This window comes from Carettochelys insculpta, chromosome 2 (assembly GCF_033958435.1).
Source record: "Carettochelys insculpta isolate YL-2023 chromosome 2, ASM3395843v1, whole genome shotgun sequence".
Classification (NCBI taxonomy): Eukaryota; Metazoa; Chordata; order Testudines; family Carettochelyidae; genus Carettochelys; species Carettochelys insculpta.
In genome coordinates, this window is record NC_134138.1 from 73,273 (window position 1) to 1,195,647 (window position 1,122,375).

Sequence of the window (1,122,375 nt, forward strand, 5' to 3'; positions counted from 1 at the left end):
AACTGCTTCCGGGAGCTTCTTAAAGAATTAAGTGCAGCTGGGAACCTGAAGCACTGAGCCCTCCTGCCCCACACTTAATTCCCTCTCCTGATCTCTGAACTCTTTGGTCCCAGCCTAGTGCATCTGCACCACCTGTCCCACCCCAGGTCCCAAACTCTCCAGACATAGCCCTCACCCCTTGGCACTGCAACCTCCTGTCCCAGACTGGCCCCTGCTCCTGCCTTCAGGACCCTCTGATACTAGCCCAGAGCCGCCTCCTCTATCTCAAACCCCTCCGCCCCAGACCCACACCACAGCTTGCATTACCAGCTGGAGCCCTTACACTCAAAGACCCCTCTCCAACCCCCAGCACCCCCTCCCACATCCTGAACTCCTGATTTCTGGTCCTAGCCTAGAGCCCTCACCCGCTCCCCTACCCCCAATTTTGTGAGAATTCACTGCCCTCCGTACAGTTTCCACGCCCTGCTGTGCCCACTCCGCACTAGACAATTGGCAATCATAGGATCTGTGCACTTCGCTGCGGAGTCCCACGCTCCCCCGGAAGCTAGCGAGAAACTCACGTTCGTATTTGAGCGTTTAAGCAATCGCTGAATTGGTAAAACCCCCACCCCGCAGCCCCTCCACCCAGGCGAGGGGCAAGGTCGCGCGCTGCACAAGGCGGATCCAAGGCAGGCTCAAGGGAACGCGAAGAGCAGCTCATGAAGCAGAGGTCGCCTCCTGCATGGGGTTCAGCGATCCGAGAACCCGCTGTACTTCCAGAGCTGGGGCGGGGGGCAGAGTGTGAAGCTCTGCGCATGCGCGCATGACACCCTCCCCGCTGTTTCCGTAGCAACAGTACAACAGCGGCCGTCCTCCACACAAATGCACGCCCCGGTTTGGGGTCCGCTGTGCTCCCTGCCGATTCCTCCCGCTCTTTCAACCGAGTAGTCCGCGGGTGCAGCCGGGGAGCTGGCGAGTGCCTCAGGCTTCGGCATCGGCCGCACCTGCGCTCCAGGACCTTGGCCGTGAGCGACGCGCGGCGGGAGGAGAGGGGCCCTCGCTGGCTAGGGCGGAAGCAGCATGAGCGTGCCGGAGGTGGAGGAGCTGGTGTCCCAGAAATACGAGATCAAGAAGCGCCTGGGCAAGGGGGTGAGCGCAGCAGATGCTCCGGGAGTCGGACCTACGGCGGCTCCTGAGTGCTAGCGGCTGGCCGCCGCCCTGAGCCTCGGGAAGCCGGGGGGTGGGAGTGAGACGTATGTTAGAGCTGCCCCGTCACTCGGCACCGATGGCAGTCCCTTTGCTGCCAAGTGCAGTGCCCTAGCTAGCTCATATTGTGCCTGAGGCGTGAATATGAAATTGCGCCCCCCATATATTCATAGTAGTTATTTCTCAGAAAAACGGAAAATACATTATTAATAATAATAATAGTATATTTGGTATACTTAAGAGACTTGTGTAACCAATCAGTTTATATATATATATATATATATATATATATATATATATATATAACATATCATACATGCAGATAACCTGTATATTCATACATATACTTATAAAATATCACTGTGTCAGGTACTATTAGGTATTTGTTTATAATTGTACTTTGCATTCTTTTAATGAGGCAAACTCATCAATAATCGCATTGAAATTGATATTATTTGCTACCTCATATTCTCTTGATAAGATGGACGTATTTGATAATCTGTTCTGACCCATGAATGCTTGAAGGTAGTTCTTAATTAATTTTAGTTTACTAAAACTTCTTTCTCAAGAAGCCATAGTCACTGGTAAGCAGAGAAATATTCAGAGGGTGATTTCCAAAGTTGGATAAGATTTGGTCAGATTATTTTCATGAATTAATTGTAGAAGGTTCATACTAGTTGCAGATGAAATGTTTGACAACAGCACTAACACCTGAGGTTTAAAACTGTGAACCTCTGATGAAATTTCTGAAGTATTCAAATTGCTGTCATATGTAAAATGTAAATCTACTGCTGCTTTTTGAAGATTAGCAGTACAGTAATCCCTCGAGCTATGTGATGGTTGTTCCACGCAACCCTGGCAAACCTTGAATTTTGTGTAAGTCAGGGAGGGCTTGGAGGGATGGGTTGGGGCCCTGGGAGGAGGCAGGTGGGGTTAAGCCTGGGTTGGGTTAGGGCTGCAGGTGGGATGGGAGGGAGCAGTTGAGCCAGGTCATGCAGGGGGTTGGAGCCGGCAGCAGGGGGTTGGGCTGGGGGATGAGCCCGGCCAGGGGTTGGAGCTGGGATCTCAGGAGTGGTGGGAAGGGGGCTTGGAGCTGGAGTCCCATATGCATGCGTGCCAGGGGTTGGGAGCCTGGGGCTCAGGTTGAAGCCACAGCGTACCAAGGGGTGTGAGCTGGGGGTGGGTTGAACAGGGTGAATCGGTGGGGGGTTGGCTAGCGGAGTAGAGCCTCATGCACCTGCAGCAGCTGACAGCTGGAGCCTCCCTGCGCACTGGTGGCTGACAGCCCAGTGCGCGCAAGGGGGGTGAGCTGGGCATGGGGGGGTTGAGCTGGGAGGAGGGGGGATTAAATGGGGGTGAACTGGCATGGGGGTGGGTTGAGCTGGCAGGGGGGGTTAGAGCCCTACATGTGGAGGGGTAAGCTGGGGCCACAGGGGGAAGGGGTTGAGCCAGGCGGGGGGGGTGTTAATGGGTGCACCGGGGTGGGGTGGTTGAGTTGGGGGATGGTTGGAGCCCCATGCAGCATGCCAGGGGCTGGGAGTCAGAGCCCTGCACGTGGGTTGACACCGGAGCCCCACGCTTTGGGGGGTGAGCTGAGGCTGCCGGTGAGAAAGGGGTTGAGCCGGGTTGGGGAGGGGTTGAATGCGGGTGCACTGGAGTGGGGTGCTTGACTGTGGGGGGGGGGTTGGGGCATGGGGGTTTGAGCCAGGTCCACAGGGTTTGGCCCGGAGCCCCAGGCATGTGGCTGGAGCCCCCTGCTGCAGGAGGTGACCTGGGGCACTCAGGGGGGTGAGATGGGGCTATGAGAGTGGGGGAGTTGAGGGGTGTTGAGCTGGCAGGGGGTTTAACGGGTGTGAACTGGCATGGCTGTCAATCAGTGCATCTGGGAAGCAGGGTAAAGAGGGTTTTAGCCTGCCTGGCTGCCCGCGGGGGCAGGCAGCTAGGTGGGCTGAAAATCTTTCCCCTACCTTCTCAGAACGGTGCCTTTTGTTGCCTTGGGAAGGCAGGCTTAGAGCCCAGGAACTTCAATTTGTGCAAAACTCATGTTAAAGCGAGTTTTGCGCAATATGAAGCCACGTAAAGCAAGGGGTTACTGTATGAATTGGGGTCAGCTGTGTAAGAGCGGGGTCCCATACTCTGGATTTGTGTACTCTGAGACCTTACTATATCCATTTTAACAAAAGAATTGACTGAAAGAAAATTGAAATCTGAAGGTATCTCATTTAGCATTCCATATCTCCAGTTTAATTCAAATATAACTTTTGACATCTTTTATTTCTCTCATGGTGAATGTCTTAATAGCACCTATTTCAAAATAGCTATTTTGCAATAGGCATTATTCCTCCAGCAAAGAGGTTTACGAAATTCAAAATAATGGATCCGCTATTTCGAATTTATTTCAAATTTATTTCAAAATAGCAGGTGTGTAGTGTATATAGATGCTTGCAAAGTTATTTAGAAATATTGTCTGTTTTGTCGAAATAACTTCACTGTGTGGCCATATTCTTACAGCCCTAAGATTGCCACTAAAATCATTAAACAGTGGCATTATGGAGCGAAATCCTGACCTCATTGAAATCAGTGGCAAAATGCCCATTAACGTTAGTGGAGCCAATGTTCCACCCTTGCTAACCAGGAGTAGAGGTAGACCAGGAGGAGTCCAGATGCAAGCCCCATTACAACCAGCTAGACTAAATGAAAGTATTGAACATGAGAACACCTTTCAATATTGATAGATCTGCACTGTTGTGCAGGTGGATGAAAATTTAGAAAGGCACTTGAGCAATTTTTTTTATTCCTTAAATTATACATGTCTGCTCCAGATTGTATATTCTGTATGTACTGCCTATCCTATTTTTCCTACCTAGAAGCCTGCCTAGCATCTGTCCGGTCTGCCTAGCATTTGTCCAGTCACGCACAGACAGGACTAGTGAGGCCCAATCAGGAGGAAGACCAGAGCTGATGAGGTCAGTTCAGTCAGGGAGGATGTAGGCAACTATGGCCTTCCTTCTGATTGGGACTCCTTCCTTTTCATGAGCCTGTATAATTAGACCTCCCTATGGTATTTCCATTATGTGCATTTTTCAAAGCGGGTCTTTGCCCACCAAAGTTAATGTTCCAAAATATCTGTTAGTCGAAAAGGTGCTGTATGACTTCTCATTGTTTTTGCAGACACAGACTAACATGGCTACCTCTTTGATACTTTTCAAACCATGCTCTTTGTAGCCCCTATTTTGAGAACAGTACACACAAATTGATTTGTAATGCAATACATGATTACTGCAGGACGTTCACAAACTTTTTACATATTCTATTTCCTCACACTTCACATGTGTTAGTACCACTATCTTCCTGACTTTCGCCCCTGAACCTTCTCTCTCTCTGTAACAGTCTAGGTTCTGAACAATTTCATTTTTATTTTTGAAATCACACTACAGTTGCTCTGATACTTTGATAAAGCATTCTTTTATATATTTACGTTCCATTAATGGCTTTCCTCATTTCATGATCTCTGGAGTTGCCACAAAACTAACCACAGTTATGCTACTTGGTGATTTCACCCATTTAGTGAATGTGTTCTAACTCTGCCTTGAGTAGCAGCTCCTCCATGGCCTTTTTTCTGGCATCTGCAGCTAGATACACTTTAGCAAAAGTGGAGCGTTTTTTAAGAAAATGCCTCTCAAGGTTGCATTTTTTGTTGTTGGTAAATTTCTCATCGCAAATGAGACATAAAGGGAGCCCAGCCAAACTCAATATAAATGTGAAGGATTGGATCCATTTAGTTTGAAATTCTCAGTTTTCATCTTTGATTTTCCCCTTTTTGAATTCATTCCAACACCACTTTAATTGTGCCAATTTTACTTCAAGTTTAATTTAATTTTTCTTTCTTAAAATTTGTGTTGCCGTTCACAGATGCCACAAGCTTTCTTTTCCTTTTCAAAATGAAGACTTTATTAGGAACCGGATCAGAGCACAGACAGGCTACGTCTACACGTGAAGCCAACATCGAAATAGGCTATTTCGATGAATAACGTCTACACGTCCTCCAGGGCCAGCAACGTCGATGTTCAACTTCGACGTTGCGCGGCACCACATCGAAATAGGCGCTGCGAGGGTACGTCTACACGCCAAAGTAGCACACATCGAAATAAGGGTGCCAGGCACAGCTGCAGACAGGGTCACAGGGCGGACTCAACAGCAAGCCGCTCCCTTAAAGGGCCCCTCCCAGACACAGTTGCACTAAACAACACAAGATCCACAGAGCCGACAACTGGTTGCAGACCCTGTGCCTGCAGCATGGATCCCCAGCTGCCGCAGCAGCAGCCAGAAGCCCTGGGCTAAGGGCTGCTGCCCACGGTGACCATAGAGCCCCGCAGGGGCTGGAGAGAGAGCATCTCTCAACCCCCCAGCTGATGGCCGCCATGGAGGACCCAGCAATTTCGACGTTGCAGGACGCGGATCGTCTACACGGTCCCTACTTCGACGTTGAATGTCGAAGTAGGGCGCTATTCCGATCCCCTCATGAGGTTAGCGACTTCGACGTCTCGCCGCCTAACGTCGAAGTTAACTTCGAAATAGCGCCCGACGCGTGTAGCCACAACGGGCGCTATTTCGAAGTTAGTGCCGCTACTTCGAAGTAGCGTGCACGTGTAGACACAGCTATACAGTGTCATATCCCACAATGCACTGCACATATTAAAAGCACTAAATTTGGGAATAAAAATGTCAGTCACAGCTTTTTTTCTATATTCATATATAAACCCTGAAATTTGTCAAAGATTTATTTGCAAAGACTCTGTAGTAAGGGTACAAACTAATGAAATATTTAAAGCAAATTTTAAACTAAAGCCCTGTAGACGTTGTAATGCACAACTGGTTTTGTCAGTAGATCAGGGTTGATACATAAATGCCTGTTAAATAGCTTTATTACCCAGTTAATGGTTCTCTCACAGGTTCTGTGCCAAGACAAAGCTCCTTGTATACTGCACAGTGGTTACTACATTGCTACTGTGTGCATATGAAACCTGGACAAAATACAAGAGGCATTTGAAGGCACTTAAACTACATCATCAAGACTGCCTCAAGAGAATCCTAAATATCTCTTGGGAGGATAGGCGCACAAACACTAGTATCCTGGAAGAGTCAAAGATGATCAGGAATAAAACCATTACATTCACCAACAGCTTCTTTGGACAGATTATGTGGTTCGGATGTCTGATCAGTGCCTTCCCAAACATATTCTATTTTCTGAGTTGAAGGAAGGACGGAGGAGCATTTGGGGGCCAGAAGAAGCGATATAGGGATATGCTGAAGACACACATGAAAAAGTGCAGTGTCAGTGTTGACAGCTGGGAGGACCTTGCCAAGGACAGCCCCCAGTAGAGAGCAGAAATCCATGAGGGCCTGGCACAATTTGAGAGGTCCCGTGGCAGTGCAGAAGAAGAGAAGCAGAGAAGAAGAAGAGAGTGTCAAAAACTGCCCCCACGTGAAGATGAACTCCGAGCTGTTAGGAACATTATCCCTGATTAGACCAAGGCGGAAATGGTGGCGGAGCTTTGTGCCTTTGTCCTCACCTGCAACTATTTCAGATTTGAGGACAATTTATACCTTCAAATCAGTGGCACTGCTATGGGCAGCCGCATGGCCCCACAGTATGCCAACATTTTTATGGCTGTCCTGGAACAACGCTTCCTCAGTTCTCATCCCCGAGTGCCCCTCCTCTGCCTCGCTACACTGATGACATCTTCATGACATCTCGCTACACTGATGACATCTTCAAAGACCGCCTTGGCTTAACAAGGAGATCCTGCATGATCTCAAACTTAAAAAGGAATCCTATAAAAAATGGAAACTGGGACAAATTACAAAGAATGAACACAGGCAAATAACACAGGAATGCAGGAGTAAAATTAGAAGGGCTAAGGCACAAAATGAGCTCCAACTAGCTACAGGCATAAAGGGTAACAAGAAGGTCTTTTACAAATATATTAGAAACAAGAGGAAGACCAAGGACAGGGTAGGGCCATTGCTCAGTGAGGAGGGAGAAACAGTAATGGGGAACTTGGAAATGGCAGAGATGCTTAATGACTTCTTTGTTTCGGTCTTCACAGAGAAGTCTGAAGGAATGCCTGACATAGAGAATGCTGGTGGAAAAGGGGTAGAGTTAGTTTTTGAAATAAAAAAAGAACAAGTTAAAAACCATTTGGAAAACTTAGATGTCTGCAAGTCACCAGGACCTGATGAAATGCATCCTAGAATCCTCAAGGAGCTGATAGAAGAGGTAGCTGAGCCGTTAGCTCTCATTTTTGGAAAGTCATGGGAGACAGGAGAGATTCCAGAAGACTGGAAGAGGGCAAATATAGTGCCCATCTATAAAAAGGGAATAAGAACAACCCAGGAAATTACAGGCCAGTAAGCTTAACTTCTGTGCCAGGAAAGATAATGGAGCAGGTAGTTAAGGAAGTCATCTGCAAGCACTTGGAAGGTAGTAAAGTGATAGGGAACAGCCTGCATGGTTTTGTAAAAAAACAAATCATGTCAAACCAACCTGATAGCTTTTTTTGACATGATAACGAGACTCGTAGATAAGGGAGAAGCAGTGGATGTGGTATACCTAGACTTTAGTAAAGCATTTGATACGGTCTCGCATAATATTCTTATCCACAAACTAGGCAAGTCCAACTTAAATCGCGGTGCAATAAGGTGGGTGCATAACTGGCTGGCTAATCGCACACAGAGAGTAGTTGTTAATGGTGCTCAATCCAGGTGGAAAAGCATAACAAGTGGGGTTCCGCAGGGGTCTGTTTTGGGACCAGTTCTGTTCAATATCTTCATTAATGATTTGGATATTGGCATAGAAAGTACGCTTATTAAGTTTGCAGATGATACCAAGCTGGGAGGGGTTGCAACTACCTTGGAGGATAGGGTTATAATTCAGAATGATCTAGATAAATTAGAGAAATGGTCTGAAGTAAACAGGATGAAGTTTAATAAAGATAAATGTAAGGTGCTGCACTTAGGAAGGAATAATCTGTTTCACACATACAGAATGGGAAAAGACTGTCTAGGAAGGAGTACAGCAGAAAGGGATCTAGGGGTTCTAGTAGATCACATGTTAAATATGAGTCAACAGTGTGATGCTGTTCCAAAAAAAGCAAACATGATTCTGGGATGCATTAGCAGGTGTGTTGTGAACAAGACATGAGAAATCATTCTACCGCTCTACTCTGCGCTGATTAGACCTTAGCTGGAATATTGTGTCCAGTTCTGGGCACCCCAGTTCAAGAAAGATGTGGAGAAATTAGAGAAGGTCCAGAGAAGAGCAACTAGAATGATAAAAGGTCTGGAGAACATGACTTATGAAGAAAGGCTGAAAGAATTGGGCTTGTTTAGCTTGGAAAAAAGAAGATTGAGGCGGGACATGATAGCGGTTTTCAGATATCTTAAAGGGTGTCATAAGGAGGAGGGAGAAAACTTGTTCTTCTTGGCCTCTGAGGATAGAACAAGAGGCAATGGACTTAAACTGCAGCAAGGGAAGTTTAGGTTGGACATTAGGAAAAAGTTCTTAACTGTCAGGGTGGTCAAGTACTGGAATAAGTTGCCAAGGGAGGTTGTGGAATCTCCCTCGCTGGAGATATTTAAGAACAGATTAGATAGATGTCTATCAGGGATGGTGTAGATAGTGGTCGGTCCTGCTGTTGGGGCAGGGGACTGGACTCGATGGCCTCTTGAGGCCCCTTCCGGTCCTAGTGTTCTATGATTCTATGATTCTATGATCATCTGGACCCATGGGAAGGGGGCTCTTGAAGAGTTCCACCATGATTTCAACAGTTTCCACCCCACCCTCAACTTTAGCCTGGACCAGTCCACACATGAGATCCACTTCCTGAACACTACTATGCAGATAAACAATGGTGAAATAAATACCACCCTACACCAAAAACCCACAGATTGCAATGCTTATCTACACACCTCCAGCTTCCATCCAGGGCACACTGCACAAACCATTATATACAGCCAGGCACTAAGGCACAACCATATTTGCCCCAATCCATCAGACAGAGACAAACATCTACAGGACCTTTACCAAACCTTCCTCAAACTACTATACCCACCTAAGGAAATGAAGAAACAGATTGACAGAGCCAGATGGGTATCCAGAAGCCACCTGCTACAAGACAGGCCTCGCAAGGAAAACAAGAGAACACCACTGGCCATCACATACAGCCCCCAGCTAAGGCCTCTCCAACGCATCATGAATGATCTGCAACCCATCCTAGACAATGATCCTTCACTTTCACAGACCTTGGGAGGCAGGCCTGTCCTCGCCTTACAGAGAGCCTGCCAATCTTAAACAAATTCTCACCTGAAACTATAGATCACAACAGTAGTAGTAGTAGGCATCCTTAAGTCTGCATAGACTATGGATCACACCCTTTATACTTTCAATTGAGGACTTCATTTACAGCGTCTACTGTGACTATGAAGACCCACATGAGAGTGACAGTCCTTGCTGCATCTCTTGCAGATGTGGTGTGTGTCTGGCAAGTCCTTAGTGTGCTTTCTGTGCACTCGCTTCTCCTCTGCTAGCTGTCTGATCCTCATCTCACCCTTCTGAAGGCCCTTGTGTAACCCCTGCCTACATCTGCTGCGGTCGTCTGCTAGGTCTTCCCAGTTGCCCAGCTCAATGTCTACCTCTCTGAGGTCTCTCTTGCAGACATGTTTGTAGTGCAACTGGGGGCGTCCGGGAGGTCTTTTGCCAGAGGCTAGCTCACCATACAGGATGTCTTTTGGAATCCTTCCATCATTCATCCTGTGGACGTGGCCAAGCCAGCGAAGCTGACGCTGTCTGAAGAGGGTGAGCATGCTTGGGATTCCAGCTTGCTTGAGGACGGCGGTGTTGATCACTCTTTCCTTCCATGATATTCCAAGGATGCACCTGAGGCAGCGCAAGTGGAAGACGTTCAGCCTCTTTTCCTAGCAGGCATACAGGGTCCAAGTCTCACTGCCATAAAGGAGGGTGTGGAGGATGCAGGCTCTGTAGACTTGCATTTTGGTGTGAATGTACAGCTTGTTGTTATTCCACACTCTCTTGCTGTGTCCGGACAGAGTTGTGGCCGCTTTGCCGATCCTCCTATTTAGCTCAGTGTCCAACGACATGGTGTCAGCGATGGTGGACCCGAGGTAAACGAACTCGTGGATGACCTCTAACGTATAGTTGTCAATGCTGATTGATGGGGATTCAGCAACATCCTGACCAAGTACGTTTGTCTTCTTTAGGCTGATGGTAAACCTAAAGTCCTTGCATGCTTTGGAGAACTGATCCAGCAATTTTTGAAGCTGGTCTTCTGTGTGAGACACTACAGCAGCATCGTCTGCGAACAGCATGTCTCTGATGAGGACTTCCCACACCTTAGACTTAGCTTTCAGCCTTGCAAGATTAAACAGTTTCCCATCAGATCTTGTGTGCAGCAAGATGCCCTCTGTTGAAGATCCAAAGGCATGCTTCAGAAGGAGTGCAAAGAAGATCCCGAACAATGTCGGAGCAAGCACACATCCTTGTTTGACGCCACTCCTGATTCTGAAAGCATCCGATAATGCGTCGTCATATTGGATGGTTCCTCTCATGTCTTCGTGGAACGACTGGATCATCTTGAGTAACCGTGGAGGACAGCCTATCTTGTGGAGCAGTTTGAACAGACCATCCCTGCTGACCAAGTCAAAGGCCTTGGTCAGGTTGATGAAGGCTATGTAGAGTGGCTTCCTCTGCTCCCTGCACTTCTCCTGCAGCTGCCTTAGAGAGAAGACCATGTCAACGGTAGACCTCTCTGCGCGGAATCCGCACTGCAATTTGGGGTACACCCTCTCAGCAATCTTCTGGAGTCTGCCAAGGATGACGCGAGTGAACAGTTTACCAGTGACGCTGAGGAGGGAGATTCCACGGTAGTTGTTGCAGTCGGTTCTGTCTCCTTTGTTCTTATACAACGTTACAATGTTAGCGTCGCGCATATCCTGTGGAACCTCACCCTTTTTCCAGCACAGGCACAGTAGCTCATGTAGGGGTTCCAGGAGTATGTCCACGGCACACTTGATTACCTCTGGTGGTATACCATCCTGGCCAGGGGCCTTTCCTGCTGCAATGCGGTTGATGGCTCTCTTCAGTTCATCCACAGTCGGTTCCTGATCCCGTTCATCCATTACTGGTAGGAGCTCAACGGCATCGAGGGCTGCGTCAACCACAACGTTCTCGCTTGAGTACAGCTCGGAGTCGTGCTCAACCCAGCGCTCCATCTGTTTGGTTTTGTCAGCGATGACTTCACCAGATTTAGATTTCAGAGGTGCCATCTTGTTCTGGGTGGGTCCTAATGCCTTCTTCATACCCTCGTACATTCCTCTGAGATTACTAAAGTCAGCACAGGTCTGGATGTGGATCTCTAAAGGAAAAGGACTACACCTTTTTCTGGCAGGGTAAAGCCCCAGAAGAACCCAGAGAGCATAGTGTTGGCTTTGCTGTCAGAAACACCCTTCTACAAATGGTGGAATTAGTCATGGGCGGATCAGAAAGACTTCTTCAGATCACACTTCAAACTTGCGCTGGTCCCGTCCACCTGATCAGCGCTTATGCTCCAACCCTGTACTCCACACCAGAAGTAAAAGAAAAGTTCTATGACGTGCTTAGTGCTGCTGTAGCGCAAATATCTACTCATGAACAACTGTACATCTTGGGTGACTTCAATGCAAGAGTTGGAGCTGATTGGGCCTCATGGCCTTCCTGCTTAGGACACTTCGGTGTGGGAAAAATGAATGACAATGGACAGCGTCTCCTTGAACTGTGCACGTACCACAATCTGTGCATCACAAACACATTCTTCCAAACGAAGCCACAGCACAGAGTGTCGTGGAGACACCCATGCTCGAAGCACTGGCATCAACTAGACGTGGTCATCACTAGGCGTAATAACCTCAAAAACGTCCTTCTGACACGCAGCTATCATAGTGCTGATTGTGATGCAGATCACTCGCTAGTTTGCTCCAGGCTCAAGCTGAGATCCAAGAAGCTGTACCGCTCTAAACCTGCTGGAAGGCTCCGCATTGACGCCAGAAAGACGGCAAACTCGGAGAAAGCTGAAAAGTTCAGAGACACCCTCCAGGAAAATCTGCGCAGCGGCCCTGGGAGCGCCGATGCGACATCCAAATGGCAACATCTGAGGGATACAGTTTACAACATGGCCTTGTCGGTGTTTGGAAGAAGAGCTAGAAACACGAACAACTGGTTCGAAGATAACTCCGATGAGATGATTCCAGTCATTGAAAAGAAGCGCGCTGCACTCCTGGAGTACAAACGCTCACCGAGCCAGAGTACCCAGCAAGCACTTAGAGCGGCCAGAAGAACAGTACAGCAGACAGCCAGGTGCTGTGCCAACAACCACTGGCTCCAGCTATGGATCACAACACAGTAACACTAAACCCGAAACTAATCCCTGCAATAAACCTCGCTGCCAACTCTGCTCACATATCTACACCAGTGATATCATCACAGGACTTAACATCAACTATACTATCAGGGGCTCCTTTATCTGCACATCTACCAATATAATAAGAACATAAGAACATAAGAATGGCCATACTGGGTCAGACCAAAAGTCCATCCAGCCCAGTATCCCGTCTGCCGACAGTGGCCAATGCCAGGTGCCCCAGAGAAGGAGAACAGAAGACAATGATCAAGTGATTTATCTCCTGCCATCCATCTCCTGCCCTTGTACTGAAGGCTAGGGCACCATACTTTACCCCTGGCGAATAGCCATTTATGGACCTAACGTGCAAAAATTTATCGAGCTCTTTTTTAAACCCTAATAGAGTCCTGGCCTTCACGGCCTCCTCCGGCAAGGAGTTCCACAGGTTGACTGTGCGCTGTGTGAAGAAAAATTTCCTTTTATTAGTTTTGAACCTACTACCCATCAATTTCATTTGGTGTCCCCTAGTTCTTGTATTATGGGAAAAGGTAAATAATTTTTCTATATTCACTTTCTCCACACCATTCATGATTTTATATACCTCTATCATATCGCCCCTCAATCGCCTCTTTTCCAGACTGAAAAGCCCCAGTCTCTCTAGCCTCTCCCCATATGGGACCCATTCCAAACCCCTAATCATCTTAGTCGCCCTTTTCTGAACCTTTTATAATGCCAATATATCTTTTTTGAGGTGAGGAAACCACATCTGCACGCAGTACTCAAGATGTGGGCGTACCATAATTTTATATAGGGGAAGTATGATATCTTTTGTCTTATTATCAATCCCTTTTTTAATAATTCCTAACATCCTATTTGCTTTACCAACTGCCGCTGCACACTGCGTGGATGTCTTCAGAGAACTATCCACTATAACTCCAAGATCCCTTTCCTGATCTGTCGTAGCTAAATTTGACCCCATCATGTTGTACGTGTAATTTGGTTTATTTTTTCCAATGTGCATTACCTTACACTTACCCACATTAAATTTCATTTGCCATTTTGCTGCCCAATCACTCAGTTTGCTGAGATCTTTTTGTAGTTCTTCACAATCCCTTTTGGTTTTGACTGTCCTGAACAACTTGGTGTCATCTGCAAACTTTGCCACCTCACTGCTTACCTCATTTTCTAGATCATTGATGAACAAGTTGAACAGGATCGGTCCCAGGACTGACCCCTGGGGAACTCCACTAGTTACCCCCTTCCATTGTGAAAATTTGCCATTTATTCCAACCCTTTGTTTTCTGTCTTTTAACCAATTCCCGATCCATGAAAGGATCTTTCCTCCTATCCCATGACCGCCTAATTTACATAAAAGCCTTTGGTGTGGGACCGTGTCAAAGGCTTTCTGGAAATCTAGGTATATTATGTCCATTGGGTGCCCCTTGTCCGCATGTTTATTAACCCCTTCAAAGAATTCTAATAGATTAGTTAGACGCGACTTCCCTGTGCAGAAACCATGCTGACTTTTGCCCAACAATTCGTGCTCTTCTACGTGCCTTGCAATTTTATTCTTTACTGTTGTTTCTACTAATTTGCCTGGTACTGATGTTAGACTTATCGGTCCATAATTGCCAGGGTCTCCTCTAGAGCCTTTTTTAAATATTGGCGTTATATTGGCCATCTTCCAGTCATTGGGTACCGAAGCGGATTTAAAGGATAGGTTACAAACCACTGTTAATAACTCCGCAATTTCACATTTGAGTTCTTTCAGAACCCTTGGGTGAATACCGTCTGGTCCTGGAGACTTGTTACTATTCAGCTTATCAATTAACTCCAAAACCTCCTCTAATGTCACTTCAATCTGGGAGAGTTCCTCAGATTTGTCACCATCATGCCATCATGTGCCAGCAATGCCCCACTGCAATTTACATTGGCCAAACTGGATAGTATCTACATAAAAGAATACATGAACATAAATCATACGTCAGGAATGGTAATGTACAAAATCCTGTGGGAGAACACTTCAATCTCCCTGGACACTCAGTAAGAGATTTAAAAGTAGCAATCCTCAAACAAAGAAATTTCAAAAATCAAATGGAGAGAGAAATCTCTGAGCTGAAATTTATTTGCAAATTTGACTCCATCAACCAAGGATTAAACAGAGACTGGGAGTGTCTGGCCCCTTACAAAAGCAGCTTCTCTGCTTTGGGTGTGAACACCTCCACATTAGATTCTGGGAATAGGCCACATCCCCCCAACTTATCTGACTTGTTTTTTTCTCTTTTGATACATACTACTGATAATGGGCCATTTCCACCTTGACTGAATAGACCTTGTCCGCTCTGGTCCTCCCTTTTTACTGAGACCCCCCCCTTTAAATACTCCTCTGAACCCACCCCCCCACTCATGCATCTGAACAAGTGGGTCTTTGTCCACGAAAGCTTATGCTCCAAAATATCTGTTAGTCTACAAGGTGCCACAGGACTTCTTGTTGTTCTCAAAAACTGCCACGCCTTCCATCAGTTGCTAACACCTGCCCCTTCTGTGATCAGACCTGCAGCACTCCAGAATTGGGCTGATCAGCCATCAGTGGACTCACAAATAGGAGAGTAACATGAAGACCTTCTACTTGTTTTTAAGTGACCACCCAGAAGAAGAATAGGTCTGACAAACTGGAAGCCTCTTCACTTTTAAGTTCATAAATCCACTTTGGGAGAAGAGTCATGAGCATGCAAAAGCCTGCTGTGGGAACCTTCAGAAACTGTCAAAATAATGATAGGAAGAAGTGGGGAGGTGGAGCACTATGACTCAGGGAAGGCCTGTGCCTCTTATAGGCCGTGTCTACACTAGCCAAAAACTTTGAAATGGCCATGCAAATGGTCATTTCGAAGTTTACTAATGAAGCACTGAAATACATATTCAGCGCTTCATTAGCATGCGGGCAGCCGCGGCACTTCAAAATTGATGCGGCTCACCGCCGTGCAGCTCATCCAGACGGGGCTCCTTTTCGAAAGGACTCCGGCTACTTCGAAGTCCCCTTATTCCTATCTGCTCATGGGAATAAGGGGACTTCGAAGTAGCTGGGGTCCTTTCGAAAAGGAGCCCTGTGTGGACGAGCCGCACAGCGGCAAGCTGCGTCAATTTCAAAGTGCCGTGGCTGCCCACATGCTAATGAAGCACTGAATATGTATTTCAGTGCTTCATTAGTAAACTTCGAAATGGCCATTTGCATGGCTATTTCGAAGTTTTTGGCTACTATAGACGTAGCCATATTTACCACCCATGCTCTATATTTTCTGTTAAAATTAGATTGGGAGCTTGTTTTTTCAGTATAAAGCCAGTTGAAAATACTCCTGAAAGGGCAACTAAATTTATTCAGAGGCATGTGGTTTGACAAGGCCAAAGACCCTAAAAAATTAAGCAACATACCTCTCAAAACTTGTGCAAAAGCCTGTATGCATCTAAACTCATTTGATGTCTTTTTTAGGGTGTAGTTTACCTATTAACTTACATTTCTGCCTATGCACATGCTCACTGCTGTCTCATTCTAGGCATCTATGTCCCACTTAAGTCCTATAGCACTTTGCATGTCAGGGGAAGATAGGTATTCATGCACATGCAGATTGGTTGATATGCTTAGAGGCACCTGTTGGATTGGGTTCCATTCAGAAGAGGAGGAGCTACTGTCAACCTTGTAACTTGTAGCCCATTTGTCAAATAACTTACTTGGGATATGGGAGATCCAGATACAAATCCGCCATTTGCTAAAGGTGGGATTGAGATTTGGGCAAGAGTCTTTCATTTCTGCTCTAAACGCTGTGTTTTGGGATATTCTGATTTAGAACTCCCTCAGTCTGTCCTATTGGCACTACAATACATCTGTGGATAGATACTAAAATAGTCACGGGGTGAGAGAATGTGGGACACTAACACAATTATTAAGAATTTTAGGAGTTGGGATATGCTGATGTGGGTTTCTCTAGTCTCCTGTTCAAGTTGTCTCATTGTGGTTTATTCTTCAGTATTGATCCACAATGAGACAACAGGAAATTAGGGAAATCCACATCAGAATATCTCATAGTTCAGTGATTTGTGAATGCTCTTCGAATTTCAACAAATCTCTTCTCCCCCTTTCTCCAGCCCCACCCCCCTGCAGCCCCAACAGCCAGGAGGAGTTAAACCTGAATCTTCTACATTCCTAGTAATTGCTGTACCTAATGGCCTACAAGTTAAAGCACAGATAGCATTACCTCCTCTGGCAATTTTGTGTGGCAGGAAGCAGACACCTAATTCAGTCCCAGAAAAAAAAAATCTTTTTAGGCACCTAGGCCAGGTAGAAGGTGCCTCTTCATGGATTGCTAAACAGAGTTAGGTACCTCCCTGAAGCCCAAACTTAGTTTCCTCTCTCCAAAAGACAGAAGGGGCTTAGTTACCCCAACACAGGTTAGTATTTCCCATTGGCTAGCTTAGACAACTCCATAACTTCTGAGGATTGTGTCTAAGAATTTGTCTGCAATGCAATAAAACACATACCTCGGGCCCAAGTCAGCCTAGGGCTGGGGATCAGGCAATGGGGCTGAGACCATCAAATTCAGTCCCCAGCACTTGCTGCAGGACCAAGCATTAACTAGATGATCATTGATAGATATTTGTTTAAAATGCTCAGAAAAATTTCCAGTGATGGAGATTCCACAAACTCCCTAGGCTAAATTTATTCTAGTACTTAACTACCCTGACAGCTAGGAATCAGCTAAACTACCCTGTCCAGTCTTAACCTCTCTCACTGCAATTTAAGCCCATTGCTTCTCGACCTCTTCTCAGAGGTTAAGAAGAATAAGAACATAACTTAAGAATGGCCATACTGGGTCATACCAAAGGTCCATCTAGCCCAGTATCCTGTCTTCTGACAGTGGCCCATGCCAGATGCCTCAGAGGGAGTGAACAGAACAGGTAGTCATCAAAGTGATCCCTCTCCTGTCATCCGTTTTCAGTTTTTGACAAACTGAGGCTAGGGACACTATTCCTGTTCATCCTGGCTAATAGCCATTGATGGACCTAACCTCCGTGAATTTATCTAGTTCTTTTTTGAACCCTATAAAAGTCCTGGTCTTCACAACATCCTCTGGCAGGAAGTTCTACAGGCCTACTAGATGGGTTCCCAGAAGCCATCTGCTACAAGACAGGCCTCACAAGGAAAACAAGAGAGCACCACTGGCCATCACATACAACCCCCAGCTAAAGCCTCTCCAATGCATCATCAGTGATCTGCAACCCATCCTGGACAATGATCCTTCACTCTCACAGACCTTGGGAGGCAGGTCTGTCCTTGCCTACAGACAGCCTGCCAACCTTAAACAAATTCTCACCAGCAACTATAGACCACATCACAGTAATTCTAAACCTGGAACCAATCCCTGCAACCAACCTCGCTGCCAACTCTGCACACATATATACACCAGTGATATCATCACAGGATCTAACATCAGCCATACCATCAGGGGCTTCTTTACCAGCACATCTACCAATATAACATATGCCATCATGTGCCGGCAATGCCCCACTGCCATGTACATTGGCCAAACTGGACAGTATCTACATAAAAGAATAAGTGGACATAAATCAGACACCAGGAACGGTAATGTACAGAAGCCTGTGGGAGAACACTTCAATCTCCCTGGACACACAGTAACAGAGCTAAAAGTAGCAGTCCTACAACAAAAAAATTTCAAAAATCAAATGGAGAGAGAAATCTCTGAGCTGCAATTCTTTTGCAAATTTGACTCTATCAACCAAGGATTAAACAGAGACTGGGAGTGGTTAGCAGTTTCCGTGCTCTGGAAGTTCACACCTCTGCATTAGAATCTGACAATGTGCTACATCCCTCTGACTGATCTGACTTGTTTTATCTCCTCTTTTGATTTATACTACCAATAATGGACCATTTCCACCCTGACTGAATAGACTTTGTCAGCTCTGGTCCTCCCTTTTAGTGGGACCCTCCTCTTTGAATACTCCTCCGACACGCCCCCCCCCCGCCTCACTCATACATCTGCCGAAGTGGGTCCTTGCCCATGAAAGCTTATGCTCCAAAATCTTAGTCTGTAAGGTGCCACAGTACTTCTTGTTCTCAAAGATACAAACTAACATGACTACCTCTCTGATACTACAGGCCTACTGTTCACTGTGTGAACAAACACTTCCTTTTGTTGCTTTTAAACCTGCTACCCATTAATTTAATTTAGTGGCCCCTAGTTCTTATGTCATAGGAAAATTAAATAACTTTTCCTTATTCACTTTTTCCACATCAATCATGGTTTTATGTGCCCCTACAATATTTCCCCTTAATCTCTGCTTTTCTAAAATGGAAAATCGCAATCTTTATTATCTTTCTTGATATGAAACCCATTTCAAACCCCTAATAATTTTTGTTATCCTTTTATGAACCTTATCGAATGTCATTTTTTTTTTGAGATGAGGCAACTACATCTCTCTTGGTGGTCATTCAGTAACAAGTAGGATATCTTCATGTCACCCTCCTTTTTGTGCGTCCGTTGATGGCTGATCAATTCTGGAGCTGCAGATCTTATCACAAAAGAAGTAGATGTTGGTAGCTGTTGGATGGGCCTGGGGCAGTTTTTCACTCTCTTTTCCTCTTCTCCGCCTCTCCTCATCTGCACTGCAGCAGGACTTCTCAAATTTTGCCACCCCCTCATGGATTACCATTCTTCAGTGGGGATGGTCTTGGGCAAAGTCCTTCCAGGTGTTGACACTAATGCTGTATTTTTTCATGTGTGCCTTCAGCACGTCCTTATATCGCTTCCACTGGCTCCCAAAGCTCCTTTTGTTCTTCCTCCAATTCAGAAAACAGAATCTGTTTTGGGAGGCACTGATTAGACATCCAAACCACGTGGTCAGTCCAATGAAGTTGTTCATGAATGATAATGACTTCAAACCTGGTTATGTTTGACCCTTCTAGGATGCTAGTGTTCGTGCACCTATCCTCCCAAGAGAGATTCTTCTGAGGCAGCATTTATGATGTTCTTCGGGTGCCTTCAAATGACGTTTGTATGTTGTCCAGGTTTAACATGCATACAGTAGTGTTGGAACAACCACAGCACAGTATAGAAGGGGCTTTGTCTTGGTATAGATGTCCCATTTCTCTAAGACCCTTTGTCTCGGGGGTGGGGGGTGAAAGCAAAGCTTGCACAACTTAGACAATGCTGGATTTCCGCATCAATGTCAACTCTAGCAAAAAGATGACTTCCAAGATATGGGAAGTGCTCCACATTTTCCAGTAGTTCTCCATTGACTTCAATAGAAGGTGCATGAGATTATCCCATTAGTAAAGGTTGGTGGGACACCTTGGTCTTTTTGATGTTCAGTGTGAGGCCAAGATTCTCATAGGCTTCAGTGAAGGCACTTACAATGGTCTGAAGGACTGTGGGAGAAAGAGCAAAAACCATATTGTCTTCCTCGTACTAGAGCTCCATGATTGAGATTGTGGAAGTCTTGCTTTTAGCCTTCAGTCTCCTGAGATTGAAAAGCTTCCCATTCATTCTATAGACAATCTTCACACCATCTGGAAGCTTGTCATCAATGAGGTGAGGGATCATGGCAACAGAGATACAGAATAGTGCTGGGGCAGTGGTGCAGCCTTGTTTGACTCCTGTATTGACCTCAAAAGGGTTGCTTTGGAATCTGTTGTTGCTCAATACTGTGGCAGTCATGTTGTTGTGAAGCAACCTTAAAATGCTAATGGATTTTTGGGGGCAGCCAATCTTTGAACAACTGCCAACTTTCTTCAGTTGTTTTCCTCTTACTTAGCCTTACTTACCCTTACCATGGGACCTTACCTACCAGCTCGGAGGCTACCAAAATTTGCTTTCCTGAAATCCATTGTCTCTATTTTGCTTTTCTCCCTTTTACCATTTGTTAGAATCATGAACTCTATGATTTTGTGGTCACTTTCTCCCAAGTTGCCCTCCACTTTCAAATTTTCAACCAGTTTCTCTCTATTTGTTAAAATCAAATAAGACCATAAGAACGGCCATACTGGGTCAGACCAAAGGTCCATCTAGCCCAGTATCCTGTCTGCCAACAGTAGCCAATGTCATGTGCCCCAGAGGAGGTGAACCAAAGACAACGATCAAGTGATTTGTCTCCTGCCTTCCATCTCCCGCCTTCAACAAAAGGCTAGTCACCATATCTTACCCCTTGCTAATAGCCATCTATGGACCTAACCTCCAAATATTTATCGAGCTCTTTTTTAAACTCTGTTAGAGTCCTGGCCTTCACAGCGTCCTCTGGTAAGGAGTGCCACAGGTTGACTGTGCGCTGTGTGAAGAAAAACTTTCTTTTATTAGTTTTGAACCTGCTACCTATTAATTTCATTTGGTGTCCTCTAGTTCTTATATTATGGGAACAAGTAAATAACTTTTCTGTATTCACTTTCTCCACACCATTCATGATTTTATATACCTCTATCATATCTCCCCTCAGTCTCCTCTTTTCTAGACTGGAAAGTCCAAGTCTCTCTAGCCTCTCCTCATATGGGACTCATTCCAAACCCTTAATCATTTTAGTTGCCCTCTTCTGAACCTGTTCTAATGCCAATTTATATTTTTTGAGTAGTAACAGAGAGTAAGCCGTGCTAGTCCATACACTATCAAAACAAAAAGCAGTCAAGTAGCACTTTAAAGACTAGCAAAATAGTTTATTAGGTGAGCTTTCGTGGGACAGACCCACTTCTTCAGACCATATCCAGACCAGAACACACTCAATATTTAAGACACAGAGAACCAAAAACAGTAAGCAAGGAGGACAAATCAGAAAAAGATAATCAAGGTGAGCAAATCAGAGAGTGGAGGGGTGGGGGGGAAGATCAAGAATTAGACTGAGTCAAGTATGCAGTCAAGTATACCTCTTTTTTGAGGTGAGGAGACCACATCTGCACTCAGTACTCAGGATGTGGGCATACCATAGTTTTATATAGGGGAGCAAGATATTCTTCCTCTTATTTTCTGTCTCTTTTTTAATTATTCCTAACATCCTATTTCCTTCACTGACTGCTGCTGCACACTGCATGGATGTCTTCAGAGAACTATCCACTATAACTCCAAGATCCCTTTCCTGATCTGTCGTAGCTAAATTTGACCCCATCATATTGTATGTATAATTGGGGTTATTTTTCCCAATGTGCAGTACCTTACACTTACCCACATTAAATTTCATTTGCCATTTTGCTGCCCAATCACTCAGTTTGCTGAGATCTTTTTGTAGTTCTTCACAATCCCTTTTGGTTTTGACTGTCCTGAACAACTTGGTGTCATCTGCAAACTTTGCCACCTCACTGCTTACCTCATTTTCTAGATCATTGATGAACAAGTTGAACAGGATCGGTCCCAGGACTGAGCCCTGGGGAACACCACTAGTTACCCCCCTCCATTGTGAAAATTTACCATTTATTCCAACCCTTTGTTTTCTGTCTTTTAACCAATTCCCGATCCATGAAAGGACCTTTCCTCCTATCCCATGACCACCTAATTTACATAAAAGCCTTTGGTGTGGGACCGTGTCAAAGGCTTTCTGGAAATCTAGGTATATTATGTCCACTGGGTGCCCCTTGTCCGCATGTTTATTAACCCCTTCAAAGAATTCTAATAGATTAGACAGACACGACTTCCCTCTGCAGAAACCATGCTGACTTTTGCCCAACAATTCGTGCTCTTCTATGTGCCTTGCAATTTTACTCTTTACTAGTGTTTCTACTAATTTGCCTGGTACTGATGTTAAACTTATCGGTCTATAATTGCCAGGATCTCCTCTAGAGCCTTTTTTAAATATTGGTGTTATATTGGCCGTCTTCCAGTCATTTGGTACCAAAGTGGATTTAAAGGATAGGTTACAAACCACTGTTAATAACTCCGCAATTTCACATTTGAGTTCTTTCAGAACCCTTGGGTGAATGCCGTCTGGTCCTGGAGACTTGTTACTATTCAGCTTATCAATTAATTCCAAAACCTCCTCTAATGTCACTTCAATCTGAGTGAGTTCCTCAGATTTGTTGCCTAAAAAGGCTGGCTCAGATTTAGGAACCTCTGTAACATCTTCAGCCGTGAAGACTGAAGCAAAGAAATCATTTAATCGCTCCGCAATGGCACTGTCTTCCTTGATCGCTCCTTTTATATCTTTATCGTCCAAGGGCCCCAGTGCTTTTTTAGCAGGCTTCCTGCTTCTAATGTATTTAAAAAACATTTTACTATCATTTTTTGAATTTTTGGCTAGCTGTTCCTCAAAATCTTTTTTGGCTTTTCTTACTACATTATGACACTTAATTTGGGAGTGTTTATGTTCCTTTCTATTTTCCTCACTAGGATCTGACTTCCACTTTTTAAACGCTGCCCTTTTCCCTCTCACTGCCTTTTTAACATGGCTGTTTAGCCATGGTGGTTCTTTGTTAGGTCTCTTACTGTGTTTTTTTATTTGGGGTATACATTTAAGTTGGGCCTCTAGTATGGTGTTTTTAAACAGTTTCCATGCAGCTTCCAGGGATTTTAGTTTAATTACTCTACCTTTTAGTTTCTGTTTAACTAGCTTCCTCATTTTAGTGTAATTCCCCTTTTTGAAATTAAATGCCAGAGTGTTTGACCGCTGCGGTATTCTTCCCAACACAGGAATATTAAAAGTTATTATATTGTGGTCACTGTTTCCAAGCGGTCCAGTAACAGTTACCTCTTGGACCAGATCCTGCATTCCAGTCAAGACTAGATCGAGAATCGACTCTCCCCTTGTGGGTTCCCGTACTAGCTGCTCCAAGAAGCAGTCATTTAAGGCATCAAGAAATTTAATCTCTGACTCCCGTCCTGAGGTGACATGCACCCAATCAATATGGGGATAATTGAAATCTCCTATTATTACTGTGTTTTTTATTTTGATAGCCTCTCTAATCTCCCTCATCATTTCAGCATCACTATCACTGTCCTGGTTAGGTGGTCGGTAATATATTCCTAATGCCATATTCATATTAGAGGAATGAATTGTTATCCATAATGATTCTATGGAACATTTTGATTCCTTTAGGATTTTTACTTCATTTGATTCTATATTATCCTTCACATATAGTACCACTCCGCCACCCGCACGACCTGTTCTGTCTTTCCGATATAATTTATATCCTGGTATGATAGTGGAGCCTGTGACTGTGGGGCCTATTTCCGCTCCGCTCACGAATCAGGGCAGAGTTCCTTTGGGCGGCATCCACTGGCTCTGTCGACACCTTTGAGGGGCAGTGGGCGCTGTCCAGGGTTCTCTGCTCAGTGTCACCTTCCGGTTCCCTCGTTTTAAACCTTTGACCTCCACTCCCGTCCCTGTTTTTATTTCAGTTGTCCACTGCACTCTGTTGGGGCCATGGTTTTTTTTAATGGGATCCCTCTTCTATTAAGAGGGGCCTTTTAGTCGTGGGTGGGCTATGCCCGCCCACTCCGTGGTCTCCAAATAGACCCAGTATACTGTCCTTCTAGAAGGCTCCGGAAGCTTCCAGGTAAGGGTCTACCACCGGGTTTACCACAATTATTACACCCACAAAGTGAGTTGGTGTGGCACCAAGTTCAAATTTAAAAGATTGGATTAATGCTCACATGGAAAAGGCAGTTATTTAAATCTACTTTATTGGCCTCCAGAGGTGTCCCATATGTATTCCATAATGCCCCACAGTTGTCTACTGTGGCCACTTCCATCTCTGCTGCTCTGCATGTATGCAGAAAGTAGGTTACAGGAAGTCTGTAAATTTGAATTCATCACCAGGAAGCCAGGGAAATTTAAGTGGCACTCAGAAGCCTGAATTTCTTTCTGGCCATCACATCAGTAGCCATCACACTGCATCGGTAGCCATCTCTTGCTGTCATGAGTAGTTGGGTTTCTGATCCAAGTTTTCAGGGTTGCAAGAGAGCTCCAGCATGGTGGTCCCAAACAAGATCACAGATCTTCTTGCTGTCTGTGGAGACGAGTCAGTGGTGGGTGGACTTAGATTCTGCAAGCAAAATGCAGACATTCATGAAAAGATTTCTCATGGGATGATCAACAGAGATTATTCTTGGGACACTCACCAATGCTGGGTGAAGGTGAAAGAACTCTGGCAGCCTTATCATAAAGTAGAGGAAGTCACTGGGCAATCCAGGTCATCTCCCAAAATGTGCCAGTATTATGAACATCTGGATGCCATTTTTGGGAGGCATCGAGCTATGTTGCCCAATCTTAAATGGGACACTTGAGGAGGCCATTCTGCAGAGTCCAGGGGGAGCTGAGAGGAAGAGGCCAACTGCGAGGAGGACAGGGGCAACCAGCAGGGGCCTGAGGAAGCCAATCCCAATACCCTGGACCTCAGGGTGGTCCCTTCTCTGCTGACATCAGAACCATGGGGCCCAGCTGTTCTGGTGAGTATTTTTTTCTAGAATGCTATAAGTGGGTTGTGTCTGGGTTTAAGTATAGGGTTTCAATGCATCTGTGCCCCCCAGAGCAGTGTTACTATTTCTGGAGATGGCATGCTTATTCTTTTTGGAGATCACCAGGAAGGTCTAATCCAAGTATTCTTTTATTTTTTCCACAAGGTTTTTAGGCAGGCTTGACTTATTGCGGCTTCCATGATAGCACACCTTGCCATGCTAGGCAACCAGATATTGATCTGGTATCATGCCGGCTGTGATGGAGTTGGGGGTGCATGTGAGACACTCAGGCTGGATGTGTGTGTGTGACAGGCAGAGCAGCTCACAGTGACTAAGGATGACCCCCTGGGGCTGTAACCTAAGCTGGAAGTTACCACCTCTGTCCTGAACAAAGCAGGGAGGAGCCGAGTGGTGTTTGAATTGGAGGTGGCAGTTAGAAGCTGGCGGGAGAGAGTTGGAAGGCAGCCAGCCTGGCTGAGGGGGAAGCTACACCCCAGATGGGGCACCCCTTGGGTTCCCCTCCCCAGGATGAGTTGGAATGACTGTCTCTGCCTGCTGTACTGACATCTCAGTGCTGAGCTGTGCCTCTGTTGACTAATAAACTTCTTGTTCTACCTGCTGTATGAGAGTCACTCCTGCCTGCAGATGGGGTGCAGTGCTTGGGGACCCCGGAACCCCATCACACGGGTATCAGAAGTGGGATGCACTGCACCTGTGGATAAGCTCCCAGCAGCAACTCACTGAGCACAGTAGAAGGAAGGAGCCTCACAAGAGCCAGGTGCTGGAGGTGGAACAGAGCAATTTTTGCGAAACATGCAGTGCTGCAGCTTCTGCTGGTGAGTTGATACTCCGGGAGACGGCAGGGAGATAGATTATGCCTGACTCCTGAAGGCAGCCCTTGCAGTGCTGTGCAGAGAGAGGGGCCTGGCCATGGGGAAGGCAACCAAGGCCCAGCTGATTGACCGATCCAGGGGGCCAGATCCTGTCCTGGCCAGAAGTGGCCGGTCACACCTGGGAGTGTTTCAGATTCTCAGGCAGGAGCGGGGGCTTGACGGCGTCAGACAGACACGGTGCCCACCAGGTCGCGCTCAGCTAGTAGTAGTCCATCACGGGCAGACTCCCCCACGGCAGAGCTGCGATGGCTGGAGCTCGAGGTGTGATTAAAGGAACTGGAAGCCTAGGAACGGGAGAGAGAGCACGAGCGCCAGGAATGGGAGAGAGCGTGAGCATGAGCACTAGCAAAAAGAGAGACAGCGGGAGGAGAGAAAGCGAGAGCGGGAGCACGAGTGGACCATGGCGGAGACGAGACACAAAGGGACCCCAGCTGCGGTGAGTGGGGAGAAGTCCAGGAGTCCCGGTATGGCCAGTCACTTGGAGATGCACGTGGTGGCCCAGTGTCAGGACGAAGGGGACATGGACGGGTTCCTTACCTCCTCTGAGTGAGCCTGCGAGTTGCACGAGGTTCCCCCAGTCAAATGGGTCTCACAGCTCGCTCCCTTGTTGGATCAGAAGGCCATAGCAGTGGTCAGCCAGCTGGAGGGGCTGCAGCCTGGGGACTATGAATGGGTCAAACAGGCCCTGCTGCATGCGTTCAGGCTGACTGCTGAGATATACAGGAAGGAGTTCCAGGAGGCACAGAAGAGGCCGGAGGAAACCTATGTAGATGCAACCTCCCGCCTGATGCAATGCTACCAAAAGTGGGTGTTTGGTTAGGGAGCCCAATCCGTAAAGGACCTGGTCAAGCTGATGGTCCTGGAATGATTCTGTGAGATGTGCTTACCTGACCTGAGGATGTGGCTCAAAGACCGGAAGCCAGAAAACTCACACAGCGCAGGGAAGCTGGCGGATGAGTTCACAAACAGCTGAGCCAGGTTAGAAAGGGAGTCCCAGAGGAACAGGGAGTGCCAGAGAGACCAGTTCCTGGCTGTGCGACAGAGGGAATCACCTATTGGGCGAGCTCAGGAAAGAGGGGCCAGCTGTCCATGCCCCAGAGGGCCAGCCAGGGCCTGGACAAAGCATCCAGCCTGAGAGACACAGCAAGACCCGGGCTGTTATCGCTGTGGGCGGAAGGGGCATAGATCAGCCCAGTGCCCCAAGTTCCCAGACAGGTTGATCAGGCCAGGGGCTCATGGAGTCAACTGGGTGGAATCCCAGAGGCCAGAGGGGCTGGCGGCCAAGGCAGGTGGTGTTGACAGTGTGTTCTCAGCTTGGGCCGAGCTGGCTCCACAGACCAGCTCCTCAGGGGGCCCAAATGCACAGGGCTCAGTTTACAGAGTTGGGGCGGGACTGTCTCTGTGGAGTGAGTGCCTCATACCCCTTGAGGTGGATGGGAGAAAGGCTGCAGGGTTCTGGGACACAAGCACAGATGTGATGCTGGCCCAGCCCGGGGTGGTGACACCGGATCAGATGATGCTGAATTCCCACCTGACTGTAATGGGAATCGATGGGACCCCTTTCAAGGTGCCCATGGCAAGGGTGCACCTGAAATGTGGGGGTAAGGAAGGCCCCAAGGAGGTGGGCGTGCACAGCCATTTGCCTGCTGATATACAAATGGGCGATCTGGAGCACTGGCCAGGTGAACACCCTCGTGCCCACAGGGGCCAACCTTGGGAGAAAGGGGCCCCCCCAAAAACCAGGTTGCACAGGCCAGTGGTCCTGGAGCCAGGCAGGGAAGGGGAAGTGACTTCCGCCCCTACCCCGGCCAAAGAGTTCCAGGCAGAGCAGCAGAGAGACCCCTCCTTGCAGAAGATGAGAGAACTGGCCAGTCTTAGCCCAGCTCCACGGCTGGAGGTGGGGTGCAGGGAGAGATTCCTGTGGGAGAAGGGATTCCTGTACCGGGAATGGGTTCCCAGATGCAAAGCAGAGCCGTGGGAGGTCCAGAGGCAACTGGTGGTTCCCTAAAAGTACCAGCGTAAGCTGCTGTACCTAGTCCATGATGTCCCCCTCGCAGGATACTAGGGGATCCACCACACCAGGAGAAGGTTGCTACAGAACTTTTTCTCTCCGGGGGTCTTTGCAGTGGCCAGTCCTGCGATCCCTGCCATAGAGCAGGGAAGACCTGGGAAAAGGGGAAAGCCACCCTGAGGCCACTGCCCATCATAGAGGAGCCTTTCCAGAAAGTGGCTATGGACACAGTAGGACCCGTCCGTAAGGCGATGCTTTCTGGGAAGAAATATATCTTGGTGGTTGTAGATTTCGCCACACAATACCCAGAAGCAGTGGCCCTGGCCTCTATTGAAGCTGACACTGTGGCAGATGCACTGCTGTCCATTTTCAGCAGAATGGGATTCCCTAAGGAAATCCTTACGGATCAGGGGTCCAACTTCATGTCTGTCCTACTGCAAAGCTTGTGGGACACGTGGGGTTCAGCACACCTGGACCACAGCCTACCACCTACAGACTAATGGGCTGGTCGAAAGTTTCAATGTGATTCTGAAGTGGATGCTGAGAACCTTCATGAATCAGCACCCCCAAGACTGGGACAAATACTTACCCCACCTCCTCTTTGCATACAGGGAGGTTCCCCAGGAATCCATGGGGTTCTCCCCATTTAAGCTGCTGTGTGGAAGGAAGGTATGGGGAACCCTGGACTTACTAAGAGAAGAGTGGGAGGGGATGGCCTCTCTTGAAGGGGAGTCAGTGGTACAGTATGTACTGACCTTCAGGGAAAAACTTCCTGAGCTCATGGGCCTGGCCAGAGAGAACCTGTCCAGGGCCCGCATGAAGCAAAAGGTCTGGTATGTCTGTAACGCCCGGGCCCGACCTGATGTTACTGAGGACCAAGTGATGGTTCTGGTACCCGTGTGGTGGAACAAGCTGCAAGCTGCCTGGGATGGCCCCTTCAAGGTCATCAAACAGATAAATGAGGTGAACTATGTGGTGGAACTGTCGAACCGGGCTCACAGCCACTGGGTCTGTCATATGAACATGATGAAACCGTACTGGGACAAGGAGAACTTGGTGCTGACAGTGTGCAGGCACTGGGAGAGGCAGGGGGATGATCCCTTGGAGGATTTGCTCAAAGGGACTGGAGCTGACTCCTTGCTGGAATCTGTTCCCCTCTCTGGCCAGCTGACCCCTGCACAGCAAACAGAGATCAGGGAGGTGCTGTGTTCACACCAACGCCTGCTGTACTGACATCTCTGTGCTGAGCTGTACCTCTGTCGACTAATAAACTTCCTGTTCTACCTACTGAGTGAGAGTCACTCCTGCCTGCGGATGGAGTGCAGTGCTTGGGGACCCCGGAACCCCATCACAACGCCACACAGCATTTTGGCAAAATTTCCAGGCTTGTGCTCACACAGGATAAGCATCTCTTTCCCCCCCCCCCCCCCCACTATGTGTTATTCTTAGGGGGGTTATGTCTTCTTTGGCAACCTAAAGAAGCACATGAATTTGGATTAGTTTTTTCCATGATGCTCCCTGCCCATTTAAATTTCTTGTCACTGCATTGGCACACCATGTGGCTGGCGGGTGCTCCATCTCAATCCCTCTGCATGGCTGGCAGGCTCTCCTGACCTTCTTCCCTCCCACCATGCTACTGGCTTGACTGTGAGCTGCTGAAAAACCCTTTTCCAATGCCTTGCACCTGGAGAACGTTTTCCTTGCCCCTCTTTACAGGGATCCCTCTCTCTCCAGCCAGCCATGTGGCTAGAAACAAACCCTTCTCCCTTACCACATAGCTGCCAGGCTCTGTGGACACTGCTGCCAGACACTGGCATGTCCAGCATGGATTTTCCCTGCTCTAAGTGGCTTTTCCCCACAGAGGATTGCTCTGGGGACTGCCGAGAAAACTTTCTCCTGCTCCCAGATACCAGCCAGCTTCCCGTGCTTTCAAACATCCCCCTCCCTTGCCTTGTTAAGTGTGCAATACCTTATCATGTCCACAATGAAATGGTCTGGATAAGTGATAGCTTGTGTAATGCAGAGTTTGATTCATTGTTAAAAAAATTAAAAGTATATGGAGATATGCATTTCATAGAACTGGAAGGGACCTTGTGAAGTCATGGAGGCCACTCCCCTGCCCTCTTGGCAGGAACAAGCACCATTGCAGACATTTTTTTTTTAAATCTATTTGCCTGGACCTTTAAATGGCCTCCTCAAGGATGGAGCTCACAATTCTGGGTTTAGCAGGCAAATTCTCAAACCACTGAGCTATCCCTCCCCCGCTTGTCATCTTTAAGGAGCCAAAAGTGGCCTTGGAAAAAGGAAGTTTTACTGATTGTAAAGACAGAGACCCATTCCTCCTATGGGTAAGCGATTTGTGTGAATTGTATCTCAGTTTTGACCTTCATTTTTCAGCAGGCATCCTCAGTGTGGGAGACAGGACAAGGAAGAACAAAAGGTCCAAGCAGGATCTTATACTGCAGCAACTGGAGTAGGCTGACAGAACAGCCCCTGCCAGCCAGAGGGCCACAGAAGAATGGCAGCAGAAGGTTCTGGACTTCAGGAGGGAGAACTTGGCACAGCTGAGAGAGGACATGCCACAGCTCCTGATGGCTGTGAAAGAGCAAACTGAGGTCCTGCATTCCATGCAGAAGCTGCAGAGGGACTCCCTACACAGCACTGTTTGCAAACTCCACTTCCTGCTGCTCGGGCTCCCCTCGATATAGGTCATCCACCCACCTTGTTGCGGTTCCCAAACATGGCAAGGGAAGGCAAGGACAGTCTGCCACTCCACCCCCAAGTCCTCTCCCCAGTGCAAAAGGTTATTCCACATCCTGGACATCCCTTCTTTTCACTGCCACTCAACCCTCCCCCCGCCAATAAAAGTATTCTTTTTATGACAACCACAGTCTGATTTATGGGTTCACATGTGTCGTGGGGTGCACAAATCATTGCAGGGAATGTGGCACAGGGGCGAGGTTAGAGAGGGATAACAGCACAGTTGCTGCTATGCAAAGGTCCATGGAGGACTCGCAGCAGAGGTACGTGGACAGGGGTGGAGAGAACTGATAGCACAGCTGCCACTATGCAAAGGTCCATAGAAGACTCACAGTAGAGGACCCAGGTAGGAGTAGAGAGGGCTGATAGCACAGCTGCCACTACACAAAGGTCCACAGAGAGCTCTCGGCAGAGGGACCCAGGTGGGTGTGGGGGATGCTAAAGCTGATGGGGATGATGAGACCATGGAGTCATTGCCTAGAGTCCAGGATCAGGGGCTGGTGGGTCATTAGGGGGTCCTGCCCCTGGGCACAGGGATGTCAGGTGCCAAATGCATGTGGGAACCTCTGGTTAAAAAAAAACCTTAGCCTCCCCCCGAACCTCAAATACAAACATTCTTTTTGTAAAAATAACCCTTCCTTTACATCCATCCCTTTTCCTGCACCTTAACCCTCTCCCACTCCCAATAAAAGTATTCATTTCATGAAAGCCATGGTCTAATTTATTGGTTCACATGTGGTGGGGTGCACAAATCATTGCGGGGAGTGAGGATGGTATCACAACAGTGAAATACAGCAGAATCATGTGGCTGCCCAATCATTAATAAAGCCATTTTTCAAAGCCTCCCTAATTGCTGCTGCCTCTGCATTCACATTTTGTGGGCAGCTGCACATAAGCCCTGCTCAAGGCATCAGCCTCTGCACTTCAGGCTGTCACAAAATTCTCCTGCCTGGATTCACAAAGATTATGCAAAACAGAGCACACTGCAACTGCAGTGGGGCCGTTACTTTTGGAAAGATCCAAATAAGTCAAAAGGCACCTGACCGTTGCTTTCAAACAGCCAAAGGCACATTCCACCACAATTCTGGAGTTGCTGAGTCTGTAGTTAAAGCACTCCTTGCTGCAGTCCAGGAGGCCTATGTATAAGAAAATAAGAATATAAGAACAGCCATACTGGGTCAGACTAAAGTTTCATTCAGCCCAGTAGTGTGACTGCCAACAGTGGCCAGTGCCAGGTGCCCCAGAGAGGGTGGACTGAAGACAATGATCAAGCGATTTGTCTCCTGCCGTCCATCTCTAGCCTCTGACAATGAGGCCAGGGACACCAATCCTACCCTTGGCTAACAGCCTTTTATGGACCTAACCTCCATTAATTTATCTAGCTCTTTCTTAAATTCTGTTATAGTCCTAGCCTTCACAGTCTCCTCTGGCAAGGAGTTCCACAGGTTAACTATGCACGGATTGAAGAACAACTTTTTTTTATTAGTTTTAAACCTGCTACCCATTAATTTCATTTGGTGTCCTCTAGTTCTTGTATTATGGGCACAAGTAAATAACTTCTCCCTATTCACCATCTCCATACCTGTCATAATTTTATATATCTTGATCGTGTCCCCCCCCTCAGTCTCCTCATTTCTAAACTGAAAAGTCCCAGTCTTTTTAGCGTCGCCTCATACGGGACCTGTTCCAAGCCCCTAATCATTTTAGTTGCCCTTTTCTGAACCTTTCCAGTGCCATGTTATCTTTCTTTAGGTGAGGAGATCACATCTGTACACAGTATTCAAGACGTGAGCGTACCATAGATTTATATAGGGGCAGTAAGATACTCCTTGTCTTATTTTCTATCCCTTTATTAATAATACCTAACATCCTATTTGCCTTTTTGAGAGCCTCTGCACACTGTGTGGATGTTTTCAAGGAACTATCCACAATAACTCCAAGATCTCGTTTCTGATTAGTTATAGCTAAATTAGCCCCCATCACATTGTATGTATAGTTGGAGTTATTTTTTCCAATGTGCATTACCTTACACTTATCCACGTTAAATTTCATTTGTCATTTTGTTGCCCAATCACTCAGTTTGATGAGATCTTTTTGAAGTTCTTCACAGTCTGCCTTTGTCTTGACTATCTTGAGCAGTATAGTGTCATGTGCAAACTTTGCCACCTCACTGCTCACCCCCTTCTCCAGATCATTTACAAAGCAATTGAACAGGATTGGTCACAGAATCATAGGGCTGGAAGGGACATCAGGAGGTCATCTAGTCCAGCCCCCTACTTCAAGCAGAATCAGCACCCACTAAGTCATCCCAGCCAGGATCTTGTCAGGCCAGGACTTAAAAACCTCGAGGGATGGAGAATCCACCACTTCTCTAGGCAAAGCATTCCAATGCTTCACGACGCTCCTGGTGAAGTAGTTTTTCCTAATATCTAACCTACATCTCTCCCTCTTCAACTTCAGACCATTACTCCTTGTTCTGCCATCTGACTCCACTGAGAATAGTTTCTCAACCTCCTCTTTAGAGCTCCCCTTCAGGAAGTTGAAGACTGCTATTAAATCAGCCCACGTCTTCTGTTCTGTAAACTAAACAAGCCCAAATCCCTCAGCCTATGCTCATAGGTCTTGTGCTCCAGCCCCTTAATCATTTTTGTTGCCCTCCACTGAACCTGCTCAAGCACATCCACATCCTTTTTATACTGGGGGGGCCCAAAACTGGACACAATATTCCAGATGCGGTCTCATCAGTGCCGAATAGAGGGAAATAACTACTTTTCTAGATCTGTTTGAAATGCTCCTCCTGATGTACCCAAGTATGCCATTAGCCTCCTTGGCTACAAGGGCACACTGTTTACTCATATCCAGCCTTTCATCCACCATAACCCCTAGGTCCCTTTCCATTGTACTGCTGCTGAGCCAGTTGGTCCCCAGCCTATAACAATGCTTGGCATTCTTCCACCCCAGGTGCAGGACTCTACGCTTCTCCTTACTGAACCGCATCAGATTTCTTTTGGCGCAGTCCTCCAATTTATCCAGGTCAATCTGGATTCTCTCTCTACCCTCCAACGTATCAACTTCTCTCCCTAGTTTTGTGTCATCTGCAAACTTGCTGAGGGTGCAATCCAGTCCCTCATCCAAGTCATTAAAAAGATGTTGAACAACACCGGTCCCAGAACCGAGTTTTGCAGCACTCCGCTTGAAACCAAACGCCATCCAGATATTGAGCCATTGACCACTACGTTTTGGGCCTGACCTTCAAGCCAGCTTTCTAGCCATTTTATAGTCCAAGGCTCCAATCAATATTTCCTCAACTTATGGACCAGAATATTGTGGGAGACCATATCAAAAGCTTTGCTGAAGTCAAGGTATATCATATCCACTGACTTCCCCATGCCCACAGAGCCTGTTACCTCGTCGTGGAAGCTAATCAGATTGCCAAGGCAGGACTTGCCCTTGGTGAATCCACTTTAGTGACTTTTGATAACTTTCCCCTCTTCCAAGTGCTTCAAAATCATAGAATCATAGAATCAAAGAACAATAGAGCTGGAAGAGACCTAAAAAACCCATTGAGTCCAGCCTCCTGCTCGAAGCAGGACGAAACCCATCAGATCAGCCCAGCCAGGGCTTTGTGGAGGTGAGACTTAAACACCTCCAGGGATGGAGACTCCACTATTTCCCTGGGTAGACCATTCCAATGCTTCACCACCCTCCTAGTGAAAAAGATTTTCCTAATGTTTAACCTGGACCTTCCCAACCACAACTTGAGACCATTGTTCCATGTTTTGTCATCCATGACCACTGTGAAGAGCCTCTCTCCAGCCTCTTTGCAACCTCCCTTCAGTAAGTTGAAGGCTGTTATCAAGTCCCCACTCAGTCTTCTCTTCTGCAGACTAAACAGTCCCAATTCCCTCAACCTTTTTTCATAAGTCATATGCTCCAGCCCCCTAATTATTTTGGTTGCCCTCCGCTGGACCCTCTCCAGTGTATCCACATCCTTCCTATAATTGGGGTCCCAGAACTGGACACAGTACTCCAGATACGGCCTCACCAAAGCCAAATAAAGAGGAATAATCACTTCTCTGGATCTACTGGCAATGGTCCTCTTGGTGCAACCTAATATGCCATTGTAGCTTTTTTGGCTACAATGGCACACTGTTGACTCATGTCCAGCTTCTCGTCCACTACAACTCCCAGGTCCTTTTCTGCAGAACTACTACTGAGCCAGTTGGACCCCAGTTGGATTCCTTGAGGATCCCCTGAATTATTTTCACAGGTATTGAGTTAAGGCTGACCTGGATTGTCCTTCTTTCCTTTTTTAAAGATGGGCACTACATTTGCCTGTTTCCAGTCATCCAGGATCTCCCCCGATCTCCAAGAGTCTTCAAAGATAATGGCCAAAGGTTCAGCAATGACCTCTGCCAATTCCCTCAGTATCCTCGGGTACATTAAATCCAGACCCATGGATTTGTGTACATCTAGTTTTTCTAGATAGCTCAGAACTTGTTCCTTCCCCACAAATGGCTGCCCTCCACCTTCCCATACTGCATTGTCTAGGACCATTGCGTAAGAGTTGACTTTGTCTGTGAAGACTGAGGCAAAAAAAGGATTGAGTACTTCAGCTTTTCCTCCATCATCTGTCACTAGGTTACCTTCCTCATCCAGTAATGGCCTCACACCTTCTCTGATAACCCATTTATTGTTAACATGCCTGTAGAAACCCTTCCTATTACTCTTCACATCCCTTGCCAGCTGCAGTTCCTCCTTAGTCAACTGTCCATGTTTCCATTTCTTGTATGCATCCTTTGTGAGCTTAAGCTAAGGATTTCCCTGTTAAGCCAAGGTGGTTGCCTTCCCTGTTTGCATTTTTTACTATGCAGGGGGATGGTTTGTTCCTGTGCCTTCACTAAGACTTCTTTAAAATACTGCCAGTTCTCTTGAACTCTTTTCCCCTTCATCTTCGTTTCCCAAGGGATCATGCTCGTCAGTTCTCTCAGGGAGTCAAAGTCTGCTCTTTTGAAATCAAGGGACTGTATGTTACTGCTCACTTTTCTTCCTTTTGTCCAGGTCCTGAAATCTATGATCTCATGGTCACTGCAGCACAGGATTCCACCCACTTCTGTTTCTTCTGCTAGTTCTTCCCTGTTTGTGAGCAGCAGGTCAAGTTTTGCGCACAGCCCTTGGTCGGTTCCTTCAGCATTTATATCAAGAAGTTATCCCCAACATTGTCCAAAAACTTCCTGGATTGTCTGTGTGCTGCTGTACTGGTCTCCCAACAAATGTTCAGATGATTAAAGTCTCCCATGAGAACCAGGGCCTGTCATTTGGAAGCTTCACTGAGCTGTCTGAAGAAATCCTCATCTACCTCGTCTCCCTGATCTGGTGGTCTGTAGCAGACACCAACTACAACATCACCTCTGTTACTTCTGCCTCAAAGCTTAACCCAAAGACACTCAACTGGATTTTCTCCCTCCTTATACTGGAGCTCTGAGCAGTAATACTGCTCCCTCACACAGAGCACAACTTCTCCTCCTTTTCTCCCCATCTGTCCTTCCTAAACAGTTTATAACCTCCCATGACCATGCTCCAGTTACACAAGAGCTACGTCTACACGTGAAGCCTACATCGAAGTAGCTTATTTCGATGTAGCGACATCGAAATAGGCTATTTCGATGAATAACGTCTACACGTCCTCCAGGGCTGGCAACGTCGACGTTCAACATCGACGTTGTGCAGCACCACATCGAAATAGGCACTGCGAGGGAACGTCTACACGCCAAAGTAGCACACATCGAAATAAGGGTGCCAGGCACAGCTGCAGACAGGGTCATAGGGCGGACTCAACAGCAAGCCGCTCCCTTAAAGGGCCCCTCCCAGACACAGTTGCACTAAACAACACAAGATCCACAGAGCCGACAACTGGTTGCAGACCCTATGCATGCAGCATGGATCCCCAGCTGCAGCAGCAGCAGCCAGAAGCCCTGGGCTAAGGGCTGCTGCCCACGGTGACCATAGAGCCCCGCAGGGGCTGGAGAGAGCATCTCTCAACCCCTCAGCTGATGGCCACCATGGCGGACCCCGCTATTTCGACGTTGCGGGACGCGGATCGTCTACACGTGCCCTACTTTGACATTCAACTTCGAAGGAGGGCGCTATTCCCATCCCCTCATGGGGTTAGCGGCTTTGACGTCTCACCGCTTAACGTCGATGTTAACATCGAAATAGCGCCCAACACGTGTAGCCGTGACGGGCGCTATTTCGAAGTTAGTGCTGCTACTTCGAAGTAGCGTGCACGTGTAGACACGGCTAAGATCTCCTGGTTAAGCCAAGGCGGTCTTTTGCCATATTTTCTATCTTTCCTACGCAGTGGGATAGCTTGCTTGTGGGCCCTTAATAATGTCCCTTTGAAAAACTGCCAACTCTCCTCAGCTGTTTTTCCCCTCAGTTTTGCTTCCCATGGGACCTTACCTACCAGTTCTCTGAGTTTACCAAAATCTGCCCTCCTGAAATCCATTATCTCTATTTTACTGTTTTCCCTTCTTCCCTTCCTTAGAATTGTGAACTCTGTGATTTCATGATCACTTTCACCTAAGCTGCCTTCCAATTTCAAGTTCTCTACCAATTTCTCACTATTTGTTAAAATCATATCTAGAACAGTTTCCCCCCGGTAGCTTTTTCAACCTTTTGGAATAAAAAATTGTCTCCAATGCTATCCAAGAACTTACTGGATATTCTGTGTACTGCTGTATTAGTTTCCTAACATATATCTGGGTAACTGAAGTCTCCCATCACCACTAAATCCGGCGTCCTGCATCACTTTGTTAGTTGTTTACAAAAAGCCTCATCCACCTTTTCCACCTGGGTAGGCGGCCTGTAGTAGACTCCTAGCAGGACATCACCCTCGTTTTTTTACCCCTCTTTGTCTAACCCAGAGACTCCCAACACGTCCATCTCCTATGTCCATCTCCACCTCAGTGATTTGGAAGCTTCACTTACTTGTCTGAAGAAGTCCTCATCTACCTCATTTTCCTGATGTGGTGGTCTATAGCAGACACTGATTGCAACACCTCTGTTGTTTCCCCCTCTAAGCTTAACCCAAAGACAGTCAACTGGTTTTTCTCCCTCCTTATGCTGGAGCTCTGAGCCATCACACTGCTCCCTCTCATAGAGCACAACTCCTCCTCTTTTTCTCCCGTCTGTCCTTCCTAAACAGTTTATACCCTTCCATGACCATATTCTAGTTATGCGAATCATCCCACCAAGTCTCTGTTATTCCAACCACCTCATACTTCTTTGACTGTGCCAAGGCCTCTAATTCTTCCTGTTTGTTCCCTAGGCTTCTGGCATTAGTGTACAAGCATGTTAGAGAAGTGGCTGATTGGCCCACTTTCTCCTCTTCACCCAAGAAACGCACTTGATTGTTCCCTCCTCCTTCCCCACTTACCTCAGGGCTTGTGTCACCTTCCCCCAATGAACCTAGTTTAAAGCCCTCTTCACTAGGTTTGCAAGCCTGCCCATAAAGATGGTCTTTTCTGTCTTTCTCCTCCTCATTAACTATCCCTGGTCTGGCAAGATCCCTCGTGTGGGACCCCTGAGGTCCTAAGTGTGCCAGATCAGCAGAATGGAACCTATATTTCATTTCTTATAACTGTTGTGTTGTACATATATATTATAAGCTCTTTGAGGCTGAGACTGTCAGATAGTATGTAGGCACTCAGGTCCAGATCCACAGATAATTAGGCTTCTTGGGATACTATATACTTTTGCAGATTTGGGCTGTTCATAGACTATAATATCAATTGCATCCCATTTTCGGTTGGTGTCACTAGGTGCTAATATAGGAAAAATAATAAGTATATGGGTAATGAGAAATCCCATTCAATGTAAGTCTGGGCAAACTTTTTTTTCAATAAGAGGTATAAAGTGCTTCAATGTCTAAGCTAATCATTGACCAGGGCTAGGAAGAAAGGTTTTTATGCATATGATTTTCTTTAACAATCTATTGTGGGTTCTTTTGTGCCTCCTTCTTAGGCATCTGATGCTGGCCACTTTCAAAGGCAGGGTACGGTAAAAAAGGATCCCATTAGTTTGATGCAGTATGACAGGTCTTATCCGACAAAAGTACTGCTTTAAAAAATAGCAAGATTTATTCCTTATAGTCCTCCACCTTTATAGTGCTTCTTATTGATCCTGATTTTAGATGATTAGTGATTTTTTTTCCTGTTAATAATGCCTACTAAGAGCATTCTTCCCCCCCCACCCCCACCTGAGCCTAACTGAACCTAGGGAATTAAAAGGAAATTGCTATGGGTGGTGTAACTGGTGGATCCATCTATCCTTTTTCCCTAGGCCTATGGAATCGTGTGGAAAGCTATTGATCGCAAGACAGGAGAAATAGTTGCTGTCAAGAAGATCTTTGATGCTTTCAGAAATAGAACAGATGCTCAGGTGAGGAACAGTTTTACCAATGTGTTCTGAAAGACATACCTGGTAAGTACCGGGGTACTTTAGGGTTTATCAGTAACAGAGAGATAGCCTTGCTAGTCTATGTACTATCAAAACAAAAAAGCAGTCCAGTAGCGCTTTAAAGACTAACACAATAATTTATTAGGTGTTGAGCTTTCATGGGATAGACCCACTTCTTCAGATCATAGCCATACCAGAACAGACTCAATATTTAAGGCACAGAGAAGCAAAAATAGTAATCAAGGTTGACAAATCAGAAAATTTATTATCAAGGTGAGCAAATCAGAGAGCAGAGGGGCAGAAGTTGGGGGTGGCGGGGAGTCATGAATTAGATAAAGCAAAGTATGTAAAAGAGTCCTTATAATGACACAGATAATTGCCATCCCGGTTCAAACCACATGTTAATGTGTTGAATTTGAATATAAAAGAGAGTTCAACAGCTTCTCTTCCTAAACGGCTGTTAAAGTTCCTTTTCAGTAAAACATAGACTTTCAGGTCATTAACAGAATGGCCCACTCCATTAAAGTGCTGGTTGACAGGTTTGTGAATCAAGAGTGTTTTTATGTCTGTTTTATTTCCATTAATTCTTTGTCTAAGTGAGTTTGAAGTCTGTCCAATATACAAAGCATCTGGGCATTGTTGGCACATGATGGCATATGTGATGTTAGTTGAGGAACATGAGAATGTGCCCGTGATTCTGTGGATAACCTTGTTAGAAGTAAACAAAGTTGGCAGCAGGGCTTGTTGCAAGGAAAAGTTCCAGGATTGGTATTCCTGTGGTATAGTCTGTGGTTGTTGGTGAGAATCCTCATAAGGTTGGGAGGTTGTCTGTAGGAGAGAACAGTCCTGTCACGTAGGGCCTTCTGGAGTGTGGCATCCTGATTAAGGATAGGTTGTAGGTCTTCAATGATGTGTTGCAGTGGTTTGAGTTGGGGGCTGTAGGTTATGACCATGGTGTTCTGTTCTTGGCTTTTTTGGTCCTATCTTGTAGTAGTTGGCCTCTGGGTATTTGTCTGACCCTGTCAATTTGATTTTTTATTTCTCCTGGTGGGTAGTTCAGGTTTGTGAATATTTGGTAGAGATCTTGTAGTCATGGTGCCAAATCATAAAGATGTCATCAGTGTATTGTAAGTAAAGGAGGGGTAATAGGGGACAAGAGCTGAGGAATTGTTGTTCAAGGTCAGTCATAAATATATTAGCATATTGTGGGGCCATGCAGGTGCCCATAGCAGTTCTACTAATCTGGAGGTATAGATTGGCCCCAAATCGGACATAATTGTGGGTGACAAGAAAGTTACAGAGGTCAGACACCAGATTGACTATGGTGACATCAGGGATGGTATTCCTGATCGCTTGTAATCCATCTTCATGTGGAATATTAATGTACAGAGCCTCTACATCCATGGTGGCAAGGATGGTGTTGTCAGGAACTTTTCCGATGTTTTGTAATTTCCTCAGGAGGTCAGTGGTATCTCGGAGATAGCTGGGAGTGTTGGTGTCATAGGGTTTGAAGAGGGAGTCCACATAATTGATCTAGATGGGTAGATCTCTGGAATTTATTGCCACAAAAAATTATGTATAAGTAATCTCTTAGTAAGTGATTTGATATTTATATGGTCAAGAAGAAATTAATCTCTTCAGCTTACACTAGTTAGAATAAAAATGTATAAGAGGTAACCAAACCTAATATGTCATGTTGTAACTAGCCACTGATTTACTGATGTTAAGAAGCAGCTTCCTCCATAGATACGTAAATATGTTCATGTTGCCAAGCAATTAGGTATTCTTCCCTAATTTAACCTCCACACGTGGCACACCACTCCTTAATAAATGGGGTTTAACCATCACACTGGACAGTTACTTCCTCTTCTTTCTTTTGTTTTACTGCTACAACAATAAATGTTTTTGTTTATATCTAGAGAACGTTCCGGGAAATTATGTTCCTGCAGGTAAGTAACACTTTTCTTCGAGCTCTCCTTGTATTTTTTCCAGCCAACATCTGCTTCTTTCTTTCTTCCTTTCTTTCTTTCCCTCCCTCCCTCCCTCATAATACAGTGGCTACTGCCATCACTTCTTGTCATGTCTCATTCTTGTCTGTGTTAGCAGTAGCAAGCAGTCTTTCCATGACTAGTTAAAAAAAAATCTAGTGCCTGAACTACTTTGTCTGTGGTGTCACTATCCTTTTATCTTCTTTAGCTTTGTGCCTGTTGTTGTTTCTCATCTGTAATCAGTCTCTCTCCTTTAATGTCATTCTTCCCTCTTCCAAATGATATATCCTGCACATGCCCAGTTCTTGGTTTTAGCTCTTCTGGGAGGTCATGCTGTCATGATTGGAAGTCCTTGTCAGGGGAATGGGAGCATGTGTGCTCAAGACCAGAGGCCCTGGTGTGGTAGGAAAAAAGTTGAAACATATTCCTTACCTCACTGGTGATGGAGGAAGCTTGATCACTTGAAATAACCAAAATGTGACGAATCCTGTAACTTTTACAGAACAATTCTATACATAGACTCAAAGGCCAGAAGGGACCATTGTGATCATCTATTGTCACCTCCTTTGTAATACAGGACACAAAAATGCCTCAAAATAATTCCCAGAACATATGTTTTAGAAAAAATCTATCTTGATTTTAAAATTGTCAGTGATCAATCATATGCTACAATTTGTGGTGAATTATTCGAATGGTTAACTACCCTCACTGTCAAAAATTTACACCTTATTTCCTGTCCAAATTTGTCTAGTTTCAACCTCCAGTCACTGGATCATGTTATGCCATGTTATATCAGCTAGATTAAATAACCCATTTTTAAATATTTTTCCCGTGGTAGGTGCTTACAGACTATAATCAAAACACCCCCTAACATCCTTTTTGTTAGACTCGAGGGCTGGGTCTCCTCTACAGAGAGAAAGAAAATCTTCTGGAAGATCTCTTCCAGAAAATCTTTGAGAGAGATCATGTCCACACACAAAAAGTGCATTGAAAGATTGATCCACCCTTTCGACAGAGCATGGCCCCACATCACAGCTGCTTTTTCAAAAGAACAGCCCAGGAAATGTCACAGATGGGGTTGCATGGCCAGCAAGCCCTTCTCAGAGTGCTAGCCATGCACTCATTTAAAGGCTGCTTCTACACATGCCACCTCCTGTCGGTGGGTCCTGCAGCCCCACTCTGTCCCCTCCATGGCCCCTCCCACCTATCCACCCCTTCTCCACTCCCCCCCCCCAGTAGCAAGGGACACAAGGGTGCTGATAAACTATGTTTTCAAATGAAACAGAACTTTTCCTAGCAGATAAATACTCTCAGCACTATGTACAGGGGGAACTATATACAGTGGGCAGGCCTTGAACAGGTGGTGAGGGCACCAGAACTTGGAGGAGTCCTGGAAGAGGGGGTGGAGGGCCTCACTCTTCTGAGGGGCTGGAAGGCCATGAGCCCCAGTGGCCATGGAAACCCCTACCACCCAGGAGCGGGGTCCACTTCAGGGCTGGGATGGGGCAGGGATAATGGGGAGGTAGGGACGCTGGTGGGGGCAGCAGCCTCAGGCTCAGCAGGGGCAATGGGGACCTGCTCTGGCCATGAGCCACAGCAAGGCCCCACATAGCAGCAGGGAGATTGACCATGAGTAGGGCAGTGGGTGGGGGGGGAAGAGGCAGCGGTTTGGGGGGAGGGTAGCAGGCCTGACAGCTCTTTGAGGCCCCTGCAAATGGTCCCGAGCATTTCTGCCACCTCGCCGCAGGCTTCCCGTTGCCAGGCCAAGTCAGCAAGGTCCAGTGCCAGCCACTCCTTGAGCAGCTGGTTCTACTCCCAGAGGGCAGCAGTGTCGGTAGTGGCCTCATCATCCTGGCCACAGCGATGGTCCCTCCAGCTGCGAGCCTGCCCAGGCGCTGGGGGTGGGGTGGCCTGGCCCTCTTGGCTGCTGACGGTGGGCTTCCTGGTTCCAGGAGTTGGACAGGACTCTCCCAGCCCTGGGACAGTGCAGCTGTAAGGCTGGAAGGGGAGAGAACGACAGTACATCAGTCCCAGAGCCCAGCCCCACATGCTGTGTGCCCCCCCACTCCCTATGGGCAGCAGCCCCCACCCCCGGGCTGAGGGATGGGGATGTCCTGGGAGTAGTGGCTTGTGTGCCCTGCATGCCAGGTCCTATCTCACATGGCCTCAGCTGTGCCTTGGGATGGGGCTGACCTTTGGGGACTCTCTGCCCCCACCCAGGGAACAGACTAGTGGTCAATGTGGGTATGTGGCGTCAGTGGGGCCCTGTATGAGTGGTGAGTGAGCTGAGTGCAACCTGGCCTTTCCTGGCCCCTGCACACATGTGCGGCCTGCAGCGCTGTCTACGGGAGTGGGTGCTGAGTGTTGCCTGCAGGCGTGCCCATGTGCCAGGGGTGTACTTCCCAATGGGGTGTCTAGGGTTGGCTGTCTCCTGTGTGGCTGGCCTGCCTTGGGCCATGGCAGGGCAGTCACCTTCCTCCCCATTCTGGGGTGTGCAACACACCAGGCAATTACCAGAGGGTTCCAGGGGGCTGTCCAGAGATGCCCAGCTGGAGGGCACTTGGCTGCACATGTCAGAGGGGATGGCGATGATGAGGGTCTTGCTGTCTTACAATGGGCCCTCCATCTCTGACCACAGCTGGATGGGGTCTGTTGAGGGTCCTGGTGGCCCTGGCTCCTCCTCGGATGCCACCACCGGGGGCTCCTTGGCCACCTTGTTAAGGATGGTGGGGGGGGACTGTTCTTGCCCCTGAGGAGCCTGTGTAGGTCCCTGTAAAAGGGGCAAGTGGCTGGCCCTGGCCCCGCATGCCTGGCAGTGTCCCAGGCCCAGGCATATCCCTGCCAGAGTTTCTTCACCTTGGAGCAAACTTGCTCTAAGGTGCCTGCAGGGTGGCCTTGGGCAAAGGTCCCTCCTCTTCCCTGTTGTGGTGCAGAGGACATCCTCCTCCTACCAGAGCCACAGCAGGTCTTTGAGCTCTGTCTCAGTCCAAAAGGGCACCTGTCACTTGGTGGCCAGGATGGGCTTCTGGGACCCCTCTGAGGTCTCTGTGTGGGGGCCCTAGAGGTTGCAAGGAGGCTGGCTGGTGGCCATGGCTGGAGTCTCAGCTGCTTGGGGTGGCTATGAGGGTGTGCTGTTGGGGGCTCGTCTCCTTGCTGCCAGCATGCTGTCAGCTTCCTGCCATGGGCTCTGGGCCTACAGAGGGGGTTCAGGGGCAAAAGGGGGTGCTCCGGCTCCACAATGGAGGCTCAGATGAGGGCTCTGGCCCCAGCCCTGCATCATGGTAGGGCTCCAGTTCCGACCCCATCCTACTGCTCCCTCCCATGCTGCAGGGGGAAGGAGCTGCATGCCACTCTAAATTATTGAGTGTGCTGAGAATGGCATGCATTTCAGGGGTTGTCAATCCCTGGTCTATAGTCTGTGTTATACAGGCCCTAGGAAGCTATGGGTGGGGCCAGGCAGGAAGCTGCAGCCTGGAGAAACTGGAAAGGATGGCTGGGGCTGGAAGCCTGTGCGGGGAGAGAGCTGGTCAGAAAGCTGTGGGTGACAGCAGGGAGGGGAGCCCAGGAGCAGAGGCTGAGTTCAGCAGCAGGGCAGAACTGACCTCCACGGTCCAGCAAAATCCCTGCTCTGGGACCACTCTGGTCCCAAAGGTCCTAGACCAGGAAGGTTGAACCTGTAGTATCAACATTGTTGTGCGTTCATTTCCACCTTCTTGGGCTATGTCGACACTAGAGAGTTTTGTCGACGAAACTGTTAGAGCGTCCACATTCCCAAGGTGTTCTGTTGACAGTAAATCAACAGAATGCTGCATTTCTGTCGACAGCATTCCTCTGCTCCCCCATGAGGCAGAATGCCTCTGTTGACAGATTCTATTGACAGAAAGCCTGTTTGGATGTCCTGGGGGGGCCCTCTATTGGCAGACAGGGCTTCCAGGACATGGAGCCGCCCTGTCTGCTGTGCTTCTGGTTGACTGTTCTGTCAAGAGAGTAACTGGGCAGTCCAGCCACTCTATGTTGACACACAGCATCACTCTTGAGATCCACTTGGCAGTCCGGCCTCGAGCTGTCAACAGAAGTTTTGTGAGATAATATCTTCTGACAGAAACTTCTGTTGACAGATTGCTCTAATGTAGACATAGCCATGCCATTTGCAATTCATGCTTCTTAACTTCTTACTTCCATGCATATAAGATTTTGGGTGGATGGGTTGAGTCCTGCAGCAAACTTAACTGTCACTAAACATAGTTTTGAGTGCTAACAATGATGGTAATGTTTAACATTTCTGTGTGTAGCACCATTATGGCCATAGTTCTAAAATCATAACAGATCTTTGCGTAAATTCTAAGTTTGTGGATTAATGTGGATATTCAGGTTTTGCATTTATTTGGTACACGATGCTTTACAGTTCTAACGTGTAAGTAGAAGTAACCTGATGGGCAAAAGGGTTGTGTAGCTTAAACAGCAGCTCATACTACAGAGTAAGCTAGGCTTATTATTTATTCACTAAAAGCACGTCTATATTTTATTAGAGGCACAGTGAAGGGAATAACCTCTTGCTCTCTATCTTGTAGCGTAATCTTACATATAGTATGTTATTATCTTCCATCACCAGATTCATAAGTGAAGTCACTTGACTCTGACAAGTGGGTCTTATTTCCCTGCAGGAATTTGGAGAACATCCAAATATCATCAAGCTGCTTAATGTCATCCGAGCTCAGAATGACAGGGATATTTACCTGGTTTTCGAATCTATGGGTGAGACCCACCACTGCTTCAGCTATTTACATTTTTTCTTTCTAAAGAGTGAATTTCATTCATTGCCTTGAAAACGGCAAAATATGAAGATTAGTGTAACAAGAGAAACGTGAATGTTGGTGTAGATAGATGGAAGAGTGAGCCAGTGAATATGGTGACGTTAGGAGGGAAGTAATTGCATAGGAATTGATTTGGAAAGGGACAATGGAAGGCAGATTGGGAGGAATGAAGTGATATGGAAAGGAAGTGAATGGGTGTCTGGATGCAATTTTGGGATAATGAGGTGATAGTGAGACAGTAAAATGCCTTAAGAGAGCAAATGAATGAATGACTATATATCAAAGGAGGAAATGTTGAATGGGTGCATATAATGTAGGCTGTGAGGAGAACAATAAGTCCCATTGTAGTTTTAAGGGTATGTGTATGTAGTACCCTGAGGTACTGAGCTGTTACAACTGGTGCATTGGCTGGGAACAACTGCTGGAAGTTCTCAGAGGCTCAGGATGCACTTCCTTAGCCCAGGGAAGCATGTAGTACCCAGAGGTACTGAGACCTCATCTGGGGTGAGTGAAGTCTCTGCTCTACAGCCTCAGCTGAGCGGCACCCAGCCTTTAGCTCATATGGTAGAATACAGGACTTTAGTCCCTATGCTTGAAGGTTCTATCCCTGGTGCTGGCAACCTGGGTCTGTTGTTACATATACAATGCCAAGTATTTGTGCTACAGGTTATACCAACTTTTATTAAAGCACTGATATTAAAAATTGTTACCTGCCTATATTGTGCTCCTTGTGACAATGAAGTACATCCATATCAGCAGCTCTTGCAATAACAAAGAGTGCAGTGCATTGTGAGAGCTATTCCATGGTGGAACTGGCTGTAGGGTATTTTGGGAAGTGTCACACGATGCATATTTCCTAATTCCATTATTCCATGGGTATCCAGCTAGACTGCCAGCTGCTTTTCAACTAAAGTGGGGAAGAACCAGTATGACAAGAAGTGTATGTGTGTGTGGAGTGGCCAGAGAAACAGTTTGGTTTTGGGGACAATGAACATGTCAGCATGCTGTCTTGTAAGTAAGAAAGCAGCCAGTCCTGAATCCAGGGAAGGAGGACAGTCTGGGTGCATAGCAATCTCTCTCACACGCACATGTTTTCCTCAGCGTTCAACAGCATGTGCCTTATCCATTAATGATTTGCTTTATGTCCTGGAGAAGATCAGCACAACATGCAATGGCTGTCAGAACAGAGCTTTGAAAGGGGAGAGGTGCATGCTTCCAAGGCAGACAGACAAATCCAAAATAATGAGCAGATTGGTCACTTCAGGCATTATGGGACACCTCCAGAGGCCAGTTACAGTGCTGAAAGCAATCAAGGTGTTTACACTGCCAATACAGCTTATGGTCAGGTGTCAAGTATCAAAGGGGCAGCCGTGTTAGTCTGGATCTGCAAAAGCAACGAGGGGTCCTGTGGCACCTTATAGACTAACAGAAATGTATGAGCATAAGCTTTTATGGGCAAAGACTGCTTCTGACGAAGTGGGTCTTTGCCCCCGAAAGCTTATGCTCATACATTTCTGTTAGTCTATAAGGTGCCACAGGACCCCTCATTGCTCGTCCAGGTGTGGTTTTGCCGTACTGTAACTGAAGAGTTTCAGATAAAAAAGTAGCTTCATTAGCTACTTCGGGTCCCTTTCACTCCCAAACAGTAACTCTCTAATGTTCTCTGTTACAGAGACAGATTTACATGCTGTGATCAAGAAGGGGAATTTGCTGAAAGACATTCACAAGTGTTACATCATTTATCAGCTCCTGAAGGCTACCAAATTCATCCACTCAGGGAATGTCATTCACAGGGACCAGAAGGTACTCCCTATTCCTTACCTAAATGGGAAATTTTGTCAACTGTTCAAAACTGCAGGTAAGCGATAAATGCAGAGGTGATGAAGGGAGTGAAGAGAAAGATAATGATCATAGTGGCTGCGTCTACACATGCACGCTACTTCGAAGTAGCGGCAGTAACTTCGAAATAGCGCCCGTCACGTCTACACGTGTTGGGCGCTATTTCGAAGTTGAAATCGACGTTAGGCGGCGAGACGTCGAAGTCGCTAACCCCATGAGCGGATGGGAATAGCGCCCTACTTCGACGTTCAACATCGAAGTAGGGACGTGTAGACGATCCGCGTCCCGCAACATCGAAATAGCGGGGTCCTCCATGGCGGCCATCAGCTGGGGGGTTGAGAGATACTCTCTCTCCAGCCCTTGCGGGGCTCTGTGGTCACCGTGGGCAGCAGCCCTTAGCCCAGGGCTTCTGGCTGCTGCTGCTGCAGCTGGGGGTCCGTGCTGCATATACAGGGTCTGCAACTAGTTGTTGGCTCTGTGTATCTTGCACTGTTTAATGAAAGTGTGTCTGGGAGGGGCCCTTTAAGGGAGCGACTTGCTGTTGAGTCCGCCCCGTGACCCTGTCTGCAGCTGTGCCTGGCTCCCTTATTTCGATGTGTGCTACTTTGGCGTGTAGACGTTCCCTCGCTGTGCCTATTTCGATGTTGGGCTGAGCAACGTCGAAGTTGAACATCGACGTTGCCAGCCCTGGAGGACGTGTAGACGTTATTCATCGAAATAGCCTATTTCGATGTCGCAACATCGAAATAAGCTATTTCGAAGTTGGGTGCACGTGTAGACGCAGCCAGTATCACATAAACTCTAGTGAGTCATGTATAATTTTGTGTCACTTTCCTCCTAATATCCTAAAAACACTCTATCACTGGCATGGGGAAGTCCAGCCAGACAAAGGTTTTTTTATTTCCTCCCTCTCTGCCCTATCTAGAGAATAAAGAAAGTCTAATAAATATGTTTATTTTTAACTACAGCCCTCAAATATCCTGCTGGATGCAGATTGCTTTGTTAAACTTTGTGATTTTGGACTGGCTCGCTCCCTGAGTCAGATCCATGAGGACCAAGGCAGTCCTGCACTGACAGAGTACGTGGCAACACGCTGGTACCGAGCCCCTGAGATCTTGCTTTCATCTCATAGGTAATTGAATTACTGGGAAATAATCTACATGTTGCCTCTGAAGTGGGCTGTTCTGAGATGGTTTGGGAACCCAGTTTTGGTGTTATTACACCATTGAAACACTGTCAAGAAAACTTAAAAGTTGAGGTACATATTTTATAGTCCACCCTGACCACAAACAACAGTATATGCAATCTTCTGCTCTCAGTTCATCTTCACATACACACCTGAACTCTCTCTACACTGGTCTCTTGCGCACTGGATGGACCTGCATTCACTTGCTACTCAGTTCCCACCATTCACTTGACATTCACCCAGTGCTTCCTCACATATACCAAATTAATGCTTTTTCTTTGTACCTTTACAAAATTTTGGAAGCTGCCTCAGACCTTATTTTCAAGTCTGGCCTTAAGTGTTCCCCAGTGGCAAGCTTTTCTCCTTATTGCCTTGATGCTCCACTTGAAAAACAGTATCATATCCCTGTTGAGAGGCTCTGGGGGCTTTACTCTGTGGAGTCTTGTCTTCAGGGAGAAGCCACTGTGGATGATAAGGTTTTTTTTTTTTTAATGCTATTCAGGGTATCATTCATTCCCTTCACTAGGCCTAGGAATAAGGTTGCTGGAGTTGGGTGGAAGCTTCTTTTCATCCATAGACAGTATGGCTGCATCTATACTACAGCCCCCTTTCGAAAGGACGGCTTTCAAAATGGAACGTTGAAAGTTATCCTTTCAAAAGGGAATGCCCACACAGGCGAACGGGGATGGAAGGGTCAACCTGCTCTTTCAAAAGGCCTCACGCACACTTTCAAAAGAGAGCATCCACACTATGCAGGGCACTCTTTTGAAAGTACAGGGGCAGGAAGCATAGCAGGCAGGGTCACATGGCGGACGAGATCTTCCGTGAGCGCCGCCCACCGTCGCTTTAAAGGGTCCCCCAACCCAAGCCTAGGCCTGCACACACTGAGGGCCAGCTACCTGTCCCCAGGCTTGCAGAATGAGGCAAGTAGCAGAAGCACCCTGGGCCCCCATGGAAACCAAGCAGCTCCCCTCCCCCTTGAGGCTGTGGCCAGCACACTGGCTGTGGTCCTGACTGCTGTGCACCAGCAGCTACAGGCAGCCAGCCTACTAGCTACCCTCCTGGAAGCCATCCTGAGGGCGCAACATCCCCACCCAGTCCCCTGGATCACCCGCTGCCAGTGGAGCTTCCCCACCAGCAGCGACAGGTGGGACCGGCTGGAGCTGGAGTACTGAGGTGACGGCTGGTGGCTACAGAACTTCCAGATGACCAAGGGGACATTCCTGGAGCTATGCCACTGGCTCAGCCCAGCCCTCCAGCACCATGACACCCGCATGAGGCTGGCACTCCCACTCCAAAAGAGGGTTGCCATCGCCCTGTGGAAGCTGGCCACCCCGAACAGTCACCAATCTGTCGGCCACCAGTTCGGGGTGGGCAGGATCACCGTCGGGGCCATCCTCAATGCGGTAAGCCACGCCCACGTCACACCCCCACCACATGCAGGGGCAGGGGAGAGGGGGCACCCTGGTATGGGGCACCATCAAGGACCATGGGGCAGCCCCCACCGGGGATGGGACAGGGATGGGGACAGGAGCCCCCAGGAGTCCAGCCCTGCAGGGGACAGGGACGCGCAGGCACACTACACCCCACCCCATGCTCATGAGCGCATCTTCCTCCCACTCCCTGCAGGTCATCCAGGCCACCAACTGGGTCCTGCTGCGGCAGCTGGTCCGTATCAGGGACCTGGATGATGCCATCTGGGGCTTCGAGGAGTTGGGCTTCCCAAACTGCTTCAGGGCCCTGGACAGCACGCACATCGTCATCCGGGCCCCAGAGCACAGTGGCAGGGCCTACATAAACCGCAAGGGCTACCTTTTTTTGGTCCTGCAGACACTCGTCAATGCCAATGGTAGGTTCCTGGACCTCTGTTTGGGCTGGTCCATCCATGCCCACGACACCAAGGTGTTCCGGAACTTGGGGCTGGGCCACTGCATGGCCAAGGGGACCTTCATCCCCTGGCAGCAGCTCCCCACTGGGGACACCACAATGCCGCCCTGCATCGTGGCAGACGTGGCCTACCCCCTGCAGGCCTGGGTCATGAGGCTGTATGCCAGACACACACAGCCTAGCCAGTACGTTTTTAATGAGCGGCTGAACCGAGCCCACAACACGGTGGAGTGGGCATTTGGCCACTTGAAAGGGCATTTCAGATGCCTTCTCACCAGGCTTGGAGGTGGGCCTCCCCAGCATTCTGGCTGTGGTCGGGGCCTGGTGCGCCCTGCACAACCTCATGGAGGTGAAGAATGAGCCATTCGTGCAGGGGTGGGCTGTTGAGGCAGGGCATAGATGCGAGCTAGCCCCCTGCCACCCCAGGCCTCCAGGCCCAGCAGAACGGGGTGCAGGTATAGGAAGCCCTGTGCCAGGTCTTTGAGCAGGGACCACGGTAACCATCACCCCACCGCACCCCCTTCACCCCTCATTGCCCCCTCTGTGCACATACACCCCAACCCCACCCATCCACAGGGGACTCAGATGGAACCACAAAATAAACATTTTACTGAACATTGCAACAACTGGTCTGTGCCTACCTACAGGAGGGAATTACTAACAGGACAGCTGCGGGGAACTATATACAGGGGGAATTCCTAACGGGGAGGGCTGGGGGGAACTATATACAGGGGTGTTGCGGCCCCAGGCGGTCGCCCTCTGCGCCCTGGGAGGGCCGAGGGTAAGGATGGGAGGCCCTATTCATGTACAGGGGTCAAGGGCTGGGATCTCCGTTGCCCACACCTGCTCCTTCGCCCCCATGTCTGGGTGCTCCATTGCAGCTGGGCTGGGGCGGGCGGCACGGGGAGTTAGGGGAGCAGCTGGGGTGGGACCACTGCAGGCTCCCTGGGGTCATCACAGGGGGACTGCGGGGGGGTGGGGGACAGCCTCCTCCTGGCCAGCCCTGGCCAACAACATATAGGACAGCTGTATGAGGCTGGCTAGGGGCAGGTCAGCTGGGACCAGGGCTGAGAGTTTGCGCTTGTGGGGGGGTGGTTTGCTGCAGGGGGTGGGGTGGGAGAGGAGGCTGGGGAGGCACGGGAAGTTGGAGGAGGGGAGGCTGACTCAGGTACCGGGGAGGTCAGAGGAGGGGAGTCTGACCAGGGGACCAGGGAGGCAGGGGAGGTTGGAGGAGGGGGGCAGGAGGGTGGCTGCATGACCTGGGGGATGGTGGGATGGGGGTGGGCGGGTGGGTGCGGGAGTGGCTTGCAATGGGGCAGTGGCCAGGCCCAGGCAGCCCACCACGGCGCAGGTCAGGGCTTCCATGTTCGCTGTGACCCAGTGTGATGGAGTGGGGGGAGTGCAAATGCGAGACTCAAGCTGGATGTGAGAGAGAAGCAGAATAGCTCCCAGTTGGCTAAGGATGACCCTGGGGCTACAACTGGCAGGTAACACCTCTACCCTGAACAAAGAGGAGGGAGGAGCCGAGCTGGGTTTTTTGAATTGGGGGATGGCAGTTAGAGGCTAGGGGAAGAGAGAGCTGGAAGGCAGCCAGCCTGAGGAGGGGGAAAGCTACACCCCAGAGGGGCACCCCTCAGGGTCTTCTCCCCAGGATGGGTTGGAAGGACTGTCTCTGACTGCTGTACTGACGCTTCTGTAAGAAACTGGGCATCTGTTGCCTAATAAACCTCCTGTTGTACCTGCTGAGTGAGAGTCACTCCTGCCAGCGGACGGGGTACAGTGCAGGGGGACCCCTGAACCCCATCACACCCAGTCCCATGCCTGCTGCTCCATGGCAAGCCACTCCCGCAGCATGCTGGTAAGGTCCTGCAGTGCTGCAGTGTGTGCAGCATCCCCCACCTCCTCCTCTCTGCCCTGATGGCACCAGAGGATGGCCTGGCAGCTGCTCTGTGCTTGGGATCCAGTCCGCTCCCTCTTGCCCTTGGTCACAGGGCTGGTCTGGCTGCTGGCTGCAGGAGCTGTGGAGACAGAAGGGGAGGGGGGCATGAACCATTAGTCCCAGGTGTGGGTCCCTGTGTCCCCGCCTACCCCCCCGGGGTCCCTGCAATGCCCATGTCCTTGGGTGCCCTGCATGGGTGCCAAGGGCACCGGCTCCCCCCCACTGCCCCACCAGTCCTTCCACAGCAGGCTGGCCCATGGTGCTGTCCCATCTGTATGGTGTTGAGTGCTGCGCATTGTCCCCCCAGGCCTGGGGAGCATAGCCGTTCAGAATCCACATGCACCAGGGCTGGTGGCTGTATGGGATGCCTGCAGCCACCCCAGGCAGGTCCCAACACTCCCTCCCTGGGCACCGGGCGGGGGGGGCTGGTGTGTATGCCACCTACCTATGGGTCCCTCTGGGAGGTCAGGGAAGGCACACATGGAAAGGACTTGGCTGCACAGCCTGAATGGGATGTCGATGACAAGGGCCCCCTTGATTGAGCCCTCATCACCACTGGTGGGGTCGGGTCACTGTACTGTCCTCAGGTGCCTCGTGCTGGATGATGGTCCCAGGTGCTCTTCGCCTCTGTCACCGTCTCTGGTTCAGTGTCTGCCACAGCCGTGTCATGCACAGCAATGGGGAGTCCAGCCTCCTTTGGCCCCAGGAGGCAGTGGAGCTCCTTGTAATAGGGGCAGCTTGTGGGCACTGCCCCCGACCGCCCGGCTACATCCCAGGCCCAGCAATACCCCCTGCCGCAGTTCTTTCACTTTTGACCGGACTTGGTCCGGGGTGCGGGTGGGGTGGCCTCAGCCAATCGTCCCCTTCGCCAGCTTCTCGAAGGCCACGGTGTTGCGGTGACAAACCCCCGTTTGTTAGAGGACCTCCTCATCCTCCCATTGGGAGCAGAGTTCCTAGAAGTTGGCCTCTGTCCAGGAATGGGGCCTGGTGCTTCGGGGCCTGTCTCACTTCCTGGAACGACTCTCCGCTGTCCTTGGAGGGCCCCTGGGGTGAGCAGGGGTCCAGGTGGCTGGCCATGGGTCCAGGACGTGCTTGGGACTGGCTGGCCGTGGCAGGGGTTGGTGAGCTGGAGAGCAGCGTGGGCTCCCTGCTGCCTGCACACTCTCCCTGCTTCCTGCCTGAGGCTTTGTGGGAGCCTGCATCTTTAAGCACGGCTGGAGGCTGGAGCCATAGAGCTCTGTCTGTGCTGTGCACGGTGCACTGCCTGCCAGCTGATCGTGGCCTTGGAGGACTCCCTCTTTCAAAATAGCGGGCTGTAGAGCATCTACACTTGCTCTCTTTTGAAAATATCTTTCAAATGAGGGCACTCTTCCCATCCTGGGAATGGAGGGCCGACTTCGAAAGAGCAGGGGAGTTCTTTCAAAGTTAATTTTGAAAGAGCACTGTGTGTGTGTAGATGCTCCGTGGATTCTTTCAAAATAACTTGGTCTTCTGACCTGGATTTCAAATGTACTTGCTAGTGTAGATGCAGCCTATATGTGTGGCAGGAGACCTTTGAACCTAGCCTCCACAAATTTTAAGCAAAGAGGAAACAAGCCTATCCCAAGGAGTTGAGGCCTAGAGGAGGTGGTGATCTTCACTCCCATTCATGAGCTGTAACAAGTTAATGAAGACTGTTATATTTACTCTTCCACTTGCTTTACTGCTGAACTGAGGCACAATAATTGGCATTCCTATTTGATAATGCAATGTCTTTGAATACACAGCCCAACATTACAGCAGCCTTTCTTTGCAGACTTGTGTCTAATAAGGTGCCCACTTCAGACCATATAGTGATGGACTCCATGCAAAGACTTAGATAGATGAGATTTCACTCTTCTTTCTCTTGATTAGCCATGTTTGCTTCCAGAGTTTCTCCTTTCCACTAAGGTTCCTTGTTTAGTGTTATTTCTCACAATGTATATTTGGCTGTATTTGATCTATATTAAATTTCATTTTGCTATTTTCTGCACGTTTCTTTCCACTGGTATTTATTGCTACTCCTATTTTAGCATGCTCTATGAATTTTAATAACCTGTTGTAAACATTCTCTTATGTGGGATTAATTCATAGAGTCATGGATTGAATGGCCAGAAAGAATTATGTAGATCTTGTAGTCTGATTTCTAGTATAATACAGACAAACAAACTTCTCAAAATAACTCCTGTTTCTTCTTCGAGTGTCCCCGTGGGTGCTCCACATTAGGTGTCGGGCTCGCCCGGCGCCGCAGATCGGATCTTCCAAGCAGTTTCTGCCGGACCGCGCATGCGCCGGTGCGCGCCACTCCCCTGCGCGCTCCCGGCCACGTGCGCGATCCGGTCCCCGCCAGTTCCTCTTAACCGCCGTCGGCTGCAGACGGAATCCGAACTAGGCTAAGGCCAAGTAGCGTATTCAATGACTTTAACTGTTTTTCTTTAAAGTTTTTCAAGTACTTAGGCTACTGCAAGTTAGCCGGTTGTTATTTTTCAAAAAAAAAAAAACAACAAACAAACTACAAGCGGGATAGCTTCAATCCAGTCCCAGTAACAAGCGCCGGAGGTCAGGAGCCCTGCTGAGGCAGGCCATTGGACGGGGAAAACAGCACAGGGAAGGTGCTAAGTACCCGCTTAACAACTGAAAGACTCACCAACAATGTCCTCTTCAGGTTTTAAAAAATGTGAGTCCTGCCGAGAGGCGATTAAGGAGAGGCAGGGAGATGCGGCTTAAAATGCTGCTTTTGATAAGGCCCTCCAGCCAGACGTGCCGGAGCGGCCGCAGCAGGAGGGACCCTCCGGGGCCCATAAAAGGAAAGCTGCCTCCCTCACTCCATCAGCGCAAAAACGGAGGAAAGTCTCCCCAACCCGATCCCTGCCGGCAGCAACAGCGAGCGGGATGGGAGGAGCAGCAGCCCCCAGCTGCAGCAACAGCTGATCGGCGGCGGCACGGAGAGCCACGTGGAAGCGGCTCAGCCTCCGATAATCAGCCAGCCGCCCCGCACCGCAGGCAGGGCGGCGGCTTAAAACTGCTTTTCATCAGGCCCTCCAGCCAGACGTGCCGGAGCGGCCGCGGCAGGAGGGACCCTCCGGGGCCCATAAAAGGAAAGCTGCCTCCCTCACCCCATCAGCGCAAAAACGGAGGAAAGTCTCCCCAGCCCAATCCCTGCCGGCAACAATAGCGAGCGGGACGGGACGAGCGAGCAGCCCCCAGCCGCAGCAACAGCTGATCGGCGGCGGCATGGAGAGCCACGTGTAAGCGGCTCAGCCTCCGATAATCAGCCAGCCGCCCCGCACCGCAGGCAGGGCGGCGGCTAAACAAGCGCCAGTACCGGCGGCACCGCAAGCAGCGGCACCGACCCCCGGGGAACCGGCGGTGCAGAGCGCGCAGGCACGCAGGCTGCAGGCACCGGAGGACACCGCACCTGCGGCACCGCCCTCGAGCGTGCCGAGCTCGGTGCGGACGGGGCCGGGATCCCCTGTACGTCAGGGGGCGGAGTTACCTCCTCCAGGGAGGGGGAAGGCTGCACACAAGAGGAGGCATTGCAGCCCCTCTCCGCACAGGGCTGTGGAGTTGCTTTCTCACAGCCCTCCGCTTATGTTGCAGACTCCAACCAGAAGGCAGGGGTCCCCCCTAGCCTACCCGGAGCCCCCTTCTCCATTTTTTTGCAACCAGCCTCACCCTGGCTGGGACCACCTTCACCCTTCCTGGGGTTTGAACCGCTGGACTATTATGCAAAATCGCTCTCTCCAGCCCTCCCCCAGACGCAGAGGGTATGCACCAAGGGAGTGGTCTAGGTCACCTTCCCAAGAACAGTGCCTATACTGCCATGGTCGCCCCTGCCACGCGGGGCATAGACACCATCGGCTATCTACTAGGGAAAGATCCCCACAAACGATCTCGTACCCCCGAGGGCAATTGCGACCGGGGACAGAGACTCAAGCATCTCAGGGGGGACTGGTTATGGAACCCCGAGATTTTCCCTCGCAAACCTCTAGTGAGAGGGTGTACCATCACCAGCAGGAACCGGAAGGGTCCAGAGAGACGTACCCCAGCGGTTCCTCGCTCTCCTCCCCGGATGAGGCTACGGCCCCGGGGGACGTCCATCCTCCGGACGATCTCAAACAGTTCCAAGACCTGTTTTACGAGGGTGGCCTTCACGCAAGGCATCCAGACAGCTAAGGTGCAAGAGAAACACCATAAGCTCCTCAAAAATCTGAGACCTCCGGCCTCCTCCAAAATAGCAATACCGCTTGATGACGCAATCTTGGAGTCTGCCACTATGATATGGCAGACTCCTGCGACTATTCCGCCTGTCCACAAGAGAGCGGAGAAAAAAAAAAAAAAAAAAAAAAATTCGTGCCAACAAAGGGCACGGAGTTCCTGTTCAGCCACCCACAACCAAATTCCTTGGTGGTGGAGTTGTCGCAATTTGGGGGAACAGACAAACATGCCAAAAAGCTAGAGCTGTTGGGCAGAAAGGTCTACTCCTCCTCCACTCTACTGTTGCGAATGGCAAATTACGCAGCGCATCTAGTGAACCATAATTTCGATAACCACATTAGGTTAACCTCCCTCATGGACTCGCTTCCAGAGGGCAAGAAACCAGTGCTCAAGGCCATCATGCAAGAAGGCTACGCGGCCTCGAGGACGGGAGTTCAGATCGCCCTGGATGTTGCGAACTCAGCAACAGCGTCCCCAGTACCACAGGGGTTACGAGCAAGGGCGACATCAACAGCACCAGCAGTACAGAACTCCCAGGCATCGTTCCCAACACAGCCGTGCGTCCTCGGGGCAGGGCCAAAGGCCACAAGTTTGACACACAGATCCAGGGCTGCGCCATCACTACCATCGGAAGGTCATCCGAAGCGGTTATTCCACCATCGCCTCCGACCATTCTATAACCAGTGGCAAAGGATCACCACAGACAAATGGGTGCTGGAGATCATAGCCACGGGGTACGCCATCCCCTTCCAGTCGCTCCCACCGCCATGACCTCCACCCAGGCCCCACCTCCAGGAGGCCTCCCACGTAGCGAGGCTCAAGCAGGAGGTAGACCATCTCATGCTCATAGGGGCAGTGGAAAGAGTGCCGGAGCAACTGCAAGGGAGAGGGTTCTCCTCGAGGTACTTCCTCACGGGGAAAAAGACAGGAGGCGGGAGGTCCATCTTAGATTTTCGAGGCCTCAACCGGTACCTGCGCAAGCAACGCTTCCGGATGATCACAATCGCCTCCATCCTTACGGCACTAGACGATGGAGATTGGTTCGCAGCCCTCGACTTATAAGACGCGTATTTTCACATAACTATTCATCCAGCTCACCTACGATTCCTCTGGTTTTTCATGGTAGGCAAAGAACATTTTCAATACAAGGTCCTACTGTTTGGCCTCTCCTCGGCCCCCAGAGTCTTCACCAAGCCCTTGGCAGTGGTGTCAGCCTACCTGCACAGACAGGGGGTATTTATATTCCAGTATCCGGATGACTGCCTACTCAAAGGGGCCTCGAAGGAGGGGGTACTATGCATAATATGCGTCACAGCAGGCACGTTCTCTTCGCTCGGCCTGGTTATCAATCTGACAAAATCAAAGATAGACCCCACGCAGGACATAGAGTTCGCAGGGGCACGCATAAATTCTATTACAGCGAGGGCGTATCTGCCAGAGACTCACTTTCGGGCCGTCGGCTCCCTCGTGCAAGTCTTCACCTTCAGCCCTACGGTGCTGGTTCTGACGTGCTTACAGCTGCTGGGCCACATGGCAGCAGCGACGTTCGTAGAACAGAACGCCAGGTTACACATGTGCAGCATGCAGCACTGGCTGGCGAGCGTATACAACCCGGCAGCACACACTGTTCACAGGGTGGCGTCGCCCGCAACAGAGGTGCGCAAATCCCTGCAATGGTGGGTAAACCCCGAGAACCTGCTAACAGGGGTACCCTTCCACCAACCACACATATTGGTTTTTCTTACTACAGATGCCTCCCTCATAGGGTGGGGAGCACACATGGGCAAAGAGGTGACGCAAGGGCTGTGGTCCTCCACGGAGCAGTCACTGCACACAAATATACTGGAGCTCAGAGCAGTGTTCAACGCCTGCAGACACTTTCGAGACCATATAAAAGGCAAAGTAGTCGGGATCAGTATAGACAATACCTCCACCATGTTTTATATAAATCGGCAAGGAGGAGCTCGGTCCCGTGCCTTATGTGCAGAAGCAGTCCGGTCGTGAAACTGCTGCATCGCCAACAATATAACCCTGAAAGCCTCGTACTTCCCAGGCGCTCACAATGTGAAGGCAGACCAGCTGAGCAGGCGTTTCGCACTCACGCACGAGTGGCAGATCCGTCCCGATCTGCTGCAACCGATTTTTCATGCATGGGGTTTTTCCCCAGATAGACCTGTTTACTACTCAGCACAACAAGAAGTGCCCACGATTCTGCTCCAGGGCAGGACTGGGACGGGGGTCCCTGAGGGACGCCTTCGCGATCTCATGGAGGGGCCCCCTGCTTTACGCTTTCCCTCCCACAGTGCTCATCCACAAGGTGTTGCAGAAAGCCAGGAGGGAAGGAGCCTGAATGATCCCGATAGTCCCAACGTGGGATCGACAGCAATGGTTCCCCCTACTCCTGCGCATGTCGGACCGGCCACCGATGCCCCTTCCGGTGGCGCTGGATCTGCTCACGCAAGCCCAGGGGTCCATAGTGCATCCGCACCCCCAAGGCCTGTGACTACAAACGTGGTTAATCCATGGCTCAGCTCCCTAGAGAGCACATGTACGGAGGAAGTGCAGCAAGTCCTAGAAAGTAGCAGGAGGACTTCCACCAGGAAGACCTACAAGCAGAAATGGACTCGCTTTACGGCATGGTGTTCAACCAAACAGCTAGCCCCCCTTTCGGTGCCTATGGCTGTGATATTAGAGTATTTACTGGACCTCAAGAGAGGAGGACTCTCGCTATCCTCGTTTAAGGTCCACCTTGCCGCCTTTTTGGCATTCAGACACGGAGAGACAGGGCACACGCTGTTCGCCCATCCCATGGTTACCAGGTTCCTTAAAGGGCTGGTAAACCTATACCCCCCCTCGGAAACCACTTCCACCTTCGTGAAACTTGGACCTGGTGCTTAATGCGAAAAGGGGACCACCGTTCGAGCCTTTGGCCACGGTTTCCCTCTGCCTCCTTATGATAAAGACGACCTCTCTTCTCGCAATCACGTCAGCTCGCAGGGTGAGCGAGCTTGCGGCAGTTATGGCACCGCCACCCTGCGCTGTTTTTTCCAAGGAGGCGGTAACCATACGGCTGCATCCAGCCTTTGTTCCTAAAGTTTCTTTCTGAGTTTCATACTAACGAACCTATTGTTTACCCTCGTTTTATCCAAAGCCTCATAACTCTGACAAAGAGGCGCGCCTACACCTCCTGGACGTGAGGAGGTGCTAGCTTTCTATATAGACAGGACCAAGTCCTTCCAGAGAATGGATAGACTCCTAGTCTCTATCGCTCCCAAATCAAAAGGAGAATGTCTCTCTTCGCAGAGAATCTCGAAGCACATCGTATCTTGCATAAAAATGTGCTACAAACTCAAAAAGACTCCTTTCCTGGCCATGCCCAGGGCTCATTCCACTAGGGCGGTGGCAGCATCAACAGCCCTTTTTTCAAGGGCATTGCGCTAAAGACATTTGCAGAGGGGCGACCTGGTCATCCTGTGACACCTTCGCCAAACATTACGCCCTTCACAGGGTATTCCAAGAGGATACCCGTCTCTCGACAGCGGTCCTCTTGGGGACAAGCTGCACATACTCCGATTACCCACCTCCTATCTTGGGTTACTGCTGGGTAGTCACCTAATGTGGAGCACCCACGGGGACACTCGAAGAAGAAAGAAAGGTTACTCACCGTAGTAACGGTGGTTCTTCGAGATGTGTCCCCGTGGGTGCTCCACTACCCGCCCATCCTCCCCACTCCGGATCTCTGTTTAGTGTTTTGCAGGAGCATCCGAGGTGGTTGGTCAAGGAACTGGAGGGGACCCGATCGCGCACGTGGCCGGGAGCGCGCGGGGGAGTGGCGCGCACCGGCGCATGTGCGGTCCGGTAGAAACTGCTTGGAAGATCCGATCTGCGGCGCCGGGCGAGCCCGACACCTAATGTGGAGCACCCATGGGGACACATCTCGAAGAACCACCGTTACTACGGTGAGTAACCTTTCTTTGTATTCTCCCACATTAGTGCTTTTCACATCATTATTGAATTTCTTTAAATATAATTATGCTTAATTTGGTAATTGTTGATTATCATCACTGTTATAAATTAATACCCTATTTTCAGTCTGAATTAGTTTAGCGTCAACTTCCAACCATTGGCTCTTGTTACACCTTTGTTTCCAGACTGAATAGCACATTCTCAAATATTTGTTCACTGTGTAGGTGCTTACAGGCTCTGACTATCAAATAGATTGAATTCCTTGAGTCTGTTTCTATAAATCCTGTTTTCCAAACCTTTAACTATTATTGTGACTCACCTTTGAACCTCTCCAAATTATCATTCTGCTTGTATTTTGGACACCAGAACTTGGTCCACTATTCTAGCAGGAATTGCACTACTGCCAAATACACAGGAGAAATAACCTCATGACTCCTGCTCAAGAGTCCCCTGTTTACATATCCAAGGATTGTACAGTAAACTCTTGTTTAACCAGTATGAGTAACTGGCACACTCAAATAACCAGCAGAATTCACAGGAGAGTAGCCCTGATCAGGGGGCATGAGGTGGGAGCACAGAGAGAGCAGAGAAGCCTGCTGGCTGCACTCACACACAGCTCACAGGGATGCAGGGCAGCACTGAGTTGGTTGGCACCCCCGAGGAGCGGGTTGGGTGTTGCTCTCGCACTCTGTACACAAACTGCATCCCTAGTGTTGCTTCTCCATGCTCCCATCCGGTGTCTGCTGAGCAGAGGAGAAGCAGTGTCAGGGCTGGGGTTTGTGTATAGAGCGTGAGAGCAACCGTTCAGTGCTGCCCTGTGTCCTTCTCTGCTGCATGTGAGTGCAGCCAGCAGGGTCCTCTGCTCTCCCACCCAGTGTGCTTTACTCTCTGTTATTCAGAATATTTAATTATCCAGCAACCTCCTGGGCCCATGGATGCCAGATATGAAAGCATTTACTGTATATGCCCTTTGGGTCATTCTGTCATACTGGAGGCTTGTGTTCAGTTGATTATATACCTTGATCCCCAAACTCGTTTGAGAGTCTGCTTTCCATTATTAGGGTGACCTTATCTCCCATGGCCACATATGGGATGGGGGGGATGCTCCCCCGCTTCCCTGAGCATCAGGGAAGCAGCCTTGAAGGAGCAGCTGGGGCACTCCCCCACTCTTCCCCAAGCCTTGGAGAAGCAGCAGGGAGGGAGCAGCAGGGGGTGCTCTGCCCCCCCCCACTTCTCCAAGCATTGGAGAAGTGGCTGGGACAGAGCAGCTGCAGTGCTCCCCATCCCCTTCCCTGAGGCTGGGGGAAGTGGCAGGGACAGGGCAGCCACAGCGCTCCCCCTCCCGCAGCTAACCTGCTGGCTTCCTCTCTTGGAGAGCACGTACTGATGCACAGGACGTGCTCTCCATCAGGCAGGTATGTCTGTGCAGCAGATATGGGACAATTAGGCTATGTCTACATGTGCACGCTACATCGAAATAGCTTATTTCGATGTAGCGACATCGAAATAGTCTATTTCGATGAATAATGTCTACACATCCTCCAGGGCTGGCAACGTCGACATTCAACTTCGACGTTGGGCAGCACCACATTGAAATAGGCGCTGCGAGGGAACGTCTACACGCCAAAGTAGCACACATTGAAATAAGGGTGCCAGGAACAGCTGCAGACAGGGTCACAGGGCGGACTCAACAGCAAGCCACTCCCTTAAAGGGCCCCTCCCAGACACAGTTGCACTAAACAACACAAGATCCACAGAGCCGACAACTGGTTGCATACCCTATGCATGCAGCATGGATTCCCAGCTGCTGCAGCAGCAGCCAGAAGCCCTGGGCTAGGGGCTGCTGCACACGGTGACCATAGAGCCCCGCAGGGGCTGGAGAGAGAGCATCTCTCAACCCCTCAGCTGATGGCCGCCATGGCAGACCCCGCTATTTCGATGTTGCGGGACGCGGATCGTCTACATGTGCCCTACTTCGACGTTCAACCTCGAAGTAGGGCACTATTCCCATCCCCTCATGGGGTTAGTGACTTCGACGTCTCACCGCCTAACGTTGATGTTAGCATCGAAATAGCGCCCAACACGTGTAGCCATGACGGGCGCTATTTCGAAGTTGGCGCCGCTACTTCGAAATAGCGTGCACATGTAGACGCGGCCTTAGTCCCTTTTTTAAAATAAGTTGGGACATCTTTTTGGTGTCCTAAATACGGGACCATCCCAATGCAAACGGGACAGATGGTCACCTTATCCATGATAGACTCACTCATCTTGTGCATACTTGTTCCTATATGTGCACATTTTCACGTGGTCATATTAAAATACAAATGATTTGTTTGCACTGTGCTTACAAAGTGATCTGGATCATTTGGTTTCAGTGACCTATGTATGTAATTTAAAAATACACTAGATTTAACACCAATCCATGTGAATCCCAAAAACTTGATATGATGTCATACCTAAAACACTTCTGCTTAGATGCTGTAAGCTAATTTTTAGTCTGTGTGGAAGCATGATATTTCTGCCAATTTGAATTAATTATTGCATTTATATTTCATGAGACATAGTATCAAATGCTGTACTGAAATATATAAGTCCCATTTCAACTGCATTCCATTTATCAACTATTTTTTAAATTATAGCAACAACCTAAAAAGGGTATTGCATTTTTCTGGAGAAGTGTGTTTTTCTAAGTTGTCCTGTGCTATCTTCAGGTGGTTCTTATTTTTAATATTTGATTTATTTTTTATTAAAGACAGAAGTTAAATGCCAGACTTGCTCTTTTTCAGTCTTCACTATGCAAAAACTAGTAGCTTAAATAATTAAACATAACTATTAAAGAGTGTGAATGTCAACAAACTCATTTATGTCATATTCTCCATTGTTTCTCTCACTCTGTTTAAGTAATTGTAACAGATTTTTGGATATTTGTGGTCCAAGAGGTTTTGTCGTCAGCCACATCACATCAGTGTGTGTCTCTTGATTTTTAGTCATATGCGTATCCCATGTTTTTATTATCTAATTACCATTTTCACGTTTAATTGGGTAATGAACTCTGTCTGACAATTTATTTCGGATAGACCTTGAGAAGATATTTTTTCACTTGGTTGGCACTTCCATATTTTCTTTTTCTAATTTCCCCTATAGAAACAACCCATGAACATAGTATCTCCTCAGGGTCATTTAGACATGCTTATTTTCCTTAAAGGATAGACAGACATAGAAGGAGTATCTCAGGTTACAGAAGCATATTGTTAGTGTTGCAAAAGCATATCAGCTTGTCCTGATAGTTCTGTTCATGCTTGCAGCTACACAAAGGGTGTGGACATGTGGAGCATTGGCTGTATTCTGGGAGAGATGCTGCTTGGAAAACCTCTTTTCCCCGGGACATCCACAGTGAATCAGATAGAGCAGATTTTAAGTGTCATTCCTGCTCCATCCCAGGAAGGTGAGAATTTTCCATTAAAGGAAGTATTAACAGCCCAATTGCATCAGAGAAGAGAGTGCCAATCATTAGTCATTCTTGCTGTCTCCCAGGAGCTCAGAATACTGAATGGTGGAATTTTGGATACACCATGAAAAATAATATTGTAGGGGATTAGATGACATAAATAACATGCTGCTTCTAGCATGCATGAAGATGGTTGATGATGGAGTTACATATATTAAGGTGATTGGTGTAACACATTCGGGATCCCTGGCCTGGTCTGGTCACCTGAATCCAGAACTGGGGAGCCTAAAATTCATAGATTTTAAGGCCAGAATGGATTATGCTGATCATTTACGCCAGTGGTTCTCAACCTATTACAACCTCAACCTATGTGGGCTGCATATGCAACTCTCTGGCTATATCTACACTTACCCCTCCTTCAAAGAGGCCTGGTAATCAGCTGATGGGAGATTACTAATGAAGTGCTACAATGAACATGCAGCACTTCGTTAGGCTAATTCTCCCCTGCAGAAACTTTGAAGTGTCAAATATCAAAGTGCCCACATGCTGTGAAGCTGCGGGCACTTTGAAGTGCCTTTACTCTCCAAAATTCAAAGTGCCTGCACTACTTAGCAGTGCCCATGGCTACAGGGCATGCTGACACTTCGAAGTTGCCACAGGAGAGAATTATCCTAATTACTACTTCATTAGGGGTCCCATCAGCCTGATTACCATGCCCCCTTTGAAGATGAGGGCAAGTGTAGATGTAGCCTCTGTGTGTCATATTGCTTGTATGGCCCTGAAGATGTCACATGGACCACAAGCTGATTGGGCCTCAAGCAGGCTGCAGTTTGAGAACCACTAATCTAGGCTGACTGCCTGCATAACATGCACTGTAGAATCTCACTCAAAAATTCTTGCATTGAGTCCCTTTTAAGTTCCAGCTTGACAAGGTCCTGGCTGGGATGATTTAGTTGGGCTTCATGCTGCTTGAATAGGGGGCTGGTCTTGATCTCTAGCCCTATGATTCTATGATCATAGTTGAGCTAGAGCATGGTTTTCTAGAGAGAGATCCAGTTTTGATTTAAGACTTTCAAGTGATGCAGACCTGACCATATCTTATGGCAGGTTGTTCCAGAAGTTAATTACACTCACTGGGGCTTGTCTATATGAACAGTTAATAAATTTACAGCACAGTAGTGTGCCATGCATTAACTGGTTGTGTTGGTCCTGCTACCATACAGCATGTTATTTCTAGTGTGAATTCATGATCTAGCTCCAATTTGCAATGGTATTATGTCTTTAATCTAGCAGAGAAACAGGTTTGTACTATCAGAAATATTCTCTTTCATGCAGAATTGCCAGGATTATATGCATTGCTCTTCCACTCACTATCTTTAGAGCACCTGCTGCAGTATATAAGAATCTCTGTTTCTCAAATTTCCATTTCATAGAATCATTCAGAATCTTACGGCTGGAAGGGACCTCAGGAGGTCACTGAATCCAGCTGCCTGCCTAAAGCAGGATCAACCCTAACTAAATCATCCCATCCAGGACTTTGTCAAGCCAGGACTTAAAAGCCTCTAGGGATGGAAATTCTACCACCTCTCTCGGTAATGCATTTCAGTGCTTCATCACTCTTCTGGTAAAATAGTTTTTCCTAATACCCAACATACACCTCCCGCTCTGGAACTTTAGACCATTACTCCTTGTTCTGCTACTGAGAACAACCTCTCTCCATCCTATTTAGAGCCTCCCTTCAGGAACCTGAAGGCTGCTATCAAATCTCCCCTCACTCTTCTCTCCTGCAGACTAAAGCTGTGTCTACACGTGCATGCTACTTCGAAGTAGCGGCACTAACTTCGAAATAGCGCCCGTCGTGGCTACATGCGTCGGGCGCTATTTCGAAGTTAACTTCGACGTTAGGCGGCGAGACGTCGAAGTCGCTAACCTCATGAGGGGATCGGAATAGCGCCCTACTTCGACGTTGAACGTCGAAGTAGGGACCGTGTAGACGATCCGCGTCCTGCAACGTCGAAATTGTGGGGTCCTCCATGGCAGCCATCAGCTGGGGGGTTGAGAGACGCTGTCTCTCCAGCCCCTGCGGGGCTCTATGGTCACCGTGTGCAGCAGCCCTTAGCCCAGGGCTTCTGGCTGCTGCTGCTGCAGCAGGGGATTCATGCTGCATGCACAGGGTCTGCAACTCGTTGTCGGCTCTGTGGATCTTGTGGTGTTTAGTGCAAGTGTGTCTGGGAGGGGCCCTTTAAGGGAGTAGTTGGCTGTTGAGTCCACCGTGTGACCCTGTCTGCAGCTGTGCCTGGCACCCTTATTTCGATGTGTGCTACTGTGGCGTGTAGACGTTCCCTCGCTGCGCCTATTTCGATGTGGTGCTGCGCAACGTCGATGTTGAACATCGACGTTGCCAGCCCTGGAGGACGTGTAGACGTTATTCATCGAAATAGCCTATTTTGATGTCGCCACATCGAAATAGGCTACTTCGATGTAGGCTTCACGTGTAGACGTAGCCTAAATGAGCCCAGATCCCTCAGCCTCTCCTCACAGGTCATGTGCTCCAGCCCCCTAATAATTTTCGTTACCCACCACTGGACCTGCTCTGATGCATTCACATCCTTTCTATGTTGGGGGCAGGGGACAGAACTAGATGCAATACTCCAGATGAGGCCACACCAGAGCTGAACAGAGGGGAATAATAACTTCTCTAGATCTGCTGGAAATACTCCTCCTACTGCACCCCAATGTGCCATTAGCCTGCTTGGTTACAAGGGCATACTGTTGACTCATATCCAGCCTCTCATCCACTGTAATCCCCTGGTCCTTTTCTGTTGTACTGCTACTTAACCAGTCAGTCCTCAGCCTGTAACAAAGCTTGGGATTCTTCCACCCCAAGTGCAGGACTCTGCACTTGTCCTTGTTGAAATTCATCAGATTACTTTTGGCCTAATCCTCTAATTTACCTAGGTCACTCTGGACCCTATCCCTACCTTCCAGTGTATCTATCTGTCCCCCTAACATAGTGTCATCTGCAAATTTGCTGAGGGTGCAATCCATCCCCTCATCCAAGTCATTAATAAAGACGTTGAACAATACTGGCCCCCGAACTGATCCCAGGGGCGCTCCACTTGAAACTGACCACCAACCAAACATTTAACCATTGATCATTACCTGTTGAGCTTGACCATCTGGCCAGCTTTATATCCACCTTATAAGCCATTTATCCAATCCATACTTCCTTAACTTATGGGCAAGAATATTGTGGGAAACTGAATCTAAAGCTTTGCTAAAGTCAGGGTATATCACATCCATTGACTTCTCCACGTCCACAGAGCTAGTTACCTCATCATAAAAATAACAGAGAGATGGTCATGCTAGGCTATATACTATCAAAACAAAAAAGCAGTCCACTGGTACTTTAAAGTCTTCCAAGTGCTACTGGACTGCTTTTTTGTTCTCATCATAAAAGCTAATCAGATTCGTCCAGCATGACTTGCTTGTAGTGAATCCATGTTGACCACTCTTGATCACTTTCCCCTCTTCCAAGTGCTTCTAAATAGATTCTTTGAGGAGCCCCTCCATGATTTTTCTGGGGATTGAGGTAAGACTAACTGGTCTATAGTTCCCTGTATTGTTCTTTTTCCCTTTTTAAAAATGGGCACGACATGTGCCTTTTTCTAATCATCCGGGACCTCTCCTGATCTCAACAAGTTTTCAAAGATAATAGCCAAAGACTCTGCAATGACATTTGCCAGTTCCCTTGGATGCATTAAATCCAGACTCATGGATTTATATACGTCTAGCTTTTCTAAATAACCCTTAACCTGTTCTTTCCCCACTGAGGGCTGCCAAGATCCTTCCCATATTGCATTGCCTACATGCAGTAGTCTGGGAGCTGACCTTGTCCATGAAGCCAGAAGAATAAAAGCATTGAGTACTTCAGCTTTTCTCACCTCATCTGTCACCAGGTTACCTCCCTTGTCCAGTAATGGCCCCACAGCCTCCCTGATCAGCCTCTTATTATTAACATATCTGGAAAAACCCTTCTCATTACCCTTTATTCCCTTGCTAGCTACAATTCCAATTGTGCTTTTGCCTTCCTGATTACTTCCCTGCATTCTCCAACAATATGTTTATACTCCTTAGTCATCTGTCCAAGTTTCCACTTCTTATATGCATTCTTTTTGAGTTTAAGTTAAGTTTAAGCTAAGTTTAAGTTTCCCTAGTAAGCCAAACTGGTTGCCTACCATGTTTGCATCTCTTACTGTGCATCGTGATGGTTTGTTCCTCTGCCTTCAATAAGACTTCTTTAAAATACTGCCAGTTGTGCTGAACTTCTTTCCCCTTCATATTAGCTTCCCAGGGGATCCTGCCCATCAGTTTTCTGAGTTAGTCAAAGTCTGCTCTTCTGAAATCAAGGGTCTGTATTTTACTGCTCACCTTCCTTCCTTCTATCAGGATCCTGAAATTCACCATCCATCATTTGCTTAATGGGGCCTCTACTTATAACACCTCCATATGGTGCTATATTACTATGTTCATTATTGTATGTAAAGCAATTGAGATGGTCTCTTGACAAGCATTAGAGATGAGTAAAATATTACTGAATCTTCACTACCAAAATTAAAAGTTCAAGATTTCTAGTCGCCAACTAGAGAATCCTGCTGATGGTGTTCATGAAATTTGTTTTCTGTTGCAGATATTTTAGCTATCCATTCGGACTACAGAGCTTCTGTTATTAACCACATAACCTCCAGGTGAGCCTTTTACATTGTATCACTAGCAGAAAATGACAGACATTAATATAATGTGGAAAAGAGCTCAGCAACCAGCTGGCAGAGGTCATAGAATAACAAGAGTGAAAGGGGTCTCAAAAGGTCATCTAGACCACTCCCCTGCATTCATAGCAGGACTAAGCATTACCTGAATCATCTCTGGCAAGTGTCAGTCTAACCTGCTCTTAAAAAGTTCCAATAATGGAAATTCTGTAGTCTCCCTATGCTAAATTTATACAAGTGTTTAACCACGCTGACAGGAAGTTTTTCATAATGTCCAACTTAAACCCTCCTTGCTGCAAATAAAGCCCATTGTGTTTTGTCCTGTCCTCAGAGGTAAAGGAGAACAATTTTTCTCCCTCTTTTTTGTAACAACTGTTACTTGAAAACAGTTGTCATGTCCCCTCTTGGTTTTCAGTTTTCCAAACTAAACAAACCCAGTTTTTAAAGTCTTCCTTCAGAGGATGTTTTCTAGACTTTTAGTCATTTTTGTTGCTCTTCTCTGGACTTTCTCCAATTTGTCCACATTTTTCCTGAAATATTGGGTCCAGATCTCGACACAATATTCCAGCTGAGGCCTGATGAGTGCAGAGTAAAGCTGAAGGATTACTTCTTGTATATTGCTTACAACACTGCTGTTAATTCATCCCAGAATGATGCTTACTTTCCTTGCGACAGTGTTACACTGTTGACTTATCTTTAGCTTGTGGTCCACTTTGACCCCCAAATTCCTTTCTGCAGTACTCGTTCCTAGGTAGTCATTTCCCATTTTGTGTATGCACAACTTAGTTTTCCTTCCTAAGTGGAGCACTTTGCATTGAATGTAATCCTATTTATTTGAAGCCATTTCTCCAGTTTGTCCAGATCATTTTGAATTTTAATCCTCTCCTCCAAAGTGCTTGCACTTGGAGGAGATCTTGTTTTCTCTCTCCCACCTGCCCAACTCACTTTTTCAGTCTCAAGACAGGTATATTAGATCAAAAAAATAACTAAAACAAAAACCAGTGAGTAATCATCTTTGAATACTAATACTGAAGTAGACCTGATAAGCTTTTTACTTGCCATGGCCCAAATTCCATGAGTTTGTGGTATGATTTTTGTCAAAAGTAGAACATTTTGACTACGTCTATGCTGCCCCCTTCTTTTTGAAAGGGCGATGGTAATGACCAAGGTCGGAAGACGCTAATGAGGCACTCCCATGAATATGCAGCACCTCATTACCATAATGGAGGCTGCAGCAATTCGAAAGTGCCGCTTTTGAATCATGGGCTGCCCATGTAGATGGGGGCCTTTCAAAAGGACCCCCCAGTCTTCAAAATCCCGTTATTTCTAAAGCCAAATAGGAATAAGGGGCTATTGAACATAGGGAGTCCTTTCAGAAGGCCCCCGTCCACATGGGTAGCGCGCAATTTGAAAGCAGCACTTTCAAATTGCTGTGGCGCCTATTATGCTAATGAGGTGCTGCATATTCATCACATCATCTCATTAGCATCTTCCAGCCTCCCTCATTACCATGCCCCTTTCGAAAAGAAGGGGCTAATGTAGATGTAGCCTTTTGTATTCTTTGTGCTAGTGATGCTCTTGAGATTATGAAGTTGAGGCTAGCTGGCTCTCTCTAATTTTTTATTTAAAATTGATAAAAAGTTTCTTTTTATATTTTTATTAGAAATCTGCTTTTTCTTAGAGAAAAAGCCCACATTAAAAAGAATTATATAGAACTTAAGAGAGAAGATTCAGGACTCCACCCCTGTAATAAACCTAAATCCCACTTTCATTACTGCTTATTAAAAACAAGCAGTATGAAAGCAGGTCACATTACAACACTCTAAAGTACTTCCTTACTTCACATATTGCACTGTAAAACCAACCAAAGTGCACATTATGGAATGTTTTACCTTACATTCTGTTAAACACATTATTTTAGTTATAGAAATGGGTTTAACTTAGGCAAAAGTTTATTGTATTATTTATAAAAAGATGTTTAAAATGTAAGTTACTTACTAGAAATTCATTTATTTGAACTGCTGGTGTTTTCAGATGATAACTTTGTACACGTTACATGATTTTTAGCTGTATTTAAGATGAACCAGCTGAGATTTTGTTATGTTCAGATATTTAGTACTGGTGCAGAATAATACTTAATTTCTGCCTCAGTGTAGATCCATGTATATTGGTCAATACCCATGGAGATGTAAGATGTGATCAGATCTCCCGTGGACTAGTTCTGAGTGCTAGATACATGGCTGGTCTCCTTTGGATTCGTTTCTCTGCAAGCACTGGTGCTCTTTATGGTTGATTATTTTTGCTTTTTTGGGGGGGCTTTGTGAGAGGGGTGAATATGGCTTCATCTTATTTCAGGACATTTTGGTTATTGTATTTTTATAGGATGGGTTGATGCTTTTTGTTTTGTTAAAATTAAATAAAGTGTCACATTAATTTTATCTGACAATGCTAAAATTGTATTTTTAACTTTTGTTTTAACACTTTTTTCCTCAACACTATGTTTTTGTAGCAACAACTCATTGTATATTATTAATCTCTTGTTTTAGATTAAGTATCACCTCTTTGGTCTTTAGGCTTTTCCACTTCTGTTTGCAGCTCTTTGTGACACGTTAATGGGAGCGGACACCTCTGTAATTGCCCTTCCTGACTGAGTCTTTGGGTGGAGGTTGAAGCTTCAGAAACTCCTTAACACAACAAGTGCTGATGGATAAGAAGGGAGTATGATGGGTTGTCACCCCTAGGGTGCAGGTCAGGAGCTGTGGGAATGGACTCAGTTGGTATGGCCCTGCTCATATTGCTTAGGAACAGAGGCTGCCTAACCCAGGACCTGTTAAAACAACATGGAGTCCTGTGGTACCTTAAAGACTAGCAGATTTATTTGCACATAGGCTTGTGTGGGCAAAGAACCACTGTTGCCTACAGAAGCTTATGTCCAAATAAATCTGCTAGTCTTTAAGGTGCCCTAGGACTCATTTTTGCAGATACAGCCTAACGGGGCTACTCCTGATACCAGGCCCTGTTATCACCCAACATAACAGCAGATGGTGCTACACACTCAAACTGAGCTACCTGTAAGAGCAGTTTCATCCAAGCCACTCAAATACATGCAGCAGACAGTTTCCTAGATTTCCATACTCTCAATTCCCATTGGAGTATAACCCCCAAGTTTAATGTGGGTAAGTGTAAAGTAATGCACATCGGGAAAAATAACTCCAATTATACATACAATATGATGGAAAATTTAGCTACAACAGATCAGGAAAGAGATCTTGGAATTATAATGGCTAGTTCTCTGAAAACATCCACACAGTGTGTAGCGGCAGTCAGTAAAGCAAATAGGATGTTAGGAATAATTAAAAAAGGGATAGAAAATAAGAGGAAGAATATCTTGCTTCCCCTATATAAAACTTTGGTATGCCCACATCTTGAGTACTGCGTGCAGATGTGGTCTCCTCACCTCAAAAAGGATATGTTGGCATTAGAAAAGGTTCAGAAAAGGGCAACTAAAATGATTAAGGGTTTGGAACGGGTCCCATATGAGGAGAGGCTAGAGAGACTGGGACTTTTCAGTCTAGAAAAGAGGAGACTGAGGGGCGATATGATAGAGGTATATAAAATCGTGAATGGTGTGGAGAAAGTGAATACAGAAAAGTTATTTACTTGTTCCCATAATATAAGAACTAGAGGACACCAAATGAATTAATGGGTAGCAGGTTCAAAACTAATAAAAGAAAGTTTTTCTTCACACAGCGCACAGTCAACCTGTGGAACTCCTTACCAGAGGACACTGTGAAGGCCAGGACTCCAATAGAGTTTAAAAAAGAGCTCGATAAATATTTGGAGGTTAGGTCCATAGATGGCTATTAGCAAGGGGTAAGGTATGGTGACTAGCCTTTTGTTGAAGGCAGGACATGGATGGCAGGAGACAAATCACTTGATCATTGTCTTCAGTTCACCTCCTCTGGGGTACCTGGCATTGGCTACTGTCGGCAGACAGGATACTGGGCTAGATGGACTTTTGGTCTGACCCAGTATGGCCATTCTTATGTTCTTATGTAGCACAAAGAAATGCATAGCTTATGCTCATAATTTGCCCCCTCCCTGAATGCGGAGAGGAATATGCTAAGATTCCCATACTGAGCTAAGATTCCCATATGCTTCTCTCCAGCTCACTGGTTTTGATAAAGCACAAACAAGTTTATTAACTAAAAAAGACAGATTTTAAGTCCTTATGGCTGCGTCTACACGTGCACGCTACTTCGAAGTAGCGGCAGTAACTTCGAAATAGCGCCCGTCACGTCTACACGTGTTGGGCGCTATTTCGAAGTTGAAATCGACGTTAGGCGACGAGACGTCGAAGTCGCTAACCCCATGAGCGGATGGGAATAGCGCCCTACTTCGACGTTCAACATCGAAGTAGGGACGTGTAGACGATCCGCGTCCCGCAACATCGAAATAGCGGGGTCCTCCATGGCGGCCATCAGCTGGGGGGTTGAGAGATACTCTCTCTCCAGCCCTTGCGGGGCTCTGTGGTCACCGTGGGCAGCAGCCCTTAGCCCAGGGCTTCTGGCTGCTGCTGCTGCAGCTGGGGGTCCGTGCTGCATATACAGGGTCTGCAACTAGTTGTTGGCTCTGTGTATCTTGCACTGTTTAATGAAAGTGTGTCTGGGAGGGGCCCTTTAAGGGAGCGGCTTGCTGTTGAGTCCGCCCCGTGACCCTGTCTGCAGCTGTGCCTGGCTCCCTTATTTCGATGTGTGCTACTTTGCCGTGTAGACGTTCCCTCGCTGTGCCTATTTCGATGTTGGGCTGAGCAACGTCGAAGTTGAACATCGACGTTGCCAGCCCTGGAGGACGTGTAGACGTTATTCATCGAAATAGCCTATTTCGATGTTGCTACATCGAAATAAGCTATTTCGAAGTTGGGTGCACGTGTAGACGTAGCCTATAAGAGATAGCAATCCGATCAAAGCAGACAACATGGCAAATAAAAAATGTAAACTTAATATACTAAATAGATTATTTATGATAGCAGATTCTTGGCCTAAGAAATAATAAATGCAGGCTTCAGATTCTTACATGGTAAGCTGTGTTTGCTTTGCAGCTGGGAATCCCATTCACAAGCTAGAAATCCCTTTGGCCTGGGTCCAGTGCTTCTCCCAGATCAACTTTTGTTCCTCAGGTGTTTCCAAGGCTACGTCTACACGTGCAGCCAACATCGAAATAGCTTATTTCGATGTTGCGACATCGAAATAGGCTATTTCGATGAATAACGTCTACACGTCCTCCAGGGCCGGCAACGTCGATGTTCAACTTCGACGTTGCTCAGCCCAACATCGAAATAGGCGCAGCGAGGGAACGTCTACACGTCAAAGTAGCACACATCGAAATAGGGATGCCAGGCACAGCTGCAGACAGGGTCACAGGGCGGACTCAACAGCCAGCCGCTCCCTTAAAGGGCCCCTCCCAGACACAGTTGCACTAAACAACACAAGATACACAGAGCTGACAACTGGTTGCAGACCCTGTGCCTGCAGCATAGATCCCCAGCTGCCGCAGAAGCAGCCAGAAGCCCTGGGCTAAGGGCTCCTGCCCACGGTGACCATAGAGCCCCGCAGGGGCTGGAGAGAGAGCATCTCTCAACCCCCCAGCTGATGGCCGCCATGGAGGACCCAGCAATTTCGACGTTGCGGGACGCGGATCGTCTACACGGTCCCTACTTCGACGTTGAACGTCGAAGTAGGGCGCTATTCCTATCTCCTCATGAGGTTAGCGACTTCGACGTCTCGCCGCCTAACATCGAAGTTAACTTCGAAATAGCGCCCGACGCGTGTAGACGCAACGGGCGCTATTTCGAAATTGGTGCCGCTACTTCGAAGTAGCGTGCACGTGTAGACTCAGCTCAAGTGTCCTCTTGTGTGGGGATTGAAGAATACCAGCTGATGTCACTTCCTGTTTTATATAACTTTTACACATGGTGGGAACCCTTTGTTTCAGAACTTCCCACACCAGTATGTGGAAGAACACTGACATCGAAAGATGGAGCCCAGCATCATCTGGCCTAATCATATGTCCTTGTTGAGTCATAGCAGCCATTGCTCACAGGCTGTTTGGAGTATTCTGAGGAAGTTTCGTCACCAAATGGGAGATAAGCTTCTCCTATGACCTGTATTGTTTTTTATTTTTTTCATAATGGCCCATTGTCCTGAATAAGTCTCCTTCCCCACCCACTGTCTATACTGAAAGCACCTCATATAGTGAGAGTTATACAGGTGTAACTGTATTTGAAATATAGAGATATAGTCAATATTCATAACTTCAGCTACAAATATTATGATTGTCCTATTTGTATGAATATATTAAGCAAATCACAACTTTTCCAATGACACCTGTGGCAGACCACAGCCTATACGCTGCAAGGACCTGGAAGAAGGCAAGTATGCAGACGAGCCCCTATAGTGACTCAGAAAGTTCCCATCACGATTTAAACCATGTGTTAATGTGCCGAATTTGAATCTGCATACTTGGCTCAATCTAATTCTTGACCTTCCCCCCACCCCTCCACTCTCTGATTTGCTCACCTTGATTGTCTTTTTCTGATTTGTCCTCCTTGCTTACTGTTTTTGGTTCTCTGTGCCTTAAATATTGAGTCTGTTCTGGTCTGACTATGGTCTGAAGAAGTGGGTCTGTCCCACGAAAGCTCACCTAATAAACTATTTTGCTAGTCTTTAAACTGCTACTTGACTGCTTTTTGTTTTGATAGTGTATAGACTAGCACAGCTTCCTCTCTGTTACCATTTTATTGCATGATAGATTGGGGTGTTCTTTGTCTCTCCTGCTGGAATGTGTGTACATGTTCCTTGTGTTTTAGCAATGTTAGCAATACTGATGCTGAGTTCATGTCCTTGGCACCAATTTACAGGCAAACATCTTTTTTTGACAGGGCCTGCCTGTTACAAATAGCATAACTATTGTTGACTTTGGTTCAGATCTTATACCAGGCCCATGCTTCAGGCTCTTTCTTTCTACTCCAGTCTTAACTATCCCTTTTGGGGGAAAAAGAGCTATATAGGTAAGATGGTTCTTAGTTAGTTGTTGAAATACAATTATATTTTCTTTAAGACAAAGCAAGACAACTTGCTGAGGGTCTCTAACACTTTCTTTTTCTTGCAGTCCAGGTGCAAGAAATGACAGGGCCGGCACATGGTCTTATGAACTCCTCAAAGACCTGGCAAACTTTGCCAGCATTGGGCTATGTAGGATGTTACTTTTAGCTGCCCCCCCTGGTTACAGCAATATTGCAAAAGGTGAAGGAAAGAGGAGAAGAAGAGTGGGAAAGCAAGATGACATTCCAGGGTGGAAATGACAGCTGGAACCCAAGGGGCAGATTCTAGCCAGTGTTCAAGACTTAGTTGAAGCTGCTGAAGGGGTCACATTCTCTGTCTTGGTCTGGTCAGGACATCTTTCAAGATCAGGAAGACAAAGTCTCAGTCATATCCTGGTGGATCCCAGGAACCTGAGACTGGTAGCAGTCATGATGGTGAAACTTCCTCCTCCTAATTCACCCATCATTGTAATGTCCTGTTATTTGTCACACTAGCTGCGTCTACACGTGCACGCTACTTCAAAGTAGCGGCACCAACTTCGACGTTAGGCGGCGAGACGTCGAAGTCGCTAACCTCATGAGGAGATAGGAATAGCGCCCTACTTCGACGTTCAACGTCGAAGTAGGGACCGTGTAGACGATCCGCGTCCCGCAACGTCGAAATTGCTGGGTCCTCCATGGCGGCCATCAGCTGGGGGGTTGAGAGATGCTCTCTCTCCAGCCCCTGCGGGGCTCTATGGTCACCGTGGGCAGGAGCCCTTAGCCCAGGGCTTCTGGCTGCTTCTGCGGCAGCTGGGGATCTATGCTGCAGGCACAGGGTCTGCAACCAGTTGTCAGCTCTGTGTATCTTGTGTTGTTTAGTGAAAGTGTGTCTGGGAGGGGCCCTTTAAGGGAGCGGCTTGCTGTTGAGTCCGCCCTGTGACCCTGTCTGCAGCTGTGCCTGGCATCCCTATTTCGAAGTGTGCTACTTTGACGTGTAGACGTTCCCTCGCTGCGCCTATTTCGATGTTGGGCTGAGCAACGTCGAAGTTGAACATCGACGTTGCTGGCCCTGGAGGACGTGTAGACGTTATTCATCGAAATAGACTATTTCGATGTTGGCTGCACGTGTAGACGTAGCCACTGGCTCCAATATAAATGATGTCCAAAGAGGGGTGGCAATCACATTCTGCTGAAATTAACCAATTTAAACAAACTTAAAATATTTCAACTATAAATATTTTCTTCCATTTTTTAAAATGTTTATCTAATTGTCATGTGAATCCATGACACTTCCAGGAACTTGAGGACCTCTTGTTCTACCTTTTTTAACTTAAAACACTCCAGTGTGTCTCCAAATTGTGCTTGCCTTCATAAAGTGTTATATAATTCACTGAAGTAGCTTCAGTTCCTCTTCTTACTAAGTGGATACTGCTAACCACTTGGGATCATCACCTTGTCATGGTGAGTGGGCTTGCGTATTCCAATGAACCCAAGAGGGATGCCATAGGGAGTCTCATATTTCCGGCAGGATCACCCATGCATGGTAAAGTCAAGGGGGAGGGTCCAGATAAAGAACAGTTCTAAAAGTCTTCAATAGCTGAACAGGCTGAGGATAGCAATGGAAATGCTATAATGTCTGTGAAGGTGGATGAGAGCTGCAGCAGACAGGAGTCTCCTGATCATCATGGATCCAATGCTGTTGGACCTGGACCTTTTATCCATCAAGGATCATGTGGTGGCTGCAGACCATTAACAGATACATTAACAGACGTCTATGTATAGGCATGACTCTCCTAAGCTTAAGCGCTACGGCAACTGGCAAATGGCAATGACAGCAGGATTGTGATATCTGGAAGCTTTTAGTCATGGACAAGCTCATAGGTGGGGATGTATGTATCACTCATTCCATTTTGAGGACTGAGGTGGTAGAAGAGTCCACAGCTGCATGCACAACTGAGCAGCTCTATGTAGGATCTACTTTGCTACCTCTCATGAGGAGGGGACTAGAAAAGGTGCCCTAATCATAGTCCAACTCAATCCTCCCTCACTGTCCGACTGGATAACTGCATCCAGTGGGTTCATCTCTATATGGTAAAAATTGAAGGGTAAACTTTGGAACATGGACTATTTGGACTTTAATGGACAGCTCAGCCAGTGGATGATCCAAAAAAATCAGCAATTGTCACTTGTGAGCTGCGATGATTCGGCATCGATACAGCTGCCCTGGCAGAAACACAGACCAGAAGAAGGACAGCTAGCAGAAGAAGATGGAGGGTGCACCTTGTTCTGGAAAGGAACCCCGAAGGAAGATAAATGAATTCATGAGGTAGGATTTGCCATCAAGAATTAACTGACAAAGATCCTATCTGAAATCCTATTGGCATTAATCAGCATCTCATGACTCTCCACTTGAAGCTTGCAAAAACCAACAGACAACTATTGTGAGTGCTTATCCACAAACTATAGACACTGAAGATGATGTGACAGACAAGTTCTACACCCAATTGGACACAGTCCCAAAGGAGACAAGATTATTCTCTTGGGGGATTTCAGTGTCAAGGTTGAAAGAGGCACAGACCTCGGGTAGACTACCATTGGGAAAGAAGGAGTTGGCAACAGTAACTCCAATGGAGTTCTCCCCCTTATGAAATGTGTGAAACACAAGCTTGTCATCATGAGCACCTTCTTCTGCCAGAAAAACAAATTTAAGACATCCTTGACTGAAGCTCCAGCACCTCATAGATTATGTCATCATCTGTGTTCAGAATGGGCATGATGTCCTTCTCATATGTGCAATGACTAGTGCTGATGACTGCTGGACCAATCAAAGTGTGATTTGATCCACGATGAGGATTGGGATTGTCACCAAAGGAGAAGTCAGAGGAAACTCTTCCAAAAGATCAATGTACAAGCTTGAAAGGACCCCATCAGATGAAGTGGCTTCCAGATAGTGCTCCAAAGGAAGCTGCCAACTGTACACCCTGAAGCTGTGGGAAAAGGCTAGTATCAACTGAAAAATGTCATCATTGGAGCTTATGGAGAAACCAAGTGCTACCAGTTCAGGAAGCATCAGGACTGGTTTGATGAGAACGATGTGGAAATTGAACAACTGATTGAGACAAAAAGTAAGGACTGTAGGTCCTGGCAATATGACATCAGCTGCACAACAAAGGACTCTGAAAAACCAATGGTGGACTGAGAAGGCACGAAAACTCCAGCATCTTGCAGACGTAACTGATACAAGAGGTTTTGTCAATGCCACCAAAGCTGTTTATTGACCAAGAATCCATGGAATCAACCCCCTGAGATCAAAGAATGGTACCCAATTCTTGAAAGACAATGAAGCCATTGCTTCTTGCTGAAGAGAGCATTTTTATGAGCTCCTGAGCTGCCCCTCCACCATCATCCTGGAATCTCTTGACCAAATTCCTCAGCAACTGCCTATGGAAAATTTTGCAACACTTCCTACACTGAGTGAGATCAAAGCTGCCATCAAAGCGATGAAGAGAAACAAGGCAACTGGACTAGATGGAATCCCCACCGGTGTCTTCAGAGAAGGTGGGCCAGCGCTCCACAGACAAATCCACATTCTTATTCTCAAGATCTGAGGTAGGGAGCAGATGTTGCAAGAGTTCAGAGACACACTGATCATCAGTCTCTTCAAGAAGGGCAACAAATCAGACTGTAGAAACTATCATGGTATCTCCCTCTGGCAATGGCAGGGAAAATCTTAGCTCAAATCCTTGCAAACTGACTCCTGCTGCTTTCAGAAGAAATTCTCCCAGAATACCAGTGTGGCTTCCGATCATTCTGAGGATCAGTGGACATAATCTTCGCCGCCCAGCAACTGCAAGAAAACTATTATGAACAAAATCAAGCTTTATACATTAGTTTCATTGATCTGACCAAAACGTTCACCTCAATCAATCATAGTGCCCTGTGGATCAACCTCTCAAAGATTGGTTGCCCCAAAAAAGTTCCTTAGCATCTTGAGGCTGCATCACAACAACATGACTGCCACAGTATTGACCAACATTGGATCACAAAGTGACCCCTTTGACGTCAAAACAGGAGTCAAACAAGGCTGCATCATTGCCCCAGCACTATTCTGTATCTCCATTGCCATGACCCCTCGCCTCATTGATGGCAAGCATCTTTGGTCTATAGAATGAATGGGAAGCTTTTCATTCTCAGGAGACTGAAGGCTAAAAGCAAGACTTTCACTACCTTGATCATGGGGATCCTGTATGTGGATGACAGCATGGTTGCTGCTCTTTCTCCCATAGCTCTTCAGACCATCTTCAGCGCCTTCACCAAAGCATATGAGAATGTCAGCCTCACAATGAATATCAAAAAGGCCAAGGTGCTCCACCAACCCTCACCAATGAGACAGTCACTGTACCCTCTATTGAAGTCAATAGAGAGCTGCAAAAAATGTGGAGATTTTCCCATTCCTCAGAAGTCATCTTTTCACTAAAGCTGATACTGACATGGAGATCCAGCATCTTTTGAGCTGTGCTTGTTCTGCTTTTGCCTGCCTGAGACAAAGGGTCTTCAAGAACTAGGACATCTGTGCCAAGAAAAAGCCCTTTGTGTACTGTACAGTGGTTGTTGCAATGCTACTGTATACATGTGAAACCTGGACAACATACAAGTGTCATTTGAAGGCTCTTGAACAATATCATCAAATTTGCCTCAGGAGAATCCTAAATATCCCTTGGAAGAATAGGTGCACTAGCATCCTGGAAGAGTCAAACATGACCAGCATTGAAGTCATTATCATTCACCAGAAACTTTGTTGGACTGATGATGTGGTTTGGATGTCTGATCAGCACCTCCCAAAACAGATTCTGTTTTCCAAGTTGAAGGAAGGACAGAGGAGCATTGGAGGCTTGCAAAAGCTATATAAGGACATACTAAAGGTACACATTAAAAAGTGCAGCATCAGTGTTGACATTTGGGAGAACCTTGCCTAGCACTGTCCCGAATGGAAAGTGGCAGTCTGTGAGGGGATGGTACACTTTGAGAGACCCTCCCCCTGCATTGCAGACAAAGAGAGGTGGAAAAGGAGAAAAGAGCAGCAAAAACAGGCCTGAACCCTGCTAATAGTTACCAACACAAGCCATGTCTATGGTAAGACCTGTGGCTTCAGAATTGGGATAATCAGCCATCAACAAACTCACCAATAGAAGGGTGACATGAAGACATCCTACTCATTGAGTGACCACCCAGAAGAAGAAGAAGAAGAAGAACTTGTATGTGTGGATCCCACTCAAGGACTCAAAGAGGAAGGATCAGTTTCTTTCTTTATAGTAATTGTAGTTCTGAGAGATATTTTGTTCATGTGACTCCAAGATTTATTCTCTATCCCTGTTTCTAAGCCCTATCCCAATAGGGTTTCTGGATTAGGGAACTGAAAGTCAGTTGGAGATGCACAAATATATGCAGGATGCAGGCACTCCCCCACATAAACTGGTGGTCAGAAATTCTGATCTCATTCATGAAATGATGTGTACCTTCAGAGGGATCCATACAGATAAAACGTCTCAAATTGTTGTTGTTGTTGTAAGGTAAGTAGTTATTATTATTATATTATTATAAAAGTAGTTCTTTTCAGGTTCAACTTTCATAGACTCATAGGGCTGGAAGGGACCTCAGGAGGTCATCTAGTCCAGCCCCCTGCTTCAAGCAAGATCAACCCCAACTAAAGCATCCCAGCCAGGACCTTGTCAAACCAGGACTTAGAAACCTCAAGGGTTGGAAAATCCACCACTTTTCTAGGCAACACATTCCAGTGCTTCACCACCCTCCTGGTGAAGTAGTTTTTCCTAATATCCAACCTATACCTCTCCTTCTGTAACTTTTACTTTGACCACTGTATGTGTGTGGGACTTCAGGGGCTGAAAAGCAGCGGCTAGGGCATAAGAGCTGGCTAAGGTACTGTGAGGAGCTGCAGACCCTCCATCTGCCTTGGGCAATGGGCTCTGTGGGGGAACATGGATCGGGAGCTGCTCTTGGGCCCCACTACCCTGGGCTCATGAAAATTCTGCACCTTCCCACAGTTGCCTGGGCTTCCCAGGCCACTATCACCCAGGCCAGGCATCAACTTTCAGGTTGGGCCAGTTTTGGGGCCATGGAGTGAAGAGCAAGGGCCTGGGCTGGGCCTGTGGTGAGAAGTGGACAAGCCAAACATCCACTTTCAAAAGTGGGAGGACTATGGCCCATTCACTTCCACTATTCCAATACTTCTGATTCAGTCACCCAAAAGGTCATTACCAAGACATTGGAACAAGACTTAAAATGGTGATTTTAGTTTGTAATGATTTTTTAAATTGAACTGACTTTTAAAAATTTAAATCTGTGTATATATAAAGTCTGTATATTCCTAGCAGTTCACTTATATCATAAATTACAAACAGTGATATTTTGCTTTTGTTTCTTTCCTTAGTTTTCTAACTGTTAGTCACACAGAAAAAATGTGTCCATATCATTAACTAAGTAGGTTGGAGTCCCCACAATAATCTAGCTATTTGAGCATGGCATCATATTTCTGGGGCATGACCTACTCTTTGGGAATAAAATCTGGGGTTAGGAGTTACCTCCATGAGATTCCCAGATTGAGATGCAGGGTTTTGCAGTGAAACAGGGCAGTGGAAGCTACAGAATTGACTCTTGCCTTTCAGAGGGGTAGCTGTGTTAGTCTGTATTCTAACAAAACAAAACAAAAAGTGCTTCTTGCCTTTCAGACGACAAATGACAATTGAGGAAATTTTGCCCTCTTCCACACCCCCTGATGCCTTGGATCTTCTAAAGAGGCTCTTAGTATTTAACCCTGATAAACGTCTGACAGCAGAGGAGGCCCTGCAACATCCTTATGTAAAAAGGTGAGGGGAATGCCAGTGTGCAATCTGTATCCTTCTCCTCTTCTCCACAAATATCTTGCATGGCTGCTACCAACATATTTCCCTTCTGCCATGTGAAATGTTGAGGGTAATGATAGTTTTCAATCCCCTTTCTCTTCTTAATGTGAAAAGGTGATGGCCCCTCTGGTATGTGATATTTTCCACGTTTAGTTTCATGTATGGAAAGGTGAGACTATATAGGTATCTGTAATGTGGTTCTCTATTTGGTTAGATCAGTCTGTTTCTTTCTGTTGCAGCTCTCAGTGGATTCTGATTTGCATCACTTTTTCATGTTTAATGGAGAAAAAACACAGTCATCCTGGCTTTTGGGAAAATAGGTCTTGTCAAATAAAACAGATCTAATTTTTTGATGAGATTACAGGTTTGGTTGAGAAGGATAGTTGATCGCATGAAAGATACTTAAGTCTGAATGCACAAAAAGGAATTCAGTGCCTAAATCCTGGTTTCAGCAGCAATATAGTGTATCCTTGACCCCCACCAAATTCACTCAACCTCTACATTTTGAGTAAAAGTTCATATGTTTCTGCCTCCATGCATGTGCACTTCTGCCTCCCTTCAGACATCTAGATGCCTCTTAGCTAAGCCGCAGGGCAAGCTACAGACCAGGGAAAGACAGGAGTTTGTCCATTTAAGTTCTTCTCTAGGACCTGTTTGGATAGGTATGATCAAAAGCTGTCTACTATTTTAAGCCTCTTAAGTGAGTTCAATCAAACTATTTTGGGGGAGAAGATGAGGAAAATTTCCCTTATAACTTCTAGGCCAGTGGTTAGGATATTGAGGTAGGAGAGTTTAGGTTCAAGTCCCTCCTCCAGCTATAGGGGAGAAGAGATTTGAAATAGGATCAATGACGGTCAATGCCTTTGGGTCCTCAACAGAGGGCATCTTTTTGCACACAAGATCTGACGGGAAACTGTTTAATCTTGCAAGGCTGAAGGCTAAGTCTAAGGTGCAGGAAGTGCTCATTAGAGACATGCTGTTCACAGACAACGCTGCTATAGTGACACACATAGAAGGCCAGCTTCAAAAACTGCTGGATCAGTTCTCCACAGCATGCAAGGACTTCGGGCCTACCATCAGCCTAGAGAAGACAAATGTACTTGGTCAAGACGTTGCTGAACCTCCATCAATCAGCCATGACAACTACATGCTAGAGGTTGTCCACGAGTTTACTTACCTCGGGTCCACCATCACTGACACCCTGTCGTTGGAGACCGAGCTAAACAGGAGGATTGGAAAAGCAGCCATAACTCTGTTCAGACTTAGCAAGAGAGTGTGGAACAACAACAAGTTGTATACTCACACCAAAATGCAAGTCTACAGAGCCTGCATTCTCAGCACCCTCCTCTACAGCAGCGAGTCTTAGACCTTGTGGCTACGTCTACACGTGAAGCCTACATCGAAGTAGCCTATTTCGATGTGGCTACATCGAAATAGGCTATTTCGATGAATAACGTCTACACGTCCTCCAGGGCTGGCAACGTCGATGTTCAACATCGACGTTGCGCAGCACCACATCGAAATAGGCGCAGCGAGGGAACGTCTACACGCCACAGTAGCACACATCGAAATAAGGGTGCCAGGCACAGCTGCAGACAGGGTCACAGGGCGGACTCAACAGCCAGCCGCTCCCTTAAAGGGCCCCTCCCAGACACACTTGCACTAAACAGCACAAGATACACAGAGCTGACAACGAGTTGCAGACCCTGTGCATGCAGCATGAATCCCCCGCTGCAGCAGCAGCAGCCAGAAGCCCTGGGCTAAGGGCTGCTGCACACGGTGACCATAGAGCCCTGCACGGGCTGGAGAGACAGCGTCTCTCAACCCCCCAGCTGATGGCTGCCATGGAGGACCCCACAATTTCAACGTTGCGGGACGCGGATCGTCTACACGGTCCCTACTTCAACGTTGAACGTCGAAGTAGGGCGCTATTCCGATCCCCTCATGAGGTTAGCGACTTCGACGTCTCGCCGCCTAATGTCGAAGTTAACTTCGAAATAGCGCACGACGCGTGTAGCTGCAACGGGTGCTATTTTGAAGTTAGTGCCGCTACTTCGAAGTAGCGTGCACGTGTAGACACAGCTTGTATGTCCACCAGGAAAAGAGGCTGAATGTCTTCCACTTGCGCTACCTCAGGCTCATTCTTGGGATATCATGGAAGGACACAGTGCCCAACAATGCCGTCCTTGAGCAAGCTGGAATTCCAGCCGTGCATACCCTCCTCAGGCAGCGGCAGGTCCACTGGCTTGGCCACGTCCACAGGATGAATGATGGAAGGATCCCAAAAGACATCCTGTATGGTGAGCTAGCCTCTGGCAAAAAACCTCCCAGACGCCCCCAATTGCGCTACAAAGACATCTGTAAGAGGGACCTTAAGGAGGTAGACATCGACCCAGATAGTTGGGAAGAGCTGGCAGACGACCGCAGCAGCTGGAAGCAGGAACTACACAAGGGCCTTCAGAAGTGCAACACGAAGATCGGACAGCTGGCAGAGGAGAAGCAAGCCCGTAGAAAGGACAGCAAGGACCTGCCAGACACCCACTACATATGCAGCAGATGTAGCAAGGACTGTCACTCTCATGTGGGCCTCCACAGTTACAGTCAATGCTGTAAATGACAATCTTAAATGGAGTTACAAAGGGCACGATCCATCGTCTACACAGACTGAAGGATGCCTAGTAGTATTGCTAGTTGTCAAATTTGTGACCATTCATCATTTGGAGCAGAGACTGTCCAAATTGTCTAATGTTCTTGGTAGAGGAGCACTGCTGGCACATGATGGCATGTATCACATTAATGGCTGTACAGGTGTAAAAGTCCTGATGATAGCCCTCAGCTTAAACCACTCCAGCGCAGGAATAATTAACAATCTATACTGGAACATGATCCCACGTTCTCACAGGCCTTGGGAAACTGGCCACTCTTCTCCTACAGACAGCTGCCCAGCCTCAAGAGAAACTCACCAGCAGCCACACTCCTTACCACAGAAACACTAGCCTAGGGACCTATCCCTGCAGCAAACCCCATTGCCATCTCTGTCCGTGTATCTATACTAGTGGACTTGCAGGTGTATGATCCCCTAATGGTGCAGCTGATGAGGACAGGGCAGATAGAGCTTTCCAATCTGTGTCCTTTCAAATAAAATGTTTTAATAAAGCCAGATTGAAGGTTATATGTCCAGAAACAAAGAATGCAGGCCATACTTACAGAATGCAGGACTGTATCCTGGACAGCAATGCTTATGAAAAGCATTTAGGAACCATAGCGAACAACCAACTTAACCTAAGTTTCTAGCAAAAGGGTGTGGCAAAAAGGACTAATGCGAGATCATTGGATGCATAAATTGGAGCAGTAATCATAGAATCATAGAACAATAGATCTGGAAGAGACCTAAAAAAGCCATCAAGTCCAGCCCCCTGCCCTAGGCAGGACCAAACCCATCAGATCAGCCCAGCCGGGACTTTGTTGAGGTGAGATTTAAACACCTCCAGGGATGGAGACTCCACTACTTCCCTGGGTAGACCATTCCAATGCTTCACCACCTTCCTAGTGAGAAAGTTTTTCCTAATGTTCAACCTGGACCTTCCCAACCGCAACTTGAGACCATTGTTCCATGTCCTGCCATCCGTGACCACTGTGAACAGCCTCTCTTTAGCCTCTTTGCAACATCCCTTCAGTAAGTTGAAGGCTGTTATTAAGTCCACACTCAGTCTTCTCTTCTGCAGACTAAACAGTCCCAATTCTCTCAGCCTTTCTTCATAGGTCATATGCTCCAGCCCCCTAATTATTTTGGTCACCCTCCACTGGACCCTCTCCAGTGTATCCACATCCTTCCTATAATTGGGGTCCCAGAACTGGACACAGCACTCCAGATGCAGCCTCACCAGAGCCGAATAAAGAGGAATAATCACTTCTCTGGATCTACTGGCAACACTCCTCTTGATGCAACCTAATATGCCATTAGCCTTCTTGGCTACAATGGCACACTGTTGATTCACGTCCAGCTTCTCGTCCACTACAACTCCCAGGTCCTTTTCTGCAGAACTACTACCAAGCCAGTGGGACCCCAGCCTGTAACAATGCTTGGGAGTCTTCTGGCCCAAGTGCAGGACTCTGCACTTGTCCTTATTTAAACTCATCAGATTTCTTGCAGCCCAGTCTTCCAATTGTCTAAGTCACTCTGGACCCTATCCCTACCCTCCAGCGTGCCTACCTCTCCCCCTACCTTAGCATCATCTGCAATCTTCCTGAGTGTGCAATCCAACCCCTCATCCAGGTCATTGATAAATATGTTGAACAGAACAGGACCCAGAACCGAACCTTGGGGCACTCCACTAGAAACCAACTGCCATCCCGACATCAAGCCGTTGATCACCACCCACTGGGCACGACCAGCTAGCTAGCTTTCTATCCATTTTACCATCCATTTATCCAATCCACATTCCTTTAACTTGCTGACAAGAATATTGTGGGAAATTATATCAAAAGCTTTGCTAAAGTCAAGATAAATTACATCCATTGATTTTCCCCTGTCCACAGAGCCAGTTATCTCATCATAGAAACTAATCAGATTGGTGAGGCATGACTTGCCCTTCATGAATCCATGATGACTATTCCTGATCACTTTCCCCTCCTCCAAGTGCCTCAAAATGACTTCCTTGAGGAGCCCCTCCATGATTTTTCCAGGGACTGATGTAAGACTGACCGGCCTATAGTTCCCTGGATCATCATCCTTCTCTTTTTTAAAATGGGCATTCCATTTGCCTTCTTACAATCATCTGGGATCTCTCCCGATCTCCACGACTTTTCAAAGATAGTGGCCAAGGGCTCATCAACAACATACGCCAACTCCCTCAGAACCCTCAGATGAATTAGGTCCGGGCCCTTGGATTTATGTACGTTTAGCTTTTTTAGATAGCTCCTAACCTGTTTTTTCCCCACCAAAGGCTGTCCACCTTCATCCCACAATGCATTACTTTTCACATTAGTCTGGGATCTGTCCTTGTCCATGAAGACAGAGGCAAAGAAAGCATTAAGTACTTCAGCTTTCCCTACCTCATCTATCACTGGGTTACCTCCCTCATCCAGTAGTGGCCCCACGCCCTCTCTGATCACCTTCTTCTTGCTAACATGCCTGTAGAAACTTTTCTTGTTATCCTTCTTGTTCCTCACAAATTGCAATTGCAGTTACGCTTTCACCTTCCTGATAACTTCCCTACATTCTCGAGCTATACATTTATATCCCTCCCTAGACATCTGTCCAAGTTTTCACTTTTTGTAAGCTCCCTTTTTGTGCCTAAGTTTTCCAAAGATTTCCCAAGTAAGCCAGTCTGGTCTCCTACCATATTTACTTCTCTTGCTGTGCATTGGGATGGTTTCTTTCTGTGCCTTCAATAGGGCTTCCTTAAAATACTGCCAGTTTTCCTGGACTCCTTTTCCCTTCATGGTAGCATCCCAGGAGATTCTGCCCATCAGGTTCCTGAAGGAATCAAAGTCTGCTTTTCTGAAGTCCAAGGTGTATAATTTGCTGCTCTCTTTCCTGCCTTTGGTCAGGATCCTGAAGTCTATCATCTCATGATCACCACTTCCCAGGTTGTCACCCACCTCATCCTTCCCTATTAGGTTCTCCCTGTTTGTAAGCAGCAGGTCGAGCCGCGCACGACCTCTGGTCGAGTCCTTCAGCACTTATACCAAGAAGTGATCCCCAACATTCTCCAGAAACTTCCTGTACTGCTTGTGTACCGCCATAGTGGTCTCCCAACAGATGTCAGGGTAATTAAAGTCCCCCATGATAACGAGAGCCTGCGATCCAGAAACTTCTCTCAGTTGTCCAAAAAAAGCCTCATCTACCTCATCATTCTGATTTAGCGGCCTGTGGAGGTGATAGGGAGGTGATTTTCCTTTGTACACAGCACTGTTAACATTGATGCTGGAAATGTCTACTTCTCAAGTTCTCTTTTAAAAAGTGATGCCGAAAAGTTGGAGATGGTGCAGAGAGAGTAAAAATTTATTTGACAGGTGGAAACATGTTTTTCGGTGAGAGATTTATGGAGCTCAATCCATTTAATTTATTGAAAGTATTAAGAATTCACTTGATTGTTAATTGTGTTGTGAGCAAGACACAAGAAGTCATTCTTCCACTCTACTCTTCACTAATTAAACCTTAATTGGAGTACCGTGTTCAGTTTTGGAGAAACCAGAAAGATTTCAAGAAAGATGTGGAGAAACTGGGAAGGTCCAGAGAACAGCAACAAGAATGATTAAAGGTCTACAGAACATGAGCTATGAGGAAAGACTGAAAGAATTGGGCTTGTTTAGTTTAGAAAAGAGAGGACTTAGAGGGGACATGATAGCAGTTTACAAGTACCTAAAAGAGTGTTAAAAGGAGAAGAGAGAAAAATTGTTTTCCTTGGCCTCTGTGGATAGGACAAGAGACAATGGGCTTAGTATCAGGGGGGTGGCCGTGTTAGTCTGTATCCACAAAAATAATGAGAAATCCTGTGGCACCTTATAGAGTAGCAGAATTTTTGGAACATATGCATCTGACAAAGTGGGTCTTTGCCCATGAAAGCTTATGCTCCAGAAATTCTGTTAGTCTGTAAGGTGCCAATGGACTTAGGTTGGACATTAGGAAAAACTTCCTAATTGTCAGGGTGGTTAAACATTGGAATAAATTGCCTAGGGAGGTTGTGGAATCTCCATCACTGGAGATATTTAAGATCAGGTTAGATAAACATCTATCAGAGATGGTCTAGATGGTACTTCATCTTGCCTTGAGGGCAGAGTACTGGACTCGATGACCTTATCAAGGTCCCTTCAAGTTCTAGTGTTCTATGATTCTATAATTATGGTGCATACATACTTTTTAGCGGAGAAATTATTGATTCTAAAGATTTCTTTAATATAACAAAGGCCTAACAAAAAACAGTGGCTGAAAGCTGAAGCCAGACAGATTCAAATTAAAAGTTACACATAGATTTATAATGGTGAGTGTCATTAACTCCCAGCAATGAAGGGTCCTGTGGCACCTTGTAGACTAACAGAAAAGTTTTGAGCATGGGCTTTCGTGAGCGAAAACTCACTTCATCAGATGCTGGTCATGGAAATCTGCAGACCCAGATATAAATAAGCCAGAGTAAGGCTGGGGATAACACAGTTAGCTCAGTCAGGAAGGATGAGGCCTACTACCAACAGTTGATCTGGAGGTGTGAACACCAAGGGAGGGGAAGCTGCTTTTTTATTTAGCCAGCCATTCACAGTCTTTGTTTAATCCTGAGCTGAGGGTGTTGAATTTGCAGATGAATTGTAGCTCAGCAATTTCTCTTTGGAGTCTGGTCTTGAAATTTCTTTGCTGTAGGATAACTACTTTTAAGTCTGCTACTGTGTGGCCCAGGAGATTGAAGTGCTCTCCTACGGGTTTTTGTATGTTGCGATTTCTGATATCTGATTTGTGTGCGTTTATTCTTTTACGTAGAGACTGTCCAGTTTGTCCGATGTATATAGCAGAGGGGTATTGCTGGCACATGATGGCATAAATTATATTGGTAGATGTGCAGCTGAATGAACCCATGATGGTGTGGCTGATCTGGTTAGGTCCTGTAATGGTGTTGCTGGTGTAGATATGTGGGCAGAGCTGGCAACAAGGTTTGTTGCATGGATGGGTCTCTGAGTTAGAGTGACTGTGGTGCGGTGTATAGTTGCTGGTTAGGATTTGCTTCAGGTTGGCAGGTTGTCTGTGGGCAAGGACTGGTCTGCCTCCCAAAGCCTGTGAAAGTGGGGGATCATTGTCCAGGATGGGTTGTAAATCCCTGATGATGCGCTGTAGAGGTTTTAGCTGAGGACTGTAGGTGATGGCTAGTGGTGTTCTGTTGGTTTCTCTCTTGGGCTTGTCCTGTAGTAAGAGGCTTCGTGGCACATGTCTGGCTCTGTTGATCTGTTTTTTCACTTCCTCAGGTGGGTATTGCAGTTTCAAGAATGCTTGGTAGAGATCCTGTAGGTGTTTGTCTCTGTCAGAGGGGCTGGACAAATACAGTTATATTTTAGTGCTTGGCTGTAGACAATGGACCGTGTGGTGTGTCTGGGATGGAAGCTGGAGGCATGAAGGTAGGCGTAGCGGTCAGTGGGTTTACGGTACAGGGTGGTATTGATGTGGCCACAATGCACGTGATATGAGATAGTCCTTAATAAATAACATCATACCATACTTTTTGTAAACCCTGTTTTAAGAACAGTACACACACATATCCCACTGAACATATTAAAGGGGGAGTTATCCAATATTTCGAGATCACATATTATTTGCTGTTTAGACACGAGTTGTTCATTGTTGGGTTTTTTAAATGTTCACTGACACATTTAAAATAATCAGAAGGGGTTTTTTTTTTTTACTTTGCATTTATCATGTCAGGAGCCACAAATAAGTCCTGAAAAAAAATGCATGTGGCCCTGGAGCCCCAGGTTGCAGACACCTGGGCCAGATGATCTGATGCTTCATTCAAGGCTTAACATCTATTAACATTTAGTGGCTCTGCTGTTGGATTGTGTGCATGTATGTGTGCATTGTTCATTCTCAGGTTTTATTACATTATTTGATATCTTCTTGGTAGGTTCCACTGCCCTTCCAAAGAGCCTTTTCTGGACTATGATGTGATTCTTCCTTTAGATGATGATATCCAGCTCTCTGTTGCAGAATATCGGAATAAACTGTATGAGGTATCTCCTCTTATTCTACTTCCCATGCCATTACTCCTCCAGATTGCCAGCTACCCTTTCCACAGACATTCAATCTGTTTATCTTCTCCTTTCATTCATCTTCCATCTACCCCTAGTCCTGTAATTTTACCTGACCTTGCTTATTACACTGTCCCATGCTGCTATATCTTTGGGGATGCGGGGCGATGGAAATAACTTGAGGGGAATGAGGTAGAAATAACTGGAAACTGACATTGTAACTTGGAGGGATATATATGTAGAGAAGGAATGCCTGAGAGACTGAGGTTTGATGGTGGAAAGTAAATTAAACTTCATATGGCAATTCATTAGGATAGTAACAATGACAGTGAAATTCTTGGCTCTTCATACAAAGAAATATGCCAAAAAGTAGTGAGGGGGGAGGAAGGATCAGCAGAGGAATTCAAAGAGGGGCTGATAAGATCAAAACAGTGGTTAAAGAAGATGATCTTACCAGAATTATTTTGTAAAAGTAAAGTGGATTTTTGGAAGAGTAGAGAGAAGGATGACACCATAATCAAGACAAGAATGTAAAAATTGCCCTACTGAGTCAGACCAAGGTGCATCTAGCCCAGAATCTTGTTTTGCAATGGTGTTCAATGCCAGGTGCTTCAGAGGGAATAAACAGAACAGAGCAATCAGCAAGTGATCCATTCCCAACTTCTGGCAAACAAAGGCCAGAGACATATCACAGGATGCTGAGAGAAATGGATTTCAGCTGCCTGACTCTCAGAAGGCACCCCACAGCAGAGCCATAACAAGGGTGAGGTGACTGAGGCATTCACTTCAGGCACCACAGGTCAGGGGGCGCAGTTCAGATGCCAGCAATGCCATTTTTAAAAGCTCCACCCTAGCCACCTATAGCTCTTTAAGAGCCATTTGCAGCTCATTATGCTACCACCTCCAGCTGATTCCTCCTTCACTCCCTCCCTACCTGCCTTGCCTTGCCATGTTGATGGAACTCAATTTAGTTGGTTTAACAGCTTGGCATTAAACCAATTCAATTGAATTCCATTAGTAGTGCAGCAATCCAAGCAGGGATTCCCCGCACTGTAGGTGGGGGTAGGAGGAGCCATGCAGAGGAGGCAGTAGTGACAGCAGTCTGGCAAGGAACAACGGGGGCAGCAGGGTAAGGCACCACTCAGCTGTTTGTGTGAAGTAGGGTGCGGGATGAGGGGGAAGGAGTGGGGTTTAAGCCAGGGGGCGGTGGAGCAGTTTAAGTGGGAGGGGGAAGGAAGAGGGGATGGAATTTAAGACCCCACATCTTAAAAACAAACCTGTCCCTGTCCTGGCACCTCACCTACCGTCCTTTGCAGAGGTGGGGCAGTGGTTAGGGGAGGAGGTGGCCTGTGTCCAGCAGCAGCCAGGCCTGGGAGAGGCAGCCCCACTGGTGGCCAAGGGAGTAGGTGCTCCCCCAGGATAGGCTGGGTGCATGCTTGGGTGGGGGAAGCATTGCAATGTGCAGCTGCAGGGAGTGGGGAGTCTCCACCTCTTATGGCAGCTTCAACCTACAGCTGCCCAGTTCATTACAGCAATCAGCAGTGCTGGGCAGGGGTTGGGGCACTCCTGCAGAGACCTGGCAGAGCTGCAGCTGACCAGGACACAAAGGGGTTTAGGAGCCACAGCCCTGCTGTTGCACCCAGCAGGCCTCCCCAAGAAACAAATCCTGCTCAGCCACCTGGCCCTGCATTGCTCTGCCACTCCCCTGCATCAGGGGCCAGGTGCATGGCACCTCTGAGCCCACCGACTGCCCCACATGCTAGACACCCCCATACAAACCTCTGTGTGTGACATCCCTCCCACAGTCCCTGTGTGTGACCTCACCCCTCAGCCTGTCTGTGAGCCCCCCACTACTATGAATATTGTGTCAGGACCAGGGTGGAGGGCCCCCTCAGAGGGAGCCCAAACAAGCAGAAGGGCCCGCGGAGCACCAGCAGGGCAATCACAGGCAGCTGGGCAGGAGATGGCTCAGTCTAATCAGGGCCAGCTGACTCCAAGGTGGGCCTAATAAGAAGAGGCCTTTAAAAGCCCTTCACAGTGGGAAGGGCAGGGAGAAAGTATGAGAGGCGAATGGAGAGAGGCGAGGAGACCAGAAGTAGTGAGAGAAAGCAGATTGGAAAGGAGCAGAAGAAAGGAACAGGAACACCAGAAACCACAGAGGGAGGGTGAGGAGCTGCAGCAGATTGAGAGGGGAATTAGTTACAGCTGCAGCCTGGAAAAGGTACCACAGGGAATTGTCTGGGGAAGTGGCCCCAGGAGAAGAGCTGCCGCACCCAGGGCTAAGGGAATCAGCCCTTCCCACTAGCAGTCGCATAGGGTACCTGCGCCAGAACCCAGCATGAGTGGGCGGGGGCCAGGTTCCCCCCAGACCACCCCACATCCCAATGAGGACAACTGGGCCCTTAAGTGGGTCCAGTGGAGTGAATGGAGGCCAGAGGCACTGAAATAAGACTTGACTTCTTCACACATGGTGTTAGCAGTGGGATGTTAGTCCTGTGAGGTTTCACAGCAACCCCAAAGCCAACTATCTGGACCCCTCTTAAAGAAGAAATACCCATAGAGGACGTGATAAAGGCAGTCCTGCAGGCCACAGTGGCCCAGCAGGAGGCTACCTGAGTCCAGCAGGAGAGAAACCGGCTGCTAGTGAGTCAGGCTGCCCAGGACCACACTAGCCTGCAGGAGGTCGTGAAGCAGGTGAAGGCCCTGGCTCTACAGATGCCAAATCAGGACAGGACCTCGTCAGTACATGCTAGCTGTTACCTACAGAAGATGACTGGGGATGATGACGTGGAGGCCTACCTGTTGGCCTTTGAGAGAACTGCTGTATGGTAGGCCTGGCCCCAGGCATAGTGGGCCAATATTTTAGCCCTGTTTTTGAGTGACGAAGCCCAGGTGTATTTTGACCTGGCAGAAGAAGTGGCTTCCAACTATCTCCAGCTGAAGGCAGAAATCCTAGCACAGGCGGGTGTCATGGCAGCAGTGAGGGCCCAAAGATTCCATGAGTGGAAATACTGGGAGGACAAAACCCCCAGAACCCAGTTGTTTGACCTAATCCACCTGGCCTGGAACTGGTTGCAGCCGGAGGTCCACAGTGGGGAGAAGATCATTGAGGGCAGATATATCAGAGGACTGCCACCCCACCTACAGGAGTGGGTTGGACAGAATGACTTTGCTGCCTTTGATGAGCTGGTGGCCCTCGTGGAGAGACGCTTGATGGCCAGGGAACTGTTTTGACCCCCCAGGGAAAGGGTACATTGAACAAGGAGTGCGGCCTTATTCCCAGGACACAGGTTCCTGAAGCCCCAGAACAGGCGCGGGTGGAGAAGAAGGGGACAGGAGAACAGCTTGAGGGTATGAGGAAGCTTGGGGGTGAAGGTAGGGAGGGCCAGAGGGCCACGCCCAGCAGCCCAAAGAAAAGGCGGATGCCCCACACAGGTTGTAAGTGTTATGCCTGTGGGGAACTGCGGCACATAGCCGCACAGTGCCCCAATCAGGAAGAACCCATGCAGTGTGGCATGGGGTACCTGCAAGATCCCTGTGCCTTGATTCACCTTGCTGGCTTTCAGCAGCCTCCCTTCAGTACACCCATCTGGTGAAGATGAATGGGATAGAAACAACCACCTTGGTAGACTCTGGGAGCGCAGTTACTTTGGTATCGGGGATGTTAGTGGGAGAGGACCAACTGACCTGGGCCAAGCGCTCAGGGAACTCTTGTGTTCACAGGGATGTTTATTACCCGGCTATCCCATTAAAAACAGAGGTCCAAGGTAGTGTCACAAACATAACTGCAGGGGTGGTCCCCAGGCTCCTCTATCCTGTGGTCATAGGACGGGACTTCACTGGGTTCAATGAACTACTACAGTATGATGGGGCCAAAGGGGATAGCTCGGTCCCAATCTTTTGCAAATTTTCCTGGGACCTATTCTTGGTGCCAGGGAAGACCTAAAAGACTAGGTGGGAGAGGAGGGCCACCAAGAGGCTGGGAACCAGGATATCGGGCCACAATCTGAAACAGGTGCTGGTAGGGGGACAAGCCCATCCAACTACTAGGGAAGAAACTAGGAAAGTAGGTGAACCAGAGGTGGGGCCTCACTTGTCAGGGGAGGGCGACAAGGTGGGCCCCCCTAACCCTGAACATGTGGGCCCCTCCCGGGAAATGTTAGAGCAAGATCAGGTGAATGACCCGGTGTTCCGAAATGTCCATAAGGAGGTGCTTGAGGTTAATGGGACCCCTGTGGAGGGAAGGAGCAAAGGTACGGGCCCTTATTATGTAATCAAGGGGGACTTGTTATACAGAGTAGCCCGGATATAGGACCAAGAAGTAGAACAACATTTGGTACTGTAAAAGCACCGGAGGGTGGTCATGGAGCTGGCCCACAGCCACTTGTTTGGGGTACAGCTGGGGGTGGACAAGACCCTAGACACATTTTGAGGAGATTCTTTTGGCCAGGGATCTATATGGAAGTCTGGAAATATTGTATTTCCTCTCCTGAATGCCAGTTACATGGGCCCTGACCACACCTGAGAGCCCTGTTGATGCCCCTCCCAATCACTGAGGTCCCATTTGAGCAGATTGCCATGGACACAGTTAGGCCACTAGAGAAGTCTGCACGGGGTCACCAGAGCATCCTAGTTGTTGTGGACTGTGCCACCAGGTACCCGGAGGCTGTGCCCCTGCTCAATACCCTGTCCCAAACAATAGAAAAGGAGCTCATCCAGATTTTCTTGAGGGTGGGGATACCCCAGGAAATCCTAACTGATCAGGGTATCCACTTCATGTCCGAGCTCATGAAGGACTTATGTACCCTGCTCCAGATACGCACCCTGAGGACATCAGTCTCTCACCCCCAGACCAACGGCCTCATCAAGTGATTTAATAGAACTTTGAAAAACATGATAAGGACAGTTGTGAGCTGGGATGGCAAGGACTGGGATATGCTGCTGCCATTTCTCATGTTTGCCGTAAGGAACGTCCCTCAAGCTTCTCCTGGATTTTCCCCATTTGAGCTCTTGTACAGATGTAATCCCCGGGGAATTCTGGACCTCACCAAAGAGGCATGGGAGGACCACCCTATCCTGGGGAGGAACATTGTTGACCACATGCTCCAGATGAGAGACCGAATTGCCAGAGTCACCCCAATAGTGCGGGAGCATTTAGAGAAGGTGCAGAAAGCTCAGCAAGCCAGCTACAATCGTCAAGCGGCATCCCAGAAATTCCAGGTGGGAGACTGAGTGATGGTGTTGGTGCCAATGGCCAAGAGTAAACTCCTCACCAGGTGGCAGGGGTCATACGAGGTGATAGAGGCTGTTGGCAAGGTGGATTACAAGGTTCGCCAGCCTAACCGGTAGAAGCCAGAGCAGATATATCACGTCAAACTGCTAAAACCATGGTGGGACAGAGAAGTGCAGCTGGTTGTTCTGGGAGCACCAGCCCCAGAGGGGAGCCCCCAGCAGTAGGTGGAGATATCTCCTGAGTTGACCCTGCATCAATGCATGGAAGTAACTGACATAATAGAGAGGAACCGTGATGTGTTTTTTGGCTAAACCCGGAAGAACAACATCGTCACGGATCCAGGAGTTAAAATGAATGTCAAGCCCTATAGGATATCCAAGGTGAAGAGACAGGAGATCCAAATGGAGGTTAAGAAAATGCTGGACCTTGGAGTTATCAAAGAATCATACAATCAGAGGTCTAGTCCTATCGTACTGGTACCTAAATCTGATGGAAGGCTACGATTCTGCAGTGACTTCCAAAGGCTGAATGAGGTGTCCAGGTTTGACGCCTACCCCATGCCACGGGTAGATGAACTGATTGACCAACTGAGAAAGGCCCGATTCCTGTCTACCCTCAATTTGACCAAGGGCTACTGGCAGATCCCCTCTGGCCCTGGGGACGAAAGAGAAGACGGCCTTCCTGACTCCAGATGGACTCTTCCAGTACATTGTCCTTCCCTTTGGCCTGCATGGCGTGCCTGCAACATTTCAAAGGCTTATGGACAAGCTATTACATCCACACACCAAATATGCAGCTGCCTACTTAGACGACATTGTTGTCCACGGCCCAGATTGGGACACTCACCTTGAGAAGGTGGAAGCTGTGTTGGAGACCCTGAGGAAAGCTGGCATTACAGCAAATCCCACTAAGCGTGCGATTGGGCTAGCTGAATCCAAGTAGCTCGGCTATGTTGTAGGAAGGGCATGGTAAGGCCTCAACTTAATAAAGTAGAGACAATACAAAATTGACCTCGTCCATCCAGAAACAAGAAGGTCAGAGCCTTCTTAGGGCTGGTTGGATATTACCACCGGTTCATTCACTGCTTCACTTCCAGGGCATACCTGTTGACTGACCTGACCAGAGCCTGTGGCCCTGACATCATAAAATGGACCCCAGCAGCCAAGAAAGCTTTTATAGACCTGAAAACTGCCCTCTGCAGTGACCCCATCCTCATCGGCCCTGATTTTAAGAAGGAATTTATCCTACAAACTGATGCCTCAGAAGTTGGGCTAGGGGTGGTATTGTTGCAGATGGTTGGGGAGGAAGAGCATCCAGTTCTATACCTGAAATGGGCCATGGAGGGCCTACACTATTACCTCCTGAGGCAGAAGTTCACGTTGGTCACTGATCATGCACCCCTACAATGGATGCACCGCAACAAAGACAAAAATGCAAGGGTCACCAGATGGTTCCTGTCACTGCAGCCCTTCAATTTCAAGGTGCAACATAAATCTGCGAGCCAAAATGGAAATGCAGACGGCTTGTCAAGAGTGCTCTGTTGCCCGATCCAAGTAGCCCAACCCCAGGGTGTTGAGCAGGAGCAGGGCATGTGTGGCAGGACCAGGGTGGAGGGCCCTCTCAGAGGGAGCCCAAACAAGCAGAAAGGCCTGCGGAGCACCAACAGGGCAGTCACAGGCAGCTGGGCAGGAGATGGCTCAGTCTAATCAGGGCCAGCTGACTCCAAGGCGGGCCTAATAAGAGGCCTTCAGAATCCCTTCAGAGGGGGAAGGGCAGGGAGAGAGTGTGAGAGGCGAGTGGAGAAAGGCGAGGAGACCAGAAGTAGTGAGAGAAAGCAGGTTGGAAAGGAGCAGAAGAAAGGAATAGGAACACCAGAAGCCACAGAGGAAGAGTGAGGAGCTGCAGCAGATTGAGAGGGGAACTCGTTACAGCTGCAGCCTGGAAAAGGTACCATAGGGAATTGTCTGGGAAAGTGGCCCCAGGGAAGAGCTGCCGCACCAAGGGCTAAGGGAGTCAGCCCTTCCCACTAGCAGTCGCATAGGATCCCTGAGACGGAAACCGTCATGAGTGGGCGGGGGCCGGGTTCCCTCCCAGACCACCCTTCACCCCAGTGAGGACAACTGGGCCCGTAAGTGGATCCAGTGGATTGAATAGAGGCCAGAGGTCCAGGAATAAGACTGACTTTGGCACAGTATATAAACATGAGGGGGCACAATTTTATATTCTTTCCTCGGGTTCAAAATTAGCTAGTTACGGCACTGCCCACAGTACCCTCACTGACACTGGTGCTGACCTCAGGCTCACAGCAGCCTATTCAAACAGCAGGAGTGGCACTTCCCTTTGATCCTGCCATTCTCCTTCAGCTTTTGATGTTGCTGACTCAGCCTGCTTACTCAGCACTGCAGCAACAAACAGCTCTGACTCACATGGCACCAACACTCTCCTCAGCTTCCACAGTTCTGTCACCAATTCACCTTAGCATAGCATTGCAATCTCATCTGCACCAAAACAGATACTGCAATTTGGCTCTGTTCACCACCAGTTCCAAAATGCAGCTGATCTCATGGTCTTCGCCTCTCTAGAGTCTCTTCTCCTGGATGGGTATTTTTCACAAAAGCCACAAACACAATATTGCTCGCCCTCCATGATCCCTCCTCTTTCCAGTGGGGAGGAAGATGACTTGGAGAACAAAGACCTTTTTTTACCCTGCTAACCACCTAAGCATGGGGACCCACACAGACAAAATATACCTGGTGCACAATATCAATGGTATGACCATCTTTGGATGACACCACCTATACCATTTCCTGGTCATTGGGCACTTAGGAACACTACAGAGTATGAAATACTAACTGTCCCGCTACACAGAGGCAAGTTTACAAACCTCCCCCTGCCAGCCTTTCAAGTGGAGGTAGACTCTAATACTGAACCTATGCTGGACATACAAACAGAAATCCCAAGGGATGATTCACCGATTGCCATGGAGCCACTCTCTTCACCCCAATAAGCCAAACTGCCCACCACATCCACATCTATGGATGAACTCTTCCGCTTTCAGGATCCCCTTAAGAGAGTGGTGGACAAACTCAGTATTGCTTCCTGTAATATTGCAAGCCACTGCCACCTCCAAAATAGCACTCCCCATTAATGCAGCCATCCTGTAGCCTAAACAAATTATACGGCAGACACCTGCCTCCATTACACCCACAAGCAAGCACATGGACTGGAAATACTTCATTCACTGTAAGGACACTGAATTCTTCTTCACTCACTCTGCTCCAACCTGGTTAGTAGGGAAAGCAGCTAACCAGAAGAACAAGAAACAGCAACAATTCAAGACCACCCCATCCAGCAAAGATAATAAAGGGATGGAGGCATTTGGACATAAAACATACTCCTCCTCCTTGCAATTCAGGGTGGCCAGTTATGTGGCACTATTAGCAAAATACAACCAAAGAAACTACTCCAAAGGACAAGCTTTTATTGATGGCATGCTTCAAGACAAGGAACGGTGATTTCCGGCACTATTCTCTGAAGGTCAGTTAAGATCCTGCGCAGAGCTCCAAACTACACTATATGTTGTAGACATAGCCACCAGATCCACGGCCATAGTAGTCATCATTCTGTATTCTGGCTCATCTTCCTCCTTACCAAGAGAAATCCACACTACAGTAAAGGATCTTCCATTTGATGGACAAAGATGCTTCACTGCCAACACCAATGAGGTCATCTATTCTATGGAGCACTCTTGAGCAACTCTGAGATCCTTGGGCATACAAATACCTATGCCAAAGAAGAAACAATACAAATATCAGCCATACCATTAACAGTGATACCTCTTTTATTCACTCCAAGCACAGCATTGACAATATGATAGTCACTACAGGCCGAACCTCTCTAATCTGGAACCCTCTTGTCCAGCAGCATCTGTAATCCATCATGATTTTACTGACACAGATGACCACTTATCTTGGGTGTAGCCAAGTTTCCTGTAGCCCAATAAAGTTTGTTTACAGCAACCAGTCCTGGCTCTCAGTGTTCTGTGCTGTAATTTAGCTGTAATTTAGCCATAAATGTCTTTTAAGAATCTAGTAAGCAGTGAAAGGGTTGGTGATACACTAGAAAATATAGACATCCCATGGTCCAGCATATTCTCTCGTCCAGCACTGGTCATGCCTTATAGGTGCCAGATGAGAGAGGTTCAACTTCTACCAACAATGCCAGAGACCTAGAGCCCAGAGATGTTGCCCTCCATATTCTGGGGCAACCCAGCCCTCAGCCTCCAATCAGCTAAGTTGTTTTCAATGCTCTTGACTAATGCCTCAAATGACTCTCCCCTATATATCAGCCCTCACCTTCTGTTTACGACCATTCTTCTTCAACTGGGAAGCTATCACTTCATACCGTTGGGTCCTGGAGATCATTCAATCAGGATATGCCATCCCATTTACACCCCAAGCACCCCCCATCCCTCCTGAAGAGCCCCTTTCATGTGTTATTACTCCGTTCAGAGGCACAATGCCTTATCCACCTCAGAACCATACAACCAATACCTAGCCAGCATAGCGGGAAGGGGGTTTATTCACATTTCTTGACAGAAAAGGAAAATGGGGGATTGTGACCCATCTGACCTCCAGGGTTTGAAAAAATATGTACCAAAATAAAAATTCAGGTTGGTCACTCTTCCCACAGTAATCCCAGCACTGGTAAAGAGAAATTGGTTTTTGGCTCTCAACCTCCAAGATGCATATTTTCACTTTATTAGCCACCCGATATACAAATTTACACTTGAGAATGGCACTCTGTGGTTCTCTTTAGTCTCCCCACAGCACCATGAATTTTTACAAAGCTATTGGCAGTGATGACAGCATATTTAAAGGAGCAGGACCTGATAATCTTAACATACTAGACAATTGTCTGCTGAAGTCTCCATTCTCACACTCTAGCTGCGTCTACACGTGCACGCTACTTCGAAGTAGCGGCACCAACTTCGAAATGGCCCCCGTCGCGTCTACACGCGTCGGGCGCTATTTCGAAGTTAACTTCGACGTTAGGCGGCGAGACGTCGAAGTCGCTAACCTCATGAGGAGATAGGAATAGCGCCCTACTTCGACGTTCAATGTCGAAGTAGGGACCGTGTAGACGATCCGCGTCCCTCAACATCAAAATTGCTGGGTCCTCCATGGCGGCCATCAGCTGGGGGGTTGAGAGATGCTCTCTCTCCAGCCCCTGCGGGGCTCTATGGTCACCGTGGGCAGCAGCCCTTAGCCCAGGGCTTCTGGCTGCTTCTGCGGCAGCTGGGGATCTATGCTGCAGGCACAGGGTCTGCAACCAGTTGTCAGCTCTGTGTATCTTGTGTTGTTTAGTGCAACTGTGTCTGGGAGGGGCCCTTTAAGGGAGCGGCTTGCTGTTGAGTCCGCCCTGTGACCCTGTCTGCAGCTGTGCCTGGCATCCCTATTTCGATGTGTGCTACTTTGACGTGTAGACGTTCCCTCGCTGCACCTATTTCGATGTTGGGCTGAGCAACGTCGAAGTTGAACATCAACGTTGCCAGCCCTGGAGGACGTGTAGACGTTATTCATCGAAATAGACTATTTCGATGTTGGCTGCACTTGTAGACGTAGCCTCTATGTGCAATATCAATGATGATGCAGCACTCCCCAAAGCTGGGCCTACAAATAAGCAAAGACAAGTCAACATCAACACCTACCCAACAGATCCACTTCCTAGGTGCCTTTCTTGACTCCACTACTTGTCAAACCTCACTGCTGAAGGAGATTCAGAGCACCCTGCAGTCTCATACATGCCATCCACATCAGTCCACAGGTCATTGTTCACAACTGCCTCAGATGACTGGGACACATGGCAGCTTCCACTTTATTGACCTCAGTGCCCACCTGTACATGACGCCTTCAAACCTGGCTAGCTTCAGTATACAAACCAAAATGGCACAAACTCCTCAAGTACCTCACAGCGCCTTCTACAGTCAAAGACTCACTACTATGGTGAACCATCCCATTACACATAATGTAAAAGGATTCCAGTTCTTCAAGAACCCCCCACAATTATCCTCACAACAGATACATACCTCACGGATGGGGAGCATACATAGGACAAACCATAATGCAGGCAGTACTGTCCACTTCCGAAACCACTCTCTAGGGTTGGTTGTGGGCTGGAGTGGGAGATGGTTGTGGTGACTGATCAACATTCCTGGCAGGAAGGGATATCACAGTTGCCTGGTATCAACATCCTCAAGCTCAGAGCTGTACACTATGCCTGCTTTCACTTCCTCCTTATCATCAGAGGCCACAATATAAGGATGATAAGAGACAACATAGCATGCATGTTCTGTGTGAACAGGCAGGTAGAGCTCATTCCCAAACTCTCTGCATGGAGTCCATCAAACTCTGGAATTTGTGCTTGAAACACAACGTTACCATATCCGCCACATACCTACCTGGTATCCAAAACATCACCATGAGTAAACTTGGTTGTTGCTGCCCCATATAACAAGAGAGTTAAATGATTCCGTCCGACACACCATTTTCCAATGGTGGGATTTCCCCAACTTGATTCATTCACAACAGCCCAAAACAAAAAATTCCCAGAATTCTGTTCCAGGGCAGGCCTAACATCCCATTCCAGGGGGATGCCTTTGTGTTCCCAGGGACAGACATGCTTCTTTATGCCTTTCCACCTGTTCCCATACTAAACAGGGTAATAGAAAAGATCAGAACAGACAATTCACAAGTTATCTTAATAGCACTGGAATGGCCCAGGCAACCATGGTATCCCTTCCTGTTAGAAATATTGATCAATCACCACAACCATCTCCCACTCCAGCCCAATCTCCTATCTCAATACAATGGCCAGATTCTTCACCCCAACGTAGACAATCTCCACCTCAAAGCCTGGCTACTCAGTGGTTGTCTCATGAAGAGCTAATGTGCTCAGAACCAGTACACACCATCGTCCTGCATGGAAACTCTGGAATTGAAGGAGTTGGTGAAGATATGGCCAAATGAAGGCTCAATTTTGTGAGTGAGACAGCTGGTTTCTTGTTAAAAATGAAATGAGAGGAGGAAGAGGAAGAGTTTGGGTAAAGCATCAGCATGGAAAAAGACTGGGACTGTTCATCTTAGAAAGGAGATGATGCAGGTGGTGTATGATAGAGCTGTAAGAAATCATGAATGATGTGGAGAAAGTGGAGAAGAAAGTATTATTTAGCCCTTCAAGTAAAACATGAACCAGGAGTCACCAAATGAAACTAATAGGCAGTATATTTAAAACAAATATGACCGTGTCTACACCAGCCCCAAACTTCAAAATGGCCACACAAATGGCCATTTCGAAGTTTACTAATGAAGTGCTGAAATGCATATTCAGCACCTCATTAGCATGCAGGCGGCTGCGGCGCTTCAAAATTGACGCGGCTCGCCGCCACGCAGCTCGTCCCAACGGGGCTCCTTTTCGAAATGACCCCGCCTACTTTGAAGTCCCCTTATACCCATGAGCAGATGGGAATAAGGGGACTTCAAAGTAGGCGGGATCCTTTTGAAAAGGAGCCCCGTCTGGACGAGCTGCGCGGCGGCGAGCCACATCCATTTTGAAGTGCCGCGGCCGCCCGCGTGCTAATGAGGCAGTGAATATGCATTTCAGCACTTCATTAGTAAACTTCAAAATGGCCATTTGCATGGCCATTTCGAAGTTTGGGGCTAGTGTAGACGTAGCCTATAAGTAATACTGTTTCATACAATGCCCAGTCAACCTGAGGAACTCTTTGCCAGATGATGGTGTGAAGGCCAAGACTACAATAGGGTTCAAAAAAGAACTAGATAGTGGCGTCTACATTAGCCAACTATTTTGAAGTAGTGGGCCCAACTTCAAAGTAGCGTGTGTTGCGTCTACAGATGCCATGTGCTACTTCGAAGTCAAAATCAAAGTTAGGCGATCAATGTCAAAATTGCTATCTCTGTCGGAAGATGGGAATAGAGCCCTACTTCAACATTCAGCATCAAAGAGGGTGTGTGTAGAATCATAGAAGAGTAGGACTGGAAGGGACCTTGAGAGGCCATCGAGTCCAGCCCCCTGCCCTCATGGCAGGACCAAGCACTTTCTAGACCATCCCTGAAAGCCATCTATCTAACCTCTTCTTAAATATCTCTAGTGATGGAGATTCTACCACCTCCCTTGGCAATTCGTTCCAGTGTTTGATCACCCTGACAGTTAGGAACTTTTTCCTAATGTCCAACCTGAACCTCCCCTGCTGCAATTTAAGTCCATTGCCTCTTGTTCTATCCTCAGAGGCAAGGAAGGACAAGTTCCCTCCCTCTGCCTTTGGCACCCTTTTAGGTACCTGAAAACTGCTATCATGTCCCCCCTCAATCTTCTCTTTTCCAAACTAAACAAGCGCAATTCTTTCAGCCTTTCTTCATAGGTCATGTTCTCTAGACCTTTGATCATTCTCGTTGCTCTCCTCTGGACCCTGTCCAATTTCTCCACATCCTTCCTGAACTGCGGTGCCCAGAACTGGACACAATACTCCAGCTGAGGCCTAACCAGCGCAGAGTAGAGTGGGAGAATGACTTCTCGTGTTTTGTTCACAACACACCTGTTAATGCATCCTAGAATCATGTTTGCTTTTTTTGCAACAGCATCACTCTGTTGACTCATATTTAGCTTGTGGCCCACTATAACCCCTAGATCCCTTTCTGCTGTACTCATTCCCAGGCAGTCCTTTCCCATTCTGTATATGCGACACTGATTGTTCCTTCCTAAGTGGAGCACTTTGCATTTGTCCTTATTAAACTTCATCCTGTTTACCTCAGCCCATTTCTCCAGTTTATCCAGATCCTTTTGAATTGTGACCCTATCCTCCAAAGAAGTTGCAACCCCTCCCAGCTTGGTATCATCTGCAAACTTAATAAGTGTACTTTCTATGTCAATACCTAAATTGTTAATGAAAATATTGAACAGAACCGGTCCTAAAACAGACCCCTGTGGAACCCCACTAGTTATACTTTTCCAGCAGGATTGAAAACCATTAAGAACTACTCTCTGGGTATGGTTATCCAGCCAGTTGTTCACCCACCTTATAGTAGCCCCATCTAAGTTGTATTTGAGTAGTTTATTGATAAGTATATTATGTGAGACCGTGTCAAATGCTTTACTGAAGTCTAGGTGTATCACATCCACCACTTCTCCCTTATCCACAAGGCTCGTTATTCTATCAAAGAAAGCTATTACATTGGTTTGACATGATCTGTTTTTAACAAAACCATGCTGGCTGTTCCCTATCACCTTACCACCTTCCAATTGCTTGCAGATGATTTCTTTAATGACCTGCTCCATTATCTTTCCTGGCACAGAAGTTAAGCGGACTGGCCTGTAGTTTCCCAGGTTATTCTTGTTCCCCTTTTTATAAATGGGTACTATATTTGCCCTTTTCCAGTCTTCTGGAATCTCTCCCGTCTCCCATGATTTTCCAAATATGATTGCTAAAGGCTCAGATACCTCTTCTATCAGCTCCTTGAGGATTCTAGGATGCATTTCATCAGGCCCTGGTGATTTGCAGACATCTAATTTTTCTAAGTAAATTTTAATTTGTTCTTTTCGTATTTCAACTTCTAAACCTACCCCTTTTTCACTAGCATTCTCTGTGTCAGGCATTCCTTCAGATTTCTCAGTGAAGACCGAAACAAAGAAATCATTAAACATCTCTGCCATTTCCAAATTCCCTGTTACTTTTTCTCCCTCGTCACTGACCAATGGCCCTACCCTCTCCTTGGTCTTCCTCTTGTTACCAATGTATTTGTAAAAAGCCTTCTTGTTTCCCTTTATGCTTGTAGCTAGCTTGAGCTCATTTTGTGCATTAGCCTTTCTAATCTTGCTCCTGCATGCTCGTGTTGTTTGCCTATATTCATCCTTTGTAATTTGTCCTAGTTTCCATTTCTTATACGATTCCTTTTTAAGTTTGAGATCATGCAAAATCTCCTGGTTAAGCCAAGGCAGTCTTTTGCCATGTTTTCTATCTTTCCTACGCAGCAGGATAGCTTGCTTTTGGGCCCTTAATAATGTCCCTTTGAAAAACTGCCAACTCTCCTCAGCCATTTTTCCCCTCAGTTTATCTTCCCATGGGACCTTACCTACCAGCTGTCTGAGTTTACCAAAATCTGCCTTCCTGAAATCCGTTATCTCTATTGTACTGTTTTCCCTTCTACCCTTCCTTAGAATTGTGAGCTCTATGATTTCACGATCACTTTCACCCAAGCATCCTTCCACTTTCAAGTTCTCTACCAATTCCTCCCTATTTGTTAAAATTAAATCTAGAACAGCTTCCCCCCTGGTAGCTTTTTCAACCTTTTGGAATAAAAAGTTGTCTGCAATGCAATCCAAGAATTTATTGGGCAGTCTGTCCCCTGCTGTATTAGTTTCCCAACATATACCCGGAGAGTTGAAGTCACCCATCACCACCAAATTCTGGGCCCTGGATGATTTTGTTAGCTGTTTAAAGAAAGCCTCATCCACCTCGCTAGGGGGCCTGTAGTAGACGCCTAGTAGAACCTCATCCTTGTTTTTTACTCCTCTGAGTCTAACCCAGAGACTTTCAACCTGTCCATCTCCTATGTCCATCTCAACCTCTGTCCAAGTGTGTACATTTTTAATATACAAGGCAACACCTCCTCCCTTCTTTCCCTGTCTGTCCTTCCTAAGCAGGCTGTACCCTTCAATACCAACATTCCAATCATGAGTATTATCCCACCAAGTTTCTGTGATGCCAACGATATCATAGTTGTATTCATTTATTAGTACTTCCAATTCTTCTTGTTTATTTCCCATACTTCTTGCATTTATATATAGGCGTCTCAGACGTTGATTTGGTCTTGCCTCCCAGTTTTGCCCTGGCCCTCTTTTTACTCTCTCAGTGTAGCCCATACTCCCCCTCATTTCAAGTTCATCTCCCAGGTATCCATGCTCTCCACTTACCTGCAGGCTTTGCTCCACTGCCCCCGTCTAACCTAGTTTAAAGCCCTCCTCACTAGGTTAGCCAGCCTGTGTCCGAATATGGTCTTCCCCCTCCTCGAAAGGTGAACACCATCTCTGCCTAGCAGTCCTTCCCGGAAAAGGATTCCGTGGTCAAAGAAACCAAAGCCTTCCTGGTGACACCATCTATGCAACCAAGCATTCACCTCCAGGATACACCTGTCTCTGCCTGGGCCCCTACCTCTGACAGCCAGGATTGAAGAGAATGCCACCTGCACCCCAAACTTCCTCACCCGTGCCCCCAGAGCCCTGAAGTCACTCTTGACCTGCTCAGCGTCACACCTCACAGTATCATTAGTGCCCACATGGATGAAAAGCATGGGATAGTAGTCAGAGGGCCGGATAATCTTCGACAATGCCTGCGTAACGTCTCGGATATGGGCCCCTGGCAGGCAGCACACCTCCCGAGAGGAAATGTCAGGGCGACAGATGGGCGCCTCCGTCCCCCTCAGAAGAGAGTCTCCAACCACCACTACTCTACGTTTCCTTCTTGCAGGGGTGGCAGTAGACTTCCCAGCCTTGAGGGTACGAGGCTTCTCCTCTTCTGTACAGGGTAATCCTTGGTCTCCTGTATCAAGTACGGCATAACGGTTTTCCAGTACCACGGTGGGAGGGTTCTGAGCAGGGGTGGGACACTGCCTGCTGCGAGAAGTAACCAGCTGCCAGTGTCCACCCTGGTCTACCTCCTCCAGTGGTTTATCAGCCATCCTGTGCCACTGGGGCAGTTACCTCTGCAGTCTCCACCTGAATACTATCCAGGAACTGCTCATGGACTCGGATACTCCTCAACCTGGCCAACTCCTCCTGTAGCTCCCCCACCTGCCGCCTGAGAGATTCCACCAGCAGGCACCTTCCACACTGAATATTCCCCTCAGCCTGGGTATCAGTAAGTGGGAATGGCAAGCCACAGTCCTTGCAGAACCACACCAGGATCTGGGTAGAAACATCCATGGTCAGGCAGTCTGTCTGGCTACAGGCACAAGTGGAGGAGACAGCAGTAGCGCTGGCACAGGTGTTGTGGGTCTTCCTAACCATTATAGTCCTCTCTGTCACACTCCCTCTGTCAAACTCCCTCTTAAACTCCCCTGTCTGCAGCTCCCTGTCTGCTTTGCTCCCCTGGTCGCTCCTGCCTCTGGCTTTTAAGCCTGCTGGCCTCTCTCAGGCCCTCCCCCTATGAGTCACACAGGGGAAGGCTGATCAAGGGAGCAAAAGGTCAGGCAGGCAGTCCCAGCTGCCACTGAAACTGAAACTCCCCCCACCTGGAATCAAAATGGCATGTAGATGATCTACATCCCACTACTTCGAAATAGCGGGGTCTTCCATGACGGCAATTAGCTGTGGGGTTGAGACATGCTGTCCAGATCCTGTGGGGCTCTATGATCACCGCGTGCAGTAGCCCTTAAAGCACCATGGGCCTGGACCCCCAGTGGCAGGAAGCTGAGAGCGTGCGAGGCAGCAGCAGCCACACGTGCTCACCCTTCACACCCTCCGTGAGACCCCGAGCTGCCCTCCCAGCACCCACGGCAGCCAGCCAGGCCCCTGAGCACCCCAGGGCCCCCGCGAGGGGACCCAGGGCTCCCAGACATCTAGGGAGTGGGGGGTAAGAGGTGGTGAAGCCCCTCCTGGAAGGACGCTGAGCTCTGCTGGGGCTCTGGGGTGAGGAGGAGTTGCTCAACATAATGGGGAGCAAGTGGCAAAACACAGACGCATTCGCTTGGCTGGCCAAAGGCCTGGCTGCCCAGGGTCACCCTGCTCGCACTCCGGATCACGTCCAAAGCAAAGTGAAGGAGTAGTGGCAGGGTTACACTCAGGCCTGGGACTTGGCCAGACAGTCTGAGGTTGCCTCTGCCACTTGCCCCTATTACAGGGAGCTCAAGGCTATGGTGGATCCCCAATACACATCCTCCCCCCCGGCCATCCTTGACATGGCAGTTGAGGAGCCCCAGCAGGCCTCGTACCAGAAGTCTGGCCTGGAGACCAGCCCCAAACACCAGGGACTACCAGAGGAGCCAGTCCACAGGACCACTGAGGAGAGGTCCAGCAACAGGGAGTTCCACATAGACTTCCCCTACCAGAGCTTCAGCCGGGCATCTGCCCAACAGGTGTCCCCTGACTGCGGGAGTGGACCATCAGGTATGCACCCCACGGAGCGCACACCCCTGGGTAATGGGGCAGGGACACCACACATGACCGGGGGCACCCCACACTCCCAGCAGACCCTGGCCGTCCCACGGCCCAGCCAGACCACGGCCCTGGGACAGTGGCATGGCCACCAGGGCCCGTCAGCACCCACTGCTGCAGACAGTGCCACACCCTGTCCTCAGTGGTGAGGAGTAAGGGGGCTGAACACCTGAAGGGGGCCACCCACAGGGACACTGCACCGATAGCTAGGGGATGGGGACCTGGCACCCACAGGGGGGGCAGGTCTGTGGCCCATGGGCCAGGGCCCAGTACTAATGACTGTCCTCTCTCTCCCCCACCATCCTCAACCACACCATCTGAGGGCCACAACAGCACTGTGGTCTCCGTCGTGCTGGACAGCCCACCAGAGGCATTGCAGCGTGGCAGCCAGCCGGGCCAGGGACCACTGCCAGAGCCAGCTGCAAGCAGCCACCGACCCCCAGGTCCTCGCCACCCTCCAGCGCCAGGTGGAGGTGACGGAGCACCGCCTCCCGTTGGGGGAGCTGGTGTTGGCCTGGTGCCAGGAGGCCTGGGGTTCTTTCATGCAGACTTTTGACCGCATCACAGTTACCCTGGAGCTCATAGCAGACCAGCTGCCACCCCTCACCACTGCACCTGCTGCCTCTCCTGGCAGCCCCCCTGCACCAGAACTGCTGGGGAGGACCATGGGGCGCCTCGACATGGACCCCAGATGGTGGGGGGCTGGCAACCCAGACCCGGTGGGGGTCACACCCCTCCATGCCGGATGTGGGGCAGTGAGGGGCCAAGGACTGGGCCATCCAGGCCCCCCCTCCTCTGTATATAGTTCCCCCCGCCTCTGTTGTAAATAGTTATTTCCCCCACATTTAGGTAGCGACCCCCCCATGTATGTAGTTTCTCAAAAGAGATTGTTTGCATTAAAGAATTCATTGTCACATTTTGTTTGGAAATAATATATTCCCAGTTTTACTGTTCAACAACCCCTGTGTGGCGTCTGCTCATTGGGGGGGGGCAGTGTGCAGGTGTTCATGGCAGTGTGCACATGGTGGGGTAAGTGTGTGGGAGACCTGCCAGGGATGGCCAGGGCGGCACTCACTCTGCCCCCTGGAAGCCTGTGGGGCTTCTCGGACCTGAACTTCCTCATAGTGGGTCTGGCACCTAGGGGCAGTAGCTGGCTGGGGGTTGGCCATGCCAGCCTCCACAGCCCACCACTACACAAACGCCTCCCCCTTGCTCTCCACCAGGTTGTGGAGCATGCTGCACGTGACCCCAACCTGGGGGATGTTCGGGAGGCCCACATTGAGGCATGCCAGGAGGTAGTGCCAGCAGCCCTTGAGGCAGCCAAAAGCCCTCTCAACCACTTGGCAGGTGTGGTTCAGGTGGCCACTGAAGCTCTCCTGGCTGGCATTGAGGGGGCCTGTGTAGGGACGCATAAGCCAGGGCTGGAGGGTGTAGGCTGCATCTGCCACGAGGCAGAGGGGCATGGTGGTGTCCCCCAGAAGGATCTCCCTCTGGGGGATGTAGGTCCATGCGTGTATCTGGAAGCACAGGCCTGAGTTCTGGAACACGTGGGTGTCATGGATACAGCCAAACCAGCCAACATAGATGTTCTGAAAGCAGCTCCAGCTGTCCACCATGGCCTGGAGGACCACCGAGTGGTAGCCCTTCCTGTTTATAAACTGTCCCCCACAGTGGTCTGAGGTGCGGATGGGAATGTGGGTCCCATCCAGGGCCCCGAAGCAGATGGGGAGCCCCATGCCGGTGAACCCCGCAGTGGCCTCGTCCAGGTCCCCAGTCTGCATGAACCTGTGGAGCAGCAGGGTGTTCAGCGCACAGACCAACTGTGCAGAGGGAACATAGGCACCTGTGAGGGTGTGCAGGGTGCAGCTGCCTTCCCCCTCCCTGGACACTCCCCCTCCCCAGGCATCCCCCCTCCTGGAGCCTCCCTCCTGGGCCCCTCCCTGGACCCCTTCCCTGACTTTCCACCCCACAATAGGTCCCTGCCTGGACCTCCTTACGTCCATGACAACGGCTCCAATTGTGGCCTTGCCCACACTAAATTGGTGTCTGACAGATTGATAGCTGTCTGGAGTGGCCAGCTTCCAGCCAGTGATGGAGACACTTTTCTCCACAGTGAGGGCACGTTGCATGCAGGTGTTGTGGTGCCTTGGGGCAGGAGTGAGCCACTGGCACAGCTCCAGGAATATCTGCCAGCGCATCCTGAAATTCCGGAGCCAGTGGTCATTGTCTCACTCCCCCCATGACCAGGCGCTCTCACCACTCTGAGGTTGTGGGGTCACTCCAGAGCTGGTGGAGCATGTGGCATGGGGGGAGGGGACCAGGAGGGCCCCATAGTCTGGGGCATCTCCTTAATCTCCCGAGGATGGCTTCCCTTCCAGAAGCTGCTGAGCGACCTCCTGCAGAGCGCCGAGCAGGGCGGCTGCTGCCTCAGCGACAGCCTGGAGGGCTTCTGGCTGCTGCTGCTGGGGGTCCATGGCTGCATGCACTGGGTCTGCAAGTCTGGTGTCAGCTCTGCAGGCTTCACGATGTGCAAGTTGCATGTGTTTGGGAGGGGCCCTTTAAAAGAGCAGCTTGCTGTTGCCCAGGAAGGGCTAGTCCACCCTGTGACCCCATCCGCAGACTTTCCTGGCCCCTTATTTTGAGGGGGGCTGCTTTTGTGTGTAGATGTTCTCTGGGGAGGGGCCCTTTCAATGTTTCACGTTGCTACATCAATGTTGAACATGAACGACACAGGCCCTGGAGGATGTGTAGACACTACATGTGTAGTCTCTACATCGAAATACGCTACTTTGACATAGCGTTCTAGTGTAGACCTAGCAGCTATGTTCATGGAGGACAGATTCATCAGTTGCTCTCTGCCACAGTGGTGTTACCCAGGGGTCAGTCCTGGGACCGATCCTGTTCAACTTGTTCATCAATGATCTAGAAAATGAGGTAAGCAGTGAGGTGGCAAAGTTTGCAGATGACACCAAGTTGTTCAGGACAGTCAAAAGCAAAAGGGATTGGGAAGAACTACAAAAAGATCTCAGCAAACTGAGTGATTGGGCAGCAAAATGGCAAATGAAATTTAATGTGGGTAAGTGTAAGGTAATGCATGTTGGAAAAAATAACCCAAATTACACGTACTACATGATGGGTTCAAATTTAGCTACTACAGATCAGGAAAGGGATCTTGGAGTTATAGTGGATAGTTCTCTGAAGACATCCACGCAGTGTGCAGCGGCAGTTAGTAAGGCAAATAGGATGTTAGGAATTATTAAAAAAGGGATCGATAATAAGACAAAAGATATTATACTTCCCCTATATAAAACTGTGGTACGCCCACATCTTGAGTACTGCGTGCAGATGTGGTCTCCTCACCTCAAAAAAGATATATTGGCATTAGAAAAGGTTCAGAAAAGGGCGACTAAGATGATTAGGGGCTTGGAACGGGTCCCATATGGGGAGAGGCTAGAGAGACTGGGACTTTTCAGTTTGGAAAAGAGGCGATTGAGGGCTGATATGATAGAGGTATATAAAATCATGAATGGTATGGAGAAAGTGAATATAGAAAAATTATTTACCTTTTCCCATAATACAAGAACTAGGGGACACCAAATGAAATTGATGGGTAGTAGGTTCAAAACTAATAAAAGGAAATTTTTCTTCACACAGCGCACAGTCAACCTGTGGAACTCCTTGCTGGAGGAGACTGTGAAGGCCAGGACTCTATGGCTACGTCTACACGTGAAGCCAACATCGAAATAGGCTATTTCGATGAATAACGTCTACACATCCTCCAGGGCTGGCAACGTCGATGTTCAACTTCGACGTTGCGCAGCACCACATCGAAATAGGCGCTGCGAGGGAACGTCTACATGCCAAAGTAGCACACATCGAAATAAGGGTGCCAGGCACAGCTGCAGACAGGGTCACAGGGCGGACTCAACAGCAAGCCGCTCCCTTAAAGGGCCCCTCCCAGACACAGTTGCACTAAACAACACAAGATACACAGAGCTGACAACTGGTTGCAGACCCTGTGCCTGCAGCATAGATCCCCAGCTGCCGCAGAAGCAGCCAGAAGCCCTGGGCTAAGGGCTGCTGCCCACGGTGACCATAGAGCCCCGCAGGGGCTGGAGAGAGAGCATCTCTCAACCCCTCAGCTGATGGCCGCCATGGAGGACCCAGCAATTTCGACGTTGCGGGACGCGGATCGTCTACACAGTCCCTACTTCGACATTGAACGTCGAAGTAGGGCACTATTCCGATCCCCTCATGAGGTTAGCGACTTCGACGTCTCGCTGCCTAACATCGAAGTTAACTTCGAAATAGCGCCCGACGCGTGTAGCCGCGACGGGCGCTATTTCGAAGTTTGTGCTGCTACTTCGAAGTAGCGTGCACGTGTAGACACAGCTTATTAGGGTTTAAAAAAGAGCTTGATAAATTTTTGCAGGTTAGGTCCATAAATGGCTATTAGCCAGGGATAAAGTATGGTGCCCTAGCCTTCAGAACAAGGGCAGGAGATGGATGGCAGGAGATAAATCACTTGATCATTGTCTTCTGTTCTCCTTCTCTGGGGCACCTGGCATTGGCCACCGTCGGCAGATGGGATGCTGGGCTGGATGGACCTTTGGTCTGACCCAGTATGGCCATTCTTATGTTCTTACAATGATCAGGAAAGGAACTTCCCCTGTTCTAGGTGTCTTTAAACCTCTGACTTCCAGATGCAGGAACTGCATGACAGGTGATGTATTACTTGATAAATTGACATGTTCTATTTATTCCCTCTGAAAAATGTGGCACTGGCTATTTTGGAAGACCAGCTACTGGAGTAGATGCACCATTGGTTTGATCTAATGTGGCCATATCTATGTTCTGAGTCATGTTAGTTGATTTTAAACTTAGCCAACTTCTTGTTCCTGCAGATGATTCTGGAACGGAAGGCAAATAATCATCAACAGAAACAAATCCAGAGAGACAACCTTCAACGAAGTCAATCTCACTTCAGACCATCTCTTCCAAACACCGGCTCTGTGCCTTTATGTACCATCAGGGATCAGAGAGAGCCAAGACTCACACTTACAAAAAGCTCACATGTACCTGCAGGGTCTACAGTGCATTGTGAAGTTTCCAGTCAGAGAGAGGTTTTAACAGGAACTCTCTGCCAGAGACCTAAAATCAACTTTCTTTACAACCCCATAACACACACCACTGTTCAGAGTAAGTACCAGTCTCCTGAGTTAGAATGTGTTGCACATAATAGCTAAGGACAGAGGGAGAAAAGCAGGAAGGGGATTAAGGATGGTGATAGAAACAAATGAAATTTACAGGGGCAACATGAGAAAGTGAGTGTAAAAGGGGAAGGAAAGTTGCATCAAGAAGACAGAGCATAGTGAGTATCAAGACAAATTAATATACAATCAGGTATTGTGGAGAGGTGCTGGGTGTTGAAATTCCATGCTCAAATATTTGGAACACCAAATATTCATTCAAGTATCATGAACTCACAAGTAAAAACTCAGGTGATGATCCTCTTGGCTGTTAAACAATTTGTTTCCTCCCCAAAGTCCTTTCTACAGAGGGGTGGGGAAACCGTGGCCCACAGTCTGGATCCAGATCTGGATCCTGAGACTCAGGTCCCACCTTCATGGCATCTGGCCATGGCAGGACAGAGGATTTGGAGCCCCAAACCTTGCAGGCTGGATTGGGCAAGTTGGGGCCGAATCCAGACCACGAACTCTGTGAGGGCCAGGGGGCAGGAAGTGGCTGTGGGCTCCCCTGCCTCTCACTGCTGTTTCCCCATCCAGCGGAATGGAAGAGGGAGCATCAGTGGCTTCAGCAGCGTTGCTTGGAATTCCAGCCAATCAGAGCAGCAGAGGGTGGTACCTGCTAGTAGAGGGTGGGGATGCCGAGGCATGGGCATCCAGGGGTGTGCATGTAAGAGCACCCCCTTTGCCTAGGCACCACACCCCTCAACTGCTCCTGCACCTCCTCCCACCCTGTTTCTGCACCCTCCCTCCTATCTTGACTCCCCACCCACATCCTGCTCCTGCTCCCTCCCTCCCAGACCCCTCACACTCACCTTGATTTCTCCCTTCCAGACCCCACTTCCCCAAACCCTCCATCCCCTCCCACCCAGACCTTCACCTCTCTTCTGCCCTCTCCCAGCCAGACTCCCCACCTGCACCCTGCTTCTGCCCCGCTCCCAGATACCTCTTCCCCACCATGACTCCTTCCTTCCAGACCCCACACCACAAACCCTCCTGTACCCTTCCTCCCACCTAGACCCACACCTCCACTCCTCTCCTGTACCACCCTCCTGCCCAAACGCCCCATTCTCACTGTGCTCCTGCCCCCTCCATCCCTCCCAAACCTGTCATGCCTACCCTGACCCTTTCCTTCCAGACCCCACACCTCAAACCTTCCTTCACTCTTCCTCACACCTACACCCACACGCTCAGCCCACTCCTGCACCCCACTCTGGCCCAGATCATCCATCCCCCAGACCATTTCTGAACCCCATTCCTGCACTGATCACCTGTCCCCACCCGTTACTGCACCCTCCTCCCACCCAGACCCCATAGTCTTTTTATTTTTTTGCTTTCCACTTGTGTGGCCCCCAACTGATTTGTCTACAGGCCAGGGGCCCGTGACAAAGAAAAAGGTTTCCTACCCCTGTTCTAATATTTCCATTCTCAAATTACATACCAGTAGAATGAGCCACCCGATTACCCTGAGACCTACATAAGAGACTGCCTCGCTCCCTGTGACCTACTGCCACAACTGCAGTCAAAGCCAGTATAACAAAAGGAACAACTAGGAAGGCATTCTTTTTATGGTTCCTGGGTGTTTAGAACTCCTTCCTTTGGGCTGTAACAGATCATATTTGTTAGCTTTCAAGCTGTGTTGCAAGACCTGCCGTTTTGCTATTGTTTATAAGAAGCTGGGTTTTGGTAGGCCTTTATAGTGGTGATAGAGGACTCTGGTGAGGACTGTGAACAAACCAATTACTTATTTATTTTCGAGGGATAGCCGTGTTAATCTGTTTCACCAAAAGTAACGAAGAGCCCTGTGGCACCTTAAATACTAAAATTTATTTGAACGTATGCTTTTGTGGGATTCAGCCCACTTCAACAGATGCATTTTGTTACTTATGTTGTCACAGGGTTATTTGATTTGATCTAGGATAACTAATGTCTGTAAGTATATTTTTAAAAGACTGTCAATGGCACCTGGAACTTAGAATGAGCATTCTTTTATTACAGTTTAGTAAAAGGTTAATTACATTATTCATTTATGATCCCTTCTAATTACAGAATTTTTATTAAGGATACACAGAATTTTTCAGTATAAATTATCTTCTTTCAGAAGTATTAAAAGAGAGCGTGACAAAGCTAAAGGTGTAGGTTGGATACTAGGAAAAACTACTTCACCAGGAGGGTGGTGAAGCACTGGAATGCGTTGCATAGAGATGTGGTGGATTCTCCATCCCTAGAGGTTTTTTAAGTCCTGGCTTGACAAGGTCCTGGCTAGTATGACTTGGCCGAGGTTGATCCTGAGGTCCCTTCCAGCCCTATGCATCCTTGTTTGACGCTGCTTCTGATGCTGAAAGCATCTGATAATGTGCCATCGTATTGGACGGTTCCTCTCATGTCTTCATGGAAAGACTGGATCATCTTGAGTAACCATGGAGGACATCCTATCTTGTGGAGCAGTTTGAACAGTCCATCCCTGCTGACCAAGTTGAAGGCCTTGGTTAGGTAGATGAAGGCAATATAGAGTGGCTTCCTCTGCTCCCTGTATTTCTCCTGCAGCTGCCTCAGAGAGAAGACCATGTAGACGGTAGATCTCTCTGCGCGGAATCCGCACTTTGATTCAGGATACACCCTCTCAGCAATCTTTGGGAGTCTGCCGAGGCTGACGCGAGAGAACAGTTTACCAGTGATGCTTAGGGAGGGAGATTCCACAGTAATTGTTGCAGTCACTTCTGTCTCCTTTGTTCTTATACAAGGTTATGATGTTAGCGTCGCGCATGTCCTGTGGAACCTCACCCTCTCTCCAGCACAGGCACAGTAGCTCATATAGGGGTTCCAGGAGAGTGTCTGTGGCACACTTGATTACCTCTGGTGGTATACCATCCTGCCTATGAGCCCTTCCTCCTGCAATGTTGTTGATGGCTTTCTCCAGTTCATCCACAGTTGGTTCCTGGTCCACTTCGTCCATTACTGGTAGGAGTTCCACGGCATCGAGGGTTGAGTCGACCACAATGTTCTCGCGTGAGTACAGCTTGGCGTAGTACTCGACCCAGCGGTCCATCTGTTTGGCTTTATCAGTGATGACTTCACCAGATTTGGATTTCAGAGGTGCCATCTTATTCTGGGTGGGTCCTAATGCCTTCTTGATGCTCTCGTACATTCCCCTGAGGTTACCAAAGTCAGCACTGGTCTGGATGCTGCTGCTTAACTCGAGCCAGTAGTTGTTGGCACAGCGCCTGGCCGTCTGCTGTACTGTTTTTCTGGCAGCTCTGAGCACTTGCAGGGTATTCTGGCTTGGCAAACATTTGTACTTCAGGAGCGCAGTGTGCTTTTTTTTGATGGCTGGAATCATCTCATCAGAGTTAGCTTTGAACCAGTCATTTGTGTTTCTAGCTCTTCTTCCAAACACCGAGAAGGCCATGTTGTACATTGTATCCCTCAGATGCTGCCATCTGGATGTCACTTCGGCACCCCCAGGGTTGCTGCACAGATTCTCCTCGAGGGTCGCTCTGAACTTTTCAGCTCTCTCTGAGTTAGCCGTCTTTCTGGCATCGATGCGGGGCCTTCTAGTTGGTTTAGAGCGGTGCAGCTTCTTGGGAATCACCTTGAGTTTGGAGCAAACTAACGAGTGATCTGTATCGCAGTCAGCACTATGATAGCTGCGTGTCAGAAGGACGTTTTTCAGGTTATCACGTCTAGCAATGACCACGTCTAGTTGATGCCAGTGTTTTGAGCATGGGTGTCTCCATGACACTCTGTGCTGTGGCTTGGTTTGGAAAAATGTGTTTGTGATGCACAGATTGTGGTACATGCAAAGTTCGAGAAGACGCTGACCATTTTCATTCATTTTTCCCACACCAAAGTGGCCTAAGCAGGAAGGCCATGAGTCATGATCAGCTCCAACACTCGCACTGAAGTAACCCAGAATGTACAGTTGTTTGCAAGCAGGTATTTGCGCTGTGGCAGCACTAAGCATATCATAAAACTTGTCTTTTACTTCCGGTACAGCGTACAGGGTTGGGGCATAAGCGCTGATCAGGTGGACAGGACCAGCGCGAGTTTGAAGTATGACCTGAACGAGTCTTTCTGATCCACCCATGACTAATTCCACCATTTGTAGAAGGGTGTTTCTGATGGCGAAGCCAACACCATGCTCCTTGGGTTCTTCACGGGCTTTACCCTGCTAGGAAAAGGTGTAGTCCTCTTCCTTTAGAGATCCTGAATCTGCGAGATGTGTCTGTTGCAGAGCAGCGATGTCAACTTGGAGCCTCTTCAGTTCCTCGTTGATGACAGCAGTCTTTCGGGTGTCGCTGATGTCCTGAAGAGCTTCAGTCAGACCTGTCAGCATGGTCCGCACATTCCAGCAAGCAAGCTTAAAACTTTGATGGTTTCCTTTTCTTGTTGATTTTCTTATTGGTTTGCCTGGTGCGCAGCTTTCAGGTCACTTGTCAGGTTTGGGACCCTTAAGCCTCATGCACCAAGTAAGGCAGGTGAACTGTGGCGGGACAGTACCCTATTGGCTGGGGACTGCCCAGCTTGAGGCGGGCGGTGACTGTCCAGTGAGATGCAAGGATCTCTCCCACCATCGGAGGCAACCCCTGGTGCTCGTTCTCTACACCAATCGAGAAAGAGCTTATAACTGGTATCTGTTACCTCCTGTGTTGGTTCAACGCTGTTAGTGATGCTGGAGTACCTCTCCAGGCGTGAACATGGGCGATTATTGGTACCCTGGGCTGCCCAGATGCCAGTGTTCCCCTCTTGGCTTTACTGATATAGTCCAAAGGAGAGGATAACCTCTATGTCTGGTACCAGCTCAGCTGCAGGAGTTGCCGGGTCAATGCCAGAGGTTGGCACAGAACCGCCTTAGGACTCCCCTCTGGATTTTCTGTCAGGGTTTACTCCCTTAGCCTTGCTCCTTTCCAGGATAACCCACAAGGCAGTGGGGCATGGAGAACGTGGATACGGTCCCACTACCTCTTGCACCTCCCTGTCGCCACATGTCCCCAAAGCTCCCCGTGATGACCACCTCGCCTCCCCAGGACCCTCCTCCCCACCCCTCTGCCTCTCATCGGCTACCATCACCCCCCAGATCCTCCCTCCCTGTCCCCTTTTCCCCCATCCACTCCCACGTCTCCCGACTGCACCACACTGCCCCCATCAGTTCTCGTTGCCCCCAGGTCCCCCTTCCCCTGGCCTCTCCGCACCTGGCCACACGCTGGTGCAGCCGTACGTCCTCCAGGAAGGCGCCGATCTTGCAGCCCAGCTGCACCCTGGGTCCCAGCCAAAGCTACCAGATCAGTTAGCTGTTAAACAGCATGATCCCTTATTATTAATTTCATTGCACAAGGTCAACACTGGCCACAAGTTTGATTTTAGTAATGTGAAGGCAATAGGACAGGCTAGATCTAGGCACGGAAGAGAATTCTTGGAAGCATGGTTCTCTGGAAAGGAGGCAATTAAATATCTGGTTACTGATTTGAACTTAGACAATCAAAAGACTGCTAATGAGGGTGTGTTTAGGCATAATTGGTCATAAATAGAAGACACAGTAACTAATTCAGAACCAATTACTGATAAGATCTATGAGAAAGGACTTTATAAACAACAGTTTGAAGATCTCTTACTAGGCACTGATGATGCTACTCTGTTCAGTTACAAAAAGTCTGCAATCAAAGCTTTTAAACCCGGCGAACTCTTTCTAAATTTTAAATGGAACCTCCTGGGTTACCTGTTTTTATTTTTATTTTAAAAGAGATGGTCAATTTCCAGGGCTGTTCAATATTTCAGTTGTAGAAGTGCCTTCTCATTGTCACATTCATCCGAATCACCATCATCATTACCCTCATGAACCTTACTATTCCAGGTCCTGATCTCATTGATTGCCCGACAACTACAACTATACAAGAAGTCACACATAAGTACCTTCTGCTGTATGTGTGCACCAACCATCTACTACTTTGTCAATTTCTACACACAGTGTAAAATAAATGGAATTGCATGATTCTTACCTGCTGGACCATACTGACTCATGACTTTCTCCAGACTTGCCGCTTTCCATGAACAAGCTGGCCATAGATAATGTTCGGTATCCATGTATCATTTATCCTCATAACAGGACCAATCCAGTGAAACTGTCTGTACATAAGCATTGCTTTCAAGCCCATGACACAACAAAGATTAAGAACCTCTGTGTTTGGAATCTTCTCCAAACCAATTCATAGAATCATGGAATCATAGCACTGGAAGGGACCTCAGGAGGTCATCAAGTCTAGCCCCCTGCTTCAAGCAGGATCAACCCCAACTGTGTCATCCCAGCCAAGACTTTATCAAGCTGAGATTTAAAAACCGCTAGGGGATGGAGAATCCACCACCTCTCTAGGCAATGCATTCCAGTGCTTCACCATCTTCCTGGTGAAGTAGTTTTTCCTAATTACCAACCTACTCCTCTCCTTCTGTAACTTCAGACCATTGCTCCTTGTTCTGCCATCTGTCATCAATGACAACAGTTTCTCTCCATCCTCTTTAGAGCACCCCTTCAGGAAGTTGAAGGCTGCTATTAAATCACCCCTAAGTCTTCTCTTCTGCAAACTAAATAAGCCCAAATCCCTCAGCCTCTCCTCATAGGTCATGTGCTCCAGCCCTTTAATCATTTTCATTGCCCTCTGCTGAACCTGCTCCAGCACATCCACATCTTTCCTATACTGCGGGGCCCAAAACCAGAAACAATACTCCAGATGTGGCCTCACCAGTGCCAAATAGAGGGGAACAACAACTTCTCTAGATCTGCTTGAAATTCTCCTCCTAATGCACCCCAATACACTGTTAGCCTTCTTGGCTACAAGGGCATACTGTTGACTCATATCCAGCCTTTCATCCACCATAATCTCTAGGGCTACGTCTACATGTGCAGCCAACATCGAAATAGCTTATTTCGATGTTGTGACATCGAAATAGTCTATTTCGATGAATAACGTCTACACGTCCTCCAGGGCCAGCAACGTCGATGTTCAACTTCGACATTGCTCAGCCCAACATCGAAATAGGCGCAGCGAGGGAACGTCTACACGTCAAAGTAGCACACATCGAAATAGGGATGCCAGGCACAGCTGCAGACAGGGTCACAGGGCGGACTCAACAGCAAGCCGCTCCCTTAAAGGGCCCCTCCCAGACACAGTTGCACTAAACAACACAAGATCCACAGAGCTGACAACTGGTTGCAGACCCTGTGCCTGCAGCATAGATCCCCAGCTGCCGCAGAAGCAGCCAGAAGCCCTGGGCTAAGGGCTGCTGCCCACGGTGACCATAGAGCCCCGCAGGGGCTGGAGAGAGAGCATCTCTCAACCCCCCAGCTGATGGCCGCCATGGAGGACCCAGCAATTTCAACGTTGCGGGACGCGGATCGTCTACACGGTCCCTACTTCGACGTTGAACGTCGAAGTAGGGCGCTATTCCTATCTCCTCATGAGGTTAGCGACTTCGACGTCTCGCTGCCTAACGTCGAAGTTAACTTCAAAATAGCGCTCGACGCGTGTAGACGCAACGGGCGCTATTTCGAAGTTGGTGCCGCTACTTCGAAGTAGCGTGCACGTGTAGACGCAGCTTAGGTCCCTTTCCACTGTACTTCTGCTTAGCCAGTCAATCCCCAGACTATAACAATGCTTGGGATTCTTCCCTCCCAGTACAGGACTCTACACTTCTCCTTGTTGAACCGTATCAGCTTTCTTTTGGCCCATCCTCCAATTTATCTAGGTCACTCTGGATCCTAACTCTACCCTCCTACGTACCTACCTCTCCCTCAGCTTAGTGTCATCTGCAAACTTGCTGAGGGTGCAATCCTGTCCCTCAGCCAGGTTACTAATAAAGATGTTGAACAAAACCGTCCCTAGAACCGAACCTTGGGGCACTCTGGTTGAAACCACCATCCAGATACTGAGCCGTTGACCACTATCAGTTGGGCCTGAACATCAAGTCAGCTTTCTGTCCATCTTATAGTCCATGTATCCAATCCATACTTCCTTAACTTATGGGCAAGAATGTTGTGGGAGACTGTATCAAAAGCTGTGCTGAAGTCAAGATATATCATATCCACTGACTTCCTATGTCCACATGGCCTTCTGCCTCATCATAGAAGCTAATCAGATTGGTCAGGCATGACTTGCCCTTGGCAAATCCATGTTGACTACTTTCCACTCTTGATCTTGATCACTTTTCCCTCTTCCAAGTGCTTCTAAATGGATTCCTTGAGGTTCCCCTCCAAGATTTTCCCAGGGAATGAGGTAAGGCTGGCTGATCTATAGTTCCCTGGATTGTCCTTCTTTCCTTTTTTAAAGATTAGCACTACATGTGCCTTTTTCCAATCATCCGGGATCTCTCCCAGTCTCCAGGACTCTTCAAAGATAATGGCCAAAGGCTTGGCAGTGACATCTGCCAGTTCTCTCAACATCACCTCTATTGCTTCCACCTCTAAGCTTAACCCAAATACACTCAACTGGCTTTTCTCCTTCCTTATACCGGAGCTCTGAGAAATCGTACTGCTCTTTCACACAGAGTGCAACTCCCACTCCTTTTCTCTCTTGCTTGTCCTTCCTAAACAGTTTATACCGTTCCATGGCTGTGCTCCAATTATGTGAATCATCCCACCAATACTCTGTTATTCCAACCACCTCATAATTCCTTGATTGTGCCAGGGCCTCTAATTTTTCCTGTTTATTTCCCAAGCTTCTTGCATTTGTATACAAGAACCTTAAAGAAGTGGCTGATTGGCCCACTTTCTCCTCTTCACCCAGAAATCCTACTTCGTTTTCCCTACTCCTTCTCCACTTACCTCAGGGCTTGTGTCACCATCCCCTGATGAACCTAGTTGAAAGCCCCCCTCACTAGGTTTGCAAACCTGCCTGCAAAGATGCTCTTTCCTTTCTTCGTTAGGTGGATCCCATCTCTTCCTAGCAATCTTTGTTCACAAAACAGAATCCCATGGTCACAGAAACAAAGCCTTCTCTGCAGCACCACCTATGCAACCACGCATTTACCTCAGTGATTCAACAATCCCTACCTGGATCCCTTCCTTCCACAGGGAGGATGGACAAGAACACCACTTGTGCTCCATATTCCTCGATCTTTCTTCCTAGGGTTACATAATCCTCAGTGATCTCATCAAGATTGCTCTTGGCTGTATCATAAGTTCCAACATGGAGCAGTAGGAAGGGGTAGTAGTCTGCCGATTTGATGATTTTTGGAAGATACTCTGTAACATCCTGGATTCTAGCTCCTGGTAAGCTGCAGACTTGTCAGGATTCTAGGTCTGTACGGCTCCATCCTTCTTAAGAGTGAGTCCCCGACCACTACCACCACCTGTCTTCTTCTCTTAGGAGTGGCGGTTGTAGAACTCATATCCCCAGGACTGCACATTCCATGCCTAACAATCCATGGGAGATCTTCCTCAGACAGCACACATGGAACTGACTGAGTTTCAAAATATGGTGGCGATATATTGTCCATGACTCCGAGCCATAGGGCAGGATATTCAGGACAACTGCCTGATAAATTGCTGTCTTGGTATGGAGTTTAATACCAGGGTTACTCCTTAGGCGTTTGGTCAATTTTCCAGCAGTGATCACAGGAGCCTCTTTCAAAACAGGCTGAGAGTTATCTTCTTTCTTTTTGAGGCTCACTGTGGCTACGTCTAAGCCTACATCGAAATAGCTTATTTCGATGTAGCAACATCGAAATAGGCTATTTCGATGAATAACGTCTACACGTCCTCCAGGGCTGGCAACGTCGATGTTCAACTTCGACGTTGCGCAGCACCACATCGAAATAGGCGCTGCGAGGGAACGTCTACATGCCAAAGTAGCACACATCGAAATAAGGGTGCCAGGCACAGCTGCAGACAAGGTCACAGGGCGGACTCAACAGCAAGCCGCTCCCTTAAAGGGCCCCTCCCAGACACAGTTGCACTAAACAACACAAGATCCACAGAGCCGACAACTGGTTGCAGACCCTGTGCCTGCAGCATGGATCCCCAGCTGCCGCAGCAGCAGCCAGAAGCCCTGGGCTAAGGGCTGCTGCCCACGGTGACCATAGAGCCCCGCAGGGGCTCGAGAGAGAGCGTCTCTCAACCCCTCAGCTGATGGCCGCCATGGCGGACCCCACTATTTCGAAGTTGCAGGACACGCAATGACTACATGGTCCCTACTTTGACGTTGAACGTCGAAGTAGGGTGCTATCCCCATCTCCTGATGAGGATAGCGACTTCGACGTCTCGCTGCCTAACGTCGAAGTTAACTTCGAAATAGCGCCCGACGCGTGTAGCTGTGACGGGCGCTATTTCGAAGTTAGTGCCGCTACTTCGAAGTAGCGTGCACGTGTAGACACGGCTTGTGAGTCCAAAGTGGTGAGCAGAAGTAACAAAGTGAGCAGAAAGCTCCCGTACGTCCTTCACTGAATGAGCCAACAGTGCACAGTCATCAGCAAACAGAAGGTCATGGATAGCTGTAGTAGCCACTTTAGTGTGAGCCTGAAGTTTCCAGAGATTGAAAATACGGACATCTGTTCAGAACTGAATAGGTGTGCCCAATGTTTTTTTTTCAATGAAATATGTAATATATCTAAGCTATCATCACTAAACTAAAGCACAGTAATGATAGCCAAGGAGTCCTGTGAAGCTGATTTGTCTGTTAGGGTTTATCTACACTAATGCCATAAGTTGATCTAAGTTATGCTAGTTCAGTTGCATAAGTTATGTAACCAAAGTCAAAACAATTTATGTTGGCTGACAGTAGGATGACCATATTTCCTTTTGCTGAGTATGGAACATCTGGTACACATTGCTTATGTTCAAGTGAGTTCAATGGCAATCAATCAGAACTATGCACTACAAACATTCAAACTTACATCAAGTTGACTTAGCCACTCTTAAAAAAATACTTGGTAGTTGGAGTATTTTATTTTCCTTCTTATCTTTAAGGGTTGCCTGGGGAGTGGTGACAAACACACTCCCAAGCACCTCTCTCATTTGAGGATGGGAATGGACTCTGACCTGATCTTCCTGCCCGGTGCTCTCCACCCTCCATGCCTAGCTGGGCCCCCTGGCTGGACTTGCTTCTCCTAGTGCTGTGTCTTCAGGAGGCAGCATGTGGGGGGTACTCAGGGTCACAGGACCCCAATCCCACCTAACATTTCTGTGAAAGCTCTCCACCAGAATATGGCCAGCAGCAACCTTTCAATATTGTGTAAGAGGAAGAGGACAGGAGGTGCTTTCAGCCAGCGTCAGGTGGGGTGGCGGGTAGGGATGACTTGGCCCGTGTCTTTGTCCCTTCCTGCCCATAGAAAGTTACTACTTCCAACCTATTTGTGTCCCAGCTGTGTCGGCTTTGCAGCACCCCCTCCACTCTACCCGTAGCCCTGAGCAGGGGCTTAGCACCCTCTTCACAAGCTGCCCCAGTTTTCTGTCCCCTAGGCACCATCCTCTGCTGAGCTAGCTCTCTAACCTGATTGGCTGAAGCCACTGCAGCCAGGTCCCCTGTGTCCCAGTGCACAAGGCATCCTTAGGGATTAACCCCTTCCTGCGCATGCTGTAGCCAGGGGGAAGAAGCGGCTGGGTTATGTCAGTGGTGAGCAGCAGCTTGGAGGTAATATTTGTCTTCCCCACAACTCCAAAGCTTAGTTAAGTGGCAAAGAAGTTTCCCTCTGCTGTGCTATGTTGAGGCTTTGGCACTAGTGTTCCCTGTAAGCTGAGCGCTTGGTCATCCACCCAGGAGAGATTCAGGTGCACCCAGGTGATTAGCAGAGTGCCCACAGCCACTGGCAGTAGGCAGTATGTATTTCTATTGGTGGTGCACATCCACACATGCCTTGGTGCACATAACAAAATTTATTGTGCCCATGGATAGAAAAAAATAGAGAGAACACTATTTGGCACATTCAGTGCTTGGCTCATTTTGGCTAGAGCCCCAAGCCAAAAGGTCTTGAGCTTTCCATGGCTGCCAGTCTAGCCAGAGGCAGTGTGGGGAGAAAGGGGACTGCCAGCTAAGTTGTTGGTGAGCAGAATGATCCAACCAGTGGGAGCAGGCTTCACCTTGCTGTGAGGGACACAGAAGAGCAGCAGGGGTGAGAAGGTGAAGGGGCACAGCAGGGAGAGGAGAGTGAGGTGGAAAACATGTGAAGGGTGAATGGGTGGGCAGCAGAGGTGACATGTAATCCACCTCTTCCTGCCTAGCCACAGCAAGGACTGCAGTGATGGACCAGCAGAGGAAGTGATTGGCCCCACACACTGAAGCTATACCCAACCACGAGCCTTGCCCACCCATCCCGTCATCTGGGCACCAAAAGCTTATTGCTTGTGAATGGCAAGCAAAGATCCAGCCAGCAGTAGGACCCACTAGTACTGAGGGAAGAGAAGAAACAGAAAATATGGGATAGTTTACCCATTTTAGAGAAAAAGTGGGGGTACCTTCAGGAGGGATTAAATTTGGTACTGTTCCTTTAAAAAACAGGACCGCTGATTACTCTACTGACAGCAGTGTCTGTGCCACACTATGTCAACAGGAAATGCTCTCATTGATAGCTTTTGCCTGTCAGGAAGGTGGAATACGGTCATGTACAGTAGAGTGCTCTGCCATAGACTTATGTCTTCATCAGATCTGCTAAATCAACACTTCTGCATTGATCACGGCAGTGCCAGTTTAGCCAGTAGTGTACACATGGCCTTAAACCCAACCTGCCAAAGCCTGTTACAGAAGAACAAATTATGTGAAGCCCAGCATGGAGTCCATAAACAAAGAGAATCCCAGCCTTCTTTGAGGAGTAATTCATTTTAAGTGAGTCTGTGCCCCTGCATTTATGATTGGAGAGTTTTAGTAGCAGTCCCTGGTTGGATCACACGTGTACTGTTTGCGCTGCCTCTCATGATTAATAGTGCTGTGCAACCAACTTTCTCTCCATTTCTTCTCTGACAGAGACAGATCACTTAATGTCTCCTCTTTCTTTCTTTCTTTCTCTTTCTTTCCAGAATTTAAATTTCAGTTATTAGGAGTATCCTCCCTCATGGAAAAAGCCCTATTTAGAGGGGTATGACCACCTTTCTGGGTTTAAATATTGCCTTGTTTCCTGCTCCTCAAACCAGTATCTGATGGGAATTTACAGTGTGTCCACTGCCCAAGCGAGACACATATACCTCAGAAGTGCTCCTACCTAGCACAGCTCCCTCTCTGTTACTATTTTGAAGGTACATGCCAGAAGGATGAGAGACATGCAGCTGAAACATCTAATGATGGAGAAGTACTTGTGACCCATGTTCTGCAAAGGATCACAGTCCCCTCCTGGACAGCAATCTCCCATGGCAGAATCTGACAGAGGTTTTCTGCCACCCTCACTTTGCCTTGTGCCAAAAAGAGGCAACAAAGAAGTGAACACTAATCTTCCATGGGAATCCATTAAAAAGACAGTGTTCTCTGATTTGTCAAACCTCATCAATACCGACCACACCAGGACAATACAACTCTGAAGCAGTGGGACCATCCAAAACTGTGAGTACCATGCAGGCCAAAGACCATATGCACCTGAGAAATTAGAGGACACTTTGGATCAGGAAGTTGCATCAACTGCCAATTTTTCATCCTCTTTCTGAAATGAAACTCTCATGCCTCTACAACCCTATGGAGAATGACTTTAAATAGTTCCAGCAGCTGTTTAAGAGAATTGCAGATTCCCTGGATATGCCACAGGAAGAAGGGGCAGTCCCAGCATAACTTACTGGACATCCTCCAGACTTCAACCTTCTCCAAAATTGTGCTGCAAATAAATGAGGCTCTCATAACCTGCTTAAGACCATCTGACAAACCCCAGTAACAGTTCTGGCACACTGCAAAAAAAGTAGATAAAAAGATTATTCCTTCAAAAGGATGGAATTCCTATTTTTGTACCCCACACTAAAATCTGTTGTGGTAAAGGCTGTGAACAAATGGTGTAGACAACAACATTCCAGATTCACCCCATATGATACAGGCTGGAAACATGGACAGTCGACTAAGGAGGAATATAAACATATGGCTGGAGCGTACCGGGGAATAATCAGGAAAGCAAAAGCACAATTGGAACTGCAGCTGGCAAGGGGTGTGAAGAGGAACAACAAGAGTTTCTGCAGGCATATTAACAATAAGTGGGTTATCAAAGAAGGTGTGAGGCTGTTAGTGGATGAGAGAGGTAACCTAGTGGCAGATAATGTAAGAAAAGCTGAAGTACTCAATGCTTTTTTCGCCTCCATCTTTACGGACAAAGACAGCTCCCACATTACAGTGCTAAACAATGCTGTATGGGGAGGTGGAGGGCAGCCATCTGTGGGGAAGGAATGAGTTCTGAGCTATCTAGAAAAACTAGATGTATACAAATCCATGGGTCTAGATTTAATGCACCCAGGGGTACTGAGGGAATTGGCATATGTCATTTGCTGAGCCTTTGGCTATTATCTTTGAAGACTCTTGGAAATCAGGAGAGATCCCAGATGACTGGAAAAAGGCAAACATAGTGCCCATCTTAAAAACAGGAAAGAAAGACAATGCAGAAAACTATAGACCGGTCAGCTTTACCTCAACCGCTGGGAAAATAATGGAGGGGATCCTCAAAGAGTCCATTTTGGAGCACTTGGAAGAGGGGAAAGTGATCAAAAGTCACTAACATGGATTCACCAAGGGCAAGTCCTGGCTGAGCAATCTGATTAGCTTCTATGACGAGGTAACAGGCCTTGTGGGTTATCCTGGGAAGGAGCAAGGCTAAGAGAGTAAACCCTGACACAAAATCGGGAATGGAGTCCGAAGGCGGTTCGGTGTCAACTTCTGGCACTGTCCCGGCAACTCCTGCAGCTGAGCTGGTACTAGACGTGGAGGTTATCCTCTCCTTTGGACTATATCAGTAAAGCCGTGAGGAGGACACTGGTGTCTGGGCAGCCCAGAGCCTCCATAATAAGTGCCCAGGCTCACGCCTGGAGAAGTACTCCGGCATCGCTGAACAGCATTGCATCAACATGGGAGGCAACAGATGCTGGTTATAAGCTCTTGCTCGATTGGCGTAGAGAACGAGTGCCAGGGGTTGCCTTTGACGGTGGGAGAGATCCTCGCATCTCACTGGACAGTCACCGCCCGCCTCAAACTGGGCAGCCCCCAGCCAATAGGGTACTGTCCCACCACAGTTCACCTGCCTCACTGGGTGCGTGAGGCTTAAGGTTCCTGAACCTGACAAGTATCGGAGGGGTAGCCGTGTTAGCCTGGATCTGTAACAGCAATGAAGGGTCCTGTGGTACCTTATAGACTAACAGAAAAGTTTTGAGCATGAGCTTTCGTGAGCACAGACTCACTTCATCAGATGCTGGTCTTGGAAATCTGCAGGGCCGGGTATGAATAAGCCAGAGCAAGGGTGGGGATAACAAGGTTAGCCCAGTCAGCAAGGGTGAGGCTTACTACCAGCAGTTGATCTGGAGGTGTGAACACCCAGGGAGGGGAAGCTGGTTCTGTATTTAGCCAGCCATTCGCAGTCTTTGTTTAAGCCAGAGCTGAGGGCATCGAATTTGCAGATGAATTGTAGCTCAGAAATTTCTCTTTGGAGTCTGGTCCTGAAATTTCTTTGCTGTAGGATAGCTATTTTTAAGTCTGCTACTGTGTGGCCTGGGAGATTGAAGTGCTGTCCTACGGGTTTTTGTATATTGCCATTTCTGATATCTGATTTGTGTGCGTTTATTCTTTTACGTAGAGACTGTCCAGTTTGTCCGATGTATATAGCAGAGGGGCATTGCTGGCACATGATGGCATAAATTATATTGGTATCTACCAGCAATGGCCCTCTGCTATATACATCGGTAAAACTGGACAGTCTCTACGTAAAAGAATAAACGCACACAAATCAGATATCAGAAATGGCAATATATGAATATCAGAAATGGCAATATACAAAAACCTGATGGTGCATTATCGGATGCTTTCAGAATCAGGAGCAGCGTCAAACAAGGATGCGTGCTTGTTCCGACATTGTTTGGGATCTTCTTTGCACTCCTCCTGAAGCATGCCTTTGGATCTTCAACAGAGGGCATCTTGCTGCACACAAGACCTGGTGGGAAACTGTTTAATCTTGCAAGGCTGAAAGCTAAGTCTAAGGTGTGGGAAGTCCTCATCAGAGACATGCTGTTTGCAGACAATGCTGCTGTAGTGTCTCACACAGAAGACCAGCTTCAAAAACTGCTGGATCAGTTCTCCAAAGCGTGCAAGGACTTTGAGCTTACCATCAGCCTAAAGAAGACAAACCTGCTCAGTCAGGATGTTCCTGAATCCCCATCAATCAGCATTGACAACTATACGTTAGAGGTCGTCCGCGAGTTCGTTTACCTCAGGTCCACCATCACTGACACCCTGTCGTTGGTCACTGAGCTAAACAGGAGGATCGGCAAAGCAGCCACAATTCTGTCCAGACTCAGCAAGAGAGTATGGAATAACAACAACCTGTACACTCATACCAAAATGCAAGTCTACAGAGCCTGCATCCTCAGCACCCTCCTTTATGGCAACGAGACTTGGACCCTGTACACCCACCAGGAAAAGAGGCTGAACGTCTTCCACTTGCGCTGCCTCAGGCGCATCCTTGGAATATCATGGAAGGACAGAGTGACCAACACCGCTGTCCTCGAGCAAGCTGGAATCCCAACCATGCACACCCTCCTCAGGCAGTCTCGGCTCCACTGGCTTGGCCACGTCCACAGGATGAATGATGGAAGGATTCCAAAAGACATCCTGTATGGTGAGCTAGCCTCTGGCAAAAGACCTCCCGGACGCCCCCAGTTGCGCTACAAAGATGTCTGCAAGAGAGACCTCAGAGAGGTAGACATCGAGCTGGACAACTAGGAAGACGACTGCAGCAGATGGAGGCAGGGGTTACACAAGGGCCTTCAGAAGGGCGAGATGAGGATCAGACAGCTAGCAGAGGAGAAGCGAGCGCACAGAAAGCACAATAAGGACTTGCCAGACACCCACCACATCTGCAAGAGATGCAGCAAGGACTGTCACTCTCGTGTGGGTCTTCATAGTCACAGTAGACGCTGTAAATAAAGTTCTCAATTGAAACTATAAAGGGCATGATCCATAGTCTATGCAGACTGAAGGGTGCCTACTGCTAAGATGAATAGTAAGTTGGCTTGACGGTCGGGCCCAACGGGTAGTGGTCAATGGCTCAATATATGGATGATGGTTGGTGTCAAGTAGAGTGCCACAAGGCTTGGTTCTAGGGCCAGTGTTGTTCATCATCTTTATTAGTGACCTGGATGAGGGACTGGATTGCACCCTCAGCAAGTTTGCAGACGACACAAAGCAAGGAGGAGAGGTAGATACGTAGGAGGGTAGAGATAGAATCCAGAGTGACCTAGATAAATTGGAGGATTGAGCCAAAAGAAATCTGATGTGGTTCAACAAGGAGAAGTGTTAAGTCTTGCAGCTGGGGCGGAAGAATCCCAAGCATTGTTGTAGGCTGGGGACCGACTAGCTAAGCAGCAGTACAGTGGAAAGGGACCTAGGGGTTATGGTAGATGTAAGGCTGCATATGAGTCAACAGTGTGCCCTTGTAGCCAAGAAGGCTAACAGCATATTAGAGTGCATTAGGAGGACCATTTTGAGCAGATCTACAGAAGTTGTTGTTCCCTTCTATTCAGCACTGGTGAGGCCACATCTGGAATATTGTGTCCAATTTTGGGGCCCCCAGTATAAAAAGGATGTGGATGTGCTGGAGCAGGTTCAGCAGAGGACAACAAAAATGATTAAGGGGCTGGAGCATATGACCTATGAGGAGGGGCTGAGGGATTTTGTCTTGTTTCGTTTGCAGAAGAGAAGACTTAGGGGTGATTTAATAGCAGCCTTCAACTTCCTGAAGGGGAGCTCTAAAAGGGAGGGTGAGAAACTGTTCTCAGTGATGTCAGATAGCAGAACAAGGATCAGTGGTCTGAAGTTACAGAGGGAGAGGCGTAGGTTGGATATTAGGGAAAAGTACTTCACCAGGAGGTTGGTGAAGCACTGGAATGTGTTGCCTAGAGAGGTGGTGGATTGTCCATCCCTAGAGGTTTTTAAGTCCCTGCTTGAGAAGATCCTGGCTGGGATGACTTAGATGGGGTTGATCCTGCATGAAGCAGGGGGCTGGACTAGGTGACCTCCTGAGGTCCCCTCCAGCCCTATGGTTCTATGATTCTACTCTTCAATGATCCTACAGTTTAAGCTGGCAACTATAAAGCAGTAGTGGACAAATACAACCAGTCAAATTACTCAAAGCTGTATTAGACTTTATTGAGCGTATGCCTGAGGGTAAAAAAAAGAACATTTGAACGCTTTTATTCCTGAGGATGATCTCCTAGCTTGCATGGTTTTACAAACATCACTGGACACTGTAGACACAGTGACACATTTCATCACCATGGCCATATCGATGCAATGAGCTTCCTGGCTCTACTTCTCTGGTTTTTCCAAAGAGATAAAATCAACTGTTGAGGATTTCCTGTTTGAAAACCCCAAGCTAGTTTCAGTCAAAACAGGTAAGTCTCTTCACATTTTGAAGGACGCTAGAGCAAACTCCAAGATTCTCGAACAAACACACACCTACACACAAGAAAAATCAAGGTGATTACTATTTGATGGAAAGATCTAGATCTGTGACTTATTCACAATCTTAGTAGCAATGTCACCTGCAGTGGCAGAGGGCTGCAAAACAGAAATTTCAATTCAACGGTCGGAAAATACGTGGCTCTCTGCAGACTACTGTTGGAAAAGAAAGAGTCGGCTAAGGCAACTCCAGTGGAGTGCTCTGCCTCACAAAATGTGGGGAACAAAAGGTCATCATCACAAACACCCTCTTTGCCAGAAAAACAAATTTAAGACCCCATGGCAACATCCTTGATCGAAGCACTGGCACCTCATAGACTAGGTCATTGTCTGAGCCTGGGATCGGTGTAGTGTCCTTCTCACACATGCAATGACAAGTGCTGATGCCTGCTGGACTGATCACTGCCTTATTTGATCCACTATGGTGATTAGGATTGTTACCAAACAGAGAAGTCAGAGGAAACAGATCCAGTGAAAGATCAATGTACAAGGCTTGAAGGACCTCATCAGACAAAGTGACTTCCAGATAGTGCTCAAAAGGCATCTGCCAACAGTGCACCCTGAAGATGTGGAAGAACACCGGTGTCAGTTGAAAAATACCATCATTGGAGCATGTGGAGAAACTGCCAGCTACCAGACCAGGAAGCATCAGGACTGGTTTGATGAGAATGATATGGAAATTGAACATTTGATTGAGGCAAAAAGGAAAACCTTTAGGGCCTGGCAAAGCAACATCAGTTGCACAACAGAGAGGTGACATTGACCAAATCCCTCACCAATTTCCTAGAGATGATCTTGCAACACTTCCTACCACGAGTGAGATCAAATCTGCAATCAAAGCCATGAAGTGCAACAAGGCAACCGGACTAGACAGAATCCCCACCCAAGTCTTCAAAGAAGGTGAGCCAGAGCTCCACAACAGCTCCACCTTCTGATTCTCAGGATCTGATATAGGGAGCAGATGCCACAAGATTTCAGAGAGACACTGACCATCAGTCTTTTCAAGAAGGGCAACAAGTCAGACTGTGGAAACTATTGTGGCATCTCCCTCCTTGGAATGGCGGGGAAACTCTTAGCTCAAATCCTTGCAAACTGACTCCTATCACTCTCAGAAGAAATTCTCCCAGAATCCGAGTGTGGCTTCTGACCATTCCGAGGAACAGCAGACAGCCTATAACAATGCTTGGGATTCTTCCACCCCAGATGCAGGACTCTACACTTCTCCTTGTCAAACCACATCAGATTTCTTTTGGCCCAATCCTCCAATTTATCCAGGTCACTCTGGATCCTATCTCCACTTTCCAACATATCTACCTCTCCTCCTAGCTTGGTGTCATCCGCAAACTTGCTGAGGATGCAATCCAGATGTCCTACTTGTTATCGAGTGACCGCCAAGAAGAAAAAACCCTCCCTTCTCAGCCTTCAACATTCCAACAACCCCCTTTTAAACAATTCTGAGGATTTGGTCAAGGTCTCAAAATACCTCCCACACTTAAAAGTGCTGGAAGCATCCACAACAGTTCATCCATTCAGAGACCATCTGGCCCCATTCCACCCAGCATGGCAGACCATCATATCAAACAAATGGGTGTTAGAGATTATCAAGACTGGCTAGTCCACCCGATTTACCTCCATTCTTTCAGCCCATTTTCTTTCCTTTCCCTTTTCAGGGACCCCTTTTGTGAACATCTAATTCTAGGAAAAATCATTTCATACACTGAGGCACAGTAAAAACAATACCAATGCAACACAGAGAGAACTGTTTTTATTCCCACTATTTTTAACCAAGAAAAAATACTAGAAGATGGAGGCTAATTTTCAATTTATGATGATTCAAAAAATTCAGGAAAACAATGTGATTCAGGATGACTATGTTGGCAACAATAATCCCAGTACTAAAAAGAAGAGAGTGGCTTCCAGCTCTCAACCACCAGGATGCATACTTTCATATAATGATACATCCCTCACACAAAAGTTGTCTCTGATTTGTTCTGGGAAAAGCTTCCAGTTCAAAAAATTCCAGTACAAAGTACTCCCCATTGGATTATCCACTGCTCCATGGTTATTCTCTAAGGCGTTTGTGGTGGCAGTAACCTATCTCAGCAGACAAGGGTGTGATCTGGTGCAGTCACAGAAGACCTCTTGTTCCCTGGTGTGCTGATCAGGCCACTGATACCTGCCTTCTTGCTCTCTGGGGCTCCTTATCGCCAAGTTCTGCTGAGCTAGATTCCCCCATCTACAGCACAGGGTTTGGGTTACCGCCCTCCCTTGGCAGAGTCATGCAGACATGGATTAACCACAGCTCTGGGCAGGTGCAGTTCTAAGACATAGCACCTAGGAAATCAATCCCCAGAAGGGATTGAAACCCCAAATAAACCTGTCTCTGTGCAAAAGATTTGCACAAGAAGGGCTCATTAGGTAAGCCCCCTTTATCAAGAAAAGGGAGATATGCATAGCGGTAGGCCTCCCCATGTAATATTGATTTACACTGAGCTTGATTTTAAACAAAAGAGTATTTTTTATTAAACATAACAGTCATAAGCAAGCTCAGGACCAACAACTCCAGAGTCATCTTGATAAGCCCCATGTGGCCTAGACAGACATGGTTTCCTAACCACAAAAGGATGGCTATATGTGCACCATGCACTCTTCACCTACTACCACATTTCATATCACAGGACGAAGGCCAGGTCCACCATCTGAATCTAGCAAGACTCCAGCTGAAGGCATGGCTACTCCTTGGTTACAAGACAATGAAATGGCCTTTTCTGAGACAGGCAAGAGACATTCTTTTAAACAGCAGAAGATCTTCTATCTGATGTACCTACTTGCACAAATGGAAGAGGTTCCAAACAGGGTGCCAGAATAGACAAATTATGACTATTTCATGGAAGAGTGGTTCCCAATGTTTTCAGTAACACAGCACACTTCACTGAGACAAATTATTCCATGGCACACCCAATATTTTCAGCTGAATTGATTGCTCATAAACATCACATTTACTTACTGGAGAGGTTTGCAACATAGTAGTGCATACAACAAGCTAAACAAGGATTTAAAGCATTAATATTTCAAATCCAACACAGAATACACAGTCTTAGACAGTGAGCACAGACTCATTTTCAAAATCTGCTCAACAGCATGCTAGGGATGTTGAGTTAAATGAGTAACCACTGAAAGCAGGCTTCCCTCCTGCCAGCCTGTTGGAGCCAGGACACGGCATCTAAACTGCATCCCAGCTCCAACAGGTTCCTACCCTCCATCTTCCCCCCTTGCCACAGCAGGGAATGGGGGTGGGCTCCCCCCACCAGCTCATGCAGGCCAGAAGCAGAATTTCAGCTGTCTCCCAGTGCAAACGGGGTCCTGTGAGGTCAGCAAAGAGCCGGTGCTGGGGGGAGGGATTGACGAGCCCTGTGCAAACTGGGACTCAGGAAACCTTGCTGTTTGTGCTCCAGCTGGCATGGGGTATTCAGTTTCCCCAGGAAATTCATGAAGTTTCATGGCACTTTTCAACAGTTCGCACGACACACCAGTGTGACACAGCATACTAGTTAAAAACTAGTGTCATAGACTCATAGGCTATGTCTACAGTAGCACCCCTCTTTCGAAAGTGGGATGCTAATGAGACGCTTTGGCATAAGCTAATGGGGTGCTGCAATGAATATGCAGCGCCTCATTAGTATAGTGGTGGCCACAGCACTTCAAAAGTGCTGCTTTCCATTGCGTGAAGCTCGTCTACGCGGGGTCCTTTTTGAAAGGACCCCGCACATTTCGAAATCCCCTTATTCCTATTTGGTTATAGGAATAAGGGGATTTCGAAATGTGCGGGGTCCTTTCAAAAAGGACCCCGTGTAGATTAGCTGCGTGCGATCAAATGCAGCACTTTTGAAGTGCTGTGGCCACCATTATACTAATGAGGCGCTGCATATTCATTGCAGTGCCTCATTAGCATATGCTGAAGTGTCTCATTAGCATCCTCCTTTTGAAAGGTTGGTGCTAGTGTAGACCCAGCCATGGAGTCCTACAGCTGTAAGAGACATCAGAAAGTCATCGAGTCCAGTCCCCTGCCCAAAGCAGGAGAAAACACACAGAGGGAAAACAGCCACACACTGTCTCTCTCTCTGTTGGTGTACCAGGAGAGAGAGAAAGCCACAAAGTCTTTCCTTCACCAATAGTACTGCACTATATACCGGAACTTCACAAATTGGGTCTCTCAGCCAGAACATATACTGCGTCAATCATGGCTTTCCACCACAAAATGTAAGAATTCTCAGTCTTCACCCAAACAAGCACTAAACACTTTCTGAGGGGTTTTTGTAAACTTCACCCTGAAATATGAGCCACTACTCCATCATGGGACCCCAATCTGAAGCTGGAAGACCTTACGGGACCCCTTTTGAATGGTTAGTGAAGTGTTCTGTTCTCTATCTTTTAAGGAAGGTGGCCTGTCTCATCACTACCACGTCTGCCCAACTATTTGGAGAACTGGGAGCCCTCGTGTCATGCCTTCTGTACACAAAATTTTTGAAAAGCAAAGTTACCCAAAGGCCACATCCACAATTATTTACCTAAAGTAGCTTCCTCATTCCATTTGAGTTAGCCCATTCCTCTCCCATTCTTCTTCCTTAAACCTCACAACAAGAAACAAAATTCCAAACCTATTTTGTCGGGAGAGCACTAGGATTTTACAGTGACAGGATAAAGACTGTCACAAAATCATCAAAGTTACTTCTTTCCATTATGGATTGACATAAGGGAATTGCTATAGCTAAACAGAAGCTGTCAAAATTGTTATGGTCATCAAGAGGTTTACTCCCAGGGACCTCTCACACTTACCGGAAGACTCTACATCATTATTCTTCCTCAACAAATCTGCTTATTATGGACAGCTGTAAATCAGTAATCTGGATGTCTGCCCATATGTTCATACAGTGTAATGTCATAGAGCAACACTCATCATCAGACATTCTATTTGGACTTTAGGTTTTATCATCCACCATGACTGCAATGCCAAAACCCCTCACTTCCACTTATTGGTGCTGCTCTAAAGTTACCTTAAATAGAGCATGCACAGGGACATGCCTCAGAGAAGAAGTGTCTACTCAACCTGTGCAGTAAATGGGGTTCTTTTGAGATGGTTGTCTCTGTGGGCGCTTGACTACCTTTCTTCCTTCCCTCTACTCAGTAAGCTGGAGACTGTGGTAAAGAAGGAACTGGGGAGATATTGGTTGCACAGTGCTCTGTAACCACCAGAAGTTGCAAGAGATGGGGGCAGTGTGTGTGCAACACGACTAGGCCCTGCTATTAAAAAACTCCATTACAAGCATAGGAATGCAGGCTCATCTAAAATGGAGCACCCAAAAGAACATCTATCTCAAAGGATTTTAGTGAATAATCTTTCTATTTCCTGTTCAACCCCCTTTGAAATTCCTTGTTTTTTTTCTCTCTCAATATTCAAGACCCACTTTGTCTCTGTTTGCTTCTGCACAATTCTCATTCTGTCTCTCTGTCTCTTTCTCTTCTCTGCCCGCTGTTTCTTCCACCTTTGCTCGTTTCCTCCCTGTTGGGAAGATGGTATTAGATATACCTTATCCTTCCCCACCTTCCTATCTTTTCTTTTTTTCTCTACAAGCTTCTTTCTTTGTTGTCTCTTTCAAAATCTCTCTGATCTGGCTCTGACTTTACCATCTGTGGTTTATCCTTCATTCTCTTCACTCTAATTTATCCTCTTTTCTCTGTCTTGTGTTTTTTCTTCCTGCAGCTAATCTGAGTTCTGTTATAATGGCCAGGAACCATTCAGCACCACTTCTTCAGCAGCAGAGAACATCCTCCATCAATAGGACACTTGGAAGACAGATCACATGGGTGAACACGAGTACTCAGCCACCTGCAACAAGCATACAAAATCCATGCAATGTAAGTAGTCGTCACACAGGACCAGTTTGCAGGGATCTAAGTTGCTATGGGGGGAAAACGAGTTTTCATTTTCCTTCAATTAGAGTTCTACTGTTAAGGGTAAGTCAGGTTGGTCTATGATTTGCTCAGTTAGAAGAGCATAAAACAGCCAATGGGCTTCTTGTGACTAAGGTAAATACTACAATTCCATTGGACATACGGAGGGTCTGTCATCTGACATTTCCCGCAGTCTACAAAAGCATGAATAATGATCCCACTGTGTCCACATAGAAGACTGATATGTTTCCCTTCCCAGGGACTTCAAATAGAAGGCTTCAAAGAGAGGAGAACAATTTGCCCTTGTAGTCGAGAAGGCTAATGGCATATTAAGGTCCATTAGGAGAAGCATTTCCAGCAGATCCAGAGAAGTTATTATTCCCCTCTAGTAGGCACTGGTGAGGCCACATCTGGAGTATTGTGTCCAGTTCTGAGCCCCCCAGTATAGAAAAGATGTGGCTGCATTGGACCAGGTTTACTGGAGGGCAACAAAAATGATTACAGGGCTGAAGCACATGACCTATGAGGAGACGCTGAGAGATCTGGGCTTATTTAGTTTGCGGAAGAGAAGACTGAGGAGTGATTTGATAGCAGCCTTCAACTGCCTGAAAGGGGGTTCTAAAGAGGATGGACAGAGACTGTTATCAGTGGTGATGGATGGCAGAACAAGGAACCATGGTCTGAAGTTACAGAGGGAGAGGTATAGGTTGGACTTTAGGAAACACTATTTCACAAGGAGGGAGGTGAAGCATGAGAAAGCAATACTAAGACAGGTAGTAAAATCTCCATCCCTAGAGGTTTTTAAGGCCCGTCTTGACATAGTCATGGCTAGGATGATTTAGTTGGGTTTAATCCTGTTTTAGGCAGGGGGCTGTACGAGATGACCTCCTGAGGTCCCTTCTAGACTTACAATTCTATGATTCTAGGCATAGAGCTTTTCTATATGAACTGGATGACAAAGAATTTTCCATCCTGGAGATCCAGGGTTCTTAACCAAATTTTGAAACAGTAGTTTAGAGTAACTTCACAAGGATTACAAGACATAATAGCAATTCTTCTAGTGTCCATGAATGTATTTCTCTTGAAGAAGAGGAGAATGATCATTGTTTTGTACCCTCAGGAGGCAGTATTATGACTTTGAGTTCCATTGTGCATGTAGTCCATCTGGTGATTAAAGTGGTCTGCCACAAGTTAGGCAGATATGAGCTGTGTCTACACGTGCACGCTACTTCGAAGTAGCGGCACTAACTTCGAAATAGCGCCCGTCGCGGCTACACGCGTCGGGCGCTATTTCGAAGTTAACTTCGACATTAGACGGCGAGATGTCAAAGTCGCTAACCTCATGAGGGGATCGGAATAGCGCCCTACTTCGACGTTCAACGTTGAAGTAGGGACCGTGTAGACGATCTGCGTCCCGCAACGTCGAAATTGCCGGGTCCTCCATGGCGGCCATCAGCTGGGGGGGTTGAGAGATGCTCTCTCTCCAGCCCCTGCGGGGCTCTATGGTCACCGTGGGCAGCAGCCCTTAGCCCAGGGCTTCTGGCTGCTGCTGTGGCAGCTGGGGATCCATGCTGCAGGCACAGGGTCTGCAACCAGTTGTCGGCTCTGTGGATCTTGTGTTGTTTAGTGCAACTGTGTCTGGGAGGGGCCCTTTAAGGGAGCGGCTTGCTGTTGAGTCCACCCTGTGACCCTGTCTGCAGCTGTGCCTGGCACCCTTATTTCGATGTGTGCTACTTTGGCATGTAGACGTACCCTCGCAGCGCCTATTTCGATGTGGTGCCGCGCAACGTCGAAGTTGAACATCGACGTTGCCAGCCCTGGAGGACGTGTAGACGTTATTCGTTGCTACATCGAAATAAGCTATTTTGATGTTGGCTTCACGTGTAGACGTAGCCATGATGTTGCTGCTGGTGAATTAGTTATCAAGTGCTAGTTAACAGGCCGTGTGTTTGGAGCATGTATATGCCAACCACTGCGCATGTGCTCATTGTCAAATCTAGGAGAGAAGTTGAATAGAAGAAGCAAAGTTTTTGAAGAGTTAATGCTTGCTTGTTCCCGTGCACTGCTACAGAAAGGGTTAGCCACCCAGAAAAAGGAATATAAATGGAAGCAATCACCCCAGATGTGAAAACTACAACTGTACTCTCCTAGTAAATCCTGTTCTTCAAGAATTCCACTTATTTCATGATGATAACAAGAGAAGAGCTTTTTTATTTTTTACAAAATACTGAAAATCTCCTAACTGCAGGAGCTGCCAGACATTGCAGCCCCACTGCTCAGCCCTGTCACTAATACATTTCTCCTCTAGACTCAGCAAGTGCCAAAAGGTCATGACTTTCAGGGTCCATCTGTATCAAACCATAGATCATTTTCACTACCCAGCCAGGCACAGGAAGCTGCTATCAACAACCGCCTGACCAGGAAGGACTCTCCCATAAAGGCTGGGGTAACAGCAGCTGGTACCAGAATAGTGAGTATGAGCATTTGTCTTTCAGTATTTCAGATGGCTGATTGTAGCCGCACAATGTACCTGCAGGTGTACATCTTTTCTTTCAAACTCAGGCTCAAGACAAACTCTGATTTATATGGTGGGATCATAGCCTATGCCATATCTTGTCTGACCCCCTACTGCATTTTTCCCTGTTGTGGACTCAGCCTATCATCTTTCTCCTTTGCAGCTTCCTCTCCTTTACCTTCTTGACAGTCCTGCCCTTTGCCGCTTTTCCTTCCCAAAATCCTGAGCTTTGCCCTACCCCTCTTTAGAGCCAGAGTCTGTGCCACTCCTGAAACCATTCCATTTCCACGCTCCCTTGTTTCCGTATGGCTACATCTACAAGAGAATCCTCTGTTGACAGAAGTCACTGTAGGAAGGGATTTCCCAACAAAACTTGTATCAACGAATTGCCTCTACACAAAAAAGCAGACCAAAAGAGCAATCCGGTCTGGTGACAGAGAAAAGCCAGACTGCCCAGCACTCTCTTGACAGAATGGCTGACTGGAAGCTCATCAAACAGGGCTGCCTGGCAAACCAGAAGCTCTGTCTTTTGGCAAAAAGGGCCCTGGAGCATCTACACCGCTGTTTTGCCAACAGAGTCTGTTCTGGTATGGCTATGATCTGAAGAAGTTGGTCTGTCCCACAAAAACTCATCACCTAATAAATTATTTGTTAGTCTTTAAAGTGCTACTGGACTGCTCTTTTGTTTTGATAGTATATAGACTAGCATGGCTATCTCTCTGTTACTGTCAAGAGAGGTGTTATACCTGAACGGGGAGCGGTATAATACTGCCAGCGGATATGCCTGGTTTTATTGACAAACTCTCAACAAAGCTCGTTTTGTGTGTAGATGCTCCACGATTTTCCCCAACAAAAGCCCAGTTTTGCCAGGGAAAGCCTCTTGTGTAGACATAGCCTATGAGGAGCTGATTTAGAATGCCTAAGGTGGCTTGGATTTTCTTTCTCACACAGAATCCAAGGAACTCACAAGTTCATTGCAAAGATGCTCACCTTCTTCTGAAGTCCAGTAAAAAGATGTTCCAGGTCACAGCAAATATGGGAGCTACTGGAGATCCCAAAGCATCGATGGGCAGTTACTCTCAATCCTATGGGACCATATGTAAATCTGCACTCCAGAATCTACCAATATCAAATTCCTCCCAGCTGGCAGCAGCATTGAGTACACACCAGCACTGAGTACAAGAGGAGTACAGTCACCTTTCCACAGACTCTGTAGAGAACAAACAGCTGATGTACAACTCCACTTTTAGGCATTTGGCAGGACCCCAGATGCTAGAGATGTACTCCCTGCAGTCACCATAAGGGGCACAGTTGACTCTCTGAGCAAGAGAGCAGGAGTGTTCTGATCCATTTAACTTCTCAAGCCTGTGCAGTGACATAAGGTAGGCAGGGGGCTCATCATTTCCGTATGATGTTGTAGGCCTATCTTTACATACTATTCTTCATATCCAGTATCACTGATGGCTACAAAAAGATGCTTAATTCTGATGCTGGCTTGTGTTGTTAGTTATATCCAGGTTGATTTGTCCATCTCTATTGGCATCAATTTGTGTTCATTGAATCCAAATTTTGGAGAGGAGCGAGTATCTAAGAATAAGCCTTTCTCTAAAACCACAACTAATTTTACCATGGATATCTTCAATTGCCTTCACTTTAGTTCCTGTTAGTTCCCATGTCCTTTTGGGTTACAAAAATAAGTTTTCTCTTACTCCAATATTCAATAAAGTAGGAATTTACTTTATTTATGTATTTTACTCCAATGGATTTAATACTATAACATTCATGTGTGGATATACTCTTGTATGTATTGTAATAATAAACAACATATTTCACTGAGGGAAGTACCTTCCTTTCACAGTCTGTTGTCTGCTGTGTAGGATAGTGAATGAAAGAAAAATCACTAGGGGAATGCTTCTTTGTCTAATATCTTGATACTCATTATACAGTTACTTTTCTCTCCCAGAAAGCAGCACTTCATAAGATTCCTTTCCTGTGCCATCATAAAGTTGTTATGGAGCAACAGTAGCCCCATCATAGTTAAGGCTAAAGATAGCTTCCCACTTTAATAATGGTCTTTCAAATAATTTCTCCTGTCACCTTTCCCCTAAAGCAGCCATTGTCCATGAAGTTTCACAAGCCTCATCTCATTGTTAAGTAATATGTTTCAATCAGAAACAAAAATGTTAAAGCTAGTGTGTTTTAAATAGTTTCCTGTCACCCCCTCTGAAAAATTTTTGAACTCTTGTTTGCCCATCATATCTCCAGTTTTCCCTATAAATTCAAAATATAGTTTATTTAGCTAGCTTTTCTCAGAAGTGACTTTTATTGTTTCTGAGAGAATTACAATAATACACAGTGTAAGGAGCTGGTGATGGATATACATATCCCATCATCATTCATCATTACCTTCATTGGGCTGGTCACATGGTTCAGATGTTTGATCAGCACATCCCAACACAGATTCTGTTTTCTGAGTTGGAGGAAGGACAGAGGAGCATTGGGGACCAACAGAAGCAATTTAAGAACATTCTGAAGGCACACATGATAAAGCACAGCTTTGACGTCAACACGTGGGAGAACCTTGCCCAGGACTGTCCCCAGTGGAAAGTGGTAATCCTTGAGGGGGTGGTGCAATTTGAGAGGTCCCACCACAGTGTAGATGAGGAGAGGCAGAGAAGAAGGAAAGAGCATCAAAAACTACCCTGCAGCCCTCCAACAGCTACCAATACCTGCCCTGTCTGTGATAAGATCTGTGCCTCCAGAATTGGGCTGATCAGCCATCCATTAACTCACAAATAGGAGGGTGACATGAAAATGTCCTACTTGTTATTGAATGGCTGCCGTTCATACATGTCACACACTAGAGTAGGAAAGGAATGGATTAATCAAGGAGTTCTTAGTCTCAGAGAGGTAGCTGTGTTAGTCTGTATCTTCACAAAATCTCAAAGCATTTTAAAAACTCACAATATTATTTATTAAATGACGAGCTTTTGTGGGACAGACCCTCTTCTTCATATCTTCAGTTTGTTTAAAATACATGGCAGAGTGGCATTGTTGACACATGATGGCATACAGTAAACTCTCAAAATACGTAGCTTCAAGTTGTGCGTAACTTGCTTTAATGCGAGTTACGCACAACTTGAAGCTGCTCTGTGGCTGTCAGCCTGTGGACAGCTAGGCAAGCTAAGACCCCTTCTCCCAGCCTTCCCCCAGCCACATGGCTGTCAGCCTGACAGCTGCACCACTGGGGGAAGGCAGGGAGAAGCAGCCAACAAACTGACCAGCCCTGGTGCGCTGTTCAGTTTCCCAGGTCCTGCAAGCAGAGGGGAGCCGGGAGTCAGGCTGTCCCTGCTTCCCAGCTCCCCTCCACTGTCAGGAGCCAGGAAACTGACTAAGGCTGCTGCTTGGTTCCCATCTCCCTGCTGTCTGCAGGACCGGGAAACTGGCAACCCTGGTTCCTGGCTCCCCACCACTCTGGGAGCCATGAAACTGACCAGCCCTAGTGGGCTGGTCAGTTTCCCAGCTCCTACAAGCCCAACTGCAACCTGGTTCACATCTCCCCCGCAAATTGTGTGAAAATTTAAGTTACATGTGGTTTGCAGGAATGCAACCCCCACATAACTAGAGGGTTTACCATATAGCACATTAGAAAGGAGAAGTAAAGAAACAGATTAACAGGGCCAGACAAATACCCAGAAACCAGCTATTTCTAGATATACCCAAGAAGCTTAGTAACAGAACACTGCTTGTTGTCACCTATAGCCCCCAGATCAAAATCCTCCAGTGGATTATTGACAATCTACAATGTATACTGGAATATGATGCTGCACTCTCACAGGTCGTAGGTGACAGATCTGTTCTTTCCTACAGATAGCCGCCCAACCTCAGGAGAATTCTCACTGGCAACCACATAGAATCACAGAACACTAGAACTGGAAGGGACCTCAAGAGGTCATCGAGTCCAGTTCCCTGCCCTCTTGGCAGGACCAAACATTACGAGATCATCCCCAATAGATGCCTATCTAACCTGCTCTTAAATATCTCCAGCAATGGAGATTCCATAACCTCTCTAGATAACTTATTCCAGTGTTTAACCACCCTGACTGTCGGAAGTTTTTCCTAATGTCAAACCTCCCTTGCTGCAGTTTATGGCCATTGCTCCTTGTCTGATCCTCAAAGGCCAAGGAGAAAAATTTTTCTCCCTCCTTCTAACCCTCTTTGACGTACTTGAAAACCGCTATCATGTCCCCACTAAATCTACTCCTTTGTAAAGCCCAGTTCTTTCAGTCTTCCTTCATAGCTCATGTTATCTAGACCTTTAATCATTCTTGCCGCTCTTCTCTGGACCTTTTCTAATTTCTCCACATCTTTCTTAAAATGTGGTGCCCAGAACTGGACACGATACTCTAATTGAAGCCTAATGAGAGCTGAATAAAGCGAAAGAATGATTTCTCATGTCTTGCTCACACCAGTAGTAGTATCAGAGGGGTAGCCGTGTTAGTCTGGATCTGTAGAGCAACGAAGGGTCCTGTGGCACCTTATAGACTAACAGAAAAGTTTAGAGCATGAGCTTTCGTGAGTTAACTCACTTCTTCAGATGCATCTGAAGAAGTGAGTTAACTCACGAAAGCTCATGCTCTAAACTTTTCTGTTAGTCTATAAGGTGCCACAGGACCCACCAGTAGTAGTAGGCATCCTTCGATCCCGAGGCATCATGGGTTTGCACCCCAGTTGGACTGATTCAAGCAGCGTCTCCTGTGGCTGTGCAATCCAATCCGGGAGTGGCAGTCCTTTCTGCACTGTGAGCAGCAGTAGGCAGATGTCGCTCTGGTGTCACGGGCACGGATCTTCCTGAGGGCTCTCCTGTCTTCCTCTTCCTTCACCAAGGTAGTTTCATACATAACAAGAGCTTCCCTCACTCCCTGTTTCCAGGCATGCCTGTCTGAGGAGAGCAAATGCCAGGTGTTCACACTGATAGAGAGAGCGCTAAGTTCACGCTTGCACATGTCCTTGTAGCGCAGTTTAGGTCGCCCTTTTGGCCTCTTTCCAGACGCCAGTTCACCAAAGAGGAGGTCCTTTGGTATTCAGCCATCCGTCATGCATAGTAGTAGCATCCTTCAGTCTACGTAGACTATGGAACGCGCCCTTCGTAGTTCCGTTTGGCATCCTCATTTGCAGCATCGGCTGTGACTGTGAAGACCCACATGAGAGTGAATGTCCTTGCTGCATCTGTTGCATATGTAATGGGTGTCTGGCAGGTCCTTGCTGTGCTTTCTGTGGGCTCACTTCTCCTTTGCTAGCTGTCTGATCCTCAACTCACCCTTCTGAAGGCCTTTGTATAGTTCCTGCCTCCATCTGCTGCGATTGTCTGCCAGCTCCTCCCAGCTGTCTGGCTTGATGTCTACTTCCCTGAGGTCTCTCTTGCAAACATCTTTGTAGCGCAACTGGGGGCATCCGGGAGATCTTTTGCCAGAGGCTAGCTCGCCATACAGGATGTCTTTTGGGATCCTTCCATCATTCATCCTGTGGATGTGGCCAAGCCAGCGGAGCCGCCGCTGCCTGAGGAGGGCGTGCATAGTTGGGATTCCAGCTTGCTCCAGGATGGTAGTGTTGGACACTCTGTCCTTCCATGATATTCCAAGGATGCGCCTGAGGCAGCGCAAGTGGAAGACGTTCAGCCTCTTTTCCTGGCGGGCGTACAGGGTCCAAGTCTCGCTGCCGTAAAGGAGGGTGCTGAGGATGCAGGCTCTGTAGACTTGCATTTTGGTGTGAGTGTACAGCTTGTAGTTATTCCGCATTCTCTCGCTGAGTCTGGACAGAGTTGTGGCTGCTTTACCGATCCTCCTATTTAGCTCACTGTCCAACGACAGGGTGTCAGTGATGGTAGACCCGAGATAAATGAACTCGTGGACGACCTCTAATGTATAGTTGTCAATGCTGATTGATGGAGAAACAGCAATGTCCTGAGAAAGTACATTTGTCTTCTTTAGGCTGATGGAGAGCCCAAAGTCCTTACATGCTTTGGAGAACCGATCCAGCAGCTTCTGAAGCTGGTCTTCTGTGTGTGGCACAACAGCAGCGTCATCTGCGAACAGCATATCTCTGATGAGGACTTCCCGCACCTTAGATTTAGCTTTCAGCCTTGCAAGATTAAACAGTTTCCCATCAGCTCTTGTGTGCAAAACGATGCCCTCTGTTGAAGATCCAAAGCCGTGTTTAAGGAGCAGTGCGAAAAAGATCCCGAACAATTTCGGAGCAAGGACGCATCCTTGTTTGACGCCGCTCCTGATGCTCAAAGCATCCGATAATGTGCCATCGTATTGGACTGTTCCTCTCATGTCTTCGTGGAAAGACTGGATCATCTTGAGTAACCGTGGCGGACATCCTATCTTGTGGAGCAGTTTGAACAGTCCATCCCTGCTGACCAAGTTGAAGGCCTTGGTTAGGTAGATGAAGGCAATATAGAGTGGCTTCCTCTGCACCCTGCATTTCTCCTGCAGCTGTCTCAGAGAGAAGACCATGTCGACGGTAGATCTCTCTGCGTGGAATCCGCACTTTGATTCAGGATACACCCTCTCAGCAATCTTCGGGAGTCTGAAGAGGATGACGCGAGAGAACAGTTTACCAGTGATGCTTAGGAGGGAGATTCCACGGTAATTGTTGCAGTCGCTTCTGTCTCCTTTGTTCTTATACAAGGTTATGATGTTAGCGTCGCGCATGTCCTGTGGAACCTCACCCTCTCTCCAGCACAGGCACAGTAGCTCATATAGGGGTTCCAGGAGAGTGTCTGTGGCACACTTGATTACCTCTGGTGGTATACCATCCTGGCCCGGGGCCTTTCCTACTGCAACATTGTCGATGGCTTTCTTCAGTTCATCCATAGTTGGTTCCTGGTCCACTTCGTCCATTACTGGTAGGAGCTGGACGGCATTGAGGGCTGAGTCAACCACAGTGTTCTCTCATGAGTACAGCTTGGAGTAGTACTCGAGCCAGTGCTCCATCCATTTGGCTTTATCAGTGATGACTTCACCAGATTTGGATTTCAGAGGTGCCATCTTGTTCTGGGTGGGTCCTAATGCCTTCTTGATGCTCTTGTACGTTCCCCTGAGGTTACCAAAGTCAGCACTGGTCTGGATGCTGCTGCATAGCTCAAGCCAGTAGTTGTTGGCACAGCGCCTGGCTGTGTGCTGTACTGTTTTTCTGGCTGCTCTGAGCGCTTGCAGGGTATTCTGGCTTGGCGAACGTTTGTACTCCAGGAGTGCAGCGCGCTTTTTTTGATGGCTGGAATCATCTCATCGGAGTTAGCGTCGAACCAGTCATTTGTGTTTCTAGCTCTTCTTCCAAACAACGACAAGGCCATGTTGTACATTGTATCCCTCAGATGCTGCCATCTGGATGTCACATCAGCAACCCCAGAGTTGCTGTGCAGATTCTCCTCGAGGGTCGCTCTGAACTTTTCAGCTGTCTCTGAGTTAACCGTCTTTCTGGCATCGATGTGGGGCCTTCCAGTTGGTTTAGAGCGGTGCAGCTTCTTGGGAATCACCTTGAGTTTGGAGCAAACTAACGAGTGATCTGTATCGCAGTCGGCACTATGATAGCTGCGTGTCAGAAGGACGTTTTTGAGGTTATCATGTCTAGCGATGACCACGTCTAGTTGATGCCAGTGTTTTGAGTGTGTGTCTCCATGATACGCTGTGCTGTGACTTGGTTTGGAAAAATGTGTTTGTGATGCACAGATTGTGGTACGTGCAAAATTCGAGAAGACGCTGACCAGTTTCATTCATTTTTCCCACACCAAAGTGGCCTAAGCAGGAAGGGCACGAGTCACGATCGGCTCCAACTCTCGCACTGACGTCACCCAGAATGTACAGTTGTTCACGAGCAGGTATTTGCGCTGTGGCAGCACTAAGCACGTCATAAAACTTGTCTTTTACTTCCGGTGCAGCGTACAGGGTTGGGGTGTAAGTGCTGATCAGGTGGACAGGACCAGCACGAGTTTGAAGTATGACCTGAAGGAGTCTTTCTGATCCACCCATGACTAATTTCACCATTTGTAGAAGGGTGTTTCTGACAGCAAAGCCAACACCATGCTCCCTGGGGTTTTCATGGGCTTTACCTTGTCAGAAAAAGGTGTAGTCCTTTTCCTTTAGAGATCCTGAATCTGCGAGACGTGTCTCTTGCAGAGCAGCAATGTCAACTTGGAGCCTCTTCAGTTCCTCATTGATGACAGCGGTCTTTCGGTTGTCGCTGATGTCCTGAAGATCTTCAGTCAGACCTGTCAGCATGGTCCGCACATTCCAGCAAGCAAGCTTAAAACTTTGATGGCTTCCTTTTCTTGTTGATTTTCTTATTGGTTTGCCTGGTGCTCAGCTTTCAGGTCACTTGTCAGGTTTGGGACCCTTAAGCCTCATGCACCCAGTGAGGCAGGTGAACTGTGGCGGGACAGTACCCTATTGGCTGGGGGCTGCCCAGCTTTGAGGCGGGCGGTGACTGTCCGGTGAGATGCGACGATCTCTCCCACCGTTGGAGGCAACCCCTGGCGCTCGTTCTCTACGCCAATCGAGCAAGAGCGTATAACTGGTATCTGTTACCTCCCGTGTTGGTTCAACACTGTTAGCCTCTCCAGGCGCGAACTTGGGCGATTATTGGGACCCTGGGCTGCCCAGACGCCAGTGTTCCCCTCTCGGCTTTACTGATATAGTCCAAAGGAGACGATAACCTCTATGTCTGGTACCAGCTCAGCTGCAGGAGTTGCCGGGTCAATGCCAGAAGTTGGCACAGAACCGCCTTAGGACTCCCCTCCGGATTTTCTTTCAGGGTTTACTCCCTTAGCCTTGCTCCTTTCCAGGATAACCCACAAGGCAGTGGGGCATGGAGAATGTGGGTACTGTCCCACTACCTCTTGCACCTCCCTGGCGCCACATGTCCCCAGAGCTCCCTGTGACGACCACCTCGCCTCCCCAGGACCCTCCTCCCCACCCCTCTGCCTCTCATCGGCTACCATCACCCCCCAGATCCTCCCTCCCTGTCCCCTTTTCACCCATCCACTCCCATGTCTCCCGACTGCACCACGCTGCCCCCTATCAGTTCTCGTTGCCCCCAGGCCTCCCCTCCCCTGACCTCTCCGCACCTGGCCACATGCTGCTGGAGCCCCACATCCTCCAGGAAGGTGCCGATCTCGCAGCCCAGCTGCACCCTGGGTCCCAGCCAAAGCTACCAGCTCTTCACCTGGCTACGGCTGTCCCTGGAGCCCCACAGATCTGGTGCGGCATGTGCATGCAGGGAGCACAGGACTGGGCCTGGAAGCCATGTAATCTGGGCCAGCACGCCGCAAGCAGCCTCCGTGGGTGCTGCCATCCTCACAGCCATACCAGACGCCCCCCAAACCACTTGCCCACCACTGACATCCCTTGATCTCACCCCCGTGCTCCTCATGCTGCAGCAGGTCCCTCAGCTCCAGCCAGCAGTTGGGGATGATGCTGCCTCTTACACCTGAAGTATTAACTAGCTCCCTCTAAGCTCCCCCTCAAAACTCCCCTCTCAAAACTCCCTCCTGTTAGCAACCACCCTGTTCACATGCTCCCTGGTCACTTGCCAGCAGGGCTTTAGAGCTCTGGCCTACCTGAGGGAGCCCCTTCCTCTGACTACCGCTCAGCCAATCGGCATGCAGCCTGAGCACATGGCCTTTCAAACAAACAGACAGCTCAGCACTCCAAACACCAAATAAACAGACAAACCCAGGCCCAGAGCCCCCAAAGCCAGGCACCCACACACTCCAGAGAGCCACTTACCCAAAGGTGCTGTAGTTTGCCCCCTCCTTCCCCAGGACAGCCCCTCTCAAAACTCCCTCCTGTTAGCAACCACCCTGTTCGCATGCACCCAGTCTCATGCTCCCTGGTCGCTTGCCAGCAGGGCTTTACAGCTCTGGCCTACCTGAGAGAGCCCCACCCTCTGACTACCACTCAGCCAATCAGCACGCAGCCTGAGCACATGGCCAGCCTGAGCACATGGCCTTTCAAACAAACAAACAGCCAGCTCAGCACTCCAAACACCAAATAAACAGACAAACCCAGGCCCAGAACCCCCAAACCCAGGCACCCACACACTCCGTCATGCATAAAACATGGCCCAGCCAGCGCATATGCCTCTGTTTGAGAAGGGTGAACATGGAGGCGGTGCCTGCCCTCTCAAGCACTGTGCTATTGGGGACCTTGTCCTGCCATGAGATGCCGCATATGCGCCTAAGGCAGCACATGTGGAAGTGTTGAGCCCCTGCTCTTGTATTGAGCACAAAGTCCATGTTTCACTGGCATACAGCAGTGTGCTCAAAACACAGGCTGTGTAGACCTGCACCTTGGTGTGTACAGTGAGCTTATCGTTAGCCCATATTCTCTTCGTCAGCCTGGAGAACGTTGTGGCGGCTTTTCCAATGCGCTTGTTGATCTCGCTATCAAGTGACAAGTTGTCCGAGATCGTCGAGTCTAGGTGCACGAACTCATGGACGACTTCCAGTTCGTAGTCTAGCACGTTGATAGATGGCTTGTTACCCATGTTTTGGCCCATCACCTGGGTCTTCTTTAAGCTGATTGTGAGGCCAAATTCCATACATGCATCCGCAAAGCGAGTTATGAGTGACTGCAGTTCCTGCTGAGTGTGAGCAGCAATAGCTGCATCGTCAGCAAAAAGGAACTCCCTTAGACGCTTCGTAAGCACCCTGGTGTTCAATGTAAGCCTTGTCAGTTTGAAGAGGTTGCCGTCTGTTCTCGTGTGGAGAGAGATGCCCTCTGTAGCAGTTCCGAAGGAGTATTTGAGCAAAACTGCAAAGAAGATGCTGAACAGTGTTGGAGCCAGCACACACCCCTGCTTCACTCTGTTGAGAATCTCAAAGGGTTCAGATGTGGATCCATTGTATACGACGGTCCCCTTCATGCCTTCATGGAAGGCCCTAATAATGCTGAACAGAGTTGGGGGACAGGCGATCTTAGCCAGAATCGCGAACAGACCTTTTCTGCTGACGAGGTCAAATGCCTTGGTCAGGTCGACGAAGGCAATATACAGAGGTTTGTTCTGCTCCCTGCACTTTTCTTGTAGTTGCCTAACAGAGAAAACCATGTCTATGGTGCACCATTCAGCTCTGAACCCACACTGAGACTCAGGGTAGACTGTCTCTGCAAGAACATTGAGCCTCTTCAGAGCAACATGTGCAAATAGCTTCCCCACAGTACTGAGAAGGGAGATGCCACAATAGTTGTTACAATCGCTTTTGTCACCCTTGTTCTTGTAGACAGTAATGATGTTACCATCCCTCATATCTTGTGGTACGCGGCCTTCTCTCCAGGATTGGCAAAGTATTCCATGCAGCTCTGAAACTAGGGTACCATTGGCGCATTTGAAGATTTCTGAGGAAATACCATCTTTCCCTGGGGCTTTTCCAGAAGGGAGTGCTTTTACCACATCGCTGAGTTCCTCCAAGGTGGGCTCAGCATGGAGTTCAGTCATGGTGGGCAGAGGCTCGATGGCATTCAGGGCTCTCTCTGTAACTACGGTCTCTCTGGCGTACAACTGTGAGTAGTGTTCCACCCAGCTTTCCATCTGCTTGGTTCTGTCCTTCAAGACCTCGCCTGTGGCCGACTTAAGTGGGGCAGTCTTTCTTTGTGATGGACCGATGGCTTGCTTGATCCCATCATGCATTCCTCGCATGTTACCAGTGTCTGCAGCCTGCTGAATCTTGGAGCAGAGTTGAAGCCAGTAATCGTTGGCACACCACCGAGCAACCTGCTGTGCTTGACTCCGAGCAGACCGGAGCACGTGCAGGTTCACCTCACTCGGAGAGGACCTGTATGCAGCCAGTGCCTGTCTCTTCTTCTCAATCGGGGTGTCAGCACTTCAGTGTGGGCTTCAAACCAATCAGCAGACTTGACTGTCTTCTTCCCAAAGGTAGATATCGCAGTATTATAGATAGCATCTCATAGTTGTTCCCATCTCTTGCTGATATCAGTGTCATCCAGGTGGGGCAAAGCCTCTTCAAGTGGTTGGACAAACTCGCATACTTTTAAGGGGTCATGAGTCTTGCCAGTGTCAATGCGCGGCCTCCCTTCCTTTTTGGAGCGAAAGAATCTTCGTGGCTGGATATGCACCTTACTAAACATGAGCAAATGGTCAGTGTCACAGTCTGCACTGTGGTAGTTACGTGTCACCCTGACATTACCTAAATGGCTGTGTTTGGTGAGGATGAGGTCAAGCTGGTGCCAATGTTTTGATCTTGGGTGTCGCCATGAAACTTTGTGCTGGGGTTTGACGTTGAAGAAGGTATTGGTTATGCAGTGGTCATGTGGGGAGCAGAGTTCAAGGAGGCGCTGTCCGTTTTCATTCATCTTCCCTGTTCCAAACTGTCCCAGACAGGATGGCCAGCTGTGGTGGTCGCTGCCAACTCTGGTGTTGAAGTCGCCAAGGATGAATAGCGGCTCATGGGAAGGTACCTCACTGATGGCAATGCTAAGTTCATGATAGAACTTGTCCTTAACTTCCTGGGCAGAAGTTAAAGTAGGCGCATAGACACTGAAGATGTTGACCATGCCCACTGGTGTTTGAAGCTGGATTTTCAGCATTCTCTTAGTTCCCACATTTGGTGGTATGACTAAGCCAACTAGGCTGTTTCTGATTGCGAAGCCAACACCGTGTTCCCTGGTCTCTTCTGGAGGCTTCCCATGCCAGAAAAAGGGAAAGTCCTTCTCCCTGCAACATCCAGAGGATGATAGCCTTGTTTCCTGGAGAGCCACGACGTCCATCTGCACTCTTCTCAGCTCATTGTTAATGACTGCTGTCTTCCCGGGGTTACTAATGCCCTGTAGGTCTTCTGTAAGGCCCAGAGTCATGGTCCTTACTTTCCATGTACTCAGGCTGAAGGCTGGATTATTTTGTTGCTTGTTTGTTTTGCCTGGTGTAAGGTTAACGATCCACCTGTTGGTGATTCCCTAAGCCCCATGCACCCAGTGGAGCAAGTGGACCGTGGCGAGGCAGCACCTACTTGGCTGGGGGCTGCCCAGCTTGAGGCGGGTGGTAGCTGCCCAATGAGATCTGAAGACCTCTGTCACCGCCGGAAGCAACCCCTGGCACCTCACTCTACGCCAATCAAGTGCAGTGGCTTAATATTGGTAACTGCTGCTTCCCGTGTTGTGTCATCGCTCAGAAAGTGATGCCAGAGTGTCCTCTCCAGGACGCAGGCCTGGGCAAGTAAGTTTGAAGAACCAGCTGATGCCCAGCAGCAGGTGCCCCCTCTCCACGCCACTGATGTAATCCAAGGGAAAAGCAAAAGCCAGTACAGCTTGGCACCAGTGTCATCGCAGGAGCTGCCAGAGTGAGATTGAGCACAACCTCAAACCGCCTTAGGGGCTCCATCTCCGGATTTCTCCTCGGGGTTTACTCCCGAAGCCTTTCCCGTGATGAGGTATCGCTGCAAGACAGCGGAGGTTTTAAATCAGAGTTTCCTTCTCCTAGGTGGGCGGCCTTCCCAGGCTGACGAGCCCCATCTGCCCAAAGCAGCTGGTTTTAAGGCGACAGTCACCCGCCTTCGCCCCTTCTCCTGTCAGTGCAAACACTTTCACCGGGCTTAGAAACTAAGCCACACGTGAAGGCCAGGAGCTGGACTTGGGTTGTCAGAGGCTATTGGAGACGCACACCATGGGGGCATTTTATAGATAGTGGGAGCTTATCCCCACTACCACCTTTGGCTATGACAACCCTTGAAACCAAACCACACCTGTTAATACATCCCAGAATCATATTTGCTTTTTTGGCAACAGCATCACACTGTTGACTTATATTTAGCTTTTTGTCCACTGTGACCCGTAAGTCACTTTCTGCAGTACTCCATCCTAGATAGTCACTTCCCATTCTATATGTATGAAACTGATTGTTTCTTCCTAAGTGGAGTACTTTGCATTTGTCCTTATTAAACTTCATCCTGTTTACCTTAGACCATTTCTCCAGTTTGTCCAGATCATTCTGAATTATGAGCCTATCCTTCAAAGCAGTTGCAATCCCTCCCAGCTTGGTGTCATCTGCAACCTTAATTAGCATACTCACTATGCCAATATCTAAATCATGGGTTTCCAAACTGGGGGGGGCATGCCCCCGCGGGGTGTGTGTGAAGAAATTCTAGGGGCGGGGCACGAGGTGACTCAGCCTCTCCCTTCTTCCCTCCCCACCCCAAAAAAGAGCCCGTTCTCAACCACAGACTCAATTGGTTAACTATCAGTTGAGTCCTCCTTCCTTCAGCACACAGGGGCCGTGTCTACACGTGCCCCAAACTTCAAAATGGCCATGCAAATGGCCATTTTGAAGTTTACTAATGAAGCGCTGAAATGCATATTCAGCGCTTCATTAGCATGCGGGCGGCAGCGGCGCTTCGAAATTGACGCGCCTTGCCGCCGCGCGGCGCGTCCAGATGGGGCTCCTTTTCGAAAGGACGCCACCTACTTCGAAGTCCCCTTATTCCCGTGAGCTCATGGGAATAAGGGAACTTCGAAGTAGGCGGGGCCCTTTTGAAAAGGAGCCCCGTCTGGACGCGCTGCGCGGCGGCAAGGCGCATCAATTTCGAAGCGCCGCTGCCGCCCGCATGCTAATGAAGCGCTGAATATGCATTTCAGCGCTTCATTAGTAAACTTCAAAATGGCCATTTGCATGGCCATTTCGAAGTTTGGGGCACGTGTAGACACGGCCAAAAAAAGCTATCAGATTGATCTGGCGTGATTTGTTCTTTACAAATCCGTGCTGGCTGTTATCTATCACCTTAGTTTCATTCAGATGTTTGCAGGTGAATTCCTTAATTATGTGCTCCAGTATCTTTCCTGGCACAGAAGTTAAACTGACTGGTCTGTAGTTTCCTGGGTTGTTCTTTTTTCCCTTTTTATAGATGGGTACTATGTTTGCCCTTTTCCAGTCTTCTGGAAACTCTTCCAACTTCCAGGACTTTTCAAGGATGATAGCTAAAGGCTCAGAAGCCTCCTCTACCAGCTCCTTAGGTATTCTAGGATGCATTTCATCAGGCCATGGTGACTTGAAGACATCTAATTATTCTAAGTAATTTTTAACTTGTTTTTATGAATTTTATCCTCTTACCCCTTTCCCACTACCATGCACCATGTGAGGCATTTCTGCATTGTCCTTCTTGCTGAAGACCAAAACAAAGAAGTCATTAAGCACCTCTGCCATTTCCAAGTTTCCTAATATTGTTTCTCACTCCTCACTGAGTAGTGGGCCTATCCTGTCCTTGATCTTCCTCTTGCTTCTAATACCTTTATAGAATGACTTCTTGTTACCCTTTATGTCTCTAGCTAATTTGAGTTATTCTGTGCCTTGGCCTTTCTAATCTTGCCCCTGCATACACACATTGTTTGCTTATATACATCTTTTGTAATTTCTCCTACTTTCCGTTTTTTATCCTACTCCTTTTTGATTTTGAGATCATGCAAGATCTCCTGGCTAAACCAAGGTGGTCTTTTACCATACTTTCTGGCTTTCCTATGCAGTGGTATTGTTTGCTTTTGGGCCCTTAATAATGTTTTGTGAAAAGCTGCCAACTCTCCTCAGTTGTTTTTTTCTCTTAATCTTGCTTCCCATGGGACCTTACCTACCAGCTCTCTGAGTTTACCAAAATTTGCTTTTCTGAAAACCATTGTCTCTATTTTGCTGTTCTCCCTTTCACTATTGCTTAGATTCATGAACTCCATGATGTCATGGTCACTTTCTCCCAAGCTATGCTCCACTTTCAATTCTCAACAACTTTCTCCCTATTTGTTAAAATCAAATCTAGAACTGCTTCCCCCGAGGAGATTTTTCCATCTTCTGAAATAAAAAATTGTCATCCATGCAGTCCAAAAACTTTCTGGATATTCTGTGCCTCGCTGTGTTAGTTTCCCAGCATATGTCTGGATAGTTGAAGCCCCCCATCACCCCCAGGTCCTGTGTTTTGGCTAATTTTGTTAATTGTTTAGAGAAAGTCTCATCCACTTCTCCTACCTGGCTAGGTGGTCTGTAGTAGACCCCTATCATGACATCACCCTTGGTTTTTTACCCCTTTTAACTTAACCCAGACACTCTCAATATGTCTGTCTCCCCTCATCTGTCTCCACCTCAGTCCAGGTGTGCACATTTTTGATATATAAGGCAACACCTCCTCCCTGTTTACCATGCCTATCCTTCCTGGGCAAGTTGTACCCTTCTATGCCAGTATTCCAATCATGTGTATTATTCCACCAAGTTTCCATGATACCAATTATATCATAGTTGTGTTCATTTATTAGGATTTTAAGTTCTTCCTGCTTATCACCCATGCTCTTGCACTTGTATATAGGCATCTAAGGTACTGATTTGCTTTTGCCTCCCAGTTCTGACTATTCCCTCTTTTTTCTCTATTATTAGAGCCCATGATCCCTCCCATTTCCAACCAAACTCCCAGATCTCCAGGTTTTTTGTACTTACCTGAAGGCTTTGGTCACCTGTCCCCATCAAACCTAGTTTAAAGCCCTCCTCACTAGGTTAGCCAGTCTTGATCCTATACATCCTTCCCATTTCTTGAAAGGTGAATTCCATCCCTGCTTAGTAGTCCTTGATGGAGCAGCGTCCCGTGATCCAGGAAGCCAAAGCACTCCTGGCAACACCATCCTCACAGCCAGGCATTCACCTCCAGAATGCATCTGTCTCTGCCTGGGCCCCTACTCTGGACAGGAAGGATTGAGGAGAACACCACCTTCACTCCCAACTCCTTCAATTGTACTCCCAGCGCCCTGTAGTCATGCTTGATCTTCTCAAGGTTACACCTTGCAGTATTATTCATGCCCCCATGGATGAGCAGCATGGGGTAGTAGTTAGTAGGCTGAATAATCCTCGTCAACGCCTCTGTAACATCTCAGATACAGACTTCTGCCAGGCAGCGTACTTCCCGGGATGACATGTCAGGGCAACAGATGGGTGCTTCTTTCCCCCTCAGAAGAGAGTCTACTAAGACCCCCCACTCTATGTTTCTTTCTCATAGTGGTAGCAGCAGTCCTCCCAGCCTTGGGAGTACAAGGCTTCTCTGATTCTGCTGTAGGGCTTGATGCCTCATCTCCTGTATCTCCCATATCCAGAACAGCATAACACTTTCCCGATACCACAATGGGAGGATTGGGAGCAGGAGTACAGAACTGCCTGCTGCCAGAAGTGACCAGCTGCCAGTGTCCCCTCGAGACACTTCCACCTCCACTGATGGTGTGTCAGCACTCTTTTGTGTTTATCTTAACCTCAGCTGTCTCCACATGAATATTGTCCAGGAATTGCTTGTGGAGTCTAATACTCCTAAGCCTAGCTACCTTCTCCTGTAGCTCCACCACCTGCTTCCTGAGAGCTTTTATCAGAAGACACCTTCCACACTGGATGGTTTCCCCAGCCTGGACTTCAGTAGGTGGGAATTGCAAGTCACAGGCCCTGCAAAACCACACCAGGGGCTGGGTAGAGGCATCCCTCGTCAGGTGGTCTGTCTGACTTCAGGCGCCAGTGGAGGAGACAGAAGCAGTGCTGGTACGTGTTGCAGGTCTTCCTAACTATAGTGGGACCCTCCGTCAAACTTCCTCTTAAAGCTGACCTGTCTGTAGCCCCCTGGCTGCTTCACTCCCCTGATCACTCTGGCTTTTAAAGCCTGCAAACCTCAGTCAGGCCTCTCCCTTGCTAGTCACACAGGGGAAGGCTGATCCTGAGGCTGATCAACGTCAATCAAGGGAACAAGGGATCAAAAAGATTCCAACCCTCCCAGGCACAAAATCCCAACTACCACAGTAACTGAAACTGAAATCACCTGCACTCAGAAATCAAAATGTAAATACTCAGGCAAACTCGATGTGGTAGTTTGGGATATAGTTTTTTTTGTACAAAAGTTCTAGACAATGCAAAAATGGAACTAGCTCCTCTCTAAACACCCTTCTCAAAACTCCTTCCTGTTTGCAATCACCTGTTTGCAAGCTCCCCTGGTCACTTACTAGCCGGTTTTATAGACTCTGGCCTTCCTGATTGGTAAGCCCTACCCCTGGCTACAGCTTGACCACTGAGCAGAGAGTTCTAGATTTCAAACTCTAACTGGCAGCCTTAGCACACGCTCTTTCAAACAAACGAGCAGCTCAGCACATGGCTGTCCACACACACACACACACACACACACACACACACACACAAGCCCAGTACACAGTCACAAGGTAACCCCCAAGCACAAACACACACGCTCCAGACAGCCACTTACCCCAAGGTCCTGTGGGCTACTCCTCCTTCACCTGGATAGCACCCTTCTCAAAACTCCCTCTTATTTGCAATCACCTGGTCGCAACCACACACCACACCACAGCAATACTAATCTTGGAACCTTTCCTTGCAACAAACCCCACTGGCAGCTCTGGTCATGTGTGTCAACTGGAGACACCATCACTGTACCTAACCATGTCAGTCACATGAACAGGGGCTCATATTCCTTCACTTCCACTAATGTGATATATGTCGTGATGTGCCACCAATGCCTCTCTGCCATGTATATTGGACAAACTGGAAAAATCACTTCACCAAAGAATGAATAGATGCAAATCAAACATTAGGAATGTGAATACACATAAACAGTTAAGTGAGCACTTCAATTTGGCAGGACACAGCACTGAACACTTAAAGGTGTGTGTTTAGGTTAGGTTTATGAAGAGAAGATAAAGGATAGCTTAGGTGGTCCTCAAGAGGAAAAGAAAAGGCTGACTTGTACAGAACACCAGGGAAACAATGACAGGACCTCCTGCATCCCAGCCAAGACCAGGCAACAAGGAGGAATTGGGAAAGTAATCATCTTGTGTAGGAGACTTTTGAATGCACATTGGTTTGGATTTTCCAAAAGAAGTTTTACTGAAGGCACAGGAACAAACCATCCTGCTGCATAGTAAGAAATGCAAACATGGTAGGCAACCAGCTTGGCTTAACAGGAAAATCTTTAGTCAGCTTAAACTCGAAAAGGATGCGTACAAGAAATGGAAATGTGGACAGTTGACTGAGGAGGAGTTTAAACATACGGCTGGAGAATGCCGGAGAGTAATCAGGAAAACAAAAGCATAATTGGAACTGCAGCTGGCAAGGGACGTGAAGGGTAACAAGACGGGTTTCTACAGGCATGTTAACAATAAACAAGTTATTACAGAAGGTGTGGAGCCATTACTGGATGAGAGAGGTAGCCTAGTGACAGACGATGTAGGAAAAGCTCAACCACTCAATGCTTTTTTTGCCTCAGTCTTCACGAACAAAGTAAACTCCCACATGATGGTCCTAGACAATGCAGTATGGGAAGGTGGATGGCAGCCATCTGTGGGGAAGAAACAAGTTCTGAGCTGTCTAGAAAAACTAGATGTACACAAATCCTTGGGTATGGATTTAATACACCCAAGGGTACTGAGGGAATTGGCAGACATTATTGCTGAACCTTTGGCCGTTAGCTTTGAAGACTCTTAGAGATCGGGGGAGATCCCAGATGACTGGAAAAAGGCAAACACAGTGCCCATCTTTAAAAAAGGAAAGAAGGACAATCCAGGGAATTATAGCCTGGACAGCCTTACCTCAATCCCTGGAAAAATAATGGAGGGGATCCTCAAGGAATTGATTTTGGAGCACTTGGAAGAAGGGAAAGTGATCAAAAGTAGCCAACATGGATTCACCAAAGGCAAGTCCTTCCTGACCAATCTGATTATGATGAGGTAACAGGCTCTGTGGACTTGGGGAAGTCAGTGGATGCGATATACCTTGATGTCAGCAAAGCTTTTGATAGAGTCTACAACAACATCCTTAGCCATAAGTTAAAAAAATATGGATTGGATCCTTGGACTATAAGATGGATAGAAAGCTGACTTGACAGTAGGGCCCAACAGGTAGTGGTTAATGGCTTAATATCTGGATGGCAGTCGATTTCAAGTGGAGTGCTGCAAGCCTCGGTTCTGGGACCAGTGTTGTTCAACATCTTTATTAGTGACCTGGATGAGGGACTGGATTGCACCCTCAGCAAGTTTGCGGATGACACAAAACTAGGGGAAGAGGTAGATACATTGGAGTGCAGAGAGAGAATCCAGAGTGACCTGGATAAATTAGAGGGAGGACTTCGCCAAAAGAAATCTGATGCAGTTCAACAAGGAGAAGTGTAGAGTCCTGCACCTGGGGTGGACGAATCCCAAGCATTGTTATAGGCTGGGAACTGACTGGCTCAGAAGCAGTACGGTGGAAAGGGACCTAGGGGTTATGGTGGATGAAAGGCTGGATATGAGTCAACAGTGTGCCCTTGTAGCCAAGAACGCTAACGGCAAACTAGGGTGCATTGGGGGAGCATTTCAAGCAGAACTAGAGAAGTTGTAGTTCCCCTCTATTCGGCACCGGTGAGGCCACATCTGGAATATTGTGTCCAGTTTTGGGCCCCCCAGTATGAAATGGATGTGGATGTAATGGAGCAGGTTCAGTGGAGGGCAACAAAAATTATTAAGGGGCTAGAGCACAAGACCTATGAGGATAGGCTACGGGATTTGGGCTTGTTTAGTTTACAGTAGAGAAAACTTGGGGGTGATTTAATAGCAGCCTTCAACTTCCTGAAGGGGAGCTCTAAAGAGGAGGTTGAGAACCTGTTCTCAGTGGTGGCAGATGGCAGAACAAGGAGTAGTGGTCTAAAGCTGAAAAGGGAGAGGTGTAGGTTAGATATTAGAAAAAAACTACTTCACTAGGAGGGTGGTGAAGCACTGGAATGCGTTGCCTAAAGAGTTGGTGGATTCTCCATCCCTTGTGGTTTTTAAGTCCTGGCTTGAAAAGGTTCTGGCTGGGATGACTTAATGGGGGTTGATCCTGCTTGAATCAGGGGGCTGGACTGGATGACCTGCTGAAGTCCCTTCCAGCCCTATGATTCTATGATTACCCAGCTGAAGTAATCCATCTTCCTGACTCTTTGGCGACTGGGCTAGAGTAGGGCTCAGCACGTAGGTGTGGGTGAGAGAAGTCCAAACACTTCCTGCAGGAACGTGCCACCATCCCTGCTGTCTCTGGCAATGCCAGTGTTCTTTTTTTGCTCTCTAACTCTTTTTCACACTCACCTTCTCTGGGCCTCTTATGCTCTCCTCCTTTTCTCCCAGCTGGGGAGGTTTTTTAAACAGTCCTGTGGCAGCCTCAATTGTGCCTCAAGTGAGCTCACTGGCCCTAACAGATTTATAGCAGCTCCTCCTTGCCTGCATCCCCAGGTCAGCTGGTCTTGTTGCCCTTAAGTATTCCTCTGTTAATTTAGCCAGGTCACCCCCTTCCCTTCTCAGCAAGCCCTCAGGCCCAACCCTGTCACAATATGTAAATTTAGAATAATCAGGAGATAATACAGAAAAATAATCCCAATCCCAACCTTAGAGATATGAGGTCTTGAACAAACCTTGAGTTATCTCAATCCCAACCTTGAGATATGAGGTCTGAGGTATCAGAAACACAAGTTTATACTTTGTGTACTATCTTTAGTAGAGATAAGTAAACATCTTCTTAAGAATCTGCTTACTTTTTCTAACAGACACAGTCAATGTTAGTAGGCACTCGATATTTAAGGCATTGGTTCTAGGGGTGATATTGTTCAACAGCTTTATTAATGACCTGGATGTGGGGATGGATTGCAACCTCAGTAAATTGCAGATGACACTAAGCTAGGGGGCCAGGTAGATACATTGGAGGGTACGGGATATGGTCCAGAGTGACCTAGACAGATTGGAGGATTAGGCCAAAAGAAATCTGATGAGGTTCACCAAGGACAAGTACAGAGTCCTGCACCTGGAATGGAAGAATCCCAAGCATTGTTACTGGCTCAGGACTGACTGACTAAGTTGCGGTGCATCAAAAAAGGACTTGAGGATTATGGTGGATGACAGGCTGGATATGGGTCAACAGTATGCCCTGGTATCCAAGAAGACAAACAGCATACTGGGATGCATTAGGAGAAGCATTTCCAGCAGATCTAGAGAAGTTATTATTCCCCTCTACTTGGCACTGGTGAGGCCACATCTGGAGTAGTGCATCCAGTTCTTGGTCCCCCAGTAGAGAAAGGATGTGGATGCGCTAGAGAGGATTCAGTGAGGACAGCAAAAATGTCTAAGGGACTGGAGCACATGACCTACGAGAAGAGGCTGAGAGATTTGGTCTTATTTAGTTTGCAGAATAGAATACTGAGGTGCAATTTGATAGCAGCCTTCAACTTCCTGAAAGTGGTTTCTAAAGAGGATGGAGGGAGGCTCTTCTCAATGGTAACAGATGGCAGAACAAGGAAAAATTGTTTGAAATTACAGAGGCAGAGCTGTAGGCTGGATATTAGGAAACACTATTTCAGCAGCAGGATGGTGAAGCACTGGAATGCTTTGCCTAGAGAGGTAGTAGAATCTATGTCCCCAGAGGTTTTTAAGTCCCGTGTTGACATAGTCCTGGCTGGGATGATTTAGATGGGTTGATCCTGCTTTGGGTGGGTGGGGTGGGGCTGAACTAGATAGCCTCCTGAGGTGCCTTCCAGCCCTTAGAATTCAATGATTTTATGATTCCAGCCCTTAGAATTCAATGATTTTATGATTCTATGATTGTGTGACTTGGCCTTCGTAGCATCCACTGGCAAAAAGTTCCACAAGTTGCCCGTATATTGTGTGAGGAAATACTTCCTTTAGTTTTTGTTTTGTTTTTTTTAAAATCTTTCTGCTTATTAATTTCTTTTCATGTACCCTAATTCTTGTGTTATGAAAGGGAGTAAATAACACTTTCATATTTACTTTCTCTATACAAGTCATGGTTTTGTAGACCTCTATCGCTCTCAGTTGTCACATTTCCAAGATGAAGAGTCCCATTTTTCTTTATCTGTTCTCTAAGGATGCTGTTCATCTAGTTTATAATTTGTTGCCCTTTGTTGCTGGGACCTTTTCCAATTCCAATTCCAATATATCTTTTCTGCGGTGGGGCAATCTGATCTACATGCAGCATTCAAGATGTGAGGATAAAATGGATTTATCTAGAGGCAATATGATATTAGCTGCCTTATTATCTATCCATTTCATAATAGTTCCAACATTCTGTTCTCTATTTTGACTTCCACTGTATGAGTGGATGTTTTCAAAGAGCAGCCCATAATGACTCCCAAGATTATGTAGCCTGCCCTCCATTATGTTATACGTATAGTTGGGATTATATTTTCCAGTCTGTGCCTGATTTTTGAGATCTCTTTGTAACTCTTCAGTCTGTTGTAACTCTTCACAGTCTGCTTTGGACTTAATATCTTGACTACTCTTGTATCATCCCTGGATTAACCAGGAAGTCTCCAATGTTCTATAAATCAAAAAGGAGTCCTACAAAAAGTGGAAACTAGGTTATATTACATAGCATGAAGGGCCAAAATTAGAAATGCCAAGACACAAAACATGTTTAAATTATCTAGAGACACAAAGGGTAAAAAGTAAACAGTCAACAAATACATTAGAAGCAAGAAGACAACCAGGGACAAATTAGGCCCATTATTCAATGAAGACAAAAAAACAATAACAGAAAGTATGGAAATAGCAGAGATGCTTAATGACTACTTTACTGTGTTTTTTTACCAAGGTAGTTGGTGGAGATTGCGCACCTAACATTATGAATAGCATTGAAAGTAGATTAGATTCAGCAGTTAAAGAAAGAAAAGAGCAAGTTATAAATGTATGTGACAAGTTATATGTGTCATCTAAACAAATCCTAGAATACTCAAGGAGCTGAAAGAACAGCTATCTGTGCCATTACTTGTCATGGAAGACAGGAGAAATTCCACAAACTGAAAAAAGGCAAATATAGTGCCACTCTATAAAAAGAGAAATAAGGACCACCCAGAAGACTACAGACCTTCAGCTTAACTTCTGTACCCAGAAAGATAATGGATAATAATTAAAGAATCCATTTGCAAACGTCCGGAAGATAAAAGAGTGATAAGTAACAGTATGGATTTGTAAAGAGCAAATCATGTCAAATTAACCTGATAGCTTTCTTTGATAGGATAACAAGCCTTGTGGATAAGGAGGAAGTGGTAAATGTGGTATATCTAGATTTTTAGTAAATGATTTGATACAGTCTTGCGTGATTTCATTTTAACAAACTAGGAAAATACAACTTTGATGGAGATACGATAAAGTCGGTGTAGGACTGATTTGATCACAGTTTCCAGAGAGTCATAATCAATGCTTCACAGTCATACTGGAAGGGCATGAAGACTAGAGTTCCACTGAGACCAGCTGACGGGTGCCCTGGTGGACCCGTATTTCGAAAAAGTGGTATCCGGGTTTGGATTGCAAAGTCTGTGCCCTGTTCTTTCAATTTTCTTTCAAAAGACGGGTTTACAAGTGTGGACACTCCTCCTGCTCTTTCGAAAAAGGGCCACTTATTTTGATTTTTTGTGCACGTGTAGTCACAGCTTATATGTTTAAGCTCCCAGGCCTTTCTTTTCAAGGTGTTGTGAAGGTTTTCTTTGAAGACAAGAACTGAGCATTCAGCTATGGGATGATTATTTTGTGAAAAGTCTTTATTGATAGGTGATATGGTCTTTTTGCCTTTTAACATTTGAGCACCTAGTAGTACACTACTATACAGTGTGGTGTCCATGTGGGCTCTGTGGCCACACCATAAATGGTCCCTGATGTATTTTGACCTTCTCCACTTTGAAATGAAAATTCAAAGTCCTTTAGTGACTTCTTGAGGCACAGCAGCAAAGTCCACACATCTGTGTGATTTGTTAGTCTTCTGCAGCTGTATCGCGCCCCCCCCCCCGCCACCCCCTTGGTGCTACTGTTCATCCAGACAAGCCCCTATAAATACATAAAATCAGTAGTAGACCTTTAACTCTATATTTTGATTGCAGAACAAGGAAGGATCAATTATGGTTGGTAGTTGTATAGCATGATAAAGGGTAGCATGAACATGGCAATGAGCAAGTGGCTGGGTCACTTTACTATTCAGTTTTAAACTTTCAAATAATTTGGTTTAATTCATACAGTACTGCTGTTTGGAACAGATACATTACCCAACTGCAAACATAAAATTGTGGATTTGAGTCAACGAGTGTGGTACTGTTGAAGTCAATGGAAGGGCACAGATTTTCGACCACCTGAGGATCTGGCCATGTACATTTTTCAGTAGATTTTTTTAACCCCCACACCTTCATCTGGCTTGATAATGACTGGGGCTTCTGGGTATTAATGATTTCATACAGTAACAGAGAGGTAGCCATGTTAGTCTGTATCCTAACAAAACAAAAAAGCAGTCATGTAGCACTTTAAAGACTAACAAAAATTTCTTAGGTGATGAGCTTTCGTGGGGCAGACCCACTTTTTCAGATCTATCACCAGATCTGAAAAAAAATGGGTCTGTTCCACAAAAGCTCATCACCTGAGAAATTATGTTGTTAGGCTTTAAAGTGCCTCATGACTGTTTTTGTTTTGATTTCATACATAATGTTATTAGAGATATAGAACTTAGTGTAGAATGTGTCATACTGCTTTTTTTCTTCTTTGTGATATTAGCCACACTTCACTGAGGCTCTTTTCTTTTTAACAGTCATTTTATTTGGGAGAAAAAAAGTAAATACTTACAGATCAGGTAATCTGTAACCCTCCAGCTCACTGCCTGCCTGGCCTTGGCAACCTGGCCTCCCTCATCCCACCTACCAATTTAAACTCACCATCAGCAATGAATTCTCTATTTTAAATCTGACTCCAGCACAGTCTTGTAGTAAATTAAATTGCTTATTGCACCACAATATACAAAACTGCTTGGCTGGAATCCTTTTAATGTATAACAGTAGCAAGAAACTGAGTAAGAGAAAAGATACAGTTCTGTACAGGACTAAGATTGATCTGTTCCAGGCTATGAACTCTTGTGCCATCTTCCATCTGGAGTTATTTGCAACATGGAGTAAATTTAAAACTATCTATTTGGCTCCTTATTGGGTTTTTGCCCAGCTGTTCCCCACCTCTCTGCTCCTATTCTTTTTTCTACTATATTTATGTCTGATTGACCTGTTCATCTTAGAAATAAATCCAGCCACACAGTACTGCATTTGACCATGCTTCCAGCACCCAACAGAACAAACAGCTTTTGTCTCTGTAAATGTAATTAATTTATTTAGGGATGGTATCATGACAGGCACTTTGAAATTTTTAATTCTTTAAGACACAAATAAAGATACATCCACACATCTGGTGCTTGCAGCTCCAAGTAACTCCAAGTAGTTATTCATTAAGGCAGCGGCTTTATTTCATTTTTTTTAATTAAAAAGTTTAAAAATCCCAGCATTTTTATTAAAAATATGTGCCATTCGCCTTGCATCACTAAGTGTGCACCAACCACCTGCAGCAGCATACTCCATCCCAGCAGTGCCACCCTAAACCTGAATGAGTGCAGGAGAGATGCTGGAGAGAGCTATTGTGGAGCAGGCCAACCCCACACTCACCTGGCAACTGGTTCCTTTGCCCACAGGAGTGACTCTGGCATCCTGTGCTTATTCTGCAGCAGCAGCAGCTCCTGTGTCCTGCAGTGCTGTGCCAGGTGCCCTACACTCATCCCCCCACCCCCACCCCAGTAGTAGCTCCTGAAGCTCCTGTGTCACATGACACTGGGCCCAGTACCCTGCTGCTATCATTGCAACTGGGCACACTGGTTCGCAGCACTGCTCAGATTTGGCCTGATTCCTCTGCCATGACAATGCGTCAAGCAGGCCAAATCTGAGAGAGTGTGGCCCAGTCCAAAAGGGCAAAATGCCATTTACTGATGTTTGCTCCCACCCAGTCATGCTGGAAGGACTGGTAGCTCAAACTTGAGCCACTTTGCAACCTAGAGCATGTAGAGCAGGGAACCAAGCCCAAATTCATGGGACAGTAATCACATGACCTGCTGCTGCATCATTATGACCACTCAGGACAACCAAAATGTTGACAAATGGGGCAAGCACACTCTCCATGAGTTTTTTTCCAGCTGTGCTCATGGGAGGGGTATCAGCTATTTCTCAGTCTCACTGGGATTGGCAGGAAAATTCAGAAGGATAGTTCAAAATAAGGGCACTTACTTCCTACCCACAACATCTGCACCAGATAAAGCAAAAGCTTGGCTAGAAAGTTGTATTCTTCAGACAAAGCTAGAAAGACTCCTCAGTGTATGAGAAGAGGCCAGGAAGAGATGGTCTGCCCAGGTCGTTAAGATCATTTGATCACTGTCTTCTAGATACAGCTCTAATCGGATTCTGAAAGGCAGTTCTCTGCAACATTCCTTTTTTGTTTTTGTTTGCCTTTCTGTCTTGCTTTTTGTTGGGGGAAGCAAGGAACAGCTGACATGCATGAATTAGGTCTGACCCCTTGTATGTTTCACACAGTCCAAAGGAGTAAAGCAGCCACTTGTAAAAAAATAAAGTCAGGGGCTCTTTCTGCAGTTACAGTTGTCACACAATGGCTTAGACTGCAGGTAAGCTCCCAACCTCTGAGGCTGGAAGGGGAGCCACAACTGCAATAGGAAACAGCTTTTTTGCAAATCAGGGAAGGAGGCCAGAGCAGATTCTCCAAAGTCTTGTTGCTCATTTTCAACGAAATTGTGTGCCCCTTCCCACAGCCCAGGTACTGCAAGATATTTTCCTGTGATGCCTTGCCAGCAGAGGACTAGAGCTTCCTGTGATTTTTATGCATTTATTTTTTAATTTACCAGATTATTCATTTGTATCTCTAGAAACACAGATAAAAAATATAAGGTCAGATATAATTTCCAGCACTGAGATGCATTGCCAGTGATTCTGTTGCCTAAAAGTCCCAGGCTGAAGAATAACAGACTCAAGACAGCAATTCGTACGTACATCCTTCTTCTTTCTTTGATACCCACCTTCTACCCCTGCCCTACCAGATAATCCAGTACCACAGCATGAACAATACTGGCTGGTCTGGGCCAGGCCTGGTACCAAATGCTTTGACAGAAACCTGTGTGAGAAGAAAAAACAAACATAGCTTGGCTTTTCTAAAGACCCTTTCCTCCCTCTCCTGTCATCACAAAGACGGAACCTGCTAACACTTGAAATGGCATACCCTTTGCTACAAATCTCTCCCTAAGTGAAAACTCTTTTTGGCAATACACCCTTAAAGAAAATTTTGTTTGGCGAAGGCTGCTTTGTACAGGCATTATTCTATTATCTACTAGCTGAGCTAATCTGAACTAGAGACACTGTTTGTCCCAGCATGGAATGTAAATTCCTTATTCTGCTTCCTTCCAGTTGCCTGCTCATGGATCCCCCTCTAAAGCAGTATTTCCAACTGTTTTTAAAAACACCCATGAGGTTATAGAATACTAAGTATAACAGCTGGATATGTACCGATGGGCAGGGTCATAACTGTAGGTAAGGGCAAAGAATTTACTGCAAGATTTTGCTCCTGGAAACTGTTAAAGAGCCTTCTGGCACTACCTATGAAGAAGAAATGGACTGCAACCTGAGAACTATCCAAAAACCAGCATTCTTCTCCTAAATGAGAAGCATAGTATTCTCTGGCTCAGGGCAGAGCTTTGCATTATAGTTTTTATATTCCCCTCCCCAAATAATAGCAAGCGTGTTATGTCTGCTGTGGAGCTTTCCTGTGCAGATGATGAACAGATTCAATTTTTTGTTTTTTGTTTTTATTTTAAACAATCTGTTGATTTAATTTTTTTATGCTGTGGGTCCTATTGCAGTAAAATTGCCTTTCATCATGTAACTGTACAAGGAAATCATGTTGTAGGAGGCCAATGTTGTACTATTGCCCACTCAACAACATGAAGGCATATTCATTATGTTACTACTGTCCATCACTGAAGCATAATTTCTCCTTTCTTCATTGACAGACTAATTACAGCACCTGGAGTTGTGTTTAGGCAGCATTTCTAAGGTCACTTTTTGGTTTTGAAGGTCCCCAAGAGTTTAGGCATAAATTTCCCCATTTTCTTGTCTCTGGCATCTGTGTCATGTTCCTCATCAATCTGAATTGGTTGTTCATCCTTCTTGCAGAAGACTTCAAACCTACTATACACTCGCTTCTCCCTCCGCATACTTTCCATCTTTTTTAGAAGTGTTTCTCTGTCCTCTGATGGTTGCCTCTGAAAATTCCTCCTGTGGCTCCCAAAACTCTCTGACCTGCTAATGTTGCAGCTATTCTCCATTTCGCCTTTACTTTCCAAGCTGGTGGTTGACTTGGAAAGATCAGGATTACTTGTGGATGGTAATTGCTTGGCCAACTCAGCTCTGTTCTTCTGACAGTTAGCAGAAATTTGCTCCAGAATCACCTTTGTGTCATCACGGAGGTTGCTGCTGTATAGGATGTTTGCGGTAGAAGAAGCAAACCTGGTCTGAGATGGCTGGTTGCTTTTGAGGGCAGGTGCTGTCATGGTCTTTTGAGATGTCTCTTCGTCCCTCACTTCCTGACATTCCCCCTTGGAAGATCGTTTAAGACTCATGGTCTGCTTGTCAAAATATCCACTCTCGAGTATGGTTTCCTCATCTGATTTCTTTTCACTTTTCGGATTTAGTAACTGTTTCAACCTTAGCGATCCTTTTCTAAAAAATTCCAATGGACTCTGTTCCTGTTTGGCACCCTCTTCCTCAGATTTATTGAGGGAGCTGTCAGACCCTTGATTCTGGTATGATATTTCAGGAATTGATGTGGTGCTTATCCTAGCCTGTGGTTTCTTGCATTCTGTTTCATATTGTTCCCGTGTGTCTCCTTTGACTGCCAGCTTATCCCTCTTGTCTGGCAAAGCAAGCTCCTGAGTATCTCCTTCAAATATCAGGCTCTCCTTTGTCAAAGGAGCAGGTTTATTGTCTGTGGGATGGAACCGAGAAGATAGTTTTTCCATTTTGCTGCTAATATTTGTTATAGGATCCTTACTCAATGTGTCAAGGAGCTGGGTGGCTGAGGCAGATATACCAAGCTGTTTCTCAGATTCAGTGTGCATCTTACAACTACTGAAGGAGTGTTTTGAGTCCAGCACCCTACTCTCCAGGATCTTGTATTGCATGGATTTGGTACATTTTTTCTCTGCATTCTGGGACTCTTCCTGGAGAAAACTGGAAATAGCTTTAGTACGACTAACTGTAGTGCTTTCTGTGTCTTTGCCCGCAGTTTTATACTTCTCTAAAAGCTCTGCTACCTTAGAAGAGGTGGCTGCCTTTATCGTTTCATTGTCTTTTATAATTTCACTGGATATTTGCTCCTTTTGGATCATCTGAACCTTCTCCGTGGTCATGTTCTGTTGCTCTAATTTGGCAGCATTAAAAATCAAAGAAGACCTGAGCCTAGAGCTCCTCTGGATCAAAGGATTTATCCTGGGCCTAAATGGATCCTGCTTTACAAGGGAAGTCTCCTCACCTGGTCTCTCTGTACCCATTGACTCTGTGGCACTTTCAATTCCCAATGATTTATTATTAAATGTCATGGGAGACTTGAATGATGGGATCAGGTCACTGGGATATTTTGTGAGGGGCTCCCCAAGGCTCAAAACATCATTATATGAGTCTGATTCTATGGGCATTGGGATGCCTTCATCTCCTGGTTCAGACTGGTATGCACTCAGGTATGAAGAAATCCTCCAGTTACGTAAACCTACTCTGTTTTCCTGGGTCTTCTTGTCCTGATCTGGATCCTGATCTTGTAGAAACAGTCGTTGTTCCAGGTTCTGCTTCTGTGTGGGGGATGTCTGGCACATGAATTTCTGCCCTATGTTTTGCCTCCTTAGTGACATCTGTCCTAGTGGCCCATTCCCTGCAGGGTTCACCTGGTCAGAGCCATGCCTCACTTCCCTGGAAGAATCTGAGGGCTCATAATCTAGCCTTAAGGGAAAACTCTCCTGTGGGAAGTGGGATTCAAGTTCAGGGTATCTGGGGCCCTGTGTATAATCCTCAAGTTCATTGAATCCTGGTCTACCACTTCGAATTCGTTCAAAGAACCCCTGAGGCTTGCTGGAAGCATGGGGATGTTCAAATTGGTACTGGTAGAACTGGTCCTTTTGAAAGTGACTGGACTGCATTTTAAACTCATCCAGATTGTTCATAAACATCTGCCTAGAATACTGCTTTGAAGAAGAAAAATTTTCACAGGTTCCTTCAGCAAAGCTGTGCCTTTTAAATGAATCCAGCTCTAGTTGCTTGGAGCGGAGAAAACCTCTGACAGGCTCAATCTGAGAATTCTCCATTTCTACCTTCTTAGAATACATGCGCATTGCTGACCCCTCCATAGTATGGCGCATCAGATCATCCCGTCTAAAAGCTGACAAGAAATACCTATCTGGATCAACTCTGTCCATGAAGGGGGGAAAGATGTTGTCATCCCGCTGGAATAGCAGGTGTGGTTTCTTTGGAAAGAAGGGCATATTGTTGCCAAAAGGGGCCATGGTAAATGGGGTTTCTGCCTTCACCAAGACGTTGGCTGGTGGAATGAGAGGGTCTGACTGTGCAAAAAGAATTCGGAATTCTTCATCGAAGCTGGACACCAGCTCCCCTTGGAAGATATGAGCAATGCTTCGATGAATCTTCTCAAAGGACCACATAAAACTGCACCAAGATAGAGAAACAATTGTGTGATTAGCATCTGAGCTGTCAAATCAACAGCACCAATTCACATTCATCATTCACTGGAATTGGGCCTTCAACTAGCATGCTAACACTACGTACTACTCTAGCAGCTTTCTGCTGCCCACAATCCAAGCCCTTATAGGCTTACGTTCTAAACTGAGTGATCTAATATAGCAAGTAGTAACCACAAAGAGGAGGAGACGTGGAAAGGAGGATGAGGGTTATGGTAAAATATGCTAATAAGACTGTTCTGTGCTGATTTTTTAAAAATTAAAATATTTTAAAGTTACATTAATACATTATTTTAATTTGTAAATAAATACCCTTGTGAGACATGAGCTCCTTTGCAGGGAAGAACTCTCCATTCCTCAAGTGCTATCTCACTTTCTCCACCAAGATCCATACAGCATTCTCCCTGCCTCAGTGAGGTAATTATTTTTCTTATCTTGGTTTTTAATGTGTGGCCAATCACTTACGTAGCAAAAGCACTTAGGTCAATCTGGTAAAAACAGCATATTATTTAAACTCAGCATAACACATAGAAGAAGTGTTGATGCTGCAGTAAAACAAAAAATTTAAAAACCAGACTATATTTGCTCCAGACACAGTCCCTGACATGACTCAGTCCAGGCTGATTATGTTGCGACTTCAGCCTTTTGGTATTTGGACTTGGTGTCCTTAGCAATGCTGGTGTCTGCAATGATTTTAAATTATTTGTGACAATTACTAACTTTTGTATGTATATTTTTATGTCCTGGATATGAATTATGTTTGGCTTTAGATTTTAGTACAGTAGACCCCCTTCCCAGAGCAGAGTTGCATAGTCTGGGTTCGCGTACTCTGAGACCTTATAGTAGTTTCTTTAGCTAACGACATATTATGGGTTTAATGGATACAACTTTTTTTAATGGATACAACTTTGCCGCTGATGTTTAGCTGGCATGGTAAGTGTGCCCCCTCCAATCAGCATCTCTTCCTAGTAAGATTCTGCAGTCCCTTCCTGTGCACCCTCACCTGTAGCTGCCACTTAGCACCACCATGCAGTCCACCAACAGGAACTTTTCTTTCACATGCCCTTTGAAGGACATCCCAGTGCGGCAGTAATAGGTGGGACCAGAAACTGTCCGAACCCTCAGGAACTGCAAACCACAGAGAGATGAGGCAGTGATGTCCAATGCAGCAGATTGTCCCCGCCTTCCCACCCTTTAGCTCACTTCTTCATAGCTGTCTCTCTCGTAATGTCAGCACTATCGTCTCTATTTGTCTTTCTGCCCAGCTACAGTGTCTCATCATGACATGACCTAGGCTACCTCCAGACTTTTATCTCCCCCCTCATTACTGCACTAACTCCTTTCTCCCCAAGCCCTTACACATAGCTGCAGTTTATCCCTTCCACCCCCCACCCAACCCTCAGGACCAGCCCATAAGTTCATAGTGATGAACACGCCCAACTGAGGCCCTCTCATGTTGTCACCTCCACATAGTTAAGGTTGATTTTGCATTTAGCAGCTGTGTCCAGGAAGAGTTGAGAGTTCATTTCATCCAGGAGGATGTACACAGGGACCCTGCGGGCAGCAGCATCTAGCACTTCACTCAGCAGATCCACATCTGTGAAAACATCCATGACTATAGCTACCACCTGTGGAAGAAAGAGTGAGATAAGGACAGTCCAATTTTAGGCCTGCCTATATTATCCCTGTATATGAACATTCACTTGCACCTGCTAACAACACAGTCTCTCCCATCTCAGCATCTACCACCGTTGTATCTACTGCATTCCTTCTCCCTTCCCCTGATTGCACCTGTCTTGCTGAACCTGTTCTGTGCCCCACTCTAGCACCTCCCCTTCTGAACTAATTTCATGTTCCTGGAGAAAAAAGTCTTACACTTTAAGGCCAGAAGGCATGATCAGATCAGAAGTTCTCAAACTGTTGCTCAGGATCCCAAAATGAGTCGTGACCCCTATTTTGATGAGGTCACGAAGTATGCCTTAGACTTGCTGGGGCGCAGGGCTGACACTGAATCCAGAACCCCAGTGCTGAAACAAAAGCATGAGGGCTTCAGCCATGAGTGGCAGGGCTCATGTTACAGGAACAACTGCCTGGGACTGAAGCCCTTTGGTTTGTCTCCCCTATTTTCCCCCAACCAGTATGGTGGGGCTTGGCAGTTGATACTTTGCTCCCATAATTGGTGGGGATTGGAAGGGCTCAGGCTTATGCCCCCCTTCCTGAGGTCAAGTGGTAATTTTTTTTATCAGAAGTGCATTGTGCAACAATGAAGTTTGTTAATCTCTGCATTAGATCATCTAGGCCTAGGCTACTCGTAAACTTAGGTCCAGCTAGGTATTGCACTCAGGGCTATGACGAAATATGTGCCCTGTATTGGTAGCAAGGTTGATCTAACCCCACTGTAGTTAGGGGCAATTAAAGAAATCATCCATTTCCCCAGTTCCTCCTTTCTGAGGGTGTGTGGATGGGTTTACTATTGCAATGGAAGATCCCCTTATATCACTGCAGCAAGTATCTATGCTACAGCACCACAGCTTGTAGTATTTGAAGCATAGACATAACCCTAGCCTGATTTCCTGCATAACGCAGACTTACCCTTATTGCCCATGATAATATGAATTTGAATAGACATATCTTTAAGCAAAGCTTTGTGTCTTGATTTGAAAGCAGCATGAGATGAAGACCCCCAACACTTCCCTTGGTAACTTTTGCCAATGGCTAACCAACATCACTATTAAAAATGTGTTCTTCCTTTCTTATTGCAATTTGTCTTCATTTTGCAGCCTATATGCTAAACTAAAGAGCCTTTAATAGCTGTTTTCCCCATTAAGATATTTTTGCATCATAATTACATCACCCCTTAAACCTCTTTTTGATAAGCTGAAGAAATTGAGTCCTGTGTCTCACCATGAAGCATTTTTTTTTGTTTGTTTGTTTTTTCCAGCCTTGGAATCATTTTTGTGGCTCTTCTTTATATTTTCTCCACTTTTTCAGCATCCTTTCAAAAGTGTCAGCACTGAATCTGGCTGCTGTATTGCAGTATTAGACTCACCAATGCAAAAAATCATTTCCCTGCTTCTGTTTGGTCTCCCTACTTTATACACCTACAGTGTCTCAGTGGGAGCTCATGTTCAATAATCAGGCCTTTTTTTCTGGCAAAACGCGGTGGAACGGCTTTTTCCCCAGCATTGCCATTTTGAAAGCTGGCTGGGCAGGGTGGCTATGAGCTGCAAGTGGCTCATTAAAGAGCCATTTGCAGCTCCCACCCTGCCTGCCAGCTGAAAGACTAGCATTCAATGTAATTGGTTTAACAGGCTGTTAAACCAATTAAATTGAGGTCTATTGATCCAGCACAGCAGGCTGCTGGGAACAGTCTCTGCTGTGCTATAGCTGGCAGGTAGCCCTGCAGAAGAGAAGACAGCCGCCTTCAGCGTTCCTGTGCAAGGCAAGTGGGGTTTGGGGCCTTGAGAAGGCTAAGCCTGGGGGTGGTTTGGGGCAGAGCCAGGGCCAGGAGCTGGCAGGGTGCAAAGCTCTGCCAGTGGTCCTGTCCCTGACCCTGGCCATGACCCTGGATGGGGAACCCCAGCTGCACCAGGGGCCGGGAGCTAGTGGGGTGGGAAGCTCTGCCAGCGGCCCTGGCCCTGGCCAGGAACCCCAGCAGCACCGGGGCCAAGAGCCAGTGAGGTGTGACACTGCACTAGCAGCCCAGGCCCCAGCTGGAGAACCCCAGCAAAGCCATCTGCGGAAACCCAGCAGTGCGGGGGCTGGGAGCTGTGGCGGGGGCATCTCAGATGCGGGGTGCATTAAGCCTGATTGTTGTGAAGGAGAGTTCCGATACCTTTTTTATTAGACAAAAGCATTGTCAATAAGCTGGTGCATTGTGACCCCTGAAATCCTTTTCAGGACTTTCAGTTCTAGTACTGGATTATTCTATGATTTACAGCTTTCCAAGATACAGCTCCCCACTTCTGTTAAGTACTGTCTATGTTCTTTAAAGCTGGCAGTGGGGGAGGTGCCTCTAAGCCATTTTTGGTCTCCTCATGTTCTCAGACCATGAAGAATGCTATGTAACCTCTGGTGTAGCATAGCCTTAGGGCTGCTCTAATTTATGCAGTTTTCTATGGGTTCTTGGCAGAAGTGAATACCAAGAGAATGCTGGACGTAGACTTAACACTTTTTCCTCCCCATGCCAGGCATTGGGAGGAATGCCAGTGCAGAGCCTTTACACCAGCTCACACAAACTAGGGAATCCCTTTTGAGGGGATTCCCAGACAGCTATTTCCATCCTGTTATAGCCCCTTTCAATTGTCAGAGAGGCCTGTGTGGGCCTGAATGTAATTTTGCACATGGAACAGCAGAGGAAATCACTGCAGTACTGCTCCATCGTGCATCATCCCCTTCAGATCTTTTGGTTCATCATCTTTGTTCCTTCTCACCTGTTGTGCAGCTCGGATCATCCTACGGGCTTCTTCCTTGATGCTGGGATTATCTGGGGGCGGGGGTTGCACCAGAGTTGTTACCTCAGTACCCTTGAATCCAAAGACCATTGGCCAGCCCAGATCAAGCTCAGGGACAGCAAGGTCAGAATTCATAGGCCAGTAAGTCCCAGAGGATCCGTCCATGTCATTGTCGTGCACAGCATCCACGCAGCTACCCTCCTGGTTGGCATACTGGGGCTTCTGTAGATGCTGAGTGATGTGCTCTACCTCTGTGCTGCAGAGAAAGTCAGGGGCTCCTTCTTCATCCAAGAAACGATGATAACTCTCCTGCCCCTCCTCAGCTAACACATCAAGGGCCAGTCGGTAATACTCCTTGTAATGGGGTGGTAAGTAGTTAGGGTCCAAGGGGTTGGCCCCCTGTGAGGAGCTCTGGGACCGGCGAGCCATGAGGGGTGGGAGTGCTGCAGGAAAGGAAAAAAGAGCAGGGATCTAATAGACAATATTAACCATTACCCTCGTCCCACTGGCACCATCCTCTTACCTAACCAATATGGGTGGGCAATCATGCATGGTAAAACAGTGTAAGACAGTGAACAGAGGCCAAGTGCACTGGATAGTAATTAACATATATTCAGCCTTTTTTTTTTTTTTTTTTTGCCATGTGAGGCAACAGATATCAGTGGTATAGTAGCTTGGAAACTGATCTTTTGACTAAAAAATGGGATGTATGGTTATCTACTAATGTGTTATTTTGACCTCTTATCAGAGGGGTAGCCGAGTTAGTCTTCTTGTTGTTTTTGACATCATAGTGTGTATTCGAAGTTATGGTTGAGAGGATGGTGTAAACTGGGGAGGTGACATGAGATTATAAATCAGGATTCCTTAGGTGTTCAGTTTTCAGGGTTTTTTTTTTTTAAACAGATTTTTTATTACAGTCTAGACTTTTTATTAAAGCAAGTATAATTTGCCTGGGTGTTAGCTGGATGTCAGTGAAACAAATCAGCCTCTCTCACACTTGTTCTTGTGTGTGATGGGGCGGGGGAGAGAGAGAGAGAGAAACAGTGTACTGGATGATAGGGCACATACATACATCCCTGATACACCTGTTCAAGCCCTTGAGCCCTTTAAACTGGAATTTATAGTACGCATGACACATGATTAACAAACTACAGGAAAGCAGAAACATGGCATTCTGCCTGTGAAGGTAGGGGTAGCTGAAAAGAAGGACTTGGGTGTGTCCTAGTTAGAGATACTAAAGAGAAAGGTGTACTTTCTTGTCTACCAGCTGATAAGAACTGGGAAGATTCAGGCTAGTACCCAGCCTTCACTTTATTTATTCTTGTTCTGAAACTCTTATTTGAGACTAATGCCAGTCCTGAGGGAAGGCTCTTGGATTATCAAAGTTAGAAGCTTTTTCCTCCTACCTTTCTAACTTGTTAGTTGTCCACTAACTTAGATTCAGTTTAGGACTAGTCCCTGTTACATTTTTCCCCCTTGTACTCCTGAAATTGAAATCAGGTTTTCTTGCTGTGAAGGTCTGCTTTGCCTTTGCTGCTGGAGTCTAGGGAGGTAGTGGCTTATTGATGTTCTAAGGCTGCTTCTGCACCCGCCCTCTCCTGTTGGAGGAGGCATGGTAATGAGGCAATTCAAAGCTGGCTAATGAGGCACTAATGTGCATATTCAGCACCTCATTAGCATAATAGCAACAGTGTGAATTTCAAAGTGCCGACTTCAAATTACAGATTGACAGTGTAGATGCGGACACCTTTGAAATAAGTGCCCCACTTCAACATTCCCTTACTCCAATCTAGTTTTGTGGGAGTAAAGGAATGTCAAAGTGGGATGCTTATTTCAAAGCTGCCCCCATCTACACTGTCAATCTGCAATTCGAAGTCTGCACTTTGAAATGCACGTGGTCACTGTTATGCTAATGAGGCACTGAATATGCACATCTGCACCTCATTAGCCTGCTTTGAATTGCCTCATTACCATACCACTTCCAATGGGGTGAGTGTAGAAGCAGCCTAAGTTACACTAGCATTGACATGCATCTGATAAAGTGGTGCATTGCTCACAAAAGCTTATGCACCACTAAATCTGTTAGTCTATAAGGTGCCACAGGACCGCTCCTTATTTATGTGGATACAAACCAACACAGCTACCCCTCTGATACTTATTAGCATTGATGTTGAAGTCTGTGTAATTGACACACCCTTGAGTCTGGGTCACAATTTTTGATGATGGTTAGAGGTGGAGAGGATGGAGAGAAACTGTTCTCAGTGGTGTCAGATAGCAAAACAAGGAGTAATGGTCTGAAGTTACAGAGGGAGAGGTGTAGGTTGGATATTAGGAAAAACTACTTCCCCAGGAAGGTGGTGAAGCACTGGAATGCATTGCCTAGAGAGGTGGTGGATTCTCCCTCCCTAGAGGTTTTTAAGTCCTGGCTTGACAAGGTCCTGGCTGGGATGACTTGGGGTTGATCCTGCTTGAAGTAGGGGGCTGGTCTAGATGACCTCCTATGGTCCCTTCCAGCCCTAAGATTCTGTGATTGAATGAATTTTCTTCCCTTGTTTATCTTAACGGTATGGAGCAACTACATTATTCATAGTATAGATTAGCTTAGTGTATACTGGTGGGTGTGCGCATTGTGTCCTTAGTGTGTGTGTGAAATATTGTCTTGCTGTCTGTTATGTATATGGTGTATCTATATCTAGTAGTAAGTTAATTTGTCACATGCCTCCATGCACTGCAGAGCATCTGGAACCAGACTCTGAGAGGATGAACTATCACAAGTCTCACTGGAGCAGTAATTCCCAGCCCCACTGTTCCATGGGTCCCATCAACACCCAGCAGCAAACTCTCTGTAATAAGCGAAGAGTAAAGAAGGCCTGGGCCACGCACACAATCAGAGACATTCGTGTATCTGAGGTATGCACCGTGGGAGTTTTGATTGCTCTCCCTTTCTCCTGAGAGGGATCACATGCTGATCATAAAAAGAGTAGGGGCAGGGGGTCAAAGGGAGGCTTTCAGATCTGCTCCTGGAGACACAGGAAATGGGATATCAGAATATGGCTCTTGCCAATCTGGGAAAGGTGAGGAGGCCCTTATGGAGTGTGAGTCTGTATTGCTGCAGCGATGAAGCCACAGTCAACTCTGTCATGGTGTTTTCTAGGCCTCACAGATGCCTAATCCAGTGCTGAGTGTCTCTTATGCATCATGTGTGCTGAAGATGCCCTTTTATTGTCAGCTGTGCAGCTATCAATGGTTGGATGTTATATGTCCTTGATAGAATTTATTTATTTATTTACTTATTGCAGGGATGGGGTGTGTGTGCTTGGGACAGAAGATGTCATGTAAGATGAACTTCAGCTTCACACAGGCCAGAAATCTTTGCTTTAGGACTTCTGTTTCAAGACAAATAACTTTGGCACAGCAACAGCAGCTTTTCTAGAAAAATCCAGTCTTGATTTACAGATGCCAGCGGATGGAAAATTCCCAGCAGCCTTTAGTAAATTGTTCTTGTTAAAATGTGCATCTTATTTTTAGTCAGAATCTATCTGGCTTCAGTTGCCAACTACTGGATTTATTTCTGCCTTTTTCAGATAAATTAAAGAGCCGTCTACTATCAGAAGTTTCTTCCCCGTAAAGCAGCAGTTCTTAAATATTTGGCCCCACCCAGCCCCTCCCCCTTACCCCTGCGCAACACAAACCTTTCCACAACCAACCAACCACTCATGACAAAAGTCCTTTGCTTATTTCTAAACACCTTAACTATGATATAATTCATATTAGATTACTGGAGGTGTAACATAAGGGGGCATATATAACTGGTAAGAGAGGCAATATTATTAATCAAAATAATTAAAATTGATTAAGTACTTTAACTTTATCATGTTAGTTCACCAAACTTCATTTTAAATAAATATTAATTTATATCCAAAACAAAAGGCAAATGGCAAAAACAAATGGCAAAAGTAAGGAACATTATTTGTGTTGTGGGGGCACAGCTCCACAAAAAAAATCAATTGGGAGCCACGCAAGTGAAAGGCAATCCCCCACATAAAGAAAAAAAACCAAAACAAACAAAAAAACCCAAACAAACAAAAAAAAACAAAACAAGCCTCACTGATATGGCCTCCATCTGAGATACCTTACTCTGCTGGCACTCCAGCTTCATGGGAGGCTGACTGTGAGGGCATGGGGACACAGAGGATCAAAGTTCAAGACTTCCCACAATCCAGATTAACTATTTTGGAGCCCCGGGATTAGTAGATTTTGTGAGCTTCCCCCCGCCACCAGGCTTCGGGGTAAGCCAAAATTAGAGGTTCATTGTGCAGGAAGGGGCTGCCAGGGAATGGGATAAGGATGGGGATGAGGGTGAGGGTCTGGGTGGGAGGTAGGTTTGGTGGGAAGGTGCAGAAGCAGGTTGGGGGTGGGCTGTCAGGTCAGGGGGGAGGGTGCAGGAGAGGGTTGAGGGTGTGGGGGGGGAAGGTGTCTGTCTAGATGGGGCGGTACAGGAGCAGACTGAGGGTAGGGTCTCTGGCTGGGGGCGGGGCTGCAGGTGCAAGGGAGGGTGCAGTGTCGGGCCAGGGGGCGGGGGCGTGGCGCAGAAGCGGGCTCGTAGTAGAGTCTAGCTGTGGGGGATTGGGGGGGCAGGTTGTGTAGCAGGGTCTCAGGGAGAGCGTGATGAGGTGGAAGTATGGGGGTCTGGGAATGAGGGGGGCACGTACCTGGCTTCACGCCCCACCCTGCTGCTCCCAGGCACCATGTCTCAGGCACGGCCTCCCACTGCACCAAATCACCATGGGTCCAGAATTGTGGCCAATGGGAGCAGTGGGGAAAACCTCCAAGCAGCACATCCATACACAGCTGTTCACCCAGCCAGGGGTGAGAGCGCAGCCATAGCAATGCACAGAGCCACTTGCTCCCTCCACCTCCATGCGGGAAGCTAACACTGGTGCATCAACCTCACAGGACATGAAGCTGAAGCACCAGCATGGGCTCCCCACTCGTGTGTGTGTGTGTGTGTGTGTGTATGTGTGTGCGCGCGCAGGGAGGGGGTGCTGGAGGGAGCAGGCTGAGCTCAAACTGTGGCCCACTTGAAAGGCAGCTGCAGGCCACTGTTGGTCCAGGACCTGCAAGTTGTGAACCACTGCCTGAGAGACACTTGTTAGAGCATAATCAGATCAACTCTTAATCGTCTTGTTGCCTAATAGAGAGCTTCTGCAGTGTCTCCCTCTGTATGTCTTCTCATCCTCCTCATATCATTCTTGTGCCTCCTTTCTGAACTCTCTCAGTTTTTCAACATCTCTTTTGAAGTGTTGCCACCAGAACAGAACACAGTATTCCAGAAATTTTCTCATCAATAGCTGCTTATGCCTTCAAGGCTCATTGCTGCCTCTTAGCTACAGTATTGCACTGGACACTCATGTTCACGTTGTTATCTGCTATGACCCCCCTAAGTCCTCTTTTTGTGTTCTAGCCCTGTCTTGTGGGAGCTACATTTTTTTGTTCCTAGACTGTGCATTTGGCTGTATTAGATGCATGCTCAAATGAGTCAAACTTACCAACTGATCCAGGTAGATCTGTGCAGCTGACCCACACCCATCCAAATTTACCAGTTCTCTAATTTTTTTCATCTGTAAATTTTTCCAGCAATGTTTTATATGCTTTCTAGATGATTGATACAGAATACCTCTGAGCCATGAACTGATTCCTGTGCAACTCCCACCCCAGCTCCCTATAAACAAATCCTCATTGCATGTCAAAGCCTCATTTGCAGTTGTTTTCAGTGTATCAGTTTATGCCTTTTTTAATCAATTTATATCATCCAGCTGTCATTCTTCACTTTGTCACAAGTGGGTTTGGTATGCATGTTGTCTTGTGGGTGTCTGGAGTGTTTTAGTCTCTGGTTGTTTAAGAGAGACAGGTATTTTCTTGATCTGTGTTTCTTCCAGTCCGACTCAGAGCAGCAAATAATGTGGCATTTGTCTGGAGGTCTGTTGTCAGCGATTGGGCATTGTTTTTCAAGGGGACATAAAATTAACTCTCTACTTATTCCATGCTACATAAGAACATAGACCATAAGACCAGCTATACTGGGTCAGACCAAAGGTCCATCCAGCCCAGCATCCTGCCCTCTGACAGCAACCGACGCCAAATGCTCCCAGTGAGTGAACAGGACAGGTAATCAAGTGCTCCCTCCCCTGTCACCCATTTCCTGCATCTGACAAACAAAAGGCTAGGGACACCATTACTACCCGTCCTGGGTAATAAGCGTAGGCCAAGAACCGGTGCATTCCAGCAACAGCCATGGGAACTACTAGTTGTGGATGACAAACTGTGGCATGCTGGGAGAACTTCCTAGTTCCTGCCAGGCTGTGCTCTCTGCCCCAAGCAGGGGCTCAGCAGAGACTGAGCTGGAAGCAGCGTGCAGGCTGCAGGCAGAGAAGAGGGGCTGCTGAACTGTGACCCAGTTGTATGTTTTATATTTTATGTTTTACACAAACAGACAAACCACCAGGAACAGACTCTATTCTATATATACATAGATAGTAGCAGGCATCCTTCAGTCTGCATAGACTATGGATCGCGCCCTTTAAAATTTCAATTGAGGACTTCATTACAGCATCTATTGTGACTATGAAGACCCAAACGAGAGTGACAGTCCTTGCTGCATCTCTTGCAGATGTAGTGGGTGTCTGGCAAGTCCTTAGTGTGCTTTCTGTGCTCTCGCTTCTCCTCTGCTAGCTGTCTGATCTTCATCTCGCCCTTCTGAAGGCCCTTGTGTAACCCCTGCCTCCATCTGCTGCGGTCATCTGCTAGTTCTTCCCAGTTGTCCAGCTCAATGTCTACCTCTCTGAGGTCTCTCTTGCAGACATCTTTATAGCGCAACTGGGGGCGTCCGGGAGGTCTTTTGCCAGAGGCTAGCTCACCATACAGGATGTCTTTTGCAATCCTTCCATCATTCATCCTGTGGAAGTGGCCAAGCCAGCGGAGTCAACGCTGCCTGAGGAGGGTGTGCATGGTTGGGATTCCAGCTTGCTCGAGGACGGCAGTGTTGGTCACTCTGTCCTTCCATGATATTCCAAGGATGCGCGTGAGGCAGCGCAAGTGGAAGACGTTCAGCCTCTTTTCCTGGCGGGCATACAGGGTCCAAGTCTCGCTGCCATAAAGGAGGGTGCTGAGGATGCAGGCTCTGTAGACTTGCATTTTGGTGTGAGTGTACAGCTTGTTGTTATTCCACACTCTCTTGCCGAGTCTGGACAGAGTTGTGGCCGCTTTGCCGATCATCCTATTTAGCTCAGTGTCCAACGACAGGGTGTCAGTGATGGTGGACCCGAGGTAAACGAACTCATGGACGACCTCTAACGTATAGTTGTCAATGCTGATTGATGGGGATTCAGCAACATCCTAACCGAATACATTTGACTGAAAGCTAAGTCTAAGGTGCGAGAAGTCCTCATCAGAGACATGCTGTTCGCAGACGATGCTGCTGTAGTGTCTCACACAGAAGACCAGCTTCAAAAACTGCTGGATCAGTTCTCCAAAGCGTGCAAGGACTTTGGGCTTACCATCAGCCAAAAAAAATACATAGATATAGAATAGTGTCTGTTCCTGGTGGTTTGTCTGAGGGGGTCTGGTCTGAGGTACACACACATTAATACACAATGCAGAGCACACCAACGAGCCTCAGGCCTAGTCCCCCCGGTTGTGAAAGAAATCCCAAGGCTTCCCCTATACTGAATAACCTCACAATGGGCTAGTGAACAGGAAGAGCTACATAAGTGCAACGCCAACAGACCCAGGTTGCCAGCACCAGGGATTGAACCTGCAATCATAGGGGCTAAAGCCCTGTGCTCTGTAAATAGTCTGTGGTGTCCAACAATGATGTCTTGAGCTTGCACAGGCTCATCAGTTGTGGACTCGCATGTGACTGAGGAGTCCAGGCTTTGAGTGGCATGGGCGTTCACAGTCGGGGCAAGGGAATTGTCCTGGCTCTGTTGGTGTGGCTGCTGCTGTTGCTTTCTTCCTCTCACGAGCATCAATGAGGTGTACGTGGCGCTGCTCTTCAAAGTTGTCATACGCTTGTCGTACGAGAGTATGCCAGCCTGTTCGGTCTTCTGCATGCTGCTCTAGCTGATCTGGTTTTAAATCAACATGAGCAATACTGGCCTTCATGCAGTCTTTATATCTCTTGCGAGGCCTACCTTGATTCCTTTTGCCCTGGGAGAGTTCACCATAGAGAAGTTGCTTAGGGATTCTTGACTCTTCCATTCATATGACATGCCCTGTCCAGCAAAGCTGGGCTTTCAGAATCATGGCTTCGATGCTCATGGTTCCTGCTCTGTCCAGGACTTCCAGGTTCGTAACTGTGTCCTGCCATCGAATGTGCAGTATTGACCTCAGGCTGCATGTGTGGATGCGCTCCAGCAGTTTTATGTGCTTTCTGTACAAGGTCCAGGTTTCAGAGCCATACAGGAGATTGGTCAGGACTACAGCCTTGTACACTTTCAGTTTAGTGGACTGTCGGATATTGGACTGATTCAACACTCGCGTTCTCAGGCATCGTAGTGCCCAGCTGGCCTGGCAGATTCTGGCATTGATTTCTTTGTCAAGGGAGCCATCATTGGCTATCACACTGCCAAGGTACTTGAACTCCTCTACTGTTCCTTCAATAAAGATTGAAGCAGGGAGAACAGCAGATCCTGGAGCAGGTTGAAATAGTACCTCAGTCTTTCCTAGGCTGATGGTCAAACCAAAGAGGCGAGTGGCATCAGCAAATTTGTTGACGATGAGCTGGAGATCAGATTCCTTGTGTGCCATAAATGCACAGTCGTCAGCAAAAAGGGCTTCAAGGATGAGCCTCTCATGCGTCTTGGTTTTAGCATTCAGACAACAAAGGTCGAAAAGTGACCCATCAAGTCTGTATTTTATGTAGATTCCATGGTCCAGGTCCCTAATTGCGTGGCCGAGGATGCATGTGAAAGAGAGGTTGAATAACACTGGGGCCAGCATGCACTCTGGCTTCACGCCATTGGATATCTCAAACGGATCTGAGTCCTGTGCTCTACCACATGAGCTAAAGGCCAGCTGGCTCTCAGCCAAGGCTGTAGAACAGAGACTTCACTCAGGATGGATGAGATCTCAGTGCCTCTGGGTACTACACACTTCCTTGGGGCTGAAGAAGCCCATCGCAAGCTTCTGAGACCTTCCAGCAGTTCTTCCCAGCCAATGCACCCACTGTAACACAGATAGGCCCAGGTCACCAGCACCAGGGATTGAACCTGCAATCATAGGGCTAAAACCCTGTGCTCAACCGCATAAGGTAAAGACCACCTGCCTCTCAGCCAATGCTGCAGAGCAGAGACTTTGCTCACCCTAGTATGGGATCTCAGTGCCTCTGGGTACTACATAAGTATTGATGGCCCTGTCTTCCATGCATTTAGCTAATTCTTTTTTGAACCCTGTTCAAGTCCTGATCTTTATAACATTGTCTGGGAAGGAATTCCACAGGCTGATGACACGCTACATGAAGAAATACTTCCTTTTGTTTGTTTTAAACCTGCTATCTATTAATTTAATTTGGTGACCCCCTAGTTCTTGTGGGAACAAGTAAATAACTTTTCTTTATTCATTTTCACCATACCAGTCATGATTGCATAGACTTCTAGCAAATCCTCCCCCACCCCAAGTCTCCTCTTTCTCAGCTGAAAAGTCTCAGTCTTTTCAATGTCTCCTCTTATGGGCAGCCATTCCAAACCCCCTTTTCTGAACCTTTTCCAGTGCCAAGGTAAATGTTGTATAAATGTTGCCTGGCTCTTCCTTCTGGTTTGTTTCTCTCCCTTTTGTGGATAGGGCAGGGGATAGCCTTTACTGTGTGCAACACACAGCATAATGGGGCCTTAACTGGGACCTATGGAGCACAAATAAACTGTGAGAGCAAACTGTCCCTCCGTGAGTAAACTGCTGGCCCCTTAGCCATAATTAACGCAGGAGACTGCTCTTTCTGGTGAGTTTGGGAGAGGCAGGGTGCAGTGCTGGAGAGCCTGGGGGAAGCTGCAAGCAGGAATGTAGCCCTGAGGCTGACGGGAAGCCGGGGTGTGTTGTGTGCCAGGGAGTCAGTGCTAGTGCTGCAATGACTGTCAGTTAAGTAGCTGTTCTGTTCTCCATGTTGACAAGCTGAGCCTGTCTGCGTCCTATCTTGGGCCTCATGGCTGGGAACACAACAGGCCAGCTCCAGCACTAGTAGGAACCCTCAGCGAAGCCTGGAAAAGACTTATGAGTTGTTGGAAGGGAGTGGCAAGAGGATCTTTATTTCCTGGTGACATGTGAAAACAGCTCTGGAAGGCAGCACCAAATACCTGGGCTGGATTTCACAAAGAAAGGAGCTCAGCAATCTTTGTCACTACGAAGGCCAGAAAAATTAGCTTCAACCACTTTTACTGTCTCTCAAGGCAACACCAAGACAGGTGAAAGGTCTCATTTCAAACAAGATTTGCTTCACAGAACTCAAGAAGTTAGAAGTGGAAAAGCATAATCAGAGTCCACCTGCCCTGTGTCTAGGGCCTAGCACATTGTTTTCTGCCAGAGGTGACACATGGGGAAGAATGAGGGGGTCATGTGTCCCCCAGACAATGTGGGCAGGAGGGGGCTGACCAACAGCCAGTGGACTAGCAGGAGGGGGCCTGGCACTCGCAGCAAGGGTTTGCCTCCTCACCCCCACCCCCACCCCGACCCCCAGCTGCAGCACCGGATAGCACAGCAAGGCAGTCCTAGCTGATTTGCTCTCCTGGCATGCTTCTCCGGGGGCTGGGGGGACAGGTACCTGCAAAACAAAAGAGCAGTCATGGAGCACTTTAAAGACTAACAAAATAATTTATTAGGTGATGAGCTTTCATGGGACAGACCCACTTCTTCAGCTCTAGCTCTAGGTCTGAAGAAGTGGGTCTGTTCCACGAAAGCTCATCACCTAATAAATTATTTGTTAGTCTTTAAAGTGCTCCACGACTGCTCTTTTGTTTTGTTACAATACAGACTAACACGGCTACCTCTCTGTTACTGTACCCCTGCAGAAAGAGGAGCACTGCAGCCAGGGGAGTAACATGGGAGTAAAACAAACTGGTGGGTGTCATCTTGCTCTGCTTTCCCCACCACTGCCCCCACTAGTTCCCCTAGGACACCTTGGTTAGGGGGAGAGGAGGGGCATAACAAAGGCAGGGCTTAGGCTGGAGAGGGGGTTGTTCAGGACCCCCTCTGGGCTAGGGCAGATCACATGGTTGATGGCCCACTGCATCTCCCATCATCAGTCACCTCTGCTCCCTGCAGTCTTTTTGCCAGGGTAAGTCTCCAGTCCAGTGAGAGAGTGTCTGAAATCCCTGGGGGAAAGAAACCTGCCCCGTGTTGCTCTAAATCGGGTGGGTGGTAATTTTTGATGGTTACCACTCTAAGAATTTGGTAAGTGGTCAAGGGATGCTCTCTTACATGATAGTAAAGATGGCAGTGCAGTATTTGGGATGGAGGTTGGATGCAGAAGGGAGCTTGGGGTAAGGGATTGGGGAGTGCTGGAGGTGCTGGATCTGGAGGGAGTTTGGGTGGAGGGGATTGTGACCTGGGGCATTAGAGGGGGCATATAGAAGGGGATGCAGGTGTAACCCACCCATCTATGGGTGTGGTTCACTGTCCCATGTAGTAGCACTTAGGCCACTTTCACAGAGGAAGAGTGAGTCTCCTCTACAGCCTTAGCTGAAAGCCAGCTGGCTCTTAGCTCAAACTGTAGAGGTACCTGCACTAAGCTTCAGAGGTCTCAGGTTTGCATTTGCCTGTGGGAAGATACAGAGTCTGGGAGGAGGCTGTGATCTCAAGTAGGAGATGGTTGTGGTATGGGGCAGGTAGTTGGGGTGTAGGGAAAGGCTGAGAACTGTAAAATTGTGCTAGGGATGGGGACAGCCCACAAAATCATTCCCTGCACTTGGGCTCTGAGCAGTCACAGAAGCTGGCTGCTCTGAGTAGCGTGGGGGTGAGGAGGTCAGGAGAGCCAGGCCAGACAGGGAGCCTGGCTGAGGTTCCCACTGAGCCACAGGTTGGATCTGGCAGCTTGCGGGCCATATTTTGTCCATCCTGTTCTAAATTCTTCCAGGCTCAAGGCGGACATAATCACTGAGAATCAAGGACCCATAACCACATCCATGACAGCCCCCAGTGCAGTAGATGATTGATTATCCAGCATCCCTGGGCAACAGACTTACTGGATAATTAAATTTTCTCTTTAGCTGAGCAGGACCATGGGCAGGGCAGGGAGCAGCCTTTCTCCCAAGGGCTGGGAGGTGCCCCACTGCCTCCAACTCTGGCAGTGCAGCTGGCCCCTCTCTGACACCCTGACTGAGAGGTTGGCCCAGCACTAGCTAGTCCCAGCTGGAAAGCCAGCCCTACAGTTGCTGGCCCCAGCCCTGAAGCTGGATCCACAGGAGCTGGATGTGGCTGGGAAGCTAGCTCTGCAGCCGCTGGCTCCATCTGGGAAGCTGGCACCCGAAGTTGCATGAGTGAGGTGAATGTTTATTTTTGACACTTATCAGCTGGGGACCATGTCCGTGAGGTGTTTGGTTGTTTTTTGTTTCTCATTTGCATGTGGCCCCTTACTGATTTTTCTGTGGGTCAGTGGCCCATGACTCAAAAAACGTCCCGACTCTACTTTATAGTATGCTGCCATCAGGGATCACAATCTCATATAACAGCAAGGCAGCTTGTTGTGACACCACTGTTGCTTGTATTCAGTGCTTTCAATTGTAGACACACAGCAGCATTTTCATGTAGAGGTGGCAGCCCTAGGTCCCCAAATAAAGTTACTGTTTGCATCATATTTCTTTACACATTTAAAAGTCCCCTAGGACTCTGACACCTGTTTCTAACAGTGCAAGTAGCCTTGCTTTATTTTTTTCTATTGAACAAAATGTCGCATGGTGACAACTCATGGTTCATTGATGCCATTCCATAATTTAACAGTGCTAAATATGGATCAGCATCTGATTCCACCTTTTTTCTATAGATAACTCTCTCTTACTTGTTGGAGTGGGAGTAATGGGAACTAGAACATATCTCTTCTATGTAAACTTAAGTAGTGTAAACTGCTTAAATTCACACCCACTAATCTGTGGTCCATTGTCAGACATTACTGTCAGGTTTACTATGTCTAGTTAAAAAAAATTAGTCAGTCACAATTACCAGTATTATCTTGCAGTAAGGGTATTTCAGGGAAGTGAGAAAATAGTCTAAGACAAGTAGATTTTTTGGCTAGCCAATGTAAACAAATCAATGCTGACTTCATCCAGGGAGCCAATCTCTCCTGTGTCACCAATAAGGGTTCTTAACTTTACTTGGCCTATAATTTTGGAATATGTAACAAGCCTTAACAGCTTTCTCAGTATGACTATTCATTTCAGCTAAGTATAAAATGTCTCATGCTTTTCTCTTTGCTTTTTTCAGTCCCCAAATTGAGTATCTCAGATCCTTTTTTACACAGTGTTTTGTACCTTGGAATAACTAACCATCCTGGTGCCTATAAGCAAAAGTCCCCCCAGTACTGTGAGTGCCCCCTTGAAGTGCTAATAGGGGCTGAGAATGGGCTGCCCTGGTACCCTCTGAAAATAGCCTTAATTACTTGCTACAGGCCTCATCCTGATGAGTAGCTCTGGCCATTACATGCCATATTTCATCTGAGCCTTGATAGATTTATTTAATCAAAATGATGGACGAAAGCTGGACTTTGTTCTATTGCACTTTTGTCAAATGCTCTAGAAAATGTGTTACCAAATTTCTACCCGGTTTGTATTAAATTTACAACTCATATATTTGTAACTAAAAATAATCAGTGTATTCTGGGGCAGGAAGAGATGGGGGTTGCCACACCCCTTTTGGCACTGGCAACAAAGGTTGATGGCTTATTTCACATAACACAGACCTCCAGTAACTAAACAGATTAAACATTTTACATTATTTGGGCTTTATTAATACCCCATCCCAGATATATTATTTCTGTTGCACAGAATTTACATTTTTGTTTACCCCAGCAGCTCCAAGCAAAGATGTATGGAATCTCTGGTCATGCTCTTCAAGTGTTTCGGAGTCCCCATTCAAGCCAACTAACCCTAATCAAAATACCATCTATATATACCTTAGTACCTGCCCTAGGGTCAAAAAATTATATTTTTGGTGAAATATGTTGAGTGTTGACCATGATCATGACTGCAGAACGGTGTCTTCCAAAGTAGCTATTGAATGTGCACAGACGTGCTTTGTTTTTCCAGTAGGGCTTGTCAGAACTCTACTGATTCAAAATGGTCTCTGTTTCAGTAAGTTCAATTATTCTGGGTCTATACAGAAGTGAATGACTGTCTTTTTTAATTTTTTTTATCTTGCTCCAATGTCCAATTAATTTACACATTCTGTTGGTTCATCTACTTGCTCTGTATTTCCAACAGTCAGGAGTCCTATCTAATTCATATTCTGGGTTCTGCAAATCAGGGAAAGGGGACTTTTCTAGGGGCATTAATTGTGGGATGGTTGGGCTCTTCTTTTTACTCTACTCTGAGATCTTCCCTATCCCCTCAAAAACATCTTCAAACTCTAACTCAATTGTTTTGGTTCCCTGATCCTCCAGGAGTGTCTCTTCTTGCAGAGGCCAATGACATGACATACTTTTAAACCAGTAATAGGCAGACTTTCCCCTAGGATGAGATATTATCTTTTATTGGACCAACTTCTGTTGTGGGAGAGACAAGTCCAATTAAAAAGATATTACCTCAGTAACTTTGTCTCTAAACCCTAGCATCAACCTGGCTACAACTATACTTCATACAAAATTGGAAAGATACAGTTTGTTGTTTGCCTATACATATAGTTCATATACACATTTAGTAGGCATGAATACACCACTGTAAGCCCTGAGGTCTTCTTGCTACTAGCTTTATCTTTCAGTGAGTGTTCACTCTTTTTTCCACCTATGTTCAGAGTAAATTTTATTATGTGCACCAACACATGAAGAGGTGCAACACCAACAGAAACACATGCTGCTGGCTGTGGGCGCTATGAAAGCTTTGCTAATCAGCAGGTGACATTTGAATCTCTCCTAGGTGGCCACCCAAAGACTCATTTTGCAGGAACAGGGTTTCCCGTTACTAAGTGTGTTTCCAGCAATACGTTGGCTTGTCTATCAGTAGCCAACTTAAAAGTAATAAATGTCCCATTTGCTTCCAGATAGCTAGTCCAATCTGCTGTTGCAGTGGTGCCCATTGTGCCTGTGAAGAATCTTCTGAGCTAATCATAGAATCATAGAAGAGTAGGACTGGAAGGGACCTCGAGAGGCCATCGAGTCCAGTCCCCTGCCCTCATGGCAGGACCAAGCACTTTCTAGACCATCCCTGAAAGCCATCTATCTAACCTCTTCTTAAATATCTCCAGTGATGGAGATTCTACCACATCCCTTGGCAATTCGTTCCAGTGTTTGATCACCCTGACAGTTAGGAACTTTTTCCTAATGTCCAACCTGAACCTCCCCTGCTGCAATTTAAGTCCATTGCCTCTTGTTCTATCCTCAGAGGCAAGGAAGAACAAGTTCCCTCCCTCTGCCTTATGACACCCTTTTAGATACCTGAAAACTGCTATCATGCCCCCCCTCAATCTTCTCTTTTCCAAACTAAACAAGCCCAATTCTTTCAGCCTTTCTTCATAGGTCATGTTCTCTAGACCTTTGATCGTTCTCGTTGCTCTCCTCTGGACCCTCTCTCTAACGGTGCTCTTACTCTCTTTGCTCATGCTGTGCACTCTCTGCTAGTGCTCGCAAACTCTTGCAACGTGATGTAAACCATTTCTTGTCTTTGTTCCCACATTCCGGGCACAGTCTTAACTTGTACTTATTGCCACAGGGTATGCAGCTACATGTGCTGTTTTTGCTGGATTCAGATTTAAGGTTTTGTGTGGTTTTGTGCCTCGTCTCTCTCGCTTTCTCTTTTCTCTGACCTCATACCCCCGAACATGGTATTTTTGATCCTCAATCATGTCTGCCATGTCAGAGCACTGTCCAGCTTCCATAAGCTTCATGCCAGACTGGGCAATTTCTGTTGGTTGGCAAATTCTAAATACTCTGTCTAGGGTTAATTGTGGATTATCACAGACTAAAAGCACTGAATCACAAAGCCCAGATCAGCTGACTTGGGCTGGCAGAGGTATAAAACTACAAAATAGACATTTGGGTTTGGATTGGTCCCTCAGCTCTGAGATCCTCTATCCTCATGGGAGGCCAAGTGCCAGCCCAAACTTGAATACCTATGCTTCTCCCACAACCCAAGCCATAGCAGCCCGAGTCCACGCACCCAGGGTTGTGGCAGGTTGGGACCACGGGGTAGGGGAAGGGGGTAAAGCAGCAGGTGAGAGGCGTGGGGCACCCCAGGGACTGCTGGCTGTAACAGGAGCTGGGGAGCGACTCACCCAGGGGCAGAAGGAAGGACACAGCAGTCCCTCAGGAAGGCTGGTGACTGCCATCCATGCCCTATGCCTGCGGAGCACCTGTGCCTAGCAGGTGGAGAGGGTGTGGCTGTGCCCCCTTCACACCCTACAATGCCCAGACCCTCCCCTGCCTTGCCAGCCTCTGGCCACAGCTCCCTACCTGGCCCCAGTGCTGCCTGTTTCCAGACCTCCTGTCTGGTGCCCTGCACCCTGTTCTCCCTGCCAACAGCCGGGCCTTCCCCTTGCTTGGTGCCCTATGCCTACTTCTCCCTGTCACAGCCCACTCTGTCCCCTACCTACTCCAGCCCCTCCACCCACTTTCCTGCTCCCACCCCTTCCCTTTGGTGCCTACAGCCCGCCCTGCCCCCTGCCCAACACCCTGTTCTCGCTGGTCACAGCCCACCCTGTCCCCACCATCCCTACCCCCAGCCTGTCCACCTGCTCCCCTGCCCCAGCCCCCCCATTTAGTGCCCACTGCCCACCCTGTCCCCTGTCCTACCCCCTTTCCCTCTGACCCATGCCCACAACCTGCTTTGCCCTGTTCGCTCCATGCCAACCCATCTCTCCCATGCCTGGTGCACCTGTCCTCTGGCTGCTGCTCCTGAGGCTCGCCTCCCTGTTCCTGGGAGCAGGTCCCTGTCCAGGCAGCCACCCTTCTGCAGCAAGCCCAGCTGCTGCAGGGAGTCACTGTCTGGGCACCCCACAGGGCTGGAGGCAGTGGAGACCTGGTGCAGTGTTGCAGGTAGTGTAGGGCAGGGATGCTGGTGTGGGGCTGTGAGCTTGTGTGTTTGTATTCCAGGCTGTACTTGGGGCTGAGCTGTGTGCAGTTACGTTGCAGGAGTGTGTGTTTTCTGTAAAGCTTGTGGGTATTTTGTGTATTGGAAGTGTGTGTGTTGTGTCAGGCATTATGGACATTGTGTATGTTTTGTGTCAGGCATTATCACTATTTTGAAAGTTGGGGTTTTGCCTGCGTGTGTTTTGGGTTGAGTTGTGCTCTCTCTGTGTACGTAGCCTGCCCGCAGTTGGGATCAGAGGGGGGGCTTGAGTTCTGGCACCTTTTCCCTAGAAAAAAAGCACTGCATGTATTTATACTCCTCCTTAGTCATCTGTCCAAGTTTCCAACTCTTATATGCATCCCTTTTGAGTTTAAGCTCATCAAGGGTTTCCCTGGTAAGCAGAGCAGATTGCCTACCATATTAAGCCATTATTATTCAACAGCGTGCACCTGTAAGTCAGTATCTCATCAGTGGCCCTATGATGGTCAAAGAAATGCCAGGTAGCCTAGTAACAGACATTTGATAAAAGATGTCAAATATGTCCATATCTTCTTCCATACTGCTTGTGTAACCCCAGAGGCACTACGATCAAATACTAAACAGAGTGAAGTCTCTGCTTTACAGCCCTAGCTGAGAACCAGCTAGCCTTCAGTTTACATGGTAGAGCACATGGCTTCAGCTCTGCTGGTCACAGGTTCAATCCTTTCTACCTGGGTCAGCTAGTGTTACACTTGTATTGTTACAGGTTGTTGAACCTCTGTTAATTACTCTATTGATGCACTTTATGGATTGTCTCACATTTTCTTCCCAGGACTCTGCTCCATACAAGAGAACATTCCCGCAGAACTGGACTGGACCTTCACAGGTCATCGAGTCCAGTCCCCTGCCCTCTCGGCGGGACCAAACACCATCCCTGACAGTGTTTTTCCTAAAGTCTACTTGCCCTGGACCTTTAAATGGCCTGCTCACAAACCTGGGTTTCGCATGCCAATGCTCAAACCACTGAGCTATCCCTCCCCTGCATTTAGAACTTTGCATATTAAAAGTTTTTATGGTTTCATATCACCTTGGACTTCCATACTGTATGACATTTTTAAAATACAAAACACTCATTTTGCACATTCTGGACTCTACAACAAACATACAATCATCAGTACAGTTAATTCCCCACTTAACAACTCTCTACTTAGCATGTCCCTGCTCCATGAGAGAACATCTCACTTAAAATTATTCCGTTCTGTCTACTGCTTGCTGGATTCTCCAGAACACCAGTGACTTTATAATATATGGAGATACACATCTCATGGACCTGGAAGGGACGTCGGGAGGTCATTGAATCCAGTCCCCTGCCTCTTAGCAGGACCAAGCACCATCCCCTTAAAAAAAATCTATTTGCCCCAGATCCCTAAATGGCCCCCTCAAGGATTGAACTCACAACTCTGGGTTTAGCCTGCCAATGCTCAAACAACTGGTTGAAGTGGGGGACAGGTGTGACTAGCAGACCACTCATCAGCTCCCACACTCCTCTAGTGCCTCTCAAATGCTAGCAAACCCCACAGATGAGCACCTCCCTCTTTCCCCCTCCCCCAGCCTCCTTCTGAAGCAATCAGCTGTTAGACAGTGTTTGGGGGGAAGAGGGAGGAGGGAAGATGCAAAGTGCTCTGGGGAGAAGGTGGAGCATGAGGGAAGAGGCAGGCCTAGGGTGGAGCACAGATAGGGACTGAACATTCCCAGGCAAATTCAGCAGCGAAACCTATACTTGTGAGGCGATATGGTCACTGCTGCTGCAGCTCAAAACACTTCCTTGCCTGCCTCATTGTCTGCAGTGGACTGTGTCTTGGTGGGGTAAGATAGGGGCACCTCTTAGCATGTTTGTGAGCACACCACAACACTCAGCCAACCACAGTGCTTCACAGTTGCTTTGTGGCCCAGCCTGCACCCTCCTCCCCACTCTGAAAAAGGGCACTACATCAAGTACAAGCAGGGCCACTAGCCTCCTGTAAATCAGTTTTGGGGGGTGCACAGCAGTAGCCCTACCTTGCTGTCTTGTAGCAGAAACAGCGATTCCCAACCTTTTCCAGTAATACAGCACATTTCAATGAGACGATTCCACAGCACACCCACTTTATTCAGATGATTTGATTGCTCATAAACATCACATTTATTGCATTTACTATGGTTACAACTCTGCCATGAAGCCTCTAGGGGTTCCATGCTAGTCCCAAGCCTAGATGGAGGAGGAGTGTTGGTCAGGTGAGTGTCGATGCTCTGATTGTAAAACAACAATATGAGTTAAATCTGATGCCAGTACAACTAATTGATAAAAGATGCTGGCTTGGACGTCGCCTGGATAAACAAGGTCTGTGGCACAAATCGAGTGATCGGGGTTGGGTTGATAAGTTGCATACCAAAAGAAAATTACAACTAGTACATATACTATCAATTGGCATGAGGAACGTCTGAAAGTTGTGGGCAAGTGGAAAGTTAGAGCTGCTTCAAAATGAACGAGAGAGATACTGATGTGATATACTTGGACTGCTGGAGATGCATTGGCTGGCATCAGGAGAGACGTGCAGTAGAGAAGTAATTTGGTCAGGGAATAAAATGAAGTGTGAGGTAGGAGTTGGATTCTTTCTTAGCAAAAGAGCTAGAGGAATATTGCTAGGATACAAAAAACAGTGAGTACAAGAATGATGGTAGCGAGATTCTAAGTGAAACTGTTCAACATCTCAAGCATTCAGATGTATGCACCCACATTGGACAGCACTGAGGAAGAGATTGAACTGTTCTATAAAGAACTGACAAAGATGCTGAAGGAGATAATGAAGAGAGATGTTTTGATCATTGAAGATTGGAATGCGAAGCTCGGAACAGATAACAAAGATTGGGAGAGAGTCATGGGAAGGTTTGGATATGGAGAAAGAAACGAACGAGGAGAGAAACTACTAGAGTTTGCTGTGGAGCACAAGATGGTGATCTGCAATGTGAGATTCCAACAAAAGGACTGTAGAAAGTGCATATGGTCCCCTCCAACAAAAGCACTGTAGGAAGTGGATATGGTGAAGTCCAAGAACATAATAGACATGATTTTGATAAGAAGATGGGTAACATCAGTACAGCACTGCCAAACTTTCCAAGGCATGGATATGGACTCGAACCATGGTCTAGTGATTACAAAACTCAAGATGAAACTCAAGAGAAAGTATAAGATGCAGTTCAAGAAACAAAGAGACATGACAAGGCTAGGAGAGGAAGAAACAGGGAATGCGTACAGTGCAGCGCTCAAAGAGAAGAGCAGGAATACGGGCACAAAGAAAGACCTAGATAAGAGAGTCACAGGGATAGGCACAGCGATAGAAGAGGCAATTGAGCATAGGGTTCCGGAAGAGAGACGATCAATAAGAAGTGGACTATGCAGAAGTTGTTCAAGTTAGTCCAAGAGAAGAGAGCACTGAAGATGAGAAGGGATGTTTCAGAGAGGGTAGAACAGCAATATAGGGTGAAATGCAACAAGGTAAGGAAAGTGGCCAGAATGGAAAAGACGAGATGATTAGAGGAGCGGTGTGAAAATATAGAGAGGTATTACAGTGTGTTTAAGACCAGGGTGATGTATAAGATGATCAGGAATATTAACAGGAAGTGGCAGCAAAAGGAGATGGCAATCAAAGACGAGAACAACAAGGTGCTCATGAGGAAGAAGTTTGTGCAGTGATGGATGAGGTATTGCACCGACTTGTATAAAGCACAGTTGGACCCAAGTGTCTCAGGGAGACTGATCAAAGAACTGAAAGAGATATCACTGCTGAGCATTGAAAGCGAGATTGATATTTTGAACATGAAAGTAAAAAGAGCAGTGAAACAACTAAAGAACAAGAGCCCTGGAATGATAAGATTATGGGAAAGATGATAAAATACAATGGAGAAAGTATGATTCAGGAAATACATTGACTACGTATCATAGTGTGGAAAGAAGGGAAGGCACCTAAGGAATGGAGAAGATTCACGCTAGTTATGATACACAACAAAAGGAAGTGCATTGGAGTTCAACTACAGAACAATTGCCCTGACAAGTCATCTAGGCAAGGTGCTGAAGATGATACTGATGGAGAGACTGAGATCGCAGGTAGAAGAACATCTAATGCATGAACAAGCGGGATTCAGGAAAGATAGAGGTACTATACAGCAGATACTGGCACTAAGATTGATAGTGGAGAAAGCTCAATGAAAGAACAAGAACATTTACAATTGCTTCATCAGTTTTCAGAAGGCATTTGACAGTATAGATCAGAAAGAGACTTGGTCAGTGTTGGAGTCATACAGAGTGAAAAGCAGACTGATACAGTTGTTGAAGGATATCGACAATAATGAGGAGGCAGAGGTGGGAATGTGCACGGAGTTGGGAAGCTGGTTTAGAACAAGTAGAGATACGAGACAAGGAGATCGGATATCGTCGAGTACTTTCATCACACACCTAGAGAGAGAGTGATGGACAAAATCAAGGAAGAGATAGAAGGGATGTCGATGCACGGGATGAGAATTAACAACTTCAGGTTCACGGATGATATAGTTATCATTGAGGAACATGAAAAGAAGTGAGCGAGAATGGTGCAGATGCTAAGTGAGGAAGGGAAGTGGTACAAACTGATTATGAACATTGGTAAATTGAACACAATGGTATGTGGAGATAAGGAAATAGGAAGGAAGATCAGTGTAGATGGAATCAAACTAGAGAACATAGCAAAGTTCACATATCTGGGGAGTTACATGATATATGCTCTAGATTTTAATAAGGAAATAGCAAATAGAGTAACAAAAGCAAGAGCAAGTTTGAAGGCAATGGATAAGCTCTGGAAAAGCAAAGCAAATAGCTTAGGAATGAAGCTGAGCATCTTGAAAACATGTTATACAAGGGAAGCTACAGCTATTTGGGCAGAATGAATGACGGGCAAAAAATCAAGACCCTGATATTCGGCATAATGGACTGTTCAAATAGGAGAGGCAGACCCCACAAAGAATGGGTAGATGATATACTAGTTTGATATGGAGCTAGTCTACAGAAACTAAGCCACTCCGCACTGGACAGGGACAGATGGAAGGAAATAGTGAGGGAGGCATCAGAGACCAATGGGTGCTGAGCCCATGGAGGTTATTGATGATGATGATGATGATCTTTCCTGGCACAGGAGTAAAGATGACTGGCCTGCAGTTTCCTGGGTTGTTCTTATTTCCATTTTTACATATTTACATTTTAACTACATTTTTTTACAGGTTTGCATTTTTACTGCATTTGCCCTTTTCCATTCTTCTGTAATCTCTTCCATGGCCCATGACTTTTCAAAGACAATAGATAATGGCTCAGCTACCAAATCAATCAGCCCCTTCAATAGTCTAAGATGCATTTCATCAGGCCCTGGTGACTTGAAAACATCTATCTTTTCTAAGTACTTTTTAACTTGCTCTTTTCCTATTTTACCTTCTGAACCTACAGCCTTTTCTCCAGCTTTCCCTAATGTAGGCATCCAATCACCATCAATCTTCTATTAGAAATTTCTGAAAGGGTCAACAAGCATGTGGACAAGGGGGATCCTGTGGATATAGTGTACTTAGATTTTCAGAAAGCCTTTGACAAGGTCCCTCACAAAGGCTCTTAAGCAAAGTTAACTATCATGGGACAAGAGGGAAGGTCCTCTCTTGGATTGGTAACTTGTTAAAAGATTGGAAACAAAGGGTAGGAATAAATGGTCAGTTTTCAGAATGGAGAGAGGTAAATACTGGCGTCCCCCGGGGGTCTGTACTGGGACCAGTCCTATTCAACGTATTTATAAATGAACTCGAAAAAGAGATTAACAGTAAGGTGGCAAAATTTGCAGATGACACAAAACTGCTTCAGATAGTTAGGTCCCAATCAGACTGTGAAGAGCTGCAAAGGATCTTAATAAATTAGGTGATTAGATGAAATTCAATGCTGATAAATGCAAAGTAATGCACTCTGGAAAATGTAATCCCAACTGTACATATAAAATTATGGCATCTGACTTAGCTGTTACCACTCAAGAAAGAGATCTTGGACTCATTGTGGCTAGTTCTCTGAAAACATCCACTCAATGTGCAGCAGCAGTCAAAAAATCTAACAAAATGTTGTGAATAATTAAGAAAGGAATAAATAATAAAACAAAAAATGTCATATTACCTTCTATAAATCCATGGTACATCCACATCTGGAATACTGTGTACAGATGTGGTCACCCCCCCCTCTCAAAAAAGGTATATTGGAACTGGAAAAGGTTCAGAAAAGGGCAACAAAAATGATTAAGGATATGGAATGTCTGCCATATGAGGAGAGATTAATAAGACTGGGACTCTTTAGCTTGGAAAAAAGATGATTAAGGTGGGATATGATAGAGGTATATAAAATCATGTCTGGTGTGGAGAAAATAAATAAGGAATTGTCATTTACTCCTTCTCACAACACAAGAACTAGGGATCACCAAATAAAATTAATAGGCAGCAGGTTTAAAACAAATAATAGGAAATATTTTTTCCACACAATGCACAGTTAACCTGTGGAACTCCTTGCCAGAGAATGTTGTGAAGACCAAGAGTATCGTAGAGTTTAAAAAAGAACCAGATAAATTAATGGGGGATAGGTCCATCAATGACTATTAGCCAGGATGGGCATGGACGGTGTCCCTACACTCTGTTTGCAAGAAGCTAGAAAGGGGCAACAGGGAATTGATCACTTGATGATTACCTGTTCTGTTCATTCCCTCTGGGGCACCTCGCATTGGCCATTGCTGGAAGACAGGATACTGGGCTTGATGGACCTATGGTCTGCCTCAGTATGGCTGTTCTTATGTTCTTGGTGAAAACTGAAACAAAAATTGTTTAAGCACTTCTGCCATTTCCATAGTTTCTGTTATTGTTTTTTTCCTCTTCACTGAGCAATTGGCCCAACCTGTTCTGGTCTTCCTTAGACAGTAGTCCCACCGACATGTGTATTCAGAATGTGCATATCTCCCATTTACTTGAGAGGGATGTGTTGGGTGGCACTATCAAGGCAGCAGGGAGACCCCGCAGCTCTGCACTGGAAGCTGTCTGGGCAGTGCCCAGCTGGCAGACAGAATCCCTGGCCTGGGGCTAGGGAGACCCAGAGCCCTGCGGCTTGAGCCTTCTCCCTCCCTTCTGACAGCCGTACGATGGGGAAGGGAGGGAGAAGGCTATTAGCCTGGTTCCCAACTCCCCTGCACTGATGGGATTGGGAAACTGACCAACCATGAGCTGGTCAGTTTCCCAGGTCCTGCAAGCCAATGGGAGACTGGAATTAGGCTACCTTCTGGTTCCCAGCTCCCCTGCACTTCGGTGGGCTGGTCAGTTTCCCAGCTCCCCTCAACTTGCGTGAAAATTCGAGTTATGCGGGGGTTGTAAGAATGTAACCCCCACACGATGAGGGTTTACTGTATTTGTAGAATGTTTTCTTGTTATCCTTTATGTCTGTAGCTAGATTGAACTCATTTTGTGCTTGCACCTTTCTAGTTTTGCTCCTACATACTTGTGTTATTTGTTTATATTCATCCTTTGACCTAGTTTCCACTTTTTATAGGATTCCTTTTTGACTTTTAGCTCATTCAAAATCTGGCCAAGCCAGAGTGGTCTCTTGTCATACTTCCTCTCTTTTCTATTCTGTGAAATAGTGTGCTCTTGTGGCTTTGACAATATCCCTTTGAAAAACTGTCACTATCTTCCATGCTTTTCCCATGAGACCTGTCATGAATGAATGCCTGTAAACGGTTAAACCCAGAGGGTGAGGGGTGGCAGACAGCTAAGCCAGTGGGCAAAAAGAGGGATTTTTTAATTAAAACACTGGCCTGCTGAGAGTCTTTGTTCTGGGCTGGAGATGAGAGACACAGACAAGATACTTTAAATCCAGTAAATATTTTGGATTTGGTGTTGGACTTCTCAGACTAAAATATAACCTGATTGCAAGGTTTAAGTCAAGGCACATGGGACTTCTCAGGGTAGTTGATGATTTTTCCCCTGTACTCTGTAACGTCTAAGCTGGATCCCAGGGAAGGAATTCTCTGTGCTCCAACTGCAATGTTTTGAGTTGTTTTATTATATTGAAACACCAAGTAAGCTTTTTTACTTTCTTTGTAATTTTACATCTTTTGTTTTGTGAATAATTTTTTACAGTGATGATTTTATTCCTGTGTTATAAAGGAGTGTCTGTGTATATGCCTAATACAAAAAAGTCAGTTATTGTATTACAGCTCTTTGTTTCCAAGCTAGCTCCTAAGGAAAGGGTGAAGCTTGAGGGTTACCCAACAGCGAGATAACCAAGTGTGTCTTCCTGGATTTTAAGTGGGGGGAGAGGGGCTTTTTCCCTTGGTGATAGTGGCAATTACCCCCAGGGTCAAGGACTCCGTGGCCCTGGGGAGCTTTTTTAAGCAGACCCTATAGAGGCAAGGTGTTTTTAAGGTTTTTGCAGGCCTGCACTTTCTACACTCAGAGTGTCAGAGGGGGGATGCAACCCTGACAGACCTTTTCTACCAGCTCCTTACATTTGATAAAGTCTGCCTTGAAATCCATTGTCTTTATTTTGTTGTTCTCCCTTCTACCATTCCTTAGAAAATGGATGGGGTCCCCCCCCCCAATCTATGGCACAGATCCAGCTGATGGCTTGCCTAAGATCCAGCCCCCCCCCCACAAGGCTCTCTTCCCCAGCTTCTGACCCATGGCAGGATGTGGTATATGGAGCCCCAAGCCTCATGGCCTAGAGTCAGCAAGCCAAGGTGAGGTCTGCCCCACAGACTCTGACTGCAGGGGAGAAGAAGCGGCTTCATGCGCTGCCACTCTTTCTCCCTCCACCTTGCCCCTGCTGGGGGAACACCAGCACTACATGAATTGCAGACAATCAGAGCAGCGGGGGTGGTGCCTGGGAGCAGCAGAGGAGCTGTGGTAGGTAAGTACCCTCATTGCCCAGACTCTGTGCCCTGAAACCTCTTCTGCACCTCGCTCACCGTGACCACCACTACCCTTCTCCTGCATCTCCCCCCTGCCAAGAACCTCAACCCCTGCCCACTCCCAGTCAGACCCCCCCACCCCAGTCCACTCCTGTACCCCCTCCCATCCAGACCCCCACACCCCAAGCCCACTTTCTGCTAGCCGCCTTTCACACTGAACCCCTCATTTTTGGGCTCCCCTCAGAGTCTAGGAAGGCCCACAAAATCTTCAAGCCCTGCCCCCCTCCCTCCACCAGGCTCTGGGGCTGGTGTGCAAGCAGAATGAGGAGAGCGTCTTTTTTGTTTGTTTGATTTTTGCTTCTCAGTTGTGTGGCTGATTTTTCAGTTGGTCAGGGGCCCCGAGCTTAAAGAAGAGTTTCCCCACCCCTGCCTTAGAGTCATGAATGCTATCATTCCATAATCACTTTCACTCAAGCTACCTTCCATTTTCAAATTCTCAACCAGTTTCTCCCTATTGTTACAATCAAATCTTGAACAGCCTCCTCCTTACTAGCTTTCTCCACTTTTTGAAATAAAAAATTGTATTCAATACATTCCAAGAACTCACTGGACAATCTATGCCCTTACATTAATTCTTAGTGGAAAAAAGATTAAATCCAATTTTCCCCTTAGAGTCATATTTCTCAGGAACATAATTACAATGTTAAGTGAGGAGTTACTGTATTGTGATTGATGATTCCTATAAGCAAAGTGATTAACAGGTCTTTAAGGCATTACCCTCTTCCAAGTAGATGAAAATACTGATTTAACATCCAGCAGTAGGAATACAGCCATTAAACCAATTAAACTGAGTTCCATTTCAACACAGCAGGGCAAGGAACTGCTTGGGTAGCAGGCAGAGGGAGGGAGGAAGAGAACTGGGGGAGTGGCACAGAGGAGGCAGTGGCAGCCCAGCAAAGGAGCAGCAGTGGCAGTGCACGGAGCTTGTGAGAGGTAGGTGTGGGGTGGTTTGGGGCTGAGAGAGGTTTAAGTCTATGGGAGGCGGGCATTTGGGAGCTTAGAGGGGTTTAAGCTGTGGGGATGGGGGTGTGCAGTTTTCCTAGGGAAAGAAACCCATCCCCCTTTTGAATTGCCTTAGGTCAAAAAGTCTTACTGAATTGTGAAAATGGGTTGCCATTTCAAAAATGTTGGGAATGGCTGCCTTAGAGTATATCTTCACTATGCGAAAGATCAATTCACTCAGGGTCAATCTTCCAGGGTTCAGCTTCACACACCTAGTAGGGATGTGCGAAATCAGACTGTCTGGGGTCAACAGTCTACCCTGTTCTCTTCAGTATCATGAGGAATAAGGAAGATCAATGGGAGACCTCCTCCCATTGACCTCCCTCTGAGAGGACAGCCTTGTAAGTCGATTGTGGATAAATCAATTCTAGCTATGCCATTGCCATAGCTAGAATTGCATAATTGATTTTTATATTTGCATCCCAAGATAGAAACCGAGCGGCCAAACAACGTGCTCGAAATAGCAGGGCTATTTCAAGCACAGTGTTTCATTGCTGGTAATCCTCGTATGACAAGGGTTACTGGGAAGCTTGAAATAGCCCTTAGTTTGAACCCAGTACAGTGTAGTTTGCACTGGGTTCAAAATAAAGTAGCTTGAAATAAGGTATGCAATTTGCACAACACAAATTGGGTAACTGATTTCGAGAAAGGACTACAATGTAGCCCTTGTCCAAAACTTTTGGATAGGGAATATTTGCCTTCTGTATAGGTTGGCCATATTTCCCTATGCTGAACAGGGGGACACCTGGTAAAATTCAAGCAAGTTCAATGACAATCAATCAGAACAATTCAGGACAAACATTCAAATTAACATTAAGCTGGCTGAGCCCTTGTTAAAAAGAAGTATATGGTTGGAGTTTTTATTTATCTTCTTATCTTTAAAGATTTAGGGCTCCCATAGTGAGAGGTGACACACATTCCCCTCTTTCAAATAAAGGGGATGACCAATTAACCCAACTGTCCCACCACAGTGCTTTCTGCCCTCCATGTCAGGTGGGACCCTGGGGCAGACCGGCCTCTCCTGGTACATACCTGGCTTCACATTTTCCTGAGACATCATGTACGGGAGCATGCAGAGCTGCTTCCAACCACAGAGGACTGGAGCAAGAAATGACCTAGGCCATGCCTTTGCAGAGCTCATCTCTGCCCTTCTCCCCAACCCCCCATCAGGTGGCCAAGAGAAATACAGCAATCTGTGAGCAGATGTCGTGTGAGATGATGACCAGAGGTTACTCCCAGGACTCTATACAATGCCAGGTGAAGATGAAAGAACTCTGGCAGGCCTATGAAAAGTCTGGGAAGCCAACCAGTGGTCAGGGGCAGCTTCACAAACCTGCCACTATTATGAACAGTGGCATATGTTTATGGGAGTGACCCTGCCATGGAGCCCAGTCTCAATTATGACACTTGTGGAGGCCCTGGTCTGGAGTTTGGGGTGAGCAGAGAGGAGCTGGAAAAGGATGAAGGCGCAGCTACCCACGGATATGCCAATGTCTGAAGATGATGCGTGGCACAGGAATCCAGGTGGGTTGGGAGAGCTGAAGTCACAGCTGCCCACCAATATGCCCAGGTCTGGAGTAGATGTGTGGCTGACAAGACCAGGCGGGTTGTGGGAGGGTTAAAGGCACAGCTGCCTGCCACATGCATTCTACTTACTGCAACTTAACCTCCTCCCACCAAGTAAAAACATTCATTCATTATGACACAGTGTGATTTATTGGCATTATGACAGAGAAATACATCGGAAATGTGTGGTGACAGATCAGTCATGAATCTATGTTTTAAAGCATCCCTTCTTGCTGCTGCCTCAGTGTGGTTATTGGGAGATGGCTGTGAGTAAGCACTGCCTATGATCTCAGCTTCAGAATTCCAGATGGATGGGAAAGTCTCCTGCCTGGATTCAAAAATATTGTGCAAATTAGCGCATGCTGTAATCATAGTGGGGACATTAGTTTCAGAAAAGTTCAAACGGGTCAATAAGCATCTGAACCTTGCTTTTAAATGGCCAAAGGTGCATTCAATCACCATTCTGCACTTTCTGAGTCTCTGAAGTTTTCCTTGCTGGGATCCAGGGCTCCTGTGTAGGGCTTCATAAGGCAAGGGAGCAGAGGGTGAGCGGGGTCACCCAATATTACAATAGGCATCTCCCTGTCGCCAATCATGATCTTCTGGTCTGGGAAAAAAGTCCCATCCACGAGCTTTCTGTACTGCCCAGAATTTCAGAAGATGAACTGTTAAAGCGGGCCTCATTTTTGTGTTGCTGCACTTCAGGGCGGGGACCAGCACATCAGAAAGTTCCATAAAAGTGGACTTGCACATGCAAATGTTCTGCAGCCACTGCTGGTCATCCCAGGACTACAAAATGATCCACTCCCACCAATGTATGCTGGTCTCACGAGTCCAAAACTGCCACTCCACTGTCACCAGTACATCCGGGGCAGCCAGCAGCTGTGAGTTCATGCACTGCAGTTGTGAGATTTAAGCTTCAAAACCAACATCAGCATCAGTATCATTATGATACTGAACCATCACTGAACTTTGTAGGTGAAGGCAAAATTGTGCAACAGACAGTGTGGTTGCTGAAGTGATGTGTGCTATGAGTTGAAGCATTTGGGGATCTGTGCTTGCACTGGCGGAGAAAATGCTGTAGGAAATAGCACAATATCCAGTTTGTTTTTGTGTGGTTACTGGGTGCTCTGAATTCTGGGACATTGCTTTGCATTCTGGGATTCAAACATGAAACACCCACAAGCAACCAGGGCTAAGGCACTGTGAGATAGATAGCCACAATGCATTGCTCACACTGTTGAGCTTGCATAGGGCAATTGGGACATGGAAACTTGACACAGAAAAATGGTGGGTTGAATTTCAAGAAGCTTTGTGGACACTTAAATTTGAATTCATAAGAACAAGGTTAAAATTTGAATTTATTTAAAATCGAATTTATCTCATAGTGCAGATGTAGCCTAAGCTGCATTCCCCACCTCTGCCTCGATCTAAGATACACAGCAAAACCCTCTAAGCAGGTATTACAGCATGGGGGAAAGAGGAAAAAGGGAATCCAGCCATGGCCATCCCTTCCCACTAACAACCCTTGGACTCAGAGGGGGATGATCCCTAAACAATTTGAGAGGTACTCAGACGCAATTGTTATCTCAGCACCTTCCCCCCCACCCCCACCATCCCCACCATGCCTCAAACATGCAGCATGTGGGCTTCGGAGAAGAAAAAGTCCAGGAGGAACCAGCTCCAAGAGCCAGCTCACTTTGTAACACACCTGTTCCCAACAACAAGCCCCCCTCCATGAATTTGTGCATCATACATTTTATCAGCACTGCACTTATATTTTCTCTAACAATTACGATGCTCCTTTTCCAAATGCTTTGAGACCTATCAGTTAACTAGTTTTTAACCCATTTAATGCGTGCTTCATTGATATTTGTACAGTTCTATTTTTTAAAAACATTTTCATGTAGGCCTAAATTAAATCTCTTTCAGAAGCCTGTGTATCGTGTGTCAACGAACAGAAGCAAAGTTGAGGTAGAGTAGGCTATGAGTTAAAGATTATTTGTTTTGCAGCTGTAGTGATAAGGTACATTTACTGATTGCAGTCACAAGAATTCTAAACAGTATCAGGGGATAGCCATGTTACTCTGTGTCCACAAAAACAAGAAGTCCTGGGGCACCTTATAGACTAACAGATATTTTGGAGGATACGCTTTCATGGACAAAGACCTACTTCATCTGATGCAATGTATCTTATGAAGCAGGTCTTTGCCTACAAAAGCTTATGCTCCAAAATATCTGTTAGTATCTAAGGTGCCACAGCACTTTTCATTTTTATTTTAAATAGGTGTATCACCAGTGGAAAATTGTGACCACATACTTTTTGCACATCAGTCATTAAAAAAAAATATGAAGACTTTGGTTAGCTTTTAGAAAAATTATTCCAGATCTACAGTAAACTCTTTCATATCCACCAGCCCTGCGACCAGAAGGCTGCCAGATATGCAAATATTCTGGATAATAGAGAGGTATACCTAGCAATGCATAACACTAAAGAAAAACAAGATTAGATAATAAGAAACAAGCAAAAATGTATACAGCATAATTTATTTACCAACAGTAGTATTATATACTGTAAGCTTATACTGTATTTGCTGTATTTATTTGTAGTCACATTCACTGTACTATGCTTATGGACAACATAACTAAAATGTACTTATGGTTGAAACAGATGGTTGGAAAAAGGCAAATGTAGTACCCATGTTTAAAAAAAGGAAAGGAGGACAATCCAGGGAACTATAAACCAGTCAGCCTTACCTCAGTCCCTGGAAAATTCATGGAGGGGATCCTCATGGAATCCATTTTGGAGTACTTGGATGAGGGGAAGTGATCAAGAGTAGTCACATGGATTCATCAAGGGTAGGTTGTGCCTAACCAATCTGATTAGCTTCTATGATGAGGTAACTGGCTCTGTGGACATGGGGAAGTCAATGGATGTGACATACCTTGACTTTAGCAAAGCTTTTGAGACAGTCTCCCACAACACTCTTGTCCATAAGTTAAGGAAGTATGGATTGGATACATGGACTGTAAGATGGATAGAAAGCTGGCTTGATGGATGGGCCCAATGGTAGTGGTCAACGGCTCAATGTCTGGTTGGATGTCGGTTTCAAGTGGAGGACCCCAAAGATCAGTTCTAGGGCCAGTACTGTTCAAATTCTTTATTAATGACCTGCATGAGGGGATGGATTGCATCCTCTGCAAATTTGCAGATCACACTAAGCTAGAGATGGGGTCCAGAGTGACCTAGACAAATTGGAGGATTGGTCCAAAAGAAATCTGATGCGGTTCAATAAGGAGAAGAGTAGAGTCCTGCACCTGGAGCGGAAGAATCCCAAGCATTGTTACAGGCTGGGGACCGACAGGCTTAGCAGCAGTATGATGGAAAGGGACCTAGGGATTATTGTGGATGAAAGGCTGGATATGAGTAAACAGCATGCCCTTGTAGCCAAGAAGGCTAATGGCATACTAGGGTGCATTAAGAGGAGCATTTCGAGCACACCTAGAGAAGTAGATATTCCTCTATATTCTGCACTGGGGAGGCCACATCTGGAATATTGTGTCCAGTTTTTGGTCTCCCAGTATAAAAAGGATGTGGATTTCCTGGAGCAGCTTCAGCGAAGGGCAACAAAAATGATTAAGGTTCTGGAGCACAAGACCTATGAGGATAGGCTGAGGGATTTGGGCTTGTTTAGTTTACAGAAAAGAAGACTTAGAGGTGATTTAATAGCAGCCTTCAACTTCCTGAAGAGGAGCTCTAAAAAGGAGGGTGAGAAACTGTTCTCAGTGGTGTCAGATGGCAGAACAAGGAGTAATGGTCTGAAGTTGAAGAGGGAGAGGTGTAGGTTAGATATTAGGAAAAACTACTTCACCAGGCGGGTGGTGATGCATTGGAATGCGTTGCCTAGAGAGGTGGTGGATTCTCCATGCTTTGAGGTTTTTAAGTCCCGGCTGGACAAGGTCCTGGCTGGGATGATTTAGTGGGGGTTGATCCTGCTTGACGCAGGAGGCTGGACTAGATGACCTCCTGAGGTCCCTTCCAGCCCTGTGATTCTGTGATTACAGTGGGATGTAGAGAAACTGTTCTAAGTGGTGACAGATGGCAGAACGAGGAGCAATTGTCTGAAGTTATTTTGGGAGAGGTGTAGGTTGGATATTAAGAAAAACTATTTCACCAGGAAGGTGGTGAAGTACTGGAATGTGTTACCGAGAGAGGTGGTAAAATCTCCATCCCTAGGAGGTGTTTAAGTGCTGGCTTGACATAATCATGGCTGGGATGATTTAGTTGGGGTCAATCCTGGTTTACGCGAGGAGCTGGATTAGATGACCTCCTAAGGTCCCTTCCAGTCCTTGAATTCTATGATTCCATGCTCAGTTGACAGGAAAGTTAGCATAGTCAAATGATGTTGATGTGAGGTTGACCGTAATTTGTTCTTGACCAGTCCAAATTTTGAAAAAATGTTCTCCAGTACAGTTCGATTCCATGAGTAAAGGATATGAATGTAAAATTATATCAACATTTTAAAACATGTCTTTAAATCATAAGAATGACGCTAGCTGTTTATTTGCATTTCAAATCCCTTATCATTCACTTGATCCTTTCTAAACTTATGGTCAAAACAGCTGACAGCTGACACAATCTGGCAGTTACAGATTTTTAAATATCTGAAAAGTAATGTTTTGGAAGATTTTGAGCAGCACTTGAGATTTCTTCCCTTGCCATTGTTTTCATTCTGCTACCCTTCACTGGTCTGCTCAAAAAAATTGCCGACTAGTTTTATACACTCAGCGCTTCTTACTGAATTAATTTCTTATAAAATTATGCTACCATAAAGATCAACAATATATGTAGAATATGATAATATAACCAGATAAAGGTGCACCATGCAAAATGTTGTTGAAAATAATGTATCAGTGGGAAACCAACCCCCGTTGGCACCCATGAAAACAGCTGAACTCAGTCTATCGTCAACTCAGCCCTTTCAAGTAAGTTAGAACCAATAACCTGTAAGCTAGCCGGTGCCATTTCAAATATGAGAATGTCATTATTTGTGCTGTAAAATATATTCATTTTTATTATTACTCATGATACATAATAAAATTACACTTAAATTTATTTTAAAATATGAATGACATGACACAGTTCTTTTACTCCATTAAAGCAAATCTTTTAAATAAAATGGAGTTATGGAGCCTTCGGGCCCTGGGACAACTGCCCCTTTGGCCCTTATGTTAATCTGCCAGTAAGTTGGCACCTGAGCTCCAAAACCCAATGAGGCAGTGTCTCTGAGCCCAGTCTCCAGCCTGAATCCAAACATTTGCACTGCTATTTTTAACCATCAAGCACAAGCCCAAATCCAGTCGATCTGTTTCTCCCCACCCCCAACCCAAGACAAACCATTGGGCCAAGTTTGGCAACTTAAAGTTAAGCCTCTTAAAAAGGGGCCTGATTGTCACAAGTGCTAACTGACCAGTTGTCCCATTGACTTCACTAAGAGTTATGGGTATTCAGCACCTCTGTAAACCAGCCCCCACACTTAGCTGCCTAGCTGCTATAAGCATCCTCATTTGTAAATGTTAGTCAAAATCTTGTGCGTCAATTTCTCCCAATGTTCAATGGGGATAATTCTGTCTTTCCTGCTTCAAACAGGGTTTGAGAGGGTAGTTGGAGTTTAGAACTGGGAGTGCAGCAACTGCACTGCTTGGCCACTGTATTCCCCAAGGCTGGACGGGGCACAATTATTGTGCTGCTCACCTTCCAGAGCTCCGGGGCTGGAGCATGGGGAAAATGTGGCCATGCTGCCCACTGTGAGTGTTGGCCTGGGCCCACTGGGGCCTTGCTCCCCTGCTCCTGTATGTCTAACACTGGGGTCTTGTCCCCCCACCCTGGCCATCCACCATTAGGGCCAGGAGACATAGGACAGGTGGCTCCTTTGGGAGAGGATGGGCAAAAGTGGAGGGGTGGGCCACCCATGCCCAAAACCAGTACAGGTTTTTGTCTGTTACCATTCCTGAGGTCTGATTTATGTCCATTTATTCTTTTACATAGAGACTGTCCAGTTTGGCCAATGTAAATTGCAGTGGGGTATAGCTGGTACATGATGGCATATATTATATTAGTAGATGTGCAGGAGAAAGAGTCCCTGATGTTATGGTTGATCTTAGGTCCTGTGATGATATCACTGGTGTAGATATGTGAGCAGAGTTAGCAGTGAGGTTTGTTGCAGGGATTGGTTCCAGGTTTAGAGTTACTGTGGTGTGGTCTATAGTTGCGGGTGAGAATTTGTTTAAGGTGAGGACAGGCCTGGCTCCCCAGTCTGAGAGAGTGAAGGATCATTGTCCAGGATGGGTTAACCATCACTGATGATACGTTGGAGAGGCTTTAGCTGGGGGATGTATGTGATGGCCAGTGTTGTTCTCTTGTTTTCCTCGTTGGGCCTGTGTTGTAGCAGGTGGCTTCTGGGTACATATCTGGCTCTATCAACCTTTTACTTCCTTTGGTTGGTATTGTAGTTTGAGGAAAGCTTGGTAAAGGTCTTGTCAGTGTTTATTGGAGCAAATGCAATTGTACCTTAGTGCCTGGCTGTATACAATGGATTGTGTAGTGTGCCCTGGATGGAAGCTGGAGGCATGTAGATAAGCATAGCAGTCAGTGGGTTTTCGGTATAGGGTGGTATTTATGTGACCATCACTTATTTGCACAGTAGTGTCCAGGAAGTGGACCTCTTGTGTGGACTGTTCCAGGCTAAGGTTGATGATGGGGTGGAAACTGTTGAAATCATGGTACAACTCTTCAAGAGACTCTTTCCCATGGGTCCAGATGATGAAGATGTTATCAATACAGGGAAAGTAGAGGAGGGGTGCTAGGGGACGAGACCTGAGGATGATGATGATGCTGATCATCCAGTGGCCCCACTAACTTTTTGGTGGGCTTCCTTCTAGGGTACGTAAAATATTTTACTGTTTCCTTTTGTGGCTTTAGTTAGTTGTTCTTCAGATTCTTTTTGCCCTGCCAAAGTTTATGCTCCTTACTATCTTCCCTCACTAGTATTTGACACCAGTTTTTAAAAAATTCCTTTTTGCCTCTAGACACCTCTTTTACTTTGCAGTTTAGCCAGATCCACAGGGATACTAAATTTAACTAGCAGTATGATAACTATTACTGAGTCGTCCAGGTACAGGACCAGATCCTATGCTCCACTTAGAACTAAATTAAGAATTGCCTCTCTCCTTCTAGGTTCCAGGACTAGCTGTTCCAAGAATCCATCATTTAATGTGCCTACATATTTTATTTCTGCATCCTTTCCTAAGGTTACATATACACAGTCAATATGAGGATAGTTGCAATCCCCTGTTATTAGTGTTTTCGTGTTTGTAGCCTCTCGAACCATCATGAGCATTTCACAGTAACCATCACCATCCTGGCCAGATAATATATTCATATGCAGTAGACCCTTGATTTTATGGACCCTGATTTAGTGGACTTCAGGAAAAATGGACATCCCCCTGTTGCTCCTGAAGTCCATTAGGGTCCGTAAAATCATTTTCCCCTACCGTGCCCTCCCTCCCAAAAAAAAAAAGTTAAGAGACTTACAAGTGCTGCAGCTTGGAGGAGCTGCCATCTCCTCCACCAGAGCCACCATGTGCGCCTCCCACCGGGGGTAGGATGCACACACGGGCAGACTGGCACTCACATATGCACCCCACCCCTGGTTGGAGGAGTGCGTGGCAGGTCCGACATTGGTCCCTTCAGCCATGTGCGGTGCCTTGAACCATGTGCAGTGAGGCGTCTCCAGCTGTGGTGGAGGGGTCCCAGCCACATAGTGGAGTCCAGCGGCTCTTCCAATGGCGTTGGCTTTAGGGAGTGGCGGGTGGTTTTTGGAGGGTTTTAGGCAGGGAGGTAGGGGACTGGGGGAGCCTGGCGGGGGTAGCGCTACAGTTTGACTAATTTAAAATGTTTACTTTGTTTGATTATATGTTTTATTTTACATATAGTGCCACTCCAATTGCAGCATAATCTATCTTGTCTTTCATACCTATTTGTGCCCTAGTAGAAAACCCTGTCCTCATAAGTTTTTACCAAACCTCCTATCTTTATCAGCCAAAATTTTATCAGCAGGGGTTTTCTATTTATTTTAAGAGCATTCATAAAATATTGAATGCAACCGGGACTAGTAGTGATGCTTGCAGACCCTCACTGAGTGATCCATCCTCTGTCATCTGCTCTCAGCTTTAAGTAAGCAAAGATGTAGGGGCATCTAGACAGAGCATGGAGTTGCTAGTATGGGTGTAGGGGCAGCATGCAAAGCTGTTCCCAAGCTGCGCCTCATGCAGCGAACACATGGCCCCTGCAGTCGGCCACTTTGAGAAGCATGCAGGACATGGCAGGCAGGGAGCCTGCCTGCAGCTTGCCCTGGGCCACAGGATGGTGGCAGATCAGTTTGGCGTGGCAGATCAGTCTGTCAGTTTGGTGCGTCAGATCTGGTCCAAGTGCTATATTTTGCCCACCCCTGTTCTAAGGAATGGTAGAAGGGAGAATAGCAAAACAGAGAAAATGGATTTCAAGAAAACAGACTTTAGCAAAAACTCATGGTGTTTGTAGGTAAGGTTCCACAGAAAGCAAGAGGAAAAACAACCGAACATTAGCAGTTTTTAAAGACCGTAACTAAGGGCTTAAGGGCAAACTATTCTACTGCATAGGAAATCATAGAATCATAGGGCTGGAAAGGATGTCAGAAGGTTATCAAGTCCAGCCCCTTGCTTCAGGCAGGATCAACGCAAAGTAAATCATCCCAGCCAGGACTTGTCAAGCTGGGACTTAAGAACTTCTAGGGATAGAGATTCTACCACCCCTTTAGGCAATGCATTCCAGTGTTTCACCACCCTCCTGGAGAAGTAGTTTTCCCTAATATCCAACCTGCACCTCTCCCTCTGTAACTTCAGACCATTGCTCCTTGTTCTGCTGTCCGTCACCATGGAGAACAGTTTCTCTCCATCCATAGGAAATATGGGAAAAGGTTGCTCTGGCTCTGCCAGGAAATCTTCAATTATTTAAAAATCAAAAAAGAGTCCTACAAAAATTGGAAACTAGGGCACAATTAGTAAGGCAAAGACACAAAACAGTCTCAAACTAACCAGACACAGGCTACATTTACACGAGAAGCCTCTGTCGATATATGTCACTGTCAGAAGGGATTTCCCAGCAAAATGTCTGTCAACAGATTGTGTCTACGCATAAAAGCCGATCAAAAGAGCAATTGGCTCTGCTGACGCAGAGCAGCTAGACTACCCAGCCCTCTCTCGACAGAATGGGTGACCAGAAGCTATGCAAAGAGGGCTGCTTGGTGAACCAGAAACCTTGTCTGTCAACAAAAGGGCTCCGGAACATGTACACAGCTGTTCTGCCAACAGAACACTGTTGAGAGAGGTATAATACTGCCAGCAGATGTGCTGGGCTTTGTCGACAAACTGTCAACAAAGTGCACTTTGCATATCGCTGCACCGCGGTTTTTCCTGACAAAAGCCCCATTCGCCGGGATAAGTCTTTTGTGTAGACATAGCCATAAAGGGTAAATAGAAAACATTCTACAAATATATTGCAAGCAAAAGGAAGACCAACAACAGGGTAGACCCATTATTCCCCATTACTCGATAAAGAAAAATAAAAAAACAATAAACAGAAAAAGTGGAAATAGCAGAAGTACTAAATGACTTGGTTTCATCAAGAAGATTGGTGGTAATAGGATACCTAACAGACTGAATCCTGGTGAAAATGAGATATATTCAGAAGTCAAAGTAAGAAAAGAACAAGTTAAAATTATTTGGACAATTTGGATGTCTTCAAGTCACTGAGGCTTGATGAAATACATCCTGCAATACTCAAGGAGCTGAGTGAAAAGGCCATAACTTATCATCTTTGAAAAGTCATGGAAGATGGGACAGAAGACTGGAAAAGGAGGGTGGTGAAGGACTGGAATGTGTTACCAAGAGAGGTGGTGGAATCTCCATCCCTAGAGGTTTTTAAGTCCTAGCTTATCACAGTCATGGCTGGAATGATTTAGTTGGGGTTGGTCCTGCTTTGGGCAGGGGGCTGGACTAGATGATCTCCTGAGGTCCCTTCCAGCCCTAGAATTCTATGATTCTATGAATATCTTCATAACCAATTTAGATAATGGCATAAAGAGTATACTTATAAAATTTGTGGATATACCAAGCTAGGAAGTGTTGTAAGTGCTGTAAGGGTCATAGTGGACCACAAGCTAAATATGAGTCAACAGTGCAATACTATTGCAAAATAAGCAAACAACATTCTCAGTGTACTATCATGAGAAGTAATTCCTCTGCTCTACTTTGCCCCAGTTAGGCCTCAACTGGAGTACTGCGTCCAGCCCTGGGTGCCACATTTCAAGAAAGATTCTTTTCAGGAATGGTCTAGATGTGTGTTGTCCAATACGCTCTCCATGTGACGAACGGGAGAGCAGGGTGTGGTGAACTGCAGATCAGTGGCGCCAGAGAGCTGCACATGTTGGGCACCCTTCTGTCTGCTCCATGCATGTGCCAGTGGGACAAGCACATGGCGGCAGTGGTGGAGTCGGCCCCTGCTGTAGTTTCTCTGGTGCAGCACCAGCTGGGAGCTGTGCAGCTCCTTCAGCCCCAGTACTAGTGGTGCAGTGCAGCGTCACCTTGGGGAACGGCATGGTGCTTACGACCTTGGAAGCCTTGGATCCAGTGGTGGAGACTCCAGTGAGTGGGTAGAATATATGGGGGTGGGTGTGCCTGGCTCTGGGGGAGAGAGGAAGGCATTTATTTAGCATGGTGGGGAAGTATGGGCTGGGGGAGCATGGCTCTGGGGAAAAGGGGACTGTGGTGAATGTGCAAGGATGACAACCATGAGTGTGGCAACCCTTGCTTTAGTATTGGACTGATCTAGATGGTGCTTGGTCCTGCCATAAGTGCAGGAGAGTGGACTTACCTCTCAAGGTTCCTTACAGTTCTATGATTACTGCACAGAGTTGCCGAGAAGCACCAACCAGTCCAGCTTTTTTGGACAAGGCTATGGTGAAGGGTGGGAAAGAGAGACCTCTAGAGCTAGCTGGAGAAGAAAGGAAGACCTTTAGACCGGATTTTGTTGCTCTTCATAAGAATGATCATACTGTGTTCAATCAATGTTCTGTCTAGACCAGTATCATTTCTTCCAAAAGTGGCCAAAGCCAGACGTCCCAGAGGGAATTAGCAGAACAGGCAATCATCAAGTGACCCTATCCTCTGTCATCCACTCCAGATTCTAGCAAATATGATTTTGAATCCCTGCCCACCTAGCTTTTGATGGACCTATCCTCCATGAAATTATCTAGTTCTCTTTTGAATCTTGTTAAAGTCTGGCTTCACAACATCCTCTGGAAAAGAGTTCCACAGGTTGACTGCATTATGTGAAGAAATATTTCCTCCTTTTTTGTTTTAAATCTGCTGCTTATTAATTTCATTTGGTGACTCCTTAGTTCCTGTGTTATGTGAAGGAGTAAACAACATGTATTTATTTACTTTCTTTACACCTGTCAAGATTTTATAGACCACTGTCTTATTCCCCCTTAGTCAGCTCTTTTCTCTGCTGAAATGTTCCTGTCTTATTAATCACTTTTCATATGGAAGCTGTTTTATACCCCAAATCATTTCTGTTGCCCTTCTCTGTATCTTTTCCGATTGCTCTATATCTTCTTTGAGATGGGCTATTCAGAAATGCACACCATATTCAACATATGGGCGTACTATGGAGGTATACAGTGGCTTTTTGATATTTTCTTTCTTGTTATATATCCCTTGCCTAATGGTTCCTAATGCTCTGTTTGCTTTTTTGACTGGCACTCCTCACTGAGTGGATATTTCCAGAGAACTTTCCACAATGCCTCCAACATCACTTTTTTGAAAGGTAAAAGTTAAACTAAACCATTTCACTTTTTGTACACAGTTAGGATTATGTTTTCCCAGTGTACGTTACTTGATGTTTATTCACACTGAATTTCATTTGCCATTTTGTTGCCCTGTTACCAAATGTATTGAAGTCCCTTAGTAACTCTTCACAGTCAGCTTTCGACTTATCTGAAGTACTCAACTAGGAACTTACATTAATTGCTTGCACGGAACCTAGCACAGTGAGACCCTGGATCCTTGATTACATTCCCTAACAGTCACTGTAATGCAAGCCATAACAGCAACACTGCTGTCTTTGAATAGTTAAATTAGAAGTTAGGAAAATTAATGTGTCAGTGGGCATCAGGACTCAAAGTGGCAAACAAAATGTTAGGAATACTACACTGCAAGTGCTAGGACTTTTAATATAAGTCAACAGGACTTTCTTATCTGGGATACAGTGTTCAGTTCTGGTCACCCTGTTTCAGAAAAAGTACAGGGAAAAGAGAGAGTTCAGCAGCAGTTGAGGAGAATGATTAGAGGACTGGAGAGACATCTATCTGCAAAGAGATTGAAAAGATGAGGTGTTACAGGAACCAGGAGTTAGAGAGTTAACTGATAAGGCTAAATAACAGGTTCAAGAGATTATTCAAGACAAAGATACAACCTTGAGAATATGGAAGGTTAACCCTACCGAAGCCAATAGGCAATATGTAAGAAGGAAATTGGGAGGGCTGAGATGGATTTTAATGGGCATGTAACTAAAAGCTGGATTTTTAAACCTTGCCTCATAAGTCAGTAGGAAGGGCTAGCTCAGTGGTTTGAGCCTTGTGAGCTCAATCCTTGAGGAGACGATTTATGGGTCTGGGGCAAATAGACTGAAAAAAAATAATAAAATCTGTCAGGGATGGTGCTTGGTCCTGCCAGAAGGGCTGGGACTGGTCTCAATGACCTCCCAAGGTCCCTTCCAGTTCTATGAAATGTATGTATAAATCTTACTGTCCTCCATATTCTCTCCAGTTTATCTTAATCTTTCCTAAAGTGTGGTACCCAGAACTGGACACTACACTCTAGCTGAGGGCTTACCAGTGCCAAGTATATTGGCGTAATTATTTCTCATGTTGCACATACAACACTACTGTTAAATATACCTCAGAATTATGTTAACCTTTTTCACAACTACATAACATTCTTTTGTAGCCCCCAGATTTTTTTTCCAACAGTAGTACCACCTAGCTAAGGGTTGTGGAACACCCAGCCTGCAGTCCAAATCCAGACTGTGGCTTCCCTGGATCCAGCCCACAAGGCTCAGGGTTCCCCTCCCCAACATCTGGCCTTCAGTAAATGTGTGTGTAAGGGGTAGAGTCCTGAGCTTCACAGGCCAGAGTCAGGCAAGCCAGGGACAGAGCCAGCCCACAGGCTCTGCCAGGAGTGGGCAAGAAGCAGCTCCAGTGCCACTGCTCCTTCATCCAGAAGACCCCGGGAGCATCTATACACAACAGCCGTTCTTCCAGAAGAAGAGTCCGTACTGCTCTCCTGTCTCAGGAAGAATCCTCTGGAAGAAAGCATGTGTAGACATGCCACAAGCCCCTCTTCCAACAGAGCAGCCTGCCATGGGGCCGGCCGCAGGGAGTGCAGAGATGTTCTACACAGTACCAGCGGAACTCTATGGTCCCATGCTCCAGCCGCCCTTAAAATGGCAGAGAGTCCCACAGACCCTGTCGTACGAGCACAGACATGAGTCAGGCACCAACACAGCCCTACACCCACTCTCTGCGGTAGGCATCTGCACCCCGGCCCAGCCCTTCCCCCACGCACAGCACACAGCAGTCTCACGACAACCAGGGGCCATGTAGGGAGACTGTCATGGCCTCACGGCTCCTGTTCCATGACCACCCAACACATGGTACCTTCTGCATCACGTGACCCTCACCACCCTTGACCTACCATAGCATCAGCAAAGCTACCCACCACCACGAGAGATTCACCAGGTAGTGCCTGGTGTGTTCCACACCCCACAGAGGGATGGGAGGGGCCAGGCCAGGATGTAGTGGGGTGGTGCAAACCTCTGTCCCCTTCCCCAGCATTCTGGCCACTCAGCCACGCCCCAACCCAGGGGACCCACCCAGCACACGGGCCCACCCGTACGTGACCTCTAGCACCTACATCCTCAGACATGCGCTGTGAGTCACTCATCTGCAGGGAGCATCTCAGGAATGGACCAGCCCTGCACGGTCCCAACACCCCCCCATGCAAGGGCCCCCCATGTCCGGGCAAACCCCCCACCCACCAACCCATTTCCGGGGAGACTGGGGAGCATGGACATCCATGCCTGGCTGCCTGACCGATGCGCCGTCTCTCCCTACCCAGCAATTCATATAGCTGCACCACCCAAGGGCTGGGGTGCCCATCCACCACACCAGTGGAGGTAGCGCTGCCCTCCCAACCCCCCTCGGAGCCCAGGGTGCACCCTGTGCGGGACCCCTCCCACCACAGACGCACTTCCCCAACCCTGCCCCACACACCCCAAGGTAGACAGGGCATCCCATGCACAGATGGGAGTGAATGGCACAGCCTGACCATGGTGCGCCTGCTTCAGCAACATTGTTTATTTCATATGAAGAACTAACTAAGTCGGCTACATTACTCAGTGCGCCAAAAGGGCTATCACAGCAATATATGTAAACTCTGCTCCAGGAGCCAGCACTCTCATGCCCCTCGTGCCTGGGGGGCGGGTAGGCCGAGGGGAGGATGGGCAGGAGGGATGTGGCAGGGCTGAGGTACTGCAGCATCCAGTGGCCATGAGGAGCCAGACCCAGGTGCCTGCGGACTGCTAACGGTGCCTCATGTACAAACTCCAGCTGACAGACATCCCAAATGCGGAGTGCAGTGAGGTCACCTTTGGGCCCAGGGGCCACCTCAGGCCAACATAACCCATGGGACGTCCTCCACCTCTACGTTCAAGGATGTCTGTAGGCTCCAAAATCATGTCCACAAGAAGGGGAAGGCACACTCCGTGAAGGTGAGCTCACAGGCCAGGCAGCCATTGAAGAGCCCCCGGGAGAGCTTGGGGTGCCCATCATAGGGCCGCATCAGCCACGGCAGCAGGGGGCAGCCTGGGTCACCCACCACAGACAGGGACATGCTCATGTCCCCAACCACATGCTCATGCTGCAGGATGAAGGTCCCAGCCTCAAGGTCCAGAACATGTGCACCTCATGGGCTGGGCCAAGGCTGCCCCGGCAAATGTCCATAAAGCAGCCCCAATGGTCCACCAGCATCTGTAGCACAATGGAGTGATACCACTGGTGGCTCCCATAGTAATCAGGGCCTCGGTCTGGGGCATGGATGGCGATGCGCATCACATGGAGTACACTGATGAAATGGGGGAAGCCGAGGCCCATGAATCCCATGACCACCTTTTCCAGGTCCCTGATGGGCACCAGCCTCTGGTGAAGCACCCGGTTGATGGCTCAGATGACCTGGAAGGAACAGAGAGCAGACAGGCTCATTGGTGTGCCCCTGCTCCCTCTAGGGACCCTCCCCCTGCCTTGTCTCCAAGAGCCCTCTAGGCACACAAACCCCTGCGGGGCAGCCTGTGTGCGGGTGGGGCATCCCAGTTCCCCTGGGGCTCTCCCTCTCCCCCATCCCACCCCTTCACATTCCCGGTCCCTGAGGGTCCCTCTTGCCTAGCAGCCCCCTTCCTCCTCCCCACGCCATGCCGGGGCACAGGTCTTGCCTTACCTAGAGGACGATGACTCCAAGAGTTGCCTTGCCCACCCTGCATTGCTGTGCAATGGAGCAGTAGCTGTCCAGGGTGGCAAATTTCTACAAGGTGATGGCCACACACTTCTCCATGGAGAGGTCTGGCCGCATGCGGGTGTCCTGGCATCGGAGGACAGGAGCGAGTCAGGTGCAGAGCTCTATGAAGGTGTTCCTCCTCGTCCTGAAGTTCTGCGGCTACTGCACATCGTCCCACTCGGTCAGAACCACTCAGTCCCCACAGTCAGTGCTGACAGAGTGGGTCCAGACCTGCCAGATGGGCCTGGGAGGCCTTGGCAGGGGCAGTGTTGGGTTGGAGCCCCAGGGCAAGGTCTCCAGCCCCACAGGAGGCAGAGGAGGACTGCCAGGATGTAAGCCAGTAGGTGTAGCTGGGTGATCCTGGGGGTCTGTGGCTGCTGTGGGTCCATGTCTTTTGTAAGCGAGAGTCAGAACTGGGTACAGGCTCAGCTTCACTGTGAACAGCTCAGCAGGCCTCAGCAGCATGTGCAGAGAGTGGGTGTTTGGGTGGGGCCCTTTAAGGCCCCGCATGGTTGACACTCCTGGAAGGGACAGGTAGCTCTTTCGGTCTGCGTTTTAGGTGTAGATGTGATTTTCCAGAATATGATCCCCCAGAAGACTGTCTTCTGGAAGACGGCTTCCGGAAGATCACTGTAGTGGAAATGCAGCCATCAAGTCCAGACCCCTGCCTAAAGCAGGATCAACGCTAACTAAATGTCTAAAATCAACAGAATGAAATTCAGTAATTTGCCAAGTCCATTTTGAATTCTAATCTCTAGTCCTTTATACTTCTTGCCACTCCTCCCAGCTTGGTGTCATCTATGAATGACTGTACCAGGGACAATACTCATGGCACAGGCAGCATATGGAGGGGCCATCCCACAAAGTGTGTGTAGATTATACATGGTGCCTGCAGCTGGCCTCTTTGAGCTGTGTGAGGGAGTATGGTAGGCAAGGAACCTGCCTAAGGGTCTCATAAGAACATAAGAATGTCCTTATTGTGTCAAAGTAAAGATCAATCCAGCCCAGTATCCTATCTGCTGACAGTGGCCAATGCTGGGTGCCCTACAGGGAGTGACTGAACAGGTAGTGATCAAGTGACGTCTCTCCTGCCATTCACCTCCAGCCTCTAACAAACAGAGGTGAGTGACCCCATTCCTTACCCATCTTGGCTTATAATCATTAATGGACCTAGCCTCCATGAATTTACCTAGCTCTTTTATACTCCTAGTCTTGACGGCCTCCTGTGGCAAGGAGTTCCACAGGTTGACCATGCACTGTGTGAAGAACTTCCTTTTATTTGTGTAACAGCCGACAGACCCAGGTTGCTGGCCCCAGGGATAGAACCTGCAAGCATAGGGTCTAAAGCCCTGCACTCTACCACACGAGCTAAAGGCCAGCTGGCTCTCTGCCAGGGATGTACAGCAGAGACTTCACTAACCCCAGATGAGGTCTCAGCACCTCTGGGTACTACATTTGCTTTAAACCTGCTGGCCATTAATTTCATTTGGTGTCCCCTAGTTCTGATATTAGGGGAACAAGTAAATAATTTTTCCTCCTGTACTCCAGGTTCCCTACCCCAAGCTCTCTTTTACACCCAACTTTTCCATCCCAGACTGTGGAAGAGTGCAGCCCTTGACAATTTACCAAATTACCCACCCCTGCCTTAGAATCATTAACTCTACCATTTCATCTCTTTCACCCAAACTGCCTTCCACTTTCAAATTGTCAACCAGATCCGCTCTATTTGTCAATATGAAATCCAGAATAGCCTCACCACATTAGCTTTCTCCTCCTTCTGATATAAAAAAAGAAAAAGTCTCCAATACATTCCAAGAGCTTACTGGATAATTCGGGCCCTATTGTGTTATTTTCCCAACAGATGTCTGAGAAGCAGTATCCTCTCTACATAGCCAAAGGAGGCTAGCAGAGGAAGGCAAAGAGGAGAAGATGAAGTGTGAACCCACTGTTACCATCTGTTAGCTGGGGAAGCACTTGGGATCTTGAACTATTTGCTTTGAAGGAGGACAGTTCATAAATGTCCCCATACCTTGGGAAGCCTTTCAGTCTAAGAAATTTATGGGAAGTTTCCCTCTGGGCTGGGCTGGGACCCAGTTCTACTGCAACACAGAGGGCGTGACTCCATCAAGACCAACTCTTTTAATTCAGCTCCGTACGAACTACAAGACTGGTAAATCTGGAAAACATACCTTAGACTGAGCTTCATTTCTAATCTGAGCAGCCAATGGCAGAACTCTGTAGGAAAGAAAGCTGAAGCTAGATACATTCAGATGAGAAATAAAATGCATTTTTAAATAGGGGGGGTACAAAATCATTGGAACAGTTTATCAGGACACAGTAGATTCTATGTCATTTGAAAATCTTTAAAGCAAGACTTCATGCCTTTCTAGAAGAAATATTCTAGTTCAACTAGGAGTAATAGGTTCTGCACAGGAACTACTAAATGAAATGTTCTGGCTTGCGTTTACAGGAGGTCTCACTATATAATAATACTAATAATGAAACCAATTGGCCTTAATCAGGAGCAACTCCACGAGACTCAATTTTTCTCCTCCCTCATCGGACCCAGGAATGATGCCTCTAAAACCAGGGCCATGTGATAGGCCACTATAAATCTGCTTTAAGTAAAAGGAGAAGTGGGTCAGAAACATTTCTTTCTCACTTCCATTCTACTGCCTGATAGCAGTTCCCCCTGAAGTCTCAGTGCTCTTGACTCACTCTGCGGCTTGCCTGCCTAGTGCTGTGTCTCTGGTGCTTGTTGTTACGTGTTTCACTTGAATAGCCAGTTCCCAGACTGCCTCTCTCTCACCTGAGCCCTTCCCTGACTAGACCTGCTTGTCTGCTTCAGACACTCCCAAACATTGAGATCTTCTTCATGTTGCATGCACCAGCAGAAAAAAACTGGCTGTGAGGCAAAAGTGCACAGGATAATCACCCTGGAAAAGGGATTGTTCCACGTGATATCTGCCTGTTCCTAGCATCAGCCCTGCATGCACATACATACAGACAGACAACTTCCTGGGATAAGGCACGCTACCTTTCTCAGCGCCCCAGCCTTTCAGCGCATGAGACAAAGAGCATATGGAGAGGAACCGACTTGCCTCCTTGACATGTTAGAACTTTGAGGTACCAATGAAATACCCAGATCCTATTCAGTCAGTGAGAACTTGGCATTCCAAATGAGGAGAGAGATGATTTGATAGGACCTAGAGGGTTAGAAACCTGGGCAAAGAGGCATAGGGTGGTACAGCCTAGACACATACAGCTAACATAATTCTGAGATCTGAATTTGCAATGACTGTGGCAGCAAACAGACCAATGTGAGTTTGAAGTTGAGTATTGAGAGGTTTAAGGGGGAGTCTCTTGATATTTTAGCCATAGCACATAGCATATGACAGAAAATAACAAAATGAAGGGAGCTCAGAAGATCTGCAGAAAGAAGCAAGAGGCCAGAAGAGCTGAATTATGGGGTCAGATTTAAATAATTGAAACTGCCCGGTTTGCATAAGCTCTTTGCTGTGACAATTTAAAATGAGACCAAAGAACTTTAGACAACATTATGTTCTGCCTGCCTGTCTTCTCCCCCTTTTGCCCCTGGAAAAAGGTGGGTGTGATTAGTTGGTAGGACTTCTACAGCTCAGGGCTGTTAGCGCTTTCTAGTTCTTCTGCTGCAGAAAGAGTAGAATCACTAACCGTGTCAATCTGCAGAGCTGTGCATATGGTCAGCCCTCCCAAGGCCTGGCTGTAGATGCAATGACGACTTTTACTAAAAATTTATCTTCTAAAACCAAAGGTGCCTGCCAGCCCAGGCCTCATTCTGTTATTTCTTCTAGAAAGGGAAACATTTCCCAGAATCCTTTGAATTGGCCAAGGAGGCTTTGCAATAGCCTTGTAAAGGATTCTGGAACACATCAGAGACCAACGCTACCTGCCCCTACACAAGTGAGAAGAAACAAGATCAGTTTTCCAGGAGATGGGGATGGACACATGCAAAGGAAGGAAGAGTTTGGGATTGGCTTGTTGACAGGGGATAGTGATCAGGGGCCACATGAGGACTTGCACAGACCCACTAGTTGCCTCCACCATGCCCTGAGAGCAATGAATTAGTCATTCACCTTTTAATATTTTTTCATTGGTTTTTTGCTCTCTCTGGTTTAGCTTGCCTGCAAGATATAGATGAGGGTTAACAATCTTCGCTGAGCTAGATGGGCGACTCTTTCAGGGACTATATGACTTCTCAAAGTCTCCTGTGATTCTATTGAGGCAGATCAACTTGGCATGTGCAGTCTTGTGATAGCATTATGTTATAGAATCATAGAATACTAGAAATGGAAGTTTGAAACATGAAGATACATACATATCTCATAGAGCTTGTAGGCACCTTGAGAGTAATTAAATATACAGTCCCCTGATGTCACTGCAGGACCTATCACCATCCCTGACAGATTTTTTTTCCTTTTTAAAAATCTCATCTGTGCCAGGCCCTGGAAAGTCCCCCTCAGGGATTGAGCCCACAACCCTGGGTTTACAAAGCCAATGCTATACCCATTGAGCTACTCACTCAAGGGTGCTTGAGAAGCCATTGAGTCCAGTCTCCCGCTTTCCTGGCAGTACCAAGCACCGTCATCTAGATCAGGGGTCAGCAGCTTTTCAAAGACAGAGTGCCTAAGTTTGACCTTTTGAACTCTGTGTACAGTCCCAGCACCAATGATACTTTTTAAAGTTACTACTAGTCCCATTTACACCAGCTTCATTAATAAAGATACAGAGCTTGACTGTTTTGGTCTTTAAATCTTCATCCAGTCAGGTTTTTCAGATAGCTAAAAATGTCTGATATTTTAATACAGGTTGAGCCCCTCTTACCCTGGATTCTCTGGATATCTGTGCTCTGGCAGAACCAGGGATGTTACTGAGCCAGGGAGCCCCAGGCACTGAGGTTGCTAAGGGCTCATGGCTCATCTGGTCTAGCAGGCAGCCCCACTGGATGGGAGTGGAGGACGTCCTGGTGGCCTGGGGTGCAGAGCCACTGGTGGTCCCAGGCAGGGAGCCCTAGTGGCCAGGGCCTCCACACGGCTGCTGACCCTGGGAAGGGAGTCCTGGCATCTAGCAGTGCTGAGTTGCCATTGGCCCTGGGCAGGAAGCTACTGCTGGCCTAAGCCATGGAGCCCCAGCAGCCCGGGGCACACAGCCACCACTGGCACTGGCTGGGGAGCCTTTCCAGGGAGCTCTATGCTGGGGTGAGGGAAAGGGTTGAGCTCCCGCCTGTGTTCCAGGGAAAATTGGCTCACATGCCACTCTTGGCACACATGCTGGGGGTTACAGAATCACAGGGCTGGAAGGGACCTCAGGAGATCATCTAGTCCAGCCCCCTGCTTCAAGCAGGATCAACCCCCACTAAGTCATCCCAGCCACGACCTTGTCAAGCCAGGACTTAAAAACTTCAAGGGATGGAGAATCCACCACCTCTCTAGGCAACACATTCCAATACTTCACCACCGCCTGGTGAAGTAGTTTTTCCTAACATCTAACCTACACCTCTCCCTCTTCAACTTCAGACCATTACTCCTTGTTCCACCATCTGACACCACTGAGAACAGTTTTTCACCCTCCTTTTCAGAGCTCCCCTTCAGGAAGTTGAAGGCTGCTATTCAATCACCCGTAAGTCTTTTCTTCTGTAAAAAAGCCCAAATCCCTCAGCCTATCCTCATAGGTCTTGTGCTCCAGACCCTTAATCATTTTTGTTGCCCTCCGCTGAACCTACTCCAGCAAATCCACATCCTTTTTATACCGGGAGGCCCAAAACTGGACACAATATTCCAGATGTGGCCTCACCAGTGTCGAATAGAGGGGAATAACTACTTCTGTAGATCTGGTCAAAATGCTCCTCCTAATGCACCCTAGTATACCGTCAGCCTTCTTGGCTACAAGGGCACACTGTTTACTCATATCCAGCCTTTCATCCACCATAACCCTTAGGTCCCTTTCCATCATACTGCTGTTGAGCCAGTCTGTCCCCAGCCTGTAACAATGCTTGGGATTCTTCTGCGCCAGGCGCAGGACTCTACACTTCTCCTTATTGAGCCGCATCAGATTTCTTTTGGTCCAGTCCTCCAATTTATCCAGGTCACTCTGGATTCTCTCTCTACCCTCCAACGAATCTACCTCTCCCCTTAGTTTTGTCTCATTCGCAAACCTGCTGAGGGTGCAATCCAGTCCCTCATCCAGGTCATTAATAAAGATGTTGAATAACACCGGCCCCAGAACTGAGCTTTGCGGCAGTCCGCTTGAAACAAACCGCCATCCAGATACTGAGCCATTGACCACTACCCGCTGGGCTCAACCATCAAGCCAGCCTTCTATCCATCTTATAGTCCAAGGATCCAACCCATATTTCCTTAACTTATGGACAAGAATGTTGTGGGAGACCATATCAAAAGCCTTGCTGAAGTCAAGGTATATCACATCCACTGACTTCCCCATGTCCACAGAGCTTGTTACCTCATCATAGAAGCTAATCAGATTGGTCAGGCAGGACTTGCCCCTGGTTGTTGACCCCTGATCTAGATCATCCCTAACAGATATTTATCTAACCTGCTTTTAAAGATCTTCAATGAGAGAGACTAAATAACCTCCCTAGACATTTTTTAAATGCTTAACCTCCCCAACTGGAAGTTTTTCCTAATGTCCAACCTAAGCTTCCCATGCTGCAATTTAAGCCTATTGGTGATTTTGCCCTATCATCAGAAGTTAAGGAGAATATTTTTTCCTCCCTTGTCTTTGTGACACCTTTTCAGATACTTGAAAGCTGTTACATTCATCCCGCACTATACGAGCACAAATTGGTTCCCAAATTTCGGCTCGTAGGTGAAAACTTGTAAGAGGGACACTAAATTCCCATTAAAATACATGTAAAAGTCTCTGATTCGTTCCAAGTGCTCATAACTCAGTGAAGGAGTGGCAGCATGTGGCACTGCTTTTGAAAGGTAAGTGAACATTGGGTTTGGTGGTGGTTGGGGAGGGTTAAAGGCCAGAGGCAGTTTGGGACCATTAGCAGGAGGGAGGGTTACAACCTGGTGGCAGGTTGGATCCATGGGGCAGACAGGGGGAGTTCAGGCTGAGGCAGGTTGGGTCTGTGGAGTGGGGGATTCAGGCTGCTGCGGCTTGAGGCCATGGGGAGGGTGGGGGAGAGTTCAGGCTGTTGCGGGTTGGGGCTGTGGGGAGGATGGGGGCGTTCAGCCTGAGGATGTTTGGGGCTGCGGAGCCAGAATGGGGGTTCAGGCTGCAGCAGGTTGGGTCTGCGGGGAGTGGGGTAAGGCTCGTATTAGTGTGTGGAGGGGTTCACTCATCTAGTGAATAAAGGTAGGTATGTGTGTCCCTCGTTTTAGTTAGTACTCATAAGTAAAGTACTCGTTTAACAAGCAATGAGTGTATGTCCTCTCTCAATCTTCTCTTTTCCAAACTAAACATACCCATTTCCTTGAATCTTCCCTCATATGTCTTGTTTTCAAGACCTTTAATAATTTTTTAGATCTTCTCTGTACCTTCTCCCATTTTCCCACATCTTTCCTGAAATGTGGTGCCCAGAATTGGACATGATACTGCAACTGAGGCCTAAGCAGAGCAGAGTACAGCGAAAGAATTACTTCTTGTGTCTTGCTTAGAACATTTCTCTTAATGCATCCCAAAATCACATTTGCTTGTTTTGCAAATGTTACACTCTTGACTCTTATTTATCTGTGGTGCACTATGACCCCTAGATTCTTTTGTGCAATACTCCTTCCTACATAGTCACTTACCATTTGGTATGCGTGAAACTGGTTATTCCTCCCCCTAAGTGGAGCACTTTGCATTTTTCCTTCTTAAACTTCATCCTATTTATCTCAGACAATTTCTCCATTTTGTTCAGAGAATTTTGAATTTTAATTCTATCCACCAAAGCACTTGCAACCCCTCCCATATTAGTATCAACTGCAAACTTTATGAGCATACTCTGTATGCCAGTGATTCCCAAACTTTTCAGGAATATGGCTCACTTCAACGAAACAAACAGTTCCACGGCACAGGCACTTTTTTCAGCTGAATCAATTGCTCATGAACATCACATTTATGTATATTTACTATGGTTGTAGTCTTACCAGAGACGTTTGCAACATAGTAGTACATATAACAAGCTAAACAAGGATCAAATGCATTAATGTTTCAATCCACCACAGAATACACCATCTTAGAAAGCAGGCACAGACACGTTGTCTAAACCTGCTCAGTGCCCTGCTAGGGCTGTTGAGTACACAGCTAATCACTGAAAAATTCAGCAGCTACTTAACTACTCACGGGTAGGGGGAGATGGCTTCAGAATGCAGGCTCCCCTCACCTCCAGCTCATTTGGGCTGGGAAGCAACATTTCAGCTGCCTCCTGGCACAAAACGAGGTCAGCAATTTCCCTCACAGTGGCTCTGCGGCAGCCCATGGTGTGTGTGGGAGGGCAGGGATTGATCAATTGATGAACCCAATGCTAGCTGGGACTCAGGCAGCATTGCTGCTCATGCACCAGCTGGCACAGGGTTAATTCTGCCCACCTCCCTCCCCACAAAAAAAACATACAGTGGCTCTGCAAAGCGCCACAGTGAGGGGAAATTAATGAAATTTCACAGCATACCTGCACAGTTCTCATGGCACACTGGTTGAAAACCAGTGCTCTGTGCTGTTATCTAAATCATTAATGAAGACAAGAACATAAGAATGGCCATTATGGAGTCGGACCAAAGGTCCATCTAGCCCAGCATACCATCTGCTGACAGTGGCCAGTGCCAGGTGCCCCAGAGGGGGTGGACTGAAGACAATTATCAAGCGACTTGTCTCCTGCCCTCCATCTCCAGCCTCTGAATATTGAACAGAACCAGTCACAAAACTCATCCCTGTGGAACCCCACTTGCTATGCCCTTCCAGCATGACTATGAACCATAATTATTCTCTGAGAATGGTTATCCAACCAGTTATGCACTCATCTTATAGTAGCCCCATGTACACTGTATTTTTCTCGATTATTGATAAGGCCATGTGAGACTGTATCCAGTGCTTTACTAAAGTCCAAGTATACCATGTCTATCGATTCCCCTTTATCCACAAGGCTTATCATCATATAAAAGAAAGCTTTCAGGCTAGCTTGACATGATTTGTTATTTACAAATCCATGCTGTTACTTAACACCTTATTTTAATCTTCCAGTTGTTTGAAGATGAATTCCTTAATTATTTGCTGCATTGTCTTTCCTGGAATAAAGGTTAAGATGATTGGTCTGTAGTTTTCTGGGTTGTCCTTATTTCCCTTTTTATAGCTTGGCACTGTATATGCACTTTTCTAGTCTTCTGTAATCTTTCTCATCTTCCAAGACTTGCCAAAGATGATAGCTAATGGCTCAGATAGCTCCTTAACCAGCTCCTTGACTATTCTAGAATGGATTTCTTCAGGCCCTATGACTTGAAGAAGTCTAAGTTTATTTGCTTCTTCAACTGTTCTTACTAGCAACAGGTTATAAACCACCCTTTTTATGTATTTTTCTACTCCATTTTTCATCTGAAGTGGGTCTTACCCACAAAAGCTCAAGATCTAATAAATTTGTTACTCCCTAAGGTGCTATAAGACTGCTTGTTAACTTTTCTAAATAATTTTATCTTGTTCTTTTCCTATTTTCACTTCTGAAACTACCTTATTTTCTCCATCATTAACCATTTTAGGCATCCAATCACCACCGGCCTTCTCGGTGAAAAGTGAAGCAAAGAAGTCAATAAGCACCTCTGCCACTTCAATATTTTCTGTTATTGTTTTTCCCTCTACATTGAGCAGTGAACTTACCTTGTCCTTGGTCCTCCTTTTGGTTCTAATATAGATTGAACCTCTCTAGTCTGACCTAACTGGTGCCACATGAGAGAATTTGCTGGACCATGGGAGGTCCCTATTGTCTAGCATTACCAACACTTCCACTGTTCAGTGAGCTCTTAGAAGACAGTTAAGGGTAAATTAAAGCTAAATAACAGCACAGAACACTGAGAGCCAGGACTGGTGACTGTAAACAAATGTTATGGGTCCACAGGAAACTTAGCCACATCCATTGTAAGTGGTCATCTGGCTAATTAAAATCATGCTGGAATACAGATGTTGCCAGGCAAGAGTGTGCCTGACTACCGAGGTTCAACCTGTATATATGTAGAATGTTTTCTTTCTACCCTTTATGTCAGTAGATAGCTTGAGCTCCCTTTGTGCCTTCACCTTTCTAATTTTGCCCCTACATACTTGTGCTACTTGTCCATATTCATCCTTTGTACTTTGACCTAGTTTCTACTTTTTTGTAGGACTCTTTTTGATTTTTAGATCATTCAAGATCTCCTGGTTAACCCAGGGCGGTCTCTTGCTATACTTCTTATCCTTTCTGTGTTATTGGCTGTTACTCCAGACCTCTTCTCTCGGCATCTGAGCAGCCTGTATTGGGTACTCTAGGTTAATCAATGTGACTGGAGTAGAGTCCCGTTACTGGCACAAAGTGGTTTCACACAAGACATTTACTATCTGTGCCACATTATGAATGGAAGAAATGAGCAACACCTGCCTGCTACACTGCAGAGGAAATTTCACTTTCACTCAGGTAATGGCTAGTGGATGAGTAACTCAGTTTCCTGTACTAATTCAAATATCTCTCAGTTTGAATCAACTCACTGCATCATAAGAACAGCCATACTGGGTCAGGTCAAAGGTCCATCTAGCCCAGTATCCTGTCTTGCAACAGTGGCCAATGCCAGGTGCTCCAGAGTGACGAAACAGAACATGTAATCATCCAATGAACCCTTCCTTGTCACTCATTTCTACCCTCTGACAAATGGAGGCTAGGGACACCATTCACAGAATCACAGGGCTGGAAGGGACCTCAGGAGGGTTATCGAGTCCAGACCCCTGCTTCAAGCAGGATCAACCCCCACTAAGTCATCCCAGCCACGACTTAAAACCCTCAAGGGATGGAGAATCCACCACCTCTCTAGGCAACTCATTCCAATGTTTCACCACCCTCTTGGTGAAGAAGTTTTTCCTAATATCTAACCTACACCTCTCCCTCTTCAACTTCAGACCATTACTCCTTGTTCCTCCATCTGACACCCCTGAGAACAGTTTCTCACCCTCCTCTTTAGAGCTCCCCTTCAGGAAGTTGAAGGCTGCTATTAAATCACCCGTAAGTCTTTTCTTCTGTAAAAAAGCCCAAATCCCTCAGCCTATCCTCATAGGTCTTGTGCTCCAGACCCTTAATCATTTTTGTTGCCCTCCGCTGAACCTACTCCAGCAAATCCACATCCTTTTTATACTGGGAGGCCCAAAACTGGACACAATATTCCAGATGTGGCCTCACCAGTGTCAAATAGAGGGGAATAACTACTTCTGTAGATCTAATCAAAATGCTCCTCCTAATGCACCCTAGTATACCGTTAGCCTTCTTGGCTACAAGGGCACACTGTTTACTCATACCCGGCCTTTTATCCACCATAACCCCTAGGTCCCTTTCCATCGTACTGCTGCTGAGCCAGACGGTCCCCAGCCTATAACAATGCTTGGGATTCTTCCGCCCCAGGTGAAGGACTCTATATTTCTCCTTGTTGAACCGCATCAGATTTCTTTTGGTCCAGTCCTCCAATTTATCCAGGTCACTCTAGATTCTCTTCCTACCCTCCAATGTATCTACCTCTGCCCTAGTTTTGTGTCATCCGCAAACAAGCTGAGGGTGCAATCCAGTCCCTCATCCAGGTCATTAATAAAGATGTTGAATAACACCGGCCCCAGAACCAAGCCTTGCAGCACTCTGCTTGCAAGCAGCTGCCATCCAGATATTGAACCACTGACCACTATCCATTGGGCCTGACCATCAAGCCAGCTTTCTATCCATCTTATAGTCCAAGGATCCAATCCATATTTCCTTAACTTATGGACAAGAATGTTGTGGGAGACTGTATCAAAAGCATTGCTGAAGTCAAGGTATATCACATCCACTGACTTCCCCATATCTACAGAGCTTGTTACCTCATCATAGAAGCTAATCAGATTGGTGAGGCAGGACTTGCCCCTAGTGAATCCATGTTGGCTAGTTTTGATCACTTTCCCCTCTTCCAAGTGCTCCAGAATGGATTCCTTGAGGATTCCCTCCATTATTTTCACTGGGATTGAGGTAAGGCTGACGGGTCTATAGTTCCCTGGATTGTCCTTCTTTCCTTTTTTACAGATGGGCACTACGTTTGCCTTTTTCCAGTCATCCAGTATCTCCCCTGATCTCCAACAGTCTTCAAAGATGATGGCCAAATGTTCAGCAATGACCTCTGCCAATTTCCTCAGTACCATTAAATCCAAACCCATGGATTTGTGTACATCTAGTTTTTTCTAGACATCTCAGAACTTGTTCCTTCTCCACAGATGGCTGCACTCCACCTTCCCATAAAAAAAGTCATTAAGTCCAGGCCCCTGCACTCACATCAGGGCTTATCACCATTTTTTTTTAAACTAACCTGTCCCAGCCCCTTGGAAGGCCCCCTCAGAGGCTGAACGCACAATCCTGGGTTTACAAGCTCAATATTCTAACTGCTGAGCTATTCTACCCACAAGGATTACTACTCAACCTGGCTAGTAAGTATTGATCAACCTATCCTCCATAAATTTATATAGGTCATTGTTGAACCTGTTAAAGTCCTGGTCTTTACAACATTGTCTGGCAAAGTGTTCCACAAGTTGACTGTGTGCTGTATGAAGAAACACTTCCTTTTGTTTGTTTTAAACCTGCCACCCATTAATTTTATTTGGTGACCTCTAGTTCTTATGTTTTGGGTACAAGTAAATAACTTTTCCTTATCCCCTACCTACAAACCTGTCATGATTTTATAGACCTCTATCATATCCTCCACTTACTGTCTTCTTTTCTAAGATGAAAAGTCCCAGTCCTTTTAATCTCTTTTCATATGGCACCTCTTCCAAATCCCTAATCATTTTATTGCCCTTTTCTGAACCTTTTCCAATGCCAAGATATCTGTATGCAGTATTCAAGATGTGTGCATACGATGCATTTATACAGAGATAGACTATCTTTTTCTCTATCCATTTTTAGTAATTCCTAACATTGTTTGCTTTTTAGACTGCTTCTGCACATTGAGTGGGTGTTTTCAGAGAACTGCTCACAATGACTCCAAGATCTCCCGGGAGTGGTAATAACTCAATTACTCCCCATCATTTTCTATGTATAATTGAAATGTTTTTCCAATGTGCATTACTTTGTGTTTATCAACATTAAAATTCATTTGCCATTTTGTTGTCCTGTCACCTAGTTTTGCGAGATCCTTTTAAAGTTTCTCAGTCTGCTTTGTTTTTAACTATTTTGAACAGTTTTGTATCATCTGCAAATTTTACCACCTCACTGTTTACCCCTTCCTCCAAAACATTTATAAATATGTTGATATAAATAAATATGTCATCCCTAGTATGTGTGTGAACATGAATTAGGCTAACAAACTCCAATACCCATGTTAGTCATAAACTACTAGAACAGGAAGGGACCTCAAGAGGTCATCATACTGACTCCTCTGCACTCACGGCGCGACTAAGCACCATTTTTTCTAGACTATCCCCAAAGGTATTTGTTTACCTTGCTCTTAAAAATCTCCATGGGTGGAGATTCCACAGCTTACATAGGCAATTTATTCTAGCGCTAAACACCCTAATAGTTAGGAAGTTTTTTGTAATATCCAGCCTAAACCTCTCATGCTGCAATTTAAGCCCATTGCTTGTTCATCAGGAATCAAGCAAAATATTTTTTCTCCCTCATCTTTGTACTTTGAAAGCCATTATCCTTTTCCTTCTCAGTGTTCTCTTTTCCAGACAAAAATCAAACTCTTTCAGCCTTCCCTCATAAGTCTTCCCTCTTGACTTTTAACTATTTTTGATGTTCTTCTCTGGACTATCTCCAGTTTCTCCACATCTTTCCTAAAATGTGGTACCCAGAACTTGACACAATACTGCAGTTGAGGCCTAATCAGCACAGAGTAGAGCAGAAGAATTACTTCTTGAGTCTTGTTTACAACACTGCTGCAAATGCATCCCAGAATGTTGTTTGCTTTTTCAATAACAGCATCACATACTTGACTCATATTTAGCTTGTGGTCCATTATCTATGTATTGGTACATTTGGACCCAAGATACCCTCTAGAAGGGCAGTGGTGTGGGACAGTGCTCAACATATGAGTGACCCTGTTGGACCTCCTTCAAGTTTGCTTTCCTGTTCTGTTCATGAGGGACCCATGGCATGTTCCCTTCTTGGGGGTGGAAGGCAAGCCAGATAATTGGAACATCTAGGTGATTATGAGACCAGAGCAAGGCAAGGAGAAAAGCAGCAAAGAATTCACATGTTCTGAGGTTCCCTTAGAAGTAGTTACCAGGACAAAGGGTCAGACCTGCCTATCTCACATACTATAAAAGGCTTCTATGACACCAGGGTAAGGAATGAATAAACCCAGCCTGCACAATGTCAACTGGCCAAAGACTAATATTTGGAACTGGTTGTTTTCTGCACATTAAAACAGACCAGAAAAATGAAAGGAGATTGAGCGTCGGAAAGGTTTGTACAGAAGGTTATAAAGCAGAGGTGAGGAACCCCTGGTCCATGGTCTGCAGCTTGTCTGGATCCAGACACTGAGGCTTGAGGCTTGCCTACATGGCATCTGGCCTTCAGGGGTGTGGAGGGTTTGGAGCCTCTAGCCTCTTAGGCTGGATCAGGCATGCCACATACAGGGTCCAGACAGCAGGCTCTGCCAGGGGCTGGGTGGCAAGAAGTGGCTCCAGGTTCTACTGATGGTGGCTGCTGTTTCCACAACTGAGAGAAGGGAGAGGTACCAGCAGCAGTCTCTGCACCCTGCCCAGAGGCTTCCTACTGCTGCTCTGATTGGCCAGAATTCTGGCCAATCAGAGCAACAGAGGGCAGTGACTTGGAGAAGTGGGGGAGGGAGCCCAGAGCAATGTGCATCCCAGGGTGCTGCAAAGGTAAACTGCACTCCTGCTGCCCAGACCACATGCCCCAAGACAGCTTGTGTGGCGCCCCAAGACAGCTTGTGTGCCCCCCCATCCAGACACCCATCTCACTCCCCTCATGCACCCTCTCTTCCACCCCAACTCCCCACCTGCACCTTGTTCCTTCCCCCTCTCTCCCACACCATCCTGCACTCTTCCTCTCACTTAGAGATGCAGAAGCAAGCTGGGGGTATGGGTCCTTCTGCCCAAACCACCATCCTAGCCCATTCCTGCAGTCTCCTTCCTGCCCAAGCCCCACAGCCTATAGTCAGGGACCAGATCAGTGAGGTGTGTTTAGTTTTTTCTTTTTTTGAGGAGGGCATTGCTTCTCATTTCTGTAGCCCCCATTTGATTTATCTATGGGTCAGTGACGCCCAACTTGAAAAAGTGCCACCCCTGCCATTGTACGGGGCGATGGCAGCCCAAAATGGTCTGAAGTGTCAAAGTCAGTCGCTTACATTGGATTTATACATAACAGGGAACCACTGTAGAAATGTCTGTAACAGAGAGGGTGGGAAAGCAACAAGATAAGGTACAATTTGGAGGGGGGAGAATTTCTGGCAAATCAGGAAAATTGATTACAATATGCTCTCTGTGGGGTGTCCTGGGCCTGTGTTTTCATTACAAGCTGGGTTGGATCATAGAGGTTTACTAGTAAACCTCCCCATCCTTAGGGGGACTATGCAAAACTTGCCAACTGGAACTTTTAGTAAAGTTCAAAATATCTTATTTGGGCTGGAAATGCAACTGCTGGATATTTTTGGTTTAGAATGTTTTGAGCACATGGAAATAGAGGCTTAGAATGCAGGTATCTTCTGAGCCAGCACCATCCCCTGGTGCAGCCGTACCAAACTATGCAGAATGATACTATCAACTACCTTCTTTGAGATACTAACCACCTACATCCACACAATAAGGACGCTGTTGCCTCTCATAATGCCATCACAGTATTCTACCAGCCCCTCCAGAGTCACCAGCCAGAAGAAGATATGTTATCTAGGGCCCATAGCTGTATGGGTGAAGGTGTGCTATATCCCTCCCCTCATAAACTCAGTTAAAGCACACTATAGGTTTTCTGTCCAGTAGGCTCTTTGCCTTTTATCACATCCTATCCATACATAGAATTATAGAACCATATGGCTCGAAAGCAGCTCAAGAGGGTCTTGTCTTGTGTAGTCTAACCCCCTGCCAAGATGCAGGACTTGCACATATGAGCATCTAAGATGGTTGGCTAATGAGACTCCTTTTGAAAACCTCCAAGGTAAAAGCTTCCACAACCTCGGATTTGTCTGTTCTCTTGTCCTACTGTTTGTATTCCATCTGAAACTGAGTGCAAATCTTGCCTGAGCACCAACCACTTTTTCATTATAAAATAAGCACTGAGCCTCACGCTCTCTCTACACACGTGGCCAAGTTTGTCATAGGAAAGACAAGCACTTCCATCAGCAGAGGAAAACTACTGAGAGCGCATTTCTCTCTGCATGTATAAGATGCCTGGGTGTGTGCACACATGGAGGGAAGCCAAGGCAGGCAAAGGAGCAGAGGGTGGCAGCAACTATACCTTTGTCCCTACCCACCTTGCCTCTGCTTGTTTCCAGTCCTGAATCCTAGTTAGTCTTTTCCATCTTAATGGGCTGACCAGGAGCACCCAGTGCAGCATCTCCCATCAAATTACACAGATATGCCACAGGCCCTAGGTGCTCCTCTGAAGAGAGAAGCATATGTACGCAGCTTCTGTAAGGCTGTGGATCCTCTCCCAGGTGGGATCAGAAAAGTTACTGTCCTTATGGCATTCAGAAGAAGACTGGACAGACATGGCAAAGAGCTGTAAGAAAGAATCCTGCCGCAGGTGATTGGGCTAGATGAGAACAGCTTCACATTGCCCCCCACCCCCGTCTCCTTCCCCGCCCTCCTTCCCCCAAGCCTGTCAGCAGGGGAAAATCCTAGCAGAGAGGAGCTGCAGGGCTGGAGCTCCGTCAGATGGCTCTTTACCACATACTAGTGTTTCATAAACTACGGAAGAATCCCTGTTTCAGCCACTGCAGCAACAGCCCGAGCTACCCAACCCCCATGCGATCCAGGAGAGTCCTTGGTTCCCAAACTCCCCCTCACCTGCAGCCTTTGGTTTACTTTCTCCTGGGCCAGAACTCCCGTGAGTCTCCTGAGACCTTCACAATACGTAATTTAAGAAGCCGAAACTTTTCTTACCTTCCAAGGTGAGCCAGTACAGGTGGTGGGTCTCGCTCTGGGCTCTGCCTCTCCCCCTGACGTGCCTGAAGCCTGATTCACTGGCACTTCAGACAGAGAAGCTCCACCCAGGACAGAGGGTGAATGAGTAAGCGAGCAAGGCACAAACTCTGGAGAGTTATTCCCGAGGATTGCAGGAGCGTGAGAGATAAGGGCAGTGCATTCCTGAGCCACAGGCCCTCTGCCTGTCCCTTCCCATTTTCTCTGCAGGCTATTGCACCAACTGGGAGCTCGGGACTCCTCTTGCCGGAGGGGAAAAAGCAACTCAGTGGCTCCCAGGGATTCTGAAATTCAGCATTTCACAAACTGAAAAGAAAGTGATTTAGACTCATGCCCTGACCGAGCCTTTCACAGCTCCATTCAGGAAAGTTCATAGCTTTCCCCTAGCAGATAATCAAGGGGATTTATGACCAGGCTCAGCAGCCCCTAGAGTTAGTCAAAATCATTTGTATTTAGCAACTGCTGGCCACTCATTACTTCTACAGCTGATTTCTAGCAGACCCCCTTTTTGGCCTTCACTAGCATAGGCACAAACTGGCAAAGCTGGGACAAAAACATTCAAGCCCTGAGGAGCCTGTGGGTGCTTTGATACCTCCTAACCCTAAGGATGGCCAAACCATAGGTGAGTAGAATAAGACAGAATAAAAATGACATCAACTCCAAGCACTAAGAGGCATAAAACCCACCTACTTTCCACTTGAACTAAAAAGCTGCCCTTATCTGCATCCAGCACAACTGCCAGGACTTAGTCCAGCCTTCATTGGGAACTGGCATCCCACACCCTTCCCTTGCAATGGAGAGACTTAAAAATTAACTACACTGAGAAACTGCAAGTACCTAGAGATCATTGTGAGTCTGTGCTCATGCTCAAAACTTTTCTGTTAGTCTATAAGGTGCCACAGGACCCTTCGTTGCTGTCTTAAAATTAGCACTCAGTGTGAACTGTTTGTCAGTGAGCAGTATGCAGCACAGCTGGAGTGGTTGGTGCCTTCAGCATGCAGTAGTGCTGCTAATAATCATTTCCACAGGAATTACTGCACACACAAACCATATGTAAGCATATCCATAACACCAGTCAGAGCCAGGGAAGGACAAAACAGCTGAAAATAAAAATTCAGCTCACTCCAGGTTACAGCATCTACAGTGAGGGAGGTGGCTCATGCCTAGGTTGAAAGGAAGTGGCAGGGCCAGAGCCCAGCCTAGTCCACAAAGGGTTAATTAGGCTTTTCCTCAAGTCAGGGTGAGGCAGCTGTCTGTTATTTTCTTTCATGTTCTACCTTCTTAAACTTGGCAGCAGCTGTGAGTGGTTGTGCAAAGGGTGGTGCCCAGGACTGTAGCAGAGGGAGCGGTCCAGGGAGGCAGCTCCAATAAGGGAAGCTGTGCACTGACTCACACCTTTGTAACCCAATTCCTGCCAGCACAGGTAGGGGAGTAGGTTTGCAGTGCATTGTTTGCTCTGACAAATGGACAAAAGAGATCATATTACACACACATATTCCACATCCTATCCCCTCATGCATGGAGACACCTGAGGGTTTTATGCCTTTATGAGGGCATAGAACTGTGGATAAAATCTCATTTGAACTGGACTAAAAATTGCTCAGACACAGGACAAGATCCCAGCAATAGAAAGGGGAGGCTGGGGAGTCTCATGCTTAGAGTGGGCTTCACAAGGACACTTAGCTCCCTGCCATTCAATGGAGTTTACAGTCCCAAGTCAGGTGTCTTATACAATGCTCAAGGAAGATAGGAAGCTATTATTGTAGTGCCAAGGAGCCCCCGTAATGGATTTAGGTCCCATTGGACTAAACGTACAAACAAAAAAACCCACAGTCTCTGTCCCAGAAAGCTTGCAACATAAACACAAGGAGCAACAATAGACATGGGTGGGGAAGTACAAGGATACAATATTGGTCAGCGTGATAGGTGGTGGCCTAAGAATGGGATTCCCAAGAGCCGATATGCTAAGCAGGGAACTTCCTCAGCTACCCACTAGGAAATGCAAAGGAGAATGGTGTGGCCTAAGGGGTGCAGGTACCTTGAGTCAGGTGAAAGGGAGGTGCCCCTCTTAGCTTGGATTCAGAGTCATGGACCCACTCCTGGAGTTAGGTATCTAAGGTAGTCTAGGGTGCTTCTGTGAAAAATAGGTCTTCTCACCACCCACTATGACTTTTCATCCACTGCTAGAGCTCACCTCAAGATGTAGGACACCTCACGTTCAAATCTATAGCATTCTGCCTCATACGAATCAGTCTTGAGTTTCCTACCTCTCAGAAAAGTGTCCTATCACATAGTTTAGCGGAAATCTCTCCTATTGAAGCTCATGCAAGAGTGTATAAATAGTTAAGTGGCACATTGGGACTGGAACCTAGATCTACTACTGCCCACATAAATGCCTTAAATACTGGGCTATACAGTCAATTTTGCACCTCAGCTTAAAGAATATGTAAATATTTAGGTTGAGTGTCCAAGAAAGGAGGTACAATTAGTAGCAAGTGCAACTGGCCCACCAGGGATGTAATAGACCATCTGGTTGCAAATGCTTATCACACTTTAAAGACTAACAAAATAATTTATTAGGTGATGAGCTTTCATGGGCTCTCTGGATGTGAGGAAGTGGGTCTACCCCAGGAAAGCTTATCACTTAATAAATCATGTTGTTAGTCTTTACAGTGCTACATGACTGCTTTTTGTTTTGTAACGATTCAGACTAACACAGCTACCTCTCTGTGACTATTGAAATGCTTATCTGTTAGCGCTACCAGTTACTCACCGCTCTCACTCTCGCTCTCGCTCTCGCTCTCGCTCTCGCCCTCGCCCTCGCCCTCCCAAAGTAAACAAGGAGTGGCTAGCTCAGCCTCTATCCCTGCTTGCCCTGATCTGCATTTAAAAGGCTGAGTGCCCACCTCTCAAAGAAGAGCCCAATCCCTATGCGGGGGACTGAAGCTGAGCCAGCCTGTTTAAAGGCTCAGCCTTTTAAATGCAGACAGCAGGGTGTGTGGGTGTGACTGTGTAGGGGGCAGTTAGCCAAGTAAATTTTGGCAGTTACTTGATTACCAGATTACTTTCTCTTTAACAACCTTATTGCCCACCACTGCCCGCAGGATTTCTGGGAAAAGACAGGGACAGAATCCAGTTTTCTGAGATTTCATTCAGTTGCATTAGCCACACAACCCTCTTCTCTTCCAGCAGACTCCTGCCTTGTACACTGCCGGAGTTTGCCAGACAAGAAGAGGATTGCATGGCAATTTGTGCAGCAAATGAGCCCAGACTCCACTGGACAACACTCTCCTTCACTACACAACTCCAATACACTCCCTGACCACCATCCATCTTTCGGAGGGGTTATCCCTTCACCCTTTCACTTTACTAGTTCTTCTTGTATGTGCAGAGAACAGCAAACCCAAAGTCCAGAGAGGCAAACAATTCAATGTTCATTGGGGTTAGGTTCCAGCCAGCTTGAATCTGTTTTCCTTTTCTCTGTTTCCATCCTATTTCCCATTTGCCCACAATTTATATCATAATATACCTTAACCGATCATTTTACTGAAATTTAACTAACTGGTGCTAGCCTACTGTGCATGATTATCAAACCAGTTATATCCCACCACGTTAACTAGTTTATACGCAGTAAAATTATCTGTACAGCAAACAGAAACAAAGAACCAGACATATAACCATAGAAAAGAGGGGAGCATAATATCAAAACAATAAAGAAATGAGGATTTAACAACCCCCTAAGTGGGTCTTTGCCAGACAGAAGGCTATCAATTTAACTTTTCCTTCTAGGCTCTTCCTTTTATCTGGCGTCAATAGACTGAATCGACTAACAGCCCAAAATTGTCTTATTTCAATATGACTGATTTGGGATGTGTTAGGCTGTTCCTGCTGCTTAGCCAAAGGCCTTAGAGAAGACCCATATACAGGCAGACTGATTTTGATTCATTATGTTTATACCCCGTAATAAGGTAAATGGTAAGAATGCACCTATATTCTTAAAGTATAGGCCTTTACAGGAAGGGCTGAATATCTATATCTTAATACTCTATTCCATTTTTCTTTTTGGAGCATCCTCCACAGATATTCCTGGAAAAGCATAGGACATATGAGCTATGTCTACACGTCAACGCTACATCGAAGTAGCTTATTTCAATGTAGCGACATCGAAATAGGCTATTTCGATGAATAACGTCTACACGTCCTCCAGGGCTGGCAACGTCGACGTTCAACATCGACGTTGCGCAGCACCACATTGAAACAGGCGCTGCGAGGGAACGTCTACACGCCAAAGTAGCACACATCGACATAAGGGTGCCAGGAACAGCTGCAGACAGGGTCACAGGGCGGACTAGCGCTTCCGGGGCAACAGATAGCCGCTCCCTTAAAGGGCCCCTCCCAGACACACTCAGCCTGCACAGCATGCAGTCTACAGAGCCATAGGCATGGACACCTTGGGCGACGCAGTCATGATGGACCCCCAGCAGCAGCAGCAGCAGCAGCAGCAGCAGCAGCAGCAGCAGCAGCCGCCAGAGGTCCACCCAGCCGCCCCTGCAGAAGCAGTGCTCGCCCTGCTCCATGCCATGCAGGAGGCAGCTGAGCACCTCCTTGCCACAGAGGAGGAGCTGCCCGCAGGGGAGGAGGACACAACCTCCAACCCTGCAGCACTCTGACCCCCCCGCTGCCTCATACGCCACCGGCTGTGGACCTACCCCACCAGCACCGACTGGTGGGAGCGGCTGGTGCTTGGAGAGTGGGACGACGACCACTGGCTCAGGAACTTTCGCATGAGCCGGCAGACATTTCTGGAGCTATGCCAGTGGCTCACCCCCGCACTCAGGCACCAGGACACCGCCATGTGGCATGCCCTCCCTGTGGAGAAACGGGTCGGCATCGCTGTCTGGAAGCTGGCCACTCCAGACAGCTACCGATCCATGGGACAGCAGTTTGGCGTTGGCAAGGCCACCGTCGGGGCTGTCCTCATGGAGGTAAGAGGACCCACGGGGGGAGAGGAGAAGGCAGCCCTGGCAGAGGAGGGCCACACACACCCTGCTCACCCCTCATTGGTGCTCTCCCATGTGCTTCCCCTGCAGGTTGTCCGCGCCATCAACGCCCTGTTCCTCCACAGGCTCATGAGGCTTGGGGACCCAGATGCCACCATCGCAGGCTTTGCCACCCTGGGCTTCCCCAATTGCTTCGGGGCTCTGGATGGGACTCACATCCCCATCCGCGCCCCGGAGCACAGTGGAGGACGTTACATCAACCGGAAGGGCTACCACTCAGTGGTCCTCCAGGCCTTGGTGGACAGCCAGGGCCGTTTCCAGGACATTTATGTGGGCTGGCCTGGCAGCACCCACGACGCCCGGATATTTCGCAACTCGGGCCTGTGCCGCCGGCTGGAGGCGGGGACCTACATCCCCCAGTGGGAGATCCCTGTGGGGGACACCACCATGCCCCTCTGCATCATTGCAGATGCGGCATACCCCCTCCGGCCCTGGCTCATGCACCCTTACACGGGCCATCTGTCTGCCAGCCAGGAGCGCTTCAACCAGCGCCTGAACCACGCGCGCCAGGTGGTGGAGCGCTCATTTGGCCGCCTCAAAGGGCGTTGGAGGTGTCTCCTCACCCGCCTGGATGCGAGCCCCACCAACATCCCCCAGATTGTGGGTGCATGCAGCGCCCTACACAATCTGGTGGAGAGCAAGGGGGAGGCCTTCTTTCAGGGCTGGGCTGTGGAGGCCAGCAGGGCCGCTGTGCAGCCACCCACTGCCCCCAGTCGCCAGGTGGACCCTGAAGGGACCCGGGTCCGGGAGGCCCTGCAGGCCCACCTCGATGAGGCCGCAGGGTGAACTCTGGCAGGCCCCCCACTGCCCCCCCATCCTCCACAACACTCCCTGCCCCTACGCACACACCACAGAGCACCCAACAGCACACCCCCCCACACTTTTCTTGTACAAATAAAAGCAGACACTTGTTTGTCAAATCAAACATGTTTACTTGAACTCTTCTTAATAATAGCTATAGAAATTCTAACTAACTTATATATATGTATGTATATTAATATAAAAACAGGGATAACAAGGAAGGGGAGGACTATTTACATGGGGGGGAAGGATCAGACATTGAAAACGGGGGTCACAAATAAATAAATACAAACTATGTACAGGCCAAAAAAACAAAAAAGTGGGGAGAATATATACAAAAGGGGGGGGCCACATCCTGGGCCCCACGCCCCTACAGTCCAGCACTCGGGGTGGGCGGCCAGGATCCCCGCCTCAGCCGCAGCCCTGGCCGGGTCTGGCTGGGGGCCAGGTGGACCGGAAGATACGGCCGGCGAGTGTCAGCTGGCCCCAGGTCCCCCTCGGCGGAATGGCCCTCGGTGGCGGGTGGCGGGGTGATGGTGGATGGCGCGGCGACTGAAGCAGCGGGTGGAGCTCGCCGAGCGGGCGCAGCGGCGGCCGGCGCGGCATGGGGGGCCAGGTAGTCTGCTATGCGGTTGAATGTCTGCATGTAGGCCCCCCATGCCTCTTGGCGCCAGGCCAGCGCCCGCTCCTGCAGGTGGAGGCGGCGTTGCTCCACCCACAGCCACTGCTCGGCAACCTCCACCTGCTGGCGGTGGAGGGCCAGCAGCTGGGGGTCCGTCGCCGGCGGCTGCTGCTGCTGGGTCCGCCGTCTTGCTTGCCGTGGGGCCGGTCGGTCCTCCGCCGAGGGACTGGCCTGGAGCGATGGCCCCAGAGGGCTTTCCGGGACCACTGACACCTTGCCGTTGCTCTCCGGTCCTTCCGATGGTGCAGCTGCGGAACACAGTGGTGGGGGGGAAGAAGAGTGGACTCAGCCGTTAGTGTGGGCCCCAAGCCGTGGCCCTTGTCCCCCCACCCCCGTGCTGCAGGTTCCCCATCCCCGTCCCCGGGAGATGCTGCTGTGATGGGGTTCAAGGGTCCCCCTGCACTGCACCCCGTCCGCTGGCGGGAGTGACTCTCACTTCACTCAGCAGGTATGACAGGAGAGGTTTCTTAGACAACAGATGCCCAGTTTCTCCCAGAAGTGACAGTACAGCAGTCAGAGACAGTCCTTCCAACCCGTCCTGGGGAGAAGACCCTGAGGGGTGCCCCTCTGGGGTGTAGCTTTCCCCCTCCTCAGGCAGGCAGCCTTCTAGCTCTCCCTTCCCCTAGGCTCTAACTGTGGCCCCCGATTCAAACCCAGCTCAGCTCCTCCCTCCTCTTTGTTCAGGGCAGAGGTGTAACCTGCCACTTGTAGCCCCAGGATCATCCTTAGCCACTGGGAGCTATTCAGCTTGTTTCTCATGTGTAGCCTGAGTCTCGCATTTGCACTCCCCCCACTCCATCACATGCTGCTGCTGCTGCTGGGTGTCCCACCCGCTCCCCCCAGGGGACCCTAGAGGTTCTGCTCCCCCCTGCCCCGGGGATGGAGCATGGCACTGTCGTGCTGGGTGGGGGCAGGGGCTGATGCACTCCTGTAAGGGACATGCCACTGCTGTCCTTGGGGCTGTGGTCATCTGGGCATGTGGAGGGCCCTGGCCATATCTATTACCCCCGCCCCTCAACCCCGGGGGTGTGCACCAGGCAGGGTACATACCTGATGGTCCACTCCCACGGTCAGGGGACACCCGGGGGGGGCAGACGCCCGGCTGCTGCTCCGGGACGGCAGGAGGATCTGGAGGCCGGTGTCAGTGGAGGAGGAGTCCCCCTCCTCCTCCTCCTCCTCCTCCTCCTGATCCGGTGCCCCCGGGGGTGGGCTCCTGGGGGGGCCCCCGGGGTGTGGTGCTTGCCTCCGGGGTGGACTCTGCCTCCGGGGCCTGCTGGGGCTCCTCAGCCGAGGTGTCAAGCATGGACGGAGGGGAGGAAGTGTGCCGGGGGCCCAGGATGGCCCTGAGCTCCCTGTAAAAAGGGCAAGTGACGGGGGCAGCCCCAGATCGGCCGGCTGCATCCCGGGCCCGGGCGTAACCCTGCCACAGCTCCTTCACTTTACTCTGGACATGGTCCGGAGTGTGGGCAGGGTGACCCCGGGCGGCCAGGCCCTCGGCCAGCCAAGCGAACGCATCCGTGTTCCGCCTCTTGCTCCCCATTACCTGGAGCACCTTCTCCTCACTCCAGAGCCCCAGCAGGTCCCGAAGCTCGGCCTCCGTCCAGGAGGGGCCCCGCTGCCACTTCCCGGCCTGGCTCCTGCCCTGGGAGCCCTGTCTCCCCTTGGGGGGGGGTTCCCTGAGGGCGCTGGGGGGGCTGCCAGGCGGCCATCAGGTCGGTTGGGGGTGTGGGTGGCTGCAGAAGAGCGTGCAGGCTAGCCGCGTGTTACTGCTGCTGCCTGCATGCTCTCTCAGCTTCCTGCACAGGAAGGGAGGGGGTGGGGACCTTTATGGGGCTGCTCCTCGCGGCCACCATTGAGCTGAGGGGCTGGACAGAGCGTCTCTCAACCCCTAAGCTGATGGCCGCCATGGAGGACCCCACAATTTCGAAGTTGCGGGACGAGCAACGCCTACACGTTCCCTACTTCGACATTGAACGTCGAAGTAGGGCGCTATTCCCATCCCCTCATGGGGTTAGCGGCTTCGACGTCTCGCCGCCTAACGTTGATGTTAACATCGAAATAGCGCCCAACACGTGTAGCCATGACGGGCGCTATTCCGAAGTTAGTGCCACTACTTCAAAGTAGCGTGCACGTGTAGACACGGCTATGGTGATATACTTTCTGATAGGGCTAGGCATCAAGTTGGAAGGTGTCATTCCTCCATCGGCTCCACAGCCCCTGGTGCAGTACAGTGTCCTGCACCTTCTTTAGTATGGGCATACTACAGCTATTCTAATTAATGTCCCATATTTCCCAGTATAGTGGGCCCAAGAAGTTGGGTCCAGGTTGTCTGGTTCACTGTATGGGAGGGTTTCCTACGTTACTTATAATTAATGGTCGTTCTTTAGAGGAATGCAACCCAACACACCAGCTGCTATAATAATCCTCAGCAATATCCTGAGACATGATTTCTGCAGTATGGTCCAACATCCTGGCAACCTCCAAAACCACCATTTGTCCTTTGACAATGGTAAGATCTTAACATGTCCAGTAATTGGCAGTTGCATTGAGCTGCCCCTATAGGGTTCATGGGCTCTTGTCCCTAAGTCCATTGAATGTCCACAGAGAAATGGGGTACAGCAGACCCCTGACTTATGCAGAGGTTGTGTTCTTGATGTACTCCTCCATGGACATCAGGCAGGGCCACAATCAATCTTCTGTGGATAAACAACTATTTAATTGAATTATTGCCAAATTTACGCCATTCTGACCCCATTCCCAATCCATTTATGCCCCAGTTATTCTCAGCAAGGTCTCACCTGCTCACTATTCCCAAATGGTTTGTGGGACCACCTTAATTGCGGTTCCATTTCAAGTTACCACAGTAAAAGTGCTAGACCCCGGTTGAGCATGTTCTACTCCGCTACACATCCTCCCAGATTCATCTTTTGAAGCCACTCCACACTCAGATCATGCAGTTCTCTGTTCACTGAAACAACAATACTAGCAACAGAAGACAAATGTAAAACACTGTCTTCGTCACAACAATATATCCAGGATATTCTGTGTTGCTCTTCAGCTGGTACCAGCTTATCCTGATTTTCTGAAAGACAAAAAGAATTACATATGCACATTACATATGCACACCTTTGTATTTTTGTGCAAATGATCTCTGCAGGACACATTCCCCTACTCCTTCATCAGTATTGAGCTCCTGCTGGCACATTCCTTACATCTTTCCCCCCAGCCGAGAATTTGTCATCCTGGCAAATCACACTTCTGATTACACCATCCATGTGAATTCCCTTCTAAGGGTCTGAGAAAACCCACTATGTCATCCAGAAGTCTGTGCACCAGGTGTATTACATCCTCCCCAGCCACTCCAGGTGCCTTGTAAGTTAGTCTATTTATGGGCTTTATAACTATCTCACCTATTGAGCATGAGCATAACAGAGGCTGTGGGAGCCTCTACTGAGGACAGGAGCAAGGGGGGACCCTCCTGAGGATTCCCTTTGTACTGGCATAGGCCCTTGTATCCCACACAGGGATGTCCTGGGCATCAGCGACACCTTCGACTTGCATATCATCTCCGTCCGCTAATTGAGGTGTATCTACACATGCTTTGTTCTCCTCCAGGCTCTCTGTAAATGGGACAAATTCTTCACCTGAGTTTAGTCTTGTTGTGGCAGGAGGGTTTCCAGCCACAGGCCTAAACACCTGTGCCCTGGGATTTAGCGCTGAAGATGTTGAACTTTCCCCATGCTCACTTGCTAGGATCCAGCGGGATCTGGTTCCCATTCTAAGATGGTCCATGGGAGCCTCATCCTCTTCAGATTCACTCTGGAAGGTGCTGGGTAAGGGTAAATTAGCCCCACAGTGCCCACTGCCTATGTCGGGTAGTGGATGTGGCCTTGCACTTTCTTCTCACCCCAGTCCCGTGTCATAGTCCCCCCTCAGAAGGGGCACCAATCAGTTCTTCCATGGGCAGTAGGAGATTTCTATGTACTGTCTTCATTGGCCCTGATCCACTCTCACGTTTAATCCTGTAAACTGGTGGGTCCCTAAGTTTCTTCACCACCACATAGTGTGTTGCCTTCCATCTATCAGCAATCTTGTGTTTGCCAGCAACACCTAGATTTTGTAGCAGAACTCTATCCCCAGGCTGGGGCTCCTGCAGGCGCACTCTTGCATCATACCGGTGTTTGTTACAATCTGTGTTCTTGCTGGCAGCTGCCGTAGCCAAACGGCAGGCATCCTGCAGTTTTTCCCTTAGTCGGGAAATATACTGCAGATGCACCTCAGAGCATCCCGCATACTATGACACCCCAAAGCATAGGTCTATGTGTAGTCTGGGCTCTCGTCCGAACATCAGCAAATACTGGGTGGCTCCGGTAGCATCATTCTTGGTGGCATTGTAGGCATGCACCAAAAATGCAACATGTTAGCTGTGTCTACACGTGCACGCTACTTCGAAGTAGCGGCACTAACTTCGAAATAGCGCCTGTCGCGGTTACACGCGTCGGGCGCTATTTCGAAGTTAACTTCGACGTTAGGCGGCGAGACGTCGAAGTCGCTAACCTCATGAGGGGATCGGAATAGCGCCCTACTTCGACGTTGAACGTCGAAGTAGGGACCGTGTAGACGATCCGCGTCCCGCAACGTCGAAATTGCCGGGTCCTCCATGGCGGCCATCAGCTGGGGGGTTGAGAGATGCTCTCTCTCCAGCCCCTGCGGGGCTCTATGGTCACCATGGGCAGCAGCCCTTAGCCCAGGGCTTCTGGCTGCTGCTGCGGCAGCTGGGGATCCATGCTGCAGGCACAGGGTCTGCAACCAGTTGTCGGCTCTGTGGATCTTGTGTTGTTTAGTGCAACTGTGTCTGGGAGGGGCCCTTTAAGGGAGCGGCTTGCTGTTGAGTCCGCCCTGTGACCCTGTCTGCAGCTGTGCCTGGCACCCTTATTTCGATGTGTGCTACTTTGGCGTGTAGACGTACCCTCGCAGCGCCTATTTCGATGTGGTGCCGCGCAACGTCGAAGTTGAACATCGACGTTGCCAACCCTGGAGGACGTGTAGACGTTATTCATCGAGTTGCTACATCGAAATAAGCTATTTCAATGTTGGCTTCACGTGTAGACGTAGCCATTGACTCCATGATGCCTTCTGCTCAGGGCGCAATGTCCCCAGCATATCCAATAGAGTTCATTTAAATCGTTCTGGCTGAGGGTCACCTTGTGGGTAGTAAGGGGTTGTCCAGGACTTTTTTATTCCTGCCACCTTCAGCACCTCCTTCAGGAGGTGACTCTCAAAGTCTTGCCCTTGTATCCGAGTGTATCCACACTGGGAGTCCAAACACTGAAAAGTACTTTTCCCACAATACTCGTGCTACGGTGGTGGCTTTCTGGTCACGCATGGGGTAGGCCTCAGTGTACTGGGTATAGTGGTCGGTCACCACTAAGATGTTTCCAATATTCTTCCTATCCAGTTCTGGAGACAAGAAATCAATGCATAGCAGCTCCAAGGGCTTGCTGGTCATGATGTTCTGCAGATAGGCTGCTCTAGTGAGCAGAGTTTTCCACTGAACACATTGAGCACACATCTCACATTTCCTGCATACATCCTCGGCCATCTGGGGCCAATAGAACCTATTGCGGATAAGCTCAAGGGTTCTTTCCATACCCAAATGCCCAAAATCATCATGCAGAGCCCTCATGGCCAGGGCTCTGTACTCTGTTGCTAGCACCAGTTGTGTTCACCGATTTTGCAATGGATGTACTGTGACCCGGTGCAACATGCCTTGTACCAGTCTCAGTTTGTTCTACTCCCTCAATAGTAGTTTACTTCCTGGAGTGGAGGGAACAATGGTCTTAGGGTTTTGCCCCTCTCTTTTTGCAGGTAGGGCATCATGGATGCCATCATCTTGCAATTGGGCTTTTTGCCAGTCCACGGCATTGAGCATGAGCAATGGAGATTGGTCCAACACAATATAGTTCACAGAGGCTGATGGCACACTCCTGGGTGGCAAACCCAGAGTTTCAGCAAAACAACTCTCAGGGGCCTTGGACTTGTGATAACTTCCGTTGCAAATGGCTCTCACTCCATCTAAAGGAATCTCAGCAATTTCTGATGTCTGTGGGCACCGTGACAAGGCATCTGCATTGATGTTGCTTCTCCCCAATCGGTACTGTGTGCTGAACTCATAGCTAGCCAAGGCAGCCACCCATCTCTGCCCAGTAGTATCTAGTTTAGCCCTGGTCCAGACATATGTCAATGGATTGTTGTCTGTCCATACTTGGAACTTAGCACCATACAGGTAGACATGAAGCTTCTCAGTAATAGCCGACTTCAAGGCCAAGAACTCCAGCTTGTGGATGGGGTAACAAGTCTCACTGTCAGTCAATCCTCGGCTGGCAAAGCCACAGGTCTACATTTGCCGGCCACTTCTTGGTATAAAACTGCTCCTAAACCTTCCAAACTGGCATCAGTATGTAAGATAAATGTTTTGTTGGAGTCAGCAAACATTAGGAGTGGAGTATGAGTTAGGCAGTTAATGATCTCTCAAAAAGCTCTCTCACACCTCTCATCCCATTGTGATCCAAAAGGCTCTAGAGGACCACGGTGCTTCTGCTCTGGAAGCTTTGAGGGCCTCCACTTACCCCTGCTCTTAGTCTTGCTCTTGCTGTGTGGGTATCCATGGGTGAGATCGTTCAGAGGCTTGACCATGGTAGCATAATTCTTCACAAATCTATGGTACTACCCACTAAATCCTAGAAAGGTTTTAAGCTCTCTGTAATTGTTGGCATGTGGCCATGTGACAACTGCTTCTATTTTATCTGGGTCAGTACTCACACCTTCGTGGGACACAATGTGACCCACATACTTCACTGATGTTCTACAGAACTGGCACTTGTCGATAGAAAGCTTCAACCCATAGGCCTCCAACCAGTCGAGGACCTTAAGAAGTCTTTCTTCATGCTCCTCCAATGTTCTTCCGAATACGATCAGTTCATCCAAATAAACCAAGACTTGCACTAAGTTTATGTCTCCCACAACTTTCTCCATAAGACACTGGAATGTGCCTGGTGCCCCAGAAATCCTTTGAGGCATGTGTTCAAACTGGTAGAACCCTAATGGGGAGATGAAGGCTGTCTTCTCCTTATCTTCTGCTCCCAGAGGAATCTGATAATACCCACTTTGAAGGTCTAAAACTGAAAACCACTGGCTTCCCAGCAGGCAATCTAAGGCATCTTGAATCTGATGTGTAGTGTACTGGTTGATCACAGTACAGCTGTTTAGGATGCGGTAGTCAATACACATCTGAATTTTCCCATTCTTTTCATGTACCACCACAATGGGTGAAGCATATGGACTGTGCGATTCTGTAACGATGTCATTGTCAGCCAGCTCTTGAAGATGCTATTGCACATCTTCCATCTCAGATTGAGTGATCTTTCTAGATCTCTCCTGGAAAGGTTGAGAATCATGCAATCTGGTGCTATGCGCGACCCCTTTTGCACATCCCACATCCCATTCATGCAGTGAGAATACCTTCAATCTCTCGCAAAGCTTCTTCCTTAGCTGCATCTTCCACTCCACAGACAGTGGTGAATCTCTGAAGTCAAATCTCGCTGGCTCTATCATTGAGGCCTGAGTGCCACACTGAGGCCTTACCACCGATTCAGGCTCAAAAAGTTCTGCTATCTTTTGCTCTCGCTCCACAACATCATGACTCATTTCATTAGCAATCAGCTTAGTGACCTTTTCCTGGGCTTCAGTGGGTAAGACTATGACTCTGCTGGGAACCAACATTCCCTCAGGGCGTCCTCCTTCAACTGGCTGCTCTACCATACCTAAAGCTCCTTCACTGCTCTTTAGCCAGGTACTCCTCCACCTGGGTGGGATGGTGGCTGCAGATGCTGATGCCTCCATCACCACAGCCTGAGGCTCCTCATCCCTGCAAATCCTAGCTTGGTCAATGAGGCTTTGCAACTCAGCCATCTGTCCTGTCAGGACCTGAATTTGTTGAGCAAGGTTTTCTCTGGTGTTCACCTTCAGTACACTGGCTATTTGTTGGGGTGCTGTGCTTGCTGGCTTAGGCATCTGAGCTTCCCAAAACTCACTGGCAGCCTCCCTCGCTTCCTCCTCTCTGACCTCTTTAATCAGCTGGGAGTAGCTTGGTGGGTGTTCCTGTCATTCTCTGAACCGGAGATGAAGTACAATCAGGCTGTAATACTGAGTTCTTCTTACACTTTGAGCCGGTCTGGCCTGGTCCATCTGCTCCACAGTAACTGCTCCCCTAATGACAGCTCTCTATAGCAGTCTCTCCAGCCTGTGTGTATAGGGTGAAACCTTCTCTCCCCTGTGCTGCTTAGCATTAAGAAAGTTACAATAACTGTCTTCAGGGCTCTCTACACTCCCAAACGCATGAGTGAGGGCCTCTAAGCAATCCTTTACACTGATCTCAGGCTTAGTGAGCTTCAGGGTGCGAATCACATCTAACGCTGGGCCCCTGAGACTCTATTAAACATCTTCGCTTCTCTCTGTCTGGTACAGCCCACTGCTCTAGTATTTCAGAGGTGTGTTCTAGCCAGGGTTCAAACTCCTCTTCCCCAGGAAATAATCTTAGCTTACCGTAGAAGTTTGCCATAGCATGGGGTAGCACACACTTTTCCAATGTCTGTCCCAGGGCTTTTGCCCAGGCATCAGCTGAGGCTGCCACCCTGGAGCCCACCAAGGAGAACCATGGGGCTCAGGAGCCAGCCCCATCATATTTGCCAGTCCTCCCAGCCCCAACCCAGCCTCAACGGGGCCTATGGTCCAGGTGTGGGTCATGTGTCCCCCCCCCCAACACCCGACAAGGGACAGTAGGGGCAAGGACTGGGCCACTCAGGCCCCCCTCGTATTGTACAGAATTCCTCCCACCTCACTGTAAATAGTTGAGTTCCACCACCCACTTTAGTAGCTGTCCCCCCCAATGCACATAGTTCTCCATTCCCCAACTCCTTCATAAGTATTGAGCTCCTGCTGGCACATTCCTTACATCTGCATTTAGGGCTCCAAGGGAGGGAAAGATATTTGGGGGCTTGCTGCCACTGGGAGGAAGCTGCCCTGTCGGCTAAGATATTTGGGGGCTTGCTGCTGCCGTGGGAAAGTTTCCCCCAGCAGCTAAGATACTTGGGGAGGACCGCCTCAACTGTCCCCCCAGTGAGGCCTCCCCACACATAGCATGGGACCACTGGGGCTTGCTGCCACCAGGGGGGAGTCTCCCTCAGTGGCTAAGATACACAGGAGCTTGCTGCTGCTGGGGTGAAATCTCCCCTAGTGGCTAAGATACTCGGGGAGGACCACTTCAACTGCCTCCCCACATAACCACCCCATGCCCTTAGTGTGGGACTACTGGGGCTTGCTGCCACCCGGGAGAAGTCTCCCCTGGTGGCTCAGACAGGTAGGGGGACTACTTCAGCAGAAGCAGACCACAGCACCCCCCCCCAAATATTTTGGGAACTTGCTGTCCATTGCAGACCCTTCTGGTTTTTTATTTGTTATAAAATCTTTTTGCTAATATCTGCTACCTGTCTTCATTCTTTGACTGCCTCAGAAATATGGGGAGAGGGGCTAGTTGAGTTTCCTGTTTGCGTTATAAGTTCAGTGTATGGTATTTCACTGCCATCACTCTTGTTGGCAATAACTGTGTAGTGAAGGGGAAAGTCAAAAATTCTTTTTTCCTAGACTTTTTTATACTCTTTCTTCTAACTTTAGAATACAGTCCAGGCCCCTGTATTATTTTCAGGGATCACATGAAATGATGGGAGGTGGGACACTCAGTGGATGGCCAGCTGAGAACAAAGTGGCTGCATCCGTGTTGGCAATGTCTGTATAATGTAGGGGGAAGCCAAAAATTCTTTTTTCCTAGACTTTTCTATACTCTCTCTTCTAACTTTAGAATACAGTCTGGGCCCCCGTATTGTTTTCAGGGATCACATGCAATGATGGGAGGTGGGACACTCAGTGGATGGCCAGTTGAGAATGCAGTCATTGCACAGAAGCCTTATAGTGCACTGGAAAGCCGAAGACTCTTCCCATCAGCAACTCTCTTTTCTGGAAAATTTTCCTATCTTCTCTTTCTTCATGCTTTTCAGGATCCCTGTATTATTGTCAATAAAGTAAAAAAAAAACTTTTTCCTAGCATTTTCCATCCTCTTTCTTCTATCTTTGAGAATACAGTCATGGTCCCTGTATTATTTTCAGGGATTGGCATATTTTCCAGGGATTGGATGCAATCATGGGAGGGTGGACAATCAGTGCTCGGCAGTTGGGAATTCAGCTACAGAAGAGAGACACTTCTGTACACTTGTTTGCCATCTGTGTGGATGCCCTATGCTTCCTTCCTTTCAATGGGAAAAATGGATGTTTGCTTAGCACAGGAGGGGAATGAGGAAAATGCAATATGGGAACATGATATCAAAGACCAGTGAGCATACCCAGAATGCTACGGGGATGCTGGAACTGTGGGATAGGTTCCCAAAGTGCACTACTGCAACAGTTGATGTTTGCCAATTTGAGTGTGGAAGAAATGAGTTGACTTTGTGAGGAGCATGTGGGAAGTGAGGATGGTCAAATTCAAACTTATAAATTCCAGAATTACAAAATCAATGTTAATAAATTTGAACTTATCTTGTAGTATAGATGTAGCCTAGTTGTGGCCATTATCTGCAGTTCCTTTGTGCTGCCATTTATGGGCAGTTCTTTCCTCCCCAGTCAGCTAGGTGATTTGCATTCCCAGATCTCCAGATCTGAAGAAGTGGGTCTGCTCCATGAAAGCTCATCACCTCAGGAGGTCATCAAGTCCAGCCCCTACTTCATGCAAGATCATCCCCAACTAAGTCATCCCAGCAAGGACTTTGTCAAGCAGGGACTTAAAAACCTCTATGGTTGGAGATTCCACCACCTCTCTAGGCAATGCATTCCAGTGCTTCACCATCCTCCTAATATTTTCCCTAATTTTTATTTTAACTAATATCCAACCTACTCCTCTCCTTCTGTACCCTCAGACCATTGCTCCTTGTTCTGCCATCTGTCACCACCCAGAACAGCTTCTCTCAATCCTCTTTAGAGCTCCTCTTCAGGAAGTTGAAGGCTGCTATTAAATCACCCTTCTGTCTTCTCTTCTGCAAGCTAAATTAGCCCAGGTCCCTCAGCCTCTCTTCACAGGTTATGTGCTCCAGCCTCTTAATCATTTTCTTTCCCCTCCACTGCACCTGCTCCAGAACACCTATATCCTTTCTAAATTGGGAGGGCCCAAAATTGAACACACTACTCCTGACGTGGCCTCATCAGGGCCGAACAGAGAGGAACAACTTCTCTAGATCCACTCAAAATCCTCCTCCTAATGTACCTCAATATGCCATTCGCCCTCTTGGCTACAAGTGCACACTGTTGACTCACATCCAGCCGTTCATCCAGGATAATCCCTGAGTCCCTTTCTGCTGTACTGCTGTTGAAACAGTCGGTCCCTATCCTATAACAATGCTTTGGGATTCTTCCGTCCCAACTGAAGGATTCTGCACTTCTCCTTGTTGAACTGCATCAGATTTCTTTTGGCCCAATCCTCCAATTTATCCAGGTCACTCTGGATCCTATCTCTACCCTCCAATTTATCTAGCTCTCCCCCTAGCTTGGTGTTATCTGCAAACTTGCTGAGGGTACAATATAGTCTCTCATCCAGGTCATCAATAAAGATGTTGAACAATACTGGCCCCAGAACTGAGCCTTGGGGCACTCCACCTGAAACTGACCATCACCCAAATACTGAGCCACTGATCACTACCTGTTGGGCTCAACCATCAAGCCAGCTTTCTATCCAACTTATAGAAAAACAAGAAGTCTTGTGGCACTTTATAGACTAACAGATACGTTGGAGCATAAGCTTTCATGGGAAAAGACCGACTCCATCAGATGCAGGAGTGGGGGGATGGTTTCAGAGGGGTATTTAAAAGGGAGGGTATTTAAAAGGGGTCCCAGAAAAAAGGGAGGGCCAGAGCTGACAAGGTCTATTCAGCTAGGTGGAAATGGCCTATTATCAATAGTAGGTATCGAAAGAGGAAAAAGCAAGTCAGATCAGACAGGGGGATATGAGCCATTGTCAGAGTCTAATGGGGAGATCTTAACACCCCCGGAAGAGAAGCTGCCTTTGTAAGCTGCGAGCCACTCCCAGTCTCTGTTTAACCCTTGGTTAATGGAGTCAAATTTGCAAATAAATTGCAGCTCAGAAACTCCTCTCTCCATTTAATTTCTGAAATTTCTTTGTTTCAGGACTGCCACCCTTAAATTTGCTATTGAGTGCCCAGGGAGATTGAATATCAGAGGTAGCTGTGTTAGTCTGTAGCTTTGGGAACAACAAGAAGTCTTGTGGCACCTTGTAGACTAACAGATATTTTGGAGCATAAGCTTTTGTGGGCAAAGACCTACTTCATCAGATGCATGAGTGCGGGGGTGGGGGTTTCAGAGGGGTGTTTGAAGAGTGGGGTCCCAGTAAAGGGAGGGCCAGAGCTGACAAGGTCTATTCAGCAAGGTGGAAATGGCCCAGTATCAATATAAGTGCTATTGATACTGGGCCATTTCCACCTTGCTGAATAGACCTTGTCAGCTCTGGCCCTCCCTTTTACTGTGACCCCATTCTTTAAATATTCCTCTGAAACCACCCCCCCCCAACTCATGCATCTGATGAAGCGGGTCTTTGCCGACAAAAGCTTATGCTCCAAAATATCTGTTAGTCTACAAGGTGCCACAAGAGTTCTTGTTGTTCTCGAAGCTACAGACTATCATGGCTACCTCTCTGATACTTGTCAACATGCAAGGCACTACATTTAGCCATAATGAGTGGAAATCCATCAACCTCATGAAAAAACTTGCACAGATATAAACAGATATCATCTTCCTCTCTAAATGGAAACAGAAGGACATCATACCAAAAGGACTGAAGGTGAAAAACACACTGAAATCAACATACTACACAGATTACAGTGAGAGATTGTGCCACACACTCTCTAAGAAACTGAGGAACCACATAATCAGCATCCTGTACAGCAAACTGAGCAACATCAAAAGAGAGCTCTCTAATCTGGAGACTCTCATAAATGAGCAATCTTCCACGCAAACCTCCACATGGCTGGACTTTACTAGAACAAGACAGGAGATTTACAACACACATTTCTCTTCTCTAAGGAAAGGACTGTAAACTATTTAAACTCCTACTTTTCACATGGGGCTAAAATAGTGATACCCTTAACTCATCCAGCAATACTGTCAATCTATCCAACTACACACTGAGCCTGGCAGAAGAATCTGCCCTTTCCTGAGGACTCTCTTTCTGTCCCACCACCCCCACAAACTTGATACAGTTCTGTGGTGATCTGGAAGCCTTCTTTTGCCGTCTACGACGCAAGGAATATTTCCAACATGACACGGAACAGCGCACTGATCCACAGGTAACCTCCCACCTGTGGTACAAGAAAAATTCCTCATGGACTCCCCTGATGGTCGAAATGACAAACTGGACCTATACATAGAATGCTTCCGCCAGCGTGCAGAGGCAGAAATTGTGGAAAAGCAGCATTGCTTACCCCATAACCTCAGCCGTGCAGAATGCAACACCATCAACAGCCTTAGAAACAATTCTGACATTGTCATCGAAGACGCCAACAAGGGAGGCGCTGTTGTCATCCTGAATAGGACAGACCACCAAAAGTAGGATATGAGGCAACTCTCCTATACCACATTCTACAAGCCTCTGTCCAAGGATCCCACTGAGGAATATACAAAGAAACTACAGCATCTGCTCAAGACCATCCCTATACAAACACAGGAACAGATTTACACAGACTCACCCCTTGAACCCAAACCAGGTTTCTTCTACCTGCTACCCAAGATCCAAAAACCTGGGATTCCTGGATGCCCCATTATCTCAGGCATTGGCACCCTCACCACAGGATTGTCTGGATATGTGGACTCTCTACTTAGACCCTATGCTACCAGCACCCCCAGCTTTCTTCGAGATACCACTGACTTCCTCAGGAAACTACAGTCCATTGGTGACCTTCCTGAAAATGCCATCCTGGCCACCATGGATGTAGAGGCCCTTTACACCAATATCCCACATGAAGATGGACTCCAAGCTGTTAGGAGCATTATCCCTGATGAGACCGAGGCACAAATGGTGGCGGAGCTTTGTGACTTTGTCCTCACCCACAACTATTTCAGATTTGAGGACAAATTATACCTTCAAATCAGTGGCACTGCTATGGGCACACACATGGCCCCACAGTATGCCAATATTTTTATGGCTGACCTGGAACAACGTTTTCTCAGTTCTTGTCCCCTAGCACCCCTCCTTTACCTGCACTACACTGATGACATCTTCATCATCTGGACCCATGGGAAGGAGGCCCTTGAAGAGTTCCATTGTGATTTCAAGTTTCCACCCCACCATCAACCTTAGCCTGGATCAGTCCACACAAGAGATTCACTTCCTGGACACTACTGTGCAGATAAGAGATGGTCACATAAATATCACCCTGTACCGAAAACCCACGGACTGCTATACTTATCTACATGCCTCCAGCTTCCATCCAGGGCACGCTACACAATCCATTGTTTACAGCCAGTCACTGAGGTACAACTGTATTTGCTGTGATCCATCAGATAGAGAAAAACATCTACAAGACCTTTACCAGGCTTTCCTCAAATTACAAGACCCACCTAAGGAAGTGAGGAAACAGATTGACAGAGCCAGACAGGTACCCAGAAGCCACCTGCTACAAGGCAGGCCTAGCAAGGAAAACAAGAGAACACCACTGACCATCACATACAGCCTCCACCTAAGGCCTCTCCAGAGCATCATCAGTGATCTGCAACCCATCCTGAACAATGATCTTTCACACTCACAGACCTTGGAAGGCAGGGCTGTCCTCGCCTACAGACAGCCTGCCAACCTTAAACAAATCCTCACCAGCTACTACAAATCACAAACCAGTGTCTCTAGGCCTGGAACCAGCCCCTGCAACAGCCCTCGCTGCCAACTCTGCTCACATATCTACACCAGTGACATCATCACAGGACCTAACATAACCATACCATCAAGGGCTCCTTTACCTGCACATCTGCTAATATAATATATGCCATCATGTGCCAGCAATGCCCCACTGCAATTTACATTGGCCAAACTGGACAGTCTCTACGTGAAAGAATGGATGGACATAAATCACACATCAGGAACGGTAATGTACAGAAGCCTTTGAGGGAACACTTCAATCTCCCTGGACACTCAGTAGCAGGTTTAAGGGTGGCAGTCCTGAAACAAAGAAATTTCAGAAATCAAATGGAGAGAGAAATCCCTGAGCTGCAATTTATTTGCAAATTTAACTCCATTAACCAAGGATTAAACAGAGACTGGGAGTGACTTGCAGCTCACAAAGGCAGCTTCTCTGCACTGAGTGTTAAGATCTCCCCATTAGACTCTGACAATGCTCATATCCCCGTCTGATCTGACTTGCTTTTTCCTCTTTTGATACCTACTATTGATAATGAGCCATTTCCACCTTGCTGAATAGACCTTGTCAGCTCTGGCCCTCCCTTTTTCTGGGATCCCTTTTAAATACCCCTCTGAAACCATCCCCCCATTCCTGCATCTGATGAAGCAGGTCTTTGCCCACGAAAGCTTATGCTCCAAAATAGCTGTTAGTCTATAAGGAGCCACAAGACTTCTTGTTGTTCTCGAAGCTACAAACTAATATGGCTACCTCTCTGATACTTATCCAACTTATAGTCCATGTATCCAATCCCTACTTTCTGAACTTATGGGAAGAATATTGTGGGAGACTGTATCAAAAGCTTTGCTGAAGTCAAGGTATATCACATCCTCTGACTTCCCCATGTCCACAGAGACTGTTAGCTCATCATAGAAGCTAATCAAATTGGCCAGACAGGGCTTGTCCTTGGTGAATCCATGTTGACTACTCTTGATCACGCTCCCTCTTCCAAGTGCTCCAAAATGGATTCCATTAGGATCCCCTCCATTATTTTCCCAGGGACTGACGTAATGCTGACCAGCCTATAGTTCCCTGCATTGTCCTTGTTCCTTTTTTAATGATGGGTACTACATTTGCCTTTTCCCAGACATCTGAGATCTCTCCTGATCTCTAAGGCTGCGTCTACACGTGTATGCTACATTGAAATAGCTTATTTCGATGTAGCGACATCGAAATAGGCTATTTCGATGAATAACGTCTACACATCCTCCAGGGCTGGTGCCGTCGACGTTGGGCAGCACCACATCTAAGTAGGCGCTGCAAGGGAATGTCTACACGCCAAAGTAGCACACATCGAAATAAGGGTGCCAGGAACAGCTGCAGACAGGGTCAAAGGGTGGACTAGCACTTCCGGGGCAACAGCTAGCCGCTCCCTTAAAGGGCCCCTCCCAGACACACTCAGCCTGCACAGCACGCAGTCTGCAGAGCCATAGGCACGCACACCTCGAGCGACGCAGTCATGGACCCCCAGCAGCAGCAGCAGCAGCAGCAGCAGCAGCCAGAGGTCCACACAGCCACCCCGCAGGAGCAGTGCTCGCCCTGCTCAATGCCATGCAAGAGGCAGCTGATCACATCCTAGCCACAGAGGAGGAGCTGCCTGCAGGGGAGGAGGAAGCAACCCCCAACCCTGCAGCACCTCCCCCCCCGCCAGCTGTGGAGCTACCCCACGAGCACCGATTGGTGGGAGCGGCTGGTGCTCGGAGAGTGGGACGACGACCGCTGGCTCAGGAACTTTCGCATGAGCCGGCAGCCATTTCTGGAGCTATGCCAGTGGCTCACCCCCGCACTGAGGCACCAGGACACCTTCATGCGGCATGCCCTCAGTGTGGAGAAATGGGTCGGCATCGCTGTCTGGAAGCTGGCCACTCCAGACAGCTACCGATCCGTGGGACAGCAGTTTGGCGTCGGCAAGGCCACCGTCGGGGCTGTCCTCATGGAGGTAAGAGGACCCATGGGGGGAGGGAGAGGCAGCCCTGGCAGGGGAGGGGAGGGGGGCCCTGGCAGGGGAGGGCCACACACACCCTGCACACCCCTCACTGGTGCTCTCCCATGTGCTTCACCTGCAGGTCGTCTGCACCATCAACGCCCTGCTCCTCCACAGGCTCGTGAGGCTTGGGGACCCAGATGCCACCATCAGGGGCTTTGCCACCCTGGGCTTCCCCAATTGCTTTGGGGCTCTGGATGTGACCCACATCCCCATCTGCGCCCCAGAGTACAATGGAGGACACTACCTAAACAGGAAGGGCTACCACACAGTAGTCCTCCAGGCCTTGGTGGACAGCCAGGGCCGCTTCCTGGACACATATGTGGGCTGGCCTGGCAGCACCCACGATGCCTGGGTATTCCGGAACTCGGGCCTGTGCCACCGGCTGGAGGCGGGGACCTACATCCCCCAGTGGGAGATCCCTGTGGGGAACACCACCATGCCCCTCTGCATCATTGCAGACGCGGCATACACCCTCCGGCCCTGGCTCATGCACCCTTACACGGGCCACCTGTCAGCCAGCCAGGAGAGGTTCAACATGCGCCTGAACCACACGTGCCAGGTGGTGGAACGCACATTTGGCCGCCTCAAGGGGCGCTGGAGGTGTCTCCTCACCCGCCTTGATGCGGGCCCCACCAACATCCCGCAGATTGTGGGTGTGTGCAGCGCCCTCCACAACCTCGTCGAGAGCAAGGGGGAGGCCTTCTTTCAGGGCTGGGCTGTGGAGGCCAGCAGGGCCAATGTGCAGCCACCTGCTGCCCCCAGTCGCCAGGTGGACCCCGAAGGGACCCGGGTCCGGGAGGCCCTGTGGGCCCAGTTCGACGAGGCTGCAGGGTGAACGCTGGCATGCCCCCCACTGTACCCCCCCCATCCTCCACAACACTCCCTGCCCCTACGCCTACAGCACAGAGCACCCAAGAGCACACCCCCCCTCTTTTCTTGTAAATAAAAACAGACATGTTTTTCGTCAAACCAGAATATATATCTTGAACTCTTCTTCTTATAACTATGTACAGCCAAAATAAATATTATATATATACGTATTATAAGATGAAAGGAAAAAAAAGGGGAAGACAAGGAAGGGGAGAACTATTTACATGGGGGGGCAGGTATCATCATAACATAACAGAACAGGGGTCTAATACAAACTATTTACAAAACATAGGTGGGGGGATATATAAAAAGGGGGGGAGCACGTCCTGGGCCCCACACCCCCTAATGTCCAGCGCTGGGGGTGGGCGGCTGCGACCCATGCCTCAGCCGCAGCCCACGCCGGGGCTGGCTGGGGGCCGGGCAGACCGGGAGATAAGGTCGGCGGGTGTCAGCTGGCCCCAAGTCCCCCTGGGCGGATGGACCCTCGGTGGCGGATGGCAGTGCGACGGTGGGTGGAGCGGCAGGTGGAGCGGGCAGGGTGGTGGCCGGCGTGGCATGCGGGGCCAGGTAGTCCGCTATGCGCTCAAAAGTGTGCATAAAGGCCCCCCATGCCTCCTGGCGCCAGGCCAGCGCCCGCTCCTGGAGCTGGAGGCGCCGCTCCTCCACCCACAGACGCTGCTCGGAGACCTCCAGTTGTCGACGAAGGATGGCCAGCAGCTGGGGGTCCGTCACTGTCCAGGGGTGGTGCTGGCTTCTCCATCGTCCCCGCCCTGGGGCTGGTCGGTGCTCTGCCGAGGGGCTGGCCTGGAGTGATGGCCGCGGTGGGCTCTCCAGGACCACTGACACCTCGCCAGCACTCTCCAGTCCTTCTGATGGTGCAGCTGCGGAACACAGGGGGGGAAGAAGAGTGGAGACAGCCGTTAGTGTGGGCCCCGAGCCGTGGCCCTTGTCCCCCCACCCCTCTGCTGCTGGTTCCCCATCCCCATCCCCGGGAGATGCTGCTGCTGCTGATGATGATGGGTGTCCCGCCCCCTCACCCCGGGGGACCCTAGGTTCCGCTCCCCCCATCCCCAGGGATGGGGCATGGCACTGTCATGCTGGGGGGCAGGGGCTGATGCACTCTTCTGAGGGACATGCCACTGCTGTCCTTGGGGCCATGGTCACCTGGGCATGGGGAGGGCCCTGGTCATATCTGTTACCCCCGCCCCTCAACCCCAGGGGTGTGCACTGGGGGGGTACATACCTGATGGTCCACTCCCATGGTCGGGGGATACCCGGTGGGCAGACGCCCTGCTGGAGCTCCGTGATGGCAGGATCATTTGGAGCCCCCCCATCGCTGGAGGAGGACTCCCCCTCCTCCTCCTCCTCTGGTGCCCTGGGGTGGGCTCCTGGGGGGGCCCCTGGGGTGCGGGGCTTACCTCCGGGGCGGACTCCGCCTCCGGGGCCTGCTGGGGCTCCTCAGCCGAGGTATCAAGAGTGGTCGGAGGGGAGGAGGTGTGCCGGGGGCCCAGGATGGCCCTGAGCTCCATGTAAAAGGGGCAAGTGATGGGGGCGGCCCCAGATCGGCCAGCCGCATCCCGGGCCCGGGTGTAACCCTGCCGCAGCTCCTTGACCTTACTCCTGATGTGGTCAGGAGTGCGGGCAGGGTGACCCCGGGCAGCCAGGCCCTCGGCCAGCCAAGCAAACGCATCCACGTTCCGCCTCTTGCTCCCCATTACCTGGAGCACCTCCTCCTCACTCCAGAGCCCCAGCAGGTCCCGAAGCTCGGCCTCCGTCCAGGAGGGGCCCCGCTGCCGCTTCCCAGCCTGGCTGCCGGTCTGGGAGCCCTGGCTCCCCTTGGCGGGGGTGCCCTGGGGGCGCTTAGGGGCTGGGGGGTGGCCATTGCAGCGCTGGGGGGTTCTTGTGGCTGCAGAGGAGCGTGCAGGCTGGCCGCGTGGCTGTGCTGCCGCCTGCATGCTCTCTCAGCTTTCTGCACAGGAAAGCGGGGGCGGAGAGCTTTAAGGGGCCACTGCACATGGCGACCATCGAGCTCAGGGGCTGGAGAGAGCATCTCTCAACCCCTCAGCTCATGGCCACCATGGCGGACCCCGCTATTTCAATGTTGCGGGACGCGCAACGGCTACACGTTCCCTACTTCGACGTTGAATGTCGAAGTAGGCCGCTATTCCCATCTCCTGATGGGGATAGCGACTTCGACGTCTCGCTGCCTTACGTCGATGTCAACTTCGAAATAGCGCCCGCCACATGTAGCCATGACGGGTGCTATTTCGAAGTTGGCACAGCTACTTCGAAGTAGCCTGCACATGTAGACGCAGCCTAAGAGTCTTCAAAGATAATGCCCAAAGGCTTGGCAATAACGTCTGCCAATTCCCTCAGTACCTTGGGTGCATTAAGTCCAGACCCACAGATTTTATACATCTAGTTTTTCTAAGTAGCTCTCAAATCGTTCCTTCCCAGTGAGGGCTGCCCTTCATCCTCCCCTACTGCGCTGTCTAGCTCCATAGTGTACGAGCTATCCTTGTCTGTGAAGACTGAGGCAAAAAAAGGTTTGAATACTTTAGTTTTTGTTACATTTTTTGTCACTAGGTTACCTCTCTCATTCAGTAACAGCCCCACACCTTCCTTTATAACCCTCTTATTGTTAACATGCCTGTAGAAACCCTTCTTGTTACCCTTCACATCCCTTGACAGCTGCATTTCCAATTGTGCTTTCACTTTCCTGAATCAATGACAAGGCTAAATGAACTGATGACTATAACGGAGAGTATGCATGATCAAGAACCATATATTACAGATGGTGAAAATGTTTTCAGTAAGCAACCAGGAAGAATCCAAAGAGTAGCAAAAGGTTTGGGTGTTTCCACCAGAGATGTTCAAGAGCTTTTGACACATACATATTTACACTCCTCCTTAGTCATCTGTCCATATTTCCACTTCTTATATGCCTCCTTTTTGAGTTTAAGCTGATCAAGGATCTCCCTGTTAAGCCAAACTGGTTGCCTACCATATTTGCATTTCTGACTATGCAGCAGGATGGTTTGTTCCTGTGCCTTCAGAAAACCTTGTTTTAAAATACTGCCATTTCTCCTGAACTCTTTTCCCCTTCATCTTCCTTTCCTAAGCGATACTGCCCATCAGTTCTCTCAGGGAGTCCAAGTCTGTGCTTTGGGAATCAATGGTCTGTATTTTTCTGCTCACCTTTCTTCCTTTTGTCAGGATCCTGAAAGCTACCATTATTTTGTTAGTCTTTAAAGTGCTACATGACTGCTTTTTTGTTTTGCATAAACAGAGACACTGGGGCTTGCTTTTGGATCCAAAGCTATTAGCTGCTCCGATACTCTCTTCTAAAATGGACACATTCAAAGCCCAAAGTTCTGATTAATTTCCACTTAGATGCGAAAAAGAAAAACAACCTATCCTCTCTACTTTTGGAGCCCTAATAGGATTTTAATTAAGTAATATATTTTGTTTGCATTTCTCCTATTAGTAGGCATCCTTCGATCCCGAAGGATCATGGGTTTGCACCCCAGTTGGACTGATTCGAGCAGCGTCTCCTGTGGCTGTGCAATCCAATCCGGGAGTGGCAGTCCTTTCTGCACTGTGAGCAGCAGTAGGCAGATGTCGCTCTGGTATCACAGGCACGGATCTTCCTGAGGGCTCTCCTGTCTTCCGCTTCCTTCACCAAGGTAGTTTCATACATAACAATAGAGCTTCCTTCACTCCCTGTTTCCAGGCATGCCTGTCTGAGGCGAGCGAATGCCAGGTGTTCACACTGATAGAGAGCACGCTGAGGTCACACTTGCACGTGTCCTTGTAGGAAAATTTAGGTTGCCCTTTCGGCCTCTTTCCAGACACCAGTTCGCCAAAGAGGAGGTCCTTCAGTATTCGGCCATCCATCATGCGTGACACATGGCCCAGCCAGCGCATACGCCTCTGTTTGAGAAGGGTGAACATGGAGGCGGTGCCTGCCCTCTCAAGCACTGCGCTATTGGGGACCTTGTCCTGCCATGAGATGCCGCATATGCGCCTAACGCAGCACATGTGGAATGTGTTGAGCCCCTGCTCTTGTTTTGAGTGCAAAGTCCATGTTTCACTGGCATACAGCAGTGTGCTCAAAACACAGGCTGTGTAGACCTGCACCTTGGTGTGTACAGTGAGCTTATTGTTAGCCCATATTCTCTTCGTCAGCCTGGAGAACGTTGTGGCGGCTTTTCCAATGCGCTTGTTGATCTCGCTATCAAGTGACAAGTTGTCCAAGATCATCGAGTCTAGGTACACGAACTCATGGACGACTTCCAGTTCGTAGTCTAGCACGTTGATAGACGGCTTGTTACCCACGTTTTGGCCCATCACCTGGGTCTTCTTTAAGCTGATTGTGAGGCCAAATTCCATACATCCATACGCAAAGCAAGTTATGAGTGACTGCAGTTCCTGCTGAGTGTGAGCAGCAATAGCTGCATCGTCAGCAAAAAGGAACTCCCTTAGACACTTCATAAGCACCCTGGTCTTCGCTCTAAGCCTCGACAGTTTGAAGAGGTTGCTGTACGTTCTCGTGCGGAGAGAGATGCCCTCTGTAGCAGTTCTGAAGGCATATTTGAGCAAAACTGCAAAGATGCCAAACAGTGTTGGAGCCAGCACACACCCCTGCTTCACTCCACTCAGAATCTCAAAGGGTTCAGATGTGGATCCGTCATATATGACGGTCCCCTTCATGCCTTCATGGAAGGCCCTAATAATGCTGAGCAGAGTTGGGGGACAGCCAATCTTAGCCAGAATCACGAACAGACCGTTTCTGCTGACAAGGTCAAATGCCTTGGTCAGGTCGATGAAGGCAATATACAGAGGTTTGTTCTGCTCCCTGCACTTTTCTTGTAGTTGCCTAACAGAGAAAACCATGTCTATGGTGGACCGTTCAGCTTTGAACCCACACTGAGACTCAGGATTGACTCTCTCTGCAAGAACTCTGAGCCTCTTCAGAGCAGCACATGCAAATAGCTTCCCCACAGTACTGAGAAGGGAGATGCCACGATAGTTGTTACAATCGCTTTTGTCACGCTTGTTCTTGTAGACAGTAACGATGTTAGCATCCCTCATATCTTGCGGTACGCTGCCTTCTCTCCAGCATTGGCAAAGTATTCCATGCAGCTCTGAAACTAGGGTACTGTTGGCGCATTTGAGGATTTCTGAGGGTATACCATCTTTCCCTGGGGCTTTTCCAGAAGAGAGTGCTTTTAGCGCATTGCTGAGTTCCTCCAAGTTGGGCTCAGCATGGAGTTCAGTCATGGTGGGCAGAGGCTCGATGGCATTCAGGGCTCTCTCTGTAACTACGGTCTCTTTGGCGTACAACCAGGAGTAGTGTTCCACCCAGCATTCCATCTGCTTGGTTCTGTCCTTCAAGACCTCGCCTGTGGCCGACATAAGTGGGGCAGTCTTTCTTTGTGATGGACTGATGGCCTGCTTGATCCCATCGTACATTCCTCGCATGTTACCAGTGTCCGCAGCCTGCTGAATCTTGGAACAGAGTTGGAGCCAGTAATCGTTGGCACACCGCTGAGCAACCTGCTGCACTTGATTCCGAGCAGACCGGAGCGCCTGCAGGTTCACCTGACTGGGAGAGGACCTGTATGCAGCCAGTGCCTGTCTGTTCTTCTCAATCAGGGGCATCAGTACTTCAGTGTAGGCTTCAAACCAATTAGCAGACTTGACTGTCTTCTTCCTAAAGGTAGATATCGCAGTATTATAGATAGTGTCCCATAGTTGTTCCCATCTCTTGCTGATATCAGTGTCGTCCAGGCGGGGCAAGGCCTCTTCAAGGGTTTGGACAAACTCTCATACTTTTGAAGGGTCACGAGTCTTGCCAGTGTCAATGCGTGGGAGTGAAAGAATCTTCGTGGCTGGATGTGCACCTTAGTACACATAAGCAAATGGTCAGTGTCACAGTCTGCGCTGTGGTAGCTATGTGTCACCCTGACATTACCTAAACGGCTGCGTTTGGTGAGGATGAGGTCCAGCTGGTGCCAATGTTTCGATCTTGGGTGTTGCCACAAAACTTTGTGCTGGGGTTTGATGTTGAAGAAGGTATTGGTTATGCAGAGGTCATGTTGGGAGCAGAGTTCAAGGAAGTGCTGTCCGTTTTCATTCATCTTCCCTGTTCCAAACTGTCCCAGACAGGATGGCCAGCTGTGGTGGTCGCTGCCAACTCTGGTGTTGAAGTCGCCAAGGATGAATAGCGGCTCATGGGAAGGTACCTCACTGATGGCAATGCTAAGTTCATGATAGAACTTGTCCTTAACTTCCTGGGCAGAAGTTAAAGTAGGTGCATAGATGCTAAAGAAGATGTTGACCATGCCCACTGGTGTTTGAAGGTGGATTTTCAGCATTCTCTCAGTTCCCACATTTGGTGGTATGACTGAGCCAGCTAGGCTGTTTCTGATTGCGAAGCCAACACCGTGTTCCCTGGTCTCTTCTGGAGGCTTCCCATGCCAGAAAAAGGAAAAGTCCTTCTCCCTGCGACATCCAGAGGATGACAGCCTTGTTTCCTGGAGGGCCATGATGTGCATCTGCAGTCTTCTCATCTCGTTGTTAATGATTGCTGTCTTCTGGGGGTTACTAATGCTCTGTAGGTCTTCTGTAAGGCCCGGAGTCATGGTCCTTACATTCCATGTGCCCAGCCTGAAGGCTGGATTATTTTGTTGCTTGTTTGTTTTGCCTGGTGTAAGGTTAACGATTCACCTGTTGGTGATTCCCTAAGCCCCACACACCCAGTGGAGCAAGTGGACCGTGGCAAGGCAGCACCTACTTGGCTGGGGGCTGCCCAGCTTGAGGCGGGTGGTAGCTGCCCAATGAGATCCGAAGACCTCTCCCACCGTCAGAAGCAACCCCTGGTGCCTCACTCTACTCCAATCGAGTGCAGTGGCTTAATATACGTAACTGCTGCTTCCCGTGTTGTGTCATCGCTCAGAAAGCGATGCTGGAGTGTCCTCTCCAGGGCGCAGGCCTGGGCAAGTAAGTTTGAAGAACCAGCTGATGCCCAGCAGCAGGTTCCCCCTCTCCATGCCACTGATGTAAGCCAAGGGAAAGGCGAAAGCCAGTACAGCTTGGCACCAATGTCATCGCAGGAGCCGCCAGAGTGAGATTGAGCACAATGTCAAACTGCCTTAGGGGCTCCATCTCTGGATTTTTCTTCAGGGTTTACTCCTGAAGCCTTTCCCATGACTAGGTACTGCCGCAAGGCAGCGGAGGTTTTAAATCAGAGTTTCCTTCTCCTGGGTGGGCTGCCTTCCCAGGCTGATGAGCCCCATCTGCCCGAAGCAGCTGGTTTGAAGGAGCCAGTCACCCACCTTCACCCCTTCTCCTGTCAGTGCAAACACTTTCACCGGGCTTAGGAACTAAGCCACACGTGAAGGCCAGGAGCTGGACTTGGGTTGTCAGAGGCTATTGGAGACGCACGCCATGGGAGCATTTTATGGATAGTGGGAGCTTATCCCCGCTACCACCCCCAGTTATGACAACCCTTGAAATTGTATTTCTCCTACCCTTTCACAATATACATCTTGGGAAAATGCACACTCCTTTCTTAGTTTAACTTCCATTATATTAGCCATATCAGACCAGAAGTGGATCTGTCTCATGAAAGTACATTGCTAATATATTATTTTGTTAGTTTTTAAAGTGCTCCAGTACTGCTTTTCTATTGTTTCTGTTCTTTGGATGAAAAGAAGTAATTAACAAGCCAAATGGGAAGCAGACATTGAAATGGCTGTAAATCCTCAACTCCATTGGCAGCATTCTCATCCTATTATGTATGCTTTTCATCCACTCCTGTTCCCCCTCCCATTACTCTGTTCTTTTGTGATAGAGTTTAAATATCTTGTCTACATCTCTAGCAAAAAAAAAAAGGCTAGCCCATCTCTTTTAAAAAGGACCATTGCTATCAGCCTTTACTATCAGAATGTGTGGGACAGTGGAGTGGGACTAGCTGCGGAGAATTAAGATATTTCCCAGGGGAACAGAAGAGGCTAGGAGGAAAGTAAGATATGTTGTTCTCTTGCTTTGGGTTGACTGGGGGAGACATGCTGTTGTTTTCTGAAACTCTGGCGGAGATCTTTCTGTACAATATGTAAAAAGGGTAGGAATTGATTTTTTTCCCCATGTATTGTGCATTCTCCTTGCAAATGTCTGCACTTCCACCCTGGCTGCAGTTCCCATTCTGCATATCTCATTGTTTTATTGACTTCCCACAACCTGCTTTTCATTTCTGTGTATGTATAAAAGTCATCTATATCTATCTCTTTGGATCCACACAATTTAGTATGTGAGCCTCAAAATCACTCTCAGGCTGCATCTACACTAGCCCCCTTCTTTGAAGGGGGCATGGTAATCAGCACGAGCAGAGAATAGTAATAAGGTGCTGCAATGAATATGCAGCGCCTCATTAGGCTAATTCTTACCGCAGGAACTTCGAAGTTGCTGCGGCAAGAATTAGCCTGAGGTGCTACATATTCATCGCAGCACCTCATTGCTATTCTGCACTCGCACTGGTTACCATGCTCCCATTGAAGAAGGGGGCTAGTGTAGACACAACCTCGTAGGTTAATCTGCCTGGTGATCTGGTCACTTTTCTGTATGGTTTTATTATTTATCTGGCATTGCTTGAATCATAACTCCGTTGACATTTGTCATTTAAGTCATTTAGGAGGAGTTTTTGGACAAACTGACTGACTTGCTCACTCACAGATGCTGCATCTGCCCTATAGTGATCTTTCAAAAGATGATCTTCCAGAAGATCTTCTTTTGAAAGAGCACATCCACATAAAAAGAAGCAGATCAAAAGATCGATCCACTCTTTCGATAGACGGCATCAATACAACCTCCGCTCTTTTGAAAGAACAGGCCAGGGATCAAAAAATCCGGTGCCATGAGGATTGCTCTTTCAAAAAAAGGGGCCACAGAGCATCTACTCATGCTCTTTTTTTGAAAGAAGCTTTTGAAAGGAGGTGCTCTGCCTGTTCCAGGAGCGGAAGAGGGCTCTTGGAAGAAGAGCCATATTCTTTTGATTTCAGAACATGTATTCTTTCAAAAAAGGGCCAGATTTTCCAAAGAACTTGTTAGTGTAGACATGGCCAGACAAACTCTTTCAAATACACAGTAGCTACTTTTCAGCCTGGAATATCACTTTCACTAGAAACAACCTTCTAAAAATCATCAAACCCGCAGATTATTACCCCTTCCTACTTCTCCATGTAGGGACTAACGATACAGAAAAGAACGACCTTGAGCAGTTCAGTTTCTCTGCTCTTGATGTTCACACCTCCACATTAACCTATGAAGAAAGGCTGAAAGAATTGGGCTTGTTTAGTTTGGAAAAAAGAAGATTAACGGGAGACATGACAGCAGTTTTCAAGTATCTAAAATGGTATCATAAGGAGGAGGGAGAAAACTTGTTCTTCTTGGCCTCTGAGGATAGAACAAGAAGCAATGGGCTTAAACTGCAGCAAGGGAGGTTTAGGTTGGACATTAGGAAAAAGTTCCTAACTGTCAGGGTGGTCAAACACTGGAATAAATTGCCTAGGGAGGTTGTAGAATCTCCATCTCTGGAGATATTTAATAGGTTAGACAAATGTCTATCAGGATGGTCTAGACAGTACTTGGTCCTGCCATGAGGGCAGGGGGCTGGACTCGATGACCTCTTAAGTGTTGAAAAATCCTCGTCCTGAGGTGATCAATATGTCCCTGGCCATGGGCTGCAGTGTCTGAGGGCTCTCCCCGCATCTTAACCAAATAGCCTTAGGAACTGAGCATTTAAAATAAAAATCTACACTGTTACCAGTGGTGACTTTATTCCCTATCAAACCCCACTAAAATTAAATAGGATTTATAAAAATGTACTTCAAAAACCTTGTTTTTAAAACAGTGTATAGGGATAGGTAATACAAAGTATATAGGTGTGACGGTTTGAAAGGTCAGTTGATATGAATATTTATGAGAGACATTAATATTAATGAGTTCAGGTTTAAAATTCTATAAGCTGATTGGCAGACTTAGGATGCTTCATTAATATACATAAGGGAACGTTACCTGGTTGCCGGGGCAACCAGGATGCGGACCTGACAGGTTGAGGTTTTCAAACAGGTCCGGCCTAGCTCTATAAATTTGAGAGCAGACGCCAGGGTCAGTTCAGTTGCGCTGGAGCAGCGGACTGGAGTGGACTAAGAAGAAGAGCTGAAATCACTGAAGATAGAAGACAGAAGAAAGAAGGTGACAAGCGTCGTGTCAGTCATCGCTCCCCAGCCGTCGTGGGGTGCTGAAGAACAAAAGAGGACACGCGGAAGAGCTCCTGTTTGTCACCAGCCTTGAAGGCTCCAGTGCTTTTTACTGGAGGGTTTGTCCTGGCAGGTGATGCCGCCTCACAAGCGCGTGCCCTGCATAGGGACAAATCGCAGCAGCGGTCCTGCCCTTCCCCTCATTGACCATAGCCAGTGACCGGTGAGGGGAACAATAGGCCGTTTTGCCACAGGAGGTTTTTTTGTGTACCACGTCGGCCTTTTTTCCTCCTGTCTCTCTTATTTTTCTCCTCTTTCTGTCAGGCCTTGTGTGGTGCCATAAAAGCGCGCCTGTGCTGGCCATCCTTTCCTAGCTGCTGTGCCAAGAGACCTGCAGGCCCAGCACCCGGACACAGAGCGGCACAGAGGAGGTATCATAGACATACAGACTGAAGCCGTAGTAATTGAATTATTGTAACATATAGTTATGAGTAATTTAATGTGTATATTCTACTTCTGTTGTTGTATATTCGCATGCTGCTACATGTGTTAAGTATTTAAAGAGAGAGCAGCGCATTAGAGAATAGAGGGCTGGGACTGCCCCAGGCCTTATTTATTGCGGCTTATATTGTGTAATCCTAAACACTCTAGTTTTATTGTAAAGCACAGGGGGCTGTGTTTAAAAACCAGCCAGAAAGTCTAAACATCCAACATATTAGAATAGTGACTTGAATTGTTAGCCCTTTAAGGGAATAGAGCTTATAGAAATTTAAACAGAGCTTATAGTATTTATTAAGACCTGCTCCCCCCTTTTTTTCGACAGGGAGGTTGAGCGACCGGAGAAAACCCAAAGAGGAAACTCCGGAACATTATTTAATTTTAAGATTTAACCCTTTAAGGGTATATAAGGTGCTGCAATAAAAGGCAGCTCCAAAAATAGGAGAAAACCCCCAGAGGGAAAACTCCGTTGAAATAGAAACAGGGCTCTGCCATAAAAGGTAATCCCAAGAATTAATAAGGTTCTGCAGTAAAAGGCTATTCCTAAAAAGAGTGGTCAAAATAGGCAGTTCCTAAATAGGAGTCACCCTCAGAGAGACTCTAAATTAAGATCTGCTCCCCCCTTTTCGAGAGGGAGGTTGAGCGACTGGAGAAAACCCCCAGAGGGCAAACTCCAGAGATTAGGGTTGAGAGCCAAGAGCTTTCCCCAAACCTGCTTGTAGGGGGTAACACTCCACAGCAGGACATATTGGCTACGTCTACACGTGAAGCCAACATCGAAATAGCTTATTTCGATGTAGCAACATCGAAACGATGAGTAACGTCTACACGTCCTCCAGGGCTGGCAATGTCGATGTTCAACTTTGACGTTGCGCGGCACCACATCGAAATAGGCGCTGCGAGGGTACGTCTACATGCCAAAGTAGCACACATCGAAATAAGGGTGCCAGGCACAGCTGCAGACAGGGTCACAGGGCGGACTCAACAGCAAGCCGCTCCCTTAAAGGGCCCCTCCCAGACACAGTTGCACTAAACAACACAAGATACACAGAGCCGACAACTGGTTGCAGACCCTGTGCCTGCAGCATGGATCCCCAGCTGCCGCAGCAGCAGCCAGAAGCCCTGGGCTAAGGGCTGCTGCCCACGGTGACCATAGAGCCCCGCAGGGGCTGGAGAGAGAGAATCTCTCAACCCCTCAGCTGATGGCCGCCATAGCGGACCCCGCTATTTCGAAGTTGCGGGACGCGCAACGACTACACGGTCCCTACTTCGACGTTGAACGTCGAAGTAGGGCGCTATTCCTATCCCCTCATGGGGTTAGCGACTTCGACGTCTCGCCGCCTAACATCGAAGTTAACTTCAAAATAGCGCCCGGCGCGTGTAGCCGTGACGGGCGCTATTTCGAAGTTAGTGCCGCTACTTCGAAGTAGCGTGCACGTGTAGACACGGCTATTATAATGTTATTATAAAGCTCTGTATTTTAATGATTTTCCCTTCACAGCATTCAAGGAAGATACCATGAGAATCCGGGAATTCTCCGTAAGCAGAAGAGTTTAGTCTAAGTTACTGCCTGTCGCAGTGTTGCTGCTCGTTGCAGCTTTCCAAGCTTAAAGGCTCTAGTTTTTAAATAAAAAAACCTTGTGCTAAAGCTAGAAGTGTGAAGGAAATATCTTAGTCTGTAATAATTTAGAACAACCAGCTTGTTAGCTCTTTGACTGCCTAGTGCAACTTCAATAAATTTTTTATGGTTCATCTTTAAAAAGCCTGGGTCTTTTCTTTCAGGGGAGACCTCTGCTATGCAGCACCAGATCACACACCTGTAAACCCCATTGCGATTGGCCACCGTAGACACCGGCCAGAGTCGTGGGGTAAAACTCTGGGGGCACTCACTTAACGCCTTCCTTGGCCTTAACAGGGTGCTCTGAAGCAGTACCATTCAAAAAATTTTCATTTTTACAAAATTTTTTGTCGTGCCTCAGGTTCCCCAATTGCGCAACACATCACCGCTTCGACTGATATTAAGGTCCCTTCCAGTCCTAACATTCGATGATTCTATGATTAGCTACTGATAATAGCTACTGGGCCACATCCTCCCTGACTGAACTGACCTGATTTCTCCTCTCTTGATGTTCACAACTCCACATTAACTGCTGATAATGGGCCACATCCTCCATGACTGAACAGACCTTGTCAGCTCTGGCCCTCCCCTCGCCTGAGATTCCCTCTTTAAACCCTCCTCTGGAACCCTCCACTCATGCATCTGACGAAGCGAGTCTTTGCTTATGAAAGCTTATACTCCTACATATCTGTTAGTCTATAAGGTGCTACAGGACTTCTTGTTATTGCAGATTATGTAACTCTGGGAAGGAAGATCAAAGAATACAGAGCACAAGTTGTGTTCTTGTCCATCCTCCAGGTAGAGATCATTGACTCATGGAAGTAAATGTGTGGTTGCGCAGGTGGTATCTGCAGGAGGGATTTGGTTTCTTCAACCATAGGATTCTGTTTTGGGCACAAGGATTGCTAGGAAGTGACAGGATCCACCTAATGAAGAGAGGAAGAGCATCTTTGCAGGCAGGCTTGCAAACCTAGTGAGGAAGGCTTTAAACTAGGTTAATCTGGGGATGGCGACACAGCCCTGAGGTAAGTGGGGAAGGAAGAAGGAACAAAGGAGGACCCCTGGTTTGAAAGGAGAAGGCAGGCCAATCAGCTAATTATCTAAAGTGTTTGTATACAAATGCAAGAAGCCTGGAATACAAGTAGGAAGAATTAGAGGCCCTAGCATAGTCAAAGTATGAGGTGTAGTGGGGCAGAATGGCCACCCCCTAGCTGGAAGGGGAGGACTCCTTCTGGCAGCCATTTTGTATAGAGCCTGGCCCCTCCCAGTCACCTGACCAGTAGTCAGGAGGTGGGGCCAGGACTAGAAAAAATTCCTAGCCTGAGGGCTCAGTTGAGGTGGGACCTCCCAGGAAGCCAGAGGATGGCTCTAGGCTCCCTGTCTTAGGGGTTGAGGGCCAGTTAAGTGAGGCCAAGGCCTGGATTGGGCTGCCTCAGCCCCTGTGGATCCTAACTCCCTGTGGACCCCAGCAGGACCTGCATGACAGAGCAGACCAGTTGGACCTGGAGAACCAAGCAGAGTATCCACCTTGGCCTGTGCCCCACGCCATCCTGAGGTGGTGGGAGAACTGGCCACAGCCTGAGCCCTGAGACAGCGGAATCAATAGGCCACCTGGACCCCAGCCAGACCTGACACCCTGTGAGCCCTGAGACATTGGGTATCTGCTGTAGGGGAGAGTGGGAGTGGCTTAGGGGGTAAGAAGACTGTTAAAGGTCCAAGGGTCGGTGTGTTGCTGTCTGGATTCCCCACTGACCAGTGCAGCAGACTGTGCTGCTGTGACCAGGACCCCTGAGCTGGAATGTGGTGGAGTGGGTGGGCCTGTGTCCCCCCTGCCATGCACTTGCCTGGTGGCCCTCTCCCCTCTCTCTGCCAGCATGGGCTGAGTGGTGTTTGTTTGCTGCCCTGCCCTGAGCTAGGGTCTGGGCCAGCCCTGCCTTGCTCAGGGCTTGGGTGCCTTTTGATGTGTACCACCCTGCCCTGAGTGAGGGCTGGGGGCCCCTAAAGACCATGTGTGTTTGCCACCCCTGCCAAGGACCGTGTGCTTGCTGCCCTACCCTGAGCTGGGGCCCGCCAAGGACTGTGTGCTTGCTGCCCTGCCCTGAGCTGGGGCCCGCCAAGGACCGTGTGCTTGCTGCCCTGCCCTGAGCCAGGGCTGGGGGCTGCCAAGGACCATGTGCTTGCTGCCCTGCCCTGAGCTGGGGCCCGCCAAGGACCGTGTGCTTGCTGCTCTGCCCTGACTTAGGGCTAGAGCCTGACTGGAGTTAACTTCCCCCAGCACCTGCCTGAAGTAAGGCAGGAGGCTTTGAACTATTGTCTCTTGCCCACCTGAGATGAGGTGGGAACCCTCTGAACAAGTGACTTGGGGGTTGTTGATTTGTGGCAGTGGGGTGGGACAGCTGCCCACTGACCCAGAAGGGGAGGAGCCCTTCTGCAAGCCTGAACCGGCTGCAGAGGTGACTGGAATAACAGAGACTTGGTAGGATTTGCGACCGGATCCTTGCGAACAGGAGGGAGTTTGGAGAGGCTCTCCTGGAGGAGGAGAAGGAAGGAGCAAACTAAAGCACCTTGGGGTAAGTGGCTGCTTGTGTTTGGGGGTTCTGGGCTTGTGTTTGTTTGTTTGTTTGGAGTTTGGAGTGCTGAGCTGAGTGTTTGTTTGAAAGGCCGTGTGCTCAGGCAGGCAGTTGGAAGTTGATTAAGTTTGAATTGAAACACTGTGTGCTGATTGGCTGAGCTGTAGGCAGAGGGAGGAGCTATCGGGAAGGCTGAGCACTTAAACCCCGCTAGTAAGCGACCAGGGAGCTTTGCGACCGGCTGCTTGCGAACAGGGTGAGTGCTAACAGGAGGGAGTTTTGAGAGGGGAGCTTAGAGGGGGAGCTTGGAGGGAGCCAGTGACTTCTATTGCCCTTAAACTTAAATTCTTTATAACAACCTCTATCTGAAACATTTAATTAGCCCCTCATATATAATTAGAATAGGAAATGGAGGCAGAAGCCCAGCAGCAGAGTGGAGGCTATCCTGTTTATTGTGTCGAGTGCAATATGTATGACTACCTACCCTGTGGGCGGGTGGCGTATGTGTGCGCTCGATGCAAGGAGCTCCTGGCCCTCAGAGACTGAGTGAGTGCTTTGGAGGCCAGGGTGGCTGAACTGGAGGAGCTAAGGAAGGCAGAGGTGTTTGTTGATGAGACTTTCCGGGACTTAGTAGGGCTGTCCCACCTCCAATCTGACAGTCCTGATGCTGTTACGGAGGATGAAAGGCTCAGGGAAGGAGAGCAGTCAATGGGAGCAGAGGGAAACCATCCCATAGTTGGGACCCTCCTTCCAGAGGGTGCTATGGTATCCTCTCGTGCCGAGGATACTTCTCCGGGGGAAGGAGCACCAGCTGTTAGGAAGAAGCAGGTTTTAGTAGTGGGAGATTCGATCATTAGAAATACAGATAGTTGGGTTTGTGATGACCGGGAGAACCGTATGGTGACTTGCCTGCCTGGTGCGAAGGTTGCGGATCTCTCGAGGCATCTAGACAGACTTATGGGCAGTGCTGGGGAGGAGCCGGTGGTCGTGGTACATGTTGCTACCAATTACATAGGGAAGGGTAGAAGAGATGTTCTGGAGGCCAAATTTAGGTTACTAGGAAAGAGACTGAAATCCAGAACATCTATGGTGGCATTCTCTGAAATGCTTCCAGTTCCACGCGCAGGGCCAGATAGACAGGCAGAACTTCAGAGTCTCAATGCGTGGATGAGATGATGGTGTAGGGAAGAGGGGTTTAGATTTATTAGGAACTGGGGACACTTTTGGGGTAGGGGGAGCCTATACAGGAATGATGGGCTCCACCTAAATCAAGGTGGATCCAGACTGCTGGCATTGAACATTAGAAAGGTCGTAGAGCAGTTTTTAAACTAAGAGGTGGGGGAAAGCCGATTGGTGCAGGGGAGCACCTGGATCGGATGGAGACTTCTCTTACATGAGGCTCCATAGATAGGGATTCCCTAGAAGTTAGTCAGATAGGGAACATGGGAAATAATATATGGGCAAGATCAGATGTGAAACAATCGCATAAAAAAAAAAAATCCACGGCGTCTGTGAAAGGCGGACATATAAATAGTGGTAGTTTTTTAAAGTGCTTTTACGCAAATGCTAGGAGTCTGTCTAATAAGATGGGTGAACTGGAGTACCTCATATCAAAGGAGGAAGTTGACATAATAGGTATCACAAAAACATGGTGGAATGAGGACAATCAATGGGACACTATCATACCGGGATATAAATTATATTGGAAAGACAGAACAGGTCGTGTGGGTGGCGGAGTGGTACTATACGTGAAGGATAATATAGAATCAAATGAAACAAAAATCCTAAAGGAATCAAAATGTTCCGTAGAATCATTATGGATAACAATTCATTCCTCTAATATGAATATGGCATTAGGAATATATTACCAACCACCTAACCAGGACAGTGATAGTGATGCTGAAATGTTAAGGGAGATTAAAGAGGCTATCACAATAAAAAACACAGTAATAATAGGAGATTTCAATTATCCCCATATTGATTGGGTACATGTCACCTCAGGATGGGATTCAGAGATTAAATTTTTGATGCCTTAAATGACTGCTTCTTGGAGCAGCTAGTACAGGAACCCACAAGGGGAGAGTCAATTCTCGATCTAGTCCTGACTGGAATGCAGGATCTGGTCCAAGAGGTAACTGTTACTGGACCGCTTGGAAATAGTGACCACAATATAATAATTTTTAATATTCCTGTGTTGGGAAGAACACCGCAGCGGTCAAACACTCTGGCATTTAATTTCAAAAAGGGGAATTACACTAAAATGAGGAAGCTAGTTATACAGAAACTAAAAAGTAGAGTAACGAAACTAAAATCCCTGGAAGCTGCATGGAAACTGTTTAAAGACACCATACTAGAGGCCCAACTTAAATGTATACCCCAAATAAAAAAAACACAGTAAGAGAGCTAACAAAGAACCACCATGGCTTAACAGCCATGTTAAAAAGGCAGTGAGAGAGAAAAGGGCAGCGTTTAAAAAGTGGAAGTCAGATCCTAGTGAGGAAAATAGAAAGGAACATAAACACTCCCAAATTAAGTGTCATAATGTAGTAAGAAAAGCCAAAAAAGATTTTGAGGAACAGCTAGCCAAAAATTCAAAAAATGATAGTAAAATGTTTTTTAAATACATTAGAAGCAGGAAGCCTGCTAAAAAAGCACTGGGGCCCTTGGACGATAAAGATATAAAAGGAGCGATCAAGGAAGACAGTGCCATTGCGGAGCCATTAAATGATTTCTTTGCTTCAGTCTTCACGGCTGAGGATGTTACAGAGATTCCTAAATCTGAGCCACCCTTTTTAAGTGACAAATCTGAGGAACTCTCCCAGATTGAAGTGACATTAGAGGAGGTTTTGGAGTTAATTGATAAGCTGAATAGTAACAAGTCTCCAGGACCAGACGGTATTCACCCAAGGGTTCTGAAAGAACTCAAATGTGAAATTGCGGAGTTATTAACAGTGGTTTGTAACCTATCCTTTAAATCCGCTTTGGTACCCAATGACTGGAAGACAGCCAATATAACGCCAATATTTAAAACAGGCTCTAGAGGAGACCCTGGCAATTATAGACCGATAAGTCTAACATCAGTACCAGGCAAATTAGTAGAAACAATAGTAAAGAATAAAATTGCAAGGCACGTAGAAGAGCACGAATTGTTGGGCAAAAGTCAGCATGGTTTCTGCAGAGGGAAGTCGTGTCTAACTAATCTATTAGAATTCTTTGAAGGGGTTAATAAACATGCGGACAAGGGGCACCCAGTGGACATAATATACCTAGATTTCCAGAAAGCCTTTGACACGGTCCCACACCAAAGGCTTTTATGTAAATTAGGCGGTCATCATGGGATAGGAGGAAAGATACTTTCATGGATCGGGAATTGGTTAAAAGACAGAAAACAAAGGGTTGGGATAAATGGTAAATTTTCACAATGGAGGGGGGTAACTAGTGGTGTTCCCCAGGGGTCAGTCCTGGGACCAATCCTGTTCAACTAGTTCATCAGTGATCTAGAAAACGAGGTAAGCAGTGAGGTGGCAAAGTTTGCAGATGACACCAAGTTGTTCAGGACAGTCAAAACCAAAACAGATTGTGAAGAACTACAAAAAGATCTCAGCAAACTGAGTGATTGGGCAGCAAAATGGCAAATGAAATTTAATGTGGGTAAGTGTAAGGTAATGCACATTGGAAAAAAATAACCCAAATTACATGTACAACATGATGGGGTCAAATTTAGCTACGACAGATCAGGAAAGGGATCTTGGAGTTATAGTGGATAGTTCTCTGAAGACATCCACGCAGTGTGCAGTGGCAATTAGTAAAGCAACTAGGATGTTAGGAATTATTAAAAAAGGGATAGATAATAAGACAAAAGATATCATACTTCCCCTATATAAAACTATGGTACGCCCACATCTTGAGTACTGTGTGCAGATGTGGTCTCCTCACCTCAAAACAGATATATTGGCATTATAAAAGGTTCAGAAAAGGGCAACTAAGATGATTAGGGGTTTGGAACGGGTCCCATATGGGGAGAGGCTAGAGAGACTGAGACTTTTCAGTCTGGAAAAGAGGCGATTGAGGGGCGATATGATAGAGGTATATAAAATCATGAATGGTGTGGAGAAAGTGAATATAGAAAAATTATTTACCTTTTCCCGTAATACAAGAACTAGGGGACACCAAATGAAATTGATGGGTAGTAGGTTCAAAACTAATAAAAGGAAATTTTTCTTCACACAGCGCACAGTCAACCTGTGGAACTCCTTGCCGGAGGAGGCTGTGAAGGCCAGGACTCTATTAGGGTTTAAAAAAGAGCTCGATAAATTTTTGCAGGTTAGGTCCATAAATGGCTATTAGCCAGGGGTAAAGTATGGTGCCCTAGCCTTCAGTACAAGGGCAGGAGATGGATGGCAGGAAATAAGTCACTTGATCATTGTCTTCTGTTCTCCTTCTCTGGGGCACCTGGCATTGGCCACTGTCGGCAGATGGGATACTGGGCTGGATGGACCTTTGGTCTGACCCAGTATGGCCGTTCTTATGTTCTTAGGATAACTTGCATAACTGGTAACCTGGTAACAGATGATGTGGGAAAAGCTGAAGTGCTTGATGCATTTTGTGCCTCAGTCTTCATGGACAAGGTCAGCTCCCAGACTACAGCACTAGGTAATGCACTATGGGAAAGAGGAGGGCAACCCTCAGTGGGGAAAGAACAGGGTAAGAGATCTAGAAAAGCTAGAGACCCACAAATCCATGGGTCCGGATTTAATACATCCAAGGGTACTGAGAGAATTGGCAGATGTTATGGCAGAGCCTTTGGCTATTATCTTTGAAAACTCGCGGACACTGGGAGAAGTCCCGGATGGCTGGAAAAAAAGCAAATATAGTGCCCATCTTTAAAAAAGGAAAGAAGGACAATGCAGGAAAGTATAGACCAGTCAGCCTTACCTCAGTCCCTTGAAAAATCATGGAGGGGATCCTCAAGGAATCAATTTAGAAGCACTTGGAATACGGGAAAGTGATGAAGAGTAGTCAACACAGGCAAGTCACTCCTGACCGATATGATTAGACTTTAATCATCCAGACATTTGTTGGGAGACCAATACATCAGCACACAGACAATCCAGGAAGTTTTTGGAGACTATTGGGGATAACTTCTTGGTACAAGTGCTGAAGGAACCGACCAGAGGCCGTGCGCAACTTGACCTGTTGCTCACAAACAGGGAAGAACTAGTAGAAGAAATAGAAGTGGGAGGGAAGCAGGGCTGCAGTGACCATGAGATCGTAGATTTCGGGATCCAGACGAAAGGAAGAAGGGTGAGCAGTAACATACAGACCCTTGATTTCAGAAGAGCAGACTTTGACTGCCTAAGAGACCGGATGAGCAGGATCCCTTGGGAAACGAAGATGAAGGGGAAAAGAGTTGAAGAGAACTGGAAGTATTTTAAAGAATTCTTACTGAAGGCACAGGAACAAGCAATCCCGCTGCATAGTAAGAAATGCAACCATGGTAGGCAACCAGCTTGGCTTAACAGGGAAATCCTTAGTCAGCTTAAATTCAAAAAGGATGCATACAAGAAATGGAAATAAGGACAGTTGACTAAGGAGGAATATAAACATACGGCTGGAGAATGCTGGGCAGTAATCAGGAAAGCGAAAGCACCATTGGAACTGCAGCTGGCAAGGGATGTGAAGAGTAACAAAAGGGGTTTCTACAGGCATGTGAACAATAAATGGGTTTGCAGAGAAAGTGTGGGGCCATTACTGGATGAGGGAGGTAACCTAGTGACAGATGATGCAGGAAGAGCTGAAGTACTCAATGGTTTTTTTTGCCTCAGTCTTCACGGACAAAGTCAACTTCCCAATGACAGTCCTAGATGATGCAGTATGGGAAGGTGGAGGGCAGCCATCTGTGGGGAAGGAACAAGTTCTCAGCTATCTAGAAAAACTAGATGTGCACAAGTCCATGGATCTGGATTTAATGCACCCCAGGGTACTGAGGGAATTCGCAGAGCTCATTGCTGAACCTTTGGCCATTATCCTTGAAGACTCTCGGAGACTGGGGGAGATACCAGATGACTGGAAGAAGGCAATTCAATTGAAACTTTAAAGGGTGCGATCCATAGTCTATGCAGACTGAAGGATGCCTACCGGAAGAAGGCAAACGTAGTGCCCATCTTTAAAAAAGGAAAGAAGGACAATCCAGGGAACTATAGACCCGTCAGCCTTACCTCAATCCCTGGGAAAATAATGGAGGGAATCCTCAAGGAATCCATTTTGAAGCATTTGAAAGAGGGGAAAGTGATCAAAAGTAGCCAACATGGATTCACCAGGGGCAGGTCCTGCCTCACCAATCTGATTAGCTTCTATGACGAGGTAACAAGCTCTGTGGACATGAGGAAGTCAGTGGATGTGATATACCTTGACTTCAGCAAGGCTTTTGATATGGTCTCCCACAACATTCTTGTCCATAAGTTAAGGAAATATGGATTGGATCCTTGGACTATAAGATGGATAGAAAGCTGGCTTGATGGTTGAGCCCCACGGGTAGTGGTCAATGGCTCAATATCTGGATGGCGGTCTGTTTCAAGCAGAATGCTGCAAGGCTCGGTTCTGGGGCTGGTGTTATTCAACATCTTTATTAATGACCTGGATGAGGGCCTGGGTTGCATCCTCAGCAAGTTTGCGGATGACACAAAACTAGGGGGAGAGGTAGATATGTTGGAGGGTAGAGAGAGAATCCAGAGGGACCTGGATAAATTGGAGGACTGAGCCAAAAGAAATCTGATGCGGTTCAATATGGAGAAGTGTAGAGTCCGGCGTCTGGGGCGGAAGAATCCCAAATATTGTTAAAGCCTGGGGACCGACTGGCTCAGCAGCAGTACGATGGAAAGGGACCTAGGGATTACGGTGGATGAAGACTGGATATGAGTAAGTAGTGTGCCCTTGTAGCCAAGAAAGCTAACGGCATACTGGGGTGCATTAGGAGGAGCATTTCGAGCAGATCTACAGAAGTAGTTATTCCTCTTTATTCGGCACTGGTGAGGCCACATCTGGAATCTTGTGTCCAGTTTTGGGGCCCCCAGTACAAAAAGGATGTGGATTTGCTAGAGCAGGTTCAGCGAAGGGCAACAAAAATTATTAAGGGTCTGGAGCACAAGACCTATGAGGATAGACTAAGAGATTTGGGCTTGTTTAGTTTTCAGAAGAGAAGACGTAGAGGTGATTTAATAGCAGCCTTCAACTTCCTGAAGGGGAGCTCTAAAAAGGAGGGTGAGAAACTGTTCTCAGTGGTGTCAGATGGCAGAAAAAGGAGTAATGGTCAGAAGTTGAAGAAGGAAAGGTGTAGGCTAGATATTAGGAAAAACTTCTTCACCAGGGGAGTGGTGAAGCATTGGAATGCATTGCCTAGAGAGGTGGTGGATTCTCCATCCCTTGAGGTTTTTAAGTCCCGGCTGGACAAGGTCCTGGATGGGATGACTTAGTAGGGGTTGATCCTGCTTGAAGCAGGGGGCTGGACTAGATGACCTCCTGAGGTCCCTTCCAGCCCTATGATTCTGTGGTTCTGTGATTAGCTTCTATAATGAGGTAAATGGCTCTGTGGACATGGGGAAGTCAATGGATATGAAATACCTTGACTTTAGCAAAGCTTTTGATACAGTCTCCCACAATATTGTTGCCCATAAATTAAGGAAGTATGGATTGGCTACGTGAACTGTAAGATGGATAGGAAGCTGGCAAGACTGTCAGGCCCAACAGACAGCAATCAATGTCTGGTTGGTGGTGGGTTTCAAAGTAGTGTGCCCCAAGCACTGGTTCTAGGGCCCGTGGTGTTCAACATCTTCATTAATGACCTGGATGAGGGAATGGATGGCACCCTAAGCATATTGGCAGATGACAGTAAGATAGGAGAAGAGGTAGATACTTTGGAGGGTAGGGAAAGGGTCCAGAGTGACCTAGATAAATTGGAGGATTGGGCCAAAAGAAATCTGAGGTTCAATAAGGACAACAGCAGAGTCCTTCACTTGGAACAGAAGAATCCCAAGCATCGTTACAGACTGGGCACCAACTGGCTAAGTAGCAGTGCAGGAGAAAAGGACCTGGGGATTACAGTAGATGAGAGGCTCGGTATGAGTCAAAAGTGTGCCCTTGCACCCCAACATTCTGTTAGCCTTCTTGACTACATTAGAAGAAACATTTCCAGTGATCTAGAGAAGATATTATTTCCCTCTGTTAAGCACTGGTGTGGCCACACCTGTAGTATTGTGTGCAGTTCTGGGGCCCCCAGTATAGGAAGGATGTGAATGCACTGGAGTGCCTTCAGCAGAGGGCAATAAAAATGATTAGGAGGCTGGATCACATGACCTATGAGGTACGCTGAGGGATCCGGGCTTATTTAGGTTGCAGAAGAGAAGAGTGAGGGGCAATTTGTTAGCAGTCTCCAACTTCCTGAATGGGGGCTCTAAAGAGGATGGAGAGAGGCTGTTCTCAGTCGGGATGGATGGCAGAACCAGGAGCAATGGTCTGAAGTTACAGAAGGAGAGGTGTAGGTTGGATATTAGGAAAAACTATTTTACCAGCAGAGCGGTGAAGCACTCCAATACTTTACTTAGAGAGGCAGTGGAATCTCCACCCCTCAAGGTTTTTAAGTCCCATATTTACAAAGTCTTGGCTGGAATGATTTAATTCAGGTTGATCCTGCTTTAGGCAGTGGGCTGGACTAAATTACCTCCAAAGGTCCCTTCCAGCCCTAGGGTTCCATGATTCTACAAACCTGTACAGGAGAGAAATGGGTATAGAAGGAGCTAGCTAGACCTATGAAAAATTGCATACTCATTAAAGGTCAACAAAGTATAAGAAACAAATAAAACCAGAGTATCTGCCCCCAAGAACTTATAACTGAAGACTGACAGAGACACTGGGTAAAGTCACTTGAAGTTTTCTTCCTGCTTCTTGTGTCTCTTGCGTTTTGTGCATGAATTCTTCCTGGTAGCTTAAACATTCTGACGTATGTTAGGCAGGAGATCAGATTAGATTATCATAATGATCCCTTTATGATCCTTAAAGCAGGGGTGGGGAAAGTTTGGGCCTGTCTCCACTGATATGCAGAAAAATCAGTTGGGGGCCACACAAGTAAGAAGCAAACAAACAAAATAAAGCACCAAACACCTCATTGATGTGGTCCCTAACAAAAGACAGTTTAAAAAAAAAAAAAGACGTTCCTCTCATTTCCCCTTGCACACCAGACACAGTGCTGCCATTCCCTCAGCTGGGGAAGAAAAGGGAAAATGTCAGTGGGCAAAGCTGCTTCCTCCTCCTGCTCCCTGCCAGGCAGAGCTTGTGAACTGTATGCAGCCCTGGCTTGCCTGACTCTGGCCCGCAAGGCTTGGGACTCCATACCCCACAGCAAGCTGGATGCTGGTGAGGGCAGTTCTGATACAGGCAAGCCATGGGCTGGATCCAGACCACAGGCTGGGGGTTTCCCACCCCTGCTTTAAAGTCTACTAATAATTTATTCTCATTCCTCTTGTTTCTGATCAGGTCCAGTCACTGTCTTATTTTCTATATGCAATATAGTTCATATGAGATTACCTGGGTTAAGTGCAAGCTTCCTTTCTTCCTCTCTTCCCACTTGCCAGTTTTTCCCATGTCAGTGTCCGGTACTTCTTGTGTAAGTATCCAGGAGATCTCTCTTGTTTAAATAAACACTGTAATCTCCATTGGCTCTTAGCTTAGAAGCTATTAATAGTTCAACAAATGCAAACCCACATCCTTACTGGTTGGTTTCCAGTCTGTCTTCTCATCTGTCTTCTGGTATTAAGCATCAAAAGACTCTGAGACATTCACCTGCCTTGCTGCCATCCCAGGTCTGCAAAGTGATTATCAATTGTACTGCACCTTCCTTCATAGATGTAGCAGGTGGAGGACATCCACCATCTTATTGATAAATAAGATGAAGAGCTGAAGTGGGTCTAGAAACAGAAAGATGGAATTGGGCATTATCCCCCTCTAGTTTCACTTATCAGTTATGGGGGAGGAGTTGTTTGTTTGCTTGTAAAGAAAATTGCCTTATTTGAATTGTCTGGAGAGGAATCAGGATTTTTTTCCCTTTGGAGTATTCAGCTGTTACTTTCCTCCACTAAAGTGAGTATAATGATGGAATAAAGAATAAGATTTGTTTTCTCTATCTCATGAGTTCTCAACCAACTCTATTGCATCTAAACAGGATTCCCCCCAATTTTTTATATAACAAGAAGGGACCATTATTAGCATGTAATCCGATCTCACTACATGACTTGGGCCAGAGAATCTTACGCCACAATATCTGCATCACACCCATAAGCGCTAGTGGAACTATAGCACATCCTTTAAAAGGATATCCAGTCTTTAAATCAAGACATCAAGTGAGTTGAGAATATACCACATTCCTAGGTACATTGTTCCAATAGTTAATCACCTTCAATGTTAAAAATTTGCTCTCTACTTCTAATCTGGATTTGTCTAGCTTAAGCTTCCAGTGATTATGGTCTTTTTTACCCAATTGAAGAGCTGTAAACTGTGATCAAGTCAACTCATAACCTTTTCATCAACAAATGAATTGGATTGTACTTCTCTGGGGGCAGTTTTCCAGACTTCAGATAATTTGGTAACTGTTTTCTAAATCCTTTCCAATTTTCCAAGAACAAAGGTCCAGAAAAGAATCTACCACTTCTTGTTGCCAAAGAGATTTGTAATCCATGTATTGGACAATATTTTGGTATCACAGTAGAAATATGTATCATTACAACAGTCTGACTGATCTGGAGAGCAGTCTCTGAAAACATATGCACTCGCACCAGCAAACCTTTTTTAATGTGCAACAGTTGCACAGGCAGATTGCAAGAATTACTATTTGTGCACTTCTATATTTTTATCCACTTCACAACCATATTGGATCAGACATTGTTAGGGGATAGGAGGAGGAACAAAGTGCGCCATGAAAAGGTAATGTTTCTGTCTAAGCAAAACATACCCCATTGCATGAGACATGCTCCATATCCAAAACAATAATTTTATTAGTTTTAACTCTGAACTTCTTCCCACTTAAAACTATGCTTTCCCTCATGACAGTAACAAACACGGTAGGCAGCATTTACTGTGCAGTGGATTTGACTCTTGCCTGTTTGCTTCTTCCACTCAGGGTGTTCCTTGGACCCATCTCTGGACAGAATCCTTAGAATGTGGATCCATCACGTCCATTTGTCTAACTGGAGCTTTCGGCTCCACTTATATCTGCTACCATTCCCTCTTTCCCCCCAAACCATCACCTCTGGTCCTCTGATTTCATAATAACTAGACTGTTTGGGTTTAGGACAACCTCTCAGGAAAGGTAGGCTTTTTGTCCAAGCCATTGGCAATCATCTGGTTGAAGTCAATGTAGTAGAAGCAGGTGGGGGAAATATTGCTGGACTTGTTTCCATCCTTGGTTTTCAATGCAGTACAGTTCCTTCAGGGGCTTAATACACTTCTTGCAGTGCACACCAGTCCAGTGGATACTCTCCTGAACAGTCACTTTGTGATAGCCTCCTAAAGGTGGATATTTCTGGATCACCGGTCACAATTAATTAAGAGAAAATAGATAAGGAGTTGTTGTTGTTGTTGTTGTTTACTCCTTCTCACAACACAAGAACTAGGGGTCACCAAATGAAATTAATAGGCAGCAGGTTTAAAACTAAAAATAGGAAATATTTTTTCACACAACACAGTTAACCTGTGGAACTCCTTGCTGAAGACAGTCGTGAAGGCGAAGAGTATAGTAAAGTTTAAAAAAAGAACTAGATAAATTCATGGGGGATAGGTCCATCAATGGCTATTAGCCAGGATGTTAGGGACACTGTCCATGCCCCTCTGTTGCCAAAAGGCTGGAAATGGGTGACAGGGAATTGATCACTTGCTGAGTATCTGTTCTGTTCATTCCCTCTGGGGCACCTGGCATTGGCCACTGTCAGGAGACAGGATACTGGGCTTGATGGGCCTATGGTCTGACCCAGTATGGCTGTTCTTATGTTCAGTGTCCTCATCATCATCAACAGCTGTGGGCTCAGCACCTGTTGGTGTTTGATGCCTCTCTCACTATTTCCTTCCATCTTTCCCTGTCCAGTGCATAGTGTCTTAGTTTCTGTAGACTAGCTCCGTACCAATCTACTATATCATCTATCCATTCTCTGTGGGGTCTGCCTCTCCTATTCGAACCATCCATTATACCAAATACTAGGGTCTTGATTTTTCATTTGTTGTTCATTCTGCAAATATGCCCAAATAGTTGTAGTGCTCTCATACCAGAGGTTAATTGGAAGCCTTGTGTGCTTCCCCAGCTTTTTGGGAGAACTGGACTGAACTAGAAAACTGTTGAAACTGGAGCAGGCTTCATGGAAAATTAAAGGTTAAATGCTGAGCAAGGGTATGTGACTTAGCAGCTAGTGCGCAGTGCATAGAACAGGGGTGGGGGAGGCAGGATGGAAAAGGAATAAGTAGAAGGACAAGAAGATACATGTACAGGAAGTTGTGGAAATGACAGTAGTGCAGCAAAGTGGGTGAGGTAGTATAGCAGGTCATGGGTCAACATGTGTCACAGACATACTGCTGAATGCACATGCCAGTTTGGGTTCAATATGAACCTAGATGCATGTCTAAAGCTTTGACTGTGGGTGGTTGGAGGAGGGAAAAAACATTCAGGACAATTCATTGCAAATCTGCAATGTAGGCATACACTAACAACTTGTATGGCAACTCTTGGAAAATTTGGAGGATTAGAAAAAAAAATCCCTCAAATTGGAATGGGAGTGGTATGGAGGGTTGGTACCTGCTGGGCACTGTGTGGGGTGTGGAAGTGGAGGGTTTCTTAGGTGGGGAATGGAAATTTTGAGAAACTGAAATTTCTGCAGTAGTTACCTGCGCATCAAACCCAAACTTTGTTTAGGAATGAGAAATGTGATATGTACAATTTAGTTAGTGGATAAAAATACTGTTCAGTATATTTATTAAATAAATTAGTATAAACTATTTAGTTGTAATAATTAGTGACTAATATATCTAGCTTTTGGATAAAGTTGCATCTCTGTGTTAAAGTACTTAGGTTTATTTTTAACCTGTTGGCAAAAGGGAAAAAAATAGAAAATGTTGAAAATAGAAAACATCAATATTGTAAGAAAAAGGAAGGATAGATATATTGGTTTCAGAAATAGTATGTAAGTAGACCTGACCAGACATCATCATGCAGATACAGAAGAAATGGTGGCTTGGTACCTAAATAGGCACTGGTGGAATGGCACTTGCATGGGACTGTGGATTTTGGCACTTGCATGGACATTAGGGGTCTGGAACCTGCATGGGCCCTGGGGGAGAGGGAGATGGTGGATCTGACACTTGCATGGCTATTGGAGTGTGGAAATAGGCTGGATGCTAGATCCTGCACTTGGAAGAATGCCAAGTATTGTTACAGACTAGGTGCTGACTGGCTAAGTAGCAGTGCAGCAGAAACAGACCATGGGATTATGGTGGATGAGAGCCTGGATATGAGTCAACTGTGTGCCCTTATAGACAAGAAGGCTAATGACATATTGCCGTGAATTAGACGAAGCGTTTTCAGCAGATATAGAGAAGTTATTATTCCTCTCTATTCGGCCCTGGGAAGCCTCATGTGGAGTATGGCATGGTACTTGATTCTACCAAGAGGGCAGGTGACTGGACTCGATGACCTCTCTAGATCCCTTCCAGTTCTATGAGATGTGTGTCTAGTTCTGCCTCTCCCTCCAAGTATAGAAAGGATGTGGATGCATTGGAGCAGGTCCAGTGGAGATGAATGAAAATGATTAGGGGGCTAGAACACATGACCTGTGAGGAGAGGCTGAGGGACTTAGATGTATTTAGTTTGCAGAAGAGTGAGGGGCAATTGGATACCTGCCTTCAGCTTCCTGAAAGGGGGCTCTAAAGAGGACGGAGAAAGACCATCCTCAATGGCAACAGATGGCAGAACAAGAAGCAATGGTCTGAAGTTACAGAGAGAGAGATGTGGGCTGCATATTAGGAAAACTATTTCACCAAGAGGATGGTGAAGCAGTGGAATGCGTTGCCTGGCAAGGTGGTGGAATCTCCATCCCTACAGGTTTAAGGCCTGGCCTGACAAAGTCCTCTTTAGGATGACTTAGTTGCAGTTGATCCTACTTCAGGCAGGGGGCTGCACTAGATGACCTCCTGATGTCCCCTCCAGTCCTAGGATGCTGTGATTCTAGCTGCTCATGTGTCGGGGAGAGGCGGTTGGCAGATGCACTGGTGCTGCCGGAGCAGGAAGCGGGAAACGATACCTGTGCGCGGCGGGCGAAGGGTAATGGTGGTTGGCACCTGCGCGGGCACAGGAGTGAAAAGAGGGGGATGGTAGCGAACAGCGCTGGTGGAAGCGGGAGAGCCTTCTGCGTGGGGACGGACGCTCTGTCCCGCGCTTCAGGAAGGGGCGCGGCGCGGCGAGGCGGGGCGTCCCCGAGCCAACAGACCCGCCCTTCCACTTCCGCGTAGGAATGGGCGCACGTCCGGCGTTTCCGTTGCCTGGTGACGGTTGGGGCCGCTGTTGTTACGGGAGCGGCCGGGTGTAGCACCGGAATTATCTCCTCTCTCCCGCCTACGCGCGCACTCTCCCCATCCATGCCACAAGTGGGTGTGTTACTGCAGACACGTGGTCAAGTAATCCCTGTGAATTTATTAGCGCTCCTCATGCATTCATGTTTGCGGATCTGAAGTTTGTTTGTTACTGTCTCTTGGCTCATGCAAAGCTGATCTTATTAGTGCCTTAAGATGAATAAGAAACCTGCTGGCCTCTCTTCTTTTTCAGGGAAATGAGTGACAGGAAAGCAGCAGGAAAAGCTGCTGCTAAGAAAGGTTTGAAACCAACTTTACTGGTGAAGAAATCAGGAACAGCATCTAAAAAAACAGGTAGCGTGGTCAATGCTAAAACATTTGAGCCACAAAGGATATTGGTGGCAGAATCCTGGTTCTGTGACAATTGTTGTCTTTCAGTCTATCATCATCAATTTGTGATGTTCAGGTACAGGGAGTGTGATTTCTTTCTGCGTAGGTATGGTGTTACACCATGCAGCAGATATAGTCAAAATGGATCAGTCATAATGACCTGTGGTGGATGTGCTTTGTTTTCCTATATGGTGGAAGACAACAGAGATTTCTTTTATAGGGGAATTGTAAATTGGTGACCATTCTAGTGAAGAAGATGTGTAATCTGGAATCGCCAGTATCAATGCTGTACACCCAATTGAGATGGCATAGACTTACTGGACAACAAAATTCTTGGAAATTGTTGCCACTTCTGCTACTGGGGAAGAAGGCACATAAGAGCATGAAAACTTAAGATGGTGCTTCATCCTGCCATGAGTGCAGGGGACTGAACTTGATGACATCTCAAGGTCCTTCCAGTTCTAATAGTCTGTGATTAGATGATTCTACTTCTCCACCACCAGTTTAATGTCACCCACAAACTTGCTGAGAGTGCAATCCATCCTATCATGCACATCATTAATGAAGATGTCGTACAAAATAGCCCCCAGGACCAACCATGGGGCATTCTGCTTGATATCAGCTTCCAGCTAAATTTCAAGCCATTGTCAGACTCAATGAGTCATGATCAATCCATCTACCTGTTTATCTGTCTCTATTTTATTCAATTAAACCATTCATACCTTTTTGTTTGTGACAGCATTACATGCAATTACAAAGATTATTAAAAACTATAGGTATGTCATCTGTAGATACTTTTATGGTCTCCCTTTAGTGTAGTATTTGAGCATCTCACAATCTTTAATGTATTTATTCTTAACACTCCTTGGTGGTAAAGAAATTTTTTTTAATTCATGGATGGGGCAGCTGAGGGACTTGCCTAGGTCATAATGGATATTTTTTTGTGGCAAAGAGGTTTGAACATACATCTTAGCGGTTAAAGCTCTAGCTTAATACTTGAAACGAAAAATTGTCTGTCTTGGAAAGGACTGTGAAGAAGAAAATAATCAAGTTATCTCTTGGAGACCCTTCCATTTCCACAAATAAGAGAAGGCAGAAAAGAGTGGAGGTGCACCATTATCTATGTGGGTGGTATGAAACTGAAGGTTTCAGTTTTGTGGAACATTGGGCCACATTCCAGTAGGAGAGGGGCCTGGATGAATGAGACGACCAGAATCACATAAGTAGGTAAGCTAATCTTAGTTGAAGACAAATTGGAACAGATAAGAGTGTTTTGAACTAGCAATGCCAGAAGAAGGTGCTAAGAGGACTCATAGGCTGGGTCTACACAGTGCCGCTTTCCCAGCAGATCCATGCTAATGAGCAGCCTCAAAATTGCAAATGGCCGCTAATTAGCATGGCCCCACGGCTCATTAGCATAGCTGCACAAGAGCTCGGTCTCGGCATAAGGGGGTGCCAGCAGTGAAGAGGCCATGTGGATGTGCCCCTGCCAGCAAAAGGCCCCTGTGTCACCAGACCTTTATGCCTGAATTCAGCATGGATCTGCTGAGAGAGCCGTGCCGTATAGACCCAGCCACAGGCTACAGATAGTTAAATGTGGTTACATAGAGCTCAGAGGTTAGAGCATTGGCCTTATAAACTTAAGATTGTGAGTTCAGTCCTTGAGGGGTTCTTTCAAGGGTCTGGTGAAGATTAGATCCCTTGTGGAGAAGGGATATCAGTGGTTTGAGTATGGGCCTATTAAACCCAGTGTTGTGAGTTCAGTCATTGAGGGGGCCATTTAGGGATCTGGGGTAAACAGACTTGGGGGAAGGAAAAAAAGTCAGGGATGGTAATAGGTCCTGTTGTGAGTGCAGGGGGCTAGACTAGATGATCTCTGAAGGTCCCTTCCAGCTCTATGAGATTGGTGTAGGTATATCTCTGTGTCACTCTAGTTGTTGTGGAAAATATTAAGATGAGATGGGAAAGAGTGTGAAGGGACAACAAATCAGTTACCTTTTTTTTTTTTTTTTTTTTTAACAAATGCTAGGAGTCTAGGTAATAAGGAAGGGAAATTAGAATTTGAAACTGTCATAGACTTTAATGCCAGGGCCAGATAACACAGCTTTTACCATAATGTAGTCTGGTATATTGATCACTGCCTTCTTTGTTTTTCATCTAGTCATTTTTTCTCAAAATGGCTTGACTAACATAGGAGGGACCACAGAGGATTAGGCCAATGGTCCATGTAACCCAGTATCCTATTTTCTAACAAGCTATGTCTACACTAGAGGGTTTTTCAGCAAAACTGTCATTTGGTCAAGAAAACCCAGGGAACATCTACACTAAAAATGTGTTCTGTTGACAGTAAATTAACAGAATGTGGCACCTTTGTCAACAGTCTTCTGCCTCTCTGCCATGAGGCAGAATGCCCAAAAAACAAGTGCAGATGCTCTGGGGGAGGTGGGGGGGGGCTTCTGTCAACAGAACAGTCCTTCATGGTGCCACCCTATCCACAGTAATCACAGCTCTATGCTCTCTGCCTGCAGCTATTCTGAAAGTCACTGGGAGCCCTGAAAACCCTGTGACAGGAAGCTGAGAGCTTGCAAGCAGCAGAGCCACAAGCTCCTCATCCCTCATGCCCTCTCAGCCACTCCCTAGCATCACCCCCAGCCCTGGCTGACAGCCGGCAGCCCCACAACACCATGGGGCTGTCAGGGGAGTTGCAGGAGAGGTCCCAGGAGTCCCCCTGAGGCAGCAAGCGATGGATCCCCTCATGGACCAGGCCCAAGATCCAGGCCCTCTTCAGGCTGTGGAGGACATTCTCTTGGACCCTGCCACCAAGAGGTGAAATACCCTGGCGTATAGCCACTGCCCTGGAAGCACAGGACCACCCTATGGATCAAGTCTGGGTGAAGGTTAAGGAGCTGAGGCATGGGCACAGCTGGGCCTACAGTGCATCCAGGAGGTCAAGGGCAGGTTCTGCAACCTACTGCTACTGTAATGAACTGCACAGCCTCCTGAGGGTCAAGGACTCCTCCCTCCAAGTTGCTGCTGTGGACACAGCTGAGGAGTCCCCCCAGAGCTGGAGCTGGAGGAGCAGCAGCCTGGGACCCAGCCAGAGCTGGAGGGCAACATTGCCTCAGAGGCCAGCAAGGGACCTCTGGTCGTCACCCCAGACTAGGGTTCCTCCTCCACCCAGGGCATGTCCAGGGCATCCCCAGACCTGTTTGAGGGACCCTCTGGTAAGTTTCCCACGTGTCACATGCTCCAGGGGTGTGCAGCAGGCCAGCCAAATGGGCACCAGCCTGACACTCTGCACACCACTGAGGAGTGCGGCTTCTAGCACATGGGCATGCCCATAGGTGAGAGCACTGAGCCACACATGCATGGGGGCTCCAGGGAGGGTCAGGATGCACCCAGCATGCCCGCCACTCATGTGGGGACCATTCCGTGGCTGGAAACTCCCACTTGGCTACTAACCTGTCAAGTAGGGTTGGAGGTGCAGCAGTCAGCCCAGTCCCCAAGGCACCACGGGGTCCCTGTGTGGCAGGGTCCGTCATGCAGTGCACATGCCTGTGCTCCCAGGACATCCCCATCCTTTGGCTTGGGGGTGGTAGCTGCTGCTGACAGTGCGTGAGGGGCCAGGCCATAAGGGCTGTGTGACAGGAATGACTCACCATCTCTCCTCTCTGTCTTCCTTACAGCTGTACCATCTGAGGGCCAGGCCAGCCCCACCATGCCGCCAGGCCAACCAGCTCCATCCTGGGACTGGAGTGGGGCAGCCCAGGACTGGTGCAGGAGACAGCCGGTTCCCCATCACTGTGAGGCGAGCCCATGGCTGGAGCGGTTGTCACTGGCAGCACGAGGATGTCCTGCAGGCCATCATGGCCATCCTCAGGAGACAGAATGACCTCCTGGAAAAGCAGCTGCAAGAGGACTGGGAGTGGAAGGCACAGGCCTGGGACCAATTAATGTCCTGCCAAGACACCATCACCAGCAGCTGGTAGGACCAATTGGCCCAGCCACTCACTCCCTCATCCACTGCCCCCACTGCTTTGCCCCTGCTGGTCATCACCCAAGGCATGTTGGACCTGGCACAGTGGCTGATTGGACATGGCTGCCCCTCCCACTTCTCCCCGCCAAGCTCAACTCCACCGCAGCCCCACCCCTCTGTACCTCCCTCTGCTCCTGGCCCCAAGCCAGCGCCAACGGGGACCCTGAACCTGCAGGAGGAGGGGATCCCAGGGCCGGTGCTGCTTGGGGTCTGATGAAGTGAGTCTGTGCTCACGAAAGCTCATGCTCAAAACTTTTCTGTTAGTCTATAAGGTGCCACAGGACCCTTCATTGCTGTAACTCCCTCATGGGGTCCCACTCCCTCATGGGGTTGTGGCGTCCCATCCACTGTCCCAAGCCCCAACCCCACTGTATATAATTGTCCTTTATGGCACTATGTAGTTTTTGAATGAGATTTATTTTCCACACATTTATTTCTGTTTAAGTAAAGAGTTATTTTTTCACTACCTCCGTGTCCCTTTTTATTGGGGCGGGGCTGAGAAGGGGTGAGAGGGTGATGGGAGGGGTCCTGGTGGGAATGGAGTAGGGTGCGTGCCTGAGGCCCCTGCTGGGGGTGCCCTGTGGATGGTCGTTGGGGTCTTTGGGAGAAGTTCTTCCTCAGGGCCTTGTGGATCTGCAGCCTGTCCAGATGGGCTTGGCAGATGGGAGCTGTGCCCGGCTGGCTGTAGCTGTGCACGGCATCCACCTCCCACGCTGGGAGGTAGGACTCTCCCTTCCAATCCACTATGTTGTGGAGGACACAGCACACCCCCACAACTTGGGGGACAATGTGCTCCCCTATATCCAGCTAAGTCAGGAGGCACCTAAACTGTGCCTTCAGACAGCTGAAGGCACGCTCCACCTGGTTCCATGCGCGGTTGAGCTGGGCATTAAAGAGTTCCTGGCTTGGGTCCAGGTGGCTAGTGTATGGCCTCATGAGGCAGGGCATGAGGGGGTAGGTGGCATCCCCCACCAGGCACAACAGCAGGCTCATGTCCCCAACTGCCAGCTCCTGCTGGTGTATGCAGGTGCCTGCCTCTACTCTCCGGCACAGGCTGGAGTTGCAGAACACGCAGGTGTCGTGTGCCCAGCCTGACCACTTGACATACACGTCGAGGAGCTGTCCCTGGTGGTTGACCACAGGATTAGGTGAAGGGTGGTGAAATACTAGAATACTTTACCTAGAGAGGGTGGTGGAATCTCCATCCCTAGAGGTTTAAGTCCCAGCTTGACAAAGTCCTGGCTAGGTTGATTTAGTTGGGCTTGATCCTGCTTTAGGCAGGTAGCTGGACTAGATGACCTCCTAAGGTCCCTTCCAGCTCCAGGATTTTATGATGATTCTATGACCAGGGCTTGCAGCAGTAAGGAGTGGTATCCCTCGTGGTTTATGTACCATACCACAGTGTGGTCTGGGGCATGGATGGGGATGTGGGTCCCGTCAATCGCTCCAAAGCAGTTCAGGATCCCCAGGGCAGTGAAGCTGGCCATGACTGCGTCCAAGTCTGCAATACAGGTGACCCTCTGGAGCCCAAGCATGTTGATGACTGTCACTCCGTACACAGGGAGGAGACCAAACACACATATGAGGGACTGAAGGAGGAAGTCCCTGGGCCATGGCAGGCTCCCCTGCCTCCTCTAATCCCCCTCCCTCCAGGCTCTCCAGGCACCCACCCTGTGGGGCTGCCCCCTTGGCAGAAGGTGTGTGTGAGGGTGGGATGGCATGGTCCCCCAGGGACAGGGCTTCCCACCCCTTGCACCCCTGACCCTGCTCCTTGAGGGTCCCATTTGGGTGGGATCCCCTGCTCTCCCTTGCAGGGCCTTACCTGTATGAGAATAGCAGATAAGCCAGGGAGTGCCTTACCTGCATGAGAACGGGTCCAACGATGGACTTCCCCACACCAAACTGATCCTGACTGAGTGGAATCAATAGCTGTCTGGAGTGATGAGCTTCCCAGAGGGCGATGACTACCCATTTCTCCAGGGGTATGGCAGACTGCACCTGGGTGTCCTGTCTGCAGAGGGCAGGGGCAAGCCAGGCACAGAGGTCCAGGAAGGTGTCCTTCTGCATGTGGAAGTTCTGGAGGCACTGCTGATCTTCTCACTGTCCCAAGACCAGCCAGTCCCACCAGTGTGAGCTTGTGCTGTACCTCCAGACCTGCCTGGTCACAAGTGGGGCCATGGGGCACTGAGAGCATACTCCTCAATCCTGGTGTTAGGTGTGTTCATAGAATAATAGAGCTGGAAGAGACCTAAAAAAGCCATCAAGTCCAGCCCCCTGCCTTCAGCAGAACCAAACCCATCAGATCAGATCAGCCCAGCCCAGCCAGGGCTTTGTTGACGCGAGACTTAAACACCTCCAGGGATGGAGACTCCACTACTTCCCTGGGTAGACCATTCCAATGCTTCACCACCCTCCAAATGAAGAAGTTTTTCCTAATGTTCAACCTGGACCTTCCCAATCACAACCTGAGACCATTGTTCCGTGTTCTGCCATCCGTGACCACTGTGAACAGCCTCTCTCCAGCCTCTTTGCAGCCTCCCTTCAGTACGTTGAACGCTGTTATCAAGTCCCCCCAGTCTTCTCTTCTGCAGACTAAACAGTCCCAATTCCCTCAACCTTTCTTCATTGTCATACGCTCCAGCCCCCTAATTATTTTGGTCACCCTCCGCTGGACCCTCTCCAGTGTGTCCACATCCTTCCTATAATTGGGGGCCCAGAATTGGACACAGTACTCCAGATGTGGCCTCACCAAAGCCGCATAAAGAGGAATAATCACTTCTCTGGATCTACTGGAGATGCAACCTAATATGCCATTAGCCTTCTTGGCTACAATGGCACACTGTTGACTCATGTCCAGCTTCTCGTCTACTAGAACTCCCAGGTCCTTTTCTGCAGAGCTACTACCGAGCCAGTCGGACCCCAGCCTGTAACAATGTTTGGGATTCTTCCAGCCCAAGTGCAGGACTCTGCAGTTGTCCTTATTGAACCTCATCAGATTTCTTGCAGCCCAGTCTTCCAATTTGTCTAAGTCATTCTGGACCCTATCCTTACCCTCCAGCATATCTACCTCTCCCCCTAGCTTAGTGTCATCTGCAAACTTGCTGAGGGTGCAGTCCAACTCCTCATCCAGGTAATTGATAAATGTGTTGAACAGAACAGGACCCAGAACTGAACCTTGGGGCACTCCACTAGAAACCGACCGCCATCCCGGCATCAAGCCATTGATCACTACCTGCTGGGCCTGACCTTCTAGCCAGTCTTCTATCCATCTTACTGTCCATTTATCCAATCCACATTCCTTTAACTTGCTGACAAGAATATTGTGGGAGACCGTATCAAAAGCTTTGCTAAAATCAAGATAAATCACATCCATTGATTTTCCCCTATCCACAGACCCAGTTATCTCATCATAGAAACTAATCAGATTTGTCAGGCATGACTTGCCTTTCATGAATCCATGATGACTATTCCTGATCACTTTCCCCTCCTCCAAGGCTACGTCTACACGTGAAGCCAACATCGAAATAGGCTATTTCGATGAATAACGTCTACACGTCCTCCAGGGCTGGCAACGTCGATGTTCAACTTCGACGTTGCGCGGCACCACATCGAAATAGGCACTGTGAGGGTACGTCTACACACCAAAGTAGCACACATCGAAATAAGGGTGCCAGGCACAGCTGCAGACAGGGTCACAGGGCGGACTCAACAGCAAGCCGCTCCCTTAAAGGGCCCCTCCCAGACACAGTTGCACTAAACAACACAAGATCCACAGAGCCGACAACTGGTTGCAGACCCTGTGCCTGCAGCATGGATCCCCAGCTGCCGCAGCAGCAGCCAGAAGCCCTGGGCTAAGGGCTGCTGCCCACGGTGACCATAGAGCCCCGCAGGGGCTGGAGAGAGAGCATCTCTCAACCCCCCAGCTGATGGCCGCCATGGAGGACCCGGCAATTGCGACGTTGCGGGACGCGGATCGTCTACACGGTCCCTACTTCAACGTTGAACGTTGAAGTAGGGCGCTATTCCGATCCCCTCATGAGGTTAGCGACTTCGACGTCTCCCGCCTAACGTCGAAGTTAACTTCGAAATAGCGCCCGACGCGTGTAGCCACGACGGGCGCTATTTCGAAGTTAGTGCCACTACTTCAAAGTAGCGTGCATGTGTAGACACAGCTCAAGTGTCTCAAAATGACTTCCTTGAGGAGCCCCTCTATGATTTTTCCAGGGACTGATGTAAGACTGACCGGCCTATAGTTTCCTGGATCATCCTTCTTCCCTTTTTTAAAGAGGGGCGCTACATTTGCCTTTTTCCAATCATCTGGGATCTCTCCCGATCTCCACAACTTTTCAAAGATAATGGCCAAGGGCTCATCAACGACATATGCCAACTCCCTAAGAACCCTTGGATGAATTATTTCCAGGCCCATGGATTTATGTACATTTTAGCTTTTTTTAGATAGCTCCTAAACTGTCCTTTCCCCACCAAAGGCTGTCCACCTTCATCCCACAGTGCATCACTTATTGTATTAGTCTGGGAGCTGTCCTTGTCTGTGAAGACAGAGGCAAAGAAAGCATTAAGTACTTCAGCTTTCCCTACATCATCTCTCACTGGGTTACCTCCCTCATCAAGTAGGGGCTCCACACCCTCTCCGATCACCTTCTTCTTGCTAACATGCCTGTAGAAACTTTTCTTGTTATCCTTCACATTCCTCGCAAGTCGCAATTCCCGTTGCGCTTTTGCCTTCCTGATAACTGCCCTACATTCTTGAGCTATGCATTTATATCCCTCCCTAGACATCTGTCCAAGTTTCTGCTTTTTGTAAGTTCCCTTTTTGCACCTAAGTTTTCCAAGGATTTCCCCAGTAAGCCAGTCTGGTCTCCTACCATATTTACGTCTCTTGCTGCGCATCGGGATGGTTTCTTTCTGTGCCTTCAGTAGGACTTCCTTAAAATACTGCCAGTTTTCCTGGACTCCTTTTCCCTTCATGGTAGCATCCCAGGGGCTTCTGCCCAGCAGGTTCCTGAAGGAGTCAAAGTCTGCTTTTCTGAAGTCCAAGGTGTGTAATTTACTGCTCTCTTTCCTTCGTTTGGTCAGGATCCTGAAGTCTACCATCTCATGATCACTGCTTCTCAGATTGTCCCCCACCTCTACCTTCCCTGTTAGTTTCTACCTGTTTGTAAGCAGCAGGTTGAACCGTGCACGACCTCTGGTTAGGGCCTTCAGCACTTGTACCAAGAAGTGATCCCCAACATTCTCCAGAAACTTCCTGTACTGCTTGTGTACCGCCGTATTGGTCTCCCAATAGATATCAGGGTAAATAAAGTCTCCCATGATAACGAGAGCCCGTGATGCGGAAACTTCTCTCAGTTGTCCAAAAAAAGCCTCATCTACCTCATCATCCTGATTTGGTGGCCTGTAGCAGACACCAACCACCACATCTCCAGTGCTGTTTACAACACTAAGCTTGGCCCATAGATTCTCAACAGGCTTTTCTCTCTCTATGTACTGGCGTTCCAAGCAATCATAGTGCTCTCATACATACAGTGCAACTTCTTCTCCTTTTCTCCCTTGCCTGTTCTTCCTGAACAGTTTATACCCTTTCATGACAGCACTCCAGTCATGCAAGTCATCCCACCAAGTCTCTGTTATCCCAATCAAGTCATAGTTCTTGGACTGAGCCAGGGCTTCTAACTCCTCCTGCTTGTTACCCACCAGAGGAGGTGGAGGATGGCCATGATCAGCTGCTCAAGCAACTGGGAGTGGGTCCAGTGCAAGCCTGGGGGCTGCTCTGGCACCATGGCTAACTGGAAGGCTCAAACTCGGTCACAGAAAGTGTATGAGCACTGAGGTTGCTATGCTGTCTCTCAATGAGGTAGGCAAGCCTCAATATAGGCAGGCAAGGTAGGTGGGGGGAGTCCCTTTAAGGGTGTGCCTGGCTGGGGCTCCTGGAAGGGACTAATGGCCATATGATATAAGGTGATATAATTGGAGATACACATCTCCTAGAACTGGAAGGTCATCTAGTCCAGTCTCCTGCCCTCTGGGCAAAACCAAGCACCATCCCTAACATCTGTTTGCTTCAATCCCTAAATGGCCTCCTTAAGGATTGAGCTCACAACCCTGGGTTTAGCAGACTAATGCTCAAGCCACTGAGCTATCATATTCTCTAGTCTCATATGACCCTGTCTGATGGGATTCTGGGCTCCATTTTGTCAAGAAAGCATCTGAGCGGTCTGGCTGTTCTCTGTCGACAGAGCGGATTGCTTTTTTGATCCGCTTTTGTGTCTGGACATGATCTGTCAATAGAAGTTTTGTTGGAAGGTCTCTTTCGATAGTAACTTCTGTCAACAGATGGCTCTAGTGTAGACGTAGCTAGAGTAACTAGTGCCAGATGCTTCAGAGGGAATGAACAGAATGACAATTATCAGGTGATCTATCCTCTGTCATCCAGTCCCAATTGCTGGCAGTCAGAGGTTTAAGGATACCCAGAGCATGGGCTTGTGTCCCTAAATTCCTTAGCTAATATCCAAGAATATGCACAAGGTGGGCAAATTAAGATTACTCACGGGCAACCTTAATCTTTCGAACATTTGATTTTTTAACTGTAATGTTCTTTTAACATAAAACATTACCATAGCGTGTATGGGGAGACTCTTTTAACCTAATTATGTATGAAATGTTCTAAGTATTTCATATGGAAGAAGTGCACTTTGCACATGGATGAGAAGGTGTGAGGCTAGTGATAATTTATTTCCCATGAAACTTGTTCTGAAGTCTTGGCCCAGCCCCATCATCCTATGCAGCCAAGTTTACCTTTGCAGGTTCCATTGTGCCAAAGCAGCTGAGCTGTTGACTGGTGCTGTTTGCCAGAAGCTGGGAATGGGTGACAGGGGTTGGATCACTTGACAATTACTTGCTCTGTTCATTCCCTCTAAAGCACCTGGCATTGGCCACTCTCAGAAGACAGGATACTGGGCAGAATGGATCTTTGGTCTGATCCTGCATGTCCATTCTTATGACTGCTGTTCTTATCCTGGAGCTTTAGGTAATCTTCTCTGTATCCTTTGCTCAAAACACTGAAGATAAGTACTGTGGCTAAAAGTTCATTTTATTGTTCTATCAGAAACCTGTGTGTTAGTGGAAGACAGGCTTGATGTGTTCCTGAAAGCCCAGGTTGCTGTGATAGGCAGCTTCATTCTATACTAGTCAACTTTTCCTGAGGGCTTACATCTTTTTTTTGTTCAGGTGGATCACATTGCTGTGGGCCAGTTACAAAATTATATAAACTTCAGTAACTGAGCCAAGATCATCATCTTCCAGGATGGGACACAATTATCTGGTCAAACCTAGATGATTGAACATGTTGCCTTCTAAACTATGTCAGAACTTAGTGTTAGGAGGGCTCTTGAATTCCTTTCTAAACTGCAGGCTAACTTGATCAGATATAGTTGTCTGTCTTTCTCTTTCCAGCAGATCTAGAGAAGTTATTATTCCTCTCTATTTATCACTGGTGAGGCCTCATGTGGAGTATTGTGTCCAGTTCTGAACCCCCCAGTATAGAAAGGATGTGGGTGCATTGGATCAGGTCCAGTGGAGGGGAACGAAAAGGATTAGGGGGCTGGAGCACATGACCCATAAGGAGAGGCTGAGGGACTTTGGCTTATTTTGTCTGCAGAAGAGAAGAGTGAGGGGTGATTTGATAGGAGCCTTCAGCTTCCTGAAAGGGGGCGCTAAAGAGGATGGAGAGAGGCAGTTCTCAGTTGTGACAGATGGCAGAATGAGGAGCAATGGTCTGAAGTTACAGAGAGAGAGGTGTAGGCTGGATATTAGGAAAAGCTATTTCACTAGGGGCTTGTCTACACTACCACCTTCCTTTGAAGGAAGGATGGTGATTAGGATGTTGGGAGTTTACTAATGAAGTGCTGCAGTGCATATGCAGCAGTTCATTAAGCAAATTCCACCCCCCCCCCGCCCGTGGCAACTTCGAAGATTTAAACTTCGAATTACTGGCTTGCGTCTAGCCACAGCTCACGAGCCAGTACTTGAAAGTGCCGGGACAACTTCAAAGTCCCTTTGCTCCTCAAAATTTCGAAGGACCGGCGGGTGAGCCACAGCTAAACATAAGCCAGTACTTTGAAGTTTAAAACTTCGAAGTTGCCACGGGGGAGGGGGGAATTTGCTTAATGAACTGCTGTGTATGCACCACAGCACTTCATTAGTAAACTCCCAACACCTTAATTACCATCTTTCCTTCGAAGGAAGATGGTAGTGTAGGAGCCCTAGGAGAGTGGTGAAGCACTGGAATGCTTTACCTAGAATCTCCACCTAGAGGTTTTTTTAGTCCCAGTGTGACAAAGTCCTGTGTGGGATGGTTTAGTTAGGGTTGATCCTCTTTTAGGCCGGGGCTGGACTAGATGACCTCCTAAGGTCCCTTCCAGCCCTAGGATTCTATGATCTTCAACTGTTGGGTACTGCATGTTCTTCAGAGTACTTTTCTCTGCCAATCAGTATAATGTCTGTCTTTCTTGGGTTCAGTTGCTATGAGTCCTCTTGCCCAAGCAGTGAGCCAGCTTAACGACAACGATATTGTCACTATTCAATGATATTGTTGTATGTTATGAAGCTTGCTAGAAGTAGTAGACTCAAGAGCTCAGAATATGTAGATAGCAGTGTCATCCCCCACTGCTTGTATTCAAATATTCAGTAGGACCTAAGAGAGAACTGATAATTTGGGACTTCACAAGTGAGAGTGAAGATGCAGTTTCCCACCACTGTTCTTAGGGTACTTCCTACCAAAGGAGGAATTGATCTATTTTATCATATTTCTGTGGACTTCTCCACTCTCCCTCAGGTAGAATAGCAGTAGCTCATGACTGCCAAGGTTGATTGCTGAAGAGAGGCCCAGAAGTGTGAGAATGAAGGTCTACCCTCCACTGAATGACTTCAAGAGATCATACATTGGCATCACCAGTTCTGTGCTATGTCCTCTCCTGACTTTTGACTTCAGTGCAATTTGTGGATGCTCAGCACTTTTGGAAGTTTTACAGATATGGAACTTATCTTTAGGCATCAGGTGGCATCTGGTAAATAAAACTACTAGGCTATACATATGCTAGCCCCCCACTTTCGAAAGGGGGATGTGAATGAGACACTTGCAGTGACTCATTAGCATAATGGAAGCCGTGGCACTTCGAAAGTGCCGCTTTCGATCGCATGCAGCTCATCTACAGGGGGACCTTTTCGAAAGGACCCTGCACACTTCAAAATAGCCTTATTCCTATAACCAAATAGGAATAAGGGGATTTTGAAGTGTGTGGGGTCCTTTTGAAAAGGACCCTGTGTAGACGAGCCGCACGCGATCAAAAGGGGCACTTTCAAAGTGCTGCAGCCACCATTATGCCAATGAGGTGCTGCATATTTATTGCAGTGCGTCATTAGCATATCCCAAAGTGTCTCATTATCATCCCCCTTTTGAAAGGGGGGGGGGCAGTATAGACATAACCCTAATTTTTTTCCCCCTTTGTTCATCTTCTCCTAGCATTAAGCCAGCAAGATGAGAAGAAGGGTCTAGCTAAGCAAGGGAGCAGCTCCAGTCTTCCAAGGAAATCCAGCAATAAGCAAAATGAGACAACCCTGACAAACAGCCCGCATGTAGGTAGGTGCAGCGTAGAGTTGTATTGGCAGTGCTTGATTATAAGGGTTACTCAGGCCTTACCCATATATAAATGCATATATATACACATACGTATACGTTCCCTCTGTTTCTTTCATTCAAGGGCAGAATAAATTGTGTTATGTGTACCCAAGGTATGTGTGCACCACCAATAGAAACACAAGCTGCAACCTGTGGGTGGCTGTGGTTCTGGGTGCTCTGCTAATGAGCTGGGCAGCTGCCCAAGCACTCATCTTACAGGAAATGCTGATGTTGAGGGTATCTTAGGTGGGAGAGACTGTGGCTCTCCAAACAACTTGGTGTGGGCCTACCCATGCTATGCCCACAGACTAGGCCATTGACCTGCAGTTTCCTTCCAGCACTCTGCCCTGGCCTCCCCTAATGGCCAGGTCACTGGCTGCCTGTATGTAAAGGTGTATTGAGTTAAATGAAAGGTATGATTTCCAAACTAATTTAGTTAATGCAGTGTAAAACCCTGTGGGGTTACTCAATACACTTTAATCTGGGTATATATTTAGTTACCTTTAATTCATAAGGAACTGGTTTAAACCAGGCTTCTATCAGTTGAGTTTAAGGAGTCTTGATACTGTTTTGCATAATTTTAATCAATAATTATTTTAAATAATTTCAAGTTAAATTGGTATAAAACACAGTGGAGACACCTCATGAAGTGAGGCTGAGGGAGCCTCCACATCAAAATATGCAGTAGCCCAGTGGTGAGGGCCCTTAGCTGACAAATGGCAGATCCAAATTCAGATCCCTCATTTCCCTTTCATTGGAGGAGAAGCTTAAACCAGGGGTCCTGTGCATCAGATGTGAGTATCCTAGCTGCTGGACTAAAAATAAGGAGGGGGGAGGCCCTCCACTCAGCCATTTTGTGCAGTTTTGTCTCAGGGGCCTAGTTTGGTAGGTGAGATCTGAATACAGTTACAGGATTGGGCCCTACAGACAGGTACTCCTTCATCTAATTTATCTTTCCCCAGTTCATTAATTGGGACAGCTGAGCAGCTTGCATAGAGCTGCAGTACACAAGATCAGAAGCACAAACATAGGAGTCTAGGGAACTGTAGTGGGGCGAGATGGCTGCCCATTGAGCCAGAAGCGGAGGACCCCTTGGGGCGGTTTGCATTGAGCCTGTTTCTGCCCAGTCACCTGACCGGAAGTCAGGAGGCGGGATCAGAACTATAAAACCACAGCCTGAGGCCTCATTTGGGGCCCATTCTCCAGAGGAGTGAGAGGTCAGCTCGGTGCTCCTAGCTCAGAGGAGGGGGCTGAGAACCTGCTGAGAACGGCAGGCTGAATTGGAACCCCAGGACCCTGTCTGATCCTGGAACCTTGGGAAGCCCTGGAGGACCCACCTGACCCCAAGAAGCAGCTGCAGCCTCATCCCTGGCCTGTGCCCAGAGTAAAGCTGAGGCAGTGGGATTTGCAAGTTGCGGAGGCCTGGATTGGACCACCAGCACCCCTGTGAGTTGGGGAACCCCTTGAACCCCTGAATGCCCCACTGGATGCCCAGGTATGCCTGTAGGGGGAGGATGGAGCTGGCCCAGGGGATAGAGAGGACCGTTAGAGGTCTGTGGGTTAGCATGTTACAGTGTGAACTCCCCACTGACCCACGCAGCAGGCGTTACTGCTGCAATCAGGGCCCCTGGGCCAGGACGTGGTGGAGCAGGTGGGCCTGTGCCTCCTCACCACCCACTTGCCAGGTGGCAGTCCCCCTATGAAACTGTTGTGTGGGTTTGTTGCCTTGCCCTGAGCTAGAGCCTGCATCCCTGCAAAACTGTTTGCTCTCCTCCCCTAAGCTAGGGCCTGGGCTTACTTCGGAAAGGCTTGAGCTGATTTCAAGCACCTGCTTGAAGTAAGGCAGGGGAGGATCCCTTCCAGGAGCCCGGACTCTGTCACACGAACTTTTACAGCAAAAAATTAGATGCCGAACAATTTTGTATTTACGCAATTTGGGAGCTGCTGAGCTATGGCTGAGTTATTATGGGATTTATGTGCCTAAACTGGCCTGTGTCCTTTTGTGAATTTTCTGTGAGAGATTTCTCTGTCTAAATGTGTGAACAATTTGCCCGATTATTTTAAAATTCTTGTGTGCGTCTTATTTGGCCTTGCAGATTAGAAAATGGTTTGCATTAGTTGACATCCTTCCTGGTTAATGTTGGAATAGCAAGTGTTTCATTGTAACTTAAAATGTTAATACATAATCCAGATTTACTCTTTCTATTTGTTAGCAGGCCTATACAACATTTAAACAAGTCCTTTTGTTTCTGATCAAGAACTAAAAGTATATGCATTATACACCTTATCTCTTCTAGCTATAGAAGTTTTTTTCACTGATGCATTTAGTTTCCCTTCTCTTTTTGTCTGGGTTTCATAACTTCTAATTTGTTAATTGCTTTTTCCTTTATTTCTGTAACTATGTATTGTCCAGGGTGTTTTGTTGCTGCTCTCACATTACTTCTTAAACAGGATTTTTTTTAAGTAACCTTTTGTGACTAAAGAGTTGTGAGTTTTACAGCATCCAATAGCATGTTCTAAAAGGTCATAAGAACATAAGAACATAAGAATGGCCATACTGGGTCAGACCAAAGGTCCATCCAGCCCAGCATCCCATCTGCCGACGGTGGCCAATGCCAGGTGCCCCAGAGAAGGAGAACAGAAGACAATGATCAAGTGATTTATCTCCTGCCATCCATCTCCTGCCCTTGTTCTGAAGGCTAGGGCACCATACTTTACCCCTGGCTAATAGCCATTTATGGACCTAACCTGCAAAAATTTATCAAGCTCTTTTTTAAACCCTAATAGAGTCCTGGCCTTCACAGCCTCCTCGGGCAAGGAGTTCCACAGGTTGAATGTGCGCTGTGTGAAGAAAAATTTCCTTTTATTAGTTTTGAACCTACTACCCATCAATTTAATTTGGTGTCCCCTAGTTCTTGTATTGTGGGAAAAGGTAAATAATTTTTCTATATTCACTTTCTCCACACCATTCATGATCTTATATACCTCTATCATATCACCCCTCAATCGCCTCCTTTCCAAACTGAAAAGTCCCAGTCTCTCTAGCCTCTCCCCATATGGGACCCGTTCCAAGCCCCTAATCATCTTAGTCGCCCTTTTCTGAACCATTTCTAATGCCAATATATCTTTTTTGAGGTGAGGAGACCACATCTGCACACAGTACTCAAGATGTGGGCGTACCATAGTTTTATATAGGGGAAGTATGATATCTTTTGTCTTATTATCGATCCCTTTTTTAATAATTCCTAACATCCTATTTGCCTTACTAACTGCCGCTGCACACTGCGTGGACGTCTTCAGAGAACTATCCACTATAACTCCAAGATCCCTTTCGTGATCTGTCGTAGCTAAATTTGACCCCATCATGTAGTACGTGTAATTTGGGTTATTTTTTCCAACGTGCATTACCTTACACTTACCCACATTAAATTTCATTTGCCATTTTGCTGCCCAATCACTCAGTTTGCTGAGATCTTTTTGTAGTTCTTCACAATCTGTTTTGGTTTTGACTGTCCTGAACAACTTGGTGTCATCTGCAAACTTTGCCACCTCACTGCTTACCTCATTTTCTAGATCATTGATGAACAAGTTGAACAGGATCGGTCCCAGGACTGACCCCTGGGGAACACCACTAGTTACCCTCCTCCATTGTGAAAATTTACCATTTATTCCCACCCTTTGTTTTCTGTCTTTTAACCAATTCCTGATCCATGATCCTCCTATCCCATGACCACCTAATTTACATAAAAGCCTTTGGTGTGGGACCGTGTCAAAGGCTTTCTGGAAATCTAGGTATATTATGTCCACTGGGTGCCCCTTGTCCGCATGTTTATTAACCCCTTCAAAGAATTCTAATAGATTAGTTAGACACGACTTCCCTCTGCAGAAACCATGCTGACTTTTGCCCAACAATTCGTGCTCTTCTACGTGCCTTGCAATTTTATTCTTTACTAGTGTTTCTACTAATTTGCCTGGTACTGATGTTAAACTTATCGGTCTATAATTGCCAGGGTCTCCTCTAGAGCCTTTTTTAAATATTGGCGTTATATTGGCTGTCTTCCAGTCATTTTGTACCAAAGTGTATTTAAAGGATAGGTTACAAACCACTGTTAATAACTCCGCAATTTCACATTTGAGTTCTTTCAGAACCCTTGGGTGAATGCCATCTGGTCCTGGAGACTTGTTACTATTCAGCTTATCAATTAACTCCTAAACCTCCTCTAATGTCACTTCAATCTGAGTGAGTTCCTCAGATTTGTCACCTAAAAAGGCTGGCTCAGATTTAGGAATCTCTGTAACATCCTCAGCCGTGAAGACTGAAGCAAAGAAATCATTTAATCGCTCCGCAATGGCACTGTCTTCCTTGATTGCTCCTTTTATTTCTTTATCGTCCAAGGGCCCCAGTGCTTTTTTAGCAGGCTTCCTGCTTCTAATGTATTTAAAAAACATTTTACTATCATTTTTTGAATTTTTGGCTAGCTGTTCCTCAAAATCTTTTTTGGCTTTTCTTATTACATTATGACACTTAATTTGGGAGTGTTTATGTTCCTTTCTATTTTCCTCACTAGGATTTGACTTCCACTTTTTAAAAGCTGCCCTTTTCTCTCTCACTGCCTTTTTAACATGGCTGTTTAGCCATGGTGGTTCTTTGTTAGGTCTCTTACTGTGTTTTTTTATTGGGGGTATACATTTAAGTTGGGCCTCTAGTATGGTGTCTTTAAACAGTTTCCATGCAGCTTCCAGGGATTTTAGTTTAATTACTCTACCTTTTAGTTTCTGTTTAACTAGCTTCCTCATTTTAGTGTAATTCCCCTTTTTGAAATTAAATGCCAGAGTGTTTGACCACTGCAGTGTTCTTCCCAACACAGGAATATTAAAAGTTATTATATTGTGGTCACTATTTCCAAGCAGTCCAGTAACAGTTACCTCTTGGACCAGATCCTGCGTTCCAGTCAAGACTAGATCGAGAATTGACTCTCCCCTTGTGGGTTCCTGTACTAGCTGCTCCAAGAAGCAGTCATTTAAGGCATCAAGAAATTTAATCTCTGACTCCCGTCCTGAGGTGACATGCACCCAATCAATATGGGGATAATTGAAATCTCCTATTATTACTGTGTTTTTTATTTTGGTAGCCTCTCTAATCTCCCTTAACATTTCAGCATCACTATCACTGTCCTGGTTAGGTGGTCGGTAATATACTCCTAATGCCATATTCATAGTAGAGGAATGAATTGTTATCCATAATGATTCTATGGAACATTTTGATTCCTTTAGGATTTTTGCTTCATTTGATTCTATATTATCCGTCACATATAGTACCACTCCGCCACCCGCACGACCTGTTCTGTCTTTCCGATATAATTTATATCCCGGTATGATAGTGTCCCACTGATTGTCCTCATTCCACCATGTTTCTGAGATGCCTATTATGTCAACTTCCTCCTTTGATATGAGGTACTCCAGTTCACCCATCTTATTAGACAGACTCCTAGCATTTGCGTAAAAGCACTTTAAAAAACTACCACTATTTATATGTCCGCCTTTCACAGACGCGTTGGATTTTTTATATGCGATTGTTTCACATCTGATCTTGCCCGTATATTATTTCCCACGTTCCCTATCTGACTAACTTCTAGGGAGTCCCTATCTATGGAGCCTCGTGTAAGAGAAGTCTCCGTCCGATCCAGGTGCTCCCCCACACCAATCGGCTTTCCCCCACCTCTTAGTTTAAAAACTGCTCTACGACCTTTTTAATGTTTAATGCCAGCAGTCTGGATCCACCTTGATTTAGGTGGAGCCCATCATTCCTGTATAGGCTCCCCCTACCCCAAAAGTGTCCCCAGTTCCTAATAAATCTAAACCCCTCTTCCCTACACCATCGTCTCATCCACGCATTGAGACTCTGAAGTTCTGCCTGTCTATCTGGCCCTGTGCGTGGAACTGGAAGCATTTCAGAGAATGCCACCATAGATGTTCTGGATTTCAGTCTCTTTCCTACTAACCTAAATTTGGCCTCCAGAACATCTCTTCTACCCTTCCCTATGTCATTGGTACCAACACGTACCACGACCACCGGCTCCTCCCCAGCACTGCCCATAAGTCTGTCTAGATGCCTCGAGAGATCCGCAACCTTCGCACCAGGCAGGCAAGTCACCTTACGGTTCTCCCGGTCATCACAAATCCAACTATCTATATTTCTAATGATCGAATCCCCCACTGCTAAAACCTGCTTCTTCCTAACAGCTGGTGCTCCCTCCCCCGGAGAAGTATCCTTGGCATGAGAGGATACAATAGCACCCTCTGGAAGGAGGGTCCCAACTATGGGATGGTTTCCCTCTGCTCCCATTGACTGCTCTCCTTCCCTGAGCCTTTCATCCTCCGTAACAGCATCAGGACTGTCAGATTGGAGGTGGGACAGCCCTATTATGTCCCGGAAAGTCTCATCAACAAACACCTCTGCCTTCCTTAGCTCCTCCAGTTCAGCCACCCTGGCCTCCAAAGTACGCACTCGGTCTCTGAGGGCCAGGAGCTCCTTGCATCGAGCGCACACATACGCCACCCGCCCACAGGGTAGGTAGTCATACATACTGCACTCGACACAATAAACAGGATAGCCCCCACTCTGCTGCTGGGCTTCTGCCTCCATTTCCTACTCTAATTATATATGAGGGGTTTAATAAAAGTTTCAGATAGAGGTTGTTATAAAGGATTTAAGTTTAAGGGCAATAGAAGTCACTGGCTCCCTCCAAGCTCCCCCTCTAAGCTCCCCTCTCAAAACTCCCTCCTGTTAGGACGCACCCTGTTCGCGAGCACCCGGTCGCAAAGCTCCCTGGTCGCTTACTAGCGGGGTTTAAGTGCTTGGCCTCCCCGATAGCTCCTCCCTCTGCCTACAGCTCAGCCAATCAGCACACGGTGTTTCAATTCAAACCTAATCAAGACTCACAGCTTCCAACTGCCTGCCTGAGCACATGGCCTTTCAAACAAACACTCAGCTCAGCACTCCAAACTCCAAAGAAACAAACAAACACACACAAGCCCAAAACCCCCAAATATAAGCAGCCACTTACCCCAAGGTGCTTTAGTTTGCTCCTTCCTTCTCCTCCTCCAGGAGAGCCTCTCAAAACTCCCTCCTGTTAGCACGCACCCTGTTCGCGAGCACCCGGTCTCTTTGTTCTTTTTTGTTTGTTCTAATCAGTTTTGCTCAATTGTTTTTGAAAATGGCCAAAATGGTGTGTATGGTGCAGTTTTTTGTTTGCACATTACTTTGGCACAAACTATGACATAGTCAAGATGCCAGTGGGAATCTCTGAGATGTTTTGAACTTGTCCTTTGTTGGAAAAGGTGTTTGTCATGATAAGCTCATGTTCAACACACTTGGTCAAAAGCAGAATTCCATTTCAGTTACTTTTGCCAGCTCCTAGTTTCCCCATTGTTCCTTTCCACAGGTCTGAGTCTCGGCCAACACATGCACTGAATCCTCCAAAACGATGATCTTATGTTCTCTAGGGGGTCTCCAATAAAATGGTTACATGCTAGGATTGAATGCGACATTTTCATTTGACTTTTTCTCATCAGATCCTACACATATTTTATCGGCTTCCATCCTCTCCTCTTTACTTGGACATAAAGAATCTCCACTAATAGATCCTCCCCTAAGGGATGTCTCTGTACAAACTACATGCTCTTTTGCACCTGTTGGCTTTCCTCCAGCTCTTAGTTTAAAAACTGTTCTACAGCCTTTTTAAGTGCCAGCAATTTGGTTCCATTTTGGCTGAGGTGGAGCCCTTACTTCCTGGAAGCTCTCCCTTTCCCAAAGATTTCATCAGTTCCTAATAAATCTGAATACCTCATCCCTCATCCATGCATTGAGACCCTGCAGTTCTGCCTAAGTGGCACTGTATTTGGAATTGGAAGTGTCTGAGAATGCTACCGTGGAGGTCCTGGACTTCAATCTCTTACCTAGCAGACTAAATTTGGCCTTCAGGATGTCTCTCCTATGCTTCCCTTTGTCATTGGTGCTTACATATTCCATTACCACTGCTCCTCTCTAGTAGTGCGCATAAGTCTATCTAATATGCAGATGACACAAAGCTCTGGGAGGAGCTGCCAACACTTTGGAGGTTAGTGCTAAAAGTTAGAGGGATTTTGAAAAATAGAAGTGGGCTATAGATGACAAAATGGTGTTCAAAAAGACAAATTTAAAGCTCTCCACTTAGGAAAGAAAAACCAAATGCACAAATGCAGACAGAGAACTGACTTTGCAGCAGCACTGATGAGATTGATCTGGAAGTTGTGGTGGATCACAGCCTCAGCATGATTGAGGAATGCAATGCTGTTGCAAAAAATAGCAACAGCAATTTTAGGTTATATTTACAGAAGTAGAGCATGCAAGTTATGGCAGTACTGTTCTACTTGGCTCTGGTTAGGCCTCAGCTGAAATACTGTGTCTAGTTTTGGTCACTAGTGTATAGAAAGGATCCAGAGGTGAGCATCAAAGGTGATCAAAGTGTCAGCAGGCAAGCCATAAGGCTGAAGGACCTGGATATGCTTAGTTTAGAAAAGAGGAGATTGACGGGAAACCGTGAGAGTGGTATCAAAACAAAAAAGCAATCCAGTAGCACTTCAAAGGCTAACAAAATAATTTATTAGGTGATGAGCTTTCGTGGGATAGATCTACTTCTTCAGATCATAGCCATACCATAACAGACTCAATATTTAATATTTAATGTTAAGTCTTAAATATTGAGTCTGTTCTGGTATGGCTATGATCTGAAGAAGTGGGTCTGTCCCATGAAAGCTCATCTAATAAATTATTTTGTTAGTTTTTAAAGTGCTACTGGACTGCTTTTTTGTTTTGATAGTATATAGACTATCATGGCTATCTCTCTGTTACTATTCAACGTGATAGTGGTGTTCAAATACTTGAAATGATGCCATAAAAAAGACAGAATAGTTGTTCTCCCTTGGTACAGAGTGCATGACAGAAGGCAATGGGTTCAAACTACAGCCCAGCAGATTTAGATTAAATTTCAGGAAAAATTTCCTAACTTTTTCAGTAGGGTAATAGAACAGACTGCCTTAGGAGGTAGTGGAAGTTTATTCACTGGAGGTTTTCAAAAAGAGAGTAGTTAGCCAACTGTCTTGGATGGTTTAGAAACAACAAATTTTACCTCTGGGCAGCAGGTTATACTAAAAGGCCCTTGTGATCCTGTGTAAACCTATGATTCTGTGATTTATGAAGACATTAAAACAGCAGAGCTAACTACATGCCTTTCAGTCTTCACTAGATGTCTCACCACCTTTCAACTAACTGATATTATATTTGGATGCATTTGAAATTAAACTAGACAAAGTATTAGAAAAACATTGGACAGTGAAAGAATGGACTGTATGACTCTTATGAAAAGGCTTTTCCATCTCTAACTTCTGCAGTAAAATTTGCCTTTTGTTGTGATGTTCTGTCTGCTAGGTGTATGAAAACTCCCAGCTGCTCAAGTCAGTCTCTCCTAGCAGGAGGTGCTATAGGAAGTGGAGCAGGAACACAGAAGGGAGAGGGAAACTCTCAGCCACTACTGTTCCAACAGAAGGTGCTGAAGGGAAGTGTATGTTATTTGACTATAACTTGGTGGAAAGATTTTGTGCTTGTGTCTCTGACTCCCTCTGTGTAGTTCTGCAGGTCCCATTAATCTTTTTTTAATGGGACCCGCAGAAGATCACACAGGGAGTCAGAGACCCAGACACAAAACTTTTCCACCAAGTTCACCATGTGGAGTGTGAGAATGAATTCATTAATGTTTGTGTGTGGCCTAAATGGAAACCATAAATGCCAGACCCTAGAAACAAAGTAGTTTGGTTGTAACTTGAAATTATATTGGTTAGCAGAAAAAGGGCCCCAGTATCAAAAATTGTGAGTGCATTTTAATTTGGCATTGCAGATGTAAAGATGTTTAACTTTAGATGCTATTTTTAACTTCTGGGAAGCTACTTGATGCATGTTAGCCTGCCTCTGCCTGTTTGGGCTAAGAGCTGCAAAATTGTTATGTGGAAGAGGAATGCAAGCTCGTGCCAGCATATGCTCATTTGTGCTGGCCTTGCACAAATTCCAAGGAATGGAGGTTGTGAAAAGTGTTGTTGCTGCTTTAATGAATTAGCAATACCCAGTTCCTGGAAAGCAAGAATTTCTCAGAACACAAACTGAGGAGTCAAATGACCAAAAGGACTGAGATCCACTGCTCAGGGACTCCCACCAAGGAAGAGTTTAGACCCCAGACGTCAAAGTTCAGGTATACTAATATGTTGGGAATTGCCCAGAGCAATATCAGACAAGACAAATCTCAGAAACTGCCCCACGTTGAGGTGTTATAAAGGAAGACTTTGGAACAGATTGAGAAATTAAACAGTAATAAGTCATCAAGACCAGATGTTATTTGCCCAAAAGTCCTGAAGAAATTCAAATGTGAAATAGTAGAATGACTAATTACTACCTGTGGTTTGTAACCTAGTATTGAAATCAGCTTCTGTACCAAATGACTGGAATATAGCTAATGTGATGCTTATTATTAAAAAGGGCTCCAGAACTTATCCTGGTAATTACAGGCCAGTAAGTCTAACTTCAATAACAGGCAAACTCTTTGATCTGATAGTAAAGAACAGATTTGTCAGATCCGTAGGTGAATATAATTAGTTGTGGGGAGATTCAACATGGCTTTTGGGAGGAGAAATCGTGCCTCACCAATCTACCAGAATTCTTTGAGGGTGACAAAAAGCATGTGGACAAGAGGGATCAAGTAGTCATAGAGTACTTAGATTTCCAGAAAGCCTATAACTTGTTCCCCCCACTAAAGGCTCTTAAGCAAAGTTGTCATGGGATCAAAGAGAAGGTTTTCTCATGGACTAGTAGTAGGCATCCTTCAGTCTGCATAGACTATGGATCACGCCCTTTATAGTTTCAATTGAGGACTTCATTTACAGCGTCTACTGTGACTATGAAGACCCACACGAGAGTGACAGTCCTTGCTGCATCTCTTGCAGATGTGGTGGGTGTCTGGCAAGTCCTTAGTGTGCTTTCTGTGCTCTTACTTCTCCTCTGCTAGCTGTCTGATCCTCATCTCGCCCTTCTGAAGACCCTTGTGTAACCCCTGCCTCCATCTGCTGCGGTCGTCTGCTAGTTCTTCCCAGTTGTCCAGCTCGATGTCTACCTCTCTGAGGTCTCTCTTGCAGACATCTTTGTAGCACAACTGGGGGCGTCCGGGAGGTCTTTTGCCAGAGGCTAGCTCACATACAGGATGTCTTTTGGAATCCTTCCATCATTCATCCTGTGGACGTGGCCAAGCCAGCGGAGCCGACGCTGCCTGAGGAGAGTGTGCATGGTTGGGATTCCAGCTTGCTCGAGGATGGCGGTGTTGGTCACTCTGTCCTTCCATGATATTCCAAGGATGCACCTGAGGCAGCGCAAGTGGAAGACGTTAAAAGGTAGGAAACAAAGGATAGAAATAAATGGCTAGTATTCAGAATGGAGAGATGTCCCAGTACAGATCCCTGGAGGACATCACTATTTACAAGTCCTATTCAACATAGTCATAAGTGATCTGGAGAAAGGTGTAGTCAGTGAGAGGGTGAAATTTGCAAATGGTACAAAACTGCTCAAGGTAGTTTGTTGACAGCAGACTGCAAAGAGTTAGAAAAGGATCCCTCAAACTTGGTGATTGTGCAACAAAATGTCTTATGAAATTTAATGTTGATAAATGCAAAGTTGCATACTGGACAACATAATCCCAACTGTACATATAAAATGTTGGGATCTACATTGGCTGTTACCGTTCAAGAAAGTGATCTTGGCATCATATGAGATAATATCTGAAAACATCCATTCAGTTTGAAGTAGTAATCAAAAAAGCAAAAAGAATGTTGGGAATCATTAAAAAGGGGGAGATAATAAAACAGAAAATACGTTATTGTCTCTATATAAATCTGTGGTACACCCACATCTTGAATATTGCATGTAGATATAGCCACCTCATCTCAAAAATATTGGAAAAGGTTCAGAAAATGGCAACAATAATTTAGGAGCTTGGAAAAGATTCTTTGTGAAGAGAAATGAATTAGACTGGGACTTTTCAACATGGGAATGACTAAAGCAGGATATGATTGAGGTATATGATATGAAGACTGGTATGGAAAAAGTAAATAAGGAACAGGTATTTATTCCTTGCCATGACACAAGAACTCGGAGTCACCAAATTACACTAATAGGCAGCAGGTTTAAAACAAACGAAAGGAAATATTTGTTCACATAATGCATAGTCAACCGTGGAACTTTTCTCCAGAGGTTGTTGTGAAGGCCAAGGCTATCACAGGGTTCTAAAAAGAGCTAGATAAATTTCTGGAGGATAGGTTCATCAATGGCTATGTGCTATGATGGGCAGGGATGATGTCTCTAGCCTCTGTTTTGTCAGGGCTGAAAATAGGTGAGGGGGAAGGATCACTTGATGATTACCTGTTCCGTTATTCACTCTTGGCACCTATTATTGGTCACCATTGAATGACAGGATACTGGGGTAGCTTGACCTTTGTCTAACTCAGTATGTTTTTTTTCTTATGACCCTGCAGCTTTTCCTGTGACATTTGAGTGTGTCACGTTAGTAGATTCCTGTCTACTGAGTCACCCTCATTTCCCCTTAATTGATAAGGGCAATTCAAACTGCCTGCTGGGTCCTCCCAAATGACAAGGCCAGCAGTTATTAATAAGTGAAAGGCATCTGAAACACCCTGGATGTCATTCTGGAAACTGGGATACTCTGGAAACCCTTGAGCCTGAGTCCCGCTTGCCAGGAATAAGGTCATCCAGCTGATGACTATCCCCTACTCTGCCTTATCAGTTGACTGGCTGCAGTTTGCTGGACTGTTTGGGCCCTGCCACCCAGAGCCATACTTCACAAGAAGTTCTTGAGTGAGACCTGCCTGAAATGATGAGGCCCAGGAAGAAAAGAGGCGCAATACTGAGAGTACTACAACCCTCATAACTGGCCTGAACTGTCAACAAGAGGCTGCCGCCCTGCCAGACGTCACAGATCTTCAGCATGACCAGTGAGAGGACCTCATGCTATACCACCTCTATGAACAAATGATGTATGTTGATGGCAGTCTGATTGAATCTTAGACTCATGGGGCTGGAAGGGACCTCAGGAGGTCATCTAGTCCAGCCCCCTGCTTCAAGCAGGATCAATCCCAACTAAGTCATCCCAGCCAGGACCTTGTCAAGCCGGAACTTAAAAACCTCTAGGGATGGAGATTCCACCACCTCTCTAGGCAATGCATTCCAGTACTTCACCACCCTCCTGGTGAAGTAGTTTTTCCTAATATCCAACCTACTCCTCTCCTTCTGTAACTTCAGACCATTGCCCCTTGTTCTGCTATCTGACACCACTGAGAACAATTTCTCTCTATTCTCTTTAGAGCTCCCCTTCAGGAAGTTGAAGGCTGTTATTAAATCACCCCTCAGTCTTTGCTTCTGTAAACTAAACCAGCCCAAATCCCTCAGCTTCTCCTCATAGGTCATGTGCTCCAGCCCCTTAAACATTTTTGTTGCACTCCGCTGAACCTGCTTCAGCACATCCACATCCTTTTTATACTGGAGGGCCCAAAACCGAACACAATATTCCAGATGTTGCCTCACCAGGGCCGAATAGAGGGGAACAACAACCTCTCTATATGTACTCGAAATGGTCCTCCAAATGCACCCTAATATGCCGTTAGTCTTCTTGGCTACAAGGACACACTGCCTTTCATCCACCATAACTCCTTGGTTCTGTTCCACTGTGCTGCTGCTTAACCATTCAGTCCTGAGCCTATAACAATGCTTGGGATTCTTCCTTCCCAAGTGCAGAACTGTACACTTCCTGTTGAACTGCATCAGATTTCTTTTGGCCCAGTCTTCCAATTTATCCACATTGCTCTGGATCCTATCTGTTCCCTACAACTGTCTACCCGTGCCCCCTCTCCCCCCACACAGCTTGGTGTCATCCACAAACTTGCTGAGGGGGCAATGCAGTCCTTCATCTCATTGAAGGTCTGCCTTGAAATGCAGAAGTTCCGCAGCCACCTTCCTCACCCCTCTCCCCCAGCACCAGGCGCTCCCACCATTCAGTGCTGCTGGGGTGGGTCCAGAGGCATTGAGGCACCTAGGGGGGCGCCCGGCGGTGCCCTGGGTAGGGAAGCCCCCCGGCTCCAGGGGGACCACCCAGACACCCAGTGAAATCAGGTGCTGTTGTGGTGAGGGTGCATAGCAATACCAGCAAGGTCTCCAGGATGAGGGTGTCCTTTTCCAGGAGCTGTTGCTGTGCCTCCATTGTGAGCACATACAGGCTGTTCCAGGCTGCGGACAGCTGGGCAGCACTTGGCTCGTGCAGAGTGGAAGGTGGAGGAAGGGGCCCTTAAAGGGAGTGGCTGGCTGTGGCCCTGAAAGGGCTTGTTGGCCATGGAACCCCGTCCGCAGCATTTACTGCCTCTCTTCTTTTGAAAGAGGGCTTGGAGCCGTTTGGATGCTCTTTTAAAAGACCGCGGCGGCAGTTCAAAAGAGTGGATTGAAATGCTGATCCACTAATGGCATCCGGTCCCTCCCTTTCGATGGCTGCTATTTCGACCGCTGAACATTGATTTTTTTTTTTTACCCTTTTGAAAGGGTGCTCACGTGTAGACATAGCTCAAGAGTTTTCAAAGATAATGGCCAAAGGCCTGGCAATGATGTCTGTCAATTTTCTCAATACCTTTGGGTGCATTAAATCTAGACCCATGGACTTGTGTACATCTAGTTTTTCTAGATGGCTCACAACTCATTCCTTCCGCACTGTTAGCTGCCTTCCACCTTCCCAATGAGCTTGACTTTGTGGCCCAATGGCCCAAGTTTGACTTAACCAGACACTGGCTGGACTATGTTGACTGGGACTCTTGGACTCAGGAGCTCCGGACTATGTCGTCATCATCATCATCAACAGCAACAACCATGGACTGAGGTTGGTGTCCGATGCCTCCCTCACTGTTTCCTTCCATCTTTCCTTGTTCAGTGCAAAGTGGCTTAGTTTCTGTAGAGGAGCTCTGCACCAATCTACCATATCATCTACTTATTCTCTGTGGGGTCTGCCTCTCCTGTTCGAATTGTCCATTATGCCAAATGCAAGGGTCTTGACTTTTCGTTCATCATTCATTGTGCAGATATGCCTGAATAGCTGTAACTTCCATTGTATAACCTTCTGCAGTAGTAGTTGTATAATCTCTGTACACTGATATTCCACACGAAAACGGATTACAAGCAATCAGGAATACCGTCCCTGATGTCACCACAGTCAATCTAGTGTTTGACCTCTAACTTTGTTGTCACCCACAATTATTTCCGATTTGGGGACAATTTATACCTTCAGATTAGCGGAACCGATATGGACACCCGCATGGCTCCACAATATGCTAATATATTTATGGCTGACCTGGAACAACAGTTCCTCAGCTCTTGTCCCCTATTACCCCTCCTATACTTAAGATATGTTGATGACATCTTTATGATTTGGCCCTATGGTATAGAGGCTCTAGAAGAATTCCACAGAGACTTTAACAATCTGCACCCCATCATCAACTTATGCCTTGATTACTCCATGTGAGAGATAAATTTCCTGGACACTACAGTACTAATCAAGGACGGACAGATTGGTACCACACTCTACCAGAAACCCACTCATCGCTATACTTACCTACACTCTTCTAGCTTCCATCCTGCACACGTAACTAGATCCATTGTTTACAGTGAAGCCCTTAGGTACATTCACATTTGCTCTGATCCTACTGACAGAGAATGAAAACTACAAGATCTCTACCAAATATTCATAAACCTGAATTACCCACCAGGAGAACTAAAAAAGCAAAGCAACAGGGCCGGACGAATACCCAGAGACCAGCTACTCCAAGATAGGCCCAAAAAAGCCAAGAACAGAACACCACTGGTCATTACCTACAGCCCCCAACTCAAACCACTGCAACACATTACTGAAGACGTACAACCTATGCTTAATCAGGATGCCACACTCCAGAAGGCCCTAGGTGACAGGCGTCTTCTCTCCTAAAGACAACCTTCCAGCTTTATGAGGATTCTCACCCAAAACCACAGTCTATACCACAGGAGCACCAGTCCTGGAACTTTTCCTTGCAACAAAGTCTGTTGCCAGCTTTGTCTGCATATCTATTCTGGAGATACCATCACTGGACCTAACCAGGTTATTCACAGAATCATAGGTACATTTCTCCTGTTCCTCAACTAACATCATATATGCCACCATATGCCAACAATGCCCACATGCTTTGTATATTGGACAGACTTCAAACTCTCTCAGACAAAGAATTAACGGGCACAAAACAGACATAAGAACACTCCTGATTCACAAACCGGTCAGTCAACATTTTAATGGAGTGGGCCATTCTGTTACTGACTTAAAAGTCTGTGTTTTAATGGAGAGGAATTTTCACAACAGTCTGCAAAGAGAGGCTGCTGAAGTCTCTTGTATATTCAAATTCAACACATTAACACATGGTTTGAACCAAGATGTGAATTTTCTGGGTCATTCTAGGGCTCTTTTGCATACTTGGCTTAATCTAATTCTTGACTCCCCTTTCCCCCTTCTGCCCCTCTACTCTCTGATTTGCTCACCTTGATCATTTTTTTCTGATTTGTCAACCTTGATTACTTTTTTGGTTCTCTGTGCCTTAAATATTGAGTCTGTTCTGGTATGGCTATGGTCCCATGAAAGCTCACCACCTACTAAATTGTTTCGTTAGTCTTTAGATCGCTACTTGACTGCTTTTTTGTTTGGTAGTATACAGACTAGCACAGCTTTCTCTCTGTTACTTCTGCAGTAGATTCTCTTTCAGTTGTATTTTCCTGTATAATTCATCGTTGGTGACCTGCAGCCATCCTGTTCTCAGGATCTTTCTGTAAAAACTCCTCTTGAGCACCAATATTCTTCTCTTCGAATCTTTTGTTATCACCCATGTGTCTCATCCGTACAACATGCTTTTACAGTTAATCGTACTGGCATCAGAATTTCATTCATATTGTTTTACAGTCAGCGCATTGCCATTCATCTGGTGAACCCTCCTCCTTTATCCAGGCTTGGGACTGGTAGGTTTATGGCAGAGTTGCAGCAGATCATGGTCTGAAGTTACAGAAGGAGCAGAGTAGGTTGGTTATCAGGAAAAACTACTTCACCAGGAGGGTGGTGAAATACTGGACTGTGTTGCCTAGAGAGGTGGTGAAATCTCCATCCCTTGACAATGTCCTGGCTGGTATGACTTAGTTGGGGTTGCCCCTGCTGGAGGCAGGGGACTGGATTTGATGATCTCCTGAGGTCTCTTCCAGCCCTATGATGCTATGATCATCTAGGGTAGTAGGTGGGTAGTAGGTTCAAAGAAGGAGAAGGAGAACAGAAGACAATGATCAAGTGATTTATCTCCTGCCATCCATCTCCTGCCCTTGTACTGAAGGCTAGGGCACCATACTTTACCCCTGGCTAATAGCCATTTATGGACCTAACCTGCAAAAATTTATCGAGCTCTTTTTTAAACCCTAATAGAGTCCTGGCCTTCACAGCCTCCTCCAGCAAGGAGTTCCACAGGTTGACTGTGCGCTGTGTGAAGAAAAATTTCCTTTTATTAGTTTTGAACCTACTACCCATCAATTTCATTTGGTGTCCTCTAGTTCTTGTATTATGGGAAAAGGTAAATAATTTTTCTATATTCACTTTCTCCACACCATTCATGATTTTATATACCTCTATCATATCGCCCCTCAATCGCCTCTTTTCCAGACTGAAAAGTCCCAGTCTCTCTAGCCTCTCCCCATATGGGACCCATTCCAAACCCCTGATCATCTTAGTTGCCCTTTTCTGAACCTTTGATAATGCCAATATATCTTTTTTGAGGTGAGGAGACCACATCTGCACGCAGTACTCAAGATGTGGGCGTACCATAGTTTTATATGGGGGAAGTATGATATCTTTTGTCTTATTATCTATCCCTTTTTTAATAATTCCTAACATCCTATTTGCTTTACTAACTGCCGCTGCACACTGCGTGGATGTCTTCAGAGAACTATCCACTATAACTCCAAGACCCCTTTCCTGATCTGTCGTAGCTATATTTGACCCCATCATGTTGTACATGTAATTTGGGTTATTTTTTCCAATGTGCATTACCTTACACTTACCCACATTAAATTTCATTTGCCATTTTGCTGCCCAATCACTCAGTTGGCTGAGATATTTTTGTAGTTCTTCCCAATCCCTTTTGGTTTTGACTGTCCTGAACAACTTGGTGTCATCTGCAAACTTTGCCACCTCACTGCTTACCTCATTTTCTAGATCATTGATGAACTAGTTGAACAGGATTGGTCCCAGGATTGACCCCTGGGGAACACCACTAGTTACCCCCCTCCATTGTGAAAATTTACCATTTATTCCAACCCTTTGTTTTCTGTCTTTTAACCAATTCCCGATCCATGAAAGTATCTTTCCTCCTATCCCATGATGACCGCCTAATTTACATAAAAGCCTTTGGTGTGGGACCATGTCAAAGGCTTTCTGGAAATCTAGGTATATTATGTCCACTGGGTGCCCCTTGTCCGCATGTTTATTAACCCCTTCAAAGAATTCTAATAGATTAGTTAGACACGACTTCCCTCTGCAGAAATCATGCTGACTTTTGCCCAACAATTCGTGCTCTTCTACGTGCCTTGCAATTTTATTCTTTACTATTGTTTCTACTAATTTGCCTGGTACTGATGTTAGACTTATCGGTCTATAATTGCCAGGGTCTCCTCTAGAGCCTGTTTTAAATATTGGCGTTATATTGGCTGTCTTCCAGTCATTGGGTACCAAAGCGGATTTAAAGGATAGGTTACAAACCACTGTTAATAACTCCGCAATTTCACATTTGAGTTCTTTCAGAACCCTTGGGTGAATACCGTCTGGTCCTGGAGACTTGTTACTATTCAGCTTATCAATTAACTCCAAAACCTGCTCTAATGTCACTTCAATCTGGGAGAGTTCCTCAGATTTGTCACCTAAAAAGGCTGGCTCAGATTTAGGAATCTCTGTAACATCCTCAGCCGTGAAGACTGAAGCAAAGAAATCATTTAATCGCTCCGCAATGGCACTGTCTTCCTTGATCGCTCCTTTTATATCTTTATCGTCCAAGGGCCCCAGTGCTTTTTTAGCAGGCTTCCTGCTTCTAACGTATTTAAAAAACATTTTACTATCATTTTTTGAATTTTTGGCTAGCTGTTCCTCAAAATCTTTTTTGGCTTTTCTTACTACATTATGACACTTAATTTGGGAGTGTTTATGTTCCTTTCTATTTTCCTCACTAGGATCTGACTTCCACTTTTTAAAAGCTGCCCTTTTCTCTCTCACTGCCTTTTTAACATGGCTGTTAAGCCATGGTGGTTCTTTGTTAGCTCTCTTACTGTGTTTTTTTATTTGGGGTATACATTTAAGTTGGGCCTCTAGTATGGTGTCTTTAAACAGTTTCCATGCAGCTTCCAGGGATTTTAGTTTAGTTACTCTACCTTTTAGTTTCTGTATAACTAGCTTCCTCATTTTAGTGTAATTCCCCTTTTTGAAATTAAATTCCAGAGTGTTTGACCGCTGCGGTGTTCTTCCCAACACAGGAATATTAAAAGTTATTATATTGTGGTCACTATTTCCAAGCGGTCCAGTAACAGTTACCTCTTGGACCAGATCCTGCGTTCCAGTCAGGACTAGATCGAGAATTGACTCTCCCCTTGTGGGTTCCTGTACTAGCTGCTCCAAGAAGCAGTCATTTAAGGCATCAAGAAATTTAATCTCTGAATCCCGTCCTGAGGTGACATGTACCCAATCAATATGGGGATAATTGAAATCTCCTATTATTACTGTGTTTTTTATTGTGATAGCCTCTCTAATCTCCCTTAACATTTCAGCATCACTATCACTGTCCTGGTTAGGTGGTCGGTAATATATTCCTAATGCCATATTCATATTATACTCCCAGACTTCTCTCACATCCTGGGGTCAGCATCCTGACAGCAAAATGGGAAGCCTGCCTGAGGCAAGCTCTGTGGCCAGGTCTTGCCTGGGGCACTCTTGTCAGGGGTGTGCAGTAGAGAACCACAGAGGGATCAGCAGCAGCAGTGTCTGGAGCCACAAATGATTCCTTAAAGAGACACATGTGGCTATAAAGCTTCAGGTTCCCGACGCCTGTTCTAGTATTACATCTTTTAGGAACTGCCATCCCTTTCATGTCCTCTTCTTTCTAGTCTGGTCTTTCCAGGTCTGTCATCATGTCCCCTTTCCTTCAGGAATTTGACTTTTCTATCAGATTATGATCACTTTCTCCCAGATTCCAAACTACCTTTGGCTGGAGGGTTTAGGCTGCGTCCACCTCTGTCTAGGTCTGATGATCAGTCTTTTTCCCCTAGTCATGGTCAGGGCTTTCAGTCTCTCTCAGGGGAGGGGAACCCAGGCACTCTTCCCTTGAGCTACTCCCTTCTCCACCTGTGGTCTTTTGCACACATTGCTGGTCTCCTTATCTGTCTTATCTCTTCTTATCTCACTCTCTACTGCTTCATGATCTCATCCACCTCCTTTCTGTCCTTGTTTTGAAGTAGGGCGATTAGGGTGGTTTTCTGTCCCAGTAAGAAGTATCATAGGCTTTCCATGTCCCACTTCACTGTGAATCACTCCTTTTCCACAAAGGAGGTATCAGTTTGTTCTCAGGGGCTGTGAGGACTGGGTCACTACAGAGAGCAGTCTTTAGATTGACGAAGGCCCTTCAGCTGCAGGAGTCCATTGCCGCATGTTCAGAACATGGGTTTTTGTTAGCTCTGTCAGAGGGTGGGCTGTGGGGGGATGAACTGCCAATAATATCCTACCAGTATCAGGCTAGTTAGTGATGGGGAAAACCATGCTTTATTCAGGGAATGATAGTCAGCATATACACGGCGTAGGCCTGATATGAAGTAAGGAAGCATCACGGGCATTGGTTAGATGGAAGCCAGTGAACGAACGTATTATCACAGCGAGATTCAAGTAAAGGCATGCGAAAACTACAATCATCCAAGTGTATGCACCAACCGAGGACGCTGACGAAGCTGAAAAAGATGCGTTTTATGATCTGTTACAAGACACCATCAGTGATGTTCCCAATCATGACATCAAGTTACTCATAGGTGATATGAACGCGCAAATAGATAACAGAAGAAAGGGATGGGAACATGTGATTGGCCCGTACGGATTGTCAATGCAAACGAGCGACAATGGAAAGTGCTTACTACTATTCTGTAGCATGAACAACAAGACTTCCCCCGGCTACAGGGATGGAGACTGCCCTGGCCACACTGGAGCACTCCCACCTGCAGCAGTCCCTACAGATTAATCTGTTAGCCATTAACATCCCTACATATAATTGGTGTTCTCTGTAAGCTGAGTGAGTGCTTGGGTGGCCACCCTTGAGAGACTGAGATGCCACCAGGGTGATTAGCAGAGAGCGTTAACGGTGCCTGTGGCTGCCAGCACGACACTGAGTTATGGCACTAATGTCTTGAAAAAGCATTGCAAGCTTGTGATATCAGGCATGCTAGAGAATGCCAATGTCCTGTCACCATCATTGTACTTGGAAAAATAGTCACATTTATTAAACAGTAATTCCATAATCACAGTGGCTGGATAATTCTTGAAAACTTAATGATCGTGCTTGACTACTGTTCAAATGATTGCCAATACCAGTAATGAATTTTCATTGATTAGTTAGCTAGTTAAGATTATTCTGTTCCTTTTCTCCCAATAAGACATATAGATGGGATATAACCAAATTAGGTAATGCCATTAGATATAATAGGCTAACAACATAAGCACACCAGATCTCAGCAAACTGAGTGATTGGGCGGCAAAATGGCAAATGAAATTTAATGTGGTAAGTGTAAGGTAATGCACATTGGGAAGAATAACCCCAATTATACATACAATATGATGGGGAGCAAATTTAGCTACAACAGATCAGGAAAGGGATCTTGGAATTGTAGTGGATAGTTCCCTGAAAACATCCACGCAGTGTGCAGCGGCAGTCAGTAAAGCAAATAGGATGTTAGGAATAATTAAAAAAGGGATAGAAAATAAGACGAAGAATATCTTACTTCCCCTTTATAAAACTATGGTACGCCCACATCTTGATGGGTGGTCTCCTCACCTCAGAAAAGATATATTGGCGTTAGGAAAGGTTCAGAAGAGGGCAACTAAAATGATTAAGGGTTTGGAACGGGTCCCATATGTGGAGAGGCTAGAGAGACTGGGACTTTTCAGTCTAGAAAAGAGGAGACTGAGGGGCGATATGATAGAGGTATATAAAATCATGAATGGTGTGGAGAAAGTGAATACAGAAAAGTTATTTACTTGTTCCCATAATATAAGAACTGGAGGACACCAAATGAAATTAATGGGTAGCAGGTTCAAAACTAATAAAATAAAGTTTTTCTTCACACAGCGCACAGTCAACCTGTGGAACTCCTTACCAGAGGGCACTGTGAAGGCCAGGACTCCAATAGAGTTTAAAAAAGAGCTCAATAAATATTTGGAGGTGAGGTCCATAGATGGCTATTAGCAAGGGGTAAGGTATGGTGCCTAGCCTTTTGTCGAAGGCAGGAGATGGATGGCAGGAGACAAATCGCTTGATCATTGTCTTCAGTTCACCTCCTCTGGGGCACCTGGCACTGGCTACTATCGGCAGACAGGGTACTGGGCTAGATGACCTTTGGTCTGACCCAGTATGGCCATTCTTATGTTCTTATGCTTTGGAAACACCTATTTTGCACACAAGAATATCCACAAGAAAACATGGCGGTCTCCTGATGGTATCACTAACAACGAAATAGACTATTTCTGCATCAGCAAACGATGGTGACCAGCTCTACTAGATGTGAAAGTATACCGTGGAGCTGATGTTGGGTCAGACCACCATCTTTTGATGGCATCACTCAGTCTTCACCTTAAAAGAAAACAAGAACGGCAAACAGCTCGGCCCTATGCAGTTGAAAAGTTAAGAGACCAAGCCATAGCTGAACAGTACAAACTTAAACTTAGAAACCGATTTCAACAAATGCATGTGAAACTTCACTCGAAGACCAGTGGATGCAATTCAAAAGAGCAGTGACTGAGATCGCAGAAGAGATGATTGGTCAAAGGAGAGGCACACAAAAAGAACACTGGATACAGGACAGGACCTGGCAGTTGATTGATGAACGTAAGGTTGCAAAGAGGCAAAGAGATCAGGCAAAGTCACCAGGTGAGAAAGCAGAAGCTATGGTGAAGTACCAGTTGCTGGATCGTAGAGTCAAGAAAAGCTGTCGCGCTGACAAAAAAGAATGGTTAGAACATAAAGGTGCTGAAGCACAAGAGGCAGCGAAGAAATGTGACACCAAGACACTATATCGTATTGTCCAGGAGTTAACAGGAGCAAGAAGCAATAGCAATGCTCCCATCAAAGACAAGAATGGGAAAATCTTACTCAGTAAAGAAGAGCAAGATGCGCACTGGGTAGAACACTTCAAAGAAACACTGAATCAACCAAACCCAACCGCAACCTACAACCTCAGTAACTTCAGTCTCCCTGACGAGCTGGAAGTAGACTTAGACATGATCACGATTGAGGAAACACATAGAGCAATAAAGGCGCTAAAGAACAACAAGGCTGCTGGCCTAGACCAAATTGCAGCTGAACTACTGAAGTATGGTGGAAACTCCATGGCGCAGGAACTGACAGGGCTGTTGAATGAATGTTGGAGAACAGGGTGTGTCCCAGGCAACTGGAGGAAGGGAATGATTGTCAAGTTACCAAAGAAGGGGAATGTCACTGATTGTAATAATTGGAGAGGTATCATGCTCCTTTTGGTCCCAGGTGAGGTCTTCTGCATCGTCCTACTCAGGAGGTTGCAGAGCGTGGTGGATAAAACACTGCGTGAGGAGCAAGCCGGATTTCACTGCGGGCGATCGTGTAGGGAGCAGATCTTCACGTTGCGCAACCTCATCGAACAGAGTATCGAGTTCCAACGGCCACTGTTAATTAACTACATTGACTTTAAAAAGGCGTTTAACAACATTCTTAAGAAATCATTATGGAACACAGTGCAAACATATGGCATCCCACAACACTACATCAACATCTTCCGAAATCTTTATCTAAACTCTAGTGGCTGCGTGAGGACCGATAATGGGATGACAGATTTCTTCAACATCGACTCCGGAGTGCGTCAAGGGTGCATCCTGTCTCCATTCTTGTTCCTTCTGGCGGTGGACTTCATCATGAGAAAGGCGATGAGTGATGCACATCTAGGTATCTCATGGAAAGATCAGCATCAACTCATGGATCTGGACTTTGCAGACAATATTGCACTGCTAGCAGAAACAAGCGAATGCTTGCAAGGCATGATGACAAATTTGGAAGCAGAATCCGGCAAAATTGGGCTGAGGATAAATAGTGATAAAACAAAGTTGATGCGGGTTGGGAACACTCAGACAAACAAGCCACTAGTGGTCGGATGCCAACCCATAGGAGAAGTACAGCAGTTCACCTATCTTGGCAGCACTCTGTCTAATGACGGAGGTGTCGAGGCAGATGTTAACTGCAGAATTAATAAGGTGTCAGCAGTGTTCCAAAGACTGCGCCCAATCTGGTCTGCACCAACAATCGACACTGCAACAAAAGTTCGACTGTATAACACCATCATCATGCTAGTCGCCCTTTACACTAGTGAAACGTGGAAAATAACATCAAGAATAGCACGCAAGCTCAATGTATTCCACCAGTGTTGCTTAGGAAGGATCCTGGGTGTCACCTACCACGATCACATTACCAATACGGAGATACTACAAAGATGCGGGTCATGGGCACTGCAGGATATCATGACAGAGCGCTGAGTGCGGTTTGCTGGACGCATTCTGCGTCTGCCAGATCAACTGCACCCAAAGACTGCAATGAGATGGATACCGGCAGAGGGAAGAAGGAAGAGAGGCAGGCCACTCAAAACCTGGTGCACCCCATTTAAGGAAGACTTATTAAACATTGGTATATCATGGGAGGAGGCGGGATTATTCGCAGCCAACCGAAATCGCTGGCGAGCACTTGTTGCCCAATGTGCCCAGATGCACAGGCGGACCTAATTCTAAGTAAGTATCAGCAACACCCAGGCTTGTTTCTTTTGGACTGGTTGGGCCCCTCCCCCCAACTAGTCAATCAACTCATCTGGGCATGGGGAAGCATCAAATTTAGACACCTCATTTAGCTTCCTGAAAGCATGGCAGAATTGGAGACTGCCTTCCAGCTTGGGTATGAACACAATTGGGCTGGACCTTGGGCTGTGAGGCTTTTTCCACAATGCCTAGCTCCAGCATCTTCTTTATTTCCTTACATACCTCTTCACAATTTGCCTCTGGGATACAGTAGGGCCTCACATTCACCTTTACTCAGGGCTTTGTTATGATGTGGTTGACCACAGTGGTTCTGCTGGGCTTGGTCGAGAACACATCTGAGTGTCACACGGTCATCTGGAGCACTTATGCCCTCTGGTCTGGGGTCAGCCTCTGACTGCTCTTCAGTCTCCATCTCCACCTGTTGTCTTTTGCAAACACTGCTGGTCTCCTTGTCTCTTATCTCACTCTCTACTGCTTCATGACCTCATCCACCTCCTTTTTGTCCTTATTTTGAAGTAGGGTGACTAGGGTGAATTTCTGTCCCAGTAAGAAATACCATAGGCTTTCCATGGCCCACTTCACTGTGAAGCACTCCTTTTCCACAATGGCATAGTTTCAGTCCCTAGGTAAGAGCCATTGACCACTTCCCATTGGGCCCAACTGTCAAGCTAGTATATTGGTAAAGGTCCTCTGGCGTTGCAAAAGCCATCTTTTCTCTGGCTTCCCGAGGCTGCTTGCAAAAGACAACAGGTGGAGAAGGGAGTAGCTCAAGGGAAAAGTCCCTGGGGTCCCCTCCCCTGAGAGAGACTGAAAGCCCTGATCATGGCTAGGGGAAAAAGACTGATCATCGGGCCCAGAAAGATTCACAGTGACTTCTGTGGATTCTCCTCAGGCATTGGCCTCCCCAGTGTGACCACCTGCACTTCTCATGCCCACCAGGGTTTCAATAAGTTAACATGATTTATTTGCTCTGGCTTGTGGCGATCCAGTTGTTGCACCATACAAAGTCTGGGAGACGTAGACTGTAAGACCACTTCAGAAGTCCTCTGCCACCTGGCAAGGACCTTGCTGTCTGCCATCAGGACCCACACCATTACTCAATCTCCCACCTAGAACTTCTGTACCATTGTCCGGCAATTGTAAGTTTGTTGGGCTTCTTGGGCCTTCTCAAAGTGTTTCCTGATGATGGGGATAACCTGGGATATTCTGTCCTTTATTTGGAGTACATATTCAGCAATGTTTTGTCTGCAGATTGGTTGCTCCTGCCAGGCCTCTTTAGCAAGGTCTAAGATACCCTGTGTGTTATGCCCATATAACTGCTCAAACAGGGAGAATCTATTGATGCCCAGGGGACCTCCTGGACAGCAAAATAAGATATAGCATTAGGGTGTCCAAAATCTTCCCATCCAAGCTCACCACCTTCTGTAGCATGTTCTTTGGAGTCTGGTTGAACTGCTCGATGATACCATCCATCAGTGGATGATCTACTGACATCCTCAGGGCCCAGGTGTGGAGTAAGGCACACAGGTCTTTCATTAGCTTGGAAACATAGGAAGCACCTTGATCTGTTAAGATCTTGGTTCCCTACCCTTGGAAATATTTGGACTAACTCACTAGCTATGTTTTTTGAGCTAATATTTTGTAGGGGTACACTTTTGGGTATTGGGTGGCATAATCAAGGACTACTAGTGTGTGCTGATACTCCTGAGTCGATTTCTCAAGCAGCTGACCAAGTCTGTTGTGATTCACTCAAAGAGTAGCCCAATAATGAGTAGGGGTGCCAGTGGGGCCCTTAGGTGTGGCTGGGGCTCATGCAGTTGGCATTCAGGGCAGGAGGTACGTATCGCTAGACCTCTGTGTATAGTTCCAGCCAATAGAGCCTCTGCAGGAACTGGTCCAGGGTTTTGTAAGCCCCCAAGTGTACCCAAAACAAATGGCAGTGGCTTCTTGTGTCCTCACACCCCACCACCAGCCTGCTCAGCTCCCCTTCCCCCCAGGGCCTGCCTCAGATTCTGGGCAAGGATACAAGTTGCTAGCCTTTTTCCTGTCCTCCTTTCCTGCCTCATTTTCCAGGACTACTTAGGCCCTGAGAACAGATCCTGAGTGAACTCCCAAAAGGCCAGGAGGGGGCTCTCTCCCTTTGTGTCATCCAAGGGGAGCAGGTCACTGAACATGGATGAAATCCTGTCCTATGACTACTGGGTAGGGGAGCCAAGGGACCACCCTCACAGTTACTTTCCTGAGGATCCCTTAGACTTCTCTGTACAGGAACAGCAGGGTAATAATTAACATCTCCATGTGCGTTGGTTATGCCTATGTGTTTAGCATGGGACAACTGGTCCTGTCCCATCAGTTTCCTGGAGACCAGTGTGACTGCACTGCCTGAATCTACCACAGCAACGGTTTCTTTGCTGTTCATTTTAACTGGGTAGGTGTACCAGTCAGGGGCTGGTGCAATGCCCATTGGTTGATGAGGACACAGGCGCCTCTGACATCCCCAAGGTTGCATTATATGGGTTTCTTTAAATGTGGGCACTGGGCTGCAAAATGTCTTAGCTCCCTGCAAGCATAACACCTATAACAGGCTCAACCCCTCTCCTACTCTGTGGGATCTTTGGCCTTGCTCCCTGTTCTTCCTTCCCTCAGTTCCCAAGTCCCTTCACAGCCTCTGACTGCTTTTCAGTCTCGTTCCTCCCATACCACTCCGGCCCAAGGTTTTGGGTACATAGGTTCTTGGGGTCAGGGTAGGCCTCCTATTCTATCATACCTCATCCCCAAAGGACCTCTAGAATCTTTTAGCTGTTAACAGTCTCTCCACGAGGGCCATCATATCATCATGAGAGGAGGAGTCATTCTGGCTAAGTCTCACAGGTCAGGCAGTGTAACCACCTCAAATAACCAGTCTAAGACAATGATCTCTACATTTTTTTCAGGACTGTGGGTTTTGGGCTGTAGCCACTCCTCACCAAGTGGATTTGGTCAAACATCTGGGACTACAGTGCTCTGCTTTCCTGGTGCCTCCATTGTAGAACCTTTAGGCTCAGACAGTGCTTGTCACCCCACTTCCTCGTCCATGTTAAAGGAGGCCTTCTGGGCCTCCACACACAGAAAAGGGGCCAGGATGCTGACCCAGTGAGCTTGGGGCCAGTCTCCCCACTGGGACTTTCTCTTAAACACCATGCAGTATGCCTCCATGCTGTTTTCCCCTGTCATCTTTTGTAGATACCTGCTGACTTGCCAGGGTCATATCCCATATTGGTCATGCACTTGGATGGTCACTGCCTTCATCTGGGCATTTACTTCCTGCAGGATGGCTGGGTTCTGGGCTGCTTGGCTCAGCAGCAATTGGTTTGTCTCTTCTCATAGCCAAACTGATTTTTGCTGGGTGGCCTTCTGAACCCAAGTAGCCTCGTGCTGGGCCGCTGTGGCTTGCACAAGCACATTTACCACATCCTCCATCTTGTCTTCTCTCGTCACAGACAGCTTAGCTTGAATTGGATGGCTTTGCTGTGGGGTCTCATGACAGCAAAGATTTCCACTCACAGTACCATATGTGGCAAGGTACCCCTGTGTCTTGCCAGGAGCTCATGTTCTCCCTTTGGCTGGAGGTTTTAGGGTGTTCCCACCTCTGTCTGTCTGGGCTGGTTGGTCAGTCTTTTCTCCCTGGCCATGGTGAAGACTTTCACTCTGACGAGGGGAGGGGAGCCCAGGCACCCTTCCCCGAGCTACTCCCTGCCCACCCAGCTGCTGTCTTGTGCAAACACTGCCAGTCTCCTTGTCCGTGTGGTCTCTTCTTATATTACTCTCCACCACTTTCCTATCTTGTCCACATCCTCTGTCACTCTCCCTCCTGCTTCCCTGACTGGGATGGCTTTTAAAAGCTCTGCCAGCAGATCAGAAGTGAGATCAGCTGGTCCTCATTACTTCATTGCTGTCCCTCTCTGATGCTTTCACCTGCACGCTTAAACAGTTGATTCCCTTCATCCCTTTGCCCAGGCTGCATCCTTAGCTACCTTTCCCACTTCCTAACAGAATCTGTTGGCCTGACCTTGTTGCAGTAGGTAGAGCAGTTTAATGTTTACTTTGCTTCAGTCATTTCACAAAAAAATTGTGTGACCAGATGACTAACAAAGTTACCATTGGCAATAAAGAGGAAAAGATGCACATCTAAGGTAAGTAAAGAGAGTCGTTTCTTCTGACCAGTTTGAATGAGTTCAATCAGAGGTAACTGATGCTCCACGAAAATCTGTGCAGCAGCCCTGGGGGCTCCGATGTGACATCCAAATGGCAACATCTGAGGGATACATATTACAACACGGCCTTGTCAGTGTTTGGAAGAACAGCTAGAAACACAAACGACTGGTTCGAAGCTAACTCCGATGAGATGATTCCAGTCATTGAAAAGAAGCACACTGCACTCCTGGGCTACGTCTACACGTGCAGCCAACATCGAAATAGCTTATTTCGATGTTGCGACATCGAAATAGTCTATTTCGATTAATAACGTCTACACGTCCTCCAGGGCCAGCAACGTCGATGTTCAACTTCGACGTTGCTCAGCCCAACATCGAAATAGGCGCAGCAAGGGAACGTCTACACGTCAAAGTAGCACACATCGAAATAGGGATGCCAGGCACAGCTGCAGACAGGGTCACAGGGCGGACTCAATAGCCAGCCGCTCCCTTAAAGGGCCCCTCCCAGACACAGTTGCACTAAACAACACAAGATACACAGAGCTGACAACTGGTTGCAGACCCTGTGCCTGCAGCATAGATCCCCAGCTGCCGCAGAAGCAGCCAGAAGCCCTGGGCTAAGGGCTGCTGCCCACGGTGACCATAGAGCCCCGCAGGGGCTGGAGAGAGAGCATCTCTCAACCCCCCAGCTGATGGCTGCCATGGAGGACCCAGCAATTTCGACGTTGCGGGACGCGGATCGTCTACACGGTCCCTACTTCGACGTTGAACATCGAAGTAGGGCGCTATTCCTATCTCCTCATGAGGTTAGCGACTTCGACGTCTCGCCGCCTAACGTCGAAGTTAACTTCGAAATAGCGCCCGACGCGTGTAGACGCGACGGGCGCTATTTCGAAGTTGGTGCCGCTACTTCGAAGTAGCGTGCACGTGTAGACGCAGCTCTGGAGTACAAACGCTCACCAAGCCAGAGTACCCAGCAAGCACTTAGAGCAGCCAGAAGAACAGTACAGCAGACAGCCAGGCGCTGTGCCAACAACCACTGGCTCCAGCTATGCAGCAGCATCCAGACCTGTGCTGACTTTGGTAATCTCAGAGGAATGTACAAGGGAATGAAGAAGGCATTAGGACCCACCCAGAACAAGATGGCACCTCTGAAATCCAAATCTGGTGAAGTCATCGCTGACAAAGCCAAACAGATGGAGCGCTGGGTTGAGCACTACTCCGAGCTGTACTCATGCGAGAATGTTGTGGTTGACGCAGCCCTCGATGCCGTTGAGCTCCTACCAGTAATGGACGAACTGGATCAAGAACTGACTGTGGATGAACTGAAGAGAGCCATCGACAGCATTGCAGCAGGAAAGGCCCCTGGCCAGGATGGTATACCACCAGAAGTAACCAAGTGTGCCGCAGACACGCTCCTGGAACCCCTACATGAGCTACTGTGCCTGTGCTGGAAAGAGGGTGAGGTTCCACAGGATATGCGCGACGCTAGCATTGTAACGTTGTATAAGAACAAAGGAGACAGAAGTGACTGCAACAACTACCGTGGAATCTCCCTCCTAAGCGTCACTGGTAAACTGTTCGCTCGCGTCATCCTTGGCAGATGCTGTTCTTACAAGGGCACTAAAGGTGTTAGCTGAAAAAGTCTCAGATTCACTGCACTGTTAATATTATTTGCAAATGAATGGATTGTAGTAGTAGATCTAGAAGACTGGAAAAGGGATAACATAGTGCTCATCTTTATAAAAGGGAAGAAGGAGAAGCTGGAAAATTATAGAACAGAGATCCTGACTTTCATATCTGGGAAGCTACAAGAGAAATATACAAAACATTCCACGAGTGAATACCTGGAGGATGAAGGGATAATTACTGGCAGCCAGCCCGAATTTATAAAGAACGAGTCATGCCAAATGAACTAGATTTCCTTCTTTGACAGGGTCTCTGCTTTTGTGGTTAAGGAGAAAGTGGTGGACACAAGAGCTACGTCTACACTAGAGTGCTCTTTTGAAAGAGTGCTTTTCGAAAGATGGTCGAAAGATGCCCTTTCGAAGGGGAGTGTCTACACACAGGCCAGAGCTGTTGCCATCGATGAGCACTGTTCAACGGGCCATGCACCACATTAAAAGGGTCTGTCTGGGACATCAAAAGAAAGTGTCTACACTCACCAATGGACTCTTTTGAAAGGAAGGGCCAGGAAACACTGCGGGTAGGATTGCAGGATGGCCAAGCCCTCCCGGGCCTGCAGCAAGAGTGGGCGCCCTGCTGGCTGCCACCAGCAGAGTGGGTGCCCTGCTGGCTGCAGCACTAATGGCCATCCTGTACCTCCTGGCAGACCCGCCACCCAAGGGGCAGAAGGGGGTGCCCCAGACCATAGGGTCCTCCAGTCCCCCACCCCGGGCACTCTGCCGGCTTTGGAGCTACCCCACGAGCTCCAAGTGGTGGTAGCAACTGGTCATAGGGAAGTTGCTCTGGAATTTCCAGATGTGGTGTCAGACCTTCCTGGAGCCCTGCCAGTGGCTGTCCCCAGCCCTGAAACACCAGGATAGTTGGATGTGGCATGCCCTCTCTGTGGAGCAGAGTGTCATGATAGCTGTCTGGAAACTGTCTAGACCATCCCTAATAGACATTTATCTAACCTCTTCTTAAATATCTCCAGTGATGGATATTCTACAACCTCCCTAGGCAATTTATTCCAGTATTTGACCACCCTGACAGTTAGGAACTTTTTCCTAATGTCCAACCTAAACCTCCCTTGCTGCAGTTTAAGCCCATTGCTTCTTGTTCTATCCTCAGAGGCCAAGAACAACAAGTTTGTTCCCTCCTCCTTATGACACCCTTTTAGATACCTGAAAACAGCTATCATGTTCCCACTCCATCTTCTCTCTTCCAAACTAAACAAGCCCATTTCTTTCAGCCTTCCTTCATAGGTCATGTTCTCTAGACCTTTGATCATTCTTGTTGCTCTTTTTGGACCCTCTCCAATTTCTCTACATCTTTCTTGAAATGTGGTGCCCAGAATTGGACTCAATACTCCAACTGAGGGCTAACCAGCACAGAGTAGACCAGAAGAATGACTTCTCATGTCTTGCTCACAACACACCTGTTAATGCATCCCAGAATTGTGTTTGCTTTCTTTGCAACAGCATCACACTGTTGACTCATATTTAGCTTGTGGAAATGGTGTATTGTTAACTGCAAAAACTGTGTGGGTAATACCTATTGCTAAACATAACAGAACGTCCAACTATTTACAGGAGGAGAGCACATTATTTTCAGGAGGGGAGCTAACTATTTACAGGGGGAGAGGAACCTAGGTGGCCTGCCCAGTGGGCCATCACTCCAGGGCAGGGGAGGAGGGGCGCAACCTGTGCTGGCTCTGGGTCCCATGTGCCCTTCACCTTGTCTGAGGTCCCCAGAAGGGAGTACGGGGACATAGGGCCAGGGATTGTGCTCAGGCCAGCAGTACAGGCCAGTGGGTTCGTCTTCCGGGGGGCTGACGTGTGGGGCCACAGCAGGTGGGGCAGCAGGAGCGGGCAGCCAGGTCAGGAACTCCCTCTATGTGGCTGCCACATCCCTGAAGGTGGTCAGGAATTCCGCCCAGGGCAACAGGCAGCCTTCCCTTTTCTCAAAGTGGAGCTGGCATTCAGCCAGTTCCACCTGGTGCCAGATGGAGGCAGCAAGGTGGGGGTCCTCCGCTGGCTGCCTCTGGCTCTGCCGTGATTGGACCTGTCCTGGTGTTGGTGGTGTCTCTGGCTCGTTGCTGTCCCTCACCTCTGGAGGGCTGCCTGGGACCACCAACAGCACAATGGGTCTCCCAGCCCTCAGATGTTACAACTGCAGAAACAGGAAGAGAAGAACAGGCTGTGGGTATCGACCTCTGCCCCGTCCCTGGATGCAGTGGCCCAGTGGGTGGCCAACTTGTGCGGTCCACCCCTGCCACCCATCCCCCTGGGGGCAGGATGCAGTGCTGTCTGCGGGAGCGGGTGCTGATGGGCACTGGTGGTCGTGCTGCCATCCCGGGGGTGGGGTGTGGCTGGGCCCTGGTGGGCCAGGGTCTGGCAGCAGTGTGGGGGGGCCCAGTAGTGTATGGTGCCACTGCCCCATGATCCAGGGTGTGTGCCCGGTTGGGTACATACCTGAGAGTCCACAGCTGAGGTCAGGGGATGGCTGTCTGGCCGATGCCTGGCTGGAGGTGCGTGAGGGACCTGGTCTGTGACCAGCTCCCCTTCCTTGCTGGACCAGTCCGTGGCCAAGGCTGGCTCTGTCTCTGGCACTGGCAGCATGGGGCTGTCTTCTGGTCCCAGCTCCTGCTCCTCTCCTGGCTGGGGCTCCTCAGCCAAGGTATCCAAGAGGGCCAGTGGGGAGGAGGTGTCCTGGGGGCCCAGGATGCTCCTGAGCTCCTTGTAATAGGGCAGGCAGTTGGGGTGGCCCCTGACCATCTGGCCAAGTGCTGAGCCTATGTGTAACCCTGCTACAACTACTTCACCTTACTCCTGACCTGGTCAGGAGTGCAGGCAGGGTGACCCCAGGTAGTCAGGCCCTCGGCCAGCCAGGCGAAGGCAGACGCATTCCAGCGCTAGCTCCCCTTGACTCGGAGCACCTTCTCCTCCTGCCAGAGCCCTTGTAGTTCATGCTCACTCCAGGAGGGGGCATGCTTTTCCCCCTGTCTGGACCCTTGGGAACCCTGGGTGCACTCAGAGGGGGAGCCCTGGAGCTCCTCACCTTCCTGGGTGGTGGTCATTGCAAGTAGGGGGCTGCTTAGGGTCACACTGAGGTGTGCAGGAGCAGCACATGTAGTAGCTGCTGCTTGCATGCTCTCAGCTTCCTGCAACAGGGTTTCCTGGTCCATGTGGCTTTAACAGCCACTGAACGCACAGACCATAGAGCCCCGCAGGGTCTGGGCAGCACATTTCCACATAACAGCTGATTGCGGCCCTGCTGGTCCCCGATCTTTCGAAAAAGTGGGACACAGAGCGTCACACACATCCTTTTTCTGTGGTATTTCCTGGCCTGTTCTTTCGAAAGAGCACCTGGAGCTGTATGGATGCTGTCCTTCAAAACAGCAGACCAAAGGCTCAACCCGCTTTTTGTGTGTAGACACGCTCTTTTGAACAGCAGTCTTCCAGAAGATATCTTCTCAAAGATTGCCTTTCGAAAGAACACTGTAATGTAGGTGTAGCCTAAGTGATACCTCTCCTATCCTCTGTTTCCAGCCTCTGACAAACAGGACAGGGACACCATTCCTACGCAGCCTGGCTAATAGCCATTGATGGACCTGACCTGCATGAATTTATTTAGTTCTTTTTTGAACCCTATTAATTTCCTGTGCTTTGCATCATCATCTGTGCACTGCATGAAGAAAAACTTCCTTTTGTTTATTTTAACCTTGCTACCCATTAATTTCATTCAATGACCCCTGAATTTTCATGTTATGGGAACAAAAAAATAACTTCTTTGTTCACTTTTTCAGCACCTCTCGGCTGTGGCTACACTAGCACTACCCTTTTGAAAGGGGGATGCTAATGAGCCACTTTGGCAGACGCTAATGAGGCGCTACCATGCATATGCAGCACGGCATTAGCATAATGGTGGCCGCACCCATTTCGAAAGTCTTTGCCCATGAAAGCTTATGCTCCAAAATATCTGTTAGTCTGTGAGGTACCACAGGACTTCTTTTTGTTCTTTTAGTATTCTCTGCAATTTTGCTACCTCACTGTTTATCCCAAGGGTTGGCAACTTGTGATTCTGGAGCCGCATGCAGCTCTTTAAGTGGCCACTTGCAGCTCCGAGTGCTGCCACTGCTGACTCCACATGTGGCTCTGGAGGTGGCTGTCACTTGAACAGAATTTATTTATTCAAAAATAAATTCCGTTTAAGTGTTGGCATTTCTGGAGCTGTGGAGCAGTTGGGGTGGCAGGGAGCCGAGAAGTGAAAGCTGCCCAGCAGAGGGCCGTCTCATGTGAGCAGAAGTTGGCCTGCAGGAGAGTAGGGGTGGCTGAGCCTGCCCCTGCAGGAGCCGCACAGCCTGCCAAGAAGGTGACAGGTAGCAGCAGAGGAGCTGTGCGTGGTGAGGCAAATTAATCCCAGGGGCAGGGGGAAGTGGTTGGGGTTCCCAGGGGTCAAGCCTGGGGGCTGGGGTGAGGTTGGGGCTCAAAGGGAGTAAGCCTGGGGGTGGGGGGCAGGTTTACCAGATGGGTGTAAAGTCTGGAGATGGGGGTAACAACTTTCTAAGTGGTACAAATAATTGTGTGTGTGCTGCTATTAAAATAGAGGTGATAAAAAGCATGGTTTGATGTTATTTAGTAAGGGCTGTCTTGTAGTCACATGCATTGTGGCTCTTGAAGGATTGATTTTTTTTTGTAACTGAATTTGAAAAAATGGCGCTTCTCACAATTTCAGTTGCAGATGTCTGGTTTATCCCTTTCTGTAGATCATTTATAGATAGAATGAATAGGATTGGTCCCATTATAGATCCTTGTGGAACATCACTAGCTCCCATTTTTCATTATGAAAACTTACAATTTATTCCTACCCTTTGTTTTCTTTCTTTTAACTACCTATCAATCCATGAGAGGACCTTCCCTCTTATCCTATGACAATTTACTTAACTTAAGAGCTGTTGGCAAGGGACCTTGTCAAAGACTTTCTAGAAATGTACGCACACTATATGCACCGTATATCCCTTGTCCACATACTTACTGATCCCCTCAGAGAATGCTAGTAAGGCATGATTTCCCTTTATAGAAACCATGTTGACTTTTCTCCAGTAAATTATGGTCATCTATGTATCTGATAATTTTGTTCTTTACTATAGTTTGAACTAATTTGCCCTCCACTGATGTTAGACTTACCAGCCTGTAGTTGCCAGGATCGCCTTTAGAGCCCCTTTTTGGCATCCCATTAATTATCTTTCAGTCATTAGGTACAGAAGCTGATTTAAAAGATAGGTTACAAACCACAGTTAATAGTTTCACAGCTTCACATTTGAGTTCTTTCAGAACTCTTGGGAGAATGTTATCCAGTACTGGTAACTTATTCCTGTTAAGTTTATGCTTGGCTCAGTATAGGCTTCAGTGTGAATACTGTGTCCAGATTTGGTCATCAGTATATAGGAAGGATATAGAGAAACTGGAAGGGATCCCAAGGTGAGCAACAAAGAGTGGAGTGAAAGCCACATGAGCAAAGGCTGAAGGAACTTCGTATGTTTACTTTGGAAATCATAACTTACAGCATAGGAAATTTAGATTAAATGTTATGCAACAAAGCTCCTTCTCTGCTTTGGTGGGCCCAATGCTTTTGGGCAGACTGCTCAACTCAGAAGCTCAGAGTTGCCCTCAGTTCAGACACTTTTCCTAGGGGCACAGCTTGCTGTTTACTTGGCTAGGCTCATCACTGGCCAGCATGGGGGAAAGGGAAGAGCACAAACTGGCCTCAGGGATTCCCCATCCTACGCTGTTGGTAATAGTTCCCACCACTTGGTAACTGGGTAGGACGCAAGGGTAGGAAATGAAGCATGAGTGCATACAGACAGTCCCTTGGTGCAGTCGCTGCTACACCTCCTAGCAGATCGGGAACAGGCCAGACCCATTTCCAAAATAGCCCTTCTCCTCTGGTATATCTTACTGTCCATGTCAACTCTCCTGTGACAAGTTGGGAGGATGAGGGGAAATTGGACTGACCCTCCAGTCTGGGTTCCAGCCCAGTGACCCTGTGGATAGCTGCTGTCTGCAGTGTCTCCTGAATCAGCTGCATGACCACAATGATTCCCTGGGACACTTCCCATGGCCCCTCCCCAATACTTTCTTTATTCTTACCACAGGCCCCTCTATTCAGCACTGGTGAGGCCACATCTGGAATACTGTGTCCAGTTCTGGGCCTCCCAGTATATAGAAGGATGTGGATGCATTGGAGCATGTTCAGTGGAGGGCAACGAAAATGATTTGGGGGCTGGAGCAGATGACCTATGAGGAGAGACTGAGGGGTGATTTAATTTGCAGAAGAGAAGAATGAGGGGTGATTTGATAGCAGCCTTCAACTTCCGAAAGTGGGGGCTCGAAAGAGAATGGAGAGAGGCTGTTCTCACTAGTGACTGATGGCAGAACAAGGAGCAATAGTCTAAAGCTACAGGGGGGAGATGTAGGTTGGATATTAGGGAAAAAAAACAATTTCAGCAGGAAAGTGGTGAAGCACTGGAATGTGTCATCTAGAGAAGTGACGGAATTTCCATCCCTAGAGGTTTTTAAATCCTGGCTTAAGAAAGTCCTGGCTGGGATGATTTAGTTAGGGTTATCCTGCTTGAGACAGGGGGCTGGACTCCATGACCTCCTGAGGTCTCTTCCAGCTCTTGGACTGTATGATTCAATTAAAAATAAGCTAATACTAGTCAAAAAGACTTTCCTTCAGTTAATCCAGAGCATGCAATGAGATGAAGTAAGAAGGCGTGCTGCTGGAGGACTCTGTGTGTGTGTGTGTGTGTGTGTGTGTGTTCACATGCATGCATCCGTGATAGCAGGAGGCAAGTTTGCAGATGACACTAAGCTAGGGGGAGAGGTAGATACGCTGGAGGGTAGGGATAGGGTCCAGAGTTACTTAGACAAATTGGAAGGCTTTGCTGCAAGAAATCTGATAAGGTTCAGTAAGCACAAGTGCAGAGTGCTGCACTTGGGTTGGAAGAATCCCAAGCATTGTTACAGGCTGGGGTCTGACTGGCTCAGTAGTAGTTCTGCAGAAAAGGACCTGGAAGTTCTAGTGGACGAGAAGCTGGACATGAGTCAACAGTGTGCCATTGCAGCCAAGAAGGCTAATGGCATATTAGGTTGCGTCTCCAGTAGATCCAGATAAGTGATTATTCCTCTTCATGTGGCTTTGGTGATGCCACATCTGGAGTACTGTGTCCAATTCTGGGCCCCCAATTATAGGAATGATGCGGATACACTGGAGAGGGTCCAGTGGAGGGTGACCAAAATAATTAGGGGGCTGGAGCATATGACTTATGAAGAAAGGTTGAGGGAACAGAAGAGAAGACTGAGGGGGGACTTGATGACAGCCTTCAACTTACTGAAGGAAGGCTGCAAAGAGGCTGGAGAGAGGCTGTTCACAGTGGTCACAGATGGCAGAACTTGGAACAATGGTCTCAAGTTGCAGTTGGGAAGGTCCAGGTTGAACATTAGGAAAAACTTTTTCACTAGGAGAGTGGTGAAGCACTTGAATGGTCTACCCAGGGAAGTAGTGGAGTCTCCATCCCTGGAAGTGTTTAAGTCTCGCCTCAACAAAGCCCTGGCTGGACTGATCTGATGGGTTTGGTCCTGCCTAGGGTAAGGGGCTGGACCTGAAGGCTTTTTTTAGGTCTCTTCCAGCTCTATTGTCCTATGATTCTATGATCAGCTGGGGCATACCATCCGCAGCACAGGTTCCATATGTTTTGAGATTTAGTTCTCACCCTTATCACAAATGCAGCCAACACAGTCTGTATTTGCCTATAACTCTTGGGACACATGGCAACCACCACATATGTGGCACGGTATGCACGTCTCCATTTCTGTGTCTTACAGCATTAGCTAGCATTGGTCTAGACACCCTCATATCATTCATTGCACAAACAGGTACTTGAGCAAGTACTTCAGTCGCTCAAATTGTGGACACGTCCACACAACCTCTTAACTGGAATCTCATTTTTACAAGAGGAGCCTGCCATACAAATTACCACAGATGCTTCACTAGTGGGCTGGGGAATGTGCTTCTAAAGCAAAACTGTACAGGGAAATGGCTGCCACACAAGGCTCTGTACATCAACATTCTGGAATTTAAGTCCGTCAGAAATGCCTGCAGGCACTTTGCCTCTGCCACAATAAACTGCTCAGTTTTGTGTTTTCAGAGACAATACAACCACTATACTACGTAAACAAGCAGTGTGGAGTGCATTCCAAATCTCTATGCAGAGAGGCAATCCACCTCTGGAATAGGTGTATAAGGCACAGGATCACCCTAAAAGCCATGTACTTACTGGGGGTCGACGGTACCTTGGCAGATGCCCTAAGCTGCAACTTTACAAGTCACCATGAGTGGGAACTCCACCCAGGAGTCACAGATATCATCTTCTGCAAATGGTGCTATTCCACCACGGATCTCTTTGCAACACTGAACAACATCAGATGTCCCAAATTCTGCTCTCAAGCAGGAATGGGCAGGAGATCAAGGGGTGATGCATTCCTTCTCACAGGGGACAAACCTCTGTATTATGCCTTCCTGCCTATTCCTTTGATTCCTGGGGTGTTGCGCAAAATTCAGCTTTACAGTGCTTGAGTTATCTTAATAGCTCCTGCTTGGTCCAGGAAGATTTGGTTATCAGCCCTTCAGGACTTGTCTCTCAAGCCAACTTACCCGTTACCACATTGACATGACCTCATATTCCAGGATGGGGGCAAGCTGCGTCACCCAAACCAGCAGTTGCTACACCTTCACTTATGGCTCCTGGATGGTTCCATGATCAATGCTCTGAGTGGGTGAAAGACATTCCTATTTCACAGCAGGAGACAGTCCACTAGAGCAACTTACCTGCAGAAATGGAGGTGTTTTATCTCCTGATGCCAGTGGACACAAGTCCACCCCAATAAATCACACATACAAACCATTCTGGAATACTTAAACACCCTGAACATGTATGGCTTATCTGTCTCTTCAATCAGGGTCCACCTGGCCACCATCTCAGCTTTCCACGAACAAATTGAAGGGCCTTCTGTATTTGTACACCCACTAGCATGGAGGTTCCTCAAAGGTCTTCAAAGTCTCTAACTACCTCATAGGGTGCCAATCACTTCATAAAACCTTAATCTGGTATAGACTGCTCTCATGGAGACCCACTTTGAACCAATAGCTTTGTGTACTCAGTCTCTACTCACCATGGAAGTTCTCTTTCTTGTAGCCGTAATTTTGGTGAGGAGAGTCAGTGAAATAGGTGTGCTAATGAAGGGTCCATCCTATACAATGTTCAGTAAGGATAAAGTGACTTTGAGGTCTCATTTGACATTCCTCCCAAAGGTTAGCACAAGCCTCCATATCAATGAACCTGTTGTCCTGCCTGCATTCTTCCCAAGACCTCATGTTTCTCCCAGGGAGGCAATGCTGCATTCATGGGATGTACGAAGAGCTTTGGCATTTTACACTGGCAGCAATCAGGGTTTTCAAAAGCCCCCAAGACTGTTTGTTGCTACAATTGGCCTTTCAAAAGGCAACCCCATCTCAACTCAACAAATTTCAAAATTTATGGTGACTTGCATTCACCAATGTCATTCACTTTCCAGCAAACCACTACTGTCTACTCAGATTATAGCAGCATCCACAGCCTTCATCAAAAATGTGACGCTACATGCCATTTGCCAGACAGCCCTGTGATCCTCTGATCACACATTCTTTAAACATTATGCAATCACACCCCAATTGACAGTACGGGGCTGGCTACAGCAGTTCTTTCTGCTTCCATTAAGCAGTAAATCTGAGTCCCACCAACCAACCACACGGAACACTGCTTGGTAGTTACCATATATGGAACATACACGGGGACATCACCTGAGGAAGAAAAGGGAGTTACTCCTCTTGTGCACTAACGACTGTTCTTCAAGGTGTATCTCTCTAGGGGAGCTCCACAACCCTCCCTTCCTCCCCACTACTTAGAACACGTCTGCTGTGCAGTAGACAAGGAACTGAGGGGCGGGCACTGGTCCGCGTTCAACTGTCAAACTGCCAGCAGCATGAGACATTTGCTGCATACATGTGGCATGACTAGCAATTACATAAGAACATAAGAATGGCCATACTGGGTCAGACCAAAGGTCCATCCAGCCCAGTATCCCGTCTGCTGACAGTGGCCAATGCCAGGTGCCCCAGAGAAGGAGAACAGAAGACAATGATCAAGTGATTTATCTCCTGCCATCCATCTCCTGCCCTTGTACTGAAGGCTAGGGCACCATACTTTACCCCTGGCTAATAGCCATTTGTGGACCTAACCTGCAAAAATTTATTGAGCTCTTTTTTAAACCCTAATAGAGTCCTGGCCTTCACAGCCTCCTCCAGCAAGGAGTTCCACAGGTTGACTGTGCGCTGTGTGAAGAAAAATTTCCTTTTATTAGTTTTGAACCTACTACCCATCAATTTCATTTGGTGTCCTCTAGTTCTTGTATTATGGGAAAAGGTAAATAATTTTTCTATATTCACTTTCTCCACACCATTCATGATTTTATATACCTCTATCATATCTCCTCTCAATCGCCTCTTTTCTAGACTGAAAAGTCCCAGTCTCTCTAACCTCTCCCCATATGGGACCCGTTCCAACCCCTAATCATCTTAGTCACCCTTAGAAAAAGCTCTGATTTGTGGCTCCAGGCATGTTTGTCACCTCTGTGGATCACCCATGGCAACGCACACCTCGAAGAACAGTTGGTACTGCAAAAGATCAGTAACTCCCTTTTTTACCTATTAAAACAGTACTGTAACTTATTTGTACTGAGTGCTAGCAAACTGTTGATCATCCAAGATGCACACTGATTAACAATAATCAGAGGGGTAGCCGTGTTAGTCTGGATCTGTAGAGCAACGAAGGGTCCTGTGGCACCTTATAGACTAACAGAAAAGTTTAGAGCATGAGCTTTCGTGAGTTAACTCGACCAGCATCTGAAGAAGTGAGTTAACTCATGAAAGCTCATGCTCTAAACTTTTCTGTTAGTCTATAAGGTGCCACAGGACCCTTCGTTGATTAACAATAAGGCATTTTAAAATGGGGTTGGAAGCAGAAATTTAATCACAAACTGGTGGAAATTAGTATGTTTTTAAATGTCAGCTTGGGTCCTTGATTAAATACTGTATTTCTCTCTACCTCTGGGACATTAAATAACAAAACGTTTATGTCATATTATCTAAAAGAGTGAAAGGAAATATGATTTCATTTCAACAGTCCTCCTATCTGACTAACATTTTATGGACTCAATAGAAGTTAGAGCCAAAAAAGATTTATTTTGTCATTTGAATGCACAAATCAGTGTTCATTTTGTCGTCTCATATCCACATTGGGTTGTGGTTTATCTTCATTCATTCTCTATGCATCACACAGAACTGACCTGCAAAGAAAAGGCTGTGCTAACATTGCAGTGTGCTTTCCGTCGCATCCTGGCATGTAGAGAGAGGGACAAGCGCTTGAGGGAGCAAAGAAAATACACAGAATTAATGGATCGCCTACAGAGAGAGGTAAGTTTTTAATTGGAAATAAAAAGAGGGTAAGTAAAAGATTGGTAATTGCACCATCATAGCAATAAAATGTGAATATTCAGGCCTTAGTTCTGTTTGAGGCAGAGACCAGTTTGCTCTTGACATTAATTTTTATTTCCAAAAATATTTTTGAAGTCAGTTTCGAGATAATATGTGCACCATAACCTTTCAGTAAGAGAAGAGGATTCTAAGATGATGAGAAAAGATACTAGAGAAGGGACTCTAAATAGTTTTCTTTGCTGTCCTTAATATGTTTGTTCTCTTTTTTTTTTTCTTTCTAACTGTGTATCTCTATGTAAAAGTTCCTTTAGTATCTTGAATCCTCCCCTTCTGGCAATTCCACAAGAATTTCTAACCTATCACTTTCTAGTGTAAAAACTACATTTTAAATATGGGAAAATTCTGCAATTTTTACAACAGAAAATGGGTTACGTACAATCTGAAGGATCATAAGTGGTGAAACTGTAAAATAAAAAGTGGTGACCACCTCCCAGACTCTGCCTGTCATATTATCTGTCTATGGCTACGTCTACATGTGCAGCCAACATCGAAATAGCTTATTTCGATGTTGCGACATCGAAATAGTCTATTTCGATGAATAACGTCTACACGTCCTCCAGGGCCGGCAATGTCGATGTTCAACTTCGACGTTGCTCAGCCCAACATCGAAATAGGCGCAGCGAGGGAACGTCTACACGTCAAAGCAGCACACATCGAAATAGGGATGCCAGGCACAGCTGCAGACAGGGTCACAGGGCGGACTCAACAGCCAGCCGCTCCCTTAAAGGGCCCCTCCCAGACACAGTTGCACTAAACAACACAAGATCCACAGAGCTGACAACTGGTTGCAGACCCTGTGCCTGCAGCATAGATCCCCAGCTGCCGCAGAAGCAGCCAGAAGCCCTGGGCTAAGGGCTGCTGCCCACGGTGACCATAGAGCCCCGCAGGGGCTGGAGAGAGAGCATCTCTCAACCCCCCAGCTGATGGCCGCCATGGAGGACCCAGCAATTTCGACGTTGCGGGACGCGGATCATCTACACGGTCCCTACTTCGACGTTGAACGTCGAAGTAGGGCGCTATTCCTATCTCCTCATGAGGTTAGCGACTTCGACGTCTCGCCGCCTAACGTCAAAGTTAACTTCGAAATAGCGCCCGACGCGTGTAGACGCAACGGGCGCTATTTCGAAGTTGGTGCCGCTACTTTGAAGTAGTGTGCACGTGTAGACGCAGCTTACAAGTGAGAAAAAAATGAACTGCCAGTCAGTATATAGTGCAGATCTTCAGTGATATGACTGTGCCTCTTCTTTCTTACATGCTTTAATCATCATTGAACTAATTAATTTTAATAATAAATTGTCATCATTAGGCTTCATTGTTAATACCACATGGAGATGAAGACTAGTTCACATCTCTTATAACTATTATTCTTTGAATGCTTGTTCATGTCAATTCCAAGTAGGTGTATACACACTGCATACAAAGTTGCTAGGTTTTTCCCTAAGTCGTATCCTTAAGGTTAGCTCTGGAGCCTCCTAGGATCACGTCATCTTCTGTGCCTCTTCAGTTCCTTCTTACTGCCTGTGAGTGGTTCTCTAGTGGACTCTTTTCTTTCTCTTGTAAATAGTATTACTGCCTCAATCTTAAGGGCTTAGACAGTGTGGGGCTTGAGTGCTGATGTCCCTTACATTGTGTGAAATATCTAGCAGAATCCCTTGAAAAGATCAGTGTAAGATTTGCAGGTAATTTTGTCCCAGAGAGGAGGAGGGACTGAGACTGAAACTCCACCTGATGAAAGTAGCCATCTGAAGCAAAATCCAGCACATCCACATCAGTGCCGAGTGCAACAGCTCCAGTGAGGGAGCCCTCTGCATCAAGGACAGAATCTGAGGACTGAAGGTCCCCAGCACCTACATGACTGTCCAAGACAGAAGAGCTTCTTAAACAGGGAGGATAGCACTCATGCCAAAAACATCCGAGTGTGAGGGCTCGAATGTAGTGCAATCCGTGCTGAGCCACTGCAGCTCTGTGCCATCTTGTGTGGTACTGTTGGCTCCAGCCCTACTGAGGGGTCCATTGAGTCCACTGCCTCTGGAGTCCACTTCAGTGAGTACCATGGAGAGACATTAGAGCATTCCTCCATATCAGATATTTTCAAAGCAGCCAGGGACCTTATAGTCATTATGGGACCATCATCTCCTGCCAGACATGAGGGCACTGGATGCCAGACCACTGGCACCACAAAGGCATCCAGTGCCATCTAGAGATGAGCCAGCCACGTTGTGGCACTGGTTGTCTTCTACATGGCATTGGTCCCCAATGCCATCCCAGCACTGAGGAGTAAGTCATTTCCATAGGAGGCAGAGTCTTATGACTTGAGAAGTTAGCACCATTTGCAGCATCAGCACTTAAGGCCCCAAACTGGCAGTCTGTCCCTGGTGCATTGGTTGGTTCTGTGGCAAGTGTCTGAGCAATGGCACTTTTGGACCTGATGGGCATTTCATCCATCCCAGGGTTTGTATTCGGTGGTGTTGCTATCAGTTGCCTCAGAAGGAAGAGCTCCTCTGCTGCCTCCTCTGACCCACAAGTGTTCCCATCATAGTGAGACCGACACAGGATGAGGTACCAAGGTTGACACAGGGCCTGAGGAACTAGCACCTGGCAATCTTTAGAAGCCATAAAGGCAGGAACAGGAACAGGAACATGGACAGTTCAACTTCTGATGAAGTGATAGAGGAGACCTCTGCAGCACCCACCCACAGAGATAACCTGGTTCACAAGGTGCTCCTGAAGAGAGTGGCCCAAAATGTGGGAATCCAGTAGGGGAGATGTCAGATCCTTCTGACCCCATGGTGGATATCTTGATTCCAGCAGGCCTGGTTGCCCTAACGTTAGTAAAGATAATCACAGAAGCAACCAAAACATCGTGGCACACTAATATACTTGCCCTCCACAACAAGAGAACAGAGACAAAATGTTTCTTCTTCAAGTGCTGTCCCCATGGGTGTGCAACAGTATGTGTTGGGCTCACCCAGCACTGCAGCACAGAGACTTTTTCCAAGCAGTGTTGAGTGGGGCTGCATGTGTGCTAATGCAGCGCACACCATTCGCACTGGTAGGTATGCCACATGCAGCCTCACTCTCTCCTCAGTTCCTGCACCTGGGGCGGAAGAATCCCAAGCATTGTTTCAGGCTGGGGACTGACTGGCTAAGCAGCAGTACAATGGAAAGGGACCTAGGGGTTATGGTGGATGAAAGGCTGGGTATGAGTAAACAGAGTGCCCTTGTAGCCAAGAAGTCTAACAGCATACTAGAGTGCATTAGGAGGAGCATTTCGAGCAGATCTAGAGAAGTGGTTGTTCCCCTCTATTCAGCACTTGTGAGGCCACATCTGGAAGATTGTGTCCAATTTTGGGCCCCCCAGTATAAAAATGATGTGGATGTACTGGAGCAGGTTCAGCGGAGGGCAACAAAAATGATTAAGGGTCTGGAGCACAAGACCTATGAGGATAGGCTGAGGGATTTGGGCTTGTTTAGTTTACAAAAGAGAAGACTTAGGGCTGATTTAATAGCAGCTTTCAACTTCCTGAAGGGAAGCTCTAAAGAGGAGGGTGAGAAACTGTTCTCACTGGTGTCAGATGGCAGAACAAGGAGTAATGGTCTGAAGTTGAAGAGGGAGAAGTGTAGGTTAGATATTAGGAAAAACTACTTCACCAAAGGTGCATCTACACTAGCACTCTATTTCAAAATTAATTTTGAAAGTGGGCCCAATTTCAAAAGAGGCTGCAGAGCATCTACACGTACAACAGCCTCTTTCAAAATTGTTTTTGGTGAAAAGAGGCTCGAGTTCAAAACCACTCTTCCCATCCGGGGTCAGGAAGAGCGGCCCCTTTTAAAATCAAATTTCAAAATAGTGCATGTGTAGATGCTCTGGGCCCGCAATTTCGAAATTGCGGGTCCACCATGGCGGCAGATCCAGAGAGCGCGGGTGATGCACTAGCAAGCCCTGTTGGGGCTCTATGGTCCCTGGGCCAGCCCTTAAAGCCGCACGGCTCCGGAAACCCTGTGCAGGAAGCTGAGAGCATGCACAAGGCTAGAGAAGCACGAGCTCAGCCCTATACATGCTCTAGCAGCTGGACAGATGTGTCACCCAGCCCATCAGCAGGATGGGGATCCCCCTGCACGCCGGGGTGGGCCCGGGAGGCCCCCTCTTCCCCGCCCAAGGGGTTGCTGGAGGATAACCAGGTCCAGAAAAGGAGGGGCCACTCCTGGACAGAGGCCAAGGTAAAAGACCTCCTTGGCCTCTGGGCAGAGGAGGAGATGCTGCTCCACAGCACAGGGAGGCCCTGCAACACTGCTGCCTTTGAAGGGTCCTGTGGCACCTTATAGACTAACAGAAAAGTTTAGAGCATGAGCTTTCATGAGCACAGACTCACTTCTTCAGAGTTAACTCACGAAAGCTCATGCTCTAAACTTTTCTGTTAGTCTATAAGGTGCCACAGGACCCTTCATTGCTGCTACAGATCCAGACTAACACAGCTACCCCTCTGATAGCTGCCTTTGAGTGGATGTCCCTGGGGCTGCGGAAGCGGGGACACCCCCAGCACATGGCCACTCAGGTCCGCTCCAAAGTAAAGGAGCTGAGGTAGCCTATAGCCGGGCCAAGGATGTCCCCAGCTGATCGAGGGCTGTGACCAGCCCGAGGTGCCCACACTACCGGGCACTGCAACAGCTCCTCGGCCCAAAGAATGTCCCAGAGCCATCGGTGGTGGTGAACATGTGCGGGCTGAACACTGACTGGGAGACGGACCCACTGGAGCAGCTGGGACCCTCCAGCCAGACCACACCTGCGGGGCCAGGGAGCAACTCGGAGGAGCGGGACCCACTAGTCATCGCAGTCAGCTCCAGTACCTCCAGCCAGGCCCTCTCGAGGCCAGTGTCCCCAGACCTGTTCTCTGGAGCCCTAGGTAAGTGACAGGTGGATCTGACAGCCTGGGTGGGGGGGCCTATCCCACGGTCCCCTGCCCTGTCCCAGACACAGGCACGGCGCCATCCAGCACCCACACCAGTGGACAGCACCCCAGCCCTCTCAACCGGGGAGGGATGCGGGGGCCAGGCCACAGCCAGCAATTGCTCCACAGATGAGATCCCGGTGGACACATGGGAGCCCCAAGGGGGGGTCGGCAGGGGAGGCACCACCTGAGGGGATGGCAGGAGTGGCATGGGTGGAGTCCCTGGGCCCAGGTGACATCACTGACAGGTGGCCTCTCTCTCCCCTTGTGTCTCCACAGCATTGTCCTCTGAGGGCCAGACCACACCCGCGCCACCATCGGATGGAGCCGGAGAGCCCTCCTCCCCATCCCCTCTACCGCAGTGAGTCTTGGACCTTGTACGCCCGCCAGGAAAATAGGCTGAATGTCTTCCACTTGCACTGTCTCAGGCACATTCTAGGGATATCATGGAAGGACAGAGTGCCCAACAACACCATCCTCGAGCAAGCTGGAATTCCAACCATGTATACCCACCTCAGGCAGTGGCAGCTCCGCTGGCTTGTCCACGTCCACAGGATGAATGATGGAAGGATCCCAAAAGACATCCTGTACGGCGAGCTAGCCTCTGGCAAAAGACCTCCCGGATGCCCCCAGTTGCGCTACAAAGACATCTGTAATAGGGACCTCAAGGAGGCAGACATTGACCCAGATAGTTGTGAAGAGCTGGCAGATGACCGCAGCAGCTGGAAGCAGGAGTTACACAAGGGTCTTCAGAAGGGCGAGATGAAGATCAGACAGCTGGCCCCAGGGGAACAAAGCCAAACCTCACCACAGCAACAGCTCTCACCCATAGCACTGTGGGATGCCAGGGCTAAAACAGAGTTCCCTCAGGGAACCATACCCTGCCCTAGATTGTTAACCCAGTAACCATGGGGGCATTTTGTCACATCCATGGTCCACCCTACCACCACAAGGGTGCTGTGAGTGGCTACCACCATTATCACCAGGTACCGAGACAATATAATTCACTGTGCTCCTATTACTCTGCTGATTATAGAGACTGCTCACCCAGAAGGGATGGTCAATTTCCAGAAGCCCTTATATCTTCATGCTCTTCTAGGGTTAACAGATATTTTCACTGTAGAAGAAACACCTTCTCATCACAACATTTGTCTCTGAGTGCAACCTATGCAGTGGATTATCACCAAGATCATCACCATTGCCATACACACAAGCCTTACTACTGCAGACCTCAATCACATTGATCACTCTGCCACTACAGCAGGCCCATTAGGAGTCACTCTAGAGCACCTCTGCTGTGTCACAGCACCAGCCATCCCCTATATTGTTGGTTCCTTCACACAATGGGAAAGAAATAGGCTTGCATGATAACCACCTGCCCGATGATATTGGGTCATGGTTTCCTGTGGACTCATCAACAGCTGAATCTGCTATCTCCAATGGAGAAGCTCTCTCACTCATTTACCGGTCTTCTCCTGATGACCTGGAACAATTCCAGGACCTGTTGAAGAGAGTGGCAATCAGTCAGGAGATCACTTTAACAAAAAATACCTGAGAAGCAACACAAGTTTCTGAAAAACAAAAAAAAAAAATTACAATCTCCTAGAACTGCCAGAGTAGCTCTACCACTTGATGAATTGAAGGCAGCAGATGAGGTCTGGAAAAATCCTGCCACAGCCACACCCACCAACAAATGGCCCGAGAGAAATAATTTTGTTCCAGCAAAGAGCATGGACTTAATTTTATATTTGAAGTTTTAAGTATTGGTTCTGTACTTATATTTGAAATTTTAGTTTTGGGAGACCTCAATAAGGGGCTTAGTAACCCTATTGTGAAAGGGTTATTAGTCAGGTAAAGCAGTACTTGGCAGACAAAAGGCCTTTTCAGGTGTCAATCAGCATTTGAGGAACTTTGCTGTAAATATGCGATCCAGCAAACAGGCAATAGCTGATTGCCTAAAAAGGACTTGGACAGGTGAGCTGTTCATGTGACAGGCTCCATCTTGGACATGCTTACATACAGCGAGAACAATGAAGTTCCCTCCACATAGGCAAGGGTATGAAGAGGACCCTGAGAGCTCCATTTTTGTCTTTGGAGCCCAGAAGGACAGATGACCCATCCTAACAAAGGATGGATTTCAGACACTTTTAAGATAGCAGCCTACTTCATCTCTGCTGCAAGTCAGCATCAAGAACTTTTTGATGGATATATGTAATTTGATTGCTTTAACAATTTTACTTTCAACCCATTCTTTCTTTGTATTGCTAAAACTTTAGGTTTTAAATTCTAAAGGTTTGGCATGGTGAGCTCTTTTGGGTAAGATGTGAGGTATACATTTACCTGGAAATATGGCTGGTCTTGTGGGATTGGAAGACCAGATTTTGTAAGATTGGTTTTCATAACCTCTCATCTGTGTAAAGGATGATACTGGTTGTGCTAAAAGAGAATCTGTAGTGTGCAAGGGAATTGCTTATGGGACTTGCTGCCCAGCGTGGCAACAGCAGTATTCTGTGTGACTGGTTGATTGTGCCTTATAGTGGAGGACCCCCTAGTCTTGGGCTGTAAGTAGCCCCATTTTAAGCAATTTGCCCTTGTTTGGTTGTTTCAGCGGCGTGTATGGAGTGTCCAGGGAGGGGTAGCACCTCTGGTGTGGGGACTTGTCGTGTCTCTTCAGGGCAAGTTCGTGCACCTTTGGTCACCACCTGGCACCTGGCTGTCACCTGTGGCTCCAAGAAGCTGTAGCATGCAGCGGCCACACCCTGATAAACTGCTTCAACAGGAGGGCTAAACCAGGTGAGGGTAGCCGGCAGGTCTGAAACCTGTGGTGAAATAGGCAATTGTCTATCCCAGCATGCAAAGTCAGCCCCAGCGGACTGGGCAGATGAGATCAACGGCAAGATCCAATGACCAGAAAAGCGGTTCTGCAACACTCTGTGGAAAGCGAAGTGCATGACAAGGCACCAAAGACGGCATGGCCATCCATTGCAGCCTAGGAAGTCCCAGCCGTGACAACTTTTCATACCACTGGAACCAGGCTTCTGAGGTTGAGACAGTGGAACTGCCCTGTGCAACAGCTTTTCCACTATGAACATTCTCCCGCACAGGTTCTTTGAACATTCTCATCACTTCTGTCTACCTGAAAGTCCTGCGGCGATGGCGGAGGGGTGAAGCAACAGGTGGAGGTGACCACTGGGAGTCGTAGTTCCAAACCTGCACATAGGCGGCCTGTGGACTTTGGTCGCTCGACTCTGACCCCAGGACAACAGAGGAGTTTGGCAGCATCCCAGGCGAATGAGCAGGCCTTTTTAGGAACAGCACTGCTCATCCTCAAAATGAGAGAGGGGACTAGAAAAGGTGTCCCAAAAATTGCTTGTCCCAACCAAAATGGCCAGCATGCCACAGCTGGCAGTTTTACCCTCACAGTGGTCAAAAAACAGTGAAAAGAAAGATGATATTTGCAGCATGGAACGTTCGTACCCTCTGGGAAAGGGAGAATGCTATGAGGCCTGAGAGAAGAATGGCCCTCGTAGCAAGAGAACTGGCACATTATAACATTGACATAGCCGCCCTGAGCAAGACCAGGCTGGCAGAGGAAGGATCCATCTGCAAACCAAAAGGCGGTTACACCTTCTTCTGGAAAGGCAGGCCAGAAAATGAAGACAGAATCCATGGAGTGGGACTTGCCGTCAAGACATCACTTCTGCACCAGCTTCCTGACCTACCAACTTGCATCAGTGAGCATCTGGTCAAGCTCCACTTCCCCCTCAACACCTCTTGCCACATTACAGTCATCAGTGCTTATGCCCTCACACTGACAAGCAGTGACAAAGCAAAAGAAAGTTTCTATGAGGACCTTGACCATCTTGTGAAAGCAGCCCCTCCTAGTGACAACCTTCTCCTATTAGGTGACTTCAACGCCAGGGTCGGCCAGGACTGTAGAACATGGAAAGGGGTGCTGGGGCATCATGGTGTTGGTAACATGAATGCCAATGGCCGCCTTCTGCTGAGCTTGTGGTGCTGAAAACGACCTGACAATTACCAACACTCTCTTCAGGCAAGCCGATAAATACAAGACCACATGGATGCACCCGAGATCAAAACAGTGGCACCTGATTGACTATGTCATCAGTCACAGGTGGGACATTCGAGATGTTAAGATCACTGGGTTCATGCAGGGAGCTGAGTGCTGGACTGATCATCAACTCATCAGATCAGTGCTTTTGCTGCACATCACACCACTGCACCACAAGAAGCTCAAGGTTGGCAGACCCTCCTTCAATGTCTGGAAGCTGCAACATACTGGTCATCGTGGGAAATTTGCAGCCTGCCTTGACGAAGTGCTGACGTCCCATGGACCTCTGACTGGAGACCCAACGCAAAAGTAGGACCAGTTCAAAACCCTGGTGATGGAGCCAGCCAAGCCAACACTAGGACTGAAAAAAAGAGTTCACCGAGACTGATTTGATGAAAATGACGAAGCTATCATGAAGATCTTAGAGGAAAAGCAGAAAGCATTTCCGCTATGGCAAAATCATCAGTCCTCAAACTCCAAATATGATTTTTTCAAACACCTTCAGAGCCAGGCGCAAATGGCACTTCGCAAAATGCAAGATGGGTGGTGGGAGAGTAAAACTGATGAAGTCCAATACTATGCTGACACCAAGAACTCCAAGATGTTCTTCAGTGCTATCAAAGCTGTATATGGACCTTCAAAGCCAAGTACTACACCTCTTATGTCTGCAGATGACATGACCCTTCCGAGGGAGAAGAACAGCATCAGCAATAGGTGGAGAGAGTATTTCAGCAACCTTCTCAACAGACCCTCCATTGTTGACCCTGTGGCCCTAGACCAGATCCCTCAGAAACCCACAATAGACAGTCTTGACCTGCCCCCTACAATGGATGAGGTCAAAAAGGCAATCAGTCAGACCAGCTCTGGCAAAGCCCCTGGGATGGACAGTATCCCTGCTGAAATTTTCAAAGTGGCAGAACCAGTGTCACTTGAAGCCTTTCACAACATCTTGATCAACATTTGGGAAGAAGACCACCTGCTCAAAGACTTTAAGGATGCCACAATCATCTCCCTCTTCAAGAACAAGGGCAACAAAGCTGACTGTGGAAAATACTGGGGCAACTCCCTTCTCATATGCCTGTTCCATGATAATTATTGGCTTTGTTCTTTCAAATGGCTAGTCCTCAGATCCAATTGAGATATCCAATGGTGTGAAGCAAGGGTGCATGCTGGTCCCAGTGTTATTCAACCTCTTTTTCACGTGCGTCCTCAGCCACACAGTTAGGGACCTGGCCCATGGAGTCTACATAAAATACAGACTTGATGGGTCACTTTTTGACCTTCGTCGTCTGAATGTTAAACTCAAGATGCTTGAGAGGCTCATCCTTGAAGCCCTTTTTGCTGACAACTGTGCACTTATGGCACACAAGGAATCTGATCTCCAACTCATCGTCAACAAGTTTGCTGATGCCACTCGCCTCTTTGGTTTGACCATCAGCCTATGAAAGACTGAGGTACTGTTTCAACCTGCTCCAGGATCTGCTGCTCTCCCTGGTTCAATCTTTATTGAAGGAACAGAGTTAAAAACAGTAGAGAAGTTCAAGTACCTTGGCAGTGTGATAGCCAATGATGGCTGCCAGAATCTGCCAGGCCAGCCGGGCACTAGGACATCTGAGAGTGTGAGTGTGAATCAGCACAATATCCGACAGTCCACGAAACTGAAGGTGTACAAGGCAGTAGTCCTGACCAGTCTCCTGTAGGGCTATGAAACCTGGACCTTGAACAGAAAACATAAAGCTGCTGGAGCCCTTCCACACACACAGCCTGAGGTCAATACTGCACATTTGATGGCAGGGCAGAGTTGGGAACCTTGAAGTCCTGGACAGAGCAGAAACCAGAAGCGTCGAAGCCATGATTCTGAAAGCCCAGCTTAGCTGGACAGGGCACGTCATACAAATGGAAGAGTCAAGAATCCCTAAGCAGCTCCTCTATGGTGAACTCTCTCAGGGCAAAAGGAATCAAGGTAGGCCTCACATGAGGTATAAAGACTTGTGAAGGCCAGCATTACTTGTGCTGACTTAAAACCGGATCAGCTAGAGCAGCATGCAAAAGACCGAATAGGCTGGCATGCTCTTGTACGACACGCAGATGACAACTTTGAAGACCAACGACACATACGCGTCATTGATGCTTGTGAGAGGAAGAAAGCAACAGCAGCAGCTGCACCAACAGAGCCAAGACAATTCGCTTGCCCCCACTGTGAACACCCATGCTGTTCAAAGCTTGAACTCCTCAGCCACATGTGAGTCCACAACCGATGAGCCTGTGCAAGCTCAAGATATCTTTGTTGGATACGATGGACTACCTACACTGGTTGTTTCAGCAGTACCTAGAAAAACCTCCATATTACACATAGCATTCATTGCCTCATTTGTGATACAGATGTTTCTGTACTTTGATTACTCGCTGATCAAGGCATGCACCAAGGCATGTTATACTTGAAATAATTATGAAAGATTTTTTTTTCATGGGGATAAGGCAAAATGCTACATGTATTGATGATGTAACGTAATTCAGTAATTCAAGAGCCGCAATGCATGTGAACACGAGATGGTCCTTAATAAATAATGTCAAATTATACTTTTTGTAACCCCTATTTTACGAACAGCACTCACAATGATTTGTAATGCAATATGTGTTTGCTGGAGGATGTTCACAAATTTTTATGTATTCTATTTCCTCACACTTTACATGTGTTTGTGTATCTTCTTCCTTTCGCTCCCAAACCTACTTTAATTATGCAATTTTACTTCACATTTAATTTCAGTTTTCTTAAAGTGCATGCTGCCCTTCACATCAGGAATGCCAGGAGCTTGCTTTTCCTTTTCAAAATCAAGCCTTTATTAGCAACCTGATCAAAAGACAGATACAGTAACATATCCCACAAGGCACTGCACATATTAAAGGGGGAGTCATCCAGCGTTTTGAGGTCACATATCATTTGCTATTTAGATATGAGTTGTTCATAGTTGGGCATTTAAACATTCACCGTCTATCAAAAATAATCAGGTTTCTTTTGTTTTTTGTTTTTTGCTTTTTTACTTTGCAATTATAGCATTGGAAGCCACAAAAAAGCCCTTAAAGAGCCTCACGGGGCTCCGGAGCTGCAGGTTACAGACCTCTGAGCTAGGCCTATAGGTAAATGTACATAAGGCAGTGCTCATTCCCACTTAAGCTTTGTCTAGACTTTAAAGTTTTAAGTGTCACTGTGACAGTGCTACCATGGCAGCAGTTTAAACCAAAATTGTGGCCATGGCATGATCTCCAGGATGGGTGAGCAAACTTTTTACATCAAGTCCCACTTTTTGTCTCTGCAGTTAGCAGCCCTTCCCCGCATTCCAGCCCCAGATGGCACTGGACGTGAGCGGTGGTCTCCTGGAAGTGGTGCATTGCACTCCCTCAGTAACAGTGGTGGCGGAGTCCCAGGGGAGGCGGGGGACAGGATAAATCAGCTTTCTGAATGCCACTTTTTCTTTAGAAAAGCTTGGCTTTCATTTTTAGCTCATTCAAGGAAGAGAGACCAACAAAAATGTTTGTAAATCTCCTCTTTTATTGATTGGACCCATGGGATCATTTCTCTGACCCTGGCACTAAACAGAAAGAGGTTGGTAGTAATTGTGCTTATTTCCTAACTTATACTGCTTCTTGCTGTAAGGGATTCTCAACAGCAACAAAACTTTAAACAAAATATGTTCCTCTCTCTTTATGTCAATCAGACTCTTCAAAGCTTCAAAGAATCAGAAGCTTTGAAGCCCTTCCAATCCAGGGTGCCTGAAGGAATTAAGTCTGAACACAATTTATAAAATAGAATTAGCATACATAAAGCAAAGCCCCTGGTGGATCTTGAGCCCAGAACCAGTGCTGGGGATATGTCAACACACTGCTGAAGGAGGGCTTACTTTGCCTGCTGGCCCTGCCTGGAGGGAGCAGGGAGTGGGTAGCTGGCAGGTGCTTATCCAGCCCGGCCTTGGAGATGCACTGTCTAATCTACATAGAGTGTGAAGCCCTCCTGCTCTTCTAACCACACTGTTCCCCACCCTCTCCTGCTGGCAGCTGCAAGCAGAGCCTTTTGTAAAGCATGGAGCAGGATATGTGCAGTGGGAAGCTTGGTCTGAACTCCCCTGAACACTCAGCTGCCACTCACTTCCCTGCCTGCAGCCAGGCCAAACCCTCCTCGCAGGAAAGATAGTGGGTATGAGCTGCTGCTTCTGCCAAAAAAAAAAAGGGGGTGGGGCAGGAGACAGCTCTTGGCAGAACTCAGCATAATAGGAGCAGAGTGGCTGTGGGGAAGGTAACAGAGGCTGCAAGGGAGGGGGCAGAAGCAGCCCAAATGAGCTGCATTACCCTTACAAAATTCTGTACACCCCATACTGCACATCCCTCCTCTAGGAGATAGTTCTGTCAGTGCACTGTATAAATCACCTCCACAAGGGGAATAGCTAACAGTGCTTGGTTCACATTGCTGCTTTATAGCACTGTAATTTGCTGTGCTTAGCGGGGGCAGGGGATGCCGTTTTTTCACTCCCCTGATCCAGAAAGTTACAGATTTGAGGCAAGCCAGAACATTTCTCCCAGAGTTTTCTTTCCAGGTTATGTGCTCCATCATAGAGGACCTGAGGTAGTACTGCTACTGATGACCCTGCTACCATGTCACGGAACTACCTGAAACTTATGGGACACATTGCCACATGCAAGGCTCCATCTGAGACCTCATCTCAGTCTTGGCTAGCATCAGCAAATCATCCAAGAGGAGACCACTTGGACAAGGTGGTCACTCTCCTCACTTCAGTAGTTGAGGCCTTCCAGTGGTGGCTCAATCCACAAAGAGTCTGTGTAGGGGTTCCAAATTCCAGGCTTCACTCTGCTGCCTCTAGTTACAGACATGTTAATAGTGGGGTGGGAACCAGGCTCAGGACTCAAGGCCTCTGGTTCCAAAACATGTTCTTGCTCCACATCAGTGTCAGAAAGTGAGGCATGGTACATCTGGCCTGCCTCACCTTTCAAGCCCAACTGGAGGGAAAACGTTTATCGGTTATGATACAGTGGTGATATTTTATATAAACAGACAAGATGGAGCATGCTTCTCTCCCCTGTGTCAGGATGTCCTCTATCTATGGGAGTTCTGTCAGCCCATGTGGTACATCTTTAGGCTTCTTGCCTTCCACAGTTGTTCTTCATGATGTGTTGCTCATGTTCATTTTAAGACCCACCCACCTACCCCTCTGTTGGGGTCACCGACAAGAAGAAAATGAAGAGGTAGGGGGTTGGCAGAACCCTCTATGTGGCACCATGAAGGTGCAACTCGTGGGAGCTTCAAAGCCAATGCTACAGATATGAGTGGGGAAAAACCTTCTAGTGACTGTACATGCAGTGCAAACACACCCACTTGAAATCGACATCACAGACACTTCTTGAAGAAGAACAACTATATAGGTCTTTGCCCATGGAAGCTTATGCTCATACCTTTCTGTTAGTCTATAAGGTGCCACAAGACCCCTCGTTGCTTTTGCAGATCCAGACTAACACGGCTACCCCTCTGATACTTAACAATTATGTAGAGGTAGATAACCTTTTTTTCTTTAGTCTGCTGAAGACTCTGACAGATTTCATGGAGTTCATTTCTGTGGGGGCACATTTTGTAGATTGTGTTCACAACCAAAGCTAGATACTTCATTTTTAAAATGAAAGTCAAGACCCCACAGCACAAAATAGCAGCCTTCCTAGAAAAGCTTCAGCTCTCTCAACTAGCAAAGTCTAGCCCCTGAAGGCTTTAAAATGCTGAAGAAATAATAACCCCACTCAGAAAGGTGGGAATTAGAGCATTTCTTCTGGAATTGGGGGTGTGTGAAGAGGTAGTATCTCATAGATTAAATGGACAGAAGGGGTCATTATAATCATATGATTCTAAGATGATCTCCTGAACAACATAGATGATAGAATTGCACTCTATAATTTGTACACTGAGCCAGTAACTTGTATACTACTTCACACAATGCACAGTCAATCCATGGAACTTGTTGCCAGGAGACATTGTAACACCAAAACTACAACAGGATTTAAAATAATGGATACGTACATGAAGGAGAAATCCATCACTGGCCTTTAGTCAAAATAGTCAGGGATGCAACCCCATGCTCTGGATATCTGTAGACTCTGATTGCTGGAAGATGAGAGTGGACAGCGGGGAATGGATCACTCAATGATTATCTGTTCTATTCATTTCCTTGGACGCACTTTGCACCATACATTATCAGAGGATATGATAGTGGCTCGATGGACCATTGGTCTGACTCAACAAGGCCAACCTTAAGTTCTTATGTAACTTGTGATTGAACTGGAGCATCTATCAGAAAGATGCTCAGTCTAAATATAAAGCTTTCAAGTGACAGAGAATCCACCACATCTATTGGTTCCAATATTTAATTAGCCTATTAAAAATTTGTTCTTTATTTTTCTTTTAAATTTGTCCTGTTTCAACCCTTATATGTTGGATTTTATGTCTTTATCTGGTTTAATTAAGCTCTCTCTAACAGAATTTTTCTCTGTTTATTATGCTCTCTTGAGAAAACTGTAAGTGTATCCATGGTAATTTGTGCATCCTTGTCTTGTTGTATCATTCAGTTGAGTCTTACTGTTGATTTTGTCTGTAAATTCGTAGAGTCAGGCACTGTCTATTTGTTATGTTTATGTATATAGCATAGTAGAGTATGGCATTGATTGGGGCCTCTAGGTGTTGCTGCATTATAAATAATAACAATGGAGAAACCATCATCAGCCCACCTTGCTTTCTATGTAAGAAGCTGGAATCTATATCTTCTGGGACACTCAGAGTCTCTTTGTGTTTTAAGCTGTTCTGACTGTTTCATTGTAGGCCTTCATTGCAATGGTGAAGAGGGAGCAGGAAGAAGCTGAAAGGGAGCGAAAAAAAGAGGAAGAAGAAAAGAGGAAGCAGCGAGAAATACAACAAAGGAAGAAACGGATGTTGGAGGCAGCATTTGATGGAAATGTGGAAGAGATGAAGGCTGTGCTAAAGGAAGTTAGTACATGATGGATGAAGTGGTTCTGTAGGAACTGGAATATGCCTCAGAAAGGCGTATATCCTTTCCTATGAGTTCTGTCCATTTCTAAATTAATTGATTTTGATCACATTCCATTGTAGAAATTGTTCCTTCTGAAATATGCTTTATGAAAGAGGCTCCAAATCTCCTGGTTCCTCCTCTCAGAGGCTTGTTCATTAGGTAACAAAGACAAAATATAAATGAAGTCAGGAGCTAATAAGGTGTGTATTATGCATCTGGGTTGTATCATGCTGTGTTTCCTGCCTCTAAGCTTTTTCTGTATATTGCCTTCTTTAATTGTGAGTTGTTCAGTGCAGGGAAAATATTTTGTGTGTGTCTGGAAAACCCTGAAGCTTCACAGACAATGTAAATAAGCTTCACAGACAATGTAAATAAAATGTATCAAAAAAAAATCTTTCTTCACTAATTTTTCAGGTGACACACAATTGCAAAAGGCATCCAGAGCAGAAGACATTATTTTCCCATTCTCCATATTAATCTTCTCCATCTGCCTATCTTTATCCAGGTATCAGATTTGGACACCAGGAATGGTGTGGGTAGTGATGAAAAAGGGAAGGCTATTCGTCTCTGTAATCACATCAGCATGGTGGAGTGCACTGATGCTAATGGGAATACCGCTCTCTCGGAGGCAGCAGGAGGTGGTCATCCAAATGCTATCAAGCTGCTGATAGAAAATGGAGCCAATCCCAACTGCAAGGTATGAAATGGTGGTAGTGGAAGGGAATAATTGGAATGGGAACAGCCTGGGATTCAGCAGAACAACATTTATAGCAACCTATACAAGCACTATTATAAAAGATAGCTTGGCCATATTTGGAGCTCAGCTAATGTGGTACATGTCAAATCATACTTCAGTACTCCACTCATGCTGCCTTACTTTCTGCAACGGGAATAAAAGGCAAAGTACAATCCTTATCAGGTAATTAACCCTTAAGTTGGTAATTGTGGGTCCAGAATTTATATCCATGTGGCTACGTCTACACGTGCAGCCAACATCGAAATAGCTTATTTCGATGTTGCGACATCGAAATAGTCTATTTCGATGAATAACGTCTACACGTCCTCCAGGGCCAGCAATGTCGATGTTCAACTTCGACGTTGCTCAGCCCAACATCGAAATAGGCGCAGCGAGGGAACGTCTACACGTCAAAGTAGCACACATCGAAATAGGGATGCCAGGCACAGCTGCAGACAGGGTCACAGGGCGGACTCAACAGCCAGCCGCTCCCTTAAAGGGCCCCTCCCAGACACAGTTGCACTAAACAACACAAGATCCACAGAGCTGACAACTGGTTGCAGACCCTGTGCCTGCAGCATAGATCCCCAGCTGCCGCAGAAGCAGCCAGAAGCCCTGGGCTAAGGGCTGCTGCCCACGGTGACCATAGAGCCCCGCAGGGGCTGGAGAGAGAGCATCTCTCAACCCCCCAGCTGATGGCCGCCGTGGAGGACCCAGCAATTTCGACGTTGCGGGACGCGGATCGTCTACACGGTCCCTACTTCGACGTTGAACGTCGAAGTAGGGCGCTATTCCTATCCCCTCATGAGGTTAGCGACTTCGACGTCTCGCCGCCTAACGTCGAAGTTAACTTCGAAATAGCGCCCGACGCGTGTAGACGCGACGGGCGCTATTTCGAAGTTGGTGCCACTACTTCGAAGTAGCGTGCACGTGTAGACGCAGCTTGTGGGTGAGATCTCCAAGGTAGTAAATAGTTAGGAAGGGCAATGTTAAGTTCTCTGCTAGCAGAATGAAATTCTTCATGTGATTGCCCATGGATTGTAGTCTTTGTACACATGTGTACCATATATATGAAGCTGGATTCTTTTAGCCAGAAGAGTTCTATGGAGCCATGCCTGTATTCTAGATGTCCTTGCCTCCACACAACCCAAGGCCATCAAGTGTGGAGGGTGCCCATCAGTACCTTACTCACACTAATGGCAGTGAGACAGAATCCCTGCTTCTCTGCTAGCATTGGTGTTAAAGTGCTTAGGACTTTGCCATACTGTGAGATAATGCATGGCAAACCAGTGCACTGTGTCGTCAGAGTTGCCACCAGCGTGGTGCTCTGCTCTCTCCAATGTATCACTCGGCTGCGTGCGTGTGTTCCCTCTGTGTGCTGCCCCAGCTCTGCAGATAGCTGACACAGCAGACTCGAAGAGAACCCCCAATGACCACAGAGTCTAGTAAGGTGCGAAGGCACATCGGCCAGGTTTATTGCCGTATTGGATACAGTAGTAGTTCCCTGTAGATTTCTTAGTCTAAGTCAGGGCATACTACAAATATGCACCCACGGTCAATGGACTCGGCTCAGTCAGTGGCGGGACTTTCCACTGCCCCCTCGGCCGGACCCAGACCACATCCCAAGATTACATTCTTATACACAGGTACAAACAACTTACACATCACTCCTGACGTATTGAGGTACACCCTTCTACGTAATCAGGTGCCGCCTCTCACCTTGTACATGGTTTCAACAAAACAACTCTATCCATCATATTACCCTTCTGCCCCTGTCATTGGGATGGGTCGGCCTGTTCTTCCTTATCTGTGGAATGTTCCAGGGTCGGGTGTTCTGGTATCGTGTTCCTATTTCAATATGCTAGGTAGATATGTTTATGCAACATCAACCCTCTTCTTGCCAACTTCTGTGAGCAATGCATTCCTTTAGCTCACAGCTGCACTTTGCTTTCTGTTAGCAAAGTTTTGACCATTACTTTGGTTCAGGCCTATGGCCTCATACTAGGCCTGTACTTACTACATTTCCCCACTTTTTGTCCTTTTATGGGGAGGATGTTTACCCATCGTCCCAGAAAAGCATAATTTATGGACTAAAGATAACCCAGTGGGCTAAACACTGTTGTGTGGTTATCTTATGTCACCATCCATACATTCATGCCCCATCTGTCTTTTAGTCTGCACATTCCCTCGTACGACTATTAGGCAGATTTTATTATCCAATTATTTTTTAGTCCCTTATGGTGGGCCTGGGAATGTTAGGCCCGGGACCTTGAGTTCGTGGGGGGTGGTCAGGCACCTATTGTCCTACTGTGGGCTTCATGGCGATATAGAGACTATCCCAAAGATACAAATGTGTATTATGGAATAAATGTGCATATGGAATATATAGTATATAGGTCTTATAATTTGGTGATATACCAATGTAGGTTACGGATATATAATGGATATATATATATGGATATATATGGAATATATAAGTCTTATAACTTTGTGATCTACCAGTGTAGGTTATTGTGCTTTAACTTCTCACTCCATCAAATGATTGTTTGGGTATACCACAGCAGTGTTGATTGCCATTTCCATTCCTTTGTTTACTCGACCTTGTAACTTAGCTTTCTTGGTCTGACGGATCATGTAGCTGCACATTCCTATCAACACAACAATTAGTGCCTGGATCCCCATTAGGAATACGCTTAGAGTGCAGACCACTGGATGTAAAGTCACATCCTCTGGAATCGCCCACCAGGGTGTTTCCACCTCTTGGTGCACCGCATCAATTTCATTTATCTGCTGTTGAATCAATTGGGCTATTGGTATTAGGGATTCCTTAGTTCTTGCAACCAAGTCATGTATCTCTCGCTGTAAGAACTTCACAGGGGGAAACAGGTCAATTAACAAGTTTTGTAAGCGTTCACGTGGGATGATCATTTCACTGACAGCATTACCCTTTCTTGTTGGCCAAAAGGCATGGGCTCCTATTTGAATGGTGCTGGTCACAGGCACACAGAATCCTGCCTCACTTGTGGGGCAGGTATTGCCATTTATGGAGAAATTATGAAACCCTATGGCACAAGCCGTGTCTTGAATTCGCACCACCTCTGCAACTAATTCCTTTTGTACTAATCGTGCCCAGCCTTTTGTAGTGGCATTAATGTCAATTTTGGCATAGCACTCACACAACCACCATCCATTATGTTTCGTGCAACACGCTTGATTAACTTCTGAGCCAGTTTCAGTTACCAAGCACACAGTGGGGTAATGTTGCACATATGTCTTGTTTACCAACGTCCCTACACTATTTGCATAGTAAACCTTAACTGGCTCTTGTACCCATCTAGGCACTGCCATCATGAGGTTTATACTCTTGTCCTCCTCATGATTCTGTCTTGGGATTTTATCAAATTTAGCAAATTGCAGAAAGATAGGCCTCATGTGATTTATGCCCTGTTGTTGTATTTGGTTCATGATGGATGCCTGGTCTAAGATACGTGGCCAATTCTGAAGCTGTAACTGTAGCAAACTTTGCTGTACAATCTCTATTACCCTATTGCCATAGGCTATACAGGCAACTGCCAGTGGATTGTTTTGTATGCTGTTGATAAGAGAGAGAATAGTAGCATTTAGGTGTTTAAACCCTTGTGCAATTAAATGCATATTGTCAATAGTGATTGCATGCTGATCCGGTAATAGACTACTAATTCCTCCTCCAGTTTTAACTGCTTTGCCTATTCCATTCACCACAATGTTGATTTTTAAACTGAGATTTTCAATATCTGCCGAGTTCCATAGGGACATGTCAAGGCTAGACCCTCCCAGGGCTGTTCCCAATATATCCCGTCTGTCTCTATGTTGTTGTGGGATATTTTGAGAGCCCTTCCAAAGTTGTAACTGCATTTGCATCTCAGAGTTAAACCAATCCTTATAATGGCTGGGACATTGCCTTGGCATGTCCATACCTGTAAAATCCAGTCTAAGTGGCATATAAAGCCATCCTACATTCTCCACCGTATATTCCATCGTGGGGTGTAGGAAGATTCCTGATGTGGGCCATGGTTGTATAAATGGGCATCCTTCCTTTGGGGTAGTATCAATGTGTGGAGGGAGGGAAGGGGATGGTGTTGGGGCTGCTGTAGGACATGCATCCTCACAGACCTGCACGTGGTAAATACATTTACTGGTACTCGGGGTTATAGACCAAGTCCCTGTGTATGTACCTGCATCCCTTAATTGTATATTGCGAATGCGAATAGATGCACTCCACTTATTTTGCACATTTGTAAATTCCACCCTATTTAGCCAATCCCCATATGTTTTTACCTGTCCTTTAATGTAACTGATTACTGGGCTTACTGCTCGAAACCAATCCAGATATACTGTATTGGTTTGAAGCACGTGTGGTTGTATAATGCATGTTAGAGTAAGATCCTCCCCCACTATACCTGTAACGTATACCTCCATAACTTGCTTTGGCGCCACTAGAGCACGCTCCATATCCGGAGTTGCTCGTTTCCTTTCCTTATTTGTATTATGTTCATGGGGTTGTGGTGTACTACCTGGATGAGAACGTGCGATAATATCAATGGCTTTACAGTTAACAACAACATCAACCTTCCAGCAGCATGCATACTCCCCCTGTGTCTCTGTACTTAAAGTCAGTTCCTTTTCAATTCGTCTTCGTTCATTTTCAAGCTTTGGGATGGGAACGTGTTGAGTTTGGCTGCCGCTTTTAACTGTCCATCCCCACGCCATCAGAATCGGGAAGGGCGAAAACCTGAGGATGTTTTCCATTTGTTGCTTTCCTTGAGTTTCACACACCAGCTTTAATTCAATCCTGATAGGGTGCTGCTGACTTGCTGTCTCCCATCCGTCAGGGTTATCTGCTGTCTCGACTCGGAAGATCCTGGTCACTGAATGTGTTCGGTTGATTTTAATGACATCAACCAATCCCTTCGAGTCTTGGGCTATCACCAAAACGCCTGCCAAGGTCCATATCCAGGTTGGCATCTTGACCTGTAAAAATACAAAACAACACTCACTTCTCTCTTACAGATATAAAGGGTTTTTGTTTTTTTTTTAAAACAGCACTACTTCATAGCCATTGTACCTGATATAGGACCAGTCATATCAGCCACATCTATTCCTTTTTCACTGGCTCTTCCTGCATATAATCCCCATATAACAAGGACAGTATGACCGCATCACTTGGTGGATTTATGAACAGGAATCTTGTTCCTAAGGGAACAGTAGGTACATTATTAATCCACGAGATGCCTGGCCCTACCATCCATAGCGACTGTTTGTTCATGTCGGGGTCACCAGTGTCATCAGAGTTGCCACCAGCATGGTGCTCTGCTCTCTCCAATGTATCACTCGGCTGCGTGCGTGTGTTCCCTCTGTGTGCTGCCCCAGCTCTGTAGATAGCTGACACAGCAGACTCGAAGAGAACCCCCAATGACCACAGAGTCTAGTAAGGTGCGAAGGCACATCGGCCAGGTTTATTGCCGTATTGGATACAGTAGTAGTTCCCTGTAGATTTCTTAGTTTAAGTCAGGGCATACTACAAATATGCACCCACGGCCAATGGACTCGGCTCAGTCAGTGGCGGGACTTTCCACTGCCTCCTCAGCCGGACCCAGACCACATCCCAAGATTACATTCTTATACACAAGTACAAACAACTTACACATCACTCCTGACGTATTGAGGTACACCCTTCTACGTAATCAGGTGCCGCCTCTCACCTTGTACATGGTTTCAACAAAACATCTCTATCCATTATATTATCCTTCTGCCCCTGTCATTGGGATGGGTCGGCCTGTTCTTCCTTATCTGTGGAATGTTCCAGGGTCGGGTGTTCTGGTACCGTGTTCCTATTTCAATATGCTAGGTAGATATGTTTATGCAACATCAACCCTCTTCTTGCCAACTTCTGTGAGCAATGCATTCCTTTAGCTCACAGCTGCACTTTGCTTTCTGTTAGCAAAGTTTTGACCATTACTTTGGTTCAGGCCTATGGCCTCATGCTAGGCCTGTACTTACTACACACTGTAGATTCATACCTTGGCTTCCCACATGTTAACTAGCCATAGGTACAAGCCTGTAGTATTATTAGTTACTTATGTGTTAGTTTGTAAGCATCTTAGTCATTTCAGGCTCAGCAGTCAATGAACAGCCTGAGCAAGGTATCTCTACCGCCTCAGTGCTAATATTTAAACATATACTGGTGGTACCCATTAAATCTGTGGAGTGCCCTTCTTCCAGCATCAACCTTGATATTAGTTGCTTCATTAGCTTGCTGATTGGTACCCAGTGCTCAGGTACAGTCCCTTTCAGTACCTAGAGCATATTTGGTACCAAAGAATTTCGCTGTAGTCCAAATACTGCAGTCGCCATTGCTAGATAGGTTGCAAATGAGGCTGGGTAGAGCATCAGTCAAAAGACCGCTGCCCTGCAGATGTGAAGTGTAAGTAGTAACAAGGTCACAGTGAACAACAACCATAGTGCGGGGACATAGCACACTTGAAAGATTATCTCTGTCATCAGACCAGGGGTACTCCATTTCATTCTCATTGTTAATGCACTATAAGGGCTTATCTTCCACGTGCTCACTCTACCTCCCTTCTATGGGGATTAAAGTGGGAATCTGGGAGGGATTCTAGGGACTGGTCTCATGATAGGAAATGCCGTGAATCTCAGAGGCTATGTCTACACATGCTGCGCACCACTTCGAAGTTGAAATTGACGTTAGGTGGTGAGACATCAAAATGCTATTCCTATCAGAAGATGGGAGTAGTGCCCTACTTGGAAGTTAAATGTCGAAGTAGGGTGCGTGTAGACAATCCACCTCCTGCTACTTTGAAATCATGGTGTCCTCCATGGCAGCAGTCAGCTGAGAGGTTGAGATGAGCTGTCCAGCCCCTGCAGGGCTCTATGGTCACCGTGCACAGCAGCCCTTAAAGCACCATGGACCTGGATTTCCTGTGGCAGGAAGCTGAGAGCATGCAGCCAGCAGCACACACACGTGCGAGCCCTGCACACCCTCAAGAGGCCCCAAACTGCCCAACCAGCACCCATGGCAGCCAGCCATCCCCCTGAGCACCCCCAGAGCTCCCCCCCTTAGGGGACCCAGGGCCCCTAGGCAGCCAGACAGGGGGCCAAGAAGCAGCGGGGACTCTCCTGGACAGAGGCTGAGCTCTGAGACCTGCTGGGGCCCTGGGGTGAGGAGGAGGTGTTCCAAGTAATGGGGAGCAAGCGGCGGAATGCAGAAGCATTTGCCCAGCTGGCCGAGGGCCTGGGCACCCAGGGTCACCCTGCCCACGCTCCAGATCACGTCCAGAGCAAGATGAAGGAGTTGCAGCAGAGTTATGCCCGGGCCTGGGACTTGGCCAGCCGGTCTGGCGCTGCCCCCGCTGCTTGCCCCTGTTACAGGGAGCTCAGGGCCATCCTGGGCCCCTGGGACACCTCCTACATGGTCATCCTTGACACCATGGCTGAGGACCCCCAGCAGACCTTGGAGCTGGAGTCTGGCCCAGAGGCCAGCCCTGCACCCCAGGGCCCACCAGAGGAGCCAGGCCTCGGGACTGCCAAGGAGGAGTCCAGCACTGAGGGGGTGGGGAGGGGGCTCCTCATCGACCTCTCATCCCAGAGCTACAGCCAGCCGTCCGTCCGACGGGCATCCCCTGACTGCAGCGGTGGATGGTCAGGTACGTACCCTCGAGGGCACACACCCCAGGCCACAGGGCGGGGGCACCAGACATAAGTGTGGGCTCCCCACTCTCCCAGCAGACTCCAGCATGCAACAGCCCAGCCACAGCACGGCCCCAGGATGGCAGCACGACTGTCAGCACCTGCTCCCATGGACAGCACCATGCCCTAAACCTGCAGGGGGGCAACCACGCAATGGGGCCACCCACAGGGACACCATGCTCACAGATGGGGGACAGGAACCTAATGCCCAAGGGAGGGTGGAGGGCATAGGCCACAGGACAGGGCACAGTACTAACGTCCTCCCTCTCCCCACCATCCCCATTTCTGCAGCCACACCATCAGAGATCCTGGAGAGCCAGGCACCATCCATCGTCCTGGAAAGCCCACCAGAGGCCAGGGACTGACAGCGCCTGGGGACACCACAGGTGCCAGGACAAGCGCACCCCTGCCAGACCCAGGGGACAGCCACCGTCAACCCCCAGCTCCTGGCAACTCTCCGGTGGCAGGTGGAGGTGGCTGAAGAGAGGCTCCGGTATGACCGGGAGGAGTCTACCTCGTGCCAGGCAGCATGGCAGAACTTTATGGAGGTGTGCCAGGACATAGACGGGTCTTTCCGGGAGGCTGTGGCCTTGCTCCCACCCCCTGCTGCCCCCTCCTGCTGCCCTCCCTGCTGCCTCACCTGCTGACCCGCCTGTTGCTCCACCCACCAACCTGCCTGTTGCTCCGCCTGCCGATCTGCCTTATGCCCCACCTGCCACCCAACCTGCTGCCCTTCCTGCCTACCAACCCCCCAGGACTGGAGCCTGCTGAGGCTGGAGACTAGCCGGGGGAGGCATCCCGACCCTAGCTGCCAGTCCTCCTGGCTCCCAGCCTGCAGCGCCAGGGACCACGGACAAGGTGGGGGCCTGCGACCCAAACCTGCTGGGGGTTGCGCCCATCCACCCAAGCCCCAGAGTGGTGGGCAGACAGCCAAGCCATCTGCTGGCTCCTCCATTTGCATATAGTTGTCTCTCCATTTGTATATCTTTCCAGTTTGTTGTGGACATACCATACCAGACAGTTTTTGCAGTTAATCAATAATTCAGTTTTATTTTTCAAAAACTCTGTGAGATGTGTGCTTGTTGCAGGGACGGTGTGCAAGTGGTGAGGGTGGTGTGCAGGTGGTGTGTGGGTGGTGGGGGGCGGTGTGTGGGAGGCCTGCCAGGGATGGCCCGGGAGGTGCTCAGTGGGCCCCCTGATCAAAATGGGCCCACAGGGCCTCTTGGACCCATATCCCGTCCTGGTGGGCCTGGAAATTGGGTGCGGCAGCCAGCTGGGTGAAGCCTGTGCCGGCGTTGACTGCCCACCCCTGGATGAAGGCCTCCTGCTTGCTGTCAACGATGTTGTGGAGCATGCTGCATGTGCCCAAAACCTGGGGGATGTTCTGGAGGCCGATGTCCAGGTGGGCGAGAAGGCACCGCCACCGGCCCATCAAGCGGCCAAAGGTCCTCTCCACCACCTGGTGGGCGTGGTTCAGGTGGCCATTGAACCACTCCTGGCTGGTATTGAGGTGGCTGGTGTACGGGCTCATGAGCCAGGGCTGGAAGGGGTAGGCCGCATTTGCCATGAGGCAGAGAGGCATGGTGGTGGCCCCCAGAGGGATCTCCCTCTGAGGGATGTAGGTCCCTGCCTCCAGCTGGTGGCACAGGCCCAAGTTCCAGAACACGCAGGCATCATGGGTACAGCCGGGCCAGCCCACATAGAATCCTGGAAGCGGCCCTGACTGTCCACCACGGCCTGCAGGATCACTGAGTGGTAGCCCCTCCGGTTTGTGTATCATCCCCCTCTGTGGTCCGGGGTGTGGATGGGAATATGGGTCCCATCTAGGGCCCAGAAGCAGTTTGGGACCCCCAATGTCAGCGAATCCTGCGACAGCTGCATCCCCAGCTCGGAGGACCCTCTGGAGCAGCAGGGCATTGAGTGCACGGACCACCTGTGGGGAGGAGACATGAGCGCCCATGAGGGTGTGCAGGGTGCCCCCAGCCTCCCTGGTATCACCCTCCTGGGCATCCTCCCCTGCCCAGCCCATCCCTACCCAGTCCCCTCCCTCCCCAGACCCCCACCCAGCCCCTCTCTCCCCAGCCCCATTCCTGGGCCCCCCTCCCTGGTTTCCCACCCCACAGTGGCTGCATGCTCAGGTCTCCTTACCTCCATGATGATGGCCCTGACTGTGGCCTTTCCCTCTCCAAACTGGTGGCCCACAGAGTGGTAGCTGGCTGGAGTGGCCAGCTTCCAGACAGCTATTGCAACCCTCTTCTCCCACTTCCCCATGACCAGGTGCTCCCACCACTTGGAGCTGGTGGGGTAGCTCCAGAGGCGGCAGAGCACATGACGGGGGAGGAACAGGGGAGCCCACTGGTCAGGGGTGTCCCCATCTGCCCCTGGGGAGGGCTGCCCTGCCAGAAGCTGCTGTGCAGCCTCCCGTGCATCACCTAGCAGGGTGTTTGCTCCCCGGGTGACAGCCTGGAAGACTTCTAGGAGGTGCTGCTGCTGCTGGGGGTCCATGCCTGCTGTGACTCGGTCTGCGAGAGTGTGGATAGCACTCTGCAGACCTCATGCTGTGCAGGCTGATTTTGTCTGGGAGGACCCCTTTAAAAGAGAGGCTTGCTGTTGCCCCAGAAGGGCTAGTCCACCCTGTGACCCTGTCTGCAGGCTTTCCTGGCCCCTTATTTCAAAAGGGGGCGTTTGTGTGTGTAGCTGCTCTGATCTTCCATCTGGGGCGGCCCCTTTCAATGTTCCCCGTCACTACTTCGACGTTGAACATCAATGGTACCAGCTTCAGAGGATGCGTGGATGGTACATGTCAAAGTAGCCCATTTCGACAGATAGCCGTGTTAGTCTGTATCTTTGAGAACAACAAGAAGTATATAAAAAGTTCTTGGAATGTATAGGAGACAACTTTTTATTTCAAAAAATGGAGAAAGCTACTGTGGGGTGGGGGCTGTTCTAGATTTAATATTGACAAAGGGAAGAATTGGTTGAGAATTTGAAAGTGGAAGGCAGCTTGGGTGAAAGTGATCATGAAATGATAGATAAATCAGGCTCATAAGCAGGAATTTATGGGAGGAGGTGCTTTTTGTGTAAATGTTGACCACCCCTCCATAGTGGGCCCTGCCCTTCTCCTCCCACCCCTGGCTCACCAGCTGATTCTGCCCTGGACCCCCTTTCCAGCTGGCCTTAGCTCCCCCATTTCCCCTCCAACAAGCCTGTCCCTGTCCCTCTCCCTCCAGCATTGCTGCTGCCAGCGGCCATGCCTGTGCCCAATGAGGCTGCTTTTGCCCTACTCCTCTCCTCATCTTACCTGCTCTGCATGCTGGAATTCTGGCTGTCACACACCCAGGGCTCTCCTGGTTGTCCCCAGTCCCGCGCATGTACCAGGGATCTCCTGATGGAATGCAGGGCTGGGGAGCAGTATTCCCTGTAAGACAGGGGTGGCCAACCTGAGTATGAGAAGGAGCCAGGATCTACCAGTGTAGATTACCATAGAGTCACAGTAATATGTCAGTAGCCCCCATCAGCTCCCATCTCCTGCTGATCAGCACTTCCCTCTCCCTGGGCTTCCTCTCCACTGTGATCAGATGTTTCACAGCAAGCAGTGAGGAGAAGAAAGGATGTGGCAGGCTCAGAGGTGGAGACAGAAAGGGGTGTGAGTTGTGGAATTATAGAAGCATAGAACTGGAAGGAACCTTGGGGTGTCAACAACTCCAGCCCTGTGCACTCATGACAAGACCAAGGGTAAGCCACCCACCTGCGGGTGTGGCTCACTGTCCAGTGAAATTATACCCAGGCCACTTACACAGAGAAAGAATGAGTTTCCTCTATACAGCTGTAGTGGAGAGCCATTTACCTTTTAGCTCTAACTGTAGAGGCTCCTGCACTAAACTCCAGAGGTCCTGGTTCAAGCACCATCTAGACCTGTGGTGTCCAACCAGTTCTGACATAGTAGCTGCTATAGTGGCTACTGATATAGTGAACTAGCCACATTAGTCTGAAAATATATTTATTGTTCAAGCCAACTAGCCACAGGAGTAGTAGACATCCTTCAGTCTACGTACACTATGGATCGCACCCTTCGTAGTTCCATTTCGAATCATCATTTGCAGCGTCGACTGTGACTGTGAAGGCCCACACGAGAGTGACAGTCCTTGCTGCATCTGTTGCATGTGTAAGGGGTGTCTGGCAGGTCCTTACTGTGCTTTCTGTGGGCTCACTTCTCCTCTGCTAGCTGTCTGATCCTCATCTCACCCTTCTGAAGGCCCTTGTGTAGTTAGAACGTAAGAACGGCCACACTGGGTCAGACCAAAGGTCCATCTAGCCCAGTGTCCTATCTGCCGACAGTAGCCAATGCCAGGCGTCCCAGAGGAGGTGAACCGAAGACAATGATCAAGTGATTTGTCTTCTGCCATCCATCTCCCGTCTTTGACAAAAGGCGAGGCACCATAACTTACCCCTTGCTAATAGCCATCTATGGACCTAACCTCCAAATATTTATCGAGCTCTTTTTTAAACTCTGATAGAGTCCTGGCCTTCACAGCGTCCTCTGGTAAGGAGTTCCACAGGTTGACTGTGCGCTGTGTGCAGAAAAACTTTCTTTTATTAGTTTTGAACCTGCTACCCATTAATTTCATTTGGTGTCCTCTAGTTCTTATATTATGGGAACAAGTAAATAACTTTTCTGTATTCACTTTCTCCACACCATTCATGATTTTATATACTGCTATCATATCGCCCCTCAGTCTCCTCTTTTCTAGACTGAAAAGTCCCAGTCTCTCTAGCCTCTCCTCATATGGGACCTGTTCCAAACCCGAGTTCCTGCCTCCATCCACTACGATCGTCTGCCAGCTCCTCCCAGCTGTCCAGCTCGATGTCTACCCCCCTGGGGTCCCTCTTGCAGATATCTTTGTAGCGCAACTGGGGGCGTCTGGGAGGTCTTTTGCCAGAGGCTAGCTCTCCATATAGGATGTCTTTTGGGATCCTTCCATCATTCATCCTGTGGAAGTGGCCAAGCCAGCGGAGCCGCCACTGCCTGAGGAGGGTGTGCATGGTTGGGATTCCAGCTTGCTCAAGGATGGCGGTGTTGGGCACTCTGTCCTTCCACGATATTCCAAGGATTCACCTGAGGCAGCGCAAGTGGAAGACGTTCAGCCTCTTTTCCTGGCGGGCGTACAGGGGCCAAGTCTCGCTGCCATAAAGGAGGGTGCTGAGGATGCAGGCTCTGTAGACTTGCATTTTGGTGTGGGTGTACAACTTGATGTTATTCCACACTCTCTTGCTGAGTCTGGACAGAGTTGTGGCTGCTTTTCTGATCCTCCTATTTAGCTCAGTCTCCAATCACAGGGTGTCAGTGATGGTGGACCCGAGGTAAACAAACTTGTGGATGACCTCTAATGAAAAGTTGTCAATGCTGATTGATGGAGGTTCAGCAACGTCCTAACCAAGTACGTTTGTCTTCTTTAGGCTGATGGAAAGCCCGAAGTCCTTGCATGCTTTGAAGAACTGATCCAGCAGTTCTGAAGCTGGTCTTCTGTGTGTGATGCTACAGCAGCATCGTCTGTGAACAGCATATCTCTGATGAGGACTTCCTGCACCTTAGACTTAGCTTTCAGCCTTGCAAGTTTAAACAGTTTCCCATCAGATCTTGTGTGCAAAACGATGCCCTCTGCTGAAGATCCAAAGGCGTGCTTCAGGAGGAATGCGAAGATCCCGAACAATGTCGGAGCAAGGACGCATTCTTGTTTGACGCCACTCCTGATGCTGAAAACATCCGATAATGTGCCGTCATGTTGGATGATTCCTCTCATGTCTTTGTGGAAAGACTGGATCATCTTGAGTAACCATGGTGGACAGCCTATCTTGTGGAGCAGTTTGAACAGTCCATCCCTGCTGACCAAGTCGAAGGCCTTGGTCAGGTCGATGAAGGCAATATAGAGTGACTTCCTCTGCTCCCTGCATTTCTCCTGTAGCTGCCTCAGAGAGAAGACCATGTCAATGGTAGATCTCTCTGCGCAGAATCTGCACTGTGATTTGGGATACACCCTCTCAGGAATATTCTGGAGTCTGCCGAGGATGACGCGAGCGAACTGTTTACCAGTGATGCTTAGGAGGGAGATTCTACAGTAATTGTTGCAGTCACTTCTGTCTCCTTTGTTCTTATACAAGGTTACAATGCTAGCATCGCACATATCCTGTGGAACCTCTCCCTCTCTCCAGCACACGCACAGTAGCTCATGTAGGGGTTCCAGGAGAGTGTCCGTGGCACACTTGATTACCTCTGGTGGTATACCATCCTGGCCTGGGGCCTTTCCTACTGCAATGCTGTCGATGGCTGTCTTCAGTTTGTCCACAGTTGGTTCCTGATCCAGTTCATCCATTACTGGTAGGAGCTCAACGGCATCGAGGGCTGTATGCACCACAATGTTCTCGTGCGAGTACAGCTCAGAGTAGTGCTCGACCCAGCGCTCCATCTGTTTGGCTTTGTCAGCGATGACTTCACCAGATTTGGATTTCAGAGGTGCCATCTTGTTCTGGGTGGGTCCTAATGCCTTCTTGATGCCCTCGTGCATTCTCCTGAGATTAACAGAGTCAGCACTGGTCTGGATGCTGCTATAGCTCGAGCCAGTAGTTGTTGGCACAGCACCTGGCTGTCTGCTGTACTGTTTTTCTGGCTGCTCTGAGTGCTTGCAGGGTACTCTAGTTCAGTGAGCGTTTGTACTCCAGGAGTGCAGCGCGCTTCTTTTCAATGGCTAGAATCAGCTCATTGGAGTTAGCTTCGAACCAGTCATTTGTGTTTCTCGCTCTTCTTCCAAACACCGACAAGGCCGTGTTGTAAATTGCATCCCTCAGATGCTGCCATCTGGATGTCACGTTGGCACCACCAGGGCTGCTGTGCAGATTCTCCTCGAGGGTCATTCAGAACTTTTTGGCTCTCTCTGAGTTTGCTGTCTTTCTGGTGTCAATGCGGGGCCTTCCAGTTGGTTTAGAGTGGTACAGCTTCTTGGGTCTCACCTTGAGTTTGGACCAAACTAGCTAGTGATCTGTATCGCAGTCAGCACTATGATAGCTGCATGTCAGAAGGATGTTTTTGAGGTTATCGCATGTAGTGATGACCACATCTACTGATGCCAGTGTTTCGAGCCTGGGTGTCTCCATGACACTCTGTGCTGTGGCTTGGTTTGGAAAAATGTGTTTGTGATGCAGATTGTGGTATGTGCAAAGTTCGAGAAGACACTATCCGTTTTCTTTCATTTTTCCCACACCGAAGTGGCCTAAGCAGGAAGGCCATGAGTCACGATTGGCTCCAATTCTTTCATTGAAGTCACCCAAAATGTACAGTTGTTCGCAAGCAGGTATTTGCACTATGGCAGCACTAAGCACGTCATAGAACTTGTCTTTTACTTCTGGCGTGGCATACAGGGTTGGAGCATAAGCGCTGATCAGGTGGACAGGACTGGCACAAGTTTGAAGTATGACCTGAAGGAGTCTCTGATCCACCCATGACTAATTCCACCATTTGTAGAAGAGTGTTTCTGATGGCAAAGCCAACACCATGCTCCCTGGGTTCATCTTGGGCTTTACCCTGCCAGAAAAAGATGTAGTCCTTTTCCTTTAGAGATCCCGAATCTGCGAGTCGCGTCTCTTGCAGAGCAGCAATGTCAACTTGGAGCCTCTTTAATTCCTCATTGATGACAGCGGTCTTTTGGGTGTTGCTGATGTCCTGAAGGTCTTCAGTCAAACCGGTCAGCATGGTCCGCACATTCCAGCAAGCAAGCTTAAAACTTTGATGGTTTCCTTTTCTAGTTGATTTTCTTTTTGGTTTGCCTGGTGCTCAAATTTCAGTTACTTGTCAGGTTTGGGAACCTTAAGCCTCATGCACCCAGTGAGGCAGGTGAACTGTAGCAAGACAGTACCCTTCTGGCTGGGGGCTGCCCAGCTTGAGGCAGGCGGTGACTGTCCAGTGAGATACAATTATCTGTTCCCACTGTCGAAGGCAACCCCCTGGAGTTCGTTCTCTATGCCAATTGAGCAAGAGCTTATAACCGGTATCTGTTACCTCACATGTTGGTTCAATGCTGTTAAGCGATGCTGGAGTACCTTTCCAGGTGCGAGGCTGGGCAATTTTTTTTGGGACCCTCGGCTGCCCAGATGCCAGTGCCCCCCCAGGCTTTACTGATATAGTCCGAAGGAGAGGATAACCTCTACGTCTGGTACCAGCTTAGCTGCAGGAGTTGCCGGGTCAATGCCAGAAGTTGGCACAGAACCGCCTTAGGACTCCCCTCCGGATTTTCTGTCAGGGTTTATTCCCTTAGCCTTGCTCCTTCCCAGGATAACCCACAAGGCAGTGGGGCATGGAGAATATGGGTAACCGTCCCACTACCTCTTGCACCTCCCTGGCACCACGTGTCCCCATAGCTCTCCATCACCTGATGACCTCCTCACCTCCCCAAGACCCTCCTCCCCACCGCTCTGCCTCCCATCAGCTACTATCACCCCCAGATTCCCCCCGTCCCCCTTGCCCACCCATCCACTCCCATGTCCCCCCACCTCACCACTCTGTCCCCCATCAGCTATCATCGCCCCCAGGTCCCCCATCCCCCAGCCTCTCCACACCCGGCCGTGCGCTGCTGCAGCTCCACATCCTCCAGGAAGGTGCCGATCTCGCAGCCCAGCCACACCCTGGGTCCCCACCAAAGCTACCAACTCTTCTTCTGTCTGCGGCTGCCCACGGAGCCCCACGAAGCTGCTGCAGGATGCGTGTGCAGGGATCACAGGACTGGGCCTGAAAGCCCAGGCAATCTGAGCCAGGTGCACCACCACCAGCCTCCATGGGCACTGCCATCCACACAGCCTTACCACACCCCACCAAACCACATGCCCACCACTGACACCCCTCGGTCTCGCCCTCCCCCACCCCCCACACTCCCCCAAGCCCACCTGCATCCCACTGCCCGAGCTGCACCCTGGGGTTGGTGTGTGCCTCAGCTCCAGCCAGCAGTTGGGAACGCTGCTGCCACTGCCATCGCCATCTTGCCGCCCCTTACCCCTGTAGAAGTAACTAGCTCCCTCTAAGCTCCCTCTCAAAACTCCCTCCTGCTAGCAACAACCCTGTTTGCAAGCACCCCAGTCTCAAGCTCCCTGGTTGCTTGCCAGCAGGGTTTAAAAAGCTCTGGCCTTCCTGAGATCCCCTCCCTCTGCATACCACTCAGCCAATCGGCATGCAGAATTTAGATTTCAAACCTAATCAAGGCTACCAGCTTCCAACTGCCAGCCTGAGCACACGACCTTTCAAACAAACAGACCGCTCAGCTCTCTAAACACCAAACAAACAGACAAACCCAGGCCCAGAACCCCCAAACCCAGACACGCACACACTCCAGAGAGCCACTTACCCAAAGGTGCTGTAGTTTGCCCCTTTCCTTCCCAGGAGAGCCCCTCTCAAAACTCCTTCCTGTTAGCAACCACCCTGTTTGCAAGCACCCCGATTGCAAGCAGCCACATGTGGCTAGCAGTTAGTGAGTTGGACAGCAAGATCTAGACTATAAGGGGCAGGGGCAGTGGCCAAGCTGGGGATTAAGCAGTGAGTGCCCCTGGCACATTGAAAAGTTGGCACCTGGAGCTTCAGCCTGAGTTAGCACCTATGCAAGGAGCCACATATTACCTTCCGAAGAGCCACATGTGGCTCCAGAACCACAGGTTGGCCACCCCTGCTCTAAGATTTTCCATCCTTGGACAGGTTGAATTTTCCTTTGGACAGGTTAAAATTTCTTCAATCTGGAGGTAGTGAACAGCTGTGCACCACCAATCTGAACCAAAAAACCTAGATATAAATGTATTTTGTAAACAGTCTATAGCCGTGTCTACACATGCACACTACTTCAAAGTAGCGGCACTAACTTCGAAATAGCGCCCATCACGGCTACACGCGTCGGGCGCTATTTTGAAGTTAACTTCGACGTTAGGCGGCGAGACGTCGAAGTCGCTATCCTCATCAGGAGATGGGGATAGCACCCTACTTCGACATTCAACGTCGAAGTAGGGACCGTGTAGTCATTGCGCGTCCCGCAACTTCGAAATTGCGGGGTCCTCCATGGCGGCCATCAGCTGAGGGGTTGAGAGATGCTCTCTGCAGCCCCTCAGCTCAATGGTGGCTGCGTGGAGCGGCCCCTTAAAGGTCCCCTCCCACTCCCTTCCTGTGCAGGAAGCTGAGGGAACGTGCAGGCAGCAGCCCAGACATGCAGCCATCCTGCACGTCCCTCAGCAGCCACAGGACCATCAATGGCCGCCGGGCAGTCCCCCCAGCGCCCCCAGGTGACCCCCCCAAGGGGAGCCAGGGCAGCCAGCCCAGCCAGGCGGGCAGCCAGGCTGGCAAGCGGCAGCGGGGCCCCTCCTGGACGGAGGCCAAGCTGCGGGACCTGCTGGGGCTCTGGAGTGAGGAGGAGGTGCTCCAGGTAATGGGGAGCAAGAGGCTGAACGCGGATGCGTTCGCTCGGCTGGCCGACAGCCTGGCTGCCCGGGGTCACCCTGCCCGCACTCCTGATCACGTCAGGAGTAAGGTGAAGGAGCTGCGGCAGGGTTATGCCCGGGCCCGGGATGCGGCCGGCCGATCTGGGGCCGCCCCCATCACTTGCCCCTTTTACAGGGAGCTCAGGGACATCCTGGGCCCCCGGCACACTTCCTCCCCTCCGGCCACCCTTGATACTTCAGCCGGCGAGCCCCAGCTGGCCCTTCAGCCGGAATCCGACCCGGAGGTAAGCCCCGCACCCCGGGGGGGCCCCCTGGAGCCCACCCCAGGCCATCGAGGCAGGAGGAGGAGGGAGGGGGGCTCCTCCTCCACAGAATCCAGGCTGCAGATCCTCCTCCTGCCATCCCGGAGCAGCAGCCGGGCCTCCGCCCCCCAGGGATCTCCAGACCGTGGGAGTGGACCGACAGGTATGTACCCCTCTCTGGTGTACACCCCTGGGCTTGAGGGGCGGGGGGGTAATAGATATGTGTCCAGGGCCCCCCACATGCTCACATGGCCATGGCCCCAAGGACAGCAGGGCCATGTCCCTCACAGCAGTGCATCAGCCCCTGCCCCCCCACACCCCGCACGACAGTGCCATGCCCCATCCCCGGGGCTGGGGGGAGCGGAATCTCGAGGGGCCCCCAGGAGGAGGGGGTGGGACACCCCGCAGCAGCAGCAGCAGCAGCAGCATGTGATGGAGTGGGGGGAGTGCAAAAGGGAGACTCAGGCTAGATGTGAGCAACAAGAGCCGAATAGCTCCCAGGGGCAAAGGATGATCGTGGGGCTACAGCTGGCAGGTGACACCTCTGCCCTGAACCAAGAGGAGGGAGGAGCTGAGCTGGCTTTGAAATGGGGGGGGAGGGTGGGGGCCGCAGTTAGAGGCTAGGGGAAGGGAGAGCTAGAAGGCAGCCAGCCTGAGGAGGGGGAAAGCTGCATCCCAGAGGGGCACCCCTTGGGGTCTTCTCCCCAGGACGGGTTGGAAGGACTGTCTCTTCTGACAGTTGGTGCTGTCACTCCTGGGAGAAACTGGGCATCTGTGGCCTAAGAAACCTTTCCTGTCAGACCCTGTGGAGTGAAGTGAGAGTCGCTCCCACCAGGGGACGGGGTGCAGTGCAGGGGGGCCCCTGAACCCCATCCATCACAGCAGCATCTCCCGGGGACGGGGATGGGGAACCTGCAGCACAGGGCTGGGGGGACAAAGGCCACGGCTCGGGGCCCACACTTACATCTGTCTCCACTCTTCTTCCCCCCCTCCTCTCCTGTGTCCTGCAGCTGCACCATCGGAAGGGCCGGAAGAGAGCGCCGGCGAGGCATCAGTGGTCCCGGAGACCCCTCTGGGGCCATCGCTCCAGGCAAGCCCCTCGGCCGAGGAGCGACCGGCCGCACGGCGGGCTAGACGGCGGACCCTGCGCTGCCACCAGCTGACGGCAACGGACCCCCAGCTGCTGGCCATCCACCGTCGGCAGCTGGAGGTGGCGGAGCAGCGCCTGCGGGTGGAGCAACGCCGCGTCGAACTGCAGGAGCGGGCGCTGGCCTGGCGCCAAGAGGCATGGGGGGGCCTACATGGAGACTTTCAACCGCCTGGTGGACTACCTGGACCCCCATGCCGCGCCGGCCGCCGCAGCACCCACCCTGCCTGCTCCACCCGCCGCACCACCAGCTGCTCCGCACGTCGCCGTCCCATCTGCCGTTGCCCCACCACCCACCACAGAGGGCCGGAGCGCCGAGGGACCCCTGGAGCCAGCTGAGACTCGCCGGGCATATCTTCCGGTCCACCCCACCCCCAGCCAGCCCCGGACAGGGCTGCGGCCATGGCGGGGCTCCCAGCCGCCCACGCCCAGTGCCGGACTTTAGGGGCAAGGGGCCCGGGACGTGGCCCCCCCACCTTGTATATAGTTGTGACTTATTAATTTGTGCCCCCCGTTTGCCCCATCCCCCCCATGTAAATAGTTCTCCCCTTTATCATCCCTGGTTTTCTTTTTATTACTGAACAAACTTTTTTATTACTATTGTTTTATTTGTACACATTACTTTTGTTCCACACATGTTGTATATAGTTTGTTCTTGTTTTATTTATAGTTAAAAAAAAAAGTTCTAAAAGAAAAAGCAGTTTAAGTTCAGCCACAAGTGCGTGCTGTCATTTGTCCAGGAAAAGTGGGAGGGGGGTGCGGTTGGGTGCTCCATGGTGTGGGCGTTGGGGCAGGGAGTGTTGTGGAGGAGGGGGTGGGCAGTGGGGGGGCCTGGCAGAGTTCACCCCGTGGCCTCATCATCGAAGTGGGCCAGCAGGGCCTCCCGGACCCGGGTCCCTTCGGGGTCCACCTGCCGACTGGGGGCAGCGGGTGGCTGCACATCGGCCCTGCCAGCCTCCAAAGCCCAGCCCTGGAAAAAGATCTCCCCCTTGCTCTCCACCAAATTGTGCAGGGCGCAGCAGGCACCCACAATCAGGGGGATGTTGGGGCCCGCATCCAGGCGGGTCAGGAGAGATCTCCAGCATCCTTTCAGGCGGCCAAATGAGCGCTCCACCACCTGGCGCGCGTGGTTCAGGCGCTGGTTGAAGCGCTCCTGGCTAGCGGAGAGATGGCCCGTGTACGGGTGCATGAGCCAGGGCCGGAGGGGGTATGCCGCATCTGCAATGACACAGAGGGGCATGGTGGTGTCCCCGACAGGCATCTCCCGCTGGGGGATGTAGGTCCCTGCCTCCAGCCGGCGGCACAGGCCCAAGTTCCAGAAAACCCGGGCGTCGTGGGTGCTGCCAGGCCAGCCCACATAAATGTCCTGGAAACGGCCCCAGCTGTCCACCAAGGCCTGGAGGACCACAGAATGGTAGCCCTTGCGATTGATGTAGCGTCCTCCACTGTGATGTGGGGCGCGGATGGGGATGTGAGTCCCATTCAGAGCCCCGAAGCAATTGGGGAAGCCCAGGGTGGCAAAGCCCGCGATGGTGGCATCTGGGTCCCCCAGCCTCACGAGCCTGTGCAGGAGCATGGCATTGATGGCACGCACAACCCGCAGGGAAAGCACATGGGAGAGCACCAATGAGGGGTGAGCAGGGTGTGCGTGGCCCTCCCCCGCCCTCCCCTCCCCTCCCCTGCCCTGCCCTCCCCTCCCCTCCCCTGCCCTGGCCTCCCCTCCCCTGCCCTCCTCTGCCCGGGCCCCCCCTCCCCTGCCCTGCCCTCCCCCATGGGTTCTCTTACCTCCATGAGGACAGCCCCGACGGTGGCCTTGCCGACACCAAACTGCTGTCCCACGGATCGGTAGCTGTCTGGAGTGGCCAGCTTCCAGACAGCGATGCTGACCCGTTTCTCCACAGGGAGGGCATGCCGCATGGCAGTGTCCTGGTGCCTGAGTGCGGGGGTGAGCCACTGGCACAGCTCCATAAATGTCTGCCGGCTCATCCTGAAGTTCCTGAGCCAGCGGTCGTCGTCCCACTCCTCAAGCACCAGCCGCTCCCACTAGTCGGTGCTGGTGGGGTAGCTCCACAGCTGCCGGCGTGTGAGGCGGGGGGTGGGCAGGGTGCTGCAGGGTTGGGGGTTGAGCCCTGCTGCCCTGGGGGCAGCTCCTCCTCCGGTGTAGCAAGGAGGTGCTCAGCTGCCTCCCGCATGGCATGTATCAGGGCAAGCCCTGCTCCCGCCGGGAGGGCTGGGTGGACCTCTGGCTGCTGCTGCTGCTGCTGCTGGGGGTCCATGCCTGCGTCGCCCGGGGTCTGTGTGCCTATGGCTCCTCAGACCGCGTGCTGTGCAGGCTGAGTGTGTCTGGGAGGGGCCCTTTAAGGGAGCGGCTAGCTGTTGCCCCGGAAGCGCTAGTCCGCCCTGTGACCCTGTCTGCAGCTGTGCCTGGCATCCGTATTTCGATGTGTGCTACTTTGGCGTGTAGACGTTCCCTCGCAGCGCCTATTTCGATGTTGTGCTGCACAACGTCGAAGTTGAACATCGACGTTGCCAGCCCTAGAGGACATGTAGACGTTATTCATCGAAATAGACTATTTCGATGTTGCTACATCGAAATAAGTTATTTCGATGTAGGCTTCACGTGTAAACGTAGCCTATAAGTGTGGAAGAAAATATATTAAGATAAGGGATGATGAAACAAGAGCAATGTTTACTATGTTTATTTAATATGAAATGAAATAAAAAGAAAATAAACACTGCTTTTGGAGTACCTGTACTATGTTGGGGAACCCTGTTCCCCTGGGGTACGGTGTCCCCCCAAAAGTCCAAGGCTGGAGGTCAAAGCAGTGAGGCAAGAGTGAGATCTAAAAGGAAACTTTATTATGCATGCATGCAGGCTGCCAGCTTCCGAAGAAGTGGGAGCCCTGAGGACCAGTTCCAACGACTCTTTATGCGGTTTCAAAACAAAAAGCAGTCAAGTAGCACTTTAAAGACTAGCAAAACAGTTTATTAGGTGAGCTTTTGTGGGACAGACCCACTTCTTCAGACCATAGCCAGACCAGAACAGACTCAATATTTAAGCTGCAGAGAACCAAAAACAGTAAGCAAGCAGGACAAATCAGAAAAAGATAATCAAGGTGAGCAAATCAGAGAGTGGAGGGGTGGGGGGGAAGGTCAAGAATTAGATTGAGCCAAGTACGCAGACAAGCCCCTCTAGTGACTCAAGTATCAGAGGGGTAGCCGTGTTAGTCTGGATCTGTAGCAGCAACGAAGGGTCCTGTGGCACCTTATAGACTAACAGAAAGGTTTAGAGCATGAGCTTTCGTGAGTTAACTCACTTCTTCAGATGCTGGTCACGAAAGCTCATGCTCTAAACCTTTCTGTTAGTCTATAAGGTGCCACAGGACCCTTCGTTGCTGCTACAGATCCAGACTAACACGGCTACCCCTCTGATACTTGAGTCACTAGAGGGGCTTGTCTGCGTACTTGGCTCAATCTAATTCTTGACCTTCCCCCCCACCCCTCCACTCTCTGATTTGCTCACCTTGATTATCTTTTTCTGATTTGTCCTGCTTGCTTACTGTTTTTGGTTCTCTGCAGCTTAAATATTGAGTCTGTTCTGGTCTGGCTATGGTCTGAAGAAGTGGGTCTGTCCCACAAAAGCTCACCTAATAAACTGTTTTGCTAGTCTTTAAAGTGCTACTTGACTGCTTTTTGTTTGATAGTGTATAGACTAGCATGGCTCCCTCTCTGTTACTATTTATACAGTTTGTTTAGGTAGGCATCCTTCAGTCTGCATAGACTATGGATCGTGCCCTTTAAAGTTTCAATTGAGGACTTCATTTACAGCATCTATTGTGACTATAAAGACCCACACAAGAGTGACAGTCCTTGCTGCATCTCTTGCAGATGTAGTGGGTGTCTGGCAAGCCCTTATTGTGCTTTCTGTGCACTCACTTCTCCTCTGCTAGCTGTCTGATCTTCAACTCACCCTTCTGAAGGCCCTTGTGTAACCCCTGCCTCCATCTGCTGCGGTCGTCTGCTAGTTCTTCCCAACTTTCCAGCTCGATGTCTACCTCTCTGAGGTCTCTCTTGCAGACATCTTTCTAACGCAGCTGGGGGCATCCAGGAGGTCTTTTGCCAGAGGCTAGCTCACCATACAGGATGTCTTTTGGAATCCTTCCATCGTTCATCCTGTGGACGTGGCCAAGCCAGCGGCGTCGATGCTGCCTGAGGAGGGTGTGCATGGTTGGGATTCCAGCTTGTTCGAGGACGGCGGTGTTGGTCACTCTGTCCTTCCATGATATTCCAAGGATGCGCCTGAGGCAGCACAAGTGGAAGACATTCAGCCTCTTTTCCTGGCGGGCATACAGGTTCCAAGTCTTGCTGCCATAAAGGAGGGTGCTGAGGATTCAGGCTCTGTAGACTTGCATTTTGGTGTGAGTGTACAGCTTGTTGTTATTTCACACTCTCTTGCTGAGTCTGGACAGAGTTGTGGCTGCTTTTCCGATCCTCCTATTTAGCTCAGTGTCCAACAACAGGGTGTCAGTGATGGTGGACCCGAGGTAAACGAACTCGTGGATGACCTCTAACGTATAGTTGTCAATGCTGATTGATGGGGATTCTGCAACATCCTGACCGAGTACGTTTGTCTTCTTTAGGCTGATGGTAAGCCCAAAGTCCTTGCACGCTTTGGAGAACTGATCCAGCAGTTTTTGAAGCTGGTCTTCTGTGTGAGACACTACAGCAGCATTGTCTGCGAACAGCATGTCTCTGATGAGGACTTCTCGCACCTTAGACTTAGCTTTCAGCCTTGCAAGGTTAAACAGTTTCCCATCAGATCTTGTGGTCAGCAGGGATGGTCTGTTCAAACTGCTCCACAAGATAGGCTGTCCTCCATGGTTACTCAAGATGATCCAGTCGTTCCACGAAAACATGAGAGGAACCATCCAATATGACGGCGCATTATTGGATGCTTTCAGAATCATGAGCGGCGTCAAACAAGGATGCATGCTTGCTCTGACATTGTTCGGGATCTTCTTCGCACTCCTCCTGAAGCATGCCTTTGGATCTTCAACAGAGGGCATCTTGCTGCACAGTTTGTTTAGACAGCTTAGTAATTAAGTGTCTTCTTTAACATATGAAAGTCTCAGCAGAATTGCCCTGAGACATGTCTGCAAGCACCAGCTGTGCTTGAGGCCAGTTTACACTACAAAGGTACATGATAACCCAGACAGAGGAGCCTACAGGATAAATTGTCTGTAGGTGACAAGGTAGAGAATTCAAAGAAGTGCAGATCACTCCCTACTATCCCCTTACAGAGTGAGGCCTGGATAGTGTGGGAAAAAAAACTGTTTTAACCCTTAGAGCAGTTTTTCCCCCACAATTATCATCCTTAATAACAACTCAAGCTAGTGAACATACTAAAATGCATGTTATCCACACATAGCTCAATTTTAAAATGCTAAGCAAATCTAGAAATCAATTTGCAATATTCCAAAAATTATTGGATGAAGTGTGGGAGGCTCAGAGCAGTGAGCTGAGAATGTGGAGGTGTAGCAGTCAGGATTGGAGTATATGAAATTCTCAGGGTACAAGATTGGAGTGTGTAGGAGGTACAGAAGCTAGGCCAGAGTGCTGGAAACATGGAAGAAAAGGAACGAAGGTGGGGGTGCATGAGGGGATCAGGGCAGGGGTTTGCAGTGTGTGGGGTGCAGAAGTTAGGGTATGGTGCTAGGGATGTCAGGAGTTCAGGAGTAAGGTTTGGGGCTTGTGAGGGGCTCATAGCAAGACATCAGGGTTCATGAGGGGCTTGGGGCAGGGCATTGGGGTGTGGTGGGGATACAAAAGCCTGGTAGGGGACTGGGAGTGGGGGTTAGGTTACAGTGTGTGGGGGAAGAGGGGGCAACCCAGGGCCAGGTTATCTTACCTGGCTGATGATTTTAGATCAGGGCGATCTTTTGACTGTCTGAACATCTAAGCATTTAGGGCTAAAGCTGAATACTCAGATTGTGCACCTAAATATCTATGAAAGATTTTTAAGAGATGTGATTTTAGGAGCTTCAGCTGCAGACTAATGAAATATTTAAAGCAAATTTTAAACTAAGGCTTTGTGGACATAATACACAACTGTTTTTGATCAGTAAATTCATGGTTGGTACATGCTTCTTAAATGCTTTTAATTACCCCTTTATGTCTCTTTCACAAGTTCTGTTATGTTAATGAAAATTTTTCCAGATTTTCAGATCTATTCAGTCATGAATCTGCAAGATGCTGTTGTGTGAGCCTTCTGGAATGATCAGACTAAGGATAGGAAGAAAGGATATGTTGAGCACTAAGACCCAGAGGAGGCATTGCCTCCCATTGCTTCTTATACCTGCCACCAGTGCCTGGTGGCAGAAGGTGCATTTGCATCCTTTGCATCCTCCCCTGCCTACAGCCCTGCAAATAAAAACTAGTCCTGTAGCACCCTGAAGATGAACAAATTTATTAGGTCAGCTATGAGCAAACTTTTTACATTGGACCTGACTTTTCATTGCTGCATTTAGCAGGGTCCTATCCTCAACTTGTCTGATGTAATCCAAACCACTGGAAATTGCGGTTATGTCAATATGGAAAAAAAATAGCCTTTTGGTATGTGTAAGAAAGAAAATATGTAAAATGTCAAAACTTTATTAATTGATATATAAATAAGAATATGCCTACAAAAATAGTAGCGCATTTCAACATTTTTAATGAGGTAGATGAGCCTGAGACCCAGCAGACGATTGTGCTGCACCCCTTTTTGAAATTTCATGTCCCCCCCCCCCCCCCCCCGTGGGGGCCCACCTGCCACTTTGTGCACTCTGTTATTATGTCATGAGCTTTTGTGGATAAGGCCCACTTCTTCAGATGATTTGAGTAGACCATTAGAAACCAGGGTTCATATAGAGGCGGGTGGGGGCAAAGGAAAGAGGAAAAAAAGGAGGATTAACTGTCACTAGTAGAACCAGTGGATGAAGCAAATTAAATTCAGTAGGATGTGTCCTACTTCTGAGAATATCAAAGATGAGGAAATTGCCCTCCAGCACATCATTGAAAATCCACAACCTATACTGGAAAATGATCCCTCACTCTCACAGGTCTTGGGTGACAGACCAGTCCTCTCCTACAGACAGCCACCCAGCCTCAAGAAAATATTCACCCCCAGCCACACACCATACTACAGAAACACTAACTGAAAAACCTATCTCTGCAACAAACCCTGTTGCCAACTCTGTCCACTTAGCTACACAAGCAACATCAGCCACACCAACAAGGGCTTATATACCTACATGTACACTAATGTGATATATGCCATTCTGTGACAGCAATGACCCTCTGCTGTGTACATTGGACAAACTGAGCAGTCTCTGCACTAAAGGATGAATGGACATAAATCTGACATCATGAACTGGAATATGCATAAACTTACAGGGGAATATTAACCTCCCTGAATACTCAGTAATGGATTTAAAAGTAGCCGTTCCTCTACAAAAGAATTTTGCCACAAGATTACAGAGGTAGACACCTGAATTAGAACTCATTTACAAATGTAACACCTTTAGCTTTGGCCTGAATAAAGATCTTAAATGGCTTTTACATTACAAGGAAAATTCCACCTTTCACAGTCACAGCAATGAGACACATCCAGCTGAATTTGCTCCATTATAAACGCACACAAATCAGATATCAGAAATGGCAATATACAAAAACCCGTAGGAGAGCACTTCAATCTCCCAGGCCACACAGTAGCAGACTTAAAAGTAGCTATCCTACAGCAAAGAAATTTCAGGACCAGACTCCAAAGAGAAATTTCTGAGCTACAATTCATCTGCAAATTCGACACCCTCAGCTCTGGCTTAAACAAAGACTGCGAATGGCTGGCTAAACACAGAAGCAGCTTCCCCTCGCTTGGTGTTCACACCTCCAGATCAACTGCTGGTACTAAGCCTCACCCTTGCTGACTGAGCTAACCTTGTTATCCCCACCCTTGCTCTGGCTTATTTATACCTGGCCCTGCAGATGTCCAAGACCAGCATCTGATGAAGTGAGTCTGTGCTCAGGAAAGCTCATGCTCAAAACTTTTCTGTTAGTCTATAAGGTGCCACAGGGCCCTTCGTTGCTGTTATTGGTCCTACTAGTGACAGATAATGCCCATCCCTCCCCTGCTTCTGCCCCCCACCCCCCGCCCCTACCGCTATATAAATCCTGGGTTCTATATTTCCACTCCAGATCCACCAGATGAAGTGCGGTTTACCCATGAAAGCTCATGACATATTACATTTTTTAGTCTTTATGGTGCTATAGGACTGGTTGTTATTGGAGTAAAAGGGGTAGTGCCCTTGGAGTTCAGGGACGTGTTTTTATTCACACTTTTTTTTCTCATGCCAAACAGAAAAGGGGTTGGCATCCCATTTAGAACCTTCAATGTCTCAGGAAATTCATCTGTCATTTCAGGTTCAAGGTGGAGATTCTGGCCTATGTAATTCTCTCATTAGAACCTCAACACAGCTCTCAACCTTCAAGATGCCTATTTTCACAAATCCATCCAGCTCACAGGAAATACTTCAGACTTCTAGGAGAAACATCTCACTGGTCATACAACCCTTTTGGTGTGTCCACAGCAATCAGATGCTAGACAGTCATGGCTCATCTGTGTTGCCCAGGGATTCAGGTTGACTTGTCAGGGGCTGCCTTCCAATACTTATGCCTAGTGATCACAACAGAGATTGAGGCTGTATGTACGGCTAAGGCTAGGCCAAGGACAGCACTGGGACCAAAATCTGGAGACAGAATGGAGTCCATAGACTAGCTAAAACAATACTGTGACTATAATCCAGGTGCAGGCCAGAGGTCAAAGCTGGCAGTTAGAGTCCAAGGGGATCAGGAGGTAGAAGCAAGTCTGGCATGGGTCAATAGAACAAATATGCAGCAGGATTCAGGAAGACTAGATCAGGAACTAGATCAGAAGCAGTTTGAGAGTCAAGAGAGTCTGAGACATTGTGAGGCAGCAGGCGGGTTCTTGGTCAGGTTCTCCTGTTGCATAGACTGAGCTGCAGTTATGTCAGGCTTGGGAAAATGTCTGAGCTTGTGGGAAATGAGGACATCTGATCCAGGCTTCGCTCATTGTTAGGCTGCTGTCGCATGCAGGAAGGCTGGGTCACTTCAAGCTCTGTGGGAAGGGTAAAGCTAGGTCTGTTTTACAGACCTATATCAGTATAACTACATCACTCACAAGTATAAAAAACCCTGAGTGACGTAGTTATACCAAGCTAACCCCCCCGCTTCATGCAGCCATCTCTGGGTCAATGAGAGAGTTCCTGTAGACATGGCTACTGCCTTTTAGGGAGGTGGATTAATTATACTTTCCTATCACCGTAGTAGTATCTTCACTAAAGCATTACATTAGAACAATTGCACACTACATACAAACAAGCTCTATGTTTGTGCAACTTGTTTGTTGCAGCATGCTTGAGTGGAGCTCATTTTGGGTCTGTTGGAGTGTCAGCTGAGCAAACAGACTTGGCTGGGCTGCAGTATTTCTTGACATGACCCAAAACCCAGTGATTTGCTGTTCAGTGGAATATTACCCCTGCAGACGAACTCAGTTCAAGGAACTTTGAAACTCATTGCCATAGTGGGTCTCAAAGTCAACAGAGAATATCTATACTTACTCCAGTTAACAGTATATAGTGTTATAGGAGCTGTGTTAGATTCCAGATCAGTGGGAGCTTGCTGTCCATGAGACAGATTCTAGACTATACTGAAACTCATCAGCCAACTCTGTGAAGTGGAGTTTGTCTAAATCATCTTCAACTTGAGGCTAGCAAGAAACTGGTCTCCACGTAAACATACTTGAATGCAGAGTCCTGCCTGACATTCAAAGCATTCTTGCTTTTATTATAAGGATGGACAATCAAGGATTGACAGCCAACACCATCACTATGCATTATGTCACCAAACAAGGAGGAGACAGGTCATCTCCACTCTGCCAGGAGTTCTTTTGGCTCTGAACATGGCATTTGTATCACTAGATCATGTGCTGGCCCTGAATTTTCTGTTTGTTAAGCAGATAGTCGCAGACAACCATGAGCGGTCAACAGGCAATGTTTCAGAACATCTCTTGTAAACAGGGATAACTACTTAGAGAGCTATTTTAAAACGGAAGAATTGCCTAATGTTCTGCTCTGGAGTAATGCTTCAAATCATACCTCCAGTCAGATGCCTAATCTCATTCTCTAGCCTTGGAGATTGATGTTTATCTTCCCCCAACACCTCTGAAGCAGAGGAATCTCTAAACTCTGCCCTTGCTCACGTTATTTGCCCTATCTGATATAATCTCACAGCACATTAATTAATCCTACATGCAGACCCTCCATCCTTATATCTGACAATCTGGGTATTGGCTGACTTATATTGGTTGAAATAACTCTTCAAATAAAGATCAGAATATTCTGCACCAAAATAGAAAAGCCTTAATTAGACTGACAGGCTGTGTCTACACTACGAAGAAACTTCGAAAGGGGGAACAATGAAAAACAAAATCAAAATAGGGGATTTCAAAATAGCATGGCTACACACACAAAGCAGATCGCTGTACTGATCCTCTGTTTTGAAAGAACCCCACCGTGCTTCGAAAGGGAGCGTTCAAACAGGAACGCAGGCTCTTTCGAAATAAGCAGCTAGGAAGCGCCACGAACGGGGTCACATGGCCAACAAGCCCTTCCAGGTTGCACAGCCAGCAGCGCCCTTAAAGAGTGCCTCCCAAACACACCCACCCTGCGCACACAGAGCACTGCAGAGCAGTACACAGCACTGCGTGAACCGTGCTCCAAGAACGGGAGGAGGATGGAGCAACAGCAGCTGCCCAAGGCCAATGCCCCCACCCACACTGGGATCCAGGTGGTGATTGTCATCCTGGGCATGGTGAATGCCCCAGGGCCCACCTCCCCCCGCACTGGGGTCCTGCAGGCCCTGGCAATGGGGCAACCACTGCTCCCCATTCCCCACAGCACCTCTGGAGCCACCCCAGCAGTGGGGACTGGTGGGAGAGGCTGGTACTGGGTCAGTGGGACAATGTAAAGTGGCTCAAGAGCTTTAGGATGACAAAGCAGACATTCATGGAGCTGTGTCAGTGGCTCACACCCTCCCTGCAGCACATGCACACCCACACACAGCCTGCACACCCAGTTGAGAAGTGTGTGGGGATCGCCCTTTGAAAGGTCACCACCCCGGACAGCCACCATTCAGTGGGGCACCAATTCGGGGTGGGCAAGGCCACTGTGGGAGCCGTCCTGCTGGATGTAAGTCAGACAAGGGCCCCACACCCACCCTGGGCAAAAGTAGCAGGGGGGGCCCCTGGGTGGGGGGCCTGCAGGGGAAGAGGGAGGGGGCAGGGGGACTCTCTGATGTACAGGCCCCATATGTTGGTGTGCCCCTTCTACAAGTGGTCCAGACCATCAATCACATCATCCTATGGAGGGCCGTCCACCTTGGTGACTTGGATGATGCCATGATGGGATTCGCAGCCCTCGGTTTCCTGACCTGCTTCCTGAACTCGATGGCACCCACATAGCTATCCGCGACCCAGACCCTACCATGGGACGCTACATAAACCGCAAGGGGTACCACTCAGTGGTGCTCCAAATGCTCGTTGATGCCCGGGGCCGGTTCTGTGACATTTGCATGGGCTGGTCCAGGCAAGCCCACGACTCCTGGGTACTATGCAACTCCTGGCTGGGGCGGCGCATGGAGGAGGGCATCTACATCCCTGCCCAGGAGCTCCCCGTGGGGAACACGATGATGCCACCATGTATAGTGGCCAATGGGGTGTACCCTTTGGAGCCATGGCTGATGCTTCCCTACACTGGGCACACCACCGCCAGCCAGGACACTTTTAACAACCGCCTGAACCACCCCCGCAACACTGTTGAGTGGGCCTTTGGACGCCTCAAGGGGCATTTCTAATGCTTGAATGCATGGCTGGACATCAGCCTGCCCAGCATCCTTGGGGTGGTCATGGCCTCTTGTGCTCTGCACAATATAGTGGAGGGCAAGCATGAGCGCTACATGCCAGGGTGGACTGCAGACTGCAGCCCTGGCTATGAGCAGCAGCCCATGGCCCTGGGCCACCAGGCACATTGAAAAGGGGTTAGGGTCTGGGAAGCCCTCCAGGAGGCCTTTGAGTGGAAGCCACGCTGACCTCCCCCTGGCACTTGGCTCACACCCACCCTGCAGCATGCCCCCCCCACAGGGGACACTGGGGTGCACAAAAAAAAAGGGTTTATTAACTGGGGGCCAACTATATACATGTAAATAAACAGCTCTGGAAAAATGGTGTGGGGTCTTCCTATGGGAGCTAAATAAGGGGCGAATGGGCAAGAACTATGTACAATGAAGCAAGGGCACGCCCCTGTGGCTCAGGCCACAGGCACGGGCAGGCACAGTCCCCCATGGGGGTGGGAGGACAAGACCTCTAGCGGGTGTGGGGGGCCCTGCTGCCCCGGGTGTGGGTGCCCTGTGGGGGCCAGTAGGGGGTTGGCAGGACAGGGAGGTAAGATCAGCCAGGGGCTAAAGGACGGGGTGGGCTGGGTGAAGCGGGGGGCATGGGGCTCTGGGGGTGCTGGGGGGGAGATCCTCCCCCGGCTCGCCCTGGCAACCAGCCAGCAACCCAGGCAGATGATGCGAGGGTGGGTGGGATGAGCATGGTGAGTTCGGCAGTGGTGGGAGCGAGTTTGGGGGCAGCAGGAGTGGGTTCGCTCCTGGATGGCTGCAGTGTGGGCCTCTGCCGCCTCCTGAGGGTCATAACAGTGTCACCATCGGGCCCTCCAAGGCTGGGCAGGTAGCAGCCTGGGCGATGGAGAGGAGGGTTCTCCAGCTCTGTTGGATGGTGGCACAGGTGTGGTCCGGCCCTCAGAGGATGATGCTGTGGAGACAAAAGGGGGAGAGCGGCCACCCGTCAGTGCTGTCACCCAGGCCCGGGGGCTCCACCCACACCACTCCCACCATCCCCAGACCATCCCCCAAGGTGGTGCCTCCCCTGCTGACCCCACCTTGGGGCTCCCATGGGCCCACTGGGACCTCATCTGTGGGGCAATTGCTGGCTGCGGCTTGGCCCCCGTATCCCTTCTTGGTTGGGAGGACTGGGGTACTGTCCACAGGCACGGGTGTTGGATGGAGCCACACCTGGGTCTGGGACAAGGCAGGGGACCATGGGATAGGTCCCATCCTCCCCAGGCCACCCGATCCACCCATTAACTACCTGGGGCTCCAGAGAACAGGTCCGGGGACACCGGCCTTGAGGGAGCCTGGCTGGAGGTACCGGAGCTGACTGCAATCACAAGTGGCAGCCCCCGCCCCGCGTTGCTCCCTGGCTCCGCAGGTGTGGTCTGGCTCGAGGGTCCCAGCTGTTCGTGTGGGTCCGTCTCCCGGTCGGTGTCAGACCCACCAGTGTCGACCACTGCTGATGGCTCAGGGACGTCCTTCGGGCCAAGTGGCTGTTCCAATGCCCGGTAATGCGGGCACCTCAGCCTGGCTGCCTGGTGCTGTGGAGCAGCACCTCCTCTTCCGCCCAGAGGCTGAGGAGGTCTTTTACCTCAGCCTCTGTCCAGGAGGGGCCCCTCCTTTTCTGGCCCTGGCTCTCCTTAGATGACCCCTCGGGCTGGGAGGTGGGGGCCTCCTGGGGGTCCCTGGCGTGTGAGGGGCTTGCCACCCAGCTGATCGGCTCTGTGGCATGTCTGTCTGGGCTTCTGGAGCATGTGTCAGGCACAGCTTGTGCTCTTCAGGCCCTGTGCACGCTCTCATCTTCCCGCACAGGGTTTCCGGAGCTGTGTGGCTTTAAGGGGCTGGCCCAGGGACCATAGAGCTCCACTGGGGCTTGCTAGTGTGTCGCCATGCTCCCTGGAGCCGTCACCATGGTGGACTCACAATTGAAAATTGCAGGCCAGGAGCATCTACACATGCCCTATTTCGAAATTTGGTTTTGAAAGGGGCCGCTTTTCCTGATCCTGGATGGGAAGAGCAGTTTGGAAATTTGTGCCCCTTTTCGCCGAAAACAATTTCGAAAGAGGCTGTTGGGCGTGTAGCCGCTCCGCAGCCTCTTTTGAAATTGAGCCCCCTTTCGAAATCAATTTCGAAACGGGGCTAGTGTAGACGCACCCACAGAGTTAAGTGGAATTTATTTGGTTACCTTTGCACTAGATGTCTCTCATAAATATACCCATTTTAGCACAATATCAAGATTTATTAGCCCAAATATCTGGACTTACTGTAAATTCCATGTAACAGCATGGTTTTTTTCCTTTAAATGGCAGGGAGCTTTGAGATAGCCAGGCCTGTTTGATTATCAGACCAAGTTGAAAAGGGGTCAAGTGTTCCCAATAAAAAGGCTAAAATAGCTCAATTGAAGGTGCCTGTGGAGAGAGTAAAAGGATGAAGTCCAAACCAGTAATATATACACATGGTGCTTTAAAAGAGACAGTTTCACAAAGCTTAAAACAAGTGAGTCAAATCAGCTTGGAGAAAGAGTTGTATCAGGAAAATGTTAATGATAATTGGAAATTGTTTAAGAACATTTTACAAGATGCCCAAAAAGCCACAGTTGTGGAAGACATCTGTATTGTTTTTTAAAAAAAAATCCTGATTTACTGAGGAAGTAGCAGCAAATTGAAGACAAGGGGAAGTTCATAGTAATGAATCAAAAGTGGTGAATAATAGAGAGTTGATAAGGGAGGCAAAGGAACTCAAGGAGAAATCTCTGGCCAGCATGGTAATGATTATAACACTTTTTTCAGTTTCACTATGCTCTCAAATGTTTAAACAATAGCTACTGAAGTTAAACATTTTAAAACCAGCAGACCCATGTAAGTTGCTTTCAAAAGTTTTAAAAGTGCTGGCTGATGGTCTCTCTGGATAGTTAATGTTGATTTTTCCATAAGTCTTCGAACAGTAAGGAAGATCCAAAGGACTGAAAAACAATCTGCTAGTTTTATAAAGGGTAAAAAGAGATGACTTGGGGAATTATAGGCTTGTCATTCTGGCATCATAGGTGCTGGAACTAGCAGTGCTGAAGATCCTGCTACATTCCCTGTTGTTAAGTGGTTTTCATGATATACATTTTCGTTCAACAGCTCCTGCATCCCACTATAAAAATTGTTCCAGTGCCATCTATCTGACATTAATTCTGGGCAACACAATGGAGCAGCTAATATGGGATTCCTTTCATAAAGAATTGAGAGAAATTAATATAATCAATGCCTGTCAGTACAGTTTTATGGAAAATAGATGCTCTCAAAGGAATTTGATACTTTTTTATATTGAGATTACAAATTTGATTCATAAAGATAATGGTTTTGATGTAACATGCTTAGACTTTTGCAAGGTGTTGGACTTGATACATGTAACATTCTGATTTCAAAAACTAGAATGATATCAAATGCATTGGGCTGAGAGGAGATGGTGGGGACGGTGGAGCAGGCTGCTAGGTCTCTCTGGCTCCCGCGCCACAGTCAGTGCAGGGGGTGACCTCAGCTACTATCATGGCAGGCTCCTGGCCCCAGATAATCTCATGGGTCCCATCCATGGGGCAGCTGCTGTGGGGCCTGCAAAAGTCTGGAGCCTGGTGTGACCGCTCCTAACCATCCTATTAATGGGACTGCCCTGGCACTAGTACTAGTAGGGCAGCTCTGCATACATGACTTTCAGACACTATTTTGCTCATGTTTATTATTTTTATCTGTGTAGGGAGCTTTTGGTAGGACCCCTCTTTATCGTGCTGCCTTTGGTGGTCACATAGCTGCAGTGGAGATGCTTCTTCAACATGGAGCAGATCCCAGAATTTATGCTGATGATGGCAACACACCTGAACAGGTAATAGCAATTTGTTGTTTCCCTTTACCTTACAATAACATTCTTTATTTTTGTTTTTTGGTCTCATATATTGTTTCCTATGTTACTCTATGAATGGCCTCACAAACAACAGTGGATACTGATTTTGCTGGGAGAACAGAGGCAGTGACTTTACCCAGATTGCTATAACCTGTGGGAAGTAGGAGAAAATATATCCTTTTTTTCTCTAACCATAGTTCTAGTGATCTCAGGTATTACTTATAACAAAAGCAGAAAAAAGCATTTTGAGCCAGGCATATGACTGAGCTGTGTCCATTTAATTTCAGTTTAACTGCTGTTGAATTTCTTTGAGTCATTGTGCACAGATTCCACTCTTGGTACAAATGTGCTTTGTGTGCACATGATCATATTATTTTGAATACCTGTGTCCAATGGGAATTTTGCTGCATCTTGAAAGCCCCTGTAACCACCATAGCTGACATTATAAGGAGCAAGACAGCGGATGAGGCTTTTTTTAAACAACCAAAAAAATCATCCAGGGCCCAGGATTTGGTTGTGATGGGGGACTTCGGCCATCCAGATATATGTTGGGAAACTAACACAGCAGGGCACAGACTATCCAGATAAGTTCTTGGACTGCATTGGAGACAACTTTTTATTTCAGAAGGTTGAAAAAGCTACCTGGGGAAGCTGTTCTAGATTTGATTTTAACAAATAGGGAGGAACTGATTGAGAATTTGAAAGTGGAAGGCAGCTTGGTTGAAAGTGATCATAAGATCATGGAGTTCACAATTTTAAGGAAGGATAGAAGGGAGAACAGCAAAATAGAGATAATGGATTTTAGGAGGGCAGATTTTGGTAAACTCAGAGAGCTGGTGGCTAAGGTCCCATGGGAAGCAAGACTGAGGGAAAAAACAACTGAGTAGAGTTGGCAGTTTTTCAAAGGGACACTATTAAGGGCCCAAAAGCAAGCTATCCCACTGCATAGGAAAGATAGAAAATATGGAAAAAGTCCGCCTTGGCTTAACCAGGAGATCTTGCATGATCTCAAAATAAAAAAGGAATAATATAAAAAATGAAAACTAGGACAAATTACAAAGCATGAATATAGGCAAACAACACAGGAATGCAGGGGCAAGATTAGAAAGGCTAAGGCACAAAGTGAGCTCAAACTAGCTACAGGCATAAGGGGAAACAAGAAGTCTTTTCATAAATACATTAGAAGCAGGAGGAAGACCAAGGACAGGGTAGGCCCATTGCTCAGTGAGGAGGGAGAAACAATGACAGGAAACTTGGAAATGGCAGAGATGCTTAATGACTTCTTTGTTTCAGTCTTCACCAAGAAGTCTGAAGAAGGAATGCCTAACACAGTGAATGCTAGTGGGAAAGGGGTAGGCTTAGAAGATAAAATAAAATAAGAACAAGCTAAAAATCACTTAGAAAAATTAGATGTCTGCAAGTCACCAGGGCCTGATGAAATGCATCCTAGAATACTCAAGGAGCTGATAGAGGAGGTACCTGAGCCTTTAACTATCATCTTTCGAAAATCTTGGGTGACAGGCAAGCTTCCAGAAGACTGGAAAAAGGCAAATATAGTGCCCATCTATAAAAAGGAGAATCAGAACAATGCACAAAACTACAAGACCAATCAGTTTAATTTCTGTGGCAGGAAAGATAATGGAGTAAGTAATTAAGGAAATCATCTGCAAACGCTTGAAAGGTGATAAGGTGATACGGAACAGCCGGCATGGATTTGTAAAAAACAAACCATGTCAAAACAATCTGATAGCTTTCTTTGATAGGTCTTGCATGATATTCTTATCAATAAACTAGGAAAATACAACTTAGATGGGGCTACAATAAGGTGGGTGCAAAACTGTCTGGATAACTGTACTCAGAGAGTAGTTATTAATGATTCTCTATCCCACTGGAAAGGTATAACAAGCAGAGTTCCACAGGGGTCTGTTTTGGGACCGATTCTGTTCAATATCTTCATCAACAATTTAGATATCGGCATAGAATGTACACTTATTAAGTTTGCAGATGATACAAAGCTGGGAGGGGTTGCAACTGCTTTGGAGGATAGGGTCAAAATTCAAAATGATCTGGACAAATTGGAGAAGTGGTCTGAGGTAAACAGGATGAAGTTTAATAAAGACAAATGCAAAGTGCTCCACTTACGAAGGAGCAATCAGTTTCACACATACAGAATGGGAAGCGACTGTCTAGGAAGGAGCATGGCAGGAAAGGATCTAGGGGTTATAGTAGACCACAAGCTAAATATGAGTCAACAGTATGATGCTGTTGCAAAAAGAACAAACATGATTCTGACATGCATTAACAGGTGTGTTGTGAAAAAGACATGAGAAGTCATTCTTCCACTCTACTCTGAGCTGGTTAGGCCTCAGTTGGAGTAGTGTGTCCAGTTCTGGGCACCACATTTCAAGAAAGATGTGGGGAAATTGGAAAGGGTCCAGAAAAGAGCATCAAGAATGATCAAAGGTCTAGGGAACATGACCTATGAAGAAAAGCTGAAAGAATTGGGCTTGTTTAGGTTTGAAAAGAGAAGATTCAGGAGGGACATGATAGTGGTTTTCAGGTATCTAAAAGGGTGTCATAAGGAGGAGGGAAAAAACTTGTTCTTCTTGGCCTCTGAGGATAGACCAAGAAGCAACGAGCTTAAACTTCAGCAAGGGAGGTTTAGGTTGGACATTAGGAAAAAGTTCCTAACTGTCAGGGTGGTCAAACACTGGAATAAATTGCCTAGGGAGGTTGTGGAATCTCCATCTCTGGAGATATTTAAGAACAGGTTAGATCAATGTCTATCAGGGATGGTCTAGACAGTACTTGGTCCTGCCCATGAGGCCAGGGGGCTGAACTTGATTACCTGAGATCTAAGGATGGTACCCAACTCTTGAAAGACAATGAAGACATTTCTTCTCGCTGGAGCAAGCTCTGTAATGAGCTCTTGAACTGCCCCTCCACAGTGGTCCTAGGAGTCCTTGATCAAATCCCTCAGCAACTGCCTAGAGATGATTTTACAAGACTTTCTACCCTGAGTGAGGTCCAAGCTGCCATCAAAGCAAAGGCATACACAACAAGGCAATTGGACTAGACAGAAGCCCCAGCAAAGTCTTCAAAGAAGGTGAGCCAGAGCTCCACAAACAGCTCCTCCTCCTAATTCTCATGATTTGGGATAGGGATCAGATGCCACAAGATGTCAGAGACACACTGATCATCAGTCTTTTCAAGAAGAAAAGACTGTGGAAACTATTGTGCCATCTCCCTCCTGGCAATGGCAGGGAAAATCTTAGCTCGAATCTTTCAAACCGATTCCTGCCACTCTCAGAGGAAATTCTCCCAGAATCCCAGTGTGGCTTCTGATCATCCTAAGGAACACTGGACATGATCTTCACTGCCCAACAACTGCAGGAAAATTGTTAAAACAACTAAGCCTTATATATGAGTTTCATCGACCTGACCAAAGCATTCAATTCAATTGTAGTTCAAGTCAATTGTAGCACCCTGTGGACTATCATCTCAAAGACTGGCTGTCCCAAAAAATTCATTAGCATTTTACGGTTGCTTCATGACAACACGACTGCCACAGTATTGAACAACAATGGATCCCAGTGTGACCCCTTTGAGGTCAAAACAGAAGTCAAACAAGGCTGCATCATTGCCCCATCACTGTTGCCATGACCTTTCACTTCACTGATGGCAAGCTTCCATATGGTGTGATGATTGTCTGTATAATGAATGGGAAGTTTTTCAGTGCTACCAACCACCATCTAAAAGGTAAAGCTCTGCATCTTAATTCATTTGTTAATGAAGCTTTTGTAAGAAGGACTATTAGTGACTTTAAAAAGTATCACCAGCACTCGGACTGTACTTAGAGATCAAAAGGTCAAATATCAGCACTCCACCTCAGAAAGATTGCTGCCCACTGCCATAGATGTTCACAGACCCATTCCTCTTCTGCTTCTATTTCAGCACAACTCAGAGGCCCCAAAACATTGAGAACCTAGGGAAATATTGATCCCTCTTACCTACTGGGAGATGGAGTTCCTATCCTAAGCTTTGCACAGTTTGAAGTCAAAACTGGCACTGATCATTGCCCACTGTACAGCTGCCCACTGTACAGCACCTGATAATTCTCATGCTACTTTCCCTGTGCTAGTACCATATTCCAGAATTTAAAAAATGAGGGCAGACAACTCAATCACTAAAGAAACTGACCCAGAGTATGTCAGCATAAAACACCATGGTGCTGTAGGCATCAGTCAAAGAGAGTGCTTTAATGACATTGATGGGGTTATCAGACCCATATACTTCTCTGCACTGGAAATAAGATCAGTAACGGATCCCCAGCTTTAGATATTTAGAGAGGCAATGAAGAGACCATTTTCTATTCCAGTAGCACAAGCCATAGACATGACTAAGTAGGAGTCTCCTCTGCCACACTGATGGTAAAAAGAAAGTTCTGTATCCGTGCTTATTTGTGGTGAAATCTTGGCCCCATAAAACCACACAGGAGTTTTGTCATTGATGTCACTGAAGCTGGAATTTCACCATTGATCTTTGGCCCCTTTGAGACAGGCAGCGTAAGTGCCAAGTTTGTTGGTGTTTTTTGTCATTGACTGGACTGATACCAACACATTTATTTCACTCATATCACTGACTAGCCAACTTCTGGTGATGTAGAGGTTACAGGCGGTGTACCTTCTCAGTATCCTCTGCAGATCATAGCAGACCATTCTGGCAGCTACCTGTGTTTTCCTTGGATAATTCAATAGGACACTGAAAGACAGTCAATGGAGGACTCCACAAGAGGAACCTACAGCTCAGCAAGCTCTGCTTCAGAGCCCCTAAGCTCATATCTGTATGTATGTGTGCTGCTCCTGTGCAGCAATCCTGGCCATATTGGGGTAGTCCTTGGGAGGAATCATTGTGTTGGCAATGCAGGTGCCCATATGATCTACAAGCAACAATCCCCTTCAGTGATGCACCTCACATAATTAGCCAAGGTACCAATGTCCTAACCAGTTGTAGAGACAGAGATGTAGCCATATGATCCGTATTCTAACAAAACAAAACAAAACAAAACAGCAGTCATCTAGCACTTTAAAGACTAACAAAATGATTCATTAGGTGATGAGCTTTCATGGGACAGACCCACTTCTTCAAATCTATAGAATTTCCAGTCCTGACCCAGATATTTAGTACAGAGGTCCAAAAAATTGCAATAAAAACTGACAAATCAAATACATGAACTAAAGGAGTGGAGTGAGGGGTCAGGGATCTCAGGCAAGACACTTAACAGCCCCTACCCCTCTTCCCCTCCTTCAGTTCATGTATTTGATTTGTCAGTCTGGACTGGAAATTCTATAGAGCTGAAGAAGTGGGTCTGTTCCATGAAAGCTCATCACCTAATAAATCATTTTGTTAGTCTTTAAAGAGCTACACAACTGCTGTTTTGTTTTGTCAGCTATAGAGAGTAAGAGTTCGTGGGGCAGAGCTGTCCCCGAAGCATCAGCAAAATTTGGCCATATACCTTTCATCCTTGGAAGAAAGAAGCAATCTCTATGCATTCCTTTAGCAGGTGAGCTCAAGGTCTTCAGGACTTGATTAGATGGCTGGTGGACACTTGATAAGTTCCTCTTGAAATTATCAAGGACAGGCAGCACAAGTTGGTATAGATAGATTCTCCAGACCTGCCAGTTGGGCAGATTGACCTTGTCCATCAATGAAGCCAAGATCATTTGGCGTTCTCCTGCATTTATACCAGCCACTCCTGAGCATGTGGATTGAAAGTATGCACTACTGGTAAAGGGATATGAATGCTGTCTCTGACACCTTGCTCTAAGATTTTTGATAATCAAAATCACACAGGAGCAATCTAAGCAAGGAACGGTCTTTTCTGGACACAAAACATATTTGTCATTGAGTTAATTGCCAGTTGCCATCAGAACGTAAGAACAACGTACTGGGTCAGACCAAATACTCATGTAGTCAAGTATCCTGTCTTCTGACAATGGCCATTCTCAGATGCTTCGGAGGGAATGAACAGAACAGGTCCCATCCCCTGTTGCCCATTTCCCAGCTCCTGCAAAACAGAGCCTAGGTGCACTGTCCTTGCTCATCCCGGCTAATAGCCATTGATGGTGAACTATCCTTTATTAATATATCTAGTTCTTTTTGAATGATGCCATAGTCCTGGCCTTCACAAGACCACCTGGAAATGAGTTCCACAGTTTGACAGTATATTTTGCAAAGTAATTCCTTTTATTTGTTTTACACCTGCAGCCAAACACGTCCTTATTCACTTTCTCTACATCTGTCATGACTTATAGACTTATATCAAGTCTCCCCTTAGTCATTTATTTCCCAAACTAAAAAGTCCTAATCTCACCTCAAATGGGAGATGTTATATACCCCTGAGCATTTTCATTGCTCTGATTCTCCTGACTAAATTTGATTTGCTTCTCTGGGGCCAGTTCAATTCATTGATGGACAGGCTTCCCAACCAATATCAGAGGAATATAAGAACTATCATACTGGGTCAGACAAAAGGTCCTTCTAGCCCAGTATCCTGTCTTCCAACAGTGGCCAATACCAGGTTCCCCAGAGGGAGTGAACGGAACAGGTAATTGAGTGATCCTACTCCTGTCATCCATTTCGAGCCTCTGACAAACTGAACCTACTCACTCTATTCTACCTATTCTGGCTAATAGTCATTGGTGGATCTAACATCCATGAATGTATCTAGTCTCTAGTTCTTTTTTGAACCCTGTTAAAGTCCTGGTCTTCACAACATCCTAATGGCCTACAGTGCACTGCATTAAAAAAAAAAAACTTCCTTTTGTTTGTTTTAAACCTGCTACATATTAATTTAATTGGGTAACCCCTAATTTTTATGTTATGGGAACAAGTAACTAACTTTTTCTTATTCACTTTGTCCACACCAGTCATGATTTTATAGACCTCTATCATATCCCCGCTTAGTCTCCTTTTTTCTAAGATGGAAAGTCCCAGTTTTTAAGATGCAAGATGTGGGAGTAACATGGGTTTATATAAAGGAGATAAGAGATTCTTTCTCTTATTTCCTATCCCTTTTTTAATGATTCCTAACATACTGTTTGCTTTTTTGACTGCTGATGCACATTGTTTGGATGTTTTCAGAGAACTATCCACAATGACTCTTGTATGGTTATGGCTAAATTAGTCCCCATAATTTTCTATGTATAGTTTATATTATTTTTTTCAATGTGCATGACTTTACTTTTATCCACATTAAACTTCATTTGCCATTTTGTTGTCCAATTGCTTAGTTTTGTGGTATCTTTTTGAAGCTCTTAAAAGTTTGCTTTGTTCTTAACTATCTTGAGCAATTCCATAGCATCTATAAATTTTGCTACCTCACTGTTTACCGCTTTCCCCAAATCAGTTATAAATAGGCTGGATAGAATTGGTCCCAATATGGACCCAGGGGGGTGGGGGAACCACTAGTTACTGCTCTCCATTCTGAAAATTTACCAACAACCTGAAAACAACAATCTGATAAAAATTTCTAGAGATGAAGGTTCCACCATTTCTCTAGGTAACCTATTCTAGTGCTTCACCACACTCCTGGTGAAACAGTTTTCCAAATATCTAGCTAGACCTCTCCCACTGCAGCCTGATACCATTGCTCCTTGTTCTGTCATGTCACCACATCAAAAAAACCTCTCTGCATCCTCTTTGTAATCTCCCTTCAGGTAGTTGAAAGCTGCTATCAAATCCCCTTCCACACTCTTCTCTTTTGTAGACCAAATAGGCCTAATCCCCTGAGCCTCTCCTCATAAGTCGTGTGTTTCAACCCTCTGATCTTTTTTGGACTGTCTCTAATGTGTCCACATGCTTTTTGTAATGGGTGTGTGTCCGTGTCCAGAATTGTACACAATATTCCAGATGTGTCTTCACCAGTGTCAAATAAAGGGGAATAATCACTTCCCTAGATCTGCTGGCAAAGCTCCTGCCAATGCAGCCCAATATGCCATTAGCCTTCTCAGCTTCAAGGGCACATTGTTGACTCATGTCCAGTTTCTCATCCACTGTAATGCCTGGGCCCTTTTCTGTAGAACTGCTGCTTAAGTAGTTGGTCCCCAAACTGTAGCAGAGTTTGTGATTCTTATGTCCTAAGTGCAGGACTCTGCACTTTTCCTGGTTAAATCTCATCTTATAGCTCTTGGCCCAATCTTCCCATTTGTCTAGGTCACTCTGGATCTTATCCCGACCCTCCAGCTTATCTACCTCTTCCCCTAGTTTAGTGTATTCTGTGAACTTGCTGAGGGTGCAATCCATCTCCTTGTCCAGGCCAGTAATGAACATGTGTGATGGGGTTCAGGGGTCCGCAAGCTCTGCACCCCATTCACAGGCAGGAGTGACTCCCACTGAGCAGGAGAACAGAGGGTTTATTAGCTGACAGAACACAGCATCTTACAAAGGAGTCAGTACAGCAGGCAGAGAGAGAGTCCAATTCGTGTTGGGGAGAGAAGGCCCCAAGGGGCCCCCTGAGCCAGGGCCTTGCCCCTTCCTCTGTCTCTCTTTCTCCCAGCCCAGCCTAACTACTTTCCAACTCCCATTTCTAATTCAAACCCCTCAGGCTCCACCTCCTCCTTTGTCTGCAGTCCAGAGGTGTCACCTAGTCGCCTTGGTTACCCTCAGCAGGAGCCCCACACCCTCTGTGAGACACACACATACACACGTATTCCCTGCTACATCACAACATGTTGAACAAAAGTGGCCACAAGACTGACTGTTGGGCGACTCTGCTTGCTACTGAGCACCAACCAGACATCGAGCCATTGATCACAAGCTCTTGAGCCTGATAATCTAACCAGCTTTCTATCCACCCTACCATCCACTTATCCAATCCATACCTCTTTTACTTGTGGCAAGTGTACTGTAAGAGACTCCCACACCTGAGTATTTTGATGCCAGCTGTAGTGTCCTGTAACAAATAATACCTGAAATTAACATAATACATCTGTAAAAACAATATAGTTCATTGTATCTTTGAATAATTTTTCAATGTCCAGCCACTAGTTGTGGGAAAGAAGCAACTGGCTTTTAAGAGTTAAGTGCCTAGGCAGCAGGTTTCTGAAGTCAGCTACATACTTAGCCTTGCAGTGTCCAGAGTCAACATTTATTTTATCTGTTGCCTAAACTTGCAGTCACATTAATGGAAGGTGGTGGAATGCCAGAAGAAAAAGATTCAAAGTGCTCTCTTAAAGCAGAGTAGTTGCAAATCCCAAAGTATTTGGAATTGGCTTACAAAGGCATGTGAAGACCCAGGCTGTTGTTCTACTTGTTGTGTTCAATTCATGGTTAGATCAGATTCTGTAAAAGCTGTCAAGCATCATATAGAGACAAAATGGTCTCAGAATCAAAGTCTGAGCACAAATAGACTGGGTCTACACAGAGCTGCTCTCCCACCAGCTCCATGCTAATGAGCAGCCTCGCAAGTGCAAATGGGTGCTCATTAGCATAGCCGCATGAGAGTTCGCTCTCAGCAGATGGGGATGCTGAGTAAACAGGCCATGTGGACGTACTCCTGTCAGGAAAAAAACCTTCTGTTGCCAGCGTCTTATGCCTGGCTTCAGAGGGGCTTTTTGCCGGCAGGGGCACATCCATATAGCCTCGTTACTGCTGGCACCCTCCTCTGCCGAGAGCGAGCTGTTGCATGGCTATGCTAATGAGTTGCAGGACCATGCTAATGAGAAGCCATTTGCAATTGCAAGGCTTCTTATTAGCATGGAGCTGCTGGGAGAGAGGCTCCGTGTAGACCCAGCCATACAGTCCGGTACTGTTGATAAATTCTTCATAAAGGCCAATACCTCCACAAAACACAATGCATGGCTGATTTGTTTTGAACATATTATGGAATTAAACACCACAGTTACCATTCTCAAGATCGTGACAATAAGTTGTACCCTCCACTTTCACTGATTCCAAGAAAGCTTCCAAAATTCAACGTGGAAAGACAAAAGCAGAGGTTTTGACTGAGAATGTGCTAGCACCCCATTCACTGAAACTGGTTGTGCAAGACATCGGATTGTAAAAGGGTGAGATCAAGGCTGGGCAGGGCAGAGGTTAAACAGGACCTGTTGGCCCAATCAACCCTACCCTGGTTCACCTGCAAACAGTGTTGGGACTGGAGGAGTATAAAGGGAAGGAAGCCAGCCCAGTTGAGGGCTGACCAGCCAAGAGGCAGGAGCTGGCTGTGAGGCAGCAGGCCTCAAGCCAGAGCTGCCACCCAGTCGGCTGCTGGAGGGTGCAGCCCAGGACTCTCCCCCAGGCACTGAGAGCTGTGAGGAACCCCTCTCCTGCCAAAGGGGGAACTAGATTCTCAGGGCCATGCCCCAAACTTAACCCATAGACTCTCGGTTGGGGCTGAAGACCCACACAACATGCCCTGGCCAGGTGGCCTAGCCACTAGGCCACCTGGCCCCAGGTGGGAACCACTCACATGTGGTGGAGAATGTGGGCAGCACCCCAGCCCTGCAGAAGGGAAATCCTACTGTGACAGCTGTAGACCCAGCAAGTGTGAACTACTGAAGCAATGGAGCCCCTGCTGATGTGGATGGTGGAGCAACAAGCCAGCCAGCAGCAGCAGCAGCAACAGCAGCAGCTGCTCCACCAGATGGCTCAGCAGCAGCAGCAGCTAATTGGGGAATTAGCAACCCACCAGCAACAGCTGATGCAGCAGGTGACTTCTCTGTTACAACCCCGAACCCCAGAGGAGCCGCCAGCTCCTGTGCTGGTGCCAATCAAACTTGCAAAGATGGGCCCAGGGGATGACCCAGAGGCATTACTGGAGACATTTGAGTGGGTGGCCACTGTAGCCCAGTGGGCCCAAGGGCAGTGGGCGACCATCTTGGCACCTTACTTGACAGGGGTTGTCCAGACTGCACATCAAGCACTGGACACTGTAGCTGCGTCTACACGTGCACGCTACTTCGAAGTAGCGGCACCAACTTCGAAATAGTGCCCGTCGCGTCTACACGCGTCGGGCGCTATTTCGAAGTTAACTTCGACGTTAGGCGGCGAGACGTCGAAGTCGCTAACCTCATGAGGAGATAGGAATAGCGCCCTACTTCGACGTTCAACGTCGAAGTTGGGACCGTGTAGACGATCCGCGTCCCGCAACATCGAAATTGCTGGGTCCTCCGTGGCGGCCATCAGCTGGGGGGTTGAGAGATGCTCTCTCTCCAGCCCCTGCGGGGCTCTATGGTCACCGTGGGCAGCAGCCCTTAGCCCAGGGCTTCTGGCTGCTTCTGCGGCAGCTGGGGATCTATGCTGCAGGCACAGGGTCTGCAACCAGTTGTCGGCTCTGTGTATCTTGTGTTGTTTAGTGCAACTGTGTCTGGGAGGGGCCCTTTAAGGGAGCGGCTTGCTGTTGAGTCCGCCCTGTGACCCTGTCTGCAGCTGTGCCTGGCATCCCTATTTCGATGTGTGCTACTTTGACGTGTAGACGTTCCCTCGCTGCGCCTATTTCGATGTTGGGCTGAGCAACGTCGAAGTTGAACATCGACGTTGCTGGCCCTGGAGGACGTGTAGACGTTATTCATCGAAATAGACTATTTCGAAATAGTCTATTTCGATGAATAACGTCTACACGTCCTCCAGGGCCAGCAACGTCGATGTTCAACTTCGACGTTGCTCAGCCCAACATCGAAATAGGCGCAGCGAGGGAACGTCTACACGTCAAAGTAGCACACATCGAAATAGGGATGTCAGGCACAGCTGCAGACATAAGCTATTTCGATGTTGGCTGCACGTGTAGACGTAGCCTGTAGCTGCTCAGGACTATGCCCAGGTGAAGGCTGCAATCCTGGATGCCCCGGATATTTCAGAAGAGACTTTTCACCAGTGCTTCTGTGGCAAAGTATGGGCCCCTGGAGCTTGACCCTGCCTCATAGCCCAGAAGCTGTGGGATGCCTGCTGGAGATGGCTGAAGCACAAAACAAAATCTGGGGTGCAGGTTGCTGAGCAGATCCTGCTTGAATAGTTCACCCAGATTCTGCCTTCTGGGGGAAGGGAGTGGGTTATGAAGAACCACCCGGACAATGTAACTGCAGCCATCCAGTGATGGAGAATTATCTAGCGGCCAAGTCCCCAAGTCCCTCAGTCAACCAGAGGCACCCAGCATAAGTGACTGAGTGGGGTCAGGAGCTGCAAGGCTGGGGTGGGCCACGGCACCTGCTCCCCCTCCCTGGGCCCCAAAAGAATAGGAGATAGTGGGCTAACCCTGGATTTCCACCTCTGAGCCCTGGACCAGCCCATCAGCTTCTCCGTAGGGAACCCAGCCACCCCTTGGACAAGGTGCCAGAGACCCCACTCACGCACCAGCCTGGAGATTGTGTTTCCCCATCCATCCCCACCACAGGCTCCTCAAGAAGACCCCCCCGAATGCCACCCCAGAATAGGACTTCTACTTCACATGTAGGGGCATTGGGCACTGGTCCTGAGACTGCCCATACATGGAATGCAGCTTTCGGAAGCTCTGGTCCCCACAAACATGAGCACACTCCCAAGGCCCTGCCAAGCTGACCATCTCTGTGTACATCAATGGGACGGAGCCAATTGGGTTGATTGATTCAGGGTGTGCCCAGACCCTGGTTTGGCAAACACTTGTGCCTGATTTAGGGTCCCCTCAATGCACCATCAGGCTGCAGTGGGTCTATGGGGATGTGAAGGCCAATCTCTGCAGCCATGTAACCCTACAGGTGGGAAGGCACGAAGAACCAGGGATGGTCAGGCTAGCCCCAGCCCTGGCCTATCTGGTGATACTGGGTAGAGACTGGAGACATTTTCAAGAATTACTAGCAGAACTTGGGAAGCCTTCAGCTAGGGAATGGCAACCCCAGCCATTGAGCACAGTAAACCGGGGGACCACAACTCTTGCTAGAGTAGGGGAAGTGGTGGACCCAGGGGAAGGGACTTCCCAAAGGCCAGCACTGGCCCAGGTGGGCCCAGGTCCCCATCAGCTGGAGAGGGAGCCTCCCCCACTGCCTGAATCTGCAGTCCTAGCACAACCCTCAGACTTTGTGGGGGAGCAGCAGACGGATGAGACGCTGAGCCGAGCGTACGATCAGGTGACAGTAGTGAATGGGGAGACCACCGGAGCCCATCCAGCAGGACAGTTCCCCCAAATCCAGGGAGACCGTCTTTACCACATAGAGAAAGACCCACAGATGGGACAAGTGCACTAATCAGCTCCTGGTGCTCCGACCATACTGGAAAGAGGTCATGCAGCTTGCCCATGCCATCCCCATGGTGGGACACCTGGGAAGAAACAAGACCCTGGCTAGGATTCTGGGCCACTTCCTTTGGTCCAGGATCCACAGAGAGGTTGCAGACTTCTGTGCCTCCTGCCCAGAATGCCAGCTCACAGCACCCCAGTCCCTGGAGAAGGCCCCATTGGTTCCCCTCCAATTCATGAGTGTATCCTTTGAGTGGATTGGCATCGATATAGTTAGCTCCCTGGAGAAGAGTGCAGCTGGATACTGGTTCATCCTTGTTGTTGTTGATTATGCAACCCAGTACCCAGAAGCCGTACCACTACATTCCATAGCTGTGTCTACACGTGCACGCTACTTCGAAGTAGCGGCACTAACTTCAAAATAGCGCCCGTCGCGGCTACATGCGTCGGGCGCTATTTCGAAGTTAACTTCGATGTTAGGCGGTGAGACGTCGAAGTCGCTAACCTCATGAGGGGATCGGCATAGCGCCCTACTTCGACGTTCAACTTCGAAGTAGGGACAGTGTAGACGATCCGCGTCCCGCAACGTCGAAATTGCCGGGTCCTCCATGGCAGTCATCAGCTGGGGGGTTGAAAGATGCTCTCTCTCCAGCCCCTGCGGGGCTCTATGGTCACCGTGGGCAGCAGCCCTTAGCCCAGGGCTTCTGGCTGCTGCTGCGGCAGCTGGGGATCCATGCTGCAGGCACAGGGTCTGCAACCAGTTGTCGGCTCTGTGTATCTTGGGTTGTTTAGTGCAACTGTGTCTGGGAGGGGCCCTTTAAGGGAGCAGCTTGCTGTTGAGTCCGCCCTGTGACCCTGTCTGCAGCTGTGCCTGGCACCCTTATTTCGATGTGTCCTAACCTCATCCCACGGACTCCAGCTTGTGAGGAAGCTTTCCAAGCACTAAAGGCCTAGCTCTGCCAAGAACCGGTCCTGTACAGCCCTGACTTCTTGAAGGAGTTCCTGCTACAGACTGATGCCTCGGATGTCGGAGTGGGAGCTGTACTCTCCCAAGTTGTGGGAGGCGAGAAACACCCAATTCTTTATATCAGCCATAAGCTCTTCCCAAAGGAGAAGGCCTAACCCATAGACTCTCAGTTGGGGCTGAAGACCCACACAACAGGCCCTGGCCCGGAGCCTAGCCACTGGGCCACCCAGATTCATGTGGGAACCGCTCACATGGATCAGCATTTTTCTCAATAGTAAAACAGGCTTGTAATAAAAGGAAACATGAAAACATTTCCAGTTTCCATCTTCTACTTTAGAAAAGATAAGGAAAGATGCATGTGTGTCACAGATTTTTCTTTAGAGGATGAAGATGAAACAAAATCAAACAACTTAAGAAACTTTCTTCAGAATGTTGATCTGTTATGTCGCAAAATTATGGCACATGGATCAGTCAACACAACTGTCAGTTATGTCATATGGAAAACAAAATAGTAAAACATACCTTTAAAATGTTCTCTCATGCTGTAGAGCAGGGGTAGGGAACCTACAGAACATGAGCTGGATCCAGCCTATGGCTTGGGGCTTGCCCTGCCCATACTGCAGGGTGAGCCGGTGCTTGCACTCTAGCCACACAGGGAGCGAGGCCACTGTGGCTGGAGTGCCAGCTCTCAGCTGATGAAAGGTTCCAGGTGTACGTAGTAAATGCTCAGCTATTCATCCACTACAACTATAAAACAACATGCCAAGCTTGCAGGATTTTTGAATTCAGAAGCAACTAAGGAGCTTCTGGTGGGGGCAAAAACATAACTATGAATTTAAGTAGTTTCAGTTGCTACTCTCATTAAAACTGGGCGCCTCATTAACCATTAGCCACAGCTGAGTCTAATCAGCAGTAATTGGACAGCTGAGGCCCTGCACTGCCTATAAAAGGTTCCCCCTAGCTGGTTGCGGGGAGGAAGGTTTTGGAAGGTGCACCGAAGAGCAAGAGCAAGATGGTACCACAGGGAAGCGGGGGGTGAAGTGGCCCAGGGTGAGGTTGCTACATCATCATCACCACTACCCACATGAGTCTTACTATTCTAGACTTCAATCACATCGATCACGCTCTCAGTACAGCGGTCCCATTAGGGATCATTCGAGAGCATCCTCCACGGTAACGCAGCACCAGCCATCTCCTATCTTGTCCATCTCCTCACATCATAAAAAAGAGAGAGAAGTGCATGATACTCACGTGCCAGATGATCTTGAGTCACAGCTGCCTCTGGACTTGCCAACAGCTGAATCTGCATTGTCTCACAGAGAAGCAGTCACACCCATAGACCATTCTTCTCCTAACAACCTAAAACAGTTTCAGGATTTTTTTAAGAGTGACAGTTAGCCAGAAGATCACCTTAACAGAAATGCCAGAGAAACAACATAAGCTTCTAAAAAAATTACAACCATTTGCCATGGCCAGGGTGTCTCTACCACTCAATGAAGCTAGAACAGAGGCAGCAGATGAAGTCTGGCTAAATCCAACCACAAGTATACCAACAAAGAAATGGCCTGATAGAAAATATTTAGACTTTCTGTTTTCAAACCCACAACCCAATTCTCTAGTAGTAGATGCTGGCAACCAGAGAGCAAGAACATCAAAATACAGAAGTATCCTTTCTGATAAGGAGTATAAATGCCTAAAGCTATTTGGTAGAAAGATGCATTCATCTTCTATACTTCAATTACACATAGCTAACTATTCAGTGCTTTTAGCCAATCATGACTTTGACAATTACTCCAAACTTTCCCACTTAATTCTTAATCTTCCTGAAGAAAAGAGTTCTCAAATCTATAGTTCAGGTAGGCTACACTGCATCAAAAACAGTGCTGCAGATGGCATTAGACTTGGCTGATAATGGCTGCCAGAGCCATAGCCACAGCCATTGTTATGAGAAGTTCCTCATGGCTGCAGGCAGCAAGTGTCCCGAAAGAACTCCATACAAAACTGGAGGATGTACCATATGATAAAATCAAGCTCTTTGCAATAAATATAGATGAGATCTTACACTCCAGCAAAGACACTCGAACTACTTTGCACACTTTGGGGATGTACTCCTCCATTCCATAAAAGGAGGCACACCCCCATCACAGAAACAAAGATCAATCATACACAAGACAGCCCTATAGATTGGACCAATACAATACTAATAGACCACAAAATAAGAGGTGCAAAGCCCTAAATAACTGCTAAGGGCCACCACTTCCTTCCAACAGGTTTGATGTTTTGGTCAAGGGCTCACCAAACCTCCCAGACACTCCAATGCACAGCTCCCAAATATTCCACCACCATCTACACCCCTTTTAACACCAGTGAGCGTTAATGACCACAGACAGATGAGTGTTAGACATCATTGCTCAGGGATATACTATCCCTATATTCTATTCCTCCAACATCCCCCAATTACCTGTCCCTTTCCAAGGACCCTTCCCATGAGGCCTTACTACGTCTTGAAGTACAGCACCTCTTACAAATCAGAGCCATAGAACAAGTTCCAAAATAACATCAAGGGAAAGGACTTTACTCAAACTACTTCCTAAAAGCATAAAAATGGGATTGGAGACCCATCCTAGATCTATGGTGGTTGAACAAATACATGTTGTATTTGTATTTTGGATTTGTGAAGAACAAATCATGTCAAACTAATCTGATAGCTTTCTTTGATAGGATAACGAGCCTTGTGGATAAGGGAGAAGCGGTGGATGTGGTATACCTAGACTTTAGTAAGGCATTTGATACGGTCTCGCATGATATTCTTATCAATAAACTAGGCAAATACAACTTAGATGGGGCTACTTTAAGGTGGGTGCAAAACTGTCTGGATAACCATACTCAGAAAGTAGTTATTAATGGTTCTCAATCCTGCTGGAAAGGTATAACAGGTGGGATTCCACAGGTGTTTTAGGACCGATTCTGTTCAATATCTTCATCAGCGATTTAGATATTGGCATAGAAAGAATGCTTATTAAGTTTGCAGATAATACCAAACTAGAAGGGGTTGCAACTGCTTTTGAGGATAGGGTCAAAATTCAAAATGATCTGGACAAATTGGAGAAATGGTCTGAGGTAAACAGGATGAAGTTTAATAAGGACAAATGCAAAGTGCTCCACTTAGGAAGGAGCAATCAGTTTCACAAATACAGAATGGGGAGAGACTGTTTAGGAATAACTAGAAGCAGAAAGGGATCTAGGGGTTATAGTGGACCACGAGCTAAATATGAGTCAACAGTATGATGCTGTTGCAAAAAAAGCAAACATGGTTCTGGGATGCATTAACAGGTATGTTGTAAAGAAGACATGGAAAGTCATTCTTCTGCTCTACTCTGTGCTCGTTAGGCCTCAGCTGGAGTATTGTTTCCAGTTCTGGGCAGCACATGTCAAGAAAGATGTGAGGAAATTGGAAAGGGTCCAGAAAAGAGCAACAAGAATGATCAAAGGTCTAGAGAACATGATCTAGGAAGAAAGGCAGAAAGAATTGGGCTTGTTTAGTTTGGAAAAAAGAAGATTGAGGGGGGACATGACAGCGGTTTTCAGATATCTAAAAAAGTGTCATAAGGAGAGAGAAAACTTGTTCTTCTTGGCCTCTGGATAGACCAAGAAGCAATGGGCTTAAACGGCAGCAAGGGAGGTTTAGGTGGGATATTAGGAAAAAGTTCCTAACTGTCAGGGTGGTCAAACAGTGGAATAAACTCCCAAGGGAGGTTGTGGAATCTCCATCTCTGGACATATTTAAGAACAGGTTAGATAAATGTCTATCAGGGATGGTCTAGACAGTATTTTGTCCTGCCATGAGTGCAGGTTGCTGGACTTGATGATATGTCAAGGTCCCTTCCAATCCTACTATTCTATGATTTGCCAGCAGCACTTCTAGATAACCACACTATCTTCTATAATCCCTGCACTGGATGAGTGGGACTGATTCACAGCCCTCAACCTTCAAGATGCTTATTTCCATGTCATCATTCACCCTGCTCACAGGCATTTCTTGTGTTTCGCCCTTGAGTCAGAACCCTCTCAATACAGAGTCCTTCCCTCTGGACTTTCAACTGCCCCCAAGATAGTCACCAAAATTCTTGCACCAGTGGCTGTGCATCTCAGATGAGATGGTGTCACCACATTCCCGTATCTCAACAATTGCCTCCTTCAAGGCCCTTCAAAAGACACTGCAAGAGCCATGGTACAATCCACAAGACAGCTCCTACAATCTCTAGGGTTCCTCATCAGCATCTCCAAATCAGCCCTGGAACCTACCACATGCATCAATGTCAGAGGAGTTCAACTTGACTTCACAACTGCTTGTGCTTATCTCCCAATGCAACACTACAAAGCTATAAGGAGCCCTAACCCTAACTCTATCACAACTTACTACCAGCCCTAAGGTTCCTATCCTGTCCTGGCCTCCACTACTTACGTTGTCCCCAATGCTTGGCTACATTTTCATTGCCTTCAGCATTGGCTGGCATTGGTATGCCCCCCCACCAGATATCACACACACAGACAGGTAATGATGCCTCAGAAGGTAATTGAGTCTCTACTCTGTTGGACCCAAGAACAAGACAGACATTCTAGTAGGAGTCCCATTTCATCGTGCTCAGCCAGCCCATAAAATTACAACACGTGTCACTTCTCGTCTGGGGAGAGCATTTTCAACAGTATCATGTCCAAGGTTGATGGACCAAGGATGAACAGAGACTACATATCAATCTTCTTGAACTACACACTGTCTTCAATGCTTACAAGCACTTTCTCCCGCATTTTCAAGACAAGACTATCCAAATCCTTACTGACATTACCATGATGACATTTTATATCAATCATCAGGGAAAGACTCAGTCATAATCACTTTGTACAGAGTCCATAAAATTAAGGAACTGGTGTATTGTGCACTGCACTGTCCTAACAGCATCATACCTGCCAGGCACAAACAATACACCAGTAGACTCTCTCAGTCATCATTTCTCCCTACACCACAAATGACAGCTCCATCACACAGTTTCTCAACAACTCTTTCAGATATAGGGTCACCCAGGTGTAGATCTCTTTGCAACATTAGAAAATACCAAATGCAGCTGGTATAGTTCGAAAGTGGGCAAAGGCCACAAATCGTGGGGGGATGCCTTCCTCCTGTCCTGGAACACTCACCTCCTGTATACCTTTCCACCCATTCCTGTTATCACCAGTGTCCTCAGGAAACTCCAGACAGATGGAGCATGAATCATCCTCATAGCTCTGGTGTGGCCCAGGCAGATCTGTTTTCCCTTTCTATCTATCTCTTTGTCCTCCTTACCTACTTCCCAGACATCTGGACCTATTATCTCAGAACAAGCATGTCACGCTTCACCCTAGACTGCATACCCTACATCTGATGGCCTGGTTTCTGTGTGGCTCCCAGAAGATGCACACCACTACTCCCAACACATGAGAGATGTGCTATGACAAAACACATAAGAAACAACACACAAAACTTACCTCTCCAAGAGGAACTGCTTCTCGTCCTGATGCTCTGAAGGGGATGTATAACCCACAAAAGCCCCAGTGCACATTCTTCACCTAAAAGATACTCACATATCTCTTTCCTCACTCTGAATTTACCTTTCAGCAATTACAGCCTTCCATCCACCTGTAAACCTGTACCTTGGGCTTGGGACTTGGAATTTGTCCTTCATACCTTGATGGTAGGTTATGAGTCAATGGCCACCATTCGAGTCAATGGCCATATGTTCACTAGCTATGTTAACAAAGAAAACCTTGTTTCTGGTGGCTATAACATCAGCTCAAAGAGTAAGCAACGTAGCTGCCTTGATTGACTCTCCACCATACACAATTTTCCACAAACATAAAGTAGTCCTATGAACCCACCCCTCCTTTCTTCTGAAAGTATGTTCCCAATTTCACATGAATGAACCTATAGTCCTCCCTACCTTTTATCCTAAACCTCATGCCTCTCATACAGAAGCCAAATTGCACACACTAAATGTCAGAAGGGCTATATCTTTCCACATAGACAGGCTTCGGTCATTTAGAAAATGTCAAAGACTATTCTTATCCATTAATAATGGTAGTCCATTGATCCAATGATGACAAATCTGTGCAGATCATCTGTTATTGGTCTTATGGTGTGCCCTCTGGTGACTGTATAAGCCAATTCTAGAGGTGCACATTTTGCCGCAGATGGTGCATGGGAAGTTTGCAATCTGTGGGTTGTGCATTGCTGATGCTCTGTGACATCATTCGCGTGCCTCCTGTAGATGCCAGCAGGGGTCTTCCTCAAAGGCAATGCAGGTATTTCTGACTGTTGCACGCCACTGTGTTCTGTCACTGGTGACATCCTCAGGGTCCGTAGGTTTGATACTGCTGTACTGCAGATTGGCTTTGATGGTATCCCTGTAGCATTTCCGTGGACGACCTATATGCCAGATGCCCTGGGAGAGTTCACCATACAGAAGCTGGTGAGGGATTCTGTTGGCATCCATGCAGCTGACATGACCAGTCCAACATAGTTATGACTTCATAATCATCATTTCGATGCTTGTCATCTGGGCTCTCTCGAGGACCTCAAGATTGGGCGCTTAGTCTTGCCAGCAGATCTTCATGATGTTACGGAGGCAGCACATGTGGAATGCTTCGAGGTGCTTGATGTGACGCCTATATAGTGTCCATGTTTTGCACCTGTACAAAAGAGATGAGAGAACAGCAGCTCTGTACACAAGCAGTTTTGTTGACATCCGGATGTTATGGTGGTTTAGAACTTTGACTTGCAAACAGCCAAGTGCCTGGCTCGCTTTGGATATTTGCGCGTTGATCTCATTATCCAGTGATCCATCACTGGATGTGACACTCCCCAGGTATTTAAAGTTCTCCACTACTTTAAGCTGAGTGCCATCAATGGAGATACTTGGGACAGGAGCATTTGATCCAGGTGCAGGTTGATGGAGAACTTCTGTCTTTCTGAGGCTGATAGTCCGAAAAGTTGCGAGGCCTCAGCAAACTTGTTGACAATGTGCTGAAGATCGTTTTCAGTGTGAGCCATAAGGGCACAGTCGTCAGCAAAGAGTGCCTCAGAAAGGAGTTTCTGCACTGTCTTAGTCTTTGCATTCAGGCGACAGAGGTCAAAAAGTGAACCATCATGCCGGTATTTCAAGTATATACCTCGGTCCAGGTCTTTCATTGCATGGTTAAGGACACATGCAAAGAACAGGTTAAATAAGACAGGAGTGAGAACACATCCTTGTTTCACGCCATTGGTGATGTTGAAGGGGGCTGATGTGGCTCCATCAGACAGTACTTCGCCTGTCATGTCATCATGGAAAAGGCATATAATCTGGACAAATTTTCTTGGGCAGCCAAGTCATATTAGAATGGTCCAAAGGGCTTCCCTGTTGATGGTATCAAATGCCTTGGTCAGATCTATGAAGACAGCATACAGGTGCATGTTCTGTTCAATGAACTTTTCTTGTATTTGTCTGACAGCAAACACCATATCGGCTGTGCTCCAGCCAGGTCAAAAACTGCATTGACTTTCAGGTAGATTTGCCTCAGAAATACTGGCTATTAGGTGGTTCAAGATGATGAGGGCAATGATCTTCCCTCCAACGGAGAGGAGGGATATGCCTCTGTAGTTTCCACATTCTGCTTTGCTGCCTTTATTCTTGAAAAGGGAGACAATAATAGCATCGCGGAGGTCCTGTGTTATGTTTTCATCCTCCCAGATGCTGATGATCACGCTATGGAACGCTGCTAGTGCTGCTGGACTTGCCACTTTATATATCTCTGCTGGTATCCCATCTTTTCCAGGAGCTTTTCCTGAACTCATCTGGCTAACAGTTTTCTTAATCTCATCTATAGTAGGTGGAAAGTCAAGATCTGTCAGGATGGGTTGTTGTGGAATTTCATTGAGGACATTGTTATTCACGGTCGATGGTCTGTTAAGGAGGTTGCTAAAGTGTTCTCGCCATCTTTTGTTGATGCCCTCTTTGTCTTTGACCAGCGTTGTGTTGTCTGATGAGAGCAATGGGGTAGTCCTTGGTTTAGAAGGTCCATAGACAGTCTTAATAGTACTAAAGAACATCTTTGAGTTGTGGGTCTCAACATAGTGCTCAATTTCTTTGGCTTTGCTCTCCCACCAGCTGTCCTGTATCTGATGGAGGTCTTTCTGTGTTTTGCTCTGAAGGTGCTTGAAATGGTCCCATTTGGAGGCTGAGGAGGGGTCATTCTGCCATTCAGTAAAGGCTTTTCTCTTTACTTCCAGTGCTGAACATATTTCTTCTTGGTTCTCATCGAACCAATCCTGATGTATTCTTTTCTTTGGTCCAAGTGATGTTATTGCTGTGTCAGTCACTATCTGCTTGAACTGATCCCACTTTTCAGTTACAGTACCGACCAGTACTTATCCATTATTGAAAAGTCAAAGGGATTGCCTCTTTCATTCCAACATCTATCTAGACTTATATATGCATGCAGAGTGCAATGTTACCCTATTTGAAATAAACCTCTTCTGTCAACTCCTGGAACACATTCTATGAGATCACTAGTGACATCAACAGCCTTCCTAAGGGGAGTGCTGGTACAGGACATACCATGGAGCCACTTGGTCCTCCAACCAGATGTTCATGACACAGTATACAATACAGTGTCATGCAGACAAAGATATGGCAGTAGCTAAAGCAGTACTGTCTTCAGTAGTTGCACCAAATCCAAACGCACCATACAATTAGGGGTACTGTTCTGAAGTCACCTACCATGAAGCATCCATGGGGACAGCACTCAAAGAAGAAAGAAAAGTTACTCACTTCATGCAGTAATGATGGTTCTTGGAGATGTGTGTCCCCATGAATGTTCCATGTCCTGTCTTCCTCCCCTCTTCTCAGTGTAATATACATAGTTAGGGCATCAGTGGAGTAACTGAGGAGAGCAAGGCTGAGCGCACTATCCTCAATGGTGTGTAAGGCGTGTGCTGCAGTTGCATACTCACAGCCCCATTGAGTGCTGCTAAGAAGAATCTCCGTGCTGTGGTGCTGGGCAAGACCAACGCCTACCGTGGAACACCCACGAGACACACATCTCAAAGAACCATCCTAACTGCACGAAGTTAGTAAATTCGCTGTCCCATTCAACCTGAGCTCAAGCAACTGTTTTAAACAACTTTCCTTTAGCAGAGATTTATGGGTCGCAACATGGAGTTTGTTCAACATGCTCCTTGCACACGACGCTTTGGTTCAAGCCTCTATGTCAGATTCAAAACTTTGGTAGAGCCAGCCTCCAGGTGATACTCCTCTTACACATGTTTTAGAAAGCATACTGCTTTCTAATGACGAAGAGTGTAATCTGTTCAATCACTTGATGAAGAAACTAGTTATTTCTTCTATAGCACCTATAGTTCTTTAGGGCTACATCTATACTAGAGTGCTACTCCTAAGTAACGTATTTCGAAGCAGTGACATTGAAATACTCTACTTCGACGTGTAGCGTCTACACACTCACCAAGGCCAGTACCATTGATGTTCAACATTGAAGTAGCTATGTGGTACGTTGAAAAGTGCCACCCCGGATGCAGAAAGGGAGCGTCTACACACACAAGTGGCCCCTTTCGAAATAAAGGGCCAGGAAACCCATACACAGGGTCACAGGGCAGACTAGCCATTCCGGGGCAACTGCAAGCTGCTCCATTAAAGGGCCCCTCCCAAATGCACTCAGCCTGCACAACATGAGTCCTGCAGTGGTGTCCCTAGCCTCACAGACCCACGGCCTGCAGATGTGGATGCCCAGCAGCAGCAGCAGCTGGAAGCCCTTCAAGCCGTCACCCGCAGAGCAGGAGCCCTGCTAGGTGCTGCATGGTGGCCACCAAGCAGCTCCTGGCAGGGGAGCCCTCGCCGGGGGCAGAAGGGGATGCCCCAGACTATGGGACCCTCCTGTTCCCCACCCTCTCCCGGTGCTTCGCTGGCTCGGTAGCTACCCCACCAGCTCTGAGTGGTGGGAGGACCTGATCATGGGGGAGTGGGACAATGATCAGTGGCTGTGGAATTGCTGCACGTGGCAGCAGACCTTTATGGAGCTCTGCCAGTGGCTGACCTCTGCCCTGAGGCACCGGGACACATGGATGCGGTGTGCCCTCTCCGTCGAGAAGAGGGTCATGATTGCTGTGTGGAAGGTGACTACTCCAGACAGCTACTGCTCCATGGGCCACCAATTTGTTTGGGCAAGACCACAGTTGGGGCCATCATGATGGAGGTGAGGAGGCCTGGGCACACACCCACTGGGGGAGGTGGGGGGCCAGGGAGAGAGACCATGGTGAGACCATCCTGGGGAGGGGGAGAGACCGTCCTGGGGAGCGAGGGCCCAGGGTGGGGAGGGCTGGGCTCACTCTGCATACTTTCACGGGTGTCCATGTTCCCTCCCCGCAGATGGTGCGTGCCCTTAATGCCCTGCTGCTCCAGAGGGTAATTCGAGTCAGGGACCTGAACGCGGCCATCGTGGGCTTTGCCACAATGAGGATCCTGAACTGCTTCGGGGCCCTCGATGGGACCCACACCCCTATCCACACCCCGGACCACAGCAGAGGACAATATGTAAACTGGAAGGGCTACCAGTCAGAGGTCCTGCAGGCCGTGGTGGACAGCCGGAGCTGGTTGCAGGACCTGTATGTGGGCTGGCCCGGCAGCACCCACAATGCCCACGTGTTCTGGAACTCAGGCCTGTGCCACCGGCTGGAGGAAGAGACCTACAGCTCCCAGAGGGAGATCCTGCTGAGGCACACCACCATGCCCCTCTGCCTGGTGGCAGATGCGGCCTACCTGCTCCAACCCTGGCTCATGTGCCCCTACATGGGCCACCTCACTGCCAGCCCGAGGTGCTACCATGCCCACCTGAACCATGCCTGGCAGGTGGCTGAGCGGACCTTTGGGTGCCTAAAGAGCAATGCCTCCTCACCTGCCTGGACTTGGGCCTTCTGAACATCCCCCAGGTTGTGGGTGCCTGCTGCATACTCCACAACCTGCTGGAAGGCAAGCGGGGAGGACTTCATGCAGGGGTGGGCGGCTGAGGCCACCACAGGCTACCCTCAACCAGCCACTGCTCCTAGCCACCAGGCCCACCAGACAGGTGTCCTGGTCCAGTAGGCCCTGTGGGAATATTTTGATTGGGGGCCCAGTGAGTGCCACCCCAGCCACCCCCAGCAGGCCCCTGCACACTGCCCCCATGACCCACACACTGCCCCCCCCCAAGCACACACGATACAGGGGTTTCAAAACAATAAAACTGTGAATATATTGTTAACTATTTGAAGTGCATTGAGTATGATTTTGGAAAAAACAATGATCACACATGGGGCGGATAACTATATACATAGGGAGGATAGCTATATACATGAGGGGCAGCACGTGGCTGGCCAGGCCATTGTCCCATCATTCTGAGGCACAGGTGGATGGCACAATCCCCACTGGATCCAGGTCACAGGACTTTCCCTTGTCCAGGGTCCTTGGAGAGGCCAGCTGGAAGCTGGGAGGACTGGGCTGTAGGGCTGGGGCATGTCCTTGGCCTGGCGATTGGCCCCAGCAGATTCCTGCCCTTGGGCACTGGCAGGTGGGGCAGCGGAGCGGGGTTGTGAGGAGTGGCAGCTGGGCCACCAACTCCTCGAATGAGGCTGCTGACCTATTGAAGGTGGCCATGAAGCCCCCCCAGGCCTCCTGGCACCAGAGAGCCTCCCCCCTCCTCCAAATGGAGGCACTGTTCTGCTTTCTTAACCTGGTGCCGGAGGGTTACCAAGACATGGGGGTCAATGGCTGCTCGTGCTTGGCTCTGACAGGACAAGCCAGTCCTGAGGCTGGTGGTTGGCCCGGTGGGCTGGCGCCATCTGATGACCCCAGGGGGCTGTCCAGCCATAGATGTGGTGAGACTGTCCTGGCCTTCAGATGGTGTGGCTGCAGAAATAAGGGAGAAGGGGAAAGAGGGCCATGAGTACCAAGCACAGTCCCATGGCCCATGCCCCCCATCTCCCCGTTGGCACTGGGTCTTCCCCCATCCCCCATCTGTGGGTGTGGTGTTCCTGTGGGGGGCCTCTTTGTGTGTTCTGCCCCCCTCTCCCCCCCCGCAGGGGGCAGGGCATGGCACAGTCTGTGGGAGCAGGTGCTGACTGGCACTGGCATCCATGCTGCCATCCCAGGGCTGTGGTCTGGCTGGGCCCTGGTGGGCTGGGGTCTGGCAGGGGCGTGGGGGGCACCACCATGTATGGTGCACCCCCACCCACGTCCCAAGGATGTGTGACCTGTGGGGTACATACCTAATGGTATACTGCTCCGGTCAGGAGACCTCCGTCGGGTTGATGCCCAGCTGGAGCTGTAAGAGGGAAGGTCAATCACAAGCTCCCCTGCCTAGCTTGACCCCCTCCTCCACCTTGGGGGCTGGCTGCTGCAGGCCTGGGGGTGTGGGGCTGGCCTCAGTACTGGGCTCCTGCTCCGAGACCTGCTGGGGCTCGTTAGCTGCGGTGTCAAGGATGACCAGTGGGGAGGAGGTGCCCCAAGGGCCCAGGATGCCCTGAGCTCCCGGTAATAGGGAGCAAGCAGTGAGAGCAGCCACTGACCCGCTGGCTGAGTCCTGAGCCCGGGCATAACCCTGCCGCATCTTCTTTATCTTACTCCTGATGTGGTCAGGAATGCGGGCAGGGTGACCCCAGGCAGCCAGGTGATTGGACAGCTGGATGAAGGTGGCCACATTGTGCTGCTTGCTCCCCATTACATGGAGCATCTCCTCCCTCACCCTAGAGCCCGGCAGGTCCTAGAGCTTGGCCTCGGTCCATGAGGGACCCCACTTCCTGCCCCTTTGGCTGGAGGCCAGTGAGCCATGGGCACAGTCAGAGGGGGAGCCCGGGTACTGCTTGCCTGGCTGCTGGATGGCCATGGTGGTCGGAGGCTGCAGGGGGTGCCGCTGGGGCGTATAGAGCAGCCACATATGATAGCTGGTGCCTTCATGGTCTCAGCTTCCTGCCATGGTGTTTCCTGGTCCATGTGGCTTTGGCCGTGTCTACACGAGCCCCAAACTTTGAAATGGCCACGCAAATGGCCATTTCGAAGTTTACTAATGAAGCGCTGAAATGCACATTCAGAGCTTCATTAGCATGTGGGCGGCCGCGGCACTTCAAAATTGACGTGTCTCGCCGCCGCGTGTCTCTTCCCCACGGGGCTCCTTTTCGAAAGGAACCCACCTACTTCGAAGTCCCCTTATTCCCATCAGTTCCCTGGATTGTCCTTCATGGGACATCAGCTCATGGGAATAAGGGGACTTCAAAGTAGGCGGGGTCCTTTCAAAAAGGAGCCCCGTGGGGACGAGACGCGCGGCAGCGAGGCACGTCAATTTTGAAGTGCCGCAGCCACCTGCATGCTAATGAAGCGCTGAATATGCATTTCAGCGCTTCATTAGTAAACTTCGAAATGGCCATTTGCGTGGCCATTTCGAAGTTTGGGGCTCATGTAGAGGTAGCCTTTAAGAGCCTCTGGGCGCAGAGATGATATAGCCTTGCAGGGGCTGGACAGCACGTCTCCATGTCTGAGCTGATTGTCGCCATAGCGGACCCCACTATTTCGAAGTAGCGGGATGCGGATCTACAGGCATCCTACTTTGACGTTAGACGTTGACATAGGACACTATTCCCATCTTCTCATAGGAATAGCAGTTTCAACATCTCCATGCCTAACATCAATTTCAACTTTGAAGTAGGACATGGTGTGTGTAGATGTGATGCATGCTACTGCGAAGTTGGGCCTGCTACTTCAGAATAGCCAGCTAGTGTAGATGCAGCCTAGGTGAATTATCCACAGAGATTCCATGATCTACTGCCTGTCTGTGCTAATACAAGTCCTTACTCTACGGATCCTTATTGTCACAGAATCACAGAATCATAGGGCTGGAAGGGACCTCAGGAGGTCATCTAGTCCAGCCCCCTGCTTCAAGCAGGATCAACCCCTACTAAGTCATCCCAGCTGGGACTTAAAAACCTCAAGGGATAGGGAATCCACCACCTCTCTAGGCAACGCGTTCCAGTGCTTCACCACCCGCCTGGTGAAGAAGTTTTTCCTGATATCTAACTTACACCTTTCCCGGTTCAACTTCTGACCATTACTGCTTGTTCTGCCATCTGATGCCACTGAGAACAGTTTCTCATCCTCCTTTTTAGAGCTCCCCTTCAGGAAGCTGAAGGCTGCTATTAAATCACCTCTAAGTCTTCCCTTCCGTAAACTAAACAAGCCCAAATCCCTCAGCCTATCCTCATAGGTCTTGTGCTCCAGACCCTTAATCATTTTTGTTGCCCTTCGCTGAACCTGCTCGAGCAAATCCATATCCTTTTTATACTGGGGGCCCCAAAACTGGACACAATATTCCAGACGTGGCCTCACCAGTGCCGAATAAAGAGGAATAACTACTCTAGATCTGCTCAAAATGCTCCTCCTAATGCACCCCAGTATGCCATTAGCTTTCTTAGCTACAAGGGCACACTGTTTACTCATATCCAGCCTTTCATCCACCATAACCCCTAGGTCCCTTTCCATCATACTGCTGCTGAGCCAGTCGGTCCCCAGCCTGTAACAATGCTTGGGATTCTTTCCCCCCCCGGATGCCGGACTGTACACTTCTCCTTATTGAACCGCATCAGATTTCTTTTGGCCCAGTCTTCCAATTTATCCAGGTCCCTCTGGATTCTCTCTCTACCCTCCAACGTATCTACCTCTCCCCCCAGTTTTGTGTCATCCGCAAACTTGCTGAGGGTACAATCCAGTCGCTCATCCAGGTCATTAATAAAGATGTTGAATAACACCGGTCCCAGAACCGAGCCTTGCGGCACTCCGCTTGAAACAGACAGCCATTCAGATATTGAGCCATTGACCACTACCGGTTGGGCCCAACCATCAAGCCAGCTTTCTATCCATCTTATAGTCCAAGGGTCCAACCCATATTTCCTTAACTTATAGACAAGAGTGTTGTGGGAGACAGTATCAAAAGCCTTGCTGAGTAGTAGTAGTAGGCATCCTTCAGTCTGCATAGACTATGGATCGCGCCCTTTCAAGTTTCAATTGAGGACTTTGTTTACAGCGTCTACTGTGACTATGAAGACCCACACAAGAGTGACAGTCCTTGCTGCATCTCTTGCAGATGTACTGGGTGTCTGGCAAGTCCTTATTGTGCTTTCTGTGCACTCGCTTCTCCTCTGCTAGCTGTCTGATCTTCATCTCGCCCTTCTGAAGGCCCTTGTGTAACCCCTGCCTCCATCTTCTGTGGTCGTCTGCTAGTTCTTCCCAGTTGTCCAGCTCGATGTCTACCTCTCTCAGGTCTCTCTTGCAGACAACTTTGTAGTGCAACTGGGGGCGTCCGGGAGGTCTTTTGCCAGAGACTAGCTCACCATACAGGATGTTTTTTGGAATCCTTCCATCATTCATCCTGTGGACGTAGCCAAGCCAGCGGAGTCGACGCTGCCTGAGGAGGGTGTGCATAGTTGGGATTCCAGCTTGCTCGAGGACGGCGGTGTTGGTCACTCTGTCCTTCCATGATATTCCAAGGATGCGCCTGAGGCAGCGCAAGTGGAAGACGTTCAGCCTCTTTTCCTGGCGGGCATACAGGGTCCAAGTCTCGCTGCCATAAAGGAGGGTGCTGAGGATGCAGGCTCTGTAGACTTGCATTTTGGTGTGAGTGTACAGCTTGTTGTTATTCCACACTCTCTTGCTGAGTCTGGACAGAGTTGTGGCCGCTTTTCTGATCCTCCTATTTAGCTCAGTGTCCAACGACAGTGTGTCAGTGATAGTGGACCTGAGGTAAACGAACTCGTGGGCGACATCTAACGAACAGTTGTCAATGCTGATTGATGGGGATTCAGCAACATCCTGACCGAGTACGTTAGTCTTCTTTAGGCTGATGGTAAGCCCAAAGTCCTTGCACGCTTTGGAGAACTGATCCAGCAGTTTTTGAAGCTGGTCTTCTGTATGAGAAACTACAGCAGCATCGTCTGCGAACATCATGACTCTGATGAGGACTTCTCGCACCTTAGACTTAGCTTTCAGCCTTGCAAGATTAAACAGTTTCCCATCAGATCTTGTGTGCAGCAAGATGCCCTCTGTTGAAGATCCAAAGGCATGCTTCAGGAGGAGTGCGAAGAAGATCCCAAACAATGTCGGAGCAAGCAAACATCCTTGTTTGACGCCGCTCCTGATTCTGAAAGCATCCGATAATGCGCCGTCATATTGGATGGTTCCTCTCATGTCTTCGTGGAAAGACTGGATCATCTTGAGTAACCGTGGAGGACAACCTATCTTGTGGAGCAGTTTGAACAGACCATCCCTGCTGACCAAGTCAAAGGCCTTGGTCAGGTCGATGAAGGCTATGTAGAGTGGCTTTCTCTGCTCCCTGCACTTCTTCTGCAGCTGCCTTAGAGAGAAGACCATGTCAACGGTAGGCCTCTCTGTGCAGAATCCACACTGCGATTTGGGGTACATCCTCTCAGCAATCTTCTGGAGTCTGCCAAGGATGACGCGAGTGAACAGTTTACCAGTGACGTTTAGGAGGGAGACTTCACGGTAGCTGTTGCAGTCGCTTCTGTCTACTTTGTTCTTATACAATGTTACAATGTTAGTGTCGCGCATATCCTGTGGAACCTCACCTTCTTTCCAGCACAGGCACTGTAGCTCATGTAGGGGTTCCAGGAGTGTGTCTGCGGCACATTTGATTACCTCTGGTAGTATACCATCCTGACCAGGGGCCTTTCCTGCTGCAATGCTGTCGATGGCTCTCTTCAGTTCATCCACAGTCGGTTCTTGATCCAGTTCGTCCATTACTGGTAGGAGCTCGACGGCATCAAGGGCTGCGTCAACCACAACGTTCTCGCGTGAGTACAGCTTGGAGTAGTGCTCAACCCAGCGCTCCATCTGTTTGGCTTTGTCAGCAATGACTTCACCAGATTTGGATTTCAGAGGTGCCATCTTGTTCTGGGTGGGTCCTAATGCCTTCCTCATACCCTCTTATATTCCTCTGAGATTACCAAAGTCAGCACAGGTCTGGATGCTGCTGCATAGCTGGAGCCAGTGGTTGTTGGCACAGCGCCTGGCTGTCTGCTGTACTGTTCTTCTGGCCTCTCTGGCTACGTCTACACGTGCAGCCAACATCGAAATAGCTTATTTCGATGTTGCGACATCGAAATAGTCTATTTCGATGAATAACGTCTACACGTCCTCCAGGGCCGGCAACGTCGATGTTCAACTTCGACGTTGCTCAGCCCAACATCTAAATAGGCGCAGCGAGGGAACGTCTACACGTCAAAGTAGCACACATCGAAATAGGGATGCCAGGCACAGCTGCAGACAGGGTCACAGGGCGGACTCAACAGCCAGCCACTCCCTTAAAGGGCCCCTCCCAGACACAGTTGCACTAAACAACACAAGATACACAGAGCTGACAACTGGTTGCAGACCCTGTGCCTGCAGCATAGATCCCCAGCTGCCGCAGAAGCAGCCAGAAGCCCTGGGCTAAGGGCTGCTGCCCACGGTGACCATAGAGCCCCGCAGGGGCTGGAGAGAGAGCATCTCTCAACCCCCCAGCTGATGGCCGCCACGGAGGACCCAGCAATTTCGACGTTGCGGGACGCGGATCGTCTACACGGTCCCAACTTCGACGTTGAACGTCGAAGTAGGGCGCTATTCCTATCTCCTCATGAGGTTAGCGACTTCGACGTCTCGCCGCCTAACGTCGAAGTTAACTTCGAAATAGCGCCCGACGCGTGTAGACGCAACGGGCGCTATTTCGAAGTTGGTGCCGCTACTTCGAAGTAGCGTGCACGTGTAGACGCAGCTTCTAAGTGCTTGCTGGGTACTCTGACTCGGTGAGCTTTTGTACTCCAGGAGTGCAGCGCACTTCTTTTCAATGACTGGAATCATCTCATCGGAGTTAGCTTCGAACCAGTTGTTCGTGTTTCTAGCTCCTCTTCCAAACACCGACAAGGCCGTGTTGTAAACTGTATCCCTCAGATGTTGCCATTTGGATGTTGCATCGGCTCCCCCAGGGCCGCTGCGCAGATTTTCCTGGAGGGTTTCTCTGAACTCTTCAGCTTTATCTGAGTTTGCTGTCTTTCTGGCGTCAATGCGTGGCCTTCCAGCAGGTTTAGAGTGGTACAGCTTCTTGGGTCTCAGCTTGAGCTTGGAGCAAACTAGCGGGTGATCTGTATCACAGTCAGCACTATGATAGCTGCGTGTCAGAAGGACGTTTTTGAGGTTATTACGCCTAGTGATGACCACATCTAATTGATGCCAGTGCTTCGAGCGTGAGTGTCTCCACAACACTCTGTGCTGTGGCTTCGTTCGGAAGAATGTGTTTGTGATGCACAGATTGTGGTATGTGCACAGTTCAAGGAGATGCTGTCCATTGTCATTCATTTTTCCCACACCGAAGTGTTCTCAGCAGGAAGGCCATGAGGCCCAATCAGCTCCAACTCTTGCATTGAAGTCACCCATGATGTACAGTTGTTCACGAGCAGGTATTTGTGCTACAGCAGCACTAAGCACGTCATAGAACTTGTCTTTTTCTGCTGGTGTGGCATACAGGGTTGGAGCATAAGTGCTGATCAGGTGGACAGGACTGGCGCAAGTTTGAAGCGTGATCTGAAGAAGTCTTTCTGATCCGCCCATGACTAAATCCACCATTTGTAGAAGGGTGTTTCTGACAGCAAAGCCAACACCATGCACTCTGGGTTCTTCTTGGGCTTTACCCTGCCAGAAAAAGGTGTAGTCCTTTTCCTTTAGAGATCCCAAATCTGCGAGTCGCGTCTCTTGCAGTGCAGCGATGTCAACTCTGAGCCTCTTCAGTTCCTCATTGATGACAGCAGTCTTTCAGGTGTCACTGATGGCCTGAAGATCTTCAGTCAAGCCGGTCAGCGTGGTCCATACATTCCAGCAAGCAAGCTTAAATTGTTGATGTTTCTCATTTCTTGTTGATTTTCTTATTGGTTTGCCTGGTGCCCAAATTTCAGTCACTTGTCAGGTTCAGGAACCTTAAGCCTCACGCACCCAGCAAGGCAGGTGAACTGTGGCGGGACAGTACCCTATTGGCTGGGGGTGCCCAGCTTGAGGCGGGCGGTGACTGTCCAGTGAGATGCGAGGATCTCTCCCACCGTCGAAGGCAACCCCTGGCGCTCGTTCTCTACGGCAATCGAGCAAGAGCTTATAACCGGTATCTGTTGCCTCCTGTGTTGATGCAACACTGTTCAGCGATGCCGGAGTACCTCTCCGCGTGCGAGCCTGGGCACTTATTATGGAGATTCTGGGCTGCCCAGACACCAGTGTCCCTCTCTCAGCTTTAATGATATAGTCCAAAGGAGAGGATAACCTCCACGTCTGGTACCAGCTCAGCTGCAGGAGTTGCCGGGACGGTGCCAGAAGTTGACACCGAACCGCCTTCAGACTCCACTCCAGATTTTCTGTCAAGGTTTACTCCCTTAGCCTTTCTCCTTCCCATGATAACCCACAAGGCAGTGGGGTGTGGAGAATGTGGTTAAGGATCACACTACTTCATACCTCTGTCACCAAGAGTCACCATAGCTCCCTGTGGAGCAATGACCTCATATCCCCGGGACCCTCCTCCCCACCTTTCACCACCCCTCCCCCCAGCTACCATCACCATAGGACCCTTCCCAACCCACTACCCCGATCTGCTCCCATGTCCACCCTCCTTACTGCACTGGCCCCTCTCCCCCCAGCTGCTCTCAGTGCCCCCAGGTCCACCTTCCCCCATCGCTCTTCAGGCTCTTCTCTTCAGAGACTCCTTTTCCTGATAGTGCTGCCTTCCAGGGCACAGGTGGAACACCATACCTGAAAAGGACAACAAACACGGGGCTCTTCCCTCGGTGAACCCCCAGAGGCAAACTCCCTTCCCTGTTAGCTGCTGCCCCCTGTTCGCTGCTCACCTTGTTCGCTGGGAGCACCCTTCTTATAGAGAGAGCTGCTAGCTGGTCAGGCCTGGCTCAAAGCCTTGCCTCCAGTCTAATCAGCCCTTGAAGGCTCACCTGGCAGGGAACTCATCCAATTCACACCTTGCAAACTGCTCTTCTCTGCACAGCACAAGCACAGGCACCCAGGCAGCTGATCAAACTGCCCTTCTCTGCAAAGTATCAGAGGGGTAGCCATGTTAGTCTGGATCTGTAGAGCAACGAAGGGTCCTGTGGCACCTTATAGACTAACAGAAAAGTTTAGAGCATGAGCTTTCGTGAGTTAACTCACTTCTTCAGATGCTGCATCTGAAGACCAGCATCTGAAGAAGTGAGTTAACTCACGAAAGCTCATGCTCTAAACTTTTCTGTTAGTCTATAAGGTGCCACAGGACCCTTCGTTGCTCTTCTCTGCAAAGTAACATAGCTGCACAGACAGACAGACATTCACCCACCAGCTCACCACACAGCCCCGGTATATCACATCCACTGACTTCCTCATGTCCACAGAGCTTGTTACCTCATCATAGAAGCTGATCAGATTGGTGAGGCAGGACTTGCCCCTGGTGAATCCATGTTGGCTACTTTTGATCACTTTCCCCTCTTCCAAGTGCTTCAAAATGGATTCCTTGAGGATTCTCTCCATTTTTTTCCCAGGGATTGAGGTAAAGCTGACAGGTCTATAGTTCCCTGGATTGTCCTTCTTTCCTTTTTTAAAGATGGGCACTACATTTGCCTTCTTCCAGTCATCCGGTATCTCCCCCGATCTCCGAGAGTCTTCAAGGATAATGGCCAAAGGTTCAGCAATGACATCTGCGAATTCGCTCAGTACCCTGGGGTGCATTAAATCCAGACCCATGGACTTGTGCACATCCAGTTTTTCTAGATAGCTCAGAACTTGTTGCTTCCCCACAGATGGCTGCCCTCCACCTTCCCATACTGCATCATCTAGGACTGTCGTTGGGAAGTTGACTTTGTCCATGAGGACTGAGGCAAAAAAAGCATTGAGTACGTCAGCTTTTCCTGCGTCATCTATCACTAGGTTACCTCCCTCATCCAGTAATAGCCCCACACCTTCTCTGCTAACCCGTTTATTGTTCACATGCCTGTAGAAACCCTTCTTGTTACTCTTCACGTCCCTTGCCAGCTGCAGTTCCAATTGTGCTTTTGCTTTCCTGATTACTGCCCAGCATTCTCCAGCCATATGTTTATACTCCTCCTTAGTCAACTGTCCTCGTTTCCATTTCTTGTATGCATCCTTTTTTAATTTAAGCTGACTAAGGATTTCCCTGTTAAGCCAAGCTGGTTGCCTACCATGTTTGCATGTCTTACTACGCAGCGGGATTGCTTGTTCCTGTGCCTTCACTAAGACTTCTTTAAAATACTTCCAGTTCTCTTCAACTCTTTTCCCCTTCATCTTCGTTTCCCAAGGGATCCTGCTCATCCGGTCTCTTAGGCAGTCAAAGTCTGCTCTTCTGAAATGAAGGGTCTGTATGTTACTGCTCACCCTTCTTCCCTTCGTCCGGATCCTGAAATCTACCATCTCATGGTCGCTGCAGCCCAGGTTCCCTCCCACTTCTATTTCTTCTACTAGTTCTTCCCTGTTTGTGAGCAACAGGTCAAGTTGCGCACAGCCCCTGGTCAGTTCCTTCAGCACTTGTACCAAGAAATTATCCCCAGTAGTCTCCAAAAACTTCCTGAATTGTCTGTGTGCTGCTGTACTGGTCTCCCAACAAATGTCCGGATGATTAAAGTCTCCCATGAGAACCAGGGCCTGCAATTTGGAAGCTTCACTAAGCTGCCTGAAGAAAGCCTCATGTATCTCCTCTCCCTGATCTGGCGGCCTATAACAGACACCAACTACAACATCACCTCTGTTACTTCCACCTCTAAGCTTAACCCAAAGACACTCAACTGGATTTTTCTCCTTCCTCGTACTGGAGCTCTGAGCAATCCTACTGCTCCCTCACATAGAGCGCAACTCCTCCTCCTTTTCTCCCCTGTCCGTCCTTCCTCAACAATTTATAACCTCCCATGACTGTGCTCCAGTTGTGTGAATCGTCCCACCAAGTCTCCGTTATTCTGACCACCTCATACTTGTGTGACTGGGCCAGGGCATCTAGTTCTTCCTGTTTGTTCCCCAGGCTTCTGGCATTAGTGTACAAGCATCTTAGAGAAGGAGCCGATTGGCCCACTTTCTCCTCTTCACCCAGGAAACCCACCTGATTGTTCCCTCCTCCTTCCCCACTTACCTCCAGGCTTGTGTCACCTTCCCCCGACAAACCTAGTTTAAAGCCCTCCTCACTAGGTTTGCAAGACTGCCCGCAAAGATGCTCTTTCCCCTTTTAAGCTGTGTCTACACATGCACACTACTTCGAAGTAGCGGCGCCAACTTCGAAATAGCGCCCGTCACGGCTACACGTGTTGGGCAGTATTTCGAAGTTAATATCGATGTTAGGCGGCGAGACGTCGAAGTCGCTAACCCCATGAGGGGATGGGAATAGTGCCCTACTTTGACGTTCACCGTCGAAGTAGGGAACATGTAGTCATTGCGCATCCCGCAACATCGAAATTGCGGGGTCCTCCATGGCGGCCATGAGCTGAGGGGTTGAGAGACGCTCTCTCCAGCCCCTGAGCTCAATGGTGGCCACGTGGCACGGTCCCTTAAAGCTCTCCGCCCCCTCCCTTCCTGTGCAGGAAGCTGAGAGAACGTGCAGGTGGCAGCCCAGACACACGGCCAGCCTGCACGTCCCTCAGCCAGCTACAGACACCCACCCACCTGCGATGGCCACACAGCAGCCCCCCAAGCGCCCCCAGGGGACCCCCCCCAAGGGGAGCCAAGGCTCCCAGCCCAGCAGCCAGGCGGGGAAGTGGCAGCGGGGCCCCTCCTGGATGGAGGCCAAGCTTCGGGACCTGCTGGGGCTCTGGAGTGAGGAGGAGGTGCTCCAGGTAATGGGGAGCAAGAGGTGGAACGCGGATGCGTTCGCTTGGCTGGCCGAGGGCCTGGCTGCCCGGGGTCACCCTGCCCACACTCCGGATCATGTCCGGAGTAAAGTGAAGGAGCTGCGGCAGGGTTACTCCCGGGCCCGGGATGCGGCCGGCCGATCTGGGGCCGCCCCCGTCACTTGCCCCTTTTACAGGGAGCTCAGGGACATCCTGGGCCCCCGGCACACCTCCTCCCCTCCGGCCACTCTTGATACCTCGGCCAAGGAGCCCCAGCAGGCCCCGGAGGTGGAGTCCGCCCCGGATAGAAGCCCCGCACCCCGGGGGCCCCCCCAGGAGCCCACCCCCGGGGCACCAGAGGAGGAAGAGGAGGAGAGGGACTCCTCCTCCAGTGACACCGGCCTCCACATCATCCTCCCATCCAGGAGCTCCAGCCGGGCGTCCGCCCCCCGGGTGTCCCCTGACCATGGGAGTGGACCGTCAGGTATGTACCCCCCCAGGGTTGAGGGGCGGGGGTAATAGATATGACCAGGGCCCTCCACATGCCCAGATGACCATGGCCCCAAGGACAGCAGTGGCATGTCCCTCAGAAGAGTGCATCAGCCCCTGCCCCCCCCAGCACGACAGTGCCATGCCCCATCCCCGGGGCTGGGGGGAGCAGAACCTCTAGGGTCCCCCGGGGGGAGGGGTTGAGACACCCAGCAGCAGCAGCAGCAACAGCATGTGATGGAGTGGGGGGAGTGCAAATGCGAGACTCAGGCTAGATATGAGAAACAAGCTGAATAGCTCCCGGTGGCTAAGGATGATCCTGGGGCTACAACTGGCAGGTAACACCTCTGCCCTGAACAAAGAGGAGGGAGGAGCCGAGCTGGGTTTGAATCGGGGGTGGCCATTAGAGGCTAGGGGAAGGGAGAGCTAGAAGGCAGCCAGCCTGAGGAGGGGGAAAGCTACACCCCAGAGGGGCACCCTTCTTGGTCTTCTCCCCAGGACGGGTTGGAAGGACTGTCTCTGACTGCTGTCTTGTCACTTCTGTGAGAAACTGGGCATCTGTTGCCTAATAAACCTCCTGTCGTACCTGCTGAGTGAGTGAGAGTCACTCCTGCCAGCGGACGGGGTGCAGTGCAGGGGGACCCCTGAACCCCATCACAGCAGCATCTCCCGGGGACGGGGATGGGGAACCTGCAGCAGAGGGGTGGGGGGACAAGGGCCACAAGACACACTAACGGCTGTCTCCACTCTTCTTCCCCCACTCCTGTGTTCTGCAGCTGCACCATCGGAAGGACCGGAGAGCGCCGGCGAGGCATCAGTGGTCCCGGAAAGCCCTCCGGGGCCATCACTCCAGGCCAGCTCCTCGGCGGAGGATCGACCGGCCCCACGGCGGGGAAGACGGCGGACCCAGCACCAGCAGCCGACGGCAACAGACCACCAGCTCCTGGCCCTCCACCGTCAGCAGCTGGAGGTCGCCGAGCAGCGGCTGCGAGTGGAGGAACGCCGCCTCCAGCTGCAGGAGCGGGCGCTGGCCTGGCGCCAGGAGGCATGGGGGGCCTACATGCGGACCCTAAACTGCATCGCGGACTCCCTGGCCCCCCAGGCTGCACTGGCCACCGCAGCGCCCGCCCTGCCTGCTCCACCTGCTGCTCCACCCGCTGCTCCACCCGCTGCGCCGTCAGCCATCGCACCACCACCCGCCACCGAGGGCCATTCCGCCGAGGGGGACCTGGGGCCAGCTGACACTCGCCGGCCGTATCTCCCGGTCTGCCCAGCCCCCAGCCAGCCCCGGCCAGGGCTGCGGCCGAGGCGGGGATCCTGGCCGCCCACCCCCAGCGCTGGACTGTAGGGGCGTGGGGCCCAGGACGTGCCCCCCCACTTTGTATATATTTCCTCCAGTTTATTGTTATTTTGTTGTGAATAGTTTGTATATTTGACCTGTTACTATGCTGATCCTTACCCCCCATGTAAATAGTTCTCCCCTTCCTTGTCTTCCCCTTTCATGTTATCCCTATTTTTATAATGTATCTATATTTATCAGTTAGATTTCCCCTGTACATAGTTAGTTTGTCTTGTTCATAATAATAATAGTAATAATGAGTTCTAGTAAAGATGTTTGAGTTGACAAACAACTGTCTGCTTTTATTTTTACAAGAAAAGTGGGAGGGGTGCTCTTGGGTGCTCTGTGGTGTGGGCGTAGGGGCAGGGAGTGTTGTGGAGGATGGGGGGGGTGCAGTGGGGGGCCTGCCAGTGTTCACCCCATGGCCTCATTGAACTGGGCCCACAGGGCCTCCCGGACCCGGGTCCCTTCGGGGTCCACCTGGCGACTGGGGGCAGCGGGTGGCTGCACATCGGCCCTGCCGGCCTCCACAGCCCAGCCCTGAAAGAAGGTCTCCTCCTTGCTCTCCACCAGGTTGTGTAGGGTGCTGCACGCACCCACAATCTGGGGGATGTTTGTGGGGCCCGCATCAAGGCAGGTGAGGAGACACCTCCAGCGCCCTTTGAGGCGGCCAAATGTGCTCTCCACCACCTGGCATGCATGGTTCAGGCGCTGGTTGAAGCGCTCCTGGCTGGCAGACAGATGGCCCGTGTACGGGTGCATGTGCCAGGGCCAGAGGGGGTATGCCGCATCTGCGATGACACAGAGGGGCATGGTGGTGTCCCCCACAGGGATCTCCCACTGGGGGATGTAGGTCCCCGCCTCCAGCCGGTGGCACAGGCCCGAGTTCCGGAATACCCGGGTGTCGTGGGTGCTACCAGGCCAGCCCACATAAATGTCTAGGAAATGGCCCCGGCTGTCCACCAAGGCCTGGAGGACCACTGAGTGGTAGCCCTTCTGGTTTATGTAGCGTCCTCCACTGTGTTCCGGGGCGCAGATGGGGATGTGAGTCCCATCCAGAGCCCCGAAGCAATTGGGGAAACCCAGGGTGGCAAAGCCCGCGATGGCAGCATCCAGGTCCCGAAGCCTCATGAGCCTGTGGAGGAGCAGGGCGTTGATGGCGCAGATGACCTGCAGGGGAAGCACATGGGAGAGTACCAATGAGGGGTGTGCAGGGTGTGTGTGGCCCTCCCCTGCCAGGGCCCCCCTCCCCTCCCCTCACCTCCCCACCCCTGCCAGGGCTGCCTCCCCCTGCCCCCCGTGGGTCCTCTTACCTCCATGAGGACAGCCCCGACGGTAGCCTTGCCGACGCCAAACTGCTGGCCCACAGATCGGTAGCTGTCTGGAGTGGCCAGCTTCCAGACAGCGATGCCGACCCGTTTCTCGACGCTGAGGGCACGCCGCATGGCAGTGTCCTGGTGCCTCAGTGCAGGGGTGAGCCACTGGCATAGCTCCAGAAATGTCTGCTGGCTCATCTGAAAGTTCTGGAGCCAGCAGTCGTCGTCCCACTCTCCGAGCACCAGCCGCTCCCACCAGTCGGTGCTGGTGGGGTAGCTCCACAGCCGGCGGCATGTGCGGTGGGGCGGGGTGGCGGGGTGCTGCAGGGTTGGGGGTTGAGTCCTTCTCCCCTGCAGGCAGCTCCTCCTCTGTGGCAAGGAGGTGCTCAGCTGCCTCCTGCATGGCATCGAGCAGGGCAAGCACTGCTCCTGCAGGGGCGGCTGTGTGGACCTCTGGCTACTGCTGCTGCTGGGGGTCCATGACTGCGTCGCTCGAGGTGTGCGTGCCTATGGCTCTGCAGACTGCGTGCTGTGCAGGCTGTGTGTGTCTGGGAGGGGCCCTTTAAGGGAGCAGCTAGCTGTTGCCCCGGAAGCGCTAGTCCGCCCTGTGACCCTGTCTGCAGCTGTGCCTGGCACCCTTATTTCGATATGTGCTACTTTGGCGTGTAGACGTTCCCTCGCAGCGCCTATTTCGATGTGGTGCTGCGCATGCCAGCCCTGGAGGACGTGTAGACATTATTCATCGAAATAGCCTATTTCGATGTCGCTACATCGAAATAAGCTACTTCGATGTAGCGTTCACATGTAGACGTAGCTTTAGTGAGGTGGATCCCGTCTCTTCTCAGCAATCCCTGTTTACGAAACAGAATCCCATGGTCAAAGAAACCAAATCCTTCCCTGCTACACCACCTACGCAACCACGTATTTACCTCTGTGATTCGACGATCCCTCTGCGGACCCCTTCCTTCCACAGGGAGGATAGACCTGTGCTCCGTATTCCTTGATCTTTCTCCCGAGGGTTACGTAGTCTGCCGTGATCTCATCAAAGTTGTTCTTGGCTGTATCATTGGTTCCTACATGAAGTAGGAGGAAGGGGTAATAGTCTACTGGTTGAAGAATTTTTGGCAGCGACTCTGTAATATCCCGAATTCTAGCTCCAGGCAAGCAGCAAACTTGCCGGGATTCTAGGTCCAGGCGGCAGATGGATTCCTCCATCCCTCTTAGCAGACAGTCCCCAACCACCACCACTCGCCTTTTTCTCTTAGGGGTGATGGTCATAGAATTCCCATCCCTAGGACTGTGCATCCCATGCCTTCTAAACTGTGGGGACTCTTTCAGATACCTCCCAGGGATTGTATCAGCCCCAGTTATCTCTGCCGTATCACCTGTGGAGAGAGGCTCAAAGCGGTTATTTAACTCCACTGGAATTGGAGAGACTGGAACTGGTCTCCTCCTCCTGGAAGTAACATGCTTCCAGTTCTCCTCCTTGTTTTGGGTAGCCTGCTGTTCCTGCAGCATCATCTGTTGCCTTCTATCCAGAAAGTCTTCACCCTCTCTGAAGGACCTGAGGGTTGATATTTGTGCCTCAAGTCCTTTAACCTTCTCTTCTAAAATGGCTACCAGCTTACACTTGGTACAGAGAAAAATCCTCCTTTCTATCGTTCGGGAGAAAGACAAACATGGCACATGACATGCAGGAAACAACAACAGACCTCTCACCAGCCATGTCACTCTCTATTTTTTCCCTTTTCAGAGATCCCTTATTTGTTTCTAGTGCCGCCTTGAAGGGCATGAGAGAAACACCATATAAGAAATGTGAAAACAGGTATGTGGCCCCTCCCGAAGGCAAACTCCCAGGCAAACTCCCTGTTAGCTGCTCCTGTTCGCTGCTAACAGGGGTCGCTGGGGCTGCCTTCTTACAGAGCTGCTAGCTGGTTAGGCCCGGCTCAGAGCCTTTGCCTCCAATCTAATCAGCCCTTGAAGGCCCACCTGGAAGGAAGCTCTCCCAATTCACACCTTGCTCTCCCAATTCACACAAACTGCCAAACACACTTTCCAACTGCCCCTCTCTGCAAAACAGATGCTCAGGCACACAGGCAGCTATTGTCAAGGAAACTAAGAGTTGGTTGAAGCCATTCTGCTCCTTATGGCTTCAGCAATGGGGAGTTGCAACCATACCCAAGGTACAGGCCCCAACCAACACTGTTATTCAAAAAAATTGAATCTTACATGCATAGGGCAAATGAGCACCAAGATCAGAATCCTATGTGAACAACACATTTTGAGCAACGGTTAATATAGTGTAAGTGACTATTGTTTATGCAAGCAAAGGTTGGTTGATAGGCATTCATGCAACTGTAAACAGATTCACCCATGCAAAGGGTCAACAGGACAGCCCCTCATGTTACGAGTGATTATTTGGATTAAGAAAACTACATGGGATTAGCAGTCTCTATGATATTAGTAATGAAGAACACCATTTCTTGGTTTCACTTCTCTGAGGTGAAGGGTTATGTTCCCAACTATAGTGCTTGGAGTGCTACTAAGAGGAGTGGTTGTGTTTCCAGTTGGAGTGTCTATTGTTGGTGCTGCTGAGCTTGGAGCATGGAGCATGCAGGGAGTGTCCAAGGGGGTGGGGTACAGGGGAGTGTCCTAGTTATTCATGTATGCGTTTACAGCCACAGTGTGTTTTTATTTGTTTCCAATGAGGTTGCTTCTTTGGACAGCTTGGTTGCCATTTTGCACTCCTGGGACATCAGCCTGACTGAGGTGATGCTGCAGAAGATGGAGGCAGAACAGCAAAGAAGAGCTTTGGTGGAAAAAGAGAAGAAAGAAGCTGAGACTCACAGGTGAAATTTGCAGCCCTAGCCAGGAAAGGGAAAATAGTTAGATACAGTCATCAAACCACAATTACACTGAGGCTACATCTACACTAGCCCCAAACTTCGAAATGGCCACGCAAACAGCCATTTCGAAGTCTACTAATGAAGCGCTGAAATGCATATTCAGCGCTTCATTAGCATGCGGGCGGCCACGGCACTTTGAAATTGACGCGCCTCTCCGCCGCGTGGCTCGTCCTGACGGGGATCCTTTTCGAAAGGACCCCACCTACTTCCAAGTCCCCTTATTCCCATGAGCATGGCCATTTCGAAGTTTGGGGCTAGTGTAGACACGGCCTGAAAGGGTTTTACCCTTTGAAGAGGCTACATTTTGAGAACTTGGACTTTTTGAGAGAAAACACAAAAAGAGGAAGCTAAGAAAGAGGCAGAATAGTAAGCAGGGGTAAAAGAAGGCTGCCCGGAGTCACCCTGCACTCATTCCTGACCATGTCAGGAGTAAGGTAAAGGAGCTGTGGCAGGGTTATGGCCGGGCTCAGGACTCAGCCAGCTAGTCAGGGGCTGCTCCTACTGCTTGCCCCTTATTACCTCAAGTTTATGTCTCAGGTATTTGTAAGGCTGCTGGTCCTGGATCATCAGCAGGAGGGAATGAACCTGTGACCTTAGGGGCCAAAGCCAGTGTTTCTACAGCATAAGCTAAAAGCCAGCTGGTTCTTAGCTAAGGGTGAAAAAGCAGATTTCACTCTCCCTTGTCAGGGGTCTCACTGCCTCTGAGATTACATATTGCTCAAGAGTTTGTCCTGGTTGTGGGGGGTGATATCATTTGTTTCCTTTTCCTCACCTTTTCTGACCAGGACATCTTTTAGAATCAGCTCCCAGAAACTGCAGTGCTACCCTGCCTCTCCCTACTGCGAGGGACTCTTAGTTTGAACTGTAGCACCTCAAAGACTAATAATTTTATTTATTGGACAATGAGATTTCTGCTTCAGAATCTGAAGAAGTGGGTCTTATCCACAAAAGCTCATTACCTAATAAATAAAATTGTTAGTCTTTAATGTGCTACAGGACTGCTTGCATTTTTGTGATTCTACAGACTAACATGGCTCTGAGTCTGAACTCTTATTCTTTCCTTTAGAATGAGTGAAGAGGTGGAGCAGCTGGCTAAAGCACAGGAGAGATGCAACAAAGAGGTCAGGTGTTCTCTTTTTAGAAACTATTAAATAGTTCCCCAGGTGTTATTGTTCCCACATATCAAGCTCTTCCCTGTAAGGACCATACTTGTTCTTATTCTTCAGCGCTTAACTGACCTGCCCACCTGATCCCTGAAGGGATTGAATTTGAGCTGGAATGGGTTTAGACGCTAAAGCACTTGTTAATTGGTGCCATTTATGCAAAATTAGTTTGTACCTGCATGTTGAAAACCCAATTTTATCTGTTCTGACTTCAAGAGACAGTTGATGGGATATGTTCTGTGTGCCTATGTGTACACTAGCACCCCTGTTTCAAAAGGGGGGTGCTAATGAGACACTTCGGGATATGCTAATGAGATGCTGCAATGAATATGCAGACCCTCATTAGCATAATGGTGGCCATGGCACTTTGAAAGTGCTGCTTTCAATCACACATGGCTGGTCTATACAGGGTCCTTTTCAAAAGGGCCCCGCACACTTCAAAATCCCCTGTTTGGTTATAGGTTGTTTGGTTATAGGAATAAGAGGATTTTGAAGAGTGGGGGCCCTTTTGAAAGGGGGGTGCTAGTGTAGACATAGCCTATGTCTCACAGTGCATACCTGGGATAGATACCCATGGTGTTCAGTTGCACTTGCATAGACACTTTCAACCAGTCTGCCCTACTTGCTGGTCAGTTCCCTTTAACTTTTCAACAGAACCAGCCAACTGCTCCCAACATCTGATCCAGACTAGTGGGTTACTGTCCCTGCTGAGAACAGAAGGGTGGAATGTACCCCCTTTGCATGACAGGCAAGTTGCAGCCCCATCTACAGCATAGGGACATGGAATTTCACCCTTCAGGTGTGATAAAGGATTCTGCTTTCCTCCCTACCTAAAAAAAAGTGGGGTTGAGGGCAGCCTTCTTCTTCCACACCTGCTTCCTTTTTTTCCTTTCATACAGCTGCAGCAGGCCTACTGTGAACTGAACAGGAGAATCACAGAGCATGATAAATGTCAGAGAAAGCAGATGGGCAATGCAGAGGTGACCCTGCAGGTAAGATTCTTAAGCCTTTCTGCTCATTAGATCTGAGGAGAAGGGTCTCCACAGATGTTCCAAGCAGCCTTCACTCGGTTGGACTTGAAGAGCAGCTTGGGGCTCTCTGTCATATCTTTCAGGATATTTGGAGCAAAAAGTCTGTACAGCATGCACCCAACATTGTATCTCACTGGTAGGCAGGGCTCTTAGATTATTAGTCCAGAGGTGACTGCTGTGATCATCTCCTCTGCCCTGCTTAACACAAACTCTAGAACTTCCTTAAATGAATTTTTGTTTACACTGGAACATATCTTTTATAAATTACCCAAACCTTGTTAGAACATCCAGTGATGGAGATAACCCAGTTCCAGGGTTAAAAGTATCTCTGCCTTGTTCTGCTCAAAGGCACCTGTTTAAGTCTCAGGTCTCCAGTCTATATATATGCTAGGGTTTCCAGGTGTTGCTCATCATCCACCATCTAGTTCTGCAAACCCTACAGTAGGGTTTGTCCCTCAAAGTTACAGTCTCATGTTAATTTATGTATTAAATGAGGGTCACTCAATCAGCTCAGGCTGAGTCTTTATACCAAAAAACCCCTTCTTTGTCATATGGGTCTCCTGAAACTGCTCTGAATTGATATGTTCAGTGTCCTATCTAAAGTGGAAAATTACTTATTGTAATGAGAAAGCCATTACGAGTGCCTATTCAGACCCATTCTGATGGTGTCAAATTTATTGTGGAATTCCAGCTCAGCAGTTTCAGATTACAATCATTTTTAATTTCTGTCTGTGTCTGCAAGTTTTTTCATGAGGTTGATGGATTTAGCCACAATGAGTGGAAATCATTTTTAAGTTTATTTTGCTTGAGAATGCCTGTCTTAAGCAAAAATTCTTCAAAACAGATTGCAACCTGAATGTCAACCTTAAGAATACTAGTGTCAAGCAAAAAATAAATGCCATGAAGAAAAGGAGCAAGGGGAGAGCAGCTGTCCAACAGCCCCAGAACATAAGGTTTGTGGGGCCCTGTGGAATCCAGGAGACTAGCAGGGCCTGGTGCTGGCAGTGAGGGTCGCCCCTCCTCCGCACTCACTAGCTGCAGTGGAAAGTGGCGTGACCCAGCTCCAAGCTACATCACTCTGCTTCCCATCGCTGCTAGTGAGTGCAGGGGGTGGGTGTCTCTTCCCCCAACTGAACAGGGTAGCAGCCAACTGGAGAGTTCTCCTGGGAAATATCCGAGACAAGCTCAAGTAAATGTGGCTTTTAGGGGCCTGTGTTGTGAGCTGATGGGATGAATATCCAAGTGTCTGTGAGCATTTATTTGAAAGTGCATTTGGAAGTTTGAAAAGTGTAAACTGGGAGTGCTTTGTTGAGGTGGACCTTCAAGGGCTGATTAGATTGGAGGCAAGGCTTTGAGCCAGGCCTAGCCAGCAGCCTTATTAAAAGGCTGCTCATAGTGTTCCCTTTGACTGCCAACAGGTTAGCAGCCAACACAGGAGTTTGCCTGGGAGTTCACCTTGGGGTAAGAGCCATACTGTTTGATCTCTTTCTTATAGTTTTGTTTTTCTTGTGCCCTTCAAGGGTGCAATAAAAACATATGAGGGAATTCTCTGAAGAAAAAAAAATAGATAGTGACAAGTCAGCTGTTGTGAGCTGCACAACATGTGCCATGTTTGTCTTCTTCCTGGAGTAGCATGCATCATTCAGTCTGCATAGACTATGGATCGCGCCTTTTAAAGTTTCAATTGAGGACTTCATTTACAGCATCTACTGTGACTATGAAGACCCCCACGAGAGTGACAGTCCTTGCTGCATCTCTTGCAGATGTAGTGGGTGTCTGGCAAGTCCTTAGTGTGCTTTCTGTGCGCTCGCTTCTCCTCTGCTAGCTGTCTGATCTTCATCTTGCCCTTCTGAAGGCCCTTGTGTAACCCCTGCCTCCACCTGCTGCGGTCGTCTGCTAGTTCTTCCCAGTTGTCCAGCTTGATGTCTACCTCCCTGAGGTCTCTCTTGCAGACATCTTTGTAGCGCAACTGGGGGTGTCCGGGAGGTCTTTTGCCAGAGGCTAGCTCACCATACAGGATGTCTTTTGCAATCCTTCCATCATTCATCCTGTGGAAGTGGCCAAGCCAGCGGAGCCGACGCTGCCTGAGGAGGGTGTGCATGGTTGGGATTCCAGCTTGCTTGAGGACGGCGGTGTTGGTCACTCTGTCCTTCCATGATATTCCAAGGATGCGCCTGAGGCAGCGCAAGTGGAAGACATTCAGCCTCTTTTCCTGGCGGGCATACAGGGTCCAAGTCTCGCTGCCATAAAGGAGGGTGCTGAGGATGCAGGCTCTGTAGACTTGCATTTTGGTGTGAGTGTACAGCTTGTTGTTATTCCACACTCTCTTGCTGAGTCTGGACAGAGTTGTGGCCGCTTTTCCGATACTCCCATTTAGTTCAGTGTCCAATGACAGCGTGTCAGTGATGGTGGACCCGAGGTAAACGAACTTGTGAACGACCTCTAACATATAGTTGTCAATGCTGATTGATGGGGATTCAGCAACATCCTGACCGAGTACGTTTGTCTTCTTTAGTCTGATGATAAGCCCAAAGTCCTTGCATGCTTTGGAGAACTGATCCAGCAGTTTTTGAAGCTGGTCTTCTGTGTGAGACACTACAGCAGTATCGTCTGCGAACAGCATGTCTCTGATGAGGACTTCTCTCACCTTAGACGTAGCTTTCAGCCTTGCAAGGTTAAACAGTTTCCTATCAGATCTTGTGTGCTCAGCGGCCCTGGGGGTGCTGATGCGACATCCAAATGGCAACATCTGAGGGATACAGTTTACAACACGGCCTTGTCGGTGTTTGGAAGAAGAGCTAGAAACACAAACGACTGGTTCGAAGCTAACTCCGATGAGATGATTCCAGTCATTGAAAAGAAGCGTGCTGCACTCCTGGAGTACAAACGCTCACGAGCCAGAGTACACAGCAAGCACTTAGAGAGGCTGGAAGAACAGTACAGCAGACAGCCAGGTGCAATGCCAACAACCACTGGCTCCAGCTATGCAGCAGCATCCAAACCTGTGCTGACTTTGGTAATCTCAGAGGAATGTACGAGGGTATGAAGAAGGCATTAGGACCCACCCAGAACAAGATGGCACCTCTAAAATCCAAATCTGGTGAAGTCATTGCTGACAAAGCCAAACAGATGGAGCGCTGGGTTGAGCACTACTCCGAGCTGTACTCACATGAGAACGTTGTGGTTGACGCAGCCCTCGATGCCGTCGAGCTCCTACCAGTAATGGACGAACTGGATCAAGAACCGACTGTGGATGAACTGAAGAGAGCCATCGACAGCATTGCAGCAGGAAAGGCCCCTAGTCAGGATGGTATACTACCAGAGTCAATCAAATGTGCCGTGGACACACTCCTGGAACCCCTACATGAGCTACTGTGCCTATGCTGGAAAGAGGGTGATGTTCCACAGGATATGCACGACACTAACATTGTAACGTTGTATAAGAACAAAGGAGACAGAAGCGACTGCAACAACTACCGTGGAATCTCCCTCCTAAGCATCACTGGTAAACTGTTCGCTCGCGTCATCCTTGGCAGACTCCAGAAGATTGCTGAGAGGGTGTACCCCGAATCACAGTGCGGATTCCGCGCAGAGAGGTCTACCATTGACATGGTCTTCTCTCTAAGGCAGCTGCAGAAGAAGTGCAGGGAGCAGAGAAAGCCACTCTACATAGCCTTCATCGACCTGACCAAGGCCTTTGACTTGGTCAGCAGGGATGGTCTGTTCAAACTGCTCCACAAGATAGGCTGTCCTCCACGGTTACTCAAGATGATCCAGTCTTTCCACGAAGACATGAGAGGAACCATCCAATATGACGGCGCATTATCAGATGCTTTCAGAATCAGGAGTGGCGTCAAACAAGGATGCGTGCTTGCTCCGACATTGTTCGGGATCTTCTTCTCACTCCTCCTGAACCATGCCTTTGGATCTTCAACAGAGAGCATCTTCTTCCTGGAAGATAAAAGGGATTTCATCTCTACCAAGTGCAAGCTGGTTGCCATCTTACAAGAAGAGAGGACTTGAGGCCCAAATATCAACCCTCCAGTCCATCAGAGAAAATGAAGACTTCCTCAACAGAAAGCAGCATTTAATACTGCAGGAACAGCAGGCTGAGCAACCAGTCAGGGCAGTACAGAACAAGGAAGAAAATTGGAAGTATGTAACCTCCAGGAGAAGAAAGCCAGCTCAAGTATCTCCATATCTGTTGGAGGCAAACAACGGCTTTCAGGCTCTCTACCTGTGTGACTGAGTGGAGAATGCTGTGGCAGAGACCTCACAGGGACAGGAACAGAAGACCCCGCTGACTGGAAGGTGTAGGATGCACAGCCCTAGGGATGGGGGTTCTACAACCACCACCCCTAATAGAATAAGACAGGTGGTGGTGGTCAGGGATTCCCACCTAAGAGGGATGGAATCATCCATGTGCCATCCAGACCTGGAATCGTGGGAAGTTTGCTGCTCATCAGGAGGTAGAATCCAGGATGTGACAGAGAAGTTTTCCAAAAACTCATCAAACATTCAGATTATTACCCCTTCCTACTTCTCTATGTAGGAATTAATGACACAGCAAAGAATGACCTTGAGCAGATCGCCACAGATTATGTAGTGCTGCAAAGGAAGATCAAGGAATATGGAGCACAAGTGGTGTTCTCATCCATCCTCCCTATAAGGAAGGGGTCCAGGTAGGGATGGTCGAATAGTGGAAGTAAATCTGTGATTGCTCAGGTAGTACTGGAGAGAGGGTTTGGATTCCTCAACCATGGGATTCTCTTTCAGGCACAAGGGTTTCTAGGAAGAGATGGGATCCACCTAATGAAGAGGGGAAAGAACGTATTTGCAGGCAGGCTTGCAAACCTAATGAGGAGAGCTTTAAAATAGTTTTGTTGGGGGATGGTGACACAAGCCTTGAGGTTTGTGGGGAAGTGGGGTATCAGGAAGAAACACAAGGAGGAAGGGACAACAAAGAAGGGCTCCTGATTCAAAAGGAGAAGGTAGGCCAATCAGCCAATTATCTCAGGTGTTGTACACAAACGCAAGAAGCCTGAGAAAGAAACAGGAAGAATTATAAGCCCTGGCACAGTCAAAGAAGTACAAAGTGTTTGGAATAACAAAGACTTGGGGGGATGACTCACATAACTGGAACATGGTCATGGAAGGGTATAAACTGTTCAGGAAGGACAGGCAAGGTAGAAAAGGAGAAGAAGTTGTGCTGTATTTAAGAGAGCAGTATGATTGCTCAGAGCTCCAGTATATGGAGGGAGAAAAAAAAGCCAGTTAAGTGTCTTTGGGTTAAGCTTAGAGGCAAAAACAACAGAGATGATGTGGTTGGTGTCTGCTGTAGACCACCAGATCAGGTAAATGAGGTATATGGGACTTTAATCACCCTGACATTTGTTGGAATAACAATTCAGCAGCATGCAGCCAATCCAGGAAGTTTTTGGAGAATGTTGGGGTTATGGCCCCTTTTCATCTTGAGAGACATAAGTTAGCAGTGGTGGTGAGGATCTATTGGCAGTGTTTGAGTCTGTGGCTTTTCTCATGTCTTATCCATCCAATACCGGATTCACACAGTCGATTGCAATAACCGCATGTCAGTCTATTTCCGAAGTCCTGAGTCTCTGAGTTTTTCCTTCTAAGATGAACTTTTTTTGCATTGCTTGCATGTATACTATTGAAGAATGATGTGCCCTGTCGTAGCAATTGTCACCAGGTATTTCGATCTGATGATATAGATTCCCAGGGTTTTAGTTTGATGCTGAATTTTTTCATGACATTTTTGCATGTATCCTTGAATCTTAGCTTTGGTCTTCCTCTTGTTCTCAACCCACATGACAGTTCACTGAAGAGGATTTCTTTGGAAAGATGTTCATCACCCACTTTTCTCACTTGACCAAGCCATCGTATTCTTCTGCTGTTGAGGATTGCTATGAGGTTGGGTATCCCAGATCCTGACAGGGCATCTGCTTTTGAAACTTTGTCTTGCCAGCTGATATTCATGATTCTGCAGAAGCAGCAAAGATGGAAGCTTTTCAGTTTTTTCTCCTGGCTTGAGTAGGTGGTCCGTGCCTCAGACCCATATAGCAGGATACTCAATACGCATGCCTGGTAGATTAGTATCTTTTTTTTTTACTGCCAGTTTAGGATTGTTCCATGGTCATTACGTAAGTCTGCCAAAAATTGTAGCTGCCTTCCCAGTTCTGATGTTCAGTTCTTCATGCATGGATAGGTTTGTGGTGACAGTAGACCCAAGGTCGGGATCTTCTTCGCACTCCTCCTGAAGCATGCCTTTGGATCTTCAAAAGAGGGCATCTTGCTGCACACAAGATCTGATGGGAAACTGTTTAATCTTGCAAGGCTGAAAGCTAAGTCTAAGGTGCGAGAAGTCCTCATCAGAGACATGCTGTTCACAGATGATGCTGCTGTAGTGTCTCACACAGAAGACCAGCTTCAAAAAGTGCTGGATCAGTTCTCCAAAGTGTGCAAGGACTTTGGGCTTACCATCAGCCTAAAGAAGACAAACGTACTCAGTCAGGATGTTGCTGAATCCCCATCAATTAGCATTGACAACTATACGTTAGAGGTCGTCCACGAGTTCGTTTACCTCGGGTCCACCTTCACTGACACCCTGTCGTTGGACACTGAGCTGAATAGGAGGATCAGAAAAGCGGCTACGAGTGTGTCCAGACTCAGCAAGAGAGTGTGGAATAACAACAAGCTGTACACTCACACCAAAATGCAAGTCTACAGAGCCTGCATCCTCAGCACCCTCCTTTATGGCAGCGAGACTTGGACTCTGTATACCCCCCAGGAAAATAGGCTGAATGTCTTCCACTTGCACTGCCTCAGGCGCATCCTTGGAATATCATGGAAGGGCAGAGTGACCAACACCGCCGTCCTCGAGCAAGCTGGAATCCCAACCATGCACACCCTCCTCAGGCAGCGTCAGCTCCGCTGGCTTGGCCATACCCACAGGATGAATGATGGAAGGATTCCAAAAGACATCCTATATGGCGAGCTAGCCTCTGGCAAAAGACCTCCCGGACACCCCCAGTTGCGCTACAAAGATGTCTGCAAGAGAGACCTCAGAGAGGTAAACATCGAGCTGGACAACTGGGAAGAACTAGCAGACGACCACAGCAGATGGAGGCAGGGGTTACACAAGGGCCTTCAGAAGGGCGAGATGAGGATCAGACAGCTAGCAGAGGAGAAGCGAGAGCACAGAAAGCACCAGACACCCACTACATCTGCAAGAGATGCAGCAAGGACTGTCACTCTCATGTGGGTCTTCATAGTCACAGTAGACGCTGTAAATGAAGTCCTCAATTGGAACTATAAAGGGAGCAATCCATAGTCTATGCAGACTGAAGGATGCCTACTACTACTACTAGACCCAAGGTAACAGAATTCTTGAACCACATCTAATGGGCTGTTATCCAGAATGGCATTGGGTCTCTGAGACATGTCATGAGTGCTTATGTCAAAGGAAAACGACTTGCAAGCTCTGGATAGAGAATCCACCAGTGACTGTAACATGTCTTCATTATGAGCTATGAGAGCTGCATCATCTGGGAAGAGGAATTCCCTGATGAGGACTTTCTTGACCGTAGTTTTGGCCTTGAGTCTTGCCAGATTGTAGAAAGAGCCATCTAATCTTGTGTGGAGAAATACATTGCTGTGTGAGTTTTTAAATGTGCAATTTAGTAGAACTGAGAAGAATATGCCAAAGAGGGTAGGGGCAAGAGCACACTCTTCTTTGACTCCGCTGATCATTGCAAATAGTTCCAATGTAGATCCATCATATTGCACTGTTCCTTTCACGTTTTCGTGAAAGGATGTTATGAGCTTGAGTGGGGTCAGTGCGCAGCCAATCTCGGTTAATACTCTGGGTAGTCCTGATCTACAGACTGCGTCAAATGCCATTGTTAAGTCCACAAATGCTACAAATACTGGCTTTCTTTGTTCTCTGCATTTTTCCTGTAGTTGTCGAAGTGAGAAAATCATGTCCATTGTTGACCTGCTAACCCTGAAGCCACATTGTGTTTCTGTGTAGACTCGATCTGCGCGTGTTTGCAGGCATTTGAGAATGACATGGGTAAATGCTTTGCCTGTGATGCTCAGTAATGAGATGTCTCTGTAGTTGTTGCAGTCACCCTTGTCACCTTTGTTTTTATAAACAGTGATGATGTTTGCATCCTTCATGTCATGTGGAACATCACCTGCTCTCCAACATATTAGGAGTAAACCATAGAGAAAGGAGAAGAGCACTGCTTTGTTTGCCTTCAGGACTTCTGGAGTTCTGTCATTTCCTGATGCTTTTCCATTGGAGAGAGCATCAAGAGCTTGAGAAAGTTCCTGCTCTATAGGCTCTGCATCTAGCTCAGACATTTCTGGAAGAGTTGGGATGAGGTTGTCAAGTTCAGGTTGTATTGTACACTTGTGGGAATAGAGAATTGAGTAGAGTTCCACCCATCTGGACATCTGCAGCTTTTTGTCTGTGATCACCTGTTATTTTAAATGCTTCAGTGGGGCGACTTTGGTCATGTGTGGTCTGAGTGCTTTCTTCAATCCATTATGCATGGTTTTCAGGTTGCCCAAATCAGATTCTGTTTGAATATTAGCATATCGGTCGGCCCAATATTTGCTCACACAACTCCAGATTCTCTCTAAGAACAGATCTTGCATGTTGAACTTGATCTCTTGTGCTTTGGTATGGGTTCTTTATCCTATTCAGATGGGCCTTCTGTTTTTCTTCAAGAAGAGGCCTAGGAATGTCAGCATTTTCATCAACCAAGTCCTTGTTAGAGAATTTACATTTCCAAAGGCAGATTTGGCTCATTTGTATATTGCATCTCTCAGCATGGACCATGTTTCATCAGTGGTTTGTTGGTCAGGTTTGTGTTCCATTTTGTGAGTGAGATAATCTGCAAAGACAGAGTATTTCAGCGCATCTCTGATATTGAGGGTACTGATTTTTGGCTTATTGCATTACTTTGTCATATAGAGTTTCTTTGAGACAGTTTTCACTCTGCTGATGATCAAGGAGTGATCAGTGTCACAATCTGTGCTTTGATATGTGCGTGTAAATTTTGATGGCATTGACATGTTTCCTGCTTACGAGTACAAGGTCAAGTTGATGCCAGAGACCAGATCTGGGGTGGCGCCATGAAACCTTGTGACACTCTTTCCAGTTCAAGAAAGTATTAGTGATGCAGAGCCTGATTCTGAGAGCTGAATTCGAGTAGCCTTTGATCATTTTCATTCATTTTACTATTACCACGATGACCAGGGCAGATGGGCCAGGACTGATGGTCACTTCCAACTGTAGCATTGAAGTCACCAAGGATGTACAGTTGTTCGTCAGTTAGAAAGGAGTCGATGACTTTTGAAGATTATAATAGCAGCAGTCCTTGTCTTCGGCACATGACGCCAACATGGGTGCATAAGCACCAATGATGTTGACATATCCTGACTTGGTGCAGAGCTTCAGGGATATAATACATTCCGATTCAGCTGTGGGCATATTGATGGATTTCAGCAGATTGTTCCAAACAGCAAATCCAACTTCATAGAGACCGTGTTCCTCTGAACTCAAGCCCTTCCAGAAAAAAGTATAGTTGGTTTCTTTCACTGACCCAGCATCTGCCAGTGTGGTTTCCTGGACAGCAGTGAAGTCGACGTTCCATTTATGCAGCTGTTGATCTATGACTACTGTTTTGCATACTGAGCCTATGTTCATAGAATCATAGAATCAGAACACTAGAGCTGGAAGAGACCTAAAAAAGCCATCAAGTCCAGTCTCCTGCCCTAGGCAGGACCAAATCCATCAGATCAGCCCAGCCAGGGCTTTGTCAAGGCGAGACTTAAACACCTCCAGAGATGGAGGCTCCACTACTGCCCTGAGTAGACCATTCCAATGCTTCACTACCCTCCTAGTGAAGTTTTTCCTAATGTTCAACTTGGACCTTCCCAACTGCAACCTGAGACCATTGTTCCATGTTCTGCCATCTGTGACCACTGTGAACAGCCTCTCTCCAGCCTCTTTGCAACCTCCCTTCAGTAATTTGAAGGCTGTTATCAAGTCCTCCCTCAGTCTTCTCTTCTGCAGACTAAACAGTCCCAGTTCCCTCACCTTTCTTCATAAGTCATATGCTCCAGCCCCCTAATTATTTTGGTCGCCCTCTGCTGGACCCTCTCCATCATATCCACATCCTTGCCATAACTGGGGGCCCAGAACTGGACACAGTACTCCAGATGTGGTCTCACCAAAGCCGAATAAAGAGGAATAATCACTTCTCTGGATCTACTGGCAACTCTCCTCTTGATGCAACCTAATATGCCATTAGCCTTCTTGGCTACAACGGCACACTTTTGACTCATGTCCAGCTTCTTGTCCACTACAATTCCCAGGTCCTTTTCTGCAGAACTACTACTGAGCCAGTCGGACCCCAGCCTGTAACAATGCATGGGATTCTTCTGGCCCAAGTCCTGCACTTATTAACCTCATCAGATTTCTTGCGGACCGCTCTCCCAATTTGTCTAAGTCACTCTGGACCTTATCCTTAGCCTCCAGCATATCTACCTCTCGCACTAGCTTAGTGTCATCTGCAAACTTGTGGAGGGTGCAATCCAACCCTTCATCCAGGTAATTGATAAATATGTTGAACAGAACAATACCCAGAACTGAACCTTGGGGCACTCCACTAGAAACCAACTGCCATCCTGACATCGAGCCGTTGATCGCTACCCTCTGGGCCCGACCTTCTAGCCAGCTTTCTATCCATCTTACCGTCGTAAGGTCATGGGCAGATTCAAGTCCCGGACACATGGTCCACACATTCCAGCTACTGAGCCAGAGGCAAGTTGATTGATTATTTTGGTTTTGGGTGGTACATCATTTATATCTACGTTTTGATTTTTGGTCTATCCCCACACACCCAATAAGGAATGCAGATTTGGCGGGTCAGCACCTTATTAACCAGGGGCTGCCCAGCTTGAGGTGGGTGGTAGCTGACCAGTGGAGAGTGATGACTCCTCCCACTGATGAAAGTGACCCGTGGCATCCTCCTCTTCACCAGCTGGGGAGGGCTTATAACCTGTAACTGCCACTTCCCATGTTGTTTCCACGCTATCAGCAAGCATGGAGTGTCCTCTCCATTTCACTCCCTCTTACAAACTGCATTGCCTGGGCTACTGTTTGGAGCAAGTGTGTTGCCCATGTGGCATTGTCCCCCTCTCGGTCACCCCAGTTGAATCCAAAGGAATGACAGAAGTCAGTACGTTTGGAACTGAGGTGACTGCAAGGAGATGCCAGAAAGCGGGTTTGACTAATCCTCCCTGCTAACTGCCTTAGGGTCTCCACCCTGGATTTTCTATCTGGGTTTACTCCGACAGCCTTTGGATCTCCCAAACCTATCCACAAGGCACTGGGAAATTTTCTGACAGGGTTGTATTCCCTGGGATGACATAAGGAGTCACACTCCCTCGGATGCCGGTGACCAAATCATGGTTCATACGCCGTTTGGATTAACCAAAATAATCCAGGGACCCAAGTATTCCAGACCTTCATCTCATTCAGAATGAGGGGGAGAAGCCGCTCAGTCCACCCACCCGCTATCAAGCTCAGAGATCTGTGCTGCCCATCCCACACCCGTGGGCTGCTGCTGCTGCTCCTGCTCCTGCTGCCCCTGCTAGGGGCTCGTGGAGGACCATGTGATCAAGAAGATATAGCACATGGCAAATGGCAGGGAGGATAGGGCCAGCTCTATCCTTCCCACCACCACCTGCTCCCCTGTCGCTGAACTTCCCCTGCCTGCCGGCAGCCCCCCACCATGCCAGGCCTTCTCCCAACATCCCCCTGCCTGCAGCCTCCCCTGCACCCCCAGCCCAGTCCAACCCAGCCCGCTCCCATCACCCCCCTGGTCACAGCCCCCCCAAACCCCCCGGCCCGGCCTGCTCCCAACACCCCCTGGCCACAGACCCCCACACACCCCATAACCCGTCCCACTCCCAACACCCCCAGCCTGCTCCCCTAACCCACCCCCAGGCAAGTTAAGGACTTACTGCTGGTGCAGCCCGGAGGAGCCTCCACCGGAGCTACTGGTACTTCCAGCTGTGCATGGCAAAGTGGCTCCCACCACATCACAGGGCAGCCGTGGCTGCCTGCTGCAAAGCAGCTTGGGCCGTGTGGTGGGGTGCCCACAGCCATGGGTCAGGCATCTCCAGCCATGCCCCACAGCTCCCCCTGCACCTTCTGCCCTGGCCTGACCCGCTCCCAACATCTGTCCCCAGCCCACAGCTCCCCCCACACCCTCTGGCCCAGCCTGGCCCACCCTCCATACCACAAATGCCCCCAGCCCACTGTGATGGAGTGGGGGGAGTGCATGTGAGTCAGGCTGGATGTGAGAGGCAAGCAGAGCAGCTCCCAGTGGCTAAGGATGACCGTGGGGCTACAACTGGCAGGTAACACCTCTGCCCTGAACAAAGAGGAGGGAGGAGCCGAGCTGGGTTTTTGAATCGGGGGCGGCAGTTAGAGGTTAGGGGAAGAGAGAGCTGGAAGGCAGCCAGCCTGAGGAGGGGGAAAGCTACACCCCAGAGGGGCACCCCTCGGGGTCTTCTCCCCAGGACGGGTTGGAAGGACTGTCTCTGACTGCTGTGCTGTCACTTCTGTGAGAAACTGGGCATCTGTTGCCTAATAAACCTCCTGTTGTACCTGCTGAGTGAGAGTCACTCCTGCCAGCGGATGGGGTGCAGTGCAGAGGGAGCCCTGAACCCCATCACACCCTCCACTCCCCACACCTCCCCCCCGCCCGGTAAGTTAAGGACTTACTGCTGGTGCAGCCTGGAGGAGCTGCCAGTACCTCCAGCTGCACATGGGAAGGGGCTCCCACCACATGGTGAGGCAGCCGTGGCCACATGATGCTAAGTGGCTCCAACTGTGTTGGCAGGGCACCCACAGCCATGTGGCCAGACACGTCCAGACATGCTCCACAGCTCCCTCTGTGCCCTCCAGCCTGGCCTGGCCCGGCCTGCTCCCTCCCTCACACCCTCTGGCCCAGACTGCTCCCAACACTCCCCAGCCCATTCCCCAAAACTCCCAGCCCACCACACTCCCTTCCACAGGTACCACTGGTGCAGCCTGGAGGAACGAGCAGCCACCTCCTCCACTGGGGCCACCTTCCTTGTAAAAGTGCTAAAGGAACTGACCAGGGACCGTGCACAGCTTGATCTGCTGCTCACAAACAGGGAAGAAATAGTAGGAGAAATAGAAGTGGGTGGTAACTTGGGATGCAGTGATCATAAACTGGTAGATTTCAGGATTCTGACAAAAGGAAGAAAAGGTAGCAGTAAAATACAGACCCTTGATTTCAGAAGAGCAGACTTTGACTGTCTCAGAGAACTGATGGTTAGAAAGCTAGGAAGCTGATATGAAGGCAGAAGGAGTCCAGGAGAACTGACAGTATTTTAAAGAAGCCTGATTAAAGGTATAGGAATAAACCATCCCAATGTAGGGTCAGAAAAGCAAATATAGTAGGCAACCAGCTTAGTTTACCAGGGAGATCCTTGGTGAGCTTAAATTCAAAAAGGATATGCTAGGAAGTGGAAACTTGGACAGATGACTAAGGAGGAGTATAAATATATTGCTTGAGAATCATCATCATCATCATCATCAACAACAACAACAACAACCATAAGCTCAGTGCCCGTTGGTGTGTGATGCCTCTCTCATTATTTTTTTCTATCTTTCCCTATCCAGTGTGGAGTGACTTAGTTTCTGTAGTCTAGCTGTACACCAATCTACTACAGCATCTACCCATTCTCTGTGGGGTCTGCCTCTTCTATTCGAACCATCCATTATGCCAAATACCAGTGTCTTGATTTTTCATTCATTGTTCATTCTGCAAATATGCCTGAATAGCTGTAACTTCCGTTGCATAACCTTCTGCAGTAGGTTCTCTTTTGGATGTATTTTTCTGTATAATTCCTTGTTGGTGATCTTCTGCATCAATCCTATTCTCAGGATCTCTCTATAACTCCTCTTGAAAGCCAATATCTTCTCTTCGAATCTTTCATTATCACCCATGTCTCATGAACCTCAAGTTGTTTATTCTCATCCCGTGCACTAATATCTCTTCTACCTCTTCCTTGATCTTGCCCATCACTCTCTCTAGGTATGTTGGATAGAAAGCTGGCTAGATCATCAGGCCCAACAGGTAGCAGTCGACAGATCAATGTCTGGTTGCCAGTCAGTATCCAGTGGAGTGCCTCAAGTGTCAGTTCTGGGACTGATTTTATTCAATGTGCTTTTTAATAACTTGGACAAGTGGATGGATTGCACCTTCAGTATGTTCACAAATGATACTAAGGTAGGGTATACACTGGAGGGTAGGGATAGGGTCTGGAGTGACCTAAACAAATTGGATGATTGGATCAAAATTAATTTGATGAGGGTCAACAAAGACAAGTGCAGAGTTCTGTGGCTGGGATGGCAGAATCCCAAGCATTGCTACAGGCTGGGGACTGACTTGCTAAGCAGCAGTTCAACAGAAGAGCACTTGGGGATTCCAGTGGATCAGAAGCTGGATATGAGTCAACTGTGTGTCCTTTTATCCAAGAAGGCTAATGGCGTAGTGGGGTGCATTAGTAGGAGCATTGCCAGCAACTCTAAGAAAACAATTATTCCCCTTTTTTCTGCACTTGTGAGACCTCATCAGGAGTATTGTGTTCATTTCTGCCCCCATCCCCATCCCCATTACAAAAAGAATGTGGACACATTGCAGAGTCCAGAAGAGGGCAATAAAAATGGTTATGGACCTGGAGCAAATAAGTTATGAAGAGAGGCTAAGGGATTTGGGTCTATTTAGTCTGCAGAAGAGAAGAGTGAGTGGGGATTTGATAGCAGCCTTCAAGTACCTGAAGTGATGTTCTAAAGAGGATGGAGAGCAGATGTTCTCAGTGGTGACAGATGACCAAACAAGGAGCGATGGATTCAAGTTGCAGTGGGAGAGATCTAAATTGGATATTAGAAGAAACATTGTCACTGAGAGAGTGGTGGCACTTTGGAATAGGTTACCTGAGGAGGTGGTGGAATCTCCGTCCCTTGAAGTTTTTATGCCATGGCTTGACAAAGTCCTGGCTGGAATGATTTAATTGTGATTGTTCCATCTTTTAGCAGGAGGTTGGATGCAATGATCTCCTGAGGTTTCTTCCGCACCTATGATTCTAACTCCTTCAGGAGAGGAAATGCAAAAGATAGTCTTTCCCCTCAACAGAAGTTGTTGGTCCAGTTAAAGGTATTACCTTATGCACCCTGTTACCTCACAACTGGAAAAACATTTTTGCTAAAACACATATATTAGTGGTACCACATCATAGGGTGAAGTCTGTGAAAGCTCCCGTTGTCATGGCTGAGAGTTCTGACCACCACATGGGGGTGAGCCACTGCTACATCATCAGAATTGTGATTTGTGGTCAGATATGCTTGGACACTCTGGCTACGTCTACACGTGCACCCAACTTCGAAATAGATTATTTCGATGTTGCGACATCGAAATAGGCTATTTCGATGAATAACGTCTACACGTCCTCCAGGGCTGGCAACGTCGATGTTCAACTTCGACGTTGCTCAGCCCAACATCGAAATAGGCACAGCGAGGGAACGTCTACACGGCAAAGTAGCACACATCGAAATAAGGGAGCCAGGCACAGCTGCAGACAGGGTCACGGGGCGGACTCAACAGCAAGTCGCTCCCTTAAAGGGCCCCTCCCAGACACACTTTCATTAAACAGTGCAAGATACACAGAGCCAACAACTAGTTGCAGACCCTGTATATGCAGCACGGACCCCCAGCTGCCGCAGAAGCAGCCAGAAGCCCTGGGCTAAGGGCTGCTGCCCACGGTGACCACAGAGCCCCGCAAGGGCTGGAGAGAGAGTATCTCTCAACCCCCCAGCTGATGGCCGCCATGGAGGACCCCGCTATTTCGATGTTGCGGGACGCGGATCGTCTACACGTCCCTACTTCGATGTTGAACGTCGAAGTAGGGCGCTATTCCCATCCGCTCATGGGGTTAGCGACTTCGACGTCTCGCCGCCTAACGTCGATTTCAACTTCGAAATAGCGCCCAACACGTGTAGACGTGACGGGCGCTATTTCGAAGTTACTGCCGCTACTTCGAAGTAGCGTGCACGTGTAGACGCAGCCTCTGGGTTTGCAAGTAAGTTTTAGTCCCCTGGAGATGAATGCATAGCTCTCTGAATGTGCAAAGTGTGATTTCTGACTCTCTCAATCTAAATGAGGCTTTGGAACATACAGACAAGCTAATGATCTGAAGTAAATGGAAAACACAAACCTATTTTATTTAAATTAAAATGGCTAAAATCAGCATTTTTCTTCAGCATAGTAAAATTACAAAGCTATATTGTCAATGTTCAGCTATAAACTTTTGAAAGATCAACCAAGTCCTGCCTGATCAATCTGATCAGCTTCTATGATGAGGTAACAAGCTCTGTGGCCATGGGGAAGTCAGTGGATGTGATATACCTTGACTTCAGCGAGGCTTTTGATACGGTCTCCCACAACATTGTTGTCCATAAGTTAAGGAAATATGGACTGGATCCTTGGACTATAAGATGGATAGAAAGCTGGCTTGATGGTCGGGCCCAAGGGGTAGTGGTCAATGGCTCAACATCTGGATGGTGGTCTGTTTCAAGCAGAGTGCCGCAAGGCTCGGTTCTGGGGCCAGTGTTATTCAACATCTTTATTAATGACCTGGATGAGCAACTGGATTGCACCCTCAGGAAGTTTGCAGATGCCACAAAACTAGGGGCAGAGGTAGATTCATTGGAGGGTAGAGAGAGAATCCAGAGGGACCTGGATAAATTGGAGGACTGGGCCAAAAGAAATCTGATGCAGTCCAATAAGAAGTGTAGAGTCCTGCACCTGGGGCAGAATCCCAAGCATTGTTACAGGCTGGGGACCAACTGACTCAGCAGCAGTACGATGGAAAGGGACCTAGGGGTTATGGTGGATGAAAGGCTGGATATGAGTAAACAGTGTTCCTGTGTACCCAAGAAGGCTAACGGCATACTAGGGTGCATTAGGAGGAGCATTTCAAGCAGATCTAGAGAAGGGTCTAGCGCACAAGACCTATGAGGATACGCTGAGGGATTTGGGCTTGTTTAGTTTACAGAAGAGAAGACTTAGAGGTGATTTAATAGCAGCCTTCAACTTCCTGAAGGGGAGCTCTAAAAAGGAGGATGAGAAACTGTTCTTGGTGTCAGATTGCAGAACAAGGAGTAATGGTCTGAAGTTGAAGAGGGAAAGGTGTAAGTTAGATATTAGGAGAAACTACTTCACCAGGCAGGTGGTGAAGCATTGGAATGCGTTGCCTAGAGAGGTGGTGGATTCTCCATCCCTTGAGACTTTTAAGTCCCGGCTGGACAAGGTCCTGGCTGGGATGACTTAGTAGGGGTTGATCCTGCTTGAAGTAGGGGGCTGGACTAGATGACCTCCTGAGGTCCCTTCCAGCCCTGTGATTCTGTGATTTTGTGAAGTAGTTAATCCTCTTTATTCAGCACTGGTGAGGCCACATCTGGAATATTGTTCTAGTTTTGGGGCCCCCAGTATAAAAAGGATGTGGATTTGCTGGAGCAGGTTCAGTGAAGAGCAACAAAAATGATTAAGGGCCTGGAGCACAAGATCTATGAGGATACGCTGAGGGATTTGGGCTTGTTTAGTTTACAGCCTTCAACTTCCTGAAGGGGAGCTCTAAAAAGGAGGGTGAGAAACTGTTCTCAGTGGTGTCAGATGGTAGAACAAGGAGTAATGGTCTGAAGTTGAAGAGTTAGAAGTGTAGGTTAGATATTAGGAAAAACTACTTCAGCAGGCGGGTGGTGAAGCATTGGAATGCGTTGCCTAGAGAGGTGGTGGTTTCTCCATCCCCTGAGGTTTTTAAGTCCTGGCTGGACAAGGTCCTGGCTGGGATGACTTAGTGGGGGTTGATCCTGCTTGAAGCAGGGGGCTGAACTAAATGACCTCCTGAGGTCCCTTCCAGCCCTGTGATTCTGTCATAACATTTTCCTCGGAGTTACAAACATTTCAGAGTACAACCACCACTCCCAAGATGTTTGGTACTTGGAGGTTCTACTGTAACCTTTTGGTCCCTTCCAGGCTTAAACTTTATTAATCTGTTATTTTAACTTGGGAATACAGTGCATGGTAAAAAAATCCTCTCCTGGTTGTAATACTGGAGGAATTCCATGAGTCTGAAGAGTGCCTATATGTATCTGTAAGGAATGTGGCAGCAGGAACGCAATGCTGCTGAAGGCTGGGGCCATGTCTACACAAGCCCCAAACTTCAAAATGGCCACACAAATGGCCATTTCGAAGTTTACTAATGAAGCACTGAAATGCATATTCAGTGCTTCATTAGTATGCGGGCAGCCACGGCACTTCGAAATTGACGCGCCTCGCAGCCGCGCCGCTCGTCCAGACGGGGCTCCTTTTCGAAAGGACCCAGCCTACTTCAAAGTCCCCTTATTCCCATGAGCTGGCAGTGTGATCAGTAAGGGAGTGACTGGCGGGTGGCTGGTAGGAGCAGCATCGGATGACGGTGGGTGGCCAGTAGGAGGAGTAGTCAGTGGCCAGCAGGTGGCAGCAAGGGGATGCTGCAGACAAGTGGACAGCTAGTACTGCCCTGGTGATGTATCTGTGGGCTCTGGGTTCGGGACTGCACCACAGGAGGTGCACCCTGTAACTGTGTGTGGGGCAAAGGGCCAAGAGCCCCAGCAAGAGACTTGGTTCTACAGCATATGGGGATGGTATCTTGTTAAAGGGGTTTGTCTCTTTGGGAGACACATTCCTCCCAGCCTTCAGCAGTGTTGAGTTCCTGCTGCCACGTTCCTTGCATATCAATATGCTAAAAGGGCAAACAAAGAGTTGTTGTCAGGAGAACCTAGTATCAGTAAGTGATGAGATTAAGAAGTTGGTTGACAAAGGCAAGTAGTATATGTAGATGTAATATACGTAGGTACTATACAATATCAGTAAAGCATCCATAAGATGTATTAAAATCTAGCTAACACACAGACTTCAACTTTTATTCATACCAGAGGGTGCTTAACCTCCAGTTGGACCCAGGCTGCACCCCTGTACTCCTTTCCCACTCCCATTCCACCTCCTTTCCCCAGGCCCCTGCGCTGCCTCTCCCAAACCTCCTCCCCCGAGCACACCCCATCCCTGCTTCTCGTACCCTTTCCTGAGCATTCATATTCATGGCAGGCAGGAGATGTTAGCAGGGAGGAGGAGAAGTTGATCAGCAGGACTGTTGATGGATGCTATGTGCTGAGGGAATGGCAAGTTTGGATGCCATTGAGTGCTTACCACCTATTAATGTTGCCTGGACGTGTTTCAGCCTGGAGCAACCCCCATGGAGCCAGCACCTCTGGGCTAACTAACAGATCTCAGAAAAAGTTGTCACCGAGGAATCATTCAATGGAGTGGTTTTAGTGGGTTCTGAAGGGATTAACATTAAGCCTACTGCTACTGAGTATTTTTGATAGTGATCTGGAAGTAATTATAAAATCACTAGTGATTACGTGTGTGGATGATACAAAAATTAGTAGAGTAGTAAAAATGACAAGGGCAGGACAGTCATATGGAGTGATGTGGATTGCTTGGTAAACTGGGCCAATTCAAACAAAGTGTTACAATAAGACGAATTGAAGGTCATATGTCTAGAAATGGAATCAGCTCTGTAATACAGAAAGGAGATTGTATCCCAGAAATCAGTGTTTTCTTAAGAATTTAGGGGTTATAGTGGACAAGCAACTGAAAATGGTCTATTAGTCTGATGCTGTTGCAAAAGGATCTGTAATCCTTAGATGTATAGGGAAGTAGTGACTAAAAGTAGGGTGATGATTTAATTTTGTATGTGGTATTGGTGAGACTGGTACTGGAAAGAAATTTTATACAAGAGTTCAAATTAGCTGATCAAATAGTCCAGTCTGACCTTAAAATCTATGAAAATCTTACCCTAATGCATGTCCTTCCTTTAGGCAATCAGTGATGCGGAGAAGTTGGTGGAGACTCTACGTTTGGCTGCTACGAAAGCAGAGGAGAAACTTTCTCTGGCTAGGCTCAGGTTGCGAGAACAGACTCAGGCAGGTAACATTTAGGCCTTGGTCGTAAACTGCTTAATGGAATTAGACTGGGGGAGAGAGAGATTCTTGATCAGGACCCAGATGTATCTATATCTGTTTGGGTCTTTGCCCATATGGATCCTACTCATGGGCCATGGCTACACTAGCCCCCGGCTTTCAAAAAGGGTATGCTAATGAGCCACTTTGGCAGATACTAATGAGGCACTACCATGAATATGCAGTGCCTCATTAGCATAATGGCAACTGTTCATGTTTTGAAAGTGCTGTGTAGATAGGGGCCTTTTGAAAGGAACCCCGGACTTACAAAGCCCCTTCTTCTCATTTGGTTTTGGGAAAATATCCTGATTGGGAGTGTTATTAGCTTATGGTCACACCTCTCAAGGGAAGTGGCAGTATGTTAATATAAATATTAATAGTTCTACTGACAGGACTTGGATAACTTTCCTTGGAAGTGCTTAACCATTCAATATTAATGTTCTTGCATTTTTTGTGTAGAATAGTAATGCCATTCAATCCTTTTTCTTTCCTTTATGAGGGGCAAAAAATGAATTCCAAGGGCTGAAGTGCTCTGTACAGGAACTTGATGATGTGCTATTGAAGGATGTGGGCTGCAAAATCCGTTCAGATGGACGGTGAGTGAGGAAAGACAATGGTCATGCTGACAATGGCCTTACTATCATGTTTGTATGCTGCAGAAATGGTTTCTCTCAACATAGAGGAACAAAGCCCTCAGAAAGGGGATGACGTAGAAGTACTGATAACGTCTCTTGCCAATAAACAGCCCTGATGAATTGGGCAGTTGGACTGGTGCTATCATATCCTATGGTGAAGGCCCTTTTATTGTTGCTATTATTAGTAGTAGTAGGCATCCTTCAGTCTACGTAGACTATGGATTGCGCCCTTCATAGTTCAATTTGGGATCATCATTGGCAGTGTCGACTGTGACTGTGAAGGCCTACATGAGAGTGACAGTCCTTGCTGCATCTGTTGCATGTGTAGTGGGTGTCTGGCAGGTCCTTACTGTGCTTTCTGTGGGCTCGCTTCTCCTCTGCTAGCTGTCTGATCCTCATCTCACCCTTCTGAAGGCCCTTGTGCAGTTCCTGCCTCCATCTGCTGCAATCGTCTGCCAGCTCCTCCCAGCTGTCCAGCTTGATGTCTACCTCCCTGAGGTCCCTCTTGCAAACATATTTGTAGTGCAACTGGGGGCGTCTGAGAGGTCTTTTGCCAGAGGCTAGCTCGCCATACAGGATGTCTTTTGGGATCCTTCCATTATTCATCCTGTGGACGTGGCCAAGCCAGCAGAGCTGCCGCTGCCTGAGGACGGTGTGCATGGTTGGGATTCCAGCTTGCTCAAGGACGGCGGTGTTGGTCACTCTGTCCTTCCATGATATTCCAAGGATGCGCCTGAGGCAGTGCAAGTGGAAGACATTCAGCCTCTTTTCCTGGCAGGCATACAGGGTCCAAGACTTGCTGTTGTAAAGGAGGGTGCTGAGGATGCAGGCTCTGTAGACTTGCATTTTGGTGTAGGTGTACAACTTGATGTTATTCCACACTCTCTTGCTGAGTCTGGACAGAGTTGTGGCTGCTTTTCCGATCCTCCTATTTAGCTCGGTGTCCAACGACAGGGTGTCAGTGAAGGTGGACCCGAAGTAAACGAACTCGTGGATGACCTCTAACGTATAGTTGTCAATGCTGATTGATGGAGGTTCAGCAATGTCCTGACCAAGTACATTTGTCTTCTTTAGGCTGATGGAAAGCCCAAAGTCCTTGCATGCTTTGGAGAACCGATCCAGCAGTTTCTGAAGCTGGTCTTCTGTGTGTGACACTACAGCAGCATCATCTGCAAACAGCATATCTCTGATGAGGACTTCCCACACCTTAGATTTAGCTTTCAGCCTTGCAAGATTAAACAGTTTCCCATCAGATCTTGTGTGCAAAAAGATGCCCTCTGTTGCAGATCCAAAGGCGTGCTTCAGGAGGAGTGCAAAGAAGATCCCGAACAATGTCGGAGCAAGCACGCATCCTTGTTTGACACCGCTCCTGATGCTGAAAACATCCGATAATGTGCCGTCACATTGGATGGTTCCTCTCATGTCTTCGTGGAAAGACTGGATCATCTTGAGTAACCATCGCGGACAGCCTATCTTGTGGAGCAGTTTGAACAGTCCATCCCTGCTCACCAAGTCGAAGGCCTTGGTCAGGTCGATGAAGGCAATATAGAGTGGCTTCCTCTGCTCCCTGCATTTCTCCTGCAGCTGCCTCAGAGAGAAGACCATCTCAACAGTAGACCTCTCTGCGCGGAATCCGCATTGTGATTCAGGGTACACCCTCTCAGCAATCTTCTGGAGTCTGCCGAGGATGACGCGAGTGAACAGTTTACCAGTGATGCTTAGGAGGGAGATTCCAGGGTAATTGTTGCAGTCGCTTCTGTCTGCTTTGTTCTTATACAAGGTTACAATGCTAGCGTCGCGCATATCCTGTGGAAGCTCTCCCTCTCTCCAGCACAGGCACAGTAGCTCATGTAGGGGTTCCAGGACGGTGTCCATGGCACACTTGATTACCTCTGGTGGTATACCATCCTGGCGCGGGGCCTTTCCTACTGCAATGCTGTCGATGGCTCTCTTCAGTTCGTCCACAGTTGGTTCCTGATCCAGTTCATCCATTACTGGTAGGAGCTCGACAGCATCGAGGGCTGTATCAACCACAATGTTCTTACGTGAGTAAAGCTCAGAGTAGTGCTCGACCCAGCGTTCCATCTGTTTGGCTTTGTCAGCGATGACTTCACCAGATTTGGATTTCAGAGGTGCCATCTTGTTCTGGGTGGGTCCTAATGCCTTCCTGATGCCCTTGTGCATTTTCCTGAGATTACCAGCGTCAGCATTGGTCTGGATGCTGCTTCATAGCTCAAGCCAGTAGTTATTCGCACAGCGCCTGGCCGTCTGCAGTACTGTTTTTCTGGCTGCTCTGAGTGCTTGCAGGGTACTCTGGCTCGGCGAGCGTTTGTGCGCCAGGAGTGCAGCGCACTTCTTTTTGATGGCTGGAATAATCCTATCAGAGTTAGCTTCGAACCAGTCATTTGTGTTTCTAGCTCTTCTTCCAAACACCGACAAGGCCGTGTTGTAATTGAATCCCTCAGATGCTGCCATCTGGATGTCACATCGGCACCCCCAGGACTCCTGCGCAGATTCTCCTTGAGGGTATCTCTGAACTTTTCATCTCTCTCTGAGTTTGCCATCTTTCTGGCATCAATGCGGGGCCTTCCAGTTGGTTTAGAGTGGTACAGCTTCTTGGGTGTCAACTTGAGTTTGGAGCAAACTAGCGAGTGATCTGTATCGCAGTCGGCACTATGATAGCTGCGTGGCAGAAGGACGTTTCTGAGGTTATCACGTCTAGCGATGACCACGTCTAGTTGATGCCAGTTTTTCGAGCCTGGGTGTCTCGATGACACTCTGTGCTGTGGCTTGGTTTGGAAGAATGTGTTTGTGATGCACAGATTGTGGCACGTGCAAAGTTCGAGAAGACACTATCCATTTTCATTCATTTTTCCCACACCAAAGTGGCCTAAGCAGGAAGGTCATGAGTCACGATCGGCTCCAACTCTTGCATTGAAGTCACCCAAAACGTACAGTTGTTCATGAGCAGGTGTTTGCACTATGGCAGCACTAAGCACGGCATAGAACTTGTCTTTTACTTCTGGTGTGGCGTACAGGGTTGGAGCATAAGCGCTGATCAGGTGGACAGGACTAGCACAAGTTTGAAGTATGACCTGAAGGAGTCTCTGATCCACCCATGACTAATTCCACCATTTGTAGAAAGGTGTTTCTGATGGCAAAACCAACACCATGATCCTTGGGTTCTCCTTGGGCTTTACCCTGCCAGAAAAAGGTGTAGTCCTTTTCCTTAGACATCCCGAATCTACGAGTCGCACCTCTTGCAGAGCAGCAATGTTAACTTGGAGCCTCTTCAGTTCCTCATTGATGACAGCGGTCTTTCGGGTGTTGCTGATGTCCTGAAGATCTTCAGTCAAACCGGTCAGCATGGGCCGCACATTCCAGCAAGCAAGCTTAAAACTTTGATGGTTTCCTTTTCTTGTTGATTTTCTTATTGGTTTGCCTGGTGCTCAAATTTCAGTCACTTATCAGGTTTGGGAACCTTAAGCCTCACACACCCAGTGAGGCAGGTGAACTGTGGCGGGACAGTACCCTACTGTCTGGGGGCTGCCCAGCTTGAGGCAGATGGTGACTGTCCAGTGAGATGCGATGATCTCTCCCACCATCGAAGGCAACCCCTGGTGCTCGTTCTCTACTCCAATCAAGCAAGAGCTTATAACCAGTATCTGTTACCTCCCGTGTTGGTTCAATGCTGTTAAGTGATGCTGGAGTACCTCTCCAGGTGCAAGCCTGGGCAATTTTTTTTGGGACCCTGGGCTGCCCAGATGCCAGTGTCCCTCTCTCGGCTTTACTGATATAGTCCAAAGGAGAGGCTAACTTGTACGTCTGGTACCAGCTCAGCTGCAGGAGTTGCCGGGATAGTGCCAGAAGTTGACACCGAACTGCCTTCGGACTCCCCTTGGGATTTTCTGTCAGGGTTTACTCCCTTAGCCTTGCTCCTTCCCAGAATAACCCACAAGGCAGTGGGGCATTCTCTATAACTGATGAGAGTTTCAGCTGTGATAGAACATACAGGTACAACTGACCTCAACTCACTGGAACAGAAATGTTAACTGTATTTCATTGGCCCTGTTCTAGGAGGTGTAACAAGGAAGAAAAGAGCAGAACATTCTTTGACAACTGAGAGATCACCAGTATTGAGAAAGACTGCCATTTGACAGCCTGTTCAAACCCTGCTCTGCCCCACAGGAAAAAACACATGACCTGCTAAATAATGTTTCTAAATGAAAGTCACCTTCATCTAAAAACAGACACTCCCTCAGAGCTGAGGGAGGAGCTGCTGCTTTATAACAACATCTGCCACATCCAACTGACTGTCTTCCTTTGGCTAAGCCTAACAGACAGCTGCCTCCCCTCCCAAAGCAGAATATTGGCCTTTCAGCACAGAAGACCTCTTTCCTTAGGGTTGATGCTTGTTCCACAATTCAGGAAGGGATGTGTTGTGTTTTACAAATGCTCCAGCTACTGATGGAGGCTCCAGATACAGCCTCCACACACCAACACCAAGGAGAAAGTTTTATAGGCGATCAGGCAGTCAGTGTGTAGTCAGGTGAGAGAACTTCAGGGTGTTAGTTTTCTCAGACTTCTCTGCGAATCTGGGAAGAAAAGCACATTCCAAACATGCCCAGCAGATACTTCTGTGGGAGATTATCATGGCCTAGATATTCTGAGGCAGCCACAGCTTGATCTTTCCTTGAAGGTCAACGCTATTATTATTTATATTATTTATTTTTTAAATGAATAAAATCTGCTAAGATCTCTTAAAAGACACAAAATGTGTATATTTCCTAATCACCTTAAAATCTGAAGGAAGATAGAAAATGGAAAAAAAGAGGGAAACCTAAAGGAGGGATGAAATATATGAAGTGTCTTTCTTTTAGATTCACATCTGGGAATTACACAAGAAGGTGTTTAAGGAGGGGTCTTTTCCCTGGTGCCACCAGTGTTACCTGGGGTTTCTCATAACCCAAAACAGTGGTAATATATTTGTTCTTCTCTGAGCAGTATCAGGATTAAATCAATAGGAACACAGAACTTCCACCTGATAAATCACAAATACATGCAAGCACGCTTTTATCTAAAACTACTATTTATTATATTTTTAAGTGTGTGCTAGTAACAGAGAGATAACCGTGTTAGTCTATATACTATCAAAACAAAAAAACAGTCCCAGTAGCACTTTAAACAATAACAAAATAATTTATTTGGTGATGAGCTTTCATGGGATAGACCTCCTTCTTCAGACCATAGCCATACCAGAGTAGGCATCTTTGAGTCTGCATAGACTATGGATCGCACCCTTTAAAGTTTCAATTGAGGACTTCATTTACAGCGTCTATTGTGACGATGAAGACCCACACGAGAGTGACAGTCCTTGCTGCATCTCTTGCAGATGTAGTGGGTGTCTGGCAAGCCCTTATTGTGCTTTCTGTGCACTCACTTCTCCTCTGCTAGCTGTCTGATCTTCAACTCGCCCTTCTGAAGGCCCTTGTGTAACCCCTGCCTCCATCTGCTGCGGTCGTCTGCTAGTTCTTCCCAGTTGTCCAGCTTGATGTCTACCTCTCTGAGGTCTCTCTTGCAGACATCTTTGTAACGCAACTGGGGGCGTCCGGGAGGTCTTTTGCCAGAGGTTAGCTCACCATACAGGATGTCTTTTGGAATCCTTCCATCATTCATCCTGTGGACGTGGCCAAGCCAGCAGAGCCGATGCTGCCTGACAAGGGTTTGCATGGTTGGGATTCCAGCTTGCTCGAGGACGGCGATGTTGGTCACTCTGTCCTTCCATGATATTCCAAGGATGCGCCTGAGGCAGTGCAAGTGGAAGACATTCAGCCTCTTTTCCTGGCGGGCATACAGGGTCCAAGTCTCGCTGCCATAAAGGAGGGTGCTGAGGATGCAAGCTCTGTAGACTTGCATTTTGGTGTGAGTGTACAGCTTGTTGTTATTCCACACTCTCTTGCTGCATCTGGACAGAGTTGTGGCCGCTTTTGCAATCCTCCTATTTAGCTCAGTGTCCAACGACAGGGTGTCAGTGATGGTGGACCCGAGGTAAACGAACTCGTGGACGACCTCTAACGTATAGTTGTCAATGCTGATTGATGGGGATTCAGCAACATCCTGACTGAGTACGTTTGTCTTCTTTAGGCTGATGGTAAGCCCAAAGACCTTGTATGCTTTGGAGAACCGATCCAGCAGTTTTTGAAGCTGGTCTTCTCTGTGAGACACTACAGCAGCAGCATCTGCAAACAGCATGTCTCTGATGAGGACTTCTCGCACCTTAGACTTAGCTTGCAGCCTTGCAAGGTTAAACAGTTTCCCATCAGATCTTGTGTGCAGCAAGATGCCCTCTGTTGAAGATCCAAAGGCATGCTTCAGGAGGAGTGCGAAGAAGATCCCGAACAATGTTGGAGCAAGCACGCATCTTGTTTGACGCCGCTCCTGATTCTGAAAGCATCCGATAATACGCCGTCATATTGGATGGTTCCTCTCATGTCTTCGTGGAACGACTGGATCATCTTGAGTAACCGTGGAGGACAGCCTATCTTGTGGAGCAGTTTGAACAGTCCATCCCTGCTCACCAAGTCGAAGGCCTTGGTCAGGTCGATGAAGGCTATGTAGAGTGGCTTTCTCTGCTCCCTGCACTTCTCCTGCAGCTGCCTTAGAGAGAAGACCATGTCAACGGTAGACCTCTCTGCGTGGAATCCGCACTGCAATTCGACGTACACCCTCTCAGCAATCTTCTGGAGTCTGCCAAGGATGACACGAGCGAACAGCTTACCAGTGATGCTTAGGAGGGAGATTCCACGGTAGTTGTTGCAGTCGCTTCTGTCTCCTTTGTTCTTATACAACGTTACAATGTTAGCGTCGCGCATATCCTGTGGAACCTCACCCTCTTTCCAGCACAGGCACGGTCGCTCATGTGGGGGTTCCAGGAGTGTGTCCGCGGCACATTTGATTACCTCTGGTGGTATACCATCCTGACCAGGGGCCTTTCCTGCTGCAATGCTGTCAATGGCTCTCTTCAGTTCATCCACAGTCGGTTCTTGATCCAGTTCGTCCATTACTGGAAGGAGCTCGATGGCATCGAGGGCTGCATCAACCACAACGTTCTCGCGTGAGTACAGCTCGGAGTAGTGCTCGACCCAGCGCTCCATCTGTTTGGCTTTGTCAGCAATTACTTCACCAGATTTGGATTTCAGAGGTGCCATCTTGTTCTGGGTGGGTCCTAATGCCTTCCTCATACCCTCGTACATTCCTCTCAGATTACCAAAGTCGGCACAGGTCTGGATGCTGCTGCATAGCTGGAGCCAGTGGTTGTTGGCACAGCGCCTGGCTGTCTGCTGTACTGTTCTTCTGGCCTCTCTAAGTGCTTGCTGGGTACTCTGGCTCGGTGAGCTTTTGTACTCCAGGAGTGCAGCGCGCTTCTTTTCAATGACTGGAATCATCTCATCGGAGTTAGCTTCGAACCAGTCGTTCGTGTTTCTAGCTCTTCTTCCAAACACCGACAAGGCCGTGTTGTAAACTGTATCCCTCAGATGTTGCCATTTGGATGTCGCATCGGCGCCCCCAGGGCCGCTGCGCAGATTTTCCTGGAGGGTCTCTATGAACTTTTCAGCTTTCTCCGAGTTTGCCGTCTTTCTAGCGTCAATGCAGGGCCTTCCAGCAGGTTTAGAGCGGTACAGCTTCTTGGGTCTCAGCTTGAGCTTGGAGCAAACTAGCGAGTGATCTGCATCACAGTCAGCACTATGATAGCTGCGTGTCAGAAGGACGTTTCTGAGGTTATTACGCCTAGTGATGACCACATCTAGTTGATGCCAGTGCTTCGAGCGTGAGTGTCTCCACCACAGTCTGTGCTGTGGCTTCGTTCGGAAGAATGTGTTTGTGATGCACAGATTGTGGTACGTGCATAGTTCAAGGAGACGCTGTCCATTGTCATTCATTTTTCCCACACCGAAGCAGGAAGGCGATGAGGTCCAATCAGCTCCAACTCTTGCATTGAAGTCACCCAAGATGTACAGTTTTTCACGAGCAGGTATTTGCACTACAGCAGCACTAAGCACGTCATAGGACTTGTCTTTTACTTCTGGTGTGGTGTACAGGGTTGGAGCATAAGTGCTGATCAGGTGGACGGGACCGGCGCAAGTTTGAAGCGTGATCCGAAGAAGTCTTTCTAATCCGCCCATGACTAAATCCACCATTTGTAGAAGGGTGTTTCTGACAGCAAAGCCAACACCATGCTCTCTGGGTTCTTCTTGGGCTTTACCCTGCCAGAAAAAGATGTAGTCCTTTTCCTTTAGAGATCCCAAATCTGCGAGTCGCGTCTCTTGCAGTGCAGCGATATCAACTCTGAGCCTCTTCAGTTCCTCATTGATGACAGCGGTCTTTCGGGTGTCACTGATGGCCTGAAGATCTCCAGTCAAGCTGGTCAGCATGGTCCGCACATTCCAGCAAGCAAGCTTAAATTGTTGATGTTTCTCATTTCTTGTTGATTTTCTTATTGGTTTGCCTGGTGCCCAAATTTCAGGCACTTGTCAGGTTCAGGAACCTTAAGCCTCACGCACCCAGCAAGGCAGGTGAACTGTGGCGGGACAGTACCCTATTGGCTGGGGGCTGCCCAGCTTGAGGCGGGTGGTGATTGTCCAGTGAGATGCCAGGATCAGTCCCACTGTCGAAGGCAACCCCTGGCACTCGTTCTCTACGCCAATTGAGCAAGAGCTTACAACCGGTATCTGTTGCCTCCCGTGTTGATGCAACGCTGTTTTGCGATGCCAGAATACCTCTCTGTGCGCGAGCCTGGGCACTTATTATGGAGACTCTGGGCTGCCCAGACACCAGTGTCCCTCTCTCGGCTTTAGTGATATAGTCCAAAGGAGAGGATAACCTCCATGTCTGGTACCAGCTCAGCTGCAGGAGTTGCCGGGACAGTGCCAGAAGTTGACACCGAACTGCCTTCGGACTCCACTCTGGATTTTCTGTCAGGGTTTACGCCCTTAGCATTTCTCCTTCCCATGATAACCCACAAGGCAGTGGGGTGTGGAGAATGTGGTTAAGGATCCCACTACTTCTTACCTCTCTGTCACCACAAGTCACAGAGCCATACCAGAACAGACTCAATATTTAAGACAACGAAAACCAAAAATAGTAATCTAGGTTGACAAATCAGAAAAATTATTGTCAAGGTGAGCAAATCAGAGAGCAGAGGGGCAGAAGTGTGGGGAGGGAGTCAAGAATTAGATAAAGCCAAGTATGCATAAGAGCCCCTATAATGACCTAGAAAATTCCCATCCCGATTCAAACCATGTGTTAATGTGTTGAATTCGAATATAAAAGAGAGTTCAGCTGCTTCTCTTTCCAAACTGTTGTGAAAATTTCTCTTCAGTAAAACACAAACTTTCAGGTCATTATGAGAATGGCCCACTCCATTAAAGTGCTGGCTGACAGGTTTGTGAATCAGGAGTGTTTTTATATCTGTTTTGTGCCCATTCATTGATATGGTCTTCTCTCTAAGGCAGCTGCAGGAGAAGTGCAGGGAGCAGAGAAAGCCACTCTACATAGCCTTCATCGACTTGACCAAGGCTTTTGACTTGGTCAGCGGGGGTGGTCTGTTCAAACTGCTCCACAAGATAGGCTGTCCTCCACGGTTACTCAAGATGATCCAGTCGTTCCACGAAGACATGAGAGGAAGCATCCAATATGACGGCGCATTATCGGATGCTTTAAGAATCAGGAGCGGCGTCAAACAAGATGTGTGCTTGCTCCGACATTGTTCGGGATGTTCTTCACACTCCTCCTGAAGCATGCCTTTGGATCTTCAACAGAGGGCATCTTGCTGCACACAAGATCTGATGGGAAACTGTTTAACCTTGCAAGGCTGCAAGCTAAGTCTAAGGTGCGAGAAGTCCTCATCAGAGACATGCTGTTTGCAGATGCTGCTGCTGTAGTGTCTCACAGAGAAGACCAGCTTCAAAAACTGCTGGATCGGTTCTCCAAAGCATACAAGGTCTTTGGGCTTACCATCAGCCTAAAGAAGACAAACGTACTCAGTCAGGATGTTGCTGAATCCCCATCAATCAGCATTGACAACTATACGTTAGAGGTCGTCCACGAGTTCGTTTACCTCGGGTCCACCATCACTGACACCCTGTCGTTGGACAGTGAGCTAAATAGGAGGATCGGAAAAGCAGACACAACTCTGTCCAGACTCAGCAAGAGAGTGTGGAATAACAACAAGCTGTACACTCACACCAAAATGCAAGTCTACAGAGCCTGCATCCTCAGCACCCTCCTTTATGGCAGCGAGACTTGGACCCTGTATGCCAGCCAGGAAAAGAGGCTGAACGTCTTCCACTTGCACTGCCTCAGGCGCATCCTTGGAATATCAAAGGTTGCAGATGACACCAAGTTGTTCAGGACAGTCAAAACCAAAACAGATTGTGAAGAACTACAAAAAGATCTCAGCAAACTGAGTGATTGGGCAGCAAAATGGCAAATGAAATTTAATGTGGGTAAGTGTAGGGTAATGCATGTTGGAAAAAATAACCCAAATTACACGTACTACATGATGGGGTCAAATTTAGCTACGACAGATCAGGAAAGGGATCTTGGAGTTATAGTGGATAGTTCTCTGAAGACATCCACGCAGTGTGCAGCGGCAGTTAGTAAGGCAAATAGGATGTTAGGAATTATTAAAAAAGGGATCGATAATAAGACAAAAGATATCATACTTCCCCTATATAAAACTATGGTACGCCCACATCTTGAGTACTGCGTGCAGATGTGGTCTCCTCACCTCAAAGAAGATATATTGGCATTAGAAAAGGTTCAGAAAAGGGCGACTAAGATGATTAGGGGCTTGGAACGGGTCCCATATGGGGACAGGCTAGAGAGACTGGGACTTTTCAGTTTGGAAAAGAGGCGATTGAGGGGCGATATGATAGAGGTATATAAAATCATGAATGGTGTGGAGAAAGTGAATATAGAAAAATTATTTACCTTTTCCCATAATACAAGAACTAGGGGACACCAAATGAAATTGATGGGTAGTAGGTTCAAAACTAACAAAAGGAAATTTTTCTTCACACAGCGCGCAGTCAACCTGTGGAACTCCTTGCCCAAGGAGGCTGTGAAGGCTAGGACTCTATTAGGGTTTAAAAAAGAGCTTGATAAATTTTTGCAGGTTAGGTCCATAAATGGCTATTAGCCAGGGATAAAGTATGGTGCCCTAGCCTTCAGAACAAGGGCAGGAGATGGATGGCAGGTGATAAATCACTTGATCATTGTCTTCTGTTCTCCTTCTCTGGGGCACCTGGCATTGGCCACCGTCGGCAGATGGGATGCTGGGCTGGATGGACCTTTGGTCTGACCCAGTATGGCCATTCTTATGTTCTTATGTTCTTATCATGGAAGGACAGAGTGACCAACACCGCTGTCCTCGAGCAAGCTGGAATCCCAACCATGCACACCCTCCTCAGGCAGCGTCGACTCCGCTGGCTTGGCCATGTCCACAGGATGAACCATGGAAGGATGCCAAAAGACATCCTGTATGGTGAGCTAGCCTCTGGCAAAAGACCTCCCGGACGCCCCCAGTTGCGTTACAAAGATGTCTGCAAGAGAGACCTCAGAGAGGTAGACATCGAGCTGGACAACTGGGAAGAACTAGCAGACGACCGCAGCAGATGGAGGCAGGGGTTACACAAGGGCCTTCAGAAGGGCGAGTTGAAGATCAGACAACTAGCAGACGAGAAGCGAGCGCACAGAAAGCACAATAAGGACTTGCCAGACACCCAGTACATCTGCAAGAGATGCAACAAGGACTGTCACTCTCGTGTGGGTCTTTATAGTCACAATAGACGCTGTAAATGAAGTCCTCAGTTGAAACTTTGAAGGGCGCGATCCATAGTCTATGCAGAGTGAAGGATGCCTACTACTGTGCCCATTAATTCTTTGTCTAAGAGAGTTTGAAGTCTGTCCAATATACAAAGCATCTGGGCATTGCTGGCACATGATGGCATATATGATGTTAGCTGAGGAATATGAGAATGTTCCTGTGATTCTGTGAATAACCTGGTTAGGTCCAGTGATGGTATCTCCAGAGTAGATATGTGGAGAAAGTTGGCAACAGAGCTTGTTGCAAGGAAAAGTTCCAGGACTCGTGTTCCTGTGGTATAGACTGTGGTTGTGGGTGAGAATCCTCATATGGGTGGGAGGTTGTCTGTAGGAGAGAACAGGCCTGTCACCTAGGGCCTTCTGGAGTGTGGCATCCTGATTAAGGATAGGTTGTAGGTTTTTAATAATGCATTGCAGTGGTTTGAGTTGGGGGCTGTAGGTAATGACCAGTGGTGTTCTGTTCTTGGCTTTTTTGGGCCTATCTTGGAGTAGCTGGTCTCTGGGTATTCATCTGGTCTTGTCAATTTGTTTTTTTACTTCTCCTGGGCTACGTCTACACGTGGCCCAAACTTCGAAATGGCCACGCAAATGGCCATTTCGAAGTTTACTAATGAAGCGCTGAAATGCATATTCAGCGCTTCATTAGCATGCGGTCGGCTGTGGCACTTCGAAATTGACGCACCTTGCCGCCGCGCGTCTCGTCCAGACGGGGCTCCTTTTCGAAAGGACACCACCTACTTCGAAGTCCCCTTATTCCCATCATGTATTGTAAGTAGAGGAGGGGTAATGGGATGACAGCTGAGGAATCGTTGTTCCAGGTCAGCCATAAATATATTAGCATATTGTGGGGCCATGTGGGTGCCCATAGCAGTTCCACTAATTTGGACGTATAAATTGTCCTCAAATCAGAAATAATTGTGGGTGAGAACAAAGTTACAGAGATCAGATGCCAGACTGGCTGCGGTGACATCAGGGATGGTATTCCTGATCGCTTGTAATCAGTCTTTGTGTGGAATATTAGTGTACAGAGCCTCTAAATCCATGGTGGCAAGGATGGTGTTGTCAGGAACTTTTCCGAAGTTTTGTAATTTCCTCGGGAAGTCAGTGGTATCTCGGAGATAGCTGGGAGTGTTAGTGGCATAGGGTTTGAGGAGGGAGTCCACATTACTGGATAGTCTGGTGGTAAGGGTGCCACTACCCAAAATGATAGGGTGTCCAGGGTTTCCAGGTTTGTGGATTTTGGGAAGTAAATAGAATAATCCAGGCTGGGGCTCAGATGGTGTGTCTGAGTGAATGAGGTCCCCAGTAGCAGCAGGGAGTTCCTTAAGTAGTAGTTGTAATTTGTTTTGGAATTCCAAAGTGGGGTCAGAGGAGAGAGATCTGTAAAATGTGGTGTTGGAGAGTTGTCTGGCTGCCTCCTGTTCATAGTCTGACTTATTCATGATGACAACAGTACCCCCTTTGTCAGCTGGTTTGATTATAATGGCTGGATTATTTTTGAGACTCTGGACAGCATAGTGTTCAGCATAGTTGAGACTGTGTCTCATTTGGCATTATTTGCGTATAATGTCAGTCTGAGCACGGTTGAAGAAGCATTGTATGTAGAAATCCAGACTTTCACTATGACCATCAGTGGCAGTCCACACAGAGTTCTTCTTCTTTTGGTGTTGGTGGGGGGGGGGGGAGTTTGAGACAGTCAGACTGTTCTTCATAGGTGTGTTGGAAGAATTCCTTTAGATGGAGGAGGTGAAAGAAGGCTTGAAGGTCACCACGGAATTGTATTAAGTTCATGAAGGAAGTGGGGCAGAAGAAAAGACCCCTGGGATAAGAGACACGCTTCTGCTGAGCTGAGTTGGTAGCTGGAAAGGTTAACAACATTGTTAGTTGAGCTGTTGTTGTTGTAGTTGCAGTACCCTGAGGTATGAAATAATTTAGAAAACTTTTTGTCTTTTCTTTTTTGTAGGAAGTGGAAGTGTGTTTTATAAATTTCTTGTCTAGTACAAGTAAAGTCTCATTCTGTGGGGTCTTGCATGGATGTCTGATTGTTTTGATGAGAATTTCAAATTCAGAGAGTTCATTTTTAATTATCTTTTGTTTATTATAAAGGATTTTGATCAAGTGGTTCCTCAGTTTCTTAGAGAGAGTATGCCATAGATGCTCACTGTAGTCGGTGTAGTACGTTGATTGTAATGGGCTTTTCACTCTCAGTCTTTTGTGTACAATGTCAATTTTCTTGCATTTGGAGAGAAAGATTATGTCTGTCTGGATCTAGGTGAGTTTTTTCATGTAGTTGATGGATCTCCATGTAAGAGATACATTTCCTGGACACTATAGTACAAATCAAGGATGGCCTGATCAGTACCACACTCTACTGGAAACCCACGGATCAAAATACTTACCTACAGACTTTCAGCTTCCATCCTTCACACACAACTAGATCCATTGTTTACAGTCAAGCCCTTAGGTACAATCGCATTTGCTCTGATCCTACTGACGGAAACCAAAAACTACAAGATCTTAACCAAATGTTCATAAACTTGAATTACCCACCAGGAGAAATGAAAAAACAAATTGACAGGGCCAGACTAATACCCAGAGACCAGCTACTCCAAGATAGGCCCAGAAAAGCCAAGAACAGAACACCACTGGTCATTACCTACAGCCCCCAACTCAAACCACTGCAACGCATTATTAAAGACCTACAGCCTATCCTTAATCAGGATGCCACACTCCAGAAGGCCCTAGGTGACAGGCCTGTTCTCTCCTACAGACAACCTCCCAACCTTATGAGGATTCTCACCCACAACCACAGTCTATACCACAGGAACACGAGTCCTGGAACTTTTCCTTGCAACAAGCTCTGTTGCCAACTTTGTCCGCATATCTATTCTGGAGATACCATCACTGGACCTAACCAGGTTATTCACAGAACCATGGGAACATTCTCATGTTCCTCAACTAAGATCATATATGCCATCATGTGCCAGCAATGCCCAGATGCTTTGTATGTTGGACAGACTTCAAACTCTCTTAGACAAAGAGTTAATGGGCATAAAACAGACATAAAAGCACTCCTGATTCACCAACCTGTCAGCCAGCACTTTAATGGAGTGGGCCATTCTCATAATGACCTGAAAGTGCGTTTTACCAAAGAGAAATTTTCACAACAGTTTGGAAAGAGAGGCTGCTGAACTTTCTTTTATATTCAAATTCAACACATTAACACATGGTTTGAACTGGGATGGGAATTTTCTAGGTCATTATAGGGGCTCTTATGCATACTTGGCTTTATCTAATTCTTGACTCTGCTTCTACTCTCTGATTTGCTCACCTTGACAATATATTTTCTGATTTGTCAACCTTGATTACTATTTTTGGTTCTCTGTGCCTTAAATATTGAGTCTGTTCTGGTATGTCTATGATCTGAAGAATTGGGTCTGTCCCATGATAGCTCATCACCTAATAAATTATTTTGTTAAAGTGCTACTGGACTGCTTTTTTTTAAGTGTGCACATGTGACATTACTGGATTTTTAAATTAAATATAAAGTCATTTCTGTGACTACTGTACTAAGTTTGCACCAAATCTTGTGCCAGGTGGGCCAAGCAAGGTGTCTAGTGAAATCTGTTAATGCCCTGAATCTTGTTATGCTCCTTGTTTATCTGTGCCATGTTTGTATGTAAAGTTATAGTTCTTCGAGTGATCTGTGGGGGTTCTCCACTTTCAGTCTTGCAGCACCCTTGTGCTGCTGATCAGAAGATTTGTCAGAATAGTACCCCATTTTTTTGTGCATGCGCACTGTGTGTCTTGTGCTGCAGCTGCTCTGTGGAGTGCACACGTGGTGCAAGTCCCCTTTCAGTTCCTTTTCTGTCATCCGCTGGCTGAGACAGATCTTGGAGTAGCTCCCTGTTCCTGACAGAGAACATAGAAATATTTTATTTCCCAACTTTACCTATTTAAAATTTTAATCCTACCACTATACTAGTACCATAACTGCAGGAAAAAAAAGTGGTGGCTGCTGCACTGAGTTTTTTCCTATCATCATGCCAAACTCTCCTGGCTTTAAAAAACATGATATATCCAGACCCTCAATGCCCATGTTGGACAGGGATACTTCATGCACTAAGTGATTGGGGGAAGCACACACATCACCAGCAAGTAGCCTCACTGCCTCAGCATGCCAGCAAGGGCCAGGAAAGACCATGAAATGCAGCAGAAAGTAACTCTTTGGGAGAAGTCTCTTCTCCCACCACTGGATAAACCAAATTAGATGCAAGTGTCACGAAAGCCCTCTGACAAGGCAGGACCAGTACCCCACAAGGGCTCTCAGGACAATAAGCTTTCTTCAGCACACTCGTCAATGGTGTTGCCCACAAGCCCCGTGTTCCCTGATGCCGTCTGTGTCTTGCACGGTGGAGAAACGCAGTTGTCTGCCTTCAACAGGACAACTGAGGCAGAGACCAGAGCAACCACATCAGATGGTGCTGCTGAGGCATTGGCTTTGGAGAAGCTGCAAATGCCTCCACCACTACTTCCAACATGCTTCCCCTCTGTGCCAGAGCAACAGGCACAATACAGCTCAGCACAGAATGAGGCAGCCACAGAAATCTGTGCAGCCTGATACAGGCACACTATGCTTTAAAGTGTGGGAGCCCAGTACTGTGCCACAGAGTGCCCCCACTCACCCGTGCTATTATCCCCAAGATCTGATTATGGCAGTGTGCACAGAAGCAAGCTCTCATCATGCTGCTTGTATCCTTCTCTATCACAGGCTTTGCGGCAATCATACAGAGACCATTCCCTCATGCAATATCCCGTGTGAGCAAACCAGCCATGACTGCATCACCCACACCACTTCCCACCACAGTGAGGCCCTTGGGATTCAAGGGAGGGCTACAGACCACATTCCTCTCATACTTGTCATCCAGCCACGCAACACCTCAAAGACACCACACTTCAAGGTGCTTGCCCACCATCTCATCACACACCTCACCAACTCACCCACCCTCAGTAATCTCTCAAGCGGGTTCCAATGAGCATGGGGACATATCTCATTCAGGCTGCATCTACATGACAAGATAAATTCGATTTTTAATAAATTCGATTTTTAACCTCATTCTTACGCATTCGAATTTAAGTGTCCACAAAGCTTCTTAGAATTTGACCCACCATTTTTCCATGTCAAGTTTCCACCTCCCATTGCCCTATGCACTTTCAACAGCATGAGCAGTCCATTGTGGTTACCTATCCCACAGTGCCTTAGCCCTGGTTGCTTTTGGGTATTTCATGTTTGAATCCCAGAATGCAAAACACTGTCCCAGAATTCAGAGTACTCAGTAACCGCACAAAAATTATCTGGAGAGAATGCCATTTCCTGAAGCATTTTCTCTGCCAGAACAAGCATGGGCCCCTCAAATGCTTCATCTCGTAGCACATATCATTTTGGCAACCACACTGGCTGTCGTGTAATTTTGCATTCAATTACAAAGCTCATTGATGGTTCAGTATCATGATGATGATGGTGATGATGTGATGGTTCTGAAGAGGAACTCTCACAACTGCAGTGCACGAACTCACAGCTTCTGGCTGCCCTGGATTCATTGGTGACAGTGGAGTGGTGATTTTGGACTTGTGAGACCTGCACACACTGGTGGGACCACATTGTTTTGTAATCCTGGGATGACCAGCAGTGGCTGCAGAACTTTTGCATGTGCAACTCCACTTCTATGGAGCTTTGTGATGTGCTGATCCCTGCCCTGAAGTGCAGCAACATAAGAATGAGGCTGGCTTTAACAGTTCAAAAGTGAGTGGCACTTGCTGTGTGGAAGTTTGCAATGCCCGACAGTTACCGGTCAGTGGCAAATCAGTTTGGGGTGGGCAGATCTACGGTGGAGTCCATGATGGTGCAGGTGGCCCATGCAATCTGTGGGCATCTCCTAAGGAAAACTGTGACCATGGGAGATGTACAGGCACTAGTGGATGGCTTTGCTGCCATGGGGTTTCCTAACTGCACTTGATCAATAGATGGCACACACACGCCCATCACGGTCCCGGACCATCTGGCCTCTGAGTATATAAATAGAAAGGGGTACTTCTCTGTGGTTTTGTTGGGTTGGTAGATCACAAAGGTTGTTTCACCAACATCAATATTGGATGGTCAGGAAGGGTTCATAATGTACACATCGTCCAAAATTCTGAGCAGTACAGAAAGCTCCTGGATGGGACTTTTTTCCAAGACTGGAAAATCATGACTGGTGATGTGGAGATGCCTATTGTAATATTGGGCAACCCTGCTTACCCTCTTCTCCCTTGCCTTACAAAACCCTACAGAGAAGCCCTGGACTCCATCAAGGAAAACTTCAGTCAGAGACTCAGCAGGTGCACAATGGTGGTAGAATGCACCTTTGGCCATTTAAAAGCGAGGTTCAGATGCTTATTGACCCATTTGGATATTTCTAAAACTAATGGCCCCATACAGTGTGTGCTATTTTGCACAACATTTGTGAAGCCAGTCATGAGACATTCCCATCCATCTGGAAATTCGAAGCTGAGGCCATTGGCAGGGCTTACTCGCAGCCTCCTACACAATCATCCACTAATAATCACACTGAGGCAGCAGCAATAAGGGACACTTTAAAACATAGCTTCATGAATGGTCTGTAACACACGTGCTGCTGATGTATTTCCCTGTCATAATGCCAATAAATACTACCGTGTCTTAATGAATGAATGCTTTTAAGTGGTGGGAGGGAGTTAAGTTGCAGTAAGTAGAACAGCGGCAGGTCTATGGAGCTTCTCCTGACCGCTGGTTAGCTTCCCAGACTTTTTGATAGCCTGTTGGAGTTCTTTCACCTTCAACCAGCATTGCACAGACTCCTGGGAGTAACCTCTGGTGGTCACATCACACGACATCTGCTCATAGATTGCCAAGTTTCTCTTGGCCTCCCAAAGTCTCTTTGCCATCAGTTGGTCTCCCCAAATCACAAGAAGATCCAGAATTTCCTGGTGGGCCCATGCTGGGGCTCTCTTGTGAACCTGAGTAGTACTAGGCAGATCACTACCTTGAGTGCTCATGATTGCAGGAAATGGCTACCAATGCAATTGCTACTAATGCAGTGCAATGTGATGGGCAAAAAAAATTTTTCATTATGGGTACCCTTTGTACTTGCAGGCCTGGGCACTGCTGAATTCAAATTCAAATTCTAATTCAATCAGAAATTCACAGGCTTCCTGTGACCTTATTCTTGAGCACCTGGATGGAGAGCCGTGGAGGAGGAAGCATCCATACATGGAGGATAGCTGCATAGCTTTGTGGTATACATACAGGACAAGTCTGGAGGCTGATAAATTAAAATTAAAGACATAGCACTTCCACACTAGCCTTTATTCAAATTTATAAATTCAAAATTGATGCTATACCAATCCCATAATATCAACATTTTGTTATCAATATTAGGGCTCAAAAAATCAAGGTAATGGTATTTACAGTGAAGACAGTGACATTTTAATATTAAGCTAACTCCTTTAATTTGATTTTATCTCGTAATGTAGATGTAGTCTCAGATTCAGAGTGCTCACATGAATCTAGGTCTATACAAGATGAGGCGCTATTCCAGATCACGCCTTCTCCACCTGTGGATGATCTGAAACAATTTCAGGAGCTCTTTAAATAGGTTATTCAATCACAAGATATCACTTTACAGGAGGTCCAAAACAAACAGTATTGTTTATTGACTGTACTACAACCCACAGCATCCTCAAAGATAGTACCACCTATTAATGAGGCTATCCTCAAACCATTGGATGCTCTCTGGCAGATCCCAACCTCTGTCCTGCCCATGAATCACAGAGCAGACAGAAAATATTTTGTCCCTGAAAAAGATATGAATTTTATCTTTGCACATCCACAGCCTAATTCACTGGTGGTGGATTTGGTAAATCACAGGACTAAGAAGCCACAGTTTAAATCTACCCTCAGTGACAAGGAGCACAAATGCGTAGACAACTTTGGCCATACAGTGTACTCCTCTGCTATGATCCAGTTTTGCATATCGAAGTATACAGCCCTCCTTGCCAATTATGATCACGCTAATTAAGACAAATTAAAGATCTCATGCATGATCTCCCAGATAACAAATGACCACTCCTCCAGTCTATTATGAAGGTGGCGTTATCAATAGCTAAAACAGCTCTCCACGTGGCTATGGGTGTCTAATGCACTTCGGCCAGAGCCACAGCCATAACAAAAATAAGCCTGGGCACCTAAAGCCAAAGATGCTCTTCACTCACTGGCTACGTCTACACTAGCCAAAAACTTCGAAATTGCCACGCAAATGGCCATTTCAAAGTTTAGTAATGAAGCACTGAAATACATATTCAGCACCTCATTAGCATGCCAGCGGCCACGGCACTTCAAAATTGATGCGGCTCACCACCGCATGGCTCATCCAGACGGGGCTCCTTTTTGAAAGGACCCTGGCTACTTTGAAGTCCCCTTATGCCTATGAGCAGATAAGGGGACTTTGCATGGTCATTTTGAAGTTTTTGGCTAGTGTAGACACGGCCACTGTCTTCCATAACTTTCCAAACCTTCCAGTCTGATTAACAAACTGCACGTATGTTGTTGTTTGACCTTTTTTCACAAAGGCCTAAGAGTATTCTTAGCTCTGTGATGTTTGGGTTTCAGCTGGCAATGGCTGAACATACAAATTTGCTGACTGCGGTACTGTACGTTTTGGGGTACAGACAGGAATGTCAAATTCTGGGATAATACCAGGTTTCTTCCTGGGTAGTTGGAGTGAGTGACTGGTTCTTCAGCAGGTGAGTGTGTTTGGGGTGGGGGGAATATTTTTTTGACTATATTGAGTTTTGGTGTTTCATCTTTCAGCTGTAGTTCAGATGCTTAGTTCCCTATTACCACTAATGATGGGCGTATGTGTCTTCTTTACATACAGATGGCCATTAATCATCGATCCATCTGGACAGGCTGCAACTTTCCTGCGGTATCGAGACACTAATTACTTGAACACACTGAACCCAAATGATATGAACACAGAAATTATTCGACTGGCTTTGTTGGGGGCTATCAGGTAGGAGGTAGAGCACCTGCCATGGGAGGGCAGGATTGCAGCCTTGGCTGCACCATAGATTTGTGCTCTGGATTATCTCAGATGGTGAATATGAGTGAGATGGAGGAATAAAATCCTTAGCTGGTAGTGCATGTGGCTGTGAGGAATCATAGAATCATAGAACACTAGAACTGGAAGGGACCTCAAGAGGACATCGAGTCCAGTTCCCTGCCCTCTCGGTAGGACCAAGCACCATCTAGAGTATACTCGATGGGTGTCTATCTAACCTGCTCTTAAAAATCTCCAGTGATGAAGATTCCACAACCTCCCTAGGTAATTTATTCCAATGTTTAACCACCCTTACAGTTAGGAAGTTTTTCCTACGGTCTAATCTAAACCCCTCTTTCTGTAGTTCAAGCCCATTGCTCCTTGTCCTATCCTTACAGGCAAAGGAGAACAATTTTTTTCCCTCCTCTTTGTAACCCTCTATAAGGTACTTGAAAACTAATATCATGTCCCCGCTAAGTCTTTTCTTTTCTAAACTAAACAAGCCCAGTTCTTTCAGTCTTCCCTCATATCTCATGTTCTCTAGACCTTTAATCATTCTTGTTGCTCTTCTTTGGACCATCTCCTGTTTATGCATCCTAGAATCTTGTTTGCTTTTTTTGCAACAGCATCACACTGTTGACTCATGTTTACCTTGTGGTCCACTATGAACCCTAAATCCCTGTCCACAGTGCTCCTTCCTTGACAGTCATTTCCATTCTATATGGATGAAGCTGATTGTTCCTTCCTAAGTGGCGCACTTTGCATTTCTCCTTATTAAACTTCATCCTGTTTACCTGAGACCATTTCTCCAGTTTGTCCAGATCATTTTGAATTATGACCCTATCCTTCAAAGCAGTTGCAACCCCAGCTTGGTATCAGCTGCAGGCTTAATAAACGTACTCTTTATGCCAATATCTATATCGTTGATGAAGATATTGAATAGAACCAGTCCCAAAACAGATCCGTGTGGAACCCCACTTGTTGTGTCCTTCCAGCATGACTGCGAACCATTAATAACTAGTCTCTGAGAATGGTTATCCAGCCAGTTATGCACCCACCTTATAATAGCCCCATCTAAGTTGTATTTGCTTGGTTTATTAATAAGAAGATCATGTCAGACTGTGTCAAAAGCCTTACTAAAGTCTAGGTCTACCACATCCACTGCTTTCCCCTTACCCACAAGACTTGTTATCCTGTCAAAAAAAGCTATCAGATTGATCTGGCATAATTTGTTCTTTATAAATCCGTGCTGGCTGTTACTTATCACCTTATTTTCTTCCAGATGTTTGCAGATGAATTTCTTAATTATTTACTCCATTATCTGTCCTGAAATGAAAGTTAAACTGACTGGTCTGTAGTTTTCTGGATTGTTCTTTTTTCCTTTTTATAGATGGGTACTATGTTTGCCCTTTTCCAGTCTTCTGGAATCTCTCCCAACTTCCAGAACTTTTCAAAGATGATAGCTAAAGGCTCAGAAACCTCCTCTATCATCTCCTTAGGTATTCTATGATGAATTTTATCAGGCCTTGGTGACTTGCAGACATCTAATTTTTCTAAGTAATTTTTCAAATGTTCTTTTTTCACTTTGTCTTCTGTGCCTGCCCCCTTCCCACTACCATTCACCATGTTGGGCAGTTCTGCATCAGCCGCCTTGGTGAAGACAGAAACAAGAAAATCATTAAGCATCTCTGCCATTTCCAAGTTTCCTGATATTGTTTCTCCCTCCTCACTGAGTAGTGGGCCTACCCTGTCCTTGGTCTTCCTCTTGGTTCTAATACATTTATAGAATTACTTCTTGTTGCACTTTGTCTCTAGCTGGTTTGAACTTGTTTTGTGCCTTGGCCTTTCTAATCTTGCCCCTGCATACATGTATCATTTGCTTATATTGATCTGTTGTAATTTCTCCTAATTTCCACTTTTTATATGACTCCTTTTTGATTTTGAGATCATGTAAGATCTCCTGGCTAAGCCAAGGCCGTCTTTTAACATACTTTCTATCTTTCCTAAGCAGCAGTATAGCTTGCTTTTGGACCCTTAGTAATGTCCCTTTGAAAAACTGCCAACTCTCATCAGTTGTTTTTTCTGTTAGGCTGGGTCCACACTTGCCCCAACTTCAAAGGGGGCACATTAATCAGGGTGATGGGAGATTACTAATGAAGTGCTGCAGTGACCACGCTGCACTTCATTAGGCTGATTCTCCCCCACAGCAACTTTGAAGCTTCAAACTTCAAAGTGCCAGCCTGTGTGTAGCTGCGGGCACTTTGAAGTGCCCACACTACTTCGAAGTCCCTTTACTCCTCAAAACTTTGAAGCTTTGAAGTTGCAGTCGGGGAGAATTAACCTAATGAAGTGCTGCGTACCTCACCTACCAGCTCTCTGAGTTTACCAAAATTGCTTTCCTGAAATCCATTGTTTCTGTTTTGCTGTTCTCCCTTTCACTATTTCTTAGAATCATGAACTCTATGATTTGAGGGTTGCTTTCTCCGAAGCTACCTTCCACTTTCAAATTCTCAGTGAGTTCCTCCCTATTTGTTAAAATCAGATCTAGAACTGCTTCCCCCCAGTAGCTTTTTGCATCTTCTGAAATAAAAAATTGTCATCCATTCAGTCCAAGAACTTTCTGGAAAGTCTGTGACTCGCTGTGTTAGTTTCCCAACATATGTTGGGATAGTTGAAGTCCCCCATCACCACCACTCTGCATGTAGAAATAGCTGCACTTCTTTCACAAGTAGAACTTCTGGTTTTCATTCATAAAAGAAAATGCTGGCTGATTATGGGGGTCTTTTCTCCCCAGTCCCCATCCCACATGGTGCTAAAGGGAATGTTGGTCAGACATGTAATGCTTGATACCCATTTAAAGAGAGAGATTGTTTTTTCTGTTTTCTGTACTATCCTGTAGTACAGATGGTCTACCACTCAGACCTCTGCCTTCAGGTATGGAAAGCCAGTGGTGTTTGACATGATGGAAGTGAACATGTTTGATGCTGTGAAGAGACAACTGGAGAGAATAGAGTCTGGATTGGCCGAGGCAATTCTGAACAAGCAGATATTGCAGAATGAAAGGTAGGAATTAGTGGGTATGGTAAATCCCATGATCTTCAATGAATAAATGGCACCTGTTCCAACCAAACCCTATTGCCTCCCATCATGGGAGGCAGGTATCATAGGCTGGGCAAGGCAATTCCTTGCCAAACTGCCTCACTTGGCACCACCCATGCTTCACTGAAGGTCCTCAGGCATCCTCCCCCAGCCTTCCTTTGTGGTGGCATGGATTGAAGGAGGCAGGTTGAGGGCTGCAGCTGTGCTGCCTGCCGGCTCCCGAGAGCTCCGGGGTTCGGACAAGCTGCAGCCACACCATCTGCTGGCTCTCTGGAACTCCAGAGGCTCACTGTCCTGGGCTGGTGGTCAGTGGTCCCATTATGTGTATGTGGGACAGGGGTGAGTTTGGTAGAGATCTGTGGCCACAATGGGATGGCCTTAGGCAGAAAGGGTGTGGCTGGGGGAGCTTGCCTCCACAGGCTGTGGGGTCACTCACTGCCTATGCTTCCTACCCTGGGAAGCCAGAGAGAAGGCTGAGCACCCCTACTCCATAGCTCTAACTCTTGTGGTTCTCAGATACTGAAGTTGTAAGGTAGCATAAAAACTCTGAGTGCGTACCTTAGGGAAGACTATCAGAGAATAAGGACAGACATCCAAATAAGTATCAGCTGTATATACCTGACAGTGAGGGGTTGGCTTCTCCAGCACTTTGGCCTTCTCCCCCTTATAATTCTGGGAAAAGGCCAAAGCGTTGCTGGAATATTTATCCTTTTCATGCCTGGGGATGAGACAGTTGCCTCAAACACAGTAACAGAATAATGCAGGATTTAAGAAATTCCTGCACTCTAAGTAAAGCTTTCTGTTAATTAGTATCGTGGCATCAAAATGACAGATGGCATTCAACGTGTTGATAAATGCAAAGTAATATATATAGTGGAAAACAATCCCAAAATAAAAACATAAATAAGGTCTAAATTAGCTGGTATCACTCAAGAAAAAGATCTTGGAGTCATTGTGGATAGTTCTCAAAACATCTTTTCAGTGTTCAGCAGAAGCTAACTGAAAGTTAGGAATAATTAGCAAATGAATAGGTAATAAAACAGAAATTATTATACTATATAAATCCATGATACTCCAAATAGCATAAAAACTATGAGTGCCTACATTACAGAAGACTGTCAGAGACTAAGGACAGACACCCCCAACTGGTAGTATATGCTATAATTACGTTTCATGAAGTTCATAACAAGTGTGATCTTCTATCACAAAGTTCAGAGACTGTTCCCTTCTCCAGCCTGTTTTGCCACCCAGACAAAATGGATTTTGGGATCAAAGGTTATTTAAACTCAAAATCTCCCAATATTAGGTTTCACCCAGTCCCAGGAGAACAGTCATTTACTTCAGACCCTTTGGTACTCTGGAGCTTACGATGAAACAGCACTGGCAGCCAGTTCTAAAGGAAACTTACAAAACTGTGTCTACATGTAAGCACCCTTTCAAAAGGGTGAAAATTGAAGTTCGGCTTTTGAAAAAGCAGCCATCAAAAGAGAGCACCCACTGCCATTTTTCAGATCAGCATTCCAATCTGCTCTTTCGAAGTGCCGTCGAGGTCTTTCGAAACAGAGCATCCACATGGCTCCAAGCCCTCTTCCAAAAGAAGGGAGGCAGGAAACGCCACGGACGGGGTCCCATGGCAGACAAGCCCTTTCGGGGCTGCAGCCAGCCACCTCCTTTAAAGGACCCCTCTCTCTTCCCTCCCCTCCGCATGAGCTGAGTGCTGCCCAGCCTGGGAGAGCCCACTCGTGCCCACCACGGAGGCCCAATGACAGCTCCTGCAGGAGGACGCTCTTATCATGGACACCCTGCTGTCAGTGCTGTGCACCCTTGCTGCAGCTGCACCCAAGCTCATTGGGTGGCTGCACGGTCCCCCCGGGGCCACAGAGCTCCTCCCACCAGGGCACCACCAGGCACCCCCCCAGGTGCCCCGACGCCTCTGGACCCACCCTAGCAGTACCGACTGGTGAGAGCGTGTGGTGCTAGGGGAGTGGGGTGAGGAAAGGTGGCTACGGAACTTCCGCATGTTGAGGCAGATGTTCGACGAGATCTGCCACTGGCTCACCCCCACACTCCGGCAGCAGGACACCTGCATGCGGCCAGCCCTCACCCTGGAGAAATGGGTCAGCAGTTTGGAGTGGGCAAGGCCACCGTCAGGGCTGTACTTATGGAGGTAAGGTGGGGCGAGGTGGGCGGGGGGGTGGGGGGGCAAGGTGAACCCTCTCCTGCAAGAGGCCAGATGGGGCAGGGGCTGGACGGGAGGGGGCGGGGGCTGCACAGGCCAGGGGCCGGACAGGAGTGGGGCAGAATGGTCCTGAGATGGACGGCAACGGCCGCCACACCCACACTAGAGCACGTGTCCCCTTTCCCCCTCTGCAGGTCATTAGGGCCATCAACGCACTGCTGCTCCATAGGGTCATCTGCCTGGGGGATGTGGACAACACCATCGCCAGCTTCCAGGACCTGAGCTTCCCGAACTGCATCAGCGCTTTGGATGGCACACACATCCCCATCTGCGCCACACAGTGCCAGCCAATACGTGAATAGGAAGGGCTACCATTCGGTTTGTGCTGCAGGCCCTGGTGGGAGCGAGGGGCTGGTTCACCGACCTCTACGTGGGCTGGGCCAGCCGCACCCATGATGCCCAGGTCTTCTGGAACTCTGGCCTCTGCTGCCGCATGGGGGGCAGCACATTCGTCCCCCAGAGGGAGATCCCCGTGGCAGAGGATGTCACTGTGCCGCTCTGCATGGTGGCAGATGTGGCGTACCCCCTGCAGCCGTGGCTCATGAGGCCCTACATGGGACACCTCGACCCCTCCCAGGAGGCATTCAGTGAATGCCTCAACCACGCCCGCAATGTGGTGGAGTGGGCCTTCAGGCGTCTAAAGGGGCAGTGGAGGTGTCTCCTCATATGGCTGGAGGTCGGGGTCCCCAGCGTGCCCCAGGTGGTGGGCGCCTGTTGCATCCTCCACAACATTGTGGAGGGAAAGGGGGACACCTATCTCCCCGGGGGGTTGGGGGGACCCTCCGGTTGGCACTGTCTATGAGCAGCTGGGCACCGCCCCCATCCACCAGGCCCACCAAGACAGCCACTCCATTTGGAAGGCCCTCAGGCAGGCCTTTGCCAATGGCCACCTCTGACCCGCATGCACACTCACATCCCACGCACATCTGTCACCCACCATCCCTGCCACCCCCACCACCACCCCAGCACCGCACCCACACATCCACCACCCACCAGCCACCGAGGAGCACAGCATGGAGTGGTGAATAATAAAGAAACGTTTATATAACTTGGGTGTTTGTAATAATATGTGCAGGGGGAAACCTAACTTGGAGGGGGGGCAGGGGAGAACCTAACTCGGGGGGGGGGGCAAGGTGCTCATTCTGTGGCAGGGTGGTGGGCTGCAAACCCTGTTGGCCCCTAGAGCCCCTTCCCCCCCCCCCCCCCCCCGGGGCAGGGTCCCTGGTGGTGGGGGAGGGTGCCGGTACCACCAGCAAATATTGCCGGCAGGTGGGCCTGGTGGGGTCAGAGGGGGCAGGCTTGGTGGGGGCAGAGCCAGCAGGGGGATACGCCGGGGGGGCCAGGAGGCAGGCCACAGTGGCCGTGTACTCCCACACAGCATGGTCAATGCCCTCAAGGGTGTCCAGCAGTCTATCCCAGGCCGCCCTCTGCCACTCCATGTCGGCCCGGGTGAGCTGGAGGTGCTCCTTGGCCACCTCGGCCTGGCACTGGGTGGCTGGGTCTTCCTCAGCCCTCCAGGGGGCCCAACGGCCATGGCCCCGACCGTGTGCTGCCTGGGGTGGAGTCCGGACACCTCTGACGGCTGTGGGCAGGCTCCCCAGGATGAGGTATGGCGCGGGGCTCTCCTGGTCCCTGGATGGTGCGACTGTGTGGAGAGGAGGAGAGCATGTCAGTAGTGTGCCCCGGATGGAGGGGACCCGCCTGTGGCCTACCCATCTGCGTCCACCCCATGGGGCTCCCACCCATGGCCCCGCCCCTCCAAGGGACACTGACTCCTCCAAGGAGCACCAACTGGTCCCACCCCCCCGTCCCCCTGGACTGGGCCTCCCAGCCTGGGTGTGACCCCAGGGGTCTCTCCTGTAGGTGGCTCTTCCTGGCCTGCAGTGCATGGGCCCCAGGCGCTATCCGGCACCGACTGGCCACCACACCTGTGCGGCTTATGGCTCTGTCCACTGGGGGCGGGTGCTGGGCCTTGCTGGTGCAACACTGTGGGGTGCCGCATCCCATGTGGGGGGCTGGCCTGTGTGCAGCCCAGGACCACCAGTTCCGTGTGCGGGCACCTAGCTGTTGCATCACCTCCACCCTGTGGAGTAGGTGTGTGCCCCTCCCTCGGCAACGTCCGGAGATGTCTGGCCCTTGGTCGCCCAGCTGGAGGAGCAGGAGGGGATCACAATGGTCAGCTCCCCCTCCTCACTTGACCAGTCCCCCTCACCCTCCTGGGTCCCCGATCCAGGCTGCTCTTCCTCCTCCTCTGGCTGCAGCTCCTCCCTGGAGGTGTCCAGGAAAGCCACGGGGGGAGGGGGGGGTGAACTCTCCTGGGGCCCCAGGATACTCCATAGCTCCCTGTAGAAGGGGCATGTTGTTGGTCCTGCCTCGGAGTGTCCAGCCTGGTCCCTGGCCTGGGCATATCCCTGGCTGAGTTCTTTTACTTTGGAGCATACCTGCTCCGTGGTACGCTCCAGGTGGCCCCTGGTGTGGAGGCCCATTGCCAGTCGGCCGAAGGCTGCGGCATTGCACCGCTTTACGCCCATATGGTGCAGGACCTCCTCGTCCTGCCAGAGGCTGAGGAGGTCCCACAGCTCCCGCTCTGTCCAGGAGGGAGCCCTTTTTTCTTTCTCCCCCGGGAGCCTTGCGGGGGCTCGGGGCGGGGGGAGGAGGCATGGGGCTCGCAGGGGGCCTGGCTATTTGCCGTGTGGCTGCTGGGCTGTCAGGCTGGAGAGAGTGTGCAGGGTGCTCCTAGCACGCTCTCAGCTTCCTGCCACGGGTTTCCTATGTGTGTGCAGCTTTAAGGCAGCCGAACACAGGGACCATAGAGCCCCGCTGCTGCCAGCTGGAGCGGCCCCACGCTCCAGCGGATCGGCGCCATGGCAGACCTGTATTTCAGAAGAGCAGACTGTGGAGTGTCTACCCATGTAATCTTTCGATTTATTATTTCGAAGGGAGTGATCTTCCTGATACAGGATCGGGGCTCATATTTCAAAGTCTGCACCCTGTTCTTTCGATTTTCTTTCTAAAGACAGGTTTACATGTGTGGACGCTCCTCCCACTCTTTCGAAAAAGGCCATTTATTTCGAAGTTTTTTGCATGTGTAGATACAGCAACTAATGTTTATTAGCTGGGAAAAAGAGAATATAGTTACTGAGAGATGTGGCAGAGCTCTGGCTTTGCCTTATGGGAAGCATGTCCTGTGCTTCTAAGCAATTAGGGCTTACCTCAGAGGCTCACTGTGACTGTCAGTGTAGCCTCTTTCCCTATCTGGAGGCAAGGGTCAGAGCCTAATGAGCTACTTTTACCATAGGCCAGTCAATAGGTTTGGCGTAGAACCTGCCTTAATCCCAATCTTTCCTCTCAGAGAATGTCCTGTAGTCATGTGCAGAGGGTGGGGGAAACCCAGGCCCACTCTCTGTGTTGGGTTCCAGACCAGGGACCCTAATGGCAGTGGCAACAGGTAGTTCTCTCTTCACTACGAGAGCCATAGCTTCTCCTTGAGCCACTTCCCCAAACAGCCCCTCCCAGCACCTTTCTCTTAGTTCTCAGTCACACACATCCTCCCAGCTCTTCCACAGTGTGCCACCTTACTCCCACTCCTAGCATGCCACCCTCCATGACGGGGACTCTTTTAAACTAGTCCCAGCAGGTTCTTAAGGGGCTTCAGGTGTTCTGATTAATTGGTTCTAGCAAGTTCTTTGTTGGCTTCTGATATCTTATGGTATCTCCCTGCCATAATTAGCTCTAGTGCATTCCTGATAGCTCTGGAGCAGCCCCTGCCCTGCTCACTCAAGCTGCGTCTACACGTGCTCGCTACTTCGAAGTAGCGGCACCAACTTCGAAATAGCGCCCGTCATGTCTACACGCATCAGGCGCTATTTCGAAGTTAACTTCGACGTTAGGCGGCGAGACGTCGAAGTCGCTAACCTCATGAGGAGATAGGAATAGCGCCCTACTTCGACGTTCAACGTCGAAGTAGGGACCGTGTAGACGATCCACGTCCCGCAACGTCGAAATTGCCGGGTCCTCCATGGCGGCCATCAGCTGGGGGGTTGAGAGATGCTCTCTCTCCAGCCCCTGCGGGGCTCTATGGTCACCGTGGGCAGCAGCCCTTAGCCCAGGGCTTCTGGCTGCTTCTGCGGCAGCTGGGGATCTATGCTGCAGGCACAGGGTCTGCAACCAGTTGTCAGCTCTGTGGATCTTGTGTTGTTTAGTGCAACTGTGTCTGGGAGGGGCCCTTTAAGGGAGCGGCTGGCTGTTGAGTCCGCCCCGTGACCCTGTCTGCAGCTGTGCCTGGCATCCCTATTTCGATGTGTGCTACTTTGACGTGTAGACGTTCCCTCGCTGCGCCTATTTCGATGTTGGGCTGAGCAACATCGAAGTTGAACATCGACGTTGCCGGCCCTGGAGGACGTGTAGACGTTATTCATCGAAATAGCCTATTTCGATGTCGCAACATCGAAATAAGCTATTTCGATGTTGGCTGCACGTGTAGACGTAGCCTCAGGTAACAGAAGCTATTAACCCAATGGCCAGTGTATTTACCTTCTACCAGACTACTGCAGGCAGCTGGTCTAGGTCTATCACAGAGCTTACGGCAGTATAATTCCAAATAATAGCAGCTAGTTTCCCAAAAGTCTCTTAGGGCTCCACACAATCCAGAAAGTCTAGAGGTAAGGGATCTTTCTTTCAATCTAGTAGCTTAATGCAGAAAGCAAGGCGAGAGTGTCTACCCATATGGGTTTTTCCTTTGGTAAGTGCAGAATGCATTTTGAGTCTTTGACCTTCAGGACATCATGCCTAATGGCCTTTTTTTTTTTTTTTGGAATTTGCACCTTTTCTGATATAGTCCCTTGTCAGCATTCTCAAAGGCTTCTTAATGAGTTTTTATTTAGTTATATTTATTTACACTGTAAATGTGTGCTTCTACATTATGACAGCAATAGACAAGTGAAAACAATGAAATAGCATTCTAATCTTCATCATGAAGTTTAAACCTCTGAATACACACTTATACATTACTTACTTTAATTTATACTAATATTCAAGTAAATTGGCCTGGAGTCCTGTTCTTCGTTGAGTGCTGTGCCCTGGGGTGCTCCACAGTAGGTGGTGGGCTCACCCAGCACCATGACACAGAGGAGACTTTTCCAGAGCAGTATTAAGTGGGGCTGTGCACGCACTAACCCAGCACGCACCTTTGTGCCACCAGGGACAGCGCATGCATCCCTGTTCTCTCCTCAGTTCCTTCATCACCACACTCAGCTGCAGATGGAGCATAGCTTCCTCCTCTCCCCTCAGAGCTGTAGATAGGAAATAGATATAGTTAATTAGTTATTGGTTATTATAAATATTTCTACCTTTATAACATATTTATTCGAGTTATAAAAAAAGAAGAAGCAGGAAAGAGAGAAAGAAGAACAAGAAACAGGGACCTTCCCTATTCTCATCAGTTTCATTCCACTTGTAACTAGTTCACTGACATGGCCAGGAAAAAAAAAGACAAAAGAAAACAAAAATGAAGAGGAACACAGAAGAACAGTGAAGAAAAATCATCAAACCTGCAGCTTATTACCCCTTCCTATTTCTACATGTAGGGACTAATGATGCAGCAAAGAACGACCTTGAGCAGATCACAGCAAATTATGTAACTCCTGGAAGGAAGATCAAGGAATATGGAGTGCAAGTGGTGTTCTCATCCTCCCTGTTGAAGGAAGGGGTCCGAGTACAGATCATCTAATCAGGGAAGTAAATGCATGGTTGCGTAGGTACTGTCAGTGAGAGAGAGATTTGGTTTCTTCCACCATGGGATTCTATTTCAGGAACAAGGATTGCTAGGAAGTGACAGGATCTACCTAAGGAAGAGAGGAAAGAGCATCTTTGCGGGCAGGCTTACAAGCCTAGTGAGGAGGGCTTTAAACTAGGTTCGTTGGGGGGATGGTGACACAAGCCCTGAGGTAAGTGAGGAAGGAAGAAGGAAAAACAAAGGAGGACCCCTGATTTGAAAGGAGAAAGTGGGCTAATCAGCTAATTATATAAGATAGGGAACGTGGGAAATAATATATGGGCAAGATCAGATGTGAAACAATCGTGCATAAAAAAATCCACCACGTCTGTGAAAGGCGGACATATAAATAGTGGTAGTTTTCTAACATGCTTTTACACTAATGCTAGGAGTCTGTCTAATAAGATGGGTGAACTGGAGTACCTCATATCAAAGGAGGAAGTTGACATAATAGGCATCTCAGAAACATGGTGGAATGAGGACAATCAGTGGGACACTATCATACCGGGATATAAATTATATCGGAAAGACAGAACAGGTCGTGCGGGTGGCGGAGTGGTACTATATGTGAAGGATAATATAGAATCAAATGAAGTAAAAATCCTAAAGGAATCAAAATGTTCCATAGAATCATTATGGATAACAATTCATTCCTCTAATATGAATATGGCATTAGGAATATATTACCGACCACCTAACCAGGACAGTGATAGTGATGCTGAAATGATGAGGGAGATTAGAGAGGCTATCAAAATAAAAAACACAGTAATAATAGGAGATTTCAATTATCCCCATATTGATTGGGTGCATGTCACCTCAGGACGGGATTCAGAGATTAAATTTCTTGATGCCTTAAATGACTGCTTCTTGGAGCAGCTAGTACAGGAACCCACAAGGGGAGAGTCGATTCTCGATCTAGTCTTGACTGGAACGCAGGATCTGGTCCAAGAGGTAACTGTTACTGGACCGCTTGGAAATAGTGACCACAATATAATAACTTTTAATATTCCTGTGTTGGGAAGAACACCGCAGCGGTCAAACACTCTGGCATTTAATTTCAAAAAGGGGAATTACACTAAAATGAGGAAGCTAGTTAAACAGAAACTAAAAGGTAGAGTAATTAAACTAAAATCCCTGGAAGCTGCATGGAAACTGTTTAAAGACACCATACTAGAGGCCCAACTTAAATGTATACCCCAAATAAAAAAACACAGTAAGAGACCTAACAAAGAACCACCATGGCTAAACAGCCATGTTAAAAAGGCAGTGAGAGAGAAAAGGGCAGCTTTTAAAAAGTGGAAGTCAAATCCTAGTGAGGAAAATAGAAAGGAACATAAACACTCCCAAATTAACTGTCATAATGTAGTAAGAAAAGCCAAAAAAGAGTTTGAGGAACAGCTAGCCAAAAATTCAAAAAACAATAGTAAAATGTTTTTTAAATACATTAGAAGCAGGAAGCCTGCTAAAAAAGCAGTGGGGCCCTTGGATGATAAAGATATAAAAGGAGCGATCAAGGAAGACAGTGCCATTGCGGAGCGATTAAATGATTTCTTTGCTTCAGTCTTCACGGCTGAAGATGTTACAGAGGTTCCTAAATCTGAGCCAGCCTTTTTAGGCGACAAATCTGAGGAACTCACTCAGATTGAAGTGACATTAGAGGAGGTTTTGGAATTAATTGATAAGCTGAATAGTAACAAGTCCCCAGGACCAGATGGCATTCACCCAAGGGTTCTGAAAGAACTCAAATGTGAAATTGCGGAGTTATTAACAGTGGTTTGTAACCTATCCTTTAAATCCACTTTGGTACCAAATGACTGGAAGACGGCCAATATAACACCAATATTTAAAAAAGGCTCTAGAGGAGATCCTGGCAATTATAGACCGATAAGTTTAACATCAGTACCAGGCAAATTAGTAGAAACACTAGTAAAGAGTAAAATTGCAAGGCACATAGAAGAGCACGAATTGTTGGGCAAAAGTCAGCATGGTTTCTGCAGAGGGAAGTCGTGTCTGTCTAATCTATTAGAATTCTTTGAAGGGGTTAATAAACATGCGGACAAGGGGCACCCAGTGGACATAATATACCTAGATTTCCAGAAAGCCTTTGACACGGTCCCACACCAAAGGCTTTTATGTAAATTAGGTGGTCATGGGATAGGAGGAAAGGTCCTTTCATGGATCGGGAATTGGTTAAAAGACAGAAAACAAAGGGTGGGAATAAATGGTAAATTTTCACAATGGAGGGGGGTAACTAGTGGTGTTCCCCAGGGCTCAGTCCTGGGACCGATCCTGTTCAACTTGTTCATCAATGATCTGGAAAATGAGGTAAGCAGTGAGGTGGCAAAGTTTGCAGATGACACCAAGTTGTTCAGGACAGTCAAAACCAAAAGGGATTGTGAAGAACTACAAAAAGATCTCAGCAAACTGAGTGATTGGGCAGCAAAATGGCAAATGAAATTTAATGTGGGTAAGTGTAAGGTAATGCATGTTGGAAAAAATAACCCAAATTACACGTACTACATGATGGGGTCAAATTTAGCTACGACAGATCAGGAAAGGGATCTTGGAGTTATAGTGGATAGTTCTCTGAAGACATCCACGCAGTGTGCAGCGGCAGTTAGTAAGGCAAATAGGATGTTAGGAATTATTAAAAAAGGGATCGATAATAAGACAAAAGATATCATACTTCCCCTATATAAAACTATGGTACGCCCACATCTCGAGTACTGCGTGCAGATGTGGTCTCCTCACCTCAAAAAAGATATATTGGCATTAGAAAAGGTTCAGAAAAGGGCGACTAAGATGATTAGGGGCTTGGAAAGGGTCCCATATGGGGAGAGGCTAGAGAGACTGGGACTTTTCAGTTTGGAAAAGAGGCGATTGAGGGGCGATATGATAGAGGTATATAAAATCATGAATGGTGTGGAGAAAGTGAATATAGAAAAATTATTTACCTTTTCCCATAATACAAGAACTAGGGGACACCAAATGAAATTGATGGGTAGTGGGTTCAAAACTAATAAAAGGAAATTTTTCTTCACACAGCGCACAGTCAACCTGTGGAACTCCTTGCCCGAGGCGGCTGTGAAGGCCAGGACTCTATTAGGGTTTAAAAAAGAGCTTGATAAATTTTTGCAGGTCAGGTCCATAAATGGCTATTAGCCAGGGATAAAGTATGGTGCCCTAGCCTTCATAACAAGGGCAGGAGATGGATGGCAGGAGATAAATCACTTGTCTTCTGTTCTCCTTCTCTGGGGCGCCTGGCATTGGCCACCGTCGGCAGATGGGATGCTGGGCTTGATGGACCTTTGGTCTGACCCAGTATGGCCATTCTTATGTTCTTATGTTCTTATGTTCTTATGTGTTTCCACACAATTGCAAGAAGCCTGGGAAACAAACAGGAAGAATTAGAGGCCCTGCTACAGTCAAAGAAGTATGAGCTGATTGGAATAACGGAGACTTGGTGGGATGACTCACATAACTGGCACACTGTCATGGAAGGATATAAACTGTTCAGGAAGGACAGGCAGGGGAGAAAAGGAAGAGGAGTTGTGATGGATGTGAGAGAGCAGTATGATTGCTCAGAGCTCCAGTATATGGAGGGAGAAAAGCCAGTTTAGAGTCTTTGGGTTAACCTCAGAAGAGGAAGCAACAGAGGTGAAGTTGTGGTTGGTGTCTGCTATAGACCACCAGATCAAGTAGTTGTGGAAGACGAGGATTTCTTCAGACAACTAGAAGAAGCTTCCAAATGACAGCCTCTGTTTCTCAAGGGAGATGTTAATCACCCAGATGTTTGTTGGGAGATCAATACAGCAGCACACAGATAATCCAGAAAGTTTTTGGAAAATGTTGGGGATAACTTCCTGATACAAGTGCTGAAGGAACCGACCAGGGACTGTGCGCAGCTTGACCTGCTGCTCACAAACAAGGCAGAACTAGTAGGGGAAATAGAAGTGGGTGGCAGCCTGGGCTGCAGCGACCATGAGATGGTACATTTCAGGATCCTGACAAAAGCAAGAAAGGTAATAGTAGCATCCTTCAGTCTACGTAGACTATGGATTGCGCCCTTCGTATTTCCATTTGGGCTCATCATTTGCAGCGTCGACTGTGACTATGAAGGCCCACATGAGAGTGACAGTCCTCGCTGCATCTGTTGCATGTGTAGTAGGTGTCTGGCAGTTCCATACTGTGCTTTCTGTGGGCTCACTTCTCCTCTGCTAGCTGTCTGATCCTCATCTCACCCTTCTGAAGGCCCTTGTGTAGTTCCTGCCTCCATCTGCTGCAATCGTCTGCCAGCTCCTCCCAGCCATCCGGCTCGATGTCTACCACCCTGAGGTCCCTCTTGCAAACATCTTTCTAGCGCAACTGGGAGTCTTTTGCCAGAGGCTAGCTCACCATACAGGATGTCTTTTGGGATCCTTCCATCATTCATCCTGTGGATGTGGCCAAGCCAGAGGAGCCAATGCTGCCTGAGGAGGGTGTGCATGATTGGGATTCCAGCTTGCTCGAGGACAGCGGTGTTGGTCACTCTGTCCTTTCATGATATCCCAAGGATGCACCTGAGGCAGCGCAAGTGGAAAACGTTCAAACTCTTTTCCTGGCGGGCGTACAGGATCCAAGACTCGCTGCCGTAAAGGAGGGTGCTGAGGATGCAGGCTCTGTAGATTTGCATTTTGGTGTGGGTGTACAACTTGATGTTATTCCACACTCTCTCACTGAGTCTGGACAGAGTTGTGGCTGCTTTTCTGATCCTCCTATTTAGCTCAGACTCCAATGACAGGGTGTCAGTGATGGTGGACCCGAGGTAAATGAACTTGTGGACGACCTCTAACGTATAGTTGTCAGTGCTGCTTGATGGAGGTTCAGCAACGTCCTGAGCAAGTACATTTGTCTTCTTTAGGCTGATGGAAAGCCCGAAGTCCTTGCACGCTTTGGAGAACTGATCCAGCAGTTTCTGAAGCTGGTCTTCTGTGTGAGATACTACAGCATGATGTATAAGAACAAAGGAGACTGAAGTGACTGCAACAACTACCGTGGAATCTCCCTCCTAAGCGTCACTGGTAAACCTTTCGCTCACATCATCCTTGGCAGACGCCAGAAGATTGCTGAGAGGGTGTACCCTGAATCGCAGTGCGGATTCCGCGCAGAGAGGTCTACTGTTGACATGGTCTTCTCTCTAAGGCAGCTGCAGGAGAAGTGCAGGGAGCAGAGGAAGCCACGCTACATAGCCTTCATCGACCTGACCAAGGCCTTTGACTTGGTCAGCAGAGATGGTCTGGTCAAACTGCTCCACAAGACAGGCTGTCCTCCATGGTTACTCAAGATGATCCAGTCGTTCCATGAAGACATGAGAGGAACCATCTAATATGACGGCACATTATTGGATCTTTTCAGAATCAGGAGCGGCGTCAAACAAGGATGTGTGCTTGCGCCGACATTGTTCGGGATCTTCTTTGCACTCCTCCTGAAGCATGCCTTTGGCTCTTCAACAGAGGGCATCTTGCTGCACACAAGAGCTGATAGGAAACTGTTTAACCTTGCAAGGCTGAAACTAAGTCTAAGTTGCAGGAAGTCCTCATCAGAGACATGCTGTTCACAGATGATTTTGTTAGTTGTTTGAAAAAAGACCTCGTCCACCTCGGTAGGCAGCCTGTAGTAGACTCTAGCAGGACATTCCCCTTGTTTCTTACCCCTCTGAGTCTAATCCAGAGACTGTCAACGCATCCATCTCCTATGTCCATCACCACCTCAATCCAAGTGTGTACATTTTTGATATATAAGGCAACACCTCCCCACTTTCTTCCTGGTCTATCCTTCCTAAACAGGCTGCACCCTTCAATATCACCATTCCAATCATTCCAATCTTTTCTGTTAGTCTATAAGGTGCCACAGGACCCTTCGCTGCTGTTACATTCCAATCATGTGTATTATCCCACCAAGTTTCCGTGATGCCAATGATTTCATAGTAGTATTTGTTTATTAGCACGTCCAGTTGTTCCTGCTTATTACCCATACTTCTTGCTTTTGTATTTTGGCATCTAAGATATTGGTTTGACCTTGCCTCCCTGTTTTTCCTTGACCCTTTTTTTTTTACTATGACATTATTGCCCGTGCTCTCTCTCATTTCTGACCCATGTCCTAGGTTTCTATGGTCTCCACTTATCTGTGGGCTTTGCTCCCCTGCCCCCTGTCAAAGATATGGCAGTAGATTAGGCAGTTATGGGCACAGTAGGCGCACTGAATCAAAACCCACCAGCCAAGTAGGGAGGCACTGCGCAACAGTCACCTACCGTGGAGCACCCATGGGGACAGCACTTGAAGAAGAAAGGGAAGTTACTCACTTCATGCCGTAATGACCATTCTTCGAGATGTGTCCCCGCCCCCCGCATGGGTGCTCCAAGTCCTGCCTACCTCCCCGCTACTTGGTGCAATAGGCATAGCTAGGGTTTCAATGAAGCAACTGAGGAGCATGAGTGGGGCTCTGCATGCTGTCCCTAGTGGCGCAAATGGCAAGTGCTGAATTAGCATATGTGCAGCCTGACTCACTACTACAAAGGGAATACACTCATGGGAACATGCATCTTGAAGAACCACCATTACTGCATGAAGTGAGTAACTGTTCTATGTGATACGCACAGTATCGTAGCCCCAAAGCAAAACTGGTTTATGTAAAGGAGTCACTGGTGCTCCTGAATACAGCTCACCATGCTCCCATTCTTGATATGGTATGGAGAACATTTTTCTTTCCCTCAATAGCTGTGTCTACACGTGCATGCTACTTCGAAGTAGCGGCACTAACTTCAAAATAGCGCCCGTCGCGGCTACACGCGTTGGGCGCTATTTCGAAGTTAACTTAGGCGGCGAGACGTCGAAGTTGCTAACCTCATGAGGGGATCGGAATAGCGCCCTATAAGCTATTTCGATGTTGGCTTCACGTGTAGACGTAGCCAATATGAAGTATTTCCGTGTCAAATTCCTGCAGGACTAGAATCCCACACCTGGTAAGGAAACATTGAGGTAGAGAACCCGCAATGCCCCATAATAACCCCACAGAGTTTAATTACGTATGCACATGCTGAGGTGCTAGCAAAACTGGTTCATTACAAAATGTATTTGTAAAGGCTTCATACGTAACGTCATTCTACCTTTTTTTTTTAATGTCGCATATACATAGCACTGTAAAACAGACTGTAATAATACTTAAACCCTTGTACTCTGAGTGGAGCAGAGGTCATCTTCACGTCTCCTCCACTTCACTCTGTCCTGGGACAAAACTTCTAGCTGCCACCAAGATTATCCCCATTCTCCTGCAAGCTCATTAGAGCTGCTCCACATTGTCAGCGGTCGTCCTCTTTTACGTTGTCATTGTGAGTTCAATTTGAGAGCTTGGCCGACTGTTGTGGATGATGTTTTTTTTTTAACCTGAGCATGTGGCCTCACCATCTCCACGTTATCTTGATTTGAAGAGTGTTATGCTTGTCCTGCGCTGTTCAAAAAAAAACAACAACTCCTCATTTGTGACAGTCTTGCTATTTGCTATGAAGATTATACCACAGACATCTGTTTATGAATACCTTGAGCGTCTGAATTTAAGACTTTTTAAGTATACTTGATCTCACAGCCATGCAAGTGTGCAGTCTTCATAGTTGTGTTGCCCATCTGCAGTTTTTGTGTTTGTAGCTATTTGTGAGTGCCAGCTGAAAGAAGAGTTTTGAATGTAGCTGCTGAGTCCTTAGCCTGGCATTGATATCCCTAGGTGGGCTTCTGTCTCTGCCCCAACACACTTCAAGTAGGTGAACTGCGCCATATCTTCCAGGTCATTCCCCTCGCAGCAGGATGGTGTTGTTGCTGGACTTGAGCCTCGTTGTCTTGGTGTTTCTATTATTAATGCTCTGTCCAGTCATTGAGGCAGCTTTGTGTAGTGGTGCGACCTTTTCTTTCATGCAAATAGTGACATCAACAGCAAAACTCAATGGCCCCCCCATCTGTTTGAAAACTGGCCACTGAATGCCTTATTCATGGCCAGCTGTCAGCCTAATCATAATTTAGTCCCTTGTGATCAAGAACAGGCAAGGTGACAATAGGCACCCTTCTGAGTGTACGGTGAAGGAGTCTGTCACCCCCGCCCAATCACTGTGAACACCTGATCATAGCAAGGCTTTGTATGTTGAACAGCTCAGGTTAATAATTTTGGAAGGGCTGCTGTGGTGGTGCAGCAGTTTCCACCAAGTGTCTCTATCAATGCTGACGAAGGCTTTGTTTGAAGGATATGTATGGAGGCATGCCACCACATGCAGCTGACAAAGCGGGTCTTTGCCCATGAACGCTTATGCTCCAAAATAACTGTTAATCTATAAGGTACCACAGGACTTTGCGTTGCCATTGTGGCTACAGCTTAACATGGGTAGCTCTCTGCTACTCAAGTACCTGGTCTCTATCACTCACAGAGCTGCTATCTGGCTAGACAAAGATCTCGCTCTTCAGAAGCCGGCCTGTTCTTCCCTGAGCTGTCTAGCAATTTCTGTCTTTGTGCGCTTCAAGAGCAGCTTATTGACCACCTGTCCTGGAACAGACAGTAATGTGATGCATTGCCAGTTCGCCACATTGCTTTTCTGTAGACGCTTGATAAGGTGGCCATGTTTCCAGTTTTGTGGAAATCTCCGTGGTGTCCCAAATTTTCCCAACTAGATGAAATGTCAGCTTGATTGGTGTCATTATCTGCTGTGATTGCTTCTGCAGGGATGTTGTCTGGACCAAATGCTTTTTTCCACTGTTCAAATATGCAATGGATTTTCTGATTTCAGATGTACGTATCACTGGAGCTGGCCAACAGATAGGCACTTCTGCAAGCATAGCTAACCAAGGGGTTCCAAACGCACCCTCCTACCACTAGTAACACAAGTGGTAACTGTAAATGCCCTATAGAGGCGCATTGCTATCACCCATACCACACGGGACAACCTAGATGACTAGGGTGGAAAAGAATTGTTTGGCTATAAGCTGATGTCATATGTAGTCTATGTAGCCCCCCCCCCAAAAAAAAAACAAAACAAAACAACAAATAATATGGTCTACTGTGACAGTATGCTGTCAGTCTTCTGTGATAATCCCTTGGGACAGTTCCCTGCTACACCACTCAGGCCTCTTTCTGCTTCTCTCATTCCTCCTACAGGTACCTGTCATTAGTCAGAGCTACTGATGGACCAGAGTATGCACAAACTGAATTTCAAGCAAAGCGGAGTGGAAACTTTAAATTATTTTTTGTTATCAAGTGTCACCAGCCTCCTGAAGACTTGCTCCAAAAGCTCCTTCCAATTCAGGTCATGCTAGCCAAGCACAGCCAGTAGACATATTTGGGGGTGGGGAGGGGGGGGCAGTAACTGGCCACAAGCATGTGGAAACTGGAAGCTCATTAAAGTGAAATTGCATTTCAGTGTTTGTGTTTTATACCCACTCATGGGCAGTGCTGGGGTTCAACTTGCTGGCTCACCACCACAAACTGCAGGTTCATAATGGACCATGCCAAATAGCCAATAGCAGGGTGTGGCTAGCTAAATATATAGGCTACGTCTACATGTGAAGCCAACATCGAAATAGCTTATTTCGATGTAGCAACATCGAAATAGGCTATTTCGATGAATAACGTCTACACGTCCTCCAGGGCTGGCAACGTCGATGTTCAACTTCGACGTTGCGCGGCACCACATCGAAATAGGCGCTGCGAGGGTACGTCTACACACCAAAGTAGCACACATCGAAATAAGGGTGCCAAGCACAGCTGCAGACAGGGTCACAGGGTGGACTCAACAGCAAGCCGCTCCCTTAAAGGGCCCCTCCCAGACACAGTTGCACTAAACAACACAAGATACACAGAGCCGACAACTGGTTGCAGACCCTGTGCCTGCAGCATGGATCCCCAGCTGCCGCAGCAGCAGCCAGAAGCCCTGGGCTAAGGGCTGCTGCCCACGGTGACCATAGAGCCCCGCAGGGGCTGGAGAGAGAGCATCTCTCAACCCCCCAGCTGATGGCCGCCATGGAGGACCCGGCAATTTCGACGTTGCGGGATGCGGATCGTCTACACGGTCCCTACTTCGACGTTGAATGTCGAAGTAGGGCGCTATTCTGATCCCCTCATGAGGTTAGCGACTTCGACGTCTCGCCGCCTAACATCGAAGTTAACTTTGAAATAGCGCCCGACGCGTGTAGCCGCGACGGGCGCTATTTCGAAGTTAGTGCCACTACTTCGAAGTAGCGTGCACGTGTAGACACAGCTATAGGCTGCAGTTATGGTCAAAAACCCTACTGGAATGCCACTAACAGGATGACTACAAGCTAGTGCTCAGCTAAACATTTCTATGCATGAGCAGAATTTTTTTTTTTAAATGGGCATGTGTGAAGCTTCACCAGTAGCCCCCAAGAAAACCTAGCTGTGGATGCTTTGCTACTCTGCTGGGTGGTATTCAAAGCGCTTCTGAGCATGTGCACAGTTTACAGGGAACGCCCTACAGGCCCCTTGCCTTGCAGGCTAAGTACGTCTTCCCTAGACAGAGCCTCACCTTTTGTGAGCTACATGTCTTGTCTTTCAGAATGTAAGCAACGTCCCTTTCTTGTAGGCTCTGCCCTTTCTGCTGGGACACCTCAGCACCAGGCAGAAAAGTATGAAGGAACTGTGCCACTGCTTCACCCGCACTGTCACTGACTTTCTCTTTATGATGCCATTCAGGAGTTAATGTAGCACCGCTCCCCCCTTTTTTTTTTTTGCTTATCTACCTTTTTGCTTCATTTGCTGCAGACTGCTGCCATGTTGTGCTCTTTCTTCTAGCATCACTGAAACAGTTGTTAGCCTGTCAGCATAGTGCAGTGGCACAGAATCCTGGTTTCACCTTTCACCTCACTTCCCCACCCTCCCTCCCCTCCGCCCATGCTGAACGCTATCTATAACAGGGCTTAGCACACGGGTAGGTTTAATAAAAGGTACATTGAACTGTGCCAGGCTGCGTGCATTTGTCACTACCAGTCACACTGTGTGCACCTCGATACCCTTAGACGTGCTATGCTGGGGCCAATGAGCCAAATGCAAACTGCTAAAGAGCAATAGTTTGGCTGTGGCAGCTGTTGTATAGTGAAGGCTCCAGATGCTTCCAGCACTTGCTATAGGTGAAAGTCAGGGGGGACAAAGGCACCACAGCAAATATGGTGGACACGCCATTGAAACTGAGGGTTTTTGTCCCCGTCCCCCCCCTCCCCCATACATAAGAACAGCCGCACCGGGTCAGCCCACGGGCCCATCAAGCCCCGTGTCCTGTCTGCCGACAGTGGCCAATGCCAGGTGCCCCAGAGGGAATGAACAGAACAGGGAATCAGCACACGATCAATTCCCTGTCACCCATTCCCAGCCTCTTGCAAGCAGGGGCTAGGGGCACCATCCATGCCCACCCTGGCTAATAGCCATTGATGGAACTAGCCCCCATATGCTTAGTCAGTGCAGCTTGCATAAGTTTTCTTCCTCGAGCATAGTTTCTTTGGCACCCAGTAGGCAACTGTCCTGCAGCAACAGTAATGACAGCACCTCCTCTTCCACTGCCCGTGCCTCCTCCAAAATTGCCACATGAACAAGTTAACAGGTGTTGCTCCACCTGAAGCAAATATGAGCGTAGTGAGTGGACAGCTGTTATGCTTGGCCTCATGTTGTACATATTAGTGGTAGGGAAGAGCCACACTATGACCCATCTGGGCCACAACACGGCTAGGGTTCTTTTGTGGCAGCCATTAGATGCTTTGCTGTGAAGAGTGCTGCCTGAAAGCCGAATGTTCCCATCCATGAGCATGCCCTCTAGCAAGAGAGTGAGTGAGAGAGAGCACAAAAGACAGTTACATTGGCCAGCAAACTGCTTATCTCCAGGTGTGCTGTGGCGGGGGACCCCATGTTCCAGGCATATTGTAGCTTCAAGGCACTCTATGTAATTTAACAAAGAGGAGGTTAACAGATACTCTGATTTGGGCTACAAGACTATACATGGGGGACACGTTTTCAATAGTGAGCTCTACTGTCTGGCAGAGACAGCTTTAACATGATCCAATGGCTGAAAGTTGAAGTTAGCCAGATACAGCCTGCAAATGCAGCACACATTTTTAACAGCAAGCATGATTAAGCACAGGAACAATTTACATTTTTTTGCTCCTTATCTGGCAGTTTTTTAAATCAAACATACGTTTTGCTAAAAAAACTTACACTTTATGAACTAGTTTGGGTCCTTTCATAGAAGTGGTCATACTAAAAGGGGACATTGGCTCCTTCTGGCCTTGAAATCGGTGAAGTATCTACAGACAGACACAGGCTCTAAAATGTAAAGTAAACTTTAATTCTTCTTGAACGACAAAATAGATTTCTTTGGTTGTACAAATTTCACTAGTTACAGTCTTGATGAGCTAATTTTTCCTCTGCAACCCTCAGGAGAGACGAGAGATCAGAGCCTGGCACCCAGGTACCACAAAAGGAAAGGAAAATTACAAGTTAGTCACCAAAACCAATGCATGATTGTTTCCAGAAATTGCTCCTTTAAAAAAAACAAATGCTAACATGAGGTTTTAAAAAGAACCACTCAAATTGCTGATGGCAGCAGACATGGCTGTTGTCTGACACATTACCAGATTTCCTCCATCCAACCCCTGTAAAATGAAACTTACCAATTGTTAATGTGTGTCATGTGATTTTGGTGTGAAAGGAAGAGATCCTCAACTAAAAGAAGCCACATTCAGTCATTTAATAAATGCACAAGCAGAAGTGCCCTCCACTTCCTAGTCACATCCTGGCACTGGCGTGATTAAGGGAAAACTCTGGGCTTAAAGCTGGTGGCATCAGCAAGTAAGGGAGCACCAATTTGTTAGAGGGAGTGGAAAGATCTTTCAGACCATTGACGAGATCAGATGTCTTGCTTTGGTTGTGGGGTGGTGGGGGCTGCTTAACTTGCAGCAGGTAGTTAGACCAAGAGAAACAGTATTTTCACTGGTAGACTTAGGCGCCTAGTTGCTGACACCATATCCGTGGATTCACTTGCTACTGAGGCTGAGAGAGCCCTTATTCCAGGCAGGAAGCCAGTAATAACTTCCTTGGTGCATGTGTAAAGAACCTCATCAGCCCTAATCTGCAGGGAAAGTGTTAAAAAGCCACCAAGTTGCCAGAGACTGTAGGATTTGTAGTTATTGCAATGCGTTAGCCTCTCTCTCAAGCTGGGCTCTGTGTCTGTCCTCCAGTCCACCTCAGAATTCACATTTTACGTCAGTGCTCATGGGCAACACAGTGAGAGCCACCACTTTTCGCTGCTCATCACCATCACTCTATATACTGTCATCATCCTGTACCCAACACCCTTAGCTTGACCCCAGCCAGTCCACATCCCACCTTATTCCCTGCACCCCACTCTATAATCTTACCTCCACTCTCTCTTTATTTGTACCACCTACTGCTGTTTCACCACATTCTAATCCCCACCTAGTCTGTTCTCTGCTGTCTCATGCACACACTGCTATAAACTTGCTATAGATGGCCAGTTAGTTTCTTTATTCCTATCTCCACTAGTCCACCCATCTCATTTACATTACTCTCAAACAGGACAGGCAGCACCCGTTCCCCACATGCCCCCATGTAGTGTGTTTGCCTAGAATAATCACAACCTGTGCTACATGAATTACATGTGCAGCTGGGCAGCAGTGCTATTCCCAGAGAAACAATGTCACACAACACCAGATTACTGTTGGCATGGTGGTGAAGTGGAATTGTACTAAGGTATTCTAGAGAGATCACAGATTACCACCTCTGCATGGACATGGGGTATTGTGCTGCGGGGAAAGGGGGAAGGGAGAGCGGGAAGCTGTTTTTTGACCAATCAGTGGAATTTAAAAGGGAGACAGGGGCTGGCCTCCCTGATAAGTCGCATCAGAACAAAGCCCCGTATTAGCCACTGAAACACTCAAGTGGAGGGAATAACAGGTGCAGCATCACCCTCCACCCAGGTGCACATACACACCCACACTATTTACAGACTAAAATTGCTGCTGCTGACTGCCCTGCCCTCCCCAACTCTGTCAGACATCTCTAAGTCCAGCACTGTTCTGTTTGGTTCAGCACATGCCCCAGTGCACTGTGGGTAGTGAAAAAGGAGGTTCACAGCCTAAAGGAAGTTAGTAAACCACAATTCCTCCTGGGATCTGCAGTTCCCAGCCAGTCTCAAGGTGGCAGTGGTGGGATCCAGTCCAATGCTGTCTGTGGAGTCCCAAGAAGTTGTAGAGTCCTGTGTGGGGCTGTCCTATTGCCCCACTGCATCAGGCCTTCTATGTAGGGACAGCAGCCTCCAGACTGCGACGGCTGTGTCGGAGTTTGCGCTTGCTGCTGTACAAAGCCATTTCTTCAAGTGCTGATGTGGTTGGTGTTGAGGAGTCGTGTGTTTCTAACAGCTCCTCCTCTTCTGTTGGCCCATCCTGCTCCTGGGGAACTGAGCACAGACAGACAGAAATCAGGTAGGAGACAGATGATATTTCCCATAGAGCAGTGTGCTTCTCATATAAAACACTCACTGGACTTATGGCTTAGTACAGCCTACTAACACTGCCTCCCCTGCCCCCAACAGACACCATTCTTTTTCTCCTCATACTGGAGGGGTGTTAATGGTCCAGTTCACCTTGAATGGTCCCTCAAAACACACGCTACCTCCTTACATGAAACGTCTGTCCCATGTTGCATTTAGCTGTGACACGCTGCGTACATGAAGAAGAGCAGTGTGTAAGTTTGGCTCCTTGTTTCTTTTTCACCAACACAACCTGGTCCAATAAAAGTATATCCTACCCACGGTGTCTCTCTAAGAGCCTTTCAGGAGAGCAGCTCATAAACTGAAAAAAAAAAATCTCAGTTTGGGTCTCCTGAAATGAAATGTTTTTGAATTTCTGTTCCATTAAAGATGCTAAATTTTTTATTTTGTCTTGAACAGGCATTACTTTTTTTTTCTGAAACCTCAATGCTACCTATGCTCTGTGGTCTCCCAGACTCATTCCCACCCTCCAGCCAAACTAAAACAAATTAATTGTATGCCAGAGAAAAGCCATTTTACTCTTCTAACTGCTGCTATGATCCTTTCTGTCACAGCCAAGGGCAGAAGGGGTTGGGAGAACAGCAGGTGTCACCATCACTATACTGGGCTTACAAATCAGTGCAGTCAAAATTCTACCCATAGGACAGAACCAGCTAGCTTAGAGAGATATGTCCCCATGTTACTTTGGTGCAGGGTCTCTTGGGTTATGCCTAGTGCTTCTCCCATACAAGCACAGTACTTTCTAGTTATAATGTCCCTATGACTGTAAAATGTAGTCGCATGTACTCTGTAATCAGGGATCTGTTGCACATGGTTTTAAATGAGGATGCAATTTCCATTCCTTACTTGAGGAAGATTCTCAAGACTTAAAATTCTTAGTTTGGAACAACTAACAAAAATAATCTAAAGCACAGAACTTTGTAGTGCTGGGAACTTCAGCTACCCAGACAGGTAGTGGGAAAATAATACAGCAGAGCACAGATTATCCACCAAATTCTTGGAATACTTTGGAGGTACCTTTTTATGATTGCAGATGAAGAAGCTACTAGAGGCGAGGCTGTTGTAGATTTGATTCTAACCAACAGAGAGGTGCTAGTTAAGAATTTGGTGGAAGGCAGCTTGGGTGAAAAAGATCATGGTACAACAGAATTCACACTGCCAAGGAATGGCAGAAGGGAAAACAGCAGAGTAAGAACAATGGAGTGCAAGAAGGCAGACCTTAGCAAACGTAGACAATTGGTAAGTAAGATCCTGTGGGGAGCAGTCTTGGAAAAAGAATTCAGGAAAGCTGGTAGACATTATTAAGGGTACAAAAGAAAACTCTCAATGCACAGGAAAGACAGGAAGTATGAAAGAGACCATCCTGGTTAAGCCAAGTGACCTGAAATTCAAAAGAAAGTCATACAACAAATACAAACTAGGTTCAACAAAGACAAACTATAATTTTCAGCTCAGAAAAAATGAGACTGAGGGTGGATATGATAGAGGTCTATAAAATGGCAAATGGCAAATGAAATTTAATGTGGGTAAGTGTAAGGTAATGCATGTTGGAAAAAATAACCCAAATTACACGTACTACATGATGGGGTCAAATTTAGCTACGACAGATCAGGAAAGGGATCTTGGAGTTATAGTGGATAGTTCTCTGAAGACATCCACGCAGTGTGCAGCGGCAGTTAGTAAGGCAAATAGGATGTTAGGAATTATTAAAAAAGGGATCGATAATAAGACAAAAGATATCATACTTCCCCTATATAAAACTATGGTACGCCCACATCTCGAGTACTGCGTGCAGATGTGGTCTCCTCACCTCAAAAAAGATATATTGGCATTAGAAAAGGTTCAGAAAAGGGCGACTAAGATGATTAGGGGCTTGGAAAGGGTCCCATATGGGGAGAGGCTAGAGAGACTGGGACTTTTCAGTTTGGAAAAAAGGCGATTGAGGGGCGATATGATAGAGGTATATAAAATCATGAATGGTGTGGAGAAAGTGAATATAGAAAAATTATTTACCTTTTCCCATAATACAAGAACTAGGGGACACCAAATGAAATTGATGGGTAGTAGGTTCAAAACTAATAAAAGGAAATTTTTCTTCACACAGCGCACAGTCAACCTGTGGAACTCCTTGCCCGAGGAGGCTGTGAAGGCCAGGACTCTATTAGGGTTTAAAAAAGAGCTTGATAAATTTTTGCAGGTTAGGTCCATAAATGGCTATTAGCCAGGGATAAAGTATGGTGCCCTAGCCTTCATAACAAGGGCAGGAGATAAATCACTTGATCATTGTCGTCTGTTCTCCTTCTCTGGGGCACCTGGCATTGGCCACCGTCGGCAGATGGGATGCTGGGCTGGATGGACCTTTGGTCTGACCCAGTATGGCCATTCTTATGTTCTTATGTTCTTAATCATGACTGGTTTGGGAAAAGTGAATAAGGAAAAGTTATCTACTTTGTCCCATAACAAAAGAACTAGGGATCACCAAGCGAAATGAATGGGTAGCTGGTTTAAAACTAATAAAAGAAGTTTTTTCTTCCCTCAGTGCACAGTAGGCCTGTGGGACTCCTTGCCAGAAGAGGTTGTGAGTGCCAAGACTCTAATGGGGTTCAAAAATGAACTAGATAAATTCATGGAGGTTAGTCCCTCAATGGCTATTAGCCAGGGTAGATGGGAACGGTGTCCCCAGCCTCTGTTGTGACAGATGATGTAGGAAAAGCTGAAGTACTCAATGCTTTTTTGGCCTCTGTCTTCATGGACAAGGTCAGCTTCAAGACTACTGCATTAGGCAATACAGTATGGGAAGGAGCTGGGAAGCCCTCGGTGCGGAAAGAACAGGTTAAGGGCTATTTAGACAAGCTAGATATACACAGATCCCTGGGTCTGGATTGAATGCATCCCAGGGTACTGAGGGAATTGGCAGATGTTATTGCAGAGCCTTTGGCCATTATCTTTGAAAACTTGTGGAGATCAGGAGAGATCCCAGATAAGTGGGAAAAGGCAAATGTAGTGTCTAACTTTAAAAAAGGAAAGAGGGACAAGCCACGGAACTACAGACCAGTCAGCCTTACTTCAGTTCCTGGAAAAATCATGGAGGGGATCCTCAAGTAATCCATTTTGCAGCACTTGGAAAAGGTGAAAGTGATCAAGAGTAGTCAGCTTGGATCCACCAAGGGCAAGTCCTGCCTAACCAATCTGATTAGCTTCTATGATGAGGTAACAGGCTTTGTGGACATGGGGAAGTCAATGGATGTGATATACCTTGACCTTAGCAAAGCTTTTGATGCAGTTTCCCACAATATGCTTGCCCATAAGTTAAGGAAGTGTGGATTGTACACACGGACAGTAAGGTGGATAAAAAGCTGGCTTGATGGAGGTAGTGGTCAATGGCTCAATGTTTGGTTGGTTTCAAGTGGCATACCCCAAGGATCAGTTCTAGGGCCAGTATTGTTCAACATCTTTATTAATGACCCGAATGAGTGGATGGATTGTACTCTCAGCAAAATTGCAGATGACACTAAGCTAGGGGGTCAGGCAGACCCATTGGAGGGTTGGGATAGCATACAGAGGAACCTAGACAAATCGGAGTTGAGCCAAAAGAAATCTGATGAGGTTCAACAAGGACAAGTGTAGAGTCCTGCACTTGGGAGGCAAGAATCCCAATCACTGTTACTGGCTGGGGCAGATAAGGAACTGGGGATTGTGGTGGATGAGAGGCTGGATATGAGTCAACAATATGCCCTTGTAGAAAAGAAGGCAAATGGCATACTGGGATGCATTAGGAGAAGCATTTCCAGCAGATCTAGCAAAGGTATTATTCTCCTCTACTTGGCACTGGTGGGGCCACATCTAGAGTATTGCATCCAGTTCTGCGCCCTCCAGTATAGAAAGGATGGGGACGCACTGGAGTGGGTTCAGTGGAGGGCAATGAAAACGTTTAACAGGCTAGAGCACATGATCTATGAGGAGAAGCTGAGGGATTTGGGCTTATTTAGTTTGTGGAAGAGAAGACTAAGGGGTGATTTGATAGCAGCCTTCAACTTCCTGAAGGGGAGCTCTAAAGAGGACAGAGAGAGGCTGTTCACAGTGGTGACAGACGGCGGAACAAGGAGCAATGGTCTGAAGTTACACAGGGAGAGAAGTAGGTTGGATATCAGGAAAATCTACTTCATCAGGAGGGTGGTGAAGCACTGGACTGCATTATCAAGAGAGGTGGCAGAATCTCAATCGCTAGAGTTTTTTAAGTCCCTGCTTGACATGGTCCTGGCTGGGATGATTTAGTTGGGGTTGATCCTGCTGTGGGCAGTGGGCTGGACTAGATGACTTCCCGAGGTCCCTTCGAGCCCTAGAAGTCTATGATTCTATGAACTTCCTGAAGGGGGGCACTAAAGAGAATGGAGAGAAGCTGTTCTTGTAGTGACAGATGGCAAAACAAAGAGTCATGGTCTGAAGTTACAGATGGGGACGTGTATGTTGGATATTAGGGAAAAACTATTTCACCAGGAGAGTGGTGAAGCACTGAAATGTGTTGTGTAGAATGAGCACTGGTCCGGAACTTGACTGTTACCCTGACTGAAGAGGCACCAACTGTACTCAATCATAGGGAGTAAAAGCATGAATAGTGCACAGAGCTTTCTGAGCCTACCCCTGGTGTGAGGCATCAAAAAGGAAAAACAAGAAAGACTCTTTTAATGAAAATGAAATGAAAAAAAGACATGCAGAGATCATGCTGGGCACTGCTGACCTAAGAATCTGAGCTCATGTACACACAATACATGCACATACACACAGGTTTGAAGAACCCTGACTCTCAAGTGTTTAAATGCCCTGCAACCCAGCATGTATCTCCCATTGCCTGCTGCAGATAGCCACGCTCTCCATTCCTATCTAGTATAGGCCAGGAGACACACTGGGGCATGCACACTGCAAGCCAACCTCAGCAGCAGGAGGCCAGTCCCACCCGCCCGCCCCCCCCCACTAAATACTACTCATAAATCAGTCATCATCCAGCCACAATGGAGAAAAATCCTACCACAAGTCAGTGCTGTTGGATTGGAGGATTCAGTCTAGAATGGGACAGAAATAGAAGATTGCTTTAGGTAGGAAAACAAACTGGTTTAGTCAGTGCTCTGTGAATTCCCTGGTACTGTGGCTGGGAGATGATGTGGGTAGGTGGGATTGTAATGGGTCCCTGTTGCTAGGTGAGCAACTTACCTGTGCTATCCACATATGTGTCATCCAGGTATCTGAGATTGTCAATTGCTTCAGGTGTCTGGAAGAGAAAAGAGCAGAGGACATTGAACATCACGCACCAATTATTCTCCCCTGTCCTAGCACCAGGGACACTGCTGACTGCTAGACATAGGCAGAGGAGATGAATCAAAGGAACTCAGCAAAGAGCAAATGGCCCCATGTTAATGCTCAGTGCCAGAGCTGGGCAGCTTGAGCATGACTTCTGGACAAGATTCAGGGAATAAAGGTAGTGTGTCCTGTCGAGTATCCCCTTGCTGCCCTACTTGGGCTAAGAGAAAGTAAGAGAGATAAGTATGGCAGGAGGGGTAAGGAGGACAGAAGCTAGGGAGGAGGGCATGAGCAATGGGAATCTACAGCCTGTCTGAAGGCCTTGGATTCTCACCCACAGTCTGCAGTAGCTGTCAGACTGACTTCCTCAACAGCAGAGTCCATTCTCTTTTGGACCAGTAAACTCTTTCTCTTACATGAGCAGGAAGTAGTAGTTACTCACTGTGGTCAGTAATGATGGTTCTTCAAGATGTGTCCCTATAGGTGCTTCACACTAGGGCTATGGCTACACTAGAAAGTTTTGTAGACAAAACTGGGATTTTGTAGACAAAATATATGGAGTGTCTCCACACAAAATGTGTTTTGTCGACAGAAACTGTCGACAAAAAAGCTCTGTAGACACTCCGGGGGGCTCTTTTGTTGACAGAGTGGGTCAAAAGATCAATCCGCTTTTATGTGTAGATGTGATCTGTTGACAGAAGTTTTGTCGGAATGCATCTTCCGACAGTAACTTCCGTGGACACATGCTTCTAGTGTAGACGTAGCCTAGGTGTGGTGCGTCCTTGTGCCCATGAACACAGATTTTTGCTAGCAGTGCCTGGCCATATTGTGCATGCACAGTAGCTGTCTCCTTATGCCGTTGGCGCCCATTTTGCATGCATGTGACATGTCTCCCTCTGCTCCTTCTCTACTCCAGAATTCAGAGATGAACTCAAAGGTAGAGAGGAGGAGGGTGGCTAATGGAACACCCACAGGGCACATATTTCAAAGAACTATTGTTACTGCACAAGATGAGTAACTTCTTCTTCCTCTTTTTCCTCCACTCCAGGTAATTGGAAAGCAGTGCCCGCTACAGAGGCGGTGGGCTTTGGAGTTAATTTTTAAATGTGGAGCACAGCACAGGGATGCCTACGGCAGTGGTAGAGATAGGACCACCCAATATACTGTAATGTTTAGCGAAGGTATGCTCAGAGGACCAATTTGCAGCCCTGAATATGTCCATCAATGGAGCATTTTTAAGGAATGCCACTGAGGATGTCATCCTTGAGTGGAGTGTGCTGTGACATCCTGGGGGTTCATGTATTGTGTAGCATCTGTATATACAGGAGGATATCTACTTGGAGATACAATGAAAGAAGATTGCTGCATCTTTGGATAGTTCTGGTATAGAGATAAATAGTCTGGTGGAATTGTGGAATAGTTTGGTTCTGTCAAGGTAAAAGGTAACAGCTCTCCTGGTGTCTACAGTATAAATGGATGCTTCCCTGTCATCCCTGTGTGGTTTAGGAAAAAGTGCAGGTAGGTGTATGAGTTCATTGATATGGGAAGTGGAGGCAACCTTTGGCAAAAACATGGAGTAAGGTTGTAGCGTTGTTTTTTCTTTTGTGAAAATAGAGTAGGTAGGGTCTGTGATAATGGCTGCTATTTCACTAATGCAGCTGGCCAATGTGATGGACACTAAATATGGAACCTTCAGTGCCATCTGAACAAGGGAGCAGGTTGCTGGGGGTTCGAATAGGGTTCTTGTGACACTTTAAAGGACGTTTCAGATTTCAGGGTGGTACGGGTGAACACACTTCTTTGTACGTATTTTGGATTCTTGTGAGGAAGCATTTATTAGTTAAATGGGCAAAGATGGATAAACCATCTACCAGAACAAGAATTCCACCATGAAGCCTCTGTGAGCTCCATGCCAATCCCAAGCCTGGATGAAGGACGAGGGTTGGCCAGATGTGTATCGATGCGCTGACCGTCAAGCGACAATACGAATGAAATCAGATGCCAGTACAACTAAATGATAAAAGATGCCGGCTTGGACATTGCCTGGATAAACAAGGTCCATGATACCAATCGAGTAATCGGGGTTGGGTTGATAAGTTGGCTACTGAAAGAAAATTACAACTAACACATATGCTATCCATTGGAACATGGAACGTCCGAACATGGTGGGCAACTGGAAAATTAGAGCTGCTTCGGAAGGAGATGGAGAGATACCGATGTGATATACTTGGGCTGGCAGAGATGTGTTGGACGGCATCAGGAGAGATACGTGATTGCAAAGTCACTTGGTCAGGAAACGAAATGAAGTATGAAGCAGGAGTTGGATTCGTTCTTAGCAAAACAGCTAGAAGAGCATTATTAGGATATAAACCGGTGAGTGCAAGAATGGTGGTAGCAAGATTTGAAGCAAAACTGTTCAAGATCTCAGTCATTCAGGTGTATGCACCCACGATGGACATTACGGGGGAACAGATTGGGCTATTCTATAAAGACTTGACAAAGACGGTGGAGGAGATGCTGAAGAAAGATGTGTTGATCATCAGAGGAGATTGGAATGTGAATGTTGGAACAGATAACAAAGGTTGGGAGAGAGTCATGGGAAGGTTTGGATATGGAGAAAGAAACCAACGAGGTGAAAAACTACAGAGTTTGCTACAGGGCATGAGATGGTGATCTGCAACACGAGATTCCAACAAAAGGACTGTAGGAAGTGGACTTGGCGATCAAATGACAGGAAGTCCAAGAACATGATAGATATGATTTTGATAAGAAGAAGATGGATAACATCAGTACAGCAGCGCCGAACTTTCCAAGGTGCGGATATAGAGACAGACCTCAGTCTAGTGATTGCAAACATCAAGATAAAACTCAAAAGAAAATGTAAGACACAGTTTAAGAAAAGAAGAGATGTGGCGATGCTATGTGAGGAAGAAAGAGGGAATGCACACAGAGCAGCACTCGAAGAGAAGATTAGGAATATTGCCACAGAGAAAGATCTAGATAAGAGAGTCGCAGGGACAGCCACCGCTACAGAAGACAATTGAGCAGACTGTTCCAGAAGAAGAAAAGTTTAATAAGAAGTGGATTACCCAGGAGACACTGAACTTGGTTCAAGAGAAGAGAGCATTGAAGATCTGAAGAGATGTTTCTGAGATGGCAGAACAGCAATATAGGGTGAAATGCAATGAGGTAAGGAAAGCATTCAGAAAGGATAAGGAGAAATGGTTAGAGGAACAACGTGAAGATATTCAGAGGTATTACAGTGAATGTAAGACCAGGGAGGTGTATGACACTTAGGAATATTAATAGGAAATGGCAACCAAAGCAGATGGCGATCAAAGATGAGAATGAAGAAGTGCTCATGAACAGGGAGAAGATTGTGCAGCAATGGACAAGATATTGCATCGATCTATACAAAGCACAGTTGAACCCAAGTGTCTCAGAGAGACTGACTGAAGAACTGAAAGAGATATCTTCACCAAGCATTGAGAGCAAGACCAATATTTCGAAGGAGGAAGTAGAAAAAGCAGTGAAATGATTAAAGAACAATGAGAGCCCTGGAAACAATAAGATCATGGGAGAGATGATCAAATACGGTGGAGAAAGCACGATAGCAGGGAAATACGCCGACTATGTAATATAGCATGGAAAGAAGGGAAGGCGCCTAAGGAATGGACAAGATCTGTGCTAGTGACAATACCCAAGAAAGGAAGTACATTAGAGTGCAAGAACTACAGAACGATTGCCCTAACGAGTCATCTAGGCAAGGTGCTGATAATGATACTGACTGAGAGACTAAAATTGCAGATAGAAGAATATATAACAGATGAGCAAGCAGGGTTCAGAAAAGATAGAAGTACCATACAGCAGATATTGGCACTAAGACTGATAGCGGAGAAAGCTCAACGAAGGAACAAGAATGTGTACACTTGCTTCGCCCATTTTCAAAAGGCATTTGACAGTATAAATCAGAAAGTGACTTGGGCAGTGTTGGAGTCATACGGAGTGGATAGCAGACTGATAAAGTTGTTGAAAGATATCAATGATAATGCGGAGGCAGCAGTGAGAACATGCGGTGAGTTGGGAAGTTGGTTTAAAACACATAGAGGTACGAGACAAGGAGATCCAATATCGCCAAGTATCTTCATCGCACATCTGGAGAGAGTGATAGACAAGATCAAGGAAGAGGTAGAAGGGATATCTATGCATGGGGAAAGAATTAACAACCTGAGTTTCGCGGATGATATCGTTATCATTGAGGAAGATGAGGAGAAGCTAGTGAAAACGGTGCAGGTGTTAAATGAAGAAGGGAAGCAGTACGGACTGATTATGAACATTGATAAAACAAAAACAATGGTATTTGGAGATAAGAAAATAAGAAGGAAGATCAGTGTTGATGGTATTGAACTAGAAAATGTAGAGAAGTTCACATATCTGGGGAGCAACATAACGTATGATCTAGACTGTAAGAAGGAAACGACGACTAGAATAGCAAAAGCAAGAGCAAGTTTGAAGGCGATGGATAAGATCTGGAAAAGCAAAGCAATTAGCTTAAGAATGAAGCTGAGCATCTTGAAAATGTGTATTTAGCAGCCTGTTGTACAGATATAAGACATGGGTGATAACAAAAGATTTGAAAAGAAGAATATTGGCTTTCGAAAGGAGTTGTAATAGAAAGATTCTGAGAATAGGATGGATGCAGGAGGTCACCAATGAGGAATTATATAGAAAGATACAGCCAAAAAAGAACCTACTGCAGAAGGTTATAAAACAGAGGCTACAACTATATGGGCATATTTTCAGAATGAACGACAAACGAAAAATCAAGACCCTGGTATTCAGCATAATGGACAATTTGAACAGGAGAGGCAGACCCCACAGAGAATGGATAGATGATATAGTAGATTGGTGCGGAGCTAGTCTACAGAAACTAAGCCACTCTGCACTGGACAGGGAAAGATGGAAGGAAATAGAGAGGCATCAGACACCAACAGGTGCTGAGCCCACGGTTATTGATGATGATGATGATGATGAGAACAAGAAGTCCTGTGGCACCTTATAGACTAAATCTCCTTAGGCTATTTATCTCAGTTATTAACCACCCTGACAAGTAGGAAGTTTTTCCTAATGTCTAACCTCAACCTCTGTAGCAACCGTGGATAGTAATGCATCTTTGAATTAAAACTCTGTATTACTACGTATCTTTGTATCACCCTCTATTACCCTGTATCTTTTTAAGAGGCCACAGACTTTTGATTACTCTTTAGAATTATTGTTTTACACAACTTTGTGTTATCCTTTATATTCATAAGACACTTTGTACCAGACTCCATATTGTATCTAAGACTCCATTTTACTGCTGTATTAGCCTGTAAACTTGGTACTGTCTCTGTGTGAGAATGGGTATGTGTGAGATGCATCTGGAAGTGTGAATGTGACGGCTTAGAGAATTAGCCTCTGGAGCCAGCGTGTCTGTACAACAAAGACTTGGTGGCTGAAGAACAATGGGAACTGGATTCTCTAGCATTAACCCATCTGGAGAGAAAGATTAAGTCCCACCTGCAGATGATGAGTCACACAGAAACCTGGGCCATGGGAAAGCCTCAAACCCATCTGCCATGGACTGGTGACTGATAGTGCCTGGAGCAGTGGGACAGAACCAGAACTATGAACTATGTGATATAAAAGATGTGAGAACAACAAGAAGTCTTGTGGGACCTTATAGACTAACAGATATTTTGGAGCATGAGCTTTTGTGGGCAAAGACCCACTTCATTAGATGCATTAGTGTGGGGCGAGGGTGGTTTCAGAAGGGTATTTAAAAAGTCTGAGTAGTAAGAGGGAGGGCCAGAGCTGACAAGGTCTATTCAGCAAGGTGGAAATGGCCCAGTATCAACAGCACTTATCAAAAGAGGAAAAAACAAGTCAGATCAGACAGAGGGATATGAGCCTTTTCAGAGTCTAACGGGGAGATACTAATGCACAGAGCAGAGAAGCTGCCTTTGGAAGCTGTGAGCCACTCCCAGTCTCTGTTTAATACATGGTTAATAGAGTCAAATTTGCAAATAAATTGCAGCTCAGAGATTTCTCTCTCCATTTGATTTTTAAATTTTTTTTCTTTCAGAACTGTCACCCATAAATCTGTCACTGAGTGTCCAGGGAGATTGAAGTGTTCCCCCACAGGCTTCTGTACCTTACCCTTCCTGATGTCTGATTTATGTCCATTAATTCTTTTACAGAAAGACTGTCCAGTTTGGCCAATGTAAATTGCAGTGGGGCATTGCTGGCACATGATGGCATATATTATATTAGTAGATGTGCAGGTAAAGGAGCCCCTGATGGTATGGTTTATGATAGGTCCTGTGATGATGTCACTGGTGTAGATATGTGAGCAGAGTTGTCAGCGAGGACTGTTTCAGGGGCTGGGTCCAGGCCTAGAGTCACTGGTTTGTGATTTGTAGTGGCTGGGGAGGATCTGTTTAAGGTTGGCAGGCTGTCTGTAGGCGAGGACAGGCCTGCCTCCTAAGGTCTGTGAGAATGAAGGATCATTGTTCAGGATGGGTTGCAGATCACTGATGATGCGCTGGAGAGGCCTTAGGTGGAGGCTGTATCTGATGGCCAGTGGTGTTCTCTTGTTTTCCTTGTGAGGCCTGTGTTGTAGCAGGTGGCTTCTGGGTACCCGTCTGGCTCTGTCAATCTGTTTCCTCACTTTCTTAGGTGGTTATTGTAGTTTGAGGAAAGCTTGGTAAAGGTCTTGTAGATGTTTGTCTCTGTCTGATGGATCAGAGCAAATATGGTTGTACCTTACTGCCTGGCTGTAAACAATGGATCATGTGGTATGCCCTGGATGGAAGCTGGAGGCGTGTAGATAAGCATAGTGGTCTGTGGGTTTTCAGTATAAGGTGGTATTTATGTGATCATCACTTATCTGCACAGTACTGTCCAGGAAGTGAATTTTTTGTGTGGACTGGTCCAGGCTAAGGTTGATGATGGGGTGGAAACTGTTGAAATCATGGTGAAACTCTTCAAGAGCCTCCTTCCCATGGGTCTAGATGATGAAGATGTCATCAATGGAACGCAGGTTGAGGAGGGGCACTAGGGGACGAGAACTGAGAAAGTGTTGTTCCAGGTGAGCCATAAAAATGTTGGCATACTGTTGGGCCATGCGGGTGCTCATAGCAGTGCCACTGATTTGAAGGTATAATTTGTCCCCAAATCTGAAATAGTTGTGGGTGAGGACAAAGTCACAAAGCTCTGCCACCATTTGTGCCTCGGTCTCATCAGGAATAACGTTCTTAACAGCTTGGAGTCCATCTTCATGTGGGATATTGGTGTAAAGGGCCTCTACATCCATGGTGGCCAGGATGGTGTTTTCAGAAAGGTCACCAATAGATTGTAGCTCCCTGAGGAAGTCAGTGGTATCTCAAAGAAAGCTGGGGGTGCTGGTAGCATAGGGTCTAAGTAGAGAGTCCACATATCCAGACAATCCTGTGGTGAGGGTGCCAATGCCTGAGATAATGGGGCATCCAGGAATCCCAGGTTTTTGGATCTTGGGTAGCAGGTAGAATAAACCTGGTTTGGGTTCAAGAGGTGTGTCTGTGTAAATCTGTTCCTGTGTTTTTACAGGGACAGTCTTGAGCAGCTGCTGTAGTTTCTTTGTGTATTCCTCAGTGGGATTCTCGGACAGAGCCCTGTAGAATGTGGTATTGGAGAGTTGCCTGGCAGCCTCCTTTTGGTAGTCTGTCCTATTCATGATGACAACAGCGCCTCCCTTGTTGGCTTCTTGGATGACAATGTCAGAGTTGTTTCTGAGGCTGTTGATGTCGTGGCATTCTGCACGGCTGAGGTTATGGGGTAAGCGATGCCACTTTTCCACAATTTCTGCCATGCACGCCGGCGGAAGCATTCTATGTATAGATCCAGTTTGTCATTTAGACCATCAGGGGGAGTCCATGACGAATTATTTTTCTTGTACCATAGGTGGGAGGTTACCTGGGGATCAGTGCGCTCCTCTGTGTCATGTTGGAAGTATTCCTTGAGTCGCAGATGGTGAAAGAAGGCTTCCAGATCACCGCAGAACTGTATCAAGTTTGTAGGGATGGTGGGGCAGAAAGACAGTTCTTGAGAAAGGGCAGATTCTTCTGCCCGGCTCAGTGTGTAGTTGGATAGATTGACAATATTGCTGGGTGAGTTAGGGGTACCACTATTGTAGCCCCATGTGGAAAGTAGGAGTTTAGATAGTTTACAGTCCTTTTTTTCTGTAGAGAAGAGAAATGTGTGTTGTAAATCTCCTGTCTTGTTCTAGTAAAGTCCAGCCATGTGGCGGTTCGCATGGAAGATTGTTCATTTGTGAGGGTCTCCAGATTAGAGAGCTCTCTTTTGATGTTGCTCTGTTTGCTGTACAGGATGCTGATTATGTGGTTCCTCAGTTTCTTAGAGAGTGTGTGGCACAATCTCTCACTGTAATCTGTGCACCACTATAGAGATGGGGTCTTCTCGTCTTCTGAGCATCGGAGCATTGATCTGGATCAACAGAACCTGGCTCCACACTCACATCTACTCCATATGGCCAGTGGATTGGAGTGAGCAACTTTTGGTAACTGTAAGTAACCACAGGACGAGGGGTGTGTGTGTGTGTCTGTGTCTGTGTGTGCCTATGAGTAAACTAAGTATATTATATGAATATAATATCATGATGCTGTATTTTCAGTAAACATGGAGTTCTTGCCTTACCCCTCTCAAAGGAGCCCATGAACTTCTTACAAGCATAACACCTCGCTTTCTGCAATTTAAGAGATGGCAGAAGAGGTCCAGGATCACGCACACCATGGTTAATGTTTCCTGGTGTGTGGTGCCCTTGACCCTGGAATTGTCTAGATAGGGGAATATTTTCACTCCCTGTTGCCTGAGGTGTGCGGTTACCACAGCAAGCATCTTTGAGAAGACCCATGAGGCTGTGGGTAGGCCAAATGGTAATACTTGGTATTGATAGTGTTTGAGGCCCACCTTGCATCTGAGGAAATGTCTGTGGGTGATGTGTCTTGAAGATTGACGGCTGAAACCAGTCTCCTTCGGCCAGTGCTGGTATAATCGTGGAAAGAGTGACCCCCTTGAACCTGTGGTTGCATACAACTTTGTTGAGTTTTCTGAGCTCTAGGATTGGTCTCCACCCTCCCATTTTTTTATGAGTGAGGAAGTAGCTGGGAATAAAATCTTCTTCCATGATGGGGCAGGGTGTCCCATTTACATGGAACCTATTTGAATGAGGTGTTGTACCTCTAGCTGATGGAGATTATTGTAAGAGGAATCCCTGAAGAGAGATGGGGTGGGGGCTGCAAAGAACGGGATGACATATTATGATCATACGATGTCTAATACCCACTGGTCCATTACAATAGCAGCCCATGCCTGGTGAAATGAGTGTAGGCGATGGCCAACTATGCAACAGGGAGAAGATGTTGTAGCTAATTCCAGGGAAAGGTTGTTCTGACCTTCGACCAAGTCTTCAAAATTGTGGCTTGGAGGTAGAAGGTTGATTTGTGCCAGATTGAATATGATGTGTATAGTGTCTCTGACAGTGTTGTCTTCATTTTGGGTCAAATCATCATTGGTTCTGTCTGTGGAAGGAGGAGTCCCAGGGTCTATGGTATAGGGTGTAATGACATCTCTTGTTGGGCGGGGTATAAATGTGGAGGGTATACAGTATGGCATGAGAGTCCTTCATTGTATGGAGGACCTCATCTGCTTAAGTTGCTAAAAGTTTTTCTCTGTTGAATGGGCGAGCAGGGGAGCCAAAAGCTTCCTTGGGCCACTGGGCAAGTTGAGGCGAGGGAGGCTCCACAGTTCCAGAAAAGGTGGGGCCTCAGGCATAAGGGATGAGGTCAAGGACAGCAACACATGGAGCATGGCGTGTGTCCCCAGCCCTCAGAGCCACAGGTAGCAGTACCAGCAAGAGCCCTGGGCCTCCAGTTTGAGATTCTCCCCATCATTGGGCTTGACTGCTGTTGCTGTGATCCGAGCTGCTGTGTCAGCTACATCCAGGGTTGCCTGGAGGGCTGTTAGGGCCACCCTTTTGGACTTCTTCAATGGTGGCCAGTAGTTGCGGGTGTGTTCTAGAAGGTCATCCTGAAGCTCTCACAGCTTTGCATAATTCTAGTGGTTGTAATTCGGCAAGAGTGACAAAAAATTGGCCACTGGCAACTGGAGGGTGGCAGATGAATAAATCTTTCACTCAAAGAGGTTATGGTGCTTGTCTTGAGGCAGAGAGCAAGACTGTTGTTGTTTCATTTGATGGTGAGCAGCCTTGACTACTACAGAGTTTGGTTGTGTGTGGGAAAATAAGAAGTCCATACACCTGGCTGTGACAAAATATTTTCTGTCAACTCATTTTTTGGGGGGAAGAGAGGGGACAGAGGCTGGTGTTTGCCATATGGCTTCTGCTGGTTCTTTTATCGCCTGGAATGGGTGATCTTAGTGGGTGCAGAGGGTGCAGGACTTCAATAATTTGTGCTGTTTGTCCTGATCTTCCTGTATGGTGATCTCTTAAGCCACAGTGACTCTCCTGAACAGTTCTTGGAACTGTTTGAGGTTATCTGCTGGAAATTAGGAGGGTGGTATTACTGCCTCATCTAGCAAGAGGAGAAGGTGAATGCCCGGGATGTGTCCTTGTTGTCCATGGGTCCAAGATCATCATCCTCCAGCAGTTCCTAATTCATGTCCAAGGCTTTGACATGTCTGAGGTGCAGAGAAGGAAGATGAAGGAACATGGAGCACAACTGGTGTTCTCGTCCATCCTCCCTATGGAAGGAAGGGGTCTAGGCAGGGATCGTTGAGCACAGAGGTAAATGCGTGGTTGCGTAGGTGCTGTCACAGAGAAGGATTTCGTTTCTTTGACCATGGGATTCTCTTTTGTGAACAGGGATTGCTGCGAAGAGATGGGATCAATCTAACAAAGAGAGGAAAGAGCATCTTTGCAGGCAGGCTTGCAAACCTAGTGAGGAGGGCTTTAAACTAAGTTTGTCGGGGGACAGTGACACAAGCTCTGAGGTAAGTGGGGAAGAAGGAGGGAACAGTCAAGTAGGTTTCCTGGGTGAAGAGGAGAAAATGGGACAATCAGACACTTCTCTAAAGTGCTTGAACACAAATGTCAGAAGCCTATGGAACAAACTGGAAGAATTAGAGGCCCTGGCACAGTCAAAGAAGTGTGAGGTGGTTGGAATAATGGAGACATGGTGGGATGATTTGCATAACTGGAGCACGGTCATGGAAGGTTATAAACTGTTTAGGAAGGACAGACGGGAGAAAAGGAGGAGGAGTTGCGCTCTGTGTGAGGGAGCAGTGTGATTGCTCGGAGCTCCAGTATAAGGAGGGAGAAAATTCAGTTAAGTGTATTTGGGTTAAGGTTAGAGGCAGAAGTAACAGTGGTGATGTTGTACTTGGTGTCTGCTATAGACCGCCAGATCAGGTAAATGAGGTAGATAAGGATTTTTTCAGACAGCTAAGTGAAGCTTACAAATCACAGGCCCTGGTTCTCATGGGAGACGTAAATCATCTGGACATTTGTTGGGAGACCAATACAGCAGCACACAGACAATCCAGGAAATTTTTGGAGAATGTTGGGGATAATTTCTTGGTACAAGTGCTGAAGGAACTAACCAGGGGCCATGCACAACATGACCTGCTGCTCACAAACAGGGAAGAACTAGTAGGAGAAATAGAAGTGGAAGGGAACCTGGGCTGCAGTGACCATGAGACAGCAGATTTCAGGATCCTGACTAAAGAAAGAAGGGAGAGCAGTAAAATACAGAGACTTGATTTCAAAAGAGCAGACTTTGACTCCCTGAGAGAACTGATGAGCAGGATCCCTCAGGAAACGAAAAAGAAGGGGAAGAGAGTTCAAAAGAACTGGCAATATTTTAAAGAAGTCTTACTGAAGGCAGAGGAACAAACCATCCCGCTGCATAGTAAGAAATAAAATATGGTAGGCAACCAGCTTGGTTTAACAGGGAAATCCTTGGTCAGCTTAAACTCAAAATGATGCATATAGGAAATGGAAATGTGGACAGTTGACTAAGGAGGAGTATAAATATATGGCTGGTGAATGCCCAGGAGTAATCAGGAAAGAAAGCACAATTGGAACTGCAGCTAGCAAGGGATGTGAAGAGTAACAAGAAGGGTTTCTAGAGGTATGTTAACAATAAGAAGGTTATCAGAGAAGGTGTGGGGCCATTACTGGATGAGGGAGGTAACCTAGTGACAGATGATGTAAGACAAGCTGAAGCACTAAATGTTTTTTTTGCCTCCATCTTCATGGACAAAGACAGCTCCCACACTACGTTGCTAGACAATGCAGTATGGGAAGGTGGAAGGAGTCTTTGGAGTCTGGTCCTGAAATTTCTTTGCTGTAGGATAGCTACTTTTAAGTCTGCTACTGTGTGGCCTGGGAGATTGAAGTGCTCTCCTACGGGTTTTTGTATATTGCCATTTCTGATGTCTGATTTGTGTGCGTTTATTCTTTTACGTAGAGACTGTCCAGTTTGTCTGATGTATATAGCAGAGGGGCATTGCTGGCACATGATGGCATAAATTATATTGGTAGATGTGCAGCTGAATGAACCCACGATGGTGTGGCTGATCTGGTTAGGTCCTGTAATGGTGTTGCTGGTGTAGATATGTGGGCAGAGCTGGCAATGAGGTTTGTTGCATGGATGGGTCCCTGAGTTAGAGTGACTGTGGTCCGGTGTATAGTTGCTGGTCAGGATTGCTTCAGGTTGGCAGGTTGTCTGTGGGCAAGGACTGGTCTGCCTCCCAAGGCCTGGGAAAGTGGAGGATCATTGTCCAGGATGGGTTGTAAATCCCTGATGATGCGCTGTAGAGGTTTTAGCTGAGGACTGTAGGTGATGGCTAGTGGTGTTCTGTTGGTTTCTCTCTTGGGCTTGTCCTGTAGTAAGAGGCTTCGTGGCACATGTCTGGCTCTGTTGATCTGTTTCTTCACTTCCTCAGGTGGGTATTGCGGTTTCAAGAATGCTTGGTAGAGATCCTGTAGGTGTTTGTCTCTGTCGGAGGGGTTGGAGCAAATGTGGTTATATCTTGGTGCTTGGCTGTAGACAATGGATCGTGTGGTGTGTCTGGGATGGAAGCTAGAGGCATGAAGGTAGGCGTAATGGTCAGTAGGTTTACGGTACAGGGTGGTATTGATGTGGCCATCATGTATTAGCACCGTGGTGTCCAGGAAGTGGATCTCCTGTGTGGACTGTTCCAGGATGAGGTTGATATTGGGGTGAAAGTTGTTGAAGTCCCAGTGGAATTCCTCCAGAGTCTCCTTCCCATGGGTCCAGATGATGAAGATATCATCAATGTAGCGTAAGTAGAGACAGGGTGTTAGTGGACGAGAGCTAAGGAAGCGCTGTTCCAGGTCAGCCATGAAAATATTGGCATATTGAGGGGCCATGCGGGTACCCATAGCTGTGCCGCTGATTTGAAGGTATATGTCATCGCCAAATGTGAAATAGTTGTGTGTGAGGATAAAGTTACAGAGCTCAGCCATCACATGTGCTGTAGCATTATCAGGGATACTGTTCCGGACAGCATTTATTCCATCTTTGTGTGGGATGTTGGTATAGAGAGCCTCTACATCAATGGTGGCTAGGATACTGTTTTCTGGTAGATCATCAATGTCTTGCAGTTTTCTCAGGAAGTCAGTGGTGTCTCGGAGATAGCTGGGAGTGCTGGTGGCATAGGGTCTGAGGACAGAGTCCACATAACCAGACAGTCCTTCAGTGAGAGTGCCAATGCCTGAGATGATGGGGCATCCAGGATTTCCAGGTTTGTGGATCTTGGGTAGTAGGTAGAATAGCCCTGGACGAGGCTCTAGAGGTGTATTGGTAATAAATCTGTTCTTGTGCTTGTGTAGGGAGTGTCCTGAGCAGATGGTGTAGTTTCTTAGTGTATTCCTCCGTGGGATCTGAGGAAAGTAGCCTGTAAAATTTGGTATTGGAGAGTTGTCTGGAAGCCTCCTTCTGGTAGTCAGACCTGTTCATGAGGACAGTAGCTCCTCCTTTATCTGCCTCTTTGATTATAATGTCAGGGTTGTTTCTGAGGCTGTGGATGGCATTGCGTTCCGCACGACTGAGGTTGTGAGGCAAACTGGACTGCATGGAGCTCTGAACCTGATGGCCTATCATAGTTGAAGTAGGGAAGCAGTGATTCCAACCCAGTGGCCAAGACAGACCTGCGAAGAGTTTCCCAGGCCTGGGCCGAGGAAGGTGCCTGTGTGTCTGTGCAGGAAAGCAGCTTGTCTGCTGGGAATGGCGAGTTGTCTGTGAGAGAAGCTGCTTCACCTTCTGTGTGTGTGTGGAGACCAGCCGGGGGGCTGGGACAAAGGAGAGAGTGTCTCCCATTGTCTGTCTGTCTGTTGAACAGCAGCAGCAGCCTGGGAAGAGAGCAGACCCTGCATTTGAAAAAGGTGCCAATGAGGAAACTAGTCCATTGTCTGAGGAAGATTCCCCAGCATGGGGTGGCTGCAGAGGGAACCACCAGGAAAGACCATTCCCGGTGACTCTGAACCCAGCCATGGGGGCTGGAACAGAGGGAATGTCTCTGGGATGGGCCGTGGCATCCCTGATAAGGACGCTGGTCCTTGGTGCAAGAAAGGTGCTTTCACTTCCAGGGAAGTGAATCCTTTGTCTGACCCTGTGGGGGCTCGAGATGGGTCCCAAGATCCCAGAGCTGCATCTGAGTGCAGCTGAAGCCCAGATGGGAAGTGGGCCTACCTCTGGGTCTCTCAGGGAGGATGATGCTTTAACTCAGTCTGATCCAGTTACTATCATCAGGGAATCGCAGACACCAGATGATTCTGGTACTTGTTCTTTGCCTGATGCTGAGGTGTTACTGGGAGGGGTGAGAGGACTCTGTCTGATCACAGACATCCTCTCGCCAGGAAACAGGAAGAGCAGACTGGCAATGGAGTTCTGCTGCCTGATGAAAATAAAGAAGCTGGTAGCAGAAGGGAGGAAAGTGATCCTCACCTTCTGTCCAGTGGTACTAGCTGTCTGCCTGGAGGCAGATTACATGGGAATCTGCCTGATGGACCAGAAGTGATCCTGGGCATAGGTGAAAACCCAGGAGTTGGTTGTGGCTCAAGGGAGCAGTGCCCCTGTGGAGCCAGAGAAGGGTGAGTTTTTGTTTGAGGGAGCTCTTGAGGAAGAGAATTTCCCTGAAACTTTTCCTGGGCAGTCTGTGGGGGCTGTGGAAAATGGGAGTGAGGTGAAGGAGAGTGAACAGGAAAGGTGCTTGTCTGTAAGAGCCAGAGCCAGCCCTTTGCCTGTGGAGAAGTTTGTTTCAGTTCCTGCTGGCCAGGACCTGCCTGAGTGTGAAACCACTGGCTGTGCTCTGCAAGGGTCCAATGCAGGCAGGGTAAAGGTTTCTCAGGAATTGGAAGTTGGTCCAAGTAAAGTGAAGCTATAAGGGAATTTGAGAAGCCCTCTGATAACCAAATGACTGGGTGTGACCAGTGTATTGGGAATGTGGTCCTGAGCCAGGTCACTTCCATGAGAGGGCCAGCAATTCCCCATCTCCAGATGCTGGAAACACTTGTATTCTTGTGATGGACTCCACTTCTGATTCCATGGGGAGGGGGCAGAAGTTGGGGGTGGAAGGACAAAGGAGCTGTGGGGCTGGTGGGCCAGTAAGGGATAAACAGGGATTCCTTCATGTAGATTCTGCATCTGGGACTCCCAAAGCAACTTTCAGAAAGCAGTTTGGTTTGCAAAGTTCCAGACTGGCTGGGAGGAGAAGGTATTCCTGAGCATCAGCTCTTGTTAGAAGGGAGGGCACACCCTGAGAGATCAGATTTCCACCCCATGGGGCAAGACAGAAGATTGGAATTTGATGGTGCAAATTTAGCCCCAAAATGCCAGATTCCCAAGGAGGTTACACAAAGGTTGTGGTCTACCAAAGAACAGCGTAAATGTACAATTGCAATAGGTTTGTTCTTGTTACTCACACTGACTGCTGTAACCAATGGGTGCTGCTACCAAAAGCTGTGGAATTGTAGTATGTACTGAATATTTGGAAAGAACCATGTAACATGTTGACATTGATGGAAAAGCATGAATTGTATGTTGAAGGAGTTTGTAATTCTGAAATGTCACCGCTGTTCCCTGTAACTAGTCTTGCAACCTCTCACATGAGAAAGAACATTCCAAACCTATTGTATGGCATGGAAGGGGAAACTGAGGCACATGACCATTTTGGTGGTCTGGCTAAATGCCAAGGGTGGAAAGCATTTGTGCCTTCCTTTACTGGACAGTGACTGAATTCCAAACATTTGCTGGAGCGGCTGTGTGGACTTGTGGGCAAATGGGGCAGAAACCCAGACCAGAAAGGAACTGTTTCATCTGCTGGTGCTGCAGCAGCTGTATGGGCTCTGCCTGCCTCACTTGAGCATGTGGCTGACAGACCGGAGACCGAAGCAGGGAGACCAACCAACCCAAGGGAGCCAACGGGACTTGCCCGGCTGCATCACATGAAACGGGCCAAGACCAAGCTCCTGATGTGAAGCCTCGCCTGGCAGGATTACGACATGGAGGTGGTACACATCAAAGGGAGCACCGAGGGTACAGCTGATGCCCTGTCACAAGGAGAGGGCCCCGAACTTCCCCAGGTCACCGGCTGAGTGACCCCACTCAGTTCGGTCTGGAAGAGGGAAGAGATGTGATGTAGCTGGGGATGTGTATGTGTATGTGTATGTGTCTCACAGAGGGCATGGGGTGCTTCCTGAGGGTAACCTGGCAACCAGGTGACACCTCTGGGCTGCAGACAAAGGGGGAGGTGGCACCTGAGGGGTTTGAATTGGAACTGGGAGTTAAGAAGCAGGGAGTCTGGGCTGGGAGAGAGAGAGACAAAGGGGTGGGGACCCCTCGGGGCCTCCTCTCCCCAACATGGATTGGACTGATTGTCTCTGCCTGCTGTACTGACTCCTCTGTATGACACTGTGCCCTGCTGGCTAATAAACCCACTGTTCTGCTGAGTGAGAATCACTCCTGTGGACGGGGTGCAGAGCTTGAGGACACCTGAAACCCATCACAGGAGCACTTGGAAGAGGGAAAAGTGATCAAAAGTAGCCAACATGGATTCACCAAGGGCAAGTCCTGCCTGACCAATCTGATTAGCTTCTATGATGAGGTAACAGGCTCTGTGGACATGAGGAAGTCAGTGGATGTGATATATCTTGATTTCAGCAAAGCTTCTGAAACAGTCTCCCACAACATTCTTGCCCATAAGTTAAAGAAGTATGGATTGGATCCAGGGACTATTAAATAGATAGAAAGCCGGCTTGATGGTTGGGCCCAATGGGTAGTGGTCAATGGCTCAATATCTGGATGGCGGTTGATTTCAAGTGGAGTGCCTCAAGGCTCAGTTCTGGGGCTCTGTTGCCCAACATCTTTATTAATCACCTGGATGAGGGACTGGACTGCACCCTCAGCAAGTTTGCGAACGACACAAAGCTAAGGGGAGAGGTAGATACATTGGAGGATAGAGATAGGATCCAGAGTGACCTGGATAAATTGGAGGATTGGGCCAAAATAAATCTGACGTGGTTCAACAAGGAGAAGTGTAGAGTCCTGCACCTGGCATGGAAGAATCCCAAGCATTGTTATAGACTGGGGACTGATGGGCTAAGCAGCAGTACAGTGGAAAGAGACCTAGAGGTTATGGTGAACGAAAGGCTGGATATGAGTAAACAGTGTGCCCATGCAGTCAAGAATGCTAACAGTATATTATGGTGCATTAGGAGGAGGATTACGAGCAGATCTAGAGAAGTAGTTGTTCCCCTCTATTTGGCACTGGTGAGTCTGCATCTGGGATACTGTGTCCAGTTTTGGGCCCCCGGTATAAAAAGGATGTGGATTTGCTGGAGCAGGTTCAGCAGAGGGCAACAAAAATGATTAAGGGGCTGGAGCACATGACCTATGAGGAGAGGCTGAGGGATTTGTGCTTATGTAGTTTACAGAAGAGAAAACTGAGGGGTGATTAGTAGCAGCCTTCAACTTCCTCTGGCTCTGTGGATAGGGGAACATCCATGGATGTGATTTATCTTGACTTTAGCAAAGCTTTTGACACGGCCTCCCACAATATTCTTGTCAGCAAGTTAAAGGAATATGGATTGGATAAATGGACGGTAAGATGGATAGAACGCTGGCTAGAAGGTCGGGCCCTGCAGGTAGTGATCATGGCTCGATGTCCGGATGGCAGTCGGTTTCTAGTGGAGTGCCCCAAGGTTCGGTTCTGGGTCCTGTTCTGTTCAACTTATTTATCAACAACCTGGATGAGGGGTTGGATTGCATCCTCAGCAAGTTTGCAGATGACCCTAAGCTAGGGAGAGAGGTAGGTACGCTGGAGGGTAGGGACAGGGTCCACAGTGACTTAGACAAATTGGAAGACTGGGCTGCAAGAAATCTGATGAGGTTCAATCAGGACAAGTGCAGAGTCCTGCACTTGGGCCGGAAGAATCACAAGCATTGTTACAGGCTGGGGTCCAACTGGCTCAGTAGTAGTTCTGCAGAAAAAGACCTGGGAGTTGTAGTGGACGAGAAGCTGGACATGAGTCAACACTGTGCCATTGTAGCCAAGAAGGCTAATGGCATATTAGGTTGCATCAAGAGGAGCATTGCCAGTAGATCCAGAGAAGTGATTATTCCTCTTTATTCGGCTTTGGCAAGGCCGCATCTGGAGTGCTGTGTCCAGTTCTGGGCCCCCAATTATAGCAAGGATGTGGATACACTAGAGAGGGTCCAGCGGAGGGCAACCAAAACAATGAGGGGGCTGGAGCATATGACTTATGAAGAAAGGTTGAGAGAATTGGGACTGTGTAGTCTGCAGAAGAGAAGACTGAGGGGGGACTTGATAACAGTCTTCAACATACTGAAGGGAGGTTGCAAAGAGGCTGGAGAGAGGCTGTTCACAGTGGTCACGGATGGCAGAACACAGAACAATGGTCTCAAGTTGCAATTGGGAAGGTCCAGGTTGAATATTAGGAAAATCTTTTTCACTAGGAGGGTGGTGAAGCATTGGAATGGTCTACCCAGGGAAGTAGTGGAGTCTCCATCCCTGGAGGTGATTAAGTCTCGCCTTGACAAAGCCCTGGCTGGACTGATCTGATGGGTTTGGTCCTGCCTAGGGGAAGGGGTTGGACTCTGTGGCTTTTTTAGGTCTCTTCCAGCTCTACTGTTCTATGATTCTATGATTCCTGAAGGGGAGCTCTAAAGAGGATGGTGAGAAACTCTTCTCAGTGGTGTCAGATAGCAGAACAAGGAGCAATGTTCTTAAGTTACAGGAGAGGGGTTGGTTGGATATTAGGAAAAACTACTTCACCAGGAGGGAGGTGAAGTACTGGAATGCGTTGCCTAGAGAGGTGGTGGAATCTCCATCCCTTGAGGTTTTTACGTCCTGGCTTGACAAGGTCCTGGCTGCAATCACTTAGTTCGGGTTGATCCTACTTGAAGCAGAGGGCTGGACTAGATGACCTCCTGAGGGCCCTTCTAGCCCTATGATTCTATGAGGGGACCTGATGGCATGTTGGTCCGGGATAGGCGGGGTGGTATATTGATATCTGTAACTCACCCAGGGGTCTCTTGGTGGCCATTGCATGGTATAAGGTGATAACAGATAAGGCCATGGTTGCCCATAACATGGCAGCACCAGTCTGGTGTGGGTTGCCTTATATCTGATGGATTCCCAAGGAGAGCTCCTCTTTATGGCTGAGGAGTGGTATGAGCAGAACCTGCTGCCCCCTTTTCACAGCATGTAGAGGAGGCTGCTGAAGATAATGCAAGTTGTTCAGACTGGTGGTTTGGTGAGCAGCCAATGCCAAGGAGTAGTGATTGTGGTACTGTTGTAACCTCGATGTCTCTGTGATGTAAAAAGTGTGGTGGTGTCAGCTGCTGTTGGGGTCTGATCTTCTGTGCTGGTTTCGTGCTTGTGATTGGTGCCACACAATGTCTGCTTGTTGATACCAGGGCATTTGATGGTGCCAGTGGGGGAGGCATGTCCAGCCAAATGGTCTTTGGTGCCAAGCTGTGCATTGGCATTGATGGTGTTGTGGAGGGGGCTTTTCATCTTGGCTCCAATTTGGCATAGGTGGCTGTTGCTGTCACTCACAGCCTGGTGATGCTGGGAGCGACCAGTGTTTCGATAGTGATGATTTTCAAGATGTTTGGTACTGCAGTCAATAATCTTGCATGGCACACTTTCAACCATTGAGAATTCTGGGTAGAAGAAGGTGAGGTTCACTTTCTTGAAATTCCACTTGATTTTATGAGACCCTGTAGTGGGCTTCTCATCAGAGGTTTGTTTGCAGAGACTTCTCCAGAAGGATCATCTTCAAATGGAGCTCTCTGTTGCATCTGCCCCAGCTTTTAAAATTTTACAAGGGTAGAGGTAGGGTCCAGAGTGACCTAGACAAATTGGAGGATTGGGCCAAAGAAAATCTGATGAGGTTCAACAAGGACACTTGTGGAGTCCTGCACTTGGGATGGAAGAATCCCAAGCTTTGTTACAGGCTGGGGAATGACTGCCTAAGTAGCAGTGCAAAAGAAAAGACCTAGGGATTACAGTGGATGGGAAGCTGGATATGAGTCAATAATGTGACTTTGTAGCCAAGTAGGCTAATGGCATATTGGGGGCACTATAAAGACCATTGCCAGCAGGTCTAGAGAAGTTATCATTCTCCTTTATTTGGCACCACTGAGGCCATAACTGGAGTATTGTATCCAGCTCTGGGCCCCCAGTATAGAAAAGATGTGGATGCATTAGAGAGGGTCCAGTGGAGGGCAGCCAAAATGATTAGAGGGCTGAAGAACATGACCCACGAGGAGAGGCTGATGGATTTGGGCTTATTTAGTTTGCAGAAGAGAAGAGTGAGGGGCGATTTGATAGCAGCCTTCAACTTCCTGAATGGGGGTTCTAAAGAGGATGGGGAGAGGTTGTTCTCAATAGTGATGGATGGCAGAACAAGGAGCAGTAGTCTTAAGTTACAGCGTGGGAGGTCTAGATTGGAAATCAGGAAAATCTATTGCACCGGGGGGTGGTGAAGCACTGGAATGTGTTACCGAGAAAGGTGGTGGAATCTCCATCCCTAGAAGTTTTTAAATCTTGGCTTGACAAAGTCCTGGCTGGGATGATTTAGTTGGGGCTGGTCCTACTTTGGGGATGGGGAAGGACTCAATGACATGCTGAGGTCTCTTCCAGTACTAGAATTCTGTGACTGCACAATGGGAGCACCTTTGGGGAATATGGGGTTCTCCTATGCAGCAGACGCATGATGAACACCCATCTGAAACTGGCACGTCCTTTCTGCAATAATTACATTTTTTTGCATATGGGAGAGTCTGGAATTGTGCTGCTGAAAAACACAGTATTCTGAGGGGTTGGAGGGGTGGGGGTTAACAGAACAAAAGGGAGTTGAGTGAAACTGGTAAAAGGAAGAACTAATTTTTTTTTTTTTTTGCATATTCATGGTGAGGAGTCTGCACTGCCTGCAGCCTGTCTCCTTCCCAGGCTGGAAGAGAAGGAACTGAAGGGGATGTATTACATATGCAAAACAGGTACCAACAGCACCCTGAGACAATTACTACCCATGGATGATGTGGCCAGGCACTGCTAGCAAAAATCTCAGCTTGCCCGTGGGAGGATGCAGTGACACCTAGAGTGGAGCACTGCAGGGACACAACTCAAAGGAACACAGACAGTCAAGTGTGTGGCTGCAACCAAACTGGGAGAGGGTTGCTAGCTGGTGACTGTGGTACTCTGATACTCACACTAGTTTCAGAGGCCTAAGTAAAGAGAGGCATATTTCAGCAAATGGAATTCTCGGTGATAGATGCTCTTGGCAGTCCTTGCCTTTGGATTCAGGCCCCAGTAAGACTCAAAACATGCGCGTATGAGAATTCCGTAAGATTTAGCCTGTGACTGCCTGTCATCTCCTAGCAGAGGCAGCTCCATGGCAGCTTGTGAAAGAATGCTCTCTTGCCTGTGTTACCACCTCTAGATGAGCTTGGAAAAAATAATGTTTAATATGATTTCAAATTCAAAATTATCTGGACAAACTGGAGTAAATAGGATGAAATTCAACAAGGACAAATGCAAAGTAGTTCACTTAGGAAGGAGCAATCAGTTGCATACATACAAAATGGGAAATGACTATTTAGGAAGAAGTCCCACAGAAAGGAATCTCCAGCATCTGAAGAAGTGAGTTAACTCACGAAAGCTCATGCTCTAAACTTTTCTGTTAGTCTATAAGGTGCCACAGGACCCTTTGTTGCTGCCTGAGAAAGGAATCTGGAGCTCATAGTGCCTCACAAGCTCACTATAGCTGCGTCTACACGTGCACGCTACTTCGAAGTAGCGGCACCAACTTCGACGTTAGGCGGCGAGACGTCGAAGTCCCTAACCTCATGAGGAGATAGGAATAGCGCCCTACTTCGACGTTCAACGTCGAAGTAGGGACCGTGTAGACGATCCACGTCCCGCAACGTCGAAATTGCTGGGTCCTCCATGGCGGCCATCAGCTGGGGGGTTGAGAGATGCTCTCTCTCCAGCCCCTGCGGGGCTCTATGGTCACCGTGGGCAGCAGCCCTTAGCCCAGGGCTTCTGGCTGCTTCTGCGGCAGCTGGGGATCTATGCTGCAGGCACAGGATATGCAACCAGTTGTCAGCTCTGTGTATCTTGTGTTGTTTAGTGCAACTGTGTCTGGGAGGGGCCCTTTAAGGGAGCGGCTGGCTGTTGAGTCCGCCCTGTGACCCTGTCTGCAGCTGTGCCTGGCATCCCTATTTCGATGTGTGCTACTTTGACGTGTAGACATTCCCTCGCTGCGCCTATTTCGATGTTGGGCTGAGCAACGTCGAAGTTGAACATCGACGTTGCCGGCCCTGGAGGACGTGTAGACGTTATTCATCGAAATAGACTATTTCGATGTCGCAACATCGAAATAAGCTATTTCGATGTTGGCTGCACGTGTAGACGTAGCCTATGATTCCAACATGTGACATCTTGCATAAAAAGCAAACATCACCCTGGGACGTATTAAGAGAAGTGTTGTGAGCAAGACACAAGTAGTAATTCATCTGCTCTATTCTGCACTGATTAGGCTTCAACTGGAGTATTGTGTTCAGTTCTGGGCATCACATGTCAGAAAAGTTGTGGAGAAACTGGAGAAGGCCCAGAGAAGAGCAACAAAAATGATTTAAGATCTAGGAAACATGGCCTATAAGGGAAGGTTGAAAAAAGATTCCTAACTGCAAGGGTGGTTAAGCACTGACATAAATTGCCTAGGTATGTTGTTGAATCTTCATCATTGGACAATTTTAAGAGCAGATTAGAAAACAATTGTCAGTGACGGGTTAGATAATACTTGGTCTTGCTGTGATTGCAGGGAGTTGGATTTGATGACCTCTTGAAGCTACTTCCAGTTCAATTGTTCTGTGAATGTTTGTCTGTTTCAGCAGGGATTTCCCAACACAAGCACTTAAATTTCTGTTCCTCTTTCTTCACCTGGCACAGGAGGCTGAAAACGATATTTAGACTACACAGGAGTCACCACCTCAGAGAGGCCAAAATTGTAAGTAAGGGATAACCTGGGAAGCAGTACAGACCAAACCCTGAGCAGCTGCCTTGAACTCTGCGAGTGACAGTCTAGCTTTGGGAATGAACAGTGAGACTCCTGGACCTGAGATCTTTGTGTCTTGAAAGCAGATTAAGCACAACTGTACTAAAGGAGTGCTGAGAAACGGCCCTTCATTTCCTGCCTCCCACCCCATTGCTTTCTTGTTTTGTTAGGCTTTCAAGTGTTACATGACTGCTTTTTTGTTTTGGTAGAATAGAGACTAACACAGCTATCTCTGTATTACTATGCCCCATCCTGAGTTAGGATAACAAAGATAATATCCCGGGGGCGGGGCAGTACTCCTTCATCTTCTATGAAGTAACCCTAATATCAGCCAAAACAGACACACCCAACAAACAGCTTGTTAATAATACACCCAAGTGAAGACACCAAAGATGGAAGTTGAGGCAGTTACGTAACACAGCACAGATGAGAGGATTATTCTCTGCTATCCTTGAGATCCAATGGCTCTCACCACATGGCCACTGTTCAGTTGCTAAGGTGGATCTGCCACCAGGAACCTGTGTTTGCTGTCCCAGATGCTTTATTGTCAGTGACTGGCTGGGAATATGTTCCATCTGTGAGCAGCATTCTGGATGTCTTCAGAAAGCAGAGCTCTAGTGTCCACTTTGGTTTTGTGGAAATATCATGTGTTCCTCTCACTGTACTGGCCCTCAGGTATCGTAAGATATCATAAGATGTAACACTGGTGCAGCTGGAACAGCTATCGGAGGGATAGCCGTGTTAGTCTGTATCTGTAAAAACAGTGAGAAGTCTTGTGGCACCTTATAGACTAACAGATTTTTTGGGGGCATAAGCTCTCATGGGCAAAGACCTGCTACATCAGACATGTCAGGCACCTGTTGAAGTGGGTTTTTGCCCACCAAAGCTTATGCGCCAAAAAATCTGTTAAGTCTATAAGGTGCCACAGGACTTCTCATTGTTTTTGCTCAACAGCTGTTTGCTTGGCAGGTTACATGCCACATTCTAGTTTGAAATTAATAATCCTCCTACTTGCAGTTGAATTTTTTGCTAGCATTCTTTCTGTTCTAGTTCCCTGGTGCTTAGTTCTTTGTTAATTATGTCAGCATCAACAGTCTCTCATTCAAGCTGTTTGACAGATGTTGGTTTTGCCTGTAAGTTCCCATTTTGTAGTCTTAGAAGCACCATGAGATGTTTGGTGACATACTGAAGTCTGTTATTTGGATTGAATTTTTCCACAATCTCCCTTGACTGCTTGTAATAAAAAGCTCAAGCTGACAGAGCAGTGGATTGCTAAAATGAGTAACTCATGAATTCTCTAATGGAACAGATATCATGCCCCACCAGTAAATCTTGCGTGGCTGTGAGGACTAGTATCCTGTCTTGTTTTCGTTTCTGTGGTTCTTTGTCAGGTGCTGAATGGTACCAGATCTCTCATTAGCAAGCTAGTGAGTTTGAGGAACAGAAAGGTAAATGGCATAAACTCTCAGCTTTCCATGGAAGTTGCAGTGGCAACAATGCTAGTTGTGCACAATGTGCAGTTTCTGAACATCCAATGGCTTGTGAGGCTTCTCCTGTACTAGGAAGAGAAACTTTTTATTCCTAGTCAGCTGGAGAATAAACTCCTGGAAACATCTGACATCACTTATCACAACGATCCTTTATGAAAAACCAGTTACTCGCCAGTGTAAATGTTGTTCAATGAGATGTGTTGCTCATTTCTACTCTAGCTAGGTGTGTGTGCACTGCATACACAAACTTGCACAAAGTTTTACCTCGCTGCTACCTGTTGCATTGGCTGTGGAGCCCCCTGGAAGGGTGCCAGTGAGAAGCACTATACGTGATCCTGCCGATCCAACCACCACTCAGTTCATTCTTACTGGCTACTCCCACAGTGGGGAAGGAGGGTGGGTTTTCAATAGCTATGAGCAACACATCTCGAAGAAGAGTTATAACAGCAAGTAACCCTTTTTACTTCTTTGCGTGCTTGCTTGTATCTATTCCAGTTAGGTGATTCCCAAGCCAAACCCAGGAGGAGGGGTTGGAGTCAGTGCATGGCTGACTCTAGGACAGCATCCCCAAGGACTGCATCCCATCTACAGGGCTGCACAATAGCATAGTGAGGTGTAAAAACTGTATGCAGGGGACCACATTGCAGCTCAACAGATTTTCTAGAGAGGAATGAGCACCAGAAAAGAGGTTGAAAAGACCTGAGCTCACGCAGAGTACACCGTAATAGGCAGTGGGGAGACCTTAGCAAGGTCATTATACACTTGTATAAATGATGTGATCCAAGAAGAGATGAATTGCAAGGAAACTGGAAGCCCCTCCATTCAATCAGCAATGGCCAAAAAAACCTGTGGGGTTTTGTGGAAGGCCTTGGTCTATTCAAGGTAGAAGGCAAGTGCTCGCTTCATACAGAGTGCAGCTGCTGCTCCCACTGGGAGCTGTGTGGTTTAGGATAGAAATCAGAAAGGAAAATGCCCTTGCCAACATGGAACCTGAAGCACCAAGTTAAGGTCCCAGCCTGGGACCAGCCAGCGAACCAGCAGTTGAAGTCTGTCTATGTCCTTGAGGAAACACCATACATGAAAACAGAGCACCCACCCTCCCCAGGGTGGAAGACTGATATGGCCACCAGGTGAACACTGATAGATGAAGACGCAAGGCTTTGCTGCTTCAAAGAAACAAGACAGAAACAGACACACGTATGAGGTCTGACTGCACCAGTAGAAGTGCATCCATTTGGCCAGGTAGGACCATTGCATATACAGCTTGCAACTGCTAAGAAGAACCCGCTGCACTGTCCCTGAGCAAGCTTGGTCAGCCGGATTCAACCATGAAGCTGCCATGATATGAGGTGAAGGGACTAGAGGTGGTGGAGGTGGCCGTCATTCTGCATGAAGTCTGGAACCAAGGGAGTCAAACAGTCAGAAACACAGAGTGCTCCATTAGTGTGGGGTACCAGTGCTGATGAACCTACACTGGGGCTATGAAGATTATGTCTGCCCTGTCCCTGTGAACCTTGAGAAGCACCTTGTGCACAAGGGGAAACGGAAGGAAGGTGTAAAGTAGTCTTAGGGTCACAGAATGAGCAATGCATCTGCTATGAAGCCTGGGCTGAGGCCCCAGAAGGAGCAAAACTTGGGGTACTTACAGATGTTCCAAGACGCGAAGTGGTCCAGCCAGGGAAAGCCCTACTTTTGGAAGATCGAGTGGAGGACTTCTACATGGATCAACCACTTGTGGGTCAGGAACTGACAACAGAGATGTCTGCCAGCTGGTTCTGGACCCCAGGAGACAGGATGCCTCCAGATGAATGAAGGCGGCTATGCAGAGCTCCCACAGGGGCAGAGCTTCTAAGCAGAGTGGGGAGGAGTGTGCCCTCCACCTGTCAGTTGATGTAATACATGGCCCACGTATTGTCCATCAAGACTGCCACACATCAGCTGTGGAGATGAGGTAGAAACTCCAGACAAGTGAGGTCAATGGCCTGGAGCTCACGCACATTGATGTGGAGAGACAGAATATTTGTTATAAACAATACCTGAGTGGTGAGACATACCAGATGGGCACCCCAGCCTAAGCTGATGTGTCTGTGAGTCTGTGATCAGGGGCACGGTGTGCTGAAGGGCATGAATGGCAATGCCCACCAGAATGTTCTGTGAACACAGCCACCAGCAGAGAGTGTTGGAAACATGGTGAGGTAGGTCGCAACCATGTCTTGGCTTTCCTGGCTCTGATGGTACACCGAAGCCAACAACACCTGGAGATGGTGAAGACAGAATCTGGTAAACAGAACCATGCATGTGCAGGCTGCCATGTATCCCAACAGCTGAAGGCATGTGCTGACTGTGCTGATGGGAAACTTGGAGAGGGAACACAGAAGCTGGACAAGAGTCTGGGAGGTAGCGCAGACAGGGGAGGAATGCTCTGGCTTGAGCTGAATTCTATGCACTGAGTAGGGATTAACAAGGACTTGACCAGGTTGAGCAATAGGCCCAGACTGTCCAGAGTTCATCTGGTGAATGCCACCTGAACCCGCGCCTCACTTGAGGATCAGCCCTGGAGGAGCCGATACCATGTAGACCTGGACACCACGGACGAGCAAGGTGGCCACTGCTACCATACATTTGGTAAACACCCTGGGGGCCGTGGAAAGCCCAAAAGGAAGGGGCCATAAATTGAAGGTGCAGGTGGTCCACCATAAACCTGAGGTACTGCTGGCAGAAGGGATGCATAGAAATGTGTAAGTAAGCATCCTTTAGGTTGAGAGTGGCATACCAGTCCCCTGAAGTCAGAGAGGGGAAGATGGTGCCCAGAGATACCATGTAAAACTTGTGGGACACCATGAACTTGTTGAGTTCCCATAAGTCAAGGATGAGTTACAACCCGCTGTTTGCTTTTGGGACCAAGAAGTATTGGGAGTAGAACCCCCAACCTCTGCACAGAGGGGACACCTCCTACACCATCTCTAGGTCCAGAAGCAATTGTACCTCCTGGAGGAGGAGGTGCTCATGAGAAGGGTCCCTGAAAAGGGATGAGCGAAGAGGGGTTAGAATGGAATGGAAAGGGATGACATATCCCGATTATGCAGTCCTGAGGACCCATCCGTCTCACATGATGGCCATCCAGGCTGAGGGAAAAGGACAGAGTCTGTTTGGAAATGGCAGGTGTGACAATTTCCCCTGTCTGCCCCTGGGGGTCCCACTGCTTCCTAGCGGTTCTCTGTTGTGCCTCAGAGACTCATGGAGACCCCTTATCTGCCCAGGCCTTTCCAGAGGCAGCTGTCTCCGCGTAGTGAGCTATCCTTATGATAGGCAAGTCCAGAATGGGGAGAATAAAGCCAGTCCCCTTGCAGGCCCACGCCTGCTCCAGTGGGGTAACCCTCTGGGGAAGGGTGGGGGGAGTCCAGACCAGCCCTCTACCCTGGACTCTGGCCCAGGGTCCCTTAGAGGACAAGAGGCAGCTGGCAGGGCCTACACCCCTGCCCCAATGTAGCAACCTCACCCTGGGCCACTTTGCCCACCACTGTCCTGTGGTACCTTCTCACTCTGCTCCTGCTCTCCAGTGCACCTTCCAAAACCTTCCCCCTGCTACCAGGCAGGGACCCTTTTATAGGGAGTGGAGGGACTCAGCTGACCATGAGTGCTGATTAGATTCAGCTGTGGCTGATTCCTGATGAGGTCCCAGCTGCCTGCCCTAATTAGGGTCACTCAGGGAACAGGAAGGCACTAGCCCATCACCCAGCATATGTGCCTTCTAGCTGGCTCCTGCAGCCTACAGGCAGTAGTCTGCCACACAGGGTAAGATCCAGTGGTGCAGGTACTCCAATCTTGAGTGCACCATCACAAGGAGCACTTGAAGGAGGACTTGGATTGTCCACGACCAGCCCCAGACTGCTGATGGGGAGGCTGGTGGCAGGAATAGCACGCCTCGGACTGGCAGAACTCTAAGTACCCATGTGGTTGAAAGGGCCTGAATGGTTGTTGGTGCTGCTGAGGCTGCAGCTTGAATGGTTTCCATTCAGTAGCATACATGTGCATGCCCGAAGACTTCATCCTGCTACAAGAGTCCTTTAGCCCATGGAGGTAGGTGTTGGTCTGCTGAGTAAACAACTCCACACAATCAAAGGCAGGGGTCCTGGTCAGTTTGCTGGGCCTCTGGCGGAGGGCTTGACAGTAAAAACCAGACCACCCTGCACATAGCTATGCCTTAAGCAATGGAGTGGACTGCAGAGCCACCCGCATTGAGTGTGGCCTGTAGGCAGGTCCGGGACACCACCCTTACCTCCTGCATAAGGTTCAAGAACACAACCCTCAGGTCTTCAGCTAGGGATATTTTGAACTTGGGGGCTGAGGCCCAGGACTCATAGTTGTAGCGGCTGAGGACCACCAGCTGGTTAGCCACTCTAAGCATTAGGCCCCCCGTAGAATAGACTTTTTTGCCAAAAGGGTCCAAACATCTAGCACCTTTAGACTTCAGGGCCAGAGCTTGTTGACCCTGATGCTCCTTCTCATTAACCACATTCACAACACCAAGGAGCTGGACCAGTGCTGAGGAGAGTAATGGTCATGCAGTAGAATGGTACTGCAAGATTGGAAGAGAAGTCACTGGTGGCAGGACAGGAACCAGAGACAGAAGTGAGAGCAGTACCAGACTGATGCAGAGAAGAATCAAGGCATGGAGAATGGGACCAGTGTTGAGAATGGGACTGGCATCAGGATTTGGACCAGTGCTGAGGCAGAGACCTGCACTGAGAGCGAGATCTGCACAGGGAGTAAGAACATTGAGGAGGCAAGACCTAAGGCCCTGCAGAAGACACATCTTGAGAGCCCAACCCACAAGGGTCCTGCCTGGAGGAGCCAGACCGGAGTGGGTGAAAGAGATTGAATCTCAGAATGGGAATGGAGTTCGGGCATGTCCTGAGCTGCTGCAGGATGAGACCAGGACGGACAAATTCCAGGGCCTGAAGATGAGCATCAAGCAGAAGGCATCAGGACTGGCAAGCACTGTGCTGAGAGTTGGAGTGGGAGGCAGAGCATGCCAAGGAGCTGCAACCAGATGCACCTGCAGCGGAGTCCCTGGATTGCAAATGGCCTGGCATTGAGAGTGATGGATAGGGAAGAAGCAAGTGCGTCCAGTACCGGGAGTTGACCATTGATGCCTTGGATGGCTGTGCCGGGACTCAGAGCAGGCCTTAAACGTTGGGTGGTAAGGCAATGGCACCTGGACAGATGCAATCAGAAGTGCAGGCTGACCTCTGGATACTTGCCGAGAGGCAGGGGTCTTGTTACGCACCAGGGAGCTCATCATCTCTATGAGTCTACATGCCACCCGCTACATATCAGGCATGGATACGTATCAGGCATTGGACTGAGGTGGAGATGGACGTGTTGAGAGAGTCTCTGGGTTAGACTAAGAGGGGTAAAAAACAAGGGTGATGTCCTAATAGGCATCTACTACAGGCCGCCTACCCAGGTGGAAGAGGTGGATGAGGCTTTTTGTAAACAACCAACAAAGTCAAGCAGGGCCCCAGATTTGGTGGTGATGGGGGACTTCAACTATCCAGATATATGTTGGGAAACTAATACAGCGAGGCACAGACTATCCAGTAAGTTCTTGGATTGTATTGGAGACAATTTTTTATTCCAAAAGGTTGAAAAAGCTACCGGGGGGAAGCTGTTTTAGATTTGATTTTAACAAATAGGGAGGAACTGGTAGAGACCTTGAAGGTGGAAGGCAGCTTGGGTGAAAGTGATCATGAAATCATAGAGTTCACAATCCTAAGGAAGGGTAGAACAGAAAACAACAAAATAGAGATAATGGATTTCAGGAGGGCAGATTTTGGTAAACTCAGAGAGCTGGTAGGTAAGGTCCCATGGGAAGCAAAGCTGAGGGGAAAAACAGCTGAGGAGAGTTGGCAGTTTTTCAAAGGGACATTATTAAGGGCCCACAAGCAAGCTATCCCGCTGCGTAGGAAAGATAGAAAATATGGAAAAAGACCGCCTTGGCTTAACCAGGAGATCTTGCACGATCTCAAAATAAAAAAGGAATCTTATAAAAAATGGAAACAAGGAAAAATTACAAAGGATGAATATAGGCAAACACCACAAGAATGCAGGAGAAAGATTAAAAAGGGTAAGGCACAAAATGAGCTCAAACTAGCTACAGGCATAAAGGGAAACAAGAAGGCTTTTTACACATATATTAGAAACAAGAGGAAGACCAGGGACAGGGTAGGGCCATTGCTCAGTGAGGAGGGAGAAACAGTAACAGGGAACTTGGAAATGGCAGAGATGCTCAATGACTTCTTTGTTTCGGTCTTCACTGAGAAGTCTGATGAAAGAATGCCCAACATAGTGAATGCGAGTGGGAAAGGGGTAGGGTTAGAAGTTGAAATAAAAAAAGAACAAGTTAAAAATCACTTAGGAAAATTAGATGTCTGCAAGTCACCAGGGCCTGATGAAATGCACCCTAGAATACTCAAGGAGCTGATAGAGGAGGTATCTGAGCCTTTAGCTATCATCTTTGGAAAATCATGGGAGACAGCAGAGATTCCAGAAGACTGGAAAAGGGCAAATATAGTGCCCATCTATAAAAAGGGAAAAAAGAATAACCCAGGAAACTACAGGCCAGTCAGCTTAACTTCAGTGCCAGGAAAGATAACGGAGCAGGTAATTAAAGAAATCATCTGCAAGCACTTGGAAGGTGGTAAGGTAATAGGAAACAGCCAGCACGGATTTGTAAAGAATAAATCTTGTCAAACTAATCTGATAGCTTTCTTTGATAGGATAACGAGCCTTGTGGATAGGGGAGAAGCGGTAGATGTGGTCTACCTAGACTTTAGTAAAGCATTTGATACGGTCCCTCATGATATGCTTATCAAAAAACTAGGCAACACACAATCTAGATGAGGCCACTATAAGGTGGGTGCATAACTAGCTGGATAACCATACCCAGAGAAGTAACAGAGAGGAAGCCGTGCTAGTCTATACGCTATCAAAACAAAAAGCAGTCAAGTAGCACTTTAAAGACTAGCAAAATAGTTTATTAGGTGAGCTTTCGTGGCACAGACCCACTTCTTCAGACCATAGCCAGACCAGAACAGACTCAATATTTAAGGCACAGAGAACCAAAAACTGTTTTTGGTTCTCTGTGCCTTAAATATTGAGTCTGTTCTGATCTGGCTATGGTCTGAAGAAGTGGGTCTGTCCCACGAAGCCTCACCTAATAAACTATTTTGCTAGTCTTTAAAATGTTACTTGGCTGCTTTTCGTACCCAGAGAGTAGTTCTGAATGGTTCTCAAACCTGCTGGAAAAGAATAAAAAGTGGGGTTCCGCAGGGGTCTGTGTTAGGACCGGTTCTGTTCAATGTCTTCATCAATTATTTAGATATTGGCATAGAAAGTATGCTTATTAAGTTTGCAGATGATACGAAGTTGGGAAGGGGTGCGACTACTTTGGAGGATAGGTTCATAATTCAAAATGATCTGGATAAATTGGAGAAATGGTCTGAGGTAAACAGGATGAAGTTTAATAAGGACAAATGCAAAGTGCTCCACTTAGGAAAGAACAATCAGTTTCGCACATACGGAATGGGGAGAGCCTGTCTAGGAACGACTACAGCAGAAAGGGATCTAGGGGTTATAGTGGACCACAAGCTAAATATGAGTCAACAGTGTGATGCTGTTGCAAAAAAAGCAAACATGATTCTGGGATGCATTAACAGGCGTGTTGTGAACAAGACACGAGAAGTCATTCTTCCGCTCTACTCTGCGCTGGTTAGGCCTCAGCTGGAGTATTGTGTCCAGTTCTGGGCACCGCACTTCAAAAAAGATGTGGAGAAACTACAGAGGGTCCAGAGAAGAGCGATAAGAATGATTAAAGTTCTAGAGAATGTGACCCATGAAGACAGGCTGAAAGAATTGGGCTTGTTTAGTTTGGAAAAGAGAAGATTGAGGGGAGACATGATAGCGGTTTTCAGGTATCTAAAAGGGAGTCATAAGGAGGAAGGAGAAAACTTGTTCTTCTTGGCCTCTGAGGATAGAACAAGAGGCAATGGGCTTAAACTGCAGCAAGAGAGGTTTAGGATGGACATTAGGAAAAAGTTCCTAACTGTCAGGGTGGTCAAACAGTGGAATAAATTGTCAAGGGAGGTTGTGGAATCTCCATCGCTGGAGATATTTAAGAACAGGTTAGATAGATGTCTATCAGGGATGGTTTAGATAGTACTTGGTCCTGCCATTAGGGCAGGGGGCTGGACTCGATGGCCTCTCGAGGTCCCTTCCAGTCCTAGTGTTCTATGATTCTATGGATGAAGGACCAATCAGCATCAGATCACCTCGGGATGAGTCAAAGAAGATAGGGCTCAGTGCATGTGATGCAGTGGCATGAGGGTCTTGGGCCTGAGGAGTGCCTGGTACCTTCTGTGCTAATGATACTGCTGTCAACGGTGTTGGTGCTGACAACTCGTGTGTCTTGGAGGTGCGCACCAGAGAGCTGGTGTAGTACCACACTGAAGATTGTGAGTAAGTTAAGCCTCTTCTTGGCACCCAGCCCAGAGTCGAGGACGGTTTGCTGTGCACCTTGGACGAACATGCAGATCTTTGTTGCGGTGGTTGAAGAGCTGATTTCATGAGGAGATGCTATAGTTAGAAGTCATGCTCCTTACGAGTCCGGGGCTTGAAATCTCTGCAGATATGGCACTTACTTGTTTGACAAACTTTACAGAAACAAGAAAGGCAGGAGTCATGAGGGTTGTTTGTTGGCATAGACTTTAAGCCATGACAGCATTGCTTAAAGCCCCAGGGAAATTTTCATTCTCTTAACCCATGGAGGAGAAATGGCAGGAGGAGAAAGACCTTACCAACCCTACAACTACCTAACACTAACTGAATCAAAAACAATGCTCATGCTAAACACAATTATTTTACAACTTATTTGCACAGACAGCTAGGGAACTGTGGTGTAGCAGCAGGTACTTAACCACACAGTAGGAACAGCCTCACTGAACTGAGGAACTGAGGGGGTGCCAGGTTGGCTGGGTCATGCATAGGCTTCACACAGGCGCCACTCCAGGGGGCTCCCCAGCTGACTGGGCTGGTAGTGGCTGGGGAAAACTTTCCGATAGCCATGCACTTGCCTGCACCTAACTTGAATAGATAAGAGCAAGCACTCAAAGAACTATTTACAATGATTTACACAAGAAAGAGCTCCAGAGGCATAGTGTAGCAATGATTACTTAGCCACAGTTCTATCAGCCTGCATGAGCAGTAAGAAGGAACTGAGAGGTGCTGGCTGGGACAGCTGAGTCATATGTAGGGCTCTGGACTGGCGCAGCTGTAGGGGGATCTGCAGCCAACCTGACAGGTAGCAGCTAGGGTAAAACCTTCTGACAGTTTGTACATGCAAAGTGCACATACGTAACTCTAATAGATATGGGCAAGCACTCGATAAATGTTTCTTAATTAGAAGGGAGACCTTCAGTGTCACTAGTGAGGGTAGACATGCTCTGTTCCATATAAATCAGTTTCTTGGAGAGGCCCAAAGTTCACAAGCATGTCAGCGAGTCAGGCTTCCATTTAATCCCAGGGGAGCCAAGGAGACTGTACCAGCATCTCAGCTCCACCCACAGAATGTACTGCAGAGACTCTTTGGCATGATTGTTGAAAGCAACGATTTAATACCCTGATCTCTAGATGTCTGAAGAGGTGGGATGGAAGCCTTCCTGTGACATGCAGAATTCTGCCATGTTCCAGAGACATTTCACCCACACTATACATCCCAACCTTGAGAGACCTATTCGACCTCTAAGTCACAGAACAGAACCACAGGTGAGAGTATGCCAACCAGAATTACATCCTGATTGCTTAGCTGGCAATTGTGTGAAGACAGGAATTCTGCATGCATCTTATACCTGGATTTCATAAACAGGTTTGGAAGAAGGAATAGCAGCAAATTCCCGGTAGTCAAACTTCTTTTCAGACATGGACTGGAAGCGACAGAAAAACACAAGAAAGAGGGAGGGAGGGTGAGAGAGAAGAGTGAGAGGGATCAGCAGTAAATAGAGGACTGCAGTACACTATGGAAAGGCTTATCAGGAGACCAGGGCAGAAAGAATGGTTAGATCCAAGTTATGATTATACCTCTCATCTGGGAAAGGTGGCACAAGGACTCACTTGAACAATTGTGTATTGCAAATCATCTCTGGGACAGAATCCTTCATGCTCTGAGGCCCAGGGCCAGCATAGGACAGGGGTGCACTAAAATCCAGGGCATATACAATTTGGATTGGGCACAGGAACTGGTGAAAATCCAGGTTCCTCTGAAATCAATGGCAAACTCTCATGGATTTCACTGGGGCTGAGATTTTAAACCTCCATATACTTCTTGTTCTACTGTGTCACTTTGGACCACTTTCTTCCCTTCTGTATACCTCACTTTCCCTCTGCCCTTTGTCTTGTTTTTGTATACAATGAGCTCTGTCTTTCATGGTGTTTGTATGGTACCCAATGCTGATCTCAGCTGGGGCTGCTTCAGGTTACTGTAATGTAAAAAAAATAACCACAGCAGCCAGGGAGTAACACTTGGAGAAGGTATCTCAAGCATGAAAGACATGCTGAGAGTAAAACACAGAGGCTGGATTGAAGAAGCAGAGGGCCTACAAATAAATATGTGGGAAAGAGGCAGGTTCCCAATGTGAAAATGGGAACCTAGGAAATTACACCAAATCTCATCTGGGAATGTGGAGCTCTTGGCAACAGGCATGGTTTGTGCTCATGGATGGTGCTTTGTCCTGCCAATAGGGCAGGGGACTGGACTCAATGACCTCCTGAGGTCCCTTCCAGTTCTGTGAGAAGTGTATCTCCATTAAAAAAAAAGAAAGAAAGAAAAGGCATGGATGAACTCACAGGGCCAGGTTGCTAACTCTCATGGCATGGGATAAGCCTGAGCGGGAATCCGACAGCCCAGCCATATGGGTTATTCTCCCCTCCCTGGCTTCCGAGAGGGTCAGTGAAAAGGCATCCCACATTTAGAGACAAGACAGAGAGAGTGGCAGCAATTCCTACCAGCCTCCCTGGCGAAGTGACATTCTTGGGACTGCAATCTGCAAAAGAAGAGGCAGAAACACTGGTCAGTTATGCACCTTTTCCGCTTTTGACAGCATGGGATATACCAAGCCAAGACTTGCCCTCTAGCACACCATGATTTTTCATCCTGGTTCCTCAGGCTATGGTGTTGAGTTTTGTGTGCTTGGGTTCCCTGGAGAATGCTGGGGCAAAGGACTGGGACTCTGTCAGTACCACACAAGCCAGGACTAACCTGACTGAATGACTCCCGCCCAACCCTGTAAGAGCTTCCTCAGCCTAGAGGAAGTGGGGACTTGGCTTTCAGTAGGCCTGTATCTAAAACATACGAAAGAGTCTTGGCTAGCTCACAGGTGCTGGCCTCTATCCCCAGTGATGTGGTGAACCCCACCATGGTGTACAGTACCTTCTGGAAGTGTTGGGGAGGGCGTGGGAGCAGGTGAAGGTGATTCAGTCAGCTGTTCTAGCATGCTGCGCTTCTTCCCCTCCTTGGACTTGGCAATCACCATCTGGGCTTTGAGGGCATCCTGCTCCAGAGACTTCATCCTACCTCAGAGGAGCAGGGAGAAAGTGGACATCAGCATAATTGAAGAGAATTATGAGTAATTATGAGCCATGCCCAGTAAACAGCCCATGGCTCTGGGACTGAATGTTGGAGGATGGGGACAGAGCACTAGCTACTTGTTCCCTCTGTGGAGAGGGTGAGGATATGTTGTAGCAGAAAAAGTCAGAGTAGGAGAGAATTCAGAAACCATCTGAATTTGCTATGATCAGTCATTAAATTTGTCCTGACACACACGTATTAATCTGGGACAGACACAGCCAAGTACTGTGCACCCACGAGGTGCTGCAGGGTTCTCTACAGGTGCCTTGGGATGTGCTGGGGAGTCATCCAGGCCAGGAGTGGGGCGGAGACCTGCAGGTATAAACCACAAAGGCATGAGGGTTTTTTCAGGCCCTCTGATCTCTCCCCTTACTCCATCAGTGCTACTACATCCTGCCCGTCTTCTGGCATTTGTGAAATTCTGAACTGATTTTGGCAGGATGGGCTCTGCACTCAGCAGCAGAGGCTCCCCAGACTGGAGATCCTCTCCCTCTCATGGGTTAGATAAATGCCATCAGCTTGCAGAACCAGGGAATAGCTGGCACTAGCACATTGCAACAGGAGGAGGGTGTTTATCCCCATTCCTAGAGCAGCAGGCAATATGGCTGTAATAAGAGTCAGGGATACAGGTAGGGATTGTGGAACATGCAACTGGAAGGGGCAAAGGCTGTGCACACCTGGATTGATTTCCTGACCCAGGGATTCTTGAGCCGTGACTCTGCACTGAGCTAGACACCTGAGCTGGCCTGGCCCCTGGTGCAGGTGCCCACTGTCGGGACTGGTAGAGCTTCCGGGCCAGATCCTGCTCGTACTGTTTAATACTGTCTTCAAGAGTGAAGGATCTGAGGAGGAGCAGGCAGAGGAGAAGAAGACAGTGGTGATGAACATCATAGCAGGTGACCACAGAAAGAGAAAGAGAGAAAATAGAGATTGGAATGTACCCTGGAGAGACAAGAAATAAGGGAGCAGACACAGGCACTGGCTATGATCAGACCCTAGTACCAGACACTTCATAGAAAAACCCTAGTGTGCATTACAGGACCAACCTGCCCATGGGGATGGCCCTCCTCAGCCCCAGCAGTTCTACTCTCCACTACTATGAATGGAGTGGAAGGGCCTAGACATGGCAGACTTGACGGAGACAGAGGACTGACAACATGCTGGCACTAGTGGGAGAGGATGCAGCAAACACGGTGAATACATCCTCTGTGTGTGTGTGTGCGCGCACACCCCTTTTATAAAGGGAAGGGGCTCAGGACAGGACAAATACCTGAGGGCTGTGTTTGTCACATGCTGGAAGAGAGTGTATCCAAAAGGGCACAGAAACACATTGGGTGGAAGTGTGTACACAAGAGGGCATATGTGCACTTCAGAGGGGCAGAGGAGTTCATAATACATGCATTGCTCCCTTATGGCCATACTTCTTCCTCACTGGTGTGCTCCTGTGACCTTTCAAACACAACCTTCCTAGGCATGAACACCAGTGCAGCCATGGATGTGTGTCCTAATGGGACACATGGCTGTGACTGGGAGGGGGGTAGGTCCTCAAAGAGTACACAAATATAGGAGCCCAGGGATGCTTGTATCCCAACAGGACCCAGAATCCAGTGTGTGGGTATGGACGTACAGCCTGACAGCTACTCATAGCAGAGGCGTGGGGGAAGGCCCAACAGGGTGTATGATGGTGGTGGTGGGGATGTAACAGCACACACCACAGAACTGGAAAGAAGCAGAAGACAAGATTAAATGGATAGTGAAACAAGCTCTGTCATGCAATACAAGAAGTACAGCAAGGCTGCAGGGCAACTTAATTCTCCATCTACCAAAGCAGCACATGGTGTTGTACATGGGGATCTCCAGCCACGTCTACATGGGCAGCCTGTGTCAACAGAGATCACTGCTGACAGAGAAACCTCGGCAGTACCTTTGTCAACAGATGTGTCTACACACAAAAGTAGATTGAAAGAGCACGCCACTTTGTTGGCAGAGAGCAGCCAGACTCCCCTGCCCTCTCTCAACAGAATGGCCGACTAGAAGCTCTGCAAACTGGGCTGCCCGGGAACCGGAAGCCCTCTCTCTTGACAAAAGCGTCTACATGGGCACTCTAGCCACAAAGTACTATCAACAGAGGCATTATATCTGATCTGGAACAGGGATAATGCTGTCGATTGAACAGCTGGGTTCTGTCAATAAACTCTCAACAGAGAACTTTAAACGTATAGATGCTCAGTGAGTTTTGTTGACAAAAGCCCAGTTTTGTTGACAGAGGCTGCCTGCGTAGACATGGCCTCCTTGGAGAGAGATTTGAGTCCTGGGCACTGCTCACTGTTAATGTGCACAAAGTGCTAAACCAAGTCTTGCAAATGGCGCTCTCCAGGGGTTCTCCAGAAGAGCAGCACCTTTCATGGTAGTAACATAGGAAGCTACAGAGAAAAACTGAGCTCTAGGGTTTGTGGTGATGCCATGGCATCACATTTGAATGGGGTGGGTAAGGGAGAGGAGCTAAATTATGGTGAATTACTGACTCTTTGTTAGTGCCAATGCAGCCATGGATAGGTAGCAAGGAGGTGTGCACATGTTCCCACCTCAAGGGACTCTAACGCCTCCCATGAACGGTGTGGAACTGAAATGCTGTAACAGTTGATAAAAATGTGGGAGGTTTCTGAGTCAGCAGTCCCTTCGACATTGCAATGAGAAAAGAGAAATGTCAGCGTTACTCAGATTTTAAGGCCAGAATGGACCATTAGATCTCGTCTGACCTCCAAAAAGGGGAGAACACCCAGAAAGGGACTGTCTACACTACCTGGCATCTGACTTACATTTGAACCAAGACCTCCTTGCATCCACACACAAATCAATCTGACTTGGATGAACTCAGGATCTAGGTCCTAACACTCTTCTGGGGTTGGGTCAAAGCCTACGTCCTGCTGTGATTCAGTCCAAGCCCCCTCACATAGCTGTGTGATTGTGGCTCAAGTTGCAGATCTCAGTCAGAAGTCTGTGTAGTGCAGTATGGACACATTAGCAGTTATAAGTCCTTAGTCCAGCAACTATAAGCCTGTGTTTGCTATACAGTCTGGATTCTCAAGCATGGGCTTAGAAAAACTAAGTCCACAAGCCCAGAGGTCCCACAAACCTGGGTTTACAATGTAACGTAGACACCCAACCTCTCAGTTGCTTGATCTGACGTAAGATGGCTCATCCATTCAGCCACAGAATTAGAAAGTTTTGAGCTATGCATGAGTCATGGCACTACATTATACACCCCAAAACATCTGGCTGCTTCACAATAAAATGGGAATGATGCAGTTCCCCAGCACACACTGTTAATGCAGCATTAGTGCTGACAGTTCAGCTCCAAGAATTGGTGGACTGGGAGCAAGAGTTCCTTAAGCAATACTTACCCACCCTGCATGAGGGGCATCTCCTTTCATTAATTAATAAATAAAACTTATTACAAGGGATTAGGTTAAGAGCTCCTTGACTGCAGAGGCAGATTGTGCAATAACTTCCTTCTGTCCCCAGCAGAGAAGGAAACACTTAATTTTTGCTTTATTGTGTACAGTATTTCAGTGGCAATTCTTCAAGAAGGGTTATATTTTGGAGATTCACATATCCACGCTACACTCACCCGCATAAGACATCCTTGTAAAGCTTATTTTACACACATTTAGATGGGGTCTGATGTGGAGTTGTCAAGTGGTGCTATAAGCCTTTGCACAAGGTGTAACAGTGGTATCCAAAACAGAAGCGGGGGGAAAAAAACAGTCTGGTGCTTCCTTACCATTACAGTGCATGTCATCTTCCTCACTGTTGAATGAACTTAATCTCAGAGATAACTTTCAGAAGAAAGACAAGAAATCTCGTGGCACCTTACAGACTAACAGATATTTTGGAGCATAAACTTTCATGAGGCTTATGCTCCAAAATATCTGTTAGTCTATAAGGTGCCACAAGACTTCTTGTTGTTCTTGAAGCTACAGACTAACACGACTACCTCTCTGACACTTCAGATGAAACCATTTCAAAGTGTAACTGGAATATAAAAGGGGGCAAAGAACCCCAAGTTCTCTCTCTCTCTCCAGAAGACATGGCTTTGGACTTTGTGGGAGATCCTAATAAACAGGTTTGGTCAGCAATCTTGCTAGAGAGCGTTGTGATGAGAAGCCTACTCTGAATCAAGACTGTAGTTTCATTAAATTTTAGTCTCTAAAGAGCATTTTTATTTTTATTTGCTTGTTATAATTTCTGACTCTATTCTTTATATTGAACTCACTTAAAATCCTCTCTTGTTCTGTTAACAAACTTGCATTACTTTTAATATAAACAAGGGCTGTCAAGCAATTACAATTTAATTGCAAATTAATTGTGCTGTTGAAACAATAATAGAATACCATTTATTTCAATAATCTTGGATGTAGTCCACATTTTCCAACTGTATTGATTTCAATTACAACACAGAACATAAGGGCTGGATCTACACTATAGAGTTTTGTTGACAGAATGGGCCTTCTGGTGACATAACTCAGGGAGCAGCCACACGCTTAAAGCACTGTCGACAAAGTTTCGACAGAACTATGCATTTGCCTCGACAGTATTATCCCTCAAAAAATTGAGGCATAACAATCTCTGGATATATCACTGTCGACAAACGTTGTCGTGTAAAAGACACTTCTGTCGACAGAGAGGGCTCCCGGTTGCCAGGCAGCCCCCTTTGCAGAGCTGCCATTCCACTTTCTGGCACCAGAGGACAGTGAAGTCTGGCAGCTCTCTGTCGACAGAGCAAATTGTAACAGAGAGGAAGCCGTGCGAGTCTATGCACTACCAAAACAAAAAGCAGTCAAGTAGCACTTTAAAGACTAGCAAAATAGTTTACTAGGTGAGCTTTCGTGGCACAGACCCACTTCTTCAGACCATAGCCAGACCAGATGGCTATGGTCTGAAGAAGTGGGTCTGTCCCACGAAAGCTCACCTAATAAACTATTTTGCTAGTCTTTAAAGTGCTACTTGACTGCTTTTTGTTTTGATAGAGCAAATTGTGTGTAGATGCAATCTGTTGACAGAGATTCCGTTGAGATTTCCCTGTCGACAGTCATGTCTGTCGATTGATGCTTCTAGTGTAGACATAACCAAGGTGTACAGTAATCATTTTATTTTTGAATAGAAATATTTGCAGTGTGCAGGTATAGCCACAGATTGCTGTTCCTGGCCACTGCTCAGGTAAATAAAGCATCTAGTGACCTGCTGGGGTAAACCCTAGCAAACTGCATCTCGCTCACAGACCATTTATTGCGCCTGCCTCCTGCTGCATATACAACTTTGCAGTCAGAACACTCTTCCCTGCACAGAACTGTGTCCATTCCAATGCAATGAAGACTCTGATATGCACTCTTGACAGAGATCATAATAATGGACAAGATATTGGCTGCGCAACTAAGAGGCCCTATCTACTGTGGAACAGAAGGGAGTTTATTGTGATGATGCAAAGTCTTGAAATACTCTCTGTGGGTGTGAGTGTACAGGAGAAACGTCCCATAATGTGGCATGTTCAGGCTTTAAAAGGTTTGAGTTGGGGGATTTCACATTTATCCAATTCTAATGCTTTGACAACAGAGCTTTCATTTACGTATTTAATAAGAACAAAAGTGGTAATATGGGGTCAGACCAAAGACCCATCTAACCCAGTACCCTGTCTTTCTGACAGAGGCTAATATCACCTCAGAAGGAACGAAGAGATGAGGTAATCATCAAGTGATCCCTATTGCACACTCCTGGCAAACAGAAACTGGGGACACCATCCCCACCCATGCTGGCTAATAGACACAGATGGATCTACCCTCCATGAACTTATCTAGCTCTTTTTTGAACCCTCTCACAGTTTTGGCCTTCATAATATCCTTTGACAGAGCTTCACTGGTTGATTGTGCATGAAGTGAAGAGGAAGTAACTCACCTCTTGCAGTAACTATAGTTCTTTGAGATGTATGTACCTGTGGGTGGTCCACTCTGGGTACTCCATTATGGGTGTCAGTGCATCCTTGTGCCAGCATGCTGAGATTCTTCTCTCGCTGTGGCTTCCCAAGCTGTGCATGTGCAGTAGCACCTCCTCATGCTATGTGGTGCACGTACAGCATGGACCCCTCTGGATCCTTCTCAACCCAAGCAAATTGAGCAGGATGCTTCAACGCAGGGGAACGAGGGAGGGAAGTGGAGCACTCATGGGGTCACACATCTTGAAGAACGATCATTACTGCACAAAGCAAGTAACTTCCTCTTCTTCTTTGAGTAGTGTCCCTGTGGATTCTCCACTCTGGAGCACTATAAAGCGGTAATTGCACTTTGGAGGTGGGTTTGGGGCCCAGTAACAATTACAGTCAACAGAACTGCTTGTCCTGCTTGAATGAAGGAAGCAATGGAAGAGAAGAGAGTGCAAATATGTTGCTGGTAGACCATGGAAACACCAGCAAGTATAGCAGACCGTTCTGAGTGCCAGGAAGGTTGTGTGGAGCGTTAGCTTAGTGAAGAACCATTTGCCCTGTACCATACAGGAACCCAAATGGGCCCCCCATAAGGGAGGCATGCACAGTAAGGCTGCGTCTACACGTGCACGCTACTTCGAAGTAGCGGCAGTAACTTCGAAATAGCGCCCGTCACGTCTACACGTGTTGGGCGCTATTTCGAAGTTGAAATCGACGTTAGGCGGCGAGACGTCGAAGTCGCTAACGCCATGAGCAGATGGGAATAGCGCCCTACTTCGACGTTCAACATCGAAGTAGGGACGTGTAGACGATCCGCGTCCCGCAACATCGAAATAGCGGGGTCCTCCATGGCGGCCATCAGCTGGGGGGTTGAGAGATACTCTCTCTCCAGCCCTTGCGGGGCTCTGTGGTCACCGTGGGCAGCAGCCCTTAGCCCAGGGCTTCTGGCTGCTGCTGCTGCAGCTGGGGGTCCGTGCTGCATATACAGGGTCTGCAACTAGTTGTTGGCTCTGTGTATCTTGCACTGTTTAATGAAAGTGTGTCTGGGAGGGGCCCTTTAAGGGAGCGACTTGCTGTTGAGTCCGCCCCGTGACCCTGTCTGCAGCTGTGCCTGGCTCCCTTATTTCGATGTGTGATACTTTGCCGTGTAGACGTTCCCTCGCTGTGCCTATTTCGATGTTGGGCTGAGCAACGTCGAAGTTGAACATCGACGTTGCCAGCCCTGGAGGACGTGTAGACGTTATTCATCGAAATAGCCTATTTCGATGTCGCAACATCGAAATAATCTATTTCGAAGTTGGGTGCACGTGTAGACGTAGCCTAAGGGTGATAGATGGGGTGCGGCGTGCCCTGTCCTCACACGTCAGGGTCAGAAATGGGGACAGTAGCCTGCATAACTCATAATACTGACGGCTACGAACTTCCCATCTGCCAGAGTGCAGAGGTGACCTCGGTGCCAGCACTTCTGGAGATGAAGGGGCCAGACAGAAAGCCAGTGATGGCCACCAAGGGGTAATGCTTACGTGGCGTGACTTGGACAGTGCCTTTCTTGGTGCTGTGTCGTGTGGGACTTCTGGTGCTGACAGTCTGCATACTGATAGGGCCAAGGATTGGCGCAGAGAGGTGGCACTGATGGCGCCATGGCCACTGGTGAGGCCGATGATGGTACCGTGGGTGGGGCTGTAGATGGTGCCACAATGGTGGTCAGTGCTGAGGACACCTGTGGTGCCGGAATGCTAGGAACTGGGCACTTGGAAAGAGCTGTCTGCGCTCTTGGTTTGGGGGGGCTTTGGGTTCAAAGGTTTCAGTGCCGCCAGCACGGGTTCTGCTGCCGTGCCACTCCCAGCCACCTTTGAGCTCAGAGAGGTGGTGCCAGAGGATGCCAGGTTTCACTGTGACATCAGTTGTGTTCTGCAATTGGGCAATGACCTGGCAATGACCTGGTTGGCGAAGGCTTGGTTTTCTTAGAAGGTATGGCTGTTGAAGAGGAAGCCCTGTGCTTATGTCCAGGCTGCTCCGGCCCCTTCCCGGTCTCATCAGGAGAAGGCTGAAGGGCCTTGTCAAACAAGATCATCTTAAGGCACATCTCACAGTCATGCTGCACCCTGGCCATTAGTTTGGAGCAATGCTAGCACTTTTGAGGGATATGACCCTCTCCCATGCACCATATGCACTCAGAATGAGCATCCGAGGCAGGCATGACTTTGCAGCTCACATTTCTTAAAACCTTGAGAGCTGGGCATGGTCCAGCAATCGAATGTGGCTCGGTCTTGGTGGTTATATAAGTTAAAATGTTGTATTGTAACTTCTAAGTTTAAAACTTAACAGAGAAACTTATCTACATGTTAACTATAGGTAACTGGAGAACACCAACTTTGCACATTTTTTTAGGAGAATCAACCAAGAATGAACTAAAGAGAATATAAAAGGTAACATCTATTTATGTAAAGGAAGGAAGAAAGAAGGTTTCTGAGTCTCACGAGTTCAAAACATGGAGAGACAGTTAGATCCATTTGCAGCCTGAGGCAGTTGAGAGGAACTGGCTTGAGCTGGTTTGCACACGTGATCAAAAGAGCGCAAACAGAGAGACGTGGTGGCAGCACATGCGCATAGTGGCTAGATACAGCTAGAAGAGTCTCTGGTCTATGGTGTTGGGATGAGTCCAGAACCTACAGTGGGGCACCCATGGGGACATTACTCAAAGAACAGTCCAATTCCGGAGCCACAGGTCTTATCACAGAAAGGGCAGTGCTTGTTAGCTGTTGGAGGAGGGTGGGGCAGTTTTTGATGCTCTTTCCTTTTTCCCTGCCTCTCCTTGTCTGCACTGTAGTGGGACCTCTCAAACTGCGCCACCCTGTCGTGGATTACCATTCTCCACTGGGGATGCTCTTGGGCAAGGCTCTCCCAAAAGTCGACACTGATGCTGCATTTTTTCATGTGTGCCTTCAGCATGTCTATATATCGCTTGTGCTGATGCTCCCAATGCTCCTCTGTCCTTCCTCCAATTCAGAAAACAGAATCTGTTTTGGGAGGTGCTGAAAGACATCCAAACCATGTGACCAGTCCAATGAAGTTGTTGATGAATGATAATGGCTTCAATTCTGGTCATGTTTGACTCTTCCATGACACTAGTATTAGTGTGCCTAGAGATATTTAGGATTCACCTGAGGCAGCATTCATGATACTGTTCAAGTAGGTTCATGACATTTTTCTTGCAGTTGCCGGGCAGTGAAGGTCATGTCTGAGTTCCTCAGAATGACTGGAAGCCACACTGGTATTCTGGGAAAAATTCTTCTGAGAGTGGCAGGAGTCGGTTTGCAAGGACTTGAGCTAAGGTTTTCCCTGCCGTTGTGAGAAGAGAGAGGACATGATAGTTTCCACAAACCAACTTGTCACCCTTCCTGAAAAGACTGACGATCAGTGGCTACGTCTACACGTGCCCCAAACTTCGAAATGGCCATGCAAATGGCCATTTCAAAGTTTACTAATGAAGCGCTGAAATGCATATTCAGCGCTTCATTAGCATGCGGGCGGCCGTGGCACTTTGAAATTGATGCGCCTCGCGTCTCGTCCAGACGGGGCTGCTTTTCAAAAGGACGCCGCCTACTTCGAATTCCCCTTATTCCCATCAGCTCATGGGAATAAGGGGACTTCGAAGTAGGTGGGGTCTTTTTGAAAAGAAGCCCCGTCTGGACAAGACACGTGGTGGCAAGGCGCGTCAATTTCGAAGTGCCGCAGCCGCCCGCATGTTAATGAAGCGCTGAATATGCATTTCAGCGCTTCATTAGTAAACTTCGAAATGGCCATCTGCGTGGCCATTTCGAAGTTTGGGGCATGTGTAGACATGGCCAGTGTGCCTCTGAAATCTTGTGGCATCTGCTCCTTATCCCCCATCTTGAGAATCAGGAGGTGGAGCCATTTGTGGAGATCTACCTACCCTCTTTGAAGACTTTGGCAGGGATTCCATCTATTCCAGTTGTCTTGTTGCACTTCATCGCTTTGATGGCAGCCTCTTGGATTGATGTCTGCAAGATGCTGGAGTTCTCACACCTTCTCAGTCCACCACTGGTTTTTTAGAATCCTTGTTTTAAGTTGGACTTATGCCTTGGCCTTGGCATGCGCTTCTCTCTTTGTCATGCAATTGATGTTGCTTTGTGAGGCCCTAGAGGCTTTCCTTTTTCCCACAATCAAGCATTCAATTTCCACATCATTCTCAGCAAACCAGTCCTGATGTTTCCTGGTCTGGTAGCCCATGGTTTCTCCAAAAGCTCCAAATATGACATTTTTCTATTGACACCACTGTTCTTCTACATCTTCAGAGTGAACTGTTGGCAGCTTCCTTTGGAGCACTATATGGAAGTCTCTTTGCCTGATAGGGTCCTTCAAGCCTTGTAAATTGATCTTTCATTGAATCTGTTTCCTCTGACTTCTGCGTGTGGTGACAATCCTAATCACCACTGTGGATCGAATAAGGTGGCGATCAGTCCAGCAGACATCAGCGCTAGTCACTGCATATGTAAGAAGGACATCAAGCCCATCCCAAGCACGGACGATGACATAGTCTATGAGGTGCCAGTGCTTTGATCGAGGATGTTACCATGAGGTCTTAAATTTGTTTTTCTGGCAGAATAGGGTGTTTGTGGTGACAAGCTCGTGTTCTGCACATTTTGTAAGGAGGAGCACTCCATCTGAGTTGCTATTGCCTACTCCTTCCTTCCCAACGGTAGTCTGCCAGAGATCTGCATCTTTGCCAATGTTGGCATTGAAATCTCACAAGAGAATGATCCTTTGGGATGTCTTTCAGGACTGTATCCAGTTGGATGCAGAACTTCTCCTTCACATCATCTTCAGCATCTAGAGCTGATGCACAAACACTGATGACAGTTGCCTGTTGGTTTCTGGCAAGGTTGAAGTGGAGAGTCATGAGACGCTCACTGATGCTGACAGGGGCCTAATCAGCTCTGTGCTGAAACAAATCACATAATCCTGTACGTCCTTGGCCTGTGAGTTGACATGCAGCAATAGGGATGGAAATGGGTTTGACGGTCCTCACCCAACCACTTGATGCAGGAAGCACGACTGTTGGAGGCTGGCATGGTTCTCTGAATGTTGCACACTGTGTAAAACCCAGGGAGCCTGGCATGGCAATGACGCAACAACTATTTCTAACGGTTCTAACTATCTAAAAAAATTTTTTTAAAGACTGTTAAACAGCCTAAATAACATGGGAGAAAGGGTATGAAACGCTAAACTAACTAACTCTTCTTATCTTCCAGAGAGAGAGAGGAAGAGAGAGAGAAAGAGAGTGAACGAAGCTCCATCTACCCATCTACATCTGAGGAGAAGGAAGTGAAGGGGGCCATGCCGCGCACACAACAGATAGCACAAGGAGGCGCCACTGTGCTTGTGTGGCACTGGAAACCACAGCAAGAGAAGAATCTCTGAGTGCTGGTGCAAGGATGCACTGACACCCAGAGTGGAGTACCCGTGGGGACGCTACTCGAAGAAAAAAATATTTCCTTTTGTTTTAAAGTTGATGCCTATCAATTTCATTTGTTAATATCTAGTTCTTGTCTTTTGAGGCATAAATAACACTTCCTTATTTACCTTCTCCTCACCAGTCATGATTTTATAAAATTCTATCATATCCTTTCTTAGTCATCGCTCTTCCAAGATGAAGAGTCCAAGTTTTATTAATCTATCCTCATAGGGAAGCTGTTCCATACTCCTAATCATTTTTGTTACCCTTTTCTGAATGTATACCCATTCCAATATATCTTTTTTTATATCAGGCAACCACACCTGCATGCAGTATTCAAGATGGCGTACCATGGATTTATATAGAGGTAATATGACATTCTCTGTCTTCTTATATATCCCTTTCTTAACGATTCCCAACATTCTGTTAGCTTTTTTCACTGACATGGCACATTGAGTGGATGTTTACAGATGAGTATACACCACAACTCCAAGATCTCATTCTTGAGTGGAAACAGCTAATTTAGATTTTATTTTATATGTACAGTGGGATTATAATTTCCAAGGTGTGTTATTTGACATTTATGCACACTGAATTTCATCTGCCATTTTTTTGCCCAGTCACCCAGTTTTGTGGGATCCCTTTGTATCTCTTCATAATCTGCTTTGAACTTAACTATCTTGAACAGTTTTGTACCATCTGCAATTTTTGCCATCTCACTATTTACACCTTTTCCAGATTGTTTGTTTAGGTATATGTTGAATAGCACTGGTTCCAATAGAGACCGCCTGGGGAGATCATTATTTACCCCTCTCCATTGTGAAAACTGACAGTTTATTCCTATCCTTTGTTTTCTATCCTTTAACCAGTCATTGATCAAGAACAGGATCTTACTTCTTATTCCATGACATCTTATTTTGCTTAGAAGTCTTTGATGAGGGATCTTTGTCAAAGGCTTTTTGAAAAACTATGTACTAATGTATCCACCGGACCCACCTTGTCCACATGCTTGCTGACCACCTCAAGAAATTCTAGTAGATTGGTAATGCATGATTTCCCTTTACAAAAATCATGTTGACCCTTGCCCAACTCTTATCAGTCTATGCGTCTGACAATTCTGTTTTTTACTATGGTTTCACCAGTCTGCCTGGTATTGAAGTCAGATTTACCATTTTGTAAGTGACAGAATAATCTCTGGAATTTTTTTTTAAAAGTGGCATCACATTAGTTATGTTCCAAGTATCTGGGGTACAGAAGCTGATCTAAATTGTTTAGCTTAACAATTTGTTCCTAAACCTCTTCTAATAACACCATAATCTGGGACAGCTCCTCAGATTTTTTTCACCTAAAAAGAATGGTTTAGGTTTGGGAGTACTCAGCTGTGAAGATGGATGGAAAAATTCATTTAGTTTCTCCATAAAGGTCTGATTGCCCTTGAGTGCTCAGCTAGCATTTTGCTTGCCCAGTAGCCCCTATATGGTAAGTACAGGAGGTAACACAGAAGGGAGGAAAGTGTCATTCCCATACACAACTTCCTCTTGGTATGTGGAGACATGCAGGGACAAATGATGTTTGAAATGATGAGGAGAGGGATGAGGAGACACCAGTCTGGGGCCTGGCATGGGATCTGAGTCAGAGAGCAAATTCCTGGGATGGGGGAAGCCTGTTGTGTGCCACTCCTCTTCTGCTGAGCCAGCCACTTCTGAAAGCTACATAGGTCGAAGAGATTTCCATAGTTTCTCTGCTGTGCCTGGGAACCTCAGCTGGTCCTTCCTTTGATTATGGTACTTACATAGCTCCCATTGCCATAGGACCTGAGCATCTCACAACTTTTAATATGTTTGTCTTCATGACACCTCAGTGAAGGAGAGATGAAGTGTGTCCCCATTGTATAGATGGGGAATGTAGGCACAAGATATACCAAGTGATTTTCACAAATCATACAGAAAGTCTCCTGGGTTGCTGGACTCCCGCCCCAAATCAATAGACCATCCTTTGTCTCCTGAGCTGAGTTCATAGCATAGACTCGCTCTTCCCAATTTTCTGACCACAGAGCAGAGGGCACCCATCATCCTTGTAGGCCTCCTGGTTTCAGTCACATTGGAAACCAATGGGATATGGAGGCAATCTCAGTCATGGCAGAAGGTCTCAGAGGGGTAGCTGTGTTAGTCTGTATCTATAAAAACTATGAAGAGTCACACGGCACTTAGAGCAGGAGTGTGTAAAGTGGGGGGCATGAAATTTTGTAAGGTGTGGGCACAGTACGATTGCTTAACCAATCATGGAGGCAGAAGGTATCTTGCGCCTCTTGCACGTGTTGCCTGCTTGCTTTAAAGGGGTAGGTGAAGGTATTACTGGCAGCAGCAGCGGCAGCTTCTCGCACATCTCCCTTGCTGTTAAACCCTGAGCGTGTCAGCAGCGCTGCTGCCTCCTCCTCCCTGCTCCCCTCAGCTTTCAGCTGGTGCAACTGGGCTGACCAGTCGCTGCCTCAGAAAGAGTTTGCATCCCTGGCTGTGCAGCCTGCGCTCAGGAAAACTCTGCTCCCAGGTCTGCCAGCCTGCTCCAGGCTCTACCTCTCTTGCTCAGTGCCAGGGTCCAGCTTGCTGCAAGAGCAGCCTGGCTTTCCCTGTGCTGGGCTGGGCACTGACTGGGCTGTAGGAGGGGTTAGTATGTATCTTGCCACAGGGCCTCTGCCCTGCCAGCAACTGTCTGGAGCCCCTGAATTGCAGGTTTGGCTGGATCTGTTGGCTTTGGGCCCCTTGTGCCCCAAGCAGCATGCCCAGCACTACCTAGCAGGCTTTTCTCAGGCTTTTCTCTGCAACCTGCAAGAGTGTAATTGACTTTCATTAGCAAAAAGAGCATTGATCCTCCAGTAATTTGCCACTCGGGCTTGAAGAGGAGATCCTGGCAAACTGATTATTTAGAATGCTACATGATGTGGTGAACTTAAGGAAGCACTATGGCAGAACGTTCTGACTGTAAGATGGATCTGACTGCAATGATCTCGCACAGAAGGAGGAAAGGAAACCCCACTGCTGAGGCGTCATCTGCCCAGTGAGAGCAGGGGTGGAGCACTGGTAAAGCTACAATAATGCTATGTAACCTTTTTAATAACATGGGAATCTCAGATTTCCACGATCTCTGCACTGGACCTTCCATTCAACACTCTGAAAGACTTTACAAACATTAATTCATTCAGCCTCACAATCTCCATGGAAGAAGGGTAAGAGCTGCGTCTACACGTGCACGCTACTTCGAAGTAGCGGCACCAACTTCAAAATAGCGCCCGTCGCGTCTACACGCGTCGGGCGCTATTTCGAAGTTAACTTCGACGTTAGGCGGCGAGACGTCGAAGTTGCTAACCTCATGAGGAGATAGGAATAGCGCCCTACTTCGACGTTCAACGTCGAAGTAGGGACCGTGTAGACGATCTGCGTCCCGCAACGTCGAAATTGCCGGGTCCTCCATGGCGGCCATCAGCTGGGGGGTTGAGAGATGCTCTCTCTCCAGCCCCTGCGGGGCTCTATGGTCACCGTGGGCAGCAGCCCTTAGCCCAGGGCTTCTGGCTGCTTCTGCGGCAGCTGGGGATCTATGCTGCAGGCACAGGGTCTGCAACCAGTTGTCGGCTCTGTGTATCTTGTGTTGTTTAGTGCAACTGTGTCTGGGAGGGGCCCTTTAAGGGAGCGGCTTGCTGTTGAGTCCGCCCTGTGACCCTGTCTGCAGCTGTGCCTGGCATCCCTATTTCGATGTGTGCTACTTTGACGTGTAGACGTACCCTCGCAGCGCCTATTTCGATGTTGGGCTGAGCAACGTCGAAGTTGAACATCGACGTTGCTGGCCCTGGAGGACGTGTAGACGTTATTCATCAAAATAGACTATTTCGATGTCGCAACATCGAAATAAGCTATTTCGATGTTGGCTGCACGTGTAGACGTAGCCAAGTAGTGTTATCCCCAACATGCGCAGAAACACAGGAACTGTCAGAATGGCTCACACCCAAGGTCCATCTAGTCCAGTATCCTCTCTCCAGCAGTGGCCAGTATCAAGTACTTCAGAGGAGCAGGCAAGAAACCTTCCCGTAACAGTTGTGGAATAATCTGTCTCCAGGAAGGTCTCATTCTAACTCTGAATAAAAATTGGCTTATATCCTGAAGTAAGAGGTTTTACCTCTTTTCCAAAATGTCTGCTAACATTGGCTATGTCTACACGTGCCCCAAACTTCGAAATGGCCATGCAAATGGCCATTTCGAAGTTTACTAATGAAGCGCTGAAATGCATATTCAGCGCTTCATTAGCATGCGGGCGGCGGCGGCGCTTCAAAATTGACACGGCTCGCCGCCGCGTGGCTCGTCCCGACGGGGCTCCTTTTCGAAAGGACGCCACCTACTTCGAAGTCCCCTTATTCCCATGAGCTGATGGGACACGGCCATTCATTGTTATAACTGGATATTTGAGCTGTAGACACGGCCATTCATTGTTATAACTGGATATTTTTGTTATCCATGTAAGTGTTCAATCCCTACTTTATTTGGTGAGCTCATGGCATCAACGAATCTGGTCAGAATGAGTTCCACAGTCTAACTGCACATTACGGGTTTAGAAAGAAATTTTCTTTTGGCAGTTTTGAATTTGCCATCTTTTAAGTTTCAGTGTATACCCCTTTGTCTTGATACTATGAAACAGGTAAGGAAAACAGAATCATAGGGTTGGAAGAGACCTCAGGAGGTCATCAAATCCAACCCACTGCTCAAAGCAGGACCAATCAAAACTAAATCATCCCAGCCAGGGCTTTGTCAATCCGGGACTTAAAAACCTGTAGGGGTAGAAATTTCATCACCTCCCTAGGTAAGCCCTTCCAGTGCTTCACCACCCTTGCAGTGAAATAGGTTTTCCTACTATCCAGCTTAGACATACCCCACTGCAATTTGAGACCATTGCTCCTTGATCTGTCAACTGTCACCACTGAAAACAGCCTCTCTCCATCCTCTTTCTAACCCCCTTCAGGTAAGTGAAGACTGCCATCAGATCTCTCTCACTCTTCTCTTCTGCAGACTAAATAAACCCAAATCCCCCAGCCTCTCCCCATAAGTCATAAACAGGTACAATGAGAGGGAAGAGACTCACCCAAGGTTACATGACAGCCAGTGCCTGAGCTGAACTCCATACAACGAGATTTTATCTTAATGAAGTCAAGTGTGGCTATAGCATAACAAAGAGATGGCCTCCTCAATTTCTGTCAGAGATAGATAGGATTGGCTAGGCAGATAGGCCTGTGCACTGTGTTCTGGCCACTACAGCCTCTTTTATCTCTGGCCCCTAAACATTTCCTCTCTCTGATGCTACAGATTCAGTGATACAACACTAGATCCTGCCACTGAAGAGAGAGGGATAGTAAGGTCCCCTTGACTCACCGTGCTGCCCTCCACATGGCTCGTTTCTCTGCCTCCAGGGCCCGGCGCTCAGCTGGAGACAGCTCCTTCTCCTGGGTACTCAGGAACTCAGGGCTCTGCATCCGCAGTCGCTCCTGGTGCCGTCGCTCAGCTTTGGCCGTTCGCACAGGTGCCCCTGTCTCACCTCCTCCTGAGTAAACTGGGATCAACCTGGGAAGAGAGGCCAGGCATAACAAGGGGCTTGGCTCAGCCCACTGTGAAGCCCTCAGACTTCCTGCTCTCTTCCTCGAAGGAGAGGCCCCACTTTGTATCCTGTCCAAAGCCCTGAGCCCCTTGGATCTCCTCAAAGGAAGGATCTGACCATACCTCCAGGCTCCTGGCTCCTACTCAGTAAATAACCCATACTCCCCATGCACTGTACCCAACCCGTGCCCCCGCTTCCCTTCCCAAAGAAAGGTATCTGCCCCATATCCCCTGCTTCCCCAACGCCTGTCTGTTACCATTCCCTGCCGAAAGGCAGAGTGGTCTGGACCACTATGTGGCAGTCTGTGGGCAACAGGCAGGTGGGGAAGGGGCTGTTGCTGTGCAATTCACTCCTCCCGCTCCTGAATTCCCTCTTACCCAGACATGGAGTTAGGCCTCTGGTCAGGCTTGAATCCTTCCTCTAGTGAGTTCCTCTGGGAGTTGCTGTGCTCATCTGCCTCAGCGATCCTGGCAGCAACACAGACATGTCAACCAAACATGCTCAAGGCATGCATACCCTGGCAGGTTCAGAGCGCAGACTCCCTTCCCATGGACCTGAACCACAAGAAGCAGACACCACTGCTCAGTGCAGTGATAAGCTCTCTGTGCATTTGCCTGACAGCTTTGGTATCAGGCACATAGAATATCCCTCCAGCCCCATCTGCCTGCAGCAGGCAGCCTTCATGTGAGCAGCAATCTGTAGGAATGAGTCACCTGTAAAAGGGTAAAATGGTGAAACTGGAACTCACAGATCATGGGAAGAACCTCTCCCATCCTATGGCAGAAATTCAAGAGGTTGGGAGAAGTCTGACATGTATGCATCCTCTTTGCGCTGCCTGGTCTCTGTTAACACACAGACTGCCCTGCAATATGGGAAACTTCCCCTCTCCTTCCACATCCAGGCTGGAGATTTCTCCTTTGAATCTCAAAGAACCAACCTTTCTATCTGCTCTGACATCATGAGTCTCAGCAGGTCCAGACTCTGAACATGCCCCATTTCCATCACTGCATCTGAATCCTTTCTGATGTATGCATCTATCTCATCCCATACAGGACATCCACACCCATGTTCCTCACCCAGAGGTCTGACTGTGTTGCCACAGCTGGCTGTATCAAGTGTATATTATTGTATTCACCTGCCAGCTCTTTCCTAAGTCCAGCCTTGCTCCCTCCAGCCTCCATATTCTCATGGGTGGCTGTCTGCTTCTTGCTTTGCCTTTGCTGATATCAGATCTTTTTGAAGGTACAAAGTCTGTCCTCAGACATCCCTCCAGTGCTAAGACCTGGGCTAAGGGGTGCATTCTAAGCAAGCCACATCTTGTGCATTCCTGTTGAACCCAACATACCCCACGTGCAAGTCAGAATTTTGCCCTAAATAACCAACTGAAGTTTGTTTTTCCTATCACAATATTGCCTTTAGACGTCTTTCCCCACCCAGACCAGAGAGAAGGAGTTGATGGGGGAGGGGGGGTGACAGTTCAGAGTCCTTCCTTCCTCCCATCCTCTTCTCTCCCTTCTTGACCTCCTTGAAATGCACTAGACACCAACTGAGCAATTAGCCTGAAGTGCAACAGAGCCAGTGATGAGGGTGCCATTTATACCACTCTCCAGCAACTGCTGTAAGACAAACTGGCCCACAACCTTTCGGCCCACCAATGGGAGAGAGTTAAGGGCCCCTCCTTCTGACCTTCACAGACTGACACTATCTGAGCTGCATCTGGCTGTGGGGAAAGAAGGGATAAACTGTCGCTGCAAAGACTGAATGTTTGCCTACTGCCCTTTTTCAGTGGTTCTCTGTAGCCCACTTTAGTATGTGGGCCGGGGGGAAACTCTCACTAAGGAGGTATAAAGGGAGGAGTTTCTGGTCTGAGACCAGGTGAATACAATGGGAAGATGGGCACCAGAAACTAGAAACAAAATGAGGGCCTGGACTTCCCTAGTATGGTCAGGCGGCATGGGAAGACTCTAACCCAAAGCTTATAAGACAAAGATGCTTGGCCCTTTGGTCTAAGAGGTGGTCCTGCCATAGTTTTAGATGACAGTTAGACAAGATTCTGAGACAGTTCAAAGGCAGCATCCTGAGATTTATTCCATCTGAAGACCAATTTGACACCTGTGATGCAGATTTGCAGGACAAGAAATAAAAGTAGCACCAATGCAGAACTGCAGCCCTAGGAAAGAGAATCCAGCAGACACAGGCATAGTGCAAGGGCCTAAGGGACAGGGGCTGGGAGAGGTTCAGCAAAGAGGTGTGTATCCTGATCTAGCCACAACTGCATGACTCCAGGTACCCAAGGGCAGGATCTGGGCAGCCACACACGAGGAAAACGAGGACCTGGAGACAAACTACATGCCTTGTGATGACCAGCTCCCCCCATAAAAGTGATGGGGCCGGCCCAGAACTCCCCGCCAAGGCACAGGTGATGCAGGCATACTCCTAGGACACAGCTAGATTTTGAGCTGCCAGTTGGTCTTACCGAGTTGCTGGGGACTGAACGTTCCTTCCATTTAATCTTTTGATCTTGTATTCCACTCCTTCAATGACAACACTGGACTGCATGCTCATATTGGACATCTGCTTCCCTGCATCTTCCTCTTCCTCCTCTTCCTCCAATAGCAGGGCCCGTTTCTGCTGCAGTTTACGAGCTGCCAAAATGAGACAGACCCATATGAGCGTGGAGAGACCTGGAGAGCTGGCTGCTACCAATGATTCCCATGGCCACTGAGGCTCATGGGAACAATCTCCAAGTAGGTCCCTTCCCTCTAAGGGCCTCTCTCCCTCTCTGCAAGAGAGTCCTGCCGTTTCTGTAATTATCTTTGACTATATCTACACTAGAAGCATCTATCGAAAGAAGTTACTGTCGACATGGAAATCTCAACAGAACCTCTGTCAACAGATTGCATCTACACACGACTTGCTCTGTTGACTGAGAACTGCCAGATTGCACTGCTCTCTGGTGCCAGAAAGCGGAAAGGCAGCTCTGCAAAGGGGGCTGCCTGGCAACCAGAAGCCCTCTCTGTTGACCAAAGTGTCTACGCTGCACTTTTGTTGACAGTACTTTATCTGGAGATTGTTATGCCTCAAATTTTTGAGGGATAATGCTGTCGAGGCAAATGCATACTTCTGCCGAGAATCTGAAGATGAAGAACGTATGGTGCACTCAACACATTCTGTACCCCACTTACATAGCAACCAGAATCCAAGCCATATCAAATGCAAGTGACCTTAGCTGCAAAGTGCTTTGTGAACTGATCACAGTGGGAAGCTGAAAGTGCCTTAATTTTGTCATAAGTGCCAGATTGTAACAGACTCCACACCACTCGAAAAAGTTCTGCGGGATGGCTTTGTGCAGATGCAATATGGATGGAAAAAACAGTTTCCTTCGCTGTCAACACAGCTCCAGAGTAAGCTCACGATTCAGATCTAACCCATACTCGGCTGGACTCAGCTCTGGTTCTCACTAAGCAGCATTCTAGCCGTCCCATGGATCTTTTTGCCACCATCAGTTCCCCAGAGAACCAGGGAGTGAAAATGGCTTGAGTAGCTTGAAGAGGGTGTTGAGGAGCAATCGTGTCAACTGCCTGGGCTACCTCGGTGTTCATATATTGACTAGGACATCTACAGGACCATTTCCCAAAACAGCTGTATGACCTCAAGAACCCTTCTGGGCCCATCAGCCTCTGAGGGCAAGCCATCTTAATTAGTCCCCTGTCTCTGGGGAGGGGAAGGTCAACAGATAATCTAAATTTGACAAGGTAGCGATCAGTCCATGACAAAGGCAGTGTAACCACATCCCTTATCTCAAGAGCTCTACCACCCTTAGTCCAAAAGACGAGATAGAATGTATGACCTGCAAGGTGCATGGGGACAGTTATGTCTTGGGATAGTCCTAACATTGTCAAAATATCCATAAAATCTCAGGCTGGACCAGACAGGACAGCCTCAGCATGAATATTAAAGCTCCTTGTGACCAAAAGGCTTGGGGTCCTCAACACCACGTTTGAAACAATCTTGGCCAGCTCAAGCAGAGCATCTGTTGTACAATGAGGTGGATGATATACAAGTAGAACACCCAACCTATTCTGGCCACCCAAAATGAGGTACAAGCATTGAAATCTAACACTTTATACCAATCTCATAGAATTAGAAAGGACCCTGAGAGATCACTGAGTCCAGCCCCCTGCAGTCTCAGCGGGACGAAGCACCCTCCCTGACAATTTTTTTTTTCCTATTTGCCCCAGATCACCAAATGGCCCCCTCAAGGATTGAACTCACAATCCTGGCTTTAGCAGGCCAGTGCTAAATGTTGAACCAAGGCCTTGGTCAGTGAGATTGTATCTTGATAGCAAATTGCCCCCCACCCCCCCCGTGCCGTGGCTGGTGCTATACACAGTTGGGAACAATTGGGAAAGGTCAACACCTTCCTCCACTCTCAGCCAGGTCTCAGTAATACAAGCCAAATCGGCCCCTTTATCCAGGATTCAATCATGGATAATAGTTGTCTTGTGGGATACCGACCCGGCATTCAGCAACAGCGCCCTCCAGGCTGATGGCCAGGTGTGAAGATTCCCAGAGTCACTGAGGCTGGGAACCTGACCAGAACAAGGAATTGTACACAAATGTGTAAACCTTGTTGCTCTTGGCTGGCCAATCCCAACTGTATTACCATATCTCCGCCTACCTGTTACAACTGGCACAGTGCTAACTAAACCCTTCCCCATAACCACCCCATCTGTGCCGAAACACACAATGAAAAAAATAAACGCAACCCTTCCTTGACCTTCAGTCTGGGCAGGAAGGGGGAACTTCCTCTCACCAAGAACTTTCCTCTGCCCTCACCAGGGATTGAATAGGCCACCACATAAATAAGTGAGCTGCTCTCACCAGCACCCACAAAAATCACAATTTATCACACAACCACCACAACATGCACCCTTGCCCTCCGTCTACCCTGAAGGACTACCACAAAGGACAGCCCTACTTGGCTTCCCTCTTCATTGCAGCCCACCGGCTGTGGTGTCCTCCAGGCTTTAAGGCCGCCCCGGTAATGGCTGCAAGCAATACCTGCAGCTGAAAGTTCTCAGTCCTAATGGGCAGGCCTCTTACCCATGAGATACTGCAGCAACAGCAAATCAAGGTCTTTCCTCCAAAGGGCTAGGAAAGATGTTAGTCTTTTATTTTAAATAAATAAACAATGAATATTGCTAGCCATAGATGCCAGATGGGTCAGATAACATCAAAAGATGGCACTATATTATATTCAGAGGCACAACAAAAATAGCCTTTACTAACACAACTTTACAAACATGAATTTCGCAAGCCCTGGAAAATGATGCCAGATAGCCATTGTCATTTTTCTGGTTAACTGAAAGGCGAATTGCACTAACATCTATGGCACATGCCGGTTAACAGAGTTTTCTGGATAATTAAACGCTGGATAACCATGCTTGTACTGTGCCCTATACTATGCTGCCACTAGCTGCAATTATTTACAAATGAGAGATCTAAAATGGTTGGCTACCCTTCCATGGCTGTTTTCTTTATGTGTTGTTCATATTGGCCGTGTCTACACAAGCCGAAAACTTCGAAATGGCCATGCAAATGCCCATTTCGAAGTTTACTAATGAAGCGCTGAAATACATATTCAGCGCCTTGTTCGCATGTGGGCGGCCACAGCACTTCGAAATTGATGTGGCTCGCCGCCGTGTGGCTCGTCCAGACGGGGCTCCTTTTCGAAAGGACCCCGCCTACTTCCAAGTCCCCTTATTCCTATGAGCAGATGGGAATAAGGGGACTTCGAAGTAGCTGGGGACCTTTCGAAAAGGAGCCCCATCTGGATGAGCCACGTGGTGGCGAGCCGCGTCAATTTCGAAGTGCCGTGGCTGCCCACATGCTAATGAGGCACTGAATATGTATTCCAGCGCGTCATTAGTAAGCTTCAAAATGGGCATTTGCATGGCCATTTCAAAGTTTTCAGCTCGTGTAGACATAGCCATCCATTCCAATTAGGTGTGTGCTCACCATACGCACAATCACTGGGAGGTTTTGCTCCCAGCAATACCTGTTGCATTGGCTATGGAGCCCGCTGGAGTCACACCTTCATGGTGCCATATATAGAGTCCTGCCATCCTACAATCAGGTGGGTCTGGACTGGACACGAGCAACACATCTTGAAGAACAGTTATGAAAAGTAGGTAATTGTTTTTTTTTCTTTTTCAAATGCTTGTTCACTTTGATTCCACTGAGGTGACACAAGAGCCCTACTCAAGGTGTGGGGTTGGAATTATGGAATCACTGACTGGAACACTGCTCTGCTGAATACTGCACTGTTTCTGGCATGTTGGGGAATAGTGTAATGGGAAGTGAAGGTATAAACTGAGGACCCAGTTGCTGCTCTACAGATCTGTTGGGTTGGGTCCTGGGCCAGGAAGGCTATTGAGGACACCCAAGCTCTGGTGGAATGCATTGTCAGTGTGAGGGTATCGACTTTTGCCAGGCTGTAGCACAGGATGTACACGATGTGGTCCATGAGGATATTCTTTGGGATGACATGGGAAAGCCCTTCATCCAATCCTCTACTGAAGCAAATAGCTGGTTTGAATTGTGAAACAGATTTGTTCAACATAAAAGCCAATGCTCACCAAACGTCCAGGGAATGGAGCCTGTGTTCATGGCTGTTAGCATGAGGCGTCAAGAAAAAGACTGGAAGAAATGTGTCTTGGCTGGTGTGGAAATTTGAGACCACCTTCAGGAGGAATGTTGGGTGAGGTCGAAACTGGACCTTGGTCCTTATAAAAATTTGTATAGGGGAGTTCAGATGTGAAGACTCTTGGCTAGTTATCACGAGCAGGCAACCCATTTTATATGACAGACAGAGCAATGAGTATGTCAGTAATTGCTCAAAGGGAGGCCCCATTATCCTCAAGAGTATCAGGCTGAGGTCCCACTTGGGGTTGGATGTTGGATTTGGGGCTATATTCAGTCTAGTCCTTTAAGGAAATATTGCACCATTGGACTAGCAAACACGGAGATGCTCGCCTCTCCTGTGTGAAGAGCCAAGATTGTGGCTAGGTGAACCCTTATTGATGAGTGTGGAAAGCCTTGCTGTTCCAACTTTAGCAGGCAGTCCAAATATAAAAGGAACTGAAGACTGCATCGGGGGTTTAGCTTTGTGGACACCAAACTGAAAATCTCTTCCCTTTGGCTAAGTAGGTAGCCCTGGTCCATGGGCTTCTCCCTAATGAGATCTGAGCATGTGAGCTCTAGCGGGTTCAATCACATAATTTCCAGACCATGAGGTGGATATACTCAAGACTGGGATGCTGAATAATCAGGTCTGGAACTAATGTTAGGGTGACTGGGGTATCCAATGAAAGGTCCAGCAGCATGTTTTACCAATGCTGTCATGGCCAGGTTGGTGCCACCCAGATCACTGAGGCTTCATCCTTCCCGGTTTTGAGGAGGACCTTGTGAATGAACAAGATAGAAGAAAATATGTAAAAAGAAGTCATCCTTCCATGAAAGAATGAATGCATCTGCCAGTGGGCCTCGGCTGTGATTCAGGTAAAAGCAAAATTGTATACACTTCCTGTTGTCACTTGTGGTGAAAAAGTCAGTCTGGGGAACATCCTCCAGTTGGAAAATATTGTGTATTATGTCCAGGCAAATGGACCATTCATAATCGTGAAAAGATCTGCTGAGATAGTCCACTAGCTCATTCTGAGATCTGGGGAGGTGGATGCCTCCAGGAGTAATGAGTGGCTTATGCAGAAATCCTAGAGTTTGAGGGCTTCCTGAACCTAAGGGAGAGGAACTGCTTCATCTTGTCTGCTGATATAAAACACTGCTGCTATCCATCAAGACTGATGTGCACCTTCCCTCAAGAAGAAGCTGGAAGGTCTAATAGACCAGATGAACTGTCTCAGCTCCCTGATGTTCATGTGCAGCAAAAGCTCCACTGGGGACTAGAGGCTCTGAGTTCTGTGCTCTCTGAGGTGCGCTTCCCACCCAATTGCCAAAGAATTGGTGACCAGACTGAAAAAGAGATGTGATACAGAGACAACCACTGCATACCCCCTGGGAACTGAACCACCAGTGAAAAGACTCAAGTACCCATCGTGAAAGCATGACCACCTTGTTTAGGCTGCATTTGCTTTTTCGATATACAGATGCGAGCCAGGCCTGGAATGGTCTGAGTCTCACAAGTTGCATCACATTCACACAAGATTCCATGTGCCCAAGGAGCTTCATGAAATTCCGTGCATGGATGTAGGAAATCATCTGAGGTCTTGTATGATGTTGTGGACGGCCTGAAAGTGGAACTAAAGTAGGAATGCTCTAGCCTGCCCCAAACTCCATTCTCTGACTAGGAGGTGAGCATTGGTTTCTGTGTGTTTAACAAGAGACTAAGTGCATTGAGCATGGATATTACCAGGCTGACCTGTTGATCAACGTGTGTCCTGGAATGGCCCTTTGCTACCTGAACCTGTCTTTTCTGCAGGAAGGTGGCCACAACTGACATGCATTTGATGAATATTAGAGATGCCAATGACAGGCCGAATGGGAGTACTGAAACTGGCAGAGCATCCCCCACTATAAACCTTAGAGAGCACCTGTGGTGTAGGATTATGGAAATGTGGAAGTATGCATCCTTCAAGTAGAGGGTGACATATCAATCTCCTGCGTACAGGGATACGATAATAGCAGAAAAGAGAACATCCGAAACTAGCTTCCTCTTGAACCTGTTGAGGTTGCACAGGCCAAGGATAGGTCTGAAGTCCCTTTTTTGCTTTCTTTATTAGGAAATACTGGGAGTAGACTCCTTTGCCACTGAGCCTCAACAGTGCTTCCTCCAAACCTCCTGCCGATAGGAAGATTTCTATCCTGCCCAAGGAGTTGCTCTTGATAAGGGTCCCTGAGGAAGGACAGGAAAGAGACCATGGAAGGATGCAGTGTTCTGAGGAGAATTGGGACCATGCATTGTAAAAATAGGATAGATGTGGTGAAAAGGGGAAAGGAGGATTCAGTCCTCAGGATGATATGTGTCTTCAGGCGTGCATCTCCAAAGTCCTGCCTAAGGCACGGTGGTTGCCTCAACAACCAAGACACTTGATTGTTCAGGGGCTGAGACTGGCAAGACTGGCTTTGGTTTCTGCCTCTTCTGTGGTTGTGGTCCTGCCAAGGATGAGCTTGATTTAGTGAAGGAATAGGCTGAGGCCTAAAGTGTCCATGCTGGCTGACCTGTGAGTGTAGCCCAATGATCTCAGAATGACTAAGGAGTTTTTCAAGCTATGCGGTTTTTAGTCTGTTTTCCCTGAGAACAGAGTGACTCCTTCAAACATGAGACCTTGTATTACCTCAAAGACTAAAAAATTCATTACGGCACAAGCTTTCATTAGCTGCAACTCACTTAATCAGATGCATGAGGTGAAAGAAAAGTTTTCACTTCATGCACCTCATAAGTGAGCTGAAATTCATGAAGGCCTATGCCATAATAAATTTTTTAGCATTTAAGGTGCCCCCGGACTCCTTGTTGTTCTTGTATTGTTTGTTAGACTGATGAGTGCAGTCAGGAGCAATGTCGTATCGCAATGCCAAAGGACATAGCACAAGTTGCCAGCAGCAATGCCCTGGCTACCACCTTACTGTTATCCATAAGGGTCAAGAATTTGGATTTAGAGTCCACTAGGATGAGTTCCAAAAATTTGGACCTCACATCCCACATAGCAGCTAAGGACTGCTTGCTGATTGGCAATATGATATGGAGCCCTCTGGTAGAGACATCTTCCTCCTGAAGAGATCCAGCTTCTTAATGTCCTTAACTCAAGAAGTAGGCTCCTGGTGTCTTTGTCTCTCCTATTCATTGACTGCTGTCACCAGCAATAAGTCCAGTGGACCAGGCGGTGGGAGGGAAGAGAAGAAAGTATTCATAGCCTTTAGAGGGCAGGAAATAGTTTCTTTCAATCCCCTTCCCTGTGGGAATCAGAGTGGGACAGAGTTTGCCACAGGGTCTTTGCAGCTGTAGTAGTGATGCTGGTGCCACATGTGGGCTGGTTGCAGTGTCAGTTTTGGTGGGGGTAGCTGCTGTGGATGCCTCTGAAGGGTCCCTAGGCATGGACACTGCCTTTCCCTTGGATGCAACTGAGAAGGAGCACCACAAGATGGGCCTCTCAGCATGAGGGTACACCCACAGTGTCTGAAAAGGCCACCACGTTGGCATTTGCACAGTCTGAGTGTGCTGCCAATATCGATACTGGCTCCTTTGTGTTACACAGGAGTCTGCCTCAGAATCAGACTCTGAAGAGTCCAAACACGGTGACCGAAACGGTGCCATGCCCATTTGTCCTGGGGAAGTACGGTGGTGCCTTGTCAACATGGGTTTCCCCCTGGACTGCACCAGTGGTCTCTGTTGATCAGGAGAGTGCAGCCCAGTCAAGGCTATGGGATCTGTGGAGACCACCTGGAAGGTACCTAAGTCCTCCACTTGGCCATTCTGCAGTGATACTGGACTCAGGCCCTGCGATGAGCCCAGAATTGACGGTGCCAGTTGCTGTATAGACAGGGAGGAGAGGTCCAGCACAAGTCATGATCCTTTAGGTGGCTCACACTATGGTGCTCAAGAGAGGTAGTGCTCCCTGTCCATATTCCTGTGCATCCTGCATAGTACAGGCAACAGAGCAGTGCTGCTATTCTGCCCAGAAAGCAGTCTTTGGTGTCAGGGAGTGCCAGTGCTGAGGGCCTCTCACTGCACAATCCTTCCTCAGTGCCACATGCAGGACTGAAGTCCGCGTACTACATACCAAAGCCAAGGAATCCAGAGCTCTATCCTTGGGGCTTGACTTTAATGGTGGATTAAGATCTGCTTTCATCAGCAGCCACTTCAACATGTGGTCCCTTTCCTTCTTGATGTCAGGACCGAATCCTGTGGAAATTTTGTACTAGTCCATTGACCATTTGGTGGTAGCAGGGTGAACATCCTATTCGAGAAGGATAAAGAGTTAAACCCTGCTCTGGGAGAGGGCTGAGACTGTGGAGCCAGCAGCTGGGGCAATTAGCTAACAATTAGGGCGCAGCTGGGGCTATATGAATAGGGAGTCCAGGAGAGGAAGAGCGAAGACTCTTGCTCCAGACCTGTCTGCCAAGGAAGCTACAGAGGGTTCCTGAGACAAAGTAATGCAGGGGAAAGGCAGGCAGAGCTGAAGAGCTCTGGTCTTATCCCTCTCCCAGGCTGCGGTGCCTGAAATAATGCCCAAGTGTACTAGCATTGCAGGGGGGCAACCAGGGTAGGAGACAGTAGTAGGTCCACAACCCCTCGCCAGTGATGGGGGCCATTTCAGACTCCAGTTAGCCCCGAGGTAAGGGCTAGTTGATGACGGGAAATGAGTCACTGAGGAAAGCGGGTATAGGAGCTTGGGATTCCCTAGAAGGGGAGGAGGACCTCAGAGTGTGCAGGCACTGAAGCAGGGTAATACCGAGGGAAGAGCATCACAGTCTGGGAGGGATGCAGGTCCTGGTACATAAGTTGCTGTAGAACAGAAGACAGGTAATAGTGGGTGAGGTACCAGCCCAAAGATGGCTTGTTGGATGCTGAATTGAGCTAATTCCCAAGGGACCAACAGGAAGCACCATGGTGGCAAGTCGCTCCCAGTTACAGGTGGGACTTCCCCAGGCACTTTAAGCAAGCCATGTATGGGTCACTCTTTGTCATTGGCTTCCAGCAGCCCCAGACAGTATAAACCCCTGGGATCAAAAAACGGGATGAAACCACCCTCCACACTCCAGTAACGAGGGTGAGCCCCTTGAGAAATTTTTTGGCAATCGTATGGGCAAATACTGAAAACCCTTCAATGTGACCTCTAAATGCTGTAATAGCCGCCAGATGCACTCGCTGGGAGGTTAATGCTAGTCCCGAATCTTTTAGATGTACTATATAGTCTAGGATAGGCTAGAGGGGAGGTGACAATGGGTCCGAGTGATGCCCTGAGCACCAGACTACAAATCTGCTCCACTTCGAAAGGTATGTAGTTCTAGTAATGTGTCTCCTATTGCACATTAGGATGCCCCAAACTTTTGCAAAGTAGGTGAGTTCAGAGCCATGGAGCCAATTAGGAGCCAGGCCTGCAGATGTGGCAGAGTTCCTTGGTTCTGAGTAAGAAGGTCTGTCAGAAGGAGCTGGGGAAAGTAAAGGTATGCTGACATTCACTGTAGAAGAGGAAACCAATGCTGTAGATCCCATGCCAGGGCCACTAGTATCCTAGCGGTGAATCCACCCTGACCTTGTGCCTTTGGAATTAGCATTGTGAGGGGTTAAGGCATAGGACAGAGGCCCTTCCATGTTAGTAAGAATGCACTGCCCAATGATCTGTGCCACACTCCCACTCTGGAGCAATACTGACAACACTTCTTGTTGTGACAGGAAGCAAACAGATTGACAAGGAGAGTGTCCCAATGACGGAACAAGGAACAGAACACTCCATTCTGACCTTCCCATTCGTGATTCGGTGTGAAGTGTCTGCTCAATGAGTCTGCAGCCACATTGCTGAGCCCAGGTAAGTAAGATGCCACAGTTGCACCAGTTCCAAGGTCAGACTGACTCCACACTGAGGGAGCATAAGCAAGCTCCTCCCTGGTGATTCATATAATACATTGTCGCCACATTGTCTGTTAGTATTTTGATGGTGGAACCCTGGACGTGCTGTTGGAAATGTTGGCAAGCCCTGAAGATAGTTCTGAGTTCCAATAGGTTGATATGTAGGAGGAGCTCCTGAGGGGACCAGTGTCCGTAGTGATGAGCCAGGAGGGCTGCTTGGGATGAAATGGAGCCCTGAATAAGAGATTCTTCCTGATCTCTCACCAATGGAGAGAGGAGAGGATTGCGGGTGGAGGTGCAGCTGAGGGTGGAGATTGTGGTGTGCACTGTTGTAAATCATTGCCATTCAGTGCTGCAATGATCACAGGTGAAGCCTGGCACATTGCACAATGAATGCTGTGACTGCCATATGGCCCATAAGTTTGAGGTATGTGACCACTTGGACTGTAGGGCTGTCCCTGAAGACATATATAAGACCCTCGATAGTTTGAAGCCTGAGAAGCGGTGGGAAGGCCTGTACTGTGGTTGCATCGATGTGAGCCCTGATGAATTCCAGCTCCTGTTTGGGCTGAAAAGTAGGCTTTTTCTCATTCACAGGAAGGCTCAGGGAATAGAGCACAGCCCTTGTGGTGTGTGTCATCTGTGCTGTCTCCAAAGGAGAGGGCACCTCACGGAAACATTCATCCAGAAAGGGGGATATCATGACTCCTTTCCAATGAAGATCAGCGGCGACCACTGTCAGAGTATTGGAGAACACTCTGGGAGACGCAGAAAGTCCAAATGGGAGGATCCTGTATTGAAAACGATCCTTCCCTAAAGTAAATCAAAGGAAACTTCTGCGAGCTGGATGAATAGTTATGTTAAAGTAGGCAACTTGAAGGTTGAGAGCAGCAAACTAGTCACTGAGATCTAGAATTCAGATTATCAAGGCAAAGGTCACCATCTTGAAACACTGCTTCCACACATAGAAGTTAAGTAGGCATAGGTCCAATATTGGTCTCCACCCACCGTTCTTTTTCTTTGTAAGGAAGTAACAGGTATAGAAGCCTTTGACTCTGAACTCATTGGGAACTTGCTCCACTGCCCCTATGGATAGGAGATGGTTCACCTCCTTGTGCAGCAATGTCTCATGAGAGGGGCTGGGGTGGGTGGTGTGGGAGGTGGGATGGGGGTGAATGGAATTGCATATCTGGATTTGACTATCTATAGAACCCATCTGTTGGTGATGATGGAGGCCCACTGATGGAAGAAGGGCCATAGCTAATGGTAGGACAAAGTTGGATGATGGCCGGTGGCATTGGCAATGTTGCCACTCTTGACCAACAAGTCAAACTTGCTGCTTGTTGGACTGTGATGACTGGTTATGCGTGCCTTGGTTTCTGCGGCATGTTTGTCACTGTCAAGAATGGGGCTGATTATAAGGTTTAGTAGACTGTTGAAATTGAGGCCTACAGAATCCTTATCACTGTCTCTGGTACAGGGGGTAGCGCCGCCTCCTATACGGAGGGATATACATTCCCAGAGTACATCAGATGGCTCGCGAGTCCTCACTTGACTGAAGGAACGCATCAGTACTGTCAGTGAACAACTTGTTTTTTATTGAAGGGTAGATCTTCGACTTTTGCTTGTAGCTCTTTGGGTATGGTGGAAGCATGTAGGTATGAGGCAAGCCACACAACCACAGGGATGGCCGTGGCCCTGGCCTCTTGAAGAGGAAGCCCTGCACTTATGTTCAGGCTGCTCTGGCCCATTCATGGTCTCATCAGGAGAAGGCTGAAGGACCTTATCAAATAATGTGGGGAGGGACAGCTCAATGGTTTGAGCATTAGCCTGCTAAACCCAAGACTGTGATCAGTCCTTGAGAAAGCCATTTAGGGGCCTAGGGCAAATAGATTTAAAAAAAAATCATAGAATCATAGGGATGGAAGGGACCTCAGGAAGTCATCTAGTCCAGCCCCCTGCCCAAAGCAGGATCAACCCCAACTAAGTCATCCCAGCCAGGACCTTGTCCAGCCGGGACTTAAAAACCTCAAGGGATGAAGAATCCACCACCTCTCTAGGCAACGCATTCCAATGCTTCATCACCCTCTCGGTGAAGTAGTTTCTCCAAATACCTAACCTACACCTCTCCCTCTTTAGCTTCAGACCATTACTCCTTGTTCTGCCATCTGACACCACTGAGAACAGTCGTTCACCGTCCTCTTTAGAGCTCCCCTTCAGGAAGTTTAAGGCTGCTATTAAATCACCCCTAAGTTTTCTCTTCCGTAAACTAAACAAGCCCAAATCCCTCAGCCTATCCAGACCCTTAATCATTTTTGTTGCCCTTCGCTGAACCTGCTCCAGCACATCCACATCCTTTTTATACCGGACGGCCCAAAACTGGACACAGTGTTCCAGATGTGGCCTCACCAGTACCGAATAGAGGGGAACAACGACTTCTCTAGACCAGCATGAAATGCTCCTCCTAATGCACCACAGTATGCCGTTAGCCTTCACGGCTACGAGGACACACTGTTTACTCATATGCAGCCTTTCATCCACCATAACCCCTAGGTCCCTTTCCATCGTACTGCTGCTTATCCAGTCAGTCCCCAGCCTATAACAATGCTTGGGATTCTTCCGCCCCAGGTGCAGGACCTAACACTTCTCCTTGTTGAACCACATCAGATTTCTTTTGGTTCAATCCTCCAATTTATCCAGGTCACTCTGGATTCCCTCTCTACCCTCCAATTTATCTACCTCTCCCCCTAGTTTTGTGTTATCCGCAGATTTGCTGAGGGTGCAATCCAGTCCCTCATCCAGGTAATTAATAAAGATGTTGAACAACACCGGCCCCAAAACTGAGCCTTGTGGCACTCTGCCTGAAACTGGTCACCATCCAGATATTGAGCCATTGACCACTACCCATTGGGCCTGACCGTCAAGCCAGCTTTCTATCCATCTCATAGTCCAAGGATCCAATCCATATTTCCTTAACTTATGGGCAACAATGTTGTGGAAGAATGTATCAAAACAGCCACAGAGCCTGTTACCTCATCATAGAAGCTAAAATCTATCAGGGATGGTGCTAGATCCTGCTAAGAGGGCAGGGGACTGAACTCAATGACCTCACCATGGCCCTTCCAGCTCTATGAGATATATATATATATATATATAAGATCCTCTTAGCTGCGTCTACACGTGCACGCTACTTCGAAGTAGCGGCAGTAACTTCGAAATAGCGCCCGTCACGTCTACACGTGTTGGGCGCTATTTCGAAGTTCAAATCGACGTTAGGCGGCGAGACGTCGAAGTCACTAACCCCATGAGGGGATGGGAATAGCGCCCTACTTCGACGTTCAACATCGAAGTAGGGACGTGTAGACGATCCGCGTCCCGCAACATCGAAATAGCGGGGTCCTCCATGGCGGCCATCAGCTGGGGGGTTGAGAGATACTCTCTCTCCAGCCCTTGCGGGGCTCTGTGGTCACCGTGGGCAGCAGCCCTTAGCCCAGGGCTTCTGGCTGCTGCTGCTGCAGCTGGGGGTCCGTGCTGCATATACAGGGTCTGCAACTAGTTGTTGGCTCTGTGTATCTTGCACTGTTTAATGAAAGTGTGTCTGGGAGGGGCCCTTTAAGGGAGCGACTTGCTGTTGAGTCCGCCCCGTGACCCTGTCTGCAGCTGTGCCTGGCTCCCTTATTTCGATGTGTGCTACTTTGGCGTGTAGACGTTCCCTCGCTGCGCCTATTTCGATGTTGGGCTGAGCAACGTCGAAGTTGAACATCGACGTTGCCAGCCCTGGAGGACGTGTAGACGTTATTCATCGAAATAGCCTATTTCGATGTCGCAACATCGAAATAATCTATTTCGAAGTTGGGTGCACGTGTAGACGTAGCCCTTAAGGCACATCTCACGATCATGCTGAGCCCTGGCCCTTAGTTTGGAGCAATGCTGGCATTTTGAGGCATATGACACTCTCCCAGGCAGCATATACACTCGGAATGACCATCCAAGGCAGACATGTCTTCACAGCTCCGTTCACATTTCTTCAAACCTTGTGAGTTAGGCATGGTCCAGCAATCTAAAATGGCTGGTCTTGGTGGTTATATAAGTCAAAAATGTTGTACTGTAACTTTTAAGTATAAGCTGAACAGAGAAACTTATCTACACGTTAACTACAGGTAACTGCAGAACACCACTTCGAAATCATCGAAGAACTGAGTAAGGAGAACATAAAAGGTAACAAGAACTATACATAGGAAGAAGATTTCTGAGTCTCTCAACTTCAAAACATGGAAAGGCGGTTAGCTCCGTCTGCAGTCTGGGGCGGTTGAGAGGATCTGGCTTGAGCCAGTCTGTGCATGTGATCAAAAGAGCGTGAACAGAGGGACACAGTGGCAGTGCATATGCAGACCGGTTGGATACAGCTAGAAGATTCTCCAATCTGCAGCATCGGGATGAGCCCAGCACCTACCGTGGAGCACCCCCAGGGAGATCACTTATAGAAGAACTGGGGATTACAACAGCTGACACTAGCTAACCCTAACTAAATCATCCTAGTCAGGACTTTGTCAAACCGGGAATTAAGTTTGGATATGAGGAAAATCTATTTCACTAGGAGAATGGTGAAGCACCAGAATGGGTTACCTAGGGATGTGGCAGAATCTCCATCCTTAGAGATTTTTAAGTCCCAGCTTGACAAAGTCCTGGCTGGGATGATTTAGATAGGGTTGGTCCTGCCATGGGGAACGGGCTGGACTTTATGACCTCCTGAAGTCTCTCCCAGCCCTGTGATTCTAATAGGAGCATCCTTCAGTCTACATAGACTATAGATCGCGCCCTTCGTAGTTCCATTTGGAATCATCATTTGCAGCATCTACTGACTGTGAAGGCCCACACGAGAGTGACAGTCCTTGCTGCATCTGTTGCATGTGTAATGGGTGTCTGGCAGGTCCTTACTGTGCTTTCTGTGGGCTCACTTCTCCTCTGCTAGCTGTCTGATCCTCATCTCACCCTTCTGAAGGCCCTTGTGTAGTTCCTGCCTCCATCTGCTGTGATCATCTGCCAGCTCCTCCCAGCTGTCCTGCTTGATGTCTACCTCCCTGAGGTCTCTCTTGCAAACATCTTTGTAGCACAACTGGGGGTGTCCGGGAGGTCTTTTGCCAGAGGCTAGCTCGCCACACAGGATGTCTTTCGGGATCCTTCCATCACTCATCCTGTGGATGTGGCCAAGCCAGCGGAGCCGCCGCTGCCTGTGGAGGGTGTGCATGGTTGGGATTCCAGCTTGCTCAAGGACGGCGGTGTTGGACACTCTGTCCTTCCATGATATTCCAAGGATGCACCTGAGGCAGCGCGAGTGGAAGACGTTCAGACTCTTTTCCTGGTGGACGTACAGGGTCCAAGACTGGCTGCCGTAAAGAAGGGTGCTGAGGATGCAGGCTCTGTAGACTTGCATTTTGGTGTGAGTGTACAGCTTGTTGTTATTCCACACTCTCTCGCTGAGTCTGGACAGAGTTGTGGCTGCTTTTCCGATCCTCCTATTTAGCTCAGACTCCAATGGCAGGGTGTCAGTGATGGTGGACCCGACGTAAATGAACTCGTGGACGACCTCTAACGTGTAGTTGTCAATGCTGATTGATGGAGGTTCAGCAATGTCCTAAGCAAGCACATTTGTCTTCTTTAGGCTGATGGAAAGTCCGAAGTCCTTGCACGCTTTGGAGAACCGATCCAGCAGTTTCTGAAGCTGGTCTTCTGTGTGTGACACGACAGCAGCGTCATCTGCGAACAGCATATCTCTGATGAGGACTTCGCGCACCTTAGATTTAGCTTTCAGCCTTGCAAGATTAAACAGTTTCCCATCAGATCTTGTGTGTAAAAAGATGCCCTCTATTGAAGATCCAAAGGCATGATTCAGGAGGAGTGTGAAGGAGATCCCGAACAATGTCGGAGTGAGGACGCATCCTTGTTTGACGCTGCTCCTGATACTGAAAACATGCGATAATGTGCCGTCATATTGGATGGTTCCTCTCCTGTCTTTGTGGAAAGACTGGATCCTCTTGAGTAACCGTGGTGGACAGCCTATCTTGTGGAGCAGTTTGAACAGTCCATCCCTGCTGACCAAGCCGAAGGCTTTGGTCAGGTCGATGAAGGCAATATAGAGTGGCTTCCTCTGCTCCCTGCATTTCTCCTGCAGCTGCCTCGGAGAGAAGACCATGTCAACAGTAGATCTCTCTGCGCGGAATCCGCACTGTGATTCGGGATACACCCTCTCAGCAATCTTCTGGAGTCTGCCGAGGATGACGCGAGTGAACAGTTTACCAGTGATGCTTAGGAGGGAGATTCCACAGTAATTGTTGCAGTCACTTCTGTCTCCTTTGTTGTTATACAAGGTTACAATGTTAGCGTCGTGCATGTCCTGTGGAACCTCTCCCTCTCTCCAGCACACGCACAGTAGCTCATATAGGGGTTCCAGGAGAGTGTCCGTGGCACACTTGATTACCTCTGGTGGTATACCATCCTGGCGCAGGGCCTTTCCTACTGCAATGCTGTTGGTGGCTTTCTTCAGTTCATCCACAGTTGGTTCCTGGTTCAGTTCGTCCATTACTGGCAGGAGCTCGACTGCATCGAGGGCTGTATCAACCACAATGTTCTCGCGTCAGTACAGCTCGGAGTAGTGCTCAACCCAGCGCTCCGTCTGTTTGGCTTTGTCAGTGATGACTTCACCAGATTTGGATTTCAGAGGTGCCATCTTGTTCTGGGTGGGTCCTAATGCCTTCTTGATGCCCTCGTACATTCCCCTGAGATTACCAAAGTCAGCACTGGTCTGGATGCTGCTGCATAGCTCGAGCCAGTAGCTGTTGGCACAGCGCCTGGCCGTCTGCTGTACTGTTTTTCTGGCCGCTCTGAGTGCTTGCAGGGTACTCTGGCTCGGCAAGCGTTTGTACTCCAGGAGTGAAGCGCGCTTCTTTTTGATGGCTGGAATCACCTCATCGGAGTTAGCGTCGAACCAGTCATTTGTGTTTCTAGCTCTGCTTCCAAACACCGACAACGCCGTGTTGTAAATTGTATCCCTCAGACGCTGCCATCTGGATGCCGCATCGGCACCCCCAGGGCTGCTGCGCAGATTCTCGTCGAGGGTATCTCTGAACTTTTCGGCTCTCTCTGAGTTTGTTGTCTTTCTGGCATCAATGTGGGGCCTTCCAGTTGGTTTAGAGTGGTGCAGCTTCTTGGGAATCACCTTGAGTTTGGAGCAAACTAGAGAGTGATCTGTATTGCAGTCGGCACTATGATAGCTGCGCGTCAGAAGGATGTTTCTGAGGTTATCATGTCTAGTGATAACCACATCTAGCTGATGCCAGCGTTTCGAGCCTGGGGGTCTCCATGACACTCTCTGTTGTGGCTTGGTTTGGAAAAATGTGTTTGTGATGCACAGATGGTGGTACGTGCAAAGTTCAAGAAGACGCTGTCCATTTTCATTCATTTTTCCCACACCGAAGTGGCCTAAGCAGGAAGGCCATGAGTCATGATTGGCTCCAACTCTCGCATTGAAGTCACTCAAAATGTACAGTTGTTTGCAAGCAGGTATTTGCACTATGGCAGCACTAAACACGTCATAGAACTTGTCTTTTACTTCCAGTACGGCGTACAGGGTTGGAGCGTAAGCGCCGATCAGGCGGACAGGACTGGCGGAAGTTTGAAGTATGACCTGAAGGAGTCTTTCTGATATGCCCATGACTAATTCCACTATTTGCAGAAGGGTGTTTCTGATGGCAAAGCCAACACCATGCTCCCTGGGTTCATCTTGGGCTTTACCCTGCCAGAAAAAGATGTAGTCCTTTTCCTTTAGAGATCCCAAATCTGCGAGTAGCGTCTCTTGCAGAGCAGCAATGTCAACTTGGAGCCTCTTCAGTTCCTCATTGATGACAGTGGTCTTTCGGGTATCGCTGATGTCCTGAAGATCTTCAGTCAAACTGGTCAGCATGGTCCGCACATTCCAGCAAGCAAGCTTAAAACTTTGATGGTTTCCTTTTCTTGTTGATTTTCTTATTGGTTTGCCTGGTGCTCAAATTTCAGTTACTTGTCAGGTTTGGGAACCTTAAGCCTCACGCACCGAGTGAGGCAGGTGAACTGTGGCAGGACAGTACCCTTCTCGCTGGGGGCTGCCCAGCTTGAGGTTGGTGGTGACTGCCAGTGAGATGTGACGATCTCTCCCACCGTCGAAGGCAACCCCTGGAGCTCGTTCTCTACGCGAATCGAGCAAGAGCTTATAACCGGTATCTGTTACCTCCCGTGTTGGTTCAATGCTGTTAAGCGATGCTGGAGTACCTCTCCAGGCGCAAGCCTGGGCAATTTTTTGGGACCCTGGGCTGCCCAGATGCCAGTGTCCCCCTCTCGGCTTTACTGATATAGTCCAAAGGAGAGGATAACCTCTACATCTGGTACCAGCTCAGCTGCAGAAGTTGCTGGGTCAATGCCAGAAGTTGGCACAGAACCGCCTTAGGACTCCCCTCTGGATTTTCTGTCAGGGTTTACTCCCTTAGCCTTGCTCCTTCCCAGGATAACCCACAAGGCAGGGGGGCATGGAGAATGTGGATAATGATCCCCCTACCTCTTGCACCTCCCTGGCACCATATGTCCCCAAAGCTCCCTGTGGCCTGACAACCTCCTCACCTGCCCAGGACCCTCCTCCCCACCTCTCTGCCTTCCATCAGGTACCATTCCTCCCCCCCCCCAGATCCCCCCTCTGCACCCCCTTGTTCCCCCACCTCACCACACTGCCCCCTATCAGCTCTCATCGCCCCCACGTCCCCCTTCCCCCGGCCTCTCCGCACCTGGACGCACGCTGCTGCAGCCCCACGTCCTCCAGGAAGGTGCCGATCTTGCGGCCCAGCCACACCCTGGGTCTCCACCAAAGCTACCAACTCTTCTTCTGGCTGCGGCTGCCCCCGAAGCCCCACGGAGCTGCAGCGGGACGCGCATGCAGGGATCGCAGGACTGGGACTGGAAGCCCAGGTAATCTGAGCTGGACGTGCCACCATCAACCTCCGTGGGTGCCACCATCCGCACAGACGTACCACATGCACCCAAACCACATGCCAACCACCGACACCCCTCGGTCTTGCCCCCGGCCCTCCACACTCCCCGAAGCCCACTTGCGTCTCGCTGCCCATGCTGCACCCTGAGGGCAGCGGGTCCCTCAGCTCCAGCCAGCAGTTGGGAACGCTGACGCCATAACCATCTTGCCACCCCTTACCCCTGCAGAAGTTACTAGCTCCCTCTCAGGTCCCCCTCTAAACTCACCTCTCAAAACTCCCTCCTGTTAGCAACCACCCTGTTTGCAAGCTCCCTGGTCGCTTGCCAGCAGGGTTTAAAAAGCTCTGGCCTTCCTGAGAGCCCTTCTCTCTGACTACCGCTCAGCCAATCGGCACGCAGAGTTTAGATTTCAAACCTAAACCTAATCAAGGCTAACAGCTTCCAACTGCCAGCCTGAGCACACGGCCTTTCAAACAAACAGACAGCTCAGCACTCCAAACACCAAACAGACAAACCCAGGTCCAGAACCCCCAAACCCAGACCCTGTGATTCTATGATTTCAAGAAGGTAGATTTTAGCAAACTCAAGTTGCTGGAAGATATGGTCCCATCGGAAGCAAGTTTAAAAGGAAAACAATTGAAGAAAGTTGGCAGTTTTTCAAAGGGACATTATTAAGGGCAGAAGAGCAAACTATTCTACTGAGTAGAAAAGATGTCTGGTTGTCAGTCGGCATCAAGTGGAGTCCTCCAAGGGTCAGTTCTGGGGCTGGTTTTGTTCAACATCTTTATTAATGACATGGAAGGCAGATAGATTGAGCCCTCAGCAAGTTTACAGATGACACTAAATTAGGGGAAGAGGTAGATACACTGGACGGTAGGGATAGAGTCCAGACCAAACCAGACAAATTGGAGGATAGGGCCAAAGGAAATCTGATAAGGATGCAACAAGAGTAAGTATGGAGTCTTGCACTTGGGTCAGATACACTGATACAACACTGATATAGGTTGGTGAGCAACCGTTTAAGCTGCGGTTTAGCAGAAAAGGACCTGGGGATTACAGTGGATGAGAAGCTGCATATAAGTTAACAGTGTGCCCTTGTAGCCGAGGCGGCTATTGGCACACTGGGGTGCATTAGTAGGAACACAGTGATCACTAATAATCTAGGGAAGTGATTATTTCCCTTTGGCACTCGTGAGGCCACCTCTGGAGTACTGTGTCCAATTCTGGGTCCCGTATTACAGAAACGACATGTACACATTGGAGAGAGTCTAGTGGATGCAACAAAAATTATTAGGGGGCTTGAGTACATGAATCATGAGGAGAGCCTGTGGAATTTGAGTTTATTCAGTCTACAGAAGAGAACAGTGAGGGGCACTTTATAGCAGCCTTCAACTAACAGAAGAGGGGTTCCAAAGAGCATACAGTGGTGTTCTCATTGGTTAAAGATGAGAAAATGAGGAGCAGAGGTTTCAAGTGGTAGTGAGAGAGGTTTAAGTTGAATATTAGAAAAAAATTATTTCACCAGGAGAGTGGTGAAGCACTGGAATGGATTACCTAGGGAGGTGGTGGAATCTCAATCCCCACAGGTGTTTAAATCATGGATTAACAAAGGCCTGGCTGGGATGATTTCGTTGTGTTTACTCTTGCTTTTATCAGGGGATTGGACCTGATGGCCTCCTGAGTTTTCTTCTAACCCCATGATTCTATGATTGCCAGGAATATCTTGATGGATGATACTACCAGGCCTTGCTGTGTCAAGTGTAGCAGAAACAATGAGAAGTCCTGTGGCACCTTATAAACTAACAGATATTTTGGAGCATAAGCTTTCATGGGCAAAGACCCGCTTCATCAGATGCCATGTAGTGGAATCTGACTACATGGCATCTGATGAAGCCCCAGTGGCTCATCAGCCATGAAAAGATCCTGCCCCATGTCCAATCCCCATCAGACAAGTGCCTATGCCTACCTTACCCTTGCCCTTATCTCATGTTCGGTCTCTTCAGGCATTTGCTCTGTGCCCACTACATGGCATCTGATGAAGCGGGTCTTTGCCCACGAAAGCTTATGCTCCAGAATATATTAGTCTATAAGGTGCCACAGGACTTTTTGTTGTTTTTATGGACACAGACTAACATGGCTACCTTTCTGACACAAGTGTAGTAGGTAGTTTAGGATAAGCGGTATATGTGCCTTTATCAGAGGTATGCAGCTCTGTGAGCATCAGACTACAAACCTTTCCCACTTAGCCAAGGAGGTGTCCTGGTAGAGTTTCCTGCTATCAGGTAAGATCTCTTAACAGGCTCAGAGCACATGAGCTCCACGGGTTTTAGTCATGAAGCCTCCAAACTGTGAACTGGAGGCACTGAAGGTCGGGGTAATTAAGACAACTGTGGTTTTGGGTTCTGGAACAGCCTTTCAGTAGGAGCAGGAGGGCAAACAGCCCAACAGCTTGTAAGGTGGAACCTGATAAGTTTATGAACAGGATGATGGGACAGGGTGGCCTATAACAGTAGTCTATGGGACTCAATGACGGTCCCTTCCAGCCCCATATTTAACAGGCAGGATCTCCCCCTCTCAGAAAGCCAACAGGTGGGGGACAGATCCCCCACGGACCATCAAAAAGAAACTCAAAGCCCCAGCACTGATTCCCTCGCACCTTCCTCCTCCTTCATTTTCTTCAGGTCATCCTCTCCAACCAGGGAGACACGCTTGGGGGGCTTCTCCACATGCTGCTGCTTCACTTCCATCTCAAAGTACTTTTGTCTCTCACGAAAGGATCGCTGCTCTGGACTGTGCGGTTCCCCAGGTGACAGCACCTGAAATAGCCCCAGCAGCTCATCAGCCATTAAAAGATCCTGCCCCATGTCCAATCCCCATCAGACAAGTGCCTATGCCTACCTTACCCTTGCCCTTATCTCATGTTCGGTCTCTTCAGGCATTTGCTCTGTGCCCACCTTCTCTCAGTCCCCATACCTAATCCTTCAGAGTATATGGCTCATGTCTGCCTTCACCAGGTCCCTACCCCATATCCAGTCCCAGCAAACACAGACCACATGTCTGCACTCATCAGGTCCATATCTCATCTCTGTACCGACTCTCTGATTTGCCCCAGATGGAAACTTTGCCTCCTATGTATCTGCACTGGGATCCTGTTCTCATCCCCCAAAGTCCATGACCAGGACACCCACCTCCAATTTCATTTCCAACCACTGAAACTCACCTCAGGAGAAGCTTTAGGTTTCTCAATGCTTGTTTGACCATGCATCTCCTGAGGGGGGGGGGAGAAAAAAAGGGAAGCTTCTGAGAGAGGGGCTATCTTTGCTTTACCCATGAAACAGAACAGAACCTCCTGAGCCCATTTTCATTCCTGATCAGTGTTCACTGTCAGCTCTGAGTCTGGGCAGCTGCCTAGAAGAGAGGCAAATGCTGTCCAGCTAATATAGCACAGTGCCCATGGCTGCTCACTGTCAGCAGCATGAGTTTCAATGGTGGTGCACATCTGCACATGCCTCAGAGCACATAACAAAATTTATTCTGCGCATGGATGGAAAAAATTAGAGGGAACCTAGTTCCTGACCACCTGTGATGCTGCTGGTATTTTTATTGTCCTTGCCCCACACCCCCACAGTCTATGCAGCCAGGTCATCATTCCTGTGCTTCCTCTACCTTACTTGCCTGTGACTCGAGGAGAGGGTGTGACAGGGGCACTGCCGCAAAGGTCTTGTATGCCTGCTTGACATTGGCTGGGATATCCTCAGGAGAGGAGGGTGAATGGGGATGCAGCTGCAGAGACAGGAACAGAATAGTTCAGTTAATCAGAGTTGCGATAAAGAAGAGGACAGGAAAACAAATAGCTCCCATTGTGTTCTGAACACTGGAGCTGGGGAGCATCAGAGTCCCCTTACTGGGCAGAGGTGGGAGTAGCTACCATGCACCATGGCTTCCCTAAAGGTGAGCATATTAAACTGCCGGCTCTCTGTCCCCAACAGGCCAGTGCCAATGCTTCCGCTGGTGGCAAAACCTCCTGTGTTCAGTGAGGGTTTCACAGGTGGTAGTGCTGCTGTCAAGGTCCTCAGCGATTTTGACTCAGCCATACCTGCTTATGGGCTCTTTGAGCAGCTATATACTGGGCTCCAGCTCCTGAGTCTGGATTTTAGGTTATCTCCAAGTATGGAACAGAACGTGGCCTTGGGTCTGGTGCTAGTCCAGTTAGCTCTGTAAGTCCAGTTAGCTCTGTAAGGCCTGTCCAGCTCCATCTGTATTTCAGTGCAGTACTGAGTTCCTACTTAAACCAGCATTAGGACATGTGCCCACTTTCCCCACTTAGCATCTTTGCTAAGGTATTGATGGAAAAAAAAATGAGAAGATACAAGAGAACTTCATATTCCCTACAACTTGTCTGCTCTCCTCCTTTCACCACTTCTCCATCCCACCTCACACAAACCTGCTTTGTCCCAGTTCTCACACTGCTCACAAAACAACCACACTCCAATTCCCTAGCATAAAAATCACCTGTGATCCCTTCCTCTTCTGTCACCTCCTTTCACCCCTTCACAGCTAGTGAATGTACTACTTACAACCACTGCCTCGACCTCCTGCCCCCAGCCTCACCCTTGCCTCCCTCTGATCTGGCTTCTCCCCTCTTCCCTGAAAAGGGAGCACATCTACTCATGTTCTTTAAGCTGCATGTCTTTAAACCAACTCCTCTGTTTTTAGTCCTTTCCTTCCTGTAAGGGAAGTGGCCCCCTGCTCAGGGCCTCATGACGATGGGGGCAAGAGGATTCCTCACTGGTGGTTACATAACATCTCCTTTTCAATTCCACACTTGAATCTTCCCTCTGCTCTTGCTCCCTCAGTCTCTTTGATTGTATTTACTCAGTCTTGCTTGTTTGCTCTTTGCTCTAATTGATTATGTCTATTCTTGCATGGTTGCCTTTCCATCTGCTCAGAAAGAACAACAGTCTGCCAAGCTTGGAAAGGGATTTTAAAATATCTGAAACACTTGGACTCTGGTTCTTCAGCCTCTGTTTCACTTGGGCCCAGGCCAGTTATCTATCCAATTTATAACGAAACTCTGAGAACACTGGGTCTCTTTCTTGGCCTATGTCCATGCTGCAAGTGGACAAGTATTCTTGCGCAGCAATTCTTACCAAGGCATAGAAACCCTACACCTGTGTTTCCAATGTCCTGGACTCAGAAATCTACAGGGATCTTTCTGTGCCTGACTTCGATGATATCTTGCAGAAACTGCCAATGTGCCAGTCAGCAGTGGTGCAGTGTTCCCCAGCGATGGGGGCAGAGTCACACAGCGAGGTAACAGTGATGAACTTGGTGTCTGAGAGATAATGTGGGAACACAGGCTCTGAAGGGCTTTATGTATCAAGTGAAAGCATCATCCTATAGGTAGGATCTGACCAAATTCGTGGCCATGAAGAACACATCATGGGCCATGAAATATGGTCCAGAATCTCTCAAATTGAGAGTATAAATTACAATTACAGCACTGAAATTTCAGATTTAAAGGACCTTTGAAATCATGGAATTTATTGTTTTTGAAATCCTCTGACTGTGAGATTGACCAAAACGAATGGTTAATTTGGTACGGCGCTGCTTACAGGCAAATGAAAGTATGAGTCTATCTGCAATGGGGATTTCAGCCACTGGTGCAGCTGCACTGATGCAAATCCTGGCACAGACAAGCAAAGCCAACAGGTAACACTGTGCTGCTCACCTCTGCTTGAAGACAGAGTATGCTGCACTAGTGCATATCAGGGTTCTGTGTCTCTCTGTTGGAGTTCTCACCAGAATAGCAACACTGATGCCTAGCCAACGATAATGGTAATGAAGGCAAATTCCAGTATAGGCAAGATCAGGAAGCACCTAACACTCCAATGACTTTCCACTGCAGCAGAAAGCTCTTACAGGTACCAGAGAGGATTGGTTGTTATTTGGGCCCATAATGGGCAAATTCCTTTTAAACCAAATGGGCATTACTGGAAAGTGTGTATAGCTTGCTTCCCAGAAAGCATAGCACAACAACCACCTGGAACAGGCTGTCTTAGCTCAGTGAGAAGGAACAACAGGCCACTTACAGAGTTCGGGACACTGGAGCATGACTCAGCTTGCTGGAAAGGGTTGGGGCTGTCCCTGCCCTCCACACTAGGTGGGGCAGCATTTTGTCGCACCCAGGAGAGAGGTTGAATGACGCCTGGCTTAGTCTGCTTGTGCCCACACCACACAATAAGGAAAGGACAGAGTAATGGACAAGAGACAGAAAAGAGAGACAATAAAAGTTAGAGCAGAAAAACATCCATAGTATGCAAAAGACAGGGTCAGATCCCATCTCAAATGCTTCAGTGCAGATCCTCAGCCACACTGCTGACCCAATGACAGGTAGCTGGCTGCGAACAGGATAAAGGCACCATTATCAATAGCCCCCATTCTTTTGCAGGATGGAGAGAAAGAAGCTATCAAACACAAGCCAGTAAACCAGGATCACGATCTGCAGAAATAGACAAGCAATAAGACAATGGCAGGACCCAGTGGTATCACACAAGCCCATGGCATGCACAGGAGCCTACAGTGCAAATAGGTAGCTGCCAGAGATGCATTAGGAAAATGTGGGTAGGTAAGAGCCTGTGCACTATGTGGAAGACGTAAGTAGAAAAATCACCAGAGAAAGTGTTGCCAGGAGCAAGAGAGAGAAAGAGAGGAGCAAGCATTAAGAGCTCCGACAGCAGTGTGGGGCACAGGCAAGCATGTGAGAGGTGCCTGGGGTGCTGAGCCTACAGGCTCTCTCACATCACCCTGGGATGTTTCAGTAAGATGAACAAAGAGAAGTAACAGAGTGAAAGAGAGCACCCATCACTGCAGCGACAGCCAGCACAGCAAACAGCAGAAGAAACAAGACATATGAGAATATGTGCAATGAATTTCAAGGAAACCCTTTATACAAATGTGAGGCTTGCAGTGCCCAGGCAGGGAGCAGGGTGCTAGGGAAGAAAAGTAGGAGTGTGGTTGGAGGAGATGGCAAGATCTAGTAGACAGCCAAATACAAGGAAAGGAGAGTGCAAATTCTGGCAGCGATCAGACTGCGAGGAAAGGGGAAGGCAAGATATGGCAGTGAGCAGAGTATGAACAATGGACGTGTGAGAGGGTGAGGCTGGCACTGAGCAGCGTGTGAGGAGAGGAGGGTCGAGGCTAGCACGGAGCAGCGTGTGAGGAGAGGAGGGTCGAGGCTGGCACTGAGCAGCGTGTGACGAGAGGAGGGTAGAAGTTGGCACTGAGCAGCGTGTCAGCAGAGGAGGGAAGAAGCTGGCACTGAGCAGCGTGTGAGGAGAGGTGGGTAGAAGCTGGCAGTGAGCAGCGTGCGAGGAGAGGAGGGTAGAAGCTGGCAGTGAGCAGCGTGCGAGGAGAGGAGGGTAGAAGCTGGCACTGAGCAGCGTGTGAGGAGAGGTGGGTAGAAGCTGGCAGTGAGCAGCGTGCGAGGAGAGGAGGGTAGAAGCTGGCACTGAGCAGCGTCTGAGGAGAGGTGGGTAGAAGCTGGCAGTGAGCAGCGTGTGAGGAGAGGAGGGTAGAAGCTGGCACTCAGCAGCGTGTGAGGAGAGGAGGGTAGAAGTTGGCACTGTGCAGCGTGTGAGCAGAGGAGGGTAGAAGCTGGCACTGTGCAGCGTGTGAGCAGAGGAGGGTAGAGGCTGGCACTGTGCAGCATGTGAGGAGAGGAGGGTCGAGGATGCCACTGAGCAGCATGTGGGGACAGGAGGGCCAAGGCTGGCACTGAACAGCGTGTGAGGAGAGGAGGGTAGAAGTTGGCACTGAGAAGCGTGTCAGCAGAGGAGGGAAGAAGCTGGCACTGAGTAGCGTGTAAGGAGAGGTGGTTAGAGGCTGGTACTGAGCAGCGTGTGAGGAGAGGAGGGTACAGGCTGGCACTGAGCAGTGTGTGAGGAGAGGTGGGTAGAAGCTGGCAGTGAGCAGCGTGTGAGGAGAGGAGGGTAGAAGCTGGCACCGAGTACTGTGCGAGGAGAGGAGGGTAGAGGCTTGCACTGAGCAGCGTGTGAGGAGAGGAGGGTAGAAGCTGGCACTGAGCAGCGTGTGAGGAGAGGAGGGTCGAGGCTGGCACTGAGCAGCGTGTGAGGAGAGGAGGGAAGAAGCTGGCACCGAGTACTGTGCGAGGAGAGGAGGGTAGAAGCTGGCAATGAGCAGCGTGTGAGGAGAGGAGGGTCGAGGCTGGCAGTGAGCAGCGTGTGAGGAGAGGAGGGTAGAGGCTGGCAGTGAGCAGCGTGTGAGGAGAGGTGGGTCGAGGCTGGCACTGCGCAGCGTGTGAGGAGAGGAGGGTAGAGGCTGGCACTGAGGAACGTGTGAGGAGAGGAGGGTAGAGGCTGGTACTGAGCAGCGTGTGAGGAGAGGAGGGTAGAAGCTGGCACCGAGTACTGTGCGAGGAGAGGAGGGTAGAGGCTTGCACTGAGCAGCGTGTGAGGAGAGGAGGGTAGAGGCTGGCACTGAGCAGCGTGTGAGGAGAGGAGGGTAGAAGCTGGCAGTGAGCAGCGTGTGAGGAGAGGTGGGTAGAGGCTGTCACTAAGCAGCGTGTGAGGAGAGGAAGGTAGAGGCTGGCAGTGAGCAGCGTGTGAGGAGAGGAGGGTAGAGGCTGGCAGTGAGCAGCGTGTGAGGAGAGGTGGGTCGAGGCTGGCACTGCGCAGCGTGTGAGGAGAGGAGGGTAGAGGCTGGCACTGAGGAACGTGTGAGGAGAGGAGGGTAGAGGCTGGTACTGAGCAGCGTGTGAGGAGAGGAGGGTAGAAGCTGGCACTGAGCAGCGTGTGAGGAGAGGAGGGTCGAGGCTGGCAGTGAGCAGCGTGTGAGGAGAGGAGGGTAGAGGCTGGCAGTGAGAAGCGTGTGAGGAGAGGTGGGTTGAAGCTGGCACTGAGCAGCGTGTGAGGAGAGGAGGGTTGAAGCTGGCACTGAGCAGCGTGTGGGGAGAGGAGGGTCAAGGCTGGCACTGAGCAGCATGTGAGGAGAGGAGGGTAGAGGCTGGCAGTGAGCAGCGTGTGAGGAGAGGAGGGTAGAGGCTGGCACTGAGCAGCATGTGAGGAGAGGAGGGTAGAGGCTGGCACTGAGCAGCGTGTGAGGAGAGGTGGGTAGAAGCTGGCAGTGAGCAGCGTGTGAGGAGAGGTGGGTCGAGGCTCGCACTGAGCAGTGTGTGAGGAGAGGAGGGTAGAAGCTGGCAGTGAGCAGCGTGTGAGGAGAGGTGGGTAGAGGCTGGCACTGAGCAGCGTGTGAGGAGAGGAGGGTAGAGGCTGTCACTGAGCAGCGTGTGAGGAGAGGTGGGTCGAGGCTGGCACTGAGCAGCGTGTGAGCAGAGGAGCGTCGAGGCTGCCACTGAGCAGCGTGTGAGGAGAGGAGGGTCGAAGCTGGCACTGAGCAGCGTGTGGGGAGAGGAGGGTCGAAGCTGGCACTGAGCAGCGTGTGGGGAGAGGAGGGTTGAAGCTGGCACTAAGCAGCGTGTGGGGAGAGGAGGGTCGAAGGTGGCACTGAGCAGCGTGTGGGGAGAGGAGGGTCAAGGCTGGCACTGAGCAGCGTGTAAGGAGAGGAGGGTAGAGGCTGGCAGTGAGCAGCGTGTGAGGAGAGGAGGGCAGAGGCAGGCAGTGAGCAGCGTGTGAGGAGAGGAGGGTAGAGGCTGGCACTGCGCAGCGTGTGAGGAGAGGAGGGTAGAGGCTGGCACTGAGGAACGTGTGAGGAGAGGAGGGTAGAGGCTGGCAGTGAGCAGTGTGTGAGGAGAGGAGGGTAGAGGCTAGTACTGAGCAGCGTGTGAGGAGAGGAGGGTAGAGGCTGGCAGTGAGCAGTGTGTGAGGAGAGGAGGGTAGAAGCTGGCACTGAGCAGCGTGTGAGGAGAGGAGGGTAGAGGCTTGAACTGAGCAGCGTGTGAGGAGAGGAGGGTAGAGGTTGGCACTGAGCAGTGTGTGAGGAGAGGAGGGTAGAAGCTGGCACTGAGCAGCGTGTGAGGAGAGGAGGGTCGAGGCTGGCACTGAGCAGCGTGTGAGGAGAGGAGGGTAGAGGCTGGCACTGAGCAGCGTGTGAGGAGAGGAGGGTAGAGGCTGGCAGTGAGAAGCGTGTGAGGAGAGGTGGGTTGAAGCTGGCACTGAGCAGCGTGTGGAGAGAGGAGGGATGAAGCTGGCACTGAGCAGCGTGTGGGGAGAGGAGGGTCAAGGCTGGCACTGAGCAGCGTGTGAGGAGAGGAGGGTAGAGGCTGGCACTGAGCAGCGTGTGAGGAGAGGAGGGTAGAGGCTGGCACTGAGCAGCGTTTGGGGAGAGGAGGGTCGAAGCTGGCACTGAGCAGCGTGTGGGGAGAGGAGGGTCAAGGCTGGCACTGAGCAGCGTGTGAGGAGAGGAGGGTAGAGGCTGGCAGTGAGCAGCGTGTGAGGAGAGGTGGGTAGAGGCTGGCAGTGAGCAGCGTGTGAGGAGAGGAGGGTCGAAGCTGGCACTGAGCAGCGTGTGGGGAGAGGAGGGTCAAGGCTGGCACTGAGCAGCGTGTGAGGAGAGGAGGGTAGAGGCTGGCAGTGTGCAGCGTGTGAGGAGAGGAGGGTAGAAGCTGACAGGGAGCAGCGTGTGAGGAGAGGAGGGTAGAAGCTGGCAGTGAGCAGCGTGTGAGGAGAGGTGGGTAGAAGCTGGCAGTGAGCAGCGTGTGAGGAGAGGTGGGTAGAGGCTGGCAATGAGCAGCGTGTGAGGAGAGGAGGGTACAAGCTGGCACTGAGCAGCGTGTGAGGAAAGGTGGGTAGAAGCTGGCAGTGAGCAACGTGTGAGGAGAGGTGGGTAGAGGCTGGCACTGAGCAGCGTGTGAGGAGAGGAGGGTTGAGGCTGGCACTGAGCAGCGTGTGAGGAAAGGAGGGTAGAGGCTGGCACTGAGGAACGTGTGAGGAGTGGAGGGTAGAGGCTGGTACTGAGCAGCGTGTGAGGAGAGGAGGGTTGAAGCTGGCACTGAGCAGCGTGTGGGGAGAGGAGGGTAGAGGCTTGCACTGAGCAGCGTGTGAGGAGAGGAGGGTAGAGGCTGGCACTGAGCAGCGTGTGAGGAGAGGAGGGTAGAGGCTGGCACTGAGCAGGGTGTGAGGAGAGGAGGGTAGAGGCTGGCACTGAGCAGGGTGAGAGGTCAGGAGGCTTGAGGCTGGCACTGAGCATCGTGTGAGGAAAGGTAGGTAGAGGCTCGTACTGAGCAGAGTGCGAGGAGAGGAGGCTGGCACTGAGCAGTGTGTGAGGAGAGGAGGGTAGAGGCTGGCACTGAGCAGCGTGTGAGGAGAGGAGGGAGGAGGCTGGCAGTGAGCAGTGTGTGAGGAGAGGAGGGTAGAGGCTGGCACTGAGCAGTGTGTGAGGAGAGGAGGGTAGAGGCTGGCACTGAGCAGCGTGTGAGGAGAGGAGGGAGGAGGCTGGCACTGAGCAGCGTGTGAGGAGAGGAGGGTAGAGGCTGGCACTGAGCAGCGTGTGAGGAGAGGGGGGTAGAGGCTGGCACTGAGCAGAGTGCAAGGAGAGGAGGGAGAAGACTGGCACTGAGCAGCGTGCAAGGAGAGGAGGGAGGAGACTGGCACTGAGCAGCGTGAGAGGAGAGGAGGTTAGAGGCTGGCACTGAGCAGAGTGTGAGGAGAGGAGGGTAGAGCCTGGCACTGAGCAGAGGATGAGGAGAGGAGGGTCGAGGCTGGCACTGAGGAGCATGTGAGGAGAGGCGGGTAGAGGCTGGCACTGAGCAGAGTGCGAGGAGAGGAGGGTAGAAGCTGGCACTGAGCACTGTGCGAGGAGAGGAGGGTAGAGGCTGGCACTGAGGAGGGTGAGAGGACGGGAGGGTAGAGGCTGGCACTGAGCAGCGTGTGAGGAGAGGAGGGTAGAGGCTGGCACTGAGCAGTGTGTGAGGAGAGGAGGGTAGAGGCTGGCACTGAGCAGAGTGTGAGGAGAGGAGGGTAGGGCTGGCACTGTGCAGCCTGTGAGGAGAGGAGGGTCGAGGCTGGCACTGAGCAGAGTGTGAGGAGAGGAGGGTAGGGCTGGCACTGAGCAGTGTTTGAGGAGAGGAGGGTCGAGGCTGGCACTGAGCAGTGTTTGAGGAGAGGAGGGTAGAGGCTGGCACTGAGCAGCGTGTGAGGAGAGGAGGGTCGAGGCTGGCACTGTGCAGCCTCTGAGGAGAGGAGGGAGGAGGCTGGCACTGAGCAGTGTGTGAGGAGAGGAGGTTAGAAGCTGGCAGTGAGCAGCGTGTGAGGAGAGGTGGGTAGAGGCTGGCACTGAGCAGCGTGTGAGGAGAGGAGGGTTGAGGCTGGCACTGAGCAGCGTGTGAGGAAAGGAGGGTAGAGGCTGGCACTGAGGAACGTGTGAGGAGTGGAGGGTAGAGGCTGGTACTGAGCAGCGTGTGAGGAGAGGAGGGTAGAAGCTGGCACTGAGCAGCATGTGAGGAGAGGTGGGTAGAGGGTGGCAGTGAGCAGCGTGTGAGGAGAGGAGGGTAGAAGCTGGCAGTGAGCAGCGTGTGAGGAGAGGTGGGTAGAAGCTGGCAGTGAGCAGCGTGTGAGGAGAGGAGGGTAGAAGCTGGCAGTCAGCAGCGTGTGAGGAGAGGTGGGTAGAGGCTGTCACGGAGCAGCGTGTGAGGAGAGGAGGGTCGAGGCTGGCACTGAGCAGCGTGTGAGGAGAGGAGGGTCGAGGCTGGCACTGAGCAGCGTGTGAGGAGAGGAGGGTAGAGGCTGGCACTGAGCAGCGTGTGAGGAGAGGAGGGTAGAAGCTGGCAGTGAGCAGCGTGTGAGGAGAGGTGGGTAGAGGCTGTCAGTAAGCAGCGTGTGAGGAGAGGAGGGTAGAGGCTGGCAGTGAGCAGCGTGTGAGGAGAGGAGGGTAGAGGCTGGCAGTGAGCAGCGTGTGAGGAGAGGTGGGTCGAGGCTGGCACTGCGCAGCGTGTGAGGAGAGGAGGGTAGAGGCTGGCACTGAGGAACGTGTGAGGAGAGGAGGGTAGAGGCTGGTACTGAGCAGCGTGTGAGGAGAGGAGGGTAGAAGCTGGCACTGAGCAGCGTGTGAGGAGAGGAGGGTCGAGGCTGGCAGTGAGCAGCGTGTGAGGAGAGGAGGGTAGAGGCTGGCAGTGAGAAGCGTGTGAGGAGAGGTGGGTTGAAGCTGGCACTGAGCAGCGTGTGAGGAGAGGAGGGTTGAAGCTGGCACTGAGCAGCGTGTGGGGAGAGGAGGGTCAAGGCTGGCACTGAGCAGCATGTGAGGAGAGGAGGGTAGAGGCTGGCAGTGAGCAGCGTGTGAGGAGAGGAGGGTAGAGGCTGGCAGTGAGCAGCGTGTGAGGAGAGGAGGGTAGAGGCTGGCAGTGAGCAGCGTGTGAGGAGAGGTGGGTAGAAGCTGGCAGTGAGCAGCGTGTGAGGAGAGGTGGGTCGAGGCTCGCACTGAGCAGTGTGTGAGGAGAGGAGGGTAGAAGCTGGCAGTGAGCAGCGTGTGAGGAGAGGTGGGTAGAGGCTGGCACTGAGCAGCGTGTGAGGAGAGGAGGGTAGAGGCTGTCACTGAGCAGCGTGTGAGGAGAGGTGGGTCGAGGCTGGCACTGAGCAGCGTGTGAGCAGAGGAGCGTCGAGGCTGCCACTGAGCAGCGTGTGAGGAGAGGAGGGTCGAAGCTGGCACTGAGCAGCGTGTGGGGAGAGGAGGGTCGAAGCTGGCACTGAGCAGCGTGTGGGGAGAGGAGGGTTGAAGCTGGCACTAAGCAGCGTGTGGGGAGAGGAGGGTCGAAGGTGGCACTGAGCAGCGTGTGGGGAGAGGAGGGTCAAGGCTGGCACTGAGCAGCGTGTAAGGAGAGGAGGGTAGAGGCTGGCAGTGAGCAGCGTGTGAGGAGAGGAGGGCAGAGGCAGGCAGTGAGCAGCGTGTGAGGAGAGGAGGGTAGAGGCTGGCACTGCGCAGCGTGTGAGGAGAGGAGGGTAGAGGCTGGCACTGAGGAACGTGTGAGGAGAGGAGGGTAGAGGCTGGCAGTGAGCAGTGTGTGAGGAGAGGAGGGTAGAGGCTAGTACTGAGCAGCGTGTGAGGAGAGGAGGGTAGAGGCTGGCAGTGAGCAGTGTGTGAGGAGAGGAGGGTAGAAGCTGGCACTGAGCAGCGTGTGAGGAGAGGAGGGTAGAGGCTTGAACTGAGCAGCGTGTGAGGAGAGGAGGGTAGAGGCTGGCACTGAGCAGTGTGTGAGGAGAGGAGGGTAGAAGCTGGCACTGAGCAGCGTGTGAGGAGAGGAGGGTCGAGGCTGGCACTGAGCAGCGTGTGAGGAGAGGAGGGTAGAGGCTGGCACTGAGCAGCGTGTGAGGAGAGGAGGGTAGAGGCTGGCAGTGAGAAGCGTGTGAGGAGAGGTGGGTTGAAGCTGGCACTGAGCAGCGTGTGGGGAGAGGAGGGATGAAGCTGGCACTGAGCAGCGTGTGGGGAGAGGAGGGTCAAGGCTGGCACTGAGCAGCGTGTGAGGAGAGGAGGGTAGAGGCTGGCACTGAGCAGCGTGTGAGGAGAGGAGGGTAGAGGCTGGCACTGAGCAGCGTGTGAGGAGAGGAGGGTAGAGGCTGGCACTGAGCAGCGTTTGGGGAGAGGAGGGTCGAAGCTGGCACTGAGCAGCGTGTGGGGAGAGGAGGGTCAAGGCTGGCACTGAGCAGCGTGTGAGGAGAGGAGGGTAGAGGCTGGCAGTGAGCAGCGTGTGAGGAGAGGTGGGTAGAGGCTGGCAGTGAGCAGCGTGTGAGGAGAGGAGGGTCGAAGCTGGCACTGAGCAGCGTGTGGGGAGAGGAGGGTCAAGGCTGGCACTGAGCAGCGTGTGAGGAGAGGAGGGTAGAGGCTGGCAGTGTGCAGCGTGTGAGGAGAGGAGGGTAGAAGGTGACAGGGAGCAGCGTGTGAGGAGAGGAGGGTAGAAGCTGGCAGTGAGCAGCGTGTGAGGAGAGGTGGGTAGAGGCTGGCAATGAGCAGCGTGTGAGGAGAGGAGGGTACAAGCTGGCACTGAGCAGCGTGTGAGGAAAGGTGGGTAGAAGCTGGCAGTGAGCAACGTGTGAGGAGAGGTGGGTCGAGGCTGGCACTGAGCAGTGTGTGAGGAGAGGAGGTTAGAAGCTGGCAGTGAGCAGCGTGTGAGGAGAGGTGGGTAGAGGCTGGCACTGAGCAGCGTGTGAGGAGAGGAGGGTTGAGGCTGGCACTGAGCAGCGTGTGAGGAAAGGAGGGTAGAGGCTGGCACTGAGGAACGTGTGAGGAGTGGAGGGTAGAGGCTGGTACTGAGCAGCGTGTGAGGAGAGGAGGGTTGAAGCTGGCACTGAGCAGCGTGTGGGGAGAGGAGGGTAGAGGCTTGCACTGAGCAGCGTGTGAGGAGAGGAGGGTAGAGGCTGGCACTGAGCAGCGTGTGAGGAGAGGAGGGTAGAGGCTGGCACTGAGCAGGGTGTGAGGAGAGGAGGGTAGAGGCTGGCACTGAGCAGGGTGAGAGGTCAGGAGGCTTGAGGCTGGCACTGAGCATCGTGTGAGGAAAGGTAGGTAGAGGCTCGTACTGAGCAGAGTGCGAGGAGAGGAGGCTGGCACTGAGCAGTGTGTGAGGAGAGGAGGGTAGAGGCTGGCACTGAGGAGCGTGTGAGGAGAGGAGGGAGGAGGCTGGCAGTGAGCAGTGTGTGAGGAGAGGAGGGTAGAGGCTGGCACTGAGCAGTGTGTGAGGAGAGGAGGGTAGAGGCTGGCACTGAGCAGCGTGTGAGGAGAGGAGGGAGGAGGCTGGCACTGAGCAGCGTGAGAGGAGAGGAGGTTAGAGGCTGGCACTGAGCAGAGTGTGAGGAGAGGAGGGTAGAGCCTGGCACTGAGCAGAGGGTGAGGAGAGGAGGGTCGAGGCTGGCACTGAGGAGCATGTGAGGAGAGGCGGGTAGAGGCTGGCACTGAGCAGAGTGCGAGGAGAGGAGGGTAGAAGCTGGCACTGAGCACTGTGCGAGGAGAGGAGGGTAGAGGCTGGCACTGAGGAGGGTGAGAGGACGGGAGGGTAGAGGCTGGCACTGAGCAGCGTGTGAGGAGAGGAGGGTAGAGGCTGGCACTGAGCAGTGTGTGAGGAGAGGAGGGTAGAGGCTGGCACTGAGCAGAGTGTGAGGAGAGGAGGGTAGGGCTGGCACTGTGCAGCCTGTGAGGAGAGGAGGGTCGAGGCTGGCACTGAGCAGAGTGTGAGGAGAGGAGGGTAGGGCTGGCACTGAGCAGTGTTTGAGGAGAGGAGGGTCGAGGCTGGCACTGAGCAGTGTTTGAGGAGAGGAGGGTAGAGGCTGGCACTGAGCAGCGTGTGAGGAGAGGAGGGTCGAGGCTGGCACTGTGCAGCCTCTGAGGAGAGGAGGGAGGAGGCTGGCACTGAGCAGTGTGTGAGGAGAGGAGGGTAGAGGCTGGCACTGAGCAGCGTGAGAGGAGAGGAGGGAGGAGGCTGGCACTGAGCAGGGTGAGAGGACAGGAGGGTAGAGGCTGGCACTGAGCAGAGTGTGAGGAGAGGAGGGTAGAGGCTGGCACTGAGCACTGTGCGAGGAGAGGAGGGTAGAGGCTGGCACTGAGCAGGGTGAGAGGACGGGAGGGTAGAGGCTGGTACTGAGCAGGGTGAGAGGACAGGAGGGTAGAGGCTGGCACTGAGCAGCGTGTGAGGAAAGGTAGGTAGAGGCTGGTACTGAGCAGAGTGCGAGGAGAGGAGGGTAGAGGCTGGCACTGAGCAGTGTGTGAGGAGAGGAGGGTAGAGGCTGGCACTGAGCAGAGTGTGAGGAGAGGAGGGTAGAGGCTGGCACTGAGCAGAGTGTGAGGAGAGGAGGGTAGGGCTGGCACTGTGCAGCCTGTGAGGAGAGGAGGGTCGAGGCTGGCACTGAGCAGTGTTTGAGGAGAGGAGGGTAGAGGCTGGCACTGAGCAGCGTGTGAGGAGAGGAGGGTCGAGGCTGGCACTGAGCAGCGTGTGAGGAGAGGAGGGTCGAGGCTGGCACTGTGCAGCCTCTGAGGAGAGGAGGGTAGAGGCTGGCACTGAGCAGCGTGTGAGGAGAGGAGGGAGGAGGCTGGCACTGAGCAGCGTGAGAGGAGAGGAGGGAGGAGGCTGGCACTGAGCAGAGTGCGAGGAGAGGAGGGTAGAGGCTGGCACTGAGCAGAGTGCGAGGAGAAGAGGGTAGAGGCTGGCACTGAGCAGTGTGTGAGGAGAGGAGGGTTGAGACTGGCAGTGAGCAGCGTGCGAGAGGAGAGTGGCGGCTGGCACTGTGCAGCTTGCGAGGAGATGAGGGGAGTAAGGAGAACGTGGCGAAAGAATAGGGAGGGCATAGGCCTTGAGCAACGTGAGGGAAGAGAAGTTTGAGCGTGACCGAAGGAGAGGCTGAGGTCTAGCAAAATTTGAATGCAAGGAAAGGAGAGTGTGAAATCTGGCGCTGAGTAGAGTGCCAGTAAAGGAGAGTAGGAGGTGAGCTGAATGCCAGGAAAGGGGAAGGTGAGATGTGGCAGTGAACAGAGCGTAAGGAATGGGGAGTGAGAGACCTGGCAGGGATCCGTGGGACGGAAGGACAGGATGAGGACGGGCAATGAGTGGAAATAAAGTAGGAGGTGAGGCTAGCTGCAGGCAGTGTTTGAGGAAAGTGAAGTGTAGCATTTGGTAGAGTGACAGAAAAGGAGGGCGAGGCTGGCAGTGAGGGGAAAGGAGAGGGTGAGAATGGCAGCAAGGATAGTGAGAGGAAAAGAAAGAGGAGTGGTGGCAAGTGGTGGGTGAGAAAAGAACAGGGCGAGGCTGGCAGCGAGCAGTGTTTGAAGAAAGGAGGGTTGAGGATGGCTGTGAGCAACATGTGAGATGAGGAGTGATTGAGGCTGGCACTGAGCAACTTGTGAGGTGAGGAGTGATTGAGGCTGGCACCGAGCAATGTGTAAGGAGAGGAAACGTTGAGTCTGGCACTGAGCAGCGTGCAAGGAAAAGATGAGGTAGAGGCTGGCACCGAGTATTTTGTGAGGAGAGGAGGGTCAAGGCTGGTACTGAGCAGCGTGCAAGGGAAGGAAAGCTTTAGGTCTCACAGTGAGCATCATGTAAAGCAGGAAGAATGTGAGTCCTGAGAACAGAAACACTTACTGATTTGCTGTCATCGAGAGGTGGGATGAAGTTTATGGAAGCCTGAAAACAGTCAAGAGAATGTCAGTTGAGTCCTAGTTGGGACCCCTTGTCCAATTTCGGCACAATATGAGAGCAATCAACTCTCCCTGTCCAGCTTCTCCTGTCCCATTAAAGCGGAGGTCTGAAGTTCTCATTCTGTGCAGCCCAGGGTACCAACCTTTTCTGCAATCCCTGCTTAGCCTGTCCTAGCCCTGGCTTAACACTCTGCACTCTCACAGCTTGTTACTGAGCTCAGGCAAAGCAACCGATACCGCAGCTTCTCTGCCAGGAAGCATTCACAGACACCAGACCAGCACCAGCTAGCGGAGAGGGAGCATCTACTACCCCAGCAATGAGCAACCTCGGCCAGTGAGTGGCCCACAAGTGGTGCTCCTTTAGCTCCGTGGGCCTCAAGGTTGTTGTGACCAAGACGGTCTCCCAGGACAGGGTAGTTCTGCTAATTGTGCTTGCCTATCTAGCATTTGCAAGGTGGGTTGACTGAGCCAGCAGTGGTTTGCCTGGATGGAGAAGCATGCATAGCTTTCACAGTCAGTGCTCTGTGCAATCAGCCCGTGTCCTGCTTTATGTCACTTTAGTAATACCAGTAGGACAAAAATTACACAAATAGAAACCAGAGCAATCTGGGCAACAGTAAACAAATGTCACGTAGGCCACAAAAGAACTCCAATGAGACGCATGTGGCCCATGGGCCATAGGTTGCCTGCCACCACCCTTGAGGCCCTGGCCTGATAACTGCTCCCCACAGCACAGGTCTCCTCAAATACCAAGCCTGTGAGATGATGGAGCCAAGCAGCGTGCTAAGAGAAGCAGCACACACTGCACACCAGAGGCACTTACAAAGCGAGTCTCCCTGCCTGCCAGATGAGCAGGCCGAAGGGCTGCAGGTGGCTGGAGAGGAGCAGCACCAGGGAGAACCGAGAGGGGAGAGAACCAGAGAAACACTGAAGACAACAGAGTCCTGCAGGAAAGGCAAAGACAAGCACCCCTTTCCCCCGAGCTGAAACCCCACAGCAAACATGCCCAGCCTTTTCTAATGCATGTAAAGAGAGAAGCCTCCACCCCAACTGCTCCTCACCCGCCGCACAGACAGAACCCAGCACCTGCTGCTCAGCTGGGAACAGACCCTTCGCTACTTCCTCCACCCCCCTACCTGCAGAGAGGGGAGACCTCGCTGGCTTCTCCCCTGCCACAGGAGGATTTAAAGTCAGAAGGGACAAATACGATCACCTAATCTGACCCCTTGCACACCAACAGCCAAAGGACTTTAGCCAGGGATTCCTATGAGCCCAGTAATTTTTGATAGCACTGGAGAAGAGATTCTCAAACTGTGGATCAGGACCCCAAAGTGGGTTGTGACCTTGTTTTAATGGAGTTACCAGGGCTGGTGTAGACTTGCCAGGGCCATAGCTGAAGCCTGAGCACCACTGCCAAGGGTCAAAATTGATGCCCTCAGGCTTCACCCCTGGGTTGCAGATCAGGGAGGTGGGGAGAGCAGGCCTCAGGTACAGGTCTCCTAGCTCAGGCTGAAACAACTGTGCTTCAGCTATGGCCTCTCTGCCCAGGGCAGTGAGGCTCTGGCTTTGGTCCTCTCACCTGAGGCAGTAGTCTTGGGAAGCCTCAAGGCTTTGGTTCCCCTCCCAGGGTCATGCCATAATTTTTATTCTTGGAAGGTAGTGGTGCAATGAAGTTTGAGAACCTCTGAACTAGAGGTGCCTTTCTCATTTGAGATGCACATATGTGGAGGCCAGAAGGGATGATTTTGATTACCCTATTGTGCCTCTTGTCTATGACAGACCAAAGAACTCTACTCAGTGACTCCAGCATCAATTCCATAAACGTTGGTTGAGAAAGAACATGTATGTCGCAAGATCTAGCCTCAATATAAGGACCAAAGGTGATGGAGAATTTGCAACATCCTTAATTATCTCCTCTGTTAACGATTTATGATTTACTTCTAATTTGAACTTGTCTAGCATTAGCTTATGCTTGATGGATAAACAAGAAGTCCTGTGGCACCTTATAGACTAAGATATTTTGGAGCATAAGCATTCAAGGGCAAAAATCCGCTTCATCTTTGCCCACAAAAGCAAAAGTTTATGCTCCAAAATATCTGTTAGTCTATACGGTGCCACACGACTTCTTGTTGTCTTTGCACATACAAACTAACATTGCTACCCCCCTGATGCTACTCAATGGATAGTCTGTTTTTTTTTCCAGGCCAGATTCAATGGGCATCTTTTCGGCCAGACTACCGTCAGACATCCCTTCTTCATGTAGGGTATTTGTAAAGCATCATCAATTCATTTCTTAACTTTCTCTTGGATAAACAAAATAGATTTCTTCTAATCTTTCAATCAAACATAGTTTTTCCAGACTTTGAATCATTCCTGTAACTTTTCTAAACTCATCCAAGTTTTTCAACTTCCTTTTTGGAGTGTGGACACCAGAAACAGACACTGTATCTAGTTCATTTAATGCCATATAAAAAGGTAAGAACACCTTCCCACTCCCACTAGTTAATTCACTGCTTACGTATTTGAGGATCACATTTGCTACCTTAATTACAACACTGGGCTAAGTTCTTTTCATGGTATGTCTGTACTATGCAGTTATCAACAAATATGTGTGGACACAGCCCTGTTGCTAGAAGTCAGAGTTTGTGCAAGTGAGCTTCACTTTGTCAGCATGAATGCTCTCTAGTGTCATGGCCCCTTGTTGTACACCCAACTTTGAAGCTGCGTAATATTCCACCAATGTTTACAGTACTACTGGGGTGGGCGGGGGGGGATTGTACGTATGTATGTAACTTTTCAAATTGCCTTATTCTATGTGGAACTCCATCTGAGTTTAACTATGTTCTATAATGCTTCCCTCCAAGCCAAATCATGTGCCTTTGTCAAGTCAATGAAAAACAGCAAATATTTTCAGTCCCCATTCTTTTTCCATCAACTCTTGGACCATTCTAACTTTTTTGCAAAGCAACTTTTGCCTGGTCTGAAGCCACACTGTTTCTCACCTACTGCTTCCTCTAAAACATGTTTTAATCTATTGCCAATTGCTTTCATCACGATTTATCCCTGTAATGATAATAAGCTATACCTCAGGAATTACTCAGATTGGACAGATCTCCTTTCTTCAGGTACAATTACAATTACTGCCTTTAACCAGTTGTGCAGGACCCTGTCTTGCTCCCATACCTTCTTACATATTTTTCCTAGAGCTTTTATCATACTTGTCCTACCAGCTTTTAGCAGCAACTGTTACATTGTCTGTTTCCTACAATTTTCCCATTTTTTATCTGCTTCACTGCTCTATTTCTTCTTTTTCTAATGCTTCAGTGCTATCTATTCTGCCTTGCAAGCGCCCTGTTCATTTGGCATGTCTGGAATGTTTGAACTACAAGGTTCAACACTTAATCCACATGCTCCATCCCTGCTTCCAGCCCCTCTTCAGACATTCTTCTCAGTTCACTGACAGCCTCTCTTATCACTTGAATAGTTAGCCCAGCTGTATTTTCCATAGAACGCAGTCTGTGTATTGTTTTCAGAGCTTGTTTTCCCAGCACCTCCTTTAGTTGTTCAGCCTCTTCTCTTCAAAATTTGCTTCTCCCCTCTGTCGCTTTTTCACTGCTTAGTGCATTACTTTTATTTCCTCCATTTTCCCAGCAACCTCAGCTTGTTTACACTTCGGCTGTGATGCCATGAAGATGAACTTGGTGCATCTCAGAAAGGGGACAGGAGATAGAGTGTTGAAATACAATAATAGAGAAGCTACAGAACAAATACAATGCTGTGTGTAGCTAGGAAGCTTCGACCATTACTGATGACTCCATCAAGAATGAAATAAAAAGATTAATTTTAACTATAAGTGCTGTATAGTAGCAGGAGGGTAGCTGTGTTAGTCTGTAATAGCAAAATCAATGAGAAGTTCTGTGGCACCTTATAAGCTAACAGATATTTTGGAGCCTAACCTTTCATGGGCAAAGCCCCACTTTGTCTGTGGATTTTTCACCTTCAGTCTTTTTGGTATGGTGTCCATCCGTTTACATTTGGAGAGGAACATGCTGTCTGTCTGTATCTATGCAAGACTTTTCATGAGGTTGATGGATTTCTACTCCATGTGGCTAAATACAGTGCTTTGCACGGTGACAAGTAAAACAAAAACAATGCAAAAAACAAGAAGAAGTCCTGATGAAGCAGGTCTTTGCCCATGAGAGCTTAGGCTCCAAAATATCTGTTAGTTTATAAGGTGCCATAGGACATCTCATTGTTTTTGTGGATACAGACTAACACGGTTATCCCTGTGACACCTGTCACCATGCAAGGCACTATATTTAGCCTTATGAAGTGGAAAACCCACTGCAATCAACATACTACACAGAGAATGGTGAGAGATTGTGCCACACACTCTCTAAGACACTGAGGAACCACCTGGTCAGCGTTCTGTACAGCAAACAGGAAACCATGAAAAACGAGTTCTCAAATCTGGAGACCCTCAGAAAAACCCAAACTTCCACACAAACCTCTGCAAAGCTGGACTTCACCAGAACAAGACAGGAGATTTACACTGCACACTTCACTTCTCTACAGAGGAAAAAGGGCTGTAAAGTATCTAAACTCCTACTTACTACAGGGGGCCACAATAGTGATACCCCTAACTCAGCCAGCAATATTGTCAACCTATGCAACTACACACACAGCCCAGCAGAAGAGTCTGTCCTATCTTGGGGACTCTCTTTTTGCCCCATCACCCCCACAAATTTGATACAGTTCTGCTGGGATCTAAAAGCCTGTTTTTGCCATCTCCAACACAACACTGAATAGTGCACTGTCTGACAGGTACCCTGCCACTTCCAGTACAGGAAAAAGAATTCTGCATGGACTCCCCTCCGTGGTCAAAATGACTGGACCTATAAATAGAGTGCTTCCTCCAACGTGCACAGGCAGAAATTGTGGAAAAGCAGCACTGCTTGCCCCATAACCTCAACCGTGTGGAATGCAACACCATCAACAGTCTCAGTAACAACTCAGACATTATAATCCAAGTGGCTGACAAGGGAGGCACTGTTGTCATCATGAACAGGACAAACTACCAAAAAGAGGCTGCCAGGCAACTCTCCAAGATCACATTCTACAAGACACTGTCCTCTGATCCCACTGAGGAGTGTACAAAGTAACTACATCATCTGCTCAAGGCCCTCCCTACAAAAGCACAGGAACAAATCTACATGGACACATCCCTAGCACCCCAACCAGCTTCATTCTATCCACTACCCAAGATCCATAAACATGGAAATCTCGGACACGCCACCATCTGAGGCACTGGCACTCTCACTACAGGATTGTTTGGATATGTGGACTCTCTACTCAGACCCTATGCCACCAGCATGCCCAGCTTTCTTCGAGACACCACCAACTTCTTGAGGAAACTACAATGCATTGGTGACCTTCCTGAAAACACCATCTTGGCCACCATGGATGTAGAGGCCCTTGACACAAATATCCCACATAAAGATGGACTTCAAGCTGTTAGGAACATTATCCCTGATGAGGCCCAGGCACAAATGGTAGTGGAGCTTTGTGACTTTGTCCTCACCCACAACTATTTCAGATTTGGGGACAAATTATACCTTCAAATCAGTGGCACTGCTATGGGCACCCGCATGGCCCCACAGTTTGCCAACATTTTTATGGCTCACCTAGAACAATGCTTCCTCAGTTCTCGTCCCCTTGCGCCCCTCCGCTACGTGAGCTATATTGATGGCATCTTCATCGTCTGGACCCAGGGGAAGGAGGCTCTTGAAGAGTTCCACCGTGATTTCAATAGTTTCCACCCCACCATCAACCTTACCCTGGACCAGTCCACATAAGAAATTCACTTTCTGGACCCTACAGTGTAAGTAAGTGATGGTCACATAAACACCTCCCTATACCAGAAACACACAGACCTCTACACTTACCTACATGCCTCCAGCTTCCATCCAGGCAAACCACACGATCCATTGTACACAGCCAAGCATTAAGGTACAACCGCATTTGCTCCAATAACTCAGACAAAGACAAACATCTACAAGACCTTTACCAAGCCTTCCTGAAACTACAATACCCACCTAAGGACGTGAAGAAACAGATTGACAAGAGCCAGATGTGTACCCTTAAGCCACCTGCTACAAGATAGGCCCAACAAGGAAAATAACAGAACACCACTGGCCATCACATACAGCCCCCAGCTAAAACCTCTCCAGCGCATCATCAGTGATCTACTACCCATCCTGGACAATGATCCCTCATTCTCATAGACCTTGCGAGGCAGGCCTGTCCTCACCTACAGACAGCCTGCCTACTTTAAACATATTCTCACCAGCAACTACAGGCCACACAACAATAATTCTAGCTCAGCAACCAATCCATGCAACAAACCTCAGTGCCAACTCTGCCCACATACCCACACCAGTGACACCATCACAGGACTTAATCACATCAACCACACAAGTCTGAACTTGTCTAGCTTCAACTTCCAGCCATTGCATCACCTTAATATGTTCTCTGCTGGACTGAAGAGAACATTATTAATATGTGCCCCACAGACAAATACTTATAGACTGTGAGCAAGTCACTTTTTAATCTTTTAGTTAAGTTAAAGAGACTGAGTTCTTTGCATCTGTCGCTATAAGGAATGTTTTTGTTACCCTTCAGTAATTCTTGGGGCTCTTCTCTGAGTACTCTCCAACATATCAACACATTTCTTGAACTGTGGACACCAGAACTGAACACAGGATTTCAGCAGTGGTCATGTAACTGCTAAATACAGAGGTAAAATCATCTCTCTACTCCTATTTGAGACTTCCCTATTTATGGACCTAAGGGTCATATTAGCTGTTTGGCCACAGCAGCACACTGGGAATGCCTGTTCATCTGACTATGCACCATGACTCCCAAACCTTATCCAGTCATTGCTTCCCAGCATAGAGTCCCACCCTCCCATAAATAAGGTCTACATTCTTGTTCCTAGATGTAAACATTCACATTTAGCCACTTTAAAATGCATATTGTTTGCTTGTGCTCAGCTTGCCAATAAATTCATATGGGTCTGAATCGAGGATATTTACCACTCCCTCAATTTTTGTATCATCTACAAACTTTATCAATGATGATTTTATGTTTCCTTCAAAGTCATTGATGATAAAAATGTTAAATACCCTAGGGTCAAGAACTGATCCCTGTGGAATCTCTGCTCAGTGACAATTCCCCAGTTATATCTTGAGACCTATCAGTTAGCCAGTTTTGAATCCATTTTAATTCATTTAATTTAATCTATTTATTTAATGCTACATTAATTTTATATCTTTCCAGTTTTGTCAACAAAGCGCAGAAAATTTTGGCCTCCTATTTCACCCTCCCATGCTGACATCTTCTTGCCCTGGAGCTACCCCTACCCTTCCCTACACTGTCAGGCCTGAGTGCAAAGGACTCACCTGTTGGCTGCTTGGTGAGTAGGAGGCATCCCGCCTGGAGCTCCCAGGCCCAGACTCACCTGCTGGACCCTGAAAAACACAGATAAAACCATGCAATTACTGAACACCTGCAGCTCCTGTGCATCAGACCTGGCACTGGGCACAGAAGCTGCCATTTGGACTGGTGCCAGCAGATGCCACCACGCAGTGGGCGAGCAGGATTAGCCCTGGAGCCAGGAACAGCTGTCACACAGCAGAAAAGCACAGCCAGCTGAGGGAAAAAGAAAGCAGCATTACCCCAAGTGCAAAGCCAGATGATGTGTCAAGGCTGTCTGCTTCCATGGCACTTGCCTGAATCAAAGCCCAGAAAAAAGTTCTATTCATCCCATAATTAGGTTGGAGGCCTCAGTTCCTTTCCAGCAAATCATAATGACCACAGCCCAGACAGAATCTCTTCTGAGTCTCTTGCTGCTTGGGGAAGACGGAGGTGACATGTTCTCAACCCTATCCAAAGCCCAGCAACAAATTCAAAGAGCTGGGGAAAGGGGAAGAGGAGGACTGGGACAAAAGAAATCTGATGAGGTTCAACAGGGACAAGTGCAGAGTCCTGCTCTTGGGACGGAGGAATCCCAAGCACTGTTTTAGGCTCGGGACCAAATGGCTAATTAGCAGTGCAGCAGAAAAGGACCTGGGGATTACAGTGGATGAGAGGCTGGATGAGAGTCAAAAGTGTGCACTTCTACCCAAGAAGGCTAATGGCATGTTGGGGTGAACTAGGAGGAGCATTTCCAGCAGATCTAGAGAAGTTATTATTCCCCTCAGCTGGGCATGGGTGAGGCCACATCTGGAATACTGCATCCAGTTCTGGGCTCCACAGTATGGACAGGATATCAATGCATTGGAGAGGGTCCAGCTAAGGGCAACAAAAATTATTAGGGGGCTAGAACACATGACCTATGAGGAGAGGCTGAGGGGCTTGGGCTTATTTAGTTTGCAGAAGAGAAGAGTGAGAGGTGATTTGATAGCAGCCTTCAAATTCCTGAATGGGGGCTCTGAAGAGGATGGAGAGAGGTTGTTCTCAGTAGTGACAGATGGTAGAAGAAGGAGCAATGGTCTCAAATTACAGTGGGGGAAGTCTAGGTTGGGTATCAGGAAAATCTCTTTCACCAGGAGGGTGGCAAAGCACTGGAATGTATTACCTAGAGAAGTGATGGAGTCTCCATCCTTAGAGGTTTTTATGTCCCAGATTGACAAAGCCCTGAGACAAATCTAATCACAGGATTCTACGATTCTACTATTCTAAGAGACTTGAAACTTGCTCTACCTCTCTGTCTTAGGCTTGGTCTGCACTAGAAAACGAGCATGCTATAGCTACAGTGATAAGAGGTGTGAAAAATCTGTACTCTTGTGTGAGACAGTGACAGGACCTAACCCCCAGCCCAGAGCAGAGAGCACTCAGTGAGCGAGAGAATTACTAGCAGTGCCTCTTGGGAAGGCTGAGTACCTATGCTGATGGGACAAGTATCAGAGAGGTAGCCGTGTTAGTCAGTATCTTCAAGAACAACAAGAAGTTTTGTGGCACCTTATAGGTTAACAGATATTTTGGAGCATAAGCTTTCGTGGGCAAAGACCCGCTGTATCTGATGATGCAGGTCTTTGCCTATGAAAGCTTATGCTCCAAAATATCTGTTAGTTTATAAGGTGTCACAGGACTTCTTGTTATGCTGATGGGAGGCTGCTTCCTGTCTGAGTAGATGTGGCCACCCAAACCCTTCTGTTACTGACTCCATCAGCAGCACTGACACTGACACTTAACACAGACTGGGGAACATGAGCACAGCTGCCCTCTATGCCACTAACCCCACCAGCACTGCCTGGGGAACAGTAGCACTGCCACCCCCACCTCCCTCAGCACAGACTGGGGTATGGGGTTCATGGGCCTGGTCGGCCCCATGACACTGGCTCCACACCACAGCCAGGGACACATGATGCCCCAGCACAGATCAGGGGAACAGGGGTACTACCAATTCCACCACCCCATGTCACTGGCCACCCAGCACAGATCAGGGCACAGGGGCACTGCCATCACCATCCCCGTGTCACTGACCCCAGCACAGACCGGGGCACCGCCATCACCATCCCCATGTCACTGACCCCAGCACAGACCAGGGCACCGCCATCACCATCCCCGTGTCACTGACCCCAGCACAGACCGGGGTACCGCCATCACCATCCCCGTGTCACTGACCCCAGCACAGACCAGGGCACCGCCATCACCATCCCCGTGTCACTGACCCCAGCACAGACCGGGGCACTGCCATCACCATCCCCGTGTCACTGACCCCAGCACAGACCGGGGCACCGCCATCACCATCCCCGTGTCACTGACCCCAGCACAGACCGGGGCACCGCCATCACCATCCCCGTGTCACTGACCCCAGCACAGACTGGGGCACTGCCATCACCATCCCCGTGTCACTGACCCCAGCACAGACTGAGGCACAGCCATCACCATCCCCGTGTCACTGACCCCAGCACAGACCGGGGCACAGCCATCACCATCCCCGTGTCACTGACCCCAGCACAGACCGGGGCACCGCCACCACCATCCCCGTGTCACTGACCCCAGCAAAGACCGGGGCACAGCCATCACCATCCCCGTGTCACTGACCCCAGCACAGACTGGGGCACTGCCATCACCATCCCCGTGTCACTGACCCCAGCACAGACCAGGGCACTGCCATCACCATCCCCGTGTCACTGACCCCAGCACAGACTGGGGCACTGCCATCACCATCCCCGTGTCACTGACCCCAGCACAGACCGAGGCACAGCCATCACCATCCCCGTGTCACTGACCCCAGCACAGACCAGGGCACCGCCATCACCATCCCTGTGTCACTGACCCCAGCACAGACCAGGGCACCGCCATCACCATCCCCATGTCACTGACCCCAGCACAGACCGGGGCACCGCCATCACCATCCCCGTGTCACTGACCCCAGCACAGACCAGGGCACCGCCATCACCATCCCTGTGTCACTGACCCCATCACAGACCGGGGCACCGCCATCACCATCCCCATGTCACTGACCCCAGCACAGACCAGGGCACCGCCATCACCATCCCCGTGTCACTGACCCCAGCACAGACCAGGGCACCGCCATCACCATCCCTGTGTCACTGACCCCATCACAGACCGGGGCACCGCCATCACCATCCCCATGTCACTGACCCCAGCACAGACCAGGGCACCGCCATCACCATCCCCGTGTCACTGACCCCAGCACAGACCGGGGCACCGCCATCACCATCCCCGTGTCACTGACCCCAGCACAGACCAGGGCACTGCCATCACGATCCCTGTGTCACTGACCCCAGCACAGACCAGGGCACTGCCATCACCATCCCTGTGTCACTGACCCCATCACAGACCGGGGCACTGCCATCACCATCCCCGTGTCACTGACCCCAGCACAGACCGGGGCACAGCCATCACCAACCCCGTGTCACTGACCCTAGCACAGACCGGGGCACCGCCATCACCATCCCCATGTCACTGACCCCAGCACAGACCAGGGCACCGCCATCACCATCCCCGTGTCACTGACCCCAGCACAGACCAGGGCACCGCCATCACCATCCCTGTGTCACTGACCCCATCACAGACCGGGGCACCGCCATCACCATCCCCATGTCACTGACCCCAGCACAGACCAGGGCACCGCCATCACCATCCCCGTGTCACGGACCCCAGCACAGACCAGGGCACCGCCATCTCCATCCCCGTGCCACTGACCCCAGCACAGACCAGGGCACCGCTATCACCATCCCCGTGTTACTGACCCCAGGCACAGACCGGGGCACTGCCATCACCATCCCCGTGTCACTGACCCCAGCACAGACCAGGGCACCGCCATCACCATCCCCGTGTCACTGACCCCAGCACAGACCGGGGCACCGCCATCACCATCCCCGTGTCACTGACCCCAGCACAGACCAGGGCACTGCCATCACGATCCCTGTGTCACTGACCCCAGCACAGACCAGGGCACTGCCATCACCATCCCTGTGTCACTGACCCCATCACAGACCGGGGCACTGCCATCACCATCCCCGTGTCACTGACCCCAGCACAGACCGGGGCACAGCCATCACCAACCCCGTGTCACTGACCCTAGCACAGACCGGGGCACCGCTATCACCATCCCCGTGTCACTGACCCCAGCACAGACCGGGGCACCGCCATCACCATCCCTGTGTCACTGACCCCATCACAGACCGGGGCACCGCCATCACCATCCCCGTGTCACTGACCCCAGCACAGACCGGGGCACTGCCATCACCAACCCCGTGTCACTGACCCTAGCACAGACCGGGGCACAGCCATCACCATCCCCGTGTCACTGACCCCAGCACAGACCGGGGCACCGCCATCACCATCCCCGTGTCACTGACCCCATCACAGACCGGGGCACCGCCATCACCATCCCCGTGTCACTGACCCCAGCACAGACCGGGGCACCGCCATCACCATCCCCGTGTCACTGACCCCAGCACAGACCGGGGCACCGCCATCACCATCCCCGTGTCACTGACCCCAGCACAGACCGGGGCACCGCTATCATCATCCCTGTGTCACTGACCCCATCACAGACCGGGGCACCGCCATCACCATCCCCATGTCACTGACCCCAGCACAGACCGGGGCACCGCCACCACCATCCCTGTGTCACTGACCCCAGCACAGACCTGGGCACCGCTATCACCATCCCTGTGTCACTGACCCCAGCACAGACCGGGGCACTGCCATCACCATCCCCATGTCACTGACCCCAGCACAGACCGGGGCACCACCACCACCATCCCCGTGTCACTGACCCCAGCACAGACCGGGGCACCGCCACCACCATCCCCGTGTCACTGACCCCAGCACAGACCGGGGCACCGCCATCACCATCCCCGTGTCACTGACCCTAGCACAGACCGGGGCACCGCCACCACCATCCCCGTGTCACTGACCCCATCGCAGACCGGGGCACCACCACCACCATCCCCGTGTCACTGACCCCAGCACAGACCGGGGCACCGCCATCACCATCCCCGTGTCACTGACCCTAGCACAGACTGGGGCACTGCCATCACCATCCCCGTGTCACTGACCCCAGCACAGACCGGGGCACTGCCATCACCATCCCCGTGTCACTGACCCCAGCACAGACCGGGGCACCGCCATCACCATCCCCGTGTTACTGACCCCATCGCAGACCAGGGCACCGCCACCACCATCCCCGTGTCACTGACCCCAGCACAGACCGGGGCACCGCCATCACCATCCCCGTGTCACTGACCCTAGCACAGACCGGGGCACTGCCATCACCATCCCCGTGTCACTGACCCCAGCACAGACCATGGCACCGCCATCACCATCCCCGTGTCACTGACCCCAGCACAGACCGGGGCACCGCCATCACCATCCCTGTGTTACTGACCCCAGCACAGACTGGGGCACTGCCATCACCATCCCCGTGTCACTGACCCCATCACAGACTGGGGCACCGCTATCACCATCCCCGTGTTACTGACCCCAGCACAGACCGGGGCACCGCCATCACCATCCCCGTGTCACTGACCCCAGCACAGACCGGGGCACCGCCATCACAATCCCTTTGTCACTGACCCCAGCACAGACCGGGGCACCGCCATCACCATCCCCGTGTTACTGACCCCATCACAGACCAGGGCACTGCCACCACCATCCCCGTGTCACGGACCCCAGCACAGACCAGGGCACCGCCATCTCCATCCCCGTGCCACTGACCCCAGCACAGACCGGGGCACCGCTATCACCATCCCCGTGTTACTGACCCCAGGCACAGACCGGGGCACTGCCATCACCATCCCCGTGTCACTGACCCCAGCACAGACCGGGGCACCGCCATCACCATCCCCGTGTCACTGACCCCAGCACAGACCAGGGCACCGCCATCTCCATCTCCGTGTCACTGACCCCAGCACAGACCAGGGTACCGCTATCACCATCCCCGTGTCACTGACCCTAGCACAGACCGGGGCACTGCCATCACCATCCCCGTGTCACTGACCCCAGCACAGACCGGGGCACCGCCATCACCATCCCCGTGTCACTGACCCTAGTACAGACCGGGGCACCGCCACCACCATCCCTGTCTCACTGACCCCATCACAGACCGGGGCACCGCCATCACCATCCCTGTGTCACTGACCCCAGCACAGACCGGGGCACCGCCATCACCATCCCCGTGTTACTGACCCCAGCACAGACCAGGGCACCGCCATCTCCATCCCCGTGTCACTGACTCCAGCACAGACCGGGGCACCGCCATCACCTTCCCTGTGTTACTGACCCCATCACAGACCGGGGCACCGCCATCACCATCCCCATGTTACTGACCCCATCACAGACCGGGGCACTGCCATCACCATCCCCGTGTCACTGACCCCAGCACAGACCGGGGCACCGCCAACACCACCCCTGTGTCACTGACCCCAGCACAGACCAGGGCACCGCCATCACCATCCCCGTGTCACTGACCCCAGCACAGACCGGGGCACCGCCATCACCATCCCCGTGTCACTGACCCCAGCACAGACCAGGGCACTGCCATCACGATCCCTGTGTCACTGACCCCAGCACAGACCAGGGCACTGCCATCACCATCCCTGTGTCACTGACCCCATCACAGACCGGGGCACTGCCATCACCATCCCCGTGTCACTGACCCCAGCACAGACCGGGGCACAGCCATCACCAACCCCGTGTCACTGACCCTAGCACAGACCGGGGCACCGCTATCACCATCCCCGTGTCACTGACCCCAGCACAGACCGGGGCACCGCCATCACCATCCCTGTGTCACTGACCCCATCACAGACCGGGGCACCGCCATCACCATCCCCGTGTCACTGACCCCAGCACAGACCGGGGCACTGCCATCACCAACCCCGTGTCACTGACCCTAGCACAGACCGGGGCACAGCCATCACCATCCCCGTGTCACTGACCCCAGCACAGACCGGGGCACTGCCATCACCAACCCCGTGTCACTGACCCTAGCACAGACCGGGGCACTGCCATCACCATCCCCGTGTCACTGACCCCAGCACAGACCGGGGCACCGCCATCACCATCCCCGTGTCACTGACCCCAGCACAGACCGGGGCACCGCCATCACCATCCCCGTGTCACTGACCCCAGCACAGACCGGGGCACCGCTATCATCATCCCTGTGTCACTGACCCCATCACAGACCGGGGCACCGCCATCACCATCCCCATGTCACTGACCCCAGCACAGACCGGGGCACCGCCACCACCATCCCTGTGTCACTGACCCCAGCACAGACCTGGGCACCGCTATCACCATCCCTGTGTCACTGACCCCAGCACAGACCGGGGCACTGCCATCACCATCCCCATGTCACTGACCCCAGCACAGACCGGGGCACCACCACCACCATCCCCGTGTCACTGACCCCAGCACAGACCGGGGCACCGCCACCACCATCCCCGTGTCACTGACCCCAGCACAGACCGGGGCACCGCCATCACCATCCCCGTGTCACTGACCCTAGCACAGACCGGGGCACCGCCACCACCATCCCCGTGTCACTGACCCCATCGCAGACCGGGGCACCACCACCACCATCCCCGTGTCACTGACCCCAGCACAGACCGGGGCACCGCCATCACCATCCCCGTGTCACTGACCCTAGCACAGACCGGGGCACTGCCATCACCATCCCCGTGTCACTGACCCCAGCACAGACCGGGGCACTGCCATCACCATCCCCGTGTCACTGACCCCAGCACAGACCGGGGCACCGCCATCACCATCCCCGTGTTACTGACCCCATCGCAGACCAGGGCACCGCCACCACCATCCCCGTGTCACTGACCCCAGCACAGACCGGGGCACCGCCATCACCATCCCCGTGTCACTGACCCTAGCACAGACCGGGGCACTGCCATCACCATCCCCGTGTCACTGACCCCAGCACAGACCATGGCACCGCCATCACCATCCCCGTGTCACTGACCCCAGCACAGACCGGGGCACCGCCATCACCATCCCTGTGTTACTGACCCCAGCACAGACTGGGGCACTGCCATCACCATCCCCGTGTCACTGACCCCATCACAGACTGGGGCACCGCTATCACCATCCCCGTGTTACTGACCCCAGCACAGACCGGGGCACCGCCATCACCATCCCCGTGTCACTGACCCCAGCACAGACCGGGGCACCGCCATCACAATCCCTTTGTCACTGACCCCAGCACAGACCGGGGCACCGCCATCACCATCCCCGTGTTACTGACCCCATCACAGACCAGGGCACTGCCACCACCATCCCCGTGTCACGGACCCCAGCACAGACCAGGGCACCGCCATCTCCATCCCCGTGCCACTGACCCCAGCACAGACCGGGGCACCGCTATCACCATCCCCGTGTTTCTGACCCCAGGCACAGACCGGGGCACTGCCATCACCATCCCCGTGTCACTGACCCCAGCACAGACCGGGGCACCGCCATCACCATCCCCGTGTCACTGACCCCAGCACAGACCAGGGCACCGCCATCTCCATCTCCGTGTCACTGACCCCAGCACAGACCAGGGTACCGCTATCACCATCCCCGTGTCACTGACCCTAGCACAGACCGGGGCACTGCCATCACCATCCCCGTGTCACTGACCCCAGCACAGACCGGGGCACCGCCATCACCATCCCCGTGTCACTGACCCTAGTACAGACCGGGGCACCGCCACCACCATCCCTGTCTCACTGACCCCATCACAGACCGGGGCACCGCCATCACCATCCCTGTGTCACTGACCCCAGCACAGACCGGGGCACCGCCATCACCATCCCCGTGTTACTGACCCCAGCACAGACCAGGGCACCGCCATCTCCATCCCCGTGTCACTGACTCCAGCACAGACCGGGGCACCGCCATCACCATCCCTGTGTTACTGACCCCATCACAGACCGGGGCACCGCCATCACCATCCCCATGTTACTGACCCCATCACAGACCGGGGCACTGCCATCACCATCCCCGTGTCACTGACCCCAGCACAGACCGGGGCACCGCCAACACCACCCCTGTGTCACTGACCCCAGCACAGACCAGGGCACCGCCATCACCATCCCCGTGTTACTGACCCCAGCACAGACCGGGGCACCGCCATCACCATCCATGTGTCACTGACCCCAGCACAGACCGGGGCACCGCCGTCACCATCCCTGTGTCACTGACCCCAGCACAGACCTGGGCACCGCCATCACCATCCCCTGTTACTGACCCCAGCACAGACCAGGGCACCGCCATCTCCATCCCCATGTCACTGACCCCAGCACAGACCGTGGCACCGCCATCACCATCCCCGTGTTACTGACCCCATCACAGACCGGGGCACCGCTATCACCATCCCCGTGTTACTGACCCCATCACAGACCGGGGCACCGCTATCACCATCCCCGTGTTACTGACCCCATCACAGACAAAGGGCACTGCCATCACCATCCCCGTGTGACTGACCCCAGCACAGACTGGGGAACAAGAACACTTCAACTGCCACTTCCTGTATCACTGCCAGCCTCCCAACACAGATGGGACACTGCCACCCCCAGCAACACTGACCTACCAGCACAGACTGGGCTCATTCCTTGTATACTTGCTGTCTGATACCGGGACACCTCAGTGACCCTAACGCTGCTGCTCCCTGCCATGGGAATGGCAAGTGCTTGCACACAGAAACGTGGGAGGCCCTCAGGAGTCTGCTGCAACACAACACACACAGCACCAGGCATTGCTCTGTGTTAGATGGGGTCAACCTCTGCACACGCTTTGTGCTGCCAGGACCCGCGGGAGGGCATGCTCACTGGTTTAGTAGGACACTAGTGGGCTTTAGTTGGTGTGACCGCATGCTACACACAGCATGCTGCAGGTTGGCTTGCCTTGGAGTAAAGGTTAGTCTTCAGAATTCCCGCCTGGCCGTAGCCAAGGGGAGGGCCCCCCAGAAAGGCCTTGCCTGCTGCTTTCCCTCTTCGATTGGCCACCACAAAGGGGTTCTCACTGAAGAGGATTGGTTGAGAGTCGACCATATTCTCTTGCTCTGGCTCCTGGGGCTTTGGCAGCTGGCCCTCGGCCAGGGGGCAGCCCAAAGGCTTCTGCATGTGCAGCAGGGTGAGTGACGCTTTATCTGTTTGCTGGCTAGGTGATGTCAGGTCCGGAAGTGTGCTAGTCACATTGCTGCTCAGGCCTGCAGTTGAGTCAGGATCTGAATACTGGCTGCCCAGAACCTCGAGCAGAGGCAGCATGGTGCAGTCACTCTCCATTCCAGAGATGGCTCTATCACTCTGAACCAGCTGAGAGAGAAACAAAAGTCAGAAACAGGAGGAAAGAGCAGCCAGTGTAAGGAAGAGGAGGGAGCACGTGTGGCGCCAGTCACTGCCACCGTTACTGCTCGACACTGGGGACAGAAAACCTCGACACACAATGTCCATCACCACGGTACCCTGGCTCTGCACCAGCAGAATTAAAACGTGCTGAACAGCCTCACGTGCAACGAAGGTGTTTAAAATTCTCATGTCTCCTGGCAAGGCCTTGCCTATGGAATCCCATGAGCCGCCTCCGAGAGGGGAACTTCCTGCTCTGCCTGCATATAAGGGCGTACACACAACAAGCATATCTGTATCACATGCCCCCAGATACTTCCTGTTCACGCTAAGACCACACGTGCAGCCAGAAACACACACTGAGCCTGGATACAAGCACACCCACATACATCTGCAGCTCACACCCCACACGTGCTCCAGAGCATTGAACAGTAAAGGGTCCCAGGGAGAACACACAAGGAAATGGACAGTGCATCATCCACTGCTCATTGTCACTGCACAGGCATAGGTTAAACCCTTCCAACTAATCACATTGCGCGTGAAAGCAGCTCAGCCTCCACCAGACACATTCTTCCCCATCAGAAGACAGCACAAGCAACTCTAGACACACCCATCAGGGCAGTAATGGGGCATGCAAAGGCGCCACACGTCACACTCACCCTCTTCCCGGCGGTTATACTGAAGGAAGCACTGACCTTTTCTCCTCTGTACTTCAGAGACCAGGCTCTCACTGGTACATGAGCCTTGTATGCAGCCTAACCTTTCTCTGGAGAAGCAGAGTCACAGAGTCCAGCACTCCAACCTCCTCCACCCAGACACAGGCTAAAGAGCACTGAGACCCTTTCTGCTCCAATCACATTCTGGAGCCCAAGTCAGAGTGACACTTACAAAAATAGCCCTCCAGGGAAGGGTAGGTGGATCACTCTAGTGGCAGCTGGCAGGCCGAAGACACCAGAAATTCCTGGTGCCCTTGTCTTCCCAGCCCCCACCCACCCCTTCCCATGCTCAGGCAGCTAGAGGGAGAGCACTGGCTTATATCAGTTTTCCACAGACACTGAGGTCTGGACAACACTAATAGATTAAAAAAAATCATACCCCTAAGTGATTTTGGCTGTGTCTGCACTTACTAGAAACTTCAAAATGGCCATGCTAATGGCCAAATCAAAGAACACTAATGAGGAGCTGAAATGCACATTCCGCACCTCATTAGCATGCAGGCAGCCGTGGAACTTTGAAAGTGCCACGGTTAACTTGCACACGACTTGTCTACATAGGGGTCCTTTTCGAAAGGACACTGCCAACATCGAAATCCCCTATTCCATTTCGAAGTATTTAGCAAGTGTAGACACGGCCTTAATGTTGCCAGAAAAAAAGCCTGTGCAGATGAAATTGTAACAGCAAAACAGGCCTTTTCATTCAGTAGCCTACTTCATTCAGGAAACTGATATAAACTATGCTGGCAAAAGATTGCGGTTGCCTGTCTGAGCTGCATCTCTGTCTGATGAAGTTTGTAATTTCGTGAACGGACAAACCCTTCCTCTAGTATAGCCAAGGTCTGCCATTGTCACGCTGCTCTCTGTTTGTTCTCCAATGCTGGAGAGGAACCCCAAGATGCTACATGGGCAGAGACTCCAGGCTGTGGAGGACTTTAGATCCCACTAACCCTACACCAGCCTGCCTTGCCCACATAGTGGGAAGGAGAGCACAACCCCTCTTGGGAAGTGTAGGAACAGGAAGGCAAATGCAGCCCTTCAGAGCCTGGAAGCTGAGAAATGGAAACCAATCCCACTTATACATATAAAATAATGGGGACTAAATTAGCTGTTACTGCTCAAGAGAAAGACCTTAGAGTCACTGGAGAGTTCTCTGAAAACATCCATTCACTATGCAGCAGAAGTCAAAAGAGAAAACAGAATGTCAGGAATCATTTAAAAAGGGATAGAAGATAAGAGAGAGAATAGCTTATTGCCTCTATATAAATCCATGGTACGCCCACCTCTTGAATACTGCCGAGAGATGTTGAATAGTGACAGAGAGATAGTCGTGTTAGTCTGTATTCTATCAAAACAAAAAAGCCGTCCAGTAGCACTTTAAAGACTAACAAAATAATTTATTAGGTGATGAGATTTTCTGGGACAGACCCACTTCTTCAGATCATAGCCATACCAGAACAGACTCAATATATAAATCACAGAGGTCCAAAAATTGTTTTCAAGGTTGACAGATTAGAACAATTGTTATCACTGGACCTAACCACGTTAATTACAGAATCACGGGCACATGCTCCTGTTCCTCAACTAACATCATATATGCCATCAGGTGCCAACAATGCCCCCATGCCATGTATATGACAGATTGCAAACACTCTTTGACAATGAATGTTGGACGGTGTGGGAGTCATACGGAGTGGATAACAGACTGATACGGTTGTTGAAGGATATCAATGACAACGTGGAGGCAGTGGTGAGAACATGCGGGGAGTTGGGAAGTTGGTTTAAAACAAGTAGAGGTACTAGACCAGAAGATCCAATATCTCCAAGTATCTCCATCACACATCTGAAGAGAGTGATGGACAAGATCAAGGAAGAGATAGAAGGGATATCTATGCATGGGGAAAGAATTAACAACCTGAGTTTCGCGGATGATATAGTTATCATTGAGGAAGATGAGGAGAAGCTAGCGAAAACGGTGCAGGTGTTAAATGAAGAAGGGAAGCAGTATGGACTAATTATGATCATTGATAAAACAAAACCAATGGTATTTGGAGATAAGGAAATAGAAAGGAAGATCAGTGTGGATGGTACTGAACTAGAAAATGTAGAGAAGTTCACATATCTGGGGAGCAACATAACGTATGATCTAGACTGCAAGAAGGAAATAGTGACTAGAATAGCGAAAGCAAGAGTGAGTTTGAAGGCAATGGATAAGATCTGGAAAAGCAAAGCAATTAGCTTAGGAATGAAGCTAAGCATCTTGAAAATGTGTGTGTTCAGCAGCATGTTGTATGGATGTGAGACATGGTTGATAACGAAAGATTCAAAAAGAAGAATATTGGCATTCGAAAGGAGTTGTTACAGAAAGATTCTGAGAATAGGATGGATGCAGGAGGTCACCAATGAGGAATTATATAGAAAGATACAGCTGAAAAAGAACCTGCTGCAGAAGGTTATAAAACAGAAACTACAACTATCTGGGCATATTTGCAGAATGAACGACAAACAAAAAATCAAGACCCTGGTATTCAGCATAATGGATGGTTCGAATAGGAGGGGCAGACCCCACAGAGAATGGATAGATGATATAGTAGATTGGTACGGAGCTAGTCTACAGAGACTAAGCCACTCTGCACTGGACAAGGAAAGATGGAAGGAAATAAGCGAGAGAGGCATCAGACACCAACGGGTGCTGAGCCCACAGTTATTGGTGATGATGATGACAGACATCAAAAATCTCCAAATACACAAACCTGTCAGCCAGCACTTCAATAGAGTGGGTCATTCTGTTAAAACCTGAAAGTTTGTGTTCTACTGAAAAGGGACTTTAACAGCCGTCTACAGAGGGAATGCTAAAAAACTAACATTCATATTCAAATTCGACACATTAACATGTGGTTTGAACAGGGACAGCAATAACTTGACCCATTATAAGGACTCTTCCATATTTTGATGCTTTATCTAGCTCTGCTGGAGGATGGAGTGGGGGACCTACATCCCACACCAGGAGCTCACGGCTGGAGACATCACCATGCCCCTGTGCGTGGTGGGGAATGTGGCTTACCCCTGGCAGTCCTGTCTCATGTGGCTGCATACAGGCCACTGGACCTGTTCAACAACAGACCCTCCTCACAGAGTATGATGAGCTGGCTGTGGCTCCCAATCGCTAAGCCCACTGTGACAGGGTGCGGATCCAGGAGGCCCTCCAGGAGAATTTCGCCCGTGGGCCGCAGTGATCCTCCCTTGGGCACCCCACTCCCCTGCAGGCCCACCCTGTCCCCACCATAAGCCCTCCCCGCCCATCCATCCCTCACTGCCCCCACACAACCCCTCCTACCCATCCACCCCTCACCACTCCTCCCCCTCAATAATGAGGGACACAGAAGTGCAGAAAAATAAACTGTTTACCTAACGAAACAAATTGTGTTGAAAAATATAAACTATACAAACAGATATTTAAGGGGTGAACATGGGGAACTATATACATGGGGGGGGAGCTTGGGTCAAGGGGTGGGCTTGGGACAGGGGGTGAGGGACCGCAAGCCACAGCAGCCACAGGATCCCCTATCACCCCAGGTTTCGGATCCCCATTGGGGCTGGGATGGGGCCGGGAACACAGGGAGCTATGCCTGTGGATGGGGTGCAGCAGGCTTGAGCTTGGCAGGGGGAAAGAGGGTGCCTGGGTAAAGCGGGGGCTGGCACAGTGGTACTTACCGTGGCCATGAGCCACCCAGCAAAGTCCAGCATGATAGCCAGGTGGAGCTTGGGCAGGATGAAGGCAACAGGGGCAGCTGGGGGAGGAGGCAGCGGCGCAGGAGGCTGGGCCAGCTGCTCTCTCAGGACTACACTGATGGTTCTAAGGTTGCCCATACTAGAGGGCAGGTATGAGTACCACAGGCACAGAAAATGGCTGATACTTGTAACCCAGCAATCGTTAACGGGGTTCAAAAAAGAACTAGGTAAGTTTATGGTGGTTAGATCCACCAACATTTATTAGGCATGATGGATTGGAATGGTGCCCATGGCCTCTGTCAGAAGAGGGATCACTCAATGACTACCTGTTCTGTTCCCACCCTCTAGGGCATCTGGCATTGGCTACTATGAGAAGACAGGATACTGAGCTAGATGGATCTTTGGTCTGACCCAGTATGGAGGTTCTTATGATGGCTGTTCCCTCCTCCTGCTCCCCACTCCCCGGGCTCCTCTGCAGGGTGCTGGAAGCAAAGCGATCATGTGATCATTTGCCCAGGAAAAGGACGAAGGACAGAGAAGGGACTACAGTGAGGTCAGAAGATGGACTGGTGGAAACTGGTCAGTCACCTATTTTGGGACACGGAGGGAGGAGTCCAGAGCCCTGGATTCTCTCCAATATGAACTTTGCTAAATATTCCTGCTTTTTGTGCTAATAAACTCTGTTTTATGCTGTGTCCCTGTCAATGAATAACTGTCTGGCTGGGAGTCACTACAGAGGTGTGCACAGGGCCCTTTCAGGATGTGCCAGGCTTCACAGGTGTCCTACCCAGGGGGACTCCCTGTGGGGATCTCACTAGATGTAAAGAGAACTGCTCATTCTGATCTCAGACATGGGAAGCACTGAAGCTGAAGAAGCTTCTTTTCATCGTGCAATGTCCTGCCTGCCTTCATAGAATCACAGAATCATAGGGCTGGAAGGGACCTCAGGAGGTCATCTAGGCCAGCCCCCTGCTTCAAGCAGGATCAACCCCCACTAAGTCATCCCAGCCAGGACCTTGTCAAGCTGGGATTTAAAAATCTCTAGGGATGGAGATTCCACCACCTCTTTAGGCAACGCATTCCAGTGCTTCACCACCCTCTTGGTGAAGTAGTTTTCCCTAATATCCCAACCTGCACCTCTCCCTCTAACTTCAGACCATTGCTCCTTGTTTTGCCGTCTGACACCACTGAGAACAGTTTCTCTCCCTGCTCTTTAGAGCTCCCCTTCAGGAAGCTATTAAATCACCCCCACTTCTCTTCTGTAAACTAAACAAGCCCAAATCCCTCAGCCTCTCCTCATAGGTCATGTGCTCCAGCCTCTTAATCATTATTGTTGCCCTCTGCTGAACCTGTTCCAGCACATCCACATCCTTTTTATATTGGGGGACCCAAAACTGGACACAATATTCCAGATGTGGCCTCACCAGTGCCGAATAGAGGGGAACAACCACTTCTCTAGATCTGCTAGAAATGCTCCTCCTAATACACCCCAATATGCCGTTAGCCTTGTTGGCTACAAGGGCATGCTGTTTGCTCATATCCAGCCTTTCATCCACCATAACCCCTAGGTCCCTTTCCGCTGTACTGCTGCTGAGCCAGTTGGTCCCCAGCCTCTAACAACGCTTGGGATTCTTCCGCCCCAGGTGCAGGACTCTACACTGCTCCTTGTTGAACTGCATCAGATTTCTTTTGGCCCAGTCCTCCCTCCAACTTATCCAGGTCACTCCGGATTCTCTCTCCACCCTCCAATGTATCCACCTTTCCCCCTAGTTTTTTGTCATCCACAGACTTGCTGAGGGTGCAATCCAGTCCCTTGTTGCTCAGCGCAGTTCCAGAGCATGCAGCTTGTGACTCCTGTGACAACCCTCAAAATATACATAACGTGTATAGGTGATTACATAATTAAAACCATAGCATTATGGTGTATTACTACCAATTATGTGCCACAATTCAATTGGTTTTGTTTGTTTGAACTTTACTTGGCTTTACAACAGGTACACCACACTTAAAAACAGGAACTGAAATGATCTAAGGGGTTTAACTAAAGAGTTTTTGGCAATATAGCAATGGGTAGAGGTACAACAGGACATGAAAGACACTGAAAATGCAAAAAGGGGCTCTCAAAACATTAACAGCTCTAGGTCCTCTTCAGATCCAGCCCTGAGTGAGAGTGTCACTCCGTGTTATGCAAGAGGGCTCAGTACATGATCATACTAATCCCTTGTAGTCTTAAAAATCTCTGAATCAATGAATCTGTGAAAGAGCCAAGCTCATTGCCAATGGACTTCACTGCACTGGGTACTACATAGATGTGACTAAGATAGAGAACTCACCAATAGATGTAGCAAACAGTTGCCCAGAAACAACTGTGTGGACAATTTGGAGTTGACTCATTCAAAGCTGGCTTTTAAAGCTATAACATGCAAATACAAAACCTGTTACTTGCCGTAAATCCCTGATATCAACCCATGAAGAGGGGCCATATCCAGCAAAACAGACTGACACAAGTTAGGTTTATATTCTTGCCCATTCCCTGGGGTTAAACTTTCAGGAGCTCCGAAAAGGAATCCCATCTAGGACCCAGAATTAGAGTCTTGCTGCAGCTCTGTGCCTTTCAACCCCTGCTCAGAAGTGTGAGAAATAAAGAGAACTAGGCCCCTCCATAAGGACCTGATCCCTCAGAGATGTGTTTAGCTAGATAGGCACAGACACTCCAGATAGCACTGGCTTTCTCTGAGTCATGCTCCTCCAGTGAAATCCCGCCTTTTCAAAGCGGCAAACTCTTAGACCCAGCTGCAATTAATGTGAATGAACCTAACACAGCCAGGAGTAAATGAAGCTGCACAGGCTGAACCAGGGATCATGCTGCAGATAAAGTGAGACAGACCAAATATAGACATAGCTTGATTAGTCAGAAAGGTGACCAGCTAGAAGAATCTGACCTACAGAAAGGAACAGGAGCTAAAAAGGAACAGAAATTGTCACCTTCATTACACTTGACAGATCGCAAAGAACCCGATAAATTACCAGTTCACTTCCACTCTGGCTGCCCTAATCCTGAGCTTAGCCTTCCTGACGGAGGCCAGAGGTCTTAACTGTACTCGAGAGAGAAAATCCAGCACTCCTGTCGTGCCTGCAGACCCATCCCACCCCTACTCCATGCTTTCTGTGTCAAGGGTATGCACGGGGTTGGGCACAGGACAGCTGGAGAGAGATGAACATGGACATCAGCTGCCACTCTGTCTGAAATGAGACATTTATAGACGCGCCTGCTGCCCCTTCACATTACAAAATAGCAGGTTGTGAAGCCCCACATTCCACAGCCCCTAGGAACTCCCAGGCTGAGGCAAGGACCCAGGAGGCTAGCTGACCCCAAGCAGTCCTTCACAAGACACTTCAGGGTTGGCTAGAGAGAGACAGCTGCTCGCAGGGGAAGGGCTTTCCCCTTGATTCCAGCCGCTAAGTCACATTAAAAGATGATAAAAATACACGACATTCTTTCCTGATGGGACTATTCTGTGTGAGTAACCACCACTAGGAAAAGCAGCATGGCCGGCGGAGTTAGAGGGGAGGGAATGGGGAGCCGTGCAATGACGGGCACAAAAGAAAAGGGGAGGTGGAGTCTCAGGATAATGGACTGGGACAGATCAGGAGGTGAAGCAATGGACGAAGGAGCAGGGAGGCAGAGAATGGGCACTCTGAGAAAGGGACCAGGAAAAGGAGGCAGGGGTCGGAGGTGGGGCCCAGGGTGATGGGAGAAAAAAGAAGGGGAGAGGCAAGGCAGGGCCCAAGGCGACGGGTAGAGAGGAGAGGCTGAGGCAGGCTTGCCGGCAACGGGACTGGGACAGGAGAGGAAGAGGTGTGGCATGTGGGATGGCCGAGGTGACAGGCGCGGCAGTAATAAGGGCGAGACGAGTCAGGCACTCGTCTCACGCACAGGGATGAGGGGCGCAAGGTGCTGTTCGGGGAGCCCGAGGAGCTCCTGCCACCCGAGTTCATAGCCCCCACCACTGCCTCTTTCAGGTCCCCAGGGGCAGCGACACCGCTGCAGCTCCTGCCACTTCAGCACACCCTGCCCTTGCTCTCTGCCCCACTTCTGCACACCCTGCCCCAGCTCACTGCCCCACTTCTGCACACCCTGCCCCAGCTCTCTGCCCCACTTCAGCACACCCTGTCCCAGCTCTCTGCCCCACTTCAGCACACCCTGCCCCTGTTCACTGCCCCACTTCTGCACACCCTGCCCCTGCTCTCTGCCCCACTTCAGCACACCCTGCCCCTGCTCTCTGCCCCACTTCTCCACACCCTGCCCTGCTCACTGCCCCACTTCAGCACACCCTGCCCCTGTTCACTGCCCCACTTCTGCACACCCTGCCCCTGCTCACTGCCCCACTTCTGCACACCCTGCCCCTGCTCTCTGCCCCACTTCTGCACACCCTGCCCCAGCTCTCTGCCCCACTTCTGCACACCCTGCCCCAGCTCACTGCCCCACTACTGCACACCCTGCCCCTGCTCTCTGCCCCACTTCTGCACACCCTGCCCTTGCTCTCTGCCCCACTTCTGCACACCCTGCCCCAGCTCACTGCCCCACTACTGCACACCCTGCCCCAGCTCTCTGCCCCACTTCAGCACACCCTGTCCCAGCTCTCTGCCCCACTTCAGCACACCTTGCCCCTGTTCACTGCCCCACTTCAGCACACCCTGCCCCTGCTCTCTGCCCCACTTCTCCACACCCTGCCCTGCTCACTGCCCCACTTCTGCACACCCTGCCCCAGCTCACTGCCCCACTTCTGCACACCCTGCCCCAGCTCACTGCCCTACTTCTGCATACCCTGCCCCAGCTCTCTGCCCCACTTCAGCACACCCTGTCCCAGCTCACTGCCCCACTTCTGCACACCCTGCCCCAGCTCACTGCCCCACTTCTGCACACCCTGCCCCAGCTCTCTGCCCCACTTCAGCACACCCTGTCCCAGCTCTCTGCCCCACTTCAGCACACCCTGCCCCTGTTCACTGCCCCACTTCTGCACACCCTGCCCCTGCTCTCTGCCCCACTTCAGCACACCCTGCCCCTGCTCTCTGCCCCACTTCTCCACACCCTGCCCTGCTCACTGCCCCACTTCAGCACACCCTGCCCCTGTTCACTGCCCCACTTCTGCATACCCAGTCCCTGCTCACTGCCCCACTTCTGCACACCCTGCCCCAGCTCTCTGCCCCACTTCAGCACACCCTGCCCCTGCACACTGCCCTACTTCAGCACACCCTGCCCCTGATCTCTGCCCCACTTCTGCACACCCTGCCCCAGCTCACTGCCCCACTTCTGCACACCCTGCCCCAGCTCACTGCCCCACTTCAGCACACCCTGCCCCAGCTCACTGCCCCACTTCAGCACACCCTGCCCCTGCTCACTGCCCCACTTCAGCACACCCTGCCCCTGATCTCTGCCCCACTTCTGCACACCCTGCCCCAGCTCACTGCCCCACTTCAGCACACCCTGCCCCTGCTCACTGCCCCACTTCAGCACACCCTGCCCCTGCTCTCTGCCCCACTTCTGCACGCCCTGCCCCAGCTCTCTGCCCCACTTCTGCACACCCTGCCCCTGCTCACTGCCCCACTTCTGCACACCCTGCCCCTGCACACTGCCCCACTTCAGCACACCCTGCCCCTGATCTCTGCCCCACTTCCGTGCACCCCCCCCCAGCTCACTGCCTCACTTCTGCACACCCTGCCCCAAGTCTATGCCCCACTTCCACACACCCTGCCCCAGTGCACTGCCCCACTTCCACATTCTGCCCCTGCTCCCTGCCCCACTTCCCTGTACCCTGCTCCCGCACATCACCCAAGTTCCACACCCTGTACCTGTACACAGAGGGACATCAGCACTTCTATGCACCTGCCTCTTGGTACATTATCACCACCATTTACATCCTGCCTGTACACACTTCCCTATCTCCACACACCCTCTCCTGACACACAGTACTAGCAGCATCTACATGCGCGTGCAAACACACACACACACTGCCCATAGGCACAGCACCATCACACATGCCCTACTTGTACACACACACTGCTTGAACACAGCACTATCAACACCTGTACACACACCCGTCTGTCCACACCACACTGCCTCCCACATTACTGTCTTTGCTGTGCACGCAGACCTCCAGCACACCCACCCCTTACCGTCCTCGGTTTTAGAAATATTAGAAAATAATGGAGATGCACATCTCCTGGAGCTGGAAGGGACCTCAGGAGGTCATCGAGTCCAGTCCCCTGCCCTCTTGGCAGGAGCAAGCACCATCCCTGACATCTATTTGCCCCAATCCCTAAATGGCCTCGTCAAGGATTGAGCTCATAGCCCTGGGTTGAGCAGGCCAATGCTCAGACCACTGAGCTCTCCCTCCTCCTTCATGACCCCCCAGTCCACCACGAGTGGCCACTAGTGGGCTCCACTGAGATGGGTGAGACAGGGGCGCAGTGAGTCTGCCACACACAGCTCTCCCCCGACCAGGGAGCCCAGGGGGGAACCAGATGCAGACACTTCCCCCACCCGCCAGTGTAAGCAGCTTGTTGTTGTTGTTTATGTATTTTCCCTTTTTCTATGAAATAACTAGTATGACTATACGAGGGGGCACAATTTTATATTCTGGCCTCAAGCGCAAAATTAGCTAGTTACAGCACTGGTGACAGGAAGGGATTGTATGGTCTCTCCACCATCAAGTCAGCATTAACCAAATTGTTAAATCCAATGAGTAGAGCCCTGCACATCCGCAGATATTTGCTTTATATCTGTAGGTCTTTGCATCTGTGATGTGGATGCAGATATCCACAGCTCATTTATGTAGACATGGATATAAATTTTATATCTGTGCAGCACTCTACCAGCAAGCCTTTCCTGGAACTAAAAAGCCCTGCCCCTCCTTTCTGGGACTGATAGAAAGGAAGTCAGAAAAGCTGTGGTGTCATGTCTGCCTCCTGGATATGGTGTGCCATGTCCCACATTTGGCCTCCTACTGGGCCATTTGGATCTGGGATTCTGTTCATTTCCCTTCGCATGCTGCTGGGTAGTGCTGTGCACCTTGTTTGCCACTAGCTGCTCCACCTCACCCAGAAGCCTACTCCTAGCTCAGCCTTGGTGCTCTCTGCTTCTCAGAAGGCCTAGGCCAGGTCCTCCTAAGGACACACTGTCCTTCTCTTGCCCGACGGACCTCTTTCAGTAGCTGTCTCCATCCCTGGTCAGCCTCTTGCACTAGTCCACCCTCAGCCTCAGCGAAACCTCCATCACTTACAGCACGGGAGGCTCTTGGTAAATTGTTGCTGGGCAAAGCCGCCAGGGTCCGATAGTCCAATCGCAAGGGCTCACTGCTGATGTTCTGGAGAGGAATAGAAAACAGGAAGGGGTAAGACCACAAGCCAATGTACCTATCAGCAAGCAAGGCTTCATCTCCAGGAAAACTCATGAGAAACTCTCACCGCTCTTCTACATGGCGTTTTGGGGTCCGGAAGAATGGTCTTCCGGACTCCAAATCATGTGACCGTATGCTAATGAGGTGCAGGGAATTTGCATCCACGCCTCATTAGCATGTTTCGGGCTGTGTATTACCATGCCACTTTCAAAGAAAGTGGCCTTTGTAGAAACGGCCTCAGTGACTGGGAAAAAGTCCGGGTAGTAGACCAACCACTGTCACTTAGAAAACACTTTAGGCATCAGCTTGGAGAAAAAGTAACCCACAGCATATGCTGACCCACTGTCACCCAGGAAATGCCAGTATTCCAAATCCCTTTAATTTATCCTGCTTCTCACGTTCTTGACATGCAGATTTCCCATTCATCCCTGAATGCCACAGTCCCTGCTACAGGGCTTCTCATAGACTGATATATTTTAAGGTGAGAAGGGACAATTAGATCATCTAATCTAATATCCAGAGTGACACAGGTCATAAAATTTCACCTAGTCACACCTGTATTGAGACAATTTGTTTTTGGCTAAAGCATTTTCTAGAAAAACATCTAGCATTGATTTGAAGACATCAGGAGATGGAGAATCCATTATTTCCTTCAGTGGTTTGATCCAATTGTTAGTTTCAGCCTTAGTTGAAAATTCTGCTTTATTTCTAATCTGCATAAGCCAGACTTCAGCAAGTGGCCATGGACAGTTGTTATGCCTTTCTCCACTAGGCTTTAGGCCTTTGTAATATCTGTTTTCTTCCCATGAAGGTTCTAATTTACTGTAATCAAGTCACATCTCAATCTTCTTTTGGATATGCTAGCCAGAGAGAGCTGCTGAAGTCTCTCTGAGTGATGTTGCAGCCATGTTGGGCCCAGGATATGAGAGAGACAAGGTGGGTGAAGTAAGAAAACAGTTACCTACCTTTCACGACGTTTGTTCTTCAGGATTTTTTACTCATGTGCATTCTGTTCTAGGTATGCACACACCTACTTGCGTCCCACCGCAGCTTGGGGCGCTCTGGCATGGGCCTGTTAACCAGTAAGCCTCATGCTTACTGGTTAACCATTCAATATCCCTACTAGCTACAACCAGACACCCAAAGGCACGAAGTCCAATGGAAGAAAACTGCTAGCTCTTGACAAACAAGAGCCGCTGACCTCCATGAATGGTAAGAAGGAACTGAGACAGTGTGGGCTGGAAGCACATGATATACCATGGCACAAGCACAGCGTGCTAGAGGGTGCTAGAGCCAGCCTTTCAGGTACTGCTAAAGCAAAATTTCCATCAACTGCATATGCAGGTGTGCACACCTAGAACAAAATCTACCTGAGCAAGCACTCGAAGAATAACGTTTATTGGGCCAACTTCTGTTGGTGCAAGAGACAAGCTACTCTGTTAAAATTCAAATGCTTGTTTCTCACCAACAGATGTTGATCCAATAAAAGTCATTTCCTCCCCCTCCTGCCCTCTCTCACAGTAAGGCATTACCTACAGTTGTTGAATAATTTTTGTGTCTCTCTTCTGCTCCCCTACAATTCTTCCACCAAGCCCCTCACCTCCTCCTTCGCCTCAAGAAGCTGTGTGGCTGCCTCCCGCTCCCTATGCATCCTCTCCTTCCACAAGAACAGGACAGTCAGAACAGCATCCAAGCAGCACAAGCAAAAAGAGAGGCAAAGGGGTCAGTCCCTCCATCAAGGGGAGGGGAGAGGTACTGACCCCACAAAGCACAAGCTGGGGAGTTACAAGGCAGTGGAGACCCATAAGGCACTATCCCCTTAGTGCCACCATCCCTCCAGGGACACGGAAAGGCAGAAACTGTGACAGAATAAATAAAGGCTTGCACAGAGCTGCCCAGTTCTTTGTCACTCAGCACAAGGAGACCATGACTGAGTCCCATGTGGGGAGCAGTGACCTATCTCAAAAGGCTCCCTCCCCCAATTCTGGGCCTGCATATGACAAGAGAGGTTACTTACCAGAAAATGTTGTTCTCTGAGAGTCACCTGTCTCCATTCACACTGCTGGGACTTGGCACCCCTGACCACGCACTGCAGAACTGCCATGCAAATCCAGGCCCATTGGAAAAAGCACAAGAGGTCTCCTATGAGAGTGACCTCATCACCCAGCTCTAAACAAGGGAGTGCATCTCCAACAACCTCAGGTCTGTCTCCCTGACAGCATTTCAATAGAACTCAAGATAAAGAAGGTGGACGGGTAGAGTAAATGCACAGGTATAACTATTTGGCCATGTCTACACTAGCCAAAAACTTCGAAAAGGCCATGCAAATGGCCATTTCAAAGTTTACTAATGAAGCGCTGAAATACATATTCAGCGCCTCATTAGCATGCGGGCGGCCGCAGCACTTCAAAATTGACGCGGCTCGCCGCCGCGCGGCTCACCCCAACGGGGCTCCTTTTCGAAAGGACCCTGCCTACTTCGAAGTCCCCTTATTCCTATGAGCAGATGGGAATAAGGGGACTTCGAAGTAGGCGGGGTCCTTTCGAAAAGGAGCCCCGTTGGGACGAGCTGCGTCAATTTTGAAGTGCCATGACCGCCCGCATGCTAATGAGGTGCTGAATATGTATTTCAGCGCTTCATTAGTAAACTTCGAAATGGCCATTTACACGGCCATTTCGAAGTTTGGGGCTAGTGTAGACATGGCCTTTAAGAACAACAGCCAATGATAAGTAACCTCTCTTTTTTCTTCTAGGGCCTCCGTGCTTTCCCAGATGCAGGCAACTAGTAAGCATTCTAAGGCTTATAAGCCCTCAACCGCAACTCTCTCATACAGAGAGCTGGAGCACAATACGTTAAAAGAGTAATGCCTGGCGAACGCATACACTAGCAGTAGCTCTCATGGTGCAGATCTTTAAACCAGGAAATATTGGTTTCTTAGCTAAGATGAGATAATGTTCCATATATATCCTTATTCAGTATGCAAGTGTCTGACACGGGATGTCTCTTGGTACTGCTCCCCAGGCACTATGAATAACCTGTTAGATATTTTTAAAGGACTTTGTCCTTTCCAGATAAAAACAAAGGTCCCTCTTGTACGTCTAGACATGAAGACAAGTTTCCACTGGATGAGAAAGGGAGTGGGGAAAGACATGAGGAAGGAAATGCATTGAGATAGGTGGAAATCTGAGCTCACCTTAGGTATGAAAGCTGGGAAGAACCTTCTGTCATGGTCTTTGTCATTGTGAAATACAGTAGCTATCAAAACTCTGAGCTTGTTCACCCTCCTAACAACTGTAATTGGTATCAGAAAGGCTGTTTGGTTTGAGAGCCACTTGTGAGAGAGGCTTGAGCAACAGCAGTTACAGGGGAGGAACAGAGGAGGAAAGGGAAGCAGACACCCCACACGGCACAAGCTGGGGGTTCCGAGGGAGTTACAAGAGGTTCATAACAAGGGTGAATCAGTTTATAATTAGGACAAAATTTAGGTTGCATGAAAATAGGTGTACTCTAACAGGGGGAAATGCACTGGCCATGCCCTTAAGGAACCTGAATATTTTTAAGTATCAGAGGGGTAGCCATGTTAGTCTGTATCAACAAAAACAATGAGAATCCTGTGGCACTTTGTAGACTAGCAGATTTATGGAAGTGTAAGCTTTCATGGGCAAAGTCCCACTTCATCAGATGCATCTGAAATCTTCTGCTCCCTTACATCTGTTAGTCTGTAAGGTGCCACAGGACATCCTGTTCTGAATGTTTTTAACATAGCCGTGATGAACAAATAATGCTGCCATACAGACCTTTAAGGGACCTAACAAGAAATTTCATGTGGGAGTTCTCCAGGTGAAGGAGAAGCAATCACAAGACCCTTTAGATAAGTGTCTGTCTGTAGTGTGTGTAAGTTTGTGTTTGGGAGTTACTTGCTGTTTCCCTTAAACATACTGGCTATGTCTACACTGGCACCTCTCTTTTGAAAGGGGCATGCAAACAGGCTGGGTACAAATGCAAATTATGTCCTGATATGAATATTCAGCACCTCATTTGCATAATGGCAGACACTTGCCATGTTGAAAGTCCGCTTTTAAAATGCAAACTACCCATGTGGACAGGGTTCCTTCAAAAGAAAGCCCCACTTAGAAGGGTGCTTTCGAAAGTGGGGTTTCCTTTCAAAGGAACACCACCTACATGGCTAGTTCGTGTTTTGAAAGCAGCACTTTCAACACGGTGAGTGGTTGCCATTGTGCAAATGAGGTGCTGAATATTCATATCACTAACTCATTTGCATTTTCAACCCTGTGCGTTTGCATGCCCCTTTCAAAAGGGAGGGGCCAGTGTAGCTGTAGCTGCTGTACGCGGAGCTTGTGTTTGTCTGTTTGGAGATCCATATGCTAAGCTGCTGTTTGAAGGTCACGTACTGAGGCCAGCAGTTGGAAGCTCTGAGCTTCTTAACAAGGACTTGAAATCTATACCCTGTTCATTGGTCAGTCCTTAACCAGGGAGCTGGTGCTATATAAAGCCCATAGTAAGCTGCAGGGAGCTTAGAGAACAGCGCAGCTAACAGGGAGTTTTGTGTGGGAGTTTGAAGGGAGATAGGTACGCTTGGCATTCTTTAAAATCTCTTTTAAACTAAACTAAAATCAAAACTACCCAATTTAAATAAAAACCCTATCAAGAATCTAATTAACTGTAAGAGGAAATTGCAGCAGAGTGGGAGTTATCCTATTTACCGCACCCAATGTAGCATGTATGATTACCTGCTCTATGGATGGATGGATAGCATATTTGTGCAGTTGATGCAAGGAGCTCCTGGCCCTCAGAGACCTCATATGGGCTTTGAAGACCAGGGTGGCTGAACTGGAGAAGCTAAGGAAAGCAGATGAGGCTTTTTGGAACACTGTAGAACTATCCCACCTCCATTCAGACAGCCCACAGACAGAGCCAGCTAAGTAGGCAGAACATAAGAGTCTCAATGCATGGACGAGCTGACAGTGTAGGGAGGAGGGGTTTAACTTCATTAGGAACTGGCGAAAGTTTTGGGAAAGAGGGAGCCTACACAGGAAGGATGGGCTCCACCTAAGTCAAAATGGAGCCAGATTGCTGATATTTACCATTTAGAACATCACAGAGCAGTTTTTAAAACAATGGCTGGAAGAAAGCCAATGGAGGCAGAAGAGCACACGGATCTCACAAAGACATCCCTTGGGGAGGATCTATTAATAGGGATTCTCTGTGTTCTAGAAAGAAGAGGCCTTAAGGTGATAAAATATGGGTAAGATCAGATGAGAAACAATCAAGTGAAAGAGTCTAACACATCAGGAAATGGCAGACAGATTTTTGAAGTGCTTATACACAAATGCTTGCGTGTAAATAATAAGATGGGTGAACTAGACTGCCTTGTATTAAAGGAGGATATTGATATAATAGGCATCACAGAAACTTGAGGGAATGGAGACAATGAATGGCACAAGATCATACCAAGGTACAAAATATATCAGAAGGACAGAACAGGTGCTTTTGGGGGAGTGGCACTATACATGAAAGAAAATGTAGAATCAAATGCAGTAGAAACCTTAAACGATCCAAACTGTTCCATAGAATCTATATGGATAGTAATTCCATGCTCTAATAAGAATATAGCATATAAGAATAATATAATAATAATATAGGGATACATTTCTGACCACCTGACCAGGATAGGGATAGTGACTATGAAATCTTAAGGGAAATTAGAGAGGCTATCAAAATAAAAACTCAAAAATGAGGGCAGATTTCAACTATCCCCATATTGACTGGGTAATGTCACCTCAGGACAGGATGAAGAGGTAAAATTTCTTGATGGTTTAAATGACCATTTTTTGGATCACCTGATTTTGGAAGGGGAGAGGAAATTTTTGATTTAGTCCGAAGTGAAGGGCAGGATCTGGTCAGGGCAGGGAGGGTGTGGAAGCAGAGAGAGGGGCCAGGGCTGGAGGAGGCGCTAGGGAGGCCAGGGGGAAGCTGGGGAGTAGCACACTCCATCCCAGCTTTCCCTGGGGGTAGTGGAACTACATGACCAGCCCAGGTCTTCCCGACCACCCTCCGCTCCCACCGCCGTGGCTCCTCTCCCTGCATCCACCCCCTGGAAGAGAGAGTAAAGCATGAGGATGTGGTCCCTGTTCTCTTACCACTGTAGTTGTGGGTACATTCAAGGAAAGAATCGCTATCCCTTTGCAGGCTGTGTATACTCTGGGTGGCTTCTTGCATCCAGCGCAGCAAGGGTCTCACTTTTAGACAAGCAAAGGCACGACTGGCTCAGCAGCCGTACGACGGAAAGGGACCTAGGGGTTATGGTGGATGAAAGGCTGGATATGAGTAAACAGTGTGCCCTTGTAGCCAAGAAGGCTAATGGCATCCTAAGGTGCATTAGGAGGAGGATTTAGAGCAGATCTAGAGAAGTGGTTTTTCCCCTCTATTCAGCACTGGTGAGGCCACATCTGGAATATTGTGTCCAGTTTTGCCCCCCCCCCAGTATAAAAAGGATGTGGATGTGCTGGAGTAAGTTCAGTGGAGGGCAACAAAGATGATTAAGGGGCTGGAGCACAAGACCTATGAGGATCGGTTGAGGGATTTGGACTTGTTTAGTTTACAGAAGAGAAGACTTAGAGGTGATTTAATAGCAGCCTTCAACTTCCTGAAGGGGAGCTCTAAAGAGGAGGGTGAGAAACTGTTCTCAGTGGTGTCAAACGGCAGAACAAGGAGCAATGGTCTGAAGTTGAAGAGGGAGAGGTGTAGGTTAGATATTAGGAAAAATTACTTCACCAGGAGGGTGGTGAAGTATTGGAATGCGTTACTGAGAAGTGGTGGTTTCCCCATCCCCCAAGGTTTTTAAGTCCCAGCTTGACAAGGTCCTGGCTGAGATGACTTAGTGGGGTTGATCCTGCTTGAGGCAGCGGACTGGACTAGGTGACCTCCTGAGGTCCCTTCTAGCCCTATGATTCTATGTAGATCAAAGAAGCCTCAGGTCTAGTAGTCACAGGAAAACTTTTGTGGTCTGTATAAGTTGCTCACGGAGAGCTGTTAAGGAGTCTCATATTTTGCACAGTCTCTCCTCTGGAAGAAAGGCTCTGCCTTAGTGCAATCTGCCTGAGTACAATCCATATAAAGTGATAACCTGTGCAGACTGAAGCAAGGCTTTCTCCAAATTATTTAACAGTCCTAGTGACTGGAAGAAGTTGCTCGTGCACTGGATTGCTAAGGCAAGTGAGTTGTCCAGGTACGAATAGCTGAGTAACAAGGTCCAAAGGGAGGGGATTGGGCGGGGGGGATGAATTAGCAATGAGGTGCACATCAATACACAACTCTCAAATCATACCTTCAAAATCACTGTTGACAGACTGATACTAAGGGTTGTGAGGAAAAATAGCACAGGCTCCTGCTCCTGTGGGTTGAGGGTATTTGCCAGCTGCCAGTTTAGGAGGTAGCCTATATCATCCCTTGGTGCTGAGAGTAAAGCAGAAAGAGTAAGGAAAACCTCCTCAGAATGCAGGAAGAATGTTAATCCCAGGGAGCAGGTAGTAGCCATAGTGCTCTTGATCTTCTTCAGGATCTCGATACTTTTGTCACTAAAGAGGTCCCCGCCCTCAAACAAAGGTTTTTGATTTTGCCATGAGATTCTAGTGTGAGAGACCAGATGAACTCAGACAGAAATATTTCCTGAGAGCTACTCCTATTACCAGGGTCCCTGCACGGGTGTCTCAGGGATGAGAGGCTTTCCTTAAAGAGTATCTAGCAAGTTTGCGAGCCTTAGTGTCACCTGCTTCCATCTGTTCTAGAAGGGAGTCTAAGATAGACTCATGGAATCCCACAGAGTATAGCCAAGACAGAGCAGGATGGCTTGGTGGTAGGCCACTGAGAAGCCTAGTGACCTAAACAAGCAGGCTCTCTTGCCAAATGCAACCAGCTAAGTCAGAAGGGGCAGACTGCTCCAAATCATAGAATCACAGAATCCAAGAGCAGGAAGGGACATCAGGAGATCATTGACTTCAGCCCCCTGCCTAAAGCAGGATCAACCCCAACTAAATCATCCCAGCCAGGACTTTGTCAAGCTGGGACTTTAAAACTTCCAGGGATGGAGATTCCACCACCTGTCTCAGTAACACATTCCAGTGCTTCACCACCCGCCTGGTGCAATAGATTTTCCAAATATCCAACCTAAGCCGCGTCTACACGTGCACACTACTTCGAAGTAGCGGCACTAACTTCAAAATAGCACCCATCACAGCTACACGTGTTGGGCGCTATTTCGACATTAACATCGACGTTAAGTGGCGAGACGTCGAAGCCGCTAAAATAGCGCCTTACTTCGAAGTTGAACGTCGAAGTAGGGCACGTGTAGACGATCCGCGTCCCGCAACATCGAAATAGCGGGGTCCACCATGGTGGCCATCAGCTGAGGGGTTGAGAGATACTCTCTCTCCAGCCCTGGCGGGGATCTATGGTCACCATGTGCAGGAGCCCTTAGCCCAGGGCTTCTGGCTGCTGTTGCTGCAGCTGGGGATCCATGCTGCATGCACAGGGTCTGCAACCAGTTGTCGGCTCTGTGGATCTTGTGTTGTTTAGTGCAACTGTGTCTGGGAGGGGCCCTTTAAGGGAGCGGCTTGCTGTTGAGTCCGCCCTGTGACCCTGTCTCCAGCTGTGCCTGGCACCCTTATTTCGATGTGTGCTACTTTGGCGTGTAGACGTTCCCTCGCAGCGCCTATTTCGATGTGGTGCTGCGCAACGTCGATGTTGAACGTTGATGTTGCCAGCCCTGGAGGACGTGTAGACGTTATTCATCGAAATAGCCTATTTCGATGTCTCCACATCGAAATAGGCTACTTTGAAGTAGGCTTCACATGTAGACGTAGCTCTATACCTCTCCCTCTGTAACTTTAGAACATTGCTCCTTGTTTGGCCATCCATCTCATCCATCTCTACTGAGATCAGACTCTCTCCATCCTCTTCAGCATCCCCTGCAGGGAGTTGAAGGCTGTTGCCAAATCACTCCTCACCCTTTTCTTCTGTAAACTAAATAAGCCCAAAGTCCTCAGCTTCTCCTCATAGGTCATGTGCTCCAGCCCCCTAATCATTTTTGTTGCCCTCTGCTGGACCCACTCCAATTCACCCACATCATTTGTATACTGGGGGTCCCAGAACTGGGCACAATACTCAGATGTGGCCTCACCAATGCTGAAGAGAAGGGAATAATAACTTCTCTAGATCTGCTGGAAATGCTCCTCCTAGTTCACCCCCAATATGGAAGCAGGTAACACTTACAGCAGAAAGGGATCTAGGGATTATAGTGGACCACAAGCTAAATATAAGTCAACAGTGTGATGCTGTTGCAAAAAAAGCAAACATGGTTCTGGGATGCATTAACAGGTGTGTTGTGAACAAGACACGAGAAGTCATTCTTCCGCTCTACTCTGCGCTGGTTAGGCCTCAGTTGGAGTATTGTGTCCAGTTCTGGGCACCGCAGTTCAAAAAAGATGTGGAGAAACTAGAGAGGGTTCAGAAAAGAGCGACAAGAATGATTAAAGGTCTAGAGAATGTGACCTATGAAAAAAGGTTGAAAGAATTGGGCTTGTTTAGTTTGGAAAAGAGAAGATTGAGGGGAGACATGACAGCGGTTTTCAGGTATCTAAAAGGGAGTCATAAGGAGGAAGGAGAAAACTTCTTCTTCTTGGCCTCTGAGGATAGAACAAGAGGCAACGGACTTAAACTGCAGCAAGGGAGGTTTAGGTTGGACATTAGGAAAAAGTTCCTAACTGTCAGGGCAGTCAAACAGTGGAATAAATTGCCAAGGGAGGTTGTGGAATCTCCATTGCTGGAAATATTTAAGAACAGGTTAGATACATGTCTATCAGGGATGGTTTAGATAGTACTTGGTCCTGCCATTGGGGCAGGGGGCTGGACTCGATGTCCCTTCCAGTCCAAGTGTTCTGTGATTCTATGATTAATATGTTATTAGGCTGTTTGTCTACAAGGGCTCACTGTTGAGTCATATCCAGTCTTTTAAGCAGGTGTATCACATCACATCTCATAGAGCGAGAAGGGACCTTGGGAAGTCATTGAGTCCAGTCCCCTGCCCTCTTGGCAGGATCAAGCACCATCCCCTCCCTTTTTTCCTCTATTTGTTCCAGATCCCTAAATGGACCCCTCAAGGGCTGAGCTCACAACCCTGGGTTTAGCAGGCCAATGCTCAGACCACTGAGCTATCCCTTCCCGCTACAGCCTTTCATCCACTGTAATCCCCAGGTCCTTTTCTGCTGTACTGCTACCTAACCAGTTGGTGCTCAGCCTGTAACAATGCTTGGGATTCTTCCAATCCTCCAATTTATCTCAGTCACTCTGGACTCTATCACTACCCTCCAACGTATCTACCTGTCCCACTAACTTAGCGTCATCCGTAGTTTGCTGAGGGTGCAATCCATCCCCTCACCCAAGTCATTAATGAAGATATTGAATAATACCGGCCCCAGACCTGATCCCTGTGGCACTCCACTTGACACTCACCACCAACCAGACATTGAGCCATTGATCACCAACTGTTAGGCCCTACCATCTAGCCAGCTTTCTATCCACCTTACAGTCCATGTATCCAATGCATACTTCTTTAGCTTATGGACAAGAATATTGTAGGTGACTGTGTCAAAAGCTTTGCTAAAGTCAAGGTATATCACATCCATTGGCTTCCCCGTATCCACAGAGCTTGTTACCTCATTAGAGAAGCTAATCAGTTTCGTCAGGCACAACTTGCCCTTGATGAATCCATTGCTGACTACTCTTGATCACCTTCCCCTCTTCTAAGTGCTTCAAAATGAATACCTTGAGGATCCCCTCCTTCATTTTTCCAGGGACTGAGGTAGGGCTAGCTACATTTGCTTTTTTCCAGTCATCTGCAACCTCTCCCGATCTCCACAAGTTTTCAATGATAATGGCCAAAGTTTCTGCAATGATTCAAAGGTTCTGTAATGCTCTCCTGCACCGAGAACAACACCAGAAGATGCAGTAATAGAAACCAATATACTTTAGCAGGCTTGCAGATCAGACTGTCATTCCAGGACAGGTGGGAGGCTCTGGTTCTCCCTCATATGCCATATTTCTGCATCCCTACTGGGCGTGTGCCCAAGGTTCCCAATCTGAGCTCACATATAATGTGCTGTAATAGCTGGCTGGGCACCCTTAGAGAAGTCGTAGCACTTCTATATACAGAACATGAGCCAGGAGAAATGTGCTGCCATGAACATTGGGAGCCCTTTCATGTGATCAACAACAGTCACAAAGAGCTGCGAGGTCTTACAGAAGGGCTTGGTGCTGTCAATATAGAAAGCAAGCACCTGCCCCACATCGAGAAAGTGCAGTGCTGCTCCCATGGGGAGCTATAAGGGTTCAAATACAAATTGGGAAGGAAAATGCCCTGGCCAGTATGGAAGCCAAAGACCAATTCTGGAAGGAAAGCTGGGTCAGAGTGGAGCTGAACCATATCTTTATGGAACACTATGTGTAGGGGCTCCACCATCAGGGCCTGGTGCTAAGAAACCTTTCTGGCAGAGGTGATAGCCACTGGTAAGGCCACCTTGCAGTAGAGGTAAAGGAGAGAACACATGGCCAAGGCCTTGAAGGGGGGACCCATGAGCACCCTGAGGACCAGCTTAAGGTCCTAGTTAGGTACTGGCTGGCAGGCGAAGGCAGTCCATGCCCTTGAGTAAGCACCCAACCATGTGGTATCTGAAAATGGAACACCTGTCCTCCCCCGGATTGGAAGGCCAAGATGGCCACCAGATGGACATTAAGTGAAGAGGCAAGACCTTGCTGCTTCAGGCAATGAGGTAATTCAACACTTGCACGACAGAGATGTACAGAGGCATGAAGTCATGCCGATGACACCAGCATGAGAAATGTATCCACATAGCTAAGTAAGATCACCTTGTGGACAGCTTATGGCTGCTGAGGAGGGTATGACGCACTTGTTCCAAGCACAACTGTTCCAGGGGGTTTAACCACAAAGCTGCTACACCATGAGATGAAAGGAGCAGCGGTCCAGGTGGAGGAGATCACTGTGATCCTCCATGATGAGGTCTGGAATTAGGGAAGCTGAACAGGAGGAAGCATCGAGAGCTCCGTCAGTGTGGGGTACCAGTCCTGACAAGCCCAACCTGGGGCACTCAGGACATCATCTGCTGGGTCCCTGTGAAGCTTGAGGAGCACCTCGTACATGACAGGGAATGGGGGAAAGACATAAAGCAGCCCCGAAATCCACGGAATCAGGAACGCTTCTGCTAGGGCGTCAGGACTGAGGCCCTGGAAGGAGCAAAACTGAGGACACTTATGGTTAACCTGGGATGTAAAAAGGCCCAGCCAGGGAAAGCCCCGCTTTTGGAAGACAATGGAGGATGTCCATGTGAATCCACCACTCATGAGCAAGGAAATGGCATCTGATATGGTCCGCCAACTGCTTCTGGACCTGATAGATACAATGCTTCCAGCAGATAGAGTGGGCTATGTACAGCTCCCAAAGGCATAGAGCTTCTGAGCAGAGCAGGAAGGAACATGGAACTCCCTGATGGTTAATGTAATACATGGCCACCATGTGGTCCATCAGGACCATGACACAGCAGCCGCAGAAGTGGGGTAGGAAGGCAAGGCATGAGAGGGAAATTGTCCGAAGCTCATGTACCTTGATGCCAAGAGACAGTTTCTTCACAGACCACATTGCCTGAGTGGTGAGCTTCCCAAGATGAGATCCCCAGCCCAAAGTGGGCATGTTTGTTAGTACAGACATGATAGTTAGTGGGGTGTGAAAGGGACCACCAACCAGTATGTTCCAGTGAAGAGCACTGGAGACACGTCCTGGTACTGAGATGATCATGTCCATGCTGTTCCGGATGGTGTGATACACCAACGTCAACCACGACTGGAGGGGATGAAGGTGTGGTCTGGCAAATGGGAACATGGGCTATGTCTACACTAGCCCCCAAACTTTGAAATGGCCATGCAAATGGCCATTTTGAAGTTTACTAATGAAGCGCTGAAATACATATTCAGCGCCTCGTTAGCATGCGGGCAGCTGCGGCGCTTCGAAATTGACGTGGCTCGCCGCCGCGTGGCTCATCCTGACGGGGCTCCTTTTCGAAAGGACCCCGCCTACTTCAAAGTCCCCTTATTCCCACCTGCTCATGGGAATAAGGGGACTTTGAAGTAGGCGGGGTCCTTTCGAAAAGGAGCCCCGTCAGGATGAGCTGCGTCAATTTCGAAGCGCCGCGGCCGCCCGCATGCTAACGAGGCGCTGAATATGTATTTCAGCGCTTCATTAGTAAACTTCAAAATGGCCATTTGCGTGGCCATTTTGAAGTTTGGGGCTAGTGTAGATATGGCTATGTATGTGCACACTGCTATATGCCCCACCAGGTAAAGCCACATCCACATTGTGACCAGAAACGCAGACAGGGAGTGTAGGAGCTGGGTGAGAACCTGAAAATGGTGATCAGGAAGAAATGCCTTCTCCTTGCTGGCACTAAGAACAACTCAAATAAACTCTATATGTTGAGACGGGATCAACAGGGACTTCTCTTGATTATGAGCATGAGCCCCAGCTTGTACAGAGTCTCTCTGGTGAAAGCCACCTAGAACTCCCCCTTAGTCTGCGCCAGGGACCGCAACACTTTGATAAGCGCCCACAGTGCCTGGTATGTGTTCAGCATGAAGGAATGGCCCCCAGAAAGGCTGTTTTGTAACCTAGAAACAGCAGGGAGCAGGATACAAGGGGCTCGAAAGGGGGACACATAAGCTTGGCCAAAACCAAATTCAGGTCCCACAAGGATAAGGGGTCCTGCACGGTGGCCTAACTCTCTCCAAGCCCTTCATGAATCTCTTGACCACAGGGTCTGAGAACACCAACAAAAGGCCTGCACTGGGATGAAAGGAGGAAATAGCCACCAAGTGTACACTGATAACAGACAGGGACAACCGCGCCTGACTCAGGTGTCACAAATAATCCAGAATCGAGGGGACTGTGGCCTGCAAGAGGGATAGCCCCTTTTAGGTTACCCAAACCACAAACCTTTTCCACTTTGCCAAGTGGCCCTCACTGAAGATTTTCTAAAAGCACCTCCCCCACCAGGTCTGAGAAGGAAAGTTTCATGGCACTCAACCATGAAGCTTCCAAGCCATGAGGAGAAGGGACAGGAGGCTGGGTACTGACGTGTCCCCCCTGCCCCCTTTCCCATCTCAACAGGTCCAGGCCTAACAAGGAGTGTTACTGGATTGCACACCAACAGGTCCAACAAAACCGAGTACCTGTGCTGCCTGGCCCACATCAGAGCCACCAAGATTACTGGAGCCTGGCCTGTTCTGATTTTGAGGAGGATCTTGTGGACAAGGGGAACCAGAGGGAATGCACAGAGCAGAGAGCCTGTCCAGAACACGTTGAATGTGTCCACACAGGACCCGGGACTCTGATTCTGAAAAAAGGAAAACATTTGGCACTTCTAATTCAGGTGTGTGGCAAACAGGTCCACCTGGGGATGGCCCCAGACTTGGAAAACTGATTGCAGTATGTCCGGGTGGATGGCCCACGAAGGACCTGCTGAGGTGGTCTACTGCTGTATTGTGGATCTCAGGTAAGTAGTGGGTCTGCAAGAGAATTTTGTGCTGAAGGCAGAATTCCCATAGACTGAGGGCCTCATGAGACAGGGGAGAGGAGTGCGCACCCCACCATCTGTTAATATAATAGCCCCAAACCACCACCCACCAGGCTTAGACCCCTTGCAGCCCCAAAGTACTCCTGCCCCCAGCCTTAAACCCCCTGCAGTCCCAAACCATCCCCAGCCTTAAAGCCCCTGCAGCCCCAAACTGCCCCCAGCCTAAGACCCCCCACAGCCCAGGAACAACCCCAGCTTTAGACCCCCCTGCAGCCCCAACCTGCCCCCCACCTAAGACCCCCTGCAGCCCCAAACTGCCCCCAGCCTAAGACCCCCCACAGCCCAGGAACAACCCCAGCTTTAGACCCCCCTGCAGCCCCAACCTGCCCCCCACCTAAGACCCCCTGCAGCCCCAAACTGCCCCCCGCCTAAGACCCCCTGCAACCCCAAACTGTCCCCTGCCCACCTCCAGGCTTAACACCCCTCATAGACCAAAACTGCTCTGCTGCCAACCCTGTGCCCCAGCTGGGGCTCTGCTCCCCAGGGATGGCAGTGGCTCAGTGCTGGGGCTGCTGGGACTCTGCTGCTGGCCCCACGCCCCAGATGGGTCTCTGCCTCTGGGGCTGGCAGCGCACACGCTAGCCACCAAGGTTCTGTGGCAGCTGGACCTTTGGACCAGGTAAAAAGGTTCCACGGGCCAGATTCTGGCCCACAGGCTGCCCGTTGGATGTCCCTGCTCTATTCTCTGAGTGGGGATGAGTGTCAATTTCTCCTTGTTTACCAGGAGGCTGAGACTATTGAAGTTTTGGCAAATGACTCATGTGTTGATGAACCTGGACCTGCAAGCTCCCTTTGACTAACCAGTGACCTAGGTACGGGGACAACAGGACATCGTGCCAGTGGAGGAAGGCTGCCACCACTGACATGTACTTGGTGAAAACCCTTGGAGCCACTGACAGGCCGAACAGGAGGACTGTGAACTGATAGTGTCTCCTGTTCAACACAAACCCTACGAACCTCCTGTGCAGGGGACAGATCGTGATAGATGTGCAAATACACATCCTCTAAGTTAAGAGCAACAAACCAATCCCCAGATCCAGCTGCTGGATGATGAGCCCCAGAGGGACCATGTGAAACCTGACCTTTTTTACAAACTTGTCTAGGCCTTGCAAGTCTATGATGGGCCTCATTACCCCTTTGATTTTGGGATTAGGAAATAACAGGAGTAAAACTCCTGGCCCTTGAATTGTGAGGGAACTCCTCTATTGCACCCTGTTGAGAAGCGACTGAATCTCCTGCCTGAGCAGACTCTCATAAGAGGGGTTTCTGAAGAGGGATGGGCAAGTGGGGTTGAAAGTGGGGTAAGAACGGAACTGGATAGGATATCCCCTTTCTACTGTGTGAAGGACCATTGGTCTGATGTTATACGGGTTAGGGTTAGGGTTAGGGTTAGGCTGGTTAGAACGGGGATAGGTGGAATGAAAACATAGGTGTGCTGGATCCATAATGGGGAGTGGTGTGGCACTCTCAACTACATCTTCAAAAGTTGGGCTTAGGCCCTGGTAAAGGTTTCTGCTGCCCTTGGCCTTGGCCAGGCTGGTGGGAATCCTCCTGTTGCTCTGACGTCTCCACCTATTTTGATCCCTTGGTTGGTGAGGGAATTGCCTGGGGGGGCTGGGGGTTAAGGACAGAAATGCCTGTGGTGTGTCGCAGAGGTGTGGAAGCCCAGCAACCTTGGGGTTGCCCTGGGGTCTTTAAGGCTATGTAGCCTCATCATTTTTTTCTGAAAAAAGAGTCGGTCAAAGGGCAAATTCTGAATGGCCTGCTGCACTTCATATGAGAGGCCAGAGACCTGGAGCCATTCACCCCTGCTCATGGCCACACCTGATGCAATGACCCTTGTCACTGCATCAGCAGCATCCAGGGAGGCCTGCAAAGCAGCATGTGAAATCAGCTTGTTCTCCTCCGCTACTGCCGTAAACTCAGGTGTGGCATGTGGGCATCGGCTCTGTGAATCTGGGGAGAAAGAAAGCTGTACTGTATGAGTGTCTACCCATGAGGGCTTGCTGATTAGCTGTGCACAGCTGTAGCCCCCTAGTTGAACAAACTTTTCTACTATACAAGTCCAACTGTTTTGCCTCTCTGTTTTTTGGGCGAGGGCCCCCTGAAATCCCTGTCTCTTCCTGTAGTTGGCTACATACATGACCAGGGACTCGTATGGGAGGTGAGTGAAGAGGTGTTCATACCCCATAGAGGGGACAAAGTACCTCCTCTCATTCTTCCTTGCTGTGGGGTGGGCCAACACCAAGGTCTGACACACGGTTTTAGCCATCTGGGTTATGGTCTTTATGAGAGGCAGCGCCACTCTAGTGGGACCTGATGAGGACAGAAAATCCTTCAACAGGTGAGCCTTGTCCTTCACTTTCTCTCCCTGCACTCCCAAGTCCTTGGCCACCTGGTGGAACACTAGCTGGAGGGCCTGACCATCCTCCAGGACCGAAGAGGCAGAAAACCCTAGGACTGCTTTGTCCGGGGAACAGAATGAGTATGCATCCACCTGCACTGTGCAGCCCACATCCAAGGCTCTCAACAGGTCCAGTGCAGCCACCCCCAATGCAAGCGGAACAGCTCTGATGCAAGATTAAGTTTCAAATGCAGATGTCCTTTCAAGATCTGGCATACCCAGCCTCACAGTGATCCTCAACAGCAGAAAACTACGATGGCTTGGTCATGTGAGAAGAATGGGTGACAAATGTCTTCCCAAAGAAATCCTCTTCAGTGAACTGGACTCTAACAGAGTTTAAAAAAGAGCTCAATAAATGTTTGGAGGTTAGGTCCATAGACGGCTATTAGCAAGGGGTAAGGTATGGTGCCTAGCCTTTTGTCAAAGGCAGGAGATGGATGGCAGGAGACAAATCGCTTGATCATTGTCTTCAGTTCACCTACTCTGGGGTACCTGGCATTGGCTACTGTCGACAGACGGGATACTACACTAGATGGACCTTTGATCTGACCCAGTATGGCCATTCTTATCTTCTTATTAACTGTCATGTGGGTTGAGAACAAGAGGAAGACCAAAGCTACGATTCAAGGACACATGCAAAAACACCAAGAAAAAGTTTAACATTGATCCAAAATCCTGGGAATCTACGTCATCAGATTGAAATACCTGGCGACAATTGCTACGACAGGGCACATCATCCTTCTATAGTATATGTACAAGCCACACAAAACAACTTCATCTTAGAAGGAACAATCCTCAGACTCCAGAATTCGGAAACAGACTGACATGCTGTTATTGCAATCGACCGTGCAAATCCAGTATTGGATGGATAAGCCACGAGAGAAGCTGCAGACTCAAACACTGCCCACAGATCCTCACCACCGCTGCTAACCACCATCTCTCGAGATGGAAAGGGGGGACAGTAGTAGTATTTAAGGTTCTACAGCACAGCTTACTATTTGGAAAACCATGTGAAAGTGAGTCCTAACACCATGTGACTACCCTGCAGGTGTCCAGGACAGGTTGAGAGCTGGCTAAAGGAAGAGAAGTTGTGCACTTTGTGCAGTAACAATGGTTCTTAGAGATGTGTCCCCCTATGAGTACTCCATGGCAGGTGTTGGGCTTACCCAGCACTACAGTACAGACACTTTTCTTAGCAGCACTCGGTGAGACTACACATGCACAATCCCAGTGTGCACCATTCACACCACTAGGAATCGCTCACGCAGCCCCACTCTCTCCTCTGTTACGTCATAAATTGCCAAGGGAGGTTGTGGAATCTCCATCGCTGGAGATATTTAAGAACAGGTTAGATAGATGTCTGTCGGGGATGGTTTAGACAGTACTTGGTCCTGTCATTGGGGCAGGGGGCTGGACTCGATGGCCTCTCGAGGTCCCTTCCAGTCCTAGTGTTCTATGATTCTATGATTCATTGATGCCCTAATTATGTCTACTACAATGAGTAAAGGGAAAGTGAGTGGGATGTAGAGCACCCACAGAGACACACATCTCGAAGAACCATTGTTACTGCACAAAGCGAGTAACTTCTCTTTCTTCTTCTAGTGTTGTCCCTGTGGGTGCTCCACAGTACATGACTGTAGAGCAGTATGCCCTAATTGGACAGTGATTTTTGGTTAAGTGCATCAGCTATAGACAGTACCACTTTAGCTACTGCCAAATATTTGTCTGCATGAGACTGTATTGCTTAGTGTGTCATGAAGGCGTGCTTAGAGGACCATGTGACTGCACAACACGGCCACGTCTACACTAGCCAAAAACTTTGAAATGGCCATGCAAATGGCCATTTCGAAGGTTACTAATGAAGTGCTGAAATACATATTCAGCTCCTCATTAGCATGTGGGCGGCTGCGGCACTTCGAAATTGATGTGGCTCGCCGCCGCATGGCTCATCCAGATGGGGGTCCTTTTCGAAAGGACCCCGGCTACTTCGAAGTCCCCTTACTCCTATGAGCAGACAGGAATAAGGGCACTTTGAAGTAGCTGGGGCTCTTTCGAAAAGGAGCCCTGTCTAGACGAGCCACACGGCAGCGAGCCACATCAATTTCGAAGTGCCACAGCTGCCCGCATGCTAACGAGGAGCTGAATATGTATTTCAGCGCTTCATTAGTAAACTTCGAAATGGCCATTTGCATGGCCATTTTGAAGTTTTTGGCTAGTGTAGACACAGCCCACATGTCCTATAAGGGCATTCCCTTCAGGAAGGCTGTTGATGTTGCTACTGATCTTGTAGAATTTGCTCTCAGAATTGCTGGCAGTGGTCTATTTAGAATAGAATAGCATAGCACTATGTATGCAGATATAAGTCTCAATATACATTGGGATGATGGGGCAATCCCTTTGACCTTTCCAGGATAGATAAGAATAGCCACTGCAGTTTTCTGAATGAGCATATCCTGACTATGTAGAAGGATATTGACCCTCTAACACTCAAAGTGTGCAGTTTGGCCTTCTCATGGATGCATGATGCTTAGGGTAAAACAGATGGCCTGGGCCTAGCCACCCAGAGGCCCCAGAAGTGGCTGACCCTGGAGTTCCACCGGACCCCTGCAGTGCAGAAGCCCCTGACGTCCTTGGACCCACCGTGTTGCTGCCACCAGACTACCCCAATGACGTGGAGATGTTGGACTGGCCGGAGCCCCCGAAGGCAGATGGCTTGGAGGGGACCTACCCGCTGGGACCCGCCGACCAGATTGACTGGGACCCTACCCAGATGGAGGTGGAGGTAGGAAGTGGCCCGGGGAGCGCTTCACCAGAACTCATGGCGGTGTGTTGTGGCCTGGATCCCCACCGCCATGGGCAGGTGTAAGCGATCCACAGGGCCCCGGGCCAGGTCACAGTGGAGTGGGAGGGCCTGCGACCCCCTACCCCTACCTGGCAGGGTCAACCCTCGCCGGGCTAAGCCAACCCCGCGTTGGGGAGAGCCAAAACGCTGTGACTGCTGCCCTGCCCTGAACTGAGGGCTGGGTTTCTTTTCCCCAAACACTGCAGCCTTACCTGTTGCCCTGCCCTGCCGCAAGGGCCGGGGCCCCTCTGAACTACTTGCGGGCTGCCTGCTGCCTTGCCTTGAGGGAAGGGTGACCCCTTGGGGCTGCCCCGCCTGGGCCAGAGGCAGCCTCCCCAGCTGGGGCTGACCGCCAGCCGGTTCCTTAAAGGAGCTAGAGCCTGGGGTCGTTAGGACTGCGGGCAGCTGTGATAGCCTGTGCCGCCCAGCAAGGGGCGCTATTGTCGCATGGGCCTCTACAAACCGCCATAGATCTAGGATGGGTCTCCCACCCCCTGCTTCCTTTTCTGTTAGGAGGTATTTTGAGTAAAATCCTTTCCTCTGGTGTTGTTTCAGAACTTCTTATATGGCTCCAATTTGTAGAACATTTAGTACTTTGAGCCATAGTAAGTTGTCGTGGGAAGGGAGGGATGTGGGAGGGATGGAGAGCAGAGAGATAGTATATCCCTGGGCAATCATGTCTAACACCCATCTGTCTATAGTTATTAATGTCCACTTATGGTAAAAGGGACATAGGTGGTGGTGGAATATTTGATAGTTGTGCACTGGAGAATATGGAAGGTTCAACAAGCCCTTGACCAAAACTTCAAACCTTCTGTTTCAAGGTCAGTAAAAGTGCTCAGTGGTTATTTGGGGCCTTGGGCCTCTGATTTCATGGTCTATTAGTATGGTATTGATACAGTTTATAGGATTATCTTGTGAATGATTGGTCCTTGTATCCGTGATATGTGGCGTACCTCCTTTTACGAAATGGATGAGTGTACATTCCCAAAGTGCACAAAGTGGTTAGTGTGTCCTTGCTGGAATGTAAGACCACATCTGTGTTTGCTGCAAAGAGCTTGAGTTTATCCAATGATGTCTTCCACCTTACCCTGGAGTCCTTTCAGGACACCTGCTGCCTGTAGACATGAGGATCTTCTCATAGTAATAGCTGTGGCCATGGCTCTGGCTGAGGTATCAGCCAAGTCTAATGCCATCTGCAGAGTTGGTTTTGCTGCAGTGTGGCCTTCTTGAACTATAGATTTCAGGGTAGGTCTCTTGTCTTCAGGGAGATGAGAAATTAATAGAGAAAGTTTAGAGTAATTGTTGAAATCATAGAATCATAGGCTATGTCTACACTAGCCGGCTACTTCAAAGTAGCTGGCACAACGTCAAAATAGCACCTGTCACGTCTACACGTGCCGGGTGCTATTTCGACATTGAAATCGAAGTTAAGCGGCGAGACGTCAAAATCGCTATTCCCATCAGAAGAAGGGAACAGTGCCCTAATTTGACGTCGAAGTAGGACGTGTGTAGAAGATCCACGTCCCGCTACTTCAAAATAGCAGCTCCTCCATGGCGGCCATCAGCCGAGGGGTTGAGAGACGCTCTGTCTAGCCCCGGCGGGGCTCTATGGTCACTGCATGCAGCAGCCCTTAGCCCAGGGCTTTTGGCTGCTGCAGCTTGGGGTCCATGCTGCGTGCACAGAGTCTGCAACTGCTTGTCGGCTCTGCGGATCTCGTGCTGTGCAGGGCAAGTGTGTCTGAGAGGGGCCCTTTAAGGGAGCAGCTTGGGGCTCTGCTGGCCCCTTATTTCGACAGGGAGCGCTTGTGTGTGTGGACGCTCCGCATTTCCTGCCGGGCAGCTCCTTTCGATGTTCCTTGTCACTACTTCAACATGGAACATCGATGGCACCAGCCCTGGAGGACGTGTAGATGATACACGTCGAAGTAGCCTATTTCGATGTCCTTACTTCGAAATAGGCTACTTCGATGTAGTGTGCTAGTGTAGACGTAGCCATAGAGTCCTAGGACTGGAAGGGACCTCCAGACGTCATCTAGTCCAGCCCCCTACCCAAAGCAGGATCAACCCCAACTAAATCATCCCAGCCAGGACCATGTCAAGCTGGGACTTAAAAACCTCTAGGGAAGAAGATTCCACCACTTCTCTCAGTAACACATTCGTGATTGGTTACAAGTGACAAATAATTAGCTATGCGTAATTGGAGCACAGAAGACAAACAGAACCTTCTACCAAATAGCTCCAGGTGTTTATGCTTCTTGTCAGCTAGGGTATTTTTACACATTGATGATTTTGTTCTCTGGTTGGCAGCATCTACCGCTAGAGAATTTGGTTGTGGGTTTAAAATTAGGAAGTCCATGCCCTTTGATGAGACAAAATATTTTCTCTCAGCCCATTGATAGGTGGGTGTAGCCATGGCAGGATTTTGCCATAGCAAATCTGCTGCCTCCATTATAGTCTCATCAAGTGGTAAGGCTACTCTGGCCACTGTAGGTGGTTGTAAATTTTTTAGAAGCTTATGCTGCTTCTCTGGTATTTCTGTTAAGGTGATCTCGTGGCTGACTACCACTCTCTGAAACAGATCTTGGATTTGTTTCAGGTCATCTGGAAAAGAATGGATGGGTGAGAGTGTTTCTCCATGAGACGTTGCAGATTGAGTTGTTGCTGAGTCAGGAGTAGTATGTGACTCGAAATCATCAAGCAGGTGGGTATCATACATTTCTACATCTTTTCCATTGTATGAAGAGATGGACAAGACAGGAGACGGTTGGTGGTGTGGCACAGAGGAGGGTGCCCTGGAGTGATCCCTCATAGGACTGCTGTAGTGACAGAGCCATCAATGTGATTGAAGTCTATAGTAAAAAGGCTCATGTGGATAGTGATGGTGATGATGATGTGAGTAATAATGAGATCCATAAGTTGCATTTGGGGATGAGTGTTGCAATGAAAAGGCACTTCTACAGTCATAATATCTGTTAGCCCAAGAAGAGTGTGGTTACGTGAGGGCTTTTGGAAACTGACTAACCACTCTGGGTAAACAATGGCTGTACACTGCAGAGTACTGCGAGTGAGGTGATTGATAATACCTTGGTGCTGTGTACTAAGGATGATAGCCACTCACAGCATCTCTGTGATGGTAGGTGGACTGGGGGATGTTGCATGGTATCCCATGGTGATATAGTTAAAGAGAACAGACTATGGTTCCCTGAGGAAACTCTGTTAGTTTTTGCCCTGGTGCCACCAGTGAGACCCAGTGCTGCATCGGGGTTTGATGTTGCTCCTCCAGTGCTGGGAGACAGCATGGCACCGCGTGTTCCTCTGGCAATGGCAACAGCCCTGTTTCAGCCGGTGCTGGCTGTGCACTCAGCATGGCAGCCATTGCTTGGTCTGCCGGCACCAGTGATGGCCATGTAGCTCCTTCTGGCATTGCCTGGGCTGCAGGGGTTGAAGCCACTTTCACTGAAGCGCAGCTTTTAAATTTAGAGCCAGATGTGGGCTTGGGCTTTTGCATGCCCAATGTGCCTGGTTCATTCCCCCTTGCTCACCCTGGGCAGGGAGTACAATGGGGAAGGCTTCCATAGTTTGCCATAGTTCCCAGTGAGGAGCAGATGGTGCCCCTGACAGAAGGGACATTGTCGGGTTTAAACTGTGGTTCTCAAAAAGGAGCATTTTCAGCCGCAACTCCCTGTCCTTTCTAGCTCTCACAGTAAAGTTCTTACAATGAAAGCATTTCTGAGGAATATGAGGCTCTCTGAGGCAACGAATACATTCTGAGCGCCCGTCTGAAGCAGGTATTGGATCACGGCACATAGACATTATTTAAAGCCCAGTGTTACGGACATGTCTATGTGTTTTTCTTTGTCTTCTTCTATTTCACTTTTTTTTTTTTAAAGCAACAGGTTGTATCAGTGAAATATATATAATGAACATTGAAAATGACAAGAAAGAACTTTCTTCTTCCTTTTTTTTTTTAGTATGTAACACAAACAACTATGTTATAAACAAAGAACTATGGGTATAGAAACAGGGAACTAGTAACTATAGATTACTTATTCTCTGTCTACAGGTCTCAGGAGAGAGGAGAGAGCTAAGCTGTCTGCAGCCGAGGGTGGCTATGAAGGAACAGAGGATAGAGCGGGGCTGTGTGCGCAATCCCTAGTGGCATGAACAGTGTGTGCAGGGATTGCACAAGAGCAGCCCCACTCACTGCTACTAAGAAAAGTCTCTGTGCTGTGGTGCTGGGTGAGCCCAACAGCTACCATGGAGCACCTATGGGGACAACACTCAAAGAAGTAGTTGATCCGGCTCTCACTAAGCCATGGGCGTGCCAAGTAAGGAAATACAAGTGAGCCCCTAATACAAGGGAACCTATATCCTCCTCTTTATTCAAATCTTTGAAACTTTGCATCTGTGTGCACAATCATGGTCATAGACTTTAGGGCCAGAAGGGACCACTGTGATCATCTAGTCTGACCTGCACATTGCAGGCCACAGAACCAAATTCCTGTAATGGACACACAAACTCTGGCTGAATTACCAATGTCTGCAGAGCATGATTTAAAGACTTCAAGTTACACCATTTGCTCTAGCTTCACTGAAAGGTGACCATGCCCCACACCGCATCGGAAGGGCACCAAGACAAGACAAAAACTGTTTGTATGTTTGTTTAAAAGTTAAGATTATTGGCACCAGAGGCCTAAAATCAAAATGAACAAAAATGTTAAAATTCTTGAGCACAAAAGCCTATGCTCCAGACCTTCACAATCTGCTTCTCTTGACAGATTTCAGATTTTGGCCTAAATATTCAAAGCCATTAACAAGTAAGCTTCAACTACATTAGAGACCTCATCTCCAGACGCAAACTGCCAAGACTGAATTTTTCCCACCATGGCCAGTTTGATGTTCACAGCATCCTTCACCCCTTTTCCCCATTTCCCTTTAAAAAAACACATCTATCTGATGCAGAGCTTTGTATCATTCCAAAATGTCAGAGTACAGAAATTCCATAGAAACCTTGATTTTTGCCAATATATTATATATGGAAGATGGCAAGATACCCTGGTGACGGTCAGTAATACAAATAGGGATAAATAAGACAATGACGGTCAAACTGGGTCAGATCCAATGGTTCTAGCCCAATATCCTGTCTTCTGTCAGAGGCCACTGCCAGAAGCTTAAGAGGAAACAAACAGAACAGGGCAATTATCAAGTGATCCATCCTCTGTCCTCCAGTCCTGGTTGCTGGTACTCAAAGGTTTAGAGACACCCAGACTACAGGATTGCATTCCTGACCATCTTAGCTAATAGCCACTGATGGACCTACCCTCTATGAATTTATCTAACTCTTTTTTGAAGACAGTTAAACTTTTGGCTTTAATAACATGCATGGCAATGAGTTCCACAGGTTGACTGTGTATTGTGTGAAGAAATACTTCCTTATGTTTATTTTAAATCTGGCGCCTATTAATTTAATCGATGACTCCTCATAAGGACCCAGTGGTCTTGAATCCTGGGCTGGCAGATGCTTCAGGCTGCCACCTAACAGCAGCTGTAAGCAGCATGCGCTCCACCACTGATGATCCATTGTGGATACAGACCACAGAAAGTCACACTTAAGGGATTCCAATTGGATTCCTGCCCTACTTAATCCTAAAGTGCTTTCCAGGAAGTGTCCATGCATCAGTGTGGAATTGCTGTAGTTCCAGAATCACGCTTTCCTTCTGAACTCCAGGTTTCAACCTCAGATTGATTTGGACTTTGCCTTCTGACTTGGACACTGAAATCAGACCTTTGCTATTGATCCTGGCCTGGAACCTTTCTACATGCTCCTCCTCTACTCCCCGCCTCAGGTTTGCACCTATTCTGACCCTTGGCCCTTACTGACTGTGGTTGGCTCCTGACTCCCCTGATTCTTATGTTATGTGATGTTGTAAATAACACTTTCTTATGCACTTTCTCCTCCACATTCATGATTTTACAGACCTCTATCATATCCCCCCTGTAATAAGAAAGCGTGGCTGCCCTCTGAACCAAAAGGGGAGGAACAGCCCTCTGTACTCAAGTGGGTGGAGACAGGTCTACCTCACTCCTCCCACCAGAAGTACATCACTGGGGCAAGAAGCAGGCAGGGCCACCCTCTCAGCTGGAGCAGAAACACTGAAGAAGGCAGATGCATTCCACTCGCTCCTGGATACTGACCCTGCTGCTGAACTCGGCAATGCCCTCCTCACCACAAAAGCTGCTCCTACCACAGACCTGAAAGGACTGCCACAGGCCACTTATCCGGAAAAGGTGGAGGGTGCCCTCTTGTTCAGGTCCAACCTGCGGGGGGCGCTTCAGGGGCACAGGAATTGCCCTAAAGATGGCTGACCTTAGCTGGGCCTCATCTTTGCCTGAGGCATGGCCAGTGTCTTGCGCTTGGGATCCCTGATGACCCAGTGGCGGACCACTCACCACTGTTAGGGCTCTGGGTCAGGGTCTGGTGAAGTAAGGTGGACCTGGACCCCACCTGTCACCCCACGTCTTGGGTGGTAGCCTCCCCTCGCCAGGCCCAGTCAGATATCTGGGGTTTGCTCGGTCTCTGCTATAAGAGGCCTAGTCTAACTGACTCTTGGTTTTGCTGAGTCTCTGAACCAAGAGGCCAGAGCTAGTTGATTCCTGGCTGTGCACAATCTTTACACTGAGTGACCTGTGCTAACTGCCTGCTGGACTGTTCTGTATGCACTGAGACCAGGGCTGCTGAGCTTGGTCTGGCCCTACAACTAGTGCCCAGAACTAACAGACTACAGCTCTTGCTCTGCCTCTGTCTCCAGAGACCAGGGTGAACTGATCACTGTGTTTGCTCTACCTTTGGCTGAAGGGCTTAGGGCTACTTGTAACCTATATGGGCTCTGAACCATGGCACAGGGCTGAAAAATCATAAACTAAGCTCTATGCAGCCTGAGGGGCTATAGGCAGCTAGCTCCTTAGCTCATTAGCCATTTCAGGGCACTACACTTAATGCTAATCCCCCAGAAACTAGATAATTGATCACGGTGTTTGCTCTACCTTTGGCTGAAGAGCTTAGGGCTACTTGTAATCTACATAGGCTCTGACCCATTGCACAGGGCTGAAAAATCATAGACTAAGCTCTATGCAGCCTGAGGGCTACAGGCAGCTAGCTCCTTAGCTCATCAGCCATTTCGGGGCACTACACTTAATGCTAATTCCCCCTGACACTCGATGGCATCCTAGTGAATTAGTGAGGTGGTGTGGCCTCCCTGCAACCCAGAGGAGAAGGGACAACTGTACCACCACAATACCTTCTTACTCATTTCGGTTCTAAGCAGCTCCTCATATAGATGCTGATCCCGCTTCCTAATCATTAACACAAAGACTTTGTCATGGTTATTTTTAGTGAAAGTCATAAACAGGTCATGGGCAATAAAAAAAATTCACAGAAGCCATGACCCCTCTAAGAGTTTTGTGGTTGCAGCTCCATGGCTCCCCCTGTCACTGTGGTGGTTGGGAGCTGTGGGTTCCCTTCTCCACCAACATGCATAGCTGTCTCCCCTCAGTGGAACTCTGAAGAGTCTTTCCTGATGAGACTGTCACCTGTTGCTGGAACCCTGCAGGGAGACATCACTGGAACCCAGCAGGGGGACCCTTGGGAGCTGTCGCCCATTGCTGGAACTCTGCCAGGACTCTGCAAGATGCCAGCTCCTGTCCTGTGGCCCCACAAGCTGAAGAAGAAAACATCTCAGAAGTCTCTGGAAGTCACAGATTCCATGACTTCTCTGATCTCTGTGACAACTGTAGCCTTCCTAATAATTTTTGTTGCCCTTCTCTGTACCCTTTCCAATTCTAATGTATCTTTTTTGAAATGGGGTGATCAGAACAGCATGCAATACCAGAGGTGTGGGCATCCTGTGGTTTTATATAGCAGCATTATGGATTTTTTGTCTTATTATCTATCCCTTTCCTAAGTGTTCCTGACTGCTGCTGCACATTGAGCAAATGTTTTCAGAGAACTATCCATAACGATATCAAGATCTCCTTCCTGAGCAGTATTAACTAATTTATACCCCATCATTTTTTAGGTATAGCTGAGATTATTTTTTTCTAGTGTGCATTAGTTTGCACTTAGATAGGTAAAGGACTGCTTGCATTGAGATGCGGTATTTTTTACCAGGACCTGCTGTTGTCTCCTTAACATATACGCAGGTATGAGTAGTGTGTTCCTACCTTTGACTTTACCAGCTGTGCGCAGTTACTGGTGCTGTTTGCAGAGAACGGAGCAGCTTAGAGCTCCCATCTAATCCAGAGCACAGAGGCTTCTGCTCCCACACCAGGGTCTTACTTTGCAACTGAGGTGCAATTATCACAAAGTGCAGCATAAAACCATGATACAGATGCTGGAACAGATCCAATGAAGCAAGGGAAAAGAGGCATGGGAAGATTAAAAAGGGGCTGGAGAAGATGGGGATATGGAAGGGCAAAGAGGGCTGATACCCCCGAGATGACGAGAGGGTGCAGAGCTTTATGTGAGAAGTACAGTTCTAGTTGAGACAGCTTAAGCATTTCCCTCAGAACTTGCCACCTTGACCAACACACTGGCACGGTCAGAAGGTCAGTCTGAAAATGCTCTCACCACTTTCTCCTTTTCTTCTCTTTCCCACTGAGTCGCCTCCCTCACCATCTCCATCTCCTGGGAACAAAGGGGAAGATCAGAGGGCCAGTCCTCAAATGACCCCTGCCCCAGGGGCAATACCACAAACCCCAAAGGGGAAGAAATGAGAGTCACATCCCCAAGCACTCCTGGAGGGAAGCATTACCACTCTTCCAATCCTATCACAACAGTAAGCAACAGAAGCTACGTAGACAAGTGAAATCTCTTACCGGGGAAACACCTACCATGCTGCATGTTCCACAGACAAGACAAAACACTACAGAGCTCCAGAGACCATTCTCTCCCTCTTACTACCCACCTTTTGTAGGATCTCCAACTCCTCTGGCGTCAGGTCACGGTCAATGGAAGAAATGCTCTCTAGGCTGTTCTTGCGCCCAATGCCAGCTGCAAAGGGATTGGCAATGATTCCTGGAGACATCTGCAAAAAATAAAGTAATGTCACAGTGCCTTAAGACCATGGAGACCCCACATTTCCCCAGTACTGGATGTCCACTAATCAAGACCTGTAGTAGACTGGCTGCAATCCACACAAGAAAGCCTAAGCCTCACTGTGCAGGGCTGAAACCCAAAGGCTAAGTCATGTCATCTAAGGGCTGAAGCCAAAGCCTGAGGAACTTAGCTTCATGGGGGCCCCTGCGGTGAGGGCCCCCAGGAAGCTGCCCTGCTTTCTATCCCCTAATGTCAGGCCTGATTTTTACATTCAGAAAATTGTTGCTGTGGCATTGGTGGGTCATGAAGTCTTTGCAGTATGTTGGGGGAGGCATCAGAAAGAAATAAACACCCAGACCATAGTGATCACCTTAGCCCTGTGAACAAGGCCACTCAGAGTATTGAAACAAACATCCCATTTTCCAGTGTCCTACAGGACATTCTGAGAAAAGGCTCTGACTTGCCCAGGCTCCCTCACAGGACAGGTAGGAGGGCAGAGTGATTCTGAGCAGCCCTGGCCCCTCACAAGGCACAGGAATGTCAGATGGAAGGTGTGACATGATCAGTTCTTTTTCTGAAAACAACAGGAAGTCCTGAGGCACATTATAGACTCAGATATTTTGGAGCGTGAGCTTTCATGGGCAAAGGCCCGCTTCATCAGAACCCTGTTCGATGACCAACTTACACGCCGGAGTACAAGGGTTTAAAGAAGAAGAAGAAAATCCTGATCTTCACAACATCCTCTGGCAAGGAGTTCCATAGGCCTACTGTGCACTGTGTGAAGAAAAACTACCTTTTGTTTCTTTTAAATCTGCTACCATGAATTTCATTTGGTGACACACGCCTACCATTCTTATGTAATGGGAACAAATAAATAACTTTTCTTTACTCACTTTTCCCACACCTGTTATGGTTTTACAGACCTCTATCATACCCTTCCTTAATCTCTTCTTTTTAAGATGAAAAGTCCCAGCCTTTTTAATATCTCTTCATATGGCTCTGGTTCCAAACCCCTAATCATTCTGTTGCCCTTTTCTGAACCTTTTCCAACACCAAAATATCTTTTAGAGATGCGGCGACCACACTGGTATGCAGTATTCGAGTTGTGGGCATACCATGGATTAATATAGAGTCAATAAGATATTCTTTTTCTTATTCACTATCCCTTTTTTTAATTATTCCTAAAATTCTGTTTGCTTTTTTGACTGTTGAGTAGATGTTTTCAGAGAACCATCCACGACGCCAAGCTCACCCTCCTGAGTAGTTACAGATAAATTAGTCTGCACCATTTTGTATGTATAGTTGGGATTATTTTTTCCAATGTGCAGTACTATAAAGTTATCATCATTTACATTTCATTTGACATTTCATCAAAGGAGGTCATTTGCAGTCTCCGCCAAAAGCTAAGTACTCGCTGATTGTGATAGTTATAGTGACATCTTTGTACACAGAAACAATCTGTGTAACATGTAGAGCAGGAGTAGTTAACAGGCAGAAGGTGAGCCAAATATGGACTGCAAACTGCTTTTGAACAGACCCCCAAAATCTTTGTATTTACATATTATCATTATTATTTTTTAAAATGCCCTCTGAAGGCTGCTTGACTATACCTGAACCAAGAAATCTGGACCTTGACAAAACGTAACTGACTACCAATAATGTAAATTACTAGAGTCCAGATTTACTGGGAATGAAATCTATCACCTGCAGCAGGGGAATCTGAAAACTGACCCCATCAACATTAGAGCAATGAAGGACTATGGAGACAGCCCATGTTGCCTGTCTGGTGAAGATGCAGCCTTGAGCATAGTAAAGACAAACGAACCAAAGAAGAGAGAATAGTTTGTGACAGAACAAAAGCAAATGGTTCAAGTGATTATCTATTAAGGAAGAGACTCTGTCAGCAGCAGTGTCTCATGAAGTGGGCCCCAGCTCTCTAGACTCAAGAAGTGCTGCAAAAATTAAGCAATGGGTGAAGAACACTTTATTAGACAGGAAAGTAACTTCTCAATATATATACGCTATAGATTGCATTGTACATTTTTCCTTTATCCGCATCTCTATGTCTCCAAAGCCTTACACATGATTTCATTTGAATCTCTGTCTCAAACTCTATTAAATACACTTCAATTTGATTTCAATATCAAAGTGCCTTGTGCTAAGGAGCAGCGAAACCCATGACCTGCCGTGCACTGTTTCCATAGAAACAGCAGGTCACTGCATGCTGCGAGTCTCCAAAAGACAGGGGATAGCGTATTTGCACATAAAAATAGTGGTGTACATGAATCACTAGCATGTAAAGGACCAGAACAAGGCTCAAAGAGCCTGGTGCAGGACACCTGTAGCTGGGGAATGGCACAAAAAGTGCCTCTGGTGTGGCACAAAAAGTGATCCCTTCCACTGCGAGCGGGTTGACTGATTCACTCCAGATCTCTTGGGTAACCCTATGACAGTATTACAAAGGGAGCTGGAGGAAGCTCTAAAGGTGAGCAGCCCTGACTAGTGGATGGCACCAAAGAGGCATTGTGCGCCACAGGTACAGTGCCCAAGGTCAAGGTTGGGGCTTGCAGCTGCTGGAAGAGGACCTGCCACACATGCTCCGAGCATGTCTGCTCAACAGGGTTTAGCCACGAAGCCACCATGCCAGGAGGTGAAGGCAACAAAGGTCCAGGTGGTGCAGGAGATCGTGGTCCTTTGCGATATGGTCCAGAATCAGGGGAGGTTGAAAGGGCAGAAGCAGTGAGAGCTCCATAAGTGTGGGGTACCAGTGGTGAAGAGCCCAAGCTGGGGTTATCAGGATAATGTCTGCCTGGTCCCTGCAAACCTTGAGGAGCACCTTGTGCATGAGGGGAAGTGAGAGGGAAGGCATAAAGCAGGCCTAAATTCCATGGTATCAGGAACACATCTGCTAAGAAGCAGGGCTAAAGCCTGGGGAGGAGCAGAACTGAGGATACTTGCAGGTGCTCCAGGATGTGAAGAAGCCCAGCCAAGGAAAATCCTATTTTTGGAAGACAGAGTAGAGGACATCCATATGGATTGACCCCTCATGAGTGAGGATTCGGTGACTGATGTGATCTGCCAACTAGTTCTGGACCTCAGGAGATAGGATGCCTCCAGGTGAATACAGTGGGACACATAAAGTTCCCACAGACACAGAGCCTCTCAACAGAGGGGGAAGGAGTGAGTACCCCCTGACAATTGATGTAGTACATGGCCAGGGTGCTGTTGTCAGGACTACTCCACAGTGGCTTGGGAGATGAGGTATGAAGACCAGACGAGTGAGACAAATGGCCTGAAGCTTGCACACGTTGATGAAGCAAGATAACTCCTTCACTGATGGCATTATGTGAGTGGTGAGATGCCCCAGGTGGGTCCCCCTGCCCAAAGTGTATGCGTCCATTACCAGAGACATGGTAGGATGGGTGGGATGAAAGGGAACACCAACCAGCACACCCTGGGGATTCAGACACCAGCAGAGGGCATCAGAGACATGCCGTGGCACTGTGACGACCATGTCCATGCTGTCCCAGCCAGGGCAATACACCCAAGCCAACCATGCCTGGAAGAGGTGAAGAGGCAGCCTGGGAATGGGACAACATATGTGCATGCCGCCACATGACGCAGTAGGCAGAGGCAAATCCTGACTGTGGTGGCCAGAAGCTCAAACAGGGAGCACAGAAGCTGGGCGAGAGCCTGAAACGTGCTCAGCTGGCATTGATGAGGACTTTGACAGACTGCACAAGAGTCCCAGCTTGTTCAAAGTTTCCCTGGTGAAAGTCACCTGGGCCTGCACTTGGCAGAATGAACAGCCCCACAGGAGCCAATCATCGAAGTATGGGTAGAACTGAATGCCGTTGTGATGGAAGAAGACTGACACCACTGCCATTAATTTGGTGAACACTCTAGAAACTGTGGAGAACCAAAAGGGAAGGGTTGTAAACTGAAGGTGCAGTTGGCCCACTATAAAGCGCAGTTAGTGCCAACAGGAAGGCTGGATTGTGATATGGAAATATGAATCCTTTCCATCAAGAGCAGAGTACCAGTCCCCCAGATCCAGGGAGGGAATAATGGTGCTTGGGGAGGCCATACAGAACTTGCGGGAAACAAAAAACTTGTTGAGTTCCCTGAGGTCCAGGATAGGTCACAGGCCCCTCTGTGCCTTTGGGACTAGGAAGTAGCAAGAAGAAAAAACATTCAGGCCTTCAACTGAGAAGAAACCTCTTCCACCACCCCCAGGGCCAGGAGCAATTGTACCTCCTGGAGGAGAAGTTGCTTGTGAGAGGGGTCCCTGAGGAGGGATGGCCAGGGGGACGGGGAGACAGAGAAGAATGAAAGGCATGGCCTAGCCCAATGTGACTGTTCAGAGGACCCATCCATCCAGCGTATTGGCCCACCAGGCCAGAAGGAATGGGCAGAGCCTGCTCAGGAACTGAAGGGAAGAGGAAGTTACTCACCTTGGCTACGTCTACATTAGTCAAAAACTTCGAAATTGCCATGCAAATGGCCATTTTGAGGTTTACTAATGAGCGCTGAAATACATATTCAGCGCCTCATTAGCATGTGGGCGGCCGCAGCACTTCGAAATTGATGCGGCTCGTCCAGATGGGGCTCCTTTTCGAAAGGACCCCGGCTACGTTGAAGTCCCCTTACTCCTATCAGCAGATAGGAATAAGGAGACTTCGAAGTAGTCAGGGTCCTTTCAAAAAGGAGCCCCATCTGGATGAGCTGTGCGGCGGCGAGCCGTGTTAATTTCGAAGTGCCACGGCTGCCCACATGCTAATGAGGTGCTGAATATGTATTTCAGCGCTTCATTAGTAAACTCTGAAATGGCCATTTGCATGGCAATTTCGAAGTTTTTGGCTAGTGTAGACACGGTCCTTGTGCAGTAACAACAGTTCTTCAAGATGTGTGCCCCACTCTGGATGTCAGCAGGTCCTCATGCTGGCACTCAGAGATTCTTCCATAGCAGTGGTGTCCTGCGCCACGCATGCACAGAAGTGCCGCCTCATGCTCTCTGGTGCACATGTGGCGCAGGCTCCTCCGTCCCTTCTGTACCTGAAAATTAGAGCAGCAGGCTCCAAAGCAGGGAAAGGGGGGAAAGTGGAGCACTCAGAGGGGGACACATCTCGAAGAACCATCACTACAGCACAAAGTGAGTAACTTCCTCTTCTTCGAGTAGGGTTCCATGGGTGCTCCACTCTGGGTGACTATAAAGCAGTAGTTGTAGAATGCAGGTGAGTTTGCAGCTCAGTCACTATCACAGTGGCCAATACAGCTTGGCCCATTTGGATAGAAGAGGCAATGTTAGACGAGAGAGCATAGTGCTGGGAAAACATGTTACTGGAAGACCATGTGGCCTCCTTAAAATGTCCGTGAGAGGTACATTCTCAAGGCAAGCAGTAGTGGAAGACACGGGCTGGGTTGAGTGGACCATGACAGAACCTGGCAACTCTCTACAAGGAAGTGCATAACAAGTGTGGATATAGGAGGAAACCCACTTTGAAAGTCTTTGAGAAGAGACGGGCAGGCCTTTGGACTGTTCCGTGAAGGATAGGAAAAGCTGGGGAGACTTGCACCGCTGCGGTGTGTGTTGGTTCAGAATGAGGCTTTGAGAAAAACACAGGTTAGTGGACTGGTTCATTGATGTGAAACAGCAAGGGATCCTTGGGTAGGAACTTAGGGTGAGGCTGCAAGTAACCCTATCTTTGGTAAAGACCACACAGAAAGAGACCTTCATACACAGCTGAAGCCAGGAGCACGTCACCAGGGGCTCAAAGGGTGGTTTCATAAGGAAGTGAAGCGCACGGCATGACTAAGGTCCCATATGGTAACCGAGGAGCAGATTGACGGGAAGGTGTTCTGAAGGGCCGTTAGGAAGTGCTTGGTGATAGGATGGGCCAGGAACAAAGGCCCCACTTCAGACTGATGAAAAGCCACTGTGGCGTGCACCTGAACTGTGCTGAGGGTAAGGCCTGATTCATGCAGGTGCAAGAGGTAGTCCAGAAGAGAGACCAAGGGCGAGGTATGAAGAGGCACAGAGTGGTGGGAGTCCATCCATTGGGAAAACCACCACCATTTACTAAGGTAATATTTTCATGTTGATTCCTGTCCTCCGCTGCTGCTGCTGCTGCTGCGAATTCTCCTTACTCCCTCAGAGCAAGTGGTTTTGGCATGGTGGAGCCATGAAGGAGCCATGCGTGGAGGCGGAGCTTGAGGGGACTGGGATGCCAAGTACAGACAAAGTTTGCTGGACCTCTGGTGTGAGACTAGATGATTGTAACCAGGCCACTCAACGTGTAGTGAAGCTGGAGGCAATAGCTTGGGCTACCGCATCCTACAAGTCCAAAGTGGCCTGAAGACAGGTACAGGACACCATTTTCCCTTCCTGCAGGATACCAAAGAACTCCTCCCGCATGTCCTCCAGCAGCAAGTCCTTACATTTAAGGAGATAGGCCCACTAATGGCTGGAACTGTAATGGCTGAGGATAACCAGCTGGTTAGCCACCCTGAGCAACACACCCCACCCCAACAGTGTGATGCTGTTGCAGAAAAAGCAAACATGATTCTGGGATGCATTAACAGGTGTGTTGTGAACAAGACACAAGGAGTCATTCTTCCGCTCTACTCTGCACTGGTTAGGCCTCAGTTGGAGTATTGTGTCCAGTTCTGGGCACTACAGTTCAAGAAAGATGTGGAGAAATTAGAGAGGGTCCAGAAAAGAACAACAAGAATGATCAAAGGTCTAGAGAATGTGACCTATGAAGAAAGGCTGAAAGAACTGGGCTTGTTTAGTTTGGAAAATAGAAGACTGAGGGGGGACATGATAGCAGTTTTCAAGTATCTAAGAGGGTGTCATAAGGAGGAGGAAGAAAACTTGTTATTTTGGCTTCTGAGGATAGAACAAGAGGCAACGGACTTAAACTGCAGCAAGGGAGGTTTAGGTTGGACATTAGGAAAAAGTTCCTAACTGTCAGGGCGGTCAAACACTGGAATAAATTGCCAAGGGAGGTTGTGGAATCTCCATCACTGGAGATATTTAAGAACAGGTTAGATAGATGTCTATCAGGGATGGTTTAGACAATACTTGGTCCTGCCATTGGGGCAGGGGGCTGGACTTGATGGCCTCTCGAGGTCCCTTCCTGTCCTAGTGTTCTAAGAAATCTGTCTCCCAAACAGGTCCAGGCAGTTAGCATCCTTAGATTTCAAGGCTGGGGAGTGTTGGCCCTGCTGCTCCTTTTCACTAACTGAATTCACCACCAATGACCATGGGGGCATGATAAGTGTACAAACCCCTTGACCAGCCCAAAGTACTTCCACTCTACCTCCTGGGCAGTGGGAGGGATGGAGGCCAGAGCCTGCCAAATGGTGCAGGCAGTGGACAAGATAGTTTTGTAAATGGAAGGACCATACATGACAGTCCCACCAAGGTGAGGATGTCTACTGTGAGGTCATCCAACTCAGTGACCTCGTTCATGGAAAAGTTGAGGCTTGTAGACACCCAGTGAAGGAGGTCCTGGAGCACTCAGAAGTCCATGGGTCAAGGACCCAAAATGGAGGAACCTGCCGGTGTCCTGTCTGGCAAGAAGCTGGAGGAAGTCCCTGTATCGAAATACTTGGCTGATCAGGCAGCAGGGTACACAAAGCATCCTCTGGAGGAGTGGAAGGGTGAAGATCTAGAGAAGGACGGCTGACCGTAGCTTTGGAGGCCAGAGGGGCAGCTGAAGACAGAGCCATGGTGCCCTGAAACTGGTGGTGTGCCCAAGACATACAGAATTGCCACTGGGATGGAGGCTATTATGGAGTACCACATCCCTGTGCAAGCAGCAATCAGCCAGCATGGAGCAGCTGAACATGACCAAGGCCCCCCAGAGGGAGACAGGTAAGGCCACACAGGATGGCTATGATGGGGCTGACCTACCTGGAGCCAATGGTGGGAAGCAGCTAGCATTGAGCTAGGAGTGCGAGAGCCAATGAGACCAATGAGGCAAGTGAGAACAGAGAGGAGAGTGAGACCGGCATAAGGAGCAAGACCAGTGCTGAGACAGAGACTGGCACTGAGCGTGGGAATGGTGCAGAGATGAAACACAGTGCCAAGAGGTGGATTAGTGCCAAGATGGGGACCTGCATCGACAGAGGGACTGGTGCTGAAACAAACACCTGCACTGGGAACGGGATCCTCATGTCAAGCGTGAGTGGTGATGAGGTGAAGTCTGGCGTGCTGCAGAAAGTGGGCGTGAGAGCCGCATCTGTGGGGAACCCAGTGAGAGAAGCCAGATGAGCACGAAGAACGGTATCAGTTCATAGAGCATTCACAGAGCAGGAGCAGTGCCGAGGCATGTCCAACCACTGGACGGGACCGAAGTGATTGATTTCCAGAACCAAGGCGACAAGTGGGAGAGCCCAAGCTGGAACAGCATCAGACAGGCATGGGTCTTTGAGAGATGCAGTGTGCAGCATCATTGCACTGGGCAGAATGCGTCAAAGAGCTGGAATTAGAGCCACCCACCATGGAGACCCTCGAACAGCAGCAGCAGTGCACACAACAGGACAGAGGTCGATACTGTGAGTGCGACCAGTGCCACGAGTCAGACAGATGGCGTCACAAGTGGCCAAGTTGGGACTCAGAGCAGTTCCAGGCCCTCACACTGGAATAGACATGGCCAAGAGAGCAGTCTTGCCCTGACGATACGTTGTGGGGCAGAGGCCTCAGTCTGTGCTAGGAGTTGCATCATTCAGATAAGTCCCTGTGCCACCTGGTAGATGTCTGATGTCCATAAAAAGCCAGCCAGCACTGGCTCTCCATCATGGCAAGTCCAGGAGGATTGGGCTTGGTGTGTGTGATGCTGGGGCATCAGAGTCAGGGGCTCTAGGGTCGTTGGGAGTCACCTGCATGCAAGATGTTGGGGTCGACAGCTGGTGCCAATAACTTGGGTGTCTTGGATGTGTGAACCAAGAAGTGAGAGTGGTGCTCTGCTGGAAGCTTTAGGGAATGCTGTTACCAGGAAAAGTCCCTTTTTGGCACCTGGTCTGGAGTAGAGGGTGGTGTGCTGAGCACTGAAGAACTGGGAGGAGAGCCTTGCCATGGAGATTGAAGTGCCAACTCCATGAGAAGCTGATGGAGCCAAAAGTCAAGCTTCTTACAAGTCCAGGGCCTAAAACCCCTGCAGATTTGGCACTTACCAGTCTGATAAGCTTCTTCCAAATGATGAAGACAGGAGTTGCAGGGTCACTCGTAGGCATGGACTTCAAGCAGGAACTACACTGCTTAAAGCCCTGGGAGTTTTTCATGCCCCAGTCCCAAGAAGGGGACATGGGAGGAGAAGGGAGACCCTTCCCCACCCACTGACTGCCTAACACTAACTAACTGGAAAATAATGGCAGTGCTAAAGAACTATTTACAACTATTTACACAAGAAAGAGCTAGGGAGACATGGCATAGTAACGAGCACTCAACCACAGTTCCAACTGTTCACACAAGCAGTAAAAAGGAACTGAGGTAGGACTGACAGAGTCATATATAGGGCTCTTCACATGCACCATTCCAAGGGGCTCCACAGCTGACCCGACGGGTAGCAGGTAGGGTAAGATTTTCTGACAGTCATGCACACAGCACATGCACACCTAACTTGAATAAATATGAGCAAGCACTCAAAAATTGTTGGTGTCCCCCAGGGATCTGTACTGGGACCAAGCCTAGTCAACATACTAATAAGTGACCAGAAGAAATGGGTAATCAGTGAGGTGGCAAATTTGCAGGTGTCAAAAAACTGCTCAAGATAGTTAAGTCCACTGCAAAGAGCTTCAGAAGAATCTCACAAAACTGGTGACTGGGCAACAAAATGGCAGATGAAATTCAATGTTAACAAATGCAAAGTAATATATGTCGGAAAACATAATTCCATCTGTACATATAAAATGATGGAGTCTACCTTCGCTGTTACCACTCCAAGGAGATCTTGGAGTCACTGAGGAGAGTTCTCTGAAAACATAGAATCATAGAACACTAGGACTGGAAGGGACCTCGAGAGGCCATTGAGTCCAGCCCCCTGCCCCAATGGCAGGACCAAGTGCTATCTAAACCATCCCTGATAGACATCTATCTAAACTGTTCTTAAATATCTCCAGCGATGGAGATTCCACAACCCCCCTTGGCAATTTATTCCACTGTTTGACTGCCCTGACAGTTAGGAACTTTTTCCTAATGTCCAACCTACACCTCCCCTGCTGCAGTTTAAGCCCGTTGCCTCTTGTTCTATCCTCAGAGGCCAAGAAGGACAAGTTTTCTCCTTCCTCTTTATGACTCCCTTTTAGATACCTGAAAACCGCTATCATGTCTCCCCTCAATCTCCTCTTTTCCAAACTAAACAAGCCCAACTCTAAACATCCACTCAGTGTGCAGTGGCAATTGAGAAAAGCAAACAAAATGTTGGGGATTATTAAGAAAGGGATATATAATAAGGCAGAAAATATCTTACTGACTCTTTGTAAGTCCTTGGTATGCCTGCACCTTGAGTACTGTGTACAGATGTGATCAGCTCTTCTTGAAAAAGACAAAGTAATTGCAAAAGATTCACAAAAGGGCAACAAAATTATTCGAGGTATGGAATGGCTGCTATACGAGGAGAGATACACAAGACCGAGACTTTTCAGTTTGGAAAAGAGATGGCTCAGTGGGGGTATGATGGAGGAGTATAAAATCATGACTGACGTACAGAAAGTAAATAAAGAAGAATTGTTTACTCCTTCCCATAACACAAGAACTAGGGCTCACCTAATGACATTAATAGGCAGAAGGTTTAAAACTGACAAAAGGAAATATTTCTTCACACAGCGCATAGCTAACCTATGAAACTTCCTGCCAGAGAATGTTGTGAAGTCCAAGACTTTAACAGGGTTCAAAAAAAGAACTAAATCAATTCATGGAGGATGGGTCCATCGATAGCTACTAGCAGGATGGGCAGAAATTATGTCTCTAGCCTCTAGTCTGTCAGAGCTGGAAATGGGCAACAGAAGATGGATCGCTTGATTATTACCTCTTACATTTGTTCCCTCTGGGGCAACTGGCATTGGCATACTGGGGTAGATGGCCCTTTGGTATGACTCAGGATGGCCATTCTTATGTCTCATATCTCCTACTCATGTCTCAACATGGCCCATAAGAGCTCCTAATCTGCCCTTCCAGATTTCCCCACTCCACCCTTTCACTGTCATTGAGCAGAGTGCCACCAGCCTCCAGGACACTCAAGCCTTTAAAGCAGGGGAAACCTCGGTTCTGCCATCTCTCTAGATCCCCATAGTTGGGCCAAGCTAAAATCCCTCATTTTGTCCACCAAAATATCCCTGAGATCTAAACTTTCTTTCCTCTCCATGAAGCTATTACTCCCATCTTCATCACTGCAGCCTCCTTCATATACCCCACCCCTCTCTTGTCCTTGCAAAGCTCAGCTGCTAAGATCTTCTTTGGCTGCTGCTCTGACCACATCACCCACTCAGTGAAGCCCTCTCCTGCTTCCTGTGCATCACCTTTAACAACACTCCTCCACACCTGTCTACTGCTGTGTTGAATCATATTGTCCCTGACATCTCAACTTCATCAGCAAAGCAGTCCCCTCTGAGTGTTGCCAGCTGCTCTCAGAAACACGCACCTTCATTCATGTTGCCTTCTAGGCACTGAAAGTGTTCCCCAAACTGGTGTGCAAGGCTCCTATCCAGTTCTGCATCAAATCCCCCATTACTCCTGCTTGTGCTATACCACTCCCAAGAAATGGGTTAAGATGGGTTAAGGGTTGCTGCTGCATAACAGGACTTACTGCTCTCCATGCCCTTCTGGAAAGTGGACTAAAAAACTTTGTTATGAAAGTTTCGAAACACAATGCTCACTTCAGGCAATATTCTCCACACAGCACCACAGCCACCTTATCTCTGTCCCCTGGGCTACGTCTACACGTGCACCCAACTTCGAAATAGCTTATTTCGATGTTGCGACATCGAAATAGGCTATTTCGATGAATAACGTCTACACATCCTCCAGGGCTGGCAACGTCGATGTTCAACTTCGACGTTGCTCAGCCCAACATTGAAATAGGCACAGCGAGGGAACGTCTACACGGCAAAGTAGCACACATCGAAATAAGGGAGCCAGGCACAGCTGCAGACAGGGTCACGGGGCGGACTCAACAGCAAGTCGCTCCCTTAAAGGGCCCCTCCCAGACACACTTTCATTAAACAGTGCAAGATACACAGAGCCAACAACTAGTTGCAGACCCTGTATATGCAGCACGGACCCCCAGCTGCAGCAGCAGCAGCCAGAAGCCCTGGGCTAAGGGCTGCTGCCCACGGTGACCACAGAGCCCCGCCAGGGCTGGAGAGAGAGTATCTCTCAACCCCCCAGCTGATGGCCGCCATGGAGGACCCCGCTATTTCGATGTTGCGGGATGCGGATCGTCTACACGTCCCTACTTCGATGTTGAACGTCGAAGTAGGGCGCTATTCCCATCCCCTCATGGGGTTAGCGACTTCGACGTCTCGCCGCCTAACGTCGATTTCAACTTCGAAATAGCGCCCAACACGTGTAGACGTGACGGGCGCTATTTCGAAGTTACTGCCGCTACTTCGAAGTAGCGTGCACGTGTAGACGCAGCCCTCGTGTGCCAACATAAAGCCTCACCGAGCTTTAAGTTTCAGCTTGGGGGTGGAGTATGACTTTTTTATGGCAGTTGAGACAGTCACTCTATACATATATGAATACAGGATTTTTGTGGAGGAATCTGTCTGCGACAGGGCTCCTTCTGGTACTGACCCTACCCACTGCCTCCCCAGGCTCTCACCTCAATGGCAGCTGCAGCCTTGGCATCAAAGCCATCACACACAAGCACAAGGAGCTTATCACCCACACTGCGAAGGATCTGCACAGCCTCTGTGTGTGTCATTCCCAGCAGGCTCTGGTGATTCACCTCCAGGATCCGAAGTCCCACCTTCAGCCGCCCATCTCGTGCGGCAGCCCCGGAGGAGCTCACCTGGAAGAGACAAGAGAGCTGAAAATGAGGGGGAGGACAAGAAGAACACACAGAAAGTCAGGGGAGGAAAGGGAGTGTGAGGGTCAGTGTAGGGAAGAGAGGACACTGCACACAGTCAGGAGGGAAATCAGGTGCCCATGTGTTTGTGCAGTGGGAATGGAATGAGAGTGAGTACGGGGGGTCAGAAAAAGAGAGCGCTCATGCAATTCCTTGGGGAGAGTGAGAAGGCACAGTGACTGCATGCCATTTCTGGGGAGGGGAGTGAGCAGAAAGAGCGCTCCCCCGACTTCTTGGAGAGTACATGCTCACAACTGCTCAACATGGCAGGGGCAGCAATCACAAGTAACTCCTCTGCATGACAGGGGTTGTGGGAGTGCTCATGTGTGACAGCACAGTAGCAGTCATGGGGGCGTGCCCACCCCTGACAGGGAGGGGAAGCACTTGCCCACAAATTGGTTCATGGGGAGCACGTCCATGACGACTCAGTGCAGCAGCAGAAGCACGTGAAAAGAGAAGGGCTGACATGCAATCCAAGGAAGATGTGGGGGTTGGTGTGCTTCTACACTTCCTTGGGAGGTCCTGAGGAAAAGCACCCCCAGAGCGAGCAGAGCAGCTGGGAAGGAAAGTGAATGGGCACACAGATATTCCATGGGAGACAGGGCTTGAGCGGAACTTGAGCACACTGTGTGGAGTCTAATGGGAAGGAACATACATCCACATTTACATGGGGAGGAGTGGGATCAAAGAGGGAGATCACATGGGAATGGAGATGAGGGCTGATTTCCCGCAGGGACTCCTTTCTGCTTCGTCTGTGGAGGGCACCACAGGTTTGGTACCTTGGAGATGAAGATGCCCTCATCGGTGGGGTCAAAGGGGTTCCCAGCATGGCCTTTCGCTCCCCCCCGAATGCTGATGCCCAGCTTTTCCCCAGGAGCCTTCTCAATGAAGATTTCCTGTGGATAAAAGAAGGTCACTGTCTCCAATCTGATTTAATCTGAGCTGGGAATGTGGCTCACAGACTCTGATTAGGGTGGTAGTGGTGTGGTGAGGGTGGGGTGGGATGGGGGACAGCCCATGTACAGAATAGCCAGGAACGTGACAGGTCTTTGACTTCCACCTTCTTTGGCCTGAGGATTTTTTTCCGGCTCGCCTTTCCTTTATTCTGCTCCCAGTCCTGGTCTAAACCCATCCAGCTTCCAGCCACAGTGCCTGTTGGCTGTAATGAGTGGGCCCTTCCAGCCTCCCGCTGGGTCCTGCCTACTGCTCTGAGACTGGCTCCTGCCATCAGGAGACAAGGGAAACTTCATCCAACTGTTGCACCTCTGAGCCAACCTTCCATCAGAGCTCAAATAGAGTAGCGACTGCATACCGGATGACAGAGCCACCTGGGGAGCAAGAGCAGTAGCCCAACTTAACAGATCTCCCCTAAGGAGCAGAGTCATGTAACACAAGTAAAGACACGAATGGAAGGAAGGTCAGCTCCTGCTTTGGTTCCCCAACTCCACTTACTGCAGTTGCTAAGGGGAGCTCCCAGAGCTGTGCCTGCGACTTTTCCTACATATTCTTTGGTCGGTACAGTTGCAAGACTGTGCCAAACCCTTGGCTACTGCTCCCTCTTGGTCTCCTCCCTCCTCTGAGAACATACCTGCATGCCAGGTGGTGGAGGATCTCGTCTCACCATCATGCTTAGTTCCTGTGTATTGGACAGGAGGGCATTCACAGCCTCCTGGTGGGTAGCATGGCGCAAGTCAACAGCATTGACCTCCAGGATCCTGTCTCCTACTCGCAGGCCACTGCGGGATGCCAGCCCATGGGGAATAACCTGCAGAGACAAACAGGTATTAGGACTGGAAAAGGACAAGGATGAAACCAAATACGCAGCTCCTAACCTCCTGAGCAGGCTCCAGCCAGAAGGGAGCATGAACTTCAACAGCAAAGACAAGGGATTCCTCCACTGCCACCATAGGCAGCCAAATACGCCAGAGAAACCCTCCCCACACACTCCTCCCACTACCCCTGAGCAGCCATAGACCCCAGAAACACCTTCCCCACACACTCCTCCCACTGCCCCTGCACTGCCACAAACGTCAGAAACAGCCTCCCCACACACTCCTCCCACTGCACCTGAGCTGCCATAGACCCCAGAAACACCTTCCCCACACACTCCTCCCACTGCCCCTGCACTGCCACAAACGCCAGAAACACCCTCCCAACACACTCCTCCCACTGCCCCTCTGCTATCATGCAGCCCAGACACAACCTCCCCACACACTCCTCCTACTGCCCCTGCGCTGTTATACACCCCAGAAAAACCTTCCCCACACACTCCTCCCTGTGCCAGTGAACTGTCACACACCCCAAAGACACCTTCCCAACACACTCCACCCACTGCCCCTGCGCTGTCACACACCCCAGAGACACCCTCCCCACACACTCCTCCCACTGCCCCTGTGCTGTTCTACGTCCCAGAGACACCCTCCCCACACACTCCTCCTACTGCCCCTGAGCTGTCATATACCCTAGAGACACCCTCCCCACACACTCCTCCTACTGCCCCTGAGCTGTCATATACCCTAGAGACACCCTCCCCACACACTCCTCCCACTGCCCCTGCGCTGTCACACACCCCAGAGACACCCTCCCCATACACTCCTCCTACTGCCCCTGTGCTGTTCTACGTCCCAGAGACACCCTCCCCACACACTCCTCCCACTGCCCCTGTGCTGTCGCACACCCCAAAGACACCTTCCGAACACACTCCACCCACTGCCCCTGCGCTGTCACACACCCCAGAGACACCCTCCCCACACACTCCTCCCACTGCCCCTGTGCTGTTCTACGTCCCAGAGACACCCTCCCCACACACTCCTCCCACTGCCCCTGAGCTGTCATATACCCCAGAGACACCTTCCGAACACACTCCTCCTACTGCCCCTGCGCTGTCACACACCCCAAAGACACCTTCCGAACACACTCCACCCACTGCCCCTGCGCTGTCACACACCCCAGAGACACCCTCCCCACACACTCCTCCCACTGCCCCTGCACTGTCATACACCCCAGAGACACCCTCCCCACACACTCCTCCCACTGCCCCTGCGCTGTCATACAACCCAGAGACACCCTCCCCACACACTCCTCCTACTGCCCCTGAGCTGTCATATACCCCAGAGACACCCTCCCCACACACTCCTCCCACTGCCCCTGCGCTGTCACACACCCCAGAGACACCCTCCCCACACACTCCTCTCACTGCACCTGCGCTGTCACACACCCCAGAGACACCCTCCCCACACACTCCTCTCACTGCACCTGCGCTGTCACACACCCCAGAGACAACCTCCCCACACACTCCTCCTACCGCCCCGCGCTGTCATACACCCCAGAGACACCCTCCCCACACACTCCTCCCACTGTCCCTGCATTGCCATATACCTCAGAGACACCCTCCGCACACACTCATTCCACTGCCCCTGCGCTGTCATATATCCCAGAAACACTCTCCCCACACACTCCTCCCACTGTCCCTGCGCTGTCACACACCCCAGAAACACCCTCCCCAGACACTCCTCCCAATGCCACTGCGCTGTCACACACCCCAGAGACACCCTCCCCACACTCCTCCCACTGCCCCTGCGCTGTCATACACCCCAGAGACACCCTCCCCACACACTCCTCCCACTGCCCCTGCGCTGTCATACACCCCAGAGACACCCTCCCCACACACTCCTCCCACTGTCCCTGCATTGCCATATACCTCAGAGACACCCTCCCCACACACTCCTCCCACTGCCCCTGCGCTGTCATATATCCCAGAAACACCCTCCCCCCACACTCCTCCCACTGCCCCTGCGCTGTCACACACCCCAGAGACACCCTCCCCACACTCTCCTCCCACTGTCCCTGCGCTGTCACACACCCCAGAAACACCCTCCCCACACACTGCTCCCACTGCCCCTGCGCTGTCATACACCCCAGAGACACCTTCCCCACACACTCCTCCCACTGCCCCTGCGCTGTCATACACCCCAGGGACACGTACCCACACTCTCCTCCCACTGTCCCTGCATTGCCATATACCTCAGAGACACCCTCCCCACACACTCCTCCCACTGCCCCTGCGCTGTCATATATCCCAGAAACACCCTCCCCACACACTCCTCCCACTGCCCCTGCGCTGTCACACACCCCAGAGACACCCTCCCCACACTCTCCTCCCACTGTCCCTGCGCTGTCACACACCCCAGAAACACCCTCCCCACACACTGCTCCCACTGCCCCTGCGCTGTCATACACCCCAGAGACACCCTCCCCACACACTCCTCCCACTGTCCCTGCATTGCCATATACCTCAGAGACACCCTCCCCACACACTCCTCCCACTGCCCCTGCGCTGTCATATATCCCAGAAACACCCTCCCCACACACTCCTCCCACTGCCCCTGCGCTGTCACACACCCCAGAGACACCCTCCCCACACACTCCTCCCACTGCCCCTGCGCTGTCATACACCCGAGACACCTTCCCCACACACTCCTCCCACTGCCCCTGCGCTGTCATACACCCCAGAGACACCCTCCCCACACACTCCTCCCACTGCCCCTGCACTGTCATACACCCCAGAGACACCCTCCCCACACACTCCTCCCACTGCCCCTGCGCTGTCATACACCCCAGAGACACCCTCCCCACACACTCCTCCCACTGCCCCTGCGCTGTCATACACCCCAGAGACACCCTCCCACACACTCCTCCCACTGCCCCTGCGCTGTCACACACCCCAGAGACACCCTCCCCACACACTCCTCCCACTGCCCCTGCGCTGTCATACACCCCAGAGACACCCTCCCACACACTCCTCCCACTGCCCCTGCGCTGTCACACACCCCAGAGACACCCTCCCCACACACTCCTCCCACTGCCCCTGCGCTGTCATACACCCGAGACACCTTCCCCACACACTCCTCCCACTGCCCCTGCGCTGTCATACACCCCAGAGACACCCTCCCCACACACTCCTCCCACTGCCCCTGCACTGTCATACACCCCAGAGACACCCTCCCCACACACTCCTCCCACTGCCCCTGCGCTGTCATACACCCCAGAGACACCCTCCCCACACACTCCTCCCACTGCCCCTGCGCTGTCATACACCCCAGAGACACCCTCCCACACACTCCTCCCACTGCCCCTGCGCTGTCACACACCCCAGAGACACCCTCCCCACACACTCCTCCCACTGCCCCTGCGCTGTCATACACCCCAGAGACACCCTCCCACACACTCCTCCCACTGCCCCTGCGCTGTCACACACCCCAGAGACACCCTCCCCACACACTCCTCCCACTGCCCCTGCGCTGTCATACACCCCAGAGACACCCTCCTCACACACTCCTCCCACTGCCCCTGCGCTGTCACACACCCCAGAGACACTCTCCCCACACACTGCTCCCACTGCCCCTGCGCTGTCACACACCCCAGAAACACCCTCCCCACACACTCCTCCTACTGCCCCTGCACTGTCATACACCCCAGAGACACCCTCCCCACACTCTCCTCCTCTTGTCCCACTGATCCAAGCCTCTTGAGACACCTTCACAGAGAAACAGCTTGGGGGGTCCCAAGTTTCTGTAGATAAACCTTCGTGCCTGAAAAAGTGATGATTTCATTCTCTGGTCTCTCCCAGTGCTTCCTTGCGGCATTTCAATCTCCCAGTATCTATGTGCTGGAGCAGTGGCTCTCAGTCTATGGCCTGAGACCCTAACCTGGGGTATGACCCCAGTTTAACTGCATGACCAGAGCTGGTGTTAGACTTGGGCCCTGGGTCTAAAACATGAAACCCACTTTGTGCGGTCAGAACTGAAACCTGAGGTGTTCAGTCCTGGGCACTGTGGTTCAGGTCACAGGGCCTCTGCCTGAGGCTGAAGCCCTCAGGTGGCACGACTTGAAAGGGTGTAGGATTCATTCCCTGTCCTGGTGTTGTGCAATTACTTTTCCTGTCAGAAAGGGGTTAAAGTGCAGTGAAGTTTTAGAACCCATGTTGTAAGAGTCTCTGTCTCTAACGGCCTCACTCCCTGAGACATGGCAGACTGGGCTGCCCAAATGGGTCCTTACCTTTGAAATAAAGACACCTGGTTCATGAATCCCAAAAGGATGACTTGAGTGGTCGCTGCCTCCAACAATGCTGAGCCCCAGGGGCCCCCCAGCTTTGATCAGACAGATCTCCTGCAGGAAACAAATATCACAGTCACCAAGAGGGGTGATTTAATAGCAGCCTTCAACTTCCTGAAAGGGGCTCTAAAGGGGATGGAAAGAAGCTGTTCTTGGTGGTGACAGACGGCAGAACAAGGAGGGATGGTCTGAAGTTACAGAGGGAGAGGTGAGGGATGGATAATAGGAAGAAGTATTTCACCAGGAGGGAGGTGAAGCACTGGAATGCGTTGCCTGGAGGGTTGGTGGAATGTCCATTGCTGGGGGTTTTTAAGTTCCAGCTTGACATAGTCATGGCTGGGATGATTTAGTGAGGGTTGATCCTGCTTGGGGCAGGGGGCTGGACTCAATGACCTTCTGAGGTCCCTTCCCGCCCTTTGATTCTGTGAGACAGCAAGGACTACCATGCAGGGACTGTGCCTAGAACACTCCCGTCTACAGCCAGACATCCTGCTTGGGAATGAACATGAAGGAGGGTCCTGCAACACAGGGGAGACCTGGCCACTTCCCAACTACATAGTGGCCGGAGCCTTTAAGAGACAGCATGGAATCCCGAAACGGTCCAATTAACAGCATACCAGGCCCACCAAACCCCAAAATCCACCCTCACCTCAATGGGGTACTGGTCCTCCAGGCCTTTGGGCAGATGGTTCCTTTGCAGCAGAGACGTCTCCTCAGGCGGGCTCTCCCCCGGGTTGGAAGGTGGTGGTGGGGAGTGCGGGCGCACTCGCTGTGCCACTGGTGACTCTCCCTCGCTGAGCTGCTCTGCACCCTCTCTCTCTACTAGCAGCGCGATGGTTGGGGAGGATGCAGTAAGCAGCGCTACTGCCTGATCATGCCTGGCTTCTGTCATGTCTACCCCATTGATCTAGAACGACCCGCAAACCCAGTGTCAGCACATCAACCCAGTATACCCTGCCCTGCCCGGTATGTTGCTGACCTTCGGATGGGACCCCAGACCACCAGCAGTTGGCCCAACACCCTGCCCTTCACTGTTCTGAATCAAAGCACCACTGCCCTTCCCTAGACTGCTGAGCCGTGAGTAGCTGCCAATATCCCACTTGGCCCTTCAACCGCCCACCAATACTCTCTCTCATCACCTGACATTGCAGAGCACAGAGTAGCAGCCAGTGCCACAGCAAAGTATCAAGAGAGCATATAAGCTGAGAACAAAGACCCAGCTTCCTGTAGTCCCATCACACAAGTGAGCAAGGCCATCCTTGCAACTCTACCCGTTTAACAAATACTCAGGAAACCATGTCTCTTTCTGCACAGAGTCTCACATCCCAGTCTTCCCGAAAGATCACAAAACACCAGGCCCAAGGGGCCATGCTACAGGAATGAAGTCCAGGAACATCCCAGTGTGGGAAGAGGCTTGAGAGAGGCTGTCTGGCAGGAGACTGCCACGTTCAGAAGGAAAATTATTGGTCAAGCAATAAACCATTCAGTTGTTCCTATGGGCACCATAGCTCTGAGGAACCCACTTGTCCTGCCAGAAAGCTGCTCCCAGACAGAGCCAGACATGCATAGACTGGGCCAGCAGCATCTCCCAGCAGGTCTGAGTGGGACATGTGGATTCTGGTGACAATCTGCCTAAAGTCAAACCCAGCATCAGCCTCATCCTCACCAGATCTGGCACAACCCATTCCAGAAAGCAAACATTGCACCCCACCTCAAACACAGGATTTCACACCAAAGAAGACTGAGGTGAGACATCTCCTGGCATCCCTGGCTGCACCCTCCATCACTTATTCCACCACCTCCTCCCCAGAGCTGTCTTCCAGCCCAATCAAAAGGAACAATGGGAACATAAGAACATAAGAATGGCCATACTGGGTCAGACCAAAGGTCCATCAAGCCCAGCATCCCATCTGCCGACGGTGGCCAATGCCAGGTGCCCCAGAGAAGGAGAACAGAAGACAAATGATTTATCTCCTGCCATCCATCTCCTGCCCTTGTTATGAAGGCTAGGGCACCATACTTTATCCCTGGCTAATAGCCATTTATGGACCTGACCTGCAAAAATTTATCAAGCTCTTTTTTAAACCCTAATAGAGTCCTGGCCTTCACAGCCTCCTCGGGCAAGGAGTTCCACAGGTTGACTGTGCGCTGTGTGAAGAAAAATTTCCTTTTATTAGTTTTGAACCTACTACCCATCAATTTCATTTGGTGTCCCCTAGTTCTTGTATTATGGGAAAAGGTAAATAATTTTTCTATATTCACTTTCTCCACACCATTCATGATTTTATATACCTCTATCATATCGCCCCTCAATCGCCTTTTTTCCAAACTGAAAAGTCCCAGTCTCTCTAGCCTCTCCCCATATGGGACCCTTTCCAAGCCCTTAATCATCTTAGTCGCCCTTTTCTGAACCTGGCATGGCTGGGTGGGACTCACCCTCTGCCCTGGAAGTAAGCAGTCCAGCAGTGTCCTCCCAATCACACTGAGTAACAAAGGGACAGACCAAAAGTCCACCCCAAACACATACAAAGCAAGAGGCTCCAGAGACAGCAGGGTGGAGAACAGACCCTGACACTAACTCCCTGCCACCAGGGACTAAGGCCCACCAGCTGCACCAGACACACCCGTGACAGCAGCAATAGCTTTCTTGGCCAGCTGAGCATTGTCCTTCATCCTGGACCTAGGCTGAAGCTGAGCGCGTTGTGCCTGCCCACAGAGCAGTAGTATTCCTCTAACTGCAGCCCAGCCCTGCCATGGCCAAACAGAGCAGAGACGGTCAGAGCACGCGAGGTTACCCATTGTCCAGGGAAAGCAAGAGCTATCAGCTGCCTTCTGTGCACGCAACTTGCTACATGGTCCTCTGCCACAAGGAAGCGTGAGCTCCACGCTTTGTCTCCCATATATCAGAGCCAAATCTCCACCTCTGGGTAAACACAGAGCTGCTATTGATCTCTCACTTCCACTTAGCTCACTACTATGTCTTTCATCCCCAGTCCCCTCGCTGCCAACAGACTGCCCTGTGCCTCCAACCCCAAATCCCAGGGACCCCTCTCTGCTCCAGGCCATGTACTACATCCAGTCTGGTCTCCTGCCCACCTAGGCTCCCTGCCCTCCATCCTCAATACTGCACCTTCTTCCTTCCTTCCGCTATACACATCTCTATGCCCTGTGTCGCCATTGCTGCACCTCCCTCCTATCCCAGCTCCCTTCCCTTTTTCTCCAGTCCTGTACCAACCACACCACCACTTGGTGTCAGTGCCCTCCGTTCCCACTCCTATATGCCCTCTCCTCTTCATTCCAGCTCCTCTGCTCTGTTCCCTCCAACTTTGCAAGGGTTCCAGTTACCATCTAACACACACAGAGCCAGTGGTGAGGGACATTATTCACAACGAAGGAAAAGGACTGGTCAGAACAGGGGTGAGGACCGGCGAGTTAGTAGCCAACCACAGGCATGTTTTTGGGGTGTTAAGTTTGGAAAAAACTTTAGGGTCCCTCGATCTACATACTCAGAGCCCCTCTGTGGAGGGTAGCAGGGCGCTTCCACCAGAAGAAAGGTGAAGAGGGGATTTTAAGGACAAGAATGAGAGTAGACAACTGCGCTGTATTTCTTTTCTCAGCAAAATATAAGCCCTGTAGGACTGGCGGGAGCTAAGGCCTATGAACTGACATCTCCAGCTGACACCACAGGCATCAGGCGTTTTATCTTTCTCACAGTGTAGCACATTGGCATCTGCTTGTTTCCAGTTTGCCTGTCTCCTGCCTGCTGCAAGCCCACCTGCCCATTTCAGACCCTGGAAGGAGAGGTCACTCACCCCATGCAGTAACTGGAGTTCCTCAATATGTTCGTCCCCATGGGTGCTCCATACATGCGTCAGCTCCATTGTGCCCACGGAGAGCTTTGTGCAGCGGTGTCCCGCACCTGTCTGCCTGCGCACAGGGCTCACGCACGAGAGCCTGACACAGCTACTGTGCATGTGTGGGTGGGCTGTCACCTCTGCTCTTCTCTGATCTGGATGTTGAGGTAGAAATCTGAGGCAAAGGGGAGAAGGGTGGATGGTGGAGCACTCACGGGGATGACCATTTCAAACAACTCCAGTTACTGCACAGGGTGAGTAACCTTTCCTTCTTCTTTGACGGTCACTGTGGGTGCTTCACCTAGGTGACTACAGAGCAGTGTTGTTGTTGGGAGGGGGGGTCCTTTAGATGACGTGTATCAGCTGTAACAGCACAGACTGGCCGAATGTAGTCTGAGAATGAGAATATGATTGTGTGGCATAATGTCATGTGAATGTGTGAGCCAAGGCCCACGTGGCCACTCTGCAAATGTCCTCAGTGGATATGCCTTGCAGGTAGGCCATGGAAGCGGCCATCACACATGTGGAACGTGCCCAGATGCCTACTGGGGGTTCCATGTGTGTGTTTCTATAGGCAACTCTTATGCAGCTGGAGATCCGTCTGGAGATCCTGTGTTTAAAGAAGGGCATGCTGTGGGACCTCTCCGCAGAGGGAATGAATTGTTGTGTCATTTTCCAAAAGGACTGGGTTCTCTGTAAGTAAAAGGCCAACACCCTGCGAACATCAAGGGTGTCCATGAGTCTATCCCTGTCGCTCATGTGCGATTTTAGACAGACGATGAGTAAGTACCCTGGTTCATTGCAATGGAATGAGGTAAGCACCTTAGGAAGGAATTTTGGGTGGGTTCATAGAACCACCTTATCTTTATAAAAAATTGTGCATGGTGGGTCAGACATGAGTGCAGTGATCTCTCCTACCCTCTGTGCTGAGGTTATTGCCACAAGCAAGGCTACTTTCATGGAGAGATCCATTAAAGAGAAAGTGACCAAGGGCTCAAACGGTTTCCCCATTAGGGCTCTGAGAACTAAGTTGAGATCCCAGGCTGGTGTGAGTTCCTTGATTGTTACATAGGCCCTTCAGGATGGAAGGATGGGTGAAGACTAAGCAGTCTTGCACCAGCAGATGGAAAGCCGATATAGCGGCTAGGTGGACTCTAACAGTACTTAGTGCTATGTTTGTTGGAGGTGGAATAGGTAGGTAAGATACATGGAATGCCTAGGGTCGCATGATTGAGAGCAACATCAGGCTGTGAAAACACTGCCATTTTGTAAATGAGTTTCTCTTGTTGCAGGTCTCCTGTTATTTCCGAGAACCAAGCAGACCTTGGATGGACAACAGAGCTCTAATTCTGATAGCCAACTGGGAACCACACATGGAGGTGAAGGCAATCGACGGCTGGGTGACAGATGGACCCGTTCTGCTGGGTTAGGAGCAGCTGTACGGGAGGAAGATGATGTAGGCAATGTCTGGATAGTTGTAAGAGTTCAGAGACCCATGTCTGTCTGGGCTGTCTGGGTGCTACAAGTGTGACTCAACCGCATCCTGCTTTATTTTGGCCACAACTCTGGATGAGAGGGATCGGGGGGAATGGAGATGTTCAAGGTGTATTCCATGTGATGTTGAACATGTCCCTGAGTGAGTTGTGGTCTAATCCATGTCTGGAACAAAACTGGGGACAGAGTGTGTTGGGAGCTGTGGCAAAACGGTCTACAGTCAGGAGACCCTATTTTTGAAAGACGTGGTGGATAGAGGACCTGTTGATTTCCCAATTGTGGTCTAGAGGGAAACTGTCACTGAGGTTGTCCACAAGGATGTTGTTCTGGCCTGGCATATAGGCCACCACAATGTTTATTTGTTGGAGGGTTACACCACTCCCAACGTTGCTCTGCTTTCCACCCTGTTTATTTATGTAGTACATTATTGTTGTGTTATCCACCAGTATGTAGACTGTGTTGTTGGTGATCTGCGTGGAAAAATTCATGCATGTATAGTGGATTGCCCTCGGTTCTAGTAGACTGATGTGTTCAAGTTGCTATTCCAGTGACCCTGTGCCCTGGACTACTTGGTCTTTGAGATGAGCACCCCAGCCCAGTAGGGAGATGTCCATTGTAATCAAGATAGTTGGAGAGGTACTCTGGAATGGCACCCCTATGCGTACACTGTGGGGTTGCATCCACCAGGTGAGGGAGCTCCTGAACTTAGCTGGGACACTCAACGTTTTGTTCAGCGGATGCATGCAGGGCCTGAACACCACTCTCAGCCAGGCCTGCACAGATCTCATACAGAGGCATGCGTGTGGACGATGTGGCCTAGCAGCAATGGTAGGAGGAGAGAGTTGCAGCTTGTTTATGAGATCCTGAATTGTCTGCAGCTTGTGTGGAGGAAGAGAGGCTGTAGCGATCTGACAGTCCAAGAGTGCCCCTATGAACAAAAATCTGGGAGTTAGTGTGAGGATGAACTCTGGAAGGTTTGTGCACAGACCAAGATAGCAGAAAAGATTTCTGGTGAGTGTTGTTGCTTGTTTGTTTTGAGTCGAGGATTGGCCCCTTATCAGGCAGGCTTTTGGTAGGGGAAGATGATCACTCCATTTGTTCTTAAATGTGCGGAGACTACTGCCAGGATCTTTGAAAAGACCCTTCGTTTCCCACATAGCCCAAAGGGAAGTACTCTGTACTGACTGTGTTGATTTGCTATGATGAATCTGAGATAACTCCTGTGCAATGGGTGGATAGCTTATGGAAGTATGCATCCTGGAAGTCGAGAGTGGACAGCCAATCCCCCTTTCGTAGAGCAGAGATGCTTGTGTCTAGGGTCACCATCTTGAATCTTTGACAAAGCACATACCAGTTCAGGTTCCTGAGGTCAAGTATGGCTCTCCAACTTTCCAACCCCCACCTCCCCACCACCTTTTTCTTCTGTGTCAGGAAATATCAGGAGTAGAATCCCCTTCCCGTGTGCTCGTTAGGTACCTCTTCTATGGCTCCTGGCCTTAGAAGGTGTTGTGCTTCTTGCAGTAACACAGTCTTGTCAGAGGGGTCCCTGAAAAAGCATGGGGAATGGGGTTGGCGTTTGGAGATTAATGGAATCACATTACTGGTTTGTACAATTTCCAAGACCCAGCGATCGGTCATGATGGCTCACCAAGCAGAGTAGAATGCTGCTAGCCTTGAGCCAAAGATGCTGTGCCGCTCTATCTAAGGCCTGTGATTTAAAGGGGCCACCTGACTCCTGACTAAAACTGCAAAATGACTGGCGGGCCAAAGCCTGCTGGGTCAGAGGCTGGCTTGATGCCTGTCTCTTTCTAGGCTGCTTTTGACATTGTCTATTGTTACATTGTCTATTATTAAATGAAGGTGGTTTACATTTGTAACGGTATTGTCTGTTACGGTTACGCTTTGCAGTGGCTGTTTGGATACCCAGTGTACGCAAGGTGATTCCTAAATCTTTGAAAGAGTGCAGCATCTCATTGGTGGTTTCTGTGAAGAGACGAGACTTTTCAAAAGGAAGATCCTCAACCGTGGCTTGGACCTCCTTAGGGAGCCCAGAAAGTTGAAGCCAGCACACTCGCCTCAAGACTACTGCAGATGCTAAAGATCTGGCTGCAGTCTGCTGCATCTAGGGCGGACTATAATGCTGTTTTTGCAGTTAGGGACTCTTCCTCCAAGAGGACTTTGTAGTGATCTGTTTTATTGTTTGGAATGAAGTCAATAAAGGTGTGAAGCTGGTGGAATATGTGACGCGTGTATTTTGCTAGCAGCGCCACGTAACTGGCAATGCAAAACTGAAGGCTGGCCGAAGAGTACAACTTCTTTCCCATTGTATCCTGCCTTTTCCAGTCAATCGCTGTGGTTGACTCTGGCATTATGCTGTTTACCCCTTTGGTTTACAGCATCCACTATTGAAGTGTTTGAGGGTGGATGCAAAAAGAGAAATTCTGAGCTTTTTGAGTCTACATCGTGCTTGCTCTCCAACCACTTTGACATCAGTGTGACAGAGGGCAGAGTGTTCCAGAGGATCATAGCTAGATCCAACAGCGCTTCATTGATAGGTATTGCCAGTCTGCTCTGTGTGGACATAGGAAGAAAGTCAGTTTGTGTTTAGGGATCTCTCAAGTCTATCTGAGACCCTTTTAAAAAGGTCCTGAAAGGGTCTGGAGCTGTAGGTTGAGGTGGAAGGCTGAACTACTGAGGATATCAAGGACGGTGAAGAAAAGAGATGCGATCGATCTTTCCCCTTAAACTGAGAGCCATAGTCTTCCATGTAGGAGAAGTCCAACTTGATGGAACGCTGTATACTGATAGATTGTGGTCTGTCCCTAGGCACAGGGAATGGGTGTGGGAGAGGCTGATGTTGAAGTGCCACCCACGGGTCCCAAGAAGGACAAATAGGTGGCAATGCAGGGGAGCCCATTGATGCTGCCAATTTTGCATTTGTACAAGCTTAGGGTGCTGCTTTGGTAATTTCTGAGGTAGCACATCCTCCCCTGAATCTGAAGACCCTGTTAAATTTGTGGTTGGGGTGTGTGGAGATGACCACCTCAGATTAGGCAGAGAGCTCTTGCTCAGCAGGAATTTGCCTGGAGCTGAAGCAACAAATAACCCCTCAGTTGTTGTGTATGGCAAGAATGGGGGGGGGGGCCTTGACACCAGAACCCCCTGCACCGTTGGTACCTGGGGGGAAAGAAGTCAGTGTGGGTAGTGTGATCTTTTTAGCATGCTTCCCCAGTGCCAGTTTGTCAGCATTTCCCTCGCCAGTGCTTAAGCAGAAAAAGCAGAAGCCTGTGTGCTCTTGTCAATTACTGGTCTTTTCTGCTTAGCCATGATGGTGGCATTATCAAAAAGCCTCACCACTTGGCTGAGAAGGGGTGATCCCTCTCCTTCCATCACCTTTTCGGCAAGGACACCGAGGCTGGCCCCTTAGATGTGGGGAGAGCGGGAGTGCAGTGTTTGGAGGTGGTCCTGAGCACACTCGGGGAAACAGACCCCGACGAGGCATGAGACCTTTTCCTGCCTCCTGGGGATTTTCCCTTTTGTGTAGAACTTTTCCGGGTCAAAGTCCTCTGTGAGTTTACAGCCCCCTGAGGGCTGTGTGCAGGGGAGAAGTTCATCTGGCCTCTGGGTGTGAGAGCCTGCTTCATTAGCAAGACCCAGAGCTGTCGCCTTCTTGTTCTGCGGGACCGTTTGGAGAGCTTTTTGTAGTGTGAGCCACTCTCAGTTTTATCGTGCTGACCCAAGCACCGTACGCACAGTGAGTGGCCGTCTGATATTGGGATGGAGAGGCCACAAGTTGCACAATTTTTAAAGCCTGGGAAACCGGGCATGAGTGATTAATGAGGCTGGCAGACATTTGTAATGGAGCCGGCACAGCAGCTGAAGCTACATGGGGGAAAACCATGTCAACGACTTCCCCCATAGTCTATTCTTTTCTTCTTAACTAATGTACAGTTGATTGTTCAAAATGATTTTGTTCTTTTCTCTTTTTTTTTTTTGTAAGGTCTGAGGTGGGTGAGGGAGATCTGGGATTGTAGCGGGCGGCGATCAGAGAAGAACTGAGGTGACAGCCTGCCCCTGCATGTCCAGTTGCTTGGACAGGCTCTTGTGCACATGGGTAGGCGCCTGAGGGACACTGCTACACAAAGATCTTCGACATGTGGGTGCAGAGGAGCTGATGTACCTAGGTGGAGCACCCATGGGGTCCCTCAAGGAAGAAATGGTCACAATCTCACACTTGCACATGCAAAGGACTGCCACCTACTGAAAACCTGCCCAAGTAAGGACAGGCAGCTGTGGCCCAGCCGGAATCTTTGTAAGAAACAAACTAATAGAGCTGCATAGCACCTTGGGTCTAAAGACACTTAGCAGATGGGGATCAAAGCCTAGCCCACAGAACCACCTGATGCTCCCTTGGAGAGATGACATCCTAGTAGCAGCTCAGCCGTCCTGCACTGCATGAGAGTAAAAGGCCTATTGGTAGCTCTTGTCAGGAGATGAACAGCTACTGGAGAGGCCAAGGGGGCTTGCAAAAACCATTGCTAAAATGTAGAGCTCTATGCAGTGCCCAGATCAGGAAAGTAGCAGTCAGGGTGGAAAAGGAAAGGATCTCTATCTACAGACTGATACTGCACTCATCCCCATGGCCCTCAGTGCAAGAATCTGATGCTTAGCACCCTGGTTTCTTGTTAGTGTGCATACTTAAGCATGGGCAATAAGCTCATGTGAGCAGGAATGCGCCAGTGGAGGAAAAGGAGGCTGCTTTTTCTATTCAAGCTCTGACACCACACTCATCATGTCACCAAGACCAGTGGCTCTCAAACTCCTCAGAGAAAACTGAGATGACTGATGACTGCGAAGCCTATGTGTGCATTAAAACCACATACCATTCCCTCTGCAATCCCTGGCCATGACAAGCATGGTCTGAGGATGCAGCTTCACAAACTGCTGACACTGAGGAGTGCTGAAATGACCTTAGCTTCCTACCCCATGCAGGCACAGACTGCACTCTGACAAACAGCTTGAGAGTCCTTCGGACCCCGTTGGACCTGGCCCTGGATGTCTCAAGGCTGCAGCTGCACAACCCTCACACCACAGCATGCAGATGCCCCACAAGGGTCTTGTTCCATTTTGGAAGGCCTAGGAGAAGGAGGAGGAGAGACTTTGGGCTTCACAGGAGAAAAAAGGGTGCCAGGCCCAGTGCTACAAAGGGCTTTCATGAGAAAGGAAAAACAGCGCAGCCCCCAGGCCCAGGGATAGAGCAGACAGAAGCCAGCACTGACAAGGCTGTATCAGTGCTTACCCACACCAGCTCTGTGGTAAATCATGTTCTTACCACAGCGGCCGGACTAGAAACCCACCACCAGCACCAGGATGCAGGAGCTTTCATTCACGCGGAGGCAGCATGCGAGCTTGGGACAGGGAGTAGAAGGAGCACAAGTGGCACAGATTAGCAGAGACACTTAAGGTTAGAGGCAGAGATGAGATTCATGTCACTGGCACAAGCAGCAGCAGGAATTGGGGGTCAAAGCTTCAAACAAAGTCCAGGAAAAAGGCTTGTACCAAATCCCCCTCTGACTCACACTTGGCTTGATGACCCTCCCTCTTCATCTACAGCCTAGACTGACCACATGGCTTTCTACAGGGAACTGCCACTAACACTGGCAGGAGTCACTGGTCCCCTGAGCAGCACCACAGGACCCAAAGGGAAAAACTTACTCAACCCCAAACAGTGCTGCCTCACAGAGCCCAGTGGGGAGCAGACCACGCTTCCCCAGTGAAGTGTCAGGGGGCTGCAACTCCCCAGTGCAACCAGTGCTGCTGGAGGGACACACCCAGGTATTATGGTTCAATCATTCACTGTAGAAGGCTGGGCACCAGCCATGCCAAGGGCCAGACAAAGCAGGTGACAGGCTGGGACAGCATGAGCAGGGGTTGCTGCTCTCCCTAGGGCCCTAGGAGTAGGGAAAGATGCAGAGATCAAGCGACAAGGAGACAGACTCCCAGAGAAGGTGTTGAGGAGGGACAGCGGCATCTACTTTCCTAACTCCTATGAACAGAAACAGAAAGACAGGCTCCCAGGGAAACTCACCTGAGCCACACCTTCCTCCCACAGCTGCCCCAGGGCCCCATGAACTCACCGAGATGACCCGGTCTCCAACTTGCAGTGTCCTGTCCCGATGAGCTGCACCACCCTCTGCAATCCGTGAGATAAAGATTCCCTGAAATAGAGCCATGGGAGTCAGAGCAGCCCTGACTCCACCACTGGGCACCTTCACGTCCAGAGCCCTTCCCAGCAGCTGGCAGAATCCCAAACCTTCAACAGTCCCCCCACACCCCACCTGGTCTCAAGGCCCTTGCCTCTCTCTCTCCTCCCCTTTCTGGCCCTCACCCCTGCACACCTCACCCTTGTACTCCTCAGTCCCCAAACCCTGTGTGGAGCCTCTGGCTCCAGGAAAGCCTGACTCAGCGAGGAGCTCAGAATACGCAAGCCGAGAGGAGAGAGACAGCCAGGACTGAATGTTACTGGCAACCACTGCCAGCCCCACCCCTGCCCCTGTCCACCACAGCTCCTCTGCCTGGCACAGAGCTAACAACACTGCACAGGAGTGCAGGGAGAGGTCACCTGTCCCAGGGCCTGCAGACACTCCTTGGGCTGCGCTCCCCTCTCCTGAACCCTTATGCCCAGCACAGACACTGGAATGAGTGCACCCTGCCCCATGCCCTCCTGCCCTGCACACAGACACTGGAATGAGTGCACCCTGCCCCGTGCCCTCCTGCCCTGCACAGAGACACTGGAATGAGTGCACCCTGCCCCGTGCCCTCCTGCCCTGCACAGAGACACTGGAATGAGTGCACCCTGCCCCATGTCCTGCTGCCCTGCACACAGACACTGGAATGAGTGCACCCTGCCCCGTGCCCTCCTGCCCTGCACACAGACACTGGAATGAGTGCACCCTGCCCCGTGCCCTCCTGCCCTGCACACAGACACTGGAATGAGTGCACCCTGCCCCGTGCCCTCCTGCCCTGCACACAGACACTGGAATGAGTGCACCCTGCCCCGTGCCCTCCTGCCCTGCACACAGACACTGGAATGAGTGCACCCTGGCCCATGCCCTCCTGCCCTGCACACAGACACTGGAATGAGTGCACCCTGCCCCATGCCCTCCTGCCCTGCACAGAGACACTGGAATGAGTGCACCCTGCCCCGTGCCCTCCTGCCCTGCACAGAGACACTGGAATGAGTGCACCCTGCCCCATGCCCTCCTGCCCTGCACACAGACACTGGAATGAGTGCACCCTGCCCCATGCCCTCCTGCCCTGCACACAGACACTGGAATGAGTGCACCCTGCCCCGTGCCCTCCTGCCCTGCACACAGACACTGGAATGAGTGCACCCTGCCCCGTGCCCTCCTGCCCTGCACAGAGACACTGGAATGAGTGCACCCTGCCCCGTGCCCTCCTGCCCTGCACACAGACACTGGAATGAGTGCACCCTGCCCCGTGCCCTCCTGCCCTGCACAGAGACACTGGAATGAGTGCACCCTGCCCCCTGCCCTCCTGCCCTGCACACAGACACTGGAATGAGTGCACCCTGCCCCCTGCCCTCCTGCCCTGCACACAGACACTGGAATGAGTGCACCCTGCCCCATGCCCTCCTGCCCTGCACACAGACACTGGAATGAGTGCACCCTGCCCCGTGCCCTCCTGCCCTGCACACAGACACTGGAATGAGTGCACCCTGCCCCGTGCCCTCCTGCCCTGCACACAGACACTGGAATGAGTGCACGCTGCCCCGTGCCCTCCTGCCCTGCACAGAGACACTGGAATGAGTGCACCCTGCCCCGTGCCCTCCTGCCCTGCACACAGACACTGGAATGAGTGCACCCTGCCCCGTGCCCTCCTGCCCTGCACACAGACACTGGAATGAGTGCACCCTGCCCCCTGCCCTCCTGCCCTGCACACAGACACTGGAATGAGTGCACCCTGCCCCGTGCCCTCCTGCCCTGCACACAGACACTGGAATGAGTGCACCCTGCCCCCTGCCCTCCTGCCCTGCACACAGACACTGGAATGAGTGCACCCTGCCCCGTGCCCTCCTGCCCTGCACAGAGACACTGGACTGCATGCCTGGCCTGCCCCATGTCCTGCTGCCTTTCACACAGACAGAGGCAGAGCTCCAATCCCACCACACCCACCTGCCCTGCACCCAGGTATCAGGTGTGGCAGAGCTCCCCTCCCCAGAGGCTCCACCCTGCACAGACATCAGGCTTGCTTTCCACAAGGCCCCCTGCTTGCTCACCATGTCACCCGCCCGGTAGGGTGTGGAGCCCTTGCCACCGGCAATGCTGAAGCCCAGTCCCTTCTCATTGCGCATAAGGCAGGTGGAGAATCTCTGGGTGGGCGGTGCCCCCTCTGGCCGCTCTGGAAATCGCAGACCACCTCGTGGCTCTCGTGGACTGTAGTCGTCTTCCGGGAGCAGCGGTGTAACTGTGATGGCGTTCTCAGGCTCCACCATCCGCTCCCGAAGCACGGTCATGGAGACCGAGCTGCCTGAGCCACGCAGGGCCTCCACTGCCACATGGTGCTCTGCACAGTGCAGGGCCACTCCATTCACCTGGGGGGCGATGGGGAGAGGAGTGGAGGTGGGACACTGGCCTACAAGGCAGTCCCCAACCCCCACCGACATCCCTGCCCCCCAAAGTCATAGGGTACCCTCCCCAGGCCCACCAACAGGGGTGCAAAACCCCCAGGGCCTGGAGTCTTGGCCACTACTGGGACACCACTTTCAACCACCAGTGCAGTGCAGTCACAGCACTACACATGGCTCTCAGGGCTGTCTGAAGAGGTAGGAGCACTGCACCATGTGCTCCAGGCCGGAGGGACTAGGGTGGGGCACAATGTGGTCCGGAAGGCCCTGCTCAGGCCCAGCGTGGCTGGTGGCTCCCCGAGCACTCCCACACACTGACACCAAAGACAACCCCCCAAAACCCAGCCCATAGAAACCCCACCTACCAAACCTACCTGAAATCCCAACACCTGACCCACAGGGAACTATCCACCACTAAAACCTCGCAGGGAACCCGCATTCACACTGACCCCATCCAATCCTCACCCATACACACAGTGACCAGCCAGAGAACTCCCTCTCACACACCAATCCCACAGGGAACAGCTCCCACACGCCCCAGTCCCACAGGGAACCCATCTCAGACACCATGCCCATAGAGAACAAATGCCCCCACACAAACCCCACAGGGAAATGTCTCCCCCACACCAAGTCCACATGAAACACACGCCCGGCCACGCACACACACCCTGACCCTGCAGGGAACAAGCTCCCACAACAGCCCCATTGGGACCCCACACACACTGATCACCAGGGAATCCATTCACACCAAGTCCACAGGGAACACCTCCACCCCACATCTCCTGACACACACCCGCACCATAGGGAACAACCCCACACACCAAGACCACAGGGAACACCCTCCCCAAAACAAACCCCACTGGGAACACCTCCTCCATGCCAACCCTGCAGAACTCCCCCCCCGCACACACCTACCATGCAGGGAACCCCCACACACCAACCCCACATGAACTGCCTGTCCCACATGTACACACAGACACAGACCCCACAATCACACTAACACCACAGGAGGCCCACATGCACACCCACACACATACACCCCAAGCCATATGGCACACCCCTACACACACACACACACACACACACACACACATCAATGCCACAGGGAGACTCCCTTATGCACCAACCCAAAGAGAAGCCCCCCCCCCACGCACACCTCAGTCCCACAAAGAGCATCCAAACACACCCCAACTCACAGCTTCTTTCCCCCTCTGTTTCCCTCACTTCAGAGAGAAGAGCTTACTGGGTTGGAGGATTCAGCAACAGTTGTGGGGGAACAGCAAAGACTCTGGAGTGAGGGACACAGGTATAGGGCCAAGGCAAGGAGCTGGAGGGTCTTCCTGTTACTGCTGCTGCTTCATTTCACATCAAAATGCTCTTTGGGCTCCAAGGGAAAGAGGCACTGGCTTGGTGAGCAAGGCCTCCCATTTAGGCCTCCCATTTAGGCCTACCATAGGCCTGGCCTAAATTTGGATGTTAGGTCAAATTCAGCTGACTTAGGTTAATTCTCTAAGCAATCAGTCCACATCACAGGGTCTGTTCTGCCAACTGTAAGGGCTCCTTAGGGTAGGGCAGATGGAGCATTGTGAAATCGACGTTCTTGGCACCCTGGAGGTGTCCCACACTGTCCCAATGTGACCACTCCAGTTAGCACATCCCATTGCTCTCCAGGTGTGCAGGAAACAGCCTGGGAAAATTTGAATTTCATTTTTTGTTTGGCCAGCATGGCAATCAGAGCGGGCAGCACACTTCGGCAGCACATCTGGCCATGAATTCCCATGGTGACAGACAAGCTCCAGTGTGGAGCCTGCAGGAGATCCAGGACTATATTGTTGGGGGGAAGTAGGAGGATGAAGCTGTGTTGTCAAAATGATGAAGCAGCAAAAGAAATGCAGACATTTATGTCAATATCTCACCAGGCATGGTGGAAAAAGGATGGCCCAAGAATGTCAGGAGAAAACAAAGGAGCTGGGGCAGGCATACCATAAAACAAAGGAGCAAATGGGTGTTCTGAGTCATTGCCGCAAATATGCTGCTTCTACGAGCAGCTGTACGGGAGCCTCATGGGGACCCAACCAGGACATTTCACAGGTGGACCCCGATGGTGAAGAGGGTTCTGCTGGCGAGTTCTCATTGTTAATCATGATACAAGTGGGTTAAGGCAATTGTGTGCGATCTGTGGGGAGCACTGTACCTACACAGCCCGTGACCCCAGAACAAGTTGTTAATGTGTCTAGGAGAGGAGCACCGACCCTCCGTGCACATCGTCATAAAGCTCTCAGACAGGTGCTCTTTAATCCTTCTTGTTGGGTTTCTGGTGAGACCTGCCTTATTCTGACCTCCATGATACGACCCCTTTCCATGCCAAGCCAGCAGTGAGCAATCTGGTGTCGCTGCACCACAAAACTGGGCAGCACACCAACCGGCCTTCCGCCATCATTCAATCAGCATCCGTTCCTTACCCATGTGTGCTATTCTAAGCAGGCTAGTACCTCGCACTGCAAACCAGAGAAAGGCGGGAAGGAGCATTGAGCTATGATAGCACAAGCTGCTTCGCCATGCCTGGACCACCTCCCTCCCTTCCCTTCCCTTCCCTTCCCTTCCCCGGCCTCCTGGGGGAAGGGAAACTTTCACTGCTCCAGCCTGAGGAGATTTGTGGGGGAAGCACGTGGCAGCTGTGGGCGCCACACACACAGCCCTGAGGAGAAAAGCACAAGCCACAATGCCATTCCTGCATGCCTCTCCCTGGGCTCCTGGGGGGAAGTGAAACTTTCCCTGTCCCAACCCAAGGGAGGAAGGGAAGAACAGGGCAACTGCAACAGCCACACAGCCCCAAGAGCACAAACCACACCATCATGTCTGCCTCCCGCCTTCCCTTCCCCAGGCTCCTAGGAAAAGGGAAACTCTCGAAGCCCCAGCAAAGTGGGGAAGGGCAGCATGTGGTGGACGTGACTCTGCGCCCCTTCCCCCACCCCCAGCTTGAAGTGTGCACAGCTGCAGAAACTGTTTTTGGAATCACAGGCTCGAAATCATGCCCTAGTATGTGCCTTACCCTCACTAGAAGCATACCGAGTCAAGCAGGTCCCTTAAGATCTCTGTGTAGTACTTGCCGCACAAAGGATGCTTAAAAGCCAAAACTTACCCTTGTACATAACACATCCACATTGTTTGCCACAAAGGCTCATTTATTAAATTACTTTCTGTGTTGTAAAACTCAGCTCATCTACAGTAAGTGTACCCCCCTAGCGTCTGGCCTTCGTCTATGCTTGTTGCAATGCACTCAACAGTGGGCTCTTGACCACCATTCCCAACTCCTCTCCAGCTGCTAGACTGGCACAGATCTGAAGAAGAAAACAAACGTGGGAAGATATGTTCCCAGAGCACAGGCAAGATGCTTGCATGGACAGTAGCAGTAGTAGTAGTAGTACTAGGTAGTCTGTCATGTCCGACGATGACATCTTGAGCTTGCACAGGCTCATCGGCTGTGGACTCACATGTGGCTGAGGAGACCAAGCTTTGAATGGCATAAGCGTTCACAGTGGGGCAAGGGAATTGTCCTGGCTCTGTTGGTGTGGCTGCTGCTGTTGCTTTCTTCCTTTCAAGAGCATCAATGAGGCGTACGCATCTCTGCTCTTCAGAGTTGTCATATGCGTGTCGTATAAGAGCACGCCAGCCTGTTCGGTCTTTTACATGCTGCTCTAGCCGATTTGGTGTTAAACCAGCATGAGCAATGTTGGTCTTCACACAGTCTTTATCTCTTGCGAGGCCTGCCTTGATTCCTTCTGCCCTGGGAGAGTTCACCATAGAGAAGTTGCGTGGACAGGGCATAGTTAAACGCACAGAGAACGATGCTGGAAGAGAGGGGGTTGTAGACTGGGAGGACGGGAGGACAGAAGAATGGATTGGGAGGACAGGAGAGTGCTCAGAGAGCATGAAGTCCAGACCTAGGAGGAGATGATGATGCTGATGGTGCAGCAAACAGAGTTTTTGAGGTACCTAGTACAGGAGCACAGAGTTCCACTGCAGCCCATGATGAACTACATGCCCTCATCACTGTGTTCCATACCCTCCCTCCATCGGCACCCCATAACGTGAAGGGGAAGTCAAGGGCAGCCTTCCATTCCAATCCTAGCAACTCTTCTCAGAACAGAAGACTGACATTCCCCCACCCGTGATGGCAAAACGCCTCTTGCTCTTGCTTTCCCATCTCCAGAACCCCTGCCATGAACTCTTTTACTGAATGCTTCATTTTGTCCACTAAATAAAAAAAAAATTATGCTCTCAAAAACAGTATCTTTATTGCTTGTGTTGCACAGAGGGGATGGGGTGGTTTAACAGCCAGCACACATCATAAAGGGGGCATCGCCTTAATAGCACCAGACATGGCTGTCACGTCACTGTCTGGTTATTCATAACGCTATTTTTCAAAGCCTCCCTGATTAGCAGTGCCCCTCACTGTGCATTCCTTATTGTCCTGGTGTCTGGCTGCTCATAATTCCTGGCCAGGTGATTTGCCTGAGCCCTCCAACCTAGCATGACATTTTCCCCCTTGTTCTCACATAAATCATGAAGCACACAGCAGGCTGCCACTGTGAGGGGAATGTTGCTTTCTCTGAGCGCTAACCAAGTCAGAAGGCTCCTGAACCTGGCTTTTAAGCAGCCAAATGCACACTCTACTACCATTCTGCACTTGCTCTGACTGTAGTTGAACTGCTCCTTACAGAAGTCCAGGCTATCTGTGTATAGCTTCATGAGCCAAGGAAGCAAGGGGTAAACTGTATCTCCCACAATCATTATTGGCATCTCCACATCTTCAATAGTGATCTTCTGGTCTGGGAAGGAAGTTCCATTCTGAAGCTTTCTGAACAGACCAAAGTTCCTGAAGACATGTCTGCCATGCACCATTCCCAACCATCCCACACTGATGTTGGTGAAATGGGCCTTGTGATCCACCACTGCCTGAAACACCATCAAGAAGAACCCCTTACAGTTTACGTACTCCATGGCAAGGTGGTCTGGTGTCAAAATAGGGATCTGCATTTCATCTATTGCCCCACTGCGGTTAGGGAACCCCATCACAGTAAAACCGTCCACTGTCTTGCACATTTCCAGAGTGACTGTCTGTAGTAGCAGAAGGGTACTGATTGCCTTGGCTACCTGGATCACAGCAGCCCCCACTGTAGATTTGCCCACTCCGAGTTGAGTGTCTACTGACCTCTAGCTATCTGGAGCTGCAAGTTTCCACAGAGCTACTGTCACTCACTCCATCAGTTTTCAAAGATAATGGCCAAAGGCTCTGCAATGACATCCGCCAATTACCTCAATACCCTTGGATGCATTAAATTCGGACCCATGGATTGGTGTACCACTAGCTTTCCTAAGTATTGGAGGGGTAACCGCGTTAGTCTAGATCTGTAACAGCAACAAAGTGTCCTGTGGCACCTTATAGACATAAGAACATAAGAACATAAGAATGGCCATACTGGGTCAGACCAAAGGTCCATCAAGCCCAGCATCCCATCTGCCGACGGTGGCCAATGCCAGGTGCCCCAGAGAAGGAGAACAGAAGACAAGTGGTTTATCTCCTGCCATCCATCTCCTGCCCTTGTTATGAAGGCTAGGGCACCATACTTTATCCCTGGCTAATAGCCATTTATGGACCTGACCTGCAAAAATTTATCAAGCTCTTTTTTAAACCCTAATAGAGTCCTGGCCTTCACAGCCTCCTCGGGCAAGGAGTTCCACAGGTTGACTGTGCGCTGTGTGAAGAAAAATTTCCTTTTATTAGTTTTGAACCTACTACCCATCAATTTCATTTGGTGTCCCCTAGTTCTTGTATTATGGGAAAAGGTAAATAATTTTTCTATATTCACTTTCTCCACACCATTCATGATTTTATATACCTCTATCATATCGCCCCTCAATCGCCTCTTTTCCAAACTGAAAAGTCCCAGTCTCTCTAGCCTCTCCCCATATGGGACCCTTTCCAAGCCCCTAATCATCTTAGTCGCCCTTTTCTGAACCTTTTCTAATGCCAATATATCTTTTTTGAGGTGAGGAGACCACATCTGCACGCAGTACTCGAGATGTGGGCGTACCATAGTTTTATATAGGGGAAGTATGATATCTTTTGTCTTATTATCGATCCCTTTTTTAATAATTCCTAACATCCTATTTGCCTTACTAACTGCCGCTGCACACTGCGTGGATGTCTTCAGAGAACTATCCACTATAACTCCAAGATCCCTTTCCTGATCTGTCGTAGATAAATTTGACCCCATCATGTAGTACGTGTAATTTGGGTTATTTTTTCCAACATGCATTACCTTACACTTACCCACATTAAATTTCATTTGCCATTTTGCTGCCCAATCACTCAGTTTGCTGAGATCTCCTTGTAGTTCTTCACAATCCCTTTTGCTTTTGACTGTCCTGAACAACTTGGTGTCATCTGCAAACTTTGCCACCTCACTGCTTACCTCATTTTCTAGATCATTGATGAACAAGTTGAACAGGATCGGTCCCAGGACTGAGCCCTGGGGAACACCACTAGTTACCCCCCTCCATTGTGAAAATTTACCATTTATTCCAACCCTTTGTTTTCTGTCTTTTAACCAATTTCCGATCCATGAAAGGACCTTTCCTCCTATCCCATGACCACCTAATTTACATAAAAGCCTTTGGTGTGGGACCGTGTCAAAGGCTTTCTGGAAATCTAGGTATATTATGTCCACTGGGTGCCCCTTGTCCGCATGTTTATTAACCCCTTCAAAGAATTCTAATAGATTAGACAGACACGACTTCCCTCTGCAGAAACCATGCTGACTTTTGCCCAACAATTCGTGCTCTTCTATGTGCCTTGCAATTTTACTCTTTACTAGTGTTTCTACTAATTTACCTGGTACTGATGTTAAACTTATCGGTCTATAATTGCCAGGATCTCCTCTAGAGCCTTTTTTAAATATTGGTGTTATATTGGCCGTCTTCCAGTCATTTGGTACCAAAGTGGATTTAAAGGATAGGTTACAAACCACTGTTAATAACTCCGCAATTTCACATTTGAGTTCTTTCAGAACCCTTGGGTGAATGCCATCTGGTCCTGGAGACTTGTTACTATTCAGCTTATCAATTAATTCCAAAACCTCCTCTAATGTCACTTCAATCTGAGTGAGTTCCTCAGATTTGTCGCCTAAAAAGGCTGGCTCAGATTTAGGAACCTCTGTAACATCTTCAGCCGTGAAGACTGAAGCAAAGAAATCATTTAATCGCTCCGCAATGGCACTGTCTTCCTTGATCGCTCCTTTTATATCTTTATCATCCAAGGGCCCCACTGCTTTTTTAGCAGGCTTCCTGCTTCTAATGTATTTAAAAAACATTTTACTATTGTTTTTTGAATTTTTGGCTAGCTGTTCCTCAAACTCTTTTTTGGCTTTTCTTACTACATTATGACAGTTAATTTGGGAGTGTTTATGTTCCTTTCTATTTTCCTCACTAGGATTTGACTTCCACTTTTTAAAAGCTGCCCTTTTCTCTCTCACTGCCTTTTTAACATGGCTGTTTAGCCATGGTGGTTCTTTGTTAGGTCTCTTACTGTGTTTTTTTATTTGGGGTATACATTTAAGTTGGGCCTCTAGTATGGTGTCTTTAAACAGTTTCCATGCAGCTTCCAGGGATTTTAGTTTAATTACTCTACCTTTTAGTTTCTGTTTAACTAGCTTCCTCATTTTAGTGTAATTCCCCTTTTTGAAATTAAATGCCAGAGTGTTTGACCGCTGCGGTGTTCTTCCCAACACAGGAATATTAAAAGTTATTATATTGTGGTCACTATTTCCAAGCGGTCCAGTAACAGTTACCTCTTGGACCAGATCCTGCGTTCCAGTTAAGACTAGATCGAGAACCGACTCTCCCCTTGTGGGTTCCTGTACTAGCTGCTCCAAGAAGCAGTCATTTAAGGCATCAAGAAATTTAATCTCTGAATCCCGTCCTGAGGTGACATGCACCCAATCAATATGGGGATAATTGAAATCTCCTATTATTACTGTGTTTTTTATTTTGATAGCCTCTCTAATCTCCCTTAACATTTCAGCATCACTATCACTGTCCTGGTTAGGTGGTCGGTAATATATTCCTAATGCCATATTCATATTAGAGAAATGAATTGTTATCCATAATGATTCTATGGAACATTTTGATTCCTTTAGGATTTTTACTTCATTTGATTCTATATTATCCTTCACATATAGTACCACTCCGCCACCCGCACGACCTGTTCTGTCTTTCCGATATAATTTATATCCCGGTATGATAGTGTCCCACTGATTGTCCTCATTCCACCATGTTTCTGAGATGCCTATTATGTCAACTTCCTCCTTTGATATGAGGTACTCCAGTTCACCCATCTTATTAGACAGACTCCTAGCATTAGTGTAAAAGCATGTTAGAAAACTACCACTATTTATATGTCCGCCTTTCACAGACACGGTGGATTTTTTTATGCATGATTGTTTTACATCTGATCTTGCCCATATATTATTTCCCACGTTCCCTATCTGACTAACTTCTAGGGAATCCCTGTCTATGGAGCCTCGTGTAAGAGAAGTCTCCGTCCGATCCAGGTGCTCCCCCGCACCAATCGGCTTTCCCCCACCTCTTAGTTTAAAAACTGCTCTATGTCCTTTTTAATGTTTAATGCCAGCAGTCTGGATCCACCTTGATTTAGGTGGAGCCCATCCTTCCTGTATAGGCTCCCCCTACCCCAAAAGTGTCCCCAGTTCCTAATAAATCTAAACCCCTCTTCCCTACACCATCGTCTCATCCACGCATTGAGACTCTGAAGTTCCGCCTGTCTATCTGGCCCTGCGCGTGGAACTGGAAGCATTTCAGAGAATGCCACCAAAGACTAACAGAAAAGTTTTGAGCATGAGCTTTCGTGAGCACAGACTCACTTCATCAGATGCTTAACCTGTTCTTTCCCCACTGAGGGCTGCCCACATCCTTCCAATACTGCATTGCCTTGTGCCGTAGGCTGAGTACTGAACTTGCCCATGAAGACTGAGGCAAAATAAAAGCACTGAATGCTTCAGCTTTTCTTGCATTATCGGTCACTAGGTTACTTCTCTCATCCAGTAATGGCCCCACACCCTCTCTGATCACCCTCCTGTTGTTAACATGCCTGCAGAAATCCTTCTTGTTACCCTTCTCATTCATTGCTAACTGTAATTACAATTGGGCTTTTGCTTTCCTGATTGTTCCCCGGCAATCACTAGCAACTTATACTCCTCCTTAGCCATCTGTCCAAGTTTCCACGTCTTATATACATCCCTTTAGAGTGTGAGCTCACCCAGGATTTCCCTGGTAAGCCAAGCTGGTTGCCTACCATTTTTGCTTTTCTTACTGTGCATTGGGATGGTTTGTTCCTCTGTCTTCAATAATCACAGAATCATAGCATAGTAGGACTGGAAGGGACCTCGAGAGGCCATCAAGTCTGGCCCCCTACCCCAATGGCAGGACCAAGTACTGTCTAAATCATCCCTGATAGACATCTATCTAAACTGTTCTTAAATATCTCCAGCGATGGAGATTCCACAACCTCCCTTGGCAATTTATTCCACTGTTTGACCACCCTGACAGTTACGAACTTTTTCCTAATGTCCAACTTAAATCTCCCTTGCTGCAGTTTAAATCCATTACCTTTTGTTCTATCCTCATAGGCCAAAAAGAACAAGTTTTCTCCCTCCTCCTTATGACACCCTTTTAGATACCTGAAAACCGCTATCATGTCACCCCTCAATCTTCTCTTTTCCAAACTAAACAAGCCCATTTCTTTCAGCCTTTCTTCATAGGTCACGTTCTCTAGACCTTTAATCATATTTGTCGCTCTTGAATAAGATCTCTTTAAAATACTGCCAGTTCTCCTGAACTCCTTTCGCCTTCATATTATTTTTCCAGGGAATCCTGCCCATCAGTTCTCTCAGGCAGTTGAAGTCTGCTCTTCTGAAATCAAGAGTCTGTATTTTACTGCACACCCTTCTTCCTTTTGTCAGGACCCTGAAATCCACCATCTCATGGTTGCTGCAGCCCAAGTTGCCACCCGCTTCTATTTCTCCTGCTAGTTCTTCCCAGTTTGTGAGCAGCAGGTCAAGCTGCATACAGCCTCTGCTCAGTTCCTTCAGCACTTGTACCAAGAAGTTACCTCCAAAATTCTCCAAAAATTCCTTGGATTGTCTGTGCGCTGCTCTACTGGTCTCCCAACAAATGTCCAGGTGACTAAAGTCTCCCATGAGAACCGGGGCTGTGATTTGGAAGAAATCCTCATTTACCTGATCCGGTGGTCTATCATAGACAACAACAACAACTTCACCTCTTTTATTACCACCTCTAAGCTTACCCCAAAGACTCTTAACTGGCTTTCCTCCCTCCATGTACTGGAGCTCTGAGCAATCATACTGCTCTCTCACACACAGCGCAACTCTTCCTTTTTTCCCCAACCCGTCCTTCTTGAACAGTTTATACCCTTCCATGACAGCACTCTAGTTATGAGAGTCATCCCACCAAGTCTCCATTATTCCAATCATCTCATACTCCTTTGACTGTGCCAGAGCCTCTAATTCTTCCTGTTTGTTTCCCAGGCTTCTTGCAATTGTGTACAAACACCTTAGATAGTTAGCTGATCGGTCTACCTTCTCCTTCTGAATCAGGGGTCCTCTTTTGTAGTGCCTTCCTCCCTCCCCACTTACCTCAGGGCTTGCATCACTTTCCCCCAACAAACCTAGTTTAAGGCCCTCCTCACTAGCTTTGCAAGCATGCCTGCAAAGAGGCTCTTTCCTCTTTTCATCGGGTGGATCCCATCTCTTCCTAGCAATCCTTATTCCTGAAACACAATTCCAGGATCGAAGAAATCAAATCCCTCTGTCTGACAGCACCTGCACAACCATGCATTTACCTCCATGGTTCAATGATCTCTAACTGGTCTCCATCCTTCAACTGGGAGGTTGGACGAGAACACCACCTGCGCTCCATATTCCTTGATCTTTCTTCACAGAGCTACATAATCTGCAGTGATCTGCTCAAGTTCATTCTTGGCTGTGTCATTAATTCTTACATGGAGAAGTAGGAAAGAGTAACAATGCACAGGTTTGATGATTTTTGGAAGAGACTCCATCATCCTGGATTCTAGCTCCTGGTAACCAGCAAACTTCCTGGGATTCCAAGTCTGGATGGCAGATGGATGACTCTGTCTCTCTTAGGAGGGAGTCCCCGACCACCACCACCCGTCTTCTTTTCTTTGGGTGGTGGTCGTAGAACCCCCACCCCTAGGGCTATGCATCCCATGCCTTCCAGTCAGTGGGGTCATCTGATCCTGTCCCTGTGAGGTCTCTGGTACAGCATTCTTCACTGAATCACCTGGGTAGACTGAAAGCGGTTGCTTACCTCTACTGGAATAAGAGACACCTGAACTGGCTTTTTTGTATGTTGGCCAGGCTAACCTGAGAGCCACATCTGCATGCTAATCACCCAGGCTTACTGTGCAGAGAAGTCACATTATTTCCGGTGTCCTATCAAAGAGTTAAATAAGATGAAATTTCCCTGACAAGGAAAGTGGCGGGCTCTCCATCTCGATGTCTCCAAACTCAGACAGGAAGCTGTTCTGGAAGATGCTTTAGCCAAACAAAAGTTATCAATTCAGCACAGGAATAACTGGGTGAAATTTAACAGCCTATACCATGGAGCAGATCAGACTAGTTCTGTCCTTCAACTCTGTGAAATGATTAAGCTAAATAATGTTATTAAGGGTTGAAAAACCAGGCGCTGGTAAGTTAGGAAATGCCAGAGTGAACCTTGCCCACGTGACAGCAGTAAGAGACAGTCTTTAATTACATGACCACACAGCATTTTTTCGACATGATCCCCTGCTTGATTCAGTGCCCATGGTGGGTAGTGAGCAATATTGGCCTGTGTAAGCAGAATGCTGCCAACCCCACAAATGCTACCAAGAGGCTGGCTGCAGTTCGCAGCAGTACAGGGAACATGTGGAGACCATCAGGTGTAGCATGAATTGGGAACTGAGCTCTTGTTACAGACCCTTGTATTATTTCTCTGACCTCAATGCTGATTGTCATTCCTCCCAACTCAGATATCAAGTATCGGAGGGGTAGCCGTGTTAGTCTGGATCTGTAACAGCACCGAAGGGTCCTGTGGCACCTTACAGACTAACACAGGACCCTTCGTTGCTAACTCAGAGATGTGCACTTTGCTCCCTGCACTGCTCCATTCATGCTTCAGAAGCTGACTACTCATGAAATTTGAATGAGTTTTTAAAGAGGGCTAGTGTATATTATTAGATATTTGTATTATTGGAGCCCCTCACAGTGCCCTGCAGGAACCAGGACCCCATGCGCTAGGTGGTGAAATCAGTGCAAGTACAACTAAAGGTTAATGAGGATATTAACTCAACTGCAAGCTCATTAGGCAAGGGAAGTTTAGTTCTGTTTTTACAGTTCCTAGAACAATGGATCCCCAATCCCTGATTTGGGAGCCCTAGGCATGACTGCAATACAAATAAACAATAATCTTCTCAATCAAATATTGGAGTCAAATCTGCAGCCCACAGCCAGTACCTCACAGCACTATACCTTCTCATTTCACAAAAGTGGGCTCTTACCTCTAAGAGTTTGTCCCCAACGCGGACTCCTGCTCGAGCTGCAGGGCCCTCCTCTGACACACGAGAAATAAAGATGCCCTGGAAGCAAAATGTCATGTTAGCAAGAGGAGAACAGGCTCCTTCCCCCAGGAGCTGATGTTACTGGGGACCAGAGAGGCAGGAATTCCTTCTCTTGGTGGGTGTATGTCATTGGGAGGGGAATACCCAGGCCTAGAAAGAGAAGTTACTCACCTGTAGTAACGATGGTTCTTCGAGGTGTGTCCCCGTGGGTGCTCCACAATAGGTGTCGGGCTCGCCCAGCGCCGCAGATCGGAATTCTTCCAGCAGTTTCTATTGGATTGCGCATGCACTGACGCATGCTGCTCCCTTGCGCGCCCCCGGCCATGTGTGCGATCCGGTCCCCGCCAGTTCCTTGCACAACCGCCTCGGATGCTCCTGAAAAACACCAGACAGAGATCCGGAGCGGGGAGGATGGGCGGGTGGTGGAGCACCCACGGGGACACACCTCGAAGAACCATCGTTACTACAGGTGAGTAACTTCTCTTTCTTCTTCGAGTGGTCCCTGTGGGTGCTCCACAATAGGTGACTACCCAGCAGTAACCCAAGTAAGGAGGCGGGTAATTGATTCATGTGCAGCTTGCCCCTGAGAGGACTGCTGTCAACAGATGGGTATCCTCCTCGAATACCCGATGTAGGGCATAATGCTTGGCGAAGGTGTCGTAGGATGACCAGGTCGCCGCTCTACAGATGTATTTTAACGCGATGCCCTTGAAGAAGGCTGTTGACGCCGCCACCGCCCTGGTGGAGTGAGCCCTAGGTGGGGCCAGCAAAGCGGTCTTTCGAAGCTCGTAGCATATTTTTATACAGGACACAATGTGCTTTGAAATTCCCTGTGAAGAGAGGACTTCCCCTTTTGACCTGGGAGCGAGAGACACTAGGAGCCTTTCCGTTTTCCGGAAGGACTTAGTTCTGTCTATGTAAAAGGTGAACGCTCTTCTCACGTCTAGGAGATGTAGGTGCGCCTCCTTGCTGGAGCTGTGAGGCTTCGGCTAAAACAAGGGTAAAACTATTGGTTCGTTAAGACGGAACTCCGAGGAAACTTTTGGAATGAAGGCTGGGTGTAACCGTAAGGTTACCGCCTCCTTTGAGAATACTGTGCAGGGCAGCATTGCCATCACTGCTGCGAGCTTGCTCACCCTGCGGGCTGACGTAATCGCAAGGAGGAAGGTTGTTTTCATCGTAAGGAGTCGGAGGGGTACCGTGGCTAATGGTTCAAAGGGTGGTCCTGATAGCATGCTGAGCACCATGTCCAAATTCCACAACGGCGGAAGCGGTTTTCAAGGGGGGTAAAGGTTTACCAGCCCCTTCAAGAACCTTGTGACGATAGGGTGGGCAAATACAGTGGGCCCTTCCTCTGTATGCCGAAAAGCTGATATAGCAGCGAGGTGGACCTTTAGCGAGGATAGAGAAAGCCCGTCTCGTTTGAGGTCCAATAGGTATTCTAGTATTACGGTTATGGAAACGTCAAGGGGAGCTAACTGCTTGGTGGAACACCAGGCTGTAAATCGAGTCCATTTCTGTTCATAAGTCCTCCTGGTGGAGGTCCTTCGGCTACACTCCAGGACTTGTTGTACGCCCTCCGTACATGTGCTCTCTAAGGCATCCCCACTAGCAGATTCTTGGGATTTTCCCACCACGCTAGGGATCTGCGCACCTCCGTCGTGGGCGACACTATCCTATGGACAGTGTGGGATGCCGGTTTGTGAACACTTGCCAGCCAATGCTGCAGGCTTCGCATGTGTAACCTGGCATTCTGTACCACAAACGTCGCTGCCGCCATGTGCCCCAACAGCTGCGGAGGAAGCGTCTGTGTGCCGGGTGGATTGTTATATGTTATATGAAAGTAAGCATCTTGTAAGTCGAGGGCTGCAAACCAGTCTCCATCGTCCAGTGCCATAAGTATGGAGGCAACTGTGATCATCCGAAAGCGTTGCTTGCGCAAGTAACAGTTGAGGCCCCGTAGATCCAAGATCGGCCTCCAGCCTCCTGTTTTCTTCTCTGTTAGGAAGTAGCGTGAATAAAAACCTTTCCCTTGGAATTGTTCCGGCACTCTTTCCACCGCCCCTATGAACATGAGGTGTTGATAGTACAGCCCCCGACATACCCGTCAAACTTGCTGTCTCTGGGCCTGCCCTGAGGGTGTACAGCTTTGTTGAGAACATCGCCTGGGAGTCCTGTATTGCTGCTGCTGTTGATGGCGCCCTTGGTCGGAGCCTCGCTGATATTGAGCACGCTGTGGTTGGTGAGCGTAGCGTCTTTGCTGAGGATAAAATTTCTTCTTCTTCTATGGGGAAGTATAAATACCCAAGGTCCTAAGCGTGGCCCTCGAGTCTTTGCTAGAGTGGAGGACCGAGTCGGTTGAATCTGCAAACAGCTTTTGTTTATCAAAGGGAAGATCCACGATCTTCGCCTGCAGGTCCCTGGGGATACCAGACATCTGGAGCCAGGATTCCCTATGCATTACCACTGCTGCTGCTGCTGAACGTGCCGCTGTGTCCGCTACGTCCAGGGCAATCTGGACTCCCGTCCGTGACGCTGCATAGCCCTCTTGGACAATCGCCTTTAACGCCGGCTTCTTGTCCTCCGGGAGTGAATCCATGAGGGGAGTGAGTCTAGAGTAACTGTCAAAGTTGTGGTTTGATAGATGTGCCGCGTAATTTGCCACTCTCAATAATAGGGTAGAGGAGGAATACACCTTCCTGACAAACAGCTCTAGCCTCTTGAAATCTTTATCCGACCCCCCCGACTTGTACTGAGACGTCTTCGACCTCTGCTGGGACGATTCGACCACCAAAGAATTGGGCTGCGGGTGACTAAAGAGGAACTCCAGGCCCTTGGCTGGGACGAAGTACTTCTTATCCGCTCTCTTGTTTGTAGGCGGAATAGAGGCCGGGGTCTGCCATATGTTAGTGGCTGACTCCATAATGGCTTCATCCAGCGGGATAGCGATTTTAGATGAAGCCGGGGTCTCAAATTTTTCAGGAGTTTATGGTGCTTCTCCCGCACCTCTGCTATTTGAATGTCCTGCGTGAAAGCTACTCTTTTGAACAGCTCCTGGAATTGTTTAAGGTCATCCGGGGGGGGAAACATCGCCAGGGGCCATGGCCTCATCTGGGGAGGATGAGGAGGAACCGCTGGAGTACACCTCCCTCAAATCCTCTGGCTCCCGAGTTCGGTGATATACTTGCTCCCTGGAGGACTGTGAAGGGAAGTCTCGGGATTCTGGACCTAATTCCCCCTAAGACAACTGTGTTCCCGTCCCAGAGCAACAGTGTACACGGGAGTATTGACGAGTAGCAGGGGCGGACCTGCCCTTGGATCTAGACCTGCGGTGTCTGTGTTCAGCATGATGAGGACGACCATAGCAGCATGGGCAAGGGCCCGGTGATGGAGACCTGGACCACGATCAGGGAGTGTACCCATGATGTCTGGGAGAGCGGGACCTCTGTGACGACATAGATAGTGGTAAAGCTGGTTTGTGATAGTACTCAAGGGGATCCATGCCCAGAAATGGTGAAGGTGGCCCAAGCCACGGTGAAATTGGTTGGAGGAACGGAGAGGGAGGCCCTAAATAAGCCGGTGGAGTTACAGCCCGTCGGTGCAGCGTATCTCGAGGGGGGGCTAGGAGATAAGGGCAGCGCGGCCCTGCCTGGAGATGGACTGAGGTGCCGAGTTTTTGTTTTTGCCTTGCCCCTCCCCTGTGGGGTGGGCGCCGCCCCTTCCCGTGCCAGGGATCTCGGCCCCATTGTTGGCGCCGCGCTCAGCACAGTCAGTGGCGGTGCTACGCGGGTAGCTTCCTCCGGCGCCGATAGGCTCCGTGCCGGGTGCCCCTGCGCCGTCAGCGCCGCGGGGGCTGGTGCTGCATGCGTCGGCGCCGCCGATTCCGGCGCTTGCCTCGTTGGCGCTCGTGGCGCCTTCCGTGCCGCCTGTTGTGTAATCGGAGGCTCAGCCTCTGCCACATGCGCTGCTGCGCTGCTGTTTTCATGAGCTCGCAGCTGGGGGCTTTGCGTTCCGCTTGTCCTGCCCGCTGGGCCCGCCGGCAAGGATCGAGCCGGGGAGAGTTTCCTCCTCTTCTGCGCTGAAGAGGTCAAAGAGGCTGCCTTCCTTTTATGTGACCCAGAGGGCCCTTCTGCGTGAGGCTTCTCCGGCAGTTCCGGCTGGAGAGCCTTATCAAACAAGATCATTTTGAGCCTCATCTCTGTCTTTCCTGGCCCTGGCTGTAAGCTTAGCGCAGTGGGAACACTTCTGGGTAATGCGTGACTCTCCCAGGCAGCGAATGCATTCACTATGCCCATCGGAGGCCGGCATAGCCTTGCAGCATGACTCACACTTCTTAAACCCCGAGGAGGCCATCGCGGTGAGTCTTTACTGTTAATAGGGTACTTAGCCACTAATCAGTGCTTTCTAACCCAAAATAACATTCACCAGCCTGTGGGGCAGCGGACGGCTTAACTAGCCTTCTTGTCCGCCCCTCTCTCCTTCGTTCCTCTTCTTTCTGCTGTCTAATATTCTCTTTCTTTCTCTTCTTTTTTTTTTTTTTGATAGTGACAAAAACAAACAAACTACACGTAAGAACAACTATCTTATCTGTCTCTGGCTTTAGCTGGAGCGGATTCCGTCTGCAGCCGATGGCGGTTGAGAAGGAACTGGTGGGGACCGGATCGCGCACATGGCCGGTGGCGCGCAAGGGGGCGGCACGCGTCGGCGCATGCGCGATCCAATAGAAACTGCTAGAAGAATTCCGATCTGCAGTGCCGGGCGAGCCCGACACCTATTGTGGAGCACCCACGGGGACCACTCGAACAAGAAGTGGTGCTGTCTCAGGTTACTACATTATAACCACAAAGAAGCACTGGTGGTTAAGCCCAGAACCTACATTCCATGGGTGATTCGTTCTCCCTTGCTCAGCCCTACAAGACTCCTGCTTCCAAAAGGATCTAAGACTAGTCCTGCATTGCTCTGTGTGCCCCTCACATATCCACAGAGCAGATCCAGAACACACAGGGGTCAGGCACTGTCTTTATGGGGCCCATTTCACTTTTATTTAGACAGATCCTGCCCTAGAGCAGGCAGGCTCTACCCCGCAGACATCCTAGGTCCTTACCTCATCATCACCCTTGTATGGAGTTGAGCCTTTGCCCCCTGCGATGCTGATGCCCAGCCCTCCCGTCTGCCGCAGAATAGTCAGGGTCAGCTGCAAGCCAAACGGAAACAGATCACTGAGCAATGCAGACATAGCTGAGGGAGAGAGCTACCAGCACATATGAATATAAATATGCATTTCTTTTTACGCGTGTGCAGAGCTGCTCATGTTTTTGTGCAAAAACAGAAGGGCTGATGGGAGACAGAATGGCAGCCACACCTGGCTGTTAGCACCCAAGGCCATGGCACTAATCAGCTGCTCGGCCCCTTCTCATGGATCTGTCTCTGACCTTTAGATCAAGGCCCAACCTGCCAGCCAGTGTTGTGGCCAACACCATGGCAAACTGAAAAGCAGTAGGTGTAGGGAGGAGACTCAAGGTGGGATGTGGGGGACTGAGCAGACACTGGGGGTACAGGGGCTTGGGGAGGTCAGAGGTCACTAAATAGAAGGTGGAGGTGGGGAACAAGGGGAGATTGAGCCAGATGCTGAGTGACAAGAGCCAGAGATAGTGCCAACTTCCAATCATGTATCATGGTCTCCTTTCTTTTGGAGTCCAATTCTATGCTGATGTCGCAAAAGCAAGGGCTTCTCTTCACCCTAACATGCACTTGACTCCTATACCCACAGATTGACACCAGTGCATGGCCCTCAAATTACTCTCTTTGCCCCACTAGCTGCAAACAGGATCAGGGAGCTGCTACTCTTCTCCCCTTGGGGAAAGGCAAATGCAGGATCCTGGCTGTGGAATCCAACAGCTGCCTCCCCTCTCTCCTCTCTCACTCCCTGCCCCACCTGCTTAATGCTCTCTCTCTATCCCTGAGAGCAGTTTGTAGCCCTGTGCCTGGGCCTCAGATGGCTGCCTAAATCCAGGGCCAGCAGAAAGTGCTGTGTGGAGAGGTGCTTGGCTTCCACTCCCTCAGCGACAGGGAAGAAAGGAGTTCTGGGGGCTCACCGAGTGCCAGAGGCCCAAGAAGCCAAGTGAGGTGAGCCCACTGGGAAATGGTGATGGAAATGCACAGAGAGCCCATGGGGAAAGCAGGGTGCTGGTGGCGCGGGGGGGAGGAAGAAGGCAGGAAGAAATATGCTGCCTGCAAGATGTCACTTCTATGAAAACAAAGTCTAGACCACACAAAGGCTGCTACAGAGGCATCTAGCTCTAAGAACACGCATAACAGGGACCATCCACACAGACAGCACCAGGGTGGGAGGCCAGAGCAAATCTGAGCCATCTCCTCTGGTGGCCTCTTTCTGGTAAGGACCCTGCTTGGTGCTTCTCATGTCATGGCTAGGGAACCACTGAATCTGGACTGCCTAAGACAGGGTTAGTCTGAATGTAAGGCATAGGAATTTGGGAGTTCTTGGAAAAGATGATTTCACGCAGCTCCCATCAAAGCTCAGTGCATGACGTGAGCCATGTGTGAACAACTGGCCTTTATGAATTATTGTGGCTTTGGAACTGCCATGTGCCTATGGCCTAGTCTCTCCATCGATGTTAGTTACACAACTTCAGCTCTGTGAACAAAGTAGCTGAAGCTGATGCACTTACATCTGCTTACGAGGAACCATGGTATCTTCACTGCAGCAAGTCAAAGATGATGCTCTTCTGTTAATTCCACCTACACTTCTCATTCTGGTGGAATACCAAAGTTGAGAGGAGAGCACTCAGCAGTTGGTTTATAACCACTATACTCGACATGATACATTGATCCTCACTGTATTGACTGCTGCCTGCCAATCTGGCAGATAATAATGAAGTTTCATGATGCTTTGAGAGGACAGGCCTCAGAAAACTGCCTGATCAGTCAGAGAAGGCTTACAACTCAGTCAGCCACTAAACAGGGCTTCTGTCTCTGCTCTCTCACACTCTCTTGATTTCCTCTGCCCTTTTCTTGCTTTCTTGTATTTCTGCTTCCAATTCTGGCTCTAAAATGAATGAACTTGTATAGCTTCCAGTCATGGTATCTCACTACATTAATCTACAGAGCACAGGTTAAATGGATTAAGAACTGGCTGACATAACCATAGGGAATTATCAAATGGAGGTATCTCTAGTGTCATTTCCCAGGAATCAGTATGTGGCTTAAAACTATTCAGCAGAGTTATCAATGATCTGCAGGTAATATAAACTCACTACTGCTGTAACAGGTGAGCAAGTCAAAGTTTAGAGGAGTGGTAAATCATGTTTTAGCCAGATTAGACCACAGGTTCAACCTGCCTGGGCCATCACACTTGGGATATGTGCAATCCCGGACCAGGTAAGGACAGTTCTGCCCCACCTGCTGGCTCCAGACCCTTCTCCTGGGCTTCCCTCCCTGTTGTTACCCATGGCTCCCCAACTCCTCCCCTTGCCCCCCAGCAAGATCCCCAGCTCCTGGCCACAGCTCCCCCTCCCCACCTCTTCCAGGCCACAGCTTCCTGCCAGCCCCAGCTGCAGCTTTCCTGAACCATGGCTTTCCGCCCAGCCCCCACTGCAGCTTCCATGGGCTGCAGCTTCCATGGGCTGCAGCTTCCTGCCCACCTCCAGGGATGAGCTGTGTGAGCCATTGCTCCCTGGCCCGTGGCTTTCCACCCAGCCCTGGCTGCAGCTTCCCCAGGCCACAGCTTCCTAAGCAGCCAGCCCTGGACACCACTCCTGGACCAGGGAAGAGTCTCTCACTGCAGCTCCTGGGCTCAGGCCTCCTAGCTACAGCTCCCCCTCATGCCCCACCCACTTGCCCACCAGAGCAGCTATGGCTGCCCTGCCCTGGGCCCCTGCCACTGGTCTGGCTGGCCCCTCCTCCTGCCAGACCATGGATCTTGCTGAACAAGACAATGGCAGATTTGGGAGTTTCAACCTGTACTTGATCTATTAGTCCCTTCGTGCATTAAGTTCTGCTAATCTACGAGGACAGAGCAGTCATACAAAAGCAAAGTTACACGCAATGAACCAGAGTGCAGGTCCCTACAGAATGGTGAACTACACCTGAGAAAGCAGCAACTCCAAAGGAGTGTGGGATCAAGCAACAGAACATGGGAGTTGATGAAGTAAAAAGGGCTGATGTTCTCCTTGATGGGATAAGCAGAAAGGAGAAAGAAGAGGGATTTCAACATCTGGGTGACTTTAGTGAGGCGGATTTAGGAACACTTGGTTCAATTCTTGGTACAATTTTCAAAAATGTGTGAGCAAAACTGAAGACAGTACAGAACAGAGCCACAAATACTTCAAGAGCTTGAGAAAATGCTTGATACAGAGACCTACAGAGGTTAATCTGTGTACAAAAGTGACTGAGGGGTGATCTAATTACCATGTGTATGTATGGTCATACAAAGAAAATACCACATGTTAACAGGAACTTTACTCTAGGAAAAAAAGATAGAAAATGAAGCAATGACTGGAAGCTGAAATCAGACAAATTCAACTTAGAAATCAGGCAAACAATGATTAAAAGCTAGAGTGTTGCAGCCCACCAACAGCTCAGTGGTTTGGGCATTGGCCTACTAAACCCAGGGTTGTGAGCTCAATCCTTGAGAAGGCCATTAAGGGACTGGGGCAAACAAATACCAAGGATGGTGCTTGGCCCTGCCAAGAGGGCAGGGGACTGGACTAGATGACCTGCTGAGGTCCCTTTCAGCTCTAGGAGATGTGTACCCCCTAATTAATTTGTGGGGGAGGGCTAGCTCAGTGGTTTGAGCATTAGACTGCTAAAACCAGGGTTATGAGCTCAATCCTTGAGAGGGCTATCCAGGGATCTGGAGCAAATAGACTTTAAAGGATCTAGGGGTTATAATGGACCACAAGCTAAATGTGAGTCAACAGTGTGATGCTGTTGCAGAAAAAGCAAACATGATTCTGGGATACATTAACAGCTGCATTGTGAACAAGACACGAGAAGTCATCCTTCTGCTCTACTCTGCACTGGTTAGGCCTCAGCTGGAGTATTGCATTCAGTTCTGGGCACTGCAGTTCAAAAAAGGCATAGGAGAAATTAGAGAGGGTCCAGAAAAGAGCGACAAGAATGATTAAAGGTCTAGAGAATGTGACCTATGAAGAAAGGCTGAAAGAATTGGGCTTGTTTAGTTTGGAAAAGAGAAGATTGAGGGGCAACATGACAGCAGTTTTCAGGTACCTGAAAGGGTGTAATAAGTAGTAGTTCTTCCTGGCCTTTGAGGATAGAACAAGAGGCAATGGACTTAAACTGCAGCAAGGGAGGTTTAAGTTGGACATTAGGAAAAAGTTCCTAACTGTCAGGGTGGTCAAACACTGGAATAAATTGCCAAGGGAAGTTGTGAAATCTCCATCACTGGAGATATTTAAGACCAGTTTAGACAGATGTCTATCAGGGATGGTTTAGACAGTATTTGGTCCTGTCATTGGGGCAGGGGGCTGGACTCGATGGCCTCTCAAGGTCCCTTCCAGTCCTAGTATTCTATGATTGTATTTAATAAGTTGAGTAAGGTAAGGGAAGTGGTGGATTTTCCCTCTCTTGCTGTGTTCTAATCCTGGATGACTTTCCGAAACAGATGCTTCAATCAAACACAGCAGAGGGCTTGAAAGAGGGGTAACTAAGTGAATTCAGGGACCTGTGATATACAGACCATAAGACTACATGATCTAATGTGTCCTCTGCCCTTAAACTCTGTAAGTCTTGAGCCAGTGCTAATGCTCTAAATGGGGGAGCAGCCCCCACTCCCTGGCAATTAATTCTCCAGCAAGTGAAAGCAGTACCAGGTGAACAGAGTGAAGAGATCATGGCAGGAAATAACAGAGATTTTCAACCTGGATACCAGCAGCATATACACTCCTGGAAGGAGAAAGCAAACCCCAGATTCCTAATGGAAAGGAAAGCCTTGGACCACAGGAGTAGCCACCAGAGGGTAAGATGGGGTGACAGCTCTGACGTAGACCAGAGTTTGCAGCAGTGTACAGCAGCTAGAAAACCCCAGCGACCTTTGGGCCCAGACCAGGGAGGAGCCAGACTCTCTCACTCAACAGCTCTGTAGAGACTCTACCCTCTCACGATCCTGTGCTCAGCTTCAGTTCCCTCAGGCCCACGCACATGACAGTGTCATTCTCTGTGTGTTTGAGGGGGACCTCACTTGGCTATCCCATCTTACTTCTGGACACCACGTGATATATGGAAAAAATGGAACAAAAAAGCAGTCTGTAGCACTTCAAAGACTAACCATTGATCAGGTTTTGTGGGCCAGACCCACTTCTTCAGATCTGGAGATAGCACTGTACCATTTCCGGCAAGAACTATCTCCAGATCTGAAGTGGGTCTGCCCCATAAAAGCTCATCACCTAATAAACTGTTAGTCTTTAAAGTGCTACATGACTGCTTTTTTCTTTTGCTCAGATACTCACTAACATAGCTACCTCTCTGTGACTATTCATCATGAAAAAATGGAGTGTTCAGAGAAGAGAGATGGAATAGGTCAACAGCCAGAAAAAATTGACTCACCAGGAGAGATTAGACAAGCTAAATCTGTCCCGTATTGCTAAGCAACAACTAAAGGGACATGACCACAAACTGAAATATCAGAAGGGTGTGATCAGCAGAGAGAGAAAACTTATACTTGGTCTGCTTAGTGCTAAAGCAAACAATCAAATATCTAAAAGGAGTAAATGATCCTGCCCTGGCCCCAGAGATGGCATGTGGTAGGAACTTCCAACTTTAGCTATAAGAACAGCCATACTGGGTCAGATTAATGGTCCACTTAGCCCAGGATCCTGCCTCTGGCCGTGGCCAGTGCGTAACATTATGAGATAAACGGACATATCCCTATTCACTTTCTCTACACCTTTAAGATTTTTATAGACTATCATTTCCCCACTGTACTTCTAATGCCCTTTCCTATGGATGCTGTTCCATACACCAAATGAGTTTTGTTACCCTTCTCTGTGCTGTCTCCAATCCTAGCCTTTCTTAGATAGGGCAACCAGAATGTCACACAAGATTCAGGCATACTATGGACCTTTTTTTTTTTTTTTTTTTTTTTATAGTCCCTTTTCATCTCGAGAGACGGTGGTTAGCAGCAGCGGTGAGGCTCTATGAGCAGCATTTGAGTCTGCAGCTTCTCTCATGGCTGATTTGCACAGTCGATTGCAGTAACGGCCTGTCAGCCTAAATCGACCTATACAGCAGCAATATATTTGTCTCAGCGATTCCTTTCCTAACACTGTTAGCTTTTTTAACTGCTGATGGACAATAAGCAGATGTTTTCAGATCGCTCTGCCACTTGAACAGACCAGAAAATATTTGGGTAGCTGGCCTAAACCACTAATCATGGTGCTGTGGCCAGATTAATTTAGGCAATAGCTCAGTGGTTCTCAACAAAGGATACACATTGGCCTGGGGATACCTAGTGTTATTCCAGGGCATACATCAATTCACCTAGATAATGTGCTTAGTTTTACACGAGGTAACACAAAAAGCACTTGCAAAAATCAGTATGAACTAGGGCTGTTGATTAATTGCAGTCAATTCATGGAATTAGCTCAAAAAATTATTCACAACTAATTGCAGTTTTAATCATACTGTAAAGTAATAGAATGCCAATTGAAATGTACTATATATTTTGGGTGCTTTTTTACATTTTTAAATAAAATTGTTTTCAGTTACAATGCAGAATATATGCATACATGCTCACTAATTTTTTTTAAATATTTGCACTGTAAAAATACTATTTTGCAATACACTTCTTAAAAGTACTGTAGTGCAATCTCTACTGCAAAAATACAATTTACAGATGTAAATATTTTATTACTCTACTACACTCAGAAGCGAACAATATAAAACCTTACAGCCTACAAGTCCACTCATTCCTAGATCTTGTACAGCCACTCACTCAGACAAATCAGTTTGTATACATTTGCAAGAGATAATGCTGCCCATTTCTTATTCACAATGTCACTCTGAAGTCAGAAAAGGCATTCAACATGGCACTGTTGTAGCTGCGACTGCAAGATATTTACATGTCAGGTGAGTTAGAGATTCACATGTTCCCTCGGGCTTCAACCACCATTCCAGAGGCCACGTGTCCAAGCTGATGATGGGCTTGGCTAGATAATGATCCAAAACAGAGCAGACTGATACATGTTCATTGTTCCAAAGCCACCAGCAGAGGGTTGATTTTCTTCTTTGGTGGTTCAGGTTCAGTTTCTGCATAGAAGCGTTTCTCTTTTAAGACTTCTGAAAGCATGCTCCACTCCTCGTCCGTCAGATTTTGGAAGGCACTTTGGATTCTTAAGCCTGGAGTGCTGTAACTATTTTTAGAAGTCTCACATTGGTACTCTGTGTTTTGGAAAACCTGCAGTGGCATGTTCTTAAAATGAACATGTGCTAGGACATCATCCAAGACTACTACAACATGACATATATGGCATAACACAGGTCAAACACATCAGAGGCATACAATTCTCCCCCAGCGAGTTCATTCTCAAACTTTAAATTCACTTTTTTTTTTTTTTTTTTTTTTAAACAAGTGGCATCAACATGGACATACCCTCTGATAAGGCAGTCAAAGCATGAAGGGACAAATTAATATTTGGCATATCTGGCATGTAAATATCTTGCTAGGCCAGCTACAAAGGTGTCAGGTGAATGCCTGTTTTCACTTTCAAGGGACACTGAAAACAAGAAGCAGGCAGCATTATCTTCTGTAAATGTAAACAAACTTGTTTGTCTGAGTGATTGTCTGAACAAGAAGTAGGACTGAGTGGACTTTTAGGTTCTATAATTTTACTTTATTTTTGTACATAATTCTACATTTAAGCTCATTTTTCATGATAAAGTGATTGCAGTACAGTACTTGTATGAGGTAAACTGAAAAATACTTTCCTTACAATGAAAATATTTCTGATGAAAATATAAAATCAGCACTGTACACTTTGTATTCTTTCTTGTAATTGAAATCAATATATTTGAAAATGTAGAAAATATCCAGAAAACATTTACTAATGGGCATTCTATGAACAGCATGATTAATCACAATTTTAATTACCTGATTAATAGTAATCTTTAATCATTTGCCAGCTCTAGTACAAATTTCATTCAATTAATTATTTGTTCATACCGCTATATATTATTACACACTGAAATGTAAATACAATATTCCAACAGATTTATTTTATAATTATATGGTTAAAATAAGAAACTGTATTTACAGTAGTAGCATGCTGTAACACTTTTATAAGCAAGTAGTTTTTAAATGAAGTTAAACTTGGGGATAACCAAGACAAATTGGACTCCTGAATGGGGTACAAGTAGTCTGAAAAGCCTCAGCCACTGCACTAGCTTGAGCATCATCCCCATATGTATGTCTATCCACAGTCTGAATCACACCTACCAGCTGCTGTGCAGCCATACCCTGAACTCCATACTACTTTTGGAGGTTGCATTGTGTTATCACTCTTGTTCTTGGTTTGTGGAGAACATTCATAATAAGGGGCTGATGAGCCACAAAAACCTCCTCCCTCACACTAAGGGGGAGGAGAGCAGCACAGCACCCTGCATGAAGTAGTAATAGAGTATAACAGCTAACAGGGACAGGATTGAAGTTCAGCAATGCCAAGTACCCAGGCGCATCCCTGCAGCTTTTCTTAATGACACCAGAGCAGAAGGGACTTTTCTTTTTACTGGAAAGGAGGGAAAACTTACAAAGGAATATCTGAATAGCTGTTGTGTACTCTTCAAATAATAGTCTTGTAGCACGCTTTATTCATGCTTAACCTGTACTAAAAGTCTCCAGGCACCTAAGGTTCCTGACCACAACAGCACTGTAGACTCACTGTTATATGCTAACCCATAGGCCTAAGAAATCCCGGTCATCATGATCTGCCAGTTTTCAGTGTTCCAAGGTCTTGTTTACACTCTCTCTAAGGAAGAAATGGGAAGCCTCCTTCCCCCAGCTGTTTGTTAGAGACCTTTGGAATTCAGTGTGGAGTCACAGAGGGCAAAGCAGGAGGAGGAAAAAGCCCAGTTCCACCTGGACAGAAAGATCGGAGATATTCTGAGTCACCTTGAGCAGCAAGAGAAGCAGGGAACAGCATTAATCAGAGAGGATGTCAAGCACATGAGGCTTGCAAGCTGAGGCTGCTTCACAAGGACGGCTGCTCAGATGTTAAAATGACACTGGGGGGAAGAAAGGAGAGACTCGTAACATGATAGCAATGTCCTACTCAGGCACATGGCAAATTCAAGGAATAGGGAAAAGATAAGCTAACACTTCCTGCATCAGGATCCTCAGGGTCACTAGTGCTGCGCCACTTGAGGGAGGCCCACATGCTCGTAAAACCTCTTCTTGATAGTAATCTAGAAGAAAACTGCAAGGAGGTGGGCTGGGCAGCTGGGGCCAGGACCAGATTAAGGGGCTTTAGGGGCTGCAGCCCAGGACCCTGTTAGCCCGAATACGCAGCTACTAAAACCCCTGTGTGCTGCAGCTCTGCTTAGCATGGGCAGAGGGAGAGAACAGTTGTGTGTGCTACCATTCCCATTTCTGCCTCCCACTGGAGCAGTATGTGCAACCATGAGCAGTGCCAGCCTGCAGGCTCCATCCCTACCATGCTCATTGGCCAGGAACTGCGGCTAATAGGAACAGTGGGAAGCAGTGCCTTCACGTGCAAGTCCACATGGAGCCACATGTCCCCCACCACCCACCCAGAGCTGCGTCAGGTAAGCATTACAATCCCCAGCCCCCTCCTGCACGCTACCTCCATCCCAGACTCAGCACCCCCACATGCTACCCTGCTCCTGCAAGCTACCGCTAGCCAAGTTCCCACACCCAGCAGGCACCCGCACCCTACAACCCATCGTGACCGCACAACTCTATCCTGCATCCTCTCGCATACTGAACCCCTCATTTTTGGCCCCACACTAGAGGGCCCCCCATCAGAGTCAATCCAGTTCTGCCTGTGGCAACTGGTGGGACAGTTGTTCATCAATGGGCTTCTCCAGCCTAAATAAGGGAGGTAAGCAGAGAGAAATCAGGGATTGGACACAGACTGCAGTGCCTTTGCCCTACCTTGGCAGACAAGCCCTATTTCCAGAAGTTTCTACTAATTTCTTTAGTGGTTTTTCCTTGAATCCCAGCAGCCTCCCAGACAAGTCAATTTAACCTCACCAGCTGCCTTACAGGAAGGCACTATGGCTACATCTAATTCCCATGAGCAGATAGGAATAAGGGGACTTCGAAGTAGGTGGGGTCCTTTCGAAGAGGAGCCCCATCTGGACGAGCCGCGCGGCGGTGAGGCATGTCAATTTCGAAGTGCCGCAGCCGCCCGCATGCTAATGAAGCGCTGAATATGCATTTCAGCGCTTCATTAGTAAAGTTTGAAATGGCCATTTGCGTGGCCATTTCGAAGTTTGGGACACATGTAGACACGGCCTATAGGTCTAGTGTCTCAAAGGAGGTTAAGGCTCGTCACTTCCATTGAAATTTATGGAAGTTGGCCTTCTCAATAGCTTTGAGGATCTGGTTCTACTCCCTGTTTTACAAATTCATAGAATTTAGGGTGAAAAAGCAGCAAATATGTCCTTATGGGCTGATCTCCTGCATAGCACACACCAGAGAACCTTCCCCTGGGGCACCTGCATCCAGCCCTGTAATTTGTAGTTGAACTAGAGGGTCTTAGTTCAACATTTAATTTGGAGTTAATGAATATAAGTGACAGGAACTTGATTAATTGTTCCAATTAATTCTTGTTGATGAATTACAGAATAGCAGGGGAAGTGACTTACTCAAGTTCACAACAATTAGCACTATTGAAAAAAAATTATGAAAGGGGATTGAGAAGAATGGGATTGCTTATTTTAGATAGGAGACAAATCACTGTGGACACAATAAAAGTATGCAAAATAATGGCCTGGGAAAGATCCAAGAGCTTGTTTCCCTGTGTCACAACAAAGAAACATTAATACAATTAGAATGCTGCTAATTCAAAGTGATAAAAGAAAATAGTGTCTCTCACCAGATGTAATTTAACCAAGTAACTCATCACTACAGGAAAGCTTTCAGACTTAGAATTTAAGATTTAAAGAGCAATATATATAGTAACGATAACCATGATTCTTACCACTGATGTTAAGAAAAAGGTCTGGGAAGGGAGCTAAAACCTCCTACTTCAGGACTACCAGCCCTGGTGGTGGCTGCTATGAAATGGAAGACTGAACTACCTGAACCCTGAGTCTGACCTCCACGCCATGATGGATTTTTGTTTCAGTGCCTGGTTCTGAGAAACGGGACCATTTCATTCTCAAGATTTTGACACTGTCCTACCAGATTCTTAGGCCTGATCTACACTAAGAAATTACATTGGCATAGCTACATCTCTCATGGAAGATGGGGAGAATCCTTACCATTGGCACAGGTCACAACTACACTGAAGGCCTCTGGTAACGCTACTGCGTCACAGTAGCACACCCTTACAACATTACCTTTAACCCCACAGTATCTGAACACCTGCCACTAGTACATTAAGTAATGTGACTAACACTGGGTAGGGGACTACGTATACAGCAGTGTGTTTTGACACTGGCTGGGGGTAAAAATGCTGGTCTGTGCTTATGTTAGAGAAAACTAGCTGGCCAACCGAACCTGGCACAGAGTAAATGGTTGAGAGGTTTGTGCTAACCCTTAGTTCTTTGGTTCCTAAACTGGAAGCTACCAGAGCTATGCCCACCACACTGAACATAGTTCTGCACAGGAATGTTGAACTCTTATTACATGAGGATGATGAAGTACTTTCCAGTCCGTTAGTAATTAAGGAGACTGTTGAACAGCATCCACTAGAAATAAACACTTGTAAATCAGCAGCTCTGGAAAACCTACACCCAAGAGTACTAAAAAAGTTGTCTGAGATGTCTAGCCCAGAGATGTTAATTTTTAATAAACCTTGGAATATTTGGGGAAATTGTAGTAGAATGGAAGAGTGCAAATGTCATGCCAATATTCGAAGAAGGCAAGTGGGACGATACACGTATTTAGACGCCCATTAGCCTGACAACAATATTGAGCAATAAAGTGAATACAGGATTTGTTCAATACAGAATTTAAGGATGGGAATATAACTAACAAAAGTTGATGGGGTTTTATGGAAAACTGGTCTTGCCAAACAAAATTCTTTTAATTCTTTGACATGCTTACAAGTTTGGCTGATACAAAGTTACTGCATGGGGACCTCGTGTGTCATATTCAGCCCTTTGCATGGCTAGGAGAGACCTTGAGGCGTAACAGCATAACCAGTATGGTTTCTCTAGCTATATTGAGGGGCCTATAGCTTGTCTGCAGCCAGAGTAAAGAGCAACAGCCATTAACTGTGAAGCTGCAAGTCACATGTTTGCATTCCATCTACATTCCAGTACAACAGCGTCACATAAGGCTGTCCAGAAGACAACCACATCCTAGTGCCACCCATCGTTAAATAGATCTCAAGATAAAGAAAACTTAGGTAACAGCATTTTATCTGGCAGGCAATGACTTATCAATAGCTGAGGTTGTGGAACCACCATTCTCAGCTGATTGTCTTCACTTTTCTACTGTTTTCTGTATAATCTCTGTCTGGTTTGTAATTGATCCTGTCTGCTGTATAATTAGTTAGGTGTAAATCAGTTAAGGTGGTGGGTTATGATTGGTCAGGTAATTCTGTTACTGCAGGTTATGATTGGTTATTAAAATTGTACTAAAATAATTGTCTAAGTATATAGCTAAGCAGGACTCAAATTTCACTACTTAAACTGGGTTCCAAGAAGGAAAAAGGGGGAAAAGAGGAACAGAACATCAAGCAGGAGGGAAGAAGGAACACCTTAAGGAGGACTCACCCCCACCCAATACCCCCCAAAACCCTGAGGTGCAGCAACCAGCATCCAGAGAGTGACTTTGTCTGTCCCAACAGTGGAAGTCTGCCTGCCTTGTCAGGACTGGTGAGTGTGACACTGAGTGCTTAGCGTGTATTCTGCTTGCTTGGTAATTGTCAATAACTAGAGAATAAGAATATTACTGTGGAAAGTATCGGAGGGGTAGCCGTGTTAGTCTGGATCTGTAACAGCAACGAAGGGTCCTGTGGCACCTTATAGACTAACAGAAAAGTGTTGGGCATGAGCTTTCGTGAGCACAGACTCACTTCATCAGATGCTGGTCTTGGAAATCTGCAGGGCCAGGTATAAACAAGCCAGAGCAAGGGTGGCTCTGGCTTGTTTATACCTGGCCCTGCAGATTTCCAAGACCAGCATCTGATGAAGTGAGTCTGTGCTCACGAAAGCTCATGCCCAACACTTTTCTGTTAGTCTATAAGGTGCCACAGGACCCTTCGTTGCTCTTACTGTGGAAGGCTTTTTCAGTGGCACAGACCCCGCACCCCGCAGGGAATTACGCCCCAAGCCCTAAGAATTCGGTAAGGGTGGGAGTTTAAATTAATAGGGTCACACCTTGAGCCCTATGGATTGGGTAAAGGTGTGTATGTCCCTGAGCGTGGAAGGGATGAGAAATTTATGCAGGTAACAGAGATGTCATCAAGTTTAGCCCTCGTTGCTGAGGCAGCACTAAGTAAACCTATAGCAGCAACGAAGGGTCCTGTGGCACCTTATAGACTAACAGAAAAGTTTAGAGCATGAGCTTTCGTGAGTTAACTCACTTCTTCAGATGCTGGTCCTGGAAATCTGCAAGGCCAGGTATAAATAGGCCAGAGCAAGGCTGGGGATAATGAGGTTAGCTCAGGCAGGCAGGCTGAGTTGTATTGTCATCAGTAGATCTGGAGGTGTGAACTCCAAGAGAGGGGAAGCTGCTTCTGAATTTAGCCAGCCATTCACAGTCTTTGTTTAATCCTGAGCTGAGGGTATTGAATTTGCAGATGAATTGTAGCTCAGCAATTTCTCTTTGGAATCTGTTCTTAAAATTTCTTTGCAGCAGGATAGCTACTTTTAAATCTGCTACTGTGTGTCCCGGGAGATTGAAGTGCTTTCCTATGGGTTTTTGTATATTGCCATTTCTGATGTCTGATTTGTGTGCATTTATTCTTTTACGTAGAGACTGTCCAGTTTGTCCGATGTATATGGCAGAGGGGCATTGCTGGCACATGATGGCATAAATTACATTGGTAGATGTGCAGCTGAACGAGCCCACGATGGTGTGGCTGATCCGGTTAGGTCCTGTAATGATGTTGCTGCTGTTTATATGTGGGCAGAGCTGGCAACGAGGTTTGTTGCATGGATGGGTCCCTGAGATAGAGTGACTGTGGTGCGGTGTATAGTTGCTTGTTAGGATTTGTTTTAGGTTGGCAGGTTGTCTGTGGGCAAGGACTGGTCTGCCTCCCAAGGCCTGGGAAAGTGTGGGATCATTGTCCAGGCTGGGTTGAAGATCCCTGATGATGCGCTGTAGAGGTTTTAGCTGAGGACTGTAGGTGATGGCTAGTGGTGTTCTGTTGGTTTCTCTCTTGGGCTTGTCCTGTAGTAGGAGGCTTCGTGGCACACGTCTGGCTCTGTTGATTTGTTTTCTCACTTCCTCAGGTGGGTATTGCAGTCTCAAGAATGCTTGGTGCAGATCCTGTAGGTGTTTGTCTCTGTCGGAGGGGTTGGAACAAATGCGGTTATATCTAAGTGCTTGGCTGTAAACGATGGATCGTGTGGTGTGTCTGGGATGGAAGCTGGAGGCATGAAGGTAGGCGTAGCGGTCAGTGAGTTTACGGTACAGGGTGGTACTGATGTGTCCATTGTGTATAAGCATGGTAGTGTCAAGGAAGTGGATCTCCTGTGTAGATTGGTCCAGGCTGAGCTTGATGTTGGGGTGGAAGTTGTTGAAGTCCCGGTGGAATTCCTCCAGAGTTTCCTTCCCATGGGTCCTATGGGTCCCATAGGTCTAAGTAAACCTAGACACTGACACATTTATTTGACCTGTTCTTAGATTCCTCAGCATCTTTTGAAACCTTGTTCCAGAGTTTACCTATGCTTATAAAAAAAGTTTTTCCTAATATCTAACTTTACTGCAGATGAAGCCAGTTATGCCCTGTCCTACCTTCAATAGATGTAGAGAACTACTGACTACCATCTTCTTTAGAGAGTCCTTATTATACTTGAAGACTTATCAGGTCCCTCCTCACTCTTCTTTTCTCCAGAGCGCGCACAGCCAGGGTTTTTGTTTTGTTTTTAAACCTTTTTTCATTCATCGGGTTTTCTAAACGTTTTATCATTTCTTTTCTCTCATGGATTCTCTCAAATCTGTTCACATTTTGCCTAAAATGTGTTACACAGACTTGGACTCAGAACTTTAACTAGGGTCTCATCAGTGCCAAATTCACTTGCCTGTTCACACTTGTACCATTGTTGACAAATATTGACTTTGTGGGCCATTATAATTTTAAGATTTGAACATGAGCTCCCAGTACGATGCTGTAGCAAAGGAGGGTATATAAGGGACACGCAGTAGGAAGGTTATTTAACTGTTTTGTACGGGCTGCATACAATTCTGGTGCCTACATTTATAGAAGGATGCAGCAAAATTGAAAAGGACACAAAGTAGAATCATACAAATTATCTGACTAGAGAAAATGCCTTATAGTGAGAGACGTACAGGGCTCAGTGTGAATCGTATCAAAAGATAAAAGCGAGAAGTGACTTGATTATGGTGTGCAAATATCTAAATGGGGGAAAATACCTGGTGCTAAATGCCTCTAAGCTAGCACAAGAAGGCATAACAACAGAGAGGGAGTCATGCTAGTCTATATACTATCAAAACAAAAAGCAGTCAAGTAGCACTTTAAAGACTAGCAAAATAATTTATTAGGTGAGCTTTCGTGGGACAGACCCACTTCTTCAGACCACAGTCATACCAGAACAGACTCCATATTTAAGGCGCAGAGAACCAAAAACAGTAATCAAGGAGGAAGAAGAATTCTAGAAGAATTCCAGAAGAATTCCACAGAGACTAACAATCTACACCCCACCATCAACTTATGCCTTGATTACTCCACGCACGAGATACATTTCCTGGACACTACAGTACTAATCAAGGATGGCCTGATCAGTACCACACTGTACCGAAAACCTACTGATTGCTATACTTACCTACACCCTTCTAGCTTCCATCCTGCACACATAACTATATCCATTGCTTACAGTCAAGCTCTTAGACACAATCGCATTTGCTCTGATCCAACTGACAGAGACCAAAAACTACAAGATCTTTACCAAATATTCATAAACCTAAATTACCCACCAGGAGAAGTCAAAAAACAAATCGAAAGGGCCACATGAATACCCAGAGACCAGCTACTCCAAGACTGGCCCAAAAAAGCCAAGAACAGAACGTCACTAGTCATCACCTACAGCCCCCCAACTCAAACCACTGCAATGAATTATTAAAGACCTACAACCTCACCTTAATCAGGATGCCACACTCCAGAAGGCCCTGGGTGACAGGCCTGTTCTCTCCTACAGACAACCTCCCAACCTTATGAGGATCCTCACAAACAGCCACAGTCTATACCACAGGAATACCAGTCCTGGAACCTTTCCCTGCAACAAAGCCCACTGCCAGCTTTGTCCACATATCTTCTCTGGAAATACCATCACTGGACCTAACCAGGTTACTCACAGAATCACGGGCACTCTCTCATGCTCCTCTACTCACATCATATATGCCATCGTGTGCCAACAATGCCCAGATTCTTTGTATATTGGACAGACTTCAAACTCCCTTAGACAAAGGGTTAATGGGCACAAAACAGACATCAAAACACTCCAGATCCACAAACCAGTTATTGAACATTTTAATGGAATGGGGCGTTCTGTTAAAGACTTAAAAGTGCACGTTACTGAAAAAAAGCTTTCGCACCGCTATTCAAAGGGAAGCAGCCGAGCTGGCTTTTACATTCAAATTCGGCACATTAACACGTGGTTTGAACCAGGATGGGAATTTTCTGAGTCACTATAGGGGCTCGTCTGCATACTTGGCTTAATCTAATTCTTGACCTTCCCCCCCCACCCCCCCACTCTCTGATTTGCTCATCTTGATCATTTTTTTCTGATTTGTCCTCCTTGATTCCTGTTGGTTCTTTGTGCCTCAAATATTGAGTCTGTTCTGGTATGGCTATGGTCCAAAGAAGTGGGTCTGTCCCACGAAAGCTCACCTAATAAATTATTTTCCTAGTCTTTAAAGTGCTACTTGACTGCTTTTTGTTCAGAAGGCATAAGATGATCTTGGCTGGACACTGAAGGCAAACAAACTCAAATGGAAAGCTACACTTTTTTGTGTTTTTCTTTTCAAGCAGAAGGTGAGAAGCCTGAAAAAGGCTTCCAAAGGAACTAGAGAATTCTCCATCTCTTGAAGTCTTCAAATCCAGACTGGATGCTTCTGTGGAAGCTGTTTTAGTCAAACACAAGTTATTAGACTCAATACAGAGGGAACTGAGTAAAATTTCCTGTCCTGTATTATATAAAAAATCAGACCACTAGGAAAGATAATGGTCCTTTTCAGGTCTATAAAAAAAAGTCTATGAATCAGGCCCTCCTGAGGCTGGTCTGAAAATCTGTATATCCCTGCTGCCGACATTCCCCCCAAATGGTTACTCACTGTTCCAACGGTTGTTCTACAAGACGTGTTGTGCATATTTGAGTTAGGTGCACATGGGCACATGTGTACATGGCTGTCGGAAGGTTTTTCCCTAGCAACTACCAGTCAGTTTGACTGGGGAGTCCACATGTGACCCTGCCGACCTTGCACCCACTCAGTTCCTTCTTGCCATCTACTGGGACAGTGGGGCTGGAGGTTGAGTTTAGAACAGATATGAGCAACACATCACGATGAAAAGCCAACCCCAGGAGGAGGAGGAGGAGCTAGTGCAGGGCTGACTCAAGGACAGTGGCCCCAAAGGCTGTGTCAGGTCCAGACTGGTTCACAACAGCACACTGAGATGTGAAAGTGTGTACAGAGGACCATGTTGCAGCACGACAGATTTCTTGGAAAGGCACATGTGCCAGGAAGGCACTGAATAGCCCTGAGCTCATATAGAGTGCTCCATGACGGGAGGCGGGGAAACCTTAGAAAGGCCATAGCACACCAGCATACAAGAGACAATCCAGGGAGCGAAGCGGACAGGGAGCTGCAGACAGGGGAGTCTAAGAGGGAGGAGAGCAAGTGAGCCCGCTGCTGAAGAAGCTACCAGGTGAGAGTGCTGATCTCTGGGTGAGTGAGCGTGTGCTTTAACGGCTGGCATTTGAACTGCCATTTTGATTCCAGGTGGGGGGAGTTTCAGTTTCAGTGGCAGTCAGAACTGCCTGCCTGATCTTTTGCTCCCTTGATCAGCCTTCCCCTGTGTGACTCATAGGGGGAGGGCCTGAGAGAGGCCAGCAGGCTTAAAAGCCAGAGGCAGGAGCGACCAGGGGAGCAAAGCAGACAGGGAGCTGCAGACAGGGGAGTTTGACAGAGGGAGTGTGACAGAGAGGACTATAATGGTTAGGAAGACCCACAACACCTGTGCCAGCACTACTGCTGTCTCCTCCACTTGTACCTGTAGCCAGACAGACTGCCTGATCATGGATGTTTCTACCCAGATCCTGGTGTCGTTCTGCAAGGACTGTGGCTTGCCGTTCCCACTTACTGATACCCAGGCTGAGGGGAATATTCAGTGTGGAAAGTGCCTGCTGGTGGAATCTCTCAGGCGGCAGGTGGGGGAGCTACAGGAGGAGGCGGCCAGGTTGAGGAGTATCCGCTTCCTTGAGCAGTTCCTCGATAGTATTCAGGTGGAGACTGTGGAGGTAACTGTCCCAGTGCACAGGATGGCTGATAAACCACTAGAGGTGGTGGACCAGGGTGGACACTGGCAGCTGGTTACTTCTCGCAGCAGGCAGTGTTCCACCCCTGCTCAGAACCCTCCCACCGTGGTACTGGAAAACCGTTATGCTGTACTCGATACAGGAGACCAAGAATTACCCCGTACAGAAGAGCGGAAGCCTCGTACCCCCAAGGCTGGGAAGTCTACTGCCACCCCTGCAAGAAGGAAACGTAGAGTAGTGGTGGTTGGAGACTCTCTTCTGAGGGGGATGGAGGCGCCCATCTGTCGCCCTGACATTTCCTCTCGGGAGGTGTGCTACCTGCTGGGGGCCCATATCCGGGACATTATGCAGGCACTGTCGAAGATTATCTGGCCCTCTGACTACTATCCCATGCTTCTCATCCACGTGGGCACTAATGATACTGCAAGGTGTGATGCTGAGCAGGTCAAGAGTGACTTCAGGGCTCTGGGGGCACGGGTGAGGGAGTTTGGGGCACAGGTGGTATTCTCTTCAATCCTGCCTGTCAGAGGTAGGGGCCCAGGCAGAGACAGGTGTATCCTAGAGGTGAATGCTTGGTTGCGTAAATGGTGTCACCAGAAAGGCTTTGGTTTCTTTGACCACGGAATCCTTTTCCGGGAAGGACTGCTAGGCAGAGATGGCGTTCACCTTTCGAGGAGGGGCAACACCATATTCGGACACAGGCTGGCTAACCTAGTGAGGAGGGCTTTAAACTAGGTTCGACGGGGGCAGGGGAGCAAAGCCTGCAGGTAAGTGGAGAGCATGGATACCTGGGAGATGAACTTGAAATGTGGGGGAGTATGGGCTACACTGGGAGAGTAAAAAGAGGGCCAGGGCAAAACTGGGAGGCAAGACCAAATCAATGTCCGAGACACCTATACACAAATGCAAGAAGTATGGGAAATAAACAAGAAGAATTGGAAGGACTAATAAATGAATACAACTATGATATCGTTGGCATCACAGAAGCTTGGTGGGATAATACTCATGATTGGAATGTTGGTATTGAAGGGTACAGCCTGCTTAGGAAGGACAGACAGGGAGAGAAGGGAGGAGGTGTTGCCTTGTATATTAAAAATGTACACACTTGGACAGAGGTGGAGATGGACAGGTTGAAAGTCTCTGGGTTAGACTCAGAGGAGTAAAAAACAAGGATGAGGTCCTACTAGGTGTCTACTACAGGCCCCCTAGCCAGGTGGAAGAGGTAGAGGAGGCTTTCTTTAAACAGCTAACAAAATCATCCAGGGCCCAGAATTTGGTGGTGATGGGGGACTTCAACTATCCAGGTATATGTTGGCAAACTAATACAGCAGGGGACAGACTGTCCAATAAATTCTTGGATTGCACTGCAGACAACTTTTTATTCCAAAAGGCTGAAAAAGCTACCGGGGGGAAGCTGTTCTAGATTTAATTTTAACAAATAGGGAGGAAATTATTGAGAATTTCAAAGTGGAAGGATGCTTGGGTGAAAGTGATCATGAAATCATAGAGTTCACAATTCTAAGGAAGGGTAGAAGGGAAAACAGTACAATAGAGATAATGAATTTCAGGAAGGCAGATTTTGGTAAACTCAGACAGGTGGTAGGTAAGGTCCCATGGGAACCTAAACTGAGGGGAAAAACGGCTGAGGAGAGTTGGCAGTTTTTCAAAGGGACATTATTAAGGGCCCAAAAGCAAGCTATCCCGCTGCGTAGGAAAGATAGAAAACTTGGCAAAAGACCGCCTTGGCTTAACCAGGAGATCTTGCATCATCTCAAAATAAAAAAGGAATCGTATAAGAAATGGAAACTAGGACAAATTACAAAGGACGAATATAGGCAAACAACACGAGCAGGCAGGAGCAAGATTAGAAAGGCTAAGGCACAAAATGAGCTCAAACTAGCTACAAGCATAAAGGGAAACAAGAAGGCTTTTTACAAATACATTGGTAACAAGAGGAAGACCAAGGAGAGGGTAGGGCCACTGGTCAGTGACAAGGGAGAAACAGTAACAGGGAACTTAGAAATGGCAGAGATGCTTAATGATTTCTTTGTTTTGGTCTTCACTGAGAAATCTGAAGGAATGCCTGACATAGAGAATGTTAGTGAAAAAGGGGTAGGTTTAGAAGTTGAAATAAGAAAAGAACAAATTAAAATTTACTTAGAAAAACTAGATGTCTGCAAATCACCAGAGCCTGATGAAATGCATCCTAGAATACTCAAGGAGCTGATAGAAGAGGTATCTGAGCCTTTATCTATCATCTTTGGAAAATCATGGGAGACGGGAGAGATTCCAGAAGACTGGAAAAGGGCAAATATAGTGCCCATTTATAAAAAGAGGAACAAGAATAACCCAGGAAACTACAGGCCAGTCAGCTTAACTTCTGTGCCAGGAAAGATAATGGAGCAGGTAATTAAAGAAATCATCTGCAAGCATTTGGAAGGTGGTAAGGTGATAGGGAACAGCCAGCATGGTTTTGTTAAAAACAGATCCTGTCAAACCAATCTAATAGCTTTCTTTGATAGAATAACAAGCCTTGTGGATAAGGGAGAAGCGGTGGATGTGATATACCTAGACTTCAGTAAAGCATTTGACACGGTCTCACATAATATACTTATCAATAAACTATGCAAATACAACTTAGATGGGGCTACTATAAGGTGGGTGAACAACTGGCTGGATAACTGTACCCAGAGAGTAGTTCTTAATGGTTTTCAATCCTGCTGGAAAAGTATAACTAGTGGGGTTCCGCAGGGGTCTGTTTTAGGACCGGTTCTGTTCAATATCTTCATTAACAATTTAGATATTGACATAGAAAGTACACTTATTAAGTTTGCAGATGATACCAAGCTGGGAGGGGTTGCAACTTCTGTGGAAGATAGTGTCATAATTCAAAAGGATCTGGATAAACTGGAGAAATGGGCTGAGGTAAACAGGATGAAGTTTAATAAGGACAAATGCAAAGTGCTCCACTTAGGAAGGAACAATCAGTGTCACACATACACAATGGGAAAGGACTGCCTAGGAATGAGTACAGCAGAAAGGGATCTAGGGGTTATAGTGGACCACAAGCTAAATATGAGTCAACAGTGTGATGCTGTTGCTAAAAAAGCAAACATGATTCTAGGATGCATTAACAGGTGTGTTGTGAACAAGACATGAGAAGTCATTCTCCCGCTCTACTCTGCGCTGGTTAGGCCTCAGTTGGAGTATTGTGTCCAGTTCTGGGAACCGCAGTGCAGGAAGGTTGTGGAGAAATTGGAGAGGGTCCAGAGGAGAGCAACGAGAATGATCAAAGGTCTAGAGAACATGACTTATGAAGAAAGGCTGAAAGAATTGGGCTTGTTTAGTTTGGAAAAGAGAAGATTGAGGGGGGACATGATAGCAGTTTTCAGGTATCTAAAAGGGTATTATAAGGCAGAGGGAGGGAACTTGTTCTTCCTTGCCTCTGAGGATAGAACAAGAGGCAATGTACGTAAATTGCAGCAGGGGAGGTTCAGGTTGGACATTAGGAAAAAGTTCCTAACTGTCAGGGTGATCAAACACTGGAACGAATTGCCAAGGGAGGTGGTAAATATCTCCAGTGATGGAGATTCTAAGAAGAGGTTAGATAGATGACTTTCAGGGATGGTCTAGAAAGTGCTTGGTCCTGCCATGAGGGCAGGGGGCTGGACTCGATGGCCTCTCAAGGTCCCTTCCAGTCCTACTCTTCTGTGGTTCTATGATTCTAAGAAATGTACTGCAACAAAACAGGAAGTGCCTTCATGCGATCAGCAACAGCCACAAAGAGCTGCAAAGTCTTGCAGAAGGGCTTGGGCTGGTCAATATAGAAGGCAAGTGCCAGCCTCACATCGAGAGAGTGTAGCTGCTGCTCCCAATGGAAGCTATGAGACTTAGGGTAAAAGACAGGCAGGACGATGTCCTGGTTAGTATGGAAGCCAGAAACCACCTCTGGCAGGAAAGCTGGGTGAGGGCGGAGTTAGACCTTGTCCTTGAGTAACACTGCATACGGGGCTCACATGAGGGCCCACAGCTCAGACATGCTTCTGGCAGAGATGATAGCAACCAGAAAAGCCACTTTCTGGGAAAGGCAGAGAAGGGAACAAGAGGTTTTGTGGGAAAGCATATGAGCACCCAGAGCACCAAGTTAAGGTCCCAACTTGAACCATACAGCAGGTGGAGGTGGTCCATGCTTTAGAGAAAAGTGCCCCACAATGGGGCATGAAAACAGATCACCTGCTCTCCCCTGGATGGATGGCCAAGATGGTTGTCAGCTGGACCTTGAGAAGAAGCAGCAGCAGCAAGGACTTGATGCTTTAGGGAAACAAGGTGGCCCAGCACCTGCAGGACAAAAGTAGACATGGGTAGGAGGTCACGCTGATGACACCAGCAGGAGAAGCGTTTCCATTTAGCCAGGTACAAGAGACACGTAGACGGCTTGCAGCTGCTGAGAAGGACTGGCTGAACTGCTTTGGAGCATGCCTGATCAATAGGGTTCAACCACAAAGCCACCATGCCATAAGGTGGAGGGAGAGAAGGTCCATGTGAGGGAGGCAACTGTGGTTTTGCATGAAGTAGTCCAGGAGCAGGGGAAGCTGAATGGGTGGAAGCATCAAGAACTCCATCAGCATGGAACGTAAACCTGTCCCTGTGAACCCTGAGGAACACCTTGTGCATAAGGGGAAGTGGGGAAGGCACAGAGCAGCCCCAAGTTCCAGAGAATGAACAACATGTCCACTAAAGAGCTGGTGCTGATGCCTCGGAAGAAGCAGAATTGGGGTCAATAGCAGTTGTTCCAGGACATGAAAAGATCTAGCAAGGGAAAGCCCCATTTTTGGAATCAAAGGAGAATGTCCATGTGGATCGACCACTAGTGAGCAAGGACCCGGCAACTGAGGTGATCTGCCAGCTGGTTCTGGACCCCAGGAGATAGTCCACTCTATTCACCTAGAGGTGTCGTCTGAAAAGCTCCCACAGGTGCAGAGCCTGTGAGCAGAGCAGGGAGGAGAGTCTCCCCCACCCTGCCTTCAAAGGTTGATGTAGTACATGGTTGTAATATAGGAGGTTTCTCCAGGCACTGCTACGAAAGCCAAATCAGGACAAATTGTATAAAACAGGGCTACTTACATCCTTAGACTGGGGGTCCTCCATTAAAGGCACACCAAACCAGTCACAAAGAGCCCTTCTGTGGCCACTCTAGCCAGCAAGAAGTCACACAAGCAATTCCCTCAGGCACTCCAGCTTCCTTGTGCCACAGGCAGTATCCCTCCGTACAGAGATGAGAGGTTATGTAGAGCAACCTTACCAAATCCAAACAGGTTCCTCCAGTCCTAAACGACCAGCCATATTCCCAAGTCAATGTGTACCTCAGATCTTACCCAAAAGAGAATGCTGTGCCAATCCTCTAAAATCTAAAAACCAAAATGAAAAAGCAGTAAAGAAGCACTTTAAAGACTAACAAAATAATTTATTAGGTGAGCTTTCATGGGACAGACCCACTTCTTCAGACCATAGCCATACCAGAACAGAGTCAGTATTTAAGGCATAGAGAACCAAATATAGCAATCAAAGTTGACAAATCAGAAAAAAATTATCAAGGTGAGCAAATCAGAGAGCAGAGGGGCGGGGAGGGGGGTCAAGAATTAGATTAAGCCAAGTATGCAAAAGAGCCCCTATCGTGTCCCAGAAAATTTGCATCCCGGTTCAAACCATGTGTTAATGTGTCAAATTTGAATATAAAAGAGAGAGTTCAGCAGCCTCTCTTTTCAAAGCAGTGTGAAAATTCTTCTTCAATAAGATGCAAACTCTTAAGTCATTAACAGAATGGCCCACTCCATTAAATTGTAGGCTAACTGGTTTGTGGATCTGGAGTGTTTTGATGTCTGTTTTGTGCCCATTAACTCTTTGTCTGAGAGAGTTTGAAGTCTGTCCAATATACAAAGCATCTGGGCATTGTTGGCACATGAGGGCATATATGATGTTAGCTGAGGAACACGAGAATGTGCCCGTGATTCTGTGAATGATCTGGTTAGGTCCAGTGATGGTATCTCTAGAATAGATATGTGGACAAAGCTGGCAGCGGGCTTTGTTGCAAGGAAAAGTCCCAGGGCTGGTCACAGAGAAACAGGCTGAACATGAAGCATAGTGCCCTGTGCCTGGTGGTGCTCCCAGGGCATCCAGAACTGCCACTGAGGAGCACCCCACTGCCTGTGCAGGCAGGGGTCCCCTGGGACCCAGGGGTCAGACTTGACCTAGACATAAGAACGGCCATACTAGGTCAGACCAAAGGCCCATCTAGCCCAGTATCGTGTCTGCCAACAGTAGCCAGTGCCAGGTGCCCTAGAGGAGGTGAACTGAAGACAATGATCAAGCAATCTGTCTCCTGCCATCCATCTCCCGCCTTCGACAAAAGGCTAGGGGCACCATACCTTACCCCTTGCTAATAGCCATCTATGGACCTAACCTCCAAATATTTATCAAGCTCTTTTTTAAACTCTGTTAGAGTCCTGGCCTTCACAGCGTCCTCTGGTAAGAAGTTCCACAGGTTGACTGTGCGCTGCGTGAAGAAAAACTTTCTTTTATTAGTTTTGAACCTGCTACCCATTAATTTCATTTGGTGCCCCCTGAGAGGAGGCAGGCAAGGCTGAACAGAAAAGCTACAGCAGGGCCAACCCTGCTGGCATCTTTGGTGGAAAGTGGACAGCATCAAGCCAAGATTGTGAGAGCTGACGAGCTTGGCGAAGTGCACAAGACCAGTAGAGAGCGCAAGAGTGGCGCACGGGCAAGAAGCAGCGCTGAGAGCTGGACTGGTGCCGAGGCGAAACAGTGTGGACAGCCAGGCCAGTGTCGATACGAGCACAGGCGTCAAGAACAGGACCGGGGCTGAAATGGAGACCTGTGCTGAGAACAGGGCAGCCACAAGCAGCAGAGTGCAAAGGAGGCAAAATCCAGAGCACTGTAGAAGGTGGATACCAAGAATTCAGTCTCCGTGGATCCTGGTGAACGGAGCTGGACCAGAGTGAAGAGTGGGAGGGGGAACGGTGCAAAGGTGCATCCAAGTCTGCTGCTGGATGAGGCTGGGGCGACTGGATTCCAGAACCTGAAGTGGAACAGCGTTGAGACAGGAGTGGGCCTGGCGAGACATGGTGCCAAGCATCGCTGGGCAGGGCAGGGCAGGACAGAGTGTGTTGAGAATCTGGAATAAGAACCGCCCACCACAGAGACACTCGAATGGGAACGGCCATGCATCGAGTGGGACAAACATCGATGCCACAGTTGCAACCAGAGCCGGGGAGTCAAACAGACACTGCTGCAATTGACCAGGCCAGGACTCCGAGCAGCCAGGAACTGGTGCCTGAACGAGCACAGCCAGATGAGCAGGCTTGCCCGGGGAGACACGTTGAGGGGAAGATGTCTGCACAAGGGGGTTCATTATCTTAATACCACACCACCCAGTATGTATCAGGTGCAGACGAAGGGCCAGCCAGCACCGGTTCACATCTGGGCGAGTCCAAGAGGATTGGGTTCAGTGCATGTGACACTGGGGCATCAGGATCACAGGCCCTAGGAGCATCAGGTGCCAGGCAAAACCTTTCCAACACTTGTGCATGCAGTGTGCACACACATACCTCAAACCAGATATGAGCAAGGAAGCACTCAAAGAAGAATTTATCAATTGTGGTGTGGGCATACACTTGGGAGCAAGAGAATTATTTTTGAAGGGGAGAATGATTATGGTTTTTTTCCTTTTGTCCTGTTTCCAAAATGCAAGAAGGGATTTTGCTCCAATTCACCTTCTTACTGAATTTCAGCCCTTAAATGTGCATGTGCGTGTGTCAGGGAGGTCTGAGCCTGTGAGAACAGAGTCTGAAAAGAAACTGTCTAGCAGCATTACCTACAGTAGGAGGTTCCAAGCACATCCTCTCCAGCTCAACTTGTGGTATTAGGAAAGCCTCCTACAGGAATATGGAAGCATGCCAGGCCCCTCCCGCCTGCACAGCAAACTGTCAGTTCATAGCTCTCTGTCTGTCGTGGGCTGAGGACTATGGGCAAGTGCCAGATGAGTGACACCCCCCCCCACACACACACACAGTAACAAACAAAGGCAGCATTAATTCCAAGAAACAGCTGTGCAAATGGAAGCACACAGCGGGCAAGGGACTTGCCCAAGGTCTTAGAGCAGTGGCAAAGCCAGAAGCAGCTCAGACATGTAGTCTTGTGCTTTAATTGCACACCATCCTTCCTAGAACAGCAGAATTCTATGAATCTGGGTGCCAGCCCCACAAAACACAGCAGTCTAGGCTAGATGGCCCCCCAGCAGTTCTTCTGTTTTCTCGTTGGTCTCACATAACTGCCTAGACCAGTCGTTCCCAACCACTTCAGTAACATGACACTTTAATGAGACAAAAAATTCCATACACTCCCACTTTTTCAGCCGAATCGATTGCTCACAAATGGCACACGTACTTAATTTACTATGGTCACAGTCTTAGGATCAAATGCATTCATGTTCCAAATCCACCTTGCTGCTTGAGCCCCAGCTTGTGCAGAGTGGTCAATTCCCCCCTGCAAGGGGAAGCTGACAGAATTTCAGAGCACACTGGGACAGTTCTTGAGTCACACTGGCCTAGACACAATAGTTGTTTCCGCAGAGGTATGGAGTGGACAGTCATACGGGCAGAGCGCTGTCCTGAAGAGTATAAACTGCTCAGGAAGGACAGGCCAGGGAGAAAAGGTGGATGTGTTTCACTGTATATTAGAGAGCAGTATGAGTTTCCCCTCAGTGGAAAGAGAACCGGCTAAGAACTATTTAGAAAAGCACAAATCCATGTGGCTGGATTTAATGCATCTGAGGGAATTGGCTGATGTGACTGCAGAACCATTGGCCATTATCTTTGAAAACTTCTGGTGATCAGGGAGGTCCTGGATTATTGGAACAAGCCAAACGCAGTGCCCAGCTTTAAAAGAAGAAAGGAGAATCCAGGGAACTACAGACGGGCCACAGCCTCACCTCAGTCCCTGGACAAATCATGGAGGGGATCCTCGAGGAACCCATTCTGAAGCACTTGGAAGAGAGGAAAGTGATCAGGAATAGTCAATATGGTTTCACCAAAGGCAAATCATGCCTGATCAACCTGACTGCCTTCTATGCTGAAGTAACTGGCTCTGTGGATATGATGAAGGCGGTCGATGGCATATACCTGGACTTTATTCTCTCACAGTGTACTTGCCAGCAAGTTAAAGGAGTATGGCTTGGACAAATGGACTGTAAGTTGGACAGAAAGCTGGTTATATCATCAGGCTTACCAGTTTGTAATCGATGGCTCAATCTCTGACTGGTGCCCAGTATCAAGCTGAGTCCCCCACAAGTCAGTTCAACATCTTCAGCAATGACCTGGATGAGGGGATGGGTTGTATCCTCACCAAGTTCATGGATGACACTAAGCTAAGGGGGAGCAGTAGACACAGCAATCCCTCGATTTTTGTGGAGCTGGCACCCTGGGCAACCTTTACTTAAATCAAATGCTGCGTAAAGTGGGGAGATCCCTGGAATCCCCCTGGCTGGGGGAGCAGGCAGCTAGAGCCTCTGCACAGCTCTGCTGCTCCCCATCCATTCCCCCAGCTGGGGGGAGGCAGGAAACAGCAGCACTCTGCTGCTGTTCCAGCCACCCACTTCCCTGGCTGGGATAAGCAGCGCATCCACCAGCTCCAGCAGCCAGCTTCCCCGGCTGTGGGAAGCGGAAGGGGTAGCCATGCGGCCCCTGGCTCCCAGGTGTGCGCCCACCAGGCTCCTCAGCTGGAGACCCGGGGGCTGCACGGGCTGGGGGGAGGAGGAATTCTGATTTGCACTTAACTTGCATTAATTCAAGTTAAGCACAAATTGAAATGGCGCTTCTTGAGGGTTTACTGTATGCTGGAGGGTAGGGATAAGGTCCACAGTGACCAAAGCAAACTGGAAGACTGAGCCAAGAGAGATCCCATGAGGTTTAACAAAGACAAGTGCAGAGTGTCACACTTAGGACGTAAGAATTTTAAACATTGCTACAGGTGGGGGACCAACTGGGTAAGCAGCAGTTCTGCAGAAAAGGACCTGAGCATTACAGTGGATAAGAAGCTGGACATGAGTCAACAATATGCCTTTGTTGCTAAGACGACTAACAGCATATTGGGCTTCATTAGTAGCAGCATTGCCAGCAGATCTAGGGAAGTGACTATTCTCCTCTAGTCGACACTGGTGAGGCCTCATCTCAAATATTGTGTGAAGTTCTGGGACCCCCATTATAAAAAGGATGTGTACACATTGAAGAGAGTCCAGCGGAAGGCAGCAAAAGTTATTAGGGGGGCTGGAGCACGAGTTATGAGGTGAAGCTGGAGGATTTAGGCTTATTTAGTCTACATAAGAAGAGAAGATTGAGGGGGGTGGGATTTGATAGCAGCTTTTAACTACCTGAAAATTACAAAGAAGATGTAGAGAGGCTGTTTTCATTGGTGACAGGTCACAGAACAAGGAACAATGGTCTCAAGTTGCAATGGGAGAGGTCTAGGTTGTATATTAGTAAAAACTATTTCACCAGGAGGGTGATCAAGCATGAGAATAGGTTGCCTACAGAGGTGGTGGAATCTTCATCCCTTGAGGTTTTTAGGTCCTTGATGGACAGAGCCCCGAGGGGGATGATTTAGCTCAGACTGGTCCTACTTTGAGCAGGGGGGACCTGACCTCCTGAGGTCTCGTCCAACCCAATGATTCTATGATCTATGACAGGGTTTCCCAAATGATGTTCCCCAGAACCCTGGGGTTCCACAAAGTGAAAATAAGGGTTCTGTGAAAAAATGATCAGGGACTGGCACCCGGCTGGTCCGGAGCCACATGCAACTCTGAAGAAGTCATTTGCGGCTCCAGACCCTGCCACCACTGACTCCTCTATGGCTGCCTGACTGCCACCACAGAAACAGAACTAAATTTAATTGGTTTAACGGCTGGCAGGGGAGTGGAGGGTATCTGACTGTTAAATCAACCGAATTTGGTTCCATTATTTAAACAGCAACAGGGCATAGAACAGCAGAGAGCCCCTTGCCCATAAAGTAGCTGGTGCACACACAGTTGGGTTGAGGCAAGGGGAGCCAATGGTTATCCAGAAAGGGAGCCAGACAGGTCCTGTGGTTCCTGCATCATCCTGGCCTTTCATTGGCTGTGACTGGCCTCTCACGTTGCCATAGGGTGGCCAATGAAATTGGGCCCTCAGGACTGGAGTCTGAGGAGCAGTGGTAGCTGAGGTATATTCCTCCACCACGCTCGGTGAGGTAATGGGAGGAGCTAACTCAGGAGGTGTTTATTCAGGCGGGATTACGCTGGGGGCCTCTTTGGCTGGATGGGTTAGTCCTGGGGCCAGTTTGGGGCTGAGGTGGGTTTATTCAGGGGATGTGGGAGGTGAGTTTGGTGCTAAGAGGGGTTAAGCCATATACGACTCTTATTAGGGGTTCTGCAAAATTTGAGTTTAAAAGGGTTCCATGTCGAAATAAAATTGGGAAACTGATCTATGAGTCTCACCTTCAAGTGGAAAAGCAAGAGATCCCTTACACAAGCCATTTAAACTGGACTGGCCACTGGTATGTGGAATACAATGTTAAGGATCAGTCCTGTCCCCAAGCTCAAGTCAGGGAAGATTTGTGGAGACAACAGACAAAATGGGATCAAAGCTCTGTCTGGAATAGAGTGGCTTATATGATGAACAAGGCTGTGTCTACGCTACGAGATAAATACAAATTGAAGGCAGTTTGCTTGATATTACCACGTGACTGTCTTCACTGTAAATACCATCTGATTAGCTTCTATGACGAGGTAACAAGCTCTGTGGACATGGGGAAGTCAGTGGATGTGATATACCTTGACTTCAGCAAGGCTTTTGATATGGTCTCCCACAACATTCTTGTCCATAAATTAAGGAAATATGGATTGGATCCTTGGACTATAAGATGGACAGAAAGCTGACTTGATGGTCGGGCCCAACGGGTAGTGGTAAATGGTTCAATATCTGGATGGTGGTCTGTTTCAAGCGGACTGTCGCAAGGCTCAGTTCTGAGGCCGGTGTTATTCAACATCTTTATTAACGACCTGGATGAGGGACTGGACTGCACCCTCAGCAAGTTTGCGGATGACACAAAACTAGGGGGAGAGGTAGATTTGTTGGGGGTAGAGAGAGAATCCAGAGGGACCTGGATAAATTGGAGGACTGGGCCAAAAGAAATCTGATGCAGTTCAATAAGGAGAAGTGTAGAGTCCTGCCCCTGGGGCGGAAGAATCCCAAACATTGTTACAGACTGGGGACCGACTGGCTCAGCAGCAGTATGATGGAAAGGGAGCTAGGGGTTATGGTGGATGAGAGGCTGGATATGAGTAAACAGTGTGGCCTTGTAGCCAAGAACGCTAACGGCATCCTGGGGTGCATTAGGAGGAGCATTTTGAGCAGATCTAGAGAAGTAACTATTCCTCTTTATTCGGCACTGGTGAGGCCACATCTGTAATACTGTATCCAGTTTTGGGCCCCCCAGTATAAAAAGGATGTGGATTTGCTGGATCAGGTTCAGCGAAGGGCAACAAAAATGATTAAGGGTCTGGAGCACAAGACCTATGAGGATAGGCTGAGGGATTTGGGCTTGTTTAGTTTACAGAAGAGAAGACTTAGAGGTGATTTAATAGCAGCCTTCAACTTCCTGAAGAGGAGCTCTAAAAAGGAGGGTGAGAAACTGTTCTCAGTGGTGTCAGATGGCAGAACAAGGAGCAATGGTCTGAAGTTGAAGAGGGAGAGGTGTAGGTTAGATATTAGGAAAAACTACTTCACCAGGGGAGTGGTGAAGCATTGGAATGCGTTGCCTGGAGAGGTGGTGGATTCTCCATCCCTTGAGGTTTTTAAGTCCCGGCTGGACAAGGTCCTGACTGGGATGACTTAGTGGGGGTTGATCCTGCTTGAAGCAGGGGCCTGGACTAGATGATCTCCTGAGGTCCCTTCCAGCCCTGTGATTCTGTGATACCATTAGCTCGATTTAGGGAGCGCTAATATCAAGATCACAAAATCACAGTTACCTGACAGGTATAGTGTCAATACCAAATTAAGAAGTTCAATTAAAGGCCATTGTGGAAGCGCCACATCTTAAAATCAAATTTATTAGCCTCCAGAGGTGTCTTGTATGCAACCCACAATGCCCCTCACTGCTCCACTCTGGCGGCTGCTCTCCAGCAAGAGGAAGACCATGAATTTCAAAGCAGGCGCAGCAAGCCTGCAGCTGTGTGCTCATGTTTGCACGAGAGCCTGAGAAATGTCTTTGTTTCTTTGCTATTTGCACTGTGAGCACAACTACCCATTACAAATAGTCCCTTCAGGAAGTTTGTGGCTCTGTCTCTTTGCTTGTTATTTTTTTCTGTGCTGTCCTGCGCCAGCCACTGCCCTGCCGCACCATGTGGCAACAAAGCTGTGGTGGGGGTCATGCTTGCATAAGATGCCAAGAAACTTCTCTTCAGAGGTTTACATTTGTGTGCAAACCCCCTTTCCTCCCCCACAGACGCCATGCAGTCTGGGTCTTTCCTGCACTCAGCCACATCACGTGGGTAGCCCTCAACCCAATAAAAGGGTGTGCTTGCCACCTGGTGCTGACCATGCTGCTAGGCAGCACCATGTGCTAGACTGTGTGTGTTTAGCACTCCAATGGCAGGAAAGATATCCAGGGGCTTGCAGACGCTGGGGGAAAGTCTCCCCCTAGTGGCTAAGATACTGGAGGTTTGCTGCAGCCATGGGGAAGTCTTCCCCGATGGCTAAGATAGTTGGGAGGACTACTTCAGCTACTTCAGCAACTGGAGACCACAGCACCCCAACACCCTGCCAAAAATATTTTGGGGGGGTTGCTGTCCATTGCAGACCCTTCTGGTTTTATATTTTGGTTAAAATCTTTTTATATTTTGGTTGCTACCTGCCTTCATGCTTTGATCCTATCAGAAACACAGGGGTGTCATCAGCAACTCTATTTTCTGAAAAACTTTCCTATCTTCTCTTTTTTCACACCTTTCAGGGTCCCTGTATTAGTTTCAATAAAGTCAAAAATCTTTTCTTCTTAGACTTTGCTATCCTCTTTCATCTCTCTTTAAGAATACAGTTACGGTCCCTGTATTATTTCCAGGGATTGGCATATTTCCAGGCATCGGATGCAATCACAAAATGGTCAGCTGAGAATTCAGCTACAGAAGAAAGACATTTGTGTAAACTTATTTGCCATCTGTGCGAATGCCATAATTTTCCTTCCTTTTAATGGGAAAAACGGATGTTTGCTTAGCAGGGGAGGGGAATGAGGAAAGTGCAATGTGGGAAGATGATGTCAAAGACCAGTGAGCATACCCAGAATACTACGGCAATGAGGGAACCGTGGGATAGGTGCCAATTTGAGTGTGGCAGCAATGAGTCGACTTTGTGAGGATCACATGGGAGGTGAGGACAGTCAAATTCAAAAACTTATAAATTCCAGAACTACAAAATCAATATGAATAAATTTGCTTTTTTCTCATAGTATAGATGCAGTCAATGTGAGCACAGACCCAGCTTCTAACGATTGGTACTTCTAGGATTCCATGCATGGTGAGAGAAAAAATTAGCCCCTGAGGTAACACACTGACATCTTTGCCCCTCCCATTGGCATCACAGCTATATATGGGGCTTTCTCCTTACACAGGAGCTCATTAAAGTCCGATAGAGTCCCTGGGCCAAGGAATCATCCCTGTGCACAGCATTTTTCACGTCAGAGTACATGACCATTACTGGTGCCAAGAACACCTGCCGAACAATGTGTTCACACCATGCTCCAGCAGCCTCACCATTAGACACAGGCAATGCCTAGCATTAGTGCCCTGGCCGTTAGTGCCTCATGCCACACTGAGAGCTTCCACCTGTGATTTTGCAATACCGACTGCCTCTGCACCCCCTGCTCATTCATGAATGACCCCAGTACCCTGGGCTCCATAAGCTAGTCAGAAGGCTGGGCTTTTCAGATGATAGTACTGCCAAGTCCATGCACCTGAGCACCTCACCATCTGCAGGGCAGGTGTGCTATATTCCCTCCTCAGGCAGAGGGAGAGAAAGCAGAGCTGGGATTTCCTAGGTGCCTACATCCTCAGTAGCAGCAGGCACTCTGCATTTGGAACTCAGAGCCAATCAATAGGAAGGAAGGGCACTGTGCCCAAGAAGAGAGGTGGGGAGCACCCATCCCTTATTCAGTAGGTGGGGGCATGTATATATTGCAGTAAAAGACTCACAGCTGGCCTGGGTAAACTGACTCTGGCTCACAGGGCTCAGGCTGCAGGGCTATAAAACATCAATGGAGGCACTCAAGCTCAGTCTGTGGTCTGAGTTCTAGGACCTCTCGTCCATTGCAGCGTCCCAGGGCTCATGCTCCATCCCAAGCCAGACACCTACTGTGCAGTTTTATCACCCCATAGCCCAAACCCCATGAGACTGAGTCAGCTGACCCAACCCAGACACAGTGGTGCTGCAGTGTGAACACCCTGAGAGGGAGGAACGTGTTGTCAGAGCGCCCTCTTCTGACATGTATGTCCTTTAGGACTCCAGGGCCATGGAGACATCCCTGGATAGACTGAAGGAAGAGAAATGCCCAGAATCAGAGGCTATTCACTCTGCATCCTGCCCAAGACTGACACTTCGATAGAAAAAGCAGATTTCCCTTCACTCTGCTCCAAGCTCCTGCACCAGAGAGGCCTGACTATCATGCACAGCAGGGGTATCAAGTATGGAAGTTCAAGAAGACATTATACAACAGCAGTCCCAGGACTCTGATACAGCACCCAATTCGGGTGGGCTTGGCACAGCACATGCTACATGAGATGTAGATATTACTACAGCTGAAGCATTCTGGGTGTGAGCATTTACTAATAACAGCAGGGTTCAGCTCTAGGTGTACAGTTGGCAGCTGTCTCATTTCTGTACTCTGCCAGCTCCCAGCAGACAGAAGTGCCTGCTAAGGGTGAATGGAACAATAGGGCTGATGACAGGAGGCACTGCAGCAACAGAGGCTGCACATGTCACCCAGAAAATCAAGCAGAAACCACCTTCTTGCCAGCTGCAGAGCTTGCTCCACTGCAGAGTGGCAGTGAAAAGGTGACACACTTCTCCTTGAGTCCAGAAGGATGAGCCCACTCAGAACATGGTAACTGTCAGAAAATTCATGGAGTGAGCCCTGGTAGCCAGACACTGAATAAGAACATAAGAACGGCCATACTGGGTCAGACCAAAAGGTCCATCTAGCCCAGTATCCTGTCTGCCGACAGTAGCCAGTGCCAGGTGCCCCAGAGGAGGTGAACCAAAGACAATGATCAAGCGATTTGTCTCCTGCCATCCGTCTCCGGCCTTCGACAAAAGGCGAGTCACCATACCTTACCCCTTGCTAATAGCCATCTATGGACCTAACCTCCAAATATTTATCGAGATCTTTTTTTAACTCTGTTAAGAGTTCTGGCCTTCACAGCGTCCTCTGGTAAGGAGTTCCACAGGTTGACTGTGCGCTTGTGAAGAAAAACTATCAGTTTTGAACCTGCTACCCATTAATTTCATTTGGTGTCCTCTAGTTCCTATATTATGGGAACAAGTAAATAACTTTTCTGCATTCACTTTCTCCACACCATTCATTATTTTATATACCTCTATCATATCGCCCCTCAGTCTCCTCTTTTCTAGACTGAAAAGAATCTGGATCTGCAACACGGATGGGGCTTTGGAAAATTCCAGTGGTTTTGGAAACCAGAGAAAACATCCCTCTGCTGTCACCTGCTGTAAAAGTGATTCTTACAGCTGCTTTCAGACTCACGTTTGAAACATCATCACTAAGTCCTGCAGGAGGTTGGGAGAGGAGAAGACATTTCCATAGGACTTCTGGGAACTTTCCTGAAGAATGAATCATAGCGCCATGTGGTCACTAGAGCTGGGAGACACATGCTCCAACCTTATGCCTACTGCACAAAGCGCAGGCCCTTGAGTTACCACCTCACACTAGCTTACAAGGAGCCATGGCAGGCCTTTGCGCTCAGACATCACCTCCAACAGAGTGCTCTGCTGTCTTTTAATCCCTTCACAAAATATGTATTTATTGCTCACCTGCTCCCCATGCATCTGAGTGCAATCCCTCTTCCTCAGTAAAATGCAAGCCAGAATTGAACTATCACCCTAAGTTTCTCCCAACTCACCCGTTCTTCAGCAGCCATTCTTGCCTCAGTTATGGGAAGGAGGGGAAAGACAGGGAAGAAACGATCACTGTGCATTTGTTATTTGTCAGGCTCAGAAGCCACTTGCCCCAGACAGAGCAGAATTCCCCCTGCAACTCAGACTGGGAAGCAAATCAAGCAGGTGGGATGATTTTTGGCAGAGAGAAAACAGCAGGAGTGGTACAGACCTCTTCCTCCTCAATGCGAGCAGGCTCAATCAGCAGATTATTGGCTTGATCAAACGACACCCCCTGTTAGGACAGGAACCAGCAAAGAGGCATGCGGATTAGTGGAGCAAAAACCAAACCCGCCACCATTCACCACCACCACCACCCAGAATACAGGCCCTGTCACATCACATGGGGATAAATCACCTCTCCCACACCACTTGTAATATTCATAGGGCACCAGACAGGGCCACCTCCCCGGAGAATGCCTACCCTGCTAGTCCAGGCTCACAGGGCTCCTTGCCCTGTGACCAAATTGTCTGTGCTTGGCACTCAGGATCTAAACTCAGACCTAGGCTGAACTTGAGTCGCCATTGTTACCCCTCTAAAAAGAATGATGGGCATTGATACAGAAGAGAGGAGAGAAAGGCCTGTAGCATCACCCAGCTGCTGTACACAAGGACAGAGGCTACCCCAGATTCTCACCATCTCACTCTGCTGGAAAAAAGACTCCAGCTCAACAGCCCATCCTCCCATAGGCCACACATTTCCTGTTCCCAAATCCGTCACAAGTACACAGAAGACCAACACGAGACCCCTCAGGATGTCCTTATGGCAGCACTTGTCATGCCAGAAGCAGTCAGTCACTATTCACTTTCCCCTCCATGCTGCCCTGCCTCCTCTCAGTGTCCAACACGCACGTGCAGCTCACCTTTGGTTCCCCAGGGAGACAGCACCCACATTCCCCACACCAGGAGAGAAGCTCAGAGAAGTCAGACTTGCAAATCTACCTTGCTGGAAAAGGTGTCTGACCCAGCCCTTGCACAAAGGCAACAGAAGCCTTGCAACCTTGAGCAGCACAGACTTGACAACGGGGAGATGCAGAAGCTCTGGCACCAGCGCCCACACAGTCTTCATTAGGTTTTGCCTATAAAAATGGGCCTGAAGCCTACGGTGCCAGACTGGAAAAAGCCTGCTTGGTCCAGGCCACTGCCCAGGTAATTATAGCTGAACTCTGAGGCATTCCTCACACTCGGAGAGCCTCACCCCAACAGCAAGGAACCTATACGCTGGGGACCATAGCAACCCCAGGGGAGCAGGGCTCAATGAGGAGGCACCAACATCAAGAAAAGATGCTGACAGAATGAGAATCTCCCTCACTATGGTCAGGGAGGCTTTCCAGCTGCACAGGAGACAGAGGGTCCCCCCTAGCCTGAACAGGATCATAAGTTTCAGCCCAACACTTTATACCAGCTCTAAGGCACAGACCCAAGAGCTAGTATCTAGAGGGGAAATTCCACAATGGAAACTACTCCATATCAAACCCCCAGATCACCCCCCGCGACCCCCTAAGCCCCTCACCAGCACATCACCATGATAACCTAGGAACATCTTTCTCAGGACAAACATTGCCCTAAGTGCCTGCTTAACTATGTTAGCTGCACTCAGAGCTGGGCAGACACCTCCTCACCTCTCTGGCCAGAGGTGGGGTAAACATGAGCAGGATGGTGCTCCCTGACCCCAATTCCCCAGTATACTTTGGGCAGAACCAGGCCTGCTGTGTGGCGTACATGCAGAGTACCATCCTCCCAGTGCTTGCGTCACTGGAAGACATCACCATCCTGAAGACTCGTGAGCTCCTCAGAAGAAGGGAGAGCAGTGTGCTACTCTGCAGCCACTACCTGCTCCTTCTCCTATAGGGGGAACTTCCATGCAAAATGCTAGGAACAAGCACTCAGATCATAGAGCTCAGCCCAGTGCAGACACGCAGGAACACTTGCAGAGCTGGAGGAGAAAATCTGTCTCAGGAGGGGGACGAGAATGACCCTCACAGTGTGGAACGAAGCATACATCAACAGGCGAGACATACAGGCTAGACAGGAACACAGAGGGAGGGCCTGGGAAGCTGGGTACGCTACAAACCAGCAGCACTGACCCCAAGCTCAGCTTTCACCCACTGTACTGTGTCTCTTGAAATCTCTCCTGTTTTCTCTTCAGCACCATATGGGCTTGGCAGCTCAAAGCACAGCCATCCAGTGGCCCTGGAGAACCACCTTCTGCCTGCCATCAGCTGGATAGGCAGAAAGGCAGCCCAGAGAGCAGCAAGGAGATCCCAGCCTGTTCTGCATCCCCCAAGGCCATACCTTGACTGATGGCTGTGTGGACAACACTTCATTCTTCATATCGTCCTCATCCCAGGCCGCTGCCACCACCTCCTCCTCCTCCTCCTCGGGCTCTGCATTGCTATTGCAACCCCCCAGCTCCTCGTCCTCCTCAGGGACCCTGTCACTGTTCAGCCCCTGCAGGAGTGCCACCACTGCCTCTGGCTTGGGCAGCTTGGTGATCTTAAAGTGTTTCTTATAGTGTGGTGTGTCCTTGCGGATCAGCCGCTGCTTTTCCACTGGAAACGACCTGTCTTCATCCTCATCCTCATCCTCACTCCGGATCAGGGTGTCCTCAGCAAAATGCACCGTGGGCTACAATGATAAAGACCCATGAATGACTGTGAGCGTCAAACAACAGCTGGACCCAGGGGCACAACACTGACAACAGATCGCCTGAAACATCAACATAGTCAGGTCTGAGCCCCGAACACAGGCAGGAGAGAGACCCAGGGGTACTCCTCTGACAGTTCAGGGCAGATCCAGGAGCAGAATCCAAGCCAGCTTCCACCACACCCGGCCCCAGGGCTCTGCCAGCACCCTTGTGCCCCCAACCTTCTACCCACACCTGATCTCCATGGGCCCCTTGTGACCAGATCCCACCTGCCCTCAGCCCCTCTACAAACAGTCAGGTGCTATCCTACATCCCATTCCCACCCACACGTCCAGCCACCTCCCTGGTGTTCTGGCTCAGAGATTTCCATATGGGCCCCATCAGGGTCCTCCACACAACAGGATCCTCCCTACCTCATTGTACTCCTCTTCCAGCTCCTCCTCTTGACCAGCCATCACCTCCACCTCCTGCTCTTCCTCAGCTTCAGGTTTCCCCTCGCTCTCCAGCTGCTGTCTTTCAGGCAGTTGCCCATTCAACCTGTCTCCTGCTCCCTGCACCTCCTCCTCTCTGAAGTTGGCAGAGACAGTGCTGTTGGAGATATGTGAGCCTTCACTGCGACTGGACATGGCACTCAGCCTCCTCTCCTGTGGGAATGGGACAGGAAGTGAGAACCGAGGCAGAAGCCAAAGGGGCACACAGAATGATGGAATGGGACCACCCACCATGAAATGGCACAGACCCTGGCCCAGTAGGACTTCAACTGCTTCCATGAGCGGCCTGGCCTCCTCCACGTCATTCCATAGCTCGCTCCACCCCAGCCCCTCTGGCAAAGCCAGCCCGGTAGCTATCAGCAAAGAGTGCGGTCACCTGGGGGACACTGGCATCTGGGCAGCCCAGGGTCCCAAAAAAAATTGCCCGGGCTCACGCCTGGAGAGATACTGCAGCATCACAGTGGTCATCAGTGTTACACTGAGAGGCAAGATGAGACCTTGGCAGGGAACTCAGCTGCCAGCAACCACGGAACAGAGCATTGCCAGTCCTTCGGGGATGCCGAGGGTGTGTCTGGGAGGCCGCTGCATAGAGTGAAGGAAATGCCCTTATCAGCACATTACTAAAGCTCCTTCCTGGCTGAGGGGGACACTACTTCCCGAACAAAGCTGCACAGACTCCAAACGGAAGTGATTCACCAACAGTCAAACAAAGCACGTCAGGGTCGGAGCCCAGGGCAACCCCCAAGCTCTCCGATGCTGAGTGCTGTGCCCCAAATTTCCCCAAAATATATAATTTTCCACACAGGCAGAGAAACCCTGTTCTGCCTTGGCCCTGCCCACATGCAAGCTCACTTCCTTTTGACTTCCTCATATGAGGCCAACAATGACAGTTCTAATGCCCACTTTTTCTTTTGTCCCTCTGTTGCTTCAGAACCAACACAGGAGGTAACAGATACCGGTTATAAGCTCTTGCTCGATTGCCGTAGAGAACGAGAACCACGGGTTGCCTTCGACAGTGGGAGAGATCCTCGCATCTCACTGGACAGTCACCGCCCGCCTCAAGCAGGGCAGCCCCCAGCCAGTAGGGTACTGTCCTGCCACAGTTCACCTGCCTCACTGGGTGCGAATGGCTTAAGGGTCACAAACCTGACAAGTGACTGAAATTTGAGCACCAGGCAAACCAATAAGGAAATCAACAAGAAAAGGAAACCATCAAAGTTTTAAGCTTGCTTGCTGGAATGTGCGGACCATGCTGACCAGTTTGACTGAAGATCTTCAGGACATCAGCAACACCCAAAAGACCACTGTCATCAATGAGGAATGGAAGAGGCTCCAAGTTGACATTGCTGCTCTGCAAAAGATGCGACTCGCAGATTCGGAATCTCTAAGGAAAAGGACTACACCTTTTTCTGGCAGGGTAAAGCCCAAGAAGAAGCCAGGGAGCATGGTGTTGGCTTCGCCATCAGAAACACCCTTCTACAAATAGTGGAATTAGTCATGGGTGGATCAAAGAGACTCCTTCAGGTCAAACTTCAAACTTGCGCCAGTCCTGTCTGCCTGATCAGCGCTTACGCTCCAACCCTGTACACCGCACTGGAAGTAAAAGACAAGTTCTATGACGTGCTTAGTGCTGCCATAGCACAAATACCTGCTCGCGAACAACTGTACATTTTGGGTGACTTCAGTGTGAGAGTTGGAGTCAATCGTGACTCATGGCCTTCCTGCTTAGGCCTCTTTGGTGTGGGAAAAATTAATGAAAACGGACAGCGTCTTCTTGAACTTTGCACGTACCACAATCTGTGCATCACAAACACATTTTTCCAAACCAACCCACAGCACAGAGTGTCATGGAGACACCCACGCTTGAAACACTGGCATCAACTAGACGTGGTCATCACTAGACGTGATAACCTAAGAAACGTCTTTCTGACACGCAGCTATCATAGTGCCGACTGTGACACAGATCACTCGCTAGTTTGCTCCAAACTCAAGGTGATTCCCAAGAAGCTGTACACTCTAAACCAACTGGAAGGCCCCACATTGATGCCAGAAAGACGGCAAACTCAGAGAGAGCCAAAAAGTTCAGAGATGCCTTCGAGGAGAATCTGCGCAGCAGCCCTGGGGGTGCCGACATGACATCCAGATGGCAGCATCTGAGGGATACAATTTACAACAGCCTTGTTGGTGTTTGGAAGAAGAGCTAGAAACACAAATGAATGGTTCAAAGCTAACTCCGATGAGATGATTCCAGCCATCAAAAAGAAGCGCGCTGCACTCCTGGAGTACAAACGCTCACCGAGCCAGAGTACCCAGCAAGCACTCAGAGCGGCCAGAAAAACAGTACAGCAAACTGCCAGGCGCTGTGCCAACAACTACTGGCTCGAGCTATGCAGCAGCATCCAGACCAGTGCTGACTCTGGTAATCTCAGGGGAATGTACGAGGGCATCAAGAAGGCATTAGGACCCACCCAGAACAAGATGGCACCTCCGAAATCCAAATCTGGTGAAGTCATCGCTGACAAAGCCAAACAGATGGAGCGCTGGGTCGAGCACTACTCTGAGCTGTACTCACGCGAGAACATTGTGGTTGATACAGCCCTTGATGCCGTCGAGCTCCTACCAGTAATGGACAAACTGGACCAGGAACCAACTGTGGATGAACTGAAGAAAGCCATTGACAGCATTGCAGTAGGAAAGGCCCCAGGCCAGGATGGTGTACCACCAGAAGTAATCAAGTGTGCCACAGACACACTCTTGGAACCCCTACATGAGCTACTGTGCCTGTGCTGGAAAGAGGGTGAGGTTCCACAGGATATGCATGACGCTAACATTGTAACCTTGTATAAGAACAAACGAGACAGAAGCGACTGCAACAATTACCATGGAATCTCCCTCCTAAGCATCACTGGTAAACTGTTTGCTCGCATCATCCTCGACACACTCCAGAAGATTGCTGAGAGGGTGTACCCCGAATCACAGTGCGGATTCCGTGCAGAGAGATCTACCATCGACATGGTCTTCTCTCCGAGGCAGCTGCAGGAGAAATGCAGGGAGCAGAGGAAGACACTCTATATTGCCTTCATCGACCTGACCAAGGCCTTCGACTTGGTCAGCAGGGATGGACTGTTCAAACTGCTCCACAAGATAGGCTGTCCACCGTGGTTACTCAAGATGATCCAGTCTTTCCACGAAGACATGAGAGGAACCATCCAATATGATGGCACATTATCGGATGTTTTCAGCATCAGGAGCGGTGTCAAACAAGGATGCGTCCTCGCTCCGACATTGTTCGGGATCTTCTTCGCTCTCCTCCTGAAGCATGCCTTGGGATCTTCAACAGAGGGCATCTTTTTGCACACAAGAGCTAATGGGAAACTGTTTAATCTTGCAAGGCTGAAAGCTAAGTCTAAGGTGCGGGAAGTCCTCATCAGAGACATGCTGTTCGCAGATGATGCTGCTGTAGTGTCTCACACAGAAGACCAGCTTCAGAAACTGCTGGATCGATTGTCCAAAGCATGCAAGGACTTCGGGCTTTCCATCAGCCTAAAGACGACAAATGTACTTGCTCAGGACGTTGCTGAACCCCAACAATCAGCATTGACAACTATATGTTAGAGGTCGTCCACGAGTTCGTTTACCTCAGGTCCACCATCACTGACACCCTGTCATTGGAGTCTGAGCTAAGTAGGAAGATCGGAAAAGCGGCCACAACTCTGTCCAGACTCAGCGAGAGAGTGTGGAATAACATCAAGTTGTACACCCACACCAAAATGCAAGTCTACAGAGCCTGCATCCTCAGCACCCTCCTTTACGGCAGCGAGTTTTGGACCCTGTATGCCCGCCAGGAAAAGAGGCTGAACGTCTTCCACTTGCGCTGCCTCAGGCGCATCCTTGGAATATCATGGAAGGACAGAGTGTCCAACACTACCGTCCTTGAGCAAGCTGGAATCCCAACTATGCACACCCTCCTCAGGCAGCGGCGGTTCTGCTGGCTTGGCCACGTCCACAGGATGAATGATGGAAGGATCCCGAAAGACATCCTGTATGGCGAGTTAGCCTCTGGCAAAAGACTTCCCGGATGCCCCCAGTTGCGCTACAAAGATGTTTGCAAGAGGGACCTCAGGGAGGTAGACATCGAGCTGGACAGCTGGGAGAAGCTGGCAGACGATCGCAGCAGATGGAGGCAGGAACTACACAAGGGCCTTCAGAAGGGTGAGATGAGGATCAGACAGCTAGCAGAGGAGAAGTGAGTCCACAGAAAGCACAGTAAGGACCTGCCAGACACCCATTACACATGCAACAGATGCAGCAAGAACTGTCACTCTCGTGTGGGCCTTCACAGTCACAGTCGATGCTGCAAATGATGATCCCAAATGGAACTACGAAGGGCGCGATCCATAGTCTACGCAGACTGAAGGATGCTACTACTACTTCTATTGCTTCTCCCTATGCATGGGACTCCCACAGTAGGTCAGTGCACCAGGCTTCCACATGCTCTTCATTCTAGTGCATCACAACAGTTCACTTCTTTGGCCAAGCTCACAGGCATTGCTGCCCACCTCAGAAAAATGCAGCAAACCCCCTCTTCCATCAGTCAAATAAAGCCCCCAGTCCAGAGCTGCCATGCTACTGGCTCTAATCTTTGCAAGTGAAGTGCTCAGCTGATGAAATTAAAAATCTCTACAGTTACCCTGGCCTGGTCCTGCTTCCTGTGCAGGGAACACTCACCTCCGAATTGGGAGAATCCAGGTCCACATCGGGCTTTGCAGAATACATCTCATTGCGCCGAACTTCAATCACTTTCTTCATGACCTTCAGCTCACTGGGGTGAGGAGTTGCTCTGCGCTGCAGGCCCTGCCAGAGAAAGAGCATCAGGGCAGATAAGGCCTTAGGACTGAGCACAAGGCTCATCCTCATGTACTGCCAACAGAGTATGCCAAACCTGGAGATGGTGGGTTGCACCCTCACCAAATCTGAGGATGACACTAAGCTAGGGGGAGAGCTAGATATACTGTGGAATAGGAGCCAGAGAGACCTACATGAAGGCAGGGGATGTGATATACCTTGACTTTAGCAAAGCTTTTGCTACAGTCTCACACAGTATTCTTGCCAGCAAGTTGAAGACACATGGATTCAATAAATGGACTGTAACATAGATAAAAAGCTGATTAGGTTGTCAGGCTCAACAGGTAGTGGTCAATGGCTCTATCTCTGACTGGCAGCTCGTAGGAAGCGGCATGTCCAAGGGTCAGTTCCAGAGCCAGTTTTTTCAACATCTTTATTAATGATCTGGACAAGGGGATGGATTGCACTCACAGCTAATTTGTGGATGATGCTAAACTAGGGGAAGAGGTAGATATGCTGAAGGGTTAGGATAAAAATCCAGGCAGACCTAGACAAATTGGAAGATTCGGTCAAAAAAATCTGATGAGGTTCAACAAGGACAAGTGCAGAGTCCTGAATTTAGGATGGAGGAAACCCATGCGCTGCTATAGGCTGGGAACTGACTGGCTAAACAACAGTTCTGCACAAAAGGATTTGGGGATTACAGTGGATGAGAAGCTGGATAGGAGCCAACAGCATGCCCTTGTAGCCAAGAAAGCTAACAGTATACTGAGGTGCATTGGTAGGAGCATTTCCAGGGGATCTAGAGAAGTGGTTATTCTCCTTTAGTTGGCACTGGTGAGGCTGCATCTGGAGTACTGCATCCAATTCTGAGCAACCCATTACAGAAAGGATGTGAACGCATTGGAGAGAGTCCATTGGAAGGTAACTGAAATGATTAGGAAGCTGGAGCACGACTTATGAGGAGAGGCTGAGGGGTTTAAGCTTAGACTATAGAGGACTGATAGGGGATTTGATAGTAGCCTTCAACTACCTGAAGGAGGAGTTCCAAAACAGGATGGAGAGAGGCTATTCTCAGTGATGACAGAAAGAGGAGCAATGGTCTTGAATTGTGGTGGGGGGAGGTCTAGGTTAGATTTTACGAAAAATTATTTCACCACGAGGGTGGTGAAGCACTGGAATGTGTTACTTAGGGAGGTGGTGGAATCTCCATCTCTAGAAGTGTTCAAGTCCCAACTTGACAAAGCCCTGGCAGGGTTGATTTAGTTGTGACTGTTCTTGCTTTTACCAGGGGGGTGGACTTGACCTTCTGTGGTCTCTTCCAACCCTATGATCCTACAGCCCCAACCTGTGAGGAACTGCAGCCCCAGTTGGGCCCCACCTCACTACCACTGCCCTGAATTCCTCCCTCCACTTTTGCTGTGCTATGGGGAGCAGGAGCCCTGAGGGGAGAATAAAATAAAGGTAGCTTCCCCTCAGTCTCAGTCTTCCTTTTATACATGCTCTAGTCTCTTGCATACCAGCAGTGCCAATGGCACTCATTGAGTGAAGTGTCTCCCACAGCAACAGGCAAGAGAAGAGCATTTCGAACAGCAGAAGGCAAGGGTAGAAAAGCACTCATGGGGCTGAGGCCCGAGGGACTCTAGAGCAGGATTAGTACCTGGACTTGTTCTAAACTCTAAATTACAAGGGGCTGGATTCCCCTGCAATGGCTGTCCTCTCTGCTAAGGTGAAAAGTCCAGCTGGATGCCCTAGCATCAGAGAGAGACTGCTGCCGCCTCCCACAATACCCCACCATTCAAGAGTCTGAAGTAAAATAAACCAGCCGTGCTTCTGTGATTCAGTGATTTCACCTAGGGCTGTAAAAGCTGTGACTGATATCAAGTCACAGGACACATGGTTCTCCCCTCCAGTGCACTGGTTCCCATCGGTCCCCAAGTCAGGGTACTGATCCTGTTCTGACAACGTGTCTTGATCAAGAGGCTGTGGATTAAGGGCTGCAATGACTGAAAGCTACCCACATGAGATGGGCATTTGGTGAACCTTTTGTAAAGTGAGTTAGCGGCCACTCTCCTATTTGTAAGCCTGTGTAGGTCCCTTATTGGCAGCAGCTGCTCTTACAACTGCCAATCCTCATGGTGAAATGTCTCTGGCACAGATGATTCAGAACAGAGACTAGTTCTTCTCAGCCCATAATGCTGTGTCCCCTTTGGAAGACAAAAGCCCCTAAAGGGCTGGGGTAGATGCAGCTCATACCATACTATGTCCCTTGGAGAGGGGAAGACACCTCGGGGCAGACACACAACTCCTTGCCTCGCTGAAGTCTCCAGACCATATTTCCCTAGGAAGCTGGCAAAGGCCCAGTCAAACCAGAGCTCCCATTTCTCTTACCCTCTTCTCAGCTCCAGCCTCCTCGTCATCATCAGCTTTGGGCTCATCCAAAAACTGGATCACGCTGACCCGGTTCAAATTGGTGTCTGTCCAACTCTCATCCACACTATTCTGCAGGAGATTCTCTGCAGAGAGAAGTGACAAAGAGAACTGGCTCCTGCGCAATGGGGATTTGGGGCACAGGTGAGATGCACTTCCCATTGACAAGGCTATCAGAAAACTATCCCCAGTCACCACATGCAAAGGGCCTTAGATTGAGAGAGAGAGAGAGAGAGGGAGACTTGTTGCCAGGGTCCAATAACCCCTACAGTGGTCCGTAACAGGGATTGCATGACACTTGGCAACCTCTACAAAGGGTTGTGAAGGATTCAACTCCAGCTTGTGTAGAGGGAGGGGAAGAAACAAGCTGTGACGCTCATACAGTACTCAGCAAAGCAGCTTCTCAATCAGCAGCAACAGGGTGCCATCTGCTGGAGAGAGTTTCACAGCTTTAACATTCGCCAGCTTGAGGAGCCCCTCCATGTCACCTGCTGAGAGCCAAAGTCTCTTGCATCAATCACAATAATCATATGAACAGTGAATAGCTCCAGGGTGGTGAAGAGGAGACATCTGGGAACAGGAAAATATACTCAAGGGGAGAGGGCACAAATGGGATTTCAACCTTGTATCTCAGGGCACAGCCCTTCTCCATAGGACTGTCTCCCTATTCTCCAGAGGAAGCAAGGCACGATGGCAAAGTACTCACGTAGGGCCTCTTACCTAGACTGGGAGATGGCTGCTGGGGCAGCAGGTAACAAGTGAGAACCTTTTCACCCGTCTTCTCATCATCTTCTGTCTGGAATTTCAACATGGGCTGGGACTGATTCTCTGCCAGCCACAGGGCCTTCAGGTTGAGATTTGTCAGGGCAAAGGGCAAGTTCTGCAGTCTGTATGAGAAACATGGCTGATCAAATCCCTTTGGCCTAGATGGAACTTTCAGCCAACACTGAGGCAGGATATCTAAATCTCTCTAGTGATGTAGGCAGGCAGAGGGTCTAAAATCCAAGGCCTATGTTCTTCCCACTGCCTGACTCCAGCCAGGCAGTATGAGGGTGTCATTTTGCCACACAACAATGGGCTGCTCTAACAAAGGACAAAAAAGTTGCACATTCAAACTTTAATCCCCTTCAAATTGCTTTGAAGGTGCAGGATTTTGCTGTAAAGCCAGAAAGCAGGTATCAGAAATTCTATTCCGAACCTAAGCCTGCAGGTGTATCTGATCACTGTCACCTGTTCTCATTGGGCTTACTACAACAGAATTCAGAGCACCAGACAGGGATCATGAACTGATTAAAATTTACCTTGCACAAACAAAATATGGGACCATCAGGAATATCTATATTTAGAACTTTAAAAGGGATAATTTTACACTGCGTATATTTGAAAATTCAGAAGAACATCCAAACATATTTACTATATTTCCATTGGTAGTCTATTATTTATTACAAAGCTTCAACACTGACATACCTGACTGGGAATTTAGGTGGGAAGTGTTAACAAAAACTGTGATTTGTCCAAGGACAAGCTATTCCATGCCCTAAACACTACAATTTTACATACAAAAAAGGTTACAGAGGGCAAGAAGCCGTCCTGGTTAAAGTGCTACTGGACTGCAAAAGCTTTTTTCCTTTGGTTAAAGAGAGATGTGGAAACACTGAGAAAAACTAAAAAAATTATTATGGCTGTCAAGAGATTAAAAATTAATTTTGATTGTCATGTTAAACAACAACAAAATTTAAATACTCTGGACTTTTCTACATTTTCAAATACTTTGCTTTCTATTAGAATACAAAGGGTATATTGCTCACTTTGCATCTATTTTTGATCACAAATATTTGCACTGTAAAGCCAAAATAAAGTATTTTTCAATTCACCTCATTACATGTACTGCAATGCAATTTCTATCAGGGAAGTTGAACTTACAAATGTTGAATTATGTACAAAAATGTATTCAGAAATAAACAATATATATTTTAAAGTCTACAAGTCCACTCAGTCCTAGTTCTTGTTCAGTCAATTACTCAAACAAGTTTGTTTATATTTGCAGGAGATACTGGTAGCTGCTTGTTCTTTATGGCACCTGAAAGTGAGAATAGGAATTCATATGGCATTGCTGTACCCTCCACTGCAAAATATTTATATGGCACATGCACTAAAGACTCCTATGTCCCCTCAATGCTTCAACTACCATTCCATAGGACATACATCCATGCTGATGATGGGCTCTGTTTGATAATGATCCAAAACAGTGTGGACCACCACACATCCATTTTCATCATCTGAGTTCTGATGCCACCAGCTGAGGGTTGATTTTCTTTTACGAAGGTTCAGGTTCTGTAGTTTCTGCATTGGAGTGCTGCTCTTTTTAGGTCTTTGTATACGCTACTGGGGTAAGTTGACATAAGTTACCCTACTCCAGTTGTATGAATCAACATAGCTTAGGCCAACTTACTACGGTTTCTACACCAGGCTTCACTGACAGGAGGTGCTCTCCTGCTTACTTGCCTTAATCCTCTGGTTCCAGTGGAATACTGAGTCGATCAGAAAGTACTCTTGCAGTTGATTTAGCTGGTTTTTAACAAACTCACTAAATCAGCTCCCCTGCCCCTGCCCTGGCTGCATCAATCACTGTAGTACCACGGTACTTGAAGGAGTTGAACTGCAAAATACTATTGAGAAATATTAACCATAGAAGATTGAAAGAAAACTCAGGTTGATAGCTTTCTGGTTGACAAGGACTCACTTATCAGAAGTAAGGGTTGTGAAATCCTTTTCTCTTTATTGCTTTTTTATTATGCTGTCCATCTCTCTAGTGTTTGTATAGTCTCTGTCTGGCTCTTGATTGTTTGTCTGCTGTTTAAATAATTCTGCAGGGTGTCAATTTATTAAGGTGGCGGGACAGAATTGGTTAGATAACCATGTTACAATATGTTAGGATGGACTAATAAAATTTCAGTAAAATAGATTAGTAATACTTTCAACTAGGCCTAGAGTTAGGGTTTTATCTTAACCATACACATTGGGGGCAAAGACGAAGTAAATTGGGAACAAGGAGGAAAAAGGAAAGGAAACTGGATTCATGCTGTCTGGAAGCTAACTCCAATTAACACTGAAGTGTTAGTATCTCCGGATTTTGGATATTGCTATTCTCTGGTCAGATAAAAAGGACCAGATAAGAAAGAAAGTGCCAGGATAAGCCCTCTAACACGATTTCTTTTATCGTTTTCAGAGTGCAAATATTTGTAATAGAAAATAATATAAGGGTAACACTGTACACTTTGTATAAGCTTTTCTGAAACTACAATACCCACCTAAGTAAGTGAAGAAACAAATTGCTAAAGCCAGATGTGTACCCAGAAGCCACCTGCTACAAAACAGGCTCAACAAGGAAAACAAGAGAACACCACTGGCCATCACATATAGCCCCCTGTTAAAGCCTCTCCAACGCATCAATGAGCAGCAAAACATCCTGGACAACGATCCTTCACTCTCACAGACCTTGGGAGCCAGGTCTGTACTCGCCTACAGCCAGCCTGCCTACCTTAAACAAATTCTCACCTGAAACTATAGACCACAACACAGTAACTCTAAACCTGGAACCAATTCCTGCAACAAACCTCACTGTCAACTCTGCTCACATATCTACACCAGTGATATCGTCACAGGACCTAACATCAACCATACCATCAGGGACTCCTTTACCTGCAGATCTACTAATATAATATATGCCATCATGTGCCAGCAATGCCACACTACAATTTACATTGGCCAAACAGGACAGTCTCTACCTAAAAGAATGAATGGACATAAATCAGACACCAGGAACGGTAACATACAAAAACCTGTAGGAGAACACTTCAATCTCCCTGGACACTCAGTAGCAGAGTTAAAAGTAGCAGTCCTACACAAAATTTTTCAAAAATAAAATGGAGAGAGAAATCTCTGAGCTGCAACTCATTTGTTAATTTGACTCCATCAACCAAGGACTGAACAGAGACTGGGAGTGGTTGGCCCATTAAAAAAGCAGTTTCTCTGCTCTTGTTGTTCACACCGCCACATTAGAATCTGACAAAGGGCCTCATCCCCTCTGACTTGTTTTTCCTCTCTTGGACCGTGTCTACACTATCCCAAAACTTTGAAATGGCCATGCAAATGGCCATTTCGAAGTTTACTAATGAAGCACTGAAATGCATATTCAGCGCTTCATTAGCATGCGCGTGGCCGCAGCACTTCAAAATTGACGTGCCTCGCAGCTGTGCGGCTCGTCCCAACAGGGCTCCTTTTTGAAAGGACCCCGCCTACTTCGAAGTCCCCTTATTCCCATCAGCTCATGGGAATAAGGGGCCTGCGAAGTAGACAGGGTCCTTTCGAAAAGGAGCCTCGTGGCAGTGAGGCGTGTCAATTTCGAAGTGCCGCGGCCGCCCACATGCTAATGAAGCGCTGAATATGCATTTCAGCGCTTCATTAGTAAACTGCAAAATGGCCATTTGCGTGGCAATTTCGAAGTTTGGGGCTAGTGTAGATACAGACTAACACAGCTACTTCTCTGATATGTGTTGTAATTGAAATCCATATGTTTGAAAATGGGGAAGGACATCCAAAATATTTAATATATTTCCATTGGTAGTCTATTTATTGGTGTATTTTGGCAAGCACTCACAATTTTTTTTTGTTAATTCTGTGAGTTAAGTGCCATTAATTGACAGTCTTAAAAATTATACATAAGAAATGAAAAAAAGGGAAAATAAATGGCAATGAATGTACAAGGTCAATATGTAGACTATCGATAAGGGAAGCTAAAGGACTCAATGGTTAATAATGATAAAATTGTTACTACAGGTTGAACCACTCTAATGTAGAACTCTCTTATCCAGCACTACCCATAATCTAGCATGATTTTAGTTAGCTGATATGTTATCATGAGTGTGGACAAGTTTCCCGTGGTCCCATAAAGTTTTTTACAGCCACCAGTCCTGGCTCTCAGTGTTCTGTGCTGTTACTTAGCTTTAATTTACCACTACATGTCTTCTAAGAGCCTAGCATGCAGCAAAAGTCTTGGCAATGTGCTAGACAATATTGATCTCTTGAAGTCCAGCAAATTCTCTTGCCTGGCAGCACTCAGGTCCCAAGAGTGCCAGAGGAGAGAAGTTCAACCCGTAGTATTGGATGAAAAAGTCAGAAATGTTCTATAGGTATCGGTTTTTTCATATTTGGAATGAAGCAGGAGGAATGGTCTTGAGGTGCTCCCTCTTCCCCTGTTGCTCCCAGGCACTGACCCCTACTGATTCTATTAGCCACAATTCCAATCAGAGCAGTGGTGGAAAGCCTCCAAGAAGTGCTTCTAGGTGCTACTAGGGCAAGGGAGAGGAGGGAGTGGAATCAGTGCACAGAGCTGCTTCTTCCCCTGCAAGGCAGTCCATGGGCCAGATCTGGCACCAGCTTACCTAGTTCAGGCCCATGAGGTTCAGCGTTCTACATGCCACACCCTGCATAGGCCAGGTGCAGGAGAGGCAATGGGGATGCTCTAAGCTTCTGGGGCCAGATGGAGGCAAGCTGCAGGCCAGATCTGGACCACATTTATATGTTCCCCACCCCTGCTCTAATCTTTTCCATCTATGTGCAGATTTTTTTCTAGTCATGTACGGAACAATTTTTTGTGCACCGAGGCATTATGTGTATGTGTACCAACAATACAAACAAAAAGCCCAGCCATGGGTGCTCTTGTAATCAGTTGGGCATTTGAATCTCTCCTGAGCAGTGACATAAGAACACAGGTTAGAGGAAACAATATTCACCAGGACCTGATGTATCTTAGAATACTTAAGGAGCTGACTGAAGACATATCTGAGCCATGAGCTATTATCTTTGAACAGTCATGGAACATGGAAGAGATTCCAGAAGACTGGAAAAGGGGAAACAGAGTGTTGATCTATAACAATGGTGTGGAACTTACAGCCTGCAGGCCGGATCCAGCATGCAAAGCTTGGGGCTTTCCCCCGCCTAGCCTTCAGCAGTCTGAGCTGGCAGTAGTACTCCAGCCACACAGTGGGTGCCATGGTAGGAGTGCCAGAGCTAGCTCGTTTGTGCTTCTGCAGAGGGTCTGGGGGAGCCCAAAGACTCACAGGCATGATTCAGGAAACCGGACCTAATCTAGTCCTCACACTCTGCTAGGCAGGTGGAAGGCCTCCGTGTACTACAGGAATGCCCCCCCTGCAGGAACTCACCCCATCAGTTCCATTGGCCAAACAGCAGCCAATGGGAGAGGTGGGGAGCAGTGCTGGCAGCTGCCTTCCCTGCAACATGCAGAGCCACATGCAGCAGTGTGCATCCCCCACCCCGAGAGAAGCACCAAGTAGGCATCCCCACCCTACCCCTTGTCCCCTGCCTTCCAGACCCTGCACCCCCAAAGCCCTCCTGCACCCCTCCTCTTGTCCAAACCCCAACATCACTCCAGCATGTTCCCATATCCTCCCTCTGACCCAGGGTCCTCACCCCCTCTTCCAGACCCCAAACCTCCACCCCACTCCTGCCCAGATCCTAACGCCTCACTTTTAGCCCACTCCTGTGTCCCCTTCTGGAACACATCTCCCCACCCCCGGCCCACACCTCCATCCTACCTCCTGCCTAGACACCATACTGCCTCCAGCCCACTACCCAGAAGCCCCCTCTCATGCACTGAACCTCTCATTTTTGGACCCACCCCAGAGCAGCCTCACAAAATAAACTAGCCTCAGTTGGGGACCACAGCTGTGAGAGTAGTGGGGATTCTTCTCATTTGCATGTTGCCCTTGACTGATTTTTCTTTGGGTCAGGGGGTCCTACACACAAAAGAAGTTCCCTACCCCAATCAATAAAAATGGAACAACCACCTCAGGAATTATAAATCAGTTTAACTTCTGTACTAGGAAAGATAATGGAGAAAATAAAGCAATTTGCACACATATAAAAAATAAGGTGTTTAGTAAAAGCCAGCATAGATCTGTCACGTAGAAATCATGTCAAACTAATCTGATAATTTTCTATGGCAGGGTAAGGAGGATGGAAGGATGGAGATGGGAAGTGGTAGATGTACATCTAGACTTTAGTAAGGCTTTTGATACAGTATTGCATGACTCTCTCATTAACAAACTAGGAAACTACAACCTACATGGAACTACTGTAAGACTGACAGGATAACCATTCCCAGGGAGTTGCTGTGAAGGGCTATATAATGAGTGAGGTTCCACAGGGATCAGTTCTGGAGCTGAATCTATTCATATCTTCTTTAACGATTTAGATAATAGAATATAGGGCATGCTTATAAGGTGTGTGGATAATACCAATCTGGGAAGGATTGCAAGTATTTTAGATAATAGGATTATAATTCAAAATTATCTGGACAAACAGGAGAAATGGTCGGAGGTAAACAGGATGAAATTCAGCATGCACAACTGCAAAGTACTCTGCTTAGGAAGCAGCAACCAGTTGCAAATGTACAAAATGGGAAAGGACTACCTAGGAAGGATACTAACAGAGAGGTAGCCATGCTAGACTGTATCTTAACAAAAAAGCAGTCATGTAGCATTTCAAAAACTAACAAAAAAAATGTAGGTGATGAGCTTTCGTGGGGCAGACCCACTTCTTCAGATCTGGAGATAGTGCTATACTGAAACGGTGCTGAAAGTGAATTGGCATGACAGTTTTATAACAAAAATACAAACAAAAACTGAAATGAAAACTGACAAATTAGATACAAAGGACAGAAGGGAGGTGAAAGGGTATGGGGAAAGAAAATTACTTACTGCAAGTGTCAAACTCATCACCTAATTAATTATTTTGTTAGTCTTTAAAGGGCTACATGACTGCTTTTTTTTTTTTTCACTAAGGAAGGAGTGATGTGGAAAGGAACATAGTGCACCACAAGCTAAATCTGAGTCAGGGTAATTCTGTTGCAAAAAAAAGCAAATATCATTCTGGGATATATTAGCAAAAGTGTGGTAAGCAGGACATAAAAAGTAATTCCTCCACTTGACTCTGTGCCCCACAATTCAAGAAAAACGTGGACAGATTGGAGAGTCCAGAGGAAAACAACAAATAAGGACTGACCGTCTAGAGAACATGGCCTATGAGGGAAGACTGAAAGAAGTGGGTTTGTTTAACCTGGAAAAGACAAGAGTTGAATGCCTGGCTGTGAAGATGGTGTTATCAGGAGGGCTTTGGCTTCCTTGATCACGAGATGCTGTTTCAGAAAGGACTGATAAGCAGTGATGGGGTCTGCCTATCAAGCAAGGGAAAGAGAGTATTTGTACACAAAGTGGCAAACCTAGTGAGCAGGGCTTGAAAGTTAGGTTCCACAAGAGCAGGTGACCAAAGCCCAGGAGGTAAATGAAAAACATAAGACCTCAGAACCAGGTCAGAAACTGTGGAAAGCCTGGGCTGTAACAGCAGGGATAAAGGAGAAACGAGACATAACCAGGAGTGGGGAGCAAATCAAATCAGTATCTTAGTTTCTATATGCAAATGCAAGAAGTATTGGAAACAAGCAATAAGAACATGAAATGTTAAAAAACAAACACAACTATGATATAGTTGATATTACAGAGACTTGGTGGGATAATATGCATGACTGTAATATTGGTGTAGAAAGGTACTGCTGGCTCAGGAAGGATAGGCGAGGGAAAAGAGGTGTTCCCTTACACATTAAAAATGTATACACTTGGACTGATGTTAAGATGGACATAGGAGACAGGCTTGTTAACGAGAGTCTCTGGGTAAGGTTAAAAGGGTGATGCCACGTAAGGGATCTACTACAGACCACCTAAAGAAGAAGAGGAGGTGGGTGATTTTTTTTTTTTAAACAACGAATAAAATCATCCAAAGCAAAGAATCATCTAAGCCAAAGAAACTGGTGGTGATGGGGGACTTCAACTATCCAGATATCTCCTGGGAAAATAGTACAGCAGGGCACAGATTACACAACAAGCTCTAGGAATGTATTGGAGACCATTTTTCATTTCAGAAGGTGGAGAAAGCTGTTAGGGAGAAGGCTGGTCCATATTTGATTTTAACAAATGGAGGGAATTGGTTCACAACTTGAAAATGGCAGGCAGTTTGAGTGAAAGTGGTCACGAAATGATGAATTCCTGATTCTAAGCAATGATAGAAGGGAAAACCAGCAAAATAAAGAATGGATTTCAAGAAAGGAGATTTTAGCAAACTCAGAGAGCTGGTAGGTAAGGTCCCATGGGAAGCAAGACTAAGAGGAAAAACAAATGAAGACAGTTGGCAGTTTTTCAAAGGGACATTATTAAGGGCACAAGAGCAAACTATTCCACTGCTTGGAAAAGAGAGTAAGCATGGCAAGAGACCAACCTGGTTTAACTAGAAGATCTCGAATGATCTAAAAAAATCAAAATGGGGTTCTATAAAAAGCAGAAACTACATCGAAGAACAAAGGATGAATATAAACAACCAACATGAAATCTAGATGGAGACTTACTAGGTAAAAAGAAAAACATTACACAAATATAACAGAAACAAGTGGAAGACTAAGGACAGGGTAGACCTATTACTCAAGAGATAAACACCATAACAGAAAATGTGAAAATTGCAGAAGTGTTTAACAACTTTGCTTTCACTTTTCACCAAGACGATGGGGTGACTTGAGGCCTACAATAGTGAATGCTGGCAAAAAGAGGCAGATTCAGAAGCTGAAGTAGAAAAAAAAACAAGTTGGAAATTACTTAGAAAAGTTAGATGTCTTCAGATCACCAGAGCCTGATGAAATGCATCCCAGAATATACAGGAAACTGAATGAAGAAATATCTGAACCATTAGCTATTACCTTTGAAGTCATGGAAGACGGCAGAGATTCCAGAACGCTGGAAAAGAGCAAATAGAGTGCTCACTTATCAAAAGGGAAATAAGAACATTTTAGTAGGCATCCTTCAGTCTGCATAGACTATGGATCGCGCCCTTTGAAGTTTGAATTGAGGACTTCATTTACAGCGTCTATTGTGACTATGAAGACCCACACGAGAGTGACAGTCCTTGCTGCATCTCCTGCAGATGTGGTGGGTTTCTGGCAAGTCCTTATTGTGCTTTCTGTGCGCTCGCTTCTCTGCTAGCCGTCTGATCTTCAACTCGCCCTTCTGAAGGCCCTTGTGTAACCCCTGCCTCCATCTGCTGCGGACGTCTGCTAGATCTTCCCAGTTGTCCAGCTCGATGCCTACCTCTCTGAGGTCTCTCTTGCAGACATCTTTGTAGCGCAACTGGGGGCGTCCGGGAGGTGTTTTGCCAGAGGGTAGCTCACCATACAGGATGTCTTTTGGAATCCTTCCATCGTTCATCCTGTGGACGTGGCCAAGCCAGCAGAGTCGACGCTGCCTGAGGAGGGTGTGCATGGTTGGGATTCCAGCTTGCTCGAGGACGGCAGTGTTGGTCACTCTGTCCTTCCATGATATTCCAAGGATGAGCCTGAGGCAGCGCAAGTGCAAGACGTTCAGCCTCTTTTCCTGGCGGGCATACAGGGTCCAAGTCTCGCTGCCATAAAGGAGGGTGCTGAGGATGCAGGCTCTGTAGACTTGCATTTTGGTGTGAGTGTACAGCTTGTTGTTATTCCACACTCTCTTGCTGAGTCTGGACAGAGTTGTGGCCGCTTTTCCGATCCTCCTATTTAGCTCAGTGTCCGACGACAGGGTGTCAGTGATGGTGGACCCCAGGTAAACGAACTCGTGGACAACCTCTAACGTATAGTTGTCAATGCTGATTGATGGGAATTCAGCAACATCCTGACTGAGTACGTTCGTCTTCTTTAGGCTGATGGTAAGCCCAAAGTCCTTGCACGCTTTGGAGAACCGATCCAGCAGTTTTTGAAGCTGGTCTTCTGTGTGAGACCCTACAGCAGCATCGTCTGCGAACAGCATGTCTCTGATGAGGACTTCTCGCACCTTAGACTTCGCTTTCAGCCTTGCAAGGTTAAACAGTTTCCCATCAGATATTGTGTGCAGCAAGATGCCCCCTGTTGAAGATCCAAAGGCATGCTTCAGGAGGAGTGCAAAGAAGATCCCAAACAATGTTGGAGCAAGCACGCATCCTTGTTTGACGCCGCACCTGATTCTGAAAGCATCCGATAATGCGCCGTCATATTGGATGGTTCCTCTCATGTTTTCGTGGAACGACTGGATCATCTTGAGTAACCGTGGAGGACAGCCTATCTTGTGGAGCAGTTTGAACAGACCATCCCTGCTGACCAAGTCAAAAGCCTTGGTCAAGTCGATGAAGGCTATGTAGAGTGGCTTTCTCTGCTCCCTGCACTTCTCCTGCAGCTGCCTTAGAGAGAAGACCGTATCAACGGTAGACCTCCCCATGAAACTACAGGCCAGTCAACTTAACTCCTGTGCTAGGAAGGATAATGGAGAAAATAATTCAGGAATCTATCTGCAAACATTTTGAAGATAACAAGGTGATAAGTGACAGCATGGATTTATTAAGAAGAAATCATGTCAGACCAACCTGATAGCTTTCTTTGACAGTATAACAAGCCTTGTGGATACAGGAGAAGTGGTATACACGATATACCTATACTTTAGTAAAGTATTGGACACAGTCTCATGTGATAATCTCATTACTAAACTGAGGAAATACAACATAGATGGGGCTACTAAAAGGTGGGTACATAACTGGTTGGATAATCTCTCTAAAAAAGTAGTTATGAATGGTTTACAATCATGCTGGAAGAGAATAACAAGTGGCAATGTGCAGGGATCAGTTTGAGAACTGGTTCTGATTGTTATCTTCATCAATAGTTTAGATAATAGCATAGACAGTATGCTTAAAGTTCGCTGATGATAGCAAGACGGGAAGGGTTGCAAGTGCTCTGGAGAATAGGATTATAATTCAAAATGATTAGAACAAACTTGAGAAACAGTCTTAGGCAAAGAGGATGAAATTGAATAAGGATAAATGCAAAATACTTCTCTTAAGGAGGAACAATCATTTTCACCCATACAAAATGGGGAAGTGTCTGTCCAGCAAGGAGTACAGCAGAAAGGGATCTAGGGGTCACAGCGGACCACAAGCCAAACATAAGACAAGACAAAGGGTTAATGGGCACAAAACAGACATCAAAACACTCCAGATCCACAAACCAGTTATTCAACATTTTAATGGAATGGGGCTAAAGGTATGTCTGTTACTGAAAAAGAATTTTCACACCGCTATTCAAAGGGAAGCAGTCAAGCTGGCTTTTATATTCAAATTTGGCACATTAACACATGGTTTAAATCGGGATGTGAACTTTCTGAGTCACTATAGGGGCTGGTCTGCATACTTGGCTTAATCTAATTCTTGACCTCCCCCCACACCCCTCCACTCTCTGATTTGCTCACCTTGATTATCTTTTTCTGATTTGTCCCCTTGCTTACTGTTTTTGGTTCTCTGTGCCTTAAATATTGAGTCTGTTCTGGTCTGGCTATGGTCTGAAGAAGTGGGTCTGTCCCATGAAAGCTCACCTAATAAACTATTTTGCTAGTCTTTAAAGTGCTACTTGACTGCTTTTTGTTTTGATAGCGTATAGACTAGCACGGCTTCCTCTCTGTTACTATAAGACAAGAGTGTGACATTGTCGTAAAAAAGCAAACAACATTCTGGGATGCATTAACAGGAGTGATGTAAGCAAGACATGAGAAGTAATTATTCCGTTCTATCCTGTGCTGATGAAGCCTCAACTGAAGTATTGTGTCCAGTTCCGAGTACCACATTGCAGGAAAGATGCAGACCAGTTGGAGAAGGTCCAGAGAAGACCAACAAAAATGATTAAAGGTCTAGAAAATATAATCTATGAGGGAAGACTGAAAGAAATGGGTTTGTTTAATTTAGAAAAGAGAAGAATGAGAGGGGACATAACAGCTTTCAAGGACGTAAAAGGCTGTTTCAAGGAGGACAGAGAAAAATTATTCTCCTTAACTTCTTGACACAACAAGAAGAAACGACCTTAAATTGCAGCATGAGAAATTTAGGTTGGACATTAGGAAAAAATTTCTATTAGGGTGGGTAAGTACTGAAATAAACTGCTGAGGGAGGTTGTAGAAGATCCATCACTGGACATTTTAAAGAGCAGGTTAGACATATCTCAGGGATGGTCTAGATTAGGGGTGGGAACCCTTTTTGGGTCAGGTAGTAGAAAGTATATGGAGCTATACCCATCTCATAGAGCTGGAAGGGATCCCAAGACATCATTGACTCCAGTCCCCTTCCCTCACAGCAGGATCCATCACCATCCCTGAAAAACTTTTTCGTTTTTTAAATCTATCTGCTGCAGACCTCTAAATGGCCCCCTCAAGGACTGAAGTCCCAACCTTGGGTTTAGCAGGCCAATGTTTTAACCCCTGAGCTATCCCTGCCCTAGATAAAGAAATCAGTTGGGGGCTGCACAAGTGAGAAGGGGAAAAAAAAAACTCATTAATACGGTCCCTGATGGTATGGGGGTCAGGGCTATGAGGTGTGGGAAGGAGGAAGTGTGTAGCAGCAAGATGGGAATGGGTGCATGAGGGTCTGGATGGGAAGAAGGATGCAGGAGTGGACTGAGATTTGGTGATCTGGGCCAGAGTGTTGTGCAAGAGCAGGCTGAAGATAAAGAATCTGAGCACGAGCAGCTTGCAGGAGAGGTGTGGAGGTCTGGGCAAGTGAGGGGCACAGGAGCAGGCTAGGGGTGTGTGTCTAAGTGGGACAAAGGTGCAGGAGAGTTTGAGGTGAGAGGTCTGGGAGGAGGGGGAAGGAGCAGGGTGTGTATGGGAGTCTGAATGGGAGGGATGCTGGAGGAAAGTGAGGGGCCCAGGGTCTGGGCAAAGGGGGTACTGCTTACCTGCTCACCCCTGGACGCACATGGCTCTGGTCCCACTCCCTTCACACCCAGGCACTGCCTTCCGCTGCTCTGACTGGGTGGAATACTATCCAATCAGAGCACCAGGAGGAAGCCTCCAGGCAGGCTGCTGTAACTCCTGCTGCTGCTGGTCCCCTGACTACCTCCCCCCAGCTGGGGGGAGAACAGTGAGCAACACCAGAGCCCGGAGCCACTTCCTGCTCTCCCCAGCCCCGGCCTGGGCCTGCGGTCTGGATGCAGACCACAGCTTGCCTGGTCTGTCCTAAAAGACTCAGGATTCCAAACCCTCCATCATGCTGCCAGCTGGATTCTATGGAGGGGAGACCCAAGTCCTGGGGTCTCGATCCAGAGACACTGTGGACTGCAGGACAGACATTCCCCACCTCTAGGCTACATGACACTTGGGTCCCGCCGTGAGTGCAGAAGGACTGGACTTGATGACTTGTGGCAGTTCCTTCCAATTTCATGATTCTATAAAAGAAGGATGTGAAGCACCATCTGCTAAAATTAAAGATTTTCAAATGAGTTGACACCCATGAGCCTTGAAGGAACCAGCTATGGAGCTCTCTGAATTACATATTAATTTTTAACAAATCTCAGAAAGCTCCAGCGGTTTGGAATGCATTTGCAACAGTTAGAAAGAATAAAAGGGATAATGCAGGGAACTAGAGACCAGAAAGCCTGATGCTGAACACATTTAAAATAGTGGAACAGTTTACTCAGGGCTCCATGATCAAAGAATTAGAGGCTAAAGAGGTATTTAATGACAATCGGCATGGCTTCATGGAAATTGGTCTCTCTCAAAAAAATTTGGGAAGGATGACTGGCAGGCACAAGGCATTTTATTTAATACCATGTTAAAATTTAATTTTAAAAATTGCACAAAATGGAATTAACAGGCCACACATCAGACCGATTAAAAATTGGCTCGCTGACCAAATATGGTTGATAAGGTAACGTCAATCAGTAGTAGTAGGCATCCTTCAGTCTGCATACACTATGGATCGCACCCTTTATAGTTTCAACTGAGGACTTCATTTACAGCATCTATTGTGACTATAAAGACCCACACGAGAGTGACAGTCCTTGCTGCATCTCTTGCAGATGTAGTGGGTGTCTGGCAAGTCCTTATTGTGCTTTCTGTGCACTCGCTTCTCCTCTGCTAGCTGTCTGATCTTCATCTCGCCCTTCTGAAGGCCCTTGTGTAACCCCTGCCTCCACCTGCTGTGGTCGTCTGCTAGTTCTTCCCAGTTGTCCAGCTCGATGTCTACCTCTCTGAGGTCTCTCTTGCAGACATCTTTGTAGCGCAACTCGGGGTGTCCGGGAGGTGTTTTGCCAGAGGCTAGCTCATCATACACGATGTCTTTTGGAATCCTTCCATCATTCATCCTGTGGACGTGGCCAAGCCAGCGGAGCCGACACTGCCTGAGGACGGTGTGCATGGTTGGGATTCCAGCTTGCTCGAGGACGGCGGTGTTGGTCACTCTGTCCTTCCATGACATTCCAAGGATGAGCCTGAGGCAGCGCAAGTGGAAGATGTTCAGCCTCTTTTCCTGGCGGGTGTACAGAGTCCAAGTCTCGCTGCCATAAGGGAGGGTGCTGAGGATGCAGGCTCTGTAGACTTGCATTTTGGTGTGAGTGTACAGCTTGTTGTTATTCCACACTCTCTTGCTGAGTCTGGACAGAGTTGTGGCCGCTTTTCCGATCCTCCTATTTAGCTCAGTGTCCAATGACAGGGTGTCAGTGATGGTGGACCCCAGGTAAACGAACTCGTGGACGACCTCTAACGTATAGTTGTCAATGCTGATTGATGGGGATTCAGCAACATCCTGACTGAGTACGTTCGTCTTCTTTAGGCTGATGGTAAGCCCGAAGTCCTTGCACGCTTTGGAGAACTGATCCAGCAGTTTTTGAAGCTGGTCTTCTGTATGAGACACTACAGCAGCGTCATCTGCAAACAGCATGTCTCTGATGAGGACTTCTCACACCTTAGACTTAGCTTTCAGCCTTGCAAGATTAAACAGTTTCCCATCAGATCTTGTGTGCAGCAAGATGCCCTCTGGTGAAGATCCAAAGGCATGCTTCAGGAGGAGTGCAAAGAAGATCCCAAACAATGTCGGAGCAAGCAAACATCCTTGTTTGACGCCGCTCCTGATTCTGAAAGCATCCAATAATGCGCCGTCATATTGGATGGTTCCTCTCATGTCTTCGTGGAACGACTGGATCATCTTGAGTAATCGTGGAGGACAGCCTATCTTGTGGAGCAGTTTGAACAGACCATCCCTGCTAACCAAGTCAAAGGCCTTGGTCAGGTCGATGAAGGCTATGTTGAGTGGCTCTCTCTGCTCCCTGCACTTTTCCTGCAGCTGCCTTAGAGAGAAGACCATGTCAACGGTAGACCTCTCTGCGCAGAATCCGCACTGCGATTCGGGGTACACCCTCTCAGCAATCTTCTGGAGTCTGCCGAGGATGACGCGAGCGAACAGTTTACCAGTGACGCTTAGGAGGGAGATTCCACGGTAGTTGTTGCAGTCACTTCTGTCTCCTTTGTTCTTATACAACGTTACGATGTTAGCGTCACGCATATCCTGTGGAACCTCACCCTCTTTCCAGCACAGGCACAGTAGCTCATGTAGGGGTTCCAGGAGTGTGTCCGCAGCACATTTGATTACCTCTGGTGGTATACCATCCTGACCAGGGGCCTTTCCTGCTGCAATGCTGTCGATGGCTCTCTTCAGTTCATCCACAGTCGGTTCTTGATCACGTCAATCAATAAAGCCGTTTCTAGCCTGCTCCCCCCAAGCATTGGCTCTTGGTCCAAAGTTATTTTAAACTGTCCTCTCTAACATCAATAAACTATTAAACCTTTGCTGGAAAAATTTGCAAGTGGTGGAATAACAGGAAACAGTAAGGAGGACAGGTTACTATGAGAGTGATCTGAATCACTTGGTTAAACAATCAGTGCATTACAAAATACATTACAGTGGAGTCAAATCCCAGGTAATGCAGCAGAGAATCATGAAGGCAGGTTGTACCTAAGGGACGGGAGACTGTTTTGGGAAACAGTGACTCAGCAAGGAATTCAGAGTCACCATAGATAGTTTCCCCAACATGAGCTCTCAATGGAATGATGTGGCTGTTGCCATCCCCAGGTACAGAAAAAGCAGACTAACAAACAGAAGTAGGTAAGTGCCTCTGCTCCAGAGGCACTGAGCAACAATGCCCACAAGACAGTAGACTACTGCCCAAGGGAGGCTGAGAATCTGCCTGTCCAGACAGCAATTCAGGATACTGGGCCAGTCTGGAGAGAAAGGGAGGCACATCCTGGCCAGCCAATCAGGCACACTCTTGGGCCTCAGATGAGTAAGTCGTGCTGAGCTGCCGCTGTACTCTATGAGAACTGACAACCTAAGCAAGACACTTGGGAAAAGTGAACAGTGGCAATTTCTGTGGGTACAAGAAGTGAGAAACAGTGGAACCTGGAGTTGGAGGGTGGGGGGAAAAAAGCTGTGTCTACACGAGCCCTTTCCTTTTGGATGGGGCATGATAATAAGCGAGTTCGAAAGATGCTTATGAAGCACTCCATGAATATGCAGCACCTCATTAGCATAATGGCAGCCGTGGAGATTCAAAAGTGCAGCTTTCAAATCACGTGCCACCCATGGAGGCAGGGACCTTTTGAAAGGACACCCCACCCCACCCCCCAGTCTTTGAAAGCCCTCTCTTCCTAACATCAGATAGGAAGAAGGGGCTTTCAAAGACTGGAGGGATCCTTTCAAAAGGTCCCCATCTCCCCGGGCGGCACGCAATTCAAAAGCTGCACTTTTGAATCTCCGCGGCTGCCATTATGCTAATGAGATGTTGTATATTCACAGCAGCACCTCATTGGCATATTTTGAACTCGCTCATTAACATGCCCCTTCCGAAAGGAACAGGCTCATACAGACACAGCTTAAGGGGTTAGTGTTCTTGCCCCAGGTCTTCGGGAACTAGAGCCAGGCAGCTACTGGGTCAGTCAGGGGACAGAGGTTTAGGATGGGCAACAGGAATGGCAGCCAAGCAAGACCCTCTTCTGAACTCTTTGTGGTCTTGCACAACACCGTATTCCATGTACCTCCAGAGTACATCAGAGCCCACCCGCCCTCTGTTCTCTCCAAAATGTAGTTTCCACAATAGGCATGCCTGAAGCCTGGTTGACCCCATCCAGGCCTTGCATATCACTCACCTGTTCCCTGCCACATCCAGCACATGCAGTTCTGTGGTGCTGGCAAGTTCAGGAGGCAGAAGTGCGAGGCAGTTATCACGCAAGGACAGCACATTCAGACTGGCACACCCCCCAATCTCAGAGGGAAGTGCTGTCAGCCGGTTCCGGTCCACATTCAGATTGGTCAGCTTGGTCAGCTTCCCCAGGGACTTTGGCAAGATCTGGGTGGAGAGAGAGCCCAGAAACCTTGATATCAGAGGCTTTGCTACAGTGGGGCTCACAACCCCATCTTAAAGTAAAGGGGAAAGAACATAAAAACAGCCACATTGGGTCAGACCAAAGATCCAGCCACCTCAGTATCCTGTCTGCCAACAATGGGCAATGCCAGGAACTTCACAGGGAGTGAGCAGAACAGGTCACCATCAAGTGATCCATCCAGTCCCAGCTTCAGCCAAGAGAGATTAGGGACAATTCACAGCACAGTCTTGCATGCCTGTACATTTCATTAGCTGAGCAGGAACCTAGCCAAGAAGTTTAGGCATCTTGTCACCTTACGGATGTGGGAGGTCTCATCAACATCTACACCACTCCACAAGCAATAACCAGGCTACGTTTTAGCCATGGGAATTTTCAGTCAACATCCTCTTCATGACTTGTATTATCTCCTCTCACTAAATCTTGGGGAAGAGGAGGGAAAGAGGCATAGGAAGCATTACTGGTGCTGGAGGGGGGTCCGTGCCACCAGCCTAGGCCCCCATCAGCAGCTGGTACACCTAGCCCAGGAACTGCTCACCTAGGTGGCCCCCCAGACCAGCTGCTGTAGAAGTCATGGATGTCCCAAAACTTCACAGGACCTGTGAACTCCATGACTAACTCCTAGCAGTGGGCATACTGGCCGCGAGAGGAACTCCCAGCTTGTTCAGCCCCTGCCTCTCCCAGTCGGGGGTGCTGCGGTAAGAGGAGCAGGAGCCTGATTTGTGGGCGAGGGAGATTCCAGCTCCTCAGTACCATCTACACTGGTTTAATAAAAAAAGGAAAAAAATGAACAGACTCTCGGGAATCAAAAGAGGAATACATAAGACGACAGAAAATAGTCTAGCGCCTCTATATAAATCCACAGTACACCCACAGCTTGAATACTGTGCATAGATGCAGTCACCTCACCTCAGAAACAAGCTATATTGGAATTGGACAAGCTACAAAAAGGGTAACAGAAGCGACTGGGGTACAAAACAGCTTCCATATGAGGAGAGATTAATAGGAAGGAATTTTCAACTTGGAAGAAGGGGAAATATAGAGTTCCATAAAATCTTGACTGGTGTGGAAAAAGTAGATAAGGAAGCATTATTTATTCCTTCTCATAACGAGGAGTCATCAAATGATATTAAGAGGCACCAGGTTTGAAATTAACAAAAGGAAGTATTGTTTCCACACAACGCACAGTCAACATGCGGAAGTCCTTGCCAAAGGACATTGTGAAGGCCAAGACAGAGAAGTTACCCACTTCGTGCAGTAACAATAGTTCTCCAAGGCGAGTCCCCATGGGTACTCTACGGTAGGTGTTGGGCCTTGCCCACTACCACAGGATGGAGGCTTTTCTTAGCAGCACTCAGTGGGACTGTGCTTGTGAAATCCCAGAGCGCATGGTTTGTGCCGCTAAGGATAGCGCACACAGCCCCGCTCTCTCTTCAGTCATTTTACCGACACTCTCGCTATGTCTATTACACCGAGCAGAGGGGAAGCAGGCAAGACATGAAGCACACAGAGGGACACCTCTCAAAGAATCATCATTATTTCATAAAGTAAGTACTTTCTCTTTCTTTGAATGCCGTCCCCGTGGGTGTTCCATGGTAGGTGACTGGAGAGCAGTGTTCCCCTACTTGGATGGTGGATTTTGGTTTGGTGCGTCTACTGTGGACAGTACTGTTTTAGCTATGGCCAAGTGTTTGTCTGCATGAGACTGTATCACGCAGTGAGCCATGAAGGTGTAGTTAGAGGACCACGTGGCTACACGACATATCTCCTGTAAGGGCACTCCCTTTAGGAAAGCTGTGGATGTTGCTACTGATCTTTTAGCATGTGCCCTCAGAAATGCCAGCAGTGGTTTGTTTCAAATAGAAAAGCATTGCACTATGCATGTAGATAGGAGTCTTGATCTATGTTGGGATGGCAGGGTCAATCCCTTTGATCCTTCTGCAACCTTTGTGATTTTCCAAAGGACTGTGTCCTGTCTATGTAGAAGGATATGACTCTCCTGACATCCAGAGTGTGCAGTTTAGCCTCCACATGGAAGCATGCGGTTTAGGGTAGAAGGCAGGCAAGGATTATAGAGTCGTTGACATGGAACTGAGAGAATACTTTCAGTAAAAAGGCAGGATGGGGTCGTAGGACCACGTTCTGTTTGTGGAAGTTTGTGCATGGTGTGCAATCAGTCAAATCAGCTATCTCGCTCACTCTTCCAGCTGATATCATCACCACTAAAACAAGGTTTTCATTGTTAACATAGCTAAGAAACATGTGGCCAGTGCCTCAAATGATGGTCCCACCAATGTATGAAGGATAAGTTCCAAGTCCTGGACCAGAGGAATAGGTTTGAAGGGTGGCATAATATTTTGTAAACGTTTGCAAAACCTTTTTACAATTGGGTCAGTAAACACAACTCTGCCATAAAGCCTCTAGGGCAGGCGTATCCAACATGCGGCCCCACAAGATCGTAAACTTTTAACATTATTATGTGATTTATGTACATTAACTATATTATATATTTTATATGTGGCCCAAGACAATTCCTCTTCACTCAATGCAGCCCAGGCAAGCCAAAAGGTTGGACACCTATGCTCTAGGGGTTCCATGCCAGTCCCAAGCCTTGAAGAAAGAGGAGAGTTGGTCAGATAAGTGATGATGTGATGATCATAAAATAACAATACAAATGAAATCTGATGCCAGTACAACTGATAAAAGGTGCTGCCTTGGACATCACCTGGATAAACAAGGTCCACAATACCAACTGAGCGATCAGGGTTGGGTTGATAAGTAAGCTACCGAAAGAAAATTACAACAAATACATAGTCTATCAATTGAATGTGGAAGGTCCGGACATTATGGGCAACTGGAAAGTTTGAGCTTCTTCAAAAGGAGATGAAGAGATGCAATCTCTCTACTGAGCATTGAGAGTGAGACCGATATGTCAAAGGAGAAAGAGCAGTGAAATGACTAAAGAACAAGAACCCTGGAAACGATAAGATCATGGGAGAGATTAGGCTTTTTTTAAACAACTAACAAAGTCATGCAGGGCCCCGGATTTGGTGGTGATAGAGGACTTCAACTATCCAGATATATGATGGGAAACTAATACACCGAGGCACAGATTCTCCTTTAAGTTCTTGAATTGCATTGGAGACAATTTTTTATTCCTAGTAGGCATCCTTCAGTCTGCATAGACTATGGATCGCGCCCTTGAAAAAGCTACTCGGGGCGGGAGTGGTTCTAGATTTGATTTTAACAAATAGTGAGGAATTGGTAGAGAATTTGAAGGTGGAAGGCAGCTTGGGTGAAAGTGATCGTGATAACCATAGAGTTCACAATCCTAAGGAACGGTAGAACAGAAAACAGCAAAATAGAGATAATGGATTTCAGGAGGGTAGATTTTGGTAAACTCAGAGAGCTGGTAGGTAAGGTCCCATGGGAAGCAAAACTGAGGGGAAAAACAGCTGAGGAGAGTTGGTAGTTTTTCAAAGGGACATTATTAAGTGCCCAAAAAAAGCAAGCTATCCCACTGTGTAGGAAAGATAGAAAATATGGCAAAAGACCGCCGTGGCTTAACCAGGAGATCTTGCATGATCTCAAAATAAAAAAGGAATCATATAAAAAATGGAAACAAGGACAGATTACAAAGGATGAATATAGGCAAACACAAGAATGCAGGAGAAAGATTAGAAAGGCTAAGGCACAAAATGAGCTCAAACTAGCTACAGGCATAAAGGGAAACAAGAAGGCTTTTTATCAATACATTAGAAACAAGACGAAGACCAGGGACAGGGTAGAGCCATTGGTCAGTGAGGAGGGAGAAACTGTAACAGGGAACTTGGAAATGGCAGAGATGCTCAATGACTTCTTTGTTTTGGTCTTCACTGAGAAATCTGATGCAGGAATGCACAACATAGTGAATGCTAGTGGGAAAGGGGTAGGGTTAGAAGTTGAGATAAAAGAACAAGTTAAAAATCACTTGGGAAAATTAGATGTCTGCAAGTCACCAGGGCCTGATGAAATGCACCCTAGAATACTCAAGGAGCTGACAGAGGAGATATCTGAGCCTTTATCTATCATCTTTGGAAAATCATGGGAGACAGGAGAGACTCCAGAAGACTGGAAAAGGGCAAATATCGTGCCCATGTAAAAAAAGGGAAATAAGAATAACCCAAGAAACTACAGGCCAGTCAGCTTAACTTCAGTGCCAGGAAAGATAATGGAGCAGGAAATTAAAGAAATCATCTGCAAGCACTTGGAAGGTGGTAAGGTGAAAGGGAACAGCCAGCATGGATTTGTAAAGAACAAATTATGTCAAACCACTCTGATAGCTTTCTTTGATAAGATAATGAGCCTTGAGGATAGGGGAGAAGTGGTAGATGTGATATACATAGACTTTAGTAAAGCATTTGATACAGTCTCGCATATATTCTTATTAAAAAAAACTAGGCATATACAACTTAGATGAGGCTACTATAAGGTGGGTTCATAACTGGCTGGATAACTATACTCAGAGAGTAGTTCTTAATGGGTCTCAATCCTGCTGGAAAAGTATAACAAGTGGGGTTCCGCAGGGGTCTGTGTTAGGACCGATTCTGTTCAATATCTTCATCAACAATTTAGATATTGGCATAGAAAGTACGCTTATTATGTTTGCAGATGATACCAAGCTGGGAGGGGTTGCAACTGCTTTGGAGGATAGGGTCATAATTCAAAATGATCTGGATAAATAAAATTATCTGGGTAAATTGGAGAAATGGTCGGAGGTAAACAGGATGAAGTTTAATAAGGACAAATGCAAAGTGCTCCTTTTCGGAAGGAACAATCAGTTTCACACATACAAAATGGGGAGAGACTGTCTAGGAAAGACTACAGCAGAAAGGGGTCTAGGGTTATCGTGGACCACAAGCTAAGTATGAGTCAACAGTGTGATGCCGTTGCAAAAAAAGCAAACAATTCTGGGATGCATAAACAGGTGTGTTGTGAACAAGACATGAGAAGTCATTCTTCCACTCTACTCTGCGCTGATTAGGCCTCAGCTGGAGTACTGTGTCCAGTTCTGGGCACCGCAAATCACAAAGATGTGGAGAAATTAGAAAGGGTCCAGAAAAGAGCAACAAGAATGATCAAAGTTCTAGAGAATGTGACCCATGAAGACAGGCTGAAAGAATTGGGCTTGTTTAGTTTGGAAAAGAGAAGATTGAGGGGAGACATGATAGCGGTTTTCAGGTATCTAAAAGGGTGTCATAAGGAGAAGGGAGAAAACTTGTTCTTTTTGGCCTCTGAGGATAGAACAAGAGGCAACAGACTTAAACTGCAGCAAGAGAGGTTTAGGTTGGACATTAGGAAAAAGTTCCTAACTGTCAGGGTGGTCAAACAGTGGAATAAATTGCCAAGGGAGGTTGTGGAATCTCCATTGCCGGAGATATTTAAGAACAGGTTAGACAGATGTCTATCAGGGATGGTTTAGACACTACGTGGTCCTGCCGTTGGGGTAGGGGGCTGGACTCGATGGCCTCTTGAGGTCCCTTCCAGTCCTAGTATTCTATGAAATACAGCAGAGAAAGTATGATTCAGGAAATACGCTGACTATGTAACATAGCTTGGAAAGAAAGGAAGATAACAAAGGAACGGACAAGATCCGTGCTAATGCCAATACACAAGAAAGGAAGTACATTGGAGTGCAAGAGCTACAGAATGATTGCCCTTACCAGTCATCTAGACAAGCTGCTGCTGCTAATACTAATGAAGAGACTGAGATCGCAGACAGAAGAATATCTAGCAGGTGAGCAAGCAGGATTCAGGAAAGCCAGAAGTACCACTGAGCAGATATTGACACTAAAACTGACATCAGAGAAAGCTCAATAAATGAACATCATCATCTATAATTGCTTCATCGCTTTTCAGAAGGCATTTGACAGGTGGAGTTGGAGTGGCTAACAGACTGATATGGTTGTTGAAGGGTATCAACAACAATGCAGAGGCAGCAGTGAGAATGTGCAGAGAGTAGGGAAGTTTGTTTAGAATGAGTACAGGTATGAGACAAGGAAATCTGATATTGCGGAGTATCTTCATCATGTACCTAGAGAGAGCAATGGACAAGATCAAGAAAGCAGCAGATTGAGGTTCACAGGTGACATAGTTATTATCAAGGAAGATAAAGAGAAACTAGCAAGAATGGTGCAGGTGCTAAGTGAGGAAGGGAAGCAGTATGGACTGATTATGAACATCAATAAGCTGTTTAAGCTAGGAGGTGGGGTGGTGGTTTGGGTCTATTTTGTGTTCAGCTGCAGAACATCTAGAAAACTGCTGCATGAACCCCACTTAAAAAAATGTTGGACTCCTCTGCCTTACTCATGACAAAGACTGCCTCCCCATCTTTGATATTCGCAATGATCCCATGCAAGCCACTTAACAGACTGACAGTCATTTTTGCCCCCACTCCTTCCTCCCCGCTTTTGTGCCCTTTCTCCTCTACATAGCTGGTTTCTCTTTTCATTTGTTCTTTGATTCTTCCAAGCCCCCAACTGTGAGCCCCCCAGCCCCTCCAGCTCCTGACTCTCCTCTAGCTTCCCCAGCCTCAGAGGATGGGGTTTAAGCCGAGGGCTAGGGGAGCAGTTTGAGGATGAGTCTTTTCCCCCAGAACAACTCAGATTAACTATAATAATAAAATAATAAACTATAACAAACAGTAACAGAGAGAAAGTTGTGCTAGTCTATATACTATGAAAACAAAAAAGCAGTCTTTAAAGTGCTACTGGACTGCTTTTTAATAATAAGCCGTGTTATTTTATTTACGTATTTTCCCTTTTTCTATGAAATTATTATTACTATATAAATGTGAGGGGGCACAATTTCATATGCTTGCCTTAGGTGCAAAATTAGCTAGTTACAGGACTGTTGCCCTCCCTCATATTTTTGAATTGGCCTGGGTCACCATGTCTTCCTGAATTGTCAGAATGGGTCCCTGTTTGGAAAAGGTTGGGAACCGCTTCCCTAGAAGAATGTGTGATATGAGGGCTTCTGGAAATTGACCCACCCCTTCTAGGTGAGTGGTCTCCAATCTGCAGAGTAATAGGAATGAGCTGAATACCACCTCAGTTTCATGTTCTAGTGACGGCAGCGACTCATAGTACCCCTGTGGTGGTAGGGTGGACTGGAGGGTGTGACATCGCGCCCCCCTAGTGACTTAGTTAAAAACGAGGGCTGTGGTTCCCTCAGGGATCTCTGTTTTAGCCCTGGCTTTTCAGTGCCATGGGTGAGAGCTGGTGCTGTGCCAGGGTTTGACGATGTTCTCCCGGTGCCAGGAGACAGCGTGGCACCGCATGTTCCTCTGGCATTGATAAAGGCTGTACATCAGCTGGTGCTGGCTGAGCACTCAGCACGGCAGCCACTGCTTGGTTTGCCGGTGCCAACAATAGCATCCTGTGGTAGTCTCCATCCTGTGGTGCTGGGAGAGCCCAACACCTACCGTGGAGCACCCATGGGAACAGCACTCAAAGAAGAATGTAACAGGGTTCATAAAAGAACTAGGTAAGTTCATCCAAAAGAGGTCCATCAACGGCTATTAGCAGGATGGGCAGGGATAGCGTCCCTAGTCTCTGCTTGCCAGAAGCTGAGAATGGACAACAGGGGACGGATCACTTGATGATTACCTGTTCTGTTTATTCCCACTGGGGCACATGGCCCTCGCCAGCATTGGAAGACAAGATGCTGAGCTAAATGGACCTTGGTCTGACCCCATAAGGCTGTCCTTATGTCTACTGTTACACTGGGCAGGAAAGAAACAGAACATGTACAAACTTTAGTTAAGGGCCGAAGGCAAATTCTGACTGAGAGGGCATAGGGAAAAGCTTCACCTTGGGCAAATTATTCCCCAAGTGCCCAGGGTGAGAGCCCATTACCTTTGGGAAGCAGCTTGTTCTTTCCCTTACACGTGTTATTTAACCACCTGTGTTACGAGTTTGAGCTCTTTGGCTCAAGAACCATTTTCTACCATGTGAATGTGCAGCAGCGAGCACAATGTTGCACTGGTCCCCAATTAGGGCCTCCATGCACTACCACTACACAGTCACACGGTGCTGACTGAGACAGGATACTGAGTCAGAAGGACCTGGGCTGATACACTTTGGGGAGCCTATGGGAGCCCTTCACCAGCTCTTGAGGCGACATGAGCTTCATCCGGGGTCTCCCAAGGATGGATGGCAATGTCACATCACCCACGGGGAGCACAGCAGCAGCAACACGCTGGTTGCGTTGTGGGCCCTGGATCCCTTTGTGGTGTTGGCTACAACTCCCAGAGCTGCAGCCTGTGGGCAGAGCCCAAGGAGACCATCCACCGGTATGGAGAAGAGCCGCCAGTAAGGGGTCGAGCTAAGCAATACAATACAGACTGGCATGACTGCCAGAACACGTACTGTCAGTACATTCTCTGTCAGGATGAGCTCCGAGAGATTCTCACAGTCCCCAATTGACTCAGTCACCTCAACCAGCTGATTCTGGTCCACCTTTAGGATGGAGAGCTGCTTCAGCTGACCTGGGCATGGGGAAGAGACAAACGTAAGCTGCAACAGGGAGCAATATGGTCCCTTCCCACACTACTCAGCGACATCATCCACCCCTTGTTTTCCCCTCAGCATTTAGCTCACTGCTACCATTCATGGAGGACATGGCCCCTGCTCCTGTCCCGTTCTGCCATTCAGGACTCCCTCATTTCCCAGTGGGGCAATACAGAATCCAGGAAAATACAAGAGGCCTCATTCCAACATACATACCAATCCCATCAGGAATGCTTTCCAACAGGTTCTGTGACAGCAGTAGGTCTGTCAATGCCACCAGCCCACCGATCTCATTGGGCAGCTGCTCCAGCTTGTTCTCAGACACATCAAGACAGACCAAACGCCGAAGATTCCCCAGCTCCTGGGAGGGGAAAGGAGACACTATCTGGCTCAAGAGAGCGATGGAGTGGGAAGCACAGGAGAGAAGCAACACCCACAGAACAGGTTCTTACCGGAGGCAGGGCTGAAAGCTGGTTTCGGTCTAGCCAGAGCTCCCGCAGGTTTGGTAATGCTCCCAGAGTGTCTGGCTGCGAGAGACCAAGAAAGTAAAGAGGTAACCCTTCCCCAAAGGACAGCACCCGCTCTGCGATAAAGGCTGTGTACAAGTCATCACAATCCAGGAATGACAGGTGCTATAGCTTCCCCACCTTCTCAAGGTCATGCACCACAGGCTGCTGGGGAAGTCAGTGAGCCAGGATACTGTGACAAGGAAGATTAGGCATTGGGGAGGCTCTCAACTAACACATGCCACAGTTTTCTAGATTGCCTGTTCTGGCTGCACAAATTCCACCACAGCAGGATACCAAGAGACAATTGATATTGTTTGGTCCCATGGGGGACTCAGAGGTGATACAGGGCTTCAGAGTCTTTTGCCTCAGAAGAAAAAAATTTCTCTTTGTGGGAATGGACAGAGATGACTTTATAGTACCCAACCCACCCTGCTACACCAATATTATCCACCATCAGCTAGCCAGGGTGAACATACACATTAGATGGAAGTCACTGCTCAAATGCCCAGCAGTTAAACAGTTGTTGACATATTGAGGGCAACAAGCTTTGCAGCTAATATGCCACTAAGGCTACATCTATACTACGAGATAAATTTGACATAGTAGATTGAATTTCCTAAACTCATTTTTGTGAATTCAAATTTAAGTGTCCAGAAACCTTCTGGAAATTCAACTCTCTGTTTCTCCATGTTGAGTTTCCACAGTCCTATTGTCTTATCCAAGTTTGACTGTGTGAACAGTGCATTGTGGGCACCTATCCCACAGTGCCTTAGCCCCGGTGGCTTGTGAGTGTTTGATGTCATTATCCCAAAATGCAAAGCACGGTCCCAGAATCCAGAGCACCCAGTAACCGCACGAAAACAAACAGCAAGTCACACCGTTTTCTCCATCACAGTGCTAGCGCAATCACGGATCCTCAAATGCTTCAAGTCATTGCACACACCATTACAGCAACTTCATGGACTGTCGTGCAATTTTTCTGTTGATTACAAAGTGAGATGATGGTTGAGTACGATGATGATGATGGTTTTGAAGAGGAAATCTTTCAAACGTGGTCCAAGAATTCTCAACTGCTGGCTGCCCTGAATGCACTGCTGACAGTGGAGTGGTGGTTTTGGACTCATGAGACCAGCACACACTGGTGGGACCACATCATTTTGGAGTCCTGGGATGATGAGCAGTGGTGACAGAACTTTCACACGTGCAAGCTCACTTTTATGGAACTCTGTCATGTGCTAACGCCCAGCCCTCAAGTATGACAACACGAGATTGCAGCTGTCTTTAACAGTTCAGAAGCAAGTGGCAATCGCTTTGTGGAAGTTTGCAATGCCCAACAGTTACCTGTCAGTGGCAAATCAATTTGGGGTTGGCAGATCTACTGTGGGGGCCATGGTGATGCAGGTAGCAAATGCAATCTATCGGCATCTCTTCAGGAAGACCATGACCCTGGGAGATGTTCAGAAGCGAGGTCACAGTGGATGGCTTTGCTGGCCAGGAGTTTCCTAACTGTGGGTGGGGCAACAGATGGCACACATCCCCGTCACAGCCCTGGACCACCTGGCCTCCGAGTATATAAACGGGAAAGAGAAGTTACTCACCGTAGTAATGGTGGTTCTTCGAGGTGTGTCCCCGTGGGTGCTCCACGACAGGTGTCGGGCTCACCCCAGCGCCGCAGATCGGATCTTTCCAGCAGTTTCTGCCAGACCGCGCATGCGCCGGTGCGCGCCGCTCCCTTGCGCGCTCCCGGCCACGTGCGCGATCCAGTCCTCGCCAGTTCCTTGATCAACCGCCTCGGATGCTTCTGAAAAATACTAAACAGAGATCCGAAGCGGGGAGGATGGGCGGGTGGTGGAGCACCCAGAGGGACACACCTCGAAGAACCACCGTTATTACGGTGAGTAACTTCTCTTTCTTCCTCGAGTGTCCCCGTGGGTGCTCCACGATAGGTGACTGCCCAGCAGTAACCCAAGATAGGAGGTGGGTAATTGGATTATGTGCAGCTTGTCCCCGAGAGGACCGCTGTCGAGAGACGGGTATCCTCTTGAAATACCCTGTGAAGGGCATAATGCTTGGCGAAGGTGTCATAGGATGACCAGGTCGCTGCTCTGCAAATGTCTTTTAGCGCAATGCCCTTGAAAAAGGCAGTTGATGCCGCCACCGCCCTAGTGGAGTGAGCCCTAGGCAGGGCCAGTAAAGGAGTCTAAGTTCGTAGCACATTTTTATGCAGGATACGATGTGCTTCGAGATTCTCTGCGAAGAGAGACCTTCTCCTTTTGATTTGGGAGCGAGAGAGACTAAGGAGTCTATCCATTTTCCAAAAGGACTTTGTCCTGTCTATACAGAAAGCCAGCGCCCTCCTCACGTCCAGGAGGTGTAGGCGCGCCTCTTTGTTGGAGTTATGAGGCTTTGGATAAAATGAGGGTAAAACTATAGGTTCGTTAATATGAAACTCTGAAGAAACTTTGGGAACAAAGTCTGGATGCAGCCGTAAGGTTACCGCCTCCTTGGAAAATACTGTGCAGGGTGGCGTTGCCATAACTGCCGCAAGCTTGCTCACCCTGCGAGCTGACGTGATTGCAAAAAGGAAGGTCGTCTTTATCGTAAGGAGACTGCGGGAAACCATGGCTAAGGGTTCAAACGGTGGTCCCGTTAGTGCATTAAGCACCAGGTCCTAGCTCCACGAAGGTGAAAGCGGTTTCCGAGGGGGGTATAGGTTTACCGGCCCTTTGAGGAGCCTGGTAACCATGGGATGGGCAAACACCGTGTGCCCTTCCTCTTCATGTCTGAAAGCCGATATAGCGGCAAGGTGGACCTAAAACGAGGATAGGGAGAGTCCACCTCCCTTGAGGTCCAGTAAATACTCTAGTATTACAGGTATAGGCACAGCAAGGGGGACTAATTGCTTGGTAGAACACCATGCAGTGGATCGAGTCCATTTTTGCTTATAGGTATTCCTGGTGGAAGTCCTCCTGCTACTTTCTAGGACTTGTTGCACTCCCTCCGTACACGTGCTCTCTAGGGAGCTGAGCCATGGATTAACCATGCTTGCAGTCGTAGGCCTCGGGGGTGTGGATGCACTATGGACCCCTGGGCTTGCGTGAGCAGATCCGGCGCCACCGGGAGGGGCATCGGTGGACTGTTCGACATGCGCAGGAGTAAGGGGAACCATTCCTGTCGATCCCACGTTGGGAGTACTAGGATCATTCGGGCTCTCTCTTTCCTGGCTTTCTGCAAGACTTTGTGGATAAGCACTGTGGGAGGAAATGCGTAGAGCAGAGGGCCCCTCCACGAGATCGTGACTGCATCCCCCAGGGACCCCCGTCCCAGTCCTGCCCTGGAGCAGTATTGTGGGCACTTCTTGTTGCGCTGAGTGGCAAACAGGTCTATCTGGGGAAATCCCCATGAGTGAAAAATCAGTCGTAGCAGATCGGAACGGATCTGCCACTCGTGTGTGAGTGTGAAGCGCCTGCTCAGCTGGTCTGCCTTCACATTGTGAGCGCCTGGTAAGTACGAGGCTTTCAAGGTTATATTGTTGGCGATGCACCAGTTCCACAATCGGACTGCTTCCGCACATAAGGCACGGGACCGAGCTCCTCCTTGCCGATTTATATAAAACATGGTGGAGGTATTGTCTGTACTGATCCCGACTACTTTGCCTTGTATATGGTCTCGTAAGTGTTTGCACGCGTTGAACACTGCTCTGAGCTCCAGTATATTTATGTGCAGTGACTGTTCCATGGAGGACCACAGTCCTTGCGTCACCCTTTTCGCCCATGTGTGCTCCCCACCCTATGTGGGAGGCGTCGGTAGTGAGAAAAACAGGTATTTGTGGTTGGTGAAAGGGCACCCCTGTCAGCATGTTCTTGGGGTTCACCCACCATTGCAGGGATCTGCGCACCTCTGTCGTGGGCGACACCACCCTGTGGACGGTGTGTGCTGCCGGTTTGTAGACGCTCGCCAGCCAGTGCTGCATGCTGCGCATATGCAATCGGGCGTTCTGTACCACAAACGTTGCTGCTGCCATGTGGCCTAGCAGCTGTAAGCACGTCAGAGCCGGCACCGTAGGGCTGAAGGTGATGACTTGCACGAGCAAACCAATGGCGCGAAAGCGGGCATCGGGTAGATAAACCCTTGCTGTGATGGAATTTATACGTGCCCCTATGAACTCTATGTCCTGTGTGGGGTCTATCTTTGATTTTGCCAGATTGATGACCAGGCCCAGCGAAGAGAATGTGTCCGCTGTGATGCGTATCATGCGAAGTACCTCTTCCTTCGAGGCCCCTTTCAGTAGGCAGTCATCCAGATATGGGAATATAAACACCCCGTCTGTGCAGGTAGGCTGACACCACTGCCAAGGTCTTGGTGAAGACTCTGGGGGCCAAGGAGAGGCCAAACGGCAGAACCTTGTACTGAAAATGTTCTTTGCCTACCATAAACCGGAGAAAAACGCCTGTGAGCTGGGTGAATAGTTATGTGGAAATACACGTCTTGTAAGTCGAGGGGTGCGAACCAATCTCCATCGTCCAGTGCCGTAAGTATAAAGGCGACTGTGATCACCCGAAAGCGTTGCTTGCGCAAGTACCGGTTGAGGCCTCGAAGATCTAGGATGGGCCTCCAGCCTCCTGTCTTTTTCTCTGTGAGGAAGTATCTTGAGTAGAACCCTTTCCCTCGGAGTTGCTCCGGCACTCTTTCCACTGCCCCTATAAGCATAAGATGGTCTACCTCCTGCTTGAGTCTCGCTTCGTGGGAGGCGTCCTTTAGGTGGGGTCTGGTTGGAGGTCGTGGCGGTGGGAGCGACTGGAAGAGAATCGTGTAACCCATGGCTATGATCTCCAGTACCCATTTGTCTGTGGTGATCTTTTGCCACTGGTCGTAGAATGGTCGGAGGCGATGGTGGAATAGTAGCTTCGGATGACATTGCGCGATGGTAGTGATAGTGCAGCCCTCGATCCATGTGTCAAACTTGTGGCCTTTGGCCCTGCCCCAAGGATGCACGGCTCTGTTGGGAACATCGCCTGGGAGTTCTGTACTGCTGGTGCTGTTGATGTCGCCCTTGCTCATATCCCCTGTGGTACTGGGGTCACTGTGGTTGATACTGGTATCGTCTTTGTTGGGGGTAATACTTTTTCCTTTCTGTATGGAGGGGTGTAAATCCCTAAGGTCCTGAGAGTAGCTCTTCAGTCTTTACTGGAATGAAGGACCGAGTCGGTTGATTCAGCAAACAGCTTCTGCGTGTCAAAGGGGAGATCAACGATCTTCGCCTGCAGATCCCTCGGGATACCCGATGTCTGGAGCCAGGACTCCCTGCGCATGACCACTGCCGTAGCTGTTGAGCGTGCTGCCGTATCCGCTACGTCTAGGGCGATCTGAACTCCTATACTCGAGGCTGCGTAGCCTTCCTGCACGATGGCCTTGAGCACCGGCTTCTTGTCCTCTGGAAGCGAGTCCATGAGGGAAGTCAGCCTGGAGTAGTTGTCGAAATTATGGTTCGCTAGATGCGCTGCGTAATTCGCCATTCTCAACAGTAGGGTAGAGGAGGAGTAGACCTTTCTGCCGAACAACTCTAGTTTCTTGGCATCTTTGTCCGTTCCCCCGTCTTGTACTGAGAAGTTTTCGACCTCTGTTGAGACGATTCCACCACCAGAGAATTTGGTTGCGGGTGGCTGAACAGGAACTCCATACCCTTCGCCAGGACGAAGTACTTCTTATCCGCTCTCTTGTTTATAGGCGGAGTGGACGCAGGGGTCTGCCATATTGTGGTGGCGGACTCCATGATTGCTTCATCAAGTGGAATAGCTATTTTGGAAGAGGCTGGAGATCTCAGGTTTTTAAGGAGCTTATGGTGTTTCTCCTGCACCTCTGCTGTTTGGATGCCTTACGTGAAGGCCACCCTTTTAAACAGCTCTTGGAACTGTTTGAGATCGTCTGGAGGATGGACGTCCCCTGGGGCCGTGGCCTCGTCAGGGGAAGATAGCGAGGAACCGCTAGGGTAAGCCTCTCTGGACCCCTCTGGGTCCTGTTGACGGTGATACATCCTCTCGCTAGACGCTTGCAAGGGAAAATCTCAGGGTTCCAGAATCAACTCCCCCTGAGATATTTGCATTTCCATCCCCGTCCGCGATTGCCCTCGGGGATATTGAACCATCTGGGGGGATCTGTCCCTGGGAGTATGCCTATGGTGTCTATGCCCTGCGTGATAGGGGCGACCATGGCAACACAGGCACTGTTCCGGAGATGGAGACCTGGACCACTCTGGAGGCGCATACCCCCTTCATCTGGGGGAGCGAGATCATCTGGGTGATTGAGATAATGGAGAGACTGATTTGTGGCAGCACTCCAGGGGTTCTAAGCCCAGGAAGGGCGATGGTGGTCCGAGCCATGGTGATGCCGGCTGTAGGAACGGGGATGGGGGCTCAGGGTATACTGGAGGTGACCTCTGCCGCCTTGTTGGAGTCCGCAGCATAAGTGGAGGGCTTAGAGCGAGTAGCCCTGCAGCCCTGTCTGGAGAAGGGCTGCAGTGCCGGCTTTTCTGTGCTGCCTTTCCCCTCCCCTGTGGGGCTGGCTCGGCCCCTTTCCGTGTCAGGGATCTCGGCCCTGCTGTCTGCGCCGCGCTCGGCATGCTCCGCTGCGGTGCCGCGCGGGTGGTCTCCCCTGGTGCCTGCAGGCCGTGTGCCTGTGAGCTCTGCACCGCCGGTTCCCCGGGGGTCGGTGCCGCCGGTTCCGGCACTTGCCTGGCCGCCGCCCTGCCCGTGGTGCGGGGCAGCTGTTTGATTATCGGAGGCTCAGCCTCTGCCACATGCGTCTCCGCGCCGCCGCCGCTCAGCTGTGACTGTGGCTGGGGGCTATGTGCTCCACCCATCCCGCTCGCTGTGGCTGCCGGCAGGGATCGGGTTGGTGAAAGCTTCCTCCATTTTTGTGCTGATGGGGTTAGGGAAGCAGCTTTCCTTTTATGGGCCCCTGCGGGTCCCTCCGGCGTGTCTGGCTGGAGGGCCTTGTCAAAGAGCAGCATTTTCAGCCACATCTCTCTGTCCTTCCTTGCTCTGGCTGTGAGCTTTGCGCAGAAGGAGCATTTCTGGGTGACATGAGATTCCCCGAGGCACCTAATGCACTGACTGTGCCCATCAGAGGCTGGCATCGCTTCGCGACATGACTCACACTTTTTGAATCCTGAAGAGGACATTGTGGTGAGTCTTTGAGTTGTTAAAAGGGTACTTAGCACCTTCTCTGTGCCTGTTCCCCTCTCGGACTCAGCCTGCCGCGGCAGGAGGCCTAATGGCCTTACGTCCCCCGGCCTCCGCTGCTCCGCTTGCTACTAAGGCTGTAAAACTCTCTTTTTTTTTTTTGAAAACAATAACAAGCTAACTTAAGCTAAAAGACTGAAAAAGAAACTCTAAACACTTTAAAAACATTATATACGCTAACTCTGGCCGTAGCCTGAGCTGATTCCGTCTGCAGCCGACGGCGGTTAAAGAGGAACTGGCGGGGACCGGATCGCGCACGTGGCTGGGAGCACGCAAGGGAGTGGCGCGCGCCGGCACATGCACGGTCCGGCAGAAACTGCTGGAAAGATCCAACCTGCGGCGCCGGGGTGAGCCCAACACCTATCGTGAAGCACCCACGGGGACACTCGAGGAAGAAGGGATACTTCTCCACGATTTTGCAAGCACTGGTAGATCAAAGGTTGTTTCACCAACATCAGCATGGGATGGTCAAGAAGATTCACGACTGGAGCATCTTCAGGAATTCTGGGCTGTACAGAAAGCTCATGGATGGGACTTTTTTCCCCAGACTGGAAAAATCAAGATTGGTGACAAGGAGATGTGAGACCCTGCTTACCCTCTGCTCACTTGCCTTATGAAACCCTACACAGGAGGCCTGGACCGCAATTAGGAAAAACTCCAAAGACCCAGCAAGTGCAGAATGGCAGCTGAATGTGCCTTTGGCCATTTAAAGGTGAGGTTCAGATGCCAATTGACCCGTCTGGACCTTTATGAAACTAATGTCCCCACCATGATTACAGTGTGCATTATTTTGCATAATATATGTGAATCCAGGTGGGAGAATTTCCCGACCACCTACAATATTGAGACTGAGGCCATAAAAATGGCTTACTTGCAGCCACCTACACAGCCATTCACCAATAACCATGCAGAGGCAGCAACAAACAGGGACACTTTGAAAAATATCATAATTAACGACCTGCCATGCACATGATAGTCATGTATTTCTCTGCTGTAACAGCCAACCCCACTCAAACTGATTTGTGCTCCCCACCAAATGTCAACCAATAAACCAGATCGTGTCTTACACGGAGCAAATGCTTTTACTTGGTAGGAACAGGTTAAGTTGCAGGCAGAAGAATGAATATGGAGGGAAAGTTATTTTTCTAAACAAAGGGCAGCTGTGTTCTCGGCCCTCTCCACTCCCACCTGGGTGCCTCTGCCATGAGTCCTCTGAAGACTCTGGTATAGAGGTGGGCAGCTGTGCTACCAGCCCTCTCCACGATCCCTTTGCCAGGAGTCCTCTGTGGACCTGGACATAGCAGCAGCCAGCTGTGCTATTGGGCCCTCTCCACCCCTGCCCAGATGCCTTTGCTGCAAGTCCTTTGTGGACCTTGGCATAGTTGCGGGCAGCTGTGCTTTCTGCCCCCGCCCTGTTCCCTCCAATGAGTTGTGCACCCTACCACTTGTGCATGCCAAAAAAAAAAAAAAAAAAAAAAAAAACACACACCAAGCTCAAAAGGAAAAGTTTATTTTTGTCGCGTGAGGAGAGGTTTAAGTGGCAGGGAAAAGCAGCATGGTCAAGGGTGGTGGAATAACCTTTTGCAGTGGCCCTTGGGGCTGTCACAGTAAGCTGTCGTTGCCCACCCTCCCCGTGCTCAAGGGCTGTAATGATAGGGAATGGGCGACCTATCTTCTGTGGACTCCCATCTGCTGCATTGGGAGCCCCTCTGCAGCTCCAGCATGGAGTGTAGAACCTCCATTTGGTTGTTCACTGCCATTATGAGCTCTGCCATGTCCTCCCTCTGGTCTGCCGCTCGCTGTCTCTGGAAGTCAAGCATACTCTGCCGCCACTCTGCTGTCTGTCTCCCTTTTCACGTCACTCATTTCTGCTTCAGACCGTCCCATATGCTGCAGGATCAGATCCTGCTTGGACCTTTTGTGCTTCCTTGCCCTGTCTCCCATGCTGGGCATGACAGCTGTAAAGTAAAGGTCAAAACTGAGACACAATTTACACTAAGCCCTTACCTAGGGAATGAATGGGTCTTTGTCTCTACTATCAGTGAAAGTTCCTTTTGGCAAAGCCTCTTAAGGCTTATTAAGGATGAGATTCAAGCATGCATTGCACAAGCCACCATTTACCATCAATTTATCCACAACCTTTCGTTGTGGACATAAGCCATTGTTTGCTTTTTTTTTTTTGGACGGGGGAGAGGGAATAGGAGTGCAAAGAAGGGGAAGCCATCTGGTGTCCTGGAGCAGGGAAAAAACTTTTTGGCCATTCCTAGAGCTATCCTCCAAAAGGAGCAAGGCCAGCAGAGACCAGCAGCTGCATGATGAGAGGGGATGGCGGGGAAGGGTTCAATTCCAGCCACATAGATGGCTGGGTGCGGAGAGATCTCTGTTAATTGAAAAAAATCCCAGGGAGGGGAGGAGGTTTCCCAGCCATCTGCCAGGTCAGGGTAAAAAAGTTTCTCGGTGATCACTGGAGCAGCCCTTATCAGGGAAAAAAGGCCATGTGAAAGAGGGCAAACCTACCTGTGCTGCACGTGGCAGTTTGTGGTAGCAGGGTCCACAGAGCCTGGCAGCTGTGTGGTGAGGGGGAAGGAAGGGGAAGGGCTTGATTCCAGCTGCATGGACAGCTGGGTTAGGAATGATCCCTGTAAATTTAAAAAAAAAAAAAAAAAAAAAAAAAAAAGGAGGCTGGAAAGGGAAATGGGAAGGGATAAGGCCCAGAGAACCTGCCACCTGTGCAGAGATGGGGAGACGGGGCATGTACCAGCCAAACAGTACACCAATGCGCTCCAGGAAAACATAAAAGCACAGAAAGCATTGCAAAAAATCCAATCCAAATGACCGTGCTTCCTTAGATTGCCAAAGATGACATCACCCTCCTAAACCTAACAGATATTGACAAAGAAGAGTGTCTCAGCCCGCGTGACCACAAGCCTGAAAAATCTGCCAAAACGCCGTGTGGCGCCATGACACCAGATCGTTATTTGGTTGCCTGGTGTGGTAAGATGTGCTACTGTAGAAGCCACAATAAGTTAGAACTGCCCAAAACCTAGTGCAAAAAATACAAGAGTGCCTATATAAGCCCTTCAAGGACATCTCCAAAAAAGATAAGCACTCCATCCACAGAGAGTAACTTGCCATTCTGAGGGGCACAGATCCGTAAAAAGCCTATACTCAGACCTCTACCCACTTGCAACCCGCTTTTAGCATTCAGAAAAAAATACTCACCAGAACAGCTTCATCCTGGGGGCTGGGGGACTGGCTCCCACTCTAGGGAGAAGAGCTCTGGGCTGTCTGGAAGAACTTCTTTGAACCCCTGCTGTTTCCCCCATCCTCCTCTCCATTAGCCTCTTCCTCCTGGCCCCTGAGCTCCTCTCGGCTCAGCCTGGACTCCACACTAGGGCCACCACAACTGTCATAATGAAGAGTGAGCAATGTGGAAATGTCCCCCCCTGCAAGAAGCATGTGCAGCTGTTCATAGTAATGGCAGGTGTACGGCGATGACCTGGAATGACAGTTAGCTTCCTGGATTCTGTGATACGTCTGACGGAGTTCTTCCACCTTCACCCAACATTGCATAGAGTCATGGGAGTAACCTCTCAATCACCAACTGCGAGATCTTATATACGCATGCATTCCTCTTGCACCCCCGAAGTCTGCTCACCACCGATTCCTCTTCCCAAACCGCAAGAAGATCCATAATCTCCTGATGGCTCCATGCTGGAGCTCTCCTTTCAGACTGAGAACTACTGGGCAGATCACTACCCTAAGTGCTCATGACTGAAGGAGATGGCTACCGATGCAGGGCTATGCAATGGGTAAGAGACATTTTTCATTATAGACGCCCTTTATATTTCCAGGCCTGGGTGCTGATGAATTCATATTCAAATTCGTAGGCTTCCTGTGATCTCGCTCCTGCGCACCTGCAGAGCAGCAAAGGAAGTGACCACACCTAGTGGGCAACCACGTAGCTGTGTGGGAGACACACAGGACACTAGTGGAGGCTAATAAATTAAATTTTAAGACATGGTGCTTCCACGCTGGCTATTTGAAATTTTAAATTCGAACTTGACACTACACCGAGCCGGTTCTCATGATACTATAATATTGATATTAGTGCTGCCTAATTTGAACTAATGGTATTTATAGAGAAGAGAGTGACATTTTAATATTGGGCTAACTGCTTTAAATTAAAATTTATCTCGAAGCGTAGATGTAGCCTGAGAAGCAGTTCATGACTGCCTCACAAGTACTCTTGCAGGTTGTCTGCAGGTTCTGGCACAAAGGGCTGCACCACCTCACATGGCTCCCACTTTAGGAGGTTTTCTTTTCCAACAAGAGGTTAAATTCTTGGAAAGCCAGTTCTGGAGCAGCACTCTGACAGCTCTGTCTACATCTGTAGAACAGTACAGTACACACCTGGATTCCTGCTCAGCCAAAGGCAGTGACAAGTACGCAAGAAAAGCTGAGCCCAGGTTTCTCCCAGGCACTCTATTGGTCTTCAGCATTCATGTGACAGGAGGGTCTAAATCAGGGAAGGGGAACTTACAGCTCATGGCTTTCTTTGCAGAACGGACCCAGGCAGGCCATGGGCTACATACAGCCCATGGGCTCTGGCTGGCATGGGGAGGAAGCGGCTCCACACAGCAGCACAGGGAAAGTCTGTCTAATTACAGCCAGTGGGAGAAGTGTGGGTTGGGGACCTGTAAGTATGCTAGCATGGAGCCGCGTGGGGCCACCCTCCCCAACATCATCCCGTCCATCCCCTTCACCTACCAGCACTTCCAGGTCATTCCCACCGAGATCCAGCTGCTCTAATTTGACGAGGAATGAGAGCGAACTGCAGACCATGAAGGCAGGAGAGAAAGGGAAGGGGAAAGATTAGCACCGTGGACCCTGGCTCCTCAGTCAACATCACTGAATTCCCCATGTATTAGGAGACCAAATATAGTCAGTTTAGATAGCTCTTTCCATAGCACCTCCAAGCAAGGGTCTCAGGTGAGTTGGGGTTCTGCCTCGCCTCCTGTCAGAGCTGCTGAGGCTAACAAGGTCCTATCTGACAGAGTATTTTGGCTCAGCAACACTGGAATCCCCAGGAAAGGTGAGGAGTTAGCATTTCGTCCAACAAATCTGCTTTGAGCAGGAACACGTGAGCAGGTGAGTTCCACAGGCCAGGCCTGTGGCTGATCTCTCCTGCCATGGTGAAGTCCTGAGAGCAGGATGATGGAGAGAACTGGAAAAAAACTCAAGGAGAATGACACACACTCAGGAGACTGAAAGAGCTGAATTACCCAGGAGAGGAGGAAGCAAGCACAACAAGTCCCCTGCCCTCAAGGCCAGGAACTGCACTGTCCCGGCAGAGCATGTGAGAGCAGCCTGGGCACAGTGTTGCAGCACACAAGGTCTTCACTGAATATAGCTTGTGAAAAGCTTGACTGGGTGCCAGGCCCTGGCAGCACCTTGGGAGCTAGTTTGTAGGGCTGGATGAAAGAAGGAGCTGAGCATTTTTTGGGATTCCTCTTTGATGTGCCAGGAACCACTGGTGTGTGTCTCTCCACTCCAGCAGGACCACAGCACCAGGCAACACAGCAAGCACACCAAGTGAGATGGCTGACAGGTTCATCCTCATTTACTCCTGGCTCTGCATCTCCATCCCATCCTCTGCTCCCCAAACACGTGCCATAACCATCCCTCAGGTCACAGATCTCCCTTCCCTTATACCTGCACAGCCTCTCTTAGATCTCAGCTGCTCTTCCCTTTTTAGTCTCTTCACTAACTCAGTTTTCCCTGTCTCAGGAATGAGACTCTTATGCAGACAGCTGCGCTGTCTGCCAAACCAAGTTAGGAGCCTAGTAGCATACATGTGGGAAAACCAAAAGATGAGTGGTTGAAAGGGCAGGTTGCGGAGGAAAAAAATAATTCCCCTACAGTAACTAACCACAGTTGTTTGAGAAGCTGAATAGTAACAAGTCTCCAGGACCAGATGGCATTCACCCAAGGGTTCTGAAAGAACTCAAATGTGAAATTGCGGAGTTATTAACAGTGGTTTGTAACCTATCCTTTAAATCCACTTTGGTACCAAATGACTGGAAGACGGCCAATATAACACCAATATTTAAAAAAGGCTCTAGAGGAGATCCTGGCAATTATAGACCGATAAGTTTAACATCAGTACCAGGTAAATTAGTAGAAACACTAGTAAAGAGTAAAATTGCAAGGCACATAGAAGAGCACGAATTGTTGGGCAAAAGTCAGCATGGTTTCTGCAGAGGGAAGTCGTGTCTGTCTAATCTATTAGAATTCTTTGAAGGGGTTAATAAACATGCGGACAAGGGGCACCCAGTGGACATAATATACCTAGATTTCCAGAAAGCCTTTGACACGGTCCCACACCAAAGGCTTTTATGTAAATTAGGTGGTCATGGGATAGGAGGAAAGGTCCTTTCATGGATCGGGAATTGGTTAAAAGACAGAAAACAAAGGGTTGGAATAAATGGTAAATTTTCACAATGGAGGGGGGTAACTAGTGGTGTTCCCCAGGGCTCAGTCCTGGGACCGATCCTGTTCAACTTGTTCATCAATGATCTAGAAAATGAGGTAAGCAGTGAGGTGGCAAAGTTTGCAGATGACACCAAGTTGTTCAGGACAGTCAAAAGCAAAAGGGATTGTGAAGAACTACAAAAAGATCTCAGCAAACTGAGTGATTGGGCAGCAAAATGGCAAATGAAATTTAATGTGGGTAAGTGTAAGGTAATGCATGTTGGAAAAAATAACCCAAATTACACGTACTACATGATGGGGTCAAATTTAGCTACGACAGATCAGGAAAGGGATCTTGGAGTTATAGTGGATAGTTCTCTGAAGACATCCACGCAGTGTGCAGCGGCAGTTAGTAAGGCAAATAGGATGTTAGGAATTATTAAAAAAGGGATCGATAATAAGACAAAAGATATCATACTTCCCCTATATAAAACTATGGTACGCCCACATCTCGAGTACTGCGTGCAGATGTGGTCTCCTCACCTCAAAAAAGATATATTGGCATTAGAAAAGGTTCAGAAAAGGGCGACTAAGATGATTAGGGGCTTGGAAAGGGTCCCATATGGGGAGAGGCTAGAGAGACTGGGACTTTTCAGTTTGGAAAAGAGGCGATTGAGGGGCGATATGATAGAGGTATATAAAATCATGAATGGTGTGGAGAAAGTGAATATAGAAAAATTATTTACCTTTTCCCATAATACAAGAACTAGGGGACACCAAATGAAATTGATGGGTAGTAGGTTCAAAACTAATAAAAGGAAATTTTTCTTCACACAGCGCACAGTCAACCTGTGGAACTCCTTGCCCGAGGAGGCTGTGAAGGCCAGGACTCTATTAGGGTTTAAAAAAGAGCTTGATAAATTTTTGCAGGTCAGGTCCATAAATGGCTATTAGCCAGGGATAAAGTATGGTGCCCTAGCCTTCAGAACAAGGGCAGGAGATGGATGGCAGGAGATAAATCACTTGTCTTCTGTTCTCCTTCTCTGGGGCGCCTGGCATTGGCCGCCGTCGGCAGATGGGATGCTGGGCTTGATGGACCTTTGGTCTGGCCCAGTGTGGCCATTCTTATGTTCTTATGTTCTTATGTAAGCTGTAGTCAGCATCAGCAACGAAGGGTCCTGTGGCACCTTACAGACTAACAGAAAAGCATCTGATGAAGTGAGTCTGTGCTCACAAAAGCTCACGCTCAAAACTTTTCTGTTAGTCTATAAGGCGCCACAGGACCCTTCATTGCTGTTACAGATCCAGACTAACACGGCTACCCCTCTGATACTTGTAGTCAGCATGGATCCCACTGTGGATGCAGGTGCCCCTCGTGTATGAGACTGGAATCTGTTGAATAGCAGCATCCATCAGGGCTGCCCTCAAATGGGCCTTGGGCTCCCTGGGAGATCACAGAGCAGACAACCCTCCTTGAGGCTCCTCACAGTTTAAAGCCTGCATTAGTTGAGGACTCTGAAAGCTGGGATGGAAGGTCAGTCAGAGGTTCTACACCATCTTGGAGAACCACATTTACTGCAGGGTAATCATTTTCTCTTCAAGCATGTCAGTTCAATCCCACTGAAGATGACTAGTAAGAAGCACACCATTTAAACAGTGGAACGAGAAGTATCAGCTGCAAACAGGGACGCTAGTTCTGCCCTTCTGAATTCGGCATCTGCTCTGGCAGCTAACTCCAATGCACAATGCTTGACAAAAATCAATGGATTACACATTACTGTCTTGCAGATCTCAGAAGCTGGCACATTTCTGAAGCAGGCAAAGCTCTCGGAGTCAGCATTAGCATACAGTGCAACAGAAGTACCTACCAGTTGGTAGCTAACACATTGATACCTTGTGCTATGCCTTTATCTCTCCTTTGCAATGAGATGGCCAGGCCCTTAGAAAGGCTGGCTATAGCCCAGAATAAATGGAGAGACAGAGAATCAAACAACTCAGGCTCTGTAGAAAAGTAACTCTGAAAATCACCAACATGTACGTTGTGGCTACTGATAAAGAGTGGTGTCTCAGGAAGAAAGCAGGCAGGTTAACTGAGTGACGTGAAATTGCAAGAGCACCCATGGTAAAGTCTCGGCAACACCTACTCCCTGTGAAATGTCATATTGGGAGGGTCAGCCACAAGGCCATCAAGCACACCCCCGCCCCCGGCCGAAGGGACGGCAGCTAGGAAAACCATCTTCAAAACAAGAAGAACGAAGGAGAATTCTAAAAGGGGCTCAAAGGGCATCTGCGTGGCAGCAGACCTCCCACCCTGGGCAGAGTGTGCTGCTTTTAGCAGGCTAGTGTGAGCCTGTGGCTTTTGTAGCTCTGGAGGAGACTGGCTAGCACCTCACTTCAGGCCCATGCTACCATCTACGCTGATCATGGGTGGCTAGCCAGAATCAGTGCCAAAGCTACAGCCATCCAGATAATTTTAGCACGCCAGTGCAAGCCCCACTAACAAAAATCTGTCTCCCTGGGTTGGAAGGCTCACCACCCCACCCCATCCCCAGCTGGAACACAGACAGACATGGGGTCTCCCCTTGAGGATCTTGAAAGGAAAAGGGTCATATTCCCGGCAGGAAGAAGTTTTTGTCCTATGGATAAGTATGGATCACGGCCTTGAGGAACTTCGATACTATGGGAAAATGGAGCACCGCTGCACAGATGGAGAAACCAAGACTGCTGAGAGGTAAACCTTAGATGTGGCTGGCTGTCAAGCACCAACACTGCCAAAACCCACAGCTGTACAGAGCACAGCCAAGGAACTTCTCATTTTGATAACCACCAGAAGGATGTCCTATCTTCTTGCTTTGAATCAGGATCTCCCCGACTTGCCTGAAGAAGACCCTACCTGTACGAGCTAACCATCTAACATCCAGGCCGTCAGCCACGGGAACATTAGGGTGGGACAGATTATTGACCGTGATACTGTGAGATCAGATCTGAGTAGCCTGGGAGCTAGAGTGGCAGCTGAATGGGACACCTGGCAGCAGGTCTACCAGCCAAAAATGCCTGGTCCAGCTACCTGTAATTCACCCAAGGGTAAGGGAAACCGGAGAAAAGTCATAAAAAAGAGATCTGGGTTCCACTGCAGAAGGAAAGTACTTTGTATCAGTCCTGGGCTCATGCCCTCTATGTGGGGGAAAAAGTTCTGATACCTGGTGCTGTCCTTGGTAGACAACAGGTCTCTCATGTGACCCTCCCCCAGTAAAGCAGTATTGATTCTCTAATGGAGCTCTGCACTCATGATTGGTCACAGATTATCTGCCCAAGAAGTCCACAGGGACATTGATGAAAAGGTAGTAAAGAGCCACAGGGGTTATCTTCTGCTAGTGGCACCATGAACAGAGTTTGACAGCCTCCTGGCAGTGGGACAAGGAACTGGCGCTTCCTTGCTTGTTTATGTAATACCTCACAGAGGTGCTCTTGGCCAGGATCTGCACTGTGGAGTTTTGAAAGACAAGTAGGAATGCCACGTAGACTAGCCTGATAGCTCTGCGTTCCAGGACTTTGTGAGCCCTTTGTCATCCACGGACCACATCATTTGCATTTGCAGATGGTCTAGTGGGCTCCTTGGCCTACCCCTGAAGCATCCAATATTAAAATATTTGCTGGGAACAGGAATATGCATGGTATTCCTTTTCTTCATGAATGAGCATTTTGTCTTTTCAGGTGTGCCTCTCCCACTACTAGACATTTTGGTGCTGTGAAAAGTCCAAAAGGCAGAACCATGTAGTGGTCATGATTTGGCTCCACTATGAATCTCTGGTACTTCCTGTGAGCCAGACACATCCTCCAAGTGGAGAGAAGTGAGCCAGCTTCTAGTCCGCAGAGATGGAACAATCAGAAGCACTACCATCGTGAATCTGAAATAGCAGTTGTACCTGTCCAGTCTTCTCAGACCTAAGACGGACAAAGACAAGGATAAGGATGCCTCACGAAGAGAAGCTTTGTCCCTTGTAGTAGTATATGGCTCCTAGACAAAATAACAAGACCACTTTTAATAACAGGTTCTCATTACTGAGCAGAAATGGGGAGCGGGTAAGTAGGGTATAAGATGTGGAAATTATCAGGGGCAAGGCAACTTCCCAAGGCAGCAACAGGCTTTGGATCATCACCAGCACAGCTCTCGGCATTACCATCAAATTTGCTCCCTCTGATAATGTAGGGCAAGTGGCCAATCCAGAGGACAAGCATCTTATAGCATCAGTGTTCCCTGTAAGCTGAGCACTCGGACAGTTGCTCAGGAGAGATTCAGGTGCCACCCTACTGATTAGCAGAGCACCCACAGCCAGCAGCATGTGTTTCTACTGGTGGTACATATGTATTTTGCCCACGGCTCGAAAAAATCAGAGGGAAAACTGACTAGGATACCAAAATCTTTCCACAGTGGGTATGCAGATCACCAGTCCTGAAAGCAGGATGCCTTTTGTCTCCTCTGGAGTGGATTCTTACAGGGCTTGTGGTAGGGACTGAATGAAAAATCTCTAAGGAAGCCCAAAGTCTTTTGGGAACCACAGAATTTCATTCTCTTCAAAGAGCAGGTCCTCAAAGGTGACGTGCCTGAGTACCTTGGACACTAAGCTACGTCTACATGTGAAGCCTACATCGAAGTAGCCTATTTTGATGTGGCGACATCGAAATAGGCTATTTCGATGAATAACGTCTACACGTCCTCCAGGGCTGGCAACGTCGATGTTCAACATCGACGTTGGGCAGCACCACATCGAAATAGGCGCTGCGAGGGAACATCTACACACCAAAGTAGCACACATCGAAATAAGGGTGCCAGGCACAGCTGCAGACAGGGTCACAGGGCGGACTCAACAGCAAGCCGCTCCCTTAAAGGGCCCCTCCCAGACACAGTTGCACTAAACAACACAAGATCCACAGAGCCGACAACTGGTTGCAGACCCTATGCATGCAGCATGGATCCCCAGCTGCAGCAGCAGCAGCCAGAAGCCCTGGGCTAAGGGCTGCTGCACACGGTGACCATAGAGCCCAGCAGGGGCTGGAGAGAGAGCGTCTCTCAACCCCTCAGCTGATGGCCACCATGGTGGACCCCGCTATTTCGAAGTTGTGGGACGCGCAACGACTACACGGTCCCTACTTCGACGTTGAACGTCGAAATAGGGCGCTATTCCCATCCCCTCATGGGGTTAGCGGCTTCGACGTCTCGCCGCCTAACGTCGATGTTAACATCGAAATAGCGCCCAACACGTGTAGCTGTGACGGGCGCTATTTCGAAGTTAGTGCCGCTACTTCGAAGTAGCATGCACGTGTAGACACGGCTTAAGAGCCCTAGCATCATGACAATCATGTCTCCCAGATATGCACGGCTGCCTCCAGTGACATCAGAATGGCTGCTGGGTTTTTAGGCGTGTTTTGAAACATCCCTGACAGAGCACAGGGAGATCTTTGACAGGAAGCTTCAAAGTGAGGAAGCTGTATTTTGGGCAAACAAGGCCTGGTAGTTCATCACCTGAGACTTAAATGAGGAGTATGCTCTGTGTCCAAACAAGTCTAATTTCTTGGGTCTTTGTGCCTTAGAGTACCTTCCAAAGATTTGGATTTCCCCAGGTGTGGGTGATGTAAAAGTGTCCAAAGCTTTTGTGGGGCACCAGGCATCTTTTCTGCAGCCATTTAAAAGGAGAAGCAGAGAGATGCCAAGGTTTGCAGAGTCTGTTAGCAGGCTCCTCTCTAATCGTGAGTGAAATCCCAAGAAGTTAAGCGGAGAATACCCAAGAAATTCTGGGAGTTCTTACGTAAGACTATTGTTTTGATGTTCAGAGCCTCTGCTACATGGCTCAGGAGATCCAAAAAGGTTTTGAAATTGCCAGCCACGAGGTAGTACTTGGTGTCATTGCTTCATCACATGATGAAGACAACTTGTCAGGCAAAACTGGGGTCACTGCTGTTGACCTTTCACAATCTGCACCTCAGTGGTAGCTGATATTGGAGATCTGGCCTAATCATGCTCCTTGACAGCGAGATCTCATCTTCACAGAAGCGTGAGAAGGGAGTCTTTCCCAAGATACATGGGATGACAATCCCCAACAAAGCCAATATGGCCAAGGTGGCTTGCCATAGAGGTACTGGCCTTGCCCACTGCCACTCCTCTATCACTTGCAACAGTGCTCCTGGACAGGATCTCTGGGAGCATCCTTGGGGTTATTCTCTAAAGGCAAAGAAAAGGCACCACTACTTAACAGAGGGGAGAAGAGTGAACTGACAAGGAATAAGACAAGTAACTCTGAATGCTGCTGCATGGTGGGGTGACCTCCACACCAGACTGAGTGCCAGACACTAAATAGGAAGGGACTAGGACCTTTGCCAGGACCTCTCTCAGGCCCAGCACTGGTTCATTCCTGGGTCCTGATTTCACCTCAGCAGAGGATTCAGAAGGAGTGATGCTTCACTTTCCTTGTCAGATAACTCCCGGCCCCCATCATACAAAGCTGCATTTAAGCTCCATGGGGGATTCTCTCCTGGCAGCGCCCTTCTGTGACAGGGACACTGGTGCCAACTCTCATCACTGAAGCTGCTGGCACCAAGGGCAGCAGCACTGAAGGTGGAAGTACTAGTGCTGACAGCATCATTTTCATCCTCTTTTGCTGCTTGATTCCAGAGAGTGGTGCATGCCCAAGACATGCTGGCCAGTGCTCTGCTCCACTTTTACAGCTGCCATTTCCTCCAGGTCTGGAGAACTGTACGGTTGTACAGGAAGCACATTGCTGGCCTGGCAGGTCCTGCAGGAAAAGTACTAGCGCAACAGCACCTGTCCAGGCTATGGTCCCAGGCAGAAGAGGCAACAGCCGTGTCCATCAATGAGATGGGGGATAAATCCAACAGGACGGGCAGGGTTTAAACACTGATGAGTTAGGATCTGCCATACTGGGGTAAAGCACCTTGCCCCATGTTCCAGGGATGTCCCTTTTTTCTTTCAGAAAACATCCCAATTAAAGAAAGCAAGGATTTCCTTCACCAAGTTAGTTAAGGAAGAGAATAATCAGAAGATCAGGAAAAGGAGTGGGCTATCCGGAGAAATGATTGAGACGCTTGGCTCAGTTCCATCTTGTGCCCAGGGATAGCAAGAAAGAACTGAGGGAGAGCTGTGGCTGCTGCACCTCATCCCTTCGGAAAAGAAAAGGAAATACAGGGCACATGTGCAGCCCAAGAGGTCACTGCCACTCAAAAGACTCATCTTGCAGGGATGAGGCATATGCTCACCCAACAGAGGGCTTCACATAGACACGTACGTGTAAAAGAATACAGGAGTACTTGGGAGTGACATTTGGAATGACTGGCAGGCAGAGGTTGAGCTGCTATGGAGCTAATGTAAACCAGACACGAGTTGGGAGTGGGGCTCCTGACAGGAGGTCTACATCCAGACATCAGCCGGCACACCTGCTCTGCCTCTCTGATAAAGCAACTTATTGTTTGCAGGGAATTCACAACTCATCCCTTCCCTAAATCTTATGGCACCTCTAAGGCTGGTTTCTTACTCCAACTGCTGGAGAACGTCAGTGTCCCACTGGAGCCCAAAACCCCCCACCCCCACCACAAGAGCTGCTGGGCCAGGACAGACATGTAAATGATACCTGCAAAAGTAAAGGTATCAGAAAAAGAGAACAAATTTACCACATTTCCTATTCCCCAAAACCAACTCTCCACTCTACCCTGTGCTCCAAATCCTCACCCACACCAAAGAACACTGTCATCCCTTGCCCTCCAATACCACCTTCCACTAAAACTCTAACCCACCAGTGATGAATGTTCTCAGCAATTCCCCTAGCAACATCAGGCCAGCAGCCCAATTCCACTGCTTCCTCCAGTGTGACCCTAAGCCCAGCTAAACAGATTCTAAACATCCCTCCCGACCCTCATGCCTTGAAGGGGCCCCTATTCTTACCATCCCACAATAATTCACTGGAGACATCTTGGTCATTTAAGCCACACAGACCCCTAGTCAGATTGCTGAGCTCTGCTTTGCAGATGGACAGTCCCAGGGGCTCGCTGAGGTGAGCAGCCAGGAAAATGCCAGAGCCACCCAACAAAACACTCACGTGGGGAGAGACTTGAGCAGGTTCTCACGCAGCTCTAGAGTCACCAGATTGGCCAAACTGCAAGAGAAAAAGGAGTGAGGAAGCCAGAGTCACAGACTGGGGTAAGTGGCAGGCAGGTCCCTCTGCGGACAAAAGGACACACACACCCCACCTCAGGGGCATAGCCTTGCATACATACTGTGAACACAGTAGCAGACATGGGCTGGAACTGAAATAAAAAGTTCCTCAAATTATTGGGGCCAATGGAAAGTTACTATGAAAACATTATCAAAGTTGCTGTTACCTCTCCAGGGGACAGAAGAGAGATGACATCAGGCTATGGCTCAGCCTGAATCCCCGAGACCAAACCCCACATGCCAGGTGACACCCTGACCTAAGGACAGGAAGGCATGAGATGGCTCCAAGGATTTTTCCTAAGCTCTCAGAGCTCATCATTCTGGGATCTCACTGAACTGACCGCAGCTACATGCAGGGGAGTGAGGCATGTACGCGGGCGAGAGAGGAAGATGCATCTTGTGGGACTCAGGAGGCTGGAGTTCAATTCCTGCCCCCAGCACAGAGTCCCTGTGGGCAAACCCTTTCTCCTCTCATGCTGCAGTTACCTGACTCTGCTGCTGTGCTGTGTGGTGGATAACATCATTAATATTTCTAAGGCCACAAGGTGTTCAAACAAATAGCTCTCTCCCCCACAGTGCAGGCACCCCCCCGACTCCACAGGTGAGGATGCTCATCCCCGACCCACCCCAGCCCCCACACTCCCCACACAACTAGCAAGAAGCATAAATTCACTCACTTCCCGATATCACTGGGGAGGCTCTGCAGGGACACATCATTCAGGGCCAGATGGCCCAAGCTGCGCAGCTGGGTGAAGCCCTCGGGAAGCCTGTGGAGGAGATGCAGACTTGTAGGACTAGTCATTTAGTCCAGTTCTCGGCATTCATGGCAGGACTGAGCATGATACAAACCAGTGGTCACCAACCCATCAGTCACAATCAACAAGTCAATCCTGGGGACTCTCCCAGTCCATTGCAACCTCTGGCAGGAAGTCCGGCTTGCTGATAAGCAGACCTACACAGCTAACAGCGTGTGCGCTCCAACGCCCCTCTGCCCATGTTGCTCCTTCTTGCAGCTGCTTCTGAGAGGGACCCTCTTGCTGGCTTCGCAGAGTGGGGAGGGGAACTGATGTCAGGGTGTCCCCCTGCCCCTATACCTCATCTCCACAGAGCTGGGAAGCAGGAGGCCAGCCTCATTGGCTTGGACTCAGAGCGCTCCCGCAGTGAGAGAAACGAGCTATATTTTTTAAAGAGACAGTGCACTCTGAGCTTTCCTCAGCAGACAGCTCTTCCAGTCTCTCTCTACCCTCATTCCCTCTCTCTGCAAAGAAGTGGTCAGAAGACACAGATTGAGTCAGGACAGGATAACTGGGAGCTGCTGTGGCCTGAGGTCTACTCTAAAGGCAATGTGCTTCTTCCAAACTTGCCCCAAGCAGTCCCCTTTAATTCTTTGAACAGTGAATTCTAAAATGCATAACCTGGCCTGGCTGGAGTAATTATCCATGGGGTAACTTTTTAAAAATACATATTACAGCAAAGTCTTTTGTTTCTACTGGTGGTGCCCTTTAGCAAAGAATAAGGAACTGCAGCCAATGGGAGCTAAGGTGGCAATACCAGCAGAGAGGGGGAAGTACATGAAACAATGGCCCCCCAGCCCTCTCCCCCAGGGGACACATGGGCATGTTGGCCCTTTTCAGGAGAGGCAAGGGCCAGGGTAGCTGGCCTTAGCCCCACTTCAACAACCAGAAGCAGCCTATAGTAAGCACTGCCCAGCAGGAAGCTGCACACCAACCTGCAGCATTCTCCCAGAGACAGCACCCCACAACCCCCTCCTGCACTCCATACCCCTTGCCCCAGACCAGGACTTCTTGTCAGAGCTAGCAACCTACATCCTCTCCTGCAACTCCTCCCCAGCTCTCAGAACTAGCACCTGTACCCCACCGCTCTGCCCAGCCCACAGGGCAACCCTCACATCTAAACTCCCTCTCAGAGCTCGCACCCCTCACCGGTGTTCCCTGTCAGCTTGGCACAGGAGAGATTGAAATCCCACCCAACTGACTAGCAAAGTGCCAACAGTCAGTGTGTTTCTATTGGCAGTGCACATTCAAACATGCCTCTGTGCACATAAAAAAATTTATTTCACACATGCACTGAAAAAATCTGCAGATGGATGGAGAAGATTAGGGAGATCACTTCCCCTCACGCCCTCATACCCAGACCAGAGCACACTCACCCTTCTGAACTCTTCCTTTGCCCCAGCCAATGAAAGTGAGTGAGGATGGGAGAGAGCAAGTGAGGGAGATAGAGAGTGAAGGAGTGAGTAGGCTGGGACTTTGGGAAAGGGGCAGTGTAGATCTTGGGCTGCCCTCAAATTCAAGTAGTGATCTTGGGCACAAAAAAGTTGAAGATCACCGATATACACCATCCCTGACAGGAAGCAAGGACCATTACTGTTTTGTACACATTCGGATAATAGCCCCCTAGCCCTACTCTGAAAATCTAACCATGATCCCTACAAACCTTTACAGAGGGAGAGGAATTCACTCTGGCTCTACCCTCTGGTGTCCAATATGGTGTCCACTCACCACATGTGGTGACTTGGAGACCACACTATGGTGAATGGAACATGGAGTAGGGTGCTAGAGCCCAAACTGGAGCCCCTGCCACAGGGCCCCTGCCAGAGCACAGTGCCAGATCCTGAGCTTCTGCGACAGGGTCCCTTCTGGAACACAAAAGGGAAGTCTAAGCCCCTGCCACAGGGCACCCCCCCCCCAAAAGCATGGAGCCAGGGAAGAAACCTGAGTCCCTGCAGCAGGGCCACACCTGGGCACAATGTCAGGGCTGAAGCCTGAGTCCCTGCTGCAGGGCCCTGCTGGAGTGGTGGGCCAGGGCAGAATCCCTCATTGGCAATTGGGGTGCCCTACAGTGGATCCCCCACCGGCAATGGGGGGATGCATGGCAGAAGGGTGGGGAGGCCTAGGCAAGGGTTTGGAGGGTGTGAAAGTCAGGATATGGGGGCGTAGGGTGTATGAAGACCATGCTGCTGAGCTGCCCAAGGCTCACTGGAGACCACAGCACTGGAGCTGACTGGGGACCACAGCTGCCCAACTCTGAGCACCAGGATTGGAGGCTGGATGTGCTGTGGCCATGCAGAAAAGGGTGCTGGCAAACCTCCAGAGCCACGCCCCTACCCAGACAGATTATTATAAGTGCACTGCAACAGGACACACTGGCTTTCCTTCACCTTTAGGGAATAGGGAGACCTGTGAATATAAAATCCATTAAATCCACAAGTATTTACCAGGGCTACTTGTGCAAATGAAGCAACCATGTCTGCAAACTGCTGTTTAAGTGCTAGCCAGCTGCCAACAGCTTTAAATTTACTTCTCAAATTGTGACAAGTGTGGAAGTGGTATGTGAATACTAGTACAACTTCTAGCACAACTTCCACACACAAATCTGGTCTCCACTTTGAAAATTCTGAGATTTGCCCATGGCAAAGCAGAAAAAAACAGGTATGCATTCTGTACTAATGTGAGCTTACATGCTAAATGATAAAGTTCTGCATCTTCATTAATGAAGCTATTTAAAGTAGGACTGTTAGGGACTTAAAAGTATCACTGGCACTTGGACCATACATAGAGGTCAAAAGGTAAAATTTCAGCACCTGCCTCACAAAGGTTGCTGACCCCAGGCTAGGAGGTATCTGGCTCTGGGAGAGGAGGAAGGCATTTAGTTAGAGCCAGGGGAGGGAGGGGCACAAATGTGGGGAACATGGAAAGATGACAACCACTACTGTGGCGACCTTTGAATTCCTATTGGACACCACTGCTCTACCCATTCCTGAGACATGACAATACCTGCTACCCAGATGCACACACACTGCAGGCAGTTCTGTTCCTGTCTGGCAAATCATATGCTCCTGTACCAGCAACAGGAGGAAGCAGCTGAGAGCTAATTCTCATTTAAAGGGACAGTTTGTAGAGGCCTCAGTGCCCACAAAGTACAAACTGGGCAGAGCAGGAGGAATGGGTGTCTGTCTCCAAGGACCATAATGGAGGTTGAGGCAAAATGTCAACCTGAGTGGAAAGTGGGCACCTCAGGCAGTGTAGCAGAGGGGAGAGGAATCAGGATGGGACAGGAAGGGGAGAGCCTCTCTCTGTAAGGTTCTGGGGAAGACTGCTTAGACCATGTACTCAGCTTCGGGCACTATCAACAAAGATGCTGACAGAAGGAAGGGAGCTCAGAGCAGAAACAGAATAGTTCTGGGTCCTGCAGGGCTGGGTTACCAAAGGGAAACCAACAGCAGAGTACCTAGGGGCCTGACAAAGGAACGAAGAGTCCTACAGTGCCACAGTCAATCCTGTCTATCCAGGTGAGGCAGGGTTCTCAAACCAGTTCCAACAGACAAGTGGCCACAGCCCGAACACCCGCAGCCCCACTGAGCAAAGGGCAAACATTCCCCTGGTTGCAGTCTCAGCAGCAAGGAGAGGATGGCAGGGCTTTGCAGAACCTCCCCTGTGCACTGTGAGCCAAGGTGCCAGGAGAGCAAGCGAATCTGGGAGTTCACAGTATTTGCCTCTTTTGTTTTTAAGAAAAGCCAAATATAAGCTGCTGGACAAGGCAAGCAGAAGAGAATAATGTACTTCCCCCTTGCTCATCCCATGCACTGCCTGCCCCTTCTCTGCACCTCCCTACCTGGAGAGAGGATTCCCGCTGAAGTCAGCAATCTCCAAGGATTTGCAGAATTTGATGCTTTCAGGGATTTCTGGAATGTCTGAAGCAAAGAAGGAAAAAAAGACCCCAGTAAGAGCCAGTCACATGGCACTAAGGGTGTAGGGCAAAACTCATGACATAGACTCGTAAATTTCAAGGCCAGAAGAGTTATAATCATCGTCTGAATTTCCCCAGAAAAATCCCTAGTGGGGATTGATACATAAACATCCAGTCTTTATTGAAAAATCAGCAGTGACAGACACTCTTGGCCAATTGTTCCAGTGGTGAACTACTAACACCATTAAAACTGTACTTTTCATTTGGATTTGTGTAGACAAGGGATGCCCCAGTATGATCTTGTCACACAGTGGGAGGATGGAAACATGGAGATTCCAAGGCACAAAAGTAGCTCACTGCAGGGTTTGCTCTAGAAGGCTCCTGAAGGGCACATGCCCCTTTTGGCACAGGTTTGGAGGTCCTGGTGACACAAACTGGCCCCAGGAGGAGCGTACACAGTGAGGCACTAGAGTGCTATGAAGAGACTGCTATTGGACTCCTGAAAAGGCCCCCCCAAATCTCTCCCTGACCCATGCTCCCTGGCTGGCTTGCCTTACCATTGCGAGAGATATCTAACTCCACCAGCTGCATGAAGTTGGCCACCTCGGGGGGAAGTCTCTGAATCTCATTGTCACTCAGGCCCAGCTTGCGCAGGTTCAGGAGCCGGAAGAAAGGCTGGAAGGACAAAGCAGAGCCAGGTTAGCAACAGATCCACAGATGAACTCATCCCACCTATTTATACAGCTGACAGCAGTGGCCAGCTTCCTTCTGACCAGGCCCCTTCATGCAAACATGCCACTTCTCAAAACTGCAGCTGCCACCCAAGTGAAAAGTAATGCAACACTGAGTAGTAGCCAAGGGGGTGGAGCTAGTATTACCTGGCACAATTCATGCCAGGAGCAAAAAATCATAGGTACCAGCTGCTTAAAAGACTCACTGGTGATCCACAAGAGATACATAGGAGGAGTCAATGGACCCATGATGTGTGTCCCAGCACCAACAGCATTATCCCACCACTCCTGCTCACCTCCATCCCCCCCTCTGCAGGCTGGAAACCCCTTCCAGGGAGCACCTTTGCTTGTTTTGCGGGAACACAGCAAACCACAGGAATGCGTATGCGTAAGATGTTTCCATTAATGAGCCACCAGTACATAAAACCAACATGGAAATATCAGCTCACCTATGCTAACAGAAAAGGAGTGTGCAGAACAGCAGTTGACAGATGCAAGAAGAGAGAACAACAAGAGGGGCTATCAGTCTGTGTGGAACAGGAAGCCCACAAGCAGATGCAAGGTGATGCTGGGCACCACAGGTAAGAGGAAGCAGTTAAGTAGAATAAAGATATTATTCAGAAGCTAAATCTCTGCCATGAAGCCTCTAGGAGTTCCATACTAGTCCCACGCTTGAATAAAGGAGGAGAGTTGGCTGGATGAGCGTCCATGTGCTGATTATGAAACAACAATACGAATGAAATCTGATACCGGCTTCCAGTTATTGCAAGATGGGCCACTCACTCAGAAGACGGAACCAGCCAGGGCACTGAGCTAACAACTCTACCCTGTTCTCCAGTGCTTGGGCAGCTACTCACCATTCCCATCAGACCCTGCTTGGCTCTGCACATGTACCAAAGGAATAAGGTATTGTACAAGAAGCACTAGGTGCTGGACAGAGTGAACTATTATTAACACCAGAGCTAAGGGTGTAAGATAATTCCATTCACATTCCCTCATTTCACACCACAGCTCAGGCCAACCATTTGGGAGTCCAGTTGAGAGCTCAACTGCCCCAACAAACAACTCCTGTGACCAGTGCCACAAAGAATTGGAGGGAGGACATATGCTGGAACCGGAGAAGGAAGCAAGCCTTGCTGAGGGAAATCAGCTGTTCAGGGACCACCCCCCCCAGACTGGTCAGTGGCATAACCCACTGAAAGCTGAAAAGGGGTACTAGCTAAGATGCAGGCTTTTGTCACTATGCCCAAAAGAATCAGCTAAGAAAGACAGGGCACATGCACATCTCTCACAAACCACAGACAGAAGGCAAGCCTCTCTCATGAAAGACACTCTTTGCCTGGACAGCTCACTATAAAAAGGCACCACCAAGACTAAGAGCATAAAACCTTGCTTATTGTAGCACAACCCACCTTTCAGTGGCAGGGTGACCTCCAGGAGAAGGAAGCCAAATCAGGTATCTCCAATTCCGGTGGAAACAAGCAACTGCTTTCAGACTCTCTACATGGACAGTACAGTGGAGAATGCTGTGGCAGAGACCTCTCAGGGAGGGGATCAGAAGAAGACCCCAATGAATGGAAGGCGTGGGATGCATAGTCCTAGGGATGGGGGTTCTACAACCACCAGCCCTAAGAGAAGATGACGTATGCTGGTGGTTACAGACTCCCTTCTAAGAGGGACAGAGTCATCCATCTGCTGTCAAGACTGGGAATCTCTGGAAGTTTGCTGCTTACTAGGAGCTAGAATCCAGGATGTGACAGTCTTCCAGAACTCAAACATTCAGATTATTACCCTTTCCTACTTCTCCATGTAGGAATTAATGACACAATAAAGAATGACTAAGAATGACTAAGCAGAGCTCCGCAGTTTATGTAGCACTGGGAACGAAACTCAAGGAATATGGAGAGCAAGCGGTGTTCTCATCCATCCTCCCTGCTGAAGAAAGAGGTCAAGATAGGGATCATCAAATTGTGGACGTAAAATGTGCGGCTGAGCGTGTGGTATCGGAGAGATGGATTTGGTTTCTTCAACCAAGAGACTCTGTTTCAGGATCCATCTCATAAACGAAGAGAGGAAAGAGCGTCTTTGCAATCAGCCTTACATACCTACTGAGGTAGGGTTTGAAGTAGGTTCATCGGGGGAGAGTGACAAAGTCCTGAGGTAGGTGGGGTAGAAACACAAGGAAAAAGGAATAATAAAGAAGGACCCAGATGCGAAAAGAGAAAGTAGGTCAATCATCTAAGGTGAATGTACACAAATGAGAGATACCTGCGAAATAAATAAGGGGAATTAGAAGCCCTGGCACAGTCAAAGTAGTATGAGGTGCTTGGAATAACGCAGACTTGGTAGGATGACTCACATAACGGGAGCACAGGCATGAAAGGGTATAAACTGTTCAGAAAGGACAGGCAGGGGAGAAAAGGAGGAGGAGGAGTTGTGATATATGTGAGTGAGCAGTGTGATTGCTCAGAGCTCCAGTATAGGGAGGGAGAAAAGCCAGTTGATGGTCCTTGGGTTAAAATTAAAGGCAGAAGCAAGAGAGATGATGCTGTGGTTAGTGTTTGCTATAGGACACCAGATCAGATCACAGGCCCTGATTCTCTTGGGGGACTTCAATCACCCAGACATTTATTGGGAGACCAAAACAGCAGCATACAGACAATCCAGGAAGTTCTTGGAGAATAAACAGACAGTTTTCAGAATGGAGAGAGGCAAATAACAGTGTCCCCCAGGGGTCTATACTGGGACCAGTCGTATTCAACATATTTATAAAAGAACTGGAAAAAGGGATAAAGAGTGAGGTGGCAATATTTGCAGATGACACAAAATTACTCAAAATAATTAAAAGTCCCAAGCAGATTGTGAAGAGCTACAAGAGGCTCTTAATAAATTGTGTGACTGGGCAACAAAATGGCAGATGAAATTCAATGTCTATAAATACAAAGTAATGCACACTGGAAAATATAATCTCCACTACACATATAGAATGATGGGGTCTGACTTAGCTGTTACCACTCAAAGAGATTTTGGAGTCACTGTGGATAGTTCTCTGAAAATACCCACTCAATGTGCAGCAGCAGTCAAAAAAGCTAACAAAATGTTGGGAATAATTAAGAAAAGAATAGATAAGACGACAGAAAATATCATAGTACCTCCATATAAATCCATGGTACATCTACATCTGGAATACTGTGTGCAAATGTGGTCGCCCCATCAAAAAAAAAAGATATATTGGAAATGGAAAACATTCAGAAAAGGGCAACAAAAATTATGAAGGATGTGGACCGTCTGCCATATGAGGAGAGATTAATGGGACTGGGACTTTTTAGTTTGGAAAAAAAGACAATTAAGGAGGGATATGATAGAGCTATATGAAATTATGACTGGTGTGGAAACATCAAAGAAGCAAATGTTATTTACTCCTTCTCACAACACAAAAACTATGGGTCGCCAAATGAAATTAATAGGCAGCAGGTTTAAAACAATAGGAAATATTTTTTCACACAATACACAATTAACCTATGGAACTCCTTGCCAGACGATGTTGTGAAGGCCAAGACTATAGTAGAGTTTAAAAAAAAACCCTAAATAAATTCATGGAGGATTAGGTCCATCAATGGTTACTAGCCAGGATGGGTATGGAGGGTGTTCCTAGCCTCTGTTTGCCAGAGGCTGGAAATGGGTGACAAGGAATTGATCACTTGATGATTACTTCTTCTGTTCATTCCCTCTGGGGCACCTGGCATTGGCCACTGTCAGAAGACAGGATACTGGGCTTGATGGACCTATGGTCTGACCCAGTACTGCTGTTCTTATGTCCTTATAATGTTGGGGATAGCTTCCTTGTACAAGTGCTGAAGGAACCAACCAGGGGCTATGCACCACTTGACCTGCTGCTCAAAAATATGAAGGAACTAGTACAAGAAATAGAAGTGGGTGGCAACCTGGGCTGCAGCGAACATGAGACAGTAGATTCCAGGATCCTGACAAAAGGCAGAAAGGTGAGCAGTAAAAGACAGACCCTTGATTTCAGATGAGCAGACTAACTCCCTTAGAGGACTGATGGGCAGGATCCCCGGGAAAGTAATATGAAGGGAAAAGGAATCCAGGAGAACTGGCAGTATTTTAAAGAAGCCTTTTTCAAGGCACAGGAACAAACCATCCAATGCACAGTAAGAGAAGCAAATGTGGTAGGCAACCAGCTTGACTTATCAGGGAAATCCTTGGTGAGCTTAAACTCAAGAAGGATGTGTGAAAAGTGGAAACTTGGACAGATGACAGAGGAGGAGTATAAATATATTGCTGAAGAATGCAGGAGTGTAATCAGGAAGGTGAAAGCACAACTGGAACTGGAGCTAGCAAGGAACGTGAAGGGAAGCAAGGAAGGTTCTACAGATGTGTTATCAACAAGATGGTGATCAGGGAGGGTGTGGAGCCATTATTGGATGAGGGAGGTAACTCTCCTATGGATGATGTGGGAAAGGCTGAAGTACTCAGTGCTTTTTTTGTCTCTCTCTTCATGGAAAAGGTCAGCTCCCAGACTACTGCACGAGACCCGTGGCATCCAATACATTCCTGTGATATGACAGGGTTCCTGGGCACAGCTAAAGGGATCAATCCAGGGTATCTTTGCTTAAAACTGGGCAGCTTACATTCTCAGATTCGGATTTCCTTCTCATTAAGGCAAATCCAATCAGCCACAAAAGTATCTCTGCCAGCTCTGCTGGCCAGTGAGAAGCAAACCCACAGACTTCCCAGCTGCTGTACCAGCCCAGACTAACAACCCCAAACTTAGGTGAGAGGTTTTAAAACCTATTTCACCAACTACGTACAGATTCTCCCAGGTCCTGAAGGGTCTGGCCAATATCCCCAAACAAAATACACTTGGATCTTACCCAAAAAACAACACACACACCCAAATCCTTTAGATCTAAAAGTTTATTAACAAAAAATAAACAATAGGGTTAGAGGAAAAAATTGTTGAAGCAATAATTTACATATATCAATTACAGAGATTGATGTAAGCCATCAAAGTTGTATGCTAACTGTTCAAATTTTTTGCAAGGATCCTCTTGCGGCATGGGCCGGCCTCTAGTCCAGAGAGACTTAACTCATGAGGACTGAAGAACAAAGGAAGACCCTGCCAGGGCTCATCTTATAGCTTTTTCTATGAGGAGGGAAAATTCCATTCTTCTTCCATAGGTCTTGGCCCACCAGCTGAGTTACTGTACTGTGTTGCCATTCGTTGAATCCTTGGAGGAAAGTCCCACCTTCACAATGTGTGCATTGTACATCTGGGCCTTTGCTTAGTCCATTGAACTCGCTCGGTGGAGACGTTCCTGGGGTTCCTGGGCACAGCTAAAGAGATCAATCAGGGTATCTTTGCTTAAAACTGGGCAGCTTACATTCTCATTCCTACAGTCAGTTTCAGGCGGAGTGCCACATAGATATTGAGCCATTGACCACTACCGTTGGGCCTGACCATCAAGCCAGCTTTCTATCCATCTTATAGTCCAAGGATCCAATCCATATTTCCTTAACTTATAGGCAAGAATGTTGTGCGAGACTGTATCAAAAGCTTTGCTGAAGTCAAGATATATCACATCCACTGACTTCGCCATGGCCACAGAGCCTGTCACCTCCTCATAGAAGCTAATCAGATTGGTCAGGCAGGACTAGCCCCTGGTCAATCCATGTTGGCTAGTTTTGATCACCTTGCCCTCTTCCAAGTGCTCCAAAATGGATTAAATGGATTCCTTGAGGATCCCCTCCATCATTTTCCCAGGGATTGAGGTAAAACTGACCGATCTGTAGTTCCCTGGATTGTCCTCCTTTCCTTTTTTAAGGATGGGCTCTATATTTGCCTTTTTCCGGTCATCCAGGATCTCTCCCAATCTCCAAGAGTCTTCAAAGATAATGGCCAAAGGCTCAGCAATGACATCTGCCAATTCCCTCAGTACCCTTGGGTGCATTAAATACAGACCCACAGATCTGTGTACATCTAGTTTTTCTAGATAACTCAGAACTTGTTCCTTCCCCCACAGATGGCTGCCTTCCACCTTCCCATACTGCATTGTCTAGCACTGCAGTGTGGGAGTTGACTTTGTCTGTGAAAACTGAAGAAAAAAAGCATCGAGTACTGTTTTTCTTACATCGTCTGTCACTAGGTTCAGTCTCTCATCTAGTAATGGTCCCGCACCTTCTCTGATCACCCGCTTCCTGTTAACATGCCTGTAGAAACCCTTTACATCCCTTCCCAGCTGCAGTTCCAATTGTACTTTCACTTTCCTATTCACTCCCCAGCATTCTCCAGCCGTATGTTTATATGCCTCCTTAATCAACTGACCACGTTTCCATTTCTTGTATGCATCCTTTTTGTGTTTAAGCTGACTAAGGATTTCCTTGTTAAGCCAAGCTGGTTGCCTACCATGTTTGCATTCCTTACTATGCAGCAGGATAGTTTGTTTGTGCATTCAGTAAGACTTCTTTAAAATACTGCCAGTTTTCTTCAAAATCTTTTCCCTTTTATCTTTGTTTCCCAAGGGATCCTGCTCATCATTTCTCTCAGGGAGCTGATGTCTGCTCTTTTGAGATCAAGGGTTTGTATGTTACTGCTCACCCTTCTTCCTTTTGTCAGGATCCTGAAATCTACCATCTCATGGTCGCTGCAGCCCAGGCTTCCACCCACTTCTATTTCTCCTACTAGTTCTTCCCTGTTTGTGAGCAGCAGGTCAAGTTTTGCACACGGCCCCTGGTCGGTTCCTTCAGCACTTATATCAAGAAGTTATCCACAACATTCTCCAAAAACTTCCTGGATTGTCTGTGCGCTGCTATACTGGTCTCCCAAAAAATGTCTGCATGATTAAAGTCTCCCGGGAGAACCAGGGCCTGTGATTTGGAAGCTTCACTTAGCTGTCTGAAGAAATCCTCATCTACCTCATCTCTCCTATTTGGTGGTCTAGTAGTAGTAGTAGCTTCCTTTAGTCTACGTAGACTATGGATTGCGCCCTTCGTAGTTCCATTTGGGATCATCATTTGCAGCGGTGACTGTGAAGACCCACACGAGTGACAGTCCTTGCTGCATTTGTTGCATGTGTAGAGAGTGTCTGGCAGGTCCTTACTGTGCTTTCTGTGGGCTCACTTCTCCTCTAGCTGTTTGATCCTCACCTCACCCTGCGGCAGGCCCTTCTGTAGTTCCTGCCTCCATCTGCTGCGATCGTCTGCCAGCTCCTCCCAGCTGTCCAGAGCGATGTCTACCTCCGTGAAGTCCCTCTTGCAAACATCTTTGTAGCGCAACTGGGGGCGTCTGGGAGGTCTTTTGCCAGAGGCTAACTCACCATACAGCATATCTTTTGGGATCCTTCCATCATTCATCCTGTGGACGTGACCAAGCCAGCAGAGCCGCCACTACCGGAGGAGGGTGTGCACGGTAGGGATTCCAGCTTGCACAAGGACGGTAGTGCTGGACACTCTGTCCTTCCATGATATTCCAAGGATACGCCTGAGGCAGCGCAAGTGGAAGACGTTCAGCCTCTTTTCCTGGCGGGAGTACAGGGTCCAAGACTCGCTGCCGTAAAGGAGGATGCTGAAGATGCAGGCTCTGTAGACTTGCCTTTTGGTGTGGGTGTACAATTTGATGTTATTCCACACTCTCTCGCTGCGTCTGGACAGAGCTGTGGCTGCTTTTCTGATCCTCCTATTTAGCTCAGACTCCAGTGACAGGGTGTCAGTGATGGTGGACCCGAGGTAAACGAACTTGTGTGCAAAAAGATGCCCTCTGTTGAAGACCCAAAGGCATGCTTCAGGAGGAGCACGAAGAAGATCCCGAACAATGTCGGAGCAAGGACGCATCCTTGTTTGACGCCGCTCCTGATGCTGAAAACATCCGATAATGTGCCGTCACATTGGATCGTTCCTCTCATGTCTTCGTGGAAAGAGTGGATCATCTTGAGTAACCACGGTGGACAGCCTATCTTGTGGAGCAGTTTGAACAGTCCATCCATGCTGACCAAGTCGAAGGCCTTGGTTAGGTCGATGAAGGCAATATAGAGTGGCTTCCTCTGTTCCCTGCATTTCTCCTGCAGCTGCCTCAGAGAGAAGACCATGTCAACGGTAGACCTCTCTGCGCGGAATCCACACTGCGATTCGGGATACACCCTCTCAGCGATCTTCTGGAGTCTGCTGAGGATGACGCGAGCGAACAGTTTACCAGTGATGCTTAGGAGGGGGATTCCACGGTAATTGTTGCAGTCGCTTCTGTCTGCTTTGTTCTTATACAAGGTTACAATGTTAGCATCGTGCATGTCCTGTGGAACCTCTCCCTCTCTCCAGCATAGGCACAGTAGCTCATGTGGGGGTTCCAGGAGAGTGTCTGTGGCACGCTTGATTACCTCTGGTGGTACACCATCCTGGCCTGGGGCCTTTCCTACTGCAATGCTGTCGATGGCTTTCTTCACTTCGTCCACAGTTGGTTCCTGGTCCAGTTCTTCCATTACTGGTAGGAGCTCGACGGCATCGAGGGCTGTATCAACCACAATGTTCTCGCATGAGTACAGCTCGGAGTAGTGTTCGACCCAGCGCTCCATCTGTTTGGCTTTGTCAGCGATGACTTCACCAGATTTGGATTTCAGAGGTGCCATCTTGTTCTGGGTGGGTCCTGATGCCTTCCTGATGCTCTCATACATTCCCCTGAGATTACCAAAGTCAGCACTGGTCTGGATGCTGTTGCATAGCTCGAGCCAGTAGTTGTTGGCAAAGCACCTGGCCGTCTGCTGTACTGATTTTCTGGCTCCCCTGAGTGCTTGCAGGGTACTCTGGCTTGGCGAGCGTTTGTACTCCAGGAGTGCAGCATGCTTCTTTTCAATGGCTGGAATCATCTCATCGGAGTTAGCTTTGAACCAGTCATTTGTGTTTCTAGCTCTTCTTCCAAACACCAACAAGACCGTGTTGTAAATTGTACCCCTCAGGTGGTGCCATCTGGATATCACATTGGCACCCACAGGGCTGCCGTGCAGATTCTCCTCAAGGGGATCTCTGAATTTTCGGCTCTCTCTGAGTTTGCTGTCTCTCTGGCATTAATGCAGGGCCTTCCAGTTGGTTTAGAGTGGTACAGCTTCTTGGGAATCACCTTGAGTTTGGAGCAAACTAGCGAGTGATCTGTATCGCAGTTGGCACTATGATAGCTGTGTGTCAGAAGGACGTTTTTGAGGTTATCATGTCTAGCAATGACCACGTCTAGCTGATGCCAGCGTTTCGAGCCTGGGGGTCTCCATGACACTCTCTGTTGTGGCTTGGTTTGGAAAAATGTGTTTGTGATGCACAGATTGTGGTACGTGCAAAGTTCGAGAAGACGCTGTCCATTTTCATTCATTCTTCCCATACCGAAGTGGCCTAAGCAGGAAGGCCATGAGTCACGATCAGCTCCAACTATTGCATTGAAGTCACCCAAAATGTACAGTTGTTCACGAGCAGGTATTTGTGCTATGGCAGCACTAAGCATGTCGTAGAACTTGTCTCTTACTTCCAGTGTGGCGTACAGGGTTGGAGTCTAAGCGCTGATCAGGTGGACAGGACCAGCGCAAGTTTGAAGTATGACCTGAAGGAGTCTTTCTGATACGCCCAAGACTAATTCCACTATTTGTAGAAGGGTGTTTCTGAAGGCGAAACCAACACCATGCTCCATGGGTTCTTCTTGGGCTTTACCCTACCAGAAAAAGGTGTAGTCCTTTTCCTTTAGAGATCCAGAATCTGCAAGTCACGTCTCTTGCAGAGCAGCAATGTCAACTTGGAGCCTCTTCAGTTCCTCATTGATGACAGCAGTCTTTCGGGGGTTGCTGATGTCCTTAAGATCTTCAGTCAAACTGGTCAGTATGGTCCACACATTCCAGCAAGCAAGCTTAAAACTTTGATGGTTTCCTTTTCTTGTTGATTTTTGTACTGGTTTGCCTGGTGCTCAAATTTCAGTTACTTGTCAGGTTTGGGAACCTTAAGCCTCATGCACCAAGTGAGGCAGGTGAACTGTGGCAGGACAGTACCCTTCTGGCTGGGGGCTGCCCAGCTTGAGGCGGGTGGTGACTGTCCAGCGAGATGTGATGATCTCTCCCACTGTCAAAGGCAACCCCTGGCGCTCGTTCTCTACGCCAATCGAGCAAGAGCTTATAATCAGTTATCTGTTACCTCCCGTGTTGGTTCATCGCTGTTAAGCAATGCTGGAGTACCTCTCCAGGCGTGAGCTTGGGCAATTTTTTTGGACCCTGGGCTGCCCAGACACCAGTGTCCCCTCGAGAAGATAACCTCTACGTCTGGTACCAGCTCAGCTGCAGGGGTTGCCGGGTCAATGCCAGAAGTTGGCACAGAACCACCTTAGGACTCCCCTCTGGATTTTCTGTCAGGGTTTACTCCCTTAGCCTTGCTCGCTCCCAGGATAACCCACAAGGCAGTGGGGCATGGAGAATGTGGGTAACAATCCCACTGCCTCTTGCACCTCCCTGGCACCATGTGTCCCCAAAGCTCCCTGGGGCCTGACAACCTCTTCACCTCCCCAGGACCCTCCTTCCCCACCCCTCTGCCTCCCATCAGCTACCATCACCCCCAGATCCCCCCTCCCCACCCCCTTGTTCCCCCACCTCACCACACTGCCCCCATCAGCTCTCATCACCCCCCTGTCCCCCTTCCCCTGGCCACGAGCTGCTGCAGCCCCACGTCCTCCAGGAAGGTGCCAATCTTGCGGCCCAGCCACGCCCTGGGTCCCTGCCAAAGCTACCAACTCTTCTTCTGGCTGCAGCTGCCTCCGGAGCCCCACGGAGCTGCTGCGGGACGCACATGCAGGGATCGCAGGACTGGGCCTGGAAGCCCAGGCAATCTGAGCCAGGCGTGCCACCACCAGCCTCCGTGGGTGCCGCCATCTGCACAGCCATACCACACACCCCCAAACCACATGCCTCACCACCGCCACCCCTCGGTCTCGCTCCCCCCGACCCCCACACTCCCCCAAGCCCACTTGCGTCTCGCTGCCCATGCTGCACCCTAGGGGTGGCGGGTCCCTCAGCTCCAGCCAGCAGTTGGGAATGACGATGCCGTAACCATCTTGCTGCCCCTTACCCCTGTACAAGTAACTAGCTCCCTCTAAGCTCCCGCTCAAAACTCCCTCCTGTTAGCAACCACCCTGTTTGCAAGCTCCCTGGTCGCTTGCCAGCAGGGTTTAAAAAGCTCTGGCCTTCCTGAGAGCCCCTCCCTCTGACTACCGCTCAGCCAATCAGCACGCAGAGTTTAGATTTCAAACCTAAACCTAATCAAGGCTAACAGCTTCCAACTGTCAGCCTGAGCACACGGCCTTTCAAACAAACAGACAGCTCAGCACTCCAAACACCAAACAGACAAACCCAGGCCCAGAACCCCCAAACCCAGACACCCACACACTCCAGAGAGCCACTTACCCGAAGGTGCTATAGTTTGCCCCCTCCTTCCCCAGGAGAGCCCCTCTCAAAACTCCCTCCTGTTAGCAACCACCCTGTTTGCAAGCGCCCGGTCTATAACAGACACCAACTATAACATCACCTCTGTTACTTCCACCTGTGAGCTTAACCCAAAGACACAACTGGATTTTCTCCCGCCTTATAGTGGAACTGTGAGCAATCACACTGCTCCCTCACACAGAGCACAACTCCTCCTCCTTTTCTCCCATCTGTCCTTCCTAAACAGTTTATAACCTTCCATGACCGTGCTCCAGTTATGCCAATCGTCCCACCAAGTCTCCGTTACTTCAACCACCTCACACTACTTTGACTGTGCCAGGGCCTCTAAGTCTTCCTGTTTGTTCCCTAGGCTTCTGGCATTAGTGTACAAGCATCTTAGAGAAGGGGCCGATTGGCCCACTTTCTCCTCTTCACCCAGGAAACCTACTTCATTGTTCAAGTCCATGGGTTCCAATTTAATGCATCCCAGGGTACTGAGGGAATTGGCAAATGACATTGCATAGAGTTTGGCTATTACCTTTGAAAAGTCATGGTGATTGGGAGAGGTCCCAGATGATTGGAAAAAAGGTAAACATAGTGCCCATCTTCAAAAAAAAAAAAAAAAAGATGGCAGGACAATCCAGGGAACTATAGACCAGTCAGCTTTACCTGAGGCCCTGGAAAAATAATGGAGGGGATCCTCAAGGAATCCATTTTGCAGCACTTGGAAGAGGGGAAAGTGAGCAAGAGTAGCCAACGTGGATTCACCAAGGGTAAGTCATGCCTGACCAATCTGATTAGCTTCTATGAGGAGGAGGTAACTGGCTATGTGGATGTGGGAAATCCAATGGATGAGATATACCTTGACATTAGAAAAGCTTTAGATAGTCTCCCACAACATTCTTGCCCATTAGTTAAGGAAGTATGGCTGAGATGGATGGACTATAAGATGGAGACAAAGCTGACTAGATGGTCAGGCCCAAAATGTAGTGATCAGCGGCTCAGGGTCTGGTTGGTGGTCGGTTTCAAGTGGAGTGCCCTAGAATCAGTTCTAGGGCTGTTATTTCTCAACATCTTTATTAATGACCTGGATGAGGGGATGGATTACTCCCTCAGCAAATTTGTGGATGACAGTAAGCTATGGGGCCAGGTAGATATGTTGGAGGGCAGGGATACATTCTAGAGTGACCTAGATAAATTGTACAATTGGGCCAAAAGTAATCTGAAGAGGTTAAAAAAGGACAAGTGCAGAACCCTGCTCTTGGGACAGGAGAATTTCAACCACTGTTACAGGCTGGGGACTGACTGGCTAATTACCGGTGCAGCAGAAAAGAACCAGGGGATTACAGTGGATGAGAGGCTGGATATGAGTAAACAGTGTGCCCTTGTAGCCAAGAAGGCTAATGGCATATTGGGGATAAAAAGGAGGAGCATTTCTAACAGATCCAGAGAAGTTATTATTCTCCTCTGTTCAGCACTGGTGAGGTCACATCTGGAGTACAGTCTTCCCCCACCTTACGAGGTTAATTCGTTCCTGAAAAACCCCTCTTAGGGCAAGTTCTCTCAAGTCGAAAATGTAATTACCATTAATTTCAATGGAAAAAAATTTTATGCATACCTGAGCCCCAAAATTTACATCCATTTATGCTAAAACAACTCCAAATCCCATTAAATCCAGTGCAAGGGGGCGGGCAGGGCAGAGCAGGGCACAGGGAGGCAGCCCGGCCTGAGCACAGTTTAGGTGAAGTGGGGAGGGGGCGCTGCCTGGGGCTGGCTGTGCGGGGAGCTAGGCAGGCACAGGGGGCACCCGGCTGGCGAGGGGCAATGCCTCTCTCGTGCGGGGCTGCACGGCAGAGATGCCCCGCCCGCAGCAGCGGCGGGTGAGCCAGGTGCTAAATGGGAGTGAGCGCCACAGACGCTGAGCGGCGCCTGAGGCACAGCTGTGCAGGGCGGGTGGCGGTGGCCCCCTACCTGCCCGGGGGGTGAGCAGCAGCAGCGGGGCTGGGATGGGCTGCATGCCCAGCATCCATGTCTCGCAGAGCGGCATGATCTACTGCCAGGACCCGGACGAGTCTACCTCCCTGCACCAGACTGCCGCCCTCTCGCAGGGAGCTCCCACCCCGCCTGCATGGCCTCTTCATCAAGATGAACGCGGCCAACTGCGTCCCCTCGGTGCTCACCTACCAGAGCCTCCAGCCTCCAAATCGGTCCTCGTAAATGTGAAGAAATGCCTCGTAAGCTGAAGTAGGGGTATTAAATGAAACTCCTCATAAAGTCGAATTCTCATAACTCGAATGGGCGTATCTCGGGGTATAACTGTATTGTGTCTAGTTTTAGCCCCCTCCCCCGCCCCCGAAAGGCTGTGGATACATTGGAGCAGGTTCAGCGGAGGGCAATGATTAGGGGGCTGGGACACATGACCTATGAGGAGAGGCTGAGGATTTGGGGTTATTTAGTTTGCAAAAGAGAAGAGTGAGGGAAAATTTGATAGAAGCCTTCAACTTCCTGAAGGGAGCCTCTAAAGAGAATGGAGAGAGACTGTTCTCAGTAGTGACTGAGGGCAGAACAAGGAACAATGGTCTCAAATTACAGAGGGGGAGCTGTAGGTTGGCCATAAGGAAAAACTACTTCACCAGGAGAGCGGTGAAGCACTGGAATGCATTGCCTGGAGAGGTAGTGGAATCTGCATCCTTAAAAACTTCTAAATCCCGGCTTGACAAAGTCCTGGCTGGCATGATTTATAAAGGATTGATCCTGCTTTATGCAGGGGGCTGGACTAGATGACCTCCTCTAATCCCTTCCAATCCTGCGCTTCTATGAGTCTATGAATTTATCTAGTTCTTTTCTGAACCCGTTATAGTCTTGGACTTCACCACATCCTCTGGCAAAGAGGTCCACGGCTTGACTGCATTGCATGAAGAAACACTTCCTTTTGTTTTAAGCCTGTCTATTATACCATTGTTATGTTACGATTGCTAGATAACCTCAGAGAGGATACGTATCTTGCATAGGGTCACACAGGAAATTTGAGGTTGACTGGGAACAGACTAATGTCTCAGTCATTAGACTACAGAGCCATAAACACAGAAATGGTTTCTAATCTATGTAGTTATCTTGTCTGTTAATAAGCCACGGGTAAGTAGGCAAGCACAATAAGTACAAGAGACCTATATCACAGAGCAGAAATCAGACCTAGAGACTGAGTGACTTAGCTAGACAGTTACACATGGACCTGAGTTAGAACTCTAGTCTGACCCTTCTTTATTAGGGAACTTCCTCCATACCTGCAGAATGGAATATTGGTATGAATGAGTCACAGTGAGGGCGGACAGTGTAACAAAATCTGTTCAGGAAGATATCAGCCTAGATGAGCAATGCGGAGTAGAGAACAAGGTCTCCTGACTTCTACAGAAACCAGATAAGGGGAGGAAAGGTTATAAGAAAAGCGGGAGACCACTTACACCATGAACAGTAACAGAGAGATACAACAGTCTGTATTCTAACAAAAACAAACAAGCAGTCATGTAGTACTTTAAAGACTAACAAAATAATTGATTAGGTGATGAGTTTTTATGGGGCACACCCCACTTCTTCAGATCGGGAGATAGTGCTGTACCAGAAATGACATGAGCTTTATAACACAGATATCCAAAAAAAATTGAAATAAAAATGGACAAATCAGATACATACGACAGAAGGAGGTGGTGGGGGAACAAATTAATAACTAAGTGCCCTGGTGGAATCACTACAAATATCAAAGGTAGGGAAGCTGTCTTTGTAATGCATGAGGTAACTGCTATCTCTATTAAGACCTAGCCTCAAAGTATTGAATTTCAGCATAAGTAGCAGTTCATATGTCTCCCTTTGTATCTGCTGTCAAAGTCTCTGTTGTAAGGCAAAAACAACAAGAAGTCCTGTGGCACCTTATAGACTAACAGAAATTTTGGAAAATAAGTTTTCATGGACAAAGACCCACTTTGTCAGATGTTGCATCTGATGAAGCGGGTCTCTGCCCACAAAAGCTTATGCTCCAAAATTTCTGGTAGTCTATAAGGTGCCACAGGACTTCTTGTTGTTTTTGAAGATACAGACTAACATGGCTACCTCTCTGAGGTCATAAGACACATTCTCAGGTGTTTAACAGTATGGCCCACTCCATGGAAACGCTCACTGACAGGTTTATGTGTATTCAGATTCCTAACGTTTGCTTCGTGTCCATCCTTCTTTGGTGAAGCGATTGTCCAGTTTGTCCAATACATATAGCCAAGGGGCATATGTAACATTGGTTGAGGTACAGGAGTATGAGTTCCTAATCCTGTAATTAACATCGTTAGGTCCGCTGATGGTGTCTCCAGAATAAATGTGTGTACAAACTTGGCAACAGGGTTTGTTGCAAGGAAAAGTTTTGGGATTTTACTAAGTTCCAAATTTACTACGAGAGATTTTTCAATGTCACAAATGAATTTGTAAACAGATGAACGATCAGTGAATTTCAAAATCATCAGAGGAGCTGAAAGTAACAATCATGACAGCCCATGTTCAAGTCAAATATTGGATTTGTTTCATATAGCAGGCACAAAATCAGCCAATCTTGTGCCAGAACCATGCTCCATGACTGCATAAGGCAGACATGTTTGCATGACATCCCTTCAGGAATGTCTCAACAACTGAGGTCACCAAAACATCACATTCTAGAATGCTGTAAAGCAAGACTGCCTTTGGGAAAGCTACTTGTCTTCACCTTCAAGGCCCTTAATGCCCTATCCCTCTCTTATAAACATGTTCCTTCCCTTGCTGTTCTAGCCGGCTTTGCCTCTTCATCTCAGCCCTGCTCCTCTGAGGGGCAGGGATACCTCAGTGGTTTGAGCATTGGCTTCATAAAGCCAGGGTTGTGAGCTCAGTCCTTGAGGGTGCCATTTAAGGATCTGGGGCAAAATGTGTTGTTTGGTCATGCCAAGAGGGCAGGGAACTGGACTTGATGACAGAATCATAGGGCTGGAAGGGACCTCAGGAGGTCATCTAGGCCAGCCCCCTGCTTCAAGCAGGATCAACCCCAACTAAGTCATCCCAGCCAGGACTTAAAAACCTCAAGGGATGGAGAAACCACCACCTCTCTATGCAACGCATTCCAGTGCTTCACCACCCTCCTGGTGAATTAGTTTTTCCTAATATCCAACCTACACCTCTCCCTCTAACTTCAGACCATTACTCCTTGTTCTGCCATCTCACACCACTGAGAAGTTTCTCACCCTCCTCTTTAGAGCTCCCCTTCAGGAAGTTGAAGGCTGCTATTAAATCACCCCTAAGTCTTCTCTTCCGTAAACTAAACAAGCCCAAATCCCTCGGCTTTTCCTCATAGGTCTTGTGCTCCAGCCCCTCAATCACCTTTGTTGCCCTCTGCTGAAGCTGCTCCAGCAGATCCACATCCTTTTTATACTGGGGGGCCCAAAACTGGACACAATATTCCGAATGTGGCCTCACCAGTGCTGAATAGAGAGGAATAGTTACTTCTCTAGATCTAGATGATCTCCTGAAGTCCCTTCCAGCTCTGTGTGATGTCTATTCCTGCCACCCCCCCAGGGAACATCCTGCTCACAGCACTGTGTGGCAAACAAACAATCTCCTGATCAGAGTGCTCTGTTCCAACAGCTTGGTAAGTAGGCTCCTTCCTCATCCCACTGTCTCTGGCTGGGCTGGCCCCCTAAGCCCTGTATGTGCCAAAGCCTGCAAATCACTGGCATGGGGAAGCTTATCTGCCCCCAGCTAAGCTCTGGTGTAGCAGGGAGAGTGATTTCCAGCCAGTTCACACCCTGGAGCTGCAGATCCAAAGCAGCAGCCTGGGAAAGAGCTTAGCACCTTCTTTCTCCTACCCCCAGGAAGCATGGACATGCTCTCCTGTTGAGACACCTCTCTGGCTGGGTTCACCAAAGCCTCAGCAGGCAGATTCCCTGGGTGCTGGTGCACAATACACTCACAGTACTTACCCTTTTCTTGCTGTAGGCGAGAGACAGAAGGTGGCTGGGTTATGTCGGTAGCCAGAAGCAGCCTGGAAGTGCCAGCTGCCTCTTAATGCTTTGTGAGAAGGTAGGGACCAGCTACTTCCCACCTCAGGGTTGGGGAAAGGGAGGCTGGAGGCAGAGATGAGCTCTGCAAAGATGTGGCCAGGTCATCCCTTCCCCCATACCCTTGTGGCTGGAAGCAGCAGGACGCAGGAGGGGAGTGGAGAAGAGAAGGAAATGAGGAAAAAGAGCTAAACACTAAGGAATTAGAAGACAACCTAGGATAAGAATGCCAAACAATTACACCTCTTCCCTCCAGCCCCAACTCACTGCAAGTAAGAATGTTAGCTTTAACCTGCCATGGAAACAGATGTACCAGAAGCATCCATGTCACACCTTATGACACCCAAGAGTCAGTACAATGAGAGGAACAGAAGACGACTCCACAAAACCAAAGGGGACATTATAACTCTGGTTTCTAAGGAGACCCAGAATGCTGCTCACAGAAGGTAAATACCCTTAGCCAGTCACTGACAGTTACACATCAGGACCAGCAAACACATGCTCCAGGTGGTAGACCTATTTCAGCAGTTGAACAGACTACTGCAGAGGAACAGAAGAAGTGGCCTTTGATAAGAGTGCCTCTGAGCCAGACAACCAATATCCTGACCTCCAGGCTACCCCTACTATTCAGTGCAGTTGTGCAAAGGCACCCCAGTTATGGCTCAGGGCCCTGCAGTCCTCAGCACTCATAGAATCATAGAACACTAGGACTGGAATGGACCTCGAAGGGCCATCGAGTCCAGCCCCCCGCCCCAATGGCAGGATCAAGTACTATCTAAACCATGGGTGTCCAAACTTTTGGCTTGCCTGGGCTGCACTGAGTGAAGAGGAATTGTCTTGGGCCGCATATAAAATATAGTTAATGTATATAAATCACATAATAATGTTAAAGTTTACGATCTTGTGGGGCCGCATTACTAGCTGTCCACGGCCGCATGCAGCCCGCGGGCTGGACATGCCTGATCTAAACCATCCCTGATAGACATCTATCTAACCTGTTCTTAAATATCTCCAGAGATGGAGATTCCACAACCTCCCTTGGCAATTTATTCCACTGTCTGACCACCCTGACAGTTGGGAACTTTTTCCTAATGTCCAACGTGAACCTCCCATGCTGCAGTTTAAGCCCGTTGCCTCTTGTTCTGTCTTCAGAGGCCAAGAAGAACAAGTTTTCTCCTTCCTCCTTATGACTCCCTTTTAGATACCTGAAAACCGCTATCATGTCTCCCCTCAATCTTCTCTTTTCCAAACTAAACAAGCCCAATTCTTTCAACCTTTTTTCATAGGTCACATTCTCTACACCTTTAATCATTCTTGTCGCACTTTTCTGGACCCTCTCTAGTTTCTCCACATCTTTTTTCAACTGCGGTGCCCAGAACTGGACACAATACTCCAGCTGAGGCCTAACCAGCGCAGAGTAGAGCGGGAGAATGACTTCTCGTGTCTTGTTCACAACACACCTGTTAATGCATTCCCAGAATCATGTTTGCTTTTTTTTGCAACACCATCACACTGTTGACTCATATTTAGCTTGTGGTCCACTATAACCCCTAGATCCCTTTCTGCTGTTGACTCATATTTAGCTTGTGGTCCACTATAATCCCTAGATCCCTTTCTGCTGTAGTCATTCCTAGACAGTGTCTCCCCATTCTGTATGTGTGAAACTGATTGTTCCTTCCCAAGTAGAGCACTTTGCATTTGTCCTCATTAAACTTCATCCTGTTTACCTCAGACCATTTCTCCAATTTATCCAGATCATTTTGAATTATGACCCTATCCTAAAAAGCAGTTGCAACCCCTCCCAGCTTGGTGGTATCTGCAAACTTAATAAGCATACTTTCTATGCCAATATCTAAATCATTGATGAAGACATTGAACAGAACCGGTCCTAACACAGACCCCTGCGGAACCCCACTTGTTATACTTCTCCAGCAGGATTGAGCACCATTAAGAACTACTCTCTGGGTATGGTTATCCAGCCAGTTATGCACCCACCTTATAGTAGCCTCATCTAAGTTGTATTTGCCTAGTTTTGTGATATCACGAGAAACCGTACCAAATGCTTTACTAAAGTCTACGTATACCACATCTACCACTTCTGCCCTATCCACAAGGCTCATTATCCTATCAAAGAAAGCTATCAGATTAGTTTGACAAGATTTATTCTCTACAAACCCATGCTGGCTGTTTCCTATTACCTTACCACCTTCCAAGTGCTTGCAGATGATTTCTTTAATTACCTGCTACATTATCTTTCCTGGCACTGAAGTTAAGCTGACTGGCCTGTAGTTTCTTGGGTTATTCTTATTTCCCTTTTTATACATGGGCACTATATTTGCCCTTTTCCAGTCTTCTGGAATCTCTCCTGTCTCCCATGATTTTCCAAAGATGATAGATAAAGGCTCAGATACCTCCTCTATCAGCTCCTTGAGTATTCTAGGGTGCATTTCATCAGGCCCTGGTGACTTGCAGACATCTAATTTTCCTAAGTGATTTTTAACTTGTTCTTTTTTTATTTCAACTTCTAACCCTTCCCCTTTCCCACTCGCATTCACTATGTTGGGCATTCCTTCATCAGACTTCTCAGAGAAGACCGAAACAAAGTCGTCATTAAGCATCTCTGCCACTTCCAAGTTCCCTGTTACTGTTCCTCCCTCCTCACTGAGCAATGGCCCTACCCTGTCCCTGGTCTTCCTCTTGTTTCTAATATATCTGTAAAAAGCCTTCTTGTTTCCCTTTATGCCTGTAGCTAGTTTGAGATCATTTTGTGCCTTAGCCTTTCTAATCTTTCTCCCGCATTCTTGTGGTGTTTGCCTATATTCATGCTTTGTAATTTTTCCTTGTTTCCGTTTTTTATACAATTCCTTTTTTATTTTGAGATCATGCAAGATCTCCTGGTTAAGCCAAGGCAGTCTTTTTCCATATTTTCTATCTTTCTTACGCAGCGGGATAGCTTGCTTTCGGGCCCTTAATAATGTCCCTTTGAAAAACTGTCAACTCTCCTCAGCTGTTTTTCCCCTCAGTTTTGCTTCCCATGGGACCTTACCTATCAGCTCTCTGAGTTTACCAAAATCTGCCCTCCATTAGCTCTATGTTGCTGTTTTCTGTTCTACCCTTCCTTAGGATTGTGAACTCTATGATTTCATGATCACTTTCACCCAAGCTGCCTTCTACCTTCAAGTTCTCTACCAATTCCTCCCTATTTGTTAAAATCAAATCTAGAACAGCTTCCCCCCGGTAGCTTTTTCAACCTTTTGGAATAAAAAATTGTCTCCAATACAATCCAAGAACTTACTGGATAGTCTGTGCCCCACTGTGTTAGTTTCCCCAACATATATCTGGATAGTTGAAGTCCCCCATCACCACCAAATCTGGGGCCCTGCTTGACTTTGTTAGTTGTTTAAAAAAAAGCCTCATCCACCTTGACCAGCATCTGAAGAAGTGAGTTAACTCACGAAAGCTCATGCTCTAAACTTTTCTGTTAGTCTATAAGGTGCCACAGGACCCTTCGTTGCTCTACAGATCCAGACTAACACGGCTACCCCTCTGCCACCTGGCTAGGTGGCCTGTAGTAGACGCCTAGCAGGACATCACCCTTGTTTTTTACCCCTCTTAGTCTAACCCAGAGACTCTCAACATATGCATGTCCTATGTCCATCTCCAGCTCAGTCCAAGTGTGTACATTTTTAATATATAAGGCAACACCTCCCCGCTTTCTTCCCTGTCTATCCTTCCTAAGCAGGCTGTACCCTTCAATACCAACATTCCAATCGTGTGTATTATCCCACCAAGTTTCTGTGATGCCAATGATGTCATAATTATATTTATTAGCACTTCCAGTTCTTCCTGCTTATTACCCATACTTCTTGCATTTGTATACAGGCATCTAAGATATTGATTTGATCTTGCCTCCCTGTTTTGCCCTGACCCTCTTTTTACTCTGACATTGTTGCCCATGCTGCCTCCCATTTCTGACCCATCACCCAGGTTTCCATGTTCTCCACTTACCTGTGGGCTTTGCTTCCCTGCCCCCGTCGAACCTAGTTAAAGCCCTCCTCACTAGGTTAGCCAGTCTGTGTCCAAATACAGTCCTTCCCCTCCTCGAAAGGTGAACACCATCTCTGCCCAGCAGTCCTTCCTGGAATAGCATCCAGTGGTCAAGGAAGCCAAAGCCTTCCTGGCAACACCATCTTCGAAGCCAGGCATTCACCTCTAGGATGCACCTGTTTCTCCCTGGGCCCCTACCACTGACAGGCAGGATTGAGGAGAATACCACCTGCACCTCAAACTCCTTCATTTGAGCTAGCTTGCACCTTTTATAGAATCATAGAACACTAGGACTGGAAGAGATCTTGACAGGTCATCGAATCGAGCCCCCAGTCCCAATGGCAGGACCAAGTACTGTCTAGACCATCCCTAATAGACATGTATCTAACCTGTTCTTAAATATCTCCAGAGATGGAGATTCCACAACCTCCCTTAGCAATTTAGTCCAGTGTTTGACCACCCTGACAGTTGGGAACTTTTTCCTAATGTCCAACCTAAACCTCCCTTGCTGCAATTTAAGTCCATTGCGTCTTGGTCTATCCTCAGAGGCCAAGAACAACAAGTTTTCTCCCTCCCCCTTATGACACACTGTTAGATACCTGAAAACTGCTGTTATGTCCCCCCTCAGTCTTCTCTTTTCCAAACTAAACAAGCCCAGTTCTTTCAGCCTGTCTTCATAGGTCACATTCTCTAGAACTTTGATCATTCTTTTTGCTCTTCTCTGGACTATCTCCAGTTTCTCCACATCCTTCTTGAAATGCGGTGCCCAGAACCAGACACAATACTCCAACTGAGGCCTAACCAGAACAGAGTAGAGCGGAAGAATGACTTCTTGTGTCTTATTCACAACACACCTGTTTTTGCATCCCAGAATCACGTTTGCCTCTTTTGCAACAGCATCACACTGTTGACTCTTATTTAGCTTGTGGTCCACTATAACCCCTAGATCCTCTTCTGCCATATTCCTTCCTAGACAGTCGCTTCCCATTCTGCAGGTGTGAAATTGATTGTTCCTTCCTAAGTGGAGCACTTTGCATTTGTCTTTATTACACTTCATCCTGTTTACTTCAGACCATTTCTCCAATTTGTCCAGATCATTTTGAATTTTGACCCTATCCTCCAAAGCAGCTGCAACCCCTTCTAGCTTGGTATCATCTGCAAACATAATAAGTGTACTTTCTATGCCAATATCTAAATTGTTGATGAAGATATTAAACAGAACCGGTCCCCATACAGACCCCTGTGTTACCCCACATGTGATACCTTTCCAGCAGGACTGAGAATCACTAATAACTACCCTCTGAGTACAATTATCTAGCTAGTTTTTTACCCACCGTATAGTAGCCCCATCTAAGTTGTATTTGCCTAATTTATTGATAAGAATATCAAACAAGACCATACCTAACGCCTTGCTAAATTATAGGTATACCACATCCACCACTTCTCCCTTATGCACAAGGCCCGTTATCCTATCAAAGAAAGCTATCAGATTAGTTTGACATGATTTGTTCTTTACAAATCCATGCTGGCTGTTCCCTATCACCTTACCACCTTCCAAGTGTTTCCAGATGACTTCCTTAATTACTTGCTCCATTATCTTTCCTGGCACAGAAGTTAAACTGACTGGTCTGTAGTTTCCTGCATTGTTCTTATTCGTCTTTTTATAGATGGGCACTATATTTGCCCTCTTCCAGTCTTCTGGAATCTCTCCTGTCTCCCATGATTTTCAAGATTATAGCTAAAAGCTCAGATACCTCCTCTATCAGCTTCTTGAGTATTCTAGGATGCATTTCATCAGACCCTGCTGACTTGCAGGCATCTAAATTTTCTAAGTGATTTTTTAACTTGGGTTTTTTTTTATTTTATCTTCTAAACCTACTTCTTTTGATTTTAGATCATTCAAGATATCCTGGTTAAGCCAGACAAGTTTCTTTCCATACTTCCTATCTTTCCTATGCGGCTGAATAGCTGACTGTTGTGCCCTTTATGTCTGTTTGAAAAACTGCCAACTCCCTTCAATTGTTCTTCGTCTTCAGCAAACTGGGAAGTGAACTGAAGTCTGCCTTCTTGAAACTTATTGTGTCTATTTTGCTGTTCTGCCTCACACTATTCCTTATGACTCATGAACTCTTTCATGATCACCTTCACTCAAGCTACCTTACCCTTTGAAATTCTCAACCAGTTGTTCTCTATTTGTCCAAATCAAATCTAGAACCTCCCTTTTAGTAACTTTCTGAAATAAAATATTTATCCCACAAATCTTTGAAATGTATTGGAGGCATCTGTGCCCAGCTGTATTATTTTCCCAGCAGGTGTCTGGATAGCTGAAATCCCCTAATACCACCAAGTGCAGCGTTTTTAGATGATTTTGTTGGGAAAAAAAAAAAAAAAAGCTTCACTTCACCCACTTCTTGTTCCTGGTCAGGTGAGCTGTAGTAGACTACTACCATGACAGAGACGCTCAACAAGCCTATCTCCTATCTCCATCTCAGTCCAAGTGCGTACATTTTTAATATACAGGGCAACATGTCCTTGCTTTTTTCCCTGCCTGTTCTCCCTAAGCAAGCTATATACCCTTCTATACCAACATTACAAATGCGTATTACCCACCAAGTCTCTGTGATGCCAACTATGACACAATCGTGTTTGTTTACTACTATTTCAAGCTCTTCCTGCTAATTCCCATATTGAATTAAGACCCTTGAACTCTTCAGTCATTACTGTCTGCAACATGACAAAAAGGGAAGCTGCGGCAGATGGGAAGGGATGAAAGTTGAGTGAGAAAACTAGCAGCTCAGTCGCAGCCCTCAATAGGGCTATTACAACACCAACTGGCCCGGTGTACACACAATTTAGAGGAATAGTTTTAATGGGGTTACCAGGGCTGGCATTAGACTTGCTGGGGTTCAGGGCCAAAGCCCAAGTTCCACTGGACAGGGCCAAAGCTGAAGCCTCAGGACTTCAGCCCTAGGCAGTGGTGCTCAGCTAACAGGCTCCCTTCTTAGGGCTAAAGCCCTTGAGCACTGGGTAGCAGGGCTTCCATAGGTTCAGCTTTTGTTCCCCCATCCTTGGGGTCGTGTAGTAATTTTTGTTGTCGTAAGTGGATCATGGTATTATAAACTGAGAAGCTCTGACTCAGAGAAACACAGGCCACATGGAAAGGTTTTGCCCATTTTACTAAATTGGTTCCTACTTTAGTTATCATCCTTACCCTCAGCAAATTCACAGGCATCTGTTAAAAATGAATCTGCCCATAAAAAACGTTTAGGTATCAGTTTAAACACACACACACACACCCCTACCGTAGCAGTAGAACTGAAAAGTCTCTACTCCTTGGCTCCAAGGCAAACACTGCCTTGAGGACCAGCTCCAAGGAGTCTGCAGTTCCCAGAGCAGGGACGAAGAGGGGAATTGTTCTGGCCAGGGCTCCCTCTGACCTGCTGCCGACAACTGGTGGCTGCTCTTCTCCACCTCCAGCTTTGAACTCTTTTTGACCACAATAGCATTAGTACAGCAGCACTCCTTGGTGGGTGTGCATGCAGTACACACCACTGCCAGACTCCTCACATTGGGGAGGACAACTAGGAGGGTGCACAGTAGGTCAGGTGTAACAGTCTCCCACAGACTGCCTGCCAGTAAATCTCAGCAGGGTGGTCCCTTAAATATAGTGCAGCTGTCCATTATGCTGGAAGATTATTGATGGAAAAACTGACTGACTGTGGCTGCTGCAACGTATCATCACAAACTGGAAAACCTGGAGCATGTTAATGTGGCTAACAAACAGGTTAAACTTGTACAGCAACGTTGCTGCTGTGTCTATGAATAAAAACATTGAATACTGTTCACTTTTGTCCTTTCGGGCTACCTTACAAAAGAATGTGTCCATAAAAAAAGTTTGTATTTTCTATACTGTAGATAATTATTTTCAACACTTGGCAACCTTGTAAGTCTAACACATTCAAGCATTAATTAAATAAATACTGTTTCAAAGCTGATTTGATTAAGTTACTGCAACTCATGTGTTTAGCAATGACTGAGATGCAAAGAACAGGGGACCTGTTCACTGCCAATCCTTTCCAAAGGACAGCAGACAGGACAGCTAGCTCAGTGGCTTGAGCATTAGCCTGCTAAACCCAGGGCCATGAGTTTAATCTTTGAGAAGGCCATTTAGGTGTCTGAAGCAAATACATTTTAAAAAAATACATCTGCTAGGGACAGTGGCTGGCCTTGCCAAGGGGACTGGACTCCGTGCCCTCCTGAAGTCCCTTCCAGCTCTATGAGATGTGTATCTCCATATTTGAACACAGCAGTACAAGAGGCTGAAGGAGAAGAGTTGAAGCCACTGATACTGGGGAGGAGCTGAATTAGTGCTGAGAAATAAGGAGCAGGGTTACTCCTGGGAGGAAGCAAATAAGAACATAGAAGGCTTTACCCCTCCCCCAGTTGCCAGCAAAATAAAAAGCGGGTCATAATTAGCCTAGCAGAGGCCCCACATGGCCCTGGGAAGGTGACAACTACAGCTCTCTGGTTTCATGTGGCTGGGCCCAGAGATGTAGCCCAGCCTGTGGAAAAAGGAGGCAATTCCTGCCTCAGGCCAACTGTAGTGAAGGAGGCAGGAACTGTACAGCTCAAACTCCTCCCTCTTACCAGGAAAGGGCCCTGCTACTGATACAAACAGCAGGGCACTAAAACAGGAAGGAATCTATGCAAAGTCCACAGAGCTTGCCAGGGAACCCACAGGTATGATCCCAACTTCCCTCCTCCCCACTAGGAGCTAGCAATGAGTGTGCTTTGGATCACACGGAATCTGGAACTCAAGAGGGAGGCACCTTCTGCCCTGGGCTGAGCAGGGCAGAAAGAAAGTACTTGGAAGAGCTGGCCTCTCTGCCCACAGATACATTCCTTTGTCCACTTCAATCCTCAGCGTGGAATACCAGCAACCTTAGCCTTCTCTTATTCAGCCACACTTTTTATGGTGGAACCTCAACAGCCATGTTTAATTCAAATGATTTCCCTAGTCAGACCCATCACATATCAGCCCTATTTCTCCCACTGCCAGTTTTCAGGTCACTCAGCACTGCAGCCACTCTTACACATCTGATGTCAATCTTTGGTCCTTATCCCAGCTCCTTCCCCATCTAACTCACCTGCCTGGGCTTCTTTCTCCCACCTGACTAGTACAGCCTGCCAGTCCCAAACTCATGTGTCCCATCATGCCCCTCCAGGATGGAGCTGACAAGAGGGCATTAGAGGTCCCCTCCTCCATTCCTTCCCTGCAGTAGCTTCTGTATTTAAAAACTGTATGAAACCTTCAAAACAAAAAAGCAGTCAAGTGTGTTAAACCCTGTTAAAATGTACACATGCAAATGTTAAAAAAGTGTGTGTATATCTGGGTATAGTGCTTAGATTCTCCACAAAGTTTGCTTTTAAAAGTCATAAAATGTGTGTTATGGCACACTTGGTCTTAGCCAATTATTTTGAATCCCTGAGCAATTCCAGCCTCCTACACAGCTCTCTCTACTCCACTCAAGTTTCTTCTGACCTCTCCCTAACAACTCCTTCACCCACCCACTCCAGACTTCTGTTATGACTCGCCCTATGGACAGAAGAGATTTTGACTGCCGGCTGGCCAAGCTCTCTCCCTGCCCTGTAACAAAATATTTTTGCTAGACTATGCTCATGCCATTCAATATTACATTTGTCCACCATGGACAAGTCACAGAAACTAGATTAAAAGATCTAAGAGCCACTCACAACTCTAAAGCAAGAATTTAACCTGCTGAGCTAGCAAAATAAACCCCTCAGCAAAGAGACCTGCTATTTGTCCCCCTGCTGTATATACTGACAGCCCTGCAGAATTCATTCTATCCAAGCTGGGAAGTCCAGATGTCAGTGAGGGAGATGGGTGCTTCTCTTCCTGGAACTCAGGAACTATGGTGATGGGCATGGGGCAATTATAAACCACTAAAAAGATTGAGAGGATTAAAGCCATGAGCCAACATAAAACTTAACATCTCAAACTAAGGCTTGGTCCATCCCAGGAACTTACGTCAATATACCTACATTGCTCAAAGACAGAAAATTCATATGCCTCAACAAAGTAATTAGACGGACCTAAGACCCTGTGTAGACAGCACTACATCAATGGGAGGGCTTCTCCATGTGACATAACTACTACCTCTTACAGAGATGAATTAACTCCATAAACAGGAGCAAACTGAGAATGGGTTGGGCTTTTCAGAAAAGTTTCTACACAGAAACAAAGATGACTACCACCCTTTACAATGCCTTATTCTCTGCTCATACGCCAATAACCTTCTGTTTATATTTTATCCATGCCTTCCAGAGCCTCCTCAGACAGCTTTCCTGTCTCCGTATACAATCTTACTCCTGCTACTATATGTCTCCCCCAAGGCCCACACCAGTACAAGCATGCTATTCCTACTGCCTTACCCTACTGTCTCTCTATTCACTAGCAAAATCCTCTTCTGACCCCCATTCCCACAACTGAACACACACACACACTTCACTCTTACCATTGAACCTCTCCCACCTGTCCTTACTACTCCCCACCACCTAACCCAAGGGATGTCAACAGGAATTGCACATTTCTCCCTCTCAGGTGCTCCTTCAGTGTCCTCCCTGACTGCATGCAGACCAATCCTCTTTCAATTTCCCTTCCTTCACCACCCCATGCTTCTTCTCTGATACCTGCTTCCAACACTTCTGCCCACATCATCTGAGCACAGGGGAGCTGTAACAATTTTATAGGAGGAGTGCTGAGAGCTCTTGAACCAAACTGGAAACTAGGGATGTAAGTCCCGTTCAACTGGTTAACCGGTAGGCTTAATTAGTTAATCAATTAAGGGGGAAAGGGTGACCCCTAACCTTCCCCCACTCTTTCCTACCTGTGGCATTCCAGGAACCTGGACTTCTCCAGCCAGGCCTGAGCTCCCCTACCCGGGCCGCAGGCAGGGACGTACCAACCAGGCAGAGCAGGCCCAGGGCCCAGCACATCATGGGCACTCTAGCCTGGCTGCAGCAGTGGGAACCGCTCCAGCTCAGCAAGTCTGGAGACACCTGTCCAACTCCCCTGTCCCCCAGCCACTGTGGACAGCGACTTCTCCAGCCAAGCAGAACTGCCCCTGCCTACAGGCCCCCTGCAGGGCTGGAGCAAACCCCCGTCCTCAGCGGGCAGGCGGCTGCTCCAGTCCCAAGCAGTGAGCCACGAGGGTAAGCGCCTCACCTGCTCAGGACGAGGCTCCCCGGCCACAGAGGAACACGCTTCGGATCGCCTGCAGCCGGGAGCTGCGGCAGCACGCGCTGCACGCCCTCCCCTGCCCTCTGCGCCGGAGACCATGCCCAGGAACCCGAGCTCTGCAGTCGCCGGCACCAGGACAGCTCAGGCACGGGGCCCGGCGCCCGGCGCCCGCGAGACTCCCGCCCCACCTCCCCGGCAGCCTGCCCCAGCGCTGCCCCAGCCCCTCGGCGCTGACCTTGGGCAGCTCCCGCAGCTGGTTGGCGTCCAGCAGCAACTCCTCCAGCGAGCGGCTGTAGCGGTAGATCTCCTCGGGCACGGCCTGCAGCGAGCAGTGCCGCCGGTCCAGCGCATCCACGTGCCGGTTACACCGCCACAGCGGCGGCATGCAGCGCAGCATCCTCCCGGGCCGGGCCGGCTCCCCCCGGCACAGGGCAGCGGGCCGGGCCGGGCCGGGGCGCCGGGCGGTGGCGAGGGGCAGCTCGGTGCCGAGCCGGGGACTGGCCCAGGCAGCTCCGACGGGAGTGGGGGAGGGCCAGGCCCCGGGGCACCCCGCCCGCCCGCGCGATTGGAGCTGGCCGCAGACCGGGGGAAGGGCCGGGGCGGGTCCCGACGTTGCGGCTTCTCCGCAGCGGCTTCTCCGCAGCGGCTCTGAGTCGCAAAGGCCGGGAGAGTCCGCCCGGCCCGGCCCCTCCCTCTCCCTCTCCCTCTCCCTCTCCCTGTGCCTGTGCCTGTGCCGCCGCCGTGCCCTGCTCCCCTCAGACTCAGGCCGCAGCAGCGCTCGGACCCCGCCGGCTTCCTACGCCGCTCCGCCCCCCGCTATGGATCCCGGGAATCCGAGTTCCGCCACCCGACACTGCAGCTCCCGGCATGCCCCGCCCGCCTCCCCACACCAGACACTGCAGCTCCCGGCATGCCTCGCGGGGCTCCCGCCACTCCTCCCCACACCAGACACTGCAGCTCCCGGCATGCCTCGCGGGGCTCCCGCCACTCCTCCCCACACCAGACACTACAGCTCCCGGCATGCCTCGCGGGGCTCCCGCCACTCCTCCCCTAACCAGACACTACAGCTCCCGGCATGCCTCGCGGGGCTCCCGCCACTCCTCCCCACACCAGACACTACAGCTCCTGGCATGCCTCGCGGGGCTCCCGCCACTCCTCCCCTCACCAGACACTACAGCTCCCGGCATGCCTCGCGGGGCTCCCACCACAACAGCGCCTTCCTCCATAGCCCGCAGAGCTCCCGCCCCCCTTCCCAACTCCAGACACTACAGCTCCCAGCATGCCTCGCGGGGCTCCCGCCACTCCTCCCCACACCAGACACTACAGCTCCCGGCATGCCTCGCGGGGCTCCCGCCACTCCTCCCCTAACCAGACACTACAGCTCCCGGCATGCCTCGCGGGGCTCCCGCCACTCCTCCCCACACCAGACACTACAGCTCCCGGCATGCCTCGCGGGGCTCCCGCCACTCCTCCCCACACCAGACACTACAGCTCCCGGCATGCCTCGCGGGGCTCCCGCCACAACAGCGCCTTCCTCCATAGCCCGCAGAGCTCCCGCCCCCCTTCCCAACTCCAGACACTACAGCTCCCGGCATGCCTCGCGGGGCTCCCGCCACTCCTCCCCTAACCAGACACTACAGCTCCCGGCATGCCTCGCGGGGCTCCCGCCACTCCTCCCCACACCAGACACTACAGCTCCCGGCATGCCTCGCGGGGCTCCCGCCACTCCTCCCCTCACCAGACACTACAGCTCCCGGCATGCCTCGCGGGGCTCCCGCCACTCCTCCCCACACCAGAAACTACAGCTCCCGGCATGCCTCGCGGGGCTCCCGCCACTCCTCCCCACACCAGACACTACAGCTCCCGGCATGCCTCGCGGGGCTCCCGCCACAACAGCGCCTTCCTCCATAGCCCGCAGAGCTCCCGCCCCCCTTCCCAACTCCAGACACTACAGCTCCCAGCATGCCTCGCGAGGCTCCCGCCCCTCCTCCCCACACGAAAACTACAGCTCCCAGCATGTCTCGCGAGGCTCCCGCCCCTCCTCCCCACACCAAAACTACAGCTCCCAGCATGCCTCGCAGGGTTCCAGCCACAACAGCGCCTTCCTCCACAGCCCGCAGAGCTCTTGCCCCCGCCAAACGCCAGACACTACAGCTCCCGGCATGCCTCGCGGGGCTCCCACCGCAACAGCACCTTCCTGCAAAGCCCGCAGGGCTCCCATACCCCCGCCACCTCAAACACTACAGCTCCCAGCATGCCTCGCGGAGCTCGGCGTCTTTCCCCTCCAGCACTGCGGTTCCCAGCGTGCCCCGCGGTCCCCCACCCCCCTCAGTCCCATCCAGCACTGCAGCTCCCAGCGTGCCCCGCGGTCCGCCCCCCCCCCCCCCCCCCCCGACCTCAGTCCCGTCCAGCACTCCGGCTCCCAGCGTGCCCCGCGGCCCCCCCACCCCCTCAGTCCCGTCCAGCACGGCGGCTCCCAGCGTGCCCCGCGGTCCCCCCCAGTCCCGTCCAGCACGGTGGCTCCCAGCGTGTGCTGGGTGGCTGTGGGGCGCGGAGGCAGCCGCACCACTGCTCCTGCGCCAAGGCCCTAGTTACCACCCCCCCACACACACAATCCAGCCAGCCCCCCACTTACCGCCCCCCCCACACACAATCCAGCCAGCCCCCCATTTACCGCCCCCCCCCACACACACACAATCCAGCCAGTCCCCCACTTACCGCCCCCCCCCACACACACACAATCCAGCCAGTCCCCCACTTACCGCCCCCCCCCACACACACACAATCCAGCCAGTCCCCCACTTACCGCCCCCCCCACACACACACAATCCAGCCAGCCCCCCCCTTACCGCCCCCCCCACACACACAATCCAGCCAGCCCCCCACTTACCGCCCCCCCCACACACACACACAATCCAGCCAGCCCCCCACTTACCGCCCCCCCCACACACACACACAATCCAGCCAGCCCCCCACTTACCGCCCCCCACACACACACACAATCCAGCCAGCCCCCCACTTACCGCCCCCCCCACACACACACACAATCCAGCCAGCCCCCCACTTACCGCCCCCCCCACACACACACAATCCAGCCAGCCCCCCACTTACCGCCCCCCACACACAATCCAGCCAGCCCCCCACTTACCACCCCCCCATACACACAATCCAGCCAGCCCCCACTTACCGCCCCCCCACACACAATCCAGCCAGCCCCCCACTTACCGCCCCCCAACACACACACAATCCAGCCAGCCCCCCACTTACCGCCCCCCCCCACACACACACAATCCAGCCAGCCCCCCACTTACCGCCCCCCCACACACAATCCAGCCAGCCGCCCACTTACCGCCCCCCCCACACACACACAATCCAGCCAGCCACCCACTTACCGCCCCCCTCACACACACACAATCCAGCCAGCCGCCCACTTACCGCCCACACACACACACACACAATCCAGCCAGCCCCCCACTTACCGCCCCCACACACACACACAATCCAGCCAGCCCCCCACTTACCGCCCCCCCACACACACAATCCAGCCAGCCGCCCACTTACCGCCCCCCCCACACACACAATCCAGCCAGCCGCCCACTTACCGCCCCCCCCCACAATCCAGCCAGCCCCCCACTTACCGCCCCCCCCACACACACAATCCAGCCAGCCCCCCACTTACCGCCCCCACACACACACACAATCCAGCCAGCCCCCCACTTACCACCCCCCCATACACACAATCCAGCCAGCCCCCACTTACCGCCCCCCCCCACACACAATCCAGCCAGCCCCCCACTTACTGCCCCCCCCACAATCCAGCCAGCCCCCCACTTACCGCCCCCCCCACACACACAATCCAGCCAGCCCCCCACTTACCGCCCCCCCATACACACAATCCAGCCAGCCCCCCACTTACCGCCCCCCCCCACACACACAATCCAGCCAGCCCCCCACTTACCGCCCCCCCCACACACACAATCCAGCCAGCCCCCCACTTACCGCCCCCCCCCACACACACACAATCCAGCCAGCCCCCCACTTACCACCCCCCATACACACAATCCAGCCAGCCCCCACTTACCGCCCCCCACACACACAATCCAGCCAGCCCCCCACTTACTGCCCCCCCCACACAATCCAGCCAGCCCCCCACTTACCGCCCCCCCCACACACAGAATGCAGCCAGCCCCCCACTTACCGCCCCCCCCACACACACAATCCAGCCAGCCCCCCACTTACCGCCCCCCCATACACACACAATCCAGCCAGCCCCCCACTTACCGCCCCCCCACACACACACACAATCCAGCCAGCCCCCCACTTACCGCCCCCCCCACACACACAATCCAGCCAGCCCCCACTTACCGCCGCCCCCACACACACACAATCCAGCCAGCCCCCCACTTACCACCCCCCCCGCACGAGCTCCAGCGAGGCCCCACTTACCGCCCCCCCGCACGAACTCCAGCCAGCCCCCACTTCCTGCCCCCCCGGAACACACACACACTCCAGCCAGCCCCCACTTCCCGCCCACACACACACAAACTCGAGCCAGCCCCCACCTACCGTCCCCCATACGCACACGAACTCGAACCAGCCCCCACTTACCGCCCCCCCCACACACACAATCCAGCCAGCCCCCACTTACCGCCCCCCACACACACACACAATCCAGCCAGCCCCCCACTTACCACCCCCGCGCACGAGCTCCAGCGAGGCCCCACTTACCGCCCCCCCCGCACGAACTCCAGCCAGCCCCCACTTCCTGCCCCCCGGAACACACACACACTCCAGCCAGCCCCCACTTCCCGCCCACACACACACAAACTCGAGCCAGCCCCCACCTACCGTCCCCCATACGCACACGAACTCGAACCAGCCCCCACTTACTGCCCCCCCATGCACGCACGAACTCGAGCCAGTCCCCACCTACCGCCCCCCCGCGCACACACTCCAGCCACCCCCACTTACGGCCCCCCCCCCGCGCACGAACTCTAGCAAGCCCCACTTACGGCCCCCCCCGCGCACGAACTCCAGCCAGCCCCACTTACCGCCCCCCCACACCCACGCGCACACTCCAGCCAGTCCCCTACTTACAGCCCCCCCTGCGCGCACACACTCCAGCCAGCCCCTAATTACCACCCCCACGCACCCACAAGCTCCAGCTAGCCCCTACTTACCACCACCCCACACACACATGCTCCAACTAGCCACTACTTACCGCCCCCCACACAGACACTCCAGCGAGCCCCTACTTACCACCCCCCGACACACGCACTACAGCCAGCCCCCACTTACCGCGCACCCCCGCACAAGAACTCCAGCCAGCCCCCACTTACCGCCCACCCCCGCGCACACACTCCAGCCAGCCCCCACTTACCGCCCCCCAGCGCGCACACATTCCAGCCAGCCCCACTTACCGCCCCCCCACACGCACACACTCCAGCCAGCCCCCACTTACCGCCCCCCCACACACACTCCAGCCAGCCCTCATTTACGGTCCCCCCCCCCACACAGTCCAGCTATCCCCATTTACCGCCCCCCCGCACGTACAAACTCGAGCCAGCCCCCACTTACCGCCCCGCCCACGCACACAGTCCAGCCAGCCCCCACTTACCGCCCCCCCCGCACAAGCTCGAGCCAGGCCTCACTTACCGCCCCCCCACACACACACACACGCAGTCCAGCCAGCTCTCACTTACGGCCCCCCCACACACAGTCCAGCCACCCCTGCTTACCACCCCCCCGCACGCACGAATTCGAGCCAGCCTCCAGTTACCGCCACCCCCACTCACCGCCCCCCCACACAGTCCAGCCAGCCCCCACTTACTGCCCCCCTGCACACGAACTCCAGCCACCCCCACTTACCGCCCCACTGCGCACACACTCCAGCCAGCCCCCAATTACCGCCCCCCCGCACACGCACACAAATTCCAACCAGCCCCCACTTATTGCCCCCCCGACACACACACCAGCCAGCCCCTACTTACCGCCGCGCACGCACACACACACACTCCAGCCAACCACTACTTACTGCCCCCCACACACGAACTCCAGCCAGCCCCCACTTACCGCCCCCGCCCCACACAGACACACACCAGCCAGCCCCTACTTACCGCCCCACACACGTGCGCGCGCACACTCCAGCCAACCACTACTTACCGCCCCCTACACACGAACTCCAGCCAGCCCCCTACTTACCGACCCCCCACACAAACACACTCTAGGCAGCCCCCTACTTACTGACCCCCCCCGCGCACACAGACACGCTCCAGCCAGCCCCCTACTTACCGCCCCCCAACACAAACACACTCTAGGCAGCCCCCTACTTACTGACCCCCCCGCGCACACAGACACGCTCCAGCCAGCCCCCTACTTACCGCCCCCCCACACAAACACACTCTAGGCAGCCCCCTACTTACTGACCCCCCCACGCGCACACACACTCCAGCCAGCCCCCACTTACCGACCCCCCGCACGCACACACGTTCCAGCCAGCCCCTACTTATCGCCCCCCGCCGCGCACACATGCACTCCAGCTGGTGCCTACTTACCGCTCCCCCCCACGCCCGCACACGCTCCAGCCGGCCCCCACTTGCCAACCCCCCGCGTACGCACACACTCTAGCCAGTTTCCTACTTACCGCGCGCACATGCTCCAGCCAGCCCCCTACTTACCGCCCCCCCCATGCACACACTACAGCCAGCTCCTACTTACCACCCCCCACACACAAACTCCACCCAGCCCCTACTTACCACCCCCCCACACCCACGTACACATTCCAGCCAGCCCCCACTTACCGCCCCCATGCACCCACACGCTCCAGCCAGCCCCTACTTACCGCCCCTCCACACACACACGCTCCAGCCAGCCCCTACTTACCGCCCCTCCACACACACACGCTCCAGCCAGCCCCTACTTACCACCACCCCACACACACACGCTCCAACTAGCCACTACTTACTGCCCCCCACACAGACACTCCAGCGAGACCCTACTTACCACTCCCCCGACACACGCACTACAGCCAGCCCCCACTTACCGCGCACCCCTGCACAAGAACTCCAGCCAACCCCCACTTACCGCCCACCCCTGCACACACACTCCAGCCAGCCCCCACTTACCGCCCCCCCGCGCGCACACACTCCAGCCAGCCCCCACTTACCGCCCCCCCCCACGCGCACACACTCCAGCCAGCCCCCACTTACCGCCCCCCACATGAACTTGAGCCAGCCCCCCCTTACCACCCCCCACACACACTCCAGCCAGCCCTCATTTACGGGGCCCCCCCACACACACACTCCAGCTAGCCCTCATTTACGGGGCCCCCCCACACACACACTCCAGCTAGCCCCCATTTACCACCCCCCCGCACGAGCTCGAGCCAGCCCCCACTTACCGCCCCCCCACCACACACACAGTCCAGCCATCCCCACTTACTGCCCCCCCTCACGTACAAACTCGAGCCAGCCCCACTTACCGCCCCCCCACACACACACTCCAGCCACCCCCACTTACGGCCCCCCCCGCACACGAACTCCAGCCAGCCCCACTTACCGCCCCCCCCACACCCACGCGCACACTCCAGCCAGCCCCCTACTTACGGCCCCCCCACGCACACACACTCCAGCCAACCCCTAATTACCACCCCCACACCCCCACAAGCTCCAGCCAACCCCTACTTACCACTACCCCACACACACACGCTCCAACTAGCCACTACTTACTGCCCCCCACACAGACACTCCAGCGAGACCCTACTTACCACTCCCCGACACATGCACTACAGCCAGCCCCCACTTACCGCCCACCCCCGCGCACACACTCCAGCCAGGCCCCACTTACCGCCCACCCCCGTGCACACACTCCAGCCAGGCCCCACTTACCGCCCCCCCGTGCGCACACATTCCAGCCAGCCCCCACTTACCGCCCCCCCCGCGCGCACACTCCAGCCAGCCCCCACTTACTGCCCCCCACATGAACTTGAGCCAGCCCCCATTTACCGCCCCCCCGCACACATACTCCAGCCAGCGCCCACTTACCGACCCCCCACACACTCCAGCCATCCCCCACTTACCACCCTCCCGTGCACACACACCAGCCACCCCCATTTACTGCCCCCCCACGCGCACACTCCAGCCAGCCCCCACTTACCGCCCCCCACACGAACTTGAGCCACCCCCCCTTACCACCCCCCACACACACTCCAGCCACCGCCCACTTACCGCCCCCCACACGAACTTGAGCCAGCCCCCACTTACCGCCCTCCCGCGCACACACTCCAGCCAGCCCGCCCTTACAGCCCCCCTGCATGAACTCCAGCCAGCCCCCACTTACCACGCCCCCCGCGCACACACTCCAGCCAGCCCCCAATTACCACCCCCCCGCACACGCACACAAATTCCAACCAGCCCCCACTTATTGCCCCCCCGACACACACACTCCAGCCAGCCCCTACTTACCGCCCCCCACACACGAACTCCAGCCAGCCCCTGTTTACTGGCTCCCTGCACACACAAACTCTAGCCAGCCCCCTACTTACCACCCCCCCACACAAACACACTCTAGGCAGCCCCCTACTTACTGACCCCCCCCCGCGCACACAGACACGCTCCAGCCAGCCCCCACTTACCGACCCCCCGCACGCACACACGTTCCAGCCAGCCCCTACTTATCGCCCCCCGCCACGCACACATGCGCTCCAGCTGGCGCCTACTTACCGCTCCCCCCCGCGCGCACACGCTCCAGCCGGCCCCCAATTGCCACCCCCCCGCGTGTGCACACACTCTAGCCAGTTTCCTACTTACCGCGCGTACATGTTCCAGCCAGCCCCCTATTTACCGACCCCCTGCGCACACGTTACAGCCAGCCCCCTACTTACCGCCCCCCCATGCACACACTACAGCCAGCTCCTACTTACCACCCCCCCACACACAAACTCCAGCCAGCCCCTATTTACCACCCCCCCACACACTGCAGCCAGCCCCCACTTACCGCCCCCATGCACCCACACGCTCAGGCCAGCCCCTCCTTACCGCCCCTCCACACACACACGCTCCAGCCAGCCCCTCCTTACCGCCCCTCCACACACACACTCCAGCCAGCCCCCTACTTACCGCCCCCTGCGCACACGTTACAGCCAGCCCCCTACTTACCGCCCCCCCCGTGCACACACTACAGCCAGCTCCTACTAACCACCCCCCTCACAAAAACTCCAGCCAGCCCCGACTTACCACCCCCCCACACCCACGCACACACTCCAGCCAGCCCCCACTTACCGCCCCCATGCACCCACACGCTCCAGCCAGCCCCTACTTACCGCCCCTCCATACACACACGCTCCAGCCAGCCCCGACTTACCGCCTCCCCACACACACACGCTCCAGCCAGCCCCTAATTACCGCCTCCCCACGCACACAAATTCCAGCCAGCCCCCTACTTAACACCCCCCCACACACACACAAATACGGTGCGCAAGTGGTACCCCCCCATACACACACACACACGCAAATACAGTGAACAAGTTGTGATGGGGTTCAGGCGTCCCCCTGCACTGCACCCCGTCCGCTGGCAGGAGTGACTCTCACTCAGCAGGTACAACAGGAGGTTTATTAGGCAACAGATGCCCAGTTTCTCACAGAAGTGACAATACAGCAGTCAGAGACAGTCCTTCCAACCCGTCCTCGGGAGAAGACCCCGAGGGGTGCCCCTCTGGGGTGTAGCTTTCCCCCTCCTCAGGCTGGCTGCCTTCCAGCTCCTCTTCCCCTAGCCTCTAACTGCTGCCCCCGATTCCAAAACCCAGCTCGGCTCCTCCCTCCTCTTTGTTCAGGGCAGAGGTGTTACCTGCCAGTTCTAGCCCCAGGGTCATCCTTAGCCACTGGGAGCTACTCTCCTTGGCTCTCACATCCAGCCTGACTCACACATGCACTCCCCCCCCACTCCATCACATCTCTCCCCCCTTCCAGACCGAACTGAGCGGGGTCACTTAGCCAGTGACCTGGGGAAGTTCGGGGCCCTCCCTGCGTGACAGGGCATCGGCTATGGTGTTATTGTTCCCCTTCACGTGGATCACCTCCATGTCGTAGTCCTGCAGGAGCAGACTCCACCGCAGGAGCTTGGCGTTGGCCCCTTTCATGTGATGCAGCCAGGTCAGGGGTGAGTGATCGGTGTACACGGTGAAACGCCGTCCAAACAGGTACGGCTGCAGCTTCTCCAGCACCCACACCATGGCCAGACATTACTTCTCTATGGCTGCGTAGTTCTGCTCCCGGGGCAGCAGCTTCTTACTCAGGTACACGATGGGGTGTTTCTCCCCTTTGTCATTCACCTGCATTAGCACCGCCCCCAGCCCCACGTCTGAGGCATCGGTGAACACCAGGAAGGGCTTGTTGAAGTCTGGATTTGCCAGCACTGGGGCCTTGACCAGAGCCACCTCCAGTGCGCCGAGGGCCTCTTGGCACTGCTTGGTCCAGACCACCTTGTCAGGCTTTCCCTTTTTACACAGCTCCGTGAGGGGGGCTGCGATGGAGCTAAAGTGGGGCACAAACCTCCGGTAGTACCCCGCCATCCCAATGAAGGCCTGAACCTGCTTCTTAGTCTGGGGTGTGGGCCAATCTCTGACAGCCTCCACTTTAGCTGGCTCTGGCTTTAAGCAGCCGCTGCCCACCTTGTGGCCCAGGTAGGTCACCTCAGCCATTCCCACCTTGCACTTCCCTGCCTTGACAGTAAGCCCGGCCTTCTGGAGTTGGTCCAGCACCTGCTTGAGTTGGGACACATGGTCCTCCCACGTCTGGCTGAAGATGCAAATGTCGTCCATGTAAGCCAGGGCAAAGCTCTCCATCCCTTTCAGTAGCTGGTCCACCAGACGCTGGAAGGTAGCGGGTGCCCCCTTGAGGCCAAAGGGCAGGACCAGGAACTCATAGAGCCCCACAGGAGTGATGAAAGCCGACTTGAGCCGGGCATCTTGGTCAAATGGCACTTGCCAGTACCCCTTGGTGAGGTCTATGGTGGTGAGGTAACGGGCTCCCCCCAGCTTGTCTAAAAGGTCATCAGGCCTGGGCATGGGGTAGGCGTCCGATACAGTGATGGCGTTAAGCTTGCGATCGTCCACACAAAACCAAATAGATCCACCTTTTTTAGGGAGTAACACCACGGGAGAGGCCCAGGGGCTGGACGAGGGTTGGATCACCCCCAGAGCCAGCATGTCTTCAACCTCCCGCTCTATGTCCTGAGCCGTCCTCCCTGTGGCTCTGAATGGCACACACTTGATAGGGGCGTGGGTGCCTGTCTCTATTCGGTGGACAGCCAGGTCAGTGCGTCCGGGTCTGTCCGAGAACAGCTGTTGGTGTGAATGCAGCACCTCCTTGATCTCCGTCTGCTGGGCAGGGGTCAGCTGGTCTGAGAGGGGAATAGACTCCAGCAAGGAGCCGGCTCTAGTCCTTGTGAGCAAATCCTCCAAGGGATCATCCCCCTGCCCCTCCCAGTGTCTGCACACGGCCAGCACCAAGTTCTCTCTGTCCCAGTAAGGTTTCATCATGTTCACATGATAGACCCGGTGGCTGTGGGCCCGGTTTGACAGTTCCACCACATAATTCACGTCATTTAGCTGTTTGACGACCTTGAAGGGCCCATCCCAGGCTGCTTGCAGCTTGTTCCGCCGCACAGGTACAAGGACCATCACTTGGTCCCCGGTGGCATAGGCTCGGGCCCTGGCGTTACGGTCATACCAGACCTTTTGCTTCCTTTGGGCCATGGAGAGGTTCTCCCTGGCCAGGCCCATGAGCTCGGTGAGTTTTTCCCGGAAGGTCAGTACATACTGTACCACTGACTCCCCTTCAGGAGAGGCCGTCCCCTCCCACTCTTCTCTGAGCAAGTCCAAGGGTCCCTGTACCCTCCTTCCGTACAGCAGCTCAAACGGGGAGAACCCCGTGGATTCCTGGGGCACCTCCCCGTATGCAAACAGCAGGTGGGGTAAGTACTTGTCCCAGTCATGGGGGTATTGATTCATGAAGGTTCTCAGCATCTGCTTCAGAGTCCCATTGAACCTCTCCACCAGCCCATTGGTCTGCGGGTGGTAGGCTGTGGCCCAGGTGTGCCAGACCCCACACTTGTCCCACAAGCTTTGCAGTAGGGCCGACATGAAGTTGGACCCCTGGTCTGTGAGGACGTCCTTGGGGAACCCCACTCTGCTGAAAATGGGCAGCAGTGCATCCGCCACGGTGTCAGCGTCGACAGAGGTCAAGGCCACTGCCTCTGGGTATCGTGTGGCAAAATTTACCACTACCAAAATATATTTCTTCCCCGAATGCGTTGCCTTGCTGAAGGGTCCCACTATGTCCATAGCCACTTTCTGGAAAGGCTTCTCTATGATGGGCAGTGGCCTCAGGGCAGCTTTCCCCTTGTCCCTGGTCTTCCCCACCCTCTGGCAGGAATCTCAGGACAGGCAATACAGACGGACAGCTGCAAAGATCCCTGGCCAAAAAAAGTTCTCTAACAACCTTCTCCTGGTGCTGTGGATCCCCTGGTGTCCTGTGAGCGGGATATCATGGGCTAGGTACAGCAACCTGCGCCGGTACTTTTGGGGGACCACCAGTTGCCTCTGGACTTTCCATGGCTCCGCTTTGCATCTGGGAGCCCATTCCCAGTACAGGAATCCCTTTTCCCACAGGAATCTCTCCCTGCAGCCCTCCCCCAGCTGTGGAGCTGGGCTGAGACTGGCCAGTTCCCTCAGCTTCTGCAAGGAGAGGTCTCTCTGCTGCTCTGCCTGGAATTCTTCGGCTGGGGCGGATGCTACTTCCCCATCCCTGCCTGGCTCCAACGCCCCTGGCCTGTGCGATTTGGTTTTTAGGGGCCCCCTTTCTCTCAGGGTTGGCCCCTGTGGCTCCTGTGACTTTGGCTGGGCCTGTACCCCTGAATCTGGGGAGCACACCCCCCGTTTTCTTTGGCTACGGGTCAGGACCAGGGCATGAGGGCGTTCACCTTGCCAGTTCTCCAGGTCAGCCCCCATCAGTACATCCGCCGGCAAATGGCTGTGCACGCCCACTTCCTTGGGGCCTTCCTTCTTCCCCCATTTCAGGTGCACCCTCGCCATGGGCACCTTGAAAGGGGTCCCATCAATTCCTGTTATCGTCAGGTGGGAATTGGGTATCATGCAGCCCGGTGCCACCACCCCGGGTCGGGCCAGCGTCACGTCAGCGCCTGTGTCCCAGAACCCCGTGACATTTTTCCCATCTACCTCGAGGTGTTTGAGACACTCGCTCCACAGAGGTAGCGCTGCCCCCACTCTGTAAACTGACCTCTGAGCATTTGGCCCCCCTGAGGAGCTGGTCTGTGAGGCAGACTCAGCCCAATCCGAGTGCCCATTGTCAGCACCACCGGCCTTGGCCGCCAGCCCCTCTGGCTTCTGGGACCCCACCCAGTTGATTCCATGACCCCCCGGCCTGCTCAACCTGTCTGGGAGCCTGGGGCACTGGGCTGCTCTATGCCCCTTTTGCCCACAGCGATAACAGCCTGGGTCTTGTTGCGTCCCTCGGGCTGGCTGCTCTGTCCAGGCTCTGCTTGGCTCTCTGGGGGGTAGGTGGCTGGCCCTCTGTCGTACAGTCAGGGACCGGTCTCTCTGAGATTCTCGGCCCCTCCGGGACTCCCTCTCTCTCCAGGACTCCCTCTCTTTGTGGGGCTCACTTTCAAACCTGGCCCCGCTGTTTGTGAAGTCATCTGCCAGTTTCCCTGCATCGTGTGAGTCCCCTGGCTTCCGGTCCACGAGCCACACCCTCAGGTCAGGTGCGCACATCTCGTAGAATCGCTCCAGGACCGCCAGCTCGATCAGGTCCTCTACGGACTGGACTCCCATCCCGAACACCCACTTCTGGTAGTATTGCCTCAGGCGGGCGGTTGTATCTACGTGGGTTTCCTCTGGCCTCTTCTGCGCCTCCTGGAACTTCTTCTTGTACATCTCCGGAGTCAGCCCGAACTTATGCAGCAGGGCCTGTTTGAACCGTTCATAGTCCCCAGGCTGTAGCCCCTCCAGCTGGCTGAGCACCGCTGCAGCCTTCTGGCCCAGCAAGGGGGTGAGGTGCCGGAGCCACTCAGCTGGGGGAACCTCATGCAACTCACAGGCTCGCTCAAAGGCAGCAAGGAACTCGTCCATGTCCCCTGGGTCCTGACACTGGGCCAGCATGCACACCTCCAAGTGACTGGCCACCCCGAGCCCTCTGGCCCTCTCCCCGCTTACCACAGCTGGGGTCTCTTGGCATCTTGCCTCTGCCATGGCCCGCTCATGCTCCTGCTCTCGCTCTCTCTTCTTCCGTTCTCGTTCTTTCTCCTCCCGCTGTCTCTCTTGTAGCTGGCGCTTGTGCTCACGCTCTCTGTCACGTTCCTGGCACTCGTGCTCACGATCTCTTTCCCGTTCCTGGCGCTCGTGTTCCTTTAATTTCACCTCAAGCTCCAGCCGTCGCAGCTCTGTGGCGGGGGACTCTGCCCGCGATGGACCACCGCTAGCTGAGTGCGACCTGGTGGGCACCGTGTGTGTCTGACGGCGTCGAGCCCCTGCTCCTGTCGGAGAATCCAAAATGCTTCCCGAGGCTGACCGGTCACTTGCTGCCGGGGCAGGCTCTGCCCCGCCGGATCGGTCATTCTCTTCCAGCTGGGCAATCAGCTGGGCCTTGGTCGCCTTCCCCACGGTCAGGCCCCTCTCTCTGCACAGCCCCGCTAGCTCTGCCTTTGGGAGTCGGGTATAATCCATCTCCCTGCTGTCTGCCGGGTTATCCGCTCACCAGCAGCAGCTGCAGTAATTGCTCTGTTCCCCCTCTGGCTCTTGTGATGCTCCTTCCTTCTCTTGCGCTTAGTCAGCCGCTGGTGGGAGCTCATCCATGGGTGCAGTGTATCCCACTGCTGACACCAGTGTGATGGGGTTCAGGAGTCCCCCTGCACTGCACCCCGTCTGCTGGCAGGAGTGACTCTCACTCAGAATGTACAACAGGAGGTTTATTAGGCAACAGATGCCCAGTTTCTTACAGAAGCGACAGTACAGCAGCCGGACACAGTCCTTCCAACCCGTCCTGGGGAGAAGACCCCGAGGGGTGCCCCTCTGGGGTGTAGTTTTCCCCTTCCTCAGGCTGGCTGCCTTCCAGCTCTCCCTTTCCCTAGCCTCTAACTGCCGCCCCCCCCCCGATTCAAAACCCAGCTCGGCTCCTCCCTCCTCTTTGTTCAGGCAGAGGTGTTACCTGCCAGTTGTAGCCCCAGGGTCATCCTTAGCCACTGGGAGCTGCTGCTTGCTTCAGACATCCAGCCTGACTCACACATGCATTCTTCCCACTCCATCACACAAGTGGTACCCCCCCCCACACACACACAGAAGTATGGTGCACAAGTGGTACCCCATACAGACACACACGGAAATACGGTGCACAAGTGGAACCCCATACACACACACAGATATATGGTGCACAAGTGGTACCCCCCACACACATGGAAATACGGTGCACAAGTGGTACCCCCACACACACGGCAATACGGTGCACAAGTGGTATCCCCCCACACACACACTGAAATAAGGTGCACAAGTGGTACCCCACACACACACACAAATACAGTGCACAAGTAGTTCCCCCCCCACACACACGGAAATACGGTGCACAAGGGGTACCCCATACACGTACACAGACACGGAAATACGGTGCACAAGTGGTACCCCCCCACAGAACTATGGTGCACAAGTGGTACCGCATATACACACACACACACACACACACACACACACACAAATATGGTGCACAAGTGGTACCCTATACACACACACACAGAAATACACTGTACAAGTGGTACCCCATACACACACACACACACACAGAAATATGGTGCACAAGTGGTACCCCATACACACACGGTGCACAAGTGGTAACTCCCCCCACACACAAATACAGTGCACAAGTGGTGTTCTTGTCTATCCTACCTGTAGAAGGAAGGGGTCTGCAGAGGGATCGTCGAATCACAGAGGTAAATGCGTGGTTGCATAGGTGGTGTAGCAGGGAAGGATTTGGTTTCTTTGACCATGGGGTTCTGTTTTGTGAACAGGGATTGCTGGGAAGAGACGGGATCCACCTCCCGAAGAGAGGAAAGAGCATCTTTCCAGGCAGGCTTGCAAACCTACTGAGAAAGGCTTTAAAATAGGTTTGCCAGGGGAAGGTGACAAGCGCGGAGGTAAGTGAGGAAGGAGGAGGGAACAATCAAGTGGGTTTCCTGGGTGAAGAGGAGAAAGCGGGCCAATCAGCCCCTTCTCTAAGATGTTTGTGTGGGAGCACGAGCGCCTGGTGGCCGGGCCTCACTTGCAAGGCAGAATGACCATACACTCCGTCTTGGAACGCTATCCTACGACGGCAGGAAGGGCTGAAGCCAGGCCAGGAGAAAGAAATAAGAAAGTTGACAAGTAGTTGAAGAGTCCCCAAAGAGAACATCCTGACAAGCAGATAGTAAGTCCTCAAAGAGAACAGCTGGGGCAAGTAGCTGGAAGCCCCCCAAAGAGAACATCTTGGTTGTGCAACATCAGAGGGTCCCGGGGGGAGGTTCGGAAAATGACCAAGGACAGAGGAAATCTTGTAACGTGTTCTGACAGACCGGGAGGGTCCAAATTATGTAACAAACACTTTAATTGGCCAGGTATTGAACCCCCAAGTAAGAAACAGTATAAAAGGTGATTTAGCAGGGACAAGGGGGTGGGCTCCTGGACACGAGGCGGAGGCCAGCAACTTCCAGTCCAGACAGCAGACCCCAGCCTGCCACCACGAAAGGTCCCAGCCAAGCCGTATCTCTGACTTGAAGGGCTTCTGTAAAGTAGTAGTTGGTGAGATGTGGGAGCACTGGATGTTATTGGTAAATCACATGTAATTATATACAGCTATATGTAACCTACTCTTTAGGTTTTTATATATATATATATATATATATATATATATATATATATATATATATATATATATATCTTTATATATATATATAAAACAAGTGTTAAGTAATTGTAGTTACGAATAAATGAATCAATCACTATCAGTAAATACCACTAGCTGGACTAGCTGGGGCTGTATAGAGAATTATTGGGACCTAGAACAGCCACAGGGCATTGTGGTGTTCACAATCGGAGTGTTATTGTTCCTGGTACTCATAATACTGTGGAAACCCAGGTTTTAAAGCAGATACACTGAATCACATATTGCTGCTACACTATATAAGGCTGTTATAGTGGTGGGGTGGGCCCTTCCTCTTCGTGTCTGAACGCCGAAATGGCGACAAGGTGGACCTTTAACGAGGATAGTGAGAGTCCTCCTCTCTTTAGGTCCAGTAAATACTCTAATATTACAGGTATAGGCACCGAAAGGGGGGCTAGCTGTTTGGTAGAACACCATGCCGTGAAGCGAGTCCATTTCTGCTTGTAGGTCTTCCTGGTGGAAGTCCTCCTGCTACTTTCTAGGACTTGTTGCACTTCCTCTGTACATGTGCTCTCTAGAGAGCTGAGCCATGGATTAACCACGCTTGTAGTCGCAGGCCTTGGGGGTGCGGATGCACTATGGACCCCTGGGCTTGCGTGAGCAGATCTGGCGCCACCAGAAGGGGCATCGGTGGACGGTCCGACATGCGCAGGAGTAGGGGGAACCATTGCTGTCGATCCCACGTTGGGACTACTAGGATCATTCGGGCTCCTTCCCTCCTGGCTTTCTGCAAGAGACTTTGTGGATCAGCACTGTGGGAAGAAAAGTGTAAAGCAGGGGGCCCCTCCAGGAGATCGCGAATGCGTCCCCCAGGGACCCCCGTCCCAGTCCTGCCCTGGAGCAGAATCGTGGGCACTTCTTGTTGTGTTGAGTGGCAAACAGGTCGATCTGGGGAAAGCCCCATGCGTGAAAAATTGGTTGTAGCAGATCGGGACGGATCTGCCACTCGTGCATGAGTGCAAAACGCCTGCTCAGCTGGTCTGCCTTCACATTGTGAGTGCCTGGTAAGTATGAGGCTTTCAAGGTTATATTGTTGGCGATGCACCAGTTCCACAATCGGACTGCTTCCGCACATAAGGCACAGGACCGAGCTCCTCCTTGCCGATTTATATAAAAGATGGTGGAGGTATTGTCTGTACTGATCCCGACTACTTTGCCTTGTATATGGTCTCGAAAGTGTCTGCAGGCGTTGAACACTGCTCTGAGCTCCAGTATATTTATGTGCAGTGACTGTTCCGTGGAGGACCACAGTCCTTGCGTCACCTCTTCGTCCATGTGCACTCCCCACCCTAGGTGGGAGGCATCTGTAGTAAGAAAAACCAATATTTGTGGTTGGTGGAAGGGTACCCCTGTTAGCATGTTCTTGGGGTTTACCCACCATTGCAGGGATTTGCGCACCTCTGTTGTGGGCGACACCACCCTGTGAACGGTGTGTGCTGCCGGTTTGTATCCGCTCGCCAGCCAGTGCTGCATGCTGCGCATGTGTAACCTGGCGTTCTGTACTACGAACTTCGCCGCTGCCATGTGGCCCAGCAGCTGTAAGCACGTCAGGACCAGCACCGTAGGGCTGAAGGTGATGACCTGCACGAGGGAGCCGATGGCCCGAAAGCGAGTCTCTGGTAGATACACTCTCGCTGTAATAGAATTTATGCGAGCCCCTATGAACTCTATGTCCTGCGTGGGGTCTATCTTTGATTTTGCCAGATTGATAACCAGGCCGAGCGAAGAGAACGTGCCTGCTGTGACGCGTATCATGCGTAGTACCTCTTCCTTCGAGGCTCCTTTGAGTAGGCAGTCGTCCAGATACGGGAATATAAATACCCGCTGTCTCTGCAGGTAGGCTGACACCACTGCCAAGGTCTTGGTGAAGACTCTGGGGGCCGAGGAGAGGCCAAACGGTAGGACCTTGTATTGAAAATGTTCTTTGCCTACCATGAACCGGAGGAATCGTCGGTGAGCCAGATGGATAGTTATGTGAAAATATGCATCTTGTAAGTCGAGGGCTGCGAACCAATCTCCATCGTCCAGTGCCGTAAGGATGGAGGCGATTGTGATCATCCGAAAGCATTGCTTGCACAGGTACCGGTTGAGGCCTCGAAGATCTAAGATGGGCCTCCAGCCTCCTGTCCTTTTCTCCGTGAGGAAGTACCTCGAGTAGAACCCTTTCCCTTGCAGTTGCTCCGGCACTCTTTCCACTGCCCCTATGAGCATGAGATGGTCTACCTCCTGCTGGAGCCTCGCTACGTGGGAAGCCTCCTGGAGGTGGGGCCTGGGTGGAGGTCATGGCGGTGGGAGCGACTGGAAGGGGATGGCGTACCCCGTGGCTATGATCTCCAGCACCCATTTGTCTGTGGTGATCCTTTGCCACTGGTCGTAGAATGGTCGGAGGCAATGGTGGAATAACAGCTTCGGATGACCTTGTGCGATGGTTGTGATGGCGCAGCCCTGGATCTGTGTCTCAAACTTGTGGCCTTTGGCCCTGCCCCGAGGACGCGCGGCTCTGTTGGGAACGTCGCCTGGGAGTTCTGTACTGCTGATGCTGTTGATGTCGCCCTTGCTCGTAACCCCTGTGGTACTGGGGACGCTGTGGCTGGTACTGGTACCGTCTTTGTTGAGGGTAGTACTTTTTCTTTCTGTATGGAGGGGTGTAAATCCCCAGGGTCCTAAGTGTGGCTCCTGAATCTTTACTGGAATGAAGGACCGGGTCAGTTGATTCAGCAAACAGCTTCTGCGTGTCAAAGGGAAGATCGACGACCTTTGCCTGCAGGTCCCTCGGTATACCCGAAGTCTGGAGCCAGGACTCCCTTCGCATCACCACTGCCGTAGCTGTGGAGCGTGCTGCTGTGTCCGCAACATCCAGGGCGATCTGAACTCCCGTCCTCGAGGCTGCGTAGCCTTCTTGCACGATGGCCTTGAGCACTGGTTTCTTGTCCTCTGGAAGCGAGTCCATGAGGGAGGTTAACCTAGTCTAGTTGTCGAAATTGTGGTTCGCTAGATGCGCTGCATAATTTGCCATTCGCAACAGTAATGTGGAGGAGGAGTAGACCTTTCTGCCGAACAGCTCTAGCTTCTTGGCATCTTTGTCTGTTCCCCCTGTCTTGAATTGAGATGTCTTTGATCTTTGTTGCAACGACTCTACCACCAAGGAATTTGGTTGCGGGTGGCTGAACAGGAACTCCGTGCCCTTCGCCGGCACGAAGTATTTCTTGTCCGCTCTCTTGTGGACAGGCGGAATAGTCGCAGGGGTCTGCCATATCGTAGTGGCGGACTCCAAGATTGCTTCATCAAGCGGTATTGCTATTTTGGAGGAGGCCGGAGGTCTCAGATTTTTGAGGAGCTTATGGTGTTTCTCTTGCACCTCTACTGTCTGGATGCCTTGCATGAAGGCCACCCTTTTAAACAGCTCTTGAAACTGTTTGAGATCGTCCGGAGGATGGACGTCCCCCGGGGCCATTGCCTCGTCCGGGGAGGAGAGCAAGGAACCACTAGGATACGCCTCTCTGGACCCTTCCGGTTCCTGTTGGCGATGGTACATCCGCTTGCTGGAAGCTTGCGAGGGAAAATCTCGGGGTTCCATAACCAGTCCCCCCTGAGATACTTGAGTCTCTGTCCCCGTTTGCGATTGCCCTCGGGGATACGGGACCGTCTGTGGGGATCTTTCCCTGGTAGACTGCCGGTGGTGTCTATGCCCCGCGTGATAGGGATGACCATGGCAGCATGGGGACTGTTCTTGGGAAGGTGACCTGGACCACTCCCTTGGTGCGTACCCCCTGCGTCTGGGGGAGCGAGATCGTCGAGAGACCTGGGACACTGGAGAAAGCGATTTGTGATAGTACTCCAGCGGCTCAAACCCCAAGAAGGGTGAGGGTGGTCCCAGCCAGGGCGAGGCTGGTTGTAAAAATGGAGACGGGGGCTCCTGGTAGGCTGGGGGGGACCCCTGCCTTCTAGTTGGAGTCTGCAGCATGAGCGGAGGGCTGAGAGAAAGCAACTCTGCAGCCTTGTCTGGAGAGGGGCTGCGGTGCCTTGTTTTCTGTGCAGCCTTCCCCGTCCCTTGAGGGGGTGGCTCCGCCCCCTGACATGCAGGGGATCTCGGCCCCGTCCGCGCCGCGCTCAGCACGCTCTTGGGCGGTGCCGCACGGGTGGTGTCCTCCGGTGCCTGCAGGCTGCGTGCCTGCGTGCTCTGCACCGCTGGTTCCCCAGGGGTTGGTGCCACTGCCTGCGGTTCCGCCGGTACCGGCGCTTGTTTAGCCGCCGCCCTGCCTGCGGTGCAGGGCGGCTGTTTGATCATCAGAGGCTGAGCCGCCTCCACGTGGCTCTCCGTGCCGCCGCCGATCAGCTGTTGCTGCGGCTGGGGGCTGTGCGCTCCTCCCGTCCCGCTCACTGTTGCTGCCGGCAGGGATCGTGTTGGGGAAACTTTCCTCCGTTTTTGCGCTGATGGGGTGAGGGAGGCAGCTTTCCTTTTATGGGCCCCGGAGGGTCCCTCCTGCTGCGGCCGCTCCGGCACGTCTGGCTGGAGGGCCTTGTCGAATAGCAGCATTTTAAGCCGCATCTCCCTGTCCTTCCTTGCTCTGGCTGTTAATTTTGCACAGAAGGAGCATTTCTGCGTGACATGGGACTCCCCAAGGCACCTTATACAGTGACTGTGCCCATCAGATGCTGGCATTGCCTCTCGGCAAGACTCACATTTCTTGAATCCTGAAGAGGACATTGTTGGTGAGTCTTTTAGTTGTTAATGGGGTACTTTGCACCTTCTCTGTGCTGTTTTCCCCCTCTCTGATAGCCTGCTGCGGCAGGAGGGCTAATGGCCCTAGGCTCCTGGCCTCCGGTGCTCCGCTTGTTACTAGGACCGCACTGAATTCCATCCCGCTTGTTGTTTCTTGTTGGTTTTTTTTTTTTTTTTTTGAAAATAACAACTGTCTAACTTAACAATAGACTAAGAACTTGAAAACTTTAAAGAAAACAGCTAAAAACCATTGAATACGCTAACTTGGCCGTAGCCTAGTCGGATTCCGTCTGCAGCCGACGGCGGTTAAGAGGAACTGGCGGGGACCGGATCGCGCACGTGGCCAGGAGCGCGAAGGGAGCAGCGTGCACCGGCGCACGCGCAGTCCGGCAGAAACTGCTTGGAAGATCCGATCTGCGGCGCCGGGCGAGCCCGACACCTAATGTGGAGCACCCACGGGGACACTCGAAGAAGAACCTCCTTGTTAGGAGTTCTATCCCACCACTTCATGAGGGTGATCTTCCTCAGACAGCACACATGGAACTGATCGAGTTTCGAAATAACATGGTGATATATTCTATGACTCTGAGCCACACAGCAGGATATTCAGGACAACGGCCTGAAAAACTCTGTACCAAGGCAGCAGTTTAATACCATGATCATTCCGTAGGTATTTGGTCAACTTTCCAAAGGCAGCGCTGGCTTTGGCTAATCCAGCACATACATCATGATCCAAGTTTATGCCAGAGGACAGTACACATCTGAGATACCAGAACTTGTCTACAGCCTTGAGGACTGTACCAGCAGCAGTGATCACTGGAGCTCTGGGGTCTTTCAAACAGACTGAGACATAAATTCTGGCTTCTTGAGGCTCATTGCGAGTCCAAAGCAGCGAGGAGAAGTAACAAAGAGATCAGAAAGCTCCTGTGCATCCTTCACTGAATGAGCCAACATGCACAGTCATCAGCAAACAGAAGATCATAGATACTTGTAGTGACACTTTAGTGCAAGCCTGAAGTCTCTGGAGATTGAAAATACTGCCATCTGTTTGGAACTGAATAGGTATGCCCAACACAGTCCTTAAAACCAACTAGCAGCATAATTGAAAAGTAGATGCTAAACAGGAGAGGGGCAAGGACACATTCTTGCTTTGTACCATTTGATATTTCAAAGGTGCTGATGTCTCTCCATTGTTAAGGATGTGACCAAGCATGCCATCATGAAAAGACCGAACAAAGTTAATAAATTTTTCAGGACAGCCAGTTCGCCTGAGTATTCTCCAGAGCCCGTTTCTGTTGACCATGTTGAATGCCTTGGTTGACAGCAGATTAGAAGAGCACCCACAGCTGGCAGCACATCTTTTTACTGCTGGTACACATCCCCTTCTGCCTTGGTACACATAAAATTTATTCCATCAGTGGATGGCTAAAATTAGAGGGAACCCTGCTTATTCACTCCCTTCTCACTCCTGCAAAGTTTGCAGACAACACTAAACTGCTCAGGATAGTTAAGATCAAAGCAAACTGTGAAGAACTTCAAAAGGATCCCACAAAACTGAGTGATTGGGCAACAAAATGGCAAATGAAATTTCATGTGGATAAACGTGAAGTAATGTACATTGGGACAAATAACCCCAGGAATACATACAGTATGATGGGGGCTAATTTAGCTACAACTCATCATGAAGGAGATCTTAGAGTCATCATGGATAGTTCTCTGCAAACATCCACGCAGTGTGCAATGGCAGTCAAAACAGCAAACAGGATGTTAGGAATCATTAAAAAAGGGATAGAGAATAAGAGCATCTTACTGCTCTTACATAAAACCATGGTACATCCACATCTTGAATACTGTGTACATATGTGGTCACCTCATCTCTAGAAAGATATATTGGCATTAGAAAAGATTCAGAAAAGGTCAACTAGAATGATTAGGGGTTTGGAACGGATCCCCTATGAAGAGAGATTAAAGAGATTAGGACTTTTCAACTTAGAGACGGAGGGGGGATATGATAGAGGTATATAAAATTATGAGTGGTGTGGAGAAAGGGAACAAGGAAAAATTATTTACTTGTTCCCATAATATCAGAACTAGAGGACACCAAGTGAAATTAATGGGCAGCAGGTTTAAAACAAATAAAAGGAAATTCTTCTTCACACAGCACACAGTTAGAATGTGGAACTCCTCGCCAGGGAACGCTGTGAAGGCTGGGACTGTAACAGGGTTTAAAAAAGAGCTGGATATATTCATGGAGATTAGGTTGATTAATGGCTATTAGACAAGATGGGTAAGGAATGGTGTCCCTGGCCTCTTTATCAGAGGCTGGAGATGGATGATAGGAGAGCGATCGCTTGATCATTACCTCTTCGGTCCACTCAGTATTAGCCACTGTCTGCAGACAGGATACTGGGCTAGATGGACCTTTGGTCTGACCCGGTATGGCCGTTCTTATATTCTCCCTCCCAAAAGGGGAGAAGTGGCAAACAGCAGGGGTTTCCAGAGGGGTCATGGAGTGGAGGACTTACAGGTAGGCAGCAGCCGCAGGCAGTGGAGACCTTGAGGGAGGAGCAGGGCCGCCATGGGCCAGGTGTCTAGTGGTGGGTCGGCAGCACTGTGGCAAAGGAGGCTTGGGCTTCCCTGGCCTATAATACCATGGCTCTGTTCCATCACCCATTCCCAGATTCTGGCAGGAACTAGGGACACTTCACCACAGCGCTCCAGTGACCCCACACTGTAAACAAAGTGCCCACAGCTGGGTTTGAGCGTCTCGTGGTGGTGGTGCGCACGCACACGCGCACGTTTCAGAGCACAGAGCCATTTGTTCTGCACACGACTGGCACAGCTGAGAGAGAACCTCGGTCCCATCCTGGCTAATAACCTGTGATGGACCTACCCTCCAGGAACTGAGCTAGTTCTTTTTTGAACCCTTTTATAAAAGTTTGACCTACACAGCTTCCTCTTGCCAACATTTCTGCAGGTTGACTGTGCCCTGTTCCGTTTACAGCAGGGGTCAGCACCTCCTAACGGTGCCAAGAGTGGCATGTGAGCCAGTTTTCACTGGCACACAAGGGGGAAACTAAGCCCCACTCCTCTTCCACCAGGCTGGCGGGAGCTTGTTCAAGGCCATGCTGTGCCTAGGAATTAACAAAGGAACAGCGAATGCTAACCACCACACCAAATGGGAAAACTCTGCAGCTTGATGTATTAATGAACCTGTTGCAAATAGGACTATTAATGACTTTAAAAATGTATCACTGGCATTCGAACATGTACAAAGAAGGTCAAAAGGTAAACTTGTAGCACTCTGCCTCCAAAATGTTGATGACCCCTGCTCTATAGCCTCCCACAGAGAATTTTCAATGACTTTTTTGAGGTCTTAGGACCGTTGTCAGACAAGTCTTCTTTAGCTACTATTTTGTCAACAGACATAATTCCAATGATGATGCACACCTATTTTTATGGAAATATGTTTTGAATATAAATGTGTATAACTCAAATATGCTTTATGCAAAAAGGGCATGTGACCTATCAAGCAGCTTGTAAACCCCTTGAATGCGTAGCTTCTATTTGTGTGCATGTATCATTCTTGTATTTGACATTAGAAAAATGTAGTGTAACCCTGTTTCTTAAACTAGGTGTGTTAGTGAAGGCTATCAGTGGTAATTAAGCAACCTAATGGGCTGGTACTCAAGACAATGATCTGTGAATAGTCTTGTTTTTCCTGTGAATCTGGACTACCCTTGGTCTTACAAAGACATGTGACCATGCCACTTGTGCTGGAATCTGTCTTGAATTTTGTATTTTTCCAGAGGTATGGGAGAAAATTGAACAAAGACTTCCCACTATGGGGAAATCGTAGGATGGAAATTTCTAAGGCAGATAATGGTATTCTGCTAAAGACCCCCAATTCGACTTCTGAAGTCTGGAGTAGGCCTATGAACCTATAATTCAGAAACCCAGTTAGCATGAGTGGAAGTATCAGAAAGGTAGCTGTGTTAGTCTGTATCTTTGAGAACAAGAAGAAGTCCTGTGACACCTTATAGGCTAAGAGAGATTTTGGAGCATAAGCTTTTGTGGGCAAAGACCCGTTTCGTCGACACATAAATCGGGGGGGGGCGGGGCTTAGAGAAGTATTTAAAGAGGGGGTCCCAGTAAAAGGGAAGGCCAGTTTACCCCACCCCATGGCTAGTGGCGTGGGCAAACAAGACATTTGCAAGGAGCAGGTATTCTCTTTGACTTGGGAGCTGCTACTTTTGGAAATAGCATAAGCAGCAAAATTGACCTTTGCCTGGCAGCCTGCTGCACGAGGAATCTTAGCTCCACAGACCAGGCCCCCATCCAGAAACCTGTTACATGTACAAGTTCCACTTACAAGTAGTATCTCAGCAGCAAAAGCAAGGAAAAGCTCTTCCACGCCTTCTCTCTAAGAAACTGGCTGAATTCTGTATGTGCTTGATAGGGAACTGAGGCACATAAAGGCCCAGCTCCACAAAGGCTCCTAAGCACGCGGATGCTCAGTGTTGCAGTGCCTAACCGTTAGGCTCCTTTAAAAAGAAACACAAAGCACAGGCATACCATCACAGTTCATAAAGCCTGAAGTAGGCACCTAGGCTCCCTGCACAATGAACAGGGAGACCCAGGTGAATCCAAGAGTAGTTCAGTGGCTCCATGTCAAAATGGGAGGGCCTATGTAAGTAAGCTCTGCAGTTGTCAGGCTTGGGTCCAGTATTAACATTTTCATTAATGACCAGACAGTAGCATGGAGAGTAGCTTAAAAAGTATGCAGATGACACCAAGCTGGGAAGCACTGCAAACACAATTATTTTGTTAGTTTTTAAAGTGCTACTGGACTGCTTTTTTGTTTTGATAGTATGTAGACTAGCACGGCTATCTCTGTTACTAGTCACAATAGAAAATAGGATTAGAATTCAAAATGACCTTGGCAAACTAGAGACCTGGTCTGAAATCAAGACATTGACATTCAAAAAAGACAAGTGTAAAGTGCTACACTTAGGAAGGAAAAGCCAAGCACTAATGAGAAGTAACAGGGTCGGTGGTAGTGCTTCTGAAAAGGAGATGGGGGTTATAAGGGAGCAGAAATTAAACTGCGTAGACCTAGTGCTGCAGTTGCAAATTAAGCTAATATCTGGAGGTGTATTGACAGGAGTGTCATATAAAAGACATAGAAGGCATCTGTCCTCTCTTACTTGGCTCTGGAGAGGTTTTAGCTGGAGTACTGTGTTCAGTTTGGGGCTGAACTCTTAAAAAAAAAAAAAAGCTGGAAAAAATGGAGACACCAGAAAAGAGCAACAAAAATGATTAAAGGATTAGAAAACCTCTCCTATAAGGAAATGTTAAAATCTGGGTGTGTTTAAACTTAAGAATGGGGGTATTGAAAACACTCTCCAAGTATGCTAAGGGCTGTTACAAAGCTCTGTAACCAATTGTACTCCATCCATGTCTACTGAAGGTAGGGCAAAGAGGTGATGGGCTTAATTTGCAGCAAGGGGAATTGAAGTTAGATACGAGAAGAAACTTTCTAAGTGTAAATTAAGCTCTGGAACACATTTCCAAAGTGGGTTGTAGAAACCCCATCCCTGGAAACGTTCAAGATAGGTTAGAGAAACACTAGTCATCAGGGCCAGTTGAGGTTCTCTTGGCCTTGCCTCAGCGTAAGCAGGTGGACTTGATCACCCTCCCTGCGTGGTTAATGGTGAGGCAGAGCTGATCTAGGACAGGCAACCTAAAAACCAGAAGCTAGGTGACCAGAGGACTACAAACAGCAAGTTCCAGAGTGGGTTTGTAGGAGGGAGTCCTAGTACAATCAGTTTGGTTAGGAAGGGCCATGTCACCTATGCCAGCATGTTGCTGTCTCCTCTGCCTGGAGCCAGACAAGCCACCTGACCACAGCTGCTACTACCTGGATCCTGCTGTGGTTTTGCCGAGACTGTGACTTGTCTTTCCCACTTAAGGAAATCCAGGCTGCTGGGACAATCTAATGTGAAAGGCGCCTACTGATGGAATATCTCAGGAAAAGGTGGGAGAGCTGCAGGGGAGGCAGCACGGCTGAAGTGCAGCTGTGTCCATGGGGAATCCTGTGACAGTATTCATGTGGAACACAACAGTAACACGGGGAGACAGCCAAGGCCGAGGAAGCTCTCCAGCTACAGAGAACTGGTGACACACTGCTGGGGGAGGAGAGGGCTCTGTCACAGAAAGGACACTGGCAGTTGGTTACTTCTGGCAGCAGGCAGTGCTCCATCCCTGTTCCCATGATGATGATGGAGAACCGTTACCCTCTCCTGCCAATGAGGGATGAGGAATCACCTCCAGGTGGAGAAGACATGTACCCCCAAGACTGAGAGGTTTGCAGCCACCACTGCAAGGAAGAAATGTGGGGTAGTGGTGGCTGGAGACACTGAGTGGGGGCACGGGCACCCAGCTGTCATCCTGACACGGCATTTTAGGACATGCTGCCTGCCAGGGGCCCGTATCCAAGATGTTAGAGGAACTGACAAGGATTATCTGGCACTCTGACTACTGCCTCACACTACTTATCCATGTGGGAAATGATGATTCTGCTCAAGGTCACACTTTGCAGTTCAGAAACAGGTACAGGGCTTGGGGAGTAGAGGTGAAGAAGGTTGGGGCACAGGTAGTGTTCAGCCGTTCTAGTGACAGGTAGGGGCCCAGGCAGAGACAGGTGCATCCTGGAGGTGAATGCCTGGCTCCAAAGATGGCATTGCCACGAGAACTTTCTTGACCATGGGATGGTGGTGTCAGAAATTGGTGGGAGGGAGGGGAGAAGAAGAGAGGGAGATCATGACCTGTAATACCAGCAATAAAGGAGAAACAAGGCATAGTCGTGTGCGTGTTGGCTGAGGGGAGGGTGCAAAAATCAAACCAGTACAATTGTCTATATAGACTAATGTGAGACATGGAGAATTAGCAGGAAGAACCTGAAATGCTAGTAACTAAATACAACTAAAGCATAGTTGGCATGGTGGGATAATACACAACTGGAATATTGGTACAGAAGGGTACAGCTTGCTCAGGAAGAGCAGGTGGGGGGAAAAGGGAGTGGTGCTGCACCTTGTATATTGCACCCCTCCCCCCCGAAGCAGGAACTACACAGGGGCCTTCAGAAGGGTGCGATGAAGATCAGACAGCTGGCAGAGGAGAAGCGAGCCCGTAGACAGGACAGCAAGGACTTGCCAGACACCCACTACATCTGCAGCAGATGTAGCAACAACTGTCACTCGTGTGGGCCTCCACAGTCAACGCTGTAAATGACGATCTTAAATGGAGTTACGAAGGGCGTGATCCATAGTCTATGCAGACTGAAAGATGCCTAGGAGATAGATATACATAAACATCCAAACCACTGGACTTGGTGGTCATGGGTGTCTTCAACTATCCAAACATACTGGGAAAATAACACAGCAGGGCACAGGTTATCCAACAAATACATGGAATGCACTGGAGACTACTTTTTATTTTGGAAGATGGTGAAAGCTACTAAGCTGGAGGCTGTTCTAGATTTGATTTTAACAAATGGGGGCAGGGAGCCCTTGAGAATTTCAAAGGAGAAGTGATCATGAAATCAAAGTTCACAAGTCTAACGAAATGGTAGAAGGGAGAACAGCAAAATAAAAATAATGGATTTCAAGAAGGCAGACTTTAGCCAGCTCAGGGACTTGCTAGATGAGGTCTCATAGGAGGCAAGTCTAGGAGGAAAAACAACTGAAGACATTTGGCAGTTTTTAACAAAGACATTATCAAAGGAGCTAAAGCAAACTATTCTTCTCTCTAGGAAAGACAGGGAGTGTGGCAAGGGACCACCCTGGCTTAACCAGGAGATGATCTAAAAATCAAAAAGGAGTCCTGCAGACAGTGGCAACTAAGGCGAAGTACAAAGGGCGACTATAAAAAACCAAGCATGCACAGGCAAATTTACAACAGCCAAGGCACAAAATGAGCTCAGACTAGCTAGACACAAAGGGTAACAAGAAAACATTCTACACATATATCAGAAGCAAAGAGGAAGACCAAGAACAGGGTAAGACCATTACTCAATGAAGACAGAAATGACAGTGGTTCTGAATTACTTCTTTGCTTTGGTTTTGATCAAGAAGGTTGGTGGTGACTGGATGCCTAGCATAGTGAATGCTGGAGAAAATGAGGTAGGTTCAGAAGTTGAAAACATCTAAACTAAGTAATTTTTAATCAACGGATCCTGAAATGCATCCTAAATTACCCAAGGAGCTAATATGAGAGATACCTGAGCCATCTCCTATTGTTGTTGGAAAGTCACTGAAGACAGGAACCATTCCAGAACACTGGAAAAGGGCAAATATAGCACCCATTTATAAAAAAGGAAATAAGGACAATTCAGGAAACTATACACCAGTGAACTTAACTTCTGTGTCAGGAAAGATAATGAAGGAAATAATTAAGGAACCCATTTGCAAATATCTGGAGCATAATAAAGCAGTATATAACAGCATGGATTTGTGATGAACAAATCATGTAAAACCAACCTGAAGCTTTCCCTGACAGGAAACCAAGCCTTGTGCATAAAGGCTTGCAATAAATGTGGTATACCTAGACTTTAGTGAAGCATTTGATACATTCTCACATGAACGCCTTATAAACAAACTAAGGAAAGACAACTTAGATAGGGCTACTGTACGGTGGGTGCATAACTGGCTGGCCAATCATTCCCAGAGAGTAATTATCAATAATTCACACTCACGCTAAAAGGAGTCCCTGCTTCCCAGGTTAGAGCCCCCCACCCAGTAAGTAGCACCTGCATTCTTTGTTCCTAAAGGTATACATTTACAGTTAGCCACATTAAAATGCACATTGCTTGCTTGCACACGGCTTACAGAGTAATGATGCAGACTGCTTGGTATCAGTGATGTATCTTCTTCATTATTTAACAGTCCTCCAAGCTTAACATCAGCTGCATTTTTTTATGTTTATTTCTGGTTGATAAAAAATTTTTTGAAGCACATTGGACCTAGAACACTGAAACTCTAGTCCAGGATTACCCATTGACAACTACTGTTAGAGATCTATCTGCCAGTTGGAATCCATTTAATGCAGTGGTTTTCCAACTGGTTGTCTCTCCTTAAGCGCATATGAACCCTCAGAGGAGTGTGAGAAAAATCCTATAATGGCAGAAAAGTTTCCATAGGCATCGTCTGACTTCTTCATATGGAATAGGGCCCTTGGCCAGTAGTCACCGCTCTCCAGGTGTCCACCTCTGAAAGCAGCACCAGCAGCAGTAAAGAATGTCAGAATAGCGGCTGCTGGCCAGGGTGTTCATGTTTGTAGTATGAGGTTTGTTTGTTTTTTTTTTAAATCCCACCTTGCATTACCCACTCCCACCTGCTTATCCACTGTTTCTTACATTTTTATGCCACTCATGATATTATGGCAACAGGTCCTGCAGAATCCTACTCCTTCTGAAGGGCTCTAAAACTGTCCCAGCAATGCCTGGACATTCTGCTCTCAGCAGTTTCCAAACCAGTACTCCCAGCTTACAAATGCAGAGGGATCAGAAGATCATGCACCTTTACAGTGGGTGGGTGAGCAGCCTGTCTCCCCCCTTCCCCCCAGCAAAGGGATTAGAAACCTTTAATCCTTCATGCAAATGACTGCAGTCCCTACACTGTCATGCATAGGAGATGGGAATCCCCCATACCCTGACAGTCCCATGTACAGACTCATTACTACCTTTGCTTTTGAACTGCTGCTGGCAGCAGTGCTACCTTCAGTAGAGCCTGGCAGCAGGACTGGGACACCATCAGGCCCAGAGGACACACTGCCATAATACCTAGAACGGGATAAAACTTCAAGCAGCAAAGTGCAAGTAGGCATTGTGGGTTGCAATAGAATTAAAAAATTACTTTCCTGTGTCACAACCACCCCAACACTGGCATTCTTCCGGTCTTTTGGAATTTCCCCATTGTTCCAAGATTTATTTAAAATTAATGTTAAGTCAGAGACTCAGCCAACTCTTTCAGGACTTTTAGCAATAATTTTTAATCAGAACTAAGTGAAATACCCTACAGAAATCTATTATTTCAACCAAACTGATAACCTTATAAAAACATTATCTAGCTGGTCTGACAAGATCTGTTTTCCAAAAACCATGCTGACTGTATTAGACAGCTATTCCTAATTCACACCTGCTTTCCCCCTGCATTTCTCCTGATAGTTCCCAGAGGCCTTCAGGCCCTCTGAAATACTCTTGGGTTCCTGAATCCAGCAGACAGAGGAAAAACAAGCTCAAATGGTTTGATGTAGAAGCTAGACAAAAAAATCAAACAGGTGCCAAAATTTAGCAGTGCAGGTAATTAAGCACTGGAACATCTTACCTAGGGTGTGAAAGATTCTCCCACCACTTGAACCTTTAAATCAAATTGGTGTCACCCTCATTTATCTTTCCACTTTACATCAGGTGCTCTACAAGTGACCTACTTATTACCATCTGACCTTAAACTCTATGAACCATAAATCATTAAAGGAGAAAGATTAGAAACCAGCCTCCCACAACTAGTTAGAGGCCAACTCAGGAACACGTGCACGTACTGGCTTTTAAATTCTGTCTCATGTACAAGACTCATCCAAGGAACGGCTGTCCCTTCACTTTAGGAGTGGGAGCCTCAATATAGTGCTCAACATCTGTGGTTGTGTACACAAGGCAGTTGTACCAAGACTGCACTTGTGAGAACACCCTCCTCCCAAGCCAGCTGTGAGCTTCCAATATGTACAGCTTCTCAGTTCCCTTACCTAAGAGAGGGGCCTGTGTAAGGCACCTTTGTTACAATGTCACTGTATGATCTTCATGGCTATGATATGAGAGCAGCTGTAGATCTGCCTGCTCTGAACCACACCAGGTCACAATTATCAGGAATGTACATATAAATCCAAACTGACTTGTTTCTGGGCTCTGGCCTGGCTTCCCAAGTTTGTTATTTCCATTAGCCTGAACTCCCGAGGCTTGCGTAAAATGTAAGCAAGTTCCCAGGTGGGATAGTCTCCCTACCCGCCAGCCCACTGTTCACATGCACAGCTGCAGCCATGAATCTCAGCACTGGGACCATGCCTGAGTGCATGCAATGACCTGAACATTTGCAGACTGCAAGCTGTTGATGTGGTGGCATTTACCCCACTTGGAGCCTGAGCTTAGCCTGCAGCTGCTCAGCCACTTCTGGAAGTTCTTAGCTTTACCCAAGCCACTACCCATCTCTGGTCATGTTGTAACAGTGCCTCCAGGCTCCAAACAGGGATTCAGATGCTGTTAAAACACAGTGGTACCTGCCCCATTCCAATAAGCAGGTGCCCACCTCTAAAGAAAACGGCAGTTCCTGGCCCCAGAGGATGAAATGGCATTCTGACACAGGCATGTCCGAATTCTCACCTCTGGCCCTCACTCTCTGAGGCCTGACACACTGCTGGCTGAGGAGCCTGAGCCCATTTCAGACCAAACCAAGCTGGTGCTAGCCCTTTTAAACACACACTTAGGCACGCTAGCATTTCTTCGCACTTTTATCCAAACTACATGTACATCCCAGTACAGAGCTGCGCCCACCCAGGAGCATTCCTTACACGTGGCTACAAACCAGATGGGACAGAGAGGTCTAGGGAGAAGTCTCTCGCGGACAGAGTTCATGCAGACAGGTCACTGTTATCAAATCTCTCCTGGTCATACACCTCTGCCACCACCTTCCTGCCAGCAAACCAGCGCCCATTCAGGGCCTGAATGGCTTTGTGAGTCTCTGACGCCATAGAGAACTCTACGAAGATCTTGACAATGATCTCAGCGTCCTCCTCCTCGCCCTGCTTCTCCTGGTAGATGATGACTCTGTTCACTGCCCCAAACTTCCCACACTCTTCAGTCACTTCTCCCTCCAGATCATCATCAATGTCCTTTGGATCCACCATGTTGCGTAGCACCATCACAGTTGACTGCCAGAAGATAAAGAAAAGAGAGAAAGATGACCAAGCAGGTCCATGGAACCAGGGGGTTAACCCTGCAAAGCCATGGCACCTGCACAATATAGCAGCCATTGCAGTACCAGAGCTGAATGAGAAAAATTAACATTCCAGGGCTTTCCTGGAACATATTTGTAATGACACCAGAACCACACAAAACCAACATTCGGTACAGCCCAGAAGTTAAGGCTCTTCCACAGGCATCTGCGACTCAGCTGCTTAGGACAGCAGCATAACCAGGAATCTCCATTTGCCACTTGTCTTGTGCCCTGAAGATGTGGCTGGAGAGATGCTTGTTTTCAGACTATGTTTAAACCTTGCAGAGATGGAACTATCAAACTGATTTCCCTCCTCTTACCTTCAACACCATGCCACTCTTTGATGGAAATTACTCTTCATGGTAGGTTTACCTTGGGTCTTAATGGCTGGTGCATGTTGTTGGTCAGACAGGCCTAGAGACTGTAGGTGTCTCATCAAGTACATTACAGGGAATTCCCACATCATAACCTCTCACTGGGGCTCACGCTTCAGAATTCTCCCAAATCTTTACCTCCATTCCATCCTCCTTTCCTCCTACTCCTTTTGTGACAGAAATCCTACCACCGTGCTACCATTCCACGTGCCTCATCATGGAGGCCTGTCCCTCTCCATTCTCCCAACATCTCTGACTCAGACCAGCAGCACGGCCTGGAGTCAGCCACAGATATAAAAACTGCTCTGCATACACATAAAGCCATCTTTTATCTCTGTGACTCACATTCTCTCAGGCCTCTCCCCGCTGTGGCCAACACAGCAAACTGGGAATCTGCAGTTCAAGCCCTTTTGGAAAAGGAGTTAGGGAAATGTTTGGAATGGTGTAGCTTTAAAATGTATTTTCTGCTTTATCTAAACTTCCCCCCACGAGATATAACAGTTCTTTGGAAATTGGTGTGGGTCACGCAGATCAGGATTTTACAGAAAACCAGATCCAACCTGAACTCGGGGACAACCAGTACCTCAGCAATAAGTATAGGGGACTGGAGTAACTCTCACAGCCTTCAAGGAGGTACATACCAGCATTACCCCAGTTGTGCAGAAAAAAAGAGGGGAAGGGCCTTTTCCAAACCCAGAGGGAGTTCGTGTCTAAGCTGGGATAAGAACTCCAGAATTCTCAGCCCTCAATGAGGTATCTGAGAATCACCGAGTTGGAGTCTCTGGCCTGTGTTCTGCAGGATGTTAGACGGGTCACGTGGTCCTGTGCGACTTTACCAGACAGCCACATGAGCTTACCACGTCACCGTCAGCCTCTCACTCTGAGCATGTCTGCAATGAGCTGTAAGCTCTTCAGTGCTTACTGTTTCCTCAACTGGTGGGGACGAGGGGGAGAGGCTCAGACGGATCAACAATGAGAAGTCCTGTGGTACCTTACAGACTAACAGATATTTTGGAGCATAAGCTTTTATTGGCAAAAACCCGCTTCGTCAGATGCCATGTAGTGGAGATGCCAGAGGCAGGTCTAATTATACAGGTTCATAAAAAGGAGGGCGTTCTGACCAGGAGGAAGGTCAGAGTCGATGAGGTCAATTCAGTCAGTGAGGATGTTGCCCACTTCCAGCAGCTAATGTGGAGGTGTGAACACCAAGAGAGGAGAAACTGCTTTGTAGTTTGGCAGCCACTCCCAGTCTCTGTTGAATCCTTGGGTGATGGCGTCAAACTTGCAAATGAATTGCAGCTCTGCAGTTTCTCTTTGGAGCCTGTTTTTGAAGTTTTTTTTGTTGCAGGATGGCTACTTTTAAATCTATTACCAAGTGTCCAGGGAGGATGAGATAGGGATCACATCTGTTTTGTTAGGAGATAGCTATGGTTCACATCCAGACATAGGGCAGATACAGAGAAGCCTCACATTTTCCTAAAACGCTCAGCATGCCTCTGGCAGCAGTACACAGATAGCAATAACAATGCTGCAGACCTTCATTCAATAAGGTTCCCTAACACCACAGAACCTGGTCTCATTTCCTCCCACTTCATCCATCACAAACCAGGACAACGTGTGGGACTGAGAGAACAAGGAGAAATCTGGGGGCTGGGACATCAGTGACTACAAAAGTCCTCAGGGATCACTATAAATTTTGGTCTAATTCCTGGATAGCACAGCCAAGAGTGAGGTGTGTCTGTGCGAAGCACCACACTACAGAGTTCCCCCTTTCCAGGTGGGAGGGAAGAAAGCTAAGACCTCAACCTGCAGCAGGTGTTGACTGATTACGATACCAGCCACCGTACTCAGAAAGAGCCAGGGAACACACTTTTTTGATCTTGCACCATCTGTTGTACTGCAAAGTTGTACAGAGCTAAAAGACAGATCCAAGCCAATTGTGTGGCCTGTGGACTGCATGGTATCCCTGAAAATTGGCAACAACTCAGTCATGCTCACCTCCTGCTTGCGAAGCAATTTCTGCATCACCATGTGACGGGCACTGCTGCCCGATATACTCATGTGCTCCTGTTCACTCAGCATTTCAGGCCTTTCTGACTCCTGGAAGATCTCCTCCTCCTCCTTCTCCTTCTTAACCTCCAGCAGACCCAACGTAGGGGGACTTGCTAGGATAGGATTCACTACTCCCACCTGTGGAATAGTCACTGGAATAGGAGGTCGAGCCGGGGTCACACCTGTAAGTGAATACACAGATTGAAGTAGGAGGTAAAAGGAGCCTCTCTCTACAACTGGCAGTCTACCACATCCAGAAGAAAGCAAGCCAGTGACATTCAGCCTCACAGAATTAGGAGATAGCTTTTAGTAACTGCCACATGAACCTCTGAAAAAGCCTGACAACCAGCAACTCAGGACAGGCTCTCCCACCAGTTACCATACACACATAAAGGGAATCTGCCCTTTCAAAGGGGAGCCAGCGACATGTGACTGCATCTGTTTTGCGCGTGGTGAGTGCCCATCATTATGCCTTTGCTCATGCGCACCCCTGCCAGCTCTGGGAGATTCCAGGTCCTTACTGCACTCACCACACATTTGTGGAGAGGCCTGCAAGGTAATGCAAAGAAAAACCACAACTCTGGGCATTCTCCTCCTTCAGGGATGGTTTCATTTTACCAGGGGCAAAACTCAAAGTAACAAAAAAGCTATTGCCCTGATCAAAGCAGGCTGTAAGAAACCTGCAACCATTCCCCTTGCATCTCTCTCCAATGCTGCAGGGCCAGCCACGGAGCCCAGCTACTTCTTACAGCTCTGATCTTCAATGAGTTCTAACAGCTCTTTATAGGAACCACAGGGTTTGATATGTGAAGAGGGGCAGCTGGCCCCAGGCTCCCTGACTACACTTCCCAAGAAGTGACCCCAGCTTTAGGGACAGGTGTTATCTTGTAACAGTTGTGGAAATGACAAAATGGAGAACAGACGCACCGGTAATGACTCCTGGTGCCTGTGCGGCCATTACAGCCTGTGGTAATGCTCCCAGAGGCTGGGCCAGCGTCAGGGCTGGTGACACCAGCCCTGGTGTTGCTAAAGTGCCAAGGACTGCAGCTCCCGCCACTGCTTCCTAAAAGAGAAAAGCGAGAGTGTGAATTCTGCCTCAAAAATGATGCTCAAGGCATGCTCTTTCCTTCTGCCTTTGTAGAGGTTTACCAAAGAGCCAGGGCATGGAGACAAACCCATTGTACTACAAACTACTAGGCCCAGCTCAGCCACTGGACAGAGAAATGTATGCAGCTCAGCTTAATCACAGAGGCATGAAGAGGATTTCCCTGAACTTGCCTTTGCTGGAGCCAGCTACCACATATCGACCTCCTCATACTTACCACCTAATGCCACCAGCTCTTACACATGGGCCTGAAGGAGAGACATGCCAAGAGCTCCCCAACCCAAAGTCACCAGGATGGGTTTAGTCACATGTAGTCAATTCCAGAGCAGAGCAAAGCAAAAAAGCTTCCCCATCTCTGAACCACTTCTTGCTCTTCTAAAGTGGCCCTAATTAGGCAATACTGCAAACAACTGCTTCTGAACAACCAAACTACATCCAGACAAGTAAGCCTGTCTGTAGGTGAAAGGAGGCCAGTTTCTACTCCAAACCCAAGACTGAAGGATGCTGGAGGCACAGCTATTCCTGGGTCAGTCTCCAACAGCAGCCTGGAGAACTACTTTGTAGGTGCAAGAAAGGTCACCTAGCCAGAAGCTCCCGTAAATGCTGTCCACTCAGTGCACTGGCTGAACCTGTATCACCATGTTCAATAAGAAAACAAAAAGCAGCCCACTAGCACTTTAAAGACTAACAAAATAATTTATTAGGTGCATAAGAGCGCTGAATTCTAAATAATGTATGCACTCACCCCCTCATTTCAAGTCCCGCTGGTCTGTTTCTTACCTGAGCTGTTATCTTTGCTGTGGCAGCCGCTGCAGCCACAGCTGCTGCAGGGGGTAATCCTCCTGGTGTTGCAGGTGTTAGAAGAGGCATTGGGGGAGTGACAGCTTTGCCAACTCGGAGATATTGGCCCCCCAAATCAAAGAGGTTCATAGATGAGACAGCATCTTGTGACGACTGTGCTTTCTCATACTCTGCAACAATAATTTGAATCCTGACAGTGTGCTCCTTAAAGATGGAAATTTCAAGCTCCCAGGAACAACACTCCACTGTCTGCATCCTAAACTCGGAGGCCTTTCCCTGCACAGAACTGGTTTGTAATTCTAAGAATGGGATGGTCTATCATGCCAGCCACTGGTATCCCTACCAACCACCCCCACACTGAGATCACACGCCAAACCCCTCTATTATCCAGGATCCTCTCAACACTTCCAGCATAAAAGTCATGCTGGAAGTACTAGCTAGACAAGAACCCAAAATCCAGTTACTAACTGAGCGCCAGGTGCCACTCCAGCATCAGGCCATGGTTCACTCAGTTCTCTCACCTCCCACTCATTACTGAAAGCAGCCGCTTGCTGCCACAGGAGGGAGCAGATGGAGAGCCAACCCCAATGACATCCCCACCCCACTCCACGACAGGTATCCAAACTGTCAATTTACCAATGAAGCCATAGCCTTTGTGCTTCCCTGTTGTGGGGTCCCTGGCTAGTGTGCATGACTTAATCTTCCCAAAGGCCTCAAATACACTCTTAATGTCGTCATCTGAAAGGTCCTGGTGAACAGATGCCACATAGATGCGGTTGAAAGCTCGTGCCTCCTCTGCTAATTGGTCTATGATTGGCTGTGCCTGGCCAATATTACTAGGCCTGCCAACCTGCGGAGAACAAAGCAAACACAAACACCTCTGAGCAGTCCAAGAGGTAGCACCATGACTCACCCAAGACACAGGACTGTACGTGCTCAGAGCCACTGAACCCTAGCAAAGCCCAGACTTTTTTCTATGGCATGGCAATTATCACCACAGAGCCACCATTAATTATCACATCTGGGCTGTATTTGCCAGTAAGTCCTCCAGGCCTCCTCCCCTCCCCGAGATCTCAGGGTTACCAAGAAGATGCAGCCCTCGGACGCAGGACGCTTTCTCTACCGCTAGTTACTGAGCATGCATACTTCAGATTCGTACCTTCCCTCCCCAGCTAGTGATGAGCTTCCAAGAGATAATAATAATGGTGCAGGCAGGGTACAAAGTTTCCACACCATTCTCTGGAGCTACCCAAAACCTGTAATCAATCAGGCACTACACCTGCTTGAAAAGGAAGCCAAGAGGAAAGGATTTTGGTGAAAGATGCAAGAAACACTGCAAAAGAAACTCACCCAAAAGTCTCTAAGCCCTCTCAGGAAACATCTTCAGGCCTGGGCATACAAAGCTTAAGTCTTGTATCAGAGGGGTAGCCGTGTTAGTGACCTGCATCTGATGAAGTGGGTCTCTGCCCACAGAAGCTTATGTTTATACATTTCTGTTAGTCTATAAGGTGCCACAGGACCCCTCAAAGTTTAAGTCTTGTTTCTTTCAGTTTGTACTACACCCTTTCCCAGAGCCTTGCGTCCCTCATAGTACACAAACAAACAATCCCTTTATGTGGAATCCAACAGGCAGAGACAGGGTCAGCAGTCACTTGCCTGCCCTCTCCTCAGGACTCAGCTGCTGCCCACAAGCAGGATGAAATACTGAGACTCCACGTTTCACCCCCAAAAGGCTCCCATTCCGTGCACAGGGAGGAACAAACACCTCTCCCTCCTCCTTGTGTATACTAATGCTTATGGGCTCTGCACAGAGGATCAGAGGTAAGTACCAAAAGCCAACCAGTTCTCAGAGTAGAATGAGGTGGCGCACTGAACAGAGAGCCACTGAGGAAGTTCTTGTAGGAACACAGTAAGTACGGAGAGGCATCTAGAGTCCTTTAGGTTCCTCTGACCATCTAAAGAGCCCCACCCCTGTAACACAAGCGGCAGTGTGAGCCAGACTCACCTCCTGCATTACGCAGCCTGCTGCCACTCACCTTTATATTTCTCCCACCCAGCATGACAGAGTTCATTTGCTCCAAGGCCAACTGAGCAGCTTCAGGCACCTCGTATTCCACAAAAGCAAAGCCCTAGGAAAGAGGGGAACCCCTATTAAAAATTGTACCATTCTCTTCTTGTTGCACCCCTAAGCTGCGTCTACACGTGCACGCTACTTTGAAGTAGTGGCACCAACTTCGACGTTAGGCGGCGAGACGTCGAAGTCGCTAACCTCGTGAGGAGATAGGAATAGCGCCCTACTTCGATGTTCAACGTCGAAGTAGGGACCGTGTAGACGATCCGCGTCCCGCAACGTCGAAATTGCCGGGTCCTCCATGGCGGCCATCAGCTGGGGGGTTGAGAGATGCTCTCTCTCCAGCCCCTGCGGGGCTCTATGGTCACCGTGGGCAGCAGCCCTTAGCCCAGGGCTTCTGGCTGCTTCTGCGGCAGCTGGGGATCTATGCTGCAGGCACAGGGTCTGCAACCAGTTGTCGGCTCTGTGTATCTTGTGTTGTTTAGTGCAACTGTGTCTGGGAGGGGCCCTTTAAGGGAGCGGCTTGCTGTTGAGTCCGCCCTGTGACCCTGTCTGCAGCTGTGCCTGGCATCCCTATTTCGATGTGTGCTACTTTGACGTGTAGACGTTCCCTCGCTGCGCCTATTTCGATGTTGGGCTGAGCAACGTCGAAGTTGAACATCGACGTTGCTGGCCCTGGAGGACGTGTAGACGTTATTCATCGAAATAGACTATTTCGATGTCGCAACATCGAAATAAGCTATTTCGATGTTGGCTGCAGGTGTAGACGTAGCCCTACTGTGCACATTCCCCATTCTGCCAACTAATGCAGCCTGTCCACCACACTGTGAGATCCCAACTGTTCAGCCAGGGAGCTGAATCCCCAAAGCCTTTCCAAATAGCATGATAACACAGAGAACAACAAGCTGATGGATGAAAGTCTCTGAACAGACTTGCAGCCACTTGCTTCCTGAGTTGTTCATACATAAAATAGGCCTTTTAGCAAGGGCACGAGACTATTGCATACACACAAGATAAGCTAACCATTCCCCATGCTCCATGCCCAACGTCTCTACAATGGTCCCACGTGCAGCTCTTAGGTCATTGCTATGGCTTCTGGAGAAACTGAAAACCTGGGTGGGGCAGGAGGCTATTACATTCAATCCCACAAACTCTGGCTCCAGATGCATGCCTATGACCCTCAGTGCAGTACAACAGGGATCACTGTTTGGAGAAGAACCTAATAAGATAGCTTGCTCTAAACTGCAGACTAAGAGTGTGCAGGATCCTCCTTCCCCAGGTGCATGACGGGTGACTTCAGAAAAACAGAAGCCACACCTATGGGCTGTCAACCAACCTTGTGTTTCATTGTAACGGAGTCCCAGGACATGTCAATGCTTTTAATAGGTCCAAATGGAGCAAAGGCCTGGCGGATGGTATCTTCTCCCAGTTCGTAGTATATGGAGCCCACATACACACGACACATGATGGCCAGAGCCCGCTGCCTCTGAGCTGCCATCTGTATTGAAAAGAAGAACTGGCTCGTTAGCTCAGCAGGTAGTCACAGATGCCAGGACAGCTCTCTCTCCCTGTTCCACCCTCCCCAGGAGCTGTGACCCAACAACAAGCAGCTCTTCATTGGCTGCAGCACAGCCTGGCACACACTTAGTGGTAAAGAAGTATTATTCTGCGCAGTGCATTGACTGTTGGGGAGTGCATGGGCAGTAAGGCTCACTCCCAGGGGCACAGTCAAGTCTCTGATATGTTCTGCCATCTCAGCAGCCTTAACTCCAACCCACCCTGACGAGATCACATCTCTGGCAATGACTGCAGCAGGGGGATACCTTCTTTCCAAAATAGCTTCCCCCCTCCAGGCAGTAAGGGATCCAACATTAGGCACTAGCAGCAATCCCTCCCACTCTGCATGGCACAACAAGAGATCCTGAGCACCACATGGTTTCCTTTTCTCCCACCCCGGGCATCAAGGGAGCTTACATCGGGCACCACCTCCCCCCATATTCCTGGGCAGCAGAGTCTGACACAGGGCACCACCTCCTCCCCTCTCCCGCCCTTGGCTATCAAGGAACTGACACTGGGCACCACCTGCACAGTACAGCTCAAACAAACTCTGGTAATTAAACAAAACTCTTCTCTTGGTAAAGTCTGTGGTGCTGAGTTAGCATCTCCCACTGGTAATGGCACCTACAGAGGTACACAGCCCACAGACTCAGCCATTGTCTGTCTCGGTGTAGAGAAAGCTGCTGTGCTACTCTCATGAAGCTGTCTGAAAACTTGTTTGCAAAAGAAACCTGTTCACTTCCAAGTTGGTATCCCTAAAACAAGTGTTTTCCAAGCCACAAAGCAGTTCTAAGAGCTTCACTTATGAAGGTGCTGCTTGCTCGGACACACTGCCCAGAACTGTGATCTTAGCAAACGCTGGGACCCCATGCAGAAAGGAAAGCCCCAATATCAGCAACATTATAGCAGCACATTGGAGACTTATATGGGGCCACATTCTTCTCTCCACAGAGCAGCTGGAATGATTGCCAGGCGGCGAGGGCTCTACCAAGAGGGCAAAAGCAGTCCTGATCTCAGCGCCTTTCTCCCCGAGCCATGCCCAAAGCGCTCCACACTCAAGTAGGGAGCTCTATGAACAGTGACCCCTCCAGAGGGACCATGATCTACAGCTGCTACATGAAGACCTGACTCAGATGAAGAGCTCTGGCATAAGAGCGAGCACAATGAGCTCAGAGTTGTTGTGCCCTGTCTAGGGATGCCACAAATCAAATGGTAACAAAGGGTTGACAAGGGAGTCTCTGCAACGAGTTTATGGACAGAGCAGGCAGGGCTGTGTCTAACAAAACACACCCACACAATAAATGCCAAATGCATTTGAGCCTCTCAAAGTGACCAGGGAAGTAGCTGCTTGCAGCTGAAAGTACAGCCTCAGTCGGTACTGATTCTGAGCACTCCAGCACAGGCAGTGCATCGACCCAGGTACTTGTGGGCTCACGCTTGTATTAGACTAACACTGAATCTGCACTCAAACAAAAGAAACAAAGGTTTTGCTTTGCCTCTGAATAGGGGTCGTGTGTTTTATAGTTTTAAATGAGATTTTTAAAATAGCTCCAAGACACTGCAAGCCAAGCTAGAACCAAGACACACACACACTCACACCATAGGGTAGACAGAGAAAGCTGATAGCAATGAATGTTGCCTTACAAAGGGACCCTTTCTTCCACTTGTTGCATCTGGGATTCCCAAACTGTATGCAGGCACCACCCCATCTGAATGCATTATTTCCTCCAGGGACCACACACACAGCACAGCTCTATAAACGGCATCTTCCATGCAGCAAAAACTTGTGCATCTGGTGCTTGGAAGGTCTTGCTGTGCTGAGGATGCCATTTTGAACACACACCATACCTATGAAGTCATGCTATGCTGAGCAAAGTGGAATCCTCTGCACACTAGGGATCACTGCCACACCACCTGTTGAGGGGGGTCAAAACCCACAGCTGGAGATAGATATATCACAACTGTCTTCATTTCCCCTCTAAAAATTGGCTTTCTTCCTTGGTTGTGGGACAGCAGCACTGTGAGGATCTAGAAAGAGGTTCTTAAATAATTCCTTATTCTCATTTTTAGATTAAATTCTTCATCCCAGCTAATCTGGCTCATAACTATTTTTAAGCTTTGTAAAACTGGCCCTATTAAAGGCACAAAGCATCTATATTACTTTTCTGGACTTTATTCTGCTTGCAAATTATAAATGTGATCAAGTCCTAATCTCTTATACTAAGCTACCATCAACTTTTAGTTCTGTGATCAGTTCCTCTTTTCCTGCAAGACCAAGGGCTTGTATAACATTTTCCTGTGGTGGCTGTTTCGAGTTAGGGAACGGTCATCTGTAATGTTTAGACACTCCAAAGATGTTTCCACCCTGCAGCACAAGACCTCCCCTGTATACCATTTAAACTGAAGTCTCCCACAACTACACAGCTTTTCTTCATACACACCGTAGTTAGGTACATGCAGTCATCCTATTCCCTGGTGGGCTTTGGTGGTCTGTAGCAGACACCACCTAGTAGCCCTCTTGTGCTTTATCCCTCTTCTCCTGAGAGATGGGCAAAAAGCTAATGTCTTTAAAAACAAAAACCCCACACCACAGAATGCCCCCGCCCTTTCCCTTCTGATCCCTCCAAAGTAAGTTATAACCATTGATCTTAACATTCCACTTGGATGAACCAGCACAACACATTTCAGAAAGATCAACTAGATCAAGCTTATGCTCATAAATGAGCAATTCCAATTCCTCTTGTTTGTTGCGCGGGCTCCTAAGCATTGGTGTACAGGTACTGAGAATTTCTTCTCTTCGTTCTTTGGTTCCTTGATTTTGTTCGCAACGTGATTTTGCGCTGAGTGGCCAAATCTTCCCATTTTCCACCTTCCAATTCTGCTATTATTTTAACCTTCTCTTGACTACTCAAGACAGCTTGAGGCCTGCCCCATGCATAGGGGTTTTCCACACCTTTAAGAAGTGTACACAAAGGGGGCATCCTCCTCTCCTCCAAACGTACCTGCCACAGAGACAAGACTGAGAGCACTAACCCTTTCCCAAGAGCAGCAACCGTCACAGTGGAAAGCCACATTCTGACCCTTCTGCACAAGCCAGAGACTACAACAGCAGCAGCAGGAGTCAAGCTGTGAGGAATCCATTTATACTCCTTTATATTAGCTATCTGGGCAAACAAGCTGGGTTGAGCTGGACCACAATGGTAACAGGGACATGAGTAGTACCAGTACCAGTACCAGCAGTGCAGCGAATGAGGGAAAAGGCAGCAGAGTCTTGTGCACTTAGGGTAGCATGCCTGCATGTGAATTGTGGTTCTACCAGTGACTCCCCTCCTTAACTCTGGGCTGGGCCCATGACCTCTCTGCTTCCCTATCTGCAAATTGACCCTAATGATTCCGCCCCACTCCCAGACGGGCTGTCAGTATTTGTAAATATAAACAGTGCTGTTAGTTAGAAGCAAAAGATGATAATTTAGGACGTGTACATGCACCTTTTCAGGATGGAGCTCAAAATGAGGGAGGCTACATGCAAAGCACCATAGTTTTCATTTGCACTTTTGAGCCATTTACACAAAGAAACCACTTGTCTTGCTGAGGTGACAAAAGTGAAACCCTGCAGGTTAACACTGACGTAAAGGGCTGCTAGATAGGGAGCTATGACGATGGTCAACAAGATACTAATAACAGGAGGCTCAGGCTGCACCTCCCTCACTAATTAGCCTTGTGGGTCCTGCCAGCTAAGAGTCCTGTTTTTAAGATATTCTTGCTCTCCACACTCCCGACAGAACTTGAGATAAAGCATCTGGTGGAAAAAGGGGGGGATCTTAATGACAGCGAATTCACAACACAGCCTGATGGCTGATCTACAGGAAAGCCTTGACTTCTAGTCTTTCTGTCCCTCCAGCAACAGTTTTTGGCTCCCAAAAGAAAGAGGCATTAAAAAGGTGATTTACAATGCTACGCCCATGATTAATGTTGAGGGCCATGTTAACAAAGACATCCTCTATCATGGTTACATGTTTTCAGGTACTCAATTATGCAAAACATATAATGTGGCAGAACTAGTGATACAGAAAACAACAATTATCTACATTAATTGTTAAAGAGGGAGGATCTTGGGCAAGTAGCTCAGAATTAGCCATGCTACCTTCAGGCAGAGATGGCTCTTCCTGTCCCCCTCCAAGCTTACTCTCTCCACAAATACTGTTTGGCTCCCCAGCTGGCAAGCTACCTACCCTGTCAGCATTACAGAAGGGATGCTAGCACATCTAGTGCTAATGCTTCTTTCCCATCCAGCTGCCTCCTACACCAATCACAGAAATTATATTTCACTTAAACAAGGAAACATTTACAAGTGATCCTTTAAATAAGAAGGGGGTTAACACCCCAAGAACGAAACTGCCAGTGTCTTGTGTCTAGAAGGGAGGGGACAGATAGTCCCAGGTAAATCAGACTTTTAAAGGGTACATTAGAAACTTCAAGCACTACAGGACTGCACTGATTTTCTTTGGAAAACTGGATTGCTCTTTTTGCTTCCCATTGCTTTACTTAAAACGCGTGGCAAACTCCCCTAACATACAAGTGTGCATATAGCAACAGAAGTCTCTCATCTGGTCTAGGATATGATCTGAAAGTCTGATGTCCCAGTCCTCCCCAGCACCACAGCTACGAGGTCTCTGATGTTCTATGTGCTGGTTTCTTAACAAGTTGTCCATTTGAGAGAGTTACCTTGGCAGTTACTTTTAGGTCTGTAGCATCCCTAGAAAGGTGGTTCCCACAATTTCACAGGTGTTCAGAACTGCTTGAAATCTAATGCTCTTTTTGTAATTGACTCCAGGGCCCAGGGTGCCGGTGTCACAGCAGACTGTACCCAGCCCAAGGTCTCCCTTTGTTGTGCTTGTCCATAGCAGGTGGGTATGTGGGAGGGTTGTGCTGGATTTAGTTAAGACATTGTATTACCACTAAATACTTCCCCACTCTAGGCCCTGACTAAGACAAAGTGCCCAAGAAGAAGTGAATATGTCTATTGACCGATTGTAAAGGTGAGAGAGGATCTCCAAAGCCCATTGTCACTGCTGCCATCTGAAAGACAGTAAAGACAGAGTTCAGTCTGTTGGAGCTGAGCATACTATGGCGGTTTGTAAAAACTCAAGCAGAGAGCGACGGCACAGGGAACCTGTGGGAGAGGCCTCTCCTTCCTTGCCCCTCACTGCCTGGTCCCAAGGACTGTCCAGCGCTGGGACCCTGCAGATGCCAGTTCCACCAGCTCTGGGTGGGGGTGTGCTGGTGCCACTGCCTCAGGAAGCAGGGTCTTCTCCCAGGGGGGACTCAAGGCAATAGTAACCTCTGTAACCACTGTCATTGATTCACCCCCAGCAATTACAAGGAGCCCCTCATCTAGAGCAGTCGCCCAGAAACATACACAGCTTTGAAAGGCCATTGCTGCCTAATGCAGCTGGCACAGCCCCACTTTAAACATACACAACCCTCCAAATCATTATGCTGGGTTCTTTAATCTCAAGTGGGAGGCAGTGAGCTCTATGTGAAGACTCTCAGAAAGTAGGGGGGTCTAAAAGGCATCAGAGGAGTCTCCAGCGACATGGATATTCCTGCATTAGCAGGGATAACTAGCAGGAGTTCTAATGAAAATCCAGAGTCCACAGTGGAGAAGACAGTGCTATTAAAGGCCAGGGAGGCACCTTCTCTTCATGAGGGGAAGGATGGTGAAAGGATACTGCTCCCAGTATCCCCAGACACCACCTTAGCTTCAGGTTGACAGTGGAACTCAGAGCAGATGCTTTAATTTCTGGCAACTGAAAAAAAGAAAAAAGGTCTAGCCAGCCAACAGAAGAAGAAGCATTAGCTTCTCTTCCTAGGGCAGCTTGTTTTCTAGGGCTAACAGGGACATATGAGGGCAGGAGAGGAATTTCCTTGACAGGGAGGAAAACAACATACTTCGATTTCACTGTGGAAACAGAAGTGCAAGTACCTGGCTCCAGGCAGACCTCAGTGCTGTGCTCTGGCTCTAAGTGCATAAAAGGCTCCACCTTGTGGGGATAGTAAAAGCAAGGGGACGAATCCAGAGTGATCTCTCACCTGCAGGTTAGTGAGTTGTTGTTGCTGGTGGGCGATGGTTTGCTTCACCAGCACGCTCTTGATACTCTGCTCCATTGCATACTTCTTTGCCTGGAAGGAAATAGAGACTCCATAATCACAAGGCATATGACTCCACAAGGGGCCAGGGAAAGACATTCAATTTCATACATTCCCCATAACCCCACAATGGCTGCCAGAGGTGCTTTTCAGTGCTCCGGCCCCAAGCACTAAGGCGCTTTACATTAGTCAAGGGCCAACAGCTTCCTATGGTCTTGGTCAGCATCTTGGAGTTGTTCGCCCTGAAATACAGCACAATGCTTGAGCAAGGACTAGGTGTACTCAAGAGTCTGCAGCAGTTGCAATGTTAGGAAAGCATCATGCACTACACACTCAGCATTTCCCTCTTCCCCCCTCTGCCCCTCAGCGCCCACAACAGCACCTTACCTGCTGAGATGCGGGCAGGACAGAGAGCTTTCTTCCAGTCCTCTCCACTCAGAGAACATCTGGACAAAAGGTTCTAAAAAGAGCGAGGTGGCACCTATTCCCGATGCCCAGACTCTGCACTGAGCGCATCCCTTCCTTTCCTTCTCAGAGCTGACCTACCCTATCTTGGCAGCAGGAGCTGTGGGTCCTATATACTCCAGCTCCCTCTATCAGTCCCCTAGGGCTACAAGGCTGATCTGTTTTCCTCTACCTGGTCTTCCACCACTCTGGAAAACACTGAGCCTTTCACATTCAGTGATGTTGAGATGGAGGTTCCTAATCAAGGGGAAGCTAATACCCATGGACGTGCCATGCCGAGGGGACAGGACGGACAGATTCAGCCAACCCCACTCAAAGGCACCTGCTTTCCATTGCTGTACGTGTTTGGGAGGTGCCGGGGAACGGCAGGCTCTAAACCGTGGATTTGAGACGGGTGCTTCGGAAACCTGGAAACGGACAAGGGGATTTACATCTGTCATCTATGGAGCAGCCAGAGGAAACGAGGCCGTTTCACACTGCGAGCCAAACACAGACACACAAGCAGCTTCAGCATTATGGGAACATTCACACCAAGCCTACAGAGAACAATGGTACACCTGCCTCACCAGGATCTGGGAGACACCTAGCCCACAGCTCCCACCTTCCCCTCCATTCCCAACTCTGCTCTCCTCCCAGCAAGTTAGACATTACCCAGTCCCATGGGAGGCAGAAGCCAACTCAGCAGTAATGTCCTCACCAGCTACACACATGGAAGCAAGAACCAGAGATCAGAGTTGGGATGGATTTTCATCTACAATTAAAATAGCTTGGCTCCAAAGGGATGAAAATAATTTTTGCAGCATATTAAAAGTTCCCTTACAACAATGTGACAAAGTAGTTGCCAGAGAGCACAGGAAAGGTAGATTTTTGCAGTGTATTTTAGCATGAATCCTACAGAGGATTCAGCAGAAGCATTCCTGGAATCTGTTAATTATGGAGTCCAGGCTGCACTTGATAGGGACTTGGAGGCAGCAGCATCTCATCACTGGGATCAGAGAAATCTCTTAAGAGCAATTTCAGATCAATCTGCTATTGACTTTGATCTCAAAGTTTTTTAAAGAAATATATCCCATAATGTTCCTATGCAGCTACCAGGAACTCCCAACCAAGCAGGGGGGGAGGGGAGAAACAGGAGAATTTTGGGCATGATTTTAAGAGCTCAGGTGCAGGAACAGTGCAGTCGGTATTCCCTGTGTGTTTCATGGCAGGCAGGTTCCCCACCAGGTGTGCTCCCCTCTGTTGCAAAAAGTCTGACACTTGCATCAGGAAGTACTAAAGAAAGGCCACACTATGGCCACTCACCTTCTGAAGAGCTTCCTGTTGTTCCGGGGTGAGAGGAGGAAGCCCCAGCTTAGCTGCTGTACTTTGTCCATTTTCCAACTTTACGGACTCAGTGCCCTGGAAAAGAAAAACCACCATGAAGTCTGCCCCTAATAAAATGGCCAGTTTCCTTTTGCAGACACACAACCTGCTCAGCTCCAGCAGTCCAGAGCATGCAGGTTCAGAAATCAGTAAGAAAAGTAGATCTGAGCTCTGCAGGGGGCTAACATCTCATGTAATCTTGTGCTCAAAGATCCCAGGCAACTGCCATGAGAAGTCCATCCCATCACCGGGTTCTTTGCTAAGCATTCCAGATACACAACCTACAATTTTTCTTATACATCTCACACCACTAATCCTCAATTTTTCTTTTTGGGTGGGGGGGCAGAAAAGGGGGGAAGAATGCTTAGCTTAACTCACACTACAAGCTCCAAAACAAACACCCCTGCTCACCATCTTCAAAATCATCATGCCTGGCTCAGATCAATGGCCCATCTAGCCCTGTACCCCATTTTTTGACAGTGGATAGAGCCAGATGCTTTGGAGTGAATGAACAGCACAGGGCAGCTTATCAAATCTTCTATGCCCTACTGTCCGGGCCCAGTTTCTGGAAGTCAGAGGTTTAGGAATGGCCAGGCCAAAGACCTGCATCCCTGACTACCTCGGCTAATTGATAGACCTATCCTCCATAAACTTATCTAATTCTTTTTTGAGCCCAGTTTTAACTTTCCACTTTCATAACGCCTAGGCAACAAGTTCCATAGGCTGGATGATTTTGTGTGAAACAGTACAGCCTTGTGTTTAATGGCTTACATATTAATTTCCATTGTGTGACCACATAACAAGGGAAGGCTCTTTACTCACTTTTTCCACATGCTTTATGATTTTATAGACTTGTCATATGCGCAGTAAATTGTCTTTTTTAAACTAAAATGTCTTAGACTTTCAATGGCTATTAACCAGGATGCTAGCCCTAGCCTGATTGCCAGAAGTTGAGAATGAGCAAGAGGGAATGGACCACATGATGGTTATCTGCTATGTTCGTTCTCTCTAGGGCATTGCTCACCGTCAGAAGACAGGCTACGAGGCTACATGGATTTTGGACCTGATCCAGTATGGCCATTCTTATGTTCTCCTTATATGGAAGCTGTTTCAGATCCTTATTTTTGTTGCCCTTTTATGCACCTTTCTCAGTTAAATATATATATTTTAGATAGAGTGCTCCAAACTGAATACTATTCAACATATGTAGAGGTGGCATGGTATTTTCTGTTATCTTCTCTCTTTTCTAATCGTTCCTAATTTTTTAAAAACTCTTTTGCCTCCTATGGTATACTGAGCAGATGTTTTCAGAGAACTATTCAGAGTGACCCCAAGAACTTTCTATAACTAATTTAAACATTATTGTTTTAAGTCCATCATTTTGCAGGCATAGTAAGGATATGTATATTACTTTGCATTTATCAACACTGAATTTCTTCTGCCACTTTGCTGCCTACCCAGCTTTGTGATATCTCTTGTATTGTTTGCGAGTTTTACCACTTCACTGTTTAATCCTTTTTCCAATGCATTTATGAATATGTGAAACAGAATTGGTGCCAATACAGACCCTTGGGGAACCACGATCTCTCTCTCTCTCTCCACTGTGAAGACTACATATTCCTACTATCCTTTGTTCCTCATATTTTCAAAAGTTACAGGTCCATAAGAAAATGTTCCCTCTTGTCTCATGTTTGCCTGCATTGCTTAAAAGCCTTTGCTGAGAAACCTAGTAAAAGGCTTCCTGAAAGTCCAAGTACACCATACCTACTGGATCACCTTTTACATGTATGTTGACATCCTCAAATAATTATAATAGGTTAGTGAGGCATGATTTTCCCATTAAAAAAACCCATGCTGACTCTTCCCAAACATACCATTTTAATCTCTGTTCCTGATTATTCTGTTCATTACTACAATTTCAACCAATTTTCCTGGTACTGAAATTATGTTTATTGGCCTGTAATTGCTTAGATTGCTTCTGGAGTTTTGTTCTCTTTTGGAAGAATAGGAGTTACATTAGCTACCCTCCAAATGCCTGGCATAGAATCAGATTTAAGGAACAGGTTACACCCCACAGTTAATAGTTCTGCAATTTCATGTTTGAACTCTTTCAGAACTCTTGGGTAAATACCATTTGGTCTTGGAAATGTATTTTATCCGTTCCCCACCCCCCTCAAAAAAAAAACAAAAACCTCCTCCGACATCTCAGGCTCAGATTGCTCCCCTCAAAGTAGGGCTCAAGTATGGGACTCATCTCACACTCTCCACAGCATGATTTCCCAAAATGAGGGGCATGCTCCTGGGGGGGGGGTGGGCAAGACAACCCCCCATCATTCCCACCACTCCAAAGAAGAGCTGGCCTTTGCTTCTGGCTCTCAGCCTGTCATTTTACATGGGTGACCCAGCGCAGCTGCTATAAAAAGCAGGCAGAGGGCAAAGGCCCACATGGAGCTAACTACCTCCTGCAAAGGTGAGTGAGTGTGGGTTGGGGGGAGACGGAGGAGGATGGGGTTAGATGGGGGGTTGGGGGTGCCTGGCTTGGGTGAGGGGAATGGGGTAAGACTGGGGGGGCTGGTGGTGCCTGGCTTTGTAAGAAGGGAAGCGCTTGGACAGCTGACCCTGGCATTGCAGGGCTCAGGCAACTTGGGCTGGCAGCTGGCCCCTGCAACACAGGGCTTGGTCGGCTCAGGTTCGTGGGCAGGTGGCTGGCCCCAGCAGCGCAGAGCTTGGGTGGCTAACCCTGGCAGCACAGGGCTTGGGTGGGCGGGCAGCTGGTGTGGGCAACTCTGGTGGCTGGTCTGGGGCTCTGGCAGCTGGCACTGAACCAGGCACCCACAAGGGACCAAGAAAATCTATTTGTGCTCATTTTTAATGTTAAATAACATTTTTATCAAGTGTTTGTGTTTATTTTAAATTGCAAATTGAATTTTTTGTTAAAAGTGGGGTTGGATGATGGTACAGAAGAGGTGGAGGGGCAAGAGGGTTTCTCAAAAATCAAAAGTGGGGTGTGATGCCAAAAAGTTTGGGAGCCACTGCTCTACAACGAAGACCAATGCAAAGAATTCCTGAAACCTTCCCACAATGGTCTTGTCTTTCTTTAGTGCACCTTTAGCAGCTCAGTAATCTGGTGGCCCCATGAATAGTTTGGCAAACTCTCTGTTTCTGGTATATTTTAGTTTGTTTATATTTAGTTTATTAATATTTTATATTCTTTTTGTGTCTTTTGCTAGTTCCTCCTTTCAGCCAAAGTACACTTTCACACTTGAATTTCCAGTGTTTATGTTTCTTGCTATCTTCCCTAGTAGGATTAGGCTTCCTGTTTTTAAAACCTGTCTCAGTGTCTAACCACCTCTTTTATTCTGTTTACACACTGTGGCATTTTGTTGCTCCTCTTCTTTTTATTAGGGGGTCTACACGTGGACTGACACTGAATCAAGAATTACCTCTCCCTTTATGGGTTCTATAAGTAGCTGCTAGAAGCAGCAATTATTAAAGGCGTCTAGAATTAGTATCTCTGCATTCCATCCTCACACATTGTCAGTCAACATGGGGAAAGCTGGCACAGCCTCACTTCAATTACACTGTTTATAGCAGTGGTCAACCTCTTCCAGATGGGGTTCCATTTTGACTATTCAGGAAGACTCGGTGACCCACGGCAATTCAAAAACGGGAGGGGGAGAAAGTGCCGTAACTAGCTAATTTGAGCCTGAGGCAAGACTATAAAACCGTGCTCCCTCATCTTTATATATTCATAATAGTTAGCTACTTCACAGGAAAGAGGAAATTAATAAAATAACAACACTGCATTTACTATATTGCTGTGGTGGAAAGACATGCCCACACTACTCCCCCGGCTTAAAACCTACACGCAGGGGCTAGGAGTCACTCGGGCTGAAGGGGTTTAGGGGAGGCACAGGGACCCCCACAGATGGAAGTCAGCTGTGATGTGGAGCTCTGGCCAACAGTGCCAGCCGCCTGGGCATGAGAGGAACCCTGACCCCCACACCTGGAAGCCAGCTAGGGCACAGAGCCCCAGGCAGCAGCACCAGCCATGGGAATCCGGGCCAGTACAGGGGGGAACCCCAATCCCCATGGCTAGAAGCTGGCTGGGGAAGAAGGTGATCAGAGAGGGCCACGGAAACCTCAGCAGGGGCAGGGGGACTCCTTACCTTCCCCCACCACAGCTGAAAGCTAGCAGCACCAGAGCCCCGCTGGCAGTGCCAGCCTCAGGAACCCCTGCCAGGGTCGGGGTCCCTCCACCCAGGCATGGGGCCACTACTGGATGAGGGAGGTAACCCAGTGACAGATGATGTAGGGAAAGCTGAAGTACTTAATGCTTTCATTGCCTCTGTCTTCAAGGACAAGGACAGCTCCCAGACTAATACGATAAGGGATGCATTATGGGATGAAGGTGGACAGCCTTTGGTGGGGAAAGAACAAGTTAGGAGCTATTTAAAAAAGTTAAACATACATTAATCCATGGGCTGGACCTAATTTATCCAAGGGTTCTGAGGGAGTTGGCATATGTCGTTGATGAGCCCATGGCCATTATCTCTGAAAAGTCATGGAGATCGGGAGAGATCCTGGATGACTGGAAAAAGGCAAATGTAGTGCCCCTCTTTAAAAAAGGGAAGAAGGATGATCCAGGAAACTATAGGTCGGTCAGTCTTACATCAGTCCCTGGAAAAATCATAGAGGGGCTCCTCAAGGAAGTCATTTTGAGGCACTTGGAGAAGGGGAAAGTGATCAGGAATAGTCAGCATGGATTCATGAAGGGCAAGTCATGCCTGACCAATCTGATTAGTTTCTACAATGAGATAACTGGCTCTGTGGATAGGGGAAAATCAATGGATGTGATTTATCTTGACTTCAGCAAAGCTTTTGACACGGCCTCCCACAATATTCTTGTCAGCAAGTTACAGGAATGTGGATTGGATAAATGGACGGTAAGATGGATAGAAAGCTGGCTAGAAGGTCGGGCCCCACGGGTAACGATCAACGGCTCGATGTCGGGATGGCAGTTGGTTTCTAGTGGAGTGCCCCAAGGTTCGGTTCTGGGTCCAGTTCTGTTCAACATATTTATCAATGACCTGGATGAGGGGTTGGATTGCACCCTCAGCAAGTTTGCGGATGACACTAAGCTGGGGGAGAGGTAGATACGCTGGAGGGTAGGGATAGGGTCCAGAGTGACTTAGACAAATTGGAAGACTGGGCTGCAAGAAATCTGATGAGATTCAATAAGGGCAAGTGCAGAGTCCTACACCTGGGCCGGAAAAATCCCAAACACTGTTACAGTCTGGGGTCCGACTGGCTTGGTAGTAATTCTGCAGAAAAGGACCTGGGAGTTGTAGTGGACGAGAAGCTGGACATGAGTCAACAGTGTGCCGTTGCAGCCAAGAAGGCTAATGGCATATTAGGTTACATCAAGAGGAGCATTGCCAGTAGACCCAGAGAAGAAATTGTTCCTCTTTATTCGGCTTTGGTGAGGCCGCATCTGGAGTACTGTGTCCAGTTCTGGGCTCCCAGTTATAGGAAGGATGTGGAAACACTGGAAAGGGTCCAGCGGAGGGAGACCAAATAATTAGGGGGCTGGAGCATATGACTTATGAGAAAAGGTTGAGGGAATTGGGACTGTTTTTAGTCTGCAGAAGAGAAGACTGAGGGGGAACTTGAGAACAGCCTTCAACTTACTGAAGGGAGGTTGCAAAGAGGCTGGAGAGAGGCTGTTCACAGTGGTCACGGATGGCAGAACACAGAACAATGGTCTCAAGTTGTGACTGGGAAGGTCCAGGTTGAACATTAGGAAAAACTTTTTCACTAGGAGGGTGGTGAAGCATTGCAATGGTCTACCCAGGGAAGTAGTGGAGTCTCCATCCCTGGAGGTGTTTAAGTCTCACCTCGAAAAAGCCCTAGCAGGGCTGATCAGATGGGTTTGGTCCTGCTTAGAGCAGGGGGCTGGACTCGATGGCTTTTTTAGGTTTCTTCCAGCTCTATTGTTCTGATTCTATAATTTTCATAGCTATCTATGAGGCATGGGGTTGGCAACCTGCAGCTCTGGAACCACATGTGGCTCCTTAAGGAACCATTTGCAGCTTTGGACGCTGTTGTCACTGACTCCTCCTCCGGCTCCCTGCCCTGCTGTGGCTTAAATAATGGGACTCAAATTAATTGGTTTAACAGCTGGCAGGAGGGATCCACCCATTAAACCAACTAAATTGAGTCCCATTATTTCAGTGTGATAGGGCAGGAAGCCGCCTGTGTTGCAGGTAGGGGAAGGGAGTAGGAGAGCTGGGGGGAGCTGCACAGCTGTGCTGAGGCGGCAGACCAAGGAAGGAGCTGGGGGGGGGGAGGCAGCAGAGGCGGCGCACAGAGCCCCTGTCCTGTGTGCAGTAAACATCCTGGATTTGGGGCTGAGAGGGGTTATGCATGGGGGTGGGAGTGGTTTCAAATACTTGGTACTATTGTTTGAAAAAAAAAAAATAAGTATGAATAGTGATGCCTGAAAAATGTGCATGTGGAGAATATTACATTCACGCGTGTTATTGCAAACTGATTTGTCTGATGTAGTTAAGTCGGTGGGGGAAGGGGGGTGCTATTTTGTGTTCATTCCCTGGAACATGTAAAAATTGCCATACGGCCACCCAATGAAAAACGGTTGGCTACCCCTGGGCTATATCACTTAGCTTCTAGTGACAGCCCCAGCAGCTGCGAGCTCTAGGCCCCTTTGAAACACTGGGACCCAATACAACTGCCCCCCCTTTTCCTCTTTTGTCAGCAGGCCTGCCTGCACCCCCTTCCTGTAGCCCAAGCTCCCTTCTGCACCCCCTCCATAGAAAAGTGTGGCCCTTGACCACTTACCAAAACCTTAGGAGTGCCCCCCCATTAAAAATTATTGCCCACCTCTGCCCTAGCTAAAGGCATAAATCACTTGTAATCAAAAAGTCACACAGAATCACAGAAAAGTCCTGAGTAAAATAGCAGAAAGCATCAATTAAACTCTGTGAAAGCACCATCTTTCCATGAATTGTGCCTCAACTACTAAGAATCCTTCCCAGATGGAATGTGTGTCTTGGCTCTTTGCATATTTGAATAAGGAACTGATGTTAAAAAAGTGTTGCCATAAATGTTTTTGAAGAGTTGTCCTCTGCAGCCCATATGATAGTCTCTGAGAACATTCCATAACACACAACAAAAGAAAGACATACTGAAACAAGAGACACCACAGATCCACCAACTGACAAAGAGGCTAGAAAGACAGAATCCCACCTCAACCTCTCCCTTCTGCAGAATCAAACAAGAAACTGTTAGTTGTTAACCTATCACAAGTAGCAGCCTCTGTATAGGAGGCAATCAAACTTGTATTGCCTGCCCACCAGCACTGAGGATCTGACCAATTTGACACAGCCCTGAGTTGTACCTTGGGACCCATCCTCCAAGTGCACTTTGCTGTGACCAAAGCAACTGCCAGCAAGACACTGAAAAAGAATGTTAACACATCAGTTGTCTGCAACCTTTGCTGTACCCACTGGTACATGTTGAACCTACTATCTAAACTTTAGCTTGCTGCTATCACTTTCACATGACAAACACCACCACACTGAAGTTGTGACGGGCTGCCAATATCCAGAACTAACATTAAGGAACTAAATAACTTTAATTCAAGTAAATATCTTTGGGTATACATTACATTAAATGTGCATGTGGTATATGGCATGGTAACTTTTCTAGTAAAGCATGAGACGTTGACGTACTTCCTCAATCATCAACATTTGAACAGTCATCCCCTTACCCCAAAGTACATATACAGTAAAATCTTTCATATCTGACGGCCCCAGGATCGGGAGGTTGCCGGATATTCAAATATTCTGGGTAATAGAGAAGTATACCCAGCACTGTTTAACACGAAAGAAAAACAAAATTAGATATTAAGAAAAATATATGCAGAGGTTTTTTTTTTTTGCCAACAGTTATATTTTACAGTGTAAACTTATACTGTATTTGCTGTATTTATTTGTATTTACTTTCACTGTACTGTACTTATGGAAAACCTACGTAAAATTTACTGTTGGTTAAAATGCTAGTTATTTAACAGTTCAGGATAATAGAACGCCAGGTATGAAAGCATTTACTGTATATTGGTTCAAATTGTATCCATGAACTGACAAAGATAGGATTTTTGGATAAACAACGTAGTTTTAAACTGGTTCAGGGCGTTCTTCCTCATCCAGCAAACAGCTCTTTCAAGTTTCTGTCATGCAGCTTGTTCAGCTCGCTGTGCAAAGCTTTCCACAAAGTTCTTCTTGTCCTGTTTTACAGCCTTTTTAACTTGTAGTGTATGCTTGCAGCATGTCCTTATCTCGCTTCCGCTGGCCACCAACACTCCTCTGTCCTTCCTCCAACCTGGAAAACAGATTCTGTTTTGGGAGACTCTGATCAGACATCCAAACCATGTGACCAGCCCAACAAAGTTGTTGATGAATAATAATTCCTTCAATGCTGGTCATGTTTGACTCTTCCAGGATGCTAGTGTTTGTGCACCTACTCTCCCGAGGCAGCACTGATGATATTGTTCAAGTGCCTTCAAATGATGCTTGTATGATGTCCAGGTTTCACATGCATACAGTAGCATTGGAACAACCACTGCGTGGTTTACAAGGAGCTTTGTCTGGGGACAGGTGTCCCAGTTCTTAAAGACCCTTTGCATCAAGTGGGCAAAAGCAGAACTTGCATGGCTCCAACAATGCTAGGTTTCCGCACCTCTGTTGATTTTAGTGGAAAGATGACTTCCATGGTATGGAAAGTGTTCCACATTTTCCAGCAGTTCTCCACTGACTTCAACAACACAAGATTATCCCACTGGTGAGGACTGGTGGAGCACCTTGGTCTTCTTGATGTTCAGTGTGAGCCCGGGATTCTCGTATGCTTCAGCAAAGGCACTTAAAATAGTCTGAAGGGGTCCAGGAGAAAGAGCAACAACCATGTCCTCATCCACGTACTGGAGCTCCATGACAGAGGTTGTGGAGGTCTTGCTTTTAGCCTTCAGTCTCCTGAGAGTGAAAAGCTCCCTGCTTGCTCTGTGGACAATTTGCACACTACCTGCAGTCTCCTGAGAGTGAAAAGCTCCCTGCTTGCTCTGTGGGCAATCTGCACACTACCTGCAGTCTCCTGAGAGTGAAAAGCTCCCTGCTTGCTCTGTGGGCAATCTGCACACTACCTGCAGTCTCCTGAGAGTGAAAAGCTCCCTGCTTGCTCTGTGGGCAATCTGCACACTACCTGCAGTCTCCTGAGAGTGAAAAGCTCCCTGCTTGCTCTGTGGGCAATCTGCATACTACCTGCAGTCTCCTGAGAGTGAAAAGCTCCCTGCTTGCTCTGTGGACAATCTGCACACTATCTGGAAGATGCCAAACAGTGATGGGGCAATGACACTGCCTTGTTTGACTCCCGTTTTGACCTCAAGGGAGACACTTTGGGATCCACGGTTGCTCAATACTGTGGCAGTCATGTTGTCACAAAGCAGCCTCAAGGTACTAATGAATGTTTTGGGGCACCTGATCTTTACAAGGATGGTCAACAGGGCATTATGACTGACTGGGTTGAATGCTTTGATCAGGTCAATGAACCTTGGTCTTTCTCAGCCAATAGGAAAAGCATGGAAACCCTCCCATGAGCCATTTCTGGAACTGTGTTCCCCAGCCAAAAAGGTGGGGGGGGGAGCAGCAGCATGCAGAGCCATACTTCTTCCCCCTGCCCACTCCATCCAGCCTGCAGGGGATCAAGACTGCCCCCCACACACACAGCAGGAAGCTGGTACTCGCACACCAGCACAGGGGGAGGGGGCACCACAGCGCTGGAGCACCAGGAGACTTCCCACTATACAGGTCTACCTGCAAGGTGGCCATGGACCACTACAAATCCATGGACCGCAGCTGGAGAACAAGTGACCTAGACTGGAGATGGGTAGAAGCCCCAACTCTGGAGGACTTAACTGAGGCACACTTGCACTGGATTGATGCAACTTTTGTCATTCAAAAGTGAATCACAATTTTGCTTGAACACCTGCATGTGTGAATGCTGCTTTGTCAGTGTTCACACATGCTTACTTTTAACAACAGGGCTGTGTTGACACAGTCTTGTCACTAAAAGCTGTGTAAGTATGCATACACTCTTAGGCTTGCTTACTTAATCTAAATGTTCCAAATGCCCATCAATAACCAATTTTCCTCTACGAACTGACTCACTGTGAACAAATATCCATTTATCTCCATTTCCTGAAGTTTCTCCAGCCCCCCTCTTTCCCTTGCTGTGGAATACCAATATTTAAGATAATCTGGCTAAACATAAGGGTTTTAGAGACTTTTTGAAAATTAAAAGCCCTTAAACTTAAGGTGTCACATGGCTGGACTTTTACATTGGGTCTGAAAACCATTTTATATGCCCAGCATGGCTATTGGCCTCAAATATTGTGCTAGGGACACTATGTGAGATGTCGAATGAAAGCTGATGATGCCCTGAATCTATGTATGCTACTTGTGTGTCTGTATCATGTATGTAGGTACAGTTATAGATTTTTAGCTCTAGAGCTGTGTGAGAAATGTTTCAGTGCTGAGGTCCTCACATGGAGGTGGGGCTCCACCCCAGCCATGGCAATAGATTGAGCAAAGGCCCAGATGGCAAACACCCATTTTGTGATGGTGGCATTTTCTGGATGGAACAGCAACAAATGGAAACTCAGCACAGTGATTCACCTGATCAGGTGCTAAGCCAAGGCATATGGAGGAGAATGGAATTCTCCTTCCACATATAAAAAACTAAGATGGGCCCTGGCAAGTACTTTCTTTGTCCTTCAGTCCTCAGGAGTTAAGCTGGTCTGGACTAGAGGCCCATTCCTCAGAGGCATGATGAGGATTTAGCAGTGTCCATCTTGAATCTTTTGTCTTGTGGTCTCCAAGGGTCCATGTCGCAGCACGCGGGCCCCAACAGGCCTGATCTACAATGCTCCAATGACTGAATCTATATACACCTGAAATGAATTTTCAGAGACTCTCCAAGAATCAGCAAATGACATCACTGGCCTGCGTCAGTAGTTTTGACTGATGCATGTAAAGTACTGCTTTAACAATTCTTCTCTCTAACCCAGTTATTTTTTATTAATAACCCCTTAAATAGTAGATCTAAGGATCTGGCTTTTGCATGGTCATTTGGGTAAGATCCAAGTGTATATTGACCAGGGCCTGGGCCCTCTGGGGTTTGGAAGAATCAGTGTGGTGTTTGGTGAAACAGGCTGAAGAGCCTCTCACGTTAAGTTGGGGGTTGTTGATCTGGGCTCGTACAACAGCTGAGAAGTCTGTGGGTTTGCTTGTGTGGCTTCTGGCTGGTCAGTGGAGCTGACAGAGGTGCTTTTGTGGCTCGTTGGATTTGCCTTGGTCAGAAGGAAATCCCAACCCGGGGCTGTAAGTAGCCCAGATTTTAAGCAAAATTACCCTGGATTGATTTCTCTAGCTGTGCCCAGACACCCTTCCTATTACATACAGTGTAGACACACATGCAATATAATGGGAACACAGTGATGGAATTACCCCAATGTTACATAAATTCTACCTGCGGACCTAATTTAGGAAAGTAATATTATGGCAATGGTATGGTGCCAGATTTCTCATTCTGACAGTGAAAAGGGTTGACAAAAATTCCAATTTTTGGGTTAGTTTCATTTTAAAAAATGTACTGTAGTTCCTGCACTGTTGGATTTCCGTATATCAATTGAGGGGAAAGGGGAAATACTAAAGGGCCACAAATTTCATTCTTCATTTAGGCAGAATATTTGTTATTTGATTTTTCAAGGGCAAATAGCTCCTGACTGGAGTCAGGTTTGTTCTACTGCAAGCGAGGCACCTGGCTGGTTGTTCAGCTCAGCCTACAAAGGGAACAAAATGCACAATCCTTAAGTAAAATGCTGCCCATGCAACGTGCAGGCAGAGAAAAGGACTTGGGACTCCCATTAGTTCTTTTTGATAAGACCACAAGTGATGCAGGTGTGGGCCACATTTTTTGCATCCTCCACTTGAACTTTATTAATGAGCTTGGTGAGCACCTCCTTGGTACAGGATATGGAATAGCCAGGAGTTGGCACTCTTTCCTTGGACTATTTGCAAAGATATATCCAAAGTTTCTGTCATGTGCTTCATCAGATCCTGGAATATCTTCGAATTCAACAAACAAGGTGCGAATTGATTCACTGCCTCATTTGGGAATGATGCAGAGATTGCAGCCAGCATCAATTTTTCTTCCTCATGCAGTTGATGTTCTTCCTCACTGTCCGCCTCCTACCTCCCATATAAGCCTGTACCCAATGGTCTTGCCTGAGATAAAAGACTCTTTGTGGATGGTGCTCTAACCCTGGACGTAAGATGATGAAGCAGGCTTCCTGGAATAGTACTGTAAATCCCAGGATAACCAGTAAGGGCACGGATGGTACAAGCCAGGGTCATAAGGTGGAGGGCACCTGGCTGGGTGGGGGGAACGAGGTAACATGAACCCTGTGCACTACAGAGAGGGAGCCGAGCTGTCTTTTATATTCAAACTCGGCACATTAAGGCATGGTTTCAACAGGGATGGGAACTTTCCAAGTCCTATAGGGGCTCGTCTGCATACTTGGCTTAATCTAATTCTTGACCTTCCCCCTCACACACTCTGATTTGCTCACCTTGATCATTTTTTTCTGATTTGTCCTCCTTGATTACTGTTTTTGGTTCTCTGTGCCTTAAATATTGAGTCTGTTCTGGTATGGCTATGGTCTGAAGAAGTGGGTCTGTCCCACGAAAGTTCACCTAATATACTATTTTGCTAGTCTTTAAAGTGCTACTTGACTGCTTTTTGTTTTGATCCTATGAATTACAGGTCTCTTTCTTCTATCCCTATCTATCTCTAACTCTTCTCAAGAGTTCCTCCCTGATGCCCAAAGTGCTACCTGATACCTCAGTAGAGGAAGGAAAGGAGTATAGCTACTCCAAGAGGAGGACCCTTCTGTGAGGTATGCCCTTTTCAATAGCCAAGAACTCTGTACCAGGGATACCCCTATAATCTAACACAGTGACTCCAAAAAACTCATGGTTTGGATATGACCATCCTTATCTCTCAAGGAAGAGACTTTTACTGAGTCTACCAAGTAGTCCCTTGATGGCTAGGCAAGGCAAGGCGAGTGTCTTAGACTAATTATTTAATGAAGAAAATAGATAAAGCTAAAAATATATTCTTCTCAATGATCGTAAGAGGAGGAAAATTATCCTCATTACCAAAATACCATACGCAGAGTTAAGGAAAACTGTACCATTAGCAGAGAAAGCAGACGCTGCAGGGGTTTTGCCTCCCTGACACGGGCTACTGTAAGAAGGAACTGAAAAACAATTAGACCTGCTTTGCTCTTTATACCCTCAAGTGTGTCTGAGAGAGAGAGGCTTCAAGGGTACCCTCAGGCATACGCTCAAAAGACACTGGAGACCAAAGCAATCTGATCTAATGTACACAGGCACATACACACCAAGAATGGAATCTATGTGGTTACTCACAGAAGAGCAGAAATATTGAATAGTTCTGCCATTTCTTTAACAGAAATTTTACCATCCCAATCTCACAGCAGACTAACAGAATTGCTAGGGTTTCTTTTGTTTACAATATATTTTAAAAATTCTTACTAGCTGTCCATAAGCCTACTGGCCATAGATTTTTCAACTATATCTTTAGATTTTCTTATCAATTGTCTGTAATTGCAAACTATCATATCAATTTACTTATTCATCTGTCATTAGAGGGGATTTTTAATCCCCTTTCCCTTAGTGCTGCTTTCAGTTTTCCTCTTTACCAGTTCATCTTAAAATGAAATCCTCTTTCGTGATTGTGGAACTGTTACATTTGGACATCTAGTAAAACTATCTTTTAAAAACTTCCAATTATAACTAACTTTAAAAGAATCTTCTTAGTTTTGCTCAGAATTCTCAACCTTTTAAACTCAAGTATATATAATTATTGGCTGGGACTACAGTCTGCTTACACATATATATTTTTGACAGAATCCATGTAATACATAATATCGGAAAACAAATCTCAGTTTCAGTATCCTATCCCAAAATTATGCTTTCTGGAATGTCCTCAAGTGAATGTCAAAGTGCCAGAAGAATTCAGAACTTTTTAAGTGTTCAGTTAAAACGTTTTTTTTCTGGTAACGTGCTACCCGCTACTTAGTTATAAAGTGGGATTATAAATTTATAAGGGATTAATCTAACTCATATTATATTTTTCATAAAAATAGGGAGCAATTATCTTGCTCACAACCCCCAATTATCCAGTTTTATTGGGAGAGCAGTCATGTTGCGGAGTGTTCAAGTAAACTGATCTGTCAGAGGCCACATAGCAAACCCACTGTCAGACCAGATACAAAAATCAGGAATTCCTGGTTACCAGCCCTGTGCTAATTCCACCTCCCTCTAAAGACACACAAAAAAATGTCAAACACACAACACTGCTAAAGCTAATGGAAAGACTCAGCACATAGGCACTTAAAAAAACATTGTTTTGTATGGGAGTACCAAGGACCCTCCCATTGCTGCCTATTTGAGAGAGCTAATGCCTTTTAGCCAAATGAATTTGTACAGGAAAGCCCAATACAGTAAACTCTTTCACACAGGCATTCTATCATCCGGAAGGCTCAAACAACAAGCATTTTAACCATAAGTAAATTTTAGTTACATTTTCCATAAGTACAGTATAGTGAAAGTAAATACAAATAAATATAGCAAATACAACATAAGTTTACAGTGTACAATACTACTGATGTCAGTGAATAAAGTACTCTGTATACATTGTTTCTAATATATGCATTGCTAGGTATACCTCTCTATTATCCAGAATATTTGAATATCTGGCAACCTCCCACTGCTGGATATGAAGGAGTCTACTGTACTTTGTTCTCTTCCCACCAACCTCTCCAGCAGACTGTGGAGGGTGCACTTGTACTTGCCTGTCTCCTGGCAGAGCACAAAAAGAGGGTCATCTCTTACTAAGTCCTTAGTGATAAAATAATCCAATGACAACAACTTGTGAAATACACTACTCCATACCTTTACTGCTGGCTATCATGGAATCTGGGCTTGTTAGCATATTCTGAAAAGGTTGGGAGAGGAGGAAAGAAACAAAAGGAAAAGGAAGAAAACAGGACTAGGGAGCAAACAACTGTCTTTGTAAAAGCAATAAATAGAAAATGTATACCTGCTTGTGCAAGGCGGTCAGCCTTTTATGGTGGTTTGAACTCCAAGAGTTCAGGCACACTTGTTGGAAAATTATAAAGACAGAAATTTCTCTGAAGTATAAAACACGCACAAGAGAAAAACAGAATCTTGTTTATTTTCAGAAATGTGAGTGAAACAAAAATACAAATATAAAACAAGATTTGGGAAAACAAGCAAAATGAAGCTGAAAACAAATAAGCACTCCCCTTTATACACACATTTTGACTGGCTATAGCAAAAAGAATGAATGAGTATGGAATGCCATATTCCCTTCTCTTGAGTCTAAGCTTGGGAATGTGTTATCTAACATGCTGGAATAGCACAGACAAGAATACCTTGTGTGGAGGTGCCACCAGCTTTTTTTTTTTTTTTTTTTTTTAAAATAAGGACCTCCATATATCTCCCTGAATAACTTCCTGGCTGCAGTTTCTGACATTGTCTTTGTGAGACCATTCCACGACTTACTGACCCTCCCTGGGGGGTACATTTCTTCTGATTTTCCTTGGCTTTATGCAACTATCTTCCTCATTTTGAGCCTCCAAATAACTGAGCAACCTCTACCTTTTAGTATACCTCAGTTTTATTCCCTGCTACTAGAACTTTTAATCATCTTCATTGTAACGAACAGGAGCCTCAAGACTTGCCACACGTTTTATATAAAAACCCCACAAAGGGAGCCACAATCCGTAAAGGCCACTTATCTTGCTCACAGAGAAAACTCAAAGCTAGCTAAACTCAAGTACTGGCACTTTGCTGTTATCACAAGCTTTGGACACAGATTTACTTCCTTTTCAACACTAATGGCAGATGAAAGAATAAAATACAAACTTGCAAGTGCTTTGAATCTCAGGGTGGATTTATTTAAATCAAAGTAACTGAAATCACCCAGAAAAAAACAACAACATTGATTTAAATCAAGTTTCCCTGCTGATACCGCACATATTTCTGAAACAGATCAGCAAATTTGATCACAAAAATAAGTTCATTTACAGCATTTTACAACATTTAGGAAGATATACTTTGTGTAATTTTTTTTGGTAACTTAAGAACAGCCACGCTGCTCAGATCAAAGGTTCATCTAGCCCAGTATCCTGTCTTTCGACAGTGACCAACACCAGATGCTCCACAGGGAATGAACTGAACAGGCAGTCATTGAGTGATCCTTCTGTCATCCATCTCTAGCCTCTGACAAACATAGGCTAGGGATACCATTCCTATCCATCCTGACTAATAGCCACTGATGGACCTAACCTCCATGAACTTACCTGGGTTCTTTTTTGAAGCCTGTTAAAATCCTGGTCTACACAACTTCCTCTGGCAAACAGACAGGCCTATCATGAGCTGCATGAAGAGAAACTTCCTTTTGTTCGTCTAAAAGCTCCCATCCATTCATTATGTTTGGTGACCCCTAGTTCTTATGTCATGGAAACAAAACAACTTTTCATTATTCTCTTTTTCTGTGCCTGTCATAATTTTATAGACCACTATCATATCCCCACTTAGTCTCCTCTTTCCTAAGATGGAAAGTCACAGCCTTTTTAATCTTTCTTCATATGACACCTGCTCCAACCCCCCTAATAATTTTTGCTGCCCTTTTCTGAACCTTTTCACATGCCCCCCCACCCCACCCCCTTTTTTTTTTTTTGAGATGAGGCAACCATATCTGTACACAGTACTCAAGATGTGAGCGTGCCATGGAGTCATTCAGTAGTTTATATGAGAACCTGCTTTCTTGTCTCAACCATTTACCAGATGGAAGCGCTGTGTTTCCATTGATTATATTCTTAACACTACCAGGGGAAAAATAGCAACCACTGTTTTTGGTTCTGAAAACCACTGGTAACAATACGGGGGGGAAAAAACCAAAAAGTTTCTTCCGAGACGTCCTCCTCTCCCCTCCAAAGATCCCTCTTCACAACTTGTCATGAATGAGTAAAAGTCTCTTCAATGTTATGGTTGTGTTAACTAGAAATAACAAGGTTGCTCAAAAGCATCAGTTTTCCTCCCAGAGAAGAGCCACTACTACCTTGTGCGTCCTCAAAAGCATGGAGATTAAAGGGTGACCCCTGAGCAGCATGCAACATGCTGTGATCTGCACCGATTTCCTATTGGTTTCCAAGAGAAGTTTACTGTGATGGACTGAACACCAGTGTTATGTCACAGCTGCAAGGTACAGCCTTCCCCCACTTGATTTAAAGCAGAGATTCCCAACCTATGGGTTGCCATTAGATTTTCTAAGCATTGCCAGCTGGGCAGCTCCAAGCCACGTGTGGCTCTTTAAGGAGCCATTTGCAGCTCCCACTGCTGCTGCTTACTCACTTCTCCAGCTCCCAGTCCCTGCCTTGCTGCGTTGTAACAACTCGATTTTTGGTTTAACAGCTGGCAGGAGGGATCTGGCCATTAAATCAATCAAATTGAGCCCCATTTCAGTGCAGCAGGGTAAGGAACTGCCCATGCCACAGGTGGGGGAAGGGACTAGAGGGCTGGAGGGGAGCCACATGGAAGTGGCAGAGGCAGCAGCCCAGTGAAGGAGCAGTGGAGACCAGCAGCAACACTTGTGTGAGACAGGTGGGAGGGCGTGTTTTAAGGCTGCGAGGGGTTTAAGCCTGGGGGCAGGGGCAAATCAAGATTTATAAAACAAATTTTCCCATGGGAGAACCTTCCCCTCACTGGTTTTGAATTGCCTTGGGTCACAAAGTCTTATTGAACAACAAGAAGTCCTGTTGCACCTCGTAGACTAACAGATATTTTGCAGCATAAGCTTTTGTGGGCAAAGACCTGAGGTTTAACTCGTTAACTTATTAAATGGGAGTTTACATCCCTAATAATGGGATGCTCTGAGGAATGAATGAGATCAGTAAAAAAAAAAAAACAAAAAAACACACACACCACTATAAAGAAAGGTAAGGGGAAAAAAAGATTTGTAATGTGAGAAAGCGGCATGTTCAGATGAAATACCAATGCAAGGAGGGCTATTAGTGCATGGAGTAGACTGCCAAAGACAGCAACAGAAACTACAATCTACAACTTATTCACAAAGAAAAGGGCATTTCAGAGACTACACTACACAAACACAAGCTTAAAATGGAACTACAACTTCCTTCTATACCAGTTCAGTACTATGTAGCACCCTGAACCCTACAAGCCTCCTGGCACTGATCCAAGTATTTGTTCTAAATGTTAGGCTCCAGGCACAGAGATCTTTATTTTCAAATTCAGGCACACCGCTGTATCTGAAAAGCACACAAATTATGCACTTGATTTACTCTCACAGCTGCCAACATGAACAATGACTGTAGTTTGGCATCTCTAGTCCAGGAGTTCATTAATCATAGAAGTCTAGGACTAGAAGGGACCTCAGGAGGTCATATAGTCCAGTCCCCTGCCCAAAGTAGGATCAACCCCAACTAAATCATCCCAGCCAGGACTTTCTCAAGCCGGGACGTAAAAACCTCTAGGGATGGAGATTCCTCCACCTTTCTTGGTAACGCATTCCAGTGCTTCACCACCCTTCTGGTGAAATACTTTTTCCTAATATCCAACCTACATCTTTCCCTCTGGAACCTCGGACCATTGCTCCTTGTTCTGCCATCCATTACTACTTAGAACAGTTTGTCTCTATACTCTTTGGAGCCCCCCTTCAGGAAGTTGAAGGCTGCTATCAAATCGCCCCTCACTCTCCTCTTCTGCAAACTATACAAGCCCATATCTCTCAGCCTCTCCTCATGGGTCATGAGCTCCAGCCCATTAACCATCTTCCTCGCCCTCCACTGAGCCTTCTCCAACGTGTCCACATCCTTTTTCTACTGGGGGACCCAGAACTGGAAAACAATACTCCAGATGTGGCCTCATGAGTACCAAGTAGATGGTAATAACTTCTCTAGATCCACTGGAAATACTTCTCCTAATGCACCCCAATATACCATTCACCTTCTTGGCTAAAGGGCACACTGTTGACTTTCATCCAGTCTCTCATCCACTGTCATCCCCAGGTCCATTTCTGCTGTATTGATACTTAGCTAGCCAGTCCCTAGCCTGTAACAGTGCTTGGAATTCTTTTGTCCCAAGTGCAGAACTCTGCACTTGTCCTTGCTGAACCTCCTCAAGTTTCTTTTGGCCCAATCCTCCAATTCATCTAGCTCACTCTAGACCCCATCCCTACTGTCCAAGGTATCTACCCGACCCCCAAGCTTAGTGTCATCTGCAAATTTGCTGAGGGAGCTATCCACCCCCTCATCCAGGTCATTAATACACATGTTGAAAAATACTAGCCCCAGAAGTAGTCCTTTGGGTATTTCACTTGAAACCCACTGCCAACCAGACACAGCCATTGATCACTACCTGTTGGACCTGTTCATCATGCCAGCTTTCTATCCATCTTACAGTCCATGCATACAATCCATGCCTCCATAAGTTGTGGGCAAGAATGTTGTGAGAGACTGTATCAAAAGCTTTGCTAAAGTCAAGGTACATCACATCCATTGACTTCCCCGTGTCCACAAAGCCAATCAGATTGTTTAGGCATGACTTGCCCTTGATGAATCCATGTTGGCTACTCTTGATCACTTCCCCTCTTCCAAGTGCTCCAAAATGCGTATGTTGAGGATCCCCTCCATGACTTTTCTGGGGACTGAGGTAAGGCTGACCAGGCTATAGTTCCCTGGATTGTCCTTTCCTTTTTTAAAGCTGGGCACTACATTTGCCTTTTTCCAATCGTCCAGGACCTCTCCTGATCTCCATGAGTTTTCAAAGATAATGGCCAAAGGCTCTGCAATGACATCTGTCAATTCCCTCAGTATCCTTGCATGCATTAAATTCAGGCCCATGGATGTGTGTGCATCTAGCTTTTCTAAACAGCTCTTAACCCGTTCTCTCCCCAGAGAGGACTGCCCATCTCCTTACCAAACTGCATTGCCTAGTGCCATAGTCAGGGAGCTGACCTCGTTCATGAAAACAAGCAAAAAAAAGCTTTGAGTACTTCACTCTTTCCCACGTCATGTCACCAGATTACCTCTCTCATTCAGTAATGGCCCCAAACCCTTCCTGGTAATCCTCTTATTCTTAACATGTCTATAGAAACCCTTCTTATTGCCCTTCACATTCCTTGTTACCTGCAATTCCAATTGTGATGTCGCCTTCCTGATTTCCCTCCGGCATTCTCCAGCCATACATTTATACTTAGTCACCTGTCCAAGTTTCCACTTCTTATATGCATCCTTTCTGAGTTTAATCTCACCAAGGATTTCCCTGGTAAGCCAACCTGGTTGTCTACCACATTAGCTTTTCTTACTGCACACTGGGATGGTTTGTTCCGGTGCCTTCAATAAGGCCTCTTGAAAATGCTGCCAGTTCTCCCGAACTCCTTTCCCCTTCATATTAGCTTTCCAGGGTATCCCGCCCATCAGTTCTCTCAGGGAGTCAAAGTCTGCTCCTCTGAAATCAAGGGTCTGTATGTTACTCTTCACCTTTCTTCCTCTTGTCAGAATCCTGATATCTACCATCTCATGATCGCTGCAGCCCAGGTTGCCACCCACTTCTATTTTCCTGCTAGTTCTTCCCTGTTTGTGAGCAGCAGGTCAAGCTGCTCACAGCCCCTGCTCAGTTCCTTCAGCACTTGTACCAAGAAGTTATCTCCAAAATTCTCCAAAAATTCCTTAGATTGTCTGTGTGCTGCTGTATTGGTCTCCCAAGAAATGTTAGGGTGATTAAAGTCCCCCATAAGAACCAGGGCCTGTGATCTGGAAGCTTCTCTTAGTTGTCCAACAAAATCCCCATGTACTTCATCTACTTAATCTGGTGGCCTATAACAGACACCAAACACAGCATAGCGTCTCATGCTTCCCCTTCTAAGGTTAACCAAAGACACTCAACTGTGGGGGAAGGGATAGCTCAGTGATTTGAGCATTGGCCTGCTATACCCAGGGTTGTGAATTCAATCCCTGAGAGGGCCATTGAGGGATCTGGGGCAAACAGCTTAAAAACAAAATCTGTCAGGGATGGTGATGGGTCCTGCTGTGAGGGCAGGGGACTGGACTCCATGATCTCTGACAGTCCCTTCCAGCTCTGAGACAGGTATGTCTCCAGCTGGCTTTTCTCCCTCCATATTTTGATGCTCTGAGCAATTGTATTTGATCTCTCACATAAATAGCATCTCCTCCTTTTCTCCCCTGCCTGTCCTTGATGAAGTGGTTACACCCTTCCATGACAGTGCTCCAGTTATGAGAATCAGCTAACCAAGTCTCCACTATTCCTATCACCTCACATTTCTTTGACTGTGCCAGGGCTTCTAATTCTTCCTGTTTGTTTCCCAGGCTTCTTACATTTGTGAACAAACACCTTAGATAATAAGCTGTTGGGCCTACTTTCTCCTTCTGAGTGAGTGGTACTTCCTTTGTTGTACCTTCTCCCTTCCCTTCTTCAGGGCTCATGCCACCCCCCCGCAACAAACCTAGTTTAAAACCCTCCTCACTAGGTTTGCAAGCCTGCCCACAAAGATGCTCTTTCCTCTCTTCATTAGGTGGATCCTGTCACTTCCTAGCAATCCTTGTTCTCAAAACAGAATCCCATGGTCCAAGAAACCAAATCCCTCTCTCTGACACCACTTACACAACTGTGCATTTACTTCACTGATTCGTCGCTCTCTACCAGGACCTCTGCCTGTAACGGAGAGGATGAATGAGAACACCACTTGCGCTCCATATTCCTTGACCTTCCATCCCAGTTACACTATCTGTGGCAATCTGCTCAAGGTCGTTCTTTGCTGCGTCACTGGTTCCTACATGGAGAAGGAGGAAGGGGTAATAATCCGCAGGTTTGATGATTTTTGGAAGTCTCTCCGTCACATCCTAGATTCTGTCTCTCGGTAAGCAGCAAACTTCCTGAGATTCCAGGTCTGGATGGCAGATGGATGACGCAGTCCCTCTTAGGGAGTCCCCAACCACCACCACCCGTCTTCTTCTCTTGGTGGTCCTCCCAAGGGCAGCAAAGGAATGTGTCAAGGGAAGAGCACGAACTGTTGGGCAAAAGTCAGCATGGTTTCTGCAGAGGGAAGTCGTGTCTAACTAATCTATTAGAATTCTTTGAAGGGGTTAATAAACATGCGGACAAGGGGCACCCAGTGGACATAATATACCTAGATTTCCAGAAAGCCTTTGACACGGTCCCACACCAAAGGCTTTTATGTAAATTAGGTGGTCATGGGATAGGAGGAAAGATCCTTTCATGGATCGGGAATTGGTTAAAAGACAGAAAACAAAGGGTGGGAATAAATGGTAAATTTTCACAATGCAGGAGGGTAACTAGTGGTGTTCCCCAGGGGTCAGTCCTGGGACCGATCCTGTTCAACTTGTTCATCAATGATCTAGAAAATGAGGTAAGCAGTGAGGTGGCAAAATTTGCAGATGACACCAAGTTGTTCAGGACAGTCAAAAGCAAAAGGGATTGTGAAGAACTACAAAAAGATCTCAGCAAACTGAGTGATTGGGCAGCAAAATGGCAAATGAAATTTAATGTGGGTAAGTGTAAGGTAATGCATGTTGGAAAAAATAACCCAAATTACACGTACTACATGATGGGGTCAAATTTAGCTACGACAGATCAGGAAAGGGATCTTGGAGTTATAGTGGATAGTTCTCTGAAGACATCCACGCAGTGTGCAGCGGCAGTTAGTAAGGCAAATAGGATGTTAGGAATTATTAAAAAAGGGATCGATAATAAGACAAAAGATATCATACTTCCCCTATATAAAACTATGGTACGCCCACATCTTGAGTACTGCGTGCAGATGTGGTCTCCTCACCTCAAAAAAGATATACTGGCATTAGAAAAGGTTCAGAAAAGGGCGACTAAGATGATTAGGGGCTTGGAACGGGTCCCATATGGGGAGAGGCTAGAGAGACTGGGACTTTTCAGTTTGGAAAAGAGGCGATTGAGGGGCGATATGATAGAGGTATATAAAATCATGAATGGTGTGGAGAAAGTGAATATAGAAAAATTATTTACCTTTTCCCATAATACAAGAACTAGGGGACACCAAATGAAATTGATGGGTAGTAGGTTCAAAACTAATAAAAGGAAATTTTTCTTCACACAGCGCACAGTCAACCTGTGGAACTCCTTGCCCGAGGAGGCTGTGAAGGCTAGGACTCTATTAGGGTTTAAAAAAGAGCTTGATAAATTTTTGCAGGTTAGGTCCATAAATGGCTATTAGCCAGGGATAAAGTATGGTGCCCTAGCCTTCAGAACAAGGGCAGGAGATGGATGGCAGGTGATAAATCACTTGATCATTGTCTTCTGTTCTCCTTCTCTGGGGCACCTGGCATTGGCCACCGTTGGCAGATGGGATGCTGGGCTGGATGGACCTTTGGTCTGACCCAGTATGGCCATTCTTAGGTGTGAAATGCATGTATTTTATGTTGAGAAACTCTGGCTGTCAGCCCCAGGTAGCTGGGGCTCATTCAGATGGGCCATGAACACTCAGAACACAGCTATAAAAGGGAGAGCTAGATCCAGTTTGCCCAGAGGGCTGAGTCCTATCACCTGTGCTCTGCCTCTCCTCTCCTTCTCCCAACTCTCACATGGAGTTGGCAAAGTTCTGGCTGTCAGGCCCAAGATGGTCAGTAACAGCAGTTCATAAGTAAGGGCTGCAATGGGGCATTAAGTCTACTGTGAAAAGCGATCCTGACAAATACCAGATACCAAATACCACTTACCATTGCTTCCCTTCCTACCATTGCCTCTCCTTTCCTGTGGTGCTGCCTTCAGAGCAAGGTGCCCACCCAGAATTTGCTGCTGTCTGCTCTGAGTCAGGCACCAATATATGTACTAGGGGAACAAACGACTAATCACAAAGCAGGGATTCTGAGAATTAATGATTTAGTCCAGGCGTGTCCAACCCACGGGCCGCATGCGGCCCTGGACAGCTAGTAATGCAGCCCCACAAGATCGTACACTTTTAACATTATTATGTGATTTATATACATTAACTAGTCAAACAAGGATGCGAGCTTGCTCCAACATTGTTCGGGATCTTCTTCGCACTCCTCCTGAAGCATGCCTTTGGATCTTCAACAGAGGGCATCTTGCTGCACACAAGATCTGATGGGAAACTGTTTAATCTTGCAAGGCTGAAAGCTAAGTCTAAGGTGCGGGAAGTCCTCATCAGACATATGCTGTTTGCAGACGATGCTGCTGTAGCGTCTCACACAGAACACCAGCTTCAAAAACTGCTGGATCAGTTCTCAAAAGCGTGCAAGGACTTTGGGCTTACCATCAGCCTAAAGAAGACAAATGTACTTGGTCAAGATGTTGCTGAATCCCCATCAATCAGCATTGACAACTATGTGTTAGAGGTTGTCCACGAGTTCGTTTACGTCGGGTCCACCATCACTGACACCCTGTCGTTGGACACTGAGCTAAATAGGAGGATCGGAAAAGCAGCCATAACTCTGTCCAGACTCAGCAAGAGAGTGTGGAATAACAAGCTGTACACTCACACCAAAATGCAAGTCTACAGAGCCTGCATCCTCAGCACCCTCCTTTATGGCAGGGAGACTTGGACCCTGTATGCCCGCCAAGAAAAGAGGCTGAACATCTTCCACTTGCGCTGCCTCAGGCGCATCCTTGGGATATCATGGAAGGACACAGTGACCAACACCGCCATCCTCGAGCAAGCTGGAATCCCAACCATGCACACCCTCCTCAGGCAGCGTCGACTCCGCTGGCTTGGCCACGTCCACAGGATGAATGATGGAAGGATTCCAAAAGACATCCTGTATGGTGAGCTACCCTCTGGCAAAAGACCTCCCGGACGCCCCCAGTTGTGCTACAAAGATGTCTGCAAGAGAGATCTCAGAGAGGTAGACGTCGAGCTGGACAACTGGGAAGAACTAGCAGATGACCGCGGCAGATGGAGGCAGGGGTTACACAAGGGCCTTCAGAAGGGCGAGATGAAGATCAGACAGCTAGCAGAGGAGAAGCAAGTGCACAGAAAGCACACTAAGGACTTGCCAGACACCCACCACATCTGCAAGAGATGCAGCAAGGACTGTCACTCTTGTGTGGGTCTTCATAGTCACAGTAGACGCTGTAAATGAAGCCCTCAATTGAAACTATAAAGGACGCAATCCATAGTCTATGGAGACTGAAGGATGCCTACTACTACTACTAACTATATTATATATTTTATATGTGGCCCAAGACAATTCCTCTTCACTCAATGCGGCCCAGGTAAACCAAAAGGTTGGACACCCATGATTTAGTCATTTTGTTAGTTTCACGTGGCTTTACAAAGGAGACCCCAAAAATGCCATCTTCATTCTGAACTGTATTTCTGTAGACCTCTCTGCATTTTCTTAGAAGGATGAAACCCTGCACACTGCCTTGGCAAAAAGCACATTTACAGTTGATAGCCTAGCTGAATGCACATCCCAGGTGTCAAACTGGCATATCCTTTAACTGAACAGCAAAATACTATAAAATTTAGGATTGAATAGGTGAGAAATCAAACTAGGATGCTGTTCATATTTTTGAAAGCATATAACCAGTGGTGAACAAACATTAAGATCTTCTCACAGGAACAGGTGTCTCCAAAATTAATTGCTGAATACCAGAAAATATAGGCACTGTCCAACACTGCCCAGGGAGAGGTGGAGAATAAATTACGCAGAGCTTCAACAGTCTCAGATCTCTCCTCTCAAATTTTCAAATCCAATACTGCTTAAAAACAAAGTGCACAAACAGGAGAAATCATGGAATGGGAGGATCAAATTCCACTGTGAGAATTTTTTTTCTGCCTGATGAGCAGAAGGAGCAGCACAGGGAAGGTGGGGGCCATGGAGGATCAGTGGCAGTGTGAGGAGCTGGTTGGCTGAGGCAGGTAAATCCTGGGGCTGAAGGGATTATACCTGGGGTTGGGATGGCAGTTTGTGACTGAGATTGGGGGGGGGGGGGAGTTTGCAGGATGGGGGAGGTAAAGCTTGGGGATGGGGAGCAGATTTGGGGTTGAAACAGGTAAAGCCTGCAGACAGGTGTAACAACTTTCTAACTGTTCTTAAAATAGGGGTGACAAAAATTACGGTTATTTATTAAGGACAGTCTTGCATTCACGTGCATTGCGGCTCTTGAAGTATTGATTTTGTAACAATTTGAAAAAACAGCTCTTCTCATTATTTCGGTTGCAGACCCTTGATCTTGGCTAACAGCCACGCAGGGGCCTGTCCTCCATTAACTTATATATTTTTGAATCCAGTTGTATTATTTTGCCTTCAAACCACCACATGGCCATGATTTCCACTGGCTCACTTGGCACTGCACCAAGTAGGACTTCCTTATGTTGGTTATAAACCTGCTGCCTATTAATTTCATTAGGTGACACCCCCCCCCCCCCGCCCCGGATCATGTATTATGCAAAGAGGTAAACAGCCTTGGAAAAAGATAACATGAACAACACCATCACAAAATATACACAAGAATAACACCTACAGATGTACTTTGTTATCCTACCTACGGCTCCTTAAAGATATAAAAATGAATTCAGCTTACTGGTTACAGTTAACCAGTGGCACATGCAACTGCCTCCCTCCTGCCACATACAGAGGGCTGCTCCTTGCCAGCATGGCTGGGGACACTCCAGCACAGCCAGAGCCGCCCTCATTCATGGCAAAGAGAGCGTCCCATCCCTCATCATCATCATCAACCATGGGCTCAACAGCCATTGGTGTCTGATGCCTCTCTCACTATTTCGTTTAATCTTTCCCTGTCCAGTACAGAGCGGCTTAGTTTCTGTAGACTAGCTCTGCACCAGTCTACTATATCATCTACCCATTCTCTGTGGGGTCTGCCTCTCCTATTCGAACCATCCATTAAGCCACATACCAGGGTCTTGATTTTTCATTCGTCATTCATTCTGCAAATATGCCCAAACTGCTATAACCTGTAAATGCCTGTTTAATTAGTTAACTAGTTAAATCTCAAGTTTAACTGCTCCCCCACCATAAGTTAACCAGTTAAACTTGAGGTTTAACTAGTTAACTTATTAAACGGGAGTTTACATCCCTAATAATGGGATGCTCTGAGTGAATGAGATCAGTATTAAAAAACACACACACACACACACACACACCCACCCACCCCCCCACCCCCAAAATGGTAAGCAAATCACTTTGGATGCTTAGGTCTGAACTGCTATTCTTTAGCAAACCAAAACATAATCACAGATCTATCAGATTCTTCAAGGTCTTTCTCTGACAACGGTCCCTGCACCAACTCACTGCTTTGGCAGAATCTTTGTTTTGTCCAACTATCGAAGTCCACTTCAAAAAAAGAAAGCACAATAAAGGCATTGGTGCACAAGGTTTCTATTTGACTTTTGTCTTGTTGGAAGAGTTCACTCACTTTTACACTAACGCTATGGTACAGAATTCTAGAGCCTGTAAAAGGCACATTTCAGAATTTCTTTTTGATGTCATTCTACATATCAATCACCATTCACAAAAAGAAACAGAACAAACACTTGAAAATCAAGCAGTACACCTCTCTCTCTGCTTCTGTCAGTCCTCTTATCTAGACTTTGGTTCTAGAAAAAAGAAGACACCCCAAAAATCAGAAGCCCCTAAGGTGAGAGGTATGTTCTAATACATACAGGACCATGCCAGTGATTTTTGCAAAAAAATACAATGAGGTACTATGAACTTAGCAACTGACTCTGTTGCATCTTCTGGTGACAGAGCAGGAGAAAAAGCCAACCAAGTAATTTGTCTATTCTCCCACATAACACATGCAAAAAATGTAAAAACGGCAGAGAAAAACTATTACCGGGAAACTACTAAGCCATTAATTGCTTTTCTACAATTCAACCAGGTACATCTGGCCACATATTATGCATCCAGTTGCCCAATGTTCCAGACATGCTACTGTAGTAACATGGAAGGCTTAAGCCCATACACCTGGTTTAAGGCTTGAGGCCCAGCTAACAATGGATAAAACATGGCTCAAGCAAAGCTAAGCTGTGAGCAAGAGGCAGGCCTTTGCAAACAGAAGTTGGCACAGGCAGGACAGAGTACAAAACACTAAGCTTTGCTTTGTGCCATGTTTTTTTCCATTGTCATCTAGGCCTCAGGCCTGTGCAGTATGGACTGAGGCCTTCCATTTTACGACAGCTAAAGCATCTGTAGGAAGTGAATTAATTTTCTCTTTACCATTCAGCAGGCTACCTTTGTGGAAAAGTGACACAGACATGGGACACCTATAAAAACAGTAGGGTGAATTCTGATGCCTTAGATGTATGTATTTTGTAGAATATTAAGACTTATGCAGCAGTGTAAAAATTAAGGAAAACATGCAGGGAAAGTTCAAGGAAGGGAAAACCCCAAAGAAATAGCAACCACACAGAATAGGAACTATAGTTAAACCCCACTTTTTTCTTACCATTTGGAGCCACATTTTTCTCCTACTATGTTGACACTTGACAAATTATGCCCCTTTCCTCCCGACATTTCACAATACAGAGCACAGGTCTGAAGCCCCAAACGCTATAGCCTCTGATACACTGTACACCGGAGGGACGATTGCACTGGTACGGGTCTCTAGCACCTATCACTGGACAGCAGAATTGTTGTCTGCTGCAGTTGCTGGAGAAAAGAATCGTGGAGTCTCCAAAGAGAAACTCCTCCTGTGACCGGGACTGGAAAGGGAGCTGCAAGAACCTCCTGCTGGAGAATGACTCGTCCACGGGGTGGCCGAGTGCGGCCGCTGACCGCAGGACAAAGGACCCCGAGTAAATGCCCAAGGGCACGGGCAGGGACAAGCCGCCTCCTTGGCGCCAGTCTCAAGAACGCGCCGGGGCAGCGCCAGGCAGAAAACCCGAGCAGGCGCCTGAGCGCGAGACACGCGGGAGGCCCGCGGCCCGCGGCCGCCTCCGCGCCGGACCAGGGCGTGGGCAGCCCGGCCGGGGCTTCCACGCTGCGCGCACCTAACGCCGCGCAGCCAACCCCGTGCCGCGCCCGCGGGGGGCCCGGCAGCAGCGGGGGGCCCGGGGAACGAAAGCTGCGCGGCAGTCGAGCACCGCGGAGCGCCCAAGGGCCGCCCCACACCGGCCGCCGCCAGACGCCCTCCGGCCCGGGCCCCGCGGGCTGCTGGGGCCTCACCCCCGCCGCGCGCGCGCGCGGAGAGCCCACGCGAGCCCATCCCCCACCCCACGCCCGCCCATGGTGGCGGCGGCGGCGCCGGCGCCCTCGAGCCCGGCAGAGGAGCGGCTGGGACCCGCCCGCGGCAACGGGCCCCCGGGCCTGCGCCCCGGCACGCGCCGCTCACCAGGGTGCTCGTGCTCGTCGTCGCCATCTTGTCCAGCCGTCCCGGGCCCTGGCGCCTCGGCGGCGGGAATCTCGCGACAGAGCAGCCCCGCGCGGCGCGGAACTCTCGCGAGACCTGCCTGGCCTGAAAAGCCGCGGGGCTCTCTGGTTTCGCTCCCGGGGGCTGTGGGTGGCGCGCGCGCGCGCGCCCCAAAGCTCTGCGGCAGCGGGCGGGGGGCAGGAGGGAGCTTGGAGCTGTGCACGGTCACGGTCACGGTCACAGATAGCCCCGGGGGGCAGCCCCGCGGGGCGGCAGCCGGGGGCCGCGCACACGGAGGGGGGTGACGAGGGTGGGGGGCTCTGAAATAGTAATACGCGGGCACGGAGGTGCACATCTCATGGAGCTGGAAGGGACCTCAGAAGGTGATCGCGCCCAGTCCCCTGTCCTCCTGGTGTGAGCTGTAGGAAGGGGTCAGCCTGTTTCTCGCCACTTCCCCTATATGCGGCATTCGGAGTCTCTTTTGTAAACTGACTCTCGTGTGGGCTGGAATTTCTTGCAGCTGGACTGCTTTGGGCTGAGCTGAAATCACTGAGTTTCTCCCAGAGCTGGGTATAGAGGTGACCAGTGTTGAGATTCTAGGGGGGGCAGTGGCCGTGTGCTCCGGCCCTCTCCCCTGCATGCTCCACCAGTCTGTCTCCTACTCTGCCTGTGCCATGCCACTGCTGGAAGCATCGCAGTGTAGTAATGAGGGGGCCTGACAGTCAAGCTTGGCGTAAGGCATGGGTGTCCAACCTTTGGCTTGCTGGGGCCACACTGAGTGAAGAGGAATTGTCTTGGGCCACATATAAAATATATAATATAGTTAATGTATATAAATCACATAATAATGTTAAAAGTTTATGATCTTATGGGGCCACATGCAGCCCGTGGGCTGGACACGCCTGGTGTAAGGCTAAAGGCCTAAAACAATGGTCAATGTGTAGCTAAAGCACCTCAGACTGAATGACATCCAGTTAAAGCAAAAACTGAGCTAGGTAGGTTTTGCTCACAGGGATGCAGCAGGAGAGTGCTGGTATGTCACAGGACCTAAAAACACCCAGCACCAGGCACTCAGTGATACACATAAACACGTTCCACTAAGGTAGGATAGCTTGTATGCTACCAAGACTCTCCCCTCCAGATAACAGTCCTAGGACATTCTGACCCAGGTTCAGTACAGGGCTGGTATGACAGCATGGTGGGCAGTGTTTTGATAGTACCACGATCTCCAAATTAATGGGTGAGATCTAGTTACATTAAGGGATATCAACATATATTATAATCAGGTTGTAACTGGGCTACATAACAGATCCATAACTTGTTTATACCTGGGTATAAAAATGTTTGTAACAGGCTGCGCTGAGCAACCTAGGGGATGACGAAGCCCTGTTCCATCAGTTGAGTTGCATCTGTTGTCAAGGTACAGGCGTACAGCAGTGCCCCCATTTATGCGAGAGTTCCATTCCCATGCACCCTCGCATAACTTGAATTTTGTGTAAGTCGGGGCTTTTTTCCTTGGTGGAATGCACGTTCTGCAGACAGGGAAGCAGCAGGAACCCCTGGAGCTCCTTTTGAAGGGTAAGTCCTGGGGTTGGGGGTAGTAGTCGGGGAGGGTTAAGCCTGGCAGTGGGTTGAGGGGCGGCGGGTTAAGCCAGGTCAGGGTTAGAGTTGAGGTGGAGCTGCACATGGGGGAGGGGGTTGGACTGGGGAGTGGGGGTTGAGTTAGAGCCATGCGTGGGGTTGGTGAGCTGGAGCCATGCTTGGGTGGTGAGCCAGGCCACAGGGAAATTGAACTGGGGCCATGTGCCGGAGGTTTGAACCATGGCAGGGAGGGGGTTTAGCCAGAGCCATGCTCAGGTGGGGCTGGCAGGAGTTGAGCCACGGCTGGGGAAAACGAGATTTTGAGTTGCTCTTAACTCGCGTTAATATGAAGTAGGCACAACTCTGTCATGCATTTTAAGGGTTTACTGTATTACTGTAAAACTGCTGGTGTCCAAGTGGGGACCTGCAGGGTACTAAAGTCTGTGTGTCAATGACAATACACCTGGTTCCAGTTCCTTCATACCTTGCTTGATTTGTGGTTACTCGGGCCCTCAGAAGTCTGCAGTGTGGGCTAACTCATCAGAGCCGGCCTTGGCATTTGCAGGGGGCAAAAACACATGCGGCCAAAGGTTATCAACACAGCAAGAAGCAGAACTGATGCCAGGCACCACGTTGGTAATGCATCTTGCTACACACGGTACTGATGGGGAGAAGAGGGGAGGAAAGCCTGAAGCTGGGGGTGCACACGCCACTTGTGCACGCCATGCGTCACCTCTACCACAAGCAGACAGGAGCATTGAGCAGTTGGCCCGCAGGAGCGGAAGCACAACAGCAGTGCAACGAGTGGCCAGCAGGGTGGCGGCAGGGAGTAGAGAGCAGGTGGCTGGGGAGTGACCAGTGGAGGGAGCAGGGTGCCTCTTTACCTCCCCCCGACTCAGGACGGGAGGTGAACCCTGCAGATGCCCCTCTGAACTCCAGGTCAGTTTTTCTATTAGCTACTATTGGCTCTTTGCCCTATTCCCTCTGAGGCAGGTAGCTTAACCCTTTCCTAGCTCTCCTGGTAAGTTTGCAGCTCCCATTCATAACAGGCACCCAAGGGTGTTGTGTGAATTTCTCAGGTTACTGGCCAAGGGTTCAAACTGGCTCTGCATTGGAATAATGGAGAGGAACCCCTAGAAATTGAATCTAGACCTGGCACTGCCTGGCAGAGGGGATACACACAAATACTGTGTAGGTGAATTATTTTGTTTAATCTTTTCTTTAAGGCTGTAGTGTTCACGTGGGGAAAGGAACACACATGCAGTCCTGTACACCTCTCACATAGGACGGTGACCCTCCTTGGCCAGCACTCTCTACCCAACTAGGCGTCCTCAGGACAGACTCACCTTTCCTGGTACCTGGAGCTGTGTCTTCCCACGACAACTCATAGGGAGCCTGCAGGGTCACTGCAAAGGGGCATACTCCTCAGGGGAGGATACAGAGAAGCTGGGGGGGCATGAAGGGAGAGGACAGCAAGAGGGGGAGCACATAAAGGATCAATGGGTGGGCAGCAGAGGCAACAAGTAACTGTCCACCATCTGGCTGCTCACTGCCACCAGACACAGGTCAGGAGGCAGGGCCCTGCAGGCTGAGAGCCAGCACACAGCAGGAGCTGCACAAACAGACCAGCCAGAGGAGTGAAGGGCCCACTGCCCTGGCACTGAGTGCACAATCACCACCAGCCACTGGACCCCCACTTGTTGCTGGTGGATGGGCAGGTGGCAAGCAGGGGTCTAACGAGCAAGAGGACATGCCAGTAATGATGGGGTGCAGATAGGAAATATGGGACAGTTTGCCCGTTTTAAAGGAAAAAGCAGAAGTGCCTGCAGGAGGGCTTAAATATGGGACTGTCCCTCTAAAATGGGATACCCTACTTAAGCACTATGGAGAGGTTAACTACTGAATACACCATTGCAGAGCACAGCAGAGTCACTGGGAAGGAAAGCCTCTGGAGAAAACAAACTGTAATTTGGTTTCACAAAGAATTCAGAAAGGGGAAAACTTAGGGGCTGAACTAGAGCTAATTGCTCCTTTGAGGATGTGAAGCTGGCACTGCCCAAAGAAAACTTTCAGTGTTTCCATAGACTCAAGTCCAGACTTGCCCTGCAGAAGCAGAAAGAGTTTGTTAGCAGCCTCTCTGAACTGTGCATCAGGAGGATCTTTCTCAACCTTATTTGTTCAGCTTTTCAGTGTGCCTGACTTTCCAGATAAGCCTGTTGGACAAGGAGAAAACTATTTTACCCCTTCTCTGTGTAATGGTGAGAGTAGCCAATCTACAAAGCCTCCAAGTGGGTCACTCAGTTTTCACATAACAGATTTATTGAAATGTCCCTATCTGCAAAGTGAGCACATCAGCACAACTTGGAAACCCCACATAACCAGACAGCCAAGACAGCCTGGCAAACCACCTTAGCATGAGAAAGCCAGCACACCAAGGCTGTGTCTACACGTGCCCCAAACTTCGAAATGGCCATGCAAATGGCCATTTCGAAGTTTACTAATGAAGCGCTGAAATGCATATTCAGCGCTTCATTAGCATGCGGGCGGCAGCGGCGCTTCGAAATTGACAAGCCTTGCCGCCGCGCGGCGCGTCCAGACGGGGCTCCTTTTTGAAAGGGCCCCGCCTACTTCGAAGTCCCCTTATTCCCATGAGCTCATGGGAATAAGGGGACTTCGAAGAAGGTGGCGATGCGCCGCGCGGCTGCAAGGCTCGTCACTTTCGAAGCGCCGCTGCCGCCCGCATGCTAATGAAGCGCTGAATATGCATTTCAGCGCTTCATTAGTAAACTTCGAAATGGCCATTTGCATGGCCATTTCGAAGTTTGGGGCACGTGTAGACACAGCCCATGATACTAGCCTGCCGCACGGCAAAGCACACACAGCCGGAACTGGACAGGGACTCTGGCCCAGTGTGAAAAAGCCAGCAGAGCATGAAATAGCCAGTGCAGCCCGGCCCACGTGGCAGTGTGTGAACAGCACTCAGAGCAGCAAGGTGCGGGCGGAGCAGCACAGCACACAAAGGAGTCCTATTTGGATAATATGCCCGACAAGTTAGTAGCTGTATTTGCCCCACTCTCCCTCTACAGAGGGAAGTTCCACATTGCACCAGAGGAGCTGGGAAAGGACAGGCACCCAGCGTTTTCTTTAGGACTCAGGGACGTTTAGGAGGCTGCAAGACAAACCCTGACATGACAGCTGCTGTGCTCAGCGGCCGTGGCTCTTCTCTGGGGCCATATCTTACGCACTCACGGATGGTTCCAGCTTCCTGCCATTTCCTCCCATGCCCTGTCATGCTCCCATTTCCTCCCATGCCCTGGCATGCTCCCATGCCCTCCCATGCCTCTCCTCAGCCCATCACTGGGGTCCGTTCTTAATATAAGGCCTCACAATGGCTCCTTTGCCCTGGGGGACTTGGGCCTGGAAAAGGAGTAGACTATGGCAGCCAGGAAACTGCTCAAAACCCTCCCAGACCTGCACTTTCTCCACTCTCATTCCCTTCTGTGACCGTTGCCAGTGCAGGGTGTGAAGTGACGGTGCCTCTTGCTCCACAGGGTAATTTAGTGATTGTGGGCTCTTGCAGCAGCTTTGCATTTTCAGAAACCCTGCAGCCACGATCCTCCACTACCAGAACCTCAGCCTGGATTGCCCTGGCTTCCTTTGGAAATGGGGACTGAGCACATTCTTGGCACGTTCCTGGTAGCAAGGTGCATGCCAAATGCCTCAAACTTGCTGGTCCCGCCTCCTCTGGCCATTTCTGAATCTCAGGCCAGCTGGACTGTAGAGATACAGCCAGGAGTGAACGGCAATGTCAGCTCTGCAGCGAGAAGTCTGATCAACAGCCCACCATTCCTTCGGGCCTGGTATGATTCCTATTCTCTTTCGCGACAACCTGTCTGCCCAGAACTCAGGGTGACTCACGAGAGAGGAGATCGGTGCTTGCCGAAAGCATTTTCTAGGAAGTTGGCCAGCATTTCACGGTCATCCTAGAATAAAGGAATTAGTAGGTTAATTAGGCTGGTGTCTCTGAGAGCACTTCTCAGGTCTAATCCTCACTATCTGGTCTCATATCTTTTCATTAGGAAACAGAAGAGGAGCCCTAATGAGATGACTGGGACATAGAGGGCTGTGGCAATCCAGAGGGACAAGATAAGGTAACCAGCAGCTGATGCTTTAGAGAGGTCATCAGCGTGCCAGGAGCAGCCTCACAATAACATTATCCTACCCAGGTGAAGGAAGTGTTGGCTAATTTCCAGACCGGAACGTCTTACGCACCATGACCCCCACAAAATCACCAGCCCCTGAAAGACTTTTCTCTCTGCTTTTAACAGAAAATGGTCCGAGTTTGGACTCAGCAGATTGCATCAGGAGCCAGGTATTTCCCCGAAATGCTCTAGGCGAGCAGATTCCTGTCCTCTCTCAAGTCTCCCCACTCATTTTGGCAGATGAAAAAACTCTGTGCTATATGGTCCATATGCTCAGGAGACTGCCCAGGAATGAAGGGGAAAAGCACCATCTCATGAGTGCACTGCAGATAAAACTGTTTGCCAGAAGAGCCTGCTACGGCCTGGGTAGGGTCAGGATTCAGACTGAAGGACTCTCTCAGACTTCACTGTCAATAGCTGACTTCCCAATTCACTGCTAAACCACAACACCATTTTGCACCTGCTTCCTCCTAGACGGGCTTCCCTCAGGCTGCTCTGCTGCTTGGGCATCTGCATTCCCCTGTCTCTGGACTGCTGAACAAGCGGGGTCTTCCCTAGCTTGGGGCCCCTGAAGAGATATGAGCTGTGCACAAGTGTGGTGGTGCAGGAACTGATTGGTTCTTCTAGCCAGGCAGAAAGCTGCAGTGCAAGGCAGTGGCAGGCTTGGGTGTTTCTCCTGGGAAAGCAGGAGGGGCACAGTCCCATCTGGGCAGCGCCTCTTCTGGTTTCCTCCTCCAGAATCATTTGAATTTGGTCCCACTGACTGTTAGTCTCATGGCACGAAAGAATGGCGGCTCTCACTGGAGCAAGACGTGAGCACAGCAAATACGGAAAAAGTGACCCCCTGCCCCCCTGGGAAAAAGAAGTGTGGATTCATCATACATCCATAAGCTAGTCCTGTCTGACCTGGCCTCACTCAGAAAGACAAGCTTGTTTACACTGGAAAATACCTGAATGGACTCCCCAGGCCCAGCCCTCAGCAGCCCTCAGGCCCCTGAGGCTTAGGATGTAGAGGAGACTTACAGCGTACTGTGCTGCTCTGTTGGCAGCAGCTCCCTGCCCAAGGCAGCTGCAGACTCTAAAGGGGAGGGCATGAGGCTCACCTCGTGGATGAATCCATAGTGCACCAGCTCTGAGGCCAAGCCCATGGAAGTGTCAGCTGCAGAAACAGGGTTAAGTGTGAGAATAGGAAATTCATGCAGGTCAACATTCCCTCTAGAGCACCTCTCCTGCAAACGGCACAGCTGGAAGCTTTTGCCAATGCACTTGGCTCTGAGGTCATACACACAGTGAGCCTACGTCTGGCTGAGCACTCTCCCACCTGATTCCGGGACAGACAGAACATGTTGGTGAGCACCAAGTAGGCCTCGTGCCAAGTGGGATGAGATTAGCAAGAGTCCTCTCCCAGACCAGACCAAGTGTGGCCATCTCAGCTAGTCGCCACTTTGAGATTCTTGGCTCATTTTGGCTTGGAAACCAAAAAGGGCCTTTTATGGTACCAAATGGAGATCCCAGGCCCTGTGAGGCTGGGTGGAGAACAATGGTTCCAGGGAGCTCCTGCCTTCCCCACAAGTCAGGCCTGACCTGGGCAAGCTCTGAAAAGAACCACCTCTGGGCTCTGCAGCTGAGACAGAATGAATGGCCAGGAATTTCACGCCACACAAGGGCTGCTCATCATTCTTCCAAGGTTTGTTCCCTTTCACTAAAGCTCAGAGAAAGGCTGCTGCCTTGGGGGAATCACCGACTTCCCCTTCCCTTGACAGGTGTCACAGAGGTTGGGCACCAGTACTGTGGTACAAGGGTGAAATTCTGATTAGGATAACATGCACATTCCTAAAGGATGTTCAATAAGGCTGTGAGCACTGGACACCCACTGCTCTAGGAACTTAGGTGGGCAGGACCCTGCAATTGGCTGTAGAGTTCAGTTTGCCTCCTCCAATACAGAGAGGAAAAGAACCAGGTTGTAAACAGACTGTGAGCTTTGTGGAGTAAAGAGCATGTCTTCCTGGGAGTGTGAACACAGCCTTGTGCCATGGGGACTCGGCCCTGCTCAGGGCCCCTACTACATCAATAAGAGATATTGACCGTCCAGAATAAACCTACTTGGCAGCAGGTCACAACTGAGCTGTCGGTGCAGCTTATCCTTCATGGTCAGCAAGAGGGTGAGCTGCATCAGGAAAAGAAAAGAACATCAGCTTCTCCCTAAGGGACAACATGGAACTTGTTGGCCAGCCCTGGAAGCTGCCGGGAGTGGGTGGAGCTGCCGCAAGAGATCGCGGAGGGCTAGTCATAGGTGCCCTTTGAAGGGCCTGTCTGGAATGAATGTGCCCTTTCTTTTATCACAGCAAAAATGGAATCGTGACACTGGGAGAAGGAGGTAGGGTTGGAGACGCTATGTCCTGGGCAGTGATCCCAAGTTTTTCCCTCTCCGACCTTACTCCAGGCTGCAGCAAGAGCTCTGGGAATTCACTGCAGAGGGTAAGGGCCTCAGGATCCCTCCCAGGATCATAGAATCCCAGGGCTGGAAGGGACCTCAGGGGGTCATCTACTACAGCCCCCTGCTTCAAGCAGGATCAACCCCCACTAAGTCATCCCAGCCAGGACCTTGTCAAGCCGGGACTTAAAAACCTCTAGGGATGGAAATTCCACCACCTCTCTAGGCAACACAGTCCAGTGCTTCACCAACCTCCTGGTGAAGTAGTTTTTCCTAATATCCAACCTACACCTCTCCCTCTTCAACTTCAGACCATTACTCCTTGTTCTACCATCTGTCATCACTGAGAACAGTTTCTCTCCATCCTCTTCAGAGCTCCCCTTCAGGAAGTTGAAGGCTGCTAGTAAATCACCCCTCCGTCTTCTCTTCTGTACAGTAAATAAGCCCAAATCCCTCAGCCTCTCCCCACAGGTCATGTGCTCCAGACCCTAATCATTTTTGTTGCCCTCAGCTGAACCTGCTCCAGCACATCCACATCCTTTTTATATTGGGGGGCCCAAAACTGGACACAATATTCCAGATGTGGCCTCACCAGTGCTGAATAAAAAGGGATAACTACTTCTCTAGATCTGCTCGCAATGCTCTTCCTAATATGCCATTAGCCTTCTTGGCTACAAGGGCACACTGTTTACTCATATTCAGCTTTTAATCCATCATAACCCCTAGGTCCCTTTCCATTGTACTGCTCCTGAGCCAGTCGGTCCCCAGCCTGTAACAATGTTTGGGATTCTTCCGCCCCAGATACAGGACTCTACACTGCTCTTTGTTGAACCGCATCAGATTTCTTTTGGCCCAATCCTCCAATTCCTCCAGGTCAAACTGGATTCTCTCTCTACCCTCCAACGTATCTACCTCTCCCCCTAGTAGGCATAGTAGTAGGCATCCTTCAGTCTACACAAACTATGGATTGCGCCCTTTAAAGTTTCAATTTAAGACTTCATTTACAGCATCTATTGTGACTATAAAGACCCACACGAGAGTGACAGTCCTTGCTGCATCTCTTGCAGATGTAGTGGGTGTCTGGCAGGTCCTTATTGTGCTTTCTGTGCGCTCACTTCTCCTCTGCTAGCTGTCTGATCTTCAACTCACCCTTCTGAAGGCCCTTGTGTAACCCCCGCCTCCATCTCCCGTGGTCGTCTGCTAGTTCTTCCCAGTTGTCCAGCTCGATGTCTACCTCTCTGAGGTCTCTCTTGCAGACATCTTTGTAGCACAACTGGGGGTGTCCGGGAGGTCTTTTGCCAGAGGCTAGCTCACCATACAGGATGTCTTTTGGAATCCTTCCATCGTTCACCCTGTGGACGTGGCCAAGCCAGCGGAGCCGACGCTGCCTGAGGAGGGTGTGCATGGTTGAGATTCCAGCTTGCTCGAGGACGGCGGTGTTGGTCACTCTGTCCTTCCATGATATTCCAAGGATGCGCCTGAGGCAGCGCAAGTGGAAGACGTTCAGCCTCTTTTCCTGGCGGGCATACAGGGTCCAAGTCTCGCTGCCATAAAGGAAGGTGCTGAGGATGCAGGCTCTGTAGACTTGTATTTTGGTGTGAGTGTACAGCTTGTTGTTATTCCACACTCTCTTGCTGAGTCTGGACAGAGTTGTGGCCGCTTTTCCGATCCTCCTATTTAGCTCAGTGTCCAACGACAGGGTGTCAGTGATGGTGGACCCGAGGTAAACGAACTCATGGACAACCTCTAACGTATAGTTGTCAATGCTGATTGATGGGGATTCAGCAACATCTTGACCAAGTACATTTGTCTTCTTTAGGCTGATGGTAAGCCCAAAGTCCTTGCACGCTTTGGAGAACTGATCCAGCAGTTTTTGAAGCTGGTCTTCTGTGTGAGACACTACAGCAGCATCGTCTGCGAACAGCATGTCTCTGATGAGGACTTCTCGCACCTTAGTCTTAGCTCTCAGCCTTGCAAGGTTAAACAGTTTCCCATCAGATCTTGTGTGCAGCAAGATGCCCTCTGTTGAAGATCCAAAGGCATGCTTCAGGAGGAGTGCGAAGAAGATCCCGAACAATGTCGGAGCAAGCACGCATCCTTGTTTGACGCCGCTCCTGATTCTGAAAGCATCCGATAATGCGCCGTCATATTGGATGGTTCCTCTCATGTCTTCGTGGAACGACTGGATCATCTTGAGTAACCGTGGAGGACAGCCTATCTTGTGGAGCAGTTTGAACAGACCATCCCTGCTGACCAAGTCAAAAGCCTTGGTCAAGTCGATGAAGGCTATGTAGGGTGGCTTCCTCTGCTCCCTGCACTTCTCCTGCAGCTGCCTTAGAGAGAAGACCATGTCAACGGTAGACCTCTCTGCACGGAATCCGCACTCCGATTTGGGGTACACCCTCTCAGCAATCTTCTGGAGTGTCCCAAGGATGACGCGAGCGAACAGTTTACCAGTGACACTTAGGAGCGAGATTCCACGGTAGTTGTTGCAGTCGCTTCTGTCTCCTTTGTTCTTATACAACGTTACAATGTTAGCGTCACGCATATCCTGTGGAACCTCACCCTCTTTCCAGCACAGGCACAGCAGCTCATGCAGGGGTTCCAGGAGTGTGTCCGCGGCACATTTGATTACCTCTGGTGGTATACCATCCTGGCCTGGGGCCTTTCCTGCTGCCATGCTGTCGATGGCTGCCTTCAGTTCGTCCACAGTCGGTTCTTGATCCAGTTTGTCCATTACTGGTAGGAGCTCGACGGCATCGAGGGCTGCGTCAACCACAACGTTCTCGCGTGAGTACAGCTCGGAGTAGCGCTTGACCCAGCGCTCCATCTGTTTGGCTTTGTCAGCGATGACTTCACCAGATTTGAATTTCAGAGGTGCCATCTTGTTCTGGGTGGGTCCTAATGCCTTCTTCATACCCTCGTACATTCCTCTCAGATTACCAAAGTCGGCACAGGTCTGGATGCTGCTGCATAGCTGGAGCCAGTGGTTGTTGGCACAGTGCCTGGCTGTCTGCTGTACTGTTCTTCTGGCCTCTCTAAGTGCTTGCTGGGTACTCTGGCTCGGTGAGCGTTCGTACTCCAGGAGTGCAGCGCGCTTCTTTTCAATGACTGGAATCATCTCATCGGAGTTAGCTTCGAACCAGTCGTTAGTGTGTCTAGCTCTTCTTCCAAACACCGACAAGGCCGTGTTGCAAACTGTACCCCTCAGATGTTGCCATTTGGATGTCGCATCAGCACCCCCAGGGCCGCTGCGCAGATTTTCCTGGAGGGTCTCTCTGAACTTTTCAGCCTTCTCCGAGTTTGCCGTCTTTCTGGCGTCAATGCGGGGCCTTCCAGCAGGTTTAGAGCGGTACAGCTTCTTGGGTCTCAGCTTGAGCTTGGAGCAAACTAGCGAGTGATCTGTATTGCAGTCAGCACTATGATAGCTGCGTGTCAGAAGGACGTTTTTGAGGTTATTACGCCTAGTGATGACCACGTCTAGTTGATGCCAGTGCTTCGAGCATGGGTGTCTCCATGACACTCTGTGCTGTGGCTTTGTTCGGAAGAATGTGTTTGTGATGCACAGATTGTGGTACGTGCACAGTTCAAGGAGACGCTGTCCATTGTCATTCATTTTTCCCACACCAAAGTGTCCTAAGCAGGAAGGCCATGAAGCCCAATCAGCTCCAACTCTTGCATTGAAGTCACCCAAGATGTACAGTTGTTCACAAGCAGGTATTTGCGCTACAGCAGCACTAAGCACGTCATAGAACTTGTCTTTTACTTCTGGTGTGGTGTACAGGGTTGGGGCATAAGCGCTGATCAGGTGGACAGGACCGGCGCAAGTTTGAAGCGTGACCTGAAGGAGTCTTTCTGATCCGCCCATGACTAAATCAGCCATTTGTAGAAGGGTGTTTCTGACAGCGAAGCCAACACCATGCTCTCTGGGTTCTTCTTGGGCTTTACCCTGCCAGAAAAAGGTGTAGTCCTTTTCCGGAATCTGCAAGTCGCGTCTCTTGCAGTGCAGCGATATCAACTCGGAGCCTTTTCAGTTCCTCATTGATGACAGCGGTCTTGCGGGTGTCACTGATGGCCTGAAGATCTTCAGTCAAGCCGGTCAGCATGGTCCCCACATTCCAGCAAGCAAGCTTGAATTGTTGATGTTTCTCATTTCTTGTTGATTTTCTTATTGGTTTGCCTGGTGCCCAAATTTCAGTCACTTGTCAGGTTCAGGAACCTTAAGCCTCACGCACCCAGCGAGGCAGGTGAACTGTGGCGGGACAGTACCCTATTGGCTGGGGGCTGCCCAGCTTGAGGTGTGAATTGGGGCAGTTCCCTGCCAGGTGAGCCTTGAAGGGGGGCTGAATAGACTGGAGGCAAGGCTTTGAGCCAGGCCTGACCAGCCAGCAGCTCTCCCTATAAGAAGGGAGCTCCCAGCGAACCAGGGGTGAGCAGCGAACAGGGGGCAGCAGCCAACAGGGAAGGGAGTTCGCCTCTGGGAGTTCGCCGAGGAAGGAGCCCCGGGTTTGTCCTTTTCAGGTATGGTGTTCCACCTGTGCCCTGCAAGGCAGCACTACCAGGAAAAGAGAGAAGAAGAAGAAGGAAGAAGAGAGAGGGAGAAGAGAGGGAAGAAGAAGGAAAAGAGAGAGAGAGAAGAAGAAAAAAAAATTCTCTGAGGAGTGATAGGGGAAGGTGGACCTGGGGGCACTGAGAGCAGCTGGGGGGAGAGGGGCCAGTGCAGTGAGAAGGGTGGACATGGGAGCAGATGGGGGTAGTGGGTTGGGGAGGGTCCTATGGTGATGGCAGCTGGGGGGAGGGGCAAAAGGTAGGGAGAAGGGTCATGGCTCCACAGGGAGCTATGGTGACTCATGGTGACAGGGAGGCATGAAGTAGTATGATCCTTAACCACATCCTCCACAACTCCACACCCCACTGCCTTGTGGGTTATCCTGGGAAGGAGGAAGGCTAAGGGAGTAAACCCTGACAGAAAACCCGGAGTGGAGTCCGAAGGCGGTTCGGTGTCAACTTCTGGCACTGTCCTGGCAACTCCTGCAGCTGAGCTGGTACCAGACGTGGAGGTTATCCTCTCCTTTGGACTATATCAGTAAAGCCGAGAGGGGGACACTGGTGTCTGGGCAGCCCAGAGTCTCCATAACAAATGCCCAGGCTCGCGCCCGGAGATGTACTCCGGCATCGCTGAACAGCGTTACATCAACACGGGAGGCAACAGATACCGGTTATAAGCTCTTGCTCGATTGGCGTAGAGAACGAGCGCCAGGGGTTGCCTTTGACGGTGGGAGGGATCCTCGCATCTACCTCTCCCCCTAGTCTAGTGTCATCTGCAGACTTGCTGAGGGTGCATTCCAGTCCCTCATCCAGGTCATTAATAAAGATGTTGAACAACACCGGCCCCAGAACTGAATTTTGGGGCACCCCACTTGAAATCAACCACCATCCAGATAGTGAGCCATTGACCACTACCCATTGGGCCCAACCATCAAGCCGGCTTTCTACCCATCTTAACAGTCCATGGATCTCGTCCACAGTTCCTCAGTTTATGTGCAAGGAGAACATTAGCCTCAGAGAACAAGTTCTAGCTTCATTACTGTCCTTGCAATAACAGAAGAGCCACAGATCAAACCCTCCTTGCCTGCTAATGCCAGACCCAGATATGGCTCCCTCTTTCTAAAGGAGATTCTCAGAACAGGGCCTGTCCCAGTGGCATCGCGGCACTCCAAGAGATGCCCCAGAGATGCCACGCGTGCTTGCACTGGTACAGAGCACTCACCCCCTCCGTGTCCCCGGACAGCACATCTCTGGGACTGAAGGGCCTGGAGCGGAATGAAGGGTCCCAGCGGGGGTCTCCCAAGTGCCCTGGAGAAGAGGCATTCTCCCCTGCAGATCTGGCATGGGAAACCGCTGCGCCTGAGGGACTCAGAGGGCATGCAGACCCCAGGGGCTCTCCCTTCCCTGCTCCATGGCAGGAGCCTCCGCATGTGTTGTCCCTCACTCACACTGGGTTTTGCGGTGCCCTACCCTATAGCAGACTCAGGCCTGATGTGCTGCCCCCAGCCCCTTCTGCATCTAACTTCCCAGCCCCCCCCCCCCGCCCCCCGCAGGAGCACTGGATTTTTATATTGGCTATAGAAGGCATATTAATGCCCAGTGTATCTGTTGGCCCCAAATATTGTGCTGGGGGGCCAAGTGAGGTGTCTAATGAAAGCTGATGATGCCCTGAATCTGTGTCTGCTACTTGTGTGTCTGTATCCTGTATGTAGGTAAAGTTATAGATTTTAGCTCTGCAGCTGTGTGAGAAATGTTTCAGTGCTGAGATTCACAATGAACTGCATGAACTCGGCCCCAGACAGGACATTGGGCTAAACAATGGGATGGAAACCAGGTGCTCAGATACCAAACCCACATCCCAGATGCTGGGGACTTGTCAATGGGATGCAGCCCACTGGTCAGGTGACCTGGTCAGAGCAAAGGAATTGAAATTGGATGTCCAGGCATCATCTTACCTGCCATGTAAATGACTGGGGCGTGGAAGCAAAACCAGCAAGCAATGGAAGTTTGCCACAACAGCCCACGTGGGCAGACCCTCAAGGGACTATGGCGAGAAGAAAGGGCTGTGTCCCTGAACACAGGAGAGTCCATCTTGGATATTTTTGTCTTTTGGTACCTGTGCCTGTCTCTAGTATGTGGACCTCAGCGGGCCGGACCTAGAATTTTCCAGTAACTAAAACTATGTAACCTGAAAAGGACTTTCAGAGACTTTCAAGAATCAGCAAGTAACATCGCTGGCCTGCATCATGTATGTAAAGTACTCCTTTAACAATTTTCTCTCTAACACTGTTCTTTTTTATTAATAAACCTTTAGATGTTTAGAGCTGAAGGACGGGCGAGTGTGGTGATTTGGGTAAGATCCAAGTACATCTTGACTGGGGACTGTGGCTGGACCCTTTGGGGCCTGGAAGAATCTGTGTGGAATTGGTGAAACAGGTTTAAGAGCCCCTCACCTTAGTTTGGAGTTGCTGGTCTGGGCTGGTACAGCAGCTGGGAAGTCTGTGGGTTTGCTTGTGTGGCTTCTGGCTGGCCAGTGGGGCTAGCAGAGGTACCTTTGTTGCTGATTGCATTTGCCTCACTGAGAAGGAAATCCCAGCCCAGGGCTGTAAATAGCCCAGTTTTTAAGCAAAGATACTCTGGATTCATTTCTCTAGCTGTACCTAGAAACTCTGTCCTGTTACAGGGAGTCACCCAGGGAAGCCCCAGCCCCCTGCCCCACACTGAGCTCCGCTAACCCTGAGCAGCCTCCGGTACCCAAAGCTCTCATTCCCAGCCCCACTTAAAGCCCACACTCTCAGCCCAGAGCCTGTACCTCTTCCTTTACCCCAGGCCAGAGCCCCTCCCCTAACCCAAAGCTGCACTCCTGCTCACAAAACCCCTCATCCCCAGCCCAGAACTAGAGCCTGTGCACCCCAACTCTTTGTCCCGGCCCAGAGCCTCTCAACTTCAGCCACACCCTAGAACTCATACCGCCGGCTGAAGCCTTCACACTCCTGAGCCCCAACCCTCTGCCCTGGCCCTGAGCCTCCTCCCACACATGACTTTTGTTATGTGCACCAATGTGCAGGAGCACGTCACATCCACACAAGTGCACATAAGAAAATTCGTTCTGCCCAGGGGTGGGAAAAACTAGAGGGAACGCTGCCCAGGACTATCACCCCTGAGCTGTCCTCTCCTGCGTCTGACCCCACCTGTGTGGTGATGTCCTCGGGAGCACATCCACAGTCAAGTGACTAGACTGGCTGCTGGGGGGGGTGGTAACTTGGTTCTGTATTTATTTATGGAACTACAAATTCAAAGGCCAACATCTGTTTGCGAAACATTTATGATGTGTCTGTCGCCCTCTCCTCAGTCCCCACAGCCCACTTGTCTTCCTAAAAATGGGGAGCTCTTGGGGCACCCTGCTGGGCTATGTTTCTGGGCCTCTACCTGCTGCTATAATAACCATCCTCTCAACCTCTGTCCTAGGGAAAAGGGGATGCAGAGAGAGGGCCATGGTCTGGAACTGGCCCAGAGCTGACCACTTTGCTGGGGCTGTCACTTACATGCCACTGGGCCGTCTCTTCATTCAGGTCCATTCTACACTGCATCTGCACCACCTGGGAGAGACCAGGCAGACATGAGCATGGGAACAGCACAGGCCACAGTCTCCCTCTCCCCTCCTTGAGCTCTGCCGTATGCCTGGCCAGGCAGCCGGAGTTACATCTCACCACCCTTGCAACCTCTATGCCACCAACAACCTTCTCCAGTTCTCACCCCACCCCCATAGGACGTACCGGACTGAGCCAGCCCAGGGCCCATCTGCAGCAGTCTTCTGTCCCTGCCAGAGGCAGTGCTAGCTGATTCAGAATGTGAAGGGACACTGCAGAGGGGGACAGCTACGGAACAACCTTCCGTCGCAGGAGAATCCCCTCCTAACCCTATTTGTCAGGGGCTGGGTCTGCCCCCTCCCCGGAGCCAAACCATTGGCTATGGTCCAATATTACAACTCTTCGTGTTCTTGGCCATATGCCTTGTCTGTGCCCTTTAGAACCCTGCTGTGCTCCTGGCCTGGCAGATACCGGGTGAACCCCTGTGGTTTTTGTGTACCGCTCCATCACAGCTCCACCCCTGCCCCGGTTCCAGCCTGTAGTCTCCTCAGACCCAGCCATCCCCATGCCCTGCCCTGAGCCCCTCATTTCCTGCCAGGTCCTGTCTGAGCTGGGACACAGGCTCCCATCGGCGTGCAGAATCACCGTAGCACACCTCCTGCATCCGAATACCGGTCTGCTGACTCCACTGGGCTGGTCAGGATCCTGCAGAGTGACATCACCTCCCAGCTCACCATCCACACCCTCTAGCCCTCCTGCCTCCAGCAATGCAGGTTCTCTGCACCTCCATTCATTAGCCTCTTCAGCTGTCCCACTGTCCCCACCGTCCCATGTCTCATGAACTCTCTTGCCCCGTCACATGACTGGATTTTTATATTGGGTATGGAGTCCATTTTATGTGTCCGTTGTATCCATTGGCCCCCAACAACGTGCTGGGGGGCCGTATGAGGTGTCTAATGGAAGCTGATGATGCCCTGGTTCCGGGTATGCTACTTAGATGTCTGTATCATGTGTGTAAGTAGAGTTATAGATTTTAGCTCTGTAGCTGTTAGAAAATGTTTGAGTGCTAGGATCCACACTAGACGGTGTGAACTCCGCCCCAGCCAAGGCATCAGGCTGAACAATGGGATAGAAACCAGATGCTCAGACAGCCGAATCCACATCTCAGAAAGGTGAGACTTGTCAGTGGAATGCAGCCCACGGGTCAGGTGACCGAGGCTGAGCAAAGGAACTGAAATCAGATACCCAGACATCCACTACACCTGTTGTGTAAATGACTGGGGTGTGCTGCCCAAACGAGAACAACAAGCAGTCCTGTGGCACATTATAGACTAACAGATATTTTGGAGCCTAAGTTTTGGTGGGCAAAGACCCACTTCATCAGATGCAGGGGTGGCCGGGGGGGTTTCCCTGACGAAGCGGATCTTTGCCAAAAGCTCATGCTCCAAAATATGTGTGTCAGTCTATAAGGTGCCACAGGACCTCCTGTTGTTCTTGAAGACACCGACTAACATGGCCACCTCTGTGATACTAGCCAAACTAGTGACCAGTGGCATTGTGCCGCAGCAGCTCACCATGGGCAGGTGATTTTGACCCTCAAGGGCCTATGGGAAGGAGAAAGGGCTTTGTCCCTGGGCACAAGGAAGAACTATAGCCTGGGCCTAGCAGCATCCATCTGTGACCTTTGTCCCTGTGCCTGTTTCCAAGGATCCACGTTCCAGCAGGCTGACGTCAGCTGGCCGGATCTACAGTCCTCCAGTAACTAAGATTGTGCGCCCTGGAATATAACCTCAGAGCGTTTCAAGAATCAGCAGATGACATCACTGGCCTGCATCAATAGCTGCAACTAATGTATGCAAAGCATCACTCACAATATTTCTCTCTCACCCTGTTCTTTCTCTTTTGTTAATCACCCGAGCTGAAGGATACGCGCTTTTGCATGTTGTTTTGCTTAAGATCCAAGTATATACTGACCTGGGACTGTGGCTGGACCCTCTGGGGCCCGAGAGAATCTGCGTGGTGTTGGTGAAATGGGTTTAATAGCCTCTCACCTGTGTTTCAGGTTGTTGGTCTGGGCTGGTATAGCAGCTGGGAAGTCTATGTGCGGCTTCTGGCTGGCCAGTGGGACTGGCAGAGGTGCGGTTGTGGCTGGTTGGATTTGCCTGCTGAGAAGGAAATCCCAGCCTGGGGCTGTGAGTGGCCTGGATTTTAAGCAAAGGTACCTGGATTGATTTTTCTAGCTGTGCCCAGAAATCCCTGTCATAGAACACCCTCATTCTGCCCCACAGCAAGGTATCTGAGCATCCACAAATGGATGTCACCCCACACTGTGGCCCTCTCTCTTGATCCACTGGGTGAGCAGAAGGCATTTCTGAGATCATTAGTGTCTTGTTTTCCCCTTGTTATTCAGGCAGCACCAAACGCCTGCCAGCTGGGTCAGGACCCCTGTGTGCTGAGCCCTGCACCAATACCCAAAGTCATGGTCAAGGTCCTGGCCTGAGCAGGTCACAATACTTATCAACACAGAGACATTGGCAAATTTTTTCCCTCTCAACTGTTAAAAAGCAGCAGTTATTTAGGCCCTGCAACTCAAATGGGTTCACAACCTGCAGACCGTTCAAAGCTCTTAATCGTCCCTCGCCTGTCTTCTTTTGCAGAGAACCTGCATTGCTGGAGGCAGGAGGGCTAGAGGCTGTGGATGGTGAGCTGGGAGGTGATGTCACTCTGCAGGATCCTGATCAGCCCAGCGGAGTCAGCAAACAGGTATCAGGATGCGGGAGGTGTGCTACAGTGATTCTGCACGCCGATGGGAGCCTGTGCCCCAGGCTGGGTGTCCCAGCTCTTAATCGTCCCTCGCCTGTCTCCGTTTGGGCAACCTTCCTTCCACTCTCAGGCCTGCAATCTGGGTGTCACTTTCCACTCAGCATCCTGGCTTCCAAGCCAGGTTCTACTCCCACCACTTTTATCTGCCAGACATCATTAAGCTCTAACCTTTCTAACCTCCTGATGCTCATTTTCAGACAAGAAACAACATTCAGCAGCAGCTTGAAGGCCTGCTTCGTGCTCCTGCTGGCTGGGCATGACATATATCTTGCCACCGCTTTCCCACGGCCCATGAGTGTGCACATGGGATCCATGCTGCTGGGGACCTGAAAGCTGTTCTTACTGAATGGGCTCATCAGTGGGAAAGGACCTAACTGCCCGGGGCTTGCCTGCACATAAAACACAGCAGTGATGTGGCTGTGGTGCCATAGTGCTTCAACGTAGACACCAGCTGCACAAGAGCGCACGTCTCCTGTCTGGGTAGGTTGCAGGCAGGCGGGGCCAAGTCTCCTGTTGACCTAGTGCTGTCTGCAGTGGGAGGGAGCTCACTTTAACTGCATCACTCAGGGATGTTGACTTTTCACACCTCTCACCAGCAGTTCTACTGACCTCACTTCCTAGCGTAGGCTGGGCCCACCTAAACTCAGGAATTCGTCGCTGCACCTGCCTCCGTCGCCGGAGATTCTGGGCCAGGCTCATCCCTAGTTGCCACAACCATAGTCAGACTAAAGGCCCAGCCCAGCCCATGCACCAGCCTGGCCTGGTCACTTCCCCACACGGTGATCGTGGGGTACCACTACAGAGATGGAAGAGTGCCCAGCACCACAGCTGGAGGCTATTAAAATGTCCAGCTTCCCTGAACACAGGGCCTGGTGGCTGAGCTCTGGGGGTCTGCCAATCTCAGGACAAGAGGCTGTGGCCTTTAATCTCTTTCTGCCAGGCTCCCATCATGTCACATAGCAGCTACAGCAACCGCTTCCTCTCTGCTCTTGACACACACCATCTAGATCCACTTGTGTCCATTAAAAGTGCCGTGGCTTAGCTTGTCAGCTCTTTGGGACAAGAACTGGCTTTCTAGCCTGGGCTTTTGCAGCGCCTAGCGCCAGTCACAGGGGCTCAAGGCCACACAGCTTTACAAATAACACTTAGAGGAATCCTCCTCCTCGCTTCCCATTTCAGTCCCTGCTTTGTGTCCCTCCACTAGCACTGCCTTCTCTACCTCATCAGGCACACGCTGTTTGCCTTCGCTTCAACGTATTGCTTGCGACATCCCCCACACAAACCGCAGACATGGCTACGCTGTGTTCTGAAGGAACTTATGCCAGCAGCCTTGATGACTGTGACGCAGTGGGGTGTGCGGGGATCTGTCCCCCTGGTTAGCTGGCAGGTGTTTTCTTATACCCAGTCATTTCCTGTAGTTTCCCTAAGTCTCACTAGGCAGCATGAGTGCAAAGTGGTAAATGTGAGCTACCAGGTGACCCCTTAGTTCCTTGGGAAACAGGACGGGGGCTATATGCAGCTTGGCAGTTTGAACTGGAACTGGGAGTTGGATGGCAGTTAGCCTGGGCTGGGAGAGAGACAAAGGGGGGGATTCCTCTCCCCAGAGTGGATTGGAGTGACTGTCTCTGCTGGCTGTACTGACTGCATCGCGCTGTGTCTCCGTCGACTAATAATGCCCTCGTTCTGCCTGCTGAGTGAGAGTCGCTCCTGCCTGCAGACAGGGTGCAGGGCCTGGGGACCCCACACTCCGTGACAATCACCTATTTCAGAGAGGTTCCCACAACCCCTCCTTACTACTCCGCTGGTTGCCCTGCCTACACAACCCTCGCCACTGGTTAGGCAGCTGCTGGGCCATGATGTCTGCCCTTCATCCTGACTCCTACAGTCTCGTTGTTTCCTTGTGTCTCCCCTGCTGCTGGCTACAGCCTTACACTTGGCCTGAAAGCATCCGGGGAAGGGACCGTCTCTGGTATATATTTCTACAGCACCCAGTACAACAGGGTCCGGGCAGCTAGGGCTGCCCCGCTACAAACAACAGATAGGAGTGATGCAGAGACTGTAACCATGCATCCAGTCATGCTTGCCCCACTCCTCTGCTCGCTTCAATTGTCTGCTTTGTCCAGTTGGCAAGACTGTCCTTCAGTCAGAGCACAGCTCTCCCTCTGTGCAGCACCCAGCACTGACCTCTGGTGGGGTCTTGCTGTCCTGTCAAGATCAAATAGCCAGTCAGTCCCTGCCTCCATCGTGCACTGGGCTCTTGTGCTGCCAAGGGACCTACTGGGAGAAGCACCAGAGAACCACGCCCAGCCCAGCTGCTGTGATGGGCCCAGGTGAGAACGAAGCTCATTAACCGGATACCACGCGGGGAGCCCACAGCACTCGGCACGGGAACTGGAAACACCCCTCTGCCTAGTTCCAGCATGGGCTGCTGCCCCACTTTGCCCATACCTTCCTTGTCTCCACATCAAAGGGCTCCCGGGTGGGGGTCTTGGCTTTCTGGGGGTCCTCCTGAGGCTGGGAGAGTGCACGTGGCAGCAGCTGGGGCCTGGTGGCAGCGAAGTTCATCAGGGGGTAGATCCCATTCCTGCCACAGACACACGGGTGAGACCGACCCAGCCGTGCCCAAGCCCAACTAGCCAGGGGCGAGGGGAGGGTCGTGGTCCAGGGCCGACGCGCGCTGCAGCAGGAAGAGCCCTGCGGGTAGCAGCAGGCAGCAGGGCACGTGCTCTTCGCCCCTCCAGGCGTGGCTGCCTGGCACCCCGCAGTTCAGGGCTGGGGACAGACAAGCAGCCGGCTTAGTCTGACAGAGGGAGGGGACAAACAGAAACCGACCCAGGCCCACTCAGCAGAAAGGAAATGTTTCTGCCATTTCCGACACTCTCCGCAGCCCGGGGACGTGCCAGTGTCTGCAGCGGCAGTCAGGGCCGAATGAACCTGCCTCCAACACTTGCGCCAGAGCCTGAGCTCAGGCCTCAGGAAAGGCCCTGCCTGTCCAAGCCTCACTGGCAGCATGTGTCCACTCACAGAGCATCCAAAAGGCCTGGCTAAGGGGTCCTTGGGACGCATGTAACCCCTGCTCACCTGACATCCTCCAGGAACTTGTCAAGCTCCAGGAAGAAGACTTCTGAGTATCTGAAAGAGAACCGGGGGCGCGGGGGAAGGGGAGAAGTTACCGGAGAAGGTAAGGGCAGGGGAGACGGAGAACGGGGCTGGCAGAGGGCTGGGTGCAACAGTGACAGAGCTCCTTTATTTCATGCAGCACTGCTGGCATCCCTGGCGTATCCTTTCCTCCCGCGCCTCGTGAGATCTTGGCATAGATGTCTGCATTGCTTTTGCTGCTTCATAGTTTTCCCAGCACAGACTCATCCCCCACCCCACGCCCCACAGCAATGAGGTCCTGGATCTCCTGCAGGTTCCAGGCTGGAGCTTGTCTGCGACCCTGGGACTTCAGGGCCGGATGTGCTGCCTGCTCTGCTTGTCACTCGGGCCAAACAGGAAATGAAATTCAAATTTTCCTGGACCCTTTCCTGCACACCTGGGCTACGTCTACACGTGCACCCAACTTCGAAATAGCTTATTTCGATGTTGCGACATCGAAATAGGCTATTTCGATGAATAACGTCTACACGTCCTCCAGGGCTGGCAACGTCGATGTTCAACTTCGACGTTGCTCAGCCCAACATCGAAATAGGCACAGCGAGGGAACGTCTACACGCCAAAGTAGCACACATCGAAATAAGGGAGCCAGGCACAGCTGCAGACAGGGTCACGGGGCGGACTCAACAACAAGTCGCTCCCTTAAAGGGCCCCTCCCAGACACACTTTCATTAAACAGTGCAAGATACACAGAGCCAACAACTAGTTGCAGACCCTGTATATGCAGCACGGACCCCCAGCTGCAGCAGCAGCAGCCAGAAGCCCTGGGCTAAGGGCTGCTGCCCACGGTGACCACAGAGCCCCGCAAGGGCTGGAGAGAGAGTATCTCTCAACCCCCCAGCTGATGGCCGCCATGGAGGACCCCGCTATTTCGATGTTGCGGGACGCGGATCGTCTACACGTCCCTACTTCGATGTTGAACGTCGAAGTAGGGCGCTATTCCCATCCGCTCATGGGGTTAGCGACTTCGACGTCTCGCCGCCTAACGTCGATTTCAACTTCGAAATAGCGCCCAACACGTGTAGACGTGACGGGCGCTATTTCGAAGTTACTGCCGCTACTTCGAAGTAGCGTGCACGTGTAGACGCAGCCCTGGAGAGCAGCGAAGACAAAAATGGTGGCTATAGTGGTCACAGTGAGGCACTGTGGGGCACCTCCAGGAAGCCAAGATCATCGAATTTCACAACACTCTGCTGCACTGCCCTAAGGGCGACCATGCAAGGTCGATTCTGGCGTTACTCCTTGTGAAAAGCAGGACCACAAACGAAAACCTTAGGAGCCCTTAATGTCGGCAGAAGAGACCCTGTGGTGTGGACTGATTCCTTAGAAATGTGACCTCAGTCACCCAAATTTGGCCTAATCTCCTAGCACAGACCCAGCGGAGGAGCACCAAGCCCTCTCTGCTTGGCGTGGAGACGAAAGTTGCCTGCCCATCCACACTCCCTGGTGAGAATATCCCCAGATCCTCCTCCCCAGAGGCCTCACCTCCACTGCACGGCAGGCTGCCCCTCACGCCGCAGCTCTGCCATCACCATGTTCAGGTCCAGCTCCTTTGTCTTCTCCTCCACCACATTCTCGGGCATCAGGTCTATAGCGCAGCCAAGAGAAGAACCCATCACCTAGGAGCTCTGCACAAACTTTCCACCTTCCTTCTCATGCTCTGGGATAGGGATCTGTGCAGATATATCTGGTACAGCCCTGCTCAAGGCTCAGGTTAGTGCCCAAGAACCATCTGTCAGGGTGCTGTAGCTGGGACCCCCGTTCCTGTCCCCACTCACTCACACTGGTTGTTGATGAAGCAGTGCGCTGCCAGTAGTTTGAGGGAGTGGACCTCAAAGAGCACGTGGTGGAAGAGCAGGTTATGGGCTGTTGGCCGCTTGTCTGGGTTGAGGAGCAGGCACCCCAGAATGAACTCCTGAGAGGCAAAAAGAGGAGCATGAGCCTATGCAATGCAGAGATCTCTTCCCTGCTGCAGCCACACCAGGGCTGCCCGTCTCCTCCTCAGACCCCTGGGCAGGCACAGAGCACTTGGACTCTGAAGGCTCCAGTAATTCACTAAGCTTCCCCACACAGGCTTTTTCTTTTCTGAGTTCTCCATTAGTTCCTCCGTTGTCCAGAAGCTCCGCTAACTGTTTAGCAGGTCTTCTGCTTCTGAAAAAATTGCTCTGAGTTTTTGTGTCTTTAGTTAGCTCCTCTTCAAACCCTTTCTCAGCCTGCTCTGTTGTGCTTTTGCGTTTGACTCAACAGTTTATGCTGCTTTCTATTTTCCTCAAAAGCATTTGCCTTCCAATTTTTAAAGGATCCCCTTTTGCCTCTAAATGCCTCTTTTACTCTGCTGTTTAGCCATGGTGGCATTTTTTGTCCTCTGCCTGTTTCTGTGGGGGGTTCACATTTAGTTTGAGCTTCTGTCATAGTGCTCTAAAGAATCTCCATGCAGTTTGCAGGCATCTCACTCTTGTGACTCTCCCTTTTAACATCCATGTAACTAGCCTCCTCATTTTTGTCTAATTCTCCTGGGTGATATTAATGCTGCCACAGAGGGTTTCTTTGGAATTTCCCCTTCTCCCAGGATGTTACATTTAATTACACTACGGCTGCTATTACCAAGTTGCTAAGCCACAGTCACCTCCTGGATCAGACCCTTTATCTATTTAGGATTAAATCAAGACCTGTCTCTCCCCTTGTGGTTCCATGACACGATCCTTCAGGCAATAGTCATTTATGGCATCTAGAAATTTTGTTTTTGCAACCCACCCTGAGGTGACATGTACCCAGTCAGTCTCAGGGTAGTTTATTATTGTTGCATTTTCTCACTCTGTAGCCTTTCTGATCTCCCGGAATTTCACAATCACCCTCACCATCCCAGGCAGGTGGTCAGTATTCTATTCCTTCTGAAACACTCTTATTATTCAAACATGGAATTTCTATCCACAGAGATTCTATCATACAGTTTGATTCATTAAAGAATTTTACTGATCTGCCACTATGCTTTCTTTCACATGTGGTGCCCCACCCTCAGCAGTGCAACCTACTCTCACATTCCTGTGTAATTTGTACCCTGGTATTATGATGCTCCGCTGGAGTACTGTGTCCAGTTCTGGGCACCATATCTCTGGAATGATGTGGACAAACTGGAGGAAGTCCAGAGAAGATCAACAAAAATGATCATAGGCCTAGAAAACAAGACCTATGTGGGAAGATTGGAAAAAAACTGAGTTTGTTTAGTTTGGAGAAGACTGAGAGGGGACATGATAACTGTTTTAAGTACATAAAATATTGTTACAAGTAGGACGGAGAAAAATTGTTCTTAGCCTCTGAGGCTAGGACAAGAAGCAATGGGCTTCAATTGTAGCAAAAGGGATGTTTAGGTTGGACATTAGGAAGAACTTCTTTGTTGTCAGGGGGTTAAGCACTGGAATAAATTGCCCAGGGAAGTTGTGGAATCTCCGTCATTGGAGGATTTTAAAACCAGGTTAAAAGCAGCATTCCTGTCAGAGATGGTCTAGATAATACTTATTCCTTGCATGAGCATGGGGGACCTGTCTCGAAGACCTGTAGAGGTCCCTTCCAGTCCTAAAAGTATATGTCCTAATAATTATTCTCATTCCACCACGTTTCTCCGATGGCTTTTACATCAGTGTCCTCACTGAATGCCAGCCACTTTAATTCACCCACCTTAGTATTTACATTCTAGGATTTATATATTTTGCCAAAATTCATGTGTTATATTTAAATGGGACATTTGTATGTTTGGCTGTTCCTTGCTAGCTTCTACCTGGAGTGTACCAACCTCTTTCTTATTCTTCTAACTAGCCTATGGAGTTCCCCTGTAATAAAATTATCCATGAGAGTTCAGGATCTCTGCCTGAACTGTGCGCTCATCTGCACCCGTCAGCTTTCCTCCCGCCCTCCGTTCAACACACCCAGACCTTTATAACAGGCAGTTATTGCGACCAGTCAGCAATCTGGCTCCGTTTGGGATTGCGTGGAGCCCACCCTCCTGTACAGACCCTCCTTTCCCAAAGTGTTCTCCAGTCCATATAAACCTAAAATGTGCTCCCTGCATCAATACCTCCTCCACCCACTGAGACACTGCAGTTCTGTGGGTCTGACTAACTAATCCTGTGCATGAAGCTGGAAGCAATTCAAAGGATGTTCCCATGGAGGACCTGGAGGTTAATCTTTTGCCTAGCAGCCTAGGCCTCTCTCCTGGCCTCTGGGACCTGCGCCACAGAACCTGGGACTCTTGAATTAATGTCCCTCCATTCAGAGGGTTGGGCTGGAGAGAGACTGAAGCAATGAGGGGACCTGGAACCCCAAGCACCTAAGAAAAAGAGTGGAATAGGGATGGGGAGCCCCAAGACCTGTAGTTCCTGAGAGGGAGATTAGGACTGTGGAAGCACGGGGGGGTTCCTGAGCTCCCCAAGAGCCTGAGCAGGAAACTGATGGGGGGGAGCTCCAAGACCCGCATGTGTGAAAGGGAGGGAGGAGCCCTGAGGCCATCAGCAGGTGGGACATTATGGGTAGGTCTCTTTGCAATGTCCCCAGCCCTTCCTAGAGGGGTTTGGCCTGTCGCACTCACCCGCATGCTGGGATCATCCAAGGAGCGCCTGGCCCAAACAACGGCCTCCTCCGAGACGCGGCTGTCCCCGTTGGGCTGGATCTCCAGCACCGCCATCTGCAGGGGGATCGGAGCTTCGCCACCGCCACAATGCAGAGCCCTGGGCCAGTTGGGACCCCTCCACTCTCACTAGGGAGAGCCCGCTCAGATGCTGCTGGGGAGCCCCTCCGGTGGGAGAGGAGGAGGTGTCAGGCCAGGCCAGTGACAATCTCGCAGGCCAGACACCTGGGTTCCCCCTCGCCCCACGCAGGGCACCAGGGCCTCGCTCCAAGCCACGGCGGGGAGGTGAGGTGCCTGGTCCATTCCTGAAGCTGGCCTGCGGGCCCTGTCAGAGGGCGGGGCGAGGGGGAGGCACCTGCAGCCTGGCTGCCCGGGGCCCTGAGCTGGCCAGCACAGGCAGCAGGGGACAGCCACTGCCCGGACACAGCCCTGGGAGGGCAGCACTGCAAAGCCCCTTGTGACCAGCTGCCTGCACTGGCCAAGCGAACCTCGCGCCCAGCTGTGCCACAGGCCCGGAGGGTGAGACCAGGGCCAGCTGCGCCCTTGGGCTGGGCTGGGCTGGGCAGGGCTTCAGCAGGAGATGGCTGAGGGAGGCATTTCACGCTGGGGATGGGTGGGGGCGGCGCTCTGCAGGGAGGGCAGCCAAGCACAACGCCGCTCACCGCAGGAAGAGCCTCCATCCCGGCAGGCAGGGCCGGCAGGTCTGCAGAGCCTGCATCGGGCGCAGACCCGCCCCCAGGCGGGGACATGGAGGGCACAGACTGCGCTGGGAAGTGGCTGGGCCAAGACCCCCTTGCTCCTGCAGGGCCAGGGGCACAAATTCACCCTGCCAGCCCTTCAGGCATCTCCTGGGATCTGCACTGGGGCCTCCTGGCTCCTTACCTCCAGCGCACACATCCCAAAGCAGAAAATGTCCACAGCTGCCCCATCAGCTGCTCCTGCAAAGCCAAACCAGAGGGGCTCCCAGTCTCTCCATGCACCCCGGCCCCAGGAGTCACCCAGCCTTCCACGCCTCCCCACGCGCCTGTGCCCCGGTCCCCCTCCTGCCCCACACGTCTGCTCCAGCCGCCCTCCCCAGTGCTGCTCCTGCCCCCCACGCTCCCCCACCACAAACCAGAGGGGGCTCCCAGTCTCTCCATGCACCCCGGCCCCAGGAGTCACCCGGCCTTCCACGCCTCCCCACGCACCTGTGCCCCGGTCCCCCTCCTGCCCCACACGTCTGCTCCAGCCGCCCTCCCCAGTGCTGCTCCTGCCCCCCACGCTCCCCCACCACAAACCAGAGGGGGCTCCCAGTCTCTCCATGCACCCCGGCCCCAGGAGTCACCCTGCCTTCCACGCCTCCCCACGCACCTGTGCCCCGGTCCCCTTCCTGCCCCACACGTCTGCTCCAGCCGCCCTCCCCAGTGCTGCTCCTGCCCCCCACGCTCCCCCACCACAAACCAGAGGGAGCTCCCAGTCTCTCCATGCACCCCGGCCCCAGGAGTCACCCTGCCTTCCACGCCTCCCCACGCACCTGTGCCCCGGTCCCCCTCCTGCCCCACACGTCTGCTCCAGCCGCCCTCCCCAGTGCTGCTCCTGCCCCCCACGCTCCCCCACCACAAACCAGAGGGGGCTCCCAGTCTCTCCATGCACCCCGGCCCCAGGAGTCACCCTGCCTTCCACGCCTCCCCACGCACCTGTGCCCCGGTCCCCCTCCTGCCCCACACGTCTGCTCCAGCCGCCCTCCCCAGTGCTGCTCCTGCCCCCCACGCTCCCCCACCACAAACCAGAGGGGGTTCCCAGTCTCTCCATGCACCCCGGCCCCAGGAGTCACCCTGCCTTCCACGCCTCCCCACGCACCTGTGCCCCGGTCCCCCTCCTGCCCCACACGTCTGCTCCAGCCGCCCTCCCCAGTGCTGCTCCTGCCCCCCACGCTCCCCCACCACAAACCAGAGGGGGCTCCCAGTCTCTCCATGCACCCCGGCCCCAGGAGTCACCCTGCCTTCCACGCCTCCCCACGCGCCTGTGCCCCGGTCCCCTTCCTGCCCCACACGTCTGCTCCAGCCGCCCTCCCCAGTGCTGCTCCTGCCCCCCACGCTCCCCCACCACAAACCAGAGGGGGCTCCCAGTCTCTCCATGCACCCCGGCCCCAGGAGTCACCCGGCCTTCCACGCCTCCCCACGCACCTGTGCCCCGGTCCCCCTCCTGCCCCACACGTCTGCTCCAGCCGCCCTCCCCAGTGCTGCTCCTGCCCCCCACGCTCCCCCACCACAAACCAGAGGGGGCTCCCAGTCTCTCCATGCACCCCGGCCCCAGGAGTCACCCTGCCTTCCACGCCTCCCCACGCGCCTGTGCCCCGGTCCCCTTCCTGCCCCACACGTCTGCTCCAGGCGCCCTCCCCAGTGCTGCTCCTGCCTCCCACGCTCCCCCACCACAAACCAGAGGGGGCTCCCAGTCTCTCCATGCACCCCGGCCCCAGGAGTCACCCTGCCTTCCACGCCTCCCCACGCGCCTGTGCCCCGGTCCCCTTCCTGCCCCACACGTCTGCTCCAGGCGCCCTCCCCAGTGCTGCTCCTGCCCCCCACGCTCCCCCACCACAAACCAGAGGGGGCTCCCAGTCTCTCCATGCACCCCGGCCCCAGGAGTCACCCTGCCTTCCACGCCTCCCCACGCACCTGTGCCCCGGTCCCCCTCCTGCCCCACACGTCTGCTCCAGCCGCCCTCCCCAGTGCTGCTCCTGCCCCCCACGCTCCCCCACCACAAAACAGAGGGGGCTCCCAGTCTCTCCATGCACCCCGGCCCCAGGAGTCACCCTGCCTTCCACGCCTCCCCACGCACCTGTGCCCCGGTCCCCCTCCTGCCCCACACGTCTGCTCCAGCCGCCCTCCCCAGTCCTGCTCCTGCCCCCCACGCTCCCCCACCACAAACCAGAGGGGGCTCCCAGTCTCTCCATGCACCCCGGCCCCAGGAGTCACCCTCCCTTCCACGCCTCCCCACGCACCTGTGCCCCGGTCCCCCTCCTGCCCCACACGTCTGCTCCAGCCGCCCTCCCCAGTACTGCTCCTGCCCCCCACGCTCCCCCACCACAAACCAGAGGGGGCTCCCAGTCTCTCCATGCACCCCGGCCCCAGGAGTCACCCTGCCTTCCACGCCTCCCCACGCACCTGTGCCCCGGTCCCCTTCCTGCCCCACACGTCTGCTCCAGGCGCCCTCCCCAGTGCTGCTCCTGCCCCCCACGCTCCCCCACCACAAACCAGAGGGGGCTCCCAGTCTCTCCATGCATCCCGGCCCCAGGAGTCACCCTGCCTTCCACGCCTCCCCACGCGCCTGTGCCCCGGTCCCCTTCCTGCCCCACACGTCTGCTCCAGGCGCCCTCCCCAGTGCTGCTCCTGCCCCCCACGCTCCCCCACCACAAACCAGAGGGGGTTCCCAAAGTCTCCATGCCTCCCGGCCCCAGGAGTCACCCTGCCTTCCACGCCTCCCCACGCACCTGTGCCCCGGTCCCCTTCCTGCCCCACACGTCTGCTCCAGGCGCCCTCCCCAGTGCTGCTCCTGCCCCCCACGCTCCCCCACCACAAACCAGAGGGGGCTCCCAGTCTCTCCATGCACCCCGGCCCCAGGAGTCACCCTGCCTTCCACGCCTCCCCACGCACCTGTGCCCCGGTCCCCTTCCTGCCCCACACGTCTGCTCCAGGCGCCCTCCCCAGTGCTGCTCCTGCCCCCCACGCTCCCCCACCACAAACCAGAGGGGGCTCCCAGTCTCTCCATGCAGCCCGGCCCCAGGAGTCACCCTGCCTTCCACGCCTCCCCACGCACCTGTGCCCCGGTCCCCTTCCTGCCCCCCACGTCTGCTCCAGGCGCCCTCCCCAGTGCTGCTCCTGCCCCCCACGCTCCCCCACCACAAACCAGAGGGGGTTCCCAGTCTCTCCATGCATCCCGGCCCCAGGAGTCACCCTGCCTTCCACGCCTCCCCACGCACCTGTGCCCCGGTCCCCTTCCTGCCCCACACGTCTGCTCCAGGCGCCCTCCCCAGTGCTGCTCCTGCCTCCCACGCTCCCCCACCACAAACCAGAGGGGGTTCCCAGTCTCTCCATGCACCCCGGCCCCAGGAGTCACCCTGCCTTCCACGCCTCCCCACGCACCTGTGCCCCGGTCCCCTTCCTGCCCCACACGTCTGCTCCAGCCGCCCTCCCCAGTACTGCTCCTGCCCCCCACGCTCCCCCACCACAAACCAGAGGGGGTTCCCAGTCTCTCCATGCACCCCGGCCCCAGGAGTCACCCTGCCTTCCACGCCTCCCCACGCACCTGTGCCCCGGTCCCCCTCCTGCCCCACACGTCTGCTCCAGCCGCCCTCCCCAGTGCTGCTCCTGCCCCCCACGCTCCCCCACCACAAACCAGAGGGGGCTCCCAGTCTCTCCATGCACCCCGGCCCCAGGAGTCACCCTGCCTTCCACGCCTCCCCACGCACCTGTGCCCCGGTCCCCTTCCTGCCCCACACGTCTGCTCCAGGCGCCCTCCCCAGTCCTGCTCCTGCCCCCCACGCTCCCCCACCACAAACCAGAGGGGGCTCCCAGTCTCTCCATGCACCCCGGCCCCAGGAGTCACCCTGCCTTCCACGCCTCCCCACGCACCTGTGCCCCGGTCCCCTTCCTGCCCCACACGTCTGCTCCAGCCGCCCTCCCCAGTACTGCTCCTGCCCCCCACGCTCCCCCACCACAAACCAGAGGGGGCTCCCAGTCTCTCCATGCATCCCGGCCCCAGGAGTCACCCTGCCTTCCACGCCTCCCCACGCACCTGTGCCCCGGTCCCCTTCCTGCCCCCCACGTCTGCTCCAGCCGCCCTCCCCAGTGCTGCTCCTGCCCCCCACGCTCCCCCACCACAAACCAGAGGGGGCTCCCAGTCTCTCCATGCACCCCGGCCCCAGGAGTCACCCTGCCTTCCACGCCTCCCCACGCACCTGTGCCCCGGTCCCCTTCCTGCCCCACACGTCTGCTCCAGCCGCCCTCCCCAGTGCTGCTCCTGCCCCCCACGCTCCCCCACCACAAACCAGAGGGGGTTCCCAGTCTCTCCATGCACCCCGGCCCCAGGAGTCACCCTGCCTTCCACGCCTCCCCACGCGCCTGTGCCCCGGTCCCCTTCCTGCCCCACACGTCTGCTCCAGCCGCCCTCCCCAGTGCTGCTCCTGCCCCCCACGCTCCCCCACCACAAACCAGAGGGGGCTCCCAGTCTCTCCATGCACCCCGGCCCCAGGAGTCACCCTGCCTTCCACGCCTCCCCACGCGCCTGTGCCCCGGTCCCCTTCCTGCCCCACACGTCTGCTCCAGGCGCCCTCCCCAGTGCTGCTCCTGCCCCCCACGCTCCCCCACCACAAACCAGAGGGGGCTCCCAGTCTCTCCATGCACCCCGGCCCCAGGAGTCACCCTGCCTTCCACGCCTCCCCACGCGCCTGTGCCCCGGTCCCCTTCCTGCCCCACACGTCTGCTCCAGCCGCCCTCCCCAGTGCTGCTCCTGCCCCCCACGCTCCCCCACCACAAACCAGAGGGGGCTCCCAGTCTCTCCATGCACCCCGGCCCCAGGAGTCACCCTGCCTTCCACGCCTCCCCACGCACCTGTGCCCCGGTCCCCTTCCTGCCCCACACGTCTGCTCCAGGCGCCCTCCCCAGTACTGCTCCTGCCCCCCACGCTCCCCCACCACAAACCAGAGGGGGCTCCCAGTCTCTCCATGCACCCCGGCCCCAGGAGTCACCCTGCCTTCCACGCCTCCCCACGCACCTGTGCCCCGGTCCCCCTCCTGCCCCACACGTCTGCTCCAGGCGCCCTCCCCAGTGCTGCTCCTGCCCCCCACGCTCCCCCACCACAAACCAGAGGGGGCTCCCAGTCTCTCCATGCACCCCGGCCCCAGGAGTCACCCTGCCTTCCACGCCTCCCCACGCGCCTGTGCCCCGGTCCCCTTCCTGCCCCACACGTCTGCTCCAGGCGCCCTCCCCAGTGCTGCTCCTGCCCCCCACGCTCCCCCACCACAAACCAGAGGGGGCTCCCAGTCTCTCCATGCACCCCGGCCCCAGGAGTCACCCTGCCTTCCACGCCTCCCCACGCGCCTGTGCCCCGGTCCCCTTCCTGCCCCACACGTCTGCTCCAGCCGCCCTCCCCAGTACTGCTCCTGCCCCCCACGCTCCCCCACCACAAACCAGAGGGGGTTCCCAGTCTCTCCATGCACCCCGGCCCCAGGAGTCACCCTGCCTTCCACGCCTCCCCACGCACCTGTGCCCCGGTCCCCTTCCTGCCCCACACGTCTGCTCCAGCCGCCCTCCCCAGTGCTGCTCCTGCCCCCCACGCTCCCCCACCACAAACCAGAGGGGGTTCCCAGTCTCTCCATGCACCCCGGCCCCAGGAGTCACCCTGCCTTCCACGCCTCCCCACGCACCTGTGCCCCGGTCCCCTTCCTGCCCCACACGTCTGCTCCAGCCGCCCTCCCCAGTACTGCTCCTGCCCCCCACGCTCCCCCACCACAAACCAGAGGGGGCTCCCAGTCTCTCCATGCATCCCGGCCCCAGGAGTCACCCTGCCTTCCACGCCTCCCCACGCACCTGTGCCCCGGTCCCCTTCCTGCCCCACACGTCTGCTCCAGCCGCCCTCCCCAGTGCTGCTCCTGCCCCCCACGCTCCCCCACCACAAACCAGAGGGGGTTCCCAGTCTCTCCATGCACCCCGGCCCCAGGAGTCACCCTGCCTTCCACGCCTCCCCACGCACCTGTGCCCCGGTCCCCCTCCTGCCCCACACGTCTGCTCCAGCCGCCCTCCCCAGTGCTGCTCCTGCCCCCCACGCTCCCCCACCACAAACCAGAGGGGGCTCCCAGTCTCTCCATGCACCCCGGCCCCAGGAGTCACCCTGCCTTCCACGCCTCCCCACGCGCCTGTGCCCCGGTCCCCTTCCTGCCCCACACGTCTGCTCCAGCCGCCCTCCCCAGTGCTGCTCCTGCCCCCCACGCTCCCCCACCACAAACCAGAGGGGGCTCCCAGTCTCTCCATGCACCCCGGCCCCAGGAGACACCCTGCCTTCCACGCCTCCCCACGCGCCTGTGCCCCGGTCCCCTTCCTGCCCCACACGTCTGCTCCAGCCGCCCTCCCCAGTGCTGCTCCTGCCCCCCACGCTCCCCCACCACAAACCAGAGGGGGCTCCCAGTCTCTCCATGCACCCCGGCCCCAGGAGTCACCCTGCCTTCCACGCCTCCCCACGCACCTGTGCCCCGGTCCCCCTCCTGCCCCACACGTCTGCTCCAGGCGCCCTCCCCAGTGCTGCTCCTGCCCCCCACGCTCCCCCACCACAAACCAAAGGGGGCTCCCAGTCTCTCCATGCACCCCGGCCCCAGGAGTCACCCTGCCTTCCACGCCTCCCCACGCGCCTGTGCCCCGGTCCCCTTCCTGCCCCACACGTCTGCTCCAGGCGCCCTCCCCAGTGCTGCTCCTGCCCCCCACGCTCCCCCACCACAAACCAGAGGGGGCTCCCAGTCTCTCCATGCACCCCGGCCCCAGGAGTCACCCTGCCTTCCACGCCTCCCCACGCGCCTGTGCCCCGGTCCCCTTCCTGCCCCACACGTCTGCTCCAGCCGCCCTCCCCAGTACTGCTCCTGCCCCCCACGCTCCCCCACCACAAACCAGAGGGGGTTCCCAGTCTCTCCATGCACCCCGGCCCCAGGAGTCACCCTGCCTTCCACGCCTCCCCACGCACCTGTGCCCCGGTCCCCTTCCTGCCCCACACGTCTGCTCCAGCCGCCCTCCCCAGTACTGCTCCTGCCCCCCACGCTCCCCCACCACAAACCAGAGGGGGCTCCCAGTCTCTCCATGCACCCCGGCCCCAGGAGTCACCCTGCCTTCCACGCCTCCCCACGCACCTGTGCCCCGGTCCCCTTCCTGCCCCACACGTCTGCTCCAGGCGCCCTCCCCAGTGCTGCTCCTGCCCCCCACGCTCCCCCACCACAAACCAGAGGGGGCTCCCAGTCTCTCCATGCACCCCGGCCCCAGGAGTCACCCTGCCTTCCACGCCTCCCCACGCACCTGTGCCCCGGTCCCCTTCCTGCCCCACACGTCTGCTCCAGCCGCCCTCCCCAGTGCTGCTCCTGCCCCCCACGCTCCCCCACCACAAACCAGAGGGGGTTCCCAGTCTCTCCATGCACCCCGGCCCCAGGAGTCACCCTGCCTTCCACGCCTCCCCACGCACCTGTGCCCCGGTCCCCTTCCTGCCCCACACGTCTGCTCCAGCCGCCCTCCCCAGTACTGCTCCTGCCCCCCACGCTCCCCCACCACAAACCAGAGGGGGCTCCCAGTCTCTCCATGCACCCCGGCCCCAGGAGTCACCCTGCCTTCCACGCCTCCCCACGCACCTGTGCCCCGGTCCCCTTCCTGCCCCACACGTCTGCTCCAGGCGCCCTCCCCAGTACTGCTCCTGCCCCCCACGCTCCCCCACCACAAACCAGAGGGGGTTCCCAGTCTCTCCATGCACCCCGGCCCCAGGAGTCACCCTGCCTTCCACGCCTCCCCACGCACCTGTGCCCCGGTCCCCCTCCTGCCCCACACGTCTGCTCCAGCCGCCCTCCCCAGTGCTGCTCCTGCCCCCCACGCTCCCCCACCACAAACCAGAGGGGGCTCCCAGTCTCTCCATGCACCCCGGCCCCAGGAGTCACCCTTCCTTCCACGCCTCCCCACGCACCTGTGCCCCGGTCCCCCTCCTGCCCCACACGTCTGCTCCAGCCGCCCTCCCCAGTGCTGCTCCTGCCCCCCACGCTCCCCCACCACAAACCAGAGGGGGCTCCCAGTCTCTCCATGCACCCCGGCCCCAGGAGTCACCCTGCCTTCCACGCCTCCCCACGCACCTGTGCCCCGGTCCCCTTCCTGCCCCACACGTCTGCTCCAGGCGCCCTCCCCAGTGCTGCTCCTGCCCCCCACGCTCCCCCACCACAAACCAGAGGGGGCTCCCAGTCTCTCCATGCACCCCGGCCCCAGGAGTCACCCTGCCTTCCACGCCTCCCCACGCACCTGTGCCCCGGTCCCCTTCCTGCCCCCCACGTCTGCTCCAGGCGCCCTCCCCAGTGCTGCTCCTGCCCCCCACGCTCCCCCACCACAAACCAGAGGGGGTTCCCAGTCTCTCCATGCACCCCGGCCCCAGGAGTCACCCTGCCTTCCACGCCTCCCCACGCACCTGTGCCCCGGTCCCCTTCCTGCCCCACACGTCTGCTCCAGCCGCCCTCCCCAGTGCTGCTCCTGCCCCCCACGCTCCCCCACCACAAACCAGAGGGGGCTCCCAGTCTCTCCATGCACCCCGGCCCCAGGAGTCACCCTGCCTTCCACGCCTCCCCACGCGCCTGTGCCCCGGTCCCCTTCCTGCCCCACACGTCTGCTCCAGCCGCCCTCCCCAGTACTGCTCCTGCCCCCCATGCTCCCCCACCACAAACCAGAGGGGGTTCCCAGTCTCTCCATGCACCCCGGCCCCAGGAGTCACCCTGCCTTCCACGCCTCCCCACGCACCTGTGCCCCGGTCCCCTTCCTGCCCCACACGTCTGCTCCAGCCGCCCTCCCCAGTACTGCTCCTGCCCCCCACGCTCCCCCACCACAAACCAGAGGGGGCTCTCAGTCTCTCCATGCACCCCGGCCCCAGGAGTCACCCTGCCTTCCACGCCTCCCCACGCACCTGTGCCCCGGTCCCCTTCCTGCCCCACACGTCTGCTCCAGGCGCCCTCCCCAGTGCTGCTCCTGCCCCCCACGCTCCCCCACCACAAACCAGAGGGGGCTCCCAGTCTCTCCATGCACCCCGGCCCCAGGAGTCACCCTGCCTTCCACGCCTCCCCACGCACCTGTGCCCCGGTCCCCTTCCTGCCCCCCACGTCTGCTCCAGGCGCCCTCCCCAGTGCTGCTCCTGCCTCCCACGCTCCCCCACCACAAACCAGAGGGGGCTCCCAGTCTCTCCATGCACCCCGGCCCCAGGAGTCACCCTGCCTTCCACGCCTCCCCACGCACCTGTGCCCCGGTCCCCCTCCTGCCCCACACGTCTGCTCCAGGCGCCCTCCCCAGTGCTGCTCCTGCCCCCCACGCTCCCCCACCACAAACCAGAGGGGGCTCCCAGTCTCTCCATGCACCCCGGCCCCAGGAGTCACCCTGCCTTCCACGCCTCCCCACGCACCTGTGCCCCGGTCCCCTTCCTGCCCCCCACGTCTGCTCCAGGCGCCCTCCCCAGTGCTGCTCCTGCCTCCCACGCTCCCCCACCACAAACCAGAGGGGGTTCCCAGTCTCTCCATGCACCCCGGCCCCAGGAGTCACCCTGCCTTCCACGCCTCCCCACGCACCTGTGCCCCGGTCCCCTTCCTGCCCCCCACGTCTGCTCCAGGCGCCCTCCCCAGTGCTGCTCCTGCCCCCCACGCTCCCCCACCACAAACCAGAGGGGGTTCCCAGTCTCTCCATGCACCCCGGCCCCAGGAGTCACCCTGCCTTCCACGCCTCCCCACGCACCTGTGCCCCGGTCCCCTTCCTGCCCCACACGTCTGCTCCAGGCGCCCTCCCCAGTGCTGCTCCTGCCCCCCACGCTCCCCCACCACAAACCAGAGGGGGCTCCCAGTCTCTCCATGCACCCCGGCCCCAGGAGTCACCCTGCCTTCCACGCCTCCCCACGCACCTGTGCCCCGGTCCCCTTCCTGCCCCCCACGTCTGCTCCAGGCGCCCTCCCCAGTGCTGCTCCTGCCCCCCACGCTCCCCCACCACAAACCAGAGGGGGTTCCCAGTCTCTCCATGCACCCCGGCCCCAGGAGTCACCCTGCCTTCCACGCCTCCCCACGCGCCTGTGCCCCGGTCCCCTTCCTGCCCCACACGTCTGCTCCAGCCGCCCTCCCCAGTGCTGCTCCTGCCCCCCACGCTCCCCCACCACAAACCAGAGGGGGCTCCCAGTCTCTCCATGCACCCCGGCCCCAGGAGTCACCCTGCCTTCCACGCCTCCCCACGCGCCTGTGCCCCGGTCCCCTTCCTGCCCCACACGTCTGCTCCAGCCGCCCTCCCCAGTACTGCTCCTGCCCCCCATGCTCCCCCACCACAAACCAGAGGGGGTTCCCAGTCTCTCCATGCACCCCGGCCCCAGGAGTCACCCTGCCTTCCACGCCTCCCCACGCACCTGTGCCCCGGTCCCCTTCCTGCCCCACACGTCTGCTCCAGCCGCCCTCCCCAGTACTGCTCCTGCCCCCCACGCTCCCCCACCACAAACCAGAGGGGGCTCCCAGTCTCTCCATGCACCCCGGCCCCAGGAGTCACCCTGCCTTCCACGCCTCCCCACGCACCTGTGCCCCGGTCCCCTTCCTGCCCCACACGTCTGCTCCAGCCGCCCTCCCCAGTGCTGCTCCTGCCCCCCACGCTCCCCCACCACAAACCAGAGGGGGCTCCCAGTCTCTCCATGCATCCCGGCCCCAGGAGTCACCCTGCCTTCCACGCCTCCCCACGCACCTGTGCCCCGGTCCCCTTCCTGCCCCACACGTCTGCTCCAGGCGCCCTCCCCAGTGCTGCTCCTGCCCCCCACGCTCCCCCACCACAAACCAGAGGGGGCTCCCAGTCTCTCCATGCACCCCGGCCCCAGGAGTCACCCTGCCTTCCACGCCTCCCCACGCGCCTGTGCCCCGGTCCCCTTCCTGCCCCACACGTCTGCTCCAGCCGCCCTCCCCAGTGCTGCTCCTGCCCCCCACGCTCCCCCACCACAAACCAGAGGGGACTCCCAGTCTCTCCATGCACCCCGGCCCCAGGAGTCACCCTGCCTTCCACGCCTCCCCACGCGCCTGTGCCCCGGTCCCCTTCCTGCCCCACACGTCTGCTCCAGCCGCCCTCCCCAGTACTGCTCCTGCCCCCCACGCTCCCCCCCCACAAACCAGAGGGGGTTCCCAGTCTCTCCATGCACCCCGGCCCCAGGAGTCACCCTGCCTTCCACGCCTCCCCACGCACCTGTGCCCCGGTCCCCTTCCTGCCCCACACGTCTGCTCCAGCCGCCCTCCCCAGTGCTGCTCCTGCCCCCCACGCTCCCCCACCACAAACCAGAGGGGGCTCCCAGTCTCTCCATGCACCCCGGCCCCAGGAGTCACCCTGCCTTCCACGCCTCCCCACGCACCTGTGCCCCGGTCCCCTTCCTGCCCCCCACGTCTGCTCCAGCCGCCCTCCCCAGTCCTGCTCCTGCCCCCCACGCTCCCCCACCACAAACCAGAGGGGGTTCCCAGTCTCTCCATGCACCCCGGCCCCAGGAGTCACCCTGCCTTCCACGCCTCCCCACGCGCCTGTGCCCCGGTCCCCCTCCTGCCCCACACGTCTGCTCCAGCCGCCCTCCCCAGTACTGCTCCTGCCCCCCACGCTCCCCCACCACAAACCAGAGGGGGCTCCCAGTCTCTCCATGCATCCCGGCCCCAGGAGTCACCCTGCCTTCCACGCCTCCCCACGCACCTGTGCCCCGGTCCCCTTCCTGCCCCACACGTCTGCTCCAGCCGCCCTCCCCAGTGCTGCTCCTGCCCCCCACGCTCCCCCACCACAAACCAGAGGGGGTTCCCAGTCTCTCCATGCACCCCGGCCCCAGGAGTCACCCTGCCTTCCACGCCTCCCCACGCACCTGTGCCCCGGTCCCCTTCCTGCCCCACACGTCTGCTCCAGGCGCCCTCCCCAGTGCTGCTCCTGCCCCCCACGCTCCCCCACCACAAACCAGAGGGGGTTCCCAGTCTCTCCATGCACCCCGGCCCCAGGAGTCACCCTGCCTTCCACGCCTCCCCACGCGCCTGTGCCCCGGTCCCCTTCCTGCCCCACACGTCTGCTCCAGGCGCCCTCCCCAGTGCTGCTCCTGCCCCCCACGCTCCCCCACCACAAACCAGAGGGGGCTCCCAGTCTCTCCATGCACCCCGGCCCCAGGAGTCACCCTGCCTTCCACGCCTCCCCACGCACCTGTGCCCCGGTCCCCTTCCTGCCCCACACGTCTGCTCCAGCCGCCCTCCCCAGTGCTGCTCCTGCCCCCCACGCTCCCCCACCACAAACCAGAGGGGGTTCCCAGTCTCTCCATGCACCCCGGCCCCAGGAGTCACCCTGCCTTCCACGCCTCCCCACGCACCTGTGCCCCGGTCCCCTTCCTGCCCCACACGTCTGCTCCAGGCGCCCTCCCCAGTGCTGCTCCTGCCCCCCACGCTCCCCCACCACAAACCAGAGGGGGTTCCCAGTCTCTCCATGCACCCCGGCCCCAGGAGTCACCCTGCCTTCCACGCCTCCCCACGCACCTGTGCCCCGGTCCCCTTCCTGCCCCACACGTCTGCTCCAGCCGCCCTCCCCAGTGCTGCTCCTGCCCCCCACGCTCCCCCACCACAAACCAGAGGGGGCTCCCAGTCTCTCCATGCACCCCGGCCCCAGGAGTCACCCTGCCTTCCACGCCTCCCCACGCACCTGTGCCCCGGTCCCCTTCCTGCCCCACACGTCTGCTCCAGCCGCCCTCCCCAGTGCTGCTTCTGCCCCCCACGCTCCCCCACCACAAACCAGAGGGTGTTCCCAATCTCTCCATGCCTCCCGGCCCCAGGAGTCACCCTGCCTTCCACGCCTCCCCACGCACCTGTGCCCCGGTCCCCTTCCTGCCCCACACGTCTGCTCCAGCCGCCCTCCCCAGTGCTGCTCCTGCCCCCCACGCTCCCCCACCACAAACCAGAGGGGGCTCCCAATCTCTCCATGCACCCCGGCCCCAGGAGTCACCCTGCCTTCCACGCCTCCCCACGCACCTGTGCCCCGGTCCCCCTCCTGCCCCACACGTCTGCTCCAGCCGCCCTCCCCAGTGCTGCTCCTGCCCCCCACGCTCCCCCACCACAAACCAGAGGGGGCTCCCAGTCTCTCCATGCACCCCGGCCCCAGGAGTCACCCTGCCTTCCACGCCTCCCCACGCACCTGTGCCCCGGTCCCCCTCCTGCCCCACACGTCTCCTCCAGCCGCCCTCCCCAGTGCTGCTCCTGCCCCCCACGCTCCCCCACCACAAACCAGAGGGGGCTCCCAGTCTCTCCATGCACCCCGGCCCCAGGAGTCACCCTGCCTTCCACGCCTCCCCACGCACCTGTGCCCCGGTCCCCTTCCTGCCCCACACGTCTGCTCCAGCCGCCCTCCCCAGTGCTGCTCCTGCCCCCCACGCTCCCCCACCACAAACCAGAGGGGGCTCCCAGTCTCTCCATGCACCCCGGCCCCAGGAGTCACCCTGCCTTCCACGCCTCCCCACGCACCTGTGCCCCGGTCCCCCTCCTGCCCCACACGTCTGCTCCAGCCGCCCTCCCCAGTGCTGCTCCTGCCCCCCACGCTCCCCCACCACAAACCAGAGGGGGCTCCCAGTCTCTCCATGCACCCCGGCCCCAGGAGTCACCCTGCCTTCCACGCCTCCCCACGCACCTGTGCCCCGGTCCCCTTCCTGCCCCACACGTCTGCTCCAGCCGCCCTCCCCAGTACTGCTCCTGCCCCCCACGCTCCCCCACCACAAACCAGAGGGGGCTCCCAGTCTCTCCATGCACCCCGGCCCCAGGAGTCACCCTGCCTTCCACGCCTCCCCACGCACCTGTGCCCCGGTCCCCCTCCTGCCCCACACGTCTGCTCCAGCCGCCCTCCCCAGTGCTGCTCCTGCCCCCCACGCTCCCCCACCACAAACCAGAGGGGGTTCCCAATCTCTCCATGCACCCCGGCCCCAGGAGTCACCCTGCCTTCCACGCCTCCCCACGCACCTGTGCCCCGGTCCCCTTCCTGCCCCCCACGTCTGCTCCAGGCGCCCTCCCCAGTGCTGCTCCTGCCCCCCACGCTCCCCCACCACAAACCAGAGGGGGTTCCCAGTCTCTCCATGCATCCCGGCCCCAGGAGTCACCCTGCCTTCCACGCCTCCCCACGCACCTGTGCCCCGGTCCCCTTCCTGCCCCACACGTCTGCTCCAGGCGCCCTCCCCAGTGCTGCTCCTGCCTCCCACGCTCCCCCACCACAAACCAGAGGGGGTTCCCAGTCTCTCCATGCACCCCGGCCCCAGGAGTCACCCTGCCTTCCACGCCTCCCCACGCACCTGTGCCCCGGTCCCCTTCCTGCCCCCCACGTCTGCTCCAGCCGCCCTCCCCAGTCCTGCTCCTGCCCCCCACGCTCCCCCACCACAAACCAGAGGGGGTTCCCAGTCTCTCCATGCACCCCGGCCCCAGGAGTCACCCTGCCTTCCACGCCTCCCCACGCACCTGTGCCCCGGTCCCCTTCCTGCCCCCCACGTCTGCTCCAGGCGCCCTCCCCAGTGCTGCTCCTGCCCCCCACGCTCCCCCACCACAAACCAGAGGGGGTTCCCAGTCTCTCCATGCATCCCGGCCCCAGGAGTCACCCTGCCTTCCACGCCTCCCCACGCGCCTGTGCCCCGGTCCCCTTCCTGCCCCCCACGTCTGCTCCAGGCGCCCTCCCCAGTGCTGCTCCTGCCCCCCACGCTCCCCCACCACAGGGGGCAGAACTTACGGCCGTACTCCGGAGGGAAGAAATGCAAGTTGCGTCGCTCCTCTCTCTCACTAGTGATGGGGCTGTGGAGGTCGTCGGAGATGGCTGCGTGAGGGGGACAGAGCACTGGAGTTAGAGCCCCAGCTCACAGCTTGTCCCCAGGAGGGCTCCCCAGGTCCAGGGGGAGAACAGGAGACTGCTCCAGACTGTGCTGCCTGCCCAGCTCCCAGGGAGCCAAAGCCCCACTGAGAGTCCTCTCCTGTGTTGCAGGGGCGCAAGGCCCATGGCAGGAACCAACTCTAACAGGAGGGTGTGTGTGTACTGGGGTGCGGCACTGGGTGTCACTGGAGGGGTGTGTGTGTACTGGGGTGGGGCACTGGGTGTCACTGGGGTGTGTGTACCGGGGTGCGGCACTGGGTGTCACTGGGGTGTGTGTGTACTGGGGTGGGGCACTGGCTGTCACTGGAGGGGTGTGTGTGTACTGGGGTGGGGTATCTGGGTGTCACTGGAGGGGTGTGTGTGTACTGGGGTGGGGCACTGGCTGTCACTGGGGGGGCTGTGTACTGGGGTGGGGCACTGGCTGTCACTGGAGGGGTGTGTACTGGGGTGGGGCACTGGGTGTCACTGGAGGGGTGTGTACTGGGGTGGGGCACTGGGTGTCACTGGAGGGGTGTGTACTGGGGTGCGGCACTGGGTGTCACTGGGGGGGGTGTACCGGGGTGGGGCACTGGGTGTCACTGGGGGGTGTGTGTACTGGGTGTCACTGGGGGGTGTGTGTACCGGGGTGCGGCACTGGGTGTCACTGGGGGGTGTGTACTGGGGTGGGGCACTGGGTGTCACTGGGGTGTGTGTACCGGGGTGCGGCACTGGGTGTCACTGGGGGGGGGTGTGTACCGGGGTGGGGCACTGGGTGTCACTGGAGGGGTGTGTACCGGGGTGCGGCACTGGGTGTCACTGGAGGGGTGTGTACCGGGGTGGGGCACTGGGTGTCACTGGGGGGTGTGTACCGGGGTGCGGCACTGGGTGTCACTGGGGGGGGTGTGTACCGGGGTGGGGCACTGGGTGTCACTGGAGGGGTGTGTACCAGGGTGCGGCACTGGGTGTCACTGGGGGGTGTGTACTGGGGTGGGGCACTGGGTGTCACTGGGGTGTGTGTACCGGGGTGCGGCACTGGGTGTCACTGGGGGGCGGGTGTGTACCGGGGTGGGGCACTGGGTGTCACTGGAGGGGTGTGTACCGGGGTGCGGCACTGGGTGTCACTGGAGGGGTGTGTACCGGGGTGGGGCACTGGCTGTCACTGGGGGGTGTGTACTGGGGTGGGGCACTGGCTGTCACTGGGGGGTGTGTGTACTGGGGGGGGGCACTGGGTGTCACTGGAGGGGTGTGTACCGGGGTGGGGCACTGGCTGTCACTGGGGGGTGTGTGTACTGGGGTGGGGCACTGGTTGTCACTGGGGGGTGTGTGTACCGGGGTGCGGCACTGGGTGTCACTGGGGGGTGTGTACTGGGGGGGGCACTGGGTGTCACTGGGGGGGGTGTGTACCGGGGTGCGGCACTGGGTGTCACTGGGGGTGTGTGTACTGGGGGGGGCACTGGGTGTCACTGGAGGGGTGTGTACCGGGGTGCGGCACTGGGTGTCACTGGGGGGTGTGTACTGGGGTGGGGCACTGGCTGTCACTGGGGGGGGTGTACTGGGGTGGGGCACTGGCTGTCACTGGGGGGTGTGTGTACTGGGGGGGGGCACTGGGTGTCACTGGAGGGGTGTGTACCGGGGTGCGGCACTGGCTGTCACTGGGGGGTGTGTACTGGGGTGGGGCACTGGCTGTCACTGGGGGGTGTGTACTGGGGTGGGGCACTGGGTGTCACTGGGGGGTGTATACTGGGGTGGGGCACTGGGTGTCACTGGGGGGTGTCCGCGCAGAGGTGGGATGGACAAGCCATGCGGGTTGCCAGGGGGACACTCACCGTTTGCAAACACCCTGTGCCAGACTGCAGCGTGGGGCAGATCCAGACGGAAACAGCAGAGAGGGGGTGGGGGGAGACAGGCAGAAGGGAGATGGTAACGCCAAACTGCAGTGCTCAGTGATGCCCCCAGCTGCCCCCAGCCAGCCAGCCGCCCCCCGGCTGCCTGCGGGTCCACCCCTCCCACCTGGGCCAGAGACAACCAGCCGCCCCCCGGCTGCCTGCGGGTCCACCCCTCCCACCTGGGCCAGAGACAATCAGCCGCCCCCCGGCTGCCTGTGGGTCCACCCCTCCCACCTGGGCCAGAGACAACCAGCCGCCCCCCGGCTGCCTGCGGGTCCACCCCTCCCACCTGGGCCAGAGACAATCAGCCGCCCCCCGGCTGCCTGTGGGTCCACCCCTCCCACCTGGGCCAGAGACAATCAGCCGCCCCCCGGCTGCCTGCGGGTCCACCCCTCCCACCTGGGCCAGAGACAATCAGCCGCCCCCCAGCTGCCTGTGGGTCCACCCCTCCCACCTGGGCCAGAGACAATCAGCCGCCCCCCGGCTGCCTGTGGGTCCACCCCTCCCACCTGGGCCAGAGACAACCAGCCGCCCCCCGGCTGCCTGCGGGTCCACCCCTCCCACCTGGGCCAGAGACAACCAGCCGCCCCCTGGCTCCCTGCGGGTCCACCCCTCCCACCTGGGCCAGAGACAACCAGCCGCCCCCCGGCTGCCTGCGGGTCCACCCCTCCCACCTGGGCCAGAGACAACCAGCCGCCCCCCGGCTCCCTGCGGGTCCACCCCTCCCACCTGGGCCAGAGACAACCAGCCGCCCCCCGGCTGCCTGCGGGTCCACCCCTCCCACCTGGGCCAGAGACAACCAGCCGCCCCCCGGCTGCCTGCGGGTCCACCCCTCCCACCTGGGCCAGAGACAATCAGCTGCCCCCCGGCTGCCTGTGGGTCCACCCCTCCCACCTGGGCCAGAGACAACCAGCCGCCCCCCGGCTGCCTGCGGGTCCACCCCTCCCACCTGGGCCAGAGACAACCAGCCGCCCCCCGGCTGCCTGCGGGTCCACCCCTCTCACCTGGGCCAGAGACAACCAGCCGCCCCCCAGCTGCCTGAGGGTCACGCCCCCACCCACCTGGGCCAGAGACAACCAGCCGCCCCCCGGCTGCCTGCGGGTCCACCCCTCTCACCTGGGCCAGAGCCAGTCAGCCGCCCCCCAGCTGCCTGAGGGTCACGCCCCCACCCACCTGGGCCAGAGCCAGCCAGCCTCCCCACAGCTGCCTGCGCGTCACCCCCTCACCCACCTGGGCCAGAGACAACCAGCCGCCCCCCGGCTGCCTGCGGGTCCACCCCTCCCACCTGGGCCAGAGACAACCAGCCGCCCCCCGGCTGCCTGTGGGTCCACCCCTCCCACCTGGGCCAGAGACAACCAGCCGCCCCCCGGCTGCCTGCGGGTCCACCCCTCACCTGGGCCAGAGACAACCAGCCGCCCCCCGGCTGCCTGCGGGTCCACCCCTCCCACCTGGGCCAGAGACAACCAGCCGCCCCCCAGCTGCCTGAGGGTCACGCCCCCACCCACCTGGGCCAGAGACAACCAGCCGCCCCCCGGCTGCCTGCGGGTCCACCCCTCTCACCTGGGCCAGAGCCAGTCAGCCGCCCCCCAGCTGCCTGAGGGTCACGCCCCCACCCACCTGGGCCAGAGCCAGCCAGCCTCCCCACAGCTGCCTGCGCGTCACCCCCTCACCCACCTGGGCCAGAGACAACCAGCCGCCCCCCGGCTGCCTGCGGGTCCACCCCTCCCACCTGGGCCAGAGACAACCAGCCGCCCCCCGGCTGCCTGTGGGTCCACCCCTCCCACCTGGGCCAGAGACAACCAGCCGCCCCCCGGCTGCCTGCGGGTCCACCCCTCACCTGGGCCAGAGACAACCAGCCGCCCCCCGGCTGCCTGCGGGTCCACCCCTCCCACCTGGGCCAGAGACAACCAGCCGCCCCCTGGCTCCCTGCGGGTCCACCCCTCCCACCTGGGCCAGAGACAACCAGCTGCCCCCCGGCTGCCTGCGGGTCCACCCCTCCCACCTGGGCCAGAGACAACCAGCCGCCCCCCGGCTCCCTGCGGGTCCACCCCTCCCACCTGGGCCAGAGACAACCAGCCGCCCCCCGGCTCCCTGCGGGTCCACCCCTCCCACCTGGGCCAGAGACAACCAGCCGCCCCCCGGCTGCCTGCGGGTCCACCCCTCCCACCTGGGCCAGAGACAACCAGCCGCACCCCGGCTGCCTGTGGGTCCACCCCTCCCACCTGGGCCAGAGACAACCAGCCGCCCCCCGGCTGCCTGCGGGTCCACCCCTCACCTGGGCCAGAGACAACCAGCCGCCCCCCGGCTGCCTGCGGGTCCACCCCTCCCACCTGGGCCAGAGACAACCAGCCGCCCCCTGGCTCCCTGCGGGTCCACCCCTCCCACCTGGGCCAGAGACAACCAGCCGCCCCCCGGCTCCCTGCGGGTCCACCCCTCCCACCTGGGCCAGAGACAACCAGCCGCCCCCCGGCTCCCTGCAGGTCCACCCCTCCCACCTGGGCCAGAGACAACCAGCCGCCCCCCGGCTCCCTGCGGGTCCACCCCTCCCACCTGGGCCAGAGACAACCAGCTGCCCCCCGGCTGCCTGCGGGTCCACCCCTCCCACCTGGGCCAGAGACAACCAGCCGCACCCCGGCTGCCTGCGGGTCCACCCCTCCCACCTGGGCCAGAGACAACCAGCCGCCCCCCGGCTGCCTGTGGGTCCACCCCTCTCACCTGGGCCAGAGCCAGCCAGCCGCCCCCCAGCTGCCTGAGGGTCACGCCCCCACCCACCTGGGCCAGAGCCAGCCAGCCTCCCCCCAGCTGCCTGCGCGTCACCCCCTCACCCACCTGGGCCAGAGACAACCAGCCGCCCCCCGGCTGCCTGTGGGTCACCCCCTCACCCACCTGGGCCACAGCCAGCCAGCCTCCCCCCGGCTGCCTGCAGGTCCACCCCTCTCACCTGGGCCAGAGACAACCAGCTGCTCTGCAGCTGCCTGAGGGTCACGCCCCCACCCAGCTGGGCCAGAGACAACCAGCCGCGCCCCAGCTGCCTGCAGGTCACCCCCTCACCCACCTTTACGCAGCTGGCGAGAGGCACCAGGCAGAACAGGAGAACACGGCCAGCAGGTGGGTGGAGGAACTCCTGCCAGCCACGGGCTACAGAGAGGTCTATACCATCAGGGCCAGGATGGAGACTGTGAGGAAGGACGTGTGATTCGCCACCCAGCTGAGTCTGTTTCACGGGCAGTGGGGAGGCCAGGGAGAGTGAGGAGGAAGCTGAAGTGGAGGGGCCTGTGGGCACTCTTGGGACCAGGAGCTGGCTGGGACACGAAGGAAGGCCAGGGAGAGTAGGGGTCTGGAAGGGACCAAAGGGTGGGTGCAGCTAAGGCGTGCAAGCAATGTCCTGAGTGCACCTCTCTCAGCTGCGGGGCATTCCCTGCACCGACCGCGCAGCCTGATCACACAGGCAGGAGGGGGCCTCTGCCCAGTACCTGAGCCGATCTTTACGAGGCCGTTGTGCTGAATAAAGATTGCGTCACTTGTCAGGTTGCCGTGGATGATGGGCGGGTCACAGGAATGCAGGAAGCTGTGGAAAGATCACAGCCTCCCTGAAGTGTTACCAGCCTGCTGGGCATGAAGCAGCAAGCCAGCCAGTCACACAGGTGGGGAGAAGGCTCACCTGAGGGCAGAGAGGATCTGTGTGCACCAACGCGTCCAGGCCTAGGGAGAGATCAGAGTGCCCCGTCTGACAGGGAAGCCCATCAGTGCCCGGCTGGTCCCCAAAGGACAGAGCAGGTTCATTCCTGCACTCAGCTCCAGAAGGCCGTGTGTGAACAACCCTGAGGTCGCACCCCTCAAGCAGGGCCCACTTGCCAGCAGCAGAGTCCTGCACACGGACCCTTTGGGGAAGACCTGCGTCAAGCAGCAGGACAGAGCATGCAAATGGAACATAAGAACATAAGAACATAAGAATGGCCATACTGGGTCAGACCAAAGGTCCATCCAGCCCAGCATCCCATCTGCCGACGGTGGCCAATGCCAGGTGCCCCAGAGAAGGAGAACAGAAGACAATGATCAAGTGATTTATCTCCTGCCATCCATCTCCTGCCCTTGTTCTGAAGGCTGGGGCACCATACTTTATCCCTGGCTAATAGCCATTTATGGACCTAACCTGCAAAAATTTATCAAGCTCTTTTTTAAACCCTAATAGAGTCCTAGCCTTCACAGCCTCCTCGGGCAAGGAGTTCCACAGGTTGACTGTGCGCTGTGTGAAGAAAAATTTCCTTTTATTAGTTTTGAACCTACTACCCATCAATTTCATTTGGTGTCCCCTAGTTCTTGTATTATGGGAAAAGGTAAATAATTTTTCTATATTCACTTTCTCCACACCATTCATGATTTTATATACCTCTATCATATCGCCCCTCAATCGCCTCTTTTCCAAACTGAAAAGTCCCAGTCTCTCTAGCCTCTCCCCATATGGGACCCGTTCCAAGCCCCTAATCATCTTAGTCGCCCTTTTCTGAACCTTTTCTAATGCCAGTATATCTTTTTTGAGGTGAGGAGACCACATCTGCACGCAGTACTCAAGATGTGGGCGTACCATAGTTTTATATAGGGGAAGTACGATATCTTTTGTCTTATTATCGATCCCTTTTTTAATAATTCCTAACATCCTATTTGCCTTACTAACTGCCGCTGCACACTGCGTGGATGTCTTCAGAGAACTATCCACTATAACTCCAAGATCCCTTTCCTGATCTGTCGTAGCTAAATTTGACCCCATCATGTAGTACGTGTAATTTGGGTTATTTTTTCCAACGTGCGTTACCTTACACTTACCCACATTAAATTTCATTTGCCATTTTGCTGCCCAATCACTCAGTTTGCTGACATCTTTTTGTAGTTCTTCACAATCCCTTTTGCTTTTGACTGTCCTGAACAACTTGGTGTCATCTGCAAACTTTGCCACCTCACTGCTTACCTCATTTTCTAGATCATTGATGAACAAGTTGAACAGGATTGGTCCCAGGATTGACCCCTGGGGAACACCACTAGTTACCCCCCTCCATTGTGAAAATTTACCATTTATTCCCACCCTTTGTTTTCTGTCTTTTAACCAATTCCCGATCCATGAAAGGATCTTTCCTCCTATCCCATGATGACCGCCTAATTTACATAAAAGCCTTTGGTGTGGGACCATGTCAAAGGCTTTCTGGAAATCTAGGTATATTATGTCCACTGGGTGCCCCTTGTCCGCATGTTTATTAACCCCTTCAAAGAATTCTAATAGATTAGTTAGACACGACTTCCCTCTGCAGAAACCATGCTGACTTTTGCCCAACGATTCGTGCTCTTCTACGTGCCTTGCAATTTTATTCTTTACTAGTGTTTCTACTAATTTGCCTGGTACTGATGTTAAACTTATCGGTCTATAATTGCCAGGGTCTCCTCTAGAGCCTTTTTTAAATATTGGCGTTATATTGGCCGTCTTCCAGTCATTTGGTACCAAAGTGGATTTAAAGGATAGGTTACAAACCACTGTTAATAACTCCGCAATTTCACATCTGAGTTCTTTCAGAACCCTTGGGTGAATACCGTCTGGTCCTGGAGACTTGTTACTATTTGGCTTATCAGTTAACTCCAAGACCTCCTCTAATGTCACTTCAATCTGAGTGAGTTCCTCAGATTTGTCACCTAAAAAGGCTGGCTCAGATTTAGGAACCTCTGTAACATCCTCAGCCGTGAAGACTGAAGCAAAGAAATCATTTAATCGCTCCGCAATGGCACTGTCTTCCTTGATCGCTCCTTTTATATCTTTATCGTCCAAGGTCCCCACTGCTTTTTTAGCAGGCTTCCTGCTTCTAATGTATTTAGAAAACATTTTACTATTGTTTTTTGAATTTTTGGCTAGCTGTTCCTCAAACTCTTTTTTGGCTTTTCTTACTACATTATGACACGTAATTTGGGAGTGTTTATGTTCCTTTCTATTTTCCTCACTAGGATCTGACTTCCACTCTTTAAAAGCTGCCCTTTTCTCTCTCACTGAGCTGCCCTTTTCTCTCTCACTGGGCCATGCTACTCTCCTATGCAGCACTATCTGGAAAGCTACTGGCAAGGCCGAGCACCTGGCAGTGCACCAGAGGGCTTGTGCTGCTCCCAGGATATCCCCACATGCCGACCTGAGCCTGGTGCCTGTTGACAGAGAGGGTCTTCACCTCAGTGGAGTGGGGCAGAGGCTGCCTGCCCCCCGACCAATCCCCCAACAGGGGAAGCAAACCCTACCCGAGCATTCATGGCCTTGTGGTTTGTCTTGGTTTTCTTCAGGAACTGCTTCAGGCTCCCAGAGGACACGTATTCTGTGATGAATATCACCTGGCAGAGAGGGAGGGAGACGCTCACTCAGCTGCTGCCCCCCGGAGTCAGCACTGCCCGCTGCAGCCCAGACGCGCGCTCTTTGCGCAGCACCAGTGCCCCGCACCGGGACCGGCTCTCTGCCAGAGCCAAGAAGCTGCACCCTGCCCCGGGGGAGTTCTGCCCAGGAAGGAGAGCCACAGCCACAGCCAGAGCAGGGTTCTCATGCACCTCAGCAAAGGGAGAGGAGGAGGAGTGCGTCAGGATCTCCTGCAGACACTGGTATCCCCACCCAGGAAATCTTCCCCATCACACGGTTCCGGTGCCCCTTACCCGGGCACTGGAGGACTTCACATCCAGCCAGTATGTGTGCAACTTCACGACATTGGGATGATCCACAACCACCAGCTGCTCAAACATGCTCCGGATCTTCTCCTGTGGGTGGGCAGAGGGCAAGTAGAACAAAGGGCAGCAGCCGGCGTGCCAAGGAGGAAAGGGCCCTGATGCAGAGTAAGGTGGAGGGGTGCAGGGCACACGGGGTGCTGGGCAAGGTGCAGGCTATACTGTGGGGGTGTCTGTGAGAGATGACAGGTACAGGCGAGCAGTCTGTGGGGTGCAGGGCACACCGGGTGCTGGGAGAGATGCAGGCTGTACTGTGGGGGTGTCTGTGAGAGATGGCAGGTACAGGGGAGCAGTCTGTGGGATGCTGGGCACACCGGGTGCTGGGCGAGGTGCAGGCTGTACTGTGGGGGAGTCTGTGAGAGATGGTAGGTACAGGGGAGCAGTCTGAGGGGTGCAGGGCGAGGTGAAGGCTGTACTGTGGGGGTGTCTGTGAGAGATGGCAGGTACAGGGGAGCAGTCTGTGGGGTGTAGGGCACACCGGGTGCTGGGCGAGGTGCAGGCTGTACTGTGGGGGTGTCTGTGAGAGATGGCAGGTACAGGGGAGCAGTCTGTGGGGTGTAGGGCACACGGGGTGCTGGGCGAGGTGCAGGCTGTACTGTGGGGGTGTCTGTGAGAGATGGCAGGTACAGGGGAGCAGTCTGTGGGGTGCAGGGCACACGGGGTGCTGGGCGAGGTGCAGGCTGTACTGTGGGGGTGTCTGTGAGAGATGGCAGGTACAGGGGAGCACTCTGTGGGATGCAGGGCACACCGGGTGCTGGGCGAGGTGAAGGTTGTACTGTGGGGGTGTCTGTGAGAGATGACAGGTACAGGGGAGCCGTCTGTGGGATGCAGGGCACACCGGGTGCTGGGTAAGGTGCAGGCTGTACTCTGGGCGTGTCTGTGAGAGATGACAGGTACAGGGGAGCAGTCTGAGGGGTGCAGGGCGAGGGACAGGCTGTACTGTGGGGGTGTCTGTGAGAGATGACAGGTACAGGGGAGTAGTCTGTGGGGTGCTGGGCACACGGGGTGCTGGGCGAGGTGCAGGATGTACTGTGGGGGTGTCTGTGAGAGATGGCAGGTACAGGGGAGCAGTCTGTGGGGTGCAAGGCACACGGGGTGCTGGGCGTGGTGAAGGCTATAATGTGGGGTTGTCTGTGAGAGATGACAGGTACAGGGAAGCAGTCTGTGGGGTGCAGGCTGTACTGCGGGGCTGTCTGTGAGAGATGGCTGGTACAGGAGAGCAGTCTGTGGGGTGCAGGGCACATGGGGTGCTGGGCGAGGTGCAGGCTGTACTGTGGGGGTGTCTGTGAGAGATGACAGGTACAGGGGAGCAGTCTGTGGGGTGCTGGGCGAGGTGCAGGCTGTACTTTGGGGGTGTCTGTGAGAGATGACAGGTACAGGGGAGCAGTCTGTGGGGTGCAGGGAACACCACATGCTGGGCGAGGTGCAGGCTGTACTGTGGGGGTGTCTGTGAGAGATGACAGGTACAGGGGAGCAGTCTGTGGGGTGCTGGGCACACGGGGTGCTGGGCGAGGTGCAGGATGTACTGTGGGGGTGTCTGTGAGAGATGGCAGGTACAGGGGAGCAGTCTGTGGGGTGAAGGGCACACGGGGTGCTGGGCGAGGTGCAGGCTCTACTGTGGGGATGTCTGTGAGAGAAGGCAGGTACAGGGGAGCAGTCTCTGGGGTGCAGGGCACACAGGGTGCTGGGCGAGGTGAAGGCTGTACTGTGGGGGTGTCTGTGAGAGATGACAGGTACAGGGGAGCAGTCTGTGGGGTGCAGGGCACACGGGGTGCTGGGCGAGGTGAAGGCTGTACTGTGGGGGTGTCTGTGAGAGATGACAGGTGCATAGGAGCAGTCTGTGGGGTGCAGGGCACACGGGGTGCTGGGCGAGGTGCAGGCTGTACTGTGGGGGTGTCTGTGAGAGATGACAGGTACAGGGGAGCAGTCTGTGGGGTGCAGGGCACACCGGTTGCTGGGCGAGGTGAAGGTTGTACTGTGGGGGTGTCTGTGAGAGATGGCAGGTACAGGGGAGCAGTCTGTGGGGTGCAGGGCACACCGGGTGCTGGTCGAGGTGAAGGCTGTACTGTGGGGGTGTCTGTGAGAGATGACAGGTACAGGGGAGCAGTCTGTGGGGTGCAGGGCACACCGGTTGCTGGGCGAGGTGAAGGTTGTACTGTGGGGGTGTCTGTGAGAGATGGCAGGTACAGGGGAGCAGTCTGTGGGGTGCAGGGCACACCGGGTGCTGGTCGAGGTGAAGGCTGTACTGTGGGGGTGTCTGTGAGAGATGGCAGGTACAGGGGAGCAGTCTGTGGGGTGCAGGGTACACGGGGTGCTGGGCGAAGTGCAGGCTGTACTGTGGGGGTGTCTGTGAGAGATGGCAGGTACAGGGGAGCAGTCTGTGGGGTGCTGGGCGAGGTGCAGGCTGTACTGTGGGGGTGTATGTGAGAGATGACAGGTACAGGGGAGAAGTCTGTGGGGTGCAGGGCACACCGGGTGCTGGGCGAGGGACAGGCTGTACTGCGGGGGTGTCTGTGAGAGATGGCAGGTACAGGAGAGCAGTCTGTAGGGTGCAGGGCACATGGGGTGCTGGGCGAGGTGCAGGCTGTACTGTGGGGGTGTCTGTGAGAGATGGCAGGTACAGGAGAGCAGTCTGTGGGGTGCAGGGCACATGGGGTGCTGGGCGAGGTGCAGGCTGTACTGTGGGGGTGTCTCTGAGAGATGACAGGTACAGGGGAGCAGTCTGTGGGGTGCTGGGCGAGGTGCAGGCTGTACTGTTGGGGTGTCTGTGAGAGACCGCAGGTACAGGGGAGCAGTCTGTGGGGTGCTGAGCACACCGGGTGCTGGGCGAGGTGCAGGCTGTACTGTGGGGGTGTCTGTGAGAGATGACAGGTACAGGGGAGCAGTCTGTGGGGTGCTGGGCACACGGGGTGCTGGGCGAGGTGCAGGATGTACTGTGGGGGTGTCTGTGAGAGATGGCAGGTACAGGGGAGCATTCTGTGGGGTGCAGAGCACACCGGGTGCTGGGCGAGGTGAAGGTTGTACTGTGGGGGTGTCTGTGAGAGATGGCAGGTACAGGGGAGCAGTTTGTGGGGTGCAGGGCACACCGGGTGCTGGGCGAGGTGAAGGCTGTACTGTGGGGGTGTGTGTGAAAGATGGCAGGTACAGGTGAGCAGTCTGTGGGGTGCAGGGCACACCACGTGCTGGGCGAGGTACAGGCTGTACTGTGGGTGTGTGTGAGAGATGACAGGTACAGGGGAGCAGTCTGTGGGGTGCTGCGCGAGGTGCCGGCTGTACTGTGGGGGTGTCTGTGAGAGATGACAGGTACAGGGGAGCAGTCTGAGGGGTGCTGGTCGAGGTGCAGGCTGTACTGTGGGGGTGTCTGTGAGAGATGGCAGGTACAGGGGAGCAGTCTGTGGGGTGCAGGGCACACGGGGTGCTGGTCGAGGTGCAGGCTGTACTGTGGGGGTGTCTGTGAGAGATAACAGGTACAGGGGAGCAGTTTGTGGGATGCAGGGCACACCGGGTGCTGGGTAAGGTGCAGGTAGTACTGTGAGGGTGTCTGTGAGAGATGGCAGGTACAGGGGAGCAGTCTGTGGGGAGCAGGGCACACGGGGTGGTGGGCGAGGTGCAGGCTGTACTGTGGGGGTGTCTGTGAGAGATGGCAGGTACAGGGGAGCAGTCTGTGGGATGCAGGGCACACCGGATGCTGGGCGAGGTGCAGGCTGTACTGTGGGGGTGTCTGTGAGAGATGGCAGGTACAGGGGAGTAGTCTGTGGGGTAAAGAGCACACCGGGTGCTGGGCGAGGTGCAGGCTGTACTGTGGGGGAGTCTGTGAGAGATGGCAGGTACAGGGGAGCCGTCTGTGGGGTGCGGTGCTGGGCGAAGTGCAGGCTGTACTGTGGGGGAGTCTGTGAGAGATGACAGGTACAGGGGAGCAGTCTGAGGGGTGCAGGGCGAGGGACAGGCTGTACTGTGGGAGTGTCTGTGAGAGATGACAGGTACAGGGGAGCAGTCTGAGGGGTGCAGGGCGAAGTGCAGGCTGTACTGTGGGGATGTCTGTGAGAGATGACAGGTACAGGGGAGCAGTCTGAGGGGTGCAGGGCGAGGTGAAGGCTGTACTGTGGGGATGTCTGTGAGAGATGACAGGTACAGGGGAGCAGTCTGAGGGGTGCAGGGCGAGGTGAAGGCTGTACTGTGGGAGTGTCTGTGAGAGATGACAGGTACAGGGGAGCAGTCTGAGGGGTGCAGGGCGAGGTGAAGGCTGTACTGTGGGGGTGTCTGTGAGAGATGGCAGGTACAGGGGAGCAGTCTGTGGGGTGCAGGGCGAGGGACAGGCTGTACTGTGGGGGTGTCTGTGAGAGATGACAGGTACAGGGGAGCAGTCTGAGGGGTGCAGGGCGAGGGACAGGCTGTACTGTGGGGGTGTCTGTGAGAGATGGCAGGTACAGGGGAGCAGTCTGTGGGGTGCGGTGCTGGGCGAAGTGCAGGCTGTACTGTGGGGGTGTCTGTGAGAGATGGCAGGTACAGGGGAGCAGTCTGTGGGGTGCAGGGCACACGGGGTGCTGGGCGAGGTGCAGGCTGTACTGTGGGGGTGTCTGTGAGAGATGACAGGTACAGGGGAGCAGTCTGTGGGGTGCAGGGCACACGGGGTGCTGGGTGAGGTGCAGGCTGTACTATGGGGGTGTCTGTGAGAGATGGCAGGTACAGCAGAGCAGTCTGTGGGGTGCAGGGCACACGGGGTGCTGGGCGAGGTGCAGGCTGTACTGTGGGGGTGTCTGTGAGAGATGACAGGTACAGGGGAGCAGTCTCTGGGGTGCAGGGCACACGGGGTGCTGGGCGAGGTGAAGGCTGTACTGTGGGGGTGTCTGTGAGAGATGGCAGGTACAGGGGAGCAGTCTGTGGGGTGCAGGGCACACCGGGTGCTGGGCGAGGTGCAGGCTGTACTGTGGGGGAGTCTGTGAGAGATGGTAGGTACAGGGGAGCAGTCTGAGGGGTGCAGGGCGAGGTGAAGGCTGTACTGTGGGGGTGTCTGTGAGAGATGGCAGGTACAGGGGAGCAGTCTGTGGGGTGCAGGGCACACAGGGTGCTGGGCGAGGTGCAGGCTGTACTGTGGGGGTGTCTGTGAGAGATGGCAGGTACAGGAGAGCAGTCTGTGGTGTGCAGGGCACACCGGGTGCTGGGCGAGGTGCAGGCTGTAATGTAGGGGTGTCTGTGAGACATGACAGGTACAGGGGAGAAGTCTGTGGGGTGCAGGGCACACCGGGTGCTGGGCGAGGTGCAGGCTGTACTCTGGGGGTGTCTGTGAGAGATGACAGTTACAGGGGAGCAGTCTGAGGGGTGCACGGCGAGGGACAGGCTGTACTGTGGGGGTGTCTGTGAGAGATGACAGATACAGGGGAGCAGTCTGTGGGGTGCAGGGCACACGGGGTGCTGGGCGAGGTGCAGGCTGTACTGTGGGGATGTCTGTGAGAGATGACAGGTGCAGAGGAGCAGTGTGTGGGGTGCAGGGCACACGGGGTACTGGGCGAGGTGCAGGCTGTACTGTGGGGGTGTCTGTGAGAGATGACAGGTACAGGGGAGCAGTCTGTGGGGTGCAGGGCACACGGGGTGCTGGGCGAGGGACAGGCTGTACTGCGGGGGTGTCTGTGAGAGATGGCAGGTACAGGAGAGCAGTGTGTGGGGTGCAGGGCACACGGGGTGCTGGGCGAGGTGCAGGCTGTACTGTGGGGGTGTCTGTGAGAGATGACAGGTGCAGTGGAGCAGTCTGTGGGGTGCAGGGCACACCGGGTGCTGGGCGAGGTGCAGGCTGTACTGTGGGGGTGTCTGTGAGAGACGGCAGGTACAGGGGAGCAGTCTGTGGGGTGCAGGGCTCACCGGGTGCTGGGCGAGGTGAAGGCTGTACTGTGGGGGTGTCTGTGAGAGATGGCAGGTACAGGGGAGCAGTCTGTGGGGTGTAGGGAACACCACATGCTGGGCGAGGTGCAGGCTGTACTGTGGGGGTGTCTGTGAGAGATGGCAGGTACAGGGGAGCAGTCTGTGGGGTGCAGGGCACACCGGGTGCTGGGCGAGGTGCAGGCTGTACTGTGGGGGAGTCTGTGAGAGATGGTAGGTACAGGGGAGCCGTCTGTGGGGTGAGGTGCTGGGCGAAGTGCAGGCTGTACTGTGGGGGTGTCTGTGAGAGATGACAGGTACAGGGGAGTAGTCTGTGGGGTGCAGGGCACACCGGGTGCTGGGCAAGGTGAAGGGTGTACTGTGGGGGTGTCTGTGAGAGATGACAGGTACAGGGGAGCAGTCTGAGGGGTGCAGGGCAAGGTGAAGGCTGTACTGTGGGGGTGTCTGTGAGAGATGGCAGGTACAGGGGAGCAGTCTGTGGGGTGCAGGGCACACCGGGTGCTGGGCGAGGTGCAGGCTGTACTGTGGGGGTGTCTGTGAGAGATGACAGGTGCAGGGGAGCAGTCTGTGGGATGCAGGGCACACAGGGTGCTGGGCGAGGTGAAGGCTGTACTCTGGGGGTGTCTGTGAGAGATGACAGTTACAGGGGAGCAGTCTGAGGGGTGCACGGTGACGGACAGGCTGTACTGTGGGGGTGTCTGTGAGAGATGACAGATACAGGGGAGCAGTCTGTGGGGTGCAGGGCACACCGGGTGCTGGGCGAGGTGCAGGCTGTAATGTAGGGGTGTCTGTGAGAGATGACAGGTACAGGGGAGAAGTCTGTGGGGTGCAGGGCACACCGGGTGCTGGGCGAGGTGCAGGCTGTACTGTGGGGGTGTCTGTGAGAGATGGCAGGTACAGGGGAGCAGTCTGTGGGGTGCAGGGCACACGGGGTGCTGGGCGAGGTGCAGGCTGTACTATGGGGGTGTCTGTGAGACATGGCAGGTACAGAGGAGCAGTCTGTGGGGTGCAAGGCACACGGGGTGCTGGGCGTGGTGAAGGCTGTAATGTGGGGTTGTCTGTGAGAGATGACAGGTACAGGGGAGCAGTCTGTGGGGTGCAGGCTGTACTGCGGGGGTGTCTGTGAGAGATGGCAGGTACAGGAGAGCAGTCTGTGGGGTGCAGGGCACATGGGGTGCTGGGCGAGGTGCAGGCTGTAATGTGGGGGTGTCTGTGAGAGATGACAGGTACAGGGGAGCAGTCTGTGGGGTGCTGGGCGAGGTGCAGGCTGTATTGTGGGGGTGTGTGTGAGAGATGACAGGTACACGGGAGCAGTCTGTAGGGTGCAGGGAACACCACATGCTGGGCGAGGTGCAGGCTGTACTGTGGGGGTGTCTGTGAGAGATGACAGGTACAGGGGAGCAGTCTGTGGGGTGCTGGGCACACGGGGTGCTGGGCGAGGTGCAGGATGTACTGTGGGGATGTCTGTGAGAGATGGCAGGTACAGGGGAGCAGTCTGTGGGGTGCAGGGCACACGGGGTGCTGGGCGAAGTGCAGGCCGTACTGTGGGGGTGTCTGTGAGAGATGGCAGGTACAGGGGAGCAGTCTGTGGGGTGCAGGGCACACGGGTTGCTGGGCGAAGTGCAGGCTGTACTGTGGGGGTGTCTGTGAGAGATGGCAGGTACAGGGGAGCAGTCTGTGGGGTGCAGGGCACACGGGTTGCTGGGCGAAGTGCAGGCTGTACTGTGGGGATGTCTGTGAGAGATGGCAGGTACAGGGGAGCAGTCTGTGGGGTGCAGGGCACACAGGGCGCTGGGCAAGGTGAAGGCTGTACTGTGGGGGTGTCTGTGAGAGATGACAGGTACAGGGGAGCAGTCTGTGGGGTGCAGGGCACACCGGGTGCTGGGTAAGGTGCAGGCTGTACTGTGGGGGTGTCTGTGACAGATGACAGGTACAGGGGAGCAGTCTCTGGGGTGCAGCGCACACGGGGTGCTGGGCGAGGTGAAGGCTGTACTGCGGGGGTGTCTGTGAGAGATGACAGGTACAGGGGAGCAGTCTGTGGGGTGCTGGGCACACGGGGTGCTGGGCGAGGTGCAGGATGTACTGTGGGGGTGTCTGTGAGAGATGGCAGGTACAGGGGAGCAGTTTGTGGGGTGCAGGGCACACCGGGTGCTGGGCGAGGTGAAGGCTGTACTGTGGGGGTGTGTGTGAAAGATGGCAGGTACAGGTGAGCAGTCTGTGGGGTGCAGGGCACACCACGTGCTGGGCGAGGTACAGGCTGTACTGTGGGTGTGTGTGAGAGATGACAGGTACAGGGGAGCAGTCTGTGGGGTGCTGCGCGAGGTGCCGGCTGTACTGTCGGGGTGTCTGTGAGAGATGACAGGTACAGGGGAGCAGTCTGAGGGGTGCTGGTCGAGGTGCAGGCTGTACTGTGGGGGTGTCTGTGAGAGATGGCAGGTACAGGGGAGCAGTCTGTGGGGTGCAGGGCACACGGGGTGCTGGTCGAGGTGCAGGCTGTACTGTGGGGGTGTCTGTGAGAGATAACAGGTACAGGGGAGCAGTTTGTGGGATGCAGGGCACACCGGGTGCTGGGTAAGGTGCAGGTAGTACTGTGAGGGTGTCTGTGAGAGATGGCAGGTACAGGGGAGCAATCTGTGGGGAGCAGGGCACACGGGGTGGTGGGCGAGGTGCAGGCTGTACTGTGGGGGTGTCTGTGAGAGATGGCAGGTACAGGGGAGCAGTCTGTGGGGTGCAGGGCACACCGGATGCTGGGCGAGGTGCAGGCTGTACTGTGGGGGTGTCAGTGAGAGATGGCAGGTACAGGGGAGCATTCTGTGGGGTGCAGAGCACACCGGGTGCTGGGCGAGGTGCAGGCTGTACTGTGGGGGTGTCTGTGAGAGATGGCAGGTACAGGGGAGTAGTCTGTGGGGTGCAGGGCACACAAGGTGCTGGGCGAGGTGAAGGCTGTACTGTGGGGGTGTCTGTGAGAGATGGCAGGTACAGGGGAGCAGTCTGAGGGGTGCAGGGCGAGGGACAGGCTGTCCTGTGGGGGTGTCTGTGAGAGATGACAGGTACAGGGGAGCAGTCAGTGGGGTGCAGGGCACATGGGGTGCTGGGCGAGGTACAGGCTGTACTGTGGGGATGTCTGTGAGAGATGGCAGGTACAGGGGAGCAGTCTGAGGGGTGCAGGGCACACAGGGTGTTGGGCGAGGTGAAGGCTGTACTGTGGGGGTGTCTGTGAGAGATGACAGGTACAGGAGAGCAGTCTGAGGGGTGCAGGGCGAGGGACAGGTTGTACTGTGGGGGTGTCTGTGAGAGATGGCAGGTACAGGGGAGTAGTCTGTGGGGTAAAGAGCACACCGGGTGCTGGGCGAGGTGCAGGCTGTACTGTGGGGGAGTCTGTGAGAGATGGCAGGTACAGGGGAGCAGTCTGTGGGGTGCTGGGCACACGGGGTGCTGGGCGAGGTGCAGGATGTACTGTGGGGGTGTCTGTGAGAGATGGCAGGTACAGGGGAGCAGTTTGTGGGGTGCAGGGCACACCGGGTGCTGGGCGAGGTGAAGGCTGTACTGTGGGGGTGTGTGTGAAAGATGGCAGGTACAGGTGAGCAGTCTGTGGGGTGCAGGGCACACCACGTGCTGGGCGAGGTACAGGCTGTACTGTGGGTGTGTGTGAGAGATGACAGGTACAGGGGAGCAGTCTGTGGGGTGCTGCGCGAGGTGCCGGCTGTACTGTCGGGGTGTCTGTGAGAGATGACAGGTACAGGGGAGCAGTCTGAGGGGTGCTGGTCGAGGTGCAGGCTGTACTGTGGGGGTGTCTGTGAGAGATGGCAGGTACAGGGGAGCAGTCTGTGGGGTGCAGGGCACACGGGGTGCTGGTCGAGGTGCAGGCTGTACTGTGGGGGTGTCTGTGAGAGATAACAGGTACAGGGGAGCAGTTTGTGGGATGCAGGGCACACCGGGTGCTGGGTAAGGTGCAGGTAGTACTGTGAGGGTGTCTGTGAGAGATGGCAGGTACAGGGGAGCAATCTGTGGGGAGCAGGGCACACGGGGTGGTGGGCGAGGTGCAGGCTGTACTGTGGGGGTGTCTGTGAGAGATGGCAGGTACAGGGGAGCAGTCTGTGGGGTGCAGGGCACACCGGATGCTGGGCGAGGTGCAGGCTGTACTGTGGGGGTGTCAGTGAGAGATGGCAGGTACAGGGGAGCATTCTGTGGGGTGCAGAGCACACCGGGTGCTGGGCGAGGTGCAGGCTGTACTGTGGGGGTGTCTGTGAGAGATGGCAGGTACAGGGGAGTAGTCTGTGGGGTGCAGGGCACACAAGGTGCTGGGCGAGGTGAAGGCTGTACTGTGGGGGTGTCTGTGAGAGATGGCAGGTACAGGGGAGCAGTCTGAGGGGAGCAGGGCGAGGGACAGGCTGTCCTGTGGGGGTGTCTGTGAGAGATGACAGGTACAGGGGAGCAGTCAGTGGGGTGCAGGGCACATGGGGTGCTGGGCGAGGTACAGGCTGTACTGTGGGGATGTCTGTGAGAGATGACAGGTACAGGAGAGCAGTCTGAGGGGTGCAGGGCGAGGGACAGGTTGTACTGTGGGGGTGTCTGTGAGAGATGGCAGGTACAGGGGAGTAGTCTGTGGGGTAAAGAGCACACCGGGTGCTGGGCGAGGTGCAGGCTGTACTGTGGGGGAGTCTGTGAGAGATGGCAGGTACAGGGGAGCCGTCTGTGGGGTGCGGTGCTGGGCGAAGTGCAGGCTGTACTGTGGGGGTGTCTGTGAGAGATGACAGGTACAGGGGAGCAGTCTGAGGGGTGCAGGGCGAGGGACAGGCTGTACTGTGGGAGTGTCTGTGAGAGATGACAGGTACAGGGGAGCAGTCTGAGGGGTGCAGGGCGAGGTGAAGGCTGTACTGTGGGGATGTCTGTGAGAGATGGCAGGTACAGGGGAGCAGTCTGTGGGGTGCAGGGCGAGGGACAGGCTGTACTGTGGGGGTGTCTGTGAGAGATGACAGGTACAGGGGAGCAGTCTGAGGGGTGCAGGGCGAGGGACAGGCTGTACTGTGGGGGTGTCTGTGAGAGATGGCAGGTACAGGGGAGCAGTCTGTGGGGTGCAGGGCACACCGGGTGCTGGGCGAGGTGCAGGCTGTACTGTGGGGGTGTCTGTGAGAGATGACAGGTACAGGGGAGCAGTCTGTGGGTTGCAGGGCACACGGGGTGCTGGGTGAGGTGCAGGCTGTACTATGGGGGTGTCTGTGAGAGATGGCAGGTACAGCAGAGCAGTCTGTGGGGTGCAGGGCACACGGGGTGCTGGGCGAGGTGCAGGCTGTACTGTGGGGGTGTCTGTGAGAGATGACAGGTACAGGGGAGCAGTCTGGGGTGCAGGGCACACGGGGTGCTGGGCGAGGTGAAGGCTGTACTGTGGGGGTGTCTGTGAGAGATGGCAGGTACAGGGGAGCAGTCTGTGGGGTGCAGGGCACACCGGGTGCTGGGCGAGGTGCAGGCTGTACTGTGGGGGAGTCTGTGAGAGATGGTAGGTACAGGGGAGCAGTCTGAGGGGTGCAGGGCGAGGTGAAGGCTGTACTGTGGGGGTGTCTGTGAGAGATGGCAGGTACAGGGGAGCAGTCTGTGGCGTGCAGGGCACACCGGGTGCTGGGCGAGGTGCAGGCTGTAATGTAGGGGTGTCTGTGAGACATGACAGGTACAGGGGAGAAGTCTGTGGGGTGCAGGGCACACCGGGTGCTGGGCGAGGTGCAGGCTGTACTCTGGGGGTGTCTGTGAGAGATGACAGTTACAGGGGAGCAGTCTGAGGGGTGCACGGCGAGGGACAGGCTGTACTGTGGGGGTGTCTGTGAGAGATGACAGATACAGGGGAGCAGTCTGTGGGGTGCAGGGCACACGGGGTGCTGGGCGAGGTGCAGGCTGTACTGTGGGGATGTCTGTGAGAGATGACAGGTGCAGAGGAGCAGTGTGTGGGGTGCAGGGCACACGGGGTACTGGGCGAGGTGCAGGCTGTACTGTGGGGGTGTCTGTGAGAGATGACAGGTACAGGGGAGCAGTCTGTGGGGTGCAGGGCACACGGGGTGCTGGGCGAGGGACAGGCTGTACTGCGGGGGTGTCTGTGAGAGATGGCAGGTACAGGAGAGCAGTGTGTGGGGTGCAGGGCACACGGGGTGCTGGGCGAGGTGCAGGCTGTACTGTGGGGGTGTCTGTGAGAGATGACAGGTGCAGTGGAGCAGTCTGTGGGGTGCAGGGCACACCGGGTGCTGGGCGAGGTGCAGGCTGTACTGTGGGGGTGTCTGTGAGAGACGGCAGGTACAGGGGAGCAGTCTGTGGGGTGCAGGGCACACGGGGTGCTGGGCGAGGGACAGGCTGTACTGCGGGGGTGTCTGTGAGAGATGGCAGGTACAGGAGAGCAGTGTGTGGGGTGCAGGGCACACGGGGTGCTGGGCGAGGTGCAGGCTGTACTGTGGGGGTGTCTGTGAGAGATGACAGGTGCAGTGGAGCAGTCTGTGGGGTGCAGGGCACACCGGGTGCTGGGCGAGGTGCAGGCTGTACTGTGGGGGAGTCTGTGAGAGATGGTAGGTACAGGGGAGCCGTCTGTGGGGTGAGGTGCTGGGCGAAGTGCAGGCTGTACTGTGGGGGTGTCTGTGAGAGATGACAGGTACAGGGGAGCAGTCTGTGGGGTGCAGGGCACACAGGGTGCTGGGCAAGGTGAAGGGTGTACTGTGGGGGTGTCTGTGAGAGATGACAGGTACAGGGGAGCAGTCTGAGGGGTGCAGGGCAAGGTGAAGGCTGTACTGTGGGGGTGTCTGTGAGAGATGGCAGGTACAGGGGAGCAGTCTGTGGGGTGCAGGGCACACCGGGTGCTGGGCGAGGTGCAGGCTGTACTGTGGGGGTGTCTGTGAGAGATGACAGGTGCAGGGGAGCAGTCTGTGGGATGCAGGGCACACAGGGTGCTGGGCGAGGTGAAGGCTGTACTCTGGGGGTGTCTGTGAGAGATGACAGTTACAGGGGAGCAGTCTGAGGGGTGCACGGTGACGGACAGGCTGTACTGTGGGGGTGTCTGTGAGAGATGACAGATACAGGGGAGCAGTCTGTGGGGTGCAGGGCACACCGGGTGCTGGGCGAGGTGCAGGCTGTAATGTAGGGGTGTCTGTGAGAGATGACAGGTACAGGGGAGAAGTCTGTGGGGTGCAGGGCACACCGGGTGCTGGGCGAGGTGCAGGCTGTACTGTGGGGGTGTCTGTGAGAGATGGCAGGTACAGGGGAGCAGTCTGTGGGGTGCAGGGCACACGGGGTGCTGGGCGAGGTGCAGGCTGTACTATGGGGGTGTCTGTGAGACATGGCAGGTACAGAGGAGCAGTCTGTGGGGTGCAAGGCACACGGGGTGCTGGGCGTGGTGAAGGCTGTAATGTGGGGTTGTCTGTGAGAGATGACAGGTACAGGGGAGCAGTCTGTGGGGTGCAGGCTGTACTGCGGGGGTGTCTGTGAGAGATGGCAGGTACAGGAGAGCAGTCTGTGGGGTGCAGGGCACATGGGGTGCTGGGCGAGGTGCAGGCTGTAATGTGGGGGTGTCTGTGAGAGATGACAGGTACAGGGGAGCAGTCTGTGGGGTGCTGGGCGAGGTGCAGGCTGTATTGTGGGGGTGTGTGTGAGAGATGACAGGTACACGGGAGCAGTCTGTAGGGTGCAGGGAACACCACATGCTGGGCGAGGTGCAGGCTGTACTGTGGGGGTGTCTGTGAGAGATGACAGGTACAGGGGAGCAGTCTGTGGGGTGCTGGGCACACGGGGTGCTGGGCGAGGTGCAGGATGTACTGTGGGGATGTCTGTGAGAGATGGCAGGTACAGGGGAGCAGTCTGTGGGGTGCAGGGCACACGGGGTGCTGGGCGAAGTGCAGGCCGTACTGTGGGGGTGTCTGTGAGAGATGGCAGGTACAGGGGAGCAGTCTGTGGGGTGCAGGGCACACGGGTTGCTGGGCGAAGTGCAGGCTGTACTGTGGGGGTGTCTGTGAGAGATGGCAGGTACAGGGGAGCAGTCTGTGGGGTGCAGGGCACACGGGTTGCTGGGCGAAGTGCAGGCTGTACTGTGGGGATGTCTGTGAGAGATGGCAGGTACAGGGGAGCAGTCTGTGGGGTGCAGGGCACACCGGGTGCTGGGCGAGGTGAAGGCTGTAATGTGGGGGTGTCTGTGAGAAATGACAGGTACAGGGGAGCAGTCTGTGGGGTGCAGGGAACACCACATGCTGGGCGAGGTGCAGGCTGTACTGTGGGGGTGTCTGTGAGAGATGACAGGTACAGGGGAGCAGTCTGTGGGGTGCAGGGCACACAGGGTGCTGGGCGAGGTGAAGGCTGTACTGTGGGGGTGTCTGTGAGAGATGACAGGTGCAGCGGAGCAGTCTGTGGCGTGCAGGGCTCACCGGGTGCTGGGCGAGGTGAAGGCTGTACTATGGGGGTGTCTGTGAGAGATGACAGGTACAGGGGAGCAGTCTGTGGGGTGCAGGGCACACAGGGTGCTGGGCGAGGTGAAGGCTGTACTGTGGGGGTGTCTGTGAGAGATGACAGGTACAGGGGAGCAGTCTGTGGGGTGCTGGGCACACGGGGTGCTGGGCGAGGTGCAGGCTGTACTGTGGGGGTGTCTGTGAGAGATGACAGGTACAGGGGAGCAGTCTGTGGGGTACAGGGCATACCAGGTGCTGGGCGAGGTGCAGGCTGTACTGTGGGGGTGTCTGTGAGAGATGACAGGTACAGGGGAGCAGTCTGTGGGGTGCAGGGCACACGGGGTGCTGGGCAAGGTGCAGGCTGTACTGTGGGGGTGTCTGTGAGAGATGACAGGTACAGGGGAGCAGTCTCTGGGGTGCTGGGCGAAGTGCAGGCTGTACTGTGGGGGTGTCTGTGAGAGATGACAGGTACAGGGGAGCAGTCTGTGGGGTGCAGGCACACACGGTGCTGGGCAAGGTGAAGGGTGTACTGTGGGGGTGTCTGTGAGAGATGACAGGTACAGGGGAGCAGTCTGAGGGGTGCAGGGCGAGGTGAAGGCTGTACTGTGGGGGTGTCTGTGAGAGATGGCAGGTACAGGGGAGCAGTCTGTGGGGTGCAGGGCACACCGGGTGCTGGGCGAGGTGAAGGCTGTAATGTGGGGGTGTCTGTGAGAGATGACAGGTACAGGGGAGCAGTCTGTGGGGTGCAGGCTGTACTGCGGGGGTGTCTGTGAGAGATGGCAGGTACAGGAGAGCAGTCTGTGGGGTGCAGGGCACATGGGGTGCTGGGCGAAGTGCAGGCTGTACTGTGGGGGTGTCTGTGAGAGATGACAGGTACAGGGGAGCAGTCTGTGGGGTGCTGGGCGAGGTGCAGGCTGTACTGCGGGGATGTCTGTGAGAGATGGCAGGTACAGGGGAGCAGTCTGTGGGGTGCAGGCTGTACTGCAGGGGTGTCTGTGAGAGATGACAGGTACAGGGGAGCAGTCTGTGGGGTGCAGGGCACACAGGGTGCTGGGCGAGGTGAAGGCTGTACTGTGGGGGTGTCTGTGAGAGATGACAGGTGCAGCGGAGCAGTCTGTGGGGTGCAGGGCTCACCGGGTGCTGGGCGAGGTGAAGGCTGTACTGTGGGGGTGTCTGTGAGAGATGACAGGTACAGGGGAGCAGTCTGTGGGGTGCAGGGCACACAGGGTGCTGGGCGAGGTGAAGGCTGTACTGTGGGCGTGTCTGTGAGAGATGGCAGGTACAGGGGACCAGTCTGTGGGGTGCAGGGCACACCGGGTGCTGGGCGAGGTGCAGGCTGTACTGTAGGGGTGTCTGTGAGAAATGACAGGTACAGGGGAGCAGTCTGTGGGGTGCAGGGCACACCGGGTTCTGGGCGAGGTGCAGGCTGTACTGTTGGGGTGTCTGTGAGAGATGGCAGGTACAGGGGAGCAGTCTGTGGGGTGCAGGGCACACGGGGTGCTGGGCGAGGTGGAGGCTGTAATGTGGGGGTGTCTGTGAGAGATGACAGGTACAGGGGAGAAGTCTGTGGGGTGCAGGGCACACCGGGTGCTGGGCGAGGTGCAGGCTGTACTGTGGGGGTGTCTGTGAGAGATGGCAGGTACAGGGGAGCAGTCTGTGGGGTGCAGGGCACACGGGGTGCTGGGCGAGGTGCAGGCTGTACTATGGGGGTGTCTGTGAGACATGGCAGGTACAGAGGAGCAGTCTGTGGGGTGCAAGGCACACGGGGTGCTGGGCGTGGTGAAGGCTGTAATGTGGGGTTGTCTGTGAGAGATGACAGGTACAGGGGAGCAGTCTGTGGGGTGCAGGCTGTACTGCGGGGGTGTCTGTGAGAGATGGCAGGTACAGGAGAGCAGTCTGTGGGGTGCAGGGCACATGGGGTGCTGGGCGAGGTGCAGGCTGTAATGTGGCGGTGTCTGTGAGAGATGACAGGTACAGGGGAGCAGTCTGTGGGGTGCTGGGCGAGGTGCAGGCTGTATTGTGGGGGTGTGTGTGAGAGATGACAGGTACACGGGAGCAGTCTGTAGGGTGCAGGGAACACCACATGCTGGGCGAGGTGCAGGCTGTACTGTGGGGGTGTCTGTGAGAGATGACAGGTACAGGGGAGCAGTCTGTGGGGTGCTGGGCACACGGGGTGCTGGGCGAGGTGCAGGATGTACTGTGGGGATGTCTGTGAGAGATGGCAGGTACAGGGGAGCAGTCTGTGGGGTGCAGGGCACACGGGGTGCTGGGCGAAGTGCAGGCCGTACTGTGGGGGTGTCTGTGAGAGATGGCAGGTACAGGGGAGCAGTCTGTGGGGTGCAGGGCACACGGGTTGCTGGGCGAAGTGCAGGCTGTACTGTGGGGGTGTCTGTGAGAGATGGCAGGTACAGGGGAGCAGTCTGTGGGGTGCAGGGCACACGGGTTGCTGGGCGAAGTGCAGGCTGTACTGTGGGGATGTCTGTGAGAGATGGCAGGTACAGGGGAGCAGTCTGTGGGGTGCAGGGCACACCGGGTGCTGGGCGAGGTGAAGGCTGTAATGTGGGGGTGTCTGTGAGAAATGACAGGTACAGGGGAGCAGTCTGTGGGGTGCAGGGAACACCACATGCTGGGCGAGGTGCAGGCTGTACTGTGGGGGTGTCTGTGAGAGATGACAGGTACAGGGGAGCAGTCTGTGGGGTGCAGGGCACACAGGGTGCTGGGCGAGGTGAAGGCTGTACTGTGGGGGTGTCTGTGAGAGATGACAGGTACAGGGGAGCAGTCTGTGGGGTGCAGGGCACACGGGGTGCTGGGCGAGCTGAAGGCTGTACTGTGGGGGTGTCTGTGAGAGATGACAGGTACAGGGGAGCAGTCTGTGGGGTGCTGGGCACACGGGGTGCTGGGCGAGGTGCAGGCTGTACTGTGGGGGTGTCTGTGAGAGATGACAGGTACAGGGGAGCAGTCTGTGGGGTACAGGGCACACCAGGTGCTGGGCGAGGTGCAGGCTGTACTGTGGGGATGTCTGTGAGAGATGACAGGTGCAGAGGAGCAGTGTGTGGGGTGCAGGGCACACGGGGTACTGGGCGAGGTGCAGGCTGTACTGTGGGGGTGTCTGTGAGAGATGACAGGTACAGGGGAGCAGTCTGTGGGGTGCAGGGCACACGGGGTGCTGGGCAAGGTGCAGGCTGTACTGTGGGGGTGTCTGTGAGAGATTACAGGTACAGGGGAGCAGTCTCTGGGGTGCTGGGCGAAGTGCAGGCTGTACTGTGGGGGTGTCTGTGAGAGATGACAGGTACAGGGGAGCAGTCTGTGGGGTGCAGGCACACACGGTGCTGGGCAAGGTGAAGGGTGTACTGTGGGGGTGTCTGTGAGAGATGACAGGTACAGGGGAGCAGTCTGAGGGGTGCAGGGCGAGGTGAAGGCTGTACTGTGGGGGTGTCTGTGAGAGATGGCAGGTACAGGGGAGCAGTCTGTGGGGTGCAGGGCACACCGGGTGCTGGGCGAGGTGAAGGCTGTAATGTGGGGGTGTCTGTGAGAGATGACAGGTACAGGGGAGCAGTCTGTGGGGTGCAGGCTGTACTGCGGGGGTGTCTGTGAGAGATGGCAGGTACAGGAGAGCAGTCTGTGGGGTGCAGGGCACATGGGGTGCTGGGCGAAGTGCAGGCTGTACTGTGGGGGTGTCTGTGAGAGATGACAGGTACAGGGGAGCAGTCTGTGGGGTGCTGGGCGAGGTGCAGGCTGTACTGCGGGGATGTCTGTGAGAGATGGCAGGTACAGGGGAGCAGTCTGTGGGGTGCAGGCTGTACTGCAGGGGTGTCTGTGAGAGATGACAGGTACAGGGGAGCAGTCTGTGGGGTGCAGGGCACACAGGGTGCTGGGCGAGGTGAAGGCTGTACTGTGGGGGTGTCTGTGAGAGATGACAGGTGCAGCGGAGCAGTCTGTGGGGTGCAGGGCTCACCGGGTGCTGGGCGAGGTGAAGGCTGTACTGTGGGGGTGTCTGTGAGAGATGACAGGTACAGGGGAGCAGTCTGTGGGGTGCAGGGCACACAGGGTGCTGGGCGAGGTGAAGGCTGTACTGTGGGCGTGTCTGTGAGAGATGGCAGGTACAGGGGACCAGTCTGTGGGGTGCAGGGCACACCGGGTGCTGGGCGAGGTGCAGGCTGTACTGTAGGGGTGTCTGTGAGAAATGACAGGTACAGGGGAGCAGTCTGTGGGGTGCAGGGCACACCGGGTTCTGGGCGAGGTGCAGGCTGTACTGTTGGGGTGTCTGTGAGAGATGGCAGGTACAGGGGAGCAGTCTGTGGGGTGCAGGGCACATGGGGTGCTGGGCGAGGTGGAGGCTGTAATGTGGGGGTGTCTGTGAGAGATGACAGGTATAGGGGAGCAGTCTGTGGGGTGGAGGCTGTACTGCGGGGGTGTCTGTGAGAGATGGCAGGTACAGGAGAGCAGTCTGTGGGGTGCAGGGCACATGGGGTGCTGGGCGAGGTGCAGGCTGTACTGTGGGGGTGTCTGTGAGAGATGACAGGTATAGGGGAGCAGTCTGTGGGGTGCTGGGCGAGGTGCAGGCTGTACTGTGGGGGTGTCTGTGAGAGATGACAGGTACAGGGGAGCAGTCTGTGGGGTGTAGGGAACACCACATGCTGGGCGAGGTGCAGGCTGTACTGTGGGGGTGTCTGTGAGAGACGGCAGGTACAGGGGAGCAGTCTGTGGGGTGCTGAGCACACTGGGTGCTGGGCGAGGTGCAGGCTGTACTGTGGGGGTGTCTGTGAGAGATGACAGGTACAGGGGAGCAGTCTGTGGGGTGCAGGGCACACGGGGTGCTGGGCGAGGTGCAGGCTGTACTGTGGGGGTGTCTGTGAGAGATGACAGGTACAGGGGAGCAGTCTGTGGGGTGCAGGGCACACAGGGTGCTGGGCGAGGTGAAGGCTGTACTGTGGGGGTGTCTGTGAGAGATGACAGGTACAGGGGAGCAGTCTGTGGCATGCAGGGCACACGGGGTGCTGGGTGAGGTGCAGGCTGTACTATGGGGGTGTCTGTGAGAGATGGCAGGTACAGGGGAGCAGTCTGTGGCGTGCAGGGCACACAGGGTGCAGGGTGAGGTGAAGGCTGTACTGTGGGGGTGTCTGTGAGAGATGGCAGGTACAGGGGAGCAGTCTGTGGCGTGCAGGGCACACGGGGTGCAGGGCGAGGTGCAGGCTGTACTGTGGGGGTGTCTGTGAGAGATGGCAGGTACAGGGGAGCAGTCTGTGGCGTGCAGGGCACACAGGGTGCTGGGTGAGGTGAAGGGTGTACTGTGGGGGTGTCTGTTAGAGATGGCAGGTACAGGGGAGCAGTCTGTGGGGTGTAGGGCACACGGGGTGCTGGGCGAGGGGCAGGCTGTACTGTGGGGGTGTCTGTGAGAGATGGCAGGTGTAGGGGAGCAGTCTGTGGGGTGCTGAGCACACCGGGTGCTGGGCGAGGGGCAGGCTGTACTGTGGGGGTGTCTGAGAGAGATGGCAGGTACAGGGGAGCAGTCTGTGGCATGCAGGGCACACAGGGTGCTGGGCGAGGTGCAGGCTGTACTGTGGGGGTGTCTGTGAGAGATGACAGGTACAGGGGAGCAGTCTGTGGCGTGCAGGGCACAATGGGTGCAGGGCGAGGTGCAGGCTGTACTGTGGGGGTGTCTGTGAGAGATGACAGGTACAGGGGAGCAGTCTGTGGCGTGCAGGGCACAATGGGTGCAGGGCGAGATGCAGGCTGTACTGTGGGGGTGTCTGTGAGAGATGGCAGGTACAGGGGAGCAGTCTGTGGGGTGCAGGGCACACGGGGTGCTGGGCGAGGTGCAGGTTGTACTATGGGGGTGTCTGTGAGAGATGGCAGGTACAGGGGAGCAGTCTGTGGGGTTCAGGGCACACCGGGTGCTGGGCGAGGTGAAGGTTGTTCTGTGGGGGTGTCTGTGAGAGATGGCAGGTACAGGGGAGCAGTCTGTGGTGTGCAGGGCACACGGGGTGCTGGGCGAAGTGCAGGCTGTACTGTGGGGGTGTCTGTGAGAGATGGCAGGTACAGGGGAGTAGTCTGTGGGGTGCAGGGAACACGGGGTGCTGGGTGCGGTGCAGGCGGTACTGTGGGGGTGTCTGTGAGAGATGGCAGGTACAGGGGAGCAGTCTGTGGGGTGCAGGGCACACGGGGTGCTGGGCGAGGTGCAGGCTGTACTATGGGGGTGTCTGTGAGAGATGGCAGGTACAGGGGAGCAGTCTGTGGCGTGCAGGGCACACCGGGTGCTGGGTGCGGTGCAGGCGGTACTGTGGGGGTGTCTGTGAGAGATGGCAGGTACAGGCGAGCAGTCTGTGGGGTGCAGGGCACACGGGGTGCTGGGCGAGGTGAAGGCTGTACTGTGGGGGTGTCTGTGAGAGATGACAGGTACAGGGGAGCCGTCTGTGGGGTGCAGGGCACACCGGGTGCTGGGCGAGGTGCAGGCTGTACTGTGGGGGTGTCTGTGAGAGATGGCAGGTACAGGCGAGCAGTCTGTGGGGTGCAGGGCACACGGGGTGCTGGGCGAGGTGCAGGCTGTACTGTGGGGGAGTCTGTGAGAGATGGCAGGTACAGGGGAGCAGTCTGTGGGGTGCAGGGCACACGGGGTGCTGGGCGAGGTGAGGGCTGTACTGTGGGGGTGTCTGTGAGAGATGACAGGTACAGGGGAGCCGTCTGTGGGGTGCAGGGCACACCGGGTGCTGGGCGAGGTGCAGGCTGTACTGTGGGGGTGTCTGTGAGAGATGGCAGGTACAGGGGAGCAGTCTGTGGGGTGCAGGGCACACAGGGTGCTGGGCGAAGTGCAGGCTGTACTGTGGGAGTGTCTGTGAGAGATGACAGGTACAGGGGAGCAGTCTGAGGGGTGCTGGGCGAGGTGAAGGCTGTACTGTGGGGGTGTCTGTGAGAGATGACAGGTACAGGGGAGCAGTCTGAGGGGTGCAGGGCGAGGTGAAGGCTGTACTGTGGGGGTGTCTGTGAGAGATGACAGGTACAGGGGAGCAGTCTGTGGGGTGCAGGGCACACCGGGTGCTGGGCGAGGTGAAGGTTGTTCTGTGGGGGTGTCTGTGAGAGATGGCAGGTACAGGGGAGCAGTCTGTGGGGTGCAGGGCACACAGGGTGCTGGGCAAAGTGCAGGCTGTACTGTGGGGGTGTCTGTGAGAGATGGCAGGTACAGGGGAGCAGTCTGTGGGGTGCAGGGCACACAGGGTGCTGGGCAAAGTGCAGGCTGTACTGTGGGGGTGTCTGTGAGAGATGACAGGTACAGGGGAGCAGTCTGTGGGGTGCAGGGCACACAGGGTGCTGGGCAAAGTGCAGGCTGTACTGTGGGGGTGTCTGTGAGAGATGGCAGGTACAGGGGAGCAGTCTGTGGGGTGCAGGGCACACGAGGTGCTGGGTGCGGTGCAGGCGGTACTGTGGGGGTGTCCACAGGTGGAGTCCTTGGCCTTGCCTCCTGCTAGGAGCCCTCTCCTGCACCCGTCCCCTTAACCCTGGCCCCATCCAGAGCCCACACCTCCTGCCAAAGTCTTCACTTCTCCCCCGCGCTCCTAGCCCTGTCCAGGTTGGGTCCCCTACCCCCGTCCCCGGAGCTTGCACCCAGAAATCGCGCGTGTGGTCTCCCCCGAGCACCCTGCGCCCAGTGAACGTGAGCGAGCGTGGGGTGGAAGCGGGTGGAGTGAGCGGTGGTCAGGGCCTGAGCAGAGGCAGGGCAGGGCCTCCGACGGGGAAGGGGCGTCTGGTTTCGTGAGAGCTGGAAGCTGGCAGCCAGAGAGCAGACACTCTCTGCGCTGCTGGAGGCGGCGGGGGACTGGTGGGCCGTCTGTGAGCAGCGCAGACGAGCACTAGTTCAAGCAGGACGTACAGGAAGGAGGAACCTGAGCTGCCGGCCAGCAGGGCCCTGTGGCCCTGGGATGTCAGCAAAATGGTGAGTGGAGGAGGGGGCTTCTCCAGACAGCTGTGCCCCACATCTCCCCACCTAGCATGGGAGTAGGATGGAGCCAATCACCTCGTGGGCCTTGAAAGCCTTCTTGTCTGTGAAGTGCAGCTCATTCCACACCACCTCCACTCCCTCCTCCGTGTCCATGGCCAGGAACGTGCTCTGGATCCCGGGCATGTTCCCCTGGTTCACCTGTAAGACACATGCGGGGCCGGGGCTGGCTGGTGAGACAGCGCTGCAACAGGCACTGGTGCACAACTCTCCAGCCAGGCCGGGGCTCCTCACCAGCCCTGTACAGAGAGCTGTGAGCGAGGGCTGGGGAGCTCGCAGGTCATGCCATGCCATGGGACCAGTGCAGCCAGCCTCACCCTGCAGGACAAGAAGCTTGGGCCTCCCCAGCCAGCCTGCAGCACCTTTCACCCACGGAAAAACAGAGTGGTTCTGCTGCCTCCATGGGATGGAACACAACTCTCTGACACTAGGGCCACTATGGCCACAGCCCAGGCGCTACAGCCACAGACCGGGTGTTATTGTTACAGCCCAGGCGCTACAGCCACAGACCGGGTGTTATTGTTACAGCCCGGGCGCTACAGCCACAGCCCAGGCGTTATTGTTACAGCTGGGGCACTACAGACACAGACCGGGTGTTATTGTTACAGCCCAGGCGCTACAGCCACAGACCAGGTGTTATTGTTACAGCCCGGGCGCTACAGCCACAGACCGGGTGTTATTGTTACAGCTGGGGCACTACAGACACAGACAGGGTGTTATTGTTACAGCCCGGGCGCTACAGCCACAGACCAGGTGTTATTGTTACCGCCCAGGTGCTACAGCCACACAGTAGGGGTTACAGCCACAGAGCAGGCACTACTGTCACAGCCTGGGTGGTGGTGGTAGAGCCTGGGCTCTCCTACCACAGAAGAGATGCTACCGTCATAGCCTGGGTTCTCCTGCTCCAGCCTGGGTGTTATTGTTACAGCCCGGGTGCTACAGCCACAGACCAGGTGTTATTGTTACAGCCCAGGCGCTACAGCCACAGACCAGGTGTTATTGTTACCGCCCAGGTGCTACAGCCACGGACCAGGTGCTACAGGCACAGAGAGGGCGCTGCAGCCACAGAGTGGGTGTTACGGTCACAGCCCAGGCACTCCTGCCACAGACCGGCTTTGCTCTCACAGACTGGATGCTCCTGTGACAGCCTGGATGTCAGTGTCACAGCCCAAGCGCGCCTGCCACAGCCCTTTTGTACCTCTGCCCAGCCTGTCCCCTGCGAGCGAGATGCAGGCGCAGAAGGGAGGAATGACACAGCAGTCCCACAAACTCGTTAAGAAGGAATGATGGAGCTGGGCAGGCAGCCCATGGACCAGTTCCTGCTCCAGGCAGACAAAGGATCTCTGTTATCCCTGGGCATCTCACAAGCTCGACATGTGTCACACAAAGACCAGTACAGAAACCCAGGAATGCTGCCAGTCAGCCTGAGCCCAGGGTCAGCTTCCTCCTCAGCACCCAGGCAGCAGCCAGCAGGGCACCGGAGAGCACAGCATGGTGGGTGTAAAAACCCGGTAGGGGAAGGACAGAGGAGAGATGCTGCCTTCTGGCCTGGGTCGGCTTCATGCAATCTCACCCTCTGAGGAGCACCCAGAGCTCCCTGCTGGGAGGCCCGACCCAGCGCCGGGCTATTGCGCTGGGTGATTGCAGAGCCAGCCCGGGGGAACCCGAGGAGTTCCGATGGCAGCAAGAGGGGCTGTGGGCCAGAAGCAAAGGAAAGGCGGCAACATCGGCAACTCCTGTGACTCCGTCAAGGGGCCATGCTCATTCACTTGAACTGCGGCAGGTAAACACAGAGCAGGTGGCTCCTAGAAAACAGGGACGATCCCTGGAGGTAACCCAGGGAGATGGCCAGAGGTGGTAAGGCACTGTTCAGCCGGATCCACGCAGACACGCACTGCAGCATTGTCTGCGGGGGCAGGCATCTCTCAGGGTCGCTCCCTGCTCTCCCAAGCGTGTACACACACACACACACACTCACACACTCTCTCTGACCTGTGCAGCTTGCGCATCGTCATGGACCTCCCCTCCCCACAGCCGTGGGCCTGTCACCGCGGGGCTGGCTCTGCCCTCGTCCCAGCCGTGGGCCTGTCACCATGGGGCTGGCTCTGCCCTCGTCACAGCCAGCCGGCTTCCCTCAGAGGGACGTCATTTGTCCTGTTATAAACAGGACCTCTCTCTTTGTGAGAGGTTTCTGGTGTTGGTCTCTGGACCTGAGACAAAACCAGGTGTGGTTTTACCTGGCGTTGGATGGCGTGTGAGGTCATGCTGGTGGGATGGAGAGCTGTGATCTCCGAAATGGGGCCCTCTTTGCAGTGTGGCCTGAGGTCACACTGCATGGGGGGTCCCACCAGTTCTGTAAGTGCCAGAACCAGTTTTCCAGGAACACGATGGTGGCCAGCCAGACCCACATTTACTTTCCAAGCCCAGGTAGTGAAGAGCCTCAGCGAGGATTCCCCAAGCTGCTCCAGCTGCACTGGTCAGGACAAGGCCTGTGCGCAGGAATCTCGGTGTGTGGAGGGGGGCTTTTTTGTAAATGTGGACTGCAATATATTGAATTACAAAGGAGTTCACAACAGTCATGCAATCAGCGTGCACAAGAGAGCTGAATGAAAACGCTGAGTGGGAACAGGGATTGAAAAAGGATTTGGTTATAATGTACAGTTAAGCCCTCCACACAGCGGACCCCGAGTCTATGGACGTCAGGAAAAACAGACGTCTGTAGCCTCCGTACCCCTCAAAGATAGTAAACTAGTACCATACACCTGCCGTAACTCCACCAGTGCCCTCGCCGCTGCTGGGTCCCCAGAGTGGCTGGAAGAGCTGCCAGGGCCAGAGGAGCCCCTGGGGCCACCACTGCAGCTGGTAGCCTGGAGGAGCCGGGAGGTGCCACAATGCTCTGCCCCTAGCTCTGGCAGCTCAGCGCCTGAAGGAGCCACCACACTGTGCCCTGACAGCAGGCAGCTCGGAGCCGGAAGGTTTGAGTGTGTGCAACTCCAGCCGAACAGCGCGTTACCACTTGTCACTTCAGGTACATCCCGTTTTCTGGGAGACGCTCTGTGCTCATTTGTGCAAAGTTTGAAAGAACTAGCCTGGAATCTCAGAGGAGTCACAACTGTGGAGCACTCCTGGCTGCCTCACCCTGGACAGGGAACCCTGCCTACTCCCCGTCACTCCCATTTGAGCCTTTTGCAACTGTGGGCTCTTCTGCAGCAGCTTCAGCTGAGTGCAGCTGTGAGCCATGCGTGGCAACACACTGCTCTTGGCCAGGACCATAAATCAGGCCCCCGTGCTCCCATCAGTGCTAGTGAGACATGAAGATGGGCCCCAGGAATGATCCTGAAGCGTTCTCGACCGTGGCTAGAGGAGCGGACAGTTGAGCAGACGCTGGCACAGGTCTCTCCTGTGTGTGTGGCGGGGGCGCAGGCCAGGCCCCTGTATTGCCCCAGGGAAAGGATGCAAGAAGCCATGTTGGGGCCACGTGCTGGCTTTGCCCAACCCCTCTCCTCCCAAGCCTGGCGAGCACTGACTGGCAGAGCCCTGGCCATGGGCTCCTGCTGCCCTTACTCCAGTCTCTGCTTTCTTGCTGGCTGCCCCTCCCCTGCAGGATGCTGCTCCCTCCCCCACCCTCCAGATCAGCTGTGCAGGCAGAAGTAAAACTCAGCTTGCTGAGCCGATGAGGAGCTGAGCCTGGCGGATGCAGATGGGATGCGGTTGCACATTTTCGTATCTGCACACGGCTCAACGGATCAGGAATCTGGGAGCATTTGATCCTAAACCAATGTGTCCCCAGGTAGTGCAGGGAGGAGCAGGCCCAGATGTGATGGAGTGGGGGGAGTGAATGTGTGAGACTCAGGCTGGATGTGTGAGACAGGCAGAGCAGCTCCCAGCGGCTAAGGATGACCCTGGGGCTATAACCTAGGCTGGCAGGTAACACCTCTGCCCTGAACAAAAAGGAGGGAGGAGCTGAGCTGGGTTGGATTGTGGGGCGGCAGTGAGAAGCTGGAGGGGAGAGGGAGCTGGAAGGCAGCCAGCCTGGCGAGGGGGGAAGCTACACCCCAGAGGGGCCCCCCTCGGGCTCCTCTCCCCAGGACGGGCTGTAATGACTGTCTCTGACTGCTGCACTGACTCTTCTGTAAGAAACTGGGCCTCTGTCGCCTCATCAACCTCCTGTTCTACCTGCTGAATGAGAGTCACTCTTGCCTGCGGACAGGGTGCAGTGCTTGGGGGCCCCTGAGCCCCATCACACTCCCATCACACCAGAGAATCGGGCCAAAGATGCTGTGTGTCCCCAGAGGAGGTGCTGAGCTGGGAGAGGGGCAGTGCTGGACAGCCCCCAGCAAGCCTGAGAGCTGGGTGGCTCCGATAAACCTACACAGCAACTCCACCCACCCGTGGAAGAGATAAGAGGCAGTTCTCTGATCAGTTACCCGAGCCCAGCAGCATCCTGGCCCCTGAGAAGCCCCCAGGTTCTGTCGCAGTCCATGAAGGTAGGTATCCTCCATGGCTGTCTCCTGCCTCCCGCTCTGGCAGATTCTGCTGCACTCCTCTGCAACAGGTTCAGCTTCTAGCAAAGGCTCTGCGGTGACCCCAGGACCTCGCTGCCCTTCTGTTTAGGGCAATGAAGGGGCTGTCCACACAAAGCCAGCAGACACTAGAGAGGCCTCATCAGCCTAGGCAGGCAACATGCTACACTGGCATCAACACTACTCGTGCACACAAACAGGTGAGGCACTTCTCTTCCGAAAAAGCACGTCTACACGCACTCCCACACCAGGGCATTGGCAGTGGTAATTCCCAGCCCTGAGAAGGCAGATGTGCAGAACTCTGAAGCACACAGGTACACAACTCTCCTGTTCTGAATCCTGCCATGCTCTTGGTCACAATTACACGTGAGGCTGAGAGTTCCACAGGCCAGCTACAGCCCACATACGACTGAGTGTGATACTCCCCATACTGTAAGGCTCCACTCCCTAGAACAACAGAACGCATTTGAGAAAGCAAAAACAATAAGCAACGTTAGCCAGGCTCAGCTGTTTTGTGCATCCCCATTGCGCAGTTAGCAGGCAAAGAAAACATGAGACAGTAAATAGTTTGATTTCAGGGAAGCATTTGATGCTGCATCTCATGAAAACCTTCTCAGCAGTGATTCAGACTGGCTTGGACACAGTACTGTCATGCAAGCTGCAAGGCCCAGACAAACGGTGCTAGAAAGCAGCATGGTATCGGGCTGAGGGGATGTGTCTGACAGGGAGCAGCAGGGATATAGGGTCATTCCGTTGTGGTTTAGCATCTAGAGCAGGTAAGCAGCCTGTTGGCGATGTTCACACCCAGGAAGTACCACACTGGGAGGAGCAGTGAATCCCTGCAGGGCCACAGAAATAGCAGCGTGAGAGCCCAGGCCAGGAAATATGAGGATGGTAATCAACCATCAGCAGCGTATCCAAGACACCTCAGCCCCGGTGGGCTGGAGACACAGGAGAACAGGAGGGTGCAAGAGAGACCCGGGTATGTCTGCCTTGCAGGTGGACACCTGTAGCTGTCCCAGGCCAGCAGACTCCGGCTCCTGAGCCTCAGGCTCAGGAGCTGCCTCAGGTAGAGAGGGCCTGGGCTGCAGGCTGAGCCCTGAAACCCTCCCGCCTTGCAGGCTGTCATGTGACTGGACTTTTATATTGGGTACAGAAGCCATTTTATGTGCCCAGTGTGGCTACTGGCCCCAAATACTGGGGGGGTGGGGAGGGGTGAGAGGTGTCTACTGAAAGCTCAGGATGCCCTTAATCCATGTATGCTGCTTATACGCCTGTGCTGCATTGGTGGGCAGCGTTATAGATTTTCGCCCTGTAAGATATGTTTTAGTGCTAAGATTCACTACAGGAGGCATCAGAGAGGGAGTCGTGTTAGTCTGTATCTTCGAGAACAACAAGAAGTCCTGTGGCACCTTATAGACTAATAGATATTTTGGAGCATCAGCTTTCATGGGCCAAGACCACAAAATCTCATGCTCCAAAATATCTGTTAGTCTACAAAGTGCCACAGGACTTCTTGCTGTTGTAGGAGGTGCGATCTCTACCCCAGCCAGGATGATGGACTGTGTGATGGGGTTCAGGGGTCCCCCTGCACTGCACCCCGTCCACTGGCAGGAGAGACTCTCACTCAGCAGGTACAACAGCAGGTTTATTAGGCAACAGATGTCCAGTTTCTCACAGAAGTGTCAGTGCAGCAGCCAGAGACAGTCCTTCCAACCTGTCCTGGGGAGAAGACCCCAAGGGGTGCCCCTCTGGGGTGTAGCTTCCCCCTCCTCCGGCTGGCTGCCTTCCAGCTCTCTCTTCCCCTAGCCTCTAACTGCTGCCCCCGATTCAAAAACCCAGCTCAGCTCCTCCCTGCTCTTTGTTCAGGCAGAGGTGTCACCTGCCAGTTGTAGCCCCAGGGTCATCCTTAGCCACTGGGAGCTGCTGCTTGCCTCAGACATCCAGCCTGACTCACACATGCACTCCCCCCACTCCATTACAGACTGAACAAAGGCTCAGAGAGCCAAAGCACATCTCAGGAATGTGGGATTTCTCTCCCAGGATGCCTCCAATGGCCATGGGCCACAATAGCCCACCTGGGTCAGGTGACTTTGGGCTAAGCACGGGCGTGGAAATCAGATGCCCAGACATCCATTCTACACATTAGGTAGAGGGACTGGGTCAATACCAATGGCCGAGTGCCACAGCAGCTCACCTGGGCCAGATGACCCTGACCATCCAGGTGCCTATGGGAAGGAGAAAGGACTTTTTTTCCCTTCACTGGAGAAAACTATAAAATTGGCCTAGCAGTGTCCATTCTGGTTCCTGTTCCTGTTCCTGTTCCAAGGTTCCATGTTCCAGCTCACCAGATCTCCAGTTCCCCAGTAACTCAGACTGTGTAACCTGGAATCATACCCCTTATGGGATGGACTTTCAAGAATCAGCACAGAACACCTCTGGCTGCAACAACAGCTGTACAATTCTCTCTCTAACCCTGTTCTTTCTTTTTTGTTAACAACTCTTTAGATTTGAGATCTGAAGAATGCTTATCAGCGGGGTGATTTGGGTAGGATCCAAGTATTGACCTGGGACTCTGGCAGAACCCTTTCAGGCCCAGAAGAATCTGTGTGGTGTTTGGTGAAAATAGGTTTTCAGAGCCTCTCACCTGAGATAGGAGATTGCTGGTGTGGGCTGGTACAGCAGCTGGGAAATCTGTGGGTTTGCTTATATGACTTTTGGCTGGCCAGTTGGGCTGTGATGGGGTTCAGGGGTCCCCAGGCTCTGCACCCCATCCGCAGGCAGGAGTGACTCACACTCAGCAGAACAGTGGGTTCATTAGCCAACAGGACACAGCGTGGTACAGAGGAGCCAGTGCAGCCAGCAGAGACAGCCAGTCCCATCCATGCTGGGGAGAGGAGGCCCCGAGGGGCCCACAGAGCCGGGGCCTGGCCCCCTCCTTTGTCTCTCTCTCTCCCAGCCCAGACTCACTGCTTCCAACTCCCAGTTCCAATTCAGACCCCTCAGGCTCCACTTCCCCTTTGTCTGCGGTACGAAGGTGTCACCTGGTCACCTTGGTTTCCGTCAGCAGGAGCCCCACACCCTCTGTGAGCCACTCATGTACTCACAGGTATCCCCCACTCCATCACAGGGGCCGGCAGAGGTGCTGCGGTGGCTGGTTGGATTTGCCTTGGTCAGAGGGAAATCCCAGCCTGGGGCGGTGAGTCACCCGGTTTTAAGCAAAGATACCCTGGACTGATTTCCACAGCTGTGCCCAAAAACCACATCCTATTACAGCCTCCACCCTTCCCTTTGATGCTGTGTGGGGGGCTGGGACCTTCCATCTTTAGTCCCTTTCCCATTGTCCAGTGGCAGCCAGGAGAAGGGGCTGGGCCCATGGTGGTTGGTAACAGAGGAAAGGGAAGACATTGCCTTCTCCAAAAGACTGGGGTGGCCCCATCTGCACTCCACTGAGCCGGGAAGGCTGGGGCTGCGGCACTGCTACTCCATGGGAGCTGGGGCCATGTGACCACTCCAGTAGCTGGAGCAGGGCCAGGGCCACTTGGCTTCCTGGATGTTCCAGGGACTGAAGCAGAGATGGGGTAAAGTAGCTGCTTGAGGGCCCAGGGGAGCTAGGGCTGCTCCAGGGGGAAGATGGGGCTGCTGCCCTGAGGGGAGAGCTAGGGCTGCCGACGTGTCTTGGAGTGAGCTGGGGCTGCCTGGCTGCTCCAGAGACCAGGGGAGAGGAGGAACTCCAGGGCACTCTGAGGACCTGAAAGGGGGAAGCTGGCGCTGCCTGGCTGCTCCAGAGACCAGGGGAGAGGAGGAACTCCAGGGCACTCTGAGGACCTGAAAGGGGGAAGCTGGCGCTGCCCGTCTGCTCCAGAGGTCGGAGTGGGGAGCTGCAGCTGCCCGGCTGCTCCAGAGACCAAGAGGGAGGTGGGACTGCATGGCACTCTAGGGGTAGGGGAGCTGGGGGCCAGAGGCACTAGCCTTGAGCAGGGGCTAGTAGCCATTAGAGAGGATCGGGGGGCAGGGGCCAACAGCCACAAGGGGAGCTGCGCTCTGGCAGGCTTGTGGCTCACCTCCCCAAACAACCACGCGTGCACCATACAGGCCTGTCTCTCTCTGGCTGCTGGAACGCAAGCATAGATCTGCCCACTGCTGGGGTCCATGGAGTGGCAGCAGCATGAGGGACAATGCAGCCAGGACAAGGACTGGCCAGGGAGCCACCAAAGGGCTGCACAGGCCCAGCAGAGGCAATCTGGTGGTTCCGGGGGCCTGTGCGGGATCTGTCATTGCTGAGACATAAGAACATAAGAATGGCCATACTGGGTCAGACCAAAGGTCCATCCAGCCCAGCATCCCATCTGCCAACGGTGGCCAATGCCAGGTGCCCCAGAGAAGGAGAACAGAAGACAACGATCAAGTGATTTATCTCCTGCCATCCATCTCCTGCCCTTGTTCTGAAGGCTGGGGCACCATACTTTATCCCTGGCTAATAGCCATTTATGGACCTGACCTGCAAAAATTTATCAAGCTCTTTTTTAAACCCTAATAGAGTCCTGGCCTTCACAGCCTCCTCGGGCAAGGAGTTCCACAGGTTGACTGTGCGCTGTGTGAAGAAAAATTTCCTTTTATTAGTTTTGAACCTACTACCCATCAATTTCATTTGGTGTCCCCTAGTTCTTGTATTATGGGAAAAGGTAAATAATTTTTCTATATTCACTTTCTCCACACCATTCATGATTTTATATACCTCTATCATATCGCCCCTCAATCGCCTTTTTTCCAAACTGAAAAGTCCCAGTCTCTCTAGCCTCTCCCCATATGGGACCCTTTCCAAGCCCCTAATCATCTTAGTCGCCCTTTTCTGAACCTTTTCTAATGCCAATATATCTTTTTTGAGGTGAGGAGACCACATCTGCACGCAGTACTCGAGATGTGGGCGTACCATAGTTTTATATAGGGGAAGTATGATATCTTTTGTCTTATTATCGATCCCTTTTTTAATAATTCCTAACATCCTATTTGCCTTACTAACTGCCGCTGCACACTGCGTGGATGTCTTCAGAGAACTATCCACTATAACTCCAAGATCCCTTTCCTGATCTGTCGTAGCTAAATTTGACCCCATCATGTAGTACGTGTAATTTGGGTTATTTTTTCCAACATGCATTACCTTACACTTACCCACATTAAATTTCATTTGCCATTTTGCTGCCCAATCACTCAGTTTGCTGAGATCTTTTTGTAGTTCTTCACAATCCCTTTTGCTTTTGACTGTCCTGAACAACTTGGTGTCATCTGCAAACTTTGCCACCTCACTGCTTACCTCATTTTCTAGATCATTGATGAACAAGTTGAACAGGATCGGTCCCAGGACTGAGCCCTGGGGAACACCACTAGTTACCCCCCTCCATAGTGAAAATTTACCATTTATTCCAACCCTTTGTTTTCTGTCTTTTAACCAATTCCCGATCCATGAAAGGACCTTTCCTCCTATCCCATGACCACCTAATTTACATAAAAGCCTTTGGTGTGGGACCGTGTCAAAGGCTTTCTGGAAATCTAGGTATATTATGTCCACTGGGTGCCCCTTGTCCGCATGTTTATTAACCCCTTCAAAGAATTCTAATAGATTAGACAGACACGACTTCCCTCTGCAGAAACCATGCTGACTTTTGCCCAACAATTCGTGCTCTTCTATGTGCCTTGCAATTTTACTCTTTACTAGTGTTTCTACTAATTTGCCTGGTACTGATGTTAAACTTATCGGTCTATAATTGCCAGGATCTCCTCTAGAGCCTTTTTTAAATATTGGTGTTATATTGGCCGTCTTCCAGTCATTTGGTACCAAAGTGGATTTAAAGGCTAGGTTACAAACCACTGTTAATAACTCCGCAATTTCACATTTGAGTTCTTTCAGAACCCTTGGGTGAATGCCATCTGGTCCTGGAGACTTGTTACTATTCAGCTTATCAATTAACTCCACAACCTCCTCTAATGTCACTTCAATCTGAGTGAGTTCCTCAGATTTGTCGCCTAAAAAGGCTGGCTCAGATTTAGGAACCTCTGTAACATCTTCAGCCGTGAAGACTGAAGCAAAGAAATCATTTAATCGCTCCGCAATGGCACTGTCTTCCTTGATCGCTCCTTTTATATCTTTATCGTCCAAGGGCCCCACTGCTTTTTTAGCAGGCTTCCTGCTTCTAATGTATTTAAAAAACATTTTACTATCATTTTTTGAATTTTTGGCTAGCTGTTCCTCAAACTCTTTTTTGGCTTTTCTTACTACATTATGACAGTTAATTTGGGAGTGTTTATGTTCCTTTCTATTTTCCTCACTAGGATTTGACTTCCACTTTTTAAAAGCTGCCCTTTTCTCTCTCACTGCCTTTTTAACATGGCTGTTTAGCCATGGTGGTTCTTTGTTAGGTCTCTTACTGTGTTTTTTTATTTGGGGTATACATTTAAGTTGGGCCTCTCGTATGGTGTTTTTAAACAGTTTCCATGCAGCTTCCAGGGAGTTTAGTTTAATTACTCTACCTTTTAGTTTCTGTTTAACTAGCTTCCTCATTTTAGTGTAATTCCCCTTTTTGAAATTAAATGCCAGAGTGTTTGACCGCTGCGGTGTTCTTCCCAACACAGGAATATTAAAAGTTATTATATTGTGGTCACTATTTCCAAGCAGTCCAGTAACAGTTACCTCTTGGACCAGATCCTGCGTTCCAGTCAAGACTAGATCGAGAATCGACTCTCCCCTTGTGGGTTCCCGTACTAGCTGCTCCAAGAAGCAGTCATTTAAGGCATCAAGAAATTTAATCTCTGAATCCCGTCCTGAGGTGACATGCACCCAATCAATATGGGGATAATTGAAATCTCCTATTATTACTGTGTTTTTTATTTTGATAGCCTCTCTAATCTCCCTCATCATTTCAGCATCACTATCACTGTCCTGGTTAGGTGGTCGGTAATATATTCCTAATGCCATATTCATATTAGAGGAATGAATTGTTATCCATAATGATTCTATGGAACATTTTGATTCCTTTAGGATTTTTACTTCATTTGATTCTATATTATCCTTCACATATAGTACCACTCCGCCACCCGCACGACCTGTTCTGTCTTTCCAATATAATTTATATCCCGGTATGATAGTGTCCCACTGATTGTCCTCATTCCACCATGTTTCTGAGATGCCTATTATGTCAACTTCCTCCTTTGATATGAGGTACTCCAGTTCACCCATCTTATTAGACAGACTCCTAGCATTAGTGTAAAAGCATGTTAGAAAACTACCACTATTTATATGTCCGCCTTTCACAGACGCGTTGGATTTTTTTATGCACGATTGTTTCACATCTGATCTTGCCCATATATTATTTCCCACGTTCCCTATCTGACTAACTTCTAGGGAATCCCTGTCTATGGAGCCTCGTGTAAGAGAAGTCTCCTTCCGATCCAGGTGCTCCCCCGCACCAATCGGCTTTCCCCCACCTCTTAGTTTAAAAACTGCTCTATGACCTTTTTAATGTTTAATGCCAGCAGTCTGGATCCACCTTGATTTAGGTGGAGCCCATCATTCCTGTATAGGCTCCCCCTACCCCAAAAGTGTCCCCAGTTCCTAATAAATCTAAACCCCTCTTCCCTACACCATCGTCTCATCCACGCATTGAGACTGAAGTTCTGCCTGTCTATCTGGCCCTGCGCGTGGAACTGGAAGCATTTCAGAGAATGCCACCAAAGATGTTCTGGATTTCAGTCTCTTTCCTAGACGGCTCTGGGATGGGTGTTGGATATGTGGGTAACCAGGCTGTGGGCCCAGCTCCGCTGGGTTGGAGTCCCAGCTCCCTTCCACATGGACCCAGGGCCAAGCCAGGAACCTGCCAAGGGAGAAATCCCTCAGTGGGGAAGGATGAGCTCACTGTGGGATGTCCCTGAGCTCTGACTGTCTGGAGCCAATGGTTTGATGTGTGGCATGAGTAGGGTCCTGTCAAATTCACGGACCATTTTGGTGAATTTCACAGTTGGATCATTGTGAAAATCATAAATTTCATGATTTCCTATACTTACACCTGAAAATTCACAGTGATGTGAGGGAGAGGTCCTGACCCCACAGGAGGCCGTGCAGGAGTGGCAGGGTTATTGCACAGGTCCTTCACAGGATTGCTGCCTTTACTTCTGCCCTAGTGCTAGCAACAGCGCTGCCTCAGAGCCGGGTGCCAAAGAGAGCAACTGCTGGCCCGGAGCCCAGCTCTGAAGGTAGAGCAGCCGCCATCAACAAGGATGGCATGGCAGGGTACGGCTACCTTTACTTTTGTGCAGCTGCCTGAAGAGCTAGGCCCTTGGCCAGCCACCGCAGCTCTCCACCCACCGCTCTGAAGGCAGCACAGAAGCAAGGGTGACAATACCGCTGGGTCCCTTTGGGCTGGGGTCCCCAGTGAGAGAAATGCTGGGCTCCCCATGAAATCACGATGGTGTAAAAAGGCAGAGAAGAGCCATTTTCATGGGGGAGGCCAGAATTCAGAGCCCCTGACACATGTGGTAGGGTCCCCGGCATGAGGCCCCTTTGGATGCCTCCCTCACACACCAACTTTCCGTGGGTGTGTCAGCCAAGCTCCAAGCCTCCCAATCACATGCAAGGGTCAAGGGCTTCTTCCTCCAGAGGGTGCCAGCTCCCCAATTCCTGCTGCTGCCAGGCAGGACCCCTGGCTTCCCTCCAGCTCCAAACTCTGCCCACAGGGGCTATGCTGGCTGAGAGCTTCCCCGGTGCTATGGGGGAGTAGAGGCGGTAAAGGCTGTGCTGTGCTGACACTACCATTGGCCACAGCACCTAGAATACAAGGTGCCAGGGACAAGAAATGGGGACCTCCTGGACCAGCCCTGGGAAGGACAGCCACAAAGACTGGCCAAAGAGGTTGAGAGCTGAAGGAACTTGCTACCAGAGGAGACCTGAGAGCACACTACTCCCGCCGAGTGTGGAGGATTCTTGAGGCTGACACACGGTGCTAAGGGCTGCAGGTAGCCTTGCCAAAGCCTGGAGGGAATGTTCCTGCCCGAAGCCCCAGGCAGGTCTGTATCCTCTCCTCTGAGGGGGCGGTGCTGTGAGCCGGGGGCCGGCCCGACCCACGACGAGGGGCACTTTCCTGCTTTACCTTTGTGTTGGTATACAACATGTTTCTGACTGAGGGAAAACAAGAGTTTTGATCCCACAAGAGGTTTATTGGGCAGGAGCTGCCAGCCAGGCCTGGGTGCAATCCCTCCCCCAGAGCGAGGCAAAGCCAGCACAGAAGAAGAGGAGTGACCAGGGCATGGCTCAGTGCCTGGGAGAAGGGCAGGGCCCCAAGACGGTGCCAGTGGCAAGGGTCAGTACCAGGTGAGGAGGGCAGGCTCGTCTGATGCCTGGGCTGAGGAAGGCCCAGGCAAGAGGGAAGTTCGGGGGATGAAGCTGGATTCATGATACCCTCCCTCTGGTACCAAACCCCGTATTTCACATCCTGCTGCGTTAACAGGCAGCTGGGCAGCAACAGGCCCAGAGTGCCTGCCCTGGCACGCGGATGGCCCATGCACTGACTCACAGGCGGCACTGGCTAGTGTGTACTGCTGCCCCTCCTGCCCCCACCTCCCGGGAGAGCAGCGAAGTCTGAGATAAAGGGCCCACGTGGGCCCAGAAGGGGACTGATAACCCCAGCCAAGGTCCTGCAGCGTGACAGCCACAGAACACAAGTCAAACACTTCCTGCAGCCCCTTATCTGAGCTGGAGCCAGCTGAGCTGGACTCTGAAGTCCGGGCACCAGGTAAGGTGAGATCAAGGGGCCAGGCACAGGCACTGGGGGAGGGGACCCTGGAAGCCAGGGGAGTAGATCAGAAGTGGGCAGAAGAGATCAGAGGGTACATCAAATGCCTAGAAGGTAGGTAGTGTGATACCATTTTTTAAAAGGGCTCCACATGCAATCCTGGCAATTACAGGCTGGTGAGCAAATTGGTAGAAACTATAAGAAAGACAGAATGATCAGACACGCAGACAAATGTGGAAAGAATCTGCATAGTCAACAAGCACATGGACAAGGGTGATTCAGCTGATACCCTCTGCTTAGATTTGCTTCAAGCCTTTTGATGAGTGCCCTCACCAAAGGCTCTTAAGCAGAATCAGCTCCCATGGGTAGAGGGAAGGTCCTGTCCTGCATCAGGAAAGACAGGAAATAAGTGTAGGAATAAATGGCCATTTTCAGAGAAGGGAACATCTGGGTCCCTGGAGAATCTGTACCAGGACCAGTGCTTTTCAGCATATTCAATAATGAGCTGGGAACATGGGGGAACTGCAAAGTGGCAAACTTCAAATCATGCAAAACTGTCTAAGAAAATTAAGACCAAAGCAGCTGTGAGGAGTTACAAATGGATCTCACAGCACTGGGTGACAAAATGGCAGGTGAAATTCAGTGCCGATTAAAGCCAGATAATGCACATTGGAAAACATAACCCCAGCTCTACATACAAAATGATGGTGTCTAAATTAGCTGTTACTACTCAAGAAAGATCTTGGAGTCATAGTTTTGATTGGTCTGAAAACAGCAGTCAGAAAGGTCAGCAGCACACAGCAAGAGAGTGTGGAATAACAACAAGCTGTACACTCACACCAAAATGAAAGTCTACAGAGCCTGCATCCTCAGCACCTTCCTTTATGGCAGCGAGACTTGGACCCTGTATGTCTGCCAGGAGAAGAGGCTGAACGTCTTCCACTTGTGCTGCCTCAGGCGCATCCTTGGAATATCATGGAAGGTGTGATGGAGTGGGGGATACCTGTGTGTGTGTGTGTGTGTGTGTGTGTGTGTGTGTGTGTGTGTGTGTGTGTGTGTGTGTGTGTGTGTGTGTGTGTGTGTGTGTCTCACAGAGGGTGTGGGGTCTCCTGCTGAGGGTAACCTTGACGACCAGGTAACACCTTTGTACTGGAGACAGAGGAGGAGGTGGAGCCTGAGGGGTCTGAATTGGAACTGGGAGTTAGGAAGCAGTGAGTCTGGGCTGAGGGAGAGAGAGACAAAGGAGGGGGCAAGGCCCCGGCTCTGGGGGCCCCTCGGGGCCTCCTCTCCCCAACATGGATTGGACTGGCTGTCTCAGCCTTCTGTACTAACTCCTCTGTACGATGCTGTGTCCTGTCGGCTAATAAACCTGCTGTTTTCCTGCTGAGTAAAAGACTCTCCTGCCTGCGGACAGGGTGCAGAGCTTGGGGGACCCCAGAACCCCATCACACTGGTGTCAGGAGTGAGATGTTCTGCACCCCGAGGATGGAGCATCCAGCAGTAAGTGACCGGGGCCCCGGAAGAAGTGGGGCCTGCGAGACCCAGGTGTGCTGAAGGGCAGTGAGGTGCAGCTCCCCAAAGCGGAGGGGCCTGCGGCCAAACCCAAGCAACTGCGGTCGTGGTCCTCGAGAGGGGGTGTCACACCCGAGGAGGGGTTACTCCTGGGAATCTGTTGGAGTCGGTCCTAGAAGGTGGAGGGGCCGAGAGCCCAACCCCCAGGAACAAGTGACCCCTGAGGAGGCTGACGCTGAATGAGTCCTTCCCAAGACAGGGTGCTCATGGTCCCTGAGAGCGGGTGTCACACTGAAGAAGGGGTTCCGCTGGGAGTCTGTTGGAGTCGGTCCCAGAGGGCAGAGGGGCCTACGGCCTAACCCCGGGCAGCTTGTGACCCGCAAGGAGCCTGGCACACTGAAGGGATTCTTCCAGGAATCGTGGGGTGCAGAGGGCATCAGCCTGAGAGCCTGCAACCACGCTGAGCAACTCCGCTGTGAAGTGGCAGCACCTGGAAACCGAATCGAGATTAAAGAAGCTGGACAAGGCAGCGTGGATGTGCAGTGGCGGAGCTGAGGGCTGGGGAGAATCCTGCAGAGGTGAGCCCAGATCAGAGCAGGGAACCCTGGACTGCCTGGAGCTCTGAACCGAGTGGCCTGCCACAGCTCAAGGAGGGAAGGAGCGATTCCAACCCATCATCTACTAGTGGCCAAGACAGACCTGCGAAGAGTTTTCCAGGCCTGGGCCGAGGAAGGTGCCTGTGTGTCTGTGCAGGAAAGCAGCTGATCCACTGGGAATGGCAAGTTGTCTGTGAGAGAAGCTGCTTCACCTTCTGTGTGTGTGTGGAAACCAGCCAGGGGGCTGGGACAAAGGAGAAAGTGTCTCACATTGTCTGTCTGTGTTGAACAGCAGCAGCAGCAGCCTGGGGAGAGAGCAGAGCCTGCGTTTGGAAAAGGTGCCAATAAGGAAACTAGCCCATTGTCTGAGGAAGATTCACCAGCCTGGAGTGGCTGGAGAAGGATCCACCAGAAAAGAGCATTCCAGGTGTGTCTCTGAATCCAGCCATGGGGGCTGGAGCAGAGGGAATGGCTCTGGGATGGGCAGTGGTATCCCTGCTAAGGACACTGGTCCTTGGTGCAAGAAAAGTGCTTCTGCTTCTGGGGAAGTGAATCCTTTGCCTGAGCCTGTGGGGGCTCCAGATGGAGCCAAGATCCCAGAGCTGGATCTGAGTGCAGCTGAAGCCCAGATGGGAAGTGGGCCTGCCTCTGTGTCTCTCAGGGGGGATGATGCTTTAACTTGGTCTAATCCAGTTAGTATCATCAGGGAATCCCAGAGACCAGGCGATTCTGGTACTTGTTCTGTGCCTGATGCTGAGGTGTTACTGGGAGGGGGTGAGAGGACTCTGTCCTACCAGAGTCATCCTCTCGCCAGGACACAAGAACAGACGGGCAATGGAGTTACGCTGACTGATGAAGATAAAGGAGCTGGTAGCAGAAGGGAGGAAAGGGACCCTGACCTTCTGTCCGGTGGTACTGGCTGTCTGCCTGGAGGGGGATTACATGGGAATCTGCCTGACGGGCCAGAAGTGATCCTGGGTGTAGGTAAAACCCAGGAGCTGGTTGTGGCTCAAGGGAGCAGTGCCCCTGTGGAGGCAGACAGGGGTGAGTTATTGTTTGGGGGAGCTCTTAAGGAAAAAAAATTCCCTGAAACTTTTCCTCACCCATCTGTGGGGACTGCAAAAAATGGGAGTAAGGTGGAGGAGAGTGAACAGGAAAGGTGCTCGTCTGTAAGCACCAGAGCAACCCTTTGCCTGGGGAGAAGTTTGTTTCAGCTCCTGATGGCCAGGACCTGCCTGAGTGTGAAACCACTGGCTGTGCTCTGGAAGGGTCCAAAGCAGGCAGTGTAAAAGTTTCTCAGGAATTGGAAGCTGGTGCAAGTAAAGTAAAAACTATCAGGAAATGTAAGCAGCCCTGTAAGAACCAAGTAAAACAGCTGCACAGCCAATCTCTGTAGGATGCAGGAGAGGTTCAGCAATTCCCCATCTCCAAATGGTGAAAACACTTATATTCTCATACTGGATTCAACTTCTGATTCCATGGGGAGGCAGTAGTTGGAGGTGGAAGGACAAAGAAGCTTTGGGCCTGGTGGGCCAGTAAGGGATAAACAGGAATTCCTTCATGTGGATTCTGCGTCTGGAACTCACAAAACAACTCTCAAAAAGCAGTTTGGTTTGCAAATTTCCAGGCTGGCTGGAAGGGGGCCGTCTCCCTAAAATCATCAATGGCCCAGCTCTTGTTAGAAGGGAGGGCACAGCCAGAGAGATCAAATTTCCACCCCAGGGGGCAAGAGAGAAAATTAAAACTTAATGGTGCTAAAAAAGGCCTCAGCCATTTATCCCCAAAATACCAGATTCTCAAGGATGTTGCACAAAGGTTGTGGTCTACCAAAAAGCAACGTAAATGTGCAGTTGCAATGGGTTTGTTCTGTAACTCACACTGACTGCTGTAACCAAGGGGTGCTGCTACCAAAAGCTGTAGAATTGTACCATGTACTAAATGTTTAAAAAGAGCCATGTAACATAATAACATTGGTGTAAAAGCATAAATTGTATGTTGAAGGAGTCTGTAACTCTAAAATGTCACCATTGTTCCCTGTAACTAGTCTTGCAACCTCTGACATGAGAAAAAACATTCCAAACCTATTGTGTGGCATGGAAGGGGAAACTGAGGCACACAACCATTTTGGTGGTCTGGCTAAATGCCAAGGGTGGAAGCATTTGTACCTTCATTTACTGGACTGTAACTGAATTCCAGACATTGGCTGGAGCAGCTGTATGGACTGGTGGTCAGATGGGGCAGGACCCAGACCACAAAAGACCTGTTTGATCTGTTGGTGCTGCAGCATCTCTATGGGCTCTGCCTGCCCGACTTGAGAACGTGGCTGACGGACCGGGGCCAAAGCAGGGAGACCAACCAACCCAAGGGAACTAAAGGGACTTGCCCGGCTGCATCACATAAAAAGGGCCAAGACCAAGCTCCTAAGTTGGAGCCTCCCCCAGCAGGACTATAATGTGAAGGTGGTGCACATCGAGGGGAGCACTAAGGGTACAGCCGATGCCCAATCACGAGGGAAAAGCCCCGAACTTCCCCAGGTCACCAGTTGAGTGACCCCGCTCAGTTCGGTCTGGAAGGGGGGAGAGATGTGATGGAGTGGGGGATACCTGTGTGTGTGTGCGTGGCTCACAGAGGGTGTGGGGTCTCCTGCTGAGGGTAACCTTGATAACCAGGTAACATCTTTGTACTGGAGACAGAGGAGAAGGTGGAGCCTGAGGGGTTTGAATTGGAACTGGGAGTTAGGAAGCAGTTAGTCTGGGCTGAGGGAGAGAGAGACAAAGGAGGGGGCAAAGCCCCAGCTCTGGGGGCCCCTCGGGGCCTCCTCTCCCCAACATGGATTGAACTGGCTGTCTCTGCCTGCTGTACTAACTCCTCTGTACGATGCTGTGTCCTGTCGGCTAATAAACCTGCTGTTTTCCTGCTTAGTAAAAGACTCTCCTGCCTGCGGACAGGGTGCAGAGCTTGGGGGACCCCAGAACCCCATCACACTAAGGACAGAGTGACCAACACTGCCGTCCTCGAGCAAGCTGGAATCCCAACCACGCACACCCTCCTCAGGCAGCGTCGACTCCGCTGGCTTGGCCACGTCCACAGGATGAACGATGGAAGGATTCCAAAAGACATCCTGTATGTGAGCTAGCCTCTGGCAAAAGACACCCCCCCCCCCCCCGGACGCCCCCAGTTGCGTTACAAAGATGTCTGCAAGAGAGACCTCAGAGAGGTAGACATCGAGCTGGACAACTGGGAAGAACTAGCAGACAACCGCGACAGATGGAGGCAGGGGTTACACAAGGGCCTTCAGAAGGGCGAGATGAAGATCAGACAGCTAGCAGAGGAGAAGCGAGCGCACAGAAAGCACACTAAGGACTTGCCAGACACCCACCACATCTGCAAGAGATGCAGCAAGGACTGTCACTCTCGTGTGGGTCTTTATAGTCACAATAGACACTGTAAATGAAGTCCTCAATTGAAACTTTGAAGGGCGCGATCCATCGTCTGTGCAGACTGAAGGATGCCTACTACGTCAGGGATATTGAAAAGGGACAAGAATGCGAAGAATCTCATAATGCCAGTGCATAAACCGCTGGTGTGCCCAGTTCTGATTGCCCCATGTCAAAGAGGAGATAGCAGAGCTAGAAAAGATTCAGCAAAGGGCAACGCAGATGACCCAGGGTACAGAACAGCTTTCACATGAGGAGGGACTAGAAAGATTAGGGCATTCATCTTTGAAGAGAGACAGCCACGTGGGAGATGGCAGAAGTCTGCAAATTGGTGCCTGCTGTGGGAGAGGTGTTACTGACAGAACCCGGCAAATCCAGCAATACCCATGCACACCCACTCTGAAGGCCATTTCTGCAGAATGTGGCTCAGATGTGGGTACAGATTTTGCCTCCAGGAAGGACCCTAGTTATTTACCTTTCCACAAACAGCAAAGCCAGGCCTCACTTGATAAAATTAACAGGCAGCGGGTTTAATGTAAACAAAAGGAAATATTGTTCACACAGTGCACAGCCAGCTTGTGAATCTCACCGCTGTTGTGACCCTCAACAGTTTAGCTGGTTCAACAAGACCTGGAGGAGTTAATGGAGACCAGGTCCATGGACGGACAGGGCGACAGTCCCATTTCTGGGGCACCTCGAGCTCTGACTGCCAGAAGCTGGTGTGGAAGCCAGGGGCTGGCCACTGCAGAGCTCTGTCAGCTGCTGCGCAGGGTCCTGGCCGCTGTCCCCGCCAGAGCCAGCCCTGATGTTCTTACCCCGCCGAACTCCCGGCCCGGCCCGGCCCGGCCCGCCCGGGGGCACCTTCGGCCCAGCAACCACCGGAGCGGAGGAACCCGACACCAGAGCCCGCGTCCCGGCCCGGGGAAGGGCAGCTCCCCCGGGCAGCGGGAGAAGCGGGCTCCCGGGGCCGGGCAGCGCAGGCAGGAACCGGCCTCGGTCCGCAGCGGCGCCCCGGGACGGACGCGCCCCGCAGCCCCGCGCCCACCTGCTCCCGGCGCTTCTGCCAGCGGCCGCAGGGGCTCTCCTCCAGCACCTCGCTCTCCTCCTCGCTCTCCTCCTCCTCCTCGGCCAGCAGCGCCAGCGCCAGCGCCAGCCCCGCCGCCTCGGCCCTCGCCATGCCCGCCCCGCGCCGCGCCGCCCCACCCCGGCCCCGCCCCAGCCCGCGGGCCACAGGCAGCTCCCGCCTGGGAGGGCCACGCCCCTGGGAGGGCCACGCCCCGCCCCGCCCCGCCCCGGCTCCAGCCCCGCCCCGCCCCGGCTCCAGCCCCGGCCCTGCCGCCGCCCTCCGCCTGCTGGGCAGGGCTGGGACCGGAGCCCGCCCCTCCCGCCTGGCGCCGGGCCAGGCACCGCTCCGAGCCGAGCCAAGCCAGGCCAGGAACCGTTCCGAGCCGAACCGAGCCAGGCTGAGCCAGGCTCCGCTCCAAGCCGAGCCGAGCTGAGCCGAGCCGAGCCGAGCCAGGCTCCACTCCGAGCCGAGCCGAGCAGAGCCGAGCCAGGCTCCGCTCCGAGCCGAGCCGAGCCGAGCCGAGCAGAGCCAGGTACCGCTCCGAGCCGAGCCGAGCCGAGCCAGGCACCGCTCCGAGCCGAGCCGAGCCGAGCCGGGCCGAGCCAGGTACCGCTCCGAGCCGAGCCGGGCCGAGCCAGGCTCCGCTCCGAGCCGAGCCGAGCCGAGCCGAGCCAGGCTCCGCTCCGAGCCAAGCCGAGCCGAGCCGAGCAGAGCCAGGCACCGCTCCGAGCCGAGCCGAGCCGAGCTGAGCCGAGCCAGGCACCGCTCCGAGCCGAGCCGAGCCGAGCCGGGCCGAGCCAGGTACCGCTCTGAGCCGAGCCGAGCCGGGCCGAGCCAGGTACCGCTCCGAGCCGAGCCGAGCCGAGCCGAGCCAGGCACCGCTCCGAGCCGAGCCGAGCCGGGCCGAGCCGAGCCAGGCACCGCTCTGAGCCGAGCCGAGCCGAGCCGGGCTGAACCAGGCTCCACTCCGAGCTAAGCTGAGACTGGCTTAGCCAGACACCGCTCCGAGCCGAGCCGAGCCAAGCTGAGCCGGGCTGAGCCAGGCACCGCTCCAAGCCAAGCCAAGCCGGGCCAGGAACCGCTCCGAGCCGAGCCGAGTCAAGCCGAGCCGGGCTGAGCCGGGCTGAACCAGGCACCGCTCCGAGCCGAGCCAAGCCGAGCCGAGCCAGGCCGGGCTCAACCGGGCTGAACCAGGCACCGCTCCAAGCTGACCTGAGCCGGGCTGGGCTGAGCCAGGCACCACTCTGAGCCAAGCCAAGCCAAGCCGGGCTGAGCCAGGCACCAATATGAACCAAGCCGAGCCAGGCCAGACCGGGCCAGGCCAGGCCAGGCCAGGCACCACTCCAGGCCAAGCCGGGCTGAGCCAGGCACCGCTCTGAGCCAAGCCGGGCCGGGCCAGGCATTGCTCCGAGCTGGGCCAAGCCGGGCCGGGCCAGGCATTGCTCCGAGCTGGGCCAAGCCGGGCCGGGCCAGGCCAGGCACCGGTCTGAGCCGACCCAAGCTGGGCCGGGCTGAGCCAGGCACCTCTCTGAGCCGAGCCGAGCTGGGCCAGGCCAGGCCAGGCACCACTCTGGGCCGAGCCAGGCGGAGCCAGGCACTGCTCCGAGCCGAGCCGGGCTGGGCTGGGCCAGGCTGAGCCAGGCACCGCTCCGAGCCGAGCTGGGCCGGGCTGAGCTGAGCTGGGCAAGGCACCGCTCCGAGCCGAGCTAAGCCAGGCCAGGCACCGCTCTGAGCTGGGCTGAGCCGGGCCGGGCCAGGCCAGGCACCGCTCCAAACCGAGCTGAGCTGGGCCAGGCCAGGTTCCGCTCCGAGCCAAGACAGGCCGAGCTGAGCTGGGCCGGTCCAGGCACTGCTCCGAGCCAGGCCGAGCTGAGCTAGTCCAGACACCGCTCCAAGCTGGGCTGAGCTGGGCCGAGCCAGGCACTGCTCCGAGCCAGGCTGAGCCCGGCCAGGCCAGGCACCGCTCCGGGCCGGGCCAGGCCAGGCCGGGCCGGGCACCGCTCCGAGCCAGGCCGAGCCAGGCACTGCTCCAAGCCGGGCCGGGCCAGACCAGGCCAGACTGTGATGGGGTTTAGGGGTCCCCATGCACTGCACCCTGGCTGCAGGCAGGAGTGACTCTCACTCAGCAGGTAGAATAGGAAGTTTATGAGGTGACAGTGGCCCAGTTTCTTACAGAAGAGTTTGTGCAGCACTTAGAGAAAGTTATTCCAACCAGTCCTGGGGAGAAGCGCCCAAGGGGTGCCCCTCTGGGGTGCAGCTTCCCCCTCAACCGGCTGGCTGCCTTCCAGTGCACTCTCCCCTCCAGCTTCTAACTGCCCCCTCCGATTCAAACCCAGCTTGGCTTCTCCCTCCTCTTTGTTCAGGGCAGAGGTGTTACCTGCCCGCCTAGGTTATAGCCCCAGGGTCATCTTAGCCACTGGGAGCTGCTTTGTCTCACATACATCCAGCCTGAGTCTCACACATGCACTCCCCCCACTCCATTACATCTCTCCCCACTTCCAGACCGAACTGAGCGGGGTCACTTAGCACGTGACCTGGGGAAGTTCGGGGCCCTCCCTGCGTGACAGGGCATTGGCTATGGTGTTGTTCTTCCCCTTGACGTGGACCACCTCCATGTCGTAGTCCTGCAGGAGCAGACTCCACTGCAGGAGCTTGGCGTTGGCCCCTTTCATGTGATGCAGCCAGGTCAGGGGTGAGTGATCGGTGTACACGGTGAAACGCCGCCCAAACAGGTACGGCTGCAGCTTCCCCAGCGCCCACACCATGGCCAGACATTCCTTCTCTATGGCTGCGTAGTTCTGCTCCCGGGGCAGCAGCTTCTTGCTCAGGTACATGATGGGGTGTTTCTCCCCCTAGTCATTCACCTGCATTAGCACAGCCCCCAGCCCCACGTCTGAGGCATCGGTGAACACCAGGAAGGGTTTGTCGAGGTTTGGATTTGTCAGCACTGGGGCCCTGACCAGAGCCTCCTTTAGCGCGCAGAGGGCCTCTTGGCACTGCTCGGTCCAGACCACCTTGTCAGGCTTTCCCTTTTTACATAGCTCTGTGGGAAGTGGGGGCTGCGATGGAGCTAAAGTGGGACACAAACCTCCGGTAGTACCCCGCCATCCCAATGAAGGCCTGGACCTGCTTCTTAGTTTGGGGTTTTGGCCAATATTTGACAGCCTCCACTTTAGCTGGCTCTGTCTTTAAGCGGCTGCTACCCGCCTTGTGGCCCAGGTAGGTTACCTCAGCCATGCCCACCTTGCACTTCCCTGCCTTGATAGTTAGCCTGGCCTTTTGAAGTTAGTCCAGCACCCTCTTAACCTGGGACACATGGTCGTCCCACGTCTGGCTGAAGATGCAAATGTCATCCATGTAAGCCAGAGCAAAGCTCTCCATAACTTTCAGTAGCTGGGCCACCAGATGCTGGAAGGTAGCGGGTGCCCCCCCTGAGGCCGAAGGGCAGGACCAGGAACTCGTAGAGCCCCACAGGGTGACGAAAGCCGACTTGAGCTGGGCATCTTGGTCTAATGGCACTTGCCAGTACCCCTTGGTGAGGTCTATGGTGGTCAGGTAACGGGCTTCCCCCACCTTGTCTAAAAGCTCATCAGACCTGGGCATGGGGTAGGCGTCCGACATGGTGATGGCGTTAAGCTTGCGATGGTCCACACAAAACCGAACAGACCCATCTTTTTTGGGGACTAACACCACGGGAGAGGCCCAGGGGCTGGACGAGGGTTGGATCACCCCCAGAGCCAGCATGTCTTCAACCTCCTGCTCTATGTCCTGAGCCGTCTTCCCTGTGGCTCTGAATGGCACACACTTGATAGGGGCGTGGGTGCCTGTCTCTATTCGGTGGACAGCCAGGTTAGTGCATCTGGGTCTGTCAGAGAACAGCTGTTGGTGCGAATGCAGCACCTCCTTGATCTCCGTCTGCTGGGCAGGGGTCAGCTGGTCTGAGAGGGGAATAGACTCCAGCAAGGAGCCGGCTCCAGTCCTTGTGAGCAAATCCACCAAGGGATCATCCCCCTGCCCCTCCCAGTGCCTGCACATGGCCAGCACCAAGTTCTCCCTGTCCCAGTAAGGTTTCATCATGTTCACATGATAGACCCGGTGGCTGTGGGCCCGGTTCGGCAGTTTCACCACATAGTTCACCTCATTTAGCTGTTTGACGACCTTGAAGGGCCCATCCCAGGCCGCTTGCAGCTTGTTCCGCCGCACAGGTACAAGGACCATCACTTGGTCCCCGGTGGCCTGGGCTCGGGCCCTGGCGTTACGGTCATACCAGACCTTTTGCTTCCTTTGGGCCATGGAGAGGTTCTCCCTGGCCAGGCCCATGAGCTCAGTGAGTTTCTCCCGGAAGGTCAGTACGTACTGTACCACTGACTCCCCTTCAGGAGAGGCCGTCCCCTCCCACTCTTCTCTGAGCAAGTCCAAGGGTCCCCGTACCCTCCTTCCGTACAGCAGCTCAAACGGGGAGAACCCCGTGGATTCCTGGGGCACCTCCCTATATGCAAACAGCAGGTGGGGTAAGTACTTATCCCAGTCTTGCGGGTGCTGATTCATGAAGGTTCTCAGCATTTGCTTCAGAGTCCCATTGAACCTCTCTACCAGCCCATTGGTCTGCGGGTGGTAGGCTGTGGCCCAGGTGTGCCAGACCCCACACTTGTCCCACAAGCTTTGCAGCAGGGCTGACATGAAGTTGGACCCCTGATCCGTGAAGACCTCCTTGGGGAACCCCACTCTGCTGAAAATGGACAGCAGTGCATCTGCCACGGTGTCAGCGTCGACAGAGGTCAAGGCCACTGTTGCTGGGTATCGTGTGGCAAAATCTACCACCACCAAAATATATTTCTTCTCCGAACGCGTTGCCTTGCTGAAGGGTCCAACTATGTCCATAGCCACCGTCTGGAAAGGCTCCTGTATGATGGGCAGTGGCCTCAGGGCAGCTTTCCCCTTGTTCCGGGTCTTCCCCACCCTCTGGCAGGGATCGCATGACAGGCAATACAGACGGACAGCTGCAAAGCTCCCTGGCCAGAAAAAGTTCTGTAACAACGTTTCCCTGGTGTGGTGGATCCCCTGGTGTCCTGCGAGCGGGATATCATGGGCTAGGTACAGCAGCCTGCGCCGGTACTTTTGGGGAACCACCAGTTGCCTCTGGACCTTCCATGGCTCCGCTTTGCGTCTGGGAACCCATTCCCAGTACAGGAATCCCTTTTCCCACAGGAATCTCTCCCTGCAGCCCTCCCCCAGCTGTGGAGCTGGGCTGAGACTGGCCAGTTCCCTCAGCTTCTGCAAGGAGGGGTCTCTCTGCTGCTCTGCCTGGAACTCTTCAGCCGGGGCAGGGGCGGAAGCCACATCCCCTTCCCTGTCTGGCTCCAGCACCACTAGCCTGTGAAACCAGGGTTTTGGGGGCCCCCTTTGTCTCAGGGTTGGCCCCTGTGGCTCCTGTGGCTTTAGCTGGGTATGTACCCCTGAATCTGGGGAACGCACCCCTCATTTTTTTTGGCTACGGGTCAGCACCAGGGCACGAGGGTGTTCACTGGCCAGTTCTCCAGATCACCCCCCATCAGTACATCCGCCGGCAAATGGCTGTGCACGCCCACCTCCTTGGGGCCTTCCTTGTTCCCCCATTTCAGGTGCACCCTCGCCATGGGCACCTTGAAAGGGGTCCCGTCAATTCCCGTTACCGTCAGGTGGGAATTGGGTATCATGCAGCCCGGTGCCACCACGCCGGGTCGGGCCAGCGTCACGTCGGCGCCTGTGTCCCAGAACCCTGTGACCTTTCTCCCGTCCACCTCGAGGGGTGTGAGACACTCGCTCCACAGAGTCAGCACCGCCCCCACTCTGTAAACTGACCTCTGAGCATTTGGTCCCCCTGAGGAGCTGGTCTGTGGGGTGGACTCGGCCCAATCTGAGGACACCCTGTCAGCACCACCCGCCTTGTCCGCCAGCCCCTCTGGCTTCTGGGACTCCACCCAGTTGACTTCATGACCCCCCGGCCTGCTCAACCTGTCTGGGAGCCTGGGGCACTGGGCTGATCTATGCCCCTTTCGCCCACAGCGATAACAGCCTGGGTTATCGAGCTGAGCCGAGCCGGGCCAGGCCAGGCACCATTCTGAGCCAACTGGGGCCATGTGAGCGACTGGTAGGGGCCTGGCTGCTGCGCAGAGGGTGAAGTTGGTGCCCCGTGGACCAGAGCAGGCCGGCTGCAGCTCAGTGACGGGGGCAGGTTGGCAGTGGGGAGGGGGCTCCCTCCTTCCCGGCCCTGCTCCCCCAGCTGCTGGGCACAGGTGGTGGCTCCTGGCCCCGAACCTGGCCCACGGCTCCTGCCCCCTCCACTGGGCTGGGAGCGGGCCCAAAGCCCCTGCCACTCTCCGGCAGGCGGGGAATTCCCTGCCAGGGCCCCTGCTGCGCCCCGAGCCCTGCTTGTCCCGGCCCCCGCGAGGGAGGGGGGCAGACACCTCAGGGTCCTAAAGGGATCCCTTCTGGAGCACTTGGAAGAGGGGAAAGTGATCAAAAGTAGCCAACCTGGATTCCTGCCGCACCAATCTGATTAGCCTCTACAGGAGGTAACAGGCTCTGTGTTCATGGGCAAGTCAGGGGACATGAGATGCTTCAATTTCAGCAAAGCTTCCGATACAGTCTCCCACCACACACTTGCCCATAAGTTAAGGAAGTACGGACTGGATCCATGGACTGTAAAATGGATAGAAAGCTGGCTTGACTGGTGGGCTCAGCGGGTAGTGGTCAATGGCTCAGTGTCTCACTGGCCATCGGTTTCAAGTGGAGTCCCTCAAGGATCACTTCTAGGACCCTTATAACATCTGTATCAATGGCCTGGATGAGGGGATGGATTTCACCCTCAGCAGATTTGCGGATGACCCTAAGCTGGGGGACAGGTAGGGATGGGGTCCAGAGTGACCTAAACAAATTGGAGGATTGGGCCAAAAGAAATCTGATGAGGTTCAACAAGGAGCAGTGCAGAGTGCTGCACTTGGGAGGGAAGAATCCCAAGCGTTGTTACAGGCTGGGGACTGAGTGGCTAAGGAGCAGTGCAGCAGAAGAGGACCTGGGGATTACAGTGGGTGAGAGGCTGCATATGAGTCAGCAGTGGCCCTTGTGGCCGAGAAGGCTAACAGCATATTGGGGTGCTTTAGGAGAAGTATTTCCAGCAGATCTAGAGAAGTTGTTATTCCCCTCTACTCAGCACTGGTGAGTCCTCATCTGGAGTATTGTGTCCAGTTCTGAGCCCCCCAGTATAGAAAGGGTGTGGATGCATTGGAGCACGTTAGGCAGAGGGCAATGAAAATCATTACGGGACTGACCTATGAGGAGAGGCTGAGGGATTTGGGGTTATTTAGTTTACAGAAGAGAAGACCGAGGGGTGAGTTAATAGCAGCCTTCAACTTCCTGAAGGGGAGCTCTAAAGGGGAGGGTGAGAAACTGTTCTCAGTGGTGACAGACGGCAGAACAAGGAGCAATGGTCTGAGGTTACAGAGGGAGAGGTGTAGGTTAGATATTAGGAAAAGCTACTTCACCAGGCGGGTGGTGAAGCATTGGAATGTGTTGCCTGGAGAGGTGGTGGATTCTCCATCCCTAGAGGTTTTTAAGTCCTGGTTGGACAAGGTCCTGGCTGGGATGACTTAGTGGGGGTCGATCCTGCTTGAAGCAGGGGGCTGAACTAGATGACCTCCTGAGGTCCCCTCCAGCCCTGGGATTCTGTGATTCTAGCTGGCAACCTGGTCCTGTAGACTGATGCTGTGGAGAAAGACACCATGGGGGTTGGATGAACCACACAGTGTCAGCAAGGAGCAGGCTGCAGGTCAGAGGTCACATCCCCCCGCCCCCCCGGCAGGTACTGCCAGCTGTGGTGAAGTCACAGCCCTCCCCTCCAGTTGTCTGTTAGGGTTTGATTGGGTTTGTGAAAGGAGGAGTTTGTGTTACAAGAAGTACACGGGATGTTTTTAAAGGGACAAGGCAAGAACGCTGCGTTTACTGAGAATTCAGCACCATTCTATTATGTGCAGGTAATATATATATATATATATATATATATATATACACACACACACACACATAGTTTACTGAGAGGCATGCGCCCACCCAACCCCTCTCCACACCCATCCCCTGCCCACACACACTCATCTTGTGGTTGCTTATAGTTGCCAAAGGTTGCTCACTCTCATCCATTGGCCAGATGGATTAGAGGTGAGTGTGAAGCCAGGTTCGATGTTGACAAGCTGAGAAGAGGAACCCAGCTCTGCAGTGGGGCACACGTCTGTTATAGCTTTTAGTCCTAGTCCTGCTTCTGTCCCATTGCCCCAGGGACCAGGAGTCACCAGTCAATGGCAGAGGGGTTTGATCCTTTCCCACTGCCCAGGTTTCTGTGTGACTCATCACCTACCAGTAGGACTTAATCTTCCTCTCCAGATGGGTCACTGCTGTAGAGTCCAGTTCTTATTGTTCTTCAGCCGCCAAGTCTTTGTTGGCCAGACAGGTGGCTCCAGAGAGTAACTCTGTAAGCGTCCACATTCACACTTCCAGGTGGCTCTCACACACCCCCATTCCCACAGACAGCACAAGTGTTACAAGCGTAAAATGGAGTTTTAGGTTCAATATGGAATCGGGTACAGAGAGTCTTATGGGTATAAAATAACCAATATAAAGGGTAATACAAAGGTAGAAAGTAGTATATAAAATAATAACTCTAAAGAGTGATACAGAAGTCTGTGGCCTATTAAAATATACAGGGTAATACAGGGTGATACCAAGATACATAGGAATGCAAAGTTCTGTTAAAATGTACCTAGCCATTTAGGGTTGCTACATTTGCAGGGAGACCTGTCGCTCACTGAACACTGTTAAAGTTGCAGAACTGACCATTTTAATTAGGGGGTTTTCCTGGTTCTGCTTGCAGCCCATGCAGTTTTGCAGGGAAAAGTGATCTGAACCCAGGAGCAGGCAGTCAGAAAGAGTCAGCCTGCAAGAAGCCCTGCCTGCCTTCAGGGAGCAACCTCCCCTCTCTCTTTCCCTTTACTGAGATTAAAACTTAAGAACAAACTCCAAAAGTTACATAGTAACAGAGAGAAAACCCTGCTAGTCTATATACTATCAAACCAAAAAAGCAGTCCAGTAGCACTTTAAAGACTAACAAAATAATGTATTAGGTGATGAGCTTTCGTGGGACAGACCCACTTCTTCAGACCAGAGCCAGACCAGAACAGACTCAATATTTAAGGCACAGCGAAGCAAAAATAGTAAATAAGGTTGACAAATCAGAAAAAAATATTATCAAGGTGAACAAATCAGAGAGTAGAGGGGCAGAAGGAGGGGGGGAGTCAAGAATTAGATTAAGCCAAGTTTGCAAAAGAGCCCCTATAATGACCCAGACAATTCCCATCCCGGTTCAAACCACATGTTAATGTGTCAAATTTGAATATAAAAGAGAGTTCAGCAGCCTCTTTTTGAAGGGTGTTGTGAAAATTCCTCTTCAGTAAAACACAAACTTTCAGGTCATTAACCGGTTTGTGAATCAGGAGTGTTTTTATGTCTGTTTTGTGCCCATTAATTCTTTGTCTAAGAGAGTTTGAAGTCAGTCCAATATACAAAGCATGTGGGCATTGTTGGCACATGGTGGCATATATGTTAGCTGAGGAACATGAGAATGTTCCCATGGTTCTGTGAATAACCTGGTTAAGTCCAGTGATGGTATCTCCAGAATAGATATGTGGACAAAGTTGGCAACAGGCTTTGTTGCAAGAAACAGTCCCAGGACTGGTATTCCTGCGGTATAGACTGTGATTGTGGGTGAGACTACTCATAAATTGAGAGGTTGTCTGAAGGAGAGAACAGGCCTGTCACCCAGGGCTTTCTGGAGTGTGGCATCCTGATTAAGGATAGGTTGTAGGTGTTTAATAATTCGTTGCAGTGGTTTGAGTTGGGGGCTGTAGGTGATGACCAGTGATGTTCTGTTCTTGGCTTTTTTGGGCCTATCTTGGAGTAGCTGGTCTCTGGGTATTCGTCTGGCCCTGTTGATTTGCTTTTTATGTCTCCTGGTGGGTGTGATGGAGTGGGTGGAGTGCATGTGTGAGACAAGCAGAGCAGCTCCCAGCGGCTAAGGATAACCCTGAGGCTATAACCTAGGCTGGGAGGTAACACCTCTGCCCTAAACAAAGAGCAGGGAGGAGCTGAGCTGGTTTTGAATCAGAGGCAGGAGTTAGAGGCTGGGGGGAGAGGGAGCTGGAAGGCAGCCAGCCGGAGGAGGGGGGAAGCTACACCCCATAGGGGCACCCCTCGGGCTCCTCTCCCCAGGATGGGTTGGAATGACTGCCTCTAATTGCTGTACTAATGCTTCTGTGAAAAACTGGGCATCTGTTGCCTAATAAACCTCCTGTTGTACCTGCTGAGTGAGAGTCACTCCTGCCAGCGGATGGGGTGCAGTGCATGGGGACCCCTGAACCCCATCACACTGGTGTCAGATGTGAGATGCACTGCACCCACGGATGAGCTCCCAGCGGTGGCTGACTGAGCGCACGAGAAGGAAGGAGCCTCACAAGAGCTAGAGGTGCCAGAGGCGGAACAGAGCAACTCCTGCAGCTGCTGCTGGTGAGCGGATACCCCGGGAGACGGTGGGGAGATGGATTATACCCGACTCCTAAAGGCAGAGCTAGCGGGGCTGTGCAGAGAGAGGGGCCTGACCGTGGGGAAGGCGACTAAGGCCCAGCTGATTGCCCAGCTGGAAGAGAATGACCGATCCGGGGAGCCAGAGCCTGTCCCGGCAGCAAGTGGCCAGTCACCCCTAGGGAGAGTTTCGGATTCTCAGACAGGAGCAGGGGCTCGACGCCGTCAGACAGACGCGGTGCCCGCCAGGTCGTGCTCAGCTAGCGGTGGTCCATTGCGGGCAGAGTCCCCCGCCGCAGAGCTGCGACGGCTGGAGCTCGAGGTGCGATTAAAGGAACTGGAAGCCCAGGAATGGCAGAGGGAACGTGAACGCCAGGAACGGGAAAGAGAGCGTGAGCACGAGTGCCAGGAACAGGAAAGAGCGTGAGCACGAGTGCCAGCTACAAGAGAGACAGCAGGAGGAGAGAGAGCGAGAGCAGGAGGAGAGAGAGCGAGAGCGGGAGCATGAGCGGGCCATGGCGGAGGCGAGACACCAAGAGGCCCCAGCTGCGGTAAGCGGGGAGAGGGCCAGACGGCTCAGGGTGGCCAGTCACTTGGAGACGCACGTGCTGACCCAGTGTCAGGACACAGGGGACATGGACGATTTCCTTACTGCCTTTGAGCGAGTCTTTGAGCTGAACGTGGTTCCCCCAGCTGAATGGCTCTGACACCTCACCCCTTTTCTGGGCCAGAAGGCTGCAGCAGTGCTCAGCCAGCTGGAGGGGCTGCAGCCTGGGGACTATGAACGAGTCAAACAGGCCCTGCTGCATAAATTCGGGCTGGGAGAACAGCCTGGGTCTTGTTGGAGGCTGTCAGAGATTGGCCAACACCCCACACTAAGAAGCAGGTCCAGGCCTTCATTGGGATGGCGGGGTACTACCGGATGTTTGTGCCCCACTTTAGCTCCATCACAGCCCCCCTCACGCAGCTGTGTAAAAAGGGAAAGCCTGACAAGGTGGTCTGGACCGAGCAGTGCCAAGAGGCCCTCTGCGTGCTGAAGGAGGCTCTGGTCAGGGCCCCAGTGCTGGCAAATCCAGACTTCAACAAGCCCTTCCTGGTGTTCACCGACGCCTCAGACGTGGGGCTGGGGGCGGTGCTAATGCAGGTGAACAACAAGGGGGAGAAACACCCCGTCGTGTACCTGAGTAAGAAGCTGCTGCCCCGGGAGCAGAACTACGCGGCCATATAGAAGGAATGTCTGGCCATGGTGTGGGCGCTGGGGGAGCTGCAGCCGTACCTGTTTGGGCGGCGTTTCACCGTGTACACCGATCACTCACCCCTGACCTGGCTGCATCACATGAAAGGGGCCAACGCCAAGCTCCTGCGGTGGAGTCTGCTCCTGCAGGACTACGACATGGAGGTGGTCCACGTCAAGGGGAACAACAACACCATAGCCAATGCCCTGTCACGCAGGGAGGGCCCCGAACTTCCTCAGGTCACTGGCTGAGTGACCCCACTCAGTTCAGTCTGGAAGCGGGGAGAGATGCAATGGAGTTGGGGGAGTGCATGTGAGTCAGGCTGGATGTGTGTGAGACAAGCAGAGCAGCTCCCAGCAACTAAGGATGACCCTGGGGCTATAACCTAGGCTGGCAGGTAACACCTCAGCCCTGAGCACAGAACAGGGAGGAGCCAAGCAGGGGTTTGAATCGTAGGCGGCAGTTAGAAGCTGCGGGGAGAGTGCACTGGAAGGCAGCCAGCCTGGCAAGGGGGAAAGCTACACCCCAGAGGGGCACCCCTAAGAACATAAGAACATAAGAATGGCCATACTGGGTCAGACCAAAGGTCCATCCAGCCCAGTATCCCGTCTGCCGATGGTGGCCAATGCCAGGTGCCCCAGAGAAGGAGAACAGAAGACAATGATCAAGTGATTTATCTACTGTCATCCAGCTCCTGCCCTTGTTCTGAAGGCCAGGGCACCATACTGTACCCCTGGCTAATAGCCATTTATGGACCTAACCTGCAAAAATTTATCGAGCTCTTTTTTAAACTCTGTTAGAGTCGTGGCCTTCACAGCCTCCTCCGGCAAGGAGTTCCACAGGTTGACTGTGCGCTGTGTGAAGAAAAATTTCCTTTTATTAGTTTTGAACCTACTTCCCATCAATTTCATTTGGTGTCCCCTAGTTCTTGTATTATGGGAAAAGGTAAATAATTTTTCTATATTCACTTTCTCCACACCATTCATAATTTTATATACCTCTATCATATCGTCCCTCAATCGCCTCTTTTCCAAACTGAAAAGTCCCAGTCTCTCTAGCCTCTCCCCATATGGGACCCGTTCCAAGCCCCTAATCATCTTAGTCGCCCTTTTCTGAACCTTTTCTAATGCCAATATATCTTTTTTGAGGTGAGGAGACCACATCTGCACGCAGTACTCAAGATGTGGGCGTACCATAGTTTTATATAGGGGAAGTACGATATCTTTTGTCTTATTATCGATCCCTTTTTTAATAATTCCTAACATCCTATTTGCCTTACTAACTGCCGCTGCACACTGCGTGGATGTCTTCAGAGAACTATCCACTATAACTCCAAGATCCCTTTCCTGATCTGTCGTAGCTAAATTTGACCCCATCATGTAGTACGTGTAATTTGGGTTATTTTTTCCAGTGTGCGTTACCTTACCTTACACCCCTCGGGCTCCTCTGCCCAGGACGGGTTGGAACGACTGGCTCTGCCGGCTGCACTGACACCTCTGTGCTGAGCTGGGCTCTGTCGCCTCATAAACCTCCTGTGCTACCTGCTGAGTGAGAGTCACTCCTGCCTGCGGCCGGGGGGCAGTGCGTGGGGGCCCCTGAACCCCATCACAGCCAACTTTGTACAAGATTTGGTGCAAATATATAATATAATGGTTGCAACAATGATCTGTATGGCCACATTGTAACCAAAGAGACACACAGCTGCCCCCCATCCGGAGCATGGGCGGGGGTGCCCAGCAAGGAGAAAGGCCCTGGGGACCCATAAGGGCCCTGCCCAGCCAGTGGAGGAGGGGAAGGGACAGGAATTGGCCAGTTCCCCTGACAACTGCCACTCCTCAGCCAATGGGAGGCGAGGGGTGGGCAGAGTGCGGGACCCAGCCCCAGGTGCTGGTCCCCAGGGTGCAATTGTGCCCAGCAGAGCCCCTCCCCACCACACCTCAGAGCAGCATCCCCAGGGGTTGTGTTTCCACAGCACTTCACGCACAGTGGGGTCCTGTTCCTACAGCACCCCCACGCACACCGGGGTCCTGTTCCTACAGCACCCCCACGCACACCAGGGTTGTGTTCCCACAGCATCCCCACGCACACAGGGGTTGTGTTCCCACAGCACCCCCACGCACACCGGGGTCGTGTTCCTACAGAACCCCCACGCACCCCGGGGTCGTGTTCCTACAGAACCCCCACGCACACCGGGGGTCGTGTTCCCACAGCACCCTGACGCACCCCGGGGTCGTGTTCCCACAGCATCCCCACGCACACCGGGGTTGTGTTCCTACAGCACCCCCACGCACCCCGGGGTCGTGTTCCTACAGAACCCCCACGCACACCGGGGTCGTGTTCCTACAGAACCCCCACGCACAACGGGGGTCGTGTTCCCACAGCACCCTGACGCACCCCGGGGTCGTGTTCCCACAGCATCCCCACGCACACCGGGGTTGTGTTCCTACAGCACCCCGACGCACACCGGGGTCGTGTTCTCACAGCACCCCCACGCACCCCAGGGTTGTGTTCCTACAGCACCCCCACGCACCCCGGGGTTGTGTTCCTACAGCACCCCCACGCACACCGGGGGTTGTATTCTCACAGCACCCCCACGCACACCGGGGTCCTGTTCCTACAGCACCCCCAAGTACACCAGGGTTGTGTTCTCACAGCACCCTCACGCACACCAGGGTTGTGTTCCTATAGCACCCCCACGCACACCGGGGTCCTGTTCCTACAGCACCCTCACGCACACCAGGGTCCTGTTCCTACAGCACCCCCACGCACACCAGGGTTGTGTTCTCACAGCACCCTCACGCACACCAGGGTTGTGTTCCTATAGCACCCCCACGCACACCGGGGTCCTGTTCCTACAGCACCCTCACGCACACCAGGGTCCTGTTCCTACAGCACCCCCACGCACACCAGGGTTGTGTTCTCACAGCACCCTCAGGCACACCGGGGTCGTGTTCCTACAGCACCCCCACGCAAACCGGGGTCGTGTTCCTACAGCACCCCACGCACACCGGGGTTGTGTTCTCACAGCACCCTCACGCACACCGGGGTCGTGTTCCCACAGCACCCCCAAGCACACCGGGGTCGTGTTCCTACAGCACCCCCACGCAAACCGGGGTCGTGCTCCTACAGCACCCCCACGCACACCGGGGTTGTGTTCTCACAGCACCCTCACGCACACCGGGGTCGTGTTCCCACAGCACCCCCAAGCACACCCCGGGGTTGTATTCCCACAGCACCCCCACGCACACCGGGGTTGTGTTCCTACAGCACCCCCACGCACAAAAGGATTGTGTTCTCACAGCAACCCCACGCACACCGGGGTCGTGTTCCTACAGCACCCCCACGCACACCGGGGTTGTGTTCCTACAGCACCCCCACGCACACCGGGGTTGTGTTCCTACAGCACCCCTACGCAAACCGGGGTTGTGTTCCTACAGCACCCCCACGCACACGGGGGTTGTGTTCCCACAGCACCCCGACGCACACGGGGGTTGTGTTCCTACAGCACCCTGACGCACCCCGGGGTCGTGTTCCCACAGCATCCCCACGCACACCGGGGTTGTGTTCCTACAGCACCCCCACGCACACCGGGGGTTGTATTCTCACAGCACCCCCACGCACACCGGGGTTGTGTTCTCACAGCACCCCCACGCACCCCGGGGTTGTGTTCCTACAGCACCCCCACGCACACCGGGGTTGTGTTCCTACAGCACCCCCACACACACCGGGGGTCGTGTTCCCACAGCACCCTGACGCACCCCGGGGTCGTGTTCCCACAGCATCCCCACGCACACCGGGGTTGTGTTCCTACAGCACCCCCACGCACACCGGGGGTCGTGTTCCCACAGCACCCTGACGCACCCCGGGGTCGTGTTCCCACAGCATCCCCACGCACACCGGGGTTGTGTTCCTACAGCACCCCCACGCACACCAGGGGTTGTGTTCTAACAGCACCCCCACGCACACCGGGGTTGTGTTCTCACAGCACCCCCACGCACCCCGGGGTTGTGTTCCTACAGCACCCCCACGCACACCGAGGTTGTGTTCTCACAGCACCCCCACGCACCCCGGGGTTGTGTTCCTACAGCACCCCCACGCACACCGGGGTTGTGTTCCCACAGCACCCCGAAGCACACCGGGGTCGTGTTCCTATAGCAACCCCACGCACACCGGGGTTGTGTTCTCACAGCACTTCACGCACAGCGGGGTTGTGTTCCCACAGCACCCCGACGCACCCCCGGGTTGTGTTCCTACAGCACAACCACGCACACCGGGGTTGTGTTCCTACAGCACCCCCACGCACCCCGGGGTCGTGTTCCTACAGCACCCCGACGCACACCGGGGTCGTGTTCTCACAGCACCCCCACGCACCCCGGGGTTGTGTTCCTACAGCACCCCCACGCATCCCGGGGTCGTGTTCCTACAGCACCCCCACGCGCATCGGGGGTCGTGTTCCCACAGCACCCTGACGCACCCCGGGGTCGTGTTCCCACAGCACCCCCACGCACACCGGGGGTTGTATTCTCACAGCACCCCCACACACACCGGGGTTGTGTTCTCACAGCACACCCACGCACCCCAGGGTTGTGTTCCTACAGCACCCCCACGCACACCGAGGTTGTGTTCTCACAGCACTTCACGCACAGCGGGGTTGTGTTCTCACAGCACCCCGACGCACACCGGGGTCGTGTTCCTATAGCACCCCCACGCACACCGGGGTTGTGTTCTCACAGCACTTCACGCACAGCGGGGTTGTGTTCCCACAGCACCCCGACGCACCCCGGGGTTGTGTTCCTACAGCACCCCCACGCACCCCGGGGTCGTGTTCCTACAGCACCCCGACGCACCCCGGGGTCGTGTTCCTACAGCACCCCAACGCACCCCGGGGTCGTGTTCCTACAGCACCCCCACGCACCCCGGGGTCGTGTTCCTACAGCACCCCGACGCACCCCGGGGTCGTGTTCCCACAGCATCCCCACGCACACCGGGGTTGTGTTCCCACAGCACCCCGACGCACACCGGGGTCGTGTTCCTATAGCAACCCCACGCACACCGGGGTTGTGTTCTCACAGCACTTCACGCACAGCGGGGTTGTGTTCCTTCAGCACCCCCACGCACCCCGGGGTCGTGTTCCTACAGCACCCCGACGCACCCCGGGGTCGTGTTCCCACAGCATCCCCACGCACACCGGGGTCGTGTTCCTACAGCACCCCCACGCACACCGGGGGTTGTGTTCTCACACCACCCCCACGCACACGGGGGTTGTGTTCCCACAGCACCCCCACGCACACGGGGGTTGTGTTCCTACAGCACCCACACGCACACAGGGGTCGTGTTCCCACAGCACCTCCACACACCCCGGGGTTGTGTTCCTACAGTACCCCGACGCACACGGGGGTTATGTTTCCACAGCACTTCACGCACACCGGGGTTGTGTTCTCACAGCACCCCCATGCACCCCGGGGTCGTGTTCCCACAGCACCCCGACGCACCCCGGGGTCGTGTTCCCACAGCATCCCCACGCACACCGGGGTTGTGTTCCTACAGCACCCCCACGCACACCGGGGTCGTGTTCCTACAGCACCCCCACGCACACCGCGGGTTGTGTTCTCACAGCACCCCCACGCAAACCGGGGGTTGTGTTCTCACAGCACCCCCATGTACCCCGGGGATGTGTTCCTACAGCACCCCCACGCTCACCAGGGTTGTGTTCTCACAGCACCCCGACGCACACCGGGGTCGTGTTCTCACAACACGCCCACGCACCCCGGGGTTTTGTTCCTACAGCACCCCCATGCACACCGGGGTTGTGTTCTCACAGCACCCCGACGCACACCGGGGTCGTGTTCTCACAGCACGCCCACGCACCCCGGGGTTTTGTTCCTACAGCACCCCCACGCACACCGGGGTTGTGTTCTCACAGCACTTCACGCACAGCGGGGTTGTGTTCCCACAGCACCCCGACGCACCCAGGGGTTGTGTTCCCACAGCACCCCCACGCACACCGGAGTTGTGTTCTCACAGCACCCCGACGAACACCGGGGTTGTGTTCCCACAGCACCCCCACGCACACCGGAGTTGTGTTCTCATAGCACCCTGACACACCCCGGGGTCGCGTTCCCACAGCATCCCCACGCACCCCGGGGTCGTGTTCCTACAGCACCCCGACGCACACCGGGGTCGTGTTCTCACAGCACCCCCACGCACCCCAGGGTTGTGTTCCTACAGCACCCCCACGCACCCCGGGGTTGTGTTCCTACAGCACCCCCGCGCACACCGGGGGTCGTGTTCCCACAGCACCCTGACACACCCCGGGGTCGTGTTCCCACAGCATCCCCACGCACACCGGGGGTTGTGTTCCTACAGCACCCCAACGCACACCGGGGGTTGTATTCTCACAGCACCCCCACGCACACCGGGGTTGTGTTCCTACACCACCCCCACGCACCCCGGGGTTGTGTTCCTACACCACCCCCACGCACACCGGGGTTGTGTTCTCACAGCACTTCACGCACAGCGGGATTGTGTTCCCACAGCACCCCCACGCACCCCGGGGTCGTGTTCCTACAGTACCCGCACGCACCCCGGGGTCGTGTTCCTACAGCACCCCCACGCACCCCGGGGTCGTGTTCCTACAGCATCCCCACGCACACCGGGGTCGTGTTCCTAGAGCACCCCCACGCATCCCGGGGATCGTTTTCCTACAGCACCCCAACGCACCCTGGGGTCGTGTTCTCACAGCACCCCGACGCACCCCGCGGTCGTGTTCCTACAGCACCCCCACGCACACCGGGGTCGTGTTCCTACAGCACCCCCACGCACACCGGGGGTTGTGTTCTCACAGCACCCCCACGCAAACCGGGGTCGTGTTCCTACAGCACCCCCACGCACCCCGGGGTCGTGTTCCCACAGCACCCCGACGCACCCCGGGGTCGTGTTCCCACAGCATCCCCACGCACACCGGGGTCGTGTTCCTACAGCACCCCCACGCACACCGGGGTCGTGTTCCTACAGCACCCCCACGCACACCAGGGTCGTATTCTCACAGCACCCCCACGCACACCGGGGTCGTGTTCCTACAGCACCCCCACGCACATGGGGGTTGTGTTCTCACAGCACCCCCACGCACACCGGGGTCGTGTTCCTACAGCACCCCCACGCACACGGGGGTTGTGTTCCCACAGCACCCCGAAGCACACGGGGGGTTGTACTCCTACAGCACCCCCACGCACCCCGGGGTTGTGTTCCTACAGCACCCCCACGCACACCGGGGGAAGTGTTCCCACAGCACCCTGACGCACCCCTGGATCGTGTTCCCACAGCATCCCCACGCACACCAGGGTTGTGTTCCTACAGCACCCCCACACACACCGGGGGTTGTATTCTCACAGCACCCCCACGCACACCGGGGTTGTGTTCTCACAGCACCCCCACGCACCCCGGGGTTGTGTTCCTACAGCACCCCCACGCACACCGGGGTTGTGTTCTCACAGCACACCCACGCACCCCAGGGTTGTGTTCCTACAGCACCCCCACGCACACCGAGGTTGTGTTCTCACAGCACTTCACGCACAGCGGGGTTGTGTTCTCACAGCACCCCGACGCACACCGGGGTCGTGTTCCTATAGCAACCCCACGCACACCAGAGTTGTGTTCTCACAGCACTTCACGCACAGCGGGGTTGTGTTCCCACAGCACCCCGAGGCACCCCGGGGTTGTGTTCCTACAGCACCCCCACGCACCCCGGGGTCGTGTTCCTACAGCACCCCGACGCACCCCGGGGTCGTGTTCCCACAGCATCCCCACGCACACCGGGGTCGTGTTCCTACAGCACCCCCACGCACACCGGGGTTGTGTTCCCACAGCACCCCGACGCACACCGGGGTCGTGTTCCTATAGCAACCCCACGCACACCGGGGTTGTGTTCTCACAGCACTTCACGCACAGCGGGGTTGTGTTCCCACCGCACCCCGACGCACCCCGGGGTTCTGTTCCTACAGCACCCCCACGCACCCCGGGGTCGTGTTCCTACAGCACCCCGACGCACCCCGGGGTCGTGTTCCCACAGCATCCCCACGCACACCGGGGTCGTGTTCCTACAGCACCCCCACGCACACCGGGGGTTGTGTTCTCACAGCACCCCCACGCACACGGGGGTTGTGTTCCCACAGCACCCCCACGCACACGGGGGTTGTGTTCCTACAGCACCCACACGCACACAGGGGTCGTGTTCCCACAGCACCTCCATACACCCCGGGGTTGTGTTCCCACAGTACCTCCACGCACCCCGGGGTTGTGTTCCTACAGCACCCCGACGCACACGGGGGTTATGTTTCCACAGCACTTCACGCACACCGGGGTTGTGTTCTCACAGCACCCCCATGCACCCCGGGGTCGTGTTCCCACAGCACCCCGACGCACCCCGGGTTCGTGTTCCCACAGCATCCCCACGCACACCGGGGTTGTGTTCCTACAGCACCCCCACACACACCGGGGTCGTGTTCCTACAGCACCCCCACGCACACCGCGGGTTGTGTTCTCACAGCACCCCCACGCAAACCGGGGGTTGTGTTCTCACAGGACCCCCATGTACCCCGGGGATGTGTTCCTACAGCACCCCCACGCTCACCAGGGTTGTGTTCTCACAGCACCCCGATGCACACCGGGGTCGTGTTCTCACAACACGCCCACGCACCCCGGGGTTTTGTTCCTACAGCACCCCCATGCACACCGGGGTTGTGTTCTCACAGCACCCCGACGCACACCGGGGTCGTGTTCTCACAGCACGCCCTCGCACCCCGGGGTTTTGTTCCTACAGCACCCCCACGCACACCGGGGTTGTGTTCTCACAGCACCCCGACGCACCAAGGGGTTGTGTTCCCACAGCACCCCCACGCACACCGGAGTTGTGTTCTCACAGCACCCCGACGCACACCGGGGTTGTGTTCCCACAGCACCCCCACGCACACCGGAGTTGTGTTCTCATAGCACCCTGACACACCCCGGGGTCGCGTTCCCACAGCATCCCCACGCACCCCGGGGTCGTGTTCCTACAGCACCCCGACGCACACCGGGGTCGTGTTCTCACAGCACCCCCACGCACCCCAGGGTTGTGTTCCTACAGCACCCCTACGCACCCCGGGGTTGTGTTCCTACAGCACCCCCGCGCACACCGGGAGTTATGTTTCCACAGCACTTCACGCACACCGGGGTTGTGTTCTCACAGCACCCCCATGCACCCCGGGGTCGTGTTCCCACAGCACCCCGACGCACCCCGGGGTCGTGTTCCCACAGCATCCCCACGCACACCGGGGTTGTGTTCCTACAGCACCCCCACGCACACCGGGGTCGTGTTCCTACAGCACCCCCAGGCACACCGGGGGTTGTGTTCTCACAGCACCCCCACGCAAACCGGGGGTTGTGTTCTCACAGCACCCCCATGAACCCCGGGGTTGTGTTCCTACAGCACCCCCACACACACCGGGGTTGTGTTCTCACAGCACCCCGACGCACATCGGGGTCGTGTTCTCACAGCACGCCCACGCACCCCGGGGTTTTGTTCCTACAGCAGCCCCACGCACACCAGAGTTGTGTTCCCACAGCACTTCACGCACAGCGGGGTTGTTTTCCCACAGCACCCCCACGCACACCGGAGTTGTGTTCCCACAGCACCCCGACGCACACCGGGGTGGTGTTGCTATAGCACCCCCACGCACACCGGGGTTGTGTTCTCACAGCACTTCACGCACAGCGGGGTTGTGTTCCCACAGCACCCCGACGCACCCAGGGGTTGTGTTCCCACAGCACCCCCACGCACACCGGAGTTGTGTTCTCACAGCACCTCGACGCACACCGGGGTTGTGTTCCCACAGCACCCCGACGCACACGGGGGTTGTGTTCCTACAGCACCCCCACGCACCCCGGGGTTGTGTTCCTACAGCACCCCCACGCACACCGGGGGAAGTGTTCCCACAGCACCCTGACGCACCCCGGGGTCGTGTTCCCAAAGCATCCCCACGCACACCAGGGTTGTGTTCCTACAGCACCCCCACGCACACCGGGGGTTGTATTCTCACAGCACCCCCACACACACCGGGGTTGTGTTCTCACAGCACACCCACGCACCCCAGGGTTGTGTTCCTACAGCACCCCCACGCACACCGAGGTTGTGTTCTCACAGCACTTCACGCACAGCGGGGTTGTGTTCTCACAGCACCCCGACGCACACCGAGGTCGTGTTCCTATAGCAACCCCACGCACAGCGGGGTTGTGTTCTCACAGCACTTCACGCACAGCGGGGTTGTGTTCCCACAGCACCCCGACGCACCCCGGGGTTGTGTTCCTACAGCACCCCCACGCACCCCGGGGTCGTGTTCCTACAGCACCCCGACGCACCCCGGGGTCGTGTTCCCACAGCATCCCCACGCACACTGGGGTCGTGTTCCTACAGCACCCCCACACACACCGGGGTTGTGTTCCCACAGCACCCCGACGCACACCGGGGTCGTGTTCCTATAGCACCCACACGCACACCGGGGTTGTGTTCTCACAGCACTTCACGCACAGCGGGGTTGTGTTCCCACAGCACCCCGACGCACCCCGGGGTTGTGTTCCTTCAGCACCCCCACGCACCCCGGGGTCGTGTTCCTACAGCACCCCGACGCACCCCGGGGTCGTGTTCCCACAGCATCCCCACGCACACCGGGGTCGTGTTCCTACAGCACCCCCACGCACACCGGGGTTGTGTTCCTACAGCACCCCCACGCACACCAGGGTCGTGTTCTCACAGCACCCCCACGCACCCCGGGGTCGTGTTCCTACAGCACCCCGACGCACCCCGGGGTCGTGTTCCCACAGCATCCCCACGCACACCGGGGTCGTGTTCCTACAGCACCCCCACGCACACCGGGGGTTGTGTTCTCACACCACCCCCACGCACACGGGGGTTCTGTTCCCACAGCACCCCCACGCACACGGGGGTTGTGTTCCTACAGCACCCACACGCACACAGGGGTCGTGTTCCCACAGCACCTCCACACACCCCGGGGTTGTGTTCCTACAGTACCCCGACGCACACGGGGGTTATGTTTCCACAGCACTTCACGCACACCGGGGTTGTGTTCTCACAGCACCCCCATGCACCCCGGGGTCGTGTTCCCACAGCACCCCGACGCACCCCGGGGTCGTGTTCCCACAGCATCCCCACGCACACCGGGGTTGTGTTCCTACAGCACCCCCACGCACACCGGGGTCGTGTTCCTACAGCACCCCCACGCACATCGCGGGTTGTGTTCTCACAGCACCCCCACGCAAACCGGGGGTTGTGTTCTCACAGCACCCCCATGTACCCCGGGGATGTGTTCCTACAGCACCCCCACGCACACCGGGGTTGTGTTCCTACAGCACCCCCACGCTCACCAGGGTTGTGTTCTCACAGCACCCCGATGCACACCGGGGTCGTGTTCTCACAACACGCCCACGCACCCCGGGGTTTTGTTCCTACAGCACCCCCATGCACACCGGGGTTGTGTTCTCACAGCACGCCCACGCACCCCGGGGTTTTGTTCCTACAGCACCCCCACGCACACCGGGGTTGTGTTCTCACAGCACTTCACGCACAGCGGGGTTGTGTTCCCACAGCACCCCGATGCACCCAGGGGTTGTGTTCCCACAGCACCCCCACGCACACCGGAGTTGTGTTCTCTCACCACCCCGACGCACACCGGGGTTGTGTTCCCACAGCACCCCCACGCACACCGGAGTTGTGTTCTCATAGCACCCTGACACAACCCGGGGTCGCGTTCCCACAGCATCCCCACGCACCCCGGGGTCGTGTTCCTACAGCACCCCGACGCACACCGGGGTCGTGTTCTCACAGCACCCCCACGCACCCCAGGGTTGTGTTCCTACAGCACCCCCACGCACCCCGGGGTTGTGTTCCTACAGCACCCCCACGCACCCCGGGGTTGTGTTCCTACAGCACCCCCGCGCACACCGGGGGTCGTGTTCCCACAGCACCCTGACACACCCCGGGGTCGTGTTCCCACAGCATCCCCACGCACACTGGGGTTGTGTTCCTACAGCACCCCCACGCACACCGGGGGTTGTATTCTCACAGCACCCCCACGCACACCGGGGTTGTGTTCCTACACCACCCCCACGGACCCCGGGGTTGTGTTCCTACAGCACCCCCACGCACCCCGAGGTCGTGTTCCTACAGCACCCCGACGCACACTGGGGTCGTGTTCTCACAGCACCCCGACGCACCCCGCGGTCGTGTTCCTACAGCACCCCCACGCACCCCGGGGTCGTGTTCCTAGAGCACCCCCACGCATCCCGGGGATCGTTTTCCTACAGCACCCCGACGCACTCTGGGGTCGTGTTCTCACAGCACCCCGACGCACCCCGCGGTCGTGTTCCTACAGCACCCCCACGCACACCGGGGTCGTGTTCCTACAGCACCCCCACGCACACCGGGGGTTGTGTTCTCACAGCACCCCCACGCAAACCGGGGTTGTGTTCCTACAGCACCCCCACGCACCCCGGGGTCGTGTTCCCACAGCACCCCGACGCACCCCGGGGTCGTGTTCCCACAGCATCCCCACGCACACCGGGGTCGTGTTCCTACAGCACCCCCACGCACACCGGGGTTGTGTTCCTACAGCACCCCCACGCACACCAGGGTCGTATTCTCACAGCACCCCCACGCACACCGGGGTCGTGTTCCTACAGCACCCCCACGCACACCAGGGTCGTATTCTCACAGCACCCCCACGCACACCGGGGTCGTGTTCCTACAGCACACCCACGCACACGGGGGTTGTGTTCCCACAGCACCCCGACGCACACGGGGGTTGTGCTCCTACAGCACCCCCACGCACCCCGGGGTTGTGTTCCTACAGCACCCCCACGCACACCGGGGGAAGTGTTCCCACAGCACCCTGACGCACCCCTGGATCGTGTTCCCACAGCATCCCCACGCACACCAGGGTTGTGTTCCTACAGCACCCCCACACACACCGGGGGTTGTATTCTCACAGCACCCCCACGCACACCGGGGTTGTGTTCTCACAGCACCCCCACACACCCCGCGGTTGTGTTCCCACAGCACCCCCATGCACACCGGGGTTGTGTTCTCACAGCACACCCACGCACCCCAGGGTTGTGTTCCTACAGCACCCCCACGCACACCGAGGTTGTGTTCTCACAGCACTTCACGCACAGCGGGGTTGTGTTCCCACAGCACCCCGACGCACACCGGGGTCGTGTTCCTATAGCAACCCCACGCACACCGGGGTTGTGTTCTCACAGCACTTCACGCACAGCGGGGTTGTGTTCCCATAGCACCCCGACGCACCCAGGGGTTGTGTTCCCACAGCACCCCCACGCACACCGGAGTTGTGTTCTCACAGCACCGCGACGCACACCGGGGTTGTGTTCCCACAGCACCCCCACGCACACAGGAGTTGTGTTCTCATAGCACCGTGACGCACCCCGGGGTCGTGTTCCCACAGCATCCCCACGCACCCCGGGGTCGTGTTCTCACAGCACCCCCACGCACCCCAGGGTTGTGTTCCTACAGCACCCCCACGCACCCCGGGGTTGTGTTCCTACAGCACCCCCACGCACACCGGGGGTCGTGTTCCCACAGCACCCAGACGCACCCCGGGGTCGTGTTCCCACAGCATCCCCACGCACACCGTGGTTGTGTTCCTACAGCACCCCCACGCACACCGGGGGTTGTATTCTCACAGCACCCCCACGCACACCGGGGTTGTGTTCCTACACCACCCCCACGCACACCGGAGTTCTGTTCTCACAGCACCCCCACGCACCCCAGGGTTGTGTTCCTACAGAACCCCCACGCACACCGGGGTTGTGTTCTCACAGCACCCCCACACACCCCGGGGTTGTGTTCCCACAGCACCCCCATGCACACCGGGGTTGTGTTCTCACAGCACACCCACGCACCCCAGGGTTGTGTTCCTACAGCACCCCCACGCACACCGAGGTTGTGTTCTCACAGCACTTCACGCACAGCGGGGTTGTGTTCCCACAGCACCCCTACGCACACCGGGGTCGTGTTCCTATAGCAACCCCACGCACACCGGGGTTGTGTTCTCACAGCACTTCACGCACAGCGGGGTTGTGTTCCCACAGCACCCCGACGCACCCCGGGGTTGTGTTCCTACAGCACCCCCACGCACCCCGGGGTCGTGTTCCTACAGCACCCCGACGCACCCCGGGGTCGTGTTCCCACAGCATCCCCACGCACACCGGGGTCGTGTTCCTACAGCACCCCCACGCACACCGGGGTTGTGTTCTCACAGCACTTCACGCACAGCGGGGTTGTGTTCCCACAGCACCCCGACGCACCCCGGGGTTGTGTTCCTACAGCACCCCCACGCACCCCGGGGTCGTGTTCCTACAGCACCCCGACGCACCCCGGGGTCATGTTCCCACAGCATCCCCACGCACACCGGGGTCGTGTTCCTATAGCACCCCCACGCACACCAGGGTCGTGTTCTCACAGCACCCCCACGCACACCGGGGTCGTGTTCCTACAGCACCCCCACGCACACGGGGGTTGTGTTCCCACAGCACCCCTACGCACAGGGGCGTTGTGTTCCTACAGCACCCCCACGCACACCGGGGTTGTGTTCCTACAGCACCCCGACACACACGGGGGTCGTGTTCCTACAGCACCCCCATGCACACCGGAGTTGTGTTCTCACAGCACCTCCACGCACCCCTGGGTCGTGTTCCTACAGCACCCCAACGCACACCGGGGTCGGGTTCCCACAGCACCCCCACGCACACGGGGGTCGTGTTCCCACAGCACCCCGACGCACACCAGGGTCGTGTTCCCACAGCACCCCGACACACACGGGGGTCGTGTTCCCACAGCACCCCCACGCACACGGGGGTTGTGTTCCTACAGCACCCCGACACACCCCGGGGTCGTGTTCCTACAGGACCCCCACGCACACCGGGGTTGTGTTCCTATAGCACCCCCACGCACACCGCGGGTTCGTGTTCCCACAGCACCCTGACGCACACCCCGGGGTTGTGTTCTCACAGCACCCCGACGCACACCCCGGGGTCGTGTTCCTACAGCACCCCCACGCACACCCCGGGGTCGTGTTCCCAAAGGACCCCCACGCACACCGGGGTCGTGTTCCTACAGCACTCGCACGCACACCCCGGGGTCGTGTTCTCACAGCATCCCCACGCACACCAGGGTTGTGTTCCTACAGCACCCCCACGCACACCGGGGTCGTGTTCCTACAGCACCCCCACGCACACCGGGGGTTGTGTTCTCACAGCACCCCCACGCAAACCGGGGGTTGTGTTCTCACAGCACCCCCATGTACCCCGGGGATGTGTTCCTAGAGCACCCCCACGCACACCGGGGTTGTGTTCTCACAGCACCCCCATGTACCTCGGGGATGTGTTCCTACAGCACCCCCACGCACACGGGGGTTGTGTTCCCACAGCACCCCGACGCACACGGGGGTTGTGTTCCTACAGCACCCCCACGCACCCCGGGGTTGTGTTCCTACAGCACCCCCACGCACACCGGGGTTGTGTTCCTACAGCACCCCCACACACAACGGGGGTTGTATTCTCACAGCACCCCCACGCACACCGGGGTTGTGTTCTCACAGCACCCCCACACACCCCGGGGTTGTGTTCCCACAGCACCCGCACGCACACCGGGGTCGTGTTCTCACAGCATCCCCACGCACACCAGGGTTGTGTTCCTACAGCACCCCCACGCACACCGGGGTCGTGTTCCTACAGCACCCCCACGCACACCGGGGGTTGTGTTCTCACAGCACCCCCACGCAAACCGGGGTTGTGTTCTCACAGCACCCCCATGTACCCCGGGGATGTGTTCCTACAGCACCCCCACGCACACCGGGGTTGTGTTTTCACAGCACCCCGACGCACACCGGGGTCGTGTTCTCACAGCACGCCCACGCACCCCGGGATTTTGTTCCTACAGCACCCCCACGCACACCGGGGTTGTGTTCTCAGAGCACTTCACGCACAGCGGGGTTGTGTTCCCAGAGCACCCCGACGCACCCAGGGGTTGTGTTCCCACAGCACCCCCACGCACACCGGAGTTGTGTTCTCACAGCACCCCGACGCACACCGGGGTTGTGTTCCCACAGCACCCCCACGCACACCGGAGTTGTGTTCTCATAGCACCCTGACGCACCCCGGGGTCGTGTTCCCACAGCATCCCCACGCACCCCGGGGTCGTGTTCCTACAGCACCCCGACGCACACCGGGGTCGTGTTCTCACAGCACCCCCACGCACCCCAGGGTTGTGTTCCTACAGCACCCCCACGCACCCCGGGGTTGTGTTCCTACAGCACCCCCACGCACACCGGGGGTCGTGTTACCACAGCACCCTGACGCACCCCGGGGTCGTGTTCCCACAGCATCCCCACGCACACCGGGGGTTGTATTCTCAGAGCACCCCCACGCACACCGGGGTTGTGTTCCTACACCACCCCCACGCACACCGGAGTTCTGTTCTCACAGCACCCCCACGCACCCCAGGGTTGCGTTCCTACAGAACCCCCACGCACACCGGGGTTGTGTTCCCACAGCACCCCGACGCACACCGGGGTCGTGTTCCTATAGCAACCCCACGCACACCGGGGTTGTGTTCTCACAGCACTTCACGCACAGCGGGATTGTGTTCCCACAGCACCCCCACGCACCCCGGGGTCGTGTTCCTACAGTACCCGCACGCACCCCGGGGTCGTGTTCCTACAGCACCCCGACGCACCCCGGGGTCGTGTTCCTACAGCACCCCGACGCACCCCGGGGTCGTGTTCCTACAGCACCCCCACGCACCCCGGGTTCGTGTACCTACAGCACCCCCACGCACACTGGGGTCGTGTTCTCACAGCACCCCGACGTACCCCGCGGTCGTGTTCTTACAGCACCCCACGCACCCCGGGGTCGTGTTCCTACAGCACCCCCACGCACCCCGGGGTCGTGTTCCTACAGCACCCCGACGCACACTGGGGTCGTGTTCTCACAGCACCCCGACACACCCCGCGGTCGTGTTCCTACAGCACCCCCACGCACACCGGGGTCGTGTTCCTACAGCACCCCCACGCACACCGGGGGTTGTGTTCTCACAGCACCCCCACGCAAACCGGGGTTGTGTTCCTACAGCACCCCCACGCACCCCGGGGTCGTGTTCCCACAGCACCCCGACGCACCCCGGGGTCGTGTTCCCACAGCATCCCCACGCACACCAGGGTCGTGTTCTCACAGCACCCCCACGCACACCGGGGTCGTGTTCCTACAGCACTCCCACGCACACGGGGGTTGTGTTCTCACAGCACCCCCACGCACACCGGGGTTGTGTTCCTACAGCACCCCCATGCACACGGGGGTTGTGTTCCCACAGCACCCCGACGCACACGGGGGTTGTGTTCCTACAGCACCCCCACGCACCCCGGGGTTGTGTTCCTACAGCACCCCCACGCACACCGGGGTTGTGTTCCTACAGCACCCCCACACACAACTGGGGTTGTATTCTCACAGCACCCCCACGCACACCGGGGTTGTGTTCTCACAGCACCCCCACACACCCCGGGGTTGTGTTCCCACAGCACCCCCATGCACACCGGGGTTGTGTTCTCACAGCACACCCACGCACCCCAGGGTTGTGTTCCTACAGCACCCCCACGCACACCGAGGTTGTGTTCTCAGAGCACTTCACGCACAGCGGGGTTGTGTTCCCACAGCACCCCGACGCACACCGGCGTCGTGTTCCTATAGCAACCCCACGCACACTGGGGTTGTGTTCTCACAGCACTTCACGCAGAGCGGGGTTGTGTTCCCACAGCACCCCGACGCACCCCGGGGTTGTGTTCCTACAGCACCCCCACGCACCCCGGGGTCGTGTTCCTACAGCACCCCGACGCACCCCGGGGTCGTGTTCCTACAGCACCCCAACGCACCCCGGGGTCGTGTTCCCACAGCATCCCCACGCACACCGGGGTCGTGTTCCTACAGCACCCCCACGCACACCAGGGTCGTGTTCTCACAGCACCCCCACGCACACCGGGGTCGTGTTCTTACAGCACCCCCACACACACGGGGGTTGTGTTCCCACAGCACCCCTACGCACACGGGCGTTGTGTTCCTACAGCACCCCCACGCACACCGGGGTTGTGTTCCTACAGCACCCCGACACACACGGGGGTCGTGTTCCTACAGCACCCCAATGCACACCGGAGTTGTGTTCTCACAGCACCCCCACGCACCCCGGGGTCGTGTTCCTTCAGCACCCCAACGCACACCGGGGTCGGGTTCCCACAGCACCCCCACGCACACGGGGGTCGTGTTCCCACAGCACCCCGACGCACACCAGGGTCGTGTTCCCACAGCACCCCGACACACACGGGGGTCGTGTTCCTACAGGACCCCCACGCACACCGGGGTTGTGTTCGTATAGCACCCCCACGCACACCCCGGGTTCGTGTTCCCACAGCACCCTGACGCACACCGCGGGGTTGTGTTCTCACAGCACCCCGACGCACACCCCGGGGTCGTGTTCCTACAGCACCCCCACGCACACCGGGGTCGTGTTCTCACAGCACCCCGACGCACACCCCGGGGTCGTGTTCCCACAGGACCCCCAAGCACACCGGGGTCATGTTCCTACAGCACCCGCACGCACACCGGGGTCGTGTTCTCACAGCACCCCGACGCACACCAGGGTTGTGTTCCTACAGCACCCCCACGCACACCGGGGTCGTGTTTCCACAGCACCCCCACGCACACCGAGGTTGTGTTCTCACAGCACTTCACGCACAGCGGGGTTGTGTTCCCACAGCACCCCGACACACCCCGGGGTTGTATTCCTACAGTACCCCCACACACCCCGGGGTCGTGTTCCTACAGCACCCCCACGCACACGGGGTTTGTGTTTCCACAGAACTTCACGCACACCGAAGTTATGTTCTCACAGCACCCCCACGCACACGGGGGTTGTGTTCCCACAGCACCCCCACGCACCCCGGGGTTGTGTTCCTACAGAACCCCCACGCACACCGGGGTTGTGTTCTCACTGCACCCCCACGCACACCGGGGTTGTGTTCTCACAGCACCCCCATGCAGACGGGGGTTGTGTTCTCACAGAACTCTCACGCAGACGGGGGTTGTGTTCTCACAGCACCCCCACGCACACGGGGGTTGTGTTCCCACAGCACCCCCACGCACACCGGGGTTGTGTTCCTACAGCACCCCCACGCACACCAGGGTCGTATTCTCACAGCACCCCCACGCACACCGGGGTCGTGTTCCTACAGCACCCCCACGCACACGGGGGTTGTGTTCTCACAGCACCCCCACGCACACCGGGGTCGTGTTCCTACAGCACCCCCACGCACACGGGGGTTGTGTTCCCACAGCACCCCGACGCACACGGGGGGTTGTACTCCTACAGCACCCCCACGCACCCTGGGGTTGTGTTCCTACAGCACCCCCACGCACACCGGGGGAAGTGTTCCCACAGCACCCTGACGCACCCCTGGATCGTGTTCCCACAGCATCCCCACGCACACCAGGGTTGTGTTCCTACAGCACCCCCACACACACCGGGGGTTGTATTCTCACAGCACCCCCACGCACACCGGGGTTGTGTTCTCACAGCACCCCCACGCACCCCGGGGTTGTGTTCCTACAGCACCCCCACGCACACCGGGGTTGTGTTCTCACAGCACACCCACGCACCCCAGGGTTGTGTTCCTACAGCACCCCCACGCACACCGAGGTTGTGTTCTCACAGCACTTCACGCACAGCGGGGTTGTGTTCTCACAGCACCCCGACGCACACCGGGGTCGTGTTCCTATAGCAACCCCACGCACACCAGGGTTGTGTTCTCACAGCACTTCACGCACAGCGGGGTTGTGTTCCCACAGCACCCCGAGGCACCCCGGGGTTGTGTTCCTACAGCACCCCCACGCACCCCGGGGTCGTGTTCCTACAGCACCCCGACGCACCCCGGGGTCGTGTTCCCACAGCATCCCCACGCACACCGGGGTCGTGTTCCTACAGCACCCCCACGCACACCGGGGTTGTGTTCCCACAGCACCCCGACGCACACCGGGGTCGTGTTCCTATAGCAACCCCACGCACACCGGGGTTGTGTTCTCACAGCACTTCACGCACAGCGGGGTTGTGTTCCCACCGCACCCCGACGCACCCCGGGGTTGTGTTCCTACAGCACCCCCACGCACCCCGGGGTCGTGTTCCTACAGCACCCCGACGCACCCCGGGGTCGTGTTCCCACAGCATCCCCACGCACACCGGGGTCGTGTTCCTACAGCACCCCCACGCACACCGGGGGTTGTGTTCTCACAGCACCCCCACGCACACGGGGGTTGTGTTCCCACAGCACCCCCACGCACACGGGGGTTGTGTTCCTACAGCACCCACACGCACACAGGGGTCGTGTTCCCACAGCACCTCCATACACCCCGGGGTTGTGTTCCCACAGTACCTCCACGCACCCCGGGGTTGTGTTCCTACTGCACCCCGACGCACACGGGGGTTATGTTTCCACAGCACTTCACGCACACCGGGGTTGTGTTCTCACAGCACCCCCATGCACCCCGGGGTCGTGTTCCCACAGCACCCCGACGCACCCCGGGTTCGTGTTCCCACAGCATCCCCACGCACACCGGGGTTGTGTTCCTACAGCACCCCCACGCACACCGGGGTCGTGTTCCTACAGCACCCCCACGCACACCGCGGGTTGTGTTCTCACAGCACCCCCACGCAAACCGGGGGTTGTGTTCTCACAGCACCCCCATGTACCCCGGGGATGTGTTCCTACAGCACCCCCACGCTCACCAGGGTTGTGTTCTCACAGCACCCCGATGCACACCGGGGTCGTGTTCTCACAACACGCCCACGCACCCCGGGGTTTTGTTCCTACAGCACCCCCATGCACACCGGGGTTGTGTTCTCACAGCACCCCGACGCACACCGGGGTCGTGTTCTCACAGCACGCCCACGCACCCCGGGGTTTTGTTCCTACAGCACCCCCACGCACACCGGGGTTGTGTTCTCACAGCACTTCACGCACAGCGGGGTTGTGTTCCCACAGCACCCCGACGCACCCAGGGGTTGTGTTCCCACAGCACCCCCACGCACACCGGAGTTGTGTTCTCACAGCACCCCGACGCACACCGGGGTTGTGTTCCCACAGCACCCCCACGCACACCGGAGTTGTGTTCTCATAGCACCCTGACACACCCCGGGGTCGCGTTCCCACAGCATCCCCACGCACCCCGGGGTCGTGTTCCTACAGCACCCCGACGCACACCGGGGTCGTGTTCTCACAGCACCCCCACGCACCCCAGGGTTGTGTTCCTACAGCACCCCTACGCACCCCGGGGTTGTGTTCCTACAGCACCCCCGCGCACACCGGGAGTTATGTTTCCACAGCACTTCACGCACACCGGGGTTGTGTTCTCACAGCACCCCCATGCACCCCGGGGTCGTGTTCCCACAGCACCCCGACGCACCCCGGGGTCGTGTTCCCACAGCATCCCCACGCACACCGGGGTTGTGTTCCTACAGCACCCCCACGCACACCGGGGTCGTGTTCCTACAGCACCCCCAGGCACACCGGGGGTCGTGTTCCCACAGCACCCCCACGCAAACCGGGGGTTGTGTTCTCACAGCACCCCCATGTACCCCGGGGTTGTGTTCCTACAGCACCCCCACACACACCGGGGTTGTGTTCTCACAGCACCCCGACGCACATCGGGGTCGTGTTCTCACAGCACGCCCACGCACCCCGGGGTTTTGTTCCTACAGCACCCCCACGCACACCGGGGTTGTGTTCCCACAGCACCCCGACGCACACCGGGGTGGTGTTGCTATAGCACCCCCACGCACACCGGGGTTGTGTTCTCACAGCACTTCACGCACAGCGGGGTTGTGTTCCCACAGCACCCCGACGCACCCAGGGGTTGTGTTCCCACAGCACCCCCACGCACACCGGAGTTGTGTTCTCACAGCACCTCGACGCACACCGGGGTTGTGTTCCCACAGCACCCCGACGCACACGGGGGTTGTGTTCCTACAGCACCCCCACGCACCCCGGGGTTGTGTTCCTACAGCACCCCCACGCACACCGGGGGAAGTGTTCCCACAGCACCCTGACGCACCCCGGGGTCGTGTTCCCAAAGCATCCCCACGCACACCAGGGTTGTGTTCCTACAGCACCCCCACGCACACCGGGGGTTGTATTCTCACAGCACCCCCACACACACCGGGGTTGTGTTCTCACAGCACACCCACGCACCCCAGGGTTGTGTTCCTACAGCACCCCCACGCACACCGAGGTTGTGTTCTCACAGCACTTCACGCACAGCGGGGTTGTGTTCTCACAGCACCCCGACGCACACCGAGGTCGTGTTCCTATAGCAACCCCACGCACAGCGGGGTTGTGTTCTCACAGCACTTCACGCACAGCGGGGTTGTGTTCCCACAGCACCCCGACGCACCCCGGGGTTGTGTTCCTACAGCACCCCCACGCACCCCGGGGTCGTGTTCCTACAGCACCCCGACGCACCCCGGGGTCGTGTTCCCACAGCATCCCCACGCACACCGGGGTCGTGTTCCTACAGCACCCCCACGCACACCGGGGTTGTGTTCCCACAGCACCCCGACGCACACCGGGGTCGTGTTCCTATAGCAACCCCACGCACACCGGGGTTGTGTTCTCACAGCACTTCACGCACAGCGGGGTTGTGTTCCCACAGCACCCCGACGCACCCCGGGGTTGTGTTCCTTCAGCACCCCCACGCACCCCGGGGTCGTGTTCCTACAGCACCCCGACGCACCCCGGGGTCGTGTTCCCACAGCATCCCCACGCACACCGGGGTCGTGTTCCTACAGCACCCCCACGCACACCGGGGGTTGTGTTCTCACACCACCCCCACGCACACGGGGGTTCTGTTCCCACAGCACCCCCACGCACATGGGGGTTGTGTTCCTACAGCACCCACACGCACACAGGGGTCGTGTTCCCACAGCACCTCCACACACCCCGGGGTTGTGTTCCTACAGTACCCCGACGCACACGGGGGTTATGTTTCCACAGCACTTCACGCACACCGGGGTTGTGTTCTCACAGCACCCCCATGCACCCCGGGGTCGTGTTCCCACAGCACCCCGACGCACCCCGGGGTCGTGTTCCCACAGCATCCCCACGCACACCGGGGTTGTGTTCCTACAGCACCCCCACGCACACCGGGGTCGTGTTCCTACAGCACCCCCACGCACATCGCGGGTTGTGTTCTCACAGCACCCCCACGCAAACCGGGGGTTGTGTTCTCACAGCACCCCCATGTACCCCGGGGATGTGTTCCTACAGCACCCCCACGCTCACCAGGGTTGTGTTCTCACAGCACCCCGATGCACACCGGGGTCGTGTTCTCACAACACGCCCACGCACCCCGGGGTTTTGTTCCTACAGCACCCCCATGCACACCGGGGTTGTGTTCTCACAGCACCCCGACGCACACCGGGGTCGTGTTCTCACAGCACGCCCACGCACCCCGGGGTTTTGTTCCTACAGCACCCCCACGCACACCGGGGTTGTGTTCTCACAGCACTTCACGCACAGCGGGGTTGTGTTCCCACAGCACCCCGACGCACCCAGGGGTTGTGTTCCCACAGCACCCCCACGCACACCGGAGTTGTGTTCTCACAGCACCCCGACGCACACCGGGGTTGTGTTCCCACAGCACCCCCACGCACACCGGAGTTGTGTTCTCATAGCACCCTGACACACCCCGGGGTCGCGTTCCCACAGCATCCCCACGCACCCCGGGGTCGTGTTCCTACAGCACCCCGACGCACACCGGGGTCGTGTTCTCACAGCACCCCCACGCACCCCAGGGTTGTGTTCCTACAGCACCCCCACGCACCCCGGGGTTGTGTTCCTACAGCACCCCCGCGCACACCGGGGGTCGTGTTCCCACAGCACCCTGACACACCCCGGGGTCGTGTTCCCACAGCATCCCCACGCACACTGGGGTTGTGTTCCTACAGCACCCCCACGCACACCGGGGGTTGTATTCTCACAGCACCCCCACGCACACCGGGGTTGTGTTCCTACACCACCCCCACGGACCCCGGGGTTGTGTTCCTACAGCACCCCCACGCACCCCGGGGTCGTGTTCCTACAGCACCCCGACGCACACTGGGGTCGTGTTCTCACAGCACCCCGACGCACCCCGCGGTTGTGTTCCTACAGCACCCCCACGCACCCCGGGGTCGTGTTCCTAGAGCACCCCCACGCATCCCGGGGATCGTTTTCCTACAGCATCCCCACGCACACCGGGGTCGTGTTCCTACAGCACCCCCACGCACACCGGGGGTTGTGTTCTCACAGCACCCCCACGCAAACCGGGGTTGTGTTCCTACAGCACCCCCACGCACCCCGGGGTCGTGTTCCCACAGCACCCCGACGCACCCCGGGGTCGTGTTCCCACAGCATCCCCACGCACACCGGGGTCGTGTTCCTACAGCACCCCCACGCACACCGGGGTTGTGTTCCTACAGCACCCCCACGCACACCAGGGTCGTATTCTCACAGCACCCCCACGCACACCGGGGTCGTGTTCCTACAGCACCCCCACGCACACGGGGGTTGTGTTCTCACCGCACCCCCACGCACACCGGGGTCGTGTTCCTACAGCACACCCACGCACACGGGGGTTGTGTTCCCACAGCACCCCGACGCACACGGGGGTTGTGCTCCTACAGCACCCCCACGCACCCCGGGGTTGTGTTCCTACAGCACCCCCACGCACACCGGGGGAAGTGTTCCCACAGCACCCTGACGCACCCCTGGATCGTGTTCCCACAGCATCCCCACGCACACCAGGGTTGTGTTCCTACAGCACCCCCACACACACCGGGGGTTGTATTCTCACAGCACCCCCACGCACACCGGGGTTGTGTTCTCACAGCACCCCCACACACCCCGCGGTTGTGTTCCCACAGCACCCCCATGCACACCGGGGTTGTGTTCTCACAGCACACCCACGCACCCCAGGGTTGTGTTCCTACAGCACCCCCACGCACACCGAGGTTGTGTTCTCACAGCACTTCACGCACAGCGGGGTTGTGTTCCCACAGCACCCCGACGCACACCGGGGTCGTGTTCCTATAGCAACCCCACGCACACCGGGGTTGTGTTCTCACAGCACTTCACGCACAGCGGGGTTGTGTTCCCATAGCACCCCGACGCACCCAGGGGTTGTGTTCCCACAGCACCCCCACGCACACCGGAGTTGTGTTCTCACAGCACCGCGACGCACACCGGGGTTGTGTTCCCACAGCACCCCCACGCACACAGGAGTTGTGTTCTCATAGCACCGTGACGCACCCCGGGGTCGTGTTCCCACAGCATCCCCACGCACCCCGGGGTCGTGTTCTCACAGCACCCCCACGCACCCCAGGGTTGTGTTCCTACAGCACCCCCACGCACCCCGGGGTTGTGTTCCTACAGCACCCCCACGCACACCGGGGGTCGTGTTCCCACAGCACCCAGACGCACCCCGGGGTCGTGTTCCCACAGCATCCCCACGCACACCGTGGTTGTGTTCCTACAGCACCCCCACGCACACCGGGGGTTGTATTCTCACAGCACCCCCACGCACACCGGGGTTGTGTTCCTACACCACCCCCACGCACACCGGAGTTCTGTTCTCAGAGCACCCCCACGCACCCCACGGTTGTGTTCCTACAGAACCCCCACGCACACCGGGGTTGTGTTCTCACAGCACCCCCACACACCCCGGGGTTGTGTTCCCACAGCACCCCCATGCACACCGGGGTTGTGTTCTCACAGCACACCCACGCACCCCAGGGTTGTGTTCCTACAGCACCCCCACGCACACCGAGGTTGTGTTCTCACAGCACTTCACGCACAGCGGGGTTGTGTTCCCACAGCACCCCTACGCACACCGGGGTCGTGTTCCTATAGCAACCCCACGCACACCGGGGTTGTGTTCTCACAGCACTTCACGCACAGCGGGGTTGTGTTCCCACAGCACCCCGACGCACCCCGGGGTTGTGTTCCTACAGCACCCCCACGCACCCCGGGGTCGTGTTCCTATAGCACCCCGACGCACCCCGGGGTCGTGTTCCCACAGCATCCCCACGCACACCGGGGTCGTGTTCCTACAGCACCCCCACGCACACCGGGGTTGTGTTCTCACAGCACTTCACGCACAGCGGGGTTGTGTTCCCACAGCACCCCGACGCACCCCGGGGTTGTGTTCCTACAGCACCCCCACGCACCCCGGGGTCGTGTTCCTACAGCACCCCGACGCACCCCGGGGTCATGTTCCCACAGCATCCCCACGCACACCGGGGTCGTGTTCCTACAGCACCCCCACGCACACCAGGGTCGTGTTCTCACAGCACCCCCACGCACACCGGGGTCGTGTTCCTACAGCACCCCCACGCACACGGGGGTTGTGTTCCCACAGCACCCCTACGCACAGGGGCGTTGTGTTCCTACAGCACCCCCACGCACACCGGGGTTGTGTTCCTACAGCACCCCGACACACACGGGGGTCGTGTTCCTACAGCACCCCCATGCACACCGGAGTTGTGTTCTCACAGCACCCCCACGCACCCCTGGGTCGTGTTCCTACAGCACCCCAACGCACACCGGGGTCGGGTTCCCACAGCACCCCCACGCACACGGGGGTCGTGTTCCCACAGCACCCCGACGCACACCAGGGTCGTGTTCCCACAGCACCCCGACACACACGGGGGTCGTGTTCCCAGAGCACCCCCACGCACACGGGGGTTGTGTTCCTACAGCACCCCGACACACCCCGGGGTCGTGTTCCTAGAGGACCCCCACGCACACCGGGGTTGTGTTCCTATAGCACCCCCACGCACACCCCGGGTTCGTGTTCCCACAGCACCCTGACGCACACCCCGGGGTCGTGTTCCCACAGGACCCCCACGCACACCGGGGTCGTGTTCCTACAGCACCCCCACGCACACCCCGGGGTCGTGTTCCCACAGGACCCCCACGCACACCGGGGTCGTGTTCCTACAGCACCCCCACGCACACCGGGGGTTGTGTTCTCACAGCACCCCCACGCACACCAGGGTTGTGTTCCTACAGCACCCCCACGCACACCGGGGTCGTGTTCCTACAGCACCCCCACGCACACCGGGGGTTGTGTTCTCACAGCACCCCCACGCAAACCGGGGGTTGTGTTCTCACAGCACCCCCATGTAGCCCGGGGATGTGTTCCTAGAGCACCCCCACGCACACCGGGGTTGTGTTCTCACAGCACCCCCATGTACCCCGGGGATGTGTTCCTACAGCACCCCCACGCACACGGGGGTTGTGTTCCCACAGCACCCCGACGCACACCGGGGTCGTGTTCCTATAGCAACCCCACGCACACCGGGGTTGTGTTCTCACAGCACTTCACGCACAGCGGGATTGTGTTCCCACAGCACCCCCACGCACCCCGGGGTCGTGTTCCTACAGTACCCGCACGCACCCCGGGGTCGTGTTCCTACAGCACCCCGACGCACCCCGGGGTCGTGTTCCTACAGCACCCCCACGCACCCCGGGTTCGTGTACCTACAGCACCCCCACGCACACTGGGGTCGTGTTCTCACAGCACCCCGACGTACCCCGCGGTCGTGTTCTTACAGCACCACACGCACCCCGGGGTCGTGTTCCTACAGCACCCCCACGCACCCCGGGGTCGTGTTCCTACAGCACCCCGACGCACACTGGGGTCGTGTTCTCACAGCACCCCGACACACCCCGCGGTCGTGTTCCTACAGCACCCCCACGCACACCGGGGTATTGTTCCTACAGCACCCCCACGCACACCGGGGGTTGTGTTCTCACAGCACCCCCACGCAAACCGGGGTTGTGTTCCTACAGCACCCCCACGCACCCCGGGGTCGTGTTCCCACAGCACCCCGACGCACCCCGGGGTCGTGTTCCCACAGCATCCCCACGCACACCGGGGTCGTGTTCCTACAGCACCCCCACGCAGACCGGGGTTGTGTACCTACAGCACCCCCACGCACACCAGGGTCGTGTTCTCACAGCACCCCCACGCACACCGGGGTCGTGTTCCTACAGCACTCCCACGCACACGGGGGTTGTGTTCTCACAGCACCCCGACGCACACGGGGGTTGTGTTCCTACAGCACCCCCACGCACCCCGGGGTTGTGTTCCTACAGCACCCCCACGCACACCGGGGTTGTGTTCCTACAGCACCCCCACACACAACGGGGGTTGTATTCTCACAGCACCCCCACGCACACCGGGGTTGTGTTCTCACAGCACCCCCACACACCCCGGGGTTGTGTTCCCACAGCACCCCCATGCACACCGGGGTTGTGTTCTCACAGCACACCCACGCACCCCAGGGTTGTGTTCCTACAGCACCCCCACGCACACCGAGGTTGTGTTCTCAGAGCACTTCACGCACAGCGGGGTTGTGTTCCCACAGCACCCCGACGCACACCGGCGTCGTGTTCCTATAGCAACCCCACGCACACTGGGGTTGTGTTCTCACAGCACTTCACGCAGAGCGGGGTTGTGTTCCCACAGCACCCCGACGCACCCCGGGGTTGTGTTCCTACAGCACCCCCACGCACCCCGGGGTCGTGTTCCTACAGCACCCCGACGCACCCCGGGGTCGTGTTCCTACAGCACCCCAACGCACCCCGGGGTCGTGTTCCCACAGCATCCCCACGCACACCGGGGTCGTGTTCCTACAGCACCCCCACGCACACCAGGGTCGTGTTCTCACAGCACCCCCACGCACACCGGGGTCGTGTTCTTACAGCACCCCCACACACACGGGGGTTGTGTTCCCACAGCACCCCTACGCACACGGGCGTTGTGTTCCTACAGCACCCCCACGCACACCGGGGTTGTGTTCCTACAGCACCCCGACACACACGGGGGTCGTGTTCCTACAGCACCCCAATGCACACCGGAGTTGTGTTCTCACAGCACCCCCACGCACCCCGGGGTCGTGTTCCTTCAGCACCCCAACGCACACCGGGGTCGGGTTCCCACAGCACCCCCACGCACACGGGGGTCGTGTTCCCACAGCACCCCGACGCACACCAGGGTCGTGTTCCCACAGCACCCCGACACACACGGGGGTCGTGTTCCTACAGGACCCCCACGCACACCGGGGTTGTGTTCGTATAGCACCCCCACGCACACCCCGGGTTCGTGTTCCCACAGCACCCTGACGCACACCGGGGTTGTGTTCGTATAGCACCCCCACGCACACCGGGGTCGTGTTCTCACAGCACCCCGACGCACACCCCGGGGTCGTGTTCCCACAGGACCCCCAAGCACACCGGGGTCATGTTCCTACAGCACCCGCACGCACACCGGGGTCGTGTTCTCACAGCACCCCGACGCACACCAGGGTTGTGTTCCTACAGCACCCCCACGCACACCGGGGTCGTGTTTCCACAGCACCCCCACGCACACCGAGGTTGTGTTCTCACAGCACTTCACGCACAGCGGGGTTGTGTTCCCACAGCACCCCGACACACCCCGGGGTTGTATTCCTACAGTACCCCCACACACCCCGGGGTCGTGTTCCTACAGCACCCCCACGCACACGGGGTTTGTGTTTCCACAGAACTTCACGCACACCGAAGTTATGTTCTCACAGCACCCCCACGCACACGGGGGTTGTGTTCCCACAGCACCCCCACGCACCCCGGGGTTGTGTTCCTACAGAACCCCCACGCACACCGGGGTTGTGTTCTCACTGCACCCCCACGCACACCGGGGTTGTGTTCTCACAGCACCCCCATGCAGACGGGGGTTGTGTTCTCACAGAACTCTCACGCAGACGGGGGTTGTGTTCTCACAGCACCCCCACGCACACGGGGGTTGTGTTCCCACAGCACCCCCACGCACACCGGGGTTGTGTTCCTACAGCACCCCCACGCACACCAGGGTCGTATTCTCACAGCACCCCCACGCACACCGGGGTCGTGTTCCTACAGCACCCCCACGCACACGGGGGTTGTGTTCTCACAGCACCCCCACGCACACCGGGGTCGTGTTCCTACAGCACCCCCACGCACACGGGGGTTGTGTTCCCACAGCACCCCGACGCACACGGGGGGTTGTACTCCTACAGCACCCCCACGCACCCTGGGGTTGTGTTCCTACAGCACCCCCACGCACACCGGGGGAAGTGTTCCCACAGCACCCTGACGCACCCCTGGATCGTGTTCCCACAGCATCCCCACGCACACCAGGGTTGTGTTCCTACAGCACCCCCACACACACCGGGGGTTGTATTCTCACAGCACCCCCACGCACACCGGGGTTGTGTTCTCACAGCACCCCCACGCACCCCGGGGTTGTGTTCCTACAGCACCCCCACGCACACCGGGGTTGTGTTCTCACAGCACACCCACGCACCCCAGGGTTGTGTTCCTACAGCACCCCCACGCACACCGAGGTTGTGTTCTCACAGCACTTCACGCACAGCGGGGTTGTGTTCTCACAGCACCCCGACGCACACCGGGGTCGTGTTCCTATAGCAACCCCACGCACACCAGGGTTGTGTTCTCACAGCACTTCACGCACAGCGGGGTTGTGTTCCCACAGCACCCCGAGGCACCCCGGGGTTGTGTTCCTACAGCACCCCCACGCACCCCGGGGTCGTGTTCCTACAGCACCCCGACGCACCCCGGGGTCGTGTTCCCACAGCATCCCCACGCACACCGGGGTCGTGTTCCTACAGCACCCCCACGCACACCGGGGTTGTGTTCCCACAGCACCCCGACGCACACCGGGGTCGTGTTCCTATAGCAACCCCACGCACACCGGGGTTGTGTTCTCACAGCACTTCACGCACAGCGGGGTTGTGTTCCCACCGCACCCCGACGCACCCCGGGGTTGTGTTCCTACAGCACCCCCACGCACCCCGGGGTCGTGTTCCTACAGCACCCCGACGCACCCCGGGGTCGTGTTCCCACAGCATCCCCACGCACACCGGGGTCGTGTTCCTACAGCACCCCCACGCACACCGGGGGTTGTGTTCTCACAGCACCCCCACGCACACGGGGGTTGTGTTCCCACAGCACCCCCACGCACACGGGGGTTGTGTTCCTACAGCACCCACACGCACACAGGGGTCGTGTTCCCACAGCACCTCCATACACCCCGGGGTTGTGTTCCCACAGTACCTCCACGCACCCCGGGGTTGTGTTCCTACTGCACCCCGACGCACACGGGGGTTATGTTTCCACAGCACTTCACGCACACCGGGGTTGTGTTCTCACAGCACCCCCATGCACCCCGGGGTCGTGTTCCCACAGCACCCCGACGCACCCCGGGTTCGTGTTCCCACAGCATCCCCACGCACACCGGGGTTGTGTTCCTACAGCACCCCCACGCACACCGGGGTCGTGTTCCTACAGCACCCCCACGCACACCGCGGGTTGTGTTCTCACAGCACCCCCACGCAAACCGGGGGTTGTGTTCTCACAGCACCCCCATGTACCCCGGGGATGTGTTCCTACAGCACCCCCACGCTCACCAGGGTTGTGTTCTCACAGCACCCCGATGCACACCGGGGTCGTGTTCTCACAACACGCCCACGCACCCCGGGGTTTTGTTCCTACAGCACCCCCATGCACACCGGGGTTGTGTTCTCACAGCACCCCGACGCACACCGGGGTCGTGTTCTCACAGCACGCCCACGCACCCCGGGGTTTTGTTCCTACAGCACCCCCACGCACACCGGGGTTGTGTTCTCACAGCACTTCACGCACAGCGGGGTTGTGTTCCCACAGCACCCCGACGCACCCAGGGGTTGTGTTCCCACAGCACCCCCACGCACACCGGAGTTGTGTTCTCACAGCACCCCGACGCACACCGGGGTTGTGTTCCCACAGCACCCCCACGCACACCGGAGTTGTGTTCTCATAGCACCCTGACACACCCCGGGGTCGCGTTCCCACAGCATCCCCACGCACCCCGGGGTCGTGTTCCCACAGCACCCCGACGCACCCCGGGGTCGTGTTCCCACAGCATCCCCACGCACACCGGGGTTGTGTTCCTACAGCACCCCCACGCACACCGGGGTCGTGTTCCTACAGCACCCCCAGGCACACCGGGGGTCGTGTTCCCACAGCACCCCCACGCAAACCGGGGGTTGTGTTCTCACAGCACCCCCATGTACCCCGGGGTTGTGTTCCTACAGCACCCCCACACACACCGGGGTTGTGTTCTCACAGCACCCCGACGCACATCGGGGTCGTGTTCTCACAGCACGCCCACGCACCCCGGGGTTTTGTTCCTACAGCACCCCCACGCACACCCGGGTTGTGTTCCCACAGCACCCCGACGCACACCGGGGTGGTGTTGCTATAGCACCCCCACGCACACCGGGGTTGTGTTCTCACAGCACTTCACGCACAGCGGGGTTGTGTTCCCACAGCACCCCGACGCACCCAGGGGTTGTGTTCCCACAGCACCCCCACGCACACCGGAGTTGTGTTCTCACAGCACCTCGACGCACACCGGGGTTGTGTTCCCACAGCACCCCGACGCACACGGGGGTTGTGTTCCTACAGCACCCCCACGCACCCCGGGGTTGTGTTCCTACAGCACCCCCACGCACACCGGGGGAAGTGTTCCCACAGCACCCTGACGCACCCCGGGGTCGTGTTCCCAAAGCATCCCCACGCACACCAGGGTTGTGTTCCTACAGCACCCCCACGCACACCGGGGGTTGTATTCTCACAGCACCCCCACACACACCGGGGTTGTGTTCTCACAGCACACCCACGCACCCCAGGGTTGTGTTCCTACAGCACCCCCACGCACACCGAGGTTGTGTTCTCACAGCACTTCACGCACAGCGGGGTTGTGTTCTCACAGCACCCCGACGCACACCGAGGTCGTGTTCCTATAGCAACCCCACGCACAGCGGGGTTGTGTTCTCACAGCACTTCACGCACAGCGGGGTTGTGTTCCCACAGCACCGCGACGCACCCCGGGGTTGTGTTCCTACAGCACCCCCACGCACCCCGGGGTCGTGTTCCTACAGCACCCCGACGCACCCCGGGGTCGTGTTCCCACAGCATCCCCACGCACACCGGGGTCGTGTTCCTACAGCACCCCCACGCACACCGGGGTTGTGTTCCCACAGCACCCCGACGCACACCGGGGTCGTGTTCCTATAGCAACCCCACGCACACCGGGGTTGTGTTCTCACAGCACTTCACGCACAGCGGGGTTGTGTTCCCACAGCACCCCGACGCACCCCGGGGTTGTGTTCCTTCAGCACCCCCACGCACCCCGGGGTCGTGTTCCTACAGCACCCCGACGCACCCCGGGGTCGTGTTCCCACAGCATCCCCACGCACACCGGGGTCGTGTTCCTACAGCACCCCCACGCACACCGGGGGTTGTGTTCTCACACCACCCCCACGCACACGGGGGTTCTGTTCCCACAGCACCCCCACGCACACGGGGGTTGTGTTCCTACAGCACCCACACGCACACAGGGGTCGTGTTCCCACAGCACCTCCACACACCCCGGGGTTGTGTTCCTACAGTACCCCGACGCACACGGGGGTTATGTTTCCACAGCACTTCACGCACACCGGGGTTGTGTTCTCACAGCACCCCCATGCACCCCGGGGTCGTGTTCCCACAGCACCCCGACGCACCCCGGGGTCGTGTTCCCACAGCATCCCCACGCACACCGGGGTTGTGTTCCTACAGCACCCCCACGCACACCGGGGTCGTGTTCCTACAGCACCCCCACGCACACCGGGGTCGTGTTCCTACAGCACCCCCACGCACATCGCGGGTTGTGTTCTCACAGCACCCCCACGCAAACCGGGGGTTGTGTTCTCACAGGACCCCCATGTACCCCGGGGATGTGTTCCTACAGCACCCCCACGCTCACCAGGGTTGTGTTCTCACAGCACCCCGATGCACACCGGGGTCGTGTTCTCACAACACGCCCACGCACCCCGGGGTTTTGTTCCTACAGCACCCCCATGCACACCGGGGTTGTGTTCTCACAGCACCCCGACGCACACCGGGGTCGTGTTCTCACAGCACGCCCACGCACCCCGGGGTTTTGTTCCTACAGCACCCCCACGCACACCGGGGTTGTGTTCTCACAGCACTTCACGCACAGCGGGGTTGTGTTCCCACAGCACCCCGACGCACCCAGGGGTTGTGTTCCCACAGCACCCCCACGCACACCGGAGTTGTGTTCTCACAGCACCCCGACGCACAACGGGGTTGTGTTCCCACAGCACCCCCACGCACACCGGAGTTGTGTTCTCATAGCACCCTGACACACCCCGGGGTCGCGTTCCCACAGCATCCCCACGCACCCTGGGGTCGTGTTCCTACAGCAACCCGACGCACACCGGGGTCGTGTTCTCACAGCACCCCCACGCACCCCAGGGTTGTGTTCCTACAGCACCCCCACGCACCCCGGGGTTGTGTTCCTACAGCACCCCCGCGCACACCGGGGGTCGTGTTCCCACAGCACCCTGACACACCCCGGGGTCGTGTTCCCACAGCATCCCCACGCACACTGGGGTTGTGTTCCTACAGCACCCCCACGCACACCGGGGGTTGTATTCTCACAGCACCCCCACGCACACCGGGGTTGTGTTCCTACACCACCCCCACGGACCCCGGGGTTGTGTTCCTACAGCACCCCCACGCACCCCGGGGTCGTGTTCCTACAGCACCCCGACGCACACTGGGGTCGTGTTCTCACAGCACCCCGACGCACCCCGCGGTTGTGTTCCTACAGCACCCCCACGCACCCCGGGGTCGTGTTCCTAGAGCACCCCCACGCATCCCGGGGATCGTTTTCCTACAGCATCCCCACGCACACCGGGGTCGTGTTCCTACAGCACCCCCACGCACACCGGGGGTTGTGTTCTCACAGCACCCCCACGCAAACCGGGGTTGTGTTCCTACAGCACCCCCACGCACCCCGGGGTCGTGTTCCCACAGCACCCCGACGCACCCCGGGGTCGTGTTCCCACAGCATCCCCACGCACACCGGGGTCGTGTTCCTACAGCACCCCCACGCACACCGGGGTTGTGTTCCTACAGCACCCCCACGCACACCAGTGTCGTATTCTCACAGCACCCCCACGCACACCGGGGTCGTGTTCCTACAGCACCCCCACGCACACGGGGGTTGTGTTCTCACAGCACCCCCACGCACACCGGGGTCGTGTTCCTACAGCACACCCACGCACACGGGGGTTGTGTTCCCACAGCACCCCGACGCACACGGGGGTTGTGCTCCTACAGCACCCCCACGCACCCCGGGGTTGTGTTCCTACAGCACCCCCACGCACACCGGGGGAAGTGTTCCCACAGCACCCTGAGGCACCCCTGGATCGTGTTCCCACAGCATCCCCACGCACACCAGGGTTGTGTTCCTACAGCACCCCCACACACACCGGGGGTTGTATTCTCACAGCACCCCCACGCACACCGGGGTTGTGTTCTCACAGCACCCCCACACACCCCGCGGTTGTGTTCCCACAGCACCCCCATGCACACCGGGGTTGTGTTCTCACAGCACACCCACGCACCCCAGGGTTGTGTTCCTACAGCACCCCCACGCACACCGAGGTTGTGTTCTCACAGCACTTCACGCACAGCGGGGTTGTGTTCCCACAGCACCCCGACGCACACCGGGGTCGTGTTCCTATAGCAACCCCACGCACACCGGGGTTGTGTTCTCACAGCACTTCACGCACAGCGGGGTTGTGTTCCCATAGCACCCCGACGCACCCAGGGGTTGTGTTCCCACAGCACCCCCACGCACACCGGAGTTGTGTTCTCACAGCACCGCGACGCACACCGGGGTTGTGTTCCCACAGCACCCCCACGCACACAGGAGTTGTGTTCTCATAGCACCGTGACGCACCCCGGGGTCGTGTTCCCACAGCATCCCCACGCACCCCGGGGTCGTGTTCTCACAGCACCCCCACGCACCCCAGGGTTGTGTTCCTACAGCACCCCCACGCACCCCGGGGTTGTGTTCCTACAGCACCCCCACGCACACCGGGGGTCGTGTTCCCACAGCACCCAGACGCACCCCGGGGTCGTGTTCCCACAGCATCCCCACGCACACCGTGGTTGTGTTCCTACAGCACCCCCACGCACACCGGGGGTTGTATTCTCACAGCACCCCCACGCACACCGGGGTTGTGTTCCTACACCACCCCCACGCACACCGGAGTTCTGTTCTCAGAGCACCCCCACGCACCCCACGGTTGTGTTCCTACAGAACCCCCACGCACACCGGGGTTGTGTTCTCACAGCACCCCCACACACCCCGGGGTTGTGTTCCCACAGCACCCCCATGCACACCGGGGTTGTGTTCTCACAGCACACCCACGCACCCCAGGGTTGTGTTCCTACAGCACCCCCACGCACACCGAGGTTGTGTTCTCACAGCACTTCACGCACAGCGGGGTTGTGTTCCCACAGCACCCCTACGCACACCGGGGTCGTGTTCCTATAGCAACCCCACGCACACCGGGGTTGTGTTCTCACAGCACTTCACGCACAGCGGGGTTGTGTTCCCACAGCACCCCGACGCACCCCGGGGTTGTGTTCCTACAGCACCCCCACGCACCCCGGGGTCGTGTTCCTATAGCACCCCGACGCACCCCGGGGTCGTGTTCCCACAGCATCCCCACGCACACCGGGGTCGTGTTCCTACAGCACCCCCACGCACACCGGGGTTGTGTTCTCACAGCACTTCACGCACAGCGGGGTTGTGTTCCCACAGCACCCCGACGCACCCCGGGGTTGTGTTCCTACAGCACCCCCACGCACCCCGGGGTCGTGTTCCTACAGCACCCCGACGCACCCCGGGGTCATGTTCCCACAGCATCCCCACGCACACCGGGGTCGTGTTCCTACAGCACCCCCACGCACACCAGGGTCGTGTTCTCACAGCACCCCCACGCACACCGGGGTCGTGTTCCTACAGCACCCCCACGCACACGGGGGTTGTGTTCCCACAGCACCCCTACGCACAGGGGCGTTGTGTTCCTACAGCACCCCCACGCACACCGGGGTTGTGTTCCTACAGCACCCCGACACACACGGGGGTCGTGTTCCTACAGCACCCCCATGCACACCGGAGTTGTGTTCTCACAGCACCCCCACGCACCCCTGGGTCGTGTTCCTACAGCACCCCAACGCACACCGGGGTCGGGTTCCCACAGCACCCCCACGCACACGGGGGTCGTGTTCCCACAGCACCCCGACGCACACCAGGGTCGTGTTCCCACAGCACCCCGACACACACGGGGGTCGTGTTCCCACAGCACCCCCACGCACACGGGGGTTGTGTTCCTACAGCACCCCGACACACCCCGGGGTCGTGTTCCTAGAGGACCCCCACGCACACCGGGGTTGTGTTCCTATAGCACCCCCACGCACACCCCGGGTTCGTGTTCCCACAGCACCCTGACGCACACCCCGGGGTCGTGTTCCCACAGGACCCCCACGCACACCGGGGTCGTGTTCCTACAGCACCCCCACGCACACCCCGGGGTCGTGTTCCCACAGGACCCCCACGCACACCGGGGTCGTGTTCCTACAGCACTCGCACGCACACCGGGGTCGTGTTCTCACAGCATCCCCACGCACACCAGGGTTGTGTTCCTACAGCACCCCCACGCACACCGGGGTCGTGTTCCTACAGCACCCCCACGCACACCGGGGGTTGTGTTCTCACAGCACCCCCACGCAAACCGGGGGTTGTGTTCTCACAGCACCCCCATGTACCCCGGGGATGGGTTCCTAGAGCACCCCCACGCACACCGGGGTTGTGTTCTCACAGCACCCCCATGTACCCCGGGGATGTGTTCCTACAGCACCCCCACGCACACGGGGGTTGTGTTCCCACAGCACCCCGACGCACACGGGGGTTGTGTTCCTACAGCACCCCCACGCACCCCGGGGTTGTGTTCCTACAGCACCCCCACGCACACCGGGGTTGTGTTCCTACAGCACCCCCACACACAACGGGGGTTGTATTCTCACAGCACCCCCACGCACACCGGGGTTGTGTTCTCACAGCACCCCCACACACCCCGGGGTTGTGTTCCCACAGCACCCGCACGCACACCGGGGTCGTGTTCTCACAGCATCCCCACGCACACCAGGGTTGTGTTCCTACAGCACCCCCACGCACACCGGGGTCGTGTTCCTACAGCACCCCCACGCACACCGGGGGTTGTGTTCTCACAGCACCCCCACGCAAACCGGGGTTGTGTTCTCACAGCACCCCCATGTACCCCGGGGATGTGTTCCTACAGCACCCCCACGCACACCGGGGTTGTGTTTTCACAGCACCCCGACGCACACCGGGGTCGTGTTCTCACAGCACGCCCACGCACCCCGGGATTTTGTTCCTACAGCAGCCCCACGCACACCGGGGTTGTGTTCTCAGAGCACTTCACGCACAGCGGGGTTGTGTTCCCAGAGCACCCCGACGCACCCAGGGGTTGTGTTCCCACAGCACCCCCACGCACACCGGAGTTGTGTTCTCACAGCACCCCGACGCACACCGGGGTTGTGTTCCCACAGCACCCCCACGCACACCGGAGTTGTGTTCTCATAGCACCCTGACGCACCCCGGGGTCGTGTTCCCACAGCATCCCCACGCACCCCGGGGTCGTGTTCCTACAGCACCCCGATGCACACCGGGGTCGTGTTCTCACAGCACCCCCACGCACCCCAGGGTTGTGTTCCTACAGCACCCCCACGCACCCCGGGGTTGTGTTCCTACAGCACCCCCACGCACACCGGGGGTCGTGTTACCACAGCACCCTGACGCACCCCGGGGTCGTGTTCCCACAGCATCCCCACGCACACCGGGGTTGTGTTCCTACAGCACCCCAACGCACACCGGGGGTTGTATTCTCACAGCACCCCCACGCACACCGGGGTTGTGTTCCTACACCACCCCCACGCACACCGGAGATCTGTTCTCACAGCACCCCCACGCACCCCAGGGTTGCGTTCCTACAGAACCCCCACGCACACCGGGGTAGTGTTCCCACAGCACCCCGACGCACACCGGGGTCGTGTTCCTATAGCAACCCCACGCACACCGGGGTTGTGTTCTCACAGCACTTCACGCACAGCGGGATTGTGTTCCCACAGCACCCCCACGCACCCCGGGGTCGTGTTCCTACAGTACCCGCACGCACCCCGGGGTCGTGTTCCTACAGCACCCCCACGCACACTGGGGTCGTGTTCTCACAGCACCCCGACGCACCCCGCGGTCGTGTTCTTACAGCACCCCACGCACCCCGGGGTCGTGTTCCTACAGCACCCCCACGCACCCCGGGGTCGTGTTCCTACAGCACCCCGACGCACACTGGGGTCGTGTTCTCACAGCACCCCGACACACCCCGCGGTCGTGTTCCTACAGCACCCCCACGCACACCGGGGTCGTGTTCCTACAGCACCCCCACGCACACCGGGGGTTGTGTTCCTACAGCACCCCCACGCACACCGGGGGTTGTGTTCTCACAGCACCCCCACGCAAACCGGGGTTGTGTTCCTACAGCACCCCCACGCACCCCGGGGTCGTGTTCCCACAGCACCCCCACGCACCCCGGGGTCGTGTTCCCACAGCATCCCCACGCACACCGGGGTCGTGTTCCTACAGCACCCCCACGCAGACCGGGGTTGTGTTCCTACAGCACCCCCACGCACACCAGGGTCGTGTTCTCACAGCACCCCCACGCACACCGGGGTCGTGTTCCTACAGCACCCCCACGCACACGGGGGTTGTGTTCTCACAGCACCCCCACGCACACCAGGGTCGTGTTCTCACAGCACCCCCACGCACACCGGGGTCGTGTTCCTACAGTACTCCCACGCACACGGGGGTTGTGTTCTCACAGCACCCCCACGCACACCGGGGTTGTGTTCCTACAGCACCCCCATGCACACGGGGGTTGTGTTCCCACAGCACCCCGACGCACACGGGGGTTGTGTTCCTACAGCACCCCCACGCACCCCGGGGTTGTGTTCCTACAGCACCCCCACGCACACCGGGGTTGTGTTCCTACAGCACCCCCACACACAACGGGGGTTGTATTCTCACAGCACCCCCACGCACACCGGGGTTGTGTTCTCACAGCACCCCCACACACCCCGGGGTTGTGTTCCCACAGCACCCCCATGCACACCGGGGTTGTGTTCTCACAGCACACCCACGCACCCCAGGGTTGTGTTCCTACAGCACCCCCACGCACACCGAGGTTGTGTTCTCAGAGCACTTCACGCACAGCGGGGTTGTGTTCCCACAGCACCCCGACGCACACCGGCGTCGTGTTCCTATAGCAACCCCACGCACACTGGGGTTGTGTTCTCACAGCACTTCACGCACAGCGGGGTTGTGTTCCCACAGCACCCCGACGCACCCCGGGGTTGTGTTCCTACAGCACCCCCACGCACCCCGGGGTCGTGTTCCTACAGCACCCCGACGCACCCCGGGGTCGTGTTCCTACAGCACCCCAACGCACCCCGGGGTCGTGTTCCCACAGCATCCCCACGCACACCGGGGTCGTGTTCCTACAGCACCCCCACGCACACCAGGGTCGTGTTCTCACAGCACCCCCACGCACACCAGGGTCGTGTTCTCACAGCACCCCCACGCACACCGGGGTCGTGTTCCCACAGCACCCCTACGCACACGGGCGTTGTGTTCCTACAGCACCCCCACGCACACCGGGGTTGTGTTCCTACAGCACCCCGACACACACGGGGGTCGTGTTCCTACAGCACCCCAATGCACACCGGAGTTGTGTTCTCACAGCACCCCCACGCACCCCGGGGTCGTGTTCCTTCAGCACCCCAACGCACACCGGGGTCGGGTTCCCACAGCACCCCCACGCACACGGGGGTCGTGTTCCCACAGCACCCCGACGCACACCAGGGTCGTGTTCCCACAGCACCCCGACACACACGGGGGTCGTGTTCCTACAGGACCCCCACGCACACCGGGGTTGTGTTCGTATAGCACCCCCACGCACACCCCGGGGTCGTGTTCCTACAGCACCCCCACGCACACCGTAGTTGTGTTCTCACAGCACCCCGACGCACACCGGGGTTGTGTTCCCACAGCACCCCCACGCACACCGGAGTTGTGTTCTCATAGCACCCTGACACACCCCGGGGTCGCGTTCCCACAGCATCCCCACGCACCCCGGGGTCGTGTTCCTACAGCACCCCGACGCACACCGGGGTCGTGTTCTCACAGCACCCCCACGCACCCCAGGGTTGTGTTCCTACAGCACCCCTACGCACCCCGGGGTTGTGTTCCTACAGCACCCCCGCGCACACCGGGAGTTATGTTTCCACAGCACTTCACGCACACCGGGGTTGTGTTCTCACAGCACCCCCATGCACCCCGGGGTCGTGTTCCCACAGCACCCCGACGCACCCCGGGGTCGTGTTCCCACAGCATCCCCACGCACACCGGGGTTGTGTTCCTACAGCACCCCCACGCACACCGGGGTCGTGTTCCTACAGCACCCCCAGGCACACCGGGGGTTGTGTTCTCACAGCACCCCCACGCAAACCGGGGGTTGTGTTCTCACAGCACCCCCATGTACCCCGGGGTTGTGTTCCTACAGCACCCCCACACACACCGGGGTTGTGTTCTCACAGCACCCCGACGCACATCGGGGTCGTGTTCTCACAGCACGCCCACGCACCCCGGGGTTTTGTTCCTACAGCACCCCCACGCACACCGGGGTTGTGTTCCCACAGCACCCCGACGCACACCGGGGTGGTGTTGCTATAGCACCCCCACGCACACCGGGGTTGTGTTCTCACAGCACTTCACGCACAGCGGGGTTGTGTTCCCACAGCACCCCGACGCACCCAGGGGTTGTGTTCCCACAGCACCCCCACGCACACCGGAGTTGTGTTCTCACAGCACCTCGACGCACACCGGGGTTGTGTTCCCACAGCACCCCGACGCACACGGGGGTTGTGTTCCTACAGCACCCCCACGCACCCCGGGGTTGTGTTCCTACAGCACCCCCACGCACACCGGGGGAAGTGTTCCCACAGCACCCTGACGCACCCCGGGGTCGTGTTCCCAAAGCATCCCCACGCACACCAGGGTTGTGTTCCTACAGCACCCCCACGCACACCGGGGGTTGTATTCTCACAGCACCCCCACACACACCGGGGTTGTGTTCTCACAGCACACCCACGCACCCCAGGGTTGTGTTCCTACAGCACCCCCACGCACTCCGAGGTTGTGTTCTCACAGCACTTCACGCACAGCGGGGTTGTGTTCTCACAGCACCCCGACGCACACCGAGGTCGTGTTCCTATAGCAACCCCACGCACAGCGGGGTTGTGTTCTCACAGCACTTCACGCACAGCGGGGTTGTGTTCCCACAGCACCCCGACGCACCCCGGGGTTGTGTTCCTACAGCACCCCCACGCACCCTGGGGTCGTGTTCCTACAGCACCCCGACGCACCCCGGGGTCGTGTTCCCACAGCATCCCCACGCACACCGGGGTCGTGTTCCTACAGCACCCCCACGCACACCGGGGTTGTGTTCCCACAGCACCCCGACGCACACCGGGGTCGTGTTCCTATAGCAACCCCACGCACACCGGGGTTGTGTTCTCACAGCACTTCACGCACAGCGGGGTTGTGTTCCCACAGCACCCCGACGCACCCCGGGGTTGTGTTCCTTCAGCACCCCCACGCACCCCGGGGTCGTGTTCCTACAGCACCCCGACGCACCCCGGGGTCGTGTTCCCACAGCATCCCCACGCACACCGGGGTCGTGTTCCTACAGCACCCCCACGCACACCGGGGGTTGTGTTCTCACACCTCCCCCACGCACACGGGGGTTCTGTTCCCACAGCACCCCCACGCACACGGGGGTTGTGTTCCTACAGCACCCACACGCACACAGGGGTCGTGTTCCCACAGCACCTCCACACACCCCGGGGTTGTGTTCCTACAGTACCCCGACGCACACGGGGGTTATGTTTCCACAGCACTTCACGCACACCGGGGTTGTGTTCTCACAGCACCCCCATGCACCCCGGGGTCGTGTTCCCACAGCACCCCGACGCACCCCGGGGTCGTGTTCCCACAGCATCCCCACGCACACCGGGGTTGTGTTCCTACAGCACCCCCACGCACACCGGGGTCGTGTTCCTACAGCACCCCCACGCACATCGCGTTTTGTGTTCTCACAGCACCCCCACGCAAACCGGGGGTTGTGTTCTCACAGCACCCCCATGTACCCCGGGGATGTGTTCCTACAGCACCCCCACGCTCACCAGGGTTGTGTTCTCACAGCACCCCGATGCACACCGGGGTCGTGTTCTCACAACACGCCCACGCACCCCGGGGTTTTGTTCCTACAGCACCCCCATGCACACCGGGGTTGTGTTCTCACAGCACCCCGACGCACACCGGGGTCGTGTTCTCACAGCACGCCCACGCACCCCGGGGTTTTGTTCCTACAGCACCCCCACGCACACCGGGGTTGTGTTCTCACAGCACTTCACGCACAGCGGGGTTGTGTTCCCACAGCACCCCGACGCACCCAGGGGTTGTGTTCCCACAGCACCCCCACGCACACCGGAGTTGTGTTCTCACAGCACCCCGACGCACACCGGGGTTGTGTTCCCACAGCACCCCCACGCACACCGGAGTTGTGTTCTCATAGCACCCTGACACACCCCGGGGTCGCGTTCCCACAGCATCCCCACGCACCCCGGGGTCGTGTTCCTACAGCACCCCGACGCACACCGGGGTCGTGTTCTCACAGCACCCCCACGCACCCCAGGGTTGTGTTCCTACAGCACCCCCACGCACCCCGGGGTTGTGTTCCTACAGCACCCCCGCGCACACCAGGGGTCGTGTTCCCACAGCACCCTGACACACCCCGGGGTCGTGTTCCCACAGCATCCCCACGCACACTGGGGTTGTGTTCCTACAGCACCCCCACGCACACCGGGGGTTGTATTCTCACAGCACCCCCACGCACACCGGGGTTGTGTTCCTACACCACCCCCACGGACCCCGGGGTTGTGTTCCTACAGCACCCCCACGCACCCCGGGGTCGTGTTCCTACAGCACCCCCACGCACACCGGGGTCGTGTTCCTACAGCACCCCCACGCACACGGGGGTTGTGTTCTCACAGCATCCCCACGCACACCGGGGTCGTGTTCCTACAGCACCCCCACGCACACCGGGGGTTGTGTTCTCACACCACCCCCACGCACACGGGGGTTCTGTTCCCACAGCACCCCCACGCACACGGGGGTTGTGTTCCTACAGCACCCACACGCACACAGGGGTCGTGTTCCCACAGCACCTCCACACACCCCGGGGTTGTGTTCCTACAGTACCCCGACGCACACGGGGGTTATGTTTCCACAGCACTTCACGCACACCGGGGTTGTGTTCTCACAGCACCCCCATGCACCCCGGGGTCGTGTTCCCACAGCACCCCGACGCACCCCGGGGTCGTGTTCCCACAGCATCCCCACGCACACCGGGGTTGTGTTCCTACAGCACCCCCACGCACACCGGGGTCGTGTTCCTACAGCACCCCCACGCACATCGCGGGTTGTGTTCTCACAGCACCCCCACGCAAACCGGGGGTTGTGTTCTCACAGCACCCCCATGTACCCCGGGGATGTGTTCCTACAGCACCCCCACGCTCACCAGGGTTGTGTTCTCACAGCACCCCGATGCACACCGGGGTCGTGTTCTCACAACACGCCCACGCACCCCGGGGTTTTGTTCCTACAGCACCCCCATGCACACCGGGGTTGTGTTCTCACAGCACCCCGACGCACACCGGGGTCGTGTTCTCACAGCACGCCCACGCACCCCGGGGTTTTGTTCCTACAGCACCCCCACGCACACCGGGGTTGTGTTCTCACAGCACTTCACGCACAGCGGGGTTGTGTTCCCACAGCACCCCGACGCACCCAGGGGTTGTGTTCCCACAACACCCCCACGCACACCGGAGTTGTGTTCTCACAGCACCCCGACGCACACCGGGGTTGTGTTCCCACAGCACCCCCACGCACACCGGAGTTGTGTTCTCATAGCACCCTGACACACCCCGGGGTCGCGTTCCCACAGCATCCCCACGCACCCCGGGGTCGTGTTCCTACAGCACCCCGACGCACACCGGGGTCGTGTTCTCACAGCACCCCCACGCACCCCAGGGTTGTGTTCCTACAGCACCCCCACGCACCCCGGGGTTGTGTTCCTACAGCACCCCGACGTACACCGGGGGTCGTGTTCCCACAGCACCCTGACGCACCCCGGGGTCGTGTTCCCACAGCATCCCCACGCACACTGGGGTTGTGTTCCTACAGCACCCCCACGCACACCGGGGGTTGTATTCTCACAGCACCCCCACGCACACCGGGGTTGTGTTCCTACACCACCCCCACGGACCCCGGGGTTGTGTTCCTACAGCACCCCCACGCACCCCGGGGTCGTGTTCCTACAGCACCCCGACGCACACTGGGGTCGTGTTCTCACAGCACCCCGACGCACCCCGCGGTCGTGTTCCTACAGCACCCCCACGCACCCCGGGGTCGTGTTCCTAGAGCACCCCCACGCATCCCGGGGATCGTTTTCCTACAGCATCCCCACGCACACCGGGGTCGTGTTCCTACAGCACCCCCACGCACACCGGGGGTTGTGTTCTCACAGCACCCCCACGCAAACCGGGGTTGTGTTCCTACAGCACCCCCACGCACCCCGGGGTCGTGTTCCCACAGCACCCCGACGCACCCCGGGGTCGTGTTCCCACAGCATCCCCACGCACACCGGGGTCGTGTTCCTACAGCACCCCCACGCACACCGGGGTTGTGTTCCTACAGCACCCCCACGCACACCAGGGTCGTATTCTCACAGCACCCCCACGCACACCGGGGTCGTGTTCCTACAGCACCCCCACGCACACGGGGGTTGTGTTCTCACAGCACCCCCACGCACACCGGGGTCATGTTCCTACAGCACACCCACGCACACGGGGGTTGTGTTCCCACAGCACCCCGACGCACACGGGGGTTGTGCTCCTACAGCACCCCCACGCACCCCGGGGTTGTGTTCCTACAGCACCCCCACGCACACCGGGGGAAGTGTTCCCACAGCACCCTGACGCACCCCTGGATCGTGTTCCCACAGCATCCCCACGCACACCAGGGTTGTGTTCCTACAGCACCCCCACACACACCGGGGGTTGTATTCTCACAGCACCCCCACGCACACCGGGGTTGTGTTCTCACAGCACCCCCACACACCCCGCGGTTGTGTTCCCACAGCACCCCCACGCACACCGGGGTTGTGTTCTCACAGCACCCCCACACACCCCGCGGTTGTGTTCCCACAGCACCCCCACGCACACCGAGGTTGTGTTCTCACAGCACTTCACGCACAGCGGGGTTGTGTTCCCACAGCACCCCGACGCACACCGGGGTCGTGTTCCTATAGCAACCCCACGCACACCGGGGTTGTGTTCTCACAGCACTTCACGCACAGCGGGGTTGTGTTCCCACAGCACCCCGACGCACCCAGGGGTTGTGTTCCCACAGCACCCCCACGCACACCGGAGTTGTGTTCTCACAGCACCCCGACGCACACCGGGGTTGTGTTCCCACAGCACCCCCACGCACACCGGAGTTGTGTTCTCATAGCACCCTGACACACCCCGGGGTCGCGTTCCCACAGCATCCCCACGCACCCCGGGGTCGTGTTCCTACAGCACCCCGACGCACACCGGGGTCGTGTTCTCACAGCACCCCCACGCACCCCAGGGTTGTGTTCCTACAGCACCCCCACGCACCCCGGGGTTGTGTTCCTACAGCACCCCCGCGCACACCGGGGGTCGTGTTCCCACAGCACCCTGACACACCCCGGGGTCGTGTTCCCACAGCATCCCCACGCACACTGGGGTTGTGTTCCTACAGCACCCCCACGCACACCGGGGGTTGTATTCTCACAGCACCCCCACGCACACCGGGGTTGTGTTCCTACACCACCCCCACGGACCCCGGGGTTGTGTTCCTACAGCACCCCCACGCACCCCGGGGTCGTGTTCCTACAGCACCCCGACGCACACTGGGGTCGTGTTCTCACAGTACCCCGACGCACCCCGCGGTCGTGTTCCTACAGCACCCCCACGCACCCCGGGGTCGTGTTCCTAGAGCACCCCCACGCATCCCGGGGATCGTTTTCCTACAGCATCCCCACGCACACCGGGGTCGTGTTCCTACAGCACCCCCACGCACACCGGGGGTTGTGTTCTCACAGCACCCCCACGCAAACCGGGGTTGTGTTCCTACAGCACCCCCACGCACCCCGGGGTCGTGTTCCCACAGCACCCCGACGCACCCCGGGGTCGTGTTCCCACAGCATCCCCACGCACACCGGGGTCGTGTTCCTACAGCACCCCCACGCACACCGGGGTTGTGTTCCTACAGCACCCCCACGCACACCAGGGTCGTATTCTCACAGCACCCCCACGCACACCGGGGTCGTGTTCCTACAGCACCCCCACGCACACGGGGGTTGTGTTCTCACAGCACCCCCACGCACACCGGGGTCGTGTTCCTACAGCACACCCACGCACACGGGGGTTGTGTTCCCACAGCACCCCGACGCACACGGGGGTTGTGCTCCTACAGCACCCCCACGCACCCCGGGGTTGTGTTCCTACAGCACCCCCACGCACACCGGGGGAAGTGTTCCCACAGCACCCTGACGCACCCCTGGATCGTGTTCCCACAGCATCCCCACGCACACCAGGGTTGTGTTCCTACAGCACCCCCACACACACCGGGGGTTGTATTCTCACAGCACCCCCACGCACACCGGGGTTGTGTTCTCACAGCACCCCCACACACCCCGCGGTTGTGTTCCCACAGCACCCCCACGCACACCGGGGTTGTGTTCTCACAGCACCCCCACACACCCCGCGGTTGTGTTCCCACAGCACCCCCACGCACACCGAGGTTGTGTTCTCACAGCACTTCACGCACAGCGGGGTTGTGTTCCCACAGCACCCCGACGCACACCGGGGTCGTGTTCCTATAGGAACCCCACGCACACCGGGGTTGTGTTCTCACAGCACTTCACGCACAGCGGGGTTGTGTTCCCATAGCACCCCGACGCACCCAGGGGTTGTGTTCCCACAGCACCCCCACGCACACCGGAGTTGTGTTCTCACAGCACCGCGACGCACACCGGGGTTGTGTTCCCACAGCACCCCCACGCACACAGGAGTTGTGTTCTCATAGCACCGTGACGCACCCCGGGGTCGTGTTCCCACAGCATCCCCACGCACCCCGGGGTCGTGTTCTCACAGCACCCCCACGCACCCCAGGGTTGTGTTCCTACAGCACCCCCACGCACCCCGGGGTTGTGTTCCTACAGCACCCCCACGCACACCGGGGGTCGTGTTCCCACAGCACCCAGACGCACCCCGGGGTCGTGTTCCCACAGCATCCCCACGCACACCGTGGTTGTGTTCCTACAGCACCCCCACGCACACCGGGGGTTGTATTCTCACAGCACCCCCACGCACACCGGGGTTGTGTTCCTACACCACCCCCACGCACACCGGAGTTCTGTTCTCAGAGCACCCCCACGCACCCCAGGGTTGTGTTCCTACAGAACCCCCACGCACACCGGGGTTGTGTTCTCACAGCACCCCCACACACCCCGGGGTTGTGTTCCCACAGCACCCCCATGCACACCGGGGTTGTGTTCTCACAGCATGTGATGGAGTGGGGGATGCCTGTGTGTGTGGCTCACAAAGAGTGTGGGGCCCCTGCTGAGGGTAACCCTGACGACCAGGTAACACCTTTGTACTGCAGACAAAGGAGGAGGTGGAGCCTGAGGGTTTTGAATTGGAACTGGGAGTTGGAAGCAGTTAGTCTGGGCTGGAAGAGAGAGACAAAGGAGGGGGCTAGGCCCCAGCTCTGGGGGCCCCTCGGGGCCTCCTCTCCCCAACATGGATTGGACTGGCTGTCTCTGCCTGCTGTACTGACTCCTCTGTACGATGCTGAGTCCTGTCGGCTAATAAACCTGCTGTTCTCCTGCTAAGTGAGAGACTCTCCTTCCTGCGGACAGGGTGCAGAGCTTGGGGGACCCCAGAACCCCATCACACTGGTGTCAGGAGTGGGATGTTCTGCACCCCGAGGATGAAGCATCCAGCAGTAAGTGACCGGGGCCCTGGAAGAAGTGGGGCCTGCGAGACCCAGGTGTGCTGACGGGCAGTAAGGTGCAGTTTCCCAAGGCGGAGGGGCCTGCGGCCAAACCCAAGCAACTGCGGTCGTGGTCCTCGAGAGGGGGTGTCACACCCGAGGAGGGGTTACCCCTGGGAATCTGTTGGAGTCGGTCCCAGAAGGTGGAGGGGCCGAGAGCCCAACCCCCAGGAACAAGTGACCCCTGAGGAGGCTGACGCTGAATGAGTCCTTCCCAAGACAGTGTGCTCATGGTCCCTGAGAGCGGGTGTCACACTGAAGAAGGGGTTCCGCTGGGAGTCTGTTGGAGTCGGTCCCAGAGGGCAGAGGGGCCTACGGCCTAACCCCGGGCAGCTTGTGACCCGCAAGAAGCCTGGCACACTGAAGGGATTCTTCCAGGAATCGTGGGGTGCAGAGGGCATCAGCCTGAGAGCCTGCAACCACGCTGAGCAACTCCACTGTGAAGTGGCAGCACCTGGAAACTAAATCGAGATTAAAGAAGCTGGACAAGGCAGAGTGGATGTGCAGTGGCAGAGCTGAGGGTTAAGGAGAATCCTGCAGAGGTGAGCCCGGATCGGGGCAGGGAACCCTGGACTGCCTGAAGCTCTGAACCAAGTGGCCTGCCACAGCTCAAGGAGGGAAGGAGCGATTCCAACCCATCATCTACTAGTGGCCAAGACAGACCTGCGAAAAGTTTTCCAGGCCTGGGTCAAGGAAGGTCCCTGTGTGTTTGTGCAGGAAAGCAGCTGATCCACTGGGTATGGCAAGTTGTCTGTGAAAGAAGCTGCTTCACCTTCTGTGTGTGTGTGGAGACCAGCCGGGGGGGCTGGGACAAAGGAGAGAGTGTCTCCCATTGTCTGTCTGTGTTGAACAGCAGCAGCAGCCTGGGGAGAGAGCAGAGCCTGCGTTTGGAAAAGGTGCCAATAAGGAAACTAGCCCATTGTCTGAGGAAGATTCCTCAGCCTAGGGTGGCTGGAGAAGGATCCACCAGAAAAGAGCATTCCAGGTGTGTCTCTAAATCCAGCCATGGGGGCTGGAGCAGAGGGAATGGCTCTGGGATGGGCAGTGGTATCCCTGCTAAGGACACTGGTCCTTGGTGCAAGAAAAGTGCTTCTGCTTCTGGGGAAGTGAATCCTTTGCCTGAGCCTGTGGGGGCTCAAGATGGAGCCAGGATCCCAGAGCTGGATCTGAGGGCAGCTGAAGCCCAGATGGGAAGTGGGCCTACCTCTGTGTCTCTCAGGGGGGATGATGCTTTAACTTGGTCTAATCCAGTTAGTATCATCAGGGAATCCCAGAGACCAGACAATTCTGGTACTTGTTCTTTGCCTGATGCTAAGGTGTTACTGGAAGGGGGTGAGAGGACTCTGTCCTACCAGAGTCATCCTCTCACCAGGACACAAGAACAGACGGGCAATGGAGTTACGCTGACTGATGAAGATAAAGAAACTGGTAGCAGAAGAGAAGAAAGGGATCCTAACCTTCTGTCCGGTGGTACTGGCTGTCTGCCTGGAGGGGGATTACATGGGAATCTGCCTAACGGGCCAGAAGTGATCCTGGGTGTAGGTGAAACCCAGGAGCTGGTTGTGGCTCAAGGAAGCAGTGCCCCTGTGGAGCAAGACAGGGGTGAGTTGTTGTTTGGGGGAGCTCTTGAGGAAAAGAATTTCCCTGAAACTTTTCCTGACCCGTCTGTGGGGACTGCAGAAAATGGGAGTGAGGTGAAGGAGAATGAACAGGAAAGGTGCATGTCTGTAAGAGCCAAAGCAGCCCTTTGCCTGGGGAGAAGTTTGTTTCAGCTCCTGATGGCCAGGACCTGCCTGAGTATGAAACCACTGGCTGTGCTCTGGAAGGGTCCAAAGCAGGCAGGGTAAAAGTTTCTCAGGAATTGGAAGCTGGTGCAAGTAAAGTAAAAACTATCAGGTAGTGTAAGCAGCCCTGTAAGAACCAAGTAAAACAGCTGCACAGTCAGTCTCTGTAGGATGCAGGAGAGGTTCAGCAATTCCCCATCTCCAGATGCTAGAAACACTTATATTCTCACACTGGACTCCAATTCTGATTCCACTGGGAGGCAGAAGTTGGAGGTAAAAGGACAAAGAAGCTGTGGGCCTGGTGGGCCAGTAAGGGATAAACAGGGATTCCTCCATGTGGATTCTGCGTCTGGGACTCACAAAACAACTCTCAAAAAGCAGTTTGGTTTGCAAATTTCCAGGCTGGCTGGGAGGGGCCGTCTCCCTGAGATCATCAATGGCCCAGCTCTTGTTAGAAGGGAGGGCACAGCCAGAGAGATCAAATTTCCACCCCAGGGGGCAAAAGAGAAGATTAAAACTTAATGGTGCTAAAAAAGGCCTCAGCCATTTTTCCCCAAAATACCAAATTCTCAAGGAGGTTACACAAAAGTTGTGGTCTACCAAAGAGCAACGTAAATGTACAGTTGCAATGGGTTTGTTCTGTTACTCACGCTGACTGCTGTAACCAAGGGGTGCTGCTACCAAAAGCTGTAGAATTGTATCATGTACTAAATGTTTGGAAAGAGCCATTTAACATGATGACATTGATGTAGAAACATAAGTTGTATGTTGAAGGAGTCTGTAACTCTGAAATGTCACCATTGTTCCCTGTAACTAGTCTTGCAACCTCTCACGTGAGGAGGAACATTCCAAACCTATTGTGTGGCATGGAAGGGGAAACTGAGGCACACAGCCATTGTGGTGGTCTGGCTAAATGCCAAGGGTGGAAGCATTTGTACCTTCCGTTACTGGACTGTAACTGAATTCCAAACATTGGCTGGAGCAGCTGTATGGACTGGTGGTCAGATGGGGCAGGACCCAGACCACAAAACACCTGTTTAATCTGTTGGTGCTGCAGCATCTGTATGGGCTCTGCCCGCCCAACTTGAGAACGTGGCTGACGGACCGGGGCCAAAGCAGCGAGACCAACCAACCCAAGGGAACTAAAGGGACTTGCCCGGCTGCATCACATAAAAAGGGCCAAGACCAAGCTCCTGACTTGGAGCCTCCCCCAGCAGGATTATGACATGGAGGTGGTGCACATCAAGGGGAGCACTAAGGGTGCAGCCGATGCCCAATCACGAGGGGAGGGCCCCAAACTTCCCCAGGTCACTGGCTGAGTGACCCCGCTCAGTTCGGTCTGGAAGGGGGGAGAGATGTGATGGAGTGGGGGATACCTGTGTGTGTGGCTCACAAAGAGTGTGGGGCCCCTGCTGAGGGTAACCCTGACGACCAGGTAACACCTTTGTACTGCAGACAAAGGAGGAGGTGGAGCCTGAGGGGTTTGAATTGGAACTGGGAGTTGGAAGCAGTTAGTCTGGGCTGGAAGAGAGAGACAAAGGAGGGGGCTAGGCCCCAGCTCTGGGGGCCCCTCGGGGCCTCCTCTCCCCAACATGGATTGGACTGGCTGTCTCTGCCTGCTGTACTGACTCCTCTGTACGATGCTGTGTCCTGTCGGCTAATAAACCTGCTGTTCTCCTGCTAAGTGAGAGACTCTCCTTCCTGCGGACAGGGTGCAGAGCTTGGGGGACCCCAGAACCCCATCACACAGCACACCCACGCACCCCAGGGTTGTGTTCCTACAGCACCCCCACGCACACCGAGGTTGTGTTCTCACAGCACTTCACGCACAGCGGGGTTGTGTTCCCACAGCACCCCTACGCACACCGGGGTCGTGTTCCTATAGCAACCCCACGCACACCGAGGTTGTGTTCTCACAGCACTTCACGCACAGCGGGGTTGTGTTCCCACAGCACCCCGACGCACCCCGGGGTTGTGTTCCTACAGCACCCCCACGCACCCCGGGGTCGTGTTCCTACAGCACCCCGACGCACCCCGGGGTCGTGTTCCCACAGCATCCCCACGCACACCGGGGTCGTGTTCCTACAGCACCCCCACGCACACCGGGGTTGTGTTCTCACAGCACTTCACGCACAGCGGGGTTGTGTTCCCACAGCACCCCGACGCACCCCGGGGTTGTGTTCCTACAGCACCCCCACGCACCCCGGGGTCGTGTTCCTACAGCACCCCGACGCACCCCGGGGTCATGTTCCCACAGCATCCCCACGCACACCGGGGTCGTGTTCCTACAGCACCCCCACGCACACCAGGGTCGTGTTCTCACAGCACCCCCACGCACACCGGGGTCGTGTTCCTACAGCACCCCCACGCACACGGGGGTTGTGTTCCCACAGCACCCCTACGCACAGGGGCGTTGTGTTCCTACAGCACCCCCACGCACACCGGGGTTGTGTTCCTACAGCACCCCGACACACACGGGGGTCGTGTTCCTACAGCACCCCCATGCACACCGGAGTTGTGTTCTCACAGCACCCCCACGCACCCCTGGGTCGTGTTCCTACAGCACCCCAACGCACACCGGGGTCGGGTTCCCACAGCACCCCCACGCACACGGGGGTCGTGTTCCCACAGCACCCCGACGCACACCAGGGTCGTGTTCCCACAGCACCCCGACACACACGGGGGTCGTGTTCCCACAGCACCCCCACGCACACGGGGGTTGTGTTCCTACAGCACCCCGACACACCCCGGGGTCGTGTTCCTAGAGGACCCCCACGCACACCGGGGTTGTGTTCCTATAGCACCCCCACGCACACCCCGGGTTCGTGTTCCCACAGCACCCTGACGCACACCCCGGGGTCGTGTTCCCACAGGACCCCCACGCACACCGGGGTCGTGTTCCTACAGCACCCCCACGCACACCCCGGGGTCGTGTTCCCACAGGACCCCCACGCACACCGGGGTCGTGTTCCTACAGCACTCGCACGCACACCGGGGTCGTGTTCTCACAGCATCCCCACGCACACCAGGGTTGTGTTCCTACAGCACCCCCACGCACACCGGGGTCGTGTTCCTACAGCACCCCCACGCACACCGGGGGTTGTGTTCTCACAGCACCCCCACGCAAACCGGGGGTTGTGTTCTCACAGCACCCCCATGTACCCCGGGGATGTGTTCCTAGAGCACCCCCACGCACACCGGGGTTGTGTTCTCACAGCACCCCCATGTACCCCGGGGATGTGTTCCTACAGCACCCCCACGCACACGGGGGTTGTGTTCCCACAGCACCCCGACGCACACGGGGGTTGTGTTCCTACAGCACCCCCACGCACCCCGGGGTTGTGTTCCTACAGCACCCCCACGCACACCGGGGTTGTGTTCCTACAGCACCCCCACACACAACGGGGGTTGTATTCTCACAGCACCCCCACGCACACCGGGGTTGTGTTCTCACAGCACCCCCACACACCCCGGGGTTGTGTTCCCACAGCACCCGCACGCACACCGGGGTCGTGTTCTCACAGCATCCCCACGCACACCAGGGTTGTGTTCCTACAGCACCCCCACGCACACCGGGGTCGTGTTCCTACAGCACCCCCACGCACACCGGGGGTTGTGTTCTCACAGCACCCCCACGCAAACCGGGGTTGTGTTCTCACAGTACCCCCATGTACCCCGGGGATGTGTTCCTACAGCACCCCCACGCACACCGGGGTTGTGTTTTCACAGCACCCCGACGCACACCGGGGTCGTGTTCTCACAGCACGCCCACGCACCCCGGGATTTTGTTCCTACAGCAGCCCCACGCACACCGGGGTTGTGTTCTCAGAGCACTTCACGCACAGCGGGGTTGTGTTCCCAGAGCACCCCGACGCACCCAGGGGTTGTGTTCCCACAGCACCCCCACGCACACCGGAGTTGTGTTCTCACAGCACCCCGACGCACACCGGGGTTGTGTTCCCACAGCACCCCCACGCACACCGGAGTTGTGTTCTCATAGCACCCTGACGCACCCCGGGGTCGTGTTCCCACAGCATCCCCACGCACCCCGGGGTCGTGTTCCTACAGCACCCCGACGTACACCGGGGTCGTGTTCTCACAGCACCCCCACGCACCCCAGGGTTGTGTTCCTACAGCAACCCCACGCACCCCGGGGTTGTGTTCCTACAGCACCCCCGCGCACACCGGGGGTCGTGTTACCACAGCACCCTGACGCACCCCGGGGTCGTGTTCCCACAGCATCCCCACGCACACCGGGGTTGTGTTCCTACAGCACCCCAACGCACACCGGGGGTTGTATTCTCACAGCACCCCCACGCACACCGGGGTTGTGTTCCTACACCACCCCCACGCACACCGGAGTTCTGTTCTCACAGCACCCCCACGCACCCCAGGGTTGCGTTCCTACAGAACCCCCACGCACACCGGGGTTGTGTTCCCACAGCACCCCGACGCACACCGGGGTCGTGTTCCTATAGCAACCCCACGCACACCGGGGTTGTGTTCTCACAGCACTTCACGCACAGCGGGATTGTGTTCCCACAGCACCCCCACGCACCCCGGGGTCGTGTTCCTACAGTACCCGCACGCACCCCGGGGTCGTGTTCCTACAGCACCCCGACGCACCCCGGGGTCGTGTACCTACAGCACCCCCACGCACACTGGGGTCGTGTTCTCACAGCACCCCGACGCACCCCGCGGTCGTGTTCTTACAGCACCCCACGCACCCCGGGGTCGTGTTCCTACAGCACCCCCACGCACCCCGGGGTCGTGTTCCTACAGCACCCCGACGCACACTGGGGTCGTGTTCTCACAGCACCCCGACACACCCCGCGGTCGTGTTCCTACAGCACCCCCACGCACACCGGGGTCGTGTTCCTACAGCACCCCCACGCACACCGGGGGTTGTGTTCTCACAGCACCCCCACGCAAACCGGGGTTGTGTTCCTACAGCACCCCCACGCACCCCGGGGTCGTGTTCCCACAGCATCCCCACGCACCCCAGGGTCGTGTTCCTACAGCACCCCCACGCAGACCGGGGTTGTGTTCCTACAGCACCCCCACGCACACCAGGGTCGTGTTCTCACAGCACCCCCATGCACACCGGGGTCGTGTTCCTACAGCACTCCCACGCACACGGGGGTTGTGTTCTCACAGCACCCCCACGCACACCGGGGTTGTGTTCCTACAGCACCCCCATGCACACGGGGGTTGTGTTCCCACAGCACCCCGACGCACACGGGGGTTGTGTTCCTACAGCACCCCCACGCACCCCGGGGTTGTGTTCCTACAGCACCCCCACGCACACCGGGGTTGTGTTCCTACAGCACCCCCACACACAACGGGGGTTGTATTCTCACAGCACCCCCACGCACACCGGGGTTGTGTTCTCACAGCACCCCCACACACCCCGGGGTTGTGTTCCCACAGCACCCCCATGCACACCGGGGTTGTGTTCTCACAGCACACCCACGCACCCCAGGGTTGTGTTCCTACAGCACCCCCACGCACACCGAGGTTGTGTTCTCAGAGCACTTCACGCACAGCGGGGTTGTGTTCCCACAGCACCCCGACGCACACCGGCGTCGTGTTCCTATAGCAACCCCACGCACACTGGGGTTGTGTTCTCACAGCACTTCACGCACAGCGGGGTTGTGTTCCCACAGCACCCCGACGCACCCCGGGGTCGTGTTCCTACAGCACCCCGACGCACCCCGGGGTCGTGTTCCTACAGCACCCCAACGCACCCCGGGGTCGTGTTCCCACAGCATCCCCACGCACACCGGGGTCGTGTTCCTACAGCACCCCCACGCACACCAGGGTCGTGTTCTCACAGCACCCCCACGCACACCGGGGTCGTGTTCTTACAGCACCCCCACACACACGGGGGTTGTGTTCCCACAGCACCCCTACGCACACGGGCGTTGTGTTCCTACAGCACCCCCACGCACACCGGGGTTGTGTTCCTACAGCACCCCGACACACACGGGGGTCGTGTTCCTACAGCACCCCAATGCACACCGGAGTTGTGTTCTCACAGCACCCCCACGCACCCCGGGGTCGTGTTCCTTCAGCACCCCAACGCACACCGGGGTCGGGTTCCCACAGCACCCCCACGCACACGGGGGTCGTGTTCCCACAGCACCCCGACGCACACCAGGGTCGTGTTCCCACAGCACCCCGACACACACGGGGGTCGTGTTCCTACAGGACCCCCACGCACACCGGGGTTGTGTTCGTATAGCACCCCCACGCACACCCCGGGTTCGTGTTCCCACAGCACCCTGACGCACACCGCGGGGTTGTGTTCTCACAGCACCCCGACGCACACCCCGGGGTCGTGTTCCTACAGCACCCCCACGCACACCGGGGTCGTGTTCTCACAGCACCCCGACGCACACCCCGGGGTCGTGTTCCCACAGGACCCCCAAGCACACCGGGGTCATGTTCCTACAGCACCCGCACGCACACCGGGGTCGTGTTCTCACAGCACCCCGACGCACACCAGGGTTGTGTTCCTACAGCACCCCCACGCACACCGGGGTCGTGTTTCCACAGCACCCCCACGCACACCGAGGTTGTGTTCTCACAGCACTTCACGCACAGCGGGGTTGTGTTCCCACAGCACCCCGACACACCCCGGGGTTGTATTCCTACAGTACCCCCACACACCCCGGGGTCGTGTTCCTACAGCACCCCCACGCACACGGGGTTTGTGTTTCCACAGAACTTCACGCACACCGAAGTTATGTTCTCACAGCACCCCCACGCACACGGGGGTTGTGTTCCCACAGCACCCCCACGCACCCCGGGGTTGTGTTCCTACAGAACCCCCACGCACACCGGGGTTGTGTTCTCACTGCACCCCCACGCACACCGGGGTTGTGTTCTCACAGCACCCCCATGCAGACGGGGGTTGTGTTCTAACAGAACTCTCACGCAGACGGGGGTTGTGTTCTCACAACACCCCCACGCACACGGGGGTTGTGTTCCCACAGCACCCCCACGCACCCCGGGGTTGTGTTCTCACAGCACCCCGACGCTCACCGGGGTTGTGTTCTCACAGCACCCTCACGCACACGGGGGTCGTGTTCTCACAGCACCCCCACGCACACCGGGGTTGTGTTCCTACAGCACCCCGACGCACACCGGGGTTGTGTTCTCACAGCACCCCGACGCACCCCCGGGTCGTGTTCCTACAGCACCCCCACGCTCACGGGGGTCGTGTTCCTACAGCACCCCCACGCACACCGGAGTTGTGTTCTCACAGCACCCCCATGCACACAGGGTCGTGTTCCTACAGCACCCCGACGCACACCGGGGATTGTGTTACTACAGCACCCTCACGCACACCGGGGTTGTGTTCCTAAAGCACCCCCACGCACACCGGGGTTGTGTTCTCACAGCACCCCGACAGACCCCGGGGTTGTGTTCCTACAGCACCCCACGCACACCGGGGTTGTGTTCTCACAGCACCCCCACGCACACCGGGGTTGTGTTCCTAAAGCACCCCGACACACCTTGGGGTTGTGTTCCTACAGCACCCCGACGCACACGGGGGTCGTGTTTCTACAGCACCCCAACGCACACCGGCGTTGTGTTCCTATAGCACCTCCACGCACACGGGGGTTGTGTTCTCACAGCACCCCGACGCACACCGGGGTTGTGTTCCCACAGCACCTCGATGCACACCGGGGTTGTGTTCCCACAGCACCCCCACGCACACCGGGGTTGTGTTCTCACAGCACCCCCACGCAGACGGGGGTTGTGTTCTCACAGCACCCTGACGCACACCGGGGTCGTGTTCCTACAGCACCCCCACGCACACCGGGGTGGTGTTCCTACAGCACCCCGTCGCACACCGGGGTTGTGTTCTCACAGCACCCCGACGCACCCCGGGGTCGTGTTCCTACAGCACCCCCACGCACACCGGCGTTGTGTTCTGTGATGGGGTTCTGGGGTCCCCAGTGCTCTGCACCCTGTCTGCAGGCAGGAGTGTCTCTCACTCAGCCGGAGAACAGCGGGTTTATTAGCCGACAGGACACAGCGTCGTGCAGAGGAGTCAGTACAGCCGGCAGAGACAGCCAGTCCCATCCATGTTGGGGAGAGGAGGCCCCTCGGGGCCCCCAGAGCTGGGGCCTGGCCCCCTCCTTTGTCTCTCTCTCCCAGCCCAGACTAACTGCTTCCCAACTCCCAGTTCCAATTCAAACCCCTCAGGCTCCACCTCCTCCTTTGTCTGCAGTACAAAGGTGTTACCTGGTCGTCAGGGTTACCCTCAGCAGGAGCCCCACACCCTCTGTGAGCCCCACACACACACAGGTATTCCCCACTCCATCACATCTCTCCCCGCTTCCAGACCGAACTGAGCGGGGTCACTCAACTGGTGACCTGGGGAAGTTCGGGGCTCTCCCCTTGTGACAGGGCATTGGCTGTACCCTCTGTTCTCCCCTTGATGTGCACCACCTCCACGTCATAGTCCTACTGGGGGAGGCTCCAAGTCAGGAGCTTGGTCTTGGCCCTTTTCATGTGATGCAGCCGGGCAAGTCCCTTTAGTTCCCTTGGGTTGGTTGGTCTCGCTGCTTCGGCCCCGGTCCGTCAGCCACGTTCTCAAGTCGGGCGGGCAGAGCCCATACAGATGCTGCAGCACCAACAGATCAAACAGGTGTTTTGTGGTCTGGGTCCTGCCCCATCTGACCACCAGTCCATACAGCTGCTCCGGCCAATGTCTGGAATTCAGTTACAGTCCAGTAACGGAAGGTACAAATGCTTCCACCCTTGGCATTCAGCCAGACCACCACAATGGCTGTGTGCCTCAGTTTCCCCTTCCATGCCACACAATAGGTTTGGAATGTTCCTCCTCATGTCAGAGGTTGCAAGACTAGTTACAGGGAACAATGGTGACATTTCAGAGTTACAGACTCCTTCAACATACAATTCATGCTTCTACATCAATGTCATCATGTCACATGGCTCTTTCCAAACATTCAGTGCATGGTACAATTCTACAGCTTTTGGGAGCAGCACCCCTTGGTTACAGCAGTCAGCGTGAGTAACAGAACAACCCCATTGCAACTGTACATTTACGTTGCTCTTTGGTAGACCACAACTTTTGTGTAACCTCCTTGAGAATCTGGTATTTTGGGGATAAATGGCTGAGGCCTTTCTTAGCACCATCAAGTTCTAATAGTCTCTCTTGCCCCCTGGGGTGGAAATTTGATCTCTCTGGCTGTGCCCTCCCTTCTAACAAGAGCTGGGCCATTGATGATCTCAGGGAGATGCCCCCTCCCAGCCAGTCTGGAAATTTGCAAACCAAACTGCTTTCTGAGAGTTGTTTTGTGAGTCCCAGACGCAGAATCCACATGAAGGAATCCCTGTTTATCTCTTACTGGCCCACCAGGCCCACAGCTCCTTCATCCTTCCACCTCCAACTACTGCCTCCCCATGGAATCAGAAGTTGAATCCAGTATGAGAGTATAAGTGTTTCCACCATCTGGAGATGTGGAATTGCTGGTGCTCTCCTGCATCCTACAGAGATTGACTGTGCAGCTGTTTTACTTGGTTCTCACAGGGCTCCTCACATTCCCTGATAGTTTTCACTTTACTTGCACCAGCTTCCAGTTCCTGAGAAACTTTTACCCTGCCTGCTTTGGACCCTTCCAGAGCACAGCCAGCGGTTTCATACTCAGGCAGGTCCTGGCCATCAGGAGCTGAAACAAACTTCTCCCCAGGCAAAGGGCTGCTCTGGCTCTTACAGGCTACGTCTACACGTGCAGCCAACATCGAAATCGCTTATTTCGATGTTGCGACATCGAAATAGTCTATTTCGATGAATAACGTCTACACGTCCTCCAGGGCCAGCAGCGTCGATGTTCAACTTCGACGTTGCTCAGCCCAACATCGAAATAGGCGCAGTGAGGGAATGTCTACACGTCAAAGCAGCACACATCGAAATAGGGATGCCAGGCACAGCTGCAGACAGGGTCACAGGGCGGACTCAACAGCAAGCCGCTCCCTTAAAGGGCCCCTCCAGACACAGTTGCACTAAACAACACAAGATACACAGAGCTGACAACTGGTTGCAGACCGTGTGCCTGCAGCATAGATCCCCAGCTGCCGCAGAAGCAGCCAGAAGCCCTGGGCTAAGGGCTGCTGCCCACGGTGACCATAGAGCCCCGCAGGGGCTGGAGAGAGAGCATCTCTCAACCCCTCAGCTGATGGCCGCCATGGAGGACCCAGCAATTTCGACGTTGCGGGTCGCGGATTGTCTACACGGTCCCTAGTTCGACGTTGAACGTCGAAGTAGGGCGCTATTCCTATCTCCTCATGAGGTTAGCGACTTCGACGTCTTGCCGCCTAACGTCGAAGTTAACTTCGAAATAGCGCCCGACGCGTGTAGACGTGACGGGCGCTATTTCGAAGTTGGTGCCGCTACTTCGAAGTAGCGTGCACGTGTAGATGCAGCTACAGACAAGCACCTTTCCTGTTCACTCTCCTTCACCTCATTCCCATTTTCTGCAGTCCCCACAGATGGGTCAGGAAAAGTTTCAGGGAAATTCTCTTCCTGAAGAGCTTCCCCAAACAATAACTCACCCCTGTCTGCCTCCACGGGGGCACTGCACCCTTGAGCCACAACCAGCTCCTGGGTTTCACCTACACCCAGGATCACTTCTGGCCCATTAGGCAGATTCCCACGTAATCCCCCTCCAGGCAGACAGCCAGTACCACCGGACAGAAGGTCAGGGTCCCTTTCCTCCCCTCTGGTACCAGCTCCTTTATTTCATCAGTCAGCATAACTCCATTGCCCGTCTGTTCTTGTGTCCTGGCGAGAGGATGACTCTGGTAGGAGAGAGTCCTCTCACCCCCTCCCAGTAACACCTCAGCATCAGGCAAAAAACAAGTACCAGAATCGTCTGGTCTCTGGGGTTCCCTGATGATACTAACTGGATCAGACCGAGTTAAAGCATCATCCCCCCTGAGAGACACAGAGGTAGGCCCACTTCCCATCTGGGCTTCAGCTGCTCTCAGATCCAGCTCTGGGATCTTGGCTCCATCTGGAGCCCCCACAGGCTCAGGCAAAGGATTCACTTCCCCAGAAGCAGAAGCACTTTTCTTGCACCAAGGACCAGTGTCCTTAGCAGGGATACCACTGCCCATCCCAGAGCCATTCCCTCTGCTCCAGCCCCCATGGCTGGATTCAGAGACACACCTGGAATGCTCTTTCCTGGTGGATCCTTCTCCAGCCACTCCAGGCTGGGGAATCTTCCTCAGACAATGGGCTAGTTTCCTCATTGGCACCTTTTCCAAACGCAGGCTCTGCTCTCTCCCCAGGCTGCTGCTGCTGCTGTTTAACACAGACAGACAATGGGAGACACTTTCTCCTTTGTCCCAGCCCCCCGGCTGGTCTCCACACACACACAGAAGGTGAAGCAGCTTCTCTCACAGACAACTTGCCATTCCCAGTGGATCAGCTGCTTTCCTGCACAGACACACAGGCGCCTTCCTCGGCCCAGGCCTGGAAAACTATTCGCAGGTCTGTCTTGGCCACTAGTAGATGATGGGTTGGAATCGCTCCTTCCCCCCTTGAGCTGTGGCAGGCCACTCGGTTCAGAGCTCCAGGCAGTCCAGGGTTCCCTGCCTCGATCCGGGCTCACCTCTGCAGGATTTTCCTTAACCCTCAGCTCCGCCACTGCACATCCACGCTGCCATGTCCAGCTCCTTTAATCTTGATTTCAGTTTCCAGGTGCTGCCACTTCACAGCGGAGTTGCTGAGCGTGGTTGCAGGCTCTCAGGCTTATGCCCTCTGTACCCCACGATTCCTGGAAGAATCCCTTCAGTGTGCCAGGCTCCTTGCGGGTCACAAGCTGCCCAGGGTTAGGCCGTAGGCCCCTCCACCCTCTGGGACCGACTCCAACAGACTCCCAGCGGAACCCCTTCTTCAGTGTGACACCCGCTCTCAGGGACCATGAGCACCCTGTCTTGGGAAGGACTCATTCAGCGTCAGCCTCCTTGTGGGTCACTTGTTTTTTGGGGGTTGGGCCCTTAGCCCCTCCACCTTCTGGGACCGACTCGAATAGATTCCCAGGAGTGACCCCTGCTCAGGTGTAGCACCCCCTCTCGAGAACGACGACCGCAGTTGCTTGGGTTCGGCCGCAGACCCCTCCGCCTTGGGGAGCTGCACCTCACTGCCCTTCAGCACACCTGGGTCTCGCAGGCCCCACTTCTTCCAGGGCCCCGGTCACTTACTGCTGGATGCTCCATCCTCGGGGTGCAGAACATCCCACTTCTGACACCAGTGTGATGGGGTTCTGGGGTCCCCAATGCTCTGCACCCTGTCTGCAGGCAGGAGAGTCTCTCACTTAGCAGGAAAACAGCGGGAAACAGCAGGAAAACAGCACCCCTACGCACCCAGGGATTGTGTTCTCACTGAACCCCAACGCACACCGGTGTTGTGTTCTTACGGCAGGGCCCAGCCCCATCTTGATCAGTGATGTGAACCGAAACGGAGAGAAGGGCCACTCTCTGAAACTCGAATCACTATAGTGCACCTCGACGCAAGCAGGGGTTTTGTTCTCACAGCACCCCGATGCACGCAGGGGTTGCATTCCCACAGGACCCCGGTCAAGACGGGGCTGGGCCCTGCCGTGAGAACACAACCCCTGTGTGCGTCAGGGTGCTGTGAGAACACAAACCCTGTGTGCGTCGGGGTGCTGTGAGAACACAACCCCTGTGTGCGTCAGAGTGCTGTCAGGGTGCTGTGAGAACACAACCCCGGTGTGCGTGGGGGTGCTATGAGAGCACAGCGCCTGTGTGCATCGGGGTGCTGTGAGAAAACAGCCCCGGTGTGCGTCGGGGTGCACTGTATTGATTTGGTCGGTGAATTTGGGAGCATGGCCCGTCTCGCTATTTCGGGTCCGATCTCTGCTCTAGGTGGGGCTGGGCCCTGCCGTGAGAACAGAACCCTAGTGTGCGTCGGGGTGGTGCGAGAACACAGCCCCGGTGTGCGTTGGGGTGCTGTGAGAACACAACCCCGGTGTGTGTCGGGGTGGTGCGAGAACACAGCCCCGGTGTGCATCGGGGTGGTGCGAGAACACAGCCCCGGTGTGCGTCGGGGTGCACTGTATTAATTTGGTCGGTGAATTTGGGAGCGTGACCCGTCTCGCTGTTTCGGGTCAGATCTCTGCTCTAGGTGGGGCTGGGCCCTGCCGTGAGAACAGAACCCCGGTCTCGGGGTGGTGCGAGAACACAGCCCTGGTGTGCGTCGGGGTTGTGCGAGAACACAACCCCGGTGTGCGTCAGGGTGCTGTGAGAACACAACCCTGATGTGCGTCGGGGTAGTGCGAGAACACAGCCCCGGTGTGCGTTGGGGTGGTGCGAGAACACAGCCCCGGTGTGCGTCGGGGTGGTGCGAGAACACAGCCCCGGTGTGCATCGGGGTGCACTGTATTGATGTGGTTGGTGAATTTGGGAGCATGGCCCGTCTCGCTGTTTCGGGTCAGATCTCTGCTCTAGGTGGGGCTGGGCCCTGTCGTGAGAACAGAACCCCGGTGTGCGTCAGGATTGTGTGAGAACACAGCCCCGGTGTGCGTCGGGGTGCACTGTATTGATTTGGTCAGTGAATTTGGGAGTGTAATGGAGTGGGGGGAGTGCATGTGTGAGTCAGGCTGGATGTCTGAGGCAAGCAGCAGCTCCCAGTGGCTAAGGATGACCCTGGGGCTACAAATGGCAGCTGATACCTCTGCCTGAACAAAGAGCAGGGAGGAGCTGAGCTGGGTTTTTGAATGGGGGGGGGGGCAGGGGCAGTTAGAGGCTAGGAAAAGGGAGAGCTGGAATGCGGCCAGCTTGAGGAGGGGGAAGCTACACCCCAGAGGGGCACCCCTCGGGGTCTTCTCCCCAGGACGGGTTGGAAGGACTGTCTCTGGCTGCTGTGCTGTCGCTTCTGTGAGAAACTGGGCATCTGTTGCCTAATAAACCTGCTGTTGTACCTGCTGAGTGAGAGTCTCTCCTGCCAGCGGATGGGGTGCAGTGCAGGGGGACCCCTGAACCCCATCACACTGGTGTCAGGAGTGGGATGCACTGCACCCACGGATGAGCTCCCAGCAGGGGCTGACTGAGCACCAGAGAAGGAAGGAGTCTCACAAGAGCCAGAGGGGGAACAGAGCCATTCCTGCAGCTGCTGCTGGTGAGTGGATACCCCGGGAGATAGCGGGGAGATGGATTATACCCGACTCCTGAAGGCAGAGCTAGCGGGGCTGTGCAGAGAGAGGGGCCTGACCGTGGGGAAGGCGACCAAGGCCCAGCTGATTGCCCAGCTGGAAGAGAATGACCGATCCGGGGGGGCAGAGCCTGTCCCGGCAGAAAGTGGCCGGTCAGCCTCGGGAAGCGTTTCGGATTCTCCGACAGGAGCAGGGGCTCGACGCCGTCAGACAGACACAGTGCCCGCCAGGTCACGCTCAGCTAGCGGTGGTCCATCGCGGGCAGAGTCCCCCGCCGCGGAGCTGCGACGGCTGGAGCTCGAGGTGAGACTAAAGGAACTGGAGCACCAGGAACGGGAAAGAGAGCGTGAGCGCCAGGAACGAGAAAGAGAGCGTGAGCACGAGCGCCAGCTACAAGAGAGACAGCGGGAGGAGAAAGAACGAGAACGGAAGGAGACAGAGCGAGAGCGGGAGGAGAGAGAGCGAGAGCGGGAGCATGAGCGAACCATGGCAGAGGCGAGATGCCAAGAGGCCCCAGCTGCGGTAAGCGGGGAGAGGGCCAGACGGCTCGGGGTGGCTAGTCACTTGGAGACGCGTGTGCTGGCCCAGTGTCAGGACCCAGGGGACATGGACGAGTTCCTTACCGCCTTTGAGCGAGCCTGTGAGTTGCATGAGGTTCCCCCAGATGAGTGGCTCCGGCACCTCACCCCCTTGCTGGGCCAGAAGGCCGCAGCGGTGCTCAGCCAGCTGGTGGGGCTGCAGCCTGGGGACTATGAACGGTTCAAACAGGCCCTGCTGCATAAGTTCGGGCTGACTCCGGAGATGTACAAAAAGAAGTTCCAGGAGGCGCAGAAGAGGCCAGAGGAAACCCACGTAGATACAACCGCCCGCCTGAAGCAATACTACCAGAAGTGGGCGTTCGGAATGGTAGTCCAGTCCGTAGAGGACCTGATCGAGCTGGCGGTCGTGGAGTGATTCTACGAGATGTGCGCACCTGAGCTGAGCGTGTGGCTCGTGGACCGGGAGCCAGGGGACCCACATGATGCAGGGAAACTGGCAGATGACTTCACAAACAGCCGAGCCAGGTTTGAAAGTGAGCCCCACAAAGAGAGGGAGTCTCGGAGAGAGAGGGAGTCCCAGAGGGAGAGGGAGTCCTGGAGAAACCGAGAATCTCAGAGAGACCGGTCCCTAACTGTACGACAGAGGGGACCACCTCTTGGGCAAGCCCAGGAAAGAGGGGCCAGCCACCCACCCCCCAGAGAGCCAAACAGAGCCCGGACAGAGCAGCCGGCCCGAGGGACACAACAAGACCCAGGCTGTTATCGCTGTGGGCGAAAGGGGCATAGAGCAGCCCAGTGCCCCAGGCTCCCAGACAGGTTGAGCAGGCCGGGGGGTCATGGAGTCAACTGGGTGGGGTCCCAGAAGCCAGAGGGGCTGGCGGCCAAGGTGGGTGGTGCTGACAATCGGCTCTCGGATTGGGCCGAGTCCACCCCACAGACCAGCTCCTCAGGGGGACCAAATGCTCAGAGGCCAGTTTACAGAGTGGGGGCGGCAATGCCTCTGTGGAGCAAGTGTCTCAAACACCTCGAGGTAGATGGGAAAAAGGTCACGGGGTTCTGGGACACAGGCGCTGATGTGACGCTGGCCCGACCCGCGGTGGTGGCACCGGGCTACATGATACCCGATTCCCACCTGACGATAACAGGAATTGATGGGACCCCTTTCAAGGTGCCCATGGCGTGGGTGCACCTGAAATGGGGGAAGAAGGAAGGCCCCAAGGAAGTGGGCGTGCACAGCCATTTGCCGGCGGATGTTCTGATGGGGGCTGACCTGGAGAACTGGCAAGGTGAACGCCCTCGTGCCCTGGTCCTGACCCGTAGCCAAAGAAAACGAGGGGTGCGCTCCCCAGATTCAGGGGTACAAGCCCAGCCAAAGTCACAGGAGCCACAGGGGCCAACCCTGAGAGAAAGGGGGCCCCCAAAAACCAGATCTCACAGGCCAGGGGTGCTGGAGTCAGGCAGGGATGGGGAAGTAGCATCCGCTCCTGCCCGAGCGGAAGAATTCCAGGCAGAGCAGCAGAGAGACCCCTCCTTGCAGAAGCTGAGGGAACTGGCCAGTCTCAGCCCAGCTCCACAGCTGGGGGAGGGCTGCAGGGAGAGATTCCTGTGGGAAAAGGGATTCCTGTACTGGGAATGGGCTCCCAGACGCAAAGCGGAGCCATGGAAGGTCCAGAGGCAACTGGTGGTTCCCCAAAAGTACCGGCGCAGGCTGCTGTACCTAGCCCATGATGTCCCGCTCGCAGGACACCAGGGGATCCACCGCACCAGGAGAAGGTTGATACAGAACTTTTTCTGGCCAGGGATCTTTGCAGCTGTCCGTCTGTATTGCCTGTCCTGCGACCCCTGCCAGAGGGTGGGGAAGAGCCGGGACCAGGGGAAAGCTGCCTTGAGGCCACTGCCCATCATAGAGGAGCCTTTCCAGAAAGTGGCTAAGGACATAGTGGGCCCCTTCAGCAAGGCAACGCGTTCGGGGAAGAAATATATTTTGGTAGTGGTAGATTTTGCCACGCGATACCCAGAAGCAGTGGCCTTGACCTCTATCGACGCTGACACCGTGGCGGATGCACTGCTGTCCATTTTCAGCAGAGTGGGGTTCCCCAAGGAGGTCCTCACAGATCAGGGGTCCAACTTCATGTCGGCCCTACTGCAAAGCTTTTGGGACAAGTGTGGGGTCCGGCACACCTGGGCCACAGCCTACCACCCGCAGACCAATGGGCTGGTGGAGAGGTTCAATGGGACTCTGAAACAGATGCTGAGAACCTTCATGAATCAATACCCCCATGACTGGGACAAGTACTTACCCCACCTGCTGTTTGCATACAGGGAGGTGCCCCAGGAATCCACGGGGTTCTCCCCGTTTGAGCTGCTGTACGGAAGGAGGGTACGGGGACCCTTGGACTTGCTCAGAGAAGAGTGGGAGGGGACGGCCTCTCCTGAAGGGGAGTCAGTGGTACAGTATGTACTGACCTTCCGGGAAAAGCTCACCGAGCTCATGGGCCTGGCCAGGGAGAACCTCTCCATGGCCCAAAGGAAGCAAAAGGTCTGGTATGACCGTAACGCCAGGGCCCGAGCCTATGCCACCGTGGATCAAGTGATGGTCCTTGTACCTGTGCGGCGGAACAAGCTGTAAGCGGCCTGGGATGGGCCTTTCAAGGTCGTCAAACAGCTAAATGACGTGAATTATGTGGTGGAACTGTCGAACCGGGCCCACAGCCACCGGGTCTATCATGTGAACATGATGAAACCTTACTGGGACAGAGAGAACTTGGTGCTGGCCGTGTGCAGACACTGGGAGGGGCAGGGGGATGATCCCTTGGTGGATTTACTCACAAGGACTGGAGCCGGCTCCTTGCTGGAGTCTATTCCCCTCTCAGACCAGCTGACCCCTGCCCAGCAGACGGAGATCAAGGAGGTGCTGCATTCGCATCAACAACTGTTTTCGGACAGACCCAGACGCACTGACCTGGCTGTCCACCGAATAGAGACAGGCACCCACGCCCCTATCAAGTGTGTGCCGTTCAGAGCCACAGGGAGGACGGCTCAGGACATAGAGCGGGAGGTTGAAGACACGCTGGCTCTGGGGGTGATCCAACCCTCGTCCAGCCCCTGGGCCTCTCCCGTGGTGTTAGTCCCTAAAAAAGATGGGTCTGTTCGGTTTTGTGTGGACTATCGCAAGCTTAACGCCATCACTGTCTCGGACGCCTACCCCATGCCCAGGCCTGATGACCTTTTAGACAAGCTGGGGGGAGCCCGTTACCTCACCACCATAGACCTCACCAAGGGGTACTGGCAAGTGCCATTTGACCAAGATGCCCGGCTCAAGTCGGCTTTCATCACTCCTGTGGGGCTCTACGAGTTCCTGGTCCTGCCCTTTGGCCTCAAGGGGGCACCCGCTACCTTCCAGCGTCTGGTGGACCAGCTACTGAAAGGGATGGAGAGCTTTGCCCTGGCTTACATGGACGACATTTGCATCTTCAGCCAGACGTGGGAGGACCATGTGTCCCAACTCAAGCAGGTGCTGGACCGACTCCAGAAGGCCGGGCTGACTGTCAAGGCAGGGAAGTGCAAGGTGGGAATGGCTGAGGTGACCTACCTGGGCCACAAGGTGGGCAGCGGCTGCTTAAAGCCAGAGCCAGCTAAAGTGGAGGCTGTCAGAGATTGGCCAACACCCCAGACTAAGAAGCAGGTCCAGGCCTTCATTGGGATGGCGGGGTACTACCGGAGGTTTGTGCCCCACTTTAGCTCCATCTCACCCCCCTCAGGAGCTGTGTAAAAAGGGAAAGCCTGACAAGGTGGTCTGGACCGAGCAGTGCCAAGAGGCCCTCTGCGCGCTGAAGGAGGCTCTGGTCAGGGCCCCAGTGCTGGCAAATCCAGACTTCAACAAGCCCTTCCTGGTGTGCACCGATGCCTCAGACGTGGGGCTGGGGGCGGTGCTAATGCAGGTGAATGACAAAGGGGAGAAACACCCCATCGTGTACCTGAGTAAGAAGCTGCTGCCCCGGGAGCAGAACTACGCGGCCATAGAGAAGGAATGTCTGGCCATGGTGTGGGCGCTGGGGAAGCTGCAGCCGTACCTGTTTGGACGGCGTTTCACCGTGTACACCGATCACTCACCCCTGACCTGGCTGCATCACATGAAAGGGGCCAACGCCAAGCTCCTGCGGTGGAGTCTGCTCCTGCAGGACTACGACATGGAGGTGGTCCACGTCAAGGGGAACAACAACACCATAGCCGATGCCCTGTCACGCAGGGAGGGCCCCGAACTTCCCCAGGTCACTGGCTAAGTGACCACGCTCAGTGCGGTCTGGAAGTGGGGAGAGATGTGATGGAGTGGGGGGAGTGCATGTGTGAGTCAGGCTGGATGTCTGAGGCAAGCAGCAGCTCCCAGTGGCTAAGGATGACCCTGGGGCTACAACTGGCAGGTGACACCTCTGCCTGAACAAAGAGCAGGGAGGAGCCGACCTGGGTTTTGAATCGGGGGTGGTAGTTGGAGGCTAGGGGAAGAGACAGCTGGAAGGCAGCCAGCCTGAGGAGGGGGAAAGCTACACCCCAGAGGGACACCTCTCGGGGTCTTCCCCCCAGGACAGGTAGGAAGGACTGTCTCTGGCTGCTATGCTGTTGCTTCTGTGAAAAACTGGACATCTGTTGCCTAATAAACCTGCTGTTGTACCTGCTGAGTGAGAGTCTCTCCTGCCAGTGGACGGGGTGCAGTGCAGGGGGACCCCTGAACCCCATCACAGGGAGCATGGCCCATCTCGCTGTTTCGGGTCAGATCTCTGCTCTAGGTGGGGCTGGGCCCTGCCGTGAGAACAGAATCCCGGTCTCGGGGTGGTGCGAGAACACAGCCCCAGTGTGCGTCGGGGTGGTGCGAGAACACAGCCCCGGTGTGTGTCGGGGTGCACTGTATTGATTTGATCGGTGAATTTGGGAGCATGGCCCGTCTCGCTGTTTCGGGTCAGATCTCTGCTCTAGGTGGGGCTGGGCCCTGCCGTGAGAACAGAACCCCGGTCTCAGGGTGGTGCGAGAACACAGCCGTGATGTGCGTCAGGGTGGTGCGAGAACAGAGCCCCGGTGTGCGTCGGGGGTGGTGCGAGAACAGAGTCCCGGTGTTCTTCGGGGTGCACTGTATTGATTTGGTCGGTGAATTTGGGAGCATGGCCCGTCTCGCTGTTTTGGGTCAGATCTCTGCTCTAGGTGGGGCTGGGCCCTGCCATGAGAACAGAACCCCGGTGTGCGTCAGGATCGTGGGAGAACACAGCCCCGGTGTGCGTCGGGGTGGTGCGAGAACACAGCCCCGGTGTGTGTCGGGGAGGTGCGAGAGCACAGCCCCGGTGTGCGTCGGGGTGCACTGTATTGATTTGGTCGGTGAATTTGGGAGCGTGGCCCGTCTCGCTGTTTCGGGTCAGATCTCTGCTCTAGGTGGGGCTGGGCCCTGCCGTGAGAACAGAACCCCAGTGTGCGTCGGGGTGGTCCGAGAACACTGCGTAGGGGTGGTGCGAGAACACAGCCCCGGTGTGCTTCGGGGTGCACTGTATTGATTTGGTCGGTGTATTTGGGAGCATGGCCCGTCTCGCTGTTTCGGGTGAGATCTCTGCTCTAGGTGGGGCTGGGCCCTGCCGTGAGAACAGAACCCCGGTCTCGGGGTGGTGTGAGAACAAAGCCCAGGTGTGCGTCGGGGTGGTGCGAGAACACAGCCCCGGTGTGCGTCAGGGTGCTGTGAGAACACAACCCTGATGTGCGTCAGGGTGGTGCGAGAATAGAGCCCTGGCGTGCATCGGGGTGCACTGTGTTGATTTGGTCGGTGAATTTGGGGGCATGGCCCGTCTCGCTTTTTCGGGTCAGATCTCTGCTCTAGGTGGGGCTGGGCCCTGCCGTGAGAACAGAACCCCAGTGTGCGTCAGGATCTTGCGAGAACACAGCCCCGTGCACGTCGGTGTGGTGCGAGAACACAGCCCCGGTGTGCTTCGGGGTGCACTGTATTGATTTGGTCGATGAATTTGGGAGCATGGCCCGTCTCGCTGTTTCGGGTCAGATCTCTGCTCTATGTGGGGCTGGACCCTGCCGTGAGAACAGAACCCCGGTCTCACGGTGGTGCGAGAACACAGCCCCGGTGTGCGTCAGGGTGGTGCGAGAACATAGTCCCGGTGTGCTTCGGGGTGCACTGTATTGATTTGGTCGGTGAATTTGGGAGCGTGGCCCGTCTCGCTGTTTCGGGTCAGATCTCTGCTCTAGGTGGGGCTGGGCCCTGCCGTGAGAACAGAACCCCAGTGTGCGTCAGGATCTTGCGAGAACACAGCCCCGGTGTGCGTCGGGGTGGTGTGAGAACACAGCCCCGGTGTGCGTCGGGGTGGTGCGAGAACACAGCCCCGGTGTGCGTCGGGGTGCACTGTATTGATTTGGTCGGTGAATTTGGGAGCATGGCCCGTCTCGCTGTTTCGGGTCAGATCTCTGCTCTAGGTGGGGCTGGGCCCTGCCGTGAGAACAGAACCCCAGTGTGCGTCAGGATCGTGCGAGAACACAGCCCCGGTGTGCATCGGGGTGGTGCGAGAACGCAGCCCCGGTGTGCATCGGGGTGCACTGTATTGATTTGGTCGGTGAATTTGGGGGCATGGCCCGTCTCGCTGTTTCGGGTCAGATCTCTGCTCTAGGTGGGGCTGGGCCCTGCCTTGAGAACAGAACCCCGGTCTGAGGGTGGTGCGAGAACACAGCCCCGGTGTGCGTCGGGGTGGTGCGAGAACACAGCCCCGGTGTGCGTCGGGGGTGGTGCGAGAACAGAGTCCCGGTTTGCTTTGGGGTGCACTGTATTGATTTGGTCGGTGAATTTGGGAGCATGGCTGGTCTCGCTGTTTCGGGTCAGATCTCTGCTCTAGCTGGGGCTGGGCCCTGCCGTGAGAACAGAACCCCAGTGTGCGTCAGGATCGTGCGAGAACACAGCCCCGGTTTGCGTCGGGGTGGTGCGAGAACGCAGCCCCGGTGTGCATCGGGGTGCACTGTATTGATTAGGTCGGTGAAGTTGGGGGCATGGCCCGTCTCGCTGTTTCGGGTCAGGTCTCTGCCCTAGGTGGGGCTGGGCCCTGCCCTGAGAACAGAACCCCGGTCTCGGGGTGGTTCAAGAACACAGCCCCGGTGTGCGTCAGGGTGGTGCGAGAACACAGCCCCGGTGTGCGTCGGGGTGGTGTGAGAACAAAGCCCTGGTGTGCGTTGGGGTGGTGCGAGAACACAGCCCCGGTGTGCATCGGGTGCACTGTATTGATTTGGTCGGTGAATTTGGGAGCGTGGCCCGTCTCGCTGTTTCGGGTCAGATCTCTACTCTCGGTGGGGCTGGGCCCTGCCGTGAGAACAGAACCCCAGTGTGCATCGGCGTGGTGCGAGAACACAGCCCCGGTGTGCGTCGGGGTGGTGCGTGAACACAGCCCCGGTGTGCTTCGGGGTGCACTGTATTGATTTGGTCGGTGAATTTGGGAGCATATCCCGTCTCGCTGTTTCGGGTCAGATCTCTGCTCTAGGTGGGGCTGGGCGCTGCCGTGAGAACAGAACCCCAGTGTGCGTCAGGATCGTGCGAGAACACAGCCCCGGTGTGCGTCGGGGTGCACTGTATTGATTTGGTCGGTGAATTTGGGGGCATGGCCCGTCTTGCTGTTTCGGGTCAGATCTCTGCTCTAGGTGGGGCTGGGCCCTGCCGTGAGAACAGAACCCCGGTCTCGGGGTGGTTCAATAACACAGCCCCGGTGTGCGTCAGGGTGGTGCGAGAACACAGCCCCGGTGTGCGTCGGGGTGGTGTGAGAACACAGCCCTGGTGTGCGTCGGGGTGGTGCGAGAACACAGCCCCGGTGTGCATCGGGTGCACTGCATTGATTTGGTCGGTGAATTTGGGAGCGTGGCCCGTCTCGCTGTTTCGGGTCAGATCTCTGCTCTCGGTGGGGCTGAGCCCTGCCGTGAGAACAGAACCCCAGTGAGCGTCGGGGTGGTGCGAGAACACAGCCCCGGTGTGCGTCGGGGTGGTGCGAGAACACAGCCCCGGTGTGCATCGGGGTGCACTATATTGATTTGGTCGGTGAATTTGGGAGCATGGCCCGTCTCGCTGTTTCGGGTCAGATCTCTGCTCTAGGTGGGGCTGGGCCCTGCCGTGAGAACAGAACCCCAGTGTGCGTCAGGATTGTGTGAGAACACAGCCCCAGTGTGCGTCGGGGTGGTGCGAGAACACAGCCCCGGTGTGCGTCAGGGTGCACTGTATTGATTTAGTCGGTGAATTTGGGAGCGTGGCCCATCTTGCTGTTTCGGGTCAGATCTCTGCTCTATGTGGGGCTGGGCCCTGCCGTGAGAACAGAACCCCAGTGTGCGTCAGGATCTTGCGAGAACACAGCCCCGGTGTGCGTCGGGGTGGTGTGAGAACACAGCCCCGGTGTGCGTCGGGGTGGTGTGAGAACACAGCCCTGGTGTGCGTCGGGGTGGTGCGAGAACACAGCCCCGGTGTGCATCGGGTGCACTGCATTGATTTGGTCGGTGAATTTGGGAGCGTGGCCCGTCTCGCTGTTTCGGGTCAGATCTCTGCTCTCGGTGGGGCTGAGCCCTGCCGTGAGAACAGAACCCCAGTGAGCGTCGGGGTGGTGCGAGAACACAGCCCCGGTGTGCGTCGGGGTGGTGCGAGAACACAGCCCCGGTGTGCATCGGGGTGCACTATATTGATTTGGTCGGTGAATTTGGGAGCATGGCCCGTCTCGCTGTTTTGGGTCAGATCTCTGCTCTAGGTGGGGCTGGGCCCTGCCGTGAGAACAGAACCCCAGTGTGCGTCAGGATCGTGCGAGAACACAGCCCCAGTGTGCGTCGGGGTGGTGCGAGAACACAGCCCCGGTGTGCGTCAGGGTGCACTGTATTGATTTAGTCGGTGAATTTGGGAGCGTGGCCCATCTCGCTGTTTCGGGTCAGATCTCTGCTCTAGGTGGGGCTGGGCCCTGCCGTGAGAACAGAACCCCAGTGTGCGTCAGGATCGTGCGAGAACACAGCCCCAGTGAGCGTCGGGGTGGTGCGAGAACACAGCCCCGGTGTGCGTCGGGGTGGTGCGAGAACACAGCCCCGGTGTGCATCGGGGTGCACTATATTGATTTGGTCGGTGAATTTGGGAGCATGGCCCGTCTCGCTGTTTCGGGTCAGATCTCTGCTCTAGGTGGGGCTGGGCCCTGCCGTGAGAACAGAACCCCAGTGTGCGTCAGGATCGTGCGAGAACACAGCCCCGGTGTGCGTCGGGGTGGTGCGAGAACACAGCCCCGGTGTGCGTCGGGGTGCACTATATTGATTTGGTCGGTGAATTTGGGAGTGTGGCCCGTCTCGCTGTTTCGGGTCAGATCCCCGGTGTAGGCCCTGCATGGCGGCAGAGCGCTGGACTCTGACCCGGGCAAGTCCCTTCTAGTGCTGCGATTCTCCTGCTGCGCACCACGGCCTGTGCTTTAGCAGCCCTGGAAGCCAGCGCAGGGAGCCTGTCGCACGTGGGTTGGTTGGGTTGACCGTCAGCAAGTGGCAGCCGTGGCCGCACAAGAGCAGTGAGTGGAAGAGCCCAGCGAGAGGCGCCCATGGTTCCCAGCAGCCCCCTCCCCACGGCACAGCCGCTCCCCACAGCTCCACCGCCTCCTGGGGACACGCTGCTGTCCCGCGAAGGCGATCGACTGGCCCCTGGGAAGCCGCAGCCGCAGCCGCAGCCGCAGCCTGGCTGGTGGGCAGGCCGGGAGCGGCTGAGGGGCTGCTGGAGCAGGCTGGGAGCACTGTTGGTACAGCTGGGGCAGGTCTGAGTGCAGGGTGCCCCAGTTCCAGGTGGGGAGAGCACAGGCGTGGGGCTGGCCCGGGTGCCTGCCGTGGCACTCACTGGCGCTGGGGACAGGGTGCTCCCACTAGCCCAGACGCAGAGTCAGCTACCCATCCCGTGTCCGCCTGGCTCCCTCCCGAGGACGGGAGCTGGAGCCTGGGCGCGCAGGATCGCACTGTGGCGGCTGCGGGGAAGGGACCAGCCAGTTACAGACCCAGAGGAGGGGCCCTTGGAACGCGGGCCAGTCGGGGCTCTTCTGCACTGCAGCTTGGCTGCTCTGCCTGCTGCGGCCGGCCGGCGCCGGGAAAGCTGGGGGTTGGTGACCCCAGCCAGCGGCTGGGCCGGGAGCAGCCCAGCGAGCTCCAGGGAAAGACACCACACGTGCCGGGCCTTGCCAACCTGCCTTTCCGGCCCCCCTGGAAAGGGCAGCCCCCACGCAAGTGCTGAGAAGCTCTGCCTCAGTTGGACTGGCCCAGGGCCCCGCAGGCCCACAGCTGCTGCCCTGAACGGGAACGGTCTGAGCTTCTGCAGCCTTCCCCAGGCCTGCCAGCCCTGGTACGAACCTTCCTGGGGCCTGTCTCTGAATGGTTACTGGCACCCACCAGGCCTCGGCTCTCCAAGTGCCCGCAGGGCATGCCCCTAAGTCTGTGTGCTGGGGGCACCTTGGGGGCTTGAGCTGCTCCAGCCCTGAGCAGCTGCAGCTACATGTGCAGGGTCACTCACACGGTGAGGAAAACTCTCAGGCTGCCAGCACACAGGTTGCGAGGCACCTTCCAGGCTGGCCCTATCCCCGGGGCCAGGAGGAGCGCAGAGGGCACAGCAAGCTGGAGGACGGGCACGAAGACGCAGTGTTGTGGCTTGCTGCAGGTGACACTGCGCTGCCACAGGTGTGGGCTGCGAAGCTGGCCAGCTCTCCTCCCAGCACAGAGAGAGGCGTAGGCTGCCCTCCTGGGTGCCAGGGACTCCCATCTACCAGTCCAACGCTTACACTGGTGCTGTAGGTTGGCCACCTCCCTCTGGGCCTCCCAGAGCTGATCTCTGGGCTGAGGGTGGGGCAGGGATGCTCCTGCCTCCTCGGGAGGAGGAGTGCCTGACAATTAATCCGGAAGTTAAGTCCGGGCTCATACTGCTGCAACCTCCTTCTGGCAGTGTAAGGGGGATGGAACTCTGGCCCTGTCCCCTGCTCCGCAGATCTCCCTGGGTTTGCCCAGGTTTGGCTTTTCAGGCTCTGTAACAGGGAGACGTAGATTTCCTACTGGAACAAAGCTACGGGTCACATCTTGGGGGGCCTGGCAAGAGCAAAGCTGGTCTTCCCTTCCACTAAGATTTCTGCGCTGCCCCAGCTCTGCTCAGGATCCAAGCGCTGAAATGTGCCCTTTATAAAGGGGCAGCTTTTAAAGTCCTGGGCTATATCTACACTAGCCCCCCCATTTTCAAAGGCCCCCAACTTTCTAAAGCCCCTTATTCCTAAAGCCAAATAGGAAGAAATGGCTTTCGAAGTCCAGGGGGTCCTTTTGAAAGGCCCCCATCTACGCAGGTGGTGCTCGATTCAAAAACATCACTTTTGAATCGCTACGGCCGGCCCTGTGCTAATGAGGTGCTGCATATTCATGGAAGTGCCTTATTATCATCTTCCTACGTGTCTCATTAGCATCCCCCCTTTCGAAAGCGGGGACTAGTGTAGATATAGCCCTGGAGTTGAATCTGTTTTCCACCCTGGAGCTGCTGAGGCCACTCTGGCAGGGGTAATTAAAACAGATCTGTTCCGCTCACGTCAGCTTCTGCAAGTTTGTAAAGGTTCCCTGGACTGAGTCAGGACTGGAGAGCCAGTCAGGGCTGGGCACTCCCTGCATCAGCTCCCAGTGCAGGAACCATTTCCTCCAGGCAAATACAGCACTGGCAGGCAGCACATGGGCCTGTGGGATTCGCACAGGGGAAGCCCAGGGTGAACAAGCTCAAGAAGTCCAAGGAAGAGCAGAGCTGAGTCTGGCAGAGAGAGGTGTGTAAATGCCCTGCTAGGAGGGAAAGGGGCCTGGCTTTCTGGTTGCTCTGCTGAAAAGTGCATGCTACCAAACCAATTCTGAAAAAAACAAACCCTTATGAAAATAAGCCTGAGGATTCTCCAGCTTTTGGCTCAATGCTACAGGCCTCAGCTGGAGGACAGCTGTCAGGAGGGAGGAGGAGCTTTGAGAAGAGCACACCACCACCATGCTTAGGAGTCCATGTGGTGCTCCAAACGGGAGGGACACAGTAGGCTTGGCTAGTGTTGGGTCGCTCAGTGAGGATTACACTTCACAGAATCACAGAATCCCAGGGCTGGAAGGGACCTCAGGAGGTCATCTAGTCCAGCCCCTTGCTTCAAGCAGGATCAACCCCCACTAAGTCATCCCAGCCAGGACCTTGTCCAGCTGGGACTTAAAAACCATTAGGGAAGGACTCTCCACCACCTCTCTAGGCAACGCATTCCAGTGCTTCACCACCTGCCTGGTGAAGAAGTTTCTCCTAATATCTAACCTACACCTCCCCCTCTTCAGCTTCAGGCCATTAGTCCTTGTTCTGCCGTCTGTCACCACTGAGAACAGTTTCTCACCCTCCTCTTTAGAGCTCCCCTTCAGGAAGTTGAAGGCTGCTATTAAATCACCTCTAAGTCTTCTCCTCTGTAAACTAAACAAGCCCAAATCCCTCAGCCTCTCCCCATAGGTCTTGTGCTCCAGCCCCTTAATCATTTTTGTTGCCCTTCGCTGAACCTGCTCCAGCAAATCCACATCCTTTTTATACTGGGGGGCCCGAAACTGGACACAATATTCCAGATGTGGCCTCACCAGTGCCGAATAAAGAGGAATAACCACTTCCCTAGATCTGCTCGAAATGCTCCTCCTAATGCACCCCAATATGCCGTTAGCCTTCTTGGCTACAAGGGCACAGTGTTTACTCATATCCAGCCTTTCATCCACCAAAACCCCTAGGTCCCTTTCCATCGTACTGCTGCTGAGCCAGTCGGTCCCCAGCCTGTAACAATGCTTGGGATTCTTCCGCCCCAGGGGCAGGACTCTACACTTCTCCTTACTGAACCGCATCAGATTTCTTTTGGCCCAGGCCTCCAATTTATCCAGGTCCCTCTGGATTCTCTCTCTACCCTCCAACATATCTACCTCTTCCCCTAGTTTTATGTCATCTGCAAACTTGCTGAGGGTGCAACCCAGTCCCTCATCCAGGTCATTAATAAAGATGTTGAATAACACCGGCCCCAGAACCGAGCCTTGCGGCACTCCACTTGAAACAGACCGCCATCCAGATATTGAGCCATTGACCACTACCCGTTGGGCCCGACCATCAAGCCAGCTTTCTATCCATCTTATAGTCCAAGGATCCAATCCATATTTCCTTAGCCTATGGACAAGAATGTTGTGGGAGACCGTATCAAAAGCCTTGCTGAAGTCAAGGTATATCACATCCACTGACTTCCCATGGCCACAGAGCCTGTTACCTCGTCATAGAAGCTAATCAGATTGGTCAGGCAGGACTTGCCCCTGGTGAATCCATGTTGGCTACTTTTGATCACTTTCCCCTCCTCTAAGTGCTCCAAAACGGATTCCTTGAGGATTCCCTCCATTATTTTCCCAGGGATTGAGGTAAGGCTGATGGGTCTATAGTTCCCTGGATTGTCCTTCTTTCCTTTTTTAAAGATGGGCACTACGTTTGCCTTTTTCCAGTCATCCAGTATCTCCCCTGCTCTCCAAGAGTCTTCAAGGAAAATGGCCAAAGATTCAGCAATGACCTCTGCCAATTCCCTCAGTACCCTGGGGTGCATTAAATCCAGACCCATGGACTTGTGCACATCTAGTTTTTCTAGATAGCTCAGAACTTGTTCCTTCCCCACAGATGGCTGCCCTCCACCTTCCCGTACTGCATCATCTAGGACCATCCTGGGGAAGTTGACTTTGCCAGTGAAGACTGAGGCAATAAAAGCATTGAGTACTTCAGCTTTTCCTGCATCATCTGTCACTAGGTTACCTCCCTCATCCAGTAATGGCCCCACACCTTCTCTGTTAACCTGTTCATTGTTCACATGCCTGTAGAAACCCTTCTTGTTACTCTTCACATCCCTTGCCAGCTGCAGTTCCAATTGTGCTTTTGCACACTTGGGAAAATGAAATCAATACATGCACCCACGGGTCCTGAGGGAATTGGCAGATGTCACTGCTGAGCCTTTGGCCATTATCTTTGAAAATTCATGGAGATCGGGAGAGGTCCCGGATGACTGGAAAAAGGCAAATATAGTGCCCATCTTTAAAAACGGAAAGAAGGACAATCCAGGGAACTATAGACCAGTCAGCCTAACCTCAATCCCTGGGAAAATAATAGATGGAATCCTCAGGTAATCCATTTTGGAGCACTTGGAAGAGGGGACAGTGATCAAGAGAAGCCAACATGGATTCACCGGGGCAAGTCCTGCCTCACCAATCTGATTAGCTTCTATGACGAGGTAGCAAGTTCTGTGGCCATGGGGAAGTCAGTGGATGTGATATACCTTGACTTCAGCAAGGCTTTTGCTACGGTCTCCCACAACAGTCTTGCCCATGAGTTAAGGAAATATGGATTGGATCCTTGGACTATAAGATGGATAGAAAGCTGGCTTGACGGTCGGGCCCAACGGGTAGTGGTCAATGGCTCAATATCTGGATGGTGAATGACTTCATGCAGAATGCCCCAAAGCTCGGTTCTGAGGCCGGTGTTGTTCAACATCTTTACTAACATGCTGGATGAGGGGTTAGATTGCACCGTCAGCAAGTTTGCAGACAACACTAAGCTAGAGGAAGAGGTAAGTTCGTTGGAGGGTACAGATAGGATCCAGAGTGACCTGGATAAACTGGAGGATTGGGCCAAATAAATCTGGCGCTGTTCAACAAGGAGAAGTGTCGAGTCTTTCACTTGGGATAGAAGAATCACAAGCATCGTTACAGGCTGGGGACTGACTGGCTCAGCAGCAGTACAGCCAAAAGGGACCTAGGGGTTATGGTGGATGAGAGGCTGGATATGAGTAAACAGTGTGCCCTTGTAGCCAAGAAAGCTAACGGCAGACTGGGGTGCATTAGGAGGAGCATTTTGAACAGATCTAGAGAAGTGGTTGTTCCCCTCTATTTCACACTGGTGAGGCCACATCTGGAATAATGTGTCCAGTTTCGGGCCCCCCAGTATAAAAAGGATGTGGATTTGCTGGAGCAGGTTCAGCGAAGGGCAACAAAAATGATTAAGGGGCTGGAGCACAAGACCTATGGGGAGAGGCTGAGGGATTTGGGCTTGTTTAGTTTGCAGAAGAGGAGGCTGAGGGGTGATTTAATAGCAGCCTTCAACTTCCTGAAGGGGAGCTCTAAAGAGGAGGGTGAGAAACTGTTCTCAGTGGTGTCAGATGGCAGAACAAGGAGGAATGGTCTGAAGTTGAAGAGGGAGAAGTGGAGGTTAGAT

General features: G+C 50.5%; 6 protein-coding genes across 35 annotated transcripts; 2 read left to right on the plus strand and 4 right to left on the minus strand.

The window, feature by feature from the left end:
• Positions 1 to 867: 867 nt before the first annotated feature.
• Positions 868 to 236,751, plus strand: MAPK15 (mitogen-activated protein kinase 15). Of its 3 annotated transcripts, XM_074986371.1 has the most exons (14): positions 868 to 1,128; positions 39,086 to 39,184; positions 41,122 to 41,151; positions 45,855 to 45,945; positions 47,677 to 47,807; positions 48,812 to 48,975; positions 64,363 to 64,502; positions 69,196 to 69,253; positions 83,105 to 83,242; positions 91,885 to 91,990; positions 115,373 to 115,667; positions 140,084 to 140,238; positions 142,583 to 142,744; positions 143,741 to 144,614. In XM_074986371.1, exons 1-14 carry the CDS (start codon positions 1,060 to 1,062, stop codon positions 143,963 to 143,965), a joined length of 1,863 nt encoding a protein of 620 aa, XP_074842472.1. In that variant the 5' UTR covers positions 868 to 1,059; the 3' UTR covers positions 143,966 to 144,614. The 3 variants fall into 3 exon arrangements, with proteins under 3 accessions (XP_074842472.1, XP_074842474.1, XP_074842475.1); XM_074986373.1 differs by lacking the exons at positions 142,583 to 142,744; positions 143,741 to 144,614 and adding an exon at positions 236,589 to 236,751; XM_074986374.1 differs by lacking the exons at positions 142,583 to 142,744; positions 143,741 to 144,614 and adding an exon at positions 142,275 to 142,376.
• FAM83H (family with sequence similarity 83 member H) lies at positions 168,469 to 240,790 on the minus strand. Its single transcript, XM_074986370.1, has 5 exons — positions 240,722 to 240,790; positions 178,858 to 179,321; positions 175,888 to 176,052; positions 175,428 to 175,552; positions 168,469 to 174,392 (listed from the first exon to the last, which is right to left on the minus strand). Exons 2-5 carry the CDS (start codon positions 179,305 to 179,307, stop codon positions 171,737 to 171,739), a joined length of 3,396 nt encoding a protein of 1,131 aa, XP_074842471.1. The 5' UTR covers positions 179,308 to 179,321; positions 240,722 to 240,790; the 3' UTR covers positions 168,469 to 171,736.
• Positions 240,791 to 295,022: 54,232 nt separating this feature from the next.
• IQANK1 (IQ motif and ankyrin repeat containing 1) lies at positions 295,023 to 511,680 on the plus strand. The gene is made up of 14 exons (XM_074985540.1): positions 295,023 to 295,124; positions 308,741 to 308,846; positions 351,437 to 351,570; positions 367,544 to 367,708; positions 368,257 to 368,448; positions 403,885 to 404,010; positions 447,001 to 447,140; positions 448,264 to 448,318; positions 449,260 to 449,352; positions 469,445 to 469,553; positions 470,085 to 470,181; positions 491,061 to 491,195; positions 494,157 to 494,285; positions 511,506 to 511,680. Exons 1-14 carry the CDS (start codon positions 295,023 to 295,025, stop codon positions 511,678 to 511,680), a joined length of 1,758 nt encoding a protein of 585 aa, XP_074841641.1.
• A 2,994-nt stretch (positions 511,681 to 514,674) lies between these two features.
• Positions 514,675 to 856,387, minus strand: SCRIB (scribble planar cell polarity protein). 27 transcript variants are annotated; one of them, XM_074986385.1, is made up of 46 exons: positions 855,902 to 856,332; positions 826,670 to 826,787; positions 826,038 to 826,116; positions 822,080 to 822,169; positions 821,287 to 821,343; positions 811,475 to 811,538; positions 799,407 to 799,481; positions 799,171 to 799,315; positions 798,814 to 798,932; positions 790,172 to 790,371; positions 772,806 to 772,972; positions 772,047 to 772,171; positions 769,539 to 769,664; positions 764,733 to 764,963; positions 763,968 to 764,300; positions 761,845 to 761,907; positions 725,624 to 725,713; positions 720,460 to 720,537; positions 707,451 to 707,765; positions 705,289 to 705,369; positions 694,453 to 694,710; positions 693,747 to 693,857; positions 689,278 to 689,454; positions 688,469 to 688,585; positions 687,444 to 687,632; positions 674,486 to 674,605; positions 674,149 to 674,205; positions 645,359 to 645,523; positions 633,271 to 633,681; positions 623,290 to 623,358; positions 616,653 to 616,703; positions 615,774 to 615,815; positions 603,835 to 603,963; positions 601,418 to 601,525; positions 600,963 to 601,010; positions 600,399 to 600,558; positions 578,618 to 578,786; positions 576,519 to 576,608; positions 575,919 to 576,107; positions 559,729 to 559,893; positions 558,854 to 558,993; positions 558,430 to 558,467; positions 557,277 to 557,351; positions 522,127 to 522,184; positions 521,945 to 521,978; positions 516,685 to 516,825 (listed from the first exon to the last, which is right to left on the minus strand). In XM_074986385.1, the coding sequence occupies exons 1-45, from the start codon at positions 856,061 to 856,063 to the stop codon at positions 521,974 to 521,976; spliced, it is 5,859 nt and encodes a 1,952-aa protein (XP_074842486.1). In that variant the 5' UTR covers positions 856,064 to 856,332; the 3' UTR covers positions 516,685 to 516,825; positions 521,945 to 521,973. The 27 variants fall into 27 exon arrangements, 26 of the variants coding, with proteins under 26 accessions (XP_074842476.1, XP_074842477.1, XP_074842484.1 ...); XM_074986375.1 differs by lacking the exon at positions 521,945 to 521,978 and having other exon boundaries at positions 514,675 to 516,825; XM_074986376.1 differs by lacking the exon at positions 521,945 to 521,978 and having other exon boundaries at positions 514,675 to 516,825; positions 603,835 to 603,960; positions 855,902 to 856,331.
• Positions 856,388 to 888,904: 32,517 nt separating this feature from the next.
• On the minus strand, positions 888,905 to 935,005 carry PUF60 (poly(U) binding splicing factor 60). 2 transcript variants are annotated; one of them, XM_074986403.1, is made up of 11 exons: positions 934,938 to 935,004; positions 905,290 to 905,385; positions 903,466 to 903,555; positions 902,401 to 902,451; positions 897,152 to 897,313; positions 895,781 to 895,873; positions 894,381 to 894,594; positions 893,724 to 893,914; positions 892,766 to 892,901; positions 891,785 to 892,020; positions 888,905 to 889,347 (listed from the first exon to the last, which is right to left on the minus strand). In XM_074986403.1, the coding sequence occupies exons 1-11, from the start codon at positions 934,962 to 934,964 to the stop codon at positions 889,048 to 889,050; spliced, it is 1,596 nt and encodes a 531-aa protein (XP_074842504.1). In that variant the 5' UTR covers positions 934,965 to 935,004; the 3' UTR covers positions 888,905 to 889,047. The 2 variants fall into 2 exon arrangements, with proteins under 2 accessions (XP_074842504.1, XP_074842505.1); XM_074986404.1 differs by lacking the exon at positions 902,401 to 902,451 and having other exon boundaries at positions 934,938 to 935,005.
• A 5,445-nt stretch (positions 935,006 to 940,450) lies between these two features.
• Positions 940,451 to 1,029,420, minus strand: NRBP2 (nuclear receptor binding protein 2). The gene is made up of 18 exons (XM_074986830.1): positions 1,029,289 to 1,029,420; positions 1,008,412 to 1,008,534; positions 986,053 to 986,154; positions 985,651 to 985,740; positions 983,045 to 983,085; positions 982,857 to 982,951; positions 979,324 to 979,347; positions 977,381 to 977,464; positions 962,793 to 962,848; positions 961,872 to 961,967; positions 959,072 to 959,204; positions 958,775 to 958,877; positions 957,215 to 957,265; positions 956,582 to 956,717; positions 951,266 to 951,319; positions 942,842 to 942,905; positions 941,842 to 941,897; positions 940,451 to 940,519 (listed from the first exon to the last, which is right to left on the minus strand). Exons 1-18 carry the CDS (start codon positions 1,029,418 to 1,029,420, stop codon positions 940,451 to 940,453), a joined length of 1,509 nt encoding a protein of 502 aa, XP_074842931.1.
• Between the last annotated feature and the right edge of the window lie 92,955 nt (positions 1,029,421 to 1,122,375).

Excerpts from the sequence above, each read along its gene's own strand:
- FAM83H (XM_074986370.1), bottom strand. The coding sequence starts at position 179,307 with ATGGCTCGCCGGTCCCAGAGCTCCTCACAGGGGGCCAACCCCTTGGAC. Across the intron at positions 175,553-175,887 it reads TCAACCTTAACTATGTGGAG|TTCCTGAGGGTTCGGACAGT; the intron begins GTGACAACATGA and ends TGTGGTTTGCAG. Across the intron at positions 174,393-175,427 it reads GTGCTAAGTGGCAGCTACAG|TTTTATGTGGTCCTTTGAGA; the intron begins GTGAGGGTGCAC and ends ATCTTGGTGCAG.
- IQANK1 (XM_074985540.1), top strand. The coding sequence starts at position 295,023 with ATGAGTGACAGGAAAGCAGCAGGAAAAGCTGCTGCTAAGAAAGGTTTG. Across the intron at positions 404,011-447,000 it reads ATGGCAACACACCTGAACAG|GTTGCTTCTTTGGACAGCTT; the intron begins GTAATAGCAATT and ends GTTTCCAATGAG. Across the intron at positions 494,286-511,505 it reads CAGATATTGCAGAATGAAAG|GTACCTGTCATTAGTCAGAG; the intron begins GTAGGAATTAGT and ends TTCCTCCTACAG.
- PUF60 (XM_074986403.1), bottom strand. The coding sequence starts at position 934,964 with ATGGCGACGACGAGCACGAGCACCCTG. Across the intron at positions 895,874-897,151 it reads CCGTTACAATGAAACACAAG|GGCTTTGCTTTTGTGGAATA; the intron begins GTTGGTTGACAG and ends CCTCTTTCCTAG. Across the intron at positions 892,902-893,723 it reads CAGCAAAGATAACAGCTCAG|GAAGCAGTGGCGGGAGCTGC; the intron begins GTAAGAAACAGA and ends TTTCTCTTTTAG.
- NRBP2 (XM_074986830.1), bottom strand. The coding sequence starts at position 1,029,420 with ATGGCGAGGGCCGAGGCGGCGGGGCTGGCGCTGGCGCTGGCGCTGCTG. Across the intron at positions 956,718-957,214 it reads AAGTTCCTGGAGGATGTCAG|GAATGGGATCTACCCCCTGA; the intron begins GTGAGCAGGGGT and ends TGTCTGTGGCAG. Across the intron at positions 941,898-942,841 it reads CAGTTGTGACCTGCTGCCAA|CTGACACTTCCATGGGCTTG; the intron begins GTAGGTTTATTC and ends CTGTTTCTGCAG.
- MAPK15 (XM_074986371.1), top strand. The coding sequence starts at position 1,060 with ATGAGCGTGCCGGAGGTGGAGGAGCTGGTGTCCCAGAAATACGAGATC. Across the intron at positions 64,503-69,195 it reads TCCTGCTCCATCCCAGGAAG|ATATTTTAGCTATCCATTCG; the intron begins GTGAGAATTTTC and ends TTTCTGTTGCAG. Across the intron at positions 140,239-142,582 it reads GCATACAAAATCCATGCAAT|ACTCAGCAAGTGCCAAAAGG; the intron begins GTAAGTAGTCGT and ends TTTCTCCTCTAG.
- SCRIB (XM_074986375.1), bottom strand. The coding sequence starts at position 856,063 with ATGCTGCGCTGCATGCCGCCGCTGTGGCGGTGTAACCGGCACGTGGAT. Across the intron at positions 826,117-826,669 it reads GTTAGATATCTCTCGCAATG|ACATTCCAGAAATCCCTGAA; the intron begins GTAAGGCAAGCC and ends TCTTTGCTTCAG. Across the intron at positions 522,185-557,276 it reads AACCTGTTTATGAAATCCAG|ACACCTGAAGCAATTGACAA; the intron begins GTATAAGATGCA and ends TTTCTCTTCCAG.